At 46.1% G+C, this 1,153,433-nt stretch overlaps 1 protein-coding gene and 1 long non-coding RNA gene across 12 annotated transcripts; one reads left to right on the top strand and one right to left on the bottom strand.

Moving 5' to 3' along the window:
- Positions 1–212,528: 212,528 nt before the first annotated feature.
- MTCL2 (microtubule crosslinking factor 2) lies at positions 212,529–976,105 on the bottom strand. 10 transcript variants are annotated; one of them, XM_069243910.1, is made up of 14 exons: positions 974,688–976,105; positions 973,264–973,488; positions 954,991–955,149; positions 928,021–928,080; positions 907,445–908,677; positions 836,037–836,162; positions 815,923–816,153; positions 715,599–715,703; positions 571,675–571,842; positions 501,084–501,332; positions 490,201–490,271; positions 297,519–298,929; positions 220,910–220,991; positions 212,529–213,338 (listed from the first exon to the last, which is right to left on the bottom strand). In XM_069243910.1, the coding sequence occupies exons 1-14, from the start codon at positions 975,384–975,386 to the stop codon at positions 213,319–213,321; spliced, it is 4,839 nt and encodes a 1,612-aa protein (XP_069100011.1). In that variant the 5' UTR covers positions 975,387–976,105; the 3' UTR covers positions 212,529–213,318. The 10 variants fall into 10 exon arrangements, with proteins under 10 accessions (XP_069100011.1, XP_069100010.1, XP_069100014.1 ...); XM_069243909.1 differs by having other exon boundaries at positions 297,516–298,929; positions 974,688–976,049; XM_069243913.1 differs by having other exon boundaries at positions 975,663–976,049.
- Positions 976,106–976,118: 13 nt separating this feature from the next.
- On the top strand, positions 976,119–1,124,727 carry LOC138304127 (uncharacterized). 2 transcript variants are annotated; one of them, XR_011205502.1, is made up of 6 exons: positions 976,119–976,255; positions 1,014,325–1,014,399; positions 1,099,323–1,099,380; positions 1,104,167–1,104,310; positions 1,116,611–1,116,783; positions 1,124,224–1,124,727. It is a non-coding gene; the product is annotated as an uncharacterized lncRNA (long non-coding RNA). The 2 variants fall into 2 exon arrangements; XR_011205503.1 differs by lacking the exons at positions 1,099,323–1,099,380; positions 1,104,167–1,104,310.
- Positions 1,124,728–1,153,433: the final 28,706 nt, after the last annotated feature.

Below are 1,153,433 nucleotides of genomic sequence, written 5' to 3'. Positions count from 1 at the left end.
GGTGGAGACTATAATAGAATTATCGACCCAATCCATGACTGATCCTACCTCTTCTTGGGTGATTCCCCAGTAGCACACCCAGACTGAGCATTTCTAGACTGGCAACGGCGATGGGGTCTAGTGGATTTCTGGAGGCACTTGCACCCCAGGGTGAGAGAGGACTAATTTTACCCAGGAATACATGACTTGCATGTGCAGTTCAATGTTGGGACTGCTTTTTAGACACCACTTCTTCCCTTATCGAGTGGGATGCCTTTAAAACAATTACAAAGGTGTGTTGTATTGTTGAGGTTGTGAAAGTGAGGCACACACTATTGTTGGAAGTTGAGACCTAGAGAAAGCACGGAGATCTCAAGCTAACCAGACATGGAAATCCGGGACTGAAACAGCAGCTTTCAGACTCTAAAGGGCTACTGGCAGCCAGTACAGAGAAGCTCTGCTGCTTTGATCACTATAAATACATGACTCATGCTCATGTGGTGTGCGAAAAAGCGGGGACACTATTAGTGTGGGTTGCCAACCCTACGTCCAGGAGTTTACTGATCCTGGAGGTGGAATCTGAAGCAGGTGAGTGCCTTTATGGCCAGAACAACATTAATAGTAGATTTGAGGTGTACTACACCATCCTATATGCCCATCTCCCAGAATTGCTCCCCCAGGGCTCTGGCTGACTTCTTAGACCCCTGAGGACTCTGCAGAAAGGTAGGGCTGCAATCAAAACCATGGTGTGAGGCAAGGTCCCAGGGGCAGATGGCGAGCCCATTGAGTTTTATGCCACATATTGCAAAGAGTTGGCACCAAAACTTGTCGACCTCTATGCTGCCGCTCTTGAGGCTGAACACCTGCCAGCCTCTGCCAAAGAAACTCTGGTGGCCCCACTACTAAAACCGGGCTACCTCCCTCATGATGTTAGGGCATACAGTCTATTACCCATGCTTAAGATGGACTTAAAAATTCTCAGCCAAATACTGACCACCCACATTTTGCCATATATGCCCAAATTGTTCTATGTTGATCAAGCTGGGTCCACCCCGGGCGTAAAACAGCAATTAATATTCGTAGGCTCCTTTTGGTCCTAGAAATGAACTTCTTAGACAAACGAAAGGCAGTGATAGTAACAATTGACACTGAAAAAGCCTTTAATAGCTTGAGATGGGATTTTTTATATCAGGTGATGTTGAAGATAGGACTAGGATTATCCGGTGAACCAGGCTCCTTTATTCGACACCTACGGCATGAGTCTGGACTGATAAAGTTCTTCCTGACTCCTATATAAAAGTGCAAGGAACTTGACAGGGAACCTCTCTCTCCCTGTTGTTATTTGCCATAGCGGTCGAACCATATGCTAGCAACGCCTGCTCTGGCGAGTTCTGTTGGGGATTGAAATTGTGGGATGGTCCACACTGCAAGCTCTGTATGCAGACAATATGCTTTTGTTCCTGAGTGATGTGGATGCGGACGTACTGCGGACAATCTCCCTCCTGGACAACTTTGGCAGCGCATCAGGCCTCCACATTAATTGGCAGAAATCCCATTTATTCTTGCTCTGTAGCAGCGTGCCCCAGCCACGAGACCTGTGTGGTTTTATCTGGGAGGTGACTTAGTTCTAATACTTGGATGTCAAAATCTATCACAATTCATATGACCTACTGGACAGTAACAGTGGCACGGCCATCAGAGCACTCCAAACTAGTGGAGATTTCTGGAAGTCCTTACCTGTCTCTGTGGCGGGACATCTTGCTATGGCAAATCAAGTGGCTCTCCTTCGATTACTATGGGGGTCATTACAACATTGGCGGTAAATGCCGCTTAGCGCCGTGCAGAAGACTGCCAACACACTGCTGCGGCAGCAGATTTCCGCCACAGCTATTACGACCCACAGCTCGGAATCCGCCAGAAGACAGACACCCACACAAGTCCGCCACACCAAAGGTCAGTGATAAACTGGCGATAACAAAACCTCCACCGTCACGCCAACCGGAATACACCCACACTATCACGATCCATGCAGCGGTCTTTCAACTGCGGTATTTCATTGGTGGTACACACCACTGCACTCAAAATACACACACATTTACAAAACACAACCACATTGGACAATTCCAAATACACACACCTGATACACATACACTCACCACTCCCACACACTCACACCACTATAAAACACACACCCACATCACCCACAAACCCTTACAACCAGAAATTTAGACGAAAGCCAGAAATACTGCACAGCAAAGACAACCCCACCATACAGAGGCACACAACACCATCACACATACACATACACATCCATGCACAAAACACCACACACCCCTAAACATCACCCCACACATCACAACACACACCACCTCACACATCACCCAAACAACCCCATGGCACCGCAAAGACACCCCAGGTTTTCTGAGGAGGAGCTCAGGGTCATGGTGGAGGAAATCATCCGGGTAGAGCCACAGCTATTCGGATCACAGGTGCAGCACACCACCATAGCTAGGAAGATGGAGCTATGGTGCAGAATCGTGGACAGGGTCAACGCAGTGGGACAGCACCCAAGAACACAGGATGACATCAGGAAGAGGTGGAGCGAGCTATGGGGGAAGGTGCGTTCCATGGTCTCAAGACACCAAATTGCAGTTCAGAGGACTGGCGGCGGACCCCCACCTCCTCCCCCAGAACTAACAACATGGGAGGAGCAGGTTGGGCTATACTGCATCCTGAGGGCCTCGCAGGTGTAGCTGGAGGAATGGACTCTGGTAAGTCAAATCTTTCACTACTTCATCCCCCATCCTACCTGCATGCTTCCACTGGGGTACGGGGTCACCCACCCATTACACACCATGGCACACACAGATGCAATAATCATGCCTTTACACCCCTGCAGGACCCCTACCCAACGTCACCGGACAGGAGGGTCCACACATGTCCACTACACCCACAGAAGAGGCCCACAATGATGACAGCAGCTCTGTCCAACTGGATCTAGATGACCAGCCGGCCCATCTGGGACCTCAGGACAGTCGGTTCCCCTCACACTGGCACAAACCACAACAGAGCCTCCCCCCTCTGGAAACACCAGTACAGCACCCACCCAGCGGGCCCATACCTCTGTCCCCAGGACACGTCAAGCAGCAGTGTGTCCACCACTACAGGGAACCCAGGCTAACCCACCAACCCAACAACAGCAGGGACCTGGGGGCAGTGGCAGAGGGTTCAGGGGACAGAGGCACAGGAACACAGGGGAACTGGGAGGGCTGCTGTGCGACAGGGGGAGGACAGGCCCAGGGAACCCACTCTCCACGAGGCCCTCTCCAACATCATGGGAGCCTACCACCATTCCCAGGATACGGTGGCAACGGTACTGGCCAAGTTTCAGGAGACCCAGTGGCTGCAGGAGGAACAGTATTTGGGGTTCAGGGAGGAACTCAAAGCCATCAATTCCACCCTGGGCACCATTGTAGGGGTGCTGAAGGAACTCGTCAACACCAGGAGGGACACTGTGGCACAACAAGGGGCCCCTGATACTAGCCTGGACGAGAACTGCCCACCACCTCCGCCTGCGCTAGTGAACAGGAGGTACCACCACAGGACCACGACACCAGCACCCCACCCCCTGCAGATGCAGAACCACCCCGCAAGCGATCCCTGAGATCCAGGACAAAGACAGAGAACAATGGCAAGACCCCCGCCAAGAAATGTGACCACTCTGATTGTCATTCTTCTGTCCCACTTTGTCACCCTATCCATCCTTCAACTGCCCCAGCTCCACTTCCTATGCCCCTTTGGACAATGCACCTGTGAGACTAATAGACTGGACTCTGCCCTGGACATTCCTCCACCATCACTCCCTGGCCATTTTACAACCCCCTCCACTATTTTAGCACTTAAATAAATACCCTTAAATCACAAAACTATCTGGAGTCAGTCTGTGCTTTCGAAAATGTGTATTTGCAATAACTGAGCAAAAATGATATATCCATTGTATTGTCAACATACCTATGTCACACAGCTCTAGTCCATGAGGAAACAAAGCAGATGTCACACAGTGGGACCCACATCTGTGAAATCGAAAGGGAAAGTGACAACTCAGGCTCCATACACTGGGTGAAAGTGACAGACAGATGAGAGGTGGAACAAGTGTATCAGATGTAGCAGGCAGTAATGTCTTCTTACCTGTGTCTCACTGGAAGTATTGATGAATCACTGTGTTTCTGTTGTTGATATCCTCTTCTTCTGTTTCCTCGTCTTCACTGTCCACAGGCTCCACAGCTGCCACAAGACCTCCATCTGGACCATCCTCCTGCAGAAAAGGCACCTTCATCGCAAAGCCAAGTTGTGAAGCATACAGCAGGCCACGATGATCTGGCACACCACCTTTGGTGAGTAGAATAGGAACCACCTGTCATATGGAGGCACCTGAACCTGGCCTTTAGGAGGCCGAAGGTCCTCTCTATAACCCTCCTAGTTCGCCCATGGGCCTCATTGTAGTGTTCCTCTGCCCTGGTCCTTGGATTTCTCACAGGGGTCAGTAGCCATGACAGGTTGGGGTAGCCAGAGTCACCTGCAAATGTCGAGGGACAACGGTTAGACACACACTAACCCTTAGGGACATCTCCAGTCCCAGATACCTAGTCGAACTGTATAAGGTCCATGTCCTTACCTAATAGCCACACACGGTGCCTCTGGAGTTGCCCCATCACATAAGGGATGCTGCTATTCCTCAGAATGTAAGCGTCATGCACTGAGCCAGGAAACCTGGCGTTCACATGGGAGATGTACTGGTCGGCCAAACACACCATCTGCACATTCATAGAATGGTAACTCTTCCGGTTTCTGTACACCTGTTCACTCCTGCGGGGGGGACCAAGGCCACATGTGTCCCATCAATGGCACCTATGATGTTGGGGATATGTCCCAGGGCATAGAAGTCACCTTTCACTGTTGGCAAATCCTCCACCTGAGGGAAAACGATGTAGCTGCGCATGTGTTTCAGCAGGGCAGACAACACTCTGGACAACACGTTGGAAAACATAGGCTGCGACATCCCTGATGCTATGGCCACTGTCGTTCGAAAAGACCCACTTGCCAGGAAATGGAGTACTGACAGCACCTGCACTAGAGGGGGGATACCTGTGGGATGGCGGATAGCTGACATCAGGTCCGGCTCCAACTGGGCACACAGTTCCAGGATTGTGGCACGGTCCAGTCTGTAGGTGACAATTACATGTCACTCTTCCATTGTCGACAGGTCCACCAGCGGTCTGTACACCGGAGGATGCCGCCATCTCCTCACCTGCCCCAGCGGACGTGCCTTATGGACGATAACAGTGAGCAGAGGGTCAGCCAACACTGAGGTACGAAAACACTACTTTATTGCAAAAAAAATTCAATCTGGTATGTCCCTGTCGTAATGTGTATGCAAGGCTTAGATATGTGTGACACATTTAAAATTAATGCCATGTGGCCCCCTGAAATAGCGGCTGCCTGACCTGTAATGTGGGACAAGGGGATATGAGGTAACTGCGGTGGCGTTGTACACCGTTGCGGTAGGCGGTCGAAGACCGCGGCACAATCCTGCATTGGTTAACATTGAACCCTATGACAATGTACGCCGGCGGTGACGGTACGCACCGCCGCGGACGTGACTGCCATTTTCTGTCTGTTCACTCACTTGATACCTGATCTTCGACAGGAGAGGACCTACACTGCAAGTGCTGCTGTGACCTCAGTCTGGAAGAGACAATGGCTCATGTGTCTGGGGAGAGGGCCCCTGCCTTCACCACGGAGAAGTTGGAGAAACTAGTGGATGGGGTCCTCCCCCAGTACATGCAACTCTACGGTCCTCCAGACAAACAGGTAAGTAGACTGCGAGCATGCTGTATGGGCAATGCCTGTGTGGAGTGGTGTGGATGGAAGATAGGGGGGAGAATGAGGCGTGCATGAAACGGCGGTGAGTGCATGTGCGTCACGGCAAGGGTAGGAACGCGGGCCAATAACTGTGAAAGGTCCGGACGGATATATCTTCTCCTTTTCCCCTGTACCATTCCTCTAGGTCAGCGCCCACCAGAAGAAGGATATTTGGCGTGCCATCGCCAAGGAAGTCCGGACCCTGGGGGTCCACCACAGACGGAGCACCCACTGCCGGAAAAGACAGCGGAGGCCCAGCTGGGGATAGCCTCCCAACGAGGGAGGGGTGCCCGTTGCACCATGACCCTCCCTGATGTTCCGGATCCTGGCGGTGGCGTATCCGGAGTTGGATGGGCGCTTGAGGGCATCACAGCAGACACAACGGGGGTGAGTACGCTCTCATTCAGCTGATTCAGCGCGCATTACGAGGTGTCTGAGTGGGGGAGGTGGGCTGTGGGTTCCCCTAGGCCAGGGTGAGTTTAGTTGGCAGCGTCCCTTCGTAAGGCAGGTCATGTGGCACCCCAACCCACCAGTGTTCAGAGGCAACTACACCTAGTCACGCTCGTGTGACTTTCACATGTCCATCAATTGGGCATAGGCCTTGTATCCCATGGGCATGTGATTAATTAGGGAACTCTAAGTGCACGCGTAGTGCAGAGGTCTTCTGTGTCTGTAGTGTCCACCAACGGTAGCAGTACTGCATGCACTCAACATCTTTCTCTTCTGTCTCCCCCCCTTTTTTTGGTCTCCCTGTTCTTGTGTGCAATAGCCTCATCAGGCGGAGGAGCAGTGGCACCGGAGCAGGAGGGAGCTGCATCCCACATGGCCCTGGAGGACGAGACAACGGAGTCTGAAGCCACCAGTTGGACAGAGGGCGAGGGGAGCTCCATGCCGGGGACAAGAGCTGAGACCAGAGACACGGACTCCTCCTCTGATGGGAGCTCCCTTGCGGTGGCGGGCCCCTCTGTGCCCCGCATCTACAGGTACAGCTGCCACTCCACCTACTAGCACCGCCCTCCCAGCAGCCCCTCCGCGTGTGCCCCATGGCCGCTCACCCAGGAGGGTGGGCATCTCCTTCGCCCCAGGCACCTCAGTCCCTGCCCCAGTCAGCCTTGCTGCCCTCAGTGAGGAGGCCATTGACCTCCTCAGATCCCTCACTGTTGGGCAGTCTACCATTCGGAATGCCATCCAGGGTGTAGAGAGGCAGTTGCAACAGACAAATGCATACCTGGAGGGCATTCATTCTGGTCAGGCAGCCCAACAGCAAGCTTTTCAGACTCTGGCCTCAGCACTGATGGCAGCCATTGTCCCTGTGTCCAGCCTCCCCCCTCCAACTTCCTCCACCCAGACCCAAAACCCTGTACCTCAGCCTATACCAAGCACACCATCAGACCAGCATGCACACACCTCAACACACAAGGGAAGCTCTGGCAAACATAAGCACCACACATCTCACAGGCACTCACACAAGCATCATACCCATGCAGACATACCAACAGCCACTGCCTCCACTGTGTCCCCCTCCTCCTCGTCTCCATCCTCCCTCCCTGTCACGTCTCCACTCACACCTGCATGCACTACATCTTCATCCACTATGTCCATCACCAGCACGCCCATCACCACACACCGCTCAGGTGCATCCCCTGTGTCCTCTCCCAGTGAGCCCACCTCCCAAGATACACAAATGCAGGCACACACCCACCCAACAGCCATCCACCTCACGACAGCCTCCAGCCCATGAACCTTCACCCAAAGTCAGCTAACGTACACCTCCTACCAACCACTACCTCTTCCTCCACTCCCAAACCCCCTCCATCTGCCCATCCCTGTGTGTCTAAAAACCTTTTGCTGTCCAAACTTGACCTCTTCCCCTCACCTCCCCCACCCCTTCAGTCCCCTAGGGCCCGCCCTTCCAGGTCCCAACCCAGCACCTCACCACCACATCAGCGGGAACAGTGGTGCCAGCAGTAACCGGCTTCTGGAGTGCACCAAGCAGCAGGGCAGCCAGTGTGCCAAGGAGCCAGACCACAGACAGTCCCCCCACCTCAGAAGCATAAGAGGTTGGCCACTGCCCGGAGGGAGAAGGGTCAAACAACTGCCACCAAGGGCCCTCCCAGGACTAGAGTTGGGAGTGGGAAGAAAGCTGTGCCAACATCCAAGGTGGGGAAGGGGCACAGAAAGAAAGGGAAGTTGCCGGCAACCTGTATGGCGGACACCGCCGCCACCAGCACTGCTGCCCAGGACACTGCCGCCACCAGCACCGCTGCCAAGGACACCGCCTCCACCAGCACCGCTGCCAAGGAAACCGCCGCCACCAACACCGCTGCCAAGGACACCGCCGCCACCAGCACCGCTGCCAAGGACACCGCCGCCACCAGCACCGCTGCCAAGGACACCGCCGCCACCAGCACCGCTGTCAAGGACACCTCCACCACCAGCACGCTCACTGAGCCACCCACCAGCACCGCAGGCCAATGAGCTCCACAAGCACTGACGCTACTGAGGCTGCCACGAGCAGGATGAAGCACTCTGGCCACCAAGCCCCCTCCAGAACCAGTGGAGAAAGGCATCCACTAGCTCTGTCCTTGGCAGGATGAAGCACTCTGGGCACCAAGCCCCCTCCAGAACCAGTGGAGAAAGGAATCCACTACCTCTGTCCTTGGCAGGATGAAGCACTCTGGCCACCAAGCCCCCTCCAGAACCAGTGGAGTATCACATCCACTACCTCTGTCCTTGGCAGGATGAAGTACTCTGGGCACCAAGCCCCCTCCAGAACCAGTGGAGAAAGGCATCCACTACCTCTGTCCTTGGCAGGATGAAGCACTCTGGGCACCAAGCCCCCTCCAGAACCAGTGGAGTATCACATCCACTACCTCTGTCCTTGGCAGGATGAAGTACTCTGGGCACCAAGCCCCCTCCAGAACCAGTGGAGAAAGGCATCCACTACCTCTGTCCTTGGCAGGATGAAGCACTATGGGCACCAAGCCCCCTCCAGAACTAGAAGAGAAAGACATCCACTACCTCTGTCCTTTGCAGGATGAAGCACTCTCGGCACAAAGCCCCCTCCAGAACCAGTGGAGACTGTTATCCACTTGAGAGACTGTGGCTTTGCACTCCCCAGGATAAAGCAGTGGGCAAACCACCCACTTGAGAGACTGTGGCTTTGCACTCCCCAGGATAAAGCAGTGGGCAAACCACCCACTTGAGAGACTTGAGAGACTGTGGCTTTGCACTCCCCAGGATAAAGCCATGGGCAAACCACCCACTTGAAAGACTTGACAGACTGTGGCTCTGCACTCCCCAGGATAAAGCAGTGGGCATGGAGCCCCCTCGTGGATCTGGCATCATGCACTCATCCGGCTGAGGTGCCCCCCTTCCCTTCCCCCTGAGGTGCCTGTTGTATTTCTATCTGATGCCCCAGCAGTGTTCTCTCAGTTTTGATCGGGTATAGAGTGTGGGCCTCACCCATGCATTTTGGGCCCAGTGGTCCACGGACTTTAATAGTGCAATACCTGGACTTGTATTATTGGTGTATATATTTGTTTATAGTGTATATATATTTTTGAGTACTGGATTTTAATAGATTACAATCGTTCAAATCATTTCCTTTTGTCTTTGCATTCTTCTGTGGGGGTTGGGGGGTGTAACTGTAATGTATCAACATGTATTTGTGTGTGTTGTAGTGGGTGAGGGTGGGGGTGGGGGTGGGGTGGTTGCGTGTGTGTGTCACTCTCTTCCCTCCCCCTTCCCCTGTGTCGTAGGTGCAGTACTCACCGTGGTCTTCGCCGCCGGCGTTCATGCTCCTGGTAGAGGAGCGGGAAGACAAAGGCAGGGAGAATATGGAGTTCCAGCTCCATGGCATCCTGGTTCCTCGTGGGGTGTGTAGAGGTGAGCGTTTTCCCTTCCAAGTCCTGTTTCCGCTGTGTTTTTGTTCGCGGTGAAACCGCCCCGGAAAAAGGTGGTGGATTGGTTTGTTGTAATACTGTGGGCGGTACATTGTGTTCTGCCTGTCTGTTGGCGGTTACCGCCGCAGTGTTTGTTTGTACCGCCGTGGCGGTTGGAGTGTTAAAGTGGCTGTCTTTGTTGGCGGTTTCCGCCACGGTCGTGATTCAATTTTTTTTTCCGCCGGCCTGTTGGCGGTCTTACCGCTGCTTTAACACCAATCGCCAGGGTTGTAATGACCACCTATGTTTCTTTTCGACCCTGCTGATCCTTATACCTTGCAGATTGACCTGGGAACTGGACGTGCTGTTGATCAAGCTCACCTAGGAAGTGGGTAGACACAGAGTGACAATGTCCACTCTGTGGTGCTCTACAATAGAGGGGGGTCTGGCCGCACCCGATCTGGAGGCCTACTATTTAGGGGCACAGCTCTAGTGGTTTAATCAATGGCTATATAAACGGATGAACCCCAGCGGAGAGGTCAGCGGTTGGTTTCCGAGCCCCTGCACTTTATTTGAGGTCTTCCTGAATCCCGGACAACCCCTCAGGGAGGGTCCCATGGCCTTGACACTGCTCGCAACCCTGCCTGCAGTGTACGTGTACCTGCATGTCTTATTTGAAAGATCTTTCTTTGCAGGGGTTGGATGCCATTGATGGGGGTGGGACTCTAAGGGGACTGGCAGAGTGGATTGCCTATGGGGTGACCCGTGTGGATGACCTATACACAGATGGGGACCTCTTAACCTTTGACAACCTCGCAACAACTTTCAAATTCCCCATGGGACAATTCTTGTTGCACTGGGTAGTGGTAGCGACACTTCAAAACCACTGGAGAACAGGCACTGAAGAACGCTGCCAGGTTCTGTGCTCTATGACTGGCTGAATCAAAGCAGTTACATGCCTGCATCAAGCCTTATGGGCTGTTATTATTACCCCACTCATAGAGCTGCAACAAAAATGGAAGGGTGACTTTTCGATCCAAATCACTGAGGGCCACAATACTTGCTAATGCATACATTGTGTCTCAAAATGTTATATTTAAACTAATACATTTCTACTTCCTACATACAGCGTATCTCACTCCCGGTAAGATCATTAGGATCTTCAGAATGGCTGAGGCGTCCTGTTCCAGAGATAGAGAGCATGGTGCTGAAATGGTCCATATAGTGTGGTCATGCCCAACGTAGGTTGACTTTTGGGGGGAGATAATAGACTGTATTAACAAGACCACTCAACAGACAATCCCCTATATTCCTATGACTTGTTTGCTGGTGCAGTTCCCATGCCCGCACAAACTTAAAATAGCTAACAGATTTGTGGACCTAGTTTTGATCCTTGACAGTCATGGAAAGAGATGGGTAGTTTTAAACGGTCTTGGGGCAGGAAACTAGTTTATAACCTCATATCAAGTTCTTCGTTGCTAATGATATCTACGTATAGGATTGCAAGATTTTGTTAAACATAGATGAAACCAAATGTGTTGCAATACTAACAGGCCATTAGGTGGAGTACAGTGAAGACTAATTTAAGTTAAACACTCCATTATGCACTCCACGTACTATATATTATGGACATTTTGTATTGGAAACCATAGAAGGACAGCCCAAGGAACTCCGATAAGCACCAAAGCGGACAATGTGCTTCAGGCATTTTTGCATGCAATTTGGTCACACTCTTAGGTGACATGACTTTTTATTGATTTTAACCTGGACAGGAGCTGATGTAGCCATTGTTGGCCTATAAAACTGATTAGGAGACAAAAAATTATTTAGACAGGGATTGGCCATGGTCAGTCTGGGGGTTATGTACGTGGAATTCTTGACATCATAATGCTGGAAGTATTGTACGAAAAAGGAATTATCTTCCACTACAATCAGTCAAGGCTCGTAGGTTGCAGAAGGGGCAGGGTGGCAAAGGGCGCAGGGCGGCACATTACATTATAAAAAATATTTTAAAAAACACCTCGCTCCTCGACGTGCCGTTCCGCTCCTCTGTCTCGCTGCAGGCACAGGCTGCAAGCCTGACCTGCGGCCATTCCTGACGCTGCTCAAAACAGCATCAGGAATGTCTAGGAGTGCACAGCCAAGGTGCTCCCAGGCAGACTGAGAGCCTGTGCAGGCTGTCTCCAGCTCGGCAACTCTGTTGCTGGGCTGGAGAGAGCTTACTTGGCCGTCCCAAGACGGCCGGCCAAACACATGCGCTCTGAGGGGAGTGCTCTGTGCACTCCCCTCAAGTGCCCGTCACCCCCAATGTCTGCTTCTTTTTAAGAAAACGATAATAATCGTTTATTATCGTTTTCTTGAAAAGGTTTTGCAGCTGTCGTTGCTTGCAAGGGGGCGACGCTCCTCACCCTAATGGAGGAGCCGCTACTGACTACAATAGTATAACAGTATTTGAAATGGTATATAGGCACAGTAGTTAGGATGTGGACAAAGTCTAAATGTTCACGTATGGTATGTGCTTTCTGCAACTATAAAAGCACTTATGAATATATTGTTTGGAGTTGTTGCTATAGTTCTAACATGGTGAAAACTGCACCCCTGAGTACTTTCAAGTCTTCAAACAGGCACTCCTTTCACATCTGTGTTTGACACCACTGTAGTGACTTAGAACCTGATTTAGAGTTTGGCGGATGATTACTCTGTCACAAACGTGATGGGTAATCCGTCCGGTGTATTACAATCTCCATAGGCTAATATTAGATCATAATATGACGGACCCAAAATTCCATCAAGTCATCATGAATCACAACATCAGGTCTATAGCATAATTGCAATGCTGTACACTGCACCATTCACATCCATTATGTAATCCCCCCTCTCTGCTTCCAAATTTACACCCACATCTCATCCAATAGTCACTACCTTTCTCCACACTCACCATGAGGCTGTCAGGTACTATCATTGATCATTCCAGCCATCCTCATTCATGTAGTCCATTTCTCATCCTTCTCTTCCACAACCCTCAATCACGTTATTCTCCATTAGTCTGACTTCAATATCCAATATACACACAGGCAGTCAATATTATGGGGACAATTGCCATTCCCAGTGAAGCAAGAATGACCAAGAATATTTGATACCTGCCAATTAACTTTATAACATCTTCAACCAATATTAACTTCAGAGTCACTTCAAAACATTTAGTACAACCTTCAATTGAATTGGTCTTTATCTGGGCCCATTTGGTAGTGTTTTTGAATGTAAACTAGCACTCCTGGTAAACATTTAGTACACCATTTCTTTTAAGAAGCCTGTACACCCTATGCAGAGAAAATACCAGTACACAGACAAGATAACTTGGCTGCATCACCTGTAACTGTACAGAAAATACTTCACTGTGCACCCAGGAAAGTTTGGGGAGAGTGAAGAAGCTTTCTTGCAGACAGCTGTGTGAGTCAGATTGCCCAAGGACTCTCCTGTCCCAGCAGCACCTAGTAGCCTCCTTAGGAAGGGCAAATTCAGCTACCACTCATAAACCTTCACAGACATGGACAGAGATGGGTAGTTTTAAAAGTCTTGGGGTAGGAAACTAGTTTATAACCTCTTATAATTTGCTGCCTCCTTGATGTGGCCTCATTACAGTGGCTTCAGAGGTTTGTGAATTCATTGGCCAGAAAAAACACCTGCACTGTACTGATTGTGGCAATAGTTCACAAGCACCCACCTAGCTATCAGAAACATATCTGTTTTCCTGGCACTATAAGAGAACCACTAAAATTCTCGACTACTCCTACTCTGTGCCCATGGCGGTGTGTCCCATACTGAAGGTACCCACTGAATCTGCAAGAACCCAAAGGCTCCCCTAATCTGTACCGTGCTCTAACTACTTCCTCTGTAACTAAAGACAAAACTCCCAAACTCCTGTACTGAAGCACTGATAGCAGTCACTCCACCAGTTGAACATTGCTTTCTGCTTGAGTTGGTGTGCTTGCAAGTGTATTATTCGTGGCTGCATCTCTGAATACCACGGAAGACATACAATGAATTAGGTAAGATGACACAAGTTCATGGCTGCATACTGCCGGTAAGTCAGACCCCGAGCTTGACTTGTGGTGAATCCTAGTTTGTTATGTTAGTCTCTGGCTTGCAGACTCGTGCCCCCGTCACCTAGTGACTTTTAACCTACTTAGCTTGATCTGTCTTAGCCCATTTGATTATTTAATTCATCTAAGGTGGCTGCCTTGTTTATAGTTAGGCCACTTGTTATGCTTTGCATTATCAGTGCCACTGCGCCAAGGCGTTAAGATCAAGCGACAAAGACAAACAAACAGTAGGTGTTCACACTTAGGGATTTTCCCTCTATACTTTAGAGGGATTTGTTTATAATAATTGCCGTCCCAAGCATGTGTGTTATCTATTGTTTGGGAACACACCTACGTCAGGGGTCCTGGTAGATCTGTATAAATACATCACACTTTAAACAGATAATCAGAGGGATTCCGACCAGAGGGCATCACCACCATTGCTGATATTGATGCTGCACGTCGTCTTGAAGCTGTCCCAGTCTTCGTGTCCCTGTGGAGTCTGAGATAGAGACCTCATTCCAAGGTAACGAGGGTTGGGGGCTCCTCTCATGGACATGGCATTGGCAGATTAGGTTTAACAACCCCAGCTCTCCTTTAGGTAGGAGGTTAGGCCTATCACATTAGGGTATTAGGGCATATTACACCTCGTATGTCTTTTACATGCATTGCAAGATGGTGGGGGACTTTGTAATAATGACTCTTGTCTTCACAATTCTGTTTCTTGCACTATTCATCATCCTAATCATTGCAGCCCATGCAACATATCGTAAATTGCAGTTGTGTTAAATAAAAACTATTGAAACTTTACTGCATCCTTGTCATTGTCTGTGTTTGTATGAGACATGATATATCTGTGAGAAAGGGGTAATCTCCGCTTAACCACGACACTCCCTGAGAGTTTCTTATTCTCAAGTCCATGCGTAAAGGCTGCCACAAATCACCTTTTACTATTGTGTTTCTGGTGAGGTGCTGCTAGTGAGCCGGTAAGGTTGGGACAACAGTTGTGACTTGTTGTAAGATAGGCATAGTCGCCTCCAAACAAAAGTACTGTCAACCTCGAACCAGCAGTCTTGCCTACAGCAAGAGTCCAAACTACGACGTGGCGCCACCAACGATGGTGATGAGGCACTAATTTACGGATACCGCTACTATCACTGCCTCACAGACAACAGGTACCCTAAGTACCATTATACGGAGACGTCCGTGGTGTTTGGGAAATTCCTCCTCAGCTGAAAAGGTAACATCTGATTAAGCTGGAGGTTGTTCGAGCTCAAACTCATAAAAGGACTTTGCTCCCCATTTTAATGTTCTGTTTTTCTAAACAAATATGGCTAACACCATTGACATTCCTGAAAATGCTAGACAAGCAATAACACAACACTTATTAGTGCATGGCCTTACAGATGAGGGTGGAGATGTTACTCTTATAATAGAAGCTAATGAAGCATACCAAACAGAAACGTTTTATTGTTGGGTCACCTTTCCTGAGGTGGACCAGAGAACACATGCATTCCACACATATGAAATTGTGAACGTACCTCAACTGTACCGAGCATATCAGTATCATGAAATATAGCTCACATACCAAGAGCACCAGAACTGGTTTGAAGGTGCCCTACCACATGCACTACAAAGAGTAAGGCTAGGTCCCTTAAGTAATGACGGACCAATGTGGCCTATGTTTGCCACATACACACCTCACCCAGGTATACAAAATATGACAACAGCAGAACTGCAAGATTTATATAATGAATTAGTGACATTATATAGACGATTAGTTCAGTTCATAATGCGAACTTTGAATATCACACCAGCACGTCTAGCACCTGGTGGTTACCAATTGGCTACTGGGGTTACACCGCAAACAGTGCATACTATTATGGGTAAAGTACCCACAGAACGGGAAAAAATACTGTTCTGGATTGCCCAGAAAACTAATCAGCTGGAAGCTGTGTTTCCCCTTATGGGACCACAGGAAAAACAGACTGCTCACTATGTGCTTGCCCTTTGGGATGGTTCCCTCGGCGGATGACTGCGCCACATTGGGTACAGTCTTCGCTGCTATATACACTACCACACATGGTACCCCGACACTTGCCAGTTTACCGGAGGTGTTAATACAAATACAGAATGAGCACGGGGCTGCACCAGCCTTGGATTTGGGGATGAAATTAATGCGTAATTTTGACGCGGTTTCCTCAATAATACTAAAGGGGAAGTGGAAAATAATTTTCAACACCTATACTAGTATAGGGTGGGATAGTTTGGCAGCCAAGCCAAAGAAATTGGAGTTACAAGGTACCACCCATTAGGAGCCCTAAGAAGCGCTGGGAAAAACAAAAAGATTTCAAAGATAGAAGAAATAAGAGAGCTGATTCTCCACACCCGGATAACTCCGAAAGGAGATACAATCTCAGAAATAGGGAGAACATTAAAACTTCAGGCAGATATACTGATTCACGTCCCTCTCATTCCTTTCAGGAAACACCGGATAGACGTAGCGAGAGAGGGGGCCGTCCTGATCGATGTCCTGACTACGTGAAACAAAAGAAAGACTTGCCGCAGTCTACTATTAAAAAAGAAGAAAAGACTCCTCAGCAAAAGCCACAGTTTAAAAAGAAAAAGGTGGCAGCACTGACAACTAACAATGCCAGTACACTTTAGAACAATGTTGAGGAACAAGACGTGGGCAGTGACTCTGTCAGACAGCGCAGCAGAGGTCACGATATGTTGCCAGAGTCTGAAAGATCATCTAGATGCGACAGCAACTAGCAATTTTATCGCAGTTGAAACTGCGGACGGACGCGTTCTCCCACCCGACAGGGTTTACGATCTAAAAATTCAGATAGAGGGAGATGTGGAGCACACCATTAGTGTAATTTTTTGGGATGAACTTACTAGTGCTATCCTATTGGCCGAAAGAGACTGGCCACCTGAACAGGTCCGTAAGCTCCTGCATGGGGAAGATGTCATTTTGCCTTCTTTCTCCGATCTTGTTCCGGAAGCAGAAAAAGAAGCCTATGCTGCTGAATGGGCTTTAGCGCAGACACCTGCGTTATACCGCAATCATGTAGGTTGGGACAAGGAGTCTCCTTGTCATGTTATTCCCGTTAGGTCTACACCCCAACCGCAGCCACAATATCCTGTCAAACATGAAGCGAAAGCTCGGGTGAGGGAAATTCTCACCCAGCTTGAGTACCAGGGAGTAATTTAGCCCTGTACATCTGCAATGAATAACCCGTTATTCCCCGTTGCAAAGCCAGACCATTCATACAGAATAGTCATTGATTACAGACATTTAAATAGTCATAAACGCACATATACTATAAAAAACTCACATAGCACAGCACTAGTAAACAATATAGTGCATAAAAAATCTAAAACAACATTAGACATATCTAATGGCTTTTTCTGCCAGAACTAAGCACACAAAAGTCGGGACCTGAGTGCATTCTCATTTGGCTCTCAGAAAAGTTTTTGTTGTTTACCTCAAGGCTATAAGAACAGCCCGGGGCTATTTTCAGCCTGTGTAACATCAATATTACATGATATTGATTCCGAGGTGTTATCCTACGTGGATGACATATATCTCACAGACGACGACCTGGACATTCATCTTGCAAGGGTCGATCGGATTATTTTGGGATTTGCAGACCTCGGTTACAAATTCAACTTTAAAAAAAGTAAAATAGCCTTTCTCAGTGTACTGTTCCTGAGATATGAGCTATCAAACGAGGGAAAGAGCCTGGCCCCCACTTTCTAGAGAAATGTGCTCAACTGCACCCTCCTAACACCCTTAAGAAACTGCAGTCATTACTAGGTTTCTTTACCTTTGGCAGAACATACATTCCAGATTATGCACAACGTATCAAGCCACTATATGACTTGGTTCAGCCTAATTTTTCTAGCAGACACTGGACAGTTGAACACACACACATTCTTAGGGAAATGCAACAGGACATGCTAGAAGCTAAATATTTACACACACGTGACGATTTGGTCATCAGAACAATTCCTGGTGCCATTGGATTTACTTATGTCACCTTCAATGAAGGTGACACAGTACCCATAGTATATAAATCACATTTAAAAACTCTAATGCAGAACAGCATTTTGCACCTACAGAAAAGATTCTGACGCCAGCTCAGATGGCCGTCATAAAACAAAGGCCACTTGCCCAGTGGCAAAATGTATTATTGTTGTCTCCCCGGTGCCGGCCATAGAGGCTGTCACCAAAGCAAGCGTTCCTAATACTAATGCATTACATCCTCGTTGGATTCAATGGGCAACGTCTCTGACCGCCACTGATGTCGATTACAATTTTGATCCAAAACTTCAGACACAAGAGTTTCTCCAGTACGAACAAGAGTACCCCGCTCCTCTAAATATCTTCCCACTAGACAGATACCATACTGTCATATACACTGATGGTTCAGCACAACCGGCTGTAGGTACTTAACATCAATACTCTGCAGCTTGAGCAGTCGTGAGCGGAGTGATGGAAGATGGAGTCTTCCACCCTCACAATACCTACACACAGACCCTAGGGGACTGCACAGCCCAGTTGGCTGAACTTAAAGTGCCTATACTAGCACTTGAACATACTGAGCCAGGATGCCTGACTTTAATAGTCTGTGACTCATACTACTGCGTTCAGTCATACAACGATTATCTTAACCATTGGAAGCTGAACGGGTTTAGAGATTCTAAAGGGAACACCATTAAACACAAAATAATGTGCGGAAGGGTGGCTGATCTTAATGATATACTACAGTGTGTCCATGTAGTACATACATTGGGCCACCAACATGTAGGAGTACACGTTACTGGCAATACATTGGCTGATGAAGCGGCCAAAGCAGAGGTAGCTACGGCTTCTGTGGCTGCAGTGACTCATTCACAAACGAGATTGGATAGTGAAATACTGACTGCCGTGAAAGCTCCAGCTGCAGGCAAGCCCCTTCCAAAGGGATACCCTACAAACTATACTTCCCATATCAGTGCACAGAATATTGCCTACGCAACAATTCCTGTGGTTGGAGATTGTGTGATCCCCAACGAAGACCAGAGATTAGATCTAGTAAAAGCAGCGCATGAGGTTGTCGCTTCTGCACATGCTAGTATATCAGCAGTGATAACACTCTTACAGAAACGCTTCTGGTGGCCTGGTCTTTGCAGACGGACAAAGAAATATGTCCTTTGCTGTGACATTTACCAGCAGATAAAGGGCTCTACTATCAAACGCCCACCGCAGATATCCCTCTTAGTGTCCAACAGGCCACTACAGTGTGTGTACCTGGACCATTGTGGTCCCTTGCAGCCTGATGGTGCATACAAATACATTTTAGTTGCTGTAGATTCTTGTTCTAGATTCCTGTGGGTATGGCCACAGCGGTCGGCTGACGCTCGGACTGTTATAAAAGACTTGCTGATCTTTATTGGTACATATGCGGTTGCAGCATTCCATTCTGACCAGGGCCCTGCATTTGCCTCATAGGCATTCAGGACACCATGGGGACGATGGGTGTTGAACGCCATTACTCCTCACCATACCATCCCAAGGGAAATTTGGTCGTGGAGAGGTGAAATTGTGATCTAAAGCAGTCTTTAACAGCTCGAGTACTAGTTTGAGGCCGCAGTTGGTTACATCACCTATATGGGGTCCAGAGAGCACTGAATAATCTGCCAAGACGGTACTTGGGGGACGCACTCCTTATGAGGTTCTCTTTGGGATACCTATGTATGTCCCAGATCTTGATGCCTCTGGTATGGTGGCAACAGAAACACCATTTGACATAAATGAACGTCTCCTGTCTTACAGGAGCTTCAGCAATTTTGTAATGATAAATCATCTACCAGTGCTGCCACTTTAGGAATAAGGGATTTAGTGAAAACTTCGACTGGCTGGATTCCTAAAGTTGGGGATCTGGTTCTGGTAAGAAGATTGCTGTGAAGAAGGAATTCGTCCATCATACAGAGCAACAGTACTAGTCTTGGGAATTCAAGGTACCAGGACTGTCATCTCACCACCACTGTCTGGCTCTCGAACAAACATATTTTATTCCATTGATGACATCAAACTACACCATGTGGCCGATCCTTCACAGTAGACTAAGAGGTTCCTTGGGTGGTTCCTGATCCCCTCTCACTACCCAACAGGAAATACATCTACATAGTAGGATGAACAACACTACAACGGACTATGCAACAATGTCCAGCGCTGTTCCAGATACCTCCTCGAACATGGGGAGGGCAGAAAATGAACTCTTGCTAGTTCCAGTCACCACTTCGATGACCAATCCTGTCCAAGATTTGGCTGTTTTTTACACAAACACCTCAGAGACTGTTGACACTGTCTACCAAGAGCCGCCACATGAAGTGGACCAAAGTACAGATAATGTATCTGCTCCTGTGTTTGCAGAGACTACCTCTGGATATTTCATTGACATTGATGCCTTTTCTTCAGACTCATCCACTACTGTGATTGACAATGTTTCAACAAGAAGTAAGCTGTATCAATGGCTTAAAAAGAACTATTTAATATACCCGTGGAACTAGTTATGGTTCTGTCTGACATTCTCAGCATTATTTTTATGGGTTGGTTTTGTGACTGTTTTCTTTTTGCTCATAAATGGTCACTATGTTCCTGATTGCTCCTCTGTTGAGCTTGTTGATGAAGTTTTAACTCCATATCATTCCTCACATAAGGTCCGAAGAGACTTGTCCCCTGTAAATGTTACAGCAATACCGATTTCTGATGGGATTGTGTGGGACAAAGTTCCCTTTGATATATAGGGGCCTACAGATATTATTCAAATAGTTCCACTTTTTGAAGACTGACACAGTAGAGCACATTGACTTTGCACAGAGACAATGTAATGTGCAGAGGTGCTATGAAGTATCTGAAGGCATCCAAGAAGGGCATTAGAATACTGAGTGTTGTCTTTACGGTTAGTACATTTTTATACCTAAAGCAATTAACATATTTTTTAAAACAACATCTTAAATTATTGTGCAATGTAACAGTACTGATTGAAACGAATTTTCTGCCCAACAACCAACCTTCAAGAGTTAGGTCCTCATTATGACTTTGGCCGTAAATCCCACTTACCGCCATGCTGACTGCCGCCAACATACTGCTGCTGCAGCGGATATCCGTTGACCATATTATGACACACACAACAATCTGTCACTATTCAGCCACAAACACAAGTCCGCCACACCAAAGGTCAGTGATAAACTGGCGGTATCAAAACCAACACCGTTACGCCAACAGAACAACGCCCACCACATTATGACCCACAAATCACCACAGCAGACATTCAACGGCGGTAAACCATTGATGGTACATACCGCCGCGCTCAAAATACACACACTCAAACAAAACAACACTACATTGGTCAATTTAAATAACACACACCTGACACCCATACACACACCACACCCACACACCCATACACCCACACCACTATAAAACACCCGCCCACACTACCCACAAACGGTATGACTACAAACCATTTGCACAAGACAGACACCACGACTACAGACAAAACCAGAGCCACACACCACCTACACCTATACACCACCCACGCACCCCACATCACGCACCCCACATCACCCTACACACCCTCACCTACACAACTCACACAGCACCCATGGCACCACAAAGACACCCCAGATTCTCAGAGGCGGAGCTAAGGGTCATGGTGGAGGAAATCATCCGGGTAGAGCCTCAGCTATTTGGAGCACAGGTGCAGCAGATATCCATTGCTAGAGAGATGGAGCTATGGCGGAGGATTGTGGACAGGGTCAACGCCGTGGGACAGCACCCCAGAACAAGGGATGACATCAGGAAGAGGTGGAACGACCTACAGGGGAAGGTGCGTTCCACTGCAGCAAGACACCAACTCGCTGTACAAAGGACTGGCGGTGGACCCCCACCTCCTCCCCCACAACTAACAACATAGGAGGAGCAAGTCTTGGCAATCATGCATCCTGAGGGCCTTGTCAGAGCAGCAGGAGGACTGGACTCTGGTAAGTCAACTCTCTACTACTACTACTACCACCCATACCTTCATGCCATCACATACCCCCACCCTCACTCTCACTCCCATCACCCCACTCTGTCCCATACACCCCACCATCACATCTCACTCATCCCAGTCCCAAGCCCTGCATGCCATACCAATGCATGGACACCACTCACAGACCAGCATGGACACCAATCACTAAAGCATGCACACTAGAGAGAACTAATCATCCCACCATATGCCAATGTACACAAGTGAAAGCTGCCAGGGCAAATACAAACAAAAAGGGCAACCCACCAATGCACAATCTGTCACACACAGAAACAGTAACACAGCATTTACAACCCTACAGGTATCCCAGCCAATGTCAGCGGCCAAGAGGAGCCAGCAATATCCAGCCCCCCAACTGAAGAGGCCCACAATGATGACAGCAACTCTGGTCGCCTAGATCTGGAAGACCAACCTGGCCCATCAGGGACCTCTGGACAGTCGGTTACCCAGACACAGTCACACACCACCACTGAGCCTCCCCCATCAGGAAACACCACCACAGCACCCACCCAGCGTACCCATACCTCTGTCCCCAGGACACGTCAATCAGCAGTGTGTCCACCACTACAGGAACCCCAGGGCACCCCTCATATCCAAGACAATCAGGGTCCTGGGGTCAGAGGCAGTGGGCACACGGTTCAGGGGACAGAGGCACAGGACAACAGGGAAACTGGGAGGAGTGCTGGGTGCCAGGGGGAGGACAGGCCTAGGGAACCGAATCTCAAAGAGACACTTACAGAGATCCTGGGAGCCTACCAACATTCCTAGGATATGCTGGGCCAGATCCTGGACAACGTGCAGGAGAACAGGTGGCTGCATGAAGGACAGTACCAGGGGTTTAGGGAGGACTTGCAGGCCATCAACACCACCCTGGTCTCCATAGCAGGGGTGCTGGCGGACATGGCCAACATTATGAGGGAGGCAGCCTCACAACAGCGGGTCCCTGCACTTGCCAGACATCTGAACTGCCTTCCACCTCCGCTGCTTCTAGTGGACACGAGGCCCCGCCACAGGACCAACAGGCCACCAGCACCCCTCCCCCTGCAGAAGGTAAACCACCCTGCAAACGTTCTATGCGATCCAGGTAGAAGCCAGAGACTATTGCCAAGACCCCCGCCAGGTAATGAGGCTCTCCTGATTGTCACCCTTGTGTCCCACTCTGTCACCCTGTCTACTTTGAACTGCCATTGCTCTCCTTCCTATCAATCAATCAAAAACATTTATAGAGCGCACTACTCACCCGTGAGGGTCTCAAGGCGCTTGAGGGTGGTTAAGGGGGGGCAAGGAGGGTCACTGTTCGAACAACCATGTCTTGAGGTTCTTCCTGAAGAGCAGGAGGTCTTTGGTTTTGCGAAGGTTGGTGGGGAGGGAGTTCCACGTTTTGGGGGCGAGGTAGGAGAAGGACCTGCCTCCTGTGGTGGTGCGTTGGATGTGGGGGACTGTGGCTAGGGTGAGGTCAGCTGATCAGAGGTTGAGTGTGGAAGTTCACTCTTTCGTTGAGGTAGGTTGGGCCGGTGTTGTGGAGGGATTTGTGTGCGTGGATGAGGATCTTGAATGTGATTCTCTTGTCTATGGGAAGCCAGTGAAGGGATTTGAGGTGTGGTGAGATTCGTTTGTTGCGGCTGTGTTCTGGATTCTCTGGAGTTTGCGTTTCAGTTTGAGTTTGAGTTTGTGGTGCCGGCGTAGAGGGCATTACCGTAGTCTAGTCTGCTGCTGAGGAGTGCATGTGTGACTGTCTTCCTGGTCTCTGGGGGAATCCATTTGAAGGATTTTTTTAGAGTGTGGAGTGTGTGGAAGCAGGAGGAGTTTAGAGCATTGATTTGCTGTGTCATGGAGAGGGAGGGGTCCAGGATGATGCCGAGGTTGCGTGCGTGGTTTGCGGGGCCTAGGGCAGTGGGCCACCAGGAGTTGTCCCATGTGGTTTTGTTGGGGCCGAAGATGATGATCTCGGTTTTGTTAGAGTTAAGCTTGAGGTGGTTAGATGTCATCCAGTTGGCGGTGTTGAGGAGAGCAGCATGTAGGTTGGTTTTGGCGGTGGTGGGGTTGCGGGTGAGGAAGAGGATGAGTTTGGTGTCATCTACGTAGGAGAGGATACTGATTCCGTGTGATCGGAGGATGTTGGCTAGGAGGATCATGTAAATGTTGAAGAGTGTGGGGCTGAGGGAGGACCATTGGGGGACTCCGCAGATGACCTTGGTAGCGGTGGAATGGAAAGGTGGAAGGCGGACTCTCTTTGTCCGGTCGGTGAGGAAGGAGGTGAGCCAGTTTAAGGCTTTGTGGCGAATTCCTATGTTGTGGAGGCGTGTGCGCAGTGTGTGGTGGCAGACAGTGTCAAAGGCTGCGGAGAGGTCTAGGAGGATGAGTGCAATGGTCTCGCCTTTGTTGACTTTGGTCCTGATGTCATCAGTGCATGCGATGAGGGCGGTTTCCGTGCTGTGGTTCTTGCGGAACCCGGATTGTGAGGGGCCAAGAGTGTTGTTCTTCGAGGAAGTGGGATAGGAGGGCGTTGACTAGTTTCTCAGCAACCTTGCGGGGAAAGGGAGGAGGGAGATGGGGCGATAGTTGGAGAGGATCTCTGGGTTGGCTTTGTTTTTTTTTAGGAGAGCTGTGATTTCCGCGTGCTTCCAGGGGTCTGGGTAGGTGGCAGAGTCGAAAGAGGAGTTGATTATGTCACGGAGTATGGGGACGATGGTTGGGCTGGCTCTGTTGTAGATGCGATGTGGACAGGGGTCGGAGGGGGATCCGGAGTGGATGGAGTTCATGGTTTTTACGGTTTCTTCGTGTGTGGTGGGGGCCCAGGTGGTGAGTGTGGTGGGGGGGTCATGAGTGGGGGTTGAGTTGGGTGAGTGAGGGGTGTGTGTATTGAATGTGTATGGTATGAAGCTGTTGTGGATGTCCAGGATTTTGTGGTGGAAGTGGTTGGAGAGGTCGTCACATAGGGGCTGTGTGTGTGAGGGGTCTATGTTGCTGGCTTTGGATTTGGCTAGGACATTAATGATGGTGAAGAGTTCTTTGCTGTTTTGAGAGTTGTTGTCAAGGCGTGTCTTGTAGTGATCTCTTTTGGCGGTGCGTATGAGTTGGTGATGGGTGTGAATGGTGGTTTTGAGGGTGGAGAAGTTGGTTGTAGAGGGTTCTTGTCGCCATATTTTCTCCGCTTGGCGGCATTTGCGCTTGGAGTCTTGGAGTTCGGGGGTGAACCATGGGGCGTTCTGGATGTTGCGGTGGCGATGTGTTTTCTGAGGGGGGCTAGTGTGTCTGCGCAGGTAGTAAGGTTGTGTTCTCATGTGTTGGGGTCCTTGGTGTGGAGGGGGGGTTGTGAGCAAATTTGAAGTTCAGGTGTTCTGTGGGGATCTTGTCCCACATGCGGTAGGGTGTGGTGTGTTGCTGGTGGTGTGTGTGGGGGGGTTTGGTGAAGGAGAAGTGGATGCAGTGGTGGTCAGTCCAGAGGAGTTCGGTGGTGTGGGTGTAGGCTATGTGTTGGCTTGAGGTGAAAATTGTGTCGAGCGTGTGTCCTGCTGAGTGGGTGGATGCAGTGACCAGTTGTTTGAGTCTGAGGTTGGTGAGGTTGTCTATGAGGGAGGTAGAGTTGTGGTCTTGTTGGTTCTCCAAGTGAAAGTTGAAATCACGGAGGAGGATGTAGTCTGTGGAGGTGAGGGCGTGCGAGCTGATGGTGTCGGCGATGGTGTCGCAGAAGGTGGGGCGTGGTCCTGGTGGTCTGTAGATTAGTGTACCTCTAAGGGTGGAGTTGTTGTTAATGTGGATCAGGAAGTGCATGTGTTCTGTGTTGTCGATAGTGTCTTGGGAGCTGCTGGTGACTTTGATGGTGTTCCTGTGTAGGTTGGCGATGCCACTACCTGGCCTGTTGAGGCGGTCTTTGCGTTGGAGTTTGTATCCCTTGGGGGGTGGCGATGGCTATGTTGGGTTCCGAGGAGGGGATGGTCCAGGTTTCTGTGAGGAAGGCGATGTCAGGTGAGTGTGATGTGATAAGGTCCCAGAGTACTATGGCATGTTTGTGAAGGGAGCGGATGTTGAGAAGCAGGCAGTTGAGGTGGTTGTGGTGGGTGGTGTTGGTGTGGTGCATGAGGGTGTCGTTGCAGGGTGTGTTCTGGTTGTGGGGGAAAACAGAGGAGAAAGGCAAAAGGACGGTGAGGAGGAGGGGGGAGGCGGGAGGGGCCGCGGGGATTAGCAGTGGCAAGAGAAAACAGAGGAGAAAGGCAAAAGGACAGTGAGGAGGTGGGAGGAGGCGGGAGGGGCCGCGGGGACACAGCAGCAGGGGATTTGCAAAAGAGGAGAACGGATGGAGAAGGAGGTGGCGCAGGGTGGCGGCACGAGGAGCGACCTGCCTGCTGGAACAGGACAATGCCATGGACAATGCACCTGTGCTAAAATAGACTGGAACAATACCCTGGGCTTTCCTCTATCATCAACCCATCTCAATGCACTTGCCCGTCTACTTCTTAGCACTTAAATAAACAACCTTTGAAAAAATACAAGTATGGAGTATGTCAAACTTATTTTAGTATGTATTAGTTAAACCACGTTCAAACATAGCAATTCAAATGTACAGTAATGTTCAAATAGGAAAGACCTGTAGTTGGCTGCAGTGATCACACCAGGAGCAATAGTGGGGCACCAACAGCTGCAAAATGTGTTGCCAAAGGGTACATTGAGTAGGCATAGAAGTGGGAAATAACAGCATACCAGTGCCAAAGATAATCTAAATAATGACAATGAAATGTGAAGTAACACTGTCTTACTGTGTGTCATTAGAAGTATTGTCAAATCACTGCAGTTCTGTTGTACTCACTGTCCACAGGGTCCACTGCTGCCACACGGCCATCTCCAGCCTCCTCCTCCTGCAGAAAAGGCACATGGCATCTCAAGGCAAGGTTGTGCAACATGGAGCATGCCACAATTATCTGGCAGACTTTCTGGGGTGAGTAGCACAGGGATTCCACAGTTAGATGGAGGCACCTGAACCTGGCCTTGAGGAGGCCAAAGGTCTGTTCGATTATCCTTCTTGTTCGTCCATGTGCCTCATTGTAACATTCTTCTGCCCTTGTCCTGGCATTCCTCACAGGGGTCAGTAGCCATGATAGCTTGGGGTAACCTCAGTCACCTGCAAATATCGAGGGAAAACATTAAGCCACACACTATCCTATATGGCCCACACCATACCCATACACCAACATCTACTGGGTGGGAACCAGGGCTCACCTATTAGCCACACCCTGTGCCTCTGTAGTTGGCCCATCACATTTGGGATGCTGCTATTCCTCAGGATAAAGGCATCATGCACCCACCCAGGATACTTAGCATTGACATGGGAGATGTACTGGTCTGCCAAGCACACCATCTGGACATTCATGGAATGAAAACTCTTTCAATTTCTGTACACCTGTTCATCTTGCAGAGGGGGGGGCAAATGCAATATGTGTTCCATTAATTGCCCCAATTATGTTAGGGGTTTGTCCCATTGCATAGAAGTCAGCCTTCACTGTGGCCAAATCCTCCACCTGGGGGAATACAATGTAGCTGCACATGTGTTTAATCAGGGTAGGCAACACTCTTGTCAGCACTACTGAGAACATTGGCTTTGACATTCCTTTACTGTCACTTGGAAAGAACCAGTTTCCAATAAATGGAGCACACATAGGACTTGCACAAGAGGGGTGTTCCCAGTGGGGTGCTGATAGCAGATATCAGGTCAGGCTCCAGTTGGGCACACAGCTCTGTGATTGTGGCCCTGTCCAGTCTAAAGGTGAGGATAATGTGCCTGTCCTCCATTGTTGCCAGGCCCACCAGGGGTCTGTACACAGGAGTATGTCTCCATCTCCTATTCATCCGCAGCGGTTGCAGTCTAAGGGACAAAAAAGTGAGGAGCCGATCACAAACTGAACATCGGAGCCACAACAGTACAATGCATGATGTTAATTTGTAATGGGTAAGTGTTTTTTATCCTGTATGTCCAATTTTTAACTGTGACGCAGTTATTATCCAGGCCCTGCCCTCCCCCCTGAAATGGCGTCCGCCTGTTCTGTGTGGAGGGACAGGTGGAAGTGAGGTAATTCCGCTGATGTTGGGCGCCGTTGCGGGAGGCGGTCGGGAACCACAGTGCAACTCCTCATTGCTTAACATTGGGCCCTATGGGGTACAGTGGCCAATGGTGATGTACGCCGGCTGTGACGGTATGCACTGCCGCGGACGTGACTGCCATTTTCTATCTGATCACTCACTTGCTGCCTGACCTTACATAGGGGAGGACGTACACTGGATGTGCTGCTGTGACCTGTGTCTGGAACCTACCATGGCTTGTGTGACTGAGGAAATGGCCCATGCCTTTACCTCGGTGGAGTTGGAGCGACTGGTGGATGGGGTCCTACCCCAGTATGGACTGCTGTATGGACCACCAGACCAACAGGTAAGTACACTGTGAGCACGATGCATGTGGCATGATTGCATGGAGTGCTGTGTGTGAAGACTTGTGTAGGGGGGTGGGTGGATGTCCCTTGGGAGGCATACAGCTTGTGTGCTGGGCCATGTGTGTGTAAATGGCGATGTTAAGGGGTATGGTGGGCCATAAGTGTAACAGGCAAGACTGTCTGACAGATACCATTTCCTGTGTGTATTTCTCTACAGGTCAACGGCCATTAAAAGAAGGGTATATGGCATGTCATCGCCAAGGATGTGCGGACCCTGGGGGTCTACGGCAGGCGGAGCACCCACACTCGAAAAGTTGGGAGGACCTGAGACGATGGGCACGGAAGACGGCAGAGGCCCAGCTGGGGGTGGCCTCCCAACGAGGAAGGGGTGCTCGTCGAACCCTGACCCCCCTGATGGCCCATATACTTGCGGTGGCCTATCCGGAGCTGGATGGGCACTTGAGGGCATCACAGCAGCCACAAGGGGGTGAGTACAGTGCCCATCATTACACCCTATGCATGGTAGGGTGGTATCCGGGTGGGGGTTGTGGTCAGTGGGTGCCACTAGGCCAGGGCTGACATTGCAGAGTAGGTCCCATGTTGGCCAGGGTTCTGAAGTGATAATACTGCTACCTAGCTATAAGGCATCCACAACTGGTATGGGCTGTGTGGGTCCCAGGTGTGCTGCATTTGCCGGTATGTGCCCCTCCCCATGCCTTGGTGGCTAGCATTATAACTGGTAGTGCATTGCAAAGGGCGTAGGGATATTCCCTGTGTGTGAGTGTGCTGTGTATGACAACAGTGGTGTTGGTGCAGCCATTGACCCAGTGTATCCTTTGTCTCTTTCACCCCCTTTGGTTTTGTCACCCTGTCCTTATGTGCATTAGCATCATCTGGCGGAGGAGCAGAGGCACTGGCGACGGAGGATGCTGCATCTCACAGGACCCAGGAGGCAGAGTCCACCGACGCTGAGCGCACTAGTGGGACAGAGGACGAGGGAAGCACCACTGCGGAGACTGGAGGGGACAGTTCAGACTTTGATACCTCCTCTGATGGAAGCTCCCTGGTGGTGGTGGACACCTCTGTGACCACCCCAGCTACAGCTACAATCACCCTCCCCCTGTACCAGCAAGGCCCTCCCAACAGCACCTCATCGAGTTGCCAGTGCCCGCTCACCCAGGAGGGTGGCCACCTCTTTCACCCCAGGCACCACAGGCCCTGTCCCAGTGAGCCCTGTTGCCCTGAGTGAGGAGGCTTTTGACCTCCTGAGATCCATCTCTGTAGCGCAGTCAACCATTGTGAAATGCAATAAACCAATGTATTTCTGGAGGGCATTCACACTGGCTTGGCGGCCCAACAGAGATCAATCCAGGCTCTGGCCTCCTCTCTGATGGCAGCCATTGTCCCTGTTTCAACCCTCCCCCCTTCAACTTCCTCTTCCCAATCCCCTTCCCCTCAACCCCAACCTATCCCAAGCACACAGGCAGACGAGTATGCACACAGGACAACACACAAGATTGGCACAGGCAAACACAAGCACCACACATCATTCCACAGACACTCACACAAACACCATCCAGATGCAGACATACCAACATCCACAATTTCCACTGTCTCCCCCTCCTGCTCCTCCTCCACCTCCCTCCCAGTTGCGTCTACACCTGCATGCACCACATCCTCATCCACTACCAGCATCACCACCACACTTAGCAGAACACACACCTCACTGGCAGACACCTCCACAACAGCCATGCACACGTCCCCTGTGTCCTCTCCCACTGTGTCTGTCTGCCCCTCCTAAAGTACACAACCACAAGCACTCAGACACCCAACAGCCATCCACCTCACAACAGCATCGAGCCCATGCACCTGCACCCAAACACAGCAGACAGACACCTCCTACAACCACTCCCTCTTCCTCCACTCCCAAACCTTCTCCCTCTTCCCGCCCCAATGTCCCTAAGAAGCTTTTCCTCTCCACCATTGACCTCTTCCCTACTCCCCCCCGCCCTTCACGTCTGGCCAGGGTGGCAAAAACCCAGGCAAGCAGCTCAGCCACGGGCCCAGTAGTCCCAGTAGTCTCCACACCCACTCGTGGTGGGAAAGGATCCAGGACACCAGGCAGCCTCAAGGAAGGGATGCCTGCCCCAGCTGCAGCCCGGAAGGCCAAGGAGCCATCCCCAGATGCTGCCAGGAAGGGCAACGAGCCATCCTCAGCTGCTGCCCGAAAGGTCAAGGAGCCATCCACAGCTGCTACCAGTTTTGCACCATGGGCTGCTGTGCAGCCTGCCCCCTGCACATCCTGTGGGTATGACACCCAGCTGAGAGACTGTGACCTTGCACTCCCCAGGATCAAGAGTACAGGGCACGATGCCCACTCCAGAACCAGTGGGTAAGACACCCACCAACCACAGCCTCCCCAGAATCAGAAGCACAGGGCACGATGCCCCATCCAGAACCAGTGGGTAAGACACCCACCAACTCCAGCCTCCCCAGGATCAGAAGCACAGGGCACGATTCCCCCTCCAAAACCAGTGGGTAAGACACCCACCAACCCCAGTCTCCCCAGGATCAGAAGCACAGGGCACTATGCCCCCTCCAGAATCAGTGGGCAAGTCTCCCACTTGAGAGACTGTGACTTTGCACTCCCCAGGATCAAGCACAGGGCATGTTGCCCCCTCCAGAACCAGTGGGCAAGTCACCCACTCAAAAGACGGTGGCCTTGCACTCCCCAGGACCTGGCACAGGGCATGTTCCCCCTCCAGAACATGTGGGCAACTCACCCACTTGAGAGACTGTGGCCTTGCACTCCCCAGGACCAAGCACAGGGCATGATGCCTCCTCCAGAGCATGCGGGCAAGTCACCCACTCATGAGACTGTGGCCTTGCACTTCCCAGGACCAAGCACAGGGCGTGTTGCCCCCCTCCAGAACCAGTGGTCTTGTTTCATATGCCGGCTGAGGTGCCCCCCGTTCCCCGTCCCCCTGCGGTGCCTGCCTATTTTCCAACTGATGTCCCTGCCATGTTCTCTCCGTGTTGGTGCAGGTGACAAGAGGGGCCTTGGACTCTGGACTGTTGCCCTGTGGCCCACACACAATAGGGACTGGGCAGTGTCCCTTGAACTGTACATATGTATATACCATTACATTGCATTTTCGTATTTCTACAGTGTTGTTATTATTACAATCACTTTTGCACAATCCTGTTGTCCTTGCATTATTCATCAGGGGTACGGGGTAAATATGTTTTAGTAATGCAGCTGATTGTGTGTATGGTGTTGAGGGTGGGGGTGTGCGTTGTGCGTGTGTGTGTCTCTCTCTTTTTCCTCCCTCCCTTCCCTGTGTGCTAGGCGGCTGTACTCACCGTGGTTGGCTTCGCCGTCGTTGGTGTTCGTGGTGGAGCAGGACATAGAAAATCATCTGGAATATATGAACTTCAGGCTCCATGACGGCATGATTGTTCCCTCTGTCTCCAAAGGTGAGTCCTTTCCCTTCTGTGAAGTGTTTCCGCCAGGCTTTTGATGTCATTAGTAACACCCCAGAAAAGGTGGCGGTTTTATATATCTTAATAATATGGTGGGCAGAACATTGACTTCCACCTAGCTGTAGGCGGCTACCACCGTGGTGGCTGTTGTACCCACCCTGGCGGTCGGTGTGGTAAAGTGGCTGTCTATCTGGGTTATCACCGCCATGGTCATAATTTGGCAGTAGTAACCACCGGCCTGTTGGTGGGATTACCGCCACTTTATCAGCAACCGCCAGGGTAGTAATGAGGGCCTAAGTCTTGATTGTTTGACATTCCTAAGCAATGAAAGTTAAATCCTTAAAACAATGTTCTTGGCACTTCATTGGGTCACAGAGCAATGATCAATATTTTCACACCAACTACATAGTAGCCGTGAAGTGAACATGGCAGCATACAATCAACTTCTACTCAGGGACTTGACATTTCAATCCCTTTAGTGATGCAAATTCACTCCTAAAAACATTTTATATAACCATCAAAAACAAAAGCGATAAACACGACAGAGGTAGTACATAAACACAAATGGTTAAAAATGTATTTAATGTATTTAGTCAAAGCAACGAATTAAAAAAAAAAAATATGATACAAAACAATAAACTCCAAAAATCCAGTGGTGCACCACAAATAAAATGGAGATAGCAAGGCATTCCAGGGATATGAAAATTCATTTGCAGACACTAGACAAGCTAAGGAGCCAGCTTCGACTACACCCTCCACAATAGTTTGGATAGAGGCACATTATGAACTTCAGCAAACATGCATCCTGGAAAAAATAGCTGGGGTCTTGGAATGTTATGTTTTAGTGACTTGTAGAGTGCTCTATCACCTGGATGGGTATCATAGTGTTGAGTAGGTGTGAGCCTAAAAAAACCTAAGGCCTAGTGGGACTACTTGAAAAGTCAGGTCTTGAGCTTCTTGAGCAATTCAAGAAGTGAGGAGGAGGAGGCTCTTATCTATAGTGGCAAGGCATTCTAAGCTTTAGACGTGAAATAGAAGACAGCTTCACCATCGGATCTGGTTTTCCATATGCGTGGAATGTGTGCGAGAAGGTGTCCGGACAAGCAGAGGAGTTTACAAGGTTCTTAATCCATCATCTCCATTATGTAAGCATACTTTGTATCTCTGCTGCAAGGCAAGCAATACCTAGCTATTCCAATCCAAAGCAGTCAGCCTCACTCCAGTCCACACCCACCCCAGTCCACCCCACCCAAATCTAATCCAGCCTACCTAATGCAATCCAAACTACTCCACTCCAGTCCACACCACCCAATATAATCCACCTCATTTCAACCCATCCATCTATTCCATCTCACTCCACTCCAATCCACCTCAATCCACTCTAATCCAATCCACTCCGATGTACACAATTGTACCACAACCCAACCCACCCTAGTTCAGTCCACCCCACTCAAATCCAATCTATCCAGCCCACCCCACTCCAGTCTAATCCACCCCACTCCAGTACAATCCACCACACTCCATTGAAACCAATCCATTCCACTCCCATCTAAACCACCCAATTACAGTCCAAACCAATCCACCCTACTCTGATTTACCCACTCCAATTCATCCAATTCCAAACCTCCCCACTCCAATTGAATCCACCCCATCAAGTCCCCCCAATCCAATACACCCCACTCTTGTCAATTTAAACACTCTACCCTAATCCAATCCACCCCACTCTATTCCAATCCAGTCCACCCTATCTACTCCACCCCAAAACATAGCACTCCATGACACTCTCTTCCACTGAACCACTAAACTCTGCTTCCCTCTACTAACCTCTATTACACTCTGCTCCACCTCCTCCACTCTACAATACTGTAATCCAACAAATCTACTCTCTGACACTCTACTCCCCCGGTGCTGAACAGCAGCCACACTGTATAGGCAAGACCTATTGGCTTTAGCATTGCTTGTTGAATTTGTAGTACTCTGTTCAGGTTTATTTACAGTTTGTTGGCAATGCAGCAAGTATTTCGGATTAAGGGTTTAATGGAAGATTGGAGTGGGTGGGTATTTCAGGTGTTAAGTTTTAAATTCAACAGGTAATGATGAAGATGTCTTCAATATTCATTCTGGATTTGTGTCAAACATTTTTACGGGTTTATAATTTACAGCAAGTGGCGTGATTTTTTTGAATGGTCACTCATTTTTATAATTTTCTTTCTACTTTTTGCTGTTTTTGGTAACTTTTCCTAAAGTATTTTCTTGACTTTTGGAGGGTACCTCTGGATTTTGATATGGTTTATTGGATTTTTCTTTTTTCATCATTTTAGCTACAGTGGATGTTGTGGCTAATGGCTTAGATTATATACTGCATATTAATAACTGTAATTTTGCCTTAGGAAAAAAGAGAGTTCTGTGATTATTATACATTTTGTATAGGGTACAGATTGTTGAATTTTGGTAGAGGTGTACAAGTATTATTTTTCACTTCCGTCTTAGTTTGGAGATTTATAAATTAAGCTTTAATTTACAGTAGAAAAAGGTACGTGTAATTTGTGACAGATGGGAGAGAGGGTTATTTGGTGTCTTTGATGTATGAAATTAGTTGATGATGGGTTTCGATTTATTGTGTGTTAATTGTTACAATATTATGTAGCTAATAGTTTCTAAATTTCTAAAAAGTCTACTCCCATTATACTGTTGAAAATCTGTATTTTCTCTTTTTTTTATAAAACGTTTTTATTGGTATAATATAAAGAAGTAGTGCCCTACACATATCACAAACATATACACATATCATCAGTGTCATCAATATCATATGTCATCAATGACATATTGGATAATCACATTTGGTCGGGAAATTTACAAGGTTACCAGACAGTCAAAAAACGTTTCTATGGGGCTTTTATGTGCTTATCCCCCTTGAATCCTGCATCCTGCAATATGGTTCCCACTGCTCCCAAAGTTTTTGATGTATCCTGGAGCATTCCGCGGCAGTATATATGGGCAGTTCTCTCAGTCTGCAACTGTCCATGCTTTCTGACAGTTTGCTGATGTTGTAAGCTTTGGTCTTTTTCCAGTTTTGGGCTATATCCCTTGTAGGTAATACTTGTCCCAAACCGAAAAATGCTTCCTTGTGCCAGTTAGTCCCAACATCATCCATGATATTCAGGCAAATTAACTGAGGAAAGAGTATGATGGGGTTTCCAATGGGGTCTGCTAGGGTTCCATCTACTTTCAACAGACTTTTTGTATAATCCTACAGGTCCACATTGTGTGAAGCAGGTCCTCTTCTTCCATAGACATCTCATACCTAGTGAGAAAGACTCCTGGCCTTGCTGCATAACCTTTCTGTGGTATAGCATATTCAGTGCAAACACTTAAATTGGATGAGATGGGGTGTTAAGGAAATTGCTATTTCTCTCGGGCCATGAGGGATAACAGCCATGCATCATTGTTTTACAGACCCCCATCAGTTTCCTGGGTTTGCCTGAGAGTATGGAATGTGTCTGGTGTGTTGATAACAAATTTCTCAAATAAATTCTAGAGATTATCTAGCCCCCAAATAGTGTGGCTTTGCCTCCACCTGAGTATGCTAGGGAAGGATGTCAAAGTTTTAAAGATTTTGGCTGAGGGTGTGCTGGAGCTGCAGGTGCCCACAGAATACTGTAGTGTCTGGCCAGCCTAAAATTCTGCTTAACAACTGCACCCAACATTGAGATTCCCAGCCTTTTCTAGCTGTCAAGCTGCCTAATCCCTTTCAAGATATCTCTTAGCAGAACCTGGACCCTTGCCACAATGGGGTTTCCTTACCCAGGACGTTCGTTGAGATTTGAGACATCATCAATGATGTTTAATGTGAGGTCCTAAGTGATGCATGGTGGGGCGAAACTGGTAAATTTCTGTGTGTTTTTAGTTCAAAACATAATGTTGTCACTAACAAATTCACCTAACTATAACGTTACCTAACGTTTGGTTGTTTTCAGTGAATTTCTAAGGATTTTAAAAAAAAATCAGTTTATCACATCTAAGTATAACTTTACTTTAACCTTGACTTTCTAGTTCTTTTTAATATAAAGTAATTAATTACCATACGTAAATACAACCCCCATCCATGGCCATACGCATGAGGGGTGGCAGTAGGGCCTGCAGCCAACACAACCATTTAGATAACCCCACATTGTTCATGACCCGTGCACCCCCTTCCCCATGCCGATTTTGGCCTGCGGAGCACCACCCCCTATGGGCCCATCTGCATTTTGAAGGGGGCACGTGTCCCCCCTCCCTGGGCTGATTTTGACCCCAGGGACCCCATTGTCAGAGGCCCCGGTTCAACAGAAGGTGGGTGCCCTGGTGCACATCCACAGCACCCACCATATCCTCATTGGGGGCCACAGGGCAGCACCAAGGCACCCGCGGCCCCAGACGGCTCCCCCCATCAAGCTGGAGCTAATAATGTTGTTCCCTGAAGGCGGGAACAATATTTAGATCTGCTTCCCTGCCTCCCTCACTATGTGCAGGGAAACAGATCTAAAGTCAGCTCCCAGCAAGCGGGAGCATTTTTGATGCTCCTTCTAGCTGGGAGCAGACTTGGTGTTTGCGCCTGCTTGGCGGGAGATTTAAAAATGCTCCCTCCAGCCGAAAGAAAACACTAGTTTCTGTGCCATGCTGCTGCGGGAAGGGAAACTGCTTTGTTCTGGGGGTGGGCACCCCAGACATAGCTGCTGAGCCAACCCCGAGGATAGGCTCCAGGGGCCATTAATAGTTCAGGTAGAAGGGCTGCGCAGCCCACTCCATTAAAGTGATTGGCACCAGGAGTGGCCTCCTCTTGTCCTTTTCAGGCTCTGGGAAAGCCCTGTGCAGCCCGCTCCCCATATTTGCTCTTTCAGCCCTAGCATGGGGCCTTTAGAGGCTCTGGAGGGGTGCCTCCCTCCCCATAAGAATTATTGTTGGCCCTGGGGGTTGGCTTCCCATGGCCTCTTGAGGCACAGGGAGGGGGGCAGCATGGCCTCCCTCCTCAAACTAATAAGACTGGCCCTGGGGGTGGATTCGCAGGGCCTCTAATGGCTCAGAGCAGGGGTATTGCATCCATCCTCCCCATAAAATGTGTTTGTGGCCAGAGGGTAGGCTCCCCAGGGTCTATAATAAATAAATAAATGCAGCACGGCCACTATTGTTTTTCGATCGTGAGAGAATCTTGCTGAATTGCAGCCTTTTTTGGCCTCGGGGGGTCTTTCTGTGTCCCCAGTAGGGGAGGGCCTAAGGGTCGAGGTATCTGTACCCTGCCCCCATGTATCTTTTTTTTTTTTTTTTTTACAACTTCGGGGCAGTGGATTAAGTCCCCAAGTCCTGTAATGGCTTCCAGCAACATTTTTCTCATATTCAGGCAGTCCATCAGAGCGCTAGCTCTCGTGGTAGTCTGACAACTGCAGGAGAAAAATGGCCCAAGGAAAAAAAAGCTCCCTGGGCCAATCAGAATGCTCTATTTTTAAACTGCCGCCTGCAAGAGTCTATTAGACTTTCGCAAGCCCAACTGGCAAAATATACAAATAATTTTTTGATCCTTCATTTTCTTTTAACGAATCAACGGATTCACACCACATCACAAAAAGCACAACCCATGGCCCGATATGTAGCATCCTGAAGAATTTGGTGTAATTCTACTCAGCATTTTTTTTTTTTTAATCTGTCTTAAACAAGTCTATGGAAGATGCATGGGGATTTTGTGTTTTGGGACTCCCCTTTTTTCTTGGTCCCGCTTGTCGGGATCATCCCAACACTTTCAGGAAAGAGCTGAGGTGGTTGAACTTTTTTTTTTGGGAAAGTTTCTTGAAGGTTTGTCAAATGGGGCCAAAGTTATTACCAAACAAAAAAACGCTCTTTTTTGTGGGAATCTATATACATATATTTACACACAGTAAGAAATTGTATTATATATTGGAGTAGATGACTACCCACCTAAAGGAATAGTCACAAATCCTGTTAGATTGAAGTCTCCAAGTCACCTAACCTGAGCTCAGCCTGGTAGCTATGGTACAAAACAGACAGGTGTGTTTAAATAAGGTTTTTGTATGGTACCAAAACAGTAATAAAGTCATAATGTAAAACAGTACAAATTATAAACCAAATAAGAGAAACAGAGTACAATTTAATAAACAAAATTACACCAAAATAACAAAAATACAATAAGGGGAAGGAGAGATAAGAATCTTTAAGTTTTACGTAGGCATACCATCAAGGAGCACAAACTGCCAATGATAGTCAATGGCCACAGTAGACCAGGACCTAAGCGCAAGTTGAGACTAGCCATGATGTAATGCAGGTCGAATACCCCTACCAGTTGGTCCTTGTCAAATATGTTAGCTTTCGACTTAGACCTTTAAGTCCCAATCAACCACATCTGTACACCTCTAAACCACCCCAGGACCTTAAGCAGGCCCTTAGAGACTTGCAGGGTGTCAGGTAGATGCCAACAGCAGGGCCCAGTTCAGGTTCAGTTGCCACTGGATAGCTGGGCAGTTGCAGGAAAGGCCTCTTGTAGTTTTTTCTAACCATGTAGCTTGAATAGGAGGTAAGTCCTATAACCCCTTGAGACCACGTATTTTCCTGGGTACAAAGAGAGCAACTTCAGTCCTTCGGCACTCCTCTCAGTTAATAGATAGCAGATTCAGTTCACTTCTCTTTTTCCTGAGGTCTAAGAATGTTCCTAAGTGGGTGCCTGTACATGTCATAGTTATGCTGGCAGGGGATAGTGATTGGGAATGACTCCTGAGCATGCTTTAACCAATGGAGTAAAAGTTCCTGGGTTCAACCCTACGCACTTGGAGCATTTGCAAGATGACAAAACTCATTGGCCACACTAAACCTGAGCTTTCAGGGCTGGGGGGGGCGTGGGGTGTGTACTTTGGCAATGGTTCTTAACCTTTTGCCTCACGTGAACCCCTACTTAATCATTACTGGCAATGGGGATCTCCTGTGAATCATTATTGCAAAACAGGGTCCCCTAGTGAGTCATTCATGTAATCCAGGGACCCCGGCCAAAACAATTTTGATGATCTGAGCTCAAAACAATACACAAAAAAAAAAATCAACAAACAAATACTTCATTATTTGTATATTTTATTTAATTCACAAATAAATATTTAAAAAAATCTAAATTATACCTTTTAATAGAGGGTGGAATGTTTTTCAAATTAAGTTAAGGACACTCATATTTCACACAATATTCTATTTGATGCACTTGCACTGCAATTGTAAATCAATTTGAGAATACCAATAACATTTTTAGTTCCAATTTCAAATTCCTTCACATTGGCAGGGCATTTTTAAAAAATTCCAATTTTATATTTTGCTTCTTTATTAATATAATCTTTATTAATTTGTTAATATTATTTAATTTCCTAAGCAGTCACAGCCTGCCTTAAAGCAGGTATTGCGGACCCCCCAGGGGTCCTAGGGCCACAGGGGTCTGATTTTTTTTTTTAACTTAATTTCCTTTTTCTAATCAATTACACATGAACATGCATTTTTGTCATTGCACGGTGTAAAAACGTGAGCTATGCATACATGTATAAACAGTATACAGCAATAAATTGGAGTGTTTAGAACAAATTAGCCGCATGCTGTTACTTAGTGAGTTCACAGATATGTCGATTTCTACACCCCACTAGACAATATTTGTTGCTGGAGAGAACCCTCTTCTGAATGCGACAAAGTCTCCACATCAGAAACTGTACATCAATTCTCCCATGGGCACGCAAATTGTCGGGCCCGTTACAAATTACAGCCTGAAGCAAACTGTCTTAATGTGTACTACTTCACTAGTTACTACTACTCAAGGACATTTCATCATTGAGGGTACCTACAGATATCAGGTATGCCTGGTACGGGCCCCAAATATCTTTAGAGGGGCTGCATTGTGGCACTAATTCACTGTATGTGTTTCAGTGCACATTGCAACATGTCATGTTTCTGTGCTAGTCCCCTAATGTAGGAAGGGAGCCATGGGCCCATCTCATGGCTATCCAGTATTTGTCTAAAACCAAACCCAGCCCCACCAGACAACGCACTGACCCTGTCGCGTCCTTGGCAAATCCCAACAGTGCCAACAACAGAACAAGTGCCAGCCCTTCCTCGGTAATAGTCCCAAGCTCAGTGAACACTGCCTGCCAAAATGTCCGCACTCCGGGACAGTACCAAGCCGGGTGTGCGAACCCCGCATCTTCTGCCCCACAATGCTGGCAATGGGCACTCTTCCAGAGGTCGTAGCAACGAAGGCACTCCAGAGTACAATATAGTCTGTTTAGGTATATGAAATGTAATAGTATGTGTCTGCTATTAAGTGAAATCTTCTTAGTCATGTTGCAGCAATATTTCCATTGCTGGTTGCTTATGGAGATTCCAAGATCCCAGGGCCACTCTAGTCTAGCCTGTTGCATCCCCAGTCTACAGGCGTCTTGTGCGTACACACAGAATCGAGACGCCAAGCACCTGGGTGTAGTGAACTGCAATTGAGATGTCAGAGCAGGCATCTCCGGAGGTTCTAGATTGTTGTCTCCAAGTAAGTCTTGCACCGCAGGATGCACTCTATGGTATTAAAATTGTGTTGACGCAGTGGGCCTGTCAAGTCTCTCATTGACCGCCACCCAGGTGAGCATGGAACTTTCACTAAAAAGGTCCCCCATTAATCATATGGTCAGCTCTCCTAACGCACGGATCATGCCCTGTTCCTATCGCAGGGGGGACCACATGCCCCAGGGCAATTGCATTAGAAGAGAATACAGCAGTGACCCCGTCTTTTGATCCATAAGTCTCTGCCACACACAAACCATTACATTCAGCAAATCAAACACATTGTAAGGATGAAGTGTCTATAGAACAACACTTGGGGTAAAGTCAGCAATGCCCCGACATCTTTTTCCAACCAGAGGTGGGTCTAGTAATGCACGAAGGTGCATTGTGCCACACCATAGTAAGTTTCTAAGTCTGGAACTTACAGGACACCCCGATTGAATAGCGGCATAAGGGTCTCATACAATGTTGTTTAATATCTGCAGATGCGATCTCGCATCCATGGTGCATAAGAGGTAATTATGCTCGTCCAAAATTTCCATAATTGCATCATTGTCCTGCCGGGGTTGCAATAATGATGCCAAAACAGAGCGGGGGACTCTCCCTCACCATGTGATCCTGCCATTGCGTTTCTCCTGAAGTGCGCCAGCTCATTCTGTGCTTTCTCCTGATAGTTGTAGACTTTGGCCCTCAGCGCACCTAGGTGTTCTTTGTCTCCTGTATCTTATAGCACCACTCTAAATCCACCAAGTCTCTCTCCAAACTTACCAAGCAATCCCAAATGGATCTCAGCATGCCTGAGTGTTTGGACATGGCGACGCCTCTCATGTAAAGCTTGAATGCCTCCCACACTGTTGTGAACTTATCTACTGAGCTTACATCAGATGGAGAGATACTCTGCTATGGCCTGCACCAGTTCCTCACGAAATATTGAGCCTTGGAGCAAATATGGAGGAAATCGTCACAGAAATGCTTGATGTTTGGATGGGTGCAGTGTCAAATCTACCAGAACTGGGGAATGATCACAGTAAGTGCGGGCAGTGGCTCGCATTATCTCACATGGGAGCCTAGCCGCCATGATAACAGCCGTGAAAGAATATCGCAATCTGTAGGAGGCTGGCCTGGCTGGTACTTTATTTTAGTGACAATGTGCCAAAAATATCTCAGAGGATATACTCCCTTAGGAGGTAAGTAAAATACACAAAATATACACACAAACCAAAATCAGGTAAGTAAACAGTTAGAAAAGTAGTGCAAACACTGTAGAATACAATAGGATGCAATAGGCCTAGGGGCAACACAAACCATATACTAAGAAAGTGAAATGCGAACCACTTAGGGACCCCAGGCCTAGTGTAGTGTGTAGAGGGTCGCTGGGAGTGTAAGAAAACACTAAAGGTGTCCAAGATACCCCACCCCAAGACCCTAAAAAGTAGGAGTAAAGTTACCCTACTTCCCCAGAAACACACTAAAGTTGTGATAGGAGATTCTGCAAAGACCACAACAGACTGAAAAGATTACTGGACCTGAGGACCTGTAAATGAAGGGGACAAAGTCCAAGAGTCACGAAAGTGTCCGGGGGGGCAGGAGCCCACTAAACCCTGGATGAAGGTGCAAAATTTCTACCTCCGGGTGGAAAAAGCTGAAGATTCTGCCACAACGGAAGATGCCAGGAACTTCTCCTTTGCAAAGAAGATGTCCCACGGCGTGCTGGAGGATGCAGAGTTGTTTCCACGGAGAAAGGCTGCAAACAAGCCTTGCTAGCTGCAAAGGTTGCGATTGAAGAAAATGGGTGCTGCCCTGGCCCAGGAAGGACCAGGAGGTCGCCCCTTGGAGGAGGAGACAGAGGGGGTGCTTAGCAACACAAAGAGCCCACACAAAAGCAGGCAGCACCCGCAGAAGCACTTGAACATGGGTTCAAGAAAACTGAGCACGGCGGTCATCTCAACACTACAAAGGAGGGTCTCATGAAGCCGGTGGTCAACTCAGCGAATTGAGCAATGCAGGACGGAGTGCTGGGGACCTGGGCTGTGCTGTGCATGAAGGATTCCTTGCAAAAGTGCACAGAAGCCATAGCAGCTGCAGTTCACGCAGTACACAGAATTACTGTCTGGCGTGGGGAGGCAAGGACTTACCTCCACCACATTTGGACAAATGGACCATTGGACTGTCGGGGTCACTTGGATCCAGCTCCTGTGTTCCAGGGACCACGCTCATCATGTTGAGAGGGGACCCAGAGGACCGGTGAAGCAGAAGTTTGGTGCCCGCGTTAGCAGTGGGAAGATTCAGTCGACCCACCGGAGATTTCTTCTTGGCTTCTAGTGCAGGGTGAAGGCAGACAGCCCCCACAGCATGCACCACCAGGAAACAGTCGAGAAAGCCGACAGGATTAGGCGCTACAATGTCGCTGGTAGTCTTCTTGCTACTTTGTTGCAGTTTTGCAGGTGTCCTGGAGCAGTCGATCCTTGGCAGAAGTCGAAGAGGGAGATGCAGAGGAAATCTGGTGAGCTCTTGCATTTGTTATCTGAAGAGAAGCCCACAGGAGAGACCCCAAATAGCCCTCATAGGAGGATTGGCCACCTAGTCAGGTATGCACCTATCAGGAGGGGTTTCTGATGTCACCTGCTGGCACTGGCCACTCAGAGGCCTCCATTGTGCCCTCACACCTCTGCATTCAAGATGGCAGAGGTCTGGGACACACTGGAGGAGCTCTGGGCACCACCCCTGGGGTGGTGATGGACAGGGGAGTGGTCACTCCCCTTTCCTTTGTCCAGTTTCGCGCCAGAGCAGGGGCTGGGGGATCCCTGAACTGTTGTAGACTGGCTTATGCAAGGAGGGCACCATCTGTGCCCTTCAAAGCATTTCCAGAGGCTGGGGGAGGCTACTCCTTCCCAGCCTTTAACACCTATTTCCAAAGGGAGAGGGTGTAACACCCTCTCTCAGAGAAAATTCTTTGTTCTGCCTTCCTGGAACTTGGCTGCCCAGACCCCAGGAGGGCAGAAGCCTGTCTGTGGGCTGGCAGCAGCTGTAGCTGCAGTGAAAACCCCAGAGAGCTGGTTTGGCAGTACCCGGGGTCCATAGTGGAGCCCCGGGGATGCATGTGATTGGCACCCCAATACCAGATTTGGCATGGGGGGGACAATTCCTTGATCTTAGACATGTTACATGGCCATATTCGGAGTTACCATTGTGAAGTTACATATAGCTATTGGCCTCTATGTAGTGCACGCGCGTAATGGTGTCCCCGCACTCACAAAGTCCGGGGAAATTGCCCTGAACTATGTGGGGGCACCTTGGCTAGCGCCAGGGTGCCCTCACACTTAGTAACTTTGCACCTAACCTTCACTAAGTAAGAGTTAGACATATAGGTGACTTATAAGTTACTTAAGTGCAGTGTAAAATGGCTGTGAAATAACGTGGTTGTCATTTCACTCAGGCTGCAGTGGTAGTCCTGTGTAATATTGGTCTGAGCTCCCTATTGGTGGCAAAAGAAATGCTGCAGCCCATAGGGATCTCCTGGAACCCCAATACCCTGGATACCTAGGTACCATATACTAGGGAATTATAAGGGTGTTCCGGTGTGCCAAAAAGAATTGGTAAAAATGGTCACTAGCCTGCAGTGACAATTTTGAAGGCAAAGAGAGCATAAGCATTGAGGTTCTGATTCTGATGCTAGTGTTCACAGGCCCCTATACCTAAACAGCCGGCATAGGGGCCCCATAGCCCCCACTATCTCAGCAAAGCAATGCCCTTTTCAGCTGCCAGTCTTGTAACTCTTAACGCAAGCAGGAGTAGGATCCAGGCCCTTCGCATGGGTCACTAAATGTACTCTTTCCATGTGGCGCAGGATAGCTTTAGAGTCTCTCCACAGTCCCTGCTTCTAGGTCTAGAATGTAATGTTGATGATCCCTTGACAATCAAGTGGCACTGTTGCAAACTGAAACTAAAGTGTGTGACTCCTTTTTCATGAGCCTCTCCACAGGGAAATAACGTGCCCAGACCTCAATAAACCAGCAGGCTATATCTGTCTCTCTCCATGTGGAGGACGGGGCACAGCGAACCGACAACAGCCCCCATGCCTCCATCTCTGCACCTACGTCTTCTGCTAATTAGCAGAGGGCCAACACTACAATCATCAGGCGAACCACACGCTCAGTCCGCACCACTGTGCTTCACGTCCAGAGCCACCACCGGGGCTCAGACAGGCCTCCCTGTCTGACAATCAAATTGCTGATTGTCATCGGATCCTCAGGTGATCATATTTCTTTATCAGGGGCAGTTGTCTCATTGGTATGGATTGCAGTTTTTATTACAGTATCCTTTAGGATTGTTTGTTCAGCCCAGGGAACTGGCCTAGGTTGCAGTCACCTCCCCGAGAGCCACACAGTGATTTCCAGTGGCTGAGATTATTTAATTGATTAATTCACACATTCCCATCCATCCCTGTTGTGTATACTTATTGTGTCGAGCTAAGTGGGACGAGTATGCCAAGATGTGGGTCCCATGCCCACTGAGTCGCTGGAACCAAGTTGTACCCATCTGATGAGCCCATAATCAGGGAGAAAATGGTCCTGGGTTGCTTGTGTTTTGGTTTAGGGAGGACCTGGCTTGGCAGTTCGGAATGGACTGTTCCTATTGGAGCAGAGTCAAGCCTGATTTGCATATAGCTGGGTCAAAACTGAGATGGCAGGGTGTGCAAAATAACAATGAAAACATTGGTGGGAATGGCAACAATAGTTGCAAAAACAGATATTGCACATGAACAGAAATCCCCAAATCGTGGCACACTACAAAGGACTCGTGAAAAATAGGAGGAACCCATTTAGAAGGCCAGCAGCTGTCCTTGCAAACACTCTAAGATTTGGAGACGGTGGTGGGAGTACTGCAGGTTGGCAATTGCATAATGAGATGTACAACATTACATTATGGGAGAAGGATGTTGTCGGTAGATGCATTTTGTTTTGTTTATTTTATGTAATAAAATAAAGATGAGTTATAAAACAAAAACACCTGACGGATGATATAAAGAGGAACATTTATAAGAGCATACAATAGCTGATATGCACCCTGAGCACAAAAATTAACATCTTATGGGGAGATGTAGACTCACTGCACACTATGATAATTAACTTTGAAAAAAATTCCCAAGTATTGGAAATGATCCCCTGGTGCTCTCATACCAGCCAATTTGAGATGCTAGGGACAGTCCCACATTAGATGTACAAAAGTGTAATAGGAGTATCTAATTGTTCAGAAAGAGGAGAATGTCATTATCTAAAAAGGTACTCTGTCTACATGTGTGTTAAACCATTGGAATCCCTAATCTGAGCATCTACTCGCAGTCACTAAGGGATCAATCACCAAGGCAAACAACAGGTGTGACAATAGGCACTCTTGCCTCGTTCCTCTGTTAATTGGGAACGGGCTGAAACTGTACCATTCATGTTGACCCTGACCCATGGGTTGGCATACAAGGTCTGCACATAACCTGTGAATTGGGGGCCAAAGTTCATGCAACCAAGGATATTGAGCATGAAGAAACAACTGACCTATTGAAGCCCTTCTCCCTATCCCATAGAAGACCAAAGTCTTCTTAAGGCACCATAGACAGTGCCTGGTACTCCTCTCAGATATAAACCCATTTTGGTCCCCTCTTTTTATAGAACTAATTACTTTGGACAAAATATTGGCTAGAACTTTACCAAATATTTTATGTTCAATATTAATCAAAGAAATGGGGGATGATGCAACACAGTCCTCTGGTTCAGCTTCAATTCAGCCCATTTCGAGGTCCTTTTTTAGCTTGCATGGAAGTATTTAGTTAGTCAAGTGCTTCTGCAAAGAGATTATGTAAATGGAGGACCACGAGTATGGAATATCGCTTACAAAAACTCAAGAGGGATCCCAGATGGACCCAGTATCTTGCCAGTAGGCATAGAGCTGATGTTTTGCTAGATTTTATCATCCAGTTTAGCAGGATTCATTGCAGACAAAGTTTGCATCAGGAGATCTTTCTAGATGAGATGGGGTTTTCTGTTTCCAATGGAGGAGAAGCATAGTAGGCATATAAATCTTGATAATAGGCAGCACATTTGTTTGCTATGCCTTCTGTTGAGAAGAGCAACTGAGCAGATTGAGTTTTGACAAATGGGATTATGCAAATTATGTGGTATTTATTAGCGAGCCAGTACAATAATTTCCCCTACTTATCCCCCCTCCATAAATCTTGCTCAAGGAACCCAGATGGGGTACTCAGGCCTTCCAATATAATTTCTCTATCAGTTGGTCCCTGTGAAGTTGTAACAACTGAACAATTACAGGGCGGTCACTGCCCCGGAACTCCCCTTCGAGGTTCTTGTTTTAGTTAGCCTTTCTCTGCATCTAATCAGTATGTTCTGTCCAAGGCCAGGAATACAGTACATGATATCCTAGTGCTTCCGCTGCCTGTTCAGAGACAGCTTCTAACACCTAGAGATATCATAGCATCAGAGGTGTGCCTCTAACATAGTGTCGCTTTGATTATATAAAAGTTGCATTGACCCAGAAGGGGCAGCGGTGCACTCCAGCCGCAAACTTCCTGGGATGAATGCTGTATTTGTCATGCAGCTCTGCTGGTGCTGATCTTCCAGCTTCCTGAAAGGATTGCCATTCACTGTTCAGGCTTCAGGGATGAGGGCTAAGGCTAACCTCGTAGATCAGACAAAGGCAGAGGGTACACCCCCTATACTCTCAGTATAGTGTTAAAGTTATGTAGGAAGCTCTAGAGATCATTTACCATGTTTGGATTGTTCATTCTCTTTACCATGTACATAATACTGGTAATTTTGCTAGTTTCACCTGCCTAATTATTGCAGCTCATTCTCTCTATGCAAGATTATGATTGTTTCAATAAATGTATTGAAAACTTATCTCACATCTCTCTTGTGTTTTGCCTGGGCATGCCTGAGTAAAACAACATATGGGTGAGATCTACTTCCCTGGAAGTCAGACTGTCATGTTTAGGGTGCCACAATCACCTTCCAGACCAGTAAAGTTGGGAGTTTGGGTGAGGCACTGTGAGCTATCCAGTCATTGGGCTGACAGTCTCTGATGGTGTGGAAGAACTCAGTCCCCACATTCTGAATTTCTGTTATCCTAATATGCAGTCCTAATATTTTGGTAGGAATTGTATAACAACACCCTCTAATGACTGTTTTAAAAAAAACCTACTGTAAATTAACCCCTGACAAAACTGAATCCTGATTAATTTCAAAGTATTAAGCAATCCTATCCTAGAGGAGATCTGCAAATTTATCATCAGTCAGCCCCCACACATTCAAGTGCCGGATGCCCTTTCTACTATGATTAGTGCTGGCAATTGTTAGCTTCAAAGGAGAATGATCTAACAAACCCTCCGGTAAAACTTGGGTTGAGCTTATACGATGCACCCAATGGACATCTGTGAACCATTTAAAGGTACGGCTACACAGCAATTGAGAGCTATTGAGAGTCCTCTTGAGGCGACTGTTATAAATGTAAAAACATAAAAACAGTTTGCGCAGAGTGAACCTACCCATCAGGGACTGAAGGAGGGTTTACAATACACTGATGTAAGGGCAGTCAAGGTGTTTGGACATGATATTGTCACTTATCCATATCGACAATCAACACAGCAAAGTGTACCTGGTTAGAATTTATGGAGTGGGACCACAGCAGCCTCAACAGAACCAGAAGGGGCGAGATATACTGGCTAAATTAAACTGTTACACTGAGAAAGAGAAGGTGCTAAGGTGAGGTCTCTTCAGTAGGCTCCCTCTCAAGCTTATCAAGTAAGATTTTTCAAAACATCTCCCAAGTTGTGCTGCAAATGTGTTCTATTTTCCGCCTGATTAAAGAAAACCTAAGACTAGAAAAGCTACAATACAGATAGACACAGCCTTATGAGCTCAAGCATTTTGACTTTGACTATTAAGGCAATGTAGAACACACAAAGTGGCAGCTATAGAAGGCAAAATGAGCATAATAGCAGTGGTGGAGGGGAGTGGGCTACACATGCATACATACACACTTACAACAATGCATTTGCACAGATGCACACTCACAAATATCCATTCACAAAACACAAGCCCAGGTATTAATACATACATGCATGCATGCAACAAACATTGAAAAAACATTACACTTACCTGCTGAAGCTCTCGGGATGGAAGTCTCAGAGGTCCCAAGAGTGTTGGGATTAAAGCCTTCTGTCATTGGTTGGCCTCATCACAGACTGGGACGGGGTCAGTGAGAGCTGCCCATTCTGTGACAAGGTGACAAGGTGTCTTTGATAGAAATTTGGCCCTGGGCATTTCAGGTCTCAAAACTGAAGTGCCCAGGTCTGAGGCTACCAATCATGTTCCCCCTTGTCACAAGGAGGAGGGCCTTGAGGTTCTTTCCCAGGCTGAAGTAGTCAAACCCACAAGAACTGTGACATCTTCAGCCCGGCAAAGTTCAGCTTAGACAGCCAGGAGCCAGGCCATTTAGCTCATGTCTAGCTCCTGGTTGCCTTGCCTGAACAAGAAGATCTTTGCTCAGCCTGACAGACACTCTTCTTGTCAGGGAAAAAGGTGCGGGCTGTGGCTCCTTTGCCAGTTACAACGAGCTGCGGCTGCATACTGGGTACTACAACAAAGGAAAATTGAAGTGGACATGTGAGAGCCCTGGGGAACCCAAAACCACAAGGTAGCAAACATGGACATAAAGAATGTCAATTGGGATCATAATGGAGCTTGAACCAAGTTCTGGTCCAGATGAGGGGACTTTTTGGGCTGTTAAGAGACACAAGGGGCCTTTTTGGGATGTTAAGAGGAAGGCTAATTGAATATTATGCATTTGTATAACTGAACAGTTTTGGGCTGACTGTCAAATGCTTGAGCTTGTTTAAACAGTGACCGACCGGCGAAGTGGGAGTTACAAGATATTATTCAGATACCATACGTTCTGTAACAATAGTTCCTACAATCAAACGCTGAGAGGAGGAATACTGAGTGGGGATGTTCTTTTTATTTTGAGCCTCCTTACATTGTGTAGCATGCGTTAACTAGGTTAACTCTTTTCTTTTGTCTTACTGAACAGTAAATGTGATTTTATATTAAAAAGAGTACTTTTCAGTGACAGCAAACTTCATAGTAATCTGTACAAAACCTTAAAGGGTCCTCGCTATTACCAAATAATCTCACTGGCCAAGAAGATTGATGTTCTTATTTATAAATATTAGAACTTTACATTGAGTGCTCAGCATGCCACCATATCAGTGATTCCAGAAACCGTAATCTCACTGAACATGATTTCATCATGGACTACATATACGCTGTTTTCATGACAAAAGGAGTCTCAAACTTCATAGGAGTTTTATATCTTTGGATTTCAGTCAACCATCAAACTAAAGTACTAAAGTTAGTCTGCTAAATGCCCTTGCTCGTGTGTACCTAGGGCTGCCACAACTTACTTCTGTACCACTGTCAGATGTATCTCCCCTACCCTTCCTGAAAAATCTGCTTCCGTGCTTCAAACTCTTTACAGACCGATTACCGAGTGCAGTGCCCCTGCTTTCAACTTCTGTGTATGACAAACTTTGTATGTTTATGCCTCGTACACTCCTCTACTATTGTCTTCAGATTTAGCACATGAAGACTCCCTCAGACATCCTAGGGCTCAAAAGTTAACTTTTTGAGAAGCAATCAGGAAATTATCTTCACTCATCTAAGAATGTATTCTCTGTGCTATCAGAATGAATGATTAGTCATACTCGAGTTATACAGACCCAGCAATGTAAATGAAGCAGCAAGCTACGACCATTGCACTGTATGTGAGGCTCCACCCAGAAATTACAAAAAAGTGACCCATTTATACATGGAAAACAATAAGTGAATTATTTAAATGCTATTTGAGAGCAACATTTACCCCAACACCACTAACAGGTAAGTTGATCCCAACATGAATAAGCACAACAAAATAAACAATGGTATGCTAAAATGCATAAACTTCAGGAACATTTTCCAAACTGTGGGTCGAGACCCACTGATGAGTCAGTCACCAGCATATTTCTGTTGGGTCGTGAAAGAGCAATAAATCACAGACAGAGGTCAAATGTCAGGCTATGTCTTCTGACACATTACTGCTTATCCATTTAATATGGGGTTGGTGTTCAATTTTCTTTCTCTGACTGAAAAGTGAGAGGAGCTTTTAAAGTGAACCATGATACAGTTTTGCTGGGATTCAGGGAGTGTGAAATAAAAGGCTGCAGGATGTCATTTTTTGTAATACACAATAAAATGTAGATACCTGTAAATGAACTGTATACATATTTCAGTATATATCAGCAGTCAGAAAAGCAAAAATGAGCACATTGTTTTATAAATCGGAAGACAAAGATAGTAATATTTAATAAGAACAAAACAAACAAAGACACTTTACTTGATGCGCAAATTATATTCATTGTAACTGCATTCCTGCACATAACATTTGGGAGCTACATAGTTTTATCAGTGAAACTGTAGGGTCTGATTTAGATCTTGACGGTAATACTGCAGTCCTGCCACTGCGCCAGTCCCAAATACTCAGTCAAGCTGATAGAGTTCCAACCACCATAGTTAGATCTATGGCTGTGCAACTGCCGTCTGCGTCGATGGAGTGTACTCCATCATGCCAGCTGTCTCCCGCAGCCTATGCAGCGGATTTCAATGCTTGTGATTATGACTCCGTCATCGTCAGGATGGCAGCATTGTGCCGACCATGTTTAGATAACAGTTGTGCTGGCGGTGTACCAGTGGCGGCCCAATGACTGCAGGAGTCAGTTGTGGGATCCAATCAGCATTGTATTACGGCTGTGGCTATTGTATGAATGCTAGCAGCCCACGCTTGATGTATACTGGACAAATATGAGCACCTGCAAAACACATTATGAAACACACACCATTTCAGACCATGATCATTTGCCCTTCCACTGCAGCAGAGCATTCTGATGCAGATTATGAAAACAGAAGTCAGGTTTTTGCTCAGTTTTTGTTTCCCTAAGTAATTTTCCCCTTTCCTTTAATTCTGTAGTTGATTTACAAACCTTTGGGACACTATATTTATTTTTCTGAACAGTCACTACGGCAGGGAAGAGGAATCGACAATTCACAGAGGGAGAATTGTCAGTCATGGTGGATGAAATCATTAGAGTAGAGCCACGATTGTTTGGCGCACAAGTACAAAACACAACCATATCGCAGAAAAGGGAAATGTGGACCAGAATAGTGAACAGAGTGAATGCTGTAGCTAACAATCTGCGCACATAAGAGGAAATTAGGAAGAAGTGTAATGACCTGCGGGGGAGAGTGCGTTCCCTGGCCTCCAAGCATCACCTGGAGGCCCAGATGGCTGGTGGTGGTTTTTCCAGACCCTTTTACAACTCCTTTGCTGGGAGGAGAAGGTCTAGCAGATCCTACATCCTGAAGGCTTGACAGGAATCCCTGTTAGAGTGGAGACTGGTAAGTTGAACTTGGCAATGTCTCACTAATCACAAATGGTGTTTTTGCCCTTAAGTTAGCTGTTCAGAATGTTTCAACACTATTTCATCCACATTACTAGCATCATGGTTGTATCTGTCTTTTTAACTATGTTTTTTCAGATTGTGTGTTGTTCTCCATGGATCATCCCTTGCATTTGCCTATCCCCTTGCGTTATCTTAAAGTAGACTGTTGTACTAAAAAAAAACAGGTTTCAAACTCCATCTATTTGCACATGAATGTATAGTGCTTGTAAGTGGTATTTTCACCTATTCACTTTATACACATATGTGTGTACATACTGTAAATGTGTGTTTGTTTTCACTTAAGTTATTTAAATTGGTACGTGTAACCCACTTTTTAACAAGTAATGTCAATGGTGTTAACAAATGACTGCAATTACCATGATGTCCCGTTTTTGTCTCTGAAAAAAAATAGTGCAATGTGATGTTGCTCAACCTCCCTTTTCTTCCATATATGGACAAATGTCAAAGTTTGATGAATTGGTCATTCACCATTTGATGGTATGTATGAAAATCTCATCTGCTGTGTTGATCCAGTATGTTGCCACCTTCATGTTACTCCCTTGAATTGATCTACTTGCTTGCATAAATAATAGTTTGTTGTTTCAAAGATTTTCAATCATGTTCTGTGTAATGTCGAATATCGTTGCAGTGTTCATATGATAAGTTGTACCATAGTTTTCTTTTAGCCTGGTAGGCCTTCAAATGGTTCAGCTCCCAAATCTCCTCTTTACTGTGTTGATTTTTCTAAATAACATTTTACATTTCAGGAAATCTCTCCATCATTGTTACTGAAGTTTGCATCTGTGTAAATTACCCTGCATGATTACAAATTTAAAGCTATAATGAAATGCATAAAAATACAAATAACTAATCTCAAGACTAAGCTAGAAAAAGGTTCACTCTAGATAAAAGGCTTCATGTAATTAAATCAAATCTAATAAAAATCAGAGCTTCGGTCAGAGCAACTTTTAAGTATAAAAACTCAAGCCATAGCTTTAGCTCTGATACACCAGCTCCAATAAAGAAATCTGGAGACTGCACAAACAATCGCCTGTTTAGATTCGGTGTGCAACAGTCGTATGGCAACCTGATGTAGTCTACAGCCCAGTTGTTTACATATATGAATCAACCAGAATCTTCTAGGGAGAATGTAATAGGGACAGAAAAAAATAAAATGTGCCAGGGATTCCTCAGCCTGCTGACAGGTTGGACGTATAGAACTCAAGAGGAGGCTGGGATTCCATCTCGCTTGTAGCAACAATAAAGGTAAGGTACCATAACAATATTTTAGATATACTGTATGCTCCTAACAGCTGACTGGGTAATATAATCTAAAAAAAGGCAAACGCTCAAAACCATCTCAATCTTGAAATCTAAAAAAATTATCAATAAGAGACCCCTCTGAGACATTCTTGATTTCATCGACATGCATGTGTTCCTGGTAGGCTTTCTTGTGAAAGGCCCAAGGTAGTTGGTTTGTAGCAGGGCAAGAAGACCAAAATTTACCTAATTCAAGTATGGATTAAAGACTTTTAAAGCTAGATAGCCATTTAATTTTGCCAAAGGTGTCATAGCAACTACATCCTGAAAGGAGTTATAATAGTTCTCTAAGGCAGGTGAATATTTAAGCCTTTGCCAGTATAAGAGTGCTCTAAGTTGGGCCTTGTGAGTCATAAGCCCAAATCTTATCTAAAAGGGATCATTTGGTTGTTTTTTGGTAAACAAGTTAAGGCTCTTATAAAAGTATTCTCAGCCAACCCCAGCATGGTCAAGTCAGAATTACAGCATAATTTGGCCCCATACAACGCGCTTCCCTCAGCCTTTTTCTCTATGCTCCCAGTGTTGTAACAAAGTTTGAGGGGTGCCCCCTTGCACAGTATATCGAGGGGGCCCCCTTCTGGACTCACTCTAGAGCTCTCAGGCCAGGCCACACTGCAGGGGCCTTTGTTACACCACTGTATACACCATCAGAGCAGGAGATACCAGCCTGACACAAGAGGCCTAGTAGAGTTTTAGAATGGCAGCAAAGTGCTGAGTAAGATTCAGACTGCTTCTCTCAACCCGAGACCTCCAGGATTTAATTAACACAATCCCCAAATAAATGAACTTGGATATATTATCCAGTGGTCTATCTTCCAAAGTTATCAAACCCCTAAAAAGACTTATGTGGGCTAATGGTCAATAAGTTTGGTTTGAAATTCATATTAGGTCCAACACCTAGGGCCAGTGGACCACGGTCTGCAACTGAAGACATCTCCACTCCAGACCACAATCAAACCTTTAGTGAGGACACCATTCCTGCAAGTCCAGATGATGTGGACATGCATGGTCCACCTGGTCTATCAGGACAGACAGCTGCAGTGAGTCACACTCTACCCACACATACACCTCCCACCCCAGCTGCTACAACACCTCAGGATACTTCCACCTTCAGTGACTAGAGGAACACAACTACCATGTTGTGCCCCCCAGTCATGGTTACTGTTCAGCAACCACCACCTCCAGTTGTACCTGGACCCAATCGGATGGGCTACACTGCCTCAAGGGCCCAGACTAGTAGGGGTTGGGATCGTGTGAGAGAGCCTGTGGGCCAGCAAATTGAGGCCAATGGGATAACTGTCACCCAGACCACCATCGACCAAGTACAGTAGTCCCGAGACATGATGGGTCAGGACATAACAGAGATTCGGGAGATGAAGCAGGTGCAGCGGGAGCACAATGTAGAGATGCAGAATCTCAACTCTAATTTGCTTTCCCTGACTGGGGTGATGTTTGATAGTTAACACCACATGTGCAGGGTATTTCCCCTACCATCTACATCTGTTTGTGGTCCTTCGACATCAGGACTAACTACACTTGCCACAAACAATGAGGCTCTGCCACAACAGGACACTGCCCCACCCACCCAGTCCCTGCATGTGTGGATCCCCCTCCACCCCCCAGAAGAGGATGGCAGGACCTCCACCTTCAAGAGACAACAAAGCTAATTTCAGCCAGTATGTGTCTGCCATTCACTCTGGGGACTATTCCATAGACATCTTTGACTTCTTAGTGTTTTGTTCATTGGACTCCAAACAATTTGTGCTTAAGAAAAATAGTTTCATCCACCATTATTGTTCTTTTTTATTCTGGTTTAAAAGATGCTTCACTAATGTTTGTTATCAAAATAAATGCACATAATACAAAGTCAAAGACTGTTGTAGTATTTATTGTGGTATTTCCTTTTCTATGTCTTTCGTATATCATCATGTTTTAAACCTGTCAACCAATAGAACTCAAAAGCAAATCAGAGATAACAACTTTGCCATGTGTTTCCCATTAAAAAAAACAAAAAATAGAATATGAAACCCTGAAATTTCAATGTCAAACATTTGTAGGTACCAAGTTGTTAACAAAATCATAGATTATTTTCACAAACCATGCATAACACAAATAGTCTGTGCCATTTAGAAGTTGAGGCTCCATGACCTTGGCACCATGGAAGAAAGAACATTTAATGAAACCTAATTAAATAGACAAAGTATTATTGATTCATGACCTCAGCTGGAGCCAGACATCCCCCCTGACAATACGAGTCCTACATCATTAACATCAATAATCTACATCATGGTAGTAACACAATTGGAGGCCAAATGGTCATTTCAGTACACTGTGGCAGTATCTGGTGGAATGTCACAACCACCTTTCAGTGGTGTCCTACAAAAACTCATTTCAAACATGATGCAACAACTTCATTCACAGGGGTGCGTGGCCGAGTGAGTTAGTAGGTGCACCTCGGAGCTCCGAGGAGCTGGCCCTCATCCAGCCCATCATGCAGCTGTAAGGCCCTCCACAGGGTCCCCATCTGTCCTATAAGACCTGTGGGGGTCCTGAGCAGCAGCAAACCAGTGAGGGGAGTGCTGGTTCGAGGTCAGGAGGAGCGGACCACAGGCGGCCCAGGGCGCCACCAGGGCACCAAAGATGGCGGCAGCCTTCCCTCATCGGATCGGAGAGGAGGCAGAGGGCCGATAGCGCAACCCTGAAGAGCCTGCAGGGGAGAGCTGGGGGCTGGTGCCTGGTGGGGGACCGCGACAGCAGCAACTGCGGTGGCCCTGCCTGAAGTTGAGGCTGGAAGGAAATATTGGCATTGGAAGCGGGAACCCTCCTGAGCGGCAACATGGGCTCTTGCGGGCCTGAGTGCTGAGAGGCTGCAGGTATGGAGTGGCGATCTATCTCTTCCCCTCTGAACGCTGTTTACATGGCTATTACCACCCCCAAGGAAAACTTGCATGAGCGCTGGACAAATCGGTGGGGGACCAGTTCATATTTGTGACTGCTCCCCCCACACTGACATATTACTGTGGAGGGAGGCGAGGCACACCCCATAAACTGTAAGGGAGTAGGGGGGGGCCCTTGAGGTGCTTTAGTTGGAGTGGTGGTGCCGAGCTGAGGGGGAGGACATCCGTCTCCCCCTTTTTTCTTGGAGAGTGGTTTGAATACTACGCTGGGTGGGAGAAGTGTGGTGAGAGGGAGGATGGAGCTGGCTGACTATCTGTTGGACCTTGGTAGCCGCAGGAGGAACAGAGCACCAGATCCGGGATCCTGTTGATTAAGGGAGGACCGGGTTACCTCCCCGGTGCCCTCAATGGTGGACAGAGAAAAGAGCGGAGCCTCCAGCTATAGAAGGTCTGGGCCTTGAACTCTTGGGACACAGACCTGAAGAGTGTGACAGAAGGGTATATAGGGCATACACGGAAAGAACATTTGTAGAATGTGGGGACGCTGATGTGCACAGGAAGTGATGCCTAAAGGGAGCAGTCGAACGTGTCACATTAGCGCAACATGACCTGCTGGGCCCCACAACCATGGTTAAGCCTGGTAAAAAGCACGACACAGCTGCGGGAGACCAGATGAGGGAGTCCCAGAGCTCCGAAATGGAAACGCAGAATGGCCACCTCGATTCATGGAAAACACACTTCCACGCTCCAAGATGTGCTGCAGGCAACTGCAGCATCCCTAGAGGCCTTGGAGGTGAAAATAGACACTATGAGCACGGACCTGGGGCTTTTACAAGATGATGATAGGTGCCTGGCGGAAAGAGTGACAGCGACAGAAAGGAACTTTCTGAGATGACCCCAGTGGTGACTGAGGCCTGTAATAGGCTGAATGACGTGGAACATTGACTGAAAGCACTGGAGGCCAGAGTGGAACACGCTGAAAATAGAGTCCGCCGCAACCATATCTGAGTGGTTGGCCTCCCAGGGAAGGTGGAGAATAATAATCTGGTGGGATATCTGGAGACATGTATTATTCAGGAGGTAGTCCCAAAAGGTCTTTCCCTGTTTTTTGCTTCTGAGAGGGCTCATCGGGTACCGGCCAGAGCACCTCCTCTGGGGGAACCGCCACGTACAATATTGGCAAAACTACTACACTTTAGAGATCGGAATCTCATCCTCCAGCGGGCCTGCCAGAAGGACAACCTAATGACCAAAAAACATAAAGTGCTAATTTTCCCAGACTTTTCCAAAGAAGTGCAGAGCCAACGGGTGGCCTTAGGCACAGTGAAAAAGAAATTACGAGAATTGGGCAGGAGTGCAGTTCATCTTCACTCTGCAGGAGGCTTGGTCCTGGGCGGAATGTCAATCCGAAGACGGCCCTAGAACCACGTGTTGGGAAGAGAAAGAGCCAAGCGCGAACCCGGAGGAGGGGGTGATCGCCAGTGATGGGGTCCCCCACTGCAGCAGAGGCGCAGAGGGAAAGGATGAAAGTGGTTGAAGAGGTGGCTTCTATCAGGGGGAAGCGAGCACCACATGCGCCAAAAACTATAGCAGGTTCAGATTCGGACAGTGACTCGAATATATCACTCCCCTTCAGTGAGGACTTACCTGTGGTGACCCCTTGCACTGCTGATGATCTGATTTGATATGATAAGTTCTCATTGGGAGCATTGCTGAAGTGCCTATTAGGGGAATGAGCAGTCAATAGGCATAATCCTAGGGGTCTGGCGCAGGCTCCTATACTATGCAATACATGTCCCAGTGTTTAAGGGGTACAGGTCATTACATGCAAAAGTTGATTGAAATCAGGTGGGGGCTGGGCTCCTTGAGGGCCGGCAATTGCCTGGTTATCTCCCTGAAAGCTTTATACTGAAGCAGAACTATTGATTAATCTTAAATTTGGCTGGGTGGAATGTTTCTGCCTATCCTGGGGTGTGGGATTTGGGATGGCAGTTTCTCAGTTTTAGTTGAGGAATATTGGGATTCAGTGCTGGAATAGAACTTGATGGCAATCTAGGCTTGGATGATGTGGGGAGTACTGCACAATCTCCTATTAAACAAGGGGTCGAACGTCTACTGCCCAAACAAAATGATGTACACCCTATGGAGCACAAACAATGTTATGAGATAATATCCTGGAACGTCAGGGGCATACATACATTATCTAAGGGGTACAAGGTTTTCACATATTTACAGAGGCGGGAAGTAGATATTGCATTTCTGCAAGAGACACACATGACTGCCAAAGAGGACGTGGCCTTGAGCGAGGATGCCTTTATCACAGGTGTGCACTGAGGTGGACACAGAGGGGGGAAATGTGGCAGTAATGAGTAGATTGGATGGGCGGAACGTCACACTGGTCCCAATATCAACTAGACTCTTTTCCTTGACCTATTAACAACATGATTATCTCATGTATTAACGGGCAGAGTAGTCTTGGAGGGTGACTTTAACAGTGTAATAGACCCTGAGATGGATCGCTCCCACCCCCCTTGCCGGGCTCACCTGCGCACAGAGTGGCAAAGGTGCTGACGGTAGGGCGAGAACACTGGGGGCTCTGGGATAGGTTGTGCATTCTATACCCTCTGGAGAGGGGCTATTCTTGTTTTTTTTTTTGAGGATGCATAAGTTGCATGTCCAACTAGATTTTTTTCTGTACTACCTGGACATTCATATTCTGGTTGAGGGCACTGAATACCTTGCCCACACATTATCAGACCATAACCTGGTGTTGCTTCAACTGACCTTGCAGGTCACTCGTACTGATTCTGAGCTGGAGGCTGAGGCTAGAAGTACTGAAGTACCCTCCCTTTTGGGAAACGGCATGCAAACAAATCATGAACTATTTTGTGGACAACGAGGGCTCAGCTTCGGACTCTCGAGTGAATCTGAAGCGTTCAAGGTGGTGACTAGAAGGCATTGTATCTCGGAGACTGTTGGGGTTCGGATGCTGAGTCTAATCTCCGCTCCTTAGAGTCAGATAAGCTGGGCCACTCATATGTGGATCCACAGATTCAGGAGGCCCGGGAAAAGGTAGAGGAGCTCAGGGAGTGACTCTGCTCCTTCCACTATCAGGCATATATTGCAAGGGCGCATACTGAAGGTGATCAAGCGGGGAGACTGCTGGCTTGGCTCACAAATCCGGCTTGGAGAGGCTCCTTGATAGTGAAATTAAATTAGAGCTCCGGGACACTTCTAGAGACTCAGGGGGAAATAAATGCCTATTTTGCCGCTTTTTATCGGTCTTTATACCATAGCAGACCTTTAGTTGGCACCACTCAACGAACTAGATTTTTGCAAGATATTGCTGTCTCTCGCTTGAGGAATGAAGAGGCAGAAGCTCTGGGAGAAAACATTACTTTACCTGAGGTACTGGGGATCATTAAAAGAATAGCCCATGGCAAAGTACCCAGGAAAGTGGCCACAGAAGTGGGAGTGTATCGCCCCCTTTCTATGCTGAATGTCGATTACAAGATTTTAAGTGGCATTTTAGCCTCCCAGCTTTTTCCCTTTCTGACCATGCTCATCCATCCTGACCAAACAGGTTTCATCCCTAAATGTAGCACTGCTGGTAACATTAGACGACTTACGTCTATACTTGCTAATAATTCATATGACCAGAAGAAGGCTGTTATATTATCCATAGACACTGAAAAGGTGTTTCATAGTCTTGAATAGGACTACCTGTATGAGGTCATGACTCACATGGGACTTGGGCGTGGATTTGTGAACTGAACAAGACTATTAGATACTAAGCCCATGGCCAGAGTGTGGACGGGAAAGACTATCTCTTATGGGATACAGGGAGGCATTTACAGGGGGCACAATCCTTGATGGAGCAATTTGCAGAAGTCTCCGGACTTAAAGTCAATTGGTCCAAAATAAAATTATTCCCAATTGAAGAAACCGGGATCCCAGCTGAGTTGCCCAGGGACTTGGAGGTGGAGCCCCATTGCCTACCATATTTGGAGGTAAAAATGTATCAAACTGCTAGGGATATGTTTGAGGGTAGCTCGGGTTAGGCCTCGGAAACTTGAAAGCACCCATAGCCTTTTGGTAGATGCTACCTATTTCAGTGGCGGGCAGAATTAGCCTCTTGAAAATGGTGACTCTACTTTGGTTGCTATATCTATTCGGAACACTCCCTCTGTGGGTGCCCCAATACTACTTTAAACAACTGACCACACTTTGTACGTCATTTATATGGGGCAGTGGGTGGCGTCCAGTGCGGCAGGGGGACTGGCGGCCCCGGACTTTGAATTATACTACTTGGTAGCTCAGTTGCAGTGGCTTGTCAGATGGCTGACAAGTGGGCGACACCGGGATGGCCCATGGATGGGTTTATTCCAACATAGCGAGCGCTGCTCAGTTGGTCTTCAGAATTGATGCCCCTGCAGGCCTTTAAGACCAAGCAGAAATGTTGGAGGACAGTTATAAAAAAAAATGTAATATTCAACTGCCCTATTCCCCGGAGCTACCCCTTTCTGTCATGCCACTGTTGAAGGGAGGAATTAATTGGGAGATACAGAACCGTTATCTCCTGCATGTTCCTATGTTATACAGGCAGCAGGGACACTGAAAGCGATTACTTGTCTCTACCGACACTTACAAATGGAGACACTTCCGCCATTAGATGGGGTAAGGGCCAAGTGGGAGACGGATCTGGGCCCCCCCTATTACAGAGGCAGTTTGGGAGGACATATTGGAGAGAATCACCAGAGTCACTAGAAATGCCAGATTTAGACTCATTAATTTCTATATCCTACACAGAGCGTATTTACACACAGAAAGGAATAATAGATATTTTAACACTTAAGAGGCGGCATGCTATCGCTATGGAGAGGAAGGTGTGCCCTTTATACATACAAATTGGACATGTCCGCCTTGGCACAGGTTGTAAAGCGACTTGTAGAGGTTATCGAAAAATCAATTCCAACTACACCGCCCATTGCTTATTGCACTGGTACCCGCATACTACTAAGAATAAAATTACCAGCAGATTTCAAGGTCTGGGCCTATTATTAACCAATAGAGAAATCACTAGAAAATGGAAAAAACACAAAGGCCCTTACATACAAGCCCGGGAAAAGGAATTGGAGAGATGGGCAGAATGTGAGGGGACCCTGCTATGTAGGAAGACATACAAAAGGATAGGTTCAATAGATAACATACAGGCCTGGGATCTGCTGATTACATCCTGACAAACCCTCAAGGGATCTAGAAGGTGAGAGAACTGCTACAGGGAAAGTAGATGGGCAGATTACAGAAAATAATAGTTAAACAACCGATCCGCTACTCATCCACTACAGTTCAAATGTACATATTAGTAAAACTGCCACACCTCACCACTGGGGGGGAGAGGGAGGGAGGGGATACGGAAGCTATACCCCAAATGTAGCCAGATGAACATGGCGCAGAATAAAATGATATGTACAGTTGTTGCAAAGATATATGCCTAATGTTGACGACCAGCAGGATAATGGGGGTATGTGACTGTGGATTGCATTGTAAGAGGGAGAAGCTTGTTTGATTGCTGTTATTGCAAACCTAATAAAATGTGTTTTTTAAAAAAAAATCAACAGCTTCATTCACTGAACAAAAATTTGAAGATTTGGCCAATGTGAAGGGAGGTCAGTATGCTATGGCTTGACAAATATTTGTGGTTAGAGCAAATTAAGCAGCACATATTGCCTTGGTGGCAACATCCAACAGAAAACTGGTCTGATACAATCTCAATACCTTCCATTCAATCACTGTGCAAGTTGTTTCTGTACAAGTTCTGTACATCCAAAGTGTTTGTCTTTCCCAGGATCAACCCACGTTCCCTTTGTACTTTCCAACAGCAACATATCTCTGCAAACCTCACAACTCTGAAATGTCCAAATGAAGATGAAATGGTGAAGGATCCTAAAATAGAATAACAAGGGAAAATTGATGATTTCACGTAAGAAACTGGACTCAAACGATAAGTTAGGAGGACACATATACATAGCACAAGCAAAGATAATCTGTGTCAATAAACACAGTAATCAATGTAGTGAAACTTCGATCAACAAACAACTTTGCTTTGGACCTTCCTGAACAGACCACTGCTACTAAATTACCATCACAGACTGATATGTGCAGTATGTCACAAATTGTTCTGACATTTGACATTACAATATGTAAAGGTAAACTTACACTCAGGTGAAGAAGTCGTCAATAACATCTTGACGTAGGTCAATTCCTTCCTCTTCATCAATGTTTATTTTCATTGGGCATTTTTCCATCCTCTGCAATGATCCATTGTAGTGCAATGTTGTGCTACATGTAGCAGACAACCGTGGTTTTGCACACTTTATCAGGTGAGTAGAGGAGGGCTCCACCTGTCTTGTCCAGACAGCGAAATCTGTCCTTTAGAAGCCCATTAGCCAGCTCCACTGTCTTTAGTGTTCTTCCATGGGCCTCATTGAAGCGGATTTCCCCTGGCGTTGTTGGGTTCCTAAGTGACTAACAACCATGGATGATTAGGATAAGCTGAGTCTTCTATAAAAAGCAATAAATGAATTGATTACAAATATGTCAAACCATTGCACATGCCTAAACTAGGGTTAAAGCAAATGATTTTCCAGTCATATTGTACTTAACAAAAAGCCAGGCCCTCTCAGGTCCAAGGTGTGACATTTCCAGGGGTATAGTGCTGTTCCGTAGTGCAAAGGAAACATGTGTTGACCCTGGAAAGCAGGTACACACACTTGAGATGTACAAATCAGGCAAGCAGACAACTTGCACATTGATAGAATGGAAGTTCTTCCAATTGCAGTAGACCTGATCCCTGGCACATGGTGGCACCAAGGAATAATGTGTGCTGTCAATTGATCCAACTACATGTGGTAGGCCACCCAAAGCATAACTATCTCCCTTCACATTGGCCAAATCTTGTTGTCTTGGAAATTGTATTAACCTGTTGATGTGCCTCATCATTGAAGCAAGGACGTCTTGTAGCACACCATGGAAAGTTGGTTGTGAAATGCCTCCAGATACTGAAGTACTACTTTGAGTTTCACTTTTGGTGTTATTCCTGTTGCATTCCTACTGCAAGGCATGGAATCAGGCTCCAGCTGATGGTGGCAAGGTCTGGAAACTGTATGAAGACTTGAGGCTGACATCTTCTAACCCTCACTGGGTTCATAATTCTGCATTTACGAAAAACAGACAATTACGTAAAATGGTCATACAATACATTAATAATCAACATACATCTGATACCTTAATAAAATCAATAATCTTATTGTGTCGTATATTTACACGTAATTTTTGCATAATGTTGAAACTTGAATTCTCAATTTTTAACATGCTTGACTTTTTTTTTTAACAAATAATGTGTAAATAATACATTTGAAATGTATTATTTGCACATTATTTTTTTTTAATTACCTTCAATGGAAGTATAATATATACTGCGGCTCTATCGATGTTCATATTTTTGCAAAAACAGTGTTGTACATATCTGACATTGGTAAACACACTACCACCATTTTGAGTGGTGGTGATACACAAACTATTTACAAATACACTGCTTCACATCCTAAAATGGCGGTCTCCTGACCCTGATGTCAGGACATTGGCTATCTGACAGCTGTCGGCAGAAGATGCCAGCGTAGTAGGTGTATCACATCACAATGGACACAGCCATAGGCTAACGTGCGAGACTGCTTTTCACAAAAGCAAACTGCTGTGTCCGTCTCCTTCACAGCTCACATATGCCATGTACTTGTACGCAGCGTCTGGAAGAGAGCTCACTTGTCTTCTAACACTGTAGCCAACAACATCTCCTCGACTTTCGCTGCTGTTACCAACCTCTGGAAGCCAGGGTACTGGGCAAAGCAGGTGACATGGCCCCTGCCTTCTCCCCTGAGCAACTGTAACTCCTCACCGCAGAGGTCCTGTACAACCAGCTGTATGGGAACCTAGAGGAACAGGTAAGTGTTTGAGTGGGCAATGTTTTACTAAGGAACTTCTTTCTACACAGGCTAAGTTGTCCCTTTTTGTTTATTAGTGAAATGTTGTGATTGAGTGTGCTGAACTGAAATATTTAGCTGGGTACAGAATGTTTGACAATGTTATGGGCATTGAAATGAAAAGTCACCTAAAAGAATAAGCTGAATTTTCAGTTCATGTTACTCACAATTCCAGAATTCATTAGACAAACTGCAGGCCCCTTACTTTCAGCGCCTAGTAGACACTGTACCACTAGTATAAGTGAAAACATACAGCCTATGTCGAAATGAGAGAAATAAAGTGCAAGTTATGGAGTTGTCTGATGCTTTTCTTTCAAGATAAACTATAGCCAATATTTTGTATTTTGGAAGAATAGTTGTATGTTTTCAACACGTCATGGTACCACATATGGGGAAAGGTATTTCCAGTGCTGCAAGTCTCAATGACACAGGCTCTCAATCACCCATACAAGTATGTCCCATTACTACACACGCACACACACACACACACACATACATACATCACCAAAAGCCATGCTCTCCCTGACACATGGCAGCCTGTAGGAAGGTAGCCTCTTTATAGCCTTGTTACCCCCGCTTTTGACCTGTTTATGAGTATATGTCAGGGTGTTTTTTCTGTCTCACTGGGATCCTACAAGCCAGGGCCCAGTGCTCATAGTGTAAACCCTATGTTGTCAGTGTGTTTGATATGTGTCACTGGGATCCTGCTAGCCAGGACCCCAGTGCTCATAGGTTTGTGGCCTATATGTGTTCCCTGTGTGGTGCCTAACTGTATCACTGAGGCTCTGCTAACCAGAACCTCAGTGGTTATGCTCTCTCTGCTTTTAAAATTGTTACTGCAGGCTAGTGACTAATTTGACCAATTCTCATTGGCACACCGGAACACCCTTATAATTCCCTAGTATATGGTACCTAGGTACCCAGGGACTTGGGGCTCCAAGAGATCCCTATGGGCTGCAGCATTTCTTTTGCCACCCATAGGGAGCTCAGACAATTCTTACACAGGCCTGCCACTGCAGCCTGCGTGAAATAACGTCCACGTTATTTCACAGCCATTTTCACTGCACTTAAGTAACCTATAAGTCACCTATATGTCTAACCCCCACCTGGTGAAGGTTAGGTGCAAAGTTACTAAGTGTGTGGGCACCCTGGCACTAGCCGAGGTGCCCCCACATTGTTCAGGGAAAATTCCCCGGACTTTGTGAGTGCGGGGACACCATTACACGCGTGCACTACATATAGGTCAATACCTATATGTAGCATCACAATGGTAACTCCGAACATGGCCATGTAACATGTCTAGGATCATGGAATTGTCACCCCAATACGATTCTGGTATTGGGGGGGACAATTCCATGCATCCCCAGGACTCTAGCATAGAACCCGGGTACTGCCAAACTAGCTCTCTGGGGATCTCCTGGCAGCTGCAGCTGCTGCCAACCCTCAGACAGGTTTCTGCCCTCCTGGGGTCTGGGCAGCCCAGTCCCAGGAAGGCAAAACAAAGGATTTCCTCTGAGAGAGGGTGTTACATCTTCCCTTTGGAAATAGATGTGAAGGGCTGGGGAGGAGTAGCCTCCCCCAGCCTCTGGAAATGCTTTGAAGGGCACAGATGGTGCCCTCCTTGCATAAGCCAGTCTAGGCCGGTTCAGGGATCCCCCCAGCCCTGCTCTGGCACGAAACTGGACAAAGGAAAGGGGAGTGACCACTCCCCTGACCAGCACCTCCCAGGGGAGGTGCCCAGAGCTCATCCAGTGTGTCCCAGACCTCTGCCATCTTGGATGCAGAGGTGTGAGGGCACAATGGACAGCTCTGAGTGGCCAGTGCCAGCAGGTGACGTCAGAGACCCCTCCTGATAGGTGCTTACCTTTCTCTGTAGCCAATCCTCCTCTGTGGGCTATTTAGGGTCTCTCCTGTGGGCATCTCACCAGAGTTCCTCTGCACTTCCCTCTTCGACTTCTGCCAAGGATCGACCGCTGACTGCTCCAGGACGCCTGCATAACTGCATCAAAGTAGCAAGAAGCCTACCAGCAACATTGTAGCGCCTCATCCTGCCGGCTTTCCTGACTGTTTCCTAGTGGTGCATTCTCCGAGGGCTGTCTGCCTTCACCCTGCACAGGAAGCCAAGAAGAAATCTCCCCTGGGTCGACGGAATCTTCCCCCTGCCAACGCAGGCACCAAACGTCTGCATCACTGGTCCTCTGGGTCCCCTCTCATCTGGACAAGCTTGGTCCCTGGAACACAGGAGCTGGATTCAAGTGTCTTCGACAGTCCAGTGGCCCTTCTGTCCAAATTTGGTGGAGGTAAGTCCTTGCCTCCCCAAGCCAGACAGTAATCCTGTGTACTGTGTGAACTGCATCTGCTCGAGCTTCTGTGCACTCTTGCAAGACTTCCTCTGTGCACAGCCTAGCCCAGGTCCCCAGCACTCCGTCCTGCATTGTCCAACTCGCTGAGTTGGACTCCGACGTCGTGGGACCCTCCTTTGTGACTCTGAGTCGACCGCTGTCCTCAGATCTTCTAAGTGCCTGTTCAGGTACTACTGCGGGTGCTGCCTGCTTCTGCGTTGGCTCTCTGTGTAGCTGAGCGCCCCCTCTGTCTCCTCCTCCAAGGGGCGACCTCCTGGTCCTTCCTGGGCCCTAGCAGCACCCAAAATCCTCAACTGGGACTCTTGCAGCTAGCAAGGCTTGTTTGTGGTCTTTCTGCATGGAAACAACTCTGCATCCTCCAGCACGCCGTGGAACATCTTCTGACCAAAGGAGAAGTTCCTGGCACCTTCCGTTGTTGCAGAATCTTCAGCATCTTCCGCCCGGAGGCAGCCCTTTTGCACCTTCGTCCGGGGTTTAGTGGGCTCCTGCCCCCCACCCCCCTGGACACTTGCGTGACTCTTGGACTTGGTCCCCTTTCTTTACAGGTCCAGGAATCCATCTTCAGTGTTTTGCAGTCACTTGTCCTTGCAGAATCCCCTATCTCGACTTTACTGTCTCTCTGGGGTAGTAGGGTAACTCTACTCCTACTTTTCAGGGTCTTGGGGCGGGGTATCTGGGACACCCTTAGTGTTTTCTTACACTCCCAGTGACCCTCTACACACTACACTAGGCATGGGTTCCATTCGTGGTTCACATTCCACTTTTGGAGTATATGGTTTTTGTTGCCCCTAGGCCTATTTCTCCCTATTGCATTCTATTGTGATTCTACATTGTTTGCACTACCTGATTTTGGTTTGTGTGCATATAATTTGTGTATATTACTTACCTCCTAAGGGAGTATATCCTCTGAGATACTTTTGGCATATTGTCAATAAAAGAAAGTACTTTTATGTTTGGTAACTCTGAGTATTGTGTTTTCTTATGGTATAGTGCTATATGATATAAGTGGTACGGTAGGAGCTTTGCATGTCTCCTAGTTCAGCCTAAGCTGCTCTGCTATAGCTACCTCTATCAGCCTAAGCTGCTAGCACACCTCTATTCTACTAATAAGGATAACTGGACCTGGCACAAGGTGTAAGTACCACAAGGTACCCACTATAAGCCAGGCCAGCCTCCTACACAGCCCTTCCCTTAGTCACCGTATGTAGGTGAAAACATAGTATTTGACTTTTATAAGATTAGGTATTGAGCCAATGTAGATGTGCATGGGGGTTTGTGCAAATTATATACTGGTTGTTTAGCCTTTAGAAGCTCACAATGATTTGGACTAATCAGGAGTGGGTCTCAATACAGGAAAGGTTTCATAGCCCTGGCCTGCATGATGTTTGTGGCCTGCATTGGTAACATTAAGAGATAGAAAGTGTTGATGGTACTCAACATATCACTGCAAATTAGTATTTCCTAGGAACATTTAAATGTTGGAAAATAATCTGTACTGACAGTTTGGGGAATGCAAGTGAGAAAGGCAAAAAACTGTGTCACACCACTGCAGACAAACAAAATCACTCAAAACATCTTTTGTTTTGATCATTCCTCATCCATACAGGTCAACGCTCATCAAAAGCGCAAAATCTAGAAGGCCATCGCCAAGAAGGTGCAGACCCTTCAGGTTCATAAGAGGTGCAGCCTACATTGCATGTAGAGAGAGGTGGGAGGACCTACGACATAGGACCAGAAAGTCAGCTGAAGCCCAGCTCAGCCAGTCCGCCCAACGAGGGAAGCACATGTGCTGCACCCTGACATCCCTAATGGCTCGCATCCTTGTGGGGGGCCAATCCGGAGCTTGATAGGCAGGTGAGGGCCCAACAGTGGCATCAAGGGGGTGGGTTACTTTTGTAGCTATTCTTGTTATTTAACCCTTTTTTTAAATTTACAGCAATGTTTTATGACATCAACAAGACAGTTGACACACACCCAACATACACAAGCATTTCTGGAAGTGTATATTTTTTAGACAGCATCTGATGATGTATTTGGTGTATGGAGTTGTGCTAAAGGTTACCACTAGATTTCTCATCACAAGCCAAGTACTGTTTTGAGCAGATACATGGCTTCATAAGAAAAAAGAGGTACCTGCATTTTTTCTATGTTATGAGGGACAGTTGTACCAAACATCCTCCGCTTGAGTATTGGGTTAGGTGTGATGCTCCATCACAAATATTAGTGGGTAATGTAGGTCCTATTGCAGGTGGCCTGGCATACTAAGCACATATACAGTTGATGTTTCAGACTTTATATGGGTTAGTTGGCACAATGACCAAATGTTAATGAGCATCTGGTCCAAAAGAACTGGAAACATGAGTACAATGACATAATTTCTTATAAAAAAAACATGTTACCGCGCGTTGCCGGTTGCTGGTGCCAAGAAGCAGGGCAGGAGCCCTTTAAAATCAAGGACGTGCTCCCTCCTCGCGGGAAGCGCTCGTTGCCGGTTGCTGGTGGCAGGAAGCAGGGCAGGAGCCCTTTAAAATCAAGGACGTGCTCCCGCCTCGCGGAAAGCGCGCGTTGCCGGTTGCTGGTGCCAGGAAGCAGGGCAGGAGCCCTTTAAAATCAAGGACGCGCACCCGCCTCGGGGGAAGCGCGCGTTGCTGGTGCCAGGAAGCAGGCCCGTCATCGCCAGGAAGAGACTGGGCTGGGCCGCCTCCCTTTCTTTTCTTTTCTTTTTCTGGAGGCCCTGTTCTATGGAGAGCCGCTGACTTAAGGAAGGCAAAGAGGAGTCTTTGCCATCCGTGACTTGGGTATTTAAAATTGTATTTATTTTTAAATTAGTTTGTCCCCTGTACCCTGCTGATTAATATATACGAAATGAGCGCAAGGCGACAGTAAGGCCTACTGCGCTACAACTTGAGGGGGTTTGGTGTGGCAGAAGGTTGTGGCTGGACAATTTGAGCCAAGCAGGACCTGAGTATAGCTTGGCTTTACTTCTCCTTAGTCTGGGGCATCGATACTAACACACCTGTTAAAGAAATATACGGCGCCTCTTGGATAAAGGACTAGCTTGCCTAAATGGGAAAACGTAAGGGAGACAACGGGCAAGGGAACCCATTCAGGAGGCCCCCCCACCTAGGTTAATAACAAGCTACCTAACTTCAGTAATGGGCGCCATTGAGACGGAGATAGGGAGAGTAGAAGCCACTCTAGATTCGTCTCTTGAGAAAGCAGGAAAGGGTGGGGGGGGAGGTAAGGATTCTTCCTGTAACATCTTTATTAAGTAAGATTAAGATAGGAAACCCTTGCGTAATAACAGAAATTGATTTAATTACTCCCACAACTCCAGAGAGTCCACCTCCCAAAAAAAACAGGCAAGTAATTCTCCCACATACTCCAGTAACCCCCACAGATCAAGTTGGATCTCGGGCAGACAGTTATGACTTTGGAGAACCCCTTTCAGGAACTAAGAAGAACAATAGGAAATGTCTACCTAACCCTAAAAAAAAAATCTAATTATAGGGAAACAGCCAAAAGACTGTAAAAATTCGGATCCAATTACAACCTGTTTTTCTCAGATTGAAGATCAACTTAGAGACATAAAAAATCTGTGTTCATCAGTTCTGGAGAGAGTGGCTATCCTCGAGCAGAAGGTTGAACTTATAATAAATATAAAACCTATACCCATCGAGGGCAGAACCTCAGAACAATCACTCCGTCCCTGAATGCTTACCAGCTCCGCCCATTCATTAGCATCGAAATTATAGATTGACTCCTGCCCAGAACCCAACCCAAAAACCTCTGAATTCAGAGGTACTCCAGGATTCTATAAACCTACAGTCTCAGTGGGGTACAACCAAACGGGAAGGCTTAGTGGGTCATGAGATTACAAGAACTCAAGTAGCCTGCCCGAAGATTCCGTTGTCATGTGCCCCCTATATTTTAATCCTGGAAAATGGCCTATACTAGAAAATACTCACCCCGAGTCCCATGTGTCACTGTTAAATAAAGTGACTCATTGGGTAGGAAAACATTCTGGAGGGCGGGTAGATTTCCATAGGGACATTTTAACTGTAAGAAGGGTCCCTTGGGTTGGCTCATTCCCTAAAGCATCACCTGGGGACTGTATTATAATAAACTTTAGGAGTCCCTGGATTGTCAATGCTTTGTACCACCATCTTTCGACTATGAGTCCCTCTGTAGGGCCTATAAGAGTACAACGTTTGACTAAGTTTAACTTCCCGACATCAAATCCCTGCTATTGTGATCCAACTCGTCTTGGGAATCAGAATTTCAGCAACTCTGGTCCCTCTAACTCCCCTGACACTGTCTTGACATTGTCTAACAGGTATGAGCCTTTGACCTCACTAGAGCAGTTAGATTGACCATTAGTAATCGATCCTTTTTTGCAAGGCCCCCTGGAGACAAATATACTGCCACAGTCCCCTTCACAATCTAATGGAGTCCCCGTTATATATGATACACAGGGTACGACATCCCTAGGGATTATTTCCTGGAATGTTGCAGGTTTAAAATCAAGAATTGGAAACCCTGACTGGACAAAACTAGTGACGGAAAATCTTTTTATCTGCTGCCAGGAGACCTGGCTCACAGAGTCCCCGCATATTAATGGTTATACCACATATAGGCGGTCATTTCGACCTCGGCGGTCTTTTTTCCAGACCCCCTTAGGCCGGGGGAGACAGAATACTGCCATTGCCGGCGGTATTCATGCCTCCCTATTCCGACATTTCCGCTGGGCCAGCGGACGGTAACAGCGTTACCGTCCGCTGGCCCAGGGGAAATTGCACATCAACATTGCCGCCGGCTCGTAATCGAGCCGGCGGCAATGTTGGTGAGCAGCGGGTGCAGTAGCACCCGTCGCGCATTTCACTGCCCTAAATTCGGGCAGTGAAGTGCGCGACGGGGCTACGCCTGGGGGCCCCTGCAATGCCCATGCCAAGTGCATGGGCAGTGCAGGGGACCCCAGGGGCCCCGTGCGTCCCCTTACCGCCAGCCTTTCCATGGCGGTGTCTACCGCCATGGACAGACTGGCGGTCGGGGACTCATAATCCCCAGGGCAGCGGTGCTTGCACCGCTGCCCTGGGGATTATGCCCGCCAGGCGGAAACCTGGCAGGAAAATGGAGGCCGCCAGGGTCAGAATGACCCCCATAGTGTTCCTGCAACTGGTCTGGTTACCTTTCTATCTGTGGAGGCCGGAGGGATGGAAGCACGTGTTGTGGGCACATCCCCCTTTTTTCTGGCTTTATCTTTGAAATTAGCAGAGCCATTTGATATACTACTGATCAACTATTATAACAACACCTTTGATAATTCTGATATAAGTGTGGTCAGTAGTTTGGAGACGTTAATACATAAGGTAACAACTTTTAGCAAAAAGGACCTAAGAATAGTCTGGGTTGGTGATTTTAATGCCCACCTGTGTGAGCCAGTGTTCTTGGATTGCTGTGGACTTTTGGACGAAAATGATAATCCCATTCAACATTTTAAACACTACCCATATGGGAATGCCCTTAACTCTCTGATAACAGTAAATTCTCTTTTTTTCCCCACACCAGTTATTAGAGGGATACCAACATTTGTAAAGGGGGATACTCATACTACTATTGACTACATTATTTACTCCAGAGAATTACCTCTATTGCAGGACAATTCAGGGTGACCCCGACCTGTATTAGTGACCATAACCCCTTATCTATCGTGATTAACTTAGATCTGACGAGCGATTCAAGAAGAGGGAAGAAACACCCTGCTATGAAGCTCTCATCCCAAAAAGGACTCAATCAAATGGGGAAAGATAAATAGTAATACCTTCTTTAAAGATCTATTCCTGAATAAATGGTCAGATGTTATGACATCCCTGGATGAAGACAGGGCCCCCCATGAAATTGTCCGTGCATTTTCCTCTCTGACAAAGTATATGGCGGAGAAATTACAGCCCTCTCGCGCTAACAAAAGTCCATGGCTCAAGATGGTTTATCCACGCATGTACCACATCCTTAAGCAAGCTAAAGAAAATAATTAACGCATCTCCCAAAGATCGACAAGCAATTAAGATTGCTAGGAAAAATTACAAAGAAGCACTTGCCAAAAGGAAAGTCGAACTAAGTGAATCTGCGTGGGAGGAACTGATCGTTGCAAGTAAAATCAAAGACACAATTGCATTTTGGCATTTAGTTAACTCTTCACTGTCGTATGATAAACATGAGACGCCCATGGACACTGTCATTCCAGCCAGGACTTGGGTGGACTATTTAAAAAAAAACTTTCGCCATATAGACAAATGTTCAATCAGAAATGTCAAACTGTCTGAAGCTTGCAGGAAATGATCAGCTAAGTCTGGCTTTTAGCAATATTATAAGTGTGGATGATGTTAAACAAGCCATTCAAGACTGCCCCTCTGAGAAAGCCCCTGGCCCAGACAGAATTCCTGCCAATTTATATAAAGCACTTCCAGATTTCTGGGGACCACTGCTTACCAATGTCTTGAGATCGGCTGTGGTAGGCCCTGTAGTAGATTCTTGGAAAGAGGCGATCATCGTCCCGATTTTTAAGAACGGAGATAGGGCAGATCCCCTGTGCTATCGCCCAATTTCTTTATTGGATAGTTCAGTCAAAACTTTAGGTCGAGTGATCCTAAATAAGCTAGAAGAATGGGCGACTGAATCTCACTCCCTTTCAGAAATACAATTTGGTTTTCTCCCAGGTGTGGGCACAGTAGAACAAACTCTTAAATTGACTCTTATAGTCCAGAAATACACCAAAGCAACAAGGGGCTGTATACATCTAGCATTTATGGATCTGTCCTGTGCCTTTGACACAGTTAACAGGGAGAAATTGTGGAGGGTAATGCTGGGTATGGGCGTGGATAAAGATATAGTTATATTACTTAGCAAACTTCATGCCTGTACAGAGGCTCGGGTCCGCTATTCCCAGGAGGGATGTATGACAGAGAAATTTCCCTCATTAAAGGGGGTTAGACAGGGATGTGTCCTTGCCCCTTTTCTTTTTCTCTTGTATATAAATGGGTTAGAGAAATTTCTTTGTAAATCAGGGAAGGATTCCCCAGTCATCAATAACTCTCCAATCCCTGTACTTTTGTATGCAGATGATGCAGTACTCATGTCAAGGACAGCAAATGGCCTCCAGATTTTATTAAACGCTTTTAATATTTTTATGGGGAACCTCGGTCTTAAAATTACTAGAACTAAGTCATTTGTGATGAAGACCGGACCCAAATTAGCCAAAACCAAAATATGTGTTTTAGACGGGCATGAGATACTTAAGGTCCCACATTTTACGTATCTGGGGGTCCCCATTGATGTAGATTTTAACTGGAAATTTTTAGTTAATATACGTTCAATACAATTCCAAAAAGCCATTGAAGCTGTTTTTAGGTTCACAAAAAGACGCCGACATAGACCTGTTAAGGAAATGATGACTGTCTTCTCCTCTAAGTGTCTTTCTATTGCGACGTTTGGGGGCATGCAGAATGTACAGGACTTCAGACTATAGAAAATAAATTTTTAAGAAGGTTATTAGCAGTTCCTCAATCTACACTAGTAATGTTCTGTCATAAAGAAGTAGGTTTGAGATACATATCTAGCTATATAAAACTTCAGCCCGTAGTATTGTGGGTAAAAATCTGGACTAAGCCAGAAGCGTTTTTATGTAGAAAGGTGATACAGGATTGTCTCCTCTTGTCACGATTTCTGGATATAGCCTGGCTTAGATATGTTTATCTCTCTCTCCTATCATTAGGATTAGGAGAATTTTTTCTCAAACCAGGGCCCATATTTATACTTTTTGACGCTAAACTGCGCTAACGCAGTTTAGCGTCAAAAAATTTTGCGCCGTCTAACGCCATTCTGAAGCGCCATGCGGGCGCCGTATTTATGGAATGGCGTTAGACGGCGCAATCAGACCGGCGCTGCCTGGTTTGCGTGGGAAAAAACCACGTAGACCAGACAGCGCCGGCGTAGGGGGAAAATGGCGTATGGGCGTCTTAAAATGGGGCAAGTCAGGTTACGTCGAAAAAATCGTCGTAACCCGACTTGCGCCATTTTTTTTCGACGCCCATCCCCCATCAACATGACTCCTATCATTGTAAAGATAGGAGTCATGCCCCCTTGCCCAATGGCCATGCCCAGGGGACTTCTGTCCCCTGGGCATGGTCATTGGGCATAGTGGCATGTAGGGGGGCACAAATCAGGCCCCCCTATGCCACAAAAAAAAAAAAAATAAATACTTACCTGAACTTACCTTAATGTCCATGGGATGGGTCCCTCCGTCCTTGGGTGTCCTCCTGGGGTGGGCAAGGGTGGCAGGGGGGGTCCCTGGGGGCAGGGGAGGGCACTCTGGGCTCATTTTGAGCCCACTTGTCCCTTAACGCCATGCCTGACCCAGGCGTTAAAAAGCGGCGCAAATGCGCCGTTTTTAGCCACGCCCACTCCCGGGCGTCTCTTTTGCCCGGGAGTATAAATACCACGTAAAGGCCTGGGAGTCATTTTTTAAGACGGGAACGCCTCCCTTGCATATCATTAACGCAAGGAAGGGGTTCACGCTAAAAAATGACGCACATTCCGGGAACTTTGGTGCTAGACGCCTCTAACGCCATAGTATAAATATGGCGTTAGTTGGCGTTAGTTTAGCGTCGAATTTGCGTCGAAAAAAACGACGCAAATTCGGCGCAAACGGAGTATAAATACGGGCCCAGATACTCTAACAAGACAGGACATCAAGAAGGTTAAAGACATATTCTGGCAGAAAAATCAGGCCATGGAGCCAGCCTCTGGTGTAATGAGACTATGGATGAGGCATGAGACACAACAACTTCAACCAAAATTGTATCTGACCATTATTAATCATGAGCGACAAAGGTTTTTACTCACAAGGTTACGTCTAAATACTTTACACTACCTGGTAGCATTTCCAGTATGTGGAACCTGGTTCAAGAACCTCCCTCCTTGTTGTTGTGATGGAAAGACATCTCAAAGTACATTACATTTTATGCTTTTTTGCACTTTATATGCTGTTCCAAGAAAAAGGTTTTTACGTCCGTTATTTTTGTCTAACAGTATTAGAACTAGCCAGCTTGCTTATTCCCACTTACATGATTTGGGAAATATGGACATAATTCAGGCTGTGTTAAATTTCATATATGCTGCTCATGGCATTTGGAAAATGTATTAATAACGTCTTTTAGAAATTTTTATGATTGAGAAATTTGGATGTTTTATTTATTTGATGTCTTTTATGGTCTTTTTGTACCGAATAAAGTAAAGTAATGAATGAATGTTAGAAATACGTTTTCACAGCAAGATTCAAGTCAGTTCATTTTGACAGTAGCAGATTAGCATGATGCTGTAGTCCTTCACAAATGTGCACGTAAGCCAGTCTGTTTCAAACAACTTGACTTCAGTAGGCAAACTACACTTATTGAAACAGACAGAAATGTGTCCACATTGGTGACGGTTACACATACCCCAAACAACATTTTAGTGTTCTTAGTTATGTCCAGATGATAAATCAATGATGGTGAGAAATGTGATACTTAAAGGGACACTTACAGATGAAAGGTTACTTCACATATATGTTGGAGTATCCCATCTTGAAAAGTCAATAGCAGGCCCAAAACATGACTCTTTTGGAAATCTGAAAATGTTTTTGCTATGTACTGAAGTGGGATAGAAATGTATCAAGGCCTATGTATTTACTCATGCTGTTGAAGCCATTTTTAAATCTACCACAAAAATATTTTTTTAATATCTTCAGCAGCAAAAGTATGTACATAGTGTGTAGTACATTGCTAAGCTTAAACAGTACAGAATCCACATGATCTATAGTACATTTGAAATATAATTTAATAACTTGAAGTAAGTGTTACCATTGTGAAATGGCCAGACAAAGGAAACAGGCTTTCAGTTTACAGACATATTGGTACAACACTGCAGTATTTGTGGACTCACATTGATTTGGTGAGTGTAAAAGATTATTTAACCTTGTAAACACACTGAGCAAATGTATTTCTGGTTAATGAAATTCTTGGGGACATAAGTTCAGTATTCTAAACAAAGTCATAGCTAAAAGAGGCGTGAAACAGTTCCTGCAGAGAAATAAATGTGGATAAGAGACAAGGTCACATGATATAGGAGCTAGCATGGTGAATTTCAAAACTGTCAGCAAATGGCTTCAGAATATGTTCCCTATGTGCATGAGATACTGATTATAAAGAAGCCAGGTTTGAGAGTCTTGAAGCTAGTTAAATATGTACACTTGGCAAATGTTTTTTTTAAAAGTTCGAGTTCAATTCTATTTACACTGATACATTCAAACTGTTGTATTTGTCTTTTCAGCATCATCAGAGACTGGCAGAGGAGACATTGGCCACTTGGTGGGGAAGCAGCTGGCCACTGTGTTTCCGGTGGTGACACCACCAACACCGAGGGTCCCAGTCCAACAGAGGGTCAGGGGACAGGCAGGAAGGCCACAAGTTCATATACATCATCCTTGGTGGCCTCCACAGAAGACCAATCCCTAGCGGTAGGGGATCCTACTGCAACTTTACCTACTGCATCCTTGTCTGCCGCCCACGTTCTCTTGTCTACCCTCCCTCTTACTCTCCCCCCCCGTTGGCCAAACCTGGGGTGGCATGTCCTTCGCTGCAGACCCCCCCTCCCCTGTCCCCCTGGCTGCACTGAGTGAGGAGGCTATTGACCTATTTCGGACTATTTCTGTAGGCCAGACTGCACTCCTGAATGCCATCCAGGGGCTTAGTTGCAATATGCAACAAATGGTAGATTACCTGGAAGGCATTCACAATGCTATGTCTGGCTTACAGAGGTAATTCCAAGGCCTGGCCTCCTCACTTAGTGCAACCTCCCAACCTTCCCAATCTCGTGCCCAACTCCTACCCCTTCCGAATCCCAATTTCTGATTCCCAGTCCAGTTCAGAGCACACTCATTCCTTTGCACGCACCCACTCCAACACACACAAGCAGCACATCTACACATAAACACAGACACAGCAGAAAACAGAGGCATAAACAAACATACAGACACTACACCTACCACCACTGCAACCACCATCACAACTGCACACACAACACCCACATGTACCACCACCACCAGCATATCTGCAAACACAAAACCCACTATCACACACACACATGCACCAGCATATCTGCAAGCACCACATCCACACCCACAGGACACAAACACCCACACAGAACAACAGGCACCCAGCAAAAACCCACAAACATACACCACATACACCAGACCCACAGGCAACTGCTCCCTCAACAGACACACACATCACCCACTACCACTCACGCTACCTCCCAACCCCAACTCACTTCCAAACATCCTACCCATTTTACCAAAGAAGACCTTTTATTTGCCCTGGCCCTGACCACTTCCACATCCCAAACCACCCCTACCAAATGTAAACCCACCCTTCCCAAACCCACCCTTTGCACACCTAAAGCCACCCCTCCTACACCCAAACCTACCTCTCCCAAACACAAACCTACCCCTCCTGTTGTATATGGACTCTCGCTCCTAGGCAAGACTGCTGATTTTGGGATGACTGTACTTTTGTTTGTAGACGATTGAGTCCCTCCTACAACAAGTCACACCTGTCGGCCCAACCCTCCTGGCTCACAAGCAGTACCTCACCAAAAACCCAAACAGTAAAAGGTGATTTTTGTCAGCTTAACGCTTGGACTCTAGAGTGCAACATCTCAGGAGAGTCGTGGTGGAAAGGAAGCTACGTTTTCTGACATTAGTAATAAGTCTCAGTCACACACAGGCCGTGAAGTAGATGCAGGAAAGTTTTCAATATGTTTATTGAAAGGACTGCAATCTACGGTAAAATGCATGAGTTGCAGTGATTAGAATAACAAATAATAAAAGAAACATAATTGTGAAGATGAGAGAGGTGAATACAAAGACCCCCACCATCTTGCACTAAGCATGAAATGTAAATTCCCTTGCATGGAGAACCTAATCCCTAAGCTAATGAGAGCTAGGTGTGATAAACCTAATCTGCCAGTAGCATGTCTATGAGCAGCGTCCCCAACCCTTGTTCCCTTGGAGTGAGGTCTCTAGGTCAGACTCCGCGGAGACATGAAGGCTGATTTCTGCAGCAAGGTGAGGTGGCATAGACTGCACCAATGGCATCTGGTAGGAGTCCCTCTGATAACCTTGTCTGTGTGAGGTGTATGTATACAGACTATGTAGGACCCCCGACACAGGCATGTTCCCAAACAATAGATAAGGGGTATGCCTGAGGCAGCAATTTTTAAAACAATTTCCACCAAAAGTACATTACGTTCCTGTCACACGTAAGTGGGAAAGAGACATGATATGAATACCTACGTACATCACTTGATTTTGATGCTGATAGTAACGCCTCCACAGAGTGGCACCGATAACGCAAATCAAAACATTTTATAACCATAACAATGACAGCCATCCTAAAAGAAATAATAAAATAAATGGACTAAAACAGAGCATGCTAAGTAGGTTAAAAGTCACTAGGTGACGGGGCACAGGCCCGAAGCCAAACGGCTAAGCTAATCTCCTCCTTCCCAATAAAAAGGATTATGGATTCACCACACCTTCCCCACTGCCGAAACAAGGATGCTAACAAGCTACAGAGGGTGCATGAGTCCAAGCTAAAATTGGTCTGGCTAAAATGACAGTAAAATCTAATAAAAACTAGGCTAAAAACATACAATGAGATAAAATATCGACCATGACAAGCACACCATGCCAAATGCAAATAGACTAACAAGGCAATTTGGCAAGAACTTTAAATTTTTGAATAAGGCCAATGGTCAAATTATTGACAATAGTCATGATCTTGAAGAGTGTCTTTGAAGTCATCGAATGGGAGCACAGCTAGGAATTACCACATATCGTCAGATGTCAGATCGATGACAAGATTGGAAGACAGATCCACGGAGCAGAAGTGCGCAGAAGCCTCAAGTGCAGGATCATCCATAGTGCCTGGTGGAGCCAAATAGTTCACAAGAGGTGGCTCATAGGTGGCCCTGCGAATCAGCCTCAGTCTCATGGGGCACAACCCTCAACGAGAACATCAGCAGTTACTTGTCCACAGGAGGCACAGGTGGAACAGCAAGACACACTGATGGTAGACACTCGAAGAGGCACCAGGTGCAATGAAAGACAGGTTCCACCCACCACAGGACTGGTCAGAATGGCAATGATCAATCATGCTCCAATTCTTCCAATAACAGAGCACCAAAGAACTGTACCATGCGATCACAGCACAGGTGGGCTGGTGATAGTAGCTCCATCACTCCGCTTAGCTAAGAAGGCACAACCACTGCGTACTGGGAACAGCAGCAGCAATATCCCGCCAATCAGGGCCAAAGTCACCAGAAAGCCGCCAAACACACTTGAGAAGAGTGAATAGATAGCTGACGGAATGACTCCGAAGACAGTCTTGAAGACGGAAATGAACCCAGAACCCACAGCCTTAAAGAAATGTATAATCGTAGTAGTGCTAGATGAATTGGATATTCTGGAAAACCAGCTCTCCGCAGCGCTTGGGGAAGTTGGTATTTAATAGGGATTGTATCTCAACTGATGATCTTGCTATCTGTAGAGCATACGTCTCTCTGGCATATGTCAACACCAATTGTTTTTGAAACAGTAGCACCTTTAGTCTGCTCAGCTTGACATAATTTATATTAGTAGTATCAATGTGTGGCCACATTTCTGTTACTCTAATCTCTTGTGTGGGGGGGAATAGAACATGCCCACAACAAGTTACAATTTGAGAGACGGAAATTGTGTATGAAATTCCTGGCTCATTCCACAGCATTTGAAAGAATATAAAATGCTGGAGGAATCAAAGGGCAGGAGTACCCTTTTATAAGCATGCCAAGTTTGCGTCCCCCTCATTACAAAAGCCATGAAGTGACACCTGTTTGCAAATCATTGAATGCCTAACAGTAGTCTCACAATCACTTCCACTCAAAAAGACCTCTGTTTTGCAGCTCATACATTTGAACCTGAAAGGCAGCTCCCACTCTTCTTTAATAAAGCTATCTCCTAGCCACTCGTATCTGCCTACAGAATAACGTTTCAAACATTTTGCGTAACAAAAGTTGAAAATTGGCAGATGTATAATGCCATGTACTTTCTGAAGTACTTTCTGCTACTGTGAAAGGAAGCTTTTCTAACTTATCTATGTTGAGCAAGGTGTACCTTGCTTCTTTTTTAGCCATTATCTATTGGTCCCTGGACAAATTAAAAGCAGGGAACAAGTCACTACAGTTAATGTGTTGCCATGGGATGCTTCCATTTTTCAGAATCTGCAACTGCACGAGGGAACACAGCCGACTTGGCCCATGTTGTAATAGGGACATGTCATTCTGTATGATATCAATCGCAGAAGACACTAAGGGCCTGATTACAACCTTGGCGGAGGGGATTGCTCTGTTCCAAATGTGACAGATACCCCGCCCGAAATATTACAAGTTCCAATATATCCTATGGAACTTGTAATACGGCGGACGGGATATCCGTCACATTTGGGGCGGTGTAATCCCCTCCGCCAAGGTCATAATCAGGCCCTAAATGTGTATATTCTGTTGGAAAGAGTATTCATGCCATTATCAACTACAGCTAAAGCCTTTTCCATGTTTTATTTATCTAACTGCCTTAAACGTGCAGCTGCTTTCATTTGAGAAAGCTTCCATATTTCATTGTATATGGCAAACAGGAATTGGTTAGAGCGTGGCTTTCTTGGATCTAGCAAGTAATCTTGTAAGTCTACTTCCTGTGATAGTAGATCAAGATGTTCCTTAATTGCTGCTAAGGTGTTAGTCTGTAACCACTGTTGGCACTGTTTACCCACACTGTATGTGGTAACTGTACCAGAGTGTTGACCAGAGACATAGCGAGGGTCTGGCCGGCTAATCTTGAAACTCCCTGAGGAAATAACAAAACAAGCCTGACACCCATTAGTGTCTATTGGCCACAATAACAACCCGCCAGGGCATGAAGGTGTGGGTACTATCCTTAACTCAAGCTTTTAGCTCTTCCTCTGTGACATTGAGGAATGATTGCCAATTTTGAATTTGGCTGGTGTGGGGATACTGGGCACATTCATTTCCTTTATTTTTGCTAACCCTAGGCAGGATTTCTGTTGAATTATATAATTTTAAAATATCATTTGAACAGGAATATGGCATGCTCTAAACAAAGCTTCCCTATCCTGAATTTGCCATCTTGTGTTACCCATACATTTTTCACATCAATAGTGCTCTTCCAGTATTCATAATCTTCTACAGCAAGTTTAAAAACAAAGGAATCTGAATAAATTTAATTCGGTGTCTGCTAGCAAAGTTTTTTGCATTTTGGAAGGTGGTAATTTGAAATAATATGACTCTACATTTACAGTATTATGCCCAGAAAAATAAGCAGATTTGTTTATATATATTTTGGGGCTCCCTAGAGGTGGAGTAGAACAATGTTCCCACTGTCTATGTCTATTTGCTCGGTGCAGATAGTAATGATTATAACAGAACAGTTCCCCTTAATTCGCTTTGGCCTCCCCACAGGTGGAGTTGGACAGAGTTCCCGCTGTGCGTAGTTAAATACTGATCTATGTCTTGTTGCTCGTTGCAGGTAGTACTGTCTCCAATTATTATAACAGAACATTTCCCTATAATTCTTTGTGTTGGTATACACATCATCACTTTCAAAAACAGTGTAATCCTGCAGCTAAGCAAGCACAGAATCAACTGTTTGAACATCCCAGTCATCAGAACCAGGTGTAATTACATCAGTCACTGACATTTTGAAGACATATAGGATTTGTTTAACCCTCAGTAGGACCGTTTATATCAAAAGGAACTTTATCCCAAACAATCTCATCTGGCATTGGCACTGCTGAAATGTTCACAAGGGACAAGTTTCTTCGGACCTTATATGAGGAAAGATAGGGTGTTAAAACTTCATCCACTGGCTCGACAGAGAAGCGTTCAGGAAGATAATGAACATTTATCAGGAGAAAGAAAAAAGTCACAAAACAAATCCATAACAGAAAGGCCAGAAATGTCAGATATATCCACAGATAATGCCATGGATAAACTAAATAGTTATTTTTAAGCCATATGTACAGCTTACGTGTCATTGAAACAGTTTCAGTTGCAGGTGTAGATTAAGTTGTAGAAAAGTCATCTTGGTCGATAAAGTAACCAGAAGCAGTCTCTGCAAACACAGGAGCCGGTGCATTACTGGTGGATGGATAAACTTTGCGTGGAGGTTCATAGTAGACAAGGTTAGGTTAGGGATGGGCGCATCACCGGAGCAGTACTACTGTTTTGTCGCGCTTTCAAGAACTCTCAACTCCTTGCAAGGCCGGAGCAGGAGCCAAACCCTCTCGCTTACTGGTCCCTCGTGATTTGGGGCGGGGACAGCCCCTTCAAAACTCATTGCGCGCCCTCTGCCGCAAGTCGCGCTTTCAAGAACTCGCAACTCCTTGCGAGGCCGGGGCAGGAGCCAAGCCCCCTCGCTTACTGGTCCCTGGTGATTTGGGGCGGGGACAGCCCCTTCAAAACTCATTGCGCACCCGCTGCCGTGGGTCGTGCTTTCAAGAACTCTCAACTCCTTGCGAGGCCGGGGCTGGAGCCAAGCCCCCTCGCTCACTGGTCCCTGGTGATTTGGGGTGGGGACAGCACCTTCAAAACTCGCTGCCGCGGGACGCGCCTGGGCTGTGCCCGGGCCAAGGGCAGGCCTATCCTGTGCCCGTCAGCGACCGTTAGAGGCCGGGCTGGGCCACCCCCCTTTTCTTTTGCTTTTGGGGGTACCTCTGTTTCCTTGCTGTTTGCAGCAGGGGCTGTATAGTTTCACAAGCTATTTCACGGTGCGGGATCCCGAATAGCAGTAAGAGGGGCCTGTTTACATTCCAATGGTCAAGGCACCTAGTCTCCAGCAAGAATGATGGGCAGACGCCGTGGGGGGGGGGGTTGAGGAGAAGTCCGGTCTTAATAAAACCCTAGACGTTTTTTTACAAAAGGCCATCGGGGCTTTAGAGAAAGAAATAGAGCTGTTGCAGCGCTCTTTAGCTGTTCCATCTTCTCCAGCCATTATTTTAGTCAATAACGACCCTGTTACACAACCCCCTCTGCATATAGGACCCCAGCCTAGACCAATCACCTTCCCCTTTTCCCCTGCCGGTAACCTCCAGGAGTTTCAGGGTGAAACGCCAAATGATGCCATCACTCCTGTATTGCCAATTCCGCCGACCAGAAGCCCTTCCAAGAGAGAGCCCCCAATCATCGTCATTCCCAATCCCAAGGGCAAAAGGAAACGTAGGGAGCCCGCCATCATAAATAAACGTACCAGGACTCTGAGCCCCCCCAATCCGACCCAGTCCCTATCAAGGATATAGATCCATCTTCCTCGCTCTCTACCGATAACCAACGGTCAATTGAGCCTATTAGGGTTCTCTTAAGGGAAGAGATCTCTAAGTTGCTTCTTCCAATTGTAACCTGCCTCCAAATAATAGAGGAGAAATTAGAAGATTTTATTAAGACCCAGAAGCCAGTACTCCCCACAACTATACATACCCAACCCCATTTGTCCTACTCTCCCTCTACTCATGAGCAGGTTAGTGCCAATAGACGACCTGCCCAAACAAGCAAGAGCTATCTTCCCTCCACAAATCAAGACATTACTAGTTCTGCCAGAGCACTAAATACTCTGACTATCTCCCTGTTGTTGGCCCCAGCCTCTCTTCCAGAAAGGATATCCCCCTGATAAACTCAGTGCCTAATACTGGCACATCCAACTCCCTTTGTGATCATGTTCCCTCTGGCCCCTTGAAGAGGACCCAGAACATAGGTCCAACTGGAACAAGAGTACTGCAACTCCCCCCGGAGTCAGACCCATACTCCTTGGTAATCTCTAATGTGCCTGTACTCAAAACCAAACCCTCAGAATCCTTCACTGAGCTTAAAAACAAGGTCATCCACTGGCTACATGTAAATGAGGGGTTCGCATTTTCCATGGCATCCTCGATACTGATGGTGAGAAGGGTAGGGTGGGTGGGTTCTCTAGAAAAGATCGGTACAGGGGATTGCATTGTCATCAATTTCAATTCCCCTCTTCTTGTACGGCAGCTTGTGCTAAATGCAGATAGACCATATCCCTTAGTGGGCAGGGTCTTCCTGTATAGATTACAAGCATTCTATCCGCCCGCACGGCCATCCATGAATAGGCAACCATCACTGTTTTGCAAAGTCCCCCTTGACACTCAGGCATGGTCTAGTCCTGATCTTGGCTCTAGACACGCTTCGGTGTCGCTTTCGGAGATAGATTGACTATGCGACGGATCGTGGGGAGAGGTTTTCAACACTTACGTCCCTGAGCACATTAACCACTCTGCTCTTAATGTTTCAACTTTAGCAATCCCATTGTCCCAAATGAATTCTGATATTCGGGAAACTTCTGCAAATATTTTTCATTTTGCCAACAAGGAGGGGGCCCCACTTCTTACAACAACCTCCAGTGAACTTGGGCTCCGTAGTCTAGATACCTTACCAGATATGAATTTACTGGGTTAAGCACTCTGCGAAGTGCACATTACACAGGTAAACATGGATGCAGGCAACTACATGTCAGCGGGGAATAGTATGGTTCCCTGCTGTACTGTTCCTAGTATGAAACACCCCTCAAAGGAAGCTAGACACATCAAGCCAAATGATCTTGCCAAGGTCCTCAGTTGGAATATAGCAGGGCTGGAAAGTAAATTGCAAAACCCGGAATGGGGTCAATTTATTGATGAACACCTATTATGTTTATTTCAAGAAACTTGGGCGAAGGGTCCCAAACATAGATTAGGTTTCAGAAGTTACTGGGTTCCAGCACGAAAGTCGCCCTCTGGGAGACCCTCGGGAAGGCTACTTACATGGTTAAGTAGTTCTCTCAGATGTAAAGTTGTAGCAATAGACACAGGCTGCCCTGATTTACAGGCCTTACTGTTAACGATCTCCGAGGAGAGATCTTTACTAATAATTTATGTATACATCAGGAGTGAGGGCAGTCCCGTAGACCACGATGCCCTATCCTCACTGGACAGCCTCCTTAAAAACAATTTATCTCACTTTATTCTGATTGAAGGGGACTTTAATGTTACTTTCGAGCCCAACTCCCTGGTCCAAGAGATATATCAAGAAGAGGATGCCTATTGGGGGATTCCACAATTAGTCTCTAACAAAAGACTGAGATTGAATAAAACAGCACGTTTAGTGGCAGATATTACAATAACATACGGCCTTCGAGCCTGCAATGGTCGCTCCTGCTCTGACATAAACTTACATCCCACTTTCAAACGAGGAGGGTCTAGAAGAAAGATTGATTATATACTTCTTGACATCCGACTGTGGGGCCACATGTCTGATATGAGAATACAAGAGCATGAAGTGAGTGACCATGACCCACTGATTCTATCGACTAGAGGTCTATTCCCTTTACTTGAGACACCCCACTCTAAGGCTTACGCCCAACAGCTAGTGCTATCAAATAATAGATGCAATATAAAATGGGAGTCTGTCATCACATCCCCTGATCATCTCTCATCAACATATATTCTGTTAGCTGATCAAATGGAGTGCATGCTTCAATACAAAGAAGACGGTGAGGGTGATAGGCTTTTAGCAGCCCATAGTAAACTGTTTGATTCTTTAAAACACCTTTTTACAAAAAAGATTACTAGCAATCCTAAGAAAAAAGTGCCGGGCATGGTGGTTTAACAATTTATGTAGGGAAGGACAGCTCACACTATTGAAAGCTCTAAAAACAGGCCAGGTTGAATCTATAAGAACAGCCAGAAAAGACTATAAGAACAAATGCACCAAGGCACGTAGAAATTGGGAAGAGGCTAGATGGGTTGCCATTCTGGAGAACGCTAAATCAAATAACACCTCCAGATTCTGGAAATTAATAGCTAAACCATGTGGAGACTCCGCCTCTGTACCTGGCACATCAATTCTTCCTGCAGCTTTGGTTGAGCATTTTGGTCAATTGTACGCAGGACCACTCGAGGAACCTCCCAGGACCTCTGAAGTTCTAATAACTCAAGATGCTACCCCGATTATATTTACTTTAGCTGAAACAAGTGCTGCAATAGATTCATTAAATTGGGGAAAGGCTCTAGGTCCTGACAAGATTCCGGGCGACTTATATAAGACAAGACCTGATGTATGGGCCCCTTATTTTAATCGAATCTGCAATGCAATTGCAGCAGAAGCCCCTAAACCTCCTTCATGGAAAGGGGCCGAGATAGTCCCCATCTTTAAAAAAGGTAGCCCCAGTAATCCAGCTAACTATCGACCGATCAATCTCCTGGATAATTTTCAAAAGATTTATGCTAAACATCTTTTGTGCCACCTCGATGAATGGATCTCGGAATCTAATGCCTTATCTAATTTACAAGCAGGGTTTAGACCTGCCGTGAGCACTATTGACCAAGTCTTGAGATTCCTGGCAATTAAATGGAAGAATGTGGACCTAGGGGGGGAAATCTGTATGTGGTTTTCATAGACCTGAGAGCTGCATTTGATCTGATCCCCAGGAACAAGTTATGGTTAACACTCTCTAATATGGGGGTTCCCTCAGGTCTCTTAAATCTCATCACCCGACTACATGACAATACTTATGCACAAATCAGATGTGGCAAGGACGGAGAGCTGACAGATCCCCTCCCATTAATAGAGGAGTCCGGCAGGGGTGTGTTCTGGCTCCTACTCTTTTTTTGCTCTAGATCAATAACTGTATCCGCTACTTGGAGAATTGCATAAACGACTCGCCAAAATTGGCTCGGGATAAAATCCCCTGTTTATTGTACACGGATGATACAATTCTGTTAGCCAAATCACCCATGGGAATCCAAAATTTGGTTAACCAATTTTGCACTTTTTGTAGGGATTTTGGGCTTGACGTTAATGTCAAAAAAATGAAACTCATGATATATAGCACTCTAAGAAAACGTCCACGTGTCAGAATTGAAATGAACGCAGTCCCGCGGGAGAAAGTGGACGAGTTTGACTACCTGGGAATCAGATTCTCGACCACAGGAAAATGGGAGGCTGCTATTAATAAAGGGGCACTTGTCCTAAGTCAAAGAGGTGGGGCCCTAGTGCGTAGGTCAAGAAAGGCTTCAAGTTCCCCACTGACCATAATTGCTGAGATCTATAACGCCCAAATCCGTGCAGCGGCCCTGTATGGAGCAGAACTTTGGGGATTGCATAGAAGATTGGACATTTTACAAATAAAAGAAAACAATTTCCTTAGACAGGTCTCCCGGTTAGGGGTGGACACTCCAATGACTCCTCTTAGGCTCGATTTAGGACTAAATAGCATCAAAACCATAGCGGCCCTGAGACCACTTTCCTATTGGATTCACCTATGGAAAACTGCTGAACTCGAACCATTCAGGATGGCGGTGAGATAACCTATAGCCACTCCCCAGGGCCCGACTAAAATTCAATGGCTCCAGGAGATTAAATCTGCGTGGGTTAAAATAGGTCTCCCTCATTTCTGGGAACACCCGGAGCTGATTCCCAATAATGCGAGACAACTTGTTAAAAGAAGATACTGGGAAAAAGTCAATGAAGACACACTGCGCCAAAATGGGAAGGGCAGGTTAACAATGGAATTCCTTCAAATTAAACATGAACCTTGTCCTGAGACTTTTATGATCCTCCCCATGCCACCTTACGCTCGTGCCCTTAATCTTCAGCTTAGATATGGTTCCTTGCCTATCAACAACCTTACGGGCCACTGGTCATCCAGCGACCCTTCAACTGACAAATGTATATCTTGCCCTTACTATAAAGAAACAATAGAGCATATCCTGTTCTTTTTCCCTTCATATAAGAGCCCTAGAGGAAAGTGGATTATCCCCCTCTGCAAAAACCTATCACTATTGGACAGAGCTAATGCCACTAGAATATGCAAACATGATACATCCACACTGGCAGCCTCCTCAGTTACTAAATTTTTATTGGAGGCTTGGGCCCATATTTATACTTTTTGACGCTAAACTGCGCTAACGCAGTTTAGCGCCAAAAATTTTAGCGCCGTCTAACGCCATTCCGAAGCGCCATGCGGGCGCCGTATTTATGGAATGGCGTTAGCCGGCGCAAGCAGACCGGCGCTGCCTGGTGTGCGTGGCAAAAAACCACGTAGACCAGGCAGCGCCGGCGTAGGGGGAAAATGGCGCTAGGGCGTCTTAAAATGGTGCAAGTCGGGTTGACGCTAAAAAATCGTCTAAACCCGATTTGCGCCATATTTTTTCGACGCCCATCCCCCATCAACATGACTCCTATCATTGTAAAGATAGGAGTCATGCCCCCTTGCCCAATGGCCATGCCCAGGGGACTTCTGTCCCCTGGGCATGGTCATTGGGCATAGTGGCATGTAGGGGGGCACAAATCAGGCCCCCCTATGCCACAAAAAAAAAAAAAAAAAATACTTACCTGAACTTACCTTAATGTCCATGGGATGGGTCCCTCCGTCCTTGGGTGTCCTCCTGGGGTGGGCAAGGGTGGCAGGGGGGGTCCCTGGGGGCAGGGGAGGGCACTCTGGGCTCATTTTGAGCCCACTTGTCCCTTAACGCCATCCCTGACCCAGGCGTTAAAAAGCGGCGCAAATGCGCCGTTTTTGGCCACGCCCACTCCCGGGCGTCTCTTTTGCCCGGGAGTATAAATACCACGTAAAGGCCTGGGAGTCATTTTTTAAGACGGGAACGCCTCCCTTGCATATCATTAACGCAAGGAAGGGGTTCACGCTAAAAAATGACGCACACTCCGGGCACTTTGGCGCCCGAAGCGTCTAACGCCATAGTATAAATATGGCGTTAGTTGGCGTTGGTTTTGCGTCGAATTTGCATCTAAAAAAACGACGCAAATTCGGCGCAAACGGAGTATAAATATGCCCCTTGGTGTATCCGTCGTAGGCTCACCTTTGCGAAGGGCTCCTAGAGCTGGAGGAGCCTTTGTTTATAGAGGGGGATTTCAATTAGATACATATTTTTTCGTACCTCCTCTTATTTTTTTAAACGTGCTATGCACCTTGCTATTATTGTGAACGTGTTAATTTACATGCAACATCCCATTTGTATTTTACAAAGAACTTGTGGCCCTTTGTAGGAGTAAACTGAGATCGTACAAGCTTATAGAGACATATTTTATGTCAAATCTGTTAAATTGCTGTATTTTTAGTCTGATTTTATCTTCAGTTATAAGGATTTTATTGAAATATTTTTTATGTTAGCTGATTACTAGATCTTACTAGCACCCTGCACGATTCTTACTATGGAATATGATGAGTTATTGTGTTTCTAATGGATTTTAAATATTTATGCAAGATTGTTATTTTTATCAATTTTAAATGGCCCAAATTTTTTGGACCGATTGTATTTAAATAAAAATAGTAGACAAGGTCTTTAGTATGTGTTGCATTGGAGAAGAAAACAGCCACATCGTGGACAGTTCTTTTTGGTGAAGGGGCAACAGGAATCAGCAGAAGCTCATTCTCCACCTCCGAGTTGTTGTTTTTTCTTTGAAGAGGTATGTCCTGTTGGGTAGTGAGAGGGGACTGGCGACTACCCAAGAAACCTCTGGGTCTACTGTGCAGGATCGGCCACATGATACAACTTTATGTTGTAGATGGAGACAAATCTGTTCCCTTTGGAACCTGGCAGCAGAATGTGGAATGACAGTTATGGTGCCTTGTATTCTAAGGACTGGAACCAGTGATCTCTAGAATTCCTCTTCACAGCAATCTTCTGGCGAACCAGATCTTAACTTTAGGAATCAAGCCTGTAGAAGTTTTGGCAAATCCCTTATTCCAAAGGTGGCAGCACTGGCGGATACATTATTATCACAAAATTGCTGAAGCTCCTATAAGAGAGGGAGGCTTCATTTGTGTCAAAAGGTGTGTCTGCTGCCACCATACCAGCGCCATCTAGATCTGGGACATACATAGGTATCCCAAAGATGACCTCTTAAGGAGGGTGTCCTCCCAAGGACCATTTTGACAGATTATTGAGCGCTCTCTGGACCCCATATAGGTGATGAAGCCAACTGCGGCCTGAACCTAATACTCTAGTTGTTAATGACTGCTTTAGGTCACGATTCCTCCTCTCCACAACACTATTACCCTTGGGATGATATGGGGAAGAGTAATGGAGTTCAACATCATCCTCATGGTGTCCCTGAATGCCCTAGATGCAAAAGCAGGGCCCCGGTTCGAGTAGAATGCTGCAACTGCATATGTACTGATAAAAACCAGCAAGTCTTTTATAACAGTTTGAGCATCAGCCGACCGCTGTGGCCATACCCACAGAAATCTAGAACAAGAATCAACAGCGACTAAGATATATTTGTATGCACTATCTGGTTGTAAGTACACACATTGTAGTGGTGTATTGGACACTAAGAGGGATGTCTACTGTGGGTGTTTGATGTTTGAGCCCTTTTTTTGCTAGCAAATGTCACAGCAAAGAACATATTGCTTGGTCTGTTTGTAACGAGCCGGCCACCAGAAGCGTTTCTGTAAGAGTGATATTGTGGCCACGACATCAGCAAAACCAGATACAGCACCTTCATGCGCTTAGATTTTAATTTTTTTAAACATATTTTATTGAAGTTTGGTTCAAATACATTCCACTTCTAAAATTGGCATACTTCTACAATCATATAGTTGTTACCCTGTCAATCAGCTTTTTTTTTTTTAGCAACCTTCAATAACTGCGGCTACTTTATGGTATACAATCATTAGCACCGATCAAGTAGGAACATATCATCTACCTCACATTCCTTGGCCAGGAAGCCTGGTGTCTCTGTCCGCAGGTATTCCGGATTTTCTTCCCTCTGTTTAAGCCAATTTCCAATGTGGCTTCTCAGGCTGTTAGTGTTAAGATATCTCTTCCTCTTGTCGGTTAACAAGCATGGTATGTAGAGTAACGCTGTTCTAACTTCCCCTCCGCACCTGCCGCACCACCTCCCTGAACAGTAGTCCATTCAATTCTAGATGTGCCAATGCATGTGTTGTGCTGCTATACTGTTTAGGGTTCCTGTAGTCTAAAGCATGTGAGTGACTTGTCCTATGGTCTGCCTGCTTTCCTTGTTGTGTGAGCAATGCCTTCTCATGCGGTGGGTAATGGTGTGGGCTCATTAGATTCTACAAGGGGGGGCCCTAGTCTCTTCCTGCAAGGTTGCAACTAACTGTTCCCAAGCGGCAGTTATCTCTGGGAAGCCCCACCCTGCCTGAGTTCCCGTTTCAACACTAGGCTTTCGTATTCTGCCCAGCACTCGAGTTCCCTCTTCCAGCATAGGAGGTTGGGAGTCAGCAGTCTCTTCCAGTTCTTTGTTATCTCTCGTTTTTGGCCAGAGTGTATGCGAGGTCTTGTAATTTACTAGTGGCTTTGTTCTTGTGGGTATGAGGGAACCAATGCAGGAGACAGTGGTCTGATGTGCAAGAGGTTTCACGCTCTATGATCTCCGCTACATATGACGTCTCCACTCTCCAGTAATTGGCTAAGTGCGGACATGCCCACATCATGTGGATAAAGTCCACTGCTTCTTCCCCATGGCGGGGATACTGGGAGTCTATTACCCGCAGGTGGTCACAAAGCCGTTTCGGAGTGAGATATGCTCTGCGTATTACATAAAAGTGTATGAGTTGAAACCTGGCATTTCAGTAGACCTTCAGCGCCCTCTCCAGTACCCAGGACTTTTCTGGTATTGGGATCCCCAAGTCTGTTTCCCATTTTTCTCGCAGGTTGTCTAGGAGGTGCATTACTCTCCTAAGGATTGCCCCATATAAGCTGGTTATGGCCCTGTGTGTGCCATCCAAGGTCATTATATAGTTGCTGGTCTCGTTAGGTCCGGGCTCTGCCCCTCCCATCTGCCAATGGGCACTGAGGCGTGGGCGACTGCTCGGTACACCAGGAAGTGACCCTGTGGTAGATCATACTCCTGTCGGAAGCTTTGAATGGCATCAAGTTACCATCCCTGTAGAGGTCCCCAATTCGAGTGGCCTCTGCCTCCTCTCAAGCAGAGGACATGCATCGTGGCTCCCAGGAGACATGCCCCAGCCCCTCGGGTGGTCACCATTTGCAGAAAGGAGGTACAGGTGAGATTTCTGCCAGTTCAATTGTAGCCCTGCTAATTGGCCGAATTGTTTGTGTCAAGAGTGCCTGGGTTCCTTCTAGCTCTAGCCCAGTGTCTCTTATGAACAGAAGTAGATTGTCCGCGTACAGCGCTATTTTGTGATGATGATTCTTGTCCTCAAGTTCCTGATATCAAGTAGCAGTTCGTGCCTGGGTAGCTAATGGCTCCATTACCAATGCAAATAGTAAGGGTCGAGAGTGGGCAACCCTGCCTTGTGCCCCTATCTACAGGATATTGCTCAGATATTGTGACCCCGGTTCTGACTCAAGCTTTAGGGTCTTATTTAGCATTTTCGTCCATCTAATAAATCCCTCACCCAGTCCCATATGCTCTAGTACTGCATATAAGTATTTCCACTCTAAGCTGTTGTATGCCTTTTCTAGGTCTATAGCTAGAATAGTCGCAGTTCTTTTGTTTGGAATGTCAGCCTCCAGTATACAGATAGCCTGGCGGATGTTCTGAGCTGTGTTCCGGGTGGGGATGAACCCTTCCTGGTCTGTATGGACAAAGCGGGTCATAAATGGGAGCAACCTTGTCGGTAGTATATGACTTAGGATCTTGTAATCAGAGTTCAGCATGGACAGGGGCCTGTAGGCTCTCCTTTCGTTAGCCGGTTTGCCGAGTTTTAGCAATGGAATTATCAGGGCTTCCCTTGTGGAATCTTGGAGGTATTATGCCTCTCGTACCTAACCATATAGCTAGGCCAGTTCATCTATATACGCGGCATAGAATTATATTGGGAATCCATCTGTACCTGGGGTTTTTCCCTGTGCTAGGCCCTTAATGGCTCCTCTGATTTCTGTTTCCTCTATTTCCCCTCCCAAAGCATCCTTCTCTGCTTCATCAAGCATTGGCGCAGAAGATGCCCAAGGAATGCTTGTATGTCTTCCACTTCCCCTTGTGTGACGCTTGTGTAGTGTGGTGTAGAATTCGAGGAAAGGACGATTAATCTCGTCCTGATGTTATAGTCTGCACTCTGTGGGGGTAATGATCTCTACGATGGGGGTCCCTCTTTTTGCAGCGCTGGCCAGCCACGCTAACAGTGCGCCCGTTTTATCCCTCTCTGCATGAGCCCTTATCAAGTAATTTTTGTAGTCGAATCATCAAAGGCTCTCAGTGTGCTCTGCAACCTTCCCTCTGGCCTCGCTCACCTCCCCCTGTAGCTCAGGGTGTTCCGGTCTTTGTTTTTCTAATGTACGTAACTCAGCTTCTGCTGTTGCAATCTCTCTTAGGAGTGTCTTCCGAATTCCCATCGATGCAGCTATGCAACCCCCTTGGACCACTACTTTAAATGCATCTCACATTATCTGGGGAGATGGGGCAGTATCCGCGTTCTCCTCTAAATAGTTTTTGATGTGTCCCCTTACTTGTTCTCAGAAGGCTGGGTCTTCTAGGGATTCGGGTTTTAGGGACCAGGTTGGTACACTTGTGCTAATCTTTTCCCAGGCCAAATAGAGAAGAACAGGATTATGGTCAGATATTGTTCTCCCCAAATACTCTACTTTCCTGATTTGAGTATCTACTTCAGGTGTGTAGAGAAAGGTATCTGAGCGTACATGCAAATTGTGCATCGCAGAGAAGAAGGAGTAATCCCTGGTGCCCAGATAGAGGCGTCTCCAGGAGTCCAGCAGTCGCCATTCAGTCTGTCACTCCTGACATTTTTAGCTATGGTGTTCACTGCTGAGTCCTTCAGCGGGGGTAGGACCTGTCCAGATGAAGTAGGTGAGGGGCCAAGGCACTCAAGAGGTGATCCAGGAATGTGCTCTGATCTGTGTTCGGTGCGTATGTTTATGAGCGCAATGTCCGGTCCCCTCAACTGGCCAGTGATCACAACATAGCGCCCGTTAGGATCCACCAGTGTGCTGGTCTTCTGAAAAGGGACTCCCGCCCTAATCCGTATCAGGGTGCCCCGTGCATACGCAGAGTAGGTTGTATAGTACACTTGGCCCCTCCACCTCCTCTGCAGTGCCGCCCCCTTCGCGGCTTTCAAGTATGTTTCCTGCAGCATCACTATTTCGGCCCCCCTCCTCTGCAGGTAGGAGTATACCTTATATCGTTTAGTCATGTTATGCATGCCCCTGACAATCCAGGAGACCACTTTATAATGCTGAAAGTCCCCCATGAGGATCTAATGTTGCAGGACTGTCATTGTGCACCCACTTGCTATGCGTGGGACTTATAAATGCAGTGTCTTTCTTCATTGCTTCTTGTCGGGTGGTGCCGCGGCAAGGTTCCCTTAGAACATCAAACAACAAACTCCCCAACTCCCCTACCCCAGAACAGATGACAGAACAACCCCCCCATCCAAACTAGTTGTGAACAAATATTGTTTCTTATGGGGTGCGTGAGATCAGATCCAAAGCTGGGCAGGGTTCTCAGCTCCAGACCCCACCCTGTCCGGTTGCTTCGGGCCTCGAAGTCGCATATCTCTTCGTATCGTGGGCTCTTAGTCGTGGGTCCCTCCATTAATGTTCCAGTTTCTTGCCATGATATCAAATTATGTCATAAGACATCCCTGTTGTCACCACCGGCATTTCCAAGCTCAATGCTGCCAAACTCTTGGATTCTCCTTCCGAATCCGACCCCGGTATTTCTCTTGTTGTCACCTCTGATTGGGGGCTGGCCTCCACCCCGCTCAGCGACGCCACAGCAGCAGTAGCACACTGTCTCTCTGTGCATCCTCCAGGAAGGGTGCCACTCCGCTGGAGTCCTCTGGATCTGGGTCGATTTTTCCAGGGCGCGCTCGTACCTGCAGACCCTTCTAGGTTATCCAGCCACTCTCTCACCTCTTGCGGCGTTCGAAAGAATCTTGCCCTTCGTCCCTCTGCTACCCTCAGCCTGGCAGGGAATAGCATGGTGTATGGAATATTTAATGTTCGCAACTGTTTTTTGGTCTCCAGGAAAGTGGCTCTCTGTTTTTGCATCTCACAGGAGAAATCTGGAAAAATACAGACTATATTGTTCTCTAATCTTAATTTTATGGTTTTCCTAGCTTGGCCAAGGATGTGGTGGCGATCTTTGTAATGCAGTAATCAGACAACTACTGGCCGCAGCAGGGCAATGGGAGGGGGCGGCCTTGCTGGCACTCTATGTGCTCTCTCGAAAGCGAAAAACTGCGGCAGACCTTCTGGTGCAACTTCAGTGCCTATCCAGTTCTTCAAGTACTTACTCACATCTTTAAGTTCAACTTTCTCAGGCAGCCCCACTATGTGGATATTATTTCTTCTTGACCTATTTTTGGCATCTTCTGTGCGGGCCATCAGGGTCTCCACCTGCTGCTCCAAGGCGGACACCCGGTCACCCACTGCTGACATTGCTGGTTTGAGATCCTCCATGTCTCGCTCCATCGTGGTGACCCTCCCCGCCAGGCAACGTTGGTTCTCTCGTAGCAAGCCCAAGTCCATTGCCAGTGTGTCTATCTGGGACTCCAAAATCTCCCTGGAGGCCTTGATGGCTTATAGTATGTCCCCCAGAGAGGGGCCCACTGTCAGTTCACTCATGGGTGCTGGTTGCGCAGTGCTAGTGTGCAATGACGTGGGGCAGTCAGGCTGCGATCTAGTGTCTCCTGCCATTTCTCTTTTCTTGTTGGGTTTACCCATTTAAGTAGCTTGCCTCCGCCCCGTCGCAGTACCGTGCTATCTTGTGCTTGGCGCTTCTGGGGTGCTCGTGCTGAGGCGTTGTACGCCGCTGCCCACATTTCCCAAGGCCCTTGTTAAAGTCGTTGTCTGGAAGAGGGGAACCCAGCTCCCCTGCAGTGTCCATCCCTCTCCGTGGCTTGCTCACCTGTTGCTGGTTTCTAACGACCTGGAGGATAGGGGCAGTCCTCTCCTCTTTCATTCGCCCCTGGTGCCCCTCAATGAAGGATTTGATTTGCTGTCAGTGCCTAGTGCATGGGCCCCGTACGCCATCTTCCCTTTTCAGGCCCTGATGACTCTCTCCCGCAGTTGAAGCCCTCCCCCCATGGGTCCTGCCACTCACTGCACTCGCTCTGCCCCCAGGAGGGGTCAGGGCCGCCAGTCCTCCCGCCTAGGGTCTCAGCTGTCTCTCCCCAGGCCCAGCTGACCATCTTCTTGCTTCTACCAATGTGTGTGTGTGTGTGTGGGGGGGGGTGGTGCTCCCCTCGCTCCCCTCCAGCTAATCAGCAGTTTGGTGGCCATGGGGCTAGACAGCCCCCCACCTTACACTCCTCCTCTGGTCCTCTCTGCAGCTTGCCGAACGCACTCGCTCCTATCGGAAGCCCAGAAGCCCAGGCCCATTTTACTGCAGCAGGTCCTGGGCTACCTCCCCAGGCTTCACTCATCCAGGCCCCAGGCTGCTCTTTCCCAGACTGTTCCTGCGTCATGAACTCCTTTTGCTCACCGGCGCGTAAGGTCCACGCCCGGTCCCCACCTGACAGACCAGGTCGTGCCGGCCATCTTGTGAGTGGGCGGCCCCAGGCTCCTCTCCCTTCTGGGCTGTTTCTGGGCCCGCTGCCTCAACTCTGTTTTTTTCCCCAGTGCCGCCCCCCACTGGACCTTGGGAGGGGGGTAATGGCTACTGGGGCTCCGAGGCCATTATGTCAGGATAGGCACGGACAGGAGGTCCCGGGCCAGAACTCCTCGCTTTTGCTCCTCACACCATGGTCTCCAGACCACGTCCCTGTAATGCGCTGCTTTGATGATATCGAATCTCTGGTCTTGGTTGGGGATCACTCGATCTCTAACCCCAGGAAGTATTGCAGAGGGAACATTCTGTACACCAATATGATAAGAATACTTTGTAAGGAATGGTTTTGAAAGAAGCTTGACTTCAGCTGAAGCTTTCACGCAGCCTGAAATTTGTTATCCATTCTTGTTTGAGAACGAGTCACTGCAGCAACAGAAGCTGTAGTTACTGCAGATTTGGCTACTTCATCAGCCAAGGTGTTTCCAATAACGTGTATTCTTACACCCTGATGGCTCAGAGTATGGACCTACATGAGCCTCCGGTAGCTTATCCTTAAGATCAGTTACCCTCCCCAACAGAGTTCTGTGTTTTAAGGTGTTCTTTTTTGAGTCTCTGAACCCATTCAATCACCAATTATTTTAAAACTGCACACAATAATATAAATCACACACATTCAATGTGAGGTGTCTTGGATCGGTATGTTCCAGTGCCAAGTTGAGAGCTTTAAGCTCAGCCAACAGTGCTGTGCAGTCCCCCGGGGTCTGCGTGTAGCTATTCTGAGGGTGGAATACAGCATCCTTCATCACACTGCTCATGGCTGCACAAGCGGCTGGGTATTGATGTTTTGTACCTACAGCTGGTTGTGCTGAACCATCAGTGTAGATGGCAGTGTGGTATCTGTCCAGTGGCAAGATGTTAAGAGGTGTGGGGTACTACTGTTCGTACTAGAGAAATTCTTGTGTTTTAAATTTTGGGTCAAGATGTAGTCAACATCAGTGGCAGTTAGGGAGGGTGCCCATTGAATCCAGCGTGGATGTAATACTTTAGCTTCCTTTGGTGACGGAATCTAAATCCAGCACCGTGGTAACGAAAATAATGCATATCCCTTGGGCAAGTGGCCTCTCCTTTATGACGGCCATCTGTACAGCAGTCTCAATTTTTTCTGTGGGTGCAAAGCGTTTTTTTGCATTAGAATATAAATGTGATTTATATGCTATGGGCACCGTGTCGTCCTCATTAAAGGAGACATAGGTGAACCCGATGGCACCAGCAATTATTCTGATGACCAAATTTGCTTTGTTGTCACATGTGTGTAAGTGTTTTGCTTCTAGCACACAGTTGCAACTCGATGGAGGGAAAAGGGGCAGAGCAGCGTGTGGAGGGGGGTTTGAGGGGTGACACAACAAAAATAAAATAGTATAAGGAAAAAAAACGTACCAGCCTGCCCTGCGTCCAAACGTAACACTACTTTCATGCTGCTGGCAGCATGAAAGCAGCATTAGGATTGGATGGAGCACCCAGCCAGGGTGCTCTGTGGCAGAGTGGAAGTCTCTGCCTGTGTTGCTGGTTTGGAGAGAGCCCAGGGCACATGTGTTTGGCTGGCCTGAGACTGCTGTCCAAATATCATTGACACTGCTCCCTTGTCCATGTCACAGCCCCGCCCCTTTCACTATAAAACAATAATAAATGTTTATTATTGTTTTATAGTGAAAGGTTTGCAGCTGCTGCTGCTGGCGAGAGGCGACGCTGCACAGCCATAGCGGAGGAGCCACCTCTGCTAGCATATCTTGCTGCAAGGATGCGCGTGTGTTCCATTGACCAGTGTCTGCTTGAGAAATCTGGGTGAATTAGATCACAGAGTGGTGTGAAGCTTTGTGCATATACTGGAATGTAAGTTCAGCCAAAGTTAAAGAAACCAAGTAAGACTGCAGTTTCTTAATAATGTTTGGTGGTTGGAGTTGAGCACGTTTTTCTAAAAAGTATGGGGCCAGGCTCTTGCTCTCATTTGATAACTCGTAATCCAAGAACAATATACTGAGAAAGGCAATTTTAGTTTTCCTAAAATTGAACTTGCAGCCAAGGGCTGCAAATCCCAAAACAATCTAGTTGACCCTGGCAAGATGAATGCTGAGGTTGTTATCTGTGAAACAGATGTCATCCACATAGTGCAACGCCTCGTGATCAATATCTTGTAATATTCAATCAATCAGGAATTTGTGAAGCGCACTACTCACCCGTGAAGGCCTCAAGGTGCTGAGGAGTGAGGGGAGAAGGAGGGCATGTGCTGCAACTGCTCGAACAGCCAGGTCTTGATAAGTTTCCTGAAGGTAAGGATGTCTATGGTCTGGTGCAGGTGGGTGAAAAGAGTGTTCCACGTTTTGGTGGCGAGGTGCAAAAATAATCTACCGCCGGTTGTAGTTCTGCAGACGCGTGGGATGGATGCGAGGGGGAAGTCAGCGGAGCAGAGATGCTGGGTCGGGGTGTAGAAGGAGAGCCTTCTATTGAGTTATTCTGGTCTGGTGTTGTGCAGTGCTTTGTGAGCGTGGGCACATGTTACATGGAAAGAAAACAACCCAGGACAAACATCAAAACCGTTTTTGTGAGCCAAATGAGAATGCCCTCAGGTCTGGACTTTCATGTGCTAAGTTTTGTCAGAAAAAAACTGTTGGAAATATCCACCTTAGGTATAACCAGGTTAGGCAACTTTTTTGATAGTTCAGGGGTCAAGTTGTTTCGAGATCTTCAGGAACAATATGGTTTAGAGAAAAGGGACTTTTTCAAATATCTGCAGATAAGGGATTTTTTAGGGAAAAAAACAGGGGGGACCCTGGGATTCAAAAGTAATCAATTGATGAATGATATTTTGGCTAATCCCAGTATAACTATTAGGTCAATTTATCCCTTTTTACTGGAAGAACAATTAGATGATCTAGAAAAGAATAAGGAAAGGTGGAGCAAGAAGCTGGCAGATGTGAGTAATAACTTCATGAGGTCACTTGAACTGGGGTGTACTATTCTATTATCATCTTCTCTGAAAGCGCAACACTACAAGACTATGTTTGATCTGTACCATACACCAGCCTACCTTGCAAAATGGGGATGTGTGTCAGGAACAAACTGTCCAAGATGTGGGATGTTTGGGGCAGACATTATACATATGATGGCTATATGTGGGGAACTAAAGGCCTCAAGGGAAGGTATTCAATTGGTATTGAAGGAGGTTTTGGGATATGATTTTGCTCTAACACCAGAGATCATGGTCTTTGGAACTGATGGCGAAATAGCTGAACCGCATAGAGCATTTATCTTTGTAGCCATGGCAGTGTTTCGAATTTGTATAACAACATCATGGTTGGATTTACGACCGCCGTCTTGGCAACAATGGTTGGCTAGGTTGTTGTCTGTATATCACTTGGAGAAGGCACTGTATGAACGAAAGGGGAAACAGGCTAGGAGGAAAGGGAAGGCAATATGGGCCCCATTCCAGGCTTGGATTCAGGCCAATAACGCTCAGAGCCACCCCCTTCCGAATTAATGGGCTTTTTTTTTTCCAGATAAGTGTGGAGGGGTGGTCAAGTTTTGTATTATGTAAGAGCTAATAGGGTGACGTCTTTCTTTTGTCTTTATATCCAATGTTTTGTTTTTGAAAAAGTATTTTAAGTATCTATTGTAAAATGACTCAAGAATATCAGTGTTATATGTTTCCTTCCAATTAAAAAAAAAAAAAAAAAAAAAAAAAAAAAGGAAATATCCAAGGATGTTTTGTATTTTGTACGTACTATAGGGCATATTTATGAAAATTGGAGCTGCATCTTGTTCTTCAGCAATGTTCTCAAGTTTGCTGGCATGTTTAATTGAAATTGCTGCCACCTTTTTCTTTTTTAAATTGTGGCTTTTGTTGTTGGGGATTTGTCTTCTTTCTTGTCTGAAGACCGCTGTCAGTCTTCCTTCCTTCTGTTTTGTGTCATCAGGACCTTGCTCTGACCGGCCCACATTCTCACTACAGTTATCCTGTATATCTTGAAAGAAACCAAAGGGAAGTGAATCAGAATATCTGTCAGGAGCCTTTAAAGTTTCTCTATTTCTGAGATTAAATCTCCTTTTGGAGCTCTCCGGTTGTTTTATTTTTGTTATCCCAGTGTTTTTTAGAACCCTCTTTTAAAACCCTCTTGTGTTTAGTACTGTCTTTAGGGGTGTTACTCTTAAAGTCCGTTTTTTTTCAGCTTGACTCAAGAACTATCCTGTCCTATACTAGTATAGGTGTCAGAAATAATTTTCGGTAGTTGACGCTCCTGTTCCAACTGGAATCTCCCGGAGCCACTGGCGTATGGGCCAACGGTACCACTTACCCTTTAATGCTACTGAGTATGACTGAGGAGACTGTTTCAAAGTTACGCATCAGTTAAATTCCTAAATCAAGGGCTGGTGCAGCCCAGTGCTCATTTTGAATTTGTTTTAACACTTTCGGCAAATTGGCAAGTGTAGGGGTACCATGCGTGGTAGTGTAAATAGCAGCAAAGACTGTACCCCATGTGGTGCAGTCGTCCACTGAGGGAACCATTCTGAGTGGTAAGCACATTGTGAGAATTCTATGTTTATCCTGGGGTCCCTTATGGGGAACACTGCTTCCAGCTGGTTAGTTTTTTGTGCTATCCAGAACAGGATCTTCTCATGTTCTGTGGGCGCTTTGCCCATGATAGAATGTACTATTTGTGGGTTAATCCCAGTAAAGACCAATTGGTGACCAGCTGGTGCAGCCCATGCTGGGGTGATGCTCAAGGTCCTCATATTGAATTGTACTAATGGTCTGTATAGTTGTAGTAGCTCATTGTAACGTGGCGTACAACAGCTACTTGCATAGCCTGATGCCAGGATGTGATGGGTATGCAGCAAACATTGGCCATGTTGGTCTGTCATTATTTAAGGGACCTAATCTCATGAGTTGTATTACATGTAGCAGGGCGCCACTGAACCAGTTTCAGTATTCTTGAAAGGAAGGGGGGTATCTCTAGATACTGATACGCTTGGTATCGCTGCAGTACGTTCGTAATTAGGTATGTGTGAAATGTGTTTGTTGTGGTGTTTTCCTCAGAAAGGTAACCCAGGAAACAGAATGTTTCTGTTTGGTAAGCTTCATGAGCTTCCACAATAAATATGACATCCCCACCCTCATCTATTAAGCCGTGGGCTACTAAATGTTGTGTTAATGAGTGTCTGACATTTTCTAAAATGTCACTGGTGTTAACCATGTTGAATAATGTGTGCAGAGATGGAACACCAAATGGGGAGAAGTCCTTTTAAGAGTTCAAACTTCAACACCCTACAGCCTAGCTAGGTGCTCCATATTCAGCTGAGAAGGAGTATCTCCAAGACCACAAACGTCTCTGTATAATGGTACTTATCGTACCTGTTATGTGTGAGACAGAGATACTCAATATATCTGTAAATTAATGCCGAAACACCATCGTTGGTGGCGCCATGTTGTAATTGGACTCTCGCTCCTAAGTGAGACTGCTGGTTTAGGGATGACAGCTCTTTTGTTTGTAGGCGACTGAGTTCCTCCTACAAGTCGCAACTGTTGGCCCATCCCTCCTGGCTCACAAGCAGTATCTCACCAGAAACCCAAAAACAGTAAAACGTGATTTCTGGCAGCCTCACACATGGACTCTAGAGTGCGACATCTTAGGGGAGTCGTGGTGGAACAGATACACAGGCAGTGAAGGAGATGCAGGAAAGTTTTCAACATGTTTATTGAAAGGACTGCAATCTACGTAAAATGCATGAGCTGCAATGATTAGGATAACGAATAATAAAAGAAACATAATTGTGAAGATGAGAGTCGTGAATACAAAGACCCCCACCATCGTGCAATAAGCATGAAATGTAAAATCCCTAGCATGGTGTAGGAAGGTAGCCTCTTTTAGCCTTGTTGCCCCACTTTTGGCCTGTTTGTGAGTATATGTCAGGGTGTTTTTACTGTCTCACTGGTATCCTGCTAGTCAGGGCCCAGTGCTCATAGTGAAAACCCCATATTGTCGATATGTTTGATATGTGTCACTGGGATCCTCCTAGCCAGGACCCCAGTGCTCATATGTTTGTGGCCTGCATGTGTTCCCTGTGTGGTGCCTAACTATCACTGAGGCTCTGCTAACCAGAACCTCAGTGTTTATGCTCTCTCTGCTTTTAAAATTGTCACTGCAGGCTAGTGACTAATTTGACCAATTCTTATTGGCACACTGGAACACCCTTATAATTCCCTTGTATATGGTACCTAGGTTCTCAGGGTATTGGGGTTCCAAGAGATCCCTATGGGCTGCAGTATTTCTTTTGCCACCCTTTGCCACCCATAGGGAGCTCAAACTATTCTTACACAGGACTGCCACTGCAGCCTGAGTGAAATAACGTCCACGTTATTTCACAGGCATTTTACACTGCACTTAAGTAACTTATAAGTCACCTATGTGTCTAACCCTCACTTGGTGAAGGTTATGTGCAAAGTCACTTAGTGTGTGGGCACCCTGGCACTAGCCAAGGTCCCCCCACATTGTTCAGGGCAAATTCCCTGGACTTTGTGAGTGCAAGGACACCATAACACATGTGCACTACATATAGGTCACTAAATATTAAGTAGCGTCACAATGGTAACTCCGAACATGGCCATGTAACAAGTCTAGGATCATGGAATTGTCAACCCAAACCATTCTGGTATTGGGGGACAATTCCATACATCCCCGGGTCTCCAGCACAGAGCCCGGGTACTGCTAAACTAACTGTCCGGGGTCTCCACTGCAGCTACTGCTGCTGCCAACCCCTCAGACAGGTTTCTGCCCCCCTGGGGCCTGGGCAGCCTGGTCACAGGAAGGCAGAACAAAGGATTTCCTCTGAGAGAGTGTGTTACACCCTCTACCTTTGGAAATAGGTGTGAAGGGCCTGGGAGGAGTAGCCTCTCCTGGCCTCTGGAAATGCTTTGAAGGGCACAGATGGTGCCCTCTCTGCATAAGCCAGTCTACACCAGTTCAGGGATCCCCCAGCCCTGCTCTGGCGCAAAACTGGACAAAAGAAAGGGGAGTGACCACTCTCCTGACCAGCACCTGCCAGGGGAGGTGCCCAGAGCTCCTCCAGTGTGTCCCAGACCTCTGCCATCTTGGATGCAGAGGTGTGAGGGCACAATGGACAGCTGAGTGGCCAGTGCCAGCAGGTGATGTCAGAGACCCCACCTGATAGGTGCTTACCTTTTTCAGTAGCCAATCCTCCTCTGTGGGCTATTTAGGGGGTCTCCTGTGGGCATCTCACCAGATAATGAATGCAAGAGCTCACCAGAGTTCCTCTGCACTTCCCTCTTTGACTTCTGCCAAGGATCGACCGCTAACTGCTCCAGGACGCCTGAATAACCGCAACAAAGTAGCAAGAAGACTACCAGCAACATTGTAGAGCCTCATCCTGCCGGCTTTCAAGACTGTTTCCTGGTGGTGCATGCTCTGAGCTGTCTGCCTTCACCCTGCACTGGAAGCCAAGAAGAAATCTCCTGTTGGACGACGGAATCTTCCCCTTGCTAACGCAGGCACCAAACTTCTGCATCACCGGTCCTCTGGGTCCCCTCTCATCCTGACGAGCGTGGTCCCTGGAACACAGGAGCTGGGTCCAAGTGTCTTTGACAGTCCAGTGGCCTTTCTGTCCAAATTTGGTGGAGGTAAGTCCTGCCTCCCCACGCCAGACAGTAATCCTGTGTACTGTGTGAACTGCAGCTGCTCAGGTTTCTGTGCACTTTTGCAAGACTTCCTTTGTGCACAGCCTAGCCCAGGTCCCCAGCACTCCGTCCTGCATTGCCCAACTCGCTGAGTTGGACTCCAACGTCATGGGACCCTCCTTTGTGACTCTGAGTCGACCGCTGTCCTCAGAACTTCTAAGTGCCTGTTCTGGTACTTCTGCGGGTGCTGCCTGGTTCTGCGTGGGCTCCCTGAGTTGCTGAGCGCCACCTTTGTCTCCTCCTCCAAGGGGCAACCTCCAGGTCCTTCCTGGGCCCTAGCAGCACCCAAAATCCTCAACCGCGATTCTTGCAGATGGCAAGGCTTGTTTGCAGTCTTTCTGTGTGGAAACAACTCTGCATCCTCCAACACGCCGTGGGACATCTTCTGACCAAAGGAGAAGTTCCTGGCACCTTCCGTAGTTGCAGAATCTTCGGCTTCTTCCACCCAGAGGCAGCCTTTTGCACCTTCATCCGGGGTTTAGTAGGCTCCTGCCCCCCCGGACACTTGCGTGACTCTTGGACTTGGTCCCCTTCCTTTACAGGTCCTCAGGTCCAGGAATCCGTCTTCAGTGTTTTACAGTCAGTTGTTGTCCTTGCAGAATCCCCTATCTCGACTTTACTGTCTTTCTGGGGCAGTAGGGTAACTTTACTCCTACTTTTGAGGGTCTTGGGGTGGGGTATCTTACACTCCCAGTGACCCTCTACACACTACACTAGGCCTGGGGTCCATTCGTGGTTCGCATTCCACTTTTGGAATATATGGTTTGTGTTGCCCCTAGGCCTATTTCTCTCTATTGCATTCCATCGTGATTCTACATTGTTTGCACTACTTTTCTAACTGTTTCTTACCTGATTTTGGTTTGTGTGCATATAATTTGTGTATATTACTTACCTCCTAAGGGAGTATATCCTCTGAGATACTTTTGGCATATTGTCACTAAAATAAAGTACCTTTATTTTTAGTAACTCTGAGTATTTTGTTTTCTTATGATATAGTGCTATATGATATAAGTGGTACGGTAGGAGCTTTGCATGTCTCCTAGTTCAGCATAAACTGCTCTGCTATAGCTACCTCTATCAGCCTAAGCTGCTAGAACACCTCTAATCTACTAATAAGGGATAAATGGACCTGGCACAAGGTGTAAGTACCACAAGGTACCCACTATAAGCCAGTCCAGCCTCCTACACATGGATAACCTAATCTTTAACCTAATCTTTAACCTAATGAGAGCTAGGTGTGATAAACCTAATCTGCCAGTACCATGTCCATGAGAAGTGCCCCCCAACCTTTGTTACCTTGGAATGAGGTCTTTAGGTCACACTCCGTGGGGACATGAAGGCTGATGTCTACAGCAAGGTGACATGCAGCATAGATGGCGTGGATGGTATCTGGTAGGAATCCCTCTGACCATGTAGGACCCCCGAAGGAGGTATGTTCTCAAACAGTAGATTAGGGGGCAGGCTTGTGGTGGCAATTATGTAAACAATTCCCACCAAAAGTACATTATGTTCTTGTCACATGTAAGTGGAAATGGAACATGATGTGAATACCTGCGTACATCACTTGATTGTGACACTGATAGTGACGCCTTTCCAGAGTGGCACTGATAACTCAAATCAAAACATTTTTATACCCATAACAATGGCAGCCATCTTAAAAGAAATAATAAAATGAATGGACTAAAACAGAGCACACCAAGTAAGTTAAAAGTCACTAGGTGATGGGGCACATGCCTGCAAGCCAAAGGGATAAGCTAATCTTCCACTTCCAAATAAAAACGGTTATGGATTCACCAAGCTCCCACATCCCAAACCACCTCTCCCAATCCCCAAATCACCTCTCCATGACTCGAACCCCCACCTCCCAAGGAAGATCATAGAGGTGCCTGATATGTGCCCAACAGATGCCCCCTTTTGAGGGGGTTGTACTTGGCAGTGCAATTAGGAGGCAAGTTCAGGGCCTGACGCCACCTTATCTAATTGTGGACAATTTAACCATTGGTTCATATTATTAAAAATATTATTAAGTGAGAGAAGTATACCATTATAGTAATAAAAAGTGTTTTAATAGCTTTGTCCTGGCTTTAATTTTGTATTATCAGTAATCATTTATTGATACTGTTATCTGTTCAAATGTGTGTGATGCACTTATTCCCATTTCTTTCTGTGACATGCACAGGTTATTGTTTTGACATATTTATATAGTACACACAGTAGTGTTGTACATTTGAAATAGACGTGCTGATTTTGGTGCAAGCATTTATCATTTTACTGAGAGTTACACCAAAAGTATATATGTTTTTATTTTTAGGACTTGAGAATGCATGTATGTTTATTTCAACATGATGTGTTGATGATATACACAAATGCATTCCACACAGGAAACATGACACTTTAGAGTTAAATGACATCTAATGTTTCACAGAAACTGCACAAACCTAGGAGACGTAACCATAATACATGTCTGACTTGTTTGAAGTTTAGAGGTTACATTGGTTATATATTTTGTGTAAACACACTTGTCCCTTTGCGCAGTGCAAATACATTATATTGGCTTTATGTATTTACATAGATGTGTGTGGTTTAAGTATATAAAATGGCAGCTAGTGTACAATGATTACACACACCTGTATGGACACATTTCCATTTAGAGATTCTTGTGCCTTTTTGTGTAGGTGTCCACTGGCATGGAGCCAGCTGGCACCAGACTGGTGAGTGTTAAATAAATCGAGGTGTTTTATTTTAAGTTTTTGTGACTCATTACACACATATGCAGTGCACAACATAATACTGTTATTTGCATGTGTTTTGTAAACATGCATGAGTCCAGTGCTAACGTACACAGGCAATTCAAGGATGACAGGTAAAATAGTGACTAACCTTCTGTTTCCGTGACAATGGGGTTGATTTTCGTCTTGGTCCAGAAGCAGCAGCAAAGGTAAGACTTGTACGGTTTGATTCATGGCAGCAGGAAATGAAAAAAATAGTAAAAAGGTAAGTTTTGTGCTTTTATCCCTCCCGATCCACCAACTTAGGTGTGGCGGGCTGGCATATTGTGACTGGATCAGCGGTTAAAGTGGCTGGAGCCCCACCGCCAGCCTCCATAGCCTATGGTGCCATTGATGCAGCTGAAGAATCCTTCTGGTGATGGCGGTTCGTCGGTGGTCTTTAAACTAGGGGACCGCCAACATCTCAATAGATGGGCAGACCTCAAAGGCAGCGGATCCGAAATCTGATGGCAAATCGACGGCAAGACAGATTCCGTTAAGATCTGAATCAGGCCCTGTAAGAGGTTGGCCCAGTTTGTGGTGTATGCCTATGGTGTGGCACCCTAAAGTGAGTCCAGGCAACCCTTAGTGATAGTGTTTAGGTGTCAAGATAGCAAAAGCTTTCTAGGGATAGCTAGGGCGAGGAGCTGAAGCTTATCCAGGAGGAATGTAAAGCACTTGCAATATCACTGTAGTCAGTTAGTAACTCCCACACATGAAGGAACCCCACAAGTGTTGCAAAAATAAAGGATTCTTTATTACACCACTCACTACTAGACTAGCATTGGTATATCTCCGTTTGGAGATATGTACACACAATATATACACCAAAGAACAAGCAGAAATAGCATAAACTGTATACAGCCCTATGGGGGGGCCAAACCACATATTAAGCGGAATGCAAAATAGTGAACCCAACTAAGGTAAGTGTGGTAGTTAGCTAGTGGCTGGGGAAGAATGAACACACCCTAGGTAAGTACAGTAAATGTCCCCAGCAACCGGGTGCAGAGTGGTTACCTCCCATTCGTCCCATAGACTAATACAGGAAAGTCGCAGTTGGATTTTGTGAGTTTCAGGAACCTTCCCAGTGACCCCAAGGAAACCCAAAGACAGGAGGAAGGTTGGAGAGTGTCCACACCCAAGGATACCCAGAAGAGAGGAGTACCGACACCAGGGGACCTGGACGCATAGGGGAGAAAGGACGTTGGAAACCCTTGCTGAAGTCAATGGAGGCTTCGGTTGTCCAGCTGCTGTTGAGACCCGTGGACCATGCCGGTGGAACCCAAGGACAAATTCTGGATGTGGAAGACCTGAAAAGGAAGGGCACAGAGACCAGCACCCTCGGAGATGCCCATGTGGGTCAAGTCCCACCCTCCTAGAGGTGAAGTTCCTGCAGGTTGGTGAAAGAAGTCCAGCTGAGAGGTCCAGGAGCTGCAGAGGATCATAGGAGTCACCTACAAGTTGTCCAACGTTGGTCATCGGATTTCAGGAGGGTGTGACCAGCGAGACCACCAACCAGCACTGGCAAATGCAAACAGGAGCTTAAGATGGTTTTGCAAGGTTTTGGGGACCAGACTATATTCTTGAGGGGAAGTCAGAGCTCACCCTCAGCCCACAGGGAGGCCAGTAGAAGTTGTCAGCACCCCAAGTGACCCACAGGCGATGGACACAGTGAGTCACAAGGAGGCCTCAGAAGCACAACAAAACAGAAGTCCCACGTCACAGGAGTTGCAGAACAGAGGTTGATCTTCAAGTTGCAGAGTGCTGGGGACTGGGGCTTCCCAGTGCTTGAAGATCTCCTGGAGGAAGAGCCAAAAAGCCTTGGCAAGAGTGAAAATTGTGTTGCACAGGGGTTCTGTTCTGGTGGATGCAGCAGGGGCCAATAGTCTCCCAAGTGGATCAGAAGACAGGCGGGACCTGAAAAGGACCACAGAACCACCACCTGTGACCAGAGCCTTCCCGTTGTCTGTGGGACAGCAGGATTCACCAGTCAGTTGTTGTGGCCTTGAGGTGCCTGCAGAGGCTGGGGAGTGACTCCTTCACTCCAAGGATGATTCTTTTGTACTTCCAGGTGCAAACAGAGTCCTTGTGACTCTGGAGGATGCACAGCCTTGGATGCTGCAGCATTCTTGCAGGATCTGGAAAAATAATGTTGCAATGGGAGCCTTCTAACCAGAAGTACACTTTCTTCAGAGCAGGCTAATGGCGCGGAGAGGCCACCCCAACCCAGAAACACCTAGTTCTAAAGTAGAGGAGCTCACACCTCCCTCCCACAGGAAACCCTTTGTTCTACCTTCTCCCTGCTTGAACTGGATGAGCAGCAGGAGTGCAGAACAGTGTCTGGGGTTCTGCTGTAGCGTGGGCTGCCAGGCAGACCTTGGAAGGCAGTACAGCCAGATCTAGGGACCTTGTTCCATCACTTCTGCACCATGCAATGTGGTGCAGAAGCAATGCAACTCAAAAATTAGATTTATGAAGCCATGCAAAGCAACTTTGTGAGGCCCTGAGTGGTTCCATAAATCTTGAGTAAAACAACACAGTACAAACCAGTGGGTGCTCCTACATAATTCCTGTGGATTTTGATGCATTTCTTGATTTAACTGAACTGGTAAAGATGAGAATGAGTCAAAATGCTTTGACTTTCCAGCGGTGGTGTGATGAAATATCTTTATTTCTCCTCGTTACTTCCTCCTTCTGTTGTTTTTTTTTTAAACACATTTTATTGAATTTTAGTTACAACATTCTAAGCCCTTTGGGGGCTCCCACTCACTCATTACCACTACATATTGGCTGCCGTTTTGATTTCAGTACTCATTGCACACATCAATGGTATAGATACACATACTGAGTATGAAGCATTAATTCTTGCACAGCATGGTAGGTGTCCTCTACTTAAAGCAGCTCACATTACCAGTCTGTGTGTGAATTCCTGTCCTCCTATCATCCCTCAATGTTGGTGTTTCCTTAAACGTAACCTACCCCCTCCCTCCCCTCGTGTATGCCTACTGTTTCAGGTTGCCTCAGTGTACTTAATGTCTATTGCTGTGGTGGGTGTCCCCCAGCTGGATTTCTTCACCTCTCCCTTTCTTTGCTTGTCATTGTATGTTCATCAGGTGTGGGGGAGTTAGTCTCCTGGTTCCTTTGGAAGTGGCCGTCCCGCGTTCCTCAGGGGGATGGTGCCTCGGCCTGGGGTGCATCCCCAATCACTCCCAATCATATACCACGGTGCCCCAAGCCTGTGCTCTTTCCATCAGCCAGACTGCCTCCTCTGCTCTTGCCCATTTCAGTACTTCCCTTCTCCATGTTCCCTCCTGGGGACCACGAATCGCCTTCCAGGTCATTGCTATTTCTCTTTTAGCTAGTGAAAAGGCCACGTCCTGGAAATGGTTGGTCATCCTATGTTGAGCTGTGTGCTTATGCCCACTGAGCAAACAGTGTCTGGTAACGTAGGGAACCTACTGTTCTATCACGTCCGTTAAGGAGTTAATGACAGAGCCTCAGAACCCCCGGACATTCAGACAATTCCAAAACATGTGTAAGAATTCTGCCTCTTCTTCGCCACATCTCGGGCACCTGGCCCCTATGAGTCTGAAATGCTGTGCTTTTTCCATCAGCCAGACTGCCTCCTCTACTCTTGCCCATTTCAGCACTTCCCTTCTCCATGTTCCCTCCGGGGGACCACGAATCGCCTTCCAGGTCATTGCTATTTCTCTTTTAGCTAGTGAAAAGGCCACATCCTGGAAATGGTTGGTCATCCTATGTTGAGCTGTGTGCTTATGCCCATTGAGCAAACAGTGTCTGGTAACGTAGGGAACATAGTGGTCTATCACGTCCGATAAGTAGTTAATGACAGAGCCTCAGAACCCCCGGACATTCGGACAAGTCCAAAACATGTGTAAGAATTCTGCCTCTTCTTCGCCACATCTCGGGCACCTGGCCCCTATGAGTCTGAAATGTCTCCGAAGTCTGTCTGGTGTCAGATATGCTCTGTGCAGGACAAATATATTTATGAGCTTGAACCAAGCGTTTCTGGAGACCTTAGGAGTCTGGATTCATATTTCCTCCCAATCTTCGTCTGTAATTAAGGTGCCCAGGTCCTCTTCCCACTTCTGCTTAAGAGTTGCGAGCGGTTACCATAGTGATACCCGTATTTTCCTACCAAGGCAGGTCACTGCATTATGGGTGCCCGTGACACCTGTCAGATACTGATATACTCCCGACCGGGGAGGTTCTGCCCGTCGAACCTGCCAAGGGTCCATAACCGCCTGGGTGACCGATCTATATAAGAGAAAGTGTCCTGGGGGTAGATGGTATCGACTGCAGAAGTCTTTAAACGGTAAGAGGGAGTCAGATTTATACAGGGTCACCATAGAGGTCGCTCCATCTGCAACCCAACTTGAGATTCTCCTCCAATCCCCTCCATGTGGCAGCACCAGCAAACATTGTAATGGAATTTCAGGAGCGACCTGCAAAGATATCGCAGCCAACATTTGTGCATTACCTTCAGTTAATTGGAGCTGGATGCAACTGGGGGACATAGGCAGAAGATCACCCTGGCCAACAACTGAAGGTCTAGGATAAAGGCGGTGACCTCAGGCATCGTACAGCCTGCCATCCATCGGGTCAGCCATTGTAGCTGCCCTGCTAGATAGTGTGACTCAAAATCAGGAACGGCCAACCATCCATCTACTACCGGTCTTTGTAGCACAGCAAGTGCCTGTCATTGCCTAGCAGTGTCCCACAGGAATCCAACCACTAAAGAGTTCAATTCCTTGAAAAAGGCTCATGGGATCCACAGCAGGAGTGGTAAAGAAGTATAGTAATCTGGGTAAGGCTATCATTTTCAGGAGCGCAACCCCTCCCGCCACGGACAGCAGCAAGGATGCCCAGAACCATATTACCATGAAGCCTTCATAGTGCCCTTTCTACGTTTCCCTCCAGTAGGTAAAGACGATTATGGTAGACATGGACTCCTAAGTAGGCCAAGCAGCACGGTTCCCATTGTAGTTCGTAAAGATCTGGGGGAACTGCTCCGCCTTCTATCACAGGGAATAGGCTAGATTTGTGCCAGTTAACTCGGAGCCCAGATATAGCGCCAAACCTCTCCAATAGGTGCTGTGCCCCACGCAGGCCCTCGCCTGCATCTCATAAAAAGAGTAGATCGTCTGCATAGAGTGCAATGTAGTGAGTATGTCCCGACACTCTTAGACCTCTATAGGTGTTTCCCTTCCTAGCTGTACAGGCTAAAGGCTCGATGGCAAGAGCACAAAGCAGGGGGGAGAGTGGGCAGCCTTGCCTGGTCCCCCTCTCTACCCAATAGCCCTCCAAAATGGTGTAACCTGTGCGAACTCTGGCCCTCGGCTCGGCATAAAACTGGTCCATGCGACAAACTGGTCACCCAGACCAAATTTACGAACCACATAGGAGAGAGAAGAGGTGATGTATGTTAGTGGCTGTATATTGCCTGGGGATAAACCTGGATTAATTCATATAGACTAGGTGTGGGATATGCCACAAGAGGTGCGTGGCTAAAATCTTACTCAGTACCTTATGGTCTACAAACAGCATTGATAAGGGTCGGTAAGAGGCGACATCAGTGGATGGTTTCCTCGGTTTCAGGAAAGGGATAATCAGGGCTTCCTGAGCCGATGAGGGAAGAGCACCACATTTCTTGGCCTCTTCATATATCTTGGCCAATCTTGGGCCTAGCTTTGTCATGTATGTTGAATAAAATTTAACTGGAAGGCCATCCAGTCCCAGGGTTTTATTTCACGCCATGCTGGCGACGGCAGCCCTCACTTCAGCGACAGTAATTGCTTCTCCCAAGGCGGTCACCTCATGCTACAAAATCGTTAGAAGGGCAAGATTTGATAGGAAATTTTGGATGTCTGCCTCAGCTAGTCGGATTTTGCTTGTATAGAGATCAGCATAATAGTTATGGAATTCTCGATTAATGGTAGTTTAGGTGTGTATGATTTGACCCGTGGGCTCTGTCAGTTCAACTATAACTGAGCCTCTGTGTGCTGGATTCACCAGCCACGCCAGTAGGGAGCTTGAGTGGTCCCCCTCCGAATGAGTGAATGCTGTATAGGCTCTATAGTCGTCGGAGCGCACTGTCTCGATTGCTATCACTGTTTTTTCTCAGGTGTTGAGAAGCACTGTTCGAAGATCTGGGTTGTCTGGGTGCCTCTGATCTAGTGTGCGCAAGTCCTGTTCAGCCTTTTCCATGTCGTGGAACAGCGCTAGGCGTTCACTCTTGGCTGCTGAGATGGATTGTCCTCACATCACTGCCTTAAATGCATCCCATTTTATCAGTTTTCAGTTTGTCGAACCCTTGTTTGTCTCAAAGTAACCAGTTACGGCAGCGCTAGTGGTGTCTGCAAAAGCCTGATCCCCCAACAGAGCCAGTTGGAGTCTCCAGGTGGGTATCAGGGAATAAATGCGGGACCACCCAAGTCTCAACAGTAGTAGATTATGATCTGAAACCGTCCGGGTCAGATATTCAGATATTGTGCCAACTCATAAACATCTGGCGAACACAGAAAGGTGTCCAGGCGCATGTGCAGGTCATGCATTGTTGAATAAAAAGGAGTAGTCCCTATACTCCAGAGTTCACCATGAGTCTATCAGGTCCCATTCCCTTTGCCAGTGTCGGTACAAGCTGGCCATCCGGATAATCGGGGAGGATGGCAGCAGAGGATGTGGTATATGTAAAGTTGTATCTGTGATACAATTAAAGTTCCCCCCAACAATACAGCTCCCTTGAAGTACGTGGCCAGGCTTTCGGAGAGGGATGCCAGGAATCCTGATTGGTCAGTGTTAGGACCATATATGCTCCCAAGTACTATTTCCCGCCCATCTAATTTCCCAATGGCTATGGCATAGCGACCCAGAGGGTCTGTGATGGATGCAGTATGATGATAAGGAACCCCAGGTTTAATCCACACTAAGGTCCCGCTGGCATACACTGAGTAAGTTGCATACTATACCTGGCCTCTCCACCGCCGTTGGAGGGCATGCCCTTCTATGGCATCTAAATGTGTCTCCTGCAACAAAGCCATATTGATTACCCACCTAGTAAGATGTGAAAATACTTTATGTTGCATAGACATTGAGAGCATCACCCTAACATTCCATGTTAGGACCTTAACATTCAGTGTGGTGTCCATTGGGGTATAGTATAGGACATGTTGGGAATTGTAGGGGTCTAGGGCCCGTCTGAAAGGGAACCCATCTCAAAACAATTCGAATATGCGACAGACCTAGGCAGCACAAAACATTCTTTTCATTAACCAGATGACATTTTCCCTAACTCCCAGTCCCCAGGGCAAGAGGTGTGGCGCCCTCGCCCAAACCAACAAACAACCAAGAATCAAACTTGTTCATGACGTCTATCGTTCAGACTACGGTGTATGAGGGGGTGACAGTTCCGGCGTTGTGCAGTGGTGGGCTGCTCGGGCCCGGGTTAGGTAAGAGTTCCACCCAGGACTATGCATCCTGAGGTGTGGTGAAGAATTCCACCCCTGTCGGGATAACCACTGAAGTCGTGGAGGAAACTGCATGGAATAAGAGATCCTCAGTTCTCTGAGTTTACATTTTACAATGGTAAAAGCTGTTTTTTGGTGCTGGACTTCTCTAGAGAACTCAGAAAATATTGATACTCTTCTGTTTTCCACCATCAGGTTCTCAGGCAATCTCGCTTGGAATATGTAGCCTCGATTCTTGAAGTGAAGCAGTCGTGCTACCACTGGCCTTGGCAGAGCGCCAGGAGGTGATTATCTAGCAGGTACCCTATGGGTCCGTTCCAGTGCAAAGAAGGGGGAGAGTCCCTCTGGGGCCACCACATTCTTGAGCTAGTCTTCCAGATAACACACCATATCCGGAACTTCAATTTTTTTGGGAAGCCCGCCACCCTGATATTTTTACTTCGCGCCCTGTTCTCTGCGTCCTCCACTCTACTCTCCAGGGTTTTTAGGTGGGCTTCAATCGATGTCAAACGCCCATCTGCTAGTGCCAAGGTAGGGGTTGCCTTCGGGAGTTCCCGTTCTGTCGCGGTGACCCTTTCTGCCAAACGACTATGGTCATAGAGTAAGAGCCCAGGTATATGGTCAGTGTAGATTTTGACCTCCAATGCCGTTCTTGATGCCGCTATGGACTGGAGTACGTCTTGACATGTCGGAGTGGCGGGTGTTATTGCCGTTGTTGCTGGCAATACGTTCACTCTAGAGGGTAGCGGTGCTCCAATGTGTGTTGTTCGTGTCCCCACAATGCGGGCAACAGCCTTACTCAGTGATAACTTTGCAGGCTAGGCCAGTCGTGTCCCCGGTAGCACATGGTCCTCCTCTACTTTCCCCGTCCATGGTTCCCAGGGCATGAAGAAACTCACCAGCGAGTGGGGGGTCACGTTGGTATCAGACAGTGAGACTGTAGTCCTTACCGTCACCTTTCCTCATCTGCTGGGATCTAGTTCTCCCCGGTGTGTGCTCAGCAAGGTAGAGGAACAACAGCCATCCCTCCACTGGACCTTCTTCGGCCTCTCGTTACAATTCGCTGCAGGGGGCTCCCTCCAACGGGTTCTGCAAGTCAGCGCACTTTCATATGTGTTTGCCATTCTAGGAGGAAGGCTCCGCTCACTTGGGATGATAATTCAGGGTCCCCAGCGTCAGCATGGCGCGATCCAGCAGGTTGGCCTACCTCTGCCATGTAGGCTTGGTCCCTCCGTGGCTCTCCTTAGTCCCAGGGGTGATGGGCGCTCCGTCAAATCACCTCGTGGCCACAGCCACAACACAGTCCGTGACCCCTCTCAGTAGCCGTTCCTGGGCGTGCTCCACAACTCGTGCCACCTCTGTGGAAGTCGTAGGGCCGCAGCATGCCGCTTACAAGGATGAGCCCGGGGGCCTCCGAATCACAGGTGCCCTGGTTGCCACCAACCACACCCTCTCGTCGTTGGTGCAGTCCGGTGCAGGGTTATGTCCATATCAGGCCTCCGGCGCCAGTGCACCAGAGCTCAAGCAGCGCTGGGAGTCCCCAAGCTCATGGCCGCTATTTTAGGCCAACATGCCCTCTTGGCTCTCCGGCACTCCCCCATGTATGACGCTCAGCGAGGGGGAGCACTCCAGAGCCACGGGAGTCTAAGATGCTGCCGTCACCTTTCTCCCTTTGGAGGAGGGGCAGAGCTTCCAGTATGCCGCTCATGGGCGCACTCCAAAACTCGAGCCACCACCCAGGAAGTCATAGGGCCGTGGCACGGAGTGGCACGCAGAGGCTGTGCCACATCCAAGGATGAGCCCAGGGGCCTCTGAATCACAAGGCCCCAAGTCACCTCAACCACCCCCTCTTGTCAGCACTGCGGTCCGCTGCAGGGTTATGTCCATATCGGGACTATGGCGCCAGCGCACCACAGCTCATGCGGTGCTGGGAGTCCCCAAGCTAATGGCTGCCATTTTAGGCTGGCATGTCTACGCAGCTCCTGTCGTGGCCCCCCCCCCCCCCCCCCCCCGGCACTCCCCCGTGTCTGACACTCGGCGAGGACAGTGCTCTGCAGTCACGGGGGACTATGATGCAGCCCCTACCATTCGCTTCTTTGGAGGATGAGCAGTGGGGGGGGGGGGGGGGAGTATCTGATGAGGCAGCGGATCCCAGAGCTCTGGTGCCCTGCTGCCTAATCCATTCGCCACCTGGCCACGCTCCCCTCCTTCTATGTGTGCTGCATTCTGCCATGCACATAGATAACAGAAAATGCCTCAGGGGATTGTTTTTGTGCAGGAAGGTGCCTCTTCTTGCACAAAAGCAATCCTGCATGCAACGGAGGATGCCTTGAACCATGGTGCAAGGGCTGCCCCCGTTGACGCTAGACAGCCCTTTGTGTGTCAGCGCTAGGGAAAGGACAAGGATGCGCAGTACCAGGATAAATATGGCACACTTCTGCCCTTCCCTGCGACACAGTGCAGCAAGGTGACTTGCTGCGCCACATTGCCATAAATATGCCCCTATGTCACTTAGTCCAGTTTTTTTAAAAACCCTTGCAAATATACCCAAACAAGGTTTGAGTGAACCTTTCAGTATTTTGTGCTGATGTGTATTTTACTTCATAAAACCATTTCAGTGTGCTCACTCTATGTGATTAGATACAATCATCCCACTGGTGTATGATTATCACACATATTTAACTGCCAGAGCTGCCAACTTTGGATCTAGGGAACCAAGTTTGAGTCTTGGCATTGTCTCTGGGTAAATATCTTAATCATCTGTGCTTAAAATAAAATTAAGCTGACCTTATGTAATCTAATCTGGTGCTCATGTAAAGTGTTTCAATTCCCTTGGGCAGTGATTGCGCTATATAGAAATGAAATATATATGTATTGATGTGGGGCCACAAGTTTCTGAGAGGCTGTAAAGAGGGACTCCAGGTCCCATGCAACAAAGCTCTAGGTGGAGCTGAAAACTGCTGCTGCTGGGGGCTGGACATTGCATATAAAGCGCTGCCCTGTTTCCCACCTTGTGAGTGCTGGAGTTAGTGAGAGGCTGCAAGGAAGGACCCAGACAACAACAGTCAGGAGGCAGTCACAACTGCTGCTGCTGGGAACTGGACATTGCGCTATAAACTGCTGCCCCATTTCCTGTCATGGGGGATGTCTGCGGGCCACACCCAGACGAAGTCCAGGTCAAGGGCGGGCCCATCTTGAGCCTATCAGAGCCCAGAAGGGGCTAGGCTGGGCGAACTCCCCTTGGCATCTCAAATGTCCACCAGACTGTGGTGAGTGCCCTCCATCTGGGGTCTGGGTCCTGTTTTTGTCGTGGCAGGGCCCTTACTGGGCAATAATGGTCAAACATAAACTGCAAGTGGACAGAGTGGTTTCCTCCAAAGCACTAGCCTTGCTAAATTTCTTGTGCGAGCTGTGGGGGGTCATAGACAAAGAAATTGTTCTAGCAGAGTGGTGCTTGTGGCTTGAGATAGGGGAGTGCCTGCAAGGAATCTCGGGGCAACAAAGGCTAACCCCAGCCTCTTGGATACCAGCGAAGTTGGTCTCCTAGTTAAGAGGAAAGGGAAACTTAAGCGAGTAGGCACAACTAAGGGTACCAGGACATCCAGTAACCAGCGAGCTGACGCAATAGATGGCATGCCTTCTCCACCCACTTCTCTTCCAACTATCCCAGTCACATCCTCTATCACTGGTGGTTTAGAAGCTGCATCTAACATTGACTGGGATAAAGAGTTCAACAAATTTCAGCTCATGGCGACTGCAAGTCTGTCTCCACTGGTAGACAGACTAAGTAATTTGAAAGCAGGTGTTTCTCAGCTATCAGGGTCCCTTGCTAATCTGTCGGACCCAAAGAACTCTACCAAGGATCCTGCACTGGCTGCCACACTGTCACAGGTTTCAAGTTCTGCAGCTATTGTGGCTCCCACAGTGGCCCAAAGACAACAGCAGACGCCCTGCCTTCCCTTTGCCACTGCACCACTAACCTTTGTAAAACTAATGCAGGACGGTGGGATTGCGTAGACCATATTTAGTTATCACAGTAGCGCTGGTGGTATAGCAGCAGTGATCCCCTGATGATAGGAGTCCGTTGTGGGGACCATTCAGTATTGTACAAGGGCTGTGGCTATTGGATGGATACTAGAAACATACTCTTGATGGATTTTGGCCATTTGTGAATACCTGCAAACCACACTATAAAACACACTCCCTTTCAGACCAGGATCCTTTGCCGTTCCACTGCAGCAGATCATTTTGATGCGGAATTTGCCACATAAAGTCAGTTTTTTTATTTTTTATTTTTCTTGCTCTGTTTTTATTATTTTAAATTTTTCAGCAACTTTTGGGGAACTAGTTACATTTTTTAGACATTCAATATGGCAGGGAGGAGGAAGCCACGTTTTACAGGGGGAGTAATTTCAGTCTTGGTGGATGAAAGCCACAATTGTTTGGAGCACAAGTACAAAGCACAAAATACAACCATATCTCAGACAAGGCAAATGTGGACCAGTATAGTTGACAAAGTGAATGTTGTAGCAAACAGTCTGCGCACAGGAGGAAATTAGGAAGCTGTGGAATGACCAGCGGGGGAGGGTGGGCTCCCTGGCCTCCAAGCGTCACATGGAGGCCTAGAGGACTAGTGATGGTTCTCCCAGACCCTCCCCCACTTGCCACAGTTTCTCTGGGAGGAGGTCTTGCAGCTCCTACATCCTGAAGGCTTATCAAAACATATATAGCCAAACATGATTCCCCAAAATATCTTGTTTTATCCAAATTACTAGCATCATGGTTGTATCTCTCTTTTCAATATTGATCAAAATGTTTTTGGAGAATGCGTGTTGTTCTCCATGGATCATCCCTTGCATTTGCCTTGTTCTTTGCTTTATTGCAATGCATGTTGTTGTCCTTTAAAAAACATGTTCCAAAATCCACCTATTAGCACACTAAGGAATAGTGCTTGTACGTAATTGTTCACCTATTTACACCATTCACATATGTGTTGACATATTGTTAATGTGTGTTCATTGTCACTGGATATATTTAAATAGTTATGCTTAACTCACATCTTAACAAGTATTGTCAATGGTGTTTACAAATTACAACAACTAACATGATGTCCTGTTTTTGTCTCTGGAAAAAAATAGTGCTATGTGATGTTGCACAACCTCCCTTTACTTCCATATATACAAATATGTCAGTGTTATGCATTTGTCATTCACCCTTTTATGTTAAATATGAAAATGGCATTTGTTGTGTGATCTAGTATGTTGTCACCTTCCTTTTACTCCAATGAATTGATATAATTGCTTACATAATTCAGTTTGTTGAATCAACGATTTGCAGTCATGTTCTGTTGCATGCTGAAAATAAGTAGCATTGATACACCATTTTCTTTGCAGTGTTCGTATGATCACCAATGTCAATAATTCCAATACATTGTACTATAGTATTTTTTTTGCCTGCTAGGTCATGGAATGTGTTCCCAATTCTCCTCATTACTGGTGCATGTAATGTACACATTCTAAATAACATATTTCATTTCAGGGCATCTCTTCAACATTATTACTGAAGTTTGTATCTGTGTAAATTAACCTCCATGTGTAAAATAATAAAAATCACACAAAGGCCTAACAATTCCATTAATCATAATTTCCACTTTTAGATTGCTTCATTTGCAGCTGAAGACACATTTGAGGTAGAACCCAGACTTTTGAATTCATATAGTTTGTGATCCATTTTAGGTCCAACACCCAGCATCAGTGGATCACTGTCTGCAGATTAAGACCCCTCCATTCCAGACTAGGATCATGCCTTCAGTAAAAACACGACTCCTGCAAGTCCAGATGATTTGGAGCTAACAGGTCCATCGTAGTAAAGTACCTTCTGTCTTGGGATATTACCCTCAATTTCTGCCTGTTTCTCAGTGTGTTTTTATTGTCTCACTGGGATCCTGCTAATCAGGACCCCAGTGCTCATAACTTGTGGCCTATATGTCAGTATGTTTTACTGTGTTGTCAGTATGCTTGACTGTGTCACTGGAGTCCTGCTAACCAGAACTCCAGTGCTCATGCTCTCTCAGTTTCTAAATTTGTCACTACAGTCTAGTGACTCCATATTCCACTCCAGATTAGCATTCTGGACCCCCCTTATAGGTCCCTAGTATATGGTACATAGGTACCCAGGACACTAGGGTTCCAGGAGATCCTTATGGGCTGCAGCATTTCTTTTGCTACCCATAAGGAGTTCATAAAAACACTTCTAAAGGACTACCATTGCAGCCTGAGTGAAATAGTGTAAGCACTATTTCACAGCCATTTTCACTGCACCAGGTAACTTATAAGTCACCTATATGTCTAACCTTCAGGTCCTGAAGGCTACGTGCAAAGTTACTGCATGTGAGGGCACCCCTGCACTAGCAGAAGTGCCCCCACATTGTCCAGGACCAACTTCCCAGACTTCGTGAGTGCGGGGAAACCATTCTAAGTGTTCACTACATATAGGTCAATACATATATGTAGCTTCATAATGGTAACACCGAATATGGCCATGTAAACTGTCTAGGATTGAGAAATTGTGCCCCCAATCCAATTCTGGTATTGGAGGGGCAATACCATGCACCCTGGGGGCTCCACCATGAACCCCCCAGTACTGCCAAACCAACTCTCTGAGGTTTACACTGCAGCCCCAGCTGTCGCCACTTCACAGACAGGCTTCTGCCATCCTGGGGCTTGGGCAGCCCAATCCCAGGAAGGCAGAACAAAGCATTTCCTTTGGGACAGGGGTGTTACAGCCTCTCCCCTTGGAAATAGCGGTCACAGGCATGGGAGGGGTATCCTCCCAGAGCCTCTGGAAGTGCTTTGAAGGGCACAAACAGTGCCCTCCTTGCATCATCCAGTCTACACCGGCTAAGGGACCCCCAGTCCCTGCTCTGGTGCGAAACTGGACAAAGGAAAGGGGAGTGACCACTCCCCTGTCCATCACCACCCCAGGAGTGGTGCCCAGAGCTCCTCCAAGCCCCTTGTGTTAGCTATCTTGGATTCCAAGGTATTGTGATACTCTGGGAGCATCTAAGTGGTCAGTGCCAGCAGGTGATGTCAGAGACCCCTCCAGATAGCTGCTTACCTGGTAAGGTGACCAATCCCCCTCTCAGGACTATTTAGGGTCTCTCCTCTGGGTGTTTCCTCAGATTCGGTTTTGCAAGACTTCAGCAGGAATCCTCTGCAACCTCTGCTTCCCCTTCTACTGTCAGATCAACCACAGAACTGCTCCATGAACTCTACAACTGCAACAATGTAATCAAGAAGGCTACTGCAACTCTGTAACTTCAGCTCTGAGGACTGCATGTGTTCATCCTGCACCAGAAGGACTGAAGGAATCTCCAGTGGAGTGATGGAGTCACTTCCCTTCTTCAGCAGGCACCTCTCTGCAGCGATGACCGGTACTCTGGGTCCCTTCGCCTGAGGGGGAGTGTGGAATTGAAACACGGGTGGTGGACCGAAGTGACCCTGTCTGTCCAAAGATCCAGCTGTCAAAATTTGGTGGAGGTAAGAGCTTGCCTCCCCGAGCCAGACAGTACACCTGTGCACCACATGTTTTGCAGCTCCTAGGGTTTCAGCGCACTTCTCCAAGGAGTCCATCGTGCACAGCATAGCCCTCTATCCAGCGACGCTCACCTCCCTGATTTGATCTCTGGCAGCGTGGAATCCCTTTGTGTAGTGCTGCGACGACTGCGATTTGCAACTCCTTTGTCCCTGTGTTCTGGGACTCCTGTGGGTGCTGCCTAGTCTTCTGAGGGCTCTCTGAAGAGCTGAGAGGCCCCTCTGTCTCCTCAGTCTGAGTTGAGACCCCCAGGTCCCTTCTGGGGCCAGGTAATGCCTTTTCCCTCCAAACAAATCTTTTGCTTGAGCCAAGGCTTGTTGGCGGAATCCAACAACGAAAAGCAGCCTGCATCCATCTACGTGATGTGGAATATCTCTTGCACCAAGCAGGAACCCGCAGCTGTCTTTTTTGGTGCATTCCGGACTTTTTCTTCTAACCAGAGAATCCACTTTTTTACCTTCATCCGAGTTAGCAGGGGCTCCTGTTACTCCTGGACTCTTCAGCTTCTCTTGGACTTGGTCTCCTCTCTCCATAGGTCTTCAGGTCCAGGAATCCATTGTTGGTGTCTTGCAGTCTTGCTTGGCTTTTGGATTATTCTTTATCACAACTTCTAGTGTGTTCTGAGGAAACTTGTTGTACTTTACTCCTGTTTTCCTGGGGTGGGATACTTTACTTACCTTTGGTGTTTTCTTACACTCCCAGTGCCCCTCTACACTCTACTCTTGCCTAGGTGGGAAACCGACATTCACATGCCACTATTTGCCCTTGGCCCATTATAGCCCATGGTGATTTTCACTGTTTGCACTATTTTATGACTGTTTACTTACCTGATTTTGGTTACTAGTGTATATTTTGTGTATAGTACTTACCTCCTAAGGAAGTATTGCCTCTAAGATGTTTTTGGCCTTGTGTCACTAAAAAAGTACCTTTATTTTTGGTAACACTGAGTATTGTGTTTCTTGTGTGTGAGTACTGTGTGACTACAGTGGTACTGCAAGAGCTTTGCATGTCTCCTAGTTCAGCCTTGGCTGCTCTGCCTACAGCTACCTCTAGACAACCTGGCGTCTAGAAACTGCCTACATTTCATTAATAAGAGATAACGGGACCTGGTAAAAGTTGTAAGTACCTTAGGTACCCACTACAAACCATGCCAGCCTCCTACATCCATCTAGTCTGTATGGGCAGACAACTACAGTGAATTTCACTTGGCCCACACCTACACCTTTCACCTCAGCTGCAACAGCATCTCAGGATACCTCCACTTCATGTGGCCATAGGAACATCACACCAATCTTGTGTCACCCAGACTTAGCTGCTGTTGAGCCCACAACACCACCATCTCCAGTTCTGAAAAAGATCCAGTGGGATGAGGCACACTGCTTCAAGGGCAAAGGGTAGTGGTGATAAAAAAAGATGGCCTAGGTCCTTACAGAGTTCTGGGACATGAAGTAGGTGCAGAGGGAGCACAATGTAGCGATGCAGAATCACAATTCCAATTTGTGCTCCCTGACCTGGGTGAGGTTTGACATTCATCATCATATGTGCAAGGCTTTTCCTGTCCCATCTACCCCTTTTCTGTAGTCCTTCACCAACAGGACTAAATAATCTTCCTCAGCCACAGATAGGGAGGCCCTACCACAACAGGTAACTGCTCCACCCACTCCAGTCCCTGCAACTGTGCCCTCCCCCAGATGGAGAGGAAATTCACCTGGACCACCAGGAGAGGATGGAAAGACCTCCACCACCACCTCCAAGAGACGCCAAATCTATTTTCCTCAAGTGTGAATCTATCATTCACTCTGTGGACTATTTAATGGACACATTTACCTTTCTTGTGGACAGTTGTATTTTGTACATTCAATAACAAACAAGTCAAGCTCATCATGAATAGTTGTATCCCCCATGATAGACTTTATTTCTTTTTTCTTTGATTTTATGGTTCAAACTATTTTTGGTTATTTTTGTGTAAAAAATGAAATCTCAATGTATTGGGTCAGACATTTGTAATTGACAATTCTTTGTCCTAATTTTAGATAATTGTTGCAACCCATGCATTACCCAAATAGCATGTGACATTTAGAATTTGTCACTCCAAGACCTTGACACCATAGAAGAAGGGGAAATAATCCAAAAAAACATGTAGACAAACTATTACTGATTAATGTCATCAGCTGGAGTCAGATATCCTGCTTCACAATAGGAATTTCACATCAATTACACCAATAGTCAAAATCATGGCAGAACTACATTGCCACAAGATCATTTCAATACATTGTGGCAGGATCTGGAGGAATTTCACAACCAAATATCAGTGGTGTGCTACAAAATGTTCTATCTACAATGATGAGATGCATCAACAGCTTCTTACACTTAACACAGAATGAAAATTGAGCCAATGTGAAAGGAGATCAGTATCCTAAGGCTTGACATATACTTGTGGTTAGAGCAGGTTAAGCAGCACATATTGCCTTGATGGTAACATCCAACAGAAAACAGGTCTGATAAAAGCTGAAGAACTTCCATTTAAGCACTGAGCAACTTGTCTCTGTTCAACATCTGCACATCTGAAGTGTCTGTCCATCCCAGGATCAACCCATGTTCCCTTTATACTTTCCAACAGCAACATATCACTACAAATGTCACAACTTTGAAATGTCCAAATGAAGATGACATGGTGAAAGATCCTAAAACAGAATAAAAGGGAAAATGAACGATTTAACATTAAAAAAATGGACTCTAAAGATAAGTTCATAGGACATATACACTTAGCACACTCAAAGATGATCTATGTGAATAAACACAGTAGTCAATGTAGGGGAACTCTGATCAACAAACATCTTTGCCCTGAATTTTCCTGATCTGACTATTACTACTAAATTACCATCACAGGCTGATTTGTTCACTATGTTACAAGTTGTTATGAAATTTGATGTCACAATATGTAAAGGTAAACTCACACTCAGGAGAAGTTGTCAGTAACATCTTGACATATGTCAGTTCCTTCCTCTTCACCACTGTCATCTTCATTGGGCAGTTCAACATCCTCACCCAGTGGCCATTCACGGTCTCCATCCTCTGCGATGATTGGGATGTCCTGTCACAGGGCTATGTTGTGCAACATGCAACAGGCAACTGTGATTTGGCACACCTTACCAGATGAGTAAAAGGCTCCATCGGTCTGTCCATACTAACAACCATGGTCGGTAAGGATCAGCGGAGTCATCTATATGAAAGTAAAAATTATATTGAGCAAAAACATCTCACCTTTTTGCACATTCCTAAACTGTGATATTAAAACAAATGATCCTCATGTCATATTCTATTCGCCAACAAGACAGGCCCTCTCAGGTCCAAGATGTGCCATTTGCAGGGGCATGGTGCTGTTTCATTGTACAAAGGAATCATGCTGACCCTGGGAAATGGCATGCACACTTGAGCTGTACAAGTCAGGTAAGCAAGCGCAACTTGCACATTGATTGAATGGACGTTTTTTGAATATGGTAGACCTGCTCCCTGGTGTGTGGTGGCACCAAGACAATATGTGTGCCATCAATTGCTCCAACAACATGTGGTATGCCACCTAAAGCATACAAATTTCTCTTCACATTGGCAAAATCCTGATGTGGAAACTGGATGAAGCTGTTGATGTGTCCCAACTTTGAAGCAAGGACTTCTTGTAGCACACCACTGAAAGTTGGTTGTGATATACATCCGATAGTGCCACGGTATATTGGAAAGCTCTAGTAGCGACAAAATGAAGTACTGCCAAGATTTTCACTAATGGTGTTATTGCTGTTGTATTCCTATTGTCAGGCAGGAGATCAGGCTCCAGCTGGTGACATAAATCCAGGATAGTTTGGCTATTCAATCTGTATTTTTGATGATGTCCCTTTCCTCCATGGTGGCAAGATCATGAAAAGGTTTGAAGACTTGAGGCTGTTGTCTTCTACCCTTCCCTGGGTCTGCATATGTCTGGAGTTAAGAAAAACAAAGTATTACTTAAAATCGTCCTACAATAATTTAATAATCAACACACATCTCATGTCTTTCTAATTATACATATCTTTTTTGTGACATATATGTACACATCATTTATTAGTGATTTTGCAACTTGGTATGACATTTTTGAGATGTCAATATTTTGTAATGTGTAAATGATGCATTATAAATGTATCATTTACACTTTTTTTTATATTCTGTTGATGGATGTATAAAATACATTGTGTCACTACTGTGGTAAAACACAGTAACACATTAAGTTACAATGTGTCAAAACTAACTAAAAACAGTGTTCTACTTATTTTACATTGGTAAACAAATTAGCTACCATTGTGATGGTGGTGGTGCCTCACTGAACCTTTAAAAATACACTGGTTCACATCCTAAAAAGGTGACCGCCTGACCTTGCCATCAGGGCATTGTCAATCTGCTGGGCTTCAGTGCAAATTGAACGTGTAGGAGGTAGAACACTCCACGACGGACACAGCCACAGGCTATGTTGTGTGACAGCTATGTACGAAAGCCAATGGCTGTCTCCGTCACAGATCACGTCCGTCGCATACATGTATGCGGAATTAGGAAAAAAGCTAATTTGTCTCTTAATACTGCAGCCACCAGCACCTCTGCCACTTTTGCTGCTGATCTCATTCTCTGAGAGTCAGGATGCCAGGCAAAGCAGGTGACAGGGTCCCTAACTTCTCACTTGAGGAGTTGGATCTGCTCACCACGGAGGTCCTGTCCCTGTATAGCCAGCTCTATGAGAACCCAAAGAAACAGGTACATGTTTGTTTAGAAAAAGTATTTCTAGCTAACTTGTTTCTCAAGATACAGGCTAAATTGTCCCTTGTCGTTTCTGAGTGGTGTTGTGATCGGTGTTCAGTCAGCTCAATAATTTGGCTGGGGACTTAATGATATTTATCAATATTTAAAATGTGTGTAAATTGAAATGAAAAGCCATATGAATCAATGAGGTGACTTTAAATTTCTATTTACTGCCATAACAAAATGTCATGTTACAACATGCATTCCCATTACTTTCTGTGGCCAGTAGACACTGTACCATAAATATAGGTGACAAATGCATCCATATGTAAAAATGAGAGATATATCACGTACAAAAAAGAAACTTTCAAGCTATGGACTTGTCTGCATTTTACTTTTTTACTTTAACTATCTCCCATTTTGAGAGAAATGAGGGGCTGTATGTTTTAGCCATGTCATGGTGCCACTTTTCGGAAAGGATATATCCTGTGCGTCAGGTACATGACATTGGCTATCAATCAGCCATGCAAGTATGTCCCATTCTTACACACAGACACACACACACATGTTCATACAGCACCAAAAACCATGCTCTCACTGATACACATAGCAGCTCTTCCATACTGCCCTTTGTCATTGTATAGGTTCAAAACATAGATTCTGACTCTTAAAAGATTATGCATTAAGCCAATGTAGCTGTGAGTGCATATAATGTACAGGTTGTTTAGCCTTTAGTAGCTCACAATGATTTGGACTAATCAGAAGAGGGTCTCACTACAGAAAAGGTTTCAGAGCCCTAGCCTAGATGATGTTTGTGGCCTGGATTGGTAACATAAGAACATGGAAAGTGTTGAGGGTACTCAACAGGTCACTGCAAATAGGTATTTCCTAGGAACTTTGAAATGCTGGGAAAATAGTTTGTACTAACTGTTTTAGGAATGCTTGTGAGAGATGCAACAAAAGTGAGTCACATCACTACAGACAAACAAAATAATTCAAAACCTATTTTGCTTTCTTTTTTCTCATCCATACAGGTCACTGCTCATCAAGAGTGGGGAAATCTGGCCATCGTCTAGAAGGAGCAGGCCTGGGGGGTTAATAAGCGGCACAGCATACATTTGCAGGAAGAGGTGGGTGGACCTACAATGCTGGACCAGCAAGTCAACTGAAGTCCAGTTCAGTCAGTCCTCCAAATGAGGCAGGCACGTGTGCTGCACCCTGAACCCCCCTTGTGTCCCACATTCTAGTGGTGACCTACCCAGACCTTGATCGGTAGTTGAGAGCCCAAAAGCACCATTAAGAAGGTGAGTTATTGTTTGTAGCTATTCTTTTTGTTAACTTTTTTATTTACAGCAATGTTTTATGGCATCAATATGAAAGTTGACACACATCCAACACACACAAGGATATCTGGAGGCGTAAGTTTTGCTGAAGGTACCTGATGATGTTAGGTGTATTGATTTGTGCTAAAGGTTGCAACTAGATTCTTTATCACAAGCCAAGGGTTGTTTGGGGCAGACATGTGGCCACATAAGAAAAAAAGAGGTGTAGTGTAGCCATTTTTAATATAGCTTCATGCACGTTAGTTTATCATATTAGGCCGCTGTGCACTTTTCCCTAGATATATTTTATTCAGCTTCGCACTGTTATTTTATAATAACTAGTTTTACGGTCTTGTTTTAATTTCTTCTATCACACTGTTTAGCTTAGTTCAGCACTGTGTTCTCAAATAATGCATTCTTGATCGCCCTGAGCTTCAGTCAAGGCTACAGTCTGGTACATTGCCGGTAAACGTGGTAGAAGTTTAGTCTCCAGTATTCGTAGAAAATACACATCCTTACGTAGGGACATTTTCTTAGAACATCTGCGTGTTAGTTATAAAAACACTTCCTAGTCTTAGTATACATCAAGAGGGACATTCCAGCCAGGAACCTACAACTAGATGCTGAATGCCCCGTTGCAGATGCTGATGCAGATTACAGGCTTTGCTTAGGTATGAGGGTTGATGTCCTCCCGGGGAATCCTGAAAGGCAGGCTTAGAGCTTCAAATGCTGTGCTCGAACTATAACTTAAGAGAGAAAATAATCTAGCGGCACTATGATAGCCTTATTCTAGTGCTTCACTCTCATTGTTACTATTTTAATCTTACTGTGTTGTGTAGTTCTGGTTATTGCAGCTCACGCTTTGCTATCTAAAATGCAGTTGTTTTATTAAACCAATCTTTAAAACTTAAACTGCCTTTGTCATTTATATATGAGACCGTACTGTGTATGAGAGAACCGGTTGTGACCTGAGTGACCACGACTTCCCTGGGAAGTGCTAAGACGTCATGCGCTCGGCTGCCCAATTGTCTCTTCCATTTGGGAGAGATGAGGCACTGCTAGTAAGCCAGAGCAAAACCCGGATTTAGAGTGACAAGTGTCATCCACTGTGGGTCAGACTCAGTCCCCCACACTGTGAACGATCTTGCCGCTCAAAATCCAGTAGTCTCATTAGGATAATGAGAGCCTACGCGACATGGCGCGCCAACATTTGGTCAGGCTATAATTTTCGGGTCCACCGGCATATCTCGGTCTCATTTTTATATAATGACCCCTCAGTTCTGTTTACGGAGACGTCCGTGGTACCGAGGTTTTCCACCACCACCGTATAAGTAACCCTATTTTTCAGCGGGTGGTTGTACAAGCTTCAACCTTAAAAGGAAAAAAGCCTGTCTTGGTGTGCCTTCTCTGAACTCTTAGTGCTTTTATAATGGCGAATCCACAGACTGTACAAATAGCTCTTAACATGAGACAACCACTTATGACACATTTACTAACACATGGTCTTACAGCACAGGAAGGTCCAGTCACATTTGTGGTGGACACCCACGCAGCCTATAGAACAGAGCTGTTTTACTCTTGGGTCACATTTCCAGCAGTTGATGGGAACACAAATACATTTCATACATATACAGTAGCGAACGCGCCTGGGCAGTACAGGATGTACGCATACTTAGAGATACCTCTATCTTATCAAGAACATAATATTTGGCTTGATGGCGCCCTACCCCATACAATATATCCAGTAAGGTTAGGTCCACTAAGTAATGATGGTCCTCCCTAGCTTTTATTGGCCACATATACACCTCGTCCTGCGGTTGCGAATATGGCGGTAGCTGAGGTTCGACGTTTATATATTGAGTTAACAGCAATATACAGACGATTAGTACAATTTGTGATGCAGACACTAAATACAAACCCAGCGCGTGCTGCTCCAGCACAACCACATGCAGTAACACCAGGTATAAATCCGGTGACGGTACACTCTATTATGGGTAAAGTCCCAGCCAAACGAGAGGAGACTCCGTTTTGGCTAGCACAAAAAATGTATACGGTGGAGGCAGTATTTCCCCATACGGGACCTCAGGATAAACATAGAATATTAACTATGTGCTTGCCCTTTGGGATGGTTCCTACAGTTGAACACTGTAATACATGGGGCACGGTATTTGCCGCGCTCTATACAACGGCACACGGTACACTGACGCTAGCCAACCTACCGGAAGTGCTTAAACAAATTCAAGATGAATACGGGGCTGCCCCGGCCCTAGATTTGGGAATGCAACTGATAGGCAACTTTGCCACAGTTTCTTCAATCATCCTAAGTAACCTTAAAGGGGAAGCAGTTGCACTTGAAATGCGCATGCGTCTTCGTGACGTTCCACAACAAGATCAGGAGCGAGAACTGCCTAAAATAATAGTGGAAACATATTCCAGTATCGGTCGAGATAGCCTTGGGGCTAGACCACAAAAACCTCAATTTCAGGGTAAAATTAATAAAGACAATACTAAACAACAACCTGAGGGTAATATGAAACTCTGGGAGAAAAAACAACAAACCCCTAAAAAGGAGACCCCACAGAATAGATATAGGTGGTCATTACAACCCTGGCAGACGGTGTTAAAGCTGCGGTAATACCGCAAACAGGCCGGCGGACAAAAAAAGGGAATTATGACTGTGGCCGAAACCGTCAACATAGACAGCCACTTTAACACTCCGACCGCCACGGCGGTACAGACAAGCAGCGCGGCGGTCACCACCAACAGACAGGCGGAACACAATGTACCACCCACAGTATCACAACCCACCAATCTGCCACCTTTTCCGGGGCGGATTCACCGTGGATAAAAACACGCCGTAAACAGCTTTTGCAATGGGAAAACGCTCACCTTCACACACTCCACGAGGAAGGAGACCACCATGGGGGCCGGAACTCCAAATACTCCCTGTGCTTGTCTTCCTGCTCCTCTGCGAACACCAGCAACGGCGGCGCCGAAGACAACGGTGAGTACAGCACCTATGACATGGGGGGGGTAAAAGTCAGGGACACACACACGCAACACCCCCACCCCCAACCCGACCCTCGCACACTACAACACACACACCAATGTATTTCCAAATATCTCAGTAACAACCCACAACGCCCCCGGAAGAATGCAAAGACAAAACCAAATTAGTTGAACCACTGTAATGTATCGAAATACAGTAAGCTCATATATACAGAAATATGTACACATTCCAAATATATACATCACGATTAGTAGTGCAGGTATGCACATGTCAATGTCCGTGCACCACTGGGCCCACAAAGCATGGGCGAGGCCCACACTAGATACCTGTCCACAAACGGAGAGAACACTGCCGGGGCATCAGATAGAAATACAACAGGCACCTCAGGGGGAAGGGAAGGGGGGGCACCTCAGCCGGATTACAGCACCACGCCAGATCCACGACGGAGCTCCATGCCCATTGATGTATCCTGGGGAGTGCAAAGCCACAGTCTCTCAAGTCTCTACATTGGGTGGCTTGCCCACTGTACCATCCTGGGAGCGCAAAGCCACAGTCGCTCAAGTGGATAACAGTCTCCACTGGTTCTGGAGGGGGACTGGTGCCCAGAGTGCTTCATCCTGTTAAGGACTGAGGTAGTGGATGCAGTTCTCCACTGGTTCAGGAGGGGATCTGGTGCCCAGAGTGCTTCATCCTGTGAAGGATTCAGGTAGTGGATGCAGTTCTCCACTGGTTCTGGAGGGGGACTGGTGCCCAGAGTGCTTCATCCTGTGAAGGATTCAGGTAGTGGATGCAGTTCTTCCTGGTTCTGGAAGGGGACTGGTGCCCAGAGTGCTTCATCCTGTTAAGGACTGAGGTAGTGGATGCAGTTCTCCACTGGTTATGGAGGGGGACTGGCGTCCAGAGTGATTCATCCTGTGAAGGATTCAGGTAGTGGATGCAGTTCTCCTCTGGTTCTGGAGGGGGACTGGTGCCCAGAGTGCATCACGCTTCCCGTGACGGTCCCAGTTCTGTCACTGTCCCAGCCTCACATGGGCTAACGATGCTTCAGTTGGCGGTCTTTGCCCTGTTCAGCGGTGCTTGACTTTGCAGTTTCTGACTTGTTCGGCGGTGCTTGCCATGGCAGTCTTTGCCCTGTTCAGCGGTCTTTGCCCTGTTCAGCGGTGCTTGACTTTGCAGTTTCTGACCTGTTCAGCGGTGCTTGCCATGGCGGTCTTTGCCCTGTTCAGCGGTGCTTGACTTTGCAGTTTCTGACCTGTTCAGCGGTGCTTGCATGGCGGTCTTTGCCCTGTTCAGTGGTGCTTGACTTTGCTTTCTGTGACCTGTGCAGCGGTGTGTGGCATGACGGTCCCTCAGTGCCCAACGGGCTGTGGCTGCCGGGGCCCACCAGGGCACTGACGCTGGTCTCCGGACCAGTGACAATAGCGCTGCCCTCCAGGGCACTGACTCTGGCGGTGGTCTCTGGACCAGTGACGATAGTGCTGCCCTCCAGGGCACTGACTCTGGCGGTGGTCTCCGGACCTGTGACAATAGAGAGCAGTGACGATAGAGCTGCCCTCCAGGGCACTGACTCTGGCGGTGGTCTCCGGACCTGTGACGATAGTGCTGGCGTCCCGGCCAGCGGGGAGGATGGCGGCCTTCTCCGCCGTGCTGCTCTTCCCAGACTTTGGAGACCTCTTCTGCCCCTTCACCACCTTGGGAGGAGTCACAGCTGACTCGGCACTCCCCCCAGGACCCTTGTGAGCTGTTTTGCCGGCAGGAGTCTTCACTCTCTCCCGTCGGGCACTGTCCAACTTAAGGTGCTTTGCAGGGGGTAGACTGGCAGTGCTTTGGCTCCGTGTCACACTGGCTGCCCTGGTGGCCGGTGCACTCCACAGACCTCTAACACGCACCACTGGTACCGGACTTTTTTTGGCTGAGGTGCTACTACGGGACCTATGAATTGGAGGGGTGGGGGTGGTGGGACAGAGGTCAAGATTGCTCAGGAAAAGTTTCTGACGAACACTGGGATGGGTAGTTGGAGGGGGTCTGGGAGTGGAGGAAGAGGAGGTGGTTGTAGGAGGTGTAACTTTAGATGATTTGGGTGCAGGTGCAGGTACTGGAGGCTGTCGTGAGGTGGATGGATGTTGGGTGTGTGGGTGCCCGCGTTTGTGTACTTTGGGAGGGGGCGTCACAGACACACTGGGAAAGGACACAGGGGACATGTAAATGGTAGTGGGGGTGGTGAGTGCAGGTGAGCGGGGTGTGGTGCTGGGTGTTCTGGTGCGAGTCCTAGTGCCTGTAGATGTAGTGCATGCAGGTGAGAGTGTAGACGTCACTCGGAGGGATGAGGGAGACGACGAGGAGGGGGACACAGTGGAGACAGTGGATGTTGCTGTGTCTGTATGTGGGTGATGCTTGTGTGAGTACCTGCGGTATGTGTGGTGCCTATGTTTGCCTGAGCTACTTTTGCGTGTTGAGGTGTGTGCATGCTTGTCTGATGGTGTGGTTGGGATAGGCTGGGTTACAGGGGATTGGGTCTGGGTGGAGGAAGTTGGAGGGGGGAGGCTAGACACAGGGACAATGGCTGCCATCAGTGCTGAAGCCAGAGATTGCAGGGTTCGATGATGGGCAGCCTGACCAGAATGAATGCCCTCCAGGAATGCATTAGTGTGTTGCAACTCCCTTTCTACACCCTGGATGGCATTCACAATGGTAGACTGCCCAACAGTGAGTGACCTGAGGAGGTCAATGGCCTCCTCACTGAGGGCAGCAGGGGTGACAGGGGCAGGGGCTGAGGTGCCTGGGGCGAAGGTGATGCCCACCCTCCTGGGTGAGTGGGCACGGAGCGAAGGCTGAGGGGCTGCTGGGAGTGCGGTGCTGGTGGGGGGGTGGCGGCTGTACCTGGTGCCACCACCACAAGGGAGCTCCCATCGGAGGACGAGTCCGTGTCGCTGTTTGCTGATCAGGTGACCGACGTGAAGCTCCCCTCGCCCTCCGTCCCACTGGTGTATTCTGAGTCCGTGGTGTGGCCCTCCATGGCCATGTGGGATGCAGCTCCCTCGTGCTCCGGTGCCACTGTACCTCTGCCTGATGATGCTGATGCACAAAAGAACAGGGAGAACACAAAAAGGGGTGGGGAAACAGAAGAAAGACAAGTTGAGTGCATGGATTACCGCTACCGTTGGCGGACAATACAGACACAGCAGCCCCCTGCACTACGCCGTGCTCTTGGCCTCTACAGATGCAGTTCCTGGGATATGGCCTACATGGCTATGAGTGTCATCTGTCCACATAGGTGACACAGGGGCATGTATACCTGTACTTGGCACTCTGCAGAGGTGGGGTGGAGTGGCACATGGCCTGCATTCTGGAGGGGTCTAGCCTACATAACTCGCCCTGGCCTAGGGAAACCCACAGTCCTCCTCCCCCACCCAGACCCCTCCACTGCGCGCAAAGTCATCACAATGTGAGTGTACTCACCCCCTTGTGTCTGCTGTGATGCTTTCATGCGCCCATCCAACTCAGGGTAGGCTACCGACAGGATCCGGAACATCAGGGGGGTCATGGTGCGACGGGCACCCCTCCCACGTTGGGAGGCCATCCCCAGCTGAGCCTCCGCCGTCTTCTTGCTCCAGCGGCGAATGTCCTCCCATCTTTTACGGCAGTGGGTGCTCCGTCTCTGGTGGACCCCCAGGGTCCGGACGTCCTTGGCGATGGCACGCCAAATATCCTTCTTCTGGTGGGCGCTGACCTACAGGACATGTACAGGGGAAGAAGAGAAGTCATTACCAACTGCACCGTCGAAGTGAGTGGCCCCCATCCCTACCCTTGCCATGTGGCACATGCATTCACAGTCCTTCATGCTTGCAGAACTCTGCCCCCTTCCTACTGACATCCAGCCCTCTCCACCCAGGCATAGCCCATACAACGTGCTCCCTGTGTACTTACCTGTTGGTCTGGAGGACCGTCGAGTAGCGTGTACTGGGGGAGGACCCTGTCCATGAGCTTCTCCAACTCCTTTGCTGTGAAGGCAGGGGCCCTTTCTCCAGACGCACCAGGCATTGTCTCTTCCAGACCGAGGTCACAGCAGCACTTGCAGTGTAGGTCCTCTCCTGTCGAAGATCAGGTATTGAGTGATTCAACAGATAGAAAATGGTGGTCACGTCCGCGGTGGTGCGTATCATCACCGCCGGCGCACTTCCTCATTGGCTCCCGGGACCCATAGGGTCCAATGTTAACCAATGCAGCATTGCACCGCGGTCTACGACCGCCTACCGCAACGGTGTACAACGCCAGAGCAGTTACCTCACATCCCATTGTCCCAGTTTAGAGGTCAGACAGCTGCCATTTCAGGGGCCCACATTGCTTCATTTACTACAGTGTCACACATACCTAGGCCTACACTCAACACACATACCGGAAGAATTTTGTATTTAGTGTCGTGTTCTATGTAGCTGTGGGTACATACCTGAGAATTTGTTGACTCTGTGGTCGCTGTTGTCCTTAGGCACCGTCAGCTGGGACATTTGAGGAGATGGCGGAATCCACCGGTGTACCGACCGCTGGTGGACCTGTTAACAATGGAGGAGCGACATTTGATCATCACCTCCAGGTTTGACCGTGCCACAATCCAGGAACTGTGTACCCAGTTGGAGCCAGACCTGATGTCACCAATCCGCCATCCCACAGGAATCCCCCCTGAAGTGCAGGTGCTATCAGTGCTCCATTTCCTTGCAAGTGGGTCATTTCAAACAACAGTGGCCATGGCATCAGGGATGTCCCAGCCTATGTTTTCCAACGTGTTGTCCAGAGTGTTGTCTGCCCTGCTGAAACACGTGAGGAGCTACATCGTTTTCCCTCAGGTGGAGGATTTGGCTACAGTTAAAGGTGACTTCTATGCCCTGGGCCATATCCCTAACATCATAGGTGCTATTGATGGCACCCATGTAGCTCTGGTCCCCCCCGCAGGAGTGAACAGGTGTACAGGAACCGGAAGAGTTATCATTCGATGAATGTACAGATGGTATGTTTGGCAGACCAGTACATCTTGCAGGTAAATGCTATGTTCCCTGGCTCAGTGCATGACGCCTACATCCTGCGGAATAGCAGCATCCCGTATGTGATGGGTCAACTCCAGAGGCACCGTGTGTGGCTATTAGGGGACTCTGGTTACCCCAACCTGTCATGGCTACTGACCCCAGTGAGGAATCCCAGGACCAGGGCAGAGGAACGCTACAATGAGGCCCATGGGCGGACTAGGAGGGTGATCAAACGCACCTTTGGCCTCCTGAAGGTCAGTTTCAGGTGCCTCCATATGACAGGTGGATCCCTATTCTACTCACCAAGGAAGGTGTGCCAGATCATCATTGCCTGCTCTATGCTTCACAACTTGGCTTTGCGACGCCAGGTGCCTTTTCTGCAGGAGGATGGTCCAGATGACGGTGTTGTGGCAGCTGTGGAGTCTGTGGACAGTGATGAGGAGGAAGCTGAGGAAGAAGACATTGACAACAGGGAGTCAGTTATACAGCAATATTTCCAGTGACACACAGGTGAGAACACATTCCTGCCTACTACAAGTACTTTCACACTTCTACCTCTATCCTGTCTGTCAATTTGAAGTAGTATTTGCTAACTGGCTGATACATTTCCATTACGATTTCACAGGTGTGGTTACCAATGTGTGTCATCTGCTTGCATCCTTCATGGACATGTGATGAGTGACATAGGTATGTTGACATTACATTTTCGAACGTTTTTTGTCATTGTCATAGCTAATACACATTTTCAAAATCACAGACTGACTCAAGATTGTTTTGTGGTTCAAGGGTGTTTATTGAAGTGCTAATTGTTGGAGAGGGTGGTAACATGGTCATGGGTGATGGTGGAGGAATGTCCATGGCAGAGACCAGTCTATTAGTCTCACAGGTGCACTGTCCATATGGGCATAGGAAGTGGAGCTGGGGCAGTTCCAATCTGGACAGGGTAACAAAGTGGGACAGTGGGAGGACAATCAGGGTGGTCTCATTTCCTGGCGGGGGTCTTGCCATCTTGCTCTGTCCTGTTCCTGAATCTCAGGGACCGCTTGCGGGGTGGTTCTCTGTCTGCAGGGGGTGGGGTGCTGGTCCTGTGGCGGGGCGTCCTGTCCACTTGCGCCGGCGGAGGTGGTGGGCAGTTCATCGTCAAGGCTAGTGTCAGGGGCCCCTTGGAGTGCCACGGTGTCCATCATGGTCTTTTGTATGTCCTTCAGCACCCCTACGATGGTGCCGAGGGTGGAGCTGATGGTTCTGAGCTCCACCCTGAAGCCCAAATACTGTTCCTCCTGCAGGCGCTGGGTCTCCTGAAACTTGGCCTGTACCGTAGCCATCGTCTCCTGGGAGTGGTGGTATGCCCCCATGATAGAGGAGAGGGCCTCGTGGAGAGTGGGTTCCCTCGGCCTGCCCGCCCCCTGTCGCACAGCAGCCCTCTCAGTTCCCCTGTGTTCCTGTGCCTCCGTCCCCTGGACCGTGTGCCCACTACCACTGCCCCCAGGTCCCTGTTGTTGTTGTTGGGGTGGTGGGTTATCCTGGGTTCCCTGTAGTGGTGGACACACAGCTGATTGACGTGTCCTGGGTACGGAGGTATGGGCCCACTGTGTGGGTGCTGTGCTGGTGTTACCAGAGTGTGGAAGGTCAGTGTTGGGCTGTGCCTGTGCAAGGGGAACCGACTGTCCCGAGGCCCACGATGGTCCAGGCTGGTCATCTGGATCCAGTTGGCCAGAGCTGCTGTCGTCACTGTGGGCCTCTTCTGTGGGTGGAGTGGAGATGTCTGGACCCTCCTGTCTGGTGACGTTAGGTAGTGGTCCTGCAGGGGTATAAAAGCATGATTATTGCATGTATGTGTGTCATGGTGTGCAATGGGTGGGTGTGCGTGTACCCCAGTGCAAGCATTCCTGTGTGGGGGCTTGTGTGATGATGGTTGGGGGGGGTGTTATGGGTATGTGCAGTGGGCATGCTTTAGTGATGGGTGTCCATGCTTTGTTGTGTCATGCAGGGCTTGGTGTTGGGATGGGTGGTTTGTGTTATTAGTACATTAGTGAGGAGTTGGAGTGATAGGGGAGGGGGTGAGGCTGGGGGTGTGTGATAGCATGCAGGTGGGGGATATGATAGTTAAGATTTGACTTACCAGTGTCCATTCCTCCACCGACTCCTCCGAGGCCCTCTGGATGCATGATGGTCAAGACCTGCTCCTCCCATGTTATTAGTTGTGGGGGAGGAGGTGGGGGTCCGCCGCAAGTCCGCTGAATCGCGATGTTGTGCCTGGAGACCACTGAACACACCTTCCCCCGTAGGTTGTTCCACCTCTTCCTGATGTCCTCCCGATTTCTTGGATGCTGTCCCACAGCGTTGACCCTGTCCACGATTCTACGCCATAGCTCCATCTTCCTGGCTATGGAGGTGTGCTGCACCTGTGATCCAAATAGCTGTGGCTCTACCCGTACGATTTCCTCCACCATAACCCTGAGCTCCTCCTCAGAAAACTTGGGGTGTCTTTGTCGTGCCATGGGGTGGTGTAGGTGATGTGTGGGTTGGTGTATGTGTTGATGAGTGTGGTGATGTGTAGTGGTGTGGGGTGTTTTGTGCGTGGATGTTGTATGGGTGATGGTGTTGTGTGTCTCTGTGTGGTGGGGTTGTCTATTGCTGTGCTCTCTGTCTGTCACCTTCGTCTATAGTTTTTGGTTGTAGGGGTTTGTGGGTGATGTGGGTGTGTGTTTTATATTGTGTTGATTGTGTGGGAGTGGTGTGTGTATGTGTATCAGGTGTGTGTATTTTGAGTTGTCCAATGTGGCGGTGTTTTGGAGTTGTGTGTGTATTTTGAGCGCGGCGGTGTGTACCGCCAATGGAATACCGCGGTTGAAAGACCGCCGCATGGATTCGTGGGTCGTAATAACATGGGCGTGTTTCTGTTGGCGTGACGGTGGAGGATTTGTTATCGCCAGTTTATCACTGACCTTTGGTGTGGCGGACTTATGTGGGTGTCTGAATTTCGGCGGATTACGAACAGTGGGTCATAATAGCTGTGGCGGAATTCCGCGGCGGTGTGTTGGCAGTCTTCTGCACGGCAAAAAGCGGCTTTTACCGCCAATGTTGTAATGACCCCCATAATCTCAGAAATAGAGAAAATATAAAAACGCCTGATAGATATCAATATACTGATGCACGCCAATCTCGTTCCTTTCAGGACTCATCGGTAAAGAGAAATGAGAGAGGTGGGCGATCAGAGCGGAGAACAGAGTACGTGAAACCGAGACAGGAATCACAACGATCTTCGGAGGTTTCTGTTAAGAAGGAAGAGAAACCGGTACAACAAAAACAACAATTTAAAAAGAAAAAAAGTGGCAGCTGTCTCAGTTAGACATACCACTCAGGAAGAGGGTTCTTTAGAAGAACAGGAAATGGGCTCTAGCACTGCTATGCTAGACATCGCGGCAGATGTCACAATAGTTCACCGGAATCTTCTAGAGCATCTGGAGGTGAAAGCAACTGATGACTTTGTACAAGTAGAAACAGCGGACATGCGTGTCTCCGAACCCGATAGGGTGTATAGAGTAACTTTACAATTGGAAGGAGACTGTGACAGTAGGTATGGCGATAATAAGGACTAGACTGCTTGAGTGGGTGAGAATCAGTGCTTTTATTTAAAGTTCATTAAGGATAAGTGAATTATTCAAGTGTATACGGATGGGTTGCTCTTCATAACCGGATGTCCCTTCTCTCTTTTCCAGGTCCCCTCTTGACTGGCGAAGATGTTCTTCTCGGGCTCTCAGACGTACTGAAAATAAAAGGGACGGAGATAGAGGTAAGTCGAGATGTTATAGAGGTAGATGACTTATTGACAGTAGAAGAAAGAAAGAAAGAGAGAGAGAGAGAGAGAGAGAGAGAACCCTTTTTGGAAAGCGTGTTGAGTTGAAATCAGCGTGTGCAGAAAACAATCACCTCTTAGTGTCCCTTGTTGAACTAGTTTCTGTCCCTAGGTGCTTTTTAAATCTTGGTAAGTAGTGCCCTTTATTTCTGTGGTTTTACTCCTTTTCCTTATCTCTATTTTATCTCTTCATACTCTTCCCTTGTCTTATTAATGCCCTTTTTTTCCCTCTCCCACGCTCCCCAGATTCCCTCCTCCCGTCTCCCTGTATTCCCTCCTCCCTCCCCTCTCTTGCAGCCACTCTCTCTTTTCCTTCAATAGAGCTTGTCCTTTAGAAAGGACCGTACCTTGGTCAGCCACGTCCGTCCTGGGACGTGGCGGAGTTCGCATCCTTCGGCTCCGTGCTCGGTTCAAGCTTGGGTCTTCGTCTCCAGGGGGTCGTCACTGATCCGGTTTTCCCTGGAGTCCTTCGTTCGTCCGTCTTCCTCCCGTTCGTCTCTGTCAGCGTTTTTTTCTTCTGAGGCGCCCTGCGCGTGAAGTCCGTCGTCCTTTTCAAGCAACTGGAGAACCCGGATATCCGGGTTCTCCAGAAGGTTTCCGGCGTCCCCGTCACCATGGGAACCGGGCGTGGCGTCATCTACGCAACAGAATCGGGACTCCGTTCCCGATTCTGTGAAGCTGGGATATCTGATAACCAGCTACACACCCCATCCCAAGATCGGGACTGGTACAGTTCCAAAGACCCAGGAAAGCGAGAGAGAAGTCAGCAGGCCCCTGTTGAGTACCTGGAATATGATGGACCTGAAAAGAGAAGGGCTGAAGTTCCATAAACCAGCGAAGGATCCGGGAGTTGGAATCCTTATTGGAAGCTAACCAAGTCAAGGGAGCATGGTCAGTAAACAGCACGAAAGAGCGGCCCAGGAGATAATATTTCAGATTTTCCACATCCCACTTGACAGCCAAACACTCCCATTCAATAATCGGATAATTACGTTCTCTGGGTAGTAATTTTCTACTGATGTAAACAACAGGGTGGTCCTGTCCAACGTCGCTGGGTTGTGAGAGTACCGCCCCCAACCCCACATCCAAGGCATCTGTATCGAGATGGAAAGGTTTAGAAAAGTCGGGACACTGTAAGACTGGTTCTGTAGTGAGGCACGCCTTCAGTCGTTGAAAACTAGTCAATTGTTTGTCAGAGAGGGATGATATTTTGGAAGGGAGGTTTTTCTTGAGGAGATCAGTGAGAGGGGCGGCTAAGGTAGAATACTGAGGTATAAAACGACGATAATACCCAATTAACCCCAGGAAAGAGCGAAGCTCTCGCTTAGTAGTGGGTGGAGGGACTTGCTGGATAGCTTCGATTTTGCTTTTTTGAGGTCGGAGCTGACCCTTTCCTATAAAATAGCCCAGGTATGCAATGTGGTCACATCCCAGATTGCATTTCTTTGGATTGGCAGTGAGACCGGCCATGTGTAGTGCTCGGAATATGTCATGAAGGTGTGTAAGGTGATCTTCCCAGGTGTTGCTGAAAATCACAATATCATCTAAATATGCTGCAGCATTTTTTTGGAAAGGTCTCAAAAGGTGGTCCATTAGTCTTTGGAATGTGGCTGGGGCCCGTGTAGTCCAAATGAAAGCACCGTAAAATGGTAGAGACCTGACTGCGTGGAGAACGCAGTTTTTTCTTTATCAGCCGGTGCGAAGGGTATTTGCTAGTACCCCTTTGTCAAATCGAGTGTTGACATATATCGGGCTTTCCCCAGCCTTTCCAGTGAGTCATCTACTCGGGGTATGGGATATGTATTGAATAAAGATACTTTATTTAGTCGGCGAAAGTCAATACAGAATCGTATTGAGCTGTCAGGCTTTGGGACTATGACAACAGGGGAGCACCAAGGGCTTGTCGATGGCTCTATTACTTTTAACTTTAACATAGCCTGGACCTCTTCTTCAATTAAATGTCGGCGAGCTTCAGGAATGCGGTAGGGTCGTAATCTTATTACTTTCCCCTCAGGGGTTCGAATATGATGTTGTATTAGATGGGTTCTTCCTGGAATCCCTGAGAAGAACTGGATATAACGTTTTAACAAGTTTTTTAGTTGGTTCCTTTGTTCACCTGTGAGGTTGATATTGATATGAGGGCTCTCTATTTTATCCTTGGTGTTTGTCGGACACAACTCTATGTCTAGTGCTGCTTTAGGCGTTATTAGGAAACCTGTAGCTGACTGGTTTGGGGCTGTTGTGGGTTCTTCCCATTTTTTTAACAGGTTAACATGATAGATCTGAGTTCTTTTGGGGTGTTCGGATAATTCTATTAGGTAGGTAACTGGAGAAATGGCTTTTAAGATAGTGTACGGGCCCTGCCACCTAGCTAGGAGTTTATTATCGGAACAAGGCCTTAATATAAGGACCTTATCATTTGGTTGAAAATATCGGGGTTTTGTTCCTTTATCGTAATACTTCTTTTGGATACTTTGTGACTTTTCCAGATGTTTACACACATCGTCCTATACTGAGTGTAGGTGGTTTTTAAGCTTATATATTTATTCTAATAGAGGTTTTTCCTCCTCTCCCTCTTCTTCCCATAATTCCGCCGCCATGTCTAACAGGCTACGGGTTGTCGCCCGAATACCAGCTCGAAGGGGCTGTGTCCGGTCGAAGCCTGCTCATGTGTTCTTATCGCATACAGGACTAAAGGAAGCTTTTGGTCCCAATCAAGTCCAGATTCAGTGACTGTTTTTCGTAACAGCGTTTTTATAGTGCGGTTGTACCGCTCAACCAAGCCGTCCATCTGGGGGTGATAGACTGAGGTCCTAATTTGCTTGATCCTAAGGATCTTACAGATATTATTCATTAGTGAAGACATAAAAGGTGTTCCCTGGTCAGTAAGGATTTCCTGAGGAAACCCGACTCTAGAAAAGAAAGTGATCATAGCTTGAGCTACAGCTTCAGAGGTCATACTAGAAAGGGGTATAGCCTCAGGATACCTGGTAGCGTAATCCACTAACCCTAGAATATATGTGTGTCCTTTCGTGGAGGACAAAAGAGTACCTACCAAATCCATACCGATTCGAGAGAAAGGGACTTCAATGATGGGGAGGGGTGCCTTTCTTTAGGGTCCCGGATCAATTAATTGACACCGGGGACATTGGGCGCAGCACCGTTGAAGTTGTGCATAAACCCCGGGCCAATAAAATCGCCTCAGTAAATATTCTTCAGTCTTTTCCCTACCATAGTGCCCCCCTCCCGGTTGGTTGTGGGCCAAAAAGAGGACCTGTAAGCGATAGGGTTCAGGTACTACTAATTGTCTTTTCTCAATGTTATTATGTTTTACGACCCGATAAAGGAGATTCTTTTGAACAATGAAGTAGGGACCCACCTCATTAGTAGACTCAGATTTTGCGGTTCTCCAAGCATTACATAGTAAAGGATCTTCTCGTTGGCTGACTCTGAAGGAAGCAGGAGGGACTGTCATGTTGGCTACTACTTTCTCTATGTCCTTTCCCCTTTCGGAACTCCAATATTGTTGTTTTATCTGTCTCTTCTCCCGTCTAGTGGGTTTAGGGCGACATGGTTTGTCTTCAATATAACTATCGTAAAATGGGGCTTCTTCCCACCAGTCCTCTGAAGTAGTTTGGGACCTTACACTGTTTAACAGCTCGGGGAAGCGTATATAGTCCGTTCCCAATATACAGTCCTCAACTAAGCTGTCCATAACGCCTACAGATAATAAATCATGATTATCTTTCCATTCTATGCTTACGAGGGAAAGGGGGTAGTTGTTTTTTTCCCCATGTATACAGCAGATCGATACCCACTGGGTGTAGCTTTGTTCTGAGAGGTCCAGCATATCAGCCCTTATCACAGATTGGCTACATCCCGAATCTAGAAGGGCTAAGAGCACCTTCCCGTTTATTTTAACCTTTTGTTTGTATCTGGGATCACCCCCACCTGTACACAAGACTCTTCCTCTAGTAACCCCGATCTCCATGGGTTCCGGTTTTTCCCCTTTTCGGGAACATAGTCTAGCTATATGGCCCTATTCGCCACAGCTATAACACTGTGGCTGCTGCATAGGTGGTGTTTCCGTGAGTCTGGGATGTCCTACTTCTTCTGGGGATTTTCGGGAAAATTTCTCAACGGTACGGCTGTGGGTCTAGGTGACATTTTAGGGCTTAGGTTCTTGAAGTCGATGGATCGTGGTAAGCACAAGACAAATCCACGGCCATATTGGTATTGACGTTCGGGTGCTGTCGTATCCAACTCTGAGTGGAGGGGGGGAGGGACTCTAAATATTATTCTAAGATCACTGCCTTGATAATGTCCTCCCTCTCTGTCCCGATAGGCCCCAGCCATTTCAATCCCAGGTCCTTGACTTTGTAATAAAATGTCAGAGGATCCTCTGCTTGTCCCCATTTGATCTTCCAGAATCGCAGCAGGTAGTACTCAGAATCATGACCTACTCTCTCTAATATACTCTTTTTAATATCTTTGTAGGGTGTGGTACCATCTGGATTCGCGGCCTGATAAGCTGTTTGTAGGAGGCCTGTTAATAAGGGCGCTATATATTGGCCCCAGCGGTCTTCTGGCCATTGGGCAGAGGAGGCCACCCTTTCAAATTTAGCAAAGAAAATGTCAGGATCCTCCCCATCCTGGTACTTCTGGAGTACTGAACTAGGTACATTGGGGTGGACCTTGCTAGCTGCGATGGTATCCGTGAGTTTTTGGAGGGCCGTCTCATGCACCAACTTATTATTAGCCATAATGGTGGCTTGGCTTTTTAATGCACTCTGCAGTGCCTCTCGGTCCTCCTTAGCCTCCCTCTGATGGGCCTCCCATACTAGCTGAAGGTGTCATTGTCCTTCAGCTAGCTGCTGTAGCATGTCCTCCAAAGTGGGTTTGTCCCCCATTGTCACCGTTCACAGTGGTCCTTTTATCGCACCTTTTAAAATCCTACTTCGGACACCATTGTGACAGTGGGTATGGCGATAATAAGGACTAGACTGCTTGAGTGGGTGAGAATCAGTGCTTTTATTTAAAGTTCATTAAGGATAAGTGAATTATTCAAGTGTATACGGATGGGTTGCTCTTCATAACCGGATGTCCCTTCTCTCTTTTCCAGGTCCCCTCTTGACTGGCGAAGATGTTCTTCTCAGGCTCTCAGACGTACCGAAAATAAAAGGGATGGAGATAGAGGTAAGTCGAGATGTTATAGAGGTAGATGACTTATTGACAGTAGAAGAGGGAGAGAGATACAGAGAGAGAGAGATACAGAGATAGAGAGAGCGAGAGAGAGTTGAAATCAGCATGTGCAGAAAACAATCACCTCTTAGTGTCCCTTGTTGAACTAGTTTCAGTCCCTAGGTGCTTTTTAAATCTTGGTGAGTAGTGCCCTTTATTTCTGTGGTTTTACTCCTTTTCCTTATCTTTATTTTATCTCTTCATACTCTTCCCTTGTCTTATTAATGCCCTTTTTTTTCCTCTCCTACCCTCCCCAGATTCCCTCCTCCTGTCTCCGCGTACTCCCTCCTCCCTCCCCTCTCTTGCCGCCATTCTCCCCTTTCCTTCAATAGAGCTTGCCTTTAGAAAGGACCGTACCTTGGTCAGCCACGTCCCTCCTGGGACGTGGCGGAATTCGCGTCCTTCGGCTCCGTGCTCGGGTCGAGCTTGGGTCTTCGCCTCCAGGGGGTCGTCACTGGTCCGGTTTTCCCTGGAGTCCTTCGTTCGTCCGTCTTCCTCCCGTTCGTCTCTGTCAGTGGTTTTTTCTTCTCCGGCGCCCTGCGAGCGAAGTCCGTCGTCCTTTTCAAGCAACTGGAGAACCCGGGTGTGGCATTGTCTACGCAACAGAATCGGGACTCCATTCCCGATTCTGTGAAGCTGGGAGCCGAGATATCCGATAACCGGCTACAGAGACATTGAACGCACCATACACGCAATCTTTTGGGACCGTGTAGTAAAAATATATGACATTTTGTTGGCTGAACAAGATTGGCCGCCTGATTTTGGTCGCACCTGCCCATATGGAGAAGAGGTTATTTAACCTTCTTTCTCGCCCCTTGTTCCAGAGGAACTCGCTGAGTCCTATTCTATAGAATAGGCTCTAGCACAAGCACCTGCGTTATATAGAAATCACGTAGGGTGGGATAGGGATTCTCCATACCAAGTAATTCCCATTAAAGGTGAACCTCAGCCACAACCGCAGAATCCAATAAAACATGAAGCAAGGGCACCAGTGAGGGAAATACTGACGCAATTAGAATACCAGGGGGTGATTGAACCCTGTGTCTCACCGATGAATAACCCCTTATTCCCTGTAGCTAAACCGGGCCATTCATACAGAATAGTCTTAGACTACAGACATTTAAACGGACATACACGTACATATGCTATACAAAACTCGCATAGCACTGCCCTAATGAGCAACACTGTGCGGAAATCTCAAATGGATTCTTCTGCCACAATATAGTGCCTGAAAGCAGAGACTTAACAAGCTTTAGTGCACTAGGCTCCCAGAATAAAATCTGTAGTTTGCCTCAGGGGTATAAGAACAGCCCAGCACTGTTTTCAGCTCGTGTGACTGCTATTTTACCCGACATAGAACCTGAAGCTTTGTCATATGTGGACGATATATATCTCACGGATGACGAGTTACTACAACATTTATGACGGGTAGCCCGCATTATTGTAGGGTTTGCCGAACTCGGCTACAGATTTAACTTCAAAAAATAAAAAATTGCCTTCCTTAGCGTCCTGTTCCTGGGATATGAGCTGTCGAATGAAGTGAAGAGCCTAGCACCACAATATTTTAGAAAAATGTGCACAATTGCAACCACCAAATACAATTAAAAAACTACAATCATTGTTGGGCTTTCTAAATTTTGGCAGAACATACATTCCTGAATATGCTACACGCATAAAACCTTTATACGAGTTGATACGTCTTCATTTTTCAAGCAAATTCTGGACAATTGACTATACACATACTCTTCGAAAGTTACAGGCAGATATGCTAGCAGCAAAATATTTACATACACGGGACAATAAGACACATTTGGTCATCAGGGTCATAGCTGGGGCCATTGGTTTTACATATGTCATATTTAATGAAGGTGAGACAATCCAGATTGCATACAAATCAAACCTGCATTCTGCTGCAGAACAACGCTTTGCACCCACGGAGAAAATTCTCACTGCTGTGCAGATGGCGGTTAATAACTAAAGACCACTTGCCCAAGGAAAACGCATTGTTGTCGTTTCTCCTATTCCGGCCCTAGAGGCTGTTACAAAAGCTAGCATCCCGAACGCGAAAGCACTTCATCCACGATGGATACGACCTTTAACAGCCACTGATGTAGACTACATTTTCGACCCAAAGTTACAAACTCAAGAATTTCTACAATATGAAGTAGAATATCCAGTTCCCGCTGACACCTTGCCTATTGACCAATATCATGTAGTCACATACACCGATGGCTCTGCGCAACCAGCGATTGGAACTAAACATCAATATTCTTCTGCATATGCGGTTGTGAGCGGCTATATGGAGGGGGAGAAATTCTGTCCCTAGCATACCTACAGTATACACAGACCTTAGGGATTGTACAGCACAATTGGCTGAGCTAAAAGCTCTACTAATGGCACTAGAACATCCAGATCTGACACTGTTCACACTGATTGTTTGTTATTCATATTATTGCGTCCAGTCTTTTAATGAATACCTACATTACAGGTGCTTGAATGGGTTCAGATTTTCAAAAGGCAACACCATAAAACACAGACTTCTGTGGGGGAAGGTAGGAGACCTGAAAGAGACGCTACCCAAAGTCCATGTTGTGCATACACTTGGACACCAGCGCGTTGGGATACAGGTTGCTGGAAATACTTTGGCTGATGAAGCCGCAAAATCGGCAGTGGCAGTTGCCACTGTAGCTGCAGTGACTCATTTGAGTTCCAAACCAGACACAGGCATGGCTGCCATAAAAGCTACGGTTGATGGTACGCCTTATCCTAAAGGATTTCCTAATAAATATTAATACTTGATGGGAAGTATGCTGAACGGTGAAGTTAAAATTCCAGGCGTAGGCGTACGCGACATTCCCAATAAAGATGTAAGACCACAATTGATTAAAGCAGCGCATGAAGGGGTGGCATCTGCACACGCTGGCGTGGCGGCTACAATTTCACTCTTGCAGGCCCGTTATTGGTGGCCTGGTCTCTATAAAGAAACTAAGCAGTATGTCCTTTGTTGTGACATCTGTCAACAAATTAAAGTTTCCAAAGCTAAGCACTCGCCACAGACACCCCTCTTAATCTTAAATAGACCATTACAATGTGTGTACTTGGATCATTGCGGTCCATTAACACCTGATAGTGCATACAAATATATACTAGTCGCTGTTGATTCTTGCTCCAGATTTGTGTGGGTGTGGCCACAACGCTCGGCTGACGCTCGGACTGTTATTAAAGATTTGCGAGTCTTTGTCGGTACATATGCAGTTGCGGCATTCCATTCGGACCAGGGCCCTGCTTTTGCCTCAAGGGCATTCAGGGACACCATGGCTTCGTTGGGGGTCCAGCTCCAGTACTCGTCTCCATTTCATCCCAAGGGAAATTCTGTTGTGGAGCGATTAAACCATGATTTAAAGCAATCCTTAACGGCCAGAGTCTTAGGTACGGGTCATAGTTGGCTAACCCACCTGTATGGAGTTCACAGAGCACTAAATAACCTGCCTAGAAGATCCCTGGGGGGTCGTACTTCATATGAGTGCCTGTTCGAACACAAATGTTTGTTACGGATCTTGATGGTCCTGGTGTGAACACCTTTTTGACATAAATGATCGTGTCACTGTTTTATAGGAATTACAGCAGTTCCGTGACGATAACTCTCCTAAAAGTACTGCCTCCACAGGAATTAAGGATGTGCCAGTAACACCTACCGGCTGGATTCCCAGAGTTGGGGATCTTGTGCGTGAAAAGGTCGCAGTGAAAAAATAATTTGGCCTTTCTTATCGAGCACCAGTCCCTGTGTTGGGGATACACGGTACCAGAACTGTTATTCTACCACCGTTGCCAGGTGCCAAAGAAAACCGCTTTGTTTCCATGGACAATGTCAAGCTACAACATGTGGCCGATTCTACACAGCCGACCAAGAGGAACGTCCAGTAGTTCCCGAATCCCTCTCACTACTGGAGAAGAAGTTCCGCTTCAAGTTGTCTATACCAACACTGATGCCTCTCTGAGCTTGGGGAGGGTTGATGATGATGATCTTGCATTGGTTCCACTAACAACAAGCAACTTAGAAACATTTGATCAAGTCTCTATGACTACAAGCCAGACGGATGGTGCTGTCTACTGTGTGCCACCACAGGAAACACCAACTCCTCCATTGACTACGGCAGCGCCTTTTGCACAAACTGCCTCTGGTTACTTTGCCGACTACAACGACGGTCTATCGGACTCGTTTGACTCTTTGACTGCTGACCTGTCAGGTGCAGATAAGCTGATACATTGGCTTAAAGTAACATACTTAGTTTTTCCATGGAACTATGTATGGCTTTCGTTCACTGTCCTAGCCTTCCTGCTTTGGATTGGTTTGTCATTACTTTCTTCTTGTTAATACATGGTCATTTTCTTCTCGAGAGATCAGCGGGTGGAGGAGGTTCTGAAACCACACTTTTCATTACATAAGATTCGAAGAGACTTGTCTTTTGTGAACATTTCTGCAGTGCCAATTCCAGATGGGATTGTGTGGGACAAAGTAATGTTTGATATATATGGTCCCACTGAGATTATTCAAATACCGTATGTGTTAAAGTTATCTATGAACGATATAGTTATACCAGGCATTGTATCTGATGATTGGGATGTGAAAACAGTTGATTCAATGATGACAGAATTGCAATATTATACTGTCTATGAAAATGAAGATGTTTACCAGTTTAAAGACAATTATGGTGACATGTTTTGCTATAATTATTATGGGCACCACTTCATACATAAAGCGAGCAGTCCAAAAACAATATTTGATTATACACAATGGGAACATTGCCCAACTCCCCCGCAAGGGAGTTAAAAAACTTATTTTGAAAAATTTGCGTATTTTTCTGGGCATCATCAAAAAAATGCTGAGTCATATTTTTTTAAGGTGACTCCGACTAGGGATAAACATATGTTATTGTCCAGTACGAAATGTATATATTCAGACTCCTTTGTTTCCCGGTTATCAATCGAGGGTTATGAATATTGGTCAAAGAATGTTGATTTGAAAAGTGTTTGGGGAACAAAAAATTGGCAGACCAAGGGTAGAGAAACGTTATTTAGGGCATGTCTCATCCCCGTTCAAATGATCTTTTTAAATGAAACAGTACAACAGACAAGCTGTTTGGGCTTAGCAACGATTAGAGAATTAACCATGCCCAGTATACCTGCCGCTGCAAAATGTAATAACTGGCAAAAAATACACTAATGCAACATTTAGTGAGCTTAATGAGAGGGTCCAGAATGGTACGGTTAATGCTTCACTGACACGTCCAGGCGGGTGGTTATTGTGGCCAATGGATACCAACGGTGTCATCAACTTTTTGTCACCCCCTTGGGGGTTTTCCGAACGAGTAGGTCAGACCCTTGCTATATATCACCAGAACATGCTGAAATCATTACAACATACAGTGTAGGAAACTTGTGCCAACAGTGGCTAAAATCATCCTCACTAGATGCAGTTAAGACACACCTCAGTCTCCTGTCTAACGACACTGACTTACAAGATTTTTTGTCAGGCCTAAATATATCACGTAGAAAGCGTTTCTTGTATGAGGTATACAATGAAATATGGAAACTGTCACAACAAGAGGCTACAGCCCGGTTAAGGCAGATAGATCAGGAAAATGTGAAAAAGGCATTAGCTGTTGTGGATAATGGGATTCACACCTTGTCCGACCGAATATGTGCAATCAACAAAATTGTTCTTCTGCTACAGACATTATACGATCTGATATGTCCTCTTTATATCATGGACAGAGTCAGACCAGGTCCATTATGGAGTTGGGTTGGACACTTCAGACATTGAAGGCGGGTCGCGTTCCGTGGCAGCACATCAGTGCCAGGGATTTTTTTTTCCCGTTTAATTTGACGCAACAACAACTAATGGCTAAAAAGGAGGTGACTTATGTCATGCTTAACATTGAAAAAATAGAAAGATTGCCCTTTACCGTGGCTGAGATTCCTTCAGCAGAGTGGTTGATACACTGGGTTATTAATCTGCCTATTTCTACATTACAATTCACTTCTTGTTTGAAACACGTTCCGGTGGGCAGATATGAAAAGTTGGGAGATAGTTACATCCATGAGGTGTGGGAGCTTCCCTTCTCGTACAAATGCCTCAATGGCATGAAAGAGGTCTTTCTTAGCGGCAGTGAATGCGGGACTTCAGTCAGCCATTCGATGATTTGTAAGCAGCTGTCCTTGCATGGGGCGTGTAATGCCTCGGTTGCAAACTTGGCTTGCTATCTGAAGGGAGTTCCAGTCCCCTTGATTAAACGCACGTTCCAGGTGGTTTTAAATTGCAGCTACGTCCTCCTCAATAGTGAAGACGGTTGTGGCATGCGGGCCGGAATAGTTTACGTTGTTTCGGTCACTAAGGTTGTTACATGCTGCGGGAACGTGTTGTTTCCCCCCACTAAAATTAGGGAGGTATCAGATATTTGGCCTCACATTGCTACTTCCAAGGTGAATTTTGACAAGTTAAGTAGACTGAAGGCTTTATTGTTTCAGAAGCATGTGGCCCTTACATCTGCATGCAAGACCTACGCACTTCAGGTGGCAAGGTCATTGGCGGAAATACAGTCCCTGTTAAATACCAACTTTCCTAAACACTTTGGTGAACTTGTGGGACGTATATTTAATGCATCCAGCATGACTGAATTAGCACATTTTTTCAAAGCTGTTGGTATTGGTTTTGTTCACACTTTTTCCTCTATATTCAGTTTAATACCTTTGGCTACTCATTCAATTTTCTGAAGCATTTTTTGGGGATTTCCAATAACTTTGGCTTTATTAGCCGGCATTTTTCTGTTGCTGTTGTTTTTCCGCAATGGCTTCCCCGCCGCAACAAGGACAAATGAAGGCATTCCCATCAGCGCAGCTGTGTTGTGAACGCATGATGCAGCATTTTGGAGCAACACTCCTCGAACATTTGGGGTGTGACTGGTCTCTGTCATTCAGACCAGTTTTGGATTGTGTGCAGCCCGTGTTTCGGTGCCGCTGGTGCTCTTTTGAACATGCACTGGAAGTTTGTCTCTCACAGCAACGCCCCTCAGTGATTGATGCTGATCTGTTGATGTTCTCGTTGAGGGTTCATTACCAGACATGCGTGCTGTGGTTGCGTTTGCTCAGAGAAGCTGATTACGAGCTACCCTTCCTGGAGGAAGTTACCATTAACCCGTTCATAGGCACTGCACGGGATGCCGCCTTGGTTGACACTGGGGCTATGGAACACACCTGCTCCTTGGTAGTTTTTGGCGTGGATTTACCGGTTTTGTCATCTGCCGAGGTGGAGAATCTCCTACTTTCCATGACTGATGCTTCATTTGGAACTGTCCTAAATTGACACTTTCCTTTGAATGCGGCTTTTGGCCACATGCTCATTTTTAAAATTTTGCCAAAAAGTATGCTTGTGCGTCCTCTTGACTTGTTACAATTCAGTAGGGTTTTAAATATATTTTAGCTTAGGGCATTTTAGCTTAGGCTTAAACACTTTCTACTGATAAGGGGAGGGTGTAGTGTAGCCATTTTTAATATAGCTTCATGCACGTTAGTTTATCATGTTAGGCCGCTGTGCACTTTGCCCTAGATATATTTTATTCAGCTTCGCACTGTTATTTTATAATAACCAGTTTTACGGTCTTGTTTTTATTTCTTCTATCACACTGTTTAGCTTAGTTCAGCACTGTGTTCTCAGATAATGCATTCTTGATCGCCCTGTGCTTCAGTCAAGGCTACAGTCTGGTACATTGCTGGTAAACGTGGTAGAAGTTTAGTCTCCAGTATTCGTAGAAAATACACATCCTTACGTAGGGACATTTTCTTAGAACATCTGCGTGTTAGTTATAAAAACACTTCCTAGTCCTAGTATACGTCAAGAGGGAGATTCCAGCCAGGAACCTACAACTAGATGCTGAATGCCCCGTTGCAGATGCTGATGCAGATTACAGGCCTTTGCTCAGGTATGAGGGCTGATGTCCTCCCGGGGAATCCTGAAAGGCAGGCTTAGAGCTTCACATGCTGTGCTCAAACTATAACTTAGAGAGAAAATAATCTAGCGGCACTATGATAGCCTTATTCTTGTGCTTCACTCTCATCGTTACTATTTTAATCTTACTGTGTTGTGTAGTTCTGGTTATTGCAGCTCACGCTTTGCTATCTAAAATGCAGTTGTTTTATTAAACCAATCTTTAAAACTTAAACTGCCTTGGTCATTTATATATGAGACCGTACTGTGTATGAGTGAACCGGTTATGACCTGAGTGACCACGACTTCCCTGGGAAGTGCTAAGATGTCATGCGCTCGGCTGCCCAATTGTCTCTTCCATTTAGGAGAGATGGGGGTGGCCTCTGGGGATATACCAGTTCAAGCATATTACAACTGGCAGAGAATAAATTTCTCCATCGGCTACTTATGGTACCCAAGAACGTAGCGCATATTATATGCCATGAAGAGCTGGAAATCCGTTACATTACAGATTTGATCGATATTGCCCCCCCTTCTGTTATGGATAAAAGTATGGTCAAATCTGGCGGCTACTTTAACACGATTGTGTAAAAGACTGTATTTCATTAGCAAATTGTAACAAAATTCCATGGCTAAACTTTGTTCACAATGGTTTTCGAAACTTGGACTTGGAGTTTATGTATTTCAAACCAGAGCTCTTGCCCGCCAATGCGAAATAAATTGTTAAACTCTGATACAAAGAGCACGTTATGAACCTTAGATATCAAGTGGCAGAGAAATTGAGTTCTTTTAATTCATATGTACAATTCCATCATCAGATTCGTTAGAACCTTATTTTGTTTGGTTCTCGATCCCTTCTCTATATTCTTTACTTGTACTTTTTAGATTTAACATGATCCATTTTAGAGTGGCGTTTCCGACAAAATGCGCGTGGGAAAAAACATTACCGCCATGCCCTTGCGACAATTTTTCAAAACAAAGTACTTGTCACTTTATTTTATTTTGTACACTTTACTCAGCTCCTAGGGAAACTTTTTTACTACCTATTTTGCGTAATTTGCACACTTTTTCTTATAAAGGATTGATTGGCATTCAAAGCCTTTCATCCAAACAAATGTGCAGCTCTATTTTAAGTTTTATTAAATCGGCTATCACCATTAGGAACCGATATGAATTAGTAACGTGAAAATGTATTAAGGGAAATCAGATATTGTTTTACTGTTGTATACGATTTTATAAGTATTTATTATTTTATATCGATTTAGTAGGCTTAAGTGGTAAGCTTAGATTTTATAGACTTGTAGATCAAAGAGACTTGCCTTCGAATTATGTAATAAGTACTGTATTTTATGATGATTTTTATGTATGTATGTGTACTTTTATGGCAACACGCTGAATAAAGTTATTTTGACTGACTGACTTGACTACAGAATCATTCAGACACTCATGCTCCTACTCACAAATCCAGTGCGGTACTCATGCACCCACTCACAGACCCACTGAGGCACTTATGCACACACTCGTAGACCCATTCTTACACCCATGAACGTCATCATAGACTCATAGCCTCATGCACCCAGTCACAGATCCAATTAGGCACTCATGCACCCACTCACAGACCCACTGAGGCACTCACAGACCCACAGAGGCACTAATGCACAAATTCAGCTACTCATTCAGAGACTTGTGCACGTACTCAAAGAGCCACTGAGGCACTCATGCACACACTAAGACCTACTCATAGACTCATGCATGTACTCAGACTCATGCACCCACTCACAGACCCACTCAGACACTCAAGCACCCACTCAAAGAACCAGACACTCATACTCACTCACAGACCCACTCAGGTACTCATGCACCAATCACAGACCCAATGAGGCACTCAAGTACACACTTCCACACTCACTCATAGGCTTATGCATGCACACAGACTCATGCATCTAGTCACAGACCCACTGAGACACTCATGCACACACACAGACCCATTCAGTCATGCACAGACTGATAGATTCATGCTCCCACTCACAGACCCTCTCAGACACTCATGCACCCACTCACAGACCCACTTAGAGACTCATGCACCTGCTCACAGATCCACTCACATACCCACTCAGTTACTCATGCTCCAACTACCTACACACTGAGTCACTCATGCACACACTCAGAGACCCACTCATAGGTTCATACATACACTCAGACTCCTGCACCTACTCACAGACCCACTGAGGCCCTCATGCGCCCCCTCACAGACCCACTTAGAGACTCATGCACTTACTCACAGACCCAATGACACACACAGGTACTCATGCTCCAACTACCGACCCACTGAGTCACTCATGCACACACTCAGAGACCTACCCATAGGTTCATGCAGGCACTCATAGACTCCTGCACCTACTCACAGACCCATTGAGGCACTCATGCACACACTCACAGACCCACTCAGAGACTCATGCATGCATTCATAGCCTCATGCCCTCACAGACCCAAAGACTCATGCACCCACTCACAGATCCACTCAGACTTGTGCATGCACCCACTGAATAAGACTTTCACCCACTCATAGCTCTACTCAAGAGACTCATACACCCACTCACACACCACATAGGTACTCATGAACACACTCACAGACCCACTCAGAGACTCCTGCATGCACTCATAGAATCAGAGACACATGCACCCACTCACAGACCCACTGAGGTTCATACGCACGCACTGAGAGTCCCAAAGAGATACTCACGTATGCATGCATAGACCCACTGAGGTACTCATTCACGTACCCACAGATCCACTCAGAGGCTCATGTATGCACTCATAGACTCAAAGACTCATGCGCCCAGTCACCGATCCACATAGGTATTCGTGCACACACTCAGAGACCCACTGAGGGACTCATGTATGCACTCACAGACCCACCGAGCGACTCATGCACGCACTCACAGATCCACTAAGAGACTCATGTATGCACTCATAGAATCATGCACCCACTCACAGACCCACTCAGGCATTCACACACCCAGTCAGATGCACAGAGTTAATTTCACAGTTGTGAATTTTATATGTGCTGGAGTCTATTGAATGTCTGCTTCTGTTTTTGCGACTGATTCTGAATTTTAAAAAAGAAAAGAAGATAGCAAAAGAAAATGTTCCAGTTTTTGAGCAATAGGGTGGCTCTGACAAGAGCTTTCGTGTTTATTGTGTGTAGATTATAACTATACATAACACAGGATGCAGTGTCTCAAGTTGCACCCTGTTGCCTTTTTCAGTTAAATGAACTCCCTCACTTCTATAGATTCTGTCCAAGTCAAAGCACATGGTGTTATTGTAGAGAGACCCATGTTATGGTTTCTGAGGAATGCAGAAACCGTTTTATTGACATGTTTCCTGGCTTTGTCTATCTTTGTCTATTTGTGGACAGAATTTTCTTGATCATTTCCATTGCTGCCTTTGGCATTTGTTGGAGAATACCAAGGCAGTGTGAGGGAACATTACCATTATTTGTGCAAAGGTATTCTTCATTAGGATTTCCAGACCTATCCCAGTAAGTATTACCTACTCGCGGCCGCCAGTGGGAGGTAGTTATAGTTAGGACCTAGTTTCCATTGAAAAAGCAGTTTTTGACTGGCTCTGTCTTTGGTTCCCTTTGATGAAGCTTCACAAAATGTCTCCTCCAAAAAAGTGTGCCCAAGGGTCTTGTTGTGCATGATAAGTTTTGGGGTGATCCGTCAAGTGGAGGCTGACAAAAAGTGTGGGGTCAAAAAAAATGTGTTTCCCATTTTAATTTCTAAAGGTATTTTGGACATGACTATAGCCTGAACTGCTGGACGGAATTACACCAAATGTGGCAGAAAGGTAGCTTTTGATCTAGAAATCAGCCTTTTTGTTATTTGGTGTAAATCAGTTCAGTTTTTGAGATATTAAGGGTAAACCATTCGTGGCGGATTCGTGAACCCTCACACAAAAGAAAGGCTCATATTGGCTGGCCGCAATCTGAGTGGAAAGTTGTAGCTGCCATTTTAAATCACAGGAATAACTCTTGTGCTGAAAAATAAAAGGAAAACTGTTATAAGGAGTCAGGTTGGATGGAACCTAACCCCATCAGTGGAATATGGGGTATTTTTGGTACATGCTATGGGCATAAAACTTGGGAGAAGTAGTTTGTCTGCCTTCTGTGTAATATTTGCGAATCCGTCATGGCATCCAGCATGCACGCACTCACAGATTCACTCAGAGACTCATGCACCCACTCACAGACTCACTCAGGCAGATGCACACAGTTAACTACACAGTTGGGAATTTTAAATGTGCTGGTGTCTATTGAATGTCTGCTTTTGTTTTGTGTATTTGCGACTGATTTGCAAATTAAATAAAAAAGTAAGAAAAGGAGATTTCAAAAGAAAATGTTCCAGTTTTTGAGCAATAGGGTAGCTCTGAAAAGAGCTTCTGTGTTTATTGTGTGCAGATTATAACTACACATAACACAGGATGCAGTGATTCATGTTGCACCCTGTTGCCTTTTTCAGTGAAGTGAACTCCGTCAAAGGGCAAGTTGTTGTAGATAGAGCCCATGTAATGGAATGCGGAAGCAGTTTTATTGACATGTTTCCTGGCTTTGTCTATCTGTGGACAGAATTTGCTTGCCCATTTCCATTGCTGCCTTTGGTGTTGGAGAATACCAAGGCAGTGTAAAGGGAAAATTACCATTAATTGTGCAAAGGTATCCTTCATTAGGATTTCAAGTCCTATCCCAGTAAGTGTGCCCAGGTCATTACCACCACAGTGCACAATCATGAGGTTGGTGGGTGGGGGATGAATCTGTAATGCTTTCAACCAGAGACAGCCACGGATGCCACTTTAACCGTCTCTGGCCAATCCAAGTAATGTCCACAGTTGACAACCCCAGACCCCTTTCATTTCCACTTTTTCTAGCATATTCTCTGGCCCAAAACACAAAGATGTGACCAACAATCCACACTCTAACCATTTTGTAGGCATAGAGGGGTTCCACGTAGCAGAAGACTACAGCTGAATTAAATAGATTTGAAAACGAAAGGCAGTTAACATGGAGGACAGTAGTTGTTTAAAAAATATATATATATTTCATTGAATGGTGTAAATATGCATAGTGAAAGTTAGGTAGTGATTTTTATGAACAAGTAAGTATAGCTCTGATTGGCTGTGATTAAAGTTAAAAAAAAATGTAATGCAATCTTGGATATGCTTAGAACTGAAAGACTCAGCCACACCTGCTGGAGTTCGGTTACAGAGTAATGTGCAGTTTATAGAATGTGTTGTGAACTTGAGACCTACTGGTTCTAGAAGGTTATTATGAAAACTCTGCTAGGAGTGTGCTAGGGGAAGGGTATTAAGAGACTGTACTCTACCTTACCCAAATTAGAGTTGGATAGTCTTAATATATCACAAGGAGGGTGTGTTTTCCTAATCAGGGGTGAACTGTTATGCACATGGAAGGTATATAAAATAGGATGGTTAATATGTTTTTGCACCCCGTAAATATTCATGAATCTGTGCGAACTTACACGGGACCGCGCCGAGCGTTGTGACGGATTTGCGAATACTGAGAAATATCCTACCATATTGGGCTTCTTCACAGAGGTAGAAGAAAAGGTTAACACACAATAACTTTGACAAGTAGAGTAACACAAATATAATATGAAAGCGATGGGTTGATTTTTGGCGTTCAGCGGTATCAGTGAGTGTAAAGTTGAAAAGGTTGCCATTAATGGTTGCTTTGTATGAGAGTGGTGTGCCATTCTTATGCTTAGTATTGAGAACTTGTAAGTGACTTGACTCTATCCAACAACAATAGAAAATACATATTTCAACCACAATCTCTATTTTCAGGTCTGTGACTTATAATGTACTTTAAAAGAAATTTGATTAGAAAGGTATATGTGTATGTTAGATGGTAAAACCGAGTACAATATAAACAAAAGTATTGAAACTATATGAGTGGGTATGTGAGTGTGAGGTGGAGTTCTTTAGTGGGTTTGTGAGTGGATGTATGAGTGCATCAGTGGGTCTGTGAGTGGGTGCATGAGTGCCTCAGTGGATCTGTGAATGGGTGTATGAGTGCCTCAGTGGGTCTGTGAATATGCGCACGAGTGTCTGAGTGGGTCTGTGAGTGGGTGCTAAGTGGATTAGTGAGTGGGTGTATGAGTGGGTCTGTGAGTGGGTGCATGGGTGCTGAAGTGGATTAATGAGTGGGTGTATGAGTGGGTCTGTGCGAGGGTTGATGAATGCCTCTGTGAGTGGGTGTATGAGTGCTTCAGTGGGTCTGTGAGTGGGTGCATCAGTGTGTGAGTCAGTCTGTGAGTGGGGGCATGAGTACCTCAGTGGGTCTCTGAGTGTATACATACTTCAGTCGGTTTTCAAGTGGGTGCATAAGTGCCTGAGTGGGTCTGTGACTGAGTCTCTCAGTGGGTGTAAGAGTAGCTGTGTGGTTTAATGAGTCAAATCAAATCAAATCATTAGCATTTATAAAGCGCGCTACTCACCCGTGCGGGTCTCAAGGCGCTAGGGACAAAGGGGGTGGTTATCGCTGCTCGAACAGCCAGGTCTTTAGGAGTCTCCGGAAAGCGGAGTGGTCCTGGGTGGTCCTGAGGCTGGTGGGGAGGGAGTTCCAGGTCTTGGCCGCCAGGAAGGAGAAAGATCTCCCACCCGCCGTAGAGCGTCGGATGCGAGGGACGGCGGCGAGTGCGAGGCCAGAGGAGCGGAGGGGGCGGGTGGGGACGTAGAAGTTGAGCCGTCTGTTGAGGTATTCCGGTCCCTTGTCGTGGAGGGCTTTGTGTGCGTGGGTGAGAAGTCGGAAGGTGATCCTTTTGCTGACTGGGAGCCAATGCAGGTGTCTCAGGTGTGCGGAGATGTGGCTGTTGCGGGGTACGTCGAGGATGAGGCGGGCTGAGGTGTTTTGAATGCGTTGCAGGCGATTTTGGAGTTTGGCGGTGGTCCCAGCGTAGAGGGTGTTGCCGTAGTCCAGGCGGCTCGTGACGAGGGCGTGGGTCACGGTTTTTCTGGTGTCGGCGGGGATCCAGCGGAAGATCTTGCGGAGCATGCGGAGGGTGAGGAAGCAGGCGGAGGACACGGCGTTGACTTGCTTGGTCATGGTGAGAAGGGGGTCCAAGATGAAGCCGAGGTTGCGGGCGTGGTCTGCGGGGGTCGGTGCGGTGCCGAGGGCCGTGGGCCACCAGGAGTCGTCCCAGGCGGACGGGGTGTTGCCGAGGATGAGGACTTCAGTTTTTTCAGAGTTCAGATTTAGGCGGCTGAGCCTCATCCAATCTGCGACGTCCTTCATACCCTCTTGTAGGTTGGTCTTGGCGCTGGCGGGGTCCTTGGTGAGGGAGAGTATAAGTTGGGTGTCGTCGGCGTAGGAGGTGATGATGATGTCGTGCTTGCGTACGATGTTAGCGAGGGGGCTCATGTAGACATTGAAGAGTGTCGGGCTGAGTGATGAGCCTTGAGGTACGCCGCAGATGATCTCAGTGGGTTCTGAGCGAAACGGAGGGAGGTAGACTCTTTGGGAGCGGTTTACGAGGAAGGAGGCGATCCAGTCCAGGGCCTGGTCTTGGATCCCGGTGGAGCGGAGGCGGGTGATTAGGGTACGGTGACAGACGGTGTCAAAGGCAGCCGAGAGGTCAAGAAGAATGAGGGCGACTGTTTCACCGTTGTCCATCAGGGTTCTGATGTCGTCTGTGACTGAGATGAGGGCGGTTTCAGTGCTGTGGTTGGTTCGGAATCCGGTCTGTGAGGGGTCGAGCAGGTTGTTGTCTTCCAGGAAGGTGGTCAGCTGTTTGTTGACGGTCTTCTCTAATACTTTGGCTGGGAAAGGCAGAAGGGAGATGGGGCGGAAGTTTTTCAGGTCGCTCGGGTCAGCCGTAGGTTTCTTTAGTAGGGCGTTGACTTCGGCGTGTTTCCAGCATTCGGGGAAGGTAGCAGAAGAAAAAGAAGAGTTGATGACGGTCTGGAGGTGCGGGGCGATGATGTTGTCGGCTTTGTTAAAGATGAAGTGCGGGCAGGGGTCCGAAGGGGCGCCGGAGTGGATAGAGTTCATGATGGATTTGGTTTCTTCCGTGCTGATGTGGGTCCAGTTGTTGAGGGTGATGGTCGGGGATGTGGGTTCGGTGGTGTTAGGTTGGGTCTGGTGTCCGAAGCTGTCGTGGAGGTCGCTGATCTTGCGATGGAAGAAAGTGGCGAGGGATTCGCATAGATCCTGTGAGGGCGTGACGGCGTTGGCGTTGGCGCTGGGGTTGGAGAACTCCTTGACGATGCTGAAGAGTTCTCTGCTGTTGTGGCTGTTTTTGTCCAGTCTGTCGGTGAAAAAATTCCTTTTGGCAGTGCGGATCAGGTGGTGGTGTTTGCGGGTAGCGTTCTTGAGGGCGGTCATGTTGTCAGCGGTGCGGTCCTTGCGCCAGGCTTTCTCAAGTGCGCGACAAGTTTTCTTTGATTCTTTGAGGGTGTCAGAGAACCAGAGGGGTTTCTTGGTGTTGTTCTGTCGCTGCGAGCGTTTGAGGGGAACAAGGTTGTCTGCGCAGTTGGAGATCCAGTTTGTGAGGTTGAGGGCTGCGACGTTGGGGTCGGTGGTGAGGGTGGGTTGGTTGGTGGCGAGTGCGGCGAACAGTTGCTCTTCAGGGATCTTGTTCCACTGTCGGCGAGGGATGGGTTGAGTGCGGAGGTGGCGGGTCTCGCGTCGGAATGTGAAGTGGACGCAGCTGTGGTCGGTCCAATGAAGGGCGGAGGCGTGGCTGAAGAAGACGTGTTTGCTGGCGGAGAAGATAGGGTCGAGTGTGTGTCCGGCGATGTGGGTGGCAGTGTTCACCAGTTGTTTGAGGCCGAGGTTGGCGAGGTTGTCGAGCAGGGTGGTGGTGTTGGGGTCGTTGTTTTGTTCCAGATGGAAGTTGAGGTCGCCTAGGAGGATGTAGTCCGGTGAGGCGAGGGCGTGCGGGGAGATGAAGTCGGCGATGGTGTCGCTGAAAGGGGCGCGAGGTCCGGGAGGACGGTAGACGTTAGATGAGTAGCTGTATGGGTGTCTGAGCGGGTCTATTAGTGGGTGCTAGGAAAATTTACAAAGTCATTTAAACATATTTAGAGAAGAATGCAGTGATGAAAAGGTCCAGTCATATACCGGCATTCTTACTTGAACATCTGGTGCAACACTGAAAGAGGGACTCATATAGTCACGGAGATATGTAGTCACATAGTGACACAATGTACTTGCAATTGAGACAAGTAGTACTTTAAACATGGCTTATGCTTATAACTACAGCGCCTGCGTGTCCAATGTTACTGCCAGCTCAAGTTAGCATTAGAAAACCTCCTTGACAAGGTTTGAAGTCTTGTGGAACTACACACAACGCACCCTTCAGCTAGCCTGTATGTATGTATCCTAACACTATCAGAGACAGGAAAAAACACAGGGCCTCATTACAAGTTTACGGTCTTTTGACAAGACCTCTGTGGTGACGGCAGCCAAAAGACCGCCATGTTGGCAGAAATACGACTGCCGTATTACGACCCACACTGTGAAGTCTGCCAAAAAACAGCCAAATATCCAAACCTGCCAGCACACTGGAGGACGGAAGGAGGCGGTCCCACCACCAGCACCGCCAGCCCGACAAAAATCCACAAATGAGCCACAAATCACCACAACGGTTCTTCCATAGCGGAAAACCATTGGCGGCGCAAACCGTGGCAGTCCCAACTCACTTCTGTCGGAACACCACACTACATTGGATAGTTTGAATACCCCAGACATGACACACATCCACACACCGATTCACTGCACTATATAGTACGCCCCTACACAATCCTTTCCAAAGAACAGAACGCCATAAACAAACACTGAGACGCCAAAAAGAATAGAAGTTGTACTTGTACACCACAGCCACCCATACACATTTCACTCAGCACACACCCCACATCAGCACAACTATCACAATACACACATCACTAGCACACACAATCAGCAACTACCATCTCCAACTCACAATGCAGCACCCACACCTCACCAATTACCCAACACTGCACCCTTACACTCACAACATTCCCACACACCTTCTACACAACCACTACCATGTCCCCACAAAAACACCCACATTTCTCTGATGACGAGTTTAGGGTCATGGTGGATGAAATAGTCAGTGTAGAGCCACACCTGTTTGAAGCATAAGTCCAAGAAACATCTAGTGCCAGGTAAATGCAGTTGTGGCAAAGGATAGCTATGGGGGAAGGTAGGTTCCATGGCATCCTGGTACCAGACAGCCGTGCAGGAGACTGGTGGTGGGCCCCCACCTCCTCCACCACATTTTACATCTTGGGAGGAGAAATTCTTGGACATACTGCATGCTGAGGGACTGGAGTCTGCTAAGTACCCACAACATTGATGTCACACAACTGACTAGTCCTGCATGCTACCCTACCACCCCACTCTACCTAAATAACTAATTTAGCCACAACACCTCTTACCTGATGCCCCTCTCTTGCATGCCACTCCTAACTCAGCCCAATTGACCTGCAGGCTGATCAGATCACTAAGAAATCCAGAGTGCACCAACCCATCATTGCGAAAACCTAGATAGTGCACATCATATCAAATGTTATGCATGTATAATCAAAGTGCTGGCTACACCATCTAGACTGTACTAGTGAGGACCCGCACATGGCAATGACAGTAATGAAAGGGCACACACACAACAGCAACCTAAGCAAAACACAGCTACAGCTCAGTGACCATTCCCAGTGGCCACGGATCACAGATACCAATCCAGAAATAGCCAAACCTGGGTTGGAAAGGAAGATGGCAGAGTTGATGCACACGTACAACACATACTTACAGGACAATTACCCCTGCATACTCATATACTGTGTTCCCACAAGGACAACATTATGCATCGTGCAGCTTTAAGGTGTGAAATCTGGCAAGCCTGTCTCTCACTAGGTAACATAGCCAAACAGTCATGTCACATATCAGACATCATCAGATGGCATCTGAACTAACATTTGTACTCAATTAGTTTGACCGCTCCCAACATGAAGTAAGGGAAACAAGTCACAGAATTGTATGTAAAACTAGGGATGCTGTGCAGAAACTGTCAATATCATTGCAGGGATTCATGTCAAGCCACTGTCTGCATCTCACACAAAAGCAACCAAACACATACTCTGTGTCTCACTCCCTCCACAGGTGACCTTGCCATTGCCACCATGGAGAGGATACCTGAGACCTGAAGGCCCCAGTGAGGACAACACCCTTGGATATCTGAACACTGATAAAAAACCTGGCCCATCTGGGACACCTGGTCAGTCAACGACTCTCAGCCTAACTCTGCCCACATCAACACTCTCCAACAAGGTTGCATCAACTTCACAGGCAACCATTCGCCCCCAAACCTGTGTCCCAAGGACTGTTCAATCTATTGTGTGCCCCACAGTACAGGTACCAGAGTCTGACAATGATGGACCTGCAATTACTGGTAGTGGGAACACTGTGCCAGGGGAACAGGACTTGGGGACAGGGTGCGTGGGAGGGATGATGTGGGCCAGAGGATGGGGCCTCAAAGGGACAACTGACCAGGAAACCATCTCCCAAGTCTTGAAGCTTACCAAAGTTCCAAAGACAGGATGGGCCAAATCATCACCATGTTGGGGGTAAATCAAAGTTTGCAGAGAGAACAGCTCCAAGAAGTCATGCAGCAGTGGAAGACACAAAAACCACACATGGCTATCATTACAGGGATGCTGAGGGACATCAACGCCGCCCTGATTACCTTCTCCAAACAACAGCAAGCCCTTTCCACTAGTAACGTTACATCTGCAGCAGCTAGTGGACTGGAGGCCCAGCCAGGAGAAGGCCATGCCTCAGACACCCCTCCCTCTGTAATTGAAGAACCCCCGCAAACGTGGACGTCCATCCAGACATCCAGCAGGAGCCAATGCCAAGACCAAACCCACTGCCAGGAAGTTAACCTTTCCTGATTTGTCACCCCTGTGTGCCACAGATACACCCTGTTGACTGTTCTGAAACCCAACTCCATATTCTCATGGTACAAGGACACTGGACTTGTATAACTAACTAGTGGAGCAGCTACCCTGATGACCTCATCCACCATGACTTCACCCATCACTTTTATGTTAATGTATCTAATATTTTTGTCACTGATAGTCTTAACAAGCACAATAAATCACACTCAAACACAGGAACTGTGTATGTGTCCTTTACAATCCATGTACACTTTCCATGCTAGCCAACTGTGGTCTGGTCATGCCTGCCCTGTATCGATCAGCCAGTGTAATGCTCATCATACGGAGGCTCCCTCAGCAGGAGACAAATTACTACAGAAATGTCACAAGACAGATGTGTAAGAGGATGAAATCCAGGTTTACGCTTTTGAATAGTCAGTACTGCATTCAGGAAACAGAGCATGACAGAGAGTACCACCTGGATGTAAGCAATGGTGTAACAAAAAGCACATACACAGGTTAAAGAAGTCAGGCACATGGTAAACTATCTACAAAGCTGGGACACACAGATAGGTCCTCTGTATCACCACATATAGGCTCTTCACATACTCATGCCATAGCTACTAAATCACATATCCTATGGAACACACAAAGAACATTACAGAGGAACCCAGTACTGAAAACATACACTTAATTTGGCACCATACATGTAGGATTTTCACTTACCTATGTCAGTATACAGCTACATGCACCTTGAACTGCAAAGTCAGAACACAAACACAGCTAGGTCCCATGGCCATCAAAAAGTACTCCACCCTTTGTGAAGCGAGAGGTCATGATCCAGCCTTCACACTTGTGCTATTAACTTCACCAGACATGTTATACACAATTTAACATCATCCTCAACCATACAGGTAAAAGAAAAGGACTAAGCATTTACCACCCCACTTTTATGAAGGATAAACTGTCAAGGTAATACCCCACTGAAACTAATCTCATATTACCACGTATCTGTCAGGTTCTCATGTCTGTCAGAGATTCCCATTGGTTACTGACACCGAATACCTCAGGCCTAGGCTGCAGAGTCAAACAGGCTCTAGCTAAATCAGTCAGTAAAAGGAAAAGATGATAGGAGATTGCACAAAACATACCTCGCATCTGAGAGGCCTTTACCAGAAGTGTATGTTAGCATCTGCTGTAACAATACATGAAAAAGCTGAACAATCTGTCCTGTACATATTACAATCTATCAGTCTGCATTCACAACTCACATATAGGCATTGGAGCTTATTACACCCCATCAGATGAAGCAAGAAAGGAGGTGTAATGGCAACCATCTACTTATGGTTGTACACATTCATGACAACTGAAGGTCCACTTCATATACCTGTATCTCAGCTGACCTACTGATTGACGAGATCTGCCCTAGAGTCTCCTTCTCCATCTGGCTCTTCATCACTTGTCATATCAGCATTTCCAGCCACAGGTCCAGCTGCCTCCCCCTCATCTGCGATCAATGGTATCTGATGCCTCACCGCCAGATTGTGGAGCATGCAGTAGGCAGCAATTACTGGGGAGAGTAGAGGAGGGCTCCTCCAAATAGGGCCACACACCTAAATCTTGCCTTCAGGAGCCCAAATGTGCGCTCTATTACACGCCTTATCCTCCCATGGGCCTCACTGTAACGGAGTTGCCCTGGCGTCGTTGGGTACCTCGCTGGTGTCAACAGCCAAGAATGGTTTTGATAGCTTGAGTCACCTGTAAACACAATGGTTGAACACCACAAACATGTATGTGGGACTTGCTATATTGTGATGGCAGGCGACATTAATCACAACCACACACTACAATGGAAACTCACAAACCAGACAGACACACACTGTGTGGATCTGTGCCATTAGCTGTGGGACATTGCTGTTCCACATGATGTTAAGACTCTTTTACAGAACCTGGATACTTGGCTGTGACTTGTGAGATGTACTGGTCTTCCAGACACGCCACATGGACATTGATTGAGTGGTAGTTCTTTCTGTTGCTATACACCTGTTCATTGGCACTGGGAGGGACCAAAGCTACATGGGTGTCATCAATGGCTCCTAACACAAGAGGAATGTGTCCCATCTCATAAACGTCTGCTTTCACATAGGTCAAGTCTGTTCAATGGGGAAACCTGATGTAGCTGTCCAAGTGTCTGAACAATGCATACAGTATATCCCTCAAAACCAGACTGAACACAGGCTGATACATCCATGCTGTTAGATCCACTATATTCTGATTGAAGCCTGTGCCCAGGAAGTATAGATGGGAGGAATGCCATAGGGACTGCGAATAGAAGACATCAGATCTTGCTCCAACTGAGTACAAAGATCCATGATGGTATGACGATTAAGACGATATGTTTGCATGCCTTTCCTCCACGGTGTCCAGGTCTACTAGTGGACAGTACACTGGTGGTTGTCTCACTCTCCTCATGGCTGGATAACTATGTGAAGACATGTGAAAATAGTATGAGTTGTAAATCATGTACACTTTATTTCCTCACACCTAACATCTATAGAGGACCCCTAGCACATATGACATGTACAGTACAGCCCATAGATACGCATCCAATTACACCCTCCTTAGAGCACATTGGCAACTATAACAATAGGATTGTACATATGATACTACTGTTAGAACATATGTGTAAGTCTTAGCTGTCCTGCACCTCATGGCTGGATAACTATGTGAAGACAAGTGAAAATAGTATGAGTTGTACATCATGTACACTTTATTTCCTCACACCTAACATCTGTAGAGGACGCCTAGCACATATGACATATACACTACAGCCCATAGATCCTCCTTAGTGCACATTGACAACTGTAACAATGGGATTGTACATATGATAGTACTGTTAGACCATATGTGTAAGACTTAGCTGTCCTGTACTAATCACACATATTTTTTAAATCAATCTATATTTTTCCGTGAACTAAGAACCTCTGAGTAGCTGTACATAGCTATCACAATAATTTCTCACTCAACTCAGCTTTTACCTCACATATGCACAATATGTGACCCAGACATGATGGCACTACATACAGATATACAGCATTTTAGGGAAATAAGTGAATTATGCAGATTAGTGAACATTTCCATCCATTAAATGTGCCCAAAATGACAGGAGCCTGACCTACTGTACTGGACAGGTTTTCCGCAGGCGAAAGTCATCTTAGCGATAGACAGTCGCAACAGTTGTGTAACTTGCCATTGGAAAACATAGCTGCCTTTGGCGCACTTGGGCTACTGGCAATGTTCGCCGATGGTGACGGTCATGTACATGGCAGCCGTGACCGCCATCTTCTGCACTATTGCTCACTCGACTCCCGACACTGTTGCCAGCAAGACCTCCACGACGTGAGCTGCTGTGTACTGCCTCTGGGAGCCATCATGCCATGTTCTGCAAGTGATAGGGCCCCTTCCTTCAACCCGGAGGAGCTTGAAAGGCTAGTGGAGGAGGTCATACCCCTGTGTGGACAGCTATATGGGGCACTAGAGGGGCAGGTGAGCCCAATGTCCTAGCTATGTGTGATAGGTGTTCTATGCGACGTTGCACGGTGCATGTGAACTTGACAAGGTGTAGATGCATGCAGATGGCATAATGGGAAGGCGTGTGTGCAGACGATGGGTATGTGTGCCTACTTGCTGTAAATTATGGGTACTGACCACTCATATTGGTATGGCGCATGTGTACATGACTTTCTCCTTTTGTCTGTGTCATCCATGAGGGTGAACGCCCATCAGAAGGGGATGTGCTGAGCCATTGTCAAGCAAGTGCGGACCCTGGGGGTCCACAGCTGACAGAGCACCCATTGCAGAAAGCAGTGGGAGGACCTGAGATGCTGGGCCTGGAAGACTGCACTGAGGCCCAGCTGGGGATGTACTCCCAACAAGGGTGGGGTGTCCGTCAGACCACAACACTGCTAATGGCCCGCATTTTGGAGGTGGCCTACCCTGAGGTGGATGGGCGTTTGAGGGCAGCACAGCAGCCACAAGGAGGCAACTACTGACTGACTCCATGTACTTTCCACTGGTAGTATGGTGTTTGCTGTCACACTAGCAGCTGTGACACTGTAATAAGTGCTACATGTATGTTGACTACATGGAATACATAGTACTCAAGCTTCCTGAATTAAAGATGGTGATCTGGCCTTAGGGTTGTGCATGTGGACGTTTAGATCACCTGTGTCAAGAGATATCTATGACTGCATGTGGAGATGCACATTTGATAGTGTGACTCTACAAAGCCATAAATATATGTCTGTAAGCTGCTGTATCATCCTACCCATCTAGTCTTTTCAAGACAATTAATCAGATCACATAATAATGTAGCTCTAAGGTGTTAGACCACTCCCATTTGATAAGGTCAGCTGTATGTGTTACATAGGGCCTCATATATTAAGTACAGGGCCCAGTTACCTTGTGTCCTGGTACATGTATTGACTCCATGTGAGGCTGGCATTTCATACAGTCAATAGGCATGGCCAGTATTGGACTATTCAAATGGGTTTGTGGAAGAGTCCACATTGTCACTCCATATTCATACAATGGAGTAAGTGAAGGATGTAATGGAGGAAACCCAACTATAGGGGTTTGATTTTGTCAATTTTCCTATACCATGCATCTCCATGCCATTGATATGTGGAAAAATCACTTGTATCCCAATGCCTTTGTTGTAGAATAGGTAAGTGGCTAGGCTGTCCTACCCTTTGACAATGTGCAATGTCCATGCTAGATGTGCAAATGCACTACCAATAAGAGTACAACATATGTTATTAGCTGCCTACATCATGTATCAATGGTCATTTGGGGCACATCTTGTAGAGTGGGACAATCATTGCTACCCTTAGCCTAGCTGATGTGGGCAGTTAGGCCAGGAATTGGTATTGGCTCACCTCATATTTCAAGATGCCATGGTTTAGATTGACTACTAATTCTCATATAGGTGCTGTTGTTGTGGTATATGTTGTCAGTGCAATGGCAGTCGTGTAGGTCCATTTGTCCATCATGTGTACATGTATTTTCAGTGGGACATGTGTGTTGTCTGGACTCAGCTAATGGAAATCACGTCAGGAATGCTGTGAGTGATGTTGGTGTATTCATGTTGTATTATTGTGGCTCTGAATATGCATGTGAGGTGGAATGTAATGTGCCCTCCTAGGAATTAGTAGGCTGTCCCTTGTTTAGTAGTTGTAACTATGCTCTCTGTGATTGTCAGTCAATGTCTCATGTGTGCTAGATAGGCCACAGTAGCAGTACATGCATTTGTGGTGTAATAGGGACTATCTGTGAATAGTGACTGCAGCTAGTACTCTATGATTTGGTACATGTATTGACACAGCTTTTCTTCAGGCATGGAATGTTAAAGTGATGGCAACTGTATGGGACTGCCACATATTGTGTCTTTATCAGAGATTGTAGCCATTGTGCAATTAATGTACAGAGGGATCCAAGATGGGGTGACTTGTGTGGCTCGGACCAGGTTCTGTTACCCAGAATCCTTCGCAAACCTCAAAATTTGGCTAAAAAAACACATGTTCCTCACATTTCTGTGGCAGAAAGTTCTGGAATCTGAGAGAAGCCACAAATTTCCTTCCACCCAGCGTTCCCCCATGTCTCCCGATAAAAATGATACCTCACTTGTGTGGGTAGGCCTAGCGCCCGCGACAGGAAACGCCCCAAAGCGCAACGTGGACACAGACACATTTTTGAAGGAAAACAGAGGTGTTTTTTGCAAAGTGCCTACCTGTAGATTTTGGCCTGTAGCTCAGCCGCCACCTAGGGAAACCTACCAAACTTGTGCATTTCTGAAAACTAGAGACCTAGGGGAGTCCAAGATGGGGTGACTTGTGTGGCTCAGACCAGGTTCTGTTACCCAGAATCCTTTGCAAACCTCAAAATTTGGCTAAAAAAACACATGTTCCTCACATTTCTGTGGCAGAAAGTTCTGGAATCTGAGAGGAGCCACAAATTTCCTTCCACCCAGCGTTCCCCCACGTCTCCCAATAGAAATTATACCTCACTTGTGTGGGTAGGCCTAGCGCCCGCGACAGGAAACGCCCCAAAGCGCAACGTGGACACAGCCAAATTTTTGAAGGAAAACAGAGGTGTTTTTTGCAAAGTGCCTACCTGTAGATTTTGGCCTGTAGCTCAGCCGCCACCTAGGGAAACCTATCAAACCTGTACATTTCTGAAAACTAGAGACCTAGGGGAATCCAAGAGGGGGTGACTTGTGTGGCTCGCACCAGGTTCTGTTACCCAGAATCCTTTGCAAACCTCATAATTTGGCTAAAAAAACACATGTTCCTCACATTTCTGTGGCAGAAAGTTCTGGAATCTGAGAGGAGCCACAAATTTCCTTCCACCCAGCGTTCCACCACGTCTCCCGATAAATATGATACCTCACTTGTGTGGGTAGACCTAGCGCCCGCGACAGGAAACGCCCCAAAGTGCAACGTGGACACATCCAAATTTTTGAAGGAAAACAGAGGTGTTTTTTGCAAAGTGCCTACCTGTAGATTTTGGCCTGTAGCTCAGCCGCCACCTAGGGAAACCTACCAAACCTGTGCATTTCTGAAAACTAGAGACCTAGGGGAATCCAAGATGGGGTGACTTGTGTGGCTCGGACCAGGTTCTATTACCCAGAATCCTTTGCAAACCTCAAAATTTGGCTAAAAAAAACACATGTTCCTCACATTTCTGTGGCAGAAAGTTGTGGAATCTGAGAGGAGCCACAAATTTCCTTCCACCCAGCGTTCCCCCACGTCTCCCGATAAAAATTATACCTCACTTGTGTGGGTAGGCCTAGCGCTCGCGACAGGAAATGGCCCAAAACACAACGTGGACACATCAAATTTTTTCATAGAAAACAGTGCCTACGTGTGGATTTTGGCTTCTAGCTCAGCCGGCACCTGGGGAAACCTAGCAAACCAGCGCATTTTTGAAAACTAGAGACCTAGGGGAATCCAAGATGGGGTGATTTGCGGGGCTCTGACCAGGTTCTGTTACCCAGAATCTTTTGCAAACATCAAAATCTGGCCAAAAAACACTTTTTCCTCTCATTTCGGTGACAGAAAGTTCTGGAATCTGAGAGGAGCCACAAATTTCCTTCCACCCAGCGTCCCCCTAAGTCTCTCCATAAAAATGGAACCTCACTTGTGTGGGTAGGCCTAGCGCCCACGAAAGGAAATGGCCCAAAACACAACGTGGACACAACATATTTTTTCACAGAAAACAGAGGTGTTTTTTGCAAAGTGCCTACCTGTGGATTTTGGCCTCTAGCTCAGCCGGCCCCAGGTGGGGGGGAAAAATGCCCTAAAATAAATTTGACCCCCCACCCCCCCAAACCCCCCCTGCCCAGGTGCGACCCTTGCCTACGGGGTCGCTACCCCTGCGTGACATTGGCGCCAAAAAACAAATCCCCGGTGCCTAGTGGTTTCTGTCCCCTTGGGGGCAGATTAACCTAAAATCGACCAATCTGCCCCCAAGGGGGGCAGAAATGGTCTAAACACAGTTTGCCCCCCAGGGGAGCGACCCTTGTCTGATGGGTCGCTCCCCATCTCTAAAAAAACAAACAAACAAAAACACAAAAAAAAAAATTGCCCTGGCGCCTACAGGTTTCTGCCCCCCCTGGGGGCAGATCGGCCTAATAACAGAATTGGCCTAAAATAAATTTGACCCCCAAAACCCCCCACCGGAGCGACCCTTGCCTACGGGGTCGCTCCCCCTGCGTGACATTGGGGCCAAAAAACAAATCCCCGGTGCCTAGTGGTTTCTGCCCCTTTGGGGCAGATTGACCTAAAATCGACCAATCTGCCCCCAAGGGGGGCAGAAATGGTCTAAATACAATTTGCCCCCCAGGGGAGCAACCCTTGCCTGATGGGTCGCTCCCCATCTCTAAAAACCAAACCAAAAAAAAAACACAAAAAGAAAATTTGCCCTGGCGCCTAGAGGTTTCTGCCCCCCCCTGGGGGTAGATCGGCCTAATACCAATAGGCCGATCTGCCCCCAGGGAGGGCAGAGATGGCCTAAAATAATTTTGCCCCCCCTAACCCCCGCCCCCCCCCGGGGAGCGACCCTTGACTACAAGGTCGCTCCCCTTGCGTGAAGGCACAAAAAAAGATCCCTGGTGCCTAGAGGTTCTGCCCCCCTTGGGGGCAGATTGACCTAAAATCGGCTGATCTGCCCCCAAAGCGGGCAGAAATGGCCTAAATACATTTTGCCCCTCCAGGGGAGCGACCCTTGTCCAAGGGGGTCGCTCCCCATCTGTAAAACAGAAAAACAAAAAAATCCCTGGTGCCTAGTGGTTTCTGCCCCCCTTGGGGGCAGATCAGCTGAATCAAAATAGGCTGATCTACCCCCCAGGGGGGCAGAAATGGCCTAAAATAATCCCCCCCCCCAGGGAGCGACCCTTGCCTAAGGGGTCGCTCCCCTTGCGTGAAATTCACGCAAAAAAAAAAAAACTCCCTGGTGTCTAATGGTTTCTGCCCCCCTTGGGGGCAGATTGGCCTCATCAAAATAGGCCAATCTGCCCCCAAGGGGGGCATAAATGGCCTAAATATAATTTGCCCCCTAGGGGAGCGACCCAGCGCGATGGGGGAGACCCTGTGACTAATCAGCGCACGCTGACGTCACAGGGGGGGTTGGGGGGTGGGAGGGGAAGGGCTTCCCCTTCCGTCCCTGACTTGGGGGGGTGGGGGGGAACCCCCAGAGGGAGCGCTAGCGCTCCCTCTGGGCTCTGTGCACAGGACGTAATGGTTACGTCCTGGGCACAGCAGCACTGTGCCTCAGGACGTAACCATTACGTCCTGGGCACAGAAGGGGTTAAAGTGATTATAATATGGAAAGCTATGAGCAGGATTAGGAAGCTATATCAGCTTTAGCTAGGGCATGATGTGCATGCTGATTTTGACTTACAGGTAATTTAATGGGATGCTCCAGCAGTGCTCCCTTACGTGGATTATGATGTCGGTGAGAGAGATGACAAATGGGGTAGATAGAATTAACACATTTTGACATGATGTAGGATCTGTGGATTTCAATAAAGGGATTACCTTGCCACGAGACGTATACCTACAGTTGTGCATGTTGTAATGTGTGTATGTGAAAATGTGATGACCCTCTCTATTTCTCCCTCCCCCTCTCTCTCTCTGTGCATCAGCAGGCAAAGGAAACAGGGCATAGGTGAATGGGGATGCTGCCCGGTCACGGGACCTAGAGTGTTGATACCAGCAACAGCGATGGACCCAGTGGCCCAGAGGGAGAGGGGAGTGCCACAGGGGAGACTGGATCCAGCACATCATCTTTGGAAGCCTCCTCCAGTGGACACTCCCTGGCAGAGGCGGACCCATCCGGGACCACCCCAGCACCATCAGTACCCTCAGTGAGGAGGCTACTGACCTCCTGAGGTCGATCTCTGTGGGTCAGTCGACCATTGTGAATGCCATCCAGGCACTGGCAACTCAGGTCCAAAAGAGTAATGTGTTCCTGGAGGGCATTCATGCTGCACTGGCTGGCCTACAGAGATCGTTTCAGGCTCTGGCCTCCACACTGATGGCAGCCAGTCACCCTTTGTCTTCCGTCCCCCCTCCACCTTCCTCTTCCCAATCGCAAACCCCTGTTCCCCGACCCACCCATAGCACACAAACCGACAAGCATGCTTCCACCTCAATATCCAAGGGTAGCGCTGACAAACACAAGCACCACAAGCCGCACCACAGGCATGCACAGAAGCCACATCAACCTACAGACACATCAACAGTCATTACGTGCCCTGACACCCCCATCACCACATACACAACACCTGACACACCTGCAGACACCACACCAACATTCACAGATCCAGCCACAACACCTATCCTACCCACAATCAGCAAAATAGCAGTTCCTTTGACATCCACCCCAATCACCACATCCGCAGACACCACAACAACACACACGCCTACATGCAGCACATCCACCAGGACTGCAGTCACCACCCCAACAGACAGTCAGCCATCCACCATGGTATCTCCCAGCACCTCCACCCCCTCCTCCCAAGACACAAACACCCACACTCACCCACCCAGCACCCACAAGCATTTCTAGCACACACATGCACCCAAGACATCCACCAAAACACCTCAGACAACCACTCCCTCCACACCCAAACCCTTTTGCCATGACTGTCCTCGTGTGTCTAAGAAAGCTTTTCTCTCGGAGTTAAACCTTTTCCCTATTCCTCTCCTACCTTGTGAGACCCCAAAATGCTCTGTGCCCCGCCCCAAGTCCAGCCCTTCCACCTCCACCACCTGCCCTGCCCCCTACAAGTACCCATGTCCCTCCCTCCACCAAGAAGTCTTCCTCTCCCAAGAGTTCCCAACCATCCCCTTAGCCTCAACCTAAGCCACCCCTCCCAAACCCAAATGCAAAGATCCCCCTCCCAACCCTAAGCCCAAATCCCACCCTGCAGCAAATCCCTTGGGTGCTTGCTGACCCCTTGATGCAGCTACCTGTGGAGGTTACATGTTAGTCAGGAGTCAAGTTAGGGGCACATACAAATGCATTATGTGCATGTTGCACTTGTCTAATTTGGAGTGGCCTATGGCCTTCATCTTTGTATACATATTTATATATATATATATTTTTGACATCTAATATATATCAGGGCTAACCTGTTGTTCCTGTACCTGAGGACCTGTAAAGGAAGGGGACCAAGTCCAAGGGTCACGTAACTGTCCGGGGGGGGGGGGCAGGAGCCCATTAAACCCCGAATTAAGGTGCAAAAGGTCTGCCTCCGGATGGAAGAAGCCGAAGATTCTGCAACAACGGAAGGTGCCAGGAACTTCTACTTGGGTCAGAAGATGTCCCACGGCGTGCTTGAGGGTGCAGAGTTGTTTCCACGCAGAACGACCACCAACAAGCCTTGCTAGCTGCAAGAGTCGTGGTTGAAGATAATGGGTGCTGCCAGGGACCAGGAGGTCGCCCCTTTGAGGAGGAGACAGAGGGGGCGCTCAGCAACAGAGAGAGCCCATGCAGAAGCAGGCAGCACCCGCAGAAGCGCTTGAACAGGCGTTCAAGAAATCGGAGCATGGCGGTCGCCTCAACACAATAAAAGAGGTTCCCATTAAGCCGGAGGTCAACTCAGCAAGTTGGGGTATGCAGGTCGGAGTGCTGGGGACCTGGGCTGTGCTGTGAACGAAGGAAGTCTTGCAAAAGTGCACAGAAGCCCTAGCAGCTGCAGATCATGCAGTACACAGGATTACTGTCTGGCGTAGGGTGGCAAGGACTTACCTCCACCAAATTTGGACAGAAGGACCACTGGACTGTCGGGGTCACTTGGATCCAGCTCCTGTGTTCCAGGGACCAAGCTCGGCAAGGTGAGAGGGGACCCAGAGGACCGGCGATGCAGACGTTTGGTGCCTGCATTAGCAGGGGGAAGATTCCGTCGACCCACGGGAGATTTATTCTGGGATTCCAGTGCAGGGTGAAGGCAGACAGCCCTCAGAGCATGCACCACCAGGAAACAGTTGAGAAAGCCAGCAGGATTAGGCACTACAATGTTACTGGTAGTCTTCTTGCTACTTTGTTGCAGTTTTGCAGGCGTACTGGAGCAGTCAGCGGTCCATCCTTGGCAGAAGTTGAAGAGAGAAGTGCAGATGAACTCTGGTGAGCTCTTGCATTCGTTATCTGACGAGAAACCCAAAGGAGAGACCATAAATAGCCCTCAGAGGAGGATTGGCTACCTAACCTGGTAAGAGCCTATCAGGATGTGCCAACATCAGGGCAATACGCGCTCTATGGGCGACTAGAATGCAAAAACCTAACAATTTCAAGCTAACATAATGTATGCATTGTGCTGATATGATGTTGCTTAACCTTTTGCATTGCAGAGTTTAATCTTGAAGACTTATGTTCAGCATGCATATAAATACTGTTCACATGTGATGTACTGCTGCAGGCTTTCAGACTGTGTCAGGGTGTGGTCCCCTTCCAGGGCCTTCTAGAAGCCTTCCCTGCAGCATGCCTGGGTGTGGTTTGTGGGCTGGGCCAAGACTCTATATAAGGGAGCCAGCCCAGCTCCACTTGCTCACTATTCAGAGGTCCCGGTGCAGAGCAGCAGCAACTTCCTGAGCTCCTGTTCCGGTGGCCTACTTTGATCCTCCAGGCCATGCCCTTTTCACTTAGTGGGTGATCCTTGATCAGGGCGTTAAGACGGAGGTCGGGCTGGGCCCCCGATCCTGTTATCGAAGATTTTTGAGTTCTTGGTCCTAATGTTGCATGATAAAAAATGTACCCCTGTGCGTGTGAATGTGCGCTTGGTCGTTTAATGGCATTTACATGCTGATACTCAAATCGGCAAGACGCACGATTCTCTGCTTGTGTGTTAACTCTTGATATTCATTGTACGCTACCATTTTATGGCATTTACAAGGTAGCATTCGAATCGGCAAGATGCGCAATTCTTTTCTTGTGCTTAATTCATGTTATCCATTGTGCGCTACCATTCCTTGGCATTTACAAGGTAGAATTCGAATCGGCAAGACGCGCGATCCGTTTTCTCGTGCTGTAACCCTTGATATTCATTGTGCACTACCATTCCTCTGCAGTTACATGGTGGCATTCGAATCGGCAAGACGCACAATTCTTTGCTCGTGCTTTAACCCTTGATATTCATTGTGTGCTACCATTTCTTGGCAGTTACATGGTGCCATTCGAATCGGCAAGACGCGCGATTCGTTTCTCGTGCTTTAATCCTTGATATTCATTGTGCGCTAACCATTTCTTGGCAGTTACATGGTGGTATTCGAATCGGCAAGATGCGCAATTCATTTTCTGTGTGTAATTCATGTTATTCATTGTACGCTACCATTCCCTGACATTCATATGGTGACATTCGAATCGGCAACCCGCGCGATTCCTTTTCTGTGTTTAAAATCACGGTGTTCATTATGCGCTACCATTTTAAGGCATTTACTTGGTGGCTTTCGCGTTGGCAAGACGCATGATTTATTTCTCGAGTCTAATTTGTGTTATTCATGGTGCACAATCATTCTATGGTATTTATAACCTATGTAAAAATCTGCAATGTGCGCAATTCATGTTCCGACAATTTGAGAGAACAAAAAAGCTAGAGTTCTAGATGTAATGTTATGTGTACATAATACGTTTCTCAAGAACGATTCATATGATGGTTTAGAAAACATTCAGATTATTTCCTGATCCTCATGTATAAGATAGTACTTGAATTTGAAAGTTGCATTTAACCTTTCTTGATTCTCTCACAGGTATCCAGTCATCTTGAAGCCTAGTCATTTTAAGTGTATGCTTGGATTGTCCATGTTTTCAGAATGAGAATGCTTAGAGCCATAGCCTAGTATCGATTCATATGATATAATCTTGATATTGTGTGTTTTAACCTTTTTGCTTCCTACAGGTCTCCTTCCCAGCAGTTCCCTTCCTAATACCCTTTCCCCACTTGGACTCTCTTAGACTCTGTGCCAATTCTAATCAGAGTATTGGAGCTGTCTTGTGGTGGAAGTGTTGAGAACATGCACAGGCCCCGAGGATCTGGTGACTCTGACAGAATAGTGAGCCCACAAAAAAAATTATCCTCCTGGTTTGTGTATGTTCTCAACATGGCCACACTGGACGAGCTAGTCAAGGCTATCACTCAGCTCCAAGCAGAGGTGGTATTATCAAAAGATTTGGCAACTAGCCTAGCCGAGAGAGTGAGTCAGTTACAGGATAAGGTAGAAAAGAAGGAACAAAGTCCCACATGTGTGTTTTGGCCAGGTACTTCTCAGATGTCTGGAGGTAATCCGACAAACATTTCCCTCAAAGTTCCTTTAGCCATTCCTTTAGCTCCCCCAGAACGTTTCTCAGGCGACCCCTTGAAAGTGCAATCTTTCCTGGTTCAAGTGGAATTACACTTCACCGGCAGACCACATACTTTTCCCGATGCCCAGTACAAAGTAGCTTTCTTGTTATCATATCTGTCTGGAGATGCAGCTAGCTGGGCTATTCCTCTTGTGCGTAAAGATAGTCCCCTGCTGTACAACTGGAGAAATTTTGTTTGCGAGTTTGAGCGAGTCTTTGATTGTAACTGTAACACTGTCAGCAGATCGTGAATTATTAGACTTACGACAAGGGAATCAGGACTATGATGGTCATTACAACCCTGGCGGCCGGTGTTAAAGCGGTGGTAATACTGCCAACAGGCCGGCGGACAAAAAATTGAATTACCACTGTGGTGGAAACCGCCAACAAAGACAGCCACTTTAACACTCCGACCGCCACGGCGGCACAAACAAACAGCATGGCGGTCACCGCCAACAGACAGACGGAGGACAATGTACCGCCCACAGTATCACAACCTACCAATCCGCCACCTTTTCCGGGGCGGATCCACCGCAAACAAAAACACGGCAGAAACAGGACTTCAAAGGGAAAACGCTCACCTCTACACACCCCATGAGGAACCAGGATGCCATGGAACCAGAGCTTCACATTTTCCCTGCCCTTATCTTCTTGCTCCTCTAACAGGAGCACGAATGCTGGCGGCGAAGACCACGGTGAGTACTGCACCTAAGAAACAGTGGAGGGGGAGGGAAAAAACAGGGACACACACATGCAACACCCCCACCCACTACAACACACACTAATACATGTTGATACATTACAGTTACACCCCCAAAAGCCCCCGGAAGAATGCAAAGACAAAAGGAAATGGGTGTAACATTGTAATATATTAAAATCCAGTACGCAAAAATATATATACACTATAAACAAATATATATACCAAGAATAGTAGTCCAGGTATTGCTCCATTGAAATCCGTGGAACACGGGCCCACACGGCATGGGCGAGGCCCACACTCAATACCCGAACATGACGGAGAGAACACTGCAGGGGCATCAGATAGCAATAAAACAGGTACCTCAAGGGGAAGGGGAAGGGAAAGGGGGGGCACTTCAGCCGGTTGAGTGACTGCTCAATCCTGGGGAGTGCAAAGCCACAGTCTCTCAAGTCTCTACAGTGGGTGGTTGTCCACTGTTCAATCCTGGGGAGTGCAAAGCCAGTCTCTCAAGTCTCTACAGTGGGTGGTTTGCCCACTGTTCAATCCTGGGGAGTACAAAGCAACAGTCTCACAAGTGGATAACAGTCTCCACTGGTTCTGGAGGGGGCTTTGTGCCCAGAATGCTTCATCCTGCCAAGGACTGTGTGAGCCGATGTATTTCTCCACTGGTTCTGGAGGGGGCTTTGTGCCCAGAGTGCTTCATCCTGCTCGTGGCGGACTCAGTAGCGTCAGTGCTCTTGGTGCTCATGGGCCAGCGGTGCTTGTGGCGGCAGTGTCCTGTTCAGTGGTGCTTGTGGCGGTGGTGTCCTGTTCAGCGGTGCTTGTGGTGGGGGTGTCCTTGGCAGCGGTGCTTGTGGCGGCGGTGTCCTGTTCAGCGATGCTTGTGGCGGGGGCGTCCATGGCAGCGGGGCTTGTGGCGGCGGTGTCCTGTTCGGCAGTGCTAGTTGCGGCGGGGTCCTTGGCAGTGACTCAGCTGCTGGCAGTCCTGTCTGGGCCAGCGAGGCTGCTGCTGGCGGTCCTGTCTGGCCCAGCGGGGCTGGATCTGGCGGTCCTGTCTGGCCCAGCGGGGCTGGTGCTGGCGGTCCTGTCTGGCCCAGCGGGGCTGATGGTGGTGGCCTCCTGGGCAGCGGGGCTGATGGCGGTGGCCTCCTGGGCAGCGGGGCTGATGGCGGTGGCCTCCTGGGCAGCGGGGATGATGGCGGTGGCCTCCTGGGCAGCGGGCATGATGGCGGTGGCCTCCTGGGCAGCGGGCATGATGGCGGTCTTCTCCGCTGTGATGCTCTTCCCAGACTTGCTGGGTTTCTTGTGCCCCTTCCCCACCTTGGAAGGTGTCGCAGCTGACACCACACTCCAACCTGTACCCCTGGGATTGGCTTTGGTGGCTAGAGTCTTCCCCCTCTCCCGCTGGGCACTGGCCAACTTTTGATGCTTGACAGGTGGAGGACTGTCCGTGCTGTGGCTCCTTGCCACACTGGCTACCCTGCTGCCTGGTGCACTCCAGAATCCGGTGACTACTGGCACCACTGGTCCCGGAGATGTTGTGGCTGAGGTGCTAGGTTGGGACCTGGAGAGTCGGGCCCTAGGAGACTGACGGGGTGGGGGAGGTGAGGGAAAGAGGTCAAGGGTGGACCGGAAAAGTTTCTTGGGAACACTGGGACGGGTAGCTGGCGGGGGTTTGGGAGTGGAGAAAGAGGTTGTGGTTGTAGGAGGTGTACGTTTGGTGACTTTGGTTGACGGTGCATGCGCTGGAGGCAGTCGTGAGGTGGATGGCTGTTGGGTGGGTGTGTGCCTGCGTTTGTGTATCTTGGGAGGTGGTGTCACAGACACACTGGGGGAGGACACAGGGGACGTGTGAATGGTAGTGGGGTGGTGACTGCACGTGAGCGGGGTGTGGTGGTGTGTGTGCTGGAAGTAGTGGCTGTAGATGTAGTGCATGCAGGTGTGAGTGGAGACGAGACTGGGAGGGAGGAGGGAGACGAGGAGGAGGGGGACACAGTGGAGGCAATGGATGTTGGTGTGTCTGCATGTGTGTGATGCTTGCGTGAGTGCCTGTGGGATGTGTGGTGCTTATGTTTGCCAGAGCTTCCCTTGTGTGTTGAGGTGTGTGCATGCTGGTCTGATAGTGTGCTTGGGGTAGGCTGAGGTACAGGGCTGTGGGTCTGGGTGGAGGAAGTTGGAGGGGGGAGGCTAGAGACAGGGACAATAGCTGCCTTCAGTGCTGAGGCCAGAGTCTGAAAAGCTCGCTGAAGGGCTGCCTGGCCAGAATGAATGCCCTCCAGGAATACATTTGTTTGTTGCAACTGCCTCTCTACACCCTGGATGCCATTCAAAATGGTAGACTGCCCAACAGTGAGGGACCTGAGGAGGTCAATGGCCTCCTCACTGAGGGCAGTAGGGGTGACTGGGGCAGGGCCTGAGGTGCCTGAGGCGAAGGTGATGCCCACCCTCCTGGGTGAGCGGGCACAGGGCAAAGGCTGAGGGGCTGCTGGGAGGGCGGTGCTGGTAGGGGGGGTGGCGGCTGTACCTGTAGATGCGGGGGCACAGATGTGGCCGCCACCACAAGGTAGCTCCCATCAGAGGACGAGTCTGTATCACTGGTGTCAGCTCCTGTCCCCGCCGTGGAGCTCCCCTCGCCCTCCGTCCCACTGGCGAATTCTGACTCCATAGTCTCGCCCTCCAGGGCCATGTGGTATGCAGCTCCCTCCTGCTCCAGTGCCACTGCTCCTCCACCTGATGATGCTAATGCACACAAGAACAGGGAGGCCACAAAAAAGGGGGATGACAGAAGAAAGACATGTTGAGTGCATGCATTACCGCTACCGTTGGCGTACACGACAGACACAGAAGCCCCCTCCACTACGCCGCGCACTTGGGGTCCACTGTTCAATCCCTGGGACATGGCCTACAAGGCTATGGCCAACATCTGCACACACGGATGTCACAGGAGCCTGACTAGGTGTAGTTGGCACTGTACACAGGTGGGGTAGGGTGCCACAGGGTCTGCCAGAAGAAGGGGACCCAACTAGCACACTCGCCCTGTCCTAGGGAAACCCACAGCCCACTTCCCCCACCCAGACACCTCCACTGCGCGGTGAACCAGCGGAATGAGAGTGTACTCACCCCCTTGTGGCTGCTGTGATGCCCTCAAGCGGCCATCCAACTCCGGGTACGCCACCACCAGGATCCTGAACATCAGGTGGGTCATGGTGCGACGGGCACCCCTCCCACATTGGGAGGCCATCCCCAGCTGGGCCTCGGCCGTCTTCTTGCTCCAGCGGCGAATGTCCTCCCATCTCTTATGGCAGTGGGTGCTCCGTCTGTGATAGACCCCCAGGGTCCGGACGTCCTTGGCGAAGGCACGCCAGATGTCCTTCTTCTAGTGGGCGCTGACCTACATGAATTGTAAAGGGGAAAAAGAAAAGTTATTACCAACTGCACCGTCACAGTCATTGGCCCCCATCCCTACCCTTGCCATGTGGCACATGCACTCACCGTCGTTTAATGCACGCCTCAATCTCCCCCCCCCCCATCTTTCATCCACCCCACTCCACACAGGCATAGCCCATACAGCATGCTCCCAGTGTACTTACCTGTTTGTCTGGAGGACTGTAGAGTAGCGTGTACAGGGGGAGGACCCCATCCACTAGTTTGTCCAACTCCTCTGATTTGAAGGCAGGGGCCCTTTTCCCAGACGCACGAGCCATTGTCTCTTCCAGACTGAGGTCACACCAGCATTGCAGTGTAGGTCCTCTCCTGTCGAAGATCAGGTATCGAGTGATTGAACAGATAGAAAATGGCGGTCACGTCCGCGGTGGTGCGTACCGTCACCGGCGTCGTACATCGTCATTGGCTCCTGGGACCCATAGGGTCCAATGTTAACCAATGCAGAATTGCGCCACGGTCTTCGACCGCCTACTGCGACGGTGTACAACGCCAGCGCAGTTACCTCACATTCCATTGTCCCACTTTACAGGTCAGGCTGCTGCCATTTCAGGGGCCCACATGGCTTAATTGTTAACTGCGTCCCACATACCTAGGCCTCGCCTCAACACTCATACATGCAAATTTCGGATTATTAATCGTGTTCTGTGTAAGCTGTGCGTACGTACCTCTGAGTTGGTTGACTCTGAGCTCGCTGTTATCCTTCATAGGCACCGTCCGCTGGGACATGTGAGGAGATAGCGGCATTCTCCGGTGTATAGACCGCTGGTGGACCTGTCGTCAATGGAGGAAAGACATGTGATCATCACCTACAGGCTTGATCGTGCCATAATCCTGGAACTGGGTGCCCAGTTGGAGCCAGACCTGATGTCAGCTATCAGCCAACCCAGAGGAATCCCCCCCCTCTAGTGCAGGTGCTGTCAGTACTCAATTTCCTTGCAAGTGGGTCATTTCAAACAACAGTGGCCATAGCATCAGGGACGCCCCAGCCTATGTTTTCCAACGTGTTGTCCAGAGTGTTGTCTGCCCTGCTGAAACACATGCAGAGCTACATCGTTTTCCCTCAGGTGGAGCATTTGCCTATAGTGAAAGGTGATTTCTATGCCCTGGGACATATCCCCAACATCATAGGTGCCATAGATGGGGCACATGTGGCTTAGGTACCCCCCGCAGGAGTGAACAGGTGTACAGGAACCGGAAGAGTTATCATTCGATGAATGTACAGATGGTATGTTTGGCAGACCAGTACATCTCGCAGGTAAATGTTATGTTCCCTGGCTCAGTGCATTACGCCTACATCCTGCGGAATAGCAGCATCCCGTATGTGATGGGTCAACTCCAGAGACACCGTGTGTGGCTATTAGGGGACTCTGGTTACCCCAACCTGTCATGGCTACTGACCCCAGTGAGGAATCCCAGGACCAGGGCAGAGGAATGCTACAATGAGGCCCAGGGGCGAACTCAGAGGATTATAGAGCGGACCTTCGGCCTCCTGAAGGCCAGGTTCAGGTGCCTCCATATGACAGGTGGATCCCTATTCTACTCACCAAAGAAGGTGTGCCAGATCATCGTGGCCTGCTGTATGCTTCACAACTTAGCTTTGTGACGACAGGTGCATTTTCTGCAGGAGGATGGTCCAGATGGAGGTGTTGTGGCAGCTGTGAAGCATGTGGACATTGAAGACGAGGAAGCAGAAGAAGAGGACATCGACAACAGGAACTCGGTGATCCTGCAATACTTCCAGTGAGACACAGGTAAGAAAACAAACCTGCCTACTACATGTACTTTAACACTACTGTCTCTCTGTCTGTTGTTTTCACCCAGTGTATGGTCACTGAGTTGTCACTTTCCCTTACGATTTCACAGATGTGGGTCCCACTGTGTGACATCTGCTTTGATTCCTCATGGACTAGAGCTGTGTGACATAGGTATGTTGACATTACAATTGAAAGAGCATTTTGTCACTGTAATTGCTAATACACTAATTCGAAATCACAGACAGACTCCAGATTGTTTTGTGCTTTAAGGGTGTTTATTTAAGTGCTCAATATTGGAGGGTGCTGTAAAATGGTGAGGGGTGATGGTGGAGGAATGTCTATTGCAGAGTCCAGTCTATTAGTCTCACAGGTGCATTGCCCAAATGGGCATAGGAAGTGGAGCTGGGGCAGTTTGAGGATGGACAGGGTGACAAGGTGGGACAGAAGGATGACAATCAGGGTGGTCTAATTTCTTGGCGGAGGTCTTGGCATCGTTCTCTGTCTTTGTCCTGGATCTCAGGGACCGTTTGCGGGGTGGTTCTCCCTCTGCAGGGGTGGGGTGCTGGTGTGGTGGTCCTGTGGCGGTGCCTCCTGTCCACTAGTGCCGGCGGAGGTGGTGGGCAGTTCATTGTCCAGGCTAGTGTCAGGGGCCCCTTGTTGTGCCACAGTGCCCCTCCTGGTGTTGAGGACTTCCTTCAGCACCCCTATGATGGTGCCCAGGGTGGAATTGATGGATCTGAGTTCCTCCCTGAAGCCCAAATACTATTCCTCCTGCAGCCGCTGGGTCTCCTGAAACTTGGCCAGTACCGTTGCCATCGTCTCCTGGGAATGGTGGTAGGCTCCCATGATGTTGGAGAGGGCCTCATAGAGAGTGGGTTCCCTAGGCCTGTCCTCCCCCTGTCGCACAGCAGCCCTCCCAGTTCCCCAGTGTTCCTGGGCCTCTGTCCCCTGGACCGTGTGCCCACTGCCACTACCCCCAGGTCCCTGTTGTTGTTGGGGTGGTGTGTTAGCCTGGGTTCCCTGTAGTGGTGGACACACTGCTGATTGACGTGTCCTGGGGACAGAGGTATGGGCCCGCTGGGTGGGTGCTGTGCTGGTGTTTCCAGAGGGGGGAAGCTCTGTGGTGGCCTGTGACTGTGTCAGGGGAACCGATTGTCCCGAGGTCCCCGATGGGCCGGGCTGGTCATCTAGATCCAGTTGGACAGAGCTGCTGTCATCACTGTGGGCCTCTCCTGTTGGTGGTGTGGACATGTGTGGACCCTCCTATCCGGTGACGTTGGGTAGGGGTCCTGCAGGGGTATAAAAGGATGGATATTGCATCTGTGTGTGCCATGGTGTGCAATGGGTGGGTGACCGTGTACCCCACTGCTTGCATTCCTGTGTCCTGTGTGGGACCTTGTGTGATGGTGGTTTAGGGGGTGTATGGGTATGTGCAGTGGCCATGCCTCGGTGATGGGTGTCCATGCTTTGTTGTTGCATGCACGGCTTGGTGTTGGGATATGTGGTTTGTGATTTTGGGACATTTGTGAGGAGTTGGAGTAATGGGGTGAGGGCGAGGGTGGGGGTATGTGATGGCATGCAGGTAGGATTGCGGATATAGTATGAACGCATTGCCTTACCAGAGCCCATTCCTCCATCTACTCCTGCGGGGCCCTCAGGATGCAGAATTGCCAAAACTTGCTCCTCCCATGTTGTTAGTTGTGGGGCAGGAGGTGGGGGTCCGCCGCCAGTCCGCTGAACCGCAAGGTGGTGTCTTGAGACCACGGAACGCACCTTCCCCCGTAGGTTGTTCCACCTCTTCCTGATGTCATCCCTATTTCTTGGGTGCTGTTAACCCTGTCCACTATTCTTTGCCATAGCTCCATCTTCCTAGCTATGGAGGTGTGCTGCTCCTGTGATCCGAATAGCTGTGGCTCTACCCGGACGCTTTCCTCCACCATGACCCTGAGCTCCTCCTCAAAGAACCTGGGGTGTATTTGCCGTGCCATGGGGTGGTGTGGGTGATGTGTGGGGTGGTGTGTGTAGTGATAAGTGGGATGATATTTAGTGGTGTGTTGTGTGAGGTGCGTGGAAGTTATGTGGGTGATGGTGTTGTGTGCCTGTGGATGCTTGGTAGTAGTTTGTAGTGTCTCTCTCTGGCCTTCTTTCGGTATTTTGGTCGTAGGGGTTTGTGGGTGATGTGGGTGTGTGTTTTATATTGTAATGGGTGTGTGGGAGTGGTGTGTGTATGTTTATCAGGTGTGTGTATTTTGAATTGTCCAATGTGGCAGTGTTTTGTAAGAGTGTGTGTATTTTGAGCGTGGCGGTGTGTACTGCCAATAGAATACCGCGGTTGATGGATTCGTGGGTTGATGGATTCGTGGGTTGTGATAGTGTGGGTGTATTTCTGTTGGCGTGACGGTGGAGGTTTTGTTTTCACCAGTTTATCACTGACCTTTGGTGTGGCGGACTTGTATGGGTGTCTCAATTTTGGCGGATTCAGAGCAGTGGGTCATAATGACAGTGGTGGGATTCCGCTGCCGCAGTGGTGTGTTGGTGGCTTTTACCGCCAATGTTGTAATGAGGGCCTTAGTGTCATATTTAGCCAACTTTAATCGGCTGGTCACTGAGACATCCTGGCCTGAAGAAAAACAAGCGGCCTTGTTCTACAAGGGACTCAAAGAGGAGCTAAAAGATATCCTAGCTCAAGTAGACCCGCATCCTACAGACTGTCAAGAATTGATAAGCCTTGTCTTGAGGCTTGATCATCGTTTAACAGAACGAAAAGGAACACGCAAAAAGACTGAAAAATATTCCCGGCATGTTCACAATAATAGAGACTCAAGAACTCAGAAAGAAAGAACGCCGGAACCGATGGAAATTGGAACCATCAGGACACCCTTAACCAATGATGAAAAGGACCTACGTAGAAAGAATGGACAATTTCTCTATTGTGGGCGCAAGGGTCATTTTGCCAAAGAATGTCCAATCAAACCAAAGAGCAAACAAGGTCCAGTTCAGAAGGTTGCAGCCAATGCTCAAGTTGAGTCAGAAAACTAAAGCACCCAAGATGCAGAGAAGGGTTGCTCTTCGGTGTCACTGTGGACCCTTCACAATCTAGACATCTCAAACTGGGAAAAAGAGTTCAGGTAAAGAAAAATACCTATTTCAAGAAGGCTCTAGTCAATTCTGGGGCTACCGGGAACTTTGTTGACGCCCAATTGGTTCGTGCATGGGGGATCCCATGTATTGAAAAAAAGACCCCAGAAATCATCCAGGCAGTCGATGGAAAACTCTTGACTGGAGGTCCGATAACTTTTCAGACCGTCCCCTTGTGGGTGATTTGTGAAGATAAGAATCAAAGAAGAGAAACTCTCCTTGACGTAATCCATGCTCCCCAGTATGTAATTATTCTTGGCTTACCATGGTTAACTCATCACAATCCAGACATTAATTGGCCAGAAAGAAAGGTTGTGTTCTCATCTGCGCTATGTACAGAACAATGCCTCCAAAAGATTCAAGTATCAAAAGTTTGCAACTCTTACATAGCTACTGCCGCGGAAAAAGAAGTTAAATTGCCCAAACAGTATTCTTCTTACGAAGATGTATTTGATGAGAAAGAAGTAGAGAATTTACCTCCTCATAGATCTTATGACTGTCAAATTGATCTAGTTCCAGATGCGATACTTCCCAACTGTTGTGTATATGCCCTGTCAGAACATGAAAATCAACATTTACGAAAATATCTAGATCAATTCTTGGAGAATGGTTTCATTCGCCCTTCTAAGTCTCCTGCAGCTTCTCCTTTGTTTTTTGTTCCGAAGGCGAATGGAGAACTTCGAACTTGTATCGACTATAGGGGATTGAACAAATTCACCATCAAGAATAAATATCCTTTGCCCCTAATTCCGGTCTTGCTGGAGCAAGTAAAGAAAGCAAAAATCTACATGATGCTTGCTCTTCAAGGTGCTTATCATTTGGTCAGAATGAGAGAGGGCGACGAATGGAAAACAGCGTTCAAGACAAGATATGGCCTTTTTTAATACACCGTCATGCCTTTTGGTCTGTGTAATGCTCCAGCAGCATTTCAATTTTTTTTGAATGACGTTCTTAGAGAGTACCTCGACATATTTGCCATAGTCTACATCGATGACATTTTGATCTACTCAGACAATGAAAATGAACATGTCCAACATGTCAAGAAAATTCTTGCAGACCTTCGAAAGCACCATTTATATTGCAAACTAACCAAGTGTGAGTTTCATGTTACCACAGTTGAGTTTTTGGGGGTTATCCTTACCCCTCAAGGTATGGTGATGGCAGAAAAGAAAGTAAAGGCCGTATCTGACTGGCCCACCCCAAAGACTGTTTGTGATCTACAATGTTTCTTGGGGTTTGCAAATTTTTACCGGAGGTTCATAAATCATTTCTCCCAGACAGTGGCTCCAATCACTAAGTTATTATGAAAGAAGGAGAAATTTGTATGGTCCCCAGAAGCTGACCAAGTCTTTTCAACTTTGAAGGAAGCTTTCTCCACGACCCCAGTCTTGACTCATCCTGACGCGGATCGACCCTTCATAGTGGAAGCTGATGCTTCAGATGTGGCAATAGGAGCAGTCTTGTCGCAACAAAACAAGGACACTGGTCAACTTCATCCTGTAGCTTACATGTCTCGGAAGTTGAACGAAGCTGAACAGAACTATGTCATTGCTGAAAAAAAGCTTCTGGCGATTCGTGACACCTTTAAAGAATGGAGACATAATTTGTTGGGTGCCAAATACACTGTCATGGTATATACTGATCATCGCAACCTTCAGTTCATGAGTTCCGCCAGATTTTTGACTCCTCTGCAATTACGCTGGATGCTGTTTTTTGCCGAATTTGATTTTGTGGTAACCTTCCGGCCTGCTAAAGACAATCGCAAAGCTGACGCCTTGTCCCGCCAAGAGTCTACCACGTTGCCTGCAGTTCAAACCTCCAGAGCTATCATTGCTCCAGAGAAAGTTCTATGTATCATAAAAACTGAAGATTTCTTTAAAGACATCCACAATTCTTTCACTGTTGAGAAATGGCAGACATGGGCCCAAGCAGATCCCAAAAGTTCAATCAAGCAAGGATTACCTTTTCATGACGCTCGTTTGTTCGTGCCCACTACCAAAGTTCGCAAGATAGTGTTTTATTGGTTGCATGTTATACCTATGGCAGGTCATCCAGGTACTCCTAAAACTCTTGAATTAATCCAATGCTATTTTTGGTGGCCTACCCTAACAAAAGATGTAAAAGCAATGGTAAACAACTGCGAAGTCTGTGCTCGCACTAAAACAAGTCATCCAAAACCGAAAGGGTTGTTGCATCCACTCCCAACTCCAAATCGTCCGTGGGAGCACATTTCTTTAGACTTTATTACTGGTCTACCAGTGGTTCAACAACATTCAGTAATTCTGGTGGTAGTAGATAGTCTCACGAAATATTGACATTTCATTGCCTGTAAGAAATTGCCCACCTCCAGTGAACTGGCAACTGTTTTACTGAATAGAGTGGTTCGTTATCATGGACTGCCAAAAATGATCCTCGCCGATCGGGGGTTGCAATTTGCCTCCAATTTTTGGAAGACATTGTGTAAAACACTCCAAGTGACATCTACACTATCTACTAGCCACCATCCTCAAACAGATGGTCAAACGGAGAGACTAAATCAGACTTTAAAGCAATACCTACGTGCTTACGCTGAAAAAGCACTTCATTCTTGGACATCAATGCTCTGGTTAGCTGAGTTAGCCTACAGTAACTCATTCCACATTTCTACTGGCGTTACACCTTTTTTTGGCTTGTTTGGCTGTCATCCTGACACCTTGCCCATCACAATCCCTCAAGAAACTTCTCTTACTCCAGCTGTGTCAGAAACCGTTCAACATTTGCATCAAACCCAGAAATTGATTCAACAGCATTTAGAAAAGGCCAAACAAAAATACAAAAAGCATTATGACAAGAAACTTTGTGAGGGACCACAGTATCAACCAGTTGATAAAGTGTGGCTTTCCACAAAACATATAGACTTCAAGAAGAAGCACATGTTCAACCCCAAATTCATAGGTCCTTACACTGTCCTTCAGCAAATCAATCCGGTGACCTATAAACTGCAATTGCCAAGATCATTATGGATTCATCCAGTGTTCCACACTTCCCTCTTGAAAAAGGCAGTCCAGAAGGTCTGCCCTCATCGAGCTCCAGTGCACGTACAGTGGGAAGTGTAGGAGGCTGGCCTGGCTTGTAGTGGGCACCAGAGGTGCTTACATCTTGTGCCAGGTCCAGTTATGCCTTATTAGTGTAGAAGAGGTGTTTCTAGCAGCTTAGACTGATAGAAGGTAGCTATGGCAAAGCAGCTTAAGCTGAATTGGGAGACATGTAAAGCTCCTACTATACCACTGGTGTCATATGCACAGTATCATAAGAAAACCGAATACACAGAGTTACTAAACATAAAGGTACTTTATTTTTATGACAATATGCCAAAAGTATCTCAGTGAGTACCCTCTGTATGAGGATAAGATATCTACACAAGATATATTTACACAAACCACAATTAGGTAAGTAATAGCAAGAAAATCAATGCAAACAATGTAGAATTACAACTGATGGCAATAGGAGCACATAGGTATAGGGACAACACAAACAATATACTCCAAAAGTGGAATTTGAACCACGAATGGACCATAAACCTATGTGAGCTTGTAGAGGGTCGCTGGGACTGTAAGAAAACAGTGAGGGTTAGAAAAATAGCCCACCCCAAGACCCTGAAAAGTAGGTGTAAAGTGCACCTACTACACCCCAGAGAGAACAGAAGTCGTGATAGGGGGATTCTGCAGGAAGAACAAATACCAGCAATGCAACAACAGTGGATTTCTGGACCTGAGTACTTGTAAGACAAGGGAACCAAGTCCAATAGTCGCGACAGTGTCGAGAGTGGGCAGGAGCCCAGAAAATGCCAGCTGAAGGTGCAAGGAAGCTGCCACCGGTTGGTAGAAGCTTGGAGTTCTGCAAGAAAGAAGAGGGCTAGGGACTTCTCCTTTGGAAGACGGATGTCCCACGTCGCGATGAAGCTTGCAGAGGTGTTCCCACACAGAATGACTGCAAACAAGCCTTTCTAGCTGCAAGGGTCGCGGTAGAGGTTTTTGGGTTCTGCTGTGGCCCAGGAGGGACCAGGATGTCGCCACTTGGAGGGGGAGACAGAGGAGGCGCCCAGTAACTCAGGGAGCCCTCACAGAAGCAGGCAGCACCCGCAGAAGTACCTGAACAGCACTTGGAAGGAAAGTGAACCGGAGTCCACGCAAAGTCACAAAAAGGAGTCCCACGACGCCGGAACTCAGAAGGTTGTGCACTGCAAGAAGGAGTGCCGGGGACCCAGGCTTGGCTGTGCACAAAAGAAACCCTGGAAGAGTGCACAGGAGCCGGAGCAGCTGCAAATCACGCGGTACCCAGCAATGCAGTCTAGCGTGGGGAGGCAAGGACTTACCTCCACCAAACTTGGACTAAAGAGTCACTGGACTGTGGGAGTCACTTGGACAGAGTTGCTGTATTCCAGGGACCACGCTCGTCAGGATGAGAGGGGACCCAGAGGACCAATGTTGCAGTCTTTTGGTGCCTGCGTTAGCAGGGGGAAGATTCCGTCAACACACAGGAGATTTCTTCTTGGCTTCCAGTGCAAGGTGAAGGCAGGCTACCCCCAGAGCATGCACCACCTGGAAACAGTCGAGAAAGCCGTCAGGATTAGGCACTACAATGTTGCTGGTAGTCGTCTTGCTACTTTGTTGCGGTTTTGCAGGCGTCCTGAGCAGTCAGCTGTCGATCCTTTGGTAGAAGGTGAAGAGGGAGATGCAGAGGAACTCTGGTGAGCTCTTGCATTCGTTATCTGAAGAATTCCCCAAAGCAGAGACCCTAAATAGCCATAAAAAGAGGTTTGGCTACCAGGTTAGGAGGATTGGCTAAAAGGGAGGTAAGATCCTATCAGAAGGAGCCTCTGACGTCACCTGCTGGCACTGGCCACTCAGAGCAGTCCAGTGTGCCCCCAACACCTCTGTTTCCAAGATGGCAGAGGTCTGGGACACACTGGAGGAGCCCTGGGCACTTCCCCTGGGAGGTGCAGGTCAGGGGAGTGCTCACTCCCCTTTCCTTTGTCCAGTTTCGCGCCAGAGCAGGGCTGGGGGATCCCTGAACCGGTGTAGACTGGCTTATGCAGAGATGGGCACCATCTGTGCCCATCAAAGCATTTCCAGAGGCTGGGGGAGGCTACTCCTCCCCAGCCCTTAACACAGCCCTTAACAGCCCTTGGCATTTACAAGGGAGCATTCGAATCGGCAAGACATGCAATTCTTTTCTCGTGCTTTAATCCTTGATATTCATTGTGCGCTACCATTTCTTGGCAGTTACATGGGGGCATTCAAATCGGCAAGACGCGCGATTCATTTTCTGTGTGCAATTCATGTTATTCATTGTACGCTACCATTCCCTGACATTCATATGGTGACATTCGAATCGGCAAGCCGCGCGATTCCATTTCTGTGTTTAAAATCATGGTGTTCATTATGCACTACCATTTTAAGGCATTTACTTGGTGGCTTTCGAGTTGGCAAGACGCGTGATTTATTTCTCGAGTCTAATTTGTGTTATTCATGGTGCACAGTCATTCTATGGGATTTACAACCTATGTAAAAATCTGCAATGTGCGCAATTCATGTTCCGACAATTTGAGAGACCAAAAAAGCTAGAGTTCTGGATGTAATGTTATGTGTACATAATATGTTTCTCAAGAACGATACATATGATGGTTTGGAAATCATTCAGATTATTTCCTGATCCTCATGTATAAGATAATACTTGAATTTGAAAGTAGCATTTAACCTTTCTTGATTCTCTCACAGGTATCCAGTCATCTTGAAGCCTAGTCATTTTAAGTCTATGATTGGATTGTCCATGTTTCCAGAATGACAATGCTTAGAGTCATTGCATAGTATTGATTCATATGATATAATCATGATATTTTGTGTTTTAACCTTTTTGCTTCCTACAGGTCTCCTTCCCAGCTGTTCCCTTCCTAATCCCCTTTTCCCCACTTGGACTCTCTTAGACTCTGTGACAATTCTAATTAGAGTATTGGAGCTGTCTTGTGGTGGAAGTGTTGGGAACGTGCACAGGCCCCGACGATCTGGTGACTCTGACAGGAGGTGTCTCTGACGTCAGCTGCTGACACTGGCCACTCAGAGGTCTCCATTGTGCCCTCACACCTCTGCATTCAAGATGGCAGAGGTCTGGGACACACTGGAGGAGCTCTAGGCATGGGCTGGGGATCCCTGAACCAGTGTAGACTGGCTTATGCAAGGAAGGCACCATCTGTGCCCTTCAAAGCATTTCCAGAGGCTGAGGGAGGCTACTCCTCCCCAGCCCTTAACACCTATTTCCAAAGGGAGAGGGTGTAACACCCTCTCTCAGAGGAAATCCTTTGTTCTGCCTTCCAGGGACTGGGCTGCCCAGACCCCAGGAGGGCAGAAACCTGCCTGAGGGTTGGCAGCAGCGGTATCTGCAGAGAAAACCCCAGAGAGCTAGTTTGGCAGTACCCAGGGTTGCATGGGATTGGCACCCCAAAACCAGATTTGGCTTGGGGGGGACAATTCTATGATCTTAGACATGTTACAAGACCATGTTCAGAGTTACCATTGTGAAGCTACACACAGGTATTGACCTATATGTAGTTCACACGTGTAATGGTGTCCCCGCACTCACAAAGTCCGGAGAATTTGCCCTGAACGATGTGGGGGCACCTTGGCTAGTGCCAGGGTGCCCACACACTAAGTAACTTTGCACCCAACCTTCACCAGGTGAAGGTTAGACATATAGGTGACTTATAAGTTACTTAAGTGCAGTGGTAAATGGCTGTGAAATAACATGGACCTTATTTCACTCAGGCTGCAATGGCAGTCCTGTGTAAAAATTGTCTGAGCTCCCTATGGGTGGCAAAAGCAAATGTTGCGGCCCATAGCGATCTCCTGGAACCCCAATACCCTGGGTACCTAGGTACCATATACTAGGGAATTATAAGGGTGTTCCAGTGTGCCAATCAGAATTGGTGAAAATTGTCACTAGCCTGCAGTGACAATTTTAAAAGCAGAGATAGCATAAATACTGAGGTTCTGGTTAGCAGAGCCTCAGTGATACAGTTAGGCACCACACAGGGAACACATACAGACCACAATTATGAGCACTGGGGTCCTGGCTAGCAAGATCCCAGTGACACAGGCAAAAACAAACTGACATATAAGTCAAAATGGGGGTAACATGCCAGGCAAGATGGTACTTTCCTACACCTGTGTATCTGAGGGTTGCTGTGTGTTTCATCCGTGTGTGTGTTCTGGCCGTATTCTGAGTACTATGTATGTGCTTGTGTGTTCTGGCCGTATTGTGAGTACTATGTATGTGTGTGTGTAGGTATGTGGCTGTGTGTGAGTGTTGGTGTGGCGTTACGTGTGTGTGTCTCCCTCGCCACCTGTTTCCGATTGGTATGTTGTGTGTGTGTAAATACTTTGACATTTTACAACAGTAACAAGTAAGTGAGTGCCCTCACAGTTGCTGTTGTCATCATTGTCACTGGTTCGAAAGTCGCTGGGCGAGCAGAAGCAGCAGGAAGACGGGTAGCTCTGGTTCCATGAAGACTTCAGACGGGTATGGCTTCCTGAAGGTGACTGTATCCTTTTATACTGTTGGTTTCCACCAGGGTTTACGTTGTGGTGCGACCGCAGTGGAAACCTTGGGGGTGTACAGCCTTGTAATATGTCCAACGGAAACATGGTCTTCGTTGGCTTGCCGGTGGCTACCTTCGACCGGGCAGCCTGACCGCACTGGCAGTGGTTTGGCTGTATTTGGTTGTGACTACAGCCATGGTCATAATTTGGTGGTCTTCTCCGCCAGCCTGTGGCGGTATGACTCCAACTGCCAACATGGCGGTCCAATGACCATCAAACTCGTAATGACCCTCACAGTTATATACCCCTATTCTCACTATCACAGGCAGTGACCTATTCATAACGGCAGTTAAATACACATTTAGAGAGCAATAGATTTACTAAAAGAGCCAGTCATATACTGGCATACTTACTTAAACATCTGGCGGCACCCCCTTTGAAGGACTAATACATTCAGTAAGATATGTAGTAGCAGTAAAGGCAGAACCTACTTGTCCTTCCAGAGAAGAAGTACTTTACACATCGCTTGAGCCTACTACTGCAGAGTCTGTGTGTGCAGTTTTACTGCCAGATAAACTTAGCATTTGAAAACCACTTGTCAAGTCATAAAGTCTTGTTGTACTACACATGCCCCATCCCTCAGCTAGGCTGTAGGTATGCCATAGAGCACGTTGGTTTGTGGTTAAAACGTAAGACATTTCCTTTTCAGATTCACTCAGTTACGAGTGCAATTGCAGAACCCTCTGCCCAGTAATACATCTAGTCTTCCATTTATACTGCAACTCAAATAGTTATTTACAGAAACATAAAGGCACTCATGCAGCCAGACACATAGAAACAGAGGTACTTACATATTCACTCACACTCAGACAGCAATTATGTGTGCGGGAGTATCAGAGCCAGTTGCACACACAGTTAGATAACTCTGTACTCGGCAACACAGTGAGCCATTTATACAGCCAGATACATACACATTTAGAGACCCTTGCAGCTACTAGAATAGCCAGTCAAATACTGACATACTTAAGTCAATATCTGCTGGCACACCCACAGAGGGACTGATACACTCACTCAGATTTTTAGTCAAGTGCTCACACAACTTACTCACCCATTTAGGCAATTAGTCCTTTACCGGCATCATTACGTCAACATCTGGTGTCACATTCATTGAGGGACTAACACAGTCACTCATATAGTTAGTCAAGTACTGACACAACCTAGTCACCCATCCAGACAAGTAGTTCTTTAAACATGGTTTGGGCCTACTACTGGAGAGCCTGTGTGTGCAGTTTTACTGCCAGCTCAATTTGCTATTAGAGACCACCCTTGGCAAGTCTTAAGCTTTTCTTCTACACATAACTCAACCCTTAGCTAGTCTGTAGGTAGGCCACAGAGCACAATGCTTTGTGGTTAAAATGTCCTTTTCAGTCTGACTCAGTTACAAGTGCAATTGCAGACCCGTAAGCCCACTGATACTTCAGGGATGTGGAATTCCTATCGCCCGACGCCCGGGACATCTTGTTTGGGGTCAAGGGCTACAAGTTTTTATGTTTACTTTGTCCTTGGGACAAGTAGGCCCAACCCCCTGCAGCACAAACCCTTTGGCTGCCTGATTACAGAGAGTGGAACTCTCTGCAGTTGAGTTAATGTGTTTCCAAAAGATAATGCTGTTCGAACTTGTATTTATGGTTCATTATTTTAAAGTCTTCATTATTAGGGTGAGTGCTGTAAATAAATGTTTTAAGGTCACACTTCACTACTGACGTTGGTTCCAGTACAAAAAAAAAAAAAACGTGTATACACATGTTTGAAAAGTTTAGGCTATGAGGCTAAGTATAATGCTCCCAGAATGCTCTCTGATTATATGCAAATGAAGTGTCATTTAGTAAAATGTGTTGATGCATGCTAGTATTTCCCAAAAATATTTCTAATGGAAAATCAGTGTAACCATTTTCAACACGATTATGGGAAGCATGAAAATAAACAAACACTGACAAAGCCAACTGATCTGACATATTTTTATAAGTCTTTTAGTTTCATCAATGCGTGTCTTGTTTTGACATGGCTTTTGTAACACTTTATTGTTGTGGGAGCTACCAGGCCCTCAACATTGTAACAAACACTGGCAAACCCCCCCAAAAAAGTTTTTGAACTCTCTAAAAGCACACCAGCGGCATAACAAAGGCCCCGCAGCCGCCCTCCAGGGGGCCCCTTCAGCACAGCACCTGCCCAGAGTGAGTCTGGAGAGGGGGCTCCTCCATGTTCTTTACAAAGGGGCACCCTCCAGTTTAGTTACGTCACTGATTGCCACTGTAGTTCCTGACACTGAACAAAACTACTTTGTGTGGCAATATGCTCCTTGTGGAAGAGCAGAATGCGATCACTCACAGTAAAGCCGGCCGAAAGAGAGAGAAATAGAAGTTTAATAAAAACAAAATGTCTTTGTTAACACCAGACCTAATTAATGACCAAGACCCACATGCAAAAAGCACACTGCGATGCACAAACCCAGTTTTGCGATTCGGTAACCTGGTTACCGAATCGCAAAACGGGTTTGCGACTCGCAATTAGTAAGGGGTGTTCCCTTCCTAATTGCGACTCGCAGTGCAATGTAGGATTGTTTTGTGACCGCGAACGCGGGTGCAAACCAATCGCAGTTTGCACCCATTTCAAATGGGTGCTAACACTTTCGCAAAAGGGAAGGGATCCACATGGGACCCCTTCCCCATTGTGAATGTCACTGTAAACATTTTTTCAGAGCAGGCAGTGGTCCTGTGGACCACTGCCTGCTCTGAAAAAATGAAACGAAAACGTTTCATTTTTCATTTTTGTTATGCATCTCGTTTTCCTTTAAGGAAAACGGGCTGCATTACAAAAAAAAAAACTGCTTTATTGAAAAGCAGTCACAGACATGGTGGTCTGCTGTCTCCAGCAGGCCACCATCCCTGTGAGGGCCGCCATTCGCGAGGGGGTCGCAAATTGCGACCCACCTCATGATTATTCATGAGGTGGGCATTTGCGAAGCCCTTGCGAATCACAGATGGTGTCAGGGACACCATCCTACATTCGGATTTGCGACTCGCAATTTGCAGGTCGCAAATCTGAACCTACCTACATGTGGCCCCAAATTCTTAAAGAAAGTCACAAAAGTGCACCCATGGTATATGTTGTACCCTATAAAATATTTGTGAACTGTATTTTAGCATGGGTAAATACGATGTGTAGATTTGCTCATGTAAAAATCTATTGAGCATTTGAAAGTTCATTTTCCCTCCAGCCACTTTCTTCCCAACCCTGGAAGAAGTTCTAATTCTGCCATTGTCAGGAGTAAATGTCCAACCTTTCTTATTATGGGAAAATATTAGAGAGAAGCTGGTAAAAATCTTTAAAAAAAACAGGTTAGTAGGTTTGCAGACTCAAAGGCATTCCAGCCCTAGAACTATTGCTTACTGCTTCCTCCAGCCCCAGTATGCAGATCTGCAGAAAGGTGGCAAAATAAGGAAATTGTTACAGTAGGGATTGAAACTGCAAGTATTTAAGCCCTACTATGGTAGTAGCCCTGGCATAATCAGAGAGGCTATTATCAGAGCACTTACATAATGAGATTGCTGCCATAATTTGTCGCCACACTACATGGCACCAAAGGGACAAGTAGATCTTTTTACAGGACAAGTAGATTTGAGAAGCAACCTGTCCACTGGACAAGTAGATATTTTAATAAATTCCACACCCCTGTACTTCATTTCTCCCACTCACAGTGCAACTCATGTACCTATTTACAGAAGCATACAGGCACTCACAAACCCATTCAGACAGTGACAGAGACACTTATACAGTCAGTCACACACCCAGACAGCAATTATGTATGCAGGAGTATCAGAGCCACTTGGACACAGAGTTACATACTTCGGTACTCACCAACAAAACCGGTGCGCCATTCAGAGACACATACACATTTAACGAGCTGTGAAGTTACTAAAAGAGCCAGTCATATACTGGCATACTTAGTTCAACATCTGGTGTAACACTCATGGAAGGACTGTATTCAAGTACTGACACATCGTGGTCGTCCATTTAGACAGCTAGTCCTTGTTGGAAATTGCCCTCTCTAGATGGTCACCCCCAAACCTTTTGTCTTCCACTGCCTACTTTTTGCTGGATTTTTGCTTGTTGAACTTAGGGCTCTATGCACTGCACCACTGCTAACCAGTGCTAAAGTGCTTCTGCTCTCTCTGTAAAACTTGGTTTGATTGGCATATACTTGCTTGGCATACTTAATTTACATATAAGTCCCTTGTAGACTGGTAGACCATTTTCCCAGGGCCTGTAAATGAAATGCTACCAGTGGGCCTGTAGCACTCATTGTGCCTCCTACTTAAGTAGCAACTTAAAAGTTGTCCCAGGCCTACCATTCCAGCCTGAAGGCAGTGGACCACTGCTTTGCGACCTGGCATTTAAAACCCCTTGCCAAGCCTTAAACTCTCCTTTTATTACATATAAGTCACCCCTAAGGTACGACCTAGGTAGCCCATAGGGCAGGTTGCTGTGTAATGAAAAGGTAGGGCATGTACTTTTTAGTTTTACATGTCCTGGTATTGAAACCCACACAGATTAGTTTTTACTACTGTGGGGCCTGCTCCTTCCATAGGATAACATTGGGGATTCCTTTTTACATTTAATAAGCTCTAATTCCTTTGCTAGAGGTGGTAGACATGTCAGGCTTGGTATCTATGAATTTGTGATGATAAACCCTCTTTAATGGTAAACTCAAGTTTATCACTACAAGTTTGAAAATGCCACTTTTAAAAAGTTGGCATTAGGCGTGCCTAAGGGCGTCAAGATGATGGTCGCACTCTAGGAGTGCTCTGGACCCCTCTGTCATCCGCCCTGTTAGGCCCGGCCGCCCTGGAACATTTCGTGGCCCCGGCCGGCTACCCGTGTGTGTAGGGAGCGGTGGGGGCAGGCGGCGAGCCAGGTCCCTGCGCAGGAGGCCCGGGGGTGCGCCTGGGCTTCGCGGCTCGGGGCCAGCGCCCGGAGCCTGCAAAGGAGGCCTGCGGACTTGCGGCGGACTTGCGGCGTTCTCGCTGCGGCCGGGGTGCGAAAGGTTTGAAGGCGGCGGAGCGGGGCTCCGTGGTGTGGTCGAGCCCCCCCATCCATTGGACTGGGCCATGTTGTCTGCACCTGGTTAGGTGGGTCGGCGGCCTCCCACGGAGAAGGGGGCTCCCCATACGGCGCTGCTAGGGGGAGGGGCACCGCGGGCTGTGCCCGTTCCCGGGCGTCCTCCTCTCGGCCGCGTGGGGCGGCAGAAGATTCGAGGGGCACCCGGCCTCTCCCTCCCCCCGGGATGAGAGCGGGGGTCGGGTGGAGGCCCCTATGAAGACTACAGAGTGGGGATCCGAGCCGTGGTCGGGGCCCTGGGACATCGGCGTCCGGTGCCCGGCTGGACATTGAAGGACCCTGCTGGAGCGCCGGAGGGGGACAAGCAGAGTGAACCAGACTGGTGCCGTGGCTGAAGCCCCTTGGGACAGCAGCTGTGCTGAAGAGAAGGCGCAGCGGCAGCACAGTCGAGCAGTGGGAAGGCTGCGGTGCCCTGAGGACATCAGCGTGGTGTGGAGTGCTGAGGTGAGCGGGGCAGCTGGTGTCATGAGGCGAGAAACGCGGCTGTCGGCCGGGGCCTGCCCCCGTCAGACTGGTGCCGGTGCTGGGCCGGGTGGGCCTTGAGAGAGCTGCAGCCGCCTGGACCTACCCGGAGTGGTCCCCCTGCCCCCCCCAGAGGGGCGACTGCCCTTGGCCCGAATGGACATCTTCCTGAGGAACCCGATGAGCCGGGAGTAACTCTGTGGTGGCCCCCGGGGCGCAGGTCGGGGCCTTGGAGAGAGTCCTGTTCGTACCGACGTTACCGGTCCGGAGACAGTGATGGGGAAGGACAAAGCAAGTAAGCAGCCACCGGCGTCCCAGCAGCGCATCGATCACTTTGCTAAACAGACATCCCCTCGGGCGGTGGATGCTCCGACCCCCGGGGCAACGGCGCCCGATGGGGTGCATACCATCCTACAGGCCATCCAATCCTCGCAGCTGGCGGTCAAGACTAAGGTCGGAGAGGTGCGTGAGGACGTGGGCCTCCTGCAGCAGGATCTGCGGACCGCGGTGGGTCGCATCAAGGAGGTGGAAGACTGTGTTTCCCAAGCTGAAGAGGAGATCGCAGATCTTAAAGCTAAGGTCGCGCAGTTGCAATCTCGTACAGGTGAACTGCATCACAGAGCGGAGGACGCAGAAAACCAAGCCAGACGCAAAAACCTGCGTTTTGTGGGATTCCTGGAGGATGCGGAGGTGGGACGCGCAATTGATTTCTTGGAGTACTGGATTAAGTCGTGGGTCCCTGCCCAGAAACTCTCCCCCTGGTTTGCCATTGAACGTGCGCATAGGGCCCTGGCGCCCCAGCCTCCGCCGGGCGCCCCCCGGAGGCCATTGATAGCGCAGATCTCAACTTCAGGGACCGAGATGTCATCCTTCGGGAGGCGAGGGCGCACCCGGATCTTCGCTGAGACAATCATAAGATCCTTATATTCCCCGACTACACCTGGGAGGTGCAGGCCAGGAGGCGGTCGTACGAAGGGGTCAAGCAGAAGCTCCGGCGATGCAGTTGACCTATATGCTCCTCTTCCCCGCTTGCCTCAAGGCTCTCCACGATAGCAAATCCTTCGTCTTTGATTCCCCGGAGGCGGCTTGGGACTGGCTTACGGAGGAGGACCGGACGATCTGGAGGAGTTCTCCCAGGTTGGGAGATGAAGGGTGAGTGGCCGCTCCTGGCGGCTACGGGGTGGGGGGGCACAGACGGACCCGGTCCTTCAGGAGGAGGCGGAGTGGCCTGTGCGGAGGGTCGGCGGAGGACGACCAGGTGGGCCCAAGTCAGCCTGTGGACGGGGCCACACTGGGGGGTCCTGGCGGTGAGGGTCTGGTGTTGGCCCCAGAGGAGGAGCGCCTCAGCCAGTACCCCCAGATTTCTTGTGGTTGATTTCTTGACACTCTATGTTGAAAGGGAGAATATGGGCGTCGACGTCCTCACGACACCGGACCCGGGGCGGCAGAGGGCCGTATTGCAATACTCCTTCTTGTAGGAGGGATCCACCACTCCTCGCTTATTGTTGACACTCTGTATTTACAGTTTTGGCCGACAGATGCTTCTGGATTGGAAGTATGGGGAGGGGGGCTGTTGAGGGGTGGGGTGGGATTGTTCTTACTTACACTGTTGCCCATGGTTGGGCTTGTATTATGTTTTTGGTTAACTGGTCACAAAGGGAGGTTAGAGTAGGCGCACTTTATGGGAAGCAACCACACATACTTATGCTGGAGCAGTCTAAGCGGGTCCTCTCATGGAATGTAAACGGGCTCTTGGACAAAATTAAGCGGGTCGCAGTCTTCTCCACTATCCGCAGGTCTACCCCATCTGTGGTTCTGCTCCAGGAAACTAACCTGATGGGTACTAGGTGCCCGGTGCTTATGAGGGGGGATACGACAGAGTCTATCACGCTGGATTCTCCAGGGGCTCGAGAGGAGTGGCGGTCCTGCTGCACCGTTCCTTGCCACTGGTGGTAGCAGACCTGCAGGGGCGATACATGGTGGTGTCCGGCTTGCTTGGAGGATACCCAGTCAATATTCTGAGTATTTACGCCCCTCCAGGGGTGGCGAGAACAGTTCTTGGTGTCCCTTGAAGAGGTAGTGGCAGGACTTCCCCCGGGACTGACCGTGCTGGGAGGGGACTTTAACTCTGTGGTAGACCCCGAGGTTGATATCACCGGGCCCCCATCCTCGAGCCGCAGGGTGGGGGCGTCTGGATTGCAAGATGGATGGAGGGTCTGGGTCTTTGCGACGTATAGCGGGTTTGGCATCCCCGTTTGCGGCAGTATACCCATACATCGGCGGCGCACCGCACTCATGCGCGAATCGATCTCTTTCTTGCACCCACCCTCAACATGCCTCGAATCACGGGAGTGGAGATCCTTTCTCATGGGGTATAGGATCATACGTCGCTTCTTCGTCTCGACGGAGGGAGCGCAGGCCGATGACTGATGTGGCGGCTCAACGTCTGGTATCTGCAAGACGGCGAGTATGCCCAGGAGCTGGGTGAGCGGCTCTCTGAGTTTTTTTACCCTTAACATGGGATCCGTGGCATCGCCGGGCACTCATTGGGAGGCATGTAAGGCCACTGTTAGGGGTGACGCCAGGCAACTCCTCCGGGCACGGGAGCGCGGACACAATCATACAATATCGGTACTTGAGGCGAGGGCGGTGCACCTGGAGGGCCAGGTTGCAGGGTCAGCGGGTGTAGCGATCACGCAGCAGTTGGCCTTGGTCCGAGAGGAGATTAAACACACAACGCTCAAGGCCGCGAAACGTTATGTGGCGAGCGTCCATGGCCCGAGTGTACGGGTGGGGGGAAAAAAATTGCAAGCTCCTGCACTGGATTGCCACTAGACCAATGTTGGACAGGGTGGTCCCGGAGATAGTCGACGGCTCAGGTGCTATCTCGCGGACCCCGAGTGAGACTGCGCAGAGTTTTGCTGCCTATTGCCGGAACCTCTATGAGGAGCGGCCTAGGCCTCCTGCTGAGATTGAGGCCCCACTGTTGATGGAAGTGACCCTCCCCACTGTTTCTGACACGGAGAGGCATGAACTTGACGAACCTCTCAGCCTAGAGGAAGTAGAGGCGGCTATAGCGGAACTGGCGACGGGCAAGACGCCTGGCCCAGACAGTTTCCCAGCCGAGTTTTCCACGAGGTTCTGGGACATTTTGGTCCCCCACCTCCTAGCAATGTACGAGGAGGCCGAAACCACAGGGGGCTGCCCCCCAGACTTGGATCATGCCACTATAGTAGTGATCGCAAAGACTAGGCCCCCCTCGTGGGATTGTTCGCCATACCGCCCCATATCACTCCTTAATATGGAACTCAAGATTTTCTCTACGGTATTGGCCCTGGGACTGAAGAGGGTGCTGCCCGCGTTGATTTACCATGACCAGTGTGGTTTTATGCCTGCTAGAAGCACCCAGCACTGTATTAGGGGCTTGCACGTGGCTCTGGCTCACAGGGCGCTTCTGTTGGTGGACTTTGAAAAGGTATTCGACACAGTAGACTGGTCGTACCTGCGCTGCGTCCTCGCGAGAGCTGGGCTCGGGCCGTGGTTCCATGCATTGGTGGGCCTCCTTTACTCCAATCCGTCAGCTCGGGAGCAGGTCAACGGGGCGGTCTCGGATCAGTTCCCCATCCACAGGGGTACCCGCCAGGGATGTCCCCTCTCCCTGCTTCTATTAGGCCTGGTGATGGAGCTGCTGGTGAATCTAATTCGGCAAGATCCCCTGGTTGAGGGATGGTCAGGGCCCACCGGGAGAGAGGACCGTATTGCGTAATACGCAGATCATGCTCTCCTGTACCTGGCTAATCCGGCCAGCAGCGGACCCAGAGTCCTGCAGTTACCGGGACGGTTTGCAGAGGCGCCAGGTCTAATGGTTAATGCTAGTAAATCTCTATTGATCCCGCTCAGTCAATCTAGGGACTGTTACGATTGGCAGCATAACATTCCTATTAGGCGAAACAGCTTCCGGTACCTGGGAATACAGATAGCACTACTGCCGGAGTTGGCATGGGCCTTGAATGTTAAGCCCCTAAACAAGCGGATCAAGGAGGACCTCCAGAGATGGAGATCTCTTCCACTCAATACCCTCGGCTGAATAGCACTATTTAAGATAATGGTGCTCCCCCGGTTCCTTTACCTGCTTGAAAAATGTCCCATCAGGTACCCAGACGGTGGTTCGTCGATATGGAGGCCGTGGCACGCCAGTTTATGTGGCATGGCTCCCGTCCGCGACTGGCGCTTTGGGTCTCTCAACTGGACGTCTACAAGGGTGGCCTGTGGATGTCCAATCTTTACCTTTACCACAGGGCGATGCATTTGCTGGTGATTAACGACTGGCTGGGGGAGGATGGTCGGATCCCGCCTATCAACTGGAGCTCCTGACCATTAGGTTCCCTGACTTGTTTGGGATGCTATACGGTGACCCCGTGCCGTGTAAGATTCCTGAAGTGACAAGGGTGGTGCTTACAGGGTGGAAGGCGGCGTTGTCAGTGTCGGGGTGGTGGCGTCGGCTTACCCAACAGACCCCATTGTGGCAGGGTTCATGGTTGAAGGAGGTGGGTACGCTCCGGGGGTTCCATAAGTGGGATCTTATTGGGATATCGTCGCACGGAGACATCTGGGCGGGTACACTTATGCAGTCCTTCCAGGAACTTCAACAGCACTTCTCGCTCAACCAGACTCAGTTCCATAAGTACTTACAACTCCGTCATGCCCTGCAGGTGCACCTTCAGGCAGGAACGGTTCTCCCAGAGTTCAGCCCAGTGGAAACCAAGACACTTATTGGACATCTAGGCAAAGGGGGGGTATCGCGTATATACCGCATGTTGACTACTAATACATTGCAGCCACTTGATAAGCTTCGTTCACGATGGGAGCAATGGGTGGGCCCGATGACGGAGATGGACTGGAGAGATGCCTTGATGGCCCCAAGACTCTTGACTAGGACTTCTCGTCTTAGATTGGTGCAGACTTATTTTCTTCAAGCAGCGTATCTCTCCCCCAAAAGGCTGCACGCGGCCGGCCTTAGGCAGCGAATGGAGTACCCACGGTGCGCGAGCCAGATAGTTGATTATTTTCATATGGTGTGGGCATTCCCTGACATTGCTGCCTACTGGCGCACAGTGATAGCGGAGGTGTCTTGAAGGTGGAGATAGAGCCCGCCCCTCTGCCAATCCTGCTGGGGGTTCTTGAGGGAGTGGGCTCCAGCAGGGCAGAGCAAGCCTTTGTAGGAGTGGTTTGTTTGGTGCCAAAACAGACATCGCTTCAGGTTGGAAAGCAGAGTTGGCCCCTGCGCTGGCGAAGTGGCGCCGAGGGGTGGACTGGTGCACCTCCCAGGAAAAACTTGTTTATGAAGCAAGGGGTTGTCCTGCCAAGTATGAACAGGTGTGGGGGAGATGGATGGGATCCTGGGGGGAGGACGCTGGGCGTGAACCCTCGGTGTGACCGGGGAAAGCGCACCCAGGACTTCATGGGGGTTATTAGTCCTGTGATTATGATATACCTGTGTAGTGTTCAATCAGAGGAGGAAAGGTGTGACCAGTGGTGTTATGCTGTGTTGTTTCTTTGTTCTGCAATAAAATCAATAAAAATGTTTTATAAAAAAAAAAAACTGCCATTTTCCTCTCCCTAGCCCTACAGTGCCTGCAGCCTGCCTTAGGTCACATGACTGGGTGTAACTGATAGTTGGGACTTTGTGAATTCACCCCAGACAGTCACACAATAGTGGAATTAGCAGAACCTGAATGGGCCGTTAACTGACTTGATGGGGGTGGAGCTAAGAATAGCCCTACTTGCTGGTGAATGGGCTTAATGACCCTTTAGTGTCAATGCAGCCAGCTATGAGCCAGGGTACGGGAGGCAGGAAATCCCTGGAACTTCAGAGAAACCTTCTGGAAACTTCTCCCAGATAGGAGCCGGGCACCAGGGTGTAACAACAGGGCTCTCAGATCTACTCCTCAATTTACTACTGGAAGGACTCTCAGAGGACTGCCTGCTGCTGTGACCTGATGTGCACTCTATAAGACTGCTCCTGCATCTGGAAGAACTACTTTGCTGCCTGCTTGGAAAATTCAGAGGCCAGCCCTGCTGTAGAGCCCTTCACCAGGACTTCAAAAGTGACTTCAAGAGTTAGTTTATCTGTTCTCCGGCTCGGAGCCATAGGGCTTCAACAGGTTCCCTCCATCTTAAACCTGCACCTAGGCCCAATATGAGTGAATCTTGAGCCCCCAAGAGGTGTCCATCTATTCTTGGACAATAGGTTGTGGTGCCAAAGATGCCCAGGTGGCAATTGTCCAAAATTGAGGACTTGCTATTTTGAACCTTAAATTTAAAAAAGTCAGAACTCCCGTTCTGTCAATTAGATGTTGATGGTATTGGTGTCAAATAATGTATTACAATTTTCTCTATGTTTCTGAACTGGTTTGCGATTTTTATTGTGTTGTGTGTTCACTGTGTTGCTATTTGCGTACTGCATAAATACTTAACACATTGCCTCTGAGTTTAGCCTGACAGCTTTTTGTGCCAAGCTACCAAAGGTTAGGCACAGGTTAATTTGATGACTTTTTGTGATTGACCCTGATTGTGGCTGTTGCTTGATCAGGGCTCACACCCCAGTCAACCAACAACCCAATCTCTCACATTGGGCCTACTTGTGAAGAATCTTGGTATGGTGTTGTATTTCTAGCTCAATTTGGCACTCAAAAGCTCTTTGTCAAGTCTTAAAGTGTCCCTTTACTACACATAGCTCAACGCTCAGCTAGGCTGGTATGTCTTAAGAAGAAAGCATATGTACTTTGAAGTTTTAGTGAGTCACATGCACACTTTCAGACCCAAATGCACAGCTAAACACTGAGTGTGAAAACCACACTGTAACTCATATACATATCTGGAAAAGCATAGAGGCAGTCACCCACCAACTCAGATAAAGACAGAGGAAGTTACACATTCAGTTACATCCCAAGATAGCATTTATGTATCCAGTAGTGACAGAGCAGTTACAGACAGTTAAAACCCCCATTACTCAATGCACAAACACACTCATTCACTCACTGACTCAAACACTTAGACATACAGGCACATACTAATCAATACACTGATACACCTAGGAAGAAAGCAGCTGAGGAAAGGTTATTATCTCCTCAAAACTGAGAAACAAAAAGGGCAAAATGCAGAGAATGTAATGAAAGAAAAGAGCTGCTGGTTTCCTAAAATAGTGTGTGGAAAACTGCAAAGTGAGCAAAAGCAAGTGAATAGAAAGCAAACTTTTAAATTAACTAAGAAAGGAGGAAAAATGCATGTCGTTAGGAGTACAAAATGGAACAATAAAACAGATACTTTAAGGGGATGACAGAGGAGTTTAACCAAACAGGAGTTATAATGTTACGCCGTACAGTAATTCAGAATCTTGTAAGAACTATGAAGCAGTATAAAAGGAGACGAGAAGCAATCAAACAAAAGGAACGTGTTGAGTTTCTAGTTGCTAAGGCCTTTGGTCTCAAAAGGAAGCTTTTTTTTTAATTCTGAGCAGAATGAGAACACTGGATAAAATAGTGTTGTGTTTACACAAAAATAAGCCAGAGAAAAACACTTATGAACAGAAGCAACCTGCAAAATGTTCAGTGGCGAATGGAAGCATACTTCCAGTACTGAGCTTGATTTAATGAAGAAAGCAACTTAAAAAGAGAACACATTAGGCATGCAGTTGAAACATCTGGACAATGTAATGAGATGAAGGATGACACTCCCATTCCAAAAGAAGAGATTTTAACTAGGAATGTTGAATAAGTGTTATCTGAAGAGGTACAGGGAAGGCGTAGACAGGAACCTCTGTATAAATGGTACTGTAGCAGTATGTGCAGTGTATGGCAAGAATCAATTGATTAACTTTCCTTTGTATATTTCCCTGCAAACACCTGAAAACGAAAATAGGTATATTGCAAGCATTAGATCCATGTAAAGTAAGAAAGTATACAAATTTACAAGGTCATTCACTAGCATGTATATTGTGCCAAAGCACCTTTCATCATTTTAGAAGGTTAGCTGTACATTACTCAAGAATTCAAACTTTTGTTAGGAGGCTTTACTATGTCAAAACACCTGCTCTATGTTTAGAAGAAATTAATAGAGCACTCTTACATGGTACAGTAGCGGATATGGAAAGAGTTTGTGACACACTCTGCTGATGTGTATTGCTCACCCTGTGATATTCTGTGGAGCCACATCGCTCCTCCAGAACCAACAACAGCACCGTAAAGGTCAGTGCATGTTATTGCTTCACAATTAGGTGTAATGTTATGTTGTGGTTATGTTTGATGCAACATGTGATGTTCGTTAGGATGATATGATGTGTCAGATGCAATTTTATGATGTGATGCTAGGTCATTTGTAACTCATGAAGGACAAGCAGGGAACGTTTGGTTGGGGTACCAGGTTCATGGGGTGGGTAAAAGTAAACTACCAAAATCCATCAGCACAAGTTATGGTAAATCGTACATGTATTTGTGGCCAGAACTGCCAACTTTGGAACTGGGGATCCATGTTCATGTTCTGGTGTTGGCCACATGAAATAAATGAAGGATTGTCACCCTCATTTTTTGATTGCTCGGGAAATGGAAAATGGCTGCCTCCCTTCCCCTGCTTTTGTTCGCCTTGGTGATGAACCCAATTACAGTACACGTATCATAATTTCGACACTGAAGGTATCCAAATGTGTAGGAATGTCTTCAAACTAGCAATGCACACTGATAGTGTACTGCTCACACCAGCAAAGACAGAGAGCTCTGTCCAACTCTCTTTTAGAGCAGATTACACAATGTGGGGAGGTCCCTGGATTTAAGGTCAACTTTATGTCTCTGACTCGAAACGAGAAGGAAACACTGAAGTCTTAAAGTCCTTCTAAGAAAGCAAGGATTTGTTAACATATTTGGATGTACAAATTACCCCTAAGGTGGAACATGTCATGGGAGGAAATTGCCTCCCACCCCTTAGATTCATATGGAAAGACACACACCTTGTGCAATTTTAAAGGGCCCTTTGATTGAATAATTTGGCCTTGGGGACTGATGCATGTACCAAAACGACTTGCAAGCACCCCTGTGAGAGATGGAATACTAGGACATATGGTAGCGCTTCACAATTACCACACTGCCTTATGCGGTGGAATGAAATAGTAGGAATCTGAGAAACAGTGGTGTTCCTAGATCAAGCAGTGGCAAGAATGTCAATCTGGAAGGTCTTATAGTTAGACTAAACCCAATAGGGGATGGGCTTGCACACCTCCCTTGTCTCCAGGGCCCCTATCGTAGTATGGCATAAGGTTTCAGCTGAACAAAGGCTTTCAACATTCCCATCACCAATGGCGCTGATAATGGGAAACCTGGTTTTCTCATCTGCGATGGACATTAGATGTTATGCTCCCGGGCTGGTAAAGGCTGTGTCAGGGTGGGAAAACTGTTCAATGAAGAGTGTGTACAGTTTTTTTTAAATGGAGAGGTTTTGGTACCACCATATTAGGCACCAAGTGTTGTACTCTACAGTCACTTCTTTGCAACTCACATATCCCACGCATCAGTTAGTGAAGACCTTACTGAAGATTAGGAGGCTCCAGTGCATGAACAAGGCACCACATAGGACTCTGTAAAAGCTGCAAGAAGGAAGAGATTGTAGCTGTAGGGAGGGGAGGAGGTTGGTAGTTTTAAATTATACAAGTCTTTTGCTATTGGTTGACCACAAATGTGAAATATAACTGTGTGAAAGTATGGTACTTGTATATCACACTGCTGGCAAACATTTACTAAAATGTTTTGAATCTAAATTAAATTATCATGCCAATACACCAACTGTATAACATTTACACAAATAGGAGTGGACTTGGAGACCTGGAAAGCATTGGCTAGTCTTAGAATTCAGAAAAGGTAAACATGTTGAACACTGCATCAGAAATTAAAAACAATTTAACAGGCGCAAATATTACACTGGGACAGAAACCAACACACAAGTTTATCAGGTCTTTGCTAAGTTACTGGGACAGACGCCTGGGAAAAAAAACCACAAGCCTGACCCTGACTATGACACAAGCCCCCCTCAGTGTGAGCACAGGTGTCACAGCCAGTTTTGATCTTAAACGTTTCTGTTCTGCAAACATCTCTAACCCTCCACCCTAGAAAGAAAGGGTGTTTTAGATAACTAAGTAGAGAAAAAGGCAACACACTGCGAAAGAGTGGAAGGGAGAGGGGTGAAAGAGTGGACGGGAGAGGGGTAAAAGGTTGCTTGGAAGATCACTGGGGCATTATGTCCTACAAAACCTTTATGTCCATGTTGCCCCAAGTTAGAATTCTTCTGGATTACAACCACAGTAAAACAAAGTTAGTATGGAAACAAAGGGCAGTGTACAGACACATCTATGAACAATTTATTTTAAGCAACACAAGTCTTCTCCAGTAAGTGGAGTGAGGGTAGATTTCAGTTTAGGGAGTTCATCCACAATTGTTTTTTTCTATAAATGTACAAAGATTTCAATAGTGAATGTGATTTATTTAAAAGTTGCGATCTTCCACTCACCTCAAATTAGCCATGTCCTCCCTACTCCCACCATGCTACAATTACTGTTTTTTCAATAAACATGTCTTTACTTTCCTAAGATGTACACAGCAGACACCTACCCTAAAGGACAGAGTTTGTAGCAAAGTCCATGAGCTCTACTCTTAAACATATTATGGCCCACAACAATTACAAACAAATGTATTACCAAATATCTTTTCAGCAGGTTCCCTGATGTTCTCAAAATGAAGATCAAAGAGGTTAAACACCTCACGACTTCTGATTATTAGAGGTGTAGAGCAGCTTCAGACTGAGAGGGGAGTATGGTAATCCTTTTTGCTTTGCCTGAATACTCACATGTTTATGCAAAAAAATAAGGAAAATTCAGTTAGGATGCTTGGTCCTTGTCACTTTGTGTAGATTTGTCAGATTCTCAAAATGGTGCGTTGAAGCTACTCTGGGAGTGATGGAAGCTGGTTCACAAGTACTGGTGCACATCCAGCAGAGGGCTCATTCACTGCCTGAGCCTGCCTTCTCCTCTAACGGAGCCTGATCGGAGGGGTGATACTTGCACTTGGTAGGAGAGTGACGCCCAGTTGATCTGGAAGGTCGAGGGAAGCAAGAGGTGAGTGACTGAGAGCTACAATTGCAGGTTGCTTCCTGTAGAAAAAACAAAGGACAGTAACACATAGACAAACAGTGAGGGTAGTTAGGAAAATACACCGCAGTAACCAGTACATAATGAGAGCTACAAATACAATACAGTACTTCAAAACACAGGCAGACATATTGTAGCCCTACTGACCTTCCATGTAACAACCCAATTCACCACAAACAACAGATTCATTAGATACAGCACATGTGAAATTAGGTAAAATTATTCCCTGGAAATAATGTTGTGTATAATGTGTACACTGCACAGGGTGTTGAAGTTATTCAACCAGGAGCAACAAGGGGAAAATACACATTCAACACAAAATACTTCTTTAAAACATGACTCGCACATTTTTTATGCAGAGCTGCACATCCTAATTCCTCTGGTTTCACTGCAGGCATTCCATGTGGACAAGGTTCCTGGCGCTATGTGATTTTTAGGGTACTGCCTTTGATAAAGACATCTTGGAGACATTCAGAAAGCTGACTGTTGCTTATCATTGGCTTTGTGGTTTGTTACTCACATTTTATTGCTTTTCATTTGCTGGTTTTATTTGTTTAAGGCTGTCCAGCTTGAGTTCGTACCTTATCTTGCCCAAACTCCATTTACAGTATCCTTTCAAGTGATCCATTTCTGTAAATGGGCCTGGAATTTTTTTTTTTTTCTCTCGTCACATTTGCTGTGCATTCAACGACCGAGGTCAAATGTCAGGTGCAGTCTTCCAAGAGCACTTGTAAGTATTTCAGAATATATCAGAATTAGTGACACAAATGAAGCACGTTTTTGGTTATTTCTGAGGTGTGTTGGTACAAAGTACTTTAATATGATCAAAACAAATCATTACACTAAGTGATGCTCATTTTCTTCTGTGCACTGTACAGTTTAATTACCAAAACTGTATGTCTGTGCAAACGTGATGATCATTTTAATTGAAAATGTGATGTCTGTAATGGCAGTGTGCTACCACACCATGAATACTCCGCTCTACCACACTACACTCTATTCTAGACCACTCCACACCACTGCACTCTACTATGCACCATTCCACTTTACACCACTCCACACCACTGCACAACTCCACTCTATGCTACACCTGTCTACTCTACTCTGTACCATTTGACTCTATTCCAATGCGCTCTTCATCACTCTACTCAACACCACTGCATTCTTCGCTACTGCACTCTACACCACTCCAGTCTAGGCCCCACCAATCTACTCTGCACAACTCCACTCTACGCCACTGTACTCTAAACCACTCTGTAACACTGCATTCTATGCCTACACACTTCACGCCAATGCACTTTACTCTGTAACACCCAACTCTATGTCCTGGCACTCTACACTAGTTCACTGTATGCCACTCTAATCTACTCTGCTCCACTGCACCCTATGCCACTGAACTCTACACCATTACACTTTATGCCACTTTATGCAATTGCACTCTACCCTGCACCACACCACTCTACGTCACTTCACTCTGAAACAATCTACTCTATGCCACTGCACTCTACACCACTCTACATCATTCTACTCTTAACAACTCCATTCAAAGCCAATGCACTCCACACATCTGCAGTTGATGTCTCTAGAGTCTATGCCACTGCACTCTACTCTGCATTACTATACTCTATGCCACTTCTCTACACAGCACTCTACTCCACACCACTGCACTCCGACACTCTACTCTGCAACACTGCACTCTCCGCCACTGATTTCTACGCTGCTCTCCTCTGCACTGTGCCACTCTATGATACTCCACTCTATGCCAATGCACTCTATGGCACTATACTCTACTTTGCACCACTCTAGGCCACTCTGCAACATTGCACTACATGTCACTCCACTCCACATTCTACGCCACTGCACTCTATGCCACTTGACTTTATGCCACAGCCCTCTGCATCCCTGTGCTCTATGCCACTCTACTCTATGCCACTCCAGTCTGTGCCCCTGCAGTCTACTATGCACCACTCTAAACTACAACACTTCATTCTACTGCGCTGTATTGTATGCCATAGAATTCAGTGCCTATGCACTCAATGCCACTGCAGTCTGTGCCACTGTGCTCTGCAATACTCTACGCCAATGCACTCTACACCACTTTACTCTATGCCACTCTGCGCGACTCCACACTATGCCACTTCAATACATGACACTATCTGTCACTCCAATCCATAACACTCTACTCCACCTTTTGTCATTTCACTCTACGCCACTCCACACCACTCTCCTCTATGCAACTAACTTTTAGCCATGCTGAACAGACGTCACAGTAGTGTACAATATGGCTAAAACACACCCGCAAAGCCGATAGCTCTTGCACAGGTGAGACCTATTGGCTCTGCCAATGCTGGTTAATTATGACTTGACAAAGCAGCTGCAAGATATATTGTTTCAATTTACTGAGTGTGCACTTTGGGTCAGCCCCCCTCAGCCAGTGGTTTGAGACTTTGCCAAACATGTCTTGGATCATCCCAGAAGAGTACATTTCTCTCACCGGATGCTACTGGTTGCTTGGGCTTGATTCCGCCTTGCCAGTGTGTCCTCCAATTGCAAAGCTTGAATGATTGTTTCACCTCGGTCGGCCCAGAAACAGTTGATACAATTGAAATTTCTACACAGGGCATTTGTCACACCCCGACAATGTCCGCTGCAATCTTTCAATTGGTGATGCCAAGTCAATACGGACATGTTTTTCATATGGCATAGTCTTACCCCGAGATTGTCACATTCTGGTGCAAGGTCACTCACACACTGTCCAAGGTCCTGGCAAGGCTAGTGACACAAAACAATCTAGTTGGAATAACTCAAGGAGTTGGAAATCCTAGGGGACAGAGAATCTTGGGGGACATAGGCCCGCTCCTGCCTAAAAGGGACATGACTATACAGGGTAAAGTGGCTCTGGCACCTGAGTTTGATGGGCAGCGGAAGGTTATGTTGTGCTAAGCTGGAGGAGCAATATACCAATCTAGGAGCTACTCAAATAAACACAGGAGGGGGCCTTAATGGAATCATTTTTGACTGTCCATTTGATAAAGGTGCTCCCTGTGCTAGTGTACTAACTTTTAGTATAATCAAGTTAATGGTATTGCAATTTACTTTAATGTAACAGTACAGAAATCCTACTACTTGACATTGTAATGTTTATGGTCTGCCTTCTTGTTTCTTTGTTTTATACGTTTGTCTTATTATATTGAAAACAATTTTTAAAAAAAGTATTACAATACGTGGCTGTTACACAGCTTCTTTCAGCAGCTTATGTGAAGATGGAAGTGCAGCTCCATTGCCCCCAACTTTTTTGTGACATTAATGACCTGCCCTTTCTATTATCTGTGCTCTCACTGTGCTTATTCTTACGCTCACACCCTTTTCATCTCTACTCCACGCTCTAAGTATCACTGCTCTTTCTATAACTCACCACTTATCTCCTACTTTCCTTCTCCCTTCCAGTGTTTCTAGCCTACATCTCCAGACAGTCTGCCCCCTTCCGATTTCTAACTGATAATAAGCTTCCCGTCTTCCTTCTCTGCTGCCTTCTACCCTACTCACCATTATTCCTCTAATGATAAGCTGCTCAGAAGTTGCTGAACAGTAAGCATGGACATCAAGTCACCAAAATGCCAAGGGTAGCTCAAGTGACATCATACACCCTTTGACCTTAATGACATCACAGGAAGTGACAGCCTATGACCCCAAATCCTACCAGAAAGGTCACATGACCTTATCCCAGGTGGTGTGAGGATAATTTACTTATCTGAAGTTCCATCATAAATGCATGATTAATATAACAATTGAACACATACAAATGTCTATCTTAATTACCAGTATACTAGAGTGCTGACGTGAGCTTTAAAAGTAGTCGGGCACATTACTTGCTCTGATTTGTAGCCAATAACCAAAGTGAGTGAGCCACATCTCTTCTAAGGGGCAGGGCGAATCAAAGCGACCCCCCTGAGAATATTTTGAAAACGGGGTTAGATAGTCCATTTTAAAGCACAATTCTCATATGGATATGCTAAACAACCACAGGCTATGAAAGGCCACTTGTTAAATATTCAGGTTCTTTCATAGAGAGCTAAGCCAATGAAACCTGAGGCATCACAGGAATTGACTAAATTTTTTAAAAAAGCAGTGGCAAAGCCAATAGGTCTGACCTATACAAGAACAAATGGCTTTGCCAATATGTTTTACCCATTTGTTTACCAGCATGGCTAAAAGTTAGCAGGGTAAAGGAGAGTGGGGTGTCATAAAGAGGATTAAAGTGGAGTGTTATAGAGTTGCGTAGAGAGGCATAGTGTAGAGTAGAGTTGAGTGGTGTGGCCTGGAGTAAAATGGTGTAAAGTGTAGCAAGAGTGTGGTGGGAGGAGTAGATTGTCACAGAGCAGAAGGACACAAAGTGGAGTAGAGTTGAGTGGCTTAGGGAAGTAGTGGCAGAGTGGAGCAGAGTGTTGTAGAGTAGACTGACATAGAGCACATTGGGTTATTGTAGAGTGGAGTGGCATACAGTGGAGTAGTGTAGGAGAGTGCAATGTCACAGAGTGGTGTAGAGTGTTTGTTGAGTTGAGTGGTGTAGAGTGGAGTGGCACAGAGTGTCATAGTGGGGAGGCGTGGAGTGGCATGTGGAGTAGCGTAGTGAATTGTAAAACAGAGTGGAGTATGGTGCCACGGAGTGGCGTAGAAGGAGTTGTATAGAGCATCAGAGTGGAGTAGTGTTGTAGAGTGGCATACAGTGGAGTAGTGTGTCAGAGTGGAGTATAATTTAATGGAGCAGAACAATAATAAAACAAATGGAATAAAACAGAGCATAGTAAGTGGGTAAAAGGTCACTAGGTGACAAGGGCAAAAGCCCTGCAACCCAAAGGCTGAGCTAACTCCTGTGTCCCAGTGGGAAACTAAAATGCAGTGCTTAATTTGTGTTGTTCCCGATGCAGGGCACTGGCACTTATTTTTGAGGGCCAGCACTTATTTTTCTGCCTCAAACATTTATTGCGAGCAAAAGACACATATGGGAAAGATGGAGGAAGAGAAAACCGAAAAAGCATTACAATGGGAAAAAGCAGAAATCTGCAAGAGTGAGCAGAAGGGGCAGGGTGTGGCTTCAAATGGATTGAAGAGGCCCGAGATAGCTTCAGTATTGGGCTGCCTCAGTTTTCTGTGTTTGCACATTTAATTGCAGCAGCCACGTCTTTAAGAGGAGGGCTTTGAGCACCGGCACGTTTTTATTTACAAATTAAGCACTGCTAACATGGATTCACCACACCCTCCCCATTTATCGAAACAAGGATGCTAACTAACTAGTGAAGGTGCACGAGTCCAAAACTAAAAAACTGATTTGCATATGTCTAGGTCCAAACTTGGGTGGCATGCTGAGCAAAAGAACAATGGATTAAAACCAGATCTGTGACTGGGGGTGAATGTACGCAAAGTTTCAGCACTCTGTTCATCATCTTTTTGTGAAGCACCATCCACAGTGCCAAGATATCGGTCGAGCTAAGTAGTTCACAGGCGATGGCTCATAAGTGGCCTTGCGAATCATCCTCACTCTCATGGGGCACGACCGTGAATGAACCTTCATCAGAAACATTAACAGTTCCTTGTCCACAGAGGACACTGGCTGTATAGCAAGACACACCAGCGGATACACTCGAAGAGGCACCAGGTGCAATGAAAGACTGGATGCGCGCACCACAGGACTGGTCGGAGTGACAATGACCACTCATGCTCCAATTCTTCCAGCAACGGAGTGCCAAAGTACTGTTGGGCAGGTGGTAGCTCTATTACTCTTCTTAGCTGAGAAAGCAAAACCACAGAGTATTAGGAATAGCAGCAGCAATATTCCGCCAATTAGCACCAAAGTTAAAGGAAATCCACCAAACACACTTGAAAAGAGTGAATGGATAGCTGAAGGAATGACTCTGAAGATGGTCTGGAAGTTGGACACAAATCCAGACCCAACAGCCTTAAATAAGTGGACAATCTATGCAGTGCTCTCCTAAGTGCTTGGGGAAGTTGGTATTCAATAAGGATTGTATCTCGGCTTATGATCTCGCTATCTAGAGTGTGTGTGTCTCCTTAGCCGATGTAAATGCCACTTGTTTTTGGAACAGTAGCGCCTTTAGTATGCTCAGCTTGTCAAAATTTACATTAGTAGGCCACATTTCTGCTACTCTTATTTCTAGTGGGGGGGGGTGGGGGGGGGGGGGGGAAATAAAACATGTCCACAACAAGTCACACTTTGAGAAATTAAAATTGCATAGGCGGTTCCCGGTCTCATTCCGCAGCAATTCTGATCATTCAGAACCACATAACTTCCATTTGAAAGTATATGAAATGCTGGACGAAACAAAGGGACGGGAGTACCCTTCAGAAAACAAGCCAAGTTTGCGACCTCCACGTTGCAAAAGCCATGAAGGGACACTTGTTTGCAAATTATTGAAAGACTAACAGTAGTCTCACATTCGCTTCTGCTCAGAAAGACTTCTGTTTTTCCGTTCATACATTAGAACTCAAAAAGCCACTCCCACACTTCCTTAATATAGCTGTCTCCTAGCAGCTTATATCTGTCCACAGCAAAATGTTCCAAACGTTTTGTGAAACGAAAGGTGGAAATTGGCAGATTTATAACTCCTTGTACTAACCATACCTTTGATGGTATCTCTGCTACAGTGAAAGGGGGCTTTTTTAACTTTTCAATGTTAAGCATGGTGTAACTTGCTTTCTTTTCAGTCATTACCTGTTCCTCCCAGACAAATTAGAAGCAGCAAACAATTCAATATTGTTTATGTATTTCCAAGGAACTTGGCCACTTTTCAGAATCTGCAATGTTCAACCCAACTGCATGATGGATCGCATCTGACTTTGCCCATGTTGTAAAAGAGACATGTCAATCTGAATGATGTCAATAGCAGATGACACAATATTATTAACTGTATATATTCTGTCATAACAGAGTGTTCATGCCATTATTGACAAAAGCTAAAGCCTTTTCCATATTTTCCCTATGTATCTGCCTCAAATGTGTAGCCACTTCCATTTGAGAAAGCTTCCAGATCGCATTGTATATGGCATAAAGGAATCATTGAGAGCAGGGTTTTCTTGGACCTAGCAAGAAATCCTCTAAGTGTACTTCCTCTGATAGGATACTAAGATATTCCTTAACTGCTGCTCAGGTGTTAGGGCATAACCATTGTTGGCACAGTTTTTCCACACTGTATGCAGTAACTATACCAGAGTGTTGACCTGAGACATAGTGAGGGTCTAGCCGACTAATCTTGAAACCTCCTGAGGAATTAACAAAATGAGCCTGACACCCATTTGTATCCAAAAGCCACAATAACCACCACGTGGGGCTGGAAAGTGTAGAATTAAATGTACCATTCTGTAATCCAAGCATTTAGTTCTTCTTCGGTGACATTTAGGAATGCTTGTCAATTGGTGAATTTGGCTGGTGTGGGGATACTGGGTGCGTTCGTTTCTTTTATTTTTGCTAACCCTAAAAAGGATGTTTGTTGAACTGTGTCATTTAAAAATATAATCTGTACAGGAATAAGGCATGCTCTAAACAAAGCTTCCCTACCCTGAATTTGCCAATCTTGTGTACCACATACACTTTTCATATCTGTAGTGCTCTTCCAGTATTCATAACCTTCAATAGCAAGCTGGGAAACAAAGGAAACGGAATAGATTAAGTTATTGTTGGTTAGCAACATTTTCTGCAATATAGAAGGTGGTTATTTAAAATATATGACTCTGCATTTGTAGTGTCATTTCCAGAGAAATATGCAAATTTATTTACATACGTTTGGGGGCTCCCCGCAGGTGGAGGTGAACAATGCTCCCATTGTGTGTGATTAAACACTGCTTTAGGTCTAGTTGCTTGGTGCACAAAGTAATATCCCCAATCATGATAACAGAATATTTCCCCATAATTTGCTATGTTTATATGCACATCTTCACTTTCAAATACAGTGTAATCCTGCATTTCAGACAGCATAGAATCAACTGTTTTAACATCCCAGTCATCAGAAACAACACCAAGTGTAATTACATCAGTCATTGAAATGTTAAATGCATAAGGAATTTGAATAACTTCAGTAGGCTCAGGGCTCTTGGCAATACTTTATTTGGCCACAGCTGACAGCAGGGGCAGGTTCTGGTCATCGCACTATATAGCACTTCCTCTCCCCTGCAATGGGGGGCGCGCCCGGGCATATCCCAGGTGAAGACCAGGCATAGAGCAGGCCCATCTGTGCCCGTCAGAGCCCTCCTCATGGTTTTGCGCTTCAGGGTTTGTCTGTAGTTCACTCTGTGGCGCTTCAAGAGTCTGCTGTTGCACTTCAGTTAAGGAACTGAGGTCTAGATGGGTAAGAGGAATCATGAAATCACTACTTGTGAGGAGAAACTGGGTAGCCGCTCCACTCCTACGTCTTCTGATGAATATACAGGTTTTACTGCATCAGTTTCGGATGCTGTCCTTCCATCGAGCTTTAGCAGTTAGAAGACCAGTGGGGGGTCCAAATGTTATTAACATAAGGGCTACTCTAACCATCACCGCTGATGTGCACCAACCATTGTCGTATGAGGGAGATAGGGACTCACCCTCGGCTGTTGACCGTCCAGCCACAAAGAGTAAGATGGGCAGGAAATCTGGCCCGTGGTCTATCAGGCAGGAGGCTAGAAATAAGGGGAAGTTTGCTTTCCTGGTGCCAAAGGTACCTGCCACGACTAACTTTGAATTGCCTATTGTTTCATTGTCAGAGGTACCCATCAATGACCTTGTCTCTATAGTGCAGCCCCCAGTGGAGACAGCAGTTAACAAATGTCTATTAAAATGTGTTGATAAGTTGCTGACTACTGAGGCGATTTTAAATACCTTACTGTCTGTTTGTAAAGTCTACATCCCTATGTAGGGTCCCGGGGTGATTACCATAGTTGCAGAATTAGGGGAACCAGAAAAAAAACTTAGAAGGGGGTAAGAAGCTGATATGACAGCCATTAGACGGCACTCACTCTTCTAAGGTAGATGTTTTGGAGGGCGTCCAAGGTACCCTAAATAACCGAACACATAGTCTGGCCCTCCATACCATATGAATAAGACTAACCTTGTAGGATCACCTTCTTTTAGGGATGCAAAAATTGCAAAGGCTGCGGTTGGGGAGAGACTCTTTTGAGGCGGCAGGAGGAGTCCATTGCATAAATAATCTCGCCAGCAGCACTTCTGCTCGTGTTACTCTGCACTCCCCCCAACCTTGGCTCCTTATGTTGACATACTTACTGGCATTCTGGATCTGGAAAATGGGGCTATGAAAGGTTATTGGGCCTTAAAAAATAAAGTTACCCTTTGGTTGTCGAATTTGGGCCCAGAAGGCTTTTCCTTAGTGAATAAAATTATCATGGTTAGGGGGGTGGAGTGGGTTGGACCCTCCCCTAAGACATGCCCGGGGGATTGTATCGTAATCAATTTTGACAATGTGATGCTGTGCCAAAGGTTCTAAACCTTGTCCCTCGAGTTGCTTGCACTTCCCTGATCCGGGCTTTTCCTCTAGGCTTTTTTACAGGCCTGCATTTATTTTAACTGTCCCTCGGTTGGCTGGGAATCCTAGACATCAAAGGGCTAATGGTGCAAGGTCGAATAAGGATACCATGTTTATTTTAACAACAAATAATAAATATGGCACCCTGGGGTTAGAAGGTGTGGATTGACTCCCTCTTACCAGTGTTGGCTTACCATGCCCTGTGGGTCTGTCTGTGGCTATATCCGATTGCCCTTTAAATGAGCTGCCAGGCTCAGTGATTGCCTGTCGGAAGCCAATGTTGTCCCCGCTCCAGGGATGATGGTGTCTAGTGATACTCGCTTTGGGTGTGAGGAGGTCTCTGGTACGCAAGAGCAGATCTCCCCCCAGGTTTCTAGAGATATCTTGTTGTCCTGTGGTACTGTTGTGGGGGGCCTTAAGTTGATCTTCTGGAATGTGGCTGGGGTGAGAGTGAAAAAGGACAATCCGGATTGAGTATCTTAAAACCTTCCTCAATAATTTATCTTCAGGAGACCTGGGACACAGAAGATACTTTTTATTTGGAAGGGTATAAATAATTTCTTAGTCCTGGGGTTCCGTCTTCTAGTGGGAGACCAAAAGGTAGCCTTTTAACTATGGATTCATCGTCATTGGGCGGTAAGGTCAGAAAAAAGACCACATCTTTGTCTATCATGCAGGCTTTTGTATTCTCTGCCACCAAGGTGGGTACTTTTGTACTTTAGAATTTTTAAAATGGAACCTCTTTTTGTGGCTCGCTTCAGTCACTTTGGTCTTTTATATTGGACGTTGAGCACAAGGAGTGTGCAAGTGTAGGTTTTATTTTAGTGGGATATTTTAGTTTGCATCCCTGCAGTCGTTCATTTTCGTCATGTAGGCATGTAGTCATTTCTTGAGCATAGTTTGGCAGGTGATTGCCTTAATAATATATTAGCTGAGTTCAACTTAGACTGTATTTTGACTGAGGCATATTTTGATTCTAAATGTGATTTGCAGCCAACCTTTATAAATCACAGTGCTGAATCTACATTAGATTATATTATTTGCACTACTTCATTTATGGATTGCCTTACTTCATTTAATATTAGTCCCTCTGGTTTTAGTGATCACTTTTGTATGTCCAATTATATTAGTTCTTTTTTGGACCTTGCTCCACTGTATAAAGCCACATGTAAGTTGGACTCCAAAACGACTGACCAGTCTAGGAGACTTAAATGGATGAAGTTAATCCCAGAGCACTTTCTGGAAACTCTTGTTGGTAAAAAGAGGGAGTTCAAAATTTGTCCTGGGGATCAACATGATGATGTGGCATTTTGAAGTGCCTACCAGGCTATTAACAAGGAAGTATGTTCTAGTCTAACACTTCCTCCCAAACGGAGAGTTAACACGAACCCCAGATGGTTTGATAGAAAATGTTCTAATTGCCACATACTAACTATTATGTGCACTTAAGGCTACTCCTAAGGATCACTGCCTCATCTCAAGCAGACGCAGAAACTATAAACAGGCAACTGAGTAGAGGAACAGTGAATTGAAAGAGGCAGTGTGGCAGGATCTGTTGGAAGCGTCTAATAGTGCATTATAGTGGTCAGTTTGCGAGGTAGTCAATTGCCCCCTGCTCAAAGGTGATTGGGCCAAAGATATTTTCTCATACATCGCCCCAGAAGCCTGGGTTGAGCATTTTAAAAGTATATATGGAGGTGAGAGGGAGGATTGATCAGTCATGTCCCCTGATATGGTTGTTTTATCTGTTGAGAGGTGCCTACATTTCGAGGTTATCAAGGTTGAGCGAGCGATTGAAAGATTGATGAGTCATGAAGTGCATGGTCCTGAAGGTATACCTGCTGATTTGTTCAAGTCTTATCCTGGTTTATGGTCTCCTCTTTTAACCAGAGTTTTAAGTTTAGTTTCTCAAAAGGGTCCTTTTGTGTCCTTGGTGTAGGAGGCTGGCCTGGCTTGTAGTGGGTACCAGAGGTACTTACACCTTGTGCCAGGTCCAGTTATCCCTTATTAGTGTAGAAGAGGTGTTTCTCGCATCTTAGGCTGATAGAAGGTAGCTATGGCAAAGCAGCTTAGGCTGAACTAGGAGACATGTAAAGCTCCTACTATACCAGTGGTGTTATATGCACAATATCATAAGAAAACACAATACACAGAAGTACTAACAATAAAGGTACTTTATTTTTATGACAATATGCCAAAAGTATCTCAGTGAGTACCCTCAGTATGAGGATAAGTTATATACACAAGATATATGTACACCAACCAAAATTATGCAGATAATAGCAAAAGGAAGTAATGCAAGCAATGTCAAGTTACAGTAGATTGCAATAGGTGCACATAGGTATAGGGGCAGCACAAACCATATACTCCAAAAGTGGAATGCAAACCATGAATGGACCCCAAACCTATGTGAGCTTGTAGAGGGTCGCTGGGACTGTAAGAAAACAGTGAGGGTTAGAAAAATAGCCCACCCCAAGACCCTGAAAGGTAGGTGTAAAGTGCACCTATAACCCCCAGAGAGCACAGAAGTCGTGATAGGGGGATTCTGAAGGAAGAACAAACACCAGCAATGCAACAACAGTGGATTTCCGGACCGGAGTACCTGTAAGACAAGGGGACCAAGTCCAATAGTCGCGACAGTGTCAAGAGTGGGCAGGAGCCCAGGAAATGCCAGCTGAGGATGCAAGGAAGCTGCCACCTGTTGGAAGAAGCTTGGAGTTCTGCAAGAAAGAAGAGAGCTAGGGACTTCTCCTTTGGAGGATGGATGTCCCACTTCGTGATGAAGCTTGCAAAGGTGTTCCCACGCAGAAAGACCACAAACAAGCCTTGCTAGCTGCAAGGGTCGCGGTAGAGGTTTTTGGATGCTGCTGTGGCTCAGGAGGGACCAGGATGTCGCCACTTGGATGAGGAGACAGAGGGGGTGCCCAGCAAGTCAGGGAGCCCTCACAGAAGCAGGCAGCACCCGCAGAAGTACCTGAACAGGCACTTGGAAGAAGCGTGAACCGGAGTCCACCCGAAGTCACAAAAGGGAGTCCCACGACGCCGGAGGACAACTCAGAAGGTTGTGCACTGCAGGTTAGAGTGTCGGGGACCCAGGCTTGGCTGTGCACGAAGGAAATCCTGGAAGAGTGCACAGGGGCTGGAGCAGCTGAAAATCATGCGATACCCAGCAATGCAGTCTAGCGTGGGGAGGCAAGGACTTACCTCCACCAAACTTGGACTGAAGAGTCACTGGACTGTGGGAGTCACTTGGACAGAGTTGCTGAGTTCCATGGACCACGCTCGTCGTGCTGAAGGGGGCCCAGAGGACCAGTGATGCAGTCCTTTGGTGCCTGCAATTGCAGGGGGAAGATTCCGTCGACCCACGGGAGATTTCTTCAGAACTCTTGGTGCAGAGAGGAGGAATGCTACCCCCAGAGCATGCACCACCTGGAAACAGTCGAGAAAGCCAGCAGGATGAAGAGATACAAGGTTGCTAGTAGTCATCTTGCTACTTTGTTGCGGTTTTGCAGGCGTCCTGAGCAGTCAGCGGTCGATCCTTTGGTAGAAGGTGAAGAGGGAGATGTAGAGGAACTCTGATGAGCTCTTGCATTCGTTATCTGGTGAGATCCCCAAAGCAGAGACCCTAAATAGCCAGAAAAGGAGGTTTGGCTACCTAGGAAGGAGGATTGGCTACCAAGAGAGGTAAGATCCTATCAGAAGGAGCCTCTGACGTCACCTGCTGGCACTAGCTACTCAGAGCAGTCCAGTGTGCCTCAAACACCTCTGTTTCCAAGATGGCAGAGGTCTGGGACACACTGGAGGAGCTCTGGGCACCTCCCCTGGGAGGTGCAGGTCAGGGGAGTGGTCATTCCCCTTTCCTTTGTCCAGTTTTGCGCCAGAACAGGGCTGGGGGATCCCTGTACCGGTGTAGACTGGCTTATGCAGAGATGGGCACCATCTGTGCCCATCAAAGCATTTCCAGAGGCTGGTGGAGGCTACTCCTTCCCAGCCCTCACACCTATTTCCAAAGGGAGAGGGTGTTACACCCTCTCTCAGAGGACGTCCTTTGTTCTGCCTTCCTGGTCCAGGGCTGCCTGGACCCCAGGAAGGCAGAAACCTGTCTGAGGGGTTGCCAGCAGCAGCAGCGGAGACCCCGGAAAGGCAGTTTGGCAGTACCCTGGTTCTGTGCTAGAGACCCGGGGGATCATGGAATTGTCCCCCCAATGCCAGAATGGCATTGGGGTGACAATTCCATGATCTTAGACATGTTACATGGCCATGTACCTATGTACAGTGCACGCGTGTAATGGTGTCCCCGCACCCACAAAGTCCGGGGAATTTGCCCTGAACGATGTGGAGGCACCTTGGCTAATGCCAGGGTGCCCACACACTAAGTAACTTTGCACCCAACCTTCACTATGTGAAGGTTAGACATCTAGGTGACTTATAAGTTACTTAAGTGCAGTGGTAAATGGCTGTGAAATAACGTGGACGTTAGTTCACTCAGGCTGCACTGGCAGGCCCGTGTAAGAATTGTCAGATCTCCCTATGGGTGGCAAAAGAAATGCTGCAGCCCATAGAGATCTCCTGGAACCCCAATACCCTGGGTACCTCAGTACCATATACTAGTGAATTATATGGGTGTACCAGTATGCCAATGTAAATTGGTAAAATTAGTCACTAGCCTGTTAGTGACAATTTGGAAAGCAGAGAGAGCATAGCCACTGCAGTTCTGGTTAGCAGAGCCTCAGTGAGACAGTTAGGCATCACACAGGGAACACATGCCTGGCAGGGTCCCAGTGACACATAGACTAAAACAACATATATTCAGTGAAATATGGGGATAACATGCCAGGCAAGATGGTACTTTCCTACACGTCCCCGCCCCAAACGAAGGACAATAAAACTAGCCATGACCTGATGAGTCTTCATTGTCTAAGTGGAAATATCTGGAGAGTCCATCTGCATTGGAGTGGGTACTCCCAGGTCTATGTTCCACTGTATAGTCCATTCCCTGTAGAGATAAGGACCACCTCAACAATTTAGGGTTTTCACCTTTCATTTGTTTTAGCCAAAGTAGAGGTTTGTGGTCTATCTGAATAATAAAGTGAGTGCCAAACAGGTATGGCCTCAGCTTTTTCAGTGCACAGACCACAGCAAAGGCCTCCCTCTCTATGGCAGACCAACGCTTTTCTCTATGGGTCAACCTTCTGCTGATAAAAGCAACTGGTTGATCCTGGCCCTCAGAATTCAGTTGTGATAAGACTGCTCCTACCCCTAATTCAGATGCATTAGTTTGAACAATGAATTTCTTGGAGTAACATGGGCTTTTTAGGACAGGTGCAGTGCACATGGCCTGTTTGAGCTCCTCAAAACCTTTCTGACAGCTAGCTGTCCATAATATCTTTTTAGGCATCTTCTTATTTGTGAGATCATTAAGAGGGGCTGCTATGGAGCCATAGTTGTTAATGAATCTCCTGTAATACCCAATGAGGCCTAGGAAGGCTCTCACCTGGGTCTGAGTTATAGGGGGAACCCAATCCATGATTGTCTGGATTTTCCCCTGAAGTGGTGCAATCTGTTCTCCACCTACCAGGTGTCCCAGATAAACCACCTTTCCCTGCCCTATCTGGCACTTTGAGGCCTTGATAGTGAGGCCTGCCTTTTGCAGGGCCTCCAAAACTTTCCAAAGGTGGACCAGGTGGAGCTAAAGACAGCTATATCATCTAGATATGCTGCACTAAAAGCCTCCAACCCTTGCAGGACTGTGTTCACCAACCTCTGAAAAGTGGCAGGTGCATTTTTCAACCCAAAGGGCATCACTGTAAATTGGTAGTGCCCTCCTTTGGTTGAAAATGCAGTTTTAGGTTTAGCATCCTCAGCCAATTTGATCTGTCAATACCCTGCAGTCAAATCAAAGGTGCTTAGATACTTGGCAGATGCCAGTGTATCTATGAGCTCATCTGCCCTGGGTATAGGGTGAGCATCAGTTTTTGTTACCTGATTGAGACCTCTGTGGCCTACACAAAACCTCATCTCCCTTTTTCCATCTTTTGAGTGAGGCTTTGGTACAAGCACCACAGGACTCGCCCATGGGCTTTCAGAAGGTTCAACCACTTCTAGATCCAGCATTTTCGGAACCTCTTGTTTTATGCAGTCCCTGAGAGAGGGATCTGCTGTGGACCCAATGCGGATTTGAAAGGCACCACTTCAGGTCTTTCGTAGTCCCCTTCGAGATCTGGACCATGTAGAAGAGATTTCACTGATGCTGCGCCCACTGGAACATCAAGTCCCACTGCAGAGCCCGCATATGCCATCTGGCATGCGTCACTGGCAGGATGCAGGAGACCATGAGGCCCAGCAGCCTCAGAGTCAGTCTCATCGAAACCCAAGACTGAGACTGAATGATCGGAATCATAGACTGAATATCTTGGATTCGCCTTTCCGAGGATAAGCCCGAAACTGCACTGTGTCCAGAACAGCTCCGATGAAAGGGAGCATCCGAGAGGGAGTCAGGTGTGACTTCAGCACGTTTATAGTGAACCCCATTGTGTGCAGGAGGTTTGTTGTAGTCTGAAGGTGGGAGATGACTTTTTGGAGTGAGTCCGCCTTCAACAGCCAGTCGTGAAAGTAGGGGAAGACTGAAAACCCCCGTCCAGCGCAGATGAGCTGCAACCACCAGCATCACTTTCGTGAACACCCAAGGGGCGCTGGTAAGGCCGAGGGGGAGCACAATGAACTGAAAGTGCTTGTGACCTAACACAAATCGCAGTTAAGATCTGTGGGCAGGCAGAATGGGAATATGGAAATAAGCGTCCTGCAAGTCCAACACTACCATCCAGTCTCCTGGATCTAAGGCAGACAGGACCTGAGCCAGGGTGAGCATTTTGAATTTCTCCTTCTTGAGGAAGTAATTGAGGTCCCGAAGGTCTAGGATTGGATGCAAACATTTGTCATTTTTGGCACCAGAAAGTTGCGGGAATAACAACCATAACCTACTTCTGGCACAGGGACCTTCTCTATGGCTCCCTTGGCCAAGAGAGCTGCGACTTCCTGGCGATGCCTGACTGATGGAGGCATGGATGGTGGGGCAGATTCAAAGGGAAGGTAATAGCCCATTCGAACTATCTGCAAACCCACCTGTCCATAGTGCTAGATTCCCAGGGGGGCAGGCGATGGCAAATCCTGAGGCCAACTGGATCAGAGTGAAGGGACATACTAGGAAGGTTTGGAGGCTGTAGCAGGGGCAGGGGTGGACTGGGCAGACCTCTGGTTCCCTGCCCCACACCCACGTGGGATTCAGCGTCCCCAGACATGCAGTGGCTTAACAGCATGGGTGGCACGGTGGCTGGGTTGGGGACGTGACAGGGAGCCCATTCCATGGCCATGAAAGGGGTGAAAGACAGACTGATGGGGGCGAGGGGCAGTGGAAAGGCCAAGGGACCGAGCCGTATCCTGGGAGTCCTTGACTCTCTCCAAGGACGAGTCTGTCTTATCTCCAAAGAGACGGGAGCCATCAAAGGGCATGTCCATAAGACACTGTTGGCCATTCCCCGAAAAACCAGAAGTACGCAACCAGGCATGGAGCCTCATGGCCACTGATCTATCTAGAGAGTCGGTCGTGTCCAGCCCACATCGAATCATGAACTTTGCCGCATCTCTTTCATCGGTGACAGCTTGGGAGACGATAGCACAGGCCTCCTCCGGTATCTGCAGAAGAACTTGCGCAACCGTATCCCACAGGGAGTGGGTATAGCGGCCCAAAAGGCATGCGGTGTTCACAGACCACAGCGTGAGACTGGAGGAAGAAAACATCTTCTTCCCAAATTGTTCCAGCCATTTTGATTTCGAATACGGGGGTGCGAAAGGGAATCCGCCCGAGGAAGAGGAAGCCTGGATGACAAGACTCTCAGGCGTGGGGTGATGGGACAGGAATTTAGGGTTGTTCAGGGCGGGCCGATGGCGGCGTGCGATAGTCCTGTTCACAGGAGCCCTTGTGTTGGGTTTGGACTAAGTAACCAAGAAGACATTGATGAGGGCTTCATTTAATGGCAGAAGGGGCTCAGATGTGGAAGCCCCTGGCTGAAGCACCTCCATCAGGAGATTTGACCTGACCTACACAGTAGGCAGCTTAAGGCCAAGGACCTCAGCCGCCCTACTGACCACCACAGAATAAGTTGCTCCCTCCGCCGTAGCCACAGTAAGAGGATCTGGAGAAGTGTCCAGTCCACTGGCCTCGCCCAACACCTGTGCCCGGTCCAACTTAGGGTCGTCCTGTATTCATAAGGGTCCAGGAAACACTCAAATCCTTCTCCGAACTCGTATCCATAAGAAAAAGGGTCCAAATCCTACCTGGGGTGAGTAAGCTCCATCTAAGACAAAGACGGCGTCGGCCGACGCCGTTCCGACTCCGAGTCGTCAGGGATGAGGATCGGGTCGACGTCAATGGTGGGCACCACAGACGTCCGGACCGTCGACAATCAAAACAGCGCCGGGGAAGGTCTCAGTGGTATGACCAGCGTCGGAGCAGATCTGCAAGCGGATCCGGAGGGGACCTCAGTGGCCAGAGCCGGGTCCGCCAGCGAAGGTCCCCCAACCGAACCCTTTGGGCCCGAAGGCGCCGTATCGGGTTCAGCCTGCCCAAAAATTAGGTCCATGGCCTCATAAAACTCCTTCAATTGGGTCGCTCCGGCTCCTGGAAATTCCGGGAAGCGCGAAGCGGACCCAAAAGCAGGCTCTGAAGACAGAGGCCTCGAGCATCAACGTATCAGCCAAGCGACGGGGTGAAGTCGAAGGGTCACGGTACCGCTTCGACGACGACTTCTTCATACCTTCAGACATCTTATTAATTCTTCATCTGAAGACTTGGAGGAAGAAGAATGGTGGTGGCTCCGTGAGCGGTCTCGAGACCGTCCCCTCAAAAGAGACCAGTACCAACGCAGAGTCAAGCGCTGGGCCGCCATGAGCTTGAGGGGCCGCATGGCCTGGCACTCGGAGCATGACTGAGTTGTGGTCACGCTCCAAGCATCACAAACAGACCCAATGCAGATACGTCACTGACATCATGAGGTGATAGTCCACGCACGGCCCAAAACCGTTCTTCAGGGACATGTAGACGCACCAAAAACTCACCCAAAAACTTGACAAAACTGTCAAAATCTGTCAAAAAAAGACCATGGTAACTCTCTCTGGATCAGCGCGTGGCATGGAAAGAAAAGATCTGACGTCACTGCGCTGAGGTGGTGTCTATGTACTACTCCCGACGTTATCACAGCGAGTATGACACCAACGACGCCTGTGGAGTCGACCAACGCCACCTACTGATGCACAAGGGTATTGCTTGAAGAAAAAAATCTACGGATCCAGTCTGACGCCTGGGGGAAAATTCTAAGGTAAGGAATCTGCAACTAAAGTATCTATCAGATGTTTTGTACCTACAGCTGGTTGTGCTGAACCATCAGTGTAAATGACAATTTGGTATCTGTTAAGTAGCAAGATATTAGTAAGTGTGCGGTACTCATATTCGTATTGAAGAAATTCTTGTGTTTTAAGTTTTGGGTCAAACATGTAGTCAACATCAGGTGCAGTTAGGGAGGTTCCCATTAAATCCAACGTGGATGTAATGCTTTAGTGTTAGGAACGCTTGCTTTGGTGACGCCCTCTAAGGCCGACAACAGGGTAGCGACAATAATACATTTCCATTGGGCAAGTGGCCACTCCTTGATGACAGTCATCTGTACAGCAGTCAGAATCTTTACTGTGGGTGCAAAACATTGCTCTGCGTTTGAGTACAAATGTGATTTGTATGCTATGGGCACCGTGTCGCCTTCTTTACAGGAGACATATGTGAACCTGATGGCACCAGCACCAATGTGTTGCTTCTAACATGTCTTGCTGCAGTCCTCTAAAGATGTGCATGTATTCAACTGTGTCTGCTTGAGAAATCTGGGCACATTAAAACATAGAGTGGTTTTATGCGCTGTGCATAATCTGGAATGCAAGTTCTGTGAAAGTTAAAGGAAACAAGTATTGACTGCAGCTTCTTGATGGTATGAAGTTGAGGGCATTTTTCTAGAAAGTGTGGGACCGGGCTCTTGCCCTTTATCTGATAGCTCATATCCCAGGAAGAATAAACTGAGAAAGGCTATTTTAGTTTTCTTAAAATTGAATTTGTAGCCTGAAGCGGTGAATACTAAGAAGATCCAATCGACCCTGGCAAAATGAATGTTGAGGTCATCATCTGTGAGACAGATGTCATCCACATAGGACAATGCCTCAGGATCATTATCATGCAATATTGATGTTACACAGGCAGAAAACAAACCTGGGTTGTTTTTGTAGCCCTGGGTCAAACATCAAAAGCATTTTTGTGAGCCAAATGAGAATGCACTCAGGTTCTGACTTTCATGCGCTAAGGTTTGGCAGAAAAAAACGTTGGATATCTCCAACGTTTTCTATTTCTTACGCACTATGTTGTTTATTAGTGTGGTGCTGTGTGCATTTTGTATTGCATATGTGTTTGTGGAGTTGTTTAAGTGTTTGTAATCTAAGACTATTCTATATGAATGGTCTGGTTTTGCAACAGGGAAGAACGGGTTATTCATTGCAGAGACACAGGGCTCTATTACTGGTACTTGAGCTAAATGAGGATCTCTCCCACTGGATCTTTAGCCTTATGTTTAACAGGATACGGAGGCAGAGGCTGTCCATGAGAAGCACCCCACAACCCTTGTTACCTTGGAATGAGGTCTCTAGGTCAGACTCCATGGCGACACAAAGGCTGAGTTCTGTAGCAAGATGACGTGCAGCCTAGATGGCATCTGGAAGGAACCCCTCTAATGACATTGTCCGTGTGAGGTGTATTTAAACTGATCATGTAGGATCACTGACACAGGTATGTACCTAAACAATTGATAATGTGGCAGACTTGTGTTGGCAAATACATAAACAATCCCTAACAAGTGCGATAACTGTCACACGTAAGTGAGAAAGGGACACAATGGCACATGTATGACTGATAGTGACGTTGATAATGACACCTTCGCAGAATCGCACTTATCAAAATCAATACATTTCATATAAAATGTAAGCAAGAGCAGCAAGCTAAAAGAAATATTAAAATAAATGGAATAAAACAGAGCATACTAAGTGGGTAAAAGGTCACTAGGTGACGGGGGCAACAGGCTTGCGAGCCAAAGGCTAAGCTAACACCGGTGTCCCAGTGGAAAACTAAAATGGATTAACCAGACCTCCTTCTGGCGAACTGTAAAGGGGATCAGATTAGCTCACCCAAAAGTGCCAGCTTCTAATTTTTCTGAGGCCACCCGGTGTCATTTTCTGCTTAGTCATTATAATCTTGGGGCCCAGGAGGAACCATTTAGGTGCCTTTCTGTTGACCTGGAACCTGTAAGTACATCACAAACCCCTGCAGGGAGCGGGTCCATACATTATCCTGGTGCACTATCAGCTCATGCTCTGTCCTGAGGCAAATCGATAGGGGTCGCAGGAAAGGGGTTCCGGGCCCGAAAGGCATTCCACCAGCTATCCATAAGGAGTATTCTTCGATCTGGGCAGGTCAACTAGCCCCAGTCTATAACGTTGTTATTCAACACCACAGCATTCCATATTCATGCAGGGGTTCGATACTCACCCTAATAATCAAGGGAGGTAATAAAGGTGACCCTGGTCATTATCATCTAGTAGCCCTAATTGACAATGATACAAAATATAATGCAAAAATTCCCTTGGAGAAATTACAGCACTGGGCTGAGGTGAGCTCCATTATTCTTACAAATCAAACCTGTTATATAAAACAGACTGGGATTACAGTACATATTCTTGTTTCTGGTTGATTCTGCCAACACGAGTAAGTACCTGGTCTACTTGCGGTTCATTGACTACCAACGAGCCCAAATGGGGAAGGTGGGATCAAAGTTTATCCATTAAGCTTTTTTTATAGACCGCCAACTCCATCTCTTCCTCCTACCAGGGCTTCCCATGGTAAAAATATCCAAACAAAGGCACCCTTACAGAACCCCACTCTTGACACTGGGGGTTCCCAAAATCACTCTTCCCTTAACGCAATTGATTGACAACTGGAGGGCTTGGGGCTCCTAAATGATTGTTTACAGGAACCCGAGCTGATTTGAGTGCACACACTTTTGGAATCACCCATAGGGTCCGATGAGCTAGTTAGCTTTCCACATCTTACGACAGACACGGTCACAACTGAGGAGTCTGGGAAAATGCCCCAGCAAAGTAATGCATTGTTATCTTTAATTAGTTGGAATATTGCTGGGCTTCGTTCTAAAGTTGAAAACTTGGAATGGTTGGAGTTTATATCCACATTTGACATCATTTGTTTTCAAGAAACTTGGCTTACGGCACCCTTCCATTTAGACGGCTACTATTCTGTATCTCAGCCAGCTACTCCATCTAGAGCAGGCAGAGCAAGTGGCGGTCTTTTGGTACTTGTGTCGTTGTTACTCCCAAAAATTGAGGTTTCATTGATTTGGTCTTCTGCTTTTTTTTGGTAGTATTATTATCAATATCTGGCCGGAAAGACATTCTACTCTTAAACTTTTACAATAATATTCCAAGTGTTGCCTTGCCAGGAAGTCTCGAAGAGCTCACAGACCAATTAGACTCAGCCGGGAAACTTCAGGACAGGGAATTTGATACGATCTGGGTTGGAGATTTTAATGCTCAGTTATGCAAATATGAATTACCTCACTTATGTGGTGCCGCTACAGAAGGCAGAGAGTCACTTACTCATTTTATTCACTCCAATTTAGGAAATGCCTTGAATACCCTTATTTACAAATTTGATCTCGCCTTTGCAAGGGATACGGCAAACAGTCAGATAAGAGAAACACCCACCTATACAGGGAGTACTAATGGCAGCATTATTGATTTTATTCTTATCAATTCTTCACTTTCACGTTCAATAGTGGATTTTAAAATTAAATCTCATTGTGCCAGTGACCATAACCCTCTGAGTATAAAATTATCCTTCAAAACTAGAGTAATCTTACCTAGGACTGCATATAAAGGGAAAGGGGTGTTTAAAAGAAATTCTGGCCCTCGCATGAGGTGGGAGAGAGTAAACCCTAACACTTTTCACGCGAACCTTATAACTCAAAATAAGGCTGATATCAACACTTGCTTGTCCCTGCAATTCACTCCATTCCACCTTATAACTGCCTTTGAATCTTTAAGCTGTGCTATTTCTCAGGCACTGACATCTGCCCAATATCCCAAAGGTGCAAAACCTCAACAGTGGTTCAATTCTGCCTGTACGGCTGCCCATAGAGATCTAAAGCTAGCGATCAAAACTATTCCATGTAATCGGGATTTAATTAAACAGGCCAGGGGCCGATACAAATCAGTGCTTGAAGAGAGAAAGAATGAAATACGCATTAGCGCTTGGGAAGACCTTATGGCAGCGACGGAACTACGGGATCCCTCTCAATTTTGGAAGGTGGTTAATCACCCATATTTTTCAGGAAAGGAAAATAGGGATGACGACTGTTTGATACCAGAAGGGGTTTGGGTAGACCATTTTTCATCTGTATTTCAATCTGCAAATAATCCTAATGACGGAGGGGAGGTATGTGGCCTCCCATGTTCAGCTACTCAAATTCCAGTTAAGAGCGGCATTTTACTTGAGGCACATGAGATCAGTGCAGCAATAACTAAAATGAAACTAAGGAAAGCTCCTGGCCCCGGTGGGATACCGGTGGACTTATTTAAATCTCTACCTGATCTGTGGGTTCCATTAATTACAAATATTCTGAACAGTGCTATTCAAAGTGCTATCCGCTCCTCATGGTTAATGGCAATAATCGTTCTGATCTTCAAAAAGGGTAATAGGCTTGACCCTTTCTGCTATAGACCCATCTCTTTAATAGATTCCACGGCAAAGATACTGGGGAGTGTCATTCTGGCCCGGCTCGAGGATTGGGTTGTAAGGACAAACATTTTATCGCCAATTCAATATGGGTTTAGGCCCGGATTAGGCACAGTGGATCAGGCCCTAAATTTACATCTCATCCTCAGCAAATATGTTATTGCCAAAAGGGAGCCTATCCACTTAGCATTTATAGATCTGTCCAGTGCATTTGACATGGTGAACAGAGCAAAACTGTGGGACATAATGAATACAATGGGGATTGAGCAAGATTTGTTGGATTTGATCAAACGCTTATACTCTGACCTTTCTATCTTAATTCAGTTTGGACAACACGGCGAAAGGTCCCATCCCCTTGCTTACAATCGAGGTGTTAGACAGGGCTGCACATTGGCACCTTTCTTGTTTTTACTGTACATAAACAGCTTGTATAATTGTTTGGTCCAAAATGGTAAGGATTTCCCAAGGATGAGTTTTAGACAATTGCCAATTTTATTATATGCCGATGATGCTGTTTTAATTGCCCGCACGGCCAATGGCCTACAGACTCTCCTGGATCTTTTTTAACACATACACGAGAGCTTGATTTGAAAGTCAATTTTTAAAAATCACACGTTATGACCTGCGGTCCTAAAAACACTCGTACCAAATGTTTTAGAATGGGGGGAACACTTTGACAAAGGTAAATGGCTTTTGCTATCTAGGTTTGTATCTAAGTTCCACTCTGTCTTGGAAATTCCATCTGAATTTTAAGTTTCAACAACTGGCATGAAATGTTGAGGCAATCTTTCGTTTTGCCCGCAGATTAGGGCATAGACCGGTCCACCAGATTCTCACGCTCTACAACTCTAAATGTGTTTCGGCGGCGATTTATGGGGGTGGCCTATGGGGATATACCAGTCCAAATATTCTACAGCTTGCAGAGAATAAATTCCTTCATCGGTTACTCATGGTAAGAACATAGCGAACATTTTATGCCATGAGGAACTGGGAATCCGCTACATTATAGATTTGATAGATATTGCCCCACTTTTGCTATGGATAAAAGTATGGTAAAATCCGGCGGCTACTTTAACACACGATTGCGTAAATGATTGTATTTCACTAACAAACTGTAACAAAATCCCATGGCTAAATTTTGTTCACAATGGCTTCCGAAACTTGGATTTGGAGAATATGTATTTTAAACCAGAGCTCCTGCCAGCTAATGCGAAAGAAATTGTTAAACTTTGACATAAAGAGCATGTTATGAATCTTAGATACCAGGTGGCAGAGAAATTGAGCTCTTTTAATTCATATATTCAAATCCTATCATCAGACTTGCTAGAACCTTATTTTGTTTGGTTCCCGACCCCTTCTTTATATTCTTTACTCGTACTTTTTAGATTTAATCTGATTCATTTTAGAGTGGCGTTCCCGATAAAATGTGTGTGGGAAAAAACACTACTGCCATGCCCTTGTGATAACTTTTCGAAACAAAGTACTTGCCACTTTATTTTATTTTGTAAACTTTACTCAGTTCCCAGGAAATCCTTTTTATTACCCATTTTGCGTAACTTGCACACTTCTTCATACAAAGAAGGATTGACTGGCATTCAAAGCCTTTCATCCAAACAAATGTGTATTTCTATTCTTAGTTTTATTAAACTCGCTATCACCATTAGAAATCGATATGAATTGGTAATGTGACTATTTATTAAGAGAAATTAGGCATTGTCTTATTACTGTATTGTCTTACCATTATATACGCTTTTATAAGTATTTATTATCTTATACTGTTTTAGTAAGCTTGGGCGGTAAGCTTAGACTTAATAGATTTGCTTCTTATGAATGCTATAAGTACTGTATTTTATGATGACTTTTATGTATGTATGTATACTTTTATGGCAAAACGCCGAATAAAGTTATTTTGACTGACTACAAATCAGCATTTGACAGGGTCGACCAGGGAAAGCTCTGGAGGATACTGACCAATCTAAAAATCACAAACAGACAGTTAAAAGCCTTGGAACCTCTACATACTGACACCTGGGTCAGAATCAGGTTTGGAGATAGTTCCCATTTATCCAGGTAAATTAATACAGCCCAAGCAGGGATGCGTTCTGGCCTCTTCCTTATTTAACTTATTTCTCCCTGATCTCACCCCTCTACTAAATGAAGTAAACTTTCAGTTGCCCAAACTGGGGGCTTTCAATTATCAAACTGACTGCATGCAGATTATCTACTCTTCGCAAGCAGAACCAGGGATGGTTTACAGCGCTTGTTTTATAAACCCTTGCTTACTAAGGGTAAAGAAGCATACTTGGTTTCTGGGGCACGATAGAACTGAAGCAGTAAAAAGCTTCAAGTACCTTGGAGTTAATTTTAACGGAAATGGAGAATATGGCAACCAACTGGAGCAAGTTAGGAAGAAGAACCATGTGGTGGGGCTTTTGGACTGAGGTCTCTATACAAAAAACGAAATGGCCCCGTGCAGATGCCAATCTTGCCGGTGGCGCAAGCTAAGATCCTCCCCACCCTGACCTACAGGAGCTAGGCACTCAGAGGTAGAGATTATGCCACTCTGGATAGTACGGTTCTCAAAATATACAGGGCTATCTTCCAACTATCTCCAAATACATCTTCTGCACAAATCAGGTTGGAGTTTGGCATTGCCAAACAGTCTTTGGCTCAGGAGGTGACCTTTGAGTCCTGTTGTCATAGGTTCAGAATGGCACCGGAGGGTTCCCTGGGCAGTCACCTTTGGCAAGAATTGGAACTCAGGCCAAGCTCTCTGATATAGGTCTTTCTAAACCAAGCCTTACACTCATTTGGACTCCTGGGACTTATTTTTAGACCATATGGAGTTAAAAAAACAAAGTGTAGTAGTCAGTTGTTATCAATGCTTGAGGACAAAGACAAACTGTCTAAGCGTAGTCATGGGTTGATGACTTCAGAATTACACCAGGCTGACAACATAGGGCTAACTAAACTAAACTTATGGCAACCGGGAAAAGGTGCACTTCCTGAAGTACAGACTGGGTCTGTTACCTCTATTAAAACATCTTCCGCCATGGAAAAGGAGGCCAGCGCACGACGTCTGTCAGTTATGTGTGCAAGAGCCGGAGAACAATGTTCATGTCTTATGTCTGTGTCGTTATGGCATGGGGGATCGACAAGAGTTACTCTGCATAAGGACATGGAGGGAGGCAGTGTTGGCCTGATCCTACAGATAGTGGTCTGAACTGCACAATGGTTAAATTCTTACAGAGATTTGATAAGGAATCTGTGACTAAGGATTTAGTTGATGCATGGGAGACGGGAACTGTTTGATTAGTCACACTGTTCCTGTTTCTCTATGTGCGTTTACATTTTTAAATCATTCGCAGTTTATGCAATTACCCGCAGTCATGTCTAGGTCCCAATTCTGGAAAGAGGAAAGCATTTCTGCCTTAATTTCGAATTGCGCTACCTCAGACCTTTTAAAGATCGCTTTGGTCCAGACATTACCATAAGCCCAGTGCATAATTTGTGGGGAAAAAAAAGGTGCCAGTGCCCAAAGCCCTCCTCTTAAACACGCAGCTGCTGCAATTCAATGTGTGAACACGGAATATTGAGGCGGCACAATCCTGAAGCCATCGCGGGCCTCTTCAATCCATATAAAGCCACCCCCTGCTCCTTCAGCTCACTCTTGCAGCTTTCTACTTTCTCCCTTTGTGACGCTTTTTAGTTTTTCTCTTCCTCCGTCTTTCCCATATGTGTCTTTTGCTCGCAGCAAATGCTTGAGGCAGAAGAATAAGCCCCGGCCCTCCAAAATAAGTGCCGGTGCTCAGCACCGGAAACAACAAGCACAAATTAAGCACCGACTCTGCCTCTCTGTCAAAATAGGTTTCATAAACTGACTACTGCACTTTAATGGTCCCTACTGCACTGTTTCAGAGCGCTCAAATGAGTATTGAGTTTTCAACTTAAACTGGTTTCCATGGTCGCCCTGCACTTTGGATTTTACTTCTTCTTGCTCAATTAATAGGTCATCAACACTTCTCTGTTCAAGTGTCAACCTGGCTGACAGCCAACAGGAGCCGAAAACCTTGATGCCAGTGCCACTAATGAAACAAAGATGCTCAGCTTCTTGTAACGTCACAAAAATCAAAGGGATATACAATGAGTTGGTGATAGGTTTTGGACTTGCCCAAGCTCAGCATGTAAGAGGAATGCATGTACCCCAAGAATGCCAGGCATATCTCTTAATATGATTTATTACATTGATAACCATTTCTGTAGCACTAACTAATAAGTACTTATTACTACCCAAAACAAGAAATCTTTAGCAATCGTAGAATAACGAAAGATAAAGATTAAAAGAATAAGGTTCTGTTTATGGCTTGCAGCTTGCATGGAGCTCCTAAATGATGGTTCAAAACTCACTAATAATATTACAAGGATTTGAGGTTGTAACCCGCGCTGAGCTATCTGATTAAATATAAATTACACACTGTGCTCTCCAGCAAGCACATTTACTGATGACACATTACCTCTACATCCTCTACACATATCACAGTCATTATCCAAGTGGTGAACCTCTTCTCCCCTGAGACAGGAAAGCTTCAGGAAATGTAAGCTTTGCACACCTCAAACTGGGCAGCATAAATATGCTTTCAGTCCCAGCATTCCCCCTGTTTTTCTTCCTGTCTATAACTGAGAAATGGAGTTTCAAGATGTCTAAGTTAAACCTGCTGAGTTTTGGCCGTTATCTTTGTGACCAAAAACCTCCAATGTAATGCACAGGAAAACGTATTCCTGCCTCATGGGAGCTACAGGGTTGGGTGTATGAACTATCAATCACTATGTACCCCATGTGGGCGGTAGTGGTGGAGCGATGTGGCTGAGAAAGGAGTCTTCCAAGGTAGTTAGCAAGTGCTTCTCTTCTTGGTATGCAGGTGGTAAACTTATGTTCTGTCCTCTACTCTGCTGGAGAAGGTTTGAATTGATGTACACGGCCTGCAGTTTTGATCTGGCTCATGCTGTCTCCATGGCCTGGAGACGTTTCTTCAATCTGTCACTCCACTTCTACATGTTTGAAGCCAACATGTCTTGGGGAGAGGTCCTAGTTAGTGGACTACAGTTGTTCATCTCACTCAGACAGGAGTGGTATTGAGGATTTTGCGCGATGGAGATCCTGGAGGAGCTAGACCACAAAAAGTTAGAAACAAACAAATTCCACTGGCTTCATGGGGTATGCCTGTGACCTGCTTCTGCTTGGTGTAGGTAGGACCATGGACAAAATATGTGCCTGGTGCTCATGTAGGAATGAGACAGGCTTCAATGGAGAGCACAGCCGAAGCCTCAACGAGGCTGGTGTGCATGCATGACAGTTAAGCTTTGGCCAGAGGTCTACTACGAACAGGCTTGTGGTGCTTCAAACCTTCTAAAATCCAGGTAGCTTCTTTGTAATTCTACTGCCACTTTGGCATTTCCAGTGGGTCTGGTTTTATTTTTCTGGGTCCATCCTCTCCGAAAGGAGCATGCAGTGTCCCTACCACACAACTCTGACAAATGTGGTTCAGGTAACAGATTTACTGCAGAGGTTAGGTCTTTTACTCCCTTACTGTTATTGGGTCAATGACACATACAACCTAATAGGTAAGGTCCCTGAACCCCAGCCTGAATGTTAAGGATTTAAGTTCAGCTGTCATAGAGGTAACGTGTTGGCTCAAAGTTCAATCACAAGAGACAAATCTCAAATAAATTAATTTTTCATATTCTTAGTGTTCTCTCATCCTGGTGTGGATAAAATTCTGCTCCTACTTCTGACAGATGCTTCTAACTGGGGTGAGGGGCCTAGGGGGGCTGAGCATGCAGTGAACTTGGTTTAGTCTGCTTCACCTTATTTCCTGTCATGCAATACACAGTGTTTCATGACAATATTTACTTCTAAGAGTTTTCCAGTCTGGGGTCCCCACAGGTTCAATCCCTTCTACTTATTGTGAGTCTTTAGGATTTCATTTTCTTCATCTGGTGTTTTATAGTTTGCTCTTCTTGGACTTTTCTCACCTTGGTTTGACCTTGTATTCTTCATTCCTACCTCCCTCAGAGTGGATGCTGGGTTAGCAGGCATGTTGGGTTGAGTTTTTATGGCTGTAAAATGGTTAGCCCTTGCTTCCATGAAGTAGGCTCTTTCCTGTTTTCTGGATCCTACCACATCACTCCAAACACAAATTAAAATGATGGCTGAGGAAGCATTCACCAATAATTAGATCACAAACATGAAGCTACTGTGCTAGCAGTCAAGCAGTCAAAACGTTTCCCATTTATTTTTACCCAAAGATTCATACATCCCAGACACTACCACCAGGTGGGCCAATTGTCTCTGGGATCGGATCAATCCTTAAATCCCTGTCCAAATTTTCTGACTGGTTCCTTAATCCTCTAGTACCTAAGAAGTACCTTAGACATAACAAGCAAGTTCTGAACCTTCTAGCTGAACTAAGCTTTCATTGTAAGAACAAGATTCTCATTGCGTTGGGTATAGAGACCCTGTATACCGCGATCCCATAAGAAGGTACCTTGGACGTCAAAGACCTTACTCTACAATGAACAATGGGATTTCATCATGCTGATTTAATACATACTGGATTGTGCTAGGCTATCACTTAACTGTAATTATTTAGAATTTAAAGATAAAATATATAATAGATAGTCAGATAAAAGTCACTTTGATGGGCAGCACCTTCACCCCAGCCTTACCTTCCTGTAGTTTCACAACTTCAAAGATTTTTTTTTTTTACCAACATAACAATCAATATCATAACAACATCACAATGTGGCATTGCTACATTGATCACGTACTGGTAATCTGGAGAGGAGATGAATAAGAAGTTGGTAATTTTATGAACTGACTCAAAAGCAGGGAAGCTTTTTAAAAGTCACCCACATCATGAGCTGTACAAAATTAACTTTCTTGGACATTAAGATCAAGCCAGATCACATTAATTGACCACAGAGGTTTATCACAAACCTACTTGTAGAAATAGTTTACTTAAATTTAATAGTCACCACCCCAGGTCTCTAAGACAAGATTGTCCTTTTGGGCAATTTTTGAGGTTTTGACAAAGTTTTTGCAACATTGAACATTAGGATCAAGAAGCCAGTGGGTTAGCATCAAAACAAGCAGTACAGCAATAGCCTACAAAGATTTTTAAAAGAACAAAAAAAGGGCACAAAACAACCATCAAGATACGCTTCTCTAGGACTATCCACACCCTCAGATAGAAAGATTGATCTGTGTGTCAACCTAGACCACATATTCCAATTTGGTTATGAAAGCCATAGGAATTGAAGATCTTAACAGAGTCCAGATGCATTGGGAAAAATCTATGCTTTCGTTCAAGAGAGGCTAGATCTATGTAACATGCTTGTCCACACACTTTTGACCTCCACCAAAAAAAAACATAGCCACAACCTTATGGGGTTTACCTCTTGTGTTTAGCCACTACCCATGCGGTACATATGGTGTATGTTTATCTACCTCTATAACAAAACACACTCATTTTAGTTGGAATTTTCCATGGAACTACGGTTTGATTCTAATTTCAATTCTAAAATGGTATGTACCTTATCACTTCCACTTGTGACCTTAAATATGTCAGTATGACATCAAGAAAAATCGTCGTAAGGATCAACAAGCCTAAGAGCACTCTCAGACAATGACACACTGATACTCCCATGATTAAACATTTTCTAGATACTGGTCACACAGAAAATATTCTAAAATGTCTGATCTTGGACAAGCTTACATGTGCTTCCTCAAGGTACATGCCTCAACAACTACTGTTTCAAGACTAAAAATGGAAATATAAGCTGAAGACTCAGTCCCTGCGCACAATTAATCCACTGAAGGGATTTGTTTCACTTCACAACATTACCTTATAATCTTGGCAATCCTTTTCTTTGGATACCAATAAATGTTCCACTAAACATTATAGGTTTCCTTGAACTTTGGAACCAGAAGTTGGTACACAATCCCTAATGTTTATTATTCTAATAATCACCACTGAAGATGATCACGTTGGTATATATTGCATTCATAAGATATATATATATATATATTTTTTTTATAAACAAATTTTATTGTTTTCATAAAGATATAATGCCAAACTTTTAGTAAAGACATAGCACAGCAGTTCAGTTTTGTATTGTTAACGCTTGCACTAGTGATAGGTGAGTGAGAGTCTATGCTACTTTGACTAGGCATCTCCATGGGACGGCTCTCAGTTCAGTCTATGACAGTGCCCCCAGCCAGGGGCCCCATATCTTATCATACTTCCGTGGGCAGCACCTTGCTTCGTACACTCTCTTCTCCTGATTTGCACACCAGTCCATTCCCTTTCTCCATTTCTGTAGGGACGGTCCAGAGGACGAGGTCCAGGCTGCAGCTATGTCTTGTTTTGACACTAGGAGGGCAACCCCAACCAAGGTTCGTCTCGCCCGTGGCCTTACCGCATCCTCCATTACCCCGAGCAGTACCACCCCCGCGGAGAGCTGCAATGTCTTTCCCAATATCTTGTTGAGGTCTTTTAGTACTCTCTCCCAATAGGTCTGCACTATCGGGCAGTCCCATACCATGTGGAAGAAGTCGGCTGGATCCTGGTAGGAGCCAGGGCATTGGCCATTTGCCCTTAATCCTGCTCTGTAAAGTCTGGCCGGTGTCAGGTATGCTCTGTGGAGATAGAAGAACTGTATGGTGCGCAGTTTCGCCGATATGGCTAGTGTCCTAGGGCCTCTAAATGCTTCCTCCCGCTCTGAGTCTTCCAGGGTACCCACCCGGGCCTCTCATCCCCTCCTAGTCAGGTCTGCGTCCTCTGACGCGGTGCTAACTAATATTTTGTATATTTGCGAGATCCCTTTCCCACCCAGGTTTCCCATCAGGAGTTTGGCTTCGAGTGGGTTAAATTCTGGTTGTGGGTTCTTAGTAACGTGTGTGCCTATGGCGTGCCTAAGTTGGAGGTATTTAAAGAACTGTGTTTTGGTGAGGCAGAAGTCTGCTTGAAGTTCCTGGAAAGTCTTTAGTGTCTCTCCTCTCCACACGTCCCCTACCAATGATATTCCTAGCAGGTCCCACTCATTGAAGCCCTGTAAAGCTGCTGTGGCACTCATCCACCTCCCCCTCCATAATGGGGTCTGCAGTGTGATCACGTTGTTCAAATGGGTGTGTCTCAGTGCCGCTCTCCAAGCCAAGAAAATTGCCTTGGTGGTTGCCTCCATAGCCTGTGGGAGGGGTGAACCATATAGCATATCTAAGACGTGTGGGAAGCCCAGAATTCCCAACTCTACCGGGTATGCCAGGTCCGACGAGCCCCCGTTAAACCAAACGTGTATTACCAGTAGCTGTGTCGCCAAATAGTACATGTATGGATCAGGCACTCCTAGTCCCCCTTCATATATCCCCTTCTTGCACTGTCCTGGTGCCACTCGGTGTCTGTCTCCCCCCCCAGAGAAATAATGTCATGACTGCTTCTGGGGATCTGAACCACGACTTGGAGATTGGGAATGGGAAATTCTGGAAAGCGTATAGTAATCTGGGTAGAATCATCATCTTGTACAAAGCTACCTTTCCCATTACGTTCAGTGGCAGTGTCTGCCATCTCTGCATATCAGTCTTGACTCGTTTCACCAGCGAGTCTAGATTCCTTGCCCATGTCAGCTCTGGTAGGAGAGTCACCCAGATCCTCAAATATTTGAAACTTAGTCTACGAAGTGGTATTGTGTCTTGCCAGTCATAGCAGTCCCAGTCGTTTACCAGGGGGACCAGTATGGATTTGGTGGGGTTCATTTTCAGGCCTGATGCCTGCGCGTATCTCTTGAGGAGCAGGAGGCTGTGTGGGCCCAACACACTTGGCGAGCTCATATATAACAGCACATCGTCTGCATATAGAGCTATCCTATCCTCTCTGGCACTGTTCTATTTCCAACCACTATATTCCAGGTCTGACCTTAACATCTGGTCCAAAGGCTCAACAGCGAGGACGAAGAGAAGGGGGGGGGAAAGCTGGTATCCCTGCCTCGTTCCTCGTCTTATTTGGAAGATTGATGACAAGGTTCCGTTAACCTGCACTCGGGCCGAGGGGTCAGCATACAGCGCTCGGACTAGGTGGCGGAATCTCGGTCCTATACCCACTCGTCGTAACACCAAGAAGAGGAAGTCCCAGTCTACCGAGTCGAAGGCCTTTTCGAAATCTATGAATAGCAGCGCAAGATCTCGGGGCAGCCTGTGGCGCTCGGCGAGGGCTACGTGAAGGCGGCTGATACAGTGGCGAGTACTTCTATTTGCCATAAATCCACATTGGTCGGAATGGACCAGCAGTAGCATGACTCTCTTGAGACGTGTCACTAGGATAGTGGCAAGGATCTTGGCCTCGCAACTGATCAGAGATATCGGTCTGTAATCTGCACATTGTATCGATGGAGGTTGGGACATAGGAACCACTACTATAGTTGCTTCATCGAATCCTTTCAGGAAGGATTTCCGTTGTTCCACTTCCGCAAAGAGAGCCACCAGATGGGGCATCAGTTCCTTTCTGTATTTCTTGTAGTATTCTGATAGGTAGCCGTCTGGACTGGGCGTTTTCCCAGCTCTCAGTGCCGAGATGGCCCCCTCTAACTCTTCCTCTCTCAGAGGCTCATCTAAATTTTGTACTTCCACCGGGGGCAGTCGGGGCAGAGAGACAGTGTCTAATAATTTGCGGGCGTGGGTCAGGTCTACTCTGTCTGAGGCTCTGTATTGCTCCCTGTAGTAGCGGGCGAAAGCCTATGTCCTGGTGCTTTCCTGCCTTACTAGATTCTCCATTCCATATTTCGAGGATGATGCACGAGGCTCTACACTGCGAGACCAGCCAGTGTAACAGTTTTCCGGTCTTATCCCCCCCATCCGTATATTTTTGCCGTACTAGCCCTCCATATAGCCTTCACTGCCTCTAATGATCTATCTTTGATTTCATTTTGTATTAGGGAGAGCTGTCTTGTCATTTTCTCACAGGGTCTCCCTTCCTGTCTGTGTTCGAGTATTGCCGCTCTTTCTTCGAGTGTTATCATGTCTTGGGCTTTTTGGCGTTCTATCTCCCGTATTAGGCCCCTGGCCGCTTCTCTCAATACAACTTTACTTGCAGCCCATAAGATACCAGGAGAGGATACTGACCCGTGACTGAGGGTAAAGTATTTGCTCTCCGCCATTCGCAGTTGCTCCCCGAATCCTTCATCCTGTAGATACCAGGCATTTAGTCTCCACATGGGCCGATTCATGGATCGAACCTGTCCTATTGTGAATCGGATTGGTGCGTGGTCTGACATACCTCTTGTCAGGATTTCAATGTGGGTTAGAGCGTTGCAGTCAGTGCTGGGCAGTAACAGTAGGTCGATTCGTGATCCATGTACCGCCGAAGTATGGGTAAACTGCCTATGTCTCGGATGCCACAGTTGCCACATGTTGTGGAGCCCTGCCGCTGTCAGCCAGTTCGTAAGACCTGTTGCCATTTCGCGCCTATGGGCAGTTATTGGGCCACTTACATCCGCTACAGGATCAGGGACCGCGTTGAAATCCCCTCCCACCACCGTAAGTCCTGGGGGTAGCTCCAAGAGGAGCTGGGTCAGCTCCTTGGTTGTTCCGCGTAGTGTCGTTGGGGGAATATATACACTAATGATATTAACCATCACTCCCTCTAGTTTACCTATGATTGCCACAAACCGTCCCTGGCTGTCTCTCGAAACCTGCAACACTGTCAAAGGGAAGGCACGGTGAAGTAGAACCGCTACGCCTCGCGATCCTCATATGAACCCTGCGTGGTAGATTCTATCGAAACCTCTTCGCGCCAAGAAGGGGCAACGTTCTCCTACGAGGTGTGTCTCTTGTAATAAAAGCACGTCAGGTCTGTGTCTATGTATGTAAGTAAAGACTGCTGTGCGTTTGATTTTGTCAATCAGCCCATTACCATTCCAAGAGACCGCTTGTATTGGGTTCATCTAAGCCTGTGTATAATCTTGTCCCTACTTCACTTCTCTGGTGTGTTCGCCTGGGTTCGTAGTCCCTCCCCCCCTGCTCCTACTGTGCAAATATGTGAGCGTTTGGAAGTCATGTACATCTATCTGCTGTCTGTCTCGTACCTCAACCCAACTTTGTGAATGCGCCAACTTGGCATTGAACCAAACTAGGCCCGTTCCCATAAGACCAGGTCTGTTCCCTCCCCCAAACCCATACCTCCCCCCAGAAGCATCTGTCACCCTTCCCCTCAAACATCTCGCCTATCAACGTGATGAGATAAAACCTAAACCAGTTGAACAGTGGTGGACCTCTCCATTTTGACGGATCATTGAAGGAAAACAGTTGTCAGTGTTGAGCTAAGTGTGCGCCTTTGACGGCCCACCGTGGTGTGAGCCTCACCCCTGACATCCTCCCTAGTTCCATTTATATTATCGGGCTTCAGGATGTCTGTGATCTCGGATGAAGTCGAATCAGTTTGCTGCGGGCTTTGTTTCTCCAGGGCTCTCTTCTCCTAGCCTCGAGGCCCGCCAGTGGTTTCCCCCGTTATCGTCCACTTGCCTCTGCTGAGAGCTCGAGTGGGATCCGCAATGCTCCTGACGTCTTCACAACCTTGTGCGGATTCTTTTGGTGCTTACTTTCTTCGATTGGGGGTTGGACCAGATTCCACTTAATGCCCGGCCCGAACATTTTCTTGTCGTTCCGAGTGGAATTTCTTCCCTCAACCATGTCCATGCCGCGTTTGGTTTGTTCAAAAAAGTGTGTTCTATTCTCATGAACCACTCACAGTTTCGCTGTAAATAGAAGACGATATGGAATGTTCATATCTCTCAATTTTTGCTTGACCTCAAGGAAGGAGCGTTGCTGTTGTTGAACGTCTCGTGTATAGTCGGGAAAAGGAAGGATTTTGGCAAAATCCACAGGGTAAGTCTCTCCGCCAGTACCCATGAGCGAAACCACTCCTCGAAGAACGCGGCAAGGGATGTCGCCGCTGTAGCTTCCAGGAGGCCCACCACCCTGAGGTTGTTCCGTCTTGACCTGTTTTCGGCGTCTTCGGCGGAGCTCCGATTTAAGAGTCGTGAGTGTGGCCACCTGCTTCTTAAGAGCTTTGACCTCGTCTTCTACCATAGATATTCTGGTCTCAGTCTCGAAGATCCTTGCGAGCCAAGGTAATTTCCTCTCTGACTTCTCCTATCTTGGCCTCCACCGCGGTTTGAGATGTGTGTATGGCCCGAAGAATCGTCTCCAGGTCCCTGGGTACTACCGACTGGTCCGCCCTCTCCCCGGGGGGTCGAGACTCCACCCGGGGACTATTTGCATTTGTGGCAAATTGTTCTATTCGCGTCTGGGCGGCCGATTGCCGCGCCGTCTTGTCCTTGCCCATGACTCACTCCCCCTTCCTCATCTATGGTAAAGTCAAAAGCTACAAAGGGTTCCTCTGCGGGCTGCCCTGGGTCCTCGATGCTTCGTCTGTCGACAACAATTGGATCCACTCAACGTCTCTCTCTCCCCCACAGAGTAGGTCTTCGCGTCCCCGGGGGCCAAGCTTCCCCTGTGTGCCCGTCCTTTGGCTCCGCACAGGCTCCAGGGGATTTTTCTTCCCTCGGGCCACCAACCTCAACCCCTGGCTGCGTTAATCTCAGGCCCCTTGGTGTCTGTCTCTGACTCCCCCCCCCAGGGACACCGACCAGCCGGATGGGGGAGGAAAGAGGAGGAAGGGAAGGCCGAAGAAGCAGTATGTCGCTGGGGAGGGAAGGGGGGGCTGGGTGGTGGGTGGGGGGGAGCCAGAAGGCGCGGCCCCAATCCTCCAATGCCTCCATGCCCAATGCCCTCCAGACGATTCCCAGGTCTTTTTCCCATGGGGGGGGGAGAATGCGTCTCCAGCGGGGGGGGACACGCGGGGGCCAGGCCTCACCTCCGCCGCTGTCAGCACAACACCTCTCGTCGTCGCCCAGAGGAGGGCCGCAACTCCCGATCCTCGGTCCCATTCTCTCTGGCAGTATAATCCCGTCTCTTGGCTCAGCGCCTCCCCGGGAAGTCACTGCGAATCACGCCCTTCGCAGCCATCCGACCAGGTTTCTCTAGCGGGCGCCGTTCCTCTCCCCAGTCATTCTGCCTGCCATCTTAGGTGTGGCAGCGTCCTCATCCCCTTGGGCCCTCGCATAGGCCCCGCAATCGCCGGGCCGGTAGGGAAAGGGAGGGGGGCCCTTCGAGAGGGAGGGGAGTCTCCCCTCCGGTCTCTCCCTTTCAATCGCTACCTGGCCCGCCTGGGGTGATCTTCGGGCTCTCGGCCTCCCGGCATCCCAGCCGCTAGTGCCCACTGGCCTACAGGACACCGATCTCACCGGCTGTCTTCCGGCTCGTTCCTCGACTCACGCTCCTCCCTCCCTATTTCACTGAGAGGGGAGCGTCGGGGCCTCTCCAGCAGGAGGATGTTGTGGGTGGTCACAGGTATTAGGTGGATTCCCAGGCGGATGACGGAGGGGTCCGGGGAACTACAGAAGTGCCTCCGCCATCTTGATGCCTACGCCACGCCCCATAATTATATGTATATATATATATAAATATATACACACACACACGCACCTGGTAACAATATTTGCTGTTTCTATTTCCACTTTGCCTACGAGTTTGGCAACTGATTCAGCTTAATTAACTGTGGAGGAAGTGCATACTCAGCCGTATTTGCCTTTACCTACCCTGAAATACATAGCTCCACTGCAGTTTCAATTAATCTGCCAAACAGAAGCACTCCTCCTCTCTTTTCTTCACACTCTGGGACTAATGCTGAGCCATGTCTAACTAACAGGCCCTGTGGGCAGTGTTAGCATAATTTTTGCTTTATTCCCATCCCTGTCTCTCAAGGCTTTGGCACACGGCTGCTTTTCGTGAGAACTTGCACCTTTGCTTCCAATCTGCCCTTCTTGTGCCAACATCCTGCATACCAACACTAACATCTAATGTGTTTTGCTTGTACTTTTTCACCATGTTGTATTCATATATATTCACTGAAAAAAACACTAAAGGTTAATGTGGAGTTATACATAGGTCTTGTGATAATATAAAAAAATAACATTTAAAAACAAAATAAATATATAGCAAACAAGCATTTAGTTGTATTTGCTGTTTTTGAGTCAAATTAACAGACCAGTTAACATTGAGATCTTTCACAGTGCGGCCGGGGTATTGGGGATCATAACAAAAAAGGGTCATAAAAGTTCAAATAGAGCCTGTAAGTCTAGCAATTTGTAACACTGCTACATGTTACATATCTACTGAGTTGTTTTAGAAAGAAGGGAGATGTATGATTGGTTTCATCTAGATTGGAGCATGGATTGGCCAAATGGCATATATAACTAAGTTACGTATTGCTACCATGAACATCTGAGGCCTGAATGATAGGTTGAAAAGGAAGAATGCTGCAGAGGGGATGAAAATATTACCTGCAGATATTCTGTGCTTGCAAGAGACACACTAGAGGGCTCCAAGAAAAAACTGTTTATCACTGTAACATGGATGATATCTGTAGGAAGTTGGCTCTGTATGTACTATTTCAACGTAAGAAATATCATGCACAGAGTCCAAGGGTTCCCCTTAGAGGTAAGATAGTGGTAAAAAGAGATAATGCTAATGCCCTATTTTGTGGTAGTGTGGTCGAGCAGTAGGCTTATCAGAGGGTAGTGTTAAGCATTTGTTGTACACACACAGGCAATAAATGAGGAACACACACTCAAAGACAATTCCAGGCCAATAGGTTTTTATATAGAAAAATATATTTTCTTAGTTTATTTTAAGAACCACAGGTTCAAGATTTACAAACAATACTTTAAATGAAAGGTATTTCACTCAGGAATCTTAGGAACTTTGAATCCTCACAATAGGATGTACAGTTTTGGCAAAAATGGCAATAAGCTATTTTAAAAATGGACATTGCAAAAATCAACAGTTCCTGGGGAGGTAAGTATTAGTTAGGTTCACAGGTAAGTAAAGCACTTACAGGGTTCAAAGTTGGGTCCAGGGTAGCCCACCGTTGGGGGTTCAAGGCAATTCCAAAGTTACCACACCAGCAGCTCAGGGCCGGTCAGGTGCAGAGGTCAAAGTGGTGCCCAAAACACATAGGCTTTAATGGAAATAGGGGTGCTCCGGTTCCAGTCTGCCAGGAGGTAAGTACCTGCGACTTCGGAGGGCAGACCAGGGGGGTTTTGTAGGGCACCTCGGGGGACACAAGCAGGCACAGAAAGTACACCCTCAGCGGCACAGGGGCGGGTGGGTGCAGAGTGCAAACAGACGTCGGGTTTGCAATAGGATTCAATGGGGAGACCTGGGGGTCTCTTCAACGATGCAGGCAGGGAAGGGGGGGCCCCTCGGGGTAGCCACCACCTGGGCTAGGAAGAGGGCCACCTGGGGGTCGCTCCTTCACTGGAGTTTGGTTCCTTCAGGTCCTGGGGGCTGCGCGTGCAGTATGTTTTCCAGGCGTCGGGTTCCTTGAAACAGTCAGTCGCGGTCAGGGGGAGCCTCTGGATTCCCTCTGCAGGCGTCGCTGTGGGGGCTCAGGGGGGTCAACTCTGGGTACTCACGGGCTCGCAGTCACCGGGGAGTCCTCCCTGTAGAGTTAGTTTTCCGCAGGTTGAGCCGGGGGCATCGGGTGCAGAGTGGAAAGTCTCACGCTTCCGGCAAGAAACGTGTGGTCTTTAACTTTAAAAGTTGCTTCATTGTTGCAAAGTTGCAGGTTGGTGAACAGGGCCGCTGTCCTCTGGAGTTTCTTGGTCCTTTTAGTTGCAGGGTTGTCCTGTGAGGCTTCAGAGGTAGCTGGACCCTGGGGGCTGCGTCGCTATTGTAGTTTTTCTCGAAGTGGGGAGACAGGCCGGTAGGTCCTTCTTCATCTTCAGGTTGCAGGAATCTCGTTTCCTAGGTTCTGGGGAGCCCCTAAATACTGAAGTTAGGGGTGTGTTTAGGTCTGGGAGGGCAGTAGCCAATGGCTACTGTCCTTGAGGGTGGCTACACCCTCTTTGTGCCTCCTCCCTGAGGGGAGGGGGGCACATCCCTATTCCTATTGGGGGAATCCTCCAAAATCAAGATGGAGGATTTCTAAAGGCAGGGGTCACCTCAGCTCAGGACACCTTAGGGGCTGTCCTGACTGGTGGGTAACTCCTCCTAGTTTTTCTCATTATCTCCACTGGACTTGCTGCCAAAACTGAGGGCTGTGTCTAGGGGGCGGGCATCTCCACTAGCTGGAGTGCCCTGGGGCATTGTAACACGAAGCCTGAGCCTTCGAGGCTCACTGCTCGGAGTTACAGTTCCTGCAGGGGGGAGGTGTGAAGCACCTCCACCCAGAGCAGGTTTTTGTTTCTGTCCTCAGTGAGCACAAAGGCCCTCACCACATGGGGTCAGAAACTCATCTCTCAGCAGCAGGCTGGCACAGACCAGTCAGTCCTGCACTGAACAATTAGGTAAAATACAGGGTGCATCTCTAAGATGCCCTCTGTGTGCATTTTCTTTTTAATAAATCCAACACTGGCATCAGTGTGGGTTTATTATTCTGAGAAGTTTGGTACCAAACTTCCCAGTATTCAGTGTAGCCATTATGGAGCTGTGGAGTTCGTTTTTGACAAACTCCCAGACCATATACTTAATATGGCCACAACTGTATTTACAATGTCTAAGAATAGACTTAGACACTGTAGGGGCATATTGCTCATGCAGCTATGCCCTCACCTGTCATATAGTGCACCCTGCCTTAGGGCTGTAAGGCCTGCTAGAGGGGCGACTTACCTATGCCACAGGCAGTATTTTGTGTGCATAGCAGCCTGAGGGGGATGCCATGTCGACTTTGCCTTTTTCTCCCCACCAACACACACAATCTGCAATGGCAGTGTGCATGTGTTAGGTGAGGGGTCTCTTAGGGTGGCACAACATATGCTGCAGCCCTTAGGGACCTTCCCTGGTCACAGGGCCCTTGGTACCACTGGTACATTTTACAAGGGACTTATCTGTGTGCCAGGGGTGTGCCAATTGTGGAAACAATGGTACATTTTAGGTGAAAGAACACTAGTGCTGGGGCCTGGTTAGCAGGGTCCCAGCACACTTCTCAGACAAGTCAGCATCAGAATCAGGCAAAAAGTGGGGGGTAACTGCAACAGGGAGCCATTTCCTTACAATATCTCTCTGTTTGACTTCCTGAATATTGAATTAGCTGACTCTGATCATATTTTGTGGGGATTTAAATATAAACTTGTTATGCACGAACAATACATATCCAGCTAGGGCGCCTAAGGTTTTTCACTCCTTACAACATCTCAGGTATAATTATCGGTTGGTAGATGCATGGCAGAAAACCAATGAGGACCGATGGGTTTAATACTAAAGCCTCAGCTTATGTGGATGACATTTCAATAGCAACACCAAACCAGAGGGGGCAAAAAAGGAGGTTGAAAACGAAGCTTTAAGGTTTGGGAAATTTTCTTGTTATTCCCTTAACCCGAATAACTCCCAGATGGTTGTTAACAACCAGATACAGTTAGTGGATGATCGTGTCAATGACCAGACAGTTTATTTGGGGTGAATGTTACATCCAACATAGATCAAAATGTTGAACTAAATTTAACCCCAGCAATTGATAGTGGGAGAAGGGAAGGTAGAAGGATAATCTTCATCTTTCAATCATGAGGCGCTGTAATGTGATCAAGATGTTATTTCCTCCTAAGGTTCTGTATATATTTAGGGCAATTCCACTGAATTTCCATTTGAAATCAGGTGGTTTAAGAAAATGGGGAACATGAGTAGGAGCTTTATTTGGTCTTATGCTAATGTTAGAGAGCTATTAGGATGTTGATGCAGTCCAAGGCAAGGGAAGGATGGACCGTGTCCAATTTCAGATTAAATCAATGGGCCGCTGCCCTTCAGTATATGAGATCTCTCACTGGGGATGGCCAGGGTGACTGTCGCTTCTGGAACAACATTCCCTCTATATATGAATTATTAATAGGTGAAGATGCCAGGTGTGGATTTTTAACATTTGTCGAGTTAGTTCCTATAAAAAAAAAGTCAAGGTCAAGAAACTGCAGTTGGTTTTTAAGGTCTGGGCATTTATTAGAAAGAAAATTGGCAAAGGGAGATATAGGAGGATGATTTACTAACATTTTGTGCTGGATTAGTGTCACAAAAGTGAGGTTAACCAGCACAAAATGTTTTTTTTCCCTAATTTACACTTGCTCTATGGCACAAAGGCGTGTGTGTGTGGCGCTCTGCAGCACAATTCTGTACAGGTGCTAGGAAGAGGGGAGGAGAGAGCCATATCTCTCTAGATATAGCACACTCCTACTCTTTCCCTGTCGAGCAACGCAGTGTATCATCTTTTGGTGCTGAGCTGATTTTTTATACCCCCATCTAGAAGTCCCAGCTTCTTGATACAATATTCCATGATTCCTGCTGCCTGAGGCGGAAAGTTTGTTGGGGCGAAAAACTGGGGGACTTTTTTTATGCCAATAAACTGTTTTCATTTACGAAATTTCAGCTAGAATTTGGGGTGTATAAGAGAGTATTTTTTTTTTGGTATCTTCAGGTTCACAATTTCATTGTAAAGAAAATGCAGGGGAGCAGACATATTCGTTAAACAAACATGGATGGAGCTTATCCGTAATCACCCCGGATGTAAGATAGGTCAAATTTATGGTTTTCTTGAGGGTTTAATGTCTGATGAGCTTGAAATACACCTGGAGAAGTTGCAAAGGAGGTTAGGCACCACAGATTGATGTTTTTATGAATCACTTGAGCTTGGGTGAACTCTGCTTTTATTTGCAGGGCTGCAGGTGCAACATTATAAAACAATTTTAACCTGTATTACACTGCAGCAAAAATAGCTAAATGGAGAAGTGCAGGCATCTGCTGACTGTGTCAAAGACGGGAAGTGGATCTGGAACAAGTTTTCCACCAGCCCAGCACTGAATTTGTTCAAGCAAGAAATTACAAGATTTATGAGGGTGGGACTCCACTTGGATTTGACTATAACTTCCCAACTACTGCTTCTGGGTGTTCATAATAATGCAGACGGAAGGTCAGGCAGCTCTTTATACTTATTGCTATGGCAATAGCTCGCATTTATATAGCTGCAACATGGCTTAACCCAGCCCCTCCCACATTTGAGCAGTGGTTAGCGCAGTTGCTATCAATATATAATTTTGGAAAGTAGCCTATGTCAATGGAAGGCAAGAAACTAGAATAAGAGGGCCACAAAGGGGAGTAGGGGGAGGGCCCTTAGCCCCTAGATAGAGGCACACTAATCACACTATCCTGTTTCCCAGAATGGTACTTATATTGTTGCCTTGGAATGAGTTTAAGTGAGTCTTGTCTCTCCACCGATGACTCCCTTTTTTTTCTTTTATTCTCGCTTTGTATTTTTATGGTTTGTTTTAGGGATGTACGATGATTTGACGGGCTGTATAGATTGAATCCTCTGTAAACATGACTGTAAAAGTATAGAATGAATTGTGCTGCTTTTGTGCAGAAAATCATAATAAAAATATTTTTTTTAAAAGAGAGATCTTCTTCCCACTTCAATTTCACCTGAGAATTTACTCCTATGTACCAGAAGATCTAGTCATTTTATCAAGAGTGGAGGCTGATTGTCATGAAAAAGGTGATTAACCAACACAGTGACTCTATTAGCAATCAGAAATATGTATAGTAGAAATCATTTGTGGTTAAAACTTAAATTTTTATTTACATGAGTTTGGGAACTGAAATATATATTGTGCATCAGAAAAAGATAATGTTGTTTTGTCCTTTAATAGTTGGTGAACCCATATTGGCCTTTTATCTCTCGATGGCTGGAAAAAAAATTGTTTTGTTTTGAATTTTAATGGGTTTCTTAAGCCGTATAGAGGAATTTAAGAAATTATGTCTATTGTCAACACATAAATAGCATAGGGTACAATTATTTGCATGCGTTTTTGAGAATGGGTATAAATGGGAGTTCTCCTAGGGAAAAGATATAAATTCTTTATAGAAAAAGGAGGAGTAAAAAGTGGATCTACCAGAGTCCATAGAGGACAATCATCAATAGTGTTACCTGATAACCAATAAATGGATAATTTGAAATAAAAGACATTGTAATATATTTAAATTCCGGAATGTTAACTCACCATACTATTCATCTCTTTTTAACCTCAGTAAATACATACATAGTTTCTATTTATTTAAAAAAAAGATGAGTAAGGAATTAATTTTCTCACAAAAGTAAGAGAGCGGCTGCGCTGGGTCCCACTGAAGTGGCAGCACAAAAAGGGTTTTGTTTAAAATTTTAACACCAAAAGGATTACATCTGGGACCACCTCTTCCCCCCAACAAGGCCCATAGATCAGGGGCCCCTATCCCTTGATACCTTAGCTTTTTTATAAAGTCAGGGCACGGACCAGAGTCCTCAAATTGGCAGCCATAACATTCATGTTTCTGTTGCAGCCTCAAATCATTCAGCCATATACAGATATCACTAACATTTGAACCTTAATTTCTCAAAAATGGCTAAACAGGGGTTTACACCAAATCTCTAAAAACATACTTTATGAGTAAAGATATATCCTTCTGCCGAATTCGATGCAACTCTGTTCATCTGCTTTTTTTTCTGTATTACTGTTTAAAATTTCTTTTGGCAATTTCATGGGGAAGAACCACTTTTTGCCCCCCCTCCCTTCTTGATAGGCAACACCAGAAGTTTGGTGAAGATTCGGCAACTGATGCAAAATTATTAACAAAACAGACTGTCAATCAAATCGCTTGGACACACCCTGATATCACTAACTTTTGAAGCTTAATTTTTCAAAAACAGATTTGCACCAAATCACAAAAAGCACTCTTTCTGGGTAAGTATTAGGCTATCTGGCAGATTTGGCATAATTCTGATCATCTGTTTTTTTTCTGTATTACTGTCTGAAATTTCTATGGCAAACTGCATGGGAAAAAGCTGTTTTGTGACCCCCCCATCCCTTTTTTCTCAGATCTTGCTTGAAGGATCACCATTAAACTTTCTTAGAGGGAGCTGAGAAGGATGAACTTTTTCTGGAAAGGTTCGCTAAGATTTGTCAAATGGCACAAAACTCAAATCACTTGGCCATGCCTAGATGTCAGTAACTTTTTAACCTTAATTTCTCAGAAATGGCAAAACAGTTTTACACCAAATGACAAAATGTATGCTTTCCGTGTAAAGATCTAGCTTTATGTCAAATGTTATGTATTTCTGTTTAGCTGTTTATTCTGTATCGCTGTCTAAATTTCCTATGGAAAAAGTGCATGAGGAAACTGTGTTTTAAGAACATATGTGATTAAAACAGATTGATTCCTTAACACAGTAGGCTTAGGCAATTCTATAGAGAGCGCTAGGCATTTGGTTTTCAAATCTTTCCTACTGATGTTTTTCATCTTTTTAGGCTGCTCCAAAAAATGTGAGAGCCTCAAGTCACTAAAAAAATTCTTATTATGTACACCAACCATGGAAAGCGGAGCAGAAAACTCCAATTAAGGCAGTCCCTAATGTCCAAATTTTATGCCACAATAAAATGGGCTGTATCTTAATTATGTCCGCAATAAAGGATGATCCTAATTCTGCGTGGTATGCAAAGGAAGAAATACTTCTGGGGACAACAAAGAGATGCCTCAAAAACTCATTTTCTGCCTTTTGTAACGATGTACAGTTAGTGTGTCCCCACACACCCACCCCATATACATTAGCCTTGTATATCTTCTGTATGTCATTAGGCGAGCTCATACCTAGGTATCTTGCTAAGTTTGTCAGAGCCATAATTGATTTCCTGAACTGAAGATCCCTGGCCCTGATGGACTGTGTTCATGTGCCCTCAGTATCAAAAAGTATGGCCAAATAAGAAAACATTGCTGTAGTGCTAATCTTTATGTGATGGATTTATATGTTGTGACACTTTGCTGTCGCCCTTCCACATTTCATAATGAATGTTTTGCTTGGACTAACTAGAAGTCGTAAGTCCTGCATATAGGAAACTAAATTAGTCAATAGGTTCTGGAGGCCCTGGGGGGGTTCGGGCCAAAAGGATAGTGTTGTCCCCCCCATACAGTAGGGCTGTATGGGACGATGACCAATTTGTGGGAGATTCTTAAAATGTACACACTAAAGTTCTCCCTACACTACCTATATATAAAGTAAACAAGAATGGGGTGAGTATGCAGCCCTGACGTTACCCTCCCTTAATACTAAAGGACTGAGTACTCTCTCCCCGAATACCATAATGTTCCCTGTCCTTACTTCCTGCGTATAACTCCCTAAAGAATTGTATAATGGGTGCATCCACAGCTTATCATGAAGGACTCAATCGAAAGCAGATGAGAGGTCTACGAACGCTAGATAAAGGTACTCACGTTTAATCTTAGTGTACTTCCCTATCAAAAAACTTGAATTCACTCCCTGCTCAACAGTCCCTATTCCAGGACGAAATCCATATTGTAAATCAGAAAGGATTTAGTTCAAATCTGCCCAATCCTGCAATCTATTCAGAATAATACACCAGTTATCTGTACTAATGAATCTAGTAAGGAGATCAGCCAATAACATGCAGAGTTCAGACAATCAACTTTTTATACATAGGGACTATAATTTTTCTCGGCCCAAGTTGGTAGAAAAACTGGTACTGCAACATGTGCCCAAAACTAGGGTTAGTATAGGCCCCTACAATGAGATATTGGCTTTGAACAAATCCCCAGGTATGCCATCCGGTCCTGGGGCTTTCCTGCTTTTACTAGCGTTGATTGCCCTAATGACCTCTTCAAGGCTAAAATAAAGATTAATACTGCTAGGGGATTTGTGAAGCGTTACAGGATTAACAATAGTCTGGGTGGGCTCCTTCAACTTGCTAGATGAAATTGAGTAAACTCTGGAGAAATGATCAATTCACTCCTCTTTCAAAATTGCACAATCTAGCCTTGGGCTCTCCTCCGCCATTAACCAAGGTGAGTTCACCACACAACAAAACACTATGTTATCATTATTAAGGCTAGCTTCATGCAATGATTCCCAGGCTATGTTTCACAGTGCTTTTTTCCTCTCTACCACAGCCCTCTTATATTCCACTCTACACTTCTGTAGCTCTGGCTTGTAGCTAGATGATCTGTGTAGTGCCTCCTTTAATCTTTTATATACTCTGGAAAATGCAAAGTCAAACCAACCCCTCCTTGGATGGGTAGAACAACCTCTTGAAATAGAAAGCTCCCCCTTGAGCCCTGTGTAACCTCCAAGAAGAACCCAATTAGAACAGAGAGATCAACAGGATCATCTAAACATATCTCAAAAGCCTCTCTATGTGTACTATCTTATTAATGGGGAGGTATTTGTTGTGCAAACTATGTGCAACTCTTTACTTCTCTCAGGAAGGGCTATATTCTCCAAATGCTTAAAGAGAGACTTTTGATGGTTAAGTAACCGTCCAACCAGAACAGGCTGTCTTAGAAAAAGAATACTTTCTGAGTTTGTATGAGGACTTTATCAAGCAAAGGAAGGGTGTGCAATGAGCATATATCTCAGCCCTTCCAACAAACGTTTCTTTCAGGCATCATACTCATGCACACGTGTCGCAGGCAGCAACCCTAGGTCATGATAGAAAAGATTTGGGAAGCATGATGAAAAGGATGGGGTTCTTGCACACAACTAAATGCTATACCTTTGACTAGGTGACTGGAATGGAAGGACTTACACCGCACAAGCATTAAGAAAGAACAGATCTGCGATCTTTAATAACAAAAACAATGACCAGCCTGTACCACACATGATCATAGACCTTATAGATAATCCATTCTAGCCCACGCACAAGAATGAACTGGGATTACTTAAAATGTTTCTCCCCATAGGGTGACAGTGAAGGGTTGTGCAAAACTACCACTGCTCTGGCAGTAGTGTCTATCCCCAAGCGGAAGCAGGTGTATCTGATGAATGAGTCCCTAATAGGACAGGGCATTCTGACCTATGCAGACAGTCTCTGTACAACTTCTATTTCCCTGATTCCCAAGCTTGGATCAGAGGTTCATGAATATATACACAGTGTGAATAACACTGTGGTGCCCACTATATCCACGGTGCCCGACACCAATTCAATATTATGAGCCATTCAAAGACCTCTCCTCTGCATTTTTCTCGATTCCCTTGGAAACTGACAGCTAGTACCTCTTCAGTTTTCTGATTGCCATTAGGAAATTGACATGGACCATGTTGCCCAAAGGGACTTAGAGAGCCTGATAGTGTACAGTGCAGTCAAAAGAGTTGCACAGTTTAGGGCTGGAAGGTGGTACTACAGTATGCAGACACATCTATTGGTTAAATCACCAATTTGCAGGACCGTGAAAAAACACTATGGCACTGCTCAATCACTTCTATGAATGAGGGCACAAGGTGTCTCTCTCCAATTTTCAATGCAGCCTCCCTAAAGTCACTTACTTGGGGTACGTCATATCAAAAGGCACTAAAGCGACTGTGAGCCACAATGTGCAACCCCAACATACAACAAAGGAGGAAATGCTGCCCTTTCTCTGTATGACTACAAATCCTATGAAAAGCCACTTAGGCAGTGCACATTAGCACCTATTCTTAGAGAAATTAAATGCATGGTTGACTGTTGAGGTTAAAAAGGCCTGGTGCATTGCCACAGACTTGTGCTTGCCAGATTACAAAATACTGTTTCTCTTATATGTATCAAATGTGATGGAGTGCCGATGCAGTAGTTACCCAACAATACAGGTCTGGAAAAAGGCTGGTGGCCTACTCTGTATGTCTACCTGTGGTTTTAAGAGATTTCCCTATGTGTCTGCACTTGCTTGCTGAAGTGATGGTGGAGACAATGGCTCCCATTGTGCTAGATTACAAATGCATTGTACATGTCCCACACTCTGTGGTGCTGCTGCTAAATTCTTCTGTTAGCCAGCACTTCCCCGGTGCTAGGCACAAGGGCACCTTGTTGTCCCAAAAGGAACCTTCCAATACAGCTCTGCCAACATGTAAAGGTATCACTTCGGCTGCCCCCCCCCCCCAGGAGACACAACAGCAGATCTCAGTGAAGAGGATCATGATGGTCTAACAACTGAATAGATATATATCATTTCAAATGTGTGCATACATAGGCCCGTCATACTAGGGGCAAAGGCACTCCCCCATTGAAGTCCCTGTTTCCTGGAGATGTAGCTGATCTTCATGCTGAAAACAAAACTCTCCATCATTGATATGGCAGCACATTCCATAATAAATTCATTCAGGGTGCTCAATCTTGATGGTGATTCTGCCAGGAGATCCCTTACAGTAGAAGTGGCTCAATTTGGGCTGTTCTTATAAAGAGCGCCTCCACATCAAGTCCAATTAACAAATTCTTATCTGGGTTAAAAGGCTGATCTTTTAGGTTTCACCAGTGATCTCAGGAAAGTATCTACAAATTGAGATAAGGGATTTTTGAATCTCCCTGGAGGCAGGGAGCAGGCATACCAGATCTTTGAAAGAATTTAAAAATGGGATCACTGTGATTAAAAAATCTCCTTCATGTTTCATAATCCATTTGTCAATAAGACCCTCCTCCACCAGGTGTTTGATCATACAAGAGAGTCTAGGTGTTGGATTGCGATGGATCTGTTTGTGGTTTGGTCCATCATTCAGGAGGCAGAGATATTCCATGTTGTTGTCCATTCTGTTCATGATGACAATGGCTCCACCCTTGTCTGATAGTTTTAATATGATTTCAGGATCATGGAATCTGTTTTTGTCTGCTTACATTCGATATTGGTGAGATGTTCCTGTATTATGATGTTAATTTTACATGTTGTCATCCTTACATACAGAAGCCCACATGGACACATAATGCAATAGATTACCTCCGCAGTGTAGCAGTTAGTGAAATTGTGCAATTCTCAAGGGGTCTGTAATCCCAGGTCAATTGTATATTGATTCAACAGCAACTGTAATTGTCCCCTGGTCTGGTGGTCAGTCATTCTCTGTGCTGGCAAGTAAGTCAAAGGTAGTGTATGGATTATTCCAAATCCTACAATCGTGTCAACAACTCTATCAACAAGTTCATCCAGTCAAGTAGTAGGCTTGTCCTATTTTATGTTTTAATCGCACATTATAGCCATTGGTTCATATGAAGGCTTGTTTTCTAGTCCTAACAAAAGCCCACTGTACCCCTACAGGGAGATATGAGGAGCTGAAACATGGTGACCGTTAATAAAAAAATAAAGACCAGATAAGGGTTGAACTATTCCCCTTACTTTTTATGCCTATACCTAAAGCGGACATGATTAAAGATTTGGTAGCACACTGCTAGGTATTTTTAACAGTCAGTACTCCTCTCTATGACCTGTGATTAGGTAATTCCACCCTTCACACACAATGTGGTTTGCCACCCTCAACACACCAGCAAATTATAGGCTCCCAGCATTTTCAACATCTTAAGCAGTTCACTACTCTGCAGACTAGTAGCCTATGTCGGAAGGTAGTCCTTGACATGAGGAGGAGTCCTACAATGAAACATGCCACCTATATGGTGGGTTAGGGCTACCGTCCTAAAAAGAAAAGTTTTCTAGGTGGTTTTTACCAAGTAATTTTACAACAGAGCTACACCCAGTCACAAATCCATAGAATATTGTTTGGTACTGATCTGCAGAAAAACAGAATATCAGGAATACCCGTTAACAAATTGAGATATTTATGAGGCTCAGCAGATCCCACGGAGAAACTTCGGGTTGATGTAAGATGTGCCCCAGATGATGAGGGTCTGTGGACTCTTCTAACCCTTAGCGAGGATGGTCCACTGGCCCACTCACATAGGAAAGGGGAAATTAATAGTATAGCTAGAACACATTGGTCAGTGTATCAGAGAATAGTCTAATGAATAGTTCCTCCCCTGTCCACACTGTCAATGAGTGGTGGAAATTGATCAATATATCTGTCCATGCCATGGGATATGAGGGCTGCTATGTCTGCTCTCACGTCCCTCATTCCTTAGCGAATACACTGTACTTGTTACTTGCAGAACTGCTCTGCAAACTACAACCTGGCTGTTTTCGCATTATATTTCACTAATCACAATCATGCCAACATGATGCAATGCTACCAGACCCTGGCCCTCTTTGATGAGGTACAGGAAAGGGGTTCAGAGGAAAAGGATTTTGGTACTATCCCACATAATCTTTCTCATTACCTTAATGGATGTGGGCAGCATTGAGAAAAACGAGTCCTGCTTGAGTCTGAACAGCTGAAATGTCGTCTTCCCCTCCACCCACTATAGTGAGAAAAAGAACTTTAGAATTCTCATCTTTGTGCTAAAGGAAAAAGGAGGGTCAATTTGGTTAAGAGCTGTTTCTCCACATCAGCCTCATTTACCACAGTGTGTAATAGAGTATGCATGGCCCAGCTTATTATAATATCATAAGGAATATGGGGGTCCCTAGCATGTCTAACATTTCTTTAGCTGTGCATCCGAACAAGGATCTAAGCGGTGTGTTAAATACTTTTTTGATTTGTGATACACATGCATATCCCTAAAAATTAGGCTGGATTGTGCTATTTTGCAAAGTTGCATAGGCCCCCCTACAATGGTTAATCGCACAGCTATACTGCACCACTATTCTTGGCACAACATAGCATGCACACGCATCTAATTGTTAAGACAAAATCTTTATTGGCATTTTAGCCAACAATTTCCACAAGATTTATATTATAAAATGTCAGATCTGGTCAGTAAGCAAATAATTGGGTACATCATAGTTGTACTTTAACAGTTATGGTACTTTAACAATATTCAATAGCAGATCATATATTAGTATGCAATATACAAAGGGACGCATGTAGCAAATTTTGAGATGGTGCCTTTGAGTGGCTAACTGCACCCAGATGGCAGAGGAGTTGCCAATGTGCATAACAAAATACAATGCTAACCAGTAACTGATTATTCTGTGTGGCTGGTGTGCAGCTAACCGTAACTGCGAGGACATAAGCGGTGGGTGCATATCATAAACATTAAGGATATGTGTTTATGTGGGTGGACATTCCGAAGGGGGGAAGGAGTAAGGGGGCTAACCTCCACAAAGTTCTCTGCAGGATCGGGTGTAGGGTTCCCGATGACCACGTGGGGAGCAAGTATGTGCTAATGTGTTGATCACCCATGGCTTAAGTTAGTTTACCTAGGGAGGACAGTGGATTTATCTGTCTAACAACCTCAGCATGTAGGTATCCCACATTGCTGGGTCTCCGCCCGTCCACGTGATCTACGGTCCTGGACCATGGCGTCTGCCTCCGCCAAAGCCCACTTGTAACTGGCCTGAAGCCAGATTTTGATTGTGGGAGTGTGAGGAGCTCTCCAGGCCATGGCTATTAGGGGCTTGAAGAGAACTAAGGCTATATTTAACTAACCTGAGGTGGTGTTTAGTGTGTTTGGTATGTTTTGTGATCCCTAAGAGGCAGAGGAGGGGGTTCGGGGACAACTGAACCTTGATTACCGAGGATAGATCTTCCATGACCTCAACCAACATGCGCATCAGCGGTGAGCACTCCCATACCACATGCATGAATGTGGCTTCCAGATGGCCATATATCGGGCACTCCGGAAATAGAGTTTAAAACATTTTGTGCAGGTGATGTGGTGTGAGGTTAAGTATGATGTAAATAAATTATGTGAATTTCAGATGGGCACTGCGCGAAATTCGCTTTACTTCCTCCAAGGCCATATTCCATTGTTTACTGGTCAATTCCGTGCAGAGGCCGACATTCCATTTAGGCTTACTCTGAATTAATAAGTTGATGCACCACCCTTAAAGAGCAGCTAGCACTCTTCGGCCTAGTCCATGTGCATGGAGGCAGTGTAAGCTTAGGTCTAGCGGCAGCTCAACTCATTCCTGTGCCCAAGTATCTTCAATCGCTGCCACAATTGCACCATATACAAGAAAAAGGGCCCATCGTAGCCCATATTGTTCCCGTAGCCCCTGGAAGGAGAACAAAGCACCATCACTGTATAGGTCACTCATTTGGGTAAGCCGGGCTGCCCACCACAATGAAGAGTCATGAGTTCCCCTTAGATTATTCAGAGCAGGTATGCTTCATAGAAGCAGCGCATATGGGTAGGCGCGTGTCTGGGTTGTACATGCTGATGCCAAACGAGTTTGGCCACATGCAGGAGTCTACCCCATTTGTTGGTAGGCCCTCTTGGTTAAAGCAGCCATTCCAGATCATCAATGCCCCTCAGGCCTGCTCTAACCATTCTACCTTCCACTGTTCCATCTCTCGCCAGCCCACGTATAGGCCATTATAGTTGAGCTGCTGCAAATTACACCTCCAGGTCTGGGATTCCAAGTCCCACACCAATCCTAGGGCGTTGAAGAATGAGATGGAAACATGTATCTGCGTGGATCCCCATATGAGCTCAGACTCTAGGCTTCTCAGAGTTCTGGGTGGTATCACTGGTAGAGCAGCAAAGAAATATATTAGCCTCAGAAGAACTGGCATCTTTGCTACCGCCACGCTGCCCATGGGTGCGAGGGTTATTCAGGCCAAGAAGTCCATGGATTGACTAATCAAAGCCAAGGTCTCTGTCATTATGGTAAAATATGCAGGCTGTGGTTGCAAAATGTTTCAAAGCACCAGGGGAGGCTCCCATCATCTGGAGCTTCTTGTCATTCTGGTTCTATCCCCCGCAGAGGGAAAATACAGGACTTACCCCAGTAAACCTTGAGTCGAGTTATCTCGCCAAATCAATGGATTAGATCATGGAGGGCCGGCAGCGAGTAGACATGGCCTCTTGGATATACCAACACCATCCACATATAAAGCTACGGTGTGCCAGTCCATACCTTCCATGATACTCTAGATCGAGCCCCCGATTCGTACCATGGCAATTAACGACTCCATAGCTAACTCAAAGAGCACTGGGGACAAAGAGTGCCCTTGGCGGGTCCCCCTACTTATTGGAAAAGACCTCAAGATTTGATGGCCGATGTGGACTCATGGGGCAGAGTACAAAAGCATGACACATCCAAGGAAGTTAGGACCCATCTCAAGAGCCTCCAGAACCTGAACAAATAGGACCAACTCAACATATCAAATGATTTCTCAAAGTCTAGAACTGCTACCAGGAGACCACCTTCCCTCCACATTGCGTCCATGACATTGGTGCCGAATGATGGAATGTGTCACCCTTTGAAGGACAAACCCACATTGGTCCAGATGGACCAAGGAGCCTAGTATTGGGAGCAGCCGATTTGCAAGCACCTTGCTGATGATTTACAGCCAATGCTCAACATTGATAAGGGTCCATACGAGCTCACGTCAAAGGGGTCCCTGTCTGGTTTTGAATGTACCACTATAAGGGCCTCATATAGAGACTCTGGAAGAGTGGCTCAGTGATGTGTCTCTTGGCATACCTGCAATAGGCGAGGTGCAAGGGTGGTTCCAAATGCTGCATAGTACTCCATGGGAGACCTGCCTGTGGTCGAGGCTTTACCTCGTGGCATTTGGCGTATTGTCAGGTTGAGTTCCTCTATCTGGAGGGGTTGCTCCAGGTCTAATAGTTGTAGCATGTGCAAGCTGGGTAGTGCTGCTACTTGTTTGTAGTTCCGTATTTGCGTCAATGATGGCCCCTGGGGGGGGAAGAGTATGACTGTTCATAATATTGCGCAAATACTTAATTAATAAGTGACGTCTGTGCTCCTTACACAGACGTCATTTTTGTGTATAGCTCCTGTTAAAGTTCAAGGTTTCTCCGTCCACAGCAACCACGACAATGTTCGCCCCCATACCCATCTGTGTGTTGTCGAGCTACATAAGTATTATAATTGAGATCGCAGAGACGCGTGACTTCCTTTTGATATTAGAGGCACAGGGCTGCTAGACAAGGATGAGCATCAGGTAGCGACAACACCTAAATCTCTGCTGCCCATATACAGTTCTCTAACGTCATCATACTGCGAGTAAGAATAGACTTGACCCCCCCATGTTGTGGCAATACAGTGTCTCCTCATGACAACCTTCAGGGTGAACTACTCAAGCCCCTCTGTATCCACTATCCACAGACAACGTGTTTTCCTCAAAATATCAGGAGATATGTGTGGTTATAGTGTCAGGTAGGGATAGGGGCTCTTATACATCCCCAATGGAATGTGACCCAGAGTGAATTGTGATCTGAGGGGGTTCTGCTTAAATACTCAGAGCTGCACACAAGAAGCACACAAGAAGCCAGCAGTCTGAGTTGCAGAAAAAGTAATCCAGTCCAGTGTGCACCTGAGGCCTGGGTACATAATAGGAATACTCCGCCTCCTCCGGGTGCCCCAAGCAGCAGATATCGTGTAAATTGGACAATCATGACCAACGCTGGAAATGTTTAATTGCCTGGAGCAGGGGTATCGATCTATCTAAGTCGATATTATATATGCAATTAAAGCTCCCGTCTCACAATCCTGGAGCCAGAGGGTCTAGCAGCACGGGTGGGGAGAGTGTTTGTAAGAATGTGTCCTATGAGGTGTTAGATACATAAAGGGACACGATGTACAAGGGATGCCCATTTAGGGTCCCTTCCAGTACCACGTAACGCCCCTCCTTATCTATCATGCCTCTGGTTTTAACAAATGGTACCTCTGGAGCGACTCAGATCAGGACTCCCCTGGCATAGGCCGAGTATCTGGTGCTGTGGACCTGTTCACTCCATAGCTTAGTATCTTGATTCAGTTCTCTGTGGTCAAATGATTCTCCTGTAAGCAGACAAATGTATTTGTCTGCACAACAGGTACGCACATATTCTGTGTCTCCCGGCAGGAGTCGCCATGCAATTCAAAAATAACAACTCCCCTGAGCCTGCCTGAGGCTCAGGGGAGTTGAACATTTTCAACTTTCAGCACCATGCCACAGCCCTTAAACAGAGTTGCTAGCACATAAAAAAATAATGTCTGTGCGGAATACACAGTGAGGGACGGGCCCCCGGGTGTGCGGTGTAAATGAGTCAAGGTCCGATGTTTCCGCATTTCAGCCCATAGCAGAAGACACGCCATCCAGTCCCCTAAATCATGTGGCTTACCTTCTGAGGGGTAACCACCCGGAAAGTGGACCAATTGTGCCAATACATCCACCTCATGGCTAGGATGATCTATTTCACAGGTCATCTGCCAAACGTGAGGTGACTTTTAGTCCACTTTGGACTCCAGCAGTAGAGCAAATCACCTGAGTCCGATCCTGATTCTGATATTCGCTCAGGGAAAAGAAGAGTGAAGAAGTTAGTGCTGTGGAGGGAGACCTCTGAGATCGCTCTGGCTTGCTCCGCTGCTACTTGATCTTTAGTGGGTTTCGCTCTGGGGGACCTGCGATTGTGTCGTCTTGAGTTGAGTGTCAGCCAATCTCCGGTATTCGAGTCATGCCCTCAGGTGAGTGGAATGTGTGGGTCTTGTTGCCTTCGATTACTCTGAGCGTCGATGGAAATAGAAGAGCATATATAAATTCCCATTCATGGAGGCGCTGCTTGACTTTAAAGTAGAAACTCCGGCTGTGTTGTACCTCAATCGTGAAGTCAGGATAGGCAGTGACTGTTGCATTTTCATAGTGTCAGGGGCCCTTGGTGCAGAATCGTTGCAGCAACAGGTTTCGGTCTCAATGGCTGAGGAGACGAGCTATTATGGCCCACAGTGGGGCGCCAAGAAAGGGGGGGTCTACCTGGTGTTCCATGTCTGTGTTCAACAGAGAAGAATTTTGCCACTTTATTCTCAAGGACCACAGAAGTCAACCATTCTTCGAGAAACAATTCCACGCTAGGACCCTCTGTGCGCTCAGGGAAGCCCAGCAATCAAATGTTATTTTGCCTAAAACCTTCTGCATCCTCTGCCAGGCGATGTAGGTTAGCAACCTCCCCTTCCATGCAAATAAGCCCGTTTTGTAGGTCTTACACAGATGGTCGCACTGAGGCTAGGGTAGATTCCGCTTCTTCCACCCAATTGGATAGTTTGCAGTGATCAGCTCGTAACAGATTCACGTCCAGTGCAACAGTGTTGATGCAAGCATCTAGGGAGATTTTAGTGTCCATGATAGCCTGAAGTACTTTATCAAATTGGGTGAAGTAAGTCTGCAAGGTCGACACCAGTTGGTGGAGACAGTTGAGGGTCCTGTTAGAAGGTGCTGAGAGAGTCATGGCTTCTCCAGTGCCCCCGGGAAGCGATTTAGTGGCTTTGGGCTTTCCTATCATTATACACTATTTTGGGTGCCCCATATGGTGCTCAAGGCGTAGCTGGTGCGGCAGATGTCCAATGGCCATGCCAAAGGCCCTCAGGGGAAAGTTCACTTTACAGCATGCGTGGTGATGCGTTATTGGAGAGAGTGGGCGTATTTCTATCATGTCACACTAGGCCAACGCTATTCAGAATATGAAGGTCACCTCCGGTAAAGGATGCCTGTTTCTTAGGAAATTAATATAAAACATAAGGTGGAGGGTAGACCCTCAAGCGGATGGCTTAGTCAGAGAGCCCCTAGAAACACCTAAGGCTGTTCAGACAGGGTGCTACCTTGCGTTTGACAATAAATTGAAGCAAAGCGACACACGTTCTGCTAATCAATTTGAATGATTCACCAAAGTCATATGCTGGTGCCTATAGGGCATATAGAGTCACCCACCACCAGGGCTCCCTCTTTAGTGACGTGGTCCTACAGTAGGCAACTCTCAAGTAACATAGAGGCCCAGTGGGCAGGAATATAGTTTGCATGCAGGCAATATAAGTAGTATTGCTGAAATGTTGGATGTAGCATTAACAGCAGCAGTGTGTTCCTTTCATTCACAGAATCCTTGGGCCTCACCTTAGTGTACTTGGTTCTCAGAGGATAAAGGTGGTGACTGTGGACAATGTGAGGGGATGATGCTCTGGAAGGAGCGACACAAGTAGGAGACAAACCTTGCTGTGGGCCCAAAAAGATCACCACTTGCTGTCTGTGCGGTCTGTGCTGGATGTGGTCCCACTGATAGGAGCAGGGTTCCCCTAGGGGGGTGCTGGGAGAAGCAGGGAGTGAGTTACTAATGTGGCGCATCTTTCTTTGAAGGGGTTTTCAGCAATACTGGCTGTGCAAGGAGCATGGCAGTCTTTTTGCCCGGGCAATACAGGGGTTGACTCAGGGGCAGCAGGCAGTCCCTCTTTATGCGCTCCAATGGTGGTGACATGAGCTGATCATACGCGCTCCCATATTGCGCTTCGTTTTTGTGATTAGCGGTCCAGGTTCTCAGTTTTCACATGCCAACCTGTAGTAAAGGATAATGGGCAGGCAGTAGGGGGTCGCCGATGTTCAGTGGTGTAGAGGCTGAGGGAGAATGCTAATTCAAGTGCTCAGTGTGACGCAGCAATGTGAGAAGCGCCCCACGGTCCGTCACTGCTTCAAGCGGTACAATGCTATTCGGGGGGAGCCGTGAGTGCGGTGCAGAAAGTTTTCTTTCCTAAGTATAGGCGGTCCAATACACCTGTCTGTCCACTCTCACCTTGAATGTGTCACCCTCTTCAACTCTGTTCGTTGACTCTTATGGAACCGTGTTTAGGTGCGACGTTTATGCAGTGTCGTCTGGAAAAACTTCTCCGCACTCCCACTGCTCGAAGGGGAGGAGATGCCTTGCTCGAGCAGGCCTCCATTGCAGGTCTACGTTGGGACCCCTCATGGTATGTTGTATGGGTCTTTGCATTCGGACCTGTTGCGGCGCTGTTTAAATTTGTATGATCCCCCACGTCTCAGTATAGTGGAGCGATTTCAGGGCTCAAGTGAGGCTGGATGTTAAGGATTATGCAGGATATCTGTTTGGGCTTAATAGGGAGAGCTCTTAAAACACATCAGCTGCAGCTGCTATCTTGGCCACGCCCCCTGCCTTCATATTTTCATGATTACTCTTAGGGACCTTTTGTTCTCTCATCACATAATGATGTGAGTCCTTATATCATGTTACTCAAGTAGACGTGTGTTGTACCGTGAATGTAATGGGCTCGCGCTATGAGAGCGAGCCGGCGATTGGTAGAATGTTGTGTGTGAATGTTTGGAGATGAATGTGAGGGATTCGGGACGGTTGAGAAGGAGGAGAGAGGACAAGAGACGGCGGCTCTGTATGCAGCCGTTTTTTTTTTTACTTTTTGGAATGAACCTGTAAATTTTCACCAGCTTGAAGAATAAAGAAGTTAATCCTACTATTCTCGTTCTCCTGTTGTTGCGGCTGGATCATTCTCAACAAAATTGGCGACGAGTTAGCCCCGTCTGCATCTAATTTGTGATCCTCACGATCACCTTCGCAATTTTGAACTTCTACGAGCCCACGCAACTCAACCCAGCGGATGCCTGTGAGTTACTACTTTTTTTTTTTCATCGTAAAGTGCTGAAACATAGACTATACACGCGCGTGCAGTGCTCCGCGTTACGTGCGCGTGTCTCATGGCGTCTCTTGGCAACGTTTAGCTTGTTACTGAACAACTCGACCGCTAACCTTCATATGGCCTCCATAACCTTTTGGAACTCAGGAAATATACCGGTAATCTAATTCCCTGAGGTTTAAGGGATAAACCAAATATTAATATTAATTCAAGTGAACTTACACTTCTTTCCAGATATTAAGACATAAACGTTATATATTTTTTGAAGTTGTGGAGTATTTAATATTTTTTTTTCCCTCTTGTTCGCACGTACTTAAGGCTTCTGGTAATTTGAACCTTCCACCTCCTCAACCTTTTTTTCCTGGTAGTAGTGATGTCTCAATTAAATGGCGAGAGTATTTTATAAACTATATTTCTGCATGCGACGAAGATAATGATTTTTCAGGAGAAAAAAAGAAGAAAATGTTATTGCATTGTTTAGGGCCGCATGGTCTTAAAATTTACAATAGAATTGAAAAGAAACACAGAGAGCAAGGAGATGTTTTTGTTCATGCATTAGAGGATTTAGACAGATACTATTCTCCCACGGTGTGTGTGGGAATTGATCGCTACAAGTTTTTTCACAGGAAACAAAATAAAGAGGAAACCATTGAGGAATACGTTTCAGCCTTAAAATGTTTTGCCTTAACATGTAGATTTGGCACTTTACATGACGAGTTCATTAGGGACCAGATAGTAATGCACGCTGCCAACCAGAATATACAGGACTGCTTATGGACTAAAGGGGAATCGCCCTTACAAGAAGTAATAGAAGTAGTCAAGAAAGCAGAACTTACTGGAAGATGTGCAAAAGCTGTCCTACAGGGGAATACCAAAGTGGATGATTCGATAGGAGAGTCACATAAGTTGGTGAATAGAGTCATAGAGTCAAAGAAATGTCCACCAGATGGATTTTCGAGGAAGACCAATTCTTATAGGAACAGGAAGTTAAAAAGAGACACTTCAAAGGCAGAGGTTACTTGTTTCAGATGTGGTTTACTGGGCCACTATGTGAATGATAAAGGCTGTCCAGCACGCAATCAGAAATGTTCTGGTTGTGGTACTATTGGCCATTTTATCAAAGTTTGCAAAAAAAAAAAAAAGAACTGCAATAAAGTTGTTAGAGGATGCTACTGAATCAGCTTCCTCCTCAGACAGTGAAGACAAGAATATGTGGGTGCTTAATATAAGGAATGCTGGAACAGGAACGCCGGATGGACTACGGAAAAGACCAAAGTGGGACATATCTATAGAGGGTGTTACCATTACGATTACCGCTGATTCTGGGTCACCTTATACAATTGTTAATGAACAAGTTTGGTTGAAAAAGTTGAAACGCACTGTTGGTAGGGTTTTGGACACACCTGATATCTCACCCAAAAGTTTTACGGGGGAATCAATCCAGCTTCTTGGCTACAAAAAATTGGCATTTGCTTTCAAGGATCGTAAAGCTGAATGTAAGATGTATGTGTCAAAATCTGGACCCTCAGTTTTAGGTTGGTGCGACCAAGGAGCACTAGGAATGGTTTTAAACCCAAATGGTTCAGAACCCGTATCGGTGGTCCAGGGAGATAGTGTGTGCGACGCTACTGTGAAGGACATGTATCCTTTAGTATTTTCAGGTACTGTGGGAAAGTTAACAAGATTCCAACATAAGATAATACTTAAAAAGAATGCCATTCCTGTTATTCATAAGGCGAGAAATATTCCTCTTAGCATCAGGAATGAGGTTTCCAACGAGTTGGACAAATTGCTACAGACAGGTATCATTGAACAGGTTGAGTCATCTGATTGGATTTCCCCACTGGTGGTAGCTAGACGTTCTAATGGCAAATTGAGGTTATGTGTAGACCTTAGGGACCTTAATACGAATATTTTGGTTGATCAATTTCCATTGCCAAAGATCAATGAGGTCGTAGCGCTAACCAAAAGCAAGGAATGGTTTACCACGATAGACCTTACTTCTGCATATCATCAGGTTCAGTTACATCCTGACAGCCGTAGATTAACCGCATTTATTACGCCCTTTGGATGTTATCAATTTGTCAGAGTTCCATTTGTTTTGGCTTCTGCAGCGGCTATGTTTCAAAGGCTAATGTATAAGCTTTTTAGTAAAATGCGGGACGTGTTGTTTTTCCAAGATGATATTTTCATTATGGGGGATTCGAAAGATGACCATGACACTAGAGTCAAGAATGTTCTTCAAGTATTAGAAGATAATGGATTTACGGCTGAGCATAGCAAGTGTAAAATAGCCAGGAAAAGTGTCACTTATTTAGGACACGAAATTAGTGGCAAGGGTGTTGAACCAAAAGCTAGTCTTGTTGAAGCCATAAAGAATTCACCAGCTCCTACTAACAAGGACAAAGTTAGAGTTTTTTTAGGTCTAGCGGAGTATTATGCTAAGTTTGTGCATAACTTTTCCCACAAAACGTTTCCTATTAGACAATTGTTAAAAGGGAAGTGCATATTTAAGTGGTGTGAAGAGTGTGAAGCAGCGTTTAAATTGATTAAAAATGACATTATTAGTGCACCTGCCTTACAAGGTTTTGACCCTAATCTACAATGTATAGTTACAACAGATGCCAGTAATAAGGGTTTAGGAGCTGTCCTTACACAAATGGATACGAATGGTAAGGAGTGTGTAATTGCGTTTGCGTCTCGTTCTATAACCAATACAGAAGCGAAATACTCAGTTATTGAAAGGGAGGCCCTTTCATGCGTGTGGGGTTTAGAACATTCCAGATCACTTGTTTGGGGTATGAATGTCATCTTGCGTAGTGATCACAAACCGCTTACCAAACTACTTACAACAAAAGGATTATTCAAAGCCTCCCCACGCATTGCCCGGTTATCCATAAGACTGTTGGACTATAAGTATGAAGTACGTTATGTACCCGGGATTAAGGATAAGATTGCTGATTTCTTAAGTAGAATGCCGTTGGTGAATACTGATGAAGGGGAGAAGGAGTTGGAGGGCTGTTGTGTAGCTGATGTTATACCCTCAGCCTTTCAGGGCATCTCCGAAGGTGAGTGGGATAAGGCCATGGGTGAAGATGAAACTTTAAATAAAGTTCAAATTTTGTTAAGAGAAGGCTGGCCCCATAAAAAAAATCTAGATGAAGGTGTGAAGGGATTTTGGGAGGTCAAGGAAGAGTTGTCTGTGGAGCACAATAGATTATTGCGCAATGGTAGGGTAGTTCCTCCCGAGATACTCAGATGGAAAATTCTGAATTTATGCCATGATGGACATTTGGGCATATCAAAAACTAAAAGTAAAGTTAAACAATTGTATTGGTGGCCAGGGATTGATTTAGCTGTGGAAAGGACAGTAAGAGATTGTGTCCTATGTAATGAGTCTGAAAAAACGTTATCCACGTTCAAACTGCTGTTGGTTCCAGGAGGGTGTCCAAACATGCCCTGGGAGAAGATTGGTCTGGACATTACTGGACCAATACAGGTGGAAGATGGTTACAGATATATTGTGGGGATGTTTGATCATTTCTCTAAATGGCCTGAAATTGGAATGGTGACTAAGGTGGATCCCTTGTCCATTGTAGAATTTTTGGATAATGTTTTTTTGAGGGAGCGCCTACCCAAGACCATTATTTCTGATAATGGGGTGCAATTCACATCTGACAAACTCAAGGCTTTCTTAATGAGGTGTGGTATTAAACACATTACAACTTCCAACTATCATCCAGCAGGTAATTGTGCTGTGGAATGTTTCAACAGAGTGTTGAAAAATAGTATACAATTGGCTGAGTGGGCAAAATTAGATTGGGAAAAGGAAGTTTGGAAAACGGTTTGGTCATACAGAACTACACCATGTAGCTCTACAGGTCACAGCCCATTTGAGATAATGAGAGGAAGGGTTCCATTGAGGAAAGATAAGGTAGGTTGGATGATTGATGGTAGGGAAAGCAGTTGGACTAGTAAGAGTGTTAGGAAAAATATTAAGAGGGCGCAAATCCGCTTGAAGGAGTTTTATGATGCAAAACATAAATGCAAAAGTGTAAGTATACAGGTGGGCCATTTAGTTAGGGTGAAGGTTCCAGGTTTTAAAAAGTGTGAGAAGGGAAAATTCTATCCTCCTTTGAAAGTCACAAAAAATGTGTGTAACGCAGTACAACTTGAAAATGGAAAAGTATGGCATCTAAGCAGAGTCTCCCCATACAAAGGTTCAGATGGGGGAAGGTTGATTGGAACTGACTGGTTTATGTATGACGATACTGGGAATAAAATGGGTTTGCAAAGTGCCAATGTTGCACAGACTGCGCAGGTCGGTAGAAGCAGTATTAGTCCTGCGGAAGAGGAACACAGAACCGAAATGAAGGATGAAGGCGACAATGCACGGAATGGTGACATGACAAGTGTGAAGAATAATATTAGCAGATGAGGCAGGAGGATCAGGAGACCAGGAAAATTCAATAACTATGTATGTAACTGAGTCTCCGTAAATGAATTTATGAAATGTGTGTAGGATTTATGAATTTATGAAATGTGTGTAGGATTTATTAAGTAGATATTGTAGATTTAAGTCTCTTATAGCGATAGGTATATAGTATATGTTTCTTATCACAAAGCAATAGATATATAGTGTATGTTCCTTATTACATTGTTAGGGAAAAGTAAATTGGTGTAAAGGGGAAGATGTGTTGTATCGTGAATGTAATGGGCTCGCGCGATGAGCGCGAGCCGGCGAATGGTAGAATGTTGTGTGTGAATGTTTGGAGATGAATGTGAGGGATTCGGGACGGTTGAGAAGGAGGAGAGAGGACAAGAGACGGCGGCTCTGTATACGGCCGGGTTTTTTAAAAACTTTTTGGAATGAACCTGTAAATTTTCACCAGCTTGAAGAATAAAGAAGTTAATCCTACTATTCTCGTTCTCCTGTTGTTGCGGCTGGATCATTCTCAAGTACTCAGTGTGACGCAGCAATGTGAGAAGCACCCCACGGTCCGTCACTGTTTCAAGCAGTACAATGCCATTCAGGGGGGAGCCGTGAGTGCGGTGCAGAAAGTTTTCTTTCCTAAGTATAGGCGGTCCAATACACCTGTCTGTCCACTCTCACCTTGAATGTGTCACCCTCTTCAACTCTGTTAGTTGACTCTTATGGAACCGTGTTTAGGTGCAACGTTTATGCAGTGTCGTCTGGAAAAACTTCTCCGCACTCCCACTGCTCGAAGGGGAGGAGATGCCTTGCTCGAGCAGGCCTCCATTGCAGGTCTATGTTGGGACCCCTCGTGGTATATTGTATGGGTCTTTGCACTAGGACCTGTTGCGGCGCTGTTTACATTTGTGTGATCCCCCACGTCTCAGTATAGTGGAGCGATTTCAGGGCTCAAGTGAGGCTGGATGTTAAGGATTATGCAGGATATCTGTTAGGGCTTAATAGGGAGAGCTCTTAAAACACATCCGCTGAAGCCGCTATCTTGGCCACGCCCCCTGCCCTCATATTTTCATGATTACTCTTTGGGACCTTTTGTTCTCTCATCACATAATGATGTGAGTCCTTATATCATGTTACTCAAGTAGACGTGTCTTGAATCATCACACATGTACCAAGAAAAAACCCATCCAAAATCCTCTTAGAAAGCTGAGTCCTGCACATCAGTCATCATTCAGACAGTTCGCTGATACTGAAGAGGTTCTCTATGTGGGCACCTTTTTAATGTAGTAAGGTAAAATAATAACGCGTAGTGCCTACGAAAGGCAACTGATTAAGAATGACAGGACTCAAGAGGTTAAAGATTTGTGTCACAAAGTGCAGAAAGAAAGGAAATGCCATCAGCAGGAAGGTGTGGTGCATATATGGGTGCCCCAACTTTACATTCGGGGTGAGACAGACCCGATGCTAAGCTGCATGATGCCAACTGTCAACACACAATGGAATTGCTAGCAAAAACTTTCTGGATACAGTCCGATATCTGGGGAATATTTACAATGTGAGGAATGTACATTAAGAAGCCTCTATAAGAAAAATTTTTATCACCCTTTCTTCTTTCTTAATTATCAATTTCTGTAGCTGCTGCAAAGCCCCCATATTTTTTTTATACTTCTAGGGCATCTCCATCTTTTAGAGTTGAGTAATTATGGATAAGCACCTCAATGAGGACATGACTGTCAACTCACCAGGAAAGGGTATTGCTGGTAACGCTACAACTGATTATATAATTCCTACATTCCTGGTATTTAAACTCTTTCAAATCAAGAGAGCCTCTGAAACAGGTCATAGTGACCAGAATTCACTTTGCTGTCAGCATGTTCCAGTTTGCACTGCAATCTCATCTGGAATGATTCACAAACTGCATGCACAAGTAGGCCAAGTGATAACTGATGCATGGTTAGAGGCAAAGAGAGATGTGATTGATAATTATGTTTTTTTTAATTTTAATAAGGATTGTTACATTCCTTTAGTGCTGCATATATATATATAAATGAAAAGGAATTGGGTACATATAAAGCAAAAAGTATTATGATGGCAGAAATAAGAAAAACTGCAAACAATTTAAAAAGGTCCTACCTACCCCTTTTGAGGTATTTAAAAGACTTTCAAAGAATTTGTGTAATTACAGGAGACACTGTAGAAGAATTACTGGGGATCAGGCCTGGTGTTTCCTTCAAGCAGTAATACGGAGAAAGATTCAATGAATTTTTGGCATATAATTACAACAAAGATGGGGAAAAGAACTGATTGATGATAGCTATGTTTAAGGCGATGGGGAGAACAGAGCTTTATAAAGGTTAAACAACACACCTTTATAATCTACTGATTGTACTACGCATGCAGCATTGAGAATATGCCCACTTTTTATCTCACTGTTCATTTTAAAAATAAAAAAGGTAGTCATACTGGGGCTGTGGGCCCAGACGGTAACCCGATTTCAGTTCCGAATAAGGATCAACAGCCGTGGAGGTTTTTATAACCTATATTTATGCCTTGTTATAATCAGGGCGGAGGGCACTTTCAGAGTTTAGGGGACAGAGTAAAGGCAGGCAGGGTGGAAGAGGACTTTATGTTCGCTTTGTGCCCTGCTGGTGAACTTTATGGGTTTAAATGAATCTCTGCAACAGCAAGGATATTACTGGCGGTGACAACAGCCAGCAAAGAAAAAAGATAAAGAAAAACGCCAACCAACTACCCACTCTCTTAGACTGTCAGAGGAAGGTTTACGCCAGGACAGGTACTCCCCTGTCCACCATCTCAAAATCTGTCCCTAAGTGCTTAATTCCTGGAAATTAGGTGAAGTATAAACAACTGATAACAAGCATTGGCAAAGCCTATACGTCTCGTCCTATACAAAAGCTATTGGCTTTGGCAGTGTGTTTTTGCCATGTTGTACATCAGTGTGGCTGTTGTTCAGCATGCCTAAAAGTTAGTGGTTTGGAGTGTGGTAGAGTGTAGTAGGGGGAGCAGAGTGTCAGAGTTCAGTGGAGGAGAGACAGGTTCATTGGCAGAGAGTGGCACGGCTTGGAGTGGAATAGGGTGGTGTGGGTTGGAGTGGACTGAGGTAGTGGGGTGGATTGGAGTAGAGTGGGGTGGAATGGGTTGGAGTAGAGAGGGGTGGACTGAATGGAGTGGGAGTGATTGAAGTGGGGTGGATTGAAATGGGGTGAGGCGGATTGAAGTGGGGCGGATTGAAGTGGGGTGGATTGAAGTGGGGTGAGGTGGATTGGATTGGGGTGGGTGGATTTGACTGAAGTGATAGGACTAGGTGTGGGGTGGACTGGATTGGAGTGGGGTGGATTAGACTGGACTGGAGTGGGGAGGACTGAAGTGGACTGGAGTTTGATGGATTGGATTTATTTGAGTGGGGTGGGCTAGATTGGAGTTGATTGCAGCGTGGACTGGAAGTCAATGGATGGACTGCAGTGGGTTGGGGTGGATTGGTTTGGGTAGAGTGAGGTGGACTGGACAGGACTGGGGTGCTCTGGAGTGGGGTGGGATGAAGTGGTGTGACCTGGATTGGGGTGGATTATATTGGGTGGATTGGATTGTACGGAGTTGAACTGGAATGGGGTGAAGTGGGGTGGGGTGGAATGGATGTTTTTGGTGTGTGGTGGAGAGGGGTGGATTGAATTGGATTTCAGTAGGGTGGACTGGAGAGGGGTGGGTTGGACTGGAGTGGAATGAAATGGATTAGAGCGGGCTGGATTAGATTGGTGTGGATTACAGTGGATTTGATTGGGGTACAGTGGTGTGGATTGGAGTGAGGTGGATAAAGGTGAATTGGATTGGACTGGGGTGGATTGGAGTGGGATGGGCTAGGGTCCAGTGGGTGGATTGGGTTAGATTTGATTGGGCTGGACTGGATTGGGGTCGATAGGAATGGAGTGGGGTAGGGTAGGCTGGACTGGAATGTGGTAGTTTGAGATGGATGGGTTGGATTGGAGTGGGGTAGGTTGGACTGGAGTAGGGTGGGTTGAACCGGAGTAGGGTGGGTTGGACTGGAAGGGTTGCATAGTGGGGTACATTGAATTGGAGTGGGTAGATTGATTGGGGTGTACTGGATTGGAGAGGACTGGATTGGTCTGGATTAGGGTGGACTGGATTGGTGTGGTGTAGATTATGGTGGAATCGAGTAGGGTGAATTGGGATAGAGTGGGTTGAATTGGGATGTAGTGGGGTGTATTGTACTGGGGTGAGGTGGACTGGATTGGAGTGGGGTGGTCTGGAGCTGAGTGGACTGGAGTAGGGCAGATTGTTTTGTATTGGAGTGGGGGAGATTATTTTGGATTGGAGTGTAGCTAATTGGTGTGTAGCAGATTGTTTTGGATTGGAGTTGGTGCAGATTGGCTTGGGGTAGATTTTTATGGATTAGAGTGGGGCAGGCTTGAGTGGGGCAGACTATTATAGACTGGAGTGGGTGAATTGTTTTGTTTTGTATTGGGACAGATTGTAGTGGAGCGGATTGTTTTAGATTGCAGTGGGATAGATTGTTTTGCTTTGCAGTGGAGAAGATTTTTGGGATTGTAGTGGGGCTAAATGGAGTGTAGCATATTGTTTTGGATTTGAGTGGGCATATTGTTTTGGATGGGAGTGGGGCAGATTATTTTGGATTGGCGTGGGGCACAGTGTCTTGGATTAGGATGGGGTAAATTGTTTTGAATTGGAGTGAGGCAGATTGTTTTGGATTGAAGTAGGGCAGATTGGAGTGGAGCATATTGTTTTGGAATGGAGTGGAGCAGACTGTTTTGTACTGGAGTGGGGGTAAATTGCTTTGATTTGCAGTGGCAGATTGTTGTGGATTGTAGTGAGGCAGGTTGGAGCGGGGCACATTGTTTTGATTTGTCTGGGACAGATTGTTTTTGATTGTAGTGAGGCACATTTTTGGATCTGTAGTGGGGCAGACTGCAGTGAGGCATATTGTTTTGGAGTGGGGCAGATGGTTTTGGACTGAAGTGTGGCCGATTGTATTTGAATAGAGTAGGGCAGTTTGTTTTGGATTTGAGTGGGACAGATTGGAGTGGGTGAGACTGTTCTGAATTGGAGTGGGCTGATTGTTTTGAATTGGAGTGGGGCAGAAATGGAGTGCAGCGGACTGGGGTGAGGTGAACTGGTTTGGAGTGGGTGGACTGCAATGGAGCGGGTTGGCTTGGAGTGGGGCAGATTGTTTTGGACTGGAGTGGGCAGATTGTTTTGGGTTGGAGTGAGGCAGTAGGGCAGATTGGAGTGGAGCACATTGTTTTGGATTGCAGTGGGTGCAGATTGGTTTGAGGCAGATTGTTCTGGATTCAAATGGGGAAAACCGGAGTGGGTCTGATTATTATGGATTGGAGTGGGGCAGAATGTTTTTGTTGGAAAATGACCCTCTCTAAAGGGTCACCCCAAACGTTTTGCCTTCCAAGTCCTCTTTTTCTGACCTCATTTTTGTTGACTTTAGGACTCTGGGCACTTTACCACTGCTAACTAGTGCTAAAGTGCATGTGCTACCTCCCTACAATCTAGTAACATTGGCTCATACCCAACTGTCATATTTAATTTACGTGTAAGTCCCTAGTAAAGTGCACTCAATGTGCCATGGGCCTGTAAATTAAATGCTGCTACTGGGCCTGTAGCACTGATCGTGCCATCCACATAAGTAGCCCGTTAACCATGTCTCAGGCCTGCAATTGCAAGGCCTGTATGTGCAGTTTCTCTGCTACTTCAACTTGGCAATTGACACTACTTGGCAAGCCTTAAGCTCCCCTTTTATTACATATAAGTCACCCCTAAGGTAGGCCCTAGGTTGCCCATATGGCAGGGTGCTCTGTAAGTGAAAGGCAGGACATTTACTGGCAAGTTTTATATGTCCTTTTAGTGAAAAAAAACTCTCAGTTATTTTTCACTATTGTGAAGCCTGCTCCTCTCATAGGCCAGCATTGGAAATTCCCTTATATTCTTTTAAGTGGTAATTTCTGATCTGAGAGGAGTGACATGGTCCTTTTTGATATGGTTGGAATGGTAGTGAGAAATTCTGCTTACTGGTGAAGTTAGATTTAACATTACTTTTAGAAAGTAGGCATTTCTCTGCACTTACTGCTCTCTATGCCTGTCTCTAATCCATGTCTGGTCTGTGTTGGTTGACAGCGCCCCTTGTGCATTCCACTCAGACAGCCATAAACACAGGACAATCAACTGCATATGCATTCATAGGCATAATGATGGCTCTTCCTGGGCAGGAAGGGTGGAGGGACTAGAAGCCTGACCCCACACAAAGGACTGATAATCCCCACAGATCTACTGGCAGACAGAACTGGGTTGAAAGAGGAACTGGTTTACTTTACACCACAATCTTTGAGGTTAGCCCCATTTCAAAGGCACATTTGGGTACATATACGGAGTCTGTGACCCCCCTCAAATCAGGCACTTCTGGACCTACAACTGGACTCTGTCAGAGGGACTGCCATGCTACCCAAAGGACTCAGCTGGACTGCTTTCCTGCAAGGACTACTCTCTTGCTTGTTGCTCTGCTGCCTGCTGGCCCCTGACTCTGCTGGAAGGACGCTGCTTTTCCTCACAAGTGCACTCCAAGGGATTGGACTGAGAGTGCCTCCTGTTCTGAAGTCTCAGAGCAATCAAAGACTACATTAAAGAGAGAAAATCCAGCATGTCGGCAAATCGACACAACACCTGCAAAAATCTACGCAGAACCGGCCTCGTGGCTGAAAAATCCCTGCATCGGCTATCGGATCGATGCAGTATTTGCTCCATCCTAACAGCACATTCTGGATTTTCCACCCATTGTCCCTGGGCGTCAAAATATCCCAGCACTGCAGTGAGGAACAAAGGTTGCACTCTCAGAAAACGATGTATCACCTTGCCACATGGAAATAAACAATGTATTGCCTTGGCCGCGCCAGAAAAACCAACGCATCACTTTACTTTCCAACGCATCTCCTCCTCGGTGGCCCTCTGCGTTGTTATTTTTGACGCATCCCACGCACTGTGTGCTATAAGGATACAACCACTGATTATTGTGGATTAAGACTCATTTAAACCTCTAAAAAGTGATATCTTGACTTGTGCATACTGGATTTTTGTTGTTTTGGTCTTATTTTATTCAGATAAATATTATCTAGTTTCCTAAACCGGTGTAGAGTACCTTTTGTGGTGTTTTCACTGTGTTACTGTATGAGTTATTGCACAAATACTTTACACATTGCTTTCTAAGTTAAGCCTGCCCGCTCTGTACCATGCTATGGGAGGGTGAGCACAGGCTAATTTAGGTTGTGACTAGGATTGTGGTACCTACTTGGAGAGGGTGCATTCCTCTGCCAACTAGAGACCACATTTCTAATAATTTGGGATTGGAATGTGCCAGTTTGTTGTGGATTGGAGTGGGGCAGATTGTTTTGGATGGGAGTCAGGCAGATTGTTTTGGATTGGAGTCAGGCAGATTGTTTTGGATTGGAGTGTGGCAGATTAGAGTGGGGTAGATTGTTTTGGATTGGAGTGGCGCAGATTGTTTTAGATTGGAGTGGGGCAGATTGTTTTGTATTGGAGAGGGGCAGATTGCTTTGGACTGGAGTGGGGCAGATTGCTTTGGACTGGAGTGGGGCAGATTGCTTTGGACTGGAGTGGGGCAGATTGTATACGGGCAAAATGTTTTGGTTTCTACTGGGACAGACTGGAGTGGGGAAGATTGTTTTAGGTGGTAGAGGGGCAGATTGTTCTGGATTGTAGTGGGCAGATTTTTATGGTTGTAGTGGGGCAGACTGGAGTGGGGCATATTGTTTTGAGTTGGGGTGGGGCAGACTGTTTTGGATTGAAGTCGGGCAGACTGTATTGGAATGGAGTAGGCAGATTGTTTTGTATTGGCGTGGGACAGATCGGAGTGGGGCGGATTGTTTTGGACTAGAGTTGAGAAGATAGCTTTGGATTGGAGCAAGCAGACTGGAGTGGGGCAGATCAGAGTGGGATGGATCATGGTGAGATGGACTGGATTGGAGTGGGGTGGACTGGAGTAGAAGGATTAGGTTGGGGAGTGGAGAGTGACAGATTGTTTTTGATTGAAGGGGCAGATTAATTTGGAATAGAGTGGGGCAGACTGGAATGGGGCAGATTGTTTTGGACTGGAGTGGGGCAGATTGTTTTGAATTGGAATGGGCAGATTGTTTTGGATTGGGGCGGTTTGTTGTGGACTGGAGTGAGGCAGATTGCTTTGGACTTCTGTATTCCAGTGAGTCATATTGTTTTGGATTGAAGGGTCAGATTGGAGTGGCTGGAGTGGGTGTGTTTGGGTGTTTTGGACTGTGGTAAATAGGGATGGAGTCGGTGGATTGGATTGGATTGTGGCCGATTGGACGGACTGGAGTGTGGTGGATTGGAGTGGGGCAGACTGATTTGGTGTGGGGCAAATTGATTTGGAGTGGGACAGATTGTTTTGAAGCGGGCAGACTGGAGTGTGGCAGATTGTTTTGGATTGGAGTGGGGCACACTGTTTTGGACTGCAGTGGGGCAGATTGTTTTGGATTGGAGTGGGGGCAGATTTTTGTGCACTGGCGTGAGGCAGTTTGTTTTGGATTGGAGTGTGGTGGGCTGGAGTGGATTGGGATGAGTGGTCTGGATTGGAGTGGGGCAGTAAGGATTGGAGTGGGGTGGGTGGATTGGGGCATACTGCACGATTATGTGTTAAAGTATAATCTCAAAAATTACACTTAAGAAAGAAACATTGTTGCTTTGCAATACGCAGAACAAGATAATAGTCATCTTTTGAGAACGGTGCCCACTAGCAAAAACAAAATATGAGTGTGAATTGAGAGAAGACTTGGCAAAATGAAAAAAAAAAGTTAGCTATAGAAAATACAACTTTTCTGTTTTTTTTTTGTCCTTCTGGGCACGTTTTTGCCAGTCACTCGCCTTCAGCTTGCAGAGCACTAGAAGTTAAAAAACAAAAAAACACCATCAGCGCAAAGTGAGAAAAGAAGACTCGACAAAATAAAAAAGTCAACTAAAGAAAATACAACTTTGCTGTTTTGTTTGTCCTGCTGGGCCTGTTTTTGTAGGCCACATGCCTTCTGCCTGCAGGGCACTGGAAGTAAATAAGAAGAAAACAGTACCTAAATCACATCGGGAGCAACGGATGTACTGATTTAATTGAATCAATCAGTGCTTGATCCCTTCTCCACGGTTGGGAACGGAAATAATATGGCCTCCAGTGACGAATTATGAGGCTGTAAAGAAGAGTGCCACGAAGCCAAAAGACTTTAAAGCTCAAATGTAAAAAGGGGCAAAAATTAATTAATACAGTTATCAGAGACTTCCTAAGGCTGATTCGGAAAAAATTATTTACGGAACCTTTCCTAGCTTAGGTGCCATTTTGTGCTGATGAAGGCATTACTAATCCAGAAGAGCAGTCCCAATTCCAAGCAAGTTCATCATTCCTTGATGATATCACAGTGGTGAATACAGTGTTGGAAAAATCAGACAGATCTTGGGGACAGTCACAACACATACTCTTATATTTCACTCACTTTTTTGTATTGATAGGCTTTGTGGTGTAAGCTGGTTGCCCTAGAGATTTCTTCAGGGATTCTCCATCACTGATTGCTCTGCATTGAGATACTAGATGTACTCACAGCCACCAACAAACTCATCTCCTTGTACCAAGACCCAGAATAGGCTCCCCTATTTTTTCTTTATATTGTTATGATTTCCCTAAATTTTCTAATGACTTTTGTCATAATCCTCCAGTTTTGGAGCAAAAAACGTTGCATACCCTGATGTATGAAGATTTCATCATTTCGGACCTTCCTCCTACTGGTTTACAATGTGGCCTTAATGCACTGTATACTTTCTCAAGAATTTGATAAAGATTAATAAAAAGTAAAACTGCTTGTTCTCGAGACTCTATAAAGTGTTACAAAATTGGTAGACATGTACTTGAAAGAGTAAGACGTACCTCTCAGGATTGTCCTTATGCAAAATATGAGTGACAATGGACAAACAAAGTGTAAGGCCCGCGGCTCATGCAGCTCGGATGCATTTTCTTTTTACAAATATTTAGGATAAATACCTTTTTACAATTGCCTAATCTGTGTTATGTAAAAAAGCTACATACTGTTTTATTCACAGTGGAGTAGATTATGTTTACATGATTGCATTTAATGGAAAAGACTGAGGGTAAAATGCTGCACAGCCTATGTAAATGATGTAAATCTTTTCCAGTGCTAGTCATGAGATCCTGTGACAATAATTACATGGGGCTTTCGATTCTTAAATGTCTCCCTGAACTCCTTCAGGGAAATTATTGCTAGAGTGGAAAGTGAATCAAATGTCCAAGTTTTAGTTTCCATACTACTTTTACAAGTTTATGGGTGTTTTAAAATGTATTTATCCCTGATATCCTGGCTTGAAACATTGTCTGAAGGAAATGATCCTTAAAACAAGATGTGTTTGTATAGGGTAATAGCAAAATGAGCTACACTGAAGATGCAACTATATGTAGCATAAGATTAGAGTTTTGTTGCAACAAAAAAAAATGTTTGTCTTTGATGGTTTTATCAGAGAATTTGGAAGGTTTACAGCCTGCAAATCATATTTGTCCACTATATAGTATTGGTGTTCAAGACCTTTACCACAGCGTGTTTGTTTGGTGTGCTTTGTTAATTGCTACAAGAGTTCATACAGCAAACGTTCCTAAATAATGATAAAAGAGCTCTGAAAGAAGCAGTGCATTTTATTATGCACCCTCCTGACTGGTTTATTTAGTATCATCTTTTTAAAATGGTTGATTTCTAATAAGAATCCTGAAAAAACAGAATTTAAATTGCAAACTGAACTGTAAGCAATATCATGCTGTACGCTGCCCTAATCACATCTTTCATCTTATTCCCCTTCTTGGATGATAGAGATAAAACAGACATGTGGTGCAGTTGAGGCATGCGATCAAGGGGAGCCACCAGATAGTCCAATTTCACAACAGACTCAAGTCAAGTAGGAAAGTTACTAGGGGCTGTACTTTTCGTGTCCTTCTGCAAGGATATTACAGGGGCAGAGGTTGGTTTACCAAATAAGGCCTTGCCTCTCTAGCACATGTAGTACAGAAGTGGTGAGACATCAGTGTCTTCTTGGTCTCATATTCCATGAATCTTGTCTCCTCTGCCTCCATTTGCATAGCCAGGAAAAATTCAGAGGCTTCCCTGGCCCTAGATGCTTGTATGATACACTGTCACTGAAGGGCCAAGATACTATAGAGAATGGATTAAGGCATTCCTGGGCAGATAAATTCAACCCATGGTTTGGTGTCCACCTGTGGGGACAATTCTCCATTTTATACCTCCTCATCCAGATCGCCATGAAGTGAGAGTATGGTGTATTCTTCGTACTCCTGATATCTACAGCCTTCTTGGAAGGGGTTGCTGGGATACTCATCAGAAGGACCAGCCATCAGAGAAGAATGACCAATCTGACCCTATCGTGGTCAGGCTCTTCAACATCCAGCGTTCTTTTGTGTTCCTTGAGGATAAGGCATTCGCTGTGTCTTAGGAACGAAGGACCATACCCCATGTGACAGATGCCTCTCCCACTCACACTCATTTCTACTTTTTGGCCTGTTTCTCTTATCATCCCTCTCACCATCATCATTACAGGTTAGTGCACCTTTTCAGTTCAACATCAATTTTGAGGCCAAGCTCGGCAGAGCTCTGGTGAGGTCACCGTCAAAGATAATGATGTTGAAGGTGTCATTTTCTAGGCCTTCTACACTGGAACCGGCATTTAAGGGGGCTTGTTACCGCTGTCATTGTGGATGGTGTCATGGTCTGCATCAAAGATCTCGATTATGAGGAGCATGGTGGCTTGTAACAATGATGTTGGTAGGCTCAATAGCTGCAGCATTGGTTGGAGAAGATTATGGGCCTTTGGGGTCGGAGGGGTCCTAACAAGGAAGAACCAGGCAGAATCAGAAATACACTAGAGCTTGAGGAATGCTCTGGTCTAAAAGTCTTAGTATCCCACCACTGGTGGGCCTTGAGATCAGGAGCCTTTGATGAGGGAACTGTCTTTGACGCCACTTTCAGCTTTTTACTAAAGTTTTCCAATTCATGTTCTGATTCAAAGTACATTAACTGCAGGGCCCTTGTCCTTGCAGAAAAATGACAAACATGTTATGTTCATAGTTGTCATGCTCAGGATACAAGAAGTACACACAGGCCTGGTGTGTCACTTTCAGAAATATTTTTCAGAATACCTTGTGTAAACAAACAAGTTACATACCATTGATAGCAATCTTTCTGGTGGAAGCTCTATCTTACAGCAGATTCCTCATCTTGGAATGTTCAGTAAGAGCCAGACTGGAGCCAGCGATTTTTCACAGCAATGCTCCAGCACATTCATGGCGTCATTTGGCTCCGTGCTGGCTCCATACAGTCCTTGACATGACGGAGCATTGATGTGCACTTGTGTCAGCTTCTGGGCTTTTCAATTTCTGCAACTGTTGCTAGCAGTGTGCTAAGGACTGCCTTGAGAGCTCTTTAAAATAGAAAAAAGTGGTAAGGAATCAATTGTGATTCAGCTAGTTAGGGCCTGCAGAATAACGCTCTGGAGTGGGATGCTTGGTGAGAAAGTATAGGACATCAGGGGCTGGCCGATGACGCCTGGCCACTTCAATGTTTCCAGGCGGGCAGGAACAACGTTTTGACCAGGTAAGTCATCACAGTATCTGTAAGCGCATCATCAAACAGAAGCAATAGGCTCAGATGCTGCTGCTGGCATATGCTGAAAGATTTCAATCAAAACATCAGATCTAGCCTCAGGAGAGGGCAGCTGTAGCTTTAGCACCTTAGCGGCCCTCAACCACAGCTGCAAATAATGCAGTCCTCTCTGTTGGTAGCCCTTTGGTGAGTCATGCTTTGTGTCAGAGGAGATGTCAAGGACACTGGTGTTTTGCCAATCAAGGCAAGGTACAGGGCATCATCAATTTAATGAGGTGAGAGCAAGTCATTCTCCTTAATATGAGCAACATGATGGAGTGTACCCTATAATGGTACAATCAGAACCAAAAAGATAATGGAGCCTCTGTTGATAGCTGCTAGGTGATACAGGTACAGAACTGAAGATAGGATGCATCAAGACTGGTTGCACTTTTGTAATTTCGAAGTGCGACATCAATCAAGCTCGGCAGCCGTAGGGAAGGTGTAGAAGTCTGCACTGAAGTTGGTACGACCCGGGTGCGGGTCTCAAGTGGGCAATTGGTGCAACATCCGCCAATGATAATCCACCTAGAGGCCCCTGCAGTTCCATGTGGCTAGAAGGTGCACCAAAAAGAGAACGAATTACACCAAATATCTGCAGCACAGTCTCTTTAAAGGCCTCAATCTGCTCTGGTGTTGAACGCGGCTCACAAATGTAGGGCACATTGGAATCCCCTGAGGAATCAGTTCAGTAATCAGCTACTTTGATGGAGTATGACTTGCATCTTGATGCCCTTGCGCTTCTCCCCAAGACCGAGTTTGGGACCGTGACTTAGAGAGAGAGTGGTACCTTACCGAAGACTACAACTTCTCATGCTTGGTAATAATACATCTTCCCTCCAAAAGTTTCAAACTGCATTTAAATGCATGAGAGTGGACTTATCATCTAACTAAGAGTCTTATTCTGAGGCAAAGCACCAAAGCTACACCTTGTGCTGATCTGTGCCCAACATATGCCTCCGGCAGTCACAGCACAGCTTCAATCCTGTCATTTTCAAATGGAACATCGTTCCCTAGCACTCTGCCTAAGGTTTGGAAGTGGTCTAAAAACCAACAACTTTGGCAGTCAGTCATACCCAAACTGAAGCGTATTACAAATTTTGCTGCATCGCGCCCATCTTGGATAGCTTGAGTAAGGGATGCCCAGAGGTCGTCCGGAATGGCCAGTAAAACTTGTGCCACCATGTCCCAAAAGATATGGGAGTAGCAGGCTAGAAGATGGCTGGCATTCACTGACCTCAGTCAAAGGCTTGTGATAGAGAAAATCAACTTGCCAAATGCCTCTATTCTTTTTGATTCCTGATGATGGGGTGGGATTTACCTTACTGTTGGACACCTGCAAAGCTCACTGGTAAGGGGGGTTACAAAAGTATGGCTAAGTCTCCTTACGATGTACGATAGCCCCAGGTGACCTGCCTATTAATTGGTTGTCACAAATATGGTTTTGTCCAACAGGATATCAGATCCTTGGGGCCGAAAGGTGCACCAGACGGAACCAGTGAAGTGCCAAAAATGTGCAGCATGGCCTCTTTGAAGGACTCTATTTGCTGCAACATTGCAGATGGACCCAGAAACTCGGGTTGTAGCGGAACTCAGAACTGGCTCTAATGGAGTTCAGGAGCAAGACCAGGGGGCACCCTGGTGCCCTCTCTGAAGCCCAAGAGTGGCAAGAAGGGGCCGATTCCCACTTTGACTTCTTATGCTGCTTAATAGACTTCCCTGAAGACTTTGACTGCAATGATGATCTGCTGTGGGAACGGGACCTTCCTTTTAACTTTCACTGGTCATCCTGTGATGTATTCTTATGTTTGGCAACATAAAGCTTTGACTCAGGATCCTATATGTCCTTTGGATTGGATTCATCTGAGTGCAGTCATCACAGGTTGTGGTGGTGTACTCTGATGCCAGGCACTAAAGACATACTTCAAGAGGGTCTATCACATATATCAGTTTGTGACAGGCCCTACACGCTTCGAACCCTGTTGTGTTAAAAAGCAACCTTTTGCCTTGCACACTCAGATGTTTTGATGAAAAAGGTCTAAAAACGAAGGAAACACTCTGGCTCCATATATGAAGGTGTGGAAAGAAAGAAACCAAAGTCAGTGCATGGATGGAGCTTATACGTGGCTCTGAAGTTGAAGCAGAGTGGCATTACGCCACCTATGGGTGAGCAACAGTTTCTGGATCCAGTCTGATGCCTGGGAAATATTCTAAAAGTGAGGAATCTGTGGTTAAAAGCAGCCCTCAAAAATAAAAAACAAATGTATCTGAAACTCAGAAGAAAATCCTGCTTGGTAAATGCTTTTTTGCTCCCAGTTGCACAGTTGTCTCTGGTTTTGTCCTCTGTTCCTGCATTATGTTGGGGTGTGGCAGTAAATGGCCACTTTCATGACAGTCCTCCAGCGGTTCCCCCAAAAAAATACACTATTTCTTACAAAAGGCTTCGGATATGTTTACACTATAGAAATGTCATTTACATACACAGTAGCCCTCCTCTATAGGTGAATTGTTGGAGGTGTTAGTTTAGAAGCTGATGTCTGCTTCTCGGCCTGGCTTTTCCTTTTCTGTCCTGGGTCTTCCCTCTCTTAACTGTTGGTCTTGTCAGGGATACCCCTTGGCTCAGCATCGCCCACTCTCCTCCTCTGGATCATGCACCCCTCTGCTTCTTCTCCATCCTTCAGGTCCTCTTTCAACTTGTGCACTTCCCAGTTACTTCTGCCTTCACTCTCCTTACATTAACCAGCTGGAGCCTGTTTGTCTCTCGCTACTTCCATGCTCCTAGCTTGCTCCCCTTCTCCCAAACACCTCTGATCAGTCACTCTGTATTTTAGCTTGCAGGGTGAATGATCTTATATTACTGTCTTTTTATATTGGTGATCTTTTATAAATTTTGACTATGTTTTAGAATCTTGTACTTCGTATTTTATTCGCTCATTTTCAAGCATTATCCAGTTAGAGAGTTTTATATTATTGCTCTTTTATATTTTTAATGTGTGTATTGTATGATGAGCTTTTATGGTACTTTTATTACCGAAATAAAGCTTAATAATGATGATGATGATCGGTCACTCCTTCTCACACCTCTTAAGCCCAGAATAAGTTCCATCATTTTGAGACACATTTACTATTTATGAACTGCGGATTCAAACCCTTTTAACCACAATACTCACCCCTGTATGGACCTATAGTAAATCATATTACGATATGCAGTTATGAAAAATCAGGACCTAATAGTTTTGTCAAAGGTGTTTACGTCATTAAAATCAGATCTACAGTCTTTGACAAAACATATACCATTTGAACCCTTCAGCATATTGACCTTACTACAATATTTATAACATGTCAAGCCTATGTGCTTTGATGCATTTAAAAAAAAAAATCAGAAAAAATGCATATTTCTAGTTTTACACCTTGATGACAATCAATCATTCAAGACACAAACAGGACGAGTCAAATACTCCCATAAAAACAAATAAGCTAAGCCTTAGGGACTTAAATCACTGGGATCACTAATTCTTCTTTCTGTAAGTTCGGGGCAGTTGACATTTATTTCCTACAAAAGAGACTGTGAAAGCACACTGTAACTTCTAGTGGCCCCAAAACAAAATGGAACTAACAAGGTTAGCATATGCTCTGTCTAGAGTCTTCAAGTGGGCCCTCGAAAATATGCTAATTTTACAAAGACTCAGGTGCTTATGATACCTTCCTTTGCCCCAAATGCTTTGGTTTGATATGTCTGCCAATGCGGCAAATTTTTGCTTCTGTTTTCCTGATTTTTCATTAACTTTTATGCGGGCCACTTGGCCTGTCAACATTTAGACGCGGGTACCTGATCAGGTGATCACTCTCTTTAACTTTGCATGCCAACCACTTCCCCTTGACACAGCCAGCATTTGACAGCAGGGGCAGGAGTAGGAAGGAGAGCAGGAAGCCATGCCTCATTGGTCCAGCTGGAAGGCTCCTTTTTGAGTTGGAACACAAAAAAAGTATGCTCCCCAAATAGGCAGGGATTCTGGTCACTTGCAGGCTGTCCGTGTGTTCAACAGGAGCCTGTAAGTCCTGCACTCACAACACAAAGGTTCAAGGTGACCCAATTCCTTCAAGATCCCCAGCAAGCATACTGGTCTTGTGAGTGAGCCAGTGCCATAGCTCCTGGAGACACAGTGCATACAAACTCAGTAATAGAGGTCAAAAGAAGGCCAGACAGGACATCATCAGCAATGCACACCTCCTATTCATTCTTTTCTTAACAGTTTTCCCCGTGCAGGGGTTTAACACGGGGGTGGAGAGTTCCAGAACGTGGGGATCACTTACCCAATCCAGTGATGGCACACCACCCCTGCACCCTTAATTACCATTTCCAGGGATCAACACACTGACTATCTGACCCCTTGAACAGTACTATGGAAAAAATCCACATGGTGGGTTGGAGCAAAACTGGAATACAAAACCCTCTCACAGCCAAGCTCTGCCAACCCAGGCTTGGGGTTTTCCATCCAAGACTTCACAGAAACCACTTCTAATTACTGGCAACAGAGGTCTACTAGTTCTCCTTTCGTCCCAAGTGGGAACATCCCACTAGCTACTGGACAGGGAAGTGCTGTTACAACTATCAAGATTAGACTCCTTCCCCACTAGGACAGCTCAAAGTATGAATCTCATTAAGGCTGGCTGGCTATGGGAAATATGCAAAATGATTAAGCAGAAAAAAACTTGCAGGGAGTAAATTGGTACAAAATTAGATGTCAATATTTCGTGCCAATCAAAAGTTAAATTTTGGGCACATTTTGTCCAAAGTGATAAGCAGGTTACACAACTAGAGATTTACACCCTATTAAATTACAATACCTTTACATGAAAGAACCAATTTAACCTGGACCTCTTCTATCTACAACACTACTTGAGTACAGAAGTCAAGCTGAGCCAGATATGCAGCCCCTCTCTCATCCTTTACATGTGTACACATGTATGTGAACATGTGTGTAGACAATCCATTTAAGCGCATTTTACCACCGCTTCACACAACAGATTATTTTGAAAAAGATGCACTGATGGTCACAGGATAAATCTATTTTAACAGCATTACGGTGAGTACCCCTCTATTTGGAAGGATGAATCACAGCACAGGTCCAAAAACCGAAGGTTTAAAAGATGGAGCATTTTTTACAGATCGGAATCCACTTATGTACATTCAGTAAATACGCTAGCGTCATAGGTTGGGACTAAAGTCCTCTGCATGACTTGGAAACACGGTGCCATCCTTCCAAGTCTGTTTTTAACTTTTATTTGGTAAGTCCGGTAATTTCCCTCCATAAACTTGTTAACAATATGAGTCCCTGTGAGGTGCTCCATACATGCAATTTTCTGTTTATAAGAGCAAAGCTACTTTCCCTCCTGAATGAGTGCTGCTACTGCTTTCTCAGGGCAGGCGATGAGATTATTGGTTTTCACCATACAGCCTGTGTTCCAGGAGTAATAGCAATCCTGAACTCAGGCAATATAATGGGCAGCAGGTCTGAAGTCCAGGGCCATGCACCTTTTTAGCTGTACCCATGAGTAGAGACTGCCAATTGGCTCTCCCTGGTTTACAGGTTATACAGTTGCTATAACTGGGACACCTTGTCTGCTTCAAATGTGGGACATGAATGAAGGGTGCTCGTGAGTTCACTGACGAGTTGGTCAAATCATGTGTGCACTGTACTTAACATTCCAAATGGATCCTTGATTCCATTTAGACCACATGAGCACATTGCACATGATGATGACTTTTCTTTGGTAAGGCTAGCTATGTTCCAGCTGGGCATAAAGCTCGCACAAGCTCGACTCCCTAGGCTGAAACTGGCTCTTCTCGATATTGTAGTTAGATACACGAAGGACTCTGTCTGAGTGTGGTAAACAAATCACCTTGGAAGACTTCAAACTGATTGGACCTGGGACCACTGGCTTCAAATGCCACAACACTAGACGAAACATGAAAGATAGACCTCCCTATAATTGCTGAAATAATTTAACTTTCACATGAAGCAGGCCCTCTGTTTGGATCTAGCTTTCCAACTTGGACAGCAGAGGAAAACAAAGGTCATGTAAAGATTTTGGTAAACTTGGGATTGGATCAGTTCTACTTAACAATATGACAACCAATTAGGCTTTAGACTATGAGTCTCCAGCCACCTTGGACTGAGTTCCTAACCTTGACACCAGTGACTGAACTCCTGGTCATCAGTAACTTTATCAGCAGATCTTCCGAGGGGCACCTACGACTTAATTGGAGTGTAGCCTTGTTGTTTGGGAGTGGGTTTCTGGCACAGAGGATTATTACAGCATTTATTTATTTTAAGCACTGAAAACTCAGTACGTGACATTTGTGCAGATTGGTACCCTAGGTTGGCCAAGTACCAATGTTGGCCCAAGATTCACCACACATGTCTCTCTCTCTTATAACTTTATCCCTTGTAAGAGAAAGGCTCTGGCTAAATACTATAGAACCAAGTGTTTCTGGAGATCCCCGAGATCACCTGAGTGCAGCTCCCAACAAATAAAATTGGTACAGGGCCAATGTTACAGAAAATCTAGTTTCTATAACCTAGCTATGCCAGTTTCAGTAGTTGTACCTTGGCCCAGTTTTCTGTGTCAACCCAATATATTTCACTCATCTACTTACTCCTTTTAATATGTGTTTTTGTTCTTAACAGATTAAGCACAGATTGGACACTGAGGCCAATAAGTGTCATTTACTGAGTCATACTGTATCTCAGTTTCTAAACCCCACCAACTCAGACTAAACCTGCAAGTCAAGTGAGAAAGCCTCAGCAACTTGGCTATCGAATTGAAGTGCAGTAGAGCAGACGTCCTTGTACCACAGTGGTAAACTATATTACTTTAACAGTGTACTGCAGAGTAATCTATGACTGCCCCTATACTCAGGTAAAGGCCACATAAGTGCCTCAGAAGATTGCCAAAAGGGAGTTTGAAAGGATGGAATCAGGAAGGGAATCTAATTTGAAGCAGACTGCCAAAGGTTGCACTCTGAGCTACACATCACAACCCTCTCTGGACTGAAAATAAGAATATTACAGAGTTTCCCTAATAAAATTATTTATGTGCTGCAACTGTGAAATATGTATACATTTAAGCTGTTCAGAATGTAACCGTCTATGTTAATAGAAAGAATGTCAACAACTACCTGAGTTGATCTTACATCTGCATCGCAAAGGGTTCCATCCTTACTGCTTTGCACTGAAGGCAGGAGCTTTTCCTCATCACTGCTTGTTTGCTTCACAATTCTCTTGTGTAGGGTTTTTGGAGCAATATCCAACTGATGAGTCTCACTGGATATGATGTCTTGTTTCTTCAAGCTTACTTCCATTCTGTCTTTCTTCTCAGCTCCTTTGGTGACACTTTGAGATCTACCACACACATTTCTTAAGAACTCCTGTACAATGCCATACTTAGGGGCATCTGACTTTGCTGGGTTTTCTTGAGCACCAGGCTTCCAAAGTGATTCTGTGCTTCCTGAATGCTCGACAACACTGAACAAGCTAGACAAACCATCATTGATGTTACTTAGCACAGGGCTGTCCCTGGTTGTGGTAGACCTAGCCCATGCGGATCCATTTAATTTACTCTGATGGAGACAACACAAGCTTCGTTCTTTGGAACCATCCAGCTTGGAGGATGATTTTCTCTGAAGCTTTGGAGAGCCGTACTTGGTTGTACAACAAGGTCTTTCGATACGGGACTGAACCTTATCCAAAGATGATGAGATCTGCTTACTGCGAGCAGAAATCAAAGAAGAGCTTCGTGGTGACCAGCTCTTGACATGAATACTGCCCCTAGGGGTTTCAGTCTGAAGGCCAATGCTAACCATTCTGACTATCTGTGTACCTACATCTGAAAGTTCAACAGTCTGACTAGACGTGTTTTTCACTTTCCTTTCCAATGAACTGGATCTGATGACTTGCCTAACACAGTTGGTGATCTCTTTCATATCATCGCTCATGTTTCCAGAAATTTCAAAATCACCCAGTGTGGGTGGGAATACAGGAACTGGAGCCGCTGACTCCTTGACATTTGTTGTGTCCAAAATTTCATGTTGTTTTCTTGAGACGTTCTGTAGCCACTTACTGTAGGTGTTTTCTGAAAAACTGTCAGAGCTGCTCCTGTCTTTAGGTGTGGCCATGGTGAACGGAAAGCCAGGTTTAATCATGCACTTTCCTTCTTCATTTCGAGGTAACAGAGCATCAATTCGTCGCACCACTGGAGGGCTGTAGTAGATACGAGTGCCTGTCTTGTCCGGTGCTGTGTAGCTCCTTTGCATCTGTTTCTGGGTAGTCATTTGCCTGGAGGTGTTTATCAAAGTGTAGTCCCAAGAGGAAATGCCTATATTGTCTTTAGTCAGATGCTCTGCCAGAGCTTTATCATTATTAATATAGAAACAGTTTTTCTGGTTTAGCTCCAGTGAATCGACCAGGTCACTGGCCATAAACCGTGCAACTCTGAGATTTTCATTTACAATTGGTCCATTTCTGCCAGGCAGGTAAGGCGAAGCTTCAACCACACTTTCGAACTTTGACATCGAAGGAAAAGACTTTGCTCTAGGAGGAGGGGGTGAAAAAGTGAAACATAAAACATTAAGAGGAAGATGTAGTGATATTGCTATATGTCAAGAAATAAAACATGCACATTCTCTTGAAATTGGTTGCTTATCAAATGAATAAGAATTGATACTAACCTGTAAGAATAGTTCTCCAGTAAGGAAGTATATACTCCCTTGACAAATAAGCCTATGATGTTTCCAGCAACTGATTCAAGATCCAGAAACACGTATTTAAGCTAGTTGGAAAAAGGGAACGTTTTTAAATCTGCGTTTCCAAAACATGCCTTAGTCAGTTGGCCTTGAACAGCTCCAGGACATTTAGCATTAGCTGAGTCATCTCCAAGATTTATTCTAAACACAATGTCCAGTGCCCATAGGAATACATTATTGGTGGTAACAAATTACAATTGATTAACAATGTAATTTGTGGATTTTTTACCACAAGTCTCTTGCTAGTGGTACAGGGATACAGTAACACTGATTTGTTTACATTTCTAATGCAAATTAAATGTTTTATAATCCTGCTAATGCACTTTTATTTATTTATTTTTTTACAGTTTTTCTAAAAAAGATATAATTAAAAAAAGGTACTACGGCCACTTTCTGCTCAGTTATGCTACCTAAGCTGTAGGTGATTTATTGTTCTGTTGCGTTAACCACTGCTGCAGAATGAAAAAGGAACGGTTTCTTACCTGTAACTCCAATTTCTCTCATAGGGGAATTTCCATCATAAGTCATAAGCACTTAATAGTCCAGCCCACTTGCGGGACTTAATATCTTCTTAAGTGGACGTTTTCACCTTTCTTCAGGAAGGCCTGTGAAGTCGCTTAAGAAAAGGACAGATAATGCAGCCTATGTATCGAGGCTACGCTGGCTGAGCTCTTCATCTTAAATCAAAGAAAGGGTCAGCACATTATAATTTGAGAGTAATCTGTACACTGATTTATTCTCCCTCACAAACCCCTTTTGCATGACAGAGATGAAGGAAAAGGAGGACAGAGTAACCTCATAGGCTGTCATTATATGGCTAAAAAAGAGCCTGTGCCTTTCAGAACTCAGAGAGCACCAGTATTCCATCATGCACAGCTGCTTGCAGTTGCTTCCATTTTTTTTGAAGGTGATGCTAGACTTCTACAGTGTAAATCGATACCTCTGTCTATTCTCCCAGGGAGGTGGGAGGGTTGCTTATGACTTATCATGGAAATTCCCCTACTAGAGAGGTGGAGCTACAGGTAAGAAACCGTTCCTTTGCTCCTAGGGGATATCCATGTATAGTCATAAGCACTGAATAGAATAGCAATCCCATCCCTATGGAGAGTGGGGGAAGAGACAGAGGATGAACTGGACAATATTTGAGCAAATAGGCTCGTGAGGGAAGCCTGCTCTAATTGAGCGTCTGCTCTAGCGTCAGAGTCTAGGCAGTAGTGTTTAATGAATGTGTGAACTGATTTCCAGGTTGCTGCCTTACAAATGTCTGGGATAGGAATACTGTGCAGCAAAGCACCAGTAGCTGCTTTCCCTCTAATAGAGTGTGCTTTTGGTCCAGTAGGGAATGTTTTGTTAGCTTTTTGATAGCAGAATAAAATACATGAGACTAGAAGAAGAAGAAGAAACTTTATTCGGTATGAAAAAATTCATCCATTACAGCAATATAATCAACCAATAAATTATTTAAAATACAGATAAAAACCATATGTAGTAAAAACACCCATCATAAGAATTATAATCATAAAAACGGAAAAAGAATAAGAAGAAATCACTCTAAAAATTGTACATTTTTTCGCCAGGTAGTAGCTCCCTTCAGGAATGATCCCAGGCCCTTCCATACCAATACATCAGAGGCCATTTGCAGCCACATAAAAGCAGGATGGTATTGCACAAAACCCTTGTTCCTTAAGAGTGGTAATAAAAATCGGATTCTAAAAGGTGCATAAAAAACACAGAAAAGTGTAAAATGAATCAAGGTCTGATGGGACACCCCATCACAGAGGCAGGGTCTAAAACATTTTTCCCCATACTGACCTAAAGGGAAGCACAAATTACTTCTAAGGATCCCCAAGCGAAATCGAGTTATGAGAGACCTTTCCCTCACATCCTTGATTTCTAAGAGATATCGCTCAGGACCCACCCACATCTTTAGCACAATAAAATCCCTGATCGATTTTTTCCCCAGAGCCTCCCCCTCTCTCTTAGTCTCCTGGATTCTCACAAAGTTATCCTTAGCCCATTTCTTATCATAGCTAGTCAGGTCCTCGGGATAGTCAAACAAATCAGGCCGCCCCAGATCATGTGACATCTTCCGTATGTGCGACAACCAGGGAATATGCTTTACATTATCGCATGCCAGACAGTCCCTTAGGATATCCCTATTAAAAGTGGCATGTTCGTTGCTCCAAACTGAGATCCATAGCAGAAGGGGGGCCAGCTGGATAATGTCCTGTACATACTCAAGCTCGAGTTCCAGGTGTAGGCAAAAACCAGGAATATTTTGTCCAACACCCAGAAGCCTTCTACAAAAACGATTTTCTTCCACCCTAAGGGCACGGGGATCCCCAAACCCCCAAAGTGCCGAGCCATACAGGAGGACAGGTAGGCATTTCCGCCTATAGATTTCAAGCATGGATTTGACAGGTTTACTGCCTACCCTAGCCGCAAAGTCAAAGGTTGCACCAACTGTTGCATGAAAAAGCACAATCCTTCTGGCAATACAGGGTTTCCAAGATCCTTTCTCATCAAAAATGACCCCTAAATATGGGAACTCGTGGACTCTGCTAATAGCTTGATCACCCACCCTTAGCTCCCCCACCCTGCTCATAGGTTTACCGTACACCATGAAATGCGATTTCTTAAAGTTTATCTCCAGTCCCAAAGCTGACATAAAAATAGCATAAGCTCTAACTAATTCTCAGAGACCGTTCATCGTGCGGGCCATAAGGACCGCGTCATCCGCATACGTCAGCACAGGGATATCAATACCTTTCACCTTCGGGACATCCCTGCAATATTCCATCAGAAAGTCGGACAATCCATTTGTATATAGTAGGAACAAGGTAGGGGCCAACACACACCCCTGGCGCACGCCCCTTGAAAGCTTAAAGGCCTCAGAGCATTCCCCATTTGGGCCCACCCTCACATTTGCGATTGTCCCTAAATGGAGATATCGAAGAAGCTCTACAATATCCGGATCCAGCCCTGACTGAATTAGCCTTTTCCATAATAAGGACCGGTTCACTTTATCGAAAGCACAGCTAAGGTCCATAAATGCAAGATAAAGGGTACCTTGCCTAGCCTGGGTGTATTTACCGATCAGCATTAGTAAATTGAGACATTGTTCTTGCGTGCCGAGGCCTTCCCTGAAGCCATACTGTTCCCGACTTAAAATATAATTTCCTATCATCCAGGCCTCCAAACGACCTAGGATAATTCGTCCCAGAATCTTCGCAGAGGAATCCAAGAGTGATATGGGGCGATAGGACTTAGGATCATTACGATCCCCCTTTTTAAACACTGGAACTATGCATGCCAGTCTCCAAGAGGCAGGGATACCCACAGTGACAGCTGCATTGAGGACATTTAAAAGGATGGGTGCCCACAAATGAGGGTTAGCTTTATACATGTCCATCGGGATCGAGTCCGGGCCCGGAGCTTTATTATTTGCGCTACTCTGTATTGCATCAATAACCTCCTGTAGTGAAAACCTGATTGCTAGGTTAGGAGCCGCATCATACACGCTCTCCCGAATATTTCTTAGGGGGGTACCATCAAATAATCCACAGAAATGAGTTACCCAGGCCTCCGGGGCGATATTACAGCCAAGGCCCTCAGAGGTTTCTGTTACAAAGGAGCTTTTATTTACCACCTTCCAGAACAGGCCAGGGTCCTTCAAAGCTGTAGCACGCTCTAACTCTTCCCAAGCTTTGTCTTTATATTTTTGCTTACTATCCCTCAGGGCCCTTTTATACCTCATTCTAGCTTCTCTTACGAGAACCCAGTCTCTAGGGTAAGTCTTGGTAGCCATCTTTAAGTTTACCCTTGCATCATAGCAGGCTTTGTCGTACCAGCCACATTTACGTTTGCTGGGGTGGCTGCCAACTGGAAAGAGGCAGTCACTGACTGCTGCATTTACTACTGTTATCGCATCTATAACAGTCGTGGGATTTGGTGCTTCTGTCATGAGTATTTCCATAAATAGGTGCAAGTTTTCCCCCACAACCCTTTTAACTATTTTTTGAGAGTCTACTTGCTTCCACCCAAGCCTCCTACCCTGATTCCTTGTCTCCACCATTACAGGCCTACCTCGACCCCGTAAACGCTGGACCCCAGGGAGTTTAAAGGACAGTATAAGGGGATTATGATCGCTAAAACACTCGCCTAACACTTTACCCCCAATCACCAAGCCTCTCATAGGAGGAGAGACAAAAATATAATCAATGGTGGATCCAGACCCTCTTCCCACATAGGTTGGAAGTTGATGGGTGCCTACAGCTTCAATATCATAGAAATTTAAGAGGCCCAACTTCCTGAGTTCCTTTAATAGATCTCTGCCTCTAGGATCCTGCAGACCATGCGCTGAGTAGTCCTCGCAGTCAGGAGTAAAGGGATTAACCACAGTGCTTACCCTGCCCAATTTGGCATTAAAATCCCCCGAGATGATGGCACGAAATTCCAATCCCACCTTCTCCATTCTATATTTCATGACCTTAAGAACGGAGAATAAGGCCCCAATTTGGCACCCCACATCCCACACTGCATTATAAAAATTGACCAGTAGTATATTAAAATGATTAGAGAAGAGTACCCAGACTAGCAATATACCTTGATGGTTGCAGTTTATTTGAAAGGCACCCACTATCTTTGAGAGGCGAATTAGGGTGACCAGGCCACCTTTTGAGCGACCGCCAAGAGACTGCACAGCTGGAATCGCATATCTGTCAAACCCATCCCACACAGACAGACCTTCCGACCAGGTTTCCTGAAGCATGATGACATCATAATTTGCCACACACCCAACCCAAGCTTGGTCTGATAGCTTAGCATCATAGCCCGCAATGTTCCATGAGATAAGATTACACTGTGTGAGCACCTCTTCTTGTACAGCCGGCACTTCAGCGCATAGTCAGTCCACCCCTTCCAGGGATAGATTGCTGTTAGTTCTTCTGCTATTTTCCTGCCGGCTTATCTGTCCCAGGGGGAGATTCCTCCCAGAGCCAAGAGACACCCCAGTACTCAGACGCATGTGATCGTAGAAATAGCCCAAAGGGACCATACCCATTTTACTTGTTCTACACACAGGAGGACGGAAGCTAGAAAGAAGCCTTTTAGTCAAGGCAGGATATCTGACATTAATGATAATACAGTCATCATTTCCCACCTTATTTTTAGGACCAACCCAGCCAATTCTTCTGGCAAGCAGAATATCCTTAAACTCTTTACATGAAAAATCACAATTGTTACTCAGCCAGTGGCCAGCCTTATTTATGAGTTGGTTGGTAGACTCAGTTGTCCCAGAAACAAGAGCAGGCACATTCGTCAGGACTACGACATAGGGGGCACATGCTGGGGGGAGATCCAAGCAAGCTGAGGAGGGCCTGGCCATTGGCGGGTTCAAAACATCGTTTTCAGACAGCAGTTGGCCACCCCCCTTGGCTGTCACAGTAACCGTCTCAGGCTGCCTTGTGCAGCTAGACATATTGACGGGCCCCTCTGGCCTTACTGGAAACGGAGCAGTCTTAACACAGGCACCCTGATCCCCTAAATTTACCGGATTTACCGGTAGGTAGGGTGATTTACCCAAGAGCCCCAGAGGTCCTGCAGCTACCTCTGGAAGGACCACCTCCTCCCCGGCGCAGGGATGCTTAGTTGGAGCCATACCATGTCCTCCTTGGCTACCATGCTCATAGATCAGGGATACTGTTCTTTCTATGGCTGATAGTTTTGCCACCACGGGAGCCAAAATCTCCTGTATCATTTCTCGAAATTTGGTCAGTATACCAGTTACATCACACCCCAAAAGCTGGCCAGGAGCAAAGTCACTGCTCGCATCCTTGGGGTGTTCCAGGAGAGGAGTTTTCGTCTTGGGTATCAGTTTTTTTAGGGCTTTCTTTTTCCTTGGAGGGGGACTACACTTTTCCATGGGGCAGGCCGGGGGAGAAGATATTAAAAGTCTTTTACTTCTTCTCGAGGAGCCAACCCCCCCAGAGTCCACTGCTGACTCCGTTCTCACAGCCTCAACAGGCTCAGTATCAGCCATACCAGTACCTCCCCCCCCCCCCCCCCCCGGTATTCCACCTCCACAGCCACAGCCTCACAAGAGCTTTTATCTATTGAGGTGTGGTGCCAATCCTCTAATTCCATGGATAGCCTCCTCTCAGCCAGATCAATCTCCTTTGTAACAACCCCGACTGCTCTTGCAAGAAAGGAGTCTAAAGTGGTGGTACCACAACCCTGTCTGCTACACCCTCCACTACCCCCCAGAGGATCTGATGAAGGACCTTTTTTCCTGCCCATTTTCACAGTAAACAGACAGGCAACAGGCAGGGCAGACTGATTTAGGCTAATTAGGCTTTTTATAAGACCACTAACACAGAGAGGAGGGCTTCAGGATGCACGTTGTGGGTTAAATAAGTTTAGACAGTCAAACCTTGCTGAAAGCGAAAGAGGGGTGGCCCAGCCCAGCCTCTTACGGGCGATGGACGGGCGCAGGACGGGCCCGCCCTTGGCCTGGGCTTCGCCCGGGCGCCACCCGCGCGCGCCCCGCGACGGCGGGAGCGCGATGTACTTTTTAAAGGGCTCCTGCCCCTTGGAGACAGATGACGCCTTCCCAAATGCAGCCAATGCGCTACCCGCGACGGCGGGAGCGCGATGTACTTTTTAAAGGGCTCCTGCCCCTTGGAGACAGATGACGCCTTCCCAAATGCAGCCAATGCGCTACCCGCGACGGCGGGAGCGCGATGTACTTTTTAAAGGGCTCCTGCCCCTTGGAGACAGATGACGCCTTCCCAAATGCAGCCAATGCGCTACATGAGACTATCCATCGCAAGATAGACTGCTTTGAGGTGGCTAAACCTGTGCGTAGAGGACCATAATTGATAAACAATTGGTCCGATTTGCGGATGTTTTCTGTCTTATCAAGACAGAACTTGAGAACTCGTTTTACTTCCGGGGAATGGAGCGATATTTCTGCTGAAGTAGAAGGATTCTGAAACAAACGTAGGCAAGGAGATTCTTTGGTTAACGTGGAAATCCGAAACCACTTTCAGGAGGAATTGTGGGTGAGTTCTCATGACTACTTTGTTTAAGTAAAATACTATGTATAGTTCATTTGAACAGAGTGCCTGGATTTCACTGACTCTGCAGGCAGATGTAATGGCCCTTGGGAAAGCCATTTTCCAAGATATGTGTTGGAGAGATGCTTTACGTATGGGCTCAAAAGGGTCTTGCCTAAAGAATGAAAGAACTATGGGCCAGATGTATGACTTTTTTTGCACTCGCAAACGGTGCGAATCGCAAAATTCGGCCGTTTGCGAGTGCAAAAAAGTGGTCTGCAATGCATGAAAGTCATTCGCATACCAAAAATAAGAAATCGCAAAAATTGCGATTTCTTGCTTTGCGATCTGGTTTTGCGAGTCGCAATTTGCGATTCGGTATTTCCAGTAGGAAATTGCGAGATGCAAATTGCGAGTCACAAAATCCAAGTCGCAAATAGATGCATCAAAAAATCGCAAACTGCGATTTTTCGCAGAATGGCATTTTGCACATGCAAAATACCATTAACTGAAACCAGGTGGTAACCAGGTGCAAAATTTAAAAATGCATTTAAAATGCATTTTTAAACTGTACATGTAAAGCACACATGCCCTTTTGGCATGTGTGCACCTTACATGTCCCCAAAATATTTTTTGGGGTGCAGCAGAGGGGGCCTTAGCCCCCCAGCACCCTGGGGTTTTGCATTTCCAAAATTGCAATTTCTGGTTCAGAAATCGCTATTTTGGAAATGCTAAAAATGTGCATATCTGCGAATGGGGCCGGTATCGCAAGTTGCGATGCAGTAATAGCATTTGAGATTTTTAAGAAATCACTATTACCGATTCTCAAATGTGATACATGGCACTTTGCGAGTCGGAAATAGCGATTTCTTAAAAATCGCTATTTCCGACACGCAAAGGGCCGTGATGATACATCTGGCCCTATATCTCCCATGGAAGAGAAGGACGCCTAATGGGAGGAAAATACTTTCTTCAACTCGTCTAAGAAATCCTAGATGACAGGAATTCTGAAAAAAGAGGTTTGTGAAGGACATTTTCTGTATGCAGTAACAGCTGCCAGATGGACTTTTGTAGAATCAATCAAGGATTTATAGAGTGCACTAATCACCTGTTAGGGTCTCAAGGCGCTGGGGGGGAGCTACTAGTCGTAGAGCCATGTCTTGATGTGTTTCCTGAACGTCACGAGGTCTTGGGTCTGGCGAAGGTGGAGCGGTAGGGAGTTCCAGGTCTTGGCGGCTAGGTGAGAGAAGGATCTTCCTCCGGCGGTGGTGCGGCGGATGCGGGGGATGGAGGCGAGGGCGAGGCTGGCGGAGCGAAGATTGCGGGTGGGGGTGTGGAAGGTGAGTCTGTCGTTGAGGTAGGCTGGGCCTGTGTTGTGGAGGGCCTTGTGTGCGTGGATGAGGAGTTTGAAGGTGATCCTCTTTGATACTGGTAGCCAGTGAAGGTCTCTGAGGTGGGGGGAAATGTGGTCACGGCGTGGAATGTCCAGAATGAGGCGGGCGGATGCGTTCTGGATTCTTTGCAGTTTTGTTAGGAGTTTGGTTGTTATTCCTTCATATAGGGCGTTTCCATAGTCCAATCGGCTGCTGACCAGGGCGTGGGTGACAGTTTTCCTGGTTTCGACGGGAATCCACTTGAAGATTTTGCGGAGCATGCAGAGAGTGTTGTAGCAGGAAGAGGAGATGGCATTGACCTGCTGAGTCATGCTGAGTGTGGAGTCCAAGATGAAGCCTAGGTTGCGTGCGTGGGTGAGGGTGCGGTTCCTAGGGAGGTGGGCCACCAGGAGTCATTCCAAGTTGAGGGGTTGGTGCCAAAGAAGAGAACAGCAAGCCAGATTGTATCAAATGGAGTAAGTATGAAAGTATGGCAACTTCCTGGCAGGTGGTAGAGTCTTTGTTTTTTAATAAACACCATGTGCAAAATCTCTTCCATTTGAAGGCATATGCAGCTCATGTGGAGGGCCGCTACGCTTCTTTAAGAATGTCCATGCAGTCTTGTGGAAGATTCAGGTGACCAAATTGTACTAGCTCAGGAAACATGCTGCCAAACTCAAAGAGGAGAGATTGGGATGCACCATCTGATCTCCGAATTTCAATAATAGATCTAGTCTGCATGGCAGCCAGAGATGTGGATGGATGGACCGGTGAAGGAGGTCCGTGAACCACCACTGATATGGCCACTCTGGAGCTATGAGTATCAACTTGGCTCTCGACTGGGATAGCTTGATGAGGACTGCTGGAACCAGGGGAATTGGTGGAAAACCGTAGAGAAAGCTGCGGGATCAATTGATCCATAAGACATTCCCTAGGGTCCTTGGTTGGAAGTACTTAGATGGCAGGTTTTGGCATTTGGTGTCTTCTGCGGTCGTGAACAAACTGATAGCCTGAGTTCCCCACCTCTGAAAGATGTCTTGAACGACGTCCTCATTTAAGACCCACTAGTGGTTTTCATGGATGAGTCTGCTGAGAGAATCGGCTTAGGTATTTTGCCCTCCTAGAAGGTGAGTCACAGTTATCGACAAGCCAGCAGCCATTTCCAGATTGTCTGGTCTTCATGAGACAAAGACCTGGAACTTGTCCCTCCCTCTTTGTTGAGGTAGTACATGGTTGTTGTATTGTCCGTTTGAACAAGCAGGGAGTTGGAGTTGAACAATGGAAGGAAGGCTTTCAGTGCTAGATGAACTGCTCTAGGAGATTGATGTGATATGCTGACTCTCTCTGTGACCACTTGCACTGAATTTGTAAGTGGTCCATGTGTGCTCCCCATCCTAGGAGAGAGGCATCGTGTCTACTGTTTGAAGAGGAACGTCCTCATGGAATGGTTTTCCTCACAGGATATTGGTTGGAGAACGGCATCATTTCAATGACAGTTATGCTGTTGTGTAGCCATTTTAGCTATAGTTTTATACATGTTATTTTAGCAAACTAGACTTGCTGCTGTGCACTTTAACTTAAATATGTTTTATCCTAGCTCTGTTATGTTTTTTTAACAATAGCCACATTTGCGCTATTGCTTTATTTTCTCTATCTAGCTGTTCTTCGCCTAGGTCAGCACTAAGTTCTTAAATAAGACATTTATTTCACTCTGTGCTTTTCTCAAGGCTTCAGTAAGATAGTTTGCTGGAAAAAGTGGTACGATTTGTCTCCAATGTTCAGAGAAACATACACGCTCTTACGTGGGGATCCTTTTTTGGAACAACAACTGTTTTATTATCAAAACACTACTTTGACCCATGTACGTTAGAGGGAGATTCCAGCCAGATGACCACAACTGTATGCCGATTGCTGAGTGCTTTGCTGCACCTGCTTATGTAGACTACAGGCCTCTCGCTCACGTATGAGGGATGATGTCTTCCCAGGGTAACCTGAAGGGCAGAATTAGAGCTTAACATGCTGTGCTCTAACATAGTCTAGGTAGTCAATAGTCTTAAAAACCATAGTGGCAACATGGTAGCGTCATTTTTGTGTTTTACTCTCCTTGTCACAATTTTAATCCTGTCATGCTTCATCATCCTAGTTATTGCAATATATGCTTTATTATCTAAGATGCAGTTGCTTCAATAAAACCTTATTGAACTACACTCTGCCTCTGATTGTCCTTGCATACATGAGACTAATGTAACTGAGAGAAACGGATGGGATCTGAGTGACCACGATTTCCCTATGGAGTCATTAGTGTCATGAGCCCGGTTGCCCAATCAATTCTGCTCTTGGGTAAAGATGAGGCACTACTGTTTAGCTGGAACAAAACCCGGATTAGGCCAACAATGTCACCTGGTGTGGGATCAGACTCAGTCCCCCGCAATACAAGTGATTCTGCCACCTGAATCCAGTAGTCTCATTAGGATAATGAGAACCTACGCGACAATGCGTGGTAGGAAAGCTGAATCCTGTCATCCCAATCGCCTGTCCGCTGGTCCCACCGGTCTTTGAGGCATTCCTGTAATGGTCTTATGTGAAGATGGGCATTCGGTGTGAGAAATATGCAGGAGGCCATCAAGCTGAGGAGAGAGGATACTGCTCTCACTGTTAGATGAGAGGTTTTTCATGTGAGCTTGAGATTTCTAAAGGATTGATAAGCATCTGTCCTCCGGAGGGCACACACTTGCTCTGAGGGTATTGATGGAATCCTCCAACTACTGTATGATTTGGACTGGGGCGGAGGTTAATTTTGCATGGTTGATCTGAAGGCTCAGTGGTCAAAGGTGATCTTAGTTAATTTGTAGTGTAGTTAACCTTTTGAAATGTGGAAGCCTTGATTAGCTAATCGTCTAGATGTGGGTAGACTAAAACTTTGTGTTTTTGGAGTTGGGCAGCAACTACTGCCATACATTTGGAAAAGGGTCTGGGTACTGACTTTAGGCCAAATGGAAGCACTTGATACTGATAATGGTTGTGCCACACTACGAACCTCAGGAATTTCCGATGCTTCATGGCTATTGGTATATGGAAGTATGCGTCTTGAAGGTCAGTGGAGCAGAGCCAATGCCCTTGATGTAACTGAGGGTAGATTTGGTGTAATGACAGCATCCAGAATTTTCTCGCTGAATCCACTTGTTGGCCAGTTTGAGGTCGAGAATGGGTCTGAATTTGTTCCTTTCTTTCTTCTTGACGAGAACGTACCTGGAATAAATCCCAGTTCCTCGTTGATGAGGAGGATAATGCTCCACCGCCTGTTTCTGTAAAAAGGATGTCTATCTCCACTTGTAATTGCAGGATGTTGAATCTGGAAGGCTTCAGAGGAATGGACGGTGGGGGACTGGTGAATCAGAGACAATATCCATTGCGAACAATATTCTGAACCCATGCATCTTGTGTGATGTTTTGCCACTCTTCCAGGTAATGTCTGATGCTTCCCCCTACCAGAGTGGGTAACGTAAGAGGAGGAAGAGGTGATTCAGGGTTTTGATCCTGTGAGCTGCTTGCTTCCCTGAGCACGCTGTTGGTTTGACCTTCCTCTAGCTTATCTCCTCTTGTAGTGCTGGTTGGCTTGTTGGGACTGCTGGGATTGTGTACTTGACTGTTGGTGACCCTGATACCAACGAGGGGCTTGAACCCTCTGTAAAGAGAAATGGCCTGAAAGTTTTTCTCGAGTCTTTTGGCTTCTCTAAGGCGACGGCTTTTAATGTCTCTAGCTCTGCTTTCATCCGAGATATTTCATCATCCGTGTGAGAACCAAAGAGAGTAGGACCTGAAAATGGCAAATTGAGTATCCATTGTTGACATTCTGGTTTCAGAGAGGTGAGCCTGAGCCAGGAATGTCTTCGGAGAGAGACCCCATGGCAGTATTCATGTGCCGCCAGGAGTGAGGAGTCTGCAGCTGCCCATATGATTTGGTTGGATACCATTAGGCCTTCACCGAGAATCTCAAAGTGCTCTCTTATCTCTGGGGAGATAGTCAACAAACTGTTGTAGCGATTCCCAGAGGGCTCTGTCATATCTGCCTAAAAAGGTAGTGGCGCTTGTCGCCTCCATTGTGGTTGCTGCAATACCGTAGACTTTTCGCCCAACAGAGTCCAGCTTTCGTCTCTCTTTGTCCGGTGGAACTGTGGATGTAGAGGTTGTGGCATGTTGCTTTCTGGAGTTGGGTCCGTGCGTGGGAATCCTGATCTTGAGCACAATACTTTTTCTGGAGCCTTGATGGTGGAGCCAAGGGAGCAAAGGACGTGAAGCTGACTTCTGCTGCAATGTCACGAAATGACCCATGTTGTCGGAGTAGACGCAGGCACTGGAATGTTTAACTTATTTGCACCTTGTACTAACACATCCTAGAAAGATGAAATGTCATCCACCAGTGAGACGCGTTGAGGTGGAGAATCTGTGAGAGTCAGTAAATATCTTGCTGTACTTGAGGAGGAAGTATCAGTGTCTCGATGTTGAAAGGGCACTCCTTGAACTCCGGTGATGATGCTTGGAGTGGTGTCTTGAAGGAGACGGTTTGCAGGGGCCACTGGAGGTGGTATAGGGGAAGGTGTCCTAGGACCTGGTACTGTAGGTGTCCTAGGACCTGGTACTGTAGGAGGCGGAAGTATTGGTTGAGTTAGAAGCATAGCTGGCACTGCAAGGTGGTCAGCTGGCACCTCCCTTGATGGAGAGTAGGTACCCAAATAGTCAGAGTCTGGTGAACTGTAGATTTGCCTACGCTTTCAGCACACTTCCTGTTTTCATGATGAGTCAGAAATGGTGAGTGACGTCGACCTTCCTCGTTCCCTTGACGCTGACCTACTTCCTGAAGGTGGTAGATGTCACGACATTGAAGTCTGTCTTGACTGTGATCGGGCGGGTCTCGACATCGATCTGGATCTTGCCATCGAATGGCCATGATGTGTCGACGTTGATAAGGACCTCGACGGCGTGCGGTGAGTGAGGATTGCCGTCAATAAGCTCTACGATGTTGATGCACTTCGGTGTTACGACGCTGTCGCCATTGATCTTATTCGCTCTGACGTTGATGTGCGTCGTCTCTTCGACAATGACCCATGGAGAGATTGTGAACAGAATTGCGCTGCACCTCTGCTTGATGTTGATGCTCTTGACGTCGACCAGGACCGATGATGTTTTTCAGGCCTTTTTTGACTGGAGAGCCAACCAGAGGCCGATGATGGAGTCCTCGTAGAGGACTGTGCCTCTCCTTGCCCTGAGGTCCCACCTGTAGACTTGGACTTCTGCTTCTGCTACTCCTCCATACCTTGAAAGCAAATTTTCTCCCTATCACGTAAGGTGCGCTTGGAAAAGGTCTTACAAATGTTGCAGGAATCTGGTATGTGGGTAACTGGAAGACAGAGAATACACACTCTATAAGGATCGGTCTTGGCCTTTTTCCTTCCACAGTCTGGGCACTTATCAAAAATGGATGACATTTTTTGATAATAAAAAACACATATTTATGACAGAAAATGGCAGAAAAAGATGGGGGAAGACCAAAGACGTTGAGTGAAAGAGGTGTCATTGAAATTCAGAAGTTAATGTTTCTGAAAAAACACAGAAAATTGGTCGAGCTCAATGCTCCAGGGTCCTGTCAGCAGAAGCCGTAAAAACAAACTGAAGCAACTGCCATCAGTTTGATGGGATAATGGTGGTCTCTGAGTTCTTAAAGGCACAGGCTCTTTTTTAGCCATATAATGACAGCCTATGAGACTCTCTGTCCTCCTTTTCCTCCATCTCTATCATGCAAAAGGGGTTTGTGAGGGAGATTATTTCTGTGACCAAATTACACTCAAATTATAATGTGCTGACCCTTTTTTTGATTTAAGATGAAAAGCTCAGCAAGTGTAGCCTAGTTACATAGGATGCATTATCTGTCCTTTTCTTAAGTGACTTTATGGCCTTTTTGAAGAAAGGTGAAAACTTCCACTTAGGAAGATATTTTGAAAAAGTGCTCTGGGGTCCCCGCACGTGGGCGGGACTATACAATGCTTATGACTATACATGGAAACCCCCTACAAGAGAAGTTACCTTTATGACAACTCTGTTACTCCTAGTTAGCAGGCTCCTTCCAACACCAAACGTGTAAAACCTCACACCTAGGTGAAGAACCAGAAGCTACCTGTTAAAGCTACTAAAATGGAGAGCTACATGTATTTTATAATAAGATCATGTGGGCACTCCATTCCTCCCCCTCATGTAAGACTGGACCTCAGGTAAATTCATAATCACAACCTAATGTAATAGTTCTGAAAGATGGAGGACAAGAAGACAGAATTGTGTTGGGAATAGGAGCTATCCTGCTAATGAGGTATGAAGGAGTTACCATTAGGGCTCTGTCCGATGACCAACCTGATGGGTAGTATCTACAGCAAGAAGAACACAGAAAAGATGGAAGAGAATGAGAAACTAGGAGCTGCCAATAACAAATATACTTCGTAATACCTCTCGTCCAAAAATGCAACCCTTTAAGAGCAGAAGCATTCCTTTGAAAGTAAGCACAGAAGCATAATGCATGCGGGCAGCTCAAGTATTAACCATGCAACTTTCTTAATTGGTGCAGGCCTGGAAAAACAAATTGAGTGGTCTCACCTCCGAAGAAACGTACTGGGTCAATTGATGAGGGAGCCATCAATGGAAGAGGTGACAGTGCTGGATATAGGGGATATACGGGTTATCCAACTGGCAGTGGAAGTACCGATTGTCACTTTGCCAGTTTCTTCAGGTCCATATAAGAGTAATGAGATCCATGGTTCTGACCATGTTAAAAAGTGGGTGCCGAACATCAAACATCAGGATCATGCAAGACAACGTAATTCAAAGATGTTTGAGGAAACAAGACTGGGCAATAAATCTCCTGGACGGGACAAAACATGAATAGATTTGGAGAAAAACTTTCTCCTGATGAAAGATGGTACAGTGTTCTCATTCAAAATAATAATTCATTAATAAAAGCTAACACATTCCAAACATACAGCTAAGTAACATTCATGATGTAAGAATCATGGCAGAACTCCAATTTACAGAACCAAAAAGAATAGCCTACACTAATTCAGCAACGTTTTCTATGTATTGATCTTTATCTATATTAATGATGTTATATGCAAGGAAAAGATATTACACTTCACTTAACACCACAACATAGATCCAGTTACAAAGTTCACTAAACTTTAGAAAAAACATTCACCCACCTTAGCTTCTTGAAAATGTTAGAGTTATCCGTCAATCCGGGGTCAAGAAAAAAAGAGGGCCCAAAACACAATTTCTTGATGCAATCTCCATAGGGCATTTTTAACACCGCTGCATCTCTAACGGTTGAACAGAATTACATCAAATTTGGCAGAAAGTTATATTGTTACCCAGAAAGTGTAATTTTTGTGATTTGGTATAATTCCATTAAATAATTTTTGAGAAATTAAAGTTCAGAATGTATGTTTATATGAATGGCTAGGTTCACTGGACTTTCACAAGAGTCCTGTGGGCACACAACTTCAAAGAGTAAAGCAATCTGAGATCTTACTGGCAGAGGGAGCTTTTTCCTCCCGTCAGGCTTCTACCTTGGGCAAGTCCCGTGGCAGCTTGTGCTTTGATTGGCCTGACGCAATATGAGGAGAAACAGTGTCGCTGACCTTTCAGGACATGGTACTCAGTACTCATGTCTTGAAAATGAAAATAAAAGAATACAAAATAGAAGGGGACATGGTAGGGGCACCCTCGCTCCCTGGTCGATGGAGGTGGTGGGGAAGGGAGGAAGTGATTCTGTGATCTTGCTGAAGTCCCCTGCTCGCACAGGAGTCCCACAAGAGCGGAGGGGCAGTGCTGACTTGCAAAAGACCCGCAGGAATCAGAAAACTATTAAAAAACAAAGTGCAGTGGGCATGAGTGTCTGTGTTGTGCTGGGTTGGCCACACCACTGAAGGCAGTGTGCAGCAGGGGAAATTGGCTGCCCACAGATGGGGCTAAAGGTTGTGCATGGCAGGGGAATGGCTGCCAGCTGGGGGTTAGACTTAAAGCCTGGTCGCAGGCTAGGCCCTGCAGCCAACCCAATGCTGCAGCAGGGGACTGGCTACCTACCTTCTTGGGTGCAGGGCCTTGCTGCAGGCCAGGCTCTGTGGCCAACCCACACAGCACGCAGAGGAAGGCCATGTGTGGGGGAGTGGCTGCCCACAGGGGTTTGGGCACAGTTATAGTTATTTCAAGCAATCATGCACTTTTTATGACCTCACACATCAGGCATGACATATTTATTCACAATATTGATAACATTGGTACGACATCTGTAGGAGGCTGGCCTGGTTTGTAGTGGGTACCAAAGGTACTTACACCTTATACCAGGTCCAGTTATCCCTAATTAGTAAAATTTAGTCAGTATCTAGAAGCCAGGCTGTCTAGAGGTAGTTGTAGGCAGAGCAACCAAGGCTGATCTAGGAGACATGCAAAGCTCTTGCAATACCACTGTAGTCACGCAGTACTCAGACACATGAAAGACAATACTCAGTGTTACAAAAATATAGGTACTTTATGTTAGTGACACAATGCCAAATATACCTTAGAGGCTATACTCCCTTAGGAGGTATGTATTATACACAAAATATACACTAGTAACCAAAATCAGTTAAGTAAACAGTCATAAAATAGTGCAAACAGTGAACATCACAATAGGTTGCAATGGGCCTAGGGGGGAACAGAAACCATATCCTAAAATAGTGGAATGCGAAAGTCGGTTTCCCGCCTAGGCAGGTGTAGTGGGGCGCTGAGAGTGTGAGAAAACACCAAATGTAAGTAAAATATCCCCGCCCCGGAAAGCAGGAGTAAAACACAGCAAGTTTCCTAAAACACACTAGAAGTCGTGGTAGAATATAAAGCAAGAACCAGAAGTGACTGCAAGACACCAACAATGAATTCCTGGACCTGCAGTCATGTGGAAGAAGGGGACCAAGTCCAAAAAGCACTGAAGAGTCCAGGGAGAACAGGGCCCCCTGCTAACCCAGATGAGGGTGCAAAAGAGGAACCACCTGTGAGAAGACAAAGTCAGTATTACACCAAACAAGACAGGTACGGATTCCTGGTTGATGCAGAAGATGTCCCACGACGGATGGATGAATGCAGTCTGGTTGGGGTTGCTGGATTCCACCAACAAGCTTTGGCTCACGCAAGAAACGCATTTGGCGGGAAAATGCGCTGCCCGGGCCCAGGAGGGAGCTGGGGGTCTCAACTCAGCATGAGGAGACAGAGGGGGCCCTCAGCACTTCAGAGAGCCCTCAGAAAACAAGGCAGCATCCACAGGAGTCCCAGAACATGGTGACAAAGGAGCTGAAAATGGCGGTCGTCGCAGCATTACACAAGGGGATTCCACGCCGCCGGAGAACAACTCAGGGAGCTGAGCGTCGCAGGATAGAGTGCTGGGGACCTCGGCTAGGCTGTGCACAAAGGAAATCTTGGACCAGTGCACAGAATCCCTAGGAGCTGCAAAACATATGGTGCACAGGGGTACTGTTTGGCATGGGGAGGCAAGCTCTTACCTCCACCAAATTTAGACAGCTGGACCTTTATACTGTCAGGGTCACTTTAGCCTACCACCTGTGTTCCAGGATCCACACTCGTCATCAGGAGAGGGGACCCAGAGTACCGGTCGTCACTGCAGAGAGGTGCCTGCTGAAGCAGGGAAGTGACTCTGTCACTTCACGTGAGTTTCCTTTAATTCTTCTGGTGCAGGCTGAAGACATTCAGTCCTCTGTGGAAGCACAAGCTGGAAACTGTTGCAGTTGCCGGCAGGAGCTGGAATTAAGGGTTGCAGTAGTGACCTTGGATAAGTTGTTGCAAGTTGTAGAGTTCCTGGAGCAGTTCTGCGGTTGATCCGACAGCAGAAGGTGAAGCAAAGAATGCAGAGGAGTCCTGCTGTTGTCTTGCAACCCAAATCTGAGGAAACACCCACAGGAGAAACCCTAAATAGCCCTGAGAGGGGGATTGGTCACCTAATCAGGTATGGACCTATGAGGAGGGGTCTCTGACGTCACCTGCTGGCACTGGTTACTCAGATGCTCCCAGAGTATCCTACCATCTTGGAATCCAAGATGCCAAAACCACTGGACACTCTGGAGGAGCTCTGAGCACCCCCTCTGGGGTGGTGATGGACAGAGGAGTGGTCACTCTCCTTTCCTTTTTCCAATTTCACGCCAGAGCAGGGACTGGGGGTCCCTGAACTGGTGTAGACTGGATTGTGCAATGAGGGCCATCTATGCCCTTGAAAGCACTTCAAGAGGCTCTGGGAGGATACCCCTCCCATGCCTGTAACACATATTTCCAAAGGGAGAGGGTGTAACACCCCTCTCCCAAAGGAAATGCATTGTTCTGTCTTCCTGCGATTAAGCTGCTCAAGCCCCAGGAGGGCAGAAGCCTGTCTGTGAGGTGGCAGCAGCTGGGGCTGCAGTGAAAACCTCAGAAGATTGGTGTGGCAGTACTGGAGGGCCATGATGGAGCCCCCAGAGTGCATGCATGGGATTGTGCAATCAATACTGGAATCAGTATTTGGGTACAATTCCCAGTTGTTATACACGTCACATGGCCATATGCCATTGTGAAGCTACATATACGTATTGACCTATATGTAGTGCACACTTATAATGGCGTCTCCACACTCACAAATTCCGGGAAAATGGGCCTGGACGTCGTGGGGGCGACTCTGCTAATGCAGGGGTGCCCTGACACACAGGTACTATGCACCTAGCCTTCAGGGTTTGATGGTTAGACATATAGGTGACTTATAAGTGACCTGGTGTAGTGAAAATGGCTGTGAAATAGTGCTTACACTATTTCACTCAGGCTGCAATGGCAGTCCTGAAGAAGTGTTTGTATGAGCTCCTTATGGGTGGCAAAAAAAATGCGGCAGCCCATAAGGATCTCCAGGAACCCTAATGCCCTGGGTACCTAGGTACCATAAACTAGGGACTTATAAGAGGGGTCCAGTATACCATTTTGGAGTGGAATACTGAGTTACCAGTATGTAAGTATAAATTTGGAACCAGAGAGCGCATAAGCACTGGGGCTCTGATTAGCAGGACTCCAGTGACACAGTCAAGCATACTGACGAAAACAATGAAACAGACTGACATGTAGGGCACAAACTATAGGCACTAGGGTCCTGACTAGCAGGATCCCAGTGGCACAGTCAAAACACACTGACAAATAGGCCCAAAATGGGGGTAACCCAAAGTAGCTAGAAAGAGGCTACTTTCTCACAACATCTGAAAAGACATCATTGACAAACACTGTGCATGGCGAGGGCACAAATTAAAGTTAACTGAAATAACGAAAATTGGGAAATGTAAGTGTATTTAATAGTTTAAAATGTTATGTTTAAACTGACATTTCCACCTAGCTATAAGATCACTCTAGACTTTGGTTTTCACTGTGAATTTCTCATTTTCTTTTAACCCAAATTAGGACATTATGGGCCTCATTATGACCCTGGCGGCCGGCGGTAAGCTGGCGGTGTTCCGCCAGCTATTATGCACAGCTGCCCTGGGGATTATGAGTCTCCGACCGCCAGCCTGGCCATGGCGTTAAACACTGCCATGGAAAGGCTGGCGGTAAGGGGGACTTGGGGTGCCTCTGGGGGCCCCTGCACTGCCTATGCGCTTGGCATGGGCAGTGCAGGGGCCCCCAGTCATAGCCCCGTCACACATTTCACTTCCCGAATTAAGGGCAGTGAAATGCGCAATGGGTGCTACTGCACCCGCTGCACATCAACATTGCCGCTGGTTCTATTACGAGCCGGCAGCAATGTTGATGTGACTTTTCCGCTGGGCCCGCCGACGGTAACACTGTTACCGTCCGCTGGCCCAGCGGAAAAATCATAATAGGGAGCCAGAAATACTGCCGGCACTGACGGTATTCTGGCTCACGCAGCCTCGGCGTATGAGGGCCAATATTTTTTCAGTAAATATACATACATAGACGTATAGTACAGATATTTATTTCCAACCTAACAACTCTAATCATATATTTTATTCAAATGACACCCAGCTCATCCATATTTATATTCCATTCCTAGTCTTTGAAAATATAATTTTTCTCGTTTGGAAGAAAGACCTATCTGAGACCCACATTTCAAGAAACAACATGCAACTTCCAAACTCTCAATATTGGTTTCTTCGCTGCAATTGGAGCACACGTGAGCCACAAAATGTTACCATATGTAAATTTGCTTTTAGCAGCAAAGTAATACAGTAATATCAGCAGAGTATCTATCTAACTTAATACCATGAACCAATGGCCTATGTTCTAATGCTTCATTCCAATAGGTAGCCACTTTTCAACAATGCCACTGCATGTGTACGTATCATGTCAAATATAATTCCAACAACCACCCTCATCTACAAGACCTAACCAGAACGTTTCAACTCAAAATATATTAAACTGAATTCTCTGGTGCATATGTCTATTCCAAATTAACTTTGGATTCAGCTATTTATTTAAATTCCTCAAATTAAATTACAATGCTGGTATAGTTCGGAAGGATACAGAGTCTTCAACTTTGCTTATATGCCTTGCAGAAATGATGGCAGACCAGATGTTTTCCAAGAACAAGTTTTAAAAAGCAAAGAAAGGCAACAGTTTAAAATACTTACAAAAAAGGTGGGAGAATAGGAGGATCAGATCTAGGCTGACGGCAGGACTCCTGGCCACAAGAATAAATATAACAGACCAATAAGGTCACTCTAGTGCCTTATTCAGGGTGTGAAATGATTGCACCAGCCTGTTCCTGTGGGCGCTAGTTAGCAACAAATAAGATTTTGTAGGATACTGGACTCCACCACAAAACTGGAGACAAACATTATATTTTTCATGGTAATACATAAGGGGATTGAACCCAAATGCAAGGTCAAGTGGCAGAATCTCAATCACTTGTTTATACACTGGGACTTGGGTCGTGTATTCCCTGGCACTTTAGCACAACATTTAGGTTGTCTGGAAAAATGCCTAAATAGGCAAAGCTTTAGGAATTAGGCTCGCAAGCTGAGCAATTGCAGGGAGAGATGGTGATTCTTTCCATGTCCATCATTAAGAAAGCATGCCTTAAATGGAGCCAAGCTGTTTCCCTGTGTGAGTATTTTAAGTGCTAAGGGAAGCAGATCTGGAACACCTAAGCTGCAGCCAACTGGATGAGGCAGTACACAAGATCGTACTTCAGTCTCTGCTGGATGTTCAAAATTAGGTGAGCTTGACTAGATAATCATGAGACACTTTCAAGTGCAGAGAGGTTCCATACCTATGTCATTGACAAAGTCCTTACACTTGGATATCAGAAGAGCTGCGTATATGCCAGGGTATAGTCAACGCCATGCTTTGAAGGTGTCACTGAGGACCATTTTACTTCCTAATGATATGGTGCATACAATCATTTGATGTACTGCCTCTACTCATGATGACCACATTTGCAATGTGGGGCCAGGAGTAAGATGCACTGAAAATCGGTCTACAACTACAGTTCTGTTACCAGTCAGTAACCAGTCAGTGGAGGGAGGGAGTACTGGCCTATTTCAAAATATAAAACATGGTTAGGTATTGACTGTATGCACCATTACTACTATTAATCTCACTGCTAGTAAGTGCAGAACCTCAAGAACGACTACTTTAGCTTCAAAAGGTTTATGTGGAAAAAATGTATATTAACTCTCCCATAAAGTGCTAATTGACGCCCTCCATGTCCCCAAACCATGAAAATGCAAGAGTCCATTATCAGAGAGATTTGCACCTTGGAAAGCAAAAGGGACAGCCCTTCTGCTAACAGAAAACGAGCCAACCATATCAAGGATGGATAAAATGGCACCAGCAACTGCAACCAGTGCTTTTCTATGTGATGGATCACCTAGTAGTCGGTCACAAGAGATCATTGGGAAGAACATTGAATGTCAGTAGACCTACAAGCCTCGGACAGTCAAGTTTGACATGGATGTGTATTACAGAAAGGGTTTCTGCAATCTCCCATATGGCAGCATCCACTATGGAGGATAAAAGGCACTGGCGAGTCAAGAGCACATCATCGCCACTCATCCTGCGTCTGTTCAGATGGCAATACAAAGGTAACAGTTTATCCTAGATTGGAAATGGGTCCAAAGAATTAGGGATAAACAGAATGCAGTTGGTTTCCCAAATACACCCTTATCACACAGCTTTCCAAATAAAGGTGGACCATTTATAGTCATAGGAAAACTACCATAAGAACCAGCAATCATACTGCCACATTTGGGTCTATTGTTAGTGTTTTTAATTGAAAATACTGATGTACTGAAGCAACAGGATATCATGCCTTAGGTCCTGATAGCCTGTGATGTTAAAATACATCTTGTACCATTGACCAAACCAGCCATGCCATACAGCTATTAGTGCCTATGCCAAAGACAACATTTTGAACTTACGAGAGATAATTACTTGAGGTACTACTTATCCATTATGGGGTAGGCACTAGCCCCATTTTTGTCACCAGAAATTAGCATGAATAGAAACATATTTTTTTTATTTTCTACTATAACAACACATATCAGAAAAATAAATGTCCTCCAGGAAGACAAAATAGATGCAAACAATAATAACAATAAAATGGATACAACAGCATACATAAAAGAGGTCGTGTTGTCCTTAAAAGCATGTTGAACATGGCAATAAGTCCACAAATGAAAAAAAAAATTGTTTCTGACAACCCATCAGCACCACTTAATCCGCTATGTCCTTGTACTGGGCCCAAGCATCCCATATCCTCTTGTGTTTACGTGTACACCCCCTCGCTTCATATATTGGCCCCGTCCAACACATTTGACTCACAGTGTAAATTTTTGCAATACTCTAAGGATTCTGTGCTACCCCTAGGAAAAGCTTAAGGTTTGTGGAGAGGCCGATACCCTCAGTTATGTGCGGAAGTCCAAGACATGGATCCAGAGTAATATGGTAGCCTAACACCTCAGTGCAGATTCATTCCATTGCTCACCAGTATCCCCACACAGCAGTGCACTGTAAGCTGTGTCCAGTTTTTAATAAAACACATTTTATTGAATTCTGCCAATAGTGGATTATAAAAATATCTCGTTCAAAAAAAAAAAATAATAATAATAATAATGCAACGGATTCCACATTTCAACTAAAATGTACATCATAGTGCGATTTGCAGTGTTATTTCATTAAATACTTCAGTAGACTCGATATCAAACAACAGTTACTGAGAAAGAATTTGTGAACAATTAACAATACTACACCCCCACCCTAACCAAACCTGTCATGTATTATGTTGATTGTCAAGGCTGTGGGGAAATCTTGAGAGGAGAAGAGGGGCAGAGACCCACCATGTTCTCAAAGTTAACTTGGGGCATCATGTGCCATTGTGATGGTCTTTCATGGAGAGAGGGGGTATTTGGGGAGATAGAGATGTCGGCTATAGGGGCATTAATTCACTGCATTTTGATCCAGCTCATCAGCGGTCTGAGATTTAAATGATTCTGAAGGGAATCCCAAATCAAGGCAATGGGTTTCTTTCGAAGCCTACGATATTTCTCCCTGCACAGTTCAAGGACCACTGCAGTGCCCCAGTGTATAACATCCTTCCGCCAACTATCTGCGGAAGGGGCCATAGAGGATTTCCAGTGCGTTCTTAATTGTCTCTTGGACAATAGGAGGGCCTAGACTATGAAGCGTGAAAGGTTTTTGGGGCGTGCTCCACTGTGTTCCAGAGAGGGGCTCCCACCAGGTCCAGTGAGCTGTTAGAGAGGGGCACGACTAAAGCATATGTAGGAAATCTGCAGGGCCAGTATGGCATCTGGGATAATCAGGGGAAAATGCAGGAAACATTTTATGTTGTTTCTGTGGTGTAAAATAGGCTCTATGAAGTAAGGAGAACTGAACTTTTTTAAATTGAGAGTTATGAGATATCTTTTTGGGGAAATGCCATTCTTAATCACGGAGGGTGCAGCCTATATCGCCTTCCCAACAAGACCTGAGGGGTGTCAATGAAAGACCTAAATGTACTTGCAGGCCCTTGTATAGCCATTTGACCAGATGCCTGCCAATTCTCATTTCATGCACTACCTAAATAAGAGTGTGTGTCTCCGGTACAATCCTAGTCGGTGCTCAGTGTTTGCAGACATAACAAGAGAAACTAGCATGTATAACGAAGAGTGACCTCGACAACCCATGGGTTTGTGTGAAGTCCTGGTGGGACATTAACTTGCCATCCGTAAACAGGTTCCGCACTGTGTATACACCTGCATACTCCCAGATTCGTGTACTATGGGGCGTGAGTGGGCCCAGTCACTTAGGAATCCCTCTCAGGGGTATTTTGGGAGCATAGTGTAGGGGAATTGTTGTGGTATTTTAACACCTGTCTTCAGTATATGAGTGCACTATTCAAAAGCAATGGTAGACCGGAAGGGTGTGGCACTCCTGGCAGCAGCATTGTGTGTAACGTACCTTGCCACAGACCCTGTTGTGTAAAATGTATTTCCGTTAGGTGGAAGCCCGCCAACTATGAGAGCCATTGCAGTTGTCCCTCATGCAAGTATGGTCTAAAATCTGGGGCATCCATTCCCCCCTTCATCCGGCTGGAGTTGTAGTTTAGGGAGGCTTGTTCTACATCTACCAGTACCCCAAATTAGGTTAAGAAATAGAGTGCTAAGCTGTTGATAGTATGCTATAAGAGCCAACACTTGTAAATTAACAAAAAAGTATAACAAACAAGGGAGCTCCACCATCTTTGAACGGCCAGCCGTCCAGCCACAGAAAAAGGTGAGATCATCCAGAACCGGATCTGTGGAGAGAGAGAGAAGCAATTGTCTAGTTTAGATTGCATTCCAACAGATCTGAAGTAGATCTATAAATCTGTACACCAACCTGGCGAAAATTGGGCAGACTGTTGGGATATTATTCGCTCCTATCTGCATGTTATCTCCAAGCATAGGATCTTGAAAAGTAAATACAGATGATTATTTATGATTAACTAGCAATCCTAGTGGTGAGTAGGATGCTGAGTGGTGTCATGTTCATAGTAAGGTCACGTATGTATTGTATAAGGCTGTCTGAGTATAAAGAGACTGCATGTTGTTGTTGTCCTTGTGATATACCCCAGTAACATGCCCTCTGTCTAGTACTCTGTGCTAATGGTTTTATTGCCAGCACAAAGAGGAGCGGGCCAGGGGATATGCCTGTCTAGTGCCACGGAAAACTGTGTAAGGGGAGGATATGTGTGGGCCTGTTTGTGCATGAGCTGTGGGGTTAGTATATAAGAGTTTTATCCATTTACTATAAGTCGGGGGCTAACAAATTTAGAGAGTGTTGCGCACATATAGTCACAGCCTAGAGTATAAAAAGCTGGCTGGCGATCATGGGATAGACCAGCAGCCTGGAATGTCATCTTGGCAACTTCCATCACGGGGTACAATCGCCTAACATTTAATGAGGTGCTATGTTGTGGCACAAACCCATTATGGTCTGAAAGAATTAGGACCGGTACTAGCTGAAGTAGCCTGAGGCCGTGCCCGTGCTTTCAGCAAACTAATCAGTGATGGTGGGGGACAGAGTGTCTTTAAAAAACTACAGGCCTGATTTAAAGTTTGGCAGATGGAGTTTCTCCATCACAAACATGACGGATATCCTGTCCACTGTATTAAAAATCCATTTTATCCTATGATAATCATAATACGGCGGACGGGATACACTACACGTTTGTGATGAAGTAACCCCTCTGCCAAATTCTAAATCAGGCCCTATGTCTTCCAACTGACGCAGTTGTAATGTCCAAGTGGGCACTGGGGTAGGAGTTCATCCTCATGACATGGTAATCTTGAGCACATTATGGTCAGACAGGGTTTTGCCCAGGAATATGGAATGTAAAATATGCCCAATGAAGTGTGAGGAGCAAAAAATGGAGTCCAGGCAGGAGTGTAACTTATGTGTGGCAGAAAAGAATGAGTATTTACTCATTCTTGCAAAAGATTCCCCCAATGCATCAATCAGTGACCATCCCATTGCCCAAACTCTTGGGGCCTTGGCTTGTCTGAACAAGGAGGCGCTGGGGAGGGGAGGGTGAGAACAGTGAAGATGGGTGTCCAGGACTGCATTCAAATCTCCACCAATCAACCAGGATAAATGGGACCAATCTGCTAGTAGAGGAAAGGTGCAACAGAAAAAGGTCCTGTTTTGTGTTTGGGACATACATGCTTCCCAGTGTTGTTTTTGTGCTGTGCCTCTCCCCCTGAAATTCCATGATGTTAAATTATAAGACACTGTGGTGGTTGGCTTCTATGAACTTGGTTGGGTTGGGTCCTTCCATCCCCTCGGGCATCCCAATGATGCACAAGTTTTTGCGCCTTGCCCTGCCCTCCACATCATCGGCCCTGTCTTGCAAGGGGCAAACTGGGGAACGTAGGTCCTCTATTTCCACAGTGTGAGCAGGGTGACAACGTCCAGCTCTTAGGTTTTTACAGTGTCCGCCAGTTTGAGGTGATCCGTCACGGAGCAAGCCCAGGTCTGATGCCAGAGCGCCAATGTGAAGTTCAAGAGCGGCCCTGGAGTCCTGCATTTCCTGCAGGATAAGGTCTGACTTATCTAGGTCTTGGTTGGGCACCGTGGGAGGAATAAAGTCTACTTCCGTGCAATCTGGTGAGCCATCAGAACGGGTACAGTCTGATTGAGAACAGCCTTGGCTTGAGGGGGGTCGTGCCTGCAGTACAACCCATGACAACTTTTATACAATACCATGAAACAGTGCAAGAGGATTAGAAAGTGCACTTTGTCTTGGTTCATGAATTGGACTGTGCAGTCTATAGCCACTGCAGAAGGCAATGTTCAGGCCTTTTGAAAGTGGATTGTTCGATATGCAAAAAAGAAGTATTAAGGACAGTTGTAGGCACATCGGTCACAAGATTACATGGGGAATTGGGCCACAGCATCATAAGAAGACAGCATACTAGGCTTGTAGAGCACATGAAGTCATACAAGAGAGGGGTAATCAAATAATCCAGCAATAAAGTAAATATTTGGTGCTACAGCAACTTATGGGTCACAAAGTACATTCCCATCAAGGAATAGTGAGAGGAAGAAATTCTGTCCTCCTCAGGGTTGATATGGCTGAGATGACCAGTGTGAAGGAGGAGAGCTCCAGGAATGGTCAGGCACTGCCGGTCACTGTTGGGCTGTCCGTGTCACGGGAGATGGTAGAAGAGCGGGGGTCTAAAATAAGTACAGCAGCTGTAGCATCACACAGTAAGCCCTGGTTTTGGTTCAAGTGGTGATGGGCCCCGATATGAAATCAATAAGACGTGGTGTGGCCCAGCAGTGTATTTTAGGAAGGACTCTGGGTGAATACTTTCATTGTCTCAATGGAATAGCACAGGATGCAGCTTATTGAATAAAAAGAGTCCCCCAGGGCCAGTCTCTCATAATACGATAAAGGAATTCTGTATAGGGAACTCCATCCACCTCTATGCACTCATCCATGAGGGTTTCAAGGCGCTGGGGGTGGGGGGGTGGGGGGGTGGGTGAAGATTGTGTTACTGGTCAAAGGGCCAGGTCTTGTACATGAAGGGGGGACCCTAAGCTTGTCTGTGTAGTGCTGTGTTTCTCTCTAAAGCAGCTGCAGTGTTGCAGCATGCTCACAGCCAACTTGCACTGACCCAGAAGTGAAGAGAAACAAAATAATATTTTTTTTGTTTCAGATCACTCCCAGCATGGTAGGCATCTTACAAGACTAGGTGTTGCCTCTCAGAGAAAGTGTCCTTCACAGGGCACTGATCCTCTGAGAGGGGAAGAGGCAGCACAGAACAAACTGGGACAGAGGTTAGTAAGGTTGTTACATTTCCCAGAGAAATATCCAAGCCCCTTGTGCACTTTTTAACATTCCGCAAAGGCCCGATATAATATTTAAGTAGTATTGTGTACATAGCTGCCAATCTCACAGTATCAATAGGAGTGATACTTATGGGTTTTTAGTGTGCCTACGAGTGAAATTTGAGCTTGGGTTTCCTGGTTCCATATGTGAATCGCTTGTTCCATCCACTAGTCTAGTTGCAATCTGGGACATGTGGGTCTTATCTTATTTTAAAATGGGAACTAGAAATCCCTGAATGCAAAGAAAAAAACATCTGATATTGCCTAAATAGGCACCAGATCTGAGAGGTCTGTTGCACTTAAATCAAAAGTATAACTTTTGTGTCCAATTGTTCCACTCAAATGTCTTTAGCAAGTGTTTTTCCAGATGGTACAGTCACTGTGAATAGATTTGATGTTTAGTGATTTGCTTATTTTGCTTAATGAAATGGATGTTTCTGTCCTGTGTGTACTGCGAGGCAGTGGCAAATGAGTGGTTTGAGAGGTGCACTTGCTCTATGCCAAGTGAGTCTCCCGGCACACCCATACAAGACTGTGCTGTTGTGGGCCTACGTCAGCCCAGTGAGAGGGCTGCGCTCCCACCTCATGGACTACCTGATCACATAAGTATGGTTTACACAACCAGAGCAGCGGTCCACACCAAGGCCGAGCTCCACATACAGTGTCATCCAGTCAGAATGCACATCTCAGAACAGAAGCCAAGAGGCACAGCAATGCCAGGCTAAATAGTGCCTTCAGTAACTTCAGGAAATTAGTCATTCCCACACCACCTCTAGGCATTGTGAGGTTTATCACGCCGCAAGCTCTGTTTGCACGATGATCCTTGTGGTAATGCGGAAAAAATACAAAGAGCATAAGTATAATCCCAGATGAGTAGCACTTAGCCAGGCTGTGTATATGAAACTGTATTTATTGTATCATGACCTTTCTGTCTTTATTAACTTAGATTATCAGTTGGGTCATTAAGGCAGCTCTGGTGCACATTTAAACGTGTTTCCTTCTTGCATTAACTGTTTAAAATATGTTCTGATAAGGGGAAAAAGTACGGCTTTAGGTAATTTGTCTATTTTTTGTACTGCTGGAACAATAAAATACAAGTATCTGCACGTGTCTAGCTAGATATACCCACCCACATGTACATGTCTGTTTAGAATGCTTAAACCTGGCTTTGTATGTATATATCTATATGCATATATTCTGTTATCAATACTGTTGGACCTGGTCCTCTTCTGCAGGGTCATCCATAAACTTATTGCCCACCTCCTCCTGTTATTCTGACCCTACTTTGTTGGGTTTAGGACTCTGGGCACTTTACCACTGCTTTTCAGTGTTAAAGTGCATGTGCCCCCTCTCCTTTAAAATTGGTATGATTGGCTTACACCTGTTTAGCACATTTAATTTACCTAAAAGTCCCTTGTACAGTGGTATCCCATCTACCCAGAGCCTGTAAATTAAATGCTACTAGTGGGCCTGCAGCGCAGCTTGCACCACCCGCAGAAGTAGCCTTTCAAACCTGTCTCAGGACTGCCACTGCAAGGCCCACATGCGCAGTTTACTGCCACATTGGCTCAGCATCTAAAATTACTTGCCAAGCCCGGAACTCCTTTTGTACTTCATATACGTCACCCCTAAGGTAGGCCCTGGGTAGCCCTATAGGCATGGTGCAGTACAGGTAAAAGGTAGGACATGTGCCTTCATTGTATAGCATGTCCTGGTAGAAAGTGGGCATTACACTGTGTCAATGACTCTTGTGATTTGCAGCCTGACTTCAATCCACGTCTGGGGTTTAGTGACAGCTGCGCTGTGTGAATACTTTCCAGCCAGCCATCACACAGGGAGGGTGGACATGTACCAGGATTACAGGTCTTCCTGGGATGGGAGAGTGGGAGGCACAGTGCACTTACATTTGTATAGGCTGTGCCCTGCCCCCACACAAAGGGCTTGATTACCCCCTATTGATGTCTGGAGTCAGGGCTGGGGGGCGAAAGGGGGTGTTGTCACTTCTAAAATTCCTTTGAAGTGCCCCCTGGATCAAATACATTTTGAGTATAAATACAGGGGCTCTAGCCCAGTCTTTTTAGACACTGTATGGGACATGGAGCCAGACACTGCTGGGTCTACATTCTGCACCTTGCCAGGGACTGTTGTGCTCCTAGAAAGTAACCACCACCTGGACTAACTTGTGGCACTGATCTGCTGCCTGATATCTGCTGGGCTGCAGAAGGTACTGCCATCTTACTCTGCTGCCTTATATGCTGGCCTACAGCTCGTCTTTCTTCCCATGGTGTTTCCTCAGTGCTCTCCAAGGACAACTGCCATGCCCCCTCCCTGCTCTAGTGAGGTTTTCCTGTGCTGCCCGAAGATTTCATGAGGATACCAGTACCTGCCTTCTGAGCACTGCACTGCCGTCGCCTGAGAGAGCTCCGACCCTGAGGAACGGTCTCCCCAAGCTCGTCTGCTGACTCTCTGCCTGTGTGTGTGGACCACCCAGGATACTGAGTGGGCTTCAGGAGTCGGGGGAGAGTGGCTACAGGGCTGTGCATCTAAATGGGGGTAGAAACGGAGGAAGGCATCCCCGCCGAACCTGCAGCGGCCCCAGCGGCCTTCTTTATTTCTTTCCTCTCGTATCCAGTTGTACTCAGTGCTTGGGTACCGTATAAACACTAGGGCAGGAGCGGCGAGCGTATAGAGGAGAGCGGCCGTCCTTCCAATGGGGAGACTGCTCCAGGAAGGTAGCAGACAAGTTCCAGAGCCAGGAGGCTCATTTAACATTACTGTATTCCCCGCTAGTGGGAAAGCCTTTGGTGGCTACAGCAGCCTTTCGTTATATTATGAGGGGGACCTAGAGAGATCTCCCCTCCAACGTGGGTGGTTGCACCCTCCCCACCCATTTTGACATGCCTCTGGGGGCACTCACCAGTGGCTTGCAGGATGGGTGGGAAGCCTCATCATGGGACCGGTTGCTGCCAAGCCCCCTCATCATCATTTTGACAGTGGCAGGAGCGCAGGAGTTCCTGTGCTGGACATGGTGAGTTGCACCATGGCCTTCGTGGGGAAGGTGGTTTGGGTTGATTGTTAGATATTCTACAGTTCACTCATATTTGATGCCCTTAGTGTTTGCACTGCATTTTCACGACCTGATGTATATTACATGTCATTTTTATTCTGCCCCGATAACGAATCGGGTACATTTCATGACCTTTCTGATATGCATTGAGAGGCTGTGTTTTGATGACATGGCAATATGGACATGATCCTACTACTCTGTACTCTGATGATTTGACAATTGCCTGTTTGGCAAAGTAATTACTGACTTATGGCATTCTGGTCTATGGTTTATACGCAGTACAGTTTATTTTTATATAATATGGTGTGAAGTCTCTTTTGTAGTGTATTTATTGTGCCACTAGTGTGAGTGGGCGTGGTGCAAGCGCTTTACACATTGCCTCTAGGATAAGCCTGACTGCTCTAGCCAAGCTACCAAGAGGGTGAGCAAGGGTTATCTTGGGTGTGTAGCCCTGACAAGAGTGGTGATTTCTGCCTGGCATAGGTGTCTAGCCTAGGCAACCAGGAACCCCATTTCTAACAAATACACACATACATACAAAGTCAGATTTAAACATTTTAATCAAACAATACTTGCCTTTCAATGAAAAATAGTGGGAAAAATAATGTGTGGCAAGGTGTAGTGCTTGCTTTTTCAGTGTTATATCCTACTACATTCAGCAACTGTAATTCCGGGGGCCATAAACAAGTACATTCACATGAAAGCCATTTTGATTGCCAGATTTGGACTGATTCCTGAGAAGTATTGCCATAAATTCAGGGACAGTAACAAGCCCCCCAACCAATCCTGGGTAGACTTCATTATTTACTCCAGTAAGACCCTGAATGGCTGGGTGCGGGGCAGCACAGTCAGTGATTATGTTGGGTTGTACAATTTAATCCTGAGGGAGCACATGCTTAGTATTTGTTTTGTAGAGCTGCACCAGGACCTAGGTGACAGTAAGCTGACTGATCACAGGAAGCTTGCTGAAGAGGCAGACCTCTGGGATAGCACCAGAGTATCCAAAAAACTATTTGGGAGGACACACACAAAGGTGGTCAGGGTTCCCAAAAGAAGAAAGCGCAAGGAGAAAAACTTAAAAATAAAGAGTTCTCTAAAGCTCTCTAATTAATTCCCAAGGAAATATTGGTAACCAGTCCCAGTCTGATCCTAAGAAGAAGGAGTTCTTTGATCACAAGAAAGGGAGGTGGGTTACCCAATGTACAAAGTACTCCAGGTGTGGTCACTCTAAGGGTTACTCCAAATGTCCAAAGAGGGCACAGCCCCCTACTGGTTGGAAAACACCAGGGTTTTGCTAGTGTAGCGCTTGGGAAGGAGGTAGTCAGAGATAGCCTTAGGGAACGGAGAGATGTAACCCTAGTGTTCCTGGGGGATGTAGATATGGTGCCAAAAGCCCACATGCCTGCCAATACTTCTGAGTCTAGGCAGTGGGTCACTTTTAATGGGCAACGGGTAGAGGCTCTGCGTGACACAGGAGCCAGCATGACTACCGTCAAGGGTCACTTGGTGTCAGCAGAGCGATCCTACTGAACACATTCCACCAAGTCACAGTCGCCGACAATCGTGAGAGCCATATACCGGTGGCTCTGGGTCCCTTTGAGTGGGGTGAGTCTATGGTACTCTGAAAGTGGCTGTGAGTCCTGCCGTGCCTGTTGATTGTCAGTTAGGCAATGACCTAGAACACACTACCTGGAGGGAGGTAGAGCTCAGGTCTCACTTGGAGCTGCTGCGATTGCCTGAGTGGGTCTGTATGACCACATGGCCCTTAGCTGCCCGAGAGGGGAGTCAAGGGTACCTGGAGCCTGGAAGAATGGCCCAGACAGCTGCCAAGGAGAGAGGCAAGGGGCACAGGAAACCGATCCCAGAATTCCCATAGTGGAAGTTGATAGGGACCCTGAGGAGGAGGCCTCTGAGCCAATCGGGGAGGACATTGCTGTCCTAGGTGACCTACCTGAACTTGTTGGCTGGCAAGCTGAGGGTGGGCCCACCAGGGAGAAATTCTGCAAAACGCAGAAAGAGTGTCCCACTCTTGAGGGCTTGAGGCTACAGGCCTCAGTCCATGCAGCAGGTAAAACCTCTGGGGATCACCTGATTTACTGGGAGAATGATCTCCTATATAGTGAGCCTAAGGCTCTGGGAACTGGGGCAGCACGTGTGCTGGTGGTCCTGCATTGTTACCGTGCCTTCCTACTGGGTTTGGCTCATGACATACCACTGGCAGGACATTTAGGGCAAGAGAGGACCTTTGCCAGGCTTTGTACTCACTTCTATTGGCCTGAATAAAGACAGCCTCAGATACATTCTGCTGGTCTGTCCCACCTGCCAGGCCAGTGGGAAGTCAGGGGAAAAGCTGAGAGCTCCCCTGATCCCACTTCCTGTCATTGGCAGCCCCTTTGAAAGGGTGGGCAATAACGTAATTGGTCCATTGGACCCAAAGACAGACCTAGGCAAAAGGTTTCATCCTGGTCTTGGTAGACCATGCCACACGCTACCCAGAGACAATTCCTATGAGGATGGTGACTGCACCTGTGGTGACCAGAACTTTGATGGGGATCTTTATCCGTGTGGGGTTCACCAAAGCGATAGCGTCAGAGAGAGGCACTAACTTCATGTCTGCATTCAAGCAGTCCATGTAGGATGTGTGTAGTGTAACTTACAAGCTCACCACCCCTTATCACCCTCAATCCAATAGCCTAGTTGAGAGATTCAAATAGCCCTTGAAGGGGATGATTGCAGGCCCACCTGAGGCCATGAGGCATAATTGGGACGTCCTCCTGCCATGCCTTCTCTTTGCTTACAGAGAAGTGCCCCAGAAAGAGGTAGGCTTCAGTCACTTTTAACTTCTCCATGGCTACCCTGTTAGAAGGGCTTCTAAGCATTGTCAAGGAGGTGTAGGAGAAAGCTTCCAGGAAACTCCCCATGATTTAGTCAGCTACATGTTGGGCCTCCGTAACAAGAAGCACCACTTCTGGAAAAAGGCCAAAGCAACCTTGAGGCCAGTCAAGAGGTGATGAAACGCAGGACACTCGGACACATATGCATCCAGGAAGGGTGGAGGGGCTCTCTCTTGCACTTCAAAGGCCAGTGGCCTGCCCTCACACAAAGGACAGATGACCCCCACAGGGATCCTGGCAGACAGGATTGGGCTGAAAGGGGAACTTGTGCACTTCAAAACCACTCTTTGAAGCTTCCCCCACTTCAAAGGCACTTTTGGGTATATATACTGGGTCTCTGAACCCACCAAATCAGACACTTCTGGATCTACACCTGGACTCTGACTCTGCTGGAAGGACTCTGCCTTCCCCCACAAGTTCTCTTCAAGGGCTTGGATTGAGCTTGTCTCCCGTTCGGACGTCTCAGGACCACAAAGACTTCAGCCCAGAGAAGAAAATCCCAGTGCGTTGGAAAATCAACGCAACGCCTGCAGAAATCGTTGCAGCACCTGCCTTGCGACTGAAAATTCGCCACATCGCCTACCGGATCGACGCAGCGCCTGCTCCTTCTTATCAGCGCGTGCAGAATTTTTAATGCATCGTCCCTGGGCAGCAAAATATCCCTACTGCTGTATGAGTTATTGCACAAATACTTGACACATTGCCTTCTAAGTTAAGCCTGCCTTCTCTGTTCAAAGCTACTAGATGGTGGGCAAAGGATAATTTTGATTGTGTTGTGGCTTACCCTGACTAGGATTTTGGTCCCTACTTGGACAAGGGTGTATACCTCTGCCAATTAGAGACCCCATTTCTAACAAACTGGATTAAAGAGGAAAAAGTGGAAGATATGAATGACAGAGAATGGAGATGGGAGAGATGATGGGAGAAGAATGAAGAAAACTTAGGATGTTCTGAAATAATGGAGAGGAAAAAGATGGGAAGCAGAAGGGGGGCAATTAAAAGGAAACAAAGAGCAATGAAGAGCAGAAATTCGAGTGTACAGAGAGAAATGCATAAATAGGAAGGGCAAAAAGGAAAAGAAACAATGAGATGGGAGAGGACTGAAAATGAAAAATAAAATATATTGGAATGAGAGATTTGAAACAATGAGAAGAGTCTAGAGAGGAAAAGAGAGAAAATATGAAGAACACACATTAAGGAAGGAATACAATGAGAAGTGAGATGTAGAAATAAGTTATGGATAAAGGAAGAGGGGAACTTTGAACAGAGTAAGCGTAGCCAGAAATTGAGAAGGAAAAATAAATAAATGGAGCTAAGCTTTGGAGGTGAGGAAGAAAGGTAAAAAAAAAGACAAGAAAAACATAAGGATGAGTGAGAGGGATGATAGGAAGAAGAAAGAGTGGAAGCATTTGAGGGATGAGAGAATGTGAAAGGAAGAAAGGAGAGGAGGAATGCAGATTGGAACTGAGAGACTTGCAACCAGAGTCGTACCGGTGCTCAGAGGAACGAGGGGCACACTAACCAAAACATGGCTTTCTTTAATACAGTCATAAGGCAACATCACAAAACAAAATAAAATGATGTATTGAGTATTGAAACTTTTTTAAACACACCAAATCACAGATCTGGGTTTAATCCATCGTTATTTTGCTTGCAAGCTCACCCCAGTTAGAACCCAGCCATATGCAAATCAGTCCGAACTGCCAGGCCAGGGCCTCCCTGGACAGGAAACAAGCATCTTGGGACCGATTTCACATTTCACTCATCAGCCAGGCGAGCTTGAATACAGTGGCGCAGCGAGCAAGGGACCCACGTCTTGGCATACCCTAGCCACTTAGGGCGCACAAGGCAACATCACAAAATAAAATGACGGACTGTTCCCAGGGGGAACAGGATCAGGACTGATTTGTATATGACTGGGTCCAAAACTGGGGTGGCATGGTGAAGCAAAAGAATGATGGATTAAACCCAGATCTTTGGCTGAGGTCGAGTGTTTGAAAAGTTTCAGCACTCCTTCCATCATCCTTTTGTGTTTCTTTAATACAGTCGTAACCAAGATATCCTACCATCCTGAGATTAAACGTATTACTAAAAATTAGTGGCCTTGTCTGTTTGGTCTGGGGGAAATATTAAATTAAATATTTTTATATAAGACTCTCACACACCCTATTGGTTTCATGCTTCATTGTCTGGTTGCACCCTGGTCCCTATAAAACAGGGTTGGCTCAACCATATTCCAGGGAGCGCTTTAGATAAAGCTCTAGAACTAGCAGGGACTGAATATGAAACGGGGGCAGTTGAGAGGAGAAAGCTCAAATATTTACTCTCTTCCCTTCCTAAAGGTATTGGGGAACGAACGTGAAATATACCAAGTGAGTTGATGGAGAGGTCTGGCATATCTTGAAGTTTGGTGCAATGCTAGTAAGGATGGAGCCAAGTCAGTCAAGTATAGTACCCCCTTCCTGCTAGTGTCCACCACACCTACTGCTGAGTCACCGGTAGCACAAGACAGTGCAGAATACAAGTGCTAACAACATCCCTACTTCCAATATTCAAGATATGCCAAACCTCTCCATCAACTCACTTGAGATATTTCACCCTCATTCTTGGATAACTTTATAAAAGTGAACACAAGACCTTTTTTCCATCGCTACCCCAGATCTAGACAGCTGTTAATGCTATTCCACTCTACACCCCTCTACACTATGCCATTCTACTTTCTGACACACTAGGACATGCCCCTCCACTCTCCACCACACCACTCGAATCTATGACACTTTACTCCACTCAATCCTATGCTCCTCCACAACACTCTACTACACGCTGTGCCACTCCACAACACTCTATGACTTTTTACACAACTCCCTCTATGTCACTCCAGAAACTCCTCTCTACTCTAAGACACACTACTCCACTCCACCCTACGTCACTCCACTTTATGACATTATGGGGGTCATTACAACATTGGCGGTAAAAGCTGTTTACCGCTGTGCAGAAGACCGCCAAAACACCGCCGCGGAATTCCGCCACAGCTATTATGACCCACATCTCGGAATCCGCAGAAATTCAGACACCCACACAAGTCCGCCACACCAAAGGTCACTGATAAACTGGCAAAAACAATTCCTCCACCGTCACGCCAACAGAAACACGCCCATGCTATCACGACCCACGAATCCACGCAGCAGTCTTTCAACCACGGTATTCCATTGGCGGTACACACCGCTGCGCTCAAAATACACACACATCTCCAAAACACCGCCACATTGGACAATTCCAAATACACCCACCTGATACACATACAAACACCACTCCCACACACCCAACACTATATAAAACACACACGCACATCACCCACAAACCCCTACAACCACAATTCACGGACGAAGGCCAGAGAGTCAGAGAGCACAGCAACTGAGAGCCCCACCAGACAGAGGCACACAACACCATCACCCATACAACATTCCACGCACAAAACACCACACACCACTACACATCACCACACACATCAACACTTACACCACCCCACACATCACCCACACCACCCCATGTCACGTCAAAGACACCCACGGTTTTCCGAGGAGGAGCTCAGGGTCATGGTGGAGGAAATCCTACGGGTAGAGCCACAGCTATTTGGCTCACAGGTGCAGCACACCTCCATAGCCAGGAAGATGGAGCTATGGCGCAGAACCGTGGACAGGGTCAACGCTGTGGGACAGCACCCAAGAAATCAGGAGGACATCAGGAAGAGGTGGAACGACCTACGGGGGAAGGTGCGTTCAGTGGTCTCCAGGCACAACATCGCGGTACAGCGGACTGGCGGCGGACCCCCACCTCCTCCCCCACAACTAACAACATGGGAGGAGCAAGTCTTGACCATCATGCATCCAGAGGGCCTCGGAGGAGTCGGTGGAGGAATGGACACTGGTAAGTCAAATCTTGACTACCATATCCCCCACCCTACCTGCATGCTATCACACACCCCCACCCTCACCCCCTCCCCCATCACTCAAACTCCTCACTAATGTACTAATAACACAAACCACTCATCCCAACACCAAGCCCTGCAAGACACAACTAAGCATGCTCACCCCTTACCAAAGCATGCTCACTGCACATACCCATAACAACCCCCTAACCATCATCACACAAACCCACACACAGGAATGCTTGCACTGTGGTACACAAACACCCACCCATTGCACACCATTACACACACACACATGCAATAATCATGCTCTTATATCCATGCAGGACCACTAAGGAACGTCACCACACCGGAGGGTCCAGACATCTCCACTCCACCCACAGAAGAGGCCCACAGTGACGACAGCAGCTCTGCCCTACTGGATCCTGATGACCAGCCCGGACCATCGTGGGCATCGGGACAGTCGGTTCCCCTTGCACAGGCACAGCCCAACACTGACCTTCCACCCTCTGGTAACACCAGCACAGCACCCACCCAGCTGGCCCATACCCCCGTAACTAGGACACGTCAATCAGCGGTGTGCCCACCACTACAGGGAACCCAGGATAACCCACCACCCCAACAACAACAGGGACCTCGGGGCAGTGGTAGTGGGCACACGGTCCAGGGGACGGAGGCACAGGAACACAGGGGAACTGGGAGGGCAGCTGTGCGACAGGAGGCGGACAGGCCAAGGGAACCCACTCTCCACCAGGCCCTATCCTCCATCATGGGAGCATACCACCACTCCCAGGAGACGATGGCAACGGTCCTGGCCAAGTTTCAGGAGACCCAGCGCCTGAAGGAGGAGCAGTATTTGGGGTTCAGGGAGGAGCTCAGAACCATCAGCTCCGCCCTGTGCACCATCGTAGGGGTGCTGAGGGACATACAAAAGACCATGAGGGACACCGTGGCACTCCAAGGGGCCCATGACACTAGCCTTGACGATGAACTGCCCACCACGTCCGCCGGCGCTAGTGGACAGGAGGCACCGCCACAGGACCACCACACCAGCACCCCACCCCCTTCAGACGGACAACTACCACGCAAGCGGTCCCTGAGATCCAGGAACAGGACAGAGCAAGATGGCACGACCCTCGCCAGGAAATGAGACCACCCTGATTGTCTTCCCACTGTCCCACTTTGTTACCCTGTCCATACTTAAACTGCCCCAGCTCCACTTCCAATGCCCATATGGGCAGTGCACCTGTGTGACCAATTGACTGGACTCTGCCATGGACATTCCTTCACCGTCCCCCATCACCATATTACAACCCCCCCCTCCATTTTTGAGCACTTAAATAAACACCCTTAAACCACAAAACAATCTGGAGTCAGTCTGTGATTTGTTAAATTTGTGTTATCAATGACAGTGTCAAAATGCGTGTTCAATTGTAAAGCCAACATACCTATGTCACACATCACAAGTCCTTGAAGGATGCAAAAAGATGACACATGTTGGTAACCACACCTGTGAAACCGTAATGGAAAGGTATAACTCAGTGACCAAATACTGCTATTAAATGACAGACAGGATAGAGGTAGAAGTGTGAATGTAATGTTAAAAAAAATGTTCTCACCTGTGTGTCACTGGAAATATTGCTGTATGACTGACTCCCTGTTGTCTATGTCTTCTTCCTCAGCTTCCTCCTCATCACTGTCCACAGGCTCCACAGCTGCCACAACACCGCCATCTGGACCATCCTCCTGCAGAAAAGGCACCTGGCGTTGCAAAGCAAGATTGTGAAGCATCGAGTAGGCGATGATGATCTGGCACACCTTCTTCGGTGAGTAGAATAGGGAACCACCTGTCATATGGAGGCACCTGAACCTGGCCTTCAGGAGGCCAAAGGTGTGTTCGATCACCCTCCTAGTCCGCCCATGGGCCTCATTGTAGCGTTCCTCTGCCCTGGTCCTGGGATTCCTCACTGGGGTTAATAGCCAGGACAGGTTGGGGTAACCAGAGTCCCCTAATAGCCACACACGGTGCCTCTGGAGTTGACCCATCATATAAGGGATGCTGCTATTCCACAGGATGTAGGCGTCATGCACAGAGCCAGGGAACATAGCATTTACCTGGGAGATGTACTGGTTTGCCAAACATACCATCTGTACACTCATGGAATGATAACTCTTCCGGTTCCTGTACACCTGTTCACTCCTGTGGGGGGGGGGGGGGGACCAGAGCTACATGGGTCCCATCAATAGCACCTATGATGTTGGGAATATGTCCAAGGGCATAGAAGTCACCTTTCACTGTAGCCAAATCCTCCACCTGAGGGAAAACGATGTAGCTCCTCACGTGTTTTAGCAGGCAGCCAACACTCCGGACAAAACGTTAGAAAATATAGGCTGGGACATCCCTGATGCCATGGCCACTGTTGTCTGAAAAGACCCACTTGCAAGGAAATGGAGCACTGACACCACCTGCACGTTAGGGGGGATTCCAGTGGAATGGCGGATTGGTGACATCAGGTCTGGCTCCAATTGGGTACATAGTTCCTGGATAGTGGCACAGTCAAACCTGTAGGAGATGATTAAATGTCGCTCCTCCATTGTCAACAAGTCCACCAGCGGTCGGTACACCGGAGGATTCCGCCATCTTCTCAAATGTCCCAGCTGACGGTGCCTAGGAAGGACAACAGCGACCATAGACTCAACAAAATCCCAGGTATGTACCCACAGATACACAGAACACGACACCAAAGACAAAACTCTTTCTGTATGTGTGTTGAGTGTAGGCCTAGGTATGTGTGACGCAGTAGTAAATGAAGCCATGTGGGCCCCTGAAATGGCGTCTGCCTCTCTAAACTGGGACAATGGGATGTGAGATATCTGCGATGGCGTTGTACACCGTTGCGGTAGGCGGTCGTAGACCGCGGCGCAATGCTGCATTGGTTAACATTGGACCCTATGGGTCCCAGGAGCCAATGATGAAGTGCGCCGGCGGTGATGATACGCACCGCCGCGGATGTGACCGCCGCGGACGTGACTGCCATTTTCTATCTGTTCAATCACTCGATACCTGATCTTCGACAGGAGAGGACCTACACTGCAATTGCTGCTCTGACCTCGGTCTGCAGAGACAATGGCTGCTGCTTCTGGGGAAAGGGCCCCTGCCTTCACTGCTCAGGAGTTGGAGAAGCTGGTCGACGGGGTACTCCCCCAGTACACGCTACTCTACGGTCCTCCAGACCAACAGGTAAGTACACAGGGAGCACGTTGTATGGGCTATGCCTGGGTGGAGAGGGCTGGTTGTAAGAGGGAAGGGGGCAGAGTTCAGGGAACATGAAGGACTGTGAATGCATGTGCCACATGGCAAGGGTAGGGATGGGGGCCACTCACATCGACAATGCAGTTGGTAATGACTTCTCTTCTTCCCCTGTGCATGTCATGTAGGTCAGCGCCCACCAGAAGAAGGATATTTGGCGTGCCATCGCCAAGGATGTCCGGACCCTGGGGGTCCAACCAGAGAAGGGGCACCCACTGCCGGAAGGATGGGAGGACATTCGCAGCTGGAGCAAGAAGACGGCGGAGGCTCAGCTGGGGATGGCCTCCCAACGTGGGATGGGTGCCCGTCGCTCCATGACCCCCCTGATGTTCCGGATCCTGGCGGTGGTCTACCCGGAGTTGGATGGGCGCTTGAGGGCATCACAGCAGAAACAAGGGGGTGAGTACACTCTCATTCTGGGGACTTTGCGCGCAGTGGAGGGGTCTGGGTGTGGGAGGAAGGCTGTGGGTTCCCCTAGGCCAGGGCGAGTTCCGTAGGCTAGGCCCCTCCGTAATGCAGGCCATTTGCCACTCCACCCCACCTCAGTAGAGGGCCAAGTACAGGTATACATGCCCCTGTGTCATCTATGTGTGCAGATGTCCACCATAGCCATGTAGGCCATATCCCAGGAACTGCATCAGTAGAGCCCAACAGTGCGGCGTAGTGCAGGGGGCTGCTGTGTCTGTATTGTCCGCCAACGGTAGCGGTAAGCCATGCACTCAACCTGTCTTTCTTCTGTCGTCCCCCCCCCTTTTCTGCTCTCCCTGTTCTTTCGTGCATCAGCATCATCAGGCGGAGGTACAATGGCACCGGAGCATGAGGGAGCTGCATCCCACATGGCCATGGAGGGCCACACCACGGACTCAGAATGCACCAGTGGGACGGGAGGGCGAGGGGAGCTACACGTCGGTCACCGGATCACCAACCAGCGACACGGACTCGTTTGCCGATGGGAGCTCCCTTGTGGTGGCGGCACCATCTGTGCCCCCCACTTCTACAGGTACAGCCACCACCTCCCCTACCAGCACCGCCCTCCCAGCAGCCACTCAGCGTTCGCCCCGTGCCCGCTCACCCAGGAGGGTGGGCATCACCTTCGCCCCAGGCACCTCAGCCCCTGCCCCTGTCACCCCTGCTGCCCTCAGTGAGGAGGCCATTGACCTCCTCAGGTCACTCACTGTTGGGCAGTCTACCATTGTGAATGCCATCCAGGGTGTAGAAAGGAAGTTGCAACACACTAATGCATTCCTGGAGGGCATTCATTCTGGTCAGGCTGCCCATCATCAAACCCTGCAATCTCTGGCCTCAGCACTGATGGCAGCCATTGTCCCTGTGTCTAGCCTCCCCCCTCCAACTTCCTCCACCCAGACCCAATCCCCTGTACCCCAGCCTATCCCAAGCACACCATCAGACAAGCATGCATACACCTCAACACACACAAGTAGCTCAGGCAAACATAGGCACCACACAACCCACAGGCACTCACGCAAGCATCACCCACATACAGACACAGCAACATCCACTGCCTCCACTGTGTCCCCTTCCTCGTTGTCTCCCTCCTCCTTCCCAGTGTCGTCTACACTCTCACCTGCATGCACTACATCTACAGGCACTAGGACTCGCACCAGAACACCCAGCACCACACCCCGCTCACCTGCACTCACCAACCCCATTACCATTTACACGTCCCCTATGTACTCTCCCAGTGTGTCTGTGACGCCCCCTCCCAAAGTACACAAACGCGGGCACCCACACACCCAACATCCATCCACCTCACGACAGCCTCCAGTGCCTGCACCTGCACCCAAAACACCTAAAGTGACACCTCCTCTTCCTCCACTCCCAGACCCCCTCCAGCTACCCATCCCAGTGTTCATCAGAAACACTCCCTCAGCAACATTGACCTCTTTGCCACCGCCCCCACCCCTCCAATTCATAAGTCCCGTAGTAGCGCCTCAGCCAAAAAGACTCCAGTACCAGTGGTGCGTGTTACAGGTGTGTGGAGTGCACCGGCCACCAGGGCAGCCAGTGTGACACGGAGCCAAAGCACTGCCAGTCCACCCCCTGTAAAGCATCTCAAGTTGGCGGAAAAACTGCTCACAAGGGTCCCAGGGGGATTGCAGAGTCAGCTGTGACTCCTCCAAACGTGGTGAAGTGCCAGAAGAAGTCTGCACAGTCTGGTAAGAGCAGCACGGCGGAGAAGGGCACCATCCTCCCCGGTGGCCGGGACGCCACCGCCAGCACCGTCGTCACTGGTCAGGAGACCACCGCCGGAGTCAGTGCCCAGAAGGGCAGCAGTATCGTCACTGGTCAGGAGACCACCGCCGGCGTCAGTGCCCAGGAGGGCAGCAGTATCGTCACTGGTCAGGGGACCACCGCCGGAGTCAGTGCCCAGGAGGGCAGCATTATTGTCACCGCCGGACTCAGTGCCCAGGAGGGCAGCAGTATTGTCACTGGTCAGGAGACCACCGCTGGAGTCAGTGCCCAGGAGTGCAGCAGTATCGTCACTGGACAGGGGACCACCGCCGGAGTCAGTGCCCAGGAGGGCCCCGGCTGCCACAGCCCCGCTGGGCAATGAGGGACCGTCATGCCACACACCAATGCACAGGTCAGGGACCGCCATGGCAAAGCACCGCTGAACAAGGAAATCACCGCCATGGTGAAGAGCGCTGAACAGGGCAAAGCACCGCTGAACAGGGCACAGACCGCCATGGCAAAGCACCGCTGAACAAGGAAATCACCGCCATGGTGAAGACCGCTGAACAGGGCAAAGCACCGCTGAACAGGGCAAAGCACCGCTGAACAGGGCAGAGACCGCCATGGCAAAGCACAGCTGAACAAGGAAAACACCGCCACATCAAGCATCGTTATCCCATGTGCAGCTGGGACAGTGACGGAACAGGAACTGTCACGGGGAGCCTAATGCAGTCTGGGAACCATTCCCCCTCCAGAACCAGTGGAGACATGCATCCACTCCGTCTGTCCTTAACAGGATGAAGCACTCTGGGCACCAGTTCCCCCTCCAGAACCAGTGGAGACTGTTATCCACTTGAGAGACTGTGGCTTTGCACTCCCCAGGATGGTACAGTGGGCAACCCACCCACTGTAGAGACTTGAGAGACTGTGGCTTTGCACTCCCCAGGATGGTACAGTGGGCAACCCACCCACTGTAGAGACTTGAGAGACTGTGGTTTTGCACTCCCCAGGATGGTACAGTGGGCAAGACACCCACTGTAGAGACTTGAGAGACTGTGGCTTTGCACTCCCCAGGATACATCAATGGGCATGGAGCCCCATCGTGGATCTGGTGTGGTGCTGTAATCCGGCTTAGGTGCCCCCACCCTTCCCTTCCCCCTGAGGTGCCTGTTGTATTTCTATCTGATGCCCCTGCAGTGTTCTCTCTGTTTGTGGACAGGTATCTAGTGTGGATCTCGCCCATGGATTTTTGGCCCAGTGGTGCACGGACATTGATATGTGCATACCTGCACTACTTCTCGTAATGTATATAATTTTGAATGTGTATATATATCTGTATATATTTGGTAACTGTATTTTGATACATTACAATTTTTGAACTGATTTCCTTTTGTCTTTGCATTCTTCCAGGGGGGTTGTGGGTTGTTACTGTGATGTTTGGAAATGCATTGGTGTGTGTGTTGTAATGTGCGAGGGTGAGGGTGGGGGTGGGGGTGTTTCGTGTGTGTCCGCCGGACTTGTGCCTCCACCCTCCCCTATGTCGTAGGTGCAGTACTCACCGCTGTCTTCGCCGCCGCCGTTGCTGGTGTTCGTAGATGAGCAGGAAGACAAGGGCAGGGAGTATTTGTAATTCCGGCTCCATGGTGTCCTCCTTCCTCGTGGAGTGTGTTAAGGTGAGCGTTTTCCCATTACTAAAGCTGTTCCCGCCGTGTTTTTTATCCACGGTGAATCCGCCCCGGAAAAGGTGGCGGATTGGCGGGTTGTGATACTGTGGGCGGTACATTGTCTCCCGCCTGTCTGTTGGTGGTGACTGCCGCGCTGCTTGTCTGTACCGCTGTGGCGGGCGGAGTGTTAAAGTGGCTGTCTATGTTGGCGGTTTCCGCCACGGTCATAATTCCCTTTTTTTTTTCGCCCGCCTGTTTGCGGTATTACTGCACCTTTAACACCGTCCGCCAGGGTTGTAATGACCACCTAAATGCCACTCCACACTGATAACCTATGGCACCCCATTCTACAACACTCCACTCGACGACACTTCCCTCTATGACACTCCACTCCTTGTCACTCCACTCCTCACTATTCTACTCCACATCACTCCACTCCATCTAATCTACACAACTTCCTCTACACGAGGCCATGCCACTTTACGCCACTCCAAAATACTCTACACCTCTATATGCCCCTCCACTCTACGCCATGACTCTCTAGGTCACTTTGCTTCGTGACACTCCACAACACTCCATGCCACTCCATCCAATGACACACAACTCCACTCTAAGCTACTCCATTCTGACAATCAACTACACTCTACGCTGCACCACCGTATTCCACTGTATGCAACTCCCTTTGTGCCGCTTCATGCTACAACACATTACTACACTCTACATCCCTCCACTGTACGCCCTTCCATGCTACTCCATTTCACTCTCTCCACAACTCTCTACTCAACTCCACTGTATGCCACAACACTCCATGCCATTCCATTCTACACTACGCCACTCTCCTCTACACCACTAACTTTAAGCTATGCGAGTGTACAACATGGCTAAAACACACCAGCAAAGCCAATAGCTCTTGCATAGGTGAGACCTATTTGCTTTGCCAATGCTTGTTTCTCTTTACCACTAAACGTATCACGGAAACTACGGCTGATGTCATGGAGATGCAAAAGGTGAAGTACTTTTACAGAGTGGTTGGCGACTGAGAAACTGTGGGCTAAGGGTACCGTCTCCATTTCTTGCAGAGGGACCCCAAAGGTTTGGTTACGTCTATGATGCCTACCCAAGTTTGTCTGGAGCATTGATTACTATGCATCTCTATATACAGGAGATTTTGTGCCTGTGCCCCAAGTCATACATCTTGATTTTGGCCTCTAATGGATGGAAGCCTGGGACGGAGTCTGCTTGCTGCAGATACGTGAGCAAAGCATGTCCAAACACCAGGAATTTTCAGAGCTGGGAGCGAACCAGATGATGTCTCCAATACAATATAAGGGTGAACTGTCTAAGGATTGTTCCTAATGTTGATACGCCTAGTCTGTCCCAACCCTCGAAACTGGAAAGTGTCACTACCTCAGAGAGTTGCCTTGCATTTCCAGAATGGGTTTCATTAGTAAATCATCCCTGCTGGTGAGTCCGCTGTACAATGTTCAACTCTGCATTCAGGGTGATTTTAGTTGCAGAGGGACTATCTCTTGGTGGGGATCCTCTGTAGATACAATGCAATGGGTGTTTGTCTCGTAGGGTCCACATCTCGGGTTTATAAGCTGGCTCATCACTGGTGTCAAATAACTATTAAGTCCAAGGATATAGGCCACCTAGTAATAGCAAAGAATGTCTGCCATGGTGAGTTCTCCACCATACGTGGATTTATAACATTTCAACATTGACTGTCATAAAGGAAACTATGCCATTTTTAAGGAAAGAAGCAGTTTCTTAGAGACCTACAATGAGGAGCTTATGAACCTCTACCAGAGATTCTACTGATACAGTCTAGGGCAGACATAATCTTGTTCGCTGTGGCTCAGGGAGCTATACCGCACATTCACTGTTGAAAATGGAAATCCCTCAGTAGTCGTGCTTGATCCATGTTGTACTGATTTCCATGCTTCTGTTCATTGGCCACTGGAGAGATCATAAAGACATTTTGATTTATTGGCTTCAGATAAATCCGGGATGTCAGTCTTCTTTCTACTGAAAATCCAATTAATGAACTGAAAGGTGAAGGGAAACAAGACCTGGCTGACAGATTTTCTAATAATCAAAGAGTGGAAAGCCTGGCTGTCTGAAAGGACGACTGAATTGTTACAGTGTTGTCTTTATAGATCGTGGGGCTTTCCTGAGACTGTGCTGTCATATGTAGTATAAGTGTATCTCATTTGCAGGGGGTACTCAAAAAGCTCTTCCCATTAAACAATAAATCAAGGACTTGCCCTAACTGCTCCAACTTTAAAGCCTTCAACCACAACTTGTGCCCGTAGTGGGTATGAATTAGCAATGGTGTCAGAGACCCTGTGATATAGGAGTTTCCGCTCAGTGGCCTGCATCGATTTTAATTACCTCCAACTTATGTTAATATTTAAGTCAATCTTTTGCAAAGAGGGAAATGGATTTTAAACAACACAAGCAAACACCCGTAACCTTAAAAGTCAATTTAAAATAAATATACATCTTTATTTTCACTATTGGTCGTAACTCTGCATACACTTAAAAAATTAACTATTGGCTTTATGAACGCTTTTATTTGTAGTCATTATCACTATTCAGCTGTTGCTAAGCATTCTGAGTTTTGGCATATAAAAGGAATTTCAGAGCTGGAGATCAGGTATATTTATGTACTTCAAGGACAGTGGACCCATCAAGATTCCGAAATGGTGGGCGATGCACAAAATAATCACATTAGAAAACAAGCATTTGCAATGCAATCTGTCTCGCATTTGTGAAAGTGAGAGCTGTTGGCAGTGAAATGGCATTTGCTTTTACTTTAGTTTTTTTTTTTTTTAACGAAGTGGGGTGATGATATTTGCTTAGCCTACTATCATTTGCATGACCTTTCGTCACTAGAGAACAGTGTATTCTGGTTCTCCAACGCAAGGTCATACGAATGGCAATAGCGCAATGCAAATATCACTCCACTGCATAGAAAGAAAAAAAAACAAACAAAAAAACAATTTTCAATGTCAACAGCTATAACGTCCACAAATGCGAGACCAACTGCATTACAAATACTTGTTCCCCCACCCCAACAAACTGCATGGGAAATTTGTTTCTGTAATGTTTGGTTAAGTAGCGAAATTACCTAGCAATAATTTCCTGCCATTTACTCTTATATTTTTTGTGTTCTGTTTTAGTGGTTCTTTTTTTTCATGGGAAGCTGTAAGCCCGATAGGAAGCAGGGTATCGTGGAGTGCAGGCAAGCAGAGATCTGGGCCATCTGGAGGGAAGGATGGTTTAAACATGTTCTGAACATCCGTTGAATTCAAGGCCTCGCTTCCAGCTCCCGGTGGGAGCGCTCCGGTGCCCTCCGTAGGTACTAAGAGTGGGGAGCTCCTGTCTCTGCACCTCTGGGGTGCAGGGAGTAGCAAGGATGCCTCAGACCCTGGTGCAAGGGAGGAAAGAGGCCACTTTCACTGTTCTGGGCTGGTAAAATACAGCCTTGCCAAGGTTCAATGAGACTTCAGGGTCTCAGAGTCACTTCACCTGATGCACTAGTCAGTGACAGCTACGCCTCAGAGTACCCCCTGTGCCCCCTGTAGTCCAGGTCACCCTGTCAGCCACAGCTGGACCACAGCTGGTTGAACAAAAAGTACCCCAAAGGTATCTTGGTAGATTCAGCTCGCGCTGCAGTTCACTGTGTGCAATCCTAGCAGAATTCATCCCATTATCCACGGTGCTCTGGAGCTTCCTTTGCTTGTATGTACACATAATCAAACAATAAGATAAGTAAATAAATGTTATTTGCCTTGGAGGAAGTAAGAGTGAGTCAGCCCCTAAGATCTTAATATTTAGCAGCAACAATTTAGTAACACAGCAATTATTTTTTTTATAATATGTAAACAAAAATGTTTCATTGTTTCACTTGTGTGTTTCTGCAAATGCTGTTTTTAACTTCGGCCATCGCAATCAAACTGTGCCGTTATTTAAACTTCAATTTGCATACACTGCCTGCTCTTCCGTTTTGATGGAGGCAGGAACTACACAATCTGCAGGGGCGTAGATTCAGGTGGGGTGTTGTAGCATTAAGGTCCAAACAGCTTAATTAAGATGAGCACAGTGAGTGAGGAATAAGACTTTTGTTGCCCCAAGGAGAAAGTGGGCTGTGATTCAAGGCAAAACGAAAACCAGACAGGAGGAGGGGCCAGCACACTCTGTAACAGGAGGAAGCGTGACGTAGTGTGATGGCCACAAAAATGTTCTCTTAGTGAAATCCCCTCGGCGGGAACTTAGCACGCAAAAGCAAGGACATTTAGCAAAATGCACCAATGAAAAGGAAGCATTTAAGACAAGCACAACAAAGAACGAATGTCAAGAATGGGTATGGTTAAAAGCCCATATTGAATACAACACGTCTTGCAGATACCGATGGGAGCTGCCAAGCTCTAACTAAAAACTATTTTACATTAAACATTATGGTTAGTTTGAGGCGGTGAGCACTAAAGCCAGCACCACACATGCATACTCCCTGCATCCAACAAGATAAATTCACCACACCCTTCCCCCACCGGCGCAACTGCACAACTTCAAAACTCATCAGAATAGTGGCCTCATTGTTATTATATTTCAAATGTAGCAATTGTGCTAGGATTGTATTTGAAACTTTTTATCTCAAAATTACATTGCCCTGATAAACAGAATTTCACTTACAGCAGCGATAAATACAACTGAAAATATAACTGAGCACAGGCAATGATAATCCTTTGCTAATAAATGATGCCATACTTTAAGACTGCTTACAACTGCAGTTAACCAAAACTCAAAAAGAAAAACTTCTTGCACTCGCTCACTGTGAGAGAGGTAGTGACCTGTGCGGGTTTTTCGCCTGGTGGCATCGCCAGGGTCCGGCTGCTCTTTTGAGTATAATATTAGGTACTCAATCGCTGACCAGGGCATGTGTCACGCGATGAGGGGGAGCTCACAGAGGGTTAAAAGGGGATTGATTTTCGCCCTGTGTATCACTGCAGTATTGCAGTCATCAGAAATCAGGTATTTGCACAGACTTTTCACATTCTCCCTACATAACGCCACACTCACTGCCTGTACCCAGGCCAACATAGAGTCTGCTTTAGAACATGGGTGAGGGGAACACTCCAACACAAACCTGATGGTAATATCCTGTCCGCCGTATTACGACCCCTTTATATCCTATTGGGACCGTAATATGGCATACAGGATAGCAGTCACGTTTGTGACGGAGTATTCCATCTGCCAAGTTCTAAATCAGGCCCATAGACAATACCCACTTAGTAATGGCACAAGGTGTTTCTGCTTTCGTTTATGGGTGATTAATTGGTTTGCCAAGATAAAGGCCAGGCCCCTGAACGTGGTTGCAGCCCTGTTTTTGTTAGCACGATGACTGAGACCAAGTAGACAGATCTCCGAGGTCTAGGTCACGACAGTACCCAAGAAGAGTGTCAGGTGTGCAATGACTCCCCTCCAATATTCCACCAGCAGTGAACAGGTCCACAGCATACGTAGGAGCTCCACGTCAAGGGCCAGACAGCGGGGGTAGGTAGCCTCAGTTTGGTTAAAATACTGATTAATTTTTATGGGGAGATAAATAGGCTCTAGGTACTATGTAAAACTGTATTATCTTAAAACGGAGATTGCAGGACACTTGAGGAGGATCGCCTGTCATTGTTTGTCTGTGCGGTTGCGTTCAAGAGCTGAGTCCCAATGTCCCTGCAGTACAGTGAGAGGAGTAGCCGTATGTGTGCGTAGAATATTAGCCAGCCATATGGTCGAGTGACAACCCATTCCCAATCCAAGTAGGTATTGCATAGTAAGATACTGTGCGGCTCCTGTTATTTGACTCCCCACAAACGTCCCAGCGCTCAAACAAAAAAAAGCATGAAATAGGAATTTACCCAGCGGTAGGTTAGTGTCAGCCATTAATTCCTCTACAGGTAAGAGAGTCCCATCCCGACAGCGGTCACCTACACTGTGCAGTCCCACCTCGACTACATCACCTGCTTCACTGAGGGATGGTGATATTCCTGACAGTGGAGTGACCAGCAGCTCTGCTGCCAAGTTAACCCTTCCAGTTAGGTGCCCTTCAATGTATATGGGGCATGACAGGCAAAAGAACGATGGGTTGGGCTGATACTGCCAGTGGTTAGACAAGCTGCAAGCATTTTTGACATCACGTTTTGTGTGTGTGATGTACTGCATTAAGTAGCAAGGGTATATCCTGGGTCACATGCTTACTGTGCCACTGGAACCAAGTTAAACCCAACTGATGATCCCCAATCAGGCCAAAACTGATCTTAAGTGTCTTGTGTAATGATCCAGGGAGGACATGGCCTGACATTTCGGGCTGGACCATTCCTATTAGAGAAGGGTGAAGACTAATATGCATTTGGCTAGATCCAAACTGAGGAAGCATGGAAGGAAAAAGAGGGATGAGCTGGAATGCTACCCCGATTGACTGCTAGTGGTTAGACATACTGTAAACATTCCTTCCGTCATCTTTTGTGTGGTTCATGGCCGGCTTTAATGATGAGTATGCCCAAACGTGTTCCATGAGCTCACTGTACAAGCTGTACCCGGCTGATGGAGCCCTCAACTTGGGCAAAACCAGCCCTGGCTTGCTTGTGTTTCAGTTCAGGGAAGACCATGCATTGCCGGATTACCAAACAGGCAAAGTAGGCACTGGCCTATGGGCCCTACTCCATTTAGGGGCCCCGCAACAACAGATCAAAATAATAATTTGATCTTGAAAGAAAATTACAATCAAGCTTTCTTAAATTGTTTCCAAAAGATAGAAAAAAAATGAATCAACTCAAAGAAACGAAAACTTTACATTAAAGACTTGATAAAGAATTTACTGTGTTAATGTAATGTAACCATTAACAACTTTAAGTACATTACCCATAGACATCAGATTCACATAAGTTTGTCTCTTAAAAGATCTTCTTCTGTCAGTTTGTAAAAAACGTTGATGCAAACTGCATACGTGTAATGTTTAGTTTTGTGTAATAATATAGGTTTATTAAAATTGTTGGTTGGTAAAATAAAAAATGAATTAGGAGATAATTTGCGAGGGGGGCAGCAATTATGACTGCATAGGGGCCTCCATAGGGTTTATTCCAACACTTGAACCATGCCTGGCAGTTCGGGCATAACTGTTCTCATGACGAGCAGGGTCAAGATTGATTTGCATCAGGGTGGGTCCAAACTGAGGTGGCACTGTGAGCAAAAGATCAAATGGGTGCAAAAATGTCCTGAGCAATTGCCAGTGGTTAGATGAATTGCAAGCATTACTCCCATCACCCTTTGTGTGTTTAAATATAAACAGTATTTTGGATGTCAGCGGAGCAACTGATTTGGGGAATATCTCAGAATCCATCTTGAACCCAACTAACACTCCCCAAGAGCAGGTAAAGAAAAGACTTGCATTTGAAGAATGTGTGTGATATGAAAATTGTGAGATGGGAGAGACTTGTCTGAACAGAAGTTCATCTTTTGAGAAGATGAGAAGAAATAGGCTTCCTACACTGCCACCTGAATAATCAAACCATTAGGTAAACAAGCAGGATAGAAAGAGCTATAAATGCCCATGTGGAATAACCAGCAGTAACCAACAGATACATCAAAATTCATAAAGGGCAAGGAACAAAATGGCGACGGCCCACAGAACTATACATGGTGGCACAGAAGTCTCTCCCACTGACAAGAGACACGCTAAAAAACGCTTGACAAAACTCAACTGTCAACATCCTATACAAAGAGCTTAGATACGTTGAAAGCAGACCTCAGCAGAGCCATGGCAGAATTAAGGAAAGATTTGCACGCAAAAATAAAAAAATTAAATCAGAGAAAGGAGACAGTTGAAACATGACTTGAGAATTCTGTGGTCTTAGAACAGTTTTTGCACAACTCTAAGGCAGTTACAAAATAACAGAGAAGTCCTGGAAAACAGATATGGTAAAGACCAGACCAAAGTGAGAAACCCGAAAGAAGGAATAGAAAAACACGACCTATGTGTACACATGCAAAACATCTTGCAGAGTGTATTACTATACATGAAAGCTGGAAACATCCACATTGCCCCTCACACACAGTGGCAAAAAACGTGCAGATGAAACCTCAAAGCCATTTGACATAGTGGTGAAACTGACAAGCCACAGAGTGAAGAAAACAATCAAGAAAGAAGTGAGGAAGAGAACCGATTCAATTGAAAGATTGTAGGATATTCCTTTATTAAGACCTCGTGCTGAACACTCTACGGATTATAAGGAAAATAAAACCATTGGTCTGACGTCTAAAGAAAAAACAAATTAAATACCACCTGATGTTTTCAGCTGTTTCCCAATTCACATAGAAAGGAGTGGACAGACTGATCAGAGGCTGTGAAAAAGGAATGACCCGCCTGGGTTAGACCATTGACAAACAAGTGAAAATTAAATCTGGGAGTCCAGATGATGAAAACCAGGCAACAGGGCTGCCTAAAACGCAAAGAGACAGATCGATAAGGGGAAGCTGAATGTGACCAATGACTCTTATTTTGATTTTGGTGAAGTACATTAATGGATTAGGAGATGCAGTTCTATAGATGTAAGGGAGATGAAGTATGTTTTTAATTGTGAGTTGGGAATAGGGGGGTCCCTTTGATGATGAGGGGTCTCAAAGTTATCTAAAAGAGGGATGCCACCACATTAAATGTGTCGTTCTGGTAATGAGCTTGGATCGCACAAAGTTTAAAAGATTAAGACAGTATAATAATATTTTTGATTTGAAGACCGCTTTAGTAATTTTACAGAGTGGAAAAAATGTATAGGAAGTATTTACTGGATATTTGGTATATTATCCAATTTGTTTATACTATTTGTTTGTGTTTCTTTCTATGAAGGGTACCCCGGAGTTACTCACAAAACATATGTCATAAAACTGCATTAAATTCATAGGGGCAAATATAAGAATTATTAAATAAGTTGGTTAACTTCATATCCCTAACTATGAAATGACTGATTTTCCCTGATAAGATCCACAGTGTGGGGTTACATTTGTCAACATAAGCCTGATATGTTCCTATGGAAGACTCACTTACTCAAACAAGACTAAATCAGAACGAAATATAAATCCCATCCCACAAGAATATAGGCTTCCGCCTTATCAAGAATAGCAGGGTAACAATTACATGTATGCAAGGAATAAGTATTGAGAAAGGCACCAAAACGAGAGATCCCAATGCGAGATACCTAAAGATATCATTGAAGATGTTTCCGCTTCAAGCTCTCAATATTAAATATATATGCACCCCATACTTCCTGACAACTACACTAAGCAAATTAACTGAGGTGACAGTCAGGTCACCTTAGGTGGAGACTTTGATCCCCATCAGAGGGCGGGGCAGATTCAGGTAGGGGCTATGGCCAAGATGGTTAACGAGAAGGACGCACGGTTATTGAGTTCCGTGAATCCCACGAGGAGGAGGAGGAGCCTGGCTTTCCACGACTCAACTGAGCCAACCAAGGCCTGTTTAGGGCTGCTGGAGGTCACGTGGTGCACATTCGACTCCTGAGATCTCCTGCTCATGTACTGCTTCTCCCCCCCCCTCCAATAGGATGGTGACACTGAAGACCACCAAAGCTGTTGATTGCTCCTGCTGACTGACGAGATGAGGACAAGGCCCACCGCTGAACTTCGAGACCTCAAATGTACTGTACTCTATCCCTCTGCACATTACCCTTCATGTGATGCATTTACTGGGATTTCCACCCCCTTGTTGTATTCTGTTTTTAGTGAGGGGGTTCCCCCCCCATGACCATTGTATGATGCAAATGAGCCACACTACTATTGCAACTACTAAATTTAGGCTCAATACGCCCACAACCACAGTGGACTCAGTTTGATATGTACTGTTTGATGCGTTGCTTTTGGTTGGGGGCTTGTTCATGTCTTGACCTGGGATGGGGAGTCAGGGACATGTTTTTTGTTTTTGTTGTATGTTTTCTCTTCTTTTCCATAATGTCTGAAGTTGATTTTGGGGGATCCGGGTGCTGGTGGATAGAAGGGGTGATGAGGGGGGAAAGGGCCTGGTTCAGCCCACAAGAGTTATCCCCTGTCACAACGCAGCTATAATGGCAGACTTTTTTTCGGTTTATAACTTCTTGACCTGGAAGGTCAGAAGACTGGGAACACCTAGGCGGTGCCACAAGTATATTCATACCTCAGGTGCAGACACATATGTGGCCTACCTACAGGAGACACATATGACAGCAATGTAACTGCAGCGCTTACAGTGCCACTTGAGGGGTCAGGTGCTGGGCACTACCTATTCGGCGTATGCCGGGGGGGTCGTAATATGAGTGGCACCTGCAGTCCCCCTCCAGATCACACCCCAGAGGGTGGACCCAGATGGGTGGGATGTGTTGATCAAGGGCCACATGGATGGTGCCCCAATTTCTCAGGTGGTGCTCTGTGCGCCAAGCTTGGGCAATTCACAATTCTTTGCTTCCCTCCCCATACAATACTACATGACCTACAATCACCCAGCCTCTGGATGGGGGGAGGCCTTAATTGTGTTCCAGAGGTTAACCTAGACCACTCTACACCCCCATTACAGGGGGCACTGGCATACAGGGACGCCCATTCACTAGTGGATTGGCTTATCCATAGTGGCCTACATGACATTATGCTGCTCCAAGCACCCCCTCAAGCGTAGCTATTCACAGTTCCACACTAGGATAGATCTCTTTGGTAACCTTGGGTTGCTCCCTTATATTACGACAGTGGAGTATCTGGGTCTCTATCAGATCATTGTCCCCTTTTGGCCACCATGACTTGGGGGAGGCGTCAAACTCCTCTTCCAACATGGCCTTAGCCACCCACACACTACAGAACAAGGTGTTTCAGGAATTGGTTGGGGCATAGGTACTAGAATATTTCGAGCAGAAAGAGGGGTCAGTGCTGGACACAGGGACTGAGTTGGATGCCTTTAAGGTAGTTATGATAGGTCTCTGCATAAAAACCGACAATGGAGTCAAGCTATCACTGCGTCAGGAGTCAACATCATTAGAGATGACGATCTGCAAGATAGAAACACGAATAGGTCAGGGAGGTGCTCAAGCTATGACTACATCTGGAGTTGACATCATTAGAGGCGATGATCTGCAGGATAGAAACACGTATAGGACAGGGAGGGGATCATAGAGCAGATTTCAGTCTCCGGACAGACTACAGCGCTACACAGGATAAACTGGGTAGGTTGGAGTATGCAGAGTACACCATGAAGCGGCAGGCAGAGGGTGACAAGGCAGGGTGGTTTTAGCATGGTTGTTGCATTCCACACACGAACGGCCTAGGCTAAAAGCTATTTGGACTTATGCAGGCAGGATACTTACCTCGCAGCTTGTCATCAATACTGCTTTCTGTGACTATTGTAAGGCCCTTTACCGATGAGCCAATGGGTTAACCGGACCTGAAGTTGAGGTGTACTTGGATGCTCTTCCGATCCCAAGTCTAGATCCTCTTCAAAGGCAAACACCGGATGCCCTTTGATGGTCAAGGAGATCCTGTTAGCACTAGCCCAGATGACGTGCAGCAGGACTCCGGGAACAGAGCCACCCTTGTCCCGCGATTGCTAACCTCGTTTCAGTTAGCAAGAACAGTGGGCATACTTCCCCCATTAAGGAGAGAGGCGCTTACAGTAGTACTACCAAAACCTGACAAAGATCCATTGGAGGTCCGTCCCTACAGACTCCTCTCACTGCTCAATACTGATTGCAAGGTTCTGGGGAAGGTCATCGCCTATTCCCTCATATGACTGCTATGGTCCATCCCGATCAGAATGGCTTCCTTCTGGGGGGCAGCATCTTTGTGAACCTTAGGCAATTATTTTATATTATGGAGGAACAGAGTACCATACCCTCAGCAGGGGCAGTGCTTTCACTAGACAGTGAGAAAGCTTTTGACTCCCTGAATTAGTCATATCTCTGGGGTGTCTTGAAACGGATGGGGTTGGGGCTGGAAATACTACGCTGGATAGACCTGATGTACAAAGATCCGATTGCAGAGTACGGACAGGCAGAGATATCTCTACACTCTAAGGTCTGCAGAGGGACTCGACAGGGCTGCCCTCTTTCCTCCCGCCTGTTCGTGTTGGCGCTAGAACCCCTGGCCGACCGTTTTCGACTACGAAAACCGTAATGCGGCATACCTGCCAGTGTTGCATGGGAGATAATATCACTTTACGCTGAAGATGCATTTATTTTCCTTACAGATCTAAACTGATACTTAACAGCAGTGATGGACATCCTGAATATGTTTGGAGTAGCCTCTGGCCTGTGCCTCAATTGGTCTAAATCCTTTCTGTACCCTCTACAGATTATCCATCCTGACAGTTACGGTAACCCCCGGCTTTTTGGGCTCTTGTGGCCATTTGACACCTTTCATTACCTGACGGGTCAAAATTTATCATAGGGAGTGTGACATCATAGACCACAACTTAGGCAAGGCGATAGCGGGAATGCGCCGCTCGCTGGCATTTTGGACCTATCTGCTCCTCTCCCCAGTGGAAAGGGTCTCCATGGCAAAGATGTTGTTATTGCTCCAGTTGCTTTACCATTTTTCGGCCTCACCGGTCACACCACAGCAATTTTTCAGGGACCTGAACTTACTCCTCACCACCTTATTCTGGGGAATTGGCAGGAAGCAAGAAGCAGGCCGCATTGTGGAAACTAATCTCCCCATTGAGGAAAAGAGGACTGGATGCGCCAGATTATGAACTGTATTGTGCAGCCACCCAGCTACAGTGGCCCATGAGATGGCTTGGAGGCAACTCCAACCCCGAACTGACATATGTCCAACACAAATTGGGTGATCGTGAGGAGCTGGATTGGCTGATGACATTAGGAGACAATGTAAGATGACTGAACTGCTTACTTCAAATGGCCAAATATTGCCAGGACTGTTATTTGACCCCGTGCCTTGGCCCCATGTGTTCCTACTCTGCTGCTGTGGGTGCTGCTGGAATTCCTGGGCATGGATCGAGGCTGGTGTCACTACAATGGGAGAGACCTCCATGGTCACCAACTACTAATGTACTTTCCAGACTTGCAGGACCAAAATGATTTGCCTAACGGCAAGTTCCTGGCACATAATCCACTGATGGGAGCCATAGGGGTGACGAGGAATGCAAATCGCACTGAACCACTGACATCTACAGTGCTCCAGATTCTACTGATCCACACCTCTAGTAGACATGTTATCACACTGGTCCATAGCGGTTTGCTTACATTACGATTACCTGGCTTTGAGGGATATGCAATAAATGGATCAAGTCCAATGGAAGTGACCTAACAGACAAGCATTCAGACAAGGCACTAGCACAGGTGTGCAGTATGTCTAGGAAAAACAGTTTGAAGTATAGTCAATTCAATCATGTTCACCAGGTGTACCTGACTCCGTCCCGCCTACACCATATATTTGCAGGTGTTCCCTCATAGTGCCCATGCTGCCCATGTGTCAAGGCTGACTTCTATCACAAGATTTGGGACTGCCCCGGGATTACTAAATTCTGAAGAGGGGCGACTCAAACAGTGGCGAAAATCATGGACCGCATGTACAGTGTGACTCACTTACCTATCTCCTGGGCTTGCTCTTGAGGACATACCAAGAATAAATATGCTGTGCACTTTCTTGGTCTGACCTTTGTCTTGTGATGCACCAGATAGCGATGTTGTGGAAGTCGGCCACTGTGCCATCACTGTCCCTGTGGATGAGTGACCTTCTCAGGTGAGCTACTGTTGAGGTTGTGACATGGAGAGAACTCTCCACCACACGGAGACTGCCTCCACATCTAGATACATGGAAAGGGTACCTGACTGATTACCGGTCAAATGTGACAACTATTCTCCCTAAGAAAGAACCATAGATATCTAACCTACTGACTGATTGAATGATACGTAGCGAATGATAGCCCCTTCCCGAGAGAATGACACCCCCATGCCCTCCTCCTGGTGTTCCTCTGCTAGATTTGTGGAGCTGGTTCCTTCTGACCCCCCTTCCCACTCTTCCACCCATGCCTTCTCCCAGATAGGGCTACCATCGCACAAGCAGGCTCTCCCCGGGGCCCTCTCTGCCATCCTGCCCCCTGCCCCTATTATCTATTCCCCTGGAGGACATCTTTCTCAGCGTACTGGCTTACAGCGTTCTTGGCTGCTTGCCTGTTGAGACCAGGCACCCGATGATCCTACCCTGTTGGTCAAAATACTACCTCCATCTGCTGTAGACATACCTAATTTTCTCACCTGATGGGCTTTTATACCCACAGGTTTCCAGTTATGCATTGTTACTAGCTAGTTTATAGCCTTTCAACCGCACCTACCATTTACACTACCGAAATGCACGGAACTCGCTGTTATCCCTTCTACCTTCGGGAGGAGCTGGACATAGCTTCCCCAACCCGGATTACACAGTTATTAAGCAGGCCACCAGATGATTATGTTGCACAACATTATGATTATAAACAAGACAACTATATTGCATCAGCAAAAAAAAAAATTATGGTATACAATTGCTGATCTGATGTTCAGACTAAAGTATTAATCATGTATGTGCTCATGATGCAGTATTCCATCCACAATTATGCTATTTGTAACTGCTGACATACTCTTCTTTTTCTTTACTCTGGTTGTTATAGCACATTTCAATAAAGAAATACTTGCGGAAAAAAGGGGCAAAGAAATACATTTTAAGAACAGGGTATTAAGGATGTCTGGGGAACTATGTACTCTGAAACAAGACATTATTCATTTTTCTCACAGGTACATAGAGAACCTACAAATGTATGAATTACATATCCATGTCCAAAAGTACATTGAGGGCAATATTAGCAGTGGAAAGAAAGTATATTTCATTACTGGATCACACACATGTAGAAGCCATGTGGGATAGACTACAAAAGCAAATCAATACTGCAGTGGCAATTTAATATTTAGCTGTTTAGAGAGCCAACTGAGAAGGGGACAAGTCACTAGTTATCAAGTGTGATATCTTAAAAGTAACATAGAAAAAGGAAGAAACAGTAAAGATGGCAGAGAGTAGAAGAGTAACCGGTCTAATGGAAGATAATCTGACCCAAGAATTGCGAAATTTAGAAAGAAAAGACAATCAAAATTCAACAACTGCTAATCACCGTAAATTAGAAATGCTGAGGGGACTATTAAATGTCCTTAGGACAAATAAAGCAGAGCAATCCCTTTTGAAACTGAGCCATACAATTTATAAGGGAGGGAGACAATATAGGCACATTGGTGGCCAGACAGCTCAGTAAATGAAGAACCAATAGACATAATCAAAACATTAACCTAGCTGAGGACATATGGGCAATTGTAGAAGACAAAAATAAAGAGGCCCACTGGGCTTTTCTCTGAACATTATACAAGCAAGGGTAAGTGCATATAGGGAAGATTGAAGCCTTCATGACTACTTGCAAGATGCCAGCTATGCACCAGATAAAGAGGGAATAACTAGAGCAGCCAATAAATATAGCAGGGCAGTTAAAGAAATGAAGACTAGTAAAGCCTCAGGACAAGATGGGTTCACACTAAGTTTCTACAAATCTTGTTTTGCCATAGTTAGATGACCAGATGGTGAAGTTATTTAGACTCATTTGATCAAGAATCAAAGATTACCCCTGTACGGAGCAGATGGCACCTAAATTCCCAAACCTGGCAAAAATTCAGAAGAATGCCTGGCATACTGACCAATAACCCTCCTAAATGTAGATAGAATCATTTACACTACAATACTAGCTAACATGTTAGCAGGGAAAATGCAATATCTAATAGAGTGAACCAGTTGAAATTAGATAAAAAATAGACAAGGAGACAATGTGAGGAGTTATGTAGTTAGTAGGAAGCGTAAAATGAAGGGGTGTATATTTGCTAGCTATAAAGAACCTAAGGCTAACATACAAGTGAATGGTCCTACACTGAAGGATTTCACGTCACAGAGTGGGGCAAGGCAAGGGTGTTCCCTATCACAACTTTTTTTTGACCCAACCAAGTCAAATCCTGCCCCCACTGCCCACCAGCACCACCACGGACTACACCCGGCAACCGACTCTTAACCAATGGACCGCTATCTCCACAGAAGACAACTGGAAGCTCATGAGCTCCATCCACTCAGGGGCACTCTTGGACCCGTGCCCACATCACATCTTTAACCTAGCCAGCGCCACCAGAGCCCCTGAGCTATGCCGGACTATCAACCACTCAATGGAAATCGTCACCTTCCAAATGGACTGGAAGCACGCAGAGACCAGCCAGCTCCTAAAGAAACACTCCGCAGACCCAAAAGACATGAAGAACTACAGACCCATCTCTCTGCTGCCCTTTCCTGCTAAGGCAATAGATAAGGCCATCAACATGCAACCCATGGAGTTCCTTGAGCCAAATAACATCCTACACCCTTCCCAGTCCAAATTCAGGAGCAATCACAGCACTGAAACCGCCCTCCTTGCAGCCACGGGTGACATTCGCACCATACTGGACCATGGAGAGACAGCTGCCCTCATCTTCCTCAACCTCTCCGCCACTTTCGACACAATCTCCCAAACCACCCTATCCACCAGACTCCACGACGCCAGCCTCTGAAGCAAGGCCCTGGAATGGATCTGCTCCTTCCTCACAGGTAGACCCCAGAGAGTCAGACTCCCACCGTTCACCTCAGAACCCAAAGAAAAATGCTGTGGAGTATCACAGGGCTCCTCCATGAGCCCGACCCTCTTCAATATCTACATGACTCTGCTCGTCAAAATCATCAGACAACACAGACTCAACATCGTCTCCAAAACAGACGACACTCAACTGATACTCTCCCTCACTGACGACCCAGCAAGAGCCAACAGCAACTTCCACAATGGAATGAGAGAAGTCGCCACCTGAATGAAAGCCAGCTGTCTCAAGCGCAACTCAGACAAGACTGAGATCCTCGTGCTGGGCCCCACCCCCCCTCTCCCTGGGATGACACCTGGTGGCCAGCAGCCTTAGGAGACGCCCCTTCTCCCACCAACCACGCAGGCAAACTGGGCTCCACACTATCCATGACCAGCCAAGTCAAAGCAGTCTCGTTGTCATGCTTTCACTCTCTCCGTTTCCTATGAAAGATTTTCAAGTGAATCTCCCCCAAGACAAGAATGACGGTCACCCATGCACTTGTCAACAGCAAATTGGACTATGGCAACCCTCTCTATGCCGGAATCACAAAGAAATTACAAGCAAGACTCCAGAGAATCCAGAACTCAGCAGCCAGACTCATCCCTGCTACATCTCCAACCCGCCTTAGAGACCTGCACTGGCTCCCTATCAACAAACGCATGTCCTTTACGCTACTGAAACAAACCTACAAGGTACAGCCCAGCATAGGACTGGCCTATCTTAACCAATATCGGACATTCTACACCCCCACCAGACAACCGTGATCCTTCCAACTCGCCATCATCTCAAGAATCAGGAAGAGCACAGGCAGATCCAACTCATACCTCGCAGAACACGCTTCACTCCAGCTCAGACAGGCCCCTTCACTGAAGCAGTTCAGGAAAGACCTCTTCTGCTCTTCCACTGAGCAGCAGGCCCAGTACAGCACCTTGCGACCCCACAGGAGATAAGCTGTGCATTACAAATATGTGATTGATTGACCCAGCGGTAGAGTCGGTAGCAATACAAATATGAAAACCTGAAGGGCTCAGAAGCATATCATTCGGTAGAAAACAATATGAAATACATCTCTTTGACATTTTTTATAAACAATGACCAACACAGGCACTTCTATCTCAGCATTAGCGGGTACTCTGAAAGAAAGCAAGAAGGTTTCTGGGTTGAAATTAACAAGCAAAAAAGCTGACATTTTAAACTTCCCTATAACATACATGCCAGAACAAATAAAAGTAGGCTTTAGTTTATTCTGTGAATTGCTAGGCCTTTTTAAATCATATCTAACCAAAACCTTCACCGTGCACAGCCTTTGGCCATTTACAAATGGGGTTGACACACACCAATGCCCTGCTGATGGCCAACACACAGCATTCTCCCTTCCATGGTTGGCTTGCTGTCCGTGTTCCCCCTTGTTCTTACCCCCTGTTCTCTATCTGCGTGCCCCTCCTCCCTCACCCTGCCTTCATTGGTCAGACTGACGATTCACTCTTCCTTCTGTTATCCATCTGTGTGCCAGGCCCCTCCAGCCATTCCTTTGTGGTCAGCTTGCTGCCCATGCCAATAGAACCAGTGACCTCCATTCTCCATGTGCGTGTTCCTTGACCCTCTCGCCTGCCCACTGTACTTTCCATGCCAGCCTGCCCTCCGTAGACAGCTTGCGACCCCTGCCCACCAAGCCCTGACATGAGTTCTCTGTGTGCATGCCCAATTCATCCCTCTGCCCCTTCATAGTCAGCTTGATGACGATGTGGCCTGCTTTCAGATATCACTGGTAACTCTTACTCAATGCCAGGAAGAGCCCCTATATCTGCTTCTTCCTGGCTAATGGTGTCCACATCCTTCAAACACACATCTGCCCAGAGCATGTTTGTTTCTAGGTTGGCACAATCTCCCTTTTGGTCTGCGATTCCTCCTCCTTGCTAGCAATGCATAGGGGCTGTGCCCGCCTTTCAGTACTGGATGTTAAAATATGTCTGTCCAAGGTCCTGCTGCTTGACCAGCTCTGTCTGCTGAAAAGGAGTAAACCAGAAAGATATGCACATATGTCCAATGCTTCATTTCTATTCAAACTCTTATTAATAAGGGCTAAATTCCTAAATACTAAGTATTATATTGTGTACCCTTAAATTTTTATCATGCTTATGTCTATAAAAAACGTGTAAAAAATCACTTTCAAAGTAATTTTAAATGCTTATTCATTTCAGACATTCCATGACAAATGTTTTTCATAGAGACATGAATGAATTACATAATCATGTAAAAACATGATGATTTTATAAAAATCATTAGCTTGTGGACTTTCTCATATATGAGTGATTTTTCTTTTATAAGTTATTATTAAAATTGTTTTGGGAAGTATTATAAAGCACCCTTTTCTCCTTTTTTATATAGAATATTATTTGTTTGGAATAGCTTTTAAAATTGCTATAGGTTGGTTTTAAGCAATTTAAATGTACACAATGTCAGCCTTACACAAACATGCTTTAACACAATGGAAATATAACAAATACGGTGATAAGTTTGTATCAGAAATAAATTGCGGTAATGAAATAAGAATTTAGAAAAACATTTTCACTATGTCATTTTTAGATTATTAGTTTACACCAAAATACGTTGACATATATGTATTCAAAACATTAATTCCAGTATTGGACAAAAAGGCAACATGGGTTGTTAGAACAAACTTCAGACAGGACATATGGCTGTATAAATCTTTCATACCACATTTGCTCTTATTTCAATTTGAAAACAATACACTTACAGCCTTCTATACTGCTTAAACTCTTCCAGCTAAGCATGGAGGGTTGGCCAGTCTTCCCAGGACCTCCCTGTACAGTGCTATCATCCAGGAGTGCAGATTGTGTAGCTGGAAGGACGCACCAAGAATGTCCTGGACCATAATCTTTGCAAACAAAATCCTACTAGCACTGGCAGTAATCCTTTCCTTCTTTGGACACCAAAGTCCCTCCAAATTGGGCCCTCAGTGCATTGGTCAGCTGGCTACCTGGACTCCCTCTCCATAATGCTGGAAGTAACTTTGCAGGACACTCCCCCCCCACAGATAATTTCCAGCTCTTCATTAGCGAAGCTGGGGACAGCCTTGCTTTATCCCTCAGGCATGTTGGAGGTATAGAATCTCAAAGGATAGCAGGATGAAGGAAGATGCTGAGGTGAAACAATGCCTTAAAATGACCCGCAAATAGCAAAATTCCTGTTTTTCCTGTAGGCAGAGTTATCTGTCCTGACTTCCGAGGCTCTGTCCAGTGTTCTGAGATCTCTACTCTGCACACAGCATGTGGGAGGGAAACCTCACTAGATATGGAGAAACCAAAAAGATTTTGGGAAGCACAAAGATTGTTACAGGGAGTTGTGTACATGACTGATGTTACAAAATTAATGTATGAGCTATGTAGGTTGGTAACGTTTATTGCACTATGTGAATGATTGTAATTAAGTGTTTTTAATTTAAAAAAGCTTAGAATGATGGTGAATATGAAAAGTAAACTTTATAAAACGTAGAGCATAGCATGTTTGTTTGCAACATTATGTGACCTAAATGATGTTTCTCACAATGGTACATATGGACAGTATAGTAGTCGACCATTCATCATTGACAAGAGACTGTCAGAATACATAAATGTAGAAACCAAACTAGCAGCTCAAGTGAAGAAGCACTGCCAAACCAATAGGTTTCGCCTATGCAAAGTCTATTGGCTTTGACAATGTGTCTTAGACATGTTACACAGCAGAGTGGGCTGCTGTGCAACAGGGCTTAAAGGGGAGAAAATAATAATGCTATGATGCAGCTAGCGTTGACTGCGTCATAGCGCTATTGTTTTCGTTAATTTCAGCCATGTTGCACAGTGCAGTCGCCCTGTGCTACACATCTAAAAAAAGAGACAGGGCCAACAGATTTAGCATAGGTGAGACGCTGTGGCTTTGCCAATGCCAATTAGGTTGAGCATAGCAGCGTGTGAGAGCTGCTTTTCCTACGTGTTGGTGTGTATCTGGGCTTTTACCCACACCCACTGCATGCCAATCACTATCACTCTTTCATGGGCTTGTCTTTCAAAAATCCTTTATCATTGGTAAATGCTTTACGTTTGTCCCTCCTTGGAACGGTTTGGTTACTGCCTTGGACATCGAACCTGTTACATGGATAATTGCACTTTTGCCGATAACTTTGACTGCAAGCAAACTTTTTCCTTTTGTGTCCCTTCTTCATGCTCACGCTCATGGCGGCTATGGGGCTTTGAATCAGATCTCTTATTTCAACTTTTTGACTTTTTATTCTCAGTTTGTGTGGCAAGAAAAGTTTTCTAGAGCATGTAAATGAAAAAAAGGAGGCGACTGAAAGGAGGAGACTTTTCTGGAGAGAACAAACCTCTGTTTCTTTATAATGCAGGTTATTCCATACACACACACACACACACGGAAACATGCACACACAGCAGGAAAACACACACACGCCCGCACACATGGAAACATGCACACACAACATGAACCCAGACACGCACATAGCCACGCACAAACACATGCACTCACACCTCTCTCTACTGTTTTAGACAATCAGTTGCATGTAATGAAACATTTAGTCCTGGCCTAGACTTCACTTCTAGTAGTGGTCACCACACATGTTCACACTTTAATTTTTCATGTGCACATAGTGTACACTTCCACAGGCACCATGCACTAGCCATCGTGCACAACCAACCTACGCCCCCGCAGCTACAGCATCATGTGCTCACGCTTGTGGGAAGAGAAGACACACAGAAACATGCACACACAGCAGACAAACACGCACACGCCTGCACACACAAATGGAAAAATGCACACCCAACATGCACCCAGACACACACTTAGTCATGCACAGGCAACACATGCACGCCTCTCTCTGCTGTTTTACAGAATCAGCTGCATGTAATGAAACATTTAGTCGTGGCCTAAGCTTCACTTCTAGTAGTGCACACCACACATGTTCACACTTTCATTTTTTCCATGTGCCTGTGCTTACTTTGTAAATAAAAATGTGCCGGTGCACAAAGCTCTCCTCTGAAACACGTGGCTGATGCAATTAAATGTGCGAGCAAACAATACTGAGGCAGTGTAATCCTGAAACCATCTCGGGCCTCTTTAATTCATTTATAGCTACTCCCTACCCCGTCAGCTCACTCTTGCAGCATTCTATTTTCTTCCTTTGTGATGCTTTTTTCCTTTTTCTCTTCTTCGGTCTTTCCCATATGTCTTTTGCTCGCAGGTAATGGTTGAGGCAGAAGAAAAAGTGCCGACCCTAGAAAACAAGTGCTGGTTCCCGGCACCAGAAACCATTGGCTCAAATTAAGCACTGCCATGTGCACTTAAGTGTGCACTTCCACTAGAAGCGTGAAGTACCCATTGTGCACAGCCACCGTATGTCCTGGAAGGTACATCATTGTGTTCTTACGCTTGTGGGAAGAGAAGACGCGCAGCGCCTAGGCACAGATAGTGCCGCTGACAGTAATAGACACACACAGACACGAATTAAATTAATTTGGAATCTTTTTTTCTAGAGCATGTAAATGAAAAAAAAAAGGAGGTGATCAGAAGGAGGTGACTTTTCTGGAGAGAACATATGTCTGTTTCTTTGTAATGCAGGTTATTTCGCACACACACATGGACACATGCACACCCAAAAGACAAACATGTCTGAACACATGAAAACATGCACATACAACATACAGCCAGACATGCGCATAGCCACACACAGAACAACATACGCACGCACACCTCTCTCTGCTATTTTACAGAATCAGTCGGATGGAATGAAACATTTAGACGTGGCCTAAGCTTCACTTCTAGTAGTGCTCACCACACAAGTTCACACTTTAATTTCCCACATGTATGTAAGTGTGCACTTCAACGGCAGCGTGGACTAGCCATTGTGCACAACCTCCCTACGCCCTCATAGCTACAGCATCATGTGCTCATGCTTGTGAGAAGAGAAGACAAGCAGCGCAGAGACACGGATAATGCCATTGACTGCAACAGACGCACAGATGTGAACGAAATGAATTTAGAACCATTTTTCTAGAGCATGTAAACAAAAAAAAAGTAAATTGGAAGGAGGTGACTTTTCTGGAGAGAACATACCTTTGTTCCTTTATAATGCAGTTTATTGCAAATGTGGCTCTCCCCTTAAAACACATGAAACTGGTAAATGCTTTACAGTAAAACAGAAATCCTCAAAGTGAAAGAGGCTCTCCCAGCACAGGAGGAGAGCCGATACTCCATAATATTCACTGGACTCGGGAAACTCACCCCATAATGCTTTGAAAGGCATTACTTTTACAAAACATTTTTGCTAATAACTCAGGCTGTTGTGGCACTAAGACAATAGGACCACTACCAAAATGTTCATGACAATGTGCTCTTTCCGTCTACAACATATTTGGGTACCCACACTAGGTTAGTGGAGACTTCAAAATAATAACTCCTCCCACCAATGAGTGCCTGTTTAAGCTCTCTCATGGCTGGAACATTTATTTTAAAGGTGTGTTTTAATGGCCTTGTTTGTAATATCATTGTTATAGGCCTGCTATCCTCAAAATGTGTAATGCACTATGCCCTCTAGGGGCTAAATATATGGTTACACTTGGTTATGCTCTCTAGGGCCCAACTATATAGTTACATGACCATGTTTCTTACAAATGCTATTTTCACTTTGGTGTCCCCTACGGGCGGTTCTAAACATTACAGTCATATCAACATATTAAAATATTTGTGGCACAGAAACCTGCCCCATAATGCTTTGCAGGCCATTACTTTTACAAAACATTTTTCCTTATAACTCAGCCTGTGGTGGTCCTAGGATCACCTTCAGAACATTGACCTCAATGTGCTCTTGCTTTTCTACATCATCTCTGGATCCCCAAACTATGTTATTGGGGACTCCAAATTATTAACACATACACCACAATTCATTATCTTTTTAAGCTTTCTCGTGGCTGAAACTTTACAGCCTGAAGATGTTCTTTTTTATGGACCTTGTTTGTAATATCACTGCAATTGTCCTGTTAGCCTTGAAAATGAGTAATGTACTATGCTCTCTGAGGCCCAATATATAACACACTGCATCATTTTCTCACATTCTTTTTTCATATGGACTGTTTGAACACTCTTGATATGTTTGGGTGACCCTTCTAGTTTATTTCTCCCCTGTGACGGTCTTGTGTCTTTTGGGAGGAATTGTGTTAGCAAGCCAGCAACTCTTGACAGTGAGGTGGTGAAAGTGATATTCTATTGGAATTAGCATGGCAGATTTAAATTAGGATGCTAAATGGCAACATTTTCTTTTTTTTGCTGCAGATAAAAGAAGAAGGTACATAGAAGTGCTTTAGTTACACGCAGGGCCATTGGAATTATATGGCAGGAAAAGACGAAAATATGAGGCAGGGTTGACCAATTTATGTGGCAAGATAAGTCTAGTTATGAATTTACAATGCTAATAGGTCTACCCATAAACCTCCTGAGGTTCTGCCTGAACTTTGCAGACTGAAGAGCGCCTACTCGAGGCTCGAGAGAGGATGAAAGCTGCCATAAGCTCCACAACCTGCCTCTTAAAGATGGCACTGACATCTGACCACCTAGGGACGCAGTGAAGCAGCTGCCTGCAATCCCTGCATACATGTGCATGGGCCAGAGGCGGCCCGCAGCGTCACCGGAGTGACACTCGATGGACCGCGGTCCACCGCACAGGCTCCTTGATGATCTTGTTTCCCCTGACTGGGAAAGGCCTGGCTGATGGAGCAACAGAAGGATGATGACTGCTGCAGCACCCTGGGCTGCTGTGGCCCTTGCTGCCTCCTCTCCCTGGGCCCGCTGGACAGCCTGGAATTTAGAGGCATCACAGAGGGGGTCCCCTGAACTCCTTGAGGCGGAATGCAAAGACTGCCTGCTGCTGTTCCCGGTGAATTGGGGGAGGGAGAAGCCAAAGGCCACACACCGCATCATCTGCCCTGGCAGTGCACAGCCTTGTCTCCCTCTGATAGCACCCTATACAACATTGTCACAGGGGCCCAGGGATACTAGATTTGACTGACGGAGGCCTGCATTTAGGTCGTGCACCGGCAGGGTATTCCCCCTTTGCTGCTGCTGCACTCCCCAAGATGGCCTGCTCCCTTGATGAGCCGGCTGACCAACCTGGCACCATATTTAGCCTCATACATTGACCACCACCACCGCAGCTATATGACCTCAACAAAAGACACTAGATTACCACTCACAGAAGACTAGGTCCAGGCAGCAATCTGGGACCAAAAGACAGGTAAGACTCTGGGCCCGGGTGACTTCCTTCTCGAATATTTTCTTGAATTCCAAGACACCATCACCCCTACCTCCATTGCCTCTATAGTGAATCTGAGAAGCAGGAGACCTTCCCCCAAGAATTGGACCTTGCAACCATTGTCGTCATACTTAGATCAATCATCGACAAAATGTGCCTCCAACCAGCTTATCTCCCTCACCAATACTGATATTAAGGTTTACTCTAAGATCTTGGCAACTAAGTTGCAGTCAGTCCTCCAATCTTTAAAACATCCCGGTCAATGTGGCTTCATGCCTGACCTTAGCACCAGACACTGTATTTGTTGGCTACTAGTGGTCTTAGCCCATGTCAAAGATATTGGGGAGGAGACAGCTCTCTTACTTACTGACTTTAAAAAAGCCTTCAACACAGTCAATTGGGACTATCTCAACAATCTGACATCCCGACAAAGGTGCCCCTTTTCTCCACTTCTCTTTTCTCTTGCTATTGAACCACTAGCCTGAATAATCTGATGTGATGCACAGATGCAGGGTTGGTGATGGAACGGAGTGTTTGAGGGCAGGCTAACTTTATATGCAGATGATATACTACTTTTTCTCGGTGATCCAGCGTTGTCTGGACCGTAGACCCTTCGAATCCTTCACCTTTTTATGGAGGCTTCTAGCCTCTGAGTAAACAGGGGAAAATCACTTCTCATACCTTTACATGGGGGTTGTGCATCACTTGATTGGCAGTCCATTATATTCGAGATGCCTCAGATTTAGATATTTAGGAGTCCACACATCGACCACACCGGAACTCACGTGTTCACTTTACCTTACCCATCTTCTCAGCGGGACCAAGACGAGCATTGCCACATGGCAAAATCTCCCCCTCTTTTTTGCTGGGCAGGGTCGCATTGATCAAAATGAAGATGATCCCCCATTTCCTCTGCGTCCGGTGAAATTTCCTACTCTAGATTCCCGTAGCTTGGTTCAATTAAATAGTGGCAATGTTTCAATCTTTCCTGTGGAGAGGCCACCTTCCCTGGATCTCTCAGCCCAAGTGAGGCTGCTCAGTATACGACCGTGGTCTCAGTGGGGTGGATATCCACTGTATTACTAGGCGTTCCACCGTCTGGTTGTTAATGATTGGTTACCTGACATATCAACTTGAATCGTCTGGTCATGGTGTGGTCGGGGTAATGCACTACTTATATGGCAGACTGCTCCCTTTGTCCTCCCAGACATCACTAGGATGGTTTTCCTGTTGTGGAGGGCTTCTGTTTGGAAGGTATGCTGATTGGCTCACACAGTGCGGCCAAAAGGCTTTTGCTAAGGGGACTTAATCGGAATTACAGTGCAGGGGATGTGTGGCATTGATCTTTCATGCACTCATTTACCAACCTCCAAACTCAATTTGCACTTTCTCACACTCAATTCCACAAATATCTGCAGCTCTACCACACACTTGGTCATTATGGTTTTCACCTACAGAACTTGCCAGATTTCAGTCCCTTGGAGGTGCGACTGTTAATAGTCAGGCTGAGTCATGCGGTCATTTCCCAGCTACATTGTGCCCTTGTCTGCGGTGCCCTGGAAACCATGTCCCTGCTCAGACAGAGATGGGGGAGATGGGTGGATGAGTTGGAGGAGGTGGAGCTGTGTGAGGCCAAACTCCAAGGCACAGACTAATCCGAATACACTACCTGCACCTATATGACACCCCAGCGACTCTGGCATGCAGGTATCCTCCCTAAACCCAGATGTACTCAATGTCACTTTTCCGAAGCACACTTTTTCCATCTGTTCTAGCAATGTCCTGAGATTGTCCGCTACTGGACCCACATAGGTGATACCCTCTTTAGAATTTGAACTTTGCTGACCTCCAAAATGCATATTTCCCTTTCTCTTATTTCAAGAGCCAAGCTACACCAGTTCACGTTTATTAAAATGTATTATAATGTTTTGCTTTCTGTCCAGACTCCTGAGCAAATTTAATTTCATTATGCCTTTAGAGGTTTTATTTGCTGAAACCTTCTGCCTGACTTCACCCCAAGTATTTCCAGCTCCCCAACCTAGCGTATTGGGGAACGTTTCTTAAGGGGAAACTATATGGGAATACATTTATGTCAAAATTACAGCTCCCCATGTAGGGCACCTCCTAAAATCCATAGCATGCTGCACAATGAATATGACACACACCAGAATAAATGCAATATGTGTCAAAATGCATATGGTTTCTGGCAGAATGAATCCGACTTGTAAAAAAGACATATATGAAACACTGCAGAGTGAATATGCTGCAGAGTGATTAATCACACTCTGTGAATTGAACAAGAGATATTCTGAAATATATATATATGAATCATATTGAATTAAATATGTCCTTCATTTCAAACAATAAAGCAAGCACTGAAATGAAAACATTATATATCAAAAAGAATGGGATATTTGTTGGAACAGCTGACATTCACGAATAGGGATATGGCATACATTCAAATGATTATGACACTGATATAAATATAAGTTACTGAAGTTAATATACTATATTCTGAAAAGAATATAATGCACATTGAAAAGAATATGACATACATTGAAACACACACTTCACATGTTGTAATGAATATGAATAGTATTGAAACTAATGTTACTCAGATTGCAATTGATATGACATTCACTGAAATGAATGTGAGATTATTAAAATGAATATGACTTGTTTTAAAATTAATGTAAGCTCCATTAAAATGAAGCTGCTACGCCTTAAATATGACCAATGCAGAAATTTGCATGTCACTCACCAAAATGAATAAGGTAGGCATTGTAATTAATATGATAAAATGGAAATTGATATGACCTATGTTAAAATGGATATGACGCATGTTCATCCATTGAAACAAATATAACAATGATTGGAAGGAATATGCCGCATGTTAAAATGAAATGAATATGACATGTTAATTTGAATATGAGGTTCATTGAAATGAAGTGGATATGCTTTACAATGAATATGACTAACATTGAAATCAACATGACATTTATCGAAATTAATGCAGCTTACTTTGAAAATAATATGATACACATTGAAATTAATATGATGTGTCAAAATGGATATGACTGATTGTAGAAAAGTACCATCTTGCCTGGCATGTTACCCCCATATTTCACTGTATATATGTTGTTTTATTGTATGTGTCACTGGGACCCTGTCAGCCAGGGCCCCAGTGCTCATAAGTGTGCCCTGTAGGTGTTCCCTGTGTGATGACTAACTGTCTCACTGAGGCTCTGCTAACCAGAACCTCAGTGGTTATGTTCTCTCTGCTTTCTAAATTGTCACTAACAGGCTAGTGACCAATTTCACCAATTCACATTGGCATACTGGAACACCCTTATAATTCCCTAGTATATGGTACTGAGGTACCCAGGGTATTGGGGTTCCAGGAGATCCCTATGGGCTGCAGCATTTCTTTTGCCACCCATAGGGACCTCTGACAATTCTTACACAGGCCTGCCACTGCAGCCTGAGTGAAAAAACGTCCACGTTATTTCACAGCCATTTACCACTGCACTTAAGTAACTTATAAGTCACCTATATGTCTAACCTTCACCTGGTGAAGGTTGGGTGCTAAGTTACTTAGTGTGTGGTCACCATGGCACTAGCCAAGGTGCCCCCACATCGTTCAGTGTTACACCCTCTCCCTTTGGAAAAAGGTGTCAGGGCTGGGGAGGAGTAGCCTCCCCCAGCCTCTGGAAATGCTTTGATTGGCACAGATGGTGCCCATCTCTGCATAAGCCAGTCTACACCGGCTCAGGGATCCCCCAGCCCTGCTCTGGCGCGAAACTGGACAAAGGAAAGAGGAGTGACCACTCCCCTGACCTGCACCTCCCAGGGGAGGTGCCCAGAGCTCCTCCAGTGTGCTCCAGACCTCTGCCATCTTGGAAACCGAGGTGTTGCTGGCACACTGGACTGCTTTGAGTGGCCAGTGCCATTAGGTGACGTCAGAGACTCCTTCTGATAGGCTCTTACCTGTGTTACTAGCATATCCTCCTTCCTAGGTAGCCAAACCTCCTGTTCTGGCTATTTAGGGTCTCTGCTTTGGGGAATTCTTCAGATAACGAATGCAAGTGCTCATCCGAGTTCCTCTGCATCTCTCTCTTCACCTTCTGCCAAAGGATCGACCGCTGACTGCTCAGGACACCTGCAAAACCGCAACAAAGTAGCAAAGACGTCTATTGCAACCTTGTATCGCTTCTCCTGCCGTCTTCTCGACTGTTTCCAGGTGGTGCATGCTAAGGGGGTAGCCTGCCTCCTCTCTGCACCAGGAGCTCTGAAGAAATCTCCCGTGGGACGACGGAATCTTCCCCCTGCAACTGTAGGCAACAAAAGACTGCATCACCGGTCCTCTGGGTCCCCTCTCAGCACGACGAGCGTGGTCCCTGGAACTCAGCAACTCTGTCCAAGTGACTCCCACAGTCCAGTGACTCTTCAGTCCAAGTTTGGTGGAGCCAAGTCCTTGCCTCCCCACGCTAGACTTAATTGCTGGGTACTGCGTGATTTGCAGCTGCTCCGGCTCCTGTGCACTCTTCCAGGATTTCCTTCGTGCACAGCCAAGCCTGGGTCCCCGACACTTTAACCTGCAGTGTACAACCTTCTGAGTTGTCCTCCGGCGTCGTGGGACTCCCTTTTGTGTCTTCGGGTGGACTCCGGTTCACTCCTCTTCCAAGTGCCTGTTCCGGTACTTCTACGGGTGCTGCCTGCTTCTGTGAGGGCTCCCTGACTTGCTGGGCACCCCCTCTGTCTCCTCATCCAAGTGGCGACATCCTGGTCCCTCCTGGGCCACAGCAGCATCCAAAAACCCTAACCGCGACCCTTGCAGCTAGCAAGGCTTGTTTGCGGTCTTTCTGCGTGGGAACACCTCTGCAAGCTTCTTCACGACGTGGGACATCCATCCTCCAAAGGGGAAGTTTCTAGCCCTCTTCGTTCTTGCAGAAGCCACAGCTTCTACCATCCGGTGGCAGCTTCTTTGCACCCTCAGCTGGCATTTCCTGGGCATCTGCCCACTCTCGACATTGTCGCGACTCTTGGACTTGGTCCCCTTGCTTCACAGGTACTCAGGTCCGGAAATCCACTGTTGTTGCTTTGCTGGTGTTGGTCTTCCTTGCAGAAACCCCCTATCACGACTTCTGTGCTCTCTGGGGGTTATAGGTACACATTACACCTACTTTTCAGTGTCTTGGGGTGGGCTATTTTTCTAACCCTCACTGTTTTCTTACGGTCCCAGCGACCCTCTACAAGCTCACATAGGTTTGGGTTCCATTCGTGGTTCGCATTCCACTTTTGGAGCATATGGTTTGTGTTGCCCCTATACCTATGTGCTCCTATTGCAATCTACTGTAATTCTACATTCCTTGCATTACTTCCTTTTGCTATTACTGCATATTTTTGGTATTGTGTACATATATCTTGTGTATATTTGGCATCCTCATACTGAGGGTACTCACTGAGATACTTTTGGCATATTGTCATAAAAATAAAGTACCTTTATTTTTAGTATATCTGTGTATTGTGTTTTCTTATGATATTGTGCATATGACACCAGTGGTATAGTAGGAGCTTTGCATGTCTCTTAGTTCAGCCTAAGCTGCTCTGCTATAGCTACCTTCTATCAGCCTAAGCTGCTAGAATCACCTCTTCTACACTAATAAGGGATAACTGGACCTGGTACAGAGTGTAAGTACCCCTTGGTACCCACTACAAGCCAGGCCAGCCTCCTACACTGATGTTAAAAATAATTTAAGAATTGTTAGTATGAACGAGACATCCATTGAAAGGAATATGACACATGCTGAATATGAGATGCATTGAGCTGAATAAAAGTCCCTTCAAAAATAATTAATTTGCCTTAAAATGAATATGACCAATGCTGAATTACAAGGACTCTCATCAAAATGAATTGGGCATGCTTTACAATTAATATGAATATCAAGATGAATGAAACATGTATTGAAATAAATATACCATGCTGAAGTAGATATGACTCATGTTTAAATTAATACGGCAATCATTGATGTGACATGTACTAAAATGAATATGACATTCATTCAAATAAGTGTGACATGTTAAAATTAATAGGGCATATATTAGAATGAATATAAACTCAGTTGAAATGAATACAGCATGCTTTAAATGAATATGAATAACACTGAAATGAACATGACATTTATCAAAATGAATATTACTTGCTTTGAAAGTAATATGATACACATTGACATTAATAAGATATGTGTTAAAACGGATATGACTCCTGGTAGCCTTAATATAAGAATGGCTTATATGAATGTAACATCCATTGAAAGAGATGTGACACATGCTAAGATGAGTATGACATGCATCCAAATGAACATGTGCCCCATTAAATTAATTCAACATGCCTTAAAATGAATATGACCATTGCTGAAGTTACATGGGCTCTCATCGAAATGAATATGGCATGCTGTAAAATGATATGATAAGCAGTGAGATGAATATGACATGTATAAAGATGAATATGACATTCACTGAAAGGAATATGACCTATGTTAAAATGAAAATGGACCACTTTGAAATCAATATTTCAGTTTTTAGGGTGAGCGTAGAGGTGAAGGGAGGTAAGGGTGATTGTAGGGTTTAAAGGTGGACAGAGGTAAAAATAAGTAGTTTAAGTTTACAGATTAAGGGGTGGGTAAAGTTAAAATGAGGTATGGGAAATGTTCAGGTTTAGAGGCAGGTAGCAGTTAAGGGAGGTAAGGGAAACTTTAGGGTTTAGGGAGTCGGTAGAGGTAAAGGGAGGTAAGGAATACAAAAAAGGGCGTCCCCGCTCTGAAAATAATAAAGAAGACAAACACATAAACATGCATACACATACAAACACTCTCACATATATAAATATATTTATGCATGTACATATATGAATAAGGTGTGTGTGTGCACATATGAAACACACACAATGAAACATACGCATACCTCAAAAATGTAAGGTAAAAGTCTATGATGTAATGCTATACTATGTGTTGTAAAGGTCAACATGTGGTATTAGATGTGTGGTAAAGGCATGCGTTGTATTTACATGTTCTACGTGTGTCATACAACCATTAGTACGCCAAAAGGAACACAAAACTCATTAATTCACCATAAGAAACATATGGAAAGTGTGGAGATGAAATGTTAGAGAGGATGAGTGAAGGATGAGTAGACAGAGATCAGAAGTGAAGCAGTGATAAATGTGGATAAGGATTGTGAGTGAGGCATAATTATTTAGAAGTAGGAGATGTGGAGTGCTGAATGAGCTATGACCCACAAGAGATGACAAGGGAAGGATGCAAAGTGAGTGATGAGTGATTAGGAGTGGAGCCCGATGACTGGAGACGAAAGTAGAAACTTTGAACCAAAGATGAAGGGCGAGAAATCATGAGTAAGGAATTAGAATTAAAAAGTGAGGCACAGGAGGTGAGAGCATAAGACTGAGGTTTGAAAGATGATTGCGGGACAAAGGGTACTGATTGAAGGATGAAGAGCAAGAGAGGAGAAGTGTAGGAAATGAGTGAGATGAGAGGCAAAAAATGAAGAGATGATGTAAAAGATGAGGTAAAATATGAAGGATGGGGACCAAGGGCTAAGGACCAAGCAGGAAAACATGTGAAGAGCGAAGGAAAAGGAATGAGTTGGGGGTAGTGAGGCATGAAGGATGAGAAGTGAAAGATGAGGGATAAGAAGTGAAAGATGAGTGAACAATGAGAAATTAGGGGTTAAGAGTGAGGGACAGGAAGCAAAGAATGAAAAACAAGGCAGAAAGTAGGTGAGGTTTAAAGACAGACGTTTAATGAATGACATGTGATGAAAGAGTAATGAGGACAGAGCAAACTGGTGATAGGGAAGAGTAATAATGAATGGGGAATCAGAACAGAGGCATGAGTCGTGAGCTATTAGATTGTCCTAAAATAGACAGTATTGTTGACATTGTCGGACATCGTCATTCATCAAATTCACTCATCACACAAAGAGACGTGAAAGGGTGAACTGCAAGAGATGTAGAATGAGCAATTAGGGGTGAAGAATATTGAAAGTAGAGTGGGGGAAGAAGGATGAGGAGCAAGAGATAAGGAGTGGTTACTGAGGAATGAGAGGTGATAAGTGAATGATGTGTTATGTGTAATAAGAGTGACAAATGAGGCCTGAGGCGTGAAGAGGGAGATTTGACCAATAAGGTATAAAGGATGGCGGTTGAAGAATGAGGGGTGAGGACTGTGAGATGAGGGGTGAGAAATGATGATGTCTTAAAAGGGTTTAAGTACTGCACATTAGATAGATAAATAATGAGAATGAAAGACGAGGAGTGGGAGATAGGAAGTAAGGAATGAGAGATGAAGTCAGAGGGCTTGCTACTAAAGGTTGAATGGTGTGGCTTCAGTGAAGGATGAAGAATGAGGGAACAGCAAAGAGTGATGAGTAATACATATGAACTGAATATTGAGAATTGTGTCATGAAGAGGGAGTGATAAAGATATCCTAATGTGCTCATGTTGGTCGACATTTTAGGAAATCATAATTCTTCCAGCTCCATTATCATTGCTGAAGTGAGGTGGAGTGAGTAATGATGGTTGAGGGATGTAAAGCATAAATCAGGGTGAAGATTGTGGGATGAGTAGTGAAGAATGAGGGAAGTGGGTGAGGTAGTGAGGGATTAGGAGATGAATAAGGCTTGAGATGAGAGTGATAAGGATGAGGAGTGGAAGAGGAGGAGAAGATGAGTGAGGGATGAAAGAAAGGATGAGAAGTGAGGGATGAGGAGTGAGGCAGGAAGAAAGAATGATCAAAATGAGGGATCAGAACTTACAAACAAGAAATGAAGGATGAGGAGCCAGATGTCAGAGTTGAGCAGTAACGAGTGAGGGGTGAATAATGAGGAATGATGATTGATTAAAAAAGATGAGAAGCAAAGAAAGAGGAGTGAGTGCAAGAGGGTACAGAATGAGAAATGAGAACTGAGACATGAGAAGTAAGGGATCAGGATGTCCTAAAATGGACAGTGTGGTATACATTTTAAGGCATCATCATTTGTCCATTTCACTCATCTCACTGAGAGGGAGGTCTGATCAGTGAGAGATGAGGAAAGAGAAATGGAGAGAGATGAGAAATTAAGTGTGACAAATAAGTGATGAAGAGTTAGTGTAAAAGAGTGGGAGATAAAAAGTGGGAGATAGAGGGAATAATGGATGAGGGATGTGGAGGAAAAACTGAGGGCTGAGGGACAAAACTGAAAAAATAATCTCAGTGACGCAAAGTGAGGAATGTAAAGGGATGATTAGGGACGAGAAGTGAGAAATTACATTTATTGAGAATGGAGGATGGTTGATGGATGGTAAGGGATGAGAAGTGAGGGTAGAGGAGGAAGGGATGAGGATACTAAGTGAGGATTAAAAGGTAGGAACCAGAAGTGGGGTATTAAGTGTGACAGAAGACAAGTAAATAATGAGGAATGAAGAAAAAGGAAATGGCTGATGGATGAAATGTCAGGAGTGAGGTAGGCAATACATGAGGCATAACAAATGTGGAGAAATGAGGAGTGACCTATGTAGGATTAGGGATGATGGCTAAGAAATAAGGTGCAACATCAACATGAGTTAACCATGAAAGTAATGTATGCGGGGTGAAGGATAAGAAGTGAGGGGCGAGGAATCAGGAGTGAGGCCTGAGGACTGATGAGTAAGGTATAAGGAACGAGGGAAGAAGGATATGGGGCAAACTGAGGAAAAAAGGATGAGGAGAGAGAAGTTAAAAATGAGGAATGAATTGTGAGCGGGGAAAAAGAAATGAGAGATTCAAAATGAGGTATGAGAAATGAGGAGTAAAGTATAAAGAGTAAAAGATGAGAAATAAGGAAAGTATGTTGAAGGGTGAGGAGTAACAAATCAGGGAAGGAATAAGAGCATATGAGTGAGAGACTAAGGTTAAGGAGTGAAAATTAATGCATTAGAAGAAACGGATGTGTGTTGGTGGTGATGAGTGAGGGATCAGACCTCTCTTTGTGGCTCAAAGTTCTCCACTGACTGTCTAAAACTGCTGGCCGCGAGACAACCTTTGCCTTCCAAGGGGTAACTAGTGGGTGAACGAGTCTCAGGAAGGAACACAAAGGGCCTGCCGTTATATGAAGAGTGATCTTTTCTGATAGCAAGGCCAAACAGGGTGTGAGGGCAAAAGGTGAGCTTCAAAGAGGAAGCCACCACTGAAGTGCAAATAATGGACACACAAGAATGGCTGCTCTTTTGTTTTTACAGAAAAGTTGACATTGTGGACAGAGAGTGGGAATCCGCTGTCAAATTTCTTTTTTTCCCCAGTGGGCATGTATCCACATATCTAGTGTGGGCTAGGGAGCACCAGGTGCCCAGTTAAGGGTTCTGCTATGTTGGGAGTGGACAGATAGGTGCATTCTGGGATAGCTAGATACAACACTTGACAAGAAGTCATCACAATGCTCCCAAGTCCAACAGACATAGGGGGTCATTATGAGTTTGGCAGCCGGCACCACCACCATCACCACCAAATAATGACCCCCCCATGTCTGTTGAACTTGGGAGCATTGTTGGAGTGTAGTTTGGCTGCCTGGGAATACAGTTACTGGAGGTTAAATGGAAAGTCTGGTTTTGCTGTGACCTGAGACCACTAAACCATGGCAACTGGTTTGTAGCTGGACTTTACTCGGATGTCGATGGACATCTAACCCTGTACCCAAAGTTCCCTCCCCATGTTCGTGAACCAAGTGTTGGCCCCAGGAACATCCACGCCACTAGCTCAGCATCTTCAGCATCCTCCATACTTTGCATCAGGACCACTTCATTGAAGTCCATGGCCATTTACCACCGGAGCCTGGAACTGGCCTGGAAACTGCTTTGATTGTGAGTTAACTGTTCAACCTTATTAGTCCCTGTGACTTGCTCCCTGCCAGAGTTTGTTGCCCCAAGAGTACCAAAGTAGCTATTTACAATTTCATACAAATTTAAAAGTCTATTGCTATTGTGGTCCAGTGCAACAAATTATTGCGCTCAGTAAAAAGCTTTGATTTATTATTCCTTTGAAAAGTCATATCATCTGAACCTTACGGTGTATTTATAATGTTGAGGTGTCTATTTAAAGATAAAAGGACAACCTATTTTTACAAATTGTGAAATTGTTATTATGTTGCATTTTCTCCTAATTTTACTGATTTGCTACTTCTTATTGCTTTAAACTTGTACCATTGACAAAACCTGGCTGCTCAAGCCACTGCTACCTAGGGTTAAGATAAGGCGTTTCAAACTAACTTGAAACCTCCAACACACTCATAATCAAGGTCTAAGTCTGTTTCCTGTTGGACATGAAGTGTAAGAAAAAAAAAAGTTATTTAGTACCTGAACTTTGCTCTCACTTATTATTTCTGAGAGACCAAGGTAGGGTTTCTCATATTACAGTCAGGGATTCTGCAACTGAAGGACATAATGAACAGTTGAAACGTAATTGGGGTGCAATGGAAGTAAGGTCAGCCAGGAATATAAGGGAACGGTAGACCCGGGAAGCGCAGTGAGATGATGGCACCTGCAACCATTAGGATTCCAAACTATTTAGCTGTGAAGTCTGTATCCCATGACTAGCTGTCTCAACCCCTTTCCTGAATTCACTCCCTTTAACTTGCATAATTTGTATGCATTGGTACTCACCTATGAAGTTCTAGCCTCTCTCTTGGTTACCCCGTGACAGAATGCTGCTGGAATAGCCCTTGGCAGTACGGGACACAACACTTGATACTGTGGAGCAGGTAACATGTTCACAATGCAAGTCTTACATATCTGCTAAGTGCTCAAGTAACACATGTGACAACTTCAGCCAGTTCAGGTTTCTTAGCTAATGGCACCTTGCCTTGTAGTTTAGCTTCTAATGTTGTAGGTATGTGCTAAAAAAACACCCAGCATGCATGCTGCTGGCTTAAAATTCAGAACTGGCTGACAGTGGCATATATGATGTCAGGCAACTTGACATGAATGCTATTAGTTTCCCTGTAAATAAACATTTTCAGGAGAATATGAGCAAACAAAAGTTCAAAAATCAAGACCAAAACAAAGCAGGGAGTGTGCAAGTTTCAGAGAGAACAACATAGAGGTGCTCTCTTCGATAAGCAGTCCTCAATGTCATGAGAATGAACATTGGAAGGTCATAGTGCCTGGCTCCAAGATGGCCGAACTATAGTGATGCTCCTTGTGCCGGGATTATAATCCGGCTGGTTCTGGGTGGCATCAGGTCACTACAAGTGCCTTGTGGGCCCCTGTGGTGTCTGCAGGTGCTGCGAATTAAAACATATGTGCTAAAGCTGCCTTGCGCAATTGGGAAGAGCTGTAGCTGCCAGCATGCATCCAGCCTTGTATAGAGAAGGGTGACTCCAAGCAAACCAAATTGTACATCAAAGCCAAGAAGACAGGCAGAGCTCACTCATCAGAACAAGCATCAGCCTTGCAAAGGGGCACTGTGGTAACAGTTGATGTCGACAAGAAGACGCACCTCGTGCATATCGAGCAAAACCTGGCCTCAACAGATAACAAGATTGACAAGTGTTCCTCCGGAGCGGGAAAACTAATCCCTGACTCAAAAAGCAGGAAAAAAGGATCACCACCGCTAGTAGCCGAATTTCCACTATTGTGGATGACACATCTGGGTATAACGATAAACCATTGGACATCAGTAAGTGCTAAATGGCATAAAAGTGAATAATGAGCACTTAGAGGGCAGATTGTGATGCAACAACCTGTGAAACACAGAACTCTGAGACAATAAACACAGGCAAGATGATGGACTTCATTGAATCACTTCTCAAATCTTCTAGGTCTGACAGTTTTTCACCATTGTTCACTGTGGAAAGGGCCCATTGATGCCTAGGTCCGAAATCCTCATTGCAGTAGACTATCGCCAGACTGATCAAATTTAGGGATTGGAAAGCAACCCTGTGACTCGGCCGCAAAAAGAAGACACTGATGTACGAGGTCTCCACTCTTTTCAGTTTTCTGGATTTCATGCTAAACATCACAAGATACCCAGGGTGAGTATTTGCCCATCAAGCCAAAACTGCATGAAGCTGATATACAATATGCAATGCAGCAGGCACTATATTTTCCCAGCACCTCAGAGTGCTGCGCCTTTTTTGAAGAAGTTCATCGAAAATTCGGGGGCCATATCCCTGCATGGGTCCTATTCCTGAGGGGGGTATGAGGGAAGCAGATTAAGCTAACCAATATTTGCTCCACGAAGTTGGAACTACATCCAGCTCACAAATGTAAAATACTTTCGCTGCTTGAAATCCGGTTATACCTCTGACTGAAACAACCACTTGGCAATTGCACATCATATCCTCCGGTTTTGTTTGCCCCAGGACTACTGATATTGGGACGGGAGCTTCCCAGATCCTGGGTTTGAGCAGGGCGGCGTCATTCTAGGACATGCAGCGTGGTTGTCACTACGGCTTGCTCCTGGAAATTTAGTAGACTGCAGCACCTTGGGATTTACTGCTCACTAAATAATCACCTGTTGCCACTTTAGGTAATATTGATAGGCCAGCACTCTGGACCTCCCCGGGGGTAAGCCTATACTGGGGAAAAAGCAGGTGCAGAGATGCCTGCAGTTACTACTATGTTCAGGTGGGGCTGGTTTATATATGTTTTATGAGAACAATCCACTGGCAGGTTGAGCTGGCTAGAATGGGAGGTGGGTGAGACAGGGTACAGCACTGCTGGAATAGTAATTAGTACACTGCTAGTAACTGAAGTTATACACGTCTGGTTAAGAGTAGCTATTTGCAGTACACTGTGCCTGACTGATTCTACAACTCTGGTGATTGTCCATGACACCTAAACAGAGCGACTTTACTCCTAACTATTTCTTAACATGAAATGTGAGAGGCCTAATTAATCTCTGCAAGATGAGACAGGTTCTTGCGTACCTCGATTGTTACAAAATAGCTATATCTCTAGGAAACACATATAGGTGTACAATCGAAGTCTCCATTTGCATTAAAGTGCAGAAGTCACAGGTTCCGATCAAACTATGCCTCATATATCTGGGGCAGGGCCCTGTTGGTCAGATGAGGACTCTCATTCAGAATCCTAAATGAAGAAAACACCACATCTGGTAGATACTCACAGACCTAACACCCTTGGTTGGTAGTCCCCAATCTTTTTCCCTTCACTTGTATGCTTGCTGATTTTTTGTTGTTGTTGGCTTTTAGGACTCTGTGCACTTTACCACTGCTAACCAGTGCTAAAGTGCTTGTGCTCTTTCCCTAAAATATGGTAAAATTCTCCTACAGCTTATTGGTACAATTAATTGACTTATGTACCCAGTAAATGGTACTACATGTACCCAGAGCCTATAAATTAAATGGTAGTAGTGACCCTGCACACCTATTGGGCTACTCGCCAAAGTAGCACTTTAACATTGCCATGTTGACCAGGTAAAATACATCTTTTGCCAGGTCTAAACAAACTTTTAAAAAACTCATAAGTCACCTCTAAGTTAAACCCTAATAGGGTTCATGGTATTTGTTAGACCTGACAGCCTTAGTGTGGTCTTCTACTCAACATTTTCTCTACCTCTTCCACTTTTCTAACCTCGTTTTTCCTGGCTTTAGGAGTCCAGGCACTTTACCACAGCTAACCAAGGTTACAGTGCTTGTGCTCTCACCCCTAAACCTGGTAAGGTTGGCTTATCCCCTGTTGGCACATTTAAATTACTTATACATCTCTAGTAAAGTGCACTTCATGTGCCCAGGGCCTGTAAATTAAATGCTACTTCTGGGCCTGCTGCTACAAATAAACAAGGTAACTCAATATTCCCCAAAGAACCGGGTAATCTAACCTGTAAAGCACACAATGTTCATGGAGGAATTATTTGCATACAAATATTTCAGCAATATTTTTATGTTTATATTTTTTAATAAACACATTTTTATTGTTTCGAGAAAGAAAAGGGGAAAGGGAAAACACGTGGAAAAGAAAACTCAAAACAACTTGCACAGGTGAGTACCGTGCACTCCAGATCCAGTGTAAGTTGACATTAAACCAATCCATGCAACAGACGTCTAGTCCATTTCTAAGCATAACAATGGGAGCCACAACCCCCCAGCGGTCTACAGGAGCAATCTCAACCACCTTCCATACACCTTCTCATGCTTCCGGAGACAGCCCCTTGACTCATAGACCAGTTTTTCTTGGTTAGCGCACCAGTCCACCCCCCAGATCCAAGCAGCTGCAATGTCTCTCTTAGCGACCAACAGGGCCGTACCCACAAAAGCACGATTTGCTCGCGTACCCCCCAGTTCCTCCATCACACACAATAATACTAGTTTAGCGTACATCTGCTGCTCTTGCCCCAGCACCGCATTCAATTCGCGTGTTATCTTTCCCCAGTAAAACTGCAGCACCGGACAGGACCACACCATATAAAAAAATAAAAATCGTCTGGGTCTCCTGCACATCGAGAGCACTGAGCCGTGGGGCGAAGACCCGCCTGGTGCAGCCTGTCAGACATTAGATATGCCCTGTGTAAGTAGTTAAATTGCACTGCGCGAAGCCTCGCCGACATCGCCAGAACTCTTGGCGCCATCAGCGCCTCCACCCAGTCAGTCTCTTCAAACGCTCCCACCCATGACTCCCATTTATTCCTGTTCGATTCCAAACTGCCTGGGGAATTGTTGACTAACATTTTACAAAGCTGGAAAACACCTTTCTCCTCTAGATTGCCCATAAGTAACTTGGCTTCAAGTGGATTGAATTCTGGTATTGTGCCAGTGGGGGGTCAAGTACCCAGGGCATGTCGGAGCTGGAGGTACTTGAAAAACTGCGTCCGGGACAGTTGAATATCAGCCTGTAGCTCCTGAAATGATTTATTTGTGTCACCTTTCTATGCATCTCCCACTAGTGATATATCCAGCAGGTCCCATTCAGCAAACCCGTCCAATGCCGCCGATTCACTCAGCCACCTCCCATGTCACAGCAGAGTCTGTCGAGTGACAACAGCGTTCCATTGGGTATGCCTCAGAGCCACGCAAGGAAGAGCACTTTAGTTACCGACTCCATGTCTCTGGGGAGTGGCGCGCCATAAAGCAAATCAAGGATTCGGGGGAAACCCAGTGTCTCTAATTCCACCTGGTAGGCCGCGTCTGCCCACCCCCCTGTAAACCAGTCATGCACAATCAAGAGCTGGGTTGCCAGATGATATAAATAGGGATCCGCTATGCCCAATTCCCTGTCATACACCCCCCTTCAACAGAATTGTGTGGCCACCTGATGTCTCGCCCTGTTCCAAAGAAATGAGGTGGTGGCTTTCTCCAAAGCCCTGAACCAAGGATGTGGGATCGGGAGTGGACAGTTTTTAGAAGACATATAAAAGTCGCAGTAATACCATAATTTTTTATAGGGCTACATGGTCCAGCACGTTCAACTGCAGTGTTTGCCATCTTTACAAATCTGCCTTAGTGCGGGCTAAGAGCGGGACCAAGTTCCTGGCCCATGTGAGTTCAGGAAGAAGGGTTACCCAAATACCAAGATATTTAAAACTGAGCCTGCGCAAGGGTATCACAGTCTGCCAATCAAAGCAGTCTCGTGAACTGGCCAAAGGCACCAAGACCGATTTGGCTGGGTTCATTTTGAGCCCTGATGCTTTTTCATAACATCGTAGAAGGTGGAGGCTTCATGGCCCGTCACATTGGGTTCTTCCATATATAACAGGACGTCATCTGCATACAGCGCCACCGTGTCCTCAGAGGAATGCCCCCATCTCCAGCCGCGGTATAGTGGATCTGTCCAAATCAGCTGTGCCAGCGGCTCGATAGCCAAAGTAAAAAGGAGGGGGGACAAAGGGCAGCCCTCTCACGTGCCCTGATGGACAGCGAGGATCGAAGACAGGGTACCATTGAGCTGCATGCGTGCCATGGGGTTGGCGTACAGAGCCCAGACAAGCGGCAAAACCTCGGCCCGAAGCCATCCCACTGAAGCACTAAAAAGAGAAACCCCCAGTCCACCGTGTCGAAGGCCTTCTCAAAGTCGATAAATAGGAGGGCGAGGTCCTGTGGCAGCGGGCGGCGTTCAGCCAAGGCCATGTGCAATCGACGAATACGATGTTGTGTGCCTCCAGTGGCCATAAAACCACATTGGTCAGGATGGATCAGCAGCGGCAGCACCCTTTTAAGACTGATGGCGAGGATCGTAGCATAAATTTTTACTTTACTATTAATCAGAAATATCGGTCTATAGTCAGCACAATCTTGTGACGGGGGCTGGGTTTTAGGAAGCACCAGAACCGTGGCTACATCCAGCCCTTCCGGGAAGGAGCTCTGGCGATCCACCTCCGCATATAACTCCAAAAAGGTGCGGTACTAAGTCTTCCTGTAACACCTTACAATATTCTGAGGGAAAACCATCGGGTCCCGGGCCTTACCCGTCCCCAGCCTCCCCGATTTCCTTTTCACTGAGAGGTTTGTCAAGCTGCTGCACCTCCATCCAGAGCAGCTGCGGTAGGGGGATATCTTCCAAGAGCCGACTGGCACGGTCAGGAACGATCAAGGCTGAAGCCTGATAGAGCGCCCTGCAATACCAGGCAAAAGCGTTGGTTATGTCTTAATATTAAATATTATTAATGTTGTAATTAACTATAGATCAAATTCCATAAATGAATAAATCTTCAAACAGCGTGTGATTTGTTGCTGGGAAAATGAAGAATTTTTATATATTCATGAATAATGTATCCATCAATATAGCAACGCAACAACGATTTTTGTGTGTTTTTTTATACAAGTGCACTGGTGACCCCTCTAGTCTACAATCCCTTTATATCCAAGGGATAGAAGAAGAGCACCAATCCTCCTCACTCTCCAACCACAAAAGGTTTGAGTCCTATATGCAGTCTTTCAAACAATCAGAAAACACTTCTAAGGGACTCCAGCAGCTCATGCAAAGAATTGTTTCATGGAGAGTATAAGGTCGACGTTTCGGTCTCCCAAGGCTGAAACCATCCATGACACCATCCTCAGGACGTGCCAAAGTGGATTAAATAACAATAATTGTGGGCCTGCAGCAGTTTGTCCCACCCACTTAAGTAGCCTTTCAACCATGTCTCAGGCTTGCCATTGCAGAGATTGTTTGTACTGTTTTACACTGCCATGTCGACCTGCCAAATAACCCTTCTGCCAGGCCCAAACCTTCCCTTTTATATATATAAGCCACCCATAACGTAAGCTCTGGACAACCCAGAGGGCAGGGTGCAATGCATTCAAAAGTCAGAAACTTTAGGTTTTAAGTGTTCTGGTAGTAAAAGAACACCAATCTTTGGTTTTCATTACAACAAGGCCTATCTCTCACATAGGCTAAATTTGAGTTTACCTCATTACATCTTATGAGTGTTATTCACAATCTGGAAGAGATCAACTTTTCGAGTTTGGTGTCTCTGTGATCACGGTTTAAAACCACAACCTATGGTTAAGTCGGATTTTAAATTGTAATTCTGAAAATGCCAGTTTTAGAAAGTTGCTATTTTCTTACTTTAGCCAATTGGTGCCTAGTGCCTGTCTCTGATCAATTGTCTAGGGTGGGTGACAGCTGGGCGTTGTGTATTTCCACTAGACAGCTGTACACAATGGGAGCTTAGATGTGACTTGCAGGGAGGATGGGAGGAAGGAGCTTGACCCAGCCTCACTTACACCTGGATAATCTGTATACCCCCCGTATTGAGGCTGGAGCCTGGACAGGAAGGCCGGGACGCCTGTGTACTTCAAGGGCCTATCTTTGAAGTCTCCCCCACTTCAAAGGCTTGAGTAAACATAACCACCGCTTCAATACACTTATGGAACTGTGTCTTCTCTGCCAGGAAGAAGGACTGCTGTGCTGCTCAAAGCAAATTCTGGCGAACTGCTCTTTGCTGGACTCCTGTCTTGTTGTGCTGTCTGCTACCTGCTTTTCCTCTGCGTGGGTGAGCTGGACTGGACCTGCATCAGTTGAACTCAGAGTGACTCCAAGGGCTAGCTGGCTGGTCTCCTGATCTGACATCTCAGGGACATAAAAGACTTCCAACCACCCTGCTTCTGCACCTGGATTCTGCCATCTGTGAGTCTGCCCTGCCAAGAAGTGCCACCCCAGTCCTACACTCTTGAAAGTGGGCCTAATGTGATTGCTTCAGCTGAACCAACGCATTCCCTACAGAACCGACACATTCCTCCGCAGGACCGACCCACAGCTGCTGTGTGGATCTGCACCGAGGCATCGCCTTCACAACAGACCCTGCGCATCCCTTTTCCTGCCACAAGTTCTTCACATCCCTGTCGATGGCAGCCTTGACGACGCTGCAGAAACTGCATTCCAGCCTCGGAACCAACGCATCGCCTCGACTGCGCAACGCATTCTCAACACCAGACTTGGCACTGCAAGCCCCATCAACAGGATCCTCAATGTTGACGCTTCAGGATCTTGCACCAGAGCCTCACCGCATCTCGGAACTGGTGCATCTCCTCAGCTGCGTGGCGCATCTTTCACCTGAACCCAGGCAACGCAGCACAACCTCGGATTAAGGTACTTTTGTTCAGCTGGCCTGTAGACAGCCCACGCTCCATCGCAGTCAGCCTGAACTTTTGTCTTTGTTTTGGTCCTGTTTTATTCATTAAAGTCAGATCTATTTTTCTAACCTGATGTAGAATCTTTTTGTGTGGTGGTTTGACTGTTTGAAGTATTACACAAATACTTTCCACATTGCCTCCAAGTCAAGCCTAACCACTCTGTGTCAAGCTTCAAGAGGGTGAGCACAGGTTCATTTAGGATTTGCTTGTGCTTCAAACTGACTAGAACTGTGGTTACTACTTGACCAAGATTCATACACGGTCAACCAGGAACCCAATTTATGTCAATATTTAAAAAGCAGGGCATGTGGGTTTAAGTTTCACGTGGCCTGGCAATGGAAAAACTCCTAAAGTTGGTTTTCACTGTTGTAAGGCTGCCACTCCTATTGACTGTCACTGGGTTACCTTATTACATTTCAATAATTGCTAACTCCAGAATAGGAGGAGACAGATAAATGTTTTTACACTCAAATTAAATGTAATTTAAAATCCTCTTTAATCAAAAAGTTGGATTTAAAGCTGCAAAACAAGAAATGGCAGTTTTAGAAAGTTGGCATTTCTGTGCCCAGATCAACAGTGCCTTTCTGCCTGAAGCCCAGGCCCCACACATGACTGTGGCTGTATTTCCTGTAATTTGGTGTTGGTTCCTTCCATGTATGGGGACAAAAGGGGCTTAGGTGTAAAAGGATAGGCAACTGTGACAGGATGGCTGTGGGTGGAGTTTTGCCCAGCCTTGATTACATCTCAAAAGACCTTCCCTGCAGCACACACAGAGGAACCTAACACCAGCTTTGTCACCCTAGATATTTTGAAGCCAAACCCAACTGGTCAGAACTAGTTTGGGTGAGGTCCTGGGGATGTCCCCCCACAAAAAGGTTAACACTTGGATAAATGATTGCAAAAACTAAGGTCACTTCTAAACCTGTGGAAGACTCAAGAGAACTGTCCTGCTGCTGTAAGGATTTCCCTTTAGCTTGAGGAAGGAAGACTGGCCATGTTTCTTGAACCTAGGACCACAGGAGTGACTGCTGGGGCTAGTTGGCCTGTGAAATAGAGAGGCACAGCAGGCTTCAGAGACCCTGCAGCCTGCCTGCCTGCTGGTCCCTGATGGAGTGCGTTTTAGTCCCCAACCTGTGCCCCCTAGGTTCTTGAACTCTTAGTGTGGCACTTGAGTGCACTCTTCCCGCCCAGAACCAAAATATGGAGCCCAAAAACGTTTTCAAGAAAAACTGCTTGGAGATTGGGACATACCTGGAAGCCAAACCGACAAAGGTACATCTCTGGTAGGATTGATTTCACCGCAACTCCTGTTACGTTCTTCTGCACAGCAACAGATCCTCTCCAGTGGGACCTCTCAATGATGTTATCCAACCTTATAGGGCCCACTTTGGCTACAGCTTTGGACCCTCTTCATCGGGGTAACTTGTGCTTCAGAAAAACGTACAAGTCTGAAGGTACACATCTTCACTGGACTCAATATGGACCATTTCCCCATAGATGACGATAACATCTTTGGCCTGGAAAGCCAGCTTTTCCTGCTCAGTTTTTTCTTCCCTCATTGACGGTTTCACAAGACTTCGTCAGGTAGCTCCTCAACAAAGACAACCTCCTCTTCAGGTACAGCCTGCTGCCTGGCCCTACTGAGGACTTCACCTTCTCCAGGAAATCTTCAAAATGTTTTCCAAGTCTAAAGGGAACTACTAACTAGGGTGAACCTGATGGTCGGCCTCAACTTATGACTTTGCCCCGGTCTCACAAGACCAGATACACCTTATCGCTTTGTCCTTTTTGACGCTATTGATCACAAAAATGTTTTTAAATTTATAACTGATTGTATTTATTTTGTTGTGGTGTCTTTTCATTTATTAAAATTTGTTCCATTTGTTCAAGTTGGTTTTAGATTTTCTTGTGTTATGTTTTCACTTTTTATTACACATTGACTAACTTAAGCATGACTGCTTTTCTGCCAAGCTATCAGAGGTCTAAGCACAGGTTAATTTAGTGAATTTTGTGCTTCACTCACGCCAGGATTACCCTTATTACTTGAGTGAAGCTGCCACCCTTTGTAACTAATCCAATTATTTTACAGATACAATATCATTCCTAATAGGTGGGGAACACATCACTGTCCTTAATTCCTACAGTGCCAGCACTGATTACCCTGAATTCCCCTGGTAGATATGGAGCAAAAGCACTGAACTATCACCACAAACTGTATTATTTGGGGTGTGTGGGATGGGTGTGTGTGAGTTCAACCTCATCCTGAATAGATATTATGATTGTTGTAATGTCATAACACGCTCCCATCACTCGGCTGCTGCAGCTCTCTTGAAAATGATGGCCAACAACAGCTCGGTAAACATATGGAGATGCAAGTTCCTTACTAAGATATACAATACACATATATCAACTTACATAGTTCTTTAATGAGGGTGGGCTATTGGCAGGGCACACCTGATATATGTGGGTAGACTAGGAGTACTGAACACTTCTGCGGACATTTTCACACGATTCTGCCATCAAACCGACAATAGAACCTCCTGCTTCTAAACACTGCATGGTCACATGGTGTCTCCAGCCACTGGCTTTATAGATACAGGGCAATATTTATGGCCAAGTCAAGCAGTGAAGTGCAGTATGTCACCTTGCTGCACTGCACTGCGTAACAGGAAAAGGTAATTTTTAAGGCAATATGGCATATTCCTTTCCTTTCTTCTGTGCTGGCTCACAATGGCCTGCCGAGTGCCAGCGCAAGTAGGTACCCTTGCACCTTGATGCAAGTGTGACTGCGTAGCTTGCAGAATTGTGTTTTTGCAAGAAGGGGCACTTAGAAGGCATACCTAGAAAGAGGAAAAGATGGGGAGAAGTAAATATATTTCTCCTCTTTACCCCTCACCTGGAGAGGCTTATTTCTTTACTATAGTCTCAGGTTTACCTGTTCTTGTAAATCTGAGAATGCATCAAAATCCATGTATGTTGCATGGGAACACCCATGGAAACACCTCCCTGGTGCAGAGTAATGCAATGCAGCAATTTGCGCTGTGTTATATTACTCAAGATTTATGGAGTCATGCAAAGCCACACAAGGTGGAGTTGCGTGACTTCATAATCTCATTTGTCATTTGCATCGCTCTTGCACCATGCTGCATGGTGAAAGAGCATGGAAAAAGCGGCTCATAAATATATTGAACAGTATTTATAGAGGAACTGAAATTTCAACCTATTTTCTCACAAACAATAAGCACTCTGTGAGAGGTTTTAAGGCACACATGTGGAGAATCAGAAAAGGTAAACAACACAGTACTCACAAGGTCTTGCAGAGTAGGCTAGATAGACAGGAATACAGGGAGTGCAGAATTATTAGGCAAATGAGTATTTTGACCACATCATCCTCTTTATGCATGTTGTCTGACTCCAAGCTGTATAGGCTCGAAAGCCTACTACCAATTAAGCATATTAGGTGATGTGCATCTCTGTAATGAGAAGGGGTGTGGTCTAATGACATCAACACCCTATATCAGGTGTGCATAATTATTAGGCAACTTCCTTTCCTTTGGCAAAATGGGTCAAAAGAAGGACTTGACAGGCTCAGAAAAGTAAAAAATAGTGAGATATCTTGCAGAGGGATGCAGCACTCTTAAAATTGCAAAGCTTCTGAAGCGTGATCATCGAACAATCAAGCGTTTCATTCAAAATAGTCAACAGGGTCGCAAGAAGCGTGTGGAAAAACCAAGGCGCAAAATAACTGCCCATGAACTGAGAAAAGTCAAGCGTGCAGCTGCCACGATGCCACTTGCCACCAGTTTGGCCATATTTCAGAGCTGCAACATCACTGGAGTGCCCAAAAGCACAAGGTGTGCAATACTCAGAGACATGGCCAAGGTAAGAAAGGCTGAAAGACGACCACCACTGAACAAGACACACAAGCTGAAACGTCAAGACTGGGCCAAGAAATATCTCAAGACTGATTTTTCTAAGGTTTTATGGACTGATGAAATGAGAGTGAGTCTTGATGGGCCAGATGGATGGGCCCGTGGCTGGATTGGTAAAGGGCAGAGAGCTCCAGTCCGACTCAGACGCCAGCAAGGTGGAGGTGGAGTACTGGTTTGGGCTGGTATCATCAAAGATGAGCTTGTGGGGCCTTTTCGGGTTGAGGATGGAGTCAAGCTCAACTCCCAGTCCTACTGCCAGTTCCTGGAAGACACCTTCTTCAAGCAGTGGTACAGGAAGAAGTCTGCATCCTTCAAGAAAAACATGATTTTCATGCAGGACAATGCTCCATCACACGCGTCCAAGTACTCCACAGCGTGGCTGGCAAGAAAGGGTATAAAAGAAGGAAATCTAATGACATGGCCTCCTTGTTCACCTGATCTGAACCCCATTGAGAACCTGTGGTCCATCATCAAATGTGAGATTTACAAGGAGGGAAAACAGTACACCTCTCTGAACAGTGTCTGGGAGGCTGTGGTTGCTGCTGCACGCAATGTTGATGGTGAACAGATCAAAACACTGACAGAATCCATGGATGGCAGGCTTTTGAGTGTCCTTGCAAAGAAAGGTGGCTATATTGGTCACTGATTTGTTTTTGTTTTGTTTTTGAATGTCAGAAATGTATATTTGTGAATGTTGAGATGTTATATTGGTTTCACTGGTAATAATAAATAATTGAAATGGGTATATATTTGTTTTTTGTTAAGTTGCCTAATAATTATGCACAGTAATAGTCACCTGCACACACAGATATCCCCCTAACATAGCTAAAACTAAAAACAAACTAAAAACTACTTCCAAAAATATTCAGCTTTGATATTAATGAGTTTTTTGGGTTCATTGAGAACATGGTTGTTGTTCAATAATAAAATTAATCCTCAAAAATACAATTTGCCTAATAATTCTGCACTCCCTGTATGACCTCAGGGCTGCGGAAGCGACATAAACACACATTTCCTTGTCCTCAATACTTGATGAGATCAGAGCTAAATATATTGAATTTGTGGAAATTGGAAATCAAGAGGTCAAACATACATGTCAATATGCCAAGGCCAGGATATGGGGAGACTGATAGACTAAGGAGGACCCTCCTCCTCTTAACATGCTCTGCCCACCCATCATAAGCCATTACCCTGATGGAGAGTGAAGATGGCACCATGCTATATGATGCTGTTGATACATTAGCTGAATTAGTAAATGAATACTCCAGAGCAGTGCTTACCAAACCACCCACTTTTTAGGACTTCAAACATTTGTAACACATCTAGCTTCAATGGACATGAAGCGTGCACTGTGTGGTAATGCACTGTCATTTACAGACAGCACATTTACCACTGAAATGGCCTTTAAATTTGCACAGACGTACAGGGCTTCATTTACATGCCCTTTGCGATGCCGCTGTGTCATTTCATTTAGCAGCATAAGTGGCACAATCAGTGCTCCACACTGCTTCATATTTACAAACTGACACACTGGACCCAATGCGCCACTTTGTAAAGCGCTGTGCCACATTTTACCTGTGTCAGGTATTATGTATGCAGTGTAGGTGTTTCCACATAAAAAGGCAGGTAGAACTGACGCAGTGAAAATTACAACTTTTCACTGCATCACTGTAAGACTTCACTGCATCAAGATTTTAATTTCTTCTCAGACCAGGTGTAAAACTGACGCAGGACTTAATACAATGGGACTCTCCACTGTGCTCTGATGCATTGCTGGAGTTACGTCGGTTTTACAACACAACTCCGGCAAAGCGTCACTTTATCGCTAACAGATGCATCAGAAATTCTGATGCATCAGTGAAAACGTGCACCATGGGCTCTGTATCATAAATACAGAGCATCCATGGCATTGTTAGGGGATGCACGGCAGGTACAAGAAATCTGACGCATCAATGCAGTTTCTTGTTAATGAGGCCCAGAGTTTTACAGATAAAACTATATGGCACACAAATGAATGTGTGGTAATCGGGTTTCAGAAATATTTATCATTGTTCCTCACCCAGTAAAGTATCTTCATTTGTTTTGCTCTTATTAAAATCTTTGTTTCCATCGAACATCAGAACTATCTAGGGCTTCATTTTTGCTTCCCTAAATGCTGAATGTGTGCTGTTCATTTACAGGTATTAACATTTTGGTATGTTACAAAAAATGACATGCTACAGGCTTTCCCCATACCAGAGGAAGATTGTCACATATTTCACTTTATTTCTTTCTCTGAATGCAAAGTGAGAGGACTGTGTAAACACCAACCTGTATTAAAAATAAGCAGCAATTTGTCTGAAGAAATAGCCTGACAACTGATTGATTTTTGAAGCACAGCAAATGTGACAAAAAATATAGAATTTAAAGGCATCTTTATTTATTGCTTGAACTTTCACTACCCACCAAAAATCAGCTGGTAACCCACAAGTAGGTCACGGCCCACAGTTTGGGACACATACCTCCAGTATTTCCAGGCCCCATGCTGACTACAATACTTACTTTGAGTGCACTGCTCTGGCATGGACAGAGGGCCACCGTAGACAGTTCTTGGATAAGCCCCTTAAACTATATATGGTTACAGCAGCGATTTCCGGGGTCCCCACATGCAGGATGCCAGATGGAGATGGGTTCCATGCGGAGTTCTACAAGGCATATGCCTCGTTATTTGCTCTTCAGCTGCTGCAAGTCTTCAATGAGGCACTCGAGAAGGGTACTTTCCCCACCTCACTCAGTTAAACTATAATCACTGACCCGCTTAAGCCTGCTAACCTACTCTCTCACCCCTATTCATACAGAATACTCTTTTTAATTATTATAGATACAAAGATTTATACCAAGGTACTGGTGATCAGGTTACTGCTACTCCACGCTGACCTTGTGTTACCAGACGAGGCAGGTTTTATCTCTGGGAGATCCACTGCACATAGTCTTAGGATGATGCTTCCTTTTATTCACCAACTAAATGCTGATCTGGAGGTGGTGGTAGTGTTCTTGGATACCAGCAAGGCTTTCAATTCTCTGCAGTGGCAATACTTCTTTGCAGCACTGACTGGTATGGGTGGGTCAGCTAACTTTGTAAACCTTGTGCATTTCCTTTACACCAAACTATTCTCTCGGATCCAACTGAGCGGGCTGCTCTCAGAACCTTTTCAAGTTCTGAGAGACACTCGCCAGGGGTGTCTACTATCCCCCAAACTCTATTCTCTTGTGTCACAGCCACTAGCATGTACAATACAACAGCTGCATGGCTAGCAAGGTCTTGCATTTCCCCCACAAAATCTGATAGAGTATTTTTATACTGATGATATCATGCTGTACCTATTCAGTCCAGCACAAAACGTCAGCCTGTTCTTCAGAATTCACTATACTTAAAGCACTATTGAGCATTGCAATCAATTAGAATAAATACAGGCTTACTCAACCTCTAGACTTTGGCCCTCATTACAACCCTGGCAGTCGGTGGTAAAGCGGCGGTAAAACCATCAACAGGCCGGCGGTAAAAAAAATGGAATTATGACTGTGGCGGAAACCGCAAACATAGACAGCCACTTTAACACTACGACCGCCACGGCGGTACAAGCAAACAGCATGGCGGTCACTCAACGCAAACAAAAACACATCGAAAACAGGACTTGGAAGGGGAAACACTCACCTCTACACATTCCACGAGGAACCAGGACGCCGTGGTGCCTGAACTCCAAATACTCCCTGCGATTGTCTTCCTGCTCCTCTACCAGGAGCACGACAGACGGCGGCGACGACCACGGTGAGTACTGCACCTACAACACAGGGACGGGGGAGGGAAAAGAGAGTGACACACACACCCAACACCCCCACCCCCACCCTCACCCACAACAACACACACACACCAATATATGCTGAAACATTACATTTACACACCCCAACCCCCCTTGGAAGAACGCAAGGACAAAAGGAAATGAGTTGAACGATTGTAATCAAGTAAAATCCATTAATCAAAAATTGATATACACTATAAACAAATATGTACACCAAGAATTAAAGTCCAGGGACTGCACCAATATAGTCCGTGGACCACTGGGCCCAAAATGCATGGGCGAGGCCCACACAAGATACCCGATCGAAACGGAGAGAACACTGCAGTGGCATCAGATTGAAAAAAACACAGGCACCTCAGGGGCAAGGGAAGGGGTGGCACCTCAGCCGGATGAGTGCACAACGCCAGCTCCACGAGAGGGCTCCATGCCCATTGATGTATCCTGGGGAGTGCAAAGCCACAGTCTCTCAAGTCTCTCCAGTGGATGGTTTGTCCACTGCTTTATCCTGGGGAGTGCAAAGCCACAGTCTCTCAAGCCTCTCCAGTGGGTGGTTTGCCCACTGCTTTATCCTGGGGAATGCAAATCCACAGTCTCTCAAGTGGATAACAGTCTCCGCTGGTTCTGGAGGGGGGCTTTGTGCCCAGAGTGCTTAATTCTGCCAAGGACTGAGGTAGTGGATGTGACACTCCACTGACGGTGGTGCAACATACAAGCTGGCCAGGCCCCTGAAACTGACCACCAGCCTCGCACGAATGACCACTAGGGATGGCAGCCATATCTGCGGTGGTGCCACTGGCTCAGGATGTGGCGTGGCCGCTGGCGGCAGGCTCAGTAGCGCCGATGCTTGCGGGGCTCATTGGGCAGCGGTGCTGGTGGGGGGCTCACTGACCTCTGTGCTGGCGGCGGGCTCACTGACCTTGGTGCTGGCAGCAGTGTCCTGAGCAGCGGTGCTGGTGGCGGGCTCACTGACCTTGGTGCTGCTGAAGGGCACAGTGTCTGCGCTGCAGGTGAAGGGCTCAGTATCCTGGGTGCTGGTGGCGGTGCCGGTCTTGTCCGCCGTGCAGGTTGGCGGCGACGTTGACTTGCCTTTCTTTTTCAGGCCCTTCCCCACCATGGATGGTGGCACAGCTGTTTTGCCACTCCCAAGTGTTGTCCTGGCTGAGCCCTTGGTGGCAGGTGTTTTGGCCTTCTCCATCCGGGATGTGGGCAACTTCTGTTTTGGAGGTGGGGGAGTGTCCCCAGCCTCGCTCCTTGGGACACTGGCAGCCCTGCTGCTTGGCACAATCCAGAATCCGATTACTGCTGGCACCACTGTGCCCGGTGATGTGGTGGCTGAGGTGCTGGGTTGGGACCTGGAAAGGCGGGCCCTAGGGGACGGGAGGGGTAGGGGAGGTGAAGGGAAGAGGTCAAGATTTGACAGGAAATTTTTTTTTTTTAGACACACTGGGACGTTTCACGGGGGTTTGGGAGTGGAGGAAGAGGTAGTGGTTGTAGGTGTTCGTTTGCTGACTTTGGGTGAAGGTGCATGGGCTGGAGGCTGTTGTGAGGTGGGTGGCTGTTGGGTGGGTGTGTGACTGTGTTTGTGTAGTTTGGGAGGAGGGCTCACAGACACACTGGTAGAGGACACAGGGGATGTGTGAATGGTAGTGGGGGTGGTAATTGCACGGGGGCGGTGTGTGGTGATGGAGGTAGTGGCTGAGGATGTAGTGCATGCAGGTGTGAGTGGAGACGTGACAGGGAGGGAGGAGGGAGACGTGGAGGAGGGGGACACAGTGGAGGCAGTGGATGTTGGTATGTGTGCATGGGTATGATGCTTGTGTGAGTGCCTGTGGGATGTGTGGTGCTTATGTTTGCCAGAGCTACCCTTGTGTGTTGAGATGTGTGCATGCTGGTCTGATGGTGTGCTTGGGATAGGCTGAGGTACTGGGGATTGGATCTAGGTGGAAGAAGTTGGAGGGGGGAGGTTGGACACAGGGACAATGGCTGCCTTCAGAGCTGAGGCCAGAGTCTGAAATGCTCGCTGTTGGGCTGCCTGGCCAGAATGAATGCCCTCCAAGTATGCATTTGTCTGTTGCAACTGCCTCTCTACATCCTGGATGGCATTCAGAATGGTAGACTGCCGAACAGTGAGGGACCTCAGGAGGTCAATGGCCTCCTCACTGAGGGCAGCAGGGCTGACTGGGGCAAGAGCTGAGGTGCCTGGGGCTAAGGAGATGCCCACCCCCCTGGGTGAGCAGCCACGGGGCACATGCTGAGGGACACTACAGACACAGCAGCCCTCTGCACAACACCATGCACTTAGAGTTCCCTAATTCCTCACAGGGACATGGGGTACATGGCCTATGTCAGATTGCTGCACACATGGAAGTCACAGGAGCCTGACTAGGTGTAGATGGATCTTACTACTGGTGGGGTTGGGGTGCCACTTAGCCTGCCTCACAAAGGGTCCTTGCCTACGAGGCTCGCCCTAGCCTAGGGGAACCCACAGCCCTCTTACCACACCCAGACACCTCCAATGCGCGCAGAGTCAGATGGATGTGACTGTACTCACCCGCTTGTGGCTGCTGTGATGCCCTCAAGCGCCCATTCAACTCCGGATATGCCACCGCCAGGATCCGAAATATCAGGGGGGTCATGGTGCGACGGGCACCCATCCCACGTTGGGAGGCTATCCCCAGCTGGGCCTCCGCCGTCTTCTTGCTCCAGCAGCGAATGTCCTCCCATCTTTTACGGAAGTTGGTGCGCCATCTGTGGTGGACCCCCAGGGCCCGGACATCCTTGGCGATGGCACGCCAAATATCCTTCATCTGGTGGGCGCTGGTCTACAGGAATAGTACAGGGGAAAAGGTACAACATTAATCGTCCGGACCGTCACAGTCATTGGCCCACGTTCCCACCCTTGCCCTGACATACACTCACTGTCGGATCATGCACGCCTCATCCCCCCCCCCATCTCCCTTCCCCACCACTCCAAACAGGCATTGCCCATACAGCATGCTCACAGTGTACTCACCTGTTTGTCTGGAGGACGGTCCAGTAGCATGTGCTGGGGGAGGACCCCATCCATTTGTTTCTCCAACTCCTCCGATGTGAAGGCAGGGGCCCTTTCCCCAGACACATGAGCCATTGTCGCTTCCAGACTGAGGTCACAGCAGCACTTGCAATGTAGGTCCTCTCCTGTCGAAGATCAGGTATCAAGTGAGTGAACAGAGAGAAAATGGCGGTCACATCCACGGTGGTGCGTACCGTCACTGCCGGCGTACATCGTCATTGGCTCCTGGGACCCATAGGGTCCAATGTTAACCAATGCAGGATTGCGCTGCGGTCTTCGACCGCCTACCACAACGGTGTACAACGCCAGCGCAGTTACCTCATATCCCCTTGTCCCACATTACAGGTCAGGCAGCCGCCATTTCAGGGGGCCACATGGCATTAATTTTAAATGCGTCACACATATCTAGGCCTTGCATACACACTAAGACAGGCACATAGAGGATTGACAAATGTGTGCAATAAAGTTGTTGTTTTAGTCCCTCAGTATTGGCTGACCCTCTGCTCGCTGTTCTCATCCATAGAGCATGACTGCTGGGGCAGGTGATGAGATGGCGGCATCCTCCGGTGTACAGACCGCTGGTGGACCTGTCGACAATGGAAGAGCGACATGTAATTGTCACCTACAGACTTGATCGTGCCACAATCCAGGAACTGTGTGCCCAGTTGGAGCCAGACCAGATGGCAGCTATCCGCCATCCCACAGGAATCCCCCCTCTAGTGCAGGTCCTGTCAGTACTCCATTTCCTGGCAAGTGGGTCTTTTCAAACAACAGTGGCCATAGCATCAGGGATGTCCCAGCCTATGTGCTCAAACGTGTTGTCCAGAGTGTTGTCTGCCCTGCTGAAACACATGCGCAGCTACATCGTGTTCTCTCAGGTGGAGGATTTGCCTACAGTGAAAGGTGACTTCTATGCCCTGGGACATATCCCCAACATCATAGGTGCCATTGATGGGACACATGTGGCCTTGGTACCCCCCGCAGGAGTGAACAGGTGTACAGAAACCGGAAGAGCTACCATTAGATGAATGTGCAGATGGTGTGTTTGGCAGAGCAGTACATCTCCCATGTGAATGTCAAATTTCCTGGCTCAGTGCATGATGCTTACATTCTGAGGAATAGCATTATCCCTTATGTGATGGGGCACCATGTGTGGCTATTAGGTGAGGACAAGGACCCTATACAGTGTGAATAGATGTCTGGGTCTGGGGTTGTCCCTAATGGTTAGTGTGTGTCTAACAGTTGTCCCTCAACATTTGCAGGTGACTCTGGCTACCCCAACCTGTCATGGCTACTGACCCCAGTGAGGAATCCCAGGACAAGGGCAGAGGAATGCTACAATGAGGCACATGGGCGAACTAGGAGGGTTATAGAGAGGACCTTCGGCCTCCTGAAGGCCAGGTTCCGGTGTCTCCATATGACAGGTGGTTCCCTATACTACTCACCAAAGAAGGTGTGCCAGATCATCGTGGCCTGCTGTATGCTGCACAACTTGGCTTTGCGACGACAGGTGCCTTTTCTGCAGGAGGATAGTCCAGAAGGAGGTCTTGTGGCAGCTGTGGAGCCTGTGGACAGTGAAGAAGAGGAGGCAGGAGAAGAGGCCATAGACAACAGAAACACCGTGATCCAGCAATACTTCCAGTGAAACACAGGTAAGAAGACATCACTGCCTCCTACATCTGATAAAATTGTTCGACCTATCATCTGTCTGTCACATTCACCCAGTCTATGGATCCTAATTTGTCACTTTCCCTTTCGATTTCACAGATGTGGGTCCCACTGTGTGACCTCTGCTATGTTACCTCATGGACAAGAGCTATGTGACAAAGGTATGTTGACAATACAATGGACATTACTATTTCCCTCAGTTATTGCAAATACACATTTTTGAAAGCACAGACTGACTCCAGATTGTTTTGTGATTCAAGGGTGTTTATTTAAGTGCTAAATAGTGGAGGGGGTTATAAAATGGGAAGGAGTGATGGTGGAGGAATGTCCATGGCAGAGTCCAGTTATTAGTCTCACGGGTGCATTGTCCAAAGGGGCATAGGAAGTGGTGCTAGGGCAGTTTAAGGATGGAAAGGGTGACAAAGTGGGACAGAAGGATGACATTCAGGGTGGTCTCATTTCTTGGTGGGGGTCTTGGCATTATTCTCTGTCTTTGTCCTGGATCTCAGGGACCGCTTGCGGGGTGGTTCTGCAGGGGGTGGGGTGCCGGTGTCGTGGTCCTGTGGCGATGCCTCCTGTCCACTAGCGCCGGCGGAGGTGGTGGGCAGTTCATCGTCCAGGCTACTGTCAGGGGCCCCTTGTTGTGCCACAGTGTCCCTCCTGGTGTTCACAAGGTCCTTCAGCACCCCTACAATGGTGCCCAGGGTGGTGTTTATGGACTTGAGTTCCTCCCTGAATGCCAAATACTGTTCCTCCTGCAGCCGCTGGGACTCCTGAAACTTGGCGAGTACCGTCGCCATCGTCTCCTGGGAATGATGGTATGCTCCCATGATGTTGGAGAGGGCCTTGTGGAGAGTGGGTTCCCTGGGCCTGTCCTCCCCCTGTCGCACAGCAGACCTCCCAGTTCCCCGGTTTTCCTGGGCCTTTGTGCCCTGAACCGTGTGCCCACTGCCCCCAGGTCCCTGCTGTCCTTGGGGTGGTGGGTTAGCCTGGGTTCCCTGTAGTGGTGGACACACTGCTGCTTGACGTGTCCTGGGGACAGAGGTATGGGCCCGCTGGGTGGGTGCTGTGCTGGTGTTTCTTGAGGGGGAGGCTCTGTAGTGGCCTATGACTGTGTGAGGGGAACCAACTGTCCCGAGGTCCCAGATGGGCCGGGCTGGTCATCTAGCTCCTGCTGTCATCACTGTGGGCCTCTTCAGGGGTGGAGTGGACATGTGTGGACACTCCTGTCCGGTGGTGTTGGGTAGGGGTCCTGCAGGGGTGTAAAGGCATGATTATTGCATCTGTGTGTGCCATGGTGTGCAATGGGTGGGTGACCCTGTACCCCAGTGCTTACATTCTTGTGTAGGACCTTGTGTGATAATTGTTTAGGGGTCTGTGTGGGTATGTGTAGTGGGCATGCATTGGTGATGGGTGTCCATGCTTTGTTGTTGCATGCAGGGCTTGGTGTTTGGATGTGTGGTTTGTGATAGCGGTACATATGTGAGGAGTTGGATTGATGGGGGTGAGGGTGAGGGTGGGGGTGGGGGTATGTGATAGCATGCAGGTAGGGTGGGGGATGAAGTAGTGAAAGATTTGACTTACCAGAGTCCATTCCTCCAGCTACTCCTGTGAGGCCCTATGGATGCAGTATAGCCAAGACCTACTCCTCCCATGTTGTTAGTTGTGGGGGAGGAGGTGGGGGTCCGCTGTCAGTCCTCTGAACCGCAATGTGGTGTCTTGAGACCACGGAACGCACCTTCCACCATAGGTCGTTCCACCTCTTCCTGATGTCATCCCGTGTTCCTGGATGCTGTCCCACTGCGCTGACCCTGTCCACGATTCTGTGCCATAGCTCCATCTTCCTAGCTATGGAGGTGTGCTGCCCCTGTGATCCGAATAGCTGTGGCTCTACCCTGATGATTTCCTCCACCATGACCCTGAGCTCCTCCTCAGAAAACCTGGGGTGTCTTTGCGGTGCCTTGATGTGGTGTGAGTGATGTGTGAAGTGGTGTGTGTTGTGATGTGTGGGGTGATGTTTAGGGGTGTGTGTTGTTTTGTGCATGGATGTGTATGAGTGATGGTGTTGTGTGTCTCTGTCTGCTGGTGTGGTCTTTGCTTTGCTGCCTCTCTACTTCTTCCAAATTTTTCGTTTTAAGGGTTTGTGGGTAATGTGGGGGGGTGTTTTATATTGTATTGGGTGTGTGGGAGTGGTGTGTGTATGTGTGTCAGGTGTGTGTATTTCAAATTGTCCAATGTGGTAGCGTTTTGTAAATGTGAGTGTATTTTGAGCGCGGCAGTGTGTACCGCCAATGGTTTACCGCGGTTGAAAGACCGCTGCGTGGATTCGTGGGTTGTGATAGTGTGGGCGTATTCATGTTGGCGTGACAGTGGAGGTTTTGTTATCGCCAGTTTATCACTGACCTTTGGTGTGGCGGACTTGTGTGGGTGTCTAGATTTTGGCGGATTCTGAGCTGTTGGTCGTAATAACTGTGGCGGGATTCCGCGGCCGTGTGTTGGCAGTCTTCTGCACGGCGGTAAGTGGGATTTACCGCTAATGTTGTAATGAGGGCCTTAGTTTTTCCCAACCTTTACAGCAGAAATTCCATCAAATGTTTGGGTATCTAAATCGACCAAGGTAGGGCTACACTGATCAAGGACAATGGACAATGTTGTGAGGGCTATGACGCACATTGAAGAACAGGCTCGGTGTTGGACACAACTCCATTATCATTGTTAGGCAGAATTGTCCTTATAAATATAGTCATCTTACCCAAAGTACTTTACCTCTTTAATGACGTTCCTGTACCATTGGGTAAGCAATGTTTCAAAACACTGAAATCACACAGGCAAATAGCTTTACTTAGGTGTGAGATAATGGGCCCGATTCACAAAGGTAAGCTGAGGGGCATATTTGTAAAGAGCTTGTGCTGCTACATTATCTTTTTTTTTTTTTTTTTTTAGCAGCAGTGGCGCAGTCAGTGCTCCATATTTACAAAGTGACGCATTAGGCATAATATATCACTTTTCTCTGTCCTGCGTGGTTTTTTACCTGCGCTTCATCCGGCCGCATCAGGTAACATTAATCATATGCAAGGTTCCCTCTTAAAATTCCATGCAGAACTGACACATCCATATTTACAAGTTTTTCTAAAGTGATGCATCATTGGCAAATGAACTGCAGAGTCCAAAATGCATTCCTACGCTTCCTTAACCCAAGCGTAAAAATGACACAGTGGCTTATCAATAGGAATCTGACCAGCTGAATACACTTTACACACTGGAATATGTCTGTATTTCCCTTCCCTTCTACTATTAGTGAGCCTCACATGTGTCTACACAGATACCCTCCGATAAGCAACCACCCAAGAAAGCCAGCTGGTTCTCCACCGCCCTCCAAGAGTCCAAGCACACCTCCAGAAGACCTGAAAAAAGATGGAGGAGCAGCAAGACCCCGGCCGGCCACGCAGCCTTCAAAACTGCTATCACCACACACCACCACCTCATCAGAACCACAAAGAAAATGGCCATTCAGGAACACATCTATGCCAATGCACACAACAGCAAAGAACTCTTCACCATGATCAAAGAATTCACCAAACCCAACGTGGACTCCACAGACATCCCCTTCCCAAGACCTCTGCAACAACGTTGTCAATTTTTTTTCACTGCAAAATATTTGACATTCACGACAGCTTTGTCACCCAAGACCCTCCCACCCCACCCGAACTGGACCATTCTCTTCACTGACGACAGCCTCGGACCCATGCCCTACAACATCTTCAACCGAGCCGGCACCACCGAACAATTAACTGCTCCATCAAGTCGGACATCTTCCCGGAGGATTGAAAGCACTCCGAAATCAACGCACTGCTGAAGAAACCCTCAGCTGACCCAAAGGACCTCAAGAACTACAGATTCATCTCGCTGCTCTCCTCCCCAGCCAAAGTCATTGAGAAGGCTATCAACACCGAACTTACCGAATTCATAGAGACCAACTACACACTGGACCCCTCTCAATACTGCAAAAAGCAACTTCCACAATGGAATGAAGGCAGTCGCTGCCTGGATGAAGGAAAGCTGCTTGAAGCTCAACTCAGACAAGACCAAGGTCCTTATCCTGGGTTCCACCCCCTCCATCTGGGATGACTCCTGGAGGCCTTCAGTGCTTGGACCCCACCCCCACACCCAGCGACCACGCATGCAATCTCAGCATCATCCTCTACTCCTCACTCTCAATGAACCACCAAGTCAACCCCATCTCATCCTAGTGTTGTCACACACTCCGCCTGCTCCAAAAGACCTTCAAATGGATCCCGATCGAGTACAGGAGAACATTCACCCAAGCGCTTGTCACCACCAAATTAGAGTATGGTAACGCACTCTATGCTGGCACTACCCAAACACTCGAAAAGAAACTGCAGAGAATCCAGAACACCTTGGCCAGACTCATCTTGGACATACCCTGCACAGCCACATCTTCGGTCATCTCAGGGACCTTCACTGGCTCCCAATCAACAAAAGAATCCCCTTCAAGATCCTCATGCACACATACAAGGCCCTTCACCACATCGGACCCGCATACCTCAACCACTGCCTGCCCTTCCACACGACCACCAGATACCTCCGATCTGCCAAACTGTCCCTTGCCACTACCCTAAGGATACACAAGAACCAGGCTGGAGGAAGATCCTTTTCTCACCTCGCCTCTACACTTCAGGCAATAGCCCTTAGTACCTCAATTCAAGAAGGACCTCTAGACCTGGCTCTTCGACCGAACCCATTCTTCCCCCAGCACCTTACAACCCTCACAGGTGATTAGCTGTGCGATTATATAAATTGTGATTTATTGCGGGACAATTATATTGTAGGACCACTTGACCAAGCTGGGACTATGGCACCAATGATTTTATCATCCACTGCAGCAAGGCAATGTGACGTTGTGTACTTTTTGTAAGGGACAGGCTAGAATCATTACTTCTTCCTGGAGGAAGGGGTCCCCAAGTCCATGCCTACGTACTGCGAAGGACAACAGCCAACTATGCACAAGGTAGGTAAAACATGTATTGTCACTTCACATTCGAACGTATATTTGTATTCACTTACATTAAACTCTCATTCAGTATGTCAAACATACTAAGGTCTGTACATACACATAAGTACACAATGCCCAATGTAATGTGGCACACAGACATACTGCATACATAACCTCTTACAACCAGGACCAATGTAGAACTAGAGAAGGTGATACTCCACCATGTTACAATCTTTCACATTGGTCCTAACACATTAGGCTAATTTAACCTGAAGCAGCACCCCTAAATCTTCATGCATTGCTTACGCTGAGTCAGTTGAGAGGCCAGCTTCAGAGAGGTGCCACCTTTGGGGATGATTAATTAAGGCAAAGTTCCCACATATGCGTCCATGCGCCATGGTGCCCTCTATTGTAAATATGGTGCATCCATGGCGACGTAACGGATTCCTGCACATCGTAACTAAATTTGACACATCGCTGCTGCAATGCAGCGATGTGTCATTTCTTGTAAATATGCCCCTTAGACTTTTGGTCTAAACTCAGACCACAAGTCTACATTTACGACTCTGGAAATTCACAAAGGGCATTTATGGTTACTATCTTTAGGTCTGTACTTGGGGCAGAGCTCCACCCCGAGTGCAGACTTAAAATAGTAGTCGTAAATGCCCTTTGTGAATTCCTCTAGTCATAAACTTAGACTTTTGGTCTAACCAAAAGTCTAAGTTTAACTTTGTGAAGTGGTCCCAATAACTTTACTTTATGAATAGGTTGGATTGGCTGGACCAGACTTTGAGCTTTATTGCCATTGCACTCAAGCACACTTTGCACACTACTGCATTGGATGCCCCTTCCCTACATGGCACACCTAACAATTCAACATCACACAGCACACCCCACTCCAATGGGGGCCCTGTGGGAGGAGCTTCTGTGCCTCAGCCAGGTAGAGATATACTCTGTGGCATGCACTTATTTGTCAAGGGAGAAGATCCGAAGATGGCTAGGTTTTCCAACACTCTATTCCCCTGCATAATCCTTGCATCACTTCTCTTGTTTGGTTTTGACTAATTTCTGAGTCTCACAACACCTTAAATACGTAATTCTATTATATTGCTTGCTGGCATATCGACATTCACTGTTTTTATTTTCATTTTTATTTTTGTTCTTATATGCTTATATAATCTTGGTTTGTAGTGTATTTTTCTAAGTAGGTATTCATGGTTTGTGACAGCACCCCCCGTTTTTGTTGATATACACCTCTTGTGTATATTCTATAGGTCGTCTCGATACGCTATCAGCTTGATTGTCCTTTGTTTATTTTTGCTATCCTGACAGAGGGTCAGTCCTCTTTCTATTTATGTTCTGGAGGGTATATAGGCATGTCTAATGGCGGCACCCTTCTGACTGCCGTTTCGTAACATCTACGAGTATTCCCCATGCTGTCTGGTAAGTTTTATTTCTTCGGGTACTGGATGCCATATTTCTTTGTTGGTTTCCTACTTTTTATTAGAGTCACAGGCATAGTTATTTTATTGGTCGGAATTTGCCCCACATTACTTATTTCCCTTGTATTTTGGTCTTGACCTATGGCGCGTTCTCTTTTAGTTTTTTCTTAGTTACATACAAGGATTTTTTCCCAGCGGTACAGTCTAATTATCATCACCCGGTACCGGACCATTTATTTTTCTTTATTGGCGATGCCTTCTCTTTGACTCTTTTGTACTATATTTGGTAAATTCATACGGTACTTTTTTTGCACTGTTACTATTTGGGAGGAATTTTGGCAATTTTTTTATTTTCCACCTTTAGTTGTATTTACAATTTATGTACATGTTAAGGCCTTATGGAGATATTTTTGTTTTGATTAGGTTATTTTTTCTTACCAATTTATGTTATTGGGGCTCCCAAATTGTTTTGTGTATACTTTCTTTCTATTTAGGCTTATCATGGTCTTTTGGATTATTCATGATTCAAGAAGGACGTTTCTGACAGAGTTTGCACATCATTTAACGAACAGGCACTTTGTAGCCGAATACATGATATATTATCGTATGACATTTCTTATCAGATTTGTATACATTTGGGGTATGTTATTCTTCCTTTTTTTGGATACATTTCGTATTTTCACGTAACCTCTTACCTTATTTTCCACACTCACTTACTTTTTGGCATATGTCTCTGGAGTGGGTCTCATTTTGCACGTACTTTACTGGTCTATTTGCACTTACTGGTGTTCTCTATGTTTATGGAGTGTTTTTACACCGTGTGGGATATATGATGCATAGAGACACTTTAGTCTACAATTCACGGAGTAATCTTTTATATGATTGTGTGTTATACACTGAGTAATTTCATGTATATTTCGGGTGTGATTACTCTGAAATATCATTGTATTCTTTGTTCATGATGTGTTATACATATTTTGGAATACATATGTTTTTTTCTTTCTGCATTTACATCTTACAGCCTTGAAAAAGTCATGTTGACGAAACACGTGTCGGCTGTTGATTCTTTGAACTTGTGAAATTACTCTTCTTCATGAACTATTTGAAGGAACAATAAAGAACTGACTCCTCATACCTTCTGCTAACTGTTTTGATGAAGAAGATTTCGAACTACTGTTGGTGTGCTCTAGTTTGATAATTTTAAGTCACTTCTCTTTAATATTGCTCACTGAAGAGAAAGCTTTCCTTCAGAGGTTGACAATGGTGGGGAGGCACTCACTGGGTGAGCTATTCCCTACCGGACAATTTTTGGTTTGCCCAACACTCACAAAAATAGCTGATTTTTCCCCAATGGACACATACACCTTCTTTCGCGTTTGGGGATTATGTAGGGAGCACTACCCTATATTTCTCTAGAAGCCACCGGAGTCCAAGACATTAGCCATATTCTTAAATGCACAGTCAGACAGTCAACTGATAACCAAAGTTGTCTACTCCACTAAAGCAGAATGTGCACCACTAAAGCCTGGTTCCAAGCTCCTGTGGGAGACAAACCTGGGAGATTTACAAGGCCCATGGCACAGCGTAGCGCAGCAAGTGCCTTCCTGTGCCGCCCTGCACCACAGCGAAAGGGCAGAAATGCACCATATCTACATGATATGTCGCTTCTCTATTCTCTCCCTTTGCGCTGGCACACAAATTGCTGCCATGTGCCAACGCAGGTACTCTTGCACCATGGTGCAAGGCTGTCTGTGTTTCGGGAATTATTGTTTTTGTGCAGGAAGGTGTCCCTTCCTGCACAAAAACAATCAATGACAGTGATTTCCTCCTATGTGTGCTGCAGAATGTAGCACACATAGAAAGAGGAAAAAGTAGGGAGAAATAATGTTATTGCTCCCAGTTGAGCCACTCTTATGCCTCCCCTGGGAGGGAATAGGCTTTTGGCACATTCCCAGGTTTATGAACTCTTGTAAATCTGGGAAAGCATCAAAATCCATGGGTTTTGTGTGAACACCCACACAACACCAATTAAACGTCCTCCCTGGTGCAAAGTAAGGCAGTGCAGTGATGTGCGCTGCATTGCCTTACTTCATACATACAAGGCCATGTAAAGCCATGCATAGTGGCTTTGCGTAGCCTTGTAGACATGGTTGTGCAGCCTGCGCCGCCAGTGCATCACAAAAAGTGATGTACCGCCAAGTGCAGGGTGCTTGTATACATAGGCCTTTGTGTTCTAGCGGAAATTATTGTTATTGACATGGAACCCTTCCTGAAGTAGGTTTATTGGGCTACATTAAGGGCACGCCATGCACCGTGAGACGGTCACATCAAGTCACTGCTGTTAGCAAAGAGGCGTGCATTGTGTGTATGTGTGGCTGGGATCACATACCTAGGGTGAGGGCCTGGTACGATGATATGATATACTGCAATGACCAAGTGGAACTCTGTAACTCCAGTATTCCCCAGGCTCTTTGGTGTAAGAACATTTGGGGCCCATTGCAAGCATACTTTTTAACTCATGATATCCATGGCATCAACATCCGTTAAAGCTTGGGCCAAACAAATGGAATGGGAGTGGGATGGGGGTATAATGATAATTTCTATACAGGCTGCTTCCTGGACAAGTAATTGTACCTGAAGCAACATTGTAGCAGCCTTGCCAAGAACCAAGTATCAGGAGTTAAACTAACGCTTTCTAGTGCTGGTGTCTGCATCACCGCACTAAAATCCATTAGTCACTCATTATAGCTCTTCCAACTTCACAATGAGGCAGTGCAGGAATAGTTAACAAAAGCAGTCATGTGAGCCTCCGCTTGCTCTGCGCTGCTGCCCACCCCAGGATGCTACGGTTTGGATTTGTGGCTATGGTGACCCTAGTCTGAAGTTGTCACTGAGACTTTGATACATCATAGTATTAGGTGCGCAAGTTTGAAAACAAACAAAAGCTGTGGCCAGGCATGCCTGAGCGGGACATCATGGGTCTCGCGGCACCTGTTAGCCAAAGTAACAGACTAAAACACTGACAAACAGAAAGTGTCAGACCCAGTCTCGTGTGGAAATCGTGGCTCCAGTTGTTTTTCGTTTATGCAACGCATGCCGATTCATCCAGGTGTAAGCTCCAATTAGATCAGGGATTGCTTTTACCGCTATACTGTGCTGGCCTAAACAATCTGAAACTGCGTGGTAGTAGGAGGTGTAAGCGGGTGCTGTGCAGTATGTTTTGCCAGTGTGGAAAATTATTGAATTACATGGCTCTCCCCTCTTGCTCCCAGGCCACAGCCCCCAAACATCAATTTGCTACCGAGGCTACTATTGAGACAACTTGTATCCAACTTAGGTATGTGTTCGGAGGTTCCTCCCTGTCCTGTCTGCCTGGAGGAGAGCACTCTTAAAAGCATAGGCACTAAATCAATACAGCTGAGCTCTCTGACAGCTGAAGACTTCACACTCCTTCCAACGAAGGGAAACACTACAGTGCAAGAGTGTGCATAACCAGACAAGAACTAGCTGGCCAGCCCGGCTTTGAGGCAGATCACAGGGGTTGCGTGAACTAATTTAGGAAAAGGTACAAGGAAGGGCAATCATCACCAGCAGGCCTGCTCATCAGCCAACTACAGTAAGGACTCCTGGACAACTTGGCGGCCCTCTGCCCATTCCGGTTAAATAACTCACTTTCAAGCTCTGTCTAGCAGGTTAGGTATGAGGCACGCCTGGTGGCACAGGTGAGCCCAGCAGCAGTCTAATCCGAAGTTCAGTCATGATGAGTGCAATGGGGCGATGCCTGTCACCAGTGTGGCCGCGGGTCGTTCTCTCACCTCTGCAGCATGCACATTAATCTACCTGGGTGAGACAGATTACTTCATAAAGCTTCATAATATTTACAAGGGAGTATTTGCTTCTTTGTGAATGCATTTGCTTGGTTTTATTCTCGAAAAAGCGTCACTGTAAGTATCACACATTTGGCAGTTAAATGTCTCTCCTAAGTACACCAAAACCATGAAAATGTCACACCTATGCAATCTCAAAACTTGGCAGCTATGCTGTGCCCCATTTGAAATGCCATTGTGCTTTGGAGGTGCCATCATATGTGTGGAAAGACTGTTCTGGGAAGAGGGAGATATTTCTGGGCGGTTGATTAATTATACAGTATGCTGTTCCGTTGACAAATGCATTGTTTTGTATTGAGTTGATAAAAAATACAAGCTAATTAAAAAATAAACATTACAGAATGATTTCAATATGAAAAATCTTGAAATAGGTAAAAATTACCATGAGGTAAATAACACTGTTCTAGAAATGAATATGTGAATTACTGAAATTGGATATGAATCACATTGAGTTGTACAAAATACTGATAGAACTGGATAAGGATATAAATGAAATAGATAGGGTGAATTGTGTGTATAAAACAGACTAAAAACACATGACACTGACAGCCAGTCACAGTGAGGTTTAATGCAAGTTGCAGAGCCCCCAAACGGGGAATGAACGGGGGGCTCAGTAAGGGGACAGGAGCACGTTGACAACACAAGCAGGTTATACCTCTCTGTGCTGTGTTGTTTAGGTCTAACGGCTGTCAATCTAGTAGTGCAAAAAAGAACTACAAATGACAGCCCTTTATATTGGTCTTCCCCCACGCTCCTTCCCCACAAGATTTGAACACCTCCTCCTCTATCCAACGTCGGTGTGGCATGCACTTGCACTCCTGCTGAAATGCCTGATGCTGTGGGTACGGATTGACAGTGGCACTAGCAGTGTGTGAGTAACTGCCTGCCAGTGCCCAGCCTTCACTCTAGTCAGGCTCACAGTCAGCCTAACAGTTGATTCTGACCGTGGCCTGACTGCCCGAGCCCAGCAGCTCCAGAGCTCCCTTTGGACGGAGACTGAGGCTGGAGCAGGGCTGGTACACGGAATTATGAGCCCCTGTCAGGCTCCATCACAGCAGGTAAGAGTGCATCAAAATGCCGATCAGGTGCCCTGTACTGTAAAGCGCATTCTGAGCTTAAGTATTTAAAAGGACTCTCATGAGTGCTAGTGAAGAAATAAATACATAAGGGTGACCTATAATACAGGGAGTGCAGAATTATTAGGCAAGTTGTATTTTTGAGGATTAATTTTATTATTGAACAACAACCATGTTCTCAATGAACCCAAAAAACTCATTAATATCAAAGCTGAATATTTTTGGAAGTAGTTTTTAGTTTGTTTTTAGTTTTAGCTATGTTAGGGGGATATCTGTGTGTGCAGGTGACTATCACTGTGCATAATTATTAGGCAACTTAACAAAAAAAAAATATATACCCATTTCAATTATTTATTATTACCAGTGAAACCAATATAACATCTCAACATTCACAAATATACATTTCTGACATTCAAAAACAAAACAAAAACAAATCAGTGACCAATATAGCCACCTTTCTTTGCAAGGACACTCAAAAGCCTGCCATCCATGGATTCTGTCAGTGTTTTGATCTGTTCACCATCAACATTGCGTGCAGCAGCAACCACAGCCTCCCAGACACTGTTCAGAGAGGTGTACTGTTTTCCCTCCTTGTAAATCTCACATTTGATGATGGACCACAGGTTCTCAATGGGGTTCAGATCAGGTGAACAAGGAGGCCATGTCATTAGATTTCCTTCTTTTATACCCTTTCTTGCCAGCCACGCTGTGGAGTACTTGGACGCGTGTGATGGAGCATTGTCCTGCATGAAAATCATGTTTTTCTTGAAGGATGCAGACTTCTTCCTGTACCACTGCTTGAAGAAGGTGTCTTCCAGGAACTGGCAGTAGGGAGTTGAGCTTGACTCCATCCTCAACCCGAAAAGGCCCCTCAAGCTCATCTTTGATGATACTAGCCCAAACCAGTACTCCACCTCCACCATGCTGGCGTCTGAGTCGGACTGGAGCTCTCTGCCCTTTACCAATCCAGCCACAGGCCCATCCATCTGGCCCATCAAGACTCACTCTCATTTCATCAGTCCATAAAACCTTAGAAAAATCAGTCTTGAGATATTTCTTGGCCCAGTCTTGACGTTTCAGCTTGTGTGTCTTGTTCAGTGGTGGTCGTCTTTCAGCCTTTCTTACCTTGGCCATGTCTCTGAGTATTGCACACCTTGTGCTTTTGGGCACTCCAGTGATGTTGCAGCTCTGAAATATGGCCAAACTGGTGGCAAGTGGCATCGTGGCAGCTGCACGCTTGACTTTTCTCAGTTCATGGGCAGTTATTTTGCGCCTTGGTTTTTCCACACGCTTCTTGCGACCCTGTTGACTATTTTGAATGAAACGCTTGATTGTTCGATGATCACGCTTCAGAAGCTTTGCAATTTTAAGAGTGCTGCATCCCTCTGCAAGATATCTCACTATTTTTTACTTTTCTGAGCCTGTCAAGTCCTTCTTTTGACCCATTTTGCCAAAGGAAAGGAAGTTGCCTAATAATTATGCACACCTGATATAGGGTGTTGATGTCATTAGACCACACCCCTTCTCATTACAGAGATGCACATCACCTAATATGCTTAATTGGTAGTAGGCTTTCGAGCCTACACAGCTTGGAGTAAGACAACATGCATAAAGAGGATGATGTGGTCAAAATACTCATTTGCCTAATAATTCTGCACTCCCTGTAGGTTAGCCCAGGGTGTGGGCTTGACAAAAATTAATCCTTTTTACAGTGCACAGTTTGAGATGGCGTACAGCAAGGCACGCTCGGGCGAGTGGCTAAATTCTTTTGATGTAAACTTTTCTTGCAGAGGAGCAACATTGCAGGCTAACAAACAAAAAACAAGATCATTCTATGCTGTACATCCTTAACACCTGTATTTGAAGGCTCTCTCAAATGTCAAATTGAAGTAAAAGGAGTCTTGTTTAAATGTAATATTTGCCAAGAATCACAATCTCGTAAAGCAGGTAAGAGGGCATCCAGCTACTGGATGAGTGAGTTTGCAGGTCATTCACTCCTGTCACAGGGTTCCATCCATTCAGCATAGACCTCTGCTGGGTTTACGGTGTATGATTATTGTAAATGAAACATGTAGTTTGTAGGCTGCCACGCAAAGAGCAAGTGTGGGTGAGTGGTGGTTCAGGGCCACTAGAATTATGTGATTCTGCAGCTGCGCCAATATTTGCATACTTATAGATTTGCCTCATTTGCCACATAATCCATTGTCTGCCACATAATCTGCAGATTTTGAGCAAAACAAATGGGTTTCTAGTTCAAATGGTTTAAAGGTTACTAAAAAAAGCAGGATACTTGTTGCCACGGAGTGGTAGGCCATTTGCAATGCTGGACTGGTCACCGTTTTGTTGTTTATTATTATGTTTGGGTCTTGAACAGTTACTAATGAGGTGCAATCAATACCCAGACAGTTTTACCAAGTTTAAAAACGTCGAAATAACTAAGTAATACTGTTATAAAATGAGTCACATCATGCTACATAATGTGTCTTTTCTTTCAGCATAATTTACTCAACCCTGCCTCATAATTTGGCCCTCTCCTGCCTTATAATTCAGTGGCCATGGATATTGTTAATACAGGCAGAGGTCGGGCGAGTTGAGACTGTTCGGAGTCTGCCTGAGTGACACTGATGACTCATGATGATGTACAGCAGTCCCCTTGTGTAAATTACCTCATTTTCACATATAACAGCACTGTGACATATGCAAGGATTAATTTTTGTACAGCGCATATCCTGAGCTTGAGTATTTCAGAGCACTCTCATATGTGCTATAGAGGTCATCATAGCGACTTCAAATAAGCAACCTCAGGCTGTGTGCTGAACAAAACATGATGAATTATTGTACAGCGCTGTAGTGTGTGTCTTTAATGCAGTGTGGAATGTGATTGCATCGGGAATTTCTCTCTTTCTGATGCAGTCCCGTTCCACATTCTGCTGGAATGTTTGCTTTTGTTTTCCTGGTGAGAGGCAGCTATTCTGAACATCTCATCGGGTGATTACTGTAGCCATGGCTCTTGTTTGCTCAACTTAAAAAAGAAGAAATAAACATCTCTTTCAGTAACCGGCGCTTGGAGGATAAGCTCATTCACTTATTGCGCCGGTACTACAAGCGCAGATCCTGAGCACTCTCATTGCCTCACTGTCACACATGAGAGTGCCTTGAAACACTTAGGTCCTCATTATGAACACGGCGGTAAACACTGCACTGGCGGTGGTGTCAGTAACAACCGCCAACAGTCGTGCGGTCTGAACCGCCAAATTATGAACCACCTGAAAAACAGGCAGCCTGAAAACAGCTCACCGCCAGAAGAGGAGTGCCGACAACGACGGCAGAGCCCGCCCACAGCCCGACGGAAAGGCCCTACCTGCCCATCAAATAATGAGCACTAGACCGGTATCAGTTCAGGGACGGGAACCACTGCCACGCAGAGCCAGACGGAAACAAACCAAATAAAAGGAAACACTCACCGGAGGAACTCACAACACGCCGAAGCAGAAATGGATCGAGAGTTGCAAATCATGCCAGCCCTGCTCCTTGCCATATACCTCCACGACCGAGACCGCCGACGAAGGTAAGTACTGCCACCTACTAAACAAGGGACAAAAGGGCACAGTTACATACCCACCCACCCCGCAACGCACCCACAACCCCTCCCAACAGCACAAGCCATACACCCCACAGCAAGAGGTACTTAATTGACACAAAGCAAATCCAACCTGCACGAAGTACACACAGGTGCCCAACAACCCCAAACGAAGAAACAATGAACCACGGATCCTGAGTGTGCCATAAACAACACTGGCCACACATGATTTTTAATTTAGCTCAATGAGCAACATCAGTGCAACTTAAGGCCAATGGCCAATCCAGAGTACGTAGTCCGATGGGCCAAATTGGCCCCAGCATGACTCCCAAAAGTGCAAAGGTACTCCACCTCATAGGGGCAACAATGGGGCACCTCAGGGAACAGGGGCAGGGGGTGGGGACTTACGACTGGGAGGGATGCTTGTCCTTACATTTGGAAGGTGGAGGGGGCTTGGATCTGGAGCTTGAGGCAGGTGGAGCGGACTTGGCCTAGGGTGCGGCAGATGTTCCAGGGCCAGCACGGGGTCTCTTGCTCACAGGGGAGGTAGCACGGGAATGGGAAAGGAAGACAGGAGCGGGCTGTGACGTGGGAGGAATGGACAGGGCAAGGAGGTGGGCACGTTTAGGGACGAGACGTGTGGGCCAGTGGGTTCGAATAGGTCAACACAGGATAGGAAAAGTTTTTTAGGCACAATTGGGGTGGACCTGGAGGAAGGCGTGGGAGTCGAGGTAGAGGGAGTGGTTGTGACAGGTCTAGGTGTGCGTGACATGGTTGCAGGTGACTGGACAGTATGCTGAGGTGTGGTGGATGTGTGATGGGTGGGTGTTTTGGTGCGTTTGAGTGTCTTGGGAGGAGGGGGGTGGACACTGCTGGCAGTGTAAATGTATGTTGTCTGTGTGTCTGCAAGTTTGGTGAGTGTGCCGCACTTGTCAACTAAAGTTGTGGTGAGTGCAGGTGTGGTGTCTGGGGTGCATGAATGGATGTCTGATTTTGTGGTGACTGCAAGAATAGGGTCAGCAACATTGAATGAGGGTGCAGTGCCTGTGAGTGTGCATGTAGAGGGGACAGACATGGAGGCAGAAGATGCAGACACACTGGGGGAAGTGAATGTTGGTGGGTGTGCCTGTGTATGTTGGCTGTGTGTATGCCTATGGTGGGAGGTGTGGTGCTTGTGTTTTGAAGTGTGCTTTTTGTGTGTTAAGGTGTGTGCCTGCGTGTCAGAATGTGTGCTTTGGACGAGTGAAGGGAGTGGGGTGCTGGATGAAGGTAGAGGTGGTTGGAGGGGGGATGGAATGACAAGGGACACTGGCTGCTGTCAAAGAGGAGGCCAGAGCCTGAAAAGATATCTGTAGACCAGACACAGCACCGTGAATGCCATCCAGATAGGCACTTGTCTGCTGCACCACTGATGCTAGCCCCGGATGGTATTGACGATGGCTGCCTGCCCTACAGAGATGGTTCTCAGGAGGTCAATAGCCTGCTCCGTGAGGGCAGCAGGGCTGACTGGGACAGGGGAGGAGATTCCTGGGGCGAAGGAGACGCCCACCCTTCTGGGTGAGCGGGCAAAGGCAACTCGTGGGGAGCAAATGGGAGGACGGTGATGGTATGGGGGAGGGCAGAATATGAAACAGAAAGGGTGGGTCCCCTAGGGTCCGCCACCACCAGGGAGCTCCCATCAGAGGAGTTATCAGAGTCACTACCTCCAGTAGTAGTTGCCTCCCCGTGGTACTCCCCTCGCCCTCCAACCCACTGGTCCCTTTGGCTTCGGACGACTCTGCCTCCGTGGAACCTTGGGCTGCTGCATCCCCACTCGCCGGTGCCTCAGCTCCCTCGCCAGATGATGCTGATGTAGAAAGACAACACAGGGACGGGGAGACAAAACAGGAGAGACAATTGCAAACAGCTGAATGGAGGTACAGGAGAGGTTCACACATACACCCACCCTGCAACTTTTAGACCATGCAGCACCTGCTGCTATACACATGGCTATGCCCCTGGCTAGTGGCCACCACCCTGCTCTTCAGCCATCCCCCACAGCACTGAAGGGCCTGAAGTACTGCAGACCTGACCCTTACAACCCTACACCCCACAGGGGCTATTATGTAGATGGACATCAGTCAGAGTCCCTGCCACTAGACAGCATACATACCACTGCACACTCACACATCCATCAAGGAGCCATACTATGGTTTCTGTACTCACCCCCTTGTGACTGCTGTGCAGCCTTCAAGCGCCCATCCAGGTCTGGGTACCCCACCGCCAGAATGCGTCGCATAAGGGTGGTCAGTGCCTGATGGGCACCCCTTCCTCGTTGGGAGGACTTCCCCAGCTGGTCCTCACAGATCTTCCTCACCCAGCGCCGCAAGTCCATCCACCGCCTCCTGCAATGGGTGCTCCGCCTGTTGTAGACTCCAGGGTCCGCACCTCCATGGCGATGGCCTGCCATAGTACCCTCTTCTTATGGGCGCTGACCTATATGGGACACACAGAAAAAGGAACACAGAGGTCAGACAATGGCCATTACATACAGCTGGCTATGCGTCCACTATGGGACAGACATTTATAACAGCATAACAGCATACCAACACACACACACAGCATGTCAGGAACCCTGAACTATACAGTGTCAAATATGCACACATGTTTACAGCCATTTACCACCATTACACACATCCATGCCCCCCAATCCTCCTACTCACCTGTACCTCTGGTACGACCGTAGAGCTTGGCGTACAGGGGCAGGACCCCGTCCACGAGCTTCTCCAATTCCTCGTTGGTGAAGGCTGGGGCCTTTCCCCTGCCACACGTGCCATTTCCATGACCAGAGGCAGGACACAGCAGCACAAATCCATGGAGTACCTGCATGCACGAGATCCAGGAGTCAAGTGAATTTGGGGTGATGAGATAGCGTACGCACCGCGGCGGTGTGCACTGTCACCGCCGGTGACGATTATGATAAGCTAATAATCCCCATTGACAACCGTGTTAACCAATGAATTGGCGCACGGCGGTAAACTCCGTTTTACGCTATTACGTCAACCGCTAGAGGTATGAGGTCACTTCCACTACAACATTTCTGTATTACAGGGGGGGCAGACATTTTGGCCTTAACTACGCGGTTGTTAAATCCTCATCTGCCCCATGCAGGCCCTATTGTCCCCAAACACCCATAGGCATGAACAAATATGCATTTACTCACCTGAACAGTCCTGATGTATCATTGAGGTCAGTGTCACACCTACTATGCATATGTGTTGTCGACAATCATGCCAGCTGTGCTGAATAGGAAACATTGTGGGCAGATGTATGTGTGTTCCTCACATGTGTTTTATACTCCTCCAAAGGTACAGACCCTTGTGGAGAGCGTGGGCCTCATTGGTGTACAGACCACTTGTTGATTTGCGTACCATGGGGGAGTGCCATATCATTATCAGTTACAGATTCACTCGTGCCACTATTCATGCCCTTTGTGCATTACTGGATCCAGCACTGAGACCAGCTAATCGGAATCAGCATGCCATCGCTACTGAAGTGAGGGTGCTCTCTGCACTAAATTTCCTGGCCACTGGCTCATTTCAAGTGAAAGTGGGCATGGGTGCAGGTTTTTCACAGCTAGTGTTTTGCAGTATACTGCCCATATTCCTGAATGCATTTGTACGACACCTGCAGTCCTATGTGAGGTTTCCCCAAAGTGCTGACTTCCCTGCCATAAAGTCGGACTTCTATACCTTTGCCAACATACCCCATGTGATAGGGGCCATCGTTGGAACCCACATTGCTCTCACTCCCCCCAAGAGTCAGTGAACAGGTGTACAGAAACAGGAAGAACTTTCACTCCATGAACATTCAATTGGTGTGAACTGCAGACCAGTATATCTCATGTGTGAATGCCAAGTTTCCTGGATCAGTCAATGATTCCTTTGTGCTGAGGAACAGTAGTGTGACACACAAGGTGGAACAACTACAAGGGAACAGAGGATGGATCATAGGTAGGTGTGTCTGACACTTTTTGGCACATAGCAGACAGCCAGCCTGTCTGCCACTGAGGGTTGTCATTGACAGTCCTGTTTTACCCCCTTTCTCAGGTGATTCTGGCTACCCCAACATGTGTTGGCTCCTGACACCAGTGAGGAATCCTAAGACAGATGCAGAGAGGAATTACAATGAGGCCCATGGACAGACTAGGAGTGTGATAGAGCGCACAATAGGTCTCCTGAAGGCTAGATTCCGTTGCCTACATATCTCTGGGGGATCCCTGGCCTATGAGCCTGAAAAGGTGGGTAGAATAGTGGTGGCCTGCTGCATGCTGCACAACGTGGCTGTGAGGAATTCTATCCCCCTCTTGGAGGGGGAGGGTGCTGTATATCCAGACCAGCTTCCTCAGAGAGGGGATGAGAGTGATGGTGATGATGAGGGGGAAGATGTACATTCCAGGAACCAACTGTTACAAGTCTACTTCCAGTAACTATGTTGGACTATTCGATTAGATTGGTGTATGTGCAGCATACTGTCAGTGTGCCTTTTCATCTGGGGGTATTGGGTCTATAGACATTGTCACTGTGACCAGGTTTGCATAGGACATGTAACATTATGGTAGAACTGTTTAACAATTCTGTTGGCACAACCACATGATATGCGTGGGGTGCAATTCTTGCTACTCAGATATGAATTAATGATTTATAAGACAACTGCATCCATATTTCCATTTGTTTCGACATAATGACAGGGGACATTGTAATTGGTGAACTGGTGTTTTATTTGGTGCAGGGATTACATCGTGCAGTTTACAGTGATGGGAGTAGGCTACTGGTAGTTGTCCAATATGGCTGCATGGTCGCAGAATTTGTTGCCAGTAGTGGTATGTCTATCTATCATTTCCAGTTTTTGGGGTTGTTTTAACACTGTGTGGACATTGGTTCAGTGGCACACTTGGAGGACAGTTCTTGCCAGAGTCACTTCTTTGAGGGGGCCTTGGTCTTGGCTGGTGTTCCTGTCCCATATCTGGGCCTGAGGGACCGTTTGGGTGCCTGGTGTTGGCCTGTACGGGTTGAGATGCAGGTCTCCTGTGTGTCATGAGATGGTGGCACAAGTCCAGTTGCTGCTGCTGATGTTGTTGCCCGGTCTGTTTCTTGGCCTGAAGCTAGGGCTTCCTGGTCTGTGGGGGCCTCAGGCTGTGTTGGGACAAGGTGCAGCAGTGCACCTGCTACGGTAGCCATGGTGGCATTGTGCAGTTTTCATTGCTCCATGGCCTCTTAGTGGTGTGCTACCAGCATCAATTGACTTTGCTCCAGGGTGAAAACTATCTGGGCCAATCTGTCCTGGGTATGGTGGTATGCTCCCAAGACCTCAAAGATCACGTCCTGGGCTGCAGCATCCATCCTGCGGTCTCCCCTCTGGGCGACTGACGCCCTCCCACTGGGCCTAGTCCCCTGCACAGATCTGACTGTACCACTTGTACTGGGGCCATTGTCTTCCTGCCTGTTGGTAGGAAGTGACCGTGGCCTCTGTCTATGTGTTCCACCAGTCTGTGGCCTGTATACACAGGTGTGGGGACGGTTGCCCTGGGCTGATGTTGTCTGCTGGGTGGTAGGGGTGTCAGTGGTTTCCTGGGTGGGGCTGCTGGATGGTGACAGTCCAGGACTGTGTGAGTGGCCAGGGTGTTTGTCAATGTCCAGGGTTCCCTCTCCAGTGTCCTGGGTGATACCTCTGTCTTCCTGTGGGGCACTGCCACTCCTTTTCCTGTCCGTCAGGGTGGCATGGGTGGTGGTGCCTGTTGGGGGGAATGGACATGTCTGTTACAATTACATGATTGGATGGGGTGCACAGGTCTGGGCTGTTTTTTGCAAGTTTTTCCATTTATGGGCCATGCAGGGTGCCTTTGTGAGGTTGCCATTGAATTTTGGTTAGGATGTGGAGGTGCATTGTGGGTGGTGTAGTGCCTGTGTGATTCCTTGAAGGGGTAGGTGGCTGTGCACAGGTGGAGGGATGTGGGCTTGTTAGTGGGTTTGTGGGCATGCAGGGTGACAGGATGTTGTGAATGTGGCCTGGGCGGGGTAGTGGTTCTTGTGGCTGCTGGAGGGGTGGGGTGGTGCATGCATTACAGGTGTGATGGATATGGGGTAATTGTAGATGACTTACCCGAGTCCATTCCTCCAGTGAGTCCAGTGTGTCCCTCAGGGCGCAGGATGGCCAGTGCCTTTTCCTCCCAGTCAGTGTAGTTGGGTGGTGTTAGTGGAGGTCCTCCGCCAATCTTCTGGACTACAATGTTGTGCCAGGATGCCATGGACCTCACCTTCCCGCGAAGGTCATTCCATCTCTTGCGGATGTCGTCCCTCGTGCGTGGATGGTGTCCCACTGCATTGACCCTGTTCACTATTGTCTACCATAGCTCCATCTTCCTGGCGATGGTCCTTAGCTCCCTTTCTTTAAAGCGTGGGTGTTTGGGGGGTGCCATGGTGTGTGTTGTGAGTGGTGTGTTCTGTGGATCTAGGTGAGGGTGCTATTGTGTGGTATGTATCGTGTATTGTGGCATTCAGTGTCTGCTTCTGGGGTTCTCTGTATCAGTTGTCCTAATGTCGTTGCAAAGGATTGTGGGGTCTTTCTGTGTGTGTTTCATAGTGTTGTGGATGTGTGTCAGGTGTGTTGTTTCAGACTTGCCAATGTGTGCATTTCTTAATGTTGGGCCCACTTGCTGGCTGTGGCGGTCTGTACCGCCAATGGTCGTTCGGCTTCCACTGACCGTCGCAGTGATTTGTGCATCATTATTTTGGGGGGGTGGGGAGGGAGTTTGTGTACTCTGCGGTGGCAGAGTGGGAGGTCCTGCATTTCCACCGACAAGGTCCTGGCGGTGACTGGGATTTTTTTGGGAGGATTCAGATTTTTGCATCTTTATATGGCGGGTTTCTGTTCACCACCAATGGCAGTCTTCTGTTCACTGTCGCCACGGCGCTCGGCGGTGTTTACCGCCGTGTTCATATTGACCCCCTTAGTCTCAGAATGGGTGCTTTATAAAAATAAATCCTTATTTGGACACACAAATCCTGAGCTTGAGATTTCAAAGCACTATCATATGTACTAATGAGGTAATTCACCCATAAGAGCACCACTGCACGTCATCATGTCATAAGTGAGTCACTAATGTCATTCAGATAGTCTCCGCACAGTCTGACTTCCCTAACACCTTCCTAAACTAACAATACCACCACCCCTCCACTCTGGCTCTCTGCCTTGCGGCCTGCAAAGTACACATTTAAATTACAATAATCATACACCATAAAGTCCACCAGACACTTACGCAGTATGGATGGAACCACATGACAGGAGTCAATGACATGCGCACACACTCACCAGGGGACCTTCTTACGTACTGTTGTGCTCTTGTATCTGCATGACAAAATTTTGTGATTTTGAGCAGACATATTTCTCCAAGACCCCTTTTATTTCATTATCATATTTGAGAGAGCCTTCAAATATTGGCTTTCAGGATGCACCCTATCCAATAACATCTTGCTTTTTGTTTATCAAACTGCTATGCTGCTGTCTGCAATAACATTCTACACCACAAAGAATATGGGTACATGTATGAGCACACCTTGCAGTTTATGTCAGTTGAAAATGTGCGCTGTAAAATAGGATTCAATTTTGTCCAGCCCGTATCACAACCTCACGTATCTTAGGCACTCTCATGTGATAATGTCCTCACTAGCACATGTGAGAACCCCTTTAAATATTTAAGCTCAGAATGTGTGCATCACAAAAATGAATCCTTTTCATGAAGCACACATGATCAGCAGCTCGGCCTGCACACACAATGTTCTGGGGGCTCAAAGCTCTCTTACCTGCTGTGATGGGGGTCTGACAGGGGCTCACTCCCTCTGTGTACCAGCCCCGCTCCAGCCTCAAAAGTCCACACAGAGGGAGATCCGGAACTGCTGGGTTCGGGAGACGGTTGAGGGACTAACTTGGCTGCTGGGCTGACTAGAACACCTGCTGGGCACTGGCAGGCAGTCACTGCCAATGCCACCATTCACCACAAGCTCTCACAGACCATTAGAGGAGAGAGCAGGAGGTTTATGGTGTTAGTCACTTTTCACAAGTGCAAGTGTGTGCCCCACCAATGTTGAACAGAGGAGAAGCAGGTATTTAAATAATGTAGATAGGGTACGTGGGGGCAGACCAATATACAAGGCCATCATTGGTAGCTCTTTTGGGCACTACTAGATTGACAGCCCTAAACACCACAGCAGAGAAAAGTGTGCTGCCTGTCCCTGCACGTATTGTCAACATGCTCCTGTCAATATCTTATCCGCTTGCAGAGCCACCCGAGTCCTATCTGTTCACTTTCCCAAGTGGGCTCTGAAACTTGCATTGAACTCCAATGTGATTGGCTATCACTGTCGTAGCTTTTTGGTGTGTGTTAAACACACAAGTCACCATATCAATTTAATTCATACCCTCATTCAGTTTATTCATTATTTTATGCACCTCAATGTGATTCGTATACAATGTCTGTGATATTTACCTCGCTGTTATTTACATCCATTTCAAAATTTGTCATATTTTAATCATTCTATAATATTCATTTTATTACGTTAGCTTTTATATTATATCAACTCAATACAAAACAATACATGCGTGGGCAGTAGATAGCAGTACAATAGATGCATGGAACGGCATATCATATAAAACATCAACAGTCCAGCAGTAACTCCTTTGTCCCAGAACATCCTTTCTGCAAATCAGGATGGCAGCCTCCAAAGCACAATGGCAGTAGTCACAGGTGAAATGGGAGTAAAAGGAAGCTTCAGCTACCATTAAATGTGCAGTTCTTGTCTGGGAATCAGCCTGTATACTCATTCTCATCATGATCCCATCCCTCTTCCATTCGTATGTTTGGGCCAAGTGTGCTTGCAATGGGCCCCAGATGTTCTTGGGTTGAAAAGCCTGGGGAAAAATAGAGTTCCATTTGATTGTTGCAGTATATCCTATGCAACCAAGTCCTCACCGTAGGAATGCGATCCCCCACCCCACACACAACACACCTCTTTGCCAACAGCAGTGCCACTGAAGATCATTCTGCAGCACTCTTAGAAAGAGGAAAACACCTTTAAGGATTGTTTTCGGCCAGGAGGGTGTCCCATCCTGCTAAAAAACAATCCTGCCTGTAATACAGACACCCTTGCACCACAGCACATGGGTGCCTGTGTTGCCGCAAGGCAGCACAGATAACCCCAGTGTGTAGAGAGAGCAGGAATTTGACATACGTAAGTAAATATGATGCATTCCTGCCCTCTTCATTCGACGCAGTGCAACAAATTGTCTTGCTGCCTAAAAGCTGTGTCACATATTGATGCATTTGGCCTTCTGTTTCTATCCGACTGTTTATTTAAGAACATTGTTAATGTCTTGCATTCTGACAGCTCCTGGAGAAGCACAGGATAGTGCTCCCTGCACAATGCCTAGGAGCAACAGTAGGTGAATCTATCCAGTGGGAAAAATCAACTCTATCAAAAGTATTGGACAACCCAAAATTTATCCAGAGGGCAATAGCTCAGCCAGCAAGTGGAAGTCCCATTTAGTCAACAGCCTCAGGATAGCTTTCAGTTTAGTGAGCAGTATTAAAGGTGAGTGATGCAAGGATTGTACAAGGGAATAAATTATTGGACAACCATGCTATCTACAGATCCCCTCCCATGGCAACTGCGTGCATGCCACTGTTTCTATCTCTAGCCGGATGCGGCCTGGGACCTGTCCCTGCAGGGCCCCTAGTGGAGTGGGGTGTGCAGTGCCATGTTCAATCCATAGGTGTGCAATGTAAAGGGTGCTGCTGGAGGCAGTAGTGTGCAAAGTGTTCTTGAGTGCAGTAGTGATAAAGCTCAAAGTCTGGCACGACCAGTCAATCATATTCATATGGTAAAGAAATTGTCTCCCACCAAATCTAAGGTTGTTTGCCCAGGTCAGGGAGATCATATGTGATTTCAGTGTTTTGAAAAATTGCAGATGCAATGGTATAGGAACACTGTTCAAGAAGTAAAGTAATTTGGGTATGACCATTTTCATAAGGGCAATAGCAGTGGGAGTTGCGTCCAACGTCGGACCTTCTCTTCAGTGTTTGTCTTAGTCATCCCATAGTTATACAAGATCAAGTCTCCCTATCTTGATTGATTCACACACCCAAATATGTGATGAACAAGTTACTTACCTTTGCTAACGCCTTACCTGGTAGAGACTATGTAACCACAGACTCCTTACTTTAAAGTAATCTTCAGGCGTCAAACTGCGTCTGGAAATTCTTGTGCAGTATCATGAAGCCACGTGCGCTGGAAGTGACATCTATGGTGCCAATAAAGCTGCCACCCTAGCTTGCTGACAGAAGTTTTTTTGGGGAGACCTTCCTCATCAGAATCGCAGAGCCACAAAGAATGCTGATGCACTGGTGTGCTGAGCTAAGGGCCTCAGAATGTGACCGTATACAGAAATAAGGGCTTCATTTACGAGGCTTTGGCGCTGGGAAACATTGCTGCGCTGCCCTGCACCAAAAGAAAAGGGTAGGAATGAGCCAGGTCAATAAGATAAGGTGCATTCCTGTCCTTTTCCCCTGCCCTGGCACATAATGGGCTGCCATGTGCCAATGCAGGCACCCTTGCACCATGGTGCAAGGGTGTCTGCGTTGCAGGGATGATAGTTTTTGTAGAGGAAGGGAGGCTTGCGCAGGCTTCAGACGCACTTCCAGGTTTACAAAACCTTGTAAATCTTGGAATGTGTCAAATGCCATGGGTGTTACCTGGGAACATCTACTGAAACACCCATGGCATGTCTCCCTGTCGCAGGGTGAGGCAACGCAGCGCCTTTTACTGCATTGCCTCAATCCGTATTTACACAGCCATGAAAAGCCACGAAAAGCCACCTGGTGTAGATTAGACTAAAGTCCTACAAGACCAAATGGGCAAAGTGCCCATCACAATGGACCTGAGTGTCCAGGCAGTAATGCTCTGTGAATGTGTGAAAGGGCACCCACAATGCTGCCTGACAGATGTCCACGACAAGGATTCCACAAGTTAACATGGTGGTCGGTGGAATGAGTGTGCAAGCCTTCAGGGATTGCATTTTGAACAATGCGTAGCAGATTTTTATCATGCGATGGTCGGTTTCAGCACAGAGTTAACTGAACAAACAGTTGTTTATCCACCCGGAACTCTCTAGTATGAGCATGGTAGAACAACAACACCTGTTTGGGTCCAGATGGAGGAGTCTGCCCTCTTCTTTAGAAGGGTTTCGGCAGAGCAAAGAAGGTAGGCAAGCTGATGTTTTGGTGAACACGAAAAGGTGCCAGAACCCTCAGAAGGAAGAAGGCACATGTTCTCAGAACCAGCTTTTTGCCATAGCATATTATGTAAGGATGGTATACAGATAATGCTTACAGACAGTGCTTGCAGTTTGCTGACGCTCCTGGCTGATGTTATGGTGACAAATTGTCTCAATGGTGAGCAAATTGAGTAGGCAGTTGTGCAGTAGCCCCTACGGCACACACATGAGAAAAGTCAACACTGTGTTGAGGTCCCATTGGGGCATGATGAATGGCCTTGAGGAGGAGGGGCATATCTTGTAGCCCCTTGAGGAATCTAGTGAGAACGGGTGACTTAAAGAAGGTTGGTCCGGCAACTGCAAGAAAGGCAAAATAGCTGATAGACAACTTTAACATTGCCAAGAGCAGAGCCCTGCCTTGGCAGGGGGAAGCCTGGTTGCCGAATAACATTGCAGACTTTGGGTGGAGGATCAAAGGCTGTCAACTGTTGCTGCTCAAGCTCCAAGCATGAAGACGGAGCGTGTGCAGGTCTGGATGCAGTACTCTGCCCTGCTGCTGCGACAGAAGATCCTATCGAAGGGGCAGCCTGATCAGAGGCCTGATTCTCATGCACAGGACCTTGGGATACCAGAATCTCCTTGCCCAATCCGGAGCCACAACAATGACTTGGGTTAGGTCATTCCCAATCTTCTTGAGAACCCTGGGCAGGAGTGCTATCAGCGGACAGGTGTACAGGAGGTAGGAGTTCCACTTAAGATGAAAAGCATCTTCAAGGGAGACCCACCTTGTAAACTCTTGAGTGCAGAGCTGCTGAGCATTCTCTGAGAGGGCGAACAGATCTTAACCAAGGCCCTCCCCAGCCTTCAAAGTGACCTTGCACAGCTGTCATTCATGATCCGTTAGGCATCGATGGCTCTGTTTGTCCACCTTGGCATTCAAAGAACCTGTCAGGTGTTGAACCACCAGGGAAATGCGCTGATATTCCAGCCATATCCAGAGACACAGATCCTCTTGACAGAGGGTCCACGACCCACCCTGCCCTGTTTGTTGCAATACCACATGGTGGTGGTTTTATCTGTGAACACCTGAATTAGCCTTTGATGGATCAAAGGAAGAAAGGATTTAAATGCCAGCCAAACTGTCCAGAGCTCCAACAACCTGATGTTGAGTCCGGACTCCACCGGATGCCAGAATCCTCTGATCTTCACCTCTCCCAGATGGTCACCCCAGCACAAGTGACGCATCTGTCCCTACAGTCACCTCTGCCTGGGGATGGGAGGGGGGGTATCGCTGACTCAATTGCCATTCGTCAGATCTTTTGCAGTTCCCTCCGAGATCTGGATCAGTCTGGAAATATTCCACTGATGCTGTTTCCACTGGAACTTCAAGTCCCAACACAGAGCCAGCAAAAGACAACAGGCATGCATTCCTAACAGCCTCATGGTCAGTCTCACTGAAATCCAGGATAGAGGGTGAAACATCAGAATCATAGCCTGGATATCCCAGACTCGCTGTTCGTAAGGATAGGCCAGAAACTGTAGTGTGTCCACAACAGCTCTGATCAAAGGTGGCATCCAAGAGGAAGTCAGGGGTGACTGACAGTTTGATAGTTAACCCCAGTGAAATTTAGAGGTCGCCATAGTCTGGAGGTTGGAGGCGACTGCCTTTGGCGAATCTGCCTTCAACAGCCAGTCATCAAGATAGTGAAGAGTGAAATCCCTGATCTCTGCAGATAAGCTGCAACCACCATCATCACCTTCGTGAACACCCAAGAGGGCGCTGGATGGCCTAATGGGAAGCACAGTGAGCTGAAAGTGCTTTTGGCCCCCTGTGGGCAGGCAGAACAGGGATGTGGAAATAGGCGCCATGCAAGTCCAACACTACCATCCAGGATCCACGGCAGGCAGGACCTGAGCTAGGGTGAGCATCTTAATCTTCTCCTCTTTAAGGAAAAATTTGACGGTGCAGATCTAGAATATGACGGAGTGCCCCTCTCCTTTTTTGAGCATCACAAAGTATCCGAAAGAGGAACCACAACCTACTTCTGATGCTGGCATCCTTTCAATTTCCTTTTTAGCCAAAAGGGCTGACACTTCCTGGCAGAGAAAGGAGAGATGGTCCTCCGTCAGCCCATCGTAAGTGGGTCGCATGGGGGGGGGGGGTACATAAAGGGGATGAAGTACCCCCTCTCAACAATGTGTAAATCCCACTTGTCTGATGTTATGTACTGCCAGTGAGGCAGGTGATGGCTAATCCTGCCATAGACTGAGTGCCCGTGCTGGTATAAGGGCAAACTAAAGAGGTTTTGAAGTTGTGGCTGCTGGGAGGCTGGTGGACTGGCCCAGCCTGTGGCTGTGGTCCCACTTAGTCTGGGGAAATGCGTCTGTGTCCACAAAAAGGATGAGAAACCTGTTGGCCTGGTGGCTTGGTGTGAAGAAACGTTGTTAATAGTCCCTGTCAATATCCATAGAAGGGATGAAAGACAGAGTTTGAAAGGGCCATGAATATGCCAAAGACCTGGCTGTAGCTCTGCTGTCTTTAAAGTGCTCCTCCCTTTGTCTGCCTTTTTTGCCAAAAAAGGCAAGAGCCATCAAAAGGCATGTCCATGAGGGAAGCTTGGACATCCCTGAAAAGCCAGTAGTCTCAACCAGGTGTGGTGTTTAAGTACCACTGATGACGCAACTGATCTGCTTAGCAAGTTGGTTGCGTCCAGTCCACATCTGATGGTGAATTTCACTGCACCTCGCCCGTCAGCAATTGCTAGGCTGGCGGAAGAGAACAGCCTCTTGACAAAGGCGTCCAGCCTTTTGGATTCCCTATCCAGTGGAGTGGTGGGGAATGCACTGGGGTTTATCCGGGAAGTAGAAGCTTGGACCACCAAACTCTCTGGAGTGGGGTGTTGGGTGAGGAGACTGGGGTCCCCAGGAGCAGGGCAAAGGCAGTGGGCAATTTTTCTGTGCAGAGGAACCCTGTGCAGTGCTATGACAAGGCCCCAAGCAGGATGTCCGTAAGGGCTTCATTAAATGGGAGTAGAGGTTCAGAGGGGGAGATGCCGAGCTGAAGCATCCCTGTCAAGATGTTTGTCTTGACTGCCACTGAGGGAAACTGAAGGTCCAAGACCTCAGCCGTCCACACCATTCTAGCAAGTGAGGCACCATCCTCTGTAGCCACGGCAGGGGAAGAGACCAGTGCATGTTGAGCTGTCCAAGCCACTGGCATTTGCCAGATCCTTCTACCAGTTGTCCTCTGGTTTTCCTAGAGGTCGATGGTAACCATAAAGGTCCTCAATCTCCTCCTATTTGTACCCCTCTCCATGCCTGTCAAAGGAAAACGGCACTGGCTCCATTTCAGAAGGCATGGTACTAGCCGACACAGGGGATGGTGTAGGACAATGCCCATCTGGCTCCATGTTGGAGTCGGAATGATGATGGGGCTTGCGCTGCCGCAGGGCATCACCAGTACAGACAATGAGGTTACTGGAGCGGGCTCCAATGAAGGTCGTGGGAGGAGCCACCATGGGTCTAGTACTAGATCGAAGGGACCTTAGTAGCGTGAAGGGCAGACCTGCTTGCGGAAATCCAGTACGACCTCACAAACCTGTGGGGCCTGGCACTCCAGAGGGGTCTGGGCACGCAAAATGTGGCGCATAGCCCATGAAACTCCTTGAGTTGGGTGGGGGCTTTCCAGCTCTGGGAAATTCTGGGAGGCACGGAGAAGACCCAGGCACAGGCTCCTCTGTGGAATGAGGCCTAGAGTGTTGTCGTTCTCACACCTCATCCAATGACTTGGACTAGAATAGGGAAGTTGAAGACTACTTCGACTTCTTGTTTTTGTGGGACTTACCCAATGGTTTAGACTGGGTCGATGATCATCAGGAGTGGCACCTGCGAGTAGTCCAGGGACCTTCCATACAACCAGGATCGTGAGCATCATGAGGTGCAGTACGTCAGGCAGCGTCTAACAAACTTCAGGGGGTGTTCCCACAGCACCTTCAGGTTGATGGCGCAGTAGTCCTCGGAAGTCTTGTAGATGTGGTCACGCTCCAAATACCACAGACAAACCAAATATGGGTCTGTCACAAATATCTACCTGTGACAGACACCACAGGGCTTAAAACCCACTGGTTTCTTAGATGACATCCCTAACACACCAGGAAATAGATTTTTCAAAAATAACATTGAAAAAAAGTCGAGAAAAGGTCAGTCAAAAGTGATTGGGTGTAGTTCCCTCCAGATCTGTGCTGACTGGCGCATGAAAAAAGAAGTGATGGCAACGTGCTGGACTGGCGCCTATTTAGGTGCCACACATGTCACTTCCAGCATGGACGATGCGAATGACGCTGATGCGGAGTCAGATGACACCACCTACTGTCGAGCAGGGATACTGCTCTAGAATTTCCAGATCTAGTCTGACCCCTGTGGAATATTCTAAGGTAAGGAATCTCAGCTAGAAGTCTCTATCCGATGGAGGTTGTACTCCAAGGGAGGGGAAAATCTAATTCTCAAGGCTGCGTGGCCAGTATTAAGAGTTGTGCTTTTATTGCCATTGACTACAAATCCCAGTAGTGCTGTAAATAAATTGAACACTCAGCTGACCGAAATGAGGTTTTGTGCTGGTTTGGATAAGTACAGCATGACATCAGCACAGAGAGACAATATTAGATTTCATAGGGAAAATATAAGACAACCCTGACCATGCAATTGTTGTATCACACATGCTAGTGGCTGTGATGCAAGAGCATAGAGTATGTAGGATAGTAGCCCCCAGCAAGTGCCTCTCAAAATTGGAAAAAGATCTGAGAACAGTCCTCTCAATCAGATACAAAAGGACAGTTTGGTTTATAGGAGACATGCATGGCTTACAAAGTTTGCATGTATGCCAATATGAGCCACGAACGCACAGAGGTATTGCCACTCTAGGGAATCAAAAACGTTGGCAGCATCAAGGAACACTGCCACCACCACCGATCCAGCTTTAATTGGAGTAGGAGAGCAAAATATTGTCCTATGATTATGTGCAGTGGATCTCCTGGGGATAAATCTCACCTGATCTGGAGTACCAATTACCTGTTCACAAGTATCTTGGCCAACTCTTTGCAACTTTTATTAATTAAAGCGATCAGTCTGTAGGAAGCCGGGTGAGAGGGTGGTTCACCAGTCTTAAGGAGGGTAATGATTAAAGATTCTCTCAGTGAAGGGAGTACAGCACCCAGTTGGAGTGCCTTATTGTATACCTGCAGCAGCCAAGAAGCAAGGAAAGAGGCATATGTCGTTTAGAACTCTACAGGGAACCAATCTCACCCCTGCGCCTTGCATGTGGGGAGCCCAGAAATTGCTGCAGTAACATCTTCTAGTGTAAAGGGCATATCCAAAAAATGTCTATGGGTACCTTCTATCCATGCCAGAGCTACAAGCTCAAAGTATGTGTCAGAGTTAAACTGGCGTCTGCAAATAAGGAAGTATATGTCCTGGTGTAGTAATTCACTAATTCCACTGATATTTCCTTAACATCATTCAGCATGGTGTCATTTGACCTTTCAGCTGTGTAAAAGCTTGTGATCGCGCGCAGGGTGTATGAAAAAGGTGAGGCTCCTGCTCGATCCATCAGTCTCCCCATATATCCTGGCCTTGGCATACTGTTATGATTTTTTTTACCTTTTGATCTGCAATTTCCACAAATTCCATAAATTTGGCTCTGATCTGAGCAAGTATTAAGGAAGAAGGAGTGCATGTATATGTCCCTTCCAAGGCTTTGAGGTCATGGTCCAGTATTTTTAATCCACACACTTTGTGAATGCTGTGTTGTTTTACTATGTAGGTTTCCCACATGTACCCCTTAAAATCCTCCCACAGATTGCCTGTTTGTAGAGTGGCCTAATTTGTGAGAAAATTGTTCGAAATTTCAGCTTTCAATTCCTCTGTAAATACAGGGTCTAAAAGAGCTTGAGGGGGAGGCACCTTGTGAACATACAGCATTTGGAGGCAGGGGTTTCTGTTGTCAGTTTGAATGGAAGAGTGGTCTAAAAGTACGTATGGAGGCTCTGAATACATCTAGTCCACCCACATACACCATGTGTGTCCAGCATTGTCCTAGAACAATGCACAGTGTATAAATGTGCACCCTCCAACTTAATAGGGAACCTGCATCTGCATATGTCTACAAACCAATTGGTGGCTTTTAGAAATTGGGTTTTTGGTTGGCAGAGGTATGCTCCCTGTCCAAGCAGGACCCACAATCCTAGTCAGGGTAAGTCAGATACACACCATAAATTAACCTGTGCTCACCCTCTTGGCACAGAGCAGGCAGGCTTAACTTAGGCTGTAATGTGTAAAGTATTTGTGCAGCACTTAAAAAGGTTAAACACTGTAAAAACACACAAAAAGATACCACACCTGGTATGTAAAATAGAGCATAATTAAATGAACAAAACAAGAACAAAACAACCCAAATCCAATGAGTTGAAGTCAAGATATGAATTTTTAAAGATTAAAATGCAACATAGTGCTTAAAAGTGAAAAGCGCCAGCAGGGGCTACCTGGTCATGCTAAACTGGGTGAAATCTGAAAATTCAGGCAGACTGTGAAGGAGTGCAGGGTGGATACAGGGACCAATCTTGTCACGCTGAAAAAGTACTTTGTTGCGCCATCGATGTGGCCCAATGCGTGAAGCAGGGGAAGTAATGCATTGATCCCGATGGATGTAGGTGATGCGTTGGTTCTGAGCTGCGCAATCCTAGATATGTGGTCAGCAAGCTGTGCAGACAATGATGCCATATCTTTGTCCTCAGTTGCAGCAGTGATGCATCAGAGTCAAGGGGAGATGTGGCGATTCCGACCGGCGCTTCAACTGTAATGTGTGGATTTTGTAGTTGCAGCACTTTATATCCGCTTCCAAGGGTCCAGGACTGGATTGGCACCACTTGGAAGGGCAAGACCTGCAGCAGGTACAGTCCAGGTGCTGTTGCAGGATGAAGTGAAGCCTTTTATATCCCTGTGACTTCAGAAGAGAAGGCAAGCCAGCAGAGCCCTTGGAATCTCTTAGGTTTTGGGGATGTAATGATTCAGTTCCAGTCCTTCTCACTCCCACGCAAGGAGGACAGCAGGGTAGAAAAAGCAGAGCAGGAGTCCCTCAAAGTCCAGCAGGCCCTGGACATAAGTGGTGCATTTTTCTAGGAACCCAGAGTCCTAAAACCGGCAGAAACAAGGTCTACAAAACAGGAAGTTAGAGGTCAAAAAGTTAGGGGAACCACTGGAGGAATGCCAGGTCTAACACTGGCCATGATTCACAGGAAAGCTGCAGCAGGAGTGACAGGAGTGTGTTATGACATTACAGCAATCTAGATATCTATTCAGGATGAGGTTGAAATCACCCCACCTCATAATACAGCTTGTGGTGATGGAGCAGAGCATTTGCTCCATACATGCCAGATGAAGTTGGGGGTTCGTCAGTGTTGGTATTGTATGAATTAAGGAGAATGTAGTGTTTCCCACATTAAGGCCTGAATTATATTGTATCTAACAAATACGTAATTGCTTCATGTAGGAGTTTAAATGGTAATCCTCACCATCGAGGCCTTCCCCCAGGCATTCAAGGAAGAGTTTGATAGTCACCAATGACCGCTCTACTTCATTGCATAGGGAGACTTCGATTGTAGACCAATATATGTTTCCTGGAGAAAAGTTCTATCTATTTTGTGGAGATCAAGATATGACAGAACCTGTCTCATTTTGTGGGGATTGTTTTGGCCACTCACATTCAATGTTATGAAATAGGTAGTGTTTAAGTCACTTTGTTTAGGAGTCATGGAGGATCACCTGAGGGGTCCCATAAGTCAGGCATAGTGTGGTATGGTATCATAACTGGGGGACAGTTACCACACACAGTTAAACTTAACTAGGTGCGTCTAAGTATAATTACCATCATTGCACTAATTAATGTTCAGGCAGTGTTGTACGCCCCTCCCACCACACACACACTAGCCACCCAACCTGGCAGTGGATCATTCCCACAGCAGATATACAAACGATCCCCAACAGAACAGATCAGTAACTGCAGGCAGATCTGCAACTGTTTAATCCCTGGGAGAAGCCTATTGACACCACCACAAGAGGGGGAGCCTGCCAGAACTATTGTGAACCTAGAACAACAATGAGTGAATTATTTAGTTAGCGCTATGTCACAAGGTGCTACAGTCTCCTAAATTCCCCAAAGCAAGCTCTTATAACAAGTACCTTGCGCGGCCTAGAGGGGCGCTGCCCCCTACTTTAAGCCCCAATCTGGCTGGGGAGGTCCCATCTCCTTATCAGTAGTCCATTGGCAAACAAGGCCAGAAGTCATTAGGTGTAGCTGTCAAGTGACTGCCTCAATCAGAGGATTCACAGTTTTTCATGCAAAGACAATATTTAAACTTGTATGCTGGACTGAGTTTGTAGGTCAAATATTGGTTAAATAAGTCTACATCGCTTGAACCCTCCTCAGAAAGAGGAGACCAAGATTTTGATGTATGTTTTCACAAAAGGTGCAGCGCTCTGAGGTGCTGGGAGAAGATCAGGCCTGTTGTGAAGCATGTTCTTGAGGTGCACCGGGTACATAATTTCATATTGTATTCCAGTTTGACACAGTAGTGGCTTGATGGGCAAAAACCCAAACTGGGCCTCTCTGAAATCTAGAAAGATGGAGAGTGGAGCCCTTGTCTGTCACTGTCCGCTCTTTACAGGCAAAGAAAAAGGCTGCACTTCAATCCCCAAAGTTGATCATTCCAGTGATAATCGGACACCAGATGAGGGTCTCGGACCCAGAGATCAGTGGGCCCTTTCCACTGTGAACAATGGTGAAAAGTTGTCGGCTCTAAAGAGGGATTGAGAAACTATTTTACTTGTTTGTTGTCTTGTCTTAGGGATAACTATAGTTTGCAGATTGTTGCGGCACAAACTGGACTCCAAGTGCTTTTTATTCACTTTTATGACATTTAACACTTTACCGATGTCTATTTTTTTTTCCTTGTAGCCAGCTTTGTCATACTCAAGAGTGGAAATTTGACTTTCAGGTGTGGTAATCAGTTTTTCTTGCTTGCTGATAGCAGTGGTTATGTCCACTCTTGAGAAAAGCATGACAATCTTGTTTTCTATAGAGGTTCGGCTTTGGTAGATATGTACTTTGTGTATCTTCATGTCCACGTTGTTCATTTCCGCGGTGGCCCCCTTGTTCATTTCAATGAGTGAACTTTGCCTGTCTTCTTGGCTTCAAAGTGTAATTTAGCTTGCATGATGTCACCCTTTCCCATTATTGATACAAAGGTGTAGGTGGTCAGGCAGAACCTGGCGGCCCTATATTCACAGCAGAGAGGAGATGTATGATGCTTGCGAGATGCTGTGGCAACTGGGGAAGCTTAACTATGAGTAGTGGCTGCACACCTTGCAGGACATGTGCTAATTTCTCACCATTCTTAACGTAGTCCACTCCTCCCCAGCTCCCCCCACATTGCTATGGTGAGGGAATGCCCACCCAGCTGAATGTAATACAATCAATGCATTTTGGTACATGTCCACTCTCTCATCCGACACTGAGGGTCCAGAGGGCTCCCACCAAGTTGGTCTCAGTCCCAGTTATTCTCTGTAGCGCAGCCCTGTAGTCAATGTGTTTGCAGTAGGGTTCCAGGAGACCGAACGCCACAGAGGGGCCCATGCCAGGCCAAGCATTTGCAGTGGGGGCAGGATACTATAGTACCTAGACGTAGCATAGTGGCAGTGTGGACTTCACCAGGATGTATGAGCCTCAGTGGTAAGTAATACCAACAGGCCCGGACAAGGGTGGCCTGCCCCATCCCAAGACACCTAGGAGCTCCACTAGAACATGTCACCAGCAGTTGGTACCTTCCAGGGGACCCTCACCCTCCCAGCAAACCCTTCAATACTGGAAGGTTTAAACAGAATCCTCTCCACTCCTAGGTGAACTAACGGGTCTCCATGGGCCTGGGTATTTATCCTCCTCAGTGTCTGCTGTCCAGTCCATGACCTGCCACCACAGCAGACACAACAAAGTGGGGCTGGTTAGCCTTTTTACATGGAAGCCAGGGAAGACTGCATTGCCTGACACTGCAGATGCTGCACCACTGTCACTAGAACTCCTCATCAAGGTCAGGGTGCCAATTTCAGTGTACAGCAGAAACCATCATCTTAAGCTTAGCCTGGCTGGATGTCGTTTGCGAGGTAGGGGTTTTCACATGTGCTCAAGGCAGCTTCAGCACATATTTTCTTCAAGTAGCAGCACTCCACAGATGAGGCAGGGGCCCATGAGGCAACCGTAGTGGCCCGGTGGTAGTGAGATGCATTTGAATTATGGTCCCAGCACAAGCAGCCTCACTAAACTGTGGCCATGTTGGAGCTGGGCACTCTGATCCCTCCCTCTAATGTTCACTATAATGACTCTGGGGCCTGCTTACAGACGGGAGGGATCTCTTGAAGCATCTCACTGTGGTTTTTCTCAAAATTGCATTCTGTTAAGTTTTGTTAGCTATGGTCTCTAAAACGTTTTTTGCTGAGAATCTTGTGAAATCTAGGTGTGTTTTTCAACCTTTTCTCCTCTATTTCTAATTCTCCGTAGTTACCCCCCTCCTGACTTCTTGGCCTCAACAGCTCAAATCACTGAGATGAAGCTGCTAATAGTTGTCCTTTCTGGTCATGAAAATGGCTGTTTTCAAGGAGACTAACAGCATTCCTGCTAAGTCGCCCTACATCACATATGCCACCAGCATCCAGTTCTGAATTTTAAGACAGCAGCTTGCATGCTGGGATTTTGTTTTAGCCCATGCACACAACATTAAAGCAAAACTACAGGTCCCAGGCTGCAAAGTGCCATTATATAATAAACCTGAACTGGCTGAAAGTGTCACGTGTTACTCCAGCACTTGCCAGATACGTAAGACAAGTATTGGGTGCATGTTCGCCAATATCATTTGCAATGCCTCTTACTGTCGGGAGCTATTCCAGCAGCATGCCTTCCCTGGGATACCAAAAGAGAGGCTAGAACTTTATAGATGAAAGCTAACGCAGAAACAATATTTAAGTTGAAGGAAGTGAATGCAGGAAGGGGTTTGGGAGAGGTAGTCTTTGGGCAGAGGCTTCAGATTTATATATTTGTGAATCCCAGTTGTGGTAGGCACCATCATTTCATTGCTCTTCCCAGGACCACCATGCCCTAATATTCCGGGCTGACTTTCCTTCGTATCTAATATAAGACTGTCCACCCTATTCTCTCAGAAATCAGAAGTGAGAGCAAAGCTCAAGTAACCATTTTTCTTCTTTTAATCCTGGACACTTCAATGCAGACTTAGGCCCTCATTATGAATGTGTTGGAGTTTCCTGAGCACTGCAAAGGGTTCACAATTCTGAGTTGTGTGGAATTTGCTGCGCTTGGTAATTAACAGGTGCAGTAAAGTCCTTCAGCTAAATGTCAACAGGTCAAACCTGCTGACATTTAAAAGGTGGAAAGTGTACAGAATTTACCATGATGTGGAGTTTGGTGTAGTTAGTACCAGAATCTGCAAATTATTCCCCAAAAACCTAGAATAGGTGCAATTGATCACAATTGATAAATTCCGAACCCAGTAGAGTAGGATTTTATCAAGTGTAATAAACTGCACCTTCCCTCCAACTCACTCAGAATCAGGTTCGGATTGTGCAGGCTTGCCTGCATGTTCAGTTATGAATACTGTTCTGAGTTGTGGCAAACGGCCTGCTGTTCTACTGGGCTATTCTAATGTCATGAACACAGAACAACAAATGTGGCAATCCTAGTTATTGTTTGCTTCTAACTTCTCTGTTTTGCTTTTGTATTTTCCTCATCTAAGCTCCATAACTCTGCTGCTGCTGCTTAAGTGTAGAAGGGGCTGTGGTAAGAGGTTTAACCAAGCTGTTCAAAACAGTGAAGAGTTCTGCGACAGTGTTTAAAGCTTTGTTAATGTCTGTTAACGTGCACTTGGACTGTGAAGAAATTGGATAAAGCAGAGCTAATCAGCATCTAGCAGCAAGAACTTTGAAAGCTCCCAAAAATATTTCTGTGAAGTCAATATTAATAAGGTGGAATGAACGAAAGCCTCATATCACTAAGCTAATACTGCTAGCAAGCCATAAACAGGGCACACACCCTTAAAAATGAGAGGCGACTAGGGCAGACAGTGTTGCTGTAAGCACCAAAAAGGGAATAAGAAAACAACATACAGGCCTTTATCTGTTGTGTTTTAATAATGATACTAGTCAGCAAAGTACAATTATTAGTGATGCCAGTGAAACAACGGCCAGGTGGCAACCCTTTCCCTTGCTCTTTTCTCTGCACTGCTCATCCCTCACTCTTCAACCTCTGTCCCTTATCATTTCTCCTTATTCCTCACTCCAGATCCCTCACTTGTCACCCCTAATACCTTACCTGTTTCTCCTCGTACTTTAATTTTCACTACTTAATGTTCATCGCTCACTTATTTCTTCTTATTCTGCATCCCTGATTTCTTACTCCTTCTTGCCTTTTAACTAATTTCCTCTTCTTTTACGCCTCTTCCTTTGCTCCTCATTTCTCATCTCTCACTCCTCAGTCTTCATTTCCTAATTCCAAGGCCACACTAACCAGTCCTTTTCCTCACACTTAATTCTTCACTAGTTATCAATTACTCCTAATCCCTTATTTATCATTCCTAATTTCCTCATTTATCCTCCGTTAATAGCTTTATTACACATAATTTATACATCATGTCATGCCCCCATTATATATATATCTCTCACTTGTTATTCCGCGCTCCTCAGCACCCACTCCTCATTTTTAATGTCTCACTCCTCAGCTGTACTCCTCATTTTACCCCTCATTCTTTATCCTTCACTCATAAGACTTCAGCTCTTGCTCTTGATTACTCGAAATTCACTTTTCATCTTTTACCCTTCATTACTTTCACAGTTAACTCATGCTTCACCTTATTTCTTAACCCTTGGCCCTCTACCCTCATTCTTCACTCATTATTACTCATCTTTCTAAATTCTTTAATACTTATTTATTCCCTCTCGATATTCACTCATCAGTCCTTGTCCATTACTCATCCTAACTCACTCCTGACGTTTCAAGTCCTTCCCTTCTTCTTCACTCCTCATTCTTTACTTCTCTTCTATTACACTGAGGGCCCGATTTAAATGCAGGGAGAGAGTGAACAGCGGTTGTCAATGCTTGAAATGTCTACCAGATCCACAGACATTGAAAAATTTGGTGGTCTGCACCTTCGTCAGGACAGCAGTTATTTGCTCCATTGCCATGACCGAGGACATACTGACCAAAATATAAATGAGGCCCAGAATGCCCTACTTCTAGTTCTTCACCTTTTACCCTCATCCTCCATCCTATATTATCATTCCTCATCAGCCATCCTCTATGCCCCATGCGTGTCATCGATTGCCTCTTAACACTAATCATCACTTCACAGTCCTCACTCAGCATCCCTCAATCTATTGCTTTATGTTTCATCCCTGAGTTTTCCCTCCACATCCCTCATCACGTATTACATATTTTTAGCTTCCACTCTTCTTCACTCACTCATCACCACTTTTCACACTTAATTCCTCACCTCTTCTTATTTTTTCTTCCTTATACCTCACTGTTCATACCTCCCCCTCTCAAAAAGACTGAAATGGACAAATGGTGATACCTTAAAATGTATAACGCTCTGTCTATTTTAGGACATGCTGATCTCTTACATCTCATGCCTCAGCTCTTATTCCTCATTCTGTACCCTCTTGCCATTACTATCTTCACTTCTCATCCTTTTTGGAATCAACTATCATTCCTTGTTATTATTCCTCAATGATCATCCCCGATATCTAACTGCTCATCTTTCATTTCTCAACTGTCATCCCTCACTTTTAATCACTCCTTCCTCCTGTCTCACTCTTCAGCCTTTACTTCTCATCCTCTCTCACCCATCACTCGCGCTCTCCGACTCTATCTCTCTTCATCCTCACAAGACATTCCTCATCCCTTATTATTCACTTCACTAACTCACCCACTCCCCTCACTGTTCATTCCTCATTCGCCGCTCTTCACCCCTGTTTTTGTTTTCTATGTCCCTCATTCGTCACTGCTCACTCCTCACTTCAGCAGTGACAACAAAACTGAGCAAATTATGTTTTCCTAAAATGTCTACCAATCTGAGCATTGTAGAATATCCTTATTCCTCCACCCTCATGAGACAGTTCTCAATCTTCAATAGATATTTCTCACTCATCGCCCCTCACTGTTCCCTCATTCTTCATCCCTTACTGAAGCCTCCCCAATCAACCTTCAGTCCTCATTTCTAACTTCATCTCTCATTCCTTACTTATCATCTCACTCCTAATCCATCATTCTTCATCCTTCAAATCTGCATAACTAATCCCTTTTAAGACATCCCTCCTTGTTCACTCCTCATCCCGCAGTCCTAACCTGCCATTCTTCAGCCCGCATCCTTTAAACCATAGCTGTTATAGCTTACTCCTCAGGCCTCATCTGCCACTCTTATTCCCTAAAACCCATCTTCCATTTCCCACCTCCAATCTCTCAACCCTCACTAATCACTTCTTATCTCTTGCTCCACATCGCTCATTCTTCTTCCCTCACTCTCCTTTCATTACTCCTCAATTCTCAGTCCTAAACACTCTACATCTCTTGTTGTTCACCCTTTCTTCTCATCTTGCATGCAGTATGAAATTGACAATGATGTCCTAAAATGTACACCACTCCGCCTATTTTAGGACAGTCTAATCCCTCTCGCCTCATGCCTCTGTTCTTCCTCCTCATCCCAATCTCCAGGGTCCTTTGCCCCCTTTACTCCTTCATCACCCGTCATTCATCAAACCTACCTCCTTAACCCTCACTCCTCATTCCCTACATTTCACCCCTCAATTATTTTTGTAAATCCTAATTCCTCACCCCTAATTATTTATCTCACACTCTTCTACTGTCAAACCTCGTACCACACTCTTCACCTGTCACTCCTCACCTCTCACTCCCCATTCTTTTCACCTTTACCATGTTTGTCCCTTAATCCAAATTTCTCATATCGCAAACGTCATTTCCTCTCCCTCAATTCTAAGCGTTCTCTCCTTGTTCTTCATTATTTGCTTCTTTTCTCACACCTTCAATTTTTCACTTTTCACTTCTCATTGCTCATCCCTCATCCTTCACTTCTCATATTCCCTTCCTCATCGCTTATGACTCATTCTTTACTTCTCTTTTGTTGTCCTTTTACCTGCACATTTCTCACTGCTCAGCCCTCATCCCTTGGTCCTTATCCCTCACACCTCCATGAAAGAAATACTTATTGATGCGTACTGATGCAATGTAGTGTACAAACATGCCTTCCGACCTCAGGATACATACAAATTTAGTGATCACAATTGATCAAAACAATAACAGTAACAAATGTAGATGGGCATGATCCCAGTGTATAGTACATGAATATAAGGCTATCTCCTATCGTACAGATTGTGTGCTGCACCAGTGGGATAGGATGGTATGGGGGAGACCGGAGAGGGTCCAGGCATGGAGAATGAGGGCACAAAGCCAAAGGGAATCAGTAATGTGGTTATGTCTGTGCACTTGTGTAAGTGCAGAGGGGTATGCTTATTTAAGGTGGCCTATTGTTGTGTTTAATACACTCGCTAAAGAAAAGGACAACCTCATCCCACAACAATGCAGTGGCATGTTTGTGGAGCCCTCTGGCCTCTTCACGCCATAGAGCCAGAAATTCCACGCCTTCCCAGTGAAGGACTTCGACGTGTCACTGTGACAGACAGTCCAACCAATTTAGGTGCCTTCCAATGCATCGTCCTTGATGGTCAGGTGATGAGAAAGGCCAAAGCCGAGGAATTGTGCCATAGCTCGACCAGTCCTGGGGTGGTTAAAGAGCTCCAGTAGGCAGCATTCTAGTTTGTTCAGGTCCTGACAACCTGTGGCCGTTGTGAGGTTTGTGCAGGTGTTGCCAAGTAATAGTGTTTGAATGATTATTCTCTGAGCCTTCCCAGTTCTGTCAGAAGCTTGAACTTGGACAAGGCAACCCTATGCCGTCCAGTGCGCCAGACAATATGTTATTCAGTGTGCAGAACAGGCCTTTAGGGTCTGGGATGAGGAGGTTGGCTCAGTAGTAGAGTAGTCTCAGTGGCATCACAATTTTCACCGGAGCAACACAAACCTGTATGGTTAGCGGAAGAGAGCACCAGAATGTGGCCTGCACTCGAATGTGAGTAAATGGTCTGCATCAGGTTCCCATCAAACATGTCCATGTTGGAATTATAGCTATTTATGTTTACGCCACGGTATCGCAATGTCGAGGCGTTCCATACTACTGGAAGTTCATTAACAGTGATAGCTTTTACAGGACACATAGGGCTCAGATGGAATATGCATGATTCAGCCCAGTTCTGAAGCCAGTTTGAACGTGTGTAGGGTGCATGCTGCTGAGTCTACCCCTTCTCGGAAACCTCTGAAGTAGATCAATAAATTGTCTACACAGAGAGATACCATATGTGTCTCGTCATTCAGCGGTATATAACATTCTCTTTTCCTCTGTTGCAGGCAAACAGTTAGGGGTTCAATTGCCAATGCAAAATGTAAGGGGGTGGGGGGCAACCCTGACTTGTGCCTCTTTGTACAAGGAGGAGGTGGGAGGTTAGTCCACCAATTTTGACCCTGGATGTAGGCTCAGAATATAGAATTTTAATCATACATAGCATCATATTGCCTAATCTCAGTTTGTATTTCATGGCGAACGTGTATTCCCAGTCACACATGTGGAAAGCTTTTTCGAGGTCTCATATTAGACATTTGCAATATGACCACCATGGCAACGCTTCCTACAGGAGCTTATGTAAACAACATATGTTTAGTGACATGGATCTTCTGGGTGTAGACCCATTTTGGTCTGAGTGGGCTAGTTCAGATAAGGTTTTTGTTAGTAGAGTTGCCAGAACTCAAGATTTTGTGACCACTGCCAAGTAATACTAGAGGTTTGTACGATGTGACATCCAGGCGGTGCTTGCCAGGCTTGGACAGGGAAACAGAGAGAGATTCCCGCATGGAAGGGGACAGTAGTCCTTCTATGAATGAAGCATTTTATGGCTCACTGAGTTTTGGTATCTGTAAATCAGCATAGATTTTCTAAAATTGTATTGGAACGCTGTCTGCACCTGGGGTTTTGCCTGACAGAGATTCCCATAAAGCATTGTGATTTTCGTCTTTCGTTGTAGGGCTTTCAAGAATCTCATACGGGCAGCTGTCAGGACGGGCCTGGTAACGTAATGTAAGAAGTCCGTGATGTGAGGCAGGGAGGTTAAGTCTAGGGACTGTAAAGTGATTGGAAGTGAGCACAAAAAGCACTGCAAATCACATTTTGAAAGTAGGTCTGGGTGTCTGGGGCAAGACAGATTGTAGTAATAGGAGTGTTGGCAGTGTCCTGCATAATTAGCCTTTCCCCAGTGTTTTCATGAGGTGTGCTTCATCATCGATGCAACACTGGAATTCAATTAAATGGGTATCTTTGCCTTTGCCGGGTTCCTTATCCAGTAGGGCACTCTGTTGAAGCTAAATGAGAGTGCGCTCCACAGCAACTAGTTCTTGACAGTCTTAAAAGCTTCCCACTTTAAAAAGGATGGAGCATACAGTACTGCCATTCTCATCAAGATGTCGGATGATGTACTCACAAATAGTTTTAAGAAAGGCTTGATTTTCCAATGTAGAAGGCTGAAGCTACCATGTCAGGATCGAGAATGTGTGGACTCACTAGGCAAGGTGCAGCAATAATGGCTAATGGCCAGAGATAGTCCATCTAAGATATTTTGCATGTCTTGTAGTGGCCAATATAGAGTGTGAGCTGTCTAAGTAGATGTGTAGAACATGCAATGGTGAGTAGAAGGAAAAATCTTGTGTGGTAAAGTGAAGGGTCCTCCGTTTGTCAGTGAGAGCCCACTATCTCAGCCACTGTGAGAAGCAGAAGTTAATTGTTGGCGTGAGTGAGAGTGGAAGGTGGGAAAGGTCTAATAGAACATCTAATCCAGGGAAGGTGAGCCCATTCGGTAGCAATAGGTCTGAAGAGTTTTTGGAAGAGTACACTCTGATTGCGGTGCCATCCAAGATGCCCTCCACTAAGACATAGCTCCCTTCCATATACTTTAGTGAGGTTATGAATTTAAAAGAGACTGTGGGCCTAATACACAGAAGTACTCCCTTGGCATAGCCAGAGTAAGTGGTTCACTAGCACTGGCCCCTCCATTGCTTTTGAAGCTTGGGTCCCTTTTTCTTAACAAGGATGGTCGCTTGCAAAAATGCAACATGCATGCGCCTGCTTTTAAGGAAGACATGAATATCATGCAGTTTGATAAGAATTCATTCCCAGTGATACATGTCAACTGAACTATAGTTTGTGGTAGGGGGTGGACTCAAGGTGGACACTGACCAAAGAACACATAGGGAAGCATTTCACACTCTGGTGGATCGTGCCGTGAGACTTGGATGTGTCATTCAGTAAAGAGTGAGGAACAAACCCAGCAATACAAACTTCCCAACTCCCCACCTCACAGTCGCAGATCGAGGTCTGGCTGCCCAAGTAGTGAACAAAGAGCAATATGAGAACAATGTTTCACAGTAGAACCATACTAAGCTCGTCAGAGGTAGCTGTTGTGTCAAAGTTAATTGACCAACAAATAGTCCTGGCATGGCCATGCACAGAAATGTATGTAAAGGAAGAGTGGGGTCAAACAGCTCCCATGTAGATGGGATCTCCTGAAGTGGGTGGAGAAATATTGTGATGGCAGTCCAAGAGAGCATTAAGGACTTATAGGTGGTCAAATAGGTAAATTATCACGCAGTATAAGTCATAAGGAAGATAGTAGGTAATGGGAGACACTACAAAGGAGGTTTCATATGAGCATCCTTTACCATGGGAGATGTGAGTTGCAAAAAATCAAAGAGAACAAATAGTCTTGCATGGGGTTGGGTCAACCATGAGGCAGAGATGGCAGTATAGCCCCAGTAAACAGAGAGAATGAAGGCATTCAGGCACAGTCGTCCATCATAGGTCTGGTGGCCATACAAGTTTGAAGTATGAGCATTGGTCAGGCATAATTTTCAGTTTGGGGGGAAATAGCGCAGAGTATTTGTAGCCAGTTTCTCTCGGGTAGCGTGTGATGCCCAGGAAAGAAGCATGGCAACACTAAACTGCGATGATGTAGTCAAGGAAAATCATGATATGGCCATTATCTTAGCACAGTCAACCCACCTGTCTAGCCACCTGTAGAATCGCCTCTTTGTCTTTGAAATTTAGAATCTTGTTTATAATCGATGTGAACGGGGCTCCTAGCGGGGGCGTCAGGCAGGCACTCAGTGAGCACACTCCGCAAAAAAGAAGGAGGAGAGGCCCACAGGTGCAATCGAAGTAGAGAGCCAGTTCTCTATGAATGACGTGTGGTCAGCACCATCTGAACCATCCAGAAGACCAACAATTCAGACGCTGTTTGGTCACAAGCGTCCTCCATGACTTCCACTGGTCCCTCCTAGAAGGGTTTGTGATCTGTAAGATCCTGTAGCTGTTTAGCAAGTTCCAGAGACTGCGCCTAGAGGTTCTGACAAGTAAGTTCATTTTTCCATACTCTGTCAGTTTCTGCTGATCATCACAGACTACTACATTACAATCCGATACTATGACATTACTTTGTTCTCCAGGACTGAGTGGGTTTTATCTAGTGCCTGGAGGATCAAGTCCAGTTTTGCTTTTGGGGAGGTGTAGTCAGTTGATTCCAATTTGCATGTGTAACAAGGTCCTACTTTGCAGATGAGGGGGTGGGTGAGTGAAGTGGCCTGTTAGTCTTGCATCTCCCCATCTGCAATACATACAATGCACCTGAAGTGCGACCAATAAAAGTAGCAAGGCACAAGTAGGGTGTAGTTGGGTGGTGGAGCGCAGTGCTCTTCTGTGTTATAACAACAGCGAGGGGTGGAAACCTGCCTTGCCCCCAGCCACAAATGGGAGGTTGTTTCTAGGGAATCATGAGCGGTCCCCCCTGCCCAGTAGGTCCAACTATGGAGTAAGGAGTCCCTGGAGTGCCTCCTTTGTCACTCTAGTATGTCTTGGTTGTGTAGAGGGAGGAGGCAGGCAATGCAGGGTAAAGTCAATTCCTCTAGCTCCTCTAAATCTGGCAAGTAGGGGAAGGACCTGCTATCACTACCAGCCCTTGCGTCCAACAGGGCCTGATCACGCAGCCGGTCGGCTGCTGGCTACAAGGTAAACAGGGAGGGTGCCACGGTTATTCAGTCTTCCCAGGGGTGCCCGCTCAAATGACTCACCACAGCCTCTCACTTCAGTGCAGTGGTTTGTCACATTTATTGCAGGCCGGAGCCTAGCAGAAGAACGATTCACTGCAGGAGTGGGTAGTGGCAATGATCAGCACTTGGATAAGCCAGTTGAAAGTGCAGCAGGTGGAATGGTCTGTCCCACTAGTGAATGATGGGTGTCGACACAAAGCTGGTGGTTAGAGGGTGGGGTCGGTCTCCCTAGGTCCTCCAGGCGCAGCATATAGGCAATGGGGTGGCTGCCTCATCCAACCCATGTGGACACCAGGGCCTGATCATGTAGTTGACTGGGCCTTACCCACAGGACAAGGTAGAGAGGTGCCACAGCTAGTCAGTCCCCCCCACTGATGCAGCAAGGCCTCTTCCACAGTGTGGTGAGGAGAACAGCTCATCCTAAGGAAAGCGATCCACCACGGAAGAGTCTGCAACAGCCTGTCTGGAGTGCGGAGTGTAGAGGATTCAGTCCAGCTGGTGTACGAGGGTTGCTGGTGCCAGTTTGGTCTTGATGGTAGAGGATGTGCGACCTCTCTTGCTATTCACTCCCGACTCGTTACCCCTTGTCCTGCGATAACCTTGCACACCTCAGTCTTAATCTATCATTCACCATTTTGCACTGCTTAATTCTCATCCCGCACTCCTCATTCCTCATTCCTCACTTCTCTTCCCTCACCCTTGATCTTTGGTTCTGAGTTTTTACTCTTCAGTCTTCATTCCTCAGCCTTCACTCAAAAAATAAAAAGGTGCCCGTGCACACACACACACGTGTGATGTGGCTACTTTTCTAGGTCGAGCATAGCAGCTTGCAGGCGCTACTTTTCAACCTGTTGTAATCTATTCTGTGGGCTTTAACCACGCCCATCTCAAGGCCATCACTTTCACTCGTTCCTTGGCCTGCCTTTCAAAAATCCTTTGATGTTGTTGGTAAAGGCTTTACATTTGTCCCGACTTGAGGCTGTTCTGTTACCACCTTGGAGATTATGGATTACTGCACAGCTGGCCAGATAACTTTGTGTCTGCGCAATATTTTTTCTTCCCCTCGCCACTTGTTGTTACTTAGTCTTCCTTGGTTTCAGGCATCTTGCTGTTTCTTTGCGATGTTTGTGGAATCTTTTTTGCAGTTGTATGTAGCCAAACTTGACATGAAGGTATTACAGCACTTTACATGAGCACTGGTTACATTACACAAGAACACATTTATTTTTGCTAGCAAGGGGAGATTAAGCAATTTGCCCAGAATCACAGGATACTGAGTCAGTGCCGAGACTCGAACCATGTTCCCAGCTCCAAAAGTCAGCAGTTCTGGCCTTTACGCCACATCGTCTCCCCTAGAGTTTCTTCGTCTGGTGCGTGTTGGGGCAGCCTGGGAATAATTTGTGGGTTTTTTTTTATATAGCACTTAGTACTACAGGTTCTGCCATTTCATAGCGTTGCAAAGCAGGTGCCGTTCTTAACAAAATAGCTATAATTCATTTTCATCGACCCTGCAGAGATGAAGAGGTGAAAAAGCTGTGTCAGGGTTATTATTATTATTTTTTTTGCAGTTTTATGTAGCGTAAACTTGACACGAAGATATTGGAGCGCTTTTTTTGTTTTTTTTGCAGTTTTATATAACGTGAATCAGACACATAGGTATTACAGCGCTTTACATAAGCACCGGTTACATTATACAAGAACACATTCATTTTTTAGTTGCAAGAGGAGATTAAGTGATTTGCCCAGAATCACAGGATATTGAGCCGATGCCGAGACTTGAACCGTGTTCCCCAGCTTCAAAGTCAACAGCTCTGGCCTTTATGCCACATCCTCTCTGCTGGTGTTCTTTGTCTGGTGTGTTTTGGGGCAGTCTGGAAGTAACTTTTTTGTTTCTTTATACAGCGCTTGGTAATACAGGTTTTGCCATTTCATAGCGCTGCTAAGCAGGTGCCATTCTCAACAAAATCACTAGAATTCATTTGCAACGACCTTGGAGAGATGAAGAGGTGAAAAAGCTATGTCAGGACTGTAATCTGTGACATTCTCGTTCTGTCAAGACCTCTGCAGTGGCTGTATTAACCAACTGACTTGAGTAGAGCTTAACACTAGGCGATAGCACATGCTCTTGATAACCTCCTGAGGGTCACCAACCAACCACATAGGTTAGTTCCAAGCAAGAAGATCGTCAAAGGTGTTGTCTCCAAAATGGTGGAAAAGGAGTCATGACTCCAGACCCAAGCACTTAACAGCCTCAAGCTTGATAGCAAAACAAATCTAGTCTTTGGATGTAAATTGTGCCTCTTCAACTAGATCTCAGTTAGAGCAAACTCAATACAAAGGTATTACAGTGATTTACATGAACATTGGTTACATTACAAAGGAACACATTCATTTTTGGTAGCAAGGGGAAATTAAGTGGTTTGCCCAGAATCACAGGATAGTGAGCCGGTGCCGAGACTTGAACCGTGTTCCCCAGCTTCAAAGTCGACAGCTCTGGCCTTTATGCCACATCCTCTCTGCTGGTGATCCTTGTCTGGTGTGTTTTGGGGCAGTCTGGAAGTAACTTTTTTGTTTGTTTATACAGCGCTTGGTAATACAGGTTTTGCCATTTCATAGCGCTGCTAAGCAGGTGCCATTCTCAACAAAATCACTAGAATTCATTTGCAATGACCTTGCAGAGATGAAGAGGTGAAAAAGCTATGTCAGGACTGTAATCTGACATTCTCGTTCTGTGAAGACCTCTGCAGTGGCTGTATTAACCAACTGACTTGAGTAGAGCTTAACACTAGGCGATAGCACATGCTCTTGATAACCTCCTGAGGGTCACCAACCAACCACATAGGTTAGTTCCAGGCAAGAAGATCGTCAAAGGTGTTGTCTCCAAAATGGTGGAAAAGGAGTCATGACTCCAGACCCAAGCACTTAACAGCCTCAAGCTTGATAGCAAAACAAATCTAGTCTTTGGATGTAAATTGTGCCTCTTCAACTAGAGCTCAGTTAGAGCAAACTCAATACAAAGATATCACAGTGGTTTACATGAACACCGGTTACATTACAAAGGAACACATTCATTTTTGGTAGCAAGGGGAAATTAAGTGGTTTGCCCAGAATCACAGGATAGTGAGCCGGCTACAAGATTCGAACCGTGTTCCCCAGCTCCAAGGTTGGCAACTCTGGCCCTTACGCCACATTCTCTCACCTAGGGTTCTTTGTCTGGTGCATGTTGGGGAAGTTTGTAAATAACTCATTTTTTTTAAAATAGCACTTGGTAATACAGGTTCTGCCATTTCATAGAGCTGCAAAGCAGGTGCCATTCTCAACAAAATTGCTATAATTAATTTGCAGTTAAGCTGCCTCTTTTGATATTCCCTTTGTATACAGTCAATGTTTTTAAAAGTTTGGCTGGTATTGCCAATACAGAGGAATAATTCCTTTAACCACTTGCATGCCTTGGACGAGGTAACCTCGTCCAAGGCAGCGGTTCCCGCTAGCGCTCCCCCCATGTGCACCCCCCCCACCCCACCCCTGTGATGTAAGCGCACGAGCACGCGCTGATTTGTCACAGGGCCTCCCCATCGCGCTGGAAGCTTAGCTTCCAGCGCGATCGAAAGAGAAATGCTCAGCATTTCTCTTTCGATCACGTGGGGGAGGCCCGGAGAGGCTTCAAAGGGAAGGAAATGTATTTACTTCCCTTTGAATTCTCTCTGAGCGTTTCAAAAGCCGGATTGCTTGCAATCCGGCTTTTGGAACGCCCACTAGACACCAGAAATTTATTTTAGGCCATTTCTGCCCCCCCTAGGGGCAGAGCGGCCTATTGTTGTTAGGCCGATCTGCCCCAGGGGGGCAGAAACCTCTAGGCGCCAGGGCAATTTTTTTTTGTGTTTTTTTTTGTTTGTTTTTTAGAGATGGGGAGCGACCCATTAGGCAAGGGTCGCTCACCTGGGGGGCAAATTGTATTTAGACCATTTCTGCCCCCCTTGGCTGAGCTAGAGACCAAAATCCACAGGTAGGCACTTTGCAAAAAACACCTCTGTTTTCTGTAAAAAAATGTGATGTGTCCACGTTGTGTTTTGGGCCATTTCCTTTCGTGGGCGCTAGGCCTACCCACACAAGTGAGGTACCATTTTTATTTGTTTGTTTGTTTTTTTAGAGATGGGGAGCGACCCATTAGGCAAGGATCGCTCACCTGGGGGGCAAATTGTATTTAGACCATTTCTGCCCCCCTTGGGGGCAGATTGGCCGATTTTAGGTCAATCTGCCCCCCAGGGGGCAGAAACCACTAGGCACCGGGTATTTTTATTTTGGCGCCAATGTCACGCAGGTGGAGCGATCCAGTAGGCAAACGTCGCTCCTGGGTGGGGGGGAGGTGGGGGGGGGGGGCAAACTTATTTTATGCCATTTATCCCCACCCCCCGGAGGGCAGATCGGCCTATTATTTTTTTTGGGTTGTTTTTTTTTTTTTAGAGATGGGGAGCGCCCCATAGGCAAGGGTCGCTCGCCTGGGGGGCGAATTGTATTTAGACCATTTCAGCCCCCCTTGGCTGAGTTAGATACCAAAATCCACAGGTAGGCACTTTGCAAAAAACACCTCTGTTTTCTGTGAAAAAATGTGATGTGTCCACGTTGTGTTTTGGGCCATTTCCTTTCGTGGGCGCTAGGCCTACCCACACAAGTGAGGTACCATTTTTATCGGGAGACTTGGGGGAACGCTGGGTGGAAGGAAATTTGTGGCTCCTCTCAGATTCCACAACTCTGTCACCGAAATAAGTGGAAAACATGTTTTTTTAGCCACATTTTGAGGTTTGCAAAGGATTCTGGGCAACAGAACCTGGTCAGAGCCCCACAAGTCACCCCATCTTGGATTCCCCTAGGTCTCTAGTTTTCAAAAATGCACAGGTTTGGTAGGTTTCCCTAGGTGCCGGCTGAGCTAGAGGCCAAAATCTACAGGTAGGCACTTTGCCAAAAAACCCTCTGTTTTCTTTAAAAAAATGTGATGTGTCCACGTTGCGTTTTGGGGCATTTCCTGTTGCGGGCGCTAGGCCTACCCACACAAGTGAGGTATCATATTTATCAGAAGACTTGGGGGAACGCTGGGTGGAAGGAAATTTGTGGCTCTTCTCTGATTCCAGAACTTTCTGTCACCAAAATGTGAGGTAAATGTGTTTTTTTTGGCCAAATTTTGAGGTTTGCAAAGGATTCTGAGTAACAGAACCTGGTCAGAGCCCCACAAGTCACCCAATCTTGGATTCCCCTAGTTTTAAAAAATGCACAGGTTTGGTAGGTTTCCCTAGGTGCCGGCTGAGCTAGAGGCCAAAATCTACAGGTAGGCACTTTGCAAAAAACACCTCTGTTTTCTTTTAAAAAATGCGATGTGTCCACGTTGCGTTTTGGGGCATTTCCTGTCGCGGGTGCTAGGCCTACCCACACAAGTGAGGTATCATTTTTATCGGGAGACTTGGGGGAACGCTGGGTGGAAGGAACTTTGTGGCTCCTCTCTGATTCTAGAACTTTCTGTCACCAAAATGTGAGGAAAATGTGTTCTTTTAGCCAGATTGCGAGGTTTGCAAAAGATTCTGGGTAACAGAACCTGTCAGAGCCCCACAATTCACCCCATCTTGGATTCCCCTAGGTCTCTAGTTTTCAAAAATGCACAGGTTTGGTAGGTTTCCCTAGGTGCTGGCTGAGCTAGATCCCAAAATCTACAGGTAGGCACTTTGCAAAAAACACCTCTGTTTTCTTTAAAAAAAATGTGATGTGTCCACGTTGCGTTTTGGGACGTTTCCTGTCGCGGGCGCTAGGCCTACCCACACAAGTGAGGTATAATTTTTATTATCGGGAGACTTGGGGGAACATAGATTAGCAAAACAAGTGTTATTGCCTCTTGTCTTTCTCTACATTTTTTCCTTCCAAACATAAGAGAGTGTGTAAAAAAGACATCTATTTGAGAAATGCCCTGTAATTCACATGCTAGTATGGTCACCCCGGAATTCAGAGATGTGCAAATAACCACTGCTCCTCAACACCTTATCTTGTGCCCATTTTGGAAATACAAAGGTTTTCTTGATAGCTATTTTTTACTCTTTATATTTCAGCAAATGAGTTGCTGTATACCCGGTATAGAATGAAAACACACTGGGTGCAGCTCATTTATTGGCTCTGGGTACCTAGGGTTCTTGATGAACCTACAAGCCCTATATATCCCCGCAACCAGAGGAGTCCAGCAGACGTAACGGTATATTGCTTTCGAAAATCTGACATTGCAGGAAAAAGTTACAGAGTAAAACATAGAGAAAAATTTATGTTTTTTTGACCTCAATTTCAATATTTTTCTTTTTCAGTTGTTATTTTCCGTAGGAAACCCTTGCAGGATCTACACAAATGACCCCTTGCTGAATTCAAAATGTTGTCTACTTTTCAGAAATGTTTAGGGATCCAGCATTGGTTTCATGCCCATTTCTGTCACCGACTGGAAGGAGGCTGAAAGCACAAAATCTTTTAAAAATGGGGTATGTCCCCGTAAAATGCCATATTTGTGTTGAAAAATTGGGTTTTCTGATTCAGGTCTCCCTGTTCCTGAAAGCTGGGAAGCTGGTGATTTTAGCACCACAAACCCTTTGTTGATGCCATTTTCAGGGAAAAAATCACAAGCCTTCTTCTGCAGCCACTTTTTCCCATTTAAAAAAAAAAAAAAAAAAAAAAAAATCACTGTATTTTGGCTAATTTCTTGGCCTCCTTCCGGGGAACCCACAAAGTCTGGGTACCTCTAGAATCCCTAGGATTTTGGAAAAAAAGGACGCAAATTTGGCGTGGCTAGCTTATGTGGACAAAAAGTTATGAGGGCCTAAGCGCGAACTGCCCCAAATAGCCAAAAAAAAAAGGCCTGGCACAGGAGGGGGAAAAGGCCTGGCAGCGAAGGGGTTAAAAGCTTAGCACACAGAAATATACGGCTGCTCCTTTTCTTTGTTTTTAACTCTTTTGACACCCTCATTCTCCAGGTTAAATACCACAAAGGTGCCTCTTTGTGGCTTGTTTCGTGTTAAAAATGTATAGGTAAACACACTAGAAAGGGTTTCATCTCTAGGGCATCACAGCCATTCTGTAAGAATGAGGCAAAAACACTCCCAAGATGGCAGCCTTGTTGTCTCCTTTCTCATGCAGTGACAGGCCTGGGAGGGTTGCTGTGGCACCTTGCATACATCCACTATACTCCAAACAAAACACTTAGGTAAAGGACATTGTCATTTACAACACCAATAGGTCTAACTCTCACAAATGCAAGACCTATTGCATTGCAAATGCTTATTTGTTTTGTGAGGGGAAACACCTTTTTTATTCCTTACCTCATTTTACCTGTACCCGCTTCCTAAACCCTAAAAATCACCCTTGCTTCCACTTACCCCTGCCCGCAACTCTAAAATTACCCATACCCCCTTTACCTCTACCCACTTACAAGTCCTAAAATTGACAATACCTCACTTTACATCTACCCACCCTCAAAACCTAAAATTACCCATATCCTCCTTTATCTCTAGCCACCCTTACACCCTGAATCACTCTAAACTCCTTTTACCTCTATCTGCACTTAAGAAATTATGTTATTTTACGAAAATACTTATACTTACCTGTGTAATAAAGTACTGTGTAGTAAAGATAGAAATACGTACCTGTGTGGTACCTACCTGCATGGTAAATGCATGTGTGGTAAACCATGTGGGTAAAGGCTATTTTCTTGTTTTATATTCTGTTAGAAGTGTGTTATAATAATCTTAGTTAATTTATCTTAGCCCTTATATCCTTTTAGAATACGTGATATTAGTATCAATATAGATTCATATGCATTTAAATGTGTGTCATATTCATTTTAATGAATGTCATATTCATTTTGATGTGTGCACAATGTGTTTGTGCACATTTCTTGTGCTTTTAAAGAGAAACGCAAGTGTTGAAAAGAGTTATAGTTTGGTTCGGTTTATCTTGATTCAAGGACACTGAGTTACATTAAGTTGTGACTTGTCTGTCAGGTTTGAGGTGTCAGACCAAAAGCTCTATCGGCTGCACCAAGATTAGTGTTCGTGAATCCTCTTGTGCATAGGAGTAGACCGTGCTATTGAAAGTAATTTTCCAATGGTTGAGAATTTGCTTCATATATGTGACAGCACCAAGACAGATGTATTCCCTATTTTTACATAAATTGATTGTTAGCGTTACATTTTCTTTACTGGAACAGACAAGAGTTGTTGTTTTTTGATAAATTGCTTATGCGAAGCTGATTACTGTTGAGTGACAGCTGCTGTGAGACACAGTAAGTTACATCCTTAGGTGCAGCGCGGTATTTGTTGGTTGGTGTGTGTGGCATGCTGGGATTGGTCATTATGTCAATAGGTGCTGTGCTATCATCACATGACAACCAAGGTTGGTTTACACACGTGTATCTCGGTCAAACATTGGAATAAGATCAGATAGAATGAAGGGTTCTTGCAGAGGTGAAGCCCCCAAGAAGAAATTTCAGACCTGAGCAAAGAATAAGGTCCGTAGGTGGATGGAAACAAGGTTAGACACAGAACATTACGAATGGAGGGAGAATGTAATTCTACCCTGAGTAACACGAAAAGGTGCAGAGACAAATCAATTATGAGAGGAGCTGGAAATGAAGAAAAGAAAGATGAGACTAGCGTTATTGACTCCAATGATTCTTTTTTGGATGATTTATTGGCTTCCTGATGTATAATACTTCATCCCAAGTTGGAAGAAACCCACAGCCCATAGATACTGAAGTGAGTAAACCAGTTGATCTTCTTAAGTGAAGATTACACCTTGTTTCTACAGGCCCATTATTAGGAACCTCAGGTATTACTGTTATTAACACAGCCCCAGGTATGTCCACAGTCACTTACAGTCCCTGGTACATCAGGTAGTGGTACTACTTCAGAATCTGGAGCACGAACCTGAACAGGATGAGTTCCCTATTGTGCCAAGGCCTGTCCTAGAGGCTGAGGAAAGTCATGAGCCACAAACCCAAGAGAGAGATGTCCCTTCAGGGGCACTGGATGTTTTGAGATTAAAGGTAGAATCCAAAGAGTTAAGATTTATAGATGGGTACAACAGGAGGAACTCTTGTTTCTGAGCAAGGAAACTGTTAGGCATGGTTGGAAACTCATGGAAATATGTAGGGGTTAGCCACTGAGTTTGGCATGGATCTGTTCAAAACTCAGAATTTAAATACAAATTTCAGGATATTCTTCAGTGAGGATCTATCAAAAACATGGAAAAATAAGTCTTTAATAATATATAAGGGAGTTTTCTTGGTAGCATCCATAATTTGAGTGATATTCAAAGAATTAAGGACCTGTGAGCTCAGGAAGACAAAGGAAGATGACTCTGGAGTAGCAGATGGGGAGAGTAGCAAAAGAAACACAAAGGACAAGGCTTACCCATTGAGAGAAGTACAGGGTGGTGGATATATGCATGTACTTTGGAGTAGTGGTGATCTTTCCACATTTACAAATCAATTTCCAAACTTCAGAGAAAATCCTGATCAGTAGTACACTCCAGTTGAGTGATCTGTGAAGATTTCAAAGGTGCTTTGGTAAGGTTTGAATAATTTATTATCATCATGCTTAATGATTTGTGGGCAGAGTGCAAGGTGTCAGTGCAGTGGCAAAAAATAATGAACTGAAGGGAGCTGTCTAAATTGATGCACCTTCTTCTCATATTATCAAGAAGAAGAACTATGTGATTGCCTTTCTGAAAATTAAGGTTCTGCAGAAAGAGATTGATTGGTTAAAGATATCAACAACTACCCAAGCGTTTAAAGAGTTTGTGAATGCTTACTATGAGAGGTTAATGCAGGTTGCCCTTCTGTATAGTGGTGTAGAGACCCCAGATGGGGTAAATCTCAGCAATCTTGTGACCCAGTTTTTTCATGGTTTGTGCCCACACATTCAATAGAGCATAATTTGTTGTCAGCCAAAGCCCCTAGATGAGGTTCTGCGGTACACAAAATATTGTAGTGATGATTTAGAAGCAAGACAACAGCAGATCGAAGAGATTTGTTTGGCCTGAACTAAGTTGGTACAGAATGTATTTTAAAATGAACCTTGTATGGCAAAACCAGAATATGGTCCTGGCTTTGGTGCAGGAATGCACTAGTACTAGTAGTGGCATGCAATATAATTAGGAGTGAACACCCCAGAGCAGAACGCTTGGGGTGGAGCAAAGGTTTTTTGGGGGTTATTTTAGGAAGACATACAGACATTCAAATTCAATACGGATATCCCTGATTCCTGTTTAATGTTGCGCCCCAAACCCCCCCCCCCCCCCCCCCAGCCAAGATTAAAACAAATCTCCTGTGATGAACTGGGGAGATTAGTGCACCATCATCTCACCTGCTGTCAACATGTTTTGGCCTAATTTTTGCCCATGTGGGACCACTAGCTTTCTTCAGGACTAAGAACCCTCAGTTCAACCCCTCCACACCTTTATCTTAAACAATGCTAAGTGAGTGGTAGTACAGTGTCATGCAGTGACCATGTCACTCCTTGTGTACACACAAAGGGATTTCCTGAAATGACCAATAATAACATGAGTATATTTCCACAAGAAGGTTATGGTATATGAATATACATGATCCCATCATACAAACCGTATCAGTGAAGTGCAAAATACACTCAATTAAAAGTGCCCACATATCCAAGATTCTAATGCGGAAAACCATGAGACGTCCTGCCGTGCCTGCAGCAGAGCTTTTTAATAGTACACATGATATGGTTCTTGACTTATGTTAAGGATAGGCTGATGTAATGTGTTCTGTCTCTCACCAGGTTGAGATGGCGACTTCCCTTCCAAGCGAAGAACAGTGTAATGATTTAAGCTGAGGAAACAGGGTTCTGGTGAAGAAACACATCAGAAAAAGTTGCTTGGTGCCCGTTGGTGTGGCCCCTTTAAATTCATCCTTGTGACGAACACTGCTGTGAAGTGTGGTGGCCTCTCAAACTAGATACATGCTTCTCATATCTAGAGAGTGAAACAAGCTGTTGAAGAAGTGATAACAACAACCACTGCTTTGCACAGTCACGCAGCAGAGAAACCTGAATGTCCAGAGGGGGCAGATGATTGTGCACAAGTGTCTCAAAGTCAACACTGGACTAGTGCTGAGCCTGTGGTGAATGAGAAAGAGTAGCTACAGTGAACCAAGCCAAAGAAACTATGAACGATAACCTGAAGCCTGAAAAAGTGCCAAACCATTAGGCCGGGGCAAAAAACAGAGAGCGGCCAAGGAAGGGGGAAAAACTGAGAGCTGCTGTGTCAGAGGAACAAATCCCAGAAACAGAAAAGTCAACAAAGAAACAGAGATAAGTGAGAAAGGTAACAGTGATGTTTAACAGCCAACATGTAGGAGATCAAACAGAACAGAGGTGTCTAAGATACTCAGCTCCTGAATGGACATATCTTGCTGAGAGTGGAACTGACTCAAGAACACACGAGCCTAACCTGACGACCTGACAGCTTTGTTGGAACTTGTGAAACTTCTCAGGGTCTAGGCTTCAGCAGAAGAGTAGGGTCACTGTTAGAAGAAGCTGATGGAAGTTAAGGGATAACTTATGAAGACAACTGAATTCCTATGCTCATCTTTGACTTTATCAACATTTGTTTATTTGCACAAATAAAAGACAAATAGATCTTGATTTTGCTTTATTTTTTAATTTTTTATGTGAATTGAGAGAAACCATGGTATTTAATTCACCAAACAAATATAGAGTGCTATCAACTGTATTGGCTTACTCATTTCCATGACTAGTCTTAGTGAGATTAAAATCTCTTGGAGGGAAATACACTGAAAATGTCTTTTTCAATCTTTTGTGTAAATATTCGAGGGTTGTGCATGCACAGGACTGCTATTTCAGTTTCTAACTACCTGCATCTACATAAGGGGGGTAGATACCACCATTTGCCTCTCATCTACGCCCTGACCTGTAGCATTAATCAGTGCTTCATTTGTGTCAGTTCTTTATGGTGCTGGGCACCGGCACTTAGGGCCTCCTTACGACCATGTTGCAGTGGAGGTCAGACCGCTGCCAAAGCAGCGGTCTGATCTCCATACTATGACCCTGGCGGAGCGCCACGGTCTGACCACCGACACCACCAGGTTGCTGCCCTGGGGATTAATAGTCCCCTTTCCGTCAATCTTTGCATTGTGGTCCCCCGCCATGCAAAGGCTGGTGGAAAGTGGTGAAAGGGCCCCTATGGACAACCCCGTCACACTTTTCACTGCCTGAATTACGGGCAGTGAAAAACATGACAAGTGCTGTTGCACCAGACACCTTGCCACATTGCCGTCAATGTTAAGGTCCCGTTCCCCAGTGGGTCGGCGGGCGAAAATTTGGTTTCTGCCCACCGGCCAAGCAGGGCACTCGTAATAGGGCCGGCAGGCAGAAGACTGGTGTGGCGGTCTTCCATGTGAATGAGTATGGCGGGCGGCCTCATAATGAGGACCTTAATTCTTAAACGCAACAGCAGAATGTCTTATCACAGCCCACAACATGATTGTGCTGTCTATTTCTTTAAAAACACATCTGTTTAACAATTAAATGCACATTCTTTCTGCTTTGGGTGGCTTGGAATTGTCCAAAGTGTAACAGGTCCAGGAGGGTATGTTTAGTAGGGAGCGTTTATGCTGACATGTGGCAGGAGGGAGCTCTAGTCAGAACCAATAGCTTGGGCCTTGGCACTTTCTGTATATACAAATTAGGTACTGCATTACACTTAATCTTATTTATCAGAAGAGATACTTTGAGCATTATTTTGCTAATATGGATCTCCTTTTAGAAGATGTGCCTATCTACAAAAATCTAAATCCACACACTGGTGCACAATCTGTAGAGTAGCTAAAGCATTACCTTAGGTTGATCACGGAAATTGATGTACCAATTTTATAAGGAAAGGATTACATGTAAGTTAACTAGGCCTGAGAAGGATTTGGTTGAGGAATTGGAAGAAAGAAGGGAAGAGATTGAGATAATGGCAAGGAGAGTAATTAGGGAGATTGGGAAAAGAAAGAAAAAAGGCAGAATGCAGCTACAATACATTCAAAGTTGAATTTGGTTTGGCAACTGAAGGGAAAACTCAGCTTTATGAGAAGAAAAGACTAGATTAAGAATTCCAAATGCTAGGTTGGAGTGAGTGTGCACAAAGATTTGAATTTACGGGCGTGCAGATATTTGCTGGAAAGGAGCCTGTTGTTCCTGGACATCATTATGTGTGGGGGAAGAATGCCGATTTTCAGCTTCCTGTAAATTGCACAGGAAGCTGGTGCTTTGCTTTAGTGTTCTCCAGTGGGTATCACATAGATATAATACATAAGGGAGTAGTGCTTCATGGAAGAACTAAGCATAATTCTTCACGAGTAGTAGGTGGCATCTTTGGTGCTACGATTCCTTCTGTAGGAATAGCTTAAAATGGTCTGACGATTAGGAAGCTGTCTACATTGCTGGATCGTTTTGCCACCAATACTGCAGAGGCACTTAGTTACTAATACAGAGCTTGTGATAATTAAGGCAATGGTTTTGCAGAATCGGCTTGCTTTAGATATCTTACTCACGAAAGAAGGCAAAGTCTGCCCCATGTTAAGCGCCCAGCAGTTACATGCCTAACAAGAGTAGTGACATTAATAAGTTTGTTTCTAATATCTCAGATGTTTCCAAACAATTTGAAGGAGTTGGAACAGGCAGGTGCCTTGAAACAACAGGGAAAGGATTTTCTTAAGTTGATAGATGGCTGAGTGGCATTTCTTCATGGGGGCCTGATAGCGGGGACTGCAGTTACCACCTAGCATCATACTGGGAGGTGCCAACGCATGTTCTTCCTCATCTGCTGCCTCAGCACTAAGTGCTCCAGCGTTCCCTCAGGGCTGGATTCATCCGAGGCATGGCCAGGTTAAGACTGGGCCAACAGCGGGCCTTTCTGCACCTGTCCACTGCCGATGAGGCTAGGCTGGGTCACCCCACTTAGCTTCTTTCCCCGAGTGAAGAGAAGAAGGTACTGTTCTTTGTCACACAACTTCTGGCTGCCCTTTAGCCTACGTGTTGTGTCTTGTTTCTCCTGTTGTGTAGCACCAGTGGAGTATGGGGAAACAGAAGGTGGCTTCCTCAAAGCCATCTTCCCTACATGTGGCCCCATGAATTACTACCAGCAATGGTTTTTTAGCACGTGCAGTTAGAGTAGTGTCCAAGGAGTTTGAGCTGGTTAAGAGGCTTTTATCTTTGACTGAGTAAGGTGGTTCTTCTTCTTCTCATTCATGTTTTCCCCATTCATCTGGTGATTCTATAGTGCGTCTTGACTCTCATAACACAGACATGGGGTGTTTGACAGGTGGGACCCAGGATGTGGTTCCAGTATCTAAAGGAGGGGAGGGGGAGGAGGTGGGGAGGTGCTGCTACTGCTCGAACAGCCAGGTCTTGAGAAGTTTCCTGACGGTGAGGAGGTCTTTGGTCTGGCGCAGGTGGGTGGGAAGAGTGTTCCACGTTTTGGCATTGAGGTGTGAAAATGATCTACTGACGGTTGTAGTTCTGAGGAAGCGTGGGACGGTTGCGAGGGTGGGGTCAGCGGAGAGGAGATGCCGGGTCGGGGAGTAGAAGGAGAGTCGTTTGTTGAGGTATTCTGGTCCGGTGTTGTGCAGTGCTTTGTGAGCGTGGGTGAGGAGTTTGAAGGTGATTCCCTTGTTGACTGGGAGCCAGTGCAGGTTCTTCAGGTGGTCTGTGATGTGGCGAGGGATGTCCAGGATGAGGCGTGCAGAGACATTCTGAATGCGTTGCAGCCTCTTCTGGAGTTTGGCCATGGTTCCTGCGTAGAGGGCATTGACGTAGTCCAGTTTGCTGCTTACAATGGCTTGGTCGACTGTTCTTCTGGTTTCGGTGGATATCCATTTGTAGATCTTTTGGAGCATGCGGAGAGTGTTAAAGCAAGAGGAGGAGATGGCGTTGACTTGCTGGGTCATTGATAGTGAGGGGTCCAAAATTAATCCTAGGTTGCGTGCATGGTCGGTGGGAGTCGGAGCGGTTCAGAGAGTGGCAGGCCACCAGGAGTCATCCCATGTGGAGGGGGTGGAGCTGAAGATAAGGACTTCCGTCTTGTCGGAATTGAGTTTGAGGTAGCTGCTCTTCATCCATTCGGTGATGGCCTTTATTCCTTCATGGAGGTAGGTCTTGGCGGAGTCCTTGGTGAGGGAGAGGATTAGCTGGGTGTCCTTGGCGTATATGAGATGCTGTTGAGGTTGTGGAATCAGGAGATGTTAGCGAGTGGGGCCATGTAGACTTTGAAGAGGGTCGGGCTGAGGGACGAAACCTGGGGTATGTCGGAGATGATTTTGGTGGCCTCCAAGCGGCATGGGGGGAGGACTCCTTTCTGGGTTCTGCCGGTGAGAAAGGAGGTGACCTAGTCCAGGGCTCTGTCGCGGATTCCAATATGGCTGAGGCATGAGCGTAGGGTGTGGTGGCAGACAGTGTCAAATGCAGTCGAGAGGTCCAGGAGGATGAGGGCCGCAGTTTTGTCGCTGTCCGGTATGGTTCTGATGTCGTCAGTGGCAGCGATGAGGGTGGTTTTGGTGCTGTGGTTGCCACAGAATCCGGATTGGGAAGAGTCTAGAGTGCGGTTCTCCTCTAGGAAGTGGGTTAGTTGTCTGTTGACGGCCTTCTCAATTACTTTAGCTGGGAAGGGGAGCAGGGAGATAGGCTGGAAGTTCTTGAGGTCCTTTGGGTCCGCCTTGTTTTTTTTTTTAGGAGGGTGTTGATCTCGGTGTGTTTCCAGCTCTCCGGGAAGGCGGCGGACTCGAAGGAGCTGTTGATGATCTTCGGTAGTTGGGGTGCAATGACAGAGCTTGGGGTCAGATGGAGAGCCGGAGTGGATGGTGTCCATGATTTTGATGGTGCTTTTGTCGTTGACGGGGGTCCAGGAGAGCAGGAAGTTGGTCGGAGGTGAATCTGTGGTATTGGTGGTTGCTGGGGGGGGGGGGGGGGGATAGGGGTGGTGTGAGGGGGGGAAGAGGTCAGGGTGCTGAAGCTGTCGTGGATGTCTGCATTTTAGCAGTGGAAGTAGGAGGTTAGGGCGTCGCAGAGGTCTTGGGATGGTGTCGATGTTGGAGCTGGAGTTGGAGAGTTCCTTCACAACGTTGAAGAGCTCCTTGTGGCTGTTGTTGTGGATTTGGTCTTTGAAGGCGGTTCTTTTGGCGGCTCTGATGAGTTGGTGGTGTCTTCTGACGGCATTTTTGAAGGCTGTGTGGTTGTCCAGACTCTGATCTTGGCGCCACTTTCTTTCGAGTCTTCTGCAGCTTTGCTTAGATTCGTGGAGGTCGGCGGTAAACCAGAAGGCCTTTCTGTTGGTGCGTCTATTGGAAAGATTCTTGATTGGGGTAAGAGTATTGGCACAGGTGTTCACACATTGCCTGAAGTTGCGGGCAGCTGCATCAGTGTCGGTGGTGTCGATGGGTTGGTTCTGGGAGAGGGTTGCGATAAGTTGGTCTTCAGTGACCTTGTTGCAACTGCGGTGGGGGATCCGTTGTGGGTGGTGGTGTGTTGTGGGGTTCTTGAAGGAGAAGTGGATGCAGCGGTGGTCTGTCCAGTGGAGTTCGGTGGTGTGGCTGAAAGAGACGTGATTGCTGGCGGAGAAAATAGGGTCGAGTCTGTGTCCTGCGGAGTGGGTAGGTGTCGTGACAAGCTGTTTGAGGCCGAGGTTGGAGAGGTTGTAGAGCAGGGTGGCGGTGTTGTTGTCGATGGTGTTCTCGAGGTGGATGTTTAAGTCTTCAAGGAGTATGTAGTCAGTGGATGCGAGAGCGTGTGTGCTGATGATGTCGGTAATGGAGTCGCTGAACTGCTGTCGTGGGCCGGGAGCCTGTAGACGAAAGTCCCTCGAAGGGTGGTGTTTCGGTCAGTGTGGACTTGGAAGTGCAGGAGTTTGGCGGTGCTCAGGGTGTCTTCAGTGTTGGTCGTGATCCTGAGGGTGTTCTTGTGAATGATGGTGATGCCTCCTCCTGGTTTGCTGGAGCGGTCCCTGCGGGTGATCATGTAGCCGTCTGGGATGGCTATGGCAATGGCAGGCGCTGAGGAGGGGTTCATTGAGGTCTCGGTCAGGAAGGCGACGTATGGGGAGGCTGAGTCGAGTAGATTCCATAGCTCTACTGCGTGCTTATGGACAGAGCGGGTGTTGAGGAGGATACATACGAGATGGCTGCGTCCTGCCTTGGTGCGCGTGTCGTTGCTGTGGAGGCTGGTAAAGGTGCAGTTCCGGCAGGATAAGGGTCCGCGGGTGGTCTGCGGGGAGGCTTGAAGGCAGGCGGGAGAGCGGCCGGTGTTGAGGGCATGAAGGGTGGCGTCGTAGTGAAGACATGCGATGGAATCGTTCCTTGAAAAACCTCAACCTTCTATGGAGTAAAATAGCGATGCCCCTGCTTCTGTTAACCCTTTAGGTCCTACCCCAGGTTCTCGCCTCAAGTGTGACTCACTCCACCTATCCTAAGTCAGGTACTGTAATCAATTTGCTGCCTGTAGCTATCTCATTTGTAGTGGTTTTGTGGAATGTGCCTCCCCTGGCCAGGGCTATGTCAGAATTCATTAGATAAATAGGCACTCTAATCTGGGCATGCAGATATATGGTTCTATTAACATGGTGAGAAGGATGAACTGGCTGGGGCCTGATGTTAAGAGATGTTAAGAGATGCCCGGGGATTGTGTGGTGAGAAATGTTAATAGATCTACCATCATTGCATGCGTCCCGACAACGCTAGGTTCATTTAGATCTATCAGACTGTCAAACTTTTAGGTCCTCCCTCTTGGTTTCTTCTACAAACTGGAAACAGTTTGCCCTACCTTACAGCAAGAGACCCTGCAGTGGCAGGGTTTTCAGGGCAGATGCTCTCCTCTTTCCGCTGTGTCCCGAGTTTTGAGGACGGCAAGTAGATTTACTCCTTTGTGTGGCCTGGATTACTGTGATTGACTCGTCCAGCCAGTCTTATTTTCATCTACCACTATTCCCATATCCATAACTGCCCCTGTTGAAATGTCAATTAGTAACCCGCTTCATCTCTTGTTGTTATCATGGAACATCGCTGGCCTGGTTGCCAAGTTTAACAATCATAATTGGGTTTCCTTTGATAGGCAATACTAGATGATCTGCTTACAAGAAAAGTGGGAAGTAGAAAATCACTTTTTCCTTGAAGGGTACAAGACCTATTTTACCCTAACTGTAGCTACGATAGCAGGGAAGGCCAAAGGGTGTTTGATTTTTTTTTGTCTCCTTAAACCTGTGTGGGAAGATCAATGATCTTGATTGGAATTTGCATGAGATGCAAGGGTTGAAGTTAACCTTTGCAGGTCCCACATCTGCTGCATTAATTTGTTATAATGCTAACACCTGCTCTGATGAGCAATCTAACCTTTCCACTGTAAATTCAGCTATTGACACCCTGGCTAGTAATAGAGTGGACAAGGTAATTTTAGTTGGGGATTTCAATTGCAATCTATGCGAGTTACCCTTTGGACCTAACTAACATAAGGCCAAAATGCACGATGGAAGAGGGGATACATTAGGCCCACATCAGGAAAGACTGTGAGTTAAATGCAATCTTAAGTAATTACAAGGTAGTCTTTTCTTTGGAGAAACTAGTTAACTCCAATAACCTCACTATCTTACCAACTTTTAGGGGTTGGGGGCCATACCTCGATAATAGATTTTATTTTTGTGTCAGCTTCGCTGTTTTTGTCTATTACTAATTTTAGTACAATGTACAGTCCATACAAGTCTCTCTCTCGCTAGCAATTGGTGGAATAAGTGGTTGTCCCAGAACCTTCTCAGAGATGCTAGGGGTGTTTTAACCAACAGATCAGGGTAGGCAGCTTAGATGGTCCAGGTAAAGCCCATGCAGTTCAGAAAATCTCTTATTTCAGGGTGTAGGCATGAGATGTGGTTAGGTTACTCCAGCAGGTATATTCTATCACCATATGCTGGTATCTCGCACAAGGTGTTGGCATTATTTAAGGTTCCCTGCGATGGACACTAGGTCACATTAATACAAACAGTTTTAAAGCAAAAGCTTGATGGCCCTTTGTAGTGTGAAGGAAGCACTGAAGCAGGTACTTAGGGATAGCAATTGTGTGTTTCCCTGTCGCAGGTCGTACAAACTGGAGCTTCCAAACTGTAAAGCTATTTTAAGAGCTTGAGCTTGCACCACCAAGGATGGTTCCTTGTTTTGGCGTGTCATAAATTGGTCCTGTCTCGCTAGTGATAATGGCCTTGCTTTATGTCACCACATCATCATCACACCACATCAGTGGATAGTGCATTTTCAAGAGATTTGTAAGGGTGAGCCATGGGGAGCTAATGAGGCTCTAGGTGTCCTCTTTAGTGGAAGATCAAACCTCTTTTTTCCGTTAGAGGATGTTAGCCAGGGAATTTTGGCATTATCACGGGAAAAAGGCCCCTGACCTGTTTTTGGAAGACAGTGAGGTGTGGGGCCCAGTCGTGATGATGGTCATAAATGCTGCAGGGAGGGAGGGCCTTCTACCCTCATGGTTCACTGCTGTAATTGTCCCTGTATTTAAGAAGGGCGACAAAGATAATCCCCAATGTTATTGTCTGATATCTTTGATTGATGTCATTATGAGAGCCCTGAGAAAGATATTATTAGATAGGCTGGTGTTGTGGGCCGGCCAAGAATAATATAATCTATGAGGTTCAATAAGGTTTTAGGCCAGGCGGATCTACTATTGACCAATGTTTGAATCTATATTTGTTTATAAACAAGTATACGGTTGCCAGATCAGAATCACATTCACTTGGCTTTTATGGATTTAACACCCACATTCAACAGGGTCAATCATGGGAGGAGGTGGTGTTGGTGGACCCCAACATTGTGTCTCTTTTAAGACACCGGTTCCCAACCTGTGGTCCGCAGCCCCCCAGGGGTCCATAACACATTCCCAGGGGGTCCACAGGCCTGGGCCGGCAGGAAGGCACTTCTCCAGCTGGGGCCTCTCGAAATTGTGTTTTCATATTTATTACTTCCTTTGTGCAGCAGTTTTAAAAGCACTGCAAAGTTCCTTGTACATCCATCAGCTTTCGAGCAAAAATAAAAGCGTCACAATAACTCCGGTGATTCATGTACCTGCTGGAGAGAGATGCGAGCTTTGCCTAGTGGCAGTTGTGACTTACCTAAGGTAGTGCAGATGGTCAATATGCCTGCTGCAAGGAATGTATATCATGCAAAGAACAGTATTATATGTGCATTACACAGTGGGTTACCGCTTTTGTCACAGAGATTATTTTGTTTCTGTACAGTTCATAAGTTATAATCATAATCTAGCACAGTGAGCTATGGACTGCCATCAAAGAGCTGCATGCAATCTGCATGGCACAAATTAGAAAGTTATGTTTTTTTCCCAGTCTTTCATTTTCCTTATGCTGCTAAAAATGTTTGCTTGCGTATAAATACAGTCTTATCATTAAAGTCAACACTAACCGCTGTGTTATATTCTAAATCCTGAGTTTGTGCTTCTCCAGACCAAGCACTCTTAGAAAATGCCGACCAGTGTGGATGACGTGAACACCATTGTTTTGCAGTTGTTACTGGATAGGTTTGTACCTTTTATGGCTAGCCTGGACCTTGCAGTAAACCTAACTAAGTATTACATGATATCAGTGGCTCCAGGTACCACTAGAACAAAAATATTTAAGGTGGTTAACCACGCTCCGGCTAAGTCCTGGTTTATTCTTTTCTTGGGATCTTGTTTGACTCCAATAGAAACTGGAGGCCGCTGATTGATAATAAGAAAGTGGAGCATGTTAAGGCTAATGCCATGGTTGCCAGTTTTGCTCAAAGGCTGGGGTCCAGGCTGCCTAGTATTCCTCAAATATTCTACTCACCCACTTGGTATGGTGAGTCTTATTTTATGAGGCTGAGCTATTTTTAGAACTTACTCGCCCCTTCTGGTGAGTTGACAATGAACAGGTGTTCTGTTCAGTCAGAAAGTGAAGGAGGGCTTTAAATCTTGTTATTGTCACATTTGCTCTGAGTTCAGAGACAGAGGTCCAAAGTCAGTTTGTCTTACAATGATTTTTCCTTCTGACTGCAGAGTTCCAGAATTTTGTAGTACATTTATTAAAAGTGAGTGTTTCAACATAAACCCTCCTGGCTTTGGTAGCAATGCTATTAGTAAACTAAGAGGCATGTAATGGATCATGTGTCCCCTATATGTGGGCTAGATTCTTTTTATACGTGGTGCAAACGTTTAGTCTATTTAATGAAACATAGAAGTTTTTTTAACAGCAGAAATGCTGCACTCACGTATTTGAAGGTACACTCATATGTGAGAATGAAGAAAACGGCGACTCTGTAAACTAAAATATTTGCCTAGGATCACACAATTTGAGACCCGTGTATGGGTCAAGTACATAACAGTTATGGTCAAGTAGATTAGTCAAGTTACTCGACCTGCAGGTCTAGGAACATTTTTATGATTTTCCAAGGCCTGTTAAGGTTTATCAGGCCAAGTGTATCTCTAAGATTTTACATGACAGTGAGGTGAGGGATTATACAGAAGCTGATACTACCCAGATTGTAAAAAAGTATGTTTCTAAGGCATGTGTTGTGGAGCGTTCCCCAAAGCGCCCAGCGTTCTGTGTGTATGAAAAGCTAGGGGTAAGGCACATAGAAGAGATTATTGCTCTTAGGATGCTGTCATGCTGGATTAAGGTCTGGACTAAGAAGGAATCCAAGCTGAACAGGTTGATCCTTAAGGACTGATTACCTCTTGATTATGTTGTTAAGATTCAGTGGATTGGTTATGCTAAAAATACTTTTATTAGCTTGGGTACAGAGGATTTATTTGATTTTATAGCCCTCAGTTCATGAGTACTTCAGAACTGAAGTGGGTAAGAGCATATACAGAGAGCAGACTAAACTGTTCAAACCCATGGTATAGGGGCACATTATGAAAACCAGTGCAGACTATGGAACCGTACTTATCTATTGTAAAGAGCGATAGGGATAGATTTTAATTGACCAGATTTACATTTAACATGTTGTTTTATCTTATGGTTTCCCCTGAAGTTCGTCTGGCACACTGGACCTATGCGTCTGCGACAATGTGTCTCCACAGGATGACCTACATTTTATGATGTTTTGTAGTTGTTTTAAGTTATCTAGGAGAATGTAAATTATAACTTTACTGAAATTTCTGAATTTTATGCAAGTTTGTTAAATTCTTAAGTTCCTCCAGTGTTTACCTAATAAACATGTTATTTTTAAAGCTCCTTTTTTTTAAGAACTGCACTGAGATTGAGGTGCTCTAGGCTTGATTAACTCTGTAGTTGCTATTGGTTGATTTTATTGATGTGATGCGGTGGTTGTTAGCTGGGGGGGAGGGGGGTTACAAAGCGATTTTACCATGTTTCTGCAAGATGTATTTTACTTTGTGTGTATGCGTTTTTTTGTGATTTCTGTTTGTATTTCGATGCTATATTGTTTTTACGGTTATGACTATAATCGAATATAGATTAAAGATAGTAAGTTAAATTGACTATCAGAAACTCTATTGACTCCATCCTAATAACTGTAATCTTTGTGATATGTTTATTTCTTTTTATGGGAGAAATTAACTGATGACTGCAAAGACTGGATCCAAAAGTAAGGGTGAAAAAACAGTGACAAAGGAGAATGGGCGAAAACAAAAGAGAGAAGCGGTGGAGCCTCAGGAGTTGCATTGTCATATTTACAATGAGATAATTAATTTGAAGGAGCTTAGAATTAAACAACAATAACTGGTATCTGAAATATAATTTTCAGGGGACTTATGAATGTATTGTGTGTTGACATGGAGTCATCAGAGGGGATTGAAGGTGTTTTTTCTTTATCTCACGCTTTGCAGACAATTTGCATTAATCAGACCACACATAAACATATACAGAGTGTAATTTTAACGCTGACTGAAGTTATTGCCGGCCTCAATTTAAAATGGCCTGCATTAAGTTGAAATGCTTTTCTGTCTGCTGTGTAGTTTTCCTTTCTCTTGTTACAGGAGCCAAGTCACACCAGTCCACATTCATTAAAATTATTATAAAGTTTTATTTTCTGTGCTAATGTTTGTCCATGTATGTTGGTTTAAGAGCTGAATAAAGGATCTCGCACCTGTGAGAAAGAACACACTGACTGAACTGTATTATCCCACTACAAAATATCTGTTGAAGCTCATGCAGCAGAGTCCATTGTCTGGTAGCTCGGAAGAAGGCTGAAACTGCGTTTTCATAAGATGTCCCATCCTGACTGGTTCTCTTTATGGGAACATTGAGAAGTGAAGTACCATGCCAAGATATAAATTAATATTGCATTGCTCAGTTAGAGCAAAGGCCCCTTCCACTCTCCTCAGAGGTAACACTTCTCTGCTTCTGCCCAAAAGAGTTAGACTCCTAGGCAAATCCATTTTCACTTACCTAACTGAATCATCATTTGATTCTGCCTTTAGAGGAATTTTTTAATGACTCCTTCTGTCTGACTTCTCCCCAATCTTCTCAACTTCCTAACTTCCCTTATTAGGGAACTTCCCTTCAAGGGAAACTGAGCCTGCTTTGATTTACTTTTGACAGATTTAAAAAGTTTTTCTTTTATTCACAATTTGAATTATATTGACTAATGCATTCATGCATTGACTACTATTCAAATAAATATTTATTTAGATGAGATAAACATCCATAAAAGTTACAAAACAAATACTATACACAATAAAACAACATTTTATAAAATTCATACTGTACTGTGCAACATATTAGAAGAACATCTCGCTCTTGCAATTTTAAGAAGATATCTAACATAATATTGTGGTCTGAGGTTTCACTGCCACCCTCAAAAAGGAGCCCACATGTATAATAGTCTCATCATCTAATAATTGGAATAAAAAGTAAAAGCAGATTTAAAATGCATGTACTCGCTACTTTTTGATTTTCAAAATGGTATTAAAAATTGCTGCCTATAAACACCATAAATTCACAAGGAGAAGTAAAATGCAGCATGGTTTGCCTACAAGTAACATCACACAGACAATATGTATCCACAAAACTTTTCACATAACCCAATGGAAAGCAGAGCGAAACTATAATAGTGTTTGCTCTAAAACAGAATAATAACGAGTGCTCGCAGAAATCTCGTGCCCGCAAGAGATAAGTAGAATGAAGATATGATGAGGGAAGATTCCCAACAATAATAGTAGGCTTGCTCATTTCCCTGCAATTTCTTTGTAAATGCAGCTAGCTATGTAATGCCTGTTTAACATGCTTTTTATGAGTAGCAAAACTATTCTCCAGTGATTCAAAAACATGTAGCAAATTAATTTTAACGAATTCTGAATTAATATACGATAGCGAGGAAATGCGCAAATCCTTCTGTCATGAAAGGAAGTCCAATATAATGTCTCTGGAGAGGCACCTCTTCTTATTTTTCTATATAGCTAACCATAACAGGAAGGACTGGACTCTAATATGGTCTTCTAAATATGACACACCCAGTTCTTCATGCATGCAAAATTAAACTGGGAGTTGACGGCACAACTGAAAGTAGCCTCCTAAAGAAGCGATTTTCCTCCCTCTCAACAGCTTCACAGCTCACTATGCCCCAGATCCCTGCCTCTTATAGAGCGACAGAGACGCACTGTGAAATATAGATGTTCAGAAGTGGAGCAAGTGAACCGCCCCCCTTCAGTTGCGGGAGGCTACACAGGTTACCTATCGCTATGGTAAGTTTAACCCTTTGTTGAGTGGTATTTGGGTCCCAAGAGCCTGTTTCTGTAAAAGTGACCCCAAGATAGGAAAAGGAATGTATACTGCTTAGGGCAGTGGTTCCCAACCTGTGGTCTGGGGACCCCTAGGGGTCCGCAAAGCCTTCTCAGGAGGTCTGCGAGAGCCTAGAAAATTAAAAAATATTAATTAATATTGACAAATTAGATCCCCAGCTTCCAGTAATGACTCATGCGGGTCACTGAATTCTAATGATGATTGAGTGGGGGTCCCTGGGTTCCATTAATGTTAAAGTGGGGGTCCACAGAAATCAAAAGGTTCGGAACCACTGGCTTAGGGTATAGCTGCCCACAGACAAAGTTGCTAACTGTCTTCTCTTCGGACTACAGGACATGATGTGTGAATTAGAAAAATTAATTCTTAATTCCAACTTTGTCATAAGATTCACAAAAGCAAGTACCAGAAGGCGGAGGGCTCTAGGCGTACGTGACATGCGCACTTCGTTGTCGGCATACAAAAGTGTAGGCAACAACTTTCCCTTTATTTTTGGCACATCTGGAGTGACGGAGGATAGGATGAGACAAAGTTAATTGATATACAATCTGAAAAGTAGGGGAGCTAACACCCACCCTTGTCTCACACCCCGCTGAATGTTCACATCAGCGTAAATCTCGCCTTCAGAACTAATCCTGTCTCTTGCCTCCATGTCTTTATGTAAGAAGGCTAGGAAGTGCACCAACACTTCGTCCAGTCCTCGAGATAAAAGTATATTCCACAGCTTCAAGTCCATGAACGCTAGATATAAAGGACAACTTTTAGGCACAGTATATTTTCCGAGAATGAGATTCAGGTTTAGGCACTGCTTCACTGTCCCTATACTGGTCCTAAAGCCATACTGACATGCGGATTCCACTTGGGCCCATTCGTTAATTCTATGGTATATAATCCTCCCTAAAATTTTAATATTGGAATCAATCAAAGAAATGGGCCAATAACAGCCTGGCTGAGACCGATCACCTTTTTTGAAAAACTGTACTACAATAGAAATACTCCAAGTAGCAGGGATCCGGTTACGAGCAAGGTTGTTAAAAAATTTAGTGAGTAGGGAAGCCCAATAATTGACATTACATTTTATTAAGTTGACTGGGACCCCATCCGGGCTGGGGGCTTTACCTCTATCTGGTTCAGCACCTCCTCTACCTCAATTACACTGGCTTGAAAGTTTGTTAAACTATCATAATTGATTACAAACTAATTTTCAAGGGAAGGGGCAGCATAAACACCAGCAAAATGAGTCTACCATGAGCTGCTAGTGGTGTGACGAGTGGTTGGGGACACTAATTGGCTTTTACGCTTCAAGTCAGAGACGCTGGCCCAAAAGGAACAACTGTACTTCAGGGAGGCTGCCTCTGCTAGTCTATCCCATTGAGACATCAAGACCTCATTCCATTGCCTAGCAGTAGCGGCTTTATAACATTTATATTTATAACATTTATGTGCCTTAGCCACAGCCAAGACTAGGCACTCCACTGGCGGCTGAGCAGTCATGATTAAACCATCTTGGTGTACTTTTCACTGGGCAAAAAGGCTTTAAAAGAGTTTTCCTGATATTAAAGTATAACCCATTGAATGCCTTGACAATAGAGAGGGGAGACTCTGAATCAGCTAAACAAATGTCCACCAAGTTTATATTCTCTGCACTAACCAGGTTGAAAAATTGGGCAGGGTTACATATCTTCAACACCGAACAAAGATTATCTGACGAGGCCTAAATTCAACAAGTTCCTTTCTCTTCCATGAATCTGTGCTTAGGATGAACTAAAAGATCAATTCCAAAGGACTGTGGCCACAGAATTCAGAAGCAATTACCTTGCCATGCAATAATGTCTCCTGTAGGTTTTGGGAGATAAAAATAAAATCCAGTGTGCGGGGTGGTCACTACTCCTAACCGTGGGTGCAACTGAATCATTAATCCCTGCTATGTATATAGCATCCTCCAAATTGCAAGACAATAAGTAAGCCTTCAATTCCTGACTTTTTTGGTCAGTCAAAACATGGGACTATTTAAAGGAACAGTATGTGCTATGTTTGCTCAGTAGTTTCACATCAAAATCACCACGCATGCAAAGGAGGCTTTGACGCCCTGTGTGAGAGTCTGTATCAAGCAATGGTGTGACAAAATCAAACAACAGGGGAAACATAGTGTTTGGGATATTCAAGAAATTATTATTGTAGAAATTAAAGAAGTAGAAACGTGTCAGTTTTTAATGATATAAATTGAAAACTAGTATCTTTGTGATCCAAGGAACTAACATGTCCCCCATTTTGACAGCCACCAAAACCTCCAAACCCCCTGATGAGCCAGCATGCCAAGAAGGCATGGCCGGAACAGTAAAGCACTAAAACCCATCAAACCCAAAAGATGTTCCACATCTCCTGTAGGAAAACAACATCAAAACCCTGAATAAAGGTAATCCAATCCAGTTGGCAAATTTTTCAATTCAACATCCGCAGGGGTAACAACGACGGCAGAGTTGGAGCCATAGCCAGCCAGGAGATTTTAAGGTTGAGTAAGGAATTAACATCCTTGAGTGCGGAGGACTGATGTGCAGTCAGATCCTCACATGCTGACCATGATGGTCAATGAACAGCTTCTAGGTTACTGCAGTTTAGGCATGTAGGAAAGTAACATCTTGTCTGGTATGTTACCCCCATTTTCACTGTATGTATGTATGTTTTAGCCTCTGTGTCACTGGGATCGTGCTAGGTAGGACCCCAGTGCTCATAATATGTGCCCTGTATGTGTTCCCTGTGTGGTGCCTAACTGTATCACTGAGGCTCTGCTAACCAGAACCTCAGTGTTTATGCTCTCTCTGGTTTCTAAATTTGTCACTGCAGGCAAGTGACCAAATTTACCAATTCTCATTGGCACACTGGTACACCCATATAATTCCCTTGTATATGGTAGTTAGGTACCCAGGGTATTGGGGTTTCAGGAGATCCCCATGGGCTGCAGCATTTCTTTTGCCACCCATAGGGAGCTCAGACAATTCTTACACAGGCCTGCCACTGCAGCCTGAGTGAAATAATGTCCACGTTATTTCACACCCATTTTCACTGCACATAAGTAACTTATAAGTCACCTATATGTCTAACCTTCACCTGACTAACATTGTTGGATGGTATTGCCTTTGATGAGCCAGTCATCCAAGAAGGGGAAGACATGGATGTGTTGTCTTCTAAGGAATGCGGCAACTATTGCTAGACATTTTGTGAATACCATGGAACAGGTTGTTAGCCCAAATGGTAAAACCTTGAATTAATAGAGGTTTCTGGCAATGACAAATCTGAGGTATTTATGATGTGCTGGAAGAATGAGAATGTGAATGTAAGCATCTTTGAGATCTAAAGCTGTCAAGAAGTTACCTTGCTGTAATAGGGGAATAATATCTTGAAGAGTGACCAAATGGTAATGCTGAGAAAATGTATAGGTTGAGAGGTCTGAGATCTAGAATTGGTCTTAGTGACCCATCTTTCTTTGGTATGAGGAACTATAGGGAATATACTTCTGACCCTTGCTGAGATAGGGGAACTGGCTCTATAGCCCCTTTGTGAAGAAGGGATTGTACCTCTTCTTTTAAAAGAATGAGATGGTCGTGTAAATGTTTGTGAATGCGAGGGAATATTTGTTAGAGTGGAGATGAGTTCTGGACAGTAACCATGTTGTATAGTTGATAGGACCCATTGTCCTGTGGTGATATTGGACCACTGGGCTTAGAAATGCGTTAGGCTTCCCCATTCTGGAGAGGTGTGTGCTGGTGGAAGGTGTAAGCTGTCACTAGCATGTATTTGAGGCAGAACCTCTAGAAGTGGATGCCTTACCTCTGACTTTATTGTTTGAACCTCTGTATGAGCCTCTGAAGGAACCTCCATTGTAGAAGTGCGTTCCTTGTTTGGTTTGGGAGTTGGAAGGCTTGCTATATGAGGTTTTGAAGCCTCCCCTAAAATTTGGTCCGCAAAAATAACCTCTATGTGCTGTGGTGAGTAGGGCACCCATAGCTTTTGCTGCTTCCGAATCCTTTTTGAGCTTGCCTATGGTGGTGTCAACCTCTGGGCCATCTATCAAAAGGCATGTTAAGAACTGTCTGTTGTATTTCTGGCTTGAAGCCTGAGCATCTGAGCCAAGTATGCCTTCTTATTTTAACACTACTGTTTATACCACATGCTGCAGTATCTGCAGCATCAGTGGCACACCTAATGGAGTTGTTTGAAATGGCTTGCCCTTCTAAAACTATCTCCTGTCTCCTGTTCCGATGTTCCTCTGGGAGGTAATAGAGAAGGTCTTCCATCGCGTCCCAGTGCGTTCTGTCATATCTTGCCAGAAGTGCCTGTGAATTGGCAATCCGCCAATGATTAGCAGCCTGTGCAGCTTTTCCAGTTGCAGCAAGTTTTTTGCTCTCTATCAGTAGGTGGGGCATCACCCGTCGATTGACTATTAGCACGTTTCCGTGCAGGCCTGAGAACTATAGATTCAGGCAGTATCTATGATCTAATAAACACAGGATCTGAGGGTGCTGCCTTATATTGTTTTTTAATCAGCCCTCGCGGTAGTAACTCTTGACCTAACAGGTCTTTAAAGATGCCTGTGGTGTGTCTAAGCATACCTGGCAACGAGCAGGAACTGACTTTCTTTGTGGGTGGTAGTCAGTGCATCAAAGAGGACATTCTCTTTAATAAGGTCAGTGTGCATGCGTACATTAAGGTATGCAGCTCCCCGTGCAATAGCCTATTGGTATGATGTACAAGCCAAGGTTGTTAGGGAGTATGGGATCTGGATCATATGAATCCCGTTGGTCGAAATCCTGTGGACTTTCACCTAAATAATTTCTGTGAGGTGGTGGTGAACCTTCTGGCTCTACAATAGATAGAGGAGACTGTAGAGGTGGCGGAGGAGTAAGAGGAAGTATAGGAGAGTGAGATGGAGAAGGCTGAGGTTGAATTGGGGCCTTGTCTTTGTCCTTGGAGATCTTTTCAGGAGGAGGAGCAGTGTCCAATGTCTCTTAAAAATTAAGTCTTCACTTGGTTGGGAAAGGGGGAGAAGCTATTATTTTCCCTGTCCCCTTTTGTATGTGGAGCTGGCGCTGTAAAGCGTCCATTGCTTCCAGAACTGGCTCTACTGCTGAAGCTGCCTAAGTGGAAATAGTGGAGTCTTCAGAAGACAGCGTCCTCGGTTCCAAAGTTTTCAGAGTGGAAGCCTTGTGTTGAGCAGAAGGTGCCAGCTCCAAAGCTGAAGTGGAAGGCTTTCTCAGAGCTGAAATGCTCGGATCGAAGAGTCGACTCGATCCCGAGACTGTGTGGAGTGCTGGAGAGTAGGAGGTCGATGCCGAAGACATCTTCGCCTTGGCAATTTTCAGTGCTGAGCTGGAGGGCGGGGCATCTGAATGTAATTTTCGGATGCAACCCTGGGCCAAAGGCAGTGGTGGACCAACGGCCAGTTTAGATGTTTTTTTCAGTCCTTGTATGGGACTTTGCGGCTGGTGTACTCACATGTTGTGCTGAGGTAAGCAGCTGACTTTCAATGTCAGATTCAACGTCCAACAAGGAAACTCAAATAGCGGGGGCTGCCTGATTTCCTCTTGTGCATGCTCCTCTCTGAAAATACCAGGAGTGTCGTCCGGAGTCTTCGATGCCATCTCCATCCGACAAGTTCTTCGCTCCCGGAGGGTCTTTTTAGATTGAAAAGACCAACAGGTGTCGCATTTGTCTTCTTTATGTTCTGGGGACAAGCACAAGTTACACTCCAGGTGTTGATCGGTGTGTGGGGATTTGGAATGGCATTGAGGACAGAAGCCAAATGAAGTCCGTTCCATCAGCCCTGCATATTTCGGCACCACATGGAGAAGTAGGCCCAAGAAGGGCGTGGATGCCTCGAAGGGCGATAAACCGACTCTGGACGCAGAAATTTGGTTCAAGTATGTTATGTTTTCAATAGGCAATCTAGATATTATACTGTCATTGACAGAGAAAAACACAGAAGGGAAGAGCTCGGTATAGACCGAGCCGAGGAATACCAGAGTGAGAGGAAACACGTCCGAACCCGACGGCGGAGAGAAAACAATCAAACAAAGGACTTGATGCCCAAATGCAGTATCACCAAGAGGAGTCACTCAATCTCGAGAGATGAAATGATTCCTCAAACAAAAACAACTTGCAACAATCCAAGCCCAACACTAGATGGCGGAATTATGCAAAGCATGTGAATCTACAGCCACACATGCCATCAAACATTATTTTTCAATTTCTGTAATCAGATTTTTTAAAACATTTTTTGCATATTCCATTCTGCAAAGTTGCTACCAACACAGTTCTCTTTCCCTCTGAAAAAACATTCAGAATCATTAGAGTTCTCTTCTGCTGCCTCAGCTGAGACCCCACTGACTTAACTCACTAGTTTAGTATGCCTATCACTTTTTGTTCTCATTTTAAATGCCTTTTTTCATTTCGCAAATACACGCATGTTCAACAAATAGCATGCATGCATTTCAAAAACGGGTACACTCAGATGAGGATCTATGCTCACTATTCAACAGAACACAAGCTGTGCCTCACTGATGAGACACTATTAGCCTGAAATGGGTCTGTGGTTGCCCGAGTTCCCATCTGCAGATGACTTGGTCTGGCAGTTGAAACTAGACATTTTTTAATCAGAAGAGGACAACAGCTGATTTGGACATGGCAGGTCTACCACACTGTAATAACTTTGAGCTCAGAATTCAACAGGAGTAAATCACTCGTCTGTTTCTTACTGACTTCACCAGTGACCGCCGAAAGATAACTGAGGGCCAGGGGTAGAAAGGAGAACAGGGTAAGAGAGAAAACAGCTGCACTGGACTCCGCCACTCTGACTCGTCTCTTCTTCTGTACGAAGATGTCTGAAGTAATTAGTGATATTCAAAGGCAGAGAGACATCTTTGGGAACTTGCAATGATGGTCCTGCACTAAACTGCAGTAGTTAATGGGTATACCTTAGCAATGTCTCTATGTAACCAAGTCTCTGTATTTTCATGTGGAACTTGAAATTCCACAAACAAACAAGAAATTAGCAAACTTTGTATATGTTCACTGTAATGTCTTCTTATGAAAGAAATAAATACCTCAAGCTTTGCCGCTATGCACTTTATGTGAAAGGTGAGTTTTGGTTTCTGCTTGACTTCTGTAGGTAAGATAATTAACAATATTCTGCTAACACCCTATCTCAGCAATTTGTGTAAACATGCTAGACCTCTAATATATTATACTTTCACATTTTTAAGTAGCATGAGCAACATTGCGTCACTTAAGTATTCTTCCTGTTGTATCACATGGCAACCCTTAAGTGGAATGCAACAATTCCTCAGTTTTATAAGAGTCCACATAAAATGTTCAGATAGATAAAAGTTTATCTCTGCCAAACAACAGTGCATTGAGAAATACATCTATGTACGTATTCCAAATGTCCTTCAATATAATCCAGAGTAAGCAGCTGGTTTTCTTACCCAAAGGAAATCCTTGATCCCTGTAACAACGTCCTGACTGAAGCAACATTTTATCACAATTACCTAGCAAAAGTGCCTTGGACTACAAGAGAAGTTATACCCAGATATGCAAGCGGCTGCTGAGACTCAGACAATCAGAGTTCATGGCCTACTGGGACATGTAGTTTGTTGTCAGGACATGTGAAATCACAGCCTAGAGAGTGCCAGCACTCTGCATGGACCTTCAGCCTTTCCTTTCCTGAGACTTAGTGTGCGTGGGCTTTGAGTATCGCTCCCTCACACTTGCCAAGTTCCAAACAGTAATCAATATCTCCAGTCCTGCTTCCTGGCACAGTCTCCGTTTATCATGGCATAATGGTCAAAGGAAGATGGACTGGGATGCGGCCCAAGCAATTGTCAGGGGTACAGATGAATTCAGGCATTCCTTCAATCTCCTTGTTGCAGTAGAGGTCCAAGTGCGACAATTATGCCCACATGTGGGTCACATGCTCGCTGTGCTCTAGCACTCAAGCTATCTCTATTGACTAGAGCAGAACGAAACAGGTAGCCAACATAGTTATTCAAAGCCTGAGAGATGTGACTCAATGTCTTTGTTTTGAGGCACTATATGGCTTACATTTTGCTGCCTCACTAGTCATAAAATCTTTCTTTAGGGCTCCAATGTAGATGATGTTGCAGATGTAGAGTTTATACTTGGTGTACCTTCTAAATAGGGTGGAGGGAACAGGTTGAGGATGCTCTCAAAAAGGGTTAAGGCCAAACTAAAGTGATAATACAGTTTCTGAACATGCTTTTGTAAGTAGGCAACCAGTGTTTAGGATACAAAAGATAGTGTTAGTTTAATAACACATGAAAAGAGACCATTCCAGCCTTGCGCAAAGTACAACTCGTTGCCTTGTTAATATTTAAAAACCATGGTCATGTGATGCTTCATGCCTTCTACTCCACATACTCTACTGTAACAACTAAATAAAATAACCTGTCAGGCTGGTGCTTCAGTGTAAGACACAAAGGCTATTGTTTAACACCTTCTAACACACAATCACAAACATGTACAATCATTCACGTTTCAAACAATTTATCGATCAACCCCCAGAATTCAGCAGACTACAGAACCATCTCATATCTTCCCTTTATTAGTAAAAGTATGGAGTAAGAGGAAAAGACCAAACAGCAACAATTATTATAATCAAACAGTAAAAGACATGGCAGAGCATCGTCATGTTTAATACGAAGGAGAGGGACTGAAATTGCTACAGCCTTCTTTGAAGTGGGGAACAATAAAACGCACAGCCTTCTCGACTATATAATAAGATGAACCCCAAAATAGCACAGGAGCCATAAAATAAAGGGCTGTCATAAATGGAATGGCTTTTTAATGATGCCAGTCATTTCTATCACATTCAGCAAATTGGAACAGTCCCCTCCTCATCAATGTATAGGGAAACATATTGTGAGGGGCGTTTCACAGGAATCACAAGTGGCCAATGGTTCAGGTTATATCTCAATGTGAAATACAGATTCACACGTAGAAGGCATCTAATTTAATATTTATCTGGGCAGCCAGGAAAAACAAAACAAAGCATCATTATGTGCGTGAAAAAGAAACATCTCTCGATGAAGGAGAGCTATCTCAGACTGAGTGGCACAACACTGAAATCGTTTGAGTTGTTGACCTTTCAGGTGACAGTTTGCTGTGCAAGATTGAAAGTGCCATCCCATCCCATGTAGTGAAAGACCAATGTAGTCAAAGACCTTGAAACTGCTACAATAAGAATTATCTTTTGAACATCAAATCATCACAGTGGCTAAAAAAGCCAATTCTATATCATGTTGTGAAGAAGGATCCACACGATGCTCTGGTTACCCTATTGCACTGAACTGAGCAGAGCACTGGTGGTATCAAAACCCAACACCTACAACATCATCTATTCTGGAGCCCAAAATAAAGAGATTTAAAAACTGCTGAGAAAAATGTAGCAGCCAGACAGGGCCTCTATTTTCATACCACATCTCTGACATTAAACACATTTACTGGCTACCAGTGGTGCACAGAGTTTAACATTCTAACTACTCTGCACCGCCTTTTCAGTACCAAGAGTCTTTGCCCTAATACCTTATATACTTCATGTTTACCCTTTACTCCAAATCATAACCTGAGAGCCAAAAAGAAGAATTGAATTGCAAAGGCCATATTCAAATGTAAGTGGTATGGATGACAGTTCATTTGGATGCTGATCATGCGTCTTTGACTATTTGTGATCAGGACTACTCATTGTCTGGCAATGTCAAAGAAAACACTATGAAACGACTCTTTAAAGAGGCTTCTCCATCACATCTTGAAACTACACTCATGCTACCCATAAAAGGGACATGGTTTCATCGAGAGCCAAGTGAGTGACCTTCGACAAAGCCTGAATCCGTGTATCAGAAGATCAAGACAAATGACATCCTTCCTCACCTGTTAATGGGACCATTTCGAATGTTTAAATTATTCTCAGCCACTGATAATGTGAATCATTTTATTCTCACTTAGGAAATCTGCGCAGGGACCTATCATATTCCAATCAGCCTTGGTTCTGCGCCAACTGGAAATTATCATCCTAAACTGCCAAGGTCACATCCCCTGAAATGAAGTTGCTTAAGTTTCCATTTAGTGGTGCGTCTTGGCAGATAGGGCTGGACTGCTCTGACTAGAGCAATCTCAAGATGAGTGATCTGTTGTATTTTCTGAGTTTTCTAAAGCGCAAATACTTACTAAAGATATCAGAGCGCTCTACATTGAAAAGACTAGAAACCTGTTAACATAATATGTGGTAATCCATAACATACAACCAACAGCACATGAAACAAGTGAAAGGTGAATTGATCATCCCATTACATGTTGAATATGGTTGCTACCTGGCTGGAGTTGCGAAACGGGCAACAAAATGATAGACTGGAAAGTGTCTTGAGAGAGTGGTACCAGCGAAGCCTTTTGCATGCGCTCCATCCAGCATATTTTATTTTTTCAATCAGGTGTTTCAAAAGAACTCTGTCACAAGATAGCTCTGTACAAGGCAAATTACAGAATTAATGTTGCTCTGACAGCCTTCACAGTGGTCACTCCTCTGCCTAAGGATGTTTTTCAGAATGCTGTCTGTGCATAGAGAAGAACTCTGCATGGCACAGGTCTAACTGACCAATATTAGTGTTTGTCAAAAATATGTGTCACTTACGACATATCTCCCATGGCAGTAGTAAGATGTATGGATAAGGTGTACCAGACAAAGTTAAGCAAGTGAACACATGACAGACATTTGGGTTCGACCGACATCTTGAGAAATGAGTGATTATTCGAGGATCAATGGTGGACTGCTTGAAAAACATTACCTTGAAGCTTAGGGGACACTGAAGTGATTTAATTACATCACCATGGACAGCATCAGACTTGCAATTGATGTTAGGGGAATGCTACAAGTTTACTCCACAAGCAACAAATGGGAAGACAGTTGATATCTTTAGGATTCTGAAGCTAAATGTTCTTCTTTCTAAAAGGGGTAGGTTGATTGATTGCAGAGGATGGTGTGATAAGAGGGAATTACAATGAAGAGAAGTCAGGATTAGCAGATTTATGACACACATAAAGCGGTGATAATACTTCCTACTGAGGTGGAGAGCTGGTTAAGAGTCAAGCTCATAATCTAACTCAGGTAAGGGCAGGCCAGTTAAACTAAGCTAGTGATGGCAGAAGAGTGTCTTTGAAGTGCATGCGAGGGTCAGATGGCAAAGTGGGGAATCGGAGCTGTGTTTCCTTGTGGTCAGCAAGCAAGAAAGATGATGTTTTCCCTTCTGAAAATCTTCTCAAAGGTTGACTTTTTTTTTTTTTTTTCAACAAACATAACTCGTTCTTTTAAATAAAGCTTCTGAGATGCTCCTACCATTGTTTTTTTCACCTCCCAGAGCCTGCTTCGGAATACGTATCTGTTCTTCGCTTACAACCCCTCGGACAGTAGGGCTGTTCTTTTGGACACCTTCTAGCCTTTTGAGGAAGCCAGACCGCTAGATTAGTCCCTTTGGTGCTTTAGTCCAGGACAGATAAACTTTGACAATTGCAATCAACTGTTACATTATTTTCTCTGTAGTTTTACATTATTTTACGACCGAATTCATTCCCGAGAGCAGGATTTGATTATGATCAAACTGGGGTCTACCCATTTTTTGAACAAGAGTTCAAATGGGGTTTTCTTCGACAGCACTTGTGGGCCGTAACTGTGGCACTTTGCTTCATTTATAGTCTTCATGGCGAATCCATGAGATATTTGACACCTGCTTTCTTTTTTTTTTTCTTTCTTTTTTTTTAAATACAACATACAAAAAAAAAAAAAACTTTCTTCAATTGGGGGGATGCACATATTTCAACCATTTGTCCCTATACAGGAGATCATAACAAAAAAGGGAATATCATTTTGATGCATCAGTCATTAGCCATGAGCCAGTTCCGAAATTGACCCCAGACCATGCTCCCTTTTCTTCTGGCCAGTCTTCCCTTCCGCTCGTATAGGGAGATCTCCAGATAATATACTGATATTAACCTGCCCAGCCACTGTTGCCAGGATGGTGGTACCCTGCTCAACCATACAGAGGAAATACATAAGCGATACACTGCCATAGCGAGAAAAATGAAAGCCCTCTGTCGTCCCCTTGTTTGTTCTGCAGTCCCCAGAACCAGAAGTTCTGGGGTAAGGGCCACCTCGTACCCCACAATTTCTTTTATTAAAGATTGCATCCCTTCTATCAATGTCTTTAATTCTCTACAGGTGGCAAACATATGTATTACATCTGTTGCGTGATCCCCACACCTTGGGCAATTGATTCTTCGTGATCCTCCCCACTTAGCAAGGTGGGCTGGTGTATAATACAGATTAAACACAATTTTATAATGTTGTGCCTGTAAAGACGAGGATAATAGCACAGTGTGACATAACTCAAAAGAATTCAAAAAATTAACGCTTCCATCAGTTACTTTCCCGCTCCAACGTTCACCATGCTTCTCCAGATCGTCAAGTTGCTCTGCCATTAACAAGGAGTAAATTACTTTGATAGTTAAATTCGATTCTCCCAAAATGTGTTTTAGCAATTGGTTACTTTTAAACCCCTGTGACCCACCCGTCTCCCTGCTCAGAAAGTCTCATACCTGCAAGAATTTAAAGAAGTCCCTTTGTTCTAAAGCAAACCGTTCTTGAAGACTCGTGAATGTTTTGATTCCAACCTCATCAAAGAAATCCCCTAACCTTGCTAACCCTTTGGAAACCCAATTTGTCATATAACAGTCTTTAAAGATATTGGGGAGCGACGGGTTATTCTTAATTAAAGTGTAGTAGTTAAACCTCCCAAGTCCGTTCTTTGTTCGCCAAGGCCGCCAGCATTTGAAAGTCGCCTCTAGTACCTTGTACTGTGTTTTCTTATAGTACCCCGGCTCATGAAATGTTGGCAAGCACCCCATTGAGGCAGAGCCCACAAGTAATTTGTATATATTAGGGATATAAGGGGTACTTCTCCCCTTCCTCTCCCCTGGCCTTTCCCCCCACAGTGGACGCACATATTGAAAAGCAGCTGCCAGCTGGTATAGCTTCAAGTTAGGCAAAGCCCACCCCCCCCTTTCGCGAGGTAAGGACATAAGCTTGGACGACCTTCTACACTTGCCATATGCCCAGATAAATCTCATGATCATACGTTCTAAGTCTTCAAAGCAAGTTTTCGCAAAGATCAGAGGTATAGTCCGGAATAGGTATAGTAACTTGGGGAGCAGAATCATTTTGACCATATTACACCTCCCTATCATGGTCATATGCAAGTTGTTCCATCTGAGCATATCATTTCTAGCTTTAACCATTATTGGATCCAAATTCATGCTTACAATTTCTCCTACCCTTGGTGAGATACTAATACCAAGGTATATTGCCTGCTCAACCCTCCGATTATCCTGTGATTTCGTAAATTGATTAACCAATAGCTGGGTTTTGGTCCTATTTAAAAAATACCCAGAGAATTATCCAAACTTAGTAGTAATCTCTTCAATTTCTTTCAGTGCTGTATCTGGATTGGAAGTTATAACAGCAATATCTGCATAGGCCAGGACTTTAGTGTCCCACCCAAACCTTTGTACCGGAGTTATCTGCCTATTTTCTTAGAGCTGTCTGATCAGAGGGTCTATATATAGGGCAAACAGCAGCGGAGAACAAGGGCATCCCTGCCTAGTGCCTCTCCCCACTTGGATGCAATCGGACTGCCCTCTCCCATTAGTTGGATTCTTACTCCCGGTGATTTATACATGGCCCTTATTGCCACTATAAATTGATCTCGGGAGCCATATTTCCCCATAACCTCCCAGAGGTATCTCCAACTAACTCTATCAAATGCTTTCTCTGCGTCAAGTAGGACCACCGCCATTGGTTCCTCTGCTACCCCTGTTGCATCAAACAGCGCAATAAGTCTTTGAATATGCTCTGCCGTATCTCTACCAGGGACAAATCTGTGTTGCCGGGGCGTTACCAATTTCTTAATTACCAGAGATAGACGTGCCTCCAATATTTTAGAATATAATTTGGTATCACTATTAATTAATGTTATTGGCCGGTAGGAAGCCTGATTCTGCGGGGCCTTCCCTTTCTTCAGGAAAACTACCATTATTAGCCATTCCCCAAGAGGGCGGAGTCTTCCCACCACTCTGTACCTGAATAAACAGCTCGAGCATCAGTGCATGTACCTCTAATTTAAAAGTTTTGTAGAACTCTAACTCGGATGCTTTGCCGACGGCTAGATCACTAAGTGCCTTATCTATTTCCAAGCTGCCAATCTGACCCTCCAATTGAGAGTAATCTTCTTCTGAAATTGTATTAAACCTAATGGGGCGGAGAAATTCCTGCATCTCTGTTGCCGAGAACCCAGCCGTGTCCTTATACAGATTGGTATAATACTCCTGGAACACTTTCCTAATACCCTCATTATCTATCACCATTTGTCCCTGTTGGTCTTGAATCTCTCGAATTGCCCCTGCTGCGGCCTTATGACTTGCCCTTACTGCCAGCAGGTGACCGGTTCTTTCACCATACTCGTACCTCTCAGATCGTTGCGCAAGATATTTTCCAGCCATTCTATCTGCGTTACCCTCGTTTATTGCTGCCCTTGCTATAGCAATTCGCTCCTGAATATTCTTTGTGTCTTCCCCCCTTTCTATAGCCATAATCAGTTGCAATTCTAGATCTCTAAGCTTCAGATGAGAGTATCTAATTTTCTTTCGGCCCTTTCCTTGTTTACTCAAACTGAAACTTAGGGTTGCTTCCCGTACCCCTGCTTTCAAAGTATCCCATACTATTTCTATGGGAGCAGAGCCTCTATTAAACTCTAGAAATTCTACTATCCAATTCCTCATATAGTCCAGATATTCAGAGTCACTGAGGAGCCCCCTTTCAAAAGTCCATCTCCTGGTTTTATGTTCTAGACCATTTAACTCCAAGTCCAATACCAATGGGTTATGATCCGACATGACTCGTGGGTATATCTCCATGCTAGCCTGCGATAACCATTCAGAAGATATCAGAAAAAAGTCTAGTCGGGCCAGTTTCACATGAGGGGCAGAGAAGTAAGTATACCCCGGATCTGGATCACACAGCTTGGCCCAAGCATCCACCAGTCCTAGTTCTTTTTGCAATCCTACCATGGCCTTAAAAACTCGAGGCTTCCGTCCCTGATATCTCTTTACTACGGGCACTGAAAGATCCTGCAGCCCGTCCCGTGATCCATTAAAATTAAAGTCTCCACACGTAATATACGGGGTTGGCCAGCCAGTTAATTCTACAGCCATAGTATTAATTACCATTGGATCGTCTACTACTGCCCCATATATAGAGCACAGCGTAAAGCTACCTTCTCTATATAGGCATTCTACTATTACCCATCTTCCATTCTTGTCCACCTTCTGCCTTGCTAATTTCACTTTATTACTCTGGTCCAATACCGCCACCCCTTTTGTTTTCATCTCTTGTGTTGAACAGGCTATCACTCTCATACCAAGTGATCCGAGTATCCCTCGATTCCTATGTTCTACATGCGTTTCCTGCAAGCAGCAGATATCTGCCCTGAGAGTTTTTAGCTCTTCCATGATTCTCCTTCTTTTCCTAGGATCATTTAGACCACAGCTATTAATAGAGGCAATACGAAGTCTGGTCATTTTAAGTTCTTTCTACTCTCCCCCCGCCTTCTCCATCTCTCATTCTTCATATTTGGCCTTTTTATTCCAATTGTATACACTCTTGCGTAGCCCTTACTCTCTCTGCTCTCCCTGATTTTTTTGTTGTTTTTTTTCCAATCTTTTCGTCCCTCCCTTACCCTTCCCCCTCCTTCCTGCCTCTCATCCCCTCCAACCACTCCCCCCCGCCCCACCACACACCCGGCTACCCCCCTCCCTCCCCCCAAGGGGTGGCTGGGGGCCCTCCCTCTCAGCCTTCCGCCCCCTTCCCCCCCCCCTTCCTTGTAGCCCAAGAAAGTGCTTTAGAGTGAAACTGAGAACCCTCCAGTTACAGGGTTTTCATAATCTATTTGGTTGCAGGAGAATTAATCTAGTTGCCTACACCTCCCTTTAAAGGGAAATGGGGTTTAAATCATACAAAGGCAATTAACAAAAAAAAATCATATGATTCATGATTAATTACTATCTTGCCATATCTCATAGTGTTGCCATTTTCTATAAAATTTATCAATGAATGCTTGACAGAGCAATGACACCCAGCTCAGCCTAATTTAGCATTAACTCCTTTATCAGGGACAGGTTGTGGCTAATGGTTCCATATAAAGGTTAAGGGCCTTATTGAGAGTTTGGCGGTCAGCTACTCCTTCATAAAAGTGGCGGAAATCCCATCTGCTGTATTACAAGTGCATTATAGCCTATGCCACTTGCAATGTGATGGTCGGGATATACATTACGTTTTGTAACGTTGTGGGGCACACAAAACAACACTATACTTTTACCGTTTGTTGCTTTAAATCTATTATTTATTAACATGATGAGCATATAAACAAATTTGCACAAATGTGATTTTTGAAAATAGCCATTCTTCTAATGTCCCTGATACACGTTAGCACCTGCCCTTTGCCCTCACATCTTTGTTTGTGAAATGGTTTCAACCACCCCACACACAACATATTTTATGGAGAGCATGTTGCATTTGGGGCGCTTCTGTTTCAATAAAACGTATCTGTAAAATACTATACTTCTCCTTGGAGCAAAGACTTTACTATATTGAAAGCTTCAAATAACAAAAAACATACAATCAAGCCAACGCTTTAAAATTCACACGTAGTAGGGTATTTATTGCTCCAAATCTTGCTGATATTTCTACCAAGGTAAAGGCTTACATTTTATAAATTATAATTTTAGGTCATAGGTTACTTTACTTCAGGAGTCACATTTTTTGTGACGTAAAATCTCTGACAGAAAACACCTAGCATTTCTCACGACTGAGCAGGCAAAATATGTAGCAGAACGATTGGGATGCCACAGTTTTATTTCCCATGACAAAGCTGGATTTCTCATACCTTTTTAGGGTGCTGTCGTTAGCATCTGCTTCAGAATCGCTATCTTTGTCTTGCATCTTTTCATTGAGCGCCTGAAATAGAATTCACACTGCAGTTTATTTCTCACACACATGAAATGACTTTTGCTCCAATGTAAGAAATGTCCACATGACAAATGTTTGAAATTTTACAGTACCATCATCGAACATTTCCATGAGGTTCGTCAAAGTTTCTCTTCTATCTTGGTAATGGTATTGTATGCTGACTTTTACTTACATATGTTACTGGGCCCTCTTAAAGTCACAGTTCATGTCACAGACCAACTATGGAAAGGCAGATCAACATGTATATATTTAGCACGCAAACTCCTTCGCTTGACCCTTCTCACTACCTAGCTAGGAAACAAAGTTTCAGGAGGATCTCGACAACAATGCAGCCCTGACACTCTTTTTCGCAAGTCTGAAGCTTTCAATAAAAGAAAGTCTATTGATTCATTCAGTCCCCGATTGCGAACCCAGGTTCAATTCCTTATCAACCTCTTTCTGCAGTTTTTCCTGCTTTAAAAAAATAATTGAGACAACTGCTTCTAAGCTGACATTTTCATCCCTTTGCCCTACACCTAACAGTAAGTTCTTCACGTATTCTGGCACACTGTTTTATTTAGACTGATTGTTGAACGCTGTTGGGTTCAAGACTAGTAATAGATAAGCTAGACTATGGCTTCATCCTTTGCATCTATTTACACTGGTTGTACTGCTATTCTCTACTTTTTGCGTAATCAATTATATGCTTTGCCTACTTTTGGCAAAAATATAGTACTTCTCCTTTGTGTTTATGTTATGGTAATTATACTTGTAAAGCATATATAAACCATAAGTTTCTAGTGCAGGACAGATAATAGGAAGAGGTATATGACTAGCAAAAGCTGGGCTGAAAGTGGGAATGGGTGTCTGAAAAGTGGTGTCTAAGATTATTTTTACATTTCTTGAGATCACATTCATAGCAAATATAATCAGGGAGTGAGTTCCATACTGACAAAGCCTTTACTTCAAAACTATGTCCTCTAGATTTGCTCTTCCAGAATCTAGAATGACAAGAAAATTAGAATGCACAGACCTCAAATTGTGAGGTGGAGTATATTTGTGTACCTTTCCGATTATAACCATTATAACGTAAGGGGCAGAGTTATGTATGTTCATGATTACAAGAAAGAAGGTTTTAAACAGAAAGAGTTGTTTATATGAGGAACCAATGCAACAGTTGATTGGCCTTGAGTGCATCTTGGAAGCTGGCAAATAGTCAAAACCACCATCACAATCACTTTAGTACCTTCTAAGGTAAGTATTGGTAAAATTTAACAGAATATTTTCATGGTGAATACGCTTCAGAGATCCGATTGCTGTTTACTAGAGCTCCCAGGCTTTTGGCCATTTCTTTAGATTTAGGTGCAGGTCCCATTTCTGTAGGCCAGTATAACTGAATCAGAGGTTGATTATATGGGTAAATACTTCATTTTAAATGGTGGTACCACATCCAATCTGTGATGAATCGCATGGTGCCTTGAAATTTGAGTAGAGATGCCAAAGGTCGATCCAGGAAAAGCAGCAATTGTGAGTCACTGATGTCGTTTCAGAGTCTGCATTCTCTAGATGCTAGTTCCTGAATCAGGGGCTTTGCATATAAGTTAAAGAAATGGGGGATAACGATGATTCTTTGGGGACTCCATGGCCTATGCCAATTGCCTTTGCTGAAAGGTTTGCTAAGTGTACCATATGGTCAGGAAAACGACCCATTGTTACCCATAGGCTAGTATCATACAGTGGATCTGGTACATACAAGACAGGGCTCGAGTAGGACCAGCAGGCACTGCAGCCCTAAATGAACAGGTATCAGAAGCTCCTGTACAGGATGAGGAGAGGGTGCAGGAGGTACCACAGGCAAGAGAGTCACCAGTGAAATGGAGTGTGCAATTTGAATTATTGTCACCTGAAGATAGGAGGAATGTTTGGTTCACTAATGATTCATTCAAATATGTGGGTACTAAAAGACATTGGAAAGCAGTGTCACACACTTCACTTACTGAAATGTTTTTGACCACCACAGGAGAAGGAAAAAGTAGCCAATATGCAGAGTTGTACGCTGTGTATCAAGCTGTAAAGCAAGAGCTGCTTGGGACTTGTCATATTTACACTGATTCTTGGTGCACTGCCAATGGATTAGCCATTTGGCTTTCCACATGACATGCACATAACTGGTTCATTCACTCAAAGGAGGTGTGTAGCAAAGAGTTGTGGCAGGAAATTTGGGAAATGTTAGAACAGAATAAAGTCATAGATGCTCACTGTCCCATTGACTCACTAGAACGCTGGTTCAATTCCCTTGCATTCGACAAAGACAAAAGTTCAGAGGCAGAAGTGTCCATCCAGAATTCTGAATTGGTGGGGATAGCTAAATGGGCGCACCAGAAATGTAGACACTTGGCAGAAAAAGCCACTTACAGGTGGGCAGAGATTAGATGGATGCATATTCCCCTACATTTTATAAAAACTGTGATTCTGCAATGTCCTATTTGTCGGCACACACAACAGAGATCTGTCCCACAAGCAGTCAAAGATCAATTGGGGGGGGAGGAACGTTACCAGAACAGATAGAAATCAAAGTTATTCTATTAAATAGTGGAAAAGCTGATTTATTCATACAGACTGGAGACAGAATTGTTCAACTTGTCATAAGTGCAGTGTATGGAGGATTGGTGAGGAAGGGGACGGCCCCAGCCCTTCTGACAGTGCAAGGAAAGGGAAGTTCAGCAGAAACAAATCCCAGTGCTAAGGTGTGGACGGAGTCCCCAAATGGCCTTCCAGAACTTGCAGAAATGATAGCCAAGGGCCCCAATAATGTCCTGCTGATTATAAAACAAGGAAAGGAAAAATGGGAGCACATTTCAGATGACAAATGTTATTTGCAAGAAAAATCCTACTTGTTTCTTTTACAGATCTTACTACAACTTGCCAATGACTATGAGTGTGCTGTGTGGTCTCCCTTCGGGCATTTGCGTGTGGGGTCGGGGGAAGGGAACGCACCCCCAACTTAAATCTAATTGATCACCATTGTGCAACACTCCTGTTGCTTTTAAAGTATAAAACCTATTGATCCATGTAGCGCTAATGGTGCTTCAAAGATCAAAGTTATGAATGGGAACACTGCAGAGTACCATGGATGTTCTGTCAACCTGTTTGATGACATTTTCCACTCAAACTAACCCATGGCTTGTTATCATCTGATGACTGCCGCCAGTCTCATTAAGCAAAACTGCCAGTTGGCGGACTATTCTCGTATGGTAACACATATTCCAGCAAACCTTTCAGGTGGACGGTTTACCTTTACATGATTAGAACTCATGATGTTTCCATCTAATTCTAAACCAACTTGCTATCCTAGAGACATTATTCAATCAGTTATTATCCCAATCAGAATATAGAAGCTTCAGTCTTTTCATTGTCATTGTAGGTGTGTCTGGTTTAACTGTTTATAAGAGCAATAGGTTAATCCACTTCCATTTCTTTATAGTGATTGCTTTTATCATTTCATTAAGTTGCTGTATACAACGCATATCTGATTTGCTTGGAATGTTTTTTTTTTTTAAGAAAAAAATAAGAGAATTAGATTTTTAATCTGTAATTTACACAAAGTCATTGATCCAAGGGGGGAATGTAGTGAAATTTGTGTTTTTGACCACTGACTGTGTTGCACCACTTTGCACCTAGATTAGATGTCTAGTGTTCACCAGTTACAGACTACATTTTGTATTCAGTTTAGCCTTACATTCAGTTCAGCTGCCTATTCAATTTATCGTAGCATTAGCCACTGCTATGTTAAAGCTGCTCGTACTTTTTCACATTGTAAACTGCGCTTGTTTTCGTGCTCTTTCTCACCGCAGAGCTAGGCCATATTAGCACCAAAGAGCTAATACATAATATGGAGGAGTTAGTCAGTAAGCATGATAAAGATGTACTAGACTGATGTTTATGGTATAGCAGGGAACAGCTTAGGTTTGGGAGAGACACCTTGGGAAACTGGCCAGTTCCAACCTGTTTCTTTCAACCCTGACCTAAACTAGCCAGTATGTTTGAATTGCTAAATGGGGGGGGGGGGGGGGGGGGGTGTTCCAGAAAGCTAGTTTTGTTTTTTTAAGATATAAAAAGACCAAATGAGAGGGTGAGAGACCTCAGTCAGGATTTTAGATGTTGAATGCCTGACCTTTTTCCCGTGAGCATGGAGATCTCTTTTTCGCAGTCATAACGGGGTCATCGTCTTACTGGCATGAGAAAGATGAAGAACTTTGCAGGCTCTACGGAAATGCATTTTTACTTTATTATTTGCTTTGCAGTATAATATAAATACATACATTTTCTGTGTACATTGCAGTTGAGAATCATTTTGGTATGTTTTAATAAACGTGTGCTTTCAACATGCTAATCTCTTTTTAGGAACCTCTTGGTGAAATAATAATAAATGTCTTCTTTGAACTGAGAAGTGCATTCCAAAGATTTTTGTCAGCTCGGTCATTAGTGAAAGCAAAACAATACTGAAAGTCTTTCATCAGTTATGCTCATTGCCTTTAAGTCTTTATCTTGTTTCTTGCTCAGTACACTGAGGTGGCCTTAAAGTAACGTAAAGGCCATTATATATAATCATGAAAATAGCACATAAACCAATATGGTCCGACTTCATCCTTTTCTTAATTGACCTTTAATAGCCCCCCACCGTTTCCACAATTATTTGTTTTCTCTTGTCCCAACCAAATTGGCTTGGAGAAACCCACCATATCTGCACTGGGCTTCATTTTCCTAGAAGACTGCCTTTAACGTGTTTCATCCCCATTGAGCCATTACACCTTCCCAAATACCTGCAGACTGACTTGATGTTCAAGCTCTAACAGACTTTTAGAAACCCGGCCAGGTTCTAATATTGATCTATATTTCCTACAGGCATACTGTGCCTATCTATGCCACAACCCTCCAAGCCTGTCAGAAGCTCTTTCAGGTCTTGTAATTTATTACCTCCCGTCCCTACCTCGCCTTCCTTAACACCAGTGAATCCTCGTACCTATTCTAGACCCCTCCCTTGCCAATATAAAATGCCCCCCATCCCTTCCCCCTCCTGTTCTTTTTTGTCTCTCCTGAGACTTACCTCTTTTCCTCCTCTATGGGGGCCTGGGGGTCTCTGGTTCTGGCTTGTGGTTAGGTGTGGTGCTTCCTGCAACGGTCTCTCTGCCGGGCAGCGTGTTCCAGGGACAGCGCCGCTCTCTCTGAGGATGCTGCCTGCAGTTGCTATGATGGGGTCGGCAGCTCTCATGTGGCTGGGGCTGAGCTTCCAGGTCAGCGCCTCAGCAAGGATGGACTCAGCTCTATATGCATTTCTTACGTTTGGTGCAGTAAGAACGGGGTTTTATGTCTGTTTTGTACTGCATTTTTTGAGGGGAAGTTCTGGGGGGCTGTGATTGGTAGCTGCTAGATCTTGGCTGGCGTTTCTCTGTTGGTGCTTCATGGTTCCACTTTTTTTCTTTAAAGTGGTCACTGATATTTTGGGTCATTTCATTTTGGAGGGGAAACGTTCTGCTAAACGAGAGTCATGTCCTGTCCACTACTTCTTCCTTGGCGGAGGAGGAGGTTTCTATCCTTCAGAAGAGGTCTCAGGACTCATGGAGTGCTGGACAGGGACACTCGGCACATGTCCAAGGAGGAAGTATAGGAGATGACTGAGGTGGCGGTATCAAGGGCTCTACAAACTCGTTCTGCGCAGCCTGGGAAGTCCTCTGGTTCTCACACAGTGGTGGCTGATGATGGGTCCTCTACGTCAGATTGTGAGGCTCTGGCTACTTCCTCCGCAGGGAAGTATGTTTCACTGGAGATGTGAGATATTCTGGCTCATGTTCGAGAGAACCTGGGGTTTCCTTCCTTTCAATCTTCAGGGATGGATTCTACGTTGTTTCCACAGTACGTTACTTCTTCTGGCTTTGCCATGCCTTTCCAGGGTCCTGTTAAAGATATGGTCTTTCAGGCGTGGAAGGAGGTGGATAAGGGTCGGGGCCCGAGGTTCCTTCAGAAACTATATTTGTTGGAAGGGGAGGATGTCCTTCCCCATTCTGTTCGGCTGGATTCGATTGTGGCTACTTTAATTGGGAAGACATCTGTCAATTTGGAGGACTTTACCCTGGCTTATGCTACTGATCGGATCGTGGAGTATGGTCTTAAGAAGGCATTTGCGGGTGAGAATTTGGCATTAAGGGCCAGTATGTGCTCTACCTATTCTGTCCAAGCCCTGGTGTAAGACTTTGATAAACTGGATGTGGTGGTCCGGGAGAGGGTCTGAGTGTTTGGACTTATTTGCAGTGATCGAGCAGCAGGCGAGGTTACTAGCTGACATTTCATCTGATATTCTCCGCACCTCTGCTATGGCATCAGGGGCTTAGATTGCTGCAAAATGCTGTGGTTGAGGCAATGGAAGGCGGACCCTGGGAATAAGGCCGCTCTCATGAGAATCCTGTTTGAGGGTAAGGTGCTCTTGGGGGATCAGTTGCCGGTCATGCTCTCTAATGCTTTTAAGGAGAGGAAGCATGCTTTGCCTTATAAAGGGGGTTCTTCAGCAGGCAAGGGTTGGAAAAAAGTTATAAGTCCTCCCCTAAATATGAATCCAGATCTTCCTCCTTTAGGAAAAGGAGGTTTCAGGCCTCTTTTTCTCCCAAACATGAGGTTCTGGCACTAAAGAGGGCCTCTAAGAAGGGCTCCTGACTATCACGATGCCGGGGGAGCTTTGTTGGTTGGAGAGAAGCTGCATAATTTCCTGCACGTATGGCTGCAAAACGTGTTAGACAAGTGGGCTCTGAACATTGTGAAAAATGGCTATGCTACAGAGTTCGACCAGCCTCCTCCAGATACTGGTGTTCAGCCAACACCACTCCCGGTTTAAAGGGTAAAACGGTTGGCTCTTCTCAATGGTATCCAAGACTTATTGGTGAAAGAAGTAATCTCCAGGGTTCCGGTGACAGAACGAGGAGAAGGGGCTTATTCGATCTTGTTTCTGGTACAGACGTTGTCTGGGGGGTTTGGCCAGTGCTAGATCTCAAGTGGGTCAATTCTTGGATCAAGACTGTTCATTTCCGAATGTTGACTGTTCAGGCCATTATTCCACTAATTGGTTCAGGCGATTTTTCAGCATCCATGGATCTTCAGGATACTTATCTTCATGTCCTTGTGGCACTGCCCTCTCAAAAATTCCTTCGGTTTGCGTTTGGGGTTGAGCATTTCTAGTTCTGTGCTCCTCCCTTAGGGCTTAAGTCCTCTCCCCTGGTGTTCACAAAGGTGCTGGCTCCTCTGATAGCGCTCCTTCGTGCAGAAAGAGTATTTGTGCATCCTTATTTGGACGATAGCATCACAGACGCTGCCCAGTTGCAGGTCCATGTGTTCAGAGTTTTGCAATTCATGCAGGAACACTGATTTTTGATAAACTGGGGGAAATCAGATTTGGAACCCTCTCAGGACTTGGTGTTCATCAGGGCTCGCTTTCTGACTTGGAGACTGTGTCAGAGAGGCGTTAGCTCAGCTTGTAGGGGCAGGTTCTGTCCTAGGAGGTTCAGTTGCCCCGCCCCCCCGAGCTCAGGAATGGTTGAGGGTGCAGGGCCATTTGGCATCTGTTGTGTTTCTAGTGCCGTGGGCCAGATTTCACCTGCTCTGTATGGTCAACGGGATGCTCTCCCTTTGGTCTCCAGGGACTCTAAGTCTTCAGGTGAGTCTTCCTCTGACAAATCCAATGTGCAGGGAACTGTTGTGGTGGTCGGAGACAGCTCATCTGGTCAAGGGGATTCCCCTGCCCCCCAACACCCCCCCGGCTCCTGTGATGATCACGGTGGATGTCAGTAACTCCGGGTGGGGGTCATGACTGGGGTCTGCTCTCTCCGGGAGTCTCGAAGATCCTCGAATTGGAGGGAGTTGCAGATTGTCCTACTGGTGCTGGTTCACTTTCAGGGGAAGGCAGTGCTGGAAGATGGACAACCTTGCCACCAAGGCGTACATCAACTGGCAGGGGGGTAACCAGGTCCCGGTCTCTGGATATGATTGCTCGGGCCATTTCCTTGTGAACTCATGTTTGGGTTCTGTCCCTTCAGGCTCTGTACATTCAAGGTGGAAAATGTCCTGGTGGGCCTTATAAGCAGGGAAATTCCATCCTCTAGGGATTTCTCCCTGCACCCGCCTCTGTCAATCTGCAGGCACGGATTTGGGGCCTTCCAGTGGTGGATCTGTTTGCTTCTCCAGGGGATGCGAAGGTGGAGCGGTTCTGTTCCCAGGGTTGGTGTACTCTGGCCTAGGCAGATGGACGGACTGACGTGTTGCTGCCCTCTGGTTCTTTTTTTATGCATTCACCTCACTTTCAGTTGATCAGGACTTTCCTGGTGCGAGTAAGGCAGGAGGGGTCTTAAGTGATTTTGGTTGCACCTCGTTGGCCTCGAGCAAATTGGCTCCCTTGTCTGCTGTTGTTGAAGTGCGAGACAGAGCGGGTACTTCTAGTACAACCGTCTCCTCTAGTTTTTCCGAGCCTGTCTCTGGGCTCATTGAGGCAGCTGCATTCGATGGCATGGAAGTTGAACAGAAAGGTCTGAGGGTTATGGGGGTCCAGGAGCAGCTAGCTGTGACTTTGCAAGCCTTTCGGAGGTCATCCACTCTGCATTCTTATGCCAGGCATTGGAAGGTCTTTTCTTCTTAGTGTTTGGGGAAACAGGTGGCTCCTACGGTAGCCTCTTTGTTTTTGGTGATGCAGTTTCTGCAGGATTGGGCCAGCATGAGTTTGTTGGTGGCCACACTGCGGCTGCCATGGACTGCAATTCAGGCGTTTCATGGTCCTTTGCAGAATTTGAAGGATGAGGGTGGATTGATGCAGAGGTTTTTTCAGGGTCTGGGGAACCTGTTCCCTCGAATGATGCAGTCTTTACCTAGTTTGAATCTACAGTTGGTATTGGATGTTTTGACCGGTCCTCCATTTGAACCTCTGGAGGATATCGATTTGAAGCTTTTGACTTTTATAAAGTGTTTTAGGATGGCCATTACATCTGTCAGACGGGGCGATGGAGGCCTTATCCTGTATGTTCCCTTTCTGCAAGGTCTTTCTGGGTAGAAATGTGCTGGTTCCGGTTCCTTCGTTCATTCCTAAGGTCAATTCGGCTTTCCATGTGAGTCAGGAGGTGATGCTCCCTGCCTTTTCTCCTGAGCCTTCCTCCGAAGAGGACTACAGATTGCATTGTTTGGATGTGGGGAGGTCTTTGTTGTGGTACCTGGAGGTGGTTAAGTCCTTCTGTAAGGAGGACTCTTTGGATGTAAATTTTGGTCCTGTGGAAAAAAAAGAAGGAAGAAGTCACAACTGCTAGTGAGTAGAAGGATCTGGTCTCTGGTCCTGTTGGCACAAGAGATTCAGGGGCGGTCCCCTTGTGGTATGGCAGCCACTGTGGATAAATTGCAGGGGGCTTCAGTGGTGGAAATTTGTAGGGCTGCAACTTGGTCTACACCCTCTACCTGTGTCCACCACTATTGGATTGCTGAGATGGAACGTTTAGATACTGTGTTAGGTCACAGGGTTTTGTCCTCTATGAGGGAATAGTGTGTCTTTCTGTGTCTGTTCCATAAGCTTTATAAAGGTTTTGATGATTGCAACTCAGTTGTCTGTTCTGTTTTACCCGCTACGTCTCATTGGTGTTAAGGAATGCGAGGGAGGGACGGGAGGTAATGCTTCCATTACTTACAGATAACAGCATTACTCCTAGTCCTACTCCCTTGCCTTTCCTACGGTTACCTCCCACCCTCCCACTATAAGAGAAACTGAGTTTCTGGTTGGCTTGTTTACGTACTGGACGGGGTAGGGTTGGGGGGCGTTTTATATTGGGAAGGGAGGGGTCTAGAAGAGGCAAGGGGCCTCATTGGTGTTAAGGAAGGTGAGGGAGTAGGACTAGGAAGTAATGCCATTATTGGTAAGTAATGGAAGCATTCACTTACAGGCCTTCTTAGATGCAAGATGCTGGGATATTTCTCAGGAGTGCATCATTAGTGATGTGTGTTACTTCTGCAACCTGTCTGGCCTTTAGTGCTGCAATATTCTTCAGTCAGCCAATTATTTTCAAATTCCAAAGCTGCCTTCTCACATCTCAGCAAGAACTTCCTATCTAACCATGCCACAGTCGCTTGTAAGGACAATGAAACACTCCACCAGTGGTAAGCAGAGTCTAACCTAATATCTTGAGTTGCACTGCCACACCTAGGCAAAATAATTGCAAGTATATTTCTGCAAGTAAACAAAAAAAGATAACAGAAAGAAACAAGCACTTCTTCCAGAACTGTCAGTAAAGGCAACACCTAAAGCCTTAATTTTGGCATCAGTTGAGGTATCACTTGTACCCAATCCACACATGAGGCTTCTTCTTTACCTCTCCTGGTCTACCATCTCCATCTCTCTTGCTCCTCATCACCCGCCCTATCTCCCCAACAGCTAGTGCTTTTAGGCGACCTTAAGATACTATGCATTTTTACAGAAATCAACATAATGTAAGCTTCCACTAGTTTGTCTTGGTCATCTTAATCTCCAGTTCCTTTAACTGTTGTGCAGTTATTAGCTTATGCACCCTACCAAATTCTGGTACCTTAACGGAAGCCTTTTTTTGGTACAGCTTCTGATTAGCTCTGATATCCCAAGCCTGGGGGCCTTTATTCTGCCACACCATTAATAGCTCTTGTACCCTGACAAGGACCATTTTATTATGCAGAGGTTTTATTAGCTAAAGTGCTACATAGCCGAGGTTATTTTACTCTCCAATCTAGGGCACTTTATTCTGCAGCTCCTTTACAAACCATCTGGCTCCTCACCTGGGTCACCTTATTCTGGAGTTCCTTTATGAGCTGATCAGACTGGATCTGCTCATCTCTGAATCGCTGGAGGAGTTCCACCTTCTCCTGCTCCCAGTTCTTCTGGCTAATCTGCAGTTGCTTGGTGAGGTTCATGACGGCACTATATGACTCAGTGAGTAAATGCTGGTGCTCCTCTCTTTCCCGCATTAGAGCAGCCTTCACATCTGATGAAGCTTTGTCCAACATCTGCTTACCACAGTCCATTTGCTGGAACATAAGGATATCATGTATTTAATAATAATAAAAAACAGTAGGAGTAGAAAGGCTACTAACAATAGTAATACCATTAAAGCTGGTCAGTAGAAACCAGACTTATAAATTAAAAAATAATTTTAATGAACAGAATGCCCTTATGATAGAGTATTGCTAACATAACTTGTTTGGCCTTTTTAGGAATGGTCAACTATATGGTGATGAATAACTCCACCTTAAATTATTAGGCTTTTTATTCTTTATCACACTGTACATATTCCAGAACAGAGTTACTATTAACCGATTCAAACATTTCCCGAAACACAATTTCTGCAGATATAGATATTTTACATATATTAGGTCAAGCTCTTGAGGAATCTGTTATTAAGCTTATTTCAAAACAATAAAAATCCTTTGAGTTTAAATCAGATCTATTCATTCTAGAAGTTGCAGATTTTAGAATTAAAATTAAAACAGACATAAAAAACCTGGCACTACTAATAAAAGACAATAAGCATTAGGGTGGGTGCGGAGGGCGTGGAGAGGTGTCACAGATAGAGGGAATTGCTGTAGATCGTCAAAGGGTGATTGTGGGCTGGGGAACACAAATGGAGACATTGGAGCAGGGGCATAAAGCTCCAACTTTTTAGCCACCGCCCCCCCCACCCCCCGAAACATATCAAGGGCCCCCATGTCTGCCCAGGGTTCAATGAATATCTGTGAGATATGTGAGACTAAGGGCCCTTCGTCACATTCTGCAAGGGGGCCCTATGACTTTACATTGCAACTCTTGCACACAGCACTAGTAGAGGGCATGGATAGATGATATTTGGGACCCAGAACTTGGGCAAACAGAGTGGACAATGGAAAGAAGCCTGCTGGGGCACAAAGGGAAGAAGTGTCCGAGGGTAGGGTAATTGGAAATGAGAGGCACATAGGAGTGGCATCTGAGGGATATGAAGCTGAATGGAAACAAATGGTGTTGAGTAGACTGAGATGGGGGCACCAGAAGCTCGTGGGGAGGCACGCAGCTTGCAAATGGAGATTTAGCCATGCCAAGTGTTCGCCTGGGTACAAAGTGAGAGGTTTTACCTTGGGACACTTGGGAAGGGCAAATGGAGGAAGAGGATATGCAGACGTAGCAGTGGAGCAGAGAGGGGGTGAGAAATTGTGGCACTTAGAATATGCATTGGTAAAGCCAACAACACTGGCATTTGGTTAGTGGAATTATTTGGTAGTTGTTCTGCGACTGTGTTGCCTCCCAACAGTCTTAGAAAGAAAATTCCATAATTAAGCAAATCACTCAATTACAATACGAAAACTGGTAAAGCCCCCCCTTGCTGAACAGAATGCATTAGAAGGCAATAGTAGGATAAAAGGAGTCTAAAGATAAAGTTTGCATTGTAATTGGTGAATATAAAATGCTTACACAACAAAATGCTGCAAAGTAGATTATTTTTGCTGTATCATTATGAAACCCTGTATGTCTGAACATCTTTACCTTGTGAACAAAAGAATGAAAACTGAACCACATACTATCAAGACATTAAAGTAAAACAAATTCAAGGGCAAGTGGTGGACAATTCTAGGCCGTTATGAAGGCTAAGGCATCTAAATACCATGCACTTAAAAAGGTAATTCATCCACAATTAAAATGTCACTGTTTCAATAAATTAAGTGCATACAAAAACATAGACCGCAGGAACACGTCAGATAGGAGGGCTGGACATCTTGGTCACAGGAAAGCCACAGATGCTAGGATGGAGAAGGGGCAGGCATGGAAAGATAGTTAGTGGCAAGGGTCATTCAAGGAACAGGAGGAGGCAATACGTGGAGGGGGGATATCGAGAAGGCCCAAGTATGATACATCAAAAGAACATTTGCGGGCACCTAAAGGGACAACTGGGCCTGGGGGTTCAGTGTCAGGTGGATCTGGCATGGGCTTTGAGGACTGCCGTGAGGTATGTGAAGGAGCAATATAAGCAAGCTCGGAGGTCACTTAGTAGGGAATCACTGAGTGACTAAATGTATTAAAGTGAGGGCACAGTACTTGGAGTCATTGGTGGACCAGGCCAGAGAAAGAGGCATCCACAAAGCACAAAAGCTATGACATTTGGTGGAGGGCGTCCCGAGATGGGACCATGGGCACAGGGACAGAGCCATACATTGGCACTTAAAGTAATCAGACGGATCACTTAGAAGAGTGCAAGACAGGGAGCATGAGAGACAGGGGAGTTGGTAACTGGGGGCAGTTAGAGATAAGCCACAGAGAGAGGGCTGCTGGTACAGAATATGAAAGCACAACTAAAAGTAATCAGAGTAACTGTGGATAGAGGAAACAGACAGTGGTGTCTGGGTGGGTCACTTAAGTAACAGGAGCGGAGAGAGACAAAGAGGGCACCTGATTTAACGTGGGTACCAAGGGAAGTGGGTAACAGACAAGCTGAGGAGATGAATGGAGCGCTTACCGAGGTAACTGGGATAGGACGCAGCTTAAGTTTACAGCGAATGAGAGTTCCAGGGGATAATATATGGTGTGGACACAGCACTAGTCGCAATCTGGCTCACAGAAAAGGGAGCAATGCACCGATATAACTAGGGTGGCGTCAGAAAACGCTTATGCTTAGAGGAGGCAACTCAGTGCATTAGGACTTGGAGGGAGGGGTTCTACAACATGGGGCGTTGGCATCTGTGGGCATTTCAGGGTAGGGTACACACAGGTGACATTTGAGCAAGTGGTACTTATAGGGGTAGCAAAGGTTGAGTGGGTGCAAAGACATGTAATCAGGGACACCCAAGAAGTGGCACATTGTGGATAACCAGAGTCACAGAGATGGGGGAGTTTGAGGGCACAGTGAGCAACTGATGGCGGAAGTGAAATTCATATAACAGTCTCAAAGGGCAATTCAAACTTTGGTGCACTGATGGAGAAAAGTGTCAGAGGTACGCTCAGTGACAAACAGACAAATTGAGCTTTGGTGCACAGAGGAAGAAGAGTGTCAGAAGTAAATTGGGGGCAAAAACAGCCATTTGAGTTTTGGTATACAGAGGGAGAAGAGTGTCAGAAGTACATTGGGTGCAAAGAGGGAGGGTTGGACTTTGGGCTGAGTGGTGCAATGGAGGGCATGGACATGTTGGGGGCTCTAAACCTACATACTACTCTACATAGAGTTGGAGAAACATATAATAGCTCTCTAGGGAAAGTGGCCAAAGTTGTGAGGTTAAAAAACTGTATGCAATTGGTGCTGACTGCAGATTTGGCAGTACAATTGGGGCTTGGGGAGACAGCGAGTATAGCCGGGGGACACTAAGAGCTGCAGTGAAAGGACATCGGGCAGGGGTAGCCCTGCACTGGAGTAAATCAGATGATAAATTAGTATGGCTACTGAAAGGTGAAACAGTGACAAAGAAAGTCGGAATTTGGGGAAGAGGTGCATGCTGGAGTCAAACAGAATGGGCAGTTAGTGGTGGGGCAGAGTATATGGGGAAAAGAGGAAGAGCCTGTGGAGAGCAACAAGGAGGGAACTGGACAAGAGAGGGAAGAAGTGCCTACAGCAAGTAGAGGGGAGGATTAGTGGTTAGGAAACATTTGTCACACTTGAAGGTGGATAGGGTGCACAGGATACCATATGGGGTACTGAGAACAGCAAAAGGAGCAAAGAAACAGGGCAGCTTGTGGGGGCTGTGTCTGGGGAGGGAGAGGGGGGGGTCACTGGGCTGGAGTACAAAAGAAAGCATCATAATGCATAAACTAGAGACAACGTGGGGCATTGAGTGGGGGCATTTGGGCAGAATGGTAAGTGGTGCTTTGAGTTAAATGGCTGTGGGGTACACAACATTTGAGCACGTACTGCAGCGATACCCAAACTTTCTGACCCTTGGCTCCCTTGACCTCTTGGCATTGGCTGCGGCTTCCCATTATATTACTTTTTTTGGCGGGTGGGGGGATGGAAGCACGGCCGCAGGAGTACTTACATTTCTCTCACCGGAAAATAATTAGGATGAAGCAAATGAAGGTAATATAGTCATAAATGTGACAAAATAAATATATAACAAGTTATTTAATACAACAAACTTGAATTGGTTAAGCCGGAAACAATAGCAGTGGGGTCTGCATATGGATTTTGTTCTGCAGCTTATCACAACATCGGATCATATTAATAATTAACAAACGACGCAGATGTTTTCAGTATGCCTTAAGGTAAAGCTGAGATCTACTGAATTGGTATATGTTATCCATGTATCGGATATTAGGCTCGTCCTTCATCTCATAGGAAAAATGCAACTGGGATAAAACCCTTCATCTATGTATGCAGACTACTAGTGTGAACCTAGACTAATTGATATGTTGTGCATGGGAATAGGTGTTCTGCCAGCCAGATGCCCCTTCTCTTACGGTAGTTAGCAGTCTTAGTTCAAATAGTGAACTCAGAGGATGTCACTGGCAGACCAAAATAGAGAGCACAATGATGTACATTTTCCATTTCAGCATTTCTGCATTTGGCATTTCCGCCACCAAAGAAGCTGCGGCAATGCTGCCGGTTTAACGTTAAGCTGGCTTTAATCACTTTGATAAATTTGAAAGTCAATACCTAGACATGCAGACGTTGCGCGTGGGTAAGCAGATGGACGAGCATCCCAAAGTGTGTGCAGGCACATGCTCTGGGAGCACAATAAAAGATACATATGTTTCCTAACTAAGGGCCCGATGCCGGCAGCGCGCAGCACACCTGTAATTACCAGGTGGCTCCGAGCTGTGCACGCCCCTGCCTCCTGGGCATGCACCTATGCAGCGCAGATGGGAGAAGGTTTCTGTTGACATATGCGGCAACAAAGGGTCCAGAGAAACTGGCTGAAAGGCGACAGCAGGTAGCGTATGGGAAGATGAATACTGCAAACAAGCCGTTTGTTAACTTTGCAGTGCTGGCCACACTTCCATCCACCAACAAATGGCATTTTGCATACAACTCCCTCGATATTTTAAATCAAGAGGAAAAGATGAGTGTAGCGCACACTGCTGTTCAGTGATGAGCGTTTCACTTCACCCATGCTTTCCTTTAATGTCTGATGATTGAGGTGCACTGTCAAGGCGTGATCGGCATTGCAGTCCCTGGCTTGCTGTGTGCTTGGTGCCGATTTGTTCGCGTTATCCCTGGCTAGTTTTGACAGCACACCAGGGTGCCGCGGCGCACAGATCGGAAACCGCGTGCATTAATATGAACGGAAGAATACATTGGGAGCAGCAGTATGAAGGAACTGAGAGGTGCACAAACTTACAAGTGAGCGTTCAGCTGGCTCTGAAATCGGGCTGTCACATGGCTAAGGTGCCATTACTAACTGGAGGGGGAAGGTGGCCTCGTACTAGGGCTCTAGATTTGCAATCATTTTCAGATTATTTGAAGTTAACCAGAAGAGCCATTCTAGAGACGTTTCGGCAGGAACGCTCCCAACAGTTCTGAACTTGCACAGCTTTCCCGCTGAAGCACAATGTGACCTAGACTATTAGAGTAGAGCTAAGGAAAGGCTGTCTGCATTCAGTTGGGTACCCTTGTCCCACTGACAGCTAACATTTCATGTATGGCTGAAGTCGAACATTTTGCCTATTTCCGTCATTTGCAGAGATTGCCTTCGGCCACAGTACGTAATAAAAGGTTTATTTGGTTTTAAAGCCTAGGCACTAACAATATGTTCAGACTCATTACTCAGGCCCAGGAGGTGCTGCACCTTTCTAGTTAGTATGTATATTGCCAACACTTATTCGTTTTTAATGTATAGTATAAACTTCTCTATTTTACTTATATGTAGCTACTTCTTCATTTTCTAATAGCTCAGACTGGAAATTGAATGCAGTGTGTATGTTTTACTGTCATACTGTATATGGTTTTCTAACTCCCATCACCTTTTCTAAGTCTTGAATATCCTGAAGGAACTTTCACTGGGTATTTCTTTCTCATACACTTTTTTATTACTTTCCTTTCTAGTACACTCAAAGGTAGACAACATTAACCTCTGCAGAATCCTTGAAGCTGAAAATGCTGCTCCAGGACCCTCTTATTGGCAAGGTACCCAGCGATGAGAATTATTTGCTGTGTGCTCGAACGCCCGCTAAACAGTGACATAATCGCTGTCCGCTAAATAGCAGAAAAACTTTTATTTATTTAAAAAAATATTCTGCAGCATAGTAAAGTCTCCACCTTAATACACATTAAATAGTTGAATATCAAGACATTATTTCCTATTCTTTCAACCAGGCTGTAAGCATGGTAAGAAAACCCGGCATGCATGACCACCCTACGCACAACTCTGGATCAGTGATCCAAAGAATGCATTTAAGTTATGAGGGAAAAGGGCAGTATTTGAACTGCCGCTCGTGCAGGTTAAAGCAGAGCTTTCATTAGAAGTACACCTCCTGCTGGGTGTGGGCGCCAGATTCATGCAGATAAAATAAGTTCCAATTAATTTTAGCTTGTCTCTTAACAGGTAACATAAGGAGCAAGGAACACCCTTCTTTTCATGGCACACTATATTCTGCTTGTTGCGTGAAGACAAATCTTCAGAGATCTCTGAAAATAAGTTGTATAAACTCTAGGGTGCCTCCAGCTTATGACCCCTAGCTTGGACAATCGATTAGTATGCGAAACACCCGACTAGGGAATCTAGGACGTTCAGAGGAAACCACAGAGAAAATAAGGCACAGGCCTTCTAAAAGGGTAAAAATGCACAACTAAATTGAAACAGAACACACCAAAGAAACCAAGCATTACAAACCTGATAACTGTCACACAAATGTACATACATTGTCTCCACCCCTTTGGTGAATATACTGTTTTCACTTTACTTCTGCACCTAGCTTCCTGAATAAAGTAATATATAGTAAATCTTCAGCTGCTGTAAATATCTCCTATATTCGCCACAAAACCTTTGCTAACAAAAACAATACTAACATGAAAAAGCGGAGAGGTTTTTTTCTGCACAATGACCTTCATGTGCAAGTCAGTCTGAACCACAACAGCAACCCTCAGTAAAACCCACTTATGGCAGAAACGTGTTCCAATACATCATCTGTCAGGTATGTTGAGCTCTAAAGGTAATCGGAGAAAAGAAAGCAGTTGTTTGATATGTAGTTTGGTGCCAGGGCCACTGGAATTATGTGATTATGTGGAGTTTTTAGATTAATTTTGGGTTTGCCAGGCTTTCCACATATTCCATCATCTGCTGCATAATCTGGAGAGTGTAACAAAAAAAAATGTTTCTAGCTCAAACGCACAAAAGTTACTAACAGTGTGTTGACATGTGTAGGAAAGTACCATCTTTCTTGCCATATTACCCCCAATTCCTGCCTGTTTGTCAGTGCGTTTTGCCTGTCTCACTGGGATCCTGCTAGCCAGGACCCCAGTGCTCATAGTTTGTGGCCTATGTGGGTGTTGTCAGTATGCTTAACTGTGTCACTGAAGTTCTGCTAACCAGAACTCCAGTGATTATGCTCTCTCTACTTATCAAATTAGTCACTATAGGTTAGTGACTCCATATTCCAATTCTGATTGACACACTGGACCCCCCCCTTGTAAGTCTCCAGTATATGGTACCTAGGTACCCAGGGCATTGGGGTTCCAGGAGATCCTTATGGGCTGCAGCAAATATTTTGCCACCCATTAGGAGCTCAGCAAACCTTTCTTCAGGACTGCCACTGCAGCCTGAGTGAAATAGTGCACACACTATTTCACAGCCATTTTCACTGCACTTAAGTAACTTATAAGTCACCTATATGTCTAGCCTTCATTTACTAAAGGCTAGGTGCAAAGTTCCTGTTTGTGAGGGCACCCTTGCACTAGGAAAGGTGCCCCACGTTGTCCAGGGCCAATTCCCCAGACTTCATGAGTGCAGGGATACCATTACACGCGTGCACTACATATATGTCAATACATATATGTAGCTTCACAATGGTAACTCCGAATATGGCGATGTGAGGTGTCTTACATCATGGAATTGTCCCCCATTCCAAATTTGGCATTGAGGGCAATCCCATGGACCCCCAACTACTGCCAAACCAGCTCTCTGAGGTTACCACTGCAACCCTAGCTGCTGCCACCTCACAGACAGGTTTCTGCCCTCCTGGTGACTGAGCAGCTCAATCCCAGGAAGGCAGAACAATGCATTTCCTTTGGGACGAGGGTATTACACCCTCTTTCTTTGGAAATAGGATTTACAGATTTGGGAGGGTTAGCCCTCCAGAGCCTCTGGAAATGTTTTGAAGGGCACAGATGGTGCCCTCCTTGCATAAGCCAGTCTACACCGGTTCAGGGACCCACAGTCCCTGCTCTGGCACGTAAGTGGACCAAGGAAATGGGAGTGACCACTCTCCTGTCCATCACCACCCCAGGGGTGGTACCCAGAGTGCCTCTGGAGTATCCCTGCCGTTAGCCACCTTGGATTCCAAGGTGTGGGGACCCTCTGGAGACCTCTGAATGGCCAGCACAGGAGACGTCAGAGACCCCTCCTGATAGGTGCATACCTGGGTAGGTAGCCAATCCCCCTCTCAGGGCTATTTAGGGTCTCTCCTCTGGGTGTTTCCTCAGATTCAGCTTGCAAGATTCCTACAGGAATCCTATGCTTCAGCTTCTGACCTTCAGATCGACCACAGACTGCTCCAGGAACCTCTGTAACTGCAACAAAGTATCCAGGACGACTCCTGTGACCTGCAACTTCAGCTCCAGCCAGCATTTGCAACAGTTTCCAAGGTGTGCACCCTCTGAGGACTGCCTGTCTTCATCCTGGACCAGAAGAACTGAAGGAATATCCTGTGGAGTGACTGAGTCACTTCCCTGCTTTTGAATTTGGTGGAGGTAAGAGCTTGCCTCCCCGTGCTGTGACAGTACCCCTGTGCATCGCGTCTTCTGCAGCTCCTTGGGCTTCTGTGCACTTCTTCCAAGAATCCATTGTGCACAGAGTAGCCCAGGTCCCCAGCACTACATCCTGCGACGCACAGCTCCCTGAGTTATTCCCCGGCGGCTTGGGACCTTCCAGTGTAGTGCTGCGATGACCGCACTTTGCATCTTCTTTGTCCCCATATTCTGGGACCCCGTGGGTGCTGCCTGGTCTTCTGAGGGCTCTCTGAAGTGCTGAGAGCCCCCTCTGTCTCCTCAGTCCGAGTTGAGACCCCCAGGTCCCTCCTGGGTCCAGACAGCTCCTTTTTAACACAAAGTGCGTACTTGCTTGAACCAAGGCTTCTTGGCCGAATGCAGCAACGCAAAAAGCCTGCATCCAACAACTCAACATGGGACATCACCTGCACCAAGCAGGAACCCGCAGCCATCTTCTTTGGTACTCTTCTGTACTCTTCTTCTTACCAGAGAATCCACTTTTGCACCATCTTCTAGGTTGGCAGGGGTTCCTGGCCTTCCTAGACTCTTCTTTGACCTCTGGACTTGGTCCCCTCTCTCCACAAGTCTTCAGGTCCAGGAATCCATTGTTTGTTGCTTGCAGTCTTGCTTGGTTCTTGCAAAATCTCTCATCACGACTTGTAGTGTATCCTGAGGAAACTTGCTATACTTTACTCCTGCTTTCCTGGGCTCTGGGGTGGGGTGCTCTACTTGCATTTGGTGTTTTCCTACACTTCCAGCACCCCTCTACACACTACACTTGCCTAAGGGGGAATTTGTGATTTGCATTCCACTATTTTAGTATATGGCTTGTGTTGCCCCTAGGCCCCCGGCAATCTATTGTATTTTCTACTGTTTGCACTATTCTATGACTGTTTACTTACCCGATTTTGGTTACTAGTGTATATATTGTGTATAATACATACCTCCAGAAGGAGTATTGCCTCTAAGATATTTTTGGCTTTGTGTCCCTAAAATAAAGTACCTTTATTTTTTGTAACACTGAGTATTGTCTTTTATTGTGTATAAGTACTGAGTAACTATAGTGGTATTGCAGGAGCTTTGCATGTGCTCCTAGTTCAGCCTAAGCTGCTCTGCTACAGCTACCACTAGACAGCCTAAGCTGCTGGAACACTGCCTACATTTCACTAATAAGGGATAACTAGACCTGGTCTAAGGTATAAGTACCTTAGGTACCCACTACAAACCAGGCCAGCCTCCTACACCATGTGTCTCTGCGTAGTGGCAAGCACTTAGCATAAAGTTGACTGGACATCTTTCAACTGCTTATTCGGGTTTTAAGCTGGCTACAATGGGATGAAATATCTGCCCTGACAGTGTTACTATGTGTCAAAATAATGCAGTAATACTATGGTACAATGTGCTGCATAACTTGCCTTTTCTTGCCCCATAATTTAACAACCCTGCTGCATAATTTGACCCTCTCCTGCTGCATAACTCCAGTAGCTTAGGTTTGGTGTACTTATGTATGTGCCATTTTCGCTAACCTTCATATTAATTCTGTAGGATTCCCCTCCTTCCATTTTTTAGGTCGAGCTCGGACGTGTTGTAATCTATCTGTGGGCTTTTAACCTCGTCCACCACACGCCCATCACTTTCACTCATTCGTGGGCTTGCCTTTCAAAAATCCTTCATCATCATTGGTAAATGCTTTTTGTTTGTCTCTCCTTGGGGCAGTTTTGTTAACACCTTGGCCATCAACCCTGTTACAAATTTTACTGCGAGTGAATTTCTTTTTCCTTTTGTATCTCTTCTTCGCACTCATGCTCATGGCGGTCGGGGTGCTCTGAATCGGCTTACCTATGTCAACTCTTTTACTTTTCATTTTCAATTTAAGGACAAGACAAGTCCAGTTAGGAATTAACAACGCTAAAAGCTCTAACTCGTGCAAATGCAAGGCCCATTGCATTGCTTGTTTTAAACGACGACGAGCTAGCTACCAACTTTGCAATAACACAATCTTAATTTGAGTTGACAAATGTAGCCCAGCATTTGGTTCAAGAGAAATAGTTAAAAATGAGAGGTATGCCATTATAGAGTCAACCAATCTAGATAAAGATATGTCCAAAACATACATTGAGAGCTTCCTATACTTTTTATTGCAACACTTGGGCCATTTATCTGAAATTGTGCTCTGCATCTTATAAAGTTTTTCCACATTATAGTCCCCAATTTCCAAAGGTCTGAAGCCAACTGAAATTCGTGCCTCAAAGGTACGAAACCATAAATTCATACATCTCAACTCACATTGAAGATGTAACTGAAATTCCCATTTTCGTTTGTTTATTAGCAATCAGCAGGGCTGGCTTCAGGGCAGTGCGACTGGTGTGGCTGCCCTGGGCACTGACCTGAAGAGGAGAGAGGGGGGAAGGAGAGAGGGGGGGAGTTAGGTGCTGTGTTTACCAATAACTTAAATATTTAAAAGCACTGGCTGCAGAGTCCTATGTGCAAACCAACTTTGAGGCAGCAATAAAAATGTAAAGATAACTCTTGTAATGAATGTTTCTGCTAGAGAGAGATATTGGAGTTTTGTCTAGTGGCAAATCTGACTTGCCATAAAGTAGTGCAGAGGGTTAATATGCCTGCTGCAAAGAACAGATCTGCATTTTATGCTGATAGCTGAGTGGATTAGTAGATCAAGTGTTTACCAGCAATTTAAAACAAATTAAATGTATGTGAGAGAAGGGCTATGGAGAGATGAGGGGCACTTTCGCAAGGTTATAGTGAATCTGAGGAGGTAATTTTGGAGGGGGGGGGGGTGTTGGGAGGTAACGGGGAGGATTGGGGGGGGCGTGCCAAAAAAAGATTGTTGCATCGGGTACCACCAGTGCTAAAACCGGCCATGGCAATCTTACTACTGCTTGCCTCTGTCCTGAAAGTGCAAAGAACTTCACACCATTGTTCTACTCCTTTAAATATTGTTGTAGACTCATGATCTGAAAAATCGAGTATTTCAACTATTGAGAGCATGTTTGTAAAACTTGCTACCTGGCAATAGAACAGGAATGTTTTCTCTGTTATTCTCTAAAGTTTTTCCACCAATGCATCTAATGGAATAATTCTGCATTTGTTAGGCACCGCTTAGCGCATACCTACACTCTCCTACCTCTTCTTCTAATAGGAAGTCAGGAAAATCTTGCAGGTCTTGAATAGGGCCTTGATTGACTTCCATGCTTCGCCCAAGATCTTGAATGTAGAGTTTCAGATTTGGAGGTTAACGAGATAGCAAAGATGTTCAAATTGGGTTCAGTTACTTTTTTTTTTTTTATTAATAATGAGTTATCATAGTACTGTTGTGTGCTCGGGAGAAAGAATCTGTTGATATAGTGGGATGTAGCGGCCCCAATATTACCCTCTGAAATTGGGCAGTGCTAAACCACCTTCTGTCGCACTCATTTGATGCGTTAAGAAAATAATACGGGGCTGCTTGTAGGACCACATGAAGCTACTGATGACACCAACCCTTGAGGTATTTGGCACGCAACAAAGTATGGTAAAGTGGAAATGACAGAAATTGAAAGTCTTAACCTGTTAATTTTAACTAGCGCTATCCCTTTTATAACGGACAAAGAAAAACACTTCCATCTCGTCATTAGAAAGGCCCCTTTCTTGTTCGTCGTGATCGCATAGGTCCTTTAACTTTGAACCATATCCTTTAATGGTTATTTGGGGCCTTACAATAACTGCCCTGCAATTCCTCCAGCAAAACTGTGACAGGTGCTGAAAAGTAGTGCCTCTGTTTTGTGTGTAATTATTGGACAACCACGCAGATCTGGAAATGTTACAATTAATTCAATTTAAAGCAGTCTAAAGATTTTTTGAATCCGCGTTTAAAAAGAGAACAAAGTACTCGGGATATTATTTTAGTTTTGAAAGTCCATTAATAATGGCTGATATACCTGGGGAGGAGCAGAGTGTGATAACAAATAGATCGAAAGGAAGGGGTGACAGGCAGTACCCTTCACAGTTACTCTTAATTAGGACAGGTTCATTGTCTTGAAAACCTATTACAGAGCTTATCACAACTGGTGTGCACGTCCCTGGATAGAAATTCGGCCATCCATCACAAGACATTTCTTTGCCCTTGGTAATAAATACATTCACTCTGCTGATACTATTTTGCGGTTCGAACTTCCCTGAAACCTTTTTCCCTCTAACCCTAGCAGCCTCCCTTTTCCCGAGAGAGGAGGGAGAGACTACCCTAACCCTTCAACGTTTTTGCCCCCCAGTCCCCCCCCCTCCCCCCCCCCCCCCCCCCCCGGCTCCCTTACCTTTTCCCTGGTTCCAGAATCTAATCCCTCTAGCTTGATTCTCTCAGGGCCCCCTTTTAAATCCTCAACAGATTACATTTTCTGAGTTTTTACGTTCTTACATCAGGCGATGCTTCAGAATTTTCAGAAATGCAGTGCACAAGTACTCTGCCCAGCCCCGTTAAATTCCATTGCAAATGTTTTGTGAATAACTAAACAAAATAGTGAAATGGTGGCGAAATTCTTCCTCATTCAGTGGTGAAATGTAAATTGCTCACTGTTATTACAGTCTCATTAAGATCAATGACTGAGCACAGACTCGGTATCAACAGACTCGCTACCCTGTGAACACTAATTGTTCAATGGATATATAAACTCGTAGGCAGTGCTTAATTTGTAAAGAAAAAGGTGCCGGTGCTCAAAGCTCTCCTCTTAAACACGCGGCTGCTGCAATCAAAAAAGCGAGCACATAATACTGAGGCAGACTAATCCTGAAGCCGCCTCGGACCTCTTCCGTCCATTTATAGCCACTCCCTGCCCCTTCAGCTCACTCGGTCAGCTTCCTGCTTTTCCCCTTTCTGACGCTTTTTCGTTTTTCTCTTCCTCCGTCTTTCCCACATGTGTCTTTTGCTCGCAGTAAATGCTTGAAGCAGAAAACTAAGCGCCGGCCCTCAGAAATAAGTGCCGGTGCTCAGCACTGGAAACAATAAACACAAATTAAACACTGCTCGTAGGGCATAATATTACTTTCAACTACCTGTGAGAGCGCTAACAAAAAACGCAATTTAGCTACTTCAAGCCCTTGGTTTCCTGGAGTACCTTGCTACGTGCTGAAAAAAGCACTTCAGCGCCTTGTCAAAGGGTAATAGGTGCTATATACATGTCCTTACAATACAATACAACCATATCTTAATATCAGCAGTAGCTTAACATTATAAGTATTCAGACTTATTTATATAGGAAATGTGCATAGTGCTGGAGGCAACCTCTCTTCTTTAGTGTGTTAGGACAACCAAACAATACCAGCGTTCAGCAGTTGTAGGTGCCCTTATTACACCCAGAGTGTGAATAGAAGCATTACTCAGAAGCTGGACTCGATAACGGTACACTCTGGCTTCTTGTGATAGGCCTAACCGATGGGGGCTAGTCTTGAAAAACTGTTATTTTTATCCCTTAATGAGGAGTGTTAGACCTGACAGCCTTAGGGTGGTCACCCCCCAACGTTTTTCCTACCTCTCTCCACTTTTCTGACACTGTTTTTGCTGGTTTTAGGACTCTGCGCACTTTACCACTGCTAACCAGTGCTTGAGTGCATATGCTCTCGCCCTCAAACATGGTAACATTGGTTCATCCCCAATTGACATATTTGATTTACTTATAACTCCCTAGTAAAGTGCACTACATGTGCCCAGGGCCGGCAAATTAAATGCTACTAGTGGGTCTGCAGCACTGATTGTGCCACCCATATAAGTAGCCCCTTAACCACGTCTCAGGCCTGCCATTGCAAGACCTGGTTGTGCAGTTTCACTGTCACTCCGACTTGGCATTTAAAAGTATTTGCCAAGCCTTAAACTCCCTTTTTACTACATACAAGACACCCCTAAGGTAGGCCCTAGGTGACTCATAGGGCAGAGTGCTATGTAGGTAAAAGCAGGACATGTACATATGTGTTTTATATGTCCTGGTAGTGAAAAACACACATTCGTTTTCCCCTACTATGAGGACTGATCCTTTCATAGATTAGCATCAGGACTGCCCTCATATAATTTTTGAGTGGTAGATTTTGATCTGAAAGGGGTATCCAGGTGATATTTAGTATGGCCAGAATGGTAATGGAAAATCCTGCTTATTGGTGAGGTTGGATTTTATATTACTATTTTAGAAATGCCACTTTTAGAAAGTGAGCATTTCAAAAACCATCTGTGCCTTACAGCCTGTCTCCAATCAACGACTGAGCTGGGCTGGTTGACAGCTACCTTGTGCATTTCACCCAGACAACCACAAACATGGGACACTCAGTCACACCTGCACTCATCTGCATATTGAATGGGTCCTCCTGGGCTGGAACGGTGGAGGATCTGACACTTACATTGCAAAGGCCAGTGGCCTGCCCTCACACAATGGACTGCCAAACCCAATACTGGGACTCTGGCAGACTGGACTGAATTGAAAGGGGAACTTGTGCACTTCAAAACCACTCTTTGAATTCTTCCCCACTTCAAAAGCATTTTTGGGTATATAAACTGGGTCTCAACCCCACCAAATTAGACACTTCTGGATCTACATCTGCGTCCTGTCAAGAGAAACTGCTTGGCTGCCCAAAGGACTCATCTAGACTGCACTGCTGAGAAGGACTGCTGCCCTGCTGGCCTCTGTCTTTGCAGAGAAGGACTCTGCCTTCGCCAAAAGTGCTCTCCAAGCGCTTGGATAGAGCTTGCCTCCTGTTTTGAGAAGTCTCAGGGCCAAAAAGACTTCATCTCTTCACAAAACTCTTTGCGTGTCAAAAATCCACACACCACCTGCCGAAAACGACATGTAGCCTGCCGTGCGACAGAGAAATCGCCGCACAGCCAACTAGAACGACGCAGACCGACTTCTCGAGTGCAAATTTGACACATAGCCTGCCTTGCAATGGAAAATTAGGCACACTGTCTACTGCATCGACGCAGCGCCTGTGCCCTCTTCCAGTGCATCAAGGATTTTCCCCGCATCATCCATGGGCGTCCAAATATCCCCGCATAGCCGTGAGGAACCAAGACTATGCACCAAAAAACGATGCAAACCCCTTGCAGCGTGAAAAGAACCAATGCATTGTCTGTGCCACGCCGGAAAATATGACGCAACACCCTATTTTTCCATGCATCTCCTTCCCTTCAGTCTCTGTGTGTCGTTATTTTTGACGCATACCAGGTACTTTTGTAACAAAGAGACAACTGTTTATTTCTAAAGATTAAGACTCTTTTAAACATTTTAAAAGTGATATTTCAACTTGTGCTTACTGGACATTTGTCGTTTTGATCTCATTTTATTCAAATAAATATTATTTATTGTTCTAAACCTGTGTGGTGTATTTTTGAGGTGTTTTCACTGTGATACTGAATGATTTATTGTACAAATACTTTACACATTGCCTTCTAAGTTAAGCCTGACTGCTCAGTGCCAAGTTACGAGAGGGTGGGCACAGGATAATTTGGATTGTGTGTTACTTACCCTGACTAGGATTGTGGTCCCTCCTTTGACAAGGGTGTATACCTCTGCCAACTAGAGACCCCATTTCTAAAAAGGAGGCTGAAGAATTCTCATAACTAAATACTAAAAACAGAACTGCTGTCTGAAGAGTTGTTTTGTAGCTATTTTAGCCATGTTTTAAACACGTTGTTTTAGCTAACTAGTTCTGCAGCTGTGCACTTTAATACAGTAATGTTTTATTCAGCTTTGCTTTATTTATTTTAGCAATAGCTACTTTAGTGGTGCTGTTTTATTGTCTCTATCTTTTTGTTCTTTCGCCTAGGAAAGCATCACATTCTCAGTAGGACACTTATTTCACTTTCTGCTTTGTTCAAGGCTACAGTTAGATAGGGTTGCCGACAAATGTGGCATGCTGTGTCTCCAGCATTCACAGAAACACACAAACGTATACGTGGGGACCATTAGTTTTATTATAAAAACACCCCTTTGTCCCAGACACGTTAGAGGGAGAGTCCAGCCAAATGACCACTACTGTATGCTGATTGCTGCAAGCTTCGCTACAGCTACTTGCTTAGACAACCGAGCCCTGATCCAGATGAGGATGGTGTCTCTTTAGACCTCAGGCCTTCTTTTCAGGTATGAGGGATAATTTTCTCCTAGGGGGAAACCCAAAGGGCAGATTAGGCTTAGTAAACTGTGCTCAGATTTAGCGTAGGTGAGGGATTATAGATCCACTCCTCCATTTAGGCAGCATGGCAGACAGCATTTTTGTGTTTTACACTTTTAGTCACATGCCTGCTACTTTTGTTTTTTTTAATTCTCATTATTACTATGCACATGCTTTTATCTAAAATACAGATATTTTAATAAATGCTTATTTAAATATATTCTGCCTCCGTTGTCTTTGCCTGAGTGAGATCTTGGTGACCGAGAGAAAGGGATGCGATCTCATGTACCACGATTCCCTGGGGAGTCTAACTTACCATGAGCCCAGTTGCCACAATCATCTCAGTTAGAGATGGGGCGCTGCTAGTTAGCCGGAAACCTCAGATTATGCCAACAGGTGTCACCTGGTGTGAAACTGCACCCAGTACCCACGACCCAGGCGATCCTACCGCCCAAATCCAGTAGCCTCATTACCCTAATGAGGACCTACTCGACAGAGTGATCATGTATCACAAGTGGCACAGTCCTTTTAGCGGTTCAGTTTTATATATATATATATGGAAAATGTCACTTACCCAGTGTACATCTGTTCGTGCCATGAGACGCTACAGATTCACATGTTGTGCACATCCAGCCATCTAGTGTTGGGCTCAGAGTGTTACAAGTTGTTTTTCTTCGAAGAAGTCTTTTCGAGTCACGAGATCAAGGGACTCCTCCCCTTTCGGCCCCATTGCGCATCGGCGTCTACTCCATCTTAGATTGTTTTTCCCGCAGAGGGTGAGGTAGGAGTTGTGTATATAGTAATAGTGCCCATGCAATGGAGTAAATATGTATGTACATAATGTGGTTAAAAGTGATATATTTACAAATTTACAAATGTAAAAATCTATTTTTTTCTCAACTTAAAACCGCTACAGGCTCCCGGGGAGGTGGGAGGGCGCATGTGAATCTGCAGCGTCTCATGCCACGAACAGATGTACACTGGGTAAGTGACATTTTCTGTTCGATGGCATGTGTAGCTGCAGATACACATGCTGTGCATAGACTAGTAAGCAGTTATCTCCCCAAAAGCGGTGGTTCAGCCTGTAGGAGTTGAAGTTGTTTGAAATAAAGTCCGTAATACTGCTTGTCCTACTGTGGCTTGCTGTGTTGTTAACACATCCACGCAGTAATGCTTGGTAAATGTATGAGGCGTAGACCATGTGGCTGTCTTACAGGTTTCAGTCATTGGTATGTTTCCTAGAAAGGCCATGGTAGCACCTTTCTTTCTAGTTGAGTGTGCCTTTGGTGTAATAGGCAGTTCTCTTTTTGCCTTTATATAACAGGTTTGAATACATTTAACTATCCATCTGGCAATGCCTTGTTTGGATATTGGATTCCCTGTATGAGGTTTTTGGAATGCAACAAACAATTGTTTTGTTTTGCGTATTTGTTTTGTTCTATCTATGTAGTACATTAGTGCCCTTTTGATGTCTAATGTATGTAATGCTCTCTCAGCTACAGAATCTGGTTCTGGAAAGAATACTGGGAGTTCCACTGTTTGACTGAAGTGGAACGGTGATATGACCTTAGGTAAGAATTTAGGATTTGTTCGTAGAACTACTTTATGTTCGTGTATCTGAATAAAGGGTTCTTGTATAGTAAAGGCTTGTATTTTACTTACTCTTCTGAGAGATGTGATAGCTATTAGAAATGCTACTTTCCATGTTAAGTACTGTATGTCACATGAGTGCATGGGTTCAAAAGGTGGACCCATAAGTCGTGTTAAGACAATGTTGAGGTTCCACGAAGGAACTGGTGGTGTTCTTGATGGGCTAATTCTTTTCAGACCCTCTATAAATGCTTTTATGACTGGGATCCTGAATAATGAAGTTGAGTGCGTAATTTGCAGATAAGCAGAAATTGTGGTGAGATCTATTTTAATGGATGAAAAAGTTACCTTTGACCTTTGTAAGTGTAGTAGGTAGCTTACGATGTCTTTAGCAGATGCGTGTAATGGTTGAATTTGATTATTATGGCAGTAATAAACAAATCTTTTCCACTTATTTGCATAGCAATGTCCTGTGGTTGGTTTTCTAGCTTGTTTTATGACCTCCATACATTCCTGTGTAAGGTCTAGATGTCCGAATTCTAAGACTTCAGGAGCCAAATTGCTAGATTCAGCGATGCTGGATTTGGGTGTCTGATCTGTTATTTGTGTTGAGTTAACAGATCTGGTCTGATTGGCAGTTTGATATGAGGCACTACCGCGAGGTCTAGTAGTGTTGTGTACCAAGGTTGTCGTGCCCAAGTTAGTGCTATTAGTATAAGTTTGAGTTTGTTTTGACTCAATTTGTTTACTAGATATGGAAGGAGTGGGAGAGGGGGAAAAGCTTATGCAAATATCCCTGACCAACTCATCCATAACGCATTGCCCTGAGAGTGAGCTTGTGAGTACCTGGATGCGAAGTTTTGTCATTTTCGTTTTCTTTTGTTGCAAATAGGTCTATTTGCGGTATTCTCCATCTTTGGAAGTATGTCTTTAGTATTTAGGGATGAATTTCCCATTCATGGATCTGTTGGTGATCCCGAGAGAGATTGCCTGCTAACTGATTTTGAATTCCTGGTATGAACTGCGCTGTTAGGCGAATGTGGTTGTGAATCGCCCAATGCCATATCTTCTGTGCCAAGAGACACAACTGCGTCGAGTGTGTTCCTCCCTGTTTGTTCAGATAGTACATTGTTGTCATGTTGTCTGTTTTGACAAGAATGTGTTTGTGGGTTATTATAGATTGAAATGCTTTCAGCGCTAGAAATACTGCTAGTAGTTCTAAGTGATTTATGTGAAGCTGTCTCTGCTGAGTGTCCCATTGTCCTTGGATGCTGTGTTGGTTGAGGTGTGCTCCCCACCCTATCATGGAAGCATCCGTTGTGATTACGTTCTGAGGCACTGGGTCCTGAAAAGGCCACCCTATGTTTAAATTTATAGTGTTCCACCATTGAAGCGAGGTGTATGTTTGGCGGTCTATCAACACTAGATCTTGAAGTTGACCCTGTGCCTGTGACCATTGTGATGCTAGGCACTGTTGTAAGGGCCGCATGTGTAATCTTGCGTTTGCGACAATGGCTATGCATGAGGACATCATGCCTAGCAGCTTCATCACTAATTTTACCTGTAACCTTTGTTTTGGGTGCATGGCTTGTATTACGTTTTGAAATGCCTGTACCCTTTGTGGACTTGGAGTGGCAATCCCTTTTGTTGTGTTGATTGTTGCTCCTAAGTATTGTTGTATTTGACACAGTTGTAGATGTGATTTGTTGTAGTTGAGTGAGAAACCTAGCTTGTGAAGGGTTTCTATGACATACTTTGTGTGTTGTGAACACCGTTTTTGCGTATTGGTTTGGATTAACCAATCGTCTAGGTACGGGAACACATGTATTTGCTGCCTTCTGATATGAGCTGCCACTACTGCCAGGCATTTCGTAAAAACTCTTGGCGCTGTTGTTATCCCGAATGGCAACACTTTGAACTGGTAATGTACTCCTTGGGTTACAAACCTTAAGTACTTTCTGTGGGAAGGATGTATAGGTATATGGAAATACGCATCCTTGAGGTCTAGTGTTGTCATGTAGCCTTGCTGTTTGAGCAATGGGATCACGTCCTGCAGTGTCACCATGTGAAAGTGATCTGATTTGATGTATATGTTTAATGTTCTGAGATCTAGGATAGGTCTTAGAGTTTTGTCTTTTTTTGGAAAGTAAACTCCTGTTCCTTTCTGATGAATTGGTACTAGCTCTATTGCATCTTTTTGCAACAACGTTTGGACCTCCAGTTGTAAAAGATCCATGTGTTGTTTGGACATGTTGTGTGTTTTCGGTGGGACATTTGGAGGGAATTGTAAAAATTCTATGCAATAACGATGTTGGATAATGGCTAGGACCCACGTGTCTGTTGTTATTTCTTCCCAGTTTTTGTAAAAATTGGTTAGTCTCCCCCCACTGGTGTTGTGTCGGGGATTTGTGACGTTGAAGTCACTGTTTATTTTGTGGAGTTTTGAGACTCTGGAACTTACCTCTGCTCTTTGGGAACTGTCCCCCTCTGTATTGTCCCCGAAAACTTCCCTGCTGATATTGACTCTGATAAGTGGGTCTTGTTTGTGAGGTCGAGGGTTCTGTGCTCTGTCCCCGAAACCCCCCTCGAAAATGTGATTTCCGAAATGTGCCTCTGCTCTGTGGGGAGTAGAGTGCGCCCATGGCTTTGGCCGTGTCTGTGTCCTTTTTAAGTTTTTCGATAGCAGTGTCCACCTCCAGCCCAAACAACTGCTGTCCGTTAAAGGGCATATTCAGGACCGCTTGTTGTATTTCCGGCTTGAATCCTGAGGTGCGTAGCCATGCGTGCCTCCGTATGGTCACTGCTGTATTTACAGTCCTAGCAGCTGTGTCAGCTGCATCCATTGCTGACCATATCTGATTGTCCTTCCTCTACCACTTGCTCTCTTTTGGAACTCTTTGGGCAGGTGTTCTATGAAATGTTGCATTTCGTCCCAATGAGCCCTATCATATCTAGCCAGCAAAGCCTGTGAGTTCGCAATGCGCCATTGGTTGGCTGCCTGTGCCGCAACCCTTTTCCCCGCAGCGTCAAACTTGCGACTTTCCTTGTCTGGAGGTGGTGCATCTCCTGAGGTGTGTGAGTTCGACCTTTTGCGAGCTGCCCCTACTACCACTGAGTCTGGTGTTAATTGCTGCGTGATGTAGACAGGGTCTGTTGGTGGTGGTTTGTACTTTTTCTCCACCCTTGGAGTAATGGCCCTGCCCTTCACAGGCTCCTGAAACACTTGTTTGGAGTGTTTGAGCATTCCTGGTAACATAGGGAGACTTTGATACTGGCTATGTGTGGTCGACAGTGTATTAAATAGAAAGTCATCTTCTATAGGTTCTGCGTGCAGGGTGACATTGTGAAACGCAGCTGCTCTTGACACCACCTCTGTGTAGGCAGTACTGTCCTCAGGTGGTGACGGTCTCGCTGGATAACAGTCGGACTGTTATCTGACACTGGTGCATCATAAAGATCCCATGTGTCGGGATCATCCTGACTCATCCCTGTATGAGTTGGGGACTGCATCATTGGTGGAGTGGCTACCGGTGATGGTTGTGGTGAGCGTTGTGGAGATGGTGGCGGAGTTACTTGTCTTGCCACCTTTGCTTGTGGCTGCTTGTCTTTCTCTTGGAAGGCAAGTTTCCTTTTAATTCGCATTGGAGGGAGAGTACTGATCTTCCACGTGTCTTTTTGAATGTGGAGCCTCCTTTGAGTGTAATCTGGCTCCCCTGCCTCTAGTTCCTGTCCAAATCTGTGTCCTTGCATCTGTGAGGACATGCCATGTTCCTCGGTGTAGGAACTCGATTTCGGTTCCGAGGCCGGATGTTTCGGTACGGAAACCTTTTCGGCAGTCTTTTTCGGCTCCGAAGACACTTTTTTGCCTTTCGGCGTGCTGATCTCTCAGTGCCGACTCATTTCGGTGCCACCCTCTCGGTGTCGAGATTGCTCTGACCCGGTGTCTTGGGGTCGAGTCTGTTCTGTGCCGGTATCTCGACCGGAGTCGGATGACTTTGACACATGCGTGCCCTTTTTCGGTGCCGATGGTCGGTCACCTATTTTTCGGGTTAAGCCATGGCCTGCTGGCGGTGGCGTCCCCTGGGCTTTAGTGGTTTTCCCGTGAGCTTTGTGTAGTGACGTCTTACTCACGGTTTTTTGGCGTCTGTTCGGGATCGACCTCTTCCGACTCCGAATCCACGATGGAGAAGGTTTCTTCTTCTTCCTCCAGGTGTTGTTGTCCTGTCGGCGCCGACGCCATTTGTTGTCTTCTTGCTCTTCGGTCTCTTAACGTCTTCCTCGACCGAAACGCTCGACAGGCCTCACAGGTATCCTCTTTGTGTTCTGGAGACAAACACTAATTACAGACCAGATGCTGATCTGTATAAGGTTACTTGTTGTGACATTCGGGGCAGAAGCGGAATGGGGTCCGTTCCATTAGCCTTGAAGACGCACGTGGTCGGGCCGACCAGGCCCCGCTGGGGAATCGAAAACCCCGAAGGGCCACCAGAGCTCTCCAAAATTCGGTGTTGATTTGTTGTAACTAACCCGATACCGAACGCAAACAACACCGTCGAATTTTCCGAGATTTAACTAACTTTCCGAACCGAAACGCGGAGCGAAAAGGAACACGTCCGAACCCGATGGCGGAAAGAAAACAATCTAAGATGGAGTTGACGCCCATGCGCAATGGGGCCGAAAGGGGAGGAGTCCCTCGATCCCGTGACTCGAAAAGACTTCTTCGAAGAAAAACAACTTGTAACACTCCGAGCCCAACACTAGATGGCAAGATGTACACAGAATGTGTATCTGCAGCTACACATGCCATCGAACATATATATATATATATATTAATAATGTATATTCAGAGGCTTAGCACTGCAAGTGCTTCATTATTATTAGCAGCGCAGTATTCGCTAGTCTAACAGAATGAGTGTCCTAATAACTGTGACTTTGTATCACAAATAACCCCTTATTATCAATAGTTTGCTTATAATATCCAACGGTTTAGAATTACTATTGGCTCCGTACAAAGCCAATCAATGACAGCATGAGCCCATTGGACCGTGCCTTCCACTTAGGCTATGCTGCTCTTGGATTTCTACAGCAGACGTCTGCCATTGCTATGGACATGTAGGGTTTACTTGGCATTATGCACTGCGCTGTGTCCAAAGTCCACTCTTTCAGAGCCATTTATTTTCGCTTCTGAAATGTGATGACCAAATGTGACAATATGACTAGTAAAGCAGCCAGGCAATATTTAGTTAGACCGATGGAGCACACATGTTCTGAAAGGGGAGCTACGGAATCTGACTTCAGCCTCCATCCTTAGACAGACTTTCTTAAAGTTCTGAAGTTGCAAAAGGAGCACATGTGTCTTTGCTGCTCTCTCCAAGTTGACTAACTGAAGCTGAGCAAGCACGGAATAAACGTGTTCTGCACAAATAGTGAAAGTAGATTGGAGACGCAGTCTGCATACAATGTTGCTTCAAAGACGTACTGATCACAGCCGCTTTTTATAAGTTACTTGTGCAGACCCGCACAATGTAAATGCCTACAGCTACAGACAGAGGCCAATTCTAAGTTCCAGTTTCATGGTTCTTCAACATTTCATAGCTTGTCATTTTCAAATAATAATGTTTGAACATATAATGAGGTGCCATCCTAAATGATGACCTGGAAAATGTGGTGACAAAATAAGAACACTGACCGCTTATTTCCAAGAACAGGAAAGTTGAATGCACGTTTTAGTAAGAAAACATGCTGATTGGAAAATCAAGGAAGGAGAATGTAGCAGAACAGAGAACTACGCGGAGAAGAAGAACAACCAGGTGTAAAACATTAATTGTGAGCAGTAACAGAGAGGGCGCATTGAAGCCTTTAACAGCCAGTGAGGAGATCAACGACAACAGAACAAATACTTTGAAAGGAATATTTGCATCCTCAAATAATGTTCTGTGAAGGAATCAACATAAGCCAAACACTGCTATGGAAAGAATGAGAAGTGGTGCAGCGATTCCTTTTGATACACAAAACCGTATCGGGCAAAAGACTGCCTTTTTCTGGATGAACAATGACAGCCAGCCCATATCACAGGAAATCCTGAGGAAAAAGCTAATAAATGTACAACACCACTGTATAGTGCGTCAGATATCTCTAACAGGAACCTACTGCACATCACTTAGGTCCTTTTACCAGCCTGAACTGGCATCAGAGTGGTGGAGTGCCAGAGGCATGTGAAAGTCAGGTTCCATCATGGATAGGCGCATCACTGTGATGGAGCGTCGGTAGGTAGGGAAGGATATGCTGAGGAAAAACAAAGACGGTGAATAAGCAATAATAAAGAGAAGGAAGTGATGCATCAGAAGCAGGAACTGCTGGCAAGTGAGGGTTAAAAGATGAAATATTATAATCATGACGAGCCCAGACTGGGTATTACTGGGAAACGGAAAGGATAGCAGGCACAGCAATGAATGCAATTACGATCATACTTTATATTTTCTAACACATTTATTATGAAGGGGTATTTTCTGGCAGAGGAATAGCTCCTTATATCACCTGGCACGCTTTTTTAAAGTGATGTTAATTTGTGTAACACTAAGGCACAGTGTATGAAACAGTGACTTTGGATTTGCGGTCAAACGATGGTCCATCGAGTATTCAAATCCCTGTCATGCGCCAGTTAATTAGCAGCTACAGTGGACTAATGTTTCTTGGGAAGGTAGAGACATTTAAGTATTGTTTTCTTCCAAGACCTTTGCTTAAGACTGCAAATATTTTTCACTTAACGTTATTTATCAGATGATTATTTATGAGCTCAGCTGTAATGGTGAGCATCTGACCAGCTTTCAAACAGCAGAAGGTAACAGTGGCCAACAGACTGAGGTGCAACTACAAAAGTGGCATACACTGCATATGCCCAGAACACAGTGATATCCCCTCAACCCAACACCCGGGTTAATTTGAGCCAGTGGTTTCCGGTGCTGGTCACCAGCACTTATGTTTCTGCCTCAAGCATTTACTGCGAGCAAAAGACACATATGGGAAAGACGGAGGAAAAATGAAAAAACGTCACAAAGGGAGAAAGCAGAAAGCTGCAAGAGTGAGCTGAAGGGGCAAAGGGTGGCTGTAAATGGATTAAAGAGGCTCGAGATGGCTTCAGGATTACGCTGCCTCACTATTCTGTGCTCGCATATTCAATTGCAGCAGCCGAATGTTTCAGAGGAGAGATTTGGGCACCAGCACATTTTTATGACCGAACTTCCTTACAGTACTTACTACTAGGAGCTCCTCCGTTTGGGCAGAGGAGTATCGCCCCTCCTCTCCTCCCCACCAGCAAGCAGCAACTCAGTTTATTATCCTTTCCTTGTGAAAGGGGTGGGGCATTGAGGGTGACGAGCAGAGGGGAGTGCACTGTGCACTCCCCTTAGAGTGCATCTATGTTTGATCGGACGTCTCGGGCTGGCCAAACACACTTGCGCCCAGGGCTCTCTCCAGCCCAGCAACTGTGTTGCTGGGCTGGAGAGAGCCAGCACAGGCTCCTAGACTGCCTGGGTGCTCCCAGCCAATCCTGATGCTGCTCTGAGCAGCATCATGATTGGCCGCATGGCAGGCTGAGAGCCTGTGCCTGCAACAGTGATGGGAGAGGAGCGGCAAGGGAGCGGAGCGAGCAGGTAACTGATTTCAAATAAATAATGTTTATTCATTTTCCCACGTGCCCAACCCCACCCCAACAAAGACCTGCGAGCCGCTCCTGCTTACTACATGAGGCATGTTCCACTCCTCCCCATAGGCACTACATTTCCTAGCTAAATGGAAAAGCACGCCCTTATCCCTTTCACTGACCTTACCTTCAGGCCCCTCCCCAGAAGAAGGGCTCAAAGCAAAAGTCCACCGACTCCACACCCCGTTCGTTTGTCTGTGTACTGTACAGGGCTGGCTTTAGCACTGTTGGCACCCAATACAACAGTATTTTTTTCGCCCCATGACCTCTTTTTACAGGAATTCCCTCACTACCACCCTCCAGCAGTGCTCCTCCTCTTTCCATAGTCCTGCTCTGACATACATTTCACTTTTTATAGCGCAACTCTCAGTTCACTCACACTCAGTTCTGTGATCTGCATGGTACATGTTCTTTGCGGCAGGCACATTGACCCCGTGCACTGCCACGATGTAACAATTGCTACTAGACAACATTCCGAACTGATGACAGCAGAAACATCAATCACAGGAGTTATCTTGACATTTTTATTCTTGCCAGAAAAATGCTGGACACACAAGGAAGTTCATGTGTATTTATACCCATATGTTATTTTTAAACACAGTGCTGCCTACTAAAGTCAGCGCCAGGGGCAGCTGCACTGGTCGCACCGCCCTAAAGCCGGCGCTGGTACTGCAAACATTAGTAGACGGGAGGACCTTCAGCCAGGCCTGTGCACTAGCTTTGTTTCTGCTGGTTCCTGGCTCTGGGTAAGTAAAGCTGCTGGACTGAGCCACTCTGGCTGGTCCAGACTTCCTCTAAACCACCAAATACGTCTTCTCACTGCCTCATACATGCCCTACCTGAACCAAACACAGACCAAAGCCTGAAAATACGCTATATGGTCAAGCATATTATAGTGATACAAACATCTTTTCAAACACGTTCTATTATTCTTATGTTGACGTTGTCATTGTGTTTCGGTGATGCACACAGCCTAACTTCATATCTTTTTCCATAAATAGCTTCTAGTGTACTTTATGGTTTGCATTTTCCGCATAACTAAGGAGGGGGTAAATTTTCCAACGCTAGCAAGAAATTCAGTGATGAGCACAATTGCATAATTAAATTGTGATGGGTCATCAAAAGAGCATATCATGGTGATACGCAAACCTATCTACAAAGCTCATTTCTTACACCGCTTTCTTGTTGTGCAAACATATAGGTTTAAACAATGTGTGTCAATCTATTTCTAGTGCTTTAACCCTTTAACTGCTGAGGCTTTTCCACCACAGTACTGAACCCTTTTTTGGCTGTCTGGGGTACTTCGCTCTTAGGCCTCCATGTCCTTTTTCCGCATAAGGTACCCATGCCAAATTCATGTTTTTTCCCCCCAACATCACCGAGATTCTAAACCTACTCAGGATTTGTATATGCTCCTTTACGAGACAGAGAAAACAGCCAAAATATAGCTTAATTTGTTTGAAAAAAATTGAAAAACGGTGCTGCACAAGAAAGTGCCAGTTTTTCCCCAAAAAATTTCATCAATAAAGGTTTGATTTGCTAAACTCACCATTTTCCCGGCTTTCAAACTTGAATCAATAAACTGTCGAAGCACTTTTCTAAGAGGTAGTCCATTTTTCCCAATCTTTGTGCAATCAACTTACTTCCAGTTTGTGGTGGAAAGAGGAGTGAAAGCCAAAGTGATCTTAAAAAGCTATACATTTATGAAAAGTAGACAACATTCTGATTTTAGCAAGGGGTCGTTTGTGTAGATCCCAGGTTTTTCCAAAGAAACTAAGTGGGTTATTCTAACTTTGGAGGAGTGTTACTCCGTCCCAAAAGTGACGGTAAAGTGACGGATATACCACCAGCCGTATTACGAGTTCCATAGGATATAATGGACTCGTAATACGGCTGGTGGTAAATCCGTCACTTTTCCGTCACTTTTGGGACGGATTAACACCTCCTCCAAAGTTAGAATAACCCCCTAAGTGTTGAAATAAAAAAAAATTGCAAATGAGTAAGAAATAACAGTCATTTATGAAAATGTTTTCACAGCACAGAGTCCTTCCTACCCCCCCTTGGCCCATTCCTCGACTTGCCTCCCTCCCTTCCCCCCTTCTTGCTCTTAGCCTCTCTCTCCTCCACCCCCCCCTTTCAATTTCTGCCCTTCTCGCTAGGACTCTGTGATGGCAGGCTCTCAGACGTCCTCTTTAGAACCGTTACGGATTGTATTTTGGAATGTAAATGGTTTTACACATTTTATAAAACGGAAAAAGGTTCTGTCCTATCTTAACTCCAAGCGGGCTGATATTGCTCTACTGCAGGAGACACATTCAGACAGAGAGGAGTCTAGCAAACTGCAAAGAGACTGGGTGGGTACTGCGCTGTTCAGCTGCAGCCCTCCCACACCCGATACGGGTAGCGCCCCCCCAAAAATGTGGTGTTGCATTGTTGATGCAAAAAACCCTCCCCCTCGTAGTAATTAAGTTATGAACTGACCCAGAGGGACGCTGTGTGTTCACCAAATTAAAGATCGACGACTCCTCACTGTGTGTGGGCTCTGTGTACGCGCCAATTGGCTCAAAGCATCTGTTCTTCATGAAACTCAACCGCCTTTTGACGGAGATAGGAGTGACCAGCTATGTGATAGGTGGCGATTGGGATCTAGCCAGGGACGCAGTGTTGGACAGGACGGGGACCTTGGACGTTAGAAATAATGCCGACAGAGCCCTACAGTCCGATATATTGTCGGACAATGGCCTGGTGGATCATTGGAGGCTGATGCACCCGACAGAGTACACATTCCTGTCGCCGGTGTATGGCACCCAGTCCCGCCTTGATTACTTCCTTATGTCACATGACCTAGTGGGCCATGTCTATGATGCCTGCATACTTGCATGTGGCCTTTCGGACCACTCTCCAATCACCGTCACGGTCCAGGTAGGCCTGGTATCCCCGGGCCGTAAACCATGGAGATATGCTACCTCCCGGTACCGTTCCCCTCAGGGCAAGACAAGGCTGAGAGCTCATGCTTCCACCATTGCTCAAGACAACCTGGTTACTGTTGAATCCGGGCGTATTTTGTAGGCTGCAGCCAAGGCAACGATCCGGGGGCAGCTTATGCGGGATGCAGCGTTAGCAAACAAAGAAAGAAAAGAGTGGCAAGCGGCACTGGAACTTGACATCCGCTGCCTCACTCGCCAGTATACTGTCTGTCCTTCCCTTCCAGGACGTCGGTGTCTGGAACGTGCCCATATGGCTGTTAATAAGCTATACACCTCCCAGGACGAGTATGCACTACAGCGCCTACAGGGGAAGCACTACGAACAAGGCGAGAAGGCTGGCCGGCTACTTGTAGCCCAGCTTCGTCAGAGGGCGGCAGCCCTCGCCATTCCGGCCATTCATACCCGCTCGGAAGAGGTGCTCACATACCCACAGGCGATGGCCAACGAGTTTGCGTCCTTCTACTGGCAGCTTTATACACCGGAACCAGCATCCAGTCCTACCCAGATTGCGGCCTTCCTTGCTGATCTCGATTTACCCTCTCTATCAGACGACGGGCGCAGCCTCCTGGAAGGTGAGATTAGCAGGCTGGAAATAGAGTGGGTTATCTCTGTCCTCCCCTACCACAAATCGCATGGAGAGGATGTATTCCCTGTGGAATTTTACAAATGGGTGGGGGAAGAGGCGATTGACATGTTACATGAGGCTTTGAGCAAAGCATGCAGGACGAATGCCTTGGGGGCCATCTCCAACAATGCCACGATAGCGATTATACCAAAACCTGGGAGAGATCCCCTGCTCTGTAGCAGTTACCAGCCCATCTCCCTTCTTAATAGCGACATCAAAATCTTAGCGAGTATTTTAGCAAACCGGCTTCGCAAAGTAATACCGTCCCTGATTCATCATACCCAGGTGGGATTTGTACCGGGCTGAACTTCCCGTAATCACTTGCGTACTCTGTCCCACACCCTATGGGCCGCCAGGGATCTGCTGAAGGCCGCGCTGGCCTTGTCTCTGGATGCCGAGAAGGCGTTTGATCGCATAGAGTGACCTTATTTGTTTGAGACGCTGACACGGTTTGGTTTGGGAGACCGATTTATCTCCATGATACGACTGCTGTATGATCAACCCATGGCACAAGTTAACTGTGGTGGTTTCCTCTCGGACCTCTTTCCCATCCGCAGGGGGACTTGGCAGGGATGCCCTCTCTCACCACTTTTATTCCTATTGGCAATGGAACCTCTTGATGCAGCTATCTGCTCATCCCCCTTAATAAAGAGCCTCACTTTGCCGGAAAGCATCTCTAAACCTTATCTATACGCCGACGATGTTCTCCTGACTGTAACAGACCTCGAGCGCTCCCTACCGGCCTTGCTGGAGATTATCGATGGGTTCGCACCCCTTTCAGGTTATCGTATAGACTGGGACAAGAGCGAGGCGCTCCCTCTTTCGCGGGTGACGAGTTTGTGCCCAAGTTTGCAGAAAGGACGAAAAATGTAAAGAGCTTGTTAAGTAAAGGGAAATAATGAAGCTGGTGTGATCAATGTGAGTGTGAATTTCAAGATATAAAGAAGAGTTTGGAGAATGCATCTGACTTAGGCAGTTTTGATGCCAACGATGAGACTTGTGGTCTAGGTGCTGTGATGATGCAAAAATCATACAGGGAAACAAGGACTATGCTTCTCATTTTGAGGAGTTTGAGAGGAGCTGAGCGCAATTACTCAGTAGTGTAAAAGGAGGCACTAGGCATATGCTGGTCATTGAGGAAGTTAAGGAAATTCCTGCGGGGACACAAATTTGAAATAGTTACTTATCATAAGCCCCTCAAAGAAGTATTTATTAAGAAAGGGATTAGGAAATGGGTCGTAGCTTTGCAGGAATTTTAGTATGATGTGTCATATATGCCTGGAGTCTTGAATGTACAAGCAGACTGTCTCTCAAGGCTTTGTGGAAAGCAGAATAGTGATGTAAAGGATGTTTGGGATGAAAGTGATGGTGATTATTTTGCTGATGAAGATTTTGAAGAAGAATTGAATCTATGTGTGGTAACGATTGCAGTTGTTCAAGAGAAAAAAATATAAATTTTTACTAGTAAACATTTTGAAAAGATCTGGTGAACACTCTGAGAAACAGCTAGGTTAACCCGACTCATCTAAACTTTTAGAGTACAATTTCTGTGTGATTCATGGTGCAGGTTATACATTCAGAAGAGCTGTTTTTTTTAATTAAGATTTCCCATTCAAGATGAAAGTATACTTTATATGGACAATGAGGACTGTAGAATTGTTTCCACTGATTTTGATCTACAAACTTGTATCTTTAAAGAAGAATGAGAACAAAAACAGTTTCTAATGATCCTTCTTTCTAAAAGGTTGATAAATGGATCATAATTGTGCGGCTCAAAGAAAGAAATTTGTCAGGAGATCTGCAGATTTTTGCACGGATATATCCTGATTTTTCTTTTGAGGATGGAATTCTGCTTAGAGTTGAGATACTTGTTTCCTCCATGCTCAATCAGGAAGAGACTACTCGATCTGAACCATACAGGACATTTAAGTACAACACTGAATAAGAAGTGATTACATGATTCATAATGGTGGTCCAGAATGGATTCAGATCTGGAGTTGAAAGTAAGATGTTGCGCAGCTTATAAGAAAGCGGATAAACATTTACCTACCCCAAGTCCACCCATGGCAACTCAGGATCTGCGAAAAGGCTTTTGGGAGAAAGTTGCTTTAGATTTTCTTGATCCATTTATTAACTATGAAAACATAATATCATAGGTCTTAGCTGACTACAGATCAAAATGGTTTGAAGTTAAATTTGTTAGACAACCAAACACAGCCGTAGTAAATGTTTGCTAGAGTTGTTAATTAAGACTAATTGGGGTGCAATTTACATCCATAAAGAGTGAGTTTTCTTAACAAGACAGTTATTGTCCACAAAAGACAAAGTTTTTGCAGAAAGATCAGACTTATAGGCGCCACTGTGAGATTAGCTTTTACCAACAGATTGAATGTTGATAAAGTAGTTCAAGACATGGTGACCTTATATCATGCAACACCTCATTCAAATACAGGGGTTTCTCTTCATTCCTAGCCCTCAGGAGACACAAACCATTCCCATTAGTTGAGATTCAAAGGATAAATCAGGAAAGCTTAGTCATGAGGTGTGCAGAATATGAAGATACTAGAATCAGATACAGAGTCAATGTTAAGCAGGACTGGACATGTGTCAGGAACAACATGATGAAGTGTGTGCAGAATACATGTTTTAGTATTGGGATTTTGTCAAGATGTAACCCACAAACATTGTGAGGTATGGTCAATCTAAACTAAGTAAGGGAAAAATAGTAATTGGTGTTTTCAAGATAGCTGTTTGCACAATGTGAAGTAGTGGAATAAACCAGCTGCACAGATATCATCCACCTATGGAGAAGACAGGGATAATGACAATTGCACACATGGTTGTTATACGTGATCTTTCAGAATATGTTTAGCCAGTAGTTGATACCAGCACTATGGGTGCTGGGAAATGGTCTTCACTTCATCACATTAGCCTACAAGGCCCTTAGATATGTTTTACTTAAAACACTCGCATCCTTGTGCGCTAAATGGAATGAGGATCAAGGTGAGGAACTGACTGACGTGGAATAGACCCAAACATTGCAACAGGTGTGACAGGTCTCCAGAAATGCCCATCTCACACACATATATACGCTTAACTATGTTCACATGACCTACTTAACACCGGCTTGCTTACAAGTCATGCACCTAGATATGTCCTTTGTCTGCCCCTCTTGTGAACAGGCTAGGGTAGCGTTCTATCATATGGTGTGGTTGTGCCAAGTTCTTGAAGGGCGGTGGAGTTCAGTGGCTAACTGCCTCACAGACTGGACAAGTAAGGATGACCTGAATACATCTAAGACATATCTGCTCTGCTTTATGTCCAGGCTGAAAATCACCAGATCCCACACCAGATTTGTGGCTCTCGCTCTTGCCAAGCACCAGATAACTATGAAACAGAGATCCTCTACTGCTACTGACTTTGCAAAGTGGAAAGTAGATTTACACTGGTTTGCCAGGGCTATAATGGATGCAAATCCAAAATATGTGGCAGGGGGTGAGGCAAGAGGCACCAGGACGCCGGATCACATTGGATTTAGAGCATGTTAATAAAGGTTGTTTATTATATAACGACCTCTGGGATGCCCCTTGCTCTATTTAATAAGCAGAGCTGAACACCAATGCATACCTACTGTTTAAAGAGGTGGTCGTATCTCTCAGTGGGTTAGGGACTGATGGGAGAGCACTTTTATGTATATTTAATCGTTATCACCAGTTTTATTGTTTCTTTTTTTAACATGGCTCAGACTGTACTCTGTTCCCATTTCAGACTCCCTGATCACTATCTACAACCACTATGGTAAGGTTAGCGGTAACTGCACAGAACTGCAAAGAGAATGGGGTTGCTTTTGAACCTCAGGAGTTGCATATAATGCTGTAGCATTACAATTTGTGGATGTTTATAAAACGAAAATAAATGGTAAATAAAAAAAACGTTCACAATGTTTCTCTCTTGGCTGTAGTATTTACATACTGTTGAGTTATTCTTATTATTTATTTCAACTGTATCAAGCAGATCTGTAAGGTGCCCGTTTTACAGCGTGGATAGAATTTGTTTGATCTCATTTACTTTCTTATATTAAATTTATTGTTTCTCAGGGAATCTGTGAGACCAACCCTGAGTTAGTCGTGCAGCGCCTACGCACAAGCTTGATAGCTTGTGGCAACTTTCGAGGAGACCATTAGAAACGGAATGGCCTTGATGCAGTTGCCACTCCTGGTCGCTTCTAACCCTGTGGTCCATTTTCTTTGAATAAATCACATTTCCACCACAAAGGGATTGCTTTCCCCTAGTGTAGGTACACTTGCAGCAGACTTCCTTCAAGTTGGTAAGATCACTATAGAGACAGGACTCGACTTGGATAGGAAACTCAACTGTAGGATAATTGGCATTGAGCTGATATCAGAAGAATCTTTCCTTAGCATTGCATTGTCCACTGTGTCTGGCTCCCCATTAGAAGCCCTTACAGCAAGTCACTGGAAAAAATGGGCAGATAAGCTACTGTCCTATGTAAAGCTTCTTTGTAATCAATCCCTGAGTTCAGGACAGGTACCAAGTCAGTGGAAGAAGACCATAGTTACGGCTGTTAAAAAAAACAAAAAAAAACTAAACTGACCCGGCAGTATTAGCAAACTGTAGGCTCATTTCTCTTCCTTTTCCTGTAAAGAAAGATAGGGGAAAGTTATATCTGTAGGACTATCTACCGCTCAGATGTACGGAGACTGTTGAGCAGGATGGTACTAGAGAATTTGGATGTATAGGTAAAAATGCTGACACGTGCTGGAGAGATACTTTAAGTATATTTTGCTTCCTACCTTGGAGATTCTGCCATGGGAACATAGAATTGGACTGGGAGAGGGCAAAACACGTGTCGGCTGAAATGTACATCTAGGCTGAAACGTAGATCTATTTGCCTGGAAACTCTAAGGGTGTGATCATTAGAGATATGACATCATTTTCGAAATAAATAGGATATGAATTGTTATGTTGTTTTATGTATATTTTTGTATATGTATTAGAATATCTTTTTGTGAATATGTCTACTCAATAGATTTGTGATATATCTCATAACTGTAAATATTAATTAGTAAACAGTCATTATTATTTTAATTCAAACCCATAACGTCCTTATTTTCTTTTTACATTGAAGTAGTTCATATAAGAGTGTAAGTGACGTAACTGACCTGATATAACTGATGTCACTGACCTTGTCTATCATCCCTTATAGCTAGATTTCTTACAATTGAGATATGGTGTGCTCCACTATGTTTTTGTGATTGACTGATGTTGTTACTTTACATCAGTAAATACATGTTGGCAACAGATGTATTATGGTGTATGAGCACCATCAACATTTTCAATTTGACTTTAAACTTGTAGGAATGTGCAGTGTAGATATAGTCATTGTTGCTTTTTATATTCCAAATATTTGGAACAGTTTTCACTACTTGAGGAAGAACAATTTGGGTTTAGGCCTGGCTATGGCAGGAAGACAGCCTTTTTGAGTGTGATGAGATGTGCCGCCTGGTTGATAATGATCGGTCTGTGGTATTGATTCGGCTGGATCTATCAGCAGCTTTTGACACAGTAAACCACAATACCCTTCTTGCTAGATTAGGGTCATTAGGTGTGGGTGCTACTGTGTTAAAATGGATAGGAACATACCTTCAGGACCGCTCCTAGGCAGTGCCCATGCCACCTCTTCACTATGATTTAAGACCCCCCCAGCATGGAGTACCTCATGGATTTGCACTTAGTCCGGTTTTATTTAATATCTATATGCAGCCTTTGATTTCTTTGTTCAAAGTGCATAACATTTCAGTGATTAATTATGCTGACGACACGCAGCTGATTCTCTCCTATAGTGAAAATCAGCAGGATGCATTATCTTCTTTCCAAGGGTGTATTATTGATATTGTAAATTGGATGAATGCGGACCCCTTAAACTAAATGGAGACAAAACTGACTCTCTTTACTGCTCAGACAATAAGACTGAGCTGCCACTCCCTCAAAAGCTTTGGCCCTGTGCCCCTCAGGAAGAGGTACGGAATCTGTGCATCATTTTTTATGCCCAGCTTTCTCTTGAGAAACATGTAAATAAAGTAGTTGGTGTATGATTTGCCTTGCTTCGCGGCCTCAGGAAACTCTCTCCAGGACTGCCATTAAAGACCAAAACTTTAATTACATGGGTCATTATACTCAGCCAGCTTGACTACTGCAATGCCATCCTTCTTGGAGCTTCCGACTTTTTTTTTTTTAAGAGACTTCAAAGAGTGCAGACAGCGGCTGCAAAATTAACACTTATTCTGCCTAGAAGATCATCCTTGTGTATTGTGTTTAAAGCTCTTCACAAGATGGACCAATATTGTGGCAGCACAGACTGAAACAGTATATTCTTAAGAGACATTTACAATCTACTATGGCAAATGTTTTGCAGGTACCCAGGATCTACAAGACTCGACAAGGAGGCTGAGCCTTCTCTATTGCCCCCACTTCACTGTGGAACAAGCTTCAAGTTTCCTTAAGGCTGCACATAGATTTGTTTAAATTTAGAAAAGCCTTGAAAACATGGCTTTTTCCCAAAATATTGAAATTAGGTGCTTTACTGAGGTCCTTCCCGTACCGAAATGGCTTTGCAACAGCGCCAGTATACTAGAATTGGTCACAGTGCGCTCTACAAATGCTATATAATAATAATAATAATAATAATAATCATCATCATCATTAATTTCCACTTACCTGTTTGGCTCCATTGGTCTGATTTCACATTTTCCTATCCTATTTTGCTTGTGGCAAGGCCACAGGCTGCTTCCTTGCTAAAGTGTTGATGGTTAACTGTGGGCCCTGGAGGAATCTGGGCTGCTCCCCAGGACCAAGCGGGGACTGGGCACGGTTGCCAGCAGCACAAGCAATAAAGTTGGTGGTGAGCAGGTCAGAATGTAACACTTGCTCAGCTGCATGTTGTCTATCATGGACCGTTTGTACAAAAGCATTATGAAAGACTTCAGACAGTACAAGAAGACCCTTATGCCATGTCCTATAGGGTGTGACTGTAGACCACCAGCAGATAGACAACATTCAATGAGCACATACATCGAAAGACTTCCTGAAGAAAAAACATTTCTTCTCATTCCATCAGTTCTCTTGGACCCTCTGTCTTGAGGAGCTCCTGGAAAAGAGTTAGGGTTCACTTCAAAATTAGAATCCTGTACCACAAGACACTTCTGGGTGGGAGGCTACACCAGGAACTTAGGGTTACCACACGTTGGTTCATGCTGCCTATCAATGGGGAGGATTTACATCTAGGTTATACAACTGAGCTGCCATGATCGGGTCAACAAGTCAGAGGCAAATGTCAACGGAGGTCCTGAACTAAAAGTTCCAGGTTGTAAAGTCCCTGTCAGAAAATTTGGCTTAGTATCCTAATGCTCCAGTTTGACGTTCTTCCACCCTCAGAATCACAACTGAGAAAAGGGCACCTTCTACAGGTGGGGGGCCCCCTAAGGGGGTATCAAGAACGGATTATGGACTAGTATCTTGATCACAGGCATTCTGTAAGTCAAGATAAAATCTAGCATCACTATAATGCAATAGTAGCATGTTATCGGTCTCCTCCTCATAAGCTTCTTCTTGTTGGGCAGTTTGAACCTTTAACAGAATTAGACACCCAAAATAGCATCCATCCTCTTAAAGTATTACTGCTGAGGCATGGGAACTAGAGGGAAGTCTTCCTCCACAACTGGTTATGCCTTAGTTATAGTATAGAGCGACATAGAGCAAACTGGAGTCAAAGTTGGATCTTATGAATCTGCAGTCAAAACCAGAGCCAAAGATGGTGCTGATGGTGGAATGAATGGCGAGGCCTGTGGTACAATAGTAGATACACAGGCTGTTGCCACAGGTGAAGTATGTTGGCTGTATCTGGGTCAGCTGATGCAAGGAATGGACCCGCCGGGGACCACACTGGATCAGTTACGACCAAAAGGAGCACCAGAGTGAAATCGGAAGAACTTTAAAATATACAGCATGGCCTGCCTGAAGGCCCCAACCTACTGCAGAGTCAACGATGGCCTGGTGAACGCGAGACAATTGGCTCCCTATTCAACATCAGCTCCGAAAGGGAAGAAAGAGCAGCATTAGCTTTCTGGAATGCCAACTGCAGCACTTCTCCAGACAGCTCGAGCACATGGATGTCAAGGATAATTCTTTCTTGATTTGTTTCTAAATTTCACCTTTGATTTATATGAGCAGGATGACAACCTGAACCAGTACTGGCCTCATGACCTATATCAACAGTACTGTTTTCTGTGTTGGGAAAGGCTGAGTTAGGCTTTTTGCTCCCTGACTGCATTTGAATGCCTAGGGGATCATGTGTCATAGCACATGTCTGAAGGCTGTCAAATTAATTGGAATTGAAAATGCTTTTCTAAGAACTAACATAGTTAAGACCAGAACTCTGGATCTGCATTGAAGTGCATTGAAAAAGATTAACCAACATCAGCATGCATGTGCAGCAGCGACATACAGCGTGCTGCATGTAGTGGCACCTACATGCAGCTCTGTGTTGTCATGTCCGAAGGTGGGACAGATGCAACGGAGGTCGAAGTAAAGGCACGCAGGAGCTGTTGTAGAAGCTTCCAGAACCTGGGGAGATTTACAAAATGTAGAATTTGAAGTTTATAGTATTCATTATATATCTCAGGCTACTTAAATACTGAGTAGAGCTGCGGACCAGCAAAGAACCCATGCTAACTTTTCAGTCATTAATAATATATTGAATGAATTTTGAGCTACAAGATAAAACACCTTGACCACAATTCGCAAAGAAAACTCTAGACAGAACAGGACTGGTGACAGAGTTTGACCATCTGGAATACCTATCTTATAATTCTATATTATTTAAAAGAACCCTATCAGTTTAATACCATTAATGAGAAATTTCAACTAATGTTCTTTATTTTTTAACTACATTATTTAAATCCAGCAACAACCGTGAGCAATTTGTGGCATTGTGAAAGAGAGACTACTTGTCCCAGAAGCCTTGAGGGCTAGGAGGAGGGGTTAGAAAGTGCCATAAAGACAGAGCTGGGAGTCGGCTGAGCAGCACACACCTGGATGATGATCAGTCCAAGAGAGGGCCTTTCTCCACCAGTCAGTGGCGGGAAGAGGCTAGGCCACCCCTCTTGGCTCTGGTTTTGGCCCAGTATTGCAATGTCCGACAGTTGGCTGCTGGATTTTGCCTAGTTGATGCAAGATAAGGTTCTTGAGTCAGCCAAGTTGGCCTGGGCCATCCAGGAGGCTACCTCTGCTCATAAGTTGTTTAAATAGGTAAAAGGAAACCACAAGTTTGAAAACTGAATGGCAATAACCATAACATGTTGATTTAATTTCTGGCACATGCAGTGTGTGCAATTTTTAAAGAGACTGATTTAGCTGAGAGACAATTAACGCAGGACCTTAATGTTCACTTGGATCCATTGTTTGAATTTTTGAAATACAAGCAGAGCCCTGTTATGATCAATTTGTTAGTGCACCACACCATCTCCTCTAGTTCAATCGTGGTTGCATTCAGCCACTGCTCAGGCCTTACCAACCTGGATAGTCCTCAGCCAGAAGATTCTGGTCTGCAAGTGTAGGAGGCTGGCCTGGCTTATAATGGGTACCTTGTGGTACTTACATCTTGTGCCAGGTCCAGTTATCCCTTATTAGTAGAATAGAGATGTTTCTAGCAGCTTAGGCTGTTAGAGGTAGCTATGGCAAAGCAGCTTAGGCTGAACTAGGAGACATGTAAAGCTCCTACTATACCACTTATATCATATAGCACAATATCATATGAAAACACAATACTCAGAGTTACTAAAAATAAAGTTACTTTATTTTAGTGAGAATATTCCAAAAGTATCTCAGAGGATACCCTCACTTAGGAGGTAAGTAATACACACAAATTATATGTACACAAACCCAAAACAGGTAAGTAACAGTAAGAAAAGTAGTGCAAACAATGTAGAATCACAATAGGATGCAATACGTAGACATAGGCCTAGGGGCAACACAAACCATTTACTCCAAAAGAGGAATGCGAACCACAAATGGACCCAAGGCCTATGGGAGATTGTAGAGGGTCGCTGGGACTGTGAGAAAAAAGTAAGGGTGTCCAAAATACCCCACCCCAAGGCCCTGAAAAGTAGGAGTAAAGTTACCCTACTACCCCAGAAAGACAGAATAGTCGTGATAGGGGATTCTGCAAGAACCACAAGCACCAGCAAAACACTGAAGACGGATTCCTGGACCTGAGGACCTGTAAAGGAAGGGGACCAAGTCCAAGAGTCACAAAAGTGTCCGGGGTGGCAGGAGCCCACTAAACCCCAGATGAAGATGCAAAAGGGCTGCCTCCGGGTAGAAGAAGCTGAAGATTCTGCAATAACGAAAAGGGCTAGGAACTTCTCCTTTGGATGGAAGATGTCCCACGGCGTGCTGGAGGTTGCAGAAGTGTTTCCAGGCAGAAATACCGCAAACAAGGCTTGCTAGCTGCAAGAGTCGCGGTTGAGGATTTTGGGTGCTTCTGGGGACCAGGAAGGACCAGGATGTCGCCCCTTGGAGGAGGAGACAGAGGGGGCGCTCAGCAACTCAGAGAGCCCCCGCAGAAGTAGGCAGCATCCGCAGAAGTACCGGAACAGGCACTTAGAAGATCTGAGGACAGCGGTCGACTCAGAGTCACAAAGGAGGGTCCTGCGACATCGGATTTCTAGTCAGCGAGTTGGGCAATGCAGGACGGAGTGCTGGTGACCCAGGCTATGCTTTGCACAAAGGAATCCTTGGAAAAGTGCACAGAAGCTGGAGCAGCTTCAAATCACGCAGTACACAGGTTTGCTGTATGGCGTGGGGAGGCAAGGACTTACCTCCACCAACTTTGGACAGAAGGGCCACTGGACTGTGAGAGACACTTGGACCCAGCTCCTGTGTTCTAGGGACCACGCTCGTCAGGATGAGAGGGGACCCAGAGGACCGGTGAAAGTTTCCGTCGACCCCCGAGAGATTTCTTCTTGGCTTCCAGTGCAGGGTGAAGGCAGACAGCCCTCAGAGCATGCACCACCAGGAAACAGTCGAGAAAGCCGGCAGGATTAGGCACTACAATATTGCTGGTAGTCTCTTGCTACTTTGTTGCGGTTTTGCAGGCGTCCTGGAGCAGTCAGCGGTCGATCCTTGGCAGAAGTCGAAGAGGGAAGTGCAGAGGAACTCTGGTGAGCTCTTGCATTCGTTATCTGAGGAACAGCCCAGAGGAGAGACCCTAAATAGCCAGATAAGGAGGTTTGGCTACCAAGAAAGGAGGCTTGGCTACTGAAAGAGGTAAGCACCTATCAGGAGGGGTCTCTGACGTCACCTGCTGGCACTGGCTACTCAGAGCTGTCCATTGTGCCCCAACACCTCTGAATCCAACATGGCAGAGGTCTGGGACACACTGGAGGAGCTCTGGGCTCCTCCCCTGGGAGGTGCAGGTCAGGGGAGTGGTCACTCCCCTTTCCTTTGTCCAGTTTCGCACCAGAGCAGGGCTGGGGGATCCCTGAACCGGTGTAGACTGGCTTATGCAGAGATGGGCACCACCTGTGCCCATCAAAGCATTTCCAGAGGCTGGGGGAGGCTGCTACTCCCCAGCCCTTCACACCTATTTCCAAAGGGAGAGGGTGTAACACCCTCTCTCAGAGGAAATCCTTTATCTGCCTTTGGGCTGCCCAGGCCCCAGGGGGGTGGAAACCTGTCTGAGGGGTTGGCAGCAGCAGCTGCAGTGGAAACCCCAGAAAGGTAGTTTGGCAGTACCCGGGTTCTGTGGTAGAGACCAGGGGATGCATGGAATTGTCCCCCCAATACCAGAATGGTATTGGGGTGACAATTCCAGGATCCTAGACATGTTACATGACCATGTTCGGAGTTACCATTGTGACGCTACATATAGGTAGTGACCTATTTGTAGTGCACGCGTGTAATGGTGTCCCCGCACTCACAAAGTCCGGGACTTTGCCCTGAACAATGTGGGGGCACCTTGGCTAGTGTCAGGGTGCCCACACACTAAGTAACTTGGTACCTAACCTTCACCAAGTGAGGGTTAGACATATAGGTGACTTATAAGTTACTTATGTGCAGTGAAAAATGGCTGTGAAAGAACGTGGACGTTATTTCACTCAGGCTGCAGTGGCAGTCCTGTGTAAGAATTGTCTGAGCTCCCTATGGGTGGCAAAAGAAATGCTGCAGCCCATAGGGATCTCCTGAAACCCCAATACCCTGGGTACCTAGGTACCATATACAAGGGAATTATAAGGGTTTTCCGGTGTGCCAAAGAGAATTGGTGAAGATAGTAACTAGCCTGCAGTGACAACTGTGAAAAGCAGAGAGAGCATAAACACTGAGGTTCTAATTAGCAGAGCCTCAGTGATACAGTTAGGCACCACACAGGGAACACATACAGGGCATCCATTATGAGCACTGGGGTCCTGCCTGGCAGGATCCAAGTGACACGTGGGCAAAAACAAACATACATACAGTGAAAATGGGGGTAACATGCCAGGCAAGATGGTACTTTCCTACAGCAAGCTGAAAGTAAAAAAAGATCAAGATGTTCAGGAGTCGATATGGATGGCTCAGCCAAACCAACCTGGTTGATGGGAACAGGCAGATCCTAATGCAGAGTTAAGGGGGCCTAGCTCTGTGCTTGACTGGGACAATTTCTTTAAGAAGAAAAAAAGCCCAAATAGAGTCAAGCATCAGCCTGCTGGTTGAGCGCCTAGGAGCCCTAGAGAAAGTGATTTGAAAAATGGCAAAAACTAGCTCACTCTGAGTGGAAACTTCAATGTGGCTGACTTTAGCAACTTCTTTTATGTTAGAAGGGTGTGCTGGATAGGCCCCCCTGAGAAAGAGTTTTGGGTGGGGGAGGGGTAGTGGTGGGGGGGGGCTGTGTGATCAACTTTACATAGTCCACCCTGGCTTGACACATCCTTTCCCATAGAGATAAATGTGTGCAGAAAGATAGGCTGACCTGGCTTCTGCCTCTTGTTTTTCAAACATTTAATGCCAGCTATAGGCCCATAACAACAGGACTGTTTAATCACCTCCCAATGACTTCTGGTCGAGCAAAGCACTGTATTAACATCATCTGCTGGAACAGTGAGGGTATTACATCAAAATGTGCTAATGAGGACTGGCTTGCATATGTTAAGGAAAACTATGCTATTCTTTTCCAAGAAACTTGTGAAACTAAGGAAATTGTGTGGGATGGTTTCTACAGCTTTAGTAACCTTGTGGTTTCTTCAGTCTTGGGTAGACCAAGGGGAGGACTGGTGTCCTTAGCAAGCTCATTCTAGCCAGCCACAATGTTTCCAATTCCATTCCAACATCCAGGCTGCCAAGTTGTATAGACTGTCCATTTGGAGACTTTTAATTATTTTTCAATTAATTTTTATAATTTAACTGATCATAGGAAAAACTGTTGTTTTTGTTTGTGTCGCACCGTGGCCTGCCGCGACCCGAGCAGAACGATCGGCTCGGGCATGGCTGGAGCCGCGGTTCATGGTCGTGGCCGCTGAGCGTGCTGCGCCCCTTTTTTCTTGTATTTTCTCGCACGAGGCCCTAAACTGGGTATTGAGCCTCGGCGATTTCAGGGTGCAGCATGACCTCGAAATTAGGAGTAGACACTCCCCTAACCCCTCACTTACCTGGTGAAGCCTTTTATTTTCTTCTTTTCTCTTCTTTTTCCTTTTCTTCTCTCTTTCCTTTTTTACACTTAGGAGCCATGTTCTTCTTTATCCCAGCATGCCTTGCTTCTGCCCTGCATGTATTAGGATCCTTTTCCAAAATGGCGCCTTCCCCTATATTCTCCTATGGTCCTATCCCAATCCAACATGGTGTCTTTTTTCTTCCTGTCTGTCATTTCCTGTTTTAGGGTATATAAGGAGTGTGATTCATGTTCTCCTTGCGGGGCAACACTTCCTTTGGTGGTAATTACGCTCCAGTTGTTTTTCTCCAGCTTTTTTCTTCGCCTGTTCCAGTTTCTTCCAGTATTTGTTTTCTTTGTTGGAATACTTACCGTTTTGTGCTTATTTTTGTTCCAGGGAGTTCCAGCCATAGAGCTTTTTCCCTTTGGGGTTTTCTCCTCTAGCACTCCTTCTGGAGGGCACGGACTGCCTTTTGACGTCCTGTTGTAAGCAGCACCATGGCTACCAGAAAGGGCTGCCTTTACCTTGATCAAAGGAGAACCTACAAGGATCGAGACCTGTCTGCAGTTCCAGTTGGCCTGAGTCATAAACGACGAGTAGCCCGTGACAGATTGCAGTGCTAAAAGAACCAGACTTCATCAAGCAGTATGGAGAATACCTCGACAGCCGCTGCAGAACCCAACCAGTCGCTGTTCTTAACCATTCAACAACAAGCCCAGGAACTGCAACAACTACGAAATGAAAATGTGGCTTTACAACAAGCTAAGGTTTCCCAAACAACAGATATTCCCATTGTCTCAGCTAATACGCCACGTTTTTCAGGAGATCCAAACACGTTGCGTGAATTCCTCGATGCTCTAACAGTCTATTTTGCATTCCGACCATCTCAATTTGCACAAGATAAAACTAAAGTGGGATATTTAATCAGTGCCTTGTCTGGTCCTCCCTTGGCCTGGGCAACTCCATTGGAAGCTTCCTATTCAGCTTTTGCGGCTGCCTTTAAACAAATGTTTGAACGCCCAGGATTGGAGTCGTCTGCGGAGGAAGCTTTTTGTGATATCCAGTAAGGTACCCAAGATGTTCTACAATACATAACGCGTTTTAGACCACTGGCAGCAGAGACTACGTGGGTAGAATGTACTCTTGTAACTCTGTTTCAAAGAGGTCTTCAAGAAGAGATAAAAGATGAACTAGCACATTCAGCTATAGTGGAAGATTTACGAGGTTTAATGGATTTAGTGCTCTCCATAGAGTATCGTCTACAGGAACGCCGTCTGGAAAAGAGAAAGAATCGTGGACCATCTCATGCAGGGAACCCACGCACCATCATCCATCGTTCTGAAGCGTCTCGGTCTGAACTAAGAGAAGCAACAGAAGGGGAACCAATGCAAATAGACAGCACTCGTGGACCTCTCACTGCTAGTGAGCGTGAAAATAGAGGGAGAAAAGGATTATGGTGGTCATTCCAACCCTGGCGGTCGGTGTTAAAGCGGCGGCCAATCCGCCAACAGGCTGGCGGTCCAAAAAATGGAATTCCGACCCTGGCGGGAACCGCCTACACAGCCCGCCACTTTAACACTCCGACCACCACGGCAGGACAAGCAAACAGCGCGGCGGTCACCGCCAACAGACAGGCGGGAGACAATGTACCGCCCACACTATCACGACCCACCAATCCGCCACCTTTTCCGGGGCGGTTGCCCCGCCGATAAAAGCACGGCGGAAACAGACTTTTCTAACGGAAAACGCTCACCTCTACACACTCCACGAGGAATCTAGACAGCATGGAACCGGAACTACAGCCATTGTCTTCCTGCTCCTCTACCAGGAGCACGAACGCCGGCGCAGACGACAACGGTGAGTACTGCACCTACGACACAGGGGAGGCAAAAAATTACGGGGACACACATACGCCACACACCCACCCCCACCCTCACCCACTACAACACACACATCAATGCAGAGCAACAAGTCAGAGTGACACCCCCAAACCCCCCGGAAGAATGGAAAGACAAAATAAAATGATCATTAAAAATGAAGTATATTATAGCATAATTGAAGTTAAGTGAAATATGAAATATATAAATAAAATATATTACATCATGAACAATATATACATAGGTCAAAAGTCCGGCCCATATTGGCTATCATCCATTGTTCGAGGACCAATGGGCCTAAACACATGGGCAAAGCCCACACACAAGACCCGATTCCATTGGAGAGAACACTGCAGGGGCATCAGATAGTAAAACTACAGGCACCTCAGGGGGAAGGGAAGGAGGGGCACCTCAGCCAGTTGAGTCCACGACGCCAGATCCACGAGGGGCCTCCATGCCCACTGTACCATCCTGGGGAGTGCAAAGCCACAGTAGGGGGAAGGGAAGGAGGGGCACCTCAGCCAGTTGAGTCCACGACGCCAGATCCACGAGGGGCCTCCATGCCCACTGATCCATCCTGGGGAGTGCAAAGCCACAGTCCATCAAGTGGATTACAGACTCCACTGGTTCTGGAGGAGGCATGGTGCCCAGAGTGCTTCGTGAAGCCCTGGCCGACACAGATCCGGCCCTGCCAATGGGCCAGCGGTGCTTGAGATGAAGGGCCCAGCGGAGCGGTGCTTGACAGGAAGGGCCCAGCGGAGCAGTTCAGAGACGGCGGTGCCCAGCGGAGCAGTGCTTGACAGGAAGGGCCCAGCGGAGCGGTGCTTGACAGGAAGGGCCCAGCGGAGCGGTGCTTGACAGGAAGGGCCCAGCGGAGTGGTGCTTGACAGGAAGGGCCCAGCGGAGCAGTTCAGAGACGGCGGTGCCCAGGGGAGCGGTGCTTGACAGGAAGGGCCCAGCGGAGCGGTGTTTGACAGGAAGGGCCCAGCGGAGCAGTTCAGAGACGGCGGTGCCCAGCGGAGCGGTGCTTGAGATGAAGGGCCCAGGGGAGCGGTGCTTGAGATGAAGGGCCCAGGGGAGCGGTGCTTGTCACGGTGGGGCCCTGTTCAGCGGTGCTTGTCTTGGCGGGGCCCTGTTCAGCGGTGCTTGTCACGGCGGGGCCCTGTTCAGCGGTGCTTGTCACGGCGGGGCCCTGTTCAGCAGTGCTTGTCACGGCGGGGCCCTGTTCAGCAGTGCTTGTCACGGCGGGGCCCTGTTCAGCAGTGCTTGTCACGGCGGGGCCCTGTTCAGCAGTGCTTGTCACGGCGGGGCCCTGTTCAGCGGTGCTTGTCTTGAAGGGCCCTGTTCAGCGGTGCTTGTCACGGTGGGCCCTGTTCAGCGGTGCTTGTCTTGAAGGGCCCTGTTAAGCGGTGCTTGTCACGGCGGGGCTCAGATCAGCGGTGCTTGTCTTGAAGGGCCCTGTTCAGCGGTGCTTGTCACGGCGGGGCCCTGTTCAGTGGTGCTTGTCACGGTGGGGCCCTGTCAGCGGTGCTTGTCTTGAAGGGCCCTGTTCAGCTGTGCTTGTCACGGCGGGGCCCAGTTCGGCGGTGCTTGTCACGGCGGGGCCCTGTTCAGCGGTGCTTGACATGTGTGCCCAGGGAACCAGATCGGGCCAAAACTTTCCGCTCAGTCGCCATCCGATCTTTCGCTTGCGGGGCCCTCCTGTGCTGGAGTCCTGGGCCCGTGGGTGTCCTCCTTCACACCCGAAATGGGGCTGGTGGGGCCCTCCTGGGCAGCTCGCCTGCTGCCGGACTTGTCCGCCCTGCTGCCCTTGCCCTCCTTCGTCGATTCTCTGGGGCCCTTGCCTCCCTTTGTGGATGAGCCAGGTGACGGTGCCAGGGTAGTGCCTTTGGGGGCTGCCGTCTCTGGCCTCTCGCGCCGGCCCTTCCCTTTTTTAGTTTTTTTCCCAGGGGGTGGGCTGGCTGTCCCCTTGCTGCTGGCCGATGTTGCTGCCCTAGAAGCTGGTGGACTCCAATAGCCCTGGACTATGGTCCTTGTAGGTGCAGGGCTTGTGGTGGCTGAGGTGCTGTTTGGACTCTTACGTCTCTGGCCTCTCGCGCTGGGCCTTCCCTTTTTTAGTTTTTTTCCCAGGGGGTGGGCTGAAATTTACAGTGCCTACGAAATTTTCAATGTCGGAACAGTCGCCAAGCCCATTGGGCTTTATTTTTTTTTTAAATTAGATTTTTATATCACCTATATTCTAGGTTCTCAAAATATTCTGGCAAACGCCCTGTCACGGCGCTACCCTGAAGGTATCAATACCCCTTCACAACACCTCATTAAACCAAACAGACCTCATTGGTCTAGTCCAGTCTTTCCTTGATAAAATACAGTCTGAGTACTCAACCCTCTCAGAACTAGAAATTACGCAAGGTTAAATGGTATTACTACCATAAAGATGCGTTATTTCTACCTACTAAGTTAGAGCAAAAAAAAGCACTATAAATGTGTCATGACTCCCCTGTGGCCAGTCATCGTGGTATCAAAGCCACACAGGAATTCCTTTGTTCCTTTTGGTGGCCTACACTTAAGCAAGATAGCTACGTGGTGTCTTGTCCCATCTGTGCTAAAGCAAAAATATCCCATACTAAGCCTGCAGGACTACTTCAACCTTAACCTGTTCCACCAGTCCCTTGGCATACTGTATCAACTGATTTCATGTGTTCATTACCACCCTCAGCAGGAAATCGAATTATAATGGTGACTGTAGATTCATTTACTAAAATGGCTAATTTTACTGCCTGAAAGAAACTTCCCACATCCAAAGGAATAACTCAAATCTTCATACAAGAGATTTTTCGTCTCCATGGTCTCCCTCAAGTTATTGTTTCAGATCGTGGCCCTCAATAAAATCACGTTTTTGGAAGCATTTCTGTAAGACCCTAAATATCGAGGTAGCCTTATCTTCTGTATTTCATCCTCAAACTAATGGGCAAACGGAACGCCTGAATCAAGGACTCAAACAATATCTACGCTATTTTTGTAATACCACTCAGAGTAACTGGTCCACGTATTTACCCACTGCTGAGTTTTCATATGATAGTATAGTACATAGTGCCTCAAAAGTCACTCCTTTATTCTGCAGTCTTTTCCTGCTAATCCTAAAGACTCTTCTACACTTCCTGCAATCACCTCCTTTCTCGAAAATTACATAGATTTCAACGACTTATACGTTCTAATCTTTTGTCTACTAAACAACAAATGAAAAGGATGGCTAATAAGAAATGATGTGAAGCTCCATCTTATCAAACCCAAGACAAAGTCTGGCTTTCTTCCAGATTTTTACCCCTCCGCCTGTCACAAAATAATTTCAAACCCCACTATTACGGACCCTTTTTAATTTTTCAGAAAATTAATCCAGTCCTTCCGTCTTCATTTGCCTCTAACATGGAAAATCCATCCAGTATTTCACGTCTCTCAACTGAAGCCTTATAAGCCTGACCCTTTTCATAGGCAATTCACCTGTCCTCCCCCTTTGTTAGTGAATGACGAACCTGAATATGAAGTCAAACAAATATGTGATTCTTGTACATTCCGAAATCATCTTTAATATCTTATTCATTGGAAGGGTTATCCTCTTAGTGAGTGTTCTTGGGAAGATGCCTCTTCTGTTCACACCCCTCTTTTGATCCGTTTGTATCCGCACAAACCCGGGGCTCAAGGTGGGGATAACTTACTGTCACGCCACGGTCCACAGCGACCCGAGCACAGCAATTGGCTCGGGCGTTCTTGTATTTTCTCGCACAAGGCCCTAAAGTGGGCAATGGGCCTCGGCGGGTTCAAGGCGCGGCGCACCCTCGAAATTAGGAGTTGACCCCCGACACTTCACTTACCTGGTAAAGCCTGTTCTTTTCTCTTCTTTGACCTTTTCTTCTTTCTTTCCTTTTTAACACTTAGAAACCATGTTCTTCTTTACCCCAGCATGCCTTGCTTCTACCCTTTTCCCTCCTTGCATTAGGATCCTTTTCCAAAATGGCACCTTCCTCTATATTTTCCTATGGTCCTTTCCCAATCCAACATGGCGTCTTTTTTCTTCCTGTCTGTCATTTCCTGTTTTAGGGTCTATAAGGGATGTGATTCTTGTTCTCCTTGTGCTGCAACACTTCCTATGATGGTGATCACGCTCCGGTTGTTTTTCTCCAGCTTTTTTCTTCACCTGTTCCAGTTTCTTCGGAAGACTTATCTTTTTGTGCTTATTTTTGTTCCAAGGAGTTCCAGCAATAGAGTTTTTTCCCTTAGGGTTTTTTTTCTGTGGGACTCCTTTGGGAGGGCACCGACTGCCTTTTGACGTCCCACTGTCAGCAGCACCATGGCTACCAGAAAGAGCCACACTTACCTTGGTCAAAGAAGAACCTACAAGGATCACTCTGCAGTTCCAGTTGGCCTGAGTCATAAACAACAAGTAGCCCATGACAGTTTGAAGTCATTGGCATTTTGAGACAATAATTGATCTGTATTTTTAATTGTTTTATCCTAATTGTAGATGGAGATTTTAACGTCAAGATTGGATTGGGGGTTACATAGGACAATCCATTCTTCCCCATGGCACGACACAGAGTCATCTTAGAATGAACGCCAGAGGTGGTCAATTGTTTAACAATTTACTAGAGAAGGGCCTCTGTAATTGCAAAGAGATCTTAGGGAAAAGTGAGAACCAAACCCCCACATTTATGGGGTGGGGACGGGGACTATTGACTACATTTGTATCTCACATCCAATGCATGCATTATTGATGAGGGGGGGGGGGCTATGGAAAGCAGGTATAGTGACCACAGTCCTAATAATCTGCAACTGGTGTCTCAACGTGTAACAGAAAACCACAGCCCGGAGGATTGATTAATCTTACTGTAGTAGACAAAGAGCTGATGTTCAAGTGGAGAGCTATTGATACAGAGGTATTACTTACGTATGTAGTCAAGCACAATTTGGAGCTGATAGTGGAGCAAATATTATCTGATTCACCACCCAACCTTTTAAATGTAGAATCATTTGTTAGCTTAGGCAACAAAAATAAGGATTGACTTATGGTACTGAGGAGCCGAATAAAGGATAATGATCTAGGTTAGCGCAATAGCTCATGCAGGGAAGCCAATAAGAACATGAGACTAGCTCTGAATAAAAAGCCCAAGTATAGGGAAGCCATCATCGCCCTTAGGGGGTCTAAAAGACAGCATTCAAAATGAATTCTGGATTAACCTACTTAACTCCTGTGACACTAAGGAAACAGTATGATTTTGGCATCTAGTTAAGTCAGGGGATCCTCTAGGCAAGTTTCAAGATGGTCCGGGATTAACATACCAGCAGACCTCTAGGTCAGGCATTTCATATCAATATATTGTGGTGATACAGACCCCTGATCACCGTAGATATCAGATTTGACTTTGAAGAGGTCAGAAGGTGAAGTGGTCATAGGTATTTCCCCCAACGCTTAAAATTTGTCTGTTTTAACTATGGCTGCAAAGCCCCTGCTCCTGCATTTTCACATGATATGCCAAATGTAATAAAGGTCTTGTAGGGACTATGGGAGAAGTAATGCACTTATACCTCTAGGTTTACAAACTATATATCCTCATCTTTTGAAACCATAACAATATTAATTCCGGCTAGTAATTGTGCCTCATGTATCCCCTATAATCACATCAAACGAAAACAAGCCCCCACACAGCATGCAAACTAACCCCAATAACCAAATGACTGACTACTAACTATCTGAGTTGCCTGCTATTCAACTTAAAGTACTTAGAGACCTCATCAGGGGTGGTAAGGGGTATACAAATACAATAGCTCTGTGTGAGCTTCTTGCACTGTTTGTGCTTGGTCCATGTCACCCACAAAGCTATACATGGAACAGGACCGCTTTTTATCAGAAACAAACTAACCAAATACATTCAACAAAGAAACCTCTGCTCAAGATTGGCACCCCGCCTTAGAACACCACCATACCAGAAAAAGACTACAGGTGGTACATCCTTCTCCGTTCAAGCAGCCAAACTATGGAATTCATTACCCCCAACTATAAGAGCCACAGATAACTTTCTTGTCTTCAGAAAACTACTGAAGATGTGGCTCTTTCCTTCATAACCACCATATTCAAACAACTATGGACTTCATAAGGCTATGTTGATAAATATTGTTCTGAATATATGTATATTTCTAATTATGTATAGTCCTTTAGAAAATATGTATCGCTACTATGTCAGAACAATAAACTACACACACTCTGTAAACCTGTTTAAGTATATTTACCCATGGTTCTAAATATGTATTGTATGTACATATATGTGTGCATATGTGTGTGTATTCATGTATGTATGTGTATTCATGTGTGTGTGTGTATATATATGGAAAATGTCACTTACCCAGTGTACATCTGTTCGTGACATGAGACGCTGCAGATTCACATGCTTTGCACATCCCGCCATCTAGTGTTGGGCTCGGAGTGTTACAAGTTGTTTTTCTTCGAAGAAGTCTTTGAGTCACGAGATCGAGGGACTCCTCCCCTTTCGGCTCCATTGCGCATTGGCGTCGACTCCATCTTAGATTGTTTTCCCAGCAGAGGGTGAGGTAGGAGTTGTGTATTACAGTAATAGTGCCCATGCAATGGAGTAAACATGTATGTACATGATGTAGTTTAAGGTTATATATTTACAAATTTACAAATGTTCAAGATCAACTTCGAAACGGCTACAGGCTCCCGGGGGAGGCGGGTGGGTGCATGTGAATCTGCAGCGTCTCATGCCACGAACAGATGTACACTGGGTAAGTGACATTTTCCGTTCGATGGCATGTGTAGTTGCAGATACACATGCTTTGTATAGACTAGTAAGCAGTTATCTCCCCAAAAGCGGTGGCTCAGCCTGAAGGAGTTGAAGTTGTTTGAAACAAAGTTCGTAGCACTGCCTGTCCTACTGTGGCTTGTTGTGCTGCTAACATCCACACAATAGTGTTTGGTAAACGTATGAGGCGTAGACCATGTGGCTGCCTTACATATCTCAGTCATTGGAATGTTTCCTAGAAAGGCCATAGTAGCACCCTTCTTTCTAGTTGAGTGTGTCTTTGGTGTAACAGGCAGTTGTTTCTTTGCTTTAAGATAACAGGTTTGAATGCATTTAACTATCCATCTAGCAATGCCTTGTTTTGAAATTGGATTTCCTAAATGAGGTTTTTGGAAAGCAACAAATAATTGTTTTGTTTTCCGAATTTGTTTGGTTCTGTCAATGTAGTACATTAACGCTCTTTTGATGTCTAATGTACGTAGTGCTCTTTCAGCTACAGAATCTGGTTGTGGGAAGAACACTGGTAGTTCAACTGTTTGATTCAAGTGGAACGGTGATATTACTTTTGGTAAGAATTTTGGATTTGTCCGTAGAACTACTTTATGCTTGTGTATTTGAATAAATGGTTCTTGTATGGTAAATGCTTGAATTTCACTTACTCTTCTTAGAGATGTGATGGCAATTAGAAATGCAACTTTCCATGTTCAATATTGCATTTCGCATGAGTGCATGGGCTCAAAAGGTGGCTCCATGAGTCATGTTAAGACAATGTTGAGGTTCCATGAAGGAACTGGTGGTGTTCTTGGTGGTATAATTCTTTTTAGGCCTTCCATAAAGGCTTTAATGACTGGTATTCTAAACAGTGAAGTTGAGTGGGTAATTTGCAGGTAAGCTGAAATTGCGGTAAGATATATCTTAATGGATGAAAAAGCTAGTTTTGACTTTTGCAAATGTAGCAAGTAGCTTACGATGTCTTTAGCAGATGCGTGTAAAGTTTGAATTTGATTATTATGGCAATAATAAACGAACCTTTTCCATTTATTTGCATAGCAATGTCTAGTGGTTGGTTTCCTAGCTTGTTTTATGACTTCCATACATTCTTGTGTAAGGTCTAAGTGTCTGAACTCTAAGACCTCAGGAGCCAAATTGCTAGATTCAGCGATGCTGGATTGGGGTGTCTGATTTGTTGATTGTGTTGAGTTAACAGATCTGGTCTGTTTGGTAGTTTGATATGAGGTACTACTGAGAGGTCTAGTAGTGTTGTGTACCAAGGTTGTCTTGCCCAAGTTGGTGCTATGAGTATGAGTTTGAGTTTGTTTTGACTCAACTTGTTTACTAGATATGGAAGGAGTGGGAGAGGGGGAAAAGCGTATGCAAACATCCCTGACCAACTCATCCATAATGCATTGCCCAGAGACTGATCTTGTGGGTACCTGGATGCAAAGTTTTGGCATTTTGCGTTTTCTTTTGTTGCAAATAGGTCTATTTGTGGTGTCCCCCAATTTTGGAAGTACGTATTTAGATCTTGGGGGTGAATCTCCCATTCGTGGATCTGTTGGTGATCCCGAGAGAGATTGTCTGCTAACTGATTCTGAATCCCTGGAATGAATTGTGCTATTAGGCGAATGTGGTTGTGTATCGTCCAATGCCATATTTTCTGTGTCAGGAGACACAACTGTGTTGAGTGTGTCCCTCCCTGTTTGTTTAGGTAATACATTGTTGTCAGGTTGTCTGTTTTGACAAGAACGTGTTAGTGGCTTATTATTGGCTGAAATGCTTTTAACGCTAGAAATACTGCCAATAGTTCTAGGTGATTTATGTGAAACTGTTTTTGCTGAGTGTTCCATTGTCCCTGAATGCTGTGTTGATTGAGGTGTGCTCCCCACCCTATCGTGGAGGCATCTGTAGTTATTACGAATTGAGGCACTGGGTCTTGAAAAGGCCGCCCTTGGTTTAAATTTATATTGTTCCACCATTAAAGCGAGATGTATGTTTGGCGGTCTATCAACACTAGATTTAGAAGTTGACCCTGTGCCTGTGACCATTGTGATGCTAGGCACTGTTGTAAGGGCTGCATGTGCAATCTTGCGTTTGGGACAATGGCTATGCATGAGGACATCATGCCTAGTAGTTTCATTACTATTTTGACTTGTATCCTTTGGTTTGTATATATGACCTGTATTACATTGTGAAATTCTTGTACTCTTTGTGGACTTGGCGTGGCAATCGCTCTTGCTGTGTCGATTGTTGCCTCTAAGTATTTCTGTGTCTGACACGGCTGAATGTGTGACTTTGTGTAGTTGATTGAGAAACCTAGTTTGTGTAGGGTTTCTATGACGTACTTTTTGTGTTGCGAACACCGTTCTAGTGTGTTGGTTTTGATTAACCAATCGTCTAGGTACGGGAACACATGTATTTGCTGCCTTCTGATATGCGCAGCTACTACTGCCAGGCATTTTGTAAAGACTCTTGGCGCAGTAGTTATTCCGAATGGCAACACTTTGAATTCGTAGTGTACCCCTTGGAATACAAATCTTAGGTACTTTCTGTGTGAAGAATGTATTGGTATATGGAAATATGCATCCTTTAGGTCTAGTGTTGTCATGTAGTCTTGTTGTTTGAGCAGTGGGATTATGTCTTGTAATGTCACCATGTGAAAGTGGTCTGATCTGATGTAGGTATTTAATGTTCTCAGATCTAATATAGGTCTCAGTGTTTTGTCCTTTTTGGGTATGAGAAAGTACAGAGAGTAAACTCCTGTTCCTTTCTGTTGGATTGGTACTAATTCTATTGCTTTTTTCTGTAGCAATGCCTGGACCTCTAGTCCTAGAAGATCCATGTGTTGTTTTGACATATTGTGTGTTTTCGGTGGGACGTTTGGAGGGAATTTGAGAAATTCTATGCAATAACCATGTTGGATAATTGCCAGTACCCAAGTGTCTGTTGTTATCTCCTCCCAATGTTTGTAAAAATTGCCTAGTCTCCCCCCCACAGGTGTTATGTGTTGGGGATTTGTGACTTGGAAGTCACTGCTTGTTCTGAGGAGTTTTGGGGCTTTGGAACTTCCCTCTATTCTTTTGGAATTGTCCCCCTCTATATTCCCCCCGAAAACTTCCCCGCTGATATTGGCTTTGATAAGTGGGCCTTGCTTGTGAGGTTGTGGGTTCTGTAGGTTGATCTCGAAACCCCCCTCTAAATTGTGTTTTGCAAAATGTGCCTCTGCTCTGTGGGGAGTAGAGTGCGCCCATGGCTTTTGCCGTATCAGTGTCTTTTTTAAGTTTCTCGATAGCAGTGTCCACCTCCGGCCCAAACAACTGCTGTCCATTAAAAGGCATGTTCAGCACGGCTTGTTGTATTTCCGGCTTGAATCCTGACGTACGCAACCATGCGTGTCTCCTTACTGTAACTGCAGTATTTACTGTCCTTGCAGCTGTATCTGCTGCATCCATTGATGACCGTATCTGATTATTTGAGATACTTTGTCCTTCCTCCACCACTTGTTGTGCCCTTTTCTGGAACTCTTTGGGTAAGTGTTCTATGAAATGCTGCATTTCGTCCCAATGAGCCCTATCATATCTTGCCAGAAGTGCTTGTGAGTTGGCAATGCGCCATTGGTTTGCTGCTTGTGCTGCAACCCTTTTCCCTGCAGCGTCGAATTTGCGACTCTCCTTGTCTGGAGGTGGAGCGTCTCCCGAGGTGTGAGTTTGCTCTCTTGCGAGCTGCCCCTACAACCACAGAGTCTGGTGTTAATTGCTGCGTAATATACACAGGGTCTGTTGGCGGTGGCTTGTACTTTTTCTCCACCTTTGGAGTTATGGCCCTGCCTTTCACAGACTCCTGAAATACCTGTTTGGAGTGTTTTAGCATTCCAGGTAGCATAGGTAAGCTCTGGTATTGGCTATAAGTGGAGGATAGTGTATTAAACAAAAAGTCATCCTCAATCGGTTCTGCATGCAAGGACACGTTATGAAAAGCAGCTGCCCTTGAGACCACCTGCGTGTAGGATGTACTGTCCTCAGGTGGCGACGGTCTCGCTGGGTAACAGTCTGGGCTGTTATCTGATACCGGAGCATCATAAAGGTCCCATGCGTCAGGATCATCTTGACTCATTGCAGTATGAGTCGGGGATTGCATCAGTGGTGGAGTGGCTACCGGTGATGTGTGCATTGATGGTGGTGGAGATGGTGGCGGAGTTGTTTGCCTTGCCACCTTTGCCTGTGGCTGCTTGTCCTTTTCTTGAAAGGCAAGTCTTTTCATTTTAATTGGGGGAAGAATGCTTATCTTCCCTGTGTCTTTTTGAATGTGGAGCCTCCTTTGAGTGTAGTCTGGCTTCATTGATTCTAGTTCTTGTCCGAACTTATGTCCTTGCATTTGGGAGGACAATCCCTGTTCCTCTGTATAGGAACCTGATTTCGGTTCCGAGGCTGGATGTTTCGGAATCGAAACCTTTTCGGTCGCCTTTTTGGGCTCCAACTAAACTTTCTTTATTTTCGGCGTCGTGGTGTCTCGGTGCCGACCCATTTCGGTGCCACTGTCTCGGTGCCGAACTTGCTCGGAGATACTGTCTCGGGCCCGAGATTGCTGTGTGCCAGTATCTCGACCGGAGTCGGATGACTTCGACACAAGCGTACCCTTTTTCGGTGCCGATGATCGGTCACCTATTTTTCGGGTTAAGCCATGGCCTGTTGGCTGTGGCGTCCCCTGGGCTTTTGTGGTCTTCTCGTGAGTTTTATGTTTCAACGTCTTACTCACGGTTTTAGGCGTTTCTTCGGGATCGAGCTCGTCCGAGTCCGACTCCTGGATGGAGAAGGTTTCTTCCTCCTCCTCCATATGCCTTTGTCCTGTCGGCGCCGACGCCATCTGCAGTCTTCTTGCTCTTCGGTCTCTTAATGTCTTCCTCGACCGAAACGCTCGACAGGCTTCAGAAGTATCTTCCCTGTGTTCTGGAGACAAACACAAGTTACAGACCAGGTGCTGATCTGTATACGGATACTTGTTGTGACATTTTGGGCAGAAGCGTAATGGGGTCCGTTCCATCAGCCTTGAAGAGACATGTGGCCGGGCCGACCAGGCCCTGACGGGGGATCGAAAAACCCCGAAGGGCTACCGGAGCTCTTCAAAAGTCGGTGTTGATCTGTTGTAACTAACCCGATACCGAACGCAAACAATACCGACGATTTTTCCGAGATTCTAACTAACTTTCCGATCCAAAACACGGAGCGAAAAGGAACACGTCCGAACCCGATGGCTGAGCCACCGCTTTTGGGGAGATAACTGCTTACTAGTCTATACAAAGCATGTGTATCTGCAGATACACATGCCATCGAACGGAAAATGTCACTTACCCAGTGTACATCTGTTTGTGGCATGAGACGCTGCAGATTCACATGCACCCACCCGCCTCCCCGGGAGCCTGTAGCCGTTTCGAAGTTGATCTTGAACATTTGTAAATTTGTAAATATATAACCTAAAACTACATCATGTACATACATGTTTACTCCATTGCATGGGCACTATTACTGTAATACACAACTCCTACCTCACCCTCTGCGGGGAAAACAATCTAAGATGGAGTCGACGCCCATGCGCAATGGAGCCGAAAAGGGAGGAGTCCCTCGATCTCGTGACTCGAAAAGACTTCTTCAAAGAAAAACAACCTGTAACACTCCAAGCCCAACACTAGATGGCGGGATGTGCAAAGCATGTGTATCTGCAGCTACACATGCCATCGAACATATATATATATATATATGGAAAATGTCACTTACCCAGTGTACATCTGTTCGTGGCATGAGTCGCTGCAGATTAATATATACATATATAATATATTTACAAATGTACAATTGTTCAAGATCTACTTCTAAACGGCTACAGGCTCCTGGGGAGGCGGTGGGCGCATGTGAATCTGCAGCGACTCATGCCACGAACAGATGTACACTGGGTAAGTGACATTTTCCGTTCGATGGCATGTGTAGCTGCAGATACACATGCTGTGCATAGACTAGTAAGCAGTTACCTCCCCAAAAGCGGTGGTTCAGCCTGTAGGAGTTGAAGTAGTTTGAAATAATGTTAGTACAGCCTGACCTACTGTGGCTTGTTGTGCAGTTAACACATCTACACAGTAGTGCTTGGTAAATGTATGAGGCGTAGACCATGTTGCTGCCTTACATATTTCGTTAATTGGAATATTTCCTAGAAAGGCCATGGTAGCCCCTTTTTTTCTGGTTGAGTGTGCCTTTGGTGTAATAGGCAGCTCTCTCTTTGCTTTAAGATAGCAGGTTTGAATACACTTAACTATCCACCTGGCAATGCCTTGTTTTGAAATTGGATTTCCTGTATGAGGTTTTTGAAAGGCAATAAATAGTTGTTTTGTTTTTCTAATTAGTTTTGTTCTGTCAATGTAGTACATTAGTGCTCTCTTGATGTCTAATGTATGTAGTGCTCTTTCAGCTACAGAATCTGGTTGTGGGAAGAACACTGGTAATTCTACCGTTTGATTTAAGTGGAACGGTGAGACAACCTTTGGTAAAAATTTAGGATTTGTTCTTAGAACCACTTTATTTTTATGTATCTGAATAAATGGTTCTTGTATGGTAAATGCCTGAATCTCGCTCACTCTTCTTAGAGATGTGATGGCAATCAAAAATGCAACTTTCCACGTTAAGTATTGCATTTCACAAGAATGCATGGGCTCGAAAGGTGGACCCATGAGTCTTGTTAAGACAATGTTGAGGTTCCATGAAGGAACAGGTGGTGTTCTTGGTGGTATGATCCTTTTTAAGCCTTCCATAAACGCTTTAATTACTGGTATTTTAAATAGTGAAGTTGAATGAGTAATTTGCAGGTAAGCTGATATTGCTGTGAGATGCATCTTAATGGAAGAGAAGGCTAGATTTGATTTTTGCAAATGTAGTAAATATCCTACTATATCTTTTGGAGATGCGTGTAATGGCTGAATTTGATTATTCTGGCAGTAATACACAAATCTTTTCCACTTGTTTGCATAGCAGTGTCTAGTGGTAGGTTTTCTAGCTTGTTTTATGACCTCCATACATTCTTGTGTGAGGTGCAAGTGTGTGAATTCTAGGATTTAAGGAGCCAAATTGCTAGATTTAAAGATGCTGGATTTGGATGTCTGATCTGTTGTTTGTGTTGTGTCAACAGATCTGGTTTGTTGGGTAGTTTGACATGAGATACTACTGACAGGTCTAGTAGTGTCGTGTACCAAGGTTGTCTTGCCCATGTTGGTGCTATTAGTATGAGTTTGAGTTTGTTTTGACTCAACCTGTTTACTACATATGGAAGGAGAGGGAGAGGGGGAAAAGCGTATGCAAAGATCCCTGACCCTGTGCTATTAGGCGAATGTGGTTGTGAATCGCCCAATGCCATATTTTCTGCGTTAGGAGGCACAACTGTGTCAAGTGTGTCCCTCCTTGTTTGTTTAGATAATACATTGTTGTCATGTTGTCTGTTTTGACAAGAATGTATTTCTGTGTTATTATGGGTTGAAATGCTTTCAGCGCTAGAAATACTGCTAACATTTCCAAGTGATTTATGTGAAACTGTCTCTGATGTATGTCCCATTGTCCTTGGATGCTGTGTTGATTGAGGTGTGCTCCCCACCCTGTCATGGAAGCATCTGTTGTTATGACGTATTGTGGCACTGGGTCTTGTAAAGGCCGCCCTTGGTTTAAATTTGTACTGTTCCACCATAGAAGCGAGATGTATGTTTGGCGGTCTATCAACACCAGATCTAGAAGTTGACCCTGTGCTTGTGACCATTGTGATGCTAGGCACTGTTGTAAGGGCCGCATGTGTAACCTTGCGTTTGGGACAATGGTTATGCATGAAGACATCATGCCTAGTAGTTTCATTACCATTCTGACTTGTATCTTTTGTGTTGGATACATGACCTGTATTACTTTGTGAAATGTTTGAACCCGTTGTGGACTTGGAGTGGCAATCCCTTTTACTGTGTTGATTGTCGCTCCTAAGTATTGCTGCTTTTGACACGGTAAAAGATGTGACTTTGCGTAGTTGATGGAGAACCCTAGTCTGTGAAGGGTTTGTATGACATATTTTGTGTGCTCTGAGCACTGTTTTAGCGTGTTGGTTTTGATTAACCAGTCGTCTAAGTACGGGAACACATGTATTTGCTGCCTTCTGATATGCGCAGCTACTACTGCCAGGCATTTTGTAAAAACTCTTGGCGCAGTTGTTATTCCGAATGGTAACACTTTGAATTGGTAATGTATTCCTTGAAATACAAACCTTAGGTATTTCCTGTGTGAAGGATGTATTGGTATATGGAAATACGCATCCTTTAGATCTAATGTTGTCATGTAGTCTTGCTGTTTGAGCAGTGGGATTACGTCTTGTAGCGTGACCATGTGAAAGTGGTCTGATTTTATGTAGGTATTTAGTGTTCTGAGATCTAATATTGGTCTCAGAGTTTTGTCCTTTTTGGGTATTAGAAAGTACAGTGAGTAAACTCCTGTATTCTTTTGTTGAATTGGTACTAATTCTATTGCATCCTTTTGTAGCAGTGCTTGAACTTCTAGTCCTAGAAGATCTATATGTTGTTTTGACATCTTGTGTGTTTTCGGTGGGACGTTTGGAGGGAATGGTGAAATTCTATGCAATAACCATGCTGGATAATTGCTAGTACCCAAGTATCTGTTGTTATTTCCTCCCAGAGTTTGTAAAACTGGCTTAGTCTTCCCCCCACAGGTGTTATGTGATGGGGGTGTGTGACTTGTGAGTCACTGCTTATTTTGAGGGGTTTTGGCGCCTTGAAATTTTCCTCTATTTTTGGGGAATTGGCCCCCTCTAAATTGTCCGCGAAAACCTCCCCTCTGATATTGCCCCTGGTAGGTAGGTCTTGTTTGAGAGGTTGTGGCTTCTGTGGGTTGACCTCGAAACCCTCCCCTAAAAGGTGTTTTCCGAAATGTGCCTCTGCTCTGCGGGGAGTAGAGTGCGCCCATGGCTTTGGCTGTATCGGTGTCCTTTTTGAGTTTCTCAATGGTAGTGTCTACCTCCGGCCCAAACAATTGCTGTTCATTAAACGGCATATTGAGCACAGCCTGTTGGATCTCCGGTTTGAACCCAGAAGTGCGTAGCCATGCGTGCCTTCTTATTGTGACTGCGGTGTTTATTGTTCTTGCAGCTGTGTCTGCTGCATCCATGGAAGACCGTATCTGGTGGTGGAGATACTTTGCCCCTCTTCCACCACTTGTTGCGCTCTTTTTTGGAACTCCTTGGGTAAGTGTTCGATGAAATGTTGCATTTCATCCCAATGAGCCCTGTCGTATTTTGCCAAAAGTGCCTGAGAGTTGGCAATACGCCATTGATTTGCTGCTTGTGCTGCAACCCTTTTACCCGCAGCATCAAACTTGCGGCTTTCTTTGTCCGGAGGTGGTGCGTCGCCTGAGGTATGAGAGTTGGCTCTCTTACAAGCTGCCCCCACAACTACTGAGTCCGGTGTCAGTTGTGTTGTAATATATATAGGATCTGTGGGTGGTGGCTTGTATTTTTTCTCCACCCTTGGAGTTATGGCCCTGCCTTTAACTGGATCCTGAAATATTTGTTTCGAATGTCTTAGCATTCCTGGGAGCATGGGAAGACTTTGGTACTGGCTATGGGTTGCGGATAGGGTATTAAAGAGAAAGTCATCCTCAATTGGTTCCGAATGTAATGACACATTGTAAAACTCGGCTGCTCTTGCGACCACCTGTGTATAAGATGTACTGTCCTCAGGTGGCGAAGGCTTTGTGGGATAAGAGTCTGGGCTGTTGTCAGACACTGGAGCATCGTAGAGATCCCATGCATCGGGGTCATCCTGACTCATTGTATGAGCTGGTGAGTGCATTTGTGGTGGAGTGGTTGCTGGTGATGCATGTGTTGATGGTGGTGGAGAAGGTGGTGGGGTTGTTCTCTTTGCCACCTTTGCCTGTGGTTGCTTGTCCCCTTGTTGAAAGGCAAGTTTCCTTTTGATCTTGATTGGGGGAAGAGTGGTTATCTTCCCTGTATCTTCATGGATATGAAGCCTTCTCTGTGTGTGATCAGGTTCCACAGTTTGAAGGTCCTCACCAAATCTATGTAATTGGGTGGTTAGCCCTTGTTCCTCTGTATAGGAACTACTTTTCGGCTCCGAGGCTGGGTGTTTTGGGACCGAAACCTTTTCGGAAGTTCTTTTCGGCTCCGAAGAAATTTTCTTTTGCTTCGGCTCGGTGTCTCTGTGCCAAATCTTTTCGGCGCCGTCTTTGTGCCGAGGTTTCTCGGAGCCGCTGTCTCGGCTCCGAGGTTGCTGTGTGGCGGTATCACGACCGGAGTCGGATGACTTCGACACCAGCATGCCCATTTTCGGTGCCTTGGCTCGGTCACCTTGTTTTTGGGTTAAGCCATGGCTGACAGGCGTCAGCGGTGGCGTCCCCTGGGCTTTTGTGGACTTTTCGTGAGTCCTAATTTTCGACGTCTTACTCACGGTTGACGTTTCTTCGGCGTCGAGTTCTTCGGAATCCGACTCGTGGATGGAGAAAGTTTCTTCTTCTTCCTCCTCGAACCGATGTGGACCTGTGGGCGTGGACGCCATTTGTAGTCTTCTGGCTCTTCGGTCTCTCAGCGTCTTCCGTGACCGAAACGCTCGACAGGCCTCACACGTATCCTCCTTGTGCTCGGGGGACAAGCACAAGTTACAGACCAAATGCTGATCCGTATACAGATATTTGTTATGGCATTTTGGACAGAATCGGAACGGGGTCCGTTCCATCAGTCTTGAAGTCGCACGCGGTCGGGCCGACCAGGCCCCGACGGGGGATCGAAATTACCCCGAAGGGCCACCGGAGTTCTTCAAAATTCGGTGTCGATTTGTTCTAACTAACCCGATACCGAACGCAACAATACCAACGTTTTTTTCCGAGATTCTAACTAACTTTCCGACCCGAAACACGGAGCGAAAAGGAACACGTCCGAACCCGATGGCGGAAAAAAAACAATCTAAGATGGAGTCGACGCCCATGTGCAATGGAACCGAAAGGGGAGGAGTCCCTCGGTCTCGTGACTTGAAAAGACTTCTTCGAAGAAAAACAACTTGTAACACTCCGAGCCCAACACCAGACGGCGGACTGTGCACAGCATGTGTATCTGCAGCTACACATGCCATCGAACATATATATATATATGTATGTTGTTCTGTGCTTGGCTTGTTTGTGGGTCACTGCATGGCTCCTGGGTGGGTTGTTATACTAGATATCTATGAATCCCTGTTCTCTTCTTATATCACACTTATCTACCCATCATCATATGTCATGTCTCTATCAATCTATCCTCCATTCCCATTCTGACTCATGCCAAATCCATTCTACTACTTTCATCTCCTAAATAACTATGCCTAAGCTCTTCCCTCCGCTTCCACATCTAACTCACCAAACCTCACTTTACTACCAGGACCTCCCAAACAACCCTACTAAATTCGCCCTCATTTATCCCATCCTACTACTATGATCTCCCTAACCCCTTCCACAGACTCTTCCCTCCTCCATCCACCTTTACTCATCCCAAGCCTAAATCCTATTACCATATACTCCCAATTAACACTTCTGGATTCTTTCCTCCTCCACCCCTCCATTCCTCCAGTTAATCTAACTAACAAACTCATATATCTGCGGCTCAAATTAACTCATAATAATACTAAAACTGTTCTCATATTTCCTGATACAAATTAATTGCTAATTCTTGTTGGGTTCCGGAGTAGCGTGCTACTCGCCGAAAAGCGCTTTGATGCCTCGTCAGGGGTGGTAAGCTCTATATAAATATTACAATACAATACAATACAATGAATGCACTACCCCAAAGCCCGTCTATTAAGCTCTGGGTCCTGACTGGGTTCCAATAGACCTTTATAAGACTAGGCCCAAGTTTTTGGCACCAGTTAATACTAATGCTGTTAATTTGGCAGCAAGCTCTGAGCTCCAGACCACTTGGCGATCTGCAGTCACTGCTCCAATTGTGCAAGAAAGGCAGTAGGCAGGACCTCAGATGCCATCTGCCTACTCCCCTGCTGGACTCCGTGGTCAACCTGTTGGGTACATAGTTTTCCAGAGAATCTTGATCTGGACAGAGGCTTCCAACATACTGTCACGAATTCAATAGGGATTTAGGGAGGGTTTGTGCACCCAGTAGCATCGCCTCAACCTGGTATTGCTATACCGTTCTTTTATGGACTTAATGCTCCACTTTTGACCTGGTAAACCAGTCTATCACAGAGGATTGCTTGGCATGCAGCCATGAGCTTTGAATACTGTGGTTTCAGAGTCTGAGGCAACTATTGAATGACCTGGGGAGGTCTGATTTCTATGGAGGACCTGCAAAAATAACTCAGGAAGAGAAAATATGAATTAAGCAGCTTTACTGGGAAAGGACAAAGGTTAACAGAGATGAGTTGGCTAAACCAAGGATACGGGAATATGTTATCATTTAGACCCCTTTCAATGGAGAATCTTACTTTGCCTGGGTTCATAATGTGTGGAAGAGACACATATTGACACGATTCTGAATAGGTAGTATAAGGTGTCACTTGTCTTTCCACTTGGGCCAACTGACCCAGTCTCAATCCAACTATGTCTATGCAATTAAAATTCACCTCAAACACTGATGAACTTTGTCTTCTTCAGCAAGTTTTACAGGCAGTTTACTTGACAATACCTGGAGGTGATTCTAAAGTTATATATATGTATTTTTTAAATGCAAACCAACACTTCACTTCCTAATGTCTTTTAGTCACCAAAGTTTGTTGCTCAGTTGCTTGGTTTTTAAAGTCTGCTATACGGCTACGGAAGACATTGCTTTTTAATGTGGGGAACAAAGATATATACTATGAATTGGAATTTCTTTTTGGATGTTTAACCTTATTAACCTATCAACTGTTCACATTTTTATGCAGTGCATTTCATGTTGGTGCATTAGGTTATTTTGCACTTTTATAGCTAAAAGATATTAACCAAATGAAGATGTATTTCATTTATTTATTCAACTGTGAGCACTTCCACAAATTAAAGTACAGTCTTTTATTGTACCTGTCCATCCATCATCTTACTTTACAAATTTCATACCACTGTTCCTAGCCAACCAACATATGTTTTGTTACCTAGAAAAAAAAAAGTGATTTCCACAGGGCTATTTGTCATGTAATGCAACAGATATCTAATACATGAGTACACAGCTCCAGAAGTGTTGTCTGTATGCATGTTATTATGATTGGTAATTTTTATATATTGTTTTCAAATCATGATGAGTTAGAAGTCAAGTGACAGGCCTAGAGTGTATGCGGTACATGTGTGCTGTGCTTTTGGTGTTCTCTGCACGCACATGAACTTGAGGAACAACTGGGTGACTGTGTCCCCCCCACTACTGAACATCAACTTCTGTAGTACAAGAACTTTTGAAAATACTTGATACATTAACAGTTTGTGTCTGTTGACAACTAGCCACAAAATTGTAAATACAAATAGCTGTGTGGATCCAATCAGCTGATCCAAACACAGTATCACCACAGTTTGATTAAATAAACTGACTACACTGACAACTATCTAGCTAAGAAACAATATTTTATCATAAAGGTGGTCCTCAAGCATTGATAACTTTTAAAGATTCACATGTCAATCGAGTAATATATTATAGTCAGCTGAAAATCCTCCGGCGATAGAATGACATTTTAAGTCTTTACATAAAGTTAGGGCACGAGGATAGGTATTTGGCCAAGCAGGGGCTGGCATAAGGTGTCCAATGTGTATAGGGCACTGCAGGAGGATTGTCCTGTGTGGTCAACTAGAGTAAAAGTAAAATGGGATAGTGATTATAAAGTACACATGATGAAGTACTACAGAAGAACAAGTTTAAATGTAAAAAAATGTATCTGGAAATGCTCAATTTAAAGTTATGTACCTAATGTTTTTGTTTGAATAAGCTTTATACCTGTTGTGCTGTATAGAATGTAACTGGTGTGACTCGAACTCTCCTTGTGATTGCAGACAGACAGTGTAGGTTATAAACCTATGGGGTGATTTCGAAGAGTGGGTGCTAGGTATTGAGAAGTGGTAGTGTAGAGCATTTGTAGACCTATGGGAAATATTGTCTAATCTAACATTAAACATTGTATCCATGGCCTACACAAGAGAAGTTAAAAAGGGAAAATGACACTGATCTGTGGCCTGCTGCCTTTTGGCTTGCCACAAGGAAGCAATACACTTGCTGCAAGTAGTGGACCACATCTTCGACATGAGGCACAGAGATGTCCTAGAGTGGGCTGTAGCAAATGAACTGCATATGCCTAAATTCAGGATAACTCCAAAGGTTGGGGAAGATGTCGGTACACGGAGATTGTAATGTGCCTTGGTGTATACCCCAGATGCCCTGCCACTATAGGTGCCAAACTGTATGGAGTATGTTGGGTAGTATTTTCTTAGTGAACTGGAAAAGTAATTTGGAGTGTCTGCAGCCATTCATGAACTGGGTCTTTTTGACACTGACAGTACATGTGTTATTGAAGAGCTGAAATGCATACCCCCCTCCATGAAGTTATCCCTTGCTGCCAATCTTTGAGCTATTTAAGCATGTGAAGCTATATAATATGCAAATGTCGAACAGCAGCATCTACAGATAAAACGTATTCTTCTCCAGGTTTGGATCATTTATGAACTGTGAGCTATTTGAATGGAATACAATAGTAGTACATACAGACAAAAAATAAAACCAACGAAGTAGGTTTTTCTGCATTGTTGCCCCATTGCAGCATCTTTCTTCACGTCAGCAGCCAAGCAGTAATGCTCATGGAAGATATATGACTATTTTTAGGTAGCCTACCTACATATGTCCACCAGTGATGCCTTACACATTTATGTCACTGTATCAGCTGTGTCTCGGGTCAAGTGAGCAGTCTTCCTTCCAAGCAGTTGTCTGTTGGCCTAAACTGGTTGCGGTTCACAAGCCAGGTCACTCTGGTGCCATCAGCATAGCTTATTCCTGCTAGGGCTGACCAGAGTCCACAAGCTGCTGAGTTGCAGACCTGCGTATGCTCGCCCTTCCACTACAGAAGGGCACAAGCAGCTCTCGCTCTACTTTAGTCATAGGCAAAAAGCAACAAATTGGTTGGGAGGAAGTTCTGACATCACCGTCGTAATGCACATCAAGTGTACTTTCATCTTGCACACAAGATGATATATGGTGCATAGAGAATGCTTAATTCTCCCCTACCCTCCTTACAACCAGTTTGCCATCACCTAAATAAGAACTCTGAGAAGAGAGAGCATCAGCTCAAAAAACTGACTCAAGGCAACAACATCTTCAAAAGGTACTGCATCGGAGGTTTAACAAATACAATACCATGGCCCGGCCTCTTCTTGAAGAAAGTAATTGCAAGGAAATGCCCTCTGATATACAAACGTTGTAATATTGTGTTAGCCAAGCCTAGCAGTTATGCCAACAGTTCATCAGCAGCTTGCAAAGTACTAAATTCAAGTCTGCCCCCCAGCACACAGCACAGAATTTCTTCTAAATTTCAGATTGTAGAGTTAGTGATGGAATTGGTTAGCAATTGCTTGGAAGCTGAAGAACCCCAAATCTAGGACTGATAAAACATGCCAAGAAGCAGCAGCATCTGATTGTAACACTGAATTATGCCCCCCCTCCCTGCAGATGACTGGTTGCCAAAGCTGAAAGTGAAGGCGGTAAAACAAATGGAGGAAATTAGGGGGCCACATTCGTCTCACTCAATTGAGAGCCACATGCTCATTCTACAACTCCATCCCAACATCTTTCTCCAGTTTAGTAAAAATGTGTTCCCCAGTACCACTGGTTCCTCATAGCAAGAGGCCAAAGTACAGTATTAACTGTCTTCTCAACAGATGTACTTTAATCATTCAGGTTGTGAATAACTATTTGATTCAGCTGATACTTGTGGAGCTTGGCCCTTCGGAGGGCAGCCTTCCTGTACGTATTCCATGCTTGCTAAAGTGCTCATACTACTCTATAATCTCAGCTATACTGCTCAAAAGTTTGTAATTGTTCGTTCATAAACCCATATTCCCATCATATCATACATATGCTAGACTTCGAGCAAAGCTGACTAAATTAGCACCAAGAGAGAAAGGTATGTGACTTAGGAGTGGCTTACTCAGCCCCACAAGGCAGACTTATTTGCTATGAATGACCTCAAACAAAAAAGCTTCTTTCCTGCACAATCCCACCCCTCGAGAGAGCTCAAGGTGAGCTTGGGACACTAAGTATTGTGTTAGTGTCTAAGATATAAATTCATTAAAACAGTTAACTGTACACATTGGGCTATATGACGGTTGCTAATATGGCAGGAAAAACAGAGGTGTACTTTCTGAAACGCTCTTCGCGTCAGTCTTGCCTCAGTCACTGAATACATCAATAAACGCCACGCTATGCCGGCAACAGCTGCACAAGATGGGACAACTATTCCCTTATGGGCGTTTCATAATTGAACAGTTTCGTGAAACTGGCATGGTCAGTGAACTAGTCATATTTGCATCATCCAAATCAGACATGTGGCCTTAGAATTTCAATTAAACCTGAAACATAATGACCATTGTGACATTAAAAATATTTTGATTGAGTACGGGGAGCAAGCGTGTGCTCATACTGGCATCTAGTGGCTACTATACGAACTGCAATTTGTTGAAATTATCTGGCTTCACTGCTAAAGAATAACTGATAGCATACATAGTAGGTTTAGGGCAAGGGCTCCATTGAAAATGGTAGCAACTTCGCACTGGACAACACTATGGGTTGTGTGCTGTCGATGGTGTTAGTATCAAAGCCCCATGCCCTGGTATGATTTGTATAGCTAGGATGTAAGTTGGCAGAGGTGCAGAACCCATATTGGGTCCGGAGGCCCCAAATGGTGTTGAAGACAGGCCCACCGACGTCAGCTCAATGTGGAGGACTCTCAGTTTCTTGGGGCCGAGAGGCATGCCAGATGAAGCCGGTAATGTTCAATATTTGCTTCGGAGTCAGCATCAGCCCTAGAAACTCGAGTTGCCACAGGATGAGGGTGAGAATCAGCTCGGAGGATGGACTTAGGGAGAGATTCCATGAGGCATGTTGACGCTCTCACTGGCACGAAGGGGCTGAGTCGTGCTTGGATTTATTTTGTTTCTTCTTGGACTTAGTCGAAGACTTTGTGTGCGATGATCATCAGTTATAGGACAGGAACCTTCCCTTTGACCTCGACCAGTCATGGCGTGGAGTCTTTTGGTGCTTCGAGATGTAGGGCTTTGCTTCATGTTTCCAAATTAATGGCCATAGGGTGGATTAAGGCACATTAACTGCAGCCCTTGGAGTTGTGATCCAACCCCAGGCACCACAGGCAAACATGATGGGGATCTGTCACACTCATTTGCATGCAACAGTCTGTTCTGTATGCTGTTTCAACCCTGTAGTTTTGTGAGGGGCATTTCTCTTGGTAAGTAAAACATTTTTTTAAAGAAAAACAATTCTAAAGAGACGAGGGCTAGGCTGAATTCGTATCTGCAGAGGTGGAAGGACTGGAACTGACTTCATCATGCATGGTTGGTGTCTATATAAGACTCCACTTGTCACATTGAGTGGCATGATGTTGTTGCAAAACCGTGTTGTGCAGAGGCAGTCCTGAAGATTTTCTGGATCAAGGGTGACGCCTGTGGGAATATTCAAAAGGGGAACAATCTGTGGACAGAAGTCTCTATCAGAAAGCATGGTGCAAAAGCAGACCAAAACACTTACTTATCCCGCCACTGCGTAGAAATGTTCCTGTGAACCATCTAATAGAAGCTACATTATATGAACAGAGCCGAAATGTCCGAGATTGCACACTGCTATCTCGCGTGCAAGAGTGGTGTTACACAAGATGACCTAGGCAACTTCCAACTTCTCCACCCCCCGGTTGTACATAGAGAATATCACCCACGTCTGGTTGTTTCTCTTGTCTGCTCATAGGCAGTGCAGTACACAAATCCTTAACTCTTTGCTAGAATGGCGCAGGACACATGCTGACCTCGGTAGTCTGGCACTTGAACTCAATCTTCTCAATAGCCCATGCTGACTTAGCTTTGGCATATTGCTGCTGCAGCTCGCCCAGCGCCTTCCTCTCATCTTGCAGCTCTTTGCACAGCTCCTTGAGAATGGATTTCATGTCCGACAGGGTCTTGATGTACTCGTTGGTCTATAAAGTAGAGAGAGATAAAAATGATGGTGTCAGCACAAGGGAAGTAGCTTCTAACGGAGAGAAAATCAAATGCAACTCTGGGTAACGCACTGCTTATGCTTATTTCATCACTGATGACTTATGTAATATATGGAGGCACAAATATATACTCAGGACAGTTACAAACAACTGGTGAATGTCAGTGTTTTTTTGGCTTTAAAACAGTACTTTTGTATTATTCGAAGACCTATGTAAAACTCTTACTTTAATCTTTGTTTTTTTTTCAATGAATTTCTTTTATATCTGTATGTTCACTAAAAAAAACAAAGGTTAAAGTAAAGTCATAGTTAGATGAACTGTTCAGTAACAACGTAATATTTTAAACTCTAAAAACCACTGAAATTCACCAGCTATAGCAATCTCAAATAACTTTAACTCGAGACCCCCACGCACAATTTTCTCAGCAATAATTTCACTGCAGAAGTTGCAGTGATATTATCAATGATGTAATAGATGTCATGAGTGATGTAATATGTGTGGTAATTAGCAGTGCATGGCGAGAGCACAAACTATAGTTACCTTAGGGCACGAGCTATTGTTACTTGAAACAACTGTAGCTAGAATTTGTGAATTTCAGTGTTAGAGTTTAAAACGTTAAGTTGCTACTGAACATTTCACCTAACTATAACGTTACTTTAACCTTTGGTTTTCTGAGTAAATTTCTAGCTTTTTAAATATTTTTTTTAACGTGAAGTTATTTTTAATTACTATACGTAAATCCACCCCCCACCCCACATGCAGCCAACCCCGCGCTGCAAATTAGGCCAGGTGCAGTAGGGGGTTGGCACAAGGCTTGGCCTGTGGCCTGGTCCTGTTGCCAACTACCATAACGACAGATAAGCCCACATTGTGCAGGGCCTCCGGGTCATGCATGGTGGGTGGTTGGTCACAAGGCCTGGCCTTGGGGACCCCATACCCAGGGCTTTTTCTTTTCTTTTTTAAGAGGAGGAGGGCCATGTGACCCTCTACCCTTAAAAAATACATCAAGCCCCGGCGACAGGCTCCACATGCTGAAAGCATTCTAGCTATCTGCCAAATGCGGTGCAAATCCATTCGTTGGTTTAGGCTGTAGCTGTGTCTAAAGTTCCTATGGAAAAATTAATGGAGAAAATGTGTTTTGGAACCCCCCTTTTTTCTTAGCCCTCACCTGAAGGATCACCCCAAAACTTTCCATGTGCAAACTAGTCAAGAACGTTTTTGGAATGTTTAGTGGAGATTTGTCAAATGGCACCAACATTATTAGCAAATCAAAAAATGCATTTCCTATGTAAACAAAATCCTAACTTTAACATGACCAACCCTCGGTTTTTTATATATTCACACACAAAAATAAGGTTAAAGTGACATAATAGTTAGGTTTTGAAATTAGGGAAAAATACTTGAAAAACACACCACTGAAATTCACCAGCTATAGTTCACTCATTAAATTAGAACTTGCACTCAAACATACACTACTTATCACCTCACATATTACATTCCTCATCACATGTTAAGTGACGCAATTGGTGTCATAACCTATGACATAACTAACATCACAGTCATAAAAAGCATAGAGTTACCAAGAGCACGCATGTGAGTCCATAGCATGGAAATAGTGTAACCCCTGGAGGCAAGAGTGGTTGTGTGTGATGAAAGTTATATAGTGTTTGCAAATCACTAAAGTTAGGGTTGCAGGTACTACTCCATTTTGAGCAAGATAAAAGGTGAGCGCAGCGGATGTGGGTTGCAGTGGTATGTTTCAAAGAAGGTTATGACTTAAAGCCAATGCCTAATATAAAGAAAATCTTTGAGTAAGGCCAAAGCTTCCATTGATGATAGATTATCCACCAGTGAATATCTGGGCATATGCACATGTTAAAAAGTTGAAATACAGAGCTGTAAACAAACTCTGTGTAGAGAGGACATTATAAGGTGTGGATCAACTGGTCTTGTAAGTATGACTGTAAAGTTGTATACCACTGTGCCCTTCTCAGAAATGCATGTAGAGTATTTTACTAGAGGTTCTGCCCATAGGGCCTAAATGAAGGTGTCTGTTCGGTGGCAAATGTCTACCCATCAACCTCTTGACTTTAAATTGTGGGTCATCTGCAGTCTTTAAGAGGGTAATCCAATTAGGATGAATAGAAAATTGGCCACATATATAGCATGTTAAATCACTAAGTTCACAAACCCTCTTGGACAGAGTCAAAATGATTACATAATGTCATCAATGATGCCATGAGATGTCCTTAATGCTGTCATTTACCCTGTCATGAGTGATACTGTATGTAAGGTCATAAGTATTGCATGGCAGGGCGAAAGTTATAGTTACTTCAGTACAGTATAATTAGTGAAGTTCAGTGGTTTTCTGTTTTTTAACCATTGGTGTTTACTTTATTTCAATACCTTAGCAACATTATTTTAACCTTTTGTTTTTTTTCAGTGAATTTCAAGGTTTTTTAATCCCATTCAGCCAACTACCCCAGTGCAGGCAGCCTTAATCCATGCATAGCGGAGCAGTGGCTACAGCAACTAGTTCTTGCTGGGCCCTGTACCCACCACCACCAAAAGCAGCCAACCCTCCACTATGTGCATCCTTCAGCAATGCAGTTGAGGGGGGGGGGTTGGGGTTTCAGAGTGTTGACTGCAGGGCTGGCCTCCAGCCAGGCAGTGCATCAACACTGGCCTGGCAGTGCATCCAACACTGGTAGTCGGTGGCCAACCCATTGCTGCGCAAGGCCTTTGGCCATCCATAGCTACTTTTTAACCCCTATAAGCCCAACCTGAGCACCTCTTTAAACACAACTTTCTCTGAAATGGCTGAATGGATTTACACCAAATCCCAAAAAGCAGGTTTTCCGAGTGAACTTTTTTCACAATGTGGTTTAATTTCATTTTTCTATTTTTGCTGTACTGGATAGCAAAGTTTCCAAATGGAATTAACAAGTAAAATTGACACTTTGGCCACCCCTTTTTTTATTGGCCCTGCTTGACCTATCTGTGCAAAACAGACATCACATACCACAACAAATAAAGCAAATACCCAGAATTTGTGAGAAAACCAGCTAGGAAGTTCTCCTTAGGTTTCATGTAAATTGCTCAATATTTCCACAAGTTTAGGGTTGGGATAAAAATACTGAATATTTTTTCAGCATAGAATCTTTGAGATTGGAGTTTCTGGCTTGAAGATGTTCAATTATCTATAATACTTACTGTTTTGATTGATTCCTTTACGTTAAGAAGGCCTAAGATCTGGGTTGTACCCAAATCTAGTCAAATATCTTTATTTCAGCACTTGGTCATAAAAGCACATAAAAAACCATAACCAGCTGCTACATTAAGCATATAAGAAATATAATGCAAAATGACCAAACAAGTTGCTTACATATAAAATCAATTAACACAAACTTTCATGGAATTGTTGCCCAGAGATCTAAGAACTATGTTCGGTTAAAACAACATAAGGCAGGTTGAAAAAGAAAAAAAGTGACATGTAGGAACAAACAAGTGAGATTCATATAACACTCTAGGTAGGGAAATTAGTACGGTGTAAGTATATTGCACATCAAAATAGAAATAAGACCACTTTCAAGATTATTTGGGGTGACAAACATTGATTATCTAGTTCTCCATCACCTTTCAGGCCTTAACTCAAACAATAAATGAATGAAGACAGCATAATATTAAAGGCCACCAACAAACAGTTTAGTTCATGTGCCACTATGACTGTGAGTATTAGTCGAGTGATCAATAATCTAAGTCTATGTTCTTTATTTCAGCTTGTGAGGCCATAAAAACACATTAACATTTAAGACAATATTATAACTTCCAATACATTAAAATGTAATAAAAGCAATGAGTCTATCTGAATAATCTCTAATCTAGGGTCCCTGCAGAGGACACTTAATTCCTCCATAGTTCCCCTATAATGAGTGAGCATATAGAAATAATCGCTCATTACAATGCAATATATAAGAAGGGAACTGACAATTGTCTAGGGTCCCTGCAAGGGACACTCGTGCCCAACAGCATTGCCAGTATTATCACACTTATCTATATAAAATACCCAGATTAATTATGGACCAGATAATACTAGCCTTAAGGGCTTTTAGACGCTGCCATGCCTGAGTTCTTGTCCTGCCCCATTCTTTAATCATGATAGCCACTAGGGTACATTCATACAATCAATTGAAGACCCAAATTCCTATTAAAAAGTTATAGCTAATAATAATACCTTGCCAGGCCCCTCTTTGGTTTATAGTTAGCTACTCTTGCACTGTCTAGGTAAATATCTTGGCTCGCTTGTACCAGACTCTAAGAAGGAAGTGGCTTATTGAATAAACAATGGGCTCTGCAGTATTTGTTGTAAGTAGGTGCATCGCCACCTGATAATCCCTAATCCCCAAAGATAAACAAATAGGCCTCAGCCAGCGCCGCCTTATGTCACGATACACTGGGCAAACAAAGATAATATGATTCACTGTCTCAAGCACAGAATTACAAACAGGACAAGACGCAAGTATTGCCTTTTTGCGCCACAAACTGCAAAAAAACATTCAGCGGTAAGCAGCCATATCTAAAGCGCAAATAAAGGCTTTTTACTCGTAGGGGAATTAAAGTATCTAAAAAATCTTCAAACCTCAGTGCAGGTGTGACCCCCAAAAATATTTCAGTTAGATGACCCTAGTTTGCCCTTATTTGTTGATGCTCCCGAATGTGGTGCCAAAAATGCCTTTTTTACGACATGTTTATCTAATCTGCGGATTTAGCCAGGATGCTCCCAGGGAACCACAAGCTTTAGCTTCCTATACCAGGTGTAAATAAAAATCAGCCAAGGAACTTTTAAGGCCGAATCTAGTCTTAGTAGATTGCCTAAACAAACACTGTACAGGGCCAATTCAGGGGTAGACCAGAGGCGAACCCAGCAGAGGAGGGGTTTGAGCTGCACGAGGTCTGACACCCCATTGGTACCAAATCACAGCGCATGGGAGTGATGAGTGTACTTACTGGGATAGCCAATAACGCCCTAAAAAATATTTTCAGCAACTGCTAACCTAGGTGTTTTAGTATACCCCCGTATTTCAGTGCCATAGGTATCAGCAGACAGGGCCTTGACGCGTTAGGCTTCAAGAGCAGGTGAAATAGAACGAGTGGTGGTCACTCTAAAAAGAAAACACAAGATGGCGTTAGACCTATGCTACAACATCAAAGAGGTCTTTAGAATTTGAGGATCCCACTTAAACTTGCCTGACATAGTGATGCCTAAATAATCAAAACATGACACTCTTTCAAGGTTTTCCTTGCCCACCTTAACACTCTTTGTTCTTGCAGGGCACTTGCCCAGGACCATAAGTTTTGTTTTCGCACAGTTTATCTCCAATCCTCTTTCATCCCAGAAAGACCTAAATCTTGTCAACTAATTTTGAAGCCTCCTTAGGGATTTAGAAATTAAAAGCAAGTCATCCACAAATAGGAGGGTTGGGATTTTCCCTCCATATATGGTAGGGGAGTAGTTACTCAACAACATTATTCATGTAGAGAGAAAAGAGTGTTGGGGACAGCACACAGCCCTGGCGCTCAAGATGACAAATACCAATTCTGGATGTCAGTTCTCCATACCCCTCTAGCATACCTGAGCACAGTTTCCTGTGTACAATCTGATCAAAATGTTTATGAGATCACTCAGGACACCCATCTTCCCCCAGACCCTCGAGAGATTAGCACGTGCGATCAAATCAAAGGCAGCTCAGAGATCAAGAAAAGCTACATATAACTTCTGCTGTCTTAAGAGAACCTTTTCCAAATATAACACTGAAAACTTAAATACCTGGTCAATAGCGCTGATCTTAGGCCGCAAAATCTGCCTGCAGGGACGAGAATACGTCTTCTGTGGCTGCCCATGTCAATGGTTTGTCAAGCACTTGTCTTGCAAAAATGTTTTGGAGATGATCCAGCAAGCTAATAGGGCGATGATTAGCTGCATTACTCGTGTCGCCTTTTTTAAATAGTGGGATAATTTCAGGCCCTTTCTAAGTGTCCGGCATCTGGTCCGCTCTAGCTATTACATTCGATAGGGTATTTATGTACCAGGCCCATGGTCTAGGTTCCATCTTGTATAAGTCCCCTAGAATACAGGCCAGGCCAGGGGCTTTTAAGCTGTCTAATGCTACCAGAGTTTCCTCCACAGTGAAAAAAGGAAGAGCACCAGCTTCGGGTATACAGCTAGGAGTGCCGATGGGCCTCTCCTCCTCCCCATCTTCCAAGGAGTGCTCATCATTATGTCTTACAGAATATAAGGCACCAAAATAGTCCTCCCACTTATCTAGTGAGAAGTGGGAGCACCTAGAATTATCATGTTCTCTGGTCCCTTCTGCTATTAGTGACCAAAAGATGTAATTATCTCTTTCTTTCAGGGACTGGAGTAGTTCTTGCCATTTGTTCTCATCCCATTTTTAATTTGCCACTTTGAGTGCCCTTTTGTATCTATCGCAAGCACATTTAACGTCTGCCCTATTACATTCACTTGTCACGATCAGTAGGGAGCATTTGGCCATCGTGCAGTCCTGATTAAAACCATCTAGGGACTTTCCCAAGTGACGTGGGTCTTCCCCAGCAGTCCCTAACAAAAACTGTTTTAAGTTTGTCAAAAAGTAAAATATGAATTCTTAGAATAAGATCAGGATCAACAATCATGCCTTCGAGTTCTGACATATGATGAACAAATAACTGTTAGATCTCTGCTTACCTATCCTGACCAGTCACAACTCTAGGCCACGCTACTCTGCGACTCGTTTGCTACACTAGGCTACGGCAGTGCTGCTTGTTCCATGCTAGATGTCCTAAAAACGCTGATCCCCGTCTAGAGAGGTAGCCAGGGAATTATGGTCACTATTTGTGGTACTCAGCACCTCCATATCACTAAGGTCCGGCCACAACCTGACATCCACTAGCACATAATTGATGACACTCCTCTGGCATCCGCTTATAAATGTAGATGCTCTATTATGGTCTGAGCGGGATCTCCCATTGCAGGCTCAGAGACCATGCGCTACCATTAATGCGACTACTTGTAAGGCGATCTTAGTAAGATGGCTCTGCGAGTAGCCTACCAATTGTGGGACACCTCAATATTCATCCTCTTCCTTAGTCACAAACTTAAGAGCATTAGAAGGTTCAAACGAGGTGTTAAAATCTCCAGACACTATCATTCTGGAGTCCTGTTTGTAAATCTCCACTAAGCTACCTAACATGCCTAGGACTGGAGACTCGCTTGTCAGCGGCATTGAGCGAGCATACGCATACAGTATGGTCAGTGTCATGCCCCTGGGGAACACTAACTTAATGCCCATTAAATCGGGCAAGTCTATCTTAAGTGGTTCTTCCGCGCAAGCAATGTTATTGCTAACCAAAATTGTGAGACCACCCCCACCCCCAATTGCCCGGATGGGATGGCCTCTACACTATAGGTGGTAAATCCACTTACAAAAATCTTACAGCCCATGTTTCTTTGAACAAGCAAATATATTTCCCTATAAGGGAAATCCAATCCTCGTCAATCAGCTTTAAGTTAACCTCTGCCACATTCTACGAGTGTAGATGAAAATCTGTCCTCTGTCTAGCCATTACTTTAAGAGAAAACTTCATCTGCAGAAGGGCAAGATGCCCCTGCAAGGGGAGCAACCAGATTGAACCCAGCAGCAGCGACATGAGAAGGGAATACTCCCAAAAGCTGACTGGTGTCCCGGCGGACAGTCAGTCCTGCTTACCTAGTGTGGGCAGGGGAGTAAATCGATTAGAGGTGGAGATGCCATAGTTAGTGTTATAAGTGCCCTGAGCTTGCGGAAAAATCTGTGTAGCAGACAGTGTGATAATATTCGTGCCAGTCATTACTGGGGGTAATGCCCTCATTTCCGTGGCCTTTTTGACTAAGCCGATTTAACAAGGATTGAGTGCAAAGTGGACCTTTAAAGTTCACAATTACACAATCACCCTGTGAAGATTGTGGTGTGGGGCCCACCCATGAGACCCTCCGAGTGGTAATAATTTCCCTTCTAAGATCATGTGTCCTTCCCAAATGCTCCCGTAATCAATAAACCACTTTGTTTAGTAATGAGTCATGTGACTCCCGCTTCTCTATAGATAATCGTGGAACGTATTCAAGAACAATGATGTATGGGGTACATTCCAGAGGTAAGCGAGGTCTGACATCAAGAGATCCAGGACTTGCAATGGGAAAACCCAAATCCACCATTACTCCTGCTGTTCTGGGGTGGTCAATACGTGATCGTTGAAGGATACACTTGTTGGGCCCTTTATCAGCAAGGGGCCTACTCTCCGTCCCCAGAGCGGAATGCACAGAAGGACCAGCATCGGCCCTATTTGAACAGACTGGCTGAACCTCAGTGCTATGCAAAGCTCAGAGTTCGTGTGGCTAGTCAGTTGCTCAGAACTTAAGATATGTGATCCACTGGCAATGGGACTTCTAGACAGTTTTAGATCTAGTTCAATAGAGTCCAAACGCTCAAGTATGGGTTTCAGTTTTAAGTCCAGAGCGGTGAGTAACAGCTTCCAGCTAGTCAACAGACACACCCTGAACCAAATCAGAGACCTGCCTGACTTCTTAAGCTAATGCCTTCTTGTTCGATTCCTGACTGGTGGGCTGGGTATCAGACTGGATAATACCAATCCTCTCGTGTTTCTGCGTTCTGATGATCTACAGTTGTTTCCTTTTCCCTTTCCCCACTGACAGCAGTTCATCTCTAAGCCTAAAAAACAAAGCTGCAACTGTGAGAATAGGCTCCAGTGGTACAAGTGCCTGAGTTAACACCAGTGCAGGCTTGAATGTGCCCCCCAGGACCCCTCTGGAGCATCGACTGAAGAGGTCAACTCAAGAGGACCTCCATCTTGCCAAGACAGTTCCCTGTCATCATCAGGACTGAGTGTTAGGGCCCCCTGGGCTCTTAGGGTGGAAGAATGCTGAGAGGCGACGGAGAGCTGGTGTTCCGTCAGCTCTATTTCTTTATCTATTATGCCAACTGCCCGTGTTATAAAGTTATCCATACTCAGTTTACATGGTCCAGCATGGTCAGGAGTGCTGGGAGAGCCAAGAACAGCTTTGGCAGTGAGTTGGCATTTGCAAATCGTAGCCCTTGGCATACTGCAAAGTCAAATAAGATCTCCTCACAGACAGCCGTACATAAATCAGGCACCACAAACACTTCTAAGTTAAAGAATACCTCTTCTTGCCCGACGGGGCCCGCTTCCAACTTCCAAGGGAGTTGGCACTGCCTGGCCTCCTCCGGTTGATGACTGGCTTGTCTTCGCCTGGGCGCGCCCCACACTGCATGTCAGTGGCGCTCGTTAATATGCGGCCATCAGGGCAAGGCAGCCTGGGGTATGTAGTCCTTCTCCCACTCCTTGTTTCAGCTTTCTCCCGCGCTGCAGGTCAGTGTTGCTCATTAATATGCGGCCGTCAGGGCAGGGCAGCCTTGGGCATGTAGTCCTTCCCCCCCACTCCTTGTTCTAGCTTTCTCCCACGCTGAGGGTCAGTGGTGCTCGTTAATATTCGTCTGTCAGGGCAGGGCAGCCTAGGGCATGTAGTCCATCCCCCACTCCTTGTTACAGTTTTCTCCCGCAACCCAAAAGGTCGATGTTAGGGGAATGGCCCAGCTCAGTCTCGTCCGGCTGCGAAGAGAAGTGAAGGTGCTTTATAGTACTAGTGGTGGCTGCAGGGAAGTGTCGGTGGCCCATCCTCCTCTGGAGGCATGGTTTCTGGGACAGCGAGTACTGCTGAAGTCCTCTGCACCAAGCAGCGGCAAAGAGCATGACCCACACTGCGGGAGGAGTGAATAGCTCTTTATAGCGCTAATGTCGGCAGCAGGGAAGTGACAGTGGCCCCTCCTCCTTAGAGAAGCGTGATTTCTGGGGAATGCAAGTCCCATTGATCCACACCGCAGGAGAAATGAAGGCACTTTTTAGTGCTAGTGGCACCAGCAGGGAACTTTCTGTGGCCCCTCCTTCTTTTGGAAGGATGATTTCTGGGACTGGGAGTCCCGTTGAAGCCCTCAGCACCAAGAAGCAGCAAACATCATGACCCGCACCGAGTGAAAGTGAAGGCGCTTTATAGCTCTAGTAGCGGCAGCAGGAAACTGCCAGCGGACCCTACTCCTCGGCGAAGCGTGATTTCTGTGACAGTGACTCCCTCTGACATCCCCAATACCAAGCAGCGGCAAACAGCATGACCCAAATCTATCCTAAGTGGTTGTCTGGATTTAAAAAGACCAGAATAAAATATAGTCAATCTACTATTTGGATTATTTTCTTGAGTGCCTGATCACTCCTGTAACTACAATGCATCTCTGTTTCCTTGCATGGGTTTTAATAATAGCATTAATGAAATTGAATAATGCAGGAATTCTGACTTCTATGAATAAACTACAAAATATAAGACATCTACACTTGCATATAAGGTAAGACAAGATAAATGAATTACAAGCGAGTCAACTGGTATTTGTACATGTTTCAAATCTTAATAGCACTTAATTTGGGTTTAACTGTGATTGCAGGTTCTTGATAGAATTGTTCTGAGAAGGTCACAAAAATGTATGTATTAGTCGAAATGCACTGACATCTCGAACAAAGGCTACTGTGTCTAAAAAGAGACATTGAAGAATGAACTTAAATCAGCCTAATGAATTGACAACTCCATTCTGCCAACGGTAGGTGGAGTTTACCAAACTCCGCACTTCTGAGTGCGGAGTAGCAAAAACTCCAAGAACTACATCTGCGGAGCAGAGTTTGCCGCCGGCCCCAAGTAAAAATGTGCATGTTTGAATTATGATGGAAATTGTGCCCTTCCCTTGTGTGGGCATCACGGTTTACCACAGCAGAAGTTGTGCACTTGTATTTAGAATAATGCTAATATGACTTATTAATTAAAGTATTATTTTTAGACATATGCTAGACATGAAAAGTATTTGGGTCACAAAATTGAGAAGGGTGCAAGGAAAGTGTCCCAGAAGTGAATTGTGACCATTATGCAGATGAACCCCCAATCACACAGACAGATGTGAGAATGTTTCTGGGCATGGTGAGCTACTGCCGCCAATGGATCCCAAATGTATCAGTAATTTTCAAACCTCTGCAAAAATTAACACACAAAAACATTACTGACCCTGTTTCGTGAAACATGCATGAAAGCTTTCAGTGAGGTGACAGAGTTTTTGCAGAACCCCGGCTCTGGGAATACCAGATTACACAAAATGTTTTTAATTGTTTTGTCATGACCGTGATAGTTGTGCACTTTCTGTTTTGACGGAGTTGCATGGAGGAATAAACCAACCAGAGACATATTTTTCTGCCATATTGGATCCTGTAGCTGCAGCTTTGCCCAGCTGTTTAAAGAACGTGCCAGCTACTGGTGTAAGTCTAAGTCAAAGTGAAGGCATTGTTATGGAACATCCTTTATCCGTCTATGTCCCGCATTCGGTGAAAGTCCTTTTGACCCGAACCAAAGCCCAATATTTGACCAGTACCTGCCTTACCCGTTATGAGTTACTCATCCTTGGTCCCCCAAATGTGACTATAAAGCGTTGTGCAAATCTAAAAACTGCCACATTGTTCCCTGTTAGTGCTGACAACCTGAATGATGTAATTGAAGTGCAGCATGACTGCCTTGATGTCGCTGAACTATGCATCAAACCCAGACCTGATATTTAAGATACTTCTTTAGAGGAAAATGATCAAGTTGCGTTTGTTGATGACTCCTGTTTACAAGATAATGAAGAAACCCTGAGAGCAGGTTATGTAGTTTGCACCACCTCAGAAGCAGTTGAAGCTTCCTGGCTTTAAGGAATCATTTCTACCCAAGTACCCAAATTGGTTGCTCTTCAAAGAGCATGCTGTGTCTCTCAACAGCTCAAAGTGACAAGCTTTTAAGATAGCCAATATGGGTTCGGTGTTGTGCATAATTTGGGGTGGTTATGGTCCCAGAGAGGTTTTATGACCTCTTCAGGATCACCCATTGAAAGGGTGAATAATTCATGGTTTCTTGAATGCATTATAATTTTCTGAGAAAATTTCAGTTATGAAATGTGCAGCACACCAGAAATCAAATGATCATATCTCGTTGGGCAATGCCTATGCTGACCAAATTGCCAGATACAATGCGCTCCACTGCATTACTTTCAATGAAAAGCAGGGAGGTTGAAGTGACACCGGTGAGGCAAGTCAAAGTTTCCTAATGTCAGTGGTTAATACCTTGGAAGAAGTTAAGAGATTGTAGGAAGAGGCAACAGACGAAGAATGAAAAAGCTGGAGTAGAGCAGGTTGTTTACAGAGGGAGGAAGATGAAGTCTGGATTTCAAGTCAAGAGAAAGCAGTGTGGTTGAATTGTTTGTTGACACTCATGGCTAAATATTATCATGGTAAAGTTCATCTCGGCAGAGGTGCAATGATTCACACTTTCAAACAAACTTGGTATAATGTTAGATTCAGAATGATTGCAGAAGCAGTGTGTCACATGTCAGTAGATGAAAGTGGGAAAATGCACTGTAGTTAATTTGAGCCACATAGCCAGATCAGGAGGTCCATTCAACAGAACACAACTTGACTTCATTGAAATGCCTGCTTGCAATGGATTGCAATATTTGCTGGTGATTGTGTGTGTGTTTTCACATTGGATAGAAGCTTACCCAACACGTAGGAATGACAGTCTTACTGTATCCAAGCTGCTACTCAGGGAGCTGATCCCTAGGTTCAGCTTTCCGACTTCTTTGGAATCAGACAAAGGATCTCATTTTAACAACAAGATCATAAAATTGTTGTGTGCAGCATTGCACATTGAGCAACATTTGCAATGCAGTTACAGACCAGAAGCATCTGGATTGATGGAGCAAATGAATGGAACCCTGAGAGCTTGACTGGCAAAGGTCTGAGCCTCAACAACGTTGAAATGGCCTGATGCATTGCCACTGGTGAGCATGCATAGCACCCCTAATAGGAAGACAGAACTGTCACAGTATGAAATGCCTATGGGGTGTGCAATGAGTGTCAGTAGTGCCTGCAAATGCACTTGTGAGCGTAACAGATGACTTAGTGCTGGATTATTGCAAAGGACTGGCTAATTTGGTTCACTCTTTGTTTCATCAGGTTTAAGCAGCGACAATTTAACTGGCTTGGGAGCAGTCTCACAGCTTAAAGGCTGGTGAATGGGTGCTCATGAAGAAACATGTAGAAGTCTTGCCTAGAACCAAGGTGGAAAGGTCCCTATCAGATCATCTTGGTGACTACAACAGCTGTGAAGTGTGCTGGTCTTCCAAACTGGATCCATGCAAGCTACATACACAAAGTTGCATGTCCTCTTGAAGACAAAGAGCCTGTTCCCCTAAGAGCAGGTTCAGAAAGTAAATGGGTCCAGATCAGCCGGGCTATGAAACTAGACAAGTGGCTGAAGCAGAGCACGTGCAAGTTGGTGAAAATATAAGGATGAGAGATTACTTCATTTAGATGACTCAAAGGGAGACTTGTCTTCCAATGTTTATTATAGTTTGCTGTATGACTTTGTAGATACAATGGATGTGCGTGACTGTTATGTGTGTAACCAGATTCTTTCATTAATACAAGAAGGGATTACATAGCAGAGCTTGCCTTTAATGTATGGTATTAGTTGCAGCATATTATTGACCCGCCTGTATAATCTGGAATATATATAGTATTTTTTTCAACTCTGATCTTGTTTTCTCTTATGTGCCCATTAACCAGCATCTGAGCAGCACTGCAAAAGCAAAGAACAGTGATATAGTGGGAGAATTCTTTGAACCTGCACTACCTTTTAGCACTGCATATGCACGCAAGAACAATCTAACCTGCATCCTTACACAAGTAGAGAAGGAGTTCATTAATCAAGCAGATGACAAGAGAAAAGCAATCAAGACAAAGATAGAAAAAGGAATGGCTTCACAAGATTACAAAAAGGACTTCACACAGAACACACCTGACACACAAGGAAGCTTAACTCTAGATTGGCAGCATGTAGGAAGCTTTGTACATATAGGCCCGAGTCAGAGACTGAAATAAGTTTGTAGGGACTAATGAGTGCTTTTATTTAAAGGTGTTTGGTATTTTATGCTGAATGGACAAGACCCCTGTGTGCCTGCTGTGTATTATATTTGTAGGAAGAACACTTTTTACAGGTTACCAAAAGGTTGGTTTAGCACATGCTACTTACGGGTGTTTTTTTCTAAAAATGTATCAAGTAGACACTTTTGACAATCCAGTATGGAAAGAGAGACCTCATACAAGGACTAAGAGAGAAGCAAGTGTTTCAGAGATTACAGGAGATATATTTGGATCAAAGATTTTATCAGTGGGTGTGATCTTGAATGACATAAAGATAAGAACATTTTCAACTATTGTAGATACGATGTCAACTGATTTTGCTGATGCAATGCTCATAATGGACACGGAAATGGTTGCGGTGAGATCAATGGTTTTATAGAAACGACTTGCGTTAGACATCCTTTCGCAAAGGAGGTCAGAGTCCGCAGAGTTTTAAAGTGCAACATTGCTGTACTTACATTCCTGACAACAGTCAGGAGATAAGGAGATATATATCTAATCTGACAAGTCTGAAAAATGACCTGAGTGACTTAAAACAGACAAATGTCTGAGAGAAAATAGGTGAGGGATTCTCGAGAGTACGATCTTGGTTTGGAGATTTAGGGAAAGGTTTTGTGAGAATGATCCTGAGATCTCTACTGATTGTGACTGTGTGCATCATTTGTGTACTTAGATTTTACAAAGCATATAATTTTGAGAAGGTGCAAAGTGCAAAAACTAAACAGAGGAGGGAAGAAATTGAAGTGGAGAACAAGAGAAACTGTTGTTATGGGAACCTGAAGAGAACTGAAAATTACAACAGACCCAGGCCTATGGGTTATCACACTCCAAGGTTTTGAATTGTCTCATTACAGATGAGTGTCCTTTTTGTGACGGCATAGAATGCCCTCGAAGGAGGGATTGATAGAGATCAAATTTTACTAATACATTAGTGGCATAGAAGTCGGCACCAGCAACATATATATCCATCTTTAACGGCCTAACAGAGAAAAATAACGTGAGTTGTAAACATGTGCACGTTTGAATTATGGTGGACATTGCGCCCTTCCCTTGTTTGGGCATCACGTTTTACCATCGCAGATATTATGCATTTGTATTTGCTATAATGCTAGTATGACTTATTGATGAGAGTATTATTTTTAGACATAAGCTAGACATGAAAAGTATATTATGAGTAGTGAGCAATCATAATTTAACAGTAATTATGTTGATTTTTAATGGATTTCATTAATGTGGAGTTGTGTATGTGCAGAAAAATAAATGCACATCTCAGTCATTTCTAACATGGTGCATTAACAATGACCACAATTAAATGATTTTGCTATACATATGTGATAAAAGTGTTTAATAATTATGATCATGTATTTAGGTTTTCTTAGCTGGACTAGGCCTGAAAATTCATTTTGCAGCAGTAGTGAAGAAATGCTTCATCTTATTTCATTTGTCCTGAATTCTTTCCTAGCTGCTTATGTGTTACAGCATGGGTACTCACAAACATCTTCCCAGGGGCCAAAAGGTGGGGTCTGTGATCTGCCCGAGGGCTGCATTGATGCCAGCAGGGAGTAGTTGGGCAAGGGGTAGGGGCATGGAGGGTCATTGGTGGTAAGAGGTGTGTAGGGGAAGCAAAGCATATACATTTAGTTGCTGTAGTGCAGAATGTGAAACCAGAAAACATGGGATTAATCCCAGCTTCCCACTTTACCAAATTGTGCAATCCTAGGCAATAGTCTTACTTCTCTTTCCTTCATTATCACATAAACAGGACTTCAGGATGTCTGCTGTACAAAATCTTCTCTTATGTTTAATTTTAAAAACTATAATGTTTTACTTGTATAACAGGTACTGAGGAAACCCAAGGGGTGCACATGACAACCTACTTGCCACATTTCACTATTGGCTTTGTTGTCAGGATAGGGGGAAGAATTGGTGTTTCTAAATTCATGCTTGAAAACTATTGCTTTTAAAATAATACTTCTTAATGTGCTGATATATTCTGATGTACTAAAGCGAAAAGGTTCTTTTTGAATAGCCTGTATCATATGTTTACTCTTTGCTACCAGATGGCTTCCAAAATGAATGTGCTCCTAAAGTTAATTGATGCAGAACGCAACAGTTACTTCCTTTCTTTAACACTAATTATCCTTCAAATAAATACTTGACTGTTTCTTTAACATCTTTTTTATTGTCAGCATCTCTCTGAGTAAACAGCAGAAGAGTGCTGTTGTACGCCAGGGGGCCACATTGAAAGGTCAGGAGGACCGCATGCAGTCCTTCGGGCCATACTTTGAGTATAATTGTGTTAGAGAACGTCGTATTGTATGAAGACAGAGACTGTGGTCTTACTAACCTTGAGAAGTTTCAAACTTTGTTCCAGCTGTTGACTAAAAGCAAGCATTATTAATTAGCATGAGAACTGTTGGAAACATTCTGTGACCCATGGGAAGAAATCGTAATGTTTCAAATGTTATACAAATTGTCATTTTTCAACAGAACTGTATGAATTCATCAAGACAACTTCACACCTTCCATGAGAAAATCCGGAATAGCTGCAAACCTGATGGGCATTTATAATTTAAATTCGATATTGATCAACTTGCATATGATGGCCCACTCGGTGAACCAATCAGAGCTTCATGGATATTTCTAGTTAGGGAGAGACTTTTCAAATTTTTAGTTAGTATTCCTTTGGTTTTTACCCTAGTCTCCTTCTGGTCAACATGCTGTGAGTTCCTCTTTAGCCCTATTTGCCCCAATTACCTATGCTGTTCAGTGCTATTATACCATTAAATCCTGATTTGCTGTATTGCCCTATGTGCAGCCCATGTTCTGCACTGCCCTGGATGCCGTTGTCTACTGATGTTGTGAGATCGTTGGCATTCTGAACTGTTATCCTACGAGGAGAGGTAGATATATAATCTACAATGCGATATACCAGTGTATTTTCATAGTTAGTTTTCCTAGTTAGATGATTTTCTAAATGATTGTCGTCTTCTCCTTTTGCCTGCATGTGTTAGCCAGTCCCCACACATGCAAGTCCAAACTAATGATAGGAGTAGGGATGATCCAGACCGACAATTGATTGTTACTATTTGAATTTTGAAGTATACTAACGTCGCCATCAAACAATCTAAAATCTGTCTTAGATGCTCAAATTATTGTGGTGTTAATCTCTGTAATTCTGTTGGAGTGTTTGATAGTATTAACGCTCAACAGGTTGAAATTCTTTAGATATTTTTGTCAGCCTATGGTTTTCATGTACGTCTACAATTTATTTCTACGTACTATTTACATTACATTGGTTCTGTGGTTGTAATAAAGCTATGAAATTTGATTCCATTTGGAGTCTTATTTCTGCGGCCAAACTGGTCAAGGTGTTTACATTGTTTATGATCATGGATTGTGCTGAACATATCTGATTACCACACTCTTCACTGAGTCCAAAGATTCTATTAACCTTAGTGAGTGGGGTAAGTTGTTGCACCTCACCCAAATGCGTTTCAGAGTCCTAATTGGGAGGAGAAAAAACGCGCTTGCACAGTTATTATGAAACTTGATAGTTAAACATTGTTTTGTAATAAATCCTCTTTCACAATCAGTTATGTGCATGCTTCTTTTATTACTGTGTCAAATTGAAATCATTTGGCTGGGTCCCGTTTCCCTTTCTCTCATTGCATTTTGGAACCCAACGGGTCCTTCATCGGGGGTGTCTTGTGAATCAAAAGAAAACAATATCTCTATTCAATTGTCATTCATTATGTCATACCTTATGCCATACAAAAACATTCTCAGTCTTTTCATGTTATCTTTTTTAAACCTGAGTCGATCAAGTGGAATAAAACAATGCATAACGATATTCTTAGTTACAATTAGTTGACCTCAATCTCCTGGTTATGAAGATATGCATCTGTATACATGTGTTCTCCTACCATTGTAGGTAATGTATCTGAAACAAGAGGATGGCATCCTGGTTGTTTAGCACAAGCAGCCTCTCATGAGGTTGTGACCGTAACTGGTATGTGTGGTTTAAACTGCCATAAATCCTGTGAATACTTGTAATCCCGCCAATACTGGATGCACCCAGTATGTGATGTGTTGTGTGGTCATGCACATCTATTATTATACGCAATTAAATTGCCATCATCGCTGTCACTAGTTATAGTCTTTTTGATATCAGGTGTAACTGGTTTGTAATTGTTGCCCTCACAAAGCCTGACTTACTCTTTGCCGTATGTCCTAAATAGTCATGTTTCCTTCCCAGTGTTGAAAAGGTAACCAGCCTTCATGACATTCTTATGGATCTTGTTGGATAAAAAAAGTCTGTGTTCCGCCTGATGTCAATGAAAACTAAAATAGGACTACGTTTTACTGCCTTATGCTCCAAACGGCACAATGTTGAAATGTGGTCTATGCTGTATTTGTGGGTTAAAAAAGGTGTTTTCTTTTTCTACCTGGAAGCCATGCACAGGAGTTTCCATCCTTGTATGTGTTACACCTGGTTTAGCATTTTCTTCAATGTTGGTGTACATTTCGGGTTGAAATTAATATACGTGGGTGATGTTTGAGAAGGAAAGTGCAGTAATATGGGATCAACTGTGACATAAGTCCAAGTCTAACGTCTCACGCATCTGACTTTATTTTGGGTAGGCCCCGCCACCATTTCAGATCATGGAGGTCACTATCTTTCTCGCTGTATGCAGAAACATTGTCATGTCAGCTATTTGACGTAGATGCTGACCTTATTTTTCTAAGAACTGTAAAAGTGTCCGGTCGTCCGAATGGTGACAGATATAACACCTGCTGCGACATACATCTGGATCAAGTGTCTACTTATCACCATGTATAGGTGAAACAAGAACGAGTCGAGATACATAGTCAAAATAGAGTAGCCTGAACTGACATTCTTTTATGTCAGCAGTTCCAGTCTCTGATAAGATATAGTATATAAGTACCAACATTTTACCACTTAATTGAGTGGTCTTTCACCCAGATTATTGCCCGAGATTCTGCCAGAAGGTCATCTCACCTACTGTTGGCACACTTCAAAGATGGCACATCTTGCTAAGTGCTGATAAAGCCAAGTCTCCCTGGAAGGCTGCTACCGCAGGACATGTGTGTGCTTCACAGGAAACACTGCATTCACACCTCCATTGATAACAACTTTGCTGTCAACAAAGTACACAGTGTGTCGCTTTTCCCTAAGAAACTCTAGATTGCAAGCAGCTTAGCTTTACATGCTTTCTTAGTGCAGCACATAGAAGTAGGTCTTAGGTTTTAGATGACATTTTAACCATGTTAGAAATTTTCATTTTATTGTTGTTACTCATAACATGCCTTCTTGCTGTTTGTATGATATTTTTTGTAGTTATTTTAGACATACTGAGAAACAGGTTGTTGCAATAAGCGCTTTTACTTAAAATTGTCCATTCTACTTAGTGCAGTGTGCGTGTGTGATACTATCAAAAACAAAGTAGATTGGTTTTGCAGCCCCTGATCTCTTTACAGGGATTGTTAGTAGCCCAAAGACAATAACTCTATTCCAGCAATGTTTTGCACAGGTTCTGAAGGTCTACAATAACCTGTCTTTCACATTCTGGGTTGGTGCACTGAGCTGAGTTCACTTGTGTCGCCAATCGGTGGGAAAGCAGCCCTTGTAGAACTACACCAAAGACATAGTTTAGACAGCAATCAAATGGCGTTATGTTTGTAATGGTGCGATGAGTATTTTGGATACCTCAGGTTTCAGTTTTTTTTATCCAAGACAACTCTCTTGTTAAAAGTTCTCTCTTATTAAAAATGCCTAATTTTTATTCAACAATTTCTAGAAGGTGACCCTCACCTGCCTGATATTGTGTTTCTAATCATTGAAATGCACTGCTACTGATGATTTTTTAATTCCTTGTTCTGATACTGCTTTTATGCGCTATTAGCCTGATGTTGATTTTTTGCTCAGGTTTTGCCCACATAAACCCGGGCACATAGATATTTCAACATGTCTATCAGATTCTGAGTCACAGATAGCTGTGGTTTTGACTTTAATTTTAGATCCCTTTGGCAGGTGGGTTATCTATGCCTCTTATGATCTTGTCATGATTACCACATTTTTGACAGGGTCTCATTCCATGGCAGTCAGTCTTGGATGTATGGTTATAACCCTTCAATAACTCCTTAAGGTTTTTCGATTGTTGACGTCCAAACAATGGTGGTGTATTAAAATACATTTACAGTATGGTTCAGTTTCTAAAATTGTCCAGTACTCGAGTTTTATCTTTGGGCTGTTAGCAAGACACTTAAAATTAAAATAATTCTTTTCTTTTCATTTATTTTCTTAATAGATTCAATCTGTGTTTTCCATCCATTTTTTTATTGCTTCTTGTATGATCCCTTCTGGGTATCCTTTTTCCCTGAATTTTTGACACATCATTGATTTCCATGTGTCATACACTTCAGAGCTGGAAGTAATACTTTTGATGAGTAATGACTGGGAGAATGGAAGATTTATTTTTAGAGTTGGCTGATGGAAGCATTTGAAATGCCAAAGATTGTTTTGTCAGTGGATTCAGTGCAAATATTTGTTTCTAAGTGTACATTTTGCAGTGTGTTTAGCACTTCAAAATAGGAATTCCTGATGTTGTCGCTCTTGTGCATAAATCCAATGCAATGTCCAATGTTATTTAGCTCTTCTATTCCTGATTCTTGTTGTTCTCTTGTTCCTTTCCATATTAGAATTTGTTAACTAATATCCAGTAAGACCTGAGAATATCCATTTCAAATTTTCAATACAAAGTTGTCTTACAATTTGCATGCACAGATTAGCATAACTCGTGCTGCACCACTTCCCATGCATGTTTCCGTTAGCTGTAGTTACGTTCTTATTTTCCCATGCAAAGTAATTATGATAAAGTATAAAATGAATCCATTGCAGAATGAAAGCTTTGTGTACAAAGCTTTAACATAACTGTAAATAGTAGTGCTCCTGTAAGCTCTTGTGCTCCTGTAAGCTCTTGTGCTCCAATTTGTGTACAATTCTTGTATTTTAATCAGTACATCAGTGGTGTCTCTAAGGTAGGACGGACTGGATTGTGCACACAACAGTACACTGTTATTCAAGTATTTCCCAATTGGCTTGGGAATTGAACCTATAGTTGACACTATTGGTCTGCATGGTGGAATACTAATTTCTTTGCGGATCATGGGTAGCATGTTTAACTAAGGCACCAAATGATGTTACTGGGAGAGATATTTCCTTTCAATCTTAGAAACAGTTGCCTCGTCTTCAGCAGTGTTCAATATTTCTGCTAGGATTTTGATAAATTCTTTGGAGGGGGTTCTTTCCATTGTCCCATTGTCATGTGGGTCTCAATCTAAAACGTGTGAGTCAACATTCTGTACAAAAAAGTAATGTTCCATCACTGTTGGACCTGGCCCTTTTCGCAGGGTTAAGCCCAAAATGTTGGCCTTCTCGTTCCTATTTTTTCTGACCTGTTTTTGTTGGCCTTAGACCTCTGGACACTTTAGAACTGCTAACCAGTGCTAAAGTGCCTGTGCTCTCTGTGTTTATCCATGACTGTCATATTTGATTTATGAATATAGTCTAGTGCACTATGTGTGCCCAGGGCCTATAAATTAAATGCTGCTAATGGGCCCAAACTTTCCTTTTTACTACACGTAAGTCACTCTTAAGGAAGGCCCAAGGCACCTCCAGGGACAGGCTGCGTTGTATTTAAAAGGTAGGGCATGTACTGGTGTGTTTTACGTGCCCGGAGAGTGAAATACTGCTAATTTCGATTTTCAACCTTTAAAGGCCTATCTTTCCGATAGGATAAAACAGGAATTGCCTTGAATGCATTTTAAGCGTAATTTCATATTAGGAGCAGGGAGATATGGAGTTTGATGTCTCTGAACTTACAATTTAAAAATACATCTTTTGGATAAGCTGGTTTTTGAATTGTGAGTTTGAAAATGCTACTTTTAGAAAGTGGGCATTTTCTTGCTTAAGTAATCTATACCTCTGCCTGTCTGCTGAATACTCGTGTGGGTCAGGGTGACAGTTGGGTTGTTGTGAGTTCACTCCAGACAATAACACAAAGGGAGCTAAAGTGTGCCCTTCATATCCTGATGGGTCTTCCTGAGCTAGAGTGGTGGGATGAGCTGACACTGGTACCTGAACAGGGCTGTGCCTGTCCTTACACAAAGCAATTACCAACTCCCTGGATTTTGACTGCGGCCAGGGCAGGAAAGGCAGGGTCTTGTGCACTAAAAAGACCTTTCTTTCCAGTTTTCCTCCTTCAAAGGCAGAAATGGGAATAAGTACTGGACGTCTTACCCCACAAAGTTAGAACACTTCTGGACTGAGGATCTTCTGCCATGAAATGAGCTGGGCGCCGCAGGAGAGACTGCAACTCCGCCTGTTGCTTTGTTGTGCTGACCTGCTGCTTGCTGATTCTGCCCTGGGAGTGAGAAGACTGACTTTGCTTTCTACATCCTGCTTTCCGAGGTTCTCAAAGGGCTTGAACTGAGCTTGGCTCCTGTTAAGAAGTCTCATGGCCATCAAAGACTTCACCTGCCAGGGCCTAGGCTCTCTGGCTGACAGTCCTTACTTGCCAAGTGGTGCCAAATCCAGTTCCTGGGCCCTTGGAAGTGAGCTCTCTTGCAACAGAGAAGAAACCAAGCACATCGACTCCAGAGCAACTTCGGAACCGGCGCCGCTGTCTGATTTCCACCGCTGCCTGCACCGGAGCCGTGGTCCCCGCTGAGTGCAATGACCGCGACCTGCAACACGGGCCCAACGTCGCCAGAGCATCTCCAAGGTTCCGCCACAGAGTGAGTCCTGAGTGCTGTGTCACTGACATCCATGTCACCAGAGTCCAACGCAGCACCTATGGTACCGTGGTATTATTGCAACACCACACAATCAACACCTTGCATCTTAACCTGCTGGATTCATAGACACCGCCTTGTAAGGAACCAACACCTTGCAACCGACGCTGCATCAACCTCCAGTGCGGCTTTACGGAACCAACACCTCACCTCCCCTGCCTAGCAGTAAGGAACCAAGGCCTTACCTCCCTGGTAGCAGTAAGGAACCTACGCCGCACCAGCGATGTCTCACCTCCTCAAAAGTGAGCAACGTCTGTTTCCGCATCATTTTCCAAGGTACTGTACCCGCGGATCTGTGCGACTCCATGACCGGCCTACACTCAGTTGGAGCTATTGTGTTTCTAAGCGCCATGCTCAGACTTAAACTTTAAACATTCATATCTTTACATGTGTCTATTGGATTTTTGTTGTTTTGGTCTTGTTTTACTCAGATACGTGTGTGTGTGTGTGTGTGTGTGTGTCTGTGTGTGTGTGTGTGTGTGTGTGTGTACACAAATACTTTACATATTGCCTTTGAGATAAGCCTGACTGCTCGTGCTAAGCTAGTAAGGGGGTGAGCAGGGGCTATCTTAGCTGTGTGGCTCCCTTTTCCTGACTAAGGGTCTCTACTTGGACAGGGTGCAAACCACTGCCAACTCGAGACCTCATTTCTAACAATCAACACCAGTCCACCTCTTATCAGCCCAAATGAAGATGATTGTGGAGTCATCTTCTAGTTTCCTGATTATGACTGGTTCTTTATAGTTTATATTTAGATGACAGCTTTTCATTGACTTCACAGTCAAATATGTGCCCTGTTCCTGTTAGTTATGATAGGCCCACCCACACATGAGGTGTTATTTTTAGTATTAGAAATGTGAGAGCACTGGGTGGTGATGGTTGTTTTTCTGCTTCTCACAAGTTCTGGAAATGTGAGAATCTTTTTTTAAAAACAAATATTCAACTTCTGCAGTTAATTTTGGATAAGAAGTGGTGACAGCCTCATGAGGCACACCACTAAAGACTTCTAGGGCCCATGTTACATAATAGGAACATTATCTTGAGGTGCACCAGGAAAAGGTACACCTGGCGCAGACTGGGACAGTGTGTCCCATTATCATGAATGTGCTACCCCACGGCAGCCATCACCTTGTACCTGCCCTAGAAACAGCACATTCGGTGAGAGATGCAGTCGTTGCTTACAAAGCGCTCCATGTTTTGCACTGCAGGTGGCAGTCATCTGCACTTAAAGAGGGGATAGATTCCCCCTACAGGAGAGGGGGTGCAACCACAGCCTGCACGTGCCTGGAGGGGGGGTGTTTGTGGGGTCCATGGGACCCACTTTGCATCTCCAGTAGGCCACCTTCAGGCATCGTACTAACAATGTACTACCTTTTTGTGGCTCACTGTCACTGTGCCGCAGCACCCGCATCCATATTTTCCACAGCGCCCTGGAATTTTAGTGTACAGTAGTAGATATACACAATGTACAGATAATATGGACACCTTAAGTGTGGTGAGACCTAGACAGGTCTGCGGTATAAAACTGTATACACACAATGCATGGATAATAAAGAACCTCTCTGTATGGGCAGTGCTAGGCTCTTCTGTGGTATAGACACCTGAATATAAAATGATGAATATTAAGGTTTTCCTAAGTGGTAAAGCCTAGACAGGTTTTTATCATAAAAATGTACATTCAAAATATGGATTACAAGAAACCGCTCAGCATAGTATGACCCACACGTGTGCAGCATGGAGCAGTGTATACAATGCTTAGATAAAATAGACCACCTCTAGGCGGCAATGCGTAGTGAGGTTTGCACTGTAAAATAGTGAGGATGGAATGTATAGATAATATGGAAGGTTTCAGCAAAGCAGGACCTATGCTTGTCCTTAGTACAGAGCCATAAAACATGGCCCTTTGATTGGCTGTTGTTTAAAGATGTAAAGACATGGTTCAGATATCACAGAACCTTTTGAAATAGCATAATCTAGACAGTGTTAGAAAAGAAATGCATGCACACAAATCAAATCCACAACACAAGGCCTGTAAAAAATATGGACTTGTGCTTCTTTAATTTGAAAAGGAATATTTGAAAGGAAAATTGCAGCATTCTCAGCAGGGTTGTACTACTACCGATGCCAGAGGACTGGCACTTCTCAGAAGAAGCACGCACTCTGGGATAGGGTACCTGCGCTTCCAAATCTCCATTTCAAGCTGTTGGGTAGTGAAGCACCTGTAGTAAGTCAGATAACACTTAGCGATCCTGAGCTGATTAGAAAAGGATGGCAATTAAATATAAAAGGCCTCTTGAACCACAGTACTTTTTAAAAGATTTATTAATGATCTGATCCCACCCATAGCCACAAACACACATACTTAACTCAGCTACATGTATTGGAACTCTAGTATTGACTGGAAATACATTTCATATCTCCAGAAACTTCACAATGTTTCAATCGCAAATCATCTAAAATGCATTGGTAAAATAAGCAACATGTTTATCAGCTTACAATATCTCGGTTGAGAATCAACCGCTATGCGACAACCAAGTGATAGCATAAATAAAAAATAAATAAACAAGCTTCTTAACTTTGACAGCACCTGAGTCTGCTGAATGAGAGAACAAAATATGTTTGTGCAGTACCGTGCTTCAACAAAAATTAGGGTCTGTTAGTGATGCAGTACAACTATGACATGTCTGCAGAGCCCGAAATCCAACAGATGAGCAGGCCTCTCACTGCTGAGAAATGTATAAACATATTTTATTGGGCTGTTGTCACTGAAGCAGGCTGGTGGTGCTCTGAGCTAGAGATAGCAGTGGTGTCTTTTAAAGAAACTGCCAGCACATCCCTGAGCCCAACAGCAGTGTGGGCAGTGATGCTGACCGTTTTGTAGAGCTAAAATTCTCTTTCTCAAGGGCTTAGCTAACTCTTTACATGTTGTTGGGTGCAGACATAATTCAGGCTCACATCTGCTAATTTTAAGTCACAGCATACCGGACAGCACAGCTGTCTGGTTTGCTAAAGACATCTTGGGGAAAGTTGATCTAGGAATGCGTTCCGCTTGTTGATTACCACTGGCTTTGTGATTTGTAACTTACACTTCCTGGCTTTTCATTTTCTGTCTTTATTTGCTTTATGCTCTTCCTATTCAATTTGTCCCTCCCATCGCCAAACTGTTTTTTCTGTATCCTTCCACAAACTCGCTTTCTATTAACAGTCCTTTAAACTTTAATTCTTGTTCTTATCTCCTCACATCTGCTGTGCATTCAAAGACTGAGGTCAAATGTCAGACGCAGTCTTCTAAGGGTGCAGGTTACACCTCTCTACTCTACCCTGTGCCAATGCACTCTTTGCCACTCTACACCACTGCACTCCTTGCCACTACACTCTACACCACTGCACACCTCTACTTTCCACCACTGTGCTCTACGCCACTCGGCAGCACTGAATTCTATGCCTTTACACTCTACGCCAATGCACTTTACTCTGTAACACTCAACTCTATGTCCCTGCACTCTACGCCAATCCACTTTACGCCACTCTAATCTACTCTGCACCACTGCACTCTACACCACTTTACTCTATGCCACTCTACGCAACTGCACTCTACCCATCACCACTCCATTCTACACAACTTCTCTCTATTCTGAAACAACCTACTCTATGCAACTGCACTCTACTTCACTCTAAGCCACTCCACTCTATGCAACTGCACTCTATGCCACTCTACTCTTAACCATTGCACTCTTTGCCAATGAAGTCCACACAACTGCATTCTAAGTAACTGCACTTTATGCCACTGCTCTCTATGCCACTCTACATGACTGCACTCTGACACTCTACTCTGCAACACTAAATTCTACCACTGAACTCTATGCCACTCTACTCTGCATTACTCCACTCTACGCCACTGCACTCTATGTCACTTCACTCAACTCTGCACTCTACACCACTGCTCTCTGCGCCACTCCACTTTGCACCACTCCACTCCGCACCACTTCACTCTACTATGCACCACTCTAATCTACGCCACTGCATTTTCCAACACTGTATTGTAAGCTGCTGAATTCAATGCCACTACATTCTATGCCACTATACTCTGCAACACTCTACACCAGTCCAGTCTACTCTATGCCACTACAGTGTATGCCACTCTACGTGACTCCACACTATGTCACTCAAATACACAACACTCTCTTCCATTCCACTCTACCCTACTCTTCGCCATTTCGCTCTACTCCACTCTCCTCTGTGCCACTGACCTTTAGCCATGCTGCTCAGCAGCCACACTGGTGCACAACATGGTTAAAACACATTGACAAGCCCTCTGATCTTTGCCCCATCCCAAAGTGACGCATCTGCGCTACTGTGAGATCTGGCTGAGGAAGAGAGAGGAGTCTGCCTCTGACCCAATCGAGGTTCACTAACCACCACTGCAGGTCTTTTGCAGTTCTCTCCGAGATCAGAACCGTGTCAGTAAGATTCCCCTGATGCTGCGCCCACTTGAACTTCAGGTCCCACTGCAGAGCCCTCATATGCCATCTGCCATACTTGACTAACAGGATGCAGGAGGGCATGAGTCCCAACAGCCTCAGATTCTGTCTCACCAAAATCGAGAATAGAGCCCGAAACATTGGAATCATAACTTGAATATCTTGGACTTGATGCTCGGGAGGATAAGCCTGAAACAGCACTGTGTCCAAAACGGCTCTGATGAAAGGGAGCTTCTGAGAGGGAATGAGGTGTGACTTCGGCACGTTTATAGTGAACCCCGCTGAAAGCAGGAGGTCCGCCTCCAACTGAAGAAGCCTTCAACAGCCAGTCGTTGAGGCAGGGGAAGAATGAAATCCCCAACATGCACAGATGAGCAGCTACCTCCGCCATCACCTTGATGAACATCCGAGGGGCACTGGTGAGACTGAAGGGAGCACCATAAACTGAAAGTGCTTGTGGCCCACCTTGAACCGTAAGTAACTTTTGTTGGCAGGCAGGATGGGGATGTGAAAATACGCATCCTGCAAGTCCAACACGACCATCCAGTCTTCTTGGTCTAGAGCAGACAAGACCCGACCAAGAGAGAGCATCTTGAATTGCTCCTTTTTGAGGAAGAGATTGACATCCTGCAAATCCAGAATGGGGCGAAGACCCTTGTTCTTTTTGGGAATCAGAAAGTAGCGGGAATAACAACCACTGCCTACTTCTGACATTGGGACCCTTTCCATAGCTCCCTTGGCAAAGAGATCCATAACTTCCTTGCAGAGAAAAATTAAGTGATTCTGCATCAGCAGTTATTTAAATGGAGGCATGGACGGAGGGAAAGACTGGAAAGGAAGGGAATAGCCCTTCTGTATGATCTGCAAGACCCATTTGTCCGATGTTATGGACTGCCAGTGAGGGAGATTAAATCGAATCCTCCCTCCACCTGGATGCGTGTGGTCTTGCAGAATCACAGTAGGAGGACTTGGGCACTGTGGAGGAGGGGGGCTGGGCGGGTGCTGACCTCTGGCCAGACCCTCTGGGTCTAAAAGTACCATGACCTCGTCCTCACACTGGATGCTGAGATGATGGAGGACAGTGGCTAATTTGAGGGTGGCGTGGTACCCCACCCCTTTCAAAGCCTCGAAAGGGGTGAAAGGCAGGCTGCTGACGAGTGGTGCTGAGATGCCCAAGGATCTGGCCGTAGCCCATGAGTCCCTGAACTACTCAAGTGCTGAGTCTGCCTTTTCTCCAAAAAAGGTGTGAGTTATCGAAGGGCATGTCTATGAGGTGTGTCTGGACATCCCCCAAAAAGCCAAAAGTAGGAAGCAAGGCGTAGCATCGAAGGGCCACTGTCGATATCACCCTGCCCAGCGAGTCGGTCATGTTCATACCACACCAAATCATAAACCTGGCTGCGTCTCTCCCTTCTTTGACGGCTTGAGTGAGTGTCCCGCATAAGCCAATGGGTATAGACATTATTGGTTCATTCAATCCCCACCTGGGTGCCATGTAACAAGAATACCATAGTGATTACAGGTATCAAGAGGGAATATCCCTTGGAAGCACAACTGCAAAAGTGGGGAGGAGGGCTCCCCTAGGGAGCTTTTGTAATGGTGGATTTCCCATTACTAAGATTATCAACAGAGGAACCAAATTCAGCTCCTCTTATATGAGAGAGATGAGGGACAAGCTGATGTGACATACCACTTCTCCACTGCACAGCATTCAAAACCAATGGGTTAGTGGATAGATTTAATGGGGCCCTTAAGAGCAGGATGGGAATCATACCAGAGAACTTCACAACAAAGTAAGATCTCCTCATGCTTCTTCTCTTAATTGCTTACTGTTAAACCTTTTAGCCTTGGGGGGGGTGGGGGGGGGGGGAGTCTTCCCCCAACTTTTTTTCCCTGTCGCCTCCATTTTTTCTGTTCTCTTGTTTGCTGGCCTTAGCACTGTGCACATTTTACCACTGCTAACCAGTGATGATGTACTTGTGATCACTCGTTAAAACATGGTAATATTGGCTTATCCCCAATTGTCATACTTAGTTTACTTATTATATGTATCTAGTAAATGATTTATGTACCCAATACCTATAAATTAACTGCTAATAGCGGGCCTGCAGCACTGACTGTGCCACCCACTTAAGTAGCCCTTTAAACACGTCTCAGGTTTGCCACTTTAGAGCCTGTGTGTGCAGTTTTAAACTGCCATGTCGACCTGGCAAAGAAATCCAGGCCAAACCTTCCTTTTTTAATACAAAGACGTCATCACTAGGGTAGGTCCTGGACAGTCCAGAGGGCAGGGTGCAATGTACATAAAAAGTAGGACATGTCATTTTTAGTTTTACATGTCCTGGTAGTGAAAAACTAAAATTAGTTTTTCACTACTGCAAAGTCTAGCTCTCCCATAGGATAACGTTGGGGTTGCCTGATTACATTTTATAAGAGTCATTTCTAAATGGGAAGAGATATCCCATTCATGTTTGGTGTCTCCTGAGTCCTAATTTAAAACCCCATCATATGGTGAAGTCTGATTTTAAAGTACAATTCTGAAAATGCCACTTTGAGAAAGTTTGAGAAAAGAACAGATGATGAACGGAGTGCCGCACTATGTCAAGCATTCACCCCTAATCACACATCTGGGCCTAAATCCATCATTTTTGCTTGCCATGGCATTCCAGTTTAGACCTAGCTGAATGCAAATCAGTCTTGACCCTGTTTCCTATAGGAACAGTCCAGCCCAAACTGCTAAGCCATCCCTGGACTGGAAACAAGCATTCTGGGACCGGTTTTGAGGTATCTCCCCTCATCAGCTAGGCTAGTTTCATGAATCCAGTAGTATAGCAAGCAAAGGACCCACATCTGGACAGACCACTCCCGACTGGGGTGAATAAATACCAAAAAAAAAAAAAAAAACACAGATGATGGGTGGAATGCTTAACAATGTAAGATATTCACCCCAAGTCACAGATCTGGGCCTAATCCATCTTTTTTTGCTCACAATGCCATTCCAGTTTGGACCCAGCCGTATGCAAATCAGTCTTGACCCTGATTCCCATGGGAACAGTCCAGCCTGAACTGTCAGGCCAGGTCCTCCCTGGACCGGAAACAAGCATCCTAGGACTGGTTTCGGGATAGCACCTCTCAACAGCCAGGCTAAGTTGAATTTGGCGTACTGAGCACAGGACACACGTCTGGGCATACCCTTCCGACTTAGGGTGACAAATCCAAAAAGAACAGATGATGGATGGAATGCTGAACAATGTCAAACATTCACCCCTAGTCACGGTCTAAATACATTGTTTTTTTTGCTCACCATGCCATACCTGTTTAGACCCAGCCAAATGCATATCAGTCTTGGCCCTGCTTGGGATGCGACCCAAGTGACTGCCAATGGCTGATATGACTTCAAGCATTCCATCCATTACCTTGTTGTTTTTACTTTTAGAAAGTTAAGTTTTCCTTGCCCAAGCCATTTAGTGCCTACAGCCTGCCTTTGGTCATATGACTGGGTGTAGCTGACAGTTGAGCTTTGTGCATTCCTCCTACATAGCTACAGACAATAGGGAGCTTTAATGTGCCTGGATGGGTCATCACTGGAAGGAGCTGGGAACAGCCCCACTTATGCCTAAATAGGTTGCGTCCTGCCTCCACAAAAAGGGCTGCATACTTTCTGTAGTTATTCTGGATCAAGGGAAGGCCGAATGCCTGAGGACTTCAAAGGGAAGCCTCTGGAAGCTTCATCCCCACTTCAAATGCATAAATGGGTATAGATACAGGACCTCTGACACTAATTCTTCAGGACATTTCTGGACTTTTGAATACTCTGCCAGGAAGAAGGACTGCTGTGCTGCTTCTAAGATTGCCACTCTGCTGGACTGCCTTTTGCCCTTTTCCCTGGGGAATAAGAACTGGACCTGCAACTTCATCTTGAACCCAGGATCCCAGGCTCACTGAAACGGCTAGTCTGCTGGTCTTGTGATTTGAGACTCGGGGACATAAAAAGGCCCCCAACTGGGTCCTGGACCTAGCTGCAGTGAGTTCCGGCCCCCAAGGAGAAGCTTCTCAGGTCTTGGCCCTTGGTGTTGCTCACTGGCTTTTCAAATCAAGCTTTTGGGCTCTTTGTGACCGTGAATAGGCCAGTTCATACTGGTACTATGACGCTTGTACCAAAATTCAGCACAAGCTGCCGTTAGCCCGTCTCTTCGCACAGCAAGCATGCCAATTTCCACTGTGAAGCTCCAGCCCACCCATCCACGATGCATAGTCTGCTCTTCAAATACTTTACACATGCCTCTAAGTTAAGCCTGACTGTTCTGTGCCAAGCTACTAAGGTGTTGAGCCCAGGTTAATATGAGGTGTGCTTGTGCCTTATCCTGACACGGATTGTGGTTGCTGTTTGACCCTGGCTCACACCCCAGTCAACCATTAAACCAATTTCTAACACTTACTAGGAGATTCCACAGAAGCAAGTGAGTTTTAGTCTGTTTGGCTCCCTATGCATTGCTCCTTCAGATTGCTCAACCAAAGATGGAACGGAACCTCCGAGGCACAACAGAAGGATGTAGAAGTAGTTGAGTGACCTCAAGAAGTGAAAGGCACAACAAATGTGTACCAGGAGGATGAGGTTGTGTTGGCGCTAAAACCAATGTGTCCCTCAGCACTGGAGAATAAGTGATGTGGGCCATTCAAGGCAGTGTAGAAACTATATTATTTGAACTGCTTGGTGAACAGGTTCCACATGAGAGCCCAAAAGGGTGCTTCAAGTGAACCAGCTTCAGACTTTTCTCCAGAGACATTACACAGTGATCATCATTGCTGCAGCAGAGGGAGCTGAGGAAAACAGTGAGCTACTTCATGATTTAGTGCATAGGGACTTAAGGTAAGGACCTGTTTGAGAAGTAAAAATTTCCCCAGAGTTGAAATCTGAGCAGCAAAAAAAAATGTAGGGAGGGTAAAGGGATTATTTATCCACCCCATTCCCCTGACTTCAGGGCTGTCCTCTGCCTTTGTTCATAAGATTGATACAGGATATAGTCTGCCTATCAAAATCAAGATTTACTGCATGTCTGATCGACTGCAGGAATGCAGTAAGTCAGCAGTGGCCAAGGTGTTGAACTTGGTTGTGATTGAGCGCTTTCATTGCCCTTGAGGCCATCCCAGTTCTGGTGGTACCAAAGCAAGGCTTCACAGACGTGTGCTTTTGTTTGGACTAGAGAGCCAGCAAGTACCTAGATTACTAGTCAGAGAGCAGAAGTGTGCAATCATTGAAAAGCAATGCTCTGGCATAGTGTTGGGAAGGGTATGACCATATCTGCATGGTACTAGGTCTGTGGTCCAAACAGATCACAAGCCACTCAAGTGGTTAATGGCAATAACAGATGAAAATCCCAAGCTGCTGAGATGAAATGTAGTTGGTTGTGCTGATGTGATGACCAAAGTACTCCAAAATTAGAGTAAGACTCTAATTATACTGATCTGGGAGGGGCGCCTGTTGGGATGGAAATGCTCCCTGCATAGTTTACAGTCTTGTTTACCTACCATGAGTGTCAGACAAGGGTACAATGTGAGAAAGTAGCCTCTTTCTAGCCTTGTTACCCCCACTTTTGGCCTGTTTGTGAGTGTATGTCAGGGTGTTTTCACTGTCTCACTGGTATCCTGCTTGCCAGGGCCCAGTGCTCATAGTGAAAACCCTATGTTTTCAGTATGTTTGTTATGTGTCACTGGGACCCTGCTAGTCAGGACCCCAGTGCTCATAAGTTTGTGGCCTATATGTATGTGTTCCCTGCGTGGTGCCTAACTGTCTCACTGAGGCTCTGCTAACCAGAACCTCAGTGGTTATGCTCTCTCATTTCTTTCAAATTGTCACTAACAGGCTAGTGACCAATTTTACCAATTTACATTGGCTTACTGGAACACCCTTATAATTCCCTAGTATATGGTACTGAGGTACCCAGGGTATTGGGGTTCCAGGAGATCCCTATGGGCTGCAGCATTTCTTTTGCCACCCATAGGGAGCTCTGACAATTCTTACACAGGCCTGCCACTGCAGCCTGAGTGAAATAACGTACATGTTATTTCACAGCCATTTTACACTGCACTTAAGTAACTTATAAGTCACCTATATGTCTAACCTTTACCTGGTAAAGGTTAGGTGCAAAGTTACTTAGTGCGAGGGTACCCTGGCACTAGCCAAGGTGCCCCCACATTGTTCAGGGCCAATTCCCTGAACTTTGTGAGTGCGGGGACACCATTACACGCGTGCACTACATATAGGTCACTACCTATATGTAGCTTCACAAAGGTAACTCCGAATATGGCCATGTAACATGTCTATGATCATGGAATTGCCCCCTCTATGCCATCCTGGCATAGTTGGCACAATCCCATGATCCCAGTGGTCTGTAGCACAGACCCTGGTACTGCCAAACTGCCTTTCCTGGGGTTTCACTGCAGCTGCTGCCAACCCCTCAGACAGGTTTCTGCCCCCCTGGGGTCAAGCCAGGCTTGTCCCAGGATGGCAGAACAAAGGACTTCCTCTGAGAGAGGGTGTTACACCCTCTCCCTTTGGAAAATGGTGTGAAGGCAGGGGAGGAGTAGCCTCCCCCAGCCTCTGGAAATGCTTTCTTGGGCACAGATGTGCCCAATTCTGCATAAGCCAGTCTACACCGGTTCAGGGGACCCCTTAGCCCTGCTCTGGCGCGAAACTGGACAAAGGAAAGGGGAGTGACCACTCCCCTGACCTGCACCTCCCCTGGGAGGTGTCCAGAACTCCTCCAGTGTGCTCCAGACCTCTGCCATCTTGGAAACAGAGGTGCTGCTGGCACACTGGACTGCTCTGAGTGGCCAGTGCCACCAGGTGACGTCAGAGACTCCTTGTGATAGGCTCCTTCAGGTGTTGCTAGCCTATCCTCTCTCCTAGGTAGCCAAACCCTCTTTTCTGGCTATTTAGGGTCTCTGTCTCTGGGGAAACTTTAGATAACGAATGCAAGAGCTCAGCCGAGTTCCTCTGCATCTCTCTCTTCACCTTCTGCCAAGGAATCGACTGCTGACCGCGCTGGAAGCCTGCAAAACTGCAACATAGTAGCAAAGACGACTACTGCAACTCTGTAACGCTGATCCTGCCGCCTTCTCGACTGTTTTCCTGTTTGTGCATGCTGTGGGGGTAGTCTGCCTCCTCTCTGCACCAGAAGCTCCGAAGAAATCTCCTGTGGGTCGACGGAATCTTCCCCCTGCAACCGCAGGCACCAAAAAGCTGCATTACCGGTCCCTTGGGTCTCCTCTCAGCACGACGAGCGAGGTCCCTCGAATCCAGCAACTCTGTCCAAGTGGCCCCCACAGTCCAGTGACTCTTCAGTCCAAGTTTGGTGGAGGTAAGTCCTTGCCTCACCTCGCTAGACTGCATTGCTGGGAACCGCGACTTTTGCAGCTGCTCCGGCCTCCGTGCACTTCCGGCGGAAATCCTTTGTGCACAGTCCAGCCTGGGTCCACGGCACTCTAACCTGCATTGCACGACCTCCTAAGTTGTTCTCCGGCGACATGGGACTTTTTTGTGCAACTTCGGGTGAGCACCGTTTCACGCATCCTCGTAGTGCCTGTTTCTGGCACTTCTCCGGGTGCTACCTGCTGCTGAGAGGGCTCCTTGTCTTGCTCGACGTCCCCTCTCTCTCCTGGTCCAATTTGCGACCTCCTGGTCCCTCCAGGGCCACAGCAGCGTCCAAAAACGCTAACCGCACGATTTGCAGCTAGCAAGGCTTGTTGGCGTTCTTTCGGCGGGAAAACACTTCTGCACGACTCTCCGCGGCGAGAGGGATCCGTCCACCAAAGGGGAAGTCTCTAGCCCTTTTCGTTCCTGCAGAAACCGCAGCTTCTTCTGTCCAGTAGAAGCTTCTTTGCACCCGCAGCTGGCATTTCCTGGGCATCTGCCCATCTCCGACTTGCTTGTGACTTTTGGACTTGGTCCCCTTGTTCCACAGGTACCCTAGATTGGAAATCCACAGTTGTTGCATTGTTGGTTTGTGTCTTTCCTGCATTATTCCTCTAACACGACTTCTTTGTCCTTAGGGGAACTTTAGTGCACTTTGCACTCACTTTTCAGGGTCTTGGGGAGGGTTATTTTTCTAACTCTCACTATTTTCTAATAGTCCCAGCGACCCTCTACAAGGTCACATAGGTTTGGGGTCCATTCGTGGTTCACATTCCACTTTTGGAGTATATGGTTTGTGTTGCCCCTATCCCTATGTTTCCCCATTGCATCCTATTGTAACTATACATTGTTTGCACTGTTTTCTAAGACTATACTGCATATTTTTGCTATTGTGTATATATATCTTGTGTATATTTCCTATCCTCTCACTGAGGGTACACTCTAAGATACTTTGGCATATTGTCATAAAAATAAAGTACCTTTATTTTTAGTATAACTGTGTATTGTGTTTTCTTATGATATTGTGCATATGACACTAAGTGGTACTGTAGTAGCTTCACACGTCTCCTAGTTCAGCCTAAGCTGCTCTGCTAAGCTACCATTATCTATCAGCCTAAGCTGCTAGACACCCTATACACTAATAAGGGATAACTGGGCCTGGTGCAAGGTGCAAGTACCCCTAGGTACTCACTACAAGCCAGTCCAGCCTCCTACATTGGTTGTGCAGCGGTGGGATAAGTGCTTTGAGACTACTTACCACTCTTGTCATTGTACTTTTCATAAGAGAAAAATATACAAAACAAGGTCAGTGTATATACACATAGCCAAAAAGTTTGGCATTTCCTCTTTTCTAAGTGCTGAAAAGTACTTTTAAACTTTCAAAAAGTTCTTAAAAGTTTTAAAAGTTTTTTTTCTGTCTTTCTAAAAAGTTCTGAAAAGTTTTTTCTCTTTTTCTATCACTTTAACTCTCTCTAAAAATGTCTGGCACAGGCCAAAATGTTGATCTGTCCAAACTTGCATATGATCACCTTAGCTGGAAAGGAGCAAGGAGTCTCTGCATAGAGAGAGGTTTGAGTGTAGGGAAGAATCCTTCCTTGGAACTGTTACTTAACATGCTTAGAGAACAAGATAAGGCTATAGGTGCCCCATCTGTTGAAAAAGTACCTAATAGTTCCCAATCTGATTCAGGGACTCCCCCAGGAAAAGATTCAGGAAAGAAACTTCCTAGCCTGCCCATTACTAGACAGTCTAGCATAGTTGGTAATGATGATGATCCACACCATACAAATAGTGTTGTCTCACATCATAGCAAAAGCATTTATTCTCACCATACTGGTAGTGATGTTTCTGTTAGCCAAGCTGTTAGGGTGGCTTCTGTAAGGGACAGGTCTCCTTCTGTTCATTCCCATCATACCTCTGTATCTAGGAATGTCCCTCCCACCAACCCTGATGACAGAATGTTAGAGAGGGAACTCAATAAGTTGAGGGTGGAACAAACCAGACTGAAGCTTAAGAAGCAACAGCTGGATTTGGATAGACAGTCTTTTGAACTAGAGAAGGAAAGACAGAAGTTGGGTTTAGATACCCATGGTGGCAGCAGCAGTATTCCCCATAGTCATCCTGCAAAAGAGCATGATTCCAGGAATCTGCACAAGATAGTTCCCCCTTATAAGGAGGGGGATGACATTAACAAGTGGTTTGCTGCACTTGAGAGGGCCTGTGTTGTACAGGATGTCCCTCAAAGGCAGTGGGCTGCTATCCTATGGCTATCATTTAGTGGAAAAGGTAGGGATAGGCTCCTTACTGTGAAAGAAAATGATGCTAATAATTTCCAAGTTCTTAAGAATGCACTCCTGGATGGTTATGGCTTAACCACTGAACAATACAGGATAAAGTTCAGAGAGACCAAAAAGGAGTCTTCACAAGACTGGGTTGATTTCATTGACCATTCAGTGAAGGCCTTGGAGGGGTGGTTACATGGCAGTAAAGTTACTGATTATGACAGCCTGTATAACTTGATCCTGAGAGAGCATATTCTTAATAATTGTGTGTCTGATTTGTTGCACCAGTACTGTCCAGTAGAAGCTTCTTTGCACCCGCAGCTGGCATTTCCTGGGCATCTGCCCATCTCCGACTTGCTTGTAACTTTTGGACTTGGTCCCCTTGTTCCACAGGTACCCTAGATTGGAAATCCACAGTTGTTGCATTGATGGTTTGTGTCTTTCCTGCATTATTCCTCTAACACGACTTCTTTGTCCTTAGGGGAACTTTAGTGCACTTTGCACTCACTTTTCAGGGTCTTGGGGAGGGTTATTTTTCTAACTCTCACTATTTTCTAATAGTCCCAGCGACCCTCTACAAGGTCACATAGGTTTGGGGTCCATTCGTGGTTCACATTCCACTTTTGGAGTATATGGTTTGTGTTGCCCCTATCCCTATGTTTCCCCATTGCATCCTATTGTAACTATACATTGTTTGCACTGTTTTCTAAGACTATACTGCATATTTTTGCTATTGTGTATATATATCTTGTGTATATTTCCTATCCTCTCACTGAGGGTACACTCTAAGATACTTTGGCATATTGTCATAAAAATAAAGTACTTTTATTTTTAGTATAACTGTGTATTGTGTTTTCTTATGATATTGTGCATATGACACTAAGTGGTAATGTAGTAGCTTCACACGTCTCCTAGTTCAGCCTAAGCTGCTCTGCTAAGCTACCATTATCTATCAGCCTAAGCTGCTAGACACCCTATACACTAATAAGGGATAACTGGGCCTGGTGCAAGGTGCAAGTACCCCTAGGTACTCACTACAAGCCAGTCCAGCCTCCTACATACAAGGGTAACTGGTATCCAGGTTTCTATTATTTTGGTCCCAGCATCACACTAATATAGCGTGTGGGCAGAGGCCCAGGTCTGGCCCTTGACATTAGGGAGGTTCTAGGCTTGTCTAGTGACTTCGAAGATACACCAGGTGCTGCCCTCATTTTCTGACAGCACACTACTATCCTTGTCATGGGTTTAGCATGTAGAACAGTAGTGGCTGCGTTTTGTGAATCAGTAGTTTGGACCCCACCTTTTTACCTGTCACTCGAGATCAGTAGTTGTGAACAGATCTTTTAACCTCTGTCACTTGAGTAAAGGCCTATTGGTCCAGTTGTATAAAGCTCTGCTGATTTGTGCTAACCACCATCCTAGCCCCGACATCCTATGTGTATGCTATGATTGTGTCTGTATTTGGCCTGGGTGAAACATGCATTGTTTAAATGAGTGAAGCAAAGTAATGGGGGTCTGCAAAGTCAATTTTGGAGGTCCCTGGCCTGTTCCTACGCACATGACGGAGGTGATGTTGTTTTCCCCGATAGTGGGAGTGTATTGCTGACATTCATTAACCCCTTCGCTGCCAGGCCTTTTCCCCCTCCTGTGCCAGGCTTTTTTTTGCCTATTTGGAATAGTTGTCGCTTAGGCCCTCATAACTTTTTGTCCATATAAGCTACCCACGCCAAATTTGCGTCCTTTTTTTTTCAACATCCCAGGGATTCTAGAGATACCCAGACTTTGTAGGTTCCCCTGAAGGAGGCCAAGAAATTAGTCAAAATACAGTGAAAATTTCGTTTAAAAAAAACAAGGGAAAAAAGGGCTGCAGACAATGCCATCAACAAAGGGTTTGCGGTGCTAAAATCACCAGCTTCCCAGCTTTCAGGAACAGGCAGACTTGAATCAGAAAACCCAATTTTTCAACACAATTTTGGCATTTTACTGGGACATACCCCATTTTTACGATTGTTTGTGCTTTCAGCCTCCTTCCAGTCAGTGATAGAAATGGGTGTGAAACCAATGCTGGATCCCAGAAACCTAAACATTTCTGAAAAGTAGACAAAATTCTGAATTCAGCAATGGGTAATTTGTGTAGGTCCTACAAGGGTTTCCTGCAGAAAATAACAACTGAAATAAAAACATATTGAAATTGAGGAGAAAACAACAGCAATTTTTCTCTACGTTTTACTCTGTAACATTTTCCTGCAATGTCAGATTTTTGAAAGCAATATACTGTTAAGTCCGCTGAACTCTTCTGGTTGCGGGGATATATAGGGCTTGTAGGTTCATCAAGAACCCTAGGTACCCAGAGCCAATAAATGAGCTGCATCTTGCAGTGGGTTTTCATTCTATACCGGGTATACAGCAATTCATTTGCTGAAATATAAAAAGTCAAAAATAGGTATCAAGAAAACCTTTGTATTAGCAAAATGGGCACAAGATAAGGTGTTGAGGAGCAGTGGTTATTTGCACATCTCTGAATTCTGGGGTGCCCATCCTAGCATGTGAATTACAGGGCATTTCTCAAATAGACGTCTTTTTTACACACTGTCTTATATTTGGAAGGAAAAAAATGTAGAGAAAGACAAGGGGCAATAACACTTGTTTTGCTATTCTATGTTCCCCCAAGTCTCCTGATAAAAATGGTACCTCACTTGTGTAGGTAAGCATAGTGCTCGCAACAGGAAATGCTCCAAAACACAACGTGGACACATCACATTTTTCTACAGAAAACAGAGGTGTTTTTTGCAAAGTGCCTACTTGTGGATTTTGGCTTCTAGCTCACCCGGCACCTAGGGAAACCTACCAAACCTGCGCATTTTTGAAAACTAGAGACCTAGGGGAATCCAAGATGGGGTGACTTGTGGGGCTCTCACCAGGTTCTGTTAGCCAGAATCCTTTGCAAACATCAACATTTGGCCAAAGAAAACACTTTTTCCTCACATTTCGGTGACAGAAAGTTCTGGAATCTGAGAGGATCCACAAATTTCCTTCCACCCAGTGTTCCCCCAAGTCTTCCGATAAGAATGGTACCTCACTTGTGTAGGTAGGCCCAGTGCCCACGAAAGGAAATGCCCCAAAATGCTATCTGGGCACATCAAAATTATCAAATACAAAACTACCTGTTTTTTTTGGGGGGTGGGGGGCACCTGCGTTCTTGGTCCTGGACTCAGCAGCCACACAGGGAAACCTACCAAACCCAGACATTTCTGAAAACTAGACACCCGAGGGAGTCCAGGGAGGTGTGACTTGCATGGATAGACCAGTGTTTTCTTATCCAGAATCCTCAGCAAAACTCAAATTTAGCTAAAAAAAACAAAAACAAATGTTTCCCACATTTCTGTGTGGGATCACCGCACCGGGACAAATTTCCTACCACCCAACGCTCCCCTCAGTCTCCCCGTAAAAACGATACCTCACTTGTGTAGGTGGGCCAAGTGCCTGTGACAGGGAAGAGCCAAAAACATGTCAAAATTGAGGGGGAACCAAAGAGGGTCCAAAAGGGCAGTTTGGAAAAAAACATTTTTAGGCTGAAAAGTGAGGCAGAATTTCTATAGATGAGACAATGCTGGGTGGTAGGAATTTTGTGGATTCCTGCAGATTCCGGTAGGTTCCATTCCAAAAATGTGGGAAAAATGTGTGATTTCCAGCAAATTTGGAGGTTTTCAGGGCATTGTGGGTAAGAAAATGGTGCGGGTGCATGTGAAGCACACCACCCTGGACTCACCCAGATGTTTCGTTTTCAGAAGTGTCTAGGTCTTGTGGATTTTTCTACATGGCAGCGTCCCAAAGTCCAAAAAGTGCAGCCCTAACCATTCCAAGTGGGATGATTTTGAGAGTTAGCCAAGCTCTCATGGCCCAAATGTAAAACCAAAACCCCAAATAATCAAATGTCCACTTGCTTGCCGTGGGATAAGATGTTTTAGTGTGCGGGGGAGAGCTGAAAGACTGTCATACCCTTCAGTCGGGGTGGGGGCATAACCATGCCCATACTGGTTGGTAGCCACCACTATTTCTTCTTCTTTTTTTTAAATTCTCTGGCATTTCGTAAACTTCTTGCCCCCGCGGTGTGGATCGGGGGTAATTGCCCCGTCTGCCCACTGGTGGGCACAACAACTTTGGCCCCATTTATTTGCGGTGGGGTTATGGCCATACCCCCACCCTCTTATTTTGAAAAAATAATCTTCCCTGGTCGCTGGTGGGCTTTCTGCCCCCCTTGGGGGCAGATAGGCCTTTCAAAAATAAGCTGATCTGCCCCCAAGCAGGGCAGATATGGCCAACAGTAATGTGCCCCCATGGGGTGCGACCCTTGCCCAAGGGACTGCCCCCCCCTCCAAACAAAACACATACACCAATCCCTGGTGCCTAAGTGGTTTCTGCCCCCCGGGGGGCAGATCGGCCTAATAAAAATAGGCAGCTCTGCCCCCAAGGGGGGCAGAAATGGCCTAAAATAAATTTGACGCCCAGGGGAACAACCCTTGCCTAAGAAGTTGCTCCCCTTGTGTGAAATTTTCGCAAAAAAGTAAAAAACCCTGGTGTCTAGTGGTTTCTGCCTCCCCGGGGGCAGATTGGCCTAATAAAAATAGGCTGATCTGCCCCCAAGGGGGGCAGAAATGGCCCAAAGATAATTTTGCCCCCAGGGGTGCGACCCTTGCCTAAGGGGTCGCTTCCCACATAAAAAAAAAAAAAAAATCCCTGGTGCCTAGAGGGTTTCTGCCCCCCAAGTGGGCAGAAACAGCTGTAAAATTATTTTCCCTACTGGGGAGCGGCCCTTGCCCAAGGGGCCACTCCCCTTATATGTACATATAAAAACAGTGCAATAGGCTGATCTGGAAATGGCCTAAAACTAATTTGCCCCTGCCAGGAGAGCGACCCTTGCCTAAGGGGTCGCTCCCCTCAAGTGAAACTGACAAAAAAAAAAAAAAAAACTGATGTCTAGTGGTTTCTGCCCCCCTTGGGAGAAGATTAGCCAAATAGAAATAGGCCGATCTGCCCCCAAGGGGAGCAGAAACGGCCTAGAATTAGTTTTGCCCCCAGGGGAGCGACCCTTGCCTAAGGGGTCGCTCCCCACATATAAAAAAAAAAAAAAAAAAAAAAAATACCTGGTGTCTAGGGGGTTTCTGCCCCCCAAGTGGGCAGAAACAGCTGTAAAATTATTTTCCCTACTGGGGAGCGGCCCTTGCCCAAGGGGCCACTCCCCTTATATGTACATATAAAAACAAAATCCCTGGTGTCTAGTGGTTTCTGCCCCGCTTGAGGGCAGATTGGCCTAATCAAAATAGGCCGATCTGTCCCCAAGGGGGGCAGAAATGGCCTAGAAAAAATGTTGCAAAGCATTTCTCCTCCGATCGGGCGCTAGAAGCTGAGCTTCCAGTGCCGGTGGGAAGGCCTCTGATGAGGTCACATCCGACGCTATGTGGGGTGGGAGGGTGGGGTTTACGGGTGGGCGGGGGTGGAAGGGGAAGCAATTCCCTTTCCATCCCTGCCCAGGGGAGGGGGTGCCTGGTCATCGGGAGGAGCGCTAGCGCTCACCCCGGGGGCCCATACCTGGACGAGATCACCTCGTCCAAGGCACCGAACCGGTTAAGCTGGATGGAGGAGGCCTGTACACTGCAGTGGAGAAAGAGGAGACAAGGCTCCTTTAGAAATTCGATCAGGTCCTTTTGCTTAGAGGGGCTGCTGGTTAGTCTTTTGAAGTACTGCCATTTGATAGTTGCTGGTTGTGAAATCGGAGACTTCAAACCCTGTTGTGAAAAGCGTCATTTAGGTGAGGTGCAGAAAGATCAGAACTCTTTGTGCCTCTGGTATGAGTACTCCAGACAGGAGACAATGCTGCTATCTCGCAACACAAAGGCTGTGTGTGGAGAAAAACCTGAGAGAACACATGAAAGCAGAACCTCCCTAAAACAGTAGAGAAAGTGCAGAGAACCCAAATCTGGTGTCTGCTTTAACTGTATAACACTGAGAGGAAATGACTCACCTGTTCCAGTTCATTTTATCTTTGATCAAGGAAGGGTGTGCTCCAAAGAGCAATAAGAGCACAGCTCTGCAATCAGAGTTGCTCTTCCATACAGCCAGCTACCTAGAGGTGAAGGGACATCACTTGAAGTCTTGCCTAGAGAAAATACGTTGTTCTTTTTCCTGAAGTGTCTGGAAACCAACATGCCTGCTGAGAGAACAAAGGGGCCTGCAAACCCACCCAGGGTGGGATTGTCCAGGTTGAGCTAGAAGGAGCTTGACTCAAGAGTGTGGGGTCTGTCTACAAAGAAAGAATTACACAGATAGCTGCATGCTCAAGGGAACATTAGAGCATCCATTCCACACAAGCGGCTCCAGTCAGGCACAGCAGCATTGACAAACTAAGGCAGAGCAGACTTTGCTGCTGCAACAATGGAAGTACCAGAGAGGACTATGTTGCTGCAAAACAAACCGTGCCTGGGTGGACTGTGCCACTATACAAACGAACTGTGCCTGAGTGGACTGTGCCACTGCAATGACAACATGTGCCTGAGGGGACTGCGCTACTGTGTTTAAAAATTCTGCCCTAATGGACCATGCTGCTTTATCAATGTATTGTGCTCTGACAGGGTAATGCGGCCCTAAGAGGCTGTATCCATGCATACCCATTACGCTTGACCCTGCGACCTAAGGCCCCAACCTAACACTATGCTCAGAAGTCGGCTTGTCACCAGCTGACACCAGCGACAACACTGGACCCCTGCACGCTAGCACTGGTTCAACTAACACTCCACTGCTAAATGAACTGAGTGCACAAAATAGTGGAAAGGGGTAATGTGCTCCTGAGCTTCATACCAGTGGCGGATTGCATGGCTAATATATGGTGGAGTGCGATGGCGCCAAACTCACCATACTGGAGGATCCCCCTGCTGCCGCAATTCTTCCCAGGCATCCGCAAGCAGGAATGGAAGGACTTCCTTTCTGCACATTGGAATGCAAATCCAACCAATCCTGGAGCTCCTCTCATGCTGTTTTCAGCATGAAAGCATCTTAAGGATTTGTGGGAGCAGGCTATCCCAGTGCTCATTTTGAGGCTAGGGGCCTGTGTCAGCAATCCCCCGGCTGTTTGACATACCTGGGATTGCTGGGTCTACAGTGCGCATGTCGAACAGGCTGTAGCTAGACAGCTGGCCAACCAGACATGCACACTGAAAGGGGCAGCAGTCATCCTACAATTGCAAGATTCAGCCCCGTTCCATGCCCTCATGCTCCTGCTGTACACAGCGCGAGCTGGTGGCAAAATAAAAGGGCATTATTATACCATTTGATTTCTTTGTGTTTGCCTGCTGTGCTAGCAGGAGGTGGGGCGACGCTCCTCCACTCTAAAGGAGGAACCGCCCCAGCTTAATACCTGTCCATACCAGGAGAGGCTAGGGCAGAGCGCATTTGCACTACAACAGTTGAGCATTAGTTTCTACTGTCTGTCTTGTGCAGTGCTGATTTTTCTCTATGTATTAAAGAACTCTTCTTTAACATGGTAAAGCACTAGGTTGAACAATCCATTATTGTGCTGTTGGATGACTGTAGAGGTCTGAGCTTGAAGCACCCCTAAACTACTCTCCCTGAGAAGCCTGTGACTGCCCACAATCGCTACCACTTAGAGTCAAAGTGTTGAAGAGGATGTACATGGCTGACTTGGCAAACCCATAGTAGGACAGGCACTGGGACATGAGAGGCAAACAACCCCAGCCGACAAGACAGATGCCCGGTAGCCCTTACTTGCCCTGTCGGTCCTCTCCACCTCTTGAAAGTATTAATCTGGTCGGTCCCATGGACATTGTCAGTTACATATAAGGTAACCCTGTATAACTACTTGGTTATGCTACATGTGTTTTGCATCCTTCTTTTCTGTGCCACGTTTTTGCACCAATGTGATTAAGGAGTGAGGATGCACATTTATTTTACCTTAATGCACATTTTCTCTGACACCATGCTAAAAACCAGGACATGTCAAACCAGTGGAGAATACTTTAGGTGCTGTTTTTCACTTTCTCTACGTTCACCAATGTGTTTTTAGTCACTTTCTTTATTGGATTTTCACAGTGAAACATATACGGATGGCACATTTCTTCCTGAGTGACATCAACATTATAGGATTGTGCCAGCAAGGTACCCATTTTCAAATAACGCACTTGTCTATTGCTACTGTAACAAAACATATGGCACCTGTACAACAAATTGCTAACAGAGCAATCTAGCCAAGAACAAGAAGAAACATAAACCATGAGTGGTAACAATGGGTATCGAATACATAGCACTTGGTAGAGAATACATGTAAACCATAGTCTACCTAAGCCAGGGGTATAAAATCCCAATGGACATAGACATATCATATCTGGAAAAGGTGGCGTGCTCGGGTCCGCATACGGCAAGCCACCAGGGAGGGGCCCTGGAAAGAAAGGACACTAATGGTCCCCATTGGTATTCAACAATTTTTAAGCGGGTGTTAAAAATATCTTTTAGGTGCTCCATGGTTAAGGCCTGCCAAAGTATTGCATGCCATTGAGGGAGCCCCCTGCTTCTTCCATGCAACTGCCAATGCCATTTTGGCCGTCTGTAGACAGAGCCACAAAAATGCCTGATCACTCAAATTTTGGTATTTGAAGAAGATGTTCCTGAGCCCCAGAAGAGCAAAGCCTGGTAAGGCAGGTACTGGATATCCCAGTATATCTTTAATTTGGCCTAAGATTTCAGACCATTCTGATCACTGGACAGTCCCACCAAATGTGTCACCCAACTGTCCGCAACCCCTTGAACAGATATCAGTGGTATTGGGAAATATATTTTTAAGCTTTGTAGGATAAAGGTACCAATCATATGGTTTTGTAGTGGGCTTCCCTTAGTCCCATGGAATGATTATTTTGTGGGCTATCCTGCCATAATCAAGACCATTGTTTGTCCGAGATCTGTTCACCCAGGTGTTAGTCCAAAAATCAACATGTGAAGTGGGGAGTATGGGAAATCGTGTCAAACAGAAGTGTGTACAAGGAAGAGATTGCTCCTCTAGAGCTTGTGTGGGCTTTCACAAAGTGTTCTATAGCGGAAAGGTCTCGAGTTGCTGTTTCCCTGATTACGGGTTAGAAGACCCAGTGTTATAACAGTGTATACTGGTACCTCTCCGAAATCTCTCTGACAATTTTCAAAGGTGAGTATAGTGGGCCTGTCAAATAGGTCAGATATCACCAGACAGCCCCCACCCTCCATCTCTCAAAGGGCCCATGTAGGAGGGCTGGTGGGAACGCCAGGTTAAAATGAATAGGCGTAAATGGGGATGGAAATTGGACCCATGCTCCTGTCTTGTTTATGTTGTCCCAGGTGTCTAGGGTCTGGGCTGTGAAGCTGTCTGGCCACGATGATTTGTGGAGCTTCAGTGTCACTATCGCGGCCTGACCTCCTTTTCCCCAAAAGGAGCTACTCAAGCTCTCATTCTTTTCCCCAGTGACCTGTGGCAGGGAAATATCTTTTAGATAGCACAGTAGGTTGGCTTTCTCGACCCCAGTGTATTAGTGTTTGTAAAAGTCTCTAAAGGTGGTCGCTATATCCCTTTCCATCCCTGCTCCCCCCCAATCTCTTAACTTGAGGCTAGGAATATACTCTCGCTCCTATTTCACCATTAATTGTCGGGCTAGCCTCCGTCCTATTTTGTTCCCTTGCATGTTTGCCCTTTGAGAGAGGCAAAGCATGGTAAACTCCGCTCTATTTGTATAAATGGTGTGCAGTTTCCCTTTGAGTGTTCTAACTTTCCTCTGTGTCGAAAAGGATGGGGATTCTTTGTGTTCCTGTTCTGATAATTTCAGCTCGGTCTCTAGGGCTAGGCGTTCCTTAGATTTTTGGTTGGTAAGGGTAGACATCGGCAAAATACACTTCCTTCTAACGACCATCTTAAAGGCATCCCAGTTAGTAGCCATGTCAGTGTTGCAGGGTTTTAGAGTAAAGAACTCCCTAATTGTTTTGTGAATTTCATCATGGAATAACCTGTCTTGTGTAAGAGGGGTGGGGAAGAACCATCGTCGCCCCCTAGGGGTACCCAGGGACCAATGTAAGTTGACCTGTACTGGTGCATTGTCAGAAATAATTATGGGGTGGGATTCAGATGCCAGAACACTATGAGTAAGGGTTTGACTTGTGAATATGTAGTCAAGGTGTGATTAAGTACGATGGGAGTTGAAGCAAAAAGTATACTCCCTAGTGTGTGGGTGCAACTATCTTCAAGCGTCAAATAGCCCCAATTCCTACACGGATCGTTTCAAAGACTTAGTAGGTAGGAGCTATCAACGTCTCAATCCCATGTGAAGTTAAAATCTCCTAAATTTCTCCTCAGCAAATTCACCTATCTGCTCGAGACAGGCCTGGACAAAAGTCTCCTGAGATGTACTGAGGGCATGTATTGTGGGTATTGTGAATAGGCGGCCTGCGATGTTGCCTTTCACCACCAGAAATCTGCCTTCCCTTTGAGATCTGTGAGCAGTGGGTTGGAAAGCCAGATAGGCATGGAGAAAGAGTGCCACCCCATTATGTTTTATATAATATGACGGTCTAAACGCGGTGGCATACCTCCTGTGTCGGAATCTGCCTTCCTCAATGCGCTTCAGATGAGTTTCCTGCAGGGCTACAATATTATATCTCGCATCGAGGAGATACTTCAATATATTTTGCCTCTTAGAGGGGGGAGTTAAGGCCTCTCACATTCCACATTAAAGTAATTAACACCATGTTTGTTTAGTATTTTTGTTCGACCCTGATTCTATCCTGATCCCTGCCGCCCCCGCACCCCTTCGTTCTCTCAAGACTCACCTGGGAGACCAGTCTGGACCAAAAGCGCAATTGCTCAGATACCCTTGAAAGGGGCCACTAATGGTAAACAGAAAAGTACAACACCTAAAAACATGTGGGGAACCTCGTCTGGAAAATCGACTCTCAACAATACAACCATACAACATCTTGGGCGACCTGGCAATACCCGTTTTAGTATTCTGGTTAGAAGATCATATGTATGGGGCTAAGGTCAAACCGAGTAGCAGTGGATTACATTGAAACAAAGTCATGTCCCAGGGATGCCAGCAGTCCCCGCATATCGGGGTTTTCACCGGTATCAGGAGGTGCATAGATCATCCCCGAGTGGGGCCTTTTTTATCAGGCAATAGCAAAAAGGATATCAACCAGAACAGTACTGCGCCTGGTAGGAAAGAGGTTCACAAAGTGGAGTTTGTAGGTCCCTGGTCCCCTTTATTACCCTGTTTCTTGGGGTGTTTCTGGGAGAGCCAAGAGTCTGCCCAACCATTTCGACCAAGGCCCACTCTAGGTGGAGCATTAGCACTGCCCAAGCAACTATCTTTGATGAGCATCCGGCCCAAGAGGTTCGCTGCTTCCCACACTTCAGTGAAGTGGTGTGGTTTGTTCTGGTAGGAGAACACAAATCCAAATGGAAAGGTCCAGCGGTACTTTACTTTACTTTTGTGGAGGTGTTCAGTAATCGGTCAAAATTGAAGGCATCTTACTAGGGTGAAGGATAAACCGCGCATTTCTCTCCCTCGAAGGAAACAATGTATGCTTTCTGGGCTGCTTTCGGGATCACTTCCCTCATCTTGAATGAGTGTAGTTTCATCAGTACATCTCAATGTCATCGTCCATTCACCAGTGACAGTGGTCCCACTCAATGCGCTCTCTCCCCCTTGATTTCAACCTGAGGATCTTCTATGAGTTTGTTAAAGAGTCCTAGGACAAACGATTCGAGGTCCGGACCCTTCGCACCATCCTCCAAGTCTCTAAGTTGCACATGATCCCGAAGGGAGTGGTCTTCGCACATCACCAGGGCCAATGTGTAGTCAGCCTTGTGTCTGAGTGTTGCAATCTCCAGATTCTCCAGGCACAGCTCCATAGCCTGATACTGCGTCTCCAGTTCTAAAGTTTTCTTCTCCACTGAATCCACAACCTGCTGTAGAGACGTGAGCTGCACAGTCCGGTCGGGCAGCAGAGCTTCAAGAGAGCCAGCCATGTCCAATTTCAACTCTTCCTGAAGTTCTTTTTTAAACTCCTGCACGAGGAGAGCAAGTTGTTTTTTGTTAGTGCCATAGTGCTGTGTTCTGGATGCTGTGGGTGGGTCTCTCCGGCCTCTGCAGAGCGGAAACAGCTTGACACCCTGTTGTGCTGGGTCTTTTGGGTGGCAATTAAAAGCGTCACTAGGTTCTTGTTTGTCTAAGGACCTTATCTTTGAGGTTAGTGCTGGTCAGACCAGGACACCTTCAGACAGGTGGCTGCGTGTCTCTTCGCGTAAGCAGGCAAATCCAGAGCATGAAGACGCTCAATGTGCGTCTTCAGGGGGGGATGGCAGCACTCCGGGATCCATGGGGATCTCAATTCCTGCTCTCCCACTGTGTGTGAATTATATGGTTGCCAGGGGTCTAGTCCACAAATTTGAAGCGACCCTGGGGAGCCTCAAGCTATGCAGCGCTTTCGCAGTCAAGAGCCACCCGCAACCGCCATGTTGAAGTCAGGCACATTGAACTGCAGCTCATGGGGGTTGGAAAAAACCTGACTCCCATCCACAGTTAAGGTTAGAAGGAGGACCTGAGAGGTGTTGTGGCTTGAGTAAGCAGGGATGACTGCTGGATATCCGGCCCACTCAGGGTGCTCCCGGAGGCTTGGGAGGTGACGGAGTGTGCCACCCCCGTCGGCTAGCTGAAGAAACTCAGGCGGGGCGGGCACGGCACAGCGGACTGGGCCTCTCCCGGGTTAACAGCAGCTCCGTGTGGGGACGTGCTGTCCAGAACAGCGGTTTTCCTATCCCCCCACCCACCCCCACCGGGCACTGAGACAAGGTCTCAGGTGCTGGTGATGGATCTGTGAACCTGGCAGGAAGCACTGATATCCAGGGGTGAAGAAAAAACCTGTATGCGAGCCCGTTGTGAAGGGGCCGCAGCCCTCAGGTAGTGGGCTCTGCGGAAACAGACACAGCTCTATAGGCTCTCGCCGGTCACTCCATGGAAATATAGAGCAGGAGTGAATCAGACGACACCTGTGACTGCATCGACTGCCATGGGCAAGGACAAACCGACACGACAGACCACTGCACAAACACGCATAGGCTAGTTTGCTACGGGTGCGAGATAAATAAGGCACACGTCTTCAGTCTTTTTTTCTTGTGTTTGTTCAGTAAGTTGGACTTCTTTATTCTCTGTTGTGAATTCAATTCTAAAGGTAATTTTATTTCCACTCCAGCCCACTTCAGCTTCAGTTATGTCTTTGAACGAGTACTTTGCAAGAATCACCTCATCGTACCCATAATTGCAAGTCTCCTGCTTCCATGCGGTCTCAGCTTAAACGTGCTGGTCATATCCCATAAATCCTATCCTCCTCTTACAACATAAATACCAAATATGTGCCGCCGCTCTAGCTATATCACGTCTAACCCATCACTCACTTCTTGTGTTCGTATCTGTATATTCGCGAGTATGCTGCCGATTATCTTGTGTAGTACTCCTTCCGTTAACCCTCTATAAGTACCACCCCTCACAGTGTCATAGAAAGGGGACTGTCTAGCCACTGGAAGTTTCTCCCTATCAGCGCCATTTTAATGTTCCATTGACACAAATACATCGTCCATTTTCCTACTACTTGTATAGATACCTCACAATGTCATAGAAAGAAGACTGCCTAGCCACTGTAAGTTTCTCCCTATCGGCGCAATCTTGGTGTTCCATTGAAACAGTTGCAACGTCTACTTTATCTACTGCTTGTATCGTTCAAATCAGTCTCCGTTTATGAAAGAGTTTTCTGTTATATACGTTTGTTTTATTCATGTAGCTAAGTGTTTGACAAGTGTGTGCATACATCCAACACCCATCTAACACGTTTTATTAAACATCTTCCAGAGTGTTCCCTATTCGGTATATCCTTCTGCTTGTATAGATCCAAATTAGTCTCTGTATATGTAAGAGTTTTCTGTTACATCAGTGTTTTATTATTGTACATACGCGTTTGACAAGTGTGTGCATGCATTCAGCAAACACCTAACACATATTATTACACATCTTCCACAGTGTTCCCTTTCTTTATATCCTTATTTTATTAGTCCCTGCCTAAAAAGTATTCCAATTCCTGATCTGGGTTCAATCTATATTCTACTGCTCTTAAGCGCATGATACTCATTGATTCCCTTCTCCTTAAATCTAATTCTTGATTACCTCCCCTGGGGTTCTTCGTTACATGTTCAATTCCAAAGAACTTAAATTCCTTGGGTACACCTTGGGTGCCACATATTTTCATATGCTGTGCGATTGGGTAACGCTCATCCTCCAGTCTGATTGCTCTCCAATGTTCCCCAATCCTAGTCTTAATGGCACGTATTGTACTCCCCACGGATATGCGTTCGCATTTACACCTTCTAATGTAGACAACGTAAGTGGTATTACAATTTATATTTGTCTGTATTGAATATTTCTGGCTTCCGCCACTCTCAAAATCTTTCTTCCCATGCCATGCCCATTTGCATACCCCACAAGCTCCACATTTGGGAAAGCCTTTGTTGTGTGTCCAGCCAGTTAGGTTTGCTATAACTTCTTGGATAACTTGGATTAAGAAGATTATTCAGGGATTTTCCTTTATGATATGCTACCTCTGGTCTGTTTCTGATGCATCCTTTCAACAACGCATCCTCGGATAAGATGCCCCAGTGTTTTTTTGTGACCCTATACAAAATAGTTGAATTCTCTGTGTAATCTAACACTATCCTTATCATATCTCTGTCCTCTCTCTTCTCTTCTCTTCTCCCAATTTCAAAGTTTATTGCCTGGCTGTACCCTGTGCCTTTTGTTGGGCCTTACTAATATTGCGTCTTTGATAACGTCTTGCTACGAAACGGTTTTCCATCTCCTGGATGCACTCATGAAATCAGTATCCTTGCTACAGTTCTTTCTTGCTCTTATGTCCCCGGACGGTATTGCCTCAATTTGGTGTTTCGGGTGTGCACTTGTAGCATGTAATACAGAATTACACGATGTTAGTTTTCCATATAATTTGCTCTCAATTTTAGAACTCTCCACAAACAGTTCTACATACAAGAATTCTATGCGGTCTAAGCTATGTTGGTAAGTAAATCTTATGTTGATATCATTGTTGTTCAGATATTCACAAAATCCCCTCAATTGGTCAACACTGCCCATCCAAATCATAAAACAGTTATTAATATACCTTCACCAAAATAGGATATATGTGTGCCAGTCCACTTCTTTTCAAACCATCCCATGAAGAGGTTTGCATATGAGGGAGAAAACCTAGATCCCATTGCCACTCCCGGTATCTGACGGAACCATTCATTATTGAAAAGGAAGAAATTTTGATTTAATATCACATCTACCATTTCCAACAACATTTCTGTATGTTCCAGTAAACTAGCTGATCTTGTACTTAATGTGCCTTATAGGTTTCATACCAAATTCATACTTTATACTTTTCTATAGAGTTCCCACATCCAATGTCACCATCACCATGCCCGTTTCCCAAGATATATCATTCAGTAAACTCAAGATATGTTTGGTGTCCTTGATATATGATGGAAGGTTTTTCACTATAGGTTGCAAAAAAATATCTACAAATTCCGATATTGTTTCCGTGGGCCCTCCTATACCTGATACAGTCGGTCTACCAGGGGGAAAGGGAAGATTATTTTGTATTTTCGGAAGGGTATAAAAACATGGGTATCTTGGATGATCCACTAACAAATAAATATATTCCTCTTCATCCAATAAACCCTTGTCATGCCATAGCCTCAACAGGTTATTGATCTTGCTAGTCAGGTTTATTATTGGATTCCACCTCATCTTTTGATAACAATCAGTATCACTCAACTGCGTATAAATCTCCTCATCATATTCACTTCGATGCATTATAAAAATTTTACCACCTTTATCAGCCTCTCTGATTATTATCTGATGGGGTGTGGAGCCCCCATCAGAGACAATCTCGGAACAACTAACAAATACAGGTCGGTGGGTGGCGAAGGGGATTCACGGATGGAGGGCCCAACACCTGTACACTTGGGGACGGCTGAAGACACTGACTTGTCCCAAAGCCCGGTGCTTTAAATCCACATATGGGAAGGGTGGGCAGTATAGCCACAAAGAAGATGGTGCTTTAATATTCCTGCTTACTATCTAACGCTCTTTAATCCGAAGATATGGAGAGGTCCATTACTGCTCAACCAATTGGTGTTTCAAACTCACTGTGTTACGGAGTGAGATGTTCTATAAGGATGACAGATGCTTCTTGGGGAAAGTATGGGGTGGGGTGGGAGTTGGGGGGTATGGGAGTTCAGGCCTTGCAAAATGCCGCTTGTTACTGTTAATTGAATTCAGCGTTAGTTTGTTTTTATTCACAACTGCACAGGGGTGTGGATCAAGGATGTCACAGGGTGTAAAGAACATGGCACATTGGAATGCAATACTTACTCGAGGGGGAGAGGACTCAGGGGGCGTCCAGAGGGAGTTAGGTGATATAGTTGTGGTGAACAAACATGCACAAACAGATGGGTCTAACACAGATTATCTCATGGAACGTTAATGGTCTTCTAGATAAGATCAAGCGCGCTGCTGTACTTGCATATGTCCAGCGACACAAAACTGACACGCTCATGCTGCAAGAGACCCACCTCCTGGGGAACCGTTGCCCCTTTCTAGCCTGCAAGGGTTTTGACAGAGTATATCATGCAGGGTTTGTGCGTGGCTCAAGGGTTGTGGCGCTACTGCTTCACCGCTCATTTCCCATGGTGGTAATCCAAGTATGGAGGGAACCTCAGGGGCGATATGCGGTGATCTCTGGGGAAACTAGAGGGTCGCATGATTAATGTTGTTAGGTTCTACGCTCCGCCGACGGCGGTGTGTGGGACTCTTAGGGATCTGACTAAATTGCTTCTGGATTTGCCCCCGGGACCCACCATGCTGGGGAGTGACTTTATTGCAGTTCCTGATTCTGGGTTGGACGCGACTGGGGCGCCATCGGCACATAGACAGGCAATGGCCCCTGGCCTATCCGGGTGGCTGACAGCTGCGGGGCTATGTGATGCATGGAGGTTCTGGCACCTGCGGCGCAAACACTTTACGCATACTTCGGTGGCCCACAATACACAATCTAGAATTGACCTTGTGTTCTTACCGGCCACAGACTGCTGCCACCAAACTCCGGTTTATTATGGGACCTGCTCAAGCGGTGGTTCGTCCTACGTGGCGTTTGAATGCGTGATACTTGCAGGACAAGTCTTATGTTAATCAGTTGCGAAAGGCGCTGCGTGAGTACTTCGCCATCAATGAGGACTCGGTGGCGTCGTCCGGGGTCTTATGGGCCGCGAGTAAGGCGGAGCTGAGGGGAACAGCCAAGAGCCTTGTCTGCGCTCAGGAGTGCTCCCTGACATCCCACATTGTTCAGCTAGAGGCGCGGGCAGTGAGACTGGAAGCGGAGCAGGGTGCTCAATCCAGTGAGAGGGTAACCAGACATCTCCTACTGATCCATGAGGAGATTCGCAAGCACTCTTTGGAAATGGCTAAACACCTTTGGCGAGCAACTAATGCTAGGGTATATGGCTGGGGGGATAAAACTGGGAAACGGCTGTACTGGCTGGCTTCCCATCAACAGGCCTCTAAAATCATTACCGAAATTTGTAACGCAGAGTGGGACCACGTCTCCAAACTCCAAGAAGTGGCCAATGCGTTTGCATCATACTACAGAGTACTGTACCAAGCGTTGGCAACAATTGTACCGGATCATGCCCGTCAGTTCTTGGTAGATGTTCCCCTCCCAACATTGCCTCCGATGGAGGTACAATTGCTTAACGAACTTCTCACTGAGGAGGAGGTCAGAGAGGCCATCTCCGCAATAGGGACGGGTAAGACCCCGGGGCCGATGGGTTTCCGTCAGAGTACTATAAGGTGTTTCGGGACGACCTGGTGCCGTACCTCTTGGCTTTGTATGCAGAGGTGGACCGTTTGAGCTCCTTCCCGGAGGGGCTCGATGTAGCCACTATTGTGGTATTGCCCAAAACCCAACCCTGTCACTCCACTGTGTCGACTACAGTCCCATATGTCTGATTAATAGCAAAGTGAAAATCCATGCCATGATTCTTGCCTCCTGTCTTAAGAAGGTGCTGCCATTGCTGATACACCCAGACCAGTGTGGATTCATGACTGCCCACAGCATGCGCCATGGTATTCAACAGCTCCATGTGGACCCTTGCGGGGCGTCACCGGTTGCCCCAGAATCTTGCCCTCCTATTTATTGATTTTGAGAAGGCCTTTGACACTGTTGACTGGGTGTTTCTCTTCCTGGTGCACCAGCGTGTGGGATTTGGGCAGAGGTTTCGCCGAATGATCCAGGCCTTGTATGCCAGTCCTACAGCATGTGTGCAGGTCAATGGTATTCTGTCCTCAGCTTTTTCTGTCCACTGGGCAACATGCCAGGGCTACCCCCATCCCCTCTCCTTTTTGCCCTGGCCGTTGAGCACTTGGCGCAACTGATAAGGGTAGATCCACTATAGCGCGGTTGGAAATGGGGGCCCTCTTACGAAGATCGAGTGGCCCTATATGCTGACGATGTCCTGCTGTATATGGAGGAACAGAGTATGACGGGTCCAAGAAGCTTCCATCTTCTGCGCTGCTTTGAGGAGGCCTCTGGGTTTAAAATGAATCCTGCTAAATCGGTGTTTGTGCCCCTGTCGATTTCACAAGACTGTTTTGACTGGCAAGAAGTGGTACCCATGCACCAGCTCAGTTTTAAATACCTTGGTATATGGGTGGCTCTCCTTCCGAAACTCACTTGGGCCCTGAACCTGATGCTGCTCTTATCCCGCACCAAGGCGGATCTGCAAAGATGGCAAACATTGCCGCTGAATGTTCTGGGTCGTATAGCCCAATACAAAATGATGGTACAGCCACGACTTCTATATGTGCTTCAAAATTTCCCTTTTTTGATCCTGCGTCCCTGGTTCCGGGCACTGGAAAAAGCCACCACTTCATTCCTTTGGTGTGGAGCGAGACCTACTGTCAAAAGGGGGTGTACAACGGGGATTGGGTATGGCTGATCCATATCTGTACTATCTAGCGACCCAACTCCTGGTTGTGCATGATTGGTTTAACGGGGATGGGCAAACCCAGCTTATCAGATAGAATTGGAATCGCTAGGTTTTCCTCGTATCCTAAACTTTCTTTACAGCTCGCCAATCCCCTAAGACATGGAACCGGTAACTAAAGCGGTCTTCCTCGTGCGGCACTGCGACACACCCAATGGAACAATGTAATCACCCAGCAGACCCCACTGTGGCAAGGTAAATGGCTGAGTGAATCAGCAGCACTAGAAGGTTTCACGGGGTGGGACCTGCTTGGCATCTCTCAAGTGGGAGATGTATGGAGAGGGGATGCACTGAAATCCTTTCAGGAGTTACAGACCGAATTTCAACTGTCACACACACAGTTCTTTACATACCTCCAACTCCGGCATGCCCTGGGCGTTCACCTGACTCACACCGACTCAACACCATAGTTCAGCCCACTTGAAGCTAAGCTGCTTATTGGTAGCCTGGGGAGGAAAGGTATATCCCAAATTTACCAAATGTTAATAAATAACGTCACTTGCAACCTAAACCAAACTAGGAGCATGTGGGAGGCTTGGCTAGGGCCACTTGAGGAGATTGAATGGATGGAGGCATTGATGGCACCTAGAACATTGGCGGTTTCGGCGAGGCTGCGGGCGGTACAATTTTATTTTCCTACACACGGCATATCTGTCTCCCGACAGATTGCACCGGGCAGGAATTCGGCCCTCTGCTCAGTGTCCACGATGTGTGGGGGGTCCGGCTGATTTCTTTCATATGGTGTGGTCATGTCCGTTGATACAGGCCTATTGGGGAAAGATATATCATGAGTGGAATGATGTGTTGGGAAGGGAACAACAGCTGTCCCCAAAATGGTTTTATTGGGTATGATGGAAGAAATGGAGGGCACTAGATCAGACCGAACGTTTGTTGGTACGGCCCTGCTGGTGGCCAAGAGAGACATTGCAGTTGCCTGGAACTCTACCACAGGACTTTCCCTCCAAAAATGCAGGCGTGGAGTGGACTGGTGTGCAAACCAAGAAAAATTGGGTACGATTAGAGGGGCTGTCCCACAATCATGGAAGGGTGTGGGGGAAGTGGCTGGGATTACTTGCGTGAGCTCAATTTGTGTGTGTGCTTTCCGATGAATTGACAAGTTATGGATCTGTTACCGGTCTTCAAAATCTTTTTCCCTGTAATTGTAATTCAGATCTGGTTGCACCTGAACCTACCTGTGCAGGTTGTCTTGATTTTCTCTTTGTTCCTTTTCGTTCCTCCTTAAAACCAATAAAATTTGTTTATAAAAAAAAAAAAAAAAAATATTCCTAATGTAGGAGAACGCAGAAAAAGGCGGTCTGATGATAGAGAGCTCCGAGGTATGTGGGCAACAAGACTTTTTTCCAAGAAATTCAACAACTGTGCTGTGTACAAAATTGTGACCAAGCACAAGGTTCTAAATAGTCATAAGTGTGCTAGGGAGCCCAGTGCAGAGCATTCAGGAGCTGTTGGGCATTGTTAAAACGAGGAGCAGATAAAATCAGACAGCTGTCTAATTTTGTATTGTGTGAAGATGAAGGTTCAGCAAAGCTTTAGTACCTAAATATAGTTGAACTTATCTGGTCCGAAGACAATCAGAGTGAACACTACTGATTGGTAGCCCTCAAAGTTTAGCAGGGGGATGATTTGATGAAAGCTGTGGCTCTTTGTTCCTGTAGCCTATGGCACAAGATGAAATAGACTGCCCTAGGAAGGAAAGCAGTGTCCTATACCACTGGAAGACCAACATATGCCACAGCTGACATACATATACACACATATATATTTGTAGGATCTGTGTAGAGGACAGACCTAGCGCAGCCTTTTGCATCATGCGGCTCTGAGCCCTGCCTTCAGCTCTGAGCCGCGCCTTCATTGAGTGACTGCACGGCCACCCCGCCTGAACTGTGGCAGATCAACAACAGTGGCCTGCACTGAAGCTAGGACTGGGGAACACTGCTGCCTCAAGTGTTTTGCCAGACCTGATTGTAATTGCAATTGTATTTATATAATTCTTACTAACCCTGACGAGGTGTCAAAGCACTTTTCAGCGAGTAGCATGCTACTCCGGAACCCAAAAGAATTAGTGGTGGATCAGTATAAGGTAATATGAGTACAGTATTAGTATTAGGATAGGGAGATATGAGTTAATTTGAGTGGAGGACATGCAAGTCTGTTATATGAATTAAATATGATAGTGGAAGGAGAGAGGAGGGAAGAGTTCATAAGTGTTAATTGGGAGACTATAGTAGTACGATGAGGTTTGTTATGAGTGAAGGAGAGGTGGAGGATGTAGAAAGGGATTAGGGAGATCATAGTAGTGAAATGGGGTTTGGGATGAGTCATAGAAGAGATAAGTGAAGGTGAATTTAGTAGGGCTGTTTGCAAGATAGTAGTAGTAAACTGAGGTTTGGGTTGAACCTGGAGGGGTAGAGAAGGGAAGAGTCTAGGAGGGTTATTTTGGAAATAGTAGCAGAAAGGGTTTGGGATGAGTCAGAGGGTGAAGACAGAAGAGAGAGTGATAGAGGTATAGGGTGATGATGCGAAAGAGTAAAGTTTTCAAGAGAGTAATTGTTTTTTCCTCTTGTACAGTAGGACTGAAGTAGTAAATAAATTGAGAAATTATTACATAGTAAGGGAATATATGTGTAAGGAATATATTATATTGAGATTTAAAGTTGTATTGAAAATATACAGACTTTCAATAGTTGCAGTATTTGAAGTTTATTTGTATACTTTTATAAGATTTTTATCTTTCCTCAATATTTCAATAATGAAATGTTTGTAGATAAATAGTTAAGATAATATTTAACTACTGAGATAAAGTAAAAACAAAGACTCCTAAGCATCTAATTAAACAACTTATATAGAAACTATGCAATGACCTAACATGTCAAGCATAGAATATACACATATATATATATATATATATATATATATATATACACACACACACACACACACATACATACACCTACAAATATACATTTAAACATAGGTAAAATATACATTTGTTGACCAGGCCTAAAGAGTATGTATATATTTTAAGATAAAATTGTTATTATACGTATTTGTACAAATAAATACACATATCTAGATATATACATATAATCAGATTATAAAATGTTTACATACACATGGATATGCAGTCAATTGCTGTTTGAGTATGGTGGTTATGTAGGAAAGAGTCAACTCTTGAGTGGTCTTCTGAAGATAAGATGGTTATCCGTGGATCTTATATTTGGGGGTAATGAATTCCATAGTTTGGCTGCTTGAACAGAGAAAGATGTACCACCTATAGCCTTTTTCTTGTATGGTGGTGTTTTGAGGCAGGGTGCCAATCTTGAGCGGCGGTTTCTTTATTGAATGTATTTGGGGATTTTATTCTTGATGAAAAGTGATCCACTTCCATCCATGTATTGCTTTGTGGGTGATACAAAGCAGCTTGAAGGAGCATCTTCTGGTAACCGGTAACTAATGAAGGGCCATCTAGGCATGAGAGATGTGGGCTTTGGGCTTTACATGTAGGAGTAGTCTGGCAGCTGAGTTCTGAATAGATTGTAGTTTTTTTCCTGATGGAGCTGTGCCCCTGTTTGGTAGGTATATGTGCTCATCCAGCATCAGACAAAAGGCCCCCAAAGCGCATCATTAGTGGGATTTTAATAACACAGAGTCGTTTGAACTGTTGCAGTAAACACTGGCAAAGATTGGGTGCCACGTCGCATCCTACCCCTTATAACTTGACTTCTGCCGCCCATAAAGTCTTCCTCTCCCTACCTTTTCACCAGCTTCTGTCTGGAGGGGAACCCTCAGTAATGCAGCAGGATCTTGTGTGGTCCTGGGCCTTCCAATGCTAGCAGAGCTCACACTTCTGACCCCAGCTGCCTGCCCCAGTACCATTCCATCCCTTTCTACCTGAATAATCATTTATTTGTAGTCAGCTGTGCTGCATTTTGTCATACTAGCCTCAATTTATTGGTGTGGACTGCTCCTGCTGTGACTGTGTGCGGTGTGCCACTGTTGGGTGCATAGTATCCCCTGCACCGGGGTTCGCTCCTGGTACTCTGCCAATGAATCTTCCATATGTTGAGTGCGCATAGACAGGAGCACTGTAACTATGGGGAGAAAGCACACCATGATAACGACCCACATACCAAAAGATTCAGAGCCCTTACGCCTTCGCCCCCATTAAACGGGTTTACTGACCCCCCCCACACCCAGTGACAACAGACAAACTAGATTCTATATAGTCGGCAATTGAGCAGTCTTGTATGTCGTGAAAATAACATGGTTGCAGTATAGATTGAGGTATCTGTACAGAGAGAGGACCAGCACAAGCTTGCAGAGTGAATGTCCAAATCTGAGAGAACACTGTAAAAATTGCAACTTTAAATGGATACTGTGCACAAGGAGTTAAAAACAATCACTGAGGCGTGGCCAACCAAGATGGCAGGGTGGATGTAATCCACACAAGCTCTGCTGCAATTTTTTGTAAACTCAAGGCTGGTGCAGACATTCAAGGCCCTGGGGTCACTGAGGCCCCAGAGATACATACGAAGATGTAACAGGAGTGTCTGAAATTCCCAGAGGGTAGATGAGGGCGGATTGGAGGGGGAGACGTGCCATGACTAGGCCGACAGTCCATGGGAGCGGAACTGAACCACGGGAAGCGACTTGCAGCTATCGACTGCCGCCACAACCCAATCCTTGAAGTTATCGATATATGGCAACCCGGCATACAGCTCACACACCTGAGGAGCAGTAGATACCTCACCCCGAATAACTAACTTTTCTACGACCGGCTTAAGGTTATCAGATATCTCCATACCCATTGGCCAGAGACCATCTGGTACAGTAAACCCCCTGTTTTCTTTATGCCTCCAAAGAAGACTCAATCTAACAGAGTGTCCAATACTTCATACCTGCAAATTAGCACACCACTCCCCCGACAACAGCACTAAAGATACAACGGCCCTCACAAAAGATGACCTCTTAATTTCTCTCAGAGTCTTCAAGCGAGAACTGCGGGAGGAACTACAGGCATACATGACTACCTCCCTAGACTCCCTCAAGTCCGACATTACCTCCAGGATCACTGTGCTCCAACAAAATATAGACTCTGTGGGCACTGGAACACTTGACCTGAAGTCTCAGAAACTAGAAAAACTACTAGAGCAGGCGTAAGAGACAGGTCATTCCCTCCACACACAGATTCAGCTCTCCATCTTAAAATGTGAAGATCTTGAGAACAGATCTGGACGCAATAATATCCGCATCTGGAATTTGGTGGAAGGAGCAGAGGGCCCGGACCTGGAAGCTTATGTGGTGGGCCTCCTCTCTGAACTACTAAGAGAGGCTCATATACAAATCAAAATAGAGTACATCGAGTAGGCCTTCAAAGTTCAGGGGAAGGAAGTCGCCCACGTGATGCCTTGGTCAAGCTCCACTCCTTTAAGACAAAGGAGGCGGTATTGCAGGAAGCCCACAAGAAAGATGATATCTCCTTCCAGGATGCCTCGTATACGCTCTTTCAGGACACAGCACCGGCGATGCTAGCTCGACAATAACAACTAAGACCTATCACTGACAAACTCAGACATGACCAAATCAAGTACAGATGGACACATCCCTTTGGCCTGGGGTTTGAGTTCCATAATAAGAATCATGTGACTGACCTGCGAGAAGCAGCGGTGATCCTGGGCCTTTCCCTCCCAGAAGACCCACAATGACATGGGGACGAGCCCTTGGGGCTTTGAGTCGACCAAGGAACACAGACAGATCCCAATGGCAGACTCAGAGACAGGGGAAACCCCCCAAAAAACACTGAAGCCAGGGCACTATCTTCCCTACAGTTCCCAAGACTGAACCCCTGCGGACCCAGGAACCTATCCGTTCTACAGAGTGGATTGACTGTCTCGACTGGGAGCGAAGGGACACCCCCTTTCCGTCTGAACCCTTTGACTGCTCCCCAGATGGGGAACACAATTTCCCTACACAAGCACAGAGAGCAGTGATTTGGTGAAAACTTTTTGGGTTGAAGGAACTTCGAAGCACCCTGCACACGCCTTGAACATTTCTAGCTTCTAATACCTTGCTATAGCGGCCAGTGACCATTGCCTGGCACATGTGTAAATACTGATTCTCTCTCTTTAAGGGGACATGTAGCCCCATTAGTACTTTGTTCATTATGTCTTATTTTCAAGTTGCTTGTTGACTTTATACATGAATCTTGCAGTCTTCCAAGGAGGGGAGGGGGAGAGGAACGAGCTATGATACAATGAGGCTGACACAGAATGGAGATAGGGGGTTGAAAAACTATTGGGACACAATATTGTTGACTCAAATAGCTGATTTTGTGCTCTTTATATCTACATTGTAAATACAACACTTTTGTGGAATGTTAAGGGTCTTAATTCGCTGGCCAAGCGCCATAAAATATGAAAGTATCTGCTAGACCGGTATCACAATGTCATAGCACTCCAGGAGACCCACCTCAAAAGGGGGAGGGCCATTATGCCATCAATCCTACCCTTTTCGATATGCCTCCTCAGCCCCAACAAAACATAAATTTGGATAGCGCTCTTTTTCCATTCCTCATTCGGCTTTTCCCCAGAAAACTACAAAACAGACAAAGAAGGAAAGATCATTGTGGCGAAGGGCCGCCTGGGAGGGAGAATGTGTAAGTTCGCCTCGGTGTACGCCCCCAATGTTAACCAAGCCACTTTTACACAAAAGCTTCTGACGTTACTGGGAGAGTTTACAAAGGGTAATATTATCCTTCTGGGAGACTTTAACTTCACATGGGATCCAGGGATGGATAGCACTCACTCACATAGTTCCCCTACAGGCAGCTTCTCCAAGATGTTAAAACAAGCTATACTGTCTCTGGGTCTCATCGATGACTAGAAAACCCTGAACCCCACAACAAAAGACTACTCATTCTTTTCTCATACTCACCGCACATACTCTTGACTAGATTATGCCAACTTTACTCAAACCCTGTTTCTATCCGATCACAATTTCTGACCACGCCCCCCTTCAGTTAACTATGGAGTGAGGCCTGCCGCCTCCCAGATTTCCCTGCTGGTTCTTTCCCAGTTCATTAACCAGAGAGCGACTTCTTAAGGATGCGCTCGGCAAAGCAAATAGGGAATTCTTCGTCCTGAACCCTCCCCATGTACTAACCCCAAAATGTGGATACCTTTAAAGCATATCTAAGAGGACAATGGATTGCCCAAATCTCAGTCCTTAATAAACAGAGAATGAAGGTGAGGGTCACATGGAAAACAGAGCTCGAAGCGCACAAACGACAACAGACCCTAAGGTTACAAAGCAAAATCACAGCCCTTAGAGGGAAACGCAAGGCGATTTATGCAAATAGGGCAGGATTTACTCTTCTGCTGCTTAAATACATATCGTATGAGCAGGGTAACAAGGTGGGATCCAGATTGGCACGACAACTCAGAATTAAACAGGAGAAAGAATATATAGGTGACATATTACAGACAGATGGTACTTTTACAAGATACGAACAGGATAAGGCCAGATCTCTTGGTAATTTCTATGAACACTTATACACAGCTGCACCCAAAAATGAACAACCTCAAACCGAATAACTAGATGAAATAGATCTGCCTCAAGTAACGGAAGTACAAACAAGCTCCTTGGCGCGCCCATTAGTGCAGACAAGATCAAGGAAGCTATCATGGCCCTAAAGTTTCATAAATCACCAGGACGCAACAAATATAGTGCCCACTTTAATAAAACATTTAGCTTTAACCTTATACCACAACTGGTCGCCCACTTTAATCGCATAGCTTAAATCAGGATCCGTCACACAATCAGCGAGCAAAGCAATTATTTTGATTATGCCTAAGCCCAGCAAGGATCCCCACGCCTGTGCTTCATACGCCCCAAAGCACTGCTTAATTTAGATGCCAAACTTTATACACGGATCTTGACCACCAGGCTTTAGGAACTAATGCTTGACCTGATCCACCCAGATCAGTCAGGGTTCATCAAGGGACGTCAATCCCAAGATAACCTACCTACTGGTGGTCCATCTGGTCGAAAAGGCTACAAAGAAAAAACTACCTGCGGTACTGGTGGCTTTATATGCAGAGAAAGCCTTTGACTGTTTAGATTGGCCCTTCAGATTCCGTACATTACGCTGCTTATGCTTTTGTGGCCCTATCATTGACATGATCCGAGCCAACTATGCCTTTCCCAGATCCAGAGTTTTAGTAAACGGGGTGGGATCAGACCCCTTTCGTCTATACATCAGGGGTGTCCTTTTTCCCTGTTATTATTAGCTCTAAGTATTGAACCACTGGCAGCAAAGATCCGGTTGCTACCCACTGTTCAAGGTCTCCATTTGGTACACAAATCCACAAGATTTCTGTCTTTGCGGATGACATTTTGTTGACCCTGACCTCCCCACAATCTTCGCTAAAGGCCGTGCAGGAGATTCTGCAAACGTATGAATACGTAACCGGCTTCAGAATCAATTTAACTAAATCCTTCATTCTGAACTTAACACTTACCAATTCTGTAATGGAGAACCTGATGGCCACCACTCCATTCCAAGAGGCTACCAAAGAAATAACTTACCTGGATATTACATTTACTCCCAGGGTCACAGATTTATTTAAGGCCAATTACCCTCCACTCCTGCACCAACTTAAGTTAGACTTCAGGAGATGGACACCCATGTACATTTCCTAGTTGGGGTGAGTCCATGTGGTTAAAATTATGGTTCTCCCACGCCTGCTTGATCTCTTTCAGGGCCTTCCTATAGACTTAGATCGTACTTTCCTTGTCTCTCTACAGTCTCTAGTGACACGCTTTGTCTGGCAAGGACAAAGAACCTCATTATTCCAAAAGCTCCTAAGGCTTCCTAAAGAAGTGTTGGGGTGGGGGGGATGGAGTTGTTTACCTGACTTCCATTTATATTAGAAAGCAGCCCAGTTTTGAGTAATCTCCGAATTGTCCAGTGCGAGTCAGATAAGCATTGGCTTCAATGGACAGAGGTTTAGCAGGAAGATACGTATGTTGGAAAGTACCCGCCTTCTTGGCATGGCTACCCACTTGCTCTGCCTGATGTCAGTGTGTTTGACTGTGTTCACTGAGATCCTGCTAACCAGGACCCCAGTGACTATGCTCTCTCTCCCACAACTCTGTATTTCATCCCACAATTGGCATGCAGGGGCCCACAGGTAAGCCCCTAGTATATGGTACCCAGGTCATTGGGTCTCCAGAGGATCCCTATGGGCTGCAGCAGTTATTCTACCACCCATAGGGAGCCCATGCAAAGGGTTCTGCAGGCCTACCATTCCAGCCTGGGTGAAACAGGTGCATGCACCCGTTTTCACTACATGTCACTATAAGTCACCCCTATGGTAGGCCCTCTCAGCCCAGAGGGCAGGGTGCAGGTACCTGTGTGTGAGTGCACCCCTGAACTAGCAGAGGTGCCCCCTCAAACTCCAGATCAATTTTCCTGGACTTTGTGAGTGCCAGTGACACTGACTCTGACTCTGCCTATTCGCATGTCTGCTCTGAGCTTGGTGGGTCCCTTGGCTGTTGTCTGGCAAACACCAGATGATTTGCTTTAAAAGCTTGTCCCTCTGAGGCGTGCTCACTTCTTCCACTCCCTTTACTATGTTCTTGGATGTTTCATGCCACTCTCCTTGGGGTAACCACTTACTAAGAAGCTAGGGACATTGCTCCCTTTGTTCACTGCTTAGCACATGCAACCCTTGAGAGGATGCATTCATATGCCCTTAGTAGAGCTCCTTAAACTGTAAGCTTGTAGTAGGTTGTGCTGGGCCTACAGCATGCACCCCCATTCCTCCTATTTCTCTCGTGGGCGGGATGTTACCTTTCCTATGGGCCAAGCTGGCAGCGTTTTTTCACAGTTTTTAAAACCACTTGACAACTGCACATACATGTCACCCCCCATAGAATGTTCTAAATTTGGTTTTTACTGTTTAGACAGACAGCCTCTTGCTCTCTGCCCTTCACTGTTCTGGTGTTTACAGTTTCTTCTGTTAGTCTCAGACACCCTTCATCTTTTCTACAATAGACTGGCAGTCAAGCACACCTAACTATCCCTCTTCTCCTGATGGTGGTCACTGGCAATATTCTTTTGCCTACACCCGTGCATGACAGCGAAAGGGTAGGACATAAGTGTTAACATCCCACAATATAATTAGTTGGAACATTAGGGGTATGTGTAAAGTTAGCAGGGGTCACTCAATTTACTCCTGTTTAAAGCACAGGAAAGCTCACTGCCCATTTGATGAAAAGCACCAGCTAACACTGGAGGCGCAGCGGCTGCAAAAGTGATCGTGTGAACATGTCATGGCAACCAACTACTCAGCATTTGAATGAGGTGTACTGATATAGGTTGGGCAAGGAGTTCCTTTCTAAGAGCTGTGTACTGTACTAGACAAGGGCAGTCCCTATATAACACTCACTGGCTATCTTGACGGCGCCTCTGTTGTGATGGGCAGCACCTATGTCCCCGACATCAAACAATCCTCCTTCCTCTACACATTATCCCAGCATCAAGCAAAATAGGTACATATCCCCTGACTCAATGTCACATTAGGTACGTCCTTTGCACCCCTCACTCAAACCCCCACCAGCACATAATGCTGGTCATTTCGTACGATGGCTACAACACTGGGATCTTAATTAAATCTGGCGCTGATATAACACTCTCCTCAAAGTCTACTCCTTTTACACTTCACCATAGAAATGGCATGTATGATTGTACATGATCCTGTGCAGTTAAGCTCTCTACCACTGCGTAAGGCATGCTTATTTCTAGGCCAGCGCTTCCTGATCACAGTCCATTACTAGTCAGCTGGCCTTGGATCGTACACTTTCTCGGGTACCTACCTGGCGCATACAGTCAGCGAGTCACTTCAGGATCAATATTTTGATCTAAATCAGGATTCAGCCTCCTCCATTACGGCTCACTGGGAGACACTAAAAGTGGAGACCTGAGGTCATGGCACAGGCGCAACAATGGTTGAGCACTAGGCCTCCCCTGCTTGCTCTAGAGACTGATCAGGCGGCCCAAACGACATCTATGCACTCACTCACTACAGCTTACACGAGACACTCTTGGAGCGCATGCAGTATATCAATTACAGAGCATATGCAGAGCTCATACACAGTGAGACACACAATTCAGGAGCACTGCTGGCTTGGCCGATTCGGCAAGATAACGTGCATCGCCCTATCACCCCCATTATATCAACATTCAGCCAGTTACTTCAGATGCAGCAACAAAGCCCTCCACGACAGGGGACCGGAATACCTCAACAGACGCCTCAACTTCTACGTCCCCACCCGCCCCCTCCGCTCCTCTGGCCTCGCACTCGCCGCCGTCCCTCGCATCCGACGCTCCACGGCGGGTGGGAGATCTTTCTCCTTCCTGGCGGCCAAGACCTGGAACTCCCTCCCCACCAGCCTCAGGACCACCCAGGACCACTCCGCTTTCCGGAGACTCCTAAAGACCTGGCTGTTCGAGCAGCGATAACCACCCCCTTTGTCCCTAGCGCCTTGAGACCCGCACGGGTGAGTAGCGCGCTTTATAAATGCTAATGATTTGATTTGATGCAGCAAAATATACAAGATGCTTCCACTAACTATTACTCAACACTTTATTCTTCCTATCTACAGACATTCCCTTATATCACAGCTTATCTGGATAGTCTTCTCATGCCTCAAATCCCTGCTGAGAAAATCCATGACCTAGATCACCCCATCTCTGTTATGGGATAAAGGAAGCAATCCTCTCTCTTGCTGCCAAAAAACACCTGGGATCTTACGAGCTTCCTATAGTTTCACAAGACTTGCACTGATCTCCTTGCACTGAAATCTGAGCAGATATATGCAGTGACTACTACTGAAGGACTTCTCCTCCCCTTGCTACAGGAAGCTTTATTGGTTTTCATCATCATATTAACTTTATTTTGATCACCAGGATCATAAGAGTACAATTAAGAGTACAGGTCAGAATATAAAAACCATCACAGCAATTCACATAAAAAGACAATAAAACAATGCAAAATATAACTAACTGGTGAACAAAGTGCCCTTGTGCAGTCACCGATTAGTTCACTTTGAGGCTACCCCAAAGGCCATAATCCTAACTGCTAAAAACAAATATTTTGTATGCCCTTCATGGAGAGGAGTGCCATCACATCAATTAAAAAGCATATATTAAAACTGCAATATTATAGCACCTATGAATCAGTTAAGACGTTCACAACCAACAACACACATGGATTAATTTGACTACTATTTAGCTTGGTATATGAAATTAGTTGTTAGATGTTCCCAACATAACTTCACAGAATAAATTGGTCAAATGGATTTTGGCAACAGGTACAAGAAATGTATATAATTGCAATATATCAAATGTGAAAATGCATCAAATTAGCACTTGTCTTTGTGGACTTAGGCAAATACAAGATATCAATAGACAGGCCAGTTTCAGGATTGGACAGCAGAATTACATCTGATCACTAGTTGAATACAAACTGCAGCAGCAATAGCGATATCGCGCTAGCTTAAAACACTACCTAATAAAATAACACACAGGATCTAATTTACAGCTCCCCATCTTAATTAGTGCAAACTGGCAATAAAGTGGAAAAAACTACATGTAGCATATGTCTAAAAAACCATCTCAAAATACATAAATCACAACTGTTTTGGAAACATATACAAGAAATGTGCAAAGATGCAAAAAAGATGTAGATACCTCAAAAATCTTTCATCTTTCTTAACCCAGAGGCACATACAAGATAGCAGTTGGAACGTATTGAAAATGTAACAAAATTATGTTCACTCACTCGCTTTGATACACCTGCTACACCAAATCCAGACTAACATAAGAAATTTTGCTAAAGAATATACTACCAGTCTAGAGGTAACTGTACTAAGGATCCTAAAAGCCTCCATGGGCAATCCAGTGTTCAATTTCCCACAAAGAGGAACTAAAAACTTTACTCTTTGGTAACCGTAGGCCGGACAGGAAAATAATATATGAGATAATGATTCTGTCACCCCTACACAGGTAAGGCAAAGGTCTCCTCTGGGGGCAGCTTCTGCCCACTTGCTACAAAACATTTTTTGGGGGGCATAATATTATCGATCGTAGACTGATACAATTGGGATGGTTTAAAATCTCTAAACTCCATGGTCAATTTACTTTGCTAATTTTTGACAGTTTGAACACCACAAAATCACAATATAAATATTTTAGGTCAGCTTTAGATACTGAACTTAACTCATATGGGGATAACCAAAATCTCTCCTGTCCCAATTTCCCCAGTAGTACTTTCACAGAATTGAGTCACGGGATTTTACGGAAACAGGGAGGAGACATAGGATCTCTTAAAGGCTGCGCAATATGAATCTAGAGCTTCCAAGGTTCATAAATTATACCAATAGATCAGAAGTCAACACTCTGTTTGAGCTATTCTCCTTATTGCCAGATCAAAGAACAGCAGAATAATTGGCGTACTCACTGTAAGTCCCAAGAGGGATCTTATGAACTGAACTTATTTACAAGCGTTGGCAAGATTATGGTGTTCACATCCCCTTTAAACCCCCAAATTTCTGAACCGTACAGGGCTGTCCCCAAAGCCTTTATGTTGCATATCTCTACAGCTGGTGCAACCCTCTTAGATACAGTTCTTTAATGAATCTTTACTATGCTCACTGTGTGATGAATTAGGTCTAACTGCTTCTTTTTTTTGAAGTTGCAAAACCCAGTTTAAATTTACTATTAGTCATGCTCCCAAAAAGTCAAAATTTGACACCTGTTCAATTAAATCCTTGCCCACATATGTATCAATCTTACAGTTTTGTTTTGCTTTGAAGAGCTAAATAATATAAGTTTGGTCTTCAAGCTATTCAGCTCGAGCCCCGGCTCTAAACAGAAAGCATTAAAATTGTTTAGCAGCTGTTGGACCCCGGGGTCATTTCGAGAGCAGTAAGTAAGGTGAGCACCATTTGGCCAACCAGTTTTGGTGAATTACACCCATCCTTTTTCAGACAGTCCACTATCCCATTGATACAAAGACAACAGAGTTGGGGCAAGAACTCAACCCGACCTGGCACCATGTTTAATCCAGAATGGGTCCGTCATATGGTCATACTGCCCCCTCCCCCCCACCACAATCCCCCCCACCACCACCACCACTCAGGCATAGTTTTCTAAATGTAGTCGCACTAGAATGTCCAAACGGTTTGCAAGAATGTCCATTTCCTCCAGAACCCTACACAACTTGCCCAACTTGGTACCAGGTCAAAGGTGGCATGCAAATCACAAGGAAACATACAATATGCCACTACTGACGTCTTCCAAAAGACAGTTGAATCGAAAAACATGGTTGATAGTACAGACATTGCATCCAAACCCTTCCTGAAAATCCTACAACACATTGTTGTCTTAGATCCAATCTTGGAGCTCGGCCAGCACCTGTTTACAGAAAATCTTTTGCAAAGCATCGATGAAGCTAATTGGTCTATAATTGCCTGGATCGCTGCGTTGCCCCTTCTTATATATATTGGTAGAATCTCTGCCATTTTCAAGGAAGAAGGGATCTGCATGCCTTAGAGGATTGCATTCGATAAAGAATTTATATAGGAACCCCACACTTCCGGTTGGGCCAAACAAAGATAATTTCAGATCTTGTCAGGCCCAGGGGCTTTGGATGCAAGACAAGATTTAATTGCCTTCAAGGTTTTACTTAAATCAAATTCTAATCTACTTTGATTACCCAAATCAGGGGCTAGCAAAAGTCCTTCACCATCCCATCCTGAATCTTTACTACTTATACATAGCTTACTAAAGAGGGCTACCCAATTTTGGGGTTAACAAAGTATTACAGGTATCTCTTAATTACGTTAGTGCATATACTGAACCTATTTTCCACAAAGATGTATTATCTTTAGCTATCATTGCACAATGCAGTTTTTCCAACATAGTATTTTCCAGTCACTCTTGGCTTTGGCTGTCCTTTAATAGGCTGAGCTACATCTCATCCAATTCTTCCTACATATGGATTTAACTGCCGCAGTTAATTCTACTTTGGCAGCCATACATGCTTTGTTTTACCAAGCCACCTCCTTGGTGTTTTTCATGTTAACCCTTTTGCCCTGGGCTAATGGTTTCCTAATCTATGAGAAACATAATTCATGGTCATCCTGCAATATAGTTATTATATGCTCAGGTGGGAGGGCATTAAATTTCACAGCTTCCAACGTAGCCTTCCCACACCAAAGGTCAGTGATAAACTGGCGATAAGAAATCCTCCACCATCACGCCAACAGGAATATGCCCACACTATCACGACCCACGAATCCACGTGGCGGTCTTGTACACACCGCCGCGCTCAAAATACACACACACTTTCAAAACACATCCACATTGGACAATTCCAAATACACACACCTGATACACATACACACACCACTCCCACACACCCAATACAATATAAAACACACACCCACATCACCCACAAACCCTTACTACCACAATTGTGACTGAAGGCCACAGAGAGACACCACCATCTACAAACGAGCATCCACAGGCACTCAACACCATCACCCACATAACATCCACGCAACTCACACAACACACCACTAAATATCACCCCACACATCACAACATACACCACCCCACACATCACCCACACCACCCCATGGCACGGCAAAGATACCCCAGGTTCTCTGAGGAGGAGCTCAGGGTCATGGTGGAGGAAATCATCTGGGTAGAGCCACAGCTATTCGGATCACAGGTGCAGCACACCTCCATAGCTAGGAAGATGGAGCTATGGCAAAGAAGCGTGGATAAGGTCAACGCTGTGGGACAGCACCCAAGAAATAGGGATGACATCAGGAAGAGGTGGAATGACCTATGGGGGAAGGTGCGTTCCGTGGTCTCAAGACACCACATCGTGGTACAGAGGACTGGCGGCGGACCCCCACCTCCTCCCCCACAACTAACAACATGGGAGGAGCAGGTCTTGGCTATTCTGCATCCTGAGGGCCTCGCAGGAGTAGCAGGAGGAATGGACTCTGGTAAGTCAAATCTTTACTATTACTTCTCCCACACTATCTGCATGCCATCACATACCCCCACCCTCGCCCTCACCCCCATCACTCCTACTCCTCACACATGTCCCAATATCACAAACCACCCATCCCAACACCAAGCCCTGCATGTAACACCAAAGCATGGACACCCATCACCAAAGCATGGCCACTGCACGTACCCATACACCCCCCTAACCCATCAACCCACAAGGTCCCACACAGGAATGCAAGCACTGGGGTACACGGTCACCCACCCAATGCACACCATGGCACACACAGATGCAATAATCATGCTTTTACCCCCCCCTGCAGGACCCCCACCCAACGTCACCGGACAGGAAGGTCCAGACATGTCCACTCCACCCACAGAAGAGGCCCACAGTGATGACAGCAGCTCTGTCCAACTGGATCTAGACGACCAGCCCGGCCCATCTGGGACCTCGGGACAGTCGGTTCCACTCACACTGGCACAGGCCACTACAGAGCTTCCCCCCTCTGGAAACACCAGCACAGCACCCACCCAGGGGTCCATACCTCTGTCCCCAGGACACGTCAAGCAGCAGTGTGTCCACCAATGCAGGGAACCCAGGCTAACCCACCACCCCAACAACAACAGGGACCTGGGGGCAGGGGCAGTGGGCACACGGTTCAGGAGACAGAGGCCCAGGAATACAGGGGAACTGGGAGGGCTGCTGTGCGACAGGGGGAGGACAGGTCCAGGGAACCCACTCTCCACGAGGCCCTCTCCATCGTCATGGAAGCCTACCACCATTCCCAGGAGACGAGGGCAACGGTACTGGCCAAGTTTCAGGAGACCCAGCGGCTGCTCGAGGAACAGTATTTGGGCTTCAGGGAGGAACTCAAATCCATCAATTCCACCCTGGGCACCATTGTAGGGGTGCTGAAGGAACTCCTCAACACCAGGAGGGACACTGTGGCACAACAAGGAGCCCCTGACACTAGCCTGGACGATGAACTGCCCACCACCTCTGCCGGCACTAGTGGACAGGAGGCACCGCCACAGGGCCACCCCACCCCCTGCAGATGGAGAACCACCCCGCAAACAGTCCCTGAGATCCAGGACAAAGACAAAGAACGATGCCAAGACCCCGCCAAGAAATGAGACCACCCTGATTGTCATCCATTTGTCCCACCTTGTCACCCTGTCCATACTTAAACTGCCCTAGCTCCACTTCCTATGCCACTTTGGACAATGTACCTGTGAGACTAATAGACTGGACTCTGCCATGGACATTCCTCCACCATCACCCCAGCCCATTTTACAACCCCCTCCAATATTGAGCACTTAAATAAACTCCCTTAAAGCACTCCATTAAAGTCCATGAGGAAACAAAGCAGATGTCACACAGTGGGAACCACATCTGTGAAATCGTAAGGGAAAGTGTCAACTCAGTGACCATACACTGGGTGAAAATGAAAGACAGTAGAGAGGTAGTAGATTTTAATTAGATGTAGCAGGCAGGTTTGTCTTCTTACCTGTGTCTCACTGGAAGTATTGCAGGATCACAGTGTTCCTGTTGTCGATGTCCTCTTCTCCTGCTTCCTCATCTTCACTGTCCACAGGCTCCACAGCTGCCACAACACCTCCATCTGGATCATCCTCCTTCAGAAAAGGCACCTGTTGTCGCAAAGCCAAGTTGTGAAGCATACAGCAGGCCACGATGATCTGGCACACCTTCTTTGTTGAGTAGAATAGGGATCCACCTGTCATATGAGGCACCTGAACCTCGCCTTCAGGAGGCTGAAGGTCCGCTCTATAATCCTCCCAGTTCGCCCATGGGCCTCATTGTAGCGTTCCTCTGCCCTTGTCCTGGGATTCCTCACTGGGGTCAGTAGCCATGACAGATTGGGGTAACCAGAGTCACCTGCAAACGGCGAGGGACAACAGTTAGACACACACTAACCATTCGGGACAACCTGCAAATGGCGAGGGACAGGATTGTGGTACGATCAAGCCTGTATGTGATGTTCACATATCTTTCCTCCATTGTCGATAGGTCCACCAGCGGCCTGTACACCAGAGGATGCCGCCATCTCCTCACATGCCCCAGCAGACGGTACCTATGGAGGAGTACAGAGAGCACAGAGTCAACCAACTCTGAGGTACGTAAACACAGCTTAATTTAAACATATTCATAAATAGAAATTTGCCTGTATGAGTGGTTAGGCAAGGCCTAGGTATGTGTGATGCAGTCAAAAATAAAGTCATGTGGGCCCCTGAAATGGCGGCTGCCTGACCTGTAATGTGGGACAAGGGGATATGAGGTAACTGCGCTGGTGTTGTACACTGTCGCGGTAGGCGGTCGAAGACCGCGGCACAATTCTGTATTGGTTAACATTGCACCCTATGGGTCCCAGGAGCCAATGACTATGTACGCCGGTGGTGACGGTACGCACCGCCGCGGACGTGACCGACATTTTCTCTCTGTTCAATCACTCGATACCTGATCTTCGACAGGAGAGGACCTACACTGCAAGTGCTGCTGTGACCTCAGTCTGGAAGAGACAATGGCTTGTGCGTCTGGGGAAAGGGCCCCTGCTTTCAGCACGGAGGAGTTGGAGAAACTTGTGGATGGGGTCCTCCCCCAGTACACGCTACTCTACGGTCCTCCAGACAAACCGGTAAGTACACTGTGAGCATGCTGTATGGACAATGCCTGTGTGGAGTGTGGTGGATGAAAGATAGGGGGGAGGTGAGAATGAGGCGTGCATGAAACGACGGTGAGTGCATGTGCGTCATGGCAAGGGTAGGGATGCGGGCCAATGACTGTGACGGTGCAGTTGGTAATTACTTCTCTTTTCCCCTGTACAATTCCTGTAGGTCAGCACCCACCAGAAGGAGGACATCTGGTGTGCCATCGCCAAGGAAGTCCGGACCCTCGGGGTCTACCACAGACGGAGCACCCACTGCCGGAAAAGATGGGAGGACTTTCGCCGCTGGAGCAAGAAGACGGTGGAGGCCCAGCTGGGGATGACCTCCCAACGTGGGAGGGGTGCCCGTCGCACCATGACCCCCCTGATGTTCAGGATCCTGGCGGTGGCTTATCCGGACTTAGATGGGTGCTTGAGGACATCACAGCAGTCACAAGGGGATGAGTACACTCTCATTCTGCTGATTCAGCGTGCATTTTAGGTGTCTGGGTGGGGGAGGTGGGCTGTGGGTTACCCTAGGCCAGGGCGAGTTTGCTAGGCAAGGTCCCTTCTTCAGGCAGGCCCTGTGGCACCCCACCCCACCTGTGTACAGTGCCATCTACACCTAGTCAGGCTCCTGTGACATCCATGTGTGCAGAAATCGGCCATAGCCTTGTAAGCCATGTTCCCGGGATTGAATAGTGGACCCCAAGTGCGCAGCGTAGTGCAGGGGGCTTCTGTGTCTGTCGTATCCGCCAACGGTAGCGGTATTGCATGCACTGAACATGTCTTTCTTGAGTCTCCGCCCCCCTTTTTGTGGTCTCCCTGTACTTCTGTGCATTAGCATCAGCTGGCGGAGGAGCAGTGGCACTGGAGCAGGAGGGAGCTGCATCCCACATGGCCCTGGAGGGCGACACTATGGACTCCGAATTCACCAGCGGGACGGAGGGAGAGGGGAGCTCCACAGTGGGAACAGGAGCTGACACAAGCGAGACGGACTCCTCCTCTGATGGGAGCTCCCTTGCGGTGGTGGCCCCATCTGTGCCCCCTGCATCTACAGGTACAGCTGCCACCCCCCCTACCAGCACCGCCCTCCCAGCAGCCCCTCAGCCTTTGCCCCGTGCCTGCTCACCCAGGAGGGTGGGCATTATCTTCGCCCCAGGCACCTCAGCCCCTGCCCCCGTCACCCCTGCTGCCCTCAGTGAGGAGGCCATTGGCCTCCTCAGGTCCCTCACTGTTGGGCAGTCTACCATTTTGAATGCCATCCAGGGTGTAGAGGCAGTTGCAACAGACGAATGCATACCTGGAGGGCATTCATTCTGGTCAGGCAGCCCTTCAGCGAGCTTTTCAGACTCTGGCCTCAGCACTGATGGCAGCCATTGTCCCGGTCTCTAGCGTCCCCCTCCAACTTCCTCCACCCAGACCCACACCCCTGTACCTCAGCCTATCCCACGCACACCATCAGACCAGCATGCACACACCTCAACACACAAGGTAAGCTCTGGCAAACATAAGCACCACACATCCCACAGGCACTTACGCAAGCATCACACACATGCAGACACACCAACATCCACTGCCTCCACTGTGTCCCCCTCATCCTCGTCTCCCTCCTCCCTCCCTGTCTCGTCTCCACTCACACCTCAGAGCACTACATCCTCAGCCACTACGTCCATCACCAGCACACCCACCACCACACCCCGCACACGTGCAGTCACCACCCCGCTACCATTCACACATCCCCGTATCCTCTCCCAGTGTGTCTGTGAGGCCACCTCCCAAGGTACACAAACGCAGCCACACACCCATCAACAGCCATCCACGTCACGACAGCCACCAGCCCATGCACCTTCACCCAAACCCAGCAAACATACACCTCCTACAACCACAACCTCTTCCTCCACTCCCAAACCCCCTCCAGCTACCCATCCCAGTTTTCCTAAGAAACTTTTCCTGGCCAGCCTTGACCTCTTTCCCTCACCTCCCCCACCCCCGTCAGTCTCCTAGGGCCTGACTCTCAGGTCCCAACCTAGCACCTCAGCCACAACATCGGCGGGACCAGTGGTGCCAGTAGTCACCGGATTATGGAGTGCACCAGGCAGCAGGGCTGCCAGTGTGGCAAGGAGCCACAGCACAGACAATCCCCCACCTGTCAAGCATCAAAAGTTGGCCAGTGCCCGGCGGGAGAGGGGAAAGAAACCAGCCACCAAAGCCGCTCCCAGGGGTCCGGTTGGGAGTGTGGAGACAGCTGCGACACCATCCAAGGTGGAAAAGGGGTACAGTAAAACCGTCAAGTCAGGGAAGATCAGCACGAGGCGACCGCCAGCAGCCCCGCTGCCACAGACGGGACCGCCAGCAGCCACACTGCCCAGGAGGTGACCGCCAGCAGCCCCGCTGCCACAGACAAGACCGCCAGCAGCTGAACCGCTGCCCAGGACACCGCCGCCAGCAGCCCCACAGGCCAGGACAAGACCGCCAGCAGCTGAACCGTTGCCCAGGACACCGCCGCCAGCAGCCACACTGCCACAGACAAGACCGCCAGCAGCTGAACCTCTGCCCAGGACACCGCCGCCAGCAGCCCAGCAGGCCGGGACAAGACCGCCAGCAGATGAACCGCTGCCCAGGACACCGTCGCCAGCAGCCACACTGCCACAGACAAGACCACTAGCAGCTGAACCGCTGCCCAGGACAGTACCGCCAGCAGCCCCGCAGGCCAGGACAAGACCGCCAGCAGATGAACCGCTGCCCAGGACTCCGCCGCCAGCAGCCACACTGCCACAGACAAGACCGCCAGCAGCTGAACCGCTGCCCAGGACAGCGCCGCCAGCAGCTCCGCAGGCCAGGACAAGACCGCCAGCAGCTGAACTGCTGCCCAGGACACTGACGCCAGCAGCCCCGCAGGCCAGGACAAGACCGCCAGCAGCTGAACCGCTGCCCAGGACACTGCCGCCAGCAGCCCCGCAGGCCAGTGAGCGCCAATGACTCCGACGCTACTGAGTCCGCCACGGGCGAAGCACTCTGGGCACAAGGCCTCCTCCAGAACCAGTGGAAATTCACATCCACTACCTCAGTCCTTGGCAGGATGAAGCACTCTGGGCACAAGGCCCCCTCCAGAACCAGTGGATTATCACATCCACTACCTCTGTCCTTGGCAGGATGAAGCACTCTGGGCACAAGGCCCCCTCCAGAACCAGTGGACTATCACATCCACTACCTCTGAAGCACTCTGGGAACAAGGCCCCCTCCAGAACCAGTGGAATATCACATCCACTACCTCTGAAGTACTCTGGGCACAAGGCCACCTCCAGAACCAGTGGAGTATCACACCCACTACCTCTGTCCTTGGCAGGATGAAGCACTCTGGGCACAAGGCCCCCTCCAGAACCAGTGGAGACTGTCATCCACTTGAGAGACTGTGGCTTTGCACTCCCCAGGATTGAACAGTGGGCAAACCACCCACTGTAGAGACTTGAGAGACTGTGGCTTTGCACTCCCCAGGATTGAACAGTGAACAAACCACCCACTTGAGAGACTGTGGCTTTGCACTCCCCAGGATACATCAATGAGCATGGAGCCCCCCTGTGGAGCTGGCGTGTTCTCTCCGTTTTGATCGGGTATTGATTGTTGGCCTCGTCCATGCCTTTTGGGCCCAGTGATCCACGGACTATGATGGTGGAATCCTTTGGACTTGTGTTCTTGGTGTATATAATTGTATATAGTATAAATGTATGTATATGTAAATATTTTTGATGTATGTAATTGAATATATCACAATTATTCAACTCATTTCCTTTTGTCCTTGCATTCTTCCAGGAGGGGTTGGGGGGTGTAACTGTATGTATCAATATGTATTGGCGTGTGTGTTGTAGTGGGTGAGGGTGGGGGTGTTGCGTGTGTGTGTCACTCTCTTTTCCCTCCTCCCTCCCCTGTGTCGTATGTGCAGTACTCACTGTTGTCTTCGTAGCCGGCATTCGTGCTCCTGGTAGAGGAGCAGAAAGATAAAGGCTGGGAGTATCTGAAGTTCCGGTTCCATGGCGTTCTGGTTCCTCGTGGGGTGTGTAGAGGTGAGCGTTTTCCCTTCCGCCTGTTTCCGCCATGTTTTTGTTCGCAGTGAATCCGCCCTGGAAAAGGTGGCGGATTGGTGGGTTGTAATAGTGTGGGCAGTACATTGTCCTCCGCCTGTCTTTTGGCGGTAACCGCTGCGGTGTTTGTTTATACCGCTGTGGCGGTCGGAGTGTTAAAGTGGCTGTCTATGTTGGTGGTTTCCGCCACAGTCGTAATTCCATTTTTTTACCGCCAGCCTGTTTGCGGTTTTACCGCCGCTTTAACACCGACCGCCAGGGTTGTAATGACCACCCAAGTTTCCTTAAAAAGGCAAATATCATGGGCATCTATAAACTGCCCCTAATCTGATTCAGACAGAATGTAATTGATTCCAGTCACATTATAGGACAGTACTTTGATCTGATCGGGTAGGTCCTTAGTATGACTGAGGATCACAAAAGCTGGTGGCCCCATCCGACTTGCTACTACTAGTATTAGTATGCCAATGGAGTTTCTCAAACTGCTTTCTTATAAAGCTTTTGCCACCATTTCTACTTCCAACTGAATTACCCAACCCTCCACCGTGTGAAGCCGGAGACAGATTCAAAGCCCCATTCTCTAATTCCATCAATTCCCATTCGCTATTGCTCCTGTCTAGGTGAACTCTAGGTAAACTCCCTGTTCTCAGTCAATCTGTTTCATTGGCCTCCCTTTGGCTAGAAGTCTTCTGTTCGTATGGGACAGCACATTGTGCCCGTTTTCCTTCTGGTTTGGCTTGGGATTTGTACTTAATCAGGATTTGGGTGTCAGCATTGCAGACTGTATGCGCATCAGTAGCCATTATGCCATTATCCATATCTTTAAAAATGACCTTCACAGAGTCAAAGGGATCCCTTGAGGATACAATTCCCTCAGCACTAGTAATTAAATAGCAGTGCTTAACCTCCTATATGCAGTACGTAACCTTATCTATTAGGTAATCCTTACCCTCTTTCACACCATCTGAGAGCTTTGGGACCTGATTTAAATAAACTACAGCGTGGTTTAGTTTCACCGGGGTTCACGTATAGATCCTTTTTATGGCTCACCCCCCTGTTTTGGAATGTTTGGGGGCAATGTATGTAAAGTTGCACAAGAACGTGCCATCTCTGACAGAATCCCTCATTCCACCGTTACAAGCCCCATAATGGCATTAATAAATGGGTACCCCCTCATGTATTTTCTATGTAGCCCCCCCCCCTCTCAGATTCTTCTTTTGATTTCTGCAAGGGCTCTAACCAGTAAAGAGTATTCGGAGAATGGCCAATGTGGGACACAGGTTCAGATACACTACGACCTGTGGTTAGAGGTTCCCTTACAGGCTTTTCTTTTGAGCCCCTACCAATCACTCCTGGTGCCCTCTCATCATATCTGGCAGCATTTTGGACTAGCACTTCTCCAACCTTTTTCTCCAGATCTTCATTAACTTTATTGAGGATACAAAACTTCATCTGTTAGTCAACATATAGAATCCACTAAACCTTCCAACACCTTCTGGGCACTTTGGAACACCTTTATAAGGCTCAGGCATTCCTCTACCAGGCCTGACGCACCCCGACCAAACCCTTGGATGCAAAACCATTAAGCAGTGGCATACTCTAGGATTAGAAACCATTGAGAATATGTTCTGGGAAGGCTTCTTGCTTTTGTTTGAAGAGCTCAATGATCAATACCAGATATCTCAAGGACTCTTCTTGATTTACAAATCCCTTGCTTATATACTATGGCGCCAATGGGAGATGACATACACAGAGCTGCCCACACATTAAGTCCTTCGCACCCTGCACATCATTGGTGCAGGTCACCATGTCATGAAATGCTGCACAATGCACTAGGTAAACATGCACGATACCCACTAGATACTTTGCAAGCTCGATGGAGTCTGACTTAGTGGCAGAGCTGAATGATGCAGACTGGGATTGAGCAATCTCTCATCCGTCTACTGTATCTCGTAATGCCCGCTTTCAAATAATTCAGTTCTGTAAACCCCTTCTTCCTGGGGGAAGATTCCCAGTGTCCTATTCTTTTTATTTAACTGTAAATATAAAAGTATTATTTTTCACTGAAGGTATACCACTAGTTAGACAGTGAGTTTATTGAATGTTGGGTACTTTGTCATGGTGTCTCAGTTTCCGACCATCCACCCTCTACAGGGAGGCTACACAACTTCATTTTCTGAGGAGGTTTAACTGTCTAAGTGTGTAACTCTGTTATTCAAATAGAGGGCACTACAAGTGGTAATTGCTAATATCCTGAAAGGATAATCCTCAATATCCCTCTGTTATTCTCTCCTAGGATGGAAGCACTGGCAAAGGACACAAACACATAAAACACAAATACAACACTGAGGGAAATACTTATTTTGTTCAGGTGAACCAATCCAAACCATCACTTTGTCGTGACCAGGCTAATGCTTAAGCTGAAGAAAGCATGGATGAAACTGACAAACCAACACCAGCGATATAACGCCACTGTCCTTAAAGATGCACAGAAATGGAGTGGATATCAGTCCCTCTCAGTAAAAATGTTAAAGTCCAGCCAGAGCTAGAGGACGACAGAGACCCAGTAGGAGGCCAGGAGGGAGAAGATCAAAGAAAAAGTGTAATCTGCCTGACAGGAGGTACTGGGTCCCAGGAGACACCAGCATAAAGAATGGATCTCCACTGAAACTCTCTGCAAAATCCAAGCAAAACAGGAAAAGAAAGCTACAGTCAACAATAGACAAACAACCAAAACCAGCAAGGAAGCCAAGAGAGGTTTAAGAGCAAAGATTCATCAATGGTCTTGCCACAGACGCCCAGGAAGCAGCAAGCCACGGAAACCTGAAGGAACTCTATAATATAACAAGGAAACTGTCCGGCAGATATAGCAAGCCACAAAGACATGTTGAAGACAAAGCTGGGAAGACAATCATGGGTAATGAAGGCCAACAACAAAGATGGGTGAAGCACTTTGAAGGGCTTCTGAACAAGCCTATACCACAGCCTACACAAGAAATACAGCCACCTGACAAGGACTTGCCAATCTACTGCAGCCGATCAACCCAGGAAGAAATACAGCAAGCCACAAAACATCTGAGAAATGGGAAAGCAGCAGGTCCTGATAACATTCCTGCACAGGAACTTAAGGCAGACATTGATACATCAAGTAGACACGCTTTACCCAATGTTTGGAAGGATCTGGGAGGAGTAAAAAGTGCAATTAGACTGGAATGAGGGCTACCTCATCAAGATCCCCAATAAAGGTGACATGAGTAAATGCTCAAAATACAGAGAGATAACTCTTCTATCAACCCCAGGTCAAGTGTTCAACAGAGTCATCCTGAACAGAAATAAGGAATGAGTGGACGCTGACTGGCGAGACCTGCAAGCTGGTTTTCACAAAGATAGATCCTGTACAAACCAGATTGAACACTGCGCATCATCACTGAGCAGTTGATGTAACTGAACTCTCCCCTCTTCCTCAACTTTATGGACTATGAGAAGGCATTAAACTGTGTGGACAGGGAGAGTCTTTGGAAACTATTTCACAACTACGGTGTACAAGATAAACTTGTAAGAATCATCAGGAACTCTTACGAGGGAATGACCTGCAAATCAGTCCATGGAGGACAACCCGCAGACGCCTTCAAAGTGAGGAATGGAGTCCTCCAGGCTGTCTGCTCTCACCTTTTCTCTTCCTGCTGCCCCTAGACTGGATCATGAAGACATCCACAGCAAGGAGAAGAAATGTAATCCAGTGGACACTAGGGATGCAGCTCGATGACCTGGACTTGGCAAACGACCTGACCCTACTCTCCCACACCCATCTGCAGAAGCAAGAGAAGACCAACAAAGTGGCAGTGACATCAGCACAACTTGGTCTCAACATCGGAAGGGGAAAAAACAAGATCCTGAAGGCTAACAAGGCCAGCACAACTGCAGGCACTCTTGCAGGCGATCCACTGGAAGAGTTTTACTCTTTCAGTGGGTGGACTGGATGGGGTGGACTTCACCTACCAGGACAGTGTCAAAGACAAGCAGGGCGGCACAGATGCGGACATCAAGGCAAGAATCAGCAAAGCAAGGGGTGCCATCATTAAGCTAAAGAAGGTATAGAGTTCAAAGAACCTAACGCTGCAAGCCCAGATCAGGCTTTTTAACAACAATGTAAAATCTGTACTTCTATATATAACAGAAACTTAAGGGACAACAGTGACCACCACCAACAAAGTCCAGACCTTCACCAACTCCTGAGGAAAATCCTCCAGATTTTCTGCCCGAACACCATCAGCATCAACAACCTATTTGAAGCAGACTTTCCAACTCCCTGCTCATGAAGAAATCATGAAAAGATGCTGGGGCTGTATAGGTCACACCCTCCCCAAGCCTGTATCAAACACCACCTGGCAAGCACTCACCTGGAACTCTCAAGGGGAAAGGGAAAGAGGAAGGCCAAGAAAACCCTGACGTTGAGGCCTTGAAGCTGATTGCAAGGAAATGGGTTACACCTGGAGCCAGACTGAAAGGAAATCCCAGGACAGGAATGCCTGGAGAGTCCTGGTTGATGGACTATGCCCCAGGAGGGGAAGTGGCGTAGTTAAGTAAGAACCATGTATGACATGACTAGGGTGCAATCACAGTCACTATCAGAATAATTAGTATAAGGCAAGCTCTCAATGGACTTTGAAAGAGGTGCATATAAAAAAAGTGTGGAAAGAAATGCATGATTTGCTGTAGGGGTGTGGGCAAGTATAGCCAAGCATCACATGTATATTTGGTTGCTAGTATTGCTTACAATGTAACTAAACAGTCACTGATCATAAGCTAAGTGTGTTGGCAGTCACAACACAGCTGTGTTTCCATACCTTAACTGTGATAACAACATGCCGACTAAAAGGAAAAGTCCACCTTCTAACCATAGAAGAAATACAATAACACATTAGCACACCTGATGCCAAGGACCACCAATCCTCCCAAGACAGTATGGCTAATTGAGTGATTTTATGGTTGGTACCTCTGTCCCAAAATAATACACATTTGCTGACTGACTTTTCCATGTCATAATACAAATCTGTAATTTAACAAAAACAGAAACTAACAGACATATGTTTCTCAAGTGGTATCCTGTTGTTTGTTTTCAATACATATGCGATCAGTAGGGGGCATTAAGACACCAATTTCTAGGACGAACCTGATGGCTTAAATCATGTTTGTTGGCTGGTAAAGTAAATGCAACTAAATGGGTATGTATTTGTTGTCCTCAATTAAACACTTTAATATGTGACCGAAGTAGCTGACTGAAACAAAGCATAGAGTGCAACAAATGCTACTGATAAAACAAGTAAAAAAAACCGCAGTGCTCTGGAACTCTTGATCAAATCATGGAATTGAGAAAGGGCTGCAATTTGCAAGTTAAGATCATCTACCTTCGAATTCAAAGACAAAATAAGAACCTGATATGCAACTAACTCTGCCCAGTACTAATTATGGTGTGTGACTGACTCATCTCTGTCTCCACAGACCTGTCAAATATGACATATCACCAACTATGCCATAACTACAGCAGGCTTTGGAACTAGATATGTGACCAACTTTTCCCCAACTGTATCAGAAATTCAAAATTAATGTGTCATATTTATCGTCACTACCTGCCTGCCTTTGATACGCATCAGCCTAACAAATCTGAAAAACTAACAGGGCTTCAAAGATAATGATTGGGAAATATCCCAGTTTCCCTTTAGGTTGGTCAATGACTGACACATTGGCTGTTGATTCAATTTAAGGTTGATGCAGATGTGTTGGCAGTCAGTGGACAATAGGAAAGGAAAAAAACAAGCATTTACTAAACCAATAGGTCTCACTTATACAAGAGCTATTAGCTTAAGCACTATGTTTTAGCCATGCTGTACACCAGTGTAGCTGCTGTTCAGCATGGCTAAAAGTTAGAGGTGTGAAGTGTCGCAGAGTGGATTTTATGAAGTACAGTGTCAGAGTGGAGTAGGGGGAGTAGAGTTAAGTGGCATAGAGTGTTGTAGAGTGAAGTGTCAGAGTGAAGTGGAAGAGGCTGGAGTAGGTTTAAGTGGACTGAGGTAGTGGGTGAATTGGATTGGGGTACAGTGGGGTGGACTGATTGGTGTGGGGTCAATTTGAGTGGGTGGACTGGAGTGAGGTGGATTGAAATGGGGTGGGGTGGATTAGATTGGATTGGGGTGGGTGACTGAAGCAGGTGGATTAGATTGGAGTAATAGGACTGCAGTGGGGTGGGGTGGATTGGGGCAGGTTGGGCTGGATTGGATTGAGGTGGAATGGATTCAAGCAGGGTGGTGTGGAGTGGATTAAATTGGATTGGAGTGGGGTGGACTAGACTGAACGTGAGTGGGATGAATTGGAGTTGGGTGGATTAGACTGGATTGGAGCAGGGTTGAGTGGGTGTATTGTTTGGAGCAGGGTGGATAGGACTGTAGTGGGGTGGATTGGAGCAGGGTGGACTGGATTGGAGCAGGGTGAATTGGAATGGGTGGATTGGAGCAGGGTAGATTGGATTATAGAGGGGTGGAATGGATTGAGGTGTAGTTGAGTGTGGTGGATTGGAATGGGGTGGTTTGGGTTGCACAGGACTGGATTGGGTTGAGTGGGGTGGACTGAAGTGGGGTGGATTGGAGTGGGGTTAAATGGATTTAATTAAAGTGTGGTGGATTTAAATGGGGTGGATTGGATTACATTGGAGTGGAGTGGAATTGAGGGGGTGGACTGGAGTTGAGTGGACTGTATTGGAAGTGAGTGGATTGGAGTGGATGGATGGATTGGATTTGGTGGACTGGAGTGGGTGGACTGGAGTAGAGGGGCAGATTGGAGTGAAGTGGATAGGAGTGGGTGGATTGGAGTAAAGTAGTTTGGAGTGGGGTGGATTCATTGGGATGGATTGGAATGTTTGGATTGGAGTGGAATGGCTTGGGCGGGAATTGAGTGGGTTGGACTGGAGTGGGTGGATTGGAGTGGGATGGATTGGATGGGGTGGAGTGGACTGAACTGGAGTGGCACAGATTGGATTAGAGTGGGGTGGGTTGGAAAAGAGTGGAGTGTAATAGATTAGAGTTGGGCTGATTGGATTAGAGTATGGGGATTGGAATGGGGTGGACTGCAGTGCAGTGGATTAGAGAAGGGTGGATTGGGGATAAAATGGATTGGAGTAGGGTGGATTGAAGTGGACTGGAGTAGGGTAGTTTGGAGTGGGGTGGATTGGAGTTGGGGTGGATCTGACTGGGGTGGACTGGACTGAATTGGGGTGTACTGGACCAGAGTACGCTGGATTGAAGTGAGGTGGACTGGAGTGGGGTGGTATGGATTGAAATGGGGTGGATGAGAGTGGAGTGGAATGAATGTGACTGCAGTGGGGTGGACTGGAATGCACTGAGTGGGGTGGGTAGACTAAATGGGGTGGGGTGGGTTGGAATTTAGTGGGCTGAGTGGGAAGATGGGAGTATAGGGTGGCATGGAGTGGGGTGATTGGGGTGAGTTGGATTGGGATGGACTGGTTTGGAGTGAGGTGTACTGTATTGCATTAGAGTGGACTGGATTGGAGTGGGTGGAGTTCAGTGGGTTGGACTGGAGTGGGTGAACTGGGGTGAGGAACTGGAGTGGAGTGAATTGGAAGGTGTGGATTGGAGTGGGGCGGACTGAACTGGAGCGAACTGGATTAGGGTGCTGTTGATTGGATTAGAGTGGGGTGGACTGGATTAGAGAGGGGTGGATGGGACTGAAGTAGGGTGGGGTGGAGTGGGATGGACTGGATTGAGTGTGGTGGATTGGATTGCAGTGGGGTGGATTAAGGTGGACTGAATTGGAGTGGGATGGAGAGCACTGGATTGGAGTGAAATGTATCAAGGTGGATTGGACTGGAGCACGATTTGTGGGGTGGGTGGATTCAATTCGAAGTGGGGTGGACTGGGTCAGGGTGGATTTGACTGGAGTGAGGTTGATTGTATTTGAATGGGGTGGAATGGATTTGGGTGGGTGGATTGATTTGGGGTGGACTGGAGTAGGTAGATTAGATTGGAGTGGGATGGATTAGATTGGAGTGGATTGGTCTGGAGTGCTCTGGATTGGACTGAATGGGTTGGACTAGATGGGGTGGGTTGGAATAAGTGGGGTAGGGTGTGATGAACAGGACTGGGGTTTGGTGGACTGGAGTGAGGATGGGTCGATTGGAGGGGTGGATTGCTTTGGAATGGATTTGATTGTGGTGAACTGGATTGAATAGGAGTGGACTGGATTGGAGTGAGGTAGCATCTGAGTGGGGTGGAGTGTGGTGGGATGGATTGGTGTGGATTGGACTGGAGTAGTTTGGGGTGGATTGGATTGAGCGGGGTGGACTGGACTGAATTGGGGTGTAATGGACCAGAGTGGGCTGGATTGAAGTGAGGTGGACTGGAGTGGGGTGGTATGGATTGAAATGGGGTGGATGAGAGTAGGGTGGAATGAATGTGACTGCAGTGGGGTGGATTGGATTGCAGTGGAGTGGGGTGGGTGGACTAAATGGGGTGGGGTGGGTTGGAATTTAGTGGACTGAGTGGGAAGATGGGAGTATAGGGTGGCATGGAGTGGGGTGATTGGGGTGGGTTGGATTGAGATGGACTGGTTTGGAGTGAGGTGTACTGTATTGCATTAGAGTGGACTGGATTGGAGTGGGGTGGAGTACAGTGGGTTGGACTGGAGTGGGTGAACTGGGGTGTGGTGGACTGGATTGGAGGGGATGGGGTGGACTGGACTGGAGTGAGGTGAATTAAGGTGGACTGGATTGCAGTATGATGGGTTGGAGTGGGAAAGATTGGGTGGTGGTGGATTGGATTGAAATGGGGTGGGTTGCATTGGAATGGGGTGGAATAGATTTGCGGGTGGACTGTATTGGAATGGGGTGACAGATTTGGGTAGGTGGGCTGAGGGGAGTGGAGTTCAGTGGGGTGGACGGATTGGATTGAGTGGGTGGAGTGGATTGAAAGGGGTGGATGGCATGGGGTGGAGTGGATTTGGATGAACTGGATTGGGTGGGGTAGATTGGAGGAGTGGGAGGGATTGGACTGGGTGCGGTGGACAGGAGTAAGGTGGGGTGGACAGGAGTGGGGGTGGACTGGACTGAAGTGGGGTGTATTGGATTGAGTAGGAATGACTGGAGTTGAGTGGGGTGGGTGGATTAGAGTGGGTGAAGCAGATTTGATTGGATTGTGGTGGACTGAAGTTGGGTAGACTGGAGTGGGGTGGATTGGATTACAGTGGGTGGGTTGGACTGGTGTGAGGTAGATTGGATTAGGCTGAATTGTGAGTGGGGTGGATTGGGCATGGGGTGGATTAGACTGGAGTGAGGTGGCCTGGATTGGAGTGTTGTGGATTGGAGTGGGGTGAGGTGGATTGGAATGGAGTGGGGTACGATTGGATTGGGGTGGTTGGAGAGGGGTGGATTGGAGTGGTGCTGATGGTCAACTTTTACAGACAGCACCCACTAGGAAAACAAGACAAAACATGGGTGAAAAGTGAAAAAATAGTACTTGGCAAAAAAAAAGTTACCTATAGAAAATAAAACCTTGCAATTTTATTTGCCTTGCTAGGAATGTTTTTGCCATTCACACGCCTTCTGCTTGCACAGCACTAGAAGTAAAAAAATAACAAAGTAGTACTTCAATCACATCGGGAGCACAGAACGGGCACTGATTAAGTTGACTCAATCAGTGATTGGTCCCAACTCCAGAGAAAGGAACGGAAATTATGCTAGGTCTGCAGTGACCACTTACGAAGCTGTAAGAAGAGAAGAACCATGCAAACCAACAAATGATAAGAAACAGGCAGGCTCCAAGTCCTTTTTGTTAACAAGCGAGACGCATGCCCTACCACATACTCTCGCAGGCTCGACCCTAGAAAACCCAAAGACTGTATAGATTCAGATTCAGGCTCAGGCACAACGTGCATCCCTCTTTAGGGACGATCTTCAAGCTGACTCAATTCTACTGTGGCTCCTTAGATCAGGTTCATATTCTGACGTTTACTATGAAGCCACTTGTTACATTCCCCACGGCCTGCCATCTGGCCCACAGTATGCCTGGGCAGGAAGGGCAACACTTGCACAGTCTAATTCATTTTGCTGCAATGGCGCACAAAACTAGGTTGGCTGGAGGTGCTGCAGTGCCACCAGAAATTTCTGGAGGGACAGTTGGAAAATGTGCAATTTAGAGGCGACCTAAAGTGTTTTTTCATATTTGCAGTGTGTTGAATCATGCACAGGTAGTCAAATGTCAAAAAGCTTTTTTAGCTATTTCGATTTCAATTTCTTTAATAGAACGGATGTTCTTTAAAGTGATGGTATGCTGTAACCTTGCTGCTGCAGTCCATAAGACCGTCGAAAAGATTAATGAAGCATCCACGTGTTGAAAATGTGCTTACTCTTTCCAAAGTGTTCATGTATTTTACAGTACGTTACTGTCATGAGAAATCCAAATCAGGCACATTTCTTTGTGTTTATTTCATCTGTATATCTGAAGATTCGAAACAAGGTGAAACTAAATTTACCCGGGTGAAGGTTGAAAAACAGTCCTTTGCGAAAAAAAGACGAACTAAACCCCAAAGTAAAAATGTTCCTACACCTAACACATTTCCTGCTGATGGATGTTCTAGCCAAGGGTATACAGATATTCAGTCTGTAGGTAATTGCGGTTCGATTCCCCACAGTATATATTGACAGTGGAGAAACACAATAAAGCCACTTGTTGCATTCCCCACTGCTTGAACTGTTTGACCTGGGATTTCAGGCAGCGGGGAATAATCTTGTACAATATGCCATGTTAGCAACAGGTTACCGACCGCTGAGCAGCACAGCAAGCAAGCTTACTGCACTAAGTGGCAGTAGCAATGTTCCGGCTGCTGTGCAAGGCCTCGTCTTTGGCCCTTGGACTTGGCACCCCTTCTACTTGCATGATAACTGAGCAAAAATAGCACCCTGTTATACATTAAGTAATTTCTCCCTATTCAGTCACATTTGACCGTCAGACAAAAAAACCTAGCGGCTCATTTCTATTCCTAAACAATCGAAGATTTGTTTAAAAAAAACACACATACGCCAGCAGCAGAATTTCACTGCATTTTTTACATGTCTTCTAATAATAAAAAGTGGTAACAATTGCTGGACTAACCCTGACTGGCCTGCAACCTCTATCTAATACATCACCATGAAACATGTACATATCCCCATCCTTTCCTCGGAAGGGTATGGCAAGATACAAGAAACCCAACTAATCTGGCAGCAGTAGACCTTCGATACAAGAGCAAAAATCATGTGAAGCAGTGAATACCTTGAATACATATCTTTGAGGAGCCTTTTCGACATATTATGTTGTGAGTACCAGAGGTGGCAAACATCAATGGGAAATTTACAGGAACCAGGCAGGACTCGAGGGTATTCAACTGTAACTGAAATTCAAAGCCAACAAGAAGGCGGGTAGTAATGTTAAAATAATAGTTACCAAACTGCATTAAACTCAGTGATACTACTGCACTGGGGCAGACATGAACGTATGAATATGAGGCCACTCGTTCGCCCTGAAATACCTAGTCACACGGCCTTGCCCAATGGTGGAATAGCCTCTGCTACTGATCTATCTTCCCACTTACACTCGGAATGTGTGTAGAACTCAGGACGAAATATTGTGTTATTAATAATTGTTTCATGTTAAATGATTATGTTCATTGACAAATGCTATCCATATGTCAACCATTAAGAAATGCCCAGGGTGGGCTTGGGAAATTATAGCTTAGTGTGAGTCTTGTTTTTTTTTTTGGGCATCGGATGTGTAAGTAAGTCTGTGCAGTTTCAAGAGAATAACTATGTGAATCTGTGTATCAATATATATATATATCACTAAAGGAGTAGATATGTTTAAGAGCAGAGTTCTAAGGGAGTGTGTGATATTAAACTTAGGGCCAGATGTAGCAAGCCGTTTGCATGTCGCAAACTGCGAAAAACGCAGTTTGCACCATGCAAACGGCCTCCTGCGATGCTCATTCCCAAATTGAGAGTCGGTACCGACTCGTAATTTGGGAATGCGACTCGCAAATAGGAAGGGGTGTTCCCTTCCTATTTGCGACTCGCATCGCAATTCAGACTTGCTTTGTGACCGCGAATGCGGTCGCAAAGCAACTCGCAGTTACCACCAGTGTCACACTGGTGGTAACTCATTCGCAAAAGAGAAGGGGTCCCCATGGGAACCCTTCCCCTTTGTGAATGTCGACAAAAATATTTTTTCAGAGCAGGCAGTGGACCTATGGACCACTGCCTACTCTGAAAAAACGAAACCAAATGGTTTCGGTATTTTTTTAAATTTTGCAACTCGTTTTCCTTTAAGGAAAACGGGCTGCAAAATGAAAAAAAAACTGCTTTATTTAAAAAGCAGTCACAGACATGGAGGTCTGCTGACTTCAGCAGGCCACCATCCCTGTGAGTGCAGGGACTCGCTATGGAGTCGCAAAAAGCGACCCACCTCATTAATATTAATGAGGTGGGTCTTTACGACCCCATAGCGAGTCGCAGAAGGTGTCTGAGACACCATTCTGCATATGCTTTTGCGAGTCTGAAATTGCAAGTCGCACCGACTCGCAATTTCAGACTCGCAAAAGCATATTTTGCTACATCTGGCCCTTAGTTCGCTGGCTGATCGTTACACTGACCCTTAAGCAACTTGCCACATTCTAGAGGACTAATACTTTCAGGACAGTGTCAAAACGTTCTAAACATTACATAAAATCCATGAGGTCACTATTAAATGTGTTGCTTAGATTTTAAGAGCTTGCATGAAGCTGTGTGCGCACACAAAGGTAAGATGCCTGATTGTGAGAACTCAGAATCAGAATCCGTTTTTATTGAACAATTATTTTAAATCATTACAGTGTATTCCCATAGTCCTGATCATTCCCCATAGGGCAGTAATCCGTTGTCCTCAAGTGGTGCTTAAGATACGGAAACAAGCTAGCCATTGCTAGCCATCTCCCACAATAGCTTATATTGTCCGGCATCTACGATGTAATACTGTCACAATTACAACTGTGCTTGATAAAGAAAATGTAAAAACACTATTCATCGTTTTTCTATGATAAGTAGCATGCAGCTACTAGAAATACTAGGAAGGGAAGTTCAATGTGAAACTTGAAAATATGCCATGGAATGATTATGAAATGCCATCTGTGGTGCTGTGGGCACTGCATGGTGCTTTCTAGAGTTGATTAGTGGGGGTGCCAACTACACCTATTATAACACTTAGTGGTTGATAGTTTGCCCTGCCACGGCCCTGTGTTGCCATTCTGAGGTCCCCCACCAACAGGACAGTTTAAAGTGCCGGGTGCAGTAAGACCAAAGTAATAAATGCTTCCTATGGCTCACTTCATCAGTTTCCTGGGGAGATCGTTGAGGGATGCTATGCATCCATGCGGTTTGTGCGTGGGAACTCGGAACTATTACATATCTCTGAAATGAAAGGACAGATTACACACCTGTGGTCTAGGTTCTGAAACGAAGGAACATTCATTTAAGTATTAAAAGCTGAATACTTCACACTGCCTGCGTGGACACTAGAATACCTTTAAACGCAATGTTCTTAATGAAATTGACATTTTGGAGTGTCATAAATCCATGTTAAATTCTGGAAGAATTTCAATATTAGCCTGACAAGAGGTAATTTTTTTCTGAATGCTGGCAATGTTGTAGAAAAATGACTAATGTTTGAAGTTACATCCTCTGTCATAAAACCACCACTTCTCAACATTGAAAGCATGAAGGTAAGAATGTAGCCTAATAGGCTTACATTGAAAAGGTGAAAAATAGAGCATGTTCCTTTAAGGACCTAGGAGGAAGCCCCTACCCACAATGCCTTGTACCTACAGTTGCCTGTAAGAGCCAGTTCTTTTTTGTGAATAAAATGTAGAGTCTCTCCAGCTGAATATGTTCAGTAACAGCCAGGGAGGAGGGTGGGTTGTTTATGACTTCAATTAAGATTCTTATGTTGCAGAACTAGGGGCACATGTATGTAACCATTCCTCTTGCATTGCAGAATCTTCTTTGATAGCCAGAAGCTGAAAAGAGCAGCAAACTAACGATAAATCATTGCAGCTATTAGTTGTAAGGCACAGAAATATATAAATATGCTGAAGTCAAGCTTATAGGTTTATATTAATCAAATAGCAAGGTTTACTTGAATAGGGTTTTAAGTGTTTCTTGACCAACTCTTGCTTCTGCTTATGTATTGTTATCAAGACAGTAGTGTCTAGTAAACGTATAGACTTCCAAGTAGCTGCCTTGCATATTTCCTAAAATTGGGATATGTCTAAACTAGGCTGTAGATTCCACTTAACCGCTTGTTGAATGAGCTCTGGGTATTCCTGGGAGAGGCCTTTTGGTATGTTGATAGGATAAAGAAATACATGCAACTATACATTTTACAGTTTTCTCATGTGACTGTAGTTAACGTACAAGTTACTTACCTTCGGTAACAAAATATCTGGTAGAGACATATTCTAGTTGTAGATTCCTTACCTTAGAATTTCCCCAGGAGTCAGTCTGGATCCTGAGATTTTTCTTCGATCAATACCCTTGTGAGTCGACAGGTGGCGTCGGTCAACTCCGCGGGCTTCGTCGCCGTGATGACATCGGGAGTAGTATATAGATGCCGCGCTTGCGCAGTGACGTCAGTTTCTTTTTAACGACTGTCCACACCAAAGCGCAGAGCCGCTAAGAACACTGAGAATGGTGCGCCAGAGCGAAGGACCTGAAAGGGGGAATCACTGTCCCTAGAAATCAGTTCACAAGCGGGGAGGATGGGTGGGCGGTAAGGAATCTGCAACTAGAATATGTCTCTACCAGATATTTCGTTAACAAAGGTAAGTAAATTGTACATCTGATAGAGACTTCTAGTTGCAGATTCCTTACCTTAGAATAGATACACAAGCAATGCCTTCCTCGGTGGTGGGCTACAAACCAAGATCATACTAGGAAGTCCTGCAGGACCGAAGGACCAAAACAGCCGTCCCAACGGGCCTGACTGTCCAGGCAGTAGTGCTTAGCAAACGTGTGCACGGACGCCCACGTAGCTGCCTGGCAGATATCCAGGGCAGGAACTCTGCGTGCTAACGCAGTGGAAGCACCACTTGCTCTGGTGAAATGAGCACGCAAGCCTTCAGGAGGTTGCTTTTTGGCCAGAGCGCAGCACATTTTGATGCAAAGAAGCACCCATCGAGAGATGGTACGCTTTTGCACTGCCTTCCCTTTTTTCGAACCCACATACCCAACAAAGAGTTGATCGTCCACCCGGAAATCTTTAGTACGATTGAGGTAGAATGCCAACGCTCTTTTTGGGTCCAGACGGTGGAGTCTCTCCTCCTCATGGGAAGCATGTGGGGGTGTGTAGAAAGCAGGCAGAGTGATGGACTGGCCTACATGAAAGGGCGAAAGCACTTTAGGAAGGAAGGAAGCCCTAGTGCGCAACACGATTTTGCCAGGGTGCACAGACAAGTATGGAGGTTTTGAGGAAAGGGCCTGAAGCTCACTCACCCTGCGAGAAGAGGTGATAGCGACCAGAAAGACAGTTTTGAAGGTGAGGAGCCGCAAAGGACAATTATGCATTGGCTCAAAGGGGGTACACATCAAGTAAGTAATTACAAGATTAATGTCCCACTGAGGCATGATAAATGGAGTGGGAGGAAATAAATGGGTGAGCCCTTTTAGGAATCTAATCACAATAGGAGATTTAAAGAGTGAGGGCTGATCAGGTAGCCTAAGAAAGGCTGAAATGACAGATAAATACCCTTTAAGGGTGCCCACAGCAGAGCCCTGCTGGGCCAAAGAAAGAATGAACATAAGAACCTCAGATAGAGGGGCGGAAAGGGGATCAACAGATTTGTTGGTACACCATGCCACAAATTTATTCCAACAACAGGAGTATACAGTTTTGGTTGATGGACGCCTGGCTTCCAAGATAACATTAAGACTTCGGGTGGAAGGGCAAAAGCCGTCAACTGGCGCCGCTCAATCTCCACGCATGAAGGCAGAGGTTGGACAGGTTTGGGTGAAGAACCGTCCCCTGTTGTTGCAACAGAAGATCCGCCCGAAGAGGCAGTCTGTGTGGAGGATCGATCGACATGCTCAGTAGCTCTGGATACCATACTCTCCATGCCCAGTCCGGAGCCACCAAGATGACTTGGGCCTGGTAGTTCTTATTTTCTTGAGAACTCTGGGCAGAAGAGGTACAGGCGGAAAAGCATAAAGGAGGCCGGAGTTCCACTCGAGACGAAAAGCGTCTCCAAGCGAGTGCCACTTTGGAAACTCCAACGCGCAAAACAGCTGATATTGCGTGTTCTCTGCGGAGGCACACAGATCTAACCAAGGCTCTCCCCACTGCTGAAAGAGAACTTGCGCCACCTCCAGATGGAGATGCCATTCGTGATCGGCTGTGCATCGACGGCTGAGTTTGTCCGCTCTGGCGTTGAGGGAGCCTGCCAGATGTTGAACCATTAGGGTAATGCCCAGTGTTCCAGCCATGTCCAGAGACGTAGTGCCTCCTGGCAAAGGGTCCAGGACACTATTCCGCCATGTTTGTTGGAGTACCACATGGCGGTAGTATTGTCTGTGAACACCTGCACCACTTTCCCTTTGAGAGAGGGAAGGAATGCTTTCAATGCAAGCCTGATCACCCAGAGCTCCAGCAGATTGATATGGAGCCCAGATTCCGCCGGAGACCAGAGTCCTTTGATCTTCGCCTCTCCCATGTGGCCACCCCAACCCAGAAGTGACGCATCTGTCACTATAAATAGATCTGGTTAGGGAACGGAGAGGGATCTGCTGTGGACCCAATGTGGATTCGAAAGCCACCACTGCAGGTATTTTGCAGTCCCCTCCGAGATCTGGACCAGGTCGGAGAGATTCCCCTGATGCTGCACCCACTGGAACTTCAGGTCCCTCTGCAGAGCTCACATATGCCATCTGGCATGTGTTACTAGCAGGATGCAAGAGGCCATGAGGCCCAGCAGCCTCAGAGTCAGTCTGACCGAAACCCAAGACTGAGGCTGAAAGATCGGAATCATAGCCTGAATGTCTTGGACTCATTTTTCGGGAGGATAAGCCCGAAACTGCACTGTGTCCAGAACCGCTCCGATGAAAGGGAGTGACTGAGAGGGAGTCAGGTGTGACTTCGGCACGCTTATAGTGAACCCAAGCGTGTGCAGAAGGTTCGCCGTAGTCTGAAGGTGAGAGGCGACTTTCAGGGGCGAATCCGCCTTCAGCAGCCAGTCGTCGAGGTAAGGGAAGACTGAGACCCCTAACCTGCGCAGATGAACTGCAACCACCGCCGTGAACACCCGAGGGGTGCGGGTAAGGCCGAAGGGGAGCACAGTAAACTGAAAGTACTCGTGACCTACCACAAATCGTAGGTAACATCTGTGGGCAGGCAGGATGGGGAGGTGGAAATAAGCGTCCTGCAAGTCCAATGCTACTATCCAGTCTCCTGGGTCCAAGGCAGACAGAACCTGAGCCAGGGTGAGCATTTTGAATTTCTCCTTCTTGAGGAAGTAGTTTAGGTCTCGAAGGTCTAGGCTAGGATGTAAGCCCTTGTCCTTTTTGGGTAGTGGGAATAACAACCACGACCTACTTCTGACACAGGGACCTTTTCTGTAGCTCCCTTGGCCAAGACAGCTGCGACTTCCTGGCGGAGAAGCGCCAAATGATCTTCTGGAAGGTGAGTGAAGGATGATGGCATCAGATTCGAAAGGGAGGGAGTAGCCCTTTCGAACGATCTGAAAAACCCACCTGTCCGTGGTGATATTTTCCCAGTGGGGCAGGTGATGGTGAATCCTGCCACCAACTGGACGGGAGTGAGGGGACAGACTAGGAGGGTTTGAAGGCTGCAGCGGGGGCAGAGGTGGACTGGGCAGACCTCTGGTTCCCTGTCTCACAGTCACATGGGATTCCGCGTCCCAGGCCACGCACAGGCTGAACAGCGTGCGAGGCATGGTGGCTGGGTGGAGGACGCGACAAGGAGCCCCTTCCGTGGCCACAAAAGGGGTGAAAAGGGGAGTGTGGTGGGCGAGGGACTGAGCCGTAGCCCGGGAATCCTTGAATCTTTCCAAGGCTGAGTCCACTTTGTCTCTGAAGAGATGGGAGCCATCAAAGGGCATGTCCATGAGTGACTGTTGGACATCCCCCGAAAAACCAGAAGTGCGTAACCAGGCATGGCGTCGTAAGGCCACCGTTGTAGCAACCGATCTGCCCAGAGAGTCAGTTGTGTCCAGCCCACAACAGATTGTGAACGTTGCTGCATCTCTCCCATCGTTCACAGCTTGGGAGACAATAGCACGGGCCTCCTCCGGTATCTGCAGCAGGACTTGCGCTACCGTATCCCACAAAGAGTGAGTGTAGCGGCCCAAAAGACATGCGGTGTTCACAGACCGCAGCGCGAGACTGGAGGAAGAAAACAACTTCTTGCCAAACTGTTCCAGCCTTTTGGATTCCCTATCTGGGGGTGCGGAATGGAATGTGCCTGAAGAAGAGGAAGCCTGGATAACAAGACTCTCAGGCGTGGGGTGGTGGGACAGGAAGTTAGGGTCGTTAGGAGCAGGCCGATGGCGGCGTGCGATAGTCCTATTCACAGGAGCCCCTGTGTTGGGTTTGGACCATGAACCCAAAAGGACATCAGTGAGGGCCTCATTAAACGGCAAAAGGGGTTCTGAAGAAGCTGCCCCAGGCTGAAGCACCTCAGTCAGGAGATTAGACCTGACCTCAACAGAGACCAAGGACCTCAGCTGCCCTACTGACCACCATACCAAAAGTTGCTCCGTCCGCCATAGCCACGGTAGGAGGAGACAGCATGCCAGCATCAGGAGAAGTATCCAGACCACTGGCTTCGCCCAATTCCTGAGCCCAGTCAATAGCAGGGTCATGCTGGTATTCATTAGGGCCAAGGGAACCCTCCAATTCCTCCCGATATTCGTACCCTTAAGAAAAAGGGTCTAAAGGAAGTTGGCTCTGTATACACTATTTCATAGTGTGCACAGAGTCCAAGGTTTTCCCCTTAGAGGTAAGATAGTGGCAAAAAGAGATAATTCTAATGCTCTATTTTGTGGTAGTGTGGTCGAGCAGTAGGCTTATCAGAGGGTAGTGTTAAGCATTTGTTGTACACACACACTCAAAGACTTACTCCAGGCCAATAGGTTTTTATATTGAAAGATATCTTTTCTTAATTTATTTTAAGAACCACAGGTTCAAGATTTACATTAAACACTTTAAATGTAAGGTACTTCACTTAGATACTTTAGGAACTTTGAATGAAAGCAATATCATATACAGTCTTTGTAAAAATGGCAATAAGCTATTTTTAAAGTGGACACAGTGCAAAAATCAACAGTTCCTGGGGGAGGTAAGTAAAGGTTAGATTAGGAGGTAAGTAAAACACTTACAAGTCTCAGTCCTGGGGCATAGGCAGCCCACTGTTGGGGGTTCAAGGCAACCCCAAAGTTACCACACCAGCAGCTCACGGCCAGTCAGGTGCAGAGGTCAATGAGGTCCCCAAAACACATAGGTGCCTATGGAGAACAGGGGTGCTCCGGTTCCAGTCTGCCAGCAGGTAAGTACCTGCGTCCTCAGGGGGGCAGACCAAGGGGGGGTGTATAGAGCACTGGGGGAGGGGAGGGAGGGAGACACAAGTAGGCACAACAAAACACACCCTCAGCGGCACAGGGGCAGCGGCATGCACTGTGCAAAGCGGGCATCGGGTTTTTAGATAGGTTTCAATGGAGGGACCCTGGGGTGACTCTAGCAGTGCAGGCAGGCACAGTGGGGACTTCTCGGGACAGCCACCACCTGGGCCAGGCAGAGGGTCGTCTAGGGGTCACTCCTGCACTGAGGTTCAGTTCCTTCAGGTCCTGGAGGCTGCGGGTGCAGTGCTTGGTCCAGGCGTCGGGTCCCTTGTTACAGGCAGTCGCGGTCAGAGGGAGCCTCTGGATTCTCTCTGCAGGTGTCGCTGTGGGTGTCCAGGGGGGTCGTCTCAGGGTACTCACGGAGTCGCAGTCACCGGGGAGTCCTCCCTGTGGTGTTTGTTCTCTGGATCTCGAGCCGGGGGCGTCGGGTGCAGAGGGTGAAGTCTCACGCTTCCGGCGGAAAGAGTGAACTCTTTAAAGTTGTAGAAAAGTTGCAAGTTTATTGCAGATTGGTGAGCAGAGCCGCTGCTCACGGGAGTTTCTTGGTCCTGGGGGTCAGGGCAGTCCTCTGAGGCTTCAGAGGTCGCTGGTCCCTGTTGGAGCAGGTTTTTGAAGTTGGAGACAGGCCGGTAGGGCTGGGGCCAAAGCAGTTGTCATCTTCCGTCGTCTCTGCAGGCTTGTAGATCAGCAATTCTTCTTCTTTGGTTCTGGGCTGCCCCTAAATACTAAATTTAGGGGTGTGTTTAGGTCTGGGAGGGCAGTAGCCAATGGCTACTGTCCTGGAGGGTGGCTACACCCTCTTTGTGCTTCCTCCCTGTGGGGTGGGGGGCACATACCTAATCCTATTGGTGGAATCCTCCAAAACTAAGATGGAGGATTTCTAAAGGCAGGGGCCACCTCAGCTCAGGACACCTAAGGGGCTGTCCTGACTGATGGGTGACTCCTTCTTTTATTCTCATTATCTCCTCCAGCCTTGCCGCCAAAAGGGGGGACAGTGGCCGGAGGGGCAGGCATCTCCACTAGCTGGGATGCCCCGTGGCGCTGTAACAAAAGGGGTGAGCATTTCAGGATCACTGCCAGGTGCTACAGTTCCTGCAGGGGGAGGTGAGAAGCACCTCCACCCAGTACAGGCTTTGTTCCTGGCCACAGAGTGACAAAGGCACTCTCCCCATGTAGCCAACAACTCGTTTGGTTGTGGCAGGCTGGCAGAAACTGGTCAGCCCCACACTAGAAGTTGAATTGGTATTCAGGGGGCATCTCTAAGATGCCCCCTGGGTGCATGTTACAATAAATTGCACACTGGCATCAGTGTGCATTTATTGTGCTGAGACGTTTGATACCAAACTTCCCAGATTTCAGTGTAGCCATTATGGAACTGTGGAGTTCGTGTTTGACAAACTCCCAGACCATATACTCTTATGGCTACCCTGCACTTACAATGTCTAAGGTTTTGCTTAGACACTGTAGGGGCATAGTGCTCCTGCACATATGCCCTCACCTGTGGTATAGTGCACCCTGCCTTAGGGCTGTAAGGCCTGCTAGAGGGGTGACGGACCTATGCCACGGGCAGTTTAAGGTTGGCATGGCACTCTGAGGGGAGTGCCATGTCGACTTAGCCATTTTCTCCCCACCAGCACACACAAGCTGTGAGGCAGTGTGCATTTGCTGAGTAAGGGGTCACCATGGTGGCAGAAGTCATGCTGCAGCCCTTAGAGACCTTCCCTGGCATCAGGGCCCTTGGTGCCAGGGGTACCAGTTACAAGGGACTTATCTGAATGTCAGGGCTGTGCCAATTGTGGAAGCAAAGTTACAGTTTAGGGAAAGAACATTGGTGCTGGGGCCTGGTTAGCAGGGTCCCAGCACACTTTCAATCAAAACTTAGCATCAGCAAAGGCAAAAAGCCAGGGGGTAACCATGCCAAGGAGGCATTTCTTTACAGATGCCAAGCGTCTTGTAGTAGAGACAGAGTGTCTCGTTCGGAATTGCTGTTGACGTTGATCCTTTTCGCGATGGGGAACATGTAGGCGCTGAACCCCTTGATGATGAGTCAGTGGCTTTTCACAGCTATGGTCGGTATGAATGAGAATGGTGCTGAGGACCATGTTTTATGACTATCTTTTATCTGGAAGTCTCTCTCTGTAAGAGTCTTTTTTTTTTCAGAGCAATCAACACTTACAGAGGAAGGACGAGAAGTAGATCTTTCAAACCTCGCCCTTTTTCTCTTTTCTTCTTATGCTTTCATGTTCTGAACTCTTAATCTGATGCTCTATCTTTCAGTGTTCCCCAGTTGACATATTTTTTCAACAAATGTCACATGCTTTAACCTGATGAGATGGAGTCAATCTTACCACAGACTGTGTGCATTGTATGCAGGCTTCTTCATTCTACAGCAAGGGTAGTTGGTAAATAAAGAAGGCATTCAGACAGAAAATAAATGTCAGGGTAAGGAAAAAAGCTAGTTTAAACAGAAGAGGTAATAAGATGTAGACTAAAATAGTCAAAATCCTTCCATATTAGGAAAAGTTTTTTTTTTCAGAGGTGTGAAACTCTCAAAGATGTCAGAGATCCTGCCTGAAGGAGCCAGAATTGACCTGGCTTTTCCATTTGAAGAACACTTCTACCTCCAGATCCATTATCTTCTGAACAGATTCACCAAGCAGTCCCCAATCACGGTGCTTGTGCTGCATGGCTGAGAAAACAAAATAAATCCTGAAGAACTAATCACTAAGGGCCAGATGTAGCAAAAATAAAAATTGCGACTCGCATTTTGCGAGTTGATGCGACTCGCAAAATGCGAGTCGCAAATTGGAATGCCAGAAAAAAAAGCGATCCGATTTTGCGACTCGCAGCCGGACTCGCAACGCTGTGTGCGAGTCCGCAGTTTGCGAGGTCGCTGTTTGCGAGTGTGCAAAAAACGAACTCGCAATTAGCGAGTGGGTGTCGCAAATTGCGAATACCTTCAAAATTGCTTGCAGATGCAGCAGAACACTCCAGAAAGCATACCAGAACACCCTGGAAACACTTCCTGGCACATGATGATGACATCACAGCCAGGAAGTTAACAAATACACCTGGGAGGAGGGCTCAACAGTGAGCAGTGTCTCTGCCACTCACAGTAGGGTGCTGAGGAGTGGTAGGCACAGCACCATGGACGCAGCAGGGACCAGCCAGGCTGGCAGGAGGGGCAGGAGATCATAGATAACAGCCAGGACAGATTCATGTGGCACATGGCGTTAATGTGCCACATGACTGGTTGGCATTTTCCTGCCCATGGACAATTTCAACTTGTATATAGTTTCTCCATGACATTAATAAAACAGTTATTTTTGTTCCACTTAACAAATGGTTAATAGGTGAGTATGGTGGGAGTTGACACGTACCGTCCAAAATATTGCGTTGCAATGTGGTCCCGTCTCAGTCTGCCTTGATTAGCTAGACTCCTATCCCCATGATGGCGATGTGGTTGTTCTTGCTCTTCATCATCAGGATCTGGGTCTACAGGGGTGAGAGGTAGCCCACGTCGGGTGGCTATGTTGTGGAGGATGGCGCATGCGACCACAATTTTGAAATCGGTAATGGGGGTGTATTGGAGGGCGCCTCCACTGCGGTGGAGGCATCTGAATCTTGCCTTCAGCAGTCCGAAGGTGCGCTCGATCAGGTTCCTGGTCCTCTTATGCGCACTGTTGTATTGCCTCTCTGATTCAGTTCTGGGTGTTAAAAACGGAGTCATGATCCAAGGCCTGAGAGCATATGCACTGTCACCTGTTGGGCACAAAAGTACACGGTTAGGAAGTCCAGATAGTCGTGCACAGTGACCTGTGTGTATGTCTGCAAGTGTCTGTGGCTCTACCTAGGAGGTAACCGTCTCCAAATTCCCCACGTTCCAGGCGTTGATGTATCCCACTATGCCTAAAAATGTATGAGTCATGGGTACTGCCAGGAAACTTAGCTACGATGTCCGTGATGACATAATGGGCATCACAAACAACCTGTATGTTGAGTGAGTGGGTACACTTCCTGTTGCGGAAAATGTGTTCCAGATTAGCAAGGGGGCATATTTGAATGTGTGTCCCATCTACACACCCTATGACATGAGGAAAGTGGACAATGCGGTAAAAGTCCAGCTTGGTGCTGTTAATTTCTGCCTCATTCCTTGGTAAGTATATGAAGTGAGACATGTGCGTGACTAAGGCATCTAGGAATGCCCTGAGGAACCTTGACACTGCACTTTGGGATACCCCACCTGCCACGGCAATGACCCCCTGATAGCTCCCTGAGGCCAAGAGGTGCAGTGCGCATAGCACTTGCACATGCGTAGGGATGGCGCAGCCACGCAGAGTCTTGTGTTCTAGCTGTGGTTTCAGTAAATCTATTAATTCTAGAATGGCTGCGCTGCTAAGGCGGTATTTGTCATAGATCTCCTCTTCAGTTTGCTGAAAAAGAGTCTGCCTGGTTCTATATATCTTCTCCTGTCTGTGGCCCCTCCTCCTCCTCTGCTGGGCTGCGTAGACTCTCCTCCTCACTCCTATCAGGTATATCTCCGCCATCTTGAGTAACCCAGATGCCTTCTGGGTCCCCTTTTATACTTTGGTAATGGTTACCACCTGCTCTGAGTTAGTGGTAAATGGGACATGCAAACTGGGCTTTTTGCGACTAGTCGCAATTTGCGAGTTGCAATTGCATAAGGTTTGCGACTCGCAAATTGCGACTTGCAATTTGCGGGTCGCAAAATGGGGTCGCAACGGATGCGACTCGCAAACGGGTCCCATCGCTTTTTGCGAGTCGGAAATGGGCTTTTTGCATCCCATTTCCGATTTTGCACTGTCGCAAATTGCGAATCGGCCCGTTTGCGAGTCGCAAACGTTTGCTACATCTGGCCCTAAAAGTGGCCCTCCCTCCTCACTTCTGAGTCCAAACAGTAATGTTTTGCGAGAGTGTGGAGGGAAGCCCAGGTTGAAGCTTTACAGAAGTCTGCTACCAGCACTTTTGTCGCCAGCACAGAAGTGGAGGACTCGGCTTTGGTGGCATGTGTGTGAATACTTTCTGGTAGATCTTTGTGCAACATATCATAACATATTGTGATGTGCAGGGTTATCCATCTTTAAAATGTAATCTTACTGACTGCCTTGCCTTTAATTTCCCCACATATCTGATGAAGAGTTGGCCACCTGACATGTTCTGTCCACAAGCTGACCGATTTGTTACGATCTAAGCGATTCCTCCCTCGGTGCATGTGAAGGAGGGAAAGAAGGTTGGTATGGTGATGGATTGGTTTAGGAGGAAAGGAGTAACCACCTTTTGTATGAATGAAACCCTGGTTCTTAACACCAAATTCTCAGGAAAGAAGGATGTGAAATGAGGTTTGACACTCAAAGCCTGCAACTTGTTAACACATCTAGCTTTAGTTATAGGGATCAGATAGACTGTTTTAAACAAACAAAATGTAAAGGACAATGGTGAAATATTCAAATGGGGGAACAAATAAGGAATGTAAACACCAAGTTAAGGTTCCATTCAGACAATATAAAGGGAGATGGGGGAAGGTTGTCTGTAAGTCATTTTAAGAGCCTCATAACAATCAGACACTTAAACAGGGACAGTTGACCAGGTAAGCAGAAGAAAGCAGACAAGACGATGGGTGACCCTTTATAGTGTCCACTGCACATCCTTGCTGTGGTCTGGAAAGAGCAAAATGAAAACTATCTAATCAGTGTGCCTGAAGAGAGTTTATCATGTTGTCTGCACTCCATTTGGTGAACCTATTCCATCTGCTTGAGTACACCATTTTTGTGGAGTGTTTACGGCACATAAAATTACATCCACCACTTCAGAGGGCAAGGTAAAATAATTCAGATTGCCCAGTTCAACCTCAAGGCATGCAGGTGGAGGCTCTGGAGGCTGGAGTGAAGAACCTGCCCCTGCAAGACCATGTGAGGGAGACTATGAGAAAGGCACCAGCAGCAGTTAACGAGGTCACCAGTCCAATGTAATCGGGATTACTTGGGCCCCGTGAAGGCAAATCTTCTTCAGTACACGAGGAACCAATGGTATGGAAGGAAATACATAACTAAGTGTAGGTTCCACTTTAATTGAAACGAGTCCCCCAGTGCCCCCTGCACTGGAAACAGAAAGGCATATAATTTTGGGCAGTGAACGTTCTTCTGAGTGGCGAAGAGGTAGATTTAAGGAGTCCCCCAGAGTCTGGATTATGTCCTCAGCTACCACTGAATGAAGATGCCACTCCTGGTTGGCAAGATGTCACCAACTGAAACTGACCACTCATACGTTGAGCAATCTGACCAAGTGGTTTGCCAACAAGCAGGTCTGATGCTCCTAAGCCCAGAACCAGATCCGCAGAGTTTCTGCGACCCCACTATCCCCTTCTTCTTCATATACCACATCTCCGTTGCATTGTCCATCAAGATCTGGACAGACTGACTGTGAAGAGAAGGGTGGGATGCCTTAAATACCAGGCGTATCACTCATAATTCCGACAGACTGATGTGCAATATCTGCTCTTCTGGGGAATAGAGGCCTCTGATTTTCAATTTCTCCAGATGCCCTTCTCATCCTGGAGTGGAAGCATCTGTGATAACTGTTGTCACCAGATGGGGAGTGTGAAACAGCCTTCTGTGGAAGAGATTTCTGTTCACACTCCACCACTGTGGGTCTATTGCCGTGTCCCTGGAGATATTTATACAACCTTGAAGATCTCCACCATGCTGGAACCATGGCTCACGGACACACCACTGGAGCACTCTCTTGTGCCAGCGTGCATGGGTGACCGACAAAATGCAGGACACTAGCAGATAGAGCATCCATCAGAACTGGAACGATTGCTCCAGTACTACCCCTATGAGGAGGATGTGCTGAGAGGGCACCATGTGAGACTTGGGCTTGCTGATGGAAAAGTCCAGATCAAACAGCAACTTGGCTGTTATGTCTAAATAGCTGGACACCATCTCTAGCAAGCTGGGGTTTAGAAGGAGTCATCAGGCAAGGGAGTAACAGAATTGCTTTCAGTCTCAGAAGGGCAGCAATCACCACTGTCAACTTTGTGAAGACTCAAGAGGCAAAAGTAAGGCCAAATGGGAGAACCGCAAAGTAGTAGTGTTTGGATATGACTATCAAGCGTAGATACTTTCTGTGCGACTGCAGGATAGGGATGTGGAAGAAGGAATCCTGCAGATCAATATACACCATCCAGCCTCTGCTTCAAGAACTAGCAGAATCTGAGCTGGGGACAGCATTTTGAACTTTCCCTTTTTGAGAAACCAGTTCAGAACCCTGAGGTCCAGGATCGGACGGAGAATACAGTCCTTTTGCAGAACAGGAAGTACTGGGAGTAGCTTTCTCGGCCCTGCTCCTACTTTGAAACCAACTGCACAGTGCTCTTTAGTGCTAAGGTCTGAACTTCTTTCTGTAAGACACTTTGAGGGGCTGGCGAGAATGCCTGTGGCTTGGGACAGATGGGTCAATGGTTTAGTTGGAAGAGTAGGGCATACCCCCTTTCCACAATCTGCAGGAACCAAAGGTCTGAAATGATGGCCATCATCCAGACTTCTGAAATGAGGACAGCTGGCCCCCAAAAGGCTGCCTGTGTTTTTAAACGGAGGCACCAGAGCTTCTTCCATTCAGTAGCTGGGGAAGAGGAGAGGGAGGGCATACATTTTACATTTCCTCAACCTATGTACATAAGGTTTGCCTATAGACCCCCTTAAGAAGCCTCATAACTTTCAAAACTGTCTACAGTTCCTTGTCTGAAGGTTGTGTCTTCTAGTATTAGCTTTACAGTTTTTAGACCTCTCCAATGCTGAATCAGCTGTTGCTCTGAAGAGGCAAGAGAGGTCGATGGGGAGGTCCATCAACATTGATCATCCATCCTGGGAAAAATCAGCCAAACATGGCAAAGAAGGGACCACGGACCTTGCAACTGAGTCTCTTGTGTCCATTCGGGATTGTATGACCTGTTTGGCCACAGATTGACCATTCACCACTATCTCAGTAAAGAGTTCTCGAAGATCTTGGGGCAGAGACGTAACAGCCAAGAAGGCAGGTAGCATTCAAGGATTTAAGCATCAGGCTTCTAGCAGAAAACACATTCTCAATTTATTCCATCTTTTCTGACCCTCTATCCAAACGTGTGGGGATTCAATTTAAAGGAACAAGAGGCCTGGGGCTCTTGTGTGATAGATGGCATCAGAGGAAGGGTGGATCATGTGCACCTGGTTTGTAGCTCCTGGCAGGTCTGGATACTGCGGTAAAAGTTGTTGGTTTCACCCAGATTACAGGAACAGGCCCTGTCAGGGCCTCATCGAAAGGCAGCAATGGTTCCAAGGCATGGAGCACTGTACACATAACCTTGGTGAGAATGTTCAATTTTGACTTAGTGGAGGGGAGTTGAAGGTCCAACATGTTTGATGCTACCCTGATAACAGCAAGTTTCCTACTAACACATGAATGTGCTGCTCACACGTTTATTCCTGATAGGTGCTGTCTCTCCCACTTGTCTGCACATTCAGTCCAGGGATGCACATCAGAACGGAATGACATTGCTTTCCTTTTCTGCGTTCGTTAGGAGACAGCCCATTTTTGCAAGACAAACCAAAGGGGCTGTTCTGCACCTCTGTCACAGTGTGATAGGGAGAGTTTTATTACATAAACGGTATCCGTGCTACACTTGTTGAGTGGAGCAGTCAACACCAGATGATCATGGAACAGCTGTGAACTGTAACTGGGATGCAGCCCCCCTAACTCCGACCCTCATCTTGCTAAGAAAGATAGCCTGTATACTCTGACCGGCTCCCTGACACCTAAAACGAAGGTATAGGGGTTAGACTATCCAAACTGATCTGGCAGAACTGATCTGGCGGAAGAATACTCCCACTATGCTCTCTTAGGATAGTATTAGATACAGATGAGAGTGAGCCAACATTATTATCAATTAACATGGTTGAATTGTTCATAATGTTCACCATCCTAACCATACGGATTAAAGTAACATGACTCATCCTTCTATTAATCATAGCTCATGCTTTCTTGACAAGAATACAATCATCTCAATAAATGTTCTGAAAATCATTTTCATATCTCTCGTGTTATTTTTTGGGCATGCAAGAGTGACCAAACAAAAGGGTAGATCAGTTTCCACAAATTCCATGGGAATCAAGAGTGTCATGTTCGAGGCTACCAATAACATCTATTACCCTGGTCAGTTTTAAGGTTTGGATGTGGTACTGAGATTTAGCCAAAACAAACCAACAATCAAATCAAAATGTAGACTACAGCCTGATTAAGATCTATGCGGAGGAGCTACGCTGTCACAAATGTGACGGACATCCCGTCCATCGGATTACGATCTCCATAGGATATTATGGGATTGTAATATGGTCGATGGGATATCCGTCACGTTTGTGACAGAGTAACCCCCTCCACCAAGATTTAAGTCAAGCCCAAAGTCTCTATAATGTGAAGTTTTTGTTGTTATATACACATTCATACTAACCTATTAGGAGCTGTCTAACATGGTGCCACCAATATTTTAGGCCAGGCACTTATTTAATGGGTCTCCTAAGTAGTTTCTGGCATGTGCCCAAGGCTCTTTTTTCACGTCTTTACAGAGCTGTCCCTGGTAAAAGGAATTCGTCCTCCTCATTTAACAGGAAGCACCTATAAGTTGTTCATGTGTGGACATTCTAAAAGGATTACCCCACCATAGTTTGACCTTTCTTTTAATTCCATTCATTAAATAAGGCACAACCAGTGTCTATTCCTGTTAATTGTAGACAGACAATAACTGCTCAATTGACTGCACATGGGCTCATCAATGGCAGGGAGATATTACCTTTGTGACCGAGGCACACAAAGTTTATAAATGCAAAGTTTTTTTTTATTCCTGGGTTAATTTTCCTGCCGTTGATGCTAACACGCAGACATTTCATACATACACTGAGGCAGCAGTTCCAACTGCATATAGACTGTATGAATATTTAGAAATACCATTAATATACCAGGAAAAAGCTAAATTGATTCCAAGGTGCCCTCCCACACACACTACAGCATGTAAGATTGGGTCCTCTCAGTAATGATTGGGCAACCTAGACAGTCTTAGCTGGCTATTCGCCATATCCATATTCAGGAACATTTAATAATCACAAAGTGCTTGATTTATACACTAATTTAGCTACACTGTATTGCTGGCTAATGCAGTTTATTAGGCGTACAATAACTACCGCCCCAGCAAGAACTGTTCATGTTGGGCAGCCACAGTTAGCTGTGCCTACTATTATCCCAGTTATTATTACTGATATTATGGGTAAAATACCAACCAAACAGGAGAAAATTCAATTTTGGATTGCACAAAAAACAAACCAGCTTGAAGCAGTGTTTCCCCTTACAACACTCCAAGATAAATGTAGAATTCTCACTGAGTGTCTTCCACTTGGTATGGTTCCTCTAGTTGAAGACTGCACTTCATGGAGTACTGTGTTTACTGCTGTATATACCATAATACATGGTACCCCATCAAATGCTGTTTTGCCTGAAGCGCTAAAGCAAATTCAAAATGAACATGTGGAAGGCCCGTGCCTTGGATTTGGGGATTAAATTAATTGGTATTTTCGCCACAGTATTCTCAGTGATTTTAAGTAACACTAAAGTGAAGGCTGCATCTTTGGCGATACACCAGCGGCTCACATCGGTTCCCTCTGTGAACCAGGACTGCAAGCTGCCTAAAATTATTCCTGAGACATATGTATCTATAGATCATGATAATCTGGGAGCCAGGCCTGGTAAGCCACAAACTAAAAACTAAATCTGAAACCACCAAAAAGACACTGGAGTGTCCTAAAAAGCACTAGGATAAAAATAATTTTACAAAAACAACAACAAAAACAGAAAACATGGGAGTAGCTCTCCACAACCACAGTTCACTGAGAAATGTTACCAGTTACATAACTGTGATGGAATTAAACAGCCTGATAGATATCAGCATTTTGATACACATTCCCTTCAGACAGAAAGTCAGAGAGAATGGGACAAGGTGAACACAGACAGGAAGAGTATGTAAAACCAAAAAAGGGCTCATGGCGCTCCTCTGATTTCATCATAAAAATGGAAGAAAAACAGCCACAACAAAAAACACAATTTAAGAAGAAGAAAGTAGCAAGAATTTTCCCTGAATATGTCACAAATACTCAGGACGTTTCTTCTGAACAAAATGTTGGTGAAAGCAGTGCACAACAGTGCAGCAGAGGTCACAACAGTTTGCCAGACTCTTCAAGAGTTTCTGGCAGTGAGACCAACTAATTATTTCATACAAGCTGAAACTCCAGATAAGTAGCTAAGCCCCCCTGATAGACTTTGGCCCTTACTATGACATTGGCGGACAGCTGACCGCCACACCGGTGATGGTGGTAGTACCATCGCCAGGCTGGCGGTGAAGACTGCCAAATTATGACCATGGCAGCGATCCCTCCCACTGACAGCCAAAGTACCACTTGAATTGCCAGTGAGGTCCGTCCACGGACCATGGCGGTTGCATCTACAGGCTGGTGAAACACCATTTCCCACCCACCATATTATGACATAGCAGACTGCCAGGATTTCTGGGGTGGGACCACCGCCACGAAAAGCCTGGCGGAAACAAATCATAAAAAGGAGACACTCTCCTCCAAGGACACAGAGGAGTCGTGCCAGCCATGGAACCCAAGCTTGAAGCCCTGGCGATGCTGTACCACGCAATGGCAGTCCAGGAGCAGCAATGCCGACGACAATGGTGAGTAAACCCGACTAGCACACAAGGGAGGAGGGAAGAGGTCAAGGTGGGCAAGGAAAAGTTTCTTTGGTCCAATGGGGCAGGTTGTGGGAGCATGTTTGGGAGTGGTTGTAGGAGACGTAGGTGTGCTGGACTGGGTTGCAGGTACATGTACATGTACAGTGTGCATGTGTGAGGTGGATGACTGTTGAGTATCTGAGTGGGAGCGTTTATGTGTTTTTGGAGGGGGGCAGACAGGGTGAGACAGGACAAACAGGTTGTGTGTGTATGTTGTGGTGGTGTCTTCAAGTGAGGTGGGTGTTCATGTGGTGAATGGGGTGCTAGTCTGTGTGTCTGCTGTTGTGGTGATTGTGGGCAAGGCTGTACGGGTGGAGGGATCTGGGAGTGAAGATACAGTGCTTGCAGGTGAGAGTGCTGATGTGACTGTGAGGGTGGAGAAGGAGGGGGAGACAGTTTAGGCAGTGGCTGTTGTCGTGTGTGCTTCTGTGCGTTGGCTGTGTGAATGCTTGTGGTGTGATCTGTGGTGACTGTGCCTGTCTGTTTGAGTCCTGTTTGTTGTCTTGGGTGCACACTGGTCTGATTGTGTCCTTGGGATGGGTGGGGGAAGAGGGCTTCGTGACAGGGTACAGGTAGTTGGAGGGGCGACGGAAGAACCAGGGACACTGGCTGCTGTCAAAGAAGAGGCCAGAGCCTGAAACAATCTCTGTAGGGTAGCCAAGCCACTGTGAATACCCTCCAGGTAGGCACTGCATTGCTTCATCTAGGATGCCAGCCCATGCATGGCATTCATTATGGTTGACTGCCCTACAGAGATGGATCTCAGGAGGTCAATAGCCTCCTCAGTGAGGGCATCAGGGCTGAATGGGGCAGGGCCTGAGGTGCCTTGGATGAAGGAGACTCCCACCCTCCTGGGTGAGTGGGCAGGCAACTGGGTGGCGGGCTACTGGGAGGGCGGTGCTGGTACGGGGGTGATGGAAGATGATGTAGCCAGGGTGGTCCCAGAGGCGTCAGCCACCACCAGGGAGCATCCATCAGAGGAGAAATCAGAGCCTGTTGTCATAGCTCCTGTCTCCCCCTGGTGCTCCGCTCGCCCTCCAACCCACTGGTCCCCTCGGCATCGGTAGACTCTGTCTCCTGGGTCCTGTGGGCTGCAGCTCCCCCACTTGCCGGTGCCCCTGCTCCTTCGCCAGATGATGCTGATGCACACAAGGACAGGAAGAGAAAAGGAGAGGGGTGGGGTGAGGTGAGGAAGAAAGAAAAGGAGCACAGGGTCAATAACAGCAACAACAGTGCATATGGTATACACATCAGAATTACTCACTGGGACTAACACTGTGTACTATGAATCACAATACCAAACTATTGCCTGGGAACAACAGCAGAAATGAACCCAAACACTACCATCTGCACTCCTACTGGGACTCACTAAGCCATGTCTGCCATGGTATGACAGCTACTTTGTCAGTACCAAATGTACATACCACTCGTCATTGCTAAGCAGGACTCTACAAGATTAGCTAGAAGGACATATTGGGCCATCCACTGACTAAAACCTTGCACCCATGCACCATGGCAGGCATCAAGAATGAATTCCACACAGTGTGTACTCACCCCCTTGTGGCTGCTGTGCTACCCTCAACTCCGGATTGGCCACTGGCAGTATGCGGGCCATTAGGAGGGTTCAGGGTCCGACGGGCACCCCTCCCTCGTTGGGAGGACGTCTTCAGCTGGGCCTCCGCGGTCATCCAGGGCCAGCGTTGCAGGTCCTCCCACCTCTTTCTGCAGTGTGTGCTCCTCCGGATGTGTACCGCACATCCTTGGTGATGGCACGCCACAACCCTTTCTTCTGATGGGCGCTGACCTGCATAGGGAACACAGACGAAAGGACACCATGAACTTAACACTCCATTCTGTTATAGCAAAGGCTTACATACTGCATAGATCCCACATTAACCTCACATGACTTGTACTTCTGCGCACACATTGCATGCAGCAAAAATACACTCCCCAAAATACACACTGCCAGCACAAATATGCATCTCTATACAGCCATGTTGCATCCAAAGTACCCAAAAGGGGATCACTTGTTGATCTGGAGGCCATTACAACTGTCCATACAAGTGTGTGACCCCCATCCACAAGCTTCTCCAGTTCCTCCGATGTGAAGGCTGCGGCCCTATCCACTGTAGTACGGGCCACCACAGGTTCCAGACACAGGACACAGCAGCCACATGCAGTGGAGGTGTTGATTAGTAGAGAGTCAGGAATCAAGTGAAGTGGGATAGAGAAAATGGCGGCCACGTCCGCAGCGGTCTACACCATCACCACCGTCTGTGATCATCATTAGTTTCTGTGCCTTATAGACTTCCATGTTAACCAATGAGGGCTGTACGGTGGGGATGCCAAACGCCGGCAAAGTGAGGTCACTTCCACCTGTCCCTGCATACAGGACTGTCTGTTGACAATTCCTAATGCTGGTAGTCATGGTGGTTAATCTTATGTACGTCATAGGTACTGATGGTAGACACCAAGGCAATTCCAGTCCGCTACATACTTTTGTTTGCTTGAAGACTCTGGCACTCAAATTAGATTAAATACCAGTGCACTGCTTGCAGTTGAGTAGTTGTCAGGACATTTAAAATGGCAAGCTAGTAATCACAACAAACGACTCTGACTAAATCTGTGAGATACAATGGCTAATGAAAAGTATTGGTATTTTTGGAGGAAGTCTGTTTTCATGTAGAGGAAACCAGTGCAATTTACAATCAGTGTTGGAGCATACCGGATGTTACTTCTCTGTGTACTGTGTCTATCCTTCCTGTAGTCACACACTTCTCATGTTTGGTTTACTTAGATACCAACCACTGCGGAGGAGGCAAGCACCCACGTACAGACCCGTGGACTTGGCTCCACTGGAGGTACGGCACATCATAATGACCTATCGTCTGGATAAGGCCACAATTACAAAACTGTGTCAACAATTGGAGCCAGATCTGATATCTGTTATCCGTAGCACTACAGCAACAACCCCTGCAGTACAGGTAATGTCAGTGCTCCACTTCCTGGCAAGTGGTTCTTTCCAGGTGACTGTGGGCTTGGCTGCAGGAATGTCACAGCCAATGTTTTTGAATGTGCTTAAAAGAGTATTGGCTGCCTTGCTGAAACACATAAGCAGCTATATCTTATTTTCCCAGAGTCAAGATTTTCCCACTGTGAAGCTGCGTTCTACACCATGGGACGCATACCACATGTGATTGGGGCCATTGATGGGAACCATATTGCCTTGGTCCCTCCCAGGAGAAATGAGCAGGTCCACAGGAATAGGAAGAGTTACCACTCGCTCTATGTTCAGATGTTGCACCTTGCAGATCAATACATCTCCCATGTTACTGCCAAGTCTCCTGGATCTGTGCAAGATGCAAATGTGTTGAGGAATAGCAGCGTCCCACAGGTGAATGCACCACTACAGAGGGAGAGTGTGTGGCTCATAGGTGAACTTAAGTTTTCACCCAATGTATGTCACTGGATGCCACCTGTAGTTGTACTCTGTGCCATTGTACATGAGTAATGTGTGTCTCTCACTACTTCCAGGTGACTCAGGCTACCCAAACCTGTCCTGGCTGTTGACCCCAGTGAGGAATCCGAGGATCAAGGCAGAAAATCGGTACAATTAAGCACATGGGCGTACCAGGAGGATAATTGAACATACTTTTGGGCTACTGAAAGCCAGGTTCCAGTGCCTCCATGTGACAGGTTGATCCTTACTCTCCACCCTTGGGAAGGTCTGCCAGATAGTGGTGGCTTGCTGCATGCTGCACAATTTGGCCCTGAGACGCCATGTGCCATTCCTACAGGAGGAGGGGGAAGACAATGCAACTGTGGCAGCAGAGGACACTGAAGACAGTGATGAGGAGGAGGAGGAAAAGGATGTGGACAACACGACTCATCTGATACAGCAGTACTTCCAATGACACTCAGGTAAGACTGAACTTCTGTTCATACCTCCATTACAGTCAAGTGCTGTATGGCTGCTCTGTTGTGCCAAGCACAAATGTGTGCATTATGTCACATGACACTGTTCCATATGTGGTCAGTCGTGCCAGTGTTACTATGATAGTGAACAAGCTTATTCTACTGAAGCAATGTGTCGGTAGTTTAACTTTCTTAGATAAATGGCCACTGCAAACTGTGTCCTCATCCCATACAGTACTTAGCATGTGTTACTAGGAATGCCATGTGACTTATAATGTGCATACACAACCACTATGTGACTTCAATTTCCCTGACAGTGTGGCCCAGACTAGGTGGTCCAGAGGAGGGACTGGCATGCTGACAACACGGAATAACTAATACTGTGGCATCTTGGGTGAGGGCCTGAAATGGGTTGTGTCTCCTAACTTAGGGTGTTTGGAGTCAATTGCTGTGTAATTTACTGAATAGGGGTGACCAGCTGTATGTAGGCTGTTACGTTACAGGAGCTCATGTTGCTCTACTACCTTTACTGCTTAATTGACTGTCTAATAGTTTCACTTTTTACAGATGTTGGTGTGGTCACAACTGTGAACTAATATGATGACTACAGACTGCTTACACGAATTTGGTGGATAGATTCACACTTTACAAGACATTTGCACAGGATTTTGCAGGTCAAGACATTTCATATTGTAGTAAATAAAGCACAGAAAGTTCTGTTGTGTTCAAGGGTGTTTATTGGAGTGACAATAAGGAAGGGATAGTGCAATGGAGTAGGGTGATGGTGGACGAAATCTTCAGTGTAGTAGCCCAGCTGGTTTGTTGCACAGGTCCAGTATCCATGGGGCCATAGGAAAAGGAGCAATGGCAGTCCAAAGTGAACAAGGTGCCTCAGTGGTACACAAGGGAGACATTCAGGAGGGGCTAATTTCCTGGCGGTGGTTTGGGTCTTGGCTACAGTCTCTGGCGTCTGTCTGGGTCGTAGGGAAGGTTTACAGGGTGATTCTTCTGCTGTAGAGGGAGGGGTGCTGGTGGCCTGTGGATCTTGTGGCAGTTACTCCTGTCCACTGGCTGTAGCAGATGTTGAAAGCTGGAAAGTACATTGGCTAGTGGAGGGGGCCCGCTGGTGTGCTGTGTACTCACGCATTATGTTGGCCATGTCACCCGCACACCTGCAATAGTGGCCATGTTGGCACTGAAGGCCTGGAACTGCTGCATGACCTCATTTTGGTGTTCCCCCTGCAGCCGCTGGTTCTCCTGCAAGATAGTAATCACCTGGCCCATCGTGCCCTGGGATTTCTGGTAGGCTCCCAGGACATGTGTGAGTGCCTCCTGGGCAGCTAACCTCCCACTGGCCCAGGCCCCCTGTGCCTCTGTCCCCTAAACTGTGTGCCCACTCCCATTAACAACAGGATCTTCATTGTCTTGCCTGCGTGGAGCCGACTCAGGTCACTGTACAGGTGGGAATACTGTTGATTGACGTGTCCTGGGGCCTAGGTTTGGGGAGACTGGGTGGCTGATGTGGTATTGGAGTCGGGGGTGGAGAGGATGTGGTGGGGGGGCACAGTGGTGGACTGGGTGGTGGCAGTGGTAGCCGACTGACCAGTGGTCTTAAACGGGCTAGGGAGATCATCCAGATCGAGAATTCAAGAGTTGGTGTCATCACTGAGGGCTTCTTCTGGTGGAGGACTGGTTTGCTGTGGCACATGGTTGCCGCTGAGGTACCTGTGGACATGTATAAGATTTGTTACAGTCATTGTCAGTTACATATTCAGCATTTCTGACTTTACCTATGGATGGGGGAAATGGGGGTGGTTCTCTGTATGGGATGGAGTGGGGTGAAGGGAGTCAGGGTGAGGGGGTGACAAGCTAGGCAGCTATCGGTGGTGGTGGGGTTGTAATGGTGACTTACCAGTGTCCATCCCTCCAGTGATTACAGTGAGGCCCTCTGGATGCAGGATAGCCAAGACTTTCTCCTGCCATGCTGTCAACTATGGGGGAGGAATTGGGGGTCTACCACCAGTCTTCATGATGGTAATTTGGTGCCTGGAGGCCACTGCATGCATCTTCCCCCGTAGGTCGTTCCACCTCTTGCAAATGTCGTCCCTTGTGCATGAATAGGCTCCCACGGAGTTCACCTTCTCCACAATCCTCTGCCATAGCTTCATCTTCCTGGCAATGGATAACTGCTGGACCTGTGTACCGAACAGCTGTGGCACTACCCAAACAATTTCTTTCACCATCACCCGCAACTCCTCATCATTGAACAGGGTTTTTTTTAGTGAGGACACGCCTACGCCTATTGTGTAGTGTGTGTGTTGTGCAGAGGGTATTAGGTGCAGTGGTATGGCAAGTAGTATGTGATGCTTGACGGGTGTATAGGTGGCTGTGGTTTGTGTGTGCAGTTCTAGTTTGTTTGGGCTGGTAAGGTGTAGCTAGTTTTTCGGGTTTGCAAAGAATTGTGGGTTGTGTGGGGGGGTGTTTTATAGTGCTGTTGGTGGGTGTGTACGGTGTAGGTATATGTGTCAGGTGTGGGTTTTTCTAACTGACCAATGTTGGCTTCTGTTGGTGTGGAGTGGCCAATTCTACCGCAGGGGTCTGCACCACCAATGGCTGACTGCCGTTGATCATCCGCTGTGGTGATTCATGGTTCATAATTTGGAGGGCGGTGTGTTGCAGGCGTAGCGGGGAGGATGGTGGGTCCAACAGTTCTTCGCCTCTGTTGGGTCTGGAGGAATATTTGTTGTTTGTCGGTTTTGTGTTTGTGTGTCATAATATGGCAGGCAGATTGCCTCTTTCGCGAGGGTTTATTGGCAGACGTTACCACGGCGGTCTTCGGAAAAGACCGCCAAAGTCATAATGAGGGCCTTTATGATTTGGACATCAAAATTGAGGGTGAGACACCGCATACTACTAAAGTAATATTCTAGCAGAATTTGTCTAATGCTTATTGGCTAAGGTAGATTGGCCGCCTGACTTTGGTAGAAAGGTACCACGTGGGAGAATGCAATATTACCATCCTTTTTGGTTCTTGCTCCTAAAGAAGTTAAGGAAGCATATGCTGCTGAATAGGCTCTTGCGCACGTCCCAGCATTATACCACAATCAAGCAGACTCTGATAAAGACTCACCTTATCACATTTTTCTGCTGACCAGTGCTAAAGTACATGTGCTATCTCCTCTAAAGATGGTTCATTGGTTCCTACTCAATGGGCATATTTAATTGACGTGTAAGTCCCTAGTAAAGTGCACTAGAGGTGCCTAAGACCTGCAAATTAAATGCTACTAGTTGGCCTGCAGCACTGATTGTGCCACCAACATAAGTAGCCCCTTACCCATGTCTCAAGCCTGCCACTGCAAGTCCTGTGTGTGCAGGTTCACTGCCACTTCGACTTGGCATTTACAGCTACTTGCCAAGCCTTAAACCCCCCTTTTTCTACATATAAGACACCCCTAAGGTAGGCCCTCAGTAACCCATAGGGCAGAGTGCTATGTCAGTAAAAGGTAGGACATGTACTTATATGTTTTACAAGTCCTGGTAGTGAAAAACTCACAAATTACTTTTCCGCTACTGTGAGGTCTGCTTCTCTGATAGGCCAGCATTAGAACTGCCCTTATATACTTGGAAGAAGTAGATTCTGATCTGAAAGCAGTAGCATGTTTATTATGGCCAGAATGGTAACAGAAAATCCAGTTGGCATTTCTCTGCACTTACTGCCTTCTATGCCTTACAGGCAGTCTCCAATCCATGTGTGGGCTATGCTGGTTGACAGCTCCCCTTGTGCATTCCACCGAGACAGCCATAAACACAGGACGCTTAGCTACATCTGCATTCATCTGCATACGGATGGCTCTTCATGGGCAGGAAGGGTGGAGGGGCTCTCACACTTCAAAGGCCAGTGGTCTGACCCCACACAAAGGACTGATAACCTCCAGCAGGGATCCCGGCAGACAGGACTGGGTTGAAAGGAGACCTTGTGCTTTTCAAAACCACTCTTTCAGGTTTCTCCCACCTCAAAGGCATTTATGGGTATAAATACTGGGTCTGTGACCCTCCAAAATCAAACACTTCTGGATCTAAAACTGGACCCTGTCAGAGGGACTGCCTGGCTGCCCAATGGACTCATTTGCAGGAAGGACTGCTGCCCAACTTGTTGCCCTGCTGCCTCCTGGCCCCTGACTCTGCTGGAAGGAATCTGCCTTCCATCACAAGTTCTCTCCAAGGGCTTGGAGTGAGCTTGCCTCCTGTTCTGAAGTCGCAGGGCCACAAAGACATCAACAAAGAGAAGAAAATCCCCGTACGTTGGAAAATCAAAGCAACGCCTGCAGAAATTGGTGCAGCACCTGCCTCGCAGCGGAAAAATCACCACATCACCTACAAGTCAGACGCAGCACCTGCTCCTTCTTACCAGCTCATCAAGGATTTTCAACGCTTCGTCCCTGGGCATCAATATATTCCAGAATTGCAGTGAGGACCCAAGGCTGCGCTCCTGGAAATCAATGCATCACCTTGCAACGTGGAAAAAATGATGCATCGCCTGTGCCCCCCGGAAAATCAGATGCAGCGCCTTATTTTTCAATGCACCTCCTCCTCTATGGCCCAAGTGCATTGTTATTTTGACATATCCCACCCAAGTACTGTCTTGCAGTAGGATTCAACCACTGATTCTTAAGGACTGAGACTCATTTAAACCTTTAAAAAGTGTTATCTTGACTTGTGCATATTGGATTTTGGTCGTTTTTTATCTTATTGTATTCAGACAAATATTATCTATTTTCCTAAACTGGTGTGGAGTGTTTTTTGTGGTGTTTTCACGGTGTTACTGGATGTTTTCTTGCACAAATACCTAACACATCACCTTCTAAGTTAAGCCTGCCTGCTCTGAACCAAGCTACCAGAGGATGAACACAGGATAATTTAGGTTGAGTAGTGATTTACCCCGACTAGGACTGTGGTTCCTACTTGGACAAGGGTGAATACCTCTGCCAACTAGAGACCCAATTTCTAACACCCACACTTTTGCTATACAAAATATAGACAGCACAGTTTTGATAGACAGCATTTTTCACAACAAATATAAAACAACATCGGCCATTTCCAAATGCTTTTTCTGTCAAAATATAGAGCCTGAAAGCAGAGATTTGGTGGTGTTTCTTGCTTTAGGGACCCTGAGAAGATTCAGTATGCTTCCTCAAGGGTATAAGAACAGCCCATGTCTGTTTGCTGCCCACGTAATGTCAATTGTACAAGAAATTTACTCAAAAGCATTGTCTTATGTTAATGACATTTACCTCACAGATGATGATTTAAATACACATTTCGCCAGATTGGATCACATAATCCTAGGATCTGCAGACCACAGCTATATCTTCAATTTCTCAAAATCTACAATTGCCAGCCTTAGGACCTCGTTTAGATTTTGGTGCATGGGTTACTCCTTCACAATGGTGACGGATATCCAGTCCGACGAAATCTAAATCCCATTGTTTCCTATGGGATTTAGATTTCGGACAATGGGATATCTGTCACCCTTGTGACAGTGTAATCCCTCCACCCAAATCTAAATCAGGTCCCTAGTGTCCTGTTTATAGGATAAGAATTATCAAATGAAGGCAGAAACCTTGTACCACACTTCTTAGGAAAGGGTGCTCTCTTGCAACCCCTAAAGAAATTTAAAAAAACTACAATCACTTTTTTATGCTTTTTAAAATGTGGTAGAACATATATACCAGATTATGGTTAAACTGCTGTACAATTTATTTTGCCCCAATTTCTCAGACAAACATTGGACTACAGAGCATACTAATGCTCTCAGAACACTGCAAACATACATGTGTGCATCCAAACACTTACATACTTGTGTCAACTCCACTAATTAAGTCATTGCATAATTGCAGGTTCTACTGGTTACACGTGTCACCTTTGACGAAGGTGAAACTGTACCGACTGCTTGTAAATCACATTTATATTCTAATGCAGAAATGCATTTTGCATCAACATAAAAAATTCTGACTGCAGTTCAAACAGCTGTTCTAAGGGAACGTCCATTGGCCTAGGGGAAATGCATAATTGTGGTCTTTGGTCTCTCCTCTTCCAACCTTACAGGCTGTCACAAAGGTGAGCTTTCCCAACTCCAAAGTCTTATATCCATTTGGATCCAGTGGGCCACTTCATTGACAGCTACTGATGTAGATTACGTTTTTTACCCTACACTCAGAACACAAGAATTTCTATAGTATGATAAAAAATACCCTATTTCAAATTAAATTCTGCCTTTAGATCAGTATGATTTCATAATATATACTGATGGTTCAGACCAGCCTGCGGTTTGTACTAAGCAAAAGTACTCAGCAGCATGTGCTAAAGTGAAGGATATCATGAGAGATGGCGAATTTCAGGCACAAACAACATGCACAGAAATTTTGGGTGACCGGGCAGCTCGGCTGGCTGAAATGAAAGACTTGGTTCTGGCAGTGTAGAATACGGATCCTGAATTCCCAACACTTATAGTGTGTGATTACTATTACTGCATCCAGTCCTATAATGATAATTTACAATACTGGTGCTTGAATGAGTTCAGGGACTCTAAAGGTAACGCGGTCAATTAAATTGCTTTTGGGAAAAGTGGCAGTATTAAAGATGCTTTGCCACGGGCACATGTCAAAAAGACACACACTGAGTCATCAATGTGTCAAGAGTATACGTTGTAGGGAATTCATTAGCTGATAAAGCTGCTAAGGCATCTGCTCAGACTGTACAAGTAGCTACAATAACTCGTTAACATATGAGAATAGATGATGACCTCATGGCTCCAGTCGCTGCTATGGCTAGTAGCATTTCTACCAAAAAACTTTCCAGTAAAATCCTTCTATCTGTTGAGTGCTCAAAGTATGCCTTTTACCTGCATTCCCAGGGTGGGTGATTGGGTGACACTCAACTAGCACCACAGGTTAGAATATTTTTTTGCTGCTAATGAAGGATTAGCATCTGTCCATGCTGGTGTGGCGGCAACAGTTTCCTTGTTACAGAAATGCTACTGGTGTTAGGGTCTTTATAAACAGACTAAAAAAGAAGTCCTTTGTTGTGATATTTGTCCATAAATTAAAGGTTCCACAGTTACCCGCACACCGTAGACACCCTTTCTAGTTTCAAATAAACCACAATGTGTCTATTTAGATCATTACAGACTACTTCATACAGATAGTACATTTATATATATTTTATTTGCTGTTGATTCATGTTCTGTATTTCTTTGGGAGTGGAGACAGCGATCGACTGAGGCTCAAACTGTTATTAAAGTCTTGTCACTCTTTAAAGGTACATATGCAGTAACAGCATTCCACTCCTCCAAGGGACCAGCTTTTGCCTCTAAGGCTTACCTGGACAACATGGGAACCCTGGATGCTGCTGTGCATTATTCCGCCCCTATCGTCCTGATGGAAATTCAACCGGGGACAGAAGAACCATGGCCGAAAGCAGTCATTAACAGCTAGAATATTAGGCTCAGGTCATAGTTGAACTCATCACCTGTATAGAGTCCGGAGAGCTTCAAATATTTTGCCTGGAAGTTCTTTAGGTGGTTGGACACCCTATGAGATTCTTTTTGGGGTTGTAATGTATGTTCCAGATCTTGATGTCGCTGTTAGTCTTCTTGCTACTTTGTTAAAGTTTTGCAGGCGTCCTGGAGCAGTCAGCAGTCAATCCTTGGCAGAAGTCAAAGAGGGAGATGCAGAGGAACTCTGGTGAGCTCTTGCATTTGTTATCTGAAGAGAAGCCCACAGGAGAAACCCTAAATAGAACTCAGAGGAGGATTGTCCACCTAGTTAGGTAAAGACCTATCAGGAGGGGTTTCTGATGTCACCTGCTGGCACTGGCCACTCAGAGGCCTCCATTGTGCCCTCACACCTCTGCATTCAAGATGGCAGAGGTCTGGGACACACTGGAGGAGCTCAGGGCACCACCCCTGTGGTGGTGATGGACAGGGGAGTGGTCACTCCCCTTTCCTTTGTCCAGTTTCACGCCAGAGAAGGGGCTGGTGGATCCCTGAACCGGTGTAGACTGGCTTATGCAAGGAGGGCACCATCTGTGCCCTTCAAAGCATTTCCAGAGGCCAGGAGAGGCTACTATTCTCAGGCCCTTAACATCTATTTCCAAAGAGAGAGGGTGTAGCACTCTCTCTCAAAGGAAATCCTTTGTTCTGTCTTCCTGTGGTTGGGCTGCCCAGGCCCCAGGAGGGCAGAAGACTGTCTGTGGGTTGGCAGCAGCGGTAACTGCAGTGAATACCCCATGGAGCTAGTTTGGCAGTACCCGGGGTCCACGCTGGAGCCCCGGGGATGCATGGGATTGGCATCCCAATACCAGATTTGGCATGGGGGGACAATTCCATGATCTTAGACACGTTACATGGCCATATTTGGAGTTACCATTATGAAGCTACATATAGGTATTGACCTAAATGTAGTGCACACGTGTAATGGGGTCCCCGCACTCACAAAGTCCGGGGAAATTGCCCTGAACTATGTAGGGGCACCTTGGCTAGTGCCAGGGTGCCCTCACACTTAGTAACTTTATACCTAACCTTCACCAAGTGAGGGTTAGACATATAGGTGACTTATACGTTACTTAAGTGCAGTGTAAAATGGCTGTGAAATAACGTGGACGTTATTTCACTCAGGCTGCAGTGGCAGTCCTGTGTAAGAATTGTCTGAGCTCCCTATGGGTGGCAAAAGAAATTCTTCAGCCCATAGGGATCTCCTGCAACCCCAATACCCTGGGTACCTAGGTACCATATACTAGGGAATTATAAGTGTGTTCCAGTGTGCCAATTAGAATTGGTGAAAATGGTCACTAGCCTGCAGTGACAATTTTAAAGACAGAGAGAGCATAAGCACTGAGGTTCTGATTAGCAGAGCCTCAGGGACACAGTTAGGCACCACACAGGGAACACACATTCAGGCCACAAGTATGAGCACTGGCGTCCTGGCTAGCAGGATCCCAGTGAGACAGGCAAAAACAAACTGACACGCAAGTAAAAATGAGGGTAACATGCCAGGCAAGATGGTACTTTCCTACAGTACTCAAACTGTGATTTAGCCACCGCCTGCTGGTTGTAGAACAAAGAAATGAGTAACTAATCCAACTGCCTGAACACTATAGCCAGCAGAGGATAGACCGAATTCTGAAGAACATACAGACATTGCGGCAAGAGCACTATCTTAGAGATAGCCAGTGTGCTCATGGTCTTGGAGCCCTGTATTGGCTCCAGTAGCTTGGCCCTCGTCGACTCCTGATGGTTTTCTGGAGAGCCCTCCATCGTACAAGTTTCTCCCTGCCACATGAGTCTCAGAGACTGCTGATGCATTGTTGCATATTGTATGATGGTGGTTGGAGGGGTCGGCCCTCATCAAGCGGCTGGGTCCTGCAGGCAGCTACTGAGATTCAAGAGGGGTGACCGCTCCAGTTTGTTCTTCAAACCTTCAAGTGTCCCAGGGACTGCCGCTATGGGGTCCATCCCTTATGCAGCCCTAGGGCTATGGGTTCCGTCTGGGCATGTGCACCCACACGTGTCCCTGCACATCCCCCTGGACTCAAGTCCCCAATCCAGGCCTGCACATCGACATCTCTTCAAGTCCACTCGCACATGGTTCTGTCCTGCGGGATCCACCAGTGTAGTCAAGCACTGCTCTACACAAAATAACTGTCAGGTCAGCAGTGCAAAGAGGTGCTAAGTAGAATAGAGAGCTCAGGCACCACTTTGTTCATGCCCCATTGTGGTGCAGCTAAGCAAAGGGTATCACAGAGATAGTCTCCGCCTTGCCACAGAAAATGCTGGAGGGTTCAAAGCAGCCAGATAAGTATGCCAAGGGGCTCCTACACCATTATCTTGCCTCGCACTCACCCCTGAAAGGGTTAGCCAAATGCTATCATGGCCAGGCAATTTTACACACAGTCCATTGCCCCCCCCCCCCCATCAGCACCGCAACGAGGTTGGCCAGGCACCTCATCATCCATCCAACAGCAGCAGAGACCCCGTCCCGCAGCATAGGCTGGGTGCACTGCCATGCATGTGTTTAATGTGACTTGCAGTGCAGAGGGGGCTGTCCTCTTATATGCCATAATGCACCGATCAAGGTGAGTATGGTGGCCAATCAGTGGTTAATCACTTTGGTTATGAGTTAGTTGGCCCCCATTCAGGAGCAAATCATGTACAATCTACTAGCTCTCTGCAGGCTCACTCAAGGTTTACCGAAGCTACCACTCCCGCCTGGGCTGCTGGGACCAGCTCGCTCCAATAGTCTAGTTCAAGGGTCGGTGCTCACAGTGTACAGGGTTAATTACATATAAGGGCACTCTTCACTGGTCCGCACCTTTTAGCAGGATCAGTTTGTAGCAATGCTTGGTGATGGGGGCAGTGCTCCAGGCAGAGTGCAGGATGAGCCCTCTAGATGACCCCCTATGTTTGGACGGCCTCTGCAAGTGCGGCCCAGGATAAAGGCAATGTGGGGCCCCAAAGCCTCATAGACAAGCCAGGACTGCCTCACAGAGCACACAGACTCCCCTACAGTCAAATCCAGCACACAGCCACCCGGAGCCCTCTCTGTGTCGTCAGGCAGCCAGACGGGACCCTGCATCCCAATCCTAGCCCTCAGCCGATCACCAGTGCAGCAGGTGAGGTTTACCCCACCCCCCCTCCTCGGCTGTGCCGCACTCAGGAGCTGCTGCCCTCAATAAGCAGGCCTGCCTCAGTCCTCGATGCGGCAGCAGGAAGTGCCACTTCAAGGCCTTCGGCCAGCAGCACTGGGGCCGGCCACTTCGATCTGGCCACGGGCTTCTCCCAGAGCAGTGTGCTCCAGTCTTGCCTCTTTCAAGCCCCACCAGTAGTCACAGGGAGTTTCTTCATTGGTAGCTCACCATTCGAGGCCGTCGGGGCCAGTCAGCAACAGCACGCCCAGGCACAGGCCTCCTCCTTGCCTCTGCCGATCCACCAGGTGTCAGTTGCTGATGAACACTCGAAACCGGCCCCTCCCGCTGACCAGGGTGCGTAGGCTGAGGTGCGTTTTGGCTCTGTATCTGACAGGATTAGTCAGGATTCATCAGGATTGATCAGGATTTGCACATGGGCCGGCAGGAAGTTCAGGGGCTCACATCCTGTTGGCCATTATGCTTGGCCACGTCCCCTTGATAAGTTAGGCCGAATTAAAGCCTTATTGTTTCAAAATGAGTGGCACTAACAACTGCCAGATAAACTTTTGATCTCCAAGTTGCCCGATCTTCCTCAGAAGTACGATCGTTCCGACACATTAATTTGCCGCTGCATTTCAGTGAACTTGTGCACCACATTTTTAATGTTTCTGATAATACTTCAGTGTCACTACTAGGTCATGTAGTCTGTCACAGAGCCTGACCTGTCCTTCATTGATTCCTGCACTAGATTCATTCCACCTCCCTATATGAAGGTGGTAGCATCAGTTTTTATATACAGTTGGAGTATCTGATGAAACAAAAATGATGGGTGTCAGTGTCAGGAGCATACGTGTTGGGAAGAGTAACTGGGATGTCTGTAAAAATCCCTGTCACTAACAGATATCAGCGTTCTGGGTCTGCTTATGTCTCTCTGAGCATAAAGTACAGAGATTTATGTATTAATCGGCAGCCTCTGAAATAAGTACTATAAAATGCAGAATGTCTATGAGTGCCCCACTTGGCAACAAACTGCGGTATTCTTTTAAGGTCTAAGTGCATTTCTTGAAAAATGACTAGATCTGTTCCATGCCATATGCCTTCACACTTCTGGCCATACGAGGATTATTAAACCCCCCCTAAAGTACAGTGACATTAAGATTGTTCTGCTAGTGGACATGGTTGTCATTTAGTTTGTCGTCAATGGGATATGTGATGATTTGTAAAGCTGTGCTAGTCAGTTATATATATAATAATGCAGATACTTCTCTAGTAACAAATATACCTTGCTATACATACCGAACATCTCTGCTTCAATGGACAACTCAACCATTCAGTGAAATAGTACCACTGAACACTTCATTCAGTAAAGCCCCCAAACAAGATAATTGTAATACATGCACGAGTGTGACTTTTCACCCATCGCCTGATTTCTTTGTAGCAGTCAATGATCATATCTGCCATATACAAACAGCTCATAAAATATACCCATATATCCCACCCAACAGCATCCTAACTTGTTACCTACTTTGTGAACCAGCTGATTCTAGTGGCGGCTCGAGTGTTTTAAGTTACTGAACACACTGCTGATAGAACTAACCTGGAATGGTGGTTCCCGCAAGCTAAGCCTTGGTAAACTGCAATTACCATCAGACAGAGGCAGCATGGGTGCCCTGGATTTTAAAGCCTAATGTGTATCCAGACAATTACAATAGCTACCAAGGCATACCCTTACAGAAAAAGGTTACACAGCAGACCTGATCAGCTTGGGGAAGCTGCCCAAACTGATATGTGCAGGTTCCTCCTCACCACTATCAGGTTCTCTCCTATTGAACATGGCCCTTACCTACCGGAAGACAGTGTTGCACTACACTGCTTTTCCGGGACCTCATGCACTGAACATCCCCAGGTGTGACATCCCCACATCTTCAGACACACTAACAGCAAGAAAACTAAGCCTTTGAGAGCAGGCGGGGGAATTGACTGAGTTCCATGTTTTTGTGGGTGGCACATAAATGTCACATTTAGATTTGTGCACATTCATGGGTTATCAGAAACACTGTTTTTAACACATGCCAGCATTCTTGCCTATGTTCGCTGACACTGGCCACCAGATGGGAAAGAACCCGAAACTAAAGGGTTACTTCAAGCACTACACACCATGGGACACAGTAGACAACTAATGTGTTGGCTTTATCAGGGCTCTGTGCACACCTCATGATCCCCCTAGCTCCCTTAAAAGCCAAATAGGTGGACCTCACCCGAGAGATATCAGACAGGAAATGGAACATCTTAAGAAGATTCACGTAGCTCAAGATTTAAATTAATTAAATTCTCCATACTACATAGAGCTCATCTCACACCAGACAGGGTCAACAAAATGTTCCCCACAGCTTCCTCAACTTGCCCTTGATGCCATGCTTTAGACACAGACTTTATGCACATGCTAGGGGCGTGTCCCTTGCTATCTGCATATTGGGCAACCGTTAAGGCAGCACTATCAGAGTTATCCAGCCGGGACTACAGACACACACCATAACACTGTATACTAGGATTATACCCCTAACCCACAAACTCCAAGGTATCGATGTTTCACAGACTTTGGTTTGCTGTTGGCAAAGTGACTGATAAAGAGATGCTGGAAGTCCCCACTGGTTCCACCGGTTGCTCACTAGCGGGAGGAAGTGTCACACTGGAGTCTGGCCGAAAGTGGGGCCTTACAGCGGGAGGAATATAGAGGCTTGAGCAAACAACCTATATCACTGGAATGGGAAGCATTATTAGAATCGTTCAAATCGGAAGGCGACACAACCGAGGGTGAGCACTAACTCACTGAATGCAGGCCCAGGTATGGCACCACACTGCTGATCCTCATTCGCTAGCCACACACGATTTCCGACATGGCTCGCCGTACTCAATCATATACGTACTAGTAGGAACAGGACCTAGCCCCATGGCAGATCTTACAATAACATGAGTGATACCATGAGCTTTCCCACCAAAGTGCACACATTGAATTATAATTCTCAACATGCATTTCCCTCCATACATAAATAAATCAATAGGTGACAAAGTCTAGTTGCAAGAGATTGACTGAATTGCATATAATGAATATGCACACTATAATTTACATTGCCCAGCTTGATAAGACTGAATGGCAATATTTTGTTCCATTTTGTATAATGTTATGATCTACTTGAACTGTGCACTGAGTATGTCTACTATAGCTAAAATGCAATAACGTTTGTGTTAAAAAAATAAATTAAAAAAATTAAAAAAAGGAAAGAGAGAGCGGAGTGGGATAATGGAGATCTTAAGTACAGATAAGAGAGTGGTCACTGTTAACAACAGAGATGGCGTCAGTTTCTTAATTACTTCTCCCATGCCTGCAGATGGGCATCAGTCATAACAAACTGTCAATGACAATGTGCCATTATCAAACCTGGGAACTTTTTATGATTTGCTGATAGAGTAGCCAGCAGAGTGTTAACGAAGGTAAGTAACATGTTCTTCATATGGATATTTCTAACCACAGATTCTTCTTTAGATTAGGTACCCAAAAAGGACTTTCCAAAAGGGGGAGGGTCTGAGGAATGTACTGTAGAAACGAGCGGATAAGAGGCATTCTCTCATGACCTGGCTGTCAAGACAGTAGTGCTTGGTGAACGTACGTACAAATCCCCATTTTGCAGCTTGGCATATTTCCATAACAGGTAACCTCACCCCACACCGCCCCACCAGCGTAATTGTAGAGGCTTTTGTCCTGATGGAATGGCCCTGCAATCCTTTAGGGGAATCCTTCTTGAACAGTGGGACAGTGCAGAGCATATGTTTATGAAAAGGACGATCCACCTTAACAGTGTTCTCTTTTGAACTGCTCTACAATTCTTTGTGCCAGCAAAACCAGCAAAGAGCTCATCATGAACAAGGTTTCTCTTGCAAGCTCAATGTAAAAGCGTAAGACTCTTTAGGGGTCAAGACGATTAAATCTCTCTTCTTTTGAGGAAAATGGTTGAGAGAAATATGCCTGCAAAGTGATATATTGTCCTACATGAAAGGGAAATAAGATCTCTCAAAGGAAGACAGTCAATGTCCTTTGTCCAATTTGTCTGGGAAGAAAGTGGTGTAGAGAGAGTATACTGACAGCAGCTACAGTTCATTCATGCAGCATGCACAGGTGGTCAAGATGAGTAAGGCTGTTTTGATTGCTGGAAGCTATAAGGAGGAACTATGCATGGGTTCAAAATATGTGCACATAAGACATGGGAGGACCAAACTGAGGTCCCATTGTGGCCTGACAAACGGTTTTGAAGGAAATGTGAATAGGCCTTGCAGGAAAGAAATCAAACCAAGTTATTTGAAAGGAAGCGGCTGATCTGGCAAACATCAGAAAGGCAAAAAGGGGTGACATAAAACCCTTATCTGGGCTCTGCATAAGGCTGTGCTGAGCCAATGACAAAACAAAGAACAACACATCAGAAACTTTGATAGCAGAGGACCAAGATGATGGTTCCCACACATGGCAATAAAAACCTGCAAGAATAACATCCACTAGCTTAGCTAGGGAGGAACTTCAAAGTAACTCAGTTGTCACTGCTCAATATCCACACATAGAGGTGTGGATTTGGATACTTGGGTGCAGGATCCTCCCCTGTTGCTGAGACAAGACTGCCCTCTGAAAGAGTGTGCCAGAGCGGAGGGTAAATACTCAGACTCAACATCTCGGTGTACCATACTCCCCTTGCCCAGTCAAGGGCTATAAAGATGTTTGGGCCTGACCTATCCTGACTTTCCTCATACTTGAGGCAAGAGAGGTGTTGCGGTGGGCGTAGCGGTAAAGACAGATAAGACAACTTGGGTTTAGGGTGAGTTGAAAATTCACGTTTATTTGTAATACAGAGTTCTTTTCTATCAGTCTATATCTCCCAGTGAATATAACTCTTTCTCTCTTCTTTCTTGTCAGGTCTTCTTCAATCCAGTCGGACGTCTTGTGGCGGAGTGGCGTCATCAGAGGAACCGGGAAAGAAAGAAGGCAAGGTAAGTCTTTGCTTCGGGATCTCTTTGGGGTTGTTTTAGTAAAGTGGGAGGGTCTTGAGGGGGTGCGGTGAGGTGATAGGAAATCGGGGCTGTAGGGTGAATCACCTATTACTATAGTCTTCTATGCGGGCTAGACCGCTCAGGAAAATACTTAAATCTCGAAAACACCCGTGCAGGAAAGGTAAGCATTGGTGTTAGTGATGGGGAATGTACTTAAAATGTACCAAAACAACCAACAACAAAACAAACACACAAAAAAACTATTGCGTCAGGTAATTCCTTTAGCAATCCTGTATAGGGAACCACACTAGGTTTTCTTCTTTTTCTTGTCCTGTACTTTGTTTAGTTACCTTCCCCTTCCTCCCTCTTTCCCCTCTCACCTCCCGCTCCCTTCCCACCAGGGCTTTAATCCCGCTCTGGAAGCAGGACCGTACCTGCTTGAGCCATGTCCCTCCAGGGATGTGGCGGAGTCCTCGAGTCTCAGGGCCTCCTTGCCCTTCGTCGGAGGTTCCTTCCTTGTTTGGCTTTTCCTGTCTTCTGGGGTCGCTGGGTGAGGGGTCCGGCGGTCTCTCTGCCACTTCCACGTTCCTCTCCATTCGAGAGCTGGGCCGCCGTGGAAGTCCATCATTTATTGTTACGGGAATCCGGATATCCGGATTCCCGTCGCATTCTCCTTCCGGGTCATCCCCGGCAGTGCTCCCGGGGTATCCTGCTGCCTGTGGGCCGCCATCGATGGTAGCTGGGTGTTCCGGTGTGCCCGGCTACATATCCCTCCCCTAGAGAGGGACTGTTGGAGTTCCGAGTTTATGGGGTAGCAGGACAGGTAATCCGCTGTGTATTGTTGATCTCCTGAGATGTGGTGTACCTGAAACGAAAAGGGTTGCAGCTCCATGAACCACTGCAGAATGCGGGAATTCGTGTTTTTGTGTTTGGACAACCAGGTGAGGGGAGCATGGTCGGTATATAATAAAAAAGGGTGACCCAAAAGGTAATATTGTAAATTTTCAATGGCCACTTGGTAGCCAGGCATTCCCTCTCAATTACCGGGTAGCGTTGTTCTTTTGGCAAGAGTTTCCGGCTAATAAACACTATAGGGTGTTTGTGGCCTGATTCCTCTGTTTGAAAAAGTACGGCGCCTATCCCTACATCAGAGGCATCAGTCTGGAGATGGAATGTTTTTGTAAAGTCTGGGCAACGTAAAACAGGTTCGGTGGTGAGACTGTTCTTTAAGGTATGAAAACTAGACAGTTGAGTTGGGGTTAGACCTGATATTTTTGCCGGTTGTCCTTTTCTTAATAGGTCGGTAAGGGGGGCCGCCAGGGTGGAATAGTTAGGTATAAACCTCCTATAATACCCTACCAGGCCAAGGAAAGATCGAAGTTCCCTCTTGGTGGCTGGGACCGGTACTTGGAGTATAGCCTCTACTTTGCTCTTTAGTGGTCGGATTTGTCCTTTACCTATAAAATAACCAAGATACGCGATGTCATTGCAGGTCAGGTGACATTTGGCGGGGTTGGCCGTGAGGCCAGCAGAGTAAAATAAATGGAATATTCGGTCTAGGTGGTTAAGATGGTCTTCCCAGGATTCACTGTAGACTACTATATTGTCTAAATAAGCCCCGGCGTATTCATAGTGAGGCCTCAAAAGTTGATCCATCAGTCTTTGGAAGGTAGCTGGAGCACCATGTAACCCGAAGGGAAGCACAGTGAAATGGTATAGCCCTGAGAGTGTCGGAAAGGCTGTCTTTTCTCGGTCTGCCGGGGCCAAGGGTTTTTGCCATTAGCCCTTGGTCAGATCTAGGGTTGATAGGTAGTGGGCTTTACCTAGTCTTTCCAACAACTCGTCAACCAGAGGGATGGGGTAGGTATCGAATTGAGATATTGCATTTAGCCGCCTAAAATCAATACAGAAGCGAATCGAGCCATCTGGCTTTGGGACTAGGACAATTGGAGAACACCAGGGGCTGACGGATGGCTCAATAACCCCCATCTGTAGAATTTTCTCTACTTCCTGCTCTACTAGGTGTTTCTGGGCTTCTGGGATATGGTACTTAATATAGGCCTTAATTACTTCTCCCATGCCTGCAGATGGGCATCAGTCATAACAAACTGTCAATGACAATGTGCCATTATCAAACCTGGGAACTTTTTATGATTTGCTGATAGAGTAGCCAGCAGAGTGTTAACGAAGGTAAGTAACATGTTCTTCATATGGATATTTCTAACCACAGATTCTTCTTTAGATTAGGTACCCAAAAAGGACTTTCCAAAAGGGGGAGGGTCTGAGGAATGTACTGTAGAAACGAGCGGATAAGAGGCATTCTCTCATGACCTGGCTGTCAAGACAGTAGTGCTTGGTGAACGTACGTACAAATCCCCATTTTGCAGCTTGGCATATTTCCATAACAGGTAACCTCACCCCACACCGCCCCACCAGCGTAATTGTAGAGGCTTTTGTCCTGATGGAATGGCCCTGCAATCCTTTAGGGGAATCCTTCTTGAACAGTGGGACAGTGCAGAGCATATGTTTATGAAAAGGACGATCCACCTTAACAGTGTTCTCTTTTGAACTGCTCTACAATTCTTTGTGCCAGCAAAACCAGCAAAGAGCTCATCATGAACAAGGTTTCTCTTGCAAGCTCAATGTAAAAGCGTAAGACTCTTTAGGGGTCAAGACGATTAAATCTCTCTTCTTTTGAGGAAAATGGTTGAGAGAAATATGCCTGCAAAGTGATATATTGTCCTACATGAAAGGGAAATAAGATCTCTCAAAGGAAGACAGTCAATGTCCTTTGTCCAATTTGTCTGGGAAGAAAGTGGTGTAGAGAGAGTATACTGACAGCAGCTACAGTTCATTCATGCAGCATGCACAGGTGGTCAAGATGAGTAAGGCTGTTTTGATTGCTGGAAGCTATAAGGAGGAACTATGCATGGGTTCAAAATATGTGCACATAAGACATGGGAGGACCAAACTGAGGTCCCATTGTGGCCTGACAAACGGTTTTGAAGGAAATGTGAATAGGCCTTGCAGGAAAGAAATCAAACCAAGTTATTTGAAAGGAAGCGGCTGATCTGGCAAACATCAGAAAGGCAAAAAGGGGTGACATAAAACCCTTATCTGGGCTCTGCATAAGGCTGTGCTGAGCCAATGACAAAACAAAGAACAACACATCAGAAACTTTGATAGCAGAGGACCAAGATGATGGTTCCCACACATGGCAATAAAAACCTGCAAGAATAACATCCACTAGCTTAGCTAGGGAGGAACTTCAAAGTAACTCAGTTGTCACTGCTCAATATCCACACATAGAGGTGTGGATTTGGATACTTGGGTGCAGGATCCTCCCCTGTTGCTGAGACAAGACTGCCCTCTGAAAGAGTGTGCCAGAGCGGAGGGTAAATACTCAGACTCAACATCTCGGTGTACCATACTCCCCTTGCCCAGTCAAGGGCTATAAAGATGTTTGGGCCTGACCTATCCTGACTTTCCTCATACTTGAGGCAAGAGAGGTGTTGCGGTGGGCGTAGCGGTAAAGACAGATAAGACAACTTGGGTTTAGGGTGAGTTGAAAATTCACGTTTATTTGTAATACAGAGTTCTTTTCTATCAGTCTATATCTCCCAGTGAATATAACTCTTTCTCTCTTCTTTCTTGTCAGGTCTTCTTCAATCCAGTCGGACGTCTTGTGGCGGAGTGGCGTCATCAGAGGAACCGGGAAAGAAAGAAGGCAAGGTAAGTCTTTGCTTCGGGATCTCTTTGGGGTTGTTTTAGTAAAGTGGGAGGGTCTTGAGGGGGTGCGGTGAGGTGATAGGAAATCGGGGCTGTAGGGTGAATCACCTATTACTATAGTCTTCTATGCGGGCTAGACCGCTCAGGAAAATACTTAAATCTCGAAAACACCCGTGCAGGAAAGGTAAGCATTGGTGTTAGTGATGGGGAATGTACTTAAAATGTACCAAAACAACCAACAACAAAACAAACACACAAAAAAACTATTGCGTCAGGTAATTCCTTTAGCAATCCTGTATAGGGAACCACACTAGGTTTTCTTCTTTTTCTTGTCCTGTACTTTGTTTAGTTACCTTCCCCTTCCTCCCTCTTTCCCCTCTCACCTCCCGCTCCCTTCCCACCAGGGCTTTAATCCCGCTCTGGAAGCAGGACCGTACCTGCTTGAGCCATGTCCCTCCAGGGATGTGGCGGAGTCCTCGAGTCTCAGGGCCTCCTTGCCCTTCGTCGGAGGTTCCTTCCTTGTTTGGCTTTTCCTGTCTTCTGGGGTCGCTGGGTGAGGGGTCCGGCGGTCTCTCTGCCACTTCCACGTTCCTCTCCATTCGAGAGCTGGGCCGCCGTGGAAGTCCATCATTTATTGTTACGGGAATCCGGATATCCGGATTCCCGTCGCATTCTCCTTCCGGGTCATCCCCGGCAGTGCTCCCGGGGTATCCTGCTGCCTGTGGGCCGCCATCGATGGTAGCTGGGTGTTCCGGTGTGCCCGGCTACATATCCCTCCCCTAGAGAGGGACTGTTGGAGTTCCGAGTTTATGGGGTAGCAGGACAGGTAATCCGCTGTGTATTGTTGATCTCCTGAGATGTGGTGTACCTGAAACGAAAAGGGTTGCAGCTCCATGAACCACTGCAGAATGCGGGAATTCGTGTTTTTGTGTTTGGACAACCAGGTGAGGGGAGCATGGTCGGTATATAATAAAAAAGGGTGACCCAAAAGGTAATATTGTAAATTTTCAATGGCCACTTGGTAGCCAGGCATTCCCTCTCAATTACCGGGTAGCGTTGTTCTTTTGGCAAGAGTTTCCGGCTAATAAACACTATAGGGTGTTTGTGGCCTGATTCCTCTGTTTGAAAAAGTACGGCGCCTATCCCTACATCAGAGGCATCAGTCTGGAGATGGAATGTTTTTGTAAAGTCTGGGCAACGTAAAACAGGTTCGGTGGTGAGACTGTTCTTTAAGGTATGAAAACTAGACAGTTGAGTTGGGGTTAGACCTGATATTTTTGCCGGTTGTCCTTTTCTTAATAGGTCGGTAAGGGGGGCCGCCAGGGTGGAATAGTTAGGTATAAACCTCCTATAATACCCTACCAGGCCAAGGAAAGATCGAAGTTCCCTCTTGGTGGCTGGGACCGGTACTTGGAGTATAGCCTCTACTTTGCTCTTTAGTGGTCGGATTTGTCCTTTACCTATAAAATAACCAAGATACGCGATGTCATTGCAGGTCAGGTGACATTTGGCGGGGTTGGCCGTGAGGCCAGCAGAGTAAAATAAATGGAATATTCGGTCTAGGTGGTTAAGATGGTCTTCCCAGGATTCACTGTAGACTACTATATTGTCTAAATAAGCCCCGGCGTATTCATAGTGAGGCCTCAAAAGTTGATCCATCAGTCTTTGGAAGGTAGCTGGAGCACCATGTAACCCGAAGGGAAGCACAGTGAAATGGTATAGCCCTGAGAGTGTCGGAAAGGCTGTCTTTTCTCGGTCTGCCGGGGCCAAGGGTTTTTGCCATTAGCCCTTGGTCAGATCTAGGGTTGATAGGTAGTGGGCTTTACCTAGTCTTTCCAACAACTCGTCAACCAGAGGGATGGGGTAGGTATCGAATTGAGATATTGCATTTAGCCGCCTAAAATCAATACAGAAGCGAATCGAGCCATCTGGCTTTGGGACTAGGACAATTGGAGAACACCAGGGGCTGACGGATGGCTCAATAACCCCCATCTGTAGAATTTTCTCTACTTCCTGCTCTACTAGGTGTTTCTGGGCTTCTGGGATATGGTACAGCCGGAGGCGTACAATCTAACCACCTGGTGTTCTAATATGGTGTTGTGTCAGTGATGTCCTCCCGGGTTTTGAGGAAAAGAACCTTGTATGTTGTTGGAGAAGAGTGTTGAGTTGTAGTTGTTGCTCGTTTTGCAATGTGGAACTGACCTGAGGTCTGTTCAGCTCCAAACTCGGAGCAGGGGGGCACAGTTCCATGTCTAAAGTCTTGTTAGGGGTCACCAGAAACCCAGTAGATATCAGAGGAAGGGAGGCATCTGGCTCTTCCCATTTTTTTAACAAGTTAATGTGGTAGATCTGTGTCTTCCTTAGTTCCTGGGATAACTCGACTAGGTAAGTGACAGGGGTTATTGCCTTCACTATTCTATACGGGCCCTGCCATTTAGCTAGCAATTTATTGTCTGAGCTCGGGAGTAAAAGAAGAACTTTATGATCGTGTTGTTGTTGTCTCAATTTAGTACCGTGATCATAGTACCGTTTTTGTTTTCCTTGTGCCCTTTCCATATGTAAACGGACGTCTTCCCAGACCGTTTGTAATTCGGCTTTGAGTTGTTGAGTATATTATAATATTGGCTTTTCGCCTCCTTCTTCCTCCTCCCATAGTTCGGCAGGCATATTGAGAAGGGTCCGGGGTTGGCGCCCAAAGACCAATTTGAAGGGACTATGGCCTGTGGACGTTTGGACATGGGATCTTATAGAGTGGAGGACGAGGGTTAGTTTCTTATCCCAATCTCGCCCGACTCCAAAACGGTTTTTCTCAATAGGGACTTCAGGGTACGGTTGTATCTCTCCATGGGACCATCTGTTTGTGGATGGTACACAGAGGCTTTTAGCTGTCTGACTCACAGGATTTGGCAGATTTGTGCCATTAAGTTGGACATAAATGGAGTTCCTTGGTCGGTCAGCATTTCGTTTGGGAACCCCACTCTGGAGAAGAAACCAATCATAGCATGAGCCACATTCTTAGTTGTCATGCTGGAGAGGGGTATGGCTTCGGGATATCTTGTCGTATAATCTACCAGGACTAGTTTATAAGTATACCCTTTCGTTGATGGAAGGAGGGGACCTACCAAATCCATTCCCACCCTTGAAAAGGGTACATCAATAATAGGCAATGGCTGTAACAGTGCTTTCTTTTGGAGCCCTGGGTCTATCACCTGACATTTAGGGCATTGCATACAAAAAGGGCGTATTTGGGCATATACTCCCGGCCAGTAAAACCGGCGTAATAAAAATTCTTCAGTCTTGTCTCTACCAAAATGCCCCCCCTCCGGTTGGCTATGGACAAGATGAAGTACTTGGACTCGGTATGGCTCCGGTACGACTAGCTGTCTTTTCTCGTGGTTGTTATGATTAGTGATTCTGTACAGGAGCCCTTTTTGTATCACAAAATAAGGACCCACCTCATCGCTTATCTCTGATTTCGCCACTTTCCAAGCATTCTGGAGGCAGGGGTCTTCTCGTTGGCTACTACGGAATGGGGGTAGGGAGGGAACGGTTATATTCTGCACCTTTCCTGGTTCTTCCTTCTTTTCTCTCAAGAGATACAGTTTTTAATTCTCTCTTTTCTATCTCTTGCTAGGTTTATATCGTACGGTTCCTGTCTTTATCGGGGTCTCTGAAAAGGGGGCCTCCCCCCACCATGACTTCAGACAACTCTTTTTCTCTACACTCTGTAGCAGGTCAGTGAAGTGTACGTAATCTGTGCCCACAATACATTCCTCCACCAGGTGTTCAATAATACCCATGTTTAACGGATCCTGTCTCCCTTCCCACTCGAGGATAACGGAAACCAAGGGATAGTCCTTCATGGATGCAGCAATGGAAACTAGTTTCTCGGGTATTGGGATGCTGGGGAAAACCAGGTCGCCCCTAATAACAGACTGGCTACACCCAGAGTCCACTAAGGCCACGATTCTCTGGCCATTAACCTTTATCTCCCGAGAATATCTGGAGCTGTCTTTTCCTGTATATAGGAAGCGTCCTCGGGTCATCCCAATCTCCATAGGTTCAACCCTTTCCTCTTTGTGTGGGCATAGCTGGGCGATATGGCCCCACTCCCACTCCCCACGACTATAGCACTGAGGCTGTTGCACTGGGTTCTTTTCAGTAGTCCGAAGACTGGAAGCTTCCTCAGTATTCTTTCGGATAGCAGGTGGGTAGGGTACCCCTGGAGTCGTTTAGTGGAACTCGTCGACTTTGAAGGACCTGCTTTAAACTCCGTTGATCGATGGTATGCACAAGCCAGGTCAATCGTCATGCTGTTGTCCACAGTGGGATGTTGTTGGATCGAACTGCGAGTAACGGCAGGGAGGGCCTCTAAATACTGTTCGAGGAGAATGGTTTTTATGATGTCCTCCCGTTCAGTCCCAATCAGACCTAACCATTTGAGTCCTAGATCTTTAACTCTGTAATATAATGTTCTGGGATCCTCTGAAGGTGTCCACTTCGTCTTCCGAAATCAAAGCCTGTAATGTTCTGAATTATGTCCCACGCATTCTAGTATGCTCTTCTTTATTTCTTTATACGGAGTGGTCCCATCTGGGTTAAAGGCTTGATAGGCGCCTGCAAATTACCCGTTAAAAATGGAGCCACATATTGGCCCCATCGCTCCTCAGGCCAAGCGGCAGAGGAAGCCACTCGCTCAAAATTTATGAAAAACGCGTCAGGATCTTCTCCTTCCTGATATTTTTGAAGGACAGAACTTGGGATGTTGGGGTGAACTTTGATGGCTGCTATAGTATCTGTCAGTTTTTGTAAGGCCGTCACATGTACAAGCTGATTATTCGTGATAATAGTGGCCTGGCTCTTCAGGGCACTTTGAAGTGCTTCTCTATCAGCTTTAGCCTCTCTTTGGTGTGCCTCCCAAACTACTTGAAGGTGGTGTTGTCCTTCTGCCAGCTGCTGAATCATGTCTTCGATGGTAGGCTTTAGCTCCATAGCTCTCTGGCTTTGGGTATCTCTTCTCTTAGTCTGCCGCTACTTCTTATCCCACTTCTGACACCACTGTTGCGGTGGGCGTAGCGGTAAAGACAGATAAGACAGCTCGGGTTTAGGGTGAGTTGAAGATTCACGTTTATTTGTAATACAGAGTTCTTTTCTATCAGTCCATAAGGCTATATCTCCCAGTGAGTATAACTCTTTCTCTTTTCTTTCTTGTCAAGTCCTCTTCAATCCAGTCGGACCTCTTGTGGCGGAGTGGCGCCGTCAAAGGAACCAGGAAAGAAAGAAGGCAAGGTAACTCTTTGCTCCAGGATCTCTTTGGAAGTGGGAGGGTCTTGAGGGGGTGCGGTGAGGTGATAGGAAATCGGGGTTGTAGGGTGAATCACCAATTACTATATTCTTCTATGCGGGCTAGACCGCTCAGGAAAATACTTAAATCTTGAAACACCGGTGCAGGAAAGGTAAGTGTTGGTGTTAGTGATGGGGAATGTACTTAAGGATGGGATTCACCCCTTTCACCAAAACAACCAACAACAAAACAATTAACACAATAAAAAAAAAAAACTGAGTCAGGTAATTCCTTTAGCAATCCTGTATAGGGACCCACACTAGGTTTTCCTTTTTTTCTTGTCCTGTACTTTGTTTAGTTACCTTCCCCTTCCTCCCTCTTTTACCTCTCACCTCACGCTTCCTCCTCCCTCCCCACCAGGGCTTTAATCCCGCTCTGGAAGCAGGACCGTACCTGCTTGAGCCACGTCCCTCCAGGGATGTGGCGGAGTCCTCGCATTTCTGGACCTCCTAGCCCTTCGTCGGAGGTTCCTTCCTTGTTTGCCTTTTCCAGTCTTCTGGGGTCGTTGGGCGAGGGGTCCGGCCGTCTCTCTGCCACTTCCGCATTCCTCTTCATTCGAGAGCTGGGCCGCCGCGGAAGTCCGTCATTTATTGTTAAGGGAATCCAGATATTCAGACTCCCGTCGCATTCTCCTTCCAGGTCATCCCCGGCGGTGCCCCCGGGGTATTCTGCTGCCTGTGGGCCGCCATCGATGGTGGCCGGGTGTTCTGGCACCTGGCTACAAGGGGTAATGGTGGGAATTCTACAAGAGAGCAGTTTCCCATCTCAGGCAGAATGCATCACCCAATAACTTTCTTGGAAGAACTCCACTGTGCAGTAGCACTCACACTACATGTTCTCAGTGGTGATGAACAGACCTAACTAGGGCACTCCCCACTGCTCAAAGAGGCCTTGTGCCATTCTGGGATGAAAACATAATTTGTAATCTTCCCACTGACACCTGTTCAGCTCATCTGCTCTGGCATCTAGAAACTCCAGCAGGTGGCTGTTATGTAGGAAAATCTGCTGTGATCCAGACACCTCCAAAAGCACAAGGCCTCCTGGCACAATACTCCACCCTGTAACATGCACCAACCTCTCTCTGATGGTTCAAAGGAAGGCTTTCATGGCCAACCGGATGGTGCAAAGTTCCAACAGATTAATATGAAGCTGACACATCACTGGAGACCAGAGGCCTGTTAATCCCAGATCCTGCAAATGGACCACCAACGCAGCAACAACATGTCCATCAATACTGTGAGAGCTAGGAGGGGAAGAGAGAGTGAGCTTACCCAAGTCATATCAGAGTTCATCTGCCATCACTGTAGGACTTGAGCAGTCTCCTGTGAGATGTGAATCATGTCAGACAGACTGCTCTAAGGCTGAGCCCATCGAAACATGAGGTTAATTTGTGAAGTCTACATGTGCCATCTGGCACATGGAACTAGGAGGATGCAGAGGGCTAGGAGCCAAAAAAGAATCAGAACCATCCACACCAAGACCCCAGATTGAGCTTGAAATATCAGCATCATACCCTGAATTTCAGTAAATTGCTGCAGCAGTGGGAAGGCAGTGAATGCCACTTTGTCCAGAATAGCCCTTATAAAGGGAATCCTCTGTGTAGGACTCAAGTGAGACTGCGGCTCGTTGATGGAAAACACCAAAGTCCAGAGTGGCCATTGTCAAGAGGTGATCCATGACTAAATGTGGAGAGTCTACATTGATTAGGAAGTATTTGAGATAAAGGAATATATACAAACCTCCAAAGATAAGCTGTGACCACTATCATCATGTTTGTGAACATTCAAAAGACCAATGTGAGGCTAAAAGGTAGTACAATAAAATGGAAGTGTTTTGACCCCACTATGAACGGCAGATGGTCTGTGGAACTGCAGGGTGGATATATGAAAACATGCGCCCTCCAAGTCCAAGGACACCACCCAGTCTACAGGATCCAAAGCAGAAATAATCTGTATCAGAGTGGGCATTTTGAATTTCAATGGTCAGAGGTCCTCTATTGGCCTGAGGCCTCCATCCTTCTTTGGCATGAGAAAGTAGTATAGAGAGTAGTATACCACACCTCACTCTGAGTCTGGCACTCACTTAATGGTACCCTTGGCCAGAAGGTGGTCAACCTCTTGCATCAGAAGTGAGGCATGTGTCTGCTGAAACATGCCCTGTTAGGGAGGAATATCGAAGTGGTGGTGGGGGGGGAGGGAAATAAATGGCAGGATCTAGTTCCTTTGACCAATTTGCACCATTCATTGAACCAAGATGATGTTTTTTCAAAGGCCAGGTCTTTCAGGGACTCCTGGACATTATATGAAAATGTGGTTACACCACGTTTTTGAAGTAACTATAACGTGCACCCTAAGGTAACTATAACTCGCACCTCTGACATGCACAGCTAATTAGACCACATATTACATCACTGATGACACCTTCTATGGCATCATTGATATTATTACTGCAACATTTGCAATAAAATTATTGATGAGAAAACTGTGCATGGCGGGGCGCGAGTTATAGTTACCCTAAGGCGCGAGTTATAGTTACCTGAGTTAACCACAACTATAATTGCTGAATTTTTATGGTTTGTGCAAGTAAATTCAGAACCTAACTGTAACGTCCCTGTAATCTTTGTTTTTTTCAGTGAAAAAAAAATATATATATATATATATATCAAACCAAGGCCCTTTCAGGGATAGAGTGACGCATAAATTATGCAAAAAACAAAGGAGAACTCTGGGAAGTTCCCAATTTTAGGTGGAGAGCTGCTCAAGTAAGGAGCACCCTGCAACACCAGCGACACTCTAGATTTGCTCACCTCAAATGTCTGCTTATCTAGCAAAGTCTTTAAGCATAGGATTAACATTGTCACTATCTAGCTCGGCGAGGATAGCACTAAGTCTTTTGCCATTTGTACAGCAAAATCTTTAAGCATAGGATTGACATAGTGTCATCCTTGCCGATCTGTAAAATGACAAAAGCCATTTACCACTCCAGGCACAGTATTACAGCTTTGGACTGGTCAAATACCGTCCAAGCCAACCTGGAATGAGTAAAGCAACCCCTGGCACGTGTTTCGAAAAGACTTCTTCGAAAAAAAAACAACTCGTAACACTCCGAGCCCAACACTAGATGGCGGGATATGCACAGCATGTGTATCTGCAGCTACACATGCCATCGAACATATGTATATATATATATATGGGGGGCGTGGCCAGCGACCAATGGAGCTACACGCGTAGCGCGGAGCTCCTAACCGCGTCCACTGGGCCTGATATTATCCTGACATCAAATAGCCTTAAATGAACTACAGAAACAGAGTTCTGATAATCGGAACATCTAGAGCACATACAAGGAGAATGGCACACCCAAATAAGCACTAAAAAAACGGAGAAAACCAGAAATGAAAATCCCGATCGGCAAATCCAAGATGGCGGGCGCAAGTCCACGTTGAAAAAAATAAAAAGTATTAATTAATTCCATTTGAAAATTCGTGGTAATCATAAGAAAGACAAACTGCTGTACACTTTGTAATTCCAGTGTTGAAACAATGGAGTACATAAAATGTTAATCTAAAATGATCCACTCCAAATACATTTCACGCAGATTAAATGTAAGACGGGAGTGGTTACTTTTAAAGAATGCTTTCAAGGTGGATCAAACCAAATTATTGGCTGCGGGGGGAGCTGGCCGACAGGAGCTCAGCCGAGTACGCCTGTTTCTATCACCCTTCAGGCCACGCCCTGAAAACCGAATTATTGGATGCGTCATGAAAATCATACTTCTAGTAATGAAAGTAATTGGTTCCAGTTGTTAAAAAAATGTTGATATTTGTCTAAAAAATATATATTTTACATACAGTAGAGCGATGCAGCTTGGATTAACTATTTGCTTTTAGATTTTATAACTTCTCACGTCAATTGTCATCCACAGACTGTAATGATTTTTATCAAATGTGATACATTTTTACTTTACTTATTAGGCATAGCTCTCACAATGGTAAAAGTGATAAACTCTTATGGCAGACCCATCGAATGTTTTGTTTCTGAGAATGTTGAAAGTTCATAAAACAAAGATACTTCTGCTACAAAAGCATCTCCGTTTCACGTGACTAGGCTGATCTTCAAATATACCCTTGGGGATAAGTGAGTGTCAATGGCCTGATGCAACAATGTCCCATTTTTATGTGAAAATAGATGGAACTCTTCTCTCAAAATTCAACCCACGGCAGTTACCTGGACAGTGGAAATAATCTGGCATAGGTAAAGGGTGTGTACTGCTTTGGGGTGCATCTACATTTTCAACTGCTTACCATATTCTGAGACCAGCTATCACCTTCATTCCTCGTGGTATTAGTTTGCTGTGGGTTCAACTCTTCCTCTTCAATCAGTAAATATAGCTCTTTTATGTTGTTCACCTAAAACGATAAACACAAATGTTTTGTTTTGTTTTGAGCACCTGGACAGTGTATTTTACCATTTGGATTGCCACATAACACTTCCAAAGTCTGGACAACCTTTGCTTACTTTTCTGGTATTTCTCATTCAGCAGTCATGATAACCTTGCGTCACTGTTGACAAACACACACACACAGCTGTATGGCAGAACTGCATTGTGACCCCTCCTGCAGCTCTAAAACAGTATCATGTTTTCCTACATACTAAGATTAATGTCAGTATTACACTGATACCACACTCAGAGGTGGGCTGACCACCTCACTCCATATCGTCACTGGCACTGGTTCCAATACCGATATTTCCTGACAAGATAAGGCATTAGAATGGACGTTGCAAGCCTGCTTCTCTTTAAATGAACAAATGCCACTAACACAACTGGCAGCAATGATTTGTAGTTGAAAAGCCCAGAATGGGAAACACTGTCCGAGATAACATTGACTGAAGTGGAAACCTACTCGTCCCCATCATAGTGTTGTGCTGCATCTCTGTATCAGTCTTCCCGATAAGCTCTACGATACTATGTTCTCTCACCAGGAAGCACATTATCACGCTCCCCTCGCTCGGTGTCACCTTCATCATACGTTTCTGTTACGTGAACATCGAGATAAGGAGCATATCTAACACTTTTTTACGATCAAATAATTGTATTTACATTTTACAAATTCTACGAAGAATCACAACGAAAACAATGGTACGTACGCACACATAAATAAAACGGATGAGATATACTGGCATAGAAACGCGCATATTTCTTACAGAAACAGAAATGTTTTGTAGTCATTCATGTCTAAGAAATTACAAATTACTTTGTAAACATAATTCAGATCTGATGGAGAAAATATAAATCACTCTAGGATTGTCATTTTTTTTTAAGTTCATCAAGTTTCAGCTTCTTGCTTTTCTAGTTGAGCAATCTGTCATTTTAAATATATACTGCTGATTACTGTAGAATGTTCCCAGAGCGCAAAATGATAATCACATGAAAAATATTTCAGAATGATTTAAAAGGTAAATTTTGTAGCACATAGTACAGTGTGGTTGGTTATCTTTGTGTGAAGCGGCATGACAGAAGTGGAATTGGAGTGCGGCTGATTTGTGCTGTAATTTCACTGAATAATAGGCCTGTTTTCATATTAGAACCTCTTCTGTCTGCAGCTCAGCAGACGAGGGCTCATAATGTGCCTGAAAGGGCGGGTGGGTAAGTGAGTGAAAGAATGGATGGATGGGTGAGTGAAAGGAGTGGTGGAGAAATGGCTGCATAAGTGACTGAAAGGATGCATAAGTGACTGAAAGGATGGATGAGTGAAAGGATGGATGGGTGAAAGGGTGGATCAATGAGTGAAAGGTTGGATGACTGAGTGAAAGGGTGCCTGGATGGGTGGGTGAAGGGATAGATGGAAGGTTCAGTGAAAGGGTGGATGGTTGAGTGAAAGGGTGGATGCATGGATGAGTGAAAGGGTGGGTGGATGAATGAGGCAAGGGTGAAGTGAATGGAAGGATGAAAGTGGATGGATGGGTGAAAGTGGATGGATGAGTGAAAGGATGGGTGGCTAACAAAGGCAGATGGATGGCTGAGTGAAAGGTTAGACAGATGGATGTGTAAAAGGGAGGATTGTTGAGTTAAAGGGTGGGTGAATGGATAGGCGAAAGGATGAATGGTTGAAAGTATAGATGATGGATGAGAAAGGGTGGATGGCTGGACGGTTGAATGGATGGGTGGATGGATGAGTGAAAGGGTGGATGGGTGGATGAAAGGGAGGATTGATGGAGTGTAAGCGTGGATGGATGATTGAAAGAACAGATGGAGGGATGGATGAGTGGAGGGATGGATGAGTGAAAAGAAGAATGGATGAATAGGTTTGACTATGGATAAGAAGATGGGTGATGGACAGAATGGTGAAAGACTGAATGATGGATGAAATAATGAATGTATGGCAAAATGAAAAGGTGAAATGGTGCAAATCAGTGGATGGGTGAAAGAATGAAAGGATGAATGGATAGATGCTCGGATGGAAGAGACAAGGGAGTTTTTTGGGGGAGGGTTGTGATGACTTTCTTTGCTTGCTTGGTGCAAAAAAAAAAAAAAAGATTTGGTTCAAAGTGGGGATATTTTCATTTTCTGGCTACTCCCTTGGATTCCAATGTGACTGGGGGATCTTTCTGTGTGACAGCTGTGTGTGTTCACTCAGGATAAATTCTAAGGAGAGGCAGAGCTGCAGAGTGTTACTGCGGAAAGAGTGTTACTGCAGAATCTTGAAGCTGAAGCTCAATGAAGTCTATGTGTGGGACAGTTAGTGAGAAAGATTTGAACTCAAGTAGAGACGGGGACGAGCTGCACAACAGAACCAAGGTAGAACGTTTATGTGAGGTGGTTCCAGAGAATATTTTTCATTTTAGAAACCTCCAGTGCTCCTCCAGCCCGACGGAGACTGGTCTGCACTGCATGAGGAGCTTTGCTCTCCCTTCCTGACAAACTGGAAGCACACGGAGCAGAAACCAGAAGCGATCTGCACATCGCGAGCGCAGCGAGGAAAGCAGACCGAGCCGCGCTGGACGCCGCGGTCCGATCCAAAACATCCAAACAGCCCCAAACAGGGCCACACAGCCTTCAAAGCCCCCTCCACAGCCCCCATAGCCCCTAGCCTCCCAACCTTTGGAGTAGAGCACGGCAGGGGCAGGAGGAGGTGAGTGAAATGGGTGAGGCAATTGAAGATTGAGCAGGTGAGGCACAGCGCGAGTGCGGCAGCCATAGGTGGCTGCCGCTATAAGAGAGCCCCGGTCCTCCACAGAAGTGGCCCAGCAAGGTCTGGGTGCGACTTGTGGGGAGGCCGGAGACCTGCTCGCCAGCTGCACTCTCTGGGGGGCACCACGCAGGCACCGCAGTCCCAGGCTATACAGGCCACCCAGTAAAGCCAGGACAAGGTCACAGGAACCAACAGGAGCCAACTGTCCCCTCCAAACCCCCACCAGGACGGACCAGGGCTACGAAAGGATCACAGCAGGGCATCAGCAGGGCTCAGCAGGATCCAGAAGGGCTCAGACGGCCCCACCAGCAGCAGCAAAAGCAGCTGCTGCCAGCCAGCTGCCCCACCCGCCCCAGGCCCCAACCAGGGCTACTGCAGGAGCACAGTAGGGCAACCAGCAGCCAGCAGGGCCCAGCAGGGTCCTGATCCTGAGGCTCCGACGACCCTACCAGCAGCACATCAGCATCCCAGCAGCCCAGAGAGGGGTGAACTCCAGGAATCAAGGTACGTGCACCGCCACATCATCAGATACCATTTTCCCAATCAGCAGAGAAATTATCAGCCACAACCAACATACACCTAGAGTGGGTGAGAGCAGCAAAGGACTACGAGAACATGCAGCTCTCTCCTCCTGAGTGCCCACAACAGGATCCAAAACCTAATGAGAAAAGAAAAAGCAGCGCCCAACAAGCAGGGTGCGGGAAAGATGAAGCAAGCTAGGAGACATCGAACAGCAATAGAGGACGACCCCCAGAGTGCCAATTAGTTCGAGCAGAACATAAGCAGGGACAAGGGAGGTGGCGAAGCACCAGGGGCCAAGGAATTGACCGGTATTTTACACCACTGGGGAAAAATGTCTGCCACAAAACCCTCTCACGAGAAATATTCACAAGACCGCAACCAACGGAAGGTCCTTCAGCGACAGTGCCATTACACTGGGCACCTCCTGGGAAACCGCTCACCCGAGTAAAACGGCACAAGAATTCATGCCGGACTTGTCCATCCCAAGCGTGTTAAACATTCAACCCTTCCATGTTACCCAGGACAATTCACTCATGCATACAATCCAACTTCAAAAGTGGGAATCTCCTATCATAGTGATAAATGGCAGGGGAGGGTGCGTGACACCTAGAAACCACAATCCCAATGAAAACAGCACAGAAGGTAACCAGGAAAAAAACGGAACCAGCATCACCAGCACCAGCAAAACATTTAACCTCCCTCTGCTGGGAGGCCACACTTACACGGGAAGAATTAGAGGAGGTCTTCAACAAAGAAGAGGAGCAGTGTACAGGGGAAGGGGGAGATGACGCCCTCCTCGCACACACAGAAAAAAGCGTTAAACATTCCAGCACCATAGGGGAACAGGCACTCGAAACAGCACAAACCCACCACCACAACCACAGCATAACAGACACGAAGGACGCCCTAAGGACCGGTTGGGAAGCCCTAAACAACACACTGATGTCCATAACCAATGAAACAATCTTTAATACAGACAAATTAGATATGCAAATTGAAACCCTGCAAAATTTGGCAACAACCACAATGGCAATAGACAATAAGCTGGACAAGTTAAACACGTTCACTCGAAGAGCACAGTCCCACATGGAGGCTGACAAGGGCAAGGTAAATCAGACATACCAGTGTCACTGCAGCCCAATTTTAGATAAGCTTCAAGATCTTCAGTCATGTCTACATTAGTGACAGATCTAAAGCAGGAATTGCTCCAGCTGGGAAACGTCAAGCAGCTCCTACTGAGCCCGCAAGGAACAAACAACCCACAAAAAAGAACATCCAACCATCCCACCCAGGACGCAGCAAGTCCAGCAAGTCTAGAACAGGCTTTAGAATCTTCAGTCGAAGACCCAAACCAGGAACACACAGCCACGAATGGCCACTTAATCCCTGTTCTTTCCCGCAAAAACAAAAAATGCCTCAGGAAAATGCACAATAAAACGGTGATGGAGTCGGAACGTAAATACTCACACCCCTCCAACCACGGCAATCGCAGCTCACCAGGAGGAAACCCCAGGGCAAACCAAAAGAAACATACTGCCGCCCAACTAGGTGACTCAAAGTCACCAACCACAACAGTCCAGCAGCCGCCCCTACGGCCCAGGAAAAATCCTTCAGGGCTGCAAGAAGAAGGAAAAACAGGACAATCCGGACACAAGATCATGGGGGCACTGAGCCTGAAAATCACAATAGGAGTCTTAAACGGCTAGAACCCAAACACACAGGACCCCTAACCACGACACAATCTATACCACAATCAGGACCCCAGAAGCAACCACACAGCTTCCATCAATGGGGAAGACGGACTGTTCTGGAACAAATCATAGATCCACTCTCATCCCAACGACACACCTGAGAAGAATATGTGAACAAAAACACAGCAATAGCCAGCTCTACTCAGACCAACGCAAGGTGCATACACAGGTATCCTTCCCTGAAAGGGACCCAGAGGGCACCAGCAAGAGGATCAGTGATCCCAATCATGAGGGGTCTTCACACTGCACTGCAAAATCAACAATAGCCTTCCCAAACCCTCCACACCACCAGCAACACACAAATATAACGAATCAAGTGATAGCTGAAGCAGAAGAAAAGGCAACCATAGACGCTGCAGTTACAACAGCCCTGCACACCACAATCAGCGTGAAATCAACAATTAAGCTGACACCCCTAAAACTTGGGGACGTTAACACCCTTACCTTTTGCCCTTCCTACAAATCACAGGGCCCTTGGGACATCCTTAATCATGACAATTTTCTGAAAATCTGCATCACAGTCCAAGGACTGGAAACAATAAGTAGTAAAGATTTGCAATACGTGGCCTTCATAACAACAAAAAAGGCAACACCAGTGAAAGTACTGAAGTCTGCTCTAACAGCACAGAGATAGCACAATTAGTACTGTCTAAATCAGACACATTCGAAGACTGGATCATTGAGCAAAAGGAAAGTCGCAAAACAAAATACCCCTCCTTTCTAATCCCGCAAGAAGAGACCAATTAAAGGGACAACTTCAGGACAACTATCTCCCGAGCAGCGAATCAGCAATCTGTTCTGCAACATGCTAAAGGGGCATCCCCTACATTCACCGAGAGCCCAAGAGAAATCTCTATATCCATCACCCAGGGCATCTCACAGAGAAGGCATTGTCAGGAAGGTGGACTGCAAGATGAGGGACGCAGCTGGTACAAATCCACTTATCAATCCTGACGGAACCCTACAACATAATGATAGATCTGGAAGTTGCACTGCCAAAACTCTCCCCCAACTGGATCAACTCTGTCCAAAAGCAAGTTGTGGGTCACAAATATAGTATCATGGATCATTGCAGGGGCCAGCAAAATCAGTTAAGACCCAAATTTGGAAGCCTATTTGAACAACTTTGACATCATCTGCCTGCAGGAATCCTGGAAAGTATCAGAAAACCCGTTAGCTGGATTTGAAGAATTCCTTACCCTGGCAGCTAGACCTAAACCCAAAGGGCACCCAAAAGGCAGCCTCTCAATCCACATAACCACACGCAAATCTTTCAATGCCAAGATCATAGACCTGAAGTCAGCTCATATGCTAGCCATTATTATCGAAAACTGGATGCTGGAACAAACACTGATGCCTATAATAATAATAAATATTTACATCAACCCTAACATGACGAGTAACCAGCACATGCTAGACAAAAGAAAAAGAGTTGCTAGCCCTACAAATGGTATTTGGAAACGTCCACTGGATCATCACAGGTGATTTTAACCTTAACATGGCCAATTATGGCAAAAGAAGCTCCCGGGAAGGTGCCCTGGACCAGCGTAGGGGCATCCCACCACAAGACTAGCCCTTCAAGGGCAAGGACAAATGTGATCACCCCCTGGTCAGACTCCTAGAGGCATTAGGACTAAGGGCCCTAAATGGCAGATTCCCTAAAGACATCCCAATGAATCCAAGCCACATCGCCAAGAAGTCCGCTTCCACCCTAGACTACACATTTATCTCAACACAAATCTTCAAGAACTTCTAGGATTTCAGCATAGAGGTGAGATGCGAAAGTGACCACCACCCACAAACAATGAAAATAGCAAACAATAACGCTCTCACTGCTCCACTACCGAGTATTGGCTAACAACATACAGGAAGCCACCACCATCGCATAAGAGGGTCTAACAAAATGCATGGAGAAATATGAAGTATGGAAAGCCAACTTAACGTCGGATCAAATGGAACAGGTGAACATAATACCAAAATGGGAGGCCACATCAACATCATTAAGGAACCAGCTGGAGCCTAAACAACCGTTCAAGGCCGGTCAACTACTGAGCAGAAATGGCTGGTTCATGCAGACATTAAGGCAACAAAGACAACAGCTTAACAACATTGCCAGACGCCTAAAGAACCAACCACCAGGCAACAGCTACCAGAGTACCTTTCAGGAACTAAGAAAGGAATACGAGAAGGCAATATGGGAAGCAAAGCAAGCTCACATGGATCACGAATGGATCAGAATTGTGGAAGCCACCAAAGAAAAGAACAGCCGGTCGCTGTGGTCTATAGTTAATCAGCTGGAGTGCAGGACAACCGGGAACCAAACTAACACGGTCCCGGAGAGAAAGTGGATAGAACACATTTCCAACCTGGAGCCATCTTCCACTGCAAGCAGCAAGGCAAAGCCATTATCCTTTGAAATACAAAACGTCAAGGAACAATTACGGAGCTGCAGACAGAGTGGGGCTCCTGGGCCAAACGGTCTCCCAGCAGGAATACTAAAACATGACCCTGCCCTGCAATCTTTATAATGCCAGCAGCACAGAAAACAAAAACTCTGGATTCCTGGAAAGGGTCAATTTTCCACCCAATCTATAAAAAAGACCCCTATGGGAACCCAGACAGCTATCGACTAACATCACTGTTTGACGTTGATGCAAAAATATTTGCAGGCTTCCTGCTTGAGGATCTCAAAGAATGTGCGAGCAAATTCAATTTAATAACTCTGAATTAAACCGGCTTCCGGCCATCGGCAAGCACTTCTGACAACCTGATAACGCTAGCCATTCTCGATGAAAAATGTACAAACAAAAAATGGCCCTTTACACCTGCTTCATGGACTTGTCCAAAGCCTTCGATTCAGTGGACCAGAACAAGCCATGGGGGAAACTAGCAAACCTTAAAATACCACCAGAGCTGCTAAAAGGAATACAGTTTCTGTACTCAGAAAATTGGGCAAGGGTGAAAGTTGGAAACAACGGAAGAGTGTCGGCCAGAATCCAGATGGACAGAGGTGTTAAGCAGGGCTGTGTCCTGGCTCCAATGCTTTTCACCCTCTATCTGGCAGATCTGTGCACACAGCTAAACATCATTGGCTCTCATCCTCCCGAACTGAGCAACTATCCCCTAACTGCATTACTATATGCAGACAACATCGTCTTACTGAATCTCTCAGGTACAGGACTCCAAAAAGTGCTAAACACCTTCAAACAATATTGCAAGACTAATGAGTTGGTAGTAAACATGGAGAAAACCAAGGTAATAATTTTTAGCAAATGGATAATCAAGAACACAAAACAGTCCTGTGGTAATCAATCTATGGAAATAAGCAGAAGCTATAAATACCTTGGCATCTGGCTACAGGAGTGCGGGGTGCATCACCTGCACCTAAACACCTTGAAAGTGAGGTTGGCATCACTGCTTGTATCAATCCTTGCCCTGGTCTCAAAACTACAAACCCCAATCTGGTGTCCACTACTCACAGAGATAAAAGTAAAATTCCTGCCACCCTTAACATACGGTTCGGAAATATATCCAAGCAAACTAAACTATTTCATGAACATTGCACAAAGCAAGGTGTTTCGCCTTCTCTTCCGCCTCCCACACAGCCACTCCCCAGTGCAGATTAGGATGGAATTTAGATTACTGTAGGAGGCTGGCCTGGCTTATAGTGGGTACCTGATGGTACTTACACCTTGTGCCAGGTCCAGTTATCCCTTTTTAGTAGATTAATAGTGTTCTAGCAGCTTAGGCTGATAAAGGTTGCTATAGCAGAGCAGCTTAGGCTGAACTAGGAGGCATGTAAAGCTCTACTATACCACTTATATCATATAGCACTATATCATAAGAATCCCAATACTCAGAGTTACTAAAAATAAAGGTACTTTATTTTAGTGACAATGTGCCAAAAATATCTCAGAGGATATAGGGCCAGATGTAGGTAAGGATTTGCGCCTCGCAAACGGCGAAAAACGCCGTTTGTGAGGCGCAAAAGCCTCTCCGCTATGCAGAAATGCATTTTGCGAGTCGGATCCGATGCGCAAAATGCATTTCCGACTCGCAAATAGGAAGGGGTGTTCCCTTCCTATTTGCGACTCGCAATGCTATGAAATCGCAGTTACCATCCACTTGAAGTGGATGGTAACCCAGTCGCAAACGGGAAGGGGTCCCCATGGGACCCCTTCCCCTTTGTGAATGGAAACAAAAATAATTTTTCAGAGCAGGTGATGGTCCTATGGACCACTGCCTGCTCTGAAAAATACTGAAAAAAAAGGTTTCGTTTTTTTTTCTAAGTGCAGCTCGTTTTCCTTTAAGGAAAATGGGCTGCAGATAGAAAAGAAAAAAAATGCTTTATTAAAAAGCAGTCACGGACATGGTGGTCTGCTGTTTCCAGCAGGCCACCATCCCTGTGAGTGCCCATACTCGCAATGGGGTCGCAAACTGCGACCCACCTCATTAATATTAATGAGGTGGGTCTTTGCGACCCCATTGCGAGTTGCAGAAGGTGTCTGAGACACCTTTCTGAATAGCAAATTGCGACTTGCAATTTGCGAGTCGCACGGACTCGCAAATTGCAAGTCGCAATTTGCTTTTTTGCTACATTTGGCCCATACTCCCTTAGGAGGTAAGTAAAATACACAACATATACACACAAACCAAAATCAGTTAAGTAAACAGTTGAAAAGTAGTGCAAACACTGTAAAATACAATAGGATACAATAGGCCTAGGGGCAACACAAACCGTATACTAAGAAAGTGGAATGCGAACCACTTAGGGACCCCTGGCCTAGTGTAGTGTGTAGAGGGTCGCTGGGAGTGTCAGAAAACACTAAGGGTGTCCAAAATACCCTACCCTAAGACCCTGAAAAGTAGGAGTAAAGTGATACTACTTTCCCAGAAACACACTAAAGTCGTGATAGGAGATTCCGCAAAGACCACAACACACTGCAAAGCACTGAAGACGGATTCCTGGACCTGAGGACCTGCAAAGGAAGGGGACCAAGTCCAAGGGTCATGCAAGTGTCCGGGGGGACAGGAGCCCACTAAACTCCGTATGAAGGTGCAAAATGGCTGCCTCCGGATGGAAGAAGCTGAAGATTCTGCAACAACGAAAGGTGCCAGGAACTTCTCCTTTGTGCAGAAGATGTCCCACGGAGTGCTGGAGGATGCAGAGCTGTTTCTTTGGAGAAAGACCGCAAACAAGCCTTCCTAGCTGCAAAGGTCGCGGTTGAAGAAAAAGGGTGCTGCCCGGGCCCAGGAGGTCGCCACTTAGAAGGGGAGTCAGAGGGGGCCCTCAGCAACACAGAGAGCCCACGCACAAGAAGGCAGCACCCGCAGAAGTACTTGAACACGGGTTCAAGAAAACTGAGCACGGCGGTCGTCTCAACACTACAAAAGATGGTCCCAGGAAGCCGGTGGTCAACTCAGTGAGTTGAGCAATGCAGGACAGAGTGCTGGGGACCTGGGCTAGGCTGAAGGATTCCTAGCAAAAGTGCACAGTAGCCCTAGCAGCTTCAGTTCACGCAGTACACAGGATTACTGTCTGGAGTGGGAGCCAAAGACTTACCTCCTCCAAATTTGGACAGTTAGACCACTGGACATTCTGAGTCGCTGGGGTCCACCACTTGTGTTCCAGGGGCCACGCTTGTCATGATGAGAGGGGTCCTAGAGTACCGGTGGAGTTTGGTGCCTGCTGGAGCAGGGGGAAGATTCCGTCGACCCATGGAGATTTCTTCTTGGCTGCCAGTGCAGGGTGAAGGCAGACAGCCCCCAGAGCATGCACCACCAGGAAACAGTCGAGAAAGCCGGCAGGATTAGGCGCTACAATGTCACTGGTAGTCTTCTTGCTACTTTGTTGCAGTTTTGCAGGCGTCCTGGAGCAGTCAGCGGTCGATCCTTGGCAGAAGCCGAAAAGGGAGATCAAGAGGAACTCTGGTGAATTCTTGCAAGTCGTTATTTGAGGAAAAGCCCACAGGAGAGACCCTAAATAGCCCTCAGAGGAGGATTGGCCACCTAGTCAGGTAAGCACCTATCAGGAGGGGCCTCCGACGTCACCTGCTGGCACTGGCCAGTCAGAGGCCTCCACGTGCCCTCACGCTTCTGGATTCAAGATGGCAGAGATCTGGGACACACTGGAGGAGCTCTGGGCACCACCCCTGGGGTGGTGATGGACAGGGGAGTGGTCACTCCCCTTTCCTTTGTCCAGTTTCGAACCAGAGCAGGGATCCCTGAACCAGTGTAGACTAGTTTATGCAAGGAGGGCACCATCTGTGCCCTTCAAAGCATTTCCAGAGGCTGGGGGAGGCTACTCCTCCCAGCCCTTAACACCTATCTCCAAAGGGAAAGGGTGTAACACCCTCTCTCAGAGGAAATCCTTTCTTCTGCCTTCCTGGGACTGGGCTGCCCAGACCCCAGGAGGGTAGAACTCTGTCTGAGGGTTGGCAGCAGCGGTAGCTGCAGAGAAAACCCCAGAGAGTTGGTTTGGCAGTACCCAGGGTCCATGCTGGAGCCCCAGGGATGCGTGGGACTGGCACCCCAATACCAGATTTGGCATGGGGGGACAATTCCATGATCTCAGACATGTTACATGGCCATATGCGGAGTTACCATTGTGAAGCTACATATAGGTATAGATCCTATATGTAGTGCACATGTGTAATGGTGTCCCCGCACTCACAAAGTCCAGGGAAATTGCCCTGAACTATGTGGGGGCACCTTGGCTAGTGCCTGGGTGCCCTCACACTTAGTAACTTTGCAGCTAACCTTCACCAAGTGAGGGTTAGACATATAGGTGACTTATAAGTTACTTAAGTGCAGTGTAAAATGGCTGTGAAATAACATGGACGTTATTTCACTCAGGCTGCAGTGGTAGTCCTGTGTAAGAACTGTCTGAGCTCCCTATGGGTGGCAAAAGAAATGCTGCAGCCCATAGGGATCTCCTGGAACCTCAATACCCTGGGTACCTAGGTACCATATACTAGGGAATTATAAGGGTGTTCCAGTGTTCCAATTAGAATTGGTGAAAATGATCACTAGCCTATAGTGACAATTTTAAAGGCAGAGCGAGCATAAGCAATGAGGTTCTGATTAGCAGAGCCTCAGTGACACAGTTAGTCACTACACGGGGATGAGCACTGGGGTCCTGGCTAGCAGGATCCCAGTGAGACAGGCAAAAACAAACTGACATACAAGTAAAAATGGGGGTAACATGCCAGGCAAGATGGTACTTTCCTACAATTACAAGGTCAAACATTTGTTCAAGACGGGGCATTACTCAAGTATGCATTGATGCTAAGACTGGCCCAACCAAACACTCTAAAGGCACTGATTTGGGAGGAAATCAACACAAATCAGGTGGAATTCCCAACCCCCTGTCTAAAGAGAATCGCTCTCGCAATAAAGTACCTGCAGGCAGAGGAGCTATGGCAAACGTTTTTACCCCATAAAAATTTCAAGCAACTTTTAAACAAACAAATTAAGATGCTCTCCTGGAGCAAGGACAAAGAGAGGTTCAGAAGTCGATCTCACGCTTGGATGACAATTAACACATATAAGGCTCCAACAAGCTCAACCTTATATGGTAAAAATATTTAAAACGTCACTAAAAATAAAGGTGCTACACAGCAGACTCTGACTGCTACCTGCATTGGAGACTGAACCAAAATGGCTCAGATCCACAAACAATGGATGATGCAGACTTTGCGCACATCACAGGGAAGACTTCTTACACATCCTTTGTATTTGCCCCACTTTATTACCCTGGAGAAAGCTGTATCTGAAAAACATTTTAACACCAGTGGTAACAGAACATGCCGGCAGGCTATCCTGTTTAGTCTGAAAGGATTGACTCCAAAACACATGGCCGGTTTTGCAAAATGTATTTTAAAAACCAAGATGAGATAACAAGCCCTCAACTGGAATAAAAACATGAACACTGGCAGCCCCAGGGCTTAACTGGACTAAAAATCACAAAGAAAGCAGGAATGTATTAATTGTTTTATGGTGTTTCTTAACGTCTCCGCTTGTACGGTTGAAATTATTTTTTAGTAATTAAGCAATAAAGCATAAACTTAAAAAGCACTGGATGGAACCTGAGAGGTCTGTGGCTCCTGATTTAGGCACCATTATTATGAGGTTTTTATAATCCACTGCACGCTGGCAGCTGGAGCCAGCAGGTATGACTGAATGAATGAATGTAACCTCTGTGATTTGGTGAAAGCCCAATTCTGTTAACCCACTTAAAATTGGTATGAAGCAACAGTGGACTCACCTTTAATAATATTTAGAGGGGAAAAGGTTATAAAACAGGCATTGGCAAAGCCAATAGTTTGCGCCTTTAAGATTTTAAGATCTATTTCGGTTGTCAATGATTTTACAATGCAGTACAGCACTTCTGATGCTCTACAGCATGACAAAAAAAATACAACAGAAGTCATTTTGCAGGTGCGCACACCAAGCATGCACTTGCCTACAAAACAATGCGAGTGCTGTTTTTTGTGCTTCTGTTTACTGATCCGAGTTGGATTGGTAAACAAAAGGGAAAAAAAAGTACCACGGGTGGGGTGGAAGCAACCTGGGGCAGGGGTGCTGAAATCACAGAGGGCGGGAGAAACAACAAGAGCTCTGGGGAAGCAACAGGGAAGCCAATGATCGGTGCAGGTACTCTGTGGAAACTGGGAGTTCATTATTTGTACTAGATATGACAGGGGTCTCCTTCCACGTTGCCTCCGTCCCAGTTTGTATGGTGCTGTGTGTGTGCGCTGATCTTACCCTAACCAGCACTAATTTTACGACTTACTTCTAGAATGACCACCTGAAATGGAGGCAAATTCTGGACAGAACTGTCAAAAATTCAAGAGAAACGGTCAAAATTCAGGACAAAAATTCAGGGCAAGGGATCAAAATTCAGGATAAAAAGCCAGGACAAAAGGTCATTTTTACGTACACATCCAAGAAGAGGCCATATCCCACTACTTTGCCAGTGCATTTATTTACTATTTTCTACATAGCACTATTTATTCACTATGGTCTTTTGTGATTGGCTCTAGATATGATTAATTCTTATTCAATAGTAAATTAATATCCCTGAGTGCAGTGTCAAGGTCATCACCCCTCCCCAAATTTACCCAATCTTTCTAGGAGAGAAAGCAACAGCAACATTTTGATTGTTTCTAAACTTTTTAAAACCCATGGCTAACAGCTGGGAAAATAAAGGTAAGTGACCTTCTGCTCGTTCAAACAAGTTGATCAAAAACATCTGGCTCACCTCAACATCCAGTGGACTTTAAACCAAAAAAAAACAAGAATTAAGGCAGCACGGATGGTGTGGGTGACAATCTCATACCTAATGTCAGGATGTGAGTTATCCGCAACTTGTTCGTAGCCTCACAGCACTGGAGTGTACATCTGGGACTATACATTTATCTCAGACTTGGGAGCCCGACTACCGTTCAAAGAGAATTAAAGAGGAGGATGAAATCAAGATCAGATGGGAGATTCCAAGCAACTAAATTAAAGGATTGTTGCTAAGAACTGGATAAATAAGAATGAGAAGACAAGGTGAGACAATTCCTAAAATCAGTCAAGATGGGTCCACCAAGAGTATCAGAAAGTATTGCGCACCAAGAGTTTTGTCTCAGCAAAGGAGAGAAACAGAAAAGGCACTGTCAAGTGGTTGACCAAGCAGCACCCAGCCACCAACCCTGGCAAACTCTTCTGGTGCAATGGTCCCCTTGTCATGCTTGTGAAGGGTGAGGAGGGCCAGACCATTTGTAAGGTTGTACTGAGCAACTGCCCGCTCTGTCCGCGTCTCAAAATGGTTTTGCAGTCGAGCCAAGGCCAAAACAGTGCTCTGGCCCATCCCTAAGTGCCAAAATTGACAAATGTCACTGAAGAGCATGGATATAAAAGAATATATGTTGGGGACTAGCCCCTAGGGAAAGGGCCACTCCCCATTATGGGGTGATTATTTTGGGCGTTTGCTCTCGGGTGGGGCAGTATACTTAGAGACACCAGGGATTTTAAAAAAATATAAGAGGGGAGTGGCCCCTTGGGCAAGGGCCACTCCACTTTATGAGGTGATTATTTTGCCTGCCCCAACCCAGGGGCACTTTGGCCTTTTTTTAGGCCAATCTACCCTCAGAGGCAGAAAACCACTAGGCACCACAGATTACTTTGTCATTTGCAGGGATGGTGCCAGACCAAAATACAGTCTTTCTACCCCCATTCTTGGGGGGCGATTGGGGGGGGGGGGCTAGAGATCGGAAGAGTGTAATTACACCAGGGTTTTTTAGTTGTTGTTTTTTTTTATTTATTGAATAAGTGAGGGCTGCCCTGCATGGACATGGGCAAGTTCCCCACCCCCAAAATAGGGAAACTGTATTTCTGTACCCCCAGGGGTTAGATGGGGCCGAATATCCCATCTGTTCCCTTGCAGGGTGCAGAAAGCCTACTAGATACCAGCATTCTTTTTTTTATTTTTTTTTGTATCGGTGGAGGCTGTTCCCCTAAAAAAAAAGGGAAACAGTCATTCCGCCCTACCCCACTAGACACCAGGGATTCATTTTTTTGGTAGGGTTGGGGCTGCCCAGGATGGGCATGGCCATGTCCCTATCCCCTCAAAAATGGGTAAACATTCTTTCTGCTCTCCAGCAGACTAAAGCATCTCATTCTAATGGGAAGCAAGAGGGTATTTGATTCTTTTAGTTGATGTTTTCACAAGTGGGCCAGGAGAGTTTGCTAACTTCCAGTATCATCCCAGTTGCAATGGTGAACAGCTGCACTTTTTGGGGTTTGGTAGGCTGCCACATATAAAAGCCTACCAGTCCCAGACAGTTCTGTAAACTAGACATCTGTGGGAGTCCACGGTGGTGTGCTTCGCATCCATTACACACCATTTTCTTACCCACAATGCCCTGCAGACTTTTACTCACCTACAGGAATCCACAAATTTCCTGCCACCCAGCACTGTCCCACTTCTGCTGATAAAAATGCTGCAGCACATGTGGTTGAGCCTTGTGCCAGAGACAGAAACATATCCAACCAATACCATTATGAGTCCCGAAGAAAGGGCTCCCATTGCCCTTGGTTTGATAAGTTCCTGTCACTGGCACTCGGCCCAGTCATGCAAGTGAGGTACCATTTTTATCAGAAGGCTTAGGAGAATGCTGGATGGAAGGATGTTTCAGGCACTGTGCAGATTCCAGAACTTTCCATCACCGAAATGTAAGGAAAAAGTGAATTGTTAGTCTAAGTTTGATATGTGCAAGGCATTATGGATAACACAACCTCGTGAGAGCCATGCAAATCACCCTATTCTGGATTGCTCAAAATATCTAGTTTTCGGAAATGTACAGGTTTGCTAAGTCTCAGATGAGCTAGGTCCAAAACCTCACTGCTACCCACTTTGCTAAAAAAGGGTCAGTTTTCAGTGGAGACATGTGTCCATATTGCATTTCGGCCCGTTTCCAGTTGCAGGCACTAGGCTATCCCACAGAAGTGAGGTACCATTTTTATCGGGTGACTTGAGGGAATGCTGGGTGGAAGGAAGTTTGAAGCTCTCCTCAGGTTCCAGAACTTTCAATTACACAAATGTGAGCAAATTGTGTTTTTAGACACATTTGAGGTTTGCAAGGGATTCTGGTTAACAGAACCTGGGGAGAGCCACACAAGTCACCCCAACCTGGATTCCCCTAGGTATGTATAGGTTTGCTAGGTTTCCTTAGGTGCCAGCTGTGCTAAGGCTTAAAATGTACAACTAGGCACATTGCAAAAAAACTTGTCAGTTTACAGTGGAAAAATTTGATGTGTCCATGTTGCGGTTTGGGTCCTTCCGGTTGCGGGCTCCAGGCCTACCCACACAAGTGAGATACGATTTTTATCGGGAGATTTGGGGGAGCAGATAAAAGTGTTATTGACAATTGCCTTTCTCTACATTTGCACCTTCAAAATGTAAGAGTGTGTAAGAAAGAAGTCTTTTTGATAAATAACGTCTAATTCACAGGCTTGTATGGGTACCCACAAATACAGAGATGTGCTAATAACCACTGCTTCTAAAGTCCATATTTTGTGCGCATTTTGGATTTACATAGGTTTCCATGAAACCTATTGTTCACTCTATATTTTACTAAGTGAATTGCTGTATATCCAGTACACAATGAAAAACCACTGCAATGTGCAGCTTGGTAATTGGCTATGGGTACCTCGGGTTCTTGGTGAACTTACAAGTCCTATATATTCCCGCAACCAGAAGGGTCCAGAGCACGTAATGGTATATTGCTTTTGAAAATCTGCTATAGATAGAAAAAGGTACAGATGAAAGCATAGACAAAATGGTTGTTTTTGTCAACTCAATTTCAATTTCTTTTTTTTATTTCAACTTTTACTTTCAATGGGAAAACCTTGAAGGATCTACACAAATGACCCCTTGCTGAATTCAGACTTTTGTCTACTTTTCGGAAATGTATAGCTTCCTGGGATCCACCATTGGTTTCACACCCATTTCTACTACTAACTGGAAGGAGGTTGAAAGCACAAAAAATAGGAAAAATGTGCTATTGAAAAATTGTGCTTTCTGATTCAAGTCTGCCTGTATTTTTGCACCACAATCCCTTCGCTGACGCCATTTGCAGGGAAAAACAGACACTATCAACTGCAGCATTTTTCCCCATTTCTCCCCAAACCCCCAACTTTTTTAGCTGTATTTTGGGTATTTCTTCGTCCCCTCCAGGGGGAACCCACAAGTCCTGGGTGCCTTTAGAATCCCCAGGATGCTGGAAAAAAAAGATGCAAATTTGGCATGGATACCTGATGTAGACAAAACGTTATGGGTGCTTAAGCACAAAATACCCTAAACAGCCAAAAAAAAATAGCGGGGCATAGCAGCAAAGGGGTTAATATACAAAAGTGATTTCCCCTTTATATACAATTAGACCCCAGACTGAACCGGGAATTAGTTACCTTCCGACACCTAGAAGTTACTATCTACCATTCCCCCACTGATTTGCAGAATGGAAATCTGGGCAATCTGAGTGCTTCTCTGGCTGCCTGCCTGTCCCCTGCATGAGAAGTGATTTACCTGTAAAGACTTTACTGCACTACTCATTTTTTCCTACTGACCATTCTACAAAATGCTACCCGGGGGGTTATTCTACACAGCATTCTCTTGCCTCACTAGACCTGTAAACTCACTAACACAAAGAAACCCTATACTCCTGCATTACCTTTGCTAGGTCTTCACACTCTCAAAGGAAGGTTACGCTCAGGGAAACTCTCTCAGTGGCATACTGCAGGCCTCTCAAAATTAGGGGATTTTTTTTTGTTATGACGAGCTACTAGACTTCTAAACCCTTCTGGAAGGTTACAATCTTCCCCTGGGTCAACTCTTTACTTATGAACATCTTAAACCATCATTAAGTATCCTATTTCATGTCTCCCAGCTGGCACCAACCCTACATGAGGTGTGCTAAACACTCTACACCATAGGGACTGGAGGTACACTGATAAGATGGGTGTAAAGCACTTTTCTGCAACATGCAGGCCACTACCGGGCTTCTCTCCATACTACCTGGGAGACTGACATGGCCAAACCTTTGCATGATACGAACCGGGCTACAAAGAATTCGACTATGCCCACAAAATATCCCGCTGCTGCCATTTTAAGTATAATCAATTTAATATTCTTACCTAAGCCTACCTTACACCTGCTCAAATTAACAAAGTACACATGGGAGCCAAAGCTCCATGTCCTTGCTGTATGCAATTAGATGCCAATATTCTTCAGATGTTTTTGTCTTGCCCCACACTCCCTTCATACTGTCAGAGAGTCCTTGAGGTGCTGTTGACCACCATGGACTGTGTACTAATGAATTCCCCAGAAGGTATCCTACTGGGCGAATTCCCCTGCCCTAAGTTCAAGAAACCCTCCACTAAGTTCCTTAACCTGTCTCTTCTTCTAGCAAAATCTAATATCACACTGCACTGGAAGGGTTCACTTCCTCCAATCCTAAGTTGGACCAAGGTCTCGCTCACTTGGTTTCAATCTGAGAGCACTCTGTTACACAGAGAGGAATGAGCAGGTCTGAGAAAATAGTTTATTGCACAGACATGGGATATTTCGGTGGAGGGCTTCAAAGACTGGACCAAGGATGATAACTCCCTCCCTGTAAACCACCTCAACACATACACTCTTGGTTTCTATGTATTATTGCCACATCTAGGCAACTACACAAGACAGTGGTCAAAGGGTGCCTATCTCTGGCACACTGTCATGATTTCCCCTTTAGAACGCTTTCTTTTAATCACCACGGGGTTCATTGCTCTGCTTCCCTATGCTGAATGGTAAGGAAGGTGCAACTGAGTAGGGGGGGTGTAGGGACAGTTTATTATGGTTCAGTTGGTTACACAGAAAAATTTACAAATGTGTGCTAACTCTTCATACATGTATGCATGCCCAGCACTGTTCTTCTGTAATTGTACAATGGAATCTGTTGCTAAATTAAAAGTTTCTAAACATGGACTTTGAAACATTCATTAACCCTCCTTCTTGACAACACCAGGAGTGAACAAAAGTAACCAATTAACTGGTGCCTGTTACATCATGGACAATATTATTGTTATGGATGGTGGAACATTACAGGTTTATAAAACATACAAGTGAGTTTTTTGTAAACAGTCCATTTTAAACTGAATTACGTGAAAGTGCTCTCCATTGTCACTTTCAAGTAAATTAGACGCAAGAAGTAAATTGATTTGATTTAGCTAACACACTTTAGTCATGCAGTAAATCCAGGATTTGAACCCAGGTTTTCTGATGACACATAGTGCACTTAAGCCACTGACTAGGTTCATTTCTTTTTCTCAATTCCCTTTAAAACCAGAAGACAGTGTTCTTGTACAATTCTGTAGGATGAATAGTACACTGTGTTTAAGAAATACAGATCACAGTTGAATCCGACACAACATCAACTCCCACCCCATGACTCAAAGGCTGGGACATTTGAGTTTCCACAAAACCAGCTCTGATCTTGCCGTCCATGGCACACACTGAACCACTAGCAGATTATATTCTGACAAAACGAAAAACATAAATGTCTCAATGTGAAACACTGATGACTCTCGGACAGATAATGGTGCTGCATCTCTGCAGACCCATTGAAGGAGCGCAATGAGCAGACCTCATTATTCCCCAGATTCTAATTAGTCTTGCGAAAAGGAAGAGGGTGCTGGGTAAGCTAGCACCGACCTTTAGCCTCCTGGAAGGAGAAGGTGGAAAACACCTTTGAGGCCATGGTGCCAGCTGGCACACACACATATCACTGCGATGCATCTTAGAGTCTATAAACTTCATCAGTAATTCATTGTCAGTAATAAAGGATGATAAATACAGTGGAAGGGGCAAATAGAGAGAGGAGAGTGGAGTTGGGGAAAACAGATAAGAGAAAGTGCAATATGGAGTTGGGGTGGGAGGGAAGCACAAGAGCGAGAAGCACACAAGGGTGAGTGCATCTCATAGGAAGCAGGGAGAAGCACAGGTACAGTAAGAGAGCAACAGCTGGAAAACACAGGCATTCTAGTGGAGTGCTTAAAAAAGGAAAAAGGTAGCTCCAGAAAATTGAGCAGTGGAAGGACACAATTAATGCCTCCAGGCTCCAGGTGAGGGGCAAACACAAGGAGAGGAAGTAAACCCCACACAAGCTAACAAATAAGCAAGCAAATGAGAGTGTTAATGAAGCCAACCAATGGTAAACAGTGGGCAGGCTCTAAGCCCACTGTAAGCAGACAATACACCCTGCATCGAGGCGAGACCTAAAAAAGGGACAATGTTCAGACAACTGGAAAGGTTTTCATTCAATGGAGAGTAGGTTATGCTTGGCAAAAAGGAGTTCTGACCACAGTTTGTCAACTTCTAAAAGAATGATTATAAGTTAAAAGCAAGTTCAAAGGAAACATATAACTGGGTAGCAGCAGTGTTTTCTGTGAGCACAAAATGTGTACATGTGTATAGGAATTTGGCATCCTCACATCATTTGCTGCACAATTTGGAGATTTTAACAAACTTTTGAGTTTGATTCTAGCCCCACCATTTAAAAAACTAGTAAAACTGCTGAAACATGTGGTTCCATGTTGCACCAGATACTCTGCACAATTTAACTGGTCACTTTCAGCTATTTAAAGATATTATATTGCTGCCCACAGGTAGTCATTTCCAGACGGTGGAAATGGGGGCCTGCAAAAAAAAAAACTTAAATATTTTAAATTAATTCAAACTTTGTGATTTTTTTGTTTCAGTATTAACTCAAAGCTGCAGTTGCTTTGACTAGGCATTCAAACGCTATAAGAGTTAAAAAATATATGTTTTACTTCTATTTAAGGTCTCAAGTAACTTATTATATATATTTTTTAAATAAAAAGTAGTACTAGATATTGACCGCATAGTCCTACAATTGTAGTTTGACCTCCTCTGTTGCATACTTCCAGGCAGAGTGGTAATAAGGTTTTAAATCCCATGATTTAAGATTTTATATTAACCAGTTATTATAATTATCTTTCAAGAAGTAAAATCCCCAGACCAGTTTATGAGACAGGAAAAATATATGTCAATCGCTACTGTGGCTTACAAAAGCCAACTTAAGATTTCTATAAATATATAGGGCCTCATTAAGACTTTGGTGGTGTTTCTGGAAGACCGCCGTGGTGGCGAACACCATGTTGGCGGTATTCCGACTGCTGTATTAAAACTCACACTGTGAAAACTGGTAGAAGACAGCCAAAAATCCGAAACCGCCAGGACACTGGAGGGCAGGAAAGAGACAGTCCCACCACCAGCCGACACAATTACACCCACCTGATTACAAGCCACAGATCACGACAGCAGTTCTACCATGGCAGAAAACCATTGGCGGTGCGAACCGCCGCAGAACACCACACCAGATTGGATAGTTTGAACACCCCACACCAGAAACACATCCACACACCCACTCACTTCACTATATAACACACCTCTACACAACCCAAAATCCTTTGTAACAAAAACGCCATCCAGATACCTAGAGAGTAGGAGAAAATAATTGAAATAGCACCTTCACACAATAGGCACACATACATATCACACTCCACACACACCCCGCATCAGCACAACTAACACAATACACACATCACAAGCACACACAAATCACGACAACTGTCACAACCTCACAACGCAGCACTCACTCTTCATCAATTGCCCAACACTGCAACCTTACACTCACAACACCCCCACACACCGTCAACACAAACACTACCATATCCCAAAAACAAAACCCACATTTCACTGATGATGAGCTGAGGGTCATGGTGGAGGAAATTGTCGGGGTAGAGCCACAACTGTTTTGTCACAGGTCCAACAAACATGGATTGCTAGGAAAATGGAGCTGTGGCAAAGGAGAGTTGACTGGATCATGGGAGTAGGCAGCCATCCAAGCACAAGGGACAACATCAGGGAAGAGGGGAAAGGTGTGATCCATGGCATCACAGCACCAGATACCGGTGCACAAGACTGGCGGTGGGCCCCCCGCCTCCTCCCCCACAGTTCACATCATGGGGGGGGAGAAGGTCTTGGACATACTGCATCCTGAGGGCCTGAATGGAATACCTGGGGGACTGGAGTCTGGTAAGTACTTACAACAGTTGTGTGACACAACTGTACTGTCCTGAATGCTTGCTCACCACCTAAATACTCCATGTATATCTAACAGCCTTAGGGTGGTCATCCCCACAACTTTTTGCCTGCCTCACTTCACTTTTCTGACACTGTTTTTGCTGGTTTTTGGACTCTACGCACTTTACCACGGCTAACCAGTGCTAAAGTGCATATGCTGTCTCCCTTAAAACATGGTAAGATTGGTTCATACCCAACTGGCATATCTGATCTACTTGTAAGTCCCTAGTAAAGTGCACTACATGTGCCCAGGGCCTTTAGATTGAATGCTACTAGTGGGCCTGCAGCACTGATTGTGCCACCCACATAAGTAGCCCCTTAACCATGTCTCAGGCTGCCTTTGCAAGGCCTGTGTGTGCAGTTTCACTGCCACTTCGACTTGGCATTTAAAAGTATTTGCCATGCCTTAAACTCCCTTTTTTCTACATATACGGCACCCTTAAGGTAGGCCCTAGGAGGGCAGGGTGCTGTGTAGGTAAAAGGCAGGACATATATCTGTGTGTTGTATATGACCTTGTAGTGGAAAACTCCTAAATCCGTTTTCCACTGCTGTGAGGTCTGCTCCTTTCAAAGGCTAACATTAGGGCTACCCTTGTATACTGGTTAAGTGGTAGATTCTTATCAGAAAGGGGTACACAGGTCATATTTAGTATGGCCAGAATGGTAATACAAAATCCTGCTTATTGTTGAGGTTGGTTTTTATAGAACTATTTTAGAAATGCCACTTTTAGAAATTGAGCATTTCTCTGCACTTAAAATGAATCTGTGACTTACAGCCTGTCTCTAATCCACATCTAGACTGGGCTGGTTGACAGCTCCCTTGTTCATTTCACCCAGACAACCCAGGATTCTCAGTCACACCTGCACTTATCTGCATACTGAATGGGTCTTCCTGGGCTGGAAGTGTGGAGAGACCTGACGCTCACATTTCAAAGGCTAGTGGTCTGCCCTCACACAATGGACTGCCAAACACCCTACTGGGACCCTGGCAGACAGACCTGTACTGAATGGGGACCTTGTGAACTTCAAAACCACTTTTTGAAGTCTCCCCCACCAACTCAGACACTTCCTGAGACAGACACTCTGAAACAGATCCTGCAACCTGCCAAGAGGAGCTGCCTGGCTATCTAAAGGACTCACTTGTACTGCTTTGCTATGAAGGACTGTGCTGCCTTGCTGTTTCATGGCTGCCCTGCTGGCCTCTGGCTCCGCAGAGAACTGCTCTCCAAGGGCTTGGATTGAGCTTGCCTACTGTTACTGAAGTCTCAGGGCCAAAAAGACTTCTATTCTTCAAGGAAACTCCTTGTGTGGTGAAAATCAATGCACAGCATGCCGGAATCGACTCAGCCCGGCCCCTTGAGTGGAAATTGACGCAACGCCTGCGCTGCAATCCGAACATCGATGCACAGCCATACCGGATTGATGCATCACCAAGTCAGAACAATGAAGCCGGACTTCCTGCATCAGGAATCGACACAGTGCCTACCGTGCAACAGAAACCCTGATGCATCGCCACACCGGATCAACGCAGCACCTGTGACTTCATCCTGCACCACCAGGATTTCACGCAACGTCCCAGAGTATCAAAAGACTCCGCATCGCAGTGAGGATCCAAGACTGCGTGCCGGAAATCGACGCAAAGCCCTTGCAGTGAGGGAAAGAACTGACGCATCGTTTTCGCGCATCAGGAAATCCGATGCACACCTTCCTTTTTCCACCCATCTTCTCCTCTGCGGTCTTCATGAGTGTAATTTTGACGCATATCAGGTACTTTGTGCACAAACCTGGGTGGTGTATTTTTGTGGCGTTTCCACTCTGTTATTGCACAAATACTTTACACATTGCCTTCTAAGTTAAGCCTGACTGCCCATGCCAAGATACCAAAGGGTGGGCACAGAATAATTTGGATTGTGTGTGACTTACCCTGACTAGGATTGTGGTCTCTACTTGGACAAGAGTGTATACCTCTGCCAACTAGAGACAGCATTTCTAACACTCCCTAATTAACTAAATGTCCCACTACACCTCCCACCTAATCACCTAATGCCCCTCCCCTGCATGCCACCATTCCACCCCGCCCAACTGCCCCACAGCCCTTGGCAATGGCACGTTAACTGCTGGCAAATCAAATCACAACGACTCCCAGAATACACTAACCCAATATTTTGAAAGCGTGGCATGTGCACAATACATCACATTTCATGCATATACAACTAAAGTACTAGCTACACCATCTAGATTGTCCTAGTGAGGACCAGTAGATGGCAATGACAGCAATGCAATGGCACACTCATAACAGCATACAAAACAAAATATAGCTACTGCCGAGTGACCACTCCTAAGGGCCACAGATCAAATATCCCAAGGCAGAAATAGACTGACCTGGGTTGGAAAGTAAGATGACTAAGTAAACGCACATGCACAACATCTAGATACAGGACTATTACCCTTGCATACTCACATACTGTGTTCCCACTAGGACACACGTGTGCATTGTACAGCTTCAATTTGTGACATCTAGCAAGCGTCACTATTCACTAGGTAACAGAGGTAAACAGTCACGTCAAGTATCAGACAAAAACAGAACCCCTCTCCACTTGTATGACGGCTCCAAACATGAAATCTGGCAATCAAGTTACAGAGTAGTATGTACAACAAAGGTATGCTGTGCAGCATCTGTCAATGTCATTGCAGGGAATCATGTAAGGCCGCTGTATGCTACTCATTAAGAGGTAATCAAACACACTTTCCAACCTGAACCCAGTGTCTCACTCCCTCTACAAGTAACCGAGCCATTGCCACCATGGAGAGGATACCTGAGACTGCCAGTCCCCGTCAGGATGAAGGCCCCAGTGAGGACAACACGCCTGGATGGCTGGACAATGAGGAACAACCTGGCCCATCTGTGACACCTAGTCAGTCAACGACTCCCTACCTCATCGAGCCCACATCAACACCTTTGGTGCAACCACATCACAACCATTCGCCCCCAACCTGTGTCTCAAGGCCTCTTCAATCTATTGTGTGCCCCACAGTACAGGGACCTGAGTCGAACCTTGACATCCCTGACAATGAAGGCCCTGCTACCACTGGGAGCGGGCACACCGTTCCAGGGGCACAGGCAGCTGAGGGTAGAGTGTGTGGGAGGGATATTGTGGGCCAGGTGTTGGGGGCTCAAAAGGACTCCACTGACCAAGAAACCATCTCCTAGGCCCTGGAAGCATACCAAAGTTCCCACAACAGAACGGGCCAAATAATCATCATGTTGGGGGAGGATCAAAGGCTACAGAGGAAATACCACCAGGAAGTCATGCAGCAGTGGCAGGCACATAATGCCAACATGGCTACCACTCCAGGGGTGCTGAGGGACATCAATACCACCCTCACTGGTTCCACAACATACCATCAGGCCCCTTCCAAAAGCAACCTAACATCTACCCCATCTACATCTGGGCAGCTAGTGGAATAGAGGGCCTGCCACCGGAACCAAATGCCACAGGCACCCTTCCCTCTGTAGCTGAGGACCCCACTTCCCCTGCAAACATAGATGTCCACCCAGACATCCAGCTGGAGCAGATGCCAAGATCAAATCCACTGCCAGGAAGTGAACCTCTCCTGATATTTTGCCCTTGTGTGCCACTGAGACACCCGGTAGACTGCTCTGAGACATGACTCCATTTTCCCATGGTACAAGGACACTGGACCTGTGTAATCAACTGATTTAGCTGCTACTCTGATGAATACATCTACCATGACCTAACTCATCGTCCTATTTTTCATTTGAGCACTTTAATTTTGGACTTTAGAATCCTGATATGAACAATAAATCACAATTGAACACAGCTACTATATATGTGTCTTTTATAATACAACAACAATTGACATGATTGCCAACTGCGGTCAGGTCATGCTCCTCTGCATCAAACAGCCAGTGTAATGGTCATCAGACGGAGGCTCCCTCAGCATGAGACACATTACAATAGAAATGTCACAGGACAGATGTCAGAGAGGTTGCAATCCAGGCCAACACCATAGTACAGTCAGTATTCCAATCTGCAAATAGAGCATGACAGAGTACTATCAGGATGGAAGGCATGGTGGCACACAATGCATAAATACAGGCTACAGACGTCATGCCCAGGGTAACCCACCTACAAAGCAGGGGCACCCAGATTGGACCTAAATATCACCAGGCATAGACTCTTCAGATACACATACCATAGCTACATGATCACATATCCCATGGAACACACATGACATCACTGAGGACCCAGTACATTAACTATACACTAACATAGGACCTATACTTGTGTAATCTTTACTCACCTTTGTTACTATACAGTTATCTGCACCTTGGACAGGAACGTCAGAATACAAACACAGCTAAGCCCCATGGTCATCACAAAGTACTCCACCCACTGGGTAGCCAGAGGCCATGATCCTACCTTCACACATGGGTCACAAACTTCAACTGGCATGTAACACACCATTTCACATCCCCCAAACCCACTGGTAATAGGAAAGGACTAAGCAGTCACAACCCCACTTGTATGGATGGAGTACAAACACGTTTCCACTCCACTATAATTAAATCTATTTTACCAGCTGTCTGTCATATACACCAATCATGTCTGTTATCTATTACCATTGGCTAGTGAGAATGAATACCTCAATCCATAGATTACAGAGCCAAACCCAAAATTGCAATTTCAGTGAGAGAAAGGAAAAGAGAATAGGAGAATGCAAGAAACATATCTTAATAATAATTAGTCCATTGCAGAAGAGTATGTTAGGATCAGATTTAACAATACATGATTGAGCTGACCCTCTATTAGTGCCCACCTCACAATTGGCACTGGGAGGGACCAGGGCTACATGGATGCCACCATTGCTCCTCCCACATGACGAATGTGTCCCATCTCATAAAAGTCTGCCTTCACATACGCCAAATCCGCTCTTTAGGGGAACTAGATTCAGCTGTCCAGGTGTTTCAACAATGTACACAGTACATCCTTCAACACCAGATTGAACATGGGCTGATACATCCCTGCTGTTAAGGTGACAGTATTCTGAAATAAGCCTGTGGCCAGGAAGTGTGGCACTGACAATACTTGAACAATGGGAGGTATGCAATAGGGATTGCGAGTGGCTGGCATCAGATCTGGCTCCATCTGTGTACAAAGATCCATGATGGTATGACTATTCAGACAATATGTCTTGATGACATGCCTGTCTTCCATGTTTGCCAGGTCTACCAGCGGACGGTACACTGGTGGTTGTCTCGCTCTCCTCATGGCACGATAACTATGTCGAGAGGAGAGAATGTACAATGAGTTATGCAGCATGCACACATCATCAACACATTGTATATTACCTGACACCTAACATCTGTAGAGGATGCGTAGCACTGCTGACATACACAATACAGACCACAGATATGCACCTACTACACCCTCATAGCTGCACATTGACCAACATGTAAATTAGATTGTAAATATGACACACATGTAATTGTACATATGTGGGTGACTTAGCTGTCCTGCACTAATCACACACGTTTTGGAGTCTACCTATAACTAGCCATAGCCTACGTAACTCAGAGTAGCTTAACGTAGTTCTCAACATATATACTGCCTCAACATGTCATTGTGTAAAGACTGTCACAATATATTGCACAACCATGATGGTACAACATACGGTTACACTGAAGTTTGGAGTTGTAAGTGACTGATGCAGATAATTAAGCACATCCATTGATTACATGTGCCCCAAATGGCAGGCGCGTGACCTATTGTAGTGGACAGTTATAAGTCACCCAAGCACACCAGCGGGAGTCGTCATGGCAGTAGGCGATCACAACCGCCGTGCAACTTGTCACTGGTTAACATTGCCGCCTTTGGTGGACTGGGGCCAATAGGCATGACCGCCGGTGGTGACGGTTCTGTATGTGGCGGTTGTGACTGTCATCTTCTGCAGTTTTGCTCACTTGACTCCTGATACTGTTGCCAGAAAGACCTTCATGACATGAGGTGCTCTGTACTGCCTTTGTGAGCCATCATGCCACGTCCTGCAGGTGATAGGGCCCATGCCTTCACCCCAGAAGAACTGGAGAAGATAGTAGAGGAGGTCCTACCTCCTTATGGACAGCTACATGGGGCACCAGAGGAGCAGGTGAGTCCAATGCCCCAGCTATATGTGATAGGTGCTGTGTTTGATGTTGATTTGGGCATGTGAACTGGCGAGGATGTGGATGCATGCAGATGGCATATTATGAAGGCGTGTAAGCAGAGGCTGGGTATGTGTGCCTTCTTGATGTGACAGATGTGTAGTGACGACTCATATTGGTATGGTGCATGTGTACATGACTTTCTTTTGTCTATGTCATCCATGTAGGCGAGCACCCATCAGAAGAAGGGGATCTGGTGTGCCATTGCCAAGCAAGTGCAGACCCTGGGGGTCTACAGTCGGTGGATAACCGATTGTCAAAAGCAGTGGGGAACATGAGATACTGGGCTCGGAAGACCGCTGAGGCCCAGCTGGGGATGTCCTCCCAAGGAGCAAAGGGTGCTCTTTGGACCCTGACCCCCCTAATGGCCCATATTTTGGCAGTGGCCTACCCTGAGGTGGATGGGCATTTGAGTGCAGAACAGCAACCACAAGGGGGTAAATACTGACTGTATTCTTGTACTTGGCTCTGGTTGTATGGTGTTTGGAGTCACACTGTAGCAGCTGTGACAATGTAGTAGGTGCTACAGGTATGTTTACTAGTGGGAATACATAGCCACATTGCCTATTAAATGGATATCTGGCATCATGGTTTGCTATGAGTACGCTTAGATCACCTGTGTCTAGACATATATATGAATGCATGTGGAGATGCTCAAATGACCATGTAACATGTATGGATCCACCTAGCCATTTAGATGGATGTAAGCTGCTGAATCATCCTACCCATAGAATATTTCCAGGTCCATCCATCAGCATATGTGCTTTAGTAGCTCTAAGGTGTCTGACCACTCCCATCTGTGATGATCACCTGTATTTGCAACTGGGTGCCTGACATATTTGGTACAGGAGCTATTTAATTAATGTCCTGGTACAGGTATTGACTCCATGTGAGGCAGGCATCTCAATCACTCCACAGACAATGCTAGTATAGGACTGTACTTATGGGTTGGTAGATGTAACCCCATTGTCCCTTCATTTTCATACAATAGGGTATGTGAAGGTTGTAAGGAAAGGCAATTCTACTTTGGGTGTCTGAAATTGTCTATTTGCCTTTTTCATGCATTTCTATGCCATTGACATGTGGGAAAATCACTTTTATCCCAATGGCTTTGTTCTAGAGGAGGTAAGTGGCTAGGCAGAGCTAGCCTTTGACAAAATGCAATGTCCATGCTATGTGTGCCATTGCCCTACTAATAACAGTGCAGCATATGTTATTAGCTGCCTACATCATGTCTCAATGGTTACTTGGGGGCACATATTATAGAGTGAGACAATCATTGCTACCCTTAACACAGCTGATGTGGGCAGTTTGGGTAGGAACTGGTATTGATTGACGTCTTAATTCAAGATGTAATAGGTTAGCTGTACTACTATTTCTAATACAGGTGTTGTTGTGGGATATGTTGTCAGTGCAATGGCAGTCCTGTAGGTCCATGTGTACATGTCTTTTCAGTGGGATATGTGTGTTGCCTGGACTTAGGTACAGGTAATTACGTCAGGAATGGTGTGAGTGATGTTGGTTTACTCATGTTGTCATGCCGTGGAACTGTAACTGCGTTGTCATGTGGAATGTTAGGTGCCTATAATGTATTTTGTGGCTGGCTAATGTTTAGTTCTTCTTACACTGCACTTAGTGATTATCAGTGGATGTGTCATGTGTGCTATGTAGGCCACTGTAGCTGCACATGCATATGAAGTGATGTGGTGTAACTGTATTTAGTGTCTGCAGATTTTTTTCGGGGATTTGGCACAAATGGTGACATGGTTGTTCTTCAGATATGTATTTTACACATCAGATTTCATCTGTGTGGGAGTGACACTTGTTGTGGGTACATCAGTGATTGTATCCATTATGCCATATATGTACAGAGGGTTCAGCTAAGCATGTGATTTGAATGACAGGTACTGTGTGGTCTATGAATAGAGTTGTCTTAACTATCATGGGACATTATTTATGGAGATGGACTGGTCAGATGTAGAATCAGAACATGCATGATATGTTGTTTTCAGTTAACTGCTTCTCCTATAGGTGATAGAAGTATGGAGAGTTATGATCAGGATTAGGACAGATTTTCAGCTTCAGCCAGGGCATAATGAGCATGCTGACATAGCTTAACAGGTGATTATTTGGAATGCTCCAACCGTGCTATTTTACTTGGATTAGGATGTGGGTGAAAGGGATGAAAAAGGGGTGGATAGAAGTAACATCTTGTGACAAGATGTAGGATATGTGGGTTACTATATGAGATAGCCTAGCCAGGAGATGTATACCTACAGTTGTTTATGTTGTAAAGTATGTATGTGAAGAATGTGATGACCCTCTCTCCCCTTCCCTCTCTATTTGTGTGCATCAGCATCGGCAGGCAAAGGAGACGGGCACAGGTGAGAGGTGATGCTGCTGGCCACGGGGCCCTGAATGCTGATACCACCAACAGCAAGGGACCCAGTGGCCCGGAGGGTGAGGGGAGTGCCACAGAGGAGACAGGATCCACATCATCATCCTCGGAATCCTCCTTCAGTGGACACCCCCTGCAGTGACGGACCCTTCTGGGACCACCCCAGAACCATCTTTGTCTGCCATCCCCCTTACTACGACCACGCTCCTTGTAGCTCCCCTTACCCCCCCAGTTGTCCGTGCCCGATCACCCAGGAGGGTGGGTGTCCCCTTTGCTGCAGGCACCTCTGCCCCGGTCAGCACTGCTACCCTCAGTGACGAGTCTATTGGCCTCCTGAGGAAAATCTCTGTGGGTCAGTCAACCATTGTGACAGGGACTAGCAACTCAAGTCACAGAGCAATGCGTTCATGGAGGGCATTCACGGAGCACTGGCTGGCCTACAGAGATCATTTCAGGCTCTGGCCTCCACAGTGATGGGAGCCAGTCACCATTTGTCTTCCGTCTCCCCTCCACCTTCCTCTTTCCAATCCCAAACCCCTCTTCCCCATCTCAGCCAAAACACACTGACAGACAAGCATGCATCCACCACAACATCCAAGGGTACCACAGACAAACACAAACACCATAAGACTCACCACGGGCAGGCACACAAACAACACCTACCAGCAGACACACCAGCACTCACTACCTGCACTGACTCCCCCACCACCCTCACCTTTACTGACTACACTGGACACACCTGCAGACACCACACCAACATTTACTGATACAGCTACAACTCCTATCCTACCCAGTCAGCACAATAGCAGACCCGCAGACATCCACCCATCATCGGATCCGCAGACACCACAATCACAGACATGCCTACATGCAGCATATCCATCATACCTGCATTCACTAACCCAGCAGTCACTCATCCACCACGGTATCTCCCAGCACCTCTACCCACCCTCCTTCCAAGACACACAAACGGCCACATTCAACCACCCAACAGACACTCACCACACACAAGTATACCTAGCATACAAATGCACCCAAGACATCCACCAAAACACCTCTTACAACCACTCCCTCTCCCTCCACTTCCAAACCCTTTTGCCATGACCGTCCCAGTGTGTCGAAGAAATGTTTCCTGTCAGAGTTGTCCCTTTTCCCTACTCCTCTCCCACCCCGTGTGACTCCCAAAAGATCTGTGTCCCTCCCCAAGTCCAGCCCTTCCACCTCCAAGTCCTCTCCTGGGCCCCCTGCAGGTAGCCTTGCCCCTCCCCCCACCAAGAAGTCGACCCCTCCCAAGAGCTCCCAGCCCTCCCCTAAGCCTTGACCTAAGCCCTCCCCATCCCAAGCCCAAAGATTCCCCCTACCAAACAGAAGCCCAAACCCTTCCCCCACCCCCCAATCCCTGAGGTGCCTGCCTGCCACCTTGACGCCCCTACCTGTGGAGGTTATATGCCAGTCAGGAGTAGGAGCACTTGTAAATCCCATATGTGCATGAATCACATATGTGTTTGGACTGGCCTATGGTCTTATTCTTTTGTACATAGTTCTGTTTATATATTTATTTATGTATTGACATACATCTGGACCAAACCAGTTGTTAGTTACAAGGTTACATTTTGTCCTGCCTTTCATTTCTTATGGCTGTTTTGGTCTTGGCTGCTTTAGTTTGTGTGTGAGTACCTTTTCTGTGTGTGGTGGTTGTGCTGCCAGTTGTTTCTGGGAAGCATGTGTGGGTGTGTGCACTGCATCTGTCCTGCAGTGATGTCTGTGTACTGTGTGATGGGCATGTATGAGCTTGGGACATGGATTTATGCTCAAATTGTGTGTAGTGATTGTGTTAACATGAGTTATTTGGCGTGTTGTGTGCCTCTGTGTGGTTGTACTGTGTCCGCGAGTGTGTGTGGTGATTGGTTTGTCTGATCCGTTGTGAAGTGTGTTTGCAGGGTATGACGTAAGTATGGATGTGTGATTGTGTGTTGGTTTTTTGGTGTTGTTATTTAGTGTCGTCTGTATGATTTGTCAAGTAAAGGTGTGTGTTGTGAATGCTTAACGTTGCTCTTGAGGTGTTGTGGTGTAGTTGTGTCATTTGATAGTGTTGTTGTGTTTGACTGTGCTGGTGCTGTGTATCTGTAGATTGGTGTGTGTATTAGAAATGTGTCTGTTGGCCGTAGTATGTGCACTATGTATGTACGTGTGTATGTGGCTGTGTGTGGGTGTGCGTGTCAGTGTGAGGGTACGTGTGTGTGTGTGTCACCATCGCCACCCATTCACGATGTGTATGTTGAGTGTGTGTAGATACATTGACATTGTGCAACATTGATAGGTAAGTGTTCGTACTCACGTTTGCTATCATCGTCGTCATCACTGGTTCTAGAGTCGTTGGGCAAGTGGGAGCAGGGGGAAGAAGTGTAGCTCAGGCTCCATGGCGGCTCAAGACGGGTATGTTTTTCTGAAGGTGAGCGTCTCCTTTTATAGAGTTGGATTCCGTCAGTGTTTCTGTGGTGGTGCGACTGCGGTTGAAACCTTGCCGATTGCAGCCTCGTGATATGTCTGGCGGGAACATGGTCTTCGGCGGCTTAAAGGTAGTAACCGTCGTCCGTGGCGGCTGGACTGGCGGTGCTTGCAGCGGATTGGCTGTATTCTGTTGGGGATACCGCCATGGTCATAATTTGGCGGTCTTCTCTGCCAGCCTGTTGGTGGTATGCCACAGCCAACATGTTGGTCATGAGACCGCCAAACTCGTAATGGCCCCCATAGAAATTATTTAATAATTAGTTTGATTAAGGCCCTGATTACAACCTTGGCGGATGGGATACTCTGTCACATATGTGACGGATATCCCGGTTGCTGTATTACAAGTTCCATTACATCCTCTGAAACTTGTAAAACAGCAGGCGGATAACCGTCATGTTTGTGACAGAGTATCCCATCAGCCAAGGTCGTAATCAGGCCCTTAGTGTGAGTATGCGGACTGAAACTGGAAAGTAACATTACAATATAGGCATTAATAGCACACCAGCTAAGTGGTATCTATACGGTGTTTACCTATAAGTACTGAAAAGTAACTTCAGTATCCAGGCAGCTATTCAAATGGAACACTAACAGGACATTTTTAAGATGCACAGATACTTTTACTCAGAGGAATCTCCAGATCAAGAACAGGTTGTGTGTTCATAGTTTAGCTTTCACGTAAACACAATGTTTTACACCTAATATAAATGGCATGGACACCGTTTCTATTACTAACTGACAAGGTAAACGTGTGGTCTCCTGGTCACATCTTTGTCTATTGCACATTTAGGCCCTCATTCCAACCCTGGCGGTTCTGACCGCCAGGGTGGAGGGCAGCGGAAGCACCGCCAACAGGCTGGCGGTGCTTCCAGGGCTATTCTGACCGCGGCGGTAAAGCCGCGGTCAGAAAAGGGGAACCAGCGGTTTACCGACGGTTTTCCCCTGGCCCAGGGAATCCTCCATGGTGGCGCTGCTTGCAGCGCCGCCATGGGGATTCCGACCCCCTTCCCGCCAGCCTGTTTCTGGCGGTTCTCACCGCCAGAACCAGGATGGCGGGAACTGGTGTCGTGGGGCCTCCTAACAGGGCCCCATACAGATTTTCACTGTCTGCTTTGCAGACAGTGAAAATTGCAACGGGTGCCACTGCACCCGTCGCACCCCTGCAACTCCGCCGGCTCCATTCGGAGCCGGCTTCCTCGTTGCAGGGGCTTTCCCGCTGGGCCGGCGGGCGGCCTTTTGGCGGTCGCCCGCTGGCCCAGCGGGAAAGCCAGAATGGCCGCCGCGGTCTCCTGACCGCGGAGCGGCCATTCGGTGGTAACCGCATGGCGGGCGGCAACCGCCGCCCGCCGCGGTCAGAATGACCGCCTTAATGCCTAGAGTTACATGGAAGACTTTAGATACTACACTGTAAAATTACAATGTTTTTGCTTGAGATATCATGTATTTTTATGCGCGACCATATGCATGGTATTCTTATCTATTTCAAATACAGACCCTGAATAATTTCCAAAAGAGCTCAAGTCGACTTTTACCCCAGGGAATACAACAGATACACGGTTTCCAGTTATACGTCCTACCTTCCAGTATCACACATTTAAAAAAGTGTAAGCCCAGTTTCGAGTGACGGGCTTGGCTGCTCTATATGTAGAGCATGCAGTCCATGTAGTGAACGAAAAGAACCTAATTTTAAACATACTTTTTTAAGCCCAGCAATCTCACAGTTCTAATGATGAACAAATGAAGGAAGAACATTCTTGGATGTTGCCAGTGACAAAATTTACTAAAACTACACTAACGTACTGGACACAAAAGGATAAAGAAATATGAAAATGCATGGACAACAAACAGAATAACTGCAGCATGATATATACATCTGTTGTCCCAAAAAGTGCTTTGTTCAGGAATCCAGTGAAACTCTTGCTGTTTCCAATAGTAGCATAGTACCAAAATTAAAGAGGTCTCCTTCAGAATGAGAAGGGGGACACTCAAGACTATGTGCAACGCCAACCAAAACATACTCCTGTGCTTAAAATAAAGGTCTTCAACTATTATTTTTTTTACTAATTAATTGATAAGCTGTTCTTTTTTAAGTTTAAAACAATTCTAGGAAAGTACCTTAGGCTGGTCAACGTTTGATTGACTTTAAAATCCGTGAATAAAAACAGCAGGGAAAAACAGTATTCTCTATGCAAAAAGGAGTTTGTTTAGGAAGTGACATTACGAGTGGTGTGGAAATAACGCCCCCATGTGACCCTCCTCGTGCCAGTCCTAATCAATGAGGTCTGACCCTCCCCACGACAGGTGTAGCACTAAAGACCTTTTTGATTTTGTTTATTTCTTTTAAGTATAGCTTCCTCCCCTCCTGCTTTCTCCCGTTTTGTTTCCTGACCGCGGTGCGGGTGACCTACCTTGCTGTCCTTTTTTGTCTACTTCATTTTTATTTTACTTTGCATATGTGTGTATGTTGCTTTTATTACTTGCTGTTAAGTTGTCTCTTAAGTTGTTACGGCCCAATATTTTTTCTGTGTTGGCGCCGGGCGCTGCTGGAGCATCTGGCGCCATTTTCACACCGGCTTCGGATGTGCTCCTTGCTCACGTGCTGAGGTGGGACGGAGAGCTGCGGTAGCGTTAGAGTCGTGGGCGGAGCGGGGGCTAGCATGACATCTTCCCGGATACTTGCGAGCGTCTTTCTTGCCACTCTCACTCTCCGCAGGGATGCGATGTTTGTTTATTAGGCAACCGGGTCCCACGAGACGAGATCCTGTTGTTTGGTAATGTCTATTTAAACAGGAAGCAAAGACGCTGCTGAAGCAGGTTGCTGTGCTTCCTGGTGATTGCAGTAATATGGCTAAGCATCTGGAGCAGAGAAAGCTTTCCCCAGTCTAAAGAACTGTTGCATATATCAAGGGGAGATTTGCGGTCTTTAATTAAGGAGGCTGTAGATACTGCAAAAAAAGGAAAGTTTTACAGATTGGATGACGATGCAGAGGAACAGGAGGAATGTAAGGGCAGATGTATCCAGTCTTAACACATATTAGGGACCAGATCAGGTTTGCCCCCCCCCGTTGTTGCTGAAGATTAATTTTTGGCACAGTACTGATTTGGACTGCTTGCACTTTCATGAGGTTTTTCAGAATGTGCTGGATAAGGAATGGAGACATATTGGTAAAACCGCTATTCCTCGCTTTCTCCACAAGAGGTATTTGTTGGAGGTTTTTGAGGATCAGTTCCCTCAGACCCCAAAGGTGAATACTATTTTGTTATCTATGTCCTCCACTTCCTCTTTGGCCTCAGAGGATGTTGTCCTTTGCCATACAAGCTTTCTTGAAGGATTTTCATTGCTTGTTTGATTGCCTCCAGGCTAAAGAGGATCCTACACATCTGGTGGGCAACATGGAACTTTTGTCACAATTTTGTTTATCAGATGCTGTTTTTGACAGTCTCTGGGCCTCAACTTTTGCAGCTGATGTTACTATTTCTGGCAGACATCCCTTGTGGTTGAAGTCTTGGAAGCTCGAGGAGAGCCAACGCTCCTTGATCAGTAAGCTGCCTTTCCCGGGCACAAAACTGTTAAGTCCTGAGCTCAATTACATGGTTGAGACTGGCAAGGTGAAAAAGTCCTGTGCCCTTTTAAGCAACGGGTAGATAAGAAGTAGCTTGGTTTCAAGGAAGGGCTTTTTTATTCTGCTGTTCTCCGGCCCTTTCGAGGACCGGCCTATAGTCGTGGGGGGATGTGTGTGTGGGGGGGGGAGGGGAGGTGTTCACCTTCTATCAAAGGCCGACCTTCCTCCTGTGCCCCAGAGGTCCAGCAACAAAAATTACTGTATGGTCGTCACCTCAGGTATTTTTTTTCCATAATGGTGCAGAGAAGTGACAGACGCCTTGGTCCTTTTGATGGTTGAACATGGCTATTGGATTCAATTCGGAGTGCGTGCTCTGCCTCCTCACTTCAGAGCTACTTCTTCTCCAAAGGATCTCTTAAAATTACAGAGTCTTGCATTGGGCATCCATCTGTTCATGAAAAAAACAAGCAATTGTCTCTGCCCCAGAGAGTCAGCAGGGTTTGGGGTTTTAGTCAACCTTGTTTTCAGTTCCAAAGCCAGACTGTTCATTTTGGCAATCCTCAATCTTTGGGCTTTGAATAAGTATCTGACGGTGGAAAATTTCAGGATGGTGTCTTTTCAATCAGTCATTCCTCTCCTCATAAAAGGAGATTTTCTGACTACACTGGACCTACAGGATGCCTACTTTCACGTGCCGGTGCATGTGAGAGTCAGGTGTTCCTCAGGTTTGCAGTATTCGGACAGCACTTCCAATTTCAAGTCCACCAGTTCAGCGTGGCTGGCTTTTCCCGGGTCTTCACTGAGGTATTGGCACCATTTGTTGCTTTCTTGCATTTAAAAACGGTTGTTTTTTTATCCTTAACTGGATGAATGGTTGTAGACAGCTCCATCTTTTTTAAAGAAACATCTAAGATGTGGAGTTGGTGTTTCAAGCCTTGGGCGCCTTTGGTGACTCTTCAAAAGTTTCACCTAATTCCTTCCCAGATGAAGACGATCATTGGAGCACGTCTGGATACTCAACTGGGTGCTGTGTTTCTTCTAGATGACAGGATTGTTTCTCTCAAGATGGCAGTGAAGGAGTTGTTAACTCAATCACACAGTTCTGCAAGATGCTGGTTGAGAGTGCAAGGTCCGCTGACAGCTTCGACTGCTGTGGTCCCCTGGGAGAGGTTTCATTTAAAGCCCATTGCAAACCACATCCACGGTCACTAGGATCCGAGCTCCAGGGACTATGGGGTCAGATCTGTCCTGGTGGTTAATCCGGGACAATCTGTCTCAGCTTCCATCCCCAGTGCTATTGACAATAGACGCCAGCAAGTGGGGTTGGGGTGCAGTGTTGAATCACCTGGAGAGGGGGGTCCTTGGTCTCAATGGGAGAGTCAACAGTCCTCGAACTCAAGGAACTCATGGCAGTGATGAGGGCCTTGCAGGTTTTCAGGCCCAACTGAGTGGTCGGAATGTTGTGGTCCACACGGATAATCAAGTAGCAAGAGCTTACCTGAATAAACGGGGGCAAAAGGTGCAGGTCCCTCAATCAGGCTGCATCCCAGATTTGTGCATGGGGAGAGGAGACTGTTCTGAATCTGAGGGTGGTGTACATACGAGGAGAGATGGATTTCTGGGCAGACAATCTCAGCAGGAACTTACCTTCCTCAGTGATGTACCAATTGACTGGGCCCCTTTTTTACCAGGTGTGTCAGCAGTTCTGGGTTACGTGGCTGTATCTCTTTGCCTCCCCAAGCAATGCCCAATGCCCTAACTTTTGCACGGAACTCCAGCCTCCTCTAGCCTGGGTGGTGGATGTACCATCAATCCTATGGCCATAGGGGTTACTGTATGCTTCTCCTCCGATTCCCCTCCTACCCTGGGTTCTCCAAAAGGTTAGGGAGGAACAGGCTCAAGTAGTTCTCATAGCACCTTATTGGCCCCACCGTCATTGGTTCCCCCTCCTTCTGTCTCCTGCCAGGGGCTGATCTTTTGTTCTTCCTCGCAGCAACTCTCCCCTTCAATTTCCACTGCTGTTATGCCAGATGACCTTTTGGTTGTGTCTGACAGCTTGGCTATTGAATGGTTAGGCTTGGTTCAATTGGGGTGTTCGTCCCAAGTAGCTTTGGATATTCAGTTTCTGTATAAGCAGTTCACCCTGCAATCCTATAGGAAACATTGGGGATCATTCTCTACCTGGTGCAGCACTTGGTCTGAGGATTCAGCCCGCATTTACTGTTTACGATCGCAGATTTTTTGTTTGATGGGTTTGTGAAAGGTTTAACCTCTAGCACTCTTTATGCTCATTGGGCTGCTATTCGGGCCTATTGCACTTTTTTGATTTTTATACATTGTCCCCCATGGTGTCCCTTCTTGGGACTTATCCATTGTTTTGTGGGGCCCCGTTTGAGCCTTTGGAAACTGCTCATCCATACAAGTAGTCCTGAGTGTGCAGTTTTACAGTGAGCTGGATTTAGCATTAGAAAATCCACTTGTCCTTTTACTGCACAAAACTCACCTCTCATCTAGGCTGTACATAGGCCATAGAGCAGGGTGCTTTGTGTTTAAAAGGTGAAACATGGCCTTCTGAGTTATATGTGCACTTTCAGATCTCTATTTACAGTTACCTATGCAGTCTCCCACCCATACTGCAATTCACATACCTATTTACAAAAGCATAGAGTCACACACACACAACAAGTCAGACAGTGAAAGAGCTGCTTATACAATCATTCACATATCCACACAACAGTTATGTATCCAGCAGTTTCAGAGCCAGCCGCACACACAGTTACATACCCACTGTTCTCACCAACACAGCCAGTAAGCATTTCACATAATCACTTACATACATTTTACTTTCAGCTCAAAGTGGCATAGAAACCCCATTTGACAAGCCTTAAACTGTCCTTTTACTACACAAAACTCATCCCTCAGCTAGGCTGTAGGTAGGCCATAGAGCAGGGTGCTTGCTTTCTGCTTAAAAGGTGAAACATGTCCTCCTGAGTTAGACGTGCACTTGCAGACACCTATTCCAGTTATACTCACATATTTATTAACAAAGACATAAAATCACACACACACTGTCAGATAACGAATGAGCCACGTATACAGTCATACACATACCAAGACAGCAGTTATGTTTCAGCAGTATGGAAGCCAGTTGCACACACACACTTACATATCTCTTTACTCACCAACACAACTGGTAAGTGATTCATATTGTCACTTACATACACATTTAGATGCCTGTAGACTTACTAAAAGATCCAGTGATATACTGCCTTATTTACTTAAACATCTGGTGGCACACGCATAGAGGGACTCATACACTCACTCACAAATGTAGCCAAGTACTGACACAACCTAGTCGCCCTTCCAGAGGAGTAGTCCTTTAAACAGGGCTCAGGCATACTACTGCAGAGCCTGAGTGTACAGTTTTACTGTCAGCTCGTCTCAGCATTAGAAAACAAGCTTAACAAGCTTTAAACTGTTCTTTTACTACACAAAACGCACCACAGCTTGGCTGTAGGTAGGCCATGGAGCAGGTTGCTTTATGGTTAAAAGGTGAAAGATGTCCTCCTGAGTTACACTGAGTTAGACGTGCACTTGCAGACCCCTATGCCCAGTTATATATGCAGTCTCCCACCCATACTGCAACTGAGATAATTTTTAACAAAGGCATAAAATCACTCATACACACACACACACACCCACACAAACACACACCCAGACAACAAAAGAGCCACTTATACATTTATGTACATACCCAGACCCCTCTACTCACCAACACAGCCAGTAGGCAATTCATATAGTCACTTTCATAGACATTTAGAGGCCTATAGGCTTACTAAAAGAGCCTATGATATACTGGCATATTTATCTAAACATCTAGTGGCACACCCGTAGTGGGACTCATACGTTTCACTCATATATGTAGCCAAGTTGTAACACAACATTGTCACCCATCCAGACAAGTAGTACTTTAAACATGGCTCAGGCCTACTAGTGCAGAGCCTGACTGCAGATTTACTGCCAGCTTGACTAACCATTCAAAAAGCGCTTGCCAAGCATTAGACTGTATTTTGTACTACAAATACCTCACCCTCATCTAGGCTGTAGGTGGGCCATAGGGCAGGGGGCTTTTCCCTAAAGAGCTTACACATGTCCTTTTGAGTTTCACTGACAAACATGCACTTGCAGACCTTTATGCCCAGTTATATATGCAGTCTCTCACAACTTACACACCTATTTGCAAAAGCATAGAACCACTCACACACCCAGCCAGACAGTGAAAGAGATGCTTATACATTTATGCATACTCCCAGATAGCAGTTATGTATCCAGCAGTATCAGAGCCAGCTGCACACACACAGTGACATACCCCTGTACTCACCAACACAGCCGGTTAGCCATTCATACAGTCACTTACGGACACATTTGGAGACCCACAGAGTTACTAAAATGGCCAGTGATATACTGGTATACTTAAACATCTGGTGGCACACACATAGAGGGACTGATATACGTATTCATATTTGTAGTCAAGTACTGGCACAACCTGGTCACCCATGCAGACAGGTAGTCCTGTGAACATGACCTAGGCCCATTACTGCATAACCTGTGTGCGGAGATTTACTTCCAGCTTGACTTGGCATTCAAAAGTCCTTTGCCAAGCCTTAAACTCTCAGTTTACTATACATAACTCACCCCTCAGCTAGGCTGTAGATAGGTCATAGGACAGGTTGCTTTGTGTTGCAAAGGTAAGACATGTCATTTTAAGTTTCAGTGAGTTACATGTGCACTTGCAGAGCTCAATTAAACATCCAGTCTCCCATCTATACTGAAACTCACATACCTATTTACAAAAGCACAGAGCCACTCACACACCAGGTCAGACAGCAACAGAAGCACTTATACATTCACACGCACACCCATACAGCAGTTATGTATGCAGCATTATCAGAGCCAGTTGCACACAGTTACATACCCCTGTACTCACTAACATAGCCAGTAAGCTATTCATGCAGCCACTTACATACAAATTTAGAGACACAAAGAGTTACTAAAAAAATCCAGTTATATACTGCTATACTTACACATCTGGTGGCACGCTCATAGATGTACCGATACACTCACCCAGATATGTTAATAAAGTACTGATGCATGGTAGTTACCCATGTAGACAAGTAGTCCTTTAAATATACCCAGGCTCACATTGATACAGACACTAACATACCCCAGAACTCACTGATACAGACACACCAGGTGTATAGTCATGTATCTCATGATACAGCCAGAATCGCAATCATGAATACACTGACACATCCATGAACCTATTGCATGATACAAACAATGACACACCCTGGCAGACAGTTATGAATACACTAACACGCCCAGGTATAAAATGACTTATCGAGTAACAGATCCAGGGAGAGAGAGACACTAATGTATCAAATAACACACCCAAGCACACTCATGTATACACTGAGACACCCAGGCACAGGCTGATGCATACACTAACACATCCGTGCACACACTCATAGACACACTCACAGACCCAACTTCACACTCATGCATACACTGACATACCCAAACACAAACTCATGCATAAACTGTCACAACCAGTCACACACTAATGCATATATTGACACAACCACTCAAAAGTTGATGCATACACTGCCATATAAGGCACTCACTTATGCATGCACTAACACTCCTAGATACATAATCATACATATACTGACGTACCCAGGTACACACGTATGTATGCACTGATATACCCTGGCACACACTAACACATGCACTTACACACTTAAACATACACTGACAGATACACTGCTACACCCAGGTACACACTGATGTATACATTAAGACAGCCAGGCACAGAGTCATGCATATAATAATATACCCAGGCATACACTGATGCACACACTGACATACGCAGACACACACTAATACAGGCACTGACACACCCAGCCACTGATGCATTCACTAACACACCAAGGCAGACACCTGATAGTAAGAGAGGTAGGAACACAACATGTCCTATGTATACAATAACTAGTATTAACATTTATAGATGTATATTGAGAGACTTCTACAGCCATTTAGACATTTAAATGACCACTTATGCAGTTAGTTACTTGATGTATTTAATTTTACACTATATTCTGTAGAGGTAAATGTATTCTTTATTTGTTTTCCAGATATCTACTTCCATTTAAAGAAAGATTTTCAATGCCTGGCTGAACACAAATAAGAAAGAAACAGAAACAACAGTACTACCTGGTTAAAACTGATAGCAAAAAGGAAGACAGGGTGGGGAATGTGTGGAGAAAAAAAAATAGTCGCTGATAAGAGTACTAAGGATTTTTTGAAAAAAATATGCCGGAAAATGCAAAATGAGGGAAAGGTGTCAATTAAAATAGGAAGCTTGAAATGTACAGATAAACAGCAAGACGTGCATGGTGTTAAAAGTAGGAAACCTAATAAGAAAACTTGTCTTGAAGACAGAAACAGTTCAAGGAGTTAAGAGTAAAAAAAATTAAAAACAAAATAATTTAAAATTTGCTAAAGAAGATGAAAAGGAAATGTGATTTACTTAAGCAAAAGCAACATATTGAGACTACAGTTGAAAAAGTATTTGCTATGAAAAGGAAACTGTTTAACTTTATAGTGAACAGAATGAAGACAATAGACAAAATAGTATCGTGCATGAGGAGAAAAACATTAAGAAAAAGGCTTATTAATAAAAGTAATTTTTGTAAAAAATTTAAAGGTGAATGGAAGCACACATTTAGTACAGAACTATTTTTAAGGAAGAGAGCTACTTACAAGGAAACATTTTAGTGCATGGAGTTGATACAACTGGTTGATGCTATGGTAGTCCCATACAAAAAGAAGAGATAGTTCCTAGGAATGTAGAGCAAGTGATAGCGGAAAAGATACAAGGAAGGGGTTGACAGGCCCTTGTATACAAGTGGAATTGTAGCAGTATTTGCAATGTTCTTAAGGAATCGCATGATAAATTGAGAACATTCCTAACAGAATTTTCATGCAGAAGTCTGAAACAGAAAATTGTAATTCTGCAAGGATCCGCTCCATGCAAAGGTAGCAAATACACTATATTACAAGGGCATTCACTGGCATGTCGATCAAAGAAAGTGTGCAGAAGCACTGTACATCACTTTAGAATGTTAGCTGTGCATCACTCAAAAATGTGAAATTTAGTACTATGTGAAAACTCCAGTTTTATGTTTAGGAGAGATTAACAGTGGCCGCTGGTGAAGTTTAAAAGTGGTGGGACGTAAAAGCTGGGTATGACTTTAATGTAGCGAGCGAAGCAAAGAAACCTAATGGACAAACGTGGAGTCCAGGGTAGGTCGTCCTCCTGAGGAAAAAGTTTAAAATAGATTGATATGGGGCTTTTGAAAGCAAATTAATTCAGTGTGAAAGCAAGGCTTACAAAGCAATGGGAATATACAGTTATATCTTACTGCATTACTATGTTAAACAGTTAACTCTGAACTCAAATTGTACAGTGCACCAACTTCAGACCCTGCAAAGTGTGTGCTTGCCCAGTGTCTTGCACAGCAGCCAGCAACAACTTTGGAAGAAAATGCTCTACCCAGACTTCAGGAAGCACCCACAGCTGCGGGCTGCAATCGGTCATACAGAAATGTGTGCACATAGGTTTTTAAGTGGGATGAAAAAAGTGGGGGCTCTCTAAAGGGGAACATGTTAAATTAAATTCAGTGATTCCTAGTGTGCCACCTGACTGATATTTTGGTTTCTCTCTGAGATGTTTGTGCATCATGATACATAACACAACAACTGACATACACATAAAAACTGTCAGTATGATTGGCTTTGCCAATGGTTGTTAGCTGTCTAAAATAAATCTGTACAACAATGATTATTTTCTTTTTTACAAATAATTAACACTGGAAATATTTCAGTACTGAAATTGTGATACTGTGAATTAAATATTGTTGAGGCCTGTGGAAGGATTACTGGCATTCAATTATGTATGCTTTGTTAGATATGTATGCCCTATCTGTGCACTTCTTATCTATCTGCACATTTTCAACTCCTCTCTCTCTCTCTCCTCTTCAGCACCCACCTTGCACTCTCCCCCCAAATGCACTTCCTCGCATATCCCTCATTTCACCACCCCCAAACATACACTGCACTCACTCACATTGTAACACTTTATTTCATTTTGCTTTTGCCTCTTAAATATTTTGACGTGCGTGGACCCCCTTCACACACAAAGCTGAAAAGGCAGTCGTAATTAAGGCCATGGTCTCAAAAGTTACTGAAACATCCTAGTCAGAGAAGAAAATAGGCCTATGTATGGAATAATCCCTTTTGGAGTGTGAGGCATGTACACATGAAGCATCAAATTCCAGACTTGATGAAGGCCACAGCTTTAAGAAAGAATACTGCGAAATGCCTCAGGTGTACATCTTCACCATTTAAAAATGTAAACTGTGTTGTGATATCTTTAGTGCTCAGCTTGGAAACATAAATGAACAATAATAAAGACCTAACAATGCAACCTAATAAAAACACAATCCGACTTCGCTAGAAATCTTGACCTGTCAGCATAAAGCCACAGCACTCTAGTTTTCAAGTCAGATAGAGGAAAAAAATGCATATTTAAAAATAAATCTTCAACTCCTAGATATAAAAATATGAAATCATCCACATACAGGGGAGATCATGTACTGCTACATTGTAAACACTGTTCAGTATTTAATAACGTGTCTCTGCTACTAAAAGAGGAGCGCAACAATAACACCTCTTATAATGCTGGCACAAACAGAATTTAACTGGACATTTTAACACTAAGCATGGCTTCATTTTAAGGACCTCATGTTCAATACCCTGGTAATTCGGATAAGACTGATAAAAGGAGTTGCCAGCCCCACCTGAAATACAACTAAAGCTGAAGCATCAGGGGTGTAGTGTTTTCCACCCAAACCTCCATGAGAAAAAAACTATAGAATCGAAGTGGAGACACTAATTCTTGAATGATATTACATGTGAATATGTAATGGAAGAGTACTTAAAAAGCCCCATGTTGTACATTTTGTGAATGCTAGTGGTATTTTCAGGGCATATTCACCACACTTGTAATCGGCCTCATAGGAATTAATTGGGTTCCTTGATATTCCAAACCGACAGAATTTAGCAGAACCAACGATGGACTACTAGGAAAAGTTTGGAGCATTTTGCTTACTTTTAGAGATGAAGCAGTAAAGGGGGGCTAGTAATGTTCTATTCAAACAAATAACATGTACCAAGTTAAATTTGCCATTTCTTGAAACTTTCTTAACCTGCCAAAAGATTGGCTTCCAAAGTGTGCCTGTAAGCACCTACTGTAACGTCATCATCCTACATTTATCTGCTCATCTGCCCAAGGGTTATGACACTGGCAGTTATAATCTCTTAAAATGCTCATCCCATCCCGCTGTCACTTGCAGAAAAGGACACACTGGGAATTTTTCCTTTCCAAGAAAAATATAATCAATATCACAAATGTAATAAACAAGCAAGTCTTATGCATGAATCTTATTTTAAAAATGTGTTGTGCAACTTTTTTTTTTTTTTAGAAAAAAATGCAGGATGGTTAGTGGTGAGACAACAGGAAATCACCACAGGATTCAATTTTGCAGATCATTATTTTTATGATTCTTTTTGTTTGTTTCATTTAGTGATTTCTATGGCAGCCTCATGCCACAGTGAGCCACTTCAGTGGTGTGGTCACAGTGCCAGAGCTTCCAGTTTTCTTAATGCCACCAGCAATAACGTTTTCAAAAGCGCTGGTGAATTGCAAACATCCCTACGAATAACTGCTTTACTCCATCCAAAACACTGCAGACTATTTTCATACATTTCCTAAGTCTGCACATTTAAAACAGATACTCCTGAACAGTATTAAATACAAATCAGGCACCCTTGATCCCCAACTGGTATGTGAGTCAGCTTCATGAAAAGAGATGCATTAAAATGTCCTGAGTTACGTTTTTTTCTGGGCCTATCAGGCACTGTTACCTTGCTGTTATGATACAGCTTTAAAGCAGTGCCAGATTGGCTTGGGCATCTGAACATTACGCTCGCTAGGAGCTTGGGAAGCTGCAGCTTCACTAATTGAGCAAATGGGCTCAAATCGGGCTGGTTGCTAAAAAGAAGCCTTCCAACTCGACATGCGCACTTTGAAGCGTGTCGCAACCAATATGAGTTGCCCTGATGTGCTGGAAATCATTTTAAGCCCCACCCTTTTGCCCTGCCCTCCTCACTCGTGCAGGAACCCGGCCTGTGGCAAAAAAAAAAAAAAAAAAGCAGAGTCACAGCCCAAAAAATATTACATATATATGTGCACAGATTTAACACTGGGGCTTGGGGGCAAACATAAATAAGGGGGCAACGCCCTGGCGCTCTAATAGTACGGCCTTCCCTGAAGATGAATAGAGCTCACTCACATGGTACTCTGGCAGAGTTGGAGAAAGTTTGTGAACATATTCAGTTTAGTTCCTTTGGTCCTGAAGCGAAGTGTAGGCAAATGAGGAAGTAGTGACTGGAGGTGTAGAGCAATAGGACACAGAGATTACTATTGAAAAATGTGCACTAGAGACAGCAAAGTTTGACACAGTATCTTCAGAGAAACCAAAGTGTGTTTGCATTTGTTGTCACCACACTCACTACAAAAGCCAAACTCGTAAATAAGTTGTATTTTCTAAAACTGAGCAAGAAAACAGAGATAAGTGGCAGGAATGTAATGCATATTTATGTGTAGAGGAGCACTTTGATTTAGCAACAAATGAAACAATATTTAAGTACTGTTATGATAAGTTAGAGGATAATAAAATGGCAGCTCATAACAGAATAGAATTGGTATTGATTCCAGAGAACTTCAGCAATTAAATGTTTATAAATCAACTCTCAAACAAACTATACATCTATTTCAAGCAATAGTTCAAATGTAACCGGAGAGAGGGAAACTACCACCAACAGAGCTACAGAAAGGACTTAAAGGAAAAGTTGTCTACGTATGTTTAGATTTTATGGTTCAAATCTCTTTATTGAGTTTTTATACAAAGAAAATATAGCAATACCATGAGCACATGTCACTCACTAGCCGTTTTACAAAAAAAAAAAAAAAAAAGTTACAATCCTTAAACCCACCCCCATCCCTGGGAACCACAGTGCCATGCAATGTAGTGAGTTAGGTAGTTTTGCAGATCATAACATGTCGCCCTAAGGAATGTCCCCTTAGCTAGGATCAGGAGACGTCTCTGTCAGACGGAGAAGGTGGAGATATTTGGAGCAAGTGCATTCTTGGATTTCAGAGGATAGTAGGGAAATAAAGGGACACCAGAGGTCTGGATATAAGGTGCCCTGTGCAAGGAGACTCAGGGTCAGTCTTTCCAAACCTAAAATGTACCAGAGACAGTGGAGCCAACCCTGGTAAGTAGGAACCTGTCCCACACCACAATGTGCCAGAATGTTCTGCAATGCTGCCCCCAAGGCCAACCCAATCTGGCATCCTGTATGGGATTCGAGCGGAAAAGTGAGAGCGCTGGGGAAGCCCAAGACCGTGTAAGCTGGAAACCGGGGAAGCTGTGTGTTGAGATGTGTGTCTATGACATCTAACAGTTGGGCCCAGTAAGGGATAAGTTGTAAACATTCCCATAGAAGATGCAGTAAGGTGCCCCAAAGGAGGGGGTCCGGCGTGAGGTACCAATATCTTGGTGGCTGTTTCAATACTGGCCGTGTGTCTTGCACGATAGTGTATTCCTGCTGAGCTCTAGTTCCCAATGTCTCTAACCAGTCAATTTGACATGTGAGATGGCTGGGCATCTCAGTGATGAGGTGTCTCCCTGATGTCTTAATGAGCAGCCACTTTTTAAAAACAGTGAGATAGTGTTGTGCTCTGGAGTGAAGTGCGGGGTGCAAGACCCAATGCCTGATTTGGAGATAGTGCAGTCTCTCTATTTCAGCTATTGCATATACAGATCAAAGTTTGTCAAAGGGCAGGGGCCCCTCCACATCGAAAGCATCCAGCTTGTTGCCAATGGTTGAAGGCCATTGGATTTAATCCCCGAGTGTAGTCCACATTGCCAACTATTGGTGTCAGGGGGGAGGGAAATGAGGTTAGGACTCCCTGTCCGCTCACTCGGTTCCAGACCTCTAGAGAGGCTCTGGTGATGGGAGAGAGGTGAATGCTTTGTGGGTGGGCATTTTTTTTGCAAAAAGGGAACTTCCTACAGATGCTGCACTGCCATTGCTCTACCCTTGAAGAGCCAGTGCTTTTTGGATTCTTTCCAAGACCATTTAAGTAAGAATCAGAGTTGGGCTGCTTGGTAATATTGTAAAAGATTCCAGGTGCCTAAGCCACCATAATTTAGGGGTCTATAACTCAGCTCTTTCTTCATGGAAGAGCAGCTGTCAACCCATACAAAGTGATTCAGGTTGCGTTGCATGGCCTGAATAGCACAGTGGGGGAAGTAACAGGCAGAGCCTGGAATACCAAACAACATCCTAGATAGGCACTGCGTCGATTCTGCAGGGGTTGAGTCGATTTTTACCGCTCTGTGGATTTTCTCTCTTATGTGAAGTGTTTGATGGCCCTGACACAACTTAACAGGAGGCAAGATGACAAGCCCATGGCGATCACTTGTGGTGGGAAGGAAAAGTCCTTCCAGCAGGGTCGAGGAGCAGCAGGACAACAAGCAGGAGAGCAGTCCTTCCAGATATGCAGGCCAGATTAGCCCTTTGGGCAGCAATGCAGTTCTTCTGATAGAGTCCAATTATAGGTGCAGAAGTGTTTGATTTGAGGGGATCACAGACCCAGTATATATACACCCAAATGTACCTAAAAGTTGGGAAAACTTCAAAGAGTGGTTTTGAAGTGCAACAGTTCCCCTTTCAAATCAGTACTGTCTGCCAGGAAATCTGTGGGGGTTATCAGTCTTTTGTGTGGAGTCAGGCACTAGCCTTTGAAGTGTAAGTGAGAGCCCTTCCTGCCCAGAAAGACCCATCAATATGCAGATGAATGCAGATGCAGCTGAGTGTCCTGTGTTTATGTCTGCCTGGGTGGAACGCACAAGGGGAGCTGTCAACCACCAAAGACTAGACATGAACTGGAGGCAGGCTGTAAGGCACGGACAACAGTAAGTGCAGAGAAATGCCTACTTTCTAAAAGTGGCATTTCGAAAATAATAATGTCACATCCAACTTCACCAGTAAGCAGGGTTTCTCAGTACCAATCCAACCATATCAAACATGACAATGCCACTCTTTTCAGATCAGAAATTACCACTTAAAAGTATATGAGGGAATTTCCAAAGCTGGCCTATGAGAGCAGCTGGCTTCACAATAGTGAAAAACGACTTTGGGAGTTTTTCCACTACCAGGACATGTAAACCTTACAAGTACATGTCCTACCTTTCACTTACATAGCAGCCTGCCCTATGGACTACCTAGGGCCTACCTTAGGGGTGACGTATGTAATATGTAATATAAGAGGAGACTAAGGCTTGGCAAAGCCTGACACATGGTTAAGGGGCTACTTAGGTGGCTATTTAAGGGGCAATCCATGCTGCAGACCCGCTAGTAGCATTTAATTTACAGGTCCTGGGCACATGTAGTGCACTTTACTATGGACTTAGAAGTACATTAAATATGCCAATTGGGTATGAGCCCATGTTACCATGTTTTAGGGAGAAAGCACATGCACCTTAGCACTGGTTACCAGTGGTAAAGTGCAAAGAGTCCTAAATACAATAAAAATGAGGTCAGAAAAAGAGGAGGAAAGCAAAACATTTGTGGTAACTCTTCAAAGATGGCCATTTTCCAACACCTGCCATAAAGGAATCCCTATTATTCCTGGGTTGTCTTGAATTCTCTGGGCCAAAGTCTCCTTGTATAGGACAAAAATAGGGGCGAAAGGGGGCCACTCCTTGTGCATGCCCCTGCAATTAGGGAACAGAGCTGACATCTGCCCATTTACTTTAACAGTTGCGACTGGATGGCCATAGTTATTAAGGACCCACAAACATAACCGTTGCCTGAGTCCAAAGTGTTTAATTGTAGCTGTAATGTGTGGCCAGTGGACCCGGTCGAATGCCATCTCGGCATCCACCGTCAAAAGCATTTGCTCATGGTCTGACCGTTGTGCCTTGTCAAGCAAGAGTATGATGCTTTTCATATTATTGCTGCATTGTTGATGGGAACCCATGCCTGTCTGATCTGGGGCAATGAGGGCTGGGAGCAGGAAGCCAAGACGGGCTGCGAGAATATCAGTGAATAACTTGATATCAACATTTAAAAAGGATATTGGCTTATAAGAAGCGCAGAGGTGTTTATCTTTGTCCGGCTTCGGGATGTCAACAACAGAGGCCTCCAACATAGAAGGAGGAATCACGGCCGGGTCTGTGATAAGAGTTAATAAGTCGGGTAAGGAGAGGGGCCAGAGTCGCGTGGAAGGTTTTGTAAAATAATTTTTAAAAAGTGTGGGAAATCCATTAGGGCTTGGCGATTTAAAAAGCTTCTGCTTAGTAACGATAAAGATCACCTCCTTAACTCGAATCGGATGATCAAGATCGGAAGCCTGTGCTACTCTTGGGGTGTGAGCTCCCCGGAGATAGAGGCCTGCTCAATCCTCTGGTAAAAACTCCTGGGCGTAGAGTTCCTTAGAGAAGTTGTGAAAGGCTGAGGCTGTATGCGTGTCGCTGGTAGATTCCGTGCTACCCGCAGCTAGGATAGCCTGAATGCTTGCAGTCTGCCCCTGTGCGCATAGCCTATTGGCCACGACGCTGCTACATCTATCCCCACCAACATGAGTGACAGAGTCGACGAGCGGCATACTCTGTTCTATCTGAATTGATGCCCGCCAGTTGTTTTCGGGCAGTCTGAGTTGAGGCCAAAACTCAGAGAGCCCTGGTACATTTGTGGATATGTTCAAGTTTCACAAATTGGCGAGACAATTGTTCTTGCTTGTCTTGTTGAAGTTTATTGTCGGCAGTGAATATAGCAATTAGTTTGACTAACTACCGCCTTCAGGGCTTACCACAGTGTGGATATTGAGACTTCAGGAGTGTCATTTGGTGCAAAGAAATCTACTAGCGTTTTGTTAATTTGCATGATAACCTGCGGTCTATGGAGGAGGGTTTCCTGCAGCTGTCAGGGTAAGGGTCATAGCTGTGGAAGACTCTATCTCAGAGGCTGCAACCATAGATTTAATGCCTGAAGTGCCTAGGAAGTAATCTATGCGGGTGTATGTTTTTTTGTGCATGCAAATAGAATATGTTGTCAAGCGTGTGTGAATGAGTATTCTAAATTCTAAAGTTAGACACATTTCTATTTCTGGTAAAACATATACCTGTATACCTATTATTTTTCACGAAGGACTAACTATTACATCTGGACACTACACCATCTATTTAAAAATACACCTCGATGGACAGAGTGTAACACCAATCTTACGTTCATACAATGACCGCCTTTTAAGCGACCAAATTGCTACATTCAGTCTCATGAACCGTAATTCTAGGGTGGATTACTACTGAAAAAAATTTAATAGTACACTTCTGGGACTTATAATACAAAGAGTTAAGATATCATATGGCTTAACATGGGTGATGTCTACATAAGGGATTCAAAATACTAATATGGACTTACACCTGGAACGAGACAACAAAGATAGCACTAAATTGGAAACAGTCATCACTACAAAAAACTAGGATAAACAAGTATTTCATGGAAAAAGAAATATTACCAAAGTTATCAAAGTTAAAGATATTTTTGGATATTGAATATGTTTATAAAAACTCAACCAGATATACACTCTATCGTTAGAAGAGCATCATAATGAAACCGATATTACAAAAAGAACAATACAATTATAAAAAGTATTACAACTGGAACAATGACACATTCTACTCCTAACTGATGTATTACCAGTTTCTACGACATCATGCGATGTACCCAGGGTGATGTTTGTATAAGGCTTTCCATATACTACTTCCTTCATAGATATTAATTGTATTATAACACTTTTAATTAAAAACAAAAACTTCCCTTACACATGTTTATTACTATAGTTAAAAAAAGTGTAGGTAAAACAATTAGTTAAATAATTGTAGTGAATGTGATACATAGTATTATTAATTTACAGTGACATACTATGTAACTATGTTTTTTTCTGCAACCTACACAATTGTTTTTTTCACTCTGTTCAATGATGAGTCGCTGTACAACACATTGTTTATGGTGTAAAAGTATGGAAGATGAGAACAGTGAAAAAGGAAATGTTTAGATTATATGTACAATTGCTTCACAGTGGTACTAATATGTTGTGGTTTATTGCCAAATTTCAAAGTTTAAGAACAAATTTATAATATGCAACTTTAACTTCTATTTCTATTTTCTCTCGTTTTAAGATTAACATACAGATTTATTGCAGTAATGTAGGTAACTAATTATATCTTTCTCCATTCACAGAATATCCATAATAAATCCAAACAAAAATTGGTACTTAATGTGTTAAACTATTACACACTAATAAAAACACTGATATCTCAACATGCTTTATTATAGAAGAAGAGGAAGAAGAATTATTTTATTTAGGTTGTAAATAGCCATAAAAGCACATACAACACAAATACACTGTCACAAAAAATTGCGACAAAGAAATCAATCCCAATAAAAGATTAGAAAAATTATAAAATGACAGCTAAAAAGATTACAAACAATCTTAAGTGTATAGTGCAATCTTGGTAACATGGCACACAAATATAACAGATACACTCAAATATAAGAATAAACTAAAAACATTTCAGATCCAAATTTTATAATCTTAAATCCCAGCTTTCAGTACTGCAGTGCAAACCGCCCAAGTCCACGTTAGCTAGCCTGAAACAGCAAATACAATTACTTCGGCTGGATTGGTTTTTAATATGTGCAAAGCTGATGCGCAACAACTGATTCCCAAATTGCGGTAAAGTGGCAAAATCCTTCTTACTCTTGGGGGTTTGTACATTGGGCAGAACAATAAAAAGTGCACTTCTGTATCAGCAATATTAGGACAGAAAAGACAGCCCTCTAAGCCACTACATTTTGCTTCCCCATTTTACAGTGAAAGTCCTTAGCAGCAATGTGGAGGCACGAAATTGAATATACAGGGATTTAGCCTCTGACGGAATAATCCTGTCAAGAAAAGTTTCAAAACATGAGGAGCATTAATGGCTCAAGAACCTATCCACCTGCCCTTCACACCTTGTTTCTTGCAAGATTCTTAGTAAAACAAACTCCCAGTAAACTTCTATTATTTGTGGAGCTGCATTTTTATCTACGTGCTGGGATTGTCCTAGATGCTTGTTAAATGTAATTGAATGCCTAATGATTTCGCAGCTCTCAGCCAGGATGTAGCGCAGTTCTTATCTAAGAACATTAACACATGCAGTGCAGATTTATCAGTGTGTGGCTCTGTCTGTGTGTGGCTGTACCAGTGTGTGGCTGGGTCTGTGAGTAGCTGTATCAGTGTGGGGCTGGCTATGTGAGTGGCTGTAGGGACCAATTCATTGGTTGTCCAAATTCTCACCCAAAAGTTCAGAATTTTAAGGCAGGCAACCTGATCTGTGCTTTTAAATCCCACCTTAAAGGTCTTAACAGGGTACTAACAGGGACGTTCACCAATGATCCTATGAGCCTGTTTTCTGCAATGTCAAGCCTGGTTGTGTCATCCGAGCCTCATATTTCTGACCAAGATAACACGCCTCCCCCCTCAGCCACCACTTTGTACACCTCAAAAGCCAGTGAAACTGATCAATTAACTGTAGCTCTGTCTTTCTTAACAATTGCTGCTGCCCTATGGGAAAAGAGGGAGGTACCTTTTTGTAAATGTAGGTCCTAGGTCATTTGGTCAGGAACCTAACACTTAGGTAATCAAAACTCTTTACTTTACCAATAGGCAAACCATCAACAGTTTATTTCTAAATAACCAGTGCAAGTTTAATGCCATGAATTTAGATTTCCCTGCATTAAACTTGAGGCCCTTACTTTTGCTGAACTCAACAAACTGATTTAGCAGGTTTTAAAACTCATTCGGGTAAGCAAGTGTAGCGGGCATCATGTGCAAAGACCAGAACAGGGGCACAGACTCCAGGTATTTTAGGGGGGGCATGCTGGCAATTGGTCAATGCTTCCACCACCCCATTCATGAACAAATAGAAGAGGGGGGAAGCCAACACACATTCTTGTCGTATATCCTGCTATGTACGAATCTGAGGTGTTAACCCACTTCACCTGTGCATAAGTATCAGTATGTCACCTAACTAATAGATACAAGAGGTCATGAGGCAATCACATCCGGTCCAGTACTTCCTAAAGTATATGTCTCGGAACTAGATCAAAAGTGGCCCCCATGTCCATAAAGGCCACATACAGGTGATCTTTCTTAATGGTGATATACTTCCAGAAGATACTCATGAAGCGGAATATCTGATCTACTGTCCCAATATTCTCACAGAACCCTGCCTGAAAATAAGACAACACCTCAGAGTTGAGCATCCACTCCTGTACTCTAACTAAGACTTGGTGATAGAAACTTTTTTTTTACTATTATCTATTAGGCTACAATAATTTGCAGGGATGTCTCTTGCCCCAGTAATTGCACCCCAACAAGAGTCTGGTATTTCTTCCCCATCACAGACAGCATTATTTAGCCTGTTCAAATAGGGGACCTAATGTCAGGCTTAGAGTGGAATAAATCTATTGGGGTGCAGTCAGGACCAGGTGCTTTTCCCTTTTCCATTTGAAGAGCAGCTCTATTTTCATCCATAGAGAATATTAATGGACGTTCCGCAATCTAGTTGGAATGACCTGAAGATGTAGCAGAGCGTCATGTGTGAACCTTACTTACAAGGGATACTGGACGGACATTTGCCTTCTTGCTGTATAGAGTTTTTAAGTGTTCAGCCCAGGAAGCAATTAGGCTAAACACTTCTGGAATAAGGTTCCCGTTGGCCTTGTCAACTGCCATATTTCCCCACAAAGTTGTAAAATCATGCTTACCCAGAGCGTCCAACATCTGTACCCAGTGAGACTCTTCCCAGTTTCTTTTATCTTGAAAAAAACTTGCTTTGTACGTCCACCGGGCTGATGTACTATCCCCTTTGGACCCTTCCTTAAATACTTTTAACAAGTTACCGTTGGCAGTCATACAGGTTGGGGAGAGCCAAACACAACTTACAGATTTGGTCTGTGTCGTTTTAATCTGTTTTTTAAGTAAACGCTTAAAAACTAGCAGAATGTAATCTATGAGATTAGTATATGCCCCTCACTTGAATGTAGGCATGGGAGAGTGGTCAGACTTGTCACAACTACTAGCAGCTCTTAAATCACAGTCTAAGGAAAGGTGAAATATTTGGAATGCTACTTTTGACTGTTGCGTAGGCTCTCATTATTCTAATGAGACTACTGGATTTTGAGTGGCAGAATTGCCTGCGGTGTGGGAGACTAAGTCTTACCCACTGCAGGTGACACCTGTTGCTCTAATCAGGGTTTTGCTCCGGCTAATTAGCAGTGCCTCACCTCTACCCGAGGGCACTGATGACTAGGCAGCCAAGCGCATGACATAATTGGTTTCTCAGGGAAGCCGTGGTCACTCACGTCTCATCCGTTTCTCCCAATTACATTAGTCTCATATATACAATGACAAACAGAGGCAGTATATGTATCAATAATGATTTTAATGAAGCAACTGCATCCTAGATAGCAAAACATGAGCTGCAATAACCAGGACGACACATCATGACAATATTAACATTGTTAAGCAAGGATAGAACACCGCACACAATCAAATTCTAGTATAACACAAGTCTAGTTACAACATGTAATGTCTAGTTTCCATTGGATAGATGAAACAAACAATAAGTCAGTGTTCACATCAGATTTCTTGACAGGTGATGTCTTTATTGTCAGGAGCGTTGTATTAAGGTAAACAAAGTACTTCACTGCAGACACAGTCAACACGTATTTCGTCACGCTGGTGACTTTTTCAAGGCTGTAGAGAAGCATATATATATACATACTATGTAATACTGCTTACATGGCAACTGATAAATATATTTACATGATCAAATAGTAATTGTCATATAATAGAAATTTGTTTAGTTAATGACCTCTGTGTAAGCACCATAAGAAAGGGAAATATCCCAAGGAATGAGCAATCACATGTGGGAATCATGGACATGTTCAAACCACCAAGAGTCACAAAAAGCTATCAAAGATACACCATGTGTAATGTGCCAAACGAAGACCCGGCGAAAGGAAAAGAAAGACACAATGCCGGACATGAACAGGATAAAGAAATAAGTGAAGTTTAAAACATGCAATAAATCCTAGTGCAATTCCCTGGGCAAGAGTCGAGAAAGCAAATAGTCCAGATAGATAAAAAAAAGTCAAAGAGAAACCAGCAAAAGTGGAACGATGGTACCAAAAATGGTCGTACCTATTTAGGCGTAATGCTGGCACGACAAAGTCAATGAGTCAATCATAAAAGTAATATGAGTCCATGCGTCTGGAAATGTAGGAAAAAGAGATAATGCAAAAACAAACTGTTAAATCTAATAACTGCAAAAATCGCAATACCACATGTGCCACACCATGCACAAACGATGCTAGGCACCCAACAGCCCCTCAAAACCGAAAAATACCTAAAATTGGGCTAGCCCAAATCCGAAAGCCCTATCATGCGAAAAGGTCCAAGGTAGGGACAAGTATGTCAGTATAGTGGACCATGATAAGTCCAAGAACAAGTTCTAAAAGAAAATAAAAAGTCATAGCTAAAAACCGTGCCTATGAAAAATAAAGATAACAAAGTGTCATTCCCAGATGTACTGAAGATTTAGAAAGGGTATATATGACCCCAAAAGTTACACACAAACAAGGGATATCATTGACAAAAATGAATTCCTAATCACAAAGAGGCCAAACCATCGAGCGTAAAGTCAAGTGAGCCAAAATAGGTACTGCTAGAGTAAAAAACACACATGGGGACCCCGTGTAGTTCTAGTAAACAAGTAGAGGTCTATATTATTGTAATGTAACAAGAATGCGGTTACGGAATATAAAGACAGTTTCTGCCCTCCTATCATTAAACAGGGGCAACCAAAGCAGAGGCAGAGGCCGTGAAAGAGTAATCAAAAGTCGTAATTTCAATAGTAAACGCCATTGTATTGACAGAGAGAGGGAATGAGTGTAATAGCACGCTCCCCTCAAGACGCCCCGTGTGTCTAAGCAAACCGTTTCTGGAAGTTAACTAAATGCAGAATAACAGAGGAAATGTCCAGTCCCGCTCCCAAACTCACTGTAGCGAAAAAGTAGCAGTGATACCAAGTACTACAGGCCGTGCCGACAAACAGTCTGTACATCATGAATAGCGCAAATATAAATACGCGCAAGAGATGGGAGCCATAAAAGTCAACATAGGACTACTGAACTAGTAAGAGGGGACAGAGTCAACAAGAACATCGGCTGCACAGCAGCCATCTTGAAACGTGCGAACTAGATAGAGTAAGTAATGCAATACTACAGAAAAACAAGTATTAAAAGCAACGCCTAAGTCAGATGAAAGATCAAAAAGAAAATGAAGTGTATGTACAGGCAAATATAAAAGCCATAACATAAAGCACACGGAGATTCCATAAACTTAAGTACATAGAGACACCATCGCATTGGTGACGAGCGCAAACAATAGAAAAAAACAGTTGGACACATGCAAATTCAAGGTCAAAAAGAAGACCCAATACCGAAAATAGAACAGGGCAGACATAATGGGGACACTAGGAGAAAAGAAAGAAAAAAAACATAAGTTACATAAATCCATAATAAGTAATAGCGTATGATAAAAGAGATACATGTATAATCCACAAACACAACAGAGCCAAAAACAATAAGATCCATTATAAACAGACAGAGTAATATGGGTTAGGAATAAATCATCTCCAATCATAAAGAAAACATAGATAATATAAACAAATAGTAAGTGAGTGTGGAACCTATTGCCATAGATAGACATATATCATGAACATGACGAAATAACAATTATCTCAAGGCATAATTTCAAATCAGAGTACAAACATTTATGAGTTCTAACAACACCAAAATGTTACTACTACATAAACACGGTTGGATAACAAGTCCTAAATACAAAGGGGGTGTGAAAGAAAAAAAGTAAGGCACAAGAAACAGGATCCGACACGGCTAACTAAGGAAAACCCATAACTCATGGTCCATATTGAGGCCCAACTCTACAGCCCGAAGTTTTATTATCCATTTAGCCTCTCATCTGCGTAGGTCTTTAGTCCTGTTACCAAATCTGGGAGAGGCGTCCACATGGGCAATTCCATGGAATCTAATGTTCAGAATGTCATTTTCCCAGTGCAAAAGGTTGAAGTGAGTCGCAAGAGGGTAGGTTGAGGTATGGTTCCTAATCGCTCTAATGTGTTCTTGTATTCGCTCCTTTAGTGGACGAATGGTACTGCCCACATATATTAATCCACACACACAAATAATACAGTAAACAGTATATTTAGTATTACAGTTCATAAAATATCTGATATGGTAAGAAACATTGGTATTATAGGAAAAGGATGTTGTTTTGTTAAGAGCCATAGAGCAAGTCACACAACATCCACATTTATAAAAGCCAGTAGGTTTGTCAGGGAGCCAAGTCGGCTGTGGTGTCTTAGTCAGAGGTGTTAGGAAACTAGGACATAAAAGGTTTCTCAGCGTTTTACCTCTGCTGTGTGTAATAGATGGCATTTTGTTAATTACAGAAGTCAAGACCGTATCTAGTAATAATATATGCCAGTGTTTTTTTAGTATCCGATATACTAACATGCTGGCGGGACTGAACTTAGTAATGAAAGGAATTATTTTTTTCCTCTTGGCCGACTGGGTATGTTTGGTACGGCCTCTGATAAGTAAGGATTGGCGTGGTTTCAATGTAATACGTTTGTTTGCCCTTGAGATTAGATCTTCCGAATATCCTCTAGCACGAAAACGTTGTGCCAGGTCTCCAAGTTCTTCTGAGAAAATATTGTCGTCACTACAGTTGCGGCGTATCCGTATAATTTCACCATAAGGTATAGCCTGGATCTGAGATTTAGGATGTGCGCTACGTGCGTGGAGAATAGAGTTGCAAGCTGTAGGTTTCCTATATAATCAAGATGAAATCTTATTCCCGGTCACATATAGTAAGAGATCAAGAAATTCGATTTGGGTGCTGTCACTTTTGTAGGTAAAGGAAAGATTGAAGTCATTGGTGTTAAGATGATCAATAAGAGTTTCAGGTCAGGGATGCTGCCTGTCCATATCATAAAGATATCATCAATATATCTGCCCCAAAATAAAATATTTTGGGTAATCTGATTGCGGCAGTTGGACCAAAGATGGCGTTTTTCAAATTGTCCCATATAAAGGTTGGCATAGGAATGCAAGAATTTGGCACCCATAGCTACCCCCTGGCATTGCTGGTACCAACGTCCATTGTGTAAGAACACATTCTCTAGAACTAGCTTAGTGAGATCTAGAAGCATTTGGGTATGTTCATATAAGGTAGCATCACAGTCAGCAAGTGAGCATTTCCAAGCCCTTTTCCAACGGAATGGCAGTGTATAATGAACTAACATCCAAGGTTACAAAAATATACTCCTCCGACCAATCAATGTCCTCCAGTTGACACAGTAAGTCTCTAGAATCCTGTATATATGACGGTAAATTACGTACCAGAGGTTGTAAGAATGAGTCAATAAATTCCTAAATTTGTTCAGTAGGTGAGCCTATCCCAGAGATAATGGGCCTACCAGGTGGAAACAGTCCAGGTTTGTGAACTTTAGGTAGGATATAAATACAAGGTGCCCTAGGTGTACTGTTAAACAAAAATCTAAATTCTTGGTCAGAGATGAGACACATGTTCTTCCAATACGTCAGTCTCTGCTCAATTAGGTCGACAACTTTATGTAGGGGGTTCTCTGGTAAGTCTGAATAGGCTGTAGTGTCACTTAGCTGTCTGTCAATCTCGGACACGTAGTCCGATCTATTCATAACCACCACATTGCCCCCTTTGTCAGCTTCTCTAATAATGATGTCAGTGCACGTGGAAAGTCTCTGCAGGGCCAAGACCTCATTGTAGTTTAAATTATTTCTCATTCTACAAGTCTGTGACCCAAGTTTGTCCTCTAATTCAAAGAGATTTTTGTTTAACAGTACACCTAGGGCACCTTGTATTTATATCCTACCTAAAGTTCACAAACCTGGACTGTTTCCACCTGGTAGGCCCATTATCTCTGGGATAGGCTCACCTACTGAACAAATTTCGGAATTTATTGACTCATTCTTACAACCTCTGGTACGTAATTTACCGTCATATATACAGGATTCTAGAGATTTACTGTGTCAACTGGAGGACATTGATTGGTCGGAGGAGTATATTTTTGTAACCTTGGATGTTAGTTCATTATACACTTCCATTCCGTTGGAAAAGGGCTTGGAAATGCTCACTTGCTGACCGTGATGCTACCTTATATGAACATACCCAAATGCTTCTAGATCTCACTAAGCTAGTTCTAGAGAACAACGTGTTCTTACACAATGGACGTTGGTACCAGCAATGCCAGGGGGTAGCTATGGGTGCCAAATTCTCGCCTTCCTATGCCAACCTTTATATGGGACAATTTGAAAAACGCCATCTTTGGTCCAACTGCCGCAATCAGATTACCCAAAATATTTTATTTTGGGGCAGATATATTGATGATATCTTTATGATATGGACAGGCAGCATCCCTGACCTGAAACTCTTATTGATCACCTTAACACCAATGACTTCAATCTTTCCTTTACCTACAAAAGTGACAGCACCCAAATCGAATTTCTTGATCTCTTACTATATGTGACCGGGAATAAGATTTCATCTAGATTACATAGGAAACCTACAGCTTGCAACTCTATTCTCCACGCACGTAGCGCACATCCTAAATCTCAGATCCAGGCTATACCTTATGGTGAAATGATACGGATACGCCGCAACTGTAGTGACGACAATATTTTCTCAGAAGAACTTGGAGACCTGGCACAACGGTTTCGTGCTAGAGGATATTCGGAAGATCTAATCTCAAGGGCCAACAAACGTATTACATTGAAACCACGTCAATCCTTACTTATCAGAGGCCGTACCAAACATACCCAGTCAGCCAAGAGGAAAAAAATCATTCCTTTCATTACTAAGTTCAGTCCCGCCAGCATGCTAGTATATCGGATACTAAAAAAAACACTGGCATATATTATTACTAGATACGGGCTTGACTTCTGTAATGAACAAAATGCCATCTATTACACACAGCAGAGGTAAAACTCTGAGAAACCTTTTATGTCCTAGTTTCCTAACACCTCTGACTAAGACACCACAGCCGACTTGGCTCCCTGACAAACCTACTGGCTTTTATAAATGTGGATGTTGTGTGTCTTGCTCTATGGCTCTTAACAAAACAACATCCTTTTCCTATAATACCAATGTTTCTTACCATATCAGACATTTTATGAACTGTAATACTAAATATACTGTTTACTGTATTATTTGTGTGTGTGGATTAATATATGTGGGCAGTACCATTCGTCCACTAAAGGAGCGAATACAAGAACACATTAGAGCGATTAAGAACCATACCTCGAACTACCCTCTTGCGACTCACTTCAACCTTTTGCACGGGGAAAATGACATTCTGAACATTAGATTCCATGGAATTGCCCATGTGGACACCTCTCCCAGATTTGGTAACAGGACTAAAGACCTACGCAGATGTGAGGCTAAATGGATAATAAAACTTCGGGCTGTAGAGTTGGGCCTCAATATGGACCGTGAATTACATGTTTTCCTTAGTTAGCCGTGTTGGATCCTGTTTCTTCGTGCCTTACTTTTTTTCTTTCACACCCCCGTTGTATTTAGGACTTGTTATCCAACCGTGTTTATGTAGTAGTAACATTTTGGTGTTGTTAGAACTCATAAATGTTTGTACTCTGATTTGAAAATATGCCTTGCGATAATTATGTTATTTCGTCATGTTCATGATATAAGTCTATCTATGGCAATAGGTTCCACACTCACTTACTATTTGGTTATATTATCTATGTTTTCTTTCTGATTGGAGATGATTTATTCCTAACCCATATTACTCTGTCTGCTTATAATGGATCTTATTGTTTTTGGCTCTGTTGTGTTTGTGGATTATACATGTATCTCTTTTATCATAAGCTATTACTTATTATGGATTTATGTAACTTATGGTTTTTTCTTTCTTTTCTCCTAGTGTCCCCATTATGTCTGCCCTGTTCTATTTTCAGTATTGGGTCTTCTTTTTGACCTTGGACTTGCATGTGTCCAACTGTTTTTTTCTATTGTTTGCGCTCGTCACCAATGCGATGGTGGCTCTATGTACTTAAGTTTATGGAATCTCCGTTTGCTTTATGTTATGGCTTTTATATTTGCCTGTACATACACTTCATTTTCTTTTCGATCTTTCATCTGACTTAGGCGTTGCTTTTAATACTTGGTTTTCTGTAGTATTGCATTACTTACTCTATCTAGTTCGCACGTTTCAAGATGGCTGCTGTGCAGCCGATGTTCTTGTGGACTCTGTCTCCTCTTACTAGTTCAGTAGTCCTATGTTGACTTTTATAGCTCCCATCTCTTGCGCGTATTTATATTTGCGCTATTCATGATGTACAGACTGTTTGTCGGCACAGCCTGTAGTACTTGGTATCACTGCTACTTCTTCGCTACGGTGAGTTTGGGAGCGGGACTGGACATTTCCTCTGTTATTCTGCATTTAGTTTCCTTCCAGAAACGGTTTGCTTAGACACACGGGGCGTCTTGAGGGGAGCGTGCTATTACACTCATTCCCTCTCTCTGTCAATACAATGGCGTTTACTATTGAAATTACGACTTTTGATTACTCTGACACAGCCTCTGCTGTGGTTGCCCCTGTTTAATGATAGGAGGGCAGAAACTGTCTTTATATTCCGTAACCGCATTTTTGTTACATTACAATAATATAGACCTCTACTTGTTTACTAGAACTACACGGGGTCCCCATGTGTGTTTTTTACTCTAGCAGTACCTATTTTCTCTCACTGGACTTTACGCTCGATGGTTTGGCCTTTTTGTGATTAGGAATTCATTTTTGTCAATGATATCCCTTGTTTGTGTGTAACTTTTGGGGTCATATATACCCTTTCTATATCTTCATTACATCTAGGAATTACACTTTGTTATCTTTATTTTTCATAGGCACGGTTTTTAGCTAAGACTTTTTATTTTATTTTAGAACTTGTTCTTGGACTTATCATGGTGCACTATACTGACATACCTGTCCCTACCTTGGACCTTTTCGCATGATAGGACTTTTGGATTTGGACTAGCCCAATTTCAGGTATTTTTCGGTTTTATGGGGCTGTTGGGTGCCTAGCATCGTTTGTGCACGGTGTGGCACATGTGGTCTTGCGATTTTTGCAGTTATTAGATTTAACAGTTTGTTTTTGCATTATCTCTTTTTCCTACATTTTCAGACGCATGGACCCATATTACTTTTATGATTGACTCATTGACTTTGTCGTGCCAGCATTACGCCTAAATAGGTATGACCATTTTTGGTACCATCGTTCCACTTTTGCTGGTTTCTCTTTGACTTTTTTTTATCTATCTGGACTATTTGCTTTTTCGACTCTTGCCCAGGGAATTGCACTGGGATTTATTGCATGTTTTAAACTTCACTTATTTCTTTATACCGTTCATGTCCGGCATTGTGTCTTTCTTTTCCTTTCGCCGGGTCTTCGTTTGGCACATTACACATGGTGTATCTCTGATAGCTTTTTGTGACTCTTGGTGGTTTGGCCATGTCCATGATTCCCACATGTGATTGCTCATTCCTTGGGATATTTCCCTTTCTTATGGTGCTTACACAGAGGTCATTAACTAAACAAATTTCTATTATATGACCATTACTATTTGATCATGTAAATATATTTATCAGTTGCCATGTAAGCAGTATTACATAGTATGTATATATATGCTTCTCTACAGCTTTGAAAAAGTCACCAGCGTGACGAAACACGTGTTGGCTGTGTCTGCAGTGAAGTACTTTGTTTACCTTAATACAACGCTCCTGACAATAAAGACATCATCGGTCAAGAAATCTGATGTGAACAACGACGTATTGTTTGTTTCATCTATCCAATGGAAACTAGACATTACATGTTGTAACTAGACTTGTGTTATACTAGAATTTGATTGTGTGCGGTGTTCTATCCTTGCTTATCTTTACTTGTGTTAAAAAAAAAAAGCCCCCCCCCCTTTTTTTTTTACACTTGATTTTGCCCATAGGTGGTAGGGCATTCAGTTTACCTGCACCACTTCAGTTCATACTATACATTTGACTATTTGTGCTTACCTTCCTTTGAGTGCAGCCATTCTCACCCTTACTACCACAATATTAACATTGTGACAAGGAGAGTGAAGTATAGGAATAACACTACCATATTGTCACTATAGTCAATAAACTAATTCCTACCTAGGCTATGGTAGAGACCAATGTGTTAATCTCTAATTCCGCTCTTCAGGTCCCCCTGGGAAGACATCATCCCCCATACCTGAGCAAAAGGCTGAAGTCTACAAAACAGCTGTGGCGAAGCATTCGGCAATCAGCATACAGTTGTGGTTCTCTGGCTGGAATCTCCCTCTAACGTGTAAGGGACAGGGAAGTGTTTTTATAATAAAATAGCTGATGCTCTAAGAAAATGTCCCTGCGTAAACATGCGTGTTTTCTACGAATACTGGAGACTAAACCTATACCACGTTTATCAGCAAGTTATCTTGCTGTAGCCTTGGAAGAAGCACAGAGTGAGCAAGAATGTCTTGTTTGAGAACAGAGTGCTGGCCTAGGCAAAACAGATACATACAGAAAATTAAACAAGCCCGTAAAAGTGGCTATTATAACAATAATAAAATAAAGCCAAATAAAATATATCTAGGTTAGAGTGCACAGCGGCATGGCCTAGTGTGTTAAAATAACTTGCATGGAGCTACAGCTAAAATGGATACACAACATGACCACTTCAAGGCTGATTTCGACTTAAGCCCCGGAAGACCTCACTCAGCGTCTTAATCTACCATTAAGATTGAATGAGAGTCCAGTGGTTCAAGTTTGACATTACAGTCACCTGCTATGATTTTGGGCCAGATATTGTGTACAATATTCTGAACCAGGGATTGCAGTGTATGCATAGTTGGTGATTCACTATTATCATGAATAGAACATACATAGATATTAAACAACACTATATGTTTGAACTGGCAAGGGCCCTTTCTGCCAATGTGAATGCCTAAAATATCTCTACTACCTGTTTCTAAAAGTATTACCTTTGGGTCATGGGAGTTTTTTAACCAGATTATTAGGACCCCAAGGCCCACCCATGTTTGAATGGAGTACCATTAGTGAAAATGTTAGGTACCCTGGCATGCAGACAGGTTCTACTGCCATGTCAGAGCATGTACGCCTATAAATTACACCCAGTTTGGATCACATAGCTTTGCTTGTGTTCCAGCAACATTCCATTGCAAAAGCCTGGCAACTCCTCCAGAGGAATGCACATTCTTGGCAGCAGCTGGAGTCAAGAGTATTTCTCTCATGAACTTTCATGGAGGAGGACTAAACTTAAGCCTGTCCCTGATGGGATCACTAGAGTTTGCAATCATCATAAGCCTGTGATATGGCACAGGTGAGTGCTCTGATAATGGCTACATTGGATCACGAGCAGTATGAGGGGTTGGCAGTCAACCTATATCTGATGTAGACGAAGGCCCCCTTCTAATTGCTTCTTGTTCCTGTATTTGTGAATGGGGGCAACAATTCTTGGATTTGCTGCTTGGTAGATCACTTCTGGTGAAGTCATTTTATTACATATTTTAGTGATGTCATATGTAGAGGCTCTAAGTATCACGGCTATTAAACCTTCATTTATTTTTTGGGTTTTCAAATCTAATACCAATATGATCAAATCTACTATACGTGTCACTAACGCCTAACAGCTAAAATATCGTCCCTAATTACTGAAAAACACTTAAGTACTTTGTGTACCCAGTGAACGATTTTGTTAATGAAACATTTAGTATTCTCTTTATACCCTGTTGGCAGTTTAGGTACATTTATCAAGAAGATCTCATCATTCTGGTGCGCAGAAGGCCCTCCCCCTTTGCACGAAGGGCCCAGAAATCCACCACTCTGTTACTATCTGACTAGACACCATGTTCTTCTTGTGCTGATCCCATTAAATCAGTAGATATATAACAATGACACTACAATGGCTTAGTGACCAATTAAGCAAATTTGTTTTAGCCACCCTCCTGTTATCACAACCCCTTTGCCTTACATTCATATCACGCTTCGCATCCAAGGCCCTAGGAGTCTTAGAAACAGTCAGGTTTGTTGGTGGGCAGGAACACTGAACAATCTTACAGAACTACTTAGGAAGCTAGTCTTACAGGGGCTGTTTGTAGTCGTACTGGCTACAAAAGATGGACAAGGCCTTCCCTCCCCTTTGGACTTGTCAAATAGATGATTCACCTTTACCGGGAGCAATGGTATTACTTTTCATAATTTGCTTAACTCACACCTCACAAGCAACAGCTGGTCTAGTACAGTGTTAACCTCCTCTACGGGATTTGCTCTAGTGACTCTGAGTAAGGGAGCTATATCACCCTCTGATTGTGTCTCTTAGCCCAGCTGAAGGGCCGAATACCTATTAGAACGTTCAAAGTTGATTGTGAAGGGTGTGGGACAATTTATTTCCTGCACTGGGAATGTAGCTTTTTCTTTTGTCAGAGCGCTACCCAGTGTCTCATTATTAGTAATAGGAGTAAAATTTACTACTGGCACAGTCTTGTTCTATGAGGGACGTTTTTTGTAAGATAGAACTTAATATCTTTGTTCTTGGACTTCCTTTGTGTGGGCACCTCACCTTCATCCTCTCCACTTAACAACACTTCCAACTCCTCTATTAGCTCCTCAATTTCTTCCAGGGTGCAGTTAGAGGCTGCATGTTTGGCCTGTTGTGTGGCCCTTTTGTTATTTCCTAGGTTATCCAAGTCTTACCACTTCCCCATTATCACTCAGCAGGACAGAAGGTGTGAGGATTCTAGGGCCAATACGTTTATTAAATGTGGGAGAATATACACAATGAGGGTGCCCACAGAGTATTTCTATGTGTCCAGTATTGTCAGTGATGCGTAGGCTTGATGAGGAACCCACTGTGACAGTAGCTATCAATAACAAAAAGTATGCATTCCTCATAGGTACAGGAGTGACTCAATCTTGTTTTAGAGAGGGAGGCCTTCCAATTTCTAATAGATCAATGGACACACAAGGATTATTTGCGGAAGTAATGAGGGTTCCATTTACTAAACCAGTAGAGATGGAAGTAGGCAGGAGGTACATTGATGGCTGTTTACTGTTTTCCCCAGCTGCCCTAGCCAATCTGTCGAGGAGGGATCTTAAATATGACCTTTCATTTTGACTCTGGTGATAAGATGATTTGTTCTACCTCTGGAGTTCCACCTTCCAGGATTATGGCAGAAACTGTGGATTCCTCTACTAGAGATCAAATCAGAGCGCGACCTGCTGATATGGAGGCGTTTACCACAGCAGCTTATACAATCATAGCAGAAACATCACACTGGGAAGGGAGGCTCAGTTACCTAAATAATTTGTTTTCCAGCAACAAGGAGGGCAGGATTTGTGGATGCCTGATACTGGGCTATTATTACAAATAATGGCTTTAAAGGTAACAGCAATTTATGGCGCTTGGACAGTCGGTGATCATAACCATGTCTTATGGGCATGTGTTATATTAATTGAGCCAGGAAAAATGGTAAGAGAGGTACTGGATGAGCAACTGTTTGATGATGATGATTCTGAGAAAACAATTGAAGTCTTTCAGGATGACATACCGTTGACAACAGTAATGGAAGTAAGGGTGCCACACCAGGCAGAGCTTTTGATTACGTTAGGAAGGCACATCAGTTCCTAGTACCAGATATCTTGTGAACTAAGGGTCCCCATGATATATGCCTTATTCACACCGCTACAGCATTCAGAATTACATTAAAGGAAGGTGCTATCTCGCCTAGAGTGAGGCAGTATCTTCTTTCCAAAGAAGCAGATGAGGGCCTTGTCCCTACTATACAGGTATTTCTAGAACAAAGAGTAATTTATCCTAGAGCGGCTCATTGTAACAACCCAATTTAACCAATTAAGAAGTCTAAAGGTAGTATGTGGAGTATGGTTCAAGACCTGCGACCCCTGAACGATGTAGTGGTACCTGAATTCCCTATTGCTCCAAACTCTACCATCATTTTGACAAATATTCTTCAGGATGCTAAATATTTCTCTGTTCTAGACCCGAAGAATGCCTTTTTTTAGCATCCCTCTTCAACAAGACAGTCCGTATTTAACAGCGTTCTCTTATCGTGGAACTTAGTATTTGTATTCTCTTTTGTCTCAAGGGTATTGAAAGTACCCTAGTATTTTTAACAGATAGGTGAAAAATAATTTGTCAAACTTTCAGTGTGACAATACATTGTTGCAGTATGTCAACGACATAGCAATATGCAGTCCTACAGAACAGAAGTGCAGGAGAGAACCCCTATCTCTTCTGGTTACTCTTGCACCGAGAGGATACAAAGTAGAGAGGGACATAGTTCATGATTTAGATGTTGGCGATAACGGTCCTGCCGCCAGTTTTCCGACAGAAAACCTGTATGCAACCTTGGCTGTCTGCCTACCCGATTTAGATGTTGGCGGACCCACCCGGATCCTCCAGCCGCCTCAATGGCAGGATTGGAAATAGGGGCTGGCGGTGGGACTCTAGCCACCTTTACTGCCAAGCAGATTTGGATGTACCTTACCACCAAGCCCACTGTGGCAGTCCGACTGCCACATCTGAGTTGGCAGATTGGGTGGGGAGGTGCCCAAAACTTACCTTTTCCTGTATGTTCACTTCTGTTTTCGACTGGGCATGACTGGACAACACCTTCTGTCGCCACTGCCACTAGACTACAAAGAAAGAACGACCCCCCTGTCACCGTACTCGAAGTGAGGTAACCAACATTGGCTGGGCACTATGTGTGGCCACCGCATTTAAGCACTGCAGTCATATACATGCCACAGTCATTTTTGTAATTACTGTGACATGTATATGTCTGGGACACATTTGTGTGGAACATGAATGGGGACACACTGGTACATGACACATATCGCACACATTCATAACTGTCATTGTGGTGTCAGTATTCATTGCTAAAAGAATGCTGGCACGGCACTTACGGTACATTCACACTTGTGGACTATTCACCCAGGGGTGCACTTTGTGAGGGAACCTGTACCTGTGATGTTGCGGTACAAGTTGAGTATGTGAGTCTGTATGTGTATGTGTGTGTGATGAGATTGGTTGTTTGAGGTGGAGGGAGCTGGAATGAGTGATGTGATTATGTTTCTGTGTGTGCCACTTGTTTAGGGTTCGATGGTGTGCATGTTTGGTTGTGCATTGTGTTGCTTTGTGTCACATTACTGAATGTTGTTTTACTGTGGTCATGATTTGTGTAGTTGTGTTGCTTGCTGTGCTTGTGTTGTGTGTGCAGTGTTGATGTGTTTGTGGATTGTGTGATGAATGGATGGCAATGTGTGTTTCTGGCATATTTGTGTTGGAACGGCAGTGGATAACTGAGTGTTTGTGTTGTGTAATGTGAAGTGCAGGGTACACATATGGGGGGGGGGGTTGTGTGTGTGTGTGTGTCCAGTGCTATTTTTTATATAGTCCTTTGGGTCCGGCGACAGTCTTCCTTCATCAGCAATTCGCCACCAGTACGCTGCATGGAGGACTGTAACATCTAAATATGGTTGGTGGGAACCCGCCGGCTTGACGGCTAGGGAAAGCATTCTGTTGTCAACTAAATATAGTGGGTGGGTTGCCATCAGCTTGATGGAGAACTTGGGACCGCTGTGGCAGCGGATTGGGGGCAATTCTGCCACAACCTAAATCAGGCCCAAAGTCCAGTATTGTCAGGAGAAAGTCCATTTTTCAGGGCAATTACTGTTAGAGTCTGGTCGAGGGTTAACCCCCTGAAAGAGTAGCATCCATACGTCGAAAGACTGAGTAAGAACTGTTAAAGTAATGCAGAAGTTTCTTGGTCTCTGTAATCATGTGAGACAATGGGTTTTCAATTACAGCATTTTATCAGCACCTTTGCTGGCTTTTACCAAAAAAGCAAAAGACAGAAAGGACAACATAACGTGGACATCAGAGATGAGGGAGACCTTTCAGAAATGAAAAACGGAGATAACAAATGCTCCAATTTTGTGAACTCCTGCTCATACCAAGGAATTTTATCTATTTTGTCAGTGCAATGGTCATTTGATGACAGCCGTCCATAATCAGAAATATCCTTTAGGACACAAATCCAGTGTATGTTATAGTGAACAACTGAATTCAGTGATGAGAGGGCATTATCCTTGCAAACAAGCTCTCGCCAATGCAGCCTCTGTAGTGCAGAAGAGCACCCCCATTGTCATGGGGGCACATTCAACGCTCTAGGCTAAGCATGCAGTGTTTGCTATCATTCCGAAGGCTAACACTACTCTAATTACACCGAGTGTCAGGATATGAGGTGATACGTCACTACCATCTTTGAAGGTTGTGAAGTGTCATATGGTAAATCCTTCAACCTCCTTTTCCCATCCTATATCAGATTCTGAGAATGATGCGCATGACTGTGCAACTTACATTCCTAATTAATCTAGTCAAGCAGAGGATCCTATACCAAGAAGCACTGTCTATTTTGTTGATGGTTCTACTATTGACCACAATACAGGACTAAGACACACAGGTGCAGCAGTAGTGAGAGCACAACAACATGATTCTTCTGATACACTCCACATAGTACAGCAGATGATACTACCAGTACATTATTCTGCACAAGCAGCAGAATTGATAGTGTTGGTAGCAACTGTTAAGCAAGGAGTAAAGATAGCCATCACAACTTACTCAGATCCATGTTATGTGACTACCACTGTATATTCCAGTATTATGAGATGAGTAGGAGAGGTTTCCTTGAGTCAGACAGAATTTCTGTTATGTATAGTAACCTCCTAGAGGTTCTAATGGAGCCACTTGCATTACCACAGGCAGTGGCAGTTGTGAAATGTGCAGCACATACAAATGGACAGGATTTTGCATCTCAGGATAATGCACTAGCAGATTGGGCAGCTAAAGATGCAGCTAGGTGAACACTCCCACCTGTTCCATCAGGTTCACAACATGTCTCTATTTTGGTGGCTCGGACTACCTCGCCGCCCTAACCCTAACAGTGAATGCCAAGTCTCAACATATTGAGACAGCACATTTACACTATATGAGAAACAGTTATGGGAGGTTAGAAGATGCTCCCAGTCAGGGGATGACCTAATATATAGGCAATTAACTACAGGTAAACCAGTGATGCCACATGCTTTCCTTATGATAGCTAAAGATCAGCTGCATTTACAAGCTCACATTTCAAGAGGTCATTGTTGTTTCCTTGAGAAGCTGTACTGGAATACACCTGATCTGAAAACAAAAGATGGAAACCAATTTTATAGTAATCCTTGTTTCTATCTACCTTTTTACCTACCTTTTGCAAGCTTTTACTTTTTTGGACAATCCTTGCCTGTTACAGCGGGACTACCATCTTTGTATCCGCACTAATCGTTGCTTGGGAGAGGACTATACAACAAACAGTCTAGCGCAACCGTGCAGTGGGTGCACCTGGGGCGAGTTCATCAGTGCCCATCCGCACACCGACTGCGCACGGCACCAGCCATGCTGCCAGTGGCATGCCTGAAGCTCAGGAGGTTGCTGGATTCTACACACACACCAGGATTCGCTATACAAGAGATCAACTTTTACGCATTAGTAAGCAGTCTCGTATTCCTCAAACTCCTAGTATGACAAGTAGTGCTTAAGTCACTGCCTCTTCGTGATTCCTCTGCTGTTAGTATGCCAACCTCCTTGAAGTGTGGGATCCTTAATCCTGGATCTCTAGATAAATATCAGAAGAAATTAATCTGATACTAGAGTCAGGTAAATGGGATGCCTTATTTATTACAGAAACCTGGACTACCACTGCAGCAGTGAATCTAGGTAAAGCATGCCCTGTCAAATTTCAGGCCTTCCACAAACCACGGCTAAATAAGAAGGGGCTGGAGTGGTCATTTTACATCATGAAAAGTGGGATTTTTTCACTCTCTTAATGGACGAATCTGAAGGCATAGAAGTGTTAGGGTTCTCTATGAAGACTAGAAGGGGTAGGTCTTTGCAGGGGCATTATGTTACAGGCCCCTAGATTTTCCAATGTCGCATAGCCACTCCTTCACAGAAGAGCTATCTAATATGGCTCTTGGACACGCTAACCATTTTATCTCAGGCAATTTTAATCTACGGGCAAAGGGGTGACTTGTCTCCCCTTGGTAAAGATCTGTGGAGTTCCTGTGAAATCGCTGGATTCCAACAATTGATACACAGCCCCATCCATCAAGGGGGCCACACATCAGACCTTAATTTCTCCCTGGAAGGCCTGATATCAGTAAATGAGAAATCCCCTCCCATGGCCTGACCATGCATTAATATCTTTTCATTCTCATATCCAGAAATAGCACTCCTTGAAGAAGGCTGCAAATCCTGGATCCTTGGCCAGGCGACAGCATAAACTCATAAAGCATTCTCGGGGATCTGTCTTTGATCCCTATAATTCGTTTGATCCCAGGATTTCCATAGAAGCTAACTATTTAATCTTTGATGAAGAAATCACCTCAAGGTTAGATAAATTGATTCCCCTCACATATCAAAATCCCTGCCACTAACCATCTTCTCCGTGGGATAGTGAGTCATTAAAGCAGCAAAGTTAGTGTGTAGGCAATTGGAAAGGAAATGGCATCAGTACTATATAGAAGACCAGCAAGATTTGAGACTGCCTTGAATAACTATAACAAGGAGGTCTGAAAAGCAAAGCTTGTTTTTTATATGAATTCTATCTTAGCTGCCTCGAATATTGCAAAAAAAAGAAAAAAAAGGTCTTTGGTTACTTTCCTGACCTGTCTATCCCCTCTGCTTGAGACAAGAACTAATTCTGTTGCAGAAACTGTGTGATGAATCAGCGGTATTCTTCAAAAAGAAGATTAAGAAGATCGTAAATGATATAGAAGGGTCTCCTAATGTGGATCAGTCGCTCTCCTATGAAATGACTACTATAGCTGTTGTATCTCATTTTGTTAATGATGTTTCAGAAATGCTTAGTCTCAAGAATGGTGTCCGACAGAATCTATCCATGAGTGCCAACTGTTCAAATGAATGTTTTGACCCAATTTCTGAGGTAAATTTCCTCAGTATTGCTATGACCACTACGTCTGGATCCCTGTTAGATCCTCTTCTGACCAGACAGTGGAAAAAGGGGGCAGACGAGCTAATGCCGCCACAGAGATGACTTTGTAACCAATCCCTGAAATCTGGGTTGGTACCTCGTAGTTGGAAAAAGGCCATAGTTACGCCTTTCCTGAAAAAGACGTCAGCAGACCAGTCAGTATTGGGTAACTACAGGCCTATTTCCATTCTTCCTTTTCGGGTCAACATACTGGAACTTCATGTTGGCAGGATCTTATCTAAAACCTGGAAGCTCATTCCCTGTTAGAGGAGGAACAATTTGGTTTCAGGATTGGCGATGGCACAGAGAGCTTTAATGTTACTGAGTGTAATGGATGAGACGCCCAGGACATCTTGTTTGGGGTCAAGGGCAACAAGTTTTTATGTTTACTTTGTCCTTGGGACAAGTAGGCCCAACCCTCTGCAGCACAAACCCTTTGGCTGCTTGTTTCCAGAGAATGGAACTCTCTGCAGTTGAGGTAATGTGATTCCAAAAGATAATGCTGTTCGAACTTGTATTTATGGTTCATTATTTGAAAGCCTTCATTATTAGGGTGAGTGCTGTAAATAAATGTTTTAAGGTCACACTTCATTACTGACGTTGGTTCCAGTACAAAAAAAGAAAATGTGTATACACATGTCTGAAAAGTTTAGGCTATGAGGCTAAGTATAATGCTCCCAGAATGCTCTCTGATTAGATGCAAATGAAGTGTCATTTTGTAAAATGTGTTGATGCATGCTAGTATTTCCCAAAAATATTTCTAATGGAAAATCAGTGTAACCATTTTCAACACGAATATGGGAAGCATGAAAATAAACAAACACTGACAAAGCCAACTGATCTGACATATTTTTATAAGTCTTTTAGTTTCCTCAATGCGTGTCTTGTTTTGACATGGCTTTTGTAACATTTTATTGTTGTGGGAGCTACCAGGCCCTCAACATTGTAACAAACACTGGCAAAAAAAAAAACCAAAAGTTTTTGAACTCTAAAAGCACACTTTGCCACCAGTGGCATAACAAAGGCCCGCAGCCGCCCTCCAGGGGGCCTCTTCAGCACAGCACCTGCCCTGAGTGAGTCTGGAGAGGGGGCTCCTCCAAGTTCTTTGCAAAGGGGCACCCTCCAGTTTCGTTACGTCACTGATTGCCACTGTAGTTCTTGACACTGAACAAAACTACTTTGTGTGCCAATATGCTCCTTGTGGAAGAGCAGAATGCGATCACTCACAGTAAAGCCAGCCGAAAGAGAGAGAAATAGAAGTTTAATAAAAACAAAATGTCTTTGTTAACACCAGACCTAATTAGGGACCAAGACCCACATGTAGGTAGCTTTTTGCATGTCGCAAACAGCGAAAGTCGCTGTTTGCGACGTGCAAAAAGCACATTGCGATGCACAAACCCAGTTTTGCGATTCGGTAACCTGGTTACCGAATCGCAAAACGGGTTGTCGCAATTAGGAAGGGGTGTTCCCTTCCTAATTGCGACTAGCAGTGCAATGTAGGATTGTTTTGTGCCCGCGAACGCGGGCGCAAACCATTCGCTGTTCGCACGCATTTCAAATGAGTGCTAACACTTTCGCAAAAGTGAAGGGGTCCCCATGGGACCCCTTCCCCCTTTGTGAATGTCACTGTAAACATTTTTTCAGAGCAGGCAGTGGTCCTGGGGACCACTGCCTGCTCTGAAAAAATGAAACGAAAACGTTTCATTTTTTGTTTTTGTAATGCATATCGTTTTCCTTTCAGGAAAACGGGCTGCATTACAAAAAAAAAAGAAACTGCTTTATTGAAAAGCAGTCACAGACATGGTGGTCTGCTGTCTCCAGCAGGCCACCATCCCTGTGAGGGCCGCTATTCGCAAGGGGGTTGCAAATTGCGACCCACCTCATGATTATTCATTAGGTGGGCATTTGCGAAGCCCTTGCGAATCACAGATGGTGTCAGGGACACCATCCTACATTCGGATTTGCGACTCGCAAATTGCGACTCGCAAATCTGAACCTACCTACATGTGGCCCCAAATTCTTAAAGAAAGTCACAAAAGTGCACCCATGGTATATGTCGTACCCCTATAAAATATTTGTGAACTGTATTTTAGCATGGGTAAATACGCATGTGTAGATTTGCTCATGTGAAAATCTATTGAGCATTTGCAAATTCATTTTCCCTCCAGCCACTTTCTTCCCAACCCTGGAAGAAGTTCTAATTCTGCCATTGTCAGGAGTAAATGTCCAACCTTTCTTATTATGGGAAAATATTAGAGAGAAGCTGGTGAAAATCTTTAAAACATGCAGGTTAGTAGGTTTGCAGACTCAAAGGCATTCCAGCCCTGGAACTATTGCTTACTGCTTCCTCCAGCCCCAGTATGCAGATCTGCAGAAAGGTGGCAAAATAAGGAAATTACTACAGTAGGGATTGAAACTGCAAGTATTCAAGCCCTACTATGGTAGTAGCCCTGGCATAATCAGAGAGGCTATTATCAGAGCTCTTCATAATGAGATTGCTGCCATAATTTGTCGCCACACTACATGGCACCAAAGGGACAAGTAGATCATTTTACAGGACAAGTAGATTTGAGAAGCAACCTGTCCCCTGGACAAGTAGATATTTTAATAAATTACACACCCCTGGTGTTGGTGGCACCGTATTAGAGTGGATGAAATCCTATCTGCAGGATTTCTGCCAGGTGGTGGCTATGCCACTATATCGATCGGACTTTAGATGTATTCAACAAAAAGCGCCGCAAGGCTTGGCAGTTATTCCGGTATTGTTTATCATCTATTTGAAGCCAATGATTTCTTAAATAAAAATGTACATCTCCTTAATTAATTATGCTGATGATATGCAGCTGATCTTGTCTGTCAATAATAATCAGCAGGATGTAGTAAATTCCTTCCAGACCTGTTTAATAGACATTGTAAAGTGGATGAGTGTAAATTCTCTTAAACTAAATTGGGATAAAACGGAGTTCCTTTGTTGCTCAGTAATGAAAATGTCACTTACCCAGTGTACATCTGTTCGTGGCATCAGTCGCAGTAGATTCGCATGTTTTGCAATAGCTCGCCATCTGGTGTTGGGCCGGAGTGTTACAAGTTGTTTTTCTTCGAAGAAGTCTTTCGAGTCACGGGACCGAGTGACTCCTCCTTTTGTCTCCATTGCGCATGGGCGTCGACTCCATCTTCGATTGTTTTTCCCCGCAGAGGGTGAGGTAGGAGTTGAATTGTAGTAATAGTGCCCATGCAATGGAGTGACTAAGTATGCACCTATTTAAGGTTGAGATGATACATATATAAATAGTTGAAGGTAACTTCCAAACTGCTACAGGCTCCCGGGGAGGCGGGTGGGCACATGCGAATCTACTGCGACTGATGCCACGAACAGATGTACACTGGGTAAGTGACATTTTCAGTTCGATGGCATCTGTCGCTGTAGATACGCATGTTTTGCATAGACTAGTAAGCAGTTATCTCCCCAAAAGCGGTGGATCAGCCTGTAGGAGTGGAAGTAGTCTGAAATAATGTTCTTAATACGGCTTGACCTACTGTGGCTTGTTGTGCGGATAACACGTCTACACAGTAGTGCTTGGTGAATGTGTGAGGCGTAGACCATGTGGCTGCCTTACATATTTCTTGCATTGGGATGTTTCCTAGAAAGGCCATGGTAGCACCTTTCTTTCTGGTTGAGTGTGCCCTTGGTGTAATGGGCAGCTGTCGTTTAGCTTTAAGGTAGCAGATTTGGATGCATTTAACTATCCATCTGGCTATACCTTGTTTTGATAATGGGTTTCCTGCATGAGGTTTTTGAAATGCAATAAATAGTTGTTTAGTCTTTCTGATGTTTTTTGTTCTGTCAATGTAATACATCAATGCTCTTTTGACATCTAATGTATGTAGTGCCCTTTCAGCTACGGTATCTGGCTGTGGAAAGAATACTGGAAGTTCCACTGTTTGATTTAGATGGAACGGTGAAATAACCTTTGGCAAAAATTTAGGATTGGTCCTTAGGACGACCTTATTCTTGTGTAGTTGTATAAAAGGTTCCTGTATTGTAAACGCCTGAATCTCGCTTACTCTTCTTAGGGAAGTAATGGCGATGAGAAATGCCACCTTCCAGGTTAGGAACTGTATTTCGCAGGAGTGCATGGGTTCAAAAGGTGGACCCATAAGTCTAGTTAGGACAACATTTAGATTCCATGAAGGAACAGGTGGTGTTCTTGGTGGTATAATTCTCCTAAGGCCCTCCATGAATGCTTTAATGACTGGTATCTTATATAGGGAAGTTGAATAGGTAGTCTGCAGGTATGCAGATATTGCTGCAAGGTGTATTTTAATGGAAGAGAAAGCCAGGTTAGATTTTTGTAAGTGAAGCAAGTAACCCACTACATGTTCTGGAGTTGTGTGTAATGGTTGTATTTGATTAATATGGCAGTAGCAAACAAACCTCTTCCATTTACTTGCATAGCAGTGCCTGGTGGATGGCCTTCTGGCTTGTTTTATGACTTCCATACATTCTTGGGTAAGTTGTAAGTGCCCGAATTCTAGGATTTCAGGAGCCAGATTGCTAGATTCAGCGATGCTGGATCTGGGTGTCTGATCTTTTGGTTGTGTTGTGTCAACAGATCTGGCCTGTTGGGCAATTTGATGCAGGGTACTACTGATAGGTCTAGCAGCGTTGTGTACCAGGGTTGCCTTGCCCAAGTTGGTGCTATTAATATGAGTTTGAGTTTGTTTTGACTGAGTTTGTTTACCAGGTAAGGAAGGAGAGGGAGAGGAGGAAAAGCGTAAGCAAATATCCCTGACCAGTTCATCCATAGGGCATTGCCTTGGGACTGTTTGTGTGGGTATCTGGATGCGAAGTTTTGGCATTTTGCGTTCTCCTTTGTCGCAAACAAGTCTATCTGAGGTGTTCCCCAGAGTTTGAAATAAGTGTTCAGAATTTGGGGGTGAATTTCCCATTCGTGGACCTGTTGGTGATCTCGAGAGAGATTGTCTGCGAGTTGATTTTGGATCCCTGGTATAAATTGTGCTATTAGGCGAATTTGGTTGTGAATTGCCCAACGCCAAATCTTTTGTGCTAGCAGGCTTAACTGCGTGGAGTGCGTCCCCCCTTGCTTGTTTAGATAATACATTGTTGTCATGTTGTCTGTTTTGACGAGAATGTATTTGTGAACTATTATTGGTTGGAAAGCTTTTAGTGCTTGAAAAACTGCTAGAAGTTCTAGGTGATTTATATGCAGTTTTGTTTGATGTACGTTCCATTGTCCTTGTATGCTGTGTTGATCGAGGTGTGCTCCCCACCCTGTCATGGAAGCATCTGTTGTTATTACGTATTGTGGCACTGGGTCTTGGAAAGGCCGCCCTTTGTTTAAATTTATGTTGTTCCACCACAGAAGCGAGAGGTAAGTTTGGCGGTCTATTAACACCAGATCTAGAAGGTGACCCTGTGCTTGTGACCATTGTGATGCTAGGCACTGTTGTAAGGGCCTCATGTGCAGTCTTGCGTTTGGGACAATGGCTATGCATGAAGACATCATGCCTAGGAGTTGTAGTACCATCTTTGCTTGTATCCTTTGTGTTGGATACATGCGTTGTATGATGGTGTTGAAATTTTGAATTCTTTGTGGACTTGGAGTGGCTACTCCTTTTGATGCGTCTATTATGGCTCCCAGGTATTGTTGTATTTTGCGCGGCAGAATTTTGGATTTTGTGAAATTGACGGTGAACCCTAGTTTGAAGAGGGTTTGTATGATATGATTTGTGTGATTTGAGCACTCTATTAACGAATGGGCCTTGATTAGCCAGTCGTCTAGATATGGGAACACATGTATTGCTGCCTTCTTATGTGTGCAGCGACTACCGCTAGACATTTGGTAAAGACTCTTGGTGCGGTTGTTAATCCGAAAGGCAGTACCTTGAATTGGTAATGTATTCCCTTGAATACAAACCTTAGGTATTTCCTGTGCGATGGGTGTATTGGTATATGGAAATAAGCATCCTTGAGGTCCAAAGTTGCCATGTAGTCGTGTAGTTTTAGCAATGGCAATACTTCTTGTAGTGTGACCATGTGAAAGTGATCTGATTTGATGAAAGTGTTCACTACTCTGAGGTCTAGGATTGGTCTCAGCGTTTTGTCCTTCTTTGGTATCAGAAAGTACAGTGAGTAAACTCCTGTGTTTATTTGTGTGTTTGGCACTAATTCAATTGCATTCTTTTGCAATAGTGCCTGCACTTCTATCTCCAGGAGATTGGAATGGTGTGTTGTCAAATTCTGTGCTTTTGGTGGTATGTTTGGAGTGAATTGTAGAAATTCTATGCAATAACCATGTTGGATAATTGCTAGAACCCAAGTGTCTGTAGTGATTTCCTCCCATGCTTTGTAATAATGACTTATTCTTCCCCCCACTGGTGTTGTGTGGAGGGGGTGAGTGACATGTGAGTCACTGTTTAGTAGTAGGGGTTTTGGGGCTCTGAAATCTTCCTCTATTCCTAGGGAATTGCCCTCCTCTATATTGTCCCCGAAAACCTCCTCTATACTGTCCCTGGTAACTGGACGGTGTTGCTTGTGAGGTGCTGGCTTGTGTGCTCTGACCCCGAAACCCCCCTCGAAAGGGTGTTTTACGGAATGTGCTGTAATTCCCTCTGCTCTGCGGGGAGTAGAGTGCGCCCATGCCTTTGGCAGTGTCCGTATCTTTTTTGAGTTTCTCAATCGCTGTGTCCACTTCTGGACCGAACAGTTCTTTTTCGTTAAAAGGCATATTGAGAACTGCTTGTTGAATCTCTGGTTTAAATCCAGACGTTCGGAGCCATGCATGCCTTCTGATAGTTACAGATGTATTAATTGTCCGTGCAGCTGTATCTGCAGCGTCCATGGAGGAGCGGATCTGGTTGTTGGAAATGGTCTGTCCCTCCTCAACCACTTGTTTTGCCCTATTTTGTAAGTCTTTGGGCAGGTGTTCAATGAGATGTTGCATCTCGTCCCAGTGGGCTGTGTCATAGCGCGCAAGTAGTGCCTGGGAGTTTGCGATGCGCCACTGGTTTGAAGCTTGTGCTGCGACTCTCTTACCAGCTGCATCGAACTTGCGGCTTTCTTTATCTGGGGGTGGTGCATCTCCAGATGTGTGGGAGTTGGCCCTTTTCCTAGCTGCTCCTACAACGACAGAGTCTGGTGGCAGCTGTGTAGTGATGAAAACCGGGTCTGTAGGAGGCGCCTTATACTTTTTTTCCACCCTTGGTGTGATTGCCCTACTTTTGACCGGCTCCTTAAAGATTTCTTTTGCGTGCCGGAGCATACCAGGGAGCATAGGCAGGCTTTGGTATGAGCTGTGGGTGGAGGAGAGTGTGTTGAATAAAAAATCATCCTCGACCTGTTCTGAGTGGAGGCTTACGTTGTGAAATTGTGCTGCTCTAGCCACCACTTGAGAATACGCGGTGCTGTCCTCTGGTGGAGATGGCTTCGTAGGGTATGCCTCCGGACTGTTATCTGACACTGGGGCGTCGTATAGGTCCCATGCGTCTTGATCTTGGTCACCCTGGCTTATGGTGGTGTGAGCTGGGGAGTGTGATTGACTTTGTGCTGGTGAGACGTTAATCACGGGCGGAGGAGAGGGTGGTGGGGTAACTCTTTTCACCACTTTTGGTTGTGGTGTCTGTTCAGTTTGGAACTCCAACCTTCTCTTTCTTCTAATGGGGGGAAGGGTGCTTATTTTTCCTGTCCCCTGCTGTATGAAAATACGCTTTTGCGTATGGTCCACATCAGTTGATTGTAGCTCTTCCTCAAACCTATGCTTTTGCATTTGGGAGGTTAGCGAGTGCTCTTCTGTATAAGAGCCTGAAGCTGGGTCGCTTGCAGTTTTTTTCGGGACCGAAACCCTGTCTGCGTGTTTTTTCGGCTCCGAGGTGACTTTTTTCTTTTTCGGGGCCGAAACCTCTCGGCGTCGATCTTCTTCGGTGCCGCTGTCTCGGCGTCGAGCCGTGTCCACACCGGCATCTCGGTGTCGAGGCTTGTCTCCAGCACTTTCTCGGTCCCGAGAAGGCTGCGTGCCGGTGTCTCGACCGGAGTCGGACGATCTTGGCACTGTTTGGGCCTTTTTCGGTGCCGACGGTCGGTCACCGAATTTATGGGTGGAGCCATGGCCTGATGGCAGTGGCGTCCCCTGGGCCTTGTAAATCTTCCTCTGTGTGGTTTTCGACGTCTTACTCACGGTTTGTGTATCGTCGAATCCTTCGGAGTCTGATTCTTGGATCGAAAAGGATCCCTCCTCTTCTTGTTCCTCGAACTCCCGGTGGGCTGTCGGCGCGGACGCCATCTGAAGTCTTCTGGCTCGACGGTCTCGGAGAGTTTTTCGGGACCGGAACGCACGACAGGCCTCACAGGTGTCTTCGCTGTGCTCAGGTGACAGGCACAGGTTACAGACCAAGTGTTGGTCTCTATAGGGGTATTTTTTGTGGCATTTGGGGCAGAAACGGAACGGGGTCCGTTCCATCGGCGTTCTTCAGCACGCGGTCGGGCCGACCAGGCCCCGACGGGGGATCGAAAAACTACCCCGAAGGGCACCGGAGCTCTTCGATCTTTGATGCGGTGTTGACTCTAACTACGCCGATCCCGAACGCAACAATACCGACGAAAATCTTCCGAAATTAGCTATCTTTCCGTTCCGAAACTCGGAGCGACAGGAACACGTCCGAACCCGATGGCGGAAAAAAAACAATCGAAGATGGAGTCGACGCCCATGCGCAATGGAGACAAAAGGAGGAGTCACTCGGTCCCGTGACTCGAAAGACTTCTTCGAAGAAAAACAACTTGTAACACTCCGGCCCAACACCAGATGGCGAGCTATTGCAAAACATGCGTATCTACAGCGACAGATGCCATCGAACATAAGGTTTTGTTGCCCCTACCCCCAGATTTTTGGCCAGTATCTAGAGAGGTGGAGATGTGTTCTTCTGAGGTTGTTTGTAACCCTGGAGTTACTTTTGATGTACATCTTTCCCTTAAGAAGCATGTTAATAAAGTGCCTGGTGTCTGTTTTGTATTGCTTTGTGGCCTCAGAAAACTGCTCCCAGTGTTACCTGTACATGCTAAATCTTTAATTGCACAGAGTGTTATACTTAGCCGACTTGATTATTGTAATGCTCTCCTCCTTGGAGTCCCTGATTACTTCGTCAAGAGACCAGGGGCGGCTCCTTCACTATGGCGAAGGAGCGCTGCCCCACTGGCTGAGCTAAAAGCAGAACAATAAAACCATAGTTTACTATTGTTTTATTTTTCTGCTTCTGGCACAGCTAGCAGGGAAGAGCGGGTCTGGGCCACAGGAGGAGGGGAGAGTGCACCTAAGTGTGCATGTGTATTTGGCCGGCCAAACACACATGTGCACTTAGGTTTCTCCAGCCCAGCTCTGTTTAACAGCCGGACTGGAGAAACTGCACAGACCACAGGGCTGTGTCTGAGTGGCAGTCACTGTCACTCAGACCAATAATGGCACTGCTTTCATCTTAGGTTTTGCTGGGGAGTCTGTGCTGGTGAACCCCAGGGTGGATGGCAGGAAGCCCTGGTTCCACCTTACCAATGTCCATCCTAATTCAGCATCATGCCAAACATCATAGACAATGTAAATGGAGCGGGCGGGGTATTATAGAAGACTGTCATCATAAATATCCTCCCCTCTGCCTTTGGAATGTTTTTTTTTTTTTAAAACAGCACAAAAGTTATATATTATGGTTTTCTCTTTCTTTTTTTGTCTCCTAATGCTATCTTCTCTATTGGTGCACTTCTATAGCAACATGTTGTTTAGTTAAAACTTTATACACCTGTGAAGAGCACTTTCTAGTCATGTTACTGGGTCCTGTGATGTTCATACCAGACTATCAGATAATATGTGGCATTAACACAGGCCTTGAGAAATATACTCGCCCACTTGCTATGACGAGTTAGATTTCATCAGGACAAGCTATTTTTAGAGCCTACTCGCCCGTTCTGGCAAGCTGATAAAGAACAGGTGCTCTGTTCACTCACAAAGTGAGCGATCAAAAAAAGATGCCTTTAAATCTTGTTTTTATCATGTCACATTTGTTCCGCATTCAGGGACAGTGATCACAAGTCAGTTTCTCTTGCAACATTTCTTTTTATTTCTCTCACTGATTTTGTAAGGTGAACTGTGTGAAAATTGTGCTGCACAACACATGTGGAATGAAAGTTTGTAAAATGTCAGGGTGTTTTTTTTAACAACATTGAAATAGCTAATAAGTGAACATTTCAAAATATGTTTCAGTAGTTATGGAGGCACATTTATGTAATTCTGTGTGGGGAAAAACGTTTTTTATAGGATGAAAACAAATAAGACCACTTCACTTGGTGATGCACAAATAATAAATATGTTTGCTGAAACCAAATTTCCAAACATTGTTTATGCTGCATATAGTTATATCAGTAAAACTGCAAGTTAGTGGGCAAGATTGCGGCCACTTCAATGGAAAGTGTACTGTCTGTAAATGACAGTGCACTACCACATCATACTTTAGTAATATGTTTATTAAAAGTGAGTTTTTAAACATGAACTGATAAATACTCCTGCCCCCATCCTGATGACAATGCTGTTGGTGAACTAAGAGGTGAGTCAGGGGTCAAGTGTACCCTATTCTGTGCTAAATTCTTGGAGCAAATGTTTAGTCCATTAAATCAAAAATGTTTTTTGTACCACTGAAATGCTGAATTCGCATATTTTAAGGTGCTCTTATATGTGATAATGAAGAAAAAGGTGGCTTTGTAAGATAAAATATTTGCATAGGATCACACAATTGGACAACAGTTTCCCAAAACCTTGCATACGAATTGGACCTCAAGTGTTGCAGTCGACCAATGTCAGGCAGCAAAGAGCTTGACGGATCGTTCCCCTCAGTGCCTTTGGCTGCATGGTGAAGCAGTACTCACATGCCCTGAAGTCATGGCCTTGCCCCAGGCACCACAATTACTCCAAGTGGAGATCTGTCATCGACAACTGCCTATGACAGGACCCACATGGTTTGAAACCAACCAGTTTCTTGGGTGACAGCCCCACTACAGGAGATGAAATCTCAAAAAAGTTGACAAAAAACAAAGGAAAGGCCCATCAAAAAATGATTGAGGGGTAACTCACTCCAGATCAGCACTATCTAGTGTTGAGAGGAAAAAAATGTTGTCAGCGAGCCGAGGTGGCATCTATATAGGTACAGCCCACCTCACTTCCAGCGTGGATGGCGCGTACATGGAGCCAAACAACGTCACCAAACAACATCACCTACCAGATCGTAGTGGTGCTGCTCAAAAATCTTCCAGATCCAGGCTGACGCTTGGGGGTATTCAAAGGTAAAGAATCTGGGCTAGAACTCTCTGTCAGATACCTGGTTGCACATTTGTAATTTCAAAGTGTGCTATTGGTCAAGCATGAGCTAACGTCATTTCAGAGTCTAACACAGGCATCAGCACTGGATTATCCACTGGTGCCTGTGGCATCAGTAGCAGTGTAAGGGTGGAGAGCCTCAGAGCAAGATTTGAAGTCTGTACTGGAGTTGGTAAGGGCCCAGTAATGGGTCCCAAGGGGAGACATGGGGCCAGGAAAGTACCCTCGAGCAGTAACCTGACTGGAGGTTCCTCTGCAGTTCCATGGGGCCTGAAAACATTCCAGCGGGAGGCGGAAGTACGTTGAGGATTTGCAGCATGGCCTCTTTGAAGGCCTCCATCTGCTATGGGGTCAGTGACGGCCCAGGAAACTCAGAGCACATTGGGACCAACTGAGGAACCTGTTCTGTGGCTGCTAAAATTGATAGAGAATGACTTGCATCGTGCCACCCTGAAGCCTTCTAGCCTTCTCTATGGAGTCAGAGTGGCTGGATGGGGTTGAATCCTACTTTGCTTGGACTTATGCAATGACTTGTGTTCGCCAACATACAACTTCACTTCCCAGTACCTCATCACCTTAGGGGGTATAGGGCACATTTATCACACAACCTAAAGTTGTGTCTGGAACCATGATAAACATCAGCAATCTGCAGTTGAGGCACAAATTGATTCCTGCTGTTTTCGGTGAGGGTGTCATTCACTAGCACACTGTGGAAAGGCTTTAGAGCAATCACCAGTTGAGGCACAAATTGATTCCTGCTGTTTTCGGTGAGGATGTCATTCACTAGCACACTGTGGACAAGTTTTAGAGTTATACGAAGGTCAACAAAATTTAAAACGGAATGCCAGATTGGTGTCGGACAGCATACAAAGAAATTAATTGATGTCAGCAAAAAGGGGTGGAGCTTTTATGCATCTCAGCTCTGTCACTTCCAAGGCTATGTGGAGCTGCAGAATGCCACCTACTGGGTCACAGGAGCACTGCTACAAAATGCTCCAGATGCAGTCTGGAACAAAGTGAATCATCTAAGTTGAAGAATCTGTGATTAGAAGTATTAATTAGAAGTTTATTTGACATGGTTAGACTAGCCTATGCCTCCTGTGTTTTGTGTTCAGTTAAAGGCTATCTGGAGGACTGCCAAACATTGCTTTTAACAAACATGTGGATCTTTATTGTTAAAAAGCAGTAGGGGACTGGCTCCTGCCTGGGAATGTGTGAAATTTGCACAACACATTTTAACTTAGTGTTATGTACACCATGCACTGTTAAGAAGCATTTCCAACTTTGGGGGGAAAGAATGAGTATAACCAGTGCTTAATTTGTAAATAAAAATGTGCCGGTGCCCAGAGCTCTCCTCTGAAACACGCTGCCGCTGCAATTAACTGTGCCAGCACAGAATACCGAGGCAGCGTAATCCTGAAGCCATCTCGGGCCTCTTCATTCTATTTAAAGCCCCTCCCTGCCCCTTCAGCTCACTCTTGCAGCCATCTACTTTCTCCCTTTGTGACGCTTTTTTGTTTTTCTCTTCATCCCTCTTTCCCACATGTGTCTTTTGCTCGCAGTAAATGCTTGAGGCAGAAGAATAAGCGCCGGCCCTCATAAATAAGTGCCGGTGCTGAGCACCGGAAACAACAAGCACCAATTAAGCACTGAGTATAACTCAACATCATTCAATTAAATGCAATTACCCAGGTTTTGTGGGTGATGTAAAGTGTCAAGCTCTGCTTTGGCACCATAAGTTCTAGGATTCATATTGCGGATAAAGGAGATTTCCCCTTCACCCGTCATCATGTGTTGTTTTTTACCATGGACTGTGAGCTTAGACGCTGGAGATTGTGGAGTGGTAGGTGTGTAGACTGCAGAGCACAGGGTGTGGGGCTTGCCAGCCACTGCCACGCCTGAATTTCAGCAGAGAGGTGCAAGTCGCTGGTTGGGAGTCAACACCAATTTTACAATCCTGCGGTTGGTGCACTCCATTAAGGACTATGGCTGAGGGGAGCAAAGATCAAGGAGCAAGTCCATCAGAGCCACAATGGCTTCCTCCTTTTTGTAAAGGACAGGCCAGAGGGGCCCTTACACTGGATCAATTGAGGAACACACAAGCAGCTGCGGGAGCAACATGTCTATTTCCCGCAAGGCTGCCAAGGACACAGCTGGGTCTTGTGAAAAAGACTGTGGGGGCTGACTGCATGAGAAGTATATTCCTGTGGGATTATTGGCTGGCCAAAAACACCTAGAGGTTAACTCAGGAAGCAGAAATGAAAAACATGAGCTGCAGAACTGTACAGAAACGTACCCAAGACACAAAGAAGTGTCTGCCCTACATGCCAGTCTGCATCACAGGCAGTACAGAGGTAAGCCGAGGCTGTGCCACTTAATCTTGGAACACTCATTAATCTTGCCCAACCCTCCCTCAAAACAAAACAGTTTTTGCTGAATTGCAGTAGAGTGAGACAATATACGCTGAGAAAGCTTGGGAGTAGCAGAGATGATACCACACCATGTGCTACTATTCACCTAGTGTATGAGTGCATGTTCATCAGTGAAACAAATGAGGAAATGTACTATTTTACAACTCCATTTATTCTCAAAACACAAAATAAATATAAATAAATACCAATAAGATGGCCCAAAAAACATATAGATAAATATAGATGGAAATGTTAAAAAAATACCATAAAACCGGGAGCCCTACCAATAATTATCCTAAAGATGAAGAAAGATTCAGCTAAGCAGACTTATACTAGTAATAGGGCCACAGAGATATCAAAAGAGTCAAGGGATCCCATCCTGAAAACGCCATGGTATGAGATTCAAGAACAGTGATCAAGCAGAAGATAGATACAATGGCAATTGATGTCAACCAGTGTTCTCAAGTGTGATAACTTACAGTTACTCACAATGAGATTAAAATTCTGAAAGAGAAAATCAAGCATCTTGAAACCTGTAGGAAAGTGCCCTTTTTGGATGGTCCCCCCACACCTTTTGCTTTAGATGCTGTTGGTTATGACTCTGAAAGTGCATTGGAGCCTGCTAACCAGGCCCCAGTGCCAGTGCTCTCTCCCTAAATTGATATATGTGAACTGGAATCCACAGCTTGCAAGGACTGTAACCCACCCCTCTTATAAGTACCTAGTATATGATACCAGTGGTATCCAGGGCATGGATGTTAAAGAGGACACCAGGGGCTGTCGCACTGTTTGTGCACCCTGAGTGACCCAAGTAAACTTGGGGGGGGGGGGGGGAGGATTAGTCATCGTCCAGCAACAATAAAAAAAAAAATCAATAAGAAAAAGAAGGACTCAAAAAATGGGGAATTCCGGACCCAACAACTAGATAGTAGAATAATGCACAAAATGTGAAACCAGAAAAGATTCATGCTGCAAAAGTGCAAGCTTATATGTCCATATGGTGACTTTTACCGTTAAAAGCTATTATAAGTGATAGGCAATCCAAAGGAAAACATGGGCTGCCACCCGGGCAAACCTGAGGGTGTCAGCTCCATTATAGTACTGCCGAAATAGGTTATGTTTGGTGTTCAACAATGTTCCTTCTCACTCCTGACACAAATTTTGGATCGAGGGTCATATGGCATGCACCCATGTCGGGACCTTAGAGGTTGCCCAACTGTTGCCCCAGCTTTCCCTGTGCTCCGCCTGCCAACTCGCAGCTGCTGCCACCAAGGCAGGATTCTGATCCCCTGGGGAGAGTTATGAACACTCCTAGGAAACAGAACAAAGGCCTGGACGGGAAGGATGTCACACCGCCTTCTCCCCCAGGAAGGCTAGCGAAATGGCACATCAAGGCGGTGAGTTTCAAAGGGCACACCACCTCTGAAATGTAAGCAGACTATCCCCTAGTGGAGAGCAAAGCAATTCCCCTGCCCCAGGCACATTTGCACCCGGGCAGACAAGAAAATGAGCTATTCAGGAGGCATACACCCCCAGAAGACTAGCCACATCTCTAGAGTGGGCAGCCTTGCCTGTAGCGCTGAGGAACACATCTGCCATCTTTAAAAGTCGGAAAACAGGGGGACTTCCAGCAAGATGGCACCCAGGACGGACGTCGAAGACAGGAGCTCCAACCCAGCCTCCCCGAATCTGCGCAGGAGATCCTGCTGCCTTGCAGCTCAGGCCCTGGGACTGCTGAGTGAGCCTCCAGAGCCGCTGACCGAGCATGGGCTGTGCGGCCGAGGCTGCAAAATGGCTCGTCTGGGCCCGTCAATGACCCAACGTTTTCCCTTGGAGGCCTAGGCCGCTAAGTGGGGACGAGACCCGGAGGGGTGATAGAGTGTGCCCTCCCCCACCCCCACTTCTGAGAAAAGCTTCAGAGAGGCGTGCTGAGGAAGCAGTAGGAGAGCAGGAGGCGATATTTGGTACCCTGGGTTCGCCAGCAAAATCAAGCCAGGGTGCGACAGGAACAGCGACGTGCTAGAAAGCTGTCCTACGCTATTTAGCAGTAAACTGACCCTCCTGACTTTGTGCTTCCTGGTGGTGTTGCGACGAGATGACCTGGCTGGAGGGGGCCAAGCTGACTTGGGCCTCCTCCAAGTGACTGGCTTGGGACGCCTGGGGGTCTACAACATGGAGATCCAGGACTGAGACATACGCCCTCCCGGAGGAAGGTGGGCGCTTTCCTCTTCCCTCTGTGCCTTGCTTTGACCTCTGGTCCTGGTCTTCTTGGCTAGCAGTGGGGCGCGCAAGATTAAACCAGCCAGGGGGTGCTGACCAAGAGAAAGATGCTGCGTAGCACACAGTAAGGAGGTTATACGCAGGGAGCAAAGGAATGGCAAGAGATAAGGAGCCCAGGCCTCTCGCCAGAGACGTATGGACCACTACATGAAGGTGATGCCCCCCCCCCAACCACCCCAGCCGCCCCTGGAGTTTCCAGCGGTGTCGAATAATGCGGACCTTCTGGCTGCCATTCTGTCCTCTCATGAGGCCCTGGAGGCGCAGGTGGGGGAGTAAGATCTGAGGTCTCCCTCCTTCACCACGACCTCCGGAATGTGGCTGAGCGAGTCACATCCGCAGCTCAGATATCTGACCTTGCGGATACTGTTCGCAACCTCTGTAAAGAAGTAGCAGAAGTCAAGGTCTGCGATAAGGACATTAGGTGGCGGCTGGAGGATGCTGAGAACTGGGCCCACAGAAACAACTTGCTATTTGTAGGCTGTCCGGAGGGGGCTGAGGAGTCTGATCGCCTACTGGGTCTTGGCTGCGAAGCTCTCGGCTTGCTTTGTAACACGCTCACATAGGTGTCTGGGGGGCAGACCCCCTTCCGGGTGCCCCCCGGCCAATAATCACACGATTCTTGAACTTTAAAGATAGAGACATGATCCTGAAGGAGATTCATGAGAGGGGAGAAGTGTGCCATGGTAACTCTAAGATTCTGGTCTTCTCTGACTACACGAGAGAGGTTCAGAGGCAGCGGCACATGTTTGACTTAGTGAAAGCCAAGCTCCGCAGCCTCCAGATGCCCAGCCAAACTGAAGGTTATAATTCAGGGAAAAACCTTTTTCTTTCTGGAGGAGGCGTGGGAGTGGTTGCAGGAATGCACCAGGCTCTCTGGTAAAGGGGGTCAGCGGACCAACTGCAGGTCCAAAGAAAAGGAAAACATCGGACTGAACGAATGGCAGCACCCTAAGAGACAAAGTCGAAGAAGACAGAGATGAGATGGAGGCAAATCATGGAGGCAGTCGAGGGGGGCAAGGACTGGAGTGGATTTGTCAGAATCTGAGGGGAATCACGGCTGGTCCACTAGGAAGAGAGACAGAAGAGACAATCCGACAATTTCACAAATGATGGAGACAGGGATGGCCATGGAGTCGGAGGCTGTGTCTTCCCTCCCCTTGGCAGTGGCTATCAGCAACCTGGAGACAGCGGAGAAGGCTCCGGAGGCCCCTGGTGGTGCCGAGACTGATGAGGCAGTAATTAAACGCGAGGCCAAGGGAGGATGGATAGGGATTTTTTCTTTTCGTGCTCTCACACGGTAAGTGGAGAAGAGTGAGCGCTGATCTTGCTGAGATATCCAATTTCAGACATTTTGAGTTGTTGAAGCTTGAAAGTTGTGATCTGAAGGGATAGGGTGGGGGGCTGCAGACCTCTCAAATCCTGACTAGACGCTGTTTAAGGTTTTGGGCTCAAAGGGGTTTTTGGGAGGTGGGGAAGGGGGAGCAAGAGTTAACTCTTTTGCCAGAGTTGGTTTCTGAGGGGTTGATGGGTAAGGTTCAAAAGCTACAGTCGCAGAGATGCTGCAGGTCTTTACTGAAGAGGTGTCAGGCTCTGGGCGTCCCGAGGGCTTTCATAGGGGTTACAGAGGAACGGATCGCTCCAATATTCGAATAGTCCCACTATTCAGCAGACGAATCAACATGGCTACTATGAATGATTTCTAGCACCCCGGGATAGCCCCCAGGGCTTTGTCGGTCTTATCATGGAATGTAAACAGATTGGGAGAGAAGGTCAAGAGGGGGCTGGCGTATCGGTATATAAAGAGGTTGCAACCGGATATAATGCTCCTCCAGGAGAAGCACCTCGAAGGTACAAAGTGTAAATTTTGGAGCAGGGGGACCTATGTCACACTGGTGCATGCGGGCTTCACTTCGGGTTCAAGAGGAGAGGCAATTCTAGTCCGTAGGTCCCCTCCCTTCCTGACTACAAGGCAGTAGGTAGACCCGGCAGGGAGATATGTATGGGAGCAGACGGTCCTGGGGGGGCAAGAGATGTTACTCCTGAGTGTCTAGGCATCACCCAGGCTCCAGCCCCTGGTGCTAGAGAAACTGGTAGAGATACTCCTGGGGCAGAGTCTGAGCTACATGTGGTAGGGGGTGACTTAATGATGTGATAGACATTGAGGTGGATAGATCGGGAGGGACTGAGAGCACTCTGCTAAACCGCTTTGTCACAGCCCTGGGACTCTCAGACTTGTAGCGGAGGGCTCATCCAGGTGAACGCAAGTATTCTTATTTCTCTGGAGCCCATAAGGTCTTTTCGAGGATGGATCATATTTTTGCACCGGTGGGGGTGGTGGGATCATTTTCACAAGCAGATTACTTGCCACTGGCTTGTCCAACCACTCGCTCCTACTGGTGAGGTTCGGGAGGGGTAGCAAGGGACAGCGTTGATGGCAACTAGGGGCTTGGGATTTACAGGATGAGGAGGAGTCACATGGGCTGTGGGTGGATACCGAACTCTACTTTCAAGAGAATGTGGGATCGGTGGAGTCTCCGGTAGTGCAGTGGGAAGCCAACAAGACAGTAATACGAGATAGCACCCAAAACCTGGTGGCACAGAAGAGGAAGATAGAATGAGAAACCTTGCATGCGTATGAGCGCTGGCTCGAGGATATGGAGGAGGCAGGAGAATGAGAACAGTCCGCCTAGGCCCTTCGCCGGCTAGAACTCAAGAGAGCAGAGTATAGGGCCAAAGCAGAAAAGGATGCACGGGCCTGGCTTCGTAACGCCCAATATCGGTTATACGATACGGGGAACAAAGCAGGGAAACTCCTAGCTTGGCTTGGGAAAAAGGAAATGGAATCCAGATGGACAGACAAGATAGTGATCCAGATGGGGAAAAGGGTGACATCTAGTAGAAACATAGCAGGGGCCTTCGGTGAATACTACCAGAATTTATATGAGGCACAGCCGCTACAAGACTAACAACAAATTAGGGGCTACCTCCAAGGCCTTGGGGTCCTGATCTTATATGCAGAGGCTCGGGAGTTGCTGAAAGGAGAGATTACTCTGGAAGAGATTAAAGCAGCTACTATGAAGCTCTGGTCGGGGAAGGTCTTAGGTCCCAATGGGTTCACAGCAGAGCTCTATAAGAGATACAATGACATTTTGGCCCCTCATTTGCTGGATATGTTTCAAGAGACGAAAGCCCAAGGGGCCCTCCCCCAGATCTACGACGGGCAGAAATAGTGGTAATTCATAAGGAGTGGAGTCCTAAGACTTCCTGCGCATCTGACAGACCAATTTCACTCCTCAATGTAGAGGTGAAAATCCTAGGCACGGTCTTAGCGACGTGCTTGATGGGAGTAATCACTCCTCTGGTTCATAGAGACCAATCTGGCTTTATGCCAGGACGCTCCACGAGATATAATCTAAGGCATACCCATAATTGGATACACACTATAAAAAAGCACCGGGACCCCCATATATTCCTGGTCCTTGATGCCAAAAAGGCATTCGATGCGGTACAGTGGCCCTTCCTGGAAGGCACTTTGGAGCGAATTGGTATTTGCCCTAGATATAGAGAGTGGGTGAGGATGCTCTACTGCAGTCCAGTGGCGAGGGTGCGAGTTAATGGAGTTCTTTCCTCAGAATTCCCAATTGCGAGGGGAACTAAACAGGGATAACCTGTCCCCCTTGTTATTTGCCCTCACGATTGAATCACTAGCGTGCCAGGTACGAGCGCATCCAGAGATCAGAACTCTGCAAAGAAATCTGTGAAATGGGGGATTATCTCTGCCGGACGTAGAAGCATTCTACTGGGAGGCCCACCTGATAAACACTGATGAATGGCTGTACATCCCAAAAGACCACCCCATGTATAAGCTGGAAAGACTACAACGAGAAGGGCAAACGTGCCTCCAATACTTGAGTGGAGGAAAGAGATTGAGGAGCTTGTTGCCAGCCACCCAAGCAGCAATTCAAGCATGGATCAAAACCACTTAAGTATTGGGATGGCTATGCAAGCCCACTAAGATGACTCCCCTGTGTGAGGGAAACTGGCTGCTAGAAATCAATAGGCTGGCGGGCTTCGAGGCTTGGGAACAGGTAGGCTTTTCCAAGATTGGGGATGTGATAGAAAGAGGAGACATTATGTCTTACAACTCACTTAGGGCAGCCTATGAGCTTGATGCAAAGCAACAGTTTCAGTATATCCAACTAAGACACGCTTGGAGGGAGGAAGGTCTATCGGGGGAGACTATACTGGACTACTCCTCGTTAGAAGGCAGGCTGTTGACAGAGTCTAACCACCAAAGCGGTTTCCATGGTGTATAAGACTATTAATAATAATATGACGGACACCCTAATTAAATTACGCAGAAGATGGGAACTTGAAATAAGGGAAATGGAGGATCTGGATTGGGAGGCTGCGCTGATGTTCCCACAAGAATTGGCCATCCGGTCAAGGCTACGTCTGATACAGTTTAAGATCCTGGGTAAGGCGCAATACCCAGAATGTCTTAGATGCAGAACGAGAATAGGAGACTTCATACATACGATCTGGGGGTGCCCAGTAATACAGGACTACTGGACAAAGATTGTGGGGGGGTTACAAGGAGTACTGATGGAACAGATCCTGCTAGACCCCAAATTCATTCTTCTGGGGATCCCCAATGATGTGGACCTGCCCCGGGCTCGTCTCCTTTTCTGTAACCTTGGGCTGGTGGTGGCTAAAAGGGATATCACCCGATTATGGGGTTCAGAGGTTGGCCCAGAGGTGGAACTGTGGTGAAGAGGAATAGATAGATTTATGATGGCAGAGCAGGCTACATATGTGAATAGAGGCTGCCCTAGGAAATTTGGGAAGATCTGGGGGGCCTGAAAGACATACTGTTCGATGGATTTCCAGGAGCCCAATAGCTGAAGACACGCAGCCTGGGTAAAAAGATGGGACCAGTGGCTTAATAAGAGACAAAGAGGCAGGGACCTCTGTGGATGGGAAACAGCTTAAAGGCTGTATGTTATTGTGTCTGTAGAGGGCAGTTTAGTTGTATTGGTTTCTGATAAACGAGGGGGTTCGAAGAGATATTACTACTACTATATATATCCTGTTCAGATGTGGTATGCACCTGTTGAAAAACAAATAAAAAGATTTATTATAAAAAGAAAAGTGGAAAAACAGATCTCTGGGTAGAAAAGGTGCCAAAATCCACAGGATGTAGTCATCTCAGGGGCGGAGTAGCCGCTGGGGCTAGTAGCCCATTGGCTGCTTGCACCCACAGCCAATTCCCCCAAATCTAGTATTTAAGGGGCATCCCTAGCACCAGAACCTTAGCTCTGGAACAACTTCCAAAGAAAGGATGGAAGGAGACCCACTTTGACAACAACAGAATCTTGCACAAACCAAAGGAGTGATACCTTGAACCTGTGTCAACCTTTCTGGAACTGCTTGACTGCGGCTCGTCGTAAACCACAGTTCAATTCCCCCAGCAAGAGGGAACCCTTTGTAAGTTAAAGACAAGACCAGACTTCCTTGGACTAGTGGCACTAGTCCCCTGAACATGGCAGGTAAAAAGTACCTACCAGAGCTGAAGTAGTGCTGGCCATCGGGCCTACCGAGGGATCGTCAAACAGGAGGTGGTCCAGTACCTTGTGAGGAGTACAGTCCAGCTTTCCACCAACTTACAGCCGGTTACCATTTTCCCCAGGACCTCTGGAAGGGGAGATGGCTTCTTGTCCATCTTACCATTGCCAAGGCTTGTTGATGGCCAGTCTGGTTATTTGAGACTGAAACCTGAGGGCACAGTGCAACACCTGCATCCAACATCACCAGTGGCTCAGTTGTCAAGTTATTGCATCTGCTTTCTCACTTGAACTGTATCAGTGGTGAAGCCAGCAACTGCAGCTCCCGTTCTGCACCAAGGATGGCCAAGCACACCTTTGCTTCTGAGATGGCAAGCTAGGTAGAGTTGTTCTGCCTGATGCTTCCCCGAAAATCGATCAGTCACATTCAGCACCAAGGACAGCCGGGACACATCTGCACCCAGGCCCCTTCAGCCAGGTAAAATTTGTCTGACTCTTAAAGCTTGGTCCTGGGTTGCTCTGAACTCACCCCGCAAGTGGCCGAGTGTCACTACAGATTTTTCCCATTGACCGCAATTGTAAACGTTTTGACAGCTTGAACTGTACTGAATTATTTTTCACCTGAAAATCAAAAACTCCGGTTATACGTATCTAATTTTCTTTGTTTTCCTGTCTAAAATAATACAAAAATCTGCTTTATTTTAATAAATAGATGTCGGATTTCCTTTGAGTTGTGTCAATTACTTAGAGTCCATGTTGGAACTTTGAAATGCTTAACACGTTCTTCTACTAAAGCCTGACTGCTTTTTGCCATAGTAACAGGACAAAGCTAAGGATTTCTTATTGTGAATCCAAGGACCATCTTTGGGGTAATGGGAGAGTATTACATAGTGAACCCTAACCAACATCACTGCATGAGTTCTTGCTATGAGGGTTGAGGATGCAGAAGGCCATTCCTGAAGAAATAATTATTTTTTTATGGGTATGCCAGAATGAGCAGAGGGACCACCAGTAGAATTAGTTGTTGGACCTCCTAAACCCTATAATGCTAACATTCTCATTCTCTCAGACTTTAAATATGCTGTACAGAATCAAAGAAGCTCATTTGATGCTTTTATGAGAGAACTGAAAAAGAAGGGCATCCAATGTATGTTGCTATTTCCTGCCAGGCTGTCTTTCAGTGGGATATATCCATGCACTTCTCATCATTCGGCAAACACTTGGCTTGAAAGCTAACCACTAAGAGGAAGAACCATGCAGGGTCTCATTCCAGAGAAAGAGAGGTGTGGGAGGATTAACTAGCTAATGCTGAATACATGGAGTCACAGGTGTCCCTTTGATCTGATCAACACAAATGGAGCATGTACCAAATCTGGCATTGCCATATCAGTGCATAATCATACATCTGTAACTGAAAACTTCCTAGGACTTGCTAATGCTTAACATGAATCATGCTAGCCCAGGGCCATGATGAGACCTTTCAGTAGAGCATGGCAGTTACATAATACTTTGATATATGCTCTTGCATTTCGATGGTATGCACCTCTTGGTGGGCTGTTTAATGGTTAATTGTTGTTACTACATGTTGAATTAAGGCTGAATAATAGATTACACCTTTGGATACCCACAGAAAAGAAGCTTAGGTAGGGATAGGTTACTCCCTTAGTTATTAATTATTTTGAATTAGATGGGGTGACAGGCACCCGTGAGTTAAGGTTTTGCGTACTTCAGAACTTGAGACACGCAGGTGGCTGGGTAGCAGGCAGTTGGGAGGGATGGGTTTGTTTTTAATTCCTTTTTAACAGGATTACAAGTTGGCATAGTGCAACAAGATGATATGAACTCGGTAAAGGATGGAGGGAACATGCATAATAAATAATTCGATAACCATGAAAAACTTGAAAATGAAACACTTAAACATATCTTTTAGAATGTTACAGGTTTGAGGGAAATATCAAGAGAGGTTTGTTGATGCAAACGATAGAGACAGGGCACATATGTGGTCCTCTTGCACTAGAAAGGGGCCACTTTACACATTCTAGGCATGGGTAGGTATAACATAGCAGCTCTCCTGGGTTTTACAGAAGTTTCAATAGGCCAAGCAATTTTCTTTACAAATACTGTTCTCTTTGTAGTGTAAAGCATATGGCGAGAACCACAGGGCTGTTATGTGGTAGTGGCAGGCAACAGGATGGAAAAAAATACATTCCTATCTGTATTATCTTCCAGCAGGCCAGGCCCCGCCGGGGAATCGAAAACCCCGAAGGGTTCACCGGAGCTCTTCAAAATTCGGTGTTGATCTGTTGTAACTAACCCGATACCGAACGCAAACAATACCGTCGAATTTTTCGAGATTTTCACTAACTTTCCGAACCGAAACGCAAACTGAAAAGGAACACGTCCGAACCCGATGGCGGAAAGAAAACAATCTAAGATGGAGTCGACGCCCATGCGCAATGGAGCCGAAAGGGGAGGAGTCTCTCGATCTCGTGACTCGAAAAGACTTCTTCGAAGAAAAACAACTTGTAACACTCCGAGCCCAACACTAGATGGCGGGATGTGCAAAGCATGTGTATCTGCAGCTACACATGCCATCGAACATATATATATATATATATATATATATATATATATATATTATAGATCTCCACAGCAATATTGATATTCTGTGATGGAATAAGAGGAGAGCTCAATAAGGCAACAGGAGCAATACCAGGCAAAAGGATTGAACAAGGTCTGTTAGAAATTCTCCCACATAAAAAAGTAATAGGATGAAAAATGGAATTGCAGCACTAGGTATAATTCCAGCCAGGAGACCGATAGCCATTCACTTCGTCAGACCAGTAGCACCCAAATAGGATTAATGGAAAAATACCCAATGGTGTGGGTCCTAGATGAGCAACATTTGAAAATCACCAGGAAAGATAACAAATTAACAGAGGATTTGGCACAATGGGCAGAAATGTAGGCACAACTGAGCAACCCACCAGACATTAGACTGCCATGAAAAACTAGAACTACGTACATGTTAAGAGTGTGGTACAAAATGTGACTAGGAAAAAGAATACAGACACCCTAGTACAAGGTCAAATCAGGTTAAAGGAGATATGATTTATAAGGGCAAGTTAAAGAAATGACAAACACAAACATAATTGAAGCAAAATAATTACTGCTGTAACGACTTCACAAGCCACTGACAATTACTTTTTTGTATAATCATGTCTGATTTTATGTGCAATGTTGATAACTTAATAAAATTATTTTTTTAAAACAACTTTCATAAACCACACCCACTAATGCTTCTACATTGTTTAAAAGTAATCGATTATCTTTGAGAAAAAAAAAAAAAAATCAACCGAACATTTGCCTGTAGGTATACATATATGTTTATACATAAAAACAAAGATCCTAGTAAGATCCTGAAACACCTTTTAAGAAAAAGCTTTTTTGCTCTCTTATGAAGTACTTTGTATCCTACTCAGAAACAGAGCTCTTTAGTGCAGCCTTCATAAATATTAGAGAAGCTCCCTCAATGGAGAATATCCCTTCCTCAGAGATAACAAGTGTACCACATAAAGACCCTGTTACCATACCTCTAGAAAGTCGTCTCCCTCATTGGGAAGGATCTTCCCTGAGCGCCAGCCCTTCAGAAACCACTTGAGCTTCATGAAGAGCAGAAGGAAGGTCTGCTTGAATTGTTGTGACTCTTGAAGCAAGAAGTTTTTCTCCTGACTCCAGAACGTCTGCTCCAGCCGCCTCTGCAGATTCAGGCTTTCCAGTTCAAAATCACGCCTGAGAAGGGCCTTCTGGTGATCTTCATTCAACTATGGATAAAACAAAATGGGACAATCAACATCAGGACCACTAAAGTGAACATGAGCAGATTTCTATCAAGAATTACTATCACTGTATGACTGAGTGCCCACTTTCCATGAATTCACCTGCCTTCCCTGGGCTACACTGAGGATTTTACTTGCAATGTCCAGAGCCATGACATTTTGCACCAATTTAGCCTACATGATATAACATCCCGTTTAGGTACTCCAGCCTGCCACTGCTATGCAGCACTCCAAGAATAATGACCAATTTGGCTGGTACTGTTATTGTAATAGCGATCGCGTATTTTTTGTGATAGTTAATTCATTTAACAAGCTAGTTATTCAGCCTAACAGCATGTAGAGGCTTTACCAGCACAAACAACAATCTGCGTTTTATAAACCATACAATGCCATAGATCTGAGGGACTAGATTTGTGATCATATTGTCTATTTTGCAGAGCAAGAACTCACCATGATGACCCATATGTTATTTGTCATTTTCAATCTGCATATGTTTTTATTGGAATTTTAGAGGGCATCTCCTCCCCTCATAGATCACCTTTTCTGTTTCTATACATATACTGCTATGCCACTGATCAACAGTCAACATTGTTCGAACCCACCAGTTACTTAAAATTTCTCTCTTTCGAGTCCAGGCTGTGAAAAATTGTCTTGTAACTTGAATACTCAATATGATATTTTTAGGCGCTAGCTGGAGTGTCACTTCTAGTACTTTATTCTGCTCATTGCCAGTACTGCTTGACAGTTACCTCTCACAGCCAGTACATGAGGGTGCCTTCTTCTGAGTGACATTTGAGATGAGACCAAAGAGAACAGGCCGATCTTGTAGAAAAGTCTCCCATGTAAATAATGCCTATATAATCTTTTCAATTGAATCAGTTTGAAGTTTGCCCTAATGGCAAGAAATTTTGGATGCTGGAACACATCTCCCCAGTAGTCATTTTCTCTCTTTCTCCCAAGTCTCTCTGTTATTCACCCCTAAAACATTTGGGCTGCTAGTGATTTTTGTCAGGAAAGTTATTCAGAATTGTGTAGATGAGCGAATGGCCTCTGAAGCCAATTCTTTGCCTAACAGTTGTCTTTCCAGTTCTCCCCTAGTGTCTGAAGGGTGTGCATCAGTTGTATTTATATTGCTGCAAGGGGAAGAATATTTTTTCTTCTTGAAGCTGTGTAAAGCTTTTTCTCCATTCCATACCAACTTTCAGCTAGTTACAAGATACCTATTGTGTCCCAGAGACTGAGCCCTTTCAGATGTGTGATGCCTCTGTAATGATTTGTGAGTTTTGACCACTGACTCCAGTTGCACTTAGCCTAGCAGCACCCCGTCACATTAGTGACCACCAGTTTGCCTACTGACTTTATTTTAGCATTAGCCACCGCCATGGTAAAAGCTGCAAGTAGTTTTCCAAGTTGCCACCTTGCTCATGTTTTTATTTTTTGTGTTCTTTCTCATCACAGGCTTAGGCTGATAAGGGGGCAGGGAACGGTCTTGTTTTGCAGGGGAACCTTGGGATTGTGGCCAAGTCCGGACGTGTTCTTTGCAAAGCTGGCCTAAAGTAATCAGCGCTGTTTGAATAAATAAACTTCTGCAGTGAGAGTGAGGTTCTAGAATTTTCCCCTCTTGTTTGTTCAAAATATAAGAGGCTGAGACCAGATGGATGGGGGACTGAGAGTGTTTTTAAATTTCAGGCATGCCCAGGATGCTGGGGTATGCCATCATTCCGTGAGGATAACTGATCTCTCTTTCTCCTCGATCGATTCTGGGATCTGGCTATCTAATGCTGAATAGGAGGGAGATGAAGCAGTTGTGCCCTTGCCTCATGGTGATGCATATTATTTAATTCATTATTTGCTTTGCATTATAATATAGGTACATATATTTGCGGTTTTATATTGCAGTGGAGGATCATTTGTTCAAGCTTTCATTTCATTGCTGTAACCATTTTTAAACTTGTGCTTTCAGCATGCTAATCTCCTTTTACAAACCTTGCGAAGTGAAGTAATACATGTCTTCTTTACACTAAGATGCGAATTCTAGAGATTGCTGTCAGTGTATGAGTGTTTCAGCTCAGTCATTAGGAAAGCAAAACAGTCTCCCCCTCCATAGTGGGCCTTCTGCGTCTTAATTTTATCCTACCCTACAGCTGCTGTGCTTATCTTCCAGACTCTTATCGCTCTTCTCGTGGGGTGTGAAAGGTGTCCTATACCTATGCCACTGTACAAGTAATGTAAGCATGTTTTTATCTCCATTTGTCTATTAAGTCTAAAGGATGAGTCTTCCAGACCCTGAAATGCACAGTTGTGGACCACTGCCAACTGAGAGATCCAGTAGTAGTATTGAACATTGGGAAGTGCAACTCAGCTGATAAATATTGTTTTGTAAAGTGCTGACAATGTTATTTGTGGGTTACCTTTCTCTCATAGAAATCGCCTCAGTTCACCCTCCAGTAACTTAAAGAACAGGTTACGAGACAGAATAGGGTATTTTGTGTTACATAGCCTAGGTGTCTCAGCAAGATTATTTTGAAGAGTGTCACTCTCTGCAGCAGCGGTAATACAAGCCAGCTTTATGTTTCCTCCCTGAGTCTATCTAAGGGTAAGCTTCAGATTCTTTCCTGAAAGTATTCTGTGGTTAGCCAAAGACCAAGGTATCTGAATCTATCTTCCATTTCCCTTAATGTAGATGTGAGTATCTCATTGTTGCTGATTTTTGGGTCCTAAGTAATGTGGATTTCTGACAAATAAATTTGTATCCAGATATCATTTGAAACTCAAAAAAAGCCTTCAGAATTGGTATATTCATTTGGTGTTAATTCACAAGAGATATTATATCCTCCATCTCCTATCGCAGCCTGAAGTCATGAATCTCCCCACAATCTGGTACCAAACGGGCAAAGGGCCCCACTGGCAGGGCGAAAAGGACAGAGTACATCCTTGTCTCGTGCCCTTTTTAAAGTTATCTTGCCGGATGGTCAGCCATTCAGCCGTCATCGTCAACTGGGTGGATATATGGGAGCTCCGTTCATCACTGGAATTTCAAGCCTAGGCTGAACTTTTGCATTAGTCGGATGAGGCATCTCAATTTCAAGGTATCAAATGATTTTTAGCCGTTCAGCAAGTTCTGTTCTCTTCTAATATTCATTCTATAGGATCAACTCAGGATAAATCCTATTTGATCTACGTGTGTCAATATATAGATAACACTTCCTAGTCTATTTGCCAATATATTGGCTAGTATTTTGCTCTCAGTATTTAGAACGGAAATAGGTCAGTAGGAGTAACATTCGTTTCCTGCTCTACTCTCCTTGTGCACATGTATGACCACAATTATTGCTTTTCATAGCCCTTATAAGAGCATTCCTACCACTTTAGCTTCCTTAAACATGTCAAATAGGTTTTCAGTAAGAAACAAGGCAAATCTCTTGCATAATTCAACCAGGTATGCCGTGTGGGCCTGAGTTTTCCTCGACCCTATATGTTTGATAGCTTGCTCTAACTCACTCTGCTCTAAGAGACTGTTCAATTCTACAGCTGGATCGCTTGTCATTTTTTTTCTGTCCATGTGATGGATCAGGTGCTCCCAGGTCAGTCTCTGTTATGTTCTCCTCTTCACTGAACAAGTCGGCCTAAACATCTGCAAAAGTGTATCTTTGTTCTCTCGATCCACACATCCTCGAATATGTTTGACTGGTTCTACTCATCTGAGGCCTCTTCCTTTCTACTTAGCCAGGCTAACCCAACCTCCAGGCTTTAAAGTCCGATTTATAAATCCTATGTTGTGTGTCAAGCTTTATTTAACATGTTCTTACATTATTCTCTCTTGCACTTCATTTGCCTCATTATGAGTGGGCCACGACACAGGTTGTGCATCTCTTCAAGCTGTTTTGTAAAGTATGTAAGGTGGATTTGTAAAGCACTGCCTGTCACCTGTGAAGGTACCCAGGCGCTGGGTAGGTGAGTGTAGACACGTGGTGAGGCTGGGTATGAATACAGGCAGTCCTAATGGTCCACAACAAGATTAATTTAATACCAAGGTCTTCAACTTCTTGCAGAATTCAAGAAGTGAGATGAAGGACCTGATGCATTGGGGGAGGTCTTTTGAGTATTTGGCAGCTTGTTAGGAGAGTGACCAACCTCCCATTCTGCTTCTGTGAATGTGGGGTGTGAGTATGAGTGAGAGTGATGATGAGCAAAGATGTCTGGTGGAAGTGAAGCAGCTGACTGAGGTATAAATACTTTTCTAAGGTTATCATTGTTTTTAGTGTCATTTATTCCTTAAAATGGTCTGTGCCGGCGAGATTGAATTATTCCACGCTAACTAGGGAGGTTTTGCAGGACCTTGGGGAAGCATAAACTCTCTTGGTTGGGCAGGGTTGCGGCGGTGAAAATGACGGTGCTGCCGCGCATACTCTATGTCTTTCAGGTGCTTCCTCTGACTCCTCCGTCTCGAACGATAGCGACCCTCCAGTCCGCGGTTCTGAAATTAATTTGGGATGGACGACCGGCGCGGCTCCAGAGGAATGCTCTTTATCGCCCCAGTGAGGAGGGGGAATTGGCTGTTCCCTGTCTTCTGCGGTATTTCCAGGCTGCCCAGCTGTGCTTTCTTTTGGAGTGGAGTAGGCCGCTCTCTGAGAAACATTAGTGTTTTATGGATCAGGCGGTGGCGGGGTCGCATATCTGGAAAGAGCCCTGGCTCTGGCACAGGGCGCGTGGGCTCTACTCCTCCCCGATCACGAGAGAGACGTTTCGTGTATGGGATGCAGTGGCACGACAGCAGGGGTTGACAACGTTTCCGTCCTCTATGTCACCGATTGGTGAGAACCATGACTTTGCTCCCAGCCTACAGGTAAAGAGTTTTCGCCATTGGTATGATGGGGGCTGCAAGAGGGTGGGGATCCTTTTTGATGAGAACGGGGTGATTCCTTTTGATCAGATGCAGGAGACGTATCGATTGACTGAAGCGGATAGATTGTTGTATTATCAAGTGCGGCATTTGGCCCTCATGCCGGCGAATAGGGCTTTGACAGATAGGCCGCTTACCCCGTTTGAGAGGTTGATATTTACAAAGAAGGATGATAAGCGGGTGATATCGGAGCTTTATCGATTCCTGCAGGGTGGGGAGCACCCGCCGAAATCTAAGGGACAGCAGAGGTGGGAGAAGGAGCTGGGGAGGGAGATCACAGAGGAGGAGTGGGACAATATATACTATAGAACGCATCATACGGCCTATAGTGATGCAGGGACAGAGATGGCATATAAGGTAGCTTCCTATTGGTACTATACTCCAGCAAGGATAAATGCATGGGACCCGCTAAGTCCGGCCTTTGTTGGAGGGGGTGCGGTAACACGGGCACACTGTTACATCTCCTTTGGCACTGCCCCAAGCTACAGAGATATTGGACGGGTGTCTTAGATGACATCGATAAGGTGTTTCAGACAGAGATTCCTAGATTCCCATCGTATGTACTGCTGGTCTTACCCAATCCTCTCACTTTCCCCCTTCGTTCGTTGAGGGGGCGACAGATGGCTTTGGCTCTCAATGCTGCCCTGCAGACGATTCTTGCCCTATGGGGCTCGGACAGGTTGCCGACGTATGGGTCTTGGCTTCAGAAGCTGTGGTTCATTCTGGCAATGGAGAAGCTTACTCTGGCTTCCAACGGAGAGTGGGTGACATTTGTAAGCTGTGGAGGCCATTCTTCCAGATTTTATCTACAGAGTTTACTGAACTGATGTACCCAGCATATCTAAGAGTCCTGGGGCTGACCCGGGAGGTTTAGAAGAAGGACTTGATCTATGGGGCCATGGGAGGGGCAGGGACAATACTGTGAATGGAGCTGTGAAGGGGTGGGGTAATAGAGGGGCGAAGCATGCATGCGAGGAAGCACAGTTATTTTTTATGTTACTTTTTGTGTGGTTGCTCTGTGACTCCAGACTGTTGTGCCCTGCCTGCCCTGAGGCCAGTAGGAGCCGCAGTAGGCCAGGGCAGAAGCTCTAACCCCAGCGTGAGTGATGATACTGCTGAATAACTCTAAATGCACGAAACAGGATTTTTGGGGCATGTCGCTAATGAAATGGTTGGAGAATTACTACAGAGCTTTGTATAGTTTTGCATGTTAAAATTCCAAAAACAGATTTGATCCATAAAATGGTCTGTGCAATCAACCGCCCCGCAATACTGCTGTGTAGCATATCCAGAGTGTCACAGCTTTCTATACTGAACCTGTGTTTTCTTCAAAGTATAACTTGGTGGACTCATGCAATATCTCGTTCACCTTTGTGTCCTGGAAAACCCAGACACTAAGCTGCCACCTGCTGACTTTTCCCTACCGTTTGAAATGTACAGATCAGTGGGGAATGGTTAGGTATACCTCTTGGCTTGAGTCCCACATCAACTAACCCAAAGACATTCCATCTTGGGGATGAATATGTAATCCAGTCTGCAGTACGTTATGAGCTCCAAGATGTATTAAAAAATAGCATCGCTTCTATGTGCATTCTCCTCCAGAGGTCTGCTGCTTCCATGTGGTTGCCTCGATCTATCCCTGTCTCTGTCCATTACATCATTAAAATCATCTGCTCTGATTTGTAATGATTCAGCTGTTTCCAATATCACCTGGCTTATCTCAAGCACATCGTACTCTGAAACAGAGGGGAGTGAGATAGGATAAACAGTCCACAGTTTTTGCCTTCCCCATGTTAGTGTCACTCTGGGTTAGTGACCGCCGGGGTCCTCCCATTTGCGTAGTATATAGAAGAGGAGCTTCTTATTCAGAAGCTCTGCTATCCCACTCAAACATCCATTGAAGTCTTAGTGGGCATTTGCGTTGGTTAGGAAGGTACAACCCTCCTACACCATGTGTAGTGACTGGAGTAAGATCAATTATGGGTGGTTACTACGTAGAGACTGTCTCACTACTCACCTCTTAGTCTAGCTGCTGTTAGCGCGTCAGACCTTAATAAGTGTGAATACAAGGGGACGCAAATAGGTCGATGAACCTTTTGACTTGAAATTAAGAAGTTCTTACGATAGCTCCAGTACACAAGCAATAATCAATACACAATAATCAATAATCATTTAGTAATTAATAAAATCAATAATCAATGGAGTCAGTAAATGTAACGCACCATGACCTTTCAGCCATGAATAACCACACCTTTAGTAAAAGGTTTAGTAAGTTTATTTCCCTATATTAACAATGCTGAAGTCATGTAGATTAATCTCAAAATCAAATTAAACATACAAAAACAACACTGGTTGTCCAAAGTGGCGGAAGAAATGCAATCTAATCAAGCTTGAACTACAACACATTCTAAAGTTATAGTGCAAATCAATAGCCGAGTCAGCTGCGTTAATGAGATGTAATACATGTAGTTAAAAAGATAAATCCATCAGACATCAGTCTCGTCGCCAATAGTCAGAATCCTCAACTAACATCAGATTAGCATCAGCATGTTGGGCTTCATGCAAAACAGTTTAGTAACACAAATTTGGAAAACATCTAACTAAGAAAGAGTCATAGACAAAACAGCGCAGTTGGTACCCAGAAAGAAAAAGCAAATATGCATAATAATCACAATTTTTTCACATTATACCTATCCTCGGTAGGGTCAGCAAAGCAGAATCAGTCTTCGTCCTCAGGTCATCAGTCAATCAGTAAGGCATCAGGTCTCGGTCAGGAAAGTATGGGCAAAATCATGAAAGATATGCACGTCTCTACTAAAGACGCATAGAAAAGTAATAACCTCTGACAGGAAAAATATAAGGGCAATGGATGTCTTCTCTCCTTAAATCTGAAAGAGTCTCTTGTCTCTTATCTCTGCGGCGTTGTTATATCAAAGTCACCTAAACTATCCCCTAATTCCCTAGTGGTCAGTTAATCGTATGTTCATACTTTATCCAATAATATTTCTATGTCAAATCTATGAATTCTAATATTTCTCCGTTCACATACAGTAGATTGTCCACCTTACGATGTTCTCATCATCCGGCTTGTCAGGTAACAATATTGTTGCAGCTTCCACTCCAGTCAGTATCTTCACTGTTCTTGTCCTGGGAAAGTTCATCTCACACACATTACACATCAAATGTTGCATTAGCAGGAACATCATCTCCTAGCAGTGGTTCTCACGAAAAGCTTCTGTTCAGCACTTTTAACAAGACAATGGACATTTCACAGTTTAATTCACTTGGACAGCATGCTTGTTAAACGCTAAGAAACAGAGCTTCTTCATGAGGCCTGGCGAAATAGGCCATGACACTCGCTAAGTTAAGGCCTACAACTAATAAAGCTAAAGCATACTTCGTAATCTTTACATATTACTGCATTAATCTAATATCTTTTCAACATTTCATATGTATTAATCATTAGTTAGTACATTTCGTGAACATTGGTTGCCATTCCTCATGGTCACATTTTCAAATGTGTGCATTATTTTTCGATGTTATTTCATTTCCTACATAAACTCATTATTCAAAACACATAAACACTCATTAATAAATCTTATTACAGACACCTGTTCTAGCAATCCCTCCTCTGATGACTAAATGTGTTATCACACTATTACCCACAGATTTCACATCAGTTAACACTCTTACAATTTAATTTCTTCATAATGTTGTCTTCCCCTTGAATTCTCCCTGTAAATGTTTTCACTTTTCTTTTCTTCCCTCCTCTGATTATTCTTAGACCTTTTCAATTGAATCCTTTTACATAATTTGCATTATCACCATATCTCCAATAAACAAACCACAACAATTAATATTACCTGCAATATTTTCAATAGAATTCCATTCCAAATGTTACTGAGCCAAATTGCCACTGAAGCAAACCCTTTGCCAACCTTTTCCCAAACACATGGTTCCTTCAATTCTTTCAAATCAGCACCTGCATTAGTCAGATTAGTCTCTTATCTCTTTACTGTTATCCGGTATAGATGAACAACAATGCCTAGAATGAATCATTCTACAGACTCCACCATCCTTCACTAAAAGAATGTCTAAAGCAAGACAATTTTGAAGAGTCATAGCTCTATCAGCAGCTAATTCAGTATCTATCAGGAGTATATCCACTGAAAAGTTTGTAAGCATGTTATCCACTATAGTAGACAACTTTTGAATCTTAATTGAATTCAGGATGACTCCCACTGAAGGAATCACTGCTCCACATATATCTCCCACTATTGCACAAGAGGACTCCCTCCTCTGTCTCCTATGATGTAATTCAGTCACTTTCAGAAACTTCTCTAAATCCTCCATTTGATAAATCTTTGGGAAAACTATCCCCAAATAACATGTCCCATACCATCCTCTTGGAAGACAGTAACAAGCATTAAGTCCACAAATATAGTATATCCCTGGAATTGCAGGGTCCTCTTTATTTAGCAAAAAGGTCCATTTACTCTGAAACACATGCCTGCATTCACTCGTCCCCATAAGTAAAATGTCAGTGTGCGATTTAGGCCTATAAATACACAAAGCTTCCCTACGTGTTGTGCATCTAAAGCTAATTTCCCTTGCTTCTTAATTGCACTATAAGCATAATCATTCTTGTAAGTCCTTTTCTCTAAGCCTTTTTCTAATTTCTCCTTTAACGCCTTTCTCCTGTCATCTATGTGATCTAAAAAGCTCTTCTCTAAAGGTGTAAGCAAGCATGTTAGATTATTGCGATGTGCATATGCTGTGCCAAACATTAATGTAGGTTCAAAGAACCCTCTGACTAATACTATGTCATTATCCTTAGCTATTTTACTAAAATTCCTAATTATAGGAATAAACAAAAACACAAGATCATGATTCAAGTAGAAGTATTGAATGTACTCCTGGACATGAAACCTTGTTAGTAACAGACTACAACTTATCCAGTAGATTAGAGGCAAGCTATGATATGTGACTCCTTCCTCGACTGACGAAGGAATCTGCGTACACACAAAACAATTCTTTGCATCCATTGTCTCAACATACTCACTCAATAAGCGATAGAAAAAGTTAGAAGAAAGCTCTACTTCTGCATCAGTATAATCATGCAAATATTTCTCATCTAACTTAAACTTCTCTAATGCTGTTAATGCAGTAGTTGTCTCAAAAGCAGAAGTATGGTTGGCCCCTCTCATTTCCAGAACATATATACCCACAATCAACACCACAAAAAATATCACACACATAATTGCCAAACCAATGCTCATATACTTACAGCGCCTAGCACCTCTTCCTTGTTGACTAATGTTACTCATGATCTGTAAAGAACCACAAAGCAGAAGAAAACTAGAAAACTTGCAGCAAAAATAAAAAATAAACAACTCCTATTTTAGCAGTTCAGTTTCACTTCCAGGATCCCCTTTTGTCACAATCGGTTAGCAGCTTTGTCAAAATCAGGTTTTCAAAAAGTCAAATCAGGTTATCAATGTCTCTTCTGGTTACTTTCAACAGTCTCTTTCTCAAAAACGTTTCTCTCATATTGTTTCAACAGTTCAGTTCATTAGCTTTCTTCATGTCACCTCAAAATATTGACCCAGAACTTCTTTATCAAAACAAAAAGAAAAAAACTTGTGCCACCATTCGTTTGTAGTTGCATACCCCCAGTAAGCACCTGCATATTTTTGACTTGCTACTCTCTTTCTTTTCAATTCTCGATCACCATTCAATTCTCCTTCACTTAGATCTTCTTTCCTTGTGGTATCTACTTCTTCCTCTATTGTTGGTTCGACAACCACTTCTTTCCCTTTTTCCACTTCCGATTCCGGCCACTTATCTTCTTTCAGTAGACCCTTTGTCAGTATTCTCTTCAAGATTGAACTTGAACCTTTTCCTTGTTCTGTGGTATGTTCTCTTGACGGACCTGCATTCGGTTCAGGAGGAGTCAGATCACTTTGACTTTGATCCACCTCAACTCCTTCCCCTTCTGGGTCTGGCAATTGCTTTGTCTCTCAGGATCATCTGCTTCTGGGAAAGCCCTCCTCTGACTAGGCTCTCCTGCTGCTTCAGTTGAGACAGGCTCTTCGATACTCTCCTGGAAGTCTCCTCCCTCGTCTCTCACAGGAGTGACTGAACTGTCCTCAATGAGCTCAGATCCGGTCTCAGTTCCTCTTTGCTCTCCTTCCAGCCCTGAGACTTGTCTCACTGTTGTTGGTACTCTCAACAACGCTTCTTCATGGTCCGGTGGACATGCCACTTTCTCCGTGTGGCTGGCATTAATCCAGTTCGGGATTCCAGCACACTTCATAGCTGTAGTAGTCGTCAGGAACACTTGATATGGTCCCTTCCAACGAGGCTCCAAACACGTCTTTCTCACATGCTTTCGGATGACAACCCAGTCCCCAACTCTCAGGTTGTGCCCCGGATCATGGATCAGTGGCAGTATGGTGGCCTCCACCTGCTGGGAAAAAGAGCGGACTAAATCAGCCAGATCCTTGCAGTAATCCAACACCATATCATCTGTAATGTTGAAAAGTACAAATGCTGGCACTGCTGGTAACCTCATTGCTCTGCCCATGAGGATCTGATGAGGCGACAATCCTGTCTTCCTGTCAGGCGTGTTTCTCATTAACTTTAACACTAAGGGCAACGCATCAGGCCATTTCAAATTCATAGCTGCACACATCTTTGCAACTCTTGACTTCAAGGTACCATTCACCTGTTCCACTAGTCCTGATGCTTCAGGGAGGTAACTACAATGCAGCTTCTGCTCAATGTTCAATGTTGTACACAGCAATTTAATTACTTTGTTATTGAAGTGGCTTACCCTATCTGATTCTAAAGATATCGGAAACCCAAAATGCGGTATCCGTTCCCTAAGCAGTAGTTTCGCTACTGTGAGACCACCATTTCTTTGTGTAGGGTTCGCTTCAAATCAGTGACTAAAGATGCATACAATCACCAACACATATCTCAAACCTCCACGTACGGGCACCTCAATAAAATCCATTTGCATTCTGCTGAATGGACCTCCTGCTCTTCCAATGTGGCTCAAATTAACCACTGTCCCTTTCCCTGCTTTTAACTGTTGGCAAATGACACAACAATGGCAAACTGCTTCAGCAACTTGTCTAAACTTTGGGTTGAACCAATCATGTTTGAACAGACGAACCATGGCATCCCTCCCAATATGTGCCTGACCATGATAGTACCTTACCATTTGAGACAACAAGCTATTTGGCAAAACCAACTGACCCTCCTCAGAAACCCACAATTCATCTTGTCTTTGAAAACATTTCAATCTGCTCCATGAACGCTTATCTTCCCTGTCAACATTATTCTGCAAAGATTTTAACTCTTCCAAAGTGTCAATTATTTTCAATGCATAGCTCGTACAAGTTTCATCTTCTTCAGGTAACAGTTCCCACTTGTCTTTGATCGATATACAGTTCAATATGCAAAACCTTGCGACTTGATCCGCATATCCATTTCCCAATGATACATAGTCCTGCAACTTCAGATGTGCACTGCATTTCACCACGGTAATCTTTTCAGGCATTTGAATCGCATATATAGTTCCATGATTCTCTCACCATTTCTCACTGGTGAACCAGAAGAGGTCAGGAAACCTCTCTGTGACCACAATTGACCAAAATTCATCAACTATTCCAAATCCGTACTGGCTATCCACATAGATATTAACTCTCAGTTGAGCAGAAACATGGCACGCTCTAGTAAGGGCTACCAGTTCTTCTACCCAGGAAGAATACACCCCTCAAAGCCAGGAAGCTTCCAAGGTACCTGTAATTGTGCACACAGCATATCCTGCTCTCAGTGTCCCTGTATTTTCTCTCAGACAAGAACCATCTACAAAGATACTTTGGTCATTTTCTTCCAATCGGGTATCTCTTATGTCAGGTCTCTGTTTTGTGCACAAATCAGTTACTTCGAGACAGTCATGTTCAACATTTTCCTCTTTTCCAATTTCAGCATTTTCACTCGGAAGTAATGTTTCAGCACTGTACACCTTTTCAATGTCACGTTCGGCGACCCCAAAATACTCGTTTCATATCTAGTCAATCTCGCACCAGTCAAGTATTGGGTTTTCGTCCTTGACATTAAAATCTCAATAGAGTGAGGGACCCTTACAGTCAGGGGATATCCCATCACCACGCCTTCACACTGTGAAAGACTTTGAACAACTGTGGCAACTGCACGCAAACAACCTGGTAAGGCTGCTGCAACTGGGTCCAGAGTAGCTGAAAAATACGCTGCTGGGCGATGTGTGCTTCCATGGACTTGCGTCAAGACAGACAATGAACATGACAAAACAATGAGAAAGGCTTTGTGTAGTCAGGCATACCCAACGCTGGAGCTCTGCACAAACTCTCGCTCAACTCAGTGAACGCTTTCATTTCATCCTGGTCTAACACTATGGGATCAGTGATTTCCTTATGAGTCAGCTTCTGCAATGGTCTTGAAATAACTGAAAAATGTGGGATCCAGTGGCGACAATAGTCCACCATTCTCAAAAACATACTGACATCTCTCTGTGTGGTTGGGAGACTTATCTGCAATATCGTTCTCTGGATATCTTTCACGAACCTTTCTCAATCTGGTGACCCAAATACTTCACTACTTTCTGACAGTACTGCAACTTTAATGGAGACACTTTATGACCATTCTTTCCCAAAAGATTCAACAGGGCAATCGCATCATACTTGCAATCGTCCCTTGAGATATGTCCTCAACCTTCCTGAAGAAACTAATGACATAAACCAGATTGACTTATTAGTAATCCTAGTCGTGGAGGCACTCTACACTAACATTCCACAAGGAGAAACCTTGGAAGAGTAGAGAGTTCACTACGGTCTAGTGAAAGGACATCATTAACTATTGTGAGCTTTGACGTGGAGTTTGCCACACTCGTCTTGACTGAAAACTTTTTTTTATTATGGTGAGCAATTTATATATGCCTCAGATCCTTTCAGTGCCAACATATCCCTTTGGCGCAGACACACTGACGATGTCATGGCCTTCTGGAAAGGGGACAGAACCACTTGTGACAAGTTCTGTGAATGGGTAAACACCTTGAACTCCCACCTACATTTCTTCTGTAACATATCTGATGACAGTCTCCCGTTCTTGGATCTCATGAATTACGGAACGGGAGGGATTGTACACCATCACATACAGCAAACCAACTGACTGCAGCAGTCTTCTTCTGTACACCAGCCATCACCCTAAGGCTCTCCGGGACAAATTGCCCTACGGACACTTCTTATGACTGCGCCATAACTGTAACACCATATAGGACTTCCAGACACAGGCATTGCAGTTGTCCAAAAACTTGGAAGCAAGAGACTATCCAGCACATACTGTCAGAACTGATAAGAAGTGTGCCAGGAACAACAATAGAGAAGCACTTTTAGACACACACACCAAACCACAAGATGACACATTAAGTTGCATGCCTATTTTACACCTGATTGTAACCGGATACAGAGAATTATAAGAAACACTGGGGTATCCTACAAAGGTGTGACCTGACATTACCACCACCACCTTTTCCTTTTAGGTATACCTCTAACTTGAAGGAGATGCTCATACACACCTGACCAAAAAGATCCACAAGTACGGAACAGAGACAACTGTGGGACTTACCCAGGGCGGTAGGGCATTTCTCCCATGGGTCTTTTACAGCCCGTACATTAACAAGAATGACAAAAGAGATAAAACTCACAGCTACATTTACCTGGCAACAGAGAGCACACACAAACGGCAACAGACGGAATTGTATGTACATGGTGACATGCCCTTGCAACAACAAATATATAGGCATGACAACAAGACCTGCCAAGACACGTATCAAGAAACATCGGATTACCATCCACTGCAAGAGAGAAAGCACCAGAATGTGTACACACTTTTTGACAGAGGACCATTCTCCCAATGAGATACAGTGGACAGTTCTGGAGGCGCACACACACACACACATATGTCCCAAGGAGCCCTTTTTAAAAGGGAGAAGAATTGGCTCTTCCAGTTGTCTATGGATATAAGGTGACTCAATTTTGATATTCCGTGGAGCAAGGTTAAAATATAATCACCCCGCCAAGCCACCTTACACACAAATATTTTTTTTTTTATAAATGCAGGCTCATGTCTTGATACTAATTTTAGAGGATAGAAGACGGCCCAATGACATGTGTTCCAGGATAGCTTGATGACTGGTTAGCCACAGTGAACAGAGCAAAGAATAAGAGGGCTTGTGATAATTAGCAGAACTCTTTACTGACAATGAGCTGAAAAATACATTTACGAAAGAGATTTCCTTGGATTTGGCCAAGCTCACCTCCTTGCAGGGTCACATATCTTATGGGTTCAGGAATAAACATTTTACACATGGAGACTTATTAGGTGAGGCATTCATGGCAATAGCAATTAACAAATGTGCTATCTCTGCCATTTCCATCTTGGTGCCTGGCGCCGGAGGAGCTATTTACACGTCCCAAGATGGGTATTGCCAAAATACATGTTCCAAAGCGGTCCCTGTTTTTGTGCGCAGAGGCATACTGGGTTGGTTGACTATGAGTCACTGACTCATTGTGCTGGACTATAGGAAATCAATATTCTTGCTGCCACTGTCATTTCCTGTCTGGTGCCCGGTGTCTATTTTGAGCCAATAGTCAGCCTCGAGATTGGTACTGATATATTTCATATAATACCTTTCTAAGATGGCACACGTTTTTGTGTAGAGGAGCATTGGAACTGTTGACTACGAGTGGGTGCGCACAAATACTGTTCTTGGTTGCGCACAGCTTCTCTTCCTATAGAAGGTTACAGCACCGACCGTGGTTGCGAACATTGTTTTATACCGGGGATGTATTATTTGTATGACCTCCTTTATTAGGAACATTAACTTTGTTCACACCATTGCAAGGTGGCGCACACATCCCTTTAGAGGGCGGGCAGCCGAGCCCCATACATGTTGAGATGCAAGTGGTTACATTGCCCCCGGATGGATTTAAACATTGCCTATCTCTCATGGGGGAACCACAACGTTTCCTCTTTAAGAATATTTTCCTGTTATTCCACCACGGGGCCTCTAATGATCCCCCAACATGGCGGGCCAAAAAGTACTGATGGTTACTTTTCTAGTCGTTCTGAGGTAGGACAAACCTACCTGTGGATCATCGGCTATGGATACTTATACTGCCTGCCTCTCCACTCCTATAAGTTGAGCTGTGGAGTCCACGCAATGACTTTGTGAGCATAATCATGGGCTGTCTATGAGATGGGGCACTAAGTTGGTCCAATGCATTTGATTTACACCACAGGTCTTCTCGCCTGTTTCTATTACAGGACTCTAAGTCAGTATCGGCTCTGCTCCTGAATGAGGAGGCAGAAAAGCTACACTATGTGAGTGAGTTTTCATCCACGCCTTGCAATAAAGTGTGTGAAACCTATATGTCTGTTATCATGTCAGTGTGAGTCACTTGTCTTATGTGTTTGGTGTTGTTTTACAATTCACTGTGATAGAGGCACGTGAAACTGGTAGCAGCATGCTGCACATTTTTGACACATGCTGCACCTATACCATTTCTTTATTGATAAGTAGGTGGCCAAAGTGATTTCTCTGTTCTTTTTATTTTACAGGTCGGCCGGTCCTTCACAATGACCTTTGTGTAGGCACCATTAGAACACTAAGAGGATACGAGGACTGGATACCTTTAAGATTCCAACCACTGTGCAGATTAGGGCAATATTGATCCTGACAAATTGCCATTTGATCATTACTGACTTAACTAAGGCAAGAAACATGTTGACTTTGTTTTCCCATACATCTATCATTGATCATTCCATGTCTTGATAGCCACCATGTTGTTAATCTGACAAGTAGACACAGTTAATAAAATTCCATTTAGAGGGCTACTTAGCCATTTTAGACAATCATGTAGCTGCACTTCATCACTATGACACACCAATCTACTGTATAGGCCCTAGACACACATATTTCACATATGACTTTGGGATAAAGATCTCTGCCAAAGAGCTCACCTGTGGGTGCCCGTCGAGCACTGCAGCACCGGCTCAAGAAGGAGCAGGTCCTATGATGAAGCAGGACACCCATTTGGGTGTGTGAGGGCTTTTCTTCCTAAAGGAACCATTTTCCGTTCCGCACTTGGGGTGCTGGTCCAAACTATTCCTTACTTTCTCTTCCTCTTTCTTCTCCATGGCCTGACTCTTGCCTTGAAGGAACTGCATTCCCTGGTTACATATGTATATCAACGGTATCCTATACCTGTAATATTGTCAGTGTATGGATATTTGCCTTGTAAAATTCAATAAAGAAAGTGAGGAAAAAAAATAGAACTGTATTGGTTGCTTTCACTCCAGCAGACACACTACTCTGACAATATTCTGTTTGGCTCTTTCGTCCACCTCTTCCACTCTGTCCTCGAGTATCTTGACCACAGCCTGGAGGTTTGTGATTTTTAGCTTTCCTCAATCCATGTCATCTTCCAGGTTCGATATCTTCTTTTCTGCAACTGTGCCTCTCTGCAACGTTTTTAAAATCCTGGCATATCGGGCTTACATTGACTTCTCAATTCTCCTATTTTGTGTTCTAGAACTTGTCAGGCCCCTCAGATTGCTTGCAGAGTATCAGAGGTCATGTGTGTCTCCCAGCTCGGTGTGAGGTAGTGCCTCCCTGGTGTCAAGGCTCAAGCTTTGGCCCCAAAACTATTTTGGTCATTGGTGGGACACTGTGCTTCTCCCCCCCGGCAACATTGGACCACTTTTCGTGGTCTTGATGCCTTTTAGTTCACACCAATAATCTACCCCCTCACCTGGTGTGGCCAGTCAATAAGTACAGTGAGGTTTCCTGAGGTCTGGGGACCAGCTCCCTTCTCACACCACCACCAGATCCATAGGCTTCTCCTATATCAGGGGGAAGGTCTTTCGACTCCCCATCGCCACATCTGATGTCCCTCACGGCAGGCACAGGAATCTTACTTGCTAACGGGGAGGAGGGAAAGGTTTCAACGCCCGCTGCTTCTTCCCGCTTCTCTACACAGTCTCCACGTGAGGGTAGGCATGAGGATCCAGTCAGCGGGTAGGCCTCCTGTTCGTTTCTGTTCCAGCTACTACTCGTTCTAGACTCCAGGTCCGGCTTGTCACGATAACTACAGTTATTAATGTACCTGCTAGAGAGAGATCAGTTTTGCCTAGTGGGGTTTTTGGTACATAATAAAGAAGCACAAAGGGTTAATATGCCTGCTGCAAAGCAGAACACAGAATTGTATTTTATGCAGCTAGCACTGTGGGTTACTGCTTTTGTCTATAAGTTAGAATGTTATATGTTTCCCCAATCTTTCAGTATCCTAATGTTTCCAAAAAGGTTTGTTTGGGTAGAAATAAATGTTTAATAGTAAAGTCAATTACAACCACTGTTACATTTTAAATCATGTGCCTCTCTAAACCAAGCACTCTTAAAATATATTACCTACCAACATGGATGACATGGGACTCCTGCACCTTGTAGCCCTCTCTGTCTTATGTAACACTTCCAATACAATGATTTACACACTTGCATGATTCATTGTCTTTGTATAATGTACGTGTGATTTAAAGTGTGACACCCTACACTGAAAAGAGGTTAATGATCAAATGAAATACATGTGAGAGAGGGCCTATGGAGAGATGAGGGGCACCCCTGGAGGGTAGTAGTGAAGTAATCCGTGAAGGAGCTGGTTATTGGGCGTGCCAAAGACTGATGCACCGGGAACTACCTGTGCTAAAACCGGACCTGCCAGACCCCTAGCGAATATCCCAGACAGCCTTGAGTTTTCCAGCAGCAGATGGAAGGGAGGAAGAGGGCATTCATCATTTCTCTCCTTCGCATGCCACTAGGGAGGAGGTGGGCGGTGCGGATCACTGTCATGTCTCAGATCGGTCTCGTCATTCCAACAGCCACACTTGCTGTATCGGGAGCTCTGGGCCACAGATGAATGCTTCAGTTTAAGCTCATTGCAGTCTCAACTAACAGTAACGCTGTAATACCTGCAGAAATAAATAATTGATGGATTACAGTGGGGTGATGTGGAGCCCTACGAACTCACGTCCCCCATCTTCAGTGGCTGGCTCGGCTGGTGTAGTGGTCATTTTTAACATATTGTATGGAAGCAGTAAGTGGTCCTGGTGCACTGATACTGCACCAGGGACTTGGAATATATTGAAGACAATAGGTAGGTGCAGACACAGAGCATTTAACATTTATTTGTTCATGTGTATTAAAGAACATATTATAATCTTTGCTTAGTTACATTACATATCCTCCTGTTCTGGAGAGGCTTCCTTCGAATTTAGATGCAGTCATTATAACTGTGGTTTGCACACATAGGAGTCATATTAGCCACAAAACCTCCTGACTAAGCTTTCAAATAGCTCCATTATATCTATAGTCTGCATTACACCTTGGGGGAGGTCTATATTACAGCTTTGGTTGCAAGGAATCTGCAGATGATATCGGGAATGTATAATTCCTTGCCGGTTGTTGGCCATAGTCTTTAGCTTATGAAGTTAAGGGCTGTATAGATGTGGCTGCATCCTCTGAGCCTCAGATTCACATCTTGGCAGAATAAACTCACCCTTTCATTCTTCAGAGATCAATGAAACACAGACTAACTTAAAGTGGATACAAGTGTACATAAAATCTTTCACTCAAAGCACACTGGATAAGAGAGGCATATGACTAATAAATCCCTGCATTTCAGTAACTTGTGAACTCCAGTAGATTAAAGATTTGCACCACTCTATGGCTTCCGGTATAGCCATTATTACTCCTCTGTCTCCCTAGCATGCTTGGTTGTCTCTAGGCAATCTGTGCTACCCAGTAAATCTGTGGGAGTCATTGCAAACCCCCACTACTCACACATCATCATGTCTAACTGACCTGGACGAGTTTCTGATTAAAAGTCTCTGGCTCCTCCTTCTTCAGCTGCCGTTCTTGGGACAGCTGTTCCTGCAACCCTTGAGTGCTGCCATTGGCTTCAGACAGGACCGTCTCTGGTTCCTTCATCTTGTCATCCAAAGAGAAAACAGAAAATGGGTAAAGATGCTAACACAGCAATTCATAAAATGGTTGGGCAGCAAATTGGGAAAGGCACAAAAACAAGTAGTGGCACAGCTCTAACAAAACACAATATAGCGGAAGACAACAGCACAACAACCTAAATTTAACAGTTTTGGTGCATTCCTTGTACACCAGAAAAGCAGATTTTGGTACTGAAAAAAGATGTGTATTGATATCCAACTCAATTACGTTCATTATAGCGATCTTAGAATTATAAAAGATTGAGTGGAACCACAGGGATTCAAACCCGTGATTACACAGTTCAACATAGGCACTTCCAGTGGATATATTAGTGTACTCAGCCCCATGACTTGTTTGGTACATAATCACACAAAGGACGTTATGAACACAGCAGCAACTAGTGGGATTTGCCCATCAACACAAACCACAGGATTAGAGCACACACACAATCCCACACAAAGGATATGGAAACGGCAGAGCAATTATTGGCCTGTAACACAACACCACCTTAACTCCATGAAATGAAACACAAATTCAAAAATCAAGGGAGGGTGTGATAAAAAAAAAGAACACTGAAAGTAACGTATTAAGGGTATGTCCGAGATTCAACTTATCAATGGAAGGTGTAGGAACACCACCACAAGTCTAAAGATAGCATCACCACCATGTAGAAAATAAATGAGATGGTACAAGAATAGCACAGCAACACTTTATGGCACAGAAATAACCCCACAACACCACATAGGATGTGTAACAACACAGCAATGATTAGTGGGGTACTGTCACGAAACCACTATCCAACTTTTGGGATGGTGAAACGTTGTCTGATATAGTGAAACAAGAAGACATAGGGCCTTTCAATAGTGCAACAATGCATGGGTCAATGCAAAAGAACAATAGCTCGTGGAATTGTTAAAAAACTACACAACTGACAAGACATTGCGAAAATACTACATTAGTAGTTTTTGGGATTTGAAAGTTTTTCTAGGTGCACAGCCTGCAGACTCTTGAACGGCACAGTCATACACTTCAATTGCATTTTTGGTTATTTATATCTTACATTGCCCCTGTCCAGTTATTTTTGAGTTTTACATTTGTGCATATTGGGGCTTTTAGTGCAACTTGGGGAAAACTATTAGAATGCTATATTTTTAAAAATTAGCTACATACCAGAAAGTAGCGAAATGCATTGCATATCCATATTTGCTAAACCTACATATTTAAGGGGTAGGCCACTGCTTTTTTGGAAGTCCAGCAGCCTGCAGGTTAATGTGGATCATCCTATGGCGTTTGAGAAGATTGGGTGTTGAGAGTATGCCACAGTATTTGTAATACAGTGTGAAATGTCAACACCTCTAATGTTATGGCTGCTAAGACAATCTGAACTTGACAGACACCCTAGTACCAATATCTCCTAATAGTTTGTTCAGCCTTGTGCTCCGGCACCTGATACCTGTGTTGCATAAGTACGGTCCGGAGGGCCCACAGCATAGCCAGGTTTCCTCATCAAGCTTCCATTGCCTATAGTTCTCCTACCCTCCTGTATTAGTCCCAGGCTGCATTGGCTTTCCTCTGTAAGTTAGGACCTAGTGAAAGCTAATGCTTTGCCCAGAAAGAAACGTATGGCAAGTTATTCTAAGGAAGACAGAAATGCTGCCCTTCTGTTTCACTATACTGGTCTTGCAAATCAAGGCCTGGTACGTATCTCAGACTAGTGTAGATTTAGGGTCAGATGCAGCGAACAGGATGTCATGTTTCTTTACTCTGGCAAGGAATATCTTACCTTTGCTCCAGACCCGTTTCTCACAGTACTCAGGAGAAAAGTGTAGTCTCTGCTAGGGCCCTTAAGGACAATGTTGATAGTTTTAAACAAGCACTGGCAAAGCTAATAGCTCTCACCTTTATAATGTATGTGCTGAGCAGTTAGCTTTGCGAATGTTTGTCTCAAAAGTATTGTTTAAAAAAGTAAAAGAAAAAATAAATCAACATACTTGATGAAAAGCATACATATCTTATGGTATCTTGAAACTGTACACTGAATTCAATGTTTTCAATCTTTGTGAAAACATTTGTTTATTTTTCAAATAATTTTCACTCACTCAGGAAATAAGAAGAATTAAAAAATAATAAGGAAGTGTCAGAACGTAAGGGAGAATGCATACCAAGGCCTAATTTACTTTCCACAGGATTCGGCCATTCTTCCTCTGTAGTAACCCATGGAACAGATTTAAGAGCCTTCAGGAGAAATGTCATGCTAAGTATACCATCTGACTCAGATCTCCTACATACAGCACCATAAAACCCTTTGTGTGCCAAAGACTGTTCTTTAATGTAATATGTGGAAAGGACACCAACCCTAAACTCTGAACTTCAGCTATACCCGAACAAAATAAACCCCTTGCTTGTGCTTTACAGACATGCTGGGAGGGGTGAGGAACAACACAGCAAAGCACAGGGGCAGGTATCCGGAGAGCAGGGGGGCAGAGCCTGAGAAAGGGCTAGAACACACATGCACTGAGTACTTAATAAGCCAGTCACAAGGATCTTAAAGAGGCTTTGCCCAAGGGACGGGACAACCATAAAAAGAGAAGCACAAGCCATAAAATAAGAAGAAAGCAAATTAGATTGACAATAAAGCCAACCAATGTTAAAGAATGGGCAGGCTATAAGTCCACTTTAAGCTCCCAATAGGTTTTACACAACCTATGCCGTATGGTACGCAAGTAGACCTAAAACACTATAGTCATAGGAAGGTGTGGGGTGCACTGCGATGTAGGTGTAAATTAAGGGCAAGGGATGGAAAGAAATTATTAACTAATTCCATGTAAAATACATGTGCCACTAAATACGTCAAACTCTGGATTTTGACCAGTGTGACTTCTGGGCACTGGCGGCTGGGTTGGGATTTCGTCCCCCAGTCTTTTGCCTTGGCACCCCAAACATGCTGACATGCTACAAAAGCTCTGTTGTTCTCCTGCAGCACAGGTCTCCAGATATTGACCAGTGTGACTTCTGGGCACTTGCAGCTGGAGTAGGACTTCGTCCCCCAGCCTTCCTTTCGCCTGGGCGGCCCCAAACGCACACTACTAAAGTCCTTTTTCTCTCCTGCAGTGCAGCGCAGGATGCGCCTGGGCAAAGACCAGGCCAAGACGGGCCAGTCTTAGCCCATCATAGCAAGACAGAGGCCGGGCCGGGCCCCTCTTAACATCTGTTTCTCTAGGCTACTTTTTCCTCCCAAAAATGGTGTGTATTGATTTGTCGGACTATTGGGCTAGGTTTCTTTTGCTTTTTTAAGCTGTCCACTTAAGTTTGCAATATACGTGTGCTTTCTTCAGATTGTTTTAAGGACAAATTGGGAGAAAGAAGGTGGCCACGAGAGTGGTGGGGGAGTCACAGTCAAAGCCCCCAGTTTGAACTAGTGATAACTTTTTAGTGGGGGCAGTTGATTTAGTAACAAATTAAATTAAACTGGCCGAACAATGGCTCTCCTTGATATCCGAAAACCTAACGCTGATGACTGTACCATCAACTTCAGTATCACCAAGTAGCAGCAGTACTGCTGGCAATGGAAACTGCTTAAATTCAATGTCGGGATCCACTCCCAGCATGGAGTTGCAGGGGTACAGTGAAGATAATATTATGGGTGATGGATTATTAACCCCCTTGCAACAGCAGGACCAAGACTATGCAGATAGATTGCCCATTGTCCCCATTTTAAGTACTGTGGAGAATGAACCTGTAGAGGAGAGGTCGACCAAACGGAGTAAAAGGACTGTTAAGAGGGCTTTGAACAAGAAACCAGAGATATAGGAAGTGGGTGGCCAGCAACCTTTGGTACAAATAAATTCCCCTGCTGGAGACTTTTTTGATTGCATGAAGGAGGGAGGAGAAGGAAGGGAAAGGGGAAGTAAAGAGAAAGGAGAAGGAAAGGGAGAAGGTTTTAACATCAGAACCCCCGAATATGTACAAAACCTTATTCTGATACTCCTGTGGGTAATGGACCCCCACAATTGTTCCTGATTTTCAACCCTCTACGCAGCAAAATCGCATCCATGGCAACTTAAGTATTAAGGATCCTGGGGCCAGTTTGGATGATGGAGCTCCACCTTCTAATCCTCCACAAGTAATGCGCTCGCAGCAGTTGGTATCAAGGATGAGGGTACCTAATTTGGCACAAGATTAAAGTTTCCAGGAGGAGCTCACTTTCAGCGGCGTTAAGGAGCACACGGTTATTGACCTTCCCCCAGCCTCATGTCCATACGTTATCATATTGGCTAATGTCTCCCAATTACCACCAGGCCAGGTAGAGTCAACAGCATCCCTAAAAAATAAGGTCACTTTTTGGTTAAACCATAGGCTAGACTCCCAGTGGAATCTTGCAGATGAGATTCTATTTGCAAGGCGAGTAAGTGGTGTTGACCTGTTAAAGAAAACATACCCTGGCAATACTGTGATTTTAAATTTCCGTAGACCTGTACTAGTTGGGGAAATCTTGTCACGGGCAAGGGCCGGTGTGGTAAAATCCGATTGACTCCTTTGAGAGGGCATCCATGGGCCTCACAACAAGCAAGATAATGATATGGGCCCACGTGTTCTAGCTGCATCCCCTACAATGTTTTCTGTTGATATTTCCGCTATGCTGAATAGTAACCCAGACACAGCCACTGGTTTATATGATCTTCCCACCTTCTCAGTCGGTGTGCAGAGAAAATCCCAGTTCATCAATAGCTAATCTGAGTAGCCAGGGCTTGTTTGTTTCTCTGATAGCTTGAATTTTTCAATATTGAATAGGAGGAGCTAGGGACTCTCCCTTTTATCTTGGAATATCACAGGGACTCGAGGTAAGCTGAACAATGAGAACTGGATGTCTTATAGAGGGGACTATGATATTTTTTGCTGGCAGGAAACATGGTCTCTGGAGAACATAGCTTTAAATGTATTTAGATCCTATTGTTCGAGTGCTATCCTGGTTCCTGGGAGAGCAAGAGGGGGATTAGCAGTCTTTGTAACGTGGTCATTTGGTTCATTGAAAGTGAACATTTTGGAGTCAGGGCCATCTTACCAAATTTTAAAGTTATGTTTACCCACCCAGCCCAGTGGATTTTAGTTAATTTTTATTTTAATTATGTAAAATTCTCATCCACTCCATATCATAGAGGAATTAGGAGGAACTCTCACAGAATGCATTACTCAAAGCAATGCTCCCAGCTCTGTTATTTGTACTGGGGACTTTAACATCAGTAAGTGCCAAATGAAGGGGCTGCGAACCTGTGGAACCACAGATTTTTATGATCACGAAGAAAGACACTTTTCACATACAGGGTATGACGAAGCTCTAAACCACCTAATAATATCTCTGAATATAATATTCTCTTCTGAGGTTTTGGGGCATCAAAAGGCTAATTTACCTACCTTAATAGGCAGGGGGAGAGCCACAATGATTGATTTTGTTTTATTATCAAGAGACTTCGCCTGCTGGCTTGTACGTTTTGAAGTGCTTACCCTCCCATTTAGTGGTATCTTGTGTCACTATCTTAAGCATTTCAAATGGCCAATCGCACATTTTGGCAGCAAATGGCTTCAGTTTCCAATTCAGCAAATAAGAGGGCACAGGTTTCATGAGAAGCAATAGACCCGGTAAAACTCCTGGGGGAGCTGGTTTCCAAGAAAAGAGGAGAAATCTTTGGCTGCCTTTCCCCTTCAGATGATCTCCTGTATATTTTTTAACGTTTCTGAGATTTGTTTAAGGTAGTTTCAAAAGGGCTAATTGCAAAAAATCCCCCAATGAGACGCTCCACTCTGACATAAAAGAGATTGAGGCGCAAGTATGGGAGGATAGTTAGTGGCAGACCTTGTGGATCTAGCCTCGGATTCAGATGAAATAAGAGGCGCAACCTCGGGCAAGGCACCAGGCCCTGATGGAGTTCCAGTTGATGTGTTTAATTCGGGTACAGATCTCTGGGTTCCACTGTGAGCCCGATCTCCTCCTGGAAAGAATCAATTATTGTTCCCATCTTTAAGAAAGGGGAGCGGAGCTCGCTTGTGGTTTACCGCCCAATTTTGCTAACTGATTAATCTCTGGAGATTTTGGGGAGAATAATTCTTGATAAACTAGAATCTTAGGCTGAGGAAAATTGTTTTTTTATCACCCCATGCAATATGGTTTTCTCCCTGGATTAGGGCCGTCAGAACAGTCCCTTTATCTCACTCTTGTCTTGGGAAAGTATGTGATGGCTAAACATGGGACCCTACATTTGGCCTTTATGGATTTTTCCTCTGCGTTTGAAATGGTCAATAGGGAGGCCCTATGGGATATGATGGAATGAGCAGGCATAGATAATAAATTACTTGATCTTATCCAGCAGAGTCATCAGGGTATTACCACCAGAGTGCATTACACCCGCAGTGGTGATTGTACAGCCCGATCATTGTAGCCAGGGGGGTTAGACAAGACTGCATTCTAGGACCTTTTTTTGTATTTTATATAAATGGCCTAGAAAAAGCTTTAATTGGCTGCACAGATGACGTTACTAGGATAGGCAATCAGCTGGTCCCGGTACTGTTGTATGCGGACAATGGAGTTTGACTGACGCCTACGACTGTCAGCCTGCAAAAACTCTTGGATGGTTTCTATAATTATATGACTAGCCTTAAGTTAAAGATAAATGACCAAAAGTCTTTTATAATGTCATATGGCCCCGGAAAGCATAAGCACAAGGTTTTGACCCTGGAGGGAAACCCAACCGTAAAAACTCAGATGTTTAATTACTTAGGCATCCTATTCGATTTGAAGGAGAACTGGGATAAGTTAGTGGCCCGAGAGCACAAAAATGAGGTTAACAGATAATGCCATATTCAGATTTTTGAGAAAATGACGGCAAAAGCCAATACATGACCTAGTCCAGCTGTACAAGAGTAAATGTACAGCTGTAGGGACTTACAGTGCTGGGGCATGGGGTTATTCCGGGGCAAGAAAAATCCAGATCATTGAAAGTAGCTTCTTTTGTAGGCTTTTAGCCACCCGTAGAACTGTTTCTAGTTTTATTAACCATATGGAATTAGGAGAGGGTTATGTTGAAGACCCTGTTGCATTGGCTCCCATGCTCCTATGGGTAAACATCTGGGGTATGCCGCAGGCCACCTTCTCTAGACAAGTTTTGGCAGAATGCCTGAAACTGGACAACAGGGCATCAAATCCGTGGCTTACCTATATAAAAAAGGTGTTTTATAAAGTGGGTTGTGGGCACTTATTCGAAAACCCAGAACCTGTTATGCCAAGTTGTAAGGCGAAGGTGACTGAGTCTTACATGTCAAATTAGAGAGGAACTGAAGATAGCAAGTGTTCTAGGCATGTCTTTGGTAATAACATATATGCATAAAACCACATCATCTACCTTAGAGCGCTAATATAGGTTTTATCTTGCCTGATTACCGTTGATTTTATTCCACCATTTGCTCACCTTTCCAAGGTGAGGGTGGCATGCATCTTTACCACTGTGTCCTTGCGATGGGGTAACAGAGCACACAACCACGCATTTCATGTTGCTTTGTCACCTATATTCCTTACCTAGACGGAGATTTGTGTGTCCTTCTGTTCTTTTGAACAAAGGTTTTTTTATCTCATAAAGAAGGGTTGTATCACCTACAGCAAAGGTCGCCTGAGAAAATTTGCTCAGCAGTTTTAAATTACTAGCTAACCGCTTTACGTATTAGAAGGAAATATGCATTTTAAACTGAGAAATAGTCATGTTACTAGATATGGCTTCGGATTTTAAATGATACACTATAAGATGTTTTGAAAAACTGTATTTTTAAATTTTATTGATAATGTTAGTACTTTTGTTATGTATATATTTATTGGTTTTATTCTAACTTTCTGTTTGTGCTTGTACTTTTATGGTCTTTTCAAATAACATCCTATTAAATTTTAGATTGAATACATCATACTTTCTGCTGGCAAGCACATCATTCTGGGTTGGTCTAGGAATACATTTTTCTACAGTGGACAGTTGATGTGTTAAAATCAGATATAGATCTCTGTGCCCCACTGGTTACGAATGTCCTGAGGACTGCAATCAAGGTGGGCCTGATCCCCCTCTTGGAAAGAATCAATTATTGTTCCCATCTTTAAGAAAGGGAATTGGAGGTTGCCTGTGTCTTACCGCCCAATTTTGCTAACTGATTAATCGCTGAAGATTTTGGGAAGAATAATTCTTGATAAACTAGAATCTAGGGCAGAGGAAAATTGTTTTTTTCGCCCAATGCAATATGGTTTTCAGACTGGATTAAGGACATCGGATCAGGCCCATTATCGCACTATTGTCTTGGGAAAATATGTGATGGATAAACATGGGTCCCTACATTTAGCCTGTATGGATCTCTCCTGTGCGTTTGATATGGTCGATAGTGAGGCCCTATGGTATATGATGGAACACGCAGGCATAGATAATAAATAAATTACTTGATCTTATCCAGCAAATTCATCAGGGTATTACCACCAGAGTGTGTAACACCCATGGCACTCATCTTTATCACTGTGTCCTTGCGATGGGGTAACAGAGCAAAAAAACATGCATTTCGCCTAGACGGAGATTTGTGCATCCTGTTCTTTTGAACAAAGGTTTTTTATCTCATAAAGAAGGGTTGTATCACCTACAGCGACTGATGTCTGAGGAAATTTGCTCAGAAGTTTTAAATTACTTGCTAAAAGCTTTAGGTATTAGAAGGAAATATGCATTTTAAAGTGAGAAACCGTCATGTTACTAGATATGGCTTCGGATTTTAAATGATACAGTTTTTCTAAACATCTAATAGTGTATTTTTAATGGCTGAGCGAATCGGCCGCATTGGGAGGGTTTGTAAAATGGGACCTTGTGGGCATTTTGCACATAGAAGACGTAGGAGGGGGATGCCATGCAATCCTTTCATGATTTGCAATCTGACTTTCAACTCTCCTGCACGCAGTTCTTCAGATACCTTCAACTCTGGCATGCCCTGGGCAAGCACTTATCCCGCACAGACTCATTGCTGGAATACAGTCCACTAGAGGCTAAGCTGCTAATGGGAGCTTTGGGGAAAAAAGGAATATCCCAAATCTACAAGATGTTAGTTAACAATGCTCCAGGTAACCTAAACCACATCAGGAAGAAATGGGAGGGCTGGTTGGGATCCACTGATGAGACCTACTGGGCGGAAGCGGTAATGGCACCAAGAATATTGGCGGTGACTGCAAGACTGCGTGCGGTGCAGCTGTACTTTTTGTATGGGGCGTACCTATCCCCGACCGGCTCCATCAGGCAGGTCTTTATCCTTCTGCTCAATGTCCACGGTACGCAGGGGACTCAGCAGATTTGTTTTTTTCACATAGTCTGCACATGCCTGCTAATACAGGTGTACAGGGGTAAGATAAACTGTGAACTGAATGTAGTGCTGGGAAGCAACAGATGTCCCCAAAATTGGTCCTGTTGGCAAGATGGAGAGGATTTTATTGGTAATTTTAGTACTTTAGTTATGTATATATTTATTGGCTTTATTCTAACTTGCTGTTTGTGCTTGTACTTTTATGGTCTTTTCAAATAACTTGGCCTATTAGTTTTTAAATTGAATACGTCATACTTTCTGCTGGCAAGCACATCATTCTGGGTTGGTCAATGAATACATTTTCTACAGAAGAAACAATGTTTACCTGTAGGAAGCATTTATGCTCAGGTAATACAAAGAATTGTAACAGAAACGTCCAACATAAAAATACTGACCATGGACAGTGCATTTGTCCATGTAAGTATTTTACACAGTCATAAATAGAAGATTGTGTTTTTTCACAAAAATTAGCATACCTCAAAGTTCGGGACGAAACCAACGACCCCTTTTGCCTATAAGGAGCCTCATTATTGCTACTATATGCACCTAACAACATGTGTAGGACCTTAAACAAGCCCAGGAGTTTCCAGCTAAAAGAACACTGCATTCTAGTTCTTCTTAGTTTGGATTCAAAATGCAAGCATTAAAAAAGTGTTAGCTAAAAAGTCAAGACTACATGACAGAGCCACATTTCAGAATCTACACCGGAGTAAATATCCCCGTAGCTATCAATGCCAATCCTGGGTTAAGGCATTTAGAAATACATGAGACAGATTGTACGTGTGATTACAGTGCACCCCTTGTGACCTGATAAGATCAGGTGATCAAAGAGATACCTTTCCAGGTTCTGACAAGAAAGGTTACAGATACAGGCCACCTGTGCTTACGAGGGAAGCTTCAGACACCAGGGCAAAGTCTTCCACCCTGAGCAGTCAGCAGACTTCAATTACAGCAGAGCGGTAGCAGAAAATAGCCAATCTTGACACTAGCAAGCTGCTCGTCTGTGTTGATAACAGTGGGCTAGTTTGGAAACCTGAGACAACAAGGTCTACTGAGGAGCACAACAGGTAACCAGAATTACCCACATAAAACCGCCACAGCAAACTGTACAGGGACTGAGCAGTGGGCACAAATTATATGAAGATGGATGAGGAAAAGGGCCAACTTCTGGGTGTGAGCACTTTCTTCTGCAGGGTATAAACTGAACTGAGGCATACAAGCTTGCGTGCAGATATTGATATTTTTTATCCCAAAAAGTTGTCAGATAAATAAAAAAGGTTCTTGTATTATTTCTTAAAGCTCGTTAATAAGAACACACTAATCCCTATGGCTTTCTATTGTCAGAGGTATGCACTATTTGCATTAGTCTTGCTGGTGGGGAATGCTTTAATACTAAGACTGTGAAAAGAGTTTTGTGGCCTCCTGAAATTCTGAAAACGTGCAAAATTCATTTTGTTTAACCACACAAAGTTGGCAAGTGTGCATATTGCTGCTTTGCCACAGGAGTGTACTACTGTGCACATTGCTGTAAGAAAACAATACAAATCACCTCTACTGGATACTACTCTTCATTGGAAGAACTGTCTGCCATGCAAGAAAGGACCTGAAGACCAAGTTATTTACCTTCAGTAATGCCTTATCTGGTAGAGACTATCTAGCCGCATATTCCTTACATTACAATAACCCCCAGGAGTCGAACTGGATCTAGAAACTTTTCGAGCCATACCTCTGTGCGCCTGGAGGTGGCACCATTCGGTTCTGCGTCGTCCACACAAGAAGTGACGTGCCCGTTGCCCATATATGTGCCACCCCTGTACTCTGACAACTGTTTGTTTTTATGGCCTTTCCACATTGGAAACCTGGAGCCACGAGTTATGCTGATGTCCTGGTTTGCAGGCGCTAATAGCTTCAGAGGATTACCCTATGAGAAAAAAACAGTTTGCAGAGCGTGGAGGATGGGAGGGTAAGGGACCTGTGGCTAGATTCTCTACCAAATAAGGCGTTACCGAAGGTAACTAGCTTGTTCATCTGACAGAGACTTCTAGCCGTATAAACCTTACCTTAGAATAGATACCCAAGCAATACCTCCCTAGAGGTCGGTCTGCAAACAGACTAGACCAAGAAGTCCTGCAAGTCCGAGGGGGCAAAGTGCCTGTCACGACAGACTATCCAATCCAGACAGTAGTGCTTAATAAACATGTGCCGAGACACCCACGTTGCATGCTGGCAGATGTCAAGGACTGGTACTCTGAAAGTTAACACAGCTGTCACAGTCGTGACTCTGGTGGAATAAGCATTCAAGCCCTCAGGGCGTTGCATCTTGGGCAAAACGTAGCAGATTTTAATGCAAAGCACAATCCACAGCAAGATGGTCCATTTCTGCAGGGGCTTTCCTTTTTACACCCGACGTACCCAATGAATAGTTGATCGTCCACCTGAAACCCTCTGGCACAATCAATGTAGAATGACAACATTCTTTTGGCATCCAGACAGTGGAGTTTTTCCTCTTCTTTTGGAAGGGTGCAAGAAGGTAGCGATGGCAGTATTCTAACCCACATGAAAATGTGCTACTACTTTCTGAAGAAAGGAGGCACAAGTTTGTGGTACCAGTTTGTCTGGGTAGAAAGTCGTGTAGACAGTGTGCAGAAAAGTGCTTGCAGCTCACTGACCCTACTGACCAATGTTATGATCACAAGAAAAGCCTTTTTTTGGTGAGCAAACAGAGAGGACAGCTGTGTAGAGGCTTGAAAAGCGCAGATATCACAAAGGTTGGGACCAGATTGTGGTCCCACTGGAGTATGATCAATCGTCATAAAGGGAACAGGTGTTGAAGTCCCTTTGTAAAAAACAAGTCCCAATGGGTAAATTAGCACAGAGGTTGGTCCGGCAACCGTAAGGAAACCAAAATGGCAGAAAGGAAACTTGTTGCAAAGCACAAAGCCTTGTTGGGCCAGGGAAGGAACCAACAACAAAATCTGGGACAAGCGTGTAAAAGGTGATCAAAATCTTTGGAGTGACACCAAGCCATACATTTCTCCCAACGCAAGGTGCATACTGTTTTGGTTGAGGGACACCTGGCTGCCAGAATGAAATCACAAACTTTGGGAGGAAGGTTGAATACTGTTGATTGCTGCTGCTCAGTCTCCAAGCACTAAGGTAGAGCATGCACAGGGTTGGGTGCAAGAACCTGCGCTGTTACTGTGACAGTAGATCCTCCCGCAACCTGATCGGAGGGATGATGCTCAGGCTCAAGAGTTTGGGATATCATACTCTCTGTGCCCAATCAGGTACTACAAGGTTGTTCTTGATAACTCAGAAGTGGTTATTAGCAGAAAGGCATACAGAAGGTCCTTAAGTCCACTCAAGATTAAAATCATCTCAGAGTGACAGCCACCATGGAAACTCCAGCACACAGAAGTTCTGACACTGCACATTCTCAACAGTGGCAAATAGATCTAAACCAAGGTTCTACCCAGTCTCGGAAGAAACCTTGCATTACATCTGGATGGAGACACCATTCGTGATCCACTAGGCATCATTGACTGACTTTGTCCACTCTGGTGTTGATAGCCCCCAGATGTTGAACCACTAAGGAAATGAACTGAGCTTCCAGCAATGTCCAGTGATGCAGGCTCTCTTAACACAGGGTACACAACACCACCCTGTCCTGTTTGTTGCAGTACTATATGGCAGTGCTGCTGTCTGTAGATACCTGCACTAGCCTGTCCTTGCTCAAAGAAAGAAAGGCTGTCAATGCCAACTGGATCGCCCCCACGCTACAACAAGTTGATGTGGAGCTGTGACTCCACAGGAGATCAGAGTCCTTTGATCTCCACGATTCCCAGATGGCCATGGTCAGCTCTGATGAGCACGGGAGAGAGGTCTGCCACTGAACCACTTGCGTTTCATTTGCCACTACTGCAGGTATTTGCAGTTCTTGCCGCGATCTGGAACCGGTCAGAGAGATTCCCCCCAATGCTGCACCCACTGGGACTTCAGATCCCACTGCAGACTTGCATATGCCAACAGACATGGCTCACCAGCAGGAGGCCATCAGACTATGAGACTCACTAATCTCAAAGTCATTGACCTACAGAGAATTGCAGGTAATGCCTGTGGGCAGGCAGTTTGGGGATATGAAAGTTGGTGTCCATGAAGTGCAGCGCTACTATCCAGTATCCAGTGTTGAGGGTAGTCAGAGCCTAAGCGAAAGTTAGCATCCTGAACTTCTCCTTTTTCAGGAAGAATTTGAGAGGGTGCCGGTCAAAAATAGAGCGGAGACCTCCATCCTTTTTGGGGATAAGAAAGTAGCGAGAATAGCAACTACAACCTACTTCTGATGTGAGCACCTATCAATGACCTTTAGCCATATAAGCCTGTACATCCTAACAGAGCAGGGAGAAGTAGTTTGTGTCAGCCGGTTTAAGAATGTGGCATAGGCAGTGGGGTTTCCAAAAAGGAGATGGAGTAACCCAACTGAATGATCTGGACTACTCACCCCAATGTAATTGACCACCAGTGGGGCAGGTGATGGCGAAACCTTTCCCCCAATGGGTGCCTGTAATGGTATGAGGGAAAACTCAAGGGATTTTGCGGTTGTGGCTGCTGGGCTTGGCGGACTAGTTCAAACTCGGGCTGGTGGTCCCACAAACTCTGTTGGGCTGCCTGTTGGCTGTGGTGACTGGGCAGGAAAGGATGCAGTTGGTAGCCCCTTCTATAGACACAGAAGGGGTGAAAAGCAGACTGGAGCTGTCAGGGGTCCATAGAGAGGCCCAAGGTCCTCACAGTAGCCCGGCTGTCCTTAAACCGCAGCAGCGTTGAATTTGCCTTTTCATCAAATAAGTGGGAGCCATCAAAGGGCATGTAAATAGGGAAAGCTTGGGCATCCCCCGAAAAGCCAGTAGCTCTCAACCAGGTGTCTGTGTGCCACTGACGATGCAGTCTCTCTGCCTAGTGAGTCAGTTGTGTCCAGTCTGCAGTGAATAGTGCACGTAGCTCCATCCTTGCCATCTGCAATCGCCAGTCACAGTATGGCTCGGGCCTCCTCTGAGACCCTGGGCAGCACTTGTGCAATCGAATTCCAAACTGTGTGTGAACCACTAGTGACACTCCAATGGGTGATCCCTCTGAATCCATTAGGCCCAAAGGCACTCCAGAAGGGTGGGGCCAGCCAAATAAGAGGTGTATGGTCTCATAAAACTCTCTAAGCTGGGCAGGGCTTGCTCTGGCTACAGTAAACTCCTGGAGGCACAGAGCAGACACAGATGTGTTCTCTGGGTGGTGTACGTGTGGGAGCAAGGCCTCAATTTGTGTCATCGTTCCACGCCTTGGCCTAACAATTGGACTGGCGTGGTGAAGTCTAAGAATGGTTCAACTGCTTTGATTTTTCCTTTTTGTGGGACTTACCAACGACTTTGACAGTGATGACTAAAGTTGAGAGCAGCTCTGAGAGCGATCCAGTGACCTTCAATGCTACTGGGACCTGAAACATCGCAGGATCGTCTGATATCGGGCAGTGAGGAGCGTCAAAGAACGCTTCCTCACAACTTCAGGTGCATGGCACGGCAGTCCTTGCAGATCTTGGAGTTGTGCTCCACTCCAAGCACATACGATAATCCGGGTGTGAGGCACCACAGGGTTTAAAACCCACTGATTATTTTTTTTAGGGGACATCCTTATTGAAGGAAACAACACACAAATGTCTTTATTTTCTTGAGTTTATTTACAGATAAGTGAATGAGACCAACCCTGCCAAGTTTCTTCACAATCTCTGCATCCTTTGACTTGGACATTCTAAACTACCTCCTTAGCAACACGTTGCTAAGATACCCCATGTTCCACACATAACATTGCACAATACAGCATATCTCCCTTCCTAAACAAAATAAATTAATATTTTCCTTACTTGCAATACATTTTGTACAGTGAACTTTGCATAATACTGTAGGTTAACTATACTATACAATACAATATTTCTAAACTTCTATAAAACTTTAACACTTCACATGTAATAATCCCTTAAATGCCATGGTAATTTGGTTTTTCCTTCAAGATCTACTCCCAATATGCCTTTTCTGCAACCACTCTATCATTCCTCTTTTCTCTTTCTTGATCTCTCTTTTTCTCCATACCAACTTTTTCCAATTTTGCAACTCAGTTTCATTACACTTCACCACGCTCCCCATAACCTAATTCCACACTATGGCGGTCATTCTGACCCTGGCGGTTGACTACCGCCAGGGTCGGGGACCGCGGATGCACCGCCAACAGGCTAGCGGTGCATCCATGGGCATTCTGACCGCGGCGGTACAGCCGCGGTCAGAAACGGGAAACCGCTGCCCTTGGGAATCCTCCATGGCGGCGCTGCAGGCAGCGCCGCCATGGGGATTCCGACCCCCTTACCGCCAGCCTGGTTCTGGCGGTTTTGACCGCCAGAACCTGGCTGGCAGTAACGGGTGTCGTGGGGCCCCCTAACAGGGCCCCACCAAGATTTTCAGTGTCTGCCAAGCAGACACTGAAAATCGCGACGGGTGCAACTGCACCCGTCGCACCCCTTCCACTCCGCCGGCTCCATTCGGAGCCGGCATCCTCATGGAAGGGGGTTTCCCGCTGGGCTGGCGGGCGGCCTTCTGGCGGTCGCCCGCCAGCCCAGCGGGAAACTCAGAATTACTGCGGCGGTCTTTTGACCGCGCAGCGGTATTCTGACGGCGGGACTTTGGCGGGCGGCCTCCGCCGCCCGCCAAAGTCAGAATGACCGCCTATATCTATTCACCTTCATAACACATTTTGGTAATGGCCATTTAAATAAACCTTTCCTCACACCTCATATTACCCTAGTCCGAACAAAATCCCCACACTCATCCATTTTCATTACTTTTTACCTTTCCACTCTAACCAAGTTGCCTTTTCTGTACCTTGCTAAATAACTCTTTATCATTCACCTTCTTCCACCTCATGTTTCCCAGCCAACCCGCTACAGCTCTTGTACATGGCTTCCTTCCTTTCAATAGCACAAAAGGTGACTCCAATGTAATCGAGTGTGGAGCTATGCGATAACTCCATAGTAAATCGTTTACCTTGTCCTTCCTTCCAATACAATTTTGAACTGACAATTGTATATTTTCATTGAGAACTCTGCTGAATCATTCCACTAAACCATTTTCACGAGGGTGCCCTATTGCTGTTCTTACGTGTTTAACACCACAACAATTTAAGTAATTTTCAAACTCTTCTGAAATTAACTGTGGACCATTATCTGTCACTAGTTCCTCCAGATTTCCTTTTCTCCACCAGAACTCCTCACAGAAATCTACCACCATGCGAGACCTAAAGTTATCCATAATATTGACTTCAGGTAATTTGGAATAATAATCAATCATCATCACAACATATTTTCATCCACTTCTTCAATTTCATATGGACCACACAAATACCCACTTTTTTCCACGGTTTACATGGAAATGGTATAGGAACAACAGGCATATCTTTTGTAACATGCGTCTTGTCAGGACATGCACACTTCAAACATTCTCTAACATACTTTTCTACATTGCGGTCCACAGTAGGCCACCAAAAAATCCTCTCCTACTTTTCTTTTCATTCCAGACATTCCACCAAGTCCCTCATGTAAAATCTCTAATATTCTTTCTCTTAATTAATGTGGCCTAACAATGTTGCATACTCTTTTTATGATTCCATTCTGCTCTGACAATTCAGACCAAACATTTTTTGTAATTCATTAGAACTTTAATGTCATCACTCAAACTTGACCACCCTTCTGATAAATTCAATTTTATCATTTGCATCTCTCATTACTGCAGTTTTCCCATTCAACTTCAGGAATTGCTTCGATCCTTGTGTCTGCAATATCAGCCACCACACACTCATCATCCTCCTCTGTCACTTGTTTGCCTTTATTTACTTGCATTACACTGCTCCTAGACCATGCATACTAGCATCTGTAGATACTATACTGTGCTCTTGAACATCTAATGGTTTAAATTCTACTGCATAATTTTTTTTCTCAATTCTTCAAATCCTCTTAGACATTCTTCTTCTTCTACTTTAGTCCTTTCTTCATTAAGTCTCAAAATGGTTGTGCAATATTTGCAAACAGTTTAATACATTTTGCATAATATTCTGCTACCCCTAGAAAATATCATAATTAAACCTTATTGCTTGGACATGGTGATTTCTCAATAGCCTCCATTAACTTTATGTTAGGCTTAATTCCTTCATATGATATCGTGTGACCTAAATATTCAACACTTAGTTGAGCACATTTACATTTACAGATCTCAACATTAAGTCCAGCCTTTTCTAATCTTTCATACATTTTTCTCAATGGGTCATCATGTCTTTCTTTGTTCTCTGCCCACACCAGAATATCATCCTGAAAAAATCTTACGTTTTCCATGTCTCCTAATATATTCTGCATTACCCATTGGAATACCGCTGAACAGAATACAAGTCCAAAAGCCATACGTATAAACGTAAATGCACCTTCATGTTTTGCTTTCACTAATGACCAAGCTGACAAAAATCTCTGGAATGCACTTCTTAGTTCAAAGAAGACATTTATTATTAATTCACCACGAGGTTCCTAAAAAGAGATTAGTGCCTACCTAGCATAGGTAATTATTACAACAATAAGTTTACTACTGGCACTTCAGACATGCTAAGAGGTGCAGCTCACATTGCTTGGGCAAGGTAGTCTACATGCTAGCTGGTTTCCAAGGCATTTTGCAGTCCAGCCATTTTCAAAGGGCGAAGATTAGCATTTAAGCAATAATGTGCAATTTGTTGGAAAGGCTGCCGATCAAAAAAAAAAAAAATATACGAATTTTTTATTACTACCAGTTATTGAGGCGCGAAGGGGCCACATGCTTCCGGACGCGGGCAAGGTAATCTTTCGGGGGTTGGTACAAAGATGAGGTCGTGCATGCAATTTAGATCTTGGTTCCACATACCTCGCCAGCAGGAAGGGATGAGCAGACAGCGCGTCCCTCTGGCACTGTGATTTTGGCAAGGCCTGTTATAAAAACAGAGTTTAAATAATCGAGGAGTTAAGTACCAACCTGGCGGGCGGCGAGTTGCTGGTCAAGTTAAAGCAGCTCCCCCTGGGGGGCAGGACCTCCCATTTTCAGTACAAAGGTATTTAAAAAAAAAACAACAAAAAAACATAACTACTTGCCCAGGAGTAGGTGCGTGCTTTTAGAGGCTTGCTGGCATAGGCCGAGCTAAAACAAATCCTGGGTGTTTGGTACAGAGATGAGGGCATGCAGGCACAAGCTAAGGGGGCCACATGCTCAGGCAAGAGCAGTATCATTGGGGCTCTAGAGGGTGCCTCTCGGGGTTGGGGCACGCACCTGGATTTTAAACTTGACAGCAGTAATGGGTGGTTTATTAGTGGCAAATAGCATTTCAAAGTAAAGTTACAAGTATGCAAGGTATACCTCCAGCCACATCTTTCTCAGCAACGAAAGTCCACAGGCACACAAGATACCCTGGAGAGGTCAAGGGGGCATGGTTTGATGATGGTGCTACATAACACATAAAATTAAGTGTCTGTGTGTCTCCCTCCTTTTGCTTTCATCTACGGTGCCCTCGAGGGGAGAAGACGCACGGAAGGGCCGAAGAGGTTTCGGTGGGGTCCGCACAGATCCGCATGGATGGAACAGAGCGCAGTGGATGCGATGGGGGAAGAATCAAGAGGAAACGCACCATACGTCAACCTCCCACAGCCACGGCGTATTGCTAACTCAGCACTCATTCCAGTGAAGGGTTCTTCCCTGATAAATGGAAATTGCCGACAACTCGAGAGAGATCCAAGGGGCGATGCTTAGACGTTACATAGAGTATGGCCAATTAAGCAACAGGGAAGAGCTGCTAGCAAACTGCAAGGTAGAGGGGAGGGCAATAGTTCACAACCTGTGGTCGGGGGACCCCGGGGGTTGGCATAACATCCTCAGGGGGTACGCGACTACTTAAACAATTATATATATTTACAGTTTAAGGTCCAAGCCTGCAGTAATGTCTCATTGGGGGGCCCTGGTATTTTCAAATAAAGAGAAAGTGGGCACAAAATGAAACACACACGCATGACGAGATGTAGCGGCTGATCTTAACCACAGGGTTAAGCACTCCTAGCCCATCACGATCAGGACATTGGAGCTACAGGGGGTTAACAAGGATAGTCAGAAGGCAGTGGAATGATATCTTCCCGTATTGCAATAATAGCAAAGACCGTGGGAGCGGAGTTGTACTTTTAGGCCCAGTAGCATAACTAAGTGTAGCCCAGTGGTAATCCTGGGCATGGGAGAATGGTCCTGAATAAAATTTATGGCAACAGCCTCTATTAGGCTGGGATAAATGTAAGTTAGCGATTGTTGGTGCAAGTACAACAGGAGGCAGGAAATGTTTTTGTAAAAAAGTAATATGCAAGATACAGACCCTCCAAAAGGCGTCTGTGGCTCTTTAAAAAAAAAAAAAAGCACCTACGTAGAGTGGGGTGAGGAGGGGTTCTGGATTATCGGGACAGCCCGAGCTTTGAACTGATTGATGTATAGCAGAGATGATAGCCCAGCCCAAAGAAACCGGGAGGCATAAGTTATCTGGAGAGGAATAGTTAGTTTACGATACCCCAGAAGAAGGCAAAGGTTTGGTGGCCTCCACCATGGGGGCAAAGACAGCACATACAGGCTGCTTCATAAAAAAATAAAGGTAGGCTGTCGGAAAGGAATGACTGCAAAATCAAGTGATCCTTCGGGGGCCTGACGGCTGGGACACTGAGGTGGTCTGGTGAGAATCCGAAAGGAACCGAGGGCGGCACCAAAAGGATGAGAAAGAGCAAACCCCAAAGAACGAAAGGGGGGTGTCGCCTGTGGATGCAAGCCCCTCAGGTGGCGTGGCGGTAAAAGGGGCACGTTGGTTGGTAAAGGAGGAACACCGGGGGCGGTGTGCCGGAAAAAGGCTACTTACCTGGGGGATGCCTTACGGCAAGGTAAGTAGGCTGATGGGGGAGTAAGCGGAGCACGGCACTCACGGCCCAGAACCGCCGGTTGGCAAGGCACAAAATGGATGGACAAGGTAGCAAGTTGAGCCTAACAGCACTAAGAGGCTACCCCCCTCACGATCAGAGTAAAGAACAATAATGGATGACCCCAAAAGCAGCATGGAGGATGGCCTCAACAACCATAGGTGTCAGAATTATGACAAGGACTTGGTTGATTTACAGCAGAGATGATGTCATGCAGCAAAGTTATGATCCTGGAGAAATGATTTATGTATGACCTAGCAACTATGATTTATGAACTGTCTCCGAATTATGATCATGACGAAAGCAATGTGTGGCACTCAGAATGATTTATGACATTGTATTAATTTGTGGCCTTGACATCTTGATTTATGACTGAACAATGTGAGTTATGAGGTCAAAGGTTGTGTCGCAGGAATCTATGCATGTAATAAATCTGCGGGCAGTATTCCCACAACAAAATACACGGCTGTTGTGAATTTTTCATAAACGTATATGCAGGGATTACATTAATTGGAGTGGGCCAAGTGTGGGGGTTATGTCCTCAGGTCCAGAAGTGTTCAGACTGGGTAGGATCATAAGTTCAATTCTTATACCCAGTGGTGCCTTTGAGGTGGGGGTGATTTAAAAAGGGGCAATTTTAAGTGCAACTAAGTCCTCCCTTTCCTGCCCTGGCTCCAGACACACAACATGGGGGTATGCAGCTTTTCCTGTGGGGACAGTGGGAATGCACAAAGTCCAGCTGTCACGCAGACATGTACAGGAGGCAGACACCAGGCACACAGGGCTTAAGAGCAGAAAAATTACAACTTTCTAAAAGTGGCATTTTTTTTAAGTTGTGATCATAAATCCAACTTTAGCACTAAGGAGGGTTTATTATTACCAGCCCATAGGTGAATTAAAGAATCCCCAAAGATATCCTATGAGAGGAGTAAGCCTCACAGTAGTGAAAAATGAATTTGGGAGTTTTTTACTACAATACATGTAAAACTAAGAAGTATGTGCCTTGCCTTTTACTTACACCGTACCCTGCCCTTTGTGCTACCTAGGGCCTACACCTTAGGGGTGTCTAAAAACGAGAGCTTAAGGCTTGGCAAGGGGGTTTTAAATGACAAGTCGACATGGCAGTGAAAATGCACATACAGGCTCTGCAGTGGCAGGGCTGAGACATGTTTAAAGGGCTACGTAAGTGGGTGGCACAATTAGTGCTGCAGGCCCACAAGTATCATTTGATTTACAAGGCCTGGGCACATACAGTGCACTTTACTAGGGACTTATAAGTAAATTAAATATGCCAATTGTGGATACAGCAATGTTACCATGTTTTAGGGAAGTGCATGAACTTTTACAATGGTTAGTAGTATTAAGTATTAGAGTCCTAAGGCCAACAAACACAAAGTCAGCAAAAAGTGGAGGGGAAAAAGGCAAAATGTTTGGGGGTGACCCTGCAGAGAGGGCCATTTCCAACATGGAGTATCCTGAGAATTCTTTATAATTTTCGACTACAATTAGTATTTCTAGAATTGCTGAGTACGCTTTTCTGTGTTAGTCAGGTGGTCATATGCAGCAAGTCTGTATTTACTAGATGAGAATGAGATACCTTCTATTGTAGTATTAGCTCTTAAGAAGGCGGAAAAAGGTTCTATTGCAAGTAGATGTAATAATGGACAGTCTTGTCTGGTGCCTTAAGATAGCAATATTGTGTTAGACAGATGGCCATTGATGCTTACGAGGCAAGATGGCTGTGTATAGAGGGCAAAAACCATATGCCTAAAAGTTTCTCCAAAGAAAAATTATCTAACGGCTGATCTTAGGAAGGTCCAAGAGACTTTAACAACGCCATTGACATCGCAGGTGACACTAGTGTATTAGCTCTTCCATTAATATGGTAGAAAAACCTGATGTTGTCCAAGGAGAGTCTGCCTTTGCCAAAAACCTGTCTGTGATTGACGTATCATCTTTAGCAGTACATTTTCCAGTCTCATGACTATTATTGTTGCCCCTGAGCCTGTGCCTTGTATTTTCCTAGTTTCTTCGAAACTGCTGTATACTTTACCCAAATGTGTTAGCAGTGAGTAAAGTATTATGAAAACTGACTAGGAGGTTATCAGGGCTTGGTGCTTAACCTGCTTTTAGGGAGGTCATTGCCTTGCCTATTTCTGAGAGGTCTATGCTTTTCTTAAGTGAATTATGTGTTGTGTTGTTCAGTGTGGGAACATTTATTTCCTATAGATATTTCTGGCAGTCTACCATATATGGGTAATGGTCAAAGTATTGTATAGTTTTGGGCAAAAACATTGGAGGCAGTTTAGTATATATCCTCTGAAGTTGTATGGATTTTACACAATAAACCTATAACTGCAGCAGTGGGTTCAGAGGATCCCTTATAATTAAGGTAGGTCTCGCCAGTGTTCTTCCAGCTTTGTTTTTATTCTATATATCCCGTTCTCTTTGATCTGAATTACTCACTCAAGAGCATGACTACTTGAAATTTTTATTCTATTCATATTTCTTGCTTTTTAGCTCATTTATCAAAGTTGCAACTCTCTGGATGAGGAAGGTTATGTTTTAGCTGTTTGATCTGTTTTTCTAATTCATCTCATTTTTGGTCAGAATTTTAGTTTTTCATGGCCATTGCATTCCTAATTTTAAACCTGATTTTAGCTTTAGGTGTACCCCAAAATATTTCTGGAGAGGTTTCATCTGGACTATTTTCATTACAGAAATGTTTAACAGTGATTTGTATTTGTTCTTTTATTGATTTTTCACTAATTGTTTCCTCATTTATTCTCCAGTACTTTTCTTTTGGGCACACTGAGGTATTTTAATATCAACAGAAATCCAGGCAGGATCCAGAATCATTGGCTCAATTATGGAACTGCAGTCTTTAGAAGTCAGTGTGCTATTTGTTATTATGTCATTAGTTCTTGATAAATAGTTGTGAGAGTTTGCGCAGAATATAAACTCACTGCCTGTAGGGTACTATAGGCACCAGGTGTTGTTTAGGTGTTGTTTTTTTACAGAGGGATGTCATTGAGCATGATTTTTTTAGCATGATTCTTTTAAATTCAAAATGATCCAAAATTGAAGATCATCACGTCTGGGAATATATGTTAACTATATAGTAGTTATCTCCATTGTAGTCAACTTTTTAGGAATATCACTCTTCCTTTCTCTTCATGAGCAGAATCTATCATTTGTAGACCAGTAGTGTAGATATTTAAGTGTCAAAGGCCAATATTTTTCTTATTTACTAGCCAGCAGAGTGCATGGTGGAACTTTTTAAGGCTTCTGAAAATGGAACTGTGTCTTCAACAGATCGAGTGCCTATCAGATATATCCTTTGAAATGGTGCGAGAATCAGCTCTAGTGAGTGAAGCATCAATAGCACCAGGAAACAAACTCCTGCTAAAAGGGTGGAATACAGATTAGTCTCAAAATCAGCAGCATTTTGGTTACTGCTTGAGGGCAATTATCTGTTGGGATCCAAATTATAGGAACAGATGCAGAAGCTGTTCAAGGAGACAAACCATTCATCATCATTTATACCGTAGTTATTCTCTTTGACATATTACTGGAAGAAGCATTTCCTTCGTCAGCAACTCCAGAATACAACAGACCTCAAATCAATCAGGGACATATAAAGGGGAAGGATGTAGTGATAGTCACTCTAAGAAACAGAAACAGGGATCTCCAAGTAAACAACAAATATCATGACTATCAAGAACATGGGCAAATGTTACCAGTTGTTTAAGTTCAGTTCTACTGGCAAACAGACAGAATCTACTCCAGCCACCTGGATTCTCCAAGTAATCAAAAAGGTCTACTTAACAGAATTCTCATCTCTCCCTGTAGGCTCAGGAGTAGGAGTGACACCATGGACATGTTGTTCCAAGAAGTCAGAATCATTATTGAGAACAAGTCATGCTCCAGAAAAAGGTAATCATCACAGTTGCAGAGAAGGTGAGGGGACCTCTGGGCATACTTTATCATGCTCCTAATCGCCATAGTGGCACAGAGATTAAGGACAGGGACAGACATGAAATCTTTCAGCTACTGAGTAATTTTCAAATCGCTCAAGATGGAACCTTCAAACAGAATAATTCCTCTTATTTCCCTGGTGGACTTCACGGTGACAACAGACCTGCAAGATGCTCATCTTTCACATGCCAACAGCAAACAATCACCAGAGGTTTCTCATGTTCTGTCTCCAGGGAACTATAGTCAGTTTCAGGTAGTACTATTGTAACCATCATCGGCATCTCAGGTATTCATCAAGACAGTGGCTCAGGTAGTCGCACTCATGCATTTTCAAGGATGACAGATCTATCCATACCTGAACAATTAACTCCTTCATTACACTTTCAAACAACAAATTGTATGGGGGCCCTCAGAAACATCAGACTGTTTAACACGCCATGTTTTTCTCATGAACCTCCAAAAATGTCAATTAACTCAGTCTCAGGATCTGGTATGTTTAAAGGCTCATTTCCGGACAACTGTGAACATGGTTTTCTTACTACAGAAATGGGAAATATTACTGCATCAACTTCATTATTGATGTCCCAAGAACCAGCATGTCTTTGGCTAAAAAAGCAGGGATACATGGCATCTGGTGTCTTCAAAGTGCAGTGGACCCATCTACATCTTTTATCCCTATGGTCTCTTCTAAAAGCTCACTGGTGTCAAACAATAAAAGAATTCAAGGCAGTGATTCCAGTGACTCAAGAAGTTTAAGATGCCCATAATGGTGGACGAGACAAACATCTCTGTCTCAAGGTCTTCTTCCTGTTTGTCCCGGACTAGCAATGGCAGTGGCAACAAATGCCAGCTCAATTGGCTGGGGTTGCTACAATGAAAGACCTTTTTGTTCAGGCCAAGGAGTCCTTAGAAGAAAATCAATATTACCTGACTTTGATAGAACTTTCAGCAGTGTTTTAAGCTCTGTAGCATTTCTACCTGATGAGCAGAAACAGAATGCACTGGTAAAATCAACCAACCTGGTTTTAGAGACATACAAACACTGGGGCAGGCGTGGGAAGTGGAGTTTCCCATCTCCGGGAGTACTAATAGCTCAAATGGAAGAATTGGCCAAAAATCTCCTCGTCTCCTAGGAGGGGAATGGACAATGTCAGAACAGTCAATTTAGATGTATACTCCCAGCAATACGATATTGGTCAATCTGTCAGACCATATTCCAGAAAATATATCACGAATTTGGGACTCCATAACTCGATCTCCCCATTCACTAGTCAAATTCTCCGGTTTTGTTATTCCTCTTGATTGGAGGCAGCATGGGGATCAATGTCTGACAGTGTTCTGCTCAATGAACTTCAGTATACCTTATCTTCATTTCCACTGATATCCAAATTGTTGGCAATGATAAAATGAGACCAAGGAAGGAGTTATAGTAGTGCCATTTACCCAAGGAGACTGTGTTTTCTGACTCTATAGTAATTAGCAATACTCACACGCTGACAGCTTCCAGTGTGTCTCTCCCCTCTTCATCCAGTGCAAGAGCTTACCCCAAAGGAGTTCTCCTTTGGGACCTTGAATTTGAGATGATAGGCTTGCAAAGTAAAGAGCTTCGTTCACACATAGCTGAAGCCATTCAAACGTCATGCAATCTTACACAGGATATTGGAATTCCTCGAGTAACCAGTGTTTGAGTCATTTTCTTTCCCTCCGGAGTGCAATATGGCTTCTATCCTGCCGTTTTTTATGGGATACATTTGAATTAAAACATTCAAGCTCTCCTCTCAGATCTCAAAACGTACCCATAAATGCATTCAGGGAGTCATGGGATAGTCTACTAAAATGAGACTGGTAAGCTTCCAGTCTTTTGAAAAAATATTCTCTATATTAAGACCCTTGGGCTGTGCTCTTTATTTTATTCCATGGGTTCTTCTTTTTCGTCTTAAAAGTATTTGAGGCCCATCCATCTGAACCGATCAATTCTGTGGATCTGAACTTCCTCACTATAAAAGTGGCCTTTATCATTTTTTAGAGGCAGTGACTTGAGCCTACAGAATTGGGTAATTACATGCTCATTTTATGTCTGCTCAAGGAGATAGGGTAGTGTTCATTTTAATCCAATCTTTCTCCTGAAAGTAACTTCTGCATTACCATCATCATAAACTTTATTTTCGATCACTAGGATCATAAAAGTAGATCACACATAAATTATCCACATAAAATCCATACAGTCATATTTAAGATAAAAATACAACACGATTAAACTCAAGCACCCATATCAAAAATAAAAGACCAAGCCAAGTTAGCAGCAAAACATATATATATATTTTTTTCAAAGGCCTGAGATTGGGAGAAGTCCCATGCAGTTTGCTGGTCTTAAGCTTTGACGCGACGTTCAGGCCTTAAAAGCAGAGGGCAATCAATTAACTCTAAAAGGGTTGACCAGCACTATGTAGGCTTGAATAAACAGTGTCACAAGCTGTTACTACAGAAGCAATAGGCAGTCTACAGTTCCAGTTAAAGTGACCTATGTAATTATAACTGATCATAGTCAACCACTCTCAAGTTGCACCAAAACGTAGTGTAAAACCAAACAAACATTAGCCACATGCTATTAGGAAGTTAAATAACATCATTCAATATACAGTGGAGGAGCTCAATTGATTTTACAATCCCACCCTTTTCCCATAGTTATGGTAACCTCAGAAACGGGCATTTGCAATGCAAAAGGTCTCACGTTTGCTCAAGTTAGTGCTACTAGCGTTGTAAACTCCCCATTGACATTTATCGCCACATAAATTGAATGAAAAGTAAAACAGTTAACAGAAGCAAGTCAATTCAAAGCACCATTGCCAACATGAGCATGAGTGCGAGAGTTATTGGCTCCCTGAGTGAATGTCTAGAAAGTATCGTGGCTGGGATGAAAGGCAAACCGAAACCAGAGGAGTGGCCATCACAAACTGTAACTGAGAAAGCCTGACCTAGTGTGATGGCCAACAAAAATTTTCACTTAGTGAAATCACCTGGGAGAGAACTCAGCATGCAAGGGAGGGACAGTTCACAAAATGCACCAATAATAATAAATAATTTAAGACGAACACAACAAAGAATGAATAGTAAGAGTCGGAGTGGGCGTGGTTAAAATCCCACAGAGAGATTACAACAGGCCAGAGAACTTGCGCTCGTGACCCTAAAAATTTCGTACATGTTCACCTACCCATAAGGAGGTGGAATCAACACGTTTCAGCATTTTGTGCAATATCATCTTGTGCTTTCCTCACATTTACTGCTTACCCACTACTTCCATATCTGTGTACATGGGTGAAAATGTGCCTGTTTTTGAGGCACTTGGTATGAAAGTTTTGTGTTATGCTATTTTTCAGAGGACTTAATTGTGGTCATAATCTTTACCATCATCTAGGAACAACAGAGCTAGCCTACATCATCAGTGACCACAAGCACACTGCATTTCAGCTCGAAAATTGAGTCATAAACTGCCAGAGCTACAAGGTGAAAAGGATGAAGGAAAAACCAAAAACAAAGATCAACTGATCTAATGGGCATCTGTAGCAAGGCATCACTTCACGATATTTATAAATGCAAAGGAGGAAGATTACGTTATAAACCATTCGGCTGAAAGAAGGGATCTGTTAAGGGCAGCAGCTGGAAACGATGTATCTGTCTTACAAGGAACAGATGTCAAAGCATTAATGGCACATCAAGCACTAAAGTATTAACTAGAGACACTGTATTATTATTTTTTTTACACATATTGGGTTTGAACAACACCGAATGTTCACTTGAGCTCATTATTACAGCATTTGTTCTGCCTACAAAATGAGTCAACATAGCCCATAGCTTTCTTGTACATATTCAAGTCAATGCATCTTCCACTGGCGATGCCTGCTTCCGACCTTCAGTAACCAACAAACAAACCCCCAACCACCTGTCCACCCCCCCCAAATTGCATTGACTGTAGGGAAAATGTGCTCATCTTATTTGGTTTTGAGCCACGTTGTGCGTACTATGTTTAAGCCACCTTCCCGATTGCTCCACTAGCAGGAACAGGGGCACATACTCATTTCTCTCAGCAGCCACCCAGTGGCAGTATGGGGCCTTGTAAGCCTAACATATTCTGAGTCTGAAGCAGTCCATCCCGTGAGTGCCGCCCGAAAGTAATCGATTATGTACTCGCATGCTTTGGAATTTTCCAGGCCCCCCGAGCCTCCTATTTGCCTCCCTAAGTAAAACTGCACCCTCTGTTGAGGCCCATTTTTCTAGTTCAGTGTGTCAACGTGGCAGCCTCGGACCCCTGCTGTTTTCCAATTGAGCGTTATTTCACACTTTGCTATTAGGAAAGCTAAATCCTGAAACCTAATGATCACTCTGTTTTTCGAGGTATGAGGGTAAGCAGTGCTCCGGTGTGCAGGGCATAGTCTTATCCAGCAACGTAGATAATGGCTCTGTGACCCCCCCTCCAGAATTGGTGCAGTTGTGGGCAGATATACAACATGTGAAGCAGCCCTGCCCCGTTATCCCCACATCTAGGGCAGCCTGTCTCCTCCACTCTAAAGTAGTGTAGTATACGCTCTGGGGTCAAGTATACTCTCTGTAGCATGTAGAAGTTAATCAACTTAAATCAGGCATTTCATGAAACTTTGGGCATTCTGTCAAGGATGGTGCCCCAGGCTGCCTCATATATCGTGAAACTCAGATCTTCCTCCCGCTTAGCCTTAAACTGTTCAAGTGGTTGCCGGCTATCCTCAGTTATAGCCTTATACAAATTGGAAATCATTTCAACAGTGCCTGGAACGTAAGCCTAATACTCGCAGCTACCCATCACCGGTGGCTCAACCGTACCATTCCTCCAATGGTGGCGTATCGCCATAGTAGCTGCTTTGCATGAGAGGAAATGTCCCCTTTGGATATCATGGTCCACCCTAAGGTCATCAAAGGACAACAACTCCCAATCTCTATGGAGGTCCCCCATAGTGGAAACCCCAACTTCTCTACACACTGCCAGGCCTCTCCAATCTCCCCTATGTGGATGTGCCGACAACACTGATCGGTAGGGTAGGAGAGCAGGGCACTCTGACCCAGGCTCGCTGTAGGCATCTCCTCCTTCACCTCATGATCACCTTGAATTCCTCAGTGTCCATTTCATTAGTGCGTTTAACACCCAGTAACGTTCGTATCAGATCTGGGAAAACCACTGTAATTGGGCTACTAAATAATATCCCTCAAAGTCTGGCACAGCTAGCCCTTCCTCTCCTACAGGACATTGCAGGGTACTTAATGCGACTCTTCTGCTGGAAGATCCCCATATGAATGATATTACTTTGGAGTCCAGTTCTTTAAAAGTCGCCCGGGATACCCACAGGGGTAGTGCTCCAAAGTAAAACAAGAGGCAAGGAAGGGCAACCATCTTCAGTAGAGCTATTCTACCTAGAACTGATAGCGGGAAGGTTGATCAAAATGCTATAATAGTTTTCAGGGCCCGCAGGGCACTGCCCACATTGCCATCCAATAAGTCTGCTTACTCATGGGAGATCCTGACAGCCAAGTAAGAGAAACATCCAGGGGCCCACTGCAGTGAGCCTAGGTCCTGCGGTGGTGGCAATCCTGCAACCACCAGGTATACCCAAGACTTCTGCCAATTCACCTTAAGGCCAGACAATCACTCAAAGTCTTCCAGCATGCACTTGGCCCCGGCTAGTGCCTCCTTGGCATCTGTAAAAACAGTAACATGTCATCAGTGTATAACGCTATTCTATGCCACTTCCCCCTTACTCTCAGTCCTCGATAACAGTTTCCTGTCTCACCCTAGCTGCTAGGGGCTCCATGTCCAAAGCAAACAACAACGGGGACAACAGGCACCCCTGTCGCAACACCCTCTCAACACACGAGCTCTGTGAGATTATCTTATTAGTTTGTACCCGTGCTGTTGGGTTGAGTATAGCAGCTTAGTCCAGGCTATGAAGCCTCCTCCTAACCCCATAAATGCCATCACTGCATACAGGAAGTTCCACTCCAGGCTGTCAAACGCCTTTTCTATATCCACAGCCATAATCACCACCATAGTCCAGGGCCTCCCGGTCTAGTATGGAGAGTAGACGTCTGATGATGAAGGACGTGCTACGCCCAGGAATGAATCCAGCCTGACCTGGGTGTACCAAACGCGGCATATGGGAGAGTAATCTCGTGGCAAGTATTTTACTAAGGATTTTGTAATTGGCATTTAATATTAACAGTGGCCAATAGGCCTTATAATCCCAGGGAGGTTTGCAAGGTTTCAAGAGAAGGACTATCAATGCTTCACAAGTTGTGTCAGGTAGTTGGCCCGATATTCTGCCTTTGTTATATAGTTTCTCCAGTCTAGGTGCTAACTGACCATTCCTCTGTAAATCCCTCTGCCCCTGGTGTTTTTCTGCTAGACATGCCCTTTATGGCTGCTTTTATCTCCTGCCCGAGCCTCTGAGGATGCCAGTGACACTAGGCCTGCTGTGTCCAGATACGCCTCTCCTGTCTCTTCCACGTAATCGCTTGTGTTTCGGTATAACTGTATCTAAGGATCAATCATTTATCTGCTGCTGTCTAAATTCCCGGTCCCCTTCCTGTTTCTAATTCCAGGATTGGGGTCCCCATCCTCGCTGGGTTGGCCAACCAGGCCAGTAGGGTGCCTGATTTATCACTCTCCGCATGTATACACGCCATATACCCCTTATAGTCAAAATATCGGAATCTCTCTACCTTGGTTAGCTTCTCTTCTTTCTTATCTAGCAAGGGCTGATATATATCTGGGCTCTCAGGCCTCCGTCGTTCAAGCTGACGCAATTCCTCCTCAGCCACCCGTATTTCTTCTACCAAGGCTTTCCTTGTTCCCATCCCCACAGCTAAGCATTGCCCTCTGAGAGTGATCTTATATGGCCCCCACTCCATAAGCGTGCTTGATGGCCTCCCTTCATTCTCTTTGAAATAGTCTTGTATACCCTTTCTAAGTGCATCAATGGTCGCTTGATCCTCAAACATTTCCAGTTTGAGCTTCCAGGTGGGTATCGGAGGTCTGGGCTAGTGCCAGTTGCAACTCAGCATTATGGGATTATGGTCTGAGATCGTATGGGTTAGGTATTCCACATTCGTCACCGTGCTATGCACATCAGGGGAGCATGGGAATGTATCAAGCGCAGATGTAAGTTGTATAGGCTAGAGAAGTAGGAATAATCCCTGTCCTGGGGATGTTACCCTCCATGTGTCTACTACTCCCCATTGTCCCTGCCAGTCTGAGAACACCCATGCCAGCCTTCTCACCGGTGTGTCTCTCAATGGAGGGTGTGTCCTATATGCCTCTACTTCATCCACACAGTTAAAGTACCCCCTATCAGCATAATGTGTGTCAGAAAATTTGACAGGTGCCCTTATAGTCTCCCTAGGAATGCATCCTGAGCCACATTTGGAGCATACATGCTAATTATTGTAAGATCTCTGCCCTCCAGACTCTCGCTTACTGCAGTGTACCTTCCCTCTGGGTCCACCACCTGCCTCGTACATTGGAAAGGCACCTCTGCTCTTACCCATATGAGTACCCCTCTGGCAAAGGCAGAATAGCTAGTATAGTATGCTTGCGTTCGCTACCTGCACTACAGTGCCGCTCCCTCTTGGGCCATAAGATGAGTCACCTGCAATAGTGCTATGTGTATGCCTCTTGTGTTGAGGTATGAAAATGAAAATGTCACTTACCCAGTGTACATCTGTTCGTGGCATCAGTCGCTGAGATTCACATGGTATGCATGAGCTCGCCATCTGGTGTTGGGTCGGAGTGTTACAAGTTGTTTTTCTTCGAAGAAGTGTTTTCGAGTCACGGGACCGAGTGACTCCTCCTTCTGTGCTCATTGCGCATGGGCGTCGACTCCATCTTCGATTGTTTTCCCCGCAGAGGGTGAGGTAGGAGTTGTACTATAGTAATAGTGCCCGCGCAATGAAAAATGTAAGTATGTACCTATTAAAGGATTAAATAATATATATACAAATGTACAAAATTGAAGGTAACTTATGAACTGCTACAGGCTTCCGGGGAGGTGGGTGGGTCCATGTGAATCTCAGCGACTGATGCCACGAACAGATGTACACTGGGTAAATGACATTTTCAGTTCGATGGCATCTGTCGCTGTAGATACACATGGTATGCATAGACTAGTAAGCAGTTAGTTCCCCATAAGCGGTGGTTTAGCCTGTAGGAGTAGAAGTTGTCTGAAATAGACTTCTTAATACAGCTTGACCTACTGTAGCTTGTTGTGCGGATAGCACATCTATACAGTAGTGTTTGGTGAATGTGTGAGGCGTAGACCAAGTGGCTGCCTTACATATTTCCTGCATTGGGATGTTTCCTAAAAAGGCCATTGAAGCACCTTTTTTCCTTGTTGAATGTGCCCTGGGAGTAATGGGCAGTTGTCTTTTTGCTTTAAGGTAGCAGATTTGGATGCATTTAACTATCCATCTGGCTATACCTTGTTTTGATATTGGGTTACCTGCATGAGGTTTTTGGAATGCAATAAATAGCTGTTTAGTTTTTCTGATGTTTTTTGTTCTGTCAATGTAGTACATTAATGCTCTTTTGACATCTAATGTATGTAGTGCTCTTTCAGCCACAGAATCTGGCTGTGGGAAAAAAACTGGTAGTTCTACCGTTTGATTTAGATGGAATGGTGAAATAACTTTGGGTAAAAATTTTGGATTAGGTCGTAGGACGTAGGACCTTATTTTTATGTATTTGTATAAAAGGCTCTTGTGTTGTGAACGCTTGAATTTCACTTACTCTTCTTAGAGATGTAATGGCGATGAGAAAGGCAACTTTCCAGGTTAGGAATTGTATTCCGCAAGAGTGCATGGGTTCGAAAGGTGGGCCCATGAGTCTTGTTAGAACCACGTTTAGGTTCCATGAAGGAACAGGTGGTGTTCTTGGTGGTATAATTCTTTTAAGCCCTTCTATGAATGCTTTGATAACTGGTATCCTATACAAGGAAGTTGAATATGTAGTTTGCAGGTATGCAGATATTGCTGCAAGGTGTATTTTAATAGAAGAGAAGGCTAGCTTTGCTTTTTGTAAATGGAGCAAGTAATTTACTATATGTTTTGGAGTTGCGTCTAGTGGTTGTATCTGATTATGATGGCAGTACCAAACAAATCTTTTCCACTTACTTGCGTAGCAGTGTCTAGTGGATGGCCTTCTGGCCTGCTTTATGACTTCCATACACTCTTGGCTAAGTTGTAAGTGTCCGAATTCTAGGATTTCAGGAGCCAGATTGCTAGATTCAGCGATGCTGGGTCCGGGTGTCTGATCTGTTGGTTGTGTTGCGTTAACAGATCTGGTTTGTTGGGCAGTTTGATGTGTGGTACTACAGACAGATCTAGCAGTGTTGTGTACCAGGGTTGTCTTGCCCACGTTGGTGCTATTAAAATGAGTTTGAGTTTGTTTTGACTCAATTTGTTTACTAGGTAAGGAAGGAGAGGGAGAGGAGGAAAAGCGTAAGCAAATATTCCTGACCAGTTCATCCATAGGGCATTGCCTTGGGATTGCTTGTGTGGGTATCTGGACGCGAAGTTTTGGCATTTTGCGTTCTCTTTTGTTGCAAATAAGTCTATTTGTGGTGTTCCCCAGAGTGTGAAGTAGGTGTTCAGAATCTGTGGGTGGATTTCCCATTCGTGGACTTGCTGGTGATCTCGAGAGAGATTGTCTGCCAGCTGATTCTGGATCCCCGGAATAAACTGTGCTATTAGACCAATTTGATGGTGGATTGCCCACTTCCATATTTTTTGAGCTAACAAGCTTAACTGCGTTGAATGTGTTCCTCCTTGTTTGTTTAGATAATACATCGTTGTCATGTTGTCTGTTTTGACAAGGATGTATTTGCGGGTTATGATTGGTTGGAAAGCTTTTAGTGCTTGAAAAACTGCTAATAATTCTAGATGATTTATATGCAGTTTTGTTTGATGTATGTTCCATTGTCCTCTTATGTTGTGTTGATTGAGATGTGCTCCCCACCCTGTCATGGAAGCATCTGTTGTTATTACGTACTGTGGCACTGGGTCTTGGAAAGGCCGCCCTATGTTTAAATTTATACTGTTCCACCATAGAAGCGAGAGGTAAGTTTGGCGGTCTAGCAACACCAGATCTAGAAGGTGACCCTGTGCTTGAGACCACTGTGAGGCTAGGCACTGTTGTAAGGGCCTCATGTGCAGTCTTGCGTTTGGGACAATGGCTATGCATGAGGACATCATGCCTAGGAGCTGTAGTATTGTTCTTGCTTGTATTGTTTGGTTTGGAGACATGTGTTGAATGACCCTGTTGAAATTGTGGATCCTTTGTGGAGTTGGCGTTGCTACTCCTTTTGTCGTGTCTATTATGGCTCCTAGATATTGCTGTACTTTGCTTGGCAGAATGTTTGATTTTGCAAAGTTGACGGTGAACCCTAGTTTGTAGAGGGTTTGTATGACTTGATTTGTGTGGTTTGAGCATTGTGTGAGCGAACTGGTTTTGATTAGCCAGTCGTCTAGATACGGGAACACATGTATTTGCTGCCTTCTGATGTGTGCAGCGACTACTGCTAGGCATTTTGTGAATACTCTCGGAGCGGTTGTTAAACCAAAAGGCAATACTTTGAATTGGTAATGTATTCCTTTGAATACAAACCTTAGATATTTCCTGTGTGATTGATGTATTGGTATATGGAAATATGCGTCCTTGAGGTCTAGGGTTGTCATGTAGTCGTGTTTTTTGAGCAATGGTAACACTTCTTGTAGTGTGACCATGTGAAAGTGGTCTGATTTGATGAATGTGTTTACTACCCTGAGGTCTAGAATTGGTCTCAGTGTTTCGTCCTTTTTTGGTATCAAGAAGTACAGTGAATAAACTCCTGTGTTTATTTGTGTGCTTGGTACTAATTCTATTGCATTTTTTTGCAGTAGTGCTTGAACTTCTATCTCTAGAAGCTGTGAATGGTATTTTGATAAATTTTGTGATTTTGGTGGTATGTCTGGAGGGAATTGCATGAATTCTATGCAATAACCATGTTGGATAATTGCTAGGACCCATGTGTCTGTAGTTATTTTGTCCCATGCTTCGTAATATTGACGTATCCTCCCCCCCACTGGTGTTGTGTGGGAGGGGTGAGTGACGTGTGAGTCACTGCTTGTTGGTAGTGGTTTTGGGGCTTTGAAATCTTCCTCTATTCCTAGGGAATTGCCCCCCTCTATACTGGCCCCGAAAACCTCCCCTGTACTGTCCCTGGTAGGTGGGCGGTGCGGACTGTGAGGTGCTAGCTTGTGTGGCCTGACCCCGAAACCCTCCTCTAAAAGGTGTTTTGCGGAAGGTGTTATAAGATCCTCTGCTCTGCGGGGAGTAGAGTGCGCCCATGGCCTTGGCAGTGTCAGTGTCCTTCTTGAGCTTTTCTATGGCTGTGTCGACCTCCGGACCGAACAGAAGTTTTTCGTTTACTGGCATGTTAAGCACTGCCTGCTGAATTTCTGGCTTGAATCCAGACGTTCTGAGCCATGCGTGCCTACGGATGGTAACCGACGTATTAATGGTCCTTGCGGCCGTGTCTGCTGCATCCATGGAGGAGTGTATTTGATTGTTGGAAATGTTTTGACCCTCCTCAACAACCTGTTTTGCTCTTTTTTGCAGATCTTTTGGGAGATGTTCAATGAGATGCTGCATCTCATCCCAGTGGGCTCTGTCGTATCGCGCTAGCAGCGCTTGTGAATTTGCGATGCGCCACTGGTTTGCTGCTTGGACAGCAACCCTCTTCCCGGCTGCATCGAACTTCCTGCTTTCTTTATCTGGGGGAGGTGCATCCCCAGAAGTGTGTGAATTTGCCCGTTTTCTGGCAGCCCCTACCACCACAGAATCTGGTGGCAGCTGAGAGGTGATGAATACAGGGTCCGTAGGAGGCGCCTTATACTTTTTGTCCACCCTAGGCGTCACTGCCCTACTTTTAACTGGCTCCTTGAAAATGTCCTTTGCATGGCGTAGCATGCCTGGGAGCATCGGCAGGCTTTGGTAGGAGCTGTGGGTTGAAGAGAGGGTGTTAAATAAAAAATCATCCTCTACTTGTTCCGAGTGTAGTTCCACATTATGGAATAGTGCTGCTCTAGCCACCACTTGTGAGTAGGCTGTGCTGTCTTCCGGTGGTGATGGCCTAGTTGGGTATGTGTCTGGGCTGTTATCAGACACTGGTGCGTCGTACAAGTCCCACGCATCCTGATCTTGGTCATCGTGACTCATGGCGGTGTGAGCTGGCGAATGTGACGGGGTGTAAGTTGGCAAAGCCGGAGTTACAGGTGGAGGCGAGGGAGGAGGTGTTACCTTTTGTGCTGTTTGTTGCTGAGGAGTAAACTGAAGCGTTCTCTTTCGTTTGACAGGTGGAAGGGTACTGATCTTCCCAGTCCCCTGCTGAATAAAGATACGCTTTTGCGTGTGATCCACGTCAGTGGATTGCAGTTCTTGTTCAAATGTATGTTTCTTCATTTGTGAAGACATAGAATGCTCTTCAGTATAGGAGCCTGAAACAGGGTCTGATGTCGCTTTTTTCGGCTCCGAAAACCCTGTTGATTGTTTTTTCAGCTCCGAGGTAACCTTCCTCTTTTTCTGTGCCGAAAATTCTTGGCCTCTATGGTCTTCGGCGCCACTGTCTCGGCGTCGATCCGTGTCGACACCGAACTCTCGGTGTCGATGCTTCTGTTTAGCACTCTCTCGGTCCCGAGGAGGCTGCGCGCCGGTGTCTCGACCGAAGTCGGACGATCTCGACACTGAATGGGCCTTTTTCGGTGCCGATTGTTGGTCACCGAGAATTTGGGTGGAGCCATGGCCGGTTGGCAGTGGCGTCCCCTGGGCCTTCTTTCCTTTTTTAAGTTCTGATCTCGACGTCTTACTCACAGTTTTTGTAGAGTCTAGCTCGTCGGAGTCTGAATCCTGGATGGAAAAGGATTCCTCCTGTTCCTCTTCTGTCTCGAACTGTCGACGCTCCTTTGGCGTGGACACCATCTGCAGTCTTCTCGCTCGACGGTCGCGCAGAGTTTTTCGGGACCGGAACGCCCGACAGGCCTCACAGGATTCTTCGCTGTGCTCGGGTGACAGGCACAGGTTACAGACCGAGTGTAGGTCCGTATAAGGATATTTGTTGTGGCATTCGGGGCAGAATCGAAACGGGGTCCGTTCCATCGGCGTTGTTCTCCAAGCGGTCGGGCAGACTAGGCCCCGACGGGGTGCCGAAATCTACCCCGAAGGGCACCGAAGCGCTTCGATGTTCAACGCGTCATCGTATGTGTCTATCTCGAACCGGATCGCAACGATACCGTCGAAAATCTTCTGGTTTCAGCTATCTTTCCGTTCCGAAACTCGGAGCGACAGGAACACGTCCGAACCCGATGGCGGAAAGAAAACAATCGAAGATGGAGTCGACGCCCATGCGCAATGAGCACAGAAGGAGGAGTCACTCGGTCCCGTGACTCGAAAACACTTCTTCGAAGAAAAACAACTTGTAACACTCCGACCCAACACCAGATGGCGAGCTCATGCATACCATGTGTATCTACAGCGACAGATGCCATCGAACGACCTTGTACCTTTTAGGGACGGTATGCATTCCTCTGTCATTCCAGGACATTACTTTGTAATTCGCTTGCAAAGCCATAACAACCTCCAGTTATTCAAACACTCTACTTGGTTGCCTACAAACCCAGCTCCTGCACCCCGGTATCCCTCAAAGACATGAATCTGATTAGTGTAGTTATGCAATCTCGGTGACCCCAAACATGTAACCTCCAAACGTTCCAACTTCCCTCCCCTCCCCAGGACAAATCGGGTTTAGCACCCCTGTCCAAACTGGTTCATTGTCAACAAAACAATGTGAGTCCACATGAATAACAGGGCGAAAACCCAGGCCAGTTCTTGCAGCTCCAGCCCCCTCACCAGGGCCCCAAACAGGATTATAGAGTTTAAGCAAGTATCAATTCCGTGCATCTTGGTACCATGATCGCAGCAGGCTCCTCCCTCTTCCAGAGAGGGTTGGTCCATACCTACTGTATTTCTCAATTGGCATGAGGTGAAAGCATCCCTTATTCAGACTTCATATGATGTCACCTGCAGTTCCAGGGGTAACTTGACGGAGTATCATGGTGGAAGTACTCGACCGCTGGAGGCCGGGTCAGAGCCTTCTCTCCTCTTTTCATCATGAGAGTCTCCTCCTGAGGCAGCCCCCCACCAACTTCCCCACCGTGGGTCTGTCCTTCTCTACTTGGTTCTCGCCGTAGGTCCCCCCCTACTTGCCCAGCTGGGCCCAGGTTGTGGATGGTTGTCTATCCAGTGCCAAACCTCCTGTGGGGTAGAGAAAAATAGGGCTCCCTCAGTCATCACCGCCTTGAGCCATACTGGAAATAGCATGCTATAAGACATGCCCATCTGACGGAATCGTCTTTTGGCTTCAGTGAAAGTAGCTCACCGTTTTTACACTTCATGGGAAAAGTCAGGGTACATGTACACCCTGATTTTGTCCACTGTTAGCTCCTCTTTCCGCCAGGCCTGGTCCAGTATATAATCTCACTCCTCGTAAAACAATAATTTTGCCACCACTGATTGTGGTGGGGATCCCGGCAGGGGCGGCCTACTCGGCTCCCTATGTGCGTGTTCCAGGGCAAAGAACGGCGATAAGCCCTCTTGGGGGAACTGGAACCTAATACATTTTTCTAGAAATATGAGCATATTGTTCCCCTCTATTCGTTCTGGTAACCCTACTAAGCAGATACTATTGCAGCAGGACCTGTTCTCTGCATCTCCAGCCCGCCTCTCTAAGGTCTTTACTTTCATTTCCACGGCTGTCAGGCGGGTGTTAAGTTCTGCAACTGCTGGGGGCAGCACTGCTCCTCTTTCTCTGTCAGGGCAACACACTCAGTCAATGTACGGTGATCATCTCTCAGCAGACTCCGATCCACCCCCAGCGTATCTATTTTGATCTCCAAGGCCTCGCTCAACACTGTTATAGCTTGGATGACATCCCGCAGCGTCGGGCCTTGCTGCACTGTTCCATCCGCTCCAGGTACCACGTTGAGCAAGGGGGATAGTGTCGTTCTTCCTTGCGGATTTACCCATGCTTACGCCTGACTCTCAGCAGCCCCTCGCTCTGTGGTTGTGTCACTGGGTCCAGTTCCGTTGCTGTTTATGACCAGTTAGGCTGAGGCTCAGTCAGTTCCCCCATCTCTTCTGTTTGTGTCGTGGCCAGCGTCCCTTTAGCAGCATCGTTAGGCAGTGGCTCCCCTCTCTGTGCCCCCAGGCCACGGATTCTCTCCTTGATCCTTTCAAGCATTAAATGGAGATGGGGGTTGCAGAGGTGTTGGCTGTGCATCTGGTTCCACTAGGTGAGGGGGGGGGGGTTTGGCCGGTAGACAGTCCTGCACTCCCCACGCAGGAAGGAACCACCCGCCACTGCCCAACCATTCAACTGTTCAATCAGTTCTGGCCTCATTAATCTGCTGAGGGAGCCCTCCAATCACATCTACGCCTCCTCCCTCTAGGAGACTCCGTGTTTCCCCACAGCCTTAGGTTGCTCGTTTGCCCTGGTGGCACACTGTCGCCTGGTGTGTCCGCCAATGCGGTTTTGCTCCCGATCTATATTCCCCTTCCTGTTCGGCACCACCCTGTCAAGGCCTTCGATCTGCTGCCAGCAAGTGACTGCCTGTAGGGCTGTGCTGATTCCCGCTGTGTGTGTGTGTGTGTGTGTGCAGGGGGGTCTGCGGAGGGCACTCCTTTATCTCAATTTTGCTGTGCTCCTTCTCTGCGCACTGTTGGGGCACTGGGCTCACCTCTGGAGCCATGCCATCTCCCTCTGGTAGGGTCCACGCGGATCCCTCAGTTTCCCCCAGTGCCCGTCCCGCCAGCCAATCTCCACTCTCGTCACGCTGGCTCCGCATCTCCTGCAGATGTTGCAATGCGCTGCCGGGTTTCGCAGCGGGTTCATGTCCCCCTGCCAGTTGGGGCGCTAGGGGTCAGCTCTAGAACCACACTGCCTCATCTAGGTAAGGCCCGGGCCGCTTCCTCCATCTTCTTCCTCAGGCCCCCAGCACCACTCACACCGGCCAATCTCTTCCCTCCTTCCTACCTATCCCTCAAATCCCATCTCCTCCTGGGATCTTTGGGGTAGAGGTGAGCTGCTCTTGCTTGTGCTCCTCTGTGGCTTGCTCTAACTCCTCGTGGGCTTCTCCACCTGGGGTGTTGCGGCCGGGCCCACTCACTTGGTCTCTGGCCCGGTCGAGGCTCTTGCATCTGGAATTTTGTGCTCCTTTGGCCGCTGCCTCTCTCCCAGTCTCGTCGTGCTGGCTCGGCTCCACGACTCTTACAGAGATCGCTGCTCCCTGTCGGGTTTCTCTGCTTATTCACACCACCTGCCAGGATTTTACACCTGGATGCAAGCCAGGATTCAGCAGTTTTGGGGCCCCTCAGCTCGGGAGCTCTTTAAGCTGCTGCCGCAATCAGCCTCAGGCCACCCCCTTAACTAGAGCCACTGTACCCAAAAGATGCATACATTCTACTAGGAGCACATGTTAAATCATTATTGGCACATCAAGCACTGAAGTAATAACTAGATAATTTGATCATAAGAAACCATCTACATGAGTTTTGGAAAAAGGCTGGTCTTAAGAGCCCCAACAGATTACATTGCAGAAATATTAAGTTAATTAGCTAGGCAACTTGCAGACCAGTAGTTCTATTGCCATCTATTCCACAATGCATTTAAGAGTTTCATAGACAGTCTAACATCAGAAAGAAGATAAACATGTAGAACTACACCCCATTCCATTCTTAATCCTTCATGACATATAAACCTCAGAGAAGTCTCCTGGGAGAGGAGTGGGAGTAGGAGAGTAAGACAAGAGGCCCATCCTCGGGATTAGGGAATTTTGTATTTGCCTCCTTTAACTGTGGCTTCTAGCTTTCCTGAGTGTTGCAAAATAATTCTGAAATAAATTTTCAAGAGTCTACATCCAGATAAATGGAGGTCTTGAGAGTGCGGAGGAGATCATCATGCTTCACTGTGTTTTACCATCTTGGTTCCGGGCACTTACTTGTGATTCGTGAGGTTCAGCAATTAATGGTCTGGAGTAGCACATATTGGGGTCCGGCTATGCAGCACTCAGGGAGGCCAAGGAAACTGCTCAAACATAGGTCTCTTCAGGATCTGTCCCAGCCAGTCATAAAGCTGGGTGATGGCTGACCACTTGTTCAACTAAGGTGAGTCCATGAGGCCAGATACAGCCGACTTTAGTAGAGATCACATGCAGGATACGTGTTCACTACCAAAATACTGAGGCCCTCATTACAACCCTGGAGGTAAAGTCTGCTTACCGGCGTGCCGACGCCCTCCAACATACCGTGGCAGTGGCAGAAATCTGCTACGGGTATTATGACCCATACTGAGAAATCCTCCACAGTACAGACACCCACACAAGTCCGCCACACCAAAGGGCAGTGACAAATTGGCGGTACCACAACCCTCACCGTCACGGCAACAGGAATACGCCCACACTATCACAGCCCACGAATCAACGAGGTGGTCATTTAACCGTGGGAAACCATTGGCGGGACACACTGCCGAGCTCACAATACACACCACATTGGACAATTCAAAATACACACACCTGACACACACACCACACCCACACACCCAATCCAATATAAAACGCACACCCACATTACCCACAACCCCTTACAACGAAAAAGTTTGAAGAAGCAGAGAGACAGAAAAGCAAAGACCACACCAGCATCCAGAGGCACACAACACCATCACTCATACACCATCCACACACAAATCACCACAAACCCCAAAACATCACATCACACATCACATCACTCACACCACATCATGGCACCTCAAAAACACCCCAGGTTTTCTGAGGAGGAACTCAGGGTCATGGTGGAGGAAATAATCCAGGTAGAGCCACAGCTATTCGGATCACAGGTGCAGCAGACATCCATTGCTAGGAAGATGGAGCTATGGAAGAGAACTGTCGACAGGGTCAACGCAGTGGGACAGCATCCAAGAACACGGGATGACATCAGGAAGAGGTGGATCGTATGTTTTGTGGTATCCAGACACCAGGTAGCCGTACAGAGGACTGGCGGTGGACCCCCCACCTCCTCACCCACAACTAACAACATGGGAGGAGCAAGAGGACTGGACTCTGGTAAGTTAAATCTTTACTACTATATCCCCCACCCTACCTGCATGCCACCACAAACTCATACCCCTACCCTCACACCCATCACTCCACCACCTCACATATACCCCACTATCACAACCCACCCATCCCAATACCAAGCCCTGCATGTAACACCAACGCATGGACACCCATCACAGACCTGCATGGACACCCATCACCAAAGCATGTCCAAGGTAGAGACTCACCCAGGGCACACAATCACCACTCACACAAGGGCCAAGGCGATATTGCAAGCACAGTAATAGAGGGAGACACACCCATTGCACAAGATGGCACACACAGATAAAATAACAATGCATTTATACCCCAACAGGACCCCTACCCAACGTCACCGGACAGGAGGTGCCAGCCATATCCAGTCCCCCCCACAGAGGAGGCCCACAGTGACGACAGCAGCTCTGCACGCCCATCAGGGACCTCTGGACAGTCGCTTCCCCTGCCACAGTCCCAACCCACCACAGAACCTCCCCCCTCAGGAAACACCACAAAAGCACCCACCCAGCGGGCCCATGCCACTGTCCCCAGGACACGTCAATCAGCAGTGTGTCCACCACTACAGGGACCCCAGGCAAACCGACTAACCCAAGCAAAGCAGGGACCTGGGGTCAGTGGCAGTGGGGCACACGGTTGGGGGACAGAGGCACAGGACAACAGGGAAGCTGGGAGGACTGCTGTGCGACAGGGGGAGGACAGGCCCAGCGAACCCACTCTCCATGAAGCACTCTCAAACATCATGGGAGCATACCACCATTCCCAGGAGACCATGGGCACGGAACTGGCCAAGTCTCAGGAGACCCAGCGGCTGCAGGAGGGACAGTACCTGGGGATCAGGGAGGACTTGAAGTCCATTAACACCACCCTGGTCACCATTGCAGGGGTGCTGGCAGACACAGCCAACACCATGAGGGAGACAGTGGCATACCACTGGGCCCCTGACACTAGCCCAAACAATGAATAGCATTCCACCTCCACTAGCGCTAGTGGACAGGAGGTCCTGCCACAGGACCAACAGGCCACCAGCACCCCACCCCGCAAACGGTCCTTACGATCCAGGCAGAAGACAGAAAACACTGCCAAGACCCCCGCCAGGAAATAAGACTCTCCTGATTGTCACCCTTCTGTCCCACTCTGTCACCCTGTCCACCTTGAACTGCCATTACTCCCCTTCCTATACCCCATTGCACAATGCACCTGTGATACCAAGAGACTGGACTCTACTATGGACCTTCCTCCGCCATCACCCCAGTCCCTTCCACATACCCGTATACACATAAGCCCATAAATAAACACCCTTGAATCACAAACCAATCTGGAGTCAGTCTGTACTTTCACAAACGTGTAAGGATAAGTTACTTACCTGTAAATCCTAGTTCTCTTCCAGGGGTATCCTCATCAAAGTCATAAACTTTGAATATTCCCGCCCCCGTGCGGGGACCCCGGAGCATATATAAAATACACACATATAAAGTATGAAATATGCACGAAAAAAATATATATAGCATTTTTAGTAGACAAATGTTCATACTAAACTCATATATACATGTGTAAAACAGCAATGCAGACTATAATCATAAACAGGCTAAAATGCTTTATTTCTATGGAGTTTTTGTTTTTGTTTTTTTACAGTCCTTTTCCAGTCTCCCTGATGTAGCTGAGGGAAAATCTGGTGAAGGGCCAGCATCCTGAACTTTTGCTTTTTTATGTACTTGTTCAGTAGTCGTAAGTCCAGAATCGGTCTGAAAACTCCCTCTCGGCCTTTTTTCGCTACCAGAAAATAACGGGAGTATACCCCCTTCCCTCTGTGCGCGACTGGAACTTTTTCTATTGCTTCTTTTCGTAAAAGGGCGTGAGCCTCTTTGCGGAATAGGCTGACGTGAGACGGATTGCATTTGGTTGGTGGCAAGTGCGGTGGAGGTTGTCAGAAAAGAAGAGAGTACCCATTCTCAACAATGTTGAGCACCCATTGGTCTTTTGTAATACCACGCCACTCGTGAATGAACTCTGTGATACTTCCCCCCACCGGAGTGGTGCACAGTGTAAAGGGAAGCGAGTCCTCATTGTTTTGCTGGAGTTTTGGGCGTGGACTGCTGTGGTCTACTTGACCCTCGGTCCCTCGTGGCCTTACGAGATTGAAAAAGTGGGCGTCCTTGCCTCTGCTGTGGCCTCTGGGACCAATGAGGGGTTTGAATCCTCTGCTGAAAAGGGCGCCTGTCGTAAGGCCTATACCTTCGCCTGAAGTCCTTTTTTCTCTCCAGGCCTACTGCCCTCATGGTATCCACTTCTGTCTTCATGCGCGCCATCTCTTCGTCTGTATGGGTACCAAACAGCGAGTTCCCATTGAACGGAAGATTTAAGATATGCTGTTGCGCTTCCTGCTTTAATCCGGTCAGTCTCAACCAGGAAGACCTTCTTCCACACACCCCATGTGCCGCTAAGTCTGCCCCATCTGCTGCTGCGCTGATGACCTGATTGGAGACCAGACATCCCTCTTGAAGGATCTCCTGGAAGTACTGCCTGTCCTCCCTAGGCAATTTGTCTGCGAACCTGTTCAGAGAGTCCCAAAGTGAACTGTCATATCTGCCTAGGAGGGCAGAAGCGCTGGAGACCTTCATCATAGAAGCCGCCGTGCCACACATTTTCCTCCCCAGAGAGTCTAGATGTCTGCTCTCCTTGTCAGGTGGAACCGTGGAGGATGATGCTACTGAGTGTGTTTTTCAGGCTGTGGCCAATATGACTGAGTCGGCGGCGGATCCATCCTGAGAAACAAAGGATCTTGTTCAGGCGCTTTATATTTCTTCAAGATCCTAGCAGGAGCTGATCTGAGGGTGGCAGGTGCTAAAAAGGTGTCCATGGTTGGTTGCAACAGACCAGGCACTAGCGGCAGCAGCTTTTTTGAAACCGCCCTATGTTGCAGGGTTTCAAAAATGACGGATGAGGAGGTTGACAGCTCTGGAACCTCTATGTTTAGTTTTTGTGCTCCCCTGAGAAGCACCTCATTAAAGGTAGTGATGTCATCCACCGGGGAAACCCTAGCCGGTGGAGAATCCGTTAAGGTGGGGGAGTATTGTCTGACGGAGGACTCCGACGATGACCAAGAGGGAGACCTTCTGTGATGTCAGGACCGTGACCTAGATCGTCTCTGGGAGCGTGACCTGCTTCGAGATGCTGTAGCAGAGCGCCCAGGCCTCGTGGTCGACTGGTGAGAAGCAGAACGAGCCCGTCCTGCTTGCGCTGTTGGTGATAGTGTTCTCGGGAGAGAGGTAGAAGTAGAGTACATCCTCGAATACTGCGAGTCTGGGGAGGCAGTCGGTCTATTAAGGCTCTCCAACCACCTCGCTGACAAGTTGACGGGCGAGACATGCCCAGACGATGCAGCTCTCGACCGAGATGAACCACTTCATCATCATCATATACTTTATTCGACCATAGGTCATAAAAGTTACATATTAAATTGTACAAAAAAGGTACGTTTTCTTCATTATACTTTTAAACTGGCTGAAAATAGTAAGGTTTAGAATAGGAAAAGCTTCTGTAGGCAATGGCCTACTATAATCCACCATTGATCCCGATACATAACTTAACATTTAGATACCAGGGTTTCTGAGACAATTGCTTCATAACGTTAAAATAGTACAAATATTTAAAACTCTTAAAACAATATGGGGTGATTTCAAAATACATATTTCCCAGATGGTATCATCATCAAGATAAATACAAACTATCCGACCCAAGATGTAAAAATTTAAAGTGCTGATTTGATGTTACATAATAATATAATTCCTTAATAATTTAGATGGCATACTTTAACAAAAAGAGCCTACTACCGGCACAATCATTTGGCAAATTTAAGCACTGTCAAGTCGTTAAGACACAAGCACAGTGTGATAAAAAGCTTATATATTAACTTAAAATGGTTATCGGATTCATGTTAAAATGGCACGAGTACCAGACAGATGCATAAAAAATAGCTCTTTATGGCTAAAACTAGTGTTAAAATGGCAGAAACACATAATGATTACCTACATAATGTCTGAAAAATCTATTCCAAGCCCTATCCAACCCACTTCATCCAGATCATCTTCATCATCAACTTAGTTCATCAATGACCATAAAAGCACATAAAACAGAATATAATAATTCTTAAGTAAATAAATAAATACATGTCTGTAAATAGGTGTAAAATATTAAAACAATAACTTGATTTGCACATATGGCTCTAAATCTTACCTATATAGAGATAAGACCTTAAATAACTTTTTGAAGATGGCAACGTATGCGCCAAGCTGTTGCTAAATACTTACTTACTGAAAGAATTACGTCAGCTGAATTATGGCTTTTTAGAACCCGTAGAGCCAAGGAGCAATTCTTGAATCCCATGTCCCTGCAAATCTTGCGGATCCATTTTGTTCGCGGAATCGCATAGGCTGGGCAGAAGAACATAAAATGCTCAATGGTTTCAAAAATACTGCCACAGGCAGGGCATGTATCGGGAAGATTAATCGAGCCCCACCTATGAATCAATGACATCAGGGGCAGTGAGCCAAAACGAAACCTTGCGTATAAGCTCTTGCCTTGCAAGTCCGGTATCACATCCAAATAGGATTCAAACTTTGGGGACCATTTAATATCAGTAAAGGAATTAGTTAAGCGACCATGGGATTTATGGATTATGTAGTTGTCCTTAACATAAGACCAATAGGTTAACTTTAAAACATTTTTGTGCCGTCTCTCTAATTTGTGGGGATTTTCCCAATAGTCGCCCAAGCCCAAAAGCCTAAGCCAATGGGCCACATGGCGAATCCAGGGAAGAGTATTAGCATTTTGGCATTTCAGTAAATCGAGTAATGCGGTCTTATATATATCTAGTTCGGGGGTTGTCCATAATCTAATCCAATAAAGGAGAGGTCTTAGAGTAGCTAGATCTGCTACTCGGCTTAACCCCAGATCTAGAAATAATGGAAGCAAGGGTGTAGTGCGTGGACATGCAATTAAAGCCCTTGCAAAGTTGTTTTCCCCCACACTGATCTTATTGCAGTTAGCGTAACCCCATACCTCCGCTCCGTACAGGGCTGCACTTTGAGCCTTAGCCGTGTAAATTTTTATTGCTGGGGAAACAACCTTTGTAAAGGAGCTTTGATAAAAACGCAATATGGATGAGGCTCTATGTTGAAGGAGCCCTGCACTTTTCGTAATCTGCTCTTCCCATAGTAGTTTACTGGTTAACCTAACTCCCAAGTAATCTATAGAGCTTACTTCCTTCAGCGGTACTCCCTCAATGTGGATGGAACATCTTTTCCTAGGTCCCTTGGATAAGACCATCAATTTTGTTTTGTTAATGTTAACCTCCAGCCCATAATCGCTACAGAATTGGTTAAACCGGTCAACAAGGGTCTGCAACCCCATTGGTGTCTTAGAAATGAGGAGTGAACCACTTCTTATGGAGACCACCGGAGATGTTGGAGTGGTCTTATCCGCCTGCGGAAGCCGATGCTCTGCTCCCTGCAAGACAGGTAAAACCTGTGTCGACGTCGACAGTTGTAACGACGTCGAAGGGAGTGCCGTAGGTTGCCCTGGCCTCGACGTCGAGTGCCTCGACGTTGACCGGCGATCCCTTGACCACGACCTGCTCGCCATCGTGTGCCTCGCCGTCGAGTGGTGGACCGCCGACGGCGGATGTCCTCGTTCTCGCCGCTGAGGCGATTTCGGCGTCGCCTTCCTTGACGTCGAGGGGTGCGAGGCCTTCGGCGGCGAATGGGCACGCCGGTGATGGCTCGACGTCGATCGGTGGATTGCCGTCGACAGAGATCTGCCCATGCGGTGGCCATGTTCTCTCAACGCCGTATCCTTTGACGTCGGTCGGGTCGCCGTCGACCTATGACGGTGAGATGGTGGCAGCGACGACGTCGACGGGGAACAAACCGGTATCTTCCTACCTGCTGACGTCTCTCCTGAGAATGGCTTGTTGGCTGCCTGGGAAGCAAAGAGGATGATGTTTTCTGCCTCTCATGAAGACAATGAAGCCTGATCTTCTCCCTGTCCTTCAGAGTTCTTTATGACATATTCTTGCAGTGTTTACAAGTGTCAGGGCAGTGACTGAGGCAAGCACACAATGCAGAGAGTTTGTGGATCTGACTGGGCCTTTTTCTTCCCACAGGAAGGGCACTTCACAAAAAGGGAAGGCATTTTTCAGTCAGGAAAAAACTTCCAGACTTAGACAAAGATGTTAGATGTCGAGTAAAGGTGGAAAAAACACTGTTCTGAAGTATTTTTCTGAGAAAAACTCAGAAAACTGAGAGCTCAATGCTCCAGGATCCTCTCAGAAGAAGCCGGAAAAAAGAACTGACCTAACTGTGAACCAACTGTCACCTCTCCTTCACCCCTGAGGCATGGTGGGATACTGGAGGTGCTCAGGGTCTTAAAGGCACGGTTCCAGAATTTTTATGGTTCTCCTGTGTTAACCTGCATGCAGCCTATTGGCTAAGAATGCTCCATTGTTTTTCAATGTAGTTTTTCCTTTTTTCTCTGATGTTACTACTGCTTATTTCCCTAGGCCCAGTTATGGGGCTTTGGTAAATATTATTTTCTCTTATTGTAATTTTGAAAAGGACTTTAAAAAAAAAAAAATAATAATCCATAGAAATAAAGCATTTTAGCCTGTTTATGATTATAGTCTGCATTGCTGTTTTACACATGTATATATGAGTTTAGTATGAAAAGGTGTCTACTAAAAATGCTATATATATATTTTTGTGCATATTTCATACTTTATACGTGTGTATTTTATATATGCTCCGGGGTCCCCGCACTGGGGCGGGAATATTCAATGTTTATGACTATTGATGAGGATCCCCTGGAAGAGAATTACAACATCATCCACAAATATCAACGTAAATGTTCATTTGCTCATACCAATGTATGACAGTTGCTGGGCAGCGAAATATAGCAGAAGGCAGAATGAGGTACCCAGATCTGTGAAATGGAAAGCCAAAGTGAACTGTCAGTGTCCATAGACAGAGGTTAAGAGGCTGACTTATACAACGTCCTACAGTATTCAGATATGAGATGAGCAGTGCCAGTCTCTTACCTGTGTGTAACTGGAAGTACTGCATGATGATGTTGGTTCGGTTATCAATTTCTTCTTCCTCTGCCTCCTCTTCCTCACTGTCCACAGCTGCCACAAGACCATCATCAGGCCCATCCTCCTGCTGAAAAAGATGCTGTCATCGCAAAGCCAGGTTGTGCAACATGCAGCATGCCACGATTGTCTGGCACACCATCTTCTGTGAGTAGTATAGGGAGCCACCTGTTAGATGGAGGCACTGGAATCTGGCCTTCAGGAGGCCAAAAGTCTTCTCAATAATACGCCTAGTTCACCCATGTGCCTCATGGTAGCGTTCCTCTGCCATTGTTCTGGCATTCCTCACTGGGGTCAGTAGCTAGGAAGGGCTGGGGTAACCAGAGTCACCTGCAAATGTCAAGGGATATCTGTTAGACACACACTAACCCTTAGTGACTACCCCATGCCCAGACACCTATTCATACTGTGTGGGGACCTTGGTCTCACCTATTAGCCACACCCGGTGTCTGTGGAGTTGGCCCATCACATAAGGGATACTGCTATTCCTCAAAATGTAAGTGTCATGCACAGAGCCAGGATACTTGGCATTCACATGAGAGATGTACTGGTCTGACAAACACACCATCTGCACATTCAACGAATGGTAGCTTCTTCGATTTCTGTACACCTGTTCATTTCTGCGGGGGGACAAATGCCACATTTGTATCATCAATGGCACCAATTATGTTGGGGAAATGTCCCAGGGCATAAAAGTCAGCTTTCACTGTGGGAAAATCTTCCACCTGGGGGAAAACGATGTAGCTGCGCATGTGTTTCAGCAGGGCTGACAACACTCTGGTCAACACGCTAGAAAACATTGCCTGAGACATCCCTGATGCCATGGCCACTTGCCAGGAAATGGAGCACCGACAGGACCTGCACTAGAGGGGGTATTCCTGTGGGATGGCAGACAGCTGACATCAGGTCTGGCTCCAATTGGGCACACAGTTCTTGGATTGTGGAATGATCAAGTCTGTAGGTGATAATGATGTGTCTGTCTTCCATTGTCATCAGGTCCACCAGGGGTCTGTACACCGGAGGATGACGCCATCTCATCATCTGCCCCAGCGGATGTGCCCTATGGAGGAGAATAGTGAGAAAATGGTCATGTACCACTAGGTTCCACAAGTGTTTTTGCAGTAATGTGAGTAAATCTGTGTGTGGCGTTGTTTGTCCATATTTCTGCCAAAATGAGCTGTGATGCAGTTAGGTGCCATGCCATGTGCCCTCCCCCCCCCACCCCCTTAAAATGGCGGCTGCCTGACCTGTAAGGAGGGACAAGGGGAAATGAGGTAAATGTGCTGGCGTTGTGCAGCGTCGCGGTAGGCGGTTGAAGACCGCCGCACAATTTAGCATTGGTTATCATTGGGCCCTATGGGTTCCAGGAGCCAATGACGATGTACACCGGCGGGGACGGTACGCACCGCCGCGGACGTGACCGCCATTTTCTGTCTATTCACTCACTTGATACCTGACCTTCAACAGGAGAGGACCTACACTGCAAGTGCTGCTGTGACCTCAGTCTGGAAGCGACAATGGCTCATGTGTCTGGGGAAAGGGCCCCTGCCTTCACCACGGAGGAGTTGGATAAACTGGTGAATGAGGTCCTCCCCCAGTACACGTTAATCTACGGTCCTCCAGACAAACTGGTGAGTACACTGTGAGCATGATGCGTGGGCAATGCCTGTTTGGAGTGGTGTGGATGGAAGATATACATGTGGGGGGGGGGGGACGACACAGGCCTGCATTTGAGGATGGTGAGTGTATGCACGTCAGGGCATGGGTGGAAACTGGTGGGCAATGAGTATGATGTCCCGGACGGGAGAGTAATTTCCTTTCATCCTGTACCTTTCCTCTAGGTCAGCACCCACCAAAAGAAGGGTATTTGGCGTGCCATCGCCAAGGAAGTCTGGACCCTGGGAGTCTACCATAGACAGAGCACCCACTGCCACAAGAGATGGGAGGACCTGCGCCGCTGCAGCAAGAAGACGGCGGAGGCCCAGCTGGGGATGGCCTTCCAACGTGGAAGGGGGTGCCCGTCGCACCATGGCCCCCCTGATGTTCCTGATCCTGACGGTGGCATATCCGGAGTTCGATGGGTGCTTGAGGGCATCACAGCAGCCACAAGGGGGTGAGTACAGTGTCATTCAGCTGACTGCGCGCTTTATGAAGTGTCTGGGTGGGGGATGGGGGCTGTGGGTTCCCCTAGGCCAGGACAAACTTGGTAGGGTAGGTCCCTTGTTAGGCAGGTTCTGAGGCACTCCAACCCCAATATTGTTAGTGGGCATCTACAACTAGTCAGGCTCCTGAGGGTTGCAGGTGTGCAGCAAATGGTGTTAGGCATGGTCCCCCATGGGCAGGTAGGTGATTTTCCTACTAACTGCTAGTGCATGGCCTACTGTATAGGCCTGCTCCCTGTGTGTTGTGTCCGCCAACAGTAGTAGTGTTGCTGGCATTGACCATGTGTCTCCTCTGTCTTCCCCCCTCTCCTTGTTTTGTCACCCTGTCCTTGTGTGCATTAGCATCACCTGACAGAGGAGCAGATGCACGGAGAAGGAGGGAGCTGCATCCCACATAGCCCATGAGGGTGAATCTACGGATTCTGAAGGCACCAGTGGGACGGAGGGCAAGGGGAGCTCCACGCGGGTGCCTGGAGGAGACACCAGCGACAGTGACTCCTCCTCTGATGGGAGCTCCCTTGCGGTGGCGGGCACCTCTGTACCCACCGCAACAACAGGTACAGCCGCCACCCCCCCCTACCAGCACCACCCTCCCAGCAGCCCCTAAGGGTGTTTCCCATGCCCGCTCACCAAGGAGGGTGGGCATCTCTTTTGCCCCAGGCACCTCAGGCCCTGCCCCAGTCAGCCCTGCTGCCCTCAGTGAGGAGGCTATTGACCTCTTGAGATCCCTCACTGTTGGGTAGTCAACCATTCTAAATGCCATCCAGGTTGTCGAGAGGCATTTGCAGCAAACAAATGCATGCCTGGAGGGCATTAATTCTGGCGTGGCGGCCCAACAGGGAGCATTTCAGGCTCTGGCCTCAGCACTGATGAGAGCCATTGTCCCTTTGTCCAGCCTCCCCCCTCCAACTTCCACTACCCAGACCCAATCCCCTCTACCTCAGCCTATCCCAAGCACACCATCAGACCAGCATGCACACACATCAACACACAAAAGTGGCTCAGGCAAACATAAGCACCACACATCCCACAGGCACTCACACAAGCACCGTACCCATGCAGACACACCGACATCCACTGCCTCCACTGTGTCCCCCTCCTCCACGTCCTCCACCTCCCTTCCAGTCTCATCTCCACTTACACCTGCATGCACTACATCCTCAACCACTACCTCCATCACCAGCACGCCCATCACTACACACCACTCACGTGCAATCACCACCCCCACTACCATTCACACGTCCAGGGTCCTGTCCCAGTGTGTCTGTGAGCCCTCCTCCCAAAGTACACAAACGCAGGAACACACCCACTCAACAGCCATCCAACTCACAACAGCCTCCAACCCATGCACCTTCACCCAAACGCAGCAGAAGTACACCTCCTACAACCACTACCTCTTCCTCCACTCCCAAACCCCCTCCATCTTCCTGTCCCAGTGTGTCAAAAAAACTTTTCCTAGCTAACTTGAACGTCTTCACAACACCTCTCCCCAGTCCTTCCCCTAAGGCCAGGATGTCTAGATCCCAGCCCAGCACCTCAGCCAGCAAATCTGCATCCGCTGTGGTCCCTGCTACTCCAGTACGGTCAAAGTGGGGCACCCATCAGAGCTGCCAGTGTGCCACCGACAGAAAAGAAGGACCACCTTATTCCTCCACCTGCAAAGCTCAAAAAGGGACCGGCTTCCAGCAGGGAGCAGTCACACCACCCACCCAGCAAGGCCGCGCACAAACACAGAGTGGACAGTGCCAAGGTCCCTGCAGCGACTGTCAAGATGGGGAAGGGCCACAAGCCAAAGGGCACATCACCTCTGGGCACGATGTCACCTCGTGAGGGGCTGGAGACCACCAAATCATCAGGGATGGCAGCCACATGCACCACAGTCACCACCGCGGCTCCGACCGCCACCTGCACCGCTGCTGCCACGTCAGTCTGCAGTATCCTCCCCAAGGATCAGCCATCCGAGACTGCTGGAGACAGTATGGTGTCTCCATCCACTGCAACAGTCACTTGCACCACAGTCAGCACTGGCAGCATCTTCGCCGCAGCCACCGCCGCATGCACCACCATCAGCACCGCTACGTGCACAGCCGATGCCACTCTGTTGGACCTCAGCCGAATCCCCAGTGTGCAGCCGTCAGAGTCTGCAGGTGACGTCCTGGACACGCCACTTGAGACACCACCTCCAGCACTGACACGAACCAGCAATTGGCAGCCTAAGTCGCCGCAGGATGGAGTGTGGGTCTGCCTCCATGGAGTATCATGCTACCTGTTCCAGGTACATCGCGTGGCTGAGACACCCAGGTGAGACGAAGTCAAGGAAATGTAAAAAAAAATAGTCCGTCACAGCAACAGATAAAGAAATCAAAGTGGAAGAATACAGTATTTGGTCACTGCTCTGAAACAGAAAAAGGAGGGAGAAAAAGGCAGAACTGACCACGAGCAAGAATTTTTAAAGGACACGGCAACCTACAAATTAAATTGCTTTAACCCACAGTATAAGCATACTTAAGTATACACCAGGTCGAATGCGAACGCTCAACCTAAAAACAGTAAACATCAACAATAAAATTAACATGTTATGGAGTAAACAAAAAATGACATCAATTTCCCATGACAGGGTATTACATACGTCAGGCTGGTAAGGTAAGTAGTAGGGTATGACAAGGGAAGAGACATTATAAAGGCCAGGAGGAACTGACGCTACATCCATTAAGATCCCTCTAGAAGCAAGATCAAATTGTTACAATGTAGAGAATTGGTTAGAGAAACTAATGTATTCCCAGTCCCAGGGTCAGTTAGACAATCACTTATATACAGTGAGGACACCTAATCCATAGGGCCATCAAATACTTAGCCAAAGCAGAACAAAACAAGCAATAGGTGGAGTGAACTAGTGTATTCACAGTCCTAAATCATGTTGTCACTTTCTTATATTATCTTTGTGTGCATAATCCATACAGCCATCAAGTATTTGGCCAAACCAAAAACCATTGCCCTACTTGTGTCAGTGCTCAGTATTCTACATGTCTCTAGGTACCGCCTGGTGACCAGATTCCTGCAGAGGTTGGCAATCCACTTCTCCAGGAGGTTATAAAACCATAGACAAAATAATTATATATGTATCAGTGTTTCTGAGCCCCCTAGACATACTGGGCACAGGTTATCAGCTACATCCTTTGCTTGCCATTTACTGCTAATCACTTTAATAGGTAAGGTTTTATATCTCAACTGAAGGTAAGTTTTAATGTAAGGGTGGGGGGAATTTTAACCAATGGCAGGCTCCTACTGCTGGCAGTTTTATATCTATAAAAGCTAATGAGAGTGCTCCCTTACACCTTATCAAGGTTTTAACAGCTACGAACTCACAATAGCTTTCTTTGATCCTAGCTCGAGGAATCATAAACATCTTCTCGGGAGAAGACCAGTAAGTTTCCAGACCCAATTTCTGTACTACCACCTTAATGGCACTTAACCAAGAGATATTTTCAACACTTTGAGGTACCATAAGTTCTTTGGGGCTGACCCGGTAGAGTTTGAGACCTTGGGTAGTCCATAACCAACGCCAGAAATTAGAAGTCTACAATCAGTTTTATGTGAGATGCTTCTTTGAGCCACATCCAGATCGACAGGGATCACAGCAGTACTCAAAGGAAGGTTAAACGAGGATCTTAAAAACCTATGCTCAACTCTCGCTAAGGTAAGTGTATTTGTGCATCCCCAACAATTACATCTCATACAATACCATACCCAGAGCCTTGGTGTTATAAATCTCAAGGGCAGTGGCCACCTTTCTTAATGTTGTCCTTCTGTGGATCTTAGCTATGCTTGAAGTCTGCTGGATGAGGGTCACATATCTTATTGAGATGCGGTGCCCAACTCAGATTGGGGGTCAGCCTTATGCCTAGATAATCTAAGTCAGCCACCAAGTCTATAGGGCTCTCACCCACTAGCATACGTCTCTTGCATCAGGTCACTTTTCAATTGGAAAAGAACATGCGCTTAGTCTTGGAACTATTAAGCTTAAAGCCCTGTTCATCACAGAATGAACTGAAAGTATTATTAACTGCTGGAGCCCCTGGCTGACTTAGATATCAACAGGGTGTCATTAGCAACGAGAAGGGCCGGTACTCTCCTCCCCCCAACGTTTGGCACATCACACCCATCCCTCTTCAGGTAATCTACCACCCTGTTGATGTATAATGAGAACAGTGTGGGGGCAAGAAAGAACCCCTGCTTAACCCAAAACTTTACCCTAATGGGTTCAGTCAGCTGCCCGGATTCCCCTCAGCTTCTGCATTACATGGTGCTCAAGAGAATGTGTCACAAGTGTTCTTTCGTTTATCTTTTTCAGAGATGTGAAAAGGGCTCTTTGAATGAATTTAGAGAAGACAAGGTTTTTGTTGTCGGAACATTTGTTTGTAACTTTTAGGACAGCAAGTCAATGGCATAAGGCATCATCATTAACATTCAGTAAATGAATAAGGTCCACTATAGCACTCTCCTACTCTTGGCTGAAATCAGTTTCCTAGGCTGGAATTGAAGGTTTGTTAACAAAAAGCCTGGCTGAGTCTTGGGGACACATTTAAGGAATGCCTTTAGTTGAATTTTGTAGAGCAGCCTCCTTGGCATCTCCAAATATATTTGTGCATCGTTATAGGCTTCTAGATTTGCAGTTAAGTGGAAGGAACTTTCTGAGACAATTTTTAGTTTCATTTTGTTATAACACTTTTTTTGTTGAATTAAAGTCACTTTTGGTTTGGTGTATTAAGTGGATTTGTTATTCATCTTGCACTGGGATAGTCAAATACTAATGTAGCTCTGGTTCATCTCACAAGCAATGACTAGACATGGATTTGAAAGGTAGAGGTAAACTCAAGACTACTTCCCAGTAATCTTCATTACACCTAGCCCAACTTGTACTCATGCCAGTCATTACAACCCAGCTCTTCCCTCCCTGCCTTGAACAAGAGGCTGTGGTGTGTGAGAAGGATGCTGGGAATGTGGGTCCTCTTTATGGCTTCCAGGAGGGGATTACAGAGTCTTATATCCACCAAATGCTTTCCTATCTTGAGGTGGGAATCACCTCACATGCAATGACTGGGATGAGTAAGAATACTATCCTATCTCTGGGTGCAAATGTTCTTTGCAATCTGATAAAATGTTCTGCAAAATAAATATCTCTTAGTGGTGCAGACCAGGGCTTGGCTCTCTTTTTTCACATAAGCGAACAGTAAGGGTGTTTTTCGGTTCACAAATTACTAAGGCTTTCTGTCAGTGTGTCCTCAGCTTTCAGTGGTTAATCTGTTAAAAAAGAGCAAGTGCCAGGGCTCAAAACTGATGCTTCTTCGATACATACAATATGCTTGTTAAGTTTTTGTATTTTGCATTATAGTGAGTTGCCTGCAAAATGCCTTTAAAAATATATCTGTATTATTCACATATTTCATTCAGACTTTGTTTTACTCAATTGGTGAAGAAACAAAACATCTAGGTACTAGATAAAAAAAAAAAAATCAGTGTGTGATGACTGATTGTATTTTCATACATAAAGTCATCCTGCACACACTGCAAGAGAGCCATTTAATAATAGGCGAAAGGATACACCCAGTGGCCAATAACATAATGGTGAAGTAGACATACTTCTGTGGTTTGACAAAGTCTAGGCCCAGTGGATTAAGGGGAAATCACAAAAAGAAGCCACCAAAAATTAAACAAGCATTGGCAAAGCTATGGACTTTGCCAATTTCTTTTAGCCATGCTGTACAGCAGCGCAACTCAGAGTGGAGTGGAGTGGCATAGAGTAGAGTGGCGTGGAGTGGAGTGGTGTAGAGTGTAGTGGCACAGAGCAGAATGGCGTGGAGTGTCAGAATGGAGTGTTGTAGAACGACGTAGACTAGAAAAGTGTGAAGCGGCAGAGTGGTGTAAATTAGATTGGTACAGAGTGGAGTGGCACAGAGTGGGGAGGAGTAGAATAGAGTGGGGTGCATTGGCATAGACTAAAGTGGCACAGAATGTAGTACCGTAGAGTTCAGTTTCATAGTGGGTTGGACCAGAGTGGCACTGTGTAGGCACTACATAAAGTGGAGTGACGTGGAGTGGAGTAGAATGAAGTGGGTAGAGTGGGGCAGCAAAGTGTAGAGTGGGGCAGCAAAGTGTAGAGTGGGGCAGCAACGTGTAGAGTGGGGCAGCAACGTGTAGAGTGGGGCAGCAACGTGTACAGTGGCGAAGTGTAGACTGGAGTGGCATGGCGAAGTGTAGACTGGAGTGGCCTGGCGAAGTGTATAGTGGTGAAGTGTAGAGTGGAGTGGCATGGCATGGCATGGCAAAGTGTAGAGTGGAGTGGCAAAGTGTAGAGTGGAGTGGCAAAGTGAAGAATTGAGTAGAGTGGTGTAGAGTAGATTGGAGTGGTGTAGAGTAGATTGGAGTGGCACAGAATAAAGTGGCATTAAGTGAAGTAGACTGGCATAGAGTAGAACTGAGTAAAATGATACAGAGTGACATTGTGTGGAGTGGCGTACAGTAGAGTGGCACTGTGTCGAGTGGAGTAGGGTGGCGAAGAGTAAGAGTAGAGTGACCTAGAGTACAGGTGCCTGTAATACCTCAAAGTGCAGTGGTGAAGAATAGAATGGCATACAATAGAGTGCCTTGGAGTGCTGTACAGTAGAGTGAAGTCACAGAGTGAAAATGGTTGGGGGTGCGTAGAGTGGCGTGGGGTGCGTAGAGTGGCGTGGAGTACAGTGTCAGAGTGGGGTAGAGCAGGGGGGAAATATAGTAGACGTAGAGTGGGGTGGGGTAGGGTAGAGTGCACTAGAGTGGAGTCATGTAGAGTAGTAAAGTTGTGGGTGTAAGTAACTAAAGTGTCGACAGAGACACCAGAATGGGGTGAAAGCAACAAAAATAAAAAGCTGTATGCCTGTGTCAAAAGTAGGAAAGCACACTGCACATACTGGAATAATACGGAAACGTTTATGAAATTATAACAAAATAACGCATAGCAAAAAGAGAAGGAAGAACAAAGACAAGGACAAGTACTTGGTGCATGATCCAGGCAGGAGTTAACACAAGAAAGGAAGGGAAGCCTACAGGAGCTAAGTAATCAAAAGATTGCAAATGAGAGGGACAATAAAAACAGCTAATGGTAACCTGTGAGCAGGTACACACTGAATTGTAAACAGTGTCTTGCAGCATAGGACATGCGCTGTGTAAGAAGGATCTAAAAAGGGAATCCATGGCTGAATGATTCTGATCCAAGGCCACATTTCTTTACACTGCATACAATAGTTATTGAAGACATCTTTTCTATAAAGCCAAACCTAAAAATGAGAAGGCAAAACTATTGGGCAACAATAAAGAAAAATGTTAAGGACTTCTGTATTGTGCAATTAGAAACAAGGGTCCACCTTGAGGATTTAGGATTTGCAACCAAGGTTTGCTTTTCAGTATTCACAATTTTAAATGAAGGTGGTTGCATAAGTGAGAGAAAGCAAGGTAATTGCTTCTAGTGTCTATTTGTGTCCTAGATTCACCCAGTCTACTAAAAAACGACAGAAAACAAACAGGCAAGCAGGTCCATGTTCTTTGCTAGTGCCCAATGGCATAATCTCAGCCATTTACTCTTATGCTTTGTATTGGTGAAGGACAGTCATCAAGATGTCGAGACTCCTTGTGGAGAGGCTTAGATGTATTAAGGCGAGCACTTGAACCAAGTACCAAAGCTGAGTGATGGTAGGGGAGAGTGTAGTGCTACTTCCATGTCCACGAAGTCCTACTTCAATGGACAGGCGTTCTTGCCTCTGTGGGCAAACTGCACATGACCCTCTGAAGCAAACAGGGCAGATATGAGACCAAACCTTGGCAAGGTCAAATAGGAGCCCTTTAGGATGATCAAAACTTCTGGGCTGTAAAATAACAAGATGTTATGGGTGGAATACCTCAAGCATTGGGTAATTATTTTGGGCCACACACTGTTTCCTGTGACCACCATACCACCACAGGCTGGGTCCAAACATATGCAGAAAAATTTTGATATACACTTTCCTGTAAAAAGGGACACTTTAGCACAAACTGATAGGCGGCATCACTTCTGTTCTTGGACAGCTGGCCTCTAGAAATCCAGGCCTCTGTCTATCCAGGGGGCAAACTGGTAGCATTTTGTGTGGGGCATCAACATCTATAATTAGATGATTCCTGGCTCAACAATGAGGTTGAGCACGTCCTTGCAAAATTTTCTTAAGCAGGGAGTGGAGGTACCAGTTCAGGCTGTCCATTCCTCTGTTCTCACGCCTCACAATGTGGAAGACTAACAGATACGTACTGTACTGTGATGCACAATCCCACAGGTCCACTAATAGATACCACAGTTGAGAAGAGTGATGATCCCTTACACTCTTATTTAGAAAATATCCAGTATATTGTCTCCAGACATTTACCATGCAAGATAGCTTTCAGTGGTAGACTAACCAAATGTATGGGAATGGGCAACCTAATCTATCCTATTTAAAGTTCCCACGAGTGGGCTTCCACTGTTATTCAGCTGATGTGCTGGTGTCTGTAAACTTCAAACTGGGGAGCTGGAAGGAGTATGTCATCAAAGGTTGGGAACATGTGCCAACCCTTACAAGTTTAGCAACAGACAGGCAAGAACTAGGTTAGATTGGGTCCAGAATGACATGGTCTTGTTGCTTATGAAGTGATCCACTATTTGGCTAACACTCATTATCCTCTGCGGGGGCAGTAAAGTCCCTTGCAGTTCAATGAAAGCCTATTACTACATAGAAGGAGAGAGGGTCAGGGATAAATAGGAATCTGCCTCCTTTGACATTGCCCAGATGAAATGACTGTGGTGGCAGTGACAGTAAGGTACCTTCTGGTGCCCTTGAAAAGCTGTCATTGGGGCTTGCCTTTCAGTACAGGTTTATGTTATTGTAACCTGGTACACTGAACTTTCCAGTGGTTAGTGGCACCTCCTATGTAGAGCTGGTGAGAATGACCTTCACATGAAATCGGGAGGATTGATGGGTAGTGTGCCTCATTACCTCACCAGCAGAACAGAAATTTTGCGAGGAAACAAACTGGATGACTAATACACCGGCTCTTTTCCCTATATCTAAATAACTTCTGCAGAACAGATACAGCTTAATACTGCATTCAAAGTAGGAAGTTTTAAAGGGACTCTTAAAGTGATGGTAGCACACAGACCTACACTTTGATGCCTTCTTCTCAAACAATTGATTCAGAGGATATATAAGTCAGTTGCTTCAAATGATCTGCGCTGTGAGGCTCTTGGCTTGAACAACTAGCTTTGTATCAGCATCCCATGGCACAGGGCTAATATTGGGTCGTCATCACCACTATTATTCTTCCTAGGAACTGAGCTGCTGGCAATCTGCTGAAACAAATAAATGACTGTGGGAAATCAGACCAGTTGACACACTACATATAGGGTCTGGTTTAGATTTTGGCAGACAGGTTATTCCATCACAAACGTAATGGATATCCGATCGGTCATATTACGATTTCCATAAGATATAATGTAATCGTAATACAGTGGACAGGATATCCGTCATGTTTGTGACAGAGTAACCCCATCCACCAAACTCTAAATCAGGCCCACAGTGTCAATTAATGCAGCTGTTACATTACTCATACATTAGCGGATGCTTTGGGTCTGCACATCAAAAGAAATGAAACAGTCCTACAACCACTGGAGAGCCAGATTAGAAAAACCTAGGAGGAGCTCCTGAAACAGACATACAATGGGAGCTGGAACGGATTTTCCTACCTAGCTATTTTGGTGACTGTTGGAAATGACCCCCTCTACAGGGTCACCCCCACACAATGTGCCTTCCTCCTTCTACTTTTTGCTGGATTTTTGCCTGTTGGCCTTAGGACTCTGGGCACTTTTCCACTGCTAACCAGTGCTTATGTGCTTGTGCTAACTCCTCTAAACATGGTGTGTTTGGCATAAACCTGCTTGGCATATTTAATTTACACACACGTCCCTTGTAGTGTTGTATACCATACACCCAGGGACTGTAAATTAAATGCAACCAATGGGCCTGCAAGCACTTATTGTGCCACCCACTTACGTAGCACCTTAAAACTTATGAACTTGTAATAATAAACCCTCTTTAATGGGGAAAGTCAGATTTATTATTACAAGTTTGAAAATGCCACTAATTGTAACTGACAGCTGGGACCTTGTGAATTCACCTCAGACAGTCACATAATAGGGGGATTAGCAGAGCCTGAATGATCCATTAACTGATTTGATAGTGGGTGCAGCTAAGCACAGCACCATTTGCAACTGAATAGGCTGGGTTCTGCCACCACACTATAGGCATACCGGCCCTGTATTGTCAGTGCAGCCAGCTAGGAAGACACAACAGGTGAGGCATGCAATTCCTGGAACTTCAGAGATCCTTTCTGGAAACTTCACCTAACTACTAGGAGCAGGGCACTAGGTTATAAAAGTAGGACTCTGACTCTCAGAGGACTTCCTGCTTCTGTGACCTGCTGTGCACTCTGCCAGACAGCTGCTGTACTTGGAAGGATTGCTTTGCTGCCTGGGGCCTGCTTGGAACGTTCAGAGGCCAGCCCTGCTGTGGAGGCTTGCTGTGGAGCTCTGCATCACCACCTGCACCCAGGACATCAGAAGTGACTCAAAGGGCTAGTTAAGCTGGTCTCCTGTTCTGAGTCACAGAGACATAACAAGCTCCCACCATCTTAAATCTGCACCTGGACCCAGCCTGAGTGAGGCTTGCACCACCAAGAGGTCTCCATCTACTCCTGTGCCCTTGGTTGCAATGCTAAAGGTGCCCAGAAGGCCATTTTCTAAAACTGAGGACCCGCTATTTTGAACTTAAGACATTATTATTGTGTTTTCACTGTGTTGCTGTTTGTGTACTGCATAAATACTTAACACACTGCCTCTATGTTTCGCTCAGCTACCCAGGGCTAACCACAGGTTAAATTTGCGACTTTTTGTGGTTCATCCTGCAAGAGATTATGGCTGTTGCTTGACTAGGTCTCACACCGCAGTCAACCAACAACCCAATTTCTCACACTGGTGTTCAGCAGTGTGGATCAGGATTTGTGTTTGTGCAATACCATTTAGTGATTTCTGGTACACAAAAATCCCAGATAAATAAACTGGCATCAGAACTGATTTTTTTAAAATTCTCCTTAGTTTCCATTGGCCATTTTTGTTTTTCTAAATGTAATTGACCCTACCTTCCTCTACTACCATGGAGATAGAGCTGATCAATGTTGACAACGTCAACAAGGCTGACCTGCAAAAGCTCTGCAAAGAGAGGGGCATGATTGTGGGCAAGACAGCTTCCAAAGTTGGACCTACAGACAGTCCTCCGGACCCATGAGGAGGTCAAGAGGATGCAAGCAGAGACAGAGGAGGGTCATCCTGAAGGAGACCTCGGACCAGATGAGGAAGAAAACCCAAACCCAGAGGAGATCCCAGAGCTGCAGGAGGAACACCCCTGCCCCCCAGGATGAGAATCGGAATGCACAGGATAGGACGGGGGGCAGTGTATCTTCCAGGGACCTGTCACAGGTGGAGCTGGAAGACAGGAGGGAGGAAAGGAAGCTCAAGAGGGAGCGGGAACTGGCTAAGCTAAGGATGGAGGAAAACAGACTGGCCATAGCGGAGAAAAAGATCACGCTGGCTAATGAATGGAGTCTGAAGGAGCTAGACCTAAACGCCAAGCTGGTGGACTTCAGCAGCAGTGGTGGCAGCAAATCAGCAGTGTCTGCTGGAGAGGTGAGAGTCCACATACCCAAAGACCTGGTGTCTAGTCGTGGGGTAGGAGATGAACTAGACTAAGATTTGTGCCTATGAGGTAGCCCTGAGGGTACATAAGGTTACAGATGGGTAATGGTGGTTGGGGGGGGGGAGGGGGGAGTAGCTTGTGGAGTTATATGCCCCGGGCAGGGTGGGACACATTCCTGACGCTAGAGGTGGAGGACCAGACCAAGTATGCTCTCAGGATGGTCATTCTTCTTTCTTAATTTGGGTTGATCCCTGAGAAATACAGGCAAAGCTTCAGGAACAGCCACAAACTTCCAAACCAGTCTTGGGTGGACTTCACTAAATATTCCAGCAAGGCAGTGAAGGGCCGGGTGAGGGCAGCAAGGTAGATGGTTTCAATGGGCTGTGCAACCTTAACTAGAGGGAGCAGATGCGCAGTACCTCTATTACAGAGCTGCATCAATACCTGGTAGATAGCAAGCTTACTGACCCCAGTAAGTTTGCAGAGGAGGCGGACCTCTGTCCACCACTAGAGTGTTCAAACATTTACCTGGGAGTGACTCCAAGAAGAGTGGCTAAGGTTTTTCCTAGCAGGAGGAGGGGGGAGGTCAACAGAGACCCAGAAAAGTCTCAGGGTAAGGGGGAAGAAAAGGGTTCCCAAATCCCTTCTGAGAAGAAGGGAGGTTGTGGTGGGCAGTGGCCCAGGGCGTCCCATTTCCAACACCACTGCTTTGATTGTTCTCAACTAGGACACAAGCAAGGGGACTCTGTCTGTCCATAGAAACCACTCACTGGTGGGAACTCTACAGGAGTGGCCCATGTGACCTCAGAGAGAGGTAGTCCCCGGGGTCAAGAGACAGAAGATACCCTACTCTCCCTTAGTTAGGAGTGTTCAAAGTGTGAACTAGTGATCCCTGAGGGTGGGAGTCGTCACTTCCAACTGGTGAAAGTGAATGAGGTCCCTGTCACTGCTCTGAGGGACACCGGGGCTAGTCGGACCATGGTACTAGAAAGGCTAGTTTCCCCACAGCAATACACCGCTCAGGTGTGTAAAGTATTCCAGAGACAGGTCTTTGTCTGCCCCATGGCCCTGGTATATCGGGAGTGAGATGAGGAGGTGAACCAGATAAGGGTCATATAAAGTCCCCCTATGCTCATAAACTGCCTTTTGGGGGGCATGAGTTGTCACCGGCGACAGAAGAGATAGAAGGGGGGTGGGGGGGATACAAAGGGTACACTGAAGGCTCAGACATCTTGGCATACCACTCTCAAATGGAGGGTACAGAAATCTGGATGGAAGGGTAGGGGGGAGAAGGACTTACTCCTGAATCCTGTTGAGCTTCAGAGTACAGATCCTGGGCTGAATGACCAGTCACAAGTTACTACTTCTGAATTGGTGGAAAGGGGAGTGGAGAAATGGTGCCCTACAACTGGGGCTACTGCCGTCCACTCTGAGATACCTCAGAGGTCAGAGACCCTAGGGAGGACTGGAGTGTGGCACTTGATATTGACAGTGGTCAGTGGACTCTGTTGGTTGTTGTCCTTGTGGAGAGAGCTTTCCCTGGGTTGGGGATAGAAATCAGACCAAAGGGGTGGAACGGGCCACATCACTTTGTTGACCATGGTGGTACTGTCTGCCTACTGGGATGCATCTGTGAGCAAATTAAAGGTTAGGTGCTGCACAAATGAAGTGCACAGGTGAGGAGAAGGGTTCCCCATGGGTCAGTTCAGTGGCTAAGGACAGTGTAGACAGTGGGGTCCAATTAAATTTAGATAGGTGTAGAACTGACAAGTGCCCCTGCAGTAAAGGGGCATTGTCCACGTTTTCGCTTAAGGAGGGAAGTCGACTAAGGTATTCATTAGTCTACCCTGGCTTTAGGCTTGGGGAGGGGGGGGGGGGGGGGGAGAGGAGTTGTGTTGGAAATGGTCCTCTGCACAGAGTCGCTCCCAAACAGTTTGCCTTCCTACTCCTACCTTTTGCTGGATTTTTGCTTGTTGGCCTTAGGACTCTGGGCACTTTACCACTGCTAACCAGTGCTAAAGTGCTTGTGCTCATTCCCCTAAACATGGTTTGATTGGCATAAACTTTATTTGGCATATTTAATTTACATTTAAGTCCTTTGTAGCGTGGTATACTGTTTACCCAGGGCCTGTAAATTAAATGCTACTAGTGGGCCTGCAACACTTATTGTGCCACCCACTTACGTAGCATCTTAAAACTTGTCCCAGGTCTGCCATTGCAGCCTGAAGGCAGTGTCCCACTGTCATGTCCACTTGGCGTTTAAAAGCCCTTGCCAAGCCTTACACATTCCTTTTTTTATACGTCACCACTAAAGTAGGTCCTAGGTAACCCATGGGGTAGGGTGCTGTGTAATTAAAATGTAGGACATATACTTTTTAGTTTTACAAGTCCTAGTAGTGAAAAACTCCCAAATTTGTTTTCTCACTACTGAGAGGCCGACACGTCCCATAAGGTAACACTGGGGATTCCGTATTAAAATCAATAAGTTGTAAATTCCAAACCAGAGGCGGCAGATAGGTCATGCTTGGTATCTATTAACTTGCAATAATAAACCCTCTTTAATTATAAAGTTGGATTTATTATTACAAGCTTGAAAATGCCACTTTTAGAAAGGTGGCCTTTTCCTGTATTTAGCCCTTTGTGCCTGTAACCTGCCTTAGGTCACATGACTGGGTGCAACTGACAGTTGGGGCTTTGTGAATTCACCCCTGACAGTCACACAATAGGGGGATTTGCAGAGCCTGAATGAGCTATTCACATACTTGATGGGGGAGCGCAGCTAAGTACAGCGCCACTTTCAACCAAATAGGCTGGGCTCTTCCACCACACAATAGGCTTAACAACCCTTGATTGTCAGTGCAGTCAGCTAAGAGCCAGGGAAGGCAGGGAATTCCTGGAACTTGGAAGAACCCTTCTGGAAACTTCTCCCACTTTCTAGGAGCAGGCACCAGGGTATCAAAATAGGGCTCTCAGACTTGCTCCTCAGTTCACTACTGGACCCACGGAAGGACACTCAGAGGACTGCCTGCTGCGGTGATGTGCTGTGCACTCTGCCAGACTGCTGCTGTACCTGGAAGGACTGCTGTAGAGCCCGGCATCACAACCTGCACCCAGGACTTCTGAAGTGACACAAAGGGCTGGTTTAGCTGGTCTCCTGTTCTGAGCCACAGGGCCATAACAGGCCCCCACCATTATAAACCTGAACCTAGCCTGAGTGGTTCTTACACCCCTAAGAGGTCTCTATCTACTCCTGGGCCCTTGGTTGTGGTGCTAACGGTGCCCAGGTGGTCATTTTCTAAAACTGAGGACTTGTTATTTTGAACCCTAAACTTTAAAAAATCGTAACTAAGAGTTCTACTGATTGGATTTTGATTGTTTTGGTGTCATAGAATATATTAACATTTTCTCTATGTTTCCAAATTGATTTTGGATTTGTATTGTGTTGTATTTTCACTATGTTGCTGTTTGTGTACCGCATAAATACTTAACACATTGTCTATAAGTGTAGCACTATTTTTGTGCCAAGCTACCAGGGGTTAAGCATAGGTGAAATAAGTGACTTTTTGTGGTTCACCCTGCAAGGGGGACTGTGGCTGTTGCTTGACCAGGGCTCTCACACAGTCAAACAACAACCCAAATTCTCACAGTGACGCATACAGAAGAAAGGCAATATAGCTATAATATGTGGAGGGTACAAGGAGAACAGAGGGCGTCAATTTGATTGTGCAACACTCTCCCGCTCTTCATGATGGTGAGAGACAAAAAACGCAAAACTACTGTTCCTTCCTCACTGCTTATACATACTCCAAAACCATGTGCTTAATACCAAGAGATACCTTCCGGGTACTAGACCCTTTTCTGGTATCACTTGCGTGGGCTGCAAAAAGAAGCAGAGTTCCACTTGACACTCTAAAGGTAGACAGGGAACAAGGAGCTGTTTTAGAGCGCACAGCTCCAATGTGCAGCAGTGCGGAGGGAGGGAACTCTGGAGGTAGATTAGGAAACAATGCCAATCTGCCTGATAAGTGAAAAAAGCCTAACAGAGAACACTTCACGTGTCATGCAGCTGGTGACACCAGCATGGGAGACTGCATTAAAAATGTACTGAAGGGACCTCAATTTAGTAAATCTCTCCAGATATGAAGGCTACACCAATTTCAACAAATAAGTGCTATGTCACTAACTATCTGGATGGAGATGTGCTGTAAAACGATGGGAGACTTGCATCCGGGAATAGGTTTATAACCTCTGAGATAGTTGACAAAATATTCAGCTTTGGGCCTGGACAGTTCCTCCAGTTCGCAAAACTGACCAAAAAAGGCATGGGAAATATGGACATACTTTCAGACTGCACCAGCAAATGGCACAACAATGGGGACACTACTGGAGGTGGACAGGGTCGCAAACTCGTCTTATGCTTATATAAAGCCCTGAAAGTTGATACTTGACAAGCTCCGGAGAGATCGAGGCAGCTTTTAGATGGTGACCAACAAGAACCCCTGACAGATGCAGAATAGATAAAACCTACAAGCAAGTTCAAGAAACTGCTAGCAACATCAGATTTAAAATGTCACACTTTAAATACAAATACTGAACTTACCTGACTCCCTTCAGACTACACAAGACATTCCTTAACAGATCTTTAGATTATCCAAAATGCAGAAGCAGGGATTCTACATTCATGCATATGATTTGGACATGAAGGATCCAAAAAAAGTTAGATGCCTGTACAATGTAGTTCTCCAGTACTGATATCTTTTATAGATTCACATTTGAATATCCCCTGTGGTCAACATGGCACTCCCACGGCAATTATAGTAAGCAGTACAAAGTAACAACAGAGCTCAACAAAACCAAACTACAACCAATCAGGAAGCTGCTCATGAAGCTTCCTGCTCCTCGAAGGCCATCATACCTCAGATATCCCCGCACAAGTTTAACAGTAATATATAGACTGATTTATAATAAGTTAGATCTAGTTGGAAAGGAGTGTTGGTTGCATGTGAATCTATGAAAGATATCAATACTGGAGAACTACCTTGTACGGGTAGCTAACTCATTTTTTAACCAATATCTTTCATAGATCCCATGCTTGAATCTGAATAGCGACCAGTTATCATAATGTAGAAAAATAGATTTGAAGCGGATGCGGAAACAGGCATAATGGTAGAAAGGAAAGAATGAGGCCCTCACTTCAGTGAATCAGATGCTGAAGCACTGCCAGACCTACACCTGCATAATTTTTTTACTGTTGAGTACAGACAGTATGATCAGGTAAATATGCTTATTTTTCCATGAAGCTACTCTTCACATGTCAGGCAAGGATACACCAGCAAACACAGCAGACCTGAAGTAGCCACACCTCTTCTGAAATGTGCTTTACCGTTTCCATCCAAAGTAAGTCCAGCTTTTTTGATGGCAAAAAACTATGCTGTAGAGACCCATCCTGTAAAGCTATGTTTTGATAATGAGTGACTCTTTCTAGGTGGCCCGTAGGCTATAAAAGTTGATTTTCTGAATGTTTGAATATTTTATTTCTCTTATTATTATTTTTGCGGCATCGTTTCTCAGCTAGATCATGAAGCTCACTTTGTGTAGCATCAACAGGATTCAGAAAAAATGTCTTGAAAACTATTGGTTCATTAAGAATTAAGTCTGAAGATAATTTAGGAATGAATCAAGAACTTGCTCTCAGTATGACTGTCACCTCAAAACTACATAGAAGATTCTTTAATAGTGAAAGATCAGTGCTCAACAACTTTTTATGTGGATGTTAGGGGGAAAAAGTAAATCCATCTTCCAAAATAGGTATTTGAGGTCCACTTTATCTATGGTTTCAAACAGACTCTTCCTTCATTGAGAGAAGACTGTGTTTAATTGCCATTAAAATGGTAGCCTTCCTATTAGTGGATAATCCCTGAATAGGCCCGTGAGGAATGTCTTTACATGACTACAAGACCAGTGCGACAACTGATTAAGTGTGAAATCGCTGGCAGACCAACTGTGACAGAACTATGAGAGGCGTCTGATTGGGCTAAGTGTACCAAAACTGTTTTGCTCATGATGGGACAATGTGGATTAGGCTACAAGGTTTTCGTTTTATTTTGTTGAATAGCATTGGTTTCTTGGGAAGTGGATGAAATGCTTAACTGACAATTCGTGTCCATGCTATCTGAAAGGCATTTACTCTTGATCCCTTTTGAGGGTAGCTGCTGGTAGGGCAGTGATATTTTCGATTGAGATGTGTTGAAAACAAGTCCAAGTTTGGTCTCTTCAGCTCCAAAAGAAGGATGCTGGTTGTTGCTGGTACAGTTCCCATTCATGACATACACTTGTTGCTCAGCGGATAGTGTCTGTCCTCTGATCGAATGACTGATGCAAACACTCAGGCCATATATGTGAGTGCATAAGATGCTACTTGGGATGCAGCCAGGGAGATCCTTTTTAGGTAAGGAGTTGTTACCTTAGGGATATTCCAAACCCTGTCTTCTTCTTTCATCAGGTCATATATTTTTTGGGTGGTTCAAAGTTCGTAATAAAATCAACAGAGACTAGCAAAGGATAGATGGCAGCATCATGCTCTAGTAACTGGTCAAAATTTAGATGGTTCTGAAAACTTTACTGTCATTTGGGCAACCATTTTACAGATTGAGAATTTTCATGGGCGGGAGGTTATCATGGAAAAATAGCAGCCTCAGTATATCTGGAGAGCTGATATCCAGTGATTTTACTTTTAGGTCATGGGCCACTTTGACCAAGATAGTCCCCCCAGATGAACGACCCCTCCACAATACTAGCTCCCTTACTGCTGAATGTTTTTGTGTAACCTAATTTAGGTACATATTAAAAGACAGATCCGCATGTGTGTACATATCACAAAATTTAGCATTGCAAAGTACTTTTAGAGAATGCATGTGTTCTTTCCTTCTTTGGTTACTCAATTGAAACCTTCAAGTCCTGTTAAAGATAACACTTGTGGGACATTTGGTGGTACAGTCACAGAAAGGGTCAGTAGAAAATTGGTCTACTGATTTCTTGAGTTGTAGGTGCCACAAATATACGGTTTCATTCATACTGGGTGTGCTCTAGGGTAGGTGGCATGATCTAATGATCAAATAACTAAATTCACACAATTCTTTAAATGCATAAGCTTGGGACAGGTACTTTTAGCTTCCCTACTTCACAGAAGAAAAGTTGAAAAACAAGACAGTTCCTCTTTCAGTTACAGTAGCAAAAATGTTTTCTACTCCATTAAGGATTGGGCAGAAAACTTATTTCGATGAGCAAGAGCAGCTCTTAGCTGAAGCTAGCATTTTATATGGACATTGAGCCAAAATGACCTGCAATGAAAATCAGTACCATTTGAACTGTTTCAACTGGGTCCTAATTTCCTTTCTATCATGCAGGAAATTGTTAGTTGATAAGTAGTTCCGTGGGGAAATAAATGGGCTGAATTAAATATCAAATTTTGTATTTGTTAAATTATTAAATCGGCAGGGGAAGAACGCAGTTAGTACTGCTAAAGCAGCTGAGAAAATCAATCTTACCTGGAAGCTCATGCCCTCCTCCTTGCTTGAATATTCTTTTAATGACGAAGGTGATAACGAGGCAGGGTGTACGTTTAAAGAGTCAGCATTACCTTTTAAACCGTTCTCCATTCTTGTCATAAAATAATTTAATTCCTTTTGTAATAACCCTAGTTGTGCAAAAAGGACGTTGCTCATATTAGAGTTGTTGGTCATTTCATTATTATCTGTATCAGTTAATAAAAGGTCTGCATATTCATTATCTATGCAGCGAATAATATTTTGCTCAGCAAGTAAGACTTCAATAGTGTTGTTAACTAAAGTTGCTTGGTCTCTGACACTGACGAGATTTTCAATGTCTTTTGTTGTAAATAACTTGGATGAACTTGTGTGACTAGTATCTTGACATTTTATGGCCATACTTCTGCTCTTCTTCTCCTGACAACCTTCTGTCCCATTTTCGCCAGTTGCTGGTACTTTCCTACAAACTGTTGTTGGAATACACTGTGCTGAATCCCCGGCCTCAGCACTGGTCTCCAGCACTGGTTGTGTTCCTTTGCTGGAAGCCAGGTCATAGCGTTGGAGGTTAGTTAGCAGAACACGGTTCTCATACTGAAGTTTCTTTACTTTACCACTGAGCTCACTAATTTGGATCTTAGCTGTGGAAAGTTCCTTCTGAGAGAGCTCACTGATCACAGAGCCGCTATCCTCTGAAATTGTTCTGTCCTGGTCATGTTCCGATTTGTATTTGTTCAACTCATTCATAAGTAGTTTGTTCTGGTCCTCGGACTCCATGAGTGACCTCCTCAGGACTTCTGCTTCTTCTTCAACAAACTGAAGGTGCTTCCGCAATTCCAAAAATTTCTCTCCGGACTCTCCATAGTTGGTGCATGAAAAGCCGAACAGGACATCTGGACTAATAAGGTCTTTGTCTCCTTGTCCCTTCATTTCATCCATTTCAGCCCTAAGACCTCTATTTTCAACTTCAAGTTCCACTATTCTCCGACTTAAGATGTTTGCTTCTTCTTCTACCAGTTTTAGGTGAACCTTCCATTCTGCCTCTCGTGAGTAGGGAGTGTCCACCAGCTCCTCAACAGACAGTGTGCTGTCCAAGTCCCCATACAGTGAGTTATACTTCAATAACTCTTCTCTCATGATGTCAGTATCCTTTGCCAGCTTGGTTAGTTTTCTGCACATAAGAGCGGTTTCTTCTTTTGCAAACCGCAGCTGGCATTTCAAATCAGCACTGTCCTCCTGAAGATTGAAAAGACAGAGATTCAGCAAATTAGCACTTATTTTTGAATACGTTAAAAAACACATAAAGAGATGGTGTTTCTTTCATCTCGCCAGGCCAAATATACCACACAAAGGAAAAGACTATACAATACGTACATCTAATTTGGCCAAAGTGGAATTTCCTGCATGAAATACAATACACAACCACTTGCAAAAAGTCTACAATAAGCTAAATGTGCAAATTTCTGATTACCAGATTAGTGTCCTAGCCCACCAGTGCACATCTGAGAACCGTCACCCCAGGTCACAGAGAGTGCACCTCCTAGGGGCGGCTTATCCGCTAAGGCGGAGCGGCTTTGTTCACTCCAGCAGCAAACCTTTTACAATAAAACCATTATAAACTATGTTTATTATGGTTTTATAGTAAAATGGACGGGGCCACGGGCAATGACGGGGACAGAGGGGGAGTACACAGCACTCCCTCTGAGTGCACATGTATGTTTGGCCGGCTGTCTCGGGCTGGACAAACATACATGCGGACAGGGCTCTCTCCAACCCGGCAATGTGTTGTCGGGTTAAAGAGAGCAAACAAAGGCTGCCACTCTACCTCAGAGCGCCCAGCCAGGGAGTTCCGTCTAATCCTAATGCTGCTTTTATGCTGCCAGCAGCAGGAAAGCAGTGTTAGGATTGACTGCAGGGCAGGCTTGGAGCCTGTAAGTACTGGAGCCCGAGGAGTGGCGGAGAAGGTAAGTTTTGAAAAGAATCTTTATATTTTTTGTCATTCCCCCCATTCCTCCGCCACGTGCTGCCCCGCCCCTTTTCCCTCCCGCAAGCTGCGACTGGCACCTCCACAGTCAACCAGTAAAGACCCTGAGGTAGGAGGTCTGGGCCTGCCTGACACTGAGCTCTATGACTTAGCTTCATAGTTCTCACGTGAAGTCACGTAGGCTAAGAGGAACATAGCTCTCATTAAAGCTCTCATCCGGCAGAATCACGTTAAGATTTATTAATGAGGGAAGACAAAAGTCTGTCACATTACTCATATGTTGTAAGGCAAACGGGTCTCCTTTTCCAGGATGTTGGATTTGTGTGTACTTCAATCACTAAAACAAATCAGCCGAGATATGTTGATCACCCGCTGGAGGGAGGAGTCTTGCAACATGCTTGGAGATTTTTATCCACTAGAAGTTTTTAGCCCTTTTTTAAAAGCACAGCAGGAGTTTACGTTTGGACCTGGACATTATCTACAATATGCTAAGTTGGCAAGATCAAAAAGGGAAACCTGGACAGATTTCCAAAATGTACCGTCTCTTTCGGCATTCCAGAGTTAATACCAGCGATGGATTAAGGAAGCAGACATTTCACAATTGTATAAAGCACTGAACCCCGGTATAAAATAACATCGCTAAGGGTTAGGCTAATGTGGGAGAAAGACAGAAGAACTAAGTGATAATGAGGAATAGAGCCTGACATAAGCCCAAGTAAAGAGTGTGTTTTTTAATGAGACATTCAAGATACCACATTTTAACTACTTACACCAAGCATACTTAACCTCCTTAAAACTCAATTATATCCTGAAACATCCATCTACCACTTGTCCAACATGTGGTAGGCAAGTTGGCTCACGCAACCATATGACCAGGTATTGTGGTACATTTGCTAATTTTTAGCAGCATGTAGTGATAAAAATGCGGTGACTGACAAGTATCACTACTAAATGGATCTCACTTAAATAATGCCTGCTGCGGATGCTACAAACACCCAGTAGTGCAAGATCCGACATAAATCTTCAACACTGATAGAAGTCCTGGTGAAGCACTGAATAGCTGTATACTGGCTCTGCTCCCAGGCCCCGACTGTAAGGTCATGGGAAAGTGATAAGACTGAAAGTGATTTAGCAAACAACTCCCACAGTACAGAAATGAGAATCGATGAAAAGGCCTCAGAGAACTTGGCAGAGTGGGCAGATTTGTTGTGGTATTTGTATCCCACCCGAGAATAGTTCTCTGCGAGGATTGGGGGTTTATTTTTATACTGCGGGTGAAGATGGGGTCGATATAAAAGATTGGTCATTTTCGCAATAGAGTTTCGTTGATAACAGGAGGGGTGCTGTGGGAAAAAACAAGGTGCGCTAATAACAACTGCACAAACACGGAAATTGACAATGTGGTACATAACTCACAAAATGGTGCATGATTGATATCTGAATGATTCTCTTATAAGGATGCTCTCTTTTCTTTACACTGAAATGAAGAAGCTAAAAAAAATGTTGAGCATCCCAACCTACCAGGCATCCATCTCTTGGTCATCAGGGGTTTACAAAGCACAGCATGGCTTAGCGTGAGCACACTGGCATGATATGCATACATGTCAGCCAGCCAGACATCACATCGCTTATCACCCAAGATCCAATACTGAGCACATAAGCAACAAACCTCATTGTTGCAGCAGACCGTCTGAAGCACATGTCCAATCTAACATAAATATGAGCCAAACCATATGTGACCAGACTGCCGGCATGTAGGAGCACCCCAGACACTGATGATTTAAGGCCTGTTGCGGAAGACTGCGAACCATGTGCACAACTCGCCATGTGCCACTGCTGACGGCTACTGGGGACACAAGGCAATTCTTTCAGGAGACCCACTACTGAGAGTACTGGGCATGTCCCAGACACATATTGGTGGATCTAAGATGGTGCCAATAGGATATTGCAACTGAGAACTGTGGCTGACATAGCAGAAAAAGGGGTGCAGAACGCAGGCGAGAGAAGGGACCCGGGGAATGCCCAAGACTGAGGCACAGTTAGCCAATTTCTCTTCCAGGGGGTGACACGACAAAGTGGCTTCGGTAGGCAGAAGTGACCCTTGTGTGGCCTGCCTAGACTCTGGATTCGCACCACAAATAAAGAAACGGGTAGAAGGCATTGTCTTTGGTCTGAAGATAAACTAGGAGTCTGAACTAGTTGGAGTACAACACCGACAGCAAGAAAATGTTGGATGATGGCTAATGACGCCTTGCTATGATGTGATTGCAGAGCATGAAGGATGTGTGTGCCTGTGTGTAATAGATCCTGAGATGTGAGGAATGTGGCATCAGCGCAATGAAGAGGTAAACTAAACTGGTGGAAAGGACCCAGACGTTGGTGGCTTTGACCATATTAAGGGCCTGATTCCGACTCTGGCCGATGGGATACTCCGTCACAAACGTGACGGATATCCTGTCTGCCGTATTACAAGTTCCATTAAATCCTATGGAACTTGTAAAACGGTGGGCGGGATATCCATCACGTTTGTGACGGAGTATCCCATATGCCAAGGTCGTAATCAGGCCTTAAGACTAACACCTGGTTCTTGGTCACTGACCAAGAACAGAGACTGTTCTCAGTTGAGAAGAACTGTGGTACTAATGCAAATTTCACTGGCTTTATTTCAAAATATGACCTCGTGCAAAAGACCTAAAGATAAAAAAGGACCAAGATATGAGCCAGTACCTTTCAGGATAAGCTACAGGGTGTTCAGTGGCATACATGCTTATTGTAACAGTCCCGGCAACAGTTAGCGTGGAAAAGATTGAAGGAATGTTAGCACATTGTGAATTCACTACGGTCAAAGAGCTTGTGTGCTATGTTGAGTATGCCTGAGAGGAATACACTGATCAAGTGACTTTTCCCCTGAGAAACCACTGTCTATCACATGCATAAGTGTCAGAGATGAAGCTTTAACCCTTAAACACTGGCAAAGCCTATAGGGCTCACCTATGCAAGAGCTGTTGTTTTGCTAATGTGTTTTAGCCATGTTGTACACACCAGCAAGGCTGCTGTTCAGCATGGCTAAAGGGTAGTGGTGCAAAAGGGAGTGGCGTGGCATAGAGTGGAGTAGAATGGCATAGATTATAGTGAAGTAGGGTGTTGTGGAGTAGAGTGTCATGGCGTAAAGTGGCATGGAGTAAATTGGCATAGTGTGGAGTGCCACAGAGTGGATTAGTGTCTCAGTGGAGTGTCATGGAGTAGACTGTCTCGGACTGGAATGCAGAGGAGTATGTAGACTGGAATGGAATAGTGTTGTAGAGTGGAATGGAGTAGTGTTTCACGAGTGGAGTGGTGTAGAGTGTCGTGGCATACAGTGCCATAGTGTAGAGTGGAGTAGAGTGGCATAGAGTGGAGAAGAGTAGTGGAGTGGAGTGACGTACAGTGGAGTAGGGCATTAGAGTGCAGTAGTGCTGTAGAGTGGCGTAGGCTGGAATAGAGTACAGTGGCAGTGACTCAAATGGAGTGCAGTGTCATAGAGCATTAGAGTGGAGAGTCACAGAGTGGAGCAGAGTGTCGGAGTGGAGTGTCGGAGTGTGAGAGCGGAGTTCAGTGACGCAGAGCAGTGGTTCCCACCCTCTGGTCCGCAGACCCCCAGGGCTCCTTGACATTCCTAGGAGGTTCGCTGGTTTGGGCCGGCAGGAAGGCACTTCTCCAGCTGGAGCCGCTACAGAAACCTGTGTTTTTTATATTTGTTACTTAATTTGTGCAGCAGTTTTAAAAGGACTGCAAAGTTTACTGTACACCCAGCAGCTTTCCGGCAAAAATAAAAGCGTCAAAATAGCACTGGTGATTAATGTACCTGCTGGAGAGAGATGGGAGTTTTTTCTATTACCAGTTTTAACTCATCTATGGTAGCGCAGATGGTTCATATGCCTGCTGCAAAGAACGTGTATAATGCAAAGAAAAGTATTATGTGCATAGCACAGTGGGCTACTGATTTTGTCACACAGATTCTTTTGATAATGTACAATTCATAAGTTACAACCGTAATTTACCACAGTTAGCTATGAACTGCCATCAAAGAACTGCATGCAAACTGCATGCAACAAATTAGAAAGTTATGTTTTTTTTGCCAGTCTTTCATTATCCTTATGTTGCTAAAAAAGGTTTTCTTGGGTAGAAATATATTATTATTAAAGTCAACGCTAGACACTTTGTTATGTTCTGAATTTTGAGTTTGTGCTCATCCAGACCAAGCACTCTTAGAAAATTCTGACCATTATGGATGACATGTGAATCCTACACCTTGTAGTCCCCTGTAAAGTGCTCTGATACCCTACACTGGTATGAGAGGTGCTATAAAGCAAATTAAATGCATGTGTCAGAGAGGCTATGGAGAGATGAGATGCCCTTATGGTTTTACTTCCTTTCCCTACCACAAATTATATGAAAAAGCTTTCCCAGATCTCTTATACAAAAAAAATAAAAATTGCTTGGGAAATGCAGAGTCTGACATGAGGACTCCGCTTCCCTAAATAAAACCAAACACTGAAAAGTCATTTGCCGATACGCAGCACTTTCAATTAAAATCTTTCAATTTTTGCATATTTTTTCCAAAGTAAACAATTATATCTTTAGTAATTTGAGTATTTGTTTGGTGTGCACTTGTTTGTGTATTTTTTGCAAGTTATTCTTTTAATATTTGAAAGTTAAATCGTACAAATTGCTTGGGGGTCGCCGTCATCCAGCAGTAATTAAGTTGGGGTCCTCAGGAGGTAAAAGGTTGGGAACCATTGCCTTAAAGTGGCATAAAGAGTAGTAGCACAGAATGGATTGATAGTAGAGGGGAGTGTTGTGGAGCAGAGTGGCATAGAGTGATGTGGAGTGGAGCAGTGTGGAATGGAGAGGAGCAGACTGGAGTGGAGTCTTGTGGAGTGGCACAGAGTATAGTTAAGTGGTGTAGAGTAGAGTGTCATGGAGTAGAGGGTTGTGGTGTAGAATCATTGAGATGATTGTAGTCAAGTGGCGTAGAGTGTAGTAGAGCAGACATACAGTTTTACTGATAAAACTATACAGCACACAAACGATAATGTGTGGAAATCAACATCACCTAGTGTACAGATTTGTTTTGATCATACTGAAATATTGGTTTCCACCACACGTCAGAATTACAAGAAAAGATGCTTCATTTGTGCTTTCCTAGTTCTGATGTATTCTGAAATATGTATACAGTCCATTTACTGGCATTTAAATTTTGTTGTGTGCTAGAAAAACAAAATAACATCCTAAAAGCCTTTCCTTTGGCAAACCTAATAACAAACATCCCTAGGAAGACAGAGCCTAAAATTTTACCTCCATCTTTGAAAGGACTGCAAATGCAACAAGATAAAAACAACATGTAAAGGTCTGGTTATTGCTCATTCACTTCTGAACTCCAACATGGTTATTCTGGGGGTGATTCATTATCCCTCGCCGCCCTATTTCCAGTGCCAAAAGGAGAGGAATTTGGTGGAGAACACAGACACACCATAGAGGTGCTGATGAAACGTGCCACATAAACCATCTTCCTGTCTGACTGTTAGGAGGTTGGTAGCTAAAGAAGTGCAGATACAGTATTATTAATCCCAGCCTCCTGATATACCTTCATAATTTTTTTTTTTTTAAAGTGCTGTTCAGAGATCTGCATTTTTGATTTGTGTTTTTGGATCATTAGAGAAGTAATTTAGCTCAGGTAGACATTGGTGATCTGGGGCGAATTGTTCTGGGCAACATTTTAAAAAATTGCAGATGTGTTGAAGTGATGATGTAATATTCCAGGAACCATGAACCCCATAAACTTCATTTTGGTGTCAAAACATAGGGTTTTGTGTTCAAGTAGTCTTATAGAGACAGAAAATAACTCCTTAGAGCAACCCTCCCGTTATTATTATTTAAAATGGCTGCTATAACAGAGGAAGAAGAGACATATTTAGAAATGAAAAAATAATTATAATGGTTTTCAATTCTTTTATGTACACACCAAACAATGTTTATGATCTAAATATGAAAATAAATAATGTTTATCACGCGTGTTTTAGACACATTTTTATAATTCACTTTATTTGTTTTGGCAATCACACAGCAAATAAAAGACATTGAATCTTCTTCCCTCCCATAATGGGGGCATCGCTGGAGCAATCCAAGAGGTAAGGAATAAATGCGTTGATGAATAAAAGAAACACAACCCTGTCTCACACCACAATCTGTAGGGAACGCTGAAGTCAGTTCACCTGCCAATCCCCATCGTATTCTAGCACAATTGCCTGTGTAAAGATCTCAAATTATATTAAGCACGGAGCAGGGAACTCCAGCTTTGCTCATAACTTCCCACAGTTTAAGACGCGGGACAAGGTCAAAAGCGGATTTCAGGTCTACAAATGCCACAAAGAGATGGCCTGAATCCACATCTACAATTTTCCACTTTATAGTAGTAAAGCAGAAAACCTGATTGATAGTGCTGACCTTGTCTCTGAAACCTGCGTGGAGGTGGCTTAGTGCCTGGTTGTTCACAATCCATTTCTTCAACCTACTTAATAACTGATAACAAAATATTTTTTGTAAGTTATCTAGTAGGCTGATAGGTCTATAATTCCCTGGAAGGCCTTTCTCACCTTTCTTATGTATTGGCACAATTATTGCCTCCTTCCAAGAATCAGGATAGGATCTATTAGACAAAACAATATTCAAAATCTTGTTTACATACGGGGTCCAGTTGTTCAAATCTGATTATACAAATCTGAGGGAATTCCATCCAGGCCAGAAGCCTTCCCTGGTTTTTGGGCAATAATTGCCAACTCAGTTTCTTTTAATGTAAAGGGAAGCAAAGGAATCGCTGGTGAATGAAATGGCAACATCTCTCTCTAGAGCTGGTCGCATCAGGGTCAGATGTAGAACCATACAGCTCCCTAAAGTAAGATAGCCAGATGTCAGGGGCAATATGGCACTCTGGGTTGAATGAATGATTTTGGTTTCTACGCGCGACCAAAAGCCAAAAGTGTTTAGCGTCGTGGGCCCTAGCAGCCTCAGCCAATTCCCCCCATAGTCTCTCCTCATACTTGAGTTTGCACATCTTACATATAGAGCCATCATTTCTTCTTGCCCTCACAATGTCTTCCCCATCTTTAGATCTTAACGCTTTAATCAGAGTACTTTTAGCCTCTCGGCACCTCTTGTCAAACCACTTGCTGCTAGATTGAAAGGGGGGGGGGGTTGCTTCGGTTCGTAACAGTTTTAGAGAACAACTCCTTGAGGGCGGCAAAGAAGTCCACATGGGAGGACATAACTTCCAACGAAGTTAATGAGAGATGGTCGTCAAAAAGCTGATGTCTAGAAACTAGAACACGAAGTTTGTCTCGTAACTTGTTGGACCTCTGGAAGGAATCCCATCTCACTGTGCGCCTGTTGCTAGATGGCTTCAAGGTGCCATGAAATTTGGAAACAGGGAAAGACACAGCTCCTAATAAAAGGGTTCTGTCATATACAATTTGGAGAGGTGCATGATCGCTGGTATACGGTGGGCCCACTTTCACATCTATTATAGAATGCCATACCCTTAAATCCAAAACAACATAATACAGGGTACTACTATATGATCCCCTAAAGAAGGTTGGTCTAGCAGGGGTATCAGCTGGAAAGCGGCCATTGCCAAGACGAAGACCATAAGATCTGTTTTCTGCAGCACCCTACTACAAACGGTGGATGACACTGGCTGAGTTAAAACAAAGGGGATATTCCATACTTTGTTTTCAATCTGCGTAGCCTCAATAAAGGCAGAATTAAATTCAATAGGCGCATTAAGGTCACCCGCAATAATAATGCAATATTTGGGGCAGGGGTCTAAAATTAAGGTGTTCAAGAGATCTATGGTGGCAAACCGATGGTTAGGAGGGCCTGGTCTATTATAAATGTTTATACATAGGACAGGGATTCCTAAATTTGGCAGAATTACTATTGCCAAAATATCAGGCGAATCGACGTGCATCTCCTTTACTTCACCCACATCTGTCATCTTAACCCAGATACATAATCCCCCTATTGCCCTGCCTGCAGGAGACTGCAGAGCATTTTTTTATATAAGAGCAGTACTCCTGCCTACCTATACACACTGTGCATGGCCCATGTTTCCTGAAACATGCAAATACTGAAATCTTCAACATAACCCCCCCCCCCATTCGGAATCGACTAATTTACTGTTGATATCAGCCACATTCCAGGACAAAAGCTTCCAAGCTGAGTGTACGGTGGAACGTATAGGTTCACTAATTAAAACATCTGGTAAGTAGGTGCTAACATGCTCATCGTGAAATGCAGAATTGAGGTTCATAATATAAACAGATTGAAGCTCCCGTAAAGGTGCAACTCCTGGGCTTGATAAGTTTTTTAAATATAATGGGGCCTATAGATCAAATATAATACTAGAGTTGCAGGAGCTGGGAAAACCTAGTCAATCAACGTCTGAAGTGACCCCCCTGGAGCTCAGAATCACATACAATGGTGTGTTTAGTAACAGAACTCATGTCAGTCACAGAGGCTAGGCCGGATGTTGGTCTGGTGGGAACATGATAACCTGTGACATTATTTGATACCGGCATGGTTGTGCATGATGGGAGAATCGGCCTTGTGTTTCCCAAAGCGGGACAACTGTCACTAAAAAATATGTCATGTTCCTTCCTCATATGGTTGCGTGCTTACATCTGCAATAGACCCGTCACCAGATGGGGACTTATGAGATTAGGTTTTATAGTATCCCACCCACCGGATAGGCCACTTGACCGTTTAGCCGATACGATGTCGGTATAAATAATTGAGCCACAGCCTCTGTCATGGCAAATCCAATTTGAAACCTTGTTAATTAGTGAAGATTTATCTTCCCAGGATTTTGCTGGAAGCGGAGGGACATTGCAAATATAAATGCAGTTGTCGTTGATCATGTGAGAAATCTGACCAGATACTAGTGTGGTGTCCCACTTCGAGTCTAGATGGCAAAGAGAAGGTGTAGACTTTACAGGAGGGAACACAGCAGCTCTACTATGGTAAGTCCTTTGTTTGGAACCCAAAAGAGCCTCAGAGTTCGACAACAAACCAGTTGGCAAGAGCCTGGGAGCAGGAAGGTGGTTAGTTAACGAAGGCAATCACTTCGGTTCGCAAGAAGGCAGTGGATCAGACTTCTTAAGAAGCTTGAGAACTTCAAACAGTAAATGCTTCAGCTCACCTGCTTCACTCTTTAAACTAGACACCAATGCTAATAAGTATTCTCTAGGGGAATCACATTCAGAGAGCAGTGGTGCAGAGGGGATATGTTGGGCACTGTCCAAGTGTTGCAATTCCAGTATGGAAAAACCGATGGGAGCAAGAAATCCCATGGATAATTGCATCAGTTTCTAAAACTTCCGAGTTGGAATTGGGTGCAGAGTGTGAGGGGGGGGGGGGCTAGCATTTCGAGAGAAGCTTTGAGAAGCAGGTACTTGAGGCTGGGCACTAGTGGTCTGGGCGTCAGTGAAAGAATGTGTTCCAGCTGTTAGGAATGGAATAAGGGTACCCGATTTCAGCCTCTTCCGAACATTTCTCTCTTTTTTGTTGAGAATCAGTTCCACTTCTTCTATCAAATTGTCAATCCCTTTGGACACACAATTGGTGTGAGGTTGCGTGGCTTTATTAGGTTTTTAAATTTTTGATTATGCAAGTCCCAATTCAGGACTGCTTCTCGCCTTGCGTTTCCCCATTCTAAATAGAGGCCTCTGCACCAATATAAAGAGTATTTTAAAAAACGCAAGTACACAAAGAACCCCAGACCATACCTTGGGGCCCAGAGGGGGAGCCCAGCCCGGCCTCGGACGGTCTCTGACGGGCACAGACAGGCCCGCGCGCGTCCCAAGGGGCACGTTGCGCAGTACGTTTAATAGTGTCCACGTTGCAGTGGTGAAAGCGGGAGGCTGCCGGGAATCCTGGGGCTTGGAGTCCCCTCCGCCCCCAAACCACAGGAAGAGCTGGCCCTCGTTGCGCGGTACGCTTAATAGCGTCCGCGTTGCAGTTGTGAAAGTGGGAGGCTGCCGGGAATCCTGGGGGTTGGAGTCCCCTCCGCCCCCAAACAACAGGAAGAGCCGGCCCTCGTTGCGCGGTACGCTTAATAGCGTACGCGTTGCAGTTGTGAAAGCGGGAGGCTGCCGGGAATCCTGGGGGTTGGAGTCCCCTCCGCCCCCAAACAACAGGAAGAGCTGGCCCTCGTTGCGCGGTACGCTTAATAGCGTCCGCGTTGCAGTTGTGAAAGTGGGAGGCTGCCGGGAATCCTGGGGGTTGGAGTCCCCTCCGCCCCCAAACACCAGGAAGAGCTGGCCCTTGTTGCGCGGTACGCTTAATAGCGTCCGCGTTGCAGTTGTGAAAGTGGGAGGCTGCCGGGAATCCGGGGGGTTGGAGTCCCCTCCGCCCCCAAACAACAGGAAGAGCTGGCCCTCGTTGCGCGGTACGCTTGATAGCGTCCGCGTTGCAGTGGTGAATGCGGGAGGCAGCCGGGAATCCTGGGGGTTGGAATCCCCTCCGTCCCCAAACATCAGGAAGAGCTGGCCCTCGTTGCGCGGTACGCCTAATAGCGTCCACGTTGCAGTGGTGAAAGCAGGAGGCTGCCGGGAATCCTGGGGGTTGGAGTCTCCTCCGCCCCCAAACAACAGAATTATTTTTTTTTTTACTTCTGTCCTTGTCAGGAGTAAATTTCCAACCTTTCTCAGTATGTGAAAATGTATGAAAGAGCTAGTGAAAACTCCTAAAAGAAAATCCATGTTAGTAGGTTTGCACAGACTCAAAAATGAATTCCAACCCAGGAATTATTAGTTACCCCTACTACCAAGGCCCAGCAATTAGATCTTCAGAAAGGTGGCAAAATAAGGGACTTGTTAGTATTCAAACCCTACTATATTATGGGCCTTGGCATCAGGGAGACTACAATCAGAGCTCTTATATAATGCAACTGCTGCCATGATTTGTTGCTGTACTAAGTGACACCCAAGGCACAAGTGGAGTTTTTTTACTGGGCAAGTAGATAGATGGAGCAACCTGTCCCATTGATCCCTTGCATCAATGAATTGGTTATACTGCTGAATGAATTTGTTTTTTCTTGTTTTTTTCTCCCAAAATGGGATTTGAAAAATACTTACCACCAGAAGTGTTTGCATTAAGACTCTAAACACTTGACAAGAATTTTCACCATTGAAGGTACTTATTGTTTCACAAGGTTGCAGTTTGGTTTATCATCTGTGATAAAGTGTCTTCCAGCAAATGATGTCGGAGATTTTTAAAGGAGTATCTAACGTCATTTACTTTCAGGATGACATACATGTTTTGGTTATACCGTGGAGGAACACAAACGTGCTTTTAAAATTGCACTAGCCAACCTTTTAAATGCCAGTCTTACCTTGCATAGGTGTAAGTGTACGTTTTTAGTTAATGAGACTACGAGTATCTAGGTCACACTATTTTTGATAATGTTGTGAGGCCTAAAGAACATCTTCTTATGTCTAACAAGATATCCCCTTTGCAGGAAAACAAGGAACAGCTCAGCTCATTCATGAGATTGATTAAATATTATTTGCAGTTTGGGGAAAACCTTGCTGTTAAAACTGCAGATTTGATCACTATGTTGAGAAAAGGGTTTGCTTTCAGGCGGAGGAAAAGAACAGGAATGTTTTAAAAAGATTAAGAAAGATGTATGGTTGGGATTCTTGCAGCTTTTGATACAAAATTTGAGACTTTTTTAAGATTGGAGGTGAGTGTGTAGAAGGGTCTGGTGAGGAAGTCTGTAGTAGTTTAATGTTGGTGGAAGATGGAGAATTGGGACATGACAAGAGAGAAAAAATGGAGAGAGCTTGGTGGAAGGCGGGAGTGATGGTTTGAGAATCATAAGCGTAGATGACAGTCGGGTGTAGGGTTGAAAACGACACAGACTGTTCAGGCAACCTGTTTATAAGGGGGATTATGTTCAAGGGTAATGTATTCTTTCCAGCTTTATTATTATTATTGTTGTTTTTTTTGTACAGAAAAGAAAGAGATATGATATGCCTTTAGGGTATGTGTACAATTGTCACGTTGTTTCCATTTTATCAGTTTCTGTAGTTCGGATTCCATCCTTGGCAGCTGCTTCTTGGCTGGCTAGCGGGGATCACGCTCAAACAAGATGCCTCATTAAATGTTATTTTCAATTTTATCACAGGGGCCTATGGAGTCCGTCACTTCAGGACCTCCACTGAGTTGCTAGTGCAGTCTCAGTCAGGCGCTGTAGGTGGAGCCTCAAATAGGTCACTATCACTAGATCGATTAGGCTCGCTGGATTCAGATGGCTCGGGGCTGCTGCTTCTGCTGTGCTGTCAAGTCTATAGGGCATTTTCTGCACCTCATTATCACCTCTCCAGCTTCCATACTCTGAGACAACCCCTGCCCTCATTAGAATTAGCACCCTGCCTAGAATTAGGACTTCTTTTTAGCAGATTGGAACAAAGTCAAGAGATACAGCATACTCTCCTGCCTTCTTCACTAAACACCATCTAAATATATAAAACACATAGCTGCCATCATTCCATAGCATACTCGGCTGATCCTCTCTCCTAATATTAAAAAAGTCAATACCAGATGTCCTGCCAACCTGCCCCACCACACTCTGCACTTACCCTCCTCCACGACACTCTACAAAGAGATGGAGCTGCACTGAACTTGTCTCTGTCAGCCTCTTTTCTGAACAGCCCAGGATCCACTGTCAGTGGTAGACTGGTCTATACCTTCAGCTCCTATTTTGGGGTGGGGTGGATGTAAAGTGTCTTGTAAGCCCAAAGATGTGGAAAGACAAAGGTCAATCAATTGCTATTTTATCACTTTCCTATGTTCCCTGGGGATGTGTTTTTTTATTTTTGCTGATATCGTTAGTGAAAACAAAAGCCTATTTTACATTGCTGTGACTTCAGAGCTGTGAATAACTAGGTTTTGAAATATGTTCAATCTAATGACTTACAGTACACACCAATATAAAAAGGTCAGTTAATGAAGGAAAAAGTCACAGACCAATAATGCATTTCTTTGAATGGAAAAGACTAGACTCCCATGCCTGAAATTACAATTATATACTGCAGTTCTTGACTCAAAGGGTGTAAGGAAATGGCTCCCTGTTGCAGGTACCCCCCACTTTTTACCTGATACTGATGCTGACTTTACTGAGAAGTGTGCTGGGACCCTGCTAACCAGGCCCCAGCATCAGTGTTCTTTCACTTAAAATGTACTGTTGTTCCACAATTGGCACGCCCCTGGCACACAGATAAGTCCCTTGTAAAAGGTACCAGTGGTACCAAGGGCCCTGTGACCAGGGAAGGTCCCTAAGGGCTGCAGCATATGTTGTGCCACCCTAAGGGACCCCTCACCTAACACAAGCACACCGCCATTGCAGATTGTGTGTGTTGGTGGGGAGAAAAAGACAAAGTCGACATGGCATCCCCCTCAGGATGCCATGCACCCAAAATACTGCCTGTGGCATAGGTAAGTCACCCCTCCAGCAGGCCTTACAGCCCTAAGGCAGGGTGCACTATACCACAGGTGAGGGCATAGCTGCAGGAGCAATATGCCCCTACAGTGACTAAGTCTATTCTTAGACATTGTAAGTACAGTTGTGGCAATATTAAGTATATGATCTGGGAGTTTGTCAAAAACGAACTCCACAGCTCCATAATGGCTACACTGAATACTGGGAAGTTTGGTATCAAACTTCTCAGAATAATAAACCCACACTGATGCCAGTGTTGGATTTATTAAAAATAAATGCACATAGAGGGCATCTTAGAGATGCCCCCTGTATTTTACCCAATTGTTTAGTGCAGGACTAACTGGTCTGTGCCAGCCTGCTGCTGAGAGACGAGTTTCTGACCCCATGTGGTGAGGGCCTTTGTGCTCTCTGAGGACAGAAACAAAAGCCTGCTGTGGGTGGAGGTGCTTCACACCTTCCCCCTGCAGGAACTGTAACACCTAGCAGTGAGCCTCAAAGGCTCAGGCTTCGTGTTAGAATGCCCCAGGGCACTCCAGCTAGTGGAGATGCCCACCCCCTGGACACAGCCCCGACTTTTGGCGGCAAGTCCAGGGGAGATAATGAGAAAAACAAGGAGTCACTCACTAGTCAGGACAGCCCCTAAGGTGTCCTGAGCTGAGGTGACCCCTGCCTTTGGAAATCCTCCATCTTGATTTTGGAGGATTCCCCCAATAGGAATAGGGATGTGCTCCCCTCCCCTCAGGGAGGAGGTACAAAGAGGGTGTAGCCACCCTCAAGGACAGTAGCCATTGGCTACTGCCCTCCCAGACCTAAACCCACCCCTAAATTCAGTATTTAGGGGCTCCCCAGAACCTAGGAAACTAGATTCCTGCAACCTGAAGACGAAGAAGGACTGCTGACCTGAAAGCCCTGCAGAGAAGACAGGGACACCAACTGCTTTGGCCCCAGCCCTACTGGCCTGTCTCCCCACTTCAAGAAAAACTGCAACAGCGACGCGTCCCCCAGGGTCCAGCGACCTCTGAAGCCTCAGAGGACTACCCTGCATCTAAAAGGACCAAGAACTCCCAAGGGCAGCGGCTCTGCTCCAACGAAGAAACAACTTTGCCACAAAGAAACAACTTTAAGGGACTGCATTTTTCCCACCGGAAGCGTGAGACTTTCCACTCTGCACCTGACACCCCCGGCTCGACCTGCGGAGAACCAACACTACAGGGAGGACTCCCCGGCGACTGCGACCCTGCGAGTAGCCAGAGTTGACCCCCCTGATCCCCCACAGTGATGCCTGCAGAGGGAATCCAGAGGCTCCCCCTGACCGCGACTGCCTGCTTCTAAGAACCTAACGCCTGGTAAAGACACTGCACCCGCAGCCCCCAGGACCTGAAGGATCCGACCTCCAGTGCAGAAGCGACCCCCAGGTGGCCCTCTCCCTTGCCCAGGTGGTGGCTACCCCGAGGAGCCCCCCGTTGCCTGCCTGCTTCGCTGAAGAGACCCCTGGGACTCCCATTGAACTCTCTTACAAACCTGACGCCTGTTTGCACTCTGCACCCGGCCGCCCCCGTGCCGCTGAGGGTGTACTTTTTGTGCTGACTTGTGTCCTCCTCCCGGTGCCCTACAAAACCCCCCTGGTCTGCCCTCCGAAGTCGTGGGTACTTACCTTCTGGCAGACTAGAACCGGGGCACCCCCTTCTCCATTGAAGCCTAGGCGTTTTGGGCACCACTTTGACCTCTGCACCTGACTGGCCCGAAGCTGCTGGTGTGATAATTTTGGGGTTGCCCTGAACCCCCAACTGTGGGCTACCTTGGACCCAACTTTGAACCCTATAGGTGGTTTACTTACCTGCAAAACTAACAAATACTTACCTCCCCCAGGAACTGTTGAAATTTGCACTGTCTAGTTTTAAAATAGCTTATTGCCATTGTTGCCAAAACTGTACATGCTATTTTGCGGATTCAAAGTTCCTATGAAACCTAAGTGAAGTACCTTTCATTTGAAGTATTAATTGTAAATCTTGAACCTGTGGTTCTTAAAATAAACTAAGAAAATATATTTTTCTATAGAAAAACCTACTGGCCTGGAATTGTCTTTGAGTGTGTGTTCCTCATTTATTGCCTGTGTGTGTACAACAAATGTTTAACACTACCCTCTGATAAGCCTACTGCTCGACCACACTACCACAAAATAGAGCATTGGAATTATCTCTTTTTGCCACTAACTTACCTCTAAGGAGAACCCTTGGACTCTGTGCATGCTATTTCTTACGTTGAAATAGTACATACAGAGACAACATCCTACAAAAGGGTCTCCACACAAATGGCAATTTAAAATGGCTTTTGGTATGAGGCTGCACCAAGGTATTAATGTGGCATGACAGTGACAAATTCAGGAAATGAAACACTGTACAGTTGAAAAAGACCACTGTGGCTCATAGGTGGTCATGGAAAGGATGACACAATTGCAAGGTGATTCTACACCTATATCACAAAAGTGGAAATGTTAATGTAACAAATATATAGGAGATGACTTAAAAGCATACTATGGGGGCCTGCCAACGCAATGCAAAGGTTCAAAAACTTAGAAGATTCTTTCCAAAAATGCTAATGGGAATGCACCACTTCTCTTTGAATAGCTGAACCTAAGAAACCCTGTTTTTTTAAGTTTCACCTAAACAACGCATGTGCTTCAGAGTTGCTCTCAATTGCTTCTATCCCGTTTGTCATGACAAACGGTTGGTTGTCATGTCCTCTTCGTGTACTTGTTCCTCCCCTGGAGCATGGGCCAACTATTTTTAATCCTTCCACTGCTGCCGCTTTTGGAGTTGCTATTTGTTTTTTTAGTTCAAGCATTCCATTTGAGTGCTTGTGTTTTCTGGCCATCTCTCGCATCAGCTTCTTAAACATCACCGTCCCCCCCCTTAAGCACCGCTCACACTTACAGGCATGCTTTTTTTTTCCATCTCAACTCTTGCACATGAGCTTGGCCCCACCCAGCATCGCTGTAACCTGTGTGCATGTTGGCCTTAAACAGCAATCCTGCTGTCCTCGCTCGCCCGTATACTTCTGTGCCCTCCACTCCACATATTCCTCTTGTCCATCTGTGCTTCTGTTCACCCCATCCCCTGCTCTCTTCCAAGTTGCTTCCGGGAACAGGCAATTAACTGGACCATTTTCCGCCCAGAAGGGGTATCTGCATTCCTAGCCAGCGCAATCAAGTCAGCAGCAGGGACCATGAGCCGCAGCTATGCGTGCTGGAGGCCTGAAGTATACCCTGGAGGTTGCGAGGAAGCTGAGTGGCAACGGTTCACCATTGCATAGATACACTTCTTCCGTGCAGCTCTTGTAGTGCGCGAGGCAGGGGCATAGCTTGGTCAGTAAGACTGGGGCGCTGTGAGCTTCAGATTTTTTCGATAATTACGCTGGCATTTCATGTTAAGAGAAGCAGCTCATGAAGGGGGCTTAAGGGCCAGTGGAAAGGGAAAGTATGGGCGGACTGTGAGAGGGTACTTAAAACACCGTATTTTGTAAAATAAACATGTTTTAAGACCTTCAAACAGAGATGAGTGTATACGGGTGTGTTTTTGTCCTGTGCGATTTAGTAAATAACACATTTATTAGGTAGGTGTATCACCCCAAAACACCTCCTGAAGCTACGCCTCTGGTGTGCAAGCAGAGGCTGGATGCAAGCTCAGCTCAGGAATCCACGGAAGCTAAGCTCCTTTGCAGCCACCCGGCCCAGCTCTTTTTTCTTGTGATGGCATTACTTTCACTGCATTGGTGTACACATAGTTCAGCTTGTTGCACTACAATACGTGCAGCACTTCAATCACACACTATTTGTGTTGTGACTGTACTGTCTAATAAAAAACTGTTTACCTGCCACGAAAAGCAATCCAACTTCCACTTAAAAGCATAGCAACCGTATGACGCAATCTGTCTGCCTGTCAGAGTGTATTTTCTTCAAACGCATAAAATTACAAAGGATGCACTCTCCTTTTTATACTATAATAACTCTGTGCATGGCTGCCCTCTCTCACTAAAGGGATAGCAACCTTGCCTGAAAGTGTGGTTTGATATAATCTGCGTGTGAAACGCGACACTTCTCCATGCTAGCATCAGCAAACTCATCATCTCACCTCCACTGCCGTAACATCACCCACCCCATCCGTCCAATGAGCTAGCGTATGACCATCATCCTTAGCATTCCTGAAATTACTGCTTTTAAAGAAATGTTTTTAACAGATCAGATAGGCAAATTGAAGACTCTCTCACATGCCTGGTCTCTTTGCAATCAGTAAAATGTTGGGAGTTTCTCTAAGCACACTGTTATGTATGCCCTGATCTCACAGACATGTGGACACCCTTGATACGCAACCCTTTTCTTCTCATTTTTCATCAAGCTGCTCTGCAACAGGGCTGAAAGCCATTGGCAGAGCCAATAGCTCTCACATAGACGAAACAACTGGCATTGCCAATGTTTGTTTTAAAAAAATGACGTATGAAATTCTGCAGCATTCGACCCACTTTCATGCATTAACCCTGCATAAAACAAACATGACTTTGGCAATGGCCATCAGATACCTACCCATCACTCTGCATGACCCACTCCTCTTAATTCAACTCAAACTAAAAAAATGAATGTTATTTTTGTCTTCTACACAAATTGTATGCCCTCTGAGATACTTTCTATATGTACGTACGTGAACTGCCCACAACTCTAACCATAGCCCTTTTCTTCTCACAAACATATTAGCCTGCAATCTATTAATAACCTAACCTAGGGCACCCTATCGTTTCCCTCTATGAATGATTTGCAAGAACAATCCCTCCCCTTAATCCTCTTTCCAGCCAGCATATTTAACCCCTCGGATTCAATACAAAAACTAGGGAAAACATGGGACTAGTTTTTCTTGGAGACACAAAAAACCCACTAACCAATAACCAGTAAATTAAGCACTAACTGTGGGTTACAGAGTTTGCACGGTACTTGTGAGAAAGTGCTTCATAACGTCACAAGGCTAATAAGCATTACATAAAACAATTACACTACAACACAATATCTACCTGTAGTGAAGATTTCCTCTCCGCCTTTCCTGATGGGCGTCCTCGCTTCTTTAAGGAGCTCTAAGTAAGAACAATAAGACAGTTCATATTGAATCGATTTAGAAAAATGTGGGCATAATGACATTATGCAGACAGTAAATAATAACAGCATTAACCATACATAAAGGCTGCAATATTGTTTCATTTACTTCAATGCAACCTTCAACAGAGTGGTTAGGAGTCTCAACAGGAAAAAGCTCATAGGGAGTGGTATCAAAGTATAAATGTTTGGCCTGGACTTAATAGTAAATCAAATATAAGTATCAGGGTTAAACCAATCACCAATACAATCTACACAGGGAGCACTTGCACTTCAGCACTGATCAGAAGGGCACAGAGACAATAAATGAGCAGAAACAGAGCCCAGCATTCCATAAAAGCAGGAAGTCTGAAGGCAAAAAGACAGGGGGAAAGACATAAAAGATGCCAGGTTTAACAACCAGTCATTAACTACCACTAATTAGGTCGCCCAATAGTAGAGTTCGGTAGGGATGTTCTACTGTTTAAGGTTTTTCTGGTCAGCACTGCTAGTGCTATTCACGGTGTGCTACTGTTCCACAACAGAGGCCTGGTTACGGCGTCCACCGTTGTGGAAAAACAAAAAAAAATTAAAAAAAATTGTGGATCTTAAAAAGGGAGTTCTGGAGGGTATAAAAGAATATTAATTTGCACAGGGCCTCACGGCCCATAAAGGATAGAGGTAGCCTGCGCTTGTGACCCAATATCCCTTTTGTATTCCTTGAGCAGCCTGATGAGTTTTTTTTAATCAAAGAACGTGTAGCCAGTCTCCAGAGACATAGATTCCCATATATACAAACACCCTCCCTTCGATGGATATTGGGTACTGCTAATCTTCCCTGGTTCTCCACCCCGCATGCAGGTATTAGCTGGATTTGTCCCACTTAATGCAAAGTCCAGAACAGAACCTAAATACATTTTCAGTATTCTGATGGAGTCTTCCATCCTTGCTAGGTATAACAGGACATCATTTACATACAGCGAGACAATTTCCTTCCTGTCCTAGTCCCAGCATAGTTTGCGGACCAGAGCATCACTGTTGGAAGCTGGCCTGGTGTGTGGCGAGCTCCTATGGTGTTACCACCCTATACTAGGTCTAGGTATCCCCTATTAGTGGAGTGTAGGAAGTGTCTAGGAAGCCAGGGCTCTCTCTGTAGGTAGCTGTCAATGAGCAGCCAAGACTTATTTGGGAGACATGTAAAGCTTATGCAATACCACTAATGTCACACAGCAACTTATCACACATGAAAGAACCACACAGTGCTACATAAATAAAGGTACTTTATTATGGTAACACAAATACTGAATACTACTAGGCAGTCCCCCAACTGGAGGTAAGTAAACACACTATTATATACACATTAGCTATCAGTAAAGAGCATAGAAAGCACTAAACATTGGCAAAAGTATAGGTAAACATTGAGGGTCCTATGGGAGGGCCAAACCATATACTTAAAAAGTGGAATGTGAAAGGCAGGTCCCCAACCAATGAAGTGGAATCAGTAGAAGGGAGCTGGAGGAACTAGGAACCCCAAGAGGTTAGTGCCAGAGTGACCCCCCAGCACTAGGAGAACAGAGGCAAGAACCTGGTTTTCCCCAAACCCAACAGGAGGACTTTGGAAAATGATTGTGCAAGACCCAAACAAGACTGGAAGAAACCAAAGGTGATTCTGTCAGAAGAGGACCTGCAAGGGTAGGGCACCAAGTCCAGTTCCACCACCCTTTCTGTGGATGCAGGACCAGGTCGATGAGGGAAGAAGACGACCAGCTGTGCAGCACAGGAGCCAAAGAGGAGTCCCTGAAGTGATGCAGACGGTGTCCCACATCAGCTGTCGGATTGCAGTGGGTCAGTGGTGCAGGAGAACCACCAACAAGCCTTGGGAAATGCAAGAAACAGAGAAGAAGTTCTGCAAGGCTGAAGAGGACCAGCAAGCTCCAAGGGACTCGACCAAAGGAGGACCCTCAGCATTCAGACGAGTCGCCCGCAGAGGAGGCAGTTCTCACAGGCAACCCACTGGCAGCAGGCACAGCAGTCGCAGTGGGAGCCACTCAGCACACCTGAAGAGGAGTCCCAGGTCGCCTGAACATCAGAGAGGAGACCGTGCTTGGCAGGAAGACGTGCTGGGGACCTGAGCTACACAAAGCCCGAAGATCCATTGGAGGAGGACCAAACAAGCCTTGGTAGCTGCAAGAGTCACTGTGCACAGGGGTACTGTCCTGCAAGGAGAGTCAAGGGCTTACCGTCTCCCAAGTTGGACAGCTGGCAGAGAGGACCAAGGGGACCACTCCAGACCACCACCTGTGATGGAGGATCCACACAGTTCCAAATAGAGCAGACCCACGCAGCCGGTCGTTGTTGTAGTTGATGCCTGCAGATGCAGGGAAGTGAATCCTTCACTCTAAGGGCGATTCTGTCTTACTCCTTGGTGCAGGCTAAAGTCTCACCGACCTCAAAGGATGCACAGTCGGGGAAATGTTGCGGTTGCTGGAAGGACCCGGAGAAACAATGTTGCAAAGAGGAATCGTCGCTGGAGTTGCCGATTGTTGGTTCTTGAACAATCCAGGTGCGGTTCCAGTGGCCAGAGGATGAAGTAAACGTTGCAGAGGAGTCCTGTTGGAATCTTGGACATTGAATCTGACGACCCACCCAAGAGGGAGACCCTAAATAGCCTATGAAGTGAGATTGGTCACCTAGCAAGGTGACCGCCTATCAGGACGGGGCTGTGTAGTCATCTACCTGGCCTGGCTGCTCAGATGCTCCCAGGGGCCTCTGCCCATCTCGGATTCAAGATGGCATAATCAAATTGGGGTGGCACGGTGAGCAAAAGAATGGTGGATTGAACCCAGATCTGTGACTGGGGGTGAGTGTTTGCATTGTTCAGTACTCTGTCCATCAACCTTTTGTGTTGCTATAATCAAGTAGAGACCAGAAGGATCTCTGGGAATCACCCCTGGGGTGGTGATCGACAGGTCAGTGGTCTCTCTCCTTTTGTTTGTTCAGTTTCACGCCAGAGCAAGGTTCGAGGGTCCCTGGACAGGTGCAAACCGGTTTATGCAAGGAGGGCACCAAATGTGCCTTTCAAAAGCATAATAGTGGCTTGGAGAGGCTACCCTTCCCGAGCCATGTCACACTTCTTTCCAAGGGGAGAGGGTGTTGCCTCCCTCTCCCACAGGAAATCTTTTGTTCTGCCTTCCCATGCTTGAGCTTGTCAAGCAGCAGGGGGCAGAAACCTGTCTGGAGGCTGGCAGCAGCGCGGGCTGCTTGCAAAACCCTGGGAGACTGGTAGGAGCAATACTGGGGGTCCCCTAAGGAGTCCCCAGAGTGCATGGAATCATATGAACAATACTGGCAACAGTATTGGGGTATGATTCTGACATGTTTGATACCAAACATGCCCAGGTTCGGAGTTACCATTATGTAGCTGGACAGGTAAAATGGCTTTACCGCACTTACAAAGTCCAGTGTAATGGAACTGGAGTTCTCAGGGGCACTTCGGCTCATGCAGGGGTGCCCTCACGCACAGGTACCTGCACCCTGCCCTCTCGGGTGACTTACAGTGACCTGTAGTGAAAGGATGCATGCACCTTTTCACGCAGGCTGCAAGCCAAATTTTGCATGGGCTCCCATGGATGGCATAATATATGCTGTAGCCCATAGGCAACCCCTGGTGCCCCAATGCCCTGGGTACCTAAGTACCATACACTAGTGAGTTTTATGGGGGCACTGGTATGCCAATTGTGGGGTGTGCAAAGTACTAAGCAACCAACTTTAGAGGGAGAGAGCACAATCACAGTGGTCCTGGTTAGCAGGATCCCAGTGAAAACAGTCATAGCATACTGATGGCAGGCAAAAAAAGGGAGGTAACCATGCCAAAAAGAGGGTAGTTTCCTACAATCATGAAGAGGAGAGGGACAGGGAAAACCTGGTTTCACCCTCCTCCCCAGTTCAAACTCCTCCGACAGCGTGTGGTTCACCCAGAACCAGGCCGTAAGATGAGTGTACATGAACCGGAGACATGCTCAGTAGAAGAGGCTAAAGCCCGCCTGCTCCAAAGTTTCAACACTGTAGGGCCATTCCAGAGAATCAAAAGCCTTTGCAGCACCTAGCACTGCTGATTCCTCCTTTAATGCACCAGCCAAACAAACAAACACCTGAGATTATGCCCGTTTAATTTACAGGGCATGAATCCAGATTGGTCTGTTGCTATGATGATATGGATCACTTGCATTCGTTGGTCTGCCAGTACCTTTCCAAGTATTTTTGTTTAAATGTTCAGGAGAGATATTGGTCTATATGAGGAACAGTGTTGGGGGCTTCCCTTGTATGTGAACTAGAATTATGATGTCTATCGAAGGCCCCTAGGCAGTTTGCCCTGGATTTAGAGTAGTTGAACACTGCTCAGATTGGCTTCACCACCTGGCATCTTAACCATTTATTACATTTAAAAAGTAATCCATTAGGGACTGGTGCTTTTTCCACACTTTAAGTGCATCAGGGCTTCCGATATCTCGCTCACCCGTATCTCACCATCTAGGGACTTTGAAGACTTCCTCCCCAGTTTTAATACTGGAATGCCATTAAAGAAACTTTCAAAATCATGTCCCAGTCTGCTGTCCCTGCACAGGGTATAGAAGATTTATCAGGAAGTCTACAAACACCTGTGATGTCTCTGTTGCCGTCTGCGCCCTGTGCCCCTCCCCTCTACTAGTGTGCACACTGTGAGCCAATCTGCGACTCCCCCCCATGCTCTAACCAGGCTAGCAGCTTCCCCTCTTTGTTACCCACTCTGCATAATTTATATTGCTTGGATTTGTAAATTGCTCTACCTTCTTGGTGCATCAGAGTTGATAGTTTTCTCTGTCAAGGTGGATAGAGCTGCATTCGGGTGCACTGCATAGAGTGCTTCCCAGGCGGATAGCTTCTCTTCCAGCTTTCTGCCCTCTGTCTCTTTCCTTTTTTCCTTATTGTGTGTACAATCAGCTGGCCTCTCATCACTATTTTGTGAGCCTCCCACATGCTGACCCATCTCCCCATGCCACAGAGCCCTCGTTCTCCTCAAAATAAGTTGTTGTGATCTCTTGAGTGAATCGTTTGGTTGCCCAATAGGTCAGTACCCATGGGTCCTGCCTTCATCCCACAGTGGTGAGAGGTGGGGGCTGTGTAAGCCACATGCTCAGTGACGAGTGATCAGAGATCCTCAACAGCAGGTACCGCATGTCTTGGCACCTCCCTAAGTGTCGTGCCGGGATCAAGTAGTCTAACCACGACAGACAACAGAGCTGGCCATGTCGGAGTACTGTCTCACATCCAGGTGGGCAGCCTGACATCAGTCTCCTAACCCTAATGCTGTCAGACACGTACGGAACCTAGTATCAGCTCTAGGTGGTCCTCTTCCCCTACTCACTCTGTGGAGGTCACCGTGCAGGGTCGGGTTGAAGTCTCCTCCCCCACTACCAAGAGTGCCTCAGGAGCCTTCATAAGCCCAGAGGGAAGTAATATGACACCACATACAGTTCTTCCCCTTGCAATATACCTGCTACCACTGCCCAGGAACCCTGGGGATCCACGCGATTCTTTGATATTAGAAATGGCTAGGATTTGCAGGCCAGTATACATGCACTAAGGGAGCCTGCAGAAAAACCTGAATGTTCTAGCATTGTGCTTTTGTCTCTGCATAGAATTTTGCAGCTCCTACCCAGCAAGTGGGTGTCTTGTAGTAGGATACGTTCAGGAGCATGCTTGGTGAAGTATTTTGATACCATTCCTCTCTTTAGTTTGTTGCCCATCCCACTGACATTCCAAGATAAAATCGTGAGAGATGTTTCTGTCTCATTATGAAATTGACATGAAGATGGCATGCAGGGATATATTAAGGTTTATTCCGGGAGGCTCCTCTCAGGACTTCCATTGATTGCCATTTTGTGGTACCCCCATCCAGCTCCCACACTCGACTCCTCATTACCTCGCCTAGGAAGTTTCCAACTTACTAAAGGCCAACCATCTATTACCGATCATCTGCGAGTGACCATTCTGAACCTCCTGCACCACTCTTGTTCTTTTCAGTTTTGCTTGTTCTTTTGTAGGGGCTGCCAGCACTCTGCGTAGTGCGTTGTGTTTTGATAATTTTTTTCCAGCCATTCCCATAACTCAGCCGCAGAGGTAAAAAAAAAGTGTGACTCTACAGGCGTGGACACACTCAGCTTTGCTGGAAAAAGCAAGATGTACTTCAGATTCGGACGGTGAATGTGTCTTAACTGACAGAAAAGCCTCCTTCTGCCACTGGACCGTGTTATTGTAGTTTGGGTAGATATTAACATGGCTTTCCTCAATTGCACACCATCTGCAGAATACGTCTCAGTCTCTGAAGTGGAGCAGTCTTGGCTATTATTGATCTTAACGCACCCCCCAATAGCAGCGGTCTTCCTAGGAACCTGTGGGCACGTTTCACCATGCACAGGTTTGACGCCAGTCCTCAGATTACGGTATCCAGCAGCCACAGTTTCACCAACAACTCTGCGCTCTGTCCTTCTGTTCTATCAGGGACTCGGATCATGGGAACACTGTTGTGCCTGAAGCAGCCTTCTGTGTCATCCCACCTGTTCGTCAGGGTCTTTATTGCCGTTTGCAGTAGCCGAAGCTTGGTGGCTCCCTTCATGGCTACTTGAATATCTCAGTCATGGATTTTTCAGCCTCTGCCACCCTTTTCACCAACATTTTGTAATCCGAGCTCAGTAGGCCGACATCTAGTGCCACTGTCTCAATCTTATCCACTTTCTTGTCCCGGATCACTGCCAAGATCCTTTCTGTTTGAGCTTCCAAGTTTGCATCTCCGTCTAGTTTTACCACAGCTGCCACTGTTGGACCTTTGCGCCTGACGTTCTGCGCAATCTTGAGTTTTTTGTCTTACACTATCACCCCAGGGGTGCTCCGAACCACAGTATTGGACACCTCTGCAGCAAAAAGTCCTGGCCAACTCTGCCCCACGCCACCAGCAGACTCAGTTTCTCAGCCCAATTGTGGTGGCAGACCGTGGTGAGTCGTTCATTTAGTTCCCCCTTCATGTTGCCCAGTCACAGGGTCTCAATGGTTCTCCAGCCCTCTGCACCTTTCTCATTGAGTGTAGACACAAACCCTGGTGCCACCTATTTTGAACATAGTGGCACAGGTTTTTGAGCTTGTGCAAAAGTCTACACCTTGTGGGCCTGTATAGTGACCATGAGTTTTCAAGTCTCACTTTAGGCTAGGGGTCTCAAATCTTTTATGTAGAGAGAGCTACTTCTGATCAGTGAAAATCATTGTGAGCGACTGAAGGCTAAGCATCTTGTGCATTGTTACCACACACCCCCACGCCCAGCTTCACTGACTTTAAGCTTAATGTCCAAAGAGCCAGATACTATGGTATGAACAAAATACTTAGACTAAGAGCACTATGACAGGGCTGCTATGTGTCAGTGAGAGCGTGATCTTTGCAAGAGTATGAACATGTGCGTAAGAATGGCAGGTGTGTGTATGAGTTACCAAGAACCTGTTTCATATGTACTGAGGCACAGGACATACCTTACACCATATGTCCACTGTGACATGAATATCAATAAACATACAACAATTGTTTTGTGGGGAGAAATTTAAAGTGTAGAAAAACATTCCGCAAATATATTCATAATATGGAAAAAAATTCTGTACTTTAAATTACTCCCAGTAAAAATAATTGCTGGATTTATTAGTTCTAAATATTGCACCGTGTCTACTATCAGCCTCTGTGAGCAAGATGCCTACCATCTGTGGTGGTAACACTTTGAAGTGAACTGGACAGGTGGAGTTGTTTCGGCAAGCTAGCCGTTTATTTTTAAATTTTAAGAAGGTGAAATGAGGGTCGGATAGTAGGCAAACTAACTGAGCGTCACCAGACAGATGTTAACTATCCCCTGTTAATCCCATTAGCAAGGCGGCCTTGGAGACTAATTTGCTTTCCCACATCATGAAAGCCAGAACGAAGGGGGGAAGGAGGAGACGTTGGCAAGGAGGAGAAGTTTACGTGAGGTGCAGTACTCCCTACCCTCTAAGGCCCTGCAGTGCAGTGCATCAGAGCCGGAGAGGAGCAGGAGCAGTGGCCAGTCGGGCCAGTCAGACTCACCACTCGTTGCTGTGATTCCCTGCTGCTGGTGAAGGGGTCAGAGGAGGCGAGTCGGCAGTCAGCCATGGTCTGCTATCCGCTCGCTGACAAGCTCTGCTCTGTACCTTTGTTCACCTGCTCTCACTGTGTACAGTCTGCAGCCGTCACATAAGTGACAGGCTTAAGAGGGTAGAGGGCAGGGTGGGTGCTCTGCCTCCCCCCCAACCTTTCTTTCTCCGCTCTGCCTGTAGCCTGCACCTATCATCTACACGTGCCTACCCATGGTTGTGGCCAGTCACCAGAGGAGCCAGCCCGCGGGGAAAAAGAAGTTTACACAAAGGCCATTTCCTCTGAGCCCTTTTCTTCCGCTATTCAAGGCTATGGACTGCTTGCTTCTGCTCCTGCTTCACTCCTGTTTTACAACTGCTTTATAACTGCCTTATAATTGCCACTAAATCTGCCACTAAAACAAACTAAAAACTGCCACTAAAATGCCACTAAAACTGTTGTCTTTTTGAGTTCCTGGGAATTTACGTGATATGGCATTTGGCATCCTGTGGAACTGCCAGTTTGTGGAACCAGACAGAAATAGTCAGTAGAGTCAGGGCAGGGGTGGATACAGACAGGCAGCAAAAAGGACAGCAAATGTCCTGTACGGAGTGGAAGGCTTCTGGTGGCAGAGGGCACAAGTGAAGTTGGGATCAAGTAAATTTGGTGGCGGTCATCACCAGTGGGAGAGGAGGCGGAAGAAGCAGCCGAGCTAGGTCTTGGTGCAGTTTGCAGTCCTCCTAGTCCCCACTTGTCCGACACTGTTCAGCAAACTACATTATCCCTTTGTGAGGAAGTAGCCTCTTTCTGGCCTTGTTCCCCCACTTTTGGCCTGTTTGCGAGTATATTTCAGGGTGTTTTCACTGTCTCACTGGGATCCTGCTAGCCAGGGCCCAGTGCTCAAAGTGAAAACCCTATGTTGTCAGTATGTTTGTTATGTGTCACTGGGACCCTGCTAGCCAGGACCCCAGTGCTCATAAGTTTGTGGCCTATATGTGTTCCCTGTGTGATGCCTAACTGTCTCACTGAGGCTCTGCTAATCAGAACCTCAGTGGTTATGCTCTCTCTTTACTTTAAAATTTGTCACTAACAGGCTAGTGACTAAATTTACCAATTCACAATGGCATACTGGTCCACCCATATAATTCCCTAGTATATGGTACTGAGGTACCCAGGGGGTATTGGGGTTTCAGGAGATCCCTATGGGCTGCAGCATTTCTTTTGCCACCCATAGGGAGCTCTGACAATTCTTACACAGGCCTGCCACTGCAGCCTGCGTCAAATAACATCCACGTTATTTCACAGCCATTTACCACTGCACTTAAGTAACTTATAAGACACCTATATGTCTAACCTTCACCTGGTGAAGGTTGGGTGCAAAGTTACTTAGTGTGTGGGCACCCTGGCACTAGCCAAGGTGCCCCCACATCGTTCAGGGCAAATTCCCTGGACTTTGTGAGTGCGGGGACACCATTACACGCTGCACTATACATAGGTCACTACCTATGTATAGCGTCACAATGGTAACTCCGAACATGGCCATGTAACATGTCTAAGATCATGGAATTGTCACCCCAATGCCATTCTGGCATTGGGGGGACAATTCCATGATCCCGCGGGTCTCTAGCATAGTACCCGGGTACTGCCAAACTGCCTTTCCGGGGTCTCCACTGCAGCTAATGCCAACCCCTCAGACAGGTTTCTGCCCTCCTGGGGTCCAGGCAGCCCTGGCCCAGGAAGGCAGAACAAAGGACTTCCTCTGAGAGAGGGTGTTACACCCTCTCCCTTTGGAAATAGGTGTGAGGGCTGGGGAGGAGTAGCCTCCCCCAGCCTCTGGAAATGCTTTGATGGGCACAGATGGTGCCCATCTCTGCATAAGCCAGTCTACACCGGTTCAGGGATCCCCCAGCCCTGCTCTGGCGCGAAACTGGACAAAGGAAAGGGGAGTGACCACCCCCCGACCTGCACCTCCCAGGGGAGGTGCCCAGAGCTCCTCCAGTGTGTCCCAGACTTCTGCCATCTTGGATTTAGAGGTGCTGGGGACACACTGGTCTGCTCTGAGTGGCCAGTGCCAGCAGGTGATGTCAGAGACTCCTTCTGATAGGCTCTTACCTCTCTTGGTAGCCAATCCTCCTTCATTGGTAGCCAAACCTCCTTTTCTGGCTATTTAGGGTCTCTGCTTTGGGGAATTCTTCAGATAACGAATGCAAGAGCTCACCAGAGTTCCTCTGCATCTCCCTCTTCACCTTCTGCCAAAGTATCGACTGCTGACTGCTCAGTATGCCTGCAACCTTGTATCGCCTCATCCTGCCGGCTTTCTCGACTGTTTCCAGGTGGTTCATGCTCTGGGGGTAGCCTGCCTCCTCCCTGCACCAGGAGCTCTGAAGAAATCTCCCGTGGGTCGACGGAATCTTCCCCCTGCTAACGCAGGCACCAAAAGACTGCATTACTGGTCCTCTGGGTCCCCTCTCAGCCTGACGAGCGTGGTCCCTGGAACTCAGCAACTCTGTCCAAGTGACTCCCACAGTCCAGTGACTCTTCAGTCCAAGTTTGGTGGAGTTAAGTCCTCGCCTCCCCACGCTAGACTGCATTGCTGGGTACTGCGTGATTTGCAGCTGCTCCGGCTCCAGTGCACTCTTCCAGGATTTCCTTAGTGTACAGCCAAGCCTGGGTCCCCGACACTCTATCCTGCAGTGCACAACCTTCAGAGTTGCGCTGCGGCGTCGTGGGACTCCCTTTTGTGACTTTGCGTGGACTCCGGTTCACTTTACTTCTAAGTGCCTGTTAGGGTATTTTTGCGGGTGCTGCCTGCTTCTGTGAGGGCTCCCTGAGTTGCTTGGCGCCCCCTCTGTCTCCTCCTCCAAGTGGCGACATCCTGGTCCCTACTGGGCCACAGCAGCACCCAAAAACCTCTACCGCCACCCTTGCAGCTAGCAAGGCTTGTGTGCGGTCTTTCTGCATGGGAACACCTCTGCAAGCTTCATCGCAACATGGGACATCCGTCTTCCAAAGGAGAAGTCCCTAGCTCTCTTCTTTCTTGCAGAACTCCAAGCTTCTTCCAACTGGTGGCAGCTTCCTTGCACCCTCAACTGGCATTTCCTGGGCTCCTGTCCACTTTCGACACTGTCGCGACTATTGGACTTGGTCCCCTTGTCTTACAGGTACTCAGGTCCGGAAATCCACTGTTGTTGCATTGCTGGTGTTTGTTCTTCCTGCAGAATCCCCCTATCACGACTTCTGTGCTCTCTGGGGGTAGTAGGTGCACTTTACACCTACCTTTCAGGGTCTTGGGTTGGGCTATTTTTCTAACCCTCACTGTTGTCTTACAGTCCCAGCGACCCTCTACAAGCTCACATAGGTTTGGGGTCCATTCGTGGTGCGCATTCCACTTTCGGATTATATGGTTTGTGTTGCCCCTATACCTATGTGCTCCTATTGCAATCTAGTGTAATTCTACACTGTTTGCATTACTTACCTAAGTATGGTTTGTGTACATATATCTTGTGTATATAGCTTATCCTCATACTGAGGGTACTCACAGATACTTTTGGCATATTGTCATAAAAATAAAGTACCATTATTTTTAGTATATCTGTGTATTGTGTTTTCTTATGATATTGTGCATATGACACCAGTGGTATAGTGGGAGCTTTGCATGTCTCCTAGTTCAGCCTAAGCTGCTTTGCCATAGCTATCTTCTATCAGCCTAAGCTGCTAGAAACACCTCTTCTACACTAATAAGGGATAACTGGACCTGGCACAAGGTGTAAGTACCTCTGGTACCCACTAAAAGCCAGGCCAGCCTCCTGCACCCTTGCTCCTACTACTTTTGCAGCCTTCGGGAGGCCTACCATCGACTGCCTGCCGACACCCTCTACCTTTGGCTCCCCTTCTCTAAGACGTGTGCGCTTGCTCCCCCTCTCTATAACTATCTACTGGGGTAGGGTGTGGCGGCGCCATCCAACTGATGCCAACCACACACTATTTAGAAGCCAACTCGACCGAGCATTGTCCACGACACGCATGCTTGTGCCCCCACCCCACTTTAAGGAAGGGTGGGGCTGCGCCATTCAACCACGTTCAACTACAACCAATCATGCCCAGCCAGGTCCCACCAAGTCAAATCAAGGCCGACTAAGATAAACTAGGCCAACCAGGTCAACAACTAGATCATCAAGTTAAAAAAAAAAATGGAGCACTGCAAGCCTCCCTTCGGCAACATTTTAGCACAGCAACCACCAAAACCATATCTATCGATGAGGTCTATGTGAACAAGGGGGCTATCCCCAGCTAAACAAGAAGGAAGGAAACTCAAGAGGAAGTCACAAACATCTCAGACTCATGTACCAATGTAATCAGGACTTCCCCTTCAGTGAAATTAAATCTGGCAAGGAGGAGGAGGAAAAGGAGGACACAATAACTAGCAGCTCTGGAGAGGTCGAAGCAAACATCAAGGAGTGCCGAACAAGCTTATCCCAACCAAAAATGTACACAAAGTTCTGTTTTTTAAAAGGTGCGGGGGTCAGTCCTTTATTCAAGCAACAGTAGGATCCGTGGACTTCAGTCTCCTCTCCAACCACTAGACGCAGGCAGCCTAGCAAAGGAAGGCACCTCTCTGCCTCGGATTAATAATGGGGACGGTTGGACTGGATAATCAATTGGGTGCTGCCCCCAGTCAGGCACAGGCAGTGCCAAAGCAGGCCAGACTCTTTATAAGTGCAGACTTTATTGCAACTTATGAGCAGGACTGGGGAGTGGATCTGCCTAGTGGTCGTGGTTTTCACCCCAATTAATCAACAAGGAGTCCTGCCACTCTCACACCCAGCCCTGTGGAAGTAGATGAAGCATGAAAGAGTCATGATGATAACAGCTATAGAAACAGGTTATTGAACTGCCAAACAAACAAGTCTCTAATAACCCAGGAGACAGTTAGATCTATCTGAGCCTCAGGCCTATTCTTCCCTCGGACCTCAAGGCTCAAGCCTCTTATGCTTCCCAATCCCAGCCTTCTTTTGCTTCTCCTCCACTGCTAAACTGCGATAGGCTGTTGTTAGTCCATCATGACGCCCAAGAGAGTATTCAGGAGCCGCTGACGGAAGAGCATGGCCTACTCTCCATTTTGGGTACCCAAGAAAGGGAGGACATGCTAGCATCACACATCAAGATGCACCCCTGCATGCCAACACTCTAACACAGGACTCGAAGCTGTCCTCAGTGCAATTGGTGAAACAGAAGACAATCAAGGTAATGCTGACCGGTTTAATACTGACAGCGCCTAGGCATCACTGCTTAACACTATGCAACTCCTGGTGACAGGACTTAAATATCAATTGGACAAGATACTTGTTCAGCTAAATGTACTTAACACCCTGGCTGGCGGGCAAGAAGCTAGGAAACCTGAACTCGCTAATTAAGCTGGTTCAGTCTGAGCCTGTTGATGAGCACCCTAGTTGTGGGTGCGGCCAAATTGTGGATAAGTTATCTTTACTGCCTGATAAGTTAAGTACTCTCTGTAGGGACCTTAAAAAGGAGGCCACAGCCATCCTGACCTCACTGCCAAAGCAACAGCCCCCTACTCATCCAGGGGCCGGCAACAGCTGCATTAATCAGCTGTCTGAGGCAATCCCTCAATAATCAGCTGGTGGACACAGGGCATTGTCCAGAAGTGGGATGCCTTACATCCATAGTCTATCCACAACCTGCAACTCCCTCTCTGACCCCTGCTGTGCAGCAGATCACACCCCGGAGAGCATAGAAAAAACAGAAATAGAAACAAAAATAAATGCAAAGCAATGAAGGCTCCATAGGAGAAAAGCCCAAAATAAAAAAAAACTGTTTTAAACTATGCTGACGTTTACCCTCTCTTCAAGCCATCGGCAGGTTTAAAACAGGGAACAACTGTAACTCAGGCCACTCAGCCAATGGAACTGTCAACAGAACCCTTAAAGGCTTGCAGTGTAAACTAACTGTTGGCACCTTTCAGCAGCAAGGCCTGAGAAGAACCATCGAGTCCCCAAACTAACAGCAGGGCCTGAAATTGGAGCCAGTACGTCCCTTGCCCCATGGGTAACAGAATGTGAAGTGGCTGATTCCTCCAACGTGAACAGGTGCATGAAAAGTCAGCCATATTCTCTACCATGTGGCATATCAATCTTGGGCACAACACAGTTGTTAACCTGCTCTGAGCCACCGGGCCTGCCAGCAGGGGACAAGATCTTGGAAGCTGCACATCCTCTTTAAGAGACTGCTGCCCGCCCATCAAACAACAACCATATAACAGGCACAACAACGCACTGGCCGAGGCACCAAATGCTATCTCCTGTACAAGGCGGTACATCCTTCAACTCATCTGATGCAGACCCTTTCCACTCTAATATATCAACCACATACCGGACAGTGGGCAGAGAAGACAAGATTGTGACCAATCACTGTCCGCGGGCTATAGATGTGATGACAATCATTCAGGTATTATGCCCCATCAATCTCAGGAGAACACTTGTTTGCAGTCCAACATAAAAATTCTGGCCTGAATACAAATCTAGGGGAAACTAGGATGTATTTAATAGCGGCAACATTCTACTGTTGCTATCGTACATTTTGTCTTTAGTCAATCTGCTCTCAACAGATCTCGAGTCCATATAGTTTATGCGGGCTGAGTCACCATCAGTGGGTGAAGGGACCAAAACAACCTGGGGTGCGACAATTACCAATTTTAGCTGAATGCTCCATATTTAGGAGTTAAGGTTAAGTATTACCCCCTTCTGCGAGCTAGGCTATCCAGTACCTTTGCTACTGTCACATCAGAGTACAGGGTGGAGAGCCCCAAACAATATGAACACCACCTCTGTCGAGAAGAGCCATAGGGCACTCACCAAAGTGAAAAAGGCCAACTGTGAATGCACAGAGGGGTTGCTGTCCTGTAACTACAACACACACCCCTAATTACAATCCTAGGCAGCTCGTAAGAACTATTAATAACCCACCTAGTAGCCAATGATGAGACAAAGAAAACAAGGTTGATACAAAACCTTACAATGAGCATCTTCGCTTGAGTTCTTGAAATGTCAACAGCCTCCTCAACAAAGTCACATACTGTGACTTCCTCAGTTCTATCAAGACCCTCAGCATTATTTCAATGCAGGAAACCTTGTTTGCAGAACCCCACCATTTGCAGGAATATCTATGCTTTTTTACACCCACAGTTAAGATGGGAAAATATGGCCACCTACAGGGTGATCTGGCTATGTGTCAACCTGTAAGGCTTCAGCGTGCTCTTTACCTTCTGAATCCCCCGCAATTAACGCAGACAGAATTACTATCTCGCCCCAAAACAGTATGACAGAGATAACAATCATTAAAGCCTATATCCATCCGAAATGCAAAGCCAACACTGCCAGACAGCTGGTAGATCAGCTTACAGAATACTTATGTGATGGAGAATCCTCAAACAGCGTCCTCACAGGGGTCTTCAACTTACATCTTCTCTTCAGATGATGCAGTGATTGCCCAAACCTCGATCTGGGACATACCCCCACAAGGACAAAGCACACAGGCTGTCTGTCTAAAACTGGGATAGGTCTCATGAATGACCTAGAGCATTTCAACCTTAGGGATCTCAAAGGCAGGTTTGTAGACAATTATCCATTAGCAGCATCCTGTTACTACTCCATTGCCCACACAACTATAGACTATAACTTTGTCTCCCTTCCTCTGTTCCACCGAGTGGCTACGTTTCAACTGGGTGTCAAAGGAGACAGCGACTACCAGCCTCAAGAAGTACCATTACTAACAAATATGCACACATTCCTCCAGATGCCCTTGGCCCCTGACACCACATATATAGTAAATTATAAAAGGTTCAAGTTTGCCCAGGCAAAAATAGAACAACCGTCTCAGTCTACAGTGGAGCTCCTGCAAGCCTAAGGAAAATCGACAGAAAGCAAACTAAGAAGGTGGGTGTCCTTCAACAATAGTTTAACAGAGACGTTTGCTGTATCCCCTAAAACCATGTCATGCCATTCATCTGTTCAATTAGGGTGCACTACCAAGGTACATTGGAACAAGCTGTCATTTAAAAGAACCATAAACCGCACCCTAAGATCCTTACGATTAAATTCTGAGGATACTCCTCTACAGACCACTGTACACCAGCACAAAACGGCACTGAAGAAGCTCAAGTGGCCGGCCAACAGAGCACGAGAGGAAGAGATTTGGGTAAAACTGTTTGCCGACATCAAACACAACACCAGGGCTCATTTCTGGAGAATAATAAACAATCTGACACAATCATCACACGGGGCATAACCTCGCATATAGCAGAAGAGAACTGGGAGACATTCTTTGGGGACCACTTCAATCATTGTGGTACTGTGCCCTCTACAGACTGGGAAACTGGCACGACATCCACAAATACCTTCGGTTTATAACACACATATCTTGGTCAACAAACGGGTCAGGGCTCTCCTCCAGGTCTGCACACATAGATCTAATCAGGCGGCAAATAGGCAAAGGCAGGAAAGAAGGGGCACCTGGTCCAAAAGGCATCCCTCTGGTGATTTTTAAACAGAATGCAGAGTACTAGGCAGAGGTACTAGAGCCACTCTATGAAATCAGACTCACCAGGACAATCCCACATTCCTGGTGAGGATCGCTAATATCCCAATATACAAAAGTGGCGATAAGTCCCTGCCAAAAAACTATCGTATAATTGCCCTAATTAATAATGGCGCAAAATACTTTGCAAGGACCCTACTTGAAGAACTCCTGGTCTGGGCATCAGAAAATGCAATACTCCCACTCAACCAAACTGGTTTCTCAAAACCCTCTGGGAGGACTACCAACATCACGGCCATCGCACTACTTGTTGACAAGTCAAAAGTTTTAAAGCAATCACTCCACCTTTGCTTCATTTATTTTAGGGCAGCTTTTGACTATGTGGACCAGTCCAAGCTCTGGAGCAAGTTGGGGTATCATACTAACTTTCCTATATATGCTAATTGCTCTTCATACAGATACAAGGGTGCAAGTGAGGCTGGTTAAAGGGACACATCTCTCAAGGCGAATACTAACAACTAAAAGGTTAAAGCAGGGATGTGTCCTGGCTCCTACACTCTTTAACCTATTACTGGCTGATCTGTCTTTGGCATTTGACAACTGTAATTCTAATGTCACGAGGTTGGGGGTGGGGGGTTTATTGTCATCAATCTTCCTATATGTTGACGATATAGTTCTAGTCTGGCACACACCAGTGGGCCTGCAACACCTCCTCCACACAGTTCAGAAATACTCTGACAAAAATGGACTAAGTGTCAATTCGACAAGACATGCACCATGTCTTTTAACTACAACCAGAAAAAGCTAATGGCCTGGTACTGGGGCAATCCCGCTATAATTTCAACAACAATATAAATATCTAGGCATAATAGTGAATAAGGACGGCAACTTTAAAGGCCAAAGGGAAGCAATAAAATGTAAAGGGCTATCACTGGCAATATCATTAAAGAATCAGCGAAGCTGAAAGGGCCAATGCTGTCCCCTCTCCTTCAGGTACTGCAAGCTAAACTGCTACAGACAACTAACATATGGCAGCGGACTCCAGAGGGACAGGGACACAAAAATCCTTAACAGCACCCTAGTTAAAGAATACAGAATAATCTTTAGCCTGCCCAAGTATACCTTGCCGGTACAGATCAGGCTCGAGTTCGGCCTGTCAGAACAGTCAATGGCACTGCAAAGAGTTTTCATCATCTTATGGGATAAAATCAGGAAGGCGCCGCCTGGCACACTCAATCACTAATTATGACGGGAGCTACAACAGAGAGAAACATCCCGCCCGGAACCTACCTTAGAGACTCTCTGGTTAAGACCGGGTTAGCTGAGCTGTGGGAAGCCCTGACCAGTCACACTATGCTTTAAAAAAACAGTCTGGAAATCTATCAAGCTTCAACCATTAGTGGAAGACAAGGCGACGTTCTCTAGCAGAGCTATTTATGCCTGGTTGGTCCTGAACACCTATACAATATTAGCACCCCAGAAGTACCTACGACTAGGTTTTTCCAGATTTTGTAAATAGCAATTTCTGAAATAGCTTCTGGGGATGATGCCCTGCTCCCAGCCTCTCCCGTACAGGCAGAGAGTTGATACAACGAAAGTCTGCAGACTGTTTGGCTTGACTTGGAAGATATGCCACTCTTGTGTATCTGCAAGGGACTGTTGGAGAAAAGAAGACAGCTGTTAAAAACTCCCTTTAACCAAAGGGGGATCCATTCTTGGAGACAGGCAGTGATAGCCTGCTTCGCCCCTTGAGACTCTCAACTGATGTTTTGATTTGTAAAATTTCTTGCACTGGTGTGTAAGAAAATGCCCTATGAGGACAACGAGGTGCCTTGACCTGGATTCTTCCTAGACTCTTTTGGTATCCAGTTGAAGTACTATGTGTTTACCTATTTATTGTAATAACAAGTGACGGCCACGTGGATGCTCCTGACAATACTAGCACATGGGCCCAGAGGGCAAGGGCATACCCTGTGAGTTTTTTATTAAATAGCACCAAGTAAGGTATGTAGCGCTTTTAGCTTAATGTCTGCAGTACCTGTCACTTTGTACCTGGTTCCTGTATTTGGATTGCTTATGGCGGGTCCTCTGCCAAGAAATTAGTAAAGAAGCAGCCTTTTGCTTCAAACTTTTAAGCAACAGCCAAATGGAAGCCTTGCATCACCTGCACATGGGCCCCGAGGACATCTTGGGGGAGGGGGGGGGTGCTTGGCTTCTTTTATTTTAAGCAGCTCTAAAGGAATGTACAGGACACTTTTGCCATTTATATATATTTTTTTTGCACTGGCACTTTGGAGCCCGGCCTTTGTACTTGGAGCTCTTAGGGAGGGGCTCTCAGCCTGCAACCAGGAACAATGGTAGCTTAATGAGGCATTCTTACTACCCAAGAGCGCCCCTGGTCTCAAAAAAAGGTTTGAGTCTGGGCGGGGGAGGAGGTTTTAATAAATGTTGTTGTTCCATACACGCTTGGACTCTCAATGCTTTGTATGAAACCAGATTTTAATTTCTAGCTATGAGCACTTTTTATTACTTGTATTCTATGGATTTTATGATTGTTTTTGCAATGGTTTTAAGTAACTATGTAATTAAAATAAACTTGAACCCTCCATAATATGTCTAAGTCACCCATATGGCAGGCCTACCTAGCCCTAAGGCAGGGGAGCAGCATATTTCACAGGCAGGGCACGTATTTTACATGTTCAGGTAGTAAAAATGTAAAACTGATGTTTTTACTGTGGAAAGACCTGGTTACCGCATTGCCAAGTGCAAGGTTACACCCTGACCCCCTCAGCTGTGCTAACTACTGAACAAAGCAACCAAAGTTGATATTCCAAGGTATCAAACAACTTGTTAACTTAAGTACGACTTGATTATCAAGTATAAATTCATTTACCAAGTACCAGTGTGCAGCTTTTACAAAGATGCCACTTTGTAGCCTTCAATCTACTGTGCCCTTAACGGTTGCACAAAAAGTTTGAGCGTAAGAGAGCTTTTTGCTCTACTAGGGAGTTGTGCTCATGACTTCTCAGCAAAGGAGACAATAGAGGTGTCTGCACTGGAAAGAAGACACATGGGTATTGGCTCAAAACTCGAGCTTTGAAGAAGAAGTCAATTTTGAAGAGAAAATGAGGAGTACTTGGGAGAGGAACAGGCCCTATGTTTAGACAGACTAACTGGCATTCAGGAAGAAGAGTGGAAACATGTTGTCAAACTGGTTTTTCAGGGGCATGTAACCTCTGGGTTGGGTTAGGGAGCTCTGGATGCCAAGAGAGGGGTTCTGCTATGTAGGGAGAGGGCAAAATGACCTTACATCTTGAGATAGCCAAATGCTACCCTTTCCAGGAAATGGTCATCAGGAGGGAGGGAACCTGGCAGCACATTGGCTTCCAACGGCATCCTACCCAGAGTGCTTTTTCTGAACATAAATAGAGCACCCCTGGCACCCACAACTCAGAACGAAGAAGGACTGCCCTGCTGCACTGTGGAACCTTTAAAGAGAGGCAGCACTGGCATGGACAGCAGTTGCTGAAACTGGTGGCTAGCAAAGAAGACAGACTGTGCCTACTGTGTCCTGCTCCTGGAGAAGTCATCTCCGGAGCCCAGCCAAAGCTAAGAGACTCGAAGGGTTGGCTGACCTCCTCTTCACAGCACAGGGCCACAACAGCTGAGAAGTCAGCTGGGGAAGTTAGTAGCCCAAAACCTGCAGAGCGCTCCCCTGCTGCACCAGAGACCAGCACCCGATGCTTACAGTTGCAACTGAGTTTATTGAGTGCAAGAGAATCCTCAGAGTGCAACTTGGTGGCCCAAAAGTAGACTTACTGTTCAGGGAAGGATTTGACTGAGACGCAATACCAGGCAACTGATAGCCCAGAGGCAACTGGACATCTATCAGCAATGAAATGAATCTGAGAGGCATCAATCCTGTGATCAGGACCACCTCACCACCTTTGTGGTTCGATGAGTAGCTGCAGGAAGATCCCCATCAACCGCATTCCATCAACAGCATCCTTCAGCATATTTAATTCCTTACATCAGGACCACTTCCTTAAGAATCCACTACAAAGGGGATAATGTGCCTGGAATTGCCTGAAGATTGCATCACCTGTACAGGTAATTAATTTTGAGGATCTTACTGGTCCCCCGACTTGCTCCCTACTGGAGTTGGTTGCCTAAAGGGACTGCAATACAACTAGCCCCACTTTTTAGTGAAAAAGTCCCCAAGTGTTACAGGTTTTTGAATTTGCCAATGCTTGGCTTGTTCACAGTTGAATGAAATGCTTTAATTTACTATACCTTGTAGTGTATATCTCCGGAACCCCCAGGTGGCTCTTTTTCATTGTTGTGTCTAACAAAAAAGTCTATTGTTCTAAATTAGTGTCATATTTCTTTAGTGTCTTGTCGATTTCTGTAATTGTTTGGTGCAGTTTAAGTGCTTTACACTTGGTCCTTTGTGTACGCCTCACTGCTCAGAGACACAGCTACTCAGGGTTGAGCTGAAGGTTTGAAAAACTAAATTTACTAGTACTAAAGCGTTTGGGTAGTTTATTACACGGTGGAGTTGCACAACCGGCACCATGTAATACACCCCAGTTCCTCACAGTTAGCCTGAGCCGGGACCATTTTATTTGTCACGACAGGGCGTCAGGGATGGTTTGCAATCTGCCAAGACCTTGAAGAAGGTCAGGATGGGACTACTGAATTGGTATGCGGTAGGTCTGCAGCAAAAGAGGTAGACTCCCACCTAAATCAATAGGTTTGAGACAACATCCAGATAATTTTTGCAGAGTCACCAGGCATTAGATCAGCTACTTGTGCTTCCCTGGGTAGCTGGACCTCTACGTCCTTCCTGACTGCAAGGTTTTAGAACTCTGTGCATTCTGTGAGAAGAGAGGTTACAAGCTATTTAGTAATCATTATCTCTCGCAATCAACATTTTCTGGTAAGAGAAGTCTTCGCTTAAATATAAGACCCACCTGAGCATTCAGGTCACCGTATGTCATTTACAAGGGAGCAATGGGAGTATGTTAAGGAGTAGGTCACTTGCAAGAGGGGAGAGAAAGCAGCAAGCCCATTTAAGAAGGGTGCCCTCTAAAACCAGACAGGGCTTTGAGGAGACAGGATGTGATTTGAATTTTATAAAGCAGTATGCCAACCAGGAAGGGCACAGGAAGCAACATGCCATCCACATAAAAGTGAAGTAATCCGTATGTCACGTGCAGGAGAGTCCATACAATAACAGGTCAACCACCCAATCGTGCAAAAGACGTTGCCCAAAGGTAGAATTGACACCTTGTTGATATCGTGTGCTTCCAGATGGACTATGAGCTGGTATCTGAACAAGTTTTTGTGTACAATTTTCTGCATTCATTATTAGCTGGTTTAATAAATGTTTGGAAATCATTTAGACAGCTCAACAATACATTTTAGGTAATGTCTTCATACAATTGTTTTTTAAGTTTAAATTTTAAAAGAGAAAAATACTGTTTTTTTGCTATCTTTCTCAGGATTTTATATGAAAAAAACAATCATGTTATTAAAATAATGGCCAAGTGGCCACCCTGAACGTTGACAACTGTGAGGGTTCAAAAAGCAGTGCATCTCCCTCTGGGTTGCAGGAAGCCAACCATAACCAGCAAGAAGGAAAAATGTGGACAAGGAAGGATGGTAAATTCAAGGATTTTCATGACTTGGAGGAGCCGGTGTCTTTCTTGGAGGGCCACCAAGACCAGGGAATGGACATGAACCATGATGAGTCACCTGCTGCCACCCAGTCTGTGGACACATCTTTTTCCACTGCTGAGGACACGTGTCCCCAAGGGGGCAGACTTCAGGGCAGATCGATCAGATCGCTTTGTGTTAAGGACAATATGTTTAGAGTGTTGGGGGAGTTAACGCAGGATAAAGGATACAGCAAATCCCGCTTCTGAATCAAGTCTGAACCGGCACTGGACTGATGCGCTCACCGATTTGGACTTATGCCTTCCAGTGTCCTTCATGGTGACAGATGAGTAGTGTATGCATGCCTGTCTACTGTTCCATTGTTCGCTGATTCCTGTTAAGCAAGTTTTTGCTGGTTTGTGGAATAGCTTATTACCCGTTCTGGCAGGCCCTGGTGTTCCTATGTTCTTCAGTTCCTGAGACCACATTTTCCCAGGTACTTATGTCCTTCTGTTCTTTCTTCTCCTGGGATGCCCTACAAGCCTGAGACCCTCACCCCGCCACCCAGAGTTCACAGCTTTACTTCGCATCTGCTGGATGGAAGGCGGTGGGGTCTCTGTGAAGTCCATCCCTGATTATTGCCCTTGCCCGCTCGGCTCGCTGCCAGGTGTCTCCGGCGGCCAGAGGTAAAGGCCCTTGGTGCCCCTGTGCCTGTCAATTGTTGGGGATCCTCCCATACCCCTCACTCTTACACTCTGATGCTTTTCGCCATGACCTGCCCTCCGCAGATTCTCCGCTCGCTTGTTGCTCCCTCCCCATGCTTAGGGGCCTCCGGTCTCCACGGGCCCAGAGGTTTGGACCCACGGACTACAATTTTACCTGGCCACGGGGTGACTCGTCAGCCGACTGCTTCTGGTCCTTTGACTTTACCCCCACTGCTACCCTGTATTAGGTTCCCCCATCTCCCACTCCTCCTGTGTCCCCTTTTTACCTTCCTTCTCCCATCCCCGCTTGCCTGCACCCTTTTTCCATGCCCCCCTCCCACACTGTGGTCCAGTCAGGCTCACCCAGCATTACTCCCAGGCTGGTACCGACTTCTTGTAGGGAGCCCCCATTCCATTCCCCTCCCCTGCCTCTTATTGGCCTATACAAACAGCATTTGTCTCCCAGTGTGCAGCGTGAGACAGTATCCTCTCTCCGCCTTAGTGTCACCACTGGCTCATGGCCAGGGCTACGATGTACCAAACAAAGACTCTGAATACTACCTAATGGAATGGTTGTTGGACCCTACCTGGCTAACCACTTTCTTTGATAGCGTACATCTGCCTAGCCGCAATTAATTGGGCAGGGCCCTGTTTTGGGGGGAAATTACCAAGGCGAAGATAGCAGAAGCCATCTCCAAACTCCTGTACCACAAGGCCCTTGGGACTAAGGCTTACCGGCTGAGTTCTACAAGTGGACTAGGGAGGAGGTGGTGGGCCCCCTCTCTACAAAGCCTTCCGTGAGGCTGAACACACAAGGTACCTTGATCCCATCTTCAACAAGGTCCTGATCCCGGTCCTCCCCAAGACCGGGAAGGATTCCTTCCTTTGTGTTAGCTACGGACCAACTTCTCTACTCAACGGAGATATTAAGATACTGGCTGGCGTTTTGGCGGCACCTTTAAACTCTAGCCAACACCTTGTGGATAGCCATGGACCTGTCAGAGGATGCCCTGGCCCTCTCACTCACTGTCGAGAAAACTTTCAACTGAATTGAATGGAGCTATCTATTTGCAACGTTCCACAAATTCGGCCTCAGAGAGGATTTCTTCACCAAGGTGCAGTGGCTTTACGACTCTCCCTCAGCGCAGGTCAACCATGGCGGTTTCCTCTCAAACCCTTTTCAAGTCCTCAGGGGTGCATGCCAGGGGTGCCTAGTAACCTTTACCCTTCCTTCTGGCAATGGAGCCCTTGGTCGCGTCCCTACGGCAATTACTGTAGAGTGAAGGTATCCCGAACTCCTGTGGGCCCGTCAACACTATTTCTACACAATTACATTTTGCTCATGTTTTCTGCTCTCTCCCCCTATCGCCCAGCTCTTCTGGACCTCATCTCTGTCTTCGCAGCGCTTTCCGGATTCAAAATCAACTAGTATAAGAGTGAAGCCCTCACAAGTGACAACAAGGTCAGCTTTGTCTGACTACCCATTTCAATGGAAGCCCTCACGCCTTAAGTACTTGGGTATTTATATCATTCAGAGTCTGGACCATATGGTGGCTGACAACATTGACCCGTTGTTGGAATGCCCAAGACATGTCTACGATAAGTGGTCCCAACTCAACCTCTCATTGTAGGACACAGGCTGTCAAGATGGTAATGCTTCCTAGGTTTACCTATGTCCTAGGAATGCTTCCATTGCTAATACTCCTCAAGCTCTTGACGTCGGTGGATAAGAGTGTTAAGTCCTTCATTTGAGGGAAGGCGAGACCCCAACTAGCCATAGACAAGCTTAGAGCCCGCGGATCATATGTTGGCATGGGCCTCCCATCGGTTCAGCACTACTGTATGGCCTTGCACCTGATACACCTTTGCGTGCATCCACCCACAGGCTCAAGGCCCTCCATTGGCCCTTATCAGTGAAAGGGCACCTCCATGATCATGTGCCCCTATCAGGCAATACCGGCATCTGCACTGGAGTAAGATGCTCAATTGGGGCCTCTGGTGTGCTGCCGGGATTTTTTTCCCTAAATCACGTGCTTTCCCAGAAGGGGCACTTAAATCCTTTGAAATGCTCAGCGAGGAATTCATCTACTGCTCCATTAGCAGTGGAAATACATGCAGTTGCACCACTGCCTCGCGTGTTCCTTGGGTGGTCAGTCCTGGGTCCTGCCATCATCCCCAGTGATATACTATCATAATGCATGTGGAAGCTTTAGAGGGGGTGATGACCGGCTTTAACAACCTCTTGATCCAGCATCTGTACTCCCTCCCGCAGTCGGACAGCCTGTGGGTCAAATGGCAGACTCGTCACCAGTTGAAGTATGAGGCAGAGGACTGGGCAGAGCTGTTGGCCACTCTAAGCCATGGCGGCAGAGAGGCCACAATGAATGTCTGCCCCTTTAAGATGCTGCACAATTGGCACTGGACCTAACGAAACTTCGAGCAGCGACTCCACTTCAACTGTTGGAGTTGCAACAACACACTCTGCAATATGGCACACATCCTGTGGGACTGTCCCACAATCCACCCCTTCTGGGAGGCTAAAAGCTCCATGTTGTGTGAGAAGATGGCAATCCCTGCGCCGCTCGCATGATTCCTGATCATGCTTCATGACACAGTGGACTCCCCCTTGCTATCCGGTCATGAATATCGGCTGCTTCACACAGCACTCAACAGCAAAAAATTGTGTCCTCCAGCACTGGTGCTCCCCACTTCCACCCACGCATGAGAAATGGATCACGGAAATGTATAAGACAGTCTCATACAAGCGACTCATTTATAATCTGCAAGGCAAGGAGGAGACCTTCCTTCACACCTGGTCATCCTTCTTGCAAGGCGACGGCCGCTCATTATAATACTGAGCATCTAACTCTCCCTGAACGACAGCTCTAGCTCCGCTGGCCATCTCGAGGGCTGGCACTGCCACTGGGCCACCCCACCTTTGTCCCCCACCCCTTCCTCATCTCTCCCGGACGCTCAGAGGCCCCTGGTGCTCCTTCCCTCTCTACCACCATCGTCTTTCCTCCCTCCCACCTCTCTTTCTCTGTTTTTCCCCTCTCCCTTCCATGCACACCCCACTTCTCCCTAGTGCTGAGCCTCACTATTATATGCTGTTTGGCTGCATAGAACACGGGCCCTGGTTCAAGCAACAATGATTGTGTTGTGTCATGGACGTTATGAGTGTGCTCAGTGGTATCCACTGGTACTTTCAGGCCCACATTGTTCAGTGACCATTGTTGTTTTCGTTCTGTACCACTCTGTAAACTAATAGATAAATGCATAACAAAAAACAGAACATGTGTAGGATTTATATCTAATAAAATAGTTGCATAAAAAAAAGATGCAAAAGGAGCAGTATGTCACAGAGAAGGGATGTAGGAAGGAGCTTGTCACATGCCGGTTGGAGGCACAGTATGTCATTTACAGGAAGTGGCATGGCAGCTCCAGAAATGTACAGGGCTCAGAACATAAACGGCAGGAGGAAGCCAAGCATAAAGAGCAGTTTGTTAACCACATCGGACTATGGCCACAAAATGCTGTATCATCCTTCTTAGATTAAAGGTATCTCAGTGCTTCCCAGGCTTTGGTTGAACTAAGCCCTCAGTCTCTGACCAGACTTCCTCTCCCTGAACTGCATGCTGTAACCCCAAGAGGGTACATCCACTCCACCCTTCACCCATCATCTTCAAGACACAAATTATCAATCTAGTTTATGAGTGCGCATTCAGTCTCCACGCTCCCATTCCCAGGGCTACATGACCTAAATCCACAAGAAGGTATTCTGAACAGTTCCTCTTTCGTGACAGGGCTGCTTGTCACCGAAGTATTCTCCATCTCACCTCCTTAAATTTGTCCATCTCGTTAAGCAGCACTTGCTTGGCCACCTCTGTCTCGATGAGTCTCTGACGGAGATCCTCGTTCTCCTCTTCTAATTTACCCTTCTTTTTTTCTACTGCCTCCAGTTCATTGTGAAGCCGAACAGACACGTCTTTCGCCACCTGCAAAAATATGGAGCTGGTTATCAATTATTTAAAACAGCTTGTGCAACTCTAGGTGACATAGGGCAGGAGTGCATGCCACTTACCATGACCAAGGCATTCTGGTCCCAATAGTCTTCTAATATTTTTAGAGCGTGACAAACCTGAAGGCATTACACAATCATCCACAGTTTTCTGAAGAGTTACACCACTACAGTACCATAACCAATCAGAATTTGAATTCATACATAGTAACCACTATGCCAAGACAATACTGGGAGGAACCTATGTTGCAAAAATAGGTAGATAAATTTCCAGCTTTTTAAACTTATAAACCAAGACATGCCACAGACATAAATCCTGAATTACAGTTTACTATTGACAGCCGGGCACAGAACAACTTAACTGAAAGCACACACCAACACTGAAAATTAACTACATTGAGACACAAAGGTCCCATAATCTGTTATCACCGCCGCCCAGGAAAATCGACTTGCCCACTGATCGACCTTGTGGACTTCGGAGGTCGCCGAGAGGACTTTGCTCCATCGCTGGAATCCGGTCGGGAGCACAAAGATCAACATCCTTCCGCAGTGTGGGGAAAACTGAACTTACTGCGCTTACAGAAGCTGGGAGCACCTCCGATCGCTGCTGAGGCCAGCAGCGCCACTCGAGAGAAAGCCAGCTAGGTGCTGCCGCATGTACCGTGAGCAGCCCGTGGTTGGGGAAACTGTGGAAACAGTGAAAACATCTGTGCTGCTGGAGTGGGTAAGACCCAAAACAGATCTGTTGGTCCAGAGGGACTCGCTGCTGAAGGTGCTGCGGCACCATAGACAATTTTGCTATTTCCTAACAGTCAAAGGGGACTCTTGAGTAAGGCCTACTAGCAAGCATTCCCTGGATGCAGCACCAGTATTTAATTTTCATATAAAATCAAGTATTTGACTGGACACTGACTTATTATGATTACTGAGTACACTTTGAATTATGAGTTGTGTTCACTAACCTGTATCAACACTTTAATGAGCATGCCTTTGACTGCTCGTTCACAGCGTCCACTGAGAGCCAAGTGCAGAAGGGGTACGTGGTCCAGTTGCTCAAAATCCATAGTAGGACTGGCCCCCAAGACATAGGTCAGACCCAGGGACATCAGGAGTAAAAAGCCTCAACTACAGTTGGGCCCAGCAACCCTGCATGACTTATGGCTCTGTGAAAGGGGTTCTAACACCTTATGGTAGTCCAATTGCGGAACTATACTTTATTTGTTTATGCTAACGCATATTTGACTAACGACCTTTTGCTTTCTGTAATAATAATATTTTTTAATAAACCTGTAAAGTTTAAACCTGGAATCACTGTCTCGCGCAAGATTATGTTTGCCTTGGACAGCGTCTTACAAAAACTAACAAGGTCTTACAGATACTAAGACAGTTCGGATCTTGTGCTTCAACCCCTTTAATTAGTTCATTGGAGAGAGAACACTTGCTTGTTCACTAGCAGCAGGTTTTTTTCTAAAAAAGTGACCTAATGCTCTGGGTCAACACCCCAGACAGAAAACTGTTCTAAAACCAATGTCTGTGTGATGAGTGAAGAAACAGTCTGTTTCATGGAGGCACTGTGAAAACTGTCATTACTGTTTTCTTCTTAAGTGTTTTGGTGTGGTGCAGCTAGTAGTGTTGTAAATAAAGGTTTTGGGGAACTGTACTTCTGCTTTAGATTAATTAATTAATACAAGGCAGGCAATGCAGCATCTGAGAGGGTCTCTGAAGTCATAATAAAAGTTATCTTCACCTCTAAAGGCGTTCCAGGATCATTCTCTGCAATCAGATCCAGAGTTGTTTTTAGCCATGTAACCCGAAAAGCAGACCTTCCATCCACGCACTGAAAAATGGAACATACACTGGACGCCTCCCACTTCATTCATTCAAAAGAAGCTCAGGCCATGGTTACTAAAAGGAGATATGAATAAGGCTTGACCTTAAGGATGTGTCTTGTAATACATGGGAGTCTGCATTTCCTGTATAAAAAGCCATCTCTAATTTCCTTATTACAGAAGATCTGTGATATCACTGGTAAACTGTAATTAAGAAAAGGCACAGATGTTTAACCGAGTTGTAATATCACAATACATGCTGCCAGAAACAGCAGCCAGGGTGAAATGCAGGTCAAAGAGCATAATTAAAGTTGTTGTTTAAACAATGGGAACTGGCTTATCCTCCTTTTGATCTTTATCTGAAATGAAAAGAGATCAACAGAAAGAAAGCATTTAATATATGTTTATTTCTTCCCTACACTAAAGGTCACTAAAAGAATGACATCTGACTTGCATTAAACCGATCCTAATGAATAAGTCACTTGCATTCTGTAATGTCTTATCTGGACATATTCAAGTTGCAGATTCCTCAACTTTGAATTTCCCCAGGCGCCAGACTGGATCTGGATAATTTTCTGGGAAGTACCCCAGTGCGCCGTTAGGTGGTGTTGATCGGCTCTCCGTCTGCCGTCATCAACATCGCAGGTTCTATATAGGCGCCACTCTGGTGCACTGACATCAGTTTCTTTTCAGGACTTATGACAGAAGCACATAGCCATGAAGAACACTGACTACTGGTGTGTCAAATCTAAGGCCTTTAAAGGGGGAGTCTCTGTCCCTAGAAATCATTTCGCAGAGCGGGGAGGATGGGTGGGCTGGTAAGAAATCTGCAACTAGAATATGTCTCTACCAGATATGGTGTTACCGAAGGTAAGTAACTTGTTTATCTGGAAGATACTTCTAGTTTCAGATTTATTATCTTTGAATAGATACCCAAGCAATTCCATCCCTGGAGGTGGGTCCGCAAACCAAGATCATCGCAGAAAGTCCTGCAGGACCAAACGGGCAAAGTACCTGTCCCTACTGACCCGATTGTTCTGACAGTAGTTTGTAGTAAACGTGTGCAAGCATTTCCAAACTGCCGCCTGACAGATGTCAAGGATTGGTGCTCTGCGTGCTAATGCAGTGGTCGCAGATATAGACTGAGTAGAATGAGAATGCAATCCCTCAAAAGGTTACTTTTTGGCCAGTGTGTTGCAGAGCTTAATGCAGAGTACGACTCATCTGGAGATGGTCTGCACCTGCACTGCCTGACCATTCTTCACACCCACATAACCGACAAAGATTTGATCATCCACCCGGAACTCTTTTGTACGATCCAGGTAGATTGCCAATGGTCTTGTTGGGACCAGGATGTGAAGCCTCTCCTCTTCCTTAGAAGGATGTGTGGGTGCATAAAAAGTAGGCAATGTGATGATGGATTAGCCTACATGAAAAGTCATAACCACATTTGGTAGCAAAGAAGCCCAAGGCTCTTCCCACTGCTGAAAGAGACCTTGCGCCACCTCTGGATGGAGACACCATTCATCATCTGGTAAACATTTTCGGGTGAGTTTTTCTGCTATGGCGTTCAAAGGACACAACAGATGTTGAACCCCCAGGGCTATGCTGTGCTGTTGCAGCCTCGTTCACAGGCGCACAGCTTTCTGTCAAAGGGTCCATGCCCCCACCCTGCTTATTGCAATACCACAACATGGTGGTTATGTTGTCCGTGAACACCTGCACCATCTTCCCCTTGACAGAGGGAAGAAATGCCTTCAATGCTAGTCAGATCACATGAAGCACCAAAAGGTTGATGTGTAGCCCAGATTCTGCCAGAGACCAGATGCCTCTGATCATCACCTCTCCCAGATGGCTGCCCCATCTCAGGAGAGAGGATCGGTCACTACTGTCTAATCTGATTGTGGAAGGGAGAGGGAAATGCCTCTGAACCAATCGCGGTTCGTTAACCACCACTTCAGATCTTGCGCAGCTCCTAGAAACTCAGGGAGGCACAGAGTCAGCCCAGGCGCAGGCTCCTAAGAACGAGGCCTAGAGAGCAGACTCTCCCTCGTCTCATCGGCCGACAGCTGAGAAGAAGTCAAAGAACGCTTCGACTTCTTGCTTTCCTACTTGTGCCTTGACTTACCCGATCACCCAGAGGACTTGTGGGACAACTACAATGGAGGACTCTGGGACTGCTCACAGGAACTTCCTCTCGACCGGGACCTCGACTTACGAGGAGTTGAACATCCAGCCACCATCAGCTTCAAGGACTGCTCCTGAGCCTTTGGATGCATGACCAGACACTGGGAGCACGACTTTCGGTCGTGCTCCTGCTCCAGGTACCAAAGACACAAGAGGTGCAGATTCATCACAGACATCGCATGATGACAGGAACAGCAGGGTTTTATCCCAGTCTACCTCGATGACATCCTTGATGCAGCAGGAGTAGAAAACTCAAAAAATCTTTGACAGAAAGTTAAAAAAAGGCCAGGTCAAAAAGTAACTGAGGAGTAGCTCTTCTTGGATCAGAGCTACCTGGTGTGGAAAGAAAACAACTGAAGTCAACACGCTGGGGTGGTGCCTTTATAGGACTCATGGCGTCATATCCAGCGCAGACAACACCGACAACGGACACTGAACCGATCACCGCTCAGGGGTAATGCTCAGAAAATTATCTGGATGTAGTCTGACACCTAGGGGAAATTCAAAGTTAAGGAATCTGCAAGTAGAAGTAACTATCAGATATATTTTTGAAAAAAATCAAACTGCTTGCTGGGGTGTTTATTTCTGCATTACATACTCTGATTTTAGTCTTTGTGTCTGCAATGAAGAGGAAATAGCAAGACACTCAAGATTTAAGTGGTTTGTGGGAATGGTGTGACCATATATAATGACAAATAATATAAGACTCGCTGAACATTATAAGGACAGTGCAAGTCACTTCAGAGATCCACGACCTACTAAAGGAACTTGAACGGTCACAGTACTACTCGGTGACTTGCAATATCCTTATAATTACTGGTAGCGGTTACGTTATTCTTTATATAATAGTTGGCAACTGCAATCCCTGTATAGAAGCCTGTCTTTAGTATCATTATTACTGGTGACTTGTGACAACCCTAGTCACCTATAATTAAAAAAAAAAAAAAATAATGTTAGTTATCAGCATTTGATAAAGTGCAAGCAGCTCCCTCAAAAAGGAGTATCCTGATATTATAACCTACTACAGAGAAAGACAAGAAGGCAAATAAGTAAAAAAGGACAAATGGTGATTGCCTGTTAAAATTGGATTCTTGTTTGAAGGTAGAACAGGCCCTCACTGTACAAGTCAAACGGGTGACTGTGTTCAGGACCACTTGCAGTCGTGACATAAGGGACTCATTTGCCGCAACCAAAAGAGCATTACCATTACCAGCATGCAGGCAGTCGCAGAACCTGGCCCTTGTTACTTCTACGTTTATTCGTCCAATCAGTATCACCAACTGGTTGTCATTAGCGTATGAGAAAATCTCCAGGTAGAAAGACATGACAACCTTTGCCAGAGTGCCAAAATAGATATTAACCCCTTTGGTGTGGTCATCGGCCAATGGCTGCACTCCATCCCCTATGTGGGTATCAGTCACTGATCAACACTGGGAAGGAATCCAATGGATCCTCTAGTACAATAAAGTACAGTAGGATTCATTTTATTATTTTTTTCCAAAGGGCTGGTTTCAAAGCAGAATTGCTTCTGTGTCAGTTCTTCCAAACCCCGCCCACCTCCTAACCCCCTCCCCCCCCCTCCCCACCCAACAGCAATCAGTGAAGTCAGTTAGTAGTGCCCTTATATCAGAGAGTCCTCACCGGAGAGAAAGTAATGAGAAGGTAAGCACTCCCTTCCCCTCTGGTGGGAAAAAATGGCTAAAATGGCCCCCCTGGTTTCAGGGAGGCCTCATTGGAAATGGTAGATTCTCCCCTTTCCGATGAGGTTTTCCTGAAACTGTTTCCTGTCTGTGGATCATGGTCGCAACAGAATCCACAACCAGGAAACCAACTAGGCCATCAGTGACCACAGTTAGGTTATCGGCCCTCGTGGTGAACTGGGCGACCACCCAAGGAGGACAATATTTTTGAAAGGTAATGTGTTTTTTCCCCTAGGAGGGTGCAATTGTGCCCCAAGGGGATGTAAAAAACATAAAATGAAAAAAAATGATCTTATCAGGGAGTTGGCCCTCCTGACACATGGGCCAATTCCCATTATGGGAGGGTTTCAATCCCATTCTCTCCAACCCCACCCCCCAATAACTCCCATGTTTTGAAAGCAACTCATGGAGAAGATGTCAGTGATTCGACCTGTAGTTAGAATTCTGATCTCATTAGGACAATAGTCGTCTGAATAAAGTTCCCTAGAGACTGTGGAATTGTGGAAACTTCACTGAGGCATCCAGTAAGCAATACATCCAAGAATACCTCAAGGCACAGTCTACAGTGTATATGATCAGACGACTTTTGTTCTGATGAGACCGAAAGATTAACTACAAACCGAAACATCGACATCCCCTCCGTAAGTTGCTTTCAAAACATGGTATGATACACCAGGAGATACAATATATGAACAGAGTGGATCTCCGCTAAAGTTTGTTTGATATAAAATGCTATGCAACCTTGGGATCTGTTCAGTGTCTTGTTCTATGTTGTTTTATATGCATTTGTTCACTGCCTGAGCATTGTGTTGTCTGCACTAAGTTAGACACATAATGAAATGTATATATTGTCCTTATGCTAAAAATGTGAACATCATGTAAGATATTGTGTCCTGTACACTTTTTTCAATAACACTTTTTATGATACAAGTTACTAATTGAGTTTTCACACTTTCAAAGCAAAAGTAGAAGTATTGGTAAATGAGCCCCCAAGTCAATTGTTTGGCTTATTAGTTTAGGGGTCTTAGGAAGTATTCCCCAGCCTGCTTCCTTTTGTTTCAAAGGTAGATATGCTCACTCAGTTTGAAGAATGTAGGCCTCAGAGGCATTCTCGGACACCCCCTACTTGCATCCACAAACTGGAAGGAGCTAGATGTAGCACAAGGAGTGTGCTGAAGGCGTATGAAAGACACGTCTTCTTGAGCTTGATGTAGCTAGTGATGGAAGGTGATACTATAGGTTCACTTAGCAAATATATAGGCTAAGTCAGGATAGAGAAATGAATGGATAGGAAAAGCTTAGGCTACGTGTGCTTTGACAGGGGTACTGCAAATGTAAAACTTTGGTAAGAAACACATTTTCCCCACATTTCTGTGATGGAAAGAACTGGAATCTGGGGGAAGCCACATGTTTCCCGCACATCTCTCGATAAGAACTGTACCCCATTTGTGTGGGTGTGCCAGGGGACAATGACACAAAAGGCCCTAAATTGCTACATTAAGAGATAAGCAAGAGGGGTAGCTGCTGTATGGGTGCCGTGCTGTGGTACCATCAATGCAAACCTATGAACCACAGACATTTTTAAAAACTAGAGAACAAGGGGAGTCCAGGGTGGTGACCCTTGGGTGGATCACGCAAGGATTTCTTACCAACAACGCTCTGCAAACCTCAAACTCTGCCCGGAATCACACGTTTCGTTCCATTTCTGTGGTGGAAACTTCTGGAATCTCCTACCACCCTCCATTATACTACTTGCGCTGATAAAAACACTGCCCCACTTTTGTGGCTGAGACGTGTGCCTGCCACAGGAAAGATTAAAGCCAAGGTCAATGGGAGCCCTCGCCAGGGCAAATTTCAGCACTTTCACTGAATATCTGGTTATCATACTCAACATCACTGTTATTGCAAGTAACATCATCAAACTTTTGTGTATGCACATTGCACATTGCACATTGCCAGTACAATTTGCACATGGGATACATGGTGCCTCTACTTTAAACCCAAAACCTCCCAGCATTCATTCTTACCAAATTTATTAGGACTGGATTCACTTTTTGAGGATCATAAACATTCTTGTACGTTTGGGAATTTTCCCAGGTTTCCTTTTCCTGACCCATTGACCCACCTGGATATCATACTGTGTAAGACAGTGTCGCTTCCATACTAACTTTTATATTCACTCTGGTTTTTTTCATACACGGTTTTGCACTTCTTACACTGACCAATGAACCTTCTCAGAACCTATTAATCATCCAGGTTTAAACTTTAAAGTAGTTTTTCTTCCCCTGAATTCTTTTTTTTTTTTTAAAGTAACCTGTAGCAGCAACTGCTGTTGTCATATAAGACCATACACTATTCATTATCTGTTGTTCCCAAATTAATCCATTTTTTAAAGCAATTTGGATGACCTGCTTCAAAACTTTGGTGGAAGTAAATTGTAAACCATTTTTACGTAAACTGTGTAAATCAAACCCTCTCAATGAAATAAGTGGTCTAGAAAATTCAAAACAGTTAGTGTCAATCTTGTCAAGTACTTCAACATGTGACGATTTAGAAAACACATCCATGGCTACAATGATTTACTTATTATGAACACCATCAGGTCCCATGAAATCAAAAGCAATGCCTGCTCTTGGAACTTTCTGAAACTTAAAAGGTCAATCAGTAAAGCAGGATCTATGAAGCATAGCTAATCACCCATAAGGGTATCCAAGCGCTGGGGTTTTTGCTGCTTCAGGTCAGTTCAGTTAAACAGCTGGGTTTTGAGTGCCTTCTGGAATTCTAGGAGAGAGGTGGCAGTACAGATGTATGGGGAGGTTGTTCTAGGATTTACCAGCGAGGTAGGTGTCCTTCACTGTTGCTTCTCCGGATGCAGGGGTTGTGCCAGAGGGAGAGACAGGTGTCTGGAGGGTTGGTGGAAGTCCAAGCGGTAGTTGATGTAGGATAGTGCTTGGTTGTGCAGGGCTTTGTAGGAATGTATCAGAATCTTGAATTGACATCTCTTCTGTATGGGGAGTCAGAAGCATTTCTTGAGGTGGGGGGTGATGTGGGTCCATTTGTGGAAGTCGAGGATGAGTCTGGCCGCTGAGTTCTGGATGGTTTGCAGTCTTTTTAGGAAGTGAGTAGTGACTCCTGCGTACAGTGGGTTGCTGTAGTCCAGGCTGCTAGGGAACAGGGCTTGAGTGACTGTGTGGTGTAGGCAGGTGAGACAGTGCTGATCTGTGTTTTCATGGTGAGTCTTCTATCAAGGATGATCCAAGGTTGCGAGCGTGGTCTGTCAGTGTGGGTGAGGGTCCTAGTTCCGAGGGCCATCAGGATGTGTTTCACGGGGAAGTGTTGTTTCTGAATATCAAAACTTCAATTTTCTCTATATTCAGTTTCAGGCAGTTTTTCATTTAGTTAGCTATGCTCATCATACACCTGCAGAAGTGGTGGAGTCGTCTGAGAGTCTGGGGATGAGCTGGGTGTTGTCTGCGTAGGATATGATGTTTAATCCATGGGCTTTAACGATGTTGGCCAAGGGTGTCATGTAGGTGTTGAACTGCATGGGGCTGAGGGACGAGCCTTGTGAAACGCAGCAGATGATGTTCTTGGGTATTGAGGTCAACAGTGGTGGGTGGATTTTCTGGGTTCTACCAATGAGGAAGGAGGCGATCAATTTGAGGGCGTCTCCTTGGACTCTGATGTGATGTAGTATTTTGGTCAGGGTGCGGTGGGATAACAGTGGGGAATGCTGCCAAGTGGGTGAGAAGGATTAAGGCTGCTGTTTTTTCCCCTGGACAAGGAGGGTTCTGATATAGTCAGTGGCAGCGATCAGTGCAGTTTCGGTGCTGTGGTTGGTGTGGAATCTAGATTGGGAGGTGACCAGAATATGTTGGTTCTCCAGGTGTTTTATTAGTTGGCAGTTGATTGTTTTTTCAAGGACTCTGGTGGGGAACGGGAGCACAGAGGGGTGGAACAGTAGTTTTTAGGTCGAGCGCGCTTTTAACCACACCAATCTCACGCCTATCACTTTCATTCGTTCCTGGGCTTGCATTTCAAAAATCACTTGATGCAACTGATAAATGCTTTACGTTTGTCGCGCCTTGACGTTGTTTTTGTCACGCCATGCAGAGAGCCTCTGTCACATGGATGATTGCACGATTGCCGATATACTTCAGCGTGGGCAAACTATTTATTTTTAGTTTGGTCTCTCCCCTTCGTGCTGCATGGCAGCCAGACGCTCACAGCGCAAACAGGCACAACAGCGTGAACTCGATCTGTGGTACTGAAGCGCTTGTCACGTTGTTCACAGTTACCTAACCAGTCATTTCTTGTGGCTCTTCCCTTAAAACACTTGAAAATGGTTAATGCTATGAGTAACACAGAAATCCTCAAAGCGAAAGCAGCTCCCCCAACACAGACAGAGAGCAGATACTACAATATTCATTGCACTTGGGAAACTCGCCTCAATGCTTTGCAGAGCATTACTTTTACAAAACATTTTTGTTCATAACAAACCTGTGGTGGTCCTAGGACAATGAGACCACCTACAAAATGTTCAGCTCAACGTGCTGTTTCTGTCTACACCAGTGGTTCCCAACCTGTGGTCCGGTGACCCTGTGGGTCCATGAAGCCTCCTGAGGGAGTCCACAACTGTTTAGAAAATTAAATAATATTAACAGATTAGGCCCTCAGCTTTTAGTAATTACTCAGTGGGGGGGTCCCTGAATCCCAATAAGGATTCAGTTGGGGTTCCCTGGTTTCAGTAATGATAAAGTAGCGGTCCACAGAAGCCAAAAGGTTGGGAACCGTTGGTCTACATCATCTCTGGGTCCCACACACAAAGAAGATATATTAGTACCAAGTGTGTGACTACAGGAGTTACCACCCTAGAGCCAGACCACAAAGCAAGTAACTGCCCATATACAGATAAAATGAATAGATGCATGCATGTATTTTTCACAAAACATGAAACCCTGCATGTCATGTATTTTGATTTGCAAGGTCACTAGAATGTCACGTGAAAATTTGAAATAACTCTCTCATCTGGTATGGATGTGCTTAGTACAGAGTATCCCAAACTGTGGGCTGAGAGCAGATTTTTGGTGGGTCCTGGAAGTCCAAGAAATGAATAAAGATGCCCTTAAAATCTGTTTTTACCTTCTCACATTTGCTGTGATCAAATCTCAGGCGGTCTTATATCTGTCTAATTTTTTTTAACATGGGGATTGGAATTTATAAATTCCTCTCACTTTGTAGTCAGAGAAAGTAAAGTGAAGTATGTGATGATCTTGCTCGAGTACAATGTGTGTGAAAGGAAAGACTATTGGATGTCATTTTCTAACACAAAACAAAAATGTAAATACCTTTAAGTGAACTGTACACATTCAGTAGTTGGGAAGAAAAGAAAAATGGAAGCACATTTTTTGTTTTAATTCTGATGTGTGATGGAAACAAATATTTTATACAGATCAAAACAAATTAAGACACTTTACTTGGCGATGGACAAAAGATAAATATTCACTGAAACACAATTTCCACACATTATCATTTTGTGTGCATTATAGTTTTATCAGTAAAACTGGATGTCTGTACCGATTTAGTGGCCTTTTGAATGTAAAACGTGCTATCTGAAAATGACAGGGTGCTAGCATTCAATGCTTTAGTTACATTCAAAAATCTCCTGCTAAATATACATTAAAGTTTGGTGGGTCAAAAACTATTTAATTCTAAAAAAATAGTTTGTGGTTCTAAGAAGGTTTAGGGAGCACTGACTTTAATATTGATCCGTGCATAGCTCTTGTGAGAATGCCACTGATTCCTTTTCAGGCAGATGAGTGCATAGAAACAGGTTGGCAAGTTAGTGGATGTAAAGGACATTGTACCTAGATCATCCAGGAAGTATGTTTTAACTGCACCTAGGGTACCAATTCATAAAGGGAAATCCTTTAGCATCATCCTAAAGTATTTGTATTATCAACTTGTTGTGCTAACTAAGATGATGGCTTAGCTCTACAAGGTTTGCTTTCACACCATGGGTGCATGACTTAGCTCGGTCCTTAAGTGCCAGGTTATTGTAGCCACACACAGCCCCACTCAATACATAGCTAATGTGGTTTCCATGTTTTCTAAGATACTCATAGTCCTTTAAAAGGGTTCAGTGATGCAGTGATAATTCAAACCAGATGTTGTGCTTTACAATGTCAGACACGAGTGATGCACTAATAGAAAAACACTTTAAGCTTAAAATTGTCTTATTTCAACAGCCTCATCCTGTTGCTTAGCATATGTAAAATTACCACACAGACTATTCTTAAAACAGCATTAACACATTATGCTAACAGTGAAACTAAGATGAACATTTCTATTATAGTGAAAATATCATATGGCAACGCAACACCCTAAAATCTACTTCTATACTCTATACTATGAGAGAATGGAGTAGTTGTTAGTTTAACCTGCATCTAGAGTTTCACATAAGGAATTAGCACACTGCATACTGGTGAACAGCAAGAAGGTGTAATTATCAGCAGCTTGGCAAGACCGTCCATTTGAAGGGAAAACAAATTACCAACAGGGCTCAGCTCCTACCTGATTTAACTCAATATCAGCTCTACACGTAGGACGGGATGCTGCAGCATTCTGGCAGTCTCTGTCAAGATCTTTTGTCAGTATACTGGGAGATAATCTGCAGCAAAGGACGCCTGTAAGTGGCCACTTGATGAGCATTTTATACTGTTGATCTCTTATCTGATATAGGGAATTTTTAAGGAATTTCTGACATAACCTTTGTACAGCACTGTGCTAGATGCACTGTTATAAACACAATATGGTAAATAAACTTCAACTCAGTCTACATTGCTTGTTATTGCTGCTAGCTGACCTCAAAATACAAATAAGACGCTTGTCCCAGACTGATGTTGCATTAGATGTGTTATTAATGTCGTTGTCTGGATGATTTGACACCTTCACGGGTTTTTGGAAAGATAAGAACAGATGTCAATTATGTCAGAATTGGACAAGGCAGAAAATAGAGTCTTAGCCTGTTCAAAATGGGGTCTAGCCTTAGGATCTTTACGCCATACCCGGCTTGTACATCTGAATAGGATGTAGTTGAACTGGACATATATCTAAGAATTCGATTTTATAGAAAAAAATCCATGCTCTCAGAAAAGGAAGATTTAAAACTCTACAAGACAGTGTCATAAAATTTAGTATACATTTAAAACATAAAAAATACATATAAAACTTCATAACAGGTATAACATAAAACAGCAGGAAATAATGCAGTCAAACTTGCATGAACACTTTTCCTAAAGGTTTGCATGCTGAAGCTTTAAGGAAAGCTATTTAAATCAATATATTGTATAAATTATATCATAAAAGACATTATAAACACATATTATATCCTGATTCCTACTAAGAGATGTGTTTTGGCGATTCAACACAGCAGGCATTATACTATATATGGCAAATTGAACAAATAATGTGGCCTAAAAAAGAAAAGGAAAAATACTTTGCTAAACAACACTCTGCTTTACTACACAGTCTTTGTAGCAGATACAAGGTCCTATTCATGGGTTTTGTTGAACAATAAGTTCCTCTTTTAGTCATCTGAGTATATATCGATGACATCAGGTTCACACATAGAATTTGTGTGGTCATGGAGAAGTACTGTCAATGCGTGTAAGTTGTCACTGGCTCATGAAGTGTATGGACTAGGAAGTGGTTGATTTTCTTAAGCACAGAGCGATGGTGGAAGTTCCTCATTCAGAGGCTCGAATAACAGCAGTGATGCAAGCTAGTCTTCAAGAAGTGAATCAAAAAGGGACACTGGTGATATTGAGCCATCATGACGAGCATCTTGAAGTAGTGATAAATGCATTGCTTGGCATTGTCTCTGGTGAGATTGCAACAGTTGCAGGAGCACTTCCACATCCAGGATAACCACTGGCAGCTTCTCTACATGTAGGTCCAAGATGATCTCAGCTGGACAGTTCATGCACAAGAGGATAGGTTTAATTTACAGAGTTTCTACTTTGTGGAAACTCAACATCCAGTTTTCACTGAGTTCAGAAAGCCAACCATGTCACAAATAGTGTGCAAGGGATTCTCTGCACTTTTGCTCGGCTGGATACATGTACTCCAGTTTGTCAATTTTCTGGTTGAATCAGGAAAAAAATGACAATATCACAGCCAATGAGCAGAAGGATGGTAGTAAATCCTCCAAAATGATTAGAGAGCAAAAAATGATGGTATCAGTGCAAACACAGTTTTAAATTCAGTCACCAAACCAGATCAGATATTTCTTACAAAAAGTGCACAATACCAGCTGTTGTAGTAGATGTGCTGGAGATTGTATAAACAACATCAGCAAAGTAGGGTCAGGCCCCAAGTTTGTCAAAATACATTCCCCTCATATTAATACTATGCCAAGGGACACTTTGATTACAAGGGTCTTCCACACCACTGTATTGTTTTAGAAACCGTAACCACATAAGGTTGGCCAGATTCCAACCGCCAGGAACAGATTTTGGTTAACATCAAGAACCATTATTCAACAGTTCATAGTGAGTGGAGATGGATGAATTTGCAGTAACAGATAGGACACAATTACATACACATTCCATGCAATGAAAATGAATCACAGAGTAGTGACTGAACTAGTGGACTCTTGCAGTCGGAAACACTGATAAAGATAGGTTCACCATTCATTTAAACCCATTCAGTAAAAGGGAGAAATGTCCACAAGTTAAATAGATGTGAATTGTGCATTTGTTCGTATAATGCTAATGATGCCTATTTTTGACAGTTATGAAAATGAAAAGTAGTAATAGGCAGGGAATTGACTGTTAATCAACTGAGTAACAGGTTGCTTTTTCACTAACTTAAAATGTTGTTTCTTTTATTTGTTCAGTGCGCAATGTATATGTGGATTCTTTTTTTAGCCATTGTTTTCAGTGTTAATGTTAAATTGTAGGGCTCAAAATCTCTATCTCATTTAGAAGTTGCCAGGGCATATGACCTGATCGAAGAGTTTGAAAAGCCTACTTTAATTGTATTATATCTCTTAAATGAGCCTGGACATGTTGCAAAAGACCTAAGTCTCCTTTAAGAACATCTAAAGCAGAAGACATATTGTTATTTAGACAATACACTCTTTTGGAAAGTGTGTGCATTCCATTATCGATAATCTTAGAAACTGTTAGCAAATTCTCTTTATTTATTTGCCTAATTTCTTTTTGCTATGTTCTTTTCTGGGTATTTGTTCCATTCATTACGAATTACACATTCCTGTTGCTACAAATCATCTATTTCTATTGGGCGTGGTCCCAGGAGAAAAAAAAAAAAAAACATCGGTGTTTTCTTCAGTTGAGGAAAAATGCTCTTTCACAGCCTAAAGACTAGAATGTACTAATGAACGTTGGCACAGCTTGCCCACATTGTATGTAGTAACGATTACTAGTGTGCAGTTGTTCTATCACGGATAAGGGCGACTAGCTATTGGATCAGGGGTATTGGAAAGGAAACATCACATGCATGTTTCAGAATCATAGGGACATAGGGCTACATTTTCAGGAGGGAACTGGGAAGAATTATAGGTTATATTCTGAATCACAAAATTTAAGTCAGAATTAGATATTTATTTGTGAATACCAATTAGTGAATAAGGTAGAATTAACTTTTCGCATGGAAGTTTTTTTTTCTTTTAATCGTTCATTGTTCTAAATCCCACACAGGTAGTCTGTTCGATAGTTTCATTCTGAAAAATAATTAATTTTGGGATTATACATGCTCTACACATGGCTTCTTCACCCTGAATCTGCCAATACTTGGTTCCCCAAATACTATTTTCATCAATATTTTATTCCAATACTCATATCACTGTATGGCTAAATTCGGATTAAACTAATCTCAATAAATTAATTTATTGGTAGTGATTACATTTTTCTGGAGTTGTAGTGGACGCAGTGAAAAATGAAAAATAAACTGAAGGATGTGATCTGTCCTCACTCTGAAAACAGCGAAATTTCTTTAAGAAATTTCGATGCTTGTTAGTACAGTGCTTCACAATGTTCCCATTGTATATAATTGTGTATTTCTCTAGGATAGCTAGTTATATGTATGAAATAGTGTGCATGTAGATGGAAACAATACATTTCTTTATAATTAAATGCATTCAAATATGGACCTTCATTACTCAAATTACTATATGCCTGCAAATCAGAAATCAGGTGCTTTTACAGGCTCAGTATCCCAGTCGTCTAAGACTGAACCAGGAATAATAATGTCATTTAACACATGCCAATTGCAATGTTTCAGTTGGCCAAGTAATCTTTTCCCCAAACTATGCCCTTGGGCACAGGATAAGTCACATTGTTTGCAGCGAAGCAATCTTGTAGAGCTCTGTGAGATGAGAAGAGGTTGAGGTACTTGAACCACAGATTGTGGAACTGTTTTCAGCAACGTAATGTCCATTCAGGAGCAATAGAATGATGGTCATCACTGTCAGACATGATGAAAAGAAACTCTCCCACTGTGATCCAAACATAGGACCACCACTGTATTAATTACCTGGCATAGAACCAATGATAATCAAGAAGAAATCAATAGCAAAGTGCAGTATTGCCCAAATTGTGGGTGACGAGCCAATATTTGGTGTGTCTCAAGAGTCAAAGCAATAAATAAAGATGCCTTTAAATTGTGTATTTATCTCATCACATTTTCTGCACTTCAAAGACAAAGGTCAAATGTTAGGCTATGTCTTCTTCTACTTATGTATTTAAAATGGGAACTTGCTTTTAGGAACTTCTTTCACTTTGCAGTCACAGAAAGAAAAGTAATGTGAACTATACAACAATCCTGCTGAGGTACATCAAGTGTGAAAAGAAAGTCAGTAGGATGTCATTTTTCACAACAAAACAAAGACCTATAAATTAACTGTACATTGTTGATTCAAGACAAAGTAGTCTCACCATCCCCTTCCTAGACTTTAAAAACAACAAAGCATCTTGAGGCATACCTGGGCTTGGTTACTCCACTTTTAGCCAAACTATGATATGCAAAGGTTAGGTATGGAATTCGCTCCCTAGATGGGTTTTGTAGTAAAGGGTCTATAGAAGAGCCAACTAGCGCTAAATGGCAAGTTTGCGGAAACTTAGTTGACATTGTGAAACATGTGCTGCGTTTGTCGCACTGCCTATTGCAATTCATGCATAAAAATGGCTTGTCCCAATTAGTCGACAAACTGGAATGCCACATTATGGAATTGTTTTAACAACCCTGACATAGGACACTACAAGAACTATTGTGTACAGTATGTCTAGATTCATCACATCTATGCGGATCCTTAGGAGGAAATTTTGTAACAGCATGAGTAATCACGTTTTATTTCCACCATGTCCTTATTAGATAATATGGATTTTGAAGCGTTTTATTTAAATGTAACTGCGAGATCAGATTCTTGAGAAATTACTATTTGTTTAAAATTGGCTTCCAAGTCGCATTTTAGCAGGGAACTTTGTAATAGCAATAATACTTGAATTTTGCTGTTTTTGGTGCATTAGGTTTGAATGATTTTGTGTAACATGTTTTAAATTGTAATGCCCTAATGTGTTTTATGTGATTGTTTAAAAAGGTTGAACCCAAAAAACATATCTTTTGACTGATTGATATTCATCTTGATAGATCATTATGTGTAGATTTATAATAGATCTCTCTCAGGACTACACATTAAAATAATATACTTATTAATATATTAGTCTAGTCTAACCTTGTAGATCACTACCCAAAAATATTCACCTATATGCTTTATGAAATACAATAACATGCGTTGCCAATAGAACACTTTCCCTCCTGTCAATGAGAATCCAAGAAGAATATGGTGGCCTTATTCAGAAATGGCTACACAATTATATATATTGTAGAGAAGCACTTTACCAAAGCATGCAAGATAATTCGTTCCTTGCATTTTTTTACTTATCCATCACAAAAATACACTAAGTTAGTTTAGCAAGACGCATGTCAAAACCCCTGGCAGGCCATAAGAAATAGGTGTCATCCCCTTAGCATTATAACAATATGCTTTTTGATGACAGACCCAATAAACCCACCATTTTTCTTGAAGCATTCATTCAGAAAGATTTAATATGAATCCAAAATTGAGTCCTGGGTACAGACTTTCCATCTAATGCCCATTATTACCATTATTGTGTGGCCTCACTTCCCTATTCAGATGATACAAACTGGTACTAGATGGAGCGTACATATCCAGGAAGTGCAGAGGTAAGTAGAAAAAATATATACCTAGATTTGTTATATTTTTTGCCATTCCACTGTATGCTTTGAAACCAGACATGACCAAATTGGATAAATGGATCATTTTCTAGTTACCTTGACATCCTGCTCAAGACTGTGGATGAGTTCTCCATCCACATGACCGGTCTGTGCCACTCTCAAGCTCCTTCTCTCAGCCTTCCTCAGGCGGTACTGCAGGATACGGCAGGTCTTGTTCGCATGATCAAGCTGCATCTGCAGCTCCTGCAACTGATAAACATCCTCCTCTGTGTAGGCATCCCTCATCTCCAGCATTTCTGAGCGCAACTCCTCGATTTCATCCTGTGGAATAATTAAGGGACACCACCCATGAGGTATACTATGTTAAATAAACGTCAGATGGATAGTAGAATAAGTACACACAAACAAAGCCAACAACCCCCCTAATTTACCACTCTGGCCTGCAGATTTTTCTGGTAGTGAAAATCAAGAAGGGATAAAGAAACAAAAAAAAAAAAAAAACATAGCAATAAACCTCTGGTAAATAAATCTAAGTTTATTTAATATCAAGTATGAGTAGCTCATACATATTCTTTTTCTTTGCATTTCGGCACTAAGGAAAATCAAAGCTGCAGCACTAGAATGCACACAAAAATATTGGCAAAACCAACAGATCCGGCTACTAACTAAGTGCCTGGCTGCATCTACCAAGTCGCTCATCAATCAATCTGTACACTCAATTGTTCACCACCAGGTACTCAGTCACTTATCTCTACAGTCGTACATCTTTCTTCTACCCCGTTGACTCATTGTGATGTTATTATTATATATTATATGAGGTGTATTTGTAAAAAGCACTACCCCATCCTTAAGGAAATCCTATCACTTATTACTGCATTCACTCTTCCAAAATACCACTAACTCACCAATCAATGAAGGAAAACTTTTAGTTATCATCAAGGCCTGCTAGCTTTGCTGGGCGACTGCAAGGCTTGGGCTGTGTGAGTGCTTCCAGTAGTGTGTGATTACTAATTTGAGAGGAGTGACAGTAAAGTATATGAAAAACTGATGGATGAAAAGCTTGAATTAACCTCAGCCACTGGTAATTACTCTGGGCTACATCCCTGTCCATCATTATTTTGCGCACCATGCCACCTTAGCTAGGACCCAACCATATGCAAATCATTCTTGACTCTGGGTCAATGGGAACAGTCCAGCCTGCACTGCTGGGCCAGATTCTTCCTGACCAGAACACTTGCAATATCCTTGTAATGTATGGGAGGATTTTATTCCTTATAATACATGGGTACAGCACCACCCTTCCCACAAACCTGTAATTTCTTACTGGGTTGCTCTTTCATATGAATGTTCGCAGACAGAAAGAATATGTAGCGCAAAATAATTAAACGCACCAAAGATCAGCTCAGTATTAGTTGCAAAAAGATATTAGAATCAGTTTAGTACAAGTCAGTCTTCAATAAATCAGATACATTCTTGCAACACCCTGCAGAGGCCGCTGTCTGACAGAGGCAGTAGCTCACCTTGAGATAGTCGTTCTCGGAGCGTAGTTCGTCCAATTCCCGCAGGAGACCGTCTTGCGTGCTGTTCATGAGCTCATCTGTGAGGTCAGAGAATGTCAGTGAAGTGTTGAGTTCCACACGGCTATCCAAAGAGTATTCGTCTAGTGGTGATATGTCCTCATCAGTGGCGTCTGGCAGTTCCAGCACATTGAAGCCGCGTTTATCTTCCTCAGGGCAATGATAAAGTCCTCTCTTACCCTCCTGCCCTAGACTCTCTTCGTCCTTCCAACGGGGCTTTGAGTCCTGCCTACAGGTCCCCTCTCCGCTGAACTTGTTCTTCCCATGCTCATTGATTGGCCCCTCCTCAGAATTTACATCCGACAGCATACAAGGCCCCTTCGCGGGCACAGGCCTACTATCTACTACTCTTGCCTCGTCCTCCTGACCAGCTAGGCCACTTCGATCCGGCTCATTCCTGCTCTTATCGGGGTGGTTCTTGGTCGCCTGCCTTGTCCGCCTGCCTACCAGTCCTATCTGCGAAGAGAGAGAAACAGGTGAGCCAGGAGTGTTGCTGTCACTGCTCCTCAATTTGGCAAGGGTCCAACCGGGCATATCCCTGGGACGCGCTGGCGAAGGCGGGCGTGGCAACTTCTTCCTCTCCTTGGGCCGCAGCGGGAAGGGGGAAGCCAGGGGGTAGTGGTTGTCTGCCTCGGCTTCCATCCTGACACCAGTGTACCGGGCCCTGAAGTCGTGCAGTGCAGCGGTCTCTACATCAAAGACTTGGTGCTCTGTCTGTATGCACGCATCCTTTCACCCGTCGGCGACCTGAGCAGAAAGCTAGAGTCTCAACAGTCAACTGAGGAGGAGCCTGAGTAAGGCAGGGACACAATAATCTAGGACTATGGAGCGCGGGTACCTCGCGTAACCACGCCTTATCGGAAGCAGCGGTAGAAACTGTACTTTCTAGAAAACAGCGGGATCTGCCCACACCCGTACCTCCGTGTTCTTCTCCACCTGAGGCTAGAAGACCTGGAAGTCAGTCACAGGACTCCATGTGAATATTCGAAGACCTTTAGTTGTACAGCTCGGGTTATTGCCATCTCTGAATCGTCTCCATCCTACAGTCCTTGTGCTGACTCCGCCTTCCCAGCCCTTTCTTCCCGTGTTTCTGCTTTCTCCTCCTTCCCTCCTTATTGGCTGTGATGCTGCAGATCCTCAACGAAGGAAGTGAAGCTGGACCCACGTAAACGTCAGACAAAGAACTATACAATTGAATACACAAAGACCTTTAGCTGTACAGCTGGAGTTATTGCGATCTCTGAATCATCTCCATCCTGCGGTCACTGTGCTGACTCCGCCTCTCCAGCCCTTTCGCTGCTGCTGTGCCCGCCTTCTCGGCTTAAGCCTTCCACGGAGGAAGTGAAGCTCACCCCACATAAACAATGTGGAAGGCTTGCAAAACCAGAACTGGAGCCAACTCCAGCTCGACTTAAATGTGGCAAGTAGCGTGTGATGTCTCTTCGCCTACATGGTGTCTTAGCGCAGTAACGGCTTGCATCTGAGCGCCAGCCACACAAATGAGTTACAAGGTAATCGGGACACAAATTTTAACAAAAAGTGTGTGGGGGGGTGTAGTTTGGGGGGACTAAAATATGTAAGTCACAACAAAACGCGTAACATCACGAACCCGTGACCTCAGAGGAACTGACATTAGATCCTAAGACCTCGCAGATATGTTTAGCAGGTCTATCAAGTATATTTGAACACTTTACAAGATGCAACAAATGAAAGCTAATCAGTACTTAAACCTGTTACTAGTGTCTAACTAACCTGAGGCAGACACGCCACTAAGTGCTACAAGCTAGGCTTACATATTGCCTGGGTTGTTACCCGCATTTAGTAGCAGATATCGATCATGTTTTTATTGTTGGCATTATTATATCCAAACCACCTGATGGACGGCTCATTTTGAAATCAGTACCACCAGAATGCCCTCACATTAAGAGGTATATGGCAAAAAATTGGTCCCCAAGGAGGAAGTGTAGCCCTTAACTTCCACTGCAATGATTCTAGAAATCTTTTGTTTCAATAAGAGCATTATGTAGTTGTAGGAAAATGGCTCCCTGTTGCAGGTACCCCCCACTTTTTGCCTGATATTGATGCTGACTTGACTGAGAAGTGTGCTGGGACCCTGCTAACCAGGCCCCATCATCAGTGTTCTTTCACTTAAAATGTACTGTTGTTCCACAATTGGCACACCTCTGGCACACAGATAAGTCACTTGTAAAAGGTACCAGTGGTACCAAGGGCCCTGTGACCAGGGAAGGTCCCTAAGGGCTGCAGCATATGTTGTACCACCCTAAGGGACCCCTCACCTAACACATTCACACTGCCATTGTAGATTGTGTGTGTTGGTGGGGAGAAAAAGGCAGTCGACATGGCACCCCCTTCAGGATGCCATGCCCACAAAATACTGCCTGTGGCATAGGTAAGTCACCCCTCTAGCAGGCCTTACAGCCCTAAGGCTGGGGGCACTATACCAAAGGTGAGGGCATAGCTGCATGAGCAATATGCCCCTACAGTATTCTTAGACATTGTAAGTACAGTGTGGCCATATTAAGTATATGGTCTGGGAGTTTGTCAAAAACAAATTCCACAGCTCCATAATGGTTATACTGAATACTGGGAAGTTTGGTATCAAACTTTTCAGAATAATAAACCCACACTAATGCCAGTGTTGGATTTATTAAAAAATGCACACAGAGGGCATCTTAGAGATGCTGCCTGTATGTTACCCAATCCTTCAGTGCAGGACTGACTGGTCTGTGCCAGCCTGCAGCTGAGAGACGAGTTTCTGACTCCCTGGGGTGAGGGCCTTTGTGCCCTCTGAGGCCAGAAACAAAGCCTGCTCTGGGGGGAGGTGCTTCACACCTCCCCCCTGCAGGAATTGTAACACCTAGCAGTGAGCCTCAAAGGCTCAGGCTTCGTGTTACAATGCCCCAGGGCACTCCAGCTAGTGGAGATGCCCTCCACTTGGACACAGCCCCCACTTTTGGTGGCAAGTCCAGGGGAGATAATGAGAAAAACAAGGAGGAGTCACCCACCAGTCAGGACAGCCCCTAAAGTGTGTCCTGAGCTGAGGTGACCCCTGCCTTTAGAAATCCTCCATCTTGATTTTGGCGGATTCCCCCAATAGGAATAGGGATGTGCCCCCCTCCCCACAGGGAGGAGGCACACAGAGAGTGTAGTCACCCTCCAGGACAGTAGCCATTGGCTACTGCCCTCCAAGACCTAAACACACCCCTAAATCTAGTATTTAGGGGCACCCAGGAAATCAGATTCCTGCAACCTGAAGAAACAAGAAGGACTGCTGACCTACAAGATTGCAGAGAAGGACGACGACGACAACTGCTTTGGCCCCAGCCCTACCGGCCTGTCTCCAAGTTCAAAAACCTGCTCCAGCGATGCATCCGACAGGGACCAGCGTCCTCTGAAGCCTCAGAGGACTGCCCTGGACTGAAGGACCAAGAAACTGCTGTGAACAGCGGCCCTGTTCAAAACCAGCTACATCTTTGCAACAAAGAAGCAACTTTCAAAGACTGCACGTTTCCCGCCAGAAGCGTGAGACTTCACACTCTGCACCCGATGGCCCCAGCTCTAGATCCAGAGAACAAACACCTCATGGAGGACTCCCCGGCGACTGCGAGCCTGTGAGTAACCAGAGACGACCCCCCTGATCCCTCACAGCGACGCTTGAATAGAGAATCCAGAGGCTTCCCCTGACCGCGACTGCCTGTAACAAGGGACCCGACGCCTGGAACCAACACTGCACCCGCAGCCCCCAGGACCTGAAGGAACCGAACTTTGGCGCAAGAGTGACCCCCAGGTGACCCTCTGCCTAGCCCAGGTGGTGGCTGTCCAGAGAAGCCCCCCCCATGCCTGCCTGCACCGCTAGAGTGACCCCCGGGTCCCTCCATTGTTTCCTACCTGAAACCCAACGCCTGCTTTGCACACTGCACCCGGCCACCCCTGTGCCGCTGAGGGTGTGTTTTGTGTGCCTTCTTGTGTCCCCCCCCCCAGTGCTCTACAAAACCCCCCTGGTCTGCACCGAGGACGCAGGTACTTACCTGCTGGCAGACTGGAACCAGAGCACCACTGTTCTCCATAGGCGCCTATGTGTTTTGGGCACCTCTTTGACCTCTGCACCTGACGGGCCCTGAGCTGCTGGTGTAGTAACTGTGGGGTTGCCTTGAACCCCTAATGGTGGGCTGCCTATGCCCCATAACTGAGACTTGTAAGTGTTTTACTTACCTCCTAATCTAACCTTTACTTACCCCCCTGCCCCCCCAGGAACTGCAGATTTTTGCAGTGTCAACTTTGAAAATAGCTTATTGCCATTTTTACAAAGACTGTACATGATATTGTTTTCATTCAAAGTTCCTAAAGTATCTAAGTGAAGTACATTACATTTAAAGTGTTTGATGTAAATCTTGAACCTGTGGTTCTTAAAATAAACTAAGAAAATATATTTTTCAATATAAAAACCTATTGGCCTGGAGTAAGTCTTTGAGTGTGTGATCCGTATTTATTGCGTGTGTGTGTACAACAAATGCTTAACACTACCCTCTGATAAGCCTACTGCTCAACCACACTATCACAAAATAGAGCATTAGAATTAGCTATTTCTCTAAATTTTTAAAAGTCCTGTTAGGACCTTGGGTAAGTCCCTGTTAGCACTTATTTTAGAGTTTAAAACTTTGTAAAAGTTTGGATTTAAGTTCTAGAAATAGTTTTAGATTCTTAAAAAGTATCCCAACTTTTAGAAAAGTAATGTCTAGCACAGAAGAGATGGTGGTGGAATTCAACCTAACCCCTTACCTGCAACTAAAGATGCCAGAGTTAAGGACTCTCTGTAAATTCAAAAAGATAAAAACTGGGTCCAACCCTACCAAAGTACAGCTCCAGGAGCTTTTGGCAGAGTTCAAAAGGGACCACCCCTCTGAGGATAATCCTTCAGATGAGGAAATTAGTGAACAGGAGGATGACTTCCCACCTCCTGTCCTAAATAGGGAGAACAGGGTCCCTCAAACACTGACTCCTCAAATCCTGGTCAGAGAGACTGTTTTTTCCATAAGGGAGTCCAGTACCTCTGAAAACATTGAGGGCAGCCTCAATGAAGATGACCTCCTGTTAGCCATGATGGCCAAATAATTGGCTTTGGAGAAACAGCTTCTAGCCATAGAAAGGGAAAGAAAAGAGACGGGTTTAACTCCCATCAATGGTGGCAGCAACTTAAATAGGGTCAGAGAGAATACTGACATCCTAAAAATCCCCAAAGGGATTGTAACAAAACATGAAGATGGTGATGACATCACCAAATGTTTCACAGCTTTTGAGAGGGCTTGTGCAACCAGAAAAGTAAACAGATCTCACTGGGGAGCTCTCCTTTGGGAAATGTTCACTGGAAAGTGTAGGGATAGACTCCTCACACTCTCTGGTAAAGATGCAGAATCCTATGACCTCATGAAGGCTACCCTGATTGAGGGCTTTGGATTCTCCACTGAGGAGTACAGGATTAGGTTCGGGGGGCTCGAAAAAAATCCTCGCGCCAGACCTGGGTTGATTTTGAAGACTACTCAGTGAAAACACAAGATGGTTGGATAACTGGAAATGAAGTGCATGACTATGTTGGGCTTTATAATTTGTTTATGAAAGAACACATTTTAAGTAACTGCCTCAATGAAAAGTTGCATCAGTATCTGGTAGAACAAGGTCCAATTTCTCCCCAAGAATTAGGAAAGAAGGCAGACCACTGGCTCAAGACTAGGGTAAATAAAACTTCCACTAGGGGGTGACCAAAAGAAAGGGGTTACCAAGCCTCCACAGGAGAAAGTGTGTGACACTAGAAATAAATAAAAAGAGTCCTCTGTAGGCCCCCAAAAACCAGACCAGGTGGGTGGGCCCCAAGACACAACCCAAAACAAAGGTGGGTGCCAGGGTAAGAACTGGGATGCCACTAAGGCATGGTGCCAAAACTGTAGACAGACAGGGCACCACACCAAGGACACTTCTTGTCTCAAAAACAAACCCCCTAGCAAAATCCCAGGGGTGACCAGTGTAGCCATTGGGGATGACTCCTCAGATGAGGAGGTCTTCATAGCCTTCAACTGGAAAAAGGGCCCAACAGGTGAGTTGGAGATTCCAGAGGGAAGTAGACACTTCCACCACCTACTGATGAATGGAATCCCAGCCACTGCCCTGAGAGACACTTGTGCCAGTCACACTATTGTGTATGACAGGCTGGTGTTCTCAAACCAGTACATCCCAGGTGAGACTGCCAGAGTAAGAGTTAGCCCAGACAGGGTCACTGATAGGCCTGTGGCTTTTGTGCCCATAGAAGTGGGTGGGACTTTTAGCTGGAGAAGGGTGGTAGTCAGTACAGACCTCGCCCTGATTGTCTCCTTGGAAATGACTACCCAGAAGTTAGTCAGAGCCCAAGAGAGGAACTGGTCCAGTGCCAGTCCTCTCCCAAGGATTCTGGAGGTGCTTCCCCAGCAGTAACTGCAAGTAGGACCCAGAAGAAAAAGAAAAGAAAACAGTAGGAAGGGTGGTCAACCTTTAGCCAAGGTTCTAGCAAGCCAAAGAGATTCTGCTCCAGTAGGGGAGAGCTCCAAAACTGGCGTGGGAAGGTCCAACCAGACCCACAAGAAGTCCTGGCTAGTCAGGCAACTGTTAAACCTGAGTGGGTGGCTCCTCAGTTAACAGAAGAAAGAGTGGAAGACGGGTGTTTAGTACAATATGTACTAACCCCCACTCTAACACAGCAGACAGGCACCCTGAATCCAAGTAAGCCTGTACCTTAGCCCCTTCCCTTGTAGGTGAAGAGCTAAAGGTGTGGTTCTGGGCACTGACAGCTGTCAGTGGCCTCTGCTGGATGTCAGCCTTTATGGCTGCAATATCCTTGGCATGGTGGTCTGACCCCCTGCCAAATAGCTCTGAAGGATCCTGGCTTGTTTTGGAAGGTGGTAAATAGAGGCGCCTTTGGAACAGAAACATCTGAGGGCCTTGGCTGTAACATCGCCCCGGAGGCCTGGGTAATTCACTTTTGTAGAACTTTTGAGGGTACTCCCCTAAGAAATAACCGGGATAACGAGTATGATATGGCTCCTAACCTAGCAATTAGTTTTTCGATCCAGGAAGTTATTGATGCGATACAGAGTAGCGCTAGTATTAAAGCTCCGGGCCCGGATTCGATCCCTATGGATTTGTATAAATCTAACCCCCAGTTATGGGCATCTATTCTCTTAAATGTTCTCAATGCTGCAGTTACTGTGGGCATGCCTGCCTCTTGGAGACTGGCCTGTATTGTCCCAGTGTTTAAAAAGGGCGATCAAAAGGATCCTAAGTCTTATCACCCTATTTCTCTCCTGGACTCTTCTGCGAAGATTCTGGGACGGATTATTTTAAGGCGCCTGGAGGCCTGGATGATAGGAAATGATATTTTAAGCCGGAACCAGTATGGTTTTAGGGAATGCCTCGGTACGCAAGAACAATGTCTTAACCTATTGATGATGATCGGTAAATACATGCATGCCAGGAAAAGGTACCCTCTGTCTTGCTTTTATGGACCTTACTTGTGCCTTTGATAAGGTGAACCGGTCTATATTGTGGGAGAGGTTAAATCAGCTAGGGGTGGATCCTAATATTGTAGAGCTGCTCCGGTATCTCCATTCTGGAACAGCTGCAAATGTGAGGGTGGGGTCTAATGGGGAATTCTCAGAGGCCTTTAAGCTTTCAAGGGGTGTGCGCCAAGGGTGTGTTCTGGCTCCTACTTTGTTCCTTCTATATACAAATGGATTGTCTGATTTTTTGATGGAACATTGTAAGGATGTCCCAAAGGTGAATGGTATTGATATCCCTGTGCTGAAGTACGCGGATGACGCAGTCCTCATGGCCCGCACTATGAATGGTCTCCGGGAAATAGTTAGAGCTTATGCCTCCTTTATGTCAGCTTTGGGTTTAGAGATCAATTTTAGAGGCTTTCTAGTGGTAGCTGTGGATGAGCAGCCAAGACTTCTCTAGTAGACATGCAAAGATCATGCAATACCACTGTAGTCACACAGCACTTACACACATGAAATAAACACGTGTTACGAAAATAAAGGTTCCTTATTACAGTAACACAAACACTAAAACACTAGATAGGCAATACTCCAATAGGATGTAAGTAACACACTATTATATGTACAGTAGCAGTCAGAAGTTGGCATTAATAGCAATAGAAAACAGTGAAAAGCAATAGGCAATACTGAAGGCCTAGTGGGGACCAGACCATATACTAAAAAAGTGGAATGCGAAAGTCGAGTCCCCACCCAAGGAAGTGGAATCGGTAGAGGGGAGCTGGAGGAACTAGGAAACCCCAAAGGTAAGTACCAGAGTGCCCCCCAGCAGGAGAAAAGAGGTAAGTTACTGGTTTTTCCCCAACCCACCTAAAGGACTTCTGAGAAGGATATTGCAAAACGCAGACAAGATTAGAAGAAACCAGAGGTGGATCCTGGAAGAGGAAGACCTGGAAAAGAAGGGGACCAAGTCCAGTTTACGTTGGAGTGTCCGGTCGTGGCAGGAGCCACTACCCACCCGTCTGTGGATGCAGGAGTTGTTCGACGGGGAGACGAAGACGGTCAGCAATGCAGCACTGGAGCAGATGAAGCGTTCCTAGGTGATGCAGTCAACATCCCATGCCGGATGAAGAATTGCAGTCAGTGTGTGGTGTGGAAAACCCACCAACAAGCCTTGGCAAAGGCAAATGTCGCAGTAGGAGAAAAGTGGAGCTGCTGGGGACCAGCAAGGTCAAGGGGGACTCAACCCAAAGAGGGGAGTCCCAGGTGACCCTCAGCAAGACATAGAGTCTGGAGGAGGAGAGGCAGCCCCCACAGAAGACCCACAGGCAAGAAGCCCAAGAGCTGCAGAGAGGCCCACGCAGCACACCTAAAGAGGGGTCCCATGTTGTAGGCGAAGCACGTAGAGGGCTGTGCTTCACAGAGAAGAGTGATGGGGGCTACACAGAGCATGAAGATCCCTTGGAGGAGAGGTCAACAAGCCTTGGTAGCTGCAAGAGGGTACTGTCCTGCATGGGAAGGCAAGGACCTACCTGCTACAAAGTTGGACAGCTGGTAGAGAGGACCAAGGAGACCACACCAGACTACTACCCCTGATGCAAGATCCACGCAGTTCAGGAGGAGAGGAGATCCTAGCAGCCGGTTGTTGTTGCAGTTGGTGCCTGCGGATGCAGGTAAGTGACTCCTTCACTCCAAGGAATTTTCCTTCTTTCTTCTCATGCAGACTGAAAACTTGGTGCCCTCAGAGGAAGCACAGCCCGGGTAAATGTTGCAGTTGCTGGAAGGAGCTAGAGAAACAATGTTGCAGGGCGAAGTTGTCGCTGGAACTGCAGATTGTAGGTTCCCGTGAAGTCCAGTTGCGGTTCAAGTGGCCAGAAGTCAAAGTAAACGTTGCAGAGGAGTCCTGCTGGAATCTTGCACGTGGCATCTGAGGACCCACCCAAGAGGGAAACCCTAAATAGCCCAGAAAGGGGGATTGGTCACCTAGCAGGGTGACCACCTAGTAGGGGGCTGCGACGTCACCTGCCTGACCTGGCCACTCAGATGCTCACAGAGGCCTCTGCCCACCTTGGTTTCAAGATGACAGAATCGAGTGGCCACCTGGAGCAGCTCCGGGCACCAGCCCTGGGGTGGTGATGGACAGTGGAGTGGTTACACCCATTTCCATTGTCCAGTTTTGTGCCAGAGTAGGGGCAGAGGTCCCTGAACTGGTACAGACTGGTTTATGCAAGGAGGGCACCAAATGTGCCCTTCACAGCATAACAGTAGCTTGGGGAGGCTACCCCTCCCAAGCCTTGTAACACCTATTTCCGAAGGGAGAGGGTGTTGCCTCCCTCTTCCAAAGGAAATCCTTTGTTCTGCCTTCCTGGGCATGAGCTGCTCAAGCAGCAGAAGGAGGGCAGAAATCCGTCTGAGGGGTGGCAGCAGCGTTGGCTGCCTGGAAAACCCCAGAAAGCTGGTAGGAGCAATGCTGGGGATCCTCTAAGGAGCCCTCAAAGTGCATGGAATCATACAATCAATACTGACAATAGTATTGGGGTATGATTCTGACATGTTTGATACCAAACATACCCAGGTTCGGACTTACCATTATGTAGCTGGACATAGGTAGTGACCTATGTCCAGTACACACGTAAAATGGTGACCCCCGCACTCACGAGGTCCTGGAAAATGGAGCTGGAGTTCGTGGGGGCACCTCTGCTCCTGCAGAGGTGCCCTCACACACAGGTACTTGCACCCAGCCCTCTAGGCTAGGAGGGCCTACCATTGGGGTGACTTACAGTGACCTGGTGGGAAAGGGTGTATGCACCTTTTCACGCAGGCTGCAATGGCAGGCCTGCAGACACATTTTACATGAGCTCCTATGGGTGGCATAATACCTAATAAATGCTGCAGCCCATGGGGAACCCCTGATCCCCCAATGCCCTGGGTACCTGGGTACCATATACTAGGGACTTATAAGGGGCACCAGTATGATAAATGTGGTGTGTGTGTGTGGTCCAAGCAACCAAATTTAATGGGACAGAGCACTGGGGTCCTGATTAGCAGAATCCAAGTGAACACAGTCAAAACTTTTGACAACAGGCAAAAAAGTGGGGGTAACCATGCCAAAAAGAGGGTACTTTCCTACATCTGACAAAAGCAGTAACCCACTGACATATTCACATAATATGCACTTTGTGATCTGCATGTAGACATTCTTGCAGCAGGCATAGTAATCCTGTACGTTATGATGAGTCAAAACTTCCACTAGACAAAACTTCATTCTCTCTCCAGGAAGACCATTAATCACCGGAATTATCTTGAGATTTATATTGTTGCCTGAAAACTATTGGTGGCAAGGAACACCCAGCAGGTGCTTTTAAAGCCACAACATACTTGCAAACACAGCGCCCCCATCCTAAGTAAGCACCCAGTGTGCTGGTACCAGTTGCATCGCCCTAGAGCCAGCCCAGCTGACTTACCTGGCCCTCTCTATCTCTCAGCCCATCTGGTTCTTTCTGGGACCTATGCTGTGTGCTGGTCTCTCCGCTGTCTATCCAGCAGTGTCAGGCTCTGTTCCACCACAGCCTGTGAAGTCCTGTAAAGTCTGTGAGTTGCCACAATGCTGGCTTTGCATCTACAGGCCATTGACAGGAAATTAGATTTACAGACAGCCCTTGGTCTTCAGAGTGGGCTGTCACAAATGCCAGGATGGCTGAGGGAGAGACAGGAGACCGGAATGTTGGGGAGGCAGGATGTCAACTTAGGGGACAATAATTAGCACTGGGGCAGGCAAGCTGAAGACAGAGGAGAGAAGAGAGGGAGAGAGAGACGACAGAAACAGGGGCCCTAACAAACGTTGCATTAGCGCGCTAAAGCCTGCCCTGCTCATATTTCACAGTAACTCAACAATAATGTATTTAAAAAGGGAGATACTTGGCAACATAACACTGTATTTAAAAAGAAGGGGAGATACTTGGAAATACTTTATTTAATTACCCAAACTTCCTAACCTCCTCAAGTCTTGCTGCTGTCTTCAGGGTTCGTTCTTCAAGGGACAGGAAGGGTCAGGCTCAGGAGGGACGGGATGCAGACAGCAATCAACAAAGGGCCTCTCTTATCTTCCTTTGTTCTTAGAAGTGCAGACTGCAGGCAGCTGATGATGGCAAGGTGAGAAGGAATTCCTTGTGTGCTGCAGCACAACAAAAGGGCAGAGGGCGAGTGTCCTGGATGCAGGTCACAGGTCAAGTGCAGGGCCAGTATAGATTGCGCTTTCATGCGCTAATGGCCCTGCGAATTACGGAAGAGAAGGGAAAACTCTTCTGTCCCCTTGTCCCCCCCACCCTTGTCCCCCGTGTCCCCCCACTCCAAAATCTGGGGGGGACATATCCCCTGCATCCCCCACACTTTCTACGCCCATGGGCGTGAGCACGAAGGAGAGACACAAAAGGAAAAAGAAGTTTGCTTGCAGTCAAATATATTGGCAATCCTACAATTATCCATGTAACAGGGTCAAAGTCCAAGGAGGTAACCAAGCCGCCCCAAGGAGGGACAAACGTAAAGCATTTACAAATGACAACAAAGGATTTTTGAAGGGTAAGCCCATGAACCAGTGATAGCGAGGTAGGTCACATTAACAAGGGATGGATGCGGCTGGGCGCTCACCCCTGATATTTACTCCCCCCCCCCCCCCTCGTCTCACCCCAGTGAGTATACAGAGAGTACAATGCCCCCTGCATTCAGACTGGCAGCATGGCACCCTACGACTGGGGCCCCTGGCAACACCAAGATGTTGCGACTTTGAGATTAATGTTGCAGGATCTGCATTCCCCTGAGTGAGTTCTAATAATTACTGTGAAAACCTGCTTACTGTTGAAATGCTACAGTGGGGCACCTGGTTACCAAAATCCACAGATTTACAGTGAATCCTGGTGATTAAGCCGTCTACGTTGGGTGGCACCTATATTGGCCACTATTGACAGTACTATCTGTGAACTGCTGGGCCTGACTGGGAGGGTTTGAAGAGTACCGCTGTGGCCCTGGGCAAGGGGGACCAGAAACAGGGCAAATTGGTAAACACTGCAAGCTCCCAGGACGAATGCCAACCACACCTGAGACTGCTGTGTGGATGGAGAAAAGATGGAGACTTCAGGTCCCAATAAAGCTATGGATTCTGTATTGCTGAATCTCAAGGCCAGTCTCATGTGAATTGACTTCGAAATCGCATCTCTGACCTACAGGCTGTAATGAAATGGAAAGAAGTCATTGTCAAAAATGTATAGCTGTAAAGAGCGGGAAGAAGGATCTCTGAACTGAAGGATGACTCCACAACAACTACTGAGTATCTGTTCAAAATGGATAAACTAGTCAGTTGTATTATTGGTGCCCCTTACTCATTGGGAGGCCATTCCCAGCTGGGCCTCCGCCGTCTTCCGTGCCCAGCGCCTTAGGTCCTCCCACCGTTTGCGACAGTGGGTGCTCCACCTGCCATAGGCCCCCAGGGTCCGCACCTCCTTGGCAATGGCACGCCATATACCCCTCTTTTGATGGCCACTGACCTGCAGAGGCAATACAAGCCTTGCTAGCTGCAAGAGTCGCAGTTGAAGATAATGGGTGCTGCCCGGGCCCAGGAAGGACCAGGAGGTTGCCCCTTGGAGGAAGAAGCAGAGGGAGCGCTCAGCAATAGAGAGAGCCCACGCAGAAGCAGGCAGCACCCGCAGAAGTACTTGAACAGACGTTCAAGAAATCTGAGCACAGCAGTCGTCTCAACACAACAAAAGAGGGTCCCACGAAGCCGGTGGTCAAGTTGAACTTGGTGGTAACCATGTGCAAATTTTGAAAATGCATTGTTAAAATGTATATGTAAAGCACACATGCCCTTTTGGCATGTGTGCACCTTACATGTCCTAAAAAACTTTTTGGGGTGCAGCAGAGGGGGCCTTAGGCCCCCAGCATCCTGGGGTTTTGCATTTCCAAAATTGCGATTTCCAGTTAAGAAATCGCAATTTTGGAAATGCAACAAATTCGCAAATATGGGCCTACAGGCCCATAGGTGCGAATGGGGCCGGTATTGCAATTTGCGATTCGGTAATAGCATTTGCGAGTTTTAAGAAATCGCTATTACCGAATCGCAAATGTGATACATTGCATTTTGCGAATCAGAAATAGCGATTTCTTAAAAATCGCTATTTCTGACTCGCAAAAGGCCTTCTTGGTACATCTGGCCCATTATCCTCACCTGTAGACTTCATAGGGCCACATTCACAGAGCTGTGTGTCCAATTGGAGCCTGACCTCATATCGGCTATCCGTCACCCCACTGGGATCCACCCTCTTGTGCAAGTGCTATCAGTGCTCCATTTCCTGGCAACTGGTTCTTTCCAAGTGACAGTGGGCTTGGTAGCAGGAATGCCACAGCCAGTGTTCTCAAACATGCTGACAAGAGTGTTGTCTGCCCTCATTAAACACATGTGCAGCTACATTGTTTTATCCCAGGTTGAAGATTTGGCCACAGTGAAGGCTGAGTTCTATGCAATGGGACATATCCCCAACATAATCGGGGCGACTGATGGAACACATATTGCATTTGACCCCCCCACCAGAATGAACAGATGTTCAGAAATCGGAAGAGTTTCCACTCTATGAATGTACAGATGGTGTGCCTCGCAGACCAGTACATCTCCCACGTCAATGCTAAGAATCCTGGGTCCGGTGCATGATGCCTTTGTCCTGAGGAATAAGAGCATCTCAAATGTGATGGCCCAACTACAGAGGCATAGAGTGTGGATAATAGCTGAGCCCTGGTTCCCACCCAGTAGATGTTGGTGTATGGGTATGGTGTGGGCCATATGGGATAGTGAGTGGCTAAATGTTGTCCCTCAATATTTCAGGTGACTCTGGTTACCCCAAGCTATCATGGCTGCTGACCCCAGTGAGGAATGCCAGGACAAGGGCATAAGAATGTTATAATGAGGCTCATGGGCGAACCAGAAGGATAATTGAAAGGACCTTTGGCATCCTGAAGGCCAGGTTCCTGTGCGTCCATCTGACAGGTAGAGCCCTGTGCTACTCACCGAAGAAGGTCTTCCAGATAGTGGTGGCATGCTGCATGTTGCATAACCTGGCCCTCAGGCGCCATGTCCCATTCCTGCAGGAGGAGGAGGCTGGAGATGCCAGTGTGCCAGCAGTGGACCCTGTGGACAGTGAGGCTGAGGAGGCAGAGGATGAGGATGAGGACAACTGAACATCTGTGATCAGACAATACTTCTAATGACACACAGGTAGGACAGTGTTACTTCAAATTTCAATGACATTTGTTTGAATTTCTGTGGCAATGGCATGCTGACATTTCCCACTTCTATGCCCACTTACTGTTCCCTCTGCCAATTCATTTTGCAGGTGTTGGTGACCTCACATATACTCCTGGTGTGATCACTGCAGTCAGCTACAGGTCTATGCTCATTTTCTGTACAGTTGAATTGCAATGTGTGTACCTGTTTCAATGAATACATAATTGATATACATGAAATACTCCAAACTTCTTTTTTTTCCAGGGTGACTAATGAAGTGTTAAAATATAGTGGGGCAAGTGCTATGGGATGGGGTGATGATGGGGGAAAGTCCAGGGTATTGTTCCAGTCTGTTTGTAGCACAGGTGCATTGTCCAAGGAGACATAGGAAGGGAAGCAATTGCAGTTCAAGGTGGACAGGGCAACAGAGTGGGACACAAGGGTGACAATCAGGAGAGTCTCATTTCCTGGCGGGGGACTTGGCAAGTGTCTCTGGCTTTTGTCTGGATCGAAGGGAAAGTTTGCGGGGTGGTTCACCTTCTGCAGGGGGAAGGGTGTTGGTGGCCTGTGAGTCCTATGGCGGGGCCTCCCGGCCACTAGCAGTAGCAGAGGGGGAAAGCTGTTCAAATGTCTGACTAGTGGCAGGGGCCCGCTGTTGTGAGACTGCCTCCCTTATAATATTGGGATTGTCTGCCAGCACCCCTGCTATGGAGATCAGGGTGTTGTTGATGGCCTGCAAGTCCTCCCTGATCCCCTGGTACTGTCCCTCCTGCATCCACCTGTTCTCCTGCATATTGTCCAGGATCTGGCCCATTGTGTCCTGGGAATGTTGATAGGCTCCCAGAATCTATGCAAGTGCCTCCTGCAGAGTTGGTTCTCTGGGCCTGTCCTCCCCCTTGCGCACAGCAGTCCTCCCAGTTTCCCTGTTGGCCTGTACCTCTGTCCCCTGAACCGTGTGCCACTGCCACTGACCCCAGGTCCCTGATTGTCTTGGGTAGGAAGTGTGGCCTTGGGTCCCTATAGATGTGGACACACTGCTGATTGACGTGTCCTGGGAACAGAGGTGTGGGTACGCTGGGTGGGTGCTGTGGTGGTGTTTCCTGATGGGGGAGGCTCTGTGGTGTTGTGTGACTTGGCCTGGGTAACCGGCTGTCCAGAGGTCCCTGATGGGCCAGGTAGGTCATCCAGATCCTGAAGACCAGAGTTGTTGTCATCACTGTGGGTCTCTTCAGTTGGGGGACTAGTTATTGCTGGCACCTCCTCTCTGCTGACATTGACTGGGGTACCTGTGGGGATGTAAATGATGTGTTATGGTTTCTGTGTCTGACATATTGTGCATCCGTAGCTTGCCCTCTTTGGTTGTATTTGTGCTGGTAGTTTTCACTTGTGTACTTTGGTGCATGGTGGGATGATTAGTTCTCTATAGTGTGCATGCTTTAGTGATGAGTGCCCATGCAGGGCTGTGAGTGGTGTCCATCCATTGGTAGAACATGCACGGCTTGGCATTGGAATGAGTGAGATCTGATCGTGGGGTGTGTGGGATGGAGTGGAGTGATGGGAGTGAGGACGGGGTCTGTGATGGCAAGCAGGCAGGGGCGAAGTAGTAGTAGAGAGTTGACTTACCAGAGTCCAGTCCTCCTCCTACTCCGGCCAGGTCCTCAGGATGCAGGATTGCCAAGACTTGCTCCTCTCATGCTGTTAGTTGTTGGGGAGGAGGTGGGGGTCCACCGCCAGTCCTCTGTACAGCGAGCTGGTGTCTTGCTGCAATCGAACATACCTTCCCCCGCAGCTCATTCAATCTCTTCCTGATGTCATTCCTAGTTCTTGGGTGCTATCCAACGGCGTTGACCCTGTCCATGATTCTCTGCCATAGCTCCATCTTCCTAGCTATTGATATCTGCTGCACCTGTGCTCCAAATAACTGTGGCTGTACGCTGATAAGTTCCTCCACCATGACCCTTAGCTCCTTCTCTGTGAAACGGGGGTGTCTTTGTAGTGCTATGGGTGTTGTGTGAGGTGTGTAGGTGAGGGTGTGTTGAGTAATGTGTTGGGGTGTGTGATGTGGGGTGCATGAGTGGTATATTGGTGTGAATAGTGTGTGGCTCTAGTTGTGTCAGTGGCCTTGATTTCTCTCTGCTGGCAATTGTTTGAAATGGTAAAGGGTTGTGGGTACTGTGGGTGTGTGTTTTATAGTGGTGTGGGTGTGGTGTGTGTATGGGTGTCAGGTGTGAGTTGTTTGAATTGTCCAATGTGGTGTTACTTTGTGTGTGTCCGTTTTGAGCGCAGCAGTATGTACCGCCAATGGTTTATCGCAGTTGAATGTCCGCGTGGTGTTTCGTGGGTCATAATGTGATTGGTGTAGTTCTGTTGGTGTATCGGTGTGGGTTGTGATACCGCCAGTTTATCACTGACCTTTGACCTGGTGGATTTGTGTATGTGGCTGAATACTGACGGATTGATGTGTGTGTGTGTCATAATATGGTGAACGGATATCCGCAGCGGCAGTGGTAAGGGGGCAGCAGTCAGCGTGGTAGTAAGTGAGATTTACCACCAGTGTCATAACGAGGGCCATAGTCTTGCTTATGGAATAAAGCAGCCTTTATATTCCAGTCTAAAAAAGCTTCCTCGTAATACTTTTTGAAATGGGGTGAAGCTAAACCTCCTTCATCTACTGCTAAAGAAAGTGTGTAAAGCGTTGTATGAGGTTTTTGTGGGCCAAGATAAACTGACAGAGCAGTATATCTATTTCCTTGAAAACATTTCTGTGCGACTTTGATGATTACGTTGGAAAAGATAAACAGGAAAAGAGGGAGGATCATTCTTTTAATAAGTGACACCCACCCGATAATTGTTAGTGGAAGAAGTTGCCATTTACGCAGAAGATCTTGGGCTTTATTGAGGGTGGACAAGTAGTTAAGCTGATAAAGATCAGAAAAGTTGTGGGATACTTAAATACCCAAATATCTAATAGGACTTGCAACCTGAAAATGAGCCCACATAGTGGATGGAAGGACTGATGCAGTGCTATTAAACAAAGGAGCATCCGACTTGGTGTGGTTGACCCTGTACCCACCCAAATCAGCGAAAACTTTGATCTTCTCGGAAGCCCTTTCTATATTCTCTACCTCAGCTAAAAGATAACTATTCAAATTGTCGGCAACAATTTCAAATTTGGTGCTTGAGTTAGTGGTGCTTGGATGGAAGTATCTAAATGAAGAGTGGCTGCCAAAGATTCAATAAAAAGCGTGAACAGTACCGGTGCAAGAGAACATCCTTGGCAAGTACCCCGATGAATGTGCAAAGTCCCAGCTATGTGTGCATTGACTAAAATCTTGGTTTCAGCCTTAGAGCTCAAATTGCGGATTACCTGTATAATTTTTGTGGGACAGTTGAACCTATCCAAAATCAAGAATAGCACCACCCACTGGACTAGATCAAATCCTATGTCTGCATTTAGCATGATGATTGCAGTCCGAATGTTGTTCTTTGAGAGGTATTCAATAGTCTAGCAAAAAGTTAGTATTAGTTGATATACATCTATGTGGAAGAAACCCACACTGATCACCATGGATCACCCTTTGAGCCGCAGGGGTGATTCTGGCAGCTAAAATCTTTGTCAAGAGCTTGTAGTCATGATCTAATGGCCGAATTAGAATCCAGTTTCTTCGGTGCCTGCCCTTTTTTATAAAGCTGACAATAACAGCCCTTGAGAAAGAACCTGGTATTGCAGCCCCATTAAGTATGTTATTGAAGAGAATAACCAAGAGTTCCGCTATTTGTTCTATCAATAATTTATACACCGCTGCCGACAAGCCATCCTCACGTCAGGGCTTCCCATTAGGTGAGGCGGAGATCGCCTCTTTCACCTCTAACAATGTAATGGGCACTATTAGTGAGGCCTGTGATTCCTCTCCTAAGGTAGGTGGATTAATCAATCTTAAATATTGATTTACCTGTCCCACATTAGTCACAAGTGTAGAAGTGTACATGTAGGAAGTTGGCTCTGTATATACTATTTCAAAGTAAGAAATAGTGTGCACAGAGTCCTAGGGTTCCCCGTAGAGGTAAGATAGTGGCAAAAAGAGATCATTCTAATGCTCTATTTTGTGATAGTGTGGTCGAGCAGTAGGCTTATCAGAGGGTAGTGTTAAGCATTTGTTGTACACACCCAGGCAATAAATGAGGAACACACACTCAAAGACAAATTCCAGGCCAATAGGTTTTTATATAGAAACATATCTTTTCTTAGTTTATTTTAAGAACCACAGGTTCACGATTTACAAACAATACTTTAAATGAAAGGTATTTCACTCAGGTATTTTAGGAACTTTGAATAATCACAATAGCATGTACAGTTTTGGCAAAAATGTCAATAAGCTATTTTAAAAGTGGACACAGTGCAAAAATCAACAGTTCCTGGGGGAGGTAAGTAAATGTTAAGTTCACAGGTAAGTAAAACACTTACAGAGTTCAAAGTTGGTTCCAAAGTAGCCCACCGTTGGGGGTTCAAGGCAACCCCAAAGTTATCACACCAGCAGCTCAGGGCCGGTCAGGTGCAGAGGTCAAAGAGGTGCCCAAAACACATAGGCTTCAATAGAAATAGGGGTGCCCCGGTTCCAGTCTGCCTGTAGGTAAGTACCCGCGTCTTCGGAGGGCAGACCAGGGGGGTTTTGTAGTGCACCGGGGGGCACACAAGCAGGCACAGAAAGTACACCCTCAGCAGCACAGGGGCGGCCGGGTGCAGAGTGCAAACAGGTGTCGGGTTTTCAATAGGAGTCAATGGGGAGATCCGGGGGACTCTTCAACGATGCAGGCAGGCACAGGGGGCTCCTCGGGGTAGCCACCACCTGGGCTGGGCAGAGGGTCGCCTGGGGGTCGCTCCTGCACTGGAGTTCGGTTCCTTCAGGTCCTGGGGGCTGCGGGTGCAGTGTGGTTTCCAGGCGTCGGGTTCCTTGAAGCAGGCAGTCGCGGTCAGGGGGAGCCTCTGAATTTCCTCTGCAGGCGTTGCTGTGGTGGCTCAGGGGGGTCAACTCTTGCTACTCACGGGCTCGCAGTCACCGGGGAGTCCTCCCTGTAGTGTTAGTTTTCCACAGGTCGAGCGGGGGGCGTCGGGTGCAGAGTGGAAAGTCTCACGCTTCTTTAAAAGTTGCTTCTTTGTTTCCAAAAGCTGCAGTTTCTTGAACAGGGCAGCTGTTCTAGGGAGCTTCTTGGTCCTTTAGATGCAGGGAAGTCCTCTGAGGCTTCAGAGGTCGCTGGACCCTGTTGGATGTGTCGCTGTTGCAGTTTTCTTCGAAGTAGGGAGACAGGCCGGTGGGGCTGGGGCCAAATCAGTTGTCGTCTCCGTCTTCACTGCAGGGCTTCAGGTCAGCAGTGCTTCTTCTTCTTTAGGTTGCAGGAATCCGTCTTCCTCGGTTCTGGGAGCCCCTAAATACTCAATTTAGGGTGTGTTTAGGTCTGGGAGGGCAGTAGCCAATGGCTGCTGGCCCTGAGGGTGGCTACACGCTCTTTATGCCTCATCCCTAATCCTATAGGGGGAATCCTCCATCTGCAAGAGGATTTCTAAAAGTAAGAGTCACCTCAGCTCAGGACACCTTAGGGGCTGTCCTGACTGGGGAGTGACGACTCCTTGTTTTCCTCATTATCTCCTCCAGCCTTGCTGCCAAAAGTGGGGGCAGTGGCCGGAGGGGCTGGCATCTCCACTAGGTGGGATGCCCTGTGGCGCTGTAACAAAGGGCGTGAGCCTTTGAGGCTCACCAGCAGGTGTTACTGTCCCTGCAGGGGGAGGTGAGAAGCACCTCCACCCAGCACAGGCTTTGTTCCTGGCCAAAGAGTGAGAAAGGCACTCTCCCCAAGTGGCCAGCAACATGTCTGGTGTGTGGCAGGCTGGCAAAAACTAGTCAGCCCACACTGGAAGTCGGGTATGTTTTCAGGGGGCATCTCTAAGATGCCCTCTGGATGTATTCCACAATAAAGTGTACACTGGCATCAGTGTGCATTTATTGTGCTGAGAAGTTTGATACCAAACTTCACAGTTTTCAGTGTAGCCACTATGGTGCTGTGGAATTCGTGTATGACAGACTCCCAGACCATATACTCTTATGGCTACCCTGCCCTTACAATGTCTCAGGTTTTGCTTAGACACTGTAGGGGCATAGTGCTCATGCACCTATGCCCTCACCTCTGGTATAGTGCACCCTGCCTTAGGGCTGTAAGGCCTGCTAGAGGGGTGACTTATCTATGCCATAGGCAGTGTGAGGTTGGCATGGCACTCTGAGGGGAATGCCATGTCGACTTAGTCATTTTCTCCCCACCAGCACACACAAGCTGGCAAGCAGTGTTTATGTGCTGAGTGAGGGGTCCCCAGGGTGGCAGAAGACATGCTGCAGCCCTTAGATACCCTTGGTACCAGGGGTACCAGTTACAAGGGACTTACCTGGCTGCCAGGGTTGTGCCAATTGTGGAGACAAAGGTACACTTTAGGGAAAGAACACTGGTGCTCGAGCCTGGTTAGCAGGTCCCAGCACACTTTCAAATCATAACTTGACATCAGCAAAGGCAAAAAGTCAGGGGGTAACCATGCCAAGGAGGCATTTCCTTACAGTACAGTCTTGAATAATGGGACAGGAACACCTCTTCAATACCTGTAGAATGGTTCACTACAATCCCCTAAACCTCATCCAAAAATTAACTTAATAATAGCATTGTTAGATCTTTTTCTTGCGGACCAGGCCAGCAGCCTGCTCACATGCTCGTTCTCTTCATATTGTCAAGGGAAGCATGTATACTGATTAACTATTTCTCTGGACAAATAGTAGTTGTAGGAGGCTGGCCTGGTTTGTAGTGAGTACCAAGGGGTACTTACACTCTGCACCAGGTCCAGGTATCCCTTATTAGTGTAGAAGAGGTGTCTAGCAGCTTAGGCTGATTGAAAAGGGTAGCTTAGCAGAGCAGCTTAGGCTGAACTAGGAGACATGCAAAGCTCCTACTACACCACTAGTGTCATATGCACAATATCATAAGAAAACAATACACAGATATACTAAAAATAAAGGTACTTTATTTTTATGACAATATGCCAAAAGTATCTCAGTGAGTACCCTCAGTATGAGGATAGCAAATATACACAAGATATATGTACACAATACCAAAAATATGCAGTAATAGCAATAGGAAGCAATGCAAGCAATGTACAGTCACAATAGATTGCAATGAGAGCACATAGGTATAGGGGCAACACAAACCATATACTCCAAAAGTGGAATGCAAGCCACGAATGGACCCCAAACCTATGTGAGCTTGTAGAGGATCGCTGGGATTGTAAGAAAACAGTGAGGGTTAGAAAAATAGCCCACCCCAAGACCCTGAAAAGTAGATGTAAAGTGCACCTAAGTTCCCCAAAGAGCACAGAAGTCGTGATAGGGGAATTCTGCAAGGAAGACCAACACCAGCAATGCAACAACAATGGATTTCCAGACAAGAGTACCTGTGAAACAAGGGGACCAAGTCCAAGAGTCGCAACAAAGTCGAGATTGGGCAGATGCCCAGGAAATGCCAGCTGAGGGTGCAAAGAAGCTGCCACCGGATGGTCGAAGCTGTGGATTCTGCAAGAACGAAGAGGACTAGGAACTTCCCCTTTGGAGGATGGATGTCCCACGTTGTGAAGAAGCTTGCAGAGGTGTTCCCACGCAGAAAGACCGCAAACAAGCCTTGCTAGCTGCAAGGGTCGCGGTTAGGGTTTTTGGATGCTGCTGTGGCCCAGGAGGGACCAGGATGTCGCCAATTGCGTGAGGAGACAGAGGGGGCGCCCAGCAAGACAAGGAGCCCTCTCAGAAGCAAGCAGCACCCGCAGAAGTGCCAGAACAGGCACTACGAAGAAGAGTGAACCGGAGCTCACCCGAAGTCACAAAAGAGGGTCCCACGACGCCGGAGGACAACTCAGGAGGTTGTGCACTGCAGGTTGGAGTGTCGGGGACCCAGGCTTGGCTGTGCACAAAGGAAATCCTGGAAGAGTGCACAGGAGCCGGAGCAGCTGCAAATCAAACGGTACCCAGCAATGCAGTCTAGCGTGGTGAGGCAAGGACTTACCTCCACCAAACTTGGACTGAAGAGTCACTGGACTGTGGGAGTCACTTGGACAGAGTTGCTGAGTTCCAGGGACCACGCTCGTTGTGCTGAGAGGGGACCCAGAGGACCGATGATGCAGTCTTTTGTTGCCTGCGGTTGCAGGGGGAGGATTCCGTCGTCCCACAGGAGATTTCTTCGGAGCTTCTAGTGCAGAGAGGAGGCAGACTACCCCCACAGCAGGCACCACCAGGAAAACAGTTGAGAAGGCGGCCGGATCAGCGATACAAGGTTGCAGTAGTTGTCTTTGCTACTTTGTTTGCGGTTTTGCAGGCGTCCAGAGCAGTCAGCGGTCGATTCCTTGGCAGAAGGTGAAGAGAGAGATGCAGAGGAACTCTGATGAGCTCTTGCATTCGTTATCTAAAGAATTCCCCAAAGCAGAGACCCTAAATAGCCAGAAAAGGAGGTTTGGCTACTTAGGAAGGAGGATAGGCTAGCAACACAGGTAAGAGCCTACCAGAAGGAGTCTCTGACGTCACCTGCTGGCACTGGCCACTCAGAGCAGTCCAGTGTTCCAGCAGCACCTCTGTTTCCAAGATGGCAGAGGTCTGGAGCACAGTGGAGGAGCTCTGGGCACCTCCCAGGGGAGGTGCAGGTCAGGGGAGTGGTCACTCCCCTTTCCTTTGTCCAGTTTCGCGCCAGAGCAGGGCTGGGGGATCCCTGAACTGGTGTAGACTGACTTATGCAGAGATGGGCACCATCAGTACCCATCAAAGCATTTCCATAGGCTGGGGGAGGCTACTCCTCCCCAGCCCTGACACCTTTTTCCAAAGGGAGAGGGTGTAACACCCTCTCTCTGAGGAAGTCCTTTGTTTTGCCTTCCTGGGCCAAGCCTGGCTGGACCCCAGGAGGGCAGAAACCTGTCTGAGGGGTTGGCAGCAGCAGCAGCTGCAGTGAAACCCCGGGAAAGGTAGTTTGGCAGTACCCGGGTCTGTGCTAGAGACGTGGGGGATCGTGGAATTGTCTCCCCATTGCCAGAATGGCATTGGGGTGACAATTCCATGATCTTAGACATGTTACATGGTCATGTTCGGAGTTACCATTGTGACGCTATACATAGGTAGTGACCTATGTATAGTGCACACGTGTAATGGTGTCCCCGCACTCACAAAGTCCGGGGAATTTGCCCTGAACGATGTGGGGGCACCTTGGCTAGTGCCAGGGTGCCCACACACTAAGTTACTTAGCACCCAACCTTTACCAGGTAAAGGTTAGACATATAGGTGACTTATAAGTTACTTAAGTGCAGTGGTAAATGGCTGTGAAATTACGTGGATGTTATTTCACTCAGGCTGCAGTGGCAGGCCTGTGTAAGAATTGTCAGAGCTCCATATGGGTGGCAAAAGAAATGCTGCAGCCCATAGGGATCTCCTGGAACCCCAATACCCTGGGTACCTCAGTACCATATACTAGGGAATTATAATGGTGTTCCAGTATGCCAATGTGAATTGGTGAAATTGGTCACTAGCCTGTTAGTGACAATTTGGAAAGCAAAGAGAGAGCATAACCACTTAGGTTCTGGCTAGCAGAGCCTCAGTGAGACAGTTAGTCATCACACAGGGAACACATACAGGGCACACTTATGAGCACTGGGGCCCTGGCTGGCAGGGTCCCAGTGACAAATACAACTAAAACAACATATATACAGTGAAATATGGGGGTAACATGCCAGGCAAGATGGTACTTTCCTACAGTAGTCTCTTAATTTATCCAGTGCCATCTTCAATCTGTGGGCGGCATCTGAATCATAAGTAGCCTGATAAATCTGTGCTGCTTGATCAAGCTCCTGCTGAATTCTGGAAATGTTCTCACTAGTTATTTTACTTAGATGAGCTTTGTAGGAGATTATCTCCCCATTTATGAAAGGCTTACACGCTTCCCAAATATCAAATGTGGAGGCTAACCCTTTATTGTTCTGGAAGAACGCAGTGACTGGCATCTTGAGGATCGCTATCCCCCTCTTGATTTGTCAAGAGAGACTTGTCAAAGCTCCACCGCGGTCGATCGACCCGACCCCCAGGCATGTATAGGTTGATCAAAGGAACCGAATGATCGGAAAAGGGATTGGAAAGAATATGCAAACCACCCTGGCCCCTTGAAATGAGATGAAGACATAATCTATCCTGGAGGCCATGTTGTGTCATTTAGAAAAACAAATAAATTCTAACGCCTGGGGCTGATGTGCCCTCCAGACATCCACCATCTAGAGATTCTCTGTCTAAGGCCAACTGCTGCTGTCTAAGCTTCAGTCTGGCCTCTTCCAACCTCAGCTTTCTGAGTTCCCTGTCTAGGGTGTTAATCTCAGGTTGGGATGTGTGTGAATTCTGAGACACAGAGGTAATGTGGGAATTGGCAGAAATGGACCTGTCTCTACCTGGCTGGACTCTAGTTACCTGGTCTTTTGGAGTGAAAGGTGTCCTACTGATGTGTGACCCCCCTCCCACTACCAGCTTCACTAGATGACCTATTAGCTGACAGGTCTTTGGAGGAACCCTCCCCAGAATCCTCAGGGCCCTCCCCTGATTCATCCTGGGTATCCTCCTCCTCTACCTCCTGATCCTGGGATGGGCCAGACTGGCTCTGGTCACTTTCTAGGAGAAGGCTAAGAAGATCTTTGGTAGGGTTCTTACCAATGCTTAAACGTCTTTCTATGCAGAGACCCCTCAAACCTTTAAAGTTTAAACTACCATAGGTTGCCTGAACAACTTTGGGAGTCGCCTCTACTACTGACATAGTTGCAAGAAAGAGTTTGAGACAGAGAGAAAAAAGTTTAGAAACTTTTTAAAGAAAAGAGAAAAACTTTTCAAAACTTTTGAAAACTTTTTAGAAACTTTTTAGAAAGTTTTTAGAAAGAGAGTTAAACTGTTACGGTTTATTGTGTATATTTTTAAGTATTTGGAATATGTTTTTCTTATGAAAAGCACAAATGACAAAGTGGTAAGGCAGTTACAAGTACTTATCCCACCGCTGCACCACCAATGTAGGAGGCTGGCCTGGCTTATAATGGGTACCTGATGGTACTTACACCTTGTGCCAGATCCAGTTATCCCTTATTGGTATATTAGTAGTATTCTAGCAGCTTATGCTGATAGAGGTAGCTATAGCAGAGCAGCTTATGCTGAACTAGGAGACATGCAAAGCTCCTACTATACCACTTATATCATATAGCACTATATCACAAGAATCACAATACTCAGAGTTACTTAAAATAAAGGTACTTTATTTTAGTGACAATGTGCCAAAAATATCTCAGGGGATATACTCCCTTAGGAGGGAACTAAAATACACAAATTACACACACACACACACACACCAAAATCAGGTAAGTAAACAGTTAGAAAAGTAGTGCAAACACTGTAGAATACAATAGGATGCAATAGGCCTGGGGCAACAAAAATCATATACTAAGAAAGTGGAATGCAAACCACTTAGGGACCCCTGGCCTAGTGTAGTGTGTAAAGGGTCACTGGGAGTCCTTTTCTCCCCACCAGCACACACAAGCTGTGAAGCAGTGTGGATGTGCTGAGTGAGGGGTCTCTAGGGTGGCATAAGACATGCTGCAGCCCTTAGAGACCTTCCCTGGCATCAGGGCCTTTGGTACCAGGGGTACCAGTTACAAGGGACTTACCTAGGTGCCAGGGTTGTGCCAATTGTGGAGACAAAGGTACAAGTTGGGGAAAGAACACTGGTGCTGGGGCCTGGTTAGCAGGGTCCCAGCACACCTTCAAGTCATAACTTAGCATCAGCGAAGGCAAAAAGTCAGGGGGTAACCATGCCAAGGAGGCATTTCCTTACACCCATAATCATACCTTTGAGAGTTTTATTAAACCTCTCAACCAGACCATTTGTCTGTGGATGATAAGGAGTAGTGAACTTGTAAGTTACACCACATTCCTTCCACATAGTTTTGAGGTATGCAGACATGAAGTTACTACCTCTGTCTAACACCACTTCCTTAGGGAAACCCACTCTTGAAAAGATTCCCAGGTGGGCTTTTGTTACTGCAGGAGTGGTAGTGGTCCTTAAGGGATTAGCTTCAGGATACCTAGTGGCGTGGTCCACTACCAGAAGGATAAACCTATTGCCTAAAGCTGTTGGAGGGTCAAGGGGGCCAGCTATGTCACCCCTTAACCATTTAAAGGGCACCCCAACCACAGGTAGTGGAATTTAGGGGGGCTTAGGTGTGCCACCCTTCTTGTCACTGGCTTGGCAGGTCACACAGGAGCGACAAAACTCCTTAGTGTCCCCTGACATGTGAGGCCAGTGAAACACTGGAACAAGTCTGTCCCAAGTTTTACTCTGACCCAAATGCCCAGCCAAAGGAATATAATGTGCCAAGGACAGAAGAAACTCCCTGTACTGCAAAGGGATGACCAATCTCCTGGCAGCCCCAGGTTTAGGGTCCCTTGACTCAGTGTAGAGGAGGTTATCTTCCCAATAGACCTTATGGCTATCAGTGATATTCCCATTCTGCTGTTTGACAGCTTGTTGTCTTAAACCCTCTAGTGTGGGACAGGTCTGCTGTGCCACATTCAGCTCTTCCCTAGCAGCCCCCCCTGCACCCAAAAGCTCATAAGGGTCTGCTGCCAGCTCACCTGGTGTAGGTTCTGCACAGGGAGAGGATTCTTCTTCCTCAAAAGGGGAATCTTCTGGAGAGGGAGGGATAGTGGACAAGGATTTACCCTTCCTACCCCTAGCTTTTGGGAGCACTTGGTCCATTATTTCAGGACCCAAGCTTCCCTGTCATCTTTGCTCCTGGGCCTGAGCCCTTGTGAGAGCAAAGATATGCCCTGGAATGCCCAGCATTGCTGCATGAGCCTCCAACTCCACTTCAGCCCAAGCTGATGTCTTCAAATCATTGCTTAGTAAGCAGTCTACAGGTAAATCAGTGGCTACCACACCTTTCTTTGGACCAGTAACCCGCCCCCCCAGTTGAGATTTACAACAGCCATGGGGTGGCTAAGAGTGTTGTTATGGGCATCAGTCACTTGTTACTGCTGACCCAGTAGGTGTTGATCAGGGTGAACCAGTTTCTCAATCACCATAGTGATACTGGCTCCTGTATCCCCGTAGGCCTCAACCTCAACATGATTTATTAGGGGAAGTTGCTTGTACTTACCCATATTAAGGGGACAAGCAACCAAGGTGGCAAAGTCAATACCACCATCAGAGACTAAAACAGCCTCTGTGGTCCCCCTAACAAGGTTAACCCCAACTACATTACCAATGGTGAGCCCAGCTACACCCTTTGATTGGGTATTTGTAATAGACTTCCCACCACCACTGCTATTACTAAGGGCACTAGAGGACGCAGTTGGGGTTGTGGTAGTGGGAGCCTTGGTGTTTTTCTTGGGACAAGTGGATTCACTTGCCCAATGGCCTTTACTCTAACATAAATAACACCATGGCTTCTTTTGATTGTTAGAAGAGGATTTGGACCTACCTCCCCCAGAGGATTTTTGTGGGCCTGATGAAGACTCAGAATGCTTTTTATCTTTGTCCCCACCCTTGTCAGAAGACTTACCATCCTTCTTCTTGCCATCCTTGTCACCACTTGTATGAACTTTTCTGTTCACTCTTCTTCTGACCCATTTGTCTGCCTTCTTTTCCAATTCTTGGGGAGCGGTCAGATCTGAGTCTACCAAGTACTGATGTAACAAGTCGGACACACAATTATTCAAAATATGCTCTCTCAGAATAAGATTATATAGGCTTTCATAGTCGGTCACCGTACTGCCATGTAACCATCCCTCCAAGGCCTTCAATGAACAGTCTACAAAGTCTGTCCAGTCTTGAGAGGACTCTTTTCTGGTATCTCTGAACTTTATCCTGTATTGTTCAGTCGTTAAGTCAAATCCATCTTAGAGTGCATCTTTCAAAACTTTGTAGTTGTTGGCATCACTTTCTCTGACAGTAAGGAGCCTTATCCCTACCCTTTTTGGGGGGGAAAATCTGTTTATTAATGTTTTCAACATATGATAACATTCATTTGTACATCAAACGCAGGATAATAATTGTGTGCAACTATTAGTAGACTAGATGAGCACAACTGTCCAAAACAGACAGCGGAACAATTGGCTGCGAAGACGTAATGCAGATGGTTCCACCACACACCATAGAACTCGCATATAACAGGATTAATTAATGCATGAGCGCTATCAGAGAAGACCATACACTGGAATCATGAGTCACATAGATAATTGAGGATGCTGCAGGCACCAAAATGGCACTTTAAACCATTCCGGAAGGTCATTGTGTACGTACAACAGTGTGCATTCAAGCGCAGATCTTCAGATAAGTCACAACTTAAAGATAAGAACATGAACAAACTTTGGAGGACTGTCTCTACGAGCAGCAGGCCTGGGCCGGAGCATAGTCTCAGGGGCACAGGGACCCCCTGTTTTGCCCGTTCGCTTCAGCAGAGGGCGGATACGTGCACACACCACAGTCCCCTGCTTCCCTCATAAACCACACTATCAACTCAAAGGCCAAGGTCAGGTCCGCTGCTCAATCTTCAGCACCCAACCCATCGCACTCCCACACCAGGAATAGATACATGCACTTTGTGGCAGTCAGACCGCCACTTCCACATCCGAGGTCTGCCCCAAACCTCGCAAGCATGCCAGCATCGCCTCCCAACTGACCGATAATGGGTACTTGCGCAGCCCCAGCGCATCTTCCCTCGCCAACGCCACTCCCTCTGCGCCAGCCCACACCTCAAACAAGGATTTCCAGGCCCTCTCAACTGGTGGGTCAAACGACTTCCACCGGTGGGTTATCAATCTCTTGGCCATTATCAGGCCTAGGTCCAGAAATCGTGCTGTAGCTCTATTCCGCGCTTCCCTGGGAAAAAGGCCCAATATACAGGACTCCCAAGTGAACGGTACCGGTCGTGACACGCACTCCGCTAAGCAACCCACCACCGCACCCCAGAAGCAACTCAACGATGGACAGGACCAGAGCATAGGGATCATGTCCGCGTCATTGCAGGAGCAACGGGGACACGCCGCGTCACAGCGAGCAAAGTATCTGTTTATGTGGGGCTGGAGTGAGGTATGCCCTGTGTATGAGGTATAATTGAATTAAGCGGAGGATCAATGTGCCCATACCATGGTTCACTGGCAGATAAATAGCTTGAGCTCCCCACAGACAACAATAAAACAAAACATGAACAAGAACAGTCACTGGAGTGTTACATGTGCAGGCTATAAATTGTAATTTAAGCATGCCACCGAAGGTGCGGGATTCACTGCGTTTTATTCTTTCATACCAGGATAGGACGGAATCGCATGCAGGCCATAACTATTTGCCACCTTGAGAGTTTTCAGCACCACACCAAGACCAGCCCAGCACCTCAAACATTCACCTTCCCTTGCTCCTATTTCCGATCCAGAAGCAGTCGCACATTCGCCTCCGCAGCTAGTCGGGTTCGTCCGCACCCGGGCCCCGTCCCCCATCCCGCAGGCAGGAATCTCGTTCCCCCCAACCTGACTGATAACGGATACTGGCGCAGCCCTAGCGTGTCTTCTCGTCTCAGCGCCACACCCTCTGCCGCTGCCCACACCCCGAAAGATTGTTTCCAGGCCTGCTCAGCAGGCGGGTCAGCTGACTTCCATCTGCGGGTTATCAACCGCTTAGCTGTTATCAGGCCTAGATCCAGGAATCACGCTTCCGCTCTATGCCTCTTACCCCTGGGAAAATAGGCACAGGACACAGACCTTCCAACTGAATGGAACCGGGCACGACGTGCACTCCGATAAGCAGTCGACCACTGCCTTCCAAAAGCGATGCAGGGACCCACAGGACCATATCATGTGCAGCAAGTCAGCATCTACAGAAGAGCAGCGGGGGCACGCCGCATCCTGCCAAGCAAAATACCTGTTCACCCGAGCCAGAGTAAGATAAGCCCTGTGAATAATATAGAACTGGATCAGGCGAACCCCCACTGCGTGTCCGTAACTGAGGCAGAGGCATCCTGGTCCCAGGCTGCATGCAGGGCATCACACTCCAAGGCCGTGTGTATGCGCAATGCGTTGGTGAACCATCTGATCAGGTGTTTCCCCTGCCCCGTCACCTGTATGTACTGTACCAGCAAATGCGTTGGAGGGGCCACTGACATGTCACCCCACCTGGATGCTAAAGACCTTAGCAGTGAATGGTATAAAAGGAACTGCCCTGCTGTCAGCCCCAACTCCTGGACCAATGTAGGAAACTGAATCAGTCTGCCATCATCATGGAGATCACCCAGCGTGTATAACCCCACTTCATGCCACGCGCGCAACTCAAAACTTGACGTAATCTTAGTGCCACGAGGGGTTCCCAGTAACACCAGAGCTGGAGCAAATGGAACCACCCCCCCAGTAAGACGCAGGGATCTGCGATAGCAGCTACAAGCCACCTTGAGGAATATTTGTCCCGATGACACCCCGCGTTTAAGTGGGTGAAATAGGTGTGACACCTGCACGAGGGACCAAGGGCCCTCCATAGTCGCTGTGTCCGCGAGATGAAAGCCCGCCAGCCACTTAGACACCCACTGGAGCTCGGAGGCCAGATAGTAGTGCTCCAGGTTAGGGACCGCCAAGCTGCCTTTCTCTAATGGCAAATACAGCTTTTTCAGGGCAACCCGGCATCAACACCCATTCCAAATAAATTCCCTCAAAGTAGATTCCAGTTTCCTAAAAAATTTGGGAGGGATATAATGCAGGAGGTTAGAAAAGTAATATAGCAGGTGTGGCAAAACTATCATTTTGAGCAGCGCTATCCTGCCTGCCACTAACAGCAGCAGTGTCTGCTAAAATGCCATCTCTGATTTAATCGAGGATACCGCCCTCTTAAGGTTCCCATCTACTAGGTCTTCCTCTCCATGATAAATACTGATGCCTAGGTACTTGAATGTATGAGGTTGCCAGGGGACCACGTTCCCTGCAAAGCAAAGCTCTGGATCCGATAGCGCAGGATCAAAGGGGAAGAGGCATGATTTGGACCAATTAACTTTAAGGCCGGACAGCCAGGCAAACTGCTGCAACAGGGTCCCAACCTCTGGGGGGATACGTGTCACATCCTGGAAATACAGCAGAAGGTCATCTGCGTACAGCGACACCACGTGCAGGCCATCCCCCAGGGCAATACCCCAGTCAGTGCCCCTATCACGTAAGACCGCCACCAGTGGCTCCATGGCAAGAGAAAAAAGCAGCGGGAGAGGGGGCAACCCTGCTGCGTACCTCTACACACCTTGATGGGTTCTGATATAATGCCCCCCACTTTGACCCGAACCTGAGGATTAGTATATAGTAACTTAACCATTCGAATAAAGTGGGGCCCAAAGCCAAACCGCCTCAGTACTCTGAAAAGATACGGCCGCTCCAGAGAATCAAAGGCTTTCTCTAGATCAGGAACAAGGCAACCCGCTCATGGCCAGTCCCGCCTTGCGTAGTGCATGACGCGGAACAGTCGCCTGATATTATGTGACGTATCTCTCACTGGCACAAATCCATTTTGATCCGGGTGCACCAGGCCCGGCGTGATAGGCGCAAGCCACATTACTAGAGTTTTGGCCAGAATTTTGTAATCCGTATTGAGCATTGCTAGCGGCCGATACGACCCCAGCTCTACCGGGTCCTTACCAGGCTTGGGAAGGGACACAAGCAGCGCCTCCCCCTGTGATGATGGCAAACAGCCTCTTCGCTCTGCCTCCTCATAAACACGGAGTAACTTGTGCGCAAGTATTAAGCTAAATGCTTTGTAAAAGTCAGCCGGCAAACCATCCGGGCCCGGCGTCTTACCAGACGCCAGCTCACGAATACTGGCCTGTATCTCAGCAAGATCAAGAGGCTCCTCTTGGGCAATCCCCTGGACCACCGTCAAATGTGGGAGTTCCACACTAGCAAGGAACTCCGTACAAGATTGTTAAAAGGAGCTTACCATTGAGGCATACAAGGCCTGGTAATGCTGCATAAACACAGTATGTATCTCCCTTGGCGTATACAACAGACGCCCGGATTCTGAGCGAAACTCCATGATTGGGCCATGGCCACTGTCCCCCCCTGACCAGTCAGGCCAGAAGTCTACCCGACTTATCCGCCGAAGCGTGCGATCTCGTTGAGTGTGCAGCATAATTCAGGCATTGTAGCCGTTCAAGCAGCGACAGATGCTCAGCTCGAGCCCCGGCTAACCAGGCCTCACCCGCAGGGCTCCGTGCGGTCGCTCTCTGTGGGCTTAACGTGTCTTGTTCTATGCGAGCTAGGTCATGCTCAATTGAATGACGTAAATTCCCTGTGTGATGACTAACTGTCTCACTGAGGTTCTGCTAACCAGAACCTCAGTGGTTATGCTCTCTCTGCTTTCCAAATTGTCACTAACAGGCTAGTGACCAATTTCACCAATTCACATTGGCATACTGGAACACCCTTATAATTCCCTAGTAAATGGTACTGAGGTACCCAGGGTATTGGGGTTCCAGGAGATCCCTATGGGCTGCAGCATTTATTTTGCCACCCATAGGGAGCTCTGCCAATTCTTACACAGGCCTGTGGCAGAATTGAGTGAAATAACGTCCACGTTATTTCACAGCCATTTACCACTGCACTTAAGTAACTTATAAGTCACCTATATGTCTAACCTTTACCTGGTAAAGGTTGGTCCCCATGCAGTGGCCTTGGATAAATACCTTGAATGCATCCCACTCCATTAGGCCGGAAGAGGCCGTACCATCGTTATGCTAAAAAAATTCACGGATCGCTGTTTCCAAGGATGCCTTAAAGGCTGTGTCTTCTAAGAGCTTGGGACGGAGCTTCCAGGTAGGAACAACCGGGGGTGGGGGGGTGGAGGTCCCAACTCAACCTTATAATCTGTGGATTGTGATCAGAGTGCGTGCATCCTAAGTAATCCACACCCCCAACCGCTGAGGCCAGGTCCCGTGTGCAGAGTATTCTATCCAACCTGACATGGAGGGAGTGCGGGGCAGAGTAGTATGAGTAAACTCTGTCCACAGCATTCCGCTGTCTCCAAATATCTATCATATGCCACTATTGCGTCCAATCTAGCAACCCATGCGCTGCATCCACCGCAGGGGACGTGGGCAGTGGGGGGAAGGAACGATCTAAGTCAACATCAAGCACACTATTAAAATAACCAGGGATATTCTCTCCAGCCCGCTAAGTGGCAAGATAGATTATGCAGAAAAGGAGTCTGATCCACATTCGGTGCGTATATAGAGCTCAGCACTATGTCCCGACCCACAAGTCGACCACGAACCAGGGCAAACCTCCCCTGTGGGTCTATGATCTGCTCCTCTGCTACAAAAGGGACACCTGCTTTAATCCAAATCAGGGCACCTCTAGCATAAGTGGAGTGCCCCGTAGCATATAATTGCCCCCTCCAGCGCCTCTGCAAACGAGGGAGCTCCGAATGCACCAAGTGGGTCTCCTGCAAAAAAGCGAGGTGGACCGAGTGTCTTTTAAGGTCTGAGTATATGGAGTATCGGCGCTTAGGGGTGTGTATGCTGCGCACATTCCAAGTAAAAGCAATATATGGATTCATGGCAGCTTCAATTTAGAACGCCCCTCTACCGCTCCTCCTGCCCGCAGACGTGACGCCGCGCACGCAGTAACAGACTCCCAGCACCCAGGCAAGCGCCTTGCACATAGCCTCCAGCGGAACCAAAACAAAATCAATACCATCAGAGCAGATAAACAACCGGTCTCTGCCCAAACCCAGCAACTTAACCATCCAGCAACATAATCACACATTCTAAATCTCCGTTAGCAGGAGATTGGGGCAGGCCAACTCACTCATTAAAACAAGCACTTACTAAACCAGTCAACCCGGCCAGAGCAAATAACAGAGGGGGGGGGCGGCGGCTATCTGCAGTTTTTGTAAGCAACAGTCAGTGACAGTTGTAATACCTTCGGCCACTTGGAGAGCCGGCCCATGTAAATTCCTCACGCCCGCAGCTGCAGCAATCGCTGGCATGTAGTGAAAAATATATGGACTCTGCTGCTTAGGGGACCCATCAGCCCCAACCAGGGGGCTTACAGCACCATTGAGTCCATCAAACAGGGCTCCGCAGGGCCTAGAAAAGCTCGCCCGCTGTGGCAGGAGTCACTGACGGGCATTCTTGAAAACCCAACTCCGAGAGCCAGTCAAGCATAGTCAGTCGGTCGCTGGGAGGCTGCGAATTCTGTTTCTGATTCCGACGCAGCTGGCGAGGCGCTTATAGCTGCGGCCGATTGAATCGTCTCCCGTCCTTCCTGTATGAGCTGTTCCAAGTCCGGCGCATGTGCCGCTGCCTCCACAGTCACACCGCTTCCCTTGCGGCCTCGCCGGCTGCGCCTGCTCCTCGGTTCGGGTGGATTCCTCTCCCTCTCCCGACCCGAGACGCATCCCGTCGACTCCAACCATTCCCACGCCGCTTCTGGCGTGGTGAAGAAATGAGCCTTGTTCTCAGCCACAATACAGAGTTTGGTGGGAAAAAGTAGAGAGTAGTCCAGGCTCAGGGCTCGGAGTCTGCGCTTCAGGGGCATATAGCAGGCTTGGTCTCTTTGCACCGCCAACGTATAGTCCGGAAACATCATTATTTGTGCATTGTCCACTCGGGCGGTGAGGTCTCACAGTCTTGAGTATAATGTCACGGTCCGCGTAGTGGAGAAAGCGAATTATGAAGGAGCGAGGACCGCTCCCCGGAGGCCTGGGCCGCGTGGGGATCCAATGAGCCCGCTCCACCAAGAAGAAAGAAGTCAGTGTACCAGCCGGTACCAGTCCTCGGAGCCAGCTCTCTGAGTAGGCCACTGCATCCCGGCCCTCCACTCCTTCCGGCAAACCGATCACACGTATGTTGTTTCTTCTGGTGCGGCCCTCCGCATCTTCCACACGACGCTCGAGTTCCACCACTCGCGCTAAAACATCCCCCATTGTGGATTCTAAACACAACGTCACTGGTGTCAACTCATCCACACGCGCCTCAATCGTACCTGTTTTGTCAACCAGGTTACGGTGGTCAGCATGCAGGAGTACAAGGTCACTGGCAACTTTATCGCTCTTAGCCTCCAAAGATGTGCGAGCGAGCTCCAGCTAGTCTCCGATGCGCTCCACTGCAGCCAGCACAGCATCCAACTTCTGGCTATCCTGCGCTGCAGTTTCTTGGGATCTCCCAGCCCCAGCACCAGATCGAAGGCGGCCCGTCCCCGCCATGACCAGGGTAAGCGCAGGCCCCAACCAGCTCCACTCCACTCACTGGGTGCCTCACCACCAGCTCCAGTAGTACAAAGCCCTTCAGCTCACACCGCCAGCTCCGGAGGACCAGGTCAGAGGGTTGCTGTAATCAATGCGGTGCTCCCTCAGCAGGCTGGGCCTTCCGAGGCGACCCCCAACCTCTTGCTGCGCTCCACACTCTTGCCTCCTCAGCTGGCAGTAATGGCGCTCTCTTGCCACCTCCGACTGCAGGCAGAAGATCACCTCACCGGGTCTGCTCCTAGGGGCGGGCCCGCTTGTCTGCACTTCCAATACCGCACTGTGCAGCAGCACGAGCAGCACGGCCCACCGTCGTTCCGCTGCCGTCCTCCTGTTCTGGCCCCTCAGGTCTCCTCTCCCCTCACTCGGGCCGTTATTGGTGTCCCTCGAAGCCAGCTCCACCAGGGGGAGACCGGTGGCCCAGCCACATGGCCAACAGGCCTGGCTCTCCCCTGCTGCACCCAGGCACTCTCAGCAGGGAGCCCACTCCCATCCCCGCGGGCCCGCAGGATCCACCCCGACGGGGCAACTGCTCTCCCGGGGAGGGCCCCGCCGCAGGCCCCGTACGCACCTCACCGCGCGCAATCGGCACCGCTAGGCCGCGTCCACCGCTCTCTCAAGCCAGTGGGCCGCGGCCCGCAGGCCCGACTCCGCTCCGTCTTTGCTCCCCACCAGAGGGGGCCAGCACCAGGCTCCACCGCTGCTCGAGTCTTCACCGCCGCCCGACACCTTCCGCAGCGGGCGCGCCAGCCACCTGTCCCCGTGCAGCACTGGATCAGCCAGGGGAGACGCAGAGCTTTCTTAGCTCGCGTCCGCCATGCTCGGCGACTTAGCCACGCTCCCACCTATTAGATTGTCTTCCTGGTGATAGATGCGGATGCCCAGATAACGGAATGCACGGGCTGCCAGGGAACCGCACTCTCAAAATAACAAAGCTCTGGATCATGGAGCCCAGGGTAAAAGGGGAAAAGGCAGGACTTAGCCCAATTAACCCTGAGGCCATACAACAAGGCAAACTGCAGCAGTAAGGACCCAACCCCTGGAGGGATTTGCAAAATATCCCGGTAGTATAACAAGAGGTCATCGGCGTATAGCGATATCGCGTGCATACCAGCTCGTACCACTGTCATGCAAGGCCGCCGTCAGTGGTTCCATAGCAATGGAGAAGAGTAGTGGGGAAAGGGGCCAACCCTGCCTCGTACCTCTGCACACATTGACTGGCTTTGATGTAATGCTCCCCACCTTAAACCGAACCTGCAGCTTAGTGTATAGCAATTTAACCATACGAACAAAAAGGGGCCCCATGCCGAACTGCTGCAAGACCCTGAAAAGATAAGGCCATTCCAGGGAATCAAAGGCCTTCTCCAGGTCAAGGACAAGGCAATCCGCCCGCGGGCAGACTCGCCTCGCGTAGCGCATAAATCAAAACAGCCGCCTGATGTTATAAGACGTATCCCTCGCCGGAACAAACCCATTTTGGTCTGGGTGCACCAGGTCTGGCGTGATGGGTGCCAAACGCATCGCAAAAATTTTGGCTAATATTTTGTAGTCCGTATTGAGCATGGCTAAAGGGCGGTACGAGCCCAACTCAACCGGATCCTTGTCGGGCTTGGGAAGAGACACTAGCATCGCCTCCCTTTGAGATGCCAACAAGTGTCCCCTCTGCACCGCCTCCTCATGGATGCGGAGAAGCTTGGGTGCAAGAAGTAGAGTAAACGCCTTATAAAAGTCGGTCGGCAGGCCATCCGGGATAAGATTATATAGGCTGTCATAGTCGGTCACCTTACTGCCATGTAACCATCACTCCAAGGCCTTCACTGAACAGTCTACAAAGTATGTCCAGTCTTGAGAGGACTCTTTTCTGGTATTTCTGAACTTTATCCTGTATTGTTCAGTGGTTAAGCCCAATCCATCTAAGAGTGCATCTTTCAAAACTTTGTATTTGTTGGCATCACTTTCTCTGACAGTAAGGAGCCTATCCCTACCCTTACCAGTGAAAGATAACCACAAGGTAGCAGCCCACTCCCTTTGAGGGACCAACTGTACCATAAATGCCCTCTCAAGTGAAGCAAACCACTTGTTGATGTCATCCCCCTCTTTGTAAGGGGGGACAACTTGTGCAGGTTTCTTGAATCTTGTTCTCTTACAGGATTACTAACAAGACCATTGCCGCTGCCACCATGGGGAACTAACCCCAACTTCTGTCTTTCCCTCTACATCTAGAGATTTCCTGTCTAAGGCCAACTGCTGCTGTCTCAGCTTCAGTCTGGCCTCTTCCAACTTTCAGCTTTCTGAGTTCCCTATCTAGGGTGTTATCCTCAGGGTGGGAGGCTTGGGAATTCCGAGACAGAGAGGCAATGTAGGAATTGGCAGAAGTGGACCTGTGTCTAACTGGCTGGACTCTAGTTACCTGGCCTTTTGGAGTGAAAGGTGTCCTACTGATGTGTGACCCCCTCCCACTACCAGCTTCACAAGATGGCCTGTTAGCTGACAGGTCTTTGGAGGAACCCTCCCCAGAGTCCTCAGGGCCCTCCCCTAATTCATCCTGGGTACCCTCCTCCTCTACTTCCTGATCCTGGGATGGGCCAGACTGGTTCTGGTCACTTTCTAGGAGAAGGCTAAGGAGAAGATCGTTGGTAGGGTTCTTACCAAGTCTTAAACTTCTTTCTATGCAGAGACCCCTCAAACCTTTAAAGTTTAAACTACCATAGATTGCCTGAACAACTTTGGGAGTGGCCTCTACTACTGACATAGTTGCAAGAAAGAGTTTACGACAGGGAGAAAAAAGTTTAGAAACCTTTTTAAAGAAAAGAGAAAAACTTTTCAAAACTTTTTAGAACGTTTTTAGAAAGAGAGTTAAACTGTTTAGGTTAACTGTGTATATTTGTAAGTATTTGGAGTATGTTTTTCTCATGAAAAGCACCAATGACAAAGTGGTAAAGAAGTTACAAGTACTTATCCCACTGCTGCACCACCAATGTAGGAGGCTGGCCTGGTTTATAGTGGGTACCTGATGGTACTTACACCTTGTGCCAGGTCCAGGTATCCCTTATTAGTAGAGTGTTCTAGCAGCTTAGGCTGATAGAGGTAGCTATAGCAGAGCAGCTTAGGCTGAACTAGGAGACATGCAAAGCTCCTACTATACCACTTATATCATAAAGCACTATATCAAAAGAATCACGAAAATAAAGGTACTTTATTTTAGTGACAATGTGCCAAAAATATCTCAGGGGATATACTCCCTTAGGAGGTGTGGTGAGGTGAGTGGTACGGAGGACTCTGAGACGGTCTTTTAGTGAGAGTACTTATTTATTGAGGATGTTGCAATAAGGAGGAACGAAAATAATTAAGTTAACGAAAATTTGATTGATGTAGTCCGCCGGAGTTCTTCTTTAATGTCTCTTTTCTTTGTCTTTTATAGGTTCCCGGTTGACTGGCGCTGGTTCGTGTGAACTCCCAGGTAAAACCGAGAAAGGAAAAGGAACAAAGACAAAAGGTAAGTTGGTTGTGGGGCTTTTTGTGCAGTACTAAAGTTTAGACATACAGGGAAGAGAGATAAAGTCCGAGAGAGAGAGAGAGCGAGAGAGAGAGAGAGAGAGCTGTGAATGGGTGGAAGGACTAGGCACACGTGTGGTTATGAAAAAAAAACTCTCTTTGTGCTTTTCCCCAAGTGCTCTGCTAGTTTCCAGGAACAGACTCTCTTTCTGGTGTCCTTTTTATTTAAACGCCCTCCTCAGTCCCCTCCCCTCTTGTCTCGGTCCCCTCTCCCCTGTGCCCTCGTATTTGTAAAGGCTTGTAGTGTCCTTGGAACAAGGACCGTACCTTGTGAAGCCACGTCCCTCCGGGGCCGTGGCGGAAATTGCTCCTCTCTGGGAATCTGGACGCCTCTGCAGACTCCCTGCCGGTCCCTGGAATCTCCTGCTGGGCGTCTCCGTCTTATTCCGTATTTTTTTTCTGCTGCTCTTGGCTGCTCGCGGTCTTCCTCCGTCGCCATTGCTGTCGGGGAGAACTCCTCCTCCTCCTCCTTCTCGTCGTTCCTGGTGTCCGTCCTCTCTTTCAATGCCGAGACCCCCCCTGTGTCTGCCTGCATCGTTGAAGAGACCCCCGGGTCTCCCCATTGCTTTCAATACAAAACCTGACGCCTGTTTGCACTCTGCACCCGGCCGCCCCTGTGCCGCTGAGGGTGTAGGAGCCCAAGGTTGTCAGGCCGGTCTCACGGAGAACTCATGCACACGGGCATCTCCTGACAGCTGCGTGTCCGCAACATCCAAAACTGGCATTGCCGGTGCAAACGGCTCACGCACTTTAACACGCTTCAACAGCGCAGACCAGGCCCTCGCCGTGCAAGCCACAGTATTGATCTCATGCAAACTGGGCCAACCGGGCTCCCCAACACATGCAGCAGTCTTTCAGGTCATATAGCATTCGCTTCAGGTGCCAGATGTGGCAAATAGCGTACAGCCAAAAATGCGCAAAATGTGTCTGCGCACAGTAATAATAAAACTCTAAATCTGGGGCTGCCAAACCACCCATCTCAAACGGAAGTGTCAATCTCTCCCATGAAATTCTAGGCTGTCTACCGGCCCAGACTAATCTCACCAGAGCAGACCTAAGCCTTTTAAAAAAAACTCACAGTGAGAACAAGTGGTAGGTTTATACACAGATAAAGAAACTTCGTCAGAATTACCATCTTCACTATGGCGCTACAACCCATCAGCGGCAGCAAGCGCCACATCTCCACCGTTTCTTCCAATGACATAAGAGCTCTGCTGTAATTCGCTGACCAGAGCGTAGTGACATCCTTGCTCATCCAGACACCTAAATACCACACCAGGCCGCCAGCCCAGCCAATTGGATATCCAGAGGGAAACTGTGTCGTAACCGTGGTGAGAGGTACCACCACCGACTTGGACCAGTTGATGTTAATCCCAGAGAACCATCCAAAGCACAGTATTTCATCTAGCAGAACATCAAGATGTTGCTGTGGATCTCGGACATACAGAGCAATATCATCCGCATACATAGAGATTAGTATTGGCTGCTGTCTGAATGCCAATCATCTGTGGTTATGATGTTGCCGCAGCCGGGCAGCCAACGGCTCCATCGCTATTGCAAAACGCAGCGGGGACAGTAAGCAGCCCTGACGATTACCTCTAGCTATCAGAAAAGGGTCAGAAATGGTCCCATTCACTCTCAGCCGGGCAGAAGGCCTTGAATACAGCAACAAATCAGTTGGATAAACCTAGAGCTCAGCCCCACCCGAGCCAGCAGGGTAAACATGTACGGCCACAAAAGAGTGTCAAAAGCCTTGGTAGCATTTAAGAACACCGCCGTCGCACGTACATCAGGGTCGAGCGCGCCACAAACCACAAAGTAGCTACGGATATTGTGTAATGTGGAACGGCCCGGAATAAACCAGACTGGTCCGGCAACACCAGGTATGGGAGCAAAGGCTGAAGTCGTGCAGCAATTACCTTCGCCAAGATCTTATTATCTATATTAATTAATGAAAGGAGGCGGTAGGAGTCGCAGCTGCAAGGATCTTTCCCTGGCTTCAAAATGGTCACAATGAGGGCCTCACGCAGTGAGAATTCCAGCATCGAGCGCTTCTGCATAAACCTCCAGGAGGTGCGGCGCAAGGATATCAGCATATTCCTTAAAGAAGGACAACGTTAAGCCATCCAGCCCAGGAGCTTTATCACCCGGCAAGCTGCGGATCGCCTTGACCACATCATCCACCAAAAAGGGGGCATCTAGATATGCCCGGTGCGAATTTTCAAGCCACAACAAACTGATACCCTCAAAATAATCAGCTGACCCAGCCAAGTCCAAACCAGGAGGCACCGCATACAAATCGGCATAGAATTTAGTGAAAATGCGCTTAATCTCGTCAGTTCCAGTGTGACGATCGCTGGCTGAATCCGACAATTCTACAACATAATTACTTGCCCACGGCTTGCAGAGCATGCCTGCTAGCGTACAACCAGCTCTCTCCCCTTCACCATATCTTCTCGCCACAGCACGTTTTCCTAAGAAACACACCTCTCACAACGCAGCCTCCTCGTACTGTGTCATCGTACTTCTCAAGGTGGCCAGAGTATCGCCCGACTAATCTGCTGCTAAGCTTTTTTCCAGATCAACAAGCTGGGCCTCCAGCTCCGTCAGCTCCTTCCTCAGCACCTTCAGCATTTCATGCTGCTTAGCGATGCAAATGCCACAAATCACTGCCTTAAAAGCCTCCCACACCATCCCAGCAGAAGCCACCAACCCTCGATTCTCAGCAAAGTAATGTAGAATGTCGCCACCTGAAGGCCCGTGAGGGGCCTCCCGGCATACTCAACTCCAGCAGAACTGGAGAATGGTCCAACAAAGTGCGTGCCATGTGCTTAACCGACCGCATCCAAAGCTCAACATCCCTGGTACCAAGCCACCTGTCTATGGGGGACCAGCTATTGTGAGCATAATTGACACAGGTGCCCTCCCTATTAGTACCATGCTTTGCCCTCCAAATATCTACCATAGCACCCTCAGTCATCACATGCAAATGGGCCCTAGCAGCCCCCACATGCTGCGGCCTAGCTGAGCTCTCGCTATTCGCCACAGGATCCAATATCACATTGAAACCCCCCCCCCCCCCACACCAAGGCCCCAGATCCCAACGAGTCAATCAGCTGGCCCACCTCTCAGAAAAAATCAGGGTCATCAGTATTTGGACCATGAAGCAACACCAAACTACAGGGCCTATCTAACAGCGTGCCACGCAGCATAACGTAGCCACCGTCCGGATCCACAATCGTCTTTTTGGTACGCCACTGTAGCCCCTTCCTAATCAGAATCGCCACACCTCTGGCATAGCTCGAGTATATAGCAGTATGACACTCTCCAATCCAGCCAGCCTTTATCCTATTACGGGTGGCTGCAACCAAGCGGGTCTCCTGCAGCATACAAATGTCAATCGCGTGACGCTGCATATAGGCAGACAGCATTCTCATCTTGCACCCATCATTTAGTCCACGTACATTCCAAGTGAGGCAGCTCACAGGCATCACACTATTCCCAGCCATTCCCAACAGTCACCCAGCCCCCCAACCCTACGCACCACAAAGTCCAGGTGACATCAGTATGAAGAAAGGGAAGCAAAGACAAGGAAAGGAAGACATATTAAGAAATCTAAAACCAGAATAACCCTAACCCCCACCCATGCTGACCCCCCAATCGGGTCTGTGCAGCAATCCCACCCAACCCCAAATACACCTCCCAAATGACAGTATTAAACAGTGTCAAAGGACTCATCCACAGGGGTGTGGAACAAGCCATCCGAGACATCATCCCATGAGGGAGGGGTGGCAGGGGAACTTGCAATGCAACAAGTACAATAGAGCAGCCATCTTACATATTGGAAACAATAACCAGTGTATTAGCAATAAGCGCGGTGGGCGGGCCACCAATGCCCCAGCATAGCAGAGACCATTTAGTCATTGTCACTCAGGGCACCTCTCTGCCAGAATCTCTCAAACCCTCCGACAGTGCCTTTTTGGAAACTGATTTTGCAAACTTGGCGGCCAGTTTTGGATCAGTAAAGAAGTGCAGCTTGCCCCTATGCTGCACACGTAGTTTGGCTGGATAAATGAGGGAGTATTTGGTGTCCGTCTGGCTTAAAGTGCGCTTGACCGTCAGGAAGGCCCTACGGGCAGCCTGCACCCCAGGGGTGTAATCAGGAAAAAGTTAAGCTCCGTATTGTTGTAAATCACAGGTCTACGCTCGCTGGGCAGTCTAAGCACAGTGTCTCTGTCCGGTAATTCAGCAAATGAACAATTATAGGGTGCTGCTGAGTTCCCAGCGGCGGTCGAGGACCCAAAGATCTATGGTCCCTCTCCATCACCAATACCTGGGAGAGTTCACTGGGTAATAGCTCAGACAGCATCATCTCAACACAGTTGTAGGAAGTTGTCTCTGTATATACTATTTCAAAGTAAGAAATAGCGTGCACAGAGTCCAAGGATTCCCCTTAGAGGTAGGATAGTGGCAAAAAGAGATAATTCTAATGCTCTATTTCAGTGGTTCCCAACCTTTTGACTTCTGTGGACCCCTACTTTATGATTACTGGAACCGGGGACCCCCACTGACTCGTTCTTGGAGTCCGGGACCCCCCACTAAGTCATTACTGAAAGCTGGGGACCTAATCTTTTAATATCTTTTTCTTATCTAAGCAGTCGAGGACCCCCTGAGGAGGCTTTGCGGACCCCCAGGGGTCCCCGGACCACAGGTTGGGAACCACTGCTCTATTTTGTAGTAGTGTGTTCGAGCAGTAGGCTTATCAGAGGGTAGTGTTAAGCATTTGTTGTACACACACAGGCAATGAATGAGGAACACAAACTCAAAGACAATTGCAGGCCAATAGGTTTTTATAGAAAATATATTTTCTTAGTTTATTTTAAGAACCACAGGTTCAAGATTTACAAACAATACTTTAAATGAAAGGTATTTCACTCAGGTATTCTAGGAACTTTGAATTATCACAATAGCATGTACAGTTTTGGCAAAAATGGCAATAAGCTATTTTATAAGTGGACACTGTGCAAAAATCAACAGTTCCTGGGGGAGGTAAGTAAGTTTTAAGTTCACAGGTAAGTAAAACACTTACAGGGTTCAAAGTTGGGTCCAAGGTAGCCCACCGTTAGGGGTTCAAGGCAACCCCAAAGTTACCACACCAGCATCTCAGGGCCGGTCTGGTGCAAAGGTCAAAGTGGTGCTCAAAACACATAGGCTTCAATGGAAATAGGGGTGCCCCAGTTCCAGTCTGCCAGCAGGTAAGTACTCGTGACTTCGGAGAGCAGACCAGGGGGGTTTTGTAGGGCACCGGGGGGGACACAAGCAGACACAGAAAGTACACCCTCAGCAGCACAGGGGCGGCAGGTTGCAGAGTGCAAACAGGCATGGCGTTTTCAATAGAAAGCAATGGGGAGACACAGGGGTCTCTTCAACGATGCAGGCAGGCACAGGGGGGGCTCCTTGGGGTAGCCACCACCTGGGCTACGCAGAGGGTCGCCTGGGGGTCGCTCCTGCACTGGAGTTCGGTTCCTTCAGGTCCTGGGGGCTGCAGGTGCAGTGTGGTTTCCAGGCATCGGGTTCCTTGAAGCAGGCGGTCGCGGTCAGGGGGAGCCTCTGGATTTCCTCTGCAGGCTTCGCTGTGGGGGCTGAGGAGGGTCAACTCTGGCTACTCACGGGCTCGCAGTCGCCGGGGAGTCCTCCCTGTAGGGTTAGTTTTCCGCAGGTCGAGCCGGGGGGCGTCGGTTGCAGTGTGGAAAGTCTCATGCTTCCGGCGGGAAACGTGTGGTCTTTAAAAGTTGCTTCTTTGTTGCAAAGTTGCAGTTTTGTTGAACAGGGCCGCTGTTCTCTGGAGCTTCGTGGTCCTTTTAGATGCCGGTCAGTCCTCTGAGGCTTCAGAGGTCCCTGGTCCCTGTTGGATGCGTCACTGTTGCAGTTTTTCTTGAAGTGGGGAGACAGCCCGGTAGGGCTGGGGCCAAAGCAGTTGTCGTTGTTAGGGTTTGTACACAGCAAAGAGCATGTCCCCTCTCACTGCACTAGTGGGTTCTGTAATAGCTCCCTTTTAAACTTACTATTGAAAGCCTTTCTTGTTATCTCACCTTCCCCCCTCCCCCTAGGCTTCTGTGTATGTTGTTTAATGTGCTGTTTTGTTTACACATTGGGCCTTGCTTTTACCAAGGCTTCTTTAAAATACTCCTCCCTAGGCCATGTGTTAATCCAACTCATTTGTATAATAACTGAAACTCTGCACACCTTTCAAGAACATGTGCAGCATGTGAGGACCACACCCAGCTCTTCAAACCACACCCAGCTCTGCACACCTTCCAAGAACATGTGCAGCATGTGAGGACCACACCCAGCCCTTCAAACCACACCCAGCCCTGTCTATAAAAGGCATCCCCCGAGCCTCACCCAGTGCTTGTGCTCGTCTACCTCCCGCTTACCTGAGAAGAGATCCCTCGGCGCTGGCACTCCTGCTCTTTACAGACTTTCATTGACTTCAATGGGCGCAGCTTCTGGCTCTTCCTTCTTCCGGTTTCCGGTTCCTCCTTGCTTCAGCCTCTCTCCTATGAGTAACCTGCAAAAGAGAAAGAAGACAAGGTTAGACTGATCAGTATCTCTTGCCAGCAACAAGTAAGTGCAAAACCTTTTATTACCTGAAAGAACTTTGACAACAATTTCTGGATTCGTGTATAGACAATTTGAAACGAAATACCTTCCACGAACATTGTGATTCAAACTCTTTGTTACAAGAATATTTTGCAGAACTTTGTGAAGCAAACATTGTTTTTTCTCATGGAACTTTTAAGAATCGAACAGTGGAAACCATTAACAGCAAGGCAAACAGTAAATCAAGGACTTGCACAAATTACATGCTGTATTTTGATGTAAAAGTACAGTATTTGTTTTATAAAAGATTCTGGAAATATGGGAGAAGTGAGTCTGCTATTGGGAATTTAGGCTTTAGTTATATTATGATGAATGTTTGATAGTGGTAATTCTGATAACGGTATTTGTTTAATGTTTTAGAAGCTTTACAGTAATAGAAAACACATCCCAGAGCAGTAACACATTCCAAACCTGGAAACTAGAAACCAGGATCCAAGAGGTACTTTTAGAAGAGAATTTCTAATAAATAAAGGGATAGTCAGGAACCCATTCAGGAATAGGTTGCACTTATCTGTTCTTTGTTTATGTTTCATTAGGCACCAGTTTCTACAGAAGTCAGAAAGGGCCGCAGATTTGTGCAGCACTTCAACAGTGGAAACGCAAGAACGGTGTTGTCTCTCTTTTTTATTTTATCCACTTCCCCCCTTCCCTTGAGCTTCTGTTCTTAGTGCACTGTTTTAAAAACTAGTGTGCTGGAACAAGCAGTTTCAGGGTGGGGTCGGATTGTGTTCAACCTCCATCAGAACTGAACAAGAACTCAGGTGAGCTGGGCTTTGACAGTCGTCTCCATCTTCTCTGCAGGGCTTCAGGTCATCAGTCCTTCATCGTCTTCAGGTTGCAGGAATCTATCTTCCTCAGTTCTGGGAGCCCGTAAATACTGAATTTAGTGGTGTGTTTAGGTCTGGGAGGGCAGTAGCCAATGGCTACTTTCCTTGAGGGTGGCTACACCCTCTTTGTGCCTCCTCCCTGAGGGGAGGGGGGCACATCCCAATTCCTATTGGGGGAATCCTCCAAAATCAATATGGAGGATTTCTAAAGGCAGGGGTCACCTCAGCTCAGGACACCTTAGGGGCTGTCCTGACTGGTGGGTGACTCCTCCTTGTTTTTCTCATTATTTCCCCTGGACTTGCCGCCAAAAGTGGGGGCTGTGTCCAGGGGGCGGGCATCTCCACTGCCCTGGGGCATTGTAACACGAAGCCTGAGCCTTTGAGGCTCACTGCTAGGTGTTAAACTTCCTGCAGGGGGGTGTGAAGCACCTCCACCCAGAGCAGGCTTTTGTTTCTGTCCTCAGAGAGGACAAAGGCCCTCACCACATGGGGTCAGAAACTCTCTCAGCAGCAGGCTGGCACAGACCAGTCAGCCCTGCACTGAACAATTGGGTAAAATACAGGAGGCATCTCTAAGATGCCCTCTGTGTGCATGTTTTAATAAACTCAACACTGGCATCAGTGTGGGTTTATCATTCTGAGAAGTTTGATACCAAACTTCCCAGTATTCAGTGTAGCCATTATGGAGCTGTGGAGTTCATTTTTGACAAACTCCCAGACCACAACTGTACTTACAATGTCTAAGAATAGACTTAGACACTGTGGGGCATATTGCTCGTGCAGCAATGCCCTCACCTGTGGTATAGTGCACCCTGCCTTAGGGCTGTAAGGCCTGCTAGAGGGGTGACTTACCTATGCTACAGGCAGTATTTTGTGTGCATGGCATCCTGAGGGGGATGCCATGTCGACTTTGCCTTTTTCTCCCCACCAACACACACAATCTGCAATGGCTGTGTGCAGGTGTTAGGTGAGGGGTCCCTTAGGGTGGCACAACATATGCTTCAGCCCTTAGGGACATTCCCTGGTCACAGGGCCCTTGGTACCACTGGTACCTTTTACAAGGGACCTTTTTGTGTGCCAGGGGAGTGCCAATTGTGGAAACAATGGTACATTTTAGGTGAAAGAACACTGATGCTGGGGCCTGGTTAGCAGGGTCCCAGCACACTTCTCAGTTAAGTCAGCATCAGTATCAGGCAAAAAGTGGGGGGTAACTGCAACAGGGAGCCATTTCCTTACAATATTCCTCCATACGGCTCATAGCCGTCGACTCAGGTAGGCCAATAATGCGTATGTTATTGCGGCGTGACCGGGCCTCCAAGTCCTCGTTCTTGTTGCGGATCACCTCCAGCATGCGTTCCATGTGTAGCAATTGTTCACCGTCACCACCACGACCATCCTCCAAGTCCGAGGTGCGAGATTCCAACTGTTCAAAATAAACCTCATGACCATCCACCCGCTCTTTTAAACAATCCATCTGCTCAGTCAAATGGTCAAGCTTAGCATCAATGCCAGCCAGGCTATGCTTGAGATCTAAGAACATAGCCTTTACGAAAGGAGCTGGAGCCACCTCCTCAGGTGACGAGTCACTCGCCGAAGGACCGGCTGCACCGCTCTTCTTCTTTCCCCCCTCAAAGGTGAGTTTAGGCTGTTTGTGGTCGGCCTTCCCCATTCTCTGCACAGGTTTCCGGGTCTGCGGGCACAAGTGGGTCACACCTCTCCAGCACTAGTCTCTCACCAGGCAAAGCCACCCAGGAAAAGAACGCTGCACAGGTACAGACTCCAAGTCTCCGGTCTCTTCCAGTCCAAGCCTGAAGAAAGGAACAAAGTGTTGGGGCCCCCGAGCCGGTCCCGCAGCCAAAACCACAAGACGGCCCAGATGCAGATGTCCCCAACAGCAGCCCAGACAAACGTCCGCAACACCACCGGGGTATGCAGCTCGAGTCCCTCCACTGATCAGACCAGTCAGTCAACGCAGCTGGATCCAATCCAGGTCGAGGCGCCAGGCCGCCGCACCCCAAGCAGTCACCCACTCTCCACATGCGAAGGGGTCCAAGCCCCTGCGGGCCCCAGGCCACGGCCAGCACCAGCAGAGCGCCCGGGCACAGAAGCACCCCAAGCGGTCCCACACCCCTGCAGGTGCCCACGGCCCGACTCGGCTGCCGAACGGACCCCGCCGAGGGAAGAAAGTAGACTGCGTAATGCGTGTACCAACCGGAGAGGGTGGGGGACAGCCTCCGAAGCCCCCACCCCCTGCGAAGGGGACACCAGGAGGCCAAAAAAAAACAAAGGGGGCACTCCCCCATGCTACCCCGGAAAGTGCTCCAACAGCCCTGCCCACTCCCCCGCAGGTGCCCGCGGCTCACCTCGGCTGCCAAACAGGCCCCCCAGGGGGTAGGAACCAGGCCGCCAAAGCCCGAGCACCAAAAGGTTAAAGGGAGGGGGCTGGCCCTAAGGCATGACCCCCTTCACAGGAGCAGAAATCGACCCCAAAATTAAGGGGGCGCTCCCCCGCGCCACCTGATAGAGCACACCAGCAGCACCCCAGCCCACCTCTGCAGCTGAGACCCACGCCTCGCCGAATCCGGTTAGTCCTGCCCGGAGATGCCAGGCAGGCCGGCTCACCTGTCGTCAGCTAAATGGCTCGGACGCCACGCGCAGCCTCCTGGAGCTTCCCCGCGCCGCTTACAATGCGACCCGGGTATCGGGAGGCTGCTCAGCAGGATAAACGTGAGGATTTATTCCCCCACCATGCAGAGCCTCACGGTGTGGCGGCCATCTTGCTGGCTGGCCAAGCCACGCCCACTGTGGAAGCAGACTTGATATAGCCAATCTTTGTGGTGAAGGCCAGGAAGTTGAAAACTGAGTGGCGGATACAGCTTCCAGGGGTGAAGAGGACCCTGGCTGAGTGCAGTTTTCAATACCCTCAGAGTTGTGCATGGCCTGTAAACATGACTGGCTAGCGCACTCCCAAACATTTGTAGAAATTGCTCCGGGGTTAACAAATTGACCCTGCTGCCCCTGCTGTCCCCAGATGAACTCCTAAGACTGGAGCTCAATTTTGGAGGAAGACCTCTCACTTCCCACAGTCTTTGGATTGGCGACGGTAAACAAAGGATATGTTGGTTTGCATTTAGAACGTTTTTACTTGATTGAAGTCTATTACCATTTTGTCCTCATTCCTGGCCCTAGGGAAGGGGCTTCTCCTGTTCTGTCTTTGGAGAAGATTGATACCTATGATGTTGATGACGATATACAGCCTCTAATGATGGCAATTCAGTAGAGTTCTGGGTTTTTAGGCTATCCAAAGAAGCTTCAGTGGGCGTCTTCTGCTCTAATGCTACCCCACGTTGTAGAGCCACTGTAGGGTCATTGGGATGAGCCTCCCATTAGAGAGCATGGCAAGTTCCTTGGTTACTGTGGAGGGCAATTTGGATTTTTATGAGACATGGGAATTTTAGCCACCAGTCAAGATTTTGTCAATCCATTGCATGCATCTTGCATGGCGATTAGACCGTTGTGATGACAAAGGATTAGGTGGATGCCAGAGACTCAGGAGGGAAGAGCAAACCCCATCTGTACTACACAGACCGCTTCCGCGGCTTCCCTCGGTCCACTCAACCAGCAGGGCGGCCTAATGCCACCTTAATGGCTGCTTCAACCCCTTATGGGCTTTGGGCTTTAGGGTGAGCTGTTATTAACATTGATTAATGTTATAACCCCTAGTGAGGAGAATCACAAGAAGAGTCTCGCCCCCTGATATCCTTTCAGTGCACTGGTTATTCCCTTGTGAAACTGGAGGCGCTAGACCAATGCTGCCTGCTGCATGCTTCCTGAAAACCAGCCAGGAGGAGTCTGAAGATAATCCTTTCTGCCCCTGTGAGCTTCTTCAGAGGTGCTCAAAACACCTGGAAGCTAGTCCCCCGCGCCATCTATTGGCTTGCCTCTGCTAGAGAGCAAATATGAAGCATGGAGCCGCACTCACCACCCTGTCTCTTCTGCATGTCTGCAACGGCTGCCTCTACACCTCAACCCTGGCTGCCTCAATGTGTCTCTGTGCCGCACCATCCACTGCCAAGGTAGAAAGCACGATTGCGAGATGTCCTTTTGCTCCATGCTGCTGGGTCCGGCGCCTCTGCTGGGAGTGTAGTTGGGGGTGAGACGGAGGAAGACGTTCCCTTGCTCTGGACTGCCCCGACCGCTGCACCAACCGATATGAAGCTTTGACAGAAAGGCCAGCTCGGAATTTGAATAGCCACGGCCAAACGCCGTTACCATGCATCAATGACTCGGTACACTGTCTTGATACCACATACTTCACCCCTCCAATATAGCATCATTGTTCAGACATTCCGTAGCAGCTCACCCTGCAGCCATGTTGCTGAGTCCCTGATGCAACTAGTCACGGAGCATGTCAGGAGCTCCATATGACCCTTCCTCCACATTCACTTTCTCCTCATCTCAAGAGCTCGTAATTTACGAGACTGTGATATCACCCTCTGGCTTGGAAATGAGACAGGACCCCTGCAATTGTAGAGTTCTAATACCTGGTGGCGCGCTGTACCATAAATGATGAGACATACACTGGTGTGCTATTACTGAGCACTCGGGCCGGAGGTGGTGGTCTCACGCTCTCGTCCTGGTTCTTTCTCTCTAAGACCACACCTTCCGGCTCAGCATCATTTTATTGATTATCTCACGTGACCCTCAGGCCACGCCAACACACATTACAGGAGAGGGGCTGCGCCTGCAACACCCCTCATAACTAATACACTGTAGTAGTGCCCGCGTTCCTGTTACGTCACGGGCGCAACACTACAGCAATACCAAAGTTTGGCTTTAGCCGTATACCCGGACTTTACACTTACATATAGGAAGCCAGGCACATATTTGTCAAGCTGAAGCATGACAGTTGTGTGTGTACACTGCGTGCCAAAGGCATTAAATATGCCATGCTATACACCCAAGAAGTTGATTGAAACTGAACAGTAAGGCCCACATCTAATGCAGAGTCAACCAAGGCATACAAGACTCATCAACACAACAAAATCCTCACCAAGGTCAGAACAATACTGATCTGCAGAGAGGAACTAGGCCCTGTCGGCCAACACGAGAATGTGGAATAGTTACTCATCTAACTCTTCATTCTCATGCACATCGCTGTTCTTTTGTCCATCAAGAACTTGTTCAAGAGTGTGTAATCAAACTGAGTCTGTTTCTGTGACTGACTTAGAATTCAGTCGATCTGACCTCTGAATGAGTGCTATTGATGCACAACCTCCGTACTGTATGCTCAACACCACCCCACCCAGACGTATATTTACTTTTCATAAAGAGGTCGACTGCTGACACTCCATGCCCTAGGTGTGTACCATCACTTTGCCATTTAAATGTGTGTTTCGATTTGTTTGTTCCACGAAACAGAGTTGACATGTTCAAGGGAGTGGGTATTAAGTAGTTGGAGTTGTTTATGTTTATTAATGAAAAAGTGAAACAAAATAAGTACTTGTCATACATTCACGCATTGCACCCAAACTATAGTACAGTAGTGCTGCATGTTCAAGATTACAGTGAACAAGATGCTAACATTTTAATCTTCCAATTTAGGGGATGACATAATCCACACAAGGTGAGGAGAGTATTAACATATGTAGAAAGCCTGGGTATTGAACAAGCTATGCTACAGAAAACACATCTGTCACCACTCCAACCCGAATCTAGCTAGGAGGTGGGGCCCACATAAGTGCTTCCCTTCTTATAGCTCTAATTACCCCAGAGTCTGTATCATCATCAGCAGTCACACAGATTTTGGACATATTCAACAATTTGTAAATCATGAGCGTACGTATGTTATATCAGTGGTGACATTGACAATAAGAAGCTTGTCTTGGTTAACACCCATGCACCAAATATAGATGGTCCTGAATTTATTTTTGGAAATGTTCACCATTCTGGGACACAGAGGTTGAGACAGTGCTATGTGGTGGTGACTTCAAGCCAACATTAGTCCCTGACCTGGCCCGCTCTAGCTGCAGAGATTTTCAAAACACACAATCAGCAGAAGTATTGGGGGAAGTTATAGATATAACTTGATTGAAACATGGCAGCAGTGTAACCCTACTGGGCTTAAGTACTAATTGTATTCTTCTCCACATAACGTCACTGTCACGCATAGATTACTGGCTAAACTCATATGATGAGAAAGTCTGGGTGGCTGAGATATTGTGTCACCCTTGTACTTTGTCTGACCACTCTCCTGTGTTAATAACACTCACAATGCCACAATCCATGATCCAGATTGCATAACTCAAGTTGGAGATTCCCCACCAGGCCATTAGTATATGTTGTGTTCTGTGAAGAGCTACGTGTGGCTTTAGTGGAATTCTTCAAGTTAAACAAAGGTTTGGTGTCCTGGAATTTAAACCTTTGGGAGGCCTTTAAGGCAAAGATTAGGGGTATAGAAATTGCCAAACATGCAGTCAGTCTCCAAGATATACAGACACAACTAGGGTGTCTGGAGGGGAACATTAAGGGGGTCATTCTGACCCCGGCGGTCTAAGACCGCCAGGGCCAGGGTCGGCGGAAGCACCGCCGACAGGCCGGCGGTGCCCCGCAGGGCATTCTTGCAGATTACGACCACGGCGGAAGCGCTGCAGTCACACCGCCAGGACTGGCGGTTTACCGCCATGGTTGTCCCGGCGGTTTTAATCCTCCAAGGCAGCGCTGCTTGCAGCGCCGCCCAGGGTATTACGAGTCCCCTTCCCGCCAGCCTGTCCATGGCGGTAGAGACCGCTATGGAAAGGCTGGCGGGGAGGGGAGTCGCGGGGCCCACTTGGCATGGGCAGTGCAGGGGCCACCAGACACAGCCCCACAATGCTTTTCACTGTCTGCACAGCAGACAGTGAAGAGCGCGACGGGTGCAGCTGCACCCGTCGCACTGCAGCAACACCGCTGGCTCCGTTAGGAGCCGGCTCCCATGTTGCGGCCGACATCCCCGCTGGGCCAGCGGGCGGCCCAATGGGAATGTCAAAATGGGGCCGGCGAGAGGGTGGCTGCATTGCGGCCGCTCGGCGGTACAACCTTGGCGGGCGGCCTCCACCGCCCGCCAAGGTTGTAATGAGGGCCTTAATCCTGTAATTAAGGACTCATTGCAATTAGCTAAGTATAAAAATCTAAATTGGAAATCTAGAATTAAGAAAATTATATGGATGTATCGGACCACACCAACCATCACTGGATACAGTCCTTTTACCATCATGAGTGTTAGGGTTCCCTTCACTTAGGACAATCCGGGGTGGTTGATTAACACTAGGTCAAAGTATTGGTCACCATCTGAAGTTAAAAAAAACATTCAGAAAACACAAAATGAATATAAAGACTATGGCCCTCATTCTGACCTTGGCGGGCGGCGGAGGCCGCCCGCCAAAGTCCCGCCGTCAGGTTACTGTTCCGCGGTCGAAAGACCGCGGCGGTAATTCTGACTTTCCCGCTGGGCTGGCGGGCGGTCGCCTTCAGACCGCCAGCCAGCCCAGTGGGAAAGAGGCTTCCACGATGAAGCCGGCTCGGAATCGAGCCGGCGGAGTGGAAGCTGTACGACGGGTGCAGTTGCACCCGTCGCGTATTTCACTGTCTGCGCAGCAGACAGTGAAATACATGTAGGGGCCCTCTTACAGGGGCCCCTGCAATGCCCATGCCAGTGGCATGGGCACTGCAGGGGCCCCCAGGGGCCCCGCGACCCCCCCTACCGCCATCCGGATCTCGGCGGTCCGACCGCCGGGATCTGGATGGCGGTAGGGGGGGTCGGAATCCCCGCGGCGGTGCAGCAAGCTGCGCCGCCGCGGAGGATTCAATGGGGCCGCGGTACACTGGCGGGACCCCGCCAGTGGTGCCGGTCCGACCGCGGCTTTACCGCCGCGGTCGGAATCCCCATTGGAGCACCGCCGGCCTGTCGGCTGTGCTCCCGCGGTCCTCCGCCCTGGCGGTCAAAGACCGCCAGGGTCAGAATGACCACCTATATGGACAAAAAGAAAGGAGCTAAAGAGGTTGAATTGAAGAAGGGTAAAGTGGTGTGTGACAAATTACCAGGTAAGGTAAAGAAGGGAGAAAGCAAATGTTCTAAGCCAAGGGTTGTGGTTCAAGCTTACAAGAATTCTGCCAAGCTAAGTGATGGACGTGTTTGGCACATGAGTCGTTTTGTAAAATGTAAAGATAATAATAGGAAAATGTGTGAAGATATAGGAAAGAAAAAATATTTCTGGTTGGATTCTAGTCAAAATAATGAATTTGACATGTCATCTAGGGAAGATACTAGGGTGAGTGAAGAAATGGAAACTATAATTCAAGAAAATTTAGCTACTTCAGAGGGAAGTCAAAGTCTTGATAAGATGGGAAATGCATATAAAAGTAAATATGGTAAAATCACCAAACAACCAATGTATTTGCTAGATATTATAACAAATTAGTTCTTTATAGTTAGTATGTTTTTTATTATGCATTGTATGTAATTTTATGTTTATTCTCACATTAGCCTGTTTTTACTTTTTATTTCTCATTATTTAAGAGAGAAGATGTGTTATGTCTATAACTAAAATGCTTACTTGTGTTTAGAAAGTTATAGTGTCATGTAGAATGTGGTGCGGTAATAGTGAAGGCTCCTGGCTGGTTAGAATGTTATTACTTGAAAGTGGTCATTGCCAGACAGAGAGCAGTTCTGCTGGCCTTACTTCATGGATGCTTGTTAAAAAAGATTCACTACTTCCTACACGAGTCCTTCATAACACAGCTTTGTAAATTAATAAGGCCAGAAGTGTACTGCATGAGATTTTTTTTATTATTGTTGAAGGATTCCCTACATGTGTTGTGCAATAAGCAGAAATATATGTCTTTGTGAATTAATAAAGCCAGAAGAGTACCTCATTTTTTTTTTTTTTAATGTCTTTGTGAACTAGTAAGGCCGGAAGGGTACTGCATGCAATTTGTTGTGTTTTTATTGTGGAAGGATTGCATACATGTGTTGCACAATCAGCAGAAATATATGCCATACTGAACTAGTAAGGCCAGAAGGGTATCCCGTGTGATTTGTTGTTTTTCTTATTGTTGAAGGATTACGTACATGTGTTGTGAAATCAGCAGAAATAGATGTCTTTGTGAACTAGTAAGACTGGGAGGGTACCGCATGAAATATGTTTTTATTGATGTTTGGTTTGTTGAATGACTGAAGGTGACTGCGTGCAGTAGAATGGAGTGTGGCCACAGTGTGATGCTGTTGTGAAATATTGTATAAATAGGCAAACTTTTTTTTCAAATGTACATTGCATGTAATTAACAATTTATACTGTCATACGTCCAATAAGACCCGGTAGACAGAACTAAAAACCGAAACCTATTGTAAAAGTGGTAAAGTAGAAAAAGCAGACAAAAGTATTCCCACCAGAAAGGTGGTGTGAGTCTACTTTATAATATTGAAATCTGATAGCAGAAAAGGTAAAAAGTAAAAGATTAAGAATACCTGAACATGGAGACCCCCTTACAACATATGCAGAAGGTATTCCCTAGTGACAGAAAGAAGTTGCCAAAGCTTAACCAGAAGTGGTTTAAAGCCACCGAAAAGCAAATGTATCCTTGGCCAAAAGAAGGAACATTCAATGATAGGGCAATCAAGCATCTTCTCACTTATCACCCAAGCAAATATGCAGGAGCCAACTTAGAGGAAAGAGAAGCCACCTTAGCGTTTGGCAATTATGTTTTGAAAATTCAAAAGATTTCTTACAGGAAGAGACTTCCAGCACCCCATCTGTTACCCCACTCGCACATGACCATACAAGCACGACACAGACAGTGCCCTCCATCTACGCATTAGAGCAACTGCAAGAAGCTGCAGTAGGATTAGAAAACCCTGAAACTGAAACCCCTCCACACTTCCCTAAAGTGACCCCCAAGGTAACCCCAAGTATACCAAAAGCAAGGAAGGCAATAAATCCTAGACAGCAAACTAGACTAGGGGATCCACAATTTTCAGGGCAATTAGAGCCACAGTTTGTACTGCATCTAGACCCTACCTTTCCCCAAGAGAAGAGAAGCAAAGAGCAGAATTCAGGGGATAGCGATGACCAATTGCATATTTGATCAGCAATGTGGTGGTTGCTTCAAGAAAGGGACACTTCAGGTAGAGTATTTAGGAAACAAGTGTTCACCCAACAATAAACGGATGCAGGGAGTTCTGGATGGAGCGACTATGTGAAAGGGACTATAGAGACGACAGGACAACTTGTATCCCAAGGGAGAGAACAGGAACACAGAAGGACTGAGTGTAGTTTGCTACTTTGGCAGAAAGAGGGTGTAGTAGTCTCACCAGAGAATGCGCAGAACTGACTATCATGCAGTGAGGACAGGAGAGAGACAAGTGGAGTAAGGGGAGAATGGCATGACGATGACTGTACAGAGCAAACTCAGAGGAGCCTGGAAAAATTAGGGAACAGGATAGAATCCATATGCCAACACGTGGAGGGCATGGATGAACTCCTCCAAACCCAAATAGTAAGTCACCATATTTACGGTCTCCAAGAAAGACCACTCATTGACCTAGATTGCACAAAGGGCAGGCACATGGAGACTGACTAACCCCATTGATGGAAAGGGAAGAGAACGAGATGTATTCCCTAGAAGCAGGAAGCCCCAAGCTACAGATCTTGAGTGTCTACAATTCCAAAACACCAATGGCCAGCCGGACACTGGAATGGGATCAAGTGAGGGTCGGGGACGGATGACTGTCCACAACAGACCCACACAGCAAATGAGGGCCCAAGCGAGTTCACACAGCACTAGCCTCATCCCCAGTGAGTTCATCGCTGAAGGAGAGGATAGCTGGCAGTTCGTTGTACCATTTGTAGACAACTTAGCAGACTGGATTGAGCAGTTAGCTCCACAGATGAGTCCCTGGCCAGTAAAGGGGTCCTTTGAACCACACAACATGGCAAATGCTGAAGACTGCATTCTGTATGGTGAGGGTGATCCAGATTGGGACTACCCTTACATGAGGAAATATCTGCGTATATGGCAGAAGTACACCAGACAGCATCATCCCCAGCTTGCCATCACACACTTACATCAGATGCCACTGAGACATAAGTACCACATTATGGCCCTCATTACAAACCTGGCTGTTGGTGATAAAGCGGCGGTAATACTGCCAACAGGCTGGCGATAACAAGAATTTAATTATGACCACGACGGAAACCGTTCAGACAGACAGCCACTTTAACACACCGACCGCCATGGCGGTATCAACAAGCACCGTGGCGGTAACCACCAACAGCCAGGCGGAAGACAGTGTACCGCCCACACTATTACAACAGGCCTATCCGCCATCTTTTTCTGAGGCGGAACCAACGACATAAAAAACACGGCAGAAACAGAACACAAAAGCCAAAGGACTCACCTCTGGAGACTCAGGGAACAACCACGACGCTATGGAGCCTGACATGCACGTGTTTCCCAGGCTCGTCTACCTTTTCCTGCATTATGAGCAGCAACGCCGGCAAAGACGACCACCGTGAGTACTGCCACCTAGCACACAAGGGAGGGGGGAGGAAAAAGAGAGTGACACGCAACACGCAACACCCCCCCCATCCCCAACACCATGCACACAATCAGATTCACTAACATTACATATCCACCCCGTACCCCTCAGGAATAATGCACGGACAAAATGATTGGAAGAAAGTGAGTGTAATACGATAAAATAACATGAATAAGTGCATCAAACTACAAACGTATATACATATTTACAAATGGAGAGACACTGCCCAGTCCTCAATGTCTGTGGGCCACAGGGCCACATCACATAGGCCAAGGCCCCGACACACTCCTGCAACAACACGGAGAGAACACTGTAGGGGCATCAGGTCGAAAATACACAGGCACTTCAGGGGGATGGGGAATGAAGGGGCACCTCAGCCGGAAGATGGTACAACACCGCTGGTCCTGGAGGGGGCTCCGTGCCCTGTGCTTGGTCCTGGGTAGTGCAATGCCACAGTCTCTCAAGTAGGTGATTTGCCCACTGCTTGGTCCTGGGAGTGCAAGGCCACAGTCTCTCAAGTGGGTGGTTTGCCCGCTGCTTGGTCCTAGGGAGTGCAAGGCCACACTCTCCCAAGTGGGTGGTTTTCCCGCTGCTTGGTCCTGGGGAGTTCAAGGCCACAGTCTCTCAAGTGGGTGGCTTGCCCGCTGCTTAGTCCTGGGGAGTGCAGGGCCACAGTCTCTCAAGTGGGTGGTTTGCTCACTGTTTGGTCCTGGGGCGTGCAAGGCCACAGTCTCTGTAGTGGATGACTTCTCCACTGGTTCTGGAGGGGGCCTTGTGCCCACTGTGCTTCATCCTGGGACGGATAGGGTGAGTGGATGGCTTCTTCCACTGGTGCTGGAGGGGGCCTTGTGCCCAGTGTGCTTCATCCTGGGAAGGATGGGGTGAGTGAATGGCTTCTTCCACTGGTTCTGGAGGGGGCATTGTGCCCTGTGACGCAGATCTTGGGGAGTGCAAGGTCACAGTCTCTCACTTGGGTGTCAGACCCACATGCTTTGCAGAGGCCAGGACGCACAACAGCACATGGAGGCAGGACTACACACAGTCCGCTGGCGGTGATTGCTGCTCAGTGGTGGCAGTGCTGGTGTGGGGGCTGGCAGTGGTGGCGGTAGGCTCCAGCCCATCCCCTGCAGCCTCGGGCAGCTGCCCACTGGGGCTGCTGCTGCTGGCAGTGGTGCTGGTGGCAGTGCTGGCGGCAGTGCTGGCAGTGGTGGGGGAGGCTCAAGCCCATCCCCTGCAGCCTCGGATGGCTGAACCACCATGGTTGGTGTTGAGGGCTCCGAATGAGTCCCAGCACCAGGCCTCTTGTTCTTCCTGCCCGCTAGTGTAGGGCCCTTGCCCTTCCTGTCAGCAGCTGGGGAATCCCCCTTGCCCTTCCCTCCTGAAGCTGGTGGTGCCTCCTTGCCCTTCCTAGATGCTGCTGGTGGTGCCTCCTTGCCCTTTCCTGTCGCAGCTGGTGGTGCCTCCTTGCCCTTCCTTGATTCACCTGCTGCAGGCACCATGTCAGTGTTGCTGCCTGGTGACCGGGATCCTCTACCACCTGCAGTAGTGGATGAGGATGTAGTGCATGCAGGTGTGAGTGTAGACGCAACTGGGAGGGAGGTTGTAAGGAAATGGCTCCCTGTTGCAGTTACCCCCCACTTTCTGCCTGATGCTGACTTGACAGAGAAGTGTGCTGGGACCCTGCTAACCAGGCCCTAGCACCAGTGTTCTTTCACCTAAAATGTACCATTGTCTCCACAATTGGCACAACCCTGGCACCCAGGTAAGTCCCTTGTAACTGGTACCCCTGGTACCAAGGGCCCTGATGCCAGGGAAGGTCTCTAAGGGCTGCAGCATGTCTTATGCCACCCTAGGGACCCCTCACTCAGCACAGACACACTGCTTGCCAGCTTGTGTGTGCTGGTGGGGAGAAAATGACTAAGTCGACATGGCACTCCCCTCAGGGTGCCATGCCAACCTCACACTGCCTGTGGCATAGGTAGGTCACCCCTCTAGCAGGCCTTACAGCCCTAAGGCAGGGTGCACTATACCACAGGTGAGGGCATAGGTGCATGAGCACTATGCCCCTACAGTGTCTAAGCAAAACCTTAGACATTGTAAGTGCAGGGTAGCCATAAGAGTATATGGTCTGGGAGTCTGTAAAAAACAAACTCCACACCTCCATAATGGCTACACTGAATACTGGGAAGTTTGGTATCAAACTTCTCAGAATAATAAACCCACACTGATGCCAGTGTTGGATTTATCAAAAAAATCACACAGAGGGCATCTTAGAGATGCCCCCTGTATTTTACCCAACTGTTCAGTGCAGGACTGACTGGTCTGTGCCAGCCTGCTGCTGAGAGACGAGTTTCTGACCCCATGTGGTGAGAGCCTTTGTGCTCTCAGGACAGAAACAAAGCCTGCTCTGGGTGGAGGTGCTTTACACCTCCCCCTGCAGGAACTGTAACACCTAGCAGTGAGCCTCAAAGGCTCAGGCTTCGTGTTACAATGCCCCAGGGCACTCCAGCTAGTGGAGATGCCCGCCCCCTGGACACAGGCCCCACTTTTGGCGGCAAGTCCAGGAGAGATAATGAGAAAAACAAGGAGGAATCACCCACCAGTCAGGACAGCCCCTAAGGTGTCCTGAGCTGAGGTGACCCCTGCCTTTAGAAATCCTCCATCTTGATTTTGGAGGATTCCCCCAATAGGAATAGGGATGTGCCCCCCTCCCCTCAGGGAGGAGGCACAAAGAGGGTGTAGCCACCTTCAAGGAAAGTAGCCATTGGCTACTGCCCTCCCAGACCTAAACACACCCCTAAATTCAGTATTTACGGGCTCCCAGAACCGAGGAAGATAGATTCCTGCAACCTGAAGACGAAGAAGGACTGCTGACCTGAAGCCCTGCAGAGAAGACGGAGACGACAACTGCTTTGGCCCCAGCCCTACCGGGCTGTCTCCCCACTTCAAGAAAAACTGCAACAGCGAAGCATCCAACAGGGACCAGGGACCTCTGAAGCCTCAGAGGACTGACCAGCATCTAAAAGGACCAAGAAGCTCCAGAGAACAGCGGCCCTGTTCAACAAAACTGCAACTTTGCAACAAAGAAGCAACTTTTAAAGACCACACGTTTCCCGCCGGAAGCATGAGACTTTCCACTCTGCACCCAACGCCCCCGGCTCCACCTACGGAAAACTAACTCTACAGGGAGGACTCCCCGGCGACTGCGAGCCCGTGAGTAGCCAGAGTTGACCCCCCTCAGCCCCCACAGCGAAGCCTGCAGAGGAACTCCAGAGGCTCCCCCTGACCGCGACCGCCTGCTTCAAGGAACCCGATGCCTGGAAACCACACTGCACCTGCAGCCCCCAGGACCTGAAGGAACCAAACTCCAGTGCAGGAGCGACCCCCAGGCGACCCTCTGTGTAGCCCAGGTGGTGGCTACCCCGAGGAGCCCCCCCTGTGCCTGCCTGCATCGTTAAAGAGACCCCTGTGTCTCCCCATTGCTTTCTATTGAAAACGCCATGCCTGTTTGCACTCTGCAACCTGCCGCCCCTGTGCTGCTGAGGGTGTACTTTCTGTGTCTGCTTGTGTCCCCCCCGGTGCCCTACAAAACCCCCCTGGTCTGCCCTCCGAAGTCGCGGGTACTTACCTGCTGGCAGACTGGAACCGGGGCACCCCTATTTCCATTGAAGCCTAAGTGTTTTGAGCACCACTTTGACCTTTGCGCCAGACCGGCCCTGAGATGCTGGTGTGGTAACTTTGGGGTTGCCTTGAACCCCTAACGGTGGGCTACCTTGGACCACCCAACTTTGAACCCTGTAAGTGTTTTATTTACCTGTGAACTTAACATTTACTTTCCTCCCCCAGGAACTGTTGATTTTTGCACAGTGTCCGCTTATAAAATAGCTTATTGCCATTTTTGCCAAAACTGTACATGCTATTGTGATAATTCAAAGTTCCTAGAATACCTGAGTGAAATACCTTTCATTTAAAGTATTGTTTGTAAATCTTGAACCTGTGGTTCTTAAAATAAACTAAGAAAATATAGACCTAAACACACCCCTAAGTTCAGTATTTAGGGGCTCCCGAGAACCTAGGAAACTAGATTCCTGCAACCTGAAGACAAAGAAGGACTGCTGACCTGAAAACCCTGCAGAGAAGACGGAGATACCAACTGCTTTGGCCCCAGCCCTACCGGCCTGTCTCCCCACTTCAAGAAAAACTGCAACAGCAACGCGTCCCCTAGGGCCCAGCGACCTCTGAAGCCTCAGAGGACTACCCTGCATCTAAAAGGACCAAGAACTCCTGAGGACAGCGGCTCTGCTCCAAAGAAGAAACAACTTTGCAACAAAGAAACAACTTTTAAATGACTGCACGTTTCCCACCGGAAGCGTGAGACTTTCCACTCTGCACCCGATGCCCCCGGCTCGACCTGCGGAGAAACAACACTACAGGGAGGACTCCCCGGCGACTGCGACCCTGTGAGTAGCCAGAGTTGACCCCTCTGAGCCCCCCCAGCGACGCCTGCAGAGGGAATCCAGAGGCTCCCCCTGACCGTGACTGCCTGCTTCTAAGAACCCAACGCCTGGTAAAGACACTGCACCCGCAGCCTCCAGGACCTGAAGGATCAGACCTCCAGTGCAGAAGCGACCCCCAGGTGGCCCTCTCCCTTGCCCAGGTGGTGGCTACCCCGAGGAGCCCCCCCCCTTGCCTGCCTGCTTCGCTGAAGAGACCCCTGGGTCTCCCATTAAACTCCTTTACATACCCGATGCCTGTTTGAACTCTGCACCCGGCCGCCCCTGTGCCGCTGAGGGGGTACTTTTTGTGCTGACTTGTGTCCCCCCCGATGCCCTATAAAACCCCCCTGGTCTGCCCTCCGAAGACGGTACCTACCTGCTGGCAGACTGGAACCGGGGCACCCCCTTCTCCATTGAAGCCTATGCGTTTTGGGCACCACTTTGACCTCTGCACCTGACCGGCCCTGAGCTGCTGGTGTGGTAACTTTGGGGTTGCCCTGAACCCCCAACGGTGGGCTACCTTGGACCCAACTTTGAACCCTGTAGGTGGTTTACTTACCTGCAAAACTAACAAACACTTACCTCCCCCAGGAACTGTTGAAAATTGCAGTGTCTAGTTTTAAAATAGCTTATTGCCATTTTTGTGAAAACTGTACATGCTATTTTGCTGATTCAAAGTTCCTAAGTTACCTAAGTGAAATACCTTTCATTTGAAGTATTACTTGTAAAATAAACTAAGAAAATATATTTTTCTATACAAAAACCTATTGGCCTGGAATTGTCTTTGAGTGTGTGTTCCTCATTTATTGCCTGTGTGTGTGTACAACAAATGCTTAACACTACCCTCTGATAAGCCTACTGCTCGACCAGACTACCACAAAATAGAGCATTAGAATTATCTTTTTTTGCCACTATCTTACCACTAGGGGGAACCCTTGGACTCTGTGCATGTTATTTCTTACTTTGAAATAGTACATACAGAGCCAACTTCCTACAGAGGTGGAAAAGGAGGGGGACACAGTGGAGGCAGTGGATGTTGGTATGTCTGCATCTGGATGGTGTTTGTGTGAGTGCCTGTGGGATGATGTGTGGTGCTTGTGTTTGCCTGAACCACTCCTGTGTGTTGTCCTGGGTGCATGCTGGTCTGCCTGTGTTTGGGATTGAGGGGAATGGGATTGGGGAGAGGAAGTTGGAGGGGGAAGGCTAGAAACAGGGACAATGGCTGCCATCAGGGAGGAGGCCGAAGCCTGGATTGATCTCTGTTGGGCCGCCATGCCAGAGTGAATGGCCTCCAGGAATGCATTTGTTTGTTGCAAATGGGCTGCCAGCCCCTGGATGGCATTCACAATGGTTGACTGCCCAACAGAGAAGGATCGCAGGAGGTCAATAGCCTCTTCCCTCAGGGCAGCAGGGCTAAGTGGGGCAGGGCCTGAGGTGCCTGAGGCGAAGGAGATGACCACCCTCCTGGCTGAACGGGCATGGGCAACTCGATGAGGGGCTGCTGGGAGGGCGCATGGCTGTTGGAGTGGTGTCTGTCAGTGAGGTGTGTGTTCTGATAGGTGTGCTGGGGATGGCGGTAGTGGATGAGGATGTGGTGCATGCAGGTGTGAGTGTAGAAGCAACTGGGAGGCAGGGGGAGGAGGAGGAGGAGGAGGATGAGGGGGACACTGGAGGCAGTGGATGTTGATATGTCTGCATCTGGATGGTGTTTGTGTGAGTGCCTGTGGGATGAAGTGTGGTGCTTGTGTTTGCCTGAACCACTCCTGTGTGTTGTCCTGGGTGCATGCTGGTCTGCCTGTGTGCTTGGGATAGGCTGGGGTTAAGGGGAATGGGATTGGGGAGAGGAAGTTGGAGGGGGAAGGCTAAAAACAGGGACAATGGCTGCCATCAGGGAGGAGGCCGGAGCCTGGATTGATCTCTGTTGGGCTGCCATGCCAGAGTGAATGCCCTCCAGGAATGCATTTGCTTGTTGCAAATGGGCTGCCAGCCCCTGGATGGCATTCACAATGGTTCACTGCCCAACAGAGATGGATCGCAGGAGGTCAATAGCCTCCTCACTCAGGGCAGCAGGGCTAAGTGGGGCAGGTACTGAGGTGTCTGGGGTGAAGGAGATGATCACCCTCCTGGCTGAGCGGGCATGGGCAACTCGATGAGGAGCTGCTGGGAGGGTGCATGGCTGTTGGAGAGGTGTCTGCCAGTGAGGTGTGTGTTCTGATAGGTGTGCTGGGGATGGCGGTAGTGGATGAGGATGTGGTGCATGCAGGTGTGAGTGTAGAAGCAACTGGGAGGCAGGGGGAGGAGGAGGAGGAGGTGGACACTGGAGGCAGTGGATTTTGATATGTCTGCATCTGGATGGTGTTTGTGTGAGTGCCTGTGGGATGAAGTGTGGTGCTTGTGTTTGTCTGAACCACTCTTGTGTGTTGTCTTGTGTGCATGCTGGTCTGTCTGTGTGCTTGGGATAGGTTGGGGTTGAGGGGAATGGGATTGGGTAGAGGAAGTTGGAGGGGGGAAGGTGGAAACAGGGACAATGGCTGCCATCAGAGAGGAAGCCAGAGCCTGGATTGATCTCTGTTGGGCCGCCAAGCCAGTGTGAATGCCCTACAGAAATGCATTTGTCTGTTGCATTTGGGCTGCCAGCCCTTGGATGGCATTCACAATGGTTGACTGCCCAACCAAGATGGATATCAGGAGGTCAATAGCCTCCTCACTCAGGGCAGCAGGGCTAACTGGGGCAGGGCCTGAGGTGCCTGGGGCGAAGGAGACGCCCACCTTCCTGGGTGAACGGGCATGGGCAACTCAAAAAGGGGGTGCTGGGAGGGTGGTGCTGGTACGGAGGGTGGCAGCTGTACTTGTAACTGGGGTGCCCACCACCACCAGGGAGCTTCCATCGGAGGAGGTATCTGTGTCCGAACTGTCTCCTCCAGTCTCTGCCGTGGTGCTCTCCTTGCCCTCTGTCCCACCGGTGCCCTCACCGTCGGTGGACTCTGGCTCCTGTGGGATGCAGCTCACTCCGTTACCGGTGCCTCTGCTCCTCTGCCAGATCATGCTAATGCACATAAGGACAGGATGACAAAACAAAAAGGGTGGGGAAGAGACAAAGGAAACACTTGGTCAATGGCTGCACCAACACCACCGTTGGTGTACACAGCACGCTCACACACAGTGAGCAGCCCTACGCACTATGCAGTGCACTATCAGTAACAATGCTAGTCACCTGGGCATGGGGAGGGACACATACCACCATTTGCAGCATACCTGGGACCCATACAGCCATGCCCAGTAGTGGATGCCTACTAGCTAGGTAGGAGGAATATCACATCAGAACCCTGGCCAACATGAGACCTATTCTGTGATGTCAGGCCTGGCCTAGGGGCACCCACAGACACACATCCTCCACCCGGATACCACCCTACCATGCGTACGTTTTAATGATGGGAACTGTACTCACCCCCTTGTGGCTGCTGTGATGCCCTCAAGCACCCATCCAGCTCCGGATAAGCCACCACCAGTGTGCGGGTCATCAGGGGGGGTCAGGGTTCGACAGGCACCCCTTCCTTGTTGGGAGGCCATGCCCAGCTGGGCTTCTGCGGTCTTCCGTGCCCAGCGTCTCAGGTCCTCCCACCGTTTCCGACAGTGGGTGCTCCGCCTGCAGTAGACCCCCAGGGTCTGCACATCCTTGGCAATGGCACGCAATATACCCTTCTTTTGATGGGAGCTGACCTGCAGAGAAAATACACACAGGGAAAGGTATTAGTCAGAACGTCCTGCCTGTCACACTTATGGCCCACCATACCCCCTTCCCATCCCCATTTGCACAACAGTGGCCTAGCACACAAGTTGTACGTCACCCCTGGGACATCCACCAACCCCCCACACGAGGCCTTCACACACACACCACTCCATGCATTCATGCCCCATGCAACATGTTCACAGTGTACTCACCTGTTGGTCTGGAGGCCCATACAGCAGTCAGTACTGGGGTAGGACCCCACACACCAGTCACTCCATCTTCACGGAGGTGAAGGCAGGGGCCCTTTCCCCAGTCACATGAGCCATGGTAGGTTCCAGACACAGGTCACAACAGCACATGCAGTGTAGGTCCTCGCTTGTTAAAGGTCAGGTAGCAAGTGAGTGAACAGATATAAAATGGTGGTGACGTCCGCGGCGGTGCATACCGTCACCGCCGGCGTACATCACCATTGGCCACTGTACCCCATAGGGCCCAATATTATTCAATGTGGCGTTGCACAGCGGTTCCCGACCGCCTCCCACAATGGCGCACAACATCAGCGAAATTACCTCACGTCACCCGTCTCTCCACATAGGACAAGCTGATGCCATTTCAGAGGAGGGCAGGCCCTGGATTATAACTGCGTCACAGTTCCCAATTGTACATACGGGACAAATGCCACATATACATTTCAAAATAACATCATGCATTGTACTGTTGTGGCTACAATGTACAGTTTATGACCGGCTCCTCACTCTTTATCCCCATAGATTGCAACCGCTGCGGATGAATAGGAGATGGAGACATACCTCCGTGTACAGACCGCTGGTAGACTTGGCAACAATGGAGGACAGGTATATTATCCTCACCTACAGACTTGACAGGACCACAATCACGGAGCTGTGTGTCCAACTGGAGCTTGACCTGATATCTGGAATCCGTCACCCCACTGGGATACCCCCTATTGTGCAAGTGTTATCTGTGCTCCATTTCTTGGCAACTGGTTCTTTCCAAGTGACAGTGGGCTTGGCAGCAGGAATGTCACAGCCAATGTTCTCAATAGTGCTGACCAGAGTGTTCTCTGTCCTGATTAAACACATGTGCAGCTACATTGTTTTCCCCCAGGTGGAGGATTTGGCCACAGTGAAGGCTGACTTCTATGCAATGGGACATATCCCCAACATAATTGGGGCGATTGATGGAACACATATTGCATTCGCCCCCCCCCGGCAAAATGAACAGGCCTTCAGAAATAGAAAGAGTTTTCATTCCATAAATGTCCAGATGGTGTGCCTGGTGGACCAGTACATCTCCCACGAAAATGCAAAGTATCCTGGGTCTGTGAATGATGCCTTTATCCTGAGGAATAGCAGCATTCCAAATGTGATGGGCCAACTACAGAGGCACAGGGTATGGCTAATAGGTGAGCCCTGGTTCCCACCCAGTGGATGTTGGTGAATGGGTATGGTGTGGGCCATAAGGGATAGTGTGTGGCTAAATGTTGTGCCTCGATATTTGCATGTGACTCTGGTTACCCCAACCTATCATGGCTACTGACCCCTGTGAGGAATCGCAGGACAAGGGCAGAGGAACGTTACAATGAGGCACATGGGTGAACAAGAAGGATCATTGAACGTACCTTTGGCCTCCTGAAGGCCAGATTTCGGTGCCTCCATCTAACAGGTGGATCCCTGTGCTACTCACCAAAGAAGGTCTGCCAGATAATCGTGGCATGCTGCATGTTGCATAACCTTGCCTTGAGACGCCATGTGCCTTTTCTGCAGGAGGAGGAGGCTGGAGATGGCTGTGTGGCAGCAGTGTACCCTGTGGACAGTGAAGATGAGGCAGAGGAGGAGGATGAGGACAACAGAACTGCAGTGATTCAACAATATTTCCAATAATAAACAGGTAAGACAGTGGTACTTCACATTTCATTGTCATTTTTTTGTTTAACATTGTCACTGGCAGGCTGTTATTTACCACTTCTATGCCCAGTCACTGTACCCTTTGGAAACTCTTTTTGCAAATGTTGGTGCCCCACTATCGCTCCTGGTGTGTTCACTGCAGCCAACTACAGGTGTCTCCTATGTGCACATTACTGTACAGTTGATTTGCAATGTGTGAACCTTGTTAAACGAATACATACTCAAATCATTTGACATACTACATTTTTTTTCATAAATCTGTTTATTGCATTTTACTTTATCATGACAACTGAACACAGATTACTTGCATAGAAGAAAGCGAGGTTATGCATTTACATTACCCCTAAATTACCTATCAGAATGCAACAAGCAAGATAGAAGATTCAGGCTGCATGACAAAACCATTATTTAGTCTCTAGCTGTTCCGTTAGCCCACGTGCAGATTAAGCTCGATCTGAGAGTTATTGTCAAGGTAGCCACATTAATACAAATGAGAGTGCTTCCACGCTTGTCCTCAAATAGGGGGCATCATCGAAAAAGTATTGACTAAAGGCATTGCATAACAAGACAAATCATTGTACTGTGTTATCTCCATTCTTACACATATTTACGACAAAGTGCCATATGAGCACTCCTTGGGTGGGCTGGGTGCAAATCTATTGCGGTCCGGCGTGCCGGCGGTTGGGGGGAGTCCATCGTCCCTTCCTGTCTACTGCACCACGCCAAGCTCCCACACTGTGACAGATTCGGTCAACAAGCATGCACAGCATCCCGGGCAAGCACATCTCACGCTGAGCGAACACTCATCCATTCTGGGCCAAACTCTCCGCCTGCGGAGATCCACTCATGCTTCGCAGCCACGACATTAACTCCTCCCAACTAGCTGATAATGGAAAACTGACGCAGCCCCAACACCTCTTCAGCGCCGCTCCTTCAGCCCCGTCCCACACCTCAAAGGAGCATCTCCAAGCCTGTATTGGTGGGGTGGGGTCAGATGACTTCCACCTACGGGTCACCAACCTCTTTGCTGTAATTAACCCCAGATCCGTGAAACGCAACGCAGACCTATGCTCCTTGCCTCTGGGAAACAATCCCAGCATACGCGCCTCCCAAGTAAAAGGAACCCGTCGGGCCGTACATTCCGACAGACAGGCGACCACCGCCGTCCAGTAGGTGCACAAAGAAGGTCAAGACCACAACATGTGTAGTAAGTCTGCACCCACCGCACAACAGCGGGACAAGCCGCATCAAGGTGCGCAAAATATTTATTCACTCGAGCCGGGGTGAGGTAGGCCCTATGGACAATGTAGTACTGAATTAAGCGGAATCTGGAATTACGGGGTATATCACAGTGACTAGAAAGGGCTGACCTCCACTGTATTTCTGAAATTAAACATCCCGCGTCCTCTTCCCAGGCCATTCGCAACGCATCACACTCCAGAGCGGTATGCGCTTGCAACGCGTCTGCAAACCAGCTAGTCAATCGCCTACCCTGACCCATCACGTGTAAGTATTGAAGCAGCAAATGGGTAGGGGGGGCCGTCGACACATCTCTCCATTTGGATCTCAGGGCTCCCAGCAGAGACCTGTGAAGAAGGAACTGCCCAGGTGGCAGCCCCATCTCTTGAAGCCAAGTGAACAAAAGCAATTGGCCATCTCTATAGAGATCGTCCAGTGTGCACAGTTCCACTTCATGCCACTCATGCAGCTCCGATCCCGACGTAATCTTGGGACCCCGTGGTGTACCCAGCAGCGCCATGGCAGGTGCAAATGGGACCACCCGTCCAGTAAGGCGGAGAGATCTGTGAAAACATCTGTGCGCCACCCTGAGGAACACCTGGTATGGGGCTGGTACCCGCGTAAGTGGGTGAAAGAGGTGCAGGATTTGCCGCAGTGTCCAAGGGCAGCGCTCAGAGGCCGTATCAGTGAGCTGGGTGCCCGCCAGCTACCTGGACACCCACTGAAGCTGAGCGGCTAAATAGTAATGTTCTAGGTTAGGGTCAGCCAACCTGCCCCTGTCAAGCGTCAAATACAGTTTCGCCAGAGCAACACTGCAACGGCCTCCACTCCAAATGAAATCCCGCAACTCTGACTCCAGGGGTCTAAAGAAGCTGGGGGGAGATATAGGGGGTCATTCCGACCAAGGACCGCCGGGGCCGGGGATGCGGGAGCACCGCCAACAGGCTGGCGGTGCCCCGCAGGGCATTCTGACCGCGGCGGTTTGGCCGCGGTCAGACCAGGAAAACCGGCGGTCTCCCGCCGGTTTTCCGCTGCCCTGGGAATCCCTGGGGCTCCGACCGCCAGGAACAGGATGGCGGTGAGGGGTGTCGTGGGGCCCCTGGGGGCCCCTGCAGTGCCCATGCCAATGGCATGGGCACTGCAGGGGCCCCCGTAAGAGGGCCCCACTTTGTATTTCAGTGTCTGCTTTGCAGACACTGAAATACGCGACGGGTGCCACTGCACCCGTCGCACATACCCACTCCGCCGGCTCCATTCGGAGCCGGCTTCCTCGTGGGGAGGGGTTTCCCGCTGGGCTGGCGGGCGGCCGTCTGGCGGTCGCCCGCCAGCCCAGCAGGAAAGCCAGAATGGCCTCAGCGGCCATATGGCGGCTCCCTCCAGGCGGGCGGCTCCCGCCGCCCGCGGGGGTCAGAATGACCCCCATAGTGTGGCAGGTTTGAGAAAAAGTACAATAACCATGGCAGAACCACCATCTTCAAAAGTGCTATTCTACCGGCCACCGACAGCGTCTTCCAAAAGGATATCTGGGACCTAATCGAAGTCACCGCTCTCGTGAGGTTGCCATCAACCAGGTACTGTTCACAATGGTAAACACGGATACCCAGGTAACAGATCATACATGGTTGCCACAGGACAGGACTCCCAGCCAGTATGAGTCCCGGATCTCGGAGTTCAGGGTCAAAGGGGAAAAGACTCGATTTGGACCAGTTAACCCTGAGACCAGATATCGACGCGAAGCGCTGTAATAGTGCACCCACCCTCTGGGGGATATGCGTGATGTCTCGGAAGAACAGGAGGAGGTCATCAGCGTACAACGATACTATGTGCATACCGTCCCCTAGGGTGATTCCCCAGTTGGTCCCCTTACCGTGCAGGGTCGCCGCCAGGGGTTCTATGGCAAGAGAAAATAACAATGGCGAAAGAAGGCAACCCTGTCGCGTGCCTCTGCACACACTAATCGGATCAGATATGATACCTCCTAGTTTCACCCGAACCAGCAGCCGAGTATATAACAGCTTAACCAGCCAGACAAAAGAGGTTCCTGTGCCAAACTGCCTCAACACCCTAAACAGGTAGGGCCACTCCAGGGAGTCGAAAGCCTTCTCCAAATCCAGGACAAGGCAGCCCACTCTTGGTCAGTCCCGCCTCGCGTACTGCATGACACGAAACAGCCGTCTAATATTGTGTGAAGTGTCTCTGGCCGGCACAAACCCGTTCTGGTCAGAATGGACCAGGTCCGGCACCTTCGGGGCAAGGCGCATTGCCAACACTTTAGCAAGAATTTTGTAGTCTGTGTTCAGCATCGCCAGGGGCCGATACGATCCCATCTCTGCTGGATCCCTCCCGGGCTTAGGAAGGGATACCAGTAATGCCTCCCTATGTGAGGCCTGACAAGCAACCCCTCTGAGCAGTTCCTCATACATCTGGAGCAACCGGGGCACCAGTTGGGGCGCAAAAGCCTTATAAAAGTCAACCGGTAAACCATCCGGTCCTGGAGTTTTACCGGACGCTAGTTCACCAATACTGAACTTTATTTCCTCACGGTCAAGAGGCACATCAAGAAGCATACAGTGCGTCATAGTGCCTTGTGAATTCAACATGTATTTCCCAAGGCGTATGCACCATCCTTCCAGCCCGTGAACGGATCTCTACAATTGGTCCCCTGTCGCAGTCGCATCAGATCAACCAAGCCAGCAGCCTGCCCGCTTTATCAGCGGAGGCATGTGTTCTCGCAGAGTGTGCAGCATAGTTCAAACAGAGTAAGCGCTCAAGTAACGACCGGTGCTCATTACGCACTGCAGACAGTTTCCGGGCGGCTGTCGAAGTAACAGCTGCCTCGCTCACTGGGCACAACATAGTACGCTCCACTCGGGTGAGGTCGCGTTCAACGGAGCGGTGCAGGCTACAGTGGGTCCCCAGGCAATGCCCTCGGATAAAAACTTTAAACGCATCCCATTCCAACAACCCCGACGAGGCTGTGCCCTCATTATGCTTAAAGTACTCCGGGATCGCAGTGCCCAGCGACGCCCTAAAGGCAGCATCTTCCAATAATTCCGACCTCAAACTCCAAGTGGGAACAGCCGGAGGAGAGGCGTCCCAGCACAAGCCCGCCAACAACGGGTTATGGTCTGAATGCGTGCGCCCCAGATAATACGTGTCCATCCTGTCTAAGCGCACATGCAGCGAGTGCGGGGCAGAATAAAACGAGTAGACCCTATCCCCGGGATGCCGCTGCCGCAAGATATCAACCAGCTGCCAATGCTGGGCCCAAGACATGAGGCCGCGCGTGGCTGTCACAACCGGGGACGTGGGTAACGGCGGAAAGGAGCGATCCAAATCAACATCAAGCAAACTATTGAAATCCCCTCCCAGTAACCATGGAAACTCACTCCAACCCGCCAAATGTTGGGATAATCCGCACAGGAAGGACGTTTGATCAACATTCGGAGCATAGATGGAGCCCAGCACCACAGCATGGCTCGCCAGTCTGCCGTGAATCAGAACAAATCTGCCCTGTGGATCAGTTACCTGCTCGTCTACCGCAAAGGGAACTCCCGCTCTGATCCAGATCAGAACGCCCCTGGCATAGGCCGAGTGATCCGCTGCATAGGCTGCCCCCTCCAGCGTCGCTGCAACCGGGGGATCTCTGAACCCACCAGGTGTGTCTCCTGCAAAAATGCCAACTGGATCCTACTAAGATAGGAGTAGATGGCATATCTGCGCTTGGGGGTGCATATGCCCCTCACATTCCAAGTAATCGCAGTGTATGAAGACATATCACAAACAGTCAACCGCCCCTCCTCCCAGACACCTCACCCCACCGCTTAGCGCCACGGCCATGCCAACAGTAGCCCAGCCTCCGATCAGGTGCTCTATGCGTGCCCTCCAGCGCAACCAAAACAGAACCAATACCATCGGGGCAGATAGACAACAGGTCACTGCCCAAACCAACCAACCCGAACAGCAGCGTGCAACAACACAACCACTCATTATGTGTCTCCACTAGTAGGAGTGTGGGGTAGGCCAATCCCACAGGGAAACACTCTCTACATAAACCACGCTATCCCGCTATAGCAGATAATAAAAGGGGGACAGGGGAGGAAGACGGGAAGGGGGCAGACCATGCTCGGCAACCATGATAGTTAACGGGGGGAAGGAGAACAATCACAGACCCAGCAACCACACGCACACAGCTCCGGGTCTAAGGGCCCACATTCCCCCATCCGATCACAGCATCAAACACACTGAATGGGTTCACGCACATCAGACAGGCCAGGTGCGCAATCCTAGCAGCGTGTAAAGTTCAAACACAGTTCAGACAGCCTTCAAAAAAGTTCATCCGCTGTGGCTGGTGTCACCGCTGGACCCACCACAAAGCCTGACTCGGAGGATCAATCTGGCGTGTTGGGTCTATCACTGGGCAGCTGCAAAAGTTCCGTCTCCGACTCTGACACCAGCGGGTAGGCACTGATCGCCGCAGCCGAGTGGATCGCCTCTCTCCTCTCCTGTATAAGCTCCTCTAAGTCTGGTGCGTGCACCCCAGATCCCGCCTGGATTTCGCTTCTCTTCCGGGCACGTCTGGCCCGACTGCGACTGCTTGGCACCATTGGCACAGGTCGCTCAGCCGCCAGGCCCGTGGCACGGGCTGTTGATTCGAGCCACTCCCACGCCGCCTCGGGGGTAGAAAAAAAGTGCAACTTATTCTCAGCCACAATGCGCAGCTTGGCAGGAAATAACAAGGAGTAGTTTAGGCCGAGAGACCGAAGTCTACGTTTCAAAGGCAGGTAAGATGCTCGATATCTCTGCACTGCCAGGGTATAGTCCGGAAACAGCAGAATCTGTGCATTATCCACCCGAGGGGGTGGAGAGGTCCGCGCGGCCCAGAGTATAACGTCTCTGTCTACATAATGGAGGAGACGGATGATGAACGGTCGAGGACTGCTCCCCGGCAGCCTTGACCATGTGGGAATCCGATGCGCTGTCTCCACAGAGAAAAATGGGTTGAGCTTGTCCACCGGCACCAGTCCTCGCAGCCAGCTTTCCGAGTAGGCCACCGCGTCTTGATCCTCAGTACCCTCCGGCAGGTCAACCACCCGGATATTGTTCCTCCTGGAGCGCCCTACTGCGTCTTCCACTCGGCGCTCCAACTCCCCCATTCGGGACAACGCATCCTCCATTTCTGACTTCAGACGAGAGGTCGTTGGCATCAACTCGTCTACACGTGCCTCAATCTTGCTGGTTTTATCCACCTCAGCGAGAACTGCATTGAGCTTCTGACTGTCCTAGGACGGCATGTCCTGCGTCCTCGCAGCACTGGTACCAGAGCGCAGGCGCCCCGTCCCCGCCATGTTCTAAGCCTCTGATAGGCTCCGCTTGCTCTCCGGGCGGCACTCGCAGTCTCACCACCAGCTATGCCTGTGTCACGGTTTCGACTGGCCCCAAATAGCACGGGGGACCCGGCACGAGATCCCACCACCAAGAGCGCAGCTGCTCGCCTCCAGACGAATTAGCCAAGATCCACGTCCGATTCCACTCCTCCAGCGCCCGGTGACAGCTCGACTTGCAACAGGAGGCACCGGGAATGAGCTGCCATGTGACTCTCACATAATTGTTAAGAGGTGGGGCACCTCACAGGACCCCACAGCGTCTCCACTACTTCTGCTGCTCGGCTTGATGGGCTCCAGGCAGGTCAGGCCCACTTGCCAGGGCAGCCAAGATGCTGCCACACGGCAGCACGAGCAGCCCGACCCGCAAGTATTGTGCCGCAGAGGGTGCAATATCTTCTCCAGCCCCCCGAGCTCCGTCGCAATCTCCGGGCCCGCGGTAGGCCAGCCAGGCCCAGAGCTGGCACAGACCCAGTCCAACGCTCAAAGGCAGCACGGCAGCGCTCCAGAAGGGGCGCTCAGCTCCACAGAGTCCCCTCCCAGCGCCAGTCCGCCCAGGTAGGCCCTGTCCAGGCCCCGCAGCACCGCCGCTGGGCCTCAAAGTAAGCCGCACAGGCCGGCCCGGGAGTCCGATCCGCCCTCAGGAGGGCTGCTCACCTGTGGCCCCACCACTCCTCACGTCTCTCCTCCTACGGGTCTCCTGCACGGCTACCCGAGGAGCAGCAGTCACGCAGGGGCCCCACCGCAGGGGCGCCCTGGCGCGCAGCCCCCTCCAGCACCGCACGCTTCACTCCACACGGCGCAGCCACCAGCTGCTCTGCATAGTCCAGCAGGCCCGCACGGCCTCGGCACAGGGCCCGCAGTTGTAGGAAAGTACCATCTTGCCTGGCATGTTACCCCCATATTTCACTGTATATATGTTGTTTTAGTGTATGTGTCACTGGGACCCTGCCAGCCAGGGCCCCAGTGCTCATAAGTGTGCCCTGTATGTGTTCCCTGTGTGATGACTACCTGTCTCACTGAGGCTCTGCTAACCAGAACCTCAGTGGTTATGCTCTCTCTGCTTTCTAAATTGTCACTAACAGGCTAGTGACCAATTTCACCAATTCACATTGGCATACTGGAACACCCTTATAATTCCCTAGTATATGGTACTGAGGTACCCAGGGTATTGGGGTTCCAGGAGATCCCTATGGGCTGCAGCATTTCTTTTGCCACCCATAGGGAGCTCTGACAATTCTTACACAGGCCTGCCAATGCAGCCTGAGTGAAATAACGTCCACGTTATTTCACAGCCATTTACCACTGCACTTAAGTAACTTATAAGTCACCTATATGTCTAACCTTCACCTGGTGAAGGTTGGGTGCTAAGTTACTTAGTGTGTGGGCACCCTGGCACTAGCCAAGGTGCCCCCACATCGTTCAGGGCAAATTCCACGGACTTTGTGAGTGCGGGGACACCATTTCACGCGTGCACAATACATAGGTCACTACCTATGTATAGCGTCACAATGGTAACTCCGAACATGGCCATGTAACATGTCTAAGATCATGGAATTGTCACAATTCCATGATCCCCCGAGTCTCTAGCACAGACCCGGGTACTGCCAAACTGCCTTTCCCGGGGTTTCACTGCAGCTGCTGCTGCTGCCAACCCCTCAGACAGGTTTCTGCCCTCCTGGGGTCCAGCCAGGCCTGGCCCAGGAAGGCAGAACAAAGGACTTCCTTAGAGAGAGGGTGTTACACCCTCTCCCTTTGGAAAAAGGTGTCAGGGCTGGGGAGGAGTAGCCTCCCCCAGCCTCTGGAAATGCTTTGATGGGCACAGATGGTACCCATCTCTGCATAAGCCAGTCTACACCGGTTCAGGGATCCCCCAGGCCTGCTCTGGCGCAAAACTGGACAAAGGAAAGGGGAGTGACCACTCCCCTGACCTGCACCTCCCAGGGGAGGTGCCCAGAGCTCCTCCAGCGTGCCCCAGACCTCTGCCATCTTGGATTCAGAAGTGTGCTGGCACACTGGACTGCTCTGAGTGGCCAGGGCCAGCAGGTGACGTCACTGAGACTCCTTCTGATAGGCTCTTACCTGTGTTACTAGCCTATCCTCCTTCCTAGGTAGCCAAACCTCTTTTTCTGGCTATTTAGGGTCTCTGCTTTGGGGAATTCTTCAGATACCGAATGCAAGAGCTCACCAGAGTTCCTCTGCACTCCTCTCTTCACCTTCTGCCAGAGGGTCGACCGCTGACTGCTCAGGTCGCCTGCAAAACCGCAACAAAGTAGCAAAGACGACTACTGCAACCTTGTATCGCTTCATCCTGCTGGCTTTCTCGCCTGTTTCCTGGTGGTGCATGCTCTGGGGGTAGCCTGCCTCCTTTCTGCACCAGGAGCTCTGAAGAAATCTCCCGTGGGACGACGGAATCTTCCCCCTGCAACTGCAGGCAACAAAAGACTGCATCACCGGTCCTCTGGGTCCCCTCTCAGCACAACAAGGGTGGTCCCTGGAACTCAGCAACTCTGTCCAAGTGACTCCCACAGTCCAAGTTTGGTGGAGCTAATTCCTTGCATCCCTACGCTAGACTGCATTGCTGGGTACTGCGGGATTTGCAGCTGCTCCGGCTCCTGTGCACTCTTCCAGGATTTCCTTCTTGCACAGCCAAGCCTGGGTCCCGACACTCTAACCTGCAGTGCACAACCTTCTGAGTTGTCCTCCGGCGTCGTGGGACTCCCTTTTCTGACTTCGGGTGGACTCCGGTTCACTCCTCCTCCAAGTGCCTGTTCTGGTACTTCTGCGGCTGCTGCCTGCTTCTGTGAGGACTCCCTGACTTGCTGGGCGCCCCCTCTGTCTCCTCATCCAAGTGGCGACATCCTTGTCCCTCCTGGGCCACAGCAACATCCAAAAACCCTAACTGTGACCCTTGCAGCTAGCAAGGCTTGTTTGCGGTCTTTCTGCGTGGGAACACCTCTGGAAGCTTCTCCACGACGTGGGACATCCATTCTCCAAAGGGGAAGTTCCTAGTCCTCTTCGTTCTTGCAGAAACCAAAGATTCTTCCATCCGGTGAGAGCTTCTTTGCACCCTCAGCTGGCATTTCCTGGGCATCTGCCCACTCTCGACATTGTCGCGACTCTTGGACTTGGTCCCCTTGTTTCACAGGTACTCAGGTCCGGAAATCCACTGTTGTTGCTTTGCTGGTGTTGGTCTTCCTTGCAGAAACCCCCTATCACGATTTCTGTGCTCTCTGGGGGTTATAGGTGCACTTTACACCTACATTTCAGGGTCTTGGGGAGGGCTATTTTTCTAACCCTCACTGTTTTCTTACAGTCCCAGCGACCCTCTACAAGCTCACATAGGTTTGGGGTCCATTCGTGGTTCGCATTCCACTTTTGGAGTATATGGTTTGTGTTGCCCCTATACCTATGTGCTCCTATTGCAATCTACTGTAACTTTACAATGCTTGCATTACTTCCTTTTGCTATTACTGCATATTTCTGGTATTGTGTACATATATCTTGTGTATATTTGGCATCCTCATACTGAGGGTACTCACTGAGATACTTTTGGCATATTGTCATAAAAATAAAGTACCTTTATTTTTAGTATATCTGTGTATTGTGTTTTCTTATGATATTGTGCATATGACACCAGTGGTATAGTAGGAGCTTTGCATGTCTCCTAGTTCAGCCTAAGCTGCTCTGCTATAGCTACCTTCTATCAGCCTAAGCTGCTAGAAACACCTCTTCTACACTAATAAGGGATAACTGGACCTGGTACAGATTGTAAGTACCCCCTTGGTACCCACTACAAGCCAGGCCAGCCTCCTACATTGGTGGCAGCAGTGGGATAAGTACTTGCAACTACTTACCACTTTGTCACTGTGTACTTTTCATAAGAGAATAATATACAAAACAAGTTCAGTGTATGTACACCTAACCAAAAAGTTTTGCTTTTCTTCTCTTACACTATCTGCTAAGTGCTGAAAAGTACTCCTAAACTTTCAAAAAGTTGCAAAAAGTTTGAAAAAGTTTTTTTCCTGTTCTTCAAAAAGTCCTGAAACTTTTTCTATCTTTTATCTGTCTCTAAACCTTTTTCTGTCATGCCTGGTGTAGGACCTCCTCTTAATTTGGTCAGTACAATTTATGACAATCTTAACTTTAAGAGCCTAAGGAGTCTCTGCATTGATAGAGGTTTAGTGGTAGGAAAGAACCCTTCTAGAGAGCTACTGTCTAATATGCTTATTGAGAATGATAAGGCCCAGGGTGGCACCTCATCTGAAAAGTTGATAGATAGCTCACACTCTGACTCAGGGGAAGCCCTTGAGACAGTGTTACAGGGTTCCCTTCTTAATCTGCCCCTTAGCAGACCACCTAGCAATGCTGGTAGTAATAGAAGCTCCTATCACAGTAGGGATGTTTTTGTTCCTGTAGGCCAGGTTGTTAGGGTGCCAACTGTTAGGGACAGGTCTCCCTCTGCTCATTCAAATCTTTCTTCTGTGTCAAAACATTCCCAACCCACCCACCCTGATGACAAGATGTTAGAAAGGGAACTCAATAAGTTGAGAATGGAAGAGACCAGGCTGAAGCTTAAACAGCAACAGCTGGCTCTAGACAGGGAATCCCTAGTCTTAGAAAAAGGGAGACAGAGGTTGGGGTTTGGACCCCATGGTGGCAGCAGCAGTATTCCTGATAGCAATCCTGTGAAAGAGCATGATTCTAGGAATCTGCACAAGATAGTTCCCCCTTACAAGGAGGGGGATGACATTAACAAGTGGTTTGCTGCACTTGAGAGGGCCTGTATGGTACAGGGGGTTGCTCAAAGGCAGTGGGCTTCTATCCTATGGCTATCTTTCAGTGGAAAGGGTAGGGATAGGCTCCTTACTGTTAAGGAAAGTGATGCCAATAATTTTACAGTTTTGAAGAATGCACTCTTGGATGGATTTGGCTTAACCACTGAACAATACAGGATTAAGTTCAGAGAAACCAGAAAAGAGTCCTCACAAGACTGGGTAGACTTTGTTGACTATTCAGTGAAGGCCTTGGAGAGGTGGTTACATGGCAGTTAAGTTTTTGACTATGAAAGCCTGTACAATCTAATCTTGAGAGAGCATATTCTGAATAACTATGTGTCTGATTTGTTACACCAATATCTAGTGGACTCAGATCTGACCTCTCCCCAAGAATTGGGAAAGAAGACAGACAAATGGGTCAGAACAAGAGTGAACAGAAAAGTTCATACAGGGGGTGACAAGGATGGCAAGAAGAAGGATGATAAGTCTTCAGACAAGGGTGGGGACAAATCTAAACATGAGTCTTCATCAGGCCCACAAAAACACTGGTGGGGGTGGTGGGTCCAAATCATCTTCTAATCAAGTAAAGAAACCATTGTGCTATTTATGTAAAGTAAAGGGCCATTGGACAACTGATGCCAGTTGTCCAAAGAAAAGCACCAAGCCTCCCACTACCACAACCCCTACTGCAACCTCTAGTGCCCCTAGTAATAGCAGTGGTGGTGGGAGCAAACCTACTAATACCCATTCCAAGGGAGTAGCTGGGCTCACTTTTGGTAATTTAGTTGGGGTTAGTCTTGTTAGGGAGACCACAGAGGCTGTGTTAGTCTCTGAAGGTGCCATTGATTTGGCCACCTTGGTTGCTTGTCCCCTTAATATGGATAAGTACAAGCAACTTCCCCTAATCAATGGTGTTGAGGTTCAGGCCTACAGGGACACAGGTGCCAGTGTTACCATGGTAATAGAGAAACTGGTACACCCTGAACAACACCTACTTGGTCACCAGTACCAAGTGACAGACACTCATAACAACACTCTTAGCCACCCCATGGCTGTTGTGAATCCCACCGGGGGGAGGGGGGGTTACTGGTCCAAAGAAAGTTGTGGTTGCCTCAGATGTATCTGTAGACTGTCTACTAGGGAATGATTTAGAGACATCAGCTTGGGCAGAAGTGGAGTTGGAGGCTCATGCAGCAATGCTGGGCATTATTGGCATATTTTTGCTTTGACAAGGGCTCAGGCCAAAAAGCAAAAAGGACAGGATGACTTGGATCCTGGAACAATGGACCAAGTGCTCCCTAAAGCTAGGGTTAGTAAGGGTAAATCCCTACCCACTATCCCTCCCTCTACAGATGATTCAACTTCTGAGGAAGAAGAATTTCCCCTGTGTGCAGAACCTTCACCAGAGGAGCTGGCAGCAGACACTGCTGAGCTTTTGGGTGGAGGGGGGCCTGCCAGGGAGGAGCTGAGTGTGGCACAGCAAACCTGTCCCACATTAGAGGGTCTCAGACAGCAAGCTGTCAAACAGCAAAATGGGTATGTCAGTGACTCACATAGAGTTTACTGGGAGGACAACCTCTTGTACACAGAGGCAAGGGACCCAAAACCTGGAGCAGCCAGGAGATTGGTCATTCCCCTGCAGTACAGAGAGTTTGTCCTAACTCTGGCACACAACATTCCCTTGGCTGGACATTTGGGTCAGATTAAAACATGGGAAAGGCTTGTTCCCCTGTTTCACTGGCGTAGGATGTCAGAGGACACAAAAGACTTTTGTAAATCTTGCGTGACCTGCCAAGCCAGTGGCAAGACTGGTGGCACCCCAAAGGCTCCCCTTATTCCACTGCCTGTGGTTGGGGTTCCCTTTGAAAGGGTAGGGGTTGACATAGTTGGCCCCCTCAACCCTCCTACTGCTTCAGGCAATAGGTTTATCTTGGTGGTAGTGGGCCATGCCACAAGATATCATGAAGCAATTCCTCTAAGGACCACTACAGCACCTGCAGTGGCAAAAGCCCTCCTGGGAATCTTTTCCAGGGTGGGTTATCCAAAAGATGTTGTATCAGACAGGGGTAGCAACTTTATGTCTGCATACTTGAAGGCCATGTGGAAGGAATGTGGTGTAACATACAAATTCACCACACCTTATCATCCACAAATAAATGGACTGGTAGAGAGGTTTAATAAAACTCTCAAAGGAATGATAATGGGACTCCCTGAAAAACTCAGGAGGAGATGGGATGTCCTGTTACCTTGCCTCCTTTTTGCTTACAGAGAGGTACCCCAGAAAGGAGTGGGCTTCAGCTATTTGGGCACCCTGTAAGAGGTCCTCTAACACTTGTAAAGGAGGGTTGGGAACAACCTTTAAAAGCTCCTAAGCAAGACATAGTGGATCATGTACTCGGCCTAAGATCCAGAATGGCTGAGTACATGAAAAAGGCCAGTAAAAACCTCCAGGCCAGCCAAGAGCTCCAAAAGCAATGGCATGACCAGAAGGCTGTTCTGATTCAGTACCAACCAGGACAGAAGGTGTGGGTATTGGAGCCTGTGGCCCCAAGAGCACTCCAAGACAAATGGAGTGGACCCCATCTCATTGTTGAAAAGAAGGGAGAGGTCAGCTATTTGGTTGACCTGGGCATTGCCAGGAGTCCCCTTATGGTGCTCCATGTCAATCGCCTAAAACCCTACTATGACAGGGCTGATCTCACCCTGCTGATGGCAGCAGATGAAGGACAGGAAGAAGAGAGTGACCCTCTCCCTGATCTCTTCTCTTCCACAGAACAGGATGCTCTAGTGGAAGGTGTAGTTTTGGCAGACTGTCTTACTGCTGAGCAGAAAGACAACTGCATAAATCTCCTAGTCAGTTTTCTGAACTCTTTTCTACTGTGCCAGGCACCACTTCTTGGTGTGAGCACACTATAGATACTGGAGACAGCATGCCTGTCAAAAGTAAAATCTATAGGCAGCCTGACCATGTCAGGGACTGCATAAAACAAGAAGTTCAGAAAACGCTTGAACTAGGAGTGGTTGAACATTCTGAAAGCCCATGGGCCTCTCCTGTGGTGCTTGTACCAAAGCCTCACTCAAAAGATGGGAAAAGAGAGATGAGGTTTTGTTTAGATTACAGAGGTCTCAACCAGGTAACAAAAACTGATGCTCACCCTATACCCAGGGCAGATGAGCTCATAGATACACTGGCATCTGCCAAGTATCTAAGCACCTTTTATTTGACTGCAGGGTATTGGCAGATCAAGTTATCAGAGGATGCTAAGCAAAAACTGAATTTTCGACTATTGGAGGGCACTACCAATTCACAGTAATGCCCTTTGGTTTGAAAAATGCAGCTGCCACTTTTCAGAGGTTGGTGAATACAGTCCTGCAAGGGTTGGAGGCTTTTAGTGCAGCATATCTGGACGATATAGCTGTCTTTAGCTCCACCTGGGATGGTCACCTGGTCCACCTGTGGAAAGTTTTGGAGGCCCTGCAGAAGGCAGGCCTCACTATCAAGGCTTCAAAGTGACAGATAGGGCAGGGGAAAGTGGTTTATCTGGGACACCTGGTAGGTGGAGAACAGATTGCACCACTTCAGGGGAAAATCCAAACAATCATGGATTGGGTTCCCCCTACAACTCAGACCCAGGTGAGAGCCTTCTTAGGCCTCACTGGGTATTACAGGAGGTTCATTAAGAACTATGGCTCCATTGCAGCCCCACTTAATGATCTCACTTCCAAGAAAATGCCTAAAAAGGTATTGTGGACAGCTAGCTGTCAGAAAGCTTTTGAGGAGCTGAAACATGCCATGTGCACTGCACCTGTCCTAAAAAGCCCATGTTACTCCAAGAAATTCATTGTTCAAACTGATGCATCTGAATTAGGGGTAGGAGCAGTCTTATCACAACTCAATTCTGAGGGCCAGGATCAACCTGTTGCGTTTATCAGCAGGAGGTTGACCCCTAGAGAAAAGCCTTGGTCTGCCATAGAGAGGGAGGCCTTTGCTGTGGTCTGGGCACTGAAGAAGTTGAGGCCATACCTGTTTGGCACTCACTTCATTGTTCAGACAGACCACAAACCTCTACTTTGGCTAAAACAAATGAAAGGTGAAAACCCTAAATTGTTGAGGTGGTCCATATCTCTACAGGGAATGGACTATACATTGGAACATAGACCTGAGAGTACCTACTCCAATGCAGATGGACTCTCCAGATATTTCCACTTAGACAATGAAGACTCATCAGGTCATGGCTAGTCTTATTGTCCTTCGTTTGGGGGGGGGTTGTGTAGGAAAGTACCATCTTGCCTGGCATGTTACCCCCATATTTCACTGTATATATGTTGTTTTAGTGTATGTGTCACTGGGACCCTGCCAGCCAGGGCCCCAGTGCTCATAGGTGCGCCCTGTATGTGTTCCCTGTGTGATGACTAACTGTGTCACTGAGGCTCTGCTAACCAGAACCTCAGTGGTTATGCTCTCTCTGCTTTCTAAATTGTCACTAACAGGCTAGTGACCAATTTCACCAATTCACATTGGCATACTGGAACACCCTTATAATTCCCTAGTATATGGTACTGAGGTACCCAGGGTATTGGGGTTCCAGGAGATCCCTATGGGCTGCAGCATTTCTTTTGCCACCCATAGGGAGCGCTGACAATTCTTACACAGGCCTGCCACTGCAGCCTGAGTGAAATAACATCCACGTTATTTCACAGCCATTTACCACTGCCCTTAAGTAACTTATAAGTCACCTATATATCTAACCTTCACCTGGTGAAGGTTGGGTGCTAAGTTACTTAGTGTGTGGGCACCCTGGCACTAGCCAAGGTGCCCCCACATCGTTCAGGGCAAATTCCACAGACTTTGTGAGTGCGGGGACACCATTTCACGCGTGCACTATACATAGGTCACTACCTATGTATAGCGTCACAATGGTAACTCCGAACATGGCCATGTAACATGTCTAAGATCATGGAATTGTCACCCCAATGCCATTCTGGCATTGGGGAGACAATTCCATGATCCCCGAGTCTCTAGCACAGACCCGGGTACTGAAAAACTGCCTTTCCTGGGGTTTCACTGCAGCTGCTGCTGCTGCCAACCCCTCAGACAGGTGTCTGCCCTCCTAGGGTCCAGCCAGGCCTGGCCCAGGAAGGCAGAACAAAGGACTTCCTCAGAGAGAGGGTGTTACTCCCTCTCCCTTTGGAAAAAGGTGTCAGGGCTGGGGAGGAGTAGCCTCCCCCAGCCTCTGGAAATGCTTTGATGGGCACAGATGATGCCCATCTCTACATAAGCCAGTCTACACCGGTTCAGGGATCCCCCAGCCCTGCTCTGGCGCGAAAGTGGACAAAGGAAAGAGGAGTGACCACTCCCCTGACCAGTACCTCCCAGGGGAGGTGCCCAGAGCTCCTCCAGCGTGCCCTAGACCTCTGCCATCTTGGATTCAGTGGTGTGCTGGCACACTGGACTGCTCTGAGTGGCCAGGGCCAGCAGGTGACGTCAGAGACTCCTTCTGGTAGGCTCTTACCTATGTTACTAGCCTATCCTCCTTCCTAGGTAGCCAAACCTCCTTTTCTGGCTATTGAGGGTCTCTGCTTTGGGGAATTCTTCAGATACCGAATGCAAGAGCTCACCAGAGTTCCTCTGCACTTCTCTCTTCACCTTCTGCCAAAGGATTGACCGCTGACTGCTCAGGACGCCTGCAAAACCGCAACAAAGTAGCAAAGACGACTACTGCAACCTTGTATCGCTTCATCCTGCTGGCTTTCTCGCCTGTTTCCTGGTGGTGCATGCTCTGGGGGTAGCCTGCCTCCTTTCTGCACCAGGAGCTCTGAAGAAATCTCCAGTGGGACGACGGAATCTTCCCCCTGCAACCGCAGGCAACAAAAGACTGCATCACCGGTCCTCTGGGTCCCCTCTCAGCACGACGAGTGTGGTCCCTGGAACTCAGCAACTCTGTCCAAGTGACTCCCACAGTCCAGTGACTCTTCAGTCCATGTTTGGTGGAGGTAAGTCCTTGCCTTCCCACGCTAGACTGCATTGCTGGGTACCGTGGGATTTGCAGATGCTCCGGCTCCTGTGCACTCTTCCAGGATTTCCTTCGTGCACAGCCAAGCCTGGGTCCCCGACACTCTAACCTACAGTGCACAACCTTCTGAGTTGTCCTCCGGCGTCATGGGACTCCCTTTTCTGACTTCGGGTGGACTCCGGTTCACTCCTCTTCCAAGTGCCTGTTCTGGTACTTCTGCGGGTGCTGCCTGCTTCTGTGAGGGCTCCCTGACTTGCTGGGTGCCCCCTCTGTCTCCTCATCCACGTGGCGACATCCTGGTTCCTCCTGGGCCATAGCAGCATCCAAAAACCCTAACCGCGACCCTTGCAGCTAGCAAGGCTTGTTTGCAGTCTTTCTGCGTGGGAACACCTCTGCAAGCTTCTTCACGACGTGGGAAATCCATCCTCCAAAGGGGAAGTTCCTAGTCCTCTTCGTTCTTGCAGAAACCAAAGCTTCTTCCATCCGGTGGCAGCTTCTTTGCACCCTCAGCTGGCATTTCCTGGTCATCTGCCCACTCTCGACATTGTCGCGACTCTTGGACTTGGTCCCCTTGTTTCACAGGTACTCAGGTCCGGAAATCCACTGTTGTTGCTTTGCTGGTGTTGGTCTTCCTTGCAGAAACCCCCTATCACGACTTCTGTGCTCTCTGGGGGTTATAGGTGCACTTTACACCTACTTTTCAGGGTCTTGGGGTGGGCTATTTTTCTAACCCTCACTGTTTTCTTACAGTCCCAGCGACCCTCTACAAGCTCACATAGGTTTGGGGTCCATTTGTGGTTCACATTCCACTTTTGGAGTATATGGTTTGTGTTGCCCCTATACCTATGAGCTCCTATTGCAATCTACTGTAACTTTACATTGCTTGCATTACTTCCTTTTGCTATTACTGCATATTTTTGGTATTGTGTACATATATCTTGTGTATATTTGGCATCCTCATACTGAGGGTACTCACTGAGATACTTTTGGCATATTGTCATAAAAATAAAGTACCTTTTATTTTTAGTATATCTGTGTATTGTGTTTTCTTATGATATTGTGCATATGACACCAGTGGTATAGTAGGAGCTTTGCATGTCTCCTAGTTCAGCCTAAGCTGCTCTGCTATAGCTACCTTCTATCAGCCTAAGCTGCTAGAAACACATCTTCTACACTAATAAGGGATAACTGGACCTGGTACAGATTGTAAGTACCCCTTGGAACCCACTACAAGCCAGGCCAGCCTCCTAAAGCAGTCCAGCCCAGGAGATTGGGCCGCCGGCCAGGAGTGTCGCCACTCCGTCTGGGTCCAGTCGTGGGCACCTACAGGGTCTCCCAGGTCCTCCGCCCCCAGAGATGGTGCCGGATAAGCCGGGCACGGCGCAGAGCTCTTTCAGCTCGTGTCTGCCATGTTCAGTGGCACTGCCACACCCCCATCATTTGACATACTCCATATTTTTTCAAAGAGTGTTTTTGTTGTAGTGCTGAAAAGAAAAGGGGGAAGTGCGATGGGCTGAGGTGATGATGGAGGAAAGTCCAGGGTATTGTTTCAATCTTTTGTAGCACAGATGCATTGTCCAAGGGAGCATAGGAAGGGGAGCAATGGCAGTTCAAGGTGAACAGGGTGACAGAGTGAGACACAAGGATGACAATCAGGAGAGTCTTATTTCCTGGCAGAGGTCTTCGCAAGTGTCTCTGGCTTCTGCCTGGATCGCAGGGAACATTTGAGGGGTGGTTCTCCTTCTGCAGGGGGTGCTGGTGGCCTGTTGGTCTGGTGGTGGGCCTCCTGTCCAATAACCACAGCGGAAGTGGAAGGTTGTTCAGATGTCGGACTAGTGGCAGGGGCCCGCTGTTGTAATACTGCCACCCTCATAATGTTGGCCATGTCTTCCAGCACCCCTCTAATGGAGACCAGGGTGGTGTTAATGGCCTTCAAGTCCTCTCTGTTCCCCTGGTACTGTCCCTCCTGCAGCCGCCTGTTCTCCTCCATGTTGTCCAGGATCTGGCCCAGCGTATCCTGGGAACGTTGGTATGCTCCCAGGATCTCAGTGAGTGCCTCCTGGAGAGTCAGTTCTCTGTGGCTGTCCTCCCCCTGGCGCACAGCAGTCCTCCCAGCTTCCCTGTTGTCCTGTGCCTCTGTCCCCTGAACCGTGTGCCCACTGCCACTGACCCCAGATCCCTGATTGTCTTGGGGGACGAGGTGTGCCCTGGGGTCCCTGTAGTGGTGGACACACTGCTAACTGATGTGCCCTGGGGACAGAGGTATGGGTACTCTGGGTGGGTGCTGTGGTGGTTCTTCCAGAAGGGGGAGGCTCTGTGGTGGTATGTGACTGTGCCTGGGTAACCGACTGTCCGGAGGTACCTGATGGGCCAGGTTTGTCATCCAGATCCAGGCGAGCAGAGTCGCTGTCATGACTGTGGGCCTCTTCTGTGGAGGGGCACCTCTTCTCCGGTGAAATTGGCTGGGATACCTGTGGGGATGTAAATGCAGTGTTATTGTTTCTGTGTTCAACATTTTGTGCATGGGTGGGTTGCCCTCTTTAGTTATATTTGCCCTGGCAGCTTTAACTTGTGTGAGTTGGTATGTGGTGGGCTATCTGATTCTCTCCACTGTGCATGCTTTAGTGATAGGTGTCCATGCAGGGCTGTGAGTGGTGTCCATGCATTGGTGGTGCAGGCACGGCTTGGCATTGGGATGAGTGCGTTGTGATGGTGGGGTGTGTGGGATGGAGTGGAGTGATGGGAGTGAGGGTGGGGGTATGTGATGGCATGCAGGTAGGGCGTGATAGTAGTAAAGGGTTGACTTACCAGATTCCAGTCCTCCTGCTACTCCTACCAGGCCCTCAGGATGCATGATTGCCAAGACTTGCTCCTCCCATGTTGTTAGTTGTGGGGGAGGAGGTGGGGGTCCACCGCCAGTCCTCTGTACAGCTAGTTGGTGTCTTGCTGCAATAGAACGCACCTTTCCCCGTAGGTCGTTCCACCTCTTCCTGATGTCATCCCTTGTTCTGGGGGTGCTGTCCCACGGCGTTGGCCCTGTTCCCAATCCTCCGCCATAGCTCCATCTTCCTAGCAATGGATATCTGCTACACCTGTGCTCCAAATAGCTGTGGCTCTACCCGGATGATTTCCTCTACCATGACCCTTCGGTCCTCCTCAGAGAATCTGGGGTGTCGTTGTGGTGCCATGGGTGTTGTGTGAGTAGTGTGGGTCAGAGTGTGTAGGGTGATGTGTTGAGGTGTGTGTTCTGAGGTGCGTGGGTGGTGTATAGGTGATGATGGTGTGTGGCTCTGGTCTTGTCTGTGGTCATGGTGTCTGTCTCGTGCCAGTTGTTTGTAATGGTAAAGAGTTGTCGGTAATGTGGGTGGGTGTTTTATAGTGGTGTGGGTGGGTGGGTGTGGTGTGTGTAGTTTGAATTGTCCAATGTAGTGTTGTTTTGTTTGTGTGTGTATTTTGAGCGTGGCGGTATGTACTGCCAATGGTTTACCGCCATTGAATGTCCGCCGTGGTTATTCGTGGGTTATAATGTGGTGGGCGTTGTTCTGTTGGCATAACGATGTGGGTTTTGATACTTCCAGTTTATCACTGACCTTTGGTGTGGTGGACTTGTGTCTGTGGCTGTATAGTGACGGATTGGTGTGTGTTTGTCATAATATGGTAAACGGATATCAGATGCGGCTGGGGTAAGTTGGTGGCAGTCAGCATGGCGGTAAGTGGGTTTTACCGCCAATGTCATAATGAGGGCCTATATCTCTTCTAACCACTCTTGCCCAGAGAGGGTACAGAGTGGGGAAGAGAAAAATTCAGTGCTGTAAGGAATAACTTAAATATTTGGGATAATTACCGTCAGCATCCACTAGATATGTAACAACTGAAAGGGCAGCCTCCATTTAGCAAATGTCAGAGCCAGAAATGGTCAGAGGAATGTAGAAAATTATGGGCCTCTTTAACTATGTGAGACAATGGGTATTTCACTATAGTACTCTAATAGCCCCATTGTTAACGGCAATCGAGCAGGCAAGAGATAGAGAGGATAAGATAATTTGGACACCAAAGATAAGGGAAACTTTCAGCATCTGGTAGACATGTAACAACTGAAAGGACATTCTCCATTCAGCAAATATCTGAGCCAGAAATAGTCAGAGGAATGCAGGAGCTTCTGACCCTCTGTGACTACATGAGACAATGGGTATTTGACTATAGCACTCTAATAGCCCCATTGTTAATGGCAATCAAGCAGGAAAGAGATAGGGAGGATAAGATAATTTGGACACCAAAGATAAGGGAAACTTTCCAGAAACGGAAGGATGAAATAACAAATGCCCATGTACTGGGAACTCCAGATTACACCAAGAAGTACTACCTATTCTGCCACTGCCATGGTCAGGTGATGACAGCCGTCCTCACACAGAAGTATCCACTAGGGCATAAACCAATTACATACTTCAGTAGGCTGCTGGACACGGTCACAAAAGGACACCATCCCTGTGAACAAGCTCTGACCACTGCAGCATTTGCAGTACAGAAAAGCACCCCTATATTTATGGGGCACCATTGACACTGTATGCAGAACATGCCATGTTTGCTATTGTCCAGAAGGCCAAGACCACTCTGACTACTCACAGAGTGTCAGGATAGGAGGTGATTTTGTCTCTACCGTTCTTGAAGGTTGTGAAGTGTCATACGGTCAATTCTGAAACATTGTTCCCCCACCCAGTATTAAACCCAGAGGAGGACGAGCACGACTGTGCGACACATAGGGCCTTCTTACAGGTTTGGCAGTCGAACTCCCAGACCGCTATAGTGTTAGCCGCCAAAAGACCACCATGTTGGCGGTCATACAGACCATCTTATTACAAGTTACGCAGCCAGTACCACTAAAATCCATCCAAAAAAAAACATCGCCAGTAAGTTGGAGGGTGGGACATACGCTGCCCGACTTCCAGCACCGACAGCCCGTCAACCAACCACAGAACCTATTGCAAGTTCAAAATTGCAGTGGCAGTAATGCCGCGGCGGTCTGAACCACAGCAGTTCCTTGCTAACACAGTAATACAAATACCACATTGGATAAGTAAAAACAGCACAGCTTACACACGTTCACACACCCTACACACCTACAAACCACACTATAAAATAAACCCTTTCACATATCATAATCCTTTGCAACTCCCAAGCAAAATACTCCATCCCAAGCAACCAGAAAGAGAAACATTCCAATTTAATTGGCCTTCCTCCATCTCTCACTGAGCAAATATCCTACACCCTGAACACACCCACATCACACCCATTTGTACCCCCCACTCAATTTACTCACTGTCACCTTCTCATTTCCCAGCACTTATCTTTATTATTGATTATTTCATTTCACCACCAAGTCACCCAAGAAAAATCCCAGTTTCACTGAAGATTAGATAAGAGTCATGGTGGATGAACTCATTAGAGTAGAGCCACATCTATTTGGAGCCCAAGTACAGCACATTACTATCGCAGCAAAAATGGAAATGTGGCAATGGATAGTCGACAGAGTGAAATCTGTAGGCCCCACCCCACGCACAAGGGACGACATCATGAAGAGGTGGAACAACCTCAGGGGGAAGGTCCATTCGAGGGCATCCAGCCACCAGCTGCAACTCCAGAAGACTGGCAGTGGTCCCCTACTTCTTCCCTTACAGCTAACATTATGGGAGGAGAAGGTCTTGGCCATCCTGCATCCTGAGGGCTTGACAGGAATACCTGGTGAAGTGGAGGTGGGTAAGTCACAACAATAAAAATGGCACCAAAATGAATTGGCATGATCTTTTGACACCTTCACTGTCATCCCACTCAACAGTCCAGTGTCCACCTGTCCATAGACCTTTGTCTGGCATCCAGCATGTGAAGTAGACTCACCTGGGGGAACTACATCTCTATATGGTGGGTGTAGTACAGAGATTGACAGCACTACAATTCCCAGCAGGCACTGTTTCAACATTACTAAAACCAGAACAGTATATCCTACTCAAAATTAACATTTATTACAAACTCCACAATGGAGTGTACTCACCTGAGAGGATGGCATCTGTATAATCTGTGTGTAGGACAGGCACTGGCAAGAATGCTAAGGCACGGAGGCAGTGGTATCCTCACTCTACGCAGCCACAAAACTGTCCTCCGCCATTATGACCCTTCTCCCTCTAATCAACCATTAAACGGTACTTACCTGAGAGGATGGCATTTGTAAAGTCTGTGTGTACGACAGGCATTGGCAGGAATGCTAAGGCCAGAAGGCACTGGTACTCACTCTATTTAGCCACAATACTGTCCCCTGCCACTATGACCCTTATCCCTCTACTCAACCATTAAACTGTTCTTACCTGAGAGGATGGCATCTGTGTAGTCTGTGTGTACGACAGGCAATGACAAGAATGCTAAGGCCAGGAGGCACTTGTACTCACACTATACTCAGCCACAACACTGTCCTCTGCCACTATGGCCCTTCTCCCTCTACTCATCCATTAAAAAAATTTCACATAAGAGGTTGGCATCTGCATAGTCTGTGTGTATGACAGGCACTGACAGGAATGCTAAAGACACGACGCATTGTATACCCAATGCAAAAGATCAGCCCACTGTGCATCTGTTCAAGAATCTGTGTATGTGAACTTGCCATCGAAAGGTACTCACCTGAGACGATGACTCATGTATATTGTGTGTATATCTTGAAGTAACATGACTGTATATCCAACGAGGGCCAGTCCCTGTAACTCCTGTAACTCCAAGAACCAAGCCAGTGTCCATATAAAAATGTCCATCTGCCTGTGAACTCACAGATGAAGTTTGCCCACCTGGAAGGGACCAAGATACAGATCATGGTACACTCTGTGATGTGCCTAACCACCTAGATCCATCTTGAACAGCTATGCCAAGATAAAAAAAATGTGGACAAGAAGGACAGCTCAAACTGTGTGCAAAACAAATTAAAGACAGATCAAAGGCCCCAAAATGCATCATCTGAATGGTATTGGCAGCAGACATATTCCCAAAGCACTAACCACATGATGACAACTATCACGTATACAACAAGGTTCTGGATCTGCCTGCATGACAGTCAACTAGGTCTTAAGATTACCTTATTGCAAAGCTGGCAAAATATACGTCTATGACCATCCCTCCAAGTGCAAATAAACTCAGACATTCTGAAGCCAGTTGCCTGAAATGGATTTGGTATGTTACCCAAATGTCAGGTTGACACAGTTGATAGCATGTGTGCTGTCACATAACGAAAATCGCCATATCCAGTTTTTACATGGCCTTAGTCAAATGTCACTGTTAACTATTGGAGGTAGATTTCACAATACAACCTGAAACATTCTGTCTCTCACATCAACAGGTCTACCTGCCTCTCGAAACACAGAGACTACTCAAGAGACTGCCACTACCCTCATGGATGAAGCCCTCAGTGAGGACACTTCTGGACTTGTGGATGTTGAGGATGGTTCTGGCCCACCCAGGCAACCTGGTCAACAAAACCTGTCAGCCTCACCGTTACCACATTGACTCCTCCCAGCCCTGTTGCGTCAATATCTCAGGCAACTAATCTCCCCTACACCTTTATCCCAAAGACAGTGACAATGATCTTGTGCCCCCAGTCCAGGATCCTGAGTCACACAAGACACCTCTGACAATGATGGTCCTAGAACCAGTAATAGCGGGCAAGCTGCGCAAGGGTGTAGGCACGTGGGGGTAGGTGCGTGGGAGGAATAGTGTGGGTCAGTGGCATGTGGCTGCTGGGGATGGTTCTGGCTAGGACACCTTCAGCCAAGTCATGGAAGCATACCAACAATCCCAAGGCGTGATAGGCGAGGTACTTGCCAAACTCAGGGAAATCAAGAAGTTACAGAAGGACTTTCTTTGGGAAATTTGTGAGCAGTGGGAGACCCACAATATCAACATGGCCTCACTAACACTAGTGCTGAGAGACATCAACACCACCCTGAGAAATGATTGTCAACGACACCAGATCCCTTCCATTGGCCAGTCAGTTCCAGACCCCTATACATCTGTGGCAGCCACTGGAAGGGAGCCCCTGCCAGGGAAAGGACCTGCCTCAGACACCCCTGCCTCTGTAGCTGAAGAACCCCCTGCAAGCAGGGACGTCTACCCAAGCATCCAGGGGGTGCGGATGGCAAGAAACAAACCACTGCCAGGAAGTGAGCCCTTCCTGATGGAACTCTTTGTGTGATACTGATTCACTCTGTTGACTGTTCTCCAACCACTTTCCAGTTTCCATGCTAGTAGGACACTGGACTTTGGACTTCGGATCTTGGGGCATCTACTATAATGATAACATCCACCATGATTGATTCCTTCACTGTCATTTTCTTTTTTTGAGTTTAACCTCTATTTCCTGTGCACTTGTAGAGAAACACACATAACACTAAAACAATGTCTACTAGTAATTTTCCATCATTTTGAGATGTTGAATGTTAAATCAATGTGATGAAAATGATGAATACATAAGATGGCAATGGGAGGAGGGATATGTCACAGGTAGTGGCATGCAGAGGATTACTACCAACATAATGTCAAATGTGACTATTCACACCAAACATTTTTTGCACTGTACAGCACATAGAATGACAAAATGTCTGGACTGTCATAGCCAAGAATGGCAGAACTATGTTGAGACAAGCTAGATATCTCAAAGTACCATCCCCCAGACCACAGAAGAAAGGGCTTTGTCAGACCTTGTCCTGTAGAATAGGCTAACCGATTAGTGGATGTTATAATCAGCTTGAGCCTTATCACATACCAAAACCAGATCTACCAACCTGACATACGCCATGACACAGACAGAGGGCAGTACAGCAATCCCTAATCATAGCTCCATCCCATTACAATGAACAAGCATCTGGTGGTATGATACAAACCTTTGTCAGTGTTGTGGCACAGGTACTGTGGCCTGCAGTGAGGAAACACTTCGACAGCTACATACAGGTCATACAGGGTCATTGTCAACATGATATGAAGGAAGAATACATGGATTGCACTGGATGACAACATCTACAACACACCACATCAAACAAGTGTATTGTGCACTTCAGAATTCTACCAATCCATAGTCCTAGCTGCTTTTGCCAAAGGACTCAAACATCCCAAATCTGTGATCAATCCATGTCCACTGCATACGTCAGGACAGCAATAGCTACATGCCAATGCCACAACTCTGAAATACCCACATGAGGATGGCATGGTGAAGAGACCTGAAGAAAACACAATGCAAGGAGCTTAGGGAGGTAAAATACACACATATGACCATAACCTCACATAATAGAACCATGAGACTGACACAAACAAAGAAGATAATTATGGTATTAGCTTTTTTCAGCCTGATTTTGCAATCACGCCTTGGCTGTACACTGCATGGCGTGAGATCCCCTGTTCTTTGTGAAAAACATGCCCTACTCAACACATCCTGTCAACTACAGTTTCCAATACAATCAGAGGAATCACATATTATCACACACTTACACTCAAGTAAAGTATTGATTGATAAGATCTGCCCGCAAGTCTTCACCTTCCTCCTCATCGCTGTCATCCTCACTTGGCATTTCAGGATTCTCATCTGGTGGCACTGCTTTCTCCCACTCATCTGGTATATATGGGATATTCCTCCTCAGGGCAATGTTGTGGATCATGCAGCAGCCCACAATGATCGTACATACTTTTTTGGGAGAGTAGAGGAGGGCTCCACCAGTCTTGTCTATGCTCCTAAATCTGTCTTTCGGGAGCCCAAATCTCCGCTTGATGACACGCTGTGTTCTTCCAAGGGCATAGTTGAATTGGACTTCACCTGGTGTAGTTGGGTTCCTCAACAATGTCAACAGCCATGGACAGTTTGGGTATGCAGAATCCCATGTAATGGAAGTGGACATATGTGCAACAATTAGTCCCTCTCATAGTTTCTTCTGCAATACACATTTGATACAAACACAGAAGACATATGTGACTTACCAACCAGCCAGGCCCTCTCTGGGTACAGTTGTGACATCAGCTGTGGAATTGCGCCGGACTTCATGAGTGCGGGGACACCATTCTAAGCGTGCAGTACATATATGTCAATACATTTATGTAGCTTCACAATGGTAACCCCGAATATGGCCATGTGAGATGTCTAAGATTGAGAAAGTGTACCCCCAATCCAATTCTGGTACTGGGGGGCCAATTCCATGCACCTGGGGCTTCACCATGGACCTCCAGTACTGCCAAACCAGGTCTCTGAGGTTTCCACCTCAGCCCAGCTGCTGCCACCTCACAGACAGGTTTCTGCCATCCTGGGGATTGAGCAGCTCAATCCCAGGAAGGCAGAACAATGCATTTCATTTAGGAGAGGGGTGTTACACCCTCTCCCATTGGAAATAGGTGTTACAAGCATGGGAAGGGTATCCTCCCAGAGCCTCTGGAAATCCTTTGAAGGGCACAAAGGGTGCCCTCCTTGCATAATCCCGTCTTTACCAGTTCAGCGACCCCCAGTCCCTGTTCTGGTGCAAAACTAGACAAAGGAAAGGGGAGTGACCACTCCACTGTCCTCCAGAGTGTCCCTGGCGTTAGCCATCTTGAATCCCAAGGTGTGGGGACCCTCTGGGAGCATCTGAGTGGCCAGTGCTTGCAAGTGACATCAGAGACCCCTCCTGATAGGTGCATACCTGGTTAGGTAGCCAATCCCCCTCTCAGGGCTATTTAGGGTCTCTCTTCTGGGTGTTTCCTCAGATTCGGTTTGCAAGACTCCACCAGGACTCCTCTGCATTCTCTGCTTCAGTTTCTGACCGTTGGATCAACCGCAAACTTCTTCAGGAACGCTGTAACTGCAACAAAGTATCCAAGAAGGCTACTGTGACCCTGCAACTTCAGCTCCAGCCAGCAACTGCAACAGTTTCCAGGTTGTGCACGCTCTGAGGACTGCCTGTCTTCATTCTGCACTAGCAGGACTGAAGGAATCTCCTGTGGAGTGACGGAGTCACTTCCCTGCTTCAGCAGACACATCTCTGCAATGACGACTGGTACTCTGGGACTACTCTCCTGTCAACGAGCGTGATCACTGGAACACAGGTGGTGGACCGAAGTGATCCTGACTGTCCAAAGGTTCAGCTGTCCAAATTTGGTGGAGGTAAGGGCTTGCCTCCCCGTGCCAGACAGTACACCTGTGCACTGTGTGTTCTGCAGCTCCTTGGGCTTCTGTGCACTTCTTCCAGAAATCCTTCATGCACAGCTTAACCCAGAGCCCAGCACTCTATCCTGCTATGCTTAGCTCCCTGAGTTGTTCTCCAGCGAGCGTGGGATTCCTTTGTGTAGTGCTGTGATGACCGACAAAATCCAGCCTGCATCCAACGACTCAACGTGGGACATCTCTTGCACCAAGCAGGAACCCGCAGCTGTCTTCTTTGGTGCATTTCAGTCTTCTTCTTCCAACTGGAGAATCCACTTTTGCACCTTCATTAGTGTCAGCAGGGGCTCCTGTTCTTCCTGGACTCTTCATCGACATCTGGACTTGGTCTCCTCTCTCCACAGGTCTTTAGGTCCAGAATTCCATCATTGGTGTCTTGCAATCTTGCTTGGTTTTTGCATGATCCTTTACCACGACTCCTAGTGTGTTCTGAGGAAACTTGCTTTACTTTACTCCTGCTTTCCTGGGCACTGGGGTGGGGTATTTTACTTACTTTTGGTGTTTTCTTACACTCCCACCGCCCCTCTACACACTACACTTGCCGAGGAGGGAAACCGACGTTCGCATTCCACTATTTTAGTATAATGGTTTGTGTTGACCCTAGGCCCATTGCAACCTATTGTGTTTTTCACTGTTTGCTCTATTTTATGACTGTTTACTTACCTGATTTTGGTTACTAGTGTATATATTGTGTATAATACTTACCTCCAGAGTATAACCTCTAAGATATTTTTGGCCTTGTGTCACTAAAATAAAGTACCTTTATTTTTGGTAAAACTGAGTATTGTCTTTTCTTGTGTGTAAGTACTGTGTGACTATAAGTGGTATTGCATGAGCTTTGCATGTCTCCTTGTTCAGCCTTGGCTGCTCTGCTGCAGCTACCCCTAGACAGCCTAATCTGCTAGACACTGCCTACATTTCACCAAGGTGGATCACTGGACCTGGTTTAAGGTGTAAGTACCTCTGGTACCCACTACAAACCAGTCCAGCTTCTCACACCCACCATTCGTGTGGTGTGTGCCAAACCATAGAAGTCAGCCTTTACATGTGCAAAATCCTCACGTTGAGAAAACTGCATATAGTTGTCCAGGTGTTTCAACATTGCTGAGAGTACATCCTTCAATACAAGGCTGAAAGCAGGCTGGGACATCCCAGCAGATAGGGCCCCTGTAGTTTGGAAGGACCCTGTGGCCAGGAAGTACAACACTGCCATAACTTGTACAATGGATGGTATGCTATTTAGATGAGAAATGGCAGGCAGTAGATCTGGCTCCAACTGATGACAGAGATCCACAATTGTCTGCCTATTCAGACAGTAGATCTGGGTGATGTGCCTGTCTTCCATGGTCTGAACGTCTGGTAGTGGACGGCAGACAGGAGGATGTCTGATCCTTTCCTTCCCTGGGAACCTATGTCGGACAAGAAATGAATATAGCCATCATCCCATTTATTTCTTGCAATATACCTCGCAGAGTTGCAGTCATGCCACAAGGCTGCAGGCACTGCAGCGGAGTCAGGTGACACAGACATCGGTGACACAGCTCTTTAAGACTCACAGAGTCGTGTATTTCAGAAAGGCTGCAGCAGCGTCTGGCCTGCAGTGTCAGTCAGGGTCGTCGCACTCCAGCAGGGACCCCAGCTTCAGTTGCAGGTGGCACGCGGGATCTGGTTGCCACATCAGTTAAGGCGTTGTCCGAAATTGGTTTACTTGTTTTTTCTTGTTTTTTCATTAGCGTCTCCTTTCAAGGGCCCAGGGACTGGTTAGGCACCACTTGGCAGGGTAGGAGTCTCACCAAGACAGTCCTGCTGCTGGCAAAGTAAGTCTTTGATGGCCCTGAGACTTCAGAACAGGGGAATCTCAGTCCAAGCCCTTGGAGAAACTTCACAGGCAGGATACACATCAAAGTCCAGTCTTTGCCTCTCAAAGGCAGAAGCAGCAACTGTTGGCCAACCCAGCAAACCACACACAGCAAAAGGGCAGTACTCCTCCTCCAGCTCTTCAACTCTTCTCCTTGGCAGAGGTTCCTCTTGATACAGAAGTGTTCTAAAATTCTGTGGTTTTGGGTCCACTACTTTTACCCCTTTCTGCCTTTGAAGTATACAAACTTCAAAGGAAAGTCTCTATTGTTGACAAGATCCTGCCTTGACTAGGCCTGGCCCCAGACGCACTCCCGGGAGTTTAGAGACTGCATTGTGTGAAGGCAGGCACAGTCCTTTCAGGTGTGTCAGTTGCTCTCTCCCCACTCTAGCCCAGGAGACTCATCAGGATATGCAGGCTACACCCCAGCCCGCTTTGTGTCACCGTCTAGGGGGAATGCACAACAGCACAACTGTCAGTCTGACTCAGACTTGGAATACACAAGCAGGCAAAGGCACAGGATGGTTTTCCAATTGGCAATCTAAAAACCAACTTTACCAAAAGATGTATTGTTAAATTGTGAGTTCAGAGACCCCAAACTCCAAACCTCTATCTGCTCCCAATAGGAAACTACACTTAAAAGACATTTAAAGGCAGTCCCCATGCTAACCTATGAGATAGGCCTTGCAACAGTGAAAACTTAATTTGGCAGTATTTAATTGTCAGGATATGTGAAACACGTCAGTACATGTCCTACCTTTAACATACAGTGCATGCTGGCTGTGGAGCTACGTAGGACCTACCTTAGGGGTGCCTTACATGTACAAAAATTGGCACTGTCGAATTGGCAGTTTAAAACTGGACTCACAGACACTGCAGAGGCAGGTGTGATCCATGTTTACAGGGCTACTCATGTGGGTGGCACAATCAATGCCTCATGCCCACTAATAGCATTTGATTTACAGGCACTGGTGTTTTGCTTTCCTTCTCTTATCTTATGACTGAGCTTACAAAACTTTTCTGGAATGCACTTCTTAGTTTAAAGAAGACATTTATTATTATTATTACTTCACCACAAGGTTCCTGAAAGATGAGATTAGTAGGTTGGAAGCACACGTTTAAAAGTAGTCACAGCAATGAAAGCAAAATATATCAAAGTACTTCTCAATTGCAAAGTACACAGCAAATACATGTGATTATATCATAGCATAACTTCAAAGCAAAGAATAAAAGTCAAAATTGCATCACCGTAGGGCCTATCACTGCTTGTCCTCTTTCTCCTATCTTCAAGTTGATGACTCCGGTTCAACTGCGAGAAAGAGACTTTCCACCCAAACGGGAGCCAGGCAGCTGACGTCCGCTCCTGACTGAAGTCCTGGAAGATCTCCCCCTGCTGCTGCCCAGGGCCACCATTACAAAAACCTGCCACTTCCTCTCGGACTCGGGGAAATAAAACAAGCCATTGGAGATTGGCCAGATCTCCTAGGCCTCTCCTCTTCCCAAGGCCGAGCAGAAAGGAAAACACCAAATATACGCTCTCTTATCACGTTAGGGTTTGTGTGAATTCAATTTGAAAAACACAGCTTGGTCAACCATGTGGAAAAACACAGCTTGGAAAAACACAGCTCATCTGCAATGTCTCATCTGCAATGCCTAACTCCACGTTAAAGCCAATAGGCAGCTAAACTGAATACAGAATCTAATGTCTAATGCCATGTTAAAGCCAATAGGCAGCTAAACTGAATACAGAATGTAATGGCTAATGCCATGTTAAAGCCAATAGGCAGCTAAACTGAATACAACGTGTAATGTGCTACTGGTGAACATTGAACAACTAATATGCGCAGTGGTGAAACACAAAGTCATTGGTCAAACACAATTAATGGCATGACAACTGGGCACTTCTAGTGCACTTTGCTAGGGACTTACTGGTAAATCAAATATCCCAATCATGGAAAAGCCAATTACACATACAGTCTACCCAGAGAGGACTTGCACTTTAGCACTGGTCAGCAGTGGTAAAGTACCCAGAGTACCAAAAGCAGCAAAAACAAACTCCAGCACATAGTCAACACATAGGAAGCAGAGGCAAAAAGTCAGGGGAGACCATGCCAATGATGCCAGGTCTAACACTGGCAATGTACAAAAATGCTGTCAAAGTAAAAGGACATACAAGACAGGACAAGACTAGCACTTATGAGTTGTTAAGACCATTTTTCGAAGTTGTGACGCATTTTTTATTAGCCTAATACAACATAAAATGCTTTTAAAATGGTGGGTTCCTGACCTACTCCACTGGACACTAGGAATCGCCCACGTCCGCTGGCAGAAGTCGTCATGGTGGTAGGTGGTTGCAACCATGGTGTAAACAGTCATAGGCTAACGTTGTTGCCATGGGCGGTCTTGGGCCAATGGCTGTGTCCGCTGGCCGTGACAGCCGCTTACGTGGCGGACGTGACCACCGTGTTCTGAAAAATCCCTCACTTGTCTCCTGACACTGCTGCAAGAAATACCTCCACGACCTGAGCTGCTGTGTACCACCTCTGGGAGCAATCATGCCACATCCAACAGATGATAGGGCTCCTGCCTTCTCTCTAGAGGAGCTGGAGAAGCTGGTGGACGAGGCCCTACCCCTGTATGAACAGCTTTATGGTGCACCAGAAGAGCAAGTAGGTCCCTCATGTCCGCTTTTTCCCCTATACTTCACCATATATTCCCTTCTCACAGGTTAGATTGTGCCCATGTGTGCTAACATTTGTAGTAAAGCCCATTGAGCTGCACTCCCTGTGGCATCAGAAGCCACAGAGTTGTGTTGGGTCCCATAGTTTTTTAAATCTTTGTCAGAATGCCAGGGCATACCCCACAAGATGTCAGTTGACCAACCTAGTTAGTGGAGGGCCTGAGCAGGGTGGTGGTTTTGTCTGCAGACTGGGAAATGTTTGTAGTCTTGTCCATGTACTTACTGACTGGTATGTGTCCAACTTAGGCATTTTAGGCAAAACAGATTGTGCATTGCAATGTGTACTGACATGTATGTGACTCTGCCATTTTGTATGTGTAGAAAAGTAGCCTCTTTCTAGCATGGTTACGCCCACTTATGGCCTATTTGTGAGTGTGTGTCAGTGTGTTTTTACTGTGTCACTGGGATCCTGCTAACCAGGACCCCAGTGCTCATGGATAAAAACCTATATGTCAGTGTGTTTTACCTGTCTTACTGGGATCCTGCTAGCCAGGACCTCAGTGCTCATAGTTTGTGGCATAATTTGTATCCCTGTGTAGTGCCTAACTGTGTCACTGAGGCTCTGCTAACCAGAACCTCAGTGCTTATGCTCTCTCTGCTTTTAAATTTGTCACTGTAGGCCAGTGTCTACATTTACCAATTTCAATTGGCATACTGGACCCCCCCTTATAAGTCCCTAGTATATGGTGCCTAGATACCCAGGGCATTGGGATTCCAGGAGATCCATATAGGCTGCAGCATTTCTTTTGCCACCCTATAGGGAGATCAGACAAACCCTTACACAGGACTGCCATTGCAGCCTGCGTGAAATCACACACATGTTATTTCACAGACATTTTCACTGCACATAAGTAACTTATAAGTCACCTATATGTCTAACCTTCACTTGCTGAAAGTTAGGTGCAAAGTTACTAAGTGTGAGGGCACACTTACACTAGCAAAGGTGCCCCCACATAGTTCAGGGCAATTTCCCCGGACTTTGTGAGTGCGGGGACACCATTACACGCATGCACTACAAATAGGTCAATACCTATATGTAGCTTCACAATGGTAATACCGAATATGGCCAAGTAACATGTCTAAGATCATGGAATTGTCCCCCCATTCCAAATCTGGGATTGGGGAGCCAATTCCATGCATCCTGGGGGCTCCACCATGGACCCCCAGTACTGCCAAACCAGCTCTCTGAGGCTCGCACTGCAGCTACAGCTGCTGCCACCTCACAGACAGGGTTCTGCCCTCCTGGAGTCTGGGCAGCCCAGTCCCAGGAAGGCAGAACAAAGCATTTCCTCTGAGAGCAGGGTGTTACACCCTCTCCCTTTGGAAATAGGTGTTACAGACTGGGGAGGGGTAGCCTCCCCCAGCCTCTGGGAATGCTTTGAAGGGCACAGATGGTGCCTTCCTTGCATAAACCAGTCTACACTGGTTCAGGGACCCCCTTCTCCCCTGCTCTGGCGGGAAACTGGACAAAGGAAAGGAGAGTGACCACTCCCCTGTCCATCACCACCCCAGGGGTGGTGCCCAGAGCTCCTCCAGTGTGTCCCAGACTTCAGCCATCTTGCTTTGCAAGGTGTGGGGGAACTCTGGAGGGCTCTGAGTGGCCTGTGCAAACAGGTGACATCAGAGACCCCTCCTGATAGGTCCATACCTGATAAGGTAGCCAATCCTCCTCTCAGGGCTATTTAGGGTCTCTCCTGTGGGTTCTCTTCAGATTCTGCTTGCAAGTTTCCTTCAGGAATCGTCTGCAACAACTTCAGACTCTTCTGACCTCGGATCAACCGCAGCCTGCTCCAAGAAACGCTGTAACTACAACAAAGAGTCTACATGAGATACTTTTCTTCAGCAACTGCTAAAGTTTCCATGGTGTGCATGCTCTGGGGACTCCCTGTCTTCATCCTGCACCAGAAGGACCGACGAAATCTCCTGTGGAATGACAGTCACTCCCCTGCTCCAAGCAGGCACCTTCCAAGGCAACGGCAGGTACCCTGGGACTCCTCTCACGGTGACAAGCATGCTCCTAAGGACACAGAGGGTAGATATCATCAACATAGACTGTCCTGAGGTCCTGCTAACGCAATTTGGAGGAGTTAAGACCTTGCCTTCCCCAAGAACAATGATACCCCTGTGTATTGTATGTTCGTCGCCTCCTGAAGCCTCTTTGCACTCTTTGCAAAATTCCTTCGTGAACAGCCTGCCCCAAGTCACCAGCACTCTACCCTGCAATGCTCAACTCACTGACTTGTTCTCCGGCGGCATGGGACCTTCTTTTGTTGTGCTGCAACAACCATGTTTTGCACCTCCTTTGTACCCAGATCCTGCGGCTTCTGGGGGTGCTGGCTGGCATCCTGAGGGCTCCCTAAAGTGCTGAGAGCCCCCTATTCCTCCTCACACAGGATTGAGGCCTCCAGGTCCCTCCTGGGTCCATCCAGTGCCATTTTGATGAAAAACGCACTTTTGTCGTAGCCAAGGCTTGTTGGTGCCTTCCAATATGAAATCTCATCTGCAACGATCTTCACGCAGCGGACAGCTTTTGCATCATGCAGAAACCCACTGGCATCTTCCTAGGGTCCATTTCTACAATCTTCTACTAACTGGGGACTCTTCTTTTGCGCCCTCTTCTGGGTTGGCAGGGGCTCCTATCCTTCCTGGAACTTCTTTTGACTTCTGGACCTGGTCCCCTTCCTTTGCAAATCTTCAGGTCCAATAATCCAGCAGTTGTTCTTTGCAGACTTGGTTGGGAGCTGCAAAATCCCACAAACGAGGTGTAGTGTGTCCTAAGGAAACTTGCAGTACTTTACTCCTGCTGGGGATTGGGTAATTTACTTTCCTTTACTGTATTCTTACTCTCCCAGCGATTCTGCACACACTACACTTGTCTCGGGGGGAATTTGTGATTCACATTCCACTTTTTTAGTATATGGTTTGTGTTGCCCCTAGACCTATTTTCTCCCATTGCATTCTATAGGATTTCCTACTGTTTGCATTGTTTTATGACTATTTACTTGTCTAATTTTGGTGTCTAGTGTATATATTGTGTATAATATTTACCTCCAGAAGGAGTATTGTCTCTAAGATGTTTTTGGTACTGTGTCACCAAAATAAATATATTTATTTTTGGTAACACTGAGTATTGTCTTCACTTGTGCATAAGTACTGTGTAACTATAAGTGGTATTGCATGAGCTTTGCCTGTCTCCTAGTTCAGCCTAAGCTGCTCTTCTATAGCTACCTCAATCAGCCTAAGCTGCTAGAACACTACTACATTCACTAACAAGAGATAACTGGACCTGGTGTAAGGTGTAAGTACCCAAGGTACCCACTACAAACCAGGCCAGCTTCCTACAGTATGTGATCTGGGGACATCAATTCCTGTCTTATGCTTGTGAATCCATGCAGGTCAACGCCCATCAAAAGAATGGGATTTGGAGAGCCATCACCAGGAAGGTACGGTCCCTTGGGGTCCACAGCCAGCGGAGTGCACACTGCAGAAGGAGGTGGGAGGACCTGAGATGCTGTACCCGGAGGATCTCAGAGGCTGTCCTCCCAACGTGGGCGGGGTACTGCCTGTCGGACCATGACCCCCTAATGGCCCGCATTCTGGCAGTGGTCTTCATGGGAATGGCTGGGCATTTGAGGGCAGCACAACAGCCACAAGGAGGTGAGTACACAAAGAATTCCTGCTTGGCCCATTGCTAGTTGATTGTGTGGGGGTACTGACTGCTCCCCTTGACAATTAGGGATGAGCCATGTGTCACATAGTAGTTGGGAGATTGTGATGACATGTCATGTGTATATAACTGGTGTACCTTGCCTTCTGAACCTGGGACCTAGTACAAACCGTGGGAGAATTCTCAAACCACTTCCTCTGCAGGTCAAAAACTGGCTGTGTCCACTCCTCATTCATGTACTATTTGTTGTTGTAGTAGGTGTTATTTGTGAGCCAAAAATCACTTCCCCTGAATGTTACAGACAAAAGGTAATTGTAGTATGGATCACTGTCCTCTGCCATGTTTCTGGACATACGTGTATGTTGGCATTTGACAAGCAAGTTATCCTCAGTATATGATGGGTACTGGTGCCTCACTGCAATCTGTGCTGTGTTGATGCCCATCATATATGTGACATGGCTTACCTGCATAATTGTTTGCAAATGTAGCAAACCAGTTTTCCTTTGTAAGTGGGGAATGCCCATTGACATGAATCATATCCCATGACTGTTGCCAACATTTATTGTACCTACATGTCAGCATGTGTCCTTTTCCCTTTAGAAAACCTTTATTATCTGACATTTCAGGCATGTCCTAGCCATGTTGATGGTATAATGTCTGTTTCCCCTCACATATATGTGCTTGGAAAGCTGTTAGTGGAATGGTACATTTACAATGGTGGTACATTCCATGTTGTGTCACAGACAGGAGTGTGTTGGCATTGTGTATTGTCTGACAGATACCTTCATGCATCATAGTATGCCATTTGGCAAGTGGAATTGCTGTAGGAATGACCGATATGACAGGTGGCCCAAGATTGTGGGACCAATCTGTGTTTATCTATGCCTTTGATGTGGCATCATATTGAAGAGTTCACTGCACATGTGTATTGAATGAGGATTGTTCCCTGATTGTTGTCATGCATCATGGACTGTCTTGTATTGATGTTGACATCACATATGTTTGGGTTCACGTATTAATCCACAGATAGCTACCATGTTTGGCATGTCCTAGATGTGGGTAGTGATGTTGCTTCTCATTGAACAACAGGTTCGAGTCCTTCTATTTGTGATTATGAGTTCTGTGTCTCTACATCATTCAAGGGACAGATGTATTCTACTGATGCACTCAGATGTTGTCATTGTCATTGGTGTCATATGTTAGTGGTGACTATCCTAGGGCTTATTGATTCATTGTTGTCTGTATCCTTGAGACACTACTCCGTGACATATTAAACCTGATGTCAATGGTGTGCCTTTCATTGATACATGTGATGCCACTCTGTGTGACACTAATAGCACCGCCTTGGGTGTCACTTGTAGATCTCTACATTGTTGACATATGTCCATTATGACATGGGTATTTCCATTTCCAATACTCTAGGATATTGCATTTTTGATCAGAGTTAGCTGGATTACATTGGCTTCATCCCAAAATGGTGGTACATCATGAAAGTGCAAAATGGTTGTGTGCACAAACTTGTGTATGAAATATGGGTGTGTACTTTACAATAGGATAATTTTATTGGCTACAAATTAATGGGAGTCTGCTTCATGTGACACAGCACTGGGAATGGAGAGGTCACCTATTTGTAGTATGGTTGTGGTGTTTGCTAGACTTCATCCATACAATTGTAGTAGTCTGACATCCTGATTTTTGTTCCAGATGACATGCAAGCATATGTTATGGCACATGTATGTGATGCTTAGGTGTAAGTGTTTGCTGGGGCCTACTTAACCTGATGGTATTGTTTGCCACTCAGAGTTGTGATTGGATTGTTATCAGGTACATGTTGTGACGATATTTCTCTTTTTTTGTGCAGCATCGGCACCGGCAAGCGAAGGAGACGGGGCACAGCACAGTGCGGAAGCATCTGGCCACAGGACCTTGGGTCAGATACCAGCGACACAGAGAGACCCAGTGGCCTGGAGGGTGAGGGAAGTGCCACTGGGGAGACCCAAAAATTGTTACGGTGATCGGATTCCTCCTCCAGTAGCTACTTCCTAGTGGTGGGGGACCCCTCTGTACCATCCTTGTCTACTACCCCTGTTCTATCATGCCCTCCCTGTTGCTCCCCATCCAGTTGGCTGTGCCTGCTCACCCAAGAGGGTAGACGTCTCCTTTGCCACAGGCACATCCGCTCCAGCCCCTGTTAGCCCTACTGCCCTCAGTGAGGAGGCTATAGACCTCCTGAGAAGTATCTCTGTGGGTCAGTCCACCATTGTGAAAGCCATCCAGGGATTGGCAAGTCAACTCCAACAGACCAATGCATTCCTGGAAGGCATTCATTGTACAATTGCTACCCTACAGAGATCTTTTCAGGCTCTGGCCTCCACACTGACGGCAGCCAGTCACCCCGACCTTTTGTCCCTCCTCCAACTCCCTCTTCCTAGTCCAAGTCCCCCTTTCCCTACCTACCCAAAGCATGCCAACAGAGTCTCAGGCATCAACCTCAACAGACAAATGTAGTGAACACAAATACAAGCACAACAAGACACACCACTAGGACGCACACAAACATCTAACCGCAGACAAAGCAACATTCACTACTTTCCCTGATACCCCCAGCATGACACACACATCAAGCATACCTACAGACACCACCACAAATATCACAGACACAGCCACAACACCCATACTACCCACAGACACTACCCCAGCAGACCGGCAGACATTCACCTCAAACACCACACCTGCAGACCCCACAACTACTGACACATCTGCATCCAGCACATCCACCATACCTGCAGTCACCACCCCAACAGATATCCACCACAGCATTCCCCAGCACCTCCACCCCATAAGCCCAAGACACATAAACACTTTCACTCACCCACCCAACAGACATCTACCAAACACAAACATACCTCCCATAAGCATGCACCCAAGACATCAACAACACGTCAGACAACCACTCCCTCAACCTCCAAAGCCCGACCCCGTTGTGATGCCTGTCCCTGTGTGTCCAATAAACTTATCCTTTGTGACCTAGACCTTACCCCTGTTCTCAGCCCCACCACATCCAAAAGTTCCTCAACCATCTCCAAGGTCATCCCTTCCACCTCTAATGCCCCCACTGCCCTCCTGCAAACACCCATACCCTTCCCCCTGAGAAGAAGCACACCCCTCCCAAAAATGAGCCCCCTGTCCCCAACCACCCTCCCAAATCCAATCCGAACCCCACCCACACCACTACCCCCACCCTCACCCCCACCTCTGGATAATCCCTGAGGTACCTGACTGCCCCCTTGATGCCCCTTACTGTGGAGGTTACATGGCAGTTAGGAGTCAGGTTTGAGCAGCCCACTGTGCCATGATGTGGACATTCACTGGACTGGCCAATGGCCTTTGAGCAATGATATTGCTATTATTGTTGTTGCCATTAAACCCAAAGAGTTGATTTTGTTGGATATACCTTTATCCTACAATTCCTTTCCTAGCTTTATGTTGTTCCTGAGTGACTTTGGTTGTGTGCCTCCAGTTGTGTGTGTTTGTGTCTGCTTGCTGCTTCATGTGCTGTTGTCTGAAGTATGTGAGTTTGTGTGCAGTGCTGTTGTTCCCCAAGGGAAGGGTATATGTTGTGTGTTAGGTATGTGTGTGTGTATATGCAATGTTGGTTTCATGGCATTGAGTACTTTTTGGTATGGTAACTATGGGGGTTATTACAACTTTGGAGGAGGTGTTAATCCGTCCCAAAAGTGACGGTAAAGTGACGGATATACCACCAGCCGTATTACAAGTTCCATAGGATATAATGGACTCGTAATACGGCTGGTGGTATATCCGTCACTTTACCGTCACTTTTGGGACCGATTAACACCTCCTCCAAAGTTGTAATAACCCCCTATGTCTTTTTATGTTGTCCAATGTGGGCATGTCACCCTGATATGGCTATTGTATACATGTGAAGTGTGTAGTCTTGAGTTTTGTTAGTGCAAACATGGAGTGTGTTAAGTTGTGCTAGGTTGCTTTGCATTTGGGTGCGCATGTTTCAATTTAGGTGTGTGTCCCTTGCAGCTAGTTTGTGTAGAGGTATGTCCCATGTTGTAGGAGTTGTATGTGCTTTGTTGACTTGCACTTTCCCATTGTGTAGCTGTGCATGACAATTGGTTTGGGTATTGTTCATCCCTGAGATCAATGTAGGGCCATTTCCTGTGCATATGTTGTTTGAGGGGCCTGTTCAATGTGATATGTGTCCCAGAGCAGCCTCCTTCCATGTATGCTCCCATCCCAACTGTGCAAGTATTGTTGGTTTGGTGCTCTTTGTCTATTTTGTCTATTTGTCTCTCTGTCTTTTGTTTATGCCATTGTGCTTCCATTGTGGTGTGATGTGTATAATGTGTGTGTCCATTGCAGGTTTATTTCATGGTGGTGTTGTATGTATTCCATGCCACATCAATGAATATGTGTATTGTATGTGTGGACAATCCCTGGCCAGTGTTCAATGTGAGTGTGTGACTTGTATTTGTATATGTGCTGTAGGTGTGTTGTTGTTGCTGTGTGTGACAATGTTGTGTAGCCTTCGGTGTACCTGTGCTTGAGCTGTGTGGCCATGTGTATTTGTGTATTATTGCAGTGCAGTGTGAATGTACTGGCCAAAGTGTGCATATTGTGAGTGTGTAGGTGTCCGTGTTGCTAAATGTCAGTGAGTTTGTGTTGTATGAAATGTGTAGCTGCTGCCCATGGCGTACCCCTCCTATGATGTGTTTTCTTGCGCTATAAGCTGTTTTTAAGGTTAATGATACAGGTAAGTGTGAGTACTTACAGTTGCTGTTGTCCACAGTGGCATTGATTTTGTTGTCTTTCGGCGAGTAAGAGCAGCGGGATGACGTTTGTGAAGGACTCCATGGGGGCTCTGGATGTGTGAAGCTGTCTACAGGTGTGTCTTACTTTATACTGTCCGTTTCAGCCAGCTTGTCCCTGGTGGTTGGACCGCCACGGTCATATTGGCAGTGTGTAATCTCGTAATAAGTCTGATGGAACACAGGCTCCACCGGCCTGTTTTTGCTTCCATGTGACGGTGACGGGCGGTGCTGGCTGACAGCTGCCAGTCTTCTGTTTCTATGAATGCCAAACTCGTAATACGGCGGTCCACTCTGCCAGACCATTGGAGGTCGGTCTGCCACTGCCAAAATGGCAGTCAAGGGCCGCAACGTAATCAGGCCTATAGTCTTGATGAATGCAGTCAAGCCATAGAGGAACCTATACCAGACAGCATTGTCTATTTTTTTGGATGGTTCCTCCACGATTGACCAAGAAACAGGAATTAGACACACAGGGGCAGTGGTAGTCAGCGATCAGTGACACTGCTCCTTGGATACACTACAGGTCATATAACAGTTGCCCCTGCCTGCACACTACTCAGCACAGGCAGCAGAGATGACAGCATTAATAGCAGCCCTTAAGGCGGGAAGCGCGTCCTGTCCAGAGGCGGAGGTGCTGCCGGGAAGCAAGGGCAGGAGCCCTTTAAGTTAAGTTTCATTTCGCGCTCCCGCTACCGCGGTAAGCGCATCCTGTCCAGAGGAGAAGGTGCTGCCGGGAAACAAGGGCAGGAGCCCTTTAAGTTTCATTTCGCGCTCCCGCTACCGCGGGAAGCGCGTCCTGTCCAGAGGAGGAGGTGCTGCCGGGAAGCAAGGGCAGGAGCCCTTTAAGTTTCATTTCGCGCTCCCGCTACCGCGGGAAGCGCATCCTGTCCAGAGGAGGAGGTGCTGCCGGGAAACAAGGGCAGGAGCCCTTTAAGTTTCATTTCACGCTCCCGCGGGAAGCGCGTCCTGTCCAGAGGAGAAGGTCCTGTCCAGAGGAGGAGGTTCTGCTGGGAAGCAAGGGCAGGAGCCCTTTAAGTTTCATTTCACGCTCCCGCTAACGCGGGAAGCGCGTCCTGTTTAGAGGAGGAGGTGCTGCCGGGAAACAAGGGCAGGAGCCCTTTAAGTTTCATTTCGCGCTCCCGCTACTGCGGGACGTGCGCGGGCGGCGCACGGGCAAAGCCCGGGCCAAGGGCAGGCTCGTCCTGCGCCCGTCAGCGCCTGACAGAGGCTGGGCTGGGCCACCCCCCTGACGTCCCACTCTCGGAGGGCTGTAAGGTGAGGATTTTGTCTTGCAGCTGAGCCGGTTCTGTGGACAGAGGATCTTGTTGACTTCTTGCGAGGTAAGGGCAGGATCCAGACCCCCCTCGCCCACTGGTCCTTGGTGTTTGGAGTGGGGACAGCCCCTTTAAGACTCTTTGCACACCCGCTGCCGTGGGTCGCGCTTATTGGACTCTGTTGACTTCTTGCGAGGTAGGGTAGGATCCAGACCCCCCTCGCCCATTGGTCCCTGGTGTTTGGGGTGGGGACAGCCCCTTTAAGACTCTTTGGCCCTCATTACGACCCTGGCGGTATAGAACCGCCAGGGCCGCGGCACGCGGGAGCACCGCCGACAGGCCGGCGGTGCCCCGCGGGGCATTCTGACCGCGGCGGCTTAGCCGCGGTCAGAGAAGGGAAACCGGCGGTCTCCCGCCGGTTTCCCGCTGCCCCCAAGGAATCCTCCAAGCTGGCTTGGGGATTCCGACTCCCCCTCCCGCCATCCAGTTCCTGGCGGTTCTCCCGCCGGGAACCGGATGGCGGGAGGGGGAGTCGCGGGGCCCCTGGGGGCGCCGTAAGAGGGCCCCAAAATGTATTTCACTGTCTGCAGTAGCACCCGTCGCACCTTCCCACACCGCCGGCTAGATTACGAGCCGGCATCCTTGTGGGAAGGGAGTTTTTCCCTGGGCTGGCGGGCGGTCTTTTGGAGACCGCCCGCCAGCCCAGGGAAAAACTCATAATACCCTCCGCGGTCTTTTGACCGCGGAGCGGTATTATGGAGGGCTGAATTCTGGCGGGCGGCCTCCGCCGCCCGCCAGAATCGGAATGAGGGCCTTTGTGTGCCCGCTGCCGTGGGTCGCGCTTATTGGACTCTGTTGACTTCTTGCGAGGTAGGGGCAGGACCCAGACCCCCCTCACCCACTGGTTCTTGGTGCTTGAGGTAGGGACTGCCCCTCCAAGACTCCTTGCCGCGGGACGCGTGTGGGGCTATCCCGTGCCCGTCCGCGGCTATAAGAGGCTGGGCTATCCCCCTTCCTTTTGCTCCTGGGGGTTCCTCTGTTTGCTTGCCATCTGCAGTAGGGGTCGTGGAGTGTACAAATCACTGTAAGGTGTGGGGTTTCTAACAGTACTAAGAGGGGCTCGTTTGTATCCCTATAGCTTGGGTTTTACTCTAAGGCCCCAAGATTCCAGTAAGAAAGATGGGTCGTCGGCGTGGGGGGGGGGTCGAAGAGAAGCTTGGATCAAATAAAACCATAGACGTTTTTTTACAAAAGGCCGTCGGGCTCTAGAGAAAGAAATAGAGCTGGTGCAGCGTCGTTTAGCAGTCCCATCTTCTCCAGCTATTTTTGTAGCCCACGACGACCTCCCCATACAGTCCACCTCGCACACAGGATCTCTACCTATAGCGACCCCCTTTTCCTCTCCCCCGCAGGTACCTTCCAGAAGTCTCAGGGTGAAACACCAAATGACTCCATTCCACCTGCATTGCTGATTTCCCTGACCAGGAGCCTTTCAAAGAGTGTGCTCCCTACTACCATCATTCCCAATCCCAAGGGCAAAAGGAAACGTAGGGAGCCTGTCATTTTAAATAAACGTACCAGGACCCTGAGTCCCCTCCACCCGACTCAGCTCCTTAATAAGGTTATGGATCCATCCTCCTTGCTTCTTACCAGTGACCAACAGTCAAATGAGTCTATTAGGGTTCTCATAAGAGAAGAGATCTCTAAGTTGCTTCTTCCAATTGCAACCTGCCTTCAAACAATAGAGGAGAAACTAGACGTTTTTATCAAGACCCAGAAGCCAGTACCCTCTACCACTACAGACACCCAACCCTGTTTGTACCATTCTTACCCTACTCACGAGCAGATTAGTGTTAATAGACGACCTGCCCTAATGAGCAAGAGCCACTTTCCTTCTTTAAACCAAGATTCAAGCAGTCCTGCCAGAGCACCAGATTCTTCGATTATTTCTCCGCCATACTAGAAAGGATATCTCTAGTCCCTAGTATTGATACTCTTAATCCTACTTGTGATCATGTTCTCCCTGGCTCCTTGCAGAGGAGACCATTGGTCCAACTGGAACAAGAGCATTGCAACTCCCCCCGGAGTCATGCCCATATGTCTTGGTTATTTCTAATGTGCCTGTACTTAAAACCAAATCCCCGGAATCTTTTATTGAGCTCAAAAACAAGGTTATTCATTGGTTACATCTTAATGCGGGGTTTGCATTCTCCATGACACCTTCGATCTTGATGGTGAGAAGGGTTGGGTGGGTGGGTTCTTTAGAAAAGATCGGTACAGGGGATTGTATTGTCATCAATTTTGAATCCCCTACTCTTGTAGGGCAGCTCGTGTTAAATGCAGATAGACCACAACCTTCAGTAGGCATGGTCTCTCTGTGTAGACTTCCAGCATTCTATCCGTCCGTACGGCCACCCATGAATAGGCAACCATTACTGTTTTGGAAAGTTTCCCGTGGCACTGTGACACGGTCCAGCCCTGTTCTTGGTGCCAGACATCCATCACTGTCACTCTCGGAGATAGATTGACTATGCGATGGCTCGTGGGAAGAGGATTCCAACACCCTTGCTTCTGAATACACAAACCATACTGTTCCTAATGTGCCTACTTTAGCAATTCCATTGCCTTTGATGGACCCTGATAATCGGGGAACTTCTGACAACACTTTTCAGTCAGCCAACAAGGAGGGGGCCCCTCCTCCCACAATTACTTCTAGGGATCCAGGGCTCTATTGTTTAGATACCTCATTAGATATGATCTCATTGGGCCCAGCACCTTGTGAAGTGTACACCACACAGGACAATACAGATATAGGCAACCATATCCCTCCAAAGGAAGTTAGACATATCAAATCTAACGATCTTGCTAAGGTTCTTTCTTGGAATATAGCAGGGCTGGAAAGCAAAATGCTAAATTCGAAATGGGGTCAATTTATTGACGAACATCTACTATGCCTCTTCCAAGAAACTTGGGCGACGGGTCCCAAGCATAGACTGGGTTTTAGAAGCTTTTGGGTTCCAGCTCGAAAGTCACCCTCTGGGAGACCTTCGGGAGGGCTACTTATATGGCTAAGCAGTTCTCTCAGAAGTAAAGCTATAGCAATAGACACGGGCTGCCCTGATCTACAGGCCCTACTGTTAACGATCCCCGAGGAGAAATCTTTACTAATAATCAATGTTTATAACAGGAGTGAGGGCACCCTTTTAGATCGCGATACTCTAGTTTTATTGGATAGCTTACTTAAAAATAATATTTCTCACTTTATTCTGATTGGAGGGGACTTTAATGTCACATTTGAGCCCAACCCCCTGGTTCAAGAGATATACCAAGAAGAGGATGCCTATTGGGGGATTCCACAGCTAGCCTCTAATAAAAGGCCGAGATTGAACAAAACAGCTCGTTTAGTGGCTGATATTACAATAACTTATGGCCTTCGAGCCTGCAATGGTCGCGCCTGCTCTGACACAAATCTGCATCCCACTTTTAGACAAGGAAGACCTAGAAGCCAGATTGATTATATACTCCTCGATATTAGACTGTGGGGCCATATGGTTGATATGAGAGTTCAAGACCATGAAGAGAGTGACCACGACCCATTGATTTTATCGACTAGAGGCCTATTCCCTTTACTTGAGACACCCCACTCAAGCTTTACGCCCATCAGCTAGCTTTATCAAATAATAGACGGAATTTAAAATGGGAGTTTGTTACTATATCCCCCGAGCATCTTTCATCAATATACAATCTGCTAGCTAATCAAATGGAGTGTATGCTTCATTACAAAGAAGATGATGAGGGTGATAGGCTTTTAGCAGCCCACAGTAAATTGTTTGATTCCCTAAAACACCTTTTTACAAAAGAGATCACCAGTAACCCTAAGAAAAAGTGCCGGGCACGGTGGTTTAATAATTTATGTAGGGAAGCACAGCTCACTTTAATGACAACTCTAAAAACAGGCCAAGTTGAATCTATAAGAACAGCCAGAAAAGATTATAAGAACGAATGTACCAAGGCACGCAGAAGCTCATAGACCTGAGAACTCCATTTGATCTGATCCCCAGGAACATGCTATGGTCAACACTCTCCAACATGGGGGTTCCTTCAGGTGTCTTGAGTCTTATCACCCGGCTTCATGACAACACCTATGCCCTAATTAGATGCGGCAAGGAGGGTGAGTTGACAGATCCTGTGGCTATTAATAGAGGCGCCCGGCAGGAGTGCGTTCTGGCTCCTACCCTTTTTGTGCTTTATATCCATAACTGTATCCGGTATCTGGAGAATTACATAAACGACTCGCTTAAATTGGCTGGGGAAAAAATCCCCTGTTTATTGTACGCGGACGATACAATTTTTCTAGCTAAATCTCCTGTGGGGATCCAAAATCTGGTTAGCCAATTTTGTGCTTTCTGTAGGGATTTTAGGCTTGACGTCAATGCAAAAAAACAGAAACTTATGATATACAGCTCTCCAAGGAAACGACCACGTGCCAGAATCGAAATGAATTCAATACAGCTGGAGAAAGTGGAAGAGTTTGACTATCTGGGAATTAGATTATCAACTACAGGAAAATGGGAGGCAGCCATTGATAAAGGGGCACTTATCTTAAGTCAAAGAGGTGGGGCCCTAGTACGTAGGTCCAGAAAGGCTCTGAGTTCCCCTCTGATTATAATTGCCGAGATTTATAATGCCCAAATCCGCACGGCGGCCCTGTATGTACGGAACTCTGGGGGTTACATAGAAGATTGGATATTTTACAAGCAAAAGAAAACAACTTCCTTAGACAGGTTTCCCGGTTAGGGGTAGGTACCCCAACGATTCCTCTCAGGCTCGACTTAGGGTTCAACAGCATCAAAACCATAGCGGCCCTGAGACCGCTTTCCTATTGGATCCGCCTTTGGACAACTCCTGAACTCGAACCATACAGGGCGGCGGTGAGGGAACTCATAGCTATTCCTCAGGGCCCGACCAAAATTCAGTGGCTGCAGGAGATGAAATCTGCTTGGGTTAAAATAGGTCTCTCCCATTACTGGGAACATCCGGAATTGATTCCCAATAACGTGCGACAACTTGTTAAAAGAAGATACTGGGAAAAAGCCAACGAAGATATGCTGCGCCAAAACGGGCTGGGTAGGTTAACAATAGAATTCCTCCAATTCAAACACGAACCTTGGCCTGAGACTTTTATGAACCTCCCCATCCCACCATATGCTTGTGCCCTTTATTTACAGTTTAGATATGGTTCCCTGGCGATTAATATTTATACGGCTCACTGGTCATCCAGTACCCCTTCGACCAATAGATGCATATCTTGCCCCCATTATAAAGAAACAATTGAGCATATCTTGTTTTTTTTCCCTCATATAAGAGCCCTAGAGGAAAGTGGATTATTCCCCTCTGTAAAAATCTATCATTGTTGGACGGAGCCAATGCCACCAGAATATGCAAATATGATACATCCACACTGGTTGCCTCCTCAGTTACCAAATTCTTATCGGTAGCTTGGTGTATCCGTCGTAGGCTCATTTCTGTGGAGGGCCCCTAGAGCTCCAGGCTGAGCCTTTGTTTGTTTACAGAGGGAGATTTCAACCTGATCCATATTTCTTCGTTTTACCTCTTATTTTTAATATATGTCATGTACCCTGTCATTATTTTGAACTTATTAACTTATATGCAACATCCTTTCCTGTATTTTAGCAAGAATTCCCGATCTTTTTAGGAGCAAACTGAGACCGCACAAGCTTACAGAGATGTTTTTCTTATTTCATAATTTGCCAATCGTTGTATTTTAAGTCCGATTTTAACTTTAGTTGTAAGGATTTTACTGAAATATTTTATATGCTAGTTGATTATTAGACTTTTATAGTATCTTGAATGACTATTATTATGAATTATGATGAGTTATTGCGGTTCCAATGGATTTTATACATCTATGTAAGACTGTGTTTTTCTTTTTAATTTTAAATGGTCCTAACTTTTTAGACCGAATGCATTTAAATAAATAAAAAAAATAAAAAGTCAGGAGCAGGGGAAATAGTTACAATATACTCAGAGTCAGCATACGTGACAACCACTGTACACTCCAGTTTTATGAAATGGAGTACTCAAGGGTTCCCTAAATCAGATGGTAGTCTTGTGAGGCATAAAGAACTCTTAGACGCCCTAATAGAGGCAGTGGTAGTTATGAAGAGTGCAGCTCACACAAACTGACAGGATTTCGTGTCCCGGGGTAACACGCTGGCTGATCAAGCAGCCAAGGATGCAGCCAGAGGTACACCACCAAAAGTGCCATCAGACACCCAACCTGCCCCTGACCTGGTGACTCAAACTGCCCCACTAGTGAAGGCTGAAGCAAAAACTATCACAGACAAGGGCACACCCCACTACACTGAGTCAGCAAGGTTACACCTGAGGGAACTACAGGAAGCTGTGTTGTCACACAAAAAGCAGTTGTGGGAAAATAGAGGGTGCATCCAGTCCTGGAGCGATCTAGGGGCATATTTATACTCTGTTTGTGCTGAATTAGCATCATTTTATTTGATGCTAATTTAGAGCAAACTTAACACCATATTTATATTTTGACAGTATACCAGTCTAGCATTAAAATATTGGAGCTAACGTCATTTTTTGGATGCGTGAAACCTCCTTGCGCCAATGAGATGCAAGTTAGGCATTCTCGTCCAAAAAATGACTCAAAGCCCCTATCGCCATATTTACCCACCTGGGCAGAAAAGACACACAAGTGCGAAGCGGAGCCAAAAAATGACATTAACTTGCGTCAAATTGTAATGCCTGGGTCAGACCAGATGTTAAAATGAGGCAAACTCATCACTACTTAAGGAAAACACACAGGAGCTACATTACCAACCAACAGAAGAAGATGGAGGTGCTACTGATCCAGCTTGCGAGATGACGCAGAGTACAGCAACAACTACAGCAATCACCACCTCCACAACGCTGCCCACAAAGGCAACGCAGAAGGCAGGAGAGGGTCTACAGAACCAGGACAACCCTCCTTAGCCTCAGGGACCAGGACATCATAAGGACCTACAGACTGAACCAGCAAGCCATACTACACCTGCTGCACCACACTGAGCCACTAATCACAGCCAGCCTGTAGACCCCACACAAAATACCACCTGTGATAAAGCTGCTAGCTGTCCTGCACATTATGGCAAGTTACTCATTCCAAACAAAGGGTGCCCTAGTTGCTGGTGTCTCACAGATGTTATTCTCTGTGTTCCTGCCAGAGGTGTTAGACGATATAATCTCCCTGACACCCCGCCACATCAGCTTCCTCAACACCCAGCAAAAGCAGCAGGAGACAAAACAGGAGTTCTACCAAAATCCATGGCTTCCCGCATGCGCTCGATGCAATTGAATGCACCCATGTCCAGCTCGTTCCACCTGCAGCAACAGAGCACTGATCCTCATTAATAGGACTAAGAGTGAAGATAATACTCTACTAAAGTGATACCTTCACCCAGCTAAACATCCAAAACCCAAGAACTCAAATCTAAATCTAAATTACTTACTGCCTACTTCAAACACCATCAATCACAATTGGCGATTGTCTATGGAAATGCACTTAGAAACATCTAGGGAATAGGAAGAAGAAAAATGCCCAGCCTATTTAGTCTATGCTTAGGTGTACAAAAGTATTTGTTTGTATTGTCCATTAATACCTGGTGGGGATATAACAACTTATTTGGTCAATGGTGAATGTCTCCAAAACCACTGCCGTCGTTTTAGGTATTTGAAACAGCGGACAAACTATCCTTTGTGTACTATATTTACTACACTTCTAAAATAAGCGCTTCAGTGCGGTTGGGGGGAGTATTCCTCCCAATACCGGAGTATCAGAAACTCTGGCGTCTGTACTTCAACATGCGTGTTACATTGCACGTGAATCCCCGCAAGGCTTTCCCTGAAGTCAAATAAATTATCCAGGTCTATGAGTGTCCAGACTTCAGCCTGTCCACTTCGGCATACAAACCCCAAAGGATTACAACAAAACGGCTGCACCGAACCTGGTGTTAGAGCCTTGTTTATAAATTGCTTTGTGGCACCCATACTGGACTGTTGTTTAAGTCTCTGTGGAGACCCATGTCCAGCTTGTTCCACCTGCAGCAACAGAGCACTTGTACCGGAATCGCAAGCATGCACATTCCATTAATGTGCAGGGCATAGTGGACCACCGGGGACTATTCATAAACATTTTGGCCAAGTATCCAGGGAGTGTCCATGACGCCTTCATATTCCGGCACAAAGAAACAAGGGGGTCTACCCAAATAACCATACTATACCTGGATAAATTAAAGCAAAAGTGGAAAATGTGATATAATAGTAGGAAACAATATATACAATTTACTACAACAGTGGAACCATAAATCATTCACTGTAGAACATAATTTGTTTGTATATTTCTTTTCATATTATTTTAATCAAACAATAGCATAGCTGACATTAAACATGTCACAAAATATTTGCCCAAAAAGTACATATCATATGAGCACAAAATGTAACATAGACACATAAATAAACAAAAAAGACATTCACTTAAACAAACAATAATAAATACTGTACTTCAATCATCCTCTCATTTTAAATTAATGTGGTTTTTGGCAATGCTTAAAATCTAAATCCACATGGAAAATGGTTATATCATATTCACATCTTTAAACAACAATTATAATAGACAAAGATGTGTTCCATAAGCATTCCTTATAGGTTGTAAATAATGTTTTCTCACAACCTCTCCCTAATACAACAGAGTTGATGCATTTCAGCCCTTTCTAATTTTGGTCCTCTTCAGGACTATTGGAGAGCAAAGTACCTATTAAAAAACAAAACAACGAATTAAAAAAACTGGACCAGAAATCCATATTAAAATCTCTGTCAAAACATCTATTTTTGGTGTTGTAGCACACTAAACATCATGCTTTAAAACTGAAGCTCATGTAAAAAAGTGAAATACATGCACAAAAAAAGAGACCACTCAAGCAAAATGCCACCTAAGTACTCATCCTCATTAATAGGACTAAGAGTGAAGATAATACTCTGCTAAAGTGATACCATCACCCAGCTAAACATCCAAAACCCAAGAACTCAAATATAAATATAAATTACTCACTGCCTACTTCAAACACCATCAATCACAATTGGCGATTGTCTATGAAAATGCACTAAGAAACATCTAGGGAATAAGAAGAAAAATGCCCAGCCTATTTACTCTATGCTTAGGTGTAGAAAGTATTTGTTTGTATTGTCCATTAATACCTAGTGGGGATATAACAACTTACTTGGTCAATGGTGAATGTCTCCAAAACCACTGGCGCAGTTTTAGGTATTTGAAACAGCGGACTACCTATCCTTTGTGTAATATATTGACTCCGCTTGTAAAATAAGCGCTTTAGTGCGGGAGGAAATATTTCTCCCAATACCGGAGTATCAGAAACTCCGGCGTCTGTACTTCAATGTGCGTGTTTCTTTGCACGTGAATCCCGGCAAGGCTTCACCTGAAGTCAAATAAATTATCCAGCTCTATGAGTGTCCAGACTTCAGCCTGTCCAGTCCGGCAAGCAAACGCAAAGAATTACAACAAAACAGCTACACTGAGGCTGGTGTTAGAGCCTCGTATATATATTGCTTTGTGGCGCCCATCTTGGACTGTTGTGTAAGTCTCTGTAGAGACAAAAGCGACCATCTTAAAGAGGCCATCTTAAACCAACTTGGCCATCTAAAAGAGGGTCCCTATTTTTATACCGGGATATCTAAACCTATAGGCTTAGGTCTTAAAACAATAAACCTAGCTATTTTCTATGTATGTGTGCCCTGTCATATGCGGACAAAATGCTTTAGAAAAATTAAAAAAATTAAAGCGGAAAACTAGTGAATAGGGGATATCCGAAGAAACTGGTTAAAGCAGCATCTAAAAGAGCATGGTTCACACCCAGAGAGACCTTATTGGCTCGAAGACAACGTGCAAAATACTCTCCTCTGACTTGTGTTATTACATATAACCCCAAAGCGAATAAAGTAAGATCGATTATTGAAAGAAACTGGAGGATTTCGAACCCTTTGGGCAGTAAGAAACCACTATTTGCTTTTAAAAGAGCACAAAAGTTAAGAAAGCATTGGGTTAAAGCAGGATTTCAGTTAGAAAAGAAGAAAGATCTCAGAACAATGTTACAGCTCCCCTCTTTGAGTGGCCATTACAAATGCAAAAATTGTGTAGCCTGTCAATTCACCAGTGAGTCTAAAGAAATAACAGTAAATGGAAGAACACATATTCAATCATGTTTTTCAAATTGTAATACAAAAAAATAAGATTTATTGCATAAAATGTCCTTTTGAGTTGATATATATAGGACAAACCACACAGCAAGTTAAATCAATAATTTTACAACACAGTTCAAGAATCAGATGTGCAACAAAAGGAGCACCTTTAGTCGAGCATTACTGCGAAGTGAATCACAAGCCAGATGATCTTTGGTGGACAGTCCTTTATGTACATTCAGTATCAACTATCCTGGATAAAATGGAAGCAAGATTTATCAAAAAATATGGAAAAGCTCGACATGGCCTTAATGACTTGGATGAAATGTGGGCCTTAATCTAATTTCCGTTTCCAAGGATAAAATGAGTTAACACTCTTTCCACCCTTCAGGTGGATGGTGCGCTCAGGCAATAGATAGAATCCGAAAATGTACTTTTTTATAGATGGTGCAGCTGGACCAAATATTTGTTTCTATTTGTATTGAAGGATGTTATTTTTCGTATTGCATTTCCTTGTGAGATGTTCTGCTATGCCAAGTAAGGCTGCCATAGTTTAGCACCATATGGTCATGAAATAGTTTAATGTGAACAGATGGTATTGTCAAGATTTGTACTCTAAGTACTGTGTGGATCTCTAAGTAATTTTCCCCAAGACATATATATTTTTTGTTTAGTCTTTATGATGCCCAATATGACCATTATATGCTGTCCCCCCTTGATACCTAAGCGTAACGCAGTTTCGCATAGTCAAGTCGCGAGGTAGAGGCATTGCGAGATTTAATTCTCAAGACTGGCACAACGGTACATACATTCCACTTTAATTTTTCTAATTTTTCTAAAGCATTTTGTCCGCATATAACAAGGCACACATACATAGAAAATAGCTGGTTTTACTGTATTTAGACCTAGGCTTATAGGTTCAGATATCCCAGCATAAAGATAAGGACCCTCTTTTAGATGGTCAAGTTTGTTTAAGATGGCCGCTTTTATCTCTACAGAGACTTAAACAACAGTCCAAGATGGCTGCCACAGAAGCAATTTATATACGAGGCTCTAACGTCAGGCTCGGTGCAACCGTTTTGTTGTAATCTTTTGGGGTTTGAATGCCAGACCGGACAGACTAAAGTCTGGACACTTATAGAGTGGGATAATTTATTTGACTTCTGGTGAAGCCTTGCGGGGATTCACGTGCAATGTAACACGCACGTTGAAGTACAAACAGTGGAGTTATTGATACTCCGGTATTGTGAGAATTATTTCCCCCTGCACTGAAGCGTTTATTTTACAAGCGTAGTCAATATATTATACAAAGAATAGGCTGTTGGTTGTTTCAAATCCCTAACATGGAGCCAGTCATTTTGGAGACATTCACCATTGACCAAGTAAGTTGTTAAATCCCCACTAGGTATTAATGGACAATACAAACTAATACTTTTGTACACCTAAGCCTAGAGTAAATAGGCTACATCTTTTTCTTCTTATTCCCTAGATTTTTCTTACTGCGTTTCCATAGACAATCACCTTTGTGATTAATGGTGTTTGAAGTAGGCAGTAAGTAATTTAGATTTATAGTTGAGTTCTTGGGTTTTGGATGTTTAGCTGGGTGATGGCATCACTTTAGCAGAGTATTATCTTCACTTTTAGTCCTATTAATGAGGATCAACACTTAGGTGGCATTTTGCTTGAGTGGTCTCTTTTGTGTGCATGTATTTCACTTTTTTACATGTGCTTCACTTTTAAAGCCTAAGATTTAGTCTGCTACAACACCAAAAATGTGTTTTTTGACAGAGATTATAATATGGATTTCTGGTCCAGTTTGTTGATTCAATTAGTTTTTTTGTTTTTTAATAGGTACTTTGTTCTCCTATAGTCCTGAAAAGACCCAAAATTAGAAAGGGCCCAAACTCGCGAACTCTATTGTATTAGGGAGAGGTTGTGAGAAAACGTTATTTACAACCTATAAGGAATGCTTATGAAACACATCTTTGTCTATTATAATTGCTGTTTAAAGATGTGAATATGATACAACCATCTTTCATGTGGATTTAGATTTTAAGCATTGCCAATAACCACATTCATTTAAAAGGAGAGGATGATTGAAGTACAATTATTTATTATTGCTTGTTGAAGTGAATGTCTTTTTTGTTTTTGTGGCTATTTATGTGTACATTTTGTGGTTATATGATACGTAATCTTTTGGGAAATATTTTGTGACAGCTATGCTATTGTTTGATTAAAATAATATGAAAAGACATATACAAACAAATTATGTTCTACAGTGATTGATTTATAGTTTCACTGTTTTAGTAAAGTGTATATATTGTTTCCTACTATTATACAACATCTTCTACTTTTGCTTCATATTCCAGCACAGCAGGATCAATGAACACTCCCAGGATGGACAATATGGAAATGGCCTTCTTGTGGGTAAGTCAAAAAACCTAGCAATACATACACAACACACCAACCCCGTAGTACACACAAGACATACACCACTACATGAACGCATGGCAAGGGTAACACAGATGTGCAGGTGACCACACATATGCACCATGCTGTAGTACAGCACAATCAGTGCACACCACAAACACATACACCCACATGTACGTAACACACTCACAACTTGACAGGCACACCACGTGAAGGACAGGTGCAGATATGTAACCTTTGCTATACGAAGAACTACGCAGACCACTACAAGTACCCACAGGTTGCCTACTACATACACTTCACACACAGTGCACCAAACTAAGAATAGCACAGCCATATCAATTGCATACACTATGCTCATGTTACATAAGTCTCAGATAGGCACAGATCCCTCAAAGCATGCCATGCAAGTCACTGCCAGAACAAACAACTAATGCCAGACTGCCTCAAATACCAACTACATCTCATCAACACATACCTGACTTACCTGTAGTGTGCATAGACATCTGCCTGACGCATTGAGTCACACACATAGTGTAGGAAAGTCCTCCTTTTTGCCCTGGTCACCCGACATGTTTTGGACAGGTACTGGTGGTTACTGACTCTTGGCTGTGCCCTGGGTACTGCTTACCAGTCCCGGGGCCAGTGCTCTGTGTAAAGTGGATATGCAAATTAAGCTAATTATAATTGGCTAAGTTAACCTACCTATAAGTCCCTAGTATATGGTAGGGCATGTAGGTTTAGGGATCACAGCATAGGTAGTGCACCCATAGGTGCACTGCTGAGGTGCCCAGTGTCATTCTAAAGGCAGGCCTGCCTTGCTGGCTGCTTTTAAATTAAAGTTATATGAAAATTCGACTTTGGAATTAAAAGTAGTTCCAAAGTCTTAAACTACCTTATTTTTACATATAAGTCACCCCAAATGTGTGCCCTATGTGCCCCTAGGGCTGGGTGCCATGTAACTATAAGCAGGGACCTTTTAAAAGTAGTTTTATAAGCCCTGGTGAGGTAAAAACAGCGTAAATTTGTTTTTCCCTCATTGTAGTGAACGGCCTTCATAGGCTAGAATGGAGAGACTTTATTTTAATTTTTAAAGTCCCCTTAAATGACAGATACAAAGAGTTTGGTATCAAATTAATTGTTATAATAAATCCCACAACTTCCAGTTGTTGAATTTAATATAACTTGTTCAGGTAAAGAGTTTTAAACATTACCTGAAAAGTTGCCAATTTCAGCCCTGCATTGTTTTTGCTGCTGTGCCCTGATTGGCCAGCCTCTGGCAGCCTGGCCAGGCTGCCTTGATGAGGTGTGAAGTGGCCTGGCTTCACACAAAGAGATGTGCCTGTGGGAGGGAATTTCCCTTCAGCAGATGGTGAGGCAGGAAGGGGGAGGGCTGCCATACTGGTCTTCAAAGGCAGAGAGGACATTTGGAGCAACCCAGCAACACCCCCACATCCTGCAACCCCAGACAACTAGGTGCCCCCCTTGATTAGATTAGGAGAGGGCAGGAGAGGGGTGTGTTTATGATTTTTAGCCACACCAGTGGGTGGGCTCAGCCAGATGTAACCTCCAAAAATCATTTTCAGCCATGATGGATTTTTGAAGAATGTTGCCTCCTGGGATTGATTTTTGCCACACTTCCCAGGAAGTGGTCATCACAGGAGGAAGGACCCTGCACCTGATTGGAGAATCAGGACCCCCCTGTTTTTCACCCAGGAGCAAGGATAAAACTGGCAGACCTGCACCCACACCTCAGATCCCCATCAGATTCTAACAAGGAAGAACCAAAAGAGAAGAAGGACTGCCCTGCTGGACCCCTGGCCTGCACCTGGAACCTGCACTCAGAAGGACTGCACCAGCTGCACACTTGGGCTTCACCACAAGAAGGACATTGCTTGGCTTCAACTCGTTCAAGGAGGAACCCCTGTGTGCTACAGGTGAAAAATTGCTAACCAGAGTCCCCTGCACCAACTGCTGAAGAAATCAACCAGCTGACCACTGCCCAGTGGCCAAAAAGGAGTTTGCACCAGGTGCATTCTGGGAGTTGTAGTCCACATCCCCAAGGATCATCTCAGAGCTTCTGGACCCTTGGGGTGAGCTGTGGACCCCAAAAGGACCTTAAAAGAACATCCGGGAGAAGACCCAGAAGTTTGGAGAATTAAAAAAAAAAAGCTCCATAGAGGGACCGACCCGCTGCGGCAACTCTAGCCGGGTTGCCTCAACCGCGACCCGGCCTGATTTGCGGGTTCGTCCCGGTGAAGAAAATCTCAGAAAAAGAGACTAAGTCCGAAGGTGAAAAGTTGACCGGGACCTCCCAGCCAGCGTATCTGAGGAGGGCTCCAAGGACGTCAGATCAAGATCCAGGTTTACCCCAGTCGAAGAATTTTCACCTCGAAAAAACGACTAAGTCCAAAGGTAAAAATCTCAACCAAGGGCTCCCGCGACGCGTATCCGGGGAAGAGTTCCAGGAGGTCGGATTGGACTGGCAGGTTCGTCCCGCTGAAGAAAATCTTCAGAAAAACGACTAAGTGTGAAGGTAAACTTTTCACAGAGGCCTCCCGCGGCCTGTAGCCGAGCCAGGCTCCATCGCTGTCGGCCTTAAACTTTGACTTTGCCTCGGTCGAGGTGCAACCAGATGACCCGATTGGCGCTTTTTGTTTCTAGGCGCTAAAAAACAATAATTCTTTAAAAATTCATATCCCCGGTTCCCCTTATCCGATTTTATTCGTTTTTGTGTCATTTTAAAGATAAAAATATATTTTTACAAATTGGTTTTGGATTTTTAAACTGTTTCCTGTGTTTTATTTAATTACTGTTTTGTGATATTTGAATGCTTTACACTCTGGGGGTCATTCCAAGGGGCCCCACGACACCCCATACCGCCATCCTGTTCCTGGCGGCCGAAACCGCCAGGAACAGGATGGCGGTATGGGGGTCGGAATCCCCATGGCGGCGCAGCAAGCAGCAAGCAGCGCCGCTATGGAGGATTCCCCTGGGCAGCGGAAAGCTGGCGGTACACCGCCGACTTTCCGTTTCTGGCCGCGGCTGTACCGCCGCGGTCAGAATGCCCAAAGGAGCACCGCCAGCCTGTTGGCGGTGCTCCCGCGGACCACGGCCCTGGCGGTTTTTACCGCCAGGGTCAGAATGACCGCCTCTGTCTCCTAAGTTAAGCCTTGTTGCTCGTTGCCAAGCTACCAAGGGTTGGGCTGGGTCTAATTTACTGAGACCTAACGGGACTTAAGTGGAGGTTATTGGCATATTGCTAAGTGTAGGTACCTACCTGCCCTTACCAATAACCCATTTTCCAACACATAGGAATACAAAATAAATGCCCATCACATACCATGTGCCATATTTGTGATAAGTGGAACCACACCTACTGTAGTGCCACCTCACATGCACCACTTCCTGACCCACAACACCATCATGTCAGTACCATAACCAGTAAATGGCCCACCATGGGGAAAAGTCATTTTTAGACAGTGCAGATCCCGGATGCCATAGTGGGACCTTATAGAAGAATACAGGACATCACTGACCTCACATGCACTGTGCTAAGGGACACATTTGCTAAGTAGCTGAGCTCCATCCCATAGCCTGCACTGTGCATGTGTTGAAAGTATAAATGCTGAATCATGTGTTGGAAGATAGGAGAGACACTGGTAGTAATGTTGATCATCCTCAAACAATGGGATACACACCCTTGGACACTTGATGGCTGCCACAAACATTAGCTGCCACTCAGGATCACCAAGATGTAAAAGCCCCCAGTGCCATCGTCATGGCCTACACTGTATGTACAACTTGGCAGATGACCACTTTTTCATGACTTGAAGCCACATTGTAAATTGGCCACCTTCCCATACAGTATGTAGCATGGAAGGGACGTGCAATGTGTGTTGATGCAGGTCAGTCACCACAAGATACATAGCATGATGATGTGAACTCAGATGTAGGTGTCACCTAAAATCCGAGGCAGTGCCAACATCAAACACCACCCCATGGGTGCTGTTTGCAGGTTGCAATAGAGAAGTAGACTGTGCTTTGAACTCATATGAATGTGCCACCAATGCATGCTGCATACTGCTGCACACACAGAAAGAGCCAATTGTCCATCAAAACGGCATATGTATAGGGCAGTGTCCCTTCCTGTAAAGTTACATCTACCTCCACAGGGCAGCTAGCCAAGCCCCCTTGTGCAAGGTTGGTAGTGTAGGTGCACGGCTGCATATTAGCCACTGGTGCAGGGGACAACAAAGGGTTGCCTAGTAATATGTCACACATAGGGCATACTTGCATATTCAAAATATTGCAGGACAGTGCTGCCAATGTTGGAGATGTGTTGTGCATTGTCACTTGCTCACTTCAATGGGCCTAAGTGTCGCACATCATCTGTAATGACACATGTCAAAATGGATAGGTTGTCCAGGCTCTGTAGTGCTACCATGTTGCCACCACATCTGACCCCACTGTGTTGTGAGGATGTGTCATGTCCCCTCTAGTTATAGCACACTGGTACAAAGGTGCACTACACAACGCATGGTACATACATACATACTGACCATCAGTTAGGATTCCAAATCATATGTCCCAGGTTCTTCAGCCAAACCCAAGATGGTCATGTCCAACAACACAGTGCTGAGAAAACCTTGCACAAGGCAAGGATCTCACACCATACCACAAACACATATGAGTCACAACCAACTCAAAATATCAACTGCCATGCTACATGACAAATCTTTTGCAAGCCTTCACAACAACTTTCTCCTATTATCTTTTGCAGCGGATCAGGGTTATGTCATACAGCCCTGGATTATGACCCCATTGGCAACCCAAGCACAGCAGCAGAGCATGCATACAATGAGGGACTTTGGAACACACAGGATATCGTGGAGAGGACATTTGGAATCCTGAAGTCAAGATTCAGGTGCCTGGATCTCACAGGAGGCAGCCTCCTATATGCCCCACACATTGTCTGCAAGATCATAATGACGTGCTATCTTGCACAACATATGTATGCGGAGGAACGTCCCCTTGTATGAGCAGGTTGATGACCTGCCTGAGGAGGAGGAGGAGGATGGTGGTGAAGAAATCAAGGGGGGCAGCACAACACAGCTGCTGGGATACGCCACAGACAGCACATAGTTGATAACTTCTTCACTACATTTTGTAAAGAAACGCCTCACTTATTCAAACAATCCTGCTTTGGTCTCTTCAATCTCCACAATTTATACTTTAGGATTGTGATTCTAACCTCAGGGAGCATGTTACAAATACTAATCTGAAAAGTACTGTTTCAACATCACATGTGATGCGTAAGATTGTACTGCCACCATCACACACATCACTAATAGCCTCATCACTGGTATGTGACTACTGAAGAACACAATCTATGGACCACAACATATATATTACATCCACGTTGCCAACTTGTTCATCAAAAGCTCACCACACACAACTACAACATGTCCAAATAGGAGGTAAGCAAGGGGCCCACATATGAGGTAGTGAATGTCAAAAATTTGAAAGTCAGTAATGTTGGAACAGAACACTGTCACAACTCAGTGTGAGAGTTACAATGGCTGCACAGAAAATGTGTGACAGGGGGGGACATCATTGGTAACAATGGTCATCATGATTAGTCCAGGTATGACAAGCAATTGAAGAAGTTGGGCCTGCACAGTACATCCATGGTAATCAGTTCTGCCAATGCCATGGGGCCCAATCCTGACACATGGTACACATGACCTCATACTTTGCACGGACACGTCTGTGGAATGCACAACAGTATGGATTAGAACATATGCAGCTAGGCTGCAGGTCCACCACACAAAAACAACCTTTGCTAAATGTAATGAGTTTAATCAAACATTTGTGGTCAAAACATAATCTGGGTGGAATGTAGTTAGTGTGTCATACACAGTATGTACCAAAGATGTACACATGTCAGACATATGTGTAGGCCACACACAAGTCACCATAAACCCCAAATCTACATATGGAGAAAGTTGTTGGGTAACATTTCCTAGGTAGCATTGTTCAGCCATCATCAACAATGCGTGAGCTGTGTATGTCGTTTTAAATATTATGCTCTGTAAGACAACTTCACACATCACATAAGAAAACACAATTCACAGTTACAAACCAGAACTATTGCATTGTGCTGACTGCCATACACATGTGGATACACTGTTGTCACACATGCATACATATGCACGACGTGCAACTATTCGCATGATGTTGACTCTGTAACACACCCATCGGTATAATAGACCAATCACACCCTCATCACATTGTTTCATGGAGTACCACATGTGACCATACACAATATGACACACTCGAGCATAGCCCATGTCATTTGTATGTTGATACAATGTGCATCTATAGACAATGGAACAAAAACACACAATCAGGAATGGAGTCAAAAAGATGTACACAAATGCACCGAAAACATCCGCAAAGTATGTGACACATGGGCCCTTAGCATGAATTCCACCTTCGCACTCTTCTCAATGCTGATTTTCAGTGAATTCAACGCATGAAGGTAATGCATCAGTAAAAATGACGCACGGACATCATGCCCCTAAAATACCCTTGCAAATATCACATGCGTCATATAAATACACGCATAACAGAAAACGTGACGCATGGGGACAGGAAGTGATGCAATAGGAAATCCTGTTTACAAGCATGGTACAGTGGGTGTACTTTCACTTTCTCTTTACAGTTTGTGCCTCTTTTGACTGTGTGGTTGTGTTCTGGAGTTGGTAGTGTGATTTCCCTGGGTATTGTATCGTGTGGTGTCCCTCCTGTCGTGTTTTGTTAATTATTGTCTGTACTTTGTCCCAGTGTTTGTAAATTTGTGTGTTTTTTGTCTATAATTGTACTTCTACTGTGGGGTGTCTGTCCGGGATAGTTGTCAAGTTGGGATTAGTTATTGGGCTTAAATTTCCTTATATTCATTGCATTTTTTTAAAAGTAGTTGTGGTCAACCTTTACTGTCATCATATGACTGGTAGGGGAGGTTGACCATGATGGGAGAAGAGTTGGGTGGCTTTTTGTGGCTGGTAGCCCACTACCTGCCGTTGATGTTGGAGATGGGGGGCCGGGTCATACAGGGTTACCAGACCGAGGCGAGGTGGCTGCAGTGGGCCAAGGTGCTCCACCACCTGAAGATTGTATTTTGGAGCACCAGGAATGAGCACCAACTGAAGTTTTGCTGGGCAGATCTGGTGGCCGGGGAGCAGGATCTGCTCGATCATCTTGGTGTGGAGATTGGTGGCCCTGTTGGTCAGTCTCCCATTGGCATACTATTTACTGTTCACCGCTATTGAATGACAATTGAAGATGTGTTGGAGTGCTGCATGCAATGCTTGTGGACAGGTTGCATGCAACCAGAATGAAATGTAACTGTGCCTGTCTAGACATGGAGTTCACATGTCCTACCATTATACCAATGCAGGTCAGATGTCTGGTGAGCCTTGCACAACCATCACTGAGTCACACATTTCAGGGGCCATGGCGACTTCCCCGGCATAGTGTCATGTATGATACACCAAGACACCGCCAGCCTACCATATTTATCTGGATTGTGTCAACAAAGTAGGGCAATGCATGCATAGCTCTACTTTGTCATCATTTCACACACATGATCCCTGTCATTATGTTAGCAAAGGGGACTTACCTGCCTTGGGGGGCAATGTAAATGGGGCATTTGAAACCATCAGCCAACTTTGCCACATCAGTCATGGATTACTCAACGCATGATCATTGCAAACTAATAATTGAGCCGCATGTCCATCACAAAGTGCCTCTGGGTGCCTTGCAGGACAAGCTTGAATACCTAAATCAATTGTCTTCCAAAGCACCAGGGTAGTGCCATGTATCTGTTACAGAACCCCCCCTTATATCATGGAGTTCCATCTTCTATAGATTGCCCACATATGGTTGTTGCAGGGTGTAGCACTACATGAGTCTCAGGCCCAGTAAGTGTGCAGATGTGGGGCTCTCACTCACCTGAGCGTAAGTGTCATTGTGTGTTTGTAGAGGTGTTTTTGTTGCACTGTTTTACACCAGGATAACTAGCTTACTTCTCTAAAATAGTACAGTAATTTGTTGTCCACTAGTAATGACAGTGATATGACATTTAGGGGGTCATTCTGACCCTGGCGGTCGGTGACCGCCAGGGTCACCGACCACGGGAGCACCGCCAACAGGCTGGCGGTGCTCCGTCGAGCATTCTGACCGCGGCGGTTCAGCCGCGGTCAGAAACGGAAAGTCGGCGGTCTCCTGCCGACTTTCCGCTGCTCGGGAGAATCCTCCATGGCGGCGGAGCGCGCTCCGCCGCCATGGGGATTCTGACACCCCCTACCGCCATCCTGTTCCTGGCGGGTCTCCCGCCAGGAACAGGATGGCGGTAGGGGGTGCCGCGGGGCCCCTGGGGGCCCCTGCAGTGCCCATGCCAATGGCATGGGCACTGCAGGGGCCCCCGTAAGAGGGCCCCACAAAGTATTTCAGTGTCTGCAAAGCAGACACTGAAATACGCGACGGGTGCAACTGCACCCGTCGCACCTTCCCACTACGCCGGCTCCATTCGGAGCCGGCGTCCTCGTGGGAAGGTAGATTTGCCCTGGGCTGGCGGGCGGCCTTTTGGCGGCCGCCCGCCAGCCCAGGGCAAATCTCAAAATACCCTCAGCGGTCTTGCGACCGCGGAGCGGTATTTTGTCGGGGGAAGACTGGCGGGCGGCCTCCGCCGCCCGCCAGTCTCAGAATCACCCCCTTAGCATGGTTTTCCATTCATATCTTACAGGTCGACCCACACCCTCCACAATCGGCAAGGTTGCATGATTTGAGGAACCAGATGCATCCAGTAAGTGTGATAATGTGTGTTCTGTGAAGTAACCCAGGGTTTGGTGTGAGTGAGTCATGTGTGTTGCACACAATACTAGATTTGATAAGCTGTCAAATGATCAGATATCAAAGTAGGCTGGATGGTGACATTGTGTCCCATTTAAAGGTTCCCCATGCACCAGCAGAGGGTCATATCTTGTGAAGCTCGTAGTGCTCAATGGGCACCATCGTGTAAACAAGGTGATGACAGGCCACATGTAGGGCCATAGGTGACTAAGAAGTGCAATGCTGTGAGAATATTGGCACTGGGCACTCCATCACTCTCACAACACAGGGATTCACTATTGTGAACCCAATTTGGTGCATCCCTGTACTGTAATGAATATGGAGGACTGGGCTGGTAATTGTCCCCCAGCATGGCGCTCTGTATTTTGCCATCCAAGTACGTAACACTTATGTGGAATGTAATAGGTGTGCATGCAGGTCAAGGCCAAAGTGTGCTGGCATGGATATGGGTGTGTAAGAAATAGTAGCAGATCAAGTATTGATTGGTGTCTACACCTAGACACATGAATGTAGATGTGATAGACCAGCTTCCTAGTTGGCAGCTCTCTTAAAATATGGTCCACTCCCTGACTCCAGGTATGAGTGGGCATGCCTTGGTGGATGACCAGGACAGTTGAGATGATGGATTGCATGGCCATCCCCTCATAGGCACAGGGGGAGATGAATACCAAATATGTAGGTAGATGTGATGCTCACAGTGTAGGTGACAGTCATATTTATCAGGCTTGCATGCATGTGTACCTATCAGCACTCACCCCTATGGTTACCACTCATCCCATCCTCCCAATAACATATTCAAGTTATTGGTGATGTATGGTTGAAAATTGACACAGATGAGGAGGAACTTTGGGCTTGATCTATGTGAAGTTTACGCTGCCTTTGCATCATTACATTTAGCACAAAAGCAATGCACACCTCATTTGTCTTGGTTCCTAATCTTGTTGTGCATCACTTTGGTGTCAATGAAATGATGCTAAGGCAGCATTGTCATTGCATTTATCAGGGCCATTGTCTTTTCCAGAATGTGAGTTGGAGTGCATGTGTAATTAGATGTATGGTGTAAGCCAATAATCTGTACATACTCCACACAATGCTGTCATTGATGGTTGCCTGTCACAATTTTATGGATCAAATCTGTTTATTGAGTTTTCAAGGATAAAACATTGCATATGGATTACATCACAATGTTGCCAAAAGGTCCGCTGTTAGCTTACTTCATGCGAAACAATAGAAGGAAAAAAGATTAAACTTCTAAAACAACTATGTTTCCCCACTGCTGGCCGCCAGTACAAGAATCAAACAATCTCAGGCTTTATTACCATATAAATCTGAACCTATATATATATCTCCTTGAAGGTACTCTCACACTTATTCAAGTCAGATTCAGGACCCTCAAGTACGTTGGACTTGTCAGCTCTGAAAATTCCCCGGATTAAATACGTAAGAATGGTTGCCAAAGTTCTTTAAAGTCCCCGCTCCGCTGCTGAGAGGTCAGGGTGAGCTTTTCCATAGCGAGGATAAACCAAAGCCTGTGCAGCCGTGAAGTTATCGTCAGAGTCTGCTCGGTCCCCCACACAGATAGCAACAGCTGTATTGCAGCATTCAAAGCTATAGCCATCTGCCGTCCCTTCAATGTTCGCAGGGGGAAGGTGAGAGGATTGGGGAGGCCCAACAGAGTATACGCAGGAAATCTAGGAATCTGAGTGTCAAAGGCCATGTCCACAGTGTCTACTATTTCCTCCCAATACCGGTGTAATTTGGGACAATGCCACAGTAAATGCACAAGCGTGCCCTCTCCCCGCACCCCCTCCAGCAAAGACTAGTTTTGTCGTGTTCCCAAGCATGGATCCTAGTTGGGGTGTAATACTAGGAGGAGGCTACCTTATAGGCTGTCTCTGTACCTGCTGCGTTGTAAGCTGTGTGGTGCGCCCTATAAAAAATACTCTCCCACTCATCCTCCGATAGCTCCCTCCCCAGTTCCTTTTCCCATCTCAATTGACCCTTAGTCTTGGGTGGGCGGAACTCCCCCCGCAAGAAGGCATAGAGCTCAGAAACCACGCGCTTATCACCCTTTTTCATTTGAATCCACTTTTCAAACGGTGTTAACTGCCTATCTATTAACATCCTATTGGATGGAAGCAGGGCCCAGTGTCTTATTTGGTAGTACATCTTCCTGTCAGCCTCGGTTAGGCCATATAGCTCCCTCAGCTGATCAAAGGGGATAACCCCTTACTCATCGAAGAGATATCCCACCCTTTTGCAACCCCCTCATACCACCGACGCAATGCTTCAGTGTGTAGGCCCGGACCAAAGTCGGGGTTCGCTCCCAGGGGAGTCATTGGGGATGGGAAAGTCGTCAAACCCACCCTACCAGCCACCCGGTCTCACACTTTCATCGAGACCTCCGTAACCGGGGATATATACAACCCCTGCACCCTGTGCCGACGTTAGAGCCAGGGTTCCTTCCATATGTGAGAGCCAACCACTGCCTGGTCCATAAAACACCAATGCTTCTCAGAAGACGGTCGGCTCCATTCCAAGAGGTAACGCAGCTGTGCTGCTTGGAAGTATCGGAGGAGGCATGGAACCGCCAACCCCCCCCTCCCTCTTAGAGCGATACAGGACCTGCGGCAGTAACCGCGTCGCCTTCCCTTCCCATATAAATCTTAGAATAGCAGACTGGAGAGTCGCTATCGTTCGCAGTGGGGGCTCCAGAGGTCGCGTCTGAAACAAATAAAGTATACGTGGTAGGGTGGTCACCTTCACTGCCGCAGCCCTGCCCAACCAGGACAATTTAAGTTTTCCCCATGTATCTAGATCGCGTTGCACCTCCTGGGTTAGTTTCGCATAGTTCAATTTCGATGTGCAGGCGACTGTAGAGCCCAGCTCGATCCCCAAGTACGGAAGCCCCGAGGAGGTCCATGTAAAGCGGAATCAGGCCCTCGGGTCCCTTTCATGTTCCGCACTGATAAACTTGCCCATAGCCTGCGATTTAAGCATGTTCATTCGGAACCCCGAGACCCGTCCAAACTCCTCTAACACGCCCGTTAGCGCCGGTAGTGAGGTCATCGGCTCCGCCAGAGTAAGGATGACATCGTCTGCGTAGAGCAATATAAGATGTTCATCCTCCCCAAACTTCACGCCTGTGATCTGAGGGTTGTCCGAAGCATCTGCGCCATAGGCTCCATGTAGAGCGCGAGTAGGAGGGGCAAAAGCGGACATACCTGCCTGGTCCCTCTTTGGACGGCGAACGGAAGAGAAAGTGTCCCGTTTACTCGAACCGCCGCCCGAGGTGCCTGATAAATGCAACAGATCCACACCATAAAGCCCGCGCCCAGTCCAAAGCATTCGAGCACCTTGAACAGGTATGGCCAATGAACCCTGTCAAACGCCTTTTCAGCGTCGATAGATAGGAAGAGTGCCGCCCTACGAGAGCGTTCAGTTTTATCCAAGAGGTGAAGCAAGCGCTTAGTATTATCGCTACACTGCCTATTCGGTATAAATCCTGCTTGGTCGGGATCGACAAGCCCCGGCATATAATAGTTGAGGCGGTGTGCCAAAATGCCAGTGGACAGTTTGGCATCAATATTCAGGAGGGAGATCGGCCTGTATGAGGCGCATTTCTCTGGATCCTTCCCCAGTTTCGGGATGACTACGATAGTAGCGTCTAACATACTAGGCGTAAGAACACCCGTTTGGCGAAAGGAATTAAAGAGTCGCAAAGCACAGGAACAAGTTCCACGCAGAAGAATTTATAAAAAAGCGCAGAGAAACCATCGGGCCAGGGGACTTCCCGGTCTGCAGCCGAGCGATCGCTGATATAACCTCCTCTGCCCTTATAGGTTGATCTAACGCAGTGGCCTCTCTTTCAGACAAAGGAGTAATTACTATGCCCTCTAAAAAGGATTCCGAAGTTAAAGCACCGGGCTCCTCAGCCCTATATAGAGTGCGATAGAATTCCGCGAAAGCCTTCGCGATTTGGTCGCTCGTGTGGGGAGTCTCACCATTTTTATCATCGACTCTGCACGCTGCGCTCTCAACCTATGTGCCAGTATCTTCCCGCCCTTGTTACTTCCCACGTAATATTTTTGTTTAAGGCGGACTACCGCGTACTCTGCCCTATCCCAGTCCAACCTCCTCAGCTGCTTTCGCACCTTCTCAAGTTCTCGCCATATTCTAGGAGCACCAGTGTGTTTATGCGAACACTCCAACACCCTCACTCGCTGCTCCAGGACCGCCCTGAGACGGCTCCTTGCCTTATTGTCCCTAGAAGAGAGCGACATCACCTCACCCCTCAAGACCGCCTTCAGTGCCTCCCGCAGTGTTGCAATACTTATCGACCCATCATCGTTAAAGCTAAGATAATCTGTTATTGCCCTTCGGATTGCCTCTATCGTTGGGCCATTCTGCAGCATTGAATCCCTAAATCTCCATACCGGTGTACTAACCCTCTCCATGCCCATATGGATCTCAACTGTGAGCGGGGCATGATCTGACAAGGCCCTCGGCTCAATCGCTGAATCTCTAACCCTGGGGAAGAGCTCCTGGGATGCCAGAAAAAGGTCCATCCTAGCATAAGTTTTGGTAGCTGATGAGAAAAAAGAGTAGTCCCTCAACGAGGGGTGCGCACTCCTCCTAACCCTGGGGAAGAGCTCCTGGGATGCCAGAAAAAGGTCCAACCTAGCATAAGTTTTGGTAGCTGATGAGAAAAAAGAGTAGTCCCTCAACGAGGGGTGCGCACTCCTCCACACGTCCACCAGGCCACATTCATTCAACCACTGCCGCCCTGCATCTGACAAAGATCCCGTCTGCCCACCTCGATGGCCTGAGCGATCTACGTCCCCATCCATCACCAGATTAAAATCCCCCCCCCCCAATATAGCACCATCAGGAGATTAAAGCAGCAGAGGCAAAGACTGTTTTAGGAAGGTTTCTTGTTGGGAATTAGGTGCGTATAAGGAACCAATCATAAAGAAAAAGCCTCCTAATCTAAGCCTCATGGCCAAAAGCCTCCCTGGAACCTCATGCACTCTTGATGTCACTTCCCCCGGAAATGAGCGTGATAATAATATCGCCACCCCTGCATGTTTTGATGGCAGCGAGGACCAGAACTGCCTGGGGAACCATGTAGAGCGCATACAGTAGGTATCTTTTAAAACAAGGTGGGTCTCCTGCAAGAGACATATATGACTCCCGGATCTCTCTAACGCTGATGAGATGGCTAGCCGCTTGGTAGGGTTATTAAGCCCCCTAACATTTAAACTTATACATTTAATGGTCATAGCCTATACTAAGGAGAACAAGCAAAGGAGGCAGGAGCACAACGGGAGGACCTCCCTTATATTGGTATCCAGACCTCTTAGAGAATGCGCAGGCCTGAGAGTGTCTCTACAAAGAGCCAACATTGCAGGGAAACCCAACAACAGACAACTAATAAGCACAACAGGTGCATAGAACACGGAAGTCCTCGGTCGTCCAACCTCGCGAGGTGCAATCTCCACGGGGCAATATAGCCAACAAAGTTGGATAACCAGGTTCATTGCCCCCGCCACCCCGACCCTCTCCGACAGTCAACATATTATTAGCAATGCGGCCGATGACAATCCCTAGCACCCCCGGGTGTCCACACTAGGTTGAGGTTTCTGCGGCCACACTGTTCAAAGCGGCTTCTCTCTCCGATCTCAGCTCCAAGGCCGTCGGGCGCTGAAGCCTCCTTTTCTTCTCTTTTCTCCGCCACCAAGGAGGGCCCCCGGCAGGCAGAGCCGCCCCGTCGCTCGCCTCCCGGGCAACATCCTCCAGGCCCAGGACGCGGCTAGCTTCCAGAACGGATTTCACCTGTCGGAGCTGTTCCTCCCAGCGGAAGACCAGGCGAAATGAATGGCCCCAGGACTAGGACACATTGTGCTCTCTCAAGTGGTCCGTGATAAGTCTGAATTCTCTCCGCCTCTGGAGAGTCCGCACAGATAGGTCGTGGAATAGCTGGAGTTCATGCCCACGAAAGCGTACACTCTGGAGGCTCCGGGCCCGCTGTAGAATCTTTTCTTTAAGGACAAAATAGTGGAGGCAGGCTAAGATGTCTGGGGCGGTCTCCAGGGCCCCCGGCGCGCCCAGCTCGATGTACCCGGTCCAAGACTACCTCCCGCGGCTCATCTACGCCGAGCAGAGAACGAAATAGGTCCACCACGTATCCCCCCATGTCCTCTTTTTCAGTACCAACCGGGGCCCCTCTAATACGAATATTTTGACGCCTCAGTCGATTTTCCAAATCCTCCACTGCCATCTGGAGGAGGTCCTGCTGCTCTCGGAGGCAGACGACCTCCTGTTGCAGGCCTGCAACCTCTTCTCCACGAGGGATCTCACTGTCCTCTAGCTGCGATACACTTTCACCCAAGGAGGTAACCTCACCTCATAGCTGCCTTCACTTCCCGTGAGATGTCCCTACGCAGCTCTTGGTTATTGGCCCGGAGCGACTCAAACAGGGAGGACAGAAAGCCCTTTGTAACGGGAGAGCTCTCCTCTGGATCCGTCTCCCCCGACTCTCCAAGGCCCTCGTCTCAGGTAAGTCCTCCGTCGCAGTCCCGGACGTTGATCGCGCCCCTGCAAGCATGTCCCTTACTGAGCGCTCACGTTTGGCTTTTGATGTCGCCATGGCGTGCCGGCCCGACCTCACCTCGCCGGTTCAATCTCGCAGGGCCCACAGGGTCTCCGTCCGTGGCCAATCAAAACATGTCACCCCGTCCGGGGCCTCAACCAGGCCCAGCCACCGCGGCCACCACCTGCAGATATCCACTCCCGGCGCCTTTTCCCAGTGGAATGCAGGACCACGCTTGTCAGAAATTTAAATGTGGAGTGAAACAGTTCAAAGGCCCGGCAACTGGGCCCCTACCTTCCACCAGGACCCCGCACTTCACAGGGCCCCACTCCGAGGCACCAGATCAATGAGGCCTCGCCTGCGTCCCCCGGTTCAATAGAGCATGGGGGAGCACCCCTCTCCCTCAGGGCGCTGAAGTCACTAGGAGGCGGGTCCCACGGCGACAGTCTGCTGCTCCGCGGCCCAGAATGAGCCCCCAGGCCCCCCAGTCCTCGGTCCAAAATTCAGGAGGGCCGCGGAGGATGGTACCGCCCCGTGGCCCAGGCCGCCTCGTGCGCCACTCCGCAGGCCCGTCCCAGGGCCGAAGTCAGCTCCTCACGAGGGAGCGGCGCAGACTGGGCACGATCACCGCCGGCCCGCACTAGACCCCCGGGGGGCCTCACGATACGGGGGGAGCCTCCAGGCTTCCCCCAAACGGGCCGCAAAGCACTTTCCTGGGCCGGGGCGGCGGAGCGCTGAGAAACACGTCTTAGCGCTCCGCCATCTTGGACAGGCCCCTGTCACAATTTTAAAGCTGCCAACATGAGCAATGAGGAACTGCGAGCATTCCAGAAGAGGACAGTCCGCTACAGACACATCCTGACAGTGGAATCTGTGTTTCTGGAGGATGGCACACTGGTATTGCACAGAGAGATCAACCGGGGAATGGCTGGCATTCACCCAAAGGGGCCCCACACTGGCAGTGGCCACACAGAGGAGACCAAGCTCCACGGCTGTGCAGGGGGGCACAGCTGCCACCACAAAAACAGCCACAGCTGAAACAGCTTCCACATCCGTTCCACAGCCCACACCACCTGCTGGCATGGACCAGAAAATGCTGCAAGATCTGCAAAGGGACGTGATGCTAGTCTTTAAAAGGTTGGGCCGTTTGGAGAAGGAGTTGGCAGCCAAAACAAAAAGAATAAAGTACATAAAAAACCCTCACGCAGGCAAAGCTGTGATTGGCTTTGGTACTGTCACCCCCAGTTCTGTCCCCTCCCTCCTCATTTGTATTAACGTTTTATAGTGGGATTTAGGGGGTTAGTGTTAGGTTAGAGCAAGTATGTAGTTTAGTTAGGATAAGTGGATTTGGGGGGTAGGTTTTCTACTTTTTACATGTTACTTTGTGGGTGGGTGAGGAGTAATGTTGGGGGTATATATGTGTTTAAAAAAAATACCAAAATATATATATATTTGTTTAGATATGGTTAGTATATGTGTAGTTTAGTATATATTGTCCTGCATGTGTCTCATAACATAAGGGGGGTGGGGGGGGGCAATGTTTCGAGTGTGTTGTTAAATGTGTTAGATAAGTTTAGCATAGGGTAGTTAGGGTTAGATGTTGGTTACGTATAGTTAGTATAGGTTAGGTTAGTAAAGGTTTGCTTGATTTTTTTAGTTTAATTTCATTGTTATTAAACATTTTTTGGGTACTTCATGTGTCAAATGCTTGTGTTTCAGGGTCTTCCCATGAGTGCACAGTGAAAATTGTGTGTTGGCCTAGGAATTCCGTCCTGCCTCCAAATCCCTCTCTTGACCTGTTCATCATCTGTTTACAACTGAGCTGTCACATTGGCAGCTACAACACATCAACTTGTCTATGCTTCTGCCATCCAGTGTACCCACCACTCAAGGTGACTATGTTTACTTTGTATTGGATAGGTAAGTGTGGTAATTCAGCTGTCATTGTTAGGATCCTGTGTAGGAATGTTGGGCACTGTGGCACATCTGACAACAGCCTACATTTAATATCTATCCTGCTAAACTGACCAGTGGCAATTACAGATGAGGTTAAATACGTCTGCTTCACACCAATGTGTTCTACTTGTACTCCCAGCTGACGATATTGCCCCAGAGCTGTTTCACAGCCATTCCTGCCGTATGTAGTGGGTGAAGCATACATGTGTTCTACATTTTTGACATACTCAGTGAATTGTTTGTAGGGGGTGAGACCAGCATTGTTGTTCATTGTGTTGGAACCTTATGCTTAGATATGTGCCCCAATATACCTGCACTCTTGTACTGACACTCTGTGACTAAAGACATGGTTACACACATCACAATTCCTAAATGTAGTAGGTGTGTCACAATACAAAAAGACATGCTGGCTGTATTTATTTACAAGTGTTGTCGTGCAAGATTTACAATGTCCAGGTCTGGGACTCTTAGTAAAATCTATACAATTGAGATACAACACAAGTCCACGCTTGAGGGACATATCATGGGACATGCTTGGGTGAAGGGTTGTTAAGTGCGGAGGAACATAATTTGCCAATTTGTAGATGAGAGACGATGACAGTCCATAGCAGCCGGGTCAACAGTGTGTCTTTGAAGAGTGCGCATATCCAGCTGTGCTAACACTGTCATGATCTCAAGCACAGGACAAAGGAAAACACTGGCCATGCGGCATGGGCTGGTGCTACCCGAAACTCCTACAGGTGAAGATGATTTGTTCCACATCTTTATCCTCCGATTTGTGTGGTGTCTCCTCTGCCCTTGATGGTGGTGGTGGGAAGATGGAGGGGGCCACACACATTTCAGTGATTGGAGATGTGGACTCCCAATTCCCAGCAGCTGCCATCTGTGGAACAATATATGGCATTACTTCAGCAAGGAGGAACTGCTGATTTTTTAGAATAGCAGCAACATCCCTGTGGTAGGCAACTATGTCTGCCCTGAGGGAGGCTAGTTCCGGGTGCATGGAGTCCACCTTGTTCTCAAGTATGCTGCTGCCAGTTTGGGAGGGCAGTTGTTGTGGCCTCTCCCTCATGGCAGCAGCTATATTCCTCATACACTGCTGAACTCCATGCATTGAGGAGTGTGTGCCTTGTTTGGCTGCAGTCTGTTCAATGGCCGTAACAAGGCATGTGCACATGCCCTCTGGGCTGGCTGCCATAGTCTGGATCCACACCCGCACCTCCTTGGCCAGCTCCGCCTGGACACCTACCACTGTCCTCTCAAAGCGGGTCCCTAGGTCCTTGGAGTCCCCAGCTGTGTTGGTAGGTCGTACTATTGGGTTGTTGGGTAGGGCATCTGGGATGGCTGCTACATTATTACTCCGCCTTGCGACTGGAGGTGGTGTCTGGACAGATACGAGCACTTCTTGGAGGGTCTCTTGTCTGATAGTTGTCAGCTGATCATCCAGGTCATCGGGGTACTCCAGGACAGGCAGATCAGCAGGTGAGCCATCATCCTCTGCAGTGAGATTGTTCAAAATCAATATTTATGTGTTGTGGCAGTTGATTTGTCACGTCACTCATTTGCTATTTGTGGCTCATTGTCTTAGTCCCCAACATTGTTCCTGTACTTCATGGTTGCAGTCTATCAGCCCTTTACCCCACCTGAGTGTCACATGAAGGGAAGCAATTTGCTGCCTTCATATCTATTAGGTGTGATCTATATCCTTTGTGTGGCTTGACCCCATCTTATCATTCTCAACCCTCCCTATGCATCCATTTGCATGGTAATGCCTTGCAATGGGTGTTGCAGTGCTCAAGCCACAGCACCACACATGTCAATATGCCACTGTCGCAGTCTTACATGTTTCACTTCCACCCATGTGGTACTGTAACCTTGCACCACCCCAGGGGTGGCATAGCTCCTCATGTTGATGTATGTGTATGTGTGCTACATTGCATGGCACACACAGACGTAGCTGAGTTCAGTTTCATCTTCTATCTGTGCAGGTAGGCGCGCCTTCCTACACATCTATTATTTCCCCCTCAATGCAGCCATCCTTGCACCATGATCCATGAGATGCAGCATAGTGGCAGTGCAGCTAATTTGACACAGGCACAGGGGTGGACCCAGGGATGGCCAGCATAGGTATAATATTTTAGCTGTGTACATCATTATGTATGTGACAGTGCCTGATGGTAAATGAGTTTATGGACATGGCCAGTTAACTGGAGTTGAACTTAGGTCAGGGCCTCAAGCTAGTTTGATGGTGACTCTGCAGGTAGTCATACTGGCCCCACATTTAAAGTGCGCCAGTCCTATGACCACCTGACTGTCATTGTCTATATGACCACCCCCAACAGCGCAGGGGGCAGTGGCAACTGTTGTCAATGGGGAATGCCCCATGGGCCAATGGCCTATCACTGGCAGGTTTCCAGCATCTCACAGACTGGCAAAGGCACCTGTCTTGTGACACCAGACCAGTATTACATTCAATGCTACACTCCAGGTCTGTTCACACATTTCCACCAGCCTTTGCATGGCAGTGAAACCCCCATGCAAAGGTTGGTGGTGATGTGGTGTGGTGTGCCCCTGCACAGCCCATGCACCTGGCATGGCCCCTTTGCCCTTTCTACTGCCTGATTTGCAGAGCTAAGTGCAGCATGTCCTGTCACACCCAATGCACCCCAAGACTGGCACTGACTCAATTTGATCCATCAACAATGTGGTGCTAAGTGCCCCACAGAGCTACCACAGGCAGGCAGATTTTCACCTGCCATCCCAACATGTGACTAACCATGCCAACCGCAAAGGGTACACTGCACTGGCAATCTTACCAACACCAGACTTAGCCATGCACCATCCCACACCCATCAGTGTGGAATTATATACCATTATGTTCACAGTTATACCCCATGTGTTGTATGTGTGTGTTTATTTCCTCATTCCCATGTGTCTCACATGGTTGTGTCAGAGTAGTTGTGGGCTCAGTCTGTAACTGTTGTTACCTACAGTGTGCTATCTGTGGTAAATATTTTCTGTAGTGGTACATTTCTGTTCAGCATCAGGATGTGTGGTTCCACACTACATCAGTTTAGTTAGTCTGGGTGGTGGCATGTTTCTAGTGATATAGGACCACCCTGCTATTCCCCCAGCGCCTGCTCTGATTATTGTTCCCTGTACCCAGTAGGCATCTTCACTGCACGATGGAGTGGTGGCTGCCTTATGTGGATGTGTTGTCAATGTGGGGGGTGGTGGTGCTACCAGCACGTCTGGGACAGTTGAAATGAATTGCGTGCTGTGAGATGCAGCACACATGTGTTTGGGCAAGAAGGCAAAGAAGTTGCAAGGTGTTACTGCAAGGGACACCACCATGACATGACCCCAGGTTTGGCACTGACTGACTACCTAGTCTCTTAAGTCTTGATCATGTTGGTAGGGTTAATATGGCTATATGCAAGGGATGTTGTGATGAGACAACCAGGGGCACAGTCATTATACATGCCATCCACCCCATGTGCTGCATATGTACATGTAGGTATTGAGACCTGGTAATTGACATATGTCCAGGTTGTGTATGTGTTGTAGTGCATTGCACTACCAAGGCATAGGTACATGTGTAGCTTACATCAGCATGGTGCAACTTGCTAAATGTGCAATGTGTCCCTCCGCTCTCCTTTGACATGCATTGTGTGAGTCCCATGTGACTCCCCTTCTAGCACTTGACAATTTGACATTAAGGGGGTTATTCTAACTTTGGAGGAGTGTTAATCCGTCCCAAAAGTGACGGTAAAGTGACGGATATACCACCAGCCGTATTACGAGTTCCATAGGATATAATGGACTCGTAACACTGCTGGTGGTAAATCCGTCACTTTTCCGTCACTTTTGGGACGGATTAACACCTCCTCCAAAGTTAGAATAACCCCCTAAGTCTCTGATTTATACTTTTTGATGCAAACCTGTGCTAACGCAGGTTTGCGTCTAAAAGTTTACAGCCGGCTACGACCATTCCTAGATGCCAGACAGATATATTCAAGGAATGACGCTAGCCAGCGCTAAGGCCCAGTTGGCTTCAAAATAAATGACGCTAACGGGTAGGGGAGGTGTAGGGAGACTGGAGGTTGTGATTCAAAGAATGGCGCTAGTCACGTTAGCTTCAAAAAATTAATTGACTCTAACCTGACTAACGTCATTTTTTGATGCACAATCCCCATGGACATGTCATGCCCTCCTGCCCAGTGGCCATGCCCAGGGGACTTCTGTTCCCTGGGTGCAGGGAAGGGCCCCTGTGGACTGTTTCCAGGGTCTCTGACCATGGAAATTAGCCCACAGATCCCTTAACACCTGCCCCGACCCAGGAATTAAATAATGGTGCTAAACAGGCTTAGCGCCGTTATTTAAGGCCCTCCTCCTCCCGTGTGTCATTTTTGCACGGGAGGATAAATAAGGATATATAAGGCGCAAAGGCCTTCGAGTCATTTTTTGCCCGGAACGCCTACCTTGCATCTCATTGATGCAAGGTAGTTTTCCGCAAGCAAATAATGACGCTAACTCCATAACTTGGATGCTAGATGGGTCTAGCGCCAAAGTATAAATATGGAGTTAGGTTTGCGCCAGATTTGCGTGAAAAAAATAACACAAATCCAGCGCGAACAGAGTATAAATATGCCCCTAATTTACCCCATTCAACTTACCCAGCATTTGTGGTGGTTCCTGGTTGTCTGTGCTATCCTGTCCTACAATTTCAGTGAACAGTTCCTCCAGGATGACCGGTGTAACCATCTCCTCCATCTCGTCCAAGTCCTCTTGTGGTGCTGGATTCCACCTTCAGTTTGTAGTGCTGCCTTCCCGTTCCTTGCCATTTTTTCCTTTGTCTTCGCTTACAATCATGCCAGCATTTCTTGCACTCTGTCACGGTTCTCCTAACCTCTGCAACACTGGTAATCTTGTCTGCTATCTGCTGCCAAATTACCTCTCTCCGTCCAATTGGCAATTTAGAGGTGACGAAGAGTTGATGTTGATGCTCCATCACCTCTCTCACCAGTATCTCATGCCCCTCTGTACTGAAACAACACTTTCTCTTTTTCTTCTCCCTCCCCTGGGTCTTGTCTGTGTCCTCCTGACTTGTTCCTGGTTGACTGGGGTCCTCCGTGGTCTCTCCTGGCTTTCTGGGTCCATTTTGCCTCTCCTTTGCACTGTTTTCTCCATTAGCATCTGACGCTTATGCGGGTAAAAATGTTGCATTTTCGTTTTGCGACGTGTACGTGTTGTAAAGCGGGTTAGAGTCATTTTTTTGGAGTTAACGTTGTTTTGCCTCACGACAAGGCGCCATAGTTAACGTAAAAAAAATGTTTTTAGCACCACCCAGCATCATAGTATAAATATGACGACCGGGTGGCATAAAACAATTGAGCTAGTCAGCGCTAAACTTTTTGATGCAAAACTGTGTTAGCGCAGTTTTGCGTCAAAAAGTATAAATCTGGGCTCTATGCCACAAGCTCTGCTTGCAGTCGTCCCGCGGGTCAGATTCATTTACCAGCTCACACTTCCAGAGACCATTTGGCAACGCAAATACAGTAAGACTGGTTTGTCCCCAATTTGCATGATACAATAATCATATAACTACACATATAATTTGTCAACAGTATTCCCCTAATCCCACTCTGAAAGTAATAAACTCCACCATTCCACAACCACAAGGTCCCTTTAAGGTCCTTCTTTTGGACTTGTTGATATGATTGACAAGTGCGACAACTACAGGTACCTCATAGTAGTGGTCTGCCCATTCTCCAGATGGATTGAGGCAGGACCATGCGTCCATTGTGATGCCAAATCAGCAGCCACATTCCTAGTTCAGGAAATTATTTCCCGATGTGAGAATCCCAGAAACCATAAGATCCAACAAAGGCACTCACTTTTCTAATACAATCAAACACCAGACTGTGCTATTAGGGATAAAGTACAAATTGGTCTCCTCATACCACCCACAAGGTAATGGAATTGTAGCTCGCCCGAATGGCATCTTTAAGAGTAAGATCAGCAAGTTGTGTGCCACTTTGAATAAAAGGTTGCCTCACTGCTAGCCATTAGCACTATTTTTCCTGAGGAATATCCCAAGCAAGCGCAGACCATCACTTGACAGGGAGGTCCATCAGTGTCCAAGCTCCTGCCACTAGAAATAAAACTCAAGGAGAAAGTTCAACCCCAACACCGAGTGATGAAATGCATATGTATTTGTGTGAATTGACAAAATTTGCAAAGTTCATTCCCAAACAGATAACTAAAGGAAAAGAAAAGCGAGCCAACACTGAGTTCGACCTCCCAGAAGTAAAAGTATGAGATCAAGTGTTCATACAGAACATTGTTCACCAATGGAACAAGAAATGCTTTGAGGGTCCCTACCCTGTCACTATGGTTGCACCAACAGCTCTCAAAGTGGATAGCAGGGAAAACTGGATTCACCATAGCCACGCGTGTCTTGACCCAGCTGGACAGTTCAAATGAAACAAGAGGGGGGGACGAACATTGTCACCATAAAAAGGCCACCAACTATATTTTTGGGCTATCTCTTGGATGGACATTACTAAAGATATGTATTTTTGTTTTTGTATTTCTCTTTTACCTCCTAACTCTATCCTTTTTGCTCTTTTCTAGCAAAGTACCCCCAAATTCTAATATAGTTCTTTTTCGAAAAGAGCTCTCTAGTAACAATGTGACCCCTAACGCTCATGTTAAGTTGTCATACAACATGTGGTATCAGCACATGTCAGAAATAGGTGCAGAAGCTATGAATGAGTCATGTTTTGTGTGCTCCTTAATGCTACTGGTTCAGATAGACTAGACTCCACGAAGGAAGTACCACCAGACATACCTTGCTGCCTAGTACACCTGTACTTGTGTAGAAGAAAGGCGCAAATGCAATTGACGCACATCAGAGTAATACACTTCCTAGTCAATGCCACAAAATACGACATGTTAATGGAAGAATTACACATTCTCACAGACAGACAAGAGATAAGAAATAACATGCATGAGGCAAACCGGATGCCCCACCACTTTAGATTAGATACAGATGGCCCTAGATCTAGGTTTCTTAGGGGTAACACCCCCCCAATCAAATATAACAGCTATTTTAAACACCCCTCGCCCCCAGATTGTGTCCGCAGGAAAGGGCTCAGAGCCAGAGGGTCATTCTTTGCTCATAATCAGTGGCATCCCAATATCTAATTTTCCTGTAGGGCTATGCCTTTATGGAGTGGCACTGATGTTAGCCAGGGTGGCGTAAGGAAAAGTACACCTATCTGGGATGAAAATATTCTAGGCTACACCTGGATAGACAGCATTAAACGTCTTCAGACTGTCATGAAACTAACCTCTCTCTTCTTATGTTTTAGATGAGATGGGACCATCAATGTGGGTCAAAATGTTGGTTGCAGTGTCACAGTCTTCCACGCTGCCATGCCGGGGGAACCTCCAGCCTTATGGACTTCTTCTGGCAGTGTGGAAAATAACTGTATGCCCAGGTATCACCTAACTGGGGCGGAATCTGCTCCATAGTAACAAAGCACACTCCAGTTTTAGTAATACCTGGAATAAACATATCTGATTTGCATGAGCACCCTATGAGTCGTCCAACAACTTTGCTACATCACAGCTGGAAGAAGAGAACTGCAGAATAATATTGCACAAGAACCTGGAATTAAATCCTTCAAAAATACTGTTTGTTCAATGGTGCTGAGCTTTTCTTTGGGAGCATCCTGACATTTGTCCAAGCTAAGGCAACTGCTCATTGGCTCAAGATCACAAAGTGGGAACTCCTCAAGGTCATCAACACCACAAGTGAGGGCTTCAATTCAATAAAGGAAGAACTGCGTGCCCTGAGGCTAATGGTGCTACAACATCGTTATGTACTATACCTTATGATAGCCATGTAAGGGGGTGTCTGTAAAAAGATAGGTACAGCGTGCTGCACATTTATTCCAGCAAATGACGCAGAGAATGGAACTTTGTCAGAAGCAATACAGGCTCTGCATAATTTACAACTAAAATGATAGGTCAAGGAGGTGCCCAAGATAGTTGGTTTAGTTGTTGGTTTTCAGCACTGACATCCTGGATGTGGGGACTGTTTTGGGTTCTGTTACCAATAACTGTGATCTTGCTACTGATATATTGTGTAAATCAGGCAATAATAGCATGTGGTAGGAGAATAGGCACTGAGGCAGGAGGGATGTTTTCAATTAGGACACTAATACAAGTAGTGGATTCCCACGGCAATATGTATCACCTACTAACAAAGGCAGACCAAGATTTAGATAAGGTAGTTGAAATATAAACTAGAGGGGGGGATTTCATAGGAAATGTAAAAAATAAGCGCAATACCAGGAACATGAAACGTGAAAACATCGCTGTTCACAATCAAAAACTAGTTTAGGTCAGACCCCCACAATGACACGGGTAAGTTGGAAGTTTCATGCAAGGGTGTAGTAGAATAAGGAACACGAAAGGGCCATCTGTTCAAGGTCAACTCATGTCTAACCAACCTGCAGGTATTTACGACATAAGTGCACGAGTCCCCCAGCTTACTCGCCGTGCCTACAAACAAGATCGCAGACAGATTACACACTGGGCACATCACTGAATCAGCCCAATGCCCACAGGTGCACAATTTACAATGGGTATAGGGAAGAAACCAAATTCTGAGCACATGGGAGTCTCAGACACACAATGCTGTCAGCACACACTTCAAACAAATTAGATTTACAAAAGAGCACATACGCATTCATAGGTCAAATAAATGCTCGGTCATAAACCTTTGCCAGATGTATAATAAAGAGCGAGTAATGTCTTAACCTAGGAATTCAGTGTTATGGGGCTACATGTTTTCAAGTGTTTTCCATTTTAATCTGTAACTTGCAAGTTACCTATTGTTCATCATGTATAATAACGTATTCTACAGATTTGTACAAAAGGGTCTGTCTGTGAATAGGCAAATGAGAAAAAACTGCAGAGGCAGGCTGTGCAGGGCTGAGGTGCAGTCCGCAGTGCTTTTCTCCCTGCCTCAACAGTTAGTAACTACTGTCTTTGAAACTGCTAAGAGGAGTCTGCATGGTTATTTCTGAGTCATGAGAGTGAATTTGTTCACCCCGTAATATATTAGCCATGGTCCCCTTGACTAGACAGCTGCAGGAGCACAACCTACATAGGAGTCTATACTTGTGCTCTGGTCGTAGCCTCCTCTCTATGTAGGCAGATGATGTTCTCTTATTTGTCTGACATCCAGCTTAGAATGTGCCCCTCTCTCCAAGATTCAGGACATGATCAGATTCGGGGGATGCTCAGGTGTAGCTATACAATGGGAGAAAATAGAGTTATTCCCACTCACAAAATAATGTAATGCCCGAGTTGGAGTTCCCAACTAGGTAGAGGGGAGAGACTGTTAAATACTTAGGGGTGGTCCCACACGGGGAGACTAAGGGCCTGATTTAGGAAAAGCAGCGCTGCACCCAGTACAGTGCCACTTTTCTTGCACCTCTTAGCGCCCCCAACACCACTATGAGATACGGCGCTACATGGCGGTAGTTAGGTGAACTAGCGTCAAAATGTTTTGCAAGATAAGAGTCAAAAATGTTGATGCTAATCCTGCAAAGCTCTTTGACGCCCATTGTAAACAATGGTGTGCCTCATTTTAATGCCTGCTCTGAGCAGGCATTAAAAGTGCTGAAAAAAATGATGCAAAGAAATCTCTTTGCGGGGGAACGCCCCTTTGCATACATTATGCCTGGCGCAGCCATAATGTAGCGCAAAGGGTTACAAAGTGGCGCAATGCACACTTTATAAATCTGGAGCATCAATTTTGGCCTCGTTGGGTCACATTATCGTAAAAGACACTAATGTGGCGCAAGAAGGCACTAGGAGCTCTTAAATCAGCCCCTAAGTACTCACATTAAACTACAGGGAGTGCAGAATTATTAGGCAAATGAGTATTTTGACCACATCATCCTCTTTATGCATGTTGTCTTACTCCAAGTTGTATAGGCTCGAAAGCCTACTACCAATTAAGCATATTAGGTGATGTGCATCTCTGTAATGAGAAGGGGTGTGGTCTAATGACATCAACACCCTATATCAGGTGTGCATAATTATTAGGCAACTTCCTTTCCTTTGGCAAAATGGGTCAAAAGAAGGACTTGACAGGCTCAGAAAAGTCAAAAATAGTGAGATATCTTGCAGAGGGATGCAGCACTCTTAAAATTGCAAAGCTTCTGAAGCGTGATCATCGAACAATCAAGCGTTTCATTCAAAATAGTCAACAGGGTCGCAAGAAGCGTGTGGAAAAACCAAGGCGCAAAATAACTGCCCATGAACTGAGAAAAGTCAAGCGTGCAGCTGCCACGATGCCACTTGCCACCAGTTTGGCCATATTTCAGAGCTGCAACATCACTGGAGTGCCCAAAAGCACAAGGTGTGCAATACTCAGAGACATGGCCAAGGTAAGAAAGGCTGAAAGACGACCACCACTGAACAAGACACACAAGCTGAAACGTCAAGACTGGGCCAAGAAATATCTCAAGACTGATTTTTCTAAGGTTTTATGGACTGATGAAATGAGAGTGAGTCTTGATGGGCCAGATGGATGGGCCCGTGGCTGGATTGGTAAAGGGCAGAGAGCTCCAGTCCGACTCAGACGCCAGCAAGGTGGAGGTGGAGTACTGGTTTGGGCTGGTATCATCAAAGATGAGCTTGTGGGGCCTTTTCGGGTTGAGGATGGAGTCAAGCTCAACTCCCAGTCCTACTGCCAGTTCCTGGAAGACACCTTCTTCAAGCAGTGGTACAGGAAGAAGTCTGCATCCTTCAAGAAAAACATGATTTTCATGCAGGACAATGCTCCATCACACGCGTCCAAGTACTCCACAGCGTGGCTGGCAAGAAAGGGTATAAAAGAAGGAAATCTAATGACATGGCCTCCTTGTTCACCTGATCTGAACCCCATTGAGAACCTGTGGTCCATCATCAAATGTGAGATTTACAAGGAGGGAAAACAGTACACCTCTCTGAACAGTGTCTGGGAGGCTGTGGTTGCTGCTGCACGCAATGTTGATGGTGAACAGATCAAAACACTGACAGAATCCATGGATGGCAGGCTTTTGAGTGTCCTTGCAAAGAAAGGTGGCTATATTGGTCACTGATTTTTTTTGTTTTGTTTTTGAATGTCAGAAATGTATATTTGTGAATGTTGAGATGTTATATTGGTTTCACTGGTAATAATAAATAATTGAAATGGGTATATATTTCTTTTTGTTAAGTTGCCTAATAATTATGCACAGTAATAGTCACCTGCACACACAGATATCCCCCTAACATAGCTAAAACTAAAAACAAACTAAAAACTACTTCCAAAAATATTCAGTTTTGATATTAATGAGTTTTTTGGGTTCATTGAGAACATGGTTGTTGTTCAATAATAAAATTAATCCTCAAAAATACAACTTGCCTAATAATTCTGCACTCCCTGTATAGTTTCACAGTGGACTGGCTGACTCAGTAGATCGACTTGTGGGTTAAACGTCCCCTCTCTTTGGCAGGTTGGGCTGCACTTATTAAAATAGTAGTGCTCAACACATTTCTCTACTTGTTAATGAATATCCTTCTGTCTTTGAAAAGGGCATTCGTCCACACTCTGAAAATGCTGCTTAGTATACTAGTTTGGGCAGGCTGGGAGACCATGGTGTTGCCATGTGAAAGAGGTGGGTTTGGGGTCCCAAACTTGGATAGCCTTTACACCAGAAAGTGAGCAGACGGATGATATACCCCTGGGATTCTTGATGCCAGCTGTCTTGTCCCTACTTAGGGTCAAAATACTTATAGTAGTAGCCAAATGATGAACTTGTAGTTCCATTGGCCAAAAAGTGTGTATCCTGTTTCTATGCTCACCCACTTTAAGAATTCAAGAGGCTGCAGATGTTGGCTAGGGCTGGTCTGACAGAACTAAGCTACCTTTACATAGACTGCAGTTTTATGACACTGGAGCAGCTTAAAACAAGATGTGCTACGCCTCGACTTGATTTTTAATGTATCTGATGCTGTGACATACTGCACAGGAGTGAGTAGCCTGGTTTCCTGAGGAGCCACAGGAGATCACTCCACTGTGTAGATAATCAGATCAACAGACGCTACCAGATGGGGTCCAAGTTCCACACTGTGAATTCATATCTGAGGCCAGTAGGTGCTACATGTGACCCTGTATCCCTTACACTCTTGAATGCATGAGTCCTTTCTCTCTCTCTATGAGCTTTTAAAGTGGACCCCTTGTGAACATTACTCTGAGTTCCGGGGACCGGTATTGCTCGCAGGTGAACCAACACTCGTGGTTCTACGCTAAGTAAGTGCTTCCCTGGTGACACTCCGATTGCCGTTTTTTCCTCTGTTTTTCTTTCTCTCTTCCCCTCCCTCCCCCCTCCCTCCTTCTCTGTTCCCCTTTTAAATTCGCCACGGCATTTAAAACTTAGCCAGTTGGCGTACGGCCATTTGGTCGAATGTGGCTTTGGTGTAACTATTGCGGTGAGACGCGCTATATATTACACGCGCGCTCACCCCTGCCGCCCGTCTTTGAGTTTACTGTTGCGAGGTGACCCGCGGTCCGCAATTGACGATACCCGTGCATTTACCTATCTTTCTTCTCTCTTTTTCTCTCTTTTTTCGACGGCGGGATAAAATATTGCCTGCACGTCTTTTTACAACCAAGAAACTAACGCGCTACTATTTTTGCGCCTTTTGCTTTTTCTATCCTTCCATTATCAATAGGTGAGTTCGGCACGGTGCCCATACCATATTTCAACTTTGTTTGGGAGGCTTAATGTAACGAGAGATTAAATTTTATCAAAGATACCATACATGTAACTGCCTTCACATTTTCTTTACGGATCAGATTTTAACTCTAGTACCCTTCAATTTTGGCTTTATTTATTTTCTGCATCCTAAGACATTTAGGGCCGTATTTATACTTTTTTTAGCGCCGCATTTGCGCCGCTTTTTGATGCAAAACGGCGCAAACCTACAAAATACAATGGTATTTTGCAAGTTTGCGCCGTTTTTGCGTCAAAAAACGACGCAAATGCAGCGCAAAAAAAGTATAAATACGGGCCTTAACAACCTTTCCTATGTCCTCTGTTGTATCACTATATGAGTATTACTTGTGTCATCTTGTACAGGAGTATGGTTTTGCTTTGTGCCATACCTACCAGGAGTTGTGATGAGATAATTATCTTACCAACATCCATGTCATTTTTAATCTTTTTTATATATGTGTATATTTAGCTCATAGTGGATTTCTGAGCCTGATGCCTCCCCGATGAGGCCTACCAAGAATATTTGGAGGGTGAGCATTATTCTACCTTCTCTTATTGTTGTTTTTTCTTGGTCTATCACGTTGGCACCTTTTTCACCTGGCACCTCCACGAGGGTATAAGGGTAACCTTCTGGGATAGTTATAAAAATGATTATTGTTGATCAAATAACTCTTTGATAATGGTTTCCTTGCTTACCTTTCAGGTTTCTGATCTCCCTAGTAGGGGACTCAAATTAATCTTTTCATGAATTTTGTTTTCATAAGGATTAGGTACGTACTTAGGTCCTGAAGAATCGCACAAGATCTTTTTTGACTCAATAATGCGAGAAACATGTTGACCCTTTGATTGAGTAACACAGTGACTCTGTGTGCTCTACTTGTACCATCTTCACTACATATCCTAGTAAACCTTGTATGTTTTTGTTTAGGGAGTGTAGACATCATTTTACCATATCCCTATACAGTGTTTTTAATCATGTCAGGGGTATAAATATCAGAATAAAAGGTTTATTTTTACCTCTTGTCATTTTTAACTTTTTCCATACCAATCCTTTTTTCACGACTTTACCGGTTCCATAACATTTGTCAAAAGAACTCTGGCAAAGAGTCCCCCTGTGGGGCCCGTCAGGCATTGCAGTGCCGGCCTGACGAGGAGCATGGCCCTATGATGAAGCATGTCACCGAAAGGTGAGTGAGGGCTCTTGCTTCAAGCATATTGCTTTCCCCCCCTTTTTTGGAAACCTTTGACTTAGAGAACCTAACCCCACGCCCCCTTACCCTTTTTGTAGTGCTTTGGAACTGTGTGTATACTTTGTTTGGGAGCTACATGTGACAGACAGGTCTGGGAAATAGACCGTTGGACTGAGATTGGTGCCCTCCCCCATCTGCCCCCCCAAGAGTGCTAGACAATTTTTCAAATAAACTGCTTCCGGGACACAGGTGTTAAAGTGCAGGGTAGAGAGCAATGACGTACAGCTTGGGTTCCTTTGCATTTTTTGCATACACACAATAATTGTATTATTTAAAAGGTAAATATTGGCCCTTGCGTTGTGTATTTGATATGCTCTCTTATAAATGTATATATTTTAAAACCTTTAATGTCATTTTATAAGCACAACAATAAACACAAAAAGTAAAACAGCAGCAACTTATCAAGGCAGAATACACACACTATAGGGCCAACAATGGTCATTTCAATTGCCATATTACATCAAGAAGATACTGTAGAGGAACCAACAGCACACTGTAACATCATGAGTAGTAGCACAGGGCCTATATATCTGGCACCAAACCTCCCTACCCAACTTTGCTCCTCACTACTATGTTCATCCCACACTATACGAGGAGCTGCCCTTCTCCCCTCTGCCCCCTGATCCACAAAATGTCTGACACAGCATCCCCCGAACTTCAAAATGAACCAGAGGTTTGTCATCAGTTCTAACTCACTGTGTTTGTGTCTCCTCAGCCACAGCCCATTCAGAAACATCTCCAATTCAAAGCTCCTCCAACGGAGCCCTAACCCCATCCAAGTGATGGCAACTCTCCTTCTTGGCAGCACAAGTTCCAGCTGCATATGCCTGGTCGTTAATTTTCGCTTCATAGCAAGCAACAGAAAGTTCAGAAGGCACAGCTGTGGTGTGATCTCACAATTCAGGGCAGTGGGCCGGTTCAGTCATACAAGTACCGTCTCCCAGAAGTCTCTCAGCAGGGTGCAACCCCGCGCTAAATGCATAAAATCAGTTATCTCCCTGTTCCCCTGTACCTTGCTGCACACCAGGGACATGTTGAGGCACACAGCATTAATGTTGTTCAGGATCACCAGTGTCACGTAGGTAATCTGTTTTCTCCCTGTCTCCCAAACCGGCTGCACACCAGGGACATGTTGAGGCACACTGCATTAATTTTGTTCTGGCACACCAGTGTCACATAGGTGCAATGCATTAAGTTAAAGTGATTTATCCTGAACTGGGTGTTACTGGGCACTGTCTTCAGTAATTTACATGACTGAGCCCAATCCACATCCGAGATAGAGGACCCAGGTCTACCTCTCAAATATTTCACACAATCAGAGGCTCCGGAATTGTATCAGTCTGCTGCACTTTATAAATCAAAGAAATTAGGTTCCGCCCCACTCCCAGTGTCAATATTGCCTCCAGCGTAGCCGAGACGGACAGGGCCGCCGGGTACAAAGGCCAAAGCCCCTCACTGTGTCAGACACACCAGCATAATGACGGAACTGTGTAGTAAGTACATGGACACTTCTAACTTCTTTGAAGAGATTTGTTTTCACATTACAATCCAGTAAATACATCCCGGAGAGCTCAAACAATGCAACAGCCGCTCCCCGTTGTTAACCTTCTCCCTACCTTCAAACACTCCCTAGCAACCATCATTGTTCTAAAATAGAATGCTCTACGAAACATAATGCAGAGGATACTACAATGGGTTTTTTTCACTTTTTTTTTTACAACTTTAGCATTAACCTGCAACAATTCAGAAGAAAAACAGAGGAAAAGAAAAAAACACAAAAAAACAACAATTGGAAATTAAACTATAATTTATCATTATTCCTGTTATTGACATTTGTTCATTTCTTTTTATATTTACTTTGACACATGAAACCTCCAAAGTACCGTGCGACCCCATTGCTTCTACGTAAACATATTACATGAGAATCTAAGCCATCATGATGTGCTATGACATCTATATCTGGATTACACACATCTGTTTCTTCACTGTTGAGACACACCCCAGACTCCCCTCGTAACTTTGCCACTTTGGACTTGTTCCACCATTTGTTACCCTCGACTGTTATGGCATAGCCACGCACCCTATTTTACCCTTACAGGATCAGAAAATGTTGGACTACCTTTCTTTTTTTTTTAAATCTGTTTATTGAATGCAAACTGCACACATCAATACAATAGCTGTATGTTATTTTGCAATACATTTACACAATTGTATAATTTTTTTCACAGCATTGCCACTACAAGAGGGTAAAAGAGAAAGGGGGGGACAGGGGAATTAGAAGAAAGCGGGGATATCAGGAAGGGAAACCTTTAACAACTTATCTTAATAATGTGAGAGAGTTAAGGGCGTTGTATAAGGAGGGTGCAGTGATATTTAACATATGAGCTGTTATGAGGGCTGATTGCAGCTTACGGGGATTAGCCAGATACTAACGATGTCCGTTACTAATATAGTAATCGCCTCAGGGGTGTTAAGGGTGTCTGCGGTGTTGACGGGTTCAGGGGCAGGACTATTTTACTTGTTGTGATTGTGTATTACAGGCTTGTCTGAGCGTGTGAGGAGTCATTGGGCGCAGGTTAGAAATATCTACCGAGGGAGAGGAAGAGTAGTAGTAATGAGTGTGTTTAAGAGCAAACCAAGGTTGCTGCTGTGCGGTCCTAGCTTCAACAGCGTCAGCTCAGGCTGTGGTGTGCAATGGATCGGGACCTGTTCATGGGGTATACATGTCATCTTTGGCCTCCATTGCAACCACAAATGTGTCCCAGATCTCCGGGCCACCTAGGATAAGACCTCTATGTTGTAGCAAGTGAAGTGTCTGGGCTTCAGCCTGAGAGCGGCTGTGTAACTCTCGTAGCCATGACGCGTGAGAAGGAGCGTGTGGAGCTTTCCAATGTGTTGCTATCAAGCGTTTATGCACCACGAAAGCCAGGTCGATAAACCTGTGCGTGTGTTTGTCTGCTTTAGTACGATGCCTTATGCCGAGTAAGCAGGAATCAGGAGTGGGCACAAGGGTGTGGGATGAGATCTCTGCTGTAACCTCCGTCACGCGTTGCCAGGCCAAGTTTATGGTTTGGCATTTCCAAACCATATGGTAGAAATCAGCTGCTGGTGTAGCGCATCTAGGGCATGTTGGTGTTGTGTGGGGGTAGATCTTTTGGATGCGGGCTGGTGGTAAGTATGATTGGTGAAGATAATTAAATTGAGTGTACCGTAGGCGAGGATTGCGGGATATTGATTTGATTGTTGTGAGAGCAGTGATCCAAGTCTTCTATGGTAGTGGGGTAGGAAGGACAGCGTCCCAGCGCGCCTTTGCATTTGGTAGAGTTGTGCATATTCCTTCAAGCAATGCTTTATATAATGTGGTAATAATGCTCTTTGAGCTGCCAATAGTTAATATAGTGGTAAGCAGCCAGGATTCGGGAGGTTCCGAGTCTACTGCGCCCCAGATCTTATTAAGCAATAGTCTTATAGCGTTAAATGTTAGGAAGGCCCCATTTTGCATAGTGCCTGCGATTACCAGTTCAGCGAAAGTGCGCAACACGGAGCAGGAGTATAGGTCACCCAGTTGGAGCATGTTCAATTCGCGTGTATCATGGTGTATTGACAGGTTTTGAGTATCCGGGAGCTGAAGTAGTGGAAGCAGAGGCGAATAGGGGAAAGATGTGGACTTAGTTTGGACATATCTGCGGCAGCAGAATCGAGCCGCCTCTAGTAATATTAGTCTTGGGGACGTATGGGGGGTGCTAGTTAGTATTGAAAGTAGCAGCCTCTGTGATGGTATATTTGTCTGTAACATCCTGTTTTCGGGCGACGGGTGTCGCATAGCCATGTAGACAGCCTTGATAGTTGGGCGGCTGCGTAATATCTTTCGAAATTGGGCATTCCCAATCCGCCCATCTCCTGCGGATGTTGCGTTATTGACAACGCCACTCTACGTCTGTCTTTACCCCAGAGTAAGTCCGTTAGCATTGATTGCAGCTTATTAAAAAAGGAATGCGGTAAACACAGCGGGAGAGCTGTAAAATAATATAGAAACCTTGGAAGGATAAGCATTTTGGCTATTGCCACACGGCCCATTGGAGATAGGTGGAGTGAGCTCCAGAAGGGAATTGAGCCGCGAACGGAGCCAAGGATTCTATCTATGTTTCCTTCTTTTAGATCCATGATAGAGTGATAGATTTGCACGCCCAGGTATTTAAAGGTTGTATGTGACCAGGGCAGCTTGTATTGTGGTAGCGACATATGGTGAGCTACCAGGGACGGAGAAATGGGGAATATGCTTGATTTGGACCAGTTGACATGTAGTCCGGAGGCGATAGCAAAGGAGTCCAGTAACTGCAGGGCCTCAGCCATGTGGGCTGAATGGTCGCGCAGATATATTAAGGTGTCGTCTGCATACATAGAAACGACGTGGTGAGCGTTAGCCTCCGGTATATGTGTGCATAGCTCCGTAGTTTGATCGCTAGTGGCTCCATAGCAATAGCGAACAGCAATGGGGATAAAGGGCAGCCCTGTCTGGTACCTCTACCTATTGGGAATGCTTCATAGATAACTCGTCCATTTTTAACTCGGGCAGTGGGCCTAGAGTAGAGCGTCCTAATCCAGTTAATAAAACCAGCACCAAAGCCGAACGCTTTAAGAGTGTGTAGCAAATAGTTCCAACTGAGTGTGTCAAATGCTTTTTCTATATCTAAAGATAGGGCGACTGCTACCGAGTTTGTATTACTGTGTATTATGTGTAGAAGTCTTCTAATGTTCAGGAAAGTACTTCTGCCAGGGATAAAGCCTGATTGATCATGGTGTATCAGAGTCGGTAAATAAGGGAGGAGGCGATTTGCGAGAATTTTACCTAATAGTTTGCAGTCTGTGTTCAGCAAGGAGAGCGGCCTGTATGATTTAACATCTAGAAGGTCGCGGCCTGATTTTGGGAGGACGACTATCAGTGCTTCGCACATTGAGCCCGGCAATTGCAATTTATGGTGTGCTTCGTTAAATACTTCTGTAAGTGGATGTAATAATAGGGAAGCATGGGACTTGTAGTATTCTATCGGTAAACCGTCTGAGCCGGGCGTTTTATTGCATGCTATTTGTGATAATGCAAGGCGCACCTCTTCAATAGTAACAGGGCCATCTAGAGTGGCGGTGTTGTCAAGGATAAGTTGATTTTGGGGGACCAGGCTTAGTGTGTTGATAATGTGTTGCTCTGGAGGTGGTGAAGGGGGCGTATAGGGTCCGATAATATGTGGAGAAGGCATCATTTATACCTGCTTGGGTATTAACGATTGTGTCAGGATTTAGGCGTATTGCGCCAATGGGTGTTGGTTGTGATGGTTGCCGAGTTAGCCAAGCTAATAATCTACCAGATCTATCACCTTTGGCGTGTTGTCTGGTCCTATAGTGTCTGTAATCGTGCTTACAAAGTCTGTTGTCTGTCTCCTTATGGGAAGCCCTAAGCAGATGTAGTGTTGCTAATGCGGGTTCGCTGTTATCATTTGCATTTTCTGCGTTGCGAAGCTTTATTTCTAAGTCTTGTAGTTCCTTAATGAGTACCTTTCTGACCCCCACCGTAGCCGATAAGCAATGACCCCTTATCACCACTTTGTGAGCGTCCCATTCTATGGCGCGGGAAGAGGTTGTATTTTTGTTTGATAGAAAGTAATCAGTTAAGCTTTTGGAAATATCTTTTTGAAAAGGTGGGTCTAGGAGGGCTTCTGGTTGCATACGCCATGTTGGTATCCGAGTTTGTATGTGTCCCCATGTCAACGTTAGGCATAGTGGGTTGTGATCTGATATTGTGCGTGCTAAATATTCGGATAAGCATATTTTGCAATTGACGGTAGCGGATACAAAGAATAAGTCTATCCTAGTGTGTAGTTTACGGACTGGGGAGAAGTAAGAATATTCGCGCTGAGTGGGGTGATGCACCCTCCATATATCGCTTATTCCGTTATTTGATGCCCAATGTGCTAGGGATTCTGAAGCACGATTGGCGGGGGCTGCATTGAGTGGGGGAAATGAACGATCCATGTGAGTGTCTAGGACGCTATTAAAGTCGCCACCCCATACGCTCTCCAATGTAGGGTCGCTAAAGTTGCCAGTAGTGAGCGTGGATAAGAAGTCACGCTGGTTCGAGTTTGGGGAGTATAGTGCAACCAATGCCAACGGAGACCCGTCTAGGACACCTTCAAGTATTACATATCTACCGTTTGGATCGCGCGGGAGGACGCGAACGGGACACTTGGTGCTATCCAGATTGCTACTCCACGAGCAAAGGATAAAGTAGTGGTAGCGTATAATTGCCCCTTCCATTTTGTACGTGTGGTGTCCAGGATAGGTTTGGTGAGATGTGTCTCCTGTAGGAATGCTATGTGTATTTGATGTCTTGTGAGAAAAGCGTGAACCCTTTGACGTTTCCGAGGATTTACCATACCCTTAACGTTCCAAGTGAGTATTTTGTATTTTAGGGTTCCCAGGTGTCTGTGAGTGGCCATAGTGGTTTTGTGTGTATTATATGAACGGGGTTGTTCCCATCTGACAACCCGGTATTGACATTATTATGGGACTCAGTCGCTGTAGCTGGCCGACAATCAAGAACCAAGCTGCGAGCAGTATTTTTGTTGCTGCAGTCAGCAACCCTTGTATGTTTGCTGCTGTTTTTATATTCAGCCCTTCTACTATAGCTACGTGCTCCTAATATAAAGGTGCATGCTAAAACAATATACATCAAATGAACTAATAACATATAAAAAACAATACCGGAAAAATCCAGTATGGGGTGATTGTCCATATGGAGCAGGGGGGTGCCAGTTGGCATTGGTGCAAAGGTATTGTTTTACCCAGCCCGGGTTTCGCATATTTTAAGGGGCGAAGCGCGTCGGGCGGGGGACACCCGTTGCCTGCTAGACCACGTGTAGGAGCCTCACAGAAGCTGCGATGAAACTTTTTAGGCTTCGAGTGAGCTGGATTGATCGTTCTTCAGATGTCGTCTGCTGTACGTGGTGTGAGAAGAGGGCCACATGTGGACTCAGCTGAGTCGGAGTTTAGGACTTGTTCCTGTTCGATTTCCATTTGCGAAGGTGAGGCGGAGGAGGGAGCATTGACAAAACTGGATGTTGTTCGGAGGAGCCGAGAGCGCTCGGATTTTGCCTGCTCAGGTGAGGGTCTGGCTTCCTGTCTCCTGCGTTGCTTACGGTGCCTCGTTGAGAGAGATCTGTTGTCGATTTGAGTGCTTGCATCTGACGGGTCGGCTAGGCCTTTGGCGTGTAGCCAGGTCCAAGCATCTTCCGGAGTGGTGAAGAAGAAGGAGCGAGATTCAACCTGTACCCGAAGTCTGGCTGGGAACATCAGGGCATATTTGATATCATGTCTGCGAAGGCATGCCTTAACACTGTAGAAGGAGTTGCGTTTTTTTTGCACTTCTGCCGTAAAGTCCGGATAAGCTGTTATCGTGGCATTTTCGTAGCACACTGGGCCTGATTTGCGGAATAATTGGAGGATTAGGTCTCTGTCTCGATAGTTAAGGAGTCTTATTATAAGGGGGCATGGTTGCGAACCCGGTGCTGGGGGTTTGCCTGGAATTCTGTGTGCTCTTTCAACTGAGAAGAACTTTGGGATATTATTTTTGAGGATTGTGTCTATAAGCCATTGCTCGATAAACAGTTCTGCGCTTAAGCCCTCAGCACGTTCAGGAAAACCGACCAGGCGTATGTTGTTGCGCCGAGATCTGCCTTCTGCATCTTCAGTTCTGCGCTTTAAGAAATCAACTTCTGTTGATAGTTGCGATAGCTGTAGTTGCAGGTCTTCCATAGCGCCTGGTAGAGGCGCAGTGTCTTTTTCGAGTTCGGATACTCTATCGGCTAGTGCGTGTTGATCGGTGCGGAGGATATTGAGGTCCTCTGTTACAGAGCCTATTTTGGCTTCCAAGGTGGTCTTGGTGTCTAGGATGGCTTGCAGAATTTTTTCAAATTGTGAAGTGTGTGATTGTAAAGTTAGTTCCAGCTTCTGTAATGTTGATTGCGCACTGGCGTGCGCTTCCGGGTGGGATGTTGTAGTTTGGTCCATTTTGGTGAGGGGTGCCCGAGTGGTTTTTGGCTTCACCATTTGAGAGTTGTAACAGTGGCTATGGATGTAGTGTTGCAGTCGGGGCCACAGCAGCTAAAGCTTATCTAATCAAGTATTGTGGTAAGCCGATCGACCGGGGCTCGCGACTGGCGATTTAGCGAGAAAGGAGCAGCTGGAGGCGTTAACTATCTGTTTGAAGAGGCTGCAGTTGGCGGAGTCGGCCGAATCCGGATACCGCGTAGTGGAGGAGGCGTAGGTATGGCGTTTCCATATCAGGTGGAGGCATTATTTGTGCTGAACATTTGGGATTGCTTGAAAGAGATGTTTAACTTGTTACAGGACTGCGAGCTGGCGAGTTTCTCCAGGGAGCATCTCTTATATTTTAGTTTGCGCACCTTGTACTCCAAAGGATGTGTTCACAGTTTATGCTGACCCTGCTGCTTCCCGCTTGCGCCTGTTTCATTGTCTTTGCCAGTACTAGCACATTTGGTGCCCTAGAGGGGGCATAGTGGGGCTTGAGGTAATGTACTTGTTTAAATGACGCCAGTCAGTACCCCCGATATGCAGCACGTTTGAGGGGAGTGCTTGTGCAGTTTGGTTAGCTTTGCTGGCTGGTATAATGTTACTGAGCTACAGGAAATTTTGTCTCCCTAAGGTCCAAGGCACCTAAAATGGCGGCGGTCGATCCTTCAAGTGCTCAATTATGCCTTTTTTCCCCTCCTCCGGCCGCCTCCCACGCCGCTAATAACGTCCGAATTGAGTTCCAGCTGACTCAGATATGGGGCTTGATTTCAAGTCGGAACGCGGGCATCTGATGGGCGCCCGTAGTAGAATTTGGATCTGTGCTAATATACGCGCGCTCCGGTGCCGCGTTCCTCGGAGCGAAGACGCCTGCGGGAGGACTCGGCCGGCCCTGTGCACGCCGAGCGGCTCCCCTACTGGCCAGCTGGCAGCTTCGGCGCGCACGACGGGGACGCGGCGGCAAGCCCTTACCTCCGTTAAGTGGCGGCTGAGATCGAATGCCGGTTCCGGTGAGCACGGCTCACGATCGACTGGGCTGGGCTGCCCGCGAGGCAGGCGCCGATCTCGGCGGCGTGCTTTCTTTGACTCGCAGCTCCGGGATTGGAGCTTCTCCGATGTCGCGGACTTGATCGTTGGTGCAGAACCACGGGGACCCACGAACGGCTTCCTCACCCTGCCCCAGGGAGGGCTAGGTAATTAACATCAGGATAATTGTACGGGCTGGGCGACGGAGCTGCGGTTTATGCTGCTGCTCCGATCGCCATCTTGGCCACGCCCCCCGGACTACCTTTCTTAACAAACGTTGGTAGTTTAATAGATACCCAGTCACCTACTGACACAGAAGATTCTTTTGTCCTTTTTTCATCAAAGTAAGCTTTTTGTGCTTTTTGTTTATTTTTAACATTGTGCCTAATCATGTCCGATGATTCCTCCAACTGCATGTTCTTGAAGAACCTGGACATACTTGTGTATTTGGCTTTCTCCCTCTAAGAGACTCAAACGGGGAAACCCCTGTGGTGGAATGTGGTCTGATCCTGTAAAACCACAACATTGCCTGTACCGATGGGCTCACCTCACATCTATTTTTTATCGCCCACCTAATACATTCTCCCAAAACATGATTAAAACGTTCAACCAACCCATTTGTTTGGTGTTGATACAAGAAACATCTTGAGTGTTTTATAGAACCTTCTTTCATGAAAAGTTTGAAATTGTACACCATTGTCGGAAACAATTTCCCCTGGAAAACCTTTGCACCTGAAAATTTGCCTTAAAAATGTTAACAATGATTTTGCATTAGGTTCTTGGACAAATTTTACATAAGGCCATTTCGAATAATAATCCACCGACACATCTGCATACCGGAGATTGAGGTTTAGTGAATGAAAAGGACCCACCAAATGAACTCCCAATTTCCTCCATGGACACTCTATGGGGACAAAAGGAGTCGTCACTGTTTCACATGTCTTATCACAATTGGAACAAATAGTGCAATTTTTTACCAACTGATCAATTTCACTGTCCATACGCGGCCACCAAAAACATTTGCGTATCCTTCTTTTGGTCAACGTTGCACCCAAATGACCATCATGAGCTTTTTTCATGATAATATGCCTCAGTTCTTCTGGTGGAATGAGTTTATCATCCCCCAAGAGTAAGCCATCTTCAATAGTCAACTCATCAGAAATTTTCCAAAATGGTTGAATGTTAACAGCCATCTCTTTCTCTTTAACAAACCTCATAATCTCACATAAATCTTTATCAAACTCTAACTTGTTCTTCCTTTCACTTTCCAAACAAACAGACACCTGTTCTACTTCAACAGCAGCAATCAAACAACTTGCATCATCTATACTTTCATCACCAGTGCTACTACTTTCCATAGGGAATCTTGATAAATAGTCAGTTTGGATGTTTTTGTCCCCTTGAATATGCATAACTTCAAAGTCATATTGCATCAACCTAGCCGTGAATCTTGCAATTCTGGGAGTACCAGTCTTGTTGTTAGTGCTATTGAGAATTGAGATAAGCGGTTTATGGTCATTTTTCAACACAAAATGTCTGCCCCAAATATAGTTTCTAAATTTTTCAATTGCCCACACACAGGCCAACAACTCCTTTTCAATTACCGAATAATAGGTTTCAGGCTCCCTTAACACTCTTGAGGCAAAACCAGTAGTGTTTTCCAAACCATTACTTCTCTGCATTAATACTGCACCCACACCTATGTTACTTACATCCCCCGTCAGACAACACTAGATATCACGATCATAAGGCTTCAACACTTTTGCCTCAGACAGTTGTTGTTTTACTTCCTCAAATGCATTAGCACATTCTGAATCCCATTTGAAACCCACTCTATGCTTCAGTAGATTAGACATTGGTGTGACCTTTGTTGCAAAATCAGGAATGAAGTGAGAATAAAATTCACACATACCCAAAAATGACTTAACCCCAGCTTTGTCATTGGGTGGTGGTGCTGCTTTGATGGCATCAATCAAACCTGGTTTCAGAAAAACACCATCTGCCGAGATCATGTGACCTAAGTATTCCACAGATTACTTCATAAATTGGCAATTCTCTCTTTTGAGAACAACTCCATGGAACAAAAACTTTTCCAACACCTATTTTAAAATCGTGTTGTGTTCTAGTTGGTTAGCCCCATATATCAAAACATCATCTTGAAAACCTAGGACATTACAAAAATGTTTAAGCAGTGTACTCATTATCCTTTGGAAAACCGAAGCCGCAGATGCCCGACCAAACAGCATGCAACAGTATTGAAATGTTCCCATAGGTGACACAAATGCTGTTAGATATCTGGATTCTGGATCCAACTCAACCTGATGGTACGCACTGGCCAAGTCAAGCTTTGTAAAAAACTTGGCATCTTTAATAGTGGACAAAATTTCACTTATCTTAGGTAAGGGATGCGAGTCTGCCCAAATCTCTTTGTTAAGCGCTCTCAGGTGCACACATACTCTCAGCTCATCATTCTTTTTCCTTACAACTACCATAGGAGAATTCCATAGTGAGGAATCAATGGGTTCAATGATCCCCTTTTCACATAAACCTTCTAATTCTTTTTCCAATTCATCCCTTATACTAAATGGCACACTCCTTAGTTTATACTTAACAGGTGTAGCATTCACTTTAACCTTGATTTTATGCTTCCATATATCTGTCTTCCCTTGAATTCCATAACTTCCTCAAAATAGCCTTGAAGTTCAATTCTTCTCCCCTCATAAGAGACCGGAGACCTGTCAGGTGGCAAAAGGACATGGCCCTACCAATTCTGATAGAACAGTTCTTGTGTAATCATTGTGATCTTAGCGCCTGAGTCTACTAACAAACGTAAATGCTTGTCACCCACTCTTATAAGTACATAGGGATCAACACAATTTTCAGGGTCACCACATTTCACCACATCTCCATCAACCACTACCACCATGTCTTGAACTTCCTCCATCAAATTTTCTACCAAACTATCATTATCGTCCACTATTGATGTTTCCATGCTGCTTGTACGCCGCTCACTCTGGCACACCTTAGCAAAGTGACCAGTTTTGCCACACTTTCTACACTGGATGTTTAAAGCAGGACAAGACTTCATTCCTTTTGGATGCAAGACATATGCACACCTAAAACACACATTTCTCTGTTTAAAAACAACCTAGAATTACTGTTCTTATTACTCTTAGAACATTGTGTGAAGCTTTGTAAACAAGACTTGTCTGTTTATCCTTTGTCAACACTGCTTCTAACCACATTAACCCTTGCTCTGCTTTCTGTTGACTTTTCTATCTCCTTTGTTGACTTTATAGAAGATTCAATGCTTTTCACAATCTTAATAGTCTCTGTCAATGCTGGGTTATCAAGTTAAGGCAACTTTTGTTTTAAAGACCTGTCCAATCCTTGACAAATAAACTGATCTCTAATCAGTTGATACCCCAATGCTCCAAATTGACAATCAGCTACCAACAACCTTAATGCAGAAATGTAAGTGTCTACAGCCTCTCCAGTCCGCTGTTCCCTTTTAAAAAATGTGTATCTACACACTGCTAAACTTGGAGGACCACCAAACCTGTTGCTCATTTTCTTCCCTGCTAACTAATATTTAGCTATTTCATCATCATCATCATTAGGAACATCCGGTAAATGTTTAAAAATAGCTCTTCCTTCAAACCCAATGGAATGTAGAAGAATACATTTCTTGTGTTCCGGTCTAAATCGTGCAGCTCTAATAGCTCCCAAATATGTTTCTAAAGCATCATACCAATGTCTCCAAGTTATGTGTGGGTCTCCAGGGCTTTTTAAAAATGGTGGCGGTGGATTTACAGCCTGCATAATGCAATTTGGAATCCTTTGCCGTATTTGTCTTAAGTTTTCTGACTTATATGTTTAAATGTATTTTTTTTTACTGCAGTCAGACCAGAATAACTGTCAAAAATCTTTTGTGTCAACAATGTAACATAGTATCTCTGTGACCACTCCGTATGTGTGAAATATCTATTCCTTCGTTTAAATTGTACCTCCAAAATGGCTGCCGTTTGTTTATTTTGTCTAAAGGGAGTGGGCCTCTTCTACCGACGATGCATGTTGAGGGAAATACCCCCTTCTGTGCCTTGGACGAGGTGATCTCGTCCAAGGCACCGGTTCCCGGGTGCCTTGGAAGAGATCACCTCGTCCTGCACCCGGGAACTGCTCCCCCCATGGGCCCCCCACCCACACCCCCCCCCCCGGTGGTGGATGGAAGGGGAATCCCTTCCCCTTCCACCCCCGACCCCCCCACCCCCTCTGTGATGTCAGCGCGCGATTGCACGCTGATTGTCACAGAGGCCTCCTCCTTCGCTTCCAGCGCGCTCGAAAGAGAAATGCTAAGCATTTCTCTTCCGATCACGTGGAGGAGGCCGGAGAGGCTTCAAAGGGAAGGAAATTAATTTCCTTCCCTTTGAAGTCTCTCTGAGCATTTCAAAAGCTGGATTGTCAGATCAGATACAAATCAGATACAAATCAATAAGGATACTTAGTAAGGTGTGATACACACAAAACCAGTGCAATTTAATCCGGCAAAAATGTAGGCGCATATACTGGTAGTCCACGCGCTTCTCTTAGGCCCGGGTGTTACTATCAGTGATTAAAATGTGTTCTTCTTAGTACTTTTCCATCATGTTCCCGAGGTCTACTGAAGTTAGCTTGGTACAGTAAACAAGATAGCAGTGTCTAAGGAATATAAAAAACAAGCATCATACCCTCGATGCAGCGTAGTATGAAAAGCAGTCCATCTTGAATACCTGCGAAATATCAGTGGCTTAAGGATGCTGAAAACAGCATCTGGTACGATAAACAGACTATTTTGACCAATGGTTACACCTGTGGAATTTTGAAAGTAAACATCGCGAGTCAAGCACTGAACATGGGTTTTTCCGCAGGCATTTTCACTCATCAATACTGCCTAAGCTAAGCTAACCCTTCCGTGTCACAATGTCTTCCGCATGCTAGGCCTATAATGCACACTTCACCTCTTTTGATGAGTGTCAATGCATGCGAAAAAAAAATAATTATTTAGTTGTGCTTACAGATAGATTGCTGTGCAGCCCTGTAAGTATTGCATTAAATCTCTGCATTTTAACATAAAGGCCCTCATTACAACCCTGGCAGTAAATCCCGCTTACCGCTGTGCAAAAGACCGCCAACATACCGCTGCGCTCGCGGAATTCCGCTACAGGTATTACGACCCACAGCTCTGAATCCGTCACAATACAGACACCCACACCAAAAGTCAGTGATAAACTGGTGATACCAAAACCGACACGTCACGGCAACAGGAATATGCCCACACTATCACGACCCACGAATCAACGCGGCGGTCTTTCAACTGCGGTAATCCATTGGCGGTACACACCGCCGCACTCAAAATACACACACATACAGGGAGTGCAGAATTATTAGGCAAGTTGTATTTTTGAGGATTAATTTTATTATTGAACAACAACCATGTTCTCAATGAACCCAAAAAACTCATTAATATCAAAGCTGAATATTCTTGGAAGTAGTTTTTAGTTTGTTTTTAGTTTTAGCTATGTTAGGGGGATATCTGTGTGTGCAGGTGACTATTACTGTGCATAATTATTAGGCAACTTAACAACAAAAAAATATATACCCATTTCAATTATTTATTATTACCAGTGAAACCAATATAACATCTCAACATTCACAAATATACATTTCTGACATTCAAAAACAAAACAAAAACAAATCAGTGACCAATATAGCCACCTTTCTTTGCAAGGACACTCAAAAGCCTGCCATCCATGGATTCTGTCAGTGTTTTGATCTGTTCACCATCAACATTGCGTGCAGCAGCAACCACAGCCTCCCAGACACTGTTCAGAGAGGTGTACTGTTTTCCCTCCTTGTAAATCTCACATTTGATGATGGACCACAGGTTCTCAATGGGGTTCAGATCAGGTGAACAAGGAGGCCATGTCATTAGATTTCCTTCTTTTATACCCTTTCTTGCCAGCCACGCTGTGGAGTACTTGGACGCGTGTGATGGAGCATTGTCCTGCATGAGAATCATGTTTTTCTTGAAGGATGCAGACTTCTTCCTGTACCACTGCTTGAAGAAGGTGTCTTCCAGGAACTGGCAGTAGGACTGGGAGTTGAGCTTGACTCCATCCTCAACCCGAAAAGGCCCCACAAGCTCATCTTTGATGATACCAGCCCAAACCAGTACTCCACCTCCACCTTGCTGGCGTCTGAGTCGGACTGGAGCTCTCTGCCCTTTACCAATCCAGCCACGGGCCCATCCATCTGGCCCATCAAGACTCACTCTCATTTCATCAGTCCATAAAACCTTAGAAAAATCAGTCTTGAGATATTTCTAGGCCCAGTCTTGACGTTTCAGCTTGTGTGTCTTGTTCAGTGGTGGTCGTCTTTCAGCCTTTCTTACCTTGGCCATGTCTCTGAGTATTGCACACCTTGTGCTTTTGGGCCCTCCAGTGATGTTGCAGCTCTGAAATATGGCCAAACTGGTGGCCAGTGGCATCGTGGCAGCTGCACGCTTGACTTTTCTCAGTTCATGGGCAGTTATTTTGCGCCTTGGTTTTTCCACACGCTTCTTGCGACCCTGTTGACTATTTTGAATGAAACGCTTGATTGTTCGATGATCACGCTTCAGAAGCTTTGCAATTTTAAGAGTGCTGCATCCCTCTGCAAGATATCTCTCTATTTTTGACTTTTCTGAGCCTGTCAAGTCCTTCTTTTGACCCATTTTGCCAAAGGAAAGGAAGTTGCCTAATAATTATGCACACCTGATATAGGGTGTTGATGTCATTAGACCACACCCCTTCTCATTACAGAGATGCACATCACCTAATATGCTTAATTGGTAGTAGGCTTTCGAGCCTATACAGCTTGGAGTAAGACAACATGCATAAAGAGGATGATGTGGTCAAAATACTCATTTGCCTAATAATTCTGCACTCCCTGTATACAAAACACCACCACATTGGACAATTCGAAATACACACACCTGATAAAACAGACAGACACCAAACCCACACACTCAATCCAATATAAAACACACACCCATATCACCCACAAACTCTTACTACCAGAAATTTAAAGCAGGCCAGAGAGATACACCACCTTAAACAACAGCAGCATCCACAGACACACAACACCAGCACTTACACAACATCCACGCACCTCAAACAACACACACAACCACATCCCCTCACACATCACAACACACACCTCCCCACACATCACCCACACCACAACATGGCACCTCAACGACACCCCAAGTTCTCTGACGAGGAGCACAGGGTCATGGTGGAGGAAATCATCCTGGTAGAGCCACAGCTATTCAGATCACAGGTGCAACACACCTCCATTGCAAGGAAGATGGAGCTATGGAGGAGAATTGTCGACAGGGTCAACGCAGTGGGACAGCATCCAAGAACATGGGATGACATCAGGAAGAGGTTTAACGACCTACGGGGGAAGGTGCTTTCCGTGGTCTCCAGACACCAGATTGCTGTGCAGAGGACTGGCGGTGGACCCCCACCTCCTTCCCCACCACTAACAACATGGGAGGAGAAAGTCTTGGCAATACTGCATCCTGAGGGCCTCGCAGGAGTAGCAGGAGGACTGGACTCTGGTAAGGCTAATCTCTACTACTTTATCCCCCACCCTACCTGCATGCCATCACATACCCCACCCTTACCCTCACACCCATCACCCCAACAACCCACAGATACCCCACCAACACAACACACACATCCCAAAAACAAGCCCTGCATGTAACACCAATGCATGGACACCCATCACCAAAGCATGTCCAGTACAGAGACTCACCCAGGCCACAAAATCACCAATCACACAACGGCCAAGGCAATAATGCAAGCACAGGAGTAGAGGGTAACTCACGCATTGCACAAGATGGCACACACAGATACAATAATTATGCGTTTACACCCCTACACGACCCCTACCCAACGTCACAGGACAGGAGGTGCCAGACATATCCAGTCCCCCCACAGAAGAGACCCACAGTGAGGAAAGCAGCTCTGCACAACTGGATCAAGATGACCAGCCCGGCCAATCAGGGACCTCGGGACAGTCGGTTCCCCTGACACAGTCACAAACCACCACTAAACCTCCCCCTCAGGAAACACCACTACAGCACCCATCCAGCGGGCCCATCCCTCTGTCCCCAGGACACGCCAATCAGCAGTGTGTTCACCACTACAGGGAACCCAGGCAACCCCACTAACACAGGACGATCAGGGACCTGGGGCAGTGGACACACGGTTCAGGAGACAGAGGCACAGGACAACAGGGAAGCTGGGAGGACTGCTGTGCGACAGGGGGAGGACAGGCCCAGGGAACTCACTCTCCTTGAGGCCCTCTCCAACATCATGGAAGCTTACCATCATTCCCCGGAGACAATGGCAACGGTACTGGCCAAGTTTCAGGAGACCCAGCGGCTGCAGGAGAAATACTACCTTGGGATCAGGGAGGACTTGAAGTCCATTAAAAACACCCTGGTCACCATTGCAGGGGTGCTGCAAGACCTTGTCAACACCAGGAGGGACACAGTGGCACAACAAGGGGCCCCTTACACTAGCCTGGACGATGAACAGCCCTCCACCTCCGCCGGCGCTAGTGGACAGGAGGCACCACCACAGGAACACAATACCCGCACCACACCCTCTGCAGATGGAGAACCACCCTTCAACCGGTCCCTGAGATCCAGGAACAAGACAGAGAACATTGCCAAGACCCCGCCAGGAAGTTAGACCACCCTGAATGTCACCCTTCTGTCCTACTCTGTTACCCTGTCCATCCTTAAACTGCCATTGCTCCACTTCCTATGCCCCTCTGGACAATGCACCTGTGAAACAAATAGACTGGACTCTGCCATGGACATTCCTCCACCATCCCCCCAGCCCATTTTACAACCCCCTCCACTTATTTGCACAGAAATAAACACACTTCAATCACAAAACAATCTGGAGTCAGTCTGTGCTTTCACAAATGTGTAATTGCAATAACCATGGAATATAGCAATGTCAATTTACTTGTGCACATACCAATGTAACACAACTGTAGGCCAGGAGAAAACATATCAGAGGGCACAAAGTGGGACCCACATCTGTGAAATTGCAAAGTGACAAGTCATGGTCCATAGACTGAGTGAAAATGACAGACTTATGCTAGCTCCAACAATAGTATAAGATGTTGGAGACAGTGAAATTTTCTTACCTGTGTCTCACTGGAAGTATTGCATGATTATGTTGTTTCGGTTGTCGATATCCTCTTCTTCTGCCTCCTCTTCTTCACTGTCCACAGGCTCCACAGCTGCCACAAGACCACCATCTGGCCCATCCTCCTGCAGAAAAGGCACCTGCCGTCGCAAAGCCAGGTTGTGCAGCATACAGAAGGCCACGATGATCTGGCACACCTTCTTTGGTGAGTAGTATAGGGAACCACCTGTCATATGGAGACACCGGAATCTGGCCTTCATGAGGCCAAAGGTGCGTTCGATCACCCTCCTAGTTCACCCATGTGCCTCATTGTAGCGTTCCTTTGCCCTTGTCCTTGGATTCATCACTGGGGTAGGTAGCCATGACAGGTTGGGGTAACCAGAGTCACCTGAAAATATTGAGGGACAACTGTTAGACATTCTCCAACCCTTAGGGACAACCCAATACCCAGACACCTATTCACACTGTATTTGGGTCCTTGGCCTCACCTATTAGCCACACACGGTGCCTCTGGAGTTGCCTCATCACATAAGGGATGCTGCTATTCCTCAAAATGTAAGCGTCATGCACTGAGCCAGGAAACTTGGCATTCACATGGGAGATGTACTGGTCTGCCAAACACACCATCTGCACATTCATCGAATGGTAGCTCTTCCGGTTCCTGTACACCTGTTCACTCCTGCGTGGGGGTACTAATGCCACTTGTATCCCATCAATGGCACCAATGATGTTGGGGATATGTCCCAGGGCATAGAAGTCACCTTTCACTATGGACAAATCCTCCACCTGAGGGAACACGATGTAGCTGCGCATGTGCTTCAGCAGGGCAGACAACACTCTGGACAACACATTAGAGAACATTGGCTGGGACATCCCTGATGCAATGGCCACTGTTGTTTGAAAGGAACCTCTTGCCAGGAAATGGAGTACTGACAGGACCTGCACTAGAGGGGGTATCCCTGTGGCATGGCGGATAGCTGACATCAGGTCGGGCTCCAACTTGGCATACAGTTCCCGGATTGTTGCACGATCAAGTCTGTATGTGACCAGGATGTGTCTCTCTTCCATTGTCGACAGGTCCACCTAGGGGTCTGTACACCGGGGGATTCTGCCATCTCATCACCTGCCCCAGCAGGCGTGCCCTATGGAGGAGAACAGCGAGCAGGGAGTCAGCCAACACTGAGGTATCACAAAATGTTATTTGCTGAAAATGTATAAATCCGCAATGTGCCTGTAACTGTGTGTATTCCAGGCCTAGATAGGTGTGACGCAGTTATTATTAATGCCATGTGGCCCCCTGAAATGGCGGCTGCCTGACCTGTAAGGTGGGACAACAGGATATGAGGTAACTGCGCTGGCGTTGTACACGCGGCGCAATTCTGCATTGGTTAACATTGGGACCTATGGGTCCGAGGAGCCAATGGCGATGTACGCCGGCGGCAAGGTACGCACCGCCGCCGACGTGACCACCATTTTCTGTCTGTTCACTCATTTGATACCTGACCTTCAACAGGAGAGGACCTACACTGCAAGTCCTGCTGTGACCTGTGTCTGGAAGCGGCGATGGCTCATGTGTCTGAAGAGGAGTTGGAGAAACTAGTGGATGGGGTCCTCCCCTAGTACATGCAACTGTACGGTCCTCCAGACAAACAGGTGAGTACACTGTAAGCATGCTGAATGGGCAATGCCTGCTTTGAGTGGTGTGGCTGGAAGATACATGGGGGGGCTGAGGCCTACATGTGCGGATGGGGAGTTTGTGTGCGTCCTGGCATTGGTGGGAACTGGTGGGCAATGAGTGTGACGGTCCGGACGGGTGAGTAATGTCCTTTCCCCCGTACCATTCCTCTAGGTCAGTGCCCACCAGAAGAAGGCTATTTGGTGTGCCATCGCCAAGGACGTCCGGACCCTGGGGGTCTACCACAGACGGAGCACCCACTGCCGTCAAAGATGGGCGGACCTGCGCCGCTGGAGCAAGAAGACGGTGGAGGCCCACCTGAGGATGGCCTCCCAACGTGGGAGGGGTGCCTGTCGCAACATGACCCCCCTGATGTTCCGGATCCTGGCGGTGGCCTATCCGGAGTTGGATGGGCGCTTGAGGGCATCACAGCAGCAACAAGGGGGTGAGTACACTCTCTTTCAGCTGACTTTGCGCGCATTACAAGGTGTCTGGGCGGGGGAGGTGGGCAGTGGGTTCCCCTAGGCCAGGGCGATCTTGGTAGGCAAGGTCCCTTGTGAGGCAGGCTATGTGGCACCCCAACCCCACTAGTGGTTAGAGCCATCTACACCTAGTCAGGCTCCTGTGACTTCCAGGTGTGCAGCAATTGGGCTCAGGCCTCGTACCCCATGGGCATGTGATAAATCTAGGAACTATAAGTGCATGGCGTATTGCAGAGGGCTGCTCACTGTCTGTTGTGTTCGCCAACGGTAGTGGTGTTGCATGCACTGAACATGTTTTTCTTCTGTCTCCCCCCCCCCCTTTTTGTGGTCTCCCTGTTCTTGTGTGCAATAGCATCATCAGGTGGGGGAGCATTGGCACCGGAGCAGGAGGGAGCTGAATCCCACTTGGCCCTGGAGGGTGAAGCAACGGAGTCTTAAGGCACCAGTGGGACGGAGGGCGAGGGGAGCTCCACGCCAGGGAGCATTGGCATCGGAGCAGGAGGGAGCTGCATCCCACTTGGCCCTGGAGGGTGAAGCAATGGAGTCTGAAGACACCAGTGGGACGGAGGGCAAGGGGAGCTCCTCGGCAGAGACCAGCAACAGCGACAGCGACTCCCCCTCTGATGGGAGCTCCCTTGCGGTGGCGGGCCCCTCTGTGCCCACCGCATCAACAGGTACAGCTGCCACCCCCACTACCAGCACCGCCCTCCCAGCAGCCCCTCAGCGTCTGTCCCGTGCCCGCTCACCCAGGAGGGTGGGCATCTTCTTTGCCCCAGGCACCTCAGGCCCTGCCCCAGTCAGCCCTGCTGCCCTCAGTGAGGAGGCTATTGACCTCCTGAGATCCCTCACTGTTGGGCAGTCTACCATTCTGAATGCCATCTAGGGTGTTGAGAGGCATTTGCAACAAACAAATGCATACCTGGAGGGCATTCATTCAGGCCAGGCAGCCCAACAGAGAGCATTTCAGGCTCTGGCCTCAGCACTGATGGTAGCCATTGTCCCTGTGCCCAGCCTCCCCTCTCCAACCTCCTCCACCCAGACCTAATCCCCTGTACCCCAGCCTATCCCAAGCACACCATCAGACCAGCATGAACACACATTAACACACAAGAGTGGCTCAGGCAAACATAAGCACCACACATCCCACAGGCACTCACACAAGCACCATACCCATGCACACATACCAACATCCACTTCCTCCACTATGTCCCCCTCCTCCACGTCTCTCTCCCAGCCTTGTCTCCACCCACACCTGCATTCACTACATCCTCAGCCACTACCTTCATCACCAGCACGCCCATCACCACACACCGCTCACGTGCACTCACCACCCCCACTACCATTCACACATCCCCAGTGTCCTCTACCAGTGTGTCTGTGGGCCCTCCTCCCAAAGTACACAAACGCAGGCACACACCCACCCAACAGCCATCCACCTCACGACAGCCTCCAGCCCATGCACCTTCACCCAAATTCAGCAGATGTACACCTCCTACAACCACCACCTCTTCCTCCACTCCCAAACCTCCTCCTTCTACCTGTCCCAGTGTGTCTAAAATACTATTCCTGGCAAACCTTGACCTCTTCCCTTCACCTCCCCCCTGTCCTTCCCCTAGGGCCAGGCTTTCCAGGTCCCAGCCCAGCACCTCAGCCACCACATCCCCAGGCACAGTGGTGCCAGCAACTGCGGAGTCATGGAGTGCGGCAACCATCAGGGCTGCCAGTGTGCCACGTAGTGAGGGCAAGGACATTCCGCCACCTGCCAAGGTTAAAAAGGTGCCCACATCCCAGAGGGAGAAGCCGAAAACACCAGCCACCAAGGGGTCAGCGAAAACGAAAGGGGATAGTGGCAAGACAACTGCGCCACCATCAAAGGTGGGGAAGGGCCAAAAACAGAAGGGCAGGTCAGGAGAGGACATGGTGGCACAGACTGAGGGACCAGTGTCACACCTTCTGTCCACATCCAAGCCAACCTGTACGATCAACGCCACCT

Source organism: Pleurodeles waltl, chromosome 7 (assembly GCF_031143425.1).
Source record: "Pleurodeles waltl isolate 20211129_DDA chromosome 7, aPleWal1.hap1.20221129, whole genome shotgun sequence".
Lineage (NCBI taxonomy): Eukaryota > Metazoa > Chordata > Amphibia > Caudata > Salamandridae > Pleurodeles > Pleurodeles waltl.
This window is presented reverse-complemented; position numbering and strand designations above follow the sequence as displayed.

Excerpts from the sequence above, each read along its gene's own strand:
- MTCL2 (XM_069243903.1), bottom strand. The coding sequence starts at position 975,386 with ATGGAAGCCGAGGCAGACAACCACTACCCCCTGGCTTCCCCCTTCCCG. Across the intron at positions 908,678-928,020 it reads AGAGGAAATCTTCACTACAG|GAGGACAGTGCTGATTTGAA; the intron begins GTAGATATTGTG and ends TTCAATCTTCAG. Across the intron at positions 220,992-297,515 it reads ATGTAAGATCAACTCAGGTA|CTTGCTATTGAAGGTTATGA; the intron begins GTTGTTGACATT and ends TTTGTTTCCCAG.